The following is a 919,634-nucleotide window of genomic DNA, read 5'->3' as shown; positions in this document are numbered from 1 at the left end:
CATTTGCATCTCTAGTTGGGGGTACAGGGAAGACTGTTAGATGATAATAAAAGCCATGCAGAAGAATAAAGCACGAAAAGAGAGTCAAAAGCAGGGACTCCAACAGATATTTGTGCACCCATGTTCATAGCAACTTAATACACAGTAGTCAGACTGGAAGCAACCCAAGTATCTGTCAAGGGATGAATGAATACACAAGATGCATGCATATAAAATGGACTATTACACAGCCTTAATAAGCAAATTCTGACACATGTTGATGTTTGAAGACACATGCTAAGTAAAATAAGCTAGTCAGAAAAGGACAAATATTGTATGACTCAACTTACATGATCTATCTAGAGTAAACACATTCATAGACACAGGAAGAAGAATGGTGGTTGCTGAGGCTGAGGGAGGGCAGAATGGGGAGCTATTGTTTAATGGATATAGTTTCCATTTAGGAAGATGGAGAATGTTCTGGACATGGGTGGTGGTTATAGTTGCACAACAATGAGAACGTACTTAGTGCCTCAGAATTTTAACCTTAAAAATGCTTTAAAAGGTAAATTACGTATTATGTATATTTTACCAAATTTTTCTAAAGTGCACAAACATGGAATGAGTTTAAAGGTGCTATTTTACACGGGATCATTAGAGAAGGCCTCACTGAGAGGAAGAGGGGCCCTGCGGATGTCTAGGGATGTGGGTTCCGAGCTGCAGGGACAGCACACAGAGGCCTGAGGGAGAGCTGGAGGCCAGTGCTGCTGGAGCAGAGAGGGAGGCAGCAAGTGGTTGGAGATGAAGGCAGGGGTGTGGAGTGTGATAGTGGTAAATGTAGGTGGTGTAAGAACTCTGGTGATGCACACATGCACGCGCACACACACACACACCTTGAGTGGTTTTGCTTCTACTCAAACCCACACACTCCATCACACTCAGCTCACACTCCTCATCAGCTCCTCTGAGCTCTCATCACTAGCAAGAACTAGGATTTGGCGCCCTCTGGTGACATAACTTTGGAAATACCAAATCCAGACAAGCTAGAATCTCAGACAGTGATTGAGGGAATGGGGAATCTTGGCCACTCATTACAGGCCCCTTGTTTTCCAAATAAGGAAACAAATGTCCTAAACAAGAACAGGACTCACAGAAAGCCATACAGTGAGCAGTCAGCTAGAACCGCACTCCCGCTCCTTGGTCTACTCCCAGCTGCTGACCCATGGGGTGTGGGGAGTATCTCTCCCTACTGGTCAGGTTGGGGGCAGCCTGGAGACAGACAGCACTGCTGTGACCTCAGCCTTGGGCCACCTCCAGAGCCTTTGTGAGAGCTAGACAGAAAAGCACAGCAAACTGCTGGTTCGCCAACCCTCCTGCTAGGCTGGGAGAAGCCACGCCTGGAGGGCTGAGGGTGCCGTCGTGAGACAGAGAGAAGGGAGAAGGCGATAAGCACAGCCTTGTCACTACTCTGCACCCCTTTCCCAGAGCCCAGTCCACGCTCTGCTCCTATTGGCCATCTCATCTGCTGTCCAACCACACGACAGCTCTCTTCCCCTCCACTACATAGTTGCTTATGGGTAGGGACCTACTTTTTCTCAACTTCCTAGTCATGACAGGTTATAATTAGAAGAGTCACAGACAGGGATGTAAACTACAGCTCAGCTATTATATTACTTATATTCTTCCTGTGTGACCCTGGGCAAGTTAATTAACTACTCTGAGCCACTATGTATCATCTATAAAATAGGCACAGCTTGGCTCAGTTCTTAAGATTAGAGATCCTGTCCATGAGGCTCAGGAAGTGCAGTACAGACAGTCATTTACAAAGTACAGAACTGGTCCTGGAGAGAAACTGTCAGGGAGCTCTTCTTGGAGGAGGTATATTTCTGCAGGGTTTTTAAGGCACAATAGGAGTTTGCCAGACACCATGGTTGGTGAGAACATTCTGTGCAGAGGCATGGAGTGCTGGAGGCCTGGAAAAACGTGGTCAGAGGATCCCAAAGCACTTGAGGGACCTCCCTGGTGATTCAGTGGCTAAAACTCCACATTCCCAATGCAGGCTGCCCAGACCCAGATTCAAACCCGGGCCTCCTGCACTGGGAGTGTAGAAGGAAATGTTTCCCATAGCATCTCCCCCACATCATCTGGCTGAGTGTTCTTCAGATCTCTTTGTAATTCTGCTTTCTGAAGCTCACTGTCTGTAACCCTTCTGCTGCCAGTGGTGGGTTGGGGGCACCCAGTTCCCCAGTACAGAGTATCTAGTCCTGTTTCTAAAGCAAAATGCCCTTCAGGCTTTTTCTCTGTAGACACACTGCCCAGTCTTCCTGCACAACCCAGTCCAGTCCTTGAGGGTCTGCGAGTCAGGGCTGCTGCAAGCCTTTCGGGATGGAACTGTGTCTTGTACCAGGGGTCCTGTGGTAACCTCCTGCAGCCTGGCCCCAGGGACCCCCTCCTCACCATTGTCCCCTCTCACCAAAAGCAGATCTCATCACACAGAGACGTCCGCTTCAAGGAAAGTGGAGAGAAAACACATCTCACTGATGTGTGTGGAAGTCACGACTTGAAGAATGAGAAATAGCCCATCTTTTAGCACCTTCTATGTGGACCAACGGAGAAGGCAATGGCACCCCACTCCAGTCCTCTTGCCTGGAAAATCCCATAGGCAGAGGAGCCTGGAAGGCTGCAGTCCATGGGGTCACTGAGGGTCGGACACGACTGAGCGACTTCACTCTGACTTTTCACTTTCATGTATTGGAGAAGGAAATGGCAACCCACTCCAGTGTTCTTGCCTGGAGAATCCTAGGGACGGGGGAGCTTGCTGGGCTGCCGTCTATGGGGTCGCACAGAGTTGGATATGACTGAAGCGACTTAGCAGCAGCAGCAGCATGTGGACCAGGCAATGTTCCAACACTTTCCACAGATTAACACAATCCCCACAGGGCCTCCAAGAGGTAGATTCAGCTAGTGTGCCCATTATCTAGATGAGGAAACTGAGACACAGAAATCAAGGACTTACATTTATTTTTCCAGCTGCTCCCTAGCTGTGCTAGGACTTCCTGTTCTGTCACAGCTGATGAACTCAGCATTATATGTTTTCGTCTTTTGGTCCTTACAATTTTCTTTCCAGATTCCTATCTTTTGCAAACCTCAATGGTTATTTTGTCAAAGCTGTCCCACCTCTTAAACACGTAAACTTAAGACATGAGACCATAAAACTCATAGAGAACACAGGCAGAACATTCTCTGAAATCAGTTGTACCAGTATGCTCTTAGGTCAGTTTCCCAAGACAAAAGAAATAAAGCAAAAATAAACAAATGGGACCTAATCACTTACAAGCTCTTGTACATCAAAGGAAACCTTAAACAAAATGAAAAGACAACCTACGGAATGGGAGAAAATATTGGCAAATAATGCAACCAACAAGGGTTTAATTTCCAAAATATATAAACAGCTCATACAACTCAACAAAAACAAACAAACAAAAAAAGCACCTAACAACCATAACCAAAAATGGGCGGGAGACCTAAACTTCCAAGGAAGAAATATAAATAACTAATAGGCATATAAAATGATACTCCACATTACTAATTATTAGAGAAATACAAGTCAAAACTACAGTAAGGTACGACCTCACACCAAGCAGACTGGCTATCATTAAAAAGTCTATAAATAACAAAAAATGGAGAGGGTAGAGAGAAAAGGGAACCCTCCTACACTGTTGGTGGGAATATAAGTCGGTGCAGCCACTGTGGAGAAATGTATGTGTGCCTCAGAAAACTAAATAGAATTACCATTATGATCCAGCAATCCCACTCCTGGGCACATATCCAGACAAAACTATAATTCAAAAAGATACATGCACCCCTGTGTCCATTCCAGCACTACTCACAATAGCCAAGAAGTGGAAACAACCTAAACGTCCTTGGACAGATGAATGAATAAAGATGTGGCTCATATACACAATGGAATACTACTCAGCCATAAAGAAGATCAAATAAGGCCATTTGCAGCAACATGAATGCAACCAGAGATTATCATACTAAGTGGACTAAGTCAGAAAGAAATACCATATGATGTTACCTATACATGGAATCCAAAATACGACACAAGTGAACCTACCTATGAAACAGAAACAGAATCACGGACATAGAGAACAGCTGCTGGTTGCCAAGGGGAGTGGGGTTGGGGGAGGGATGGAGTGTGAGGTTGGGGCTAGCAGATGTAAGGTTTTGTATACAGAATGGATAAACAACAAGGCCCTACTGTATACACAGAGGACTATATTCAGCATCCTGTGATAAACCATAATGGAAACGACTAAAAAAAAGAATGTACATGTATGTACACCTGATTCACTTTGTTGTACAGCAGTAATTAACACAACATTGCAAATCAACTATGCTGCTAAGTCGCTTCAGTCATGCCTGACTCTGTGTGACCCCATAGACGGCAGCCCACCAGGCTCCCCCGTCCCTGGGATTCTCCAGGCAAGAACACTGCAGTGGGTTGTCATTTCCTTCTCCAATGCATGAAAGTGAAAAGTGAAAGTGAAGTCGCTCAGTCGTGTCTGACTTGTAGTGATCCCATCGACTGCAGCCTACCAGGCTCCTTCGTCCATGGGATTTTCCAGGCAAGAGTACTGGAGTGGGGTGCCATTGCCTTCTCCGAAACCAACTATACTTCAATCTTAAAAAAAAAAAAGCTTCCCCACCTGCGGGCTGGACTTGGGCCCCAGGTGCTGGGGGCAGGGCTTAGCTTCCCCCTCTCCCTCCCTTTCTGCACAGACCCTTTAAGGAAGGGCATGGGGGGGAGCTAGACAGAGATTTCCCAACTTCAGATGTTGTTGCTCTTTGCAAGGTCACCTGCCTCTCCCTGTCTGATCCAGTTCACTGTCTAGGGTCTGAATGGAGACAAATGATGAGCAGCCCCCTCCAGCCCTCAGCTCCATCCCCGCACTGGCCCCTCAAACCACGGTTTTCCAAAGTGTACCCATCTTCAACCCGAGCTTTGTCCTGAGCAAGTCTGCAGCCCCTAGTCCCAATAGCCAACAAGCTCAGTGACATCCATTCCCCTCACCCCTCAGAGGGCACAAGGCCAGGCACCCTTGAACTCTCACGTGGCCATCCCATGAACCCTGTCTCCACCAACAAGGCCTCCTGTCAGCCAGTCCCTCAGATAAAATGGTCACCAGTGTGGGGGGTGGGTTCAAGCACCCCAACTTCACAAGTGGTTCTTTTGGGGTCCCCTCCCTTGGCATGGGGCAGGAGAAATCATTCTTGCCTAGACCCCATGGGAAGAAGGGGGGTAAAGAGCTTCTTTCTTGCATTTGCTGTCCCCAACAAGGCGGCACGCCCACCCCCGGCAGTCCTCATGTCACCAGAATGACGAGGGATGGCAGCTGCTGAAGGCTCCTATCCTTTGGCTCCTCTCACAAGAGCTCTGGAGGCGTGCTGCCCCCTGCGGGTGGTGTGTGCCCCCATAGGTGAGGCTGCCTTGACCACAGACAGGACCTCACACTTTTCCCTCTCAGCTCTGATCTCCACTGTAATTGTGGAACCCAGAAAAAAATCCACCCACCATTGCATCACACACAGAACTGTTTGTATGAGAACCATCACAGAACCTCCAGCTCAGTCTGTCCTCTCTCATTTCCCCTCACACCACCATGACCTCAGTTCCTTAACCCCCAAAGCTTGTTTCCTCCTCTGCAAAATGGTGTCTGCCTTGTGCAGACTGTGTGAGGGTCAGGGGGCTCATTCTCTCCTGGCCCCACAGATCCGGGTCTTCTTAAGCTCCCTGGGATTTGCATATCCTCGGACTGTACAAGCAAGGGCCACACCTCAGGAGGGCCCCGACCCTGTAAACATACATACTGATGATGGCTCCACTTAGTGAGGAGACCCCAGCACACCAGCAGCCCCAGCCTGGCGTGGGAAGCACTATGCACTACTAAAGCATTTAATTTCCCACAAATGCAGATTCTAGTTCCTAGTAGAAACTTCTGGAATGTGAATGCATCAATTTTTAAAAGTCAAAAATCTCACTCTCAAATGCAATCAACACTACAACGAAGCACCACTCACACCAATCTGATTAAAAAATGTCTTAGTCACTCAGTCATGGCCGACTCTTGTGACCCCATGGACTGTACCCCACCAGACTCTTCTGCCCAAGAGATTTCCAGGTAAGAATACTGGAGTGGGTAGCCATTCCCTTCTCCAGGACAGCTTCCCAACTCAGGGATCAGATCTGGGTCTCCTGCATTGCAGGCAGATTCTTTACCGTCTGAGCCACCAGGCAGAATGGCCATCATTAAAAACTGTACAAGGAACAAGCTGGAGAGGGTGTGGAGAAAAGGGAATCTTCCTACGCTGTTGGTGGTCAGTGCGTAGTTGGTGCAGCCACTATGAAGAATGCTATGGAAGTTCCTCGGAAAACTCAAAATAGAATTGCTGCATGATCCAGCAAGCCCTGTGCTGGGCATATATCCAGACAAAACTCTAATCCAAAGAGATAACATGCATTCCTCTATGTTCACAGCAGCCCTATTCACAGGAGCCAAGGCATGAAAGTGACCTAAATGTCCACGGACACATGACTGGATAAGGAAGATGTGGTTCATATATACAACGGAATATTAGCCATAAAAAGGAATGAGATTGGGTCATCTGGAGAGACAGATGGACGTAGAGACTGCCAAACAGTGAAGTCAGAAAGAGAAAAACAAATACTGCATGTTAATGCATATACGTGGAATCAGAAAAAATTGGTATAGATGTTCTTATCTATGAAGAAATAGAGACACAGATGTAGATGGATACCAAGGGGGAAAGGGAGAGTGGGATGAATTTTGAGAATGGGATTGACATATATACACTATTAATGCTATGCATAAAATAGATAACTAATGCCCCTTGAGAAACCTATATGCAGGTCAGGAAGCAACGGTTAGAATTGGACATGGAACAACAGACTGGTTCCAAATAAGAAAAGGAGTACGTCAAGGCTGTATATTGTCACCCTGCTTATTTAACTTATATGCAGAGTACATCATGAGAAACGCGGGGCTAGAAGAAGCACAAGCTGGAATTAAGATTGGCGGGAGAAATATCAATAACCTCAGATATGCAGATGACACCACCCTTATGGCAGAAAGTGAAGAGGAACTAAAAAGCTCTTGATGAAAAAAGCTGGCTTAAAGCCCAACATTCAGAAAACTAAGATTATGGCATCTGGTCCCATCACTTCATGGCAAATAGATGGGGAAACAGTGTCAGACTTTATTTTGGGGGGCTCCAAAATCACTGCAGATGGTGACTGCAGCTATGAAATTAAAAGACGCTTACTCCTTAAAAGGAAAGTTATGACCAACTTAGATAGCATATTGAAAAGCAGATACATTACTTTGCCAACAAAGATCCATCTAGTCAAGGCTATGGTTTTTCCAGTGGTCATGTATGGATGTGAGAGTTGGACTATGAAGAAAGCTGAGCACTGAAGAATTAATACTTTTGAACTGTGATGTTGGAGACGACTCTTGAGAGTCCCTTGGACTGCAAGGAGATCCAATCAGTCCATTCTGAAGGAGATCAGCCCTGGGATTTCTTTGGAAGGAATGGTGCTAAAGCTGAAATTCCAGTACTTTGGCCACCTCATGCGAAGAGTTGACTCACTGGAAAAGACTCTGATGCTGGGAGGGATTGGGGGCAGGAGGAGAAGGGGACGACAGAGGATGAGATGGCTGGATGGCATCACCGACTCAATGGACTTGAGTCTAAGTGAACTCCGGGAGTTGGTGATGGACAGGGAGGCCTGGCGTGCTGCGATTCATGGGGTTGCAAAGAGTCGGACACGACTGAGTGACTGAACTGAATGAGAGCCTACTGTTTAGCACAGAGAACTCTACTCAATGCTCTACGTTGACTTAAATGAGAAAGGAGTCCAAAAAAGAAGGGGATATGTGTATATGTATAGCTGATTCAGTTTTCTGTGTAGCAGAAACTAACACATTGTAAAGCAAATACATTGCAATAAAAAAAATTTTTTTAATGAAATAATGCGATTTTTAGAAACATGGATGCAAAGTTAGATTATACTAAATGACATATTTAGTCAGAAAAAGAAACACAAATATCATCCTTGTATGTGGAATCTGAAATATGACACAATGAACCTGTGCAATGGAAGCAGAATCATGGGCTGAGAGGACACACTGGAGGTTGCCAAGGGGGAGGGGGTGGCGGAGGGATGAAGCGGGAAGCTGGGGTTAGCAGATGCAAACTATTATATGTTGAACAGATAAACAAGGTCTACCATACAGCACAGAGAACCATATTCAATATCCTGTGATAAACCAAAGTGTAAAGAATATATATACATATATCAACTTCTCTGGTGGCTCAGATAATAAGGAACCTGCCTGCAATGCAGGAGACCTGGGTTTGGTCCCTGGATCAGGAAGATCCCCTGGAGAAGGAAATGGCAACCTACTCTAGTGTGTGTATATATATATATATATGTATTATATTATATATATATATTATATATGTGTGTGTTATATAATATATATAACTGAATATTTAAAAGGAATTTATATGTGTGTGTATATATATATACACACTTATGAATCCCATGGTTAGGAAGATATCCTGGAGGAGGAAAATGGCAGCCCACTCCAGTATTCTTGCCTGGAAAATCCCATGGACAAAGGAGCCTGGTGGGCTACAGTTCATGAGGTTGCAAACAAATTGGACATGACTTAGCGACTAAACTACATCTGAATCTCATACAAATACAGAATGAGCATGCATCAAATATAGAACGAACATGTATCAAAGGTTTATTAACTCATTAACAATGAAACAAGTAAGATGGTAAAGCTGATTTAAAGAGTACTTTGAAGAACTAAATATTTATAGTTTTTTAAAAAAAGGAATTAGAATGAAACTGCTAGGTTAGATACAATTGGTTAATGTCCTTTAAGGCCCTGTAACTATCACCTTTGGAATTATCTTTTCTTAAGCAGAAATCATTTGCATCCCTAGTTGGGGTGAGAAGGAGGACTGTTAGATGATAATAAAAGCCAGGCAGAGGAATAAAGCACGAAAAAGAAGCAAAAGCAGGGGCTCCAACAGATATTTGTGCACCCATGTTCGTAGTAGCTGTATACACAGAAATCAGAGTGAAAACCACCCAAGTATCTATCAAGGGATGAATGAATAAGCAACGTGTCATATACATATAAAATGGAATGTTATATAGCCTTAATAAGGAAGCAAATTCTGACCCCTGCTACAATATGGATAAAGCTTGAAGACAATCATGCTAAGTAAAATAAGCTAGTCAAAAGGGGGAAAATATGTATGACTCCACTTAGATAAGCTACTTACAGTAGATAAATTCATACACAGGAAGAAGAATGGTGGTTGCTAAGAGCTGAGGGAGGGCAGAATGGGGAGTTATTGTTTAATGGATATGCAATTTCCATTTAGGAAGATAGGGAAAATTCTGGACATGGTGGGAAGTTATGGTTGCAAAACAATGGCAATGTACTTAATGCTACAGAACTTTACATGTAAAAATGTTTAAAGAGTTGCTTGTATATTTTTGAGATTAGTTGTTTGTCGGTTGCTTCATTTGCCATTATTTTCTCCCATTCTGAAGGCTGTCTTTTCACCTTGCTAATAGTTTCCTTTGATGTGCAGAAGCTTTTAAGGTTAATTAGGTCCCATTTGTTTATTTTTGCTTTTATTTCCAATATTCTGGGAGGTGGGTCATAGAGGATCCTGCTGTGATGTATGTCAGAGAGTGTTTTGCCTATGTTCTCCTCTAGGAGTTTTATAGTTTCTGGTCTTACATTTAGATCTTTAATCCATTTTGAGTTTATTTTTGTGTATGGTGTTAGAAAGTGGTCTAGTTTCATTCTTTTACAAGTGGTTGACCAGATTTCCAAGCACCACTTGTTAAAGAGATTGTCTTTAATCCATTGCATATTCTTGCCTCCTTTGTCAAAGATAAGGTGTCCATATGTGCATGGATTTATCTCTGGGCTTTCAATTTTGTTCCATTGATCTATATTTCTGTCTTTGTGCCAGTACCATACTGTCTTGATAACTGTGGCTTTGTAGTAGAGCCTGAAGTCAGGTAGGTTGATTCCTCCAGTTCCATTCTTCTTTCTCAAGATCGCTTTGGCTATTCGAGGTTTTTTGTATTTCCATACAAATTGTGAAATTATTTGTTCTAGCTCTGTGAAGAATACTGTTGGTAGCTTGATAGGGATTGTGTTGAATCTATAAATTGCTTTGGGTAGTATACTCATTTTCACTATATTGATTCTTCCAATCCATGAACATGGTATATTTCTCCATCTATTAGTGTTCTCTTTGATTTCTTTCACCAGTGTTTTATCGTTTTCTATATATAGGTCTTTAGTTTCTTTAGGTAGATATATTCCTAAGTATTTTATTCTTTCCATTGCAATGGTGAATGGAATTATTTCCTTAATTTCTCTTTCTGTTTTCTCATTATTAGTGTATAGGAATGCAAGGGATTTCTGTGTGTTGATTTTATATCCTGCAACTTTACTATAGTCATTGATTATTTCTAGTAATTTTCTGGTGGAATCTTTAGGGTTTTCTATGTAGAGGATCATGTCATCTGCAAATAGTGAGAGTTTTACTTCTTCTTTTCCAATTTGGATTCCTTTTATTTCTTTTTCTGCTCTGATTGCTGTGGCCAAAACTTCCAAAACTATGTTGAATAGTAATGGTGAAAGTGGGCACCCTTGTCTTGTTCCTGACTTTAGAGGAAATGCTTTCAATTTTTCACCATTGAGGATAATGTTTGCTGTGGGTTTGTCATATATAGCTTTTATTATGTTGAGGTATGTTCCTTCTATTCCTGCTTTCTGGAGAGTTTTTATCATAAATGGATGTTGAATTTTGTCAAAGGCTTTCTCTGCATCTATTGAGATAATCATATGGTTTTTATTTTTCAATTTGTTAATGTGGTGTATTACATTGATCAAAAAATGGGCCAAAGAACTAAATAGACATTTCTCCAAAGACGACATACAGATGGCTAACAAACACATGAAAAGATGCTCAACATCACTCATTATCAGAGAAATGCAAATCCAAACCACTATGGGGTACCATTTCACACCAGTCAGAATGGCTGCGATCCAAAAGTCTACAAATAATAAATGCTCGAGAGGGTGTGGAGAAAAGGGAACCCTCTTACACTGTTGGTGGGAATGCAAACTAGTACAGCCACTATGGAGAACAGTGTGGAGATTCCTTAAAAAACTGGAAATAGAACTGCCTTATGATCCAGCAGTCCCACTGCTGGGCATACACACTGAGGAAACCAGAAGGGAAAGAGACACGTGTACCCCAATGTTCATCGCAGCACTGTTTATAATAGCCAAGACATGGAAGCAACCTAGATGTCCATCAGCAGATGAATGGATGAGAAAGCTGAGGTACATATACACAATGGAGTATTACTCAGCCATTAAAAAGAATACATTTGAATCAGTTCTAATGAGGTGGATGAAACTGGAGCCTATTATACAGAGTGAAGTAAGCCAGAAGGAAAAACATAAATACAGTATACTAACGCATATATATGGAATTTAGAAAGATGGTAACAATAACCCGGTGTACGAGACAGCAAAAGAGACACTGATGTATAGAACAGTCTTATGGACTCTGTGGGAGAGGGAGAGGGTGGGAAGATTTGGGAGAATGGCAATGAAACATGTAAAATATCATGTAGGAAACGAGTTGCCAGCCCAGGTTCGATGCACGATGCTGGATGCTTGGGGCTGGTGCACTGGGATGGCCCAGAGGGATGGTATGGGGAGGGAGGAGGGAGGAGGGTTCGGGATGGGGAACACATGTATACCTATGGCGGATTCATTTTGATATTTGGCAAAACTAATACAATTATGTAAAGTTTAAAAATAAAATAAAATTAGGAAAAAAATGGTTAAAGAGGTAAATTTCATGTTATGTATATTTTACCAAATTTTTCTAAATAAAAATACACAAATATGGACTGAGTTTGGAGGTATTGTTTTATAGTCTTTAGAGAAGGCTTCACTGGGGGAAAGTAAGGGGGCACCCTGTGAATGTCTAGGGGATGCAGGTTCCGAGCTTCAGGGATAGCACCCCCAGAGGTCTGAGGGAGAGCTGGAGGCCAGTGGTGCGGGAGCAGAGAGGGAGGCAGCAAGTGGCTGGAGATGAAGGCAGCGGGGTGGAGTGTGATAGTGGTAAATGTAGGTGGTGTAAGAACTCTGGTGATGCACACATGCACGCGCACACACACACACACCTTGAGTGGTTTTGCTTCCACTCAAACCCACACACTCAGCTCACACGCCTCATCAGCTCCTCTGAGCGCTCATCACTAGCAAGAGCTGGGATTTGGCGCCCTCTGGTGACATAACTTTGGAAATACCAAATCCAGACAAGCTAGAATCTCAGACAGTGATTGAGGAAATGGGGAATCTTGGCCACCCATTACAGGACCCTTGTTTTCCAAATAAGGAAACAAATGTCCTAAACAAGAATAGGACTCACAGAAAGCCATACAGTGAGTAGTCAGCTAGAACCGCACTCCCGCTCCTTGGTCTACTCCCAGCTGCTGACCCATGGGGTGAGGGGAGTATCTCTCCCTACTGGCCAGACTGGGGGCAGCCTGGAGACAGACTCAGCACTGCTGTGACCTCAGCCTTGGGCCACCTCCAGAACCTTCGTGAGAGCTAGACAGAAAAGCACAGCAAACTGCTGGTTTGCCAACCCTCCTGCTAGGCTGGGAGAAGCCACGCCTGGAGGGCTGAGGGTGCCGTTGTGAGAAAGAGAGAAGGGAGAAGGGGAGAAGCACAGCCTTGTCACTACTCTGCACCCCTTTCCCAGAGCCCAGTCCACGCTCTGCTCCTATTTGCCATCTCATCCGATGTCCAACCACACGACAGCTCTCTTCCCCTCCACTACATAGTTGCTTATGGGTCAGTTCAGTTCTGTCCCTCAGTCGTGTCTGACTCTTTGCGACTCCATGAATCGCAGCACACCAGGCCTCCCTGTCCATCACCAACTCCCGGAGTTCACTCAGACTCACATCCATCGAGTCAGTGATGCCATCCAGCCATCTCATCCTCTGTCGTCCCCTTCTCCTCCTACCCCCAATCCCTCCCAGCATCAGAGTCTTTTGAGGTGGCCAAAGTATTGGAGTTTCAGCTTTAGCACCATTCCTTTCAAAGAACACCCCGGGCTGATCTCCTTTAGAATGGACTGGTTGGATCTCCTTGCAGTCCAAGGGACTCTCAGGAGTCTTCTCCAACACCACAGTTCAAAAGCATCAATTCTTCAGCACTCAGCTTTCTTCACAGTCCAACTCTCACATCCATACATGACCATTAGAAAAACCATAGCCTTGACTAAATAGACCTTTGTCGGCAAAGTAATGTCTCTGCTTTTCAATATGCTATCTAGGTTGGTCATAACTTTCCTTCCAAGGAGTAAGTGTCTTTTAATTTCATGGCTGCAGTCACCATCTGTAGTGATTTTGGAGCCCAAAAAGATAAAGTCTGACACTGTTTCCACTGTTTCCCCATCTATTTCCCATGAAGTGATGGGACGAGATGCCATGATCTTCGTTTTCTGAATGTTGAGCTTTAAGCCAACTTTTTCACTGTCCTCTTTCACTTTCATCAAGAGGCTTTTTAGTTCCTCTTCATTTTCTGCCATAAGATTGGTTTCATCTGCATATCTGAGGTAGGGACCTAATTTTTCTCAACTTTCTAGTCATGACAGGTTATAATTAGAAGAGTCACAGACAGGATGTAAATTATAGCTCAGATGTTATATTAATTATATTCTCCCTGTGTGACCCTGGGCAAGTTAATTAATTACTCTGAGCTACTATGTCTTCATTTATAAAATAGGCACAGCATGGCACCCTACTCCAGTACTCTTGCCTGGAAAATCCCATGGATGGAGGAGCCTGGTGGGCTGCAGTCCATGGGGTCGCTAGGAGTCGGACACGACTGAGCGACTTCACTTTCACGCATTGGAGAAGGAAATGGCACCCCACTCCAGTGTTCTTGCCTGGAGAAACCCAGGGACGTAGCTGCCGTCTATGGGGTCACACAGAGTCGGATACGACTGAGGTGACTTAGCAGGAGCAGCAGCAGCAGGCTCAGTTCTTAAGATTAGAGATTCTGCTTTTGGAGCTTTAGCAAGCGCAATATAGGCAGTCATCCTGTACAAAGTACAGATGGTCCTGGAGGGAAAGCATCAGGGACTTCTTCTCGGAGGAGGTAATATTTCTGGCAATAGGAGTTTGCCAGGTGCCATGGTTGGGAAGAACATTCCATGAAGAGGCATAGAGGCCTGGAAGAATGTGGTAAGAGGATCCAAAAGCACTTGGGGTTTTTCCCTGGCGGTCCAGTGGCTAAGACTCCATGCTCCCAATCAGGGGCCCAGGGTTTGATCCTCGGTCAGGAAATTAGATACCCACATGCGCCAGTTAAGAGTTCACATGCTATAATTAAAAGATTCCACATGCCACAATTCAGACCAAGTACAGCCAAAGAAATAAACATATTTTTTAAAAAACAGAAGCGCTTGGTACTATGTAAGTGAGGTGGTTGCCTTTACACTGAGTCAATTTAGCTAAGACTTAACGTAGTCTTGGTTTTTAAGACTTCCCTTCCCTGTGAGATTCCAGGAGAAGTTGACTGACCACAAGAGAAGTTAGAGTGAGATCTGGAGGGCATATATGAAACATTAGGCAAAATACCCTAGCAGGCAGAGAGCTGAATGCTGCCGCAGCGCACACACAGGGTCACTGGGCTGCTGGGTCCACTGTCAGCTCAGAGTAGGGACCCTTCAACAGCTCCTCCAGACCCTCCTCCAGGCCGAGTCCTGAGCTAGGTCTACACAGTAAGTCCCCTACATACGAACTTTCAAAAATGGAAACGCACCTTTGCTTCCAGCAACGCCGAACCAGAACCTGTGCCATCAGGGCTGGCACTGGTGAAACTGCAGCTTGCCCTCCAGCTCCTACCGCTGACAGTCCTTCGGCTCCACCATCTCCCACCTCCTCGCCCTCCTCCAGTCAGTAACTCTTGCCTGTTCACTCGCTGTTAGCCCCTGTACGCCAGCTGTTGTACTGCACTACTGTAATTTTCAAGGGACTATGCTGTAAGATTTTAAATGTCTATTTTTATGTTTGTTTTTTAATGTATTATTTCTGTGAAAAGTATTATAAACCTATTACAGTATAGTACTATATAGCTGATTCTGTTCGTTGGGTACCTAGGCTAACTTCATTGGACTTCTGAGCAAATTGGACTTATGAATGTGCTCTTGGAATGGAATTCATTTGTGCGTAGGGGACTTACTGAATTTACAGTACACATGTGCACATGTGTGTATGTGTGTGGCTATGCACACATTCATATGTTTCCACCAGAGAGCCGGTTGTTAAGCCCTTACCAGCACACCTGCTCCAGTCCAGCTGCTCCAGTTGGCTTGGGTCACTTCCAAGCTTACTTGTGGAGAGTCAGGCCTGCAAATCTTTATTTGCAAAACAAAACACTCACCACTCACCAGGGTTTGATAAATTCCAACCAGCCCCGCTAACCCGTCACAGGGAAAACTTGCATCCTTTGACTGCCTCGAAGGCGCAGGCAGAGGAGTTACATGTATGTGAGTTACACCATTTCATCACACAGCAGTAGCCCAAAGCAGCTATGAGCAAAGATTTGAACTCAAGGAAGTTGCCCAAATTACCAGAGTGATGACTTCATGTCAGTCCTGGCTACGCATAACCGTCCACTCTTCCTGCACGAGGGTGTGCTCAGGGGCATGGCCTCCATGTACACAGGTATGTGGACTGCCAAGCAGGATGCTCAAGCTTGGCGCCAGGGGGATTTGGTTGGCGGTGAGGACAGAGGGTTGAGGAAATAGATGCGCAGCCACCCTAGAGGAAGGGGTTAGGATCAGGAAGTGTGGGGAACAGTCAAGTCACAGTGCATCTGGAAAGGTTGGCTAGACTCAAATTTTGAGGCCCGTTCACTGCAGCCGGGAGCAAGGCCATTTGCAACTTCATGTGATTTCCCTCTTCACTATGGAAGAGCTCTAGGGGAGGGCACACAGAAATTCTACCTGTACTGATACTTGCCAGTTTCCATTCTCACCCTTGAGACTTCCTTGGTTCATTTCTTCAACTTCTGAGCATGGCTTGGTGCCACCACTGTGCTGGGAACTGAGGGAACAAGGGAACTGGACCCAAGGGGCCATTGGCGCTGGGGGCTCAGTCGGGACCTGGCCCCAGCTGTGTGGTGGGATGTAAGTGCGTGGCGAGTTCTAGTTCCTTCACTACCTGGGCCCTTAACAGCAGGGAAGCGTTTGGTAAGTTCCTTCATCTCCTCTTAGGCTTCTACAGCGGGTGAAGACAAAGCATGGAGTAAACACTTTCTATTCTATTGCTTTGCTCATGTTACTTCCATACAAAAATAGATTAGGTGCATACAGGATGAAGTCAGAAAGAGAAAAGCTAATATTGTATATTAACGTATATATGTGGAATCTAGAAAAATGGTATAGATGATCTTATTTGCAAAGCAGAAATAGAGACACAGATGCAGAGAACAATAGTATGGACATCAAGTGGGGAAGAGAGGACTGAATTGGGAGAAGGGATTGACATATATGTGCTATTGATACTATGTATAAAATAGATAAATAATGAGAAGTTACTGTATAGCACAGGAAACCCTACTCAGTGTTCTGTGGTGACCAAAATAGGAAGGAAATTCAAAGAGGGGACATATGTATACATACACACATACAGCTGATTCACTTTGCTGTACGCTAGAAATTAACACAACACTGTAAAAGCAACTACGGTGGTCGTTCAGTCGCTACGTCACGTCCAACTCTTTTGCAATCCCATGGACTGTAGCCCATCAGGCTCTTCTGTCCATGAGACTTCCCAGGCAAAAATACTGGAATGGATTGCCATTTCCTTCTGCAGGGGATCTTCCCAACCCAGGGATCAAACCCATGTCTCCTGAATTGGCAGGTGGATTCTATACCACTGAGCAAACAGGGAAGCCCAAGAACAACTATACTCCAGTAAAAATTAATTTAAAAAAAATAGGAATAGAGGAAATATCCGGCTCAAAGTGGGAGGCAGGGGTGAGGTCTCCAAGAACTCCACCCTGAGTTCCAGAACCCTCCATCCAGCACAGTGGCTCTCATTGGCCAAGGTTCCAGGGGTCCGGGCCAGTCCAGCTGGGGTGGGGGTGTTTTTCCTGGGCTGGAACTCTGCAGCTTTTGACACTAAAAGCAAGGGATACCACCTCGGATGCCACAGCACAGTGCAACCTGGGAATGTTTCAACATCGGCCTGGAGTCGCTTTCTCGGTGGAGGCTGGGTATTGATGCCAGGAACCCCCGAGAGGAACACCACTGATGCCGCCCTTGGACTAGCACTTCTTCAACCCAGAGCCAGTCCCAAAGTTGCTACCAAAGACCAGGGTCTGGGGGAGCCTGGTGGGCTGCTGTCTATGGGGTCGCAGAGTCGGACACAGCTGAAGCGACTTAGCAGCAGCAGCAGAGCTTGTCATACTGAGTGAAGTAAGTCAGACAGAGAAGGAGAAATATTGTGTGACATCTCTTATGTATGGAACCTAAAAAGAAATGATACAAATGAATTTACTTACAAAAGAGAGACTCACAGACTTAGAGAATGAGCTCATGGTTGCCAGGGAAAAGGATGGGTAGAAGGAATAGTAAAGGAGTTTGGGGTGGACAGGTACACACTGCTATACTTAGAAGAGATAACCAACAGAACTTATTGTATAGCACAGGGAACTCTGATCAATGTTATGTGGCAGACTGGATGGGAGGGGTGTTTGGGAGAGAATGGATACAGATATGGCTGAGTCCCTTTGCTGTTTACCTGAAACTCTCACAACATTGTTAATCAGCTATACTCTAATATAAAATAAAAAGCTTTAAAAAAAGAAAGAAAACATGATGCTTTAGGCATCTTATAGTCTTCCCCCTACATTGTATCAGCCAGCAAGTTTTCCCAGTTCCAGTTCTGCTTCCAGAGTATGTGGTCCTCCAAATCAGGTTCTTAAGGCCAGGCTTTTCAATGACATTAAGTCATTATTTAATTTTTATTTATTACCAGCTTTTCTGATTATAAAACTGATACATATTCATGTGAAATTTTTCAAAAATGTAGAAAAGGGGAAAAATGGCAATCACATGTAGTCTCAGTACCCAGAGAGAATCACTGGGGAATTTCCCTTTCCGACTGTGTACTGCGTGTTGCACTGTATTCCTAGGTCCTACTTATTCCATTTAACACATCACAAACTCTTTCCCAGGCTGGTAAGAATTCACTGAAAATATATTTAATGGCAATATACTATTTTATCACACATATAGTTTTTTTCATTTTAATGCAAAATATTTTAACTAGTCTTCTTGCTGAACAGAAGGCCTATTTTAATTTTTTCTTGGTATTTCAAATTGTGCTGCAATTATTATCTTTGCTCTGAAATTCTAAACCTATCCTGAAGAATTAGCAATAACATTTCAAAAGGAATTCGTATTTCCAATTCTTCCATGCTCATCTATACTCCCCACTGCCTGTGGGCTCTGTTTGGGGCTCCTATGTGCCTCCAGGATAAAGTCCAATGGCCGTAGGCCTTTACAAGCCTGGTTCTGCATCTGCCTCACATTCTGCAGCTCCTCACTGCTTCCTCATACTGGCTTTTCTCCACATACAGCTTTTCCCATTGCCACTTTATTCTCTACCTGTAACACCCTTCCTGCCTGAGGATACCCTCTTCAACCATCTGTGCCTCCTCCCAAAATGACCTGCTTGCTGCGGTGTGATGCCTTGAGTACCTTTTCCACCCTTATCTCAATGTTCTGTATGGTAACTCTAATCCAGCACTCTTCTCCGCTCCTGAATGCCTCGTGGGTGGGCACTGTGTCCATCTTGCTCACTTCTTTACCCGTCACACCTAACAGAGTGCCTGGCACATGGTACAGAACACAGGTGTTTGTTCAAAGAATGGCCACCAATTGGATAGAAATTTACTCAAGTGGCTGAAACTTGACTGTCTTAGGTCAGTGGCACCACTTCCTGGACAGAAATAGCTGTGGCAGGAGCCACATCTGAGTTCAACTACGTTAGATGTGACCTCTACTGTGTCCTCCTTAGAACAAGCCACCACCATCCTTACCTCGATTAACACAGCAACCTGCTAACTGGTCCCCTGTTTTCATTCCTCTCCACTTCCCCCTGCAATCAGTAGGCAGAATAAAGCTATTAACATGGCAAAATCTTGTTAACTCCCTATTCAAATCCTTCCAACTGAGTCTTACCACATGTGGACTAAAACCCAGGGCATTCGATCCCTCCTACACTGTTGGTAAACCACGGCGGAAAGCAGGATGGAAGCTTCTCAAAAAACTAAAAAACAGAACTACCATGTGACCCAACGAATCCCCTCCAGCATAAATATCTGAAAAAGAAAACACTAATTCAAAAAGACATGCACCCCAATGTTCATAGCAGTTTATTTACAATCGCTAAGATTTGAAGGCAATCTAAGTTTCCATTAACAGATGAATGAATAAGGAAAAATAAGGAAGATATGGAATATATACATATACACACATATGCATACAATGGACTACTACTCAGCCATAAAGAAGAAACAAAATTTTGCATTAGCAGCAATATGGATGGACTTGGAAGGTATTATACTAAGTGAAATAATTCAGACAGATAAAGAAAATATGTGATATCACTTACACATGGAATCTAAAAAATACAAGAAAACTAGTGAACATAATAGAAAAAGAAGCTCATTCATACACAGAGAACAAATTAGTAGCTGCCAGAGGGGAAAGAAGGGGGAGGGGCAAAATAGGGGTAGAGAATTAAGAGGTACAGATTATTATGTGCAAAGTAAACTACAAAGATATGCTGTACACGAGGGAATGTAGCCAATATATTATAATAACTAATAACAATCAATGAGTCACTGAAGAAATTAAAAAAAAGAAATCAGAGACGAAAGCACACCGACCCAAAACCTATGGGATGCTTAGAATGTAGTCCTAAGCGGAAGGTTAGAGCAAGACAGTATTACCTCAGGAAACAAGAAAAGTCTCAAATAGACAGCCTAACTTTACACCTAGGGCAACTCGAAAAAAAAGAACAACCAACCCAGTTAGAAGAAGAAAAGAGATCATAAAGATCAGAGAAGAAATACATGAAATACAGGTGAAGAAAACAATAGAAAAGATGAATGAAACTAAAAGCTGGTTCTTTGAAAAGAAACAAAGTTGATAAACCTTTAGCCAGACTCATCAAGAGAGAAGGGGAGAGGGCACAAATCAATAAAATTAGAAAAGAAAAAGAAGTTCTAACAGATACCACAGACATACAAAGGATCATTAGAGACTACTACAAGCAACTATATGGCAATAAAATGGACAGCCAAGAAGAAATAGACAACTTCTTATGAAAGTATAACCTTTCAAGACTGAACTAGGAAGAAATAGAAAATATGAACAGACTAATCACAAGCACTGAAATCAAAACTGTAGTTTAAAAACTTCCAATAGGGACTTCAGTGGTGGTACAGCAGATAAGAATCCACTTGCCAATGCAGGGGATGGGTTTGATCCCTGGTCCAAGAAGATTCCAGGTCCCAGGGAACAGCTAAGCCCTGCACCACAACTACTGAACCTGCATTCTAGAGCCTGAGAGCCAAAGGTACTGAAGCCCGCTAGCCTAGAGCCTGCGTCCTCCAACAAGAGAAGCCACTGAAGTACCACAATGAAGAAGAGCCCCCACTCACCACCAGTGTAGAAAGTCTGCCTGTAGCAATGAACCCAGCATAACCAATAAATGTTAATTTGAAAAAAAAAAAAAAAAAGTCTGTTTGGGAATAAGCCAGCCAATACAAGGGACACAAGTTTGATCCCTGGTCCAGGAAGATTCCACACGCCATGGAGCAACTAAGCCTGTGCATCACCACTACTGAGCTCGTGTGCTGCAACCACTGAAGCCCGGGTGCCTAGAGCCTGTGCTCTGCAGCAAGAGAAGCCACCACAATGAGAAGCCTGTGTGCCACAACTAGAGAAAACCCACATCCAGCAACCAAGACCTAGGGCAACCAAAAAGAGAGAAAACTTCCAACAAACAAAAGTCCGGAAACAGATGGCTTCACAGGCAAGTTCTAGCAAACATTTAGAGAAGAGTTAACACCTATCCTTCTGAAACTATTCCAAAGAATTGCAAAGGCAGGACACTCCCTGACTCATTCTATGAGGTTACACTGATACCAAAAATAACACACAAATAAAAAAATTATAGGCCAATATCACTGACGAACATAGATGCAAAAATCTTCAACAAAACACTGGCAAATTGAATCCAACAATACCTTAACTGATTATTGACCAGGGGATTATTGCAGAAATGTATGCCTCTGGCTGGAAATTTTTATTTTGGCCAGCCAAAAATTAATTGTTATTTCATGAACACTGTGCAGGTTATCACCTTCTATGGTTATACTTGACACACCTGTAAAGTCTTTCAATTTTCATGAAACATTGCCTTCAATTCACTGTTTTGCAGAAGCAAAGAAACATTCTCCAGCACCATGAGTTTCCCATATCAGAATCAATCACTAAGGCTTTTTGTCTTTTTGTTGGTCTAATATTCACATTGTCTGAATCAGAACTATATTCTGAACATCTATCATCTTCAGCTTTTATGTTTTAAATAAGTTTAATATAGTGAACAACTATCATCTTTTGAGACACTAGTATATATGTTGCTTGGACAATCAGAGAAAATATCTGCATAAAATTCACCAAAAAATTTTTCTTTACTCATTATTTCATGAAGCATCATTTTTGAAAATTTTACATTTATAATATACACAAAATTGGAACAAAAACCTAATGCAACAAAATGTGAATGATAATGACAATCACAAGTTGTATAACAAACCCTTGATCAATTTTAAACTCTTAAACAACTTTGCATGGTGATGTTAATTGTCTCACTCTCTAAAAACATATTGATATGTCTCCAGTCAATAATGTTCAGGTAACAAAAGATGTATTACATCTCCAGTCAATAATGTGTTAAAAGGAACATGCTGCTGCTGCTGCTGCTGCTAAGTCGCTTCAGTCGTGTCCAACTCTGTGGGACCCCATAGACGGCAGCCCACCAGGCTCCCCCGTCCCTGGGATTCTCCAGGCAAGAATTCTGGAGTGGGTTGCCATTTCCTCCTCCAATGCATGAAAGTGAAAAGTGAAAGTGAAGTTGCTCAGTCGTGTCCGTCTTGTAGCGACCCCATGGACTGCAGCCCACCAGGCTCCTCCGTCCACGGGATTTAAAGTGGGATTTATGCAAAGGATGCAAGGATTCTTCAATATCCACACATCAATCAGTGTGATTCACCACATTAGTAAACTGAAGAATAAAAACTATGATCATTTCAATGGATGCTATAAAAGCTTTTGACAAAATTCAGCACCCATTTATGATAAAAGCTCTCCAGAAAGCGGAAACAGAGGAAATGAACCTGAACATAATAATATAGGTCATGTATGACAAACCCACAACCAACATTCTCAACAGTGAAAAACGGAAAACATTCCCTCTGAGATGAGGAACGAGAGACAAAGGTGTCCACTGTTTGGGGGTTGTGAAGTACTTAATGTGGTCTCTTCCTTTATTTAACTGAACGCTAATGTCTGTAAGAGGTGCCGCAACAGTAAACAAGAACGTCACCTCTTGGCTCCAGCTGAGCATCTTCGTGTTTCTGGGGAGGGACAAGACTGAAAGTGGGGGAAAGATGTCATCATTCCAAGAGTCCACCTCCTACCCACCCCGTGGGGCCTGTGCAGTGCCCAGAGCCCATTGCCTAAACGGGCAGGTTCTGTGAAGCAACTCAGCTAAACACAAGCGGCTGCATCAGCTGGTAAAAGCAGAAAGTCCCCTGTCTCGTCGGCCTCCTGGGAGCACACTGCATGGGACACAGGAACCCTCTGGGCTTCTCAGTGAGGGAAGGGAAGTAGAAGCAAATTACCTTCCCAAGAAATCTCCAGGGAGGGGAGGTAGCCCTGCTGAAGTGGACTGCAGAAGGAAAAGTTCCCTGTCCCATCTCCCCCACATCCACTGGCTCAAGGTTCTTCTGAGCTCTTGGCAATTCTGCTTTTTGAAGTTTGCTGGGCATGACACGCCTTCTGCCAGTGGTGGGCTGGGGGCACCCAGTGCACTAACACAGAGTATCTAGCCCTGTTTCTAAAGTAAAAATGCCCGTGACATTTTACCTCTGTGGACACCACTTCCTGCAGAGCCCAGTCCCAGCCCTTGATGGTCTGTTAGGCGGGGCTGCTGCAAGCCTTTGGGGATGGAACTGTGCCCTGTACCAGAGGTCCTGGGGTACCTCCTACAACCTGGCCCCAGGGGCCCCCTCCCAACCTTTGTCCCCTCTCACAAAGGCAGATCTCATCACACAGAGATGCCCACTGTACAGGAAAGTGGAAAGAAAACACATCTCACTGATGTGTGAAGAAGTCACAACTTGGAGAATGAGAAATAGCCCATCTTTCAGCACCTTCTATGTGCCAGGCACCGTTTCAGCACTTTACAGATTAATTCCGTTAATCCCCACAGCGCCCTCAAGAGGTAGATTCCACTAGGTGCCCATCTTCTAGGTGAGGAAACAGGCACAGAGAATTTGAGGACTTAGGTTTATTTTTCCAGCTGCTCCAACTGTGTTAGGACTCCCCGTTCTGTCACAGCTGATGAACTCAGCATTATACTTTTTCACTCTTGGTTCTTACAGTTTTCTTTCCAGGTTCCTATCTTTCATAAACCTCAATGGCTATTCAGTCAAAACTTCCCCACCTCTTAAAGACTTAAACATAAGACATGACACCATAAAGTCCAGAGAACATAAGCAGAACATTCTCTGAACTCAATCGTACTAGTATGTTCTTAGGTCAGTTTCTCAAAGCAACAGAAATAAAAGCAAAAATAAACAAATGGGACCTAATACACTTACAAGCTTAAAATGAAACACAACCTACAGAATGGGAGAAAATATTTGCAAATAATGCAACAAATAAGGGCTTAATTTCCAAATATACAAACAGCTCATACAAGTCAACAAGAACAACAAGAATAAAAAAAACCCCTAAAACTATATTCAAAAATGGGCAGAAGACCTAAACCTCAAAAGAAAAAATATAGATGGCCAATAGGCATATAAAAAGATGCTCAACATCACTAATTATTAGAGAACTACAAATCAAAACTACAGTGAGGTATGACCTCACACCAGTCAGAATGGCCATCATTAAAAAGTCTACAAATAGCAAAGTCTGGAGAAGGTGTATAGAAAAGGGAACCCTCCTACACTGTTGGTGGGAATATGAGTTGATGCAGCCACTGTGGAGAACAGTATAGAAGTTACTCAGAAAACTAAAAACAGAATTACCACACGATCCAGATATCCTATTCCTGGGCATATATACAGACAAAACTATAATTCAAAAAGATCCATGCACCCCTACGTTCATAGCAGCAATAGTCACAAGAAATGGAAACAATCTAAATACCCATGAACGGATGAATGAATAAAGAAGATATGCTATATATACACTATGGAATACTACTCAGCCATAAAAAGATCAGATAATGCCATTTGCAGCAACATGGATACAACCAGAGATTATCATACTAAGTGAAGTGAGTTAGAAACAAATACCATATGATATCATTATACATGGAATCCAAAATATGCCACAAGTGAACCTACCTATGAAACAGAAACAGAATCACTGACATAGAGAACAGCTGCTGGTTGCCAAGGTGGATGGGGTTGGGGGAGGAATGGAGTGGGAGGTCTGGGTTAGCAGATATAGTTTCTATATACAGAATGGATAAACAACAAGCCCTACTGTATACACGGAGGACTATATTCAGCATCCTGTGATAAACCATAATGGAAACGACTGGAAAAAAGAATGTACACATATGTATACCTGATTCACTTTGCTATACAGTAGTAATTAACACCACATTGCAAACAGAATACGCTTCAATTAAAAAAAAAAAAAAGCTGCCCCACCTGCAGGCTAGACCAGGTGTAAGTAAGGGGGGCCAGGTGCTGGGGGCAGGGCTTAGCTTCCCCTTCTCCCTCCCTCTCTGCACAGACCCTTTAAAAAGGAATTAGAATGAAACTGCTAGGTTAGGTATAATTGGTTAATGTCCTTTAAAGCCCCATAATTATCACCTTTGGAATTCTCTTTTCTAAGCAGAAATCATTTGCATCTCTAGTTGGGGTGAGAAGGAGGACTGTTGGATGATAATAAAAGCCAGGCAGAAAAATAAAGCACAGAAAAAAATTTAAAAAAGCAGGGACTCCAGCAGATATTTGTGCACCCAGGTTCATAGCAGCTTTATACACCGTAGGCAGAGTGGAAGCAACTCAAGTATCTATCAAGGGATGAATGAATAAACAAAATGTGGTATACACATAAAACGGAATATTATACAGCTTATTAAGGAAGCAAATTCTGAAACGTGTACAACATGGACAAAGCTTAAAGACAAGCAAGTGACAAATATTATATGAATCCTCTTTAGTGAGCTACCTAGAATAGATAAATTCATACACACAGGAAGAATGGTAGTTGCTAAGGGATGAGGGAAGGCAGATTGGGGAGTAATTGGTTAATGGATATGGAATTTCAGTTTAGAAGATGGAGAATGTTCTAGACATGGGTGGTAGTTATAGTGCACATTAAAGGGAACATACTTAACGCTAGAAGTAGCACAAGCTGGAATCCAGATTGCCGGGAGAAATATCAACAACCTCAGATATGCAGATGACACCACCCTTATGGCAGAAAGTGAAGAGGAACTAAAGAGCCTCTTGATGAAAGTGAAAGAGGAGAGTGAAAAAGTTGGCTTAAAGCTCAACATTCAGAAAACGAAGATCATGGCATCTGGTCCCATCACTTCATGGCAAATAGATGGGGAAACAGTGCAAACAGCGTCAGACTTTATATTTTGGGGGCTCCAAAATCACTGCAGATGGTGACTGCAGCCATGAAATTAAAAGACGCTTACTCCTTGGAAGGAACATTATGACCAACCTAGATAGCATTTTCAAAAGTAGAGACATTACTTTGCCAACAAAGGTCTGTCTAGTCAAGGCTATGGCTTTTCCAGTGGTCATGTATGGATGTGAGAGTTGGACTGTGAAGAAAGCTGAGCGCCAAAGAATTGATGCTTTTGAACTGTGGTGTTGGAGGAGACTCTTGAGAGTCCCTTGGACTGCAAGGAGATCCAACCAGTCCATCCTAAAGGAGATCAGTCCTGAGTGTTGATGTTGAAGTTGAAACTCCAATACTTTGCCCACCTGATGCGAAGAGTTGATTCATTGGAAAAGACTCTGATACTGGGAGGGATTGGGGGCAGGAGGAGAAGGGGCCGACAGAGGATGAGATGGCTGGATGGCATCACCAACTCGATGGACGTGAATCTGAGTGAGTCCGGGAGTTGGTGATGGACAGGGAGGCCTGGCGTGCTGTGATTCATAAGGTCGCCAAGAGTCAGACACGACTGAGCAACTGAACTGAACTGAATGCTAGAAAACTTTACACTTAAAAAATAGTTATAGGTAAATTTCATATTATGTATATTTTACCAAATTTTTCTAAATAAAAATATATAAACATGGACTAAGTTTGGAGGTGTCATTTTATATGAGATAAAGTTAGTTAGATAATTTTAGTTAGATAAAATTCGTTAGAGAAGGCTTCACTGAGGGAAAGTAAGGGGGGCCCTGTGGATGTCTAGGGATGAGGGTTCCGAGCTGCAGGGACAGCACACAGAGGCCCGAGGGTGAGCCGGAGGCCAGTGCTGCTGGAGCAGAGAGAGGGAGGCAGCAAGTGGCTGGAGATGAAGGCAGGGGGCTGGAGTGTGATAGTGGTAAATGTAGGTGGTGGAAGAACTCTGGTGATGCACACGTGCACACACACACACACACCCCTTGAGTGGTTTTGTTTCCACTCAAACTCACACTTCCATCACACTCAGCTCACACTCTTTATCAGCTCCTCTGAGCTCTCACTAGCAAGAGCTAGGATTTGGCGCCCTCTGGTGACACCACTTTGGAAATGCCAAATCCAGACAGGTTAAAATCTCAGTGTTTGAGAAAATGAGGAACCACGGCACCCCACTCCAGTACTCTTGCCTGGAAAATCCCATGGATGGAGGAGCCTGGTAGGCTGCAGTCCATGGGGTCGCTAAGAGTCGGACACAACTGAGTGACTTCACACTCACGCATTGGAGAAGGAAATGGCAACCCACTCCAGTGTTGTTGCCTGGAGAATCCCAGGGACGGGGGAGCCTGGTAGGCTGCTGTCTATGGGGCCGCACAGAGTTGGACACAACTGAAGTGACTTAGCAGCAGCAGACACACTTCGCAGGCTCCTTGTTTTCTGCCGGGAGCCGGTATATTGCATATTGAGTGCATATTGCATATTGAGTGCAGCACTTTTCAGGATCTGGAATAGCTCAACTGGAATTCTATCACTGCCGGTAGCCAGCGTGAGGAACTCCACCCATGACAAAGGTCATGAGGAAGGAGGCTTGGCATACGCAAAGGCGGGATCAAGCTTCAGGAGTCTCCCTGGAAATTCTCGAGCAATCTACCCCCAAAACCAGAGTCTGCCTACTTTCTGCTTTGTGCTTTCACCTACACCTCTGACTTTACGGGGGGCTGTCCCCCACTACCTCTCTGAAAAAAGAGTTAGCTTACAGCTCCAGTTAATAATTCCTGGGTGTGACAGTGTTTAACCTACAAACTCCTTTGGAAATCCTCTAGCCTGCCTGAATAGGTTTTCCGGCCACATGTGATTGTTCAGAGCCTCCCAACTGTGAGAGGCAGGAGATGTTCTAAACTGTCTAAACACAGATTCTTTTGAGTAGTTAAAAGATTGATTAGAAATTGTATTGGTGAAGGGATTTTCACTTGTTGGGCCAATGTTTGCTGCTAAGTTTCCATATCCCTTACCTGCTGTGTCCCTGGCAGTGTATTGATTAATATAATTGGTGTAAATAGTAGCTTTAATGTTTGTAACCTGGGACCCTTGAGTTAATTCTTTTTCTTGTTATAGCCCACCACACCTTTGCGCTGTAGGAATGCAAATTTATCTAATGCTTTTGGAGGGTGGCTCCTGACCAATCACCTTTAGAGAAAAATAAGTTTTCTGAAGAAAAGGTCTTAAAATGTTAACAGGCCTCCGGGCCAGAAGATGATGCAAATCACCTAAGCTTTTGCATATGATAAGTTTGCAGGAAGAAAGCCTGGCTTGCTGCCTGACTCTACCCCTTCCCCCATTATCCTCTATGCATAACTTAAGGTATAAAAACTACTTTGGAAAATAAAGTACGGGCCTTGTTCACCGAAACTTGGTCTCACCATGTCGTTCTTTCTCTTACCTTCTGGCTGAATTATTCAGCCTCTTTTCTACACTGAATTTCCTCACTGAGCTATCCTTATCTCAGCCTCTTTTCTCCACTGAATTTTCCTACTGAGCTATCCTCATTCTATTACTCTTTATATCCTTAATTAACGTTTAATTAAGCAATTGTTTCCTGATCTTCGCCTACGCCGTCTCTCCTTCGAATACCCTGGTTCAGCCGGGGCTGGTCCCCAGCAGTTTTCCAAGTGAAATCACTCAGTCGTGTCTGACTCTTTGCAACCCCATTGACTGTAGCCTATCAGGCTCCTCCATCCGTGGGATTTTCTAGGTAAGAATACTGGAGTGGGTTGCCTTTTCCTTCTCCAACTAAGGAAACAAATGTCCTAAACAGGAATAGTACTCAGTGAAAGCCATACAGTGAGTAGTCAGCTAGAACCTCACTCCCTGGCTCCCAGGCTACCACTCCTTGGTCTAACCCCAGCTGCTGACCCATGGGGTAAGGGGAGTCTCGTCTCCCTACTGGCCAGGCTGGCAAAAGTAGTCCTAAGCAGGAAGGTTAGACATCAATTATTAGCTCAGGAAACAAGAAAAGTTTCATGTAGACAACCTAAGGCTACACCTCAAGCAACTAGAGAAAGAAGAACAAACAGAACCCAGTTAGTAGAAGGAAAAAAATCATAGAGATCAAACCAGAAATAAGTGAAATACAGATGAAGAAAACAGTACAACAGATCAGTGAAATAAAAGTTGATTCTTTGAAAAGATAAAATTGATCAAAGTTTAGCCAGACTCATTAAGAAAAAAGGGACACGGCACAAATCAATAAAATTAGAACTGAAAAAAGTTACAATGGACTCCACAGAAATACAAAGGCTCCTAAGAGATTACTTCAAGCAACTACATGTCAACAAAATGGACAACCTATAAAAAATGGACAATTTCTTAGAAAGGTACACTCTCCCAAGACTGAACCAGGAAGAAATAGAAAATATGAACAGACCAACCAGAAGTACTGATATTGAAATTGTGATTTAAAACCTTCCATCAGGGACTTCCCTGGTGGTCCAGTGGGTAAGAATCCATCTGCCAATGCAGGGGACACGGGTTTGATTCCTGGCCCGGGAAGATTCCACGTGCCAAGGGACAGCTAAGCCCATGTGCCACAACTACGGCACCTGAACTCTAGAGCCCAGGTGTCTAGGGCCTGAGCTCTACAACAAGAGAAAGCACTGAATGAAGAGAAGCCCCCGCTCACCGCAACTAGAAAAAGCCCCTGCACAGCAACGAAGACCCAGTGCAACCAAAAACAAGTAAATAAAATCAAATTTTAAAAACTTCCAACAAACAGAAGTCCAAGAGCAGATGGCTTCATAGGCAAATTCTATCAAACATCCAGAGTTAACACCTATCCTTCTGAAGCTATTCCAAAGAACTGCAGAGGAAGGAACACTCCCGAATTCATGCTATGAGGCTACCCTGATACCAAAACCAGTCACAGATAACACAAAAAAAGAAAATTACAGGCCAATATCACTGATGAACATAGATGCAAAAACCTTCAATAAAATATTAGCGAATCGAATCCAACAATACATTAACTCTTGATCGGGGGGATTTTTTGCAGAAATTAATGCCTGCGGCTGGCAACTTTTATTTTGACCAGCCAAAAATTAATTGTTATTTCACTAACATTGTGTGGGTTATTACATACAGCGGGTACACCCGACACACCTGTAAAGGTTTTTAATTTTCATGAAATATCTCAATTCAGGCATCTGCAGGAACAGAATAACATTCTCCAGTATCATCAGTTTCATTTTCACTTTCTGCATCGGAATCAATCACTAAGGTTTTTTGTCTTTTTGTTGGTCTAATATTCACATTGTTTGAATCAGGACTATATTCTGAAGAACTATCATGTTCTGAAACACTAGTATATATTTTTCTCAGACAATCAGAGGCAGTATTTGCATAAAATTCACTGAAAAATTCTTCACTCATAATTTCATGATGCATCATATTTTGAAAATTTTACATTTATTATATATACAAGATTGGAACAAAAACCTAATGGAGCAAAATGTGAATGATAATGACAATCACAAGCTGTATAATAAACCCTTGATCAATTTTAAACTCTTAACAATTTTGCATAGTCATGTTAATCACATCACTCTCTAAAAACATATTGATACTTCTCTAGTCAATAATGTTCAGGTAACAAAGGATGTATTAATACATCTCCAGTCAATAATGTGTCAAAAGGATCATATATTGTGATAACCTGGGATTTATCCCAGGAATGCAAAGATTCTTCAATATCTGCACATCAGTGTGATTCATCACATTAACAAACTGAAGAATAAAAACAAGTATGATCATGTCAATAGATGCAATAAAAGCTTTTGACAAAATTCCACACCCATTTATGATAAAAGTTCTCCAGAAAGTGGAAATAGAGTGAACTTAGCTCAACATAATGAAGGCCACAGACAACAAACCCACAGCCAACACCATTCTCAACAGTGAAAAGCTGAAAGTGTTCAGATGTCCACTTTGGCCACTTTTATTCAACATAGTTTTGGGAAGTCCTAGTTACAGCAATCAGAAAAGAAAAATAATAATAATAATAATAATAGAAGGAATCCAAACTGGAAAAGAAGTAAAACTGTCACTGTTTGCAAATGACATGATCCTATACCTAGGAAATCCTAAAGATGCTGCGAGAAATCTACACGACTGTAGCCCTTCAGGCTCCTCCATCCATGGAATTCTCCAGGCAAGAACACTGGAAGGGGTTTCCATTTCCTCCTCCGGAGGATCATCCTGACTCAGAGATCAAACCCATGTCTCTTGCTTCTCCTGCATTAGCAGGCAGATTCTTTACCACTAGACCTACCTGGGAAGCCCTTCTTTGTCACAAGAGCCAATATATGGAAGCAACCTAAATATTCATCAACAGAGAAATGGATGAAGAATATGTGGTACATATATACAATGGAGTATTACTCAGCCATTAAAAGAACAAAATCACGTCATCTGCGGCAACATGGACGGACCTAGAGAACATCACACTAAGTCAGGTGGAGAAAGACAAATATCACATGATATACCTCATGTGAAATTTTTTAAAAAATGATATAAGTGAATTATTTATAAAACAGAAACAGACTTACAGATATCGAAAACAAACTTATGGTTACCCAAAGGGGAAACACGGAGGGGAGGGATGAATCAGTAACTTGCAACGAACACACACACACGACTACTATGGATAAGGCAGATAACCAGCAAGGACCTATGGTACAGCACCGGGAGCGCTACTCAATATTCTGCAATGACCTATAAAAACTCTAAAAAAATGAATATATGTATATGTATAACTGAATCACTTTGCTATACATCTGAAACGAACACATTGCAAATCAACTAACTTATCAATTTATACATCCATTAAAAACAGATTATAAAAATATGTATAATTGAATCACTTTGCTACATACCTGAAACTAACACAACACTGCAAATCAATTTATCAATTTATATGTCAGTTAAAAAACAAAGACAAAAAACTAACTTCGTTTACTTTCAAGTTTCTGAAATCTGGAGAGATGAGACAGACATTCCCAAAACATAATTATTCTTACAGAGTTCACCTTAAAAGTTCTCCCCCTCCCCCATGCCCTCACTCTTAGAGATCACTCAGGGTTAAACTTCCTGAGAGTTCAGGTATATCATTTACATCACAAAGGCACAAGAGGATAAATACCTGCTCCTTCCAGAGAGCTAGCTTAACCAATTACAAAGCCTGGCATGCTGCAGTTTATAGGGTCGCAGAGTCGGACACGACTGAGCGACTGCAATAACAGCCCTTTGATACAATATCAGAGCCCATACAGACCACTGTTCCCCAGATCTCTTGGCAGTCCCCATTCATCAGGGACGGCCACCACAGGGCCCCACATACTAGTGGACGGCCACCCTGGGATTTCCCCAACTTGCAGGGTCACCCTCGGAACTTTCAGAACCCACGTGTTAGTGGACACGTGCTCTAATCCTGGCTACCCCAGGATTACACCTGCAACTTTTGTAACCAAGCAGGATCCTGTGGGGCCTTCCCAGGACAGGCCTTCCCCCATATCCTCTGCTTCAGCTCCTCTCTGAAGTACCTAGATGATATTTGGTACACATTTCCTGAGTCGTTTTGCTGATGTAAAAAACCTCTCCTTGAGGACAGGAGCACAGAGCCCCTCCTAGAGCCTAAGGACTGATAATGTTAACCCCTGTGACACCACCAATCAGAGAATTGTGCACAAGCTGACCACAGACCCTGCAACACCCCCTCCGTCACCCAGCTTTTAAAAGTGCTTTGCAGAAAACCTTCAGGAGGCTCAAGGCCTTTTAGGACATGAGTCACCTCTCTCCTTGAATGGGCCTTGCAACAAACCTCTCTCTGCTTCAAGCTCTGACTTTTCAAACTTGTGTTAACACTTTCGGGCCCCACATGCTAGTGGACGTCCCCGCCCCTGCCCCACAACGTTTCATTCCCTGTCCTGTACTCCCCGCCATCTCGGCACTCGTGGGGAGTCTTCTCCGTCATCTGCTGGCTGCTTCTCCAATTGTTGGGATGCGCCCAGCAAGCCTACGATCTGTACTGGCCCAGCCTCAAGACGGTAGAAAGAGCCCAGAGTCAGTGACAGACATCAATGGTCTAAAATTGGGGGAGCTTACTTTTCTGAAGCAATATCCTGGAGCAACACCCCAACGTGTGGGGGCCAATGGTGGTCAGGACATGGCGGCAGGCTTCACTCCCAAGTGGGAGAAGCCTTTCAATTTATAGGAGAATTGAAATCAGGTTGGCTCATTGGTTACCAGGGAAACCAGCAGGGGGGGTCCGCTCCTCACTGCCCCCTTGATAAGAACAATCACCAGCTGGGGCCTTGGCTGCTGCTGCTACTGCTGCTAAGTCACTTCAGTCGTGTCTGACTCTGTGCGACCCCATAGACAGCAGCCCACCAGGCTTCCCCCTCCCTGGGATTCTCCAGGCAAGAACACTGGAGTGGGTTGCCATTTCCTTCTCCAATGCATGAAAGGGAAAAGTGAAAGTGAAGTCGCTCAGTCGTGTCCGACTCTAGCGACCCCATGGACTGCAGCCTACCAGGCTTCTCCATCCATGGGATTTTCCAGGCAAAAGTACTGGAGTGGGGTGCCATTGCCTTCTCCGTGGGGCCTTGGGGGAATAGGTAAAAAAAGGTCAGTCATGTGGGTGTAGGTAAAGCAAGCACTGGTCATGCAGGGGTTGTACAGATAGCAAAAAGACAGCCATCTTGGGTGGCTGACCATGCGCTGAATTATGAAGGTTATCTTGAAAACTACCATAGTAAGGGAAGGGCTCGCAATAAATGTTAGTTATGATTACTACTTTGAAGTCATGTACTGGTGTTAATGTTTCAATTCCTATGAGTTCCAGTGGTATACTTCCTTTACCTTTCCATAGCTCTGCAGACAAAAAAGAATGTTACTTGCAATTCAGAAAACAAAGAATACTGCCTGCTATTCCAGTAAACAAGGGATATTACCTGCTATCAGCCGCTGCACTGCAGCTGTCCCTAATTTTGTGCACAGAGGCGAACTCAGGGTGGAGAAAAACAGGATATCAGGCCTAGATAGTTAAGATGCATGTCTAAAGAACAATGTCAAGGAGCCCAGATTCTTACATCCTCTTACACATTGAAAAACACCAAAACCATTACCTTGAGGTATCTGGTTTTTTTGGTAATCAGTCAGTAGTAATCTTTTGATATCATTCTAGCTTTTTTTTTTTCCCCAACAAATACTCCTATACATCCTGGCCCTCCCTTACCTCTTTGGAACAGTCCCTCAGAGCTCTCAGCAGCAGTCAAGAGAAATGTTAACTTTGCAATTATTATTATTTGTGGTGTTAGTTGCTCAGTCATGTCCAACTCTTTGCTATCCCATGGACTATAGCTTGCCAGGCTCCTCTGCCCATGGGATTTCCCAAGCAAGAACACTGGAGTGGGTTGCCACGCCCTCTCCAGGGGATCTTCCCAACGCAGGGATGGAACCCGGGTGTCCTGCACTGCAGGCAGATTCTTTACCATCTGAGTCACCAGGGAAGGTCTGTCCTTCTCCCCCTGCTCAGCATTCTCCCCTCAGTACCTGGCTCACTCCTTGCTACTCAGGAGCTCAATTAATACCTGCTGAAAGAGTGGGAAGATGAAGTCTCCTGCAGAAAGAAATGCAAGACATGCAATGCCGTCTGGCCCCAGACTTGGAGAATCATAGGGAGGAAATTGACTTAAACAAAGATGCCCTTGTCCAGGCCCCTAATCTCACCCTCTTCGCCCGGGGAGGTGGAGATGTGCTCCTTTGTTCTGCGTCCCCGGTTCCTTTCCTGCTGGGTGGAGGCCACAGCTGCCTTTTTCCTCTGCCAGTTCTTCCTAGTCCTAAAGGGCTCACCAGCGTGTAGGACCGTGGCAGTGTGGGCTTCTCTGTGAGGGGAGCCTCAGCTGTCAGGCACCCTTGGAGACTCATGAACCCTGAGGCTGTCTGCCTGCCCTTCTTCTCCCAGTCCATCAATTCCTCCCACTCCATCAATGTCCACACGGAACCACACAGAACTGGCAAACTCAGGCTAGAGGGAGAACCCTGACCAGCACCATGCAAAGCGTGGGCTGCAGATCAGCCAAGAACTCTTTGTTCCTGATCCCTGACAAGAGCAAGCTTGGAAAATGAAGGTGTTTTGAAATGTTAACTGGATAGAGTTCTATTATGACTGTTGAATCTAATAATTTAATAAGGGGGTCAAAGGAGCCATTAAGCCATGGAAAGACATGGAGGAAAGTTCCATGCATAATACTAAGTGAAAGATGCTAATCTGAAGCAGCTTTCTATTCTGTGCTCCAACTACATGACATTTTGGAAAAAGCAAAATCATGGAGGCAGTAAAGGTTGGTTGCCAGGGGTTGTAGGGAAGAGCGCTAAGGATATTTAGGGCAGACAGAGTGTTCTGTATGATATTATAATGGTAGTTGGGTTTTCCCTGGTGGCTCAGTGCTAAAGAATCTGGCTGCCAAAGCAAGAGATGTGGGTTTGATCCTTGGGTAGGGAAGAACCCCTGGAGTAGGAAATGACAACCCACTCCAGAATTCTTGCTGAGATAATCCCATGGACAGAGGAGCCTGACGGGCTACAGTCCATGGGGACACAGCTGAATGACTGAACACATTATAATGGTAGATACATGTCCTTCATTTGTTAAAACTCATAGACTATACAACACCAACAGTCAACCCCTGTATAAACTATGGACTTTGGGTGAGAATCACACCAATATCAGTTTGATTATGATGCATATACAACTCTGGTGAGGGATGTTGATTGTGGGTGAGTCTGTGCATGTGTTGGGGCAAGAAGTTTACGAGAATACTCGTTTTGCTGTGAACCCACAATTGCTTTTAAAAATAAAATCTAATACAAGGGAGTGGTTACATTTCATATACCTTTTTATAAATTACTATTATTTCAGTTTCCTGGTAAACCACTGTGTGTTCAGTCTGTCGGTTGTGTCCAACACTTTGGGACCCCATGAACTGTAGCCAGCCAGGCTCCTCTGTCCAAGGAATTTTCCAGACAAGAATACTGAAGTGGGTTGCCATTTCCTATTGCAGGGGATCCTCCTGACCCAGGGGTCGAACCTGAGTCTCTTGCACTGACAGGCAGATTCTTGGCCACTGAGCCACCTGGGAAGCCCATGGTAAATCACTGTGTAGACTGAATGTTTATGTCCCCTCAAAAACCATGTGTTGAAGCCCTAATTCCCAGTGTCATGGTAATTGGATGTGGGACCTTTGGCAGAGGACTGAGTTTAGATGAGGTCATGAGGGTGAAGCTCCCATGATGAGATTAGTGCCCTCACAAGAAGATGAAGAGACCAGAGCTCACTCTCCACCATGTGAGGACACAGCAGGAGGTGGCTGTCTGTAAGCCAGGAAGAGGGCTTTTCTCACCAGATGCTGAATCACCTGGCACTTTGATCTTGAACTTCCTGGCCTCTAGAACTGTGAGAAATAAATATTTCCATTGTTTAAGCCACCCAATCTGTGGTATGCTGTTATGGCAGCCTGAGCTGCCATGACAGTTTACACTCAGTTTGTTATAATTTACAAACCTTCTTGGTCTGAGGCAGGTTGGAAGGGAAAAAACTGGCTCTTCACCCCAGTTTGAGAAGCTCTGACCCACACCAGCAGCCCTGGTCCAGGAGCCAGAAGTCCTGGTCTCCTGCCACTGTTCTGCATTTAGCTCTCTGCCTCAGTTTCCCCATCTGCCAACTGAAGAAGCAGTGTGACTGGATCTAGTCAATGTGGCTGTTCAGCAAACGCTGTCCCTCCCACTGAGTATGCGCAACCTCAGGTAGTTAGGGGCCACAGACCACTTCCCCATCCCTAACTGCTAGTTGGAACTTTCAAGAGAAAGCAAGCCTTGGGGAAATTCTGCCAGCCAGACACAAATACTCACTAGCAAGCCTGCACGGAACAGCTCATAAGCTTGGGAAAATCTTGCTCTGTCCTCAGACACTCAGACACACAACTTGCATGAAAGGCTGAGGCAAAGACAACATTCTGAAGAAGCAGCCTGTGACCTGATCCATCTGTGACCTGATCCATGTGACAGTCTCATGAAGTGGAAACGAGTCTCTCATTCCACGCTGATGCAAAACTGACTGTCCTGTGCTGAGTCAGCCAAGATCCTGAACATCATTTATTTCACCAGTGAAAAGACCCCTCGTGCCAATTAATCAATTGCTGGTATAATTTTGATAACTACTTTTGAGATGTTTTGTTACCACGTCTGGACTGGATTCTTAAGGTACTCTAAGTGCAAAAGGGCTGCCTTCCCTGATACATTCAATTACGCACGCACATGAATATCACATTGTTAATGCCGCTATACTTCAAAGTATATTACAGGGAACTATACTACTTTATAATAACCTATAAGAGAAAAGGATCTGAAAAAGAATATATATACATGTATGTGTGCTAAGTCATTTCAGTCGTGTCTGACTCTTTGCAACCCCATGGACTGTAGCCTGCCAGGCTCCTCTGTCCATGGGATTCTCCAGGCAAGAATACTGGAGTGGGTTGCCATTTCCTTCTCCAGGGGTTCTTTCTGACCCAGGGATCGATACCGCATCTCTTACATCTCCTGCATTGGCAAGTGGGTTCTTCATCACTAGCGCCGCCTGAGAAGTTCGTGTGTGTGTGTGTGTGTGTGTGTGTGTGTGTGTATAACTGAATCACTTTGCCATATACCTGAAATCAATAGTTTAAATCAACTATGAAAAAGAAAGTGAAAGTATTAGTTGCTCAGTTGTGTCTGGCTCTTTTCATCAAGTATTAAAATTTTTTAAATTAAAAATAAATAATTTTTGAAAGTATATCACACCCAGCAACCTCACAGGGAGATGAATTGCATGGCCTCTAAGTTCCCTCCCAGGGCAAATATATATTGTAATATACATTTTTTTACTTTCATATTCCTTAAAGCCTGAGAAGCAAGGCCGAAGTCAGCTATCTGAGTTCACTAATACCTTCAGATCCTGGAAATACATGGGACAGACCCCAGGCTGCGGGTCAACTCTCCAAAGCTGAGGCAGGTCTTCACTTCCTCCTGAGGCTCATCAGATGATGCCCCTTTCCTTTTCTAGTTGTTTCTCCTTCCTTTTCTTCGGATGGCTGGGACCACCTTGTGACTGTTCCCTGAAGGCTATAGGCAGACACTGCCCACACCTGAAGCCCCCACCTACCTTCGTGGAGCCTTCGAGGTACATGGTGAGGTCCGCAGTGGCAGGTGGAAGTGAGTGGGAAGGACTTCAGAAGGGAGATGGAAAGGGATGCTCTCCCGTAAGCCTAGAAAGGTGAGAAAGGCCAGCCACGGCCGAGAGGGCCAAGGCGATCCTTCTCTCCCCAGCCATGGAGTGGGAGCAGCAAATTGGTGACTGAGAGTGACTGAGAGCATGTGGACCTCATCTGGAGCCACAGGTTGGGGAAAATAAACAGCAGTAAAGGAGAACAACCAGACGGGGCTACACAGGCAGTTTATGGTGATGGCGAGCTTGAGCGGGGGCTTGTACCACAGTGGAGACCCTCAAAGAGGGCAGGGGTTGCCCCAGAGAAGTGGACCAAGCCCCAGCTATGATGCTGACAGCGAGGGCTTCCAGGAAAGACTGCTCACTTGCATGGGGAATTCAGTGCCTGGGCACAGGCAGATGAGAAGGGAGAAACCGTCATTCTGGGAAGCCCCTATAAACGTCCTCTATAAACACAGCCCGCCCCAGGAGAGTAGGCCAGATCCCACCCTGGCTACAGCCCCCCATCTCTCCCTCTTCTCTTGCCCACTTTCCACCCCAGCTCCATGCCTCCAGTCTCTTCCCTCTTTTTAACTCAGTCCCATGACCTCATCCCAGTTTCCACTCTGGCCTGGTTTGTTGGCTTGGAACAGAGGGAGTCTGTACTTTCACAAACCAGGCTAGAAGTCTCAGCAACCACTCTCTCACAGAAACATGAAATGGCAGACTGCTCCTATTTGGGAGGTCGAAGAACGGAGTGCTTCTTAGAGATGATTGGCTTGGGTGGCATCTCTAGCACTTAACTTCTGAATTACTGAACCTCATTTTCCTCATCTGTAAAACGGGGACAATCACAGCTTCCATCTCTTAGGCTGCTGTGAGGGTGACACGAGACTGTAAAGCCCCCAGCACAGTACCCAGGGCCCAGGCGGTGCCCAGAAAGGTCAGCCAGCCTCAGTGCACAGCCTCTGTGTTTAGCTCCTCACTGCCACCTTATTCCACATCTTGCCCTAAACTAGTCTCCACGTGGCATGGTGATCATCTGAAATATAACTAAATCTGTACTCTTCTGCTGCAAACTCTTCCATCATATCTCACTGTTAGCAAAAAATCCAGCCTGAAGTTCTTCTTGCCTCTCCCCTCGCTATGGGCTGCAGTCACCATGGTCTCTAGCACTGGGGGTCCTTCCACTGGCTGTTCCCTGCACCTCAAACACTCTTCCATGACCCTCAAAGTCAAGTCCAGCTCAAATGTCATTCCTCAAAGAAGCCCTCTCTAATGCCCTCCTTCCTTCTTGGCACTAGTCCTCAACCTATAATCACCTTACTGATTTCTTGCTCACGGCCCCAGGGGAAGGCAGCTCCATGAAGCCCAGCACTGGCTGAATGGATGAAGGAAGCATTGTTATCCAAGGAGCTTGGGTGCTTTTGAGATTAAGCTGGTTTGGTGGCCTGCCCAGGCCTACCCACCTGACTGCTCCAAGTCCCAAACCCATCATAAAGATAAGGCCTGGCCACCTATACATAAACAAATATTACACAGTGAGCCTGGAGGTCCAAGGTAAACATTTTTATTCTCAGTTCTGCCTTAGCTATCTCTAGTTTTGCAAGCATGAATAAATGGAATCAACAAGAATTCTCTCCCAAATTTCTTTCATCAAAATTTGTCACCAAACAAGTTTCCTGTTTTCCCTAAGAGAATGGGATTTGAAAGTGATCTAACACGAGGCTTGACGATCACAGAATATCGGGGTCCATCACCCTGCTTCTGGGCCAGCTCCACTCTCACTTGGCAGCAAGTACATAGCAGCCAGCACATGTGCCCTTCCAGAGAAGGCAAGAGCTCAGTGCAGAAGAGAATCGTGAGGGGCACCGCAGGCACCAAATCCTGAGCCGCTGCTGCCCACAGCCGGGCGGACCAGGCAGAGGAGCTTTGGGCTTCATTCAGTCTCCCACTCGGTGTATCCAAAAGATAAACGGGCCAGAAGAACTCGTCATTCCTCCATCAAGGGCCTGCAGCCAGCAGAAAGGAGAACCCGGGAGCCCAGGAGCAGGAATAAATGTTCTCCGGAGTGCCCCCCTCTTTCTGAGGAGAAGCCGGAAGGGCACCCTAACTCCCAGTCAGGAAACAGACAGGGAACCCGTCCCCTGAAGAGGCTCCCTGCCTTCCAGGGCCCACCTGTCTTTCTGCTCCTCAGGAGCCCCGGCCCTGCAGCCTCACAGGACAGTCTCTCGGATGACGCCGATGAGGCTGTGCGGCCTCTCGGCCTCAGCTCGCCGGGGCCTCCTCTCAGCCAGGGGCCTCCCCGCGGGGACGAAGGTGCTCAGATCTCCGCAGCTCCGCAGGTGCAGCAGGCCGGGCTGTTTCCGCGAGGGCAGCACCAGGGCCCTGGCAGTGCTGGGCTGCATCGGGGCCATGATCTTTAGGAGAATAAACAGGGTGACAAGAGGTTAAACTTAACCTGATGTGGTCCTCAGACCTGCCTCCAATATCCACCAAGGTTATGTTCAGTTTGGGGTAGGGGCCTCAGTGGTAAAGAATCTGCCTGCCAAGCAGGAGATGCAGGTTTGATCTCTGGATTGGGAAGATCCCCTGGAGAAGAAAATGGCAACCAACCCACTCCAGTATTCTTGCCTGGAAGTCCCATAGACAGAGAAGCCTAGTGGGCTATAGTCCATGGTGTCCCAAAGAGTTGGACATGATTTTAGTTGCCTTGGGGAAGAGAAAAGGGTGTTTTCCCAAAGTGGAACCCACTTGAAATTCCAAAGAGTCTTTTAACATACTGCTTCTTTTCTGAAGTTCCTAAGAAATTCCCCCAATTTTCTATTATTTCCCCAGTAGGCCTGCCACACTTATTGACTTATCTACTGCATAAGTCTATATCTACTTTATATTTAACATTCTTCTTATCGCCTTTTGTTCCAATTTCCCTGTGATTCTCACTGGGTCTGCACATCACTGGAGAGGAGGGGAGCTTGTCAGAAACATAGAATCCCTGCTCCCCCCACAGCAGTTCTGACAGGGGAGTCTGGAACGGGTGTGGGCATCTGTATCATTAAAAGTGTATCACAAGGTGATGCTGCTAAACCTGCAAATTTTATAACCACTGGTCTGGTTAAGTTTATGTCAACTTAAACCAATGTGTTTCTAATTGATCTGATAACACTTCAATAAAAAACATGATAAATCTCCTAAAAACTAGAACCATTTATTAATAACTCTTAAGAGTGTTTCTACTGCTAGATCTATTTTGCAAGGTAGCACACACATCACTTCTAAATATAACATAAAAAGGCAAAAATGGGCAATCTCTGATCCAGTTGAGACTAATAAGGGGAGAACCGTCAAATTTTTAAAATTACACAGTCATGTCTATATGACATATTGCTGTAAGCACCTTGGAGAAAAATCAAGTGCTTTATTACCATCTAATATCACAAAACAATCATCAGGATGACTTGTCATTTAGTTTGCACCATTTAGAGATTCTAAGGTCATTAAAAGTTTAATTCCCCCAAAATATGGGACATTAAATTTTTCCAATACTCTATTATTATATTTGTCTCTATAGCTGTTTCCTGACTAAGAAGAAAATTCTAACATTCATAGATGTCTACTATTATTACATGGTTGTCTACTATTATTACATGCTAAGTTAGGACAAGTGGTTTGGATATTGGTGAAAATGTAAATGGATATATAAAACCACATTCCAGGGACTTTCTGGTGGTCCAGTGGTTAAGATTTCACGTTCCAATGTGGGGGCTGCAGGTTCATCTCTGGTCAGGGAGCTAAGATCTCACATACCTCCTTGCCAAAAAAAGCAGAATATAAACAACAGAAGCAACACTGTAACAAATTCAGTAAAGACTTTAAAAATGATCCACATCAAAAAAAAAAAAAAAATCTTTAAAAAATAACACGTTTCAGTAATACTAGAGAAGGAGAAAATGTGCAAAGCTGAGCAGAGTCAGAAATAAAAGCTCCCTTCCCCTGTCCCTGCATCCTTCTCTCCGAGGAGTGGTGTGGCCTTATGACACCTGACTACTGGGGTTCCGTTCTGGAAGCCCCGGCAGGTGGCACAAAGTCTATTACAATAACCTTGTACCTGAACTTTGACCCAGTCTATGCAGAAAGACCTAGCAAACATTCATAGTGATAGCACCTGCTGAGCTATTAGTAAAATCTATCAAAAAAGCTATCAGTGTCTGTTCTTTCTCCTCAAAGCCATCTTCCATCAAGCAAGACTTTGCAGAAGGTCCAGACCAACAGCCCCACAGACGCTCTAGCTCTCACCTCCCCAGAACTTGGCAGCTCCGAACACTTGCTTCTGTTTATCAGGCAACTGGGGCTGAACACAAGGAAGGGGGCAGGGAGTGGCATCTGGAGTAGACCAGGAACATGCACACAGAAATCTCTGTTTATCAGGCAACTGGGGCTGAACACAAGGAAGGGGGCAGGGAGTGGCATCTGGAGTAGACCAGGAACATGCACACAGAAATCTCTCTTCTACACAGGCAACCAGCTGGAGAACACTTGCTTCTGTTTATCAGGCAACTGGGGCTGAACACAAGGAAGGGGGCAGGGAGTGGCATCTGGAGTAGACCAGGAACATGCACACAGAAATCTCTCTTCTACACAGGCAACCAGCTGGAACTGACCTAGGACCACTGGTTGACCATTTTTCTAGAAAGCAAACAAGAGTCCATGGTTCATGTTCCTCTTCACACAGCTGCTCTCCAACTCCCCACGTTCCCTGACAGAGGGCACAGAATTTGACTTCAGTAAGAAGAGGCCAGTGGGTGGGAAAAGGAACAGAGAAGAAAGCAAGATGGGGATTTGTTCACTCTGCCTCAAAAACACACCCAGGGAAACAGTAGCTGGCAATGACCCTGAGAATCAGGCCAACTCAACTCAAGAAGTATCTGGGGGCTTCCCTGGTGGCTCAGTGGTAAAGACTCTGCCTGCCAATGCAGGAGAAACGGGCTCAATCTCAGATCCAGGAGGATCTCACATGCCCTGGAGCAACTAAGCCAGTGCACCACAACTCTTGAGCCTGTGCTCTAGAGCCCAGGAAACACAACCACAGAAGCCCACGTGCTGACTACTAGAGCCCATGAGACCTAGAATGCACACTCCCCAACAACAGAAGCCTCCGCAGTGAGATGCCCGAGCACGACAACTAGAGAACAGCCCCCTCTGATGCAACCAGAGAAAGCCCACACACAGCAAAGACCCAGCACAGCCAAAAAGAAATAAATAAAATTCTATAAAAAAGAAGTATCTGATGGGCATGTAATACCCCCAGGCACAGCCAAGTAACACCTATGAGCCACTATTCATTGAGGTCTCCAATGGCCACCCCAGACACAGAGGACAGAGCAAATGTCCAAAGGCAAACACTGCTTTTGAAAGAGACGAGTGAGGGAAGTTGTGACCATTCTGACTTCTCATCAGGGGCAAATCCCATTCACTCAAAAATGCGGGTGTATAGACCACCCACCCCAACCCTTCACCTTCCAGATGAGAAACTGGACACCCAAGTGGGATATTTACAGGTCCAGTTTTATCTTTTCACCTGCAACTTGTTTGGGGATTGCTATGTGTTTTGATCCCTGCAAAGGAAAAGGTGCTTATTCCTTTAAGTCTATCAGTTTAGGTAATCTCGCCAAACATTTCATGGGAACTGTGACCAGCCCCCAGCATCTTGTCAGTATTAAAATTCACGTATTTCCATTACTGTCAAAGGGCTGAAAAAACATGCCAGATCAAAGGAAACTTTCAACTTAGGAAATGGAATGTTGATCATACTCTGCACTCCACAGAGCCCTTGCTCTCATCCTAGGCTGCTCCCTTTCTTTTTTTCCAGGCATGCTTCCATTTTCCAGGAAAATCGTTTTCTCTTCTCTTGGGCCAAGAAGGTTGTGGAAAACTCACCACTCCCGAAAAGAAAGCAGGTCCGCTTCTTCCTCTCCCTCCCCAGACCTCCTAACCCCTTAATACAGCCCATTTTCCTTGAAATGGTGACCATGGATTTCCTGTGCCTTGGGCAGGAAACCAGAGAAGCTGCTTCAGCTACTATGGAAACAAGTTGTCTGACTTATACCTGATACCAATAATAAAACTACCTGTTCTAGAAAACTGGCACTCGTGATAGCTTCCTCCATGTGCTCCTCATCAGACTTCAGAACAGATTTGATGTTTTCTACAAGTTCATGGATGTCCGGGGTCATGGTGCAGGAGGACTGCTCCAGGAACCTCGCCACCAGCAGCTTAGTGTCCATGTAAGACTTGTAATCTATCAAAGACCTTGGTCTGCATCTTGAAGCTCGGGATCTCAACCTTCTCCTTAAGGTCACTGCAGCCAAGTCCAGTCTTCCCTCGGTCTGAGTCGCAGCCTCACAGCTGAGCACAGGGACGGCTGTGGACAGAGACAAATAACATGTTCCTGTTGGCCAAGTCCTGTGAACACATCTGTACCTGAAACAGCACAGATCATGAAACTCCATGTGGAAAGCATGTGACAGGTGCCAGCAGTCATGCATGTCTTGCTTTTCCTCTTGCAGAAGGAAGAGGAAAGAAAGAAAAAACCCAACGACTGTGACATGAGATTATTCCCTGAAGTGTAACTTCAACAGGACATGTCCCCCAAATATTTTATTATGCCACATAAAAAGATAACCATCAGGGTAAACATAGCTGATAGAGAAGAGCATCCAGAATGCATATCATAATGGAACAAAGGTTTCATGGGGTGATGACCAATATATGGGGATGGTTTGCACAGGCAGAAAAAACATGGTTGACCAAAGGAAGAACATTCCACAGGGTAGGATGAAGAAGCCACTGAAAGAGAGGGACCGAGGAGAGATGAGACTTGTGGGATGAATGGAACGCTCTGCTCACACTGACTGTACCTTTGTCCTAAACATCCTGGGGAGCACTGTCCTGACTTACAGTATCAACATCACAGCATGGCTGGCGGTGGTGCGATGGCTGACTGTTACAGAAAGACAAATCTAGTGCAGAAATCCAGATCAGCACATGTCATTCTGGAAGTCCACAGCAGGCCTGGGAAATCCACCACGGGCTCTAATGTCCACAACTGCCTGCTTCGGCAAGGGTACAAGGACTGGCAGGACATTACTGCACCGGCAGGTGGGGGCAACGAAGTCAGGCCTGGTCTCCACGTGTTCATAAGCCAGCCAGCAGCCTTCAGTGTGTGCGACACTGGAGATTTTCAGTCTATGAAGGTCTGATGTGCAGCAATTTAGATACTGAAGGAAGAGAGGAGGCAGGGGCTGGGAGAACAGGTAGAGGCAGGGGCGCATTCCTTTTCCTCTGGAGAAAGGTGTGAGGAGCTCTAAGCAGGGGATGGCACCTTCCTTGGCTGCCATGCGCACAACACAGAGGGCAGGAGTCTTCCGGGACCACTTGCTAGAGACACTCATGTGTGAGCAAGACAGTCAGGCACTGCGCTGTCACTCAAAGGCGACCCGGTCCCGTCCACCGCAGAGACTCCAACAGGTAAACACGTGTCGTCCTCACCCCTGCAGTGCTGCAGAGGGGGAGCAAGTTCTAGAAAGACATGCAGACTAAGCTGAGCAGACAGCCGAGCTCCTGTGGAAATTGCAGGTGGCCATCTCAAGTCCTCAGCTTGCCAGATGGGCAGAGGACCCCAAGGTGAAGACGGGTCTGGGGAGCTGCCGGGGTCTGCTGAGGGGCAGAGGGTGCTCAGTCCCAGGCAGGCCTCCTCCCCGCTCAGAAGCCACTGGAGAGACAAGAGGAGCATTCTCTCTGGCTCCCACATGGTCAGTTCAGAGCTGTGGCAAATAACACAGGTTGTCAGAGGGACGGAACCCAACTAGGGGTGACATGGGGCCCAGGGCAGAGCAGAGCCAGAGGGTTTCAAAGCGGTATTTGCACAGAGCTTGAAGAGAGCACAGGTCACCGAAAGAAGCCTCTGTTACTGGGATTACAGAAGATTTTCATTTTCTTCCTTTTTTTCCTTATTTTTTAAAATAATTTTCTACAATGAAGAAGTATTTAGAGATGTTCAGGTAGTCATATATTTAGAAAAGAAGATTCAAGATTAATTCAAGTTTTTAAAAATTTCTGATTATTAAAATTAAAAATTTTTCAAATACCATCTATACACAAACTGAAAACAGAAAGGGAGAGAGATGGAGTGTGACTTTCACTCTATCCAAAGTTCTTAGAGCAAGGTCAGATTTAAATAATTCAATCTACTCATACACAATAAAAATATAATTAGTGTCAAATTATAGAAGAAGGGGGGGAAAATAACACCCGTTTGACTTTTTCCTGGAGAGAGAATCTTAGTTCCCACGAGACTTTGAGCATCTAAGGAATCAGACCTACATTTCACTGCCTTCTTCATGTGGCACCAACACGGTATCACATGCAACCCAATGCTTGATACTGACTTGACAAGAAAAATTCCTACCAGCCGGGAAAGATGTGGTAGATATCTATCCCTAAGATGCATGCAGAATTTGCTATTTTGCCAAGACCTCTTAGCCCCCCTCCAAGCTTTGTCTTGAACTATAGAGCCTTGGGCGGCCAGAGCCACTCAGCACCTGTGGGCAAGTACGCACAGTGCGCTGCGGAGAGCCTGGGGGATGGCATCACCTCTCTCTGCAGAATGATGTAGCACAGGATCACTCTTGGATCTTGTCCTCAGGGGTCGGAGGGCTCTCCAGCTCCTCGCCGGACACAGCTGGTTTGTGTTGGGAGTTGGTATAGATGCACTTTCTTCTCCAGGTGTGGCAGGAATATCCCCACCTGATTTTTTTTTTTAAGAGAAGAAACAGATTATTTCACCAGCTAGAGCCTTCAAAATGTTGGGCAGGAAACACCTGTGAGCCCCAACCTGCTAGGATAAGGGTAGTCCAGTTAATGATATTTACTTAGGCGGTGGGCCCAGAACATTTTTATTTGGCAGCACTATGAGAAATGCTGCCTCCCCAAACTACCCTTCCACACCTAAAACAAACAAACAAAAAACTTTAGAACCAAGAGCAGAAAAACAAGCCATACCCAAATGACTAAAAAGGTGCTTAGAATCTTCTGCAGTGAAGCATGCTGGTGTGGCACTGGAAAGGTCCCTGCCATTTCCCCCTTCTGACTATTCAGGTTGAGCTAGATTAGGTGGAAGGGAACACCTGTACAGGTGAGGTGTACAGGTGAGATGGCTGCCCTGGGGCTGCAGGCCAAATGCAGGCAGGGGAAGAGTCTGCGGACCGGGCTGTGAAACTCCTGGGAAACCAGGTTAAAGAGCTAGTGGCCATTAAACGAATCAGTCAAAGCGCTCTGAAATTGGATGACTGCTGCTCAGGAAAATAAAATCCCATCATTTGTGAGCCCGAGTATTACTCTGGGAAATCTTTTTTTAAGAAATGGAAGGATTAAAAACATACTTAGGAAACAGAACCCTGCCTCATAATTCTACTTAAGATGGAAGGTGAACAGAGCAGAAACCTATTCCGAATGTTGCTGCTGAAAAATCACCTCTGTCTAAAATAGCTAAGAGTTAATCCATTATTTATCACCATCTGCAATTTTATCCTGTGAACAATTCTCTGGGCCATTTAAAACCTCTCCAAAGAGAGAAAGCGGTAACAATGTGCCCTTAAACTACAAAGATAAATGTAAATTGACTCTAGTATTTAATGGAGGATTGGGAACTGGCACTCAGCACATGTGAAGGCAGCATGACCTGGGTCCTGGGTTACAAATGAGTGAATCATTCCGCAATAGACGAAACTCTCTTTGTCCCTTTAAAAGAGCTCATCCTATCTTAACAGGAGAAAAAAAATCTTATATCAGAAATAAAAGAATGCCAAATTATGTTACCTAGAGAGTGTCATACTGAGTGAAGTAAGTCAGACAGAGAAGGAGAAATAGCATATGCCATCCCTTCTATGTGGAGTCAAAAAAGAAATGATACAAATGAACTTCCTCACAAAACAGAAATAGACTCATTGACTTAGAAAACAAACTTACTTTGTCAGCGGGGAAGGGATAGCTAGGGACTTTGGGAAGGTCATGTACATACTGCTGTATTTAAAATGGTATGGGGAGGGAGGTGGGTGGGGGGTTCAGGATGGGGAACACGTGTATACCTGTGGCAGATTCATGTTGATGTATGGCAAAACCAATACAATATTGTAAAGTAATTAACCTCCAATTAAAATAAATAAATTTATATTAAAAAAAATAATAAAATGGATAACCAACAAAAACCTACTGTATAGCACATGGAACTCTGCTCAGTGTTATGTGCCAGCCTGTGTGGGAGGGGGACTCGGGGGAGAAAGGATACACATATATGTACGGCTGAGTCCCTTCGCTGTTTGCCTGAAACTATCAAAACATCGTTAATTGGCTGTACCACAATACAAAATGTTTTGAGTGTTTAAAAAAAATAGATAAAAATTTAAAAAAAAGAATGCCAAATTAAACTCTGAAATCCATTTCTGAAAATAGCCTGGTTATTCATAAAAGATTCTAACGATATCTTTATTTCTGTTCATATATTACCTCCTACTTGTAAGCCCTAAGGAGTTGATAACGCTTTTACATTTGGAAGAAAGAATGTAGCTTGAACCATCTGCTCCAAGAATATCTGACCTCCAACAAAATATCATATGGATCATTATTAATATCATTCTTAATCTACTGAATCATGAGTCTGGGCAGCAATAATGTATTTATTACCTTGAATCCCTGGCATGCAGATCGGCTCCAATGGGCTGGTGGCAACTTCTGGTCCTTCGGGCATTTGGAATGAAGATCCCTGCATCACAGGGGAAAAGGGTTATTTGTTGATATCATCTGGAGTAAAGTGAACTTCTTACAAACATCTATAAGACATGGTCCCTCTCCCACCCTGTTCTCTGCAGCTGTTTTTCCTACTTGCCATCAATGTACCAAAGAGAAACTCCATGGACAGTACCTGCTGCTGGTCTGCCTGGCTCACCACAGCTTCATAGGGAGGTGGGGGGTCCAGAGGACAGAATACTTCCACTCCTTTGATTCGTGCTCCATAGATATGTGGCAGGGGAATAACATCAGGACCAACCATCCTAGGAAGAGCATCTTGGCATCAGAAAGCTTGTTTAGGCTAGTTGATGGTGGTGGCTCTAGATACTGGCCATTGACTCTGCAGCATTACCCAATGACAATGGGAAAAACCCCTCGCCCCTCCATGCTACAACCTCCTGGTCCAGGAGCAGGAGAATAATCAACTAAGCTGCTCTCTGATGGAGTGCCCCGAATTCTTAGGCAAGGGACAATATAGAAAATTTAATACCATCATTCCTTTTAAATCCATTAGTCAAAAAGCAAACAGCAATCCATAAGAAAGAGAAAGCAAATTCGTGGTTGCCCAGGGGATTGGGGAAAGGAGAGAAAGTGGGTGACAGCTTAATGGACACAGGGTCTCCTTGTAGGTGATGAAAATGCTTTAGAACTAGATGGAGCTGATGGTTACACCATATTGTGAATGTACTAAATGCCATTGAATCGTGTTCTTCCAAATGGTTAATTTCAGGTTATATGAATTTCATCTCAATTAAAAAAAAAAAACTAAGGATTCAGTTCAGTTCAGTCGCTCAGTCGTGTCCGACTCTTTGCGACCCCATGAATTGCAGCACGCCAGGCCTCCCTGTCCATCACCAACTCCCGGAGTTCACCCAGACTCACGTCCATCGAGTCAGTGATGCCATCCAGCCATCTCATCCTCTGTCGTCCCCTTCTCCTCCTGCCCCCAGTCCCTCCCAGCATCAAAGTCTTTTCCAATGAGTCAACTCTTCGCATGAGGTGGCCAAAGTACTGGAGTTTCAGCTTTAGCATCATTCCTTCCAAAGAAATCCCAGGGCTGATCTCCTTCACAATGGACTGGTTGGATCTCCTTGCAGTCCAAGGGACTCTCAAGAGTCTTCTCCAACACCACAGTTCAAAAGCATCAATTCTTCGACGCTCAGCTTTCTTCACAGTCCAACTCTCACATCCATACATGACCACAGGAAAAACCATAGCCTTGACTAGACGAACCTCTGTTGGCAAAGTAATGTCTCTGCTTTTGAATATGCTATCTAGGTTGGTCATACCTTTCCTTTCAAGGAGTAAGCATCTTTTAATTTCATGGCTGCAGTCACCATCTGCAGTGATTTTGGAGCCCAAAAAAATAAAGTCTGACACTGTTTCCACTGTTTCCCCATCTATTACCCATGAAGTGATGGGACCAGATGGCATGATCTTCGTTTTCTGAATGTTGAGCTTTAAGCCAACTTTTTCACTCTCCACTTTCACTTTCATCAAGAGGCTTTTTAGTTCCTCTTCACTTTCTGCCATAAGGGTGGTGTCATCTGCATATCTGAGGTTATTGATATTTCTTCCGGCAAGGATTCATTCAGGGGAACTCAATTATTTAGTTTTTTTCACATTAGTACATGACAAAAGTTTCTTGCCTGTGTTTTCCTAATGTCCGATTAATGGTAGAAACTCACTACTTGTTAAATAAATACTTGAAACAATGAACACACACACAAAAAAGCAAATAATGTCATAGCTCAGAGAAAAAGTAGCATGCCACTGAAGGAATCACGGTCTCTTCCTAAAGGTGGGCATTCAACAAACACTGATGGAGTGCTTGCTACATGCTAGGTGCTATGCCTTTTGTCCTTTGAGATAAAAAAATAAAAACCAAAAATGCACAAGATTTTCTGCCAGCATTCATAGAAAATTACACAAACACGCACACACATACAAATTGTCTAGATAACAAAGAACCTAAATTTGAAAATAACAGTTAAAAATACATGAAAGTTTATACATCGTGATAAAACGTCCAGTTATAAAACATGTAAATAAGTCCTGGGGATGTAATTCAAGGTGTGGTGATCAGGGTCAATAATACTGCATGGTATACTTGATAGTTGCTATAAGAGTAGGTCTTAAAAGTTTTCATTACAAGAAACAAAACCTTATAATTATATGCAGTGATGAATGTTAACTAGACCTACTGTGGTGATCATTTCACAATATATAAAGTATTGAATCACTACTTACAGGTCCACCTAAAACTAACATTATGTTATATGCCACTTACATCACAATTTAAAAAATACAAAAAAGAGAAGACCAAAAAAACCTGTACTCAGGCCATGAAGTGTTGGAGAATGAAAAAAAGAGACAATACCAAAAGCTTAACGTATGCTCTTGAAATGCAACAATGGACATAAACTAAAGGAGACTGATGAAAAGACAAATTCTAGAGCCAGTTGGCTGCAGGGGACTGTTTTGTTTTTATAAAGGTGCTCTCTGCATTTATGATTGTTTTATTTGTGCCTATTTACAAAAATGCAATTGGTGGAAGAAAAAAAAAATTGAAAAAGATCTGATATTCTGTCTTCCTAACAATAAAACTTCAGGAAATTTGGGATTTAGAAGGATGACACTTCTGTAGGCTGAATGAAAAAGTGAGAAAGTGCTACCCTTTTTTCCTGCATCTTTGGGTCAGAAGCAAGACCCTCAGCCCTGTTTTACCTGAGAAGGAAGGAGACGGTCATAGGCTGACACCCCAGGCAGGGATGCATGGGCTCACTGCCTAACACGGGGCGTATCCCAGGAGCAGAACCTGCAGGAATGGCCGCTCCCTGGCCTGGCTGGGAGGGGTCCTGGTAAAGTTGCCAAGAAAGGGATATTCTTCTTCCTTAGAGCAGGACTTGCCCATGGGTTTCACACCAACTCTCTGTTCCAGCCGAAGCCACTTAAGAACTGTAAGCACCAAGTGACTCCAGGAATCCAGACTCTTCCTGGGCCTGACTGGAGACTTTCCTGACCAATGAACAAGGCGGCATGCCTTACTCACTGAGACCTCTGCACTCCTGTACTCCAGAGGTCCAATCTTCAATCCTTAATTAGCATAACCCCATGAACATCTTTCTAGCATTTACAAACCCCGGTCAGTCCCCCCCTCAGCCAAGTGTCCACGTGTTTCTTCACTGTGGTATCCTTGCCTGGAAAGTTCATCTCCCAGGTTGGTCTGTTAGCTCTGATGCTGTTTATTTCCTATTTCAGTTCAGTGGCTGCCTGTGTGATCCTACAGAAGAGAGGGCTTGCTTAGGGCCAAGAAGTGGGAGGAACAGGCTCCACTTTAGACCTGACCTACTACAGAATCTCTTCAAGAAGGAAAACTGGGGAGGAAGAGGGGACCACAAAATGAATGGCTTCTATGGTGGTTATTGTATGACCAGAAAAGCCTCATGTAGATAGAAGATGCTGCTAGAGTTGATGCAGAAGGTAAGTTTCCTTCCTGTTAAGCAACTTTTGATTTGTACACTTCTGGGTAAATAAAGATCCACAGAAGGAAATGGGTCTGCTCTCTCCTGCACCTTTTGTTCCTGAGCCCTATGATGTTCAACCCAGCTATAGAGAAGAATCACCTAGGAGCATTCCTACACTGGGTATGGCCCAGGCCTTACCTCTAGAAAGTCTGCCCTAGTTGCCTATGACAGGGCTGGGTATCTGTAGGCTGTCAGTGTTCCCAGGAGTTCCAAGGCCCAGCCAGGATTGAGACTGCTGCTAAAGGAAATGGATTACGGTGGCTGAAATCTATAGTGGCTGAAATCAAAACCCCGTTATATGTGGGAAAGGTGATCAAACTTTTATTGAGAATGAGTGTCTTTAGACAACTGCTACCTGATAAGGCGGGGTAAGATTAGGGGCTGGGGCTTCCTAAGTGGCGCTAGTGGTAAAGACCCCACATGCCAATGCAGGAGACAAAAGAGACACAGGTTTGAGCCCTGAATCGGGAAGATCTCATGGAGAAGGGAAAGGCAACCCACTCCAGTATTCTTGCCTGGAGAATTCCCATGGACAGAGGAGACTGGAGGGCTACAGTCCACAGGGTTGCAAAGAGTTGGACACAACTGAAGCAACTAAATAACAACAACAAAGATTAGGGGCTAAATGTTTCTTAAGAGTAAGATACATGCCACGAACATTTTAAACCATGCAACTAACAATGGCAGAACATGGTCTCAGCTTTTGTTTTTAGAAAGATTTTTTTTTAGCCCATTATCTCATAACAAGCTCAGGAGCCATGTGACAAGGCAAGTGAATGAAGAAACTGAGCTCCGAAATGGTTAAGAGACCCACCCAGGGGTGAACTTTTTAAGAGACTCCAAAATCCAGGTTGATGCAAATTCATCCCAAAGTCTCCAAGAAACCTTTGCTGGTTCATGCCCATGAGATCTGAAGATGAACAGGAAACCCAAAAGGATCATGTAAAATATGTTCTGCTTTGATACTACAAATAGGACCTGAGAACTTATCTGAGGCTGATGAAGCAACTACTATGACCCAGACCAAAGAATGATCCTCCTCTATGTGCTGGGAAAGCTTAGCCCTTCCACAGGGCATGTTTTGGAAGGGTGTGGGAGTAGGGAGTGAGGCAGGGGGACTCAGCCCAACAACAGCTGAGCACAGAGTCCAGCCCAGGGCAGCCCAGCTCCACTGGAGCTTGGGTTTTGAAGCTCATTTGTAAAGGAAATGGGTGGGCTGAAATGCCCAAGCCAACGTGATTCCCATGCCCTCATTTTCAATTTTCTCTAGCAGGAAACATCCTCACAGTACAGCTAGATCCATACTCATGAAATAGGTTAGAGACTCCTTTTTGACTCCTGGCTCAAGCCAATTTCTGAGACTGAGGGACTCCCTGAAGAGATGAGGACACACAGCCCTCTTCTGTACTGACAAATTGATTCACAAAGTAGAAAACCATCTTTGGATAGAAGTCTTAACTGCAATCAGGCTTCTGTTATGACAGTAACCTAAGAAGTCCTTTCTCAAGGAGATACCAATGCATAAAATAGTTGTATTTACAGAAGTTAAATAAACCTCTTCTGAGAGGTCATAAAACCTTACAGGAAATGGGGAGCCTCTACTGCATGAAAACTCTTAGCATAACTGTTTGTAGAAACATTAATGCAAACACTCTTTCCTGTCTGCTTGTAAGAAACTGAAGTCGCTCAGTTGTGTCTGATTCTTTGGGACCCCATGGACTGTAGCCCACCAGGCTCCTCTGGCCATGGGATTTTTCCAAGCAAGAGTACTGGAGTGGGCTGCCATTTCCTTCTCCAGGTGATCTTCCCAGACCCAGGGATCGAACCTGGGTCTCCCACATTGCAGGCAGACGCTTTACTGTCTGAGCCACCAGGGAAGCCCTGCTTATAAGAAAGAAAATTTATCAATTGGGTTTATACAGCTAGTGCCTATGAAGTTGATTTATACTGAGAATCTAGCAAAGTCGGTCAAATTTAAAAATATCTCTGAGAGAATATGTATCTAAAAGTGAATATATTTAGCCATTTTAAAAAGAAAAATGGGCAAGGGGCATGGGATTAGGAGATACAAAGTACTATGTATAAAATTGATAAGCAATAGGATATATTGTGTAGTCCAGGGAAATAATAGCCATTGTTTTGTAATAACTGTAAATGGAGTATAAGCTATAAAAATACTGAATCCTGGGATGACCCTGAGAGATGGGACAGGGAGGGAGGTGGGAGGGAGGGTCAGCATGGGGAACACATCTACACCCATGGCTGATTCATGTGAATATATTGCAAAACCACCACAATATTGTAAAGTAATTAGCCTCCAATTAACATAAAAAGAAAAAATACTGAATCACTATGTTGAACATCTGAAAACGGGCTTCCCTGGTGGCTCGGTGGTAAAGAATCTGCCTGCCAATGCAGGAGACAAAAGACTTGGGTTTGATCCCTGGGTTGGGAAGATCCCCTGGAGGAGGAAATGGCAACCCTCTCTGGTATTCTTGCTTGGGAAATCCCATTGACGAAGGAGCCTGGCAGGCTAGTCTAGAGGGTCATAAATTTAGTGATTTATGAACATGATTTAGTGACTAAACAACAACACCACCTGAAACTAATATAATATTGTAAGCCAACTTCAATTATTAAAAAGTACATAAAAGGTTAAAAAAAAAAGTGGGCTGCACTCAGATATTAGGGGAATTTCTGAAAATGAGGGTGTTTGCCCATTGGAGTTATGAGCTAGGGCTCCAGGTACATACTTTAGATCTCAAGGGTGTTCTGCCGTACCCCCTCCCCAACCTGTTCCTCTCAGGAAGTTCTGGTTGGTAAAGCCCTTGATGAGAAGCCTGTCCATCTTCTTCCAACTCAGATTTGGCCAGGGGGTGGCTCAGGACTCAGACGGGCAAGTCCAGAGATGCATCCAGATCCTTAAAGACCCACACTGATAAGCATGCCATGGAGGTGCAGAGAAGAGAAAGGAAAGAGAGGAGAAGGGAAGGCTGGAGCGGGAGATCCCACGGGTCAGCACAACTTCTAAACCCACATGAGTCACTTTCCCTTTCTGCCACTGCAGGAAATTAAATCCGTCTGTCGCCTCCACTTAGGTCAACCGAGCGCTCACCCACAACCTCAGAGAGCCAAGGAATTCTCCACGAAGAGGGCATTTCTCTCCCCATCCCGTGAAATAACAGGCACGTCACTGTCCTTCAGTGTGCCCTCTGTAGACAGCCTGACACTGGGCTAAGGTTTTAGCAGATGTGTTCTATAGTACATAAAGAATAGGTATTTTGTTGCTATGTCCCTCTGGCCTCCGTAATTCTTGGCTCGTTTCCAAAAAGACTACAGAAGTCATCCTGGCCCCTTAAGTTTTGAAATCCCAGTCCACCAGGCCCTGTACAACAGGGAGGCTGAGCTGTCCCCTGGGACCATCTGGCAGCCAGCAGACACCCCCTCCAGCTTTGCAGTCATCTCTGCTTCCACTGAGGAGGGTGAGCAGGGGAGGGTCCGCAGCAGGGTTTATTTATTTATTTTTTTAGTATTTATTTCTTTTTTTTTCTTTTCTTTTTTTTTTTTTAATTTTATGCAGCAGGGTTTAGATTTGATTCTGAGGGAAAATCAGGAAGGTAAATAAATCATGGGAAAGAATGTGAACAGCATCTGAGTGGGAGCTGCCACTAGTGACCTCTGAAAATCACACGTGGCTGTCCTGAGCACTAGCAAATGGATTTCCCAAAACCCCAAGCCTGACACCAAATTCGTCTGACAACTCTCCACATGTACCTCGGGTTAAAAGTAGAAATTCCTGGCCCTCTCACTAGCAATGGAAAGACACTAGTCTTTCTTGTAGAATTCTACGCTTTTCTTTTACAAGTTTAAATATAGGTCTGCTTTATCCTTTACATTCAGACTAAGAGCATCACTTTATACAGGAGGCCAACCCTAACGAGCTGACTCTTCCTTGAATCTCGCCACAGCCCACCCATCATTCCAGGTTAGGTAGCCTCCCCTCCTGCACTCAGAACCTCCTTCTGAGGACTATTATGATCCTTCCAACACTCAGTTTTAATGACCTAGACTGTGAGCTCCTTGTTAGGGGGAGGAAGTCAGTGTAACTCATTTTGAATATCAAGAACCCAGTACAGTGACTAGTAAGCAGTAGAGGATGGATCAAATGTTTGTTGAATGAATAAACGAAGTCTTTTGATTTTTTAGAAAGGTACAATTCTACAAGTGGCTAACAATCAAATCAATGCACGTGGCATTTTGTTCTACAGATGATGATCTTAGAGATTTAAGAAACAGACAATAAAATTTTGAGCTAGAATTTGAAAAGGAGCATAAACATGGTGTCTTTTTTTTTTTCCCCTAGACCAAGGAGATGTGATTAATAATTAATCTTTTTTTAATGGCTGGGAAGAATTTCATGATTTCAAGACCTGCTGATGGTGTTACAATGAATATCGATCTGGCCCAAATGAGCGTGTTTCCAGGATAACAGCAGTTCTCAATCATGTCAAATTACAGTAGTTATCTCACCGGGTGTCAGTTTTCCTGGGAAGGTAATTGAAATTGAAAAACTATATCCTTAGGTCAAGGCTTGACTTTTCTTTGGTTTCATGTAATTTGTCAGACCAAAAAGGAGAGAAGGAAAACAAAAACCAGAAGATCCTGGAAAATAACACAATGTCTAGACTCTGGAGAGAAGTCAGAGCTCATGGCGTGAGTTCTGACCCTCGAGCCTCAAAACTGGGAGGATGGGTAGGGGTACTAAGGGAGGGTACCTGCGGTTCATCCGGGGTGTGCACGAGTAAAATGTGGCAAAATAGGAAGGGGGAGGCACTGGCGGCACGAAGTCATCAGGGTCTGGGACACGTCTGTGTTCCTCCACTTCTTCCGCAGGAATCTGGGATTCATCCTAATCAAACAACATCTGTTAGTCAACAGCCTCCGCTACAAAGGCTCAGGGAGAAAGGCTACAGATGACACAAAAAGATCTGAGGGTGGGCTCAGCGGCGTCACCGATAGGCTGCCACCTTGTATGGACTTACGACGCAGGATCTTCTGGCTGCAAAGATCTGGAGGTAGCGAAGGGCGGCTGCCACCAAGCAGACGGTGGTGGTCAGGGCATTCAAGGCACACAGGGTGAAAAGGACTTTCTGGAACCAGGAAACAATGATGCATCTGAGTATCTCAAAACTGATGGCCAGAATGCAACTTTAAAACTTTCAAAGATTAATAACAACATTATCCTAGGAGGCTGATACTAATGTGAAAATGCATGTTAAAGGACTTACACAGTGTTTGGCTCATGCTAGGTGCCCAAACAAACGCTGGCTGTTAATAAGACTGTCACATAACAGTGTGTACTTCTTAATTTTAAACCCCTATCTTAGAAGATTCTTGTCCCGGGTAGACATGATATTACCATATTTCTTTTTGCATCAGAATCCTGTCTGGAAACGTCTCTTCCCGGAAGGTACTGAATTTTCCTTCTAAAGTTGGTGTCTCCAGTGACAGAGTCCCAACCTCCATGCTCCCGCAGCCTCCCACCAGGACAACATGCTCCTTCATTGGTGGCCACAGATTCTATTTCAGGCACCAGTGGCAGAGCTGCCCCAGGGAACCAACTAGGATAACACAGGGAGCAGGCCAGCCCGAGTGTAAACAGGGCTTGTCTCCTCTAAACACATGCCTCAAAATAGCAGCAAAGCCAATTCTGTTGCTACAGTCCTGGCTTCTTAGTGGGGCTTTCCCCAAGCAAAGTCCTGGCTCAGAAAGTTTGGAGGTGACTCAGTTACCAAAAATCCAGAAGCCAAAGAAAGAAGGCCATTTTTACAGCCTCCATAAACTCCGAGAGCTGGCAGCTTCTCTCTCTTTGCTTAGAGATTCCTCTTCTTCATGAAAAATAAACCCAAAACTAAGATTTAAAGGAAGCCATCAGGGAGGGACCATCCAAAAACTAGTATCTCAGGGTTTACCAACTGATCTTGTCACTCAATGGACTAACAGACCTTAAGTCAGGACATTATTTTTATCCATTTCTCCAGTATTTTTTTCAGCTGGTTTCATTTGTTTTTCATATCTTTGGCTTAGTATAGTTGCAGCCTATTAAACAAGAGGTAGTGTCTTGAATTTCTCCTTCATTTTTTGGCCAATACATCTCCTTAGCCTAAGCGTCTTACAACAGCAACACTCAGTAGCCCACAAGATTCATTTAGGTCAACAAAGGAGCATCAGAACAGTGACAGATGGGCATGCACTTCAGAGGTTCTGCTAAAACTATGTCATGTATGTGTAGCCACATCGTGGGATGTATGTGTAAATTTATACACATACACATAGACATGTGTATGTATTTAGGCTCCTTTACCTTTTTTACTAACTTATAATTCTGAACACAAATAAGCCATCTATTCATAACTTAAGAGGCAACAATAAACAACCTGTGGTCCCTTTTGCTCTCAATTCTGTCTCTGGGTCACTGAAAAGGAGTCATTCATATCTGCTTTTAGCAGCATTATTTGAAGGAGGTAACAGAATAGGGATATTTCAGGGAGCTTTGCCTTCCTCGGGGTCTCCGTGGTGTGTTTACTGGCTAGGAGTGGAATCCATTCCAGATACCTTGAGGAGAAGGTGAACAGCACTACAAGGCTGAACCGGGAAGAGTTTCAAGGCATTTTCTTTGTCTGTGCATTTGGCTGGTTGAAATTCTTCACAACAGAAGCAAATCTTGCCTTCACCTAAGTCCACCTTAAGGGGAAAAGGCAGAAGAGTAATTTAAGTATTAAGTAAAAATACACGGGCCACACCATGGAGCAGCAATATCACAGAATGAGTTATGGCTGGGTTCAGGGTCAAGCAATATCTACAGCAGTCAGGATAGGTTAGGCATGTTGTGGTTAAGAACCAGCCCCCAAATTTCAGTGGCTTCATCAACCAAGGTTATTTCTTGACTGTGCTATATGTCCATTGCAGGTCAGCAGAGGGCTCTGCTCTTCATATTGCTGTGGGGTCCAAGGATGATGGAGCATCCACTATCTGAGGACTGAGGATCGCTATGCTAGAGACATGAAGAGCACCTGATGAATTGTACACTGGTATTTATTGAAGCAGGGTTACAAGGTAAAAGGCAAGATTCTCAGTGAAATTTGAATTCAGGTAAACAGATCATTCCTTAGAGTCAGTACGTCCCAAATATTGCACAAGTTAAGTTTACAGTAAAAAAAAAAAAAAAACTATTAGCTGTTTATTTGAAATTCAAATTTAGTTGGGTGCCTTTAGATTTGCTACTTCTGGTCAGCCTACCTTAAATCTTCTTCTTAGGAAATGACACTCATTGCATGAACTCAGTTTCATTTCCAAAACAAATCACATGGTCCCACTTATCCAAGAGGGCAAGGAAGTTCAGTCTACTGTGTGCCTGGGATGAGCTCAGGGTCTGTGTGGTGAACAGTAGCCCTAAACCACGTAGGCTTAAATAGATCTCTTAGTTCACATCTTTAATATGTTCACAGATTCTTGCACAAGTTGTGTGATATCTGAAGTGATAACATCACTGATGAGTAATCTCATATATTTTTAGTGAGATGCTTTGCAAACTTTTGGTCACTTTTCCAAGTTTCTATTGAGTCAGGTTGGGAACATACATATCAGCTGAACTGGGCTAATAAGACCCATAATTTGGGAACAGAGTTTCATTTTTACCTACTCTGCAGCTTGAGCTGTTAAAGTTGGCTATATCATTTTGGCTAAAAAGAAAGGCCACACCTCTTTCATACTTGTTAAAATACAGAGGCAGTTTTGACTTCACTAGCTGCAAAATTTTTCAGGCATCTTTAAGAATGACTGAATGTCTACAATGTTTTAACTCAGTTCAGTTGCTCAGTCATGTCCAGCTTTTTGCGACCCCATGGACTGCAGCACGCCAGGCTTTCCTGTCTATCACCAACTCCTGGAGCTTGTTCAAACTCATTTCCATTGAGTCGGTGATGCCATCCAACCATCTCATCCTCTGTCATCCCCTTCTCCTTCCGCCATCAATCTTTCCCAGCATCAGGGTCTTTTCCAATGAGTCCATTCTTGGCATCAGGTGGTCAAAGTACTGGAGCTTCAGCTTCAGCATCAGTCCTTCCAATGAATATTCAGGACTGATTTCCTTTAGGATGGACGGGTTGGATCTCCTTGTAGTTCAAAGGACTCTCAAGAGTCTTCTCCAACACCACAGTTCAAAAGCATCAATTCTTTGGCACTCAGCTTTCTTTATAGTAAAATCATCACATCCATACATGCCTACTGGAAAAATCATAGCTTTGACTAGACAGACCTTTGTTGGCAAAGTAATGTCTCTGCTTTTTAGTTACTTAACAGAAAAAAAAAGTCTTTTTTCTAATTAAGATTCTTACTGTCTAATCCTAGTGGCAAATTTCATGGTATTTTCCAAATTAGGAGGAAATTCGTGCTGTGTGCTAAGTCACATCAGCTGTGTTTGACTCTTTGCAACGCCATGGACTATAGCCTGCCAGGCTCCACTGCCCTTGGGATTCTTCAGGCAAGTATACTGGAGTGGGTTGCCATGCCCTCCTCCAGGATATATTCCCCACCCAGGGACAGAACCAGTTTCTCTTACATCTCCTGCACTGGCAGGCAGGCTCTTCACCACTAGTACCACTTGGGAAGCCCAAGGAGGAAACTTATTTCCTTCTAATGCAAGTTGACTAGGAAGCCAAGGGGAGAACTTTGTACGGCTGGATTACACGTTTTTTGGTTTGGGTTTGTTCTTCTTTTGAGCTGAAATGTGTGTACACACACAGAATTTACATACACAAATCATAAGCGCACCACTCAAGGAACTCTGGGTCATGCATATACCTCCGTAACCCAAACACTTAATAACATACAGAAGATCCTATCATCACAGAAAATCCTTCATGCCCCTTCCCCACTGATCCATGCCCACACCCTCCTAAAGGCAACCACTGCTTGGATATTTTTTATATCGAGATTAGTTTTGTCTCGGGAACTTCCCTGGTGGTCCAGTGGTTAAGACTGCACACTTTCACGACAGGGGGTGTGGGTTCAATCCCCAGTCGGGGAACCAAATCCCCACATGCCGCAAGGTGCAGCAGAGAGAGAGAGAGAGTAGCTTTGCCTCTTCTAGAACTCCATGGGTCCTAGAACACTTTTTATTCCTTGTCCTTAAATCATATTGAAAGGGACGCCTTACTGTATTAAACACTGATGCGGATTTTGATATAACTTTTGCCTCTGATTAAAAAAATTACAACTAGAGTCACCTCCATGGACTCCAAAATGTATCAGTTCACAGACACTTGGTTTCTGCCTTTTCCTGGTTTATCCACAGAGATCATTACCTCAGCAATGTCCCCACACGTAGATCCACAACTCCACACACAAAGGCACAAAGCTGTTTGTATTTGAATTCTTCTTTCATTGTCTCACATTTTTGAAGGTATATCCTGCTGTTAATATCTGTAAGAGAGTCTTCCTTCTAAAGGAAAATTACTGTGGCCATTCACACAGGATTTCCCTAGGCAGGTGGGAACTATTCTTTCCCCTCAGGGATGGCTGACTTTCCCTTGGCCCTCTTCCACAGTTAATAATATCCTTACACCAGGCTAAATTCAGAAGGTAATGGGCTTCCTCCTTGAAAGTCTCTGGCTGAGAACTTCCTGTTTTAATACTAACAGCATTATTCAGTATAACAAAGCAGCAGCTAATACAGATTATTCATTCTTCTCACATCTCCATTCTGTTCATGTGCACAAGACCCACCCTCCCCAAGCAGGAACCAAACTCGTGTTTTTCAATGGGTCACAATGCAATTTCCATTAATTATAGCTGTGTAAGCCTCAAGATCGCTGAGGAAGGCTTTCTTATACCTTCTTGCTATTCTTTGGAACTCTTCATTCAGATGCTTATATCTTCCTTTTCTCCTTTGCTTCTCTCCTTTTCACAGCTATTTGTAAGGCCTCCTCAGACAGCCATTTTGCTTTTTTATATTTCTTTTCCATGTGGATGGTCTTGATCCCTGTCTCCTGTACAATGTCACAAACCTCCATTCGCAGTTCATCAGGCACTCTATCAGATCTAGTCCCTCAAATCTATTTCTCACTTCCACTGTATAATCATAAGGGATTTGATTTAGGTCATACCTGAATGGTCTAGTGGTTTTCCCTACTTTCTTCAATTTAAGTCTGAATTTGGGAATAAGGAGTTCATGATCTGAGCTACAGTCAGCTTCTGGTCTTGTTTTTGTTGACTGTATAGAGCTTCTCTATCTTTGGCTGCAAAGAATATAATCAATCTGATTTCGGTGTTGACCATCTGGTGATGTCCATGTGTAGAGTCTTCTCTTGTGTTGTTGGAAGAGGGTGTTTGCTATGACCAGTGCATTTTCTTGGCAAAACTCTATTAGTCTTTGCCCTGCTTCATTCCACAGAATGGGAAAGACTAGAGATCTCTTCAAGAAAATTAGAGATACCAAGGGAACATTTCATGCAAAGATGGGCTCGATAAAGTACAGAAATGGTATGGACCTAACAGAAGCAGAAGATATTAAGAAGAGGTGGCAAGAATACACAGAAGAACTGTACAAAAAAGATCTTCACAACCAAGATAGTCATGATGGTGTGATCACTCCCCTAGAGCCAGACATCCTGGAATGTGAAGTCAAGTGGGCCTTAGAAAGCATCACTACGAACAAAGCTAGTGGAGGTGATGGAATTCCAGTTGAGCTATTTCAAATCCTGAAAGATGATGCTGTGAAAGTGCTGCACTCAATATGCCAGCAAATTTGGAAAACTCAGCAGTGGCCACAGGACTGGAAAAGGTCAGTTTTCGTACCAATCCCAAAGAAAGGCAATGCGAAAGAATGCTCAAACTACTGCACAATTGCACTCATCTCACACGCTAGTAAAGTAATGCTCAAAATTCTCCAAGGCAGGCTTCAGCAATATGTGAACTGTGAACTTCCAGATGTTCAAGCTGGTTTTAGAAAAGGCAGAGGAACTAGAGATCAAATTGCCAACATCTGCTGGACCATCGAAAAAGCAAGAGAGTTCCAGAAAAAACATCTATTTCTGCTTTATTGACTATGCCAAAACCTTTGACTGTGTGGATCACAATAAACTGAAAATTCTTCAAGAGATGGGAATACCAGACCACCTGACCTGCCTCTTGAGAAACCTGTATGCAGGTCAGGAAGCAACAGTTAGAACTAGACATGGAACAACAGACTGGTTCCAAATAGGAAAAGGAGTACGTCAAGGCTGTATATTGTCACCCTGCTTATTTAACTTCTATGCAGAGTACATCATGAGAAACGCTGGGCTGGAAGAAGCACAAGCTGGAATCAAGATTGCCAGGAGAAATATCAATAACCTCAGATATGCAGATGACACCACCCTTATGGCAGAAAATGAAGAAGAACTAAAAGCCTCTTGATGAAAGTGAAAGTGGAGAGTGAAAAAGTTGGCTTAATGCTCAACATTCAGAAAATGAAGATCATGGCATCCGGTCCCATCACTTCATGGGAAATAGATGGGGAAACAGTGGAAACAGTGTCAGACTTTATTTTTTGGGCTCCAAAATCACTGCAGATGGTGACTTCAGCCATGAAATTAAAAGACGCTTACTCCTTGGAATAAAAGTTATGACCAACCTAGATAGCATATTCAAAAGCAGATATATTACTTTGCCAACAGAGGTTCGTCTAGTCGAGGCTATGGTTTTTCCAGTGGTCATGTATGGATGTGAGAGTTGGACTGTGAAGAAAGCTGAGTGCCAAAGAATTGATGCTTTTGAACTGTGGTGTTGGAGAAGACTCTTGAGAGTCCCTTGGACTGCAAGGAGATCCAAGCAGTCCATTCTGAAGATCAGCCCTGGGATTTCTTCGGAAGGAATGATGCTGAAGCTGAAACTCCAGTACTTTGGCCACCTCACGCAAAGAGTTGACTCATTGGAAAAGACTCTGATGCTGGGAGGGATTGGGGGCAGGAGGAGAAGGGGACGACAGAGGATGAGATGGCAGGAGGGCATCACTGACTCGATGGACGTGGGTCTGAGTAAACTCCGGGAGTTGGTAATGGACAGGGAGGCCTGGCGTGCTGCAGTTCATGGGGTTGCAAAGAGTCGGACACGATTGAGTGACTGAACTGAACTGAACTGAAGCCTCAATATCTTACCTAGTTTTACCTCCCTCAGGTAACATTAGGTGTCATCTTACAAAGTACTCCCTTCCTACATGAGTCCATTCTTGACCCAAGGCTTTATAATACGAGGGAAACCAGTCCTGTGTGGGCTGTACACACACTTGCGTAATTCACACAACCGTGGACATCCAAATATATGGAAACCTCAACTATCTGAAACTTCCGGGGTGAGCCAGTTTGGATGGCAAAATTTTTCCAGATAAGTGAGAATTAATTCCTTTAAATAAGAGATGGTATCTGAAAGTTAATCATTATGCAAACAACAATGAATATCTATCACCTTGCCCAGTGAATACAGGAAAGCCCTTAGGCTCTGTACAAAATGGTTCTAAGCAACCATGCATTTTGTGTTTCTTGTTCTTCTTGTTTCTAATCCTTCTCCTGCCTTCTTAATCCCATCTCTGCCCAATATTTCTGAAAATCTATTTGAACTTCTCTTTCATCTCTTAAGAATCTCCCCATTCTTAAATGTAAACCATCCATCTTTCAGACTTTCTGTAAGTCTGTGAATACCTTTGACAGCAACAATCATATGTGATGCCTCTTCTTAATCGGATGACATCTAACTATCCTAAAATGGACTGGTGCAACGCTTTGTACCTTAACTGTGGACATAATGTGACTTTTAACTTTGCTGATTGTTCTGTTTTTGCTGTTTGTTGCCTGCATCTGTAACTGTGTGACTGGATTTGTTTCTAGCCACATGAAGGCTTTTAAGTTATAAATGGTTGCTCAAACTCCTGCCACTGCAGCAGCTTCCTCCAGCTACTATTTGGGGCCCCTGGATCAGAGACCCTCAATATGAGGGTTAGGAGAATATGTTGCCTCAACAATTTAGGGATGATGTACCTTTCCCTAGGCAACATAGTTCTCCTAAAAGAAAAGGGGGGAATGAGAGGGTAACAAGTAGGAAGGCTTGGGGTCTCCAAACGGAGGAAAGAGGCTGCAAGTGTCAGACATCTTTTCTCTCTCTCTTAAGCGCCAGGAGGAAACAAACTGCAAGTGTCTATTTCTGGCTTCCCTGACAGCTCAGTTGGTAAAGAATTCCCCTGCCATGCAGGAGACCCCGGTTTGATTCCTGGGTTGGGAAGATCCCCTGGAGAAGGGATAGGCTATGCACCCCAGTATTCTTGGGCTTCCCTTATGGCTCAGCTGGTAAAGAATCCACCCACAAAGCGGGAGACCTGGCTTCAATCCCCAGGTTGGGAAGATCCCCTGGAGAATGGATAGGCTACCCACTCCAGTATTCTGGCCTGGAGAATTCCATGGACTTAAGTCCACGGGGCTGCAAAGAGTCGGACACGACTGAGCAACTTTAAATGTAAAAATAGAAGATCTTCTTCCTCCCATCATCCATCAGTACTACAGTTCTCTACCCTAGCCACATATTAAAATTTTCTGTAAAGTTTTCCCCAAAATGATGTACCACCTCTATCAATCTGGAAACTGCAACTTAAAGTAACAATGAGATTTAGATCCAATCCCATCAGACTGGTAAAAATTAGAGTAGCATGTTGTAGGTGGAGGGTTACTGGTGGAAAAGTAAGTTAAAGCCGTTTAATAAAGGAACTGTCCACACATTTTAAATTAAATATACTTATTCCCCATATACTTCAGAAAAACATTTAGCAGTTCTTACAAAGTTAGACATGCATCCACCACACAGCCCAACAATTCTACACCTGTGTGTTTACTCAACAGAAATGAAAACAGGTCAACCAAGAAAAACTACACAAAAATTTTCACAACAGCTTTGTTCATAATACCCCCAAACTGGAAACAACCCAATTATCAGGAGAACTGATAAAACAAGTTATGGTATTTTTATAGCATGAAATATTGCCCTGGTTAAAAAAAATAAAGAGCACCTCCTAGAGTAATGGAAATAAAAGTAAAAATAAACAAATGGGACCTAATTACATTTAAAAGCTTTTCCATAACAAATGAAACTATAAGCAAGGTGACAGCCTTCAGAAAGGGAGAAAATAATAGCAAACGAAGCAACTGACAAAGAATTAACCTCAAAAATATACAAGTAGCTCCTGCAGCTCAATTCCAGGAAAATAAACGACCCAATCTAAAAATGGGCCAAAGAACTAAAGAGACATTTCTCCAAAGAAGACATACAGATGGCTAACAAACACATGAAAAGATGCTTAATATCACTCATTATCAGAGAAATGCAAATCAAAACCACAGTGAGGTACCATCTCATGCCAGTCAGAGTAGCTGCTATCAAAAAGTCTATAAACAATAAATGCTGGAGCGGGTGCGGAGAAAAAGGAACCCTCTTGCTCTGTTGGTGGGAATGCAAACTAGTACAGCCATTATGGAGAAAAGTGTGGAGATTCCTTAATAAAACTGGAAATAGAACTGCCATATGACCCAGCAATCCCACTGCTGGGCATACACACTGAGGAAACCAGAAGGGAAAGAGACACATGTACCCCAATGTTCATTGCGGCACTGTTTACAATAGCCAGGACATGGAAGCAACCTAGATGTCCATTGGCAGATGAGTGGATAAGAAAGCTGTGGTACATATACACAATGGAGTATTATTCAGCCATTAAAAAGAATACATTTGAATCAGTTCTAATGAGGTGGATGAAACTGGAGCCTATTATACAGAGTGAAGTAAATCAGAAAGAAAAACACCAATACAGTATACTAATGCATACATATGGAATTTAGAAAGATGGTAACAATGACCCTATGTTTGAGACAGCAAAAGAGACACAGATGTAAAGAACAGTCTTTTGGACTCCGGGAGAAGGCGAGGGTGGGATGATTTGAGAGAATAGGATTGAAACATGTATATTATCATATGTGAAACAGATCACCAGTCAGGTTCAATGCATGAGACAGGATGCTCAGGGCTGGTGCACTGGGATGACCCTGAGGGATGGGATGGGGAGGGAGGTGGGAGGGGGGCTCAGGATGGGGAACACATGTGCACCTGTGGCTGATTCATGTCAATGTATGGCTAAAACCACTACAGTATTATAAGGTAATTAGCCTCCAGTTAAAATAAATTAATTTTTGAAAAAAAGCAAACAACTGATATGACCCCCAAAACATGGATGAATCTCAAAAACATAATGCTGAGCTAGACAGGTCAGACACAAAAAGCTACATACCACATGACTCCCTTGTGTGAAGTTCAAGAACAGGCAAAACTAATCTATGGTGAACGAAACTGGAACAGTGGTTGCCTATGAGAAAGTTGAAATTGGCTGAAAGGAGGCAGCAAAGAACTCTCTAAAGTAATGACAATGCTCCCTTTCTTGTCTGAACAGGAGTGTATTTGTCATGATGAATATACACACTGGTCAAAACTTGATGAACTGTGCACTTGAGACCTGGTCATTTAACTGTTGGCAAATTTTATCTTAATTAAAAAAAAAAAAGAATAAAATCATCAAATGGCTGAATGAGCTATAAAAAGATGAGACAAACAGAAGAACAATCCCTGTCCTGGGAGACTAGCCCACTTAGGTCAACAGCTCCTGTGGGGATATGCAGAGTGGTATTCATAGCAGCATTGCTTTTATCAGCCAAAACCCAAACCACAACAGACAACAAGAAAACAGAGAACTGAGCTGCTCAAAGGGGGAAAAAAGATGTTAGAGCTGTACCTCATGTAATTTTAAGTCAGAAAAACAATATACAGATAAGTGGATACAACAGATTCCATGTTTGAAAAATCAGTCATGGCAAACCTAGACAGCATATTAAAAAGCAGAGACATTACTTTGCCAACAAAGGTCCAAATAGTCAAAGCTATGACTTTTCCAGTAGTCATGTATGGATGTGAGAGTTGGACCATAAAGAAGGATGAGCACTGAAGAATTGACACTTTTGAACTGTGGTGCTGGAGAAGACTCTTAAGAGTCCCTTGGACTGCAAGGAGATCCAACCAGTCTATCCTAAAGGAAATCAATCTTGAATATTCATTGGAAGGACCGATGCTGAAGGTGAAGCTCCAATACTTGAGCCACCTGAAGCAAAGAGCTGACTCACTGGAAAAAAACCCTGATGCTGAGAACGATTGAAGGCAGGAGAAGAAGGGGACGACAGAGGACGAGATTGGTGGATGGCATCACTGACTCAATGGACATGAGTTTGAGCAAGCTCCAGGAGATAGTGAAAGACAGGGAAGCCTGGCGTGCTAGAGTCCATGGGGTCACAAAGAGTTGGACATGACTGAACATCTGAACAACAACAAAGCCCCACCCAGACACATCTATGCAAGGTTACATAAGCGTGAAAACATGAAAGGAAACCCCCAGCTTATTACTGTGGATTTGGAATGACATGTGGGTGGTGAGGCAAAGAGGGAAGGAAAACATCTCTTCCTCAGAAAGACCCCACTTGTCAAACAGGCTCTCTAATGAAAACCAACTACAATACGGTCCTGTTGATGAATTTTTATTCATAAAGATACACACACAAAAAGCGTCAAATGATTAACTATGATATCCCAGAATACTGAGGTTTCAAATGATTTTTAAGTTCCATCCCACACTTTTATGGATTGTTCAATTTTTACAATCATATAATCAGAAACAATCTCAGAGTTGGTTTTGTGGTAGTGGGAAATTTTTTTAATTAAAAATAAATTTAAAAGCTTTAAAAAAAATACTGATGTCCAGGCCCCCACTTCAGGGCAACTGAGAATATCTGAGTATAGGGCCCAAGCTTAGATATTCTTTTTAAAAAGTTCCCCAGGTGATTCTAACAGCAGTCAAGGTAAAGAACCACAGAATTTCTCAGAAAAGTCAACCGTATGGACCTTTACACCTTGCAGTTTGGCTTCTGCTTGTCCCAGAGCCCCCAGTGATCTACCACTTGGGCTAACTTCTGACCACTGCACTTGGAATCCTCTCCTCTCCTGGCTTCAACTCACTCCTTTACTTATTATCGTTCAGGGCCCATCTCAAATGCCGATGTTCCAGGTATTTTCCCACCTTCCCAAGGGTCCAAGACCTTCTTCTTTTGCATCCCCAGAACACCATGTCTCACTCTGATGGCTTCATGCAGTCTCCCTGGCTTTGCATGTGGGCGTTTATTCATCCCCTCCACATACACTGATCGAGCACTTGGCGCAGTGACCCCACTCCCCGTGCTATGTGATAAACTTCTAGGTCAGAAATGATGCCTGACTTTTCTTTCTAGTCTCTGCAGTCTCTAGTATGGTGTTTTGCATAGAATAGATGCTACTCTTTTGTTGAATTACCTTTCAGTGTATTATGACTTTTCACTTCTCTGCTGTGTCTGTTCTCTTTGTCCCTTCCAATTTTCTGTGTGATTAGTGACAGGGAAATCGAGCCTTGTTTAAAATTTTTTTCTGGGAACTCTGTGTATATAAAGAAGTGTGCGAGGAGGTGCTGTTGAAAACTCCCCAGAAGATGGAGAGCCAGACACTGTCCTCGGGGAGATTCCAGAACAGGACAAGAGAAAAGACAAGTGTATGAACACCTTTAGCTCAGAAAAACAAAAGGAGAAATGTTTCAGAGATGGACAGACAGGAATTCTGGAAGATTATCTTCTCTGGGGATCAGGGACTACTTCCTTTAAAAGATAATCGTTGAATGAGGCATTAAAAGGCCGATCCTATTTGGATGAACAGAGAAGTAAAGGACAGGGAGTGGTCAGGGGAGAGAGGCATTGCCAGGAACAGCAAAGTAGGGCAGGAACCTAGGTGGCTTGTGGGCTTGGGCTTGATTACAGTGGGAGAGAGGGACAAGGGCAAGTCATAGAGGGCCTTAAACATCAGGAAGCACTGTGAGCCTGTGCTTCCAAAACTTAAGGTTATTAAGCAACAAAATGACAAAAACTTTTTTAAAACTGTGAAGGACTGTTAAGAGCAACAAGTTTTTACTGAGTCCCTGAGGAATCTTCCCATCTGGGGAGATCATGAGCTTCCTGCACGGATTCCATCATAGTGTTGTAAGAGACATGGTGGCCTTCTTCACTTGCATCCTGCTGGTTTTGACTGGGTGAGAATGCCATGGAACCAAATTCCAAATAGATGAGGCTTACTATAACTCATAGAGAGTCCACTTTTGGGGAGGGGGGGACATGTCGTGAGACATGCTGAATCTCAGTTTCCTGACCGGTGGCCCCCACATTGGGAGCATGGAGTCTTAACCACTGGATGGTCAGGGAATTCCCAGGAGTCCACTTCTTTTGCTTTTTGCCACAGGGAGATATTTGTGATGGAAAAGTCCTCTTAAAAAGTTCAGAGATGGCCAGAAATTTTACTTCTGGGCACATACTCCAGAGAATTGACCCATTTCCATGACAGCATTGTTTACAACAGCCAAAAGGTAGAAAGAATGCTAGTGTCCTCCAATGGGTGAAGGGTGAACACAACGTGACCTCTGCATACAGTGAAATATTTATCATTCAGCCTTAAAAAGAAAGGAAATATTGACACATACTACAACATGCGGATGTATTGAGGGTGTTATACTAAGTGAAATAAACACTAAAAGACAAATACTGGGTGATCCCACTTATATCAGACAACCAGAGCAGTCAAATCCGTAGCATCGTAAAGTAGAAGAGTGGTTGGCAGAGGCCAGAGGGAAGAGGGAATGGAGAGTAGCAGTTTAAAATATATAGTGTTGGATTTCCCTGGTGGTCAAGAACCTGCCCGCCATGCAAGGGACATGGGTTTGATCCCTAGTCCGGGAAGACTCTACATGCAGTGGGCAACTGCGCCCATGCACCGCAAGAGAAGCCACTGCAATGAGAAGCCCACGCGCTGCAAGCGGAGAGGAGCCCCCACCCTCTGCAACTGGAGAAAGCCAGTACGCAGCAATGAGACCCAGTGCAGCCATAAATAAATAAATAATTTTTTAAATAAAATAAAATGTATAATGTCAGCTTTGCAGGATGGAAAGAGTTCTGAGGATTAGCTGCACAATGAGGTGAATGTATTCAACACCAGTGAATGGTTAAGATGGTATATTTTATGCTATGTATATTTTACCACAATTAGAAAAAAAAAATGGGATAGTACAGGTTCACAACCTCTTATCTATGATTCTGAAATCCTCAAAGCTCTGGACACCAAAAATTTTGATTACAGTCTGCTGTCTCCCAACTCCACTGAGGTATTAAAGAATAAACAGTCTATGTGTCACATTTATCTTCTAAAAACTAGAAAAACTCTGAACGCTGAAAGGCCTCCAGAAGTTTCAGATAAAGGACTGCTAACCTGAATTCTGATAATATCCATCTTTCCTCTTTAGACAAGAGCAGATAGATCCTGACCGTGGACAACTGATCCATCTATTCACTGACTAATGATGCATTATATTCTGTGGTTTGGGGGTTCTACTGGCTGGTCCCTGCTTTAGAAAAACTAATCAACAATCTGAGTAAAATAATTAGCAGTTAGTTCTTTATTTTGTTTTCGCACTTTCTTTTACCAACTTCAGGTCTCACTTTAGGACACTGCGTGGTCCTGTGTCCAGCCACACACTGGCACCCAAGAATGCTGGGCAGGCCACGGTTGGCACAGGCACAAAGTGATGTTTCAGGACAGCTTACCAGATCACACCTGGGCACACTGGACACAAACTGAGCACCCTGGCAGCCGAGAATAAATCCGGCTAAATTCAGGAGGACACACACCACAGACAGCAGCACAAAGAGATTCACCTGAAACAGCAAGAAAAGAGGCAGTTAGAGAAGAGATGACGGCTAAATTCAGAGACAGATTTCTTTCTAAGTAAAAAGACTCATTCTTTTCCTAAAGGAAAAAAAAAGTCAGAATCATGTTTTTAATGGACAAACTTTCCCCCCCACTTTTTAGAATGCTTTAAATTGTGCTAAGGAATGCCACTGACCCTCAAGTCTTCTCAATTTCAAGTCCCTATTTTTCTTCCTCTTTGCAAATAATAGAATCCTGACTTTTAGCTGTACATGACATTAAGCCATGGCTATTTCCTCCTTGAGCCACTGTTATTTCTTCCAAATTTTATAGAATCATGGTAATTGGATAAATGGAGAATTCTAGAACATACATGGAATCCAGGAAAGTCAAGGAGTTCAGAGCCATTACCAGCCAGAAATCATAGTATATGTGTAAAAATAAAACAAAGGTGAGTCTTTTTTTCAGTTCCAAACACCATTGGTACTAAAGAAAAGGCATGCAATGATCTTCCAAGTACTCATCTCCAAAGTTAAATATTACAAATACTATGCTAAATGATTAAGAATTGACATAAATCAATCAAGAAGTCAGTATTTACTTAGCACAAATTAGAAACTACAAAGGATTTTTCAACCTGATTTTTCAAACATATTTGCAGAAGACTGAAAACCTGAAAGATTTTCAATCTTTTGCAAATACGAAAGATTGAAACTAATGATTATCAGTTTTAGAACCAAGCACCATTTCAGGAAGTCAATATGTCAGGACTGGCTGGTAAATGAGTTAACATGTGAAGTCTAGAGAAAGCTCTTTCCTTATTACTGGTATTTCAAGAAGCTTGAAAATATCTCCCAGACCCAACTAATGAGTCAATATTCAATATTACATGATGTCCCTTTTCTTAAGAGGAATTCTTCTTTCCTCTCCAAGAGGAGTTTAAGAACTGTAAACAACTGAGTCTAAGAATCCAGACCCTTCCTGAACCTGACTGAAGACTCTTTCTTGACCGATGAACAAGGAGACTTGTTTTTCACCAAGTCTGGCTTCTGCTTCTCTCCTTTTTTGTTAATTGGTTAAAGGATTATGCGCCCTGTCACCAAATCTTGGGGAAAATGCTGGAAGTGGCCTCTGTGTTGCCATTTCCCAGGCTAGCTTCCTCTCTGTCTGTAAACTTGACTTGCACTGTGTTCCCATGCAAGAGCCCCCTTTTTACTGTCATCCCTGATCATGCCTAAGCTTTTTGGGAAATGAGAATTCATAATTAGCAAAAGACAGGACATGGTCTTCTTACATGGGTTTCTTCCATGTCCTGGCAGTTGCTACTCAAAGAGACCTAATACATCTGGAATCTTCTCACTGAACAACACAATTATTGTTACTATGGGAAATCTTGAACTTGTCTTTGGAAATTTTCTTTTAATGAATATCAGATGACTTGAAAAGAAAAGATAGCTATAATCCTTATACCCACCAGCCCACCACTAATCTTCATAACTGAAAATTAGCAGCATCAGATTTAGAATGGGTGAGAGTCTATTACCCAACACTGGACCTCAAATCTCTTCATTAGAATCTTAAATCCAGCTCATCAAAAGACATCAGTAAGAAATCAATGGGCAAGCCACCGACTGGGAGAAAACATTTCATGCCTATATTGAATAAAGAAGCTATGTCTAGAATATACAAATAACTCCCCAACTCAATAATAAAAAGACAAATAACTCAATTTAAAAAATCAGGCAAAAGACTTGAACAGAAATGTCACAAAACAAGATATATGAATAGCCAAGAAGCAGATGAAAAAGTGCTCAACATCAACAGTCATCACTGAATGCAAATTAAAACCACAGAGGGATTACCTCACCCTAACTAGAATGGTTAAAATTAAAGACTGACAAGAGCAAGTGTTGGTGAGGATAAGGAGCATGTGGACTCTCAAACACTGCTTGGCCAAGTATAAAATAGTACCAACGCTTTAGAAAACTATATGGAAAGAGGAGGGGGAGTAACTTTCCAGTGAACCAAACAAACAGTAAATTAATGAGGTGACCAAGGTTAATATTACTGATAAGTGATATTGACACCCAACATTCTTGACATTTCTGATAAAGATGGCACTTTACTCTGTGATCTTCCTCACCCAAATTCATAAAAACTTCAGTCGATTCATGAGAAAACATCAGATAATCCCAATTGAAATACATTCTAAAAAATACCTGACCAGTATTCTGCAAAACAGTCAAGGTCCTCAAAACTTGAAAGTTTTAGAAATTGTTACAGTCAGGAGGATCCCAAGGAGATATGACACTTAAATGTAATGTGGTGTCCTGGGATGGAATCATAGACAGAAAAAGGACAGAGGGCAAAAACTAAGGAACTCTGAAGAGTATAGACTTTAGTTAACAATATATCAATGGATTTCCCTGGTGGCTGGGACGGTAAAGAATCTACCTGCAATGCAGGAGACCAGGGTTCGATCCCTGGGTTGGAAAGATTTCCTGGAGAGGGAAATGGCAACCCACTCTAATATTCTTGCCTGGAGAATTCCATGGACAAAGGAGCCTTGAGGGCTACAGTGCACAGGGTTGCAAAGAGTTGGACACTACTAAGCACCTAGCACTTGCACTTTTCACTTTCAGTATATCAATACTGGTTCATTAATGGTGCCAAATGTACCATACCAATGTCAGATATCAATAATAGAGGAAACTGGGTATGGGGTATAAGGACCACTCTGTGCTATCTATGCAATATTTCTATAAAACTGTGCTTACACAGTCGTGTCTGACTCTCTGAGGCCCCATGGACTATAGCCTACCAGGACCCTCTTTCCATGGAATTTTCCAGGCAAGAATACTGGAATGAGCTGCCATTTCCTACTCCAGGGGATCTTCCCAACCCAAGGATTGAACACTCGTCTCCTGCATCTCATCCATTGGCAGGTGGATTCTTTACCATTAGTGCCACCTGGGAAACACTTCTGTAAAACTAAAACTATTCTAAAATAAAAAACATACAGATGGCTAATAAATATGTGAAAATATGCTCAACATCACTCATCATTAGAGAAATGCAAATCAAAACCACAATGAGGTATCATCTCGCACTGGTCAGAATGGCCATCGTCAAAAAGTTTAAAAGTCTACAAACAGTAAATGCTGGAGAGGGTGTGAAGAAAAAGGAAACCTCTTACACTGCTGGTGGGAATGCAAACTGGTATAGCTGCTATGGAGAACAGTGTGGAGATTCCTTAAAAAACTGGGAATAGAAATGCAATATGACACAGCTTTAAAAAGTTGGCTTAAAAATTCAACATTCAAAAAATTAAGATCATGGCATCCGGTTCCATCACTTCATGGCAAATAGATGTGGAAAGAATGGAAACAGTGACAGACTTTATTTTCTTGGGCTCCAAAATCACTGCGAATGCTGACTGCAACCATGAAATTAAAAGACACTTAGTTCTTGGAAGAAAAGCTATGATCAATCTAGACAGCATATTAAAAAGCAGAAACATGACTTTTCCAACAAAGGTCCATATAGTGAAAGCTATGGTTTTTCCAATAGTCATGTATGGATGTGAGAGCTGGACTATAAAGAAGGCTGAGCAAAATTGATGCTTTTGAACTGTAGTGTTGGAGAAAACTCTTGAGAGTCTCTTGCACTGCAAGGAGATCAAACCAGTCCACCCTAAAGGAAATCAATCCTGAATATTCATTGAAAGGACCAATGCTGAAGCTGATGCTCCAATACTTTGGCTACCTGATTCAGGAAATCAATCCTGAATATTCATTGGAAGGACTGATGCTGAAGCTGAAGCTCCAATACTGTGGCTACCTGAAGTGAATACTTTACCAACTGATTAGAAAAGACCCTGATGCTAGGAAAGACTGAAGGCAGAAGGAGAAGGGGATGACAATGGACAAAATGGTTGGATGGCATCACTGACTCAATGGACATGAGTTTGAGCAAGCTCCAGGACATGGTGAAGGACAGGAAAGTCTGGCATGCTGCAGTCCATGGCATCACAAAGAGTCGGACATGACTGAGCAACTGAACAACAAAGAAGATGGTAACGACAATCCTACATGCAGGGCGACAAAGGAGACACAGATGTAAAGAACAGACTTTTGGACTCAGTGGGAGAAGGTGAGGGTGGGATGATTTGAGAGAATAGCACTGAAACATGTACATCACCATATGTAAAATGATAATCGGTGCAAATTCAATGCATGAAGCAGGACACCCAGAGTCAGTGCTCTGGGACAACCCAGAGGGAAGGGAGGTGGGAGGAGGGTTCAGGATGGGGGGACACATGTATACACACAGCTGATTCATGTTGATGTATGGCAAAAATCATCACAATATTGAAAAGTAATTATCCTCCAATTAAAATGAATAAATTTTTTATCTGCAAAAAATCCGAATATATACCTACAATTTCAATGCTAGGAATGGACCAAAGAAATAAATGCAATTGCCCACAAAAGGACTTACAAAAGGACGTTTACTTTAGCATTATTCAAACTGGGCCAAAAATGAAAAGATGAAAAGAGCTCTAATAATCAACAACAGAAGAATATATAAACAAATTGTGGTACTTTTAAATGATGGAATACCTCCAGCAGTAAAAAGTAACAAACTGGTGATACACAAAACAACATGCAGTTCAAAGACATTACACTGAGTAAAACAGGCCAGATACTGTATGATTCCACTTACATGAAGTTCAAGAACAGACAAACAATCATGGTGAGAGAAATCAGAAGAGCAGTTGCCCTCCCAGAGGAGGTGTGATGTGAGGGGACTGATTAAGAAGATATAAGGCAACTTTCTGGAGTGATAAAAATGTTTTCTCTCTTGTTTTGGATATTGGCTACATGGTGTATCCAACTGTCAAAGCTTAGCTAATTGAATACTTATGATCTGGGGTTTATATAAATTATACTTAATATATATTTTTTTAAATAAGGAAGAAAATTCTGAGTCCAGCTGTCAAGACAGCAGGGTGAGATCATATAATGTCAGAACAATAAAGATGAGAGAAAGCCCCAGGGATGCACTGCCTAATGGGTTGGCTTCTCTTCTACAGTGGAGGGGCTGCTAGTGAGAAGTCAAAGTCACAGCACCAGAATGGCCACCTGCAAACCTCAGAATAAAGACCTGCCCCAAGGCACACAGGCTGTGTACAAAATTGCCATGCACTCTTTCCCAACTTTATTCCTGATATGGATTTTTTATTACTGTTATTATAACTCTGGCCAAACATTGGCCAAATGGTCACCTAATCACTCTAGTGTAGATCACTGTAGCATATATCAGACATGGTGGCTATTAGGATATCAAGCAATGTCTTTCAGAGATTAAATCAGGCTCAACTTTATGAAATATTGGAGTTATACGGGACTCAGGATTTAAATGGACCTTCAGAATGGACTCATCTGGCTTTTACCTAGTTATAATGGTATAACTTCCAAGACTCAAACATCCACCCCATCTATCACCAGATGCAGTCTTCTCAAACAGAAGACAGTAAAAAATCAGCTACTAGTAAAGAACATCATAGTCAAAAGCCCATTCAGCTATACCTTGAAAGCAGAATTTCTTATACTGGTATTTTCTTCTATTGTCAACAATTTTTGCCTTTAAAAAATCATTGCATGTGATCTGGATTTCTCTTTGTGGAAGGCACCTGAATTTTTCATCAGGACACTTGGTTCAAATTCAGGCTTTCCCCTTGCTTGCCATGGTACCTTAGACAATCTCTATCTCTACAAGACTTGGTTTTCTCATCTGTTAGAAAGGTCTATTGTCCTACTGGGAGAAAATACATGCAAATGATACAACCGACAGGTGCTTAATTTTCAAAATAAACAAGTAGCTCATACAACTCAACGACAACAAAAAACCCTATTGAAAAGTGGGCAGAAGATCTAAACTGACATTTTTCCAAATAAGACATACAGATGGCCAACATGCACATGAAAAGATGCTTAACATCACTGATTATTAGAGAAATGCAAATCAAAACTACGATGAGGTATCATCTCACACCAGTCAGAATAACCATTATCAAAGTCTACAAACCACAAATCCTGGAGAGGCTGTGGAGAAAAGGGAATCCTCCTACAGTGTTGGTAGGAATGTAAATTGGTGCAGCCACTATGGAAAACAGCAGGGAGGTTTTTCAAAAAATAGAGTTACCATAAGATCCAGCAATCGCACTTGCGGCATATTCTGAACAGAATTCTAACTTGAAAAAATACATGCATCTCTGTGCTAATAGCAGCACTATTTACAATATGCAAGACATGGAAACAACTTAAATGTCCATCTACAGATGAACGGATAAAGACAATGTGGTAGATATATACAATTGAATACTGCTCAGTCACAAAAAAGAAAGAAATAACATCATCTGCAATAACATAGATGGACCTAGAGATTATCATGCTAAGTGAAGTGTGAGAGAGACAAATATCATGATAGTACTTATACATGGAATCTAAAATATGACAAAAATGAATTTACCTATGAAACAGAAACAGACTCACAGACATAAAGAACAGACTGTGGTTGCCAAGCAGAAGAGAGGGTAAAGGAGAGATGGACTGGGAATTTGGGATTAGCAGGTGCAAACCATTATATATAGAAAAAATAAACAATAAGATTCTACTGTATAACACAGGGAACTATATTCAATATCCCATGATAAACCATAATGGAAAAGAATATGAAAAATAATGTACTTATATGTATAATTAAACCACTTTGCTCTATACCAGAAATTAACACAACACTGTAAATCAACTATACATCAATATAATACGTTTTAAAAAAAAGATCTATCATCCCAGGTACTTCCCAAGATTAATGAGGAAATAACACAAAATGATGTACATGAAAATCTTTTCTATGCTGCAAAATACTAGGCAACCAATTTTACTACTGCTAACAATGGGCGTTTTGCCTTTGTGGGGAAGACTTTTTATTATAAAATGAATTTCACAAAATGTGTTTCACTGATTTCCAGTAGCAGCAACTTGTTCTTACACTTGTGATGCATAACTGCCCCCCTGCCCCGAATTTATGGCAGCTGGAAAGGATAGTCAGTTACTACAGTCCACCTGTAATAATCTGTAGGTATATTATTTCCAAAACTCTTGCATAAATTCTCTCTGTAGCCTGCTTTAGGAACTCACTCCACCATGCTGACCATTGACACATGTGTGTGAGGTGTCTCCTATTGGCCCCTCCAGATCCTCTCTCTGCTCCCCATACTTCTCCCCTCTCGGGGAGACTGATCTGCAGACTGTATCAATGGGGCTCCTCTGCCCTCTGGTGTCTGGTTTGGTTCAGTCAGTGGGTGCCCTGGAAGAAGACCCAAGGGAGAGAGGAGGATGAGGTTGGAGTAATTATTCTCCTGGTTCCTTCTCTGCAGCTTCAGGTTGGCTGTGTCCCTCATGAAAAGCCACAGATCTTCTCAAGGGCTCCTCAGTACATGATCCCAAATTCTAGACTCTGACTACCTTCCCCTGTCAGGACTACACCCTGCACAGATCTTTGTGAACTGGCCCTTAATGAACTTCTTGTCAGGTTATCATTGTAGCATTTTACCAAGACCTTCTCTATAAAATTTTTCCATACATTTAACCTAAATTTTCCCTGCTCTTTAAGCCTATCTCTTATTGTTCTCACTTCAAACTGAATATTACTTGCTCAACGAAGTGAACCTCATGGGTTACAGTCCCTGAATTCTACTGAAGCCAATTCCTCACTGTGATTTACCAACATGTGTGTGTGCATGCATGCTAAGTCACTTCAGTTGTGTCCGACTCTGTGTGACCCTATGGACTGTAGCCCATCAGGCTCCTCTCAGGCTCCTCTGTTCATGCAAATTCTCCAGGCAGGAATACTGGAGTGGGTTGCCATGCCTTCCTCCAGGGGTTCTTCTCAACTCAGGCACCAAACTCGCATCTCTTTCAACTCCTGCATTGGCAAGTGGGTTCTTTACCACTAACGCTACCTGGGCAGTTGGGATTTACCAACAAGAAACACAAAAGCCCAGCGTTCACAGAGAAAAGTCTTTCTAGAATTTATATTTTAGCCATTAAAGACTGAGGGACCCAAGAAGTAGAGAGTTTGCCTCATTGCATCCTTGGCTTTCAAGAGAAAAATGCAAAATCCAAGATCCAAAGAGGTGGTCCTTTCACAAGGACTGGCAATATGAGTTAAGCCTTTCACGGTTTCAGTTTCACTGTTACTAACTTGAATCATATGTATCTTCTGATACTTATATACCAGGTAGCTTGCCACAAAAGGTATGTTTGTCTTTTCTTTTCTATTTTTTGGCCACCCCACACAGTATGTGGGATCTTAAATTTCCCCTCCAGGGATGGAACCTATCCCCCTGTAATATAAGTGTGGAGTCTTAACCACTGGACCTCCCAGGGAAATCCTTGGAGGTATGTTCTTCAATTGAGTATCTGGAATTCACCATAACACTGATCTCTTGCAAATGTGTCCCCAGTCCATTCCAGGTCTCAATTAAGTGACCCAATAAAAGAATCAGTATGGGGAAGCCATCCAATAAGAAACATCACCTGTAATTTGCTTATTGCAACCTGCTGAAAGTTCTTCATAATTTCCATCACATTGTTGTTGTTCAGTCGCTCAGCCGAGTCCAACTCTTTGTGACCCATGGACTGCAGCACACCAAGCTTCCCTGTCCTTCACCATCTCCCAGAGTTTGTTCAAACTCATGTCCATTGAGTCAGTGATGCCATTCAACCATCTCATCCTCTGTTGTCCACTTCTCCTCCTGCCCTCAATCGCTCCCAGCATCAGGGTCTTTTCCAATGAGTCAGTTCTTTGCATCAGGTGGCCAAAGTATTGGAGCTTCAGCTTCAGCATCAGTCCTTCCAGTGAATATTCAGGGTAGAAATCTTTAGAATTGACTGGTTTGATTTCCTTGCTGTCCAAGGGACTCTCAAGAGTCTTCTCCAACACCACAATTCTAAAGCATCTATTCTTCATCACTCAGCTTTCTTTATGGTCCAACTCTCACATCTTTTATGACTACTGATTATACAGACCTTTGTTGGCAAAATAATGCTTCTTCTTTTCAATACACTGTCTAGGTTTGTTATAACTTTTCTCACATAACATCATTAAATAATTATGGCTATCACAGCTTGGTATTGTTGAGTCCTTTTTGATACAATATTTCTATCTCTAAATAGACTGACCTTTCCCTGTTGCATAAGGAGTTTTATTTTGCTTCTTAGTTCCCTACTGCTCTAAACTTAAGATTCACCTGAAAATAAACTATGTATCCTTAAATGAATAGTTTCACTAATTGTGTGAAGGTAGAGTAGCTTAAATGAATAGGTTTAAAATAGTGAATTGAACATAAGCATTTAGTTCTACTAAGTCCTGAAAACCCATTAAATTGACAATAAAGGAAATATTTTCAATGCAGAAATTCATAAGGACCAAGAGGAAAAAATTTGGAAGTTAGAAAGCCAGTGTGCAAGCATGAATTGACTCAGGGCTCCTAAGAAAACTGAATCCTACAACCACAATGACAAAAGCCCAAACAGAAGAATTTATTCCTCAGTCGCCACATGTTCAAAAATGGGTAGCAGCAGATACCTCTGGATGTAACAGTGAGGCTAAAGATTGAACTGACTGAGAGTCTAAGAAGCAATTAGAAAATGGTACCACCACTATGGGAAACTAGTAGCAGTTTTGAATGAAGTTAAGTATCTATCATCCTATGATTCAGCAATTCACCTTTAGGTGCATTAATGTATACATTAATGGGTTATTATGAACCCATCGCTATGATCTTTCTTGTGCATGTCTTTTTGTGGGCATGTGCCCACAAATACTGGAAAACAACCCAAATGTCCAAGAATAGGAGAGTAGAGGAACAATTTGTAGTACCCTCTTAAATGAAATAAAACCCACTGCTATGGTTTGAATGTCTGTGTTCCCCCAAGCTCATAAATCGAAATCCTAGCCCCATAGTGACGGTATTAGGAGGTGGGGGTCTTTGGGAGGCAATTAGGTCATGATGGGCAAGCATAAATTTACTCAGTGGTCCTGAGAAAACTGAATCTTACAACAGCGATGAGGAAAGCCAAAACAACAGAATTTATTTCTCATGAATGAGATTAGTGAATTTGTGTATGTATTTTTCGATTTAAATATCAAAGGCTCACCAAATTATTTCCATTAGAAACTTCTCAAAAAGGTTTAATTCAAAAAATACTACCACTGCCTCAGAATCCTTTTCTTTCACACTCTCTTTCATCTTTTAATTTCCCAAGAAAACATCACTGGTACCCATTTAGTCATGATGCCTTATTTTTCTCAGATGATGCTGTTGAAAATAAATGAAAATCAGAATACACTTCTCTCCAGTGGGGTACAAAAACATAGGTCATCTCAAATATGATGAATTTTTTGAATGAATGAACAAATCAATCAATGAATAAATGAAAGAAAATTGATTCTTACGATAAACACTATTTGGAGGTATCATGCATCCTTATCAATATTGTGGAACATACACAGACAGGCCCTGAAAGGCAGTCACCAGATTGACCATCACTGCTTGCATGAAAATGGCTACTGCTATTTCTCCTGGTGGGAACTCACCACTTCCTGGGGAGCAAAGATGGGAAGGGCTGGGACTCCTTTCCCATCATGTCATAGGAATGAGTCGGGGTAGTGAGTGAGTGGGTGGAAGAACTAAGTACCCAGTGCATAGAATTCAGGTTACATTTTCCCACTGAAACAAGAACATTATGTGATCTGGCTGGGAATGTGACTGACATTCTATGTTCTCAGAGACAAGAAGTCCCAGCTCCAAACTACTGATCAGGCAGTGGTTAACGGGACAGATGTCATAGGACCTAGGACAATGAACAAAAACACTTATTTGACTCTTAACATTCACAATTTTAATTCAGTTTGGAGAAGCATTTTAATACACAGATGTAGAATCAAGGGGCCCTTATAGGGCCAAGTTATCTAAATACAATACACTGACACCAGGGGGAAAAAAAGGAAGACACCAAACTAAAATCTTTCTGAACTAGCTTAGTAAAATGACTCTTCTGATAGACTGTTCAGCACCATGGCAACCAACAAAACATAATAAATCACAGTGACTCACAAAGCCCGGCCTCTGGCTGCTTTAACTCTGTTTCAGGAGCTAGCACACGCACTGACTTGGTTTGTAATGCGCCTTTAATCAACTCAGATCCCAAGAGAACCTGCTCCCGGGCTTCACTCCCTTGACATCTTTTAAACTTCTTCCAGAAGCCTGGCAGATATATTACCAACGTCCAGGCTGGTGCTCCCTGCCAACAAGCCAAACACAGGCCCGTTGCTGTGAACAGAAACAACTGTCTCTCTTTCCTCTCAGAGATGTTTAAGTGTCAGATTTGTTCATGTTATGGTTGTCCCAGACTCTCTTTTCATAAAATATCTAAAATATAATTACATTTATTTTGAATTACTTTTTTAACAGGAGTGAAAGCCTTCTTCCTCTCCCAACCAGTGAAAGACACAACTTTTCATTAGTTTGGAACAGTCTTGAGGTGAGCAAAAAATAATTACAACTGAGACATGCAAATTCCTGATAAAAATAAACAAATTTCAGGACTTCCCTGGTAGTCCAGTGGTTAAGACTCTGCACTGCCCATGCAGGGGGCTGGGGTTCAATCCCTGGTTGGGAAACTAAGATTTCTCATGTTGTGTGCCATGGCCAAAGGATAAATAAATAAATACACAGGCAATACAGTATTTTGGTCATCTGATGTGAACAGGTGACTCAGTGGAAAAGTCCCTGATTCTGGGAAAGATTAAGGGCAGAAGGAGAAGGGGCTGTCAGAAGATAAGATGGCTGGACAGCATTACCAATGCAACGAACATGAACTTGGGCAGACTCCAGGAAATGGTGAGGGGCAGGGAAGCCTGGCACGCTGCAGTCCATGGAGTCGCAAACTGAACAACAACACACAAATACAAATCTCAGGGTACTTTTAAGGCTCCCAGCTCATGAGAGGAAATTCTGCCTTTCCTGGGTCCTCCCCGCCGCCCCGTTCTCTTACAGATCCCCTGTGTCCCAGGGCTCCCTTTCAGCACAATGCCCCTCATTTCTCAGGAAAGTGACTCTTCTCACGACCTAAGCAACCAGCAGAGAAGGGGGAGAACTCATCATGTGTCTGGCTCCACAGTTCCCTGATACGACGGAGGAAGCTCTGTCACTCTGAATTCACATGTTTTCATCAGCAATGCAGCAGAGGACTAAGACAAAAACATCCTGATGAGAGTCTCAAGACAAAATAATCAGAGGATGAGGTGACACCCTGAGATTTGCTCTGTGAACAAGGTGAAAGGCTCAGGATCATGTTCTGCTCTATCCCACAGGAGTAAGGTGGCAGAAGTAAATCTGGATTTGAAGATAAGAAAGGCAGCAGCAAGTTTTAAACAACATTGCAGAGCTATGACTCTTGAGACATCACTTTCCTTCTCTGTTGGGCTTTTCCTTCATCTGTTGGGCTTTTCCTTCCTTCATCCCTGCTCCTAGCCCTTTCTCCAGGTTACATTTTCCCACTGAAACAAGAATACTGTGATCTTAGCTTCTTCTTTAAAAAAAAAAAATGTTTTTAAGATCCAATTTTATTTTATTTTGAAAACTTTTTGGCTGCATGGCAGGTGAGATCTTAGTTCCCCAACCAGGAAATCAAACCTGCACCCCCTGCATTGGAAGTTTGGAGTCTTAACCACTGGACCATCAGGGAAATCTCTACTCTTAGCTTTGTAAGGTTCAGCAAGTTAGAATCAGACTTTATGACTCCCCAGTAAGGAAGATCATGGCTCTAGAGAAGTTACCTAGAGATAACAGTCCTCAAAGATGGCTTCCATCAAGTCCTTCCCTCTGTACTTCACTGGCTGTTCCTCATGTCAAGAGGTGAAGGCTAATATATACAATGAAATATTATCCAACCTTAAAAAGGAAGTACTGACATATACTACAGCATGAATGAACCTTGAAAACACTATGCTAAGTGAAATAAACCAGATACAAAAGGACATGTATGATTGCACTTCCATGAGGTACCTAGAGTCGTCAGATTCATAGAGATAGAAAGCAGAACAGTAATTACCCAGGAAGAATTAGAGTTCTGATTGAATGGATACAGACTTTCCGTTGGGAATGATGAAAAAGTTCTGGAAATGGAGAGTACTGCTGATTGCACAGCATTGTACTGTACTTGTACAATGTACTTAATGCCATTGAACTATACACTTTTAAATGGCTAAAATTGTAAAATTTTAAATATGTACATTTTACCACAGTTTCTAAGAATCATAAAATTGTTTCAAAAAGGAAAAGACGTGGAGTGCAATTCCCAATACATCTCCCCTTGATCCTAAGGTACCCATGGGAACTTGTTTGACCAAGAGAATTCAGCAGAGGTGATATTCTGGGACATCCAGCCTAGATGGTAAGACGCCTGAGCCACCTGGGCCTCCTGGAACACTGCTCACAGACATGCCCTCTCAGGACATGCTGGGTGGCTGTTACATGAGGAGGTCACATGTCCATGCTCTAGCCAGCAGCCCTTGCTGGGCTCCCAGCCATGTCTTTTATAAACATGCACTGAAATATTTAAGGAGGAGATGCTGTGAAGGCTGGGATTTAAGTGAAAACAATACAGTGGTGAGGGAGAGGAGAAATGGTTAGGGAGCAGATGAGATGAGCTTGACCATGCGCAGCTGGGCAATGAGCATAGGGTGGAGGCGGTTGTATTTCCCTCAAGTTAGGAGTATATTTGAAATTTTCCATGGCAAAGAAAGAAGAAAGAGGAGGAATAGGAGAAAATGAAAGAGGAGAAGGAGAGGGGGAAGGAAGAGAAGAGGAGGAAAGGAGATGGAGAGGGAATGGAGACTGAAGAAGCCAACTGGACTTATCTCTTCACAAATTCAATTTATGGAAAAAGAAAAAAAAATTGGCAGGAAGAGTATTCTATAATACAGAGGACTAAAGAGACACAATAGTCCACTGAAATGACTGAAACCTGACTGAGTCCTGACTTTTGTAAAAAAGAACAGGCTTACACAGGAGTATTCACTTTTGGATGATTCATCAAGCTTTACACTCACACATATAAAAATGTGTACAAATCATAGTTCAGCTGAAAAGTTTTCTGATTAATAAAAATTGTATAACATTTTGGAAGAATTGAGAAAATTTGAATATGGGCTGGATATTAGATGGCATTAAGAAATTACAAATAATTTTCTTAGTTATGATAATGTTACTATGGAGAGGTAGAAGAATGTCTTATTTTTAGGAGATAACTCCTAAAGCACAAGGGGGTAAAATGCCACATGTCTGAAACTTCAAAATACTTATAAATAAAATATTTTATATAAACATAGCAAGTAAGGCAAAATGTTAAAAGCTATTGAATCCAAGTAGAAGGCATATGAGAACTCATTATGTTATTTGCTCAGCTTTTCTGTAAGTTTGAGAACTTTCATAATAAAACATTAAAAAATATATTGAAGAGGCTTTTGCAGGTGCAAAAGTAACAAGAAGCAGAAGCATGTGCCCATCACCTATTACTAAAAAACTTCTTTCTAAAAGAATTGAATCATCTACCCGGGGAAACAGGGCTCCTGATGGAACAGTCTCTCCAAGTCAAATCTTCTTTTGGGCATAAAAGGATTATCTGCTTCTCTCAAGCATACTTTAAACTAAAGTTTAAAGTTTATCCACTCAGCAGCACAGAGCTTCCAGGCAACCCTCTCACCCCTTAAGAGACAAGCCTGTTGTGAAAACAGACCCACAAAAGCAAAGGTAGTGATTAAGAGCATGGGCTCTAGAGAGATACCACCTAAAACTGTGTATCCAAACTCTGTCACAACTAGCTACGTGACCTTGGGCAAATTACATAACCTCTCTGTGTCTTGGTTTCCTCAGAATAAAGATACTAATAACATCTTATAGGATTAGTGGGTTAATATTAATACATACATCTCACTTGTGTGTTTATTATTATTATTACAAATTACTACAAACAGTAAAATACTACCAACCTAGTTCTTCAGTCATAATTAGAATAATCAAGGGTCAACAGACATTCAAAAACATAACAGCCCCCAAAAAGAAGGACCAAGATGTCAACTGGAACTACTGACGCACATGGAGAAAACATGCTCACTCACAGAACAGAAAAGAAAAAGACAAAGAAATAAAAAATGTAAGACTTTGAAAAGTTAAGAAACAAAGTAGCTCAACTCAAGAGGTCCAACATCTGATTACTGGGTGTTCTAGAAAGACAGAGCAGAGCAAATGGAGGGAAGGAAATAATCAAAGAAATAATAAAAGGAAACTGCTTCGTGTTGAAAAAGAAAAAGAAAGTGAAGTCACTCCTTCATGTCTGACTCTTTGTGACCCCATGGACTGTAAGCTACCACACTCCTTCGTCCAAGGAACATGTCTTCAAGTTTTAAAAAACTCAAGGGTAAAAACAGTCTGAAAGTATGAAGGAAAAAAGACCCACATCTAAATATACCTTGAGGTTATTTCAGAAGACTGCCAGAAAAATTATCAGTAACTTGGAAATGGGCAAAAGAAATTACTGGGTGTTCCACTTACCTATTCAGGTATTTGGCCATTTTACAACTCTGGAGAGGCAGAGCTTAAGTTGTAGATTCTTTTTCAGTAAGGATGGAAACAAAATCTGCCCAATGTAATAGAAAAACCTCAAAATTTACTGCTGGATATCTACCAGTTTTTCTATATATCCCAGCAGTCTCCTCCTAACATCACCTATGAACACTGAGCTTCTCAACTATGCTTTGAACAAATTTTCCCTTGTTACTGACACATGTTCATTTTGTACTGGCCTGAGAGTCATGGTTTTATCTTAAAAATTAAACTTTATCAATACCAAGGTAAAGAGAAGATCCTAAAAGCTTCCAGATAGAAAAAGAGGTTGCCCACTAAGGAACATGAAGAAGGAAATGGCAACCACCCCAGTATTCTTGTTTGGAGAATCCTGTGGATGGAGGAGGCTGGCAGGCTACAGTGCATGGGGTCACAAAGAGCTGGACACGACTGAGCGACTAACAGAACAACAACTAAGCAACAAGAATCAGATTTACATCAGTGACAATAGTCATCAAGCAGTGCCTTCAAATTTTGGAAGGAAAATCATTTGAACCCAAAATTCTACATGCAGCCAAACCATCATTCAAATGGAAGGCAAAACAAAGATACATCAAGCATTCAAACTCTTAGAGAGCTCCTTTCTCTCATATTCATGAAAATTTTGGTGGCTCAGTCGGTAAAGAATCTGCCTGCAGTACGGGACACCTGGGTTCGATCCCTGGCTTGGGAAGATCCCCTGGAGAAGGGCATGGCAACACACTCCAGTACTCTTTCCTGGAGAATCCCAGGGACAGAGGACCCTGGCGGGCTGCAGTCATGGGGTCACAAAGAGTCAGTCATGAATGAGCGACTAAGCACAGCACATTTTCTGGCAAAATGAAAAAGGAATTCAGGAAAAAAGAATGTGTGAGGCATGAGATCTAAGAAACAATGTCTCTAATCCAATGATATAAAGAAAATATTTAGATGACATTTGCACAGGATACCTAGAAAACAATTAAATCCAAACTAGAATAGGAAGTTAATAGTCTTAAGAATGTCCAAATGGGGAAATAAAACAACTAGCAGAAAGAGTATGATTAAGAAGCTAGATGAATAAAACTGAACTTAGAGTCAATAGATTTTCAATAAAGTTCCAAGACAATTCAATGAGGAAAGAATAGGCTCTTCAACAAGTGATGCTGGAACAACTGGATATCCACTTGCAAAAGAATGAACTTGGACTACTGATACAGGATATGCAAAAGTTAATTCAAAACAGATTATGGACCTAATCATAAGCTAAAACAATATAACTCCTAGAAGAAAATACAGGAATAAATCTTCATGACCATGGGCTAGACCAGGCTTCTTATTAATAGATATGACAGTATAGCAACAAAAGAACTTCATCAAAATCAAAAATTTTTGTGCTTTAAAAGATGCCATCAAAAAAGCCAAAAGACAATTCAGAGAATGAGAGAAAATACTTGCACATCAAATATCTGATAAGGGACTTGCAAAGGGAAACTGGATAATTTTCTTAGTTGTGATGATGTTATTATGATGAGGTATAGTGAGCCAAAGACATGCAAATGGCCAATAAACACATGAAAATGCTCAACATCAAGTCAAAAACACGATGAAGTACCACTTAACACCCACAAAGACGGCCAGAATAAACAAGACAGACAGTAATCAGTGTTGACAAAGATGTAGACAAATTGAGACCTGCGTGCACTGCTGATGGAAACACAAAATAAAAGTCATTTCAGAAAACCGGTCTTCAAAATGTTAAATGTATACCATATGCCTCAGCAATTCCACCTCAAGGTTTATAGCCAAAAGAAATGAAAACATGCCCACAAATAAACTTGAATACTAATGTTCACAGTGGCATTATCCATAATAGAAAGTGGAAATGCCTATCGACTGATGAATAGATAGATAAACTGTGGTATACCCATTAATGGAATATCATTCAACAATAGAAATGGGGAAAAGTACTGATACATACTATAACATGATGACCCTTAAAAACATTGTGCTTAAAAATTTGCTAAGTTAAAGAAACCAGTTACAAAGGATCACATATTATATGATTCTATTTGAAATACCAAAAATAGGCAATTTTATAGAGACAGATAGTGGTTGCCTAGGGCTGGGAATATTGAGGGGAAATGAGGAGTGACTTCTAATGGGTACAGGGTTCCTTTTGGGGGTGATCTGAAAATATTCTACAGTTGATGGTGGTGGTGGTTGTATATATCTGTGAACATGCTAACAACCATTGAACTGTACAGTTTAAATGGGTAAATGTTATAGTGTGCCAATTATATCTCCATAAGGTGTTTAAAAATATAAGAGGGCTTCCTTGGTGGCTCAGTGGTAAAGAATCCACCTGCTGATGCAGGAGACATGGGTTTAATCCCTGGTCCAGGAGGATCGCACATGCCTTCAGCAGCTAAACCCATGTGCCACAACTATTGAGCCTGTGCTCTAGAGCCTGGGAGCCGCAGCTACTGAAGCCCGCAAGCCCTACAGCCAGCGATCCATAACAAGAGAAGCCACGACAATGGGAAGCCCATGCACTGTAACTACAGAGTAGCCCCCGCTCTCTGCAACTGGAGAAAAGCCTGCACAGCCACGAAGACCCAACACAGCCAAAAATAAATAAATAAATAAAAATTAAAAAAAATACAAGAAGCAGCTAGATGATCTCTGAGATTAGGTAACTTTTTCTTTTTTTGTCAACAAGAAAAAAGAAAAGAATCACTTAAAAACTCTAGTAAAAACATAAATCTACATATCAGAGTCACAGTCCAAAACTGAAGCAAACTAAAATATGACATGATACCAAGCAAACAATAGAGAATAAAAGAGAATAACAGATTTGACTTGGCGACCCAAAACTGTTCTTAAACACAGTTTAAAATCCTTTAAACACAGGATTAAATTTCCTTCTCTCTAGACCCCATCATTTCTTCCTGGTGCTACAGTAAGTAATACAGCTGATCCCTCGAACAAGCAGGACTCATGGGCATCAACAGAAAACCACTTTGTTTTTCTCCCCAATGTTGGTCGCTCCCACTTTGTAGAGCTAGTTCTTCCTGACTGCTTAGATGAAATTTGAGGCTGGGCGCATGATTCTTCTGGACAATATCAGTGACAAAAAGTTCTCCTCCAGGCACTTCGAGTCACAAAAAGTCCCATTTTGGTAATTAAAATATCCAGACCTGTGTCCCAGTCAAAACCTGAAACCGCATTTAAGTTTCAGTTTCTTTCCGTCTCATCTTCTCCTTGTAGGGAGCAAACAAGCCTGCAGTGGGAACAGCAGTGGAAAGAGACAATCTTCTCGATATCCCTGCTTTTTGTGTCCACTTCTCCTCCTGAAGCCTGCCAGCTACAGCTCTGCCACCCTGGAGAGGAGGGAGCCAGAGCAGGCCAGGCCAAGCAGGTACACAGGTGAGGGGAAAGGAGAGTTCCCATGACTGTTCACAACTGGCCTTGGCAGGTGCTTAGAGAGACTGCTGAATGGGGCTTCCACTGGCTCCTCTGAGATACCCACTTTTCAACCTGCAGTTCTCTTAACATAGGCATCCCGCAGTGCAGGCACAGCCTCACTCTGCTGTGGTTCGCCCACTCCTCTAAGGGGCTCTCTGGGACAGGATATAAGCTCACCCCAGGCCTACTCTCTCTTACAGGGCCCCAACCCTCTGGTCAGTTGGAAGTATGCATCGTGGGTTTGGTCTGTGAAAGTACAATTATTTCCCAACTGCAGTCTTTAACTCTCAGCCTCAAGGCACTCCAGCCCGCCCTTCAAATTCAACCACTGTGAGAGCATCTCATGCTCTCCACTGCTTACCGTTAAGCACCTCTCCCCTCCCCCACACACAGGTGGAACTCAATGCCAGAGCAATTCAATAACTTTCTCCAAACATTTGTCTCTTTAACCCCTAATCTTTTTACAGTCAGGGAGATGGAGATTAGCTAAGGACTGCAAAACTGGTTTTCACCCAGAAACTTTGCAAGTCCCCTTAGATAGTCTAACACACTGGAATGTGGGAGCTATTAACATCAGTTGTATTTTGGCCTCAAGTGAATCTGGAAAGCAAGAATCTAATTATAACATCCTATTTCAACCATATTCATATAATGAAAACATTATAAACGCTATTATCGGTTTTCACTCTTTTAGAAACAGTTTACAAAGTTTGAATGGTATAATTTAGTTCTAAGAGCAAATGTTAATGCTAACTCACTGACTATATAAAGGAAATGAATGGTGTTATTATCAAAAGGAGGTAGAAGTGGGAAGAAGCAGAGCTAACTGCTAATTTCTTCATCTTATAAAAGAGAGAATCAGGGACTTCTCTGGTGGTCCAGTGGTTAAGAATCTGCCTTCCAATGCAGGAGATGCAAGTTCAGTCCCTGGTCAGGGAACTAAGATCCCACATGCTGCGTGGCAACTTGGTCTACTACTACTACTACTACTAAGTCACTTCAGTCGTGTCCGCTGTGCGACCCCATAGACGGCAGCCCACAAGGCTCCCCCATCCCTGGGATTCTCCAAGCAAGAACACTGGAGTGGGTTGCCATTTCCTTCTCCAATGCATGAAAGTGAAAAGTGAGAGTGAAGTCGCTCAGTCGTGTCTGACCCTCAGCAACCCCATGGACTGCAGCCTTCCAGGCTCCTCCGTCCATGGGATTTTCCAGGCAAGAGTACTGGAGTGGGGTGCCATTGCCTTCTCCAGCAACTTGGTCTATGAAAGTACAATTATTTCCCAACTGCAGTAAAGCACAAATAATTGTACTTTTCACAGATCAAGCCCACGAAGCATACTTCCACAGAGCCCACGTGCCTAGAGCCCATGCTCCCCAACGAGAAGAGGCCCCATGCACTGTGCCTAGAGAAAGCCCAAGAGTGGCAACAGAGACCTAAACAGCCAAGAAAGAGAGAGAGAATCAAGATACTACTCAAAGCTGATGAAGTAAGAAACAGAACTTTATGATATTATTTAAAATAATAAAGCCATCAATAGGAGAAATAAACATAATTTCAAAAAGAGAAGAGGAAGATAGGCAGGAGAGAATAAGCATCACCCACAACTCACTTTTAGTGAGATGTAGACAACCTCCAGGCACAGCACAACCAGACAGAAACTAAAATGGTCAATTTGGGGGAATGTAGTCACGTTCGGGTGCTGACTGCATTCACACACATGCACAGAAGTCTAATTATCACTTTCAATAAGAGTAAGAAAGCTAATGAGCTCCTCTTTTTTTTTTAAGGTTTATTTTCTCTTAAAAGGCACTTAGCAAATTATAAAAGTTATAATGTCACAGTGGTATGCTTGAAATATATATATGGTATCTGTATGTGTATATATATTATATATATACATGTTTGATACATACACATATATTGTGTTATGTATACATATCACATATAAATATATTTTATAGATATAGACATAAGAGAAATAGAGAATAGTTTCAGAGAGGTGATTTGTTTATTATGCCCTCAATTATACATCTAATTGGGCCTCCCTGGTGGCTCAGAGGTTGAAGCGTCTGCCTGGAATGCAGGAGACTTGGGTTCGATCCCTGAGTCGGGAAGATTCCCTGGAGAAGGAAATGGCAACCCACTCCAGTACTCTTGCCTGGAGAATCCCATGGAGAGAGGAGCCTGGTAGGCTACAGTCCACAGGGTTGCAAAGAGCTGGACACGACTGAGCAACTTCACTTTCACTTTCATACATCTAACTATGGGACCCCTATCAGACCCAGGTCTGACTCAAATCTACCCTCTTTCCCCTTTACCAACATGCACCAATACCTGTTAGTACACAATGTCCATTTATAAATTCTTCTTCTCTGTTCATTAAAGAGCTCTACAAGGCAACCTTTGGTATCCTTATTGAGACCCAATTCCACATGACCCCAGCCCTGTTCCCTATTTCTCTTATGTCTATATCTATAAAAACTATCAAGTAGTTCACAGAATCCACAGGGACAGGCTCAGAAATCCGGGAAGGAGCCAAGTGAACCTGGGTGCTGGGACTTCTACCAAGGTCATGCCACAGGAAAGCCAGGGCCCCGGCTGCCAGCCTTGGACGCCAGTGGCCTCTTCTGCTCGATGAAATCTAAGCTGTCCTGGCTATTCTGAATCAGCAGCTCCAGCTTCCAAGTCCTGGGCAGAGGCTTCATTGGAGAGAGGTCACGGGCTCCCACCCTGGCTGCCAGCATTCAGAAGGGCAGGCGTCTGGCCTCAGAGGCTTCCGGCTGAGGGCAGGGTCCTGCCTCTCATCAAGACACACAAGGGCAGATAAACCAATCCTCAAAATAGAGTTTAAATATGCAGATACCAGCAGCCAGAACCCAAACAAAATAGGGAAGCTAAAACATCCTCCACTTCATCCACATGTCCTCTGCAGATGTTAAGTGGAAAATCAGTCTCCCTCCTGCCCATTCCCACTACACTCAATGGACATGCCTACTCTCAACAGTTCCTTACACATCTTTTCAGGAACTTTTCATGTAACTGCAAACACACATATGATTTCCCAGACATTTTGAAAAATCACAAGTGGTACCATATACGTTATTCCATTATTCCATATACTATTTACATTATACCATGACTTTTCATGTAACATCTATTTTAAGATGCTCCATGATTCAAAGTGGTTTCCTCCCTTGCCCCAGAGAGTCACAGTTCACATAGTTGTCTGAGAGTCATATTCAGAAATTGATCACTGTGGTCTGTCGGGCCCAGAAAGTCTGGATGCAGGATAGTCAGAAGGCCCCTCAACAACTCAGACACATACTACAGTGTGTCTGAAATACACTTGGAAACACTTTAGCACAGACAGGGTAATACCATGTACATACTGACTGGTCCAGCTACATCCTCAGGATGACCAAGAATTCATATTCCAGGACACTCAGCTGGCACTTATAAAAAAGCCACACTCCAGAAGCTGCTGCTTTTATCTTTACCTCCCAACAGCATCCAAGCAGCTTTGCTAAATGAGCAGTGACAATGGAAATGAGTTGTCCAACTGATGAAATTCTTGGCTTGCTTAATGAGCGTAAAGAATGGTAAAAATGAGTTCCCATGAAATTTATGGTAAGAATTAAAACCAACATCCCTTTTAGTTCCCGTGTTAATTAATTCTGGGACTGGCCATGCTCTTCTGCCCCTATAGTAAGCAATACTGAGAACAAAAAACAGTAACTTAGCTACTTGCTCTAAGAAACACTTGTTCCTCAAAGGTAAGATTGTGAGCCAACTAAAACAATTATCAAAACAAACAGTTTACTCATCAAATCTTCTTTCCAGGCCCTCTCCTTCATCAGCCCAGCAATCCAAAGTTACTATTTCATAGGTTTTGCTCAAATACAATCAATTCCCTATCTGGTGAGACTCACCTTACAATCTCCCAGCCAGGACTCTAAAACCCTATAAATATCCTCTCTTAGACTCAATCTTTCTGAGAACTACTGGTAAGGTGTACTCCCTTACTTCAGCAGGTCCAATAAACTTAGCTTAGCTTGATCAATAGGATTTCAGGGAATAAACAGTGATATTCGACAAGTTGTTTAGTCACTAAGTTGTGACCGACTCTAGCGACCGCGTGGATTGTAGCCCACCAGGTCCCTCTGCCCATGGAATATTCCAGGCAAGAATACTGGAGTGATTTGCCATTTCCTTCTCCAGGGGATTTTCCTGACCCAGGGATTGAATTCACGTCTCCTGCATTGCAAGCAACTTCTTTACTACTGAGCCACCTGGGAATCCCATTAGAGACAAGGGGATACAACAAATATTACAGGTAAAAAAAAAACTGTTCGTGCTGTTCTGTAAGCTCGATAAAAATTGCAGTTTATCGTTTAAGCTTGTAGAACAGAGTGCATGAACATTTTTTTTTTTTTTTTTTGGTCTGTTGGCTAATAATTGCTTGTGTAGCAAAATTTGGTCAGAGGGCAGGGGTTCACTTTCACTGTAACAATCAACTTGGCAGGAAGGTTAATTCAAAGCCTTCACAGCTACCTGTTGCTACCAAACTAAACTTGCTAATAATGAGAGCATGAGCAAATGGCTTAGGTCATTTTGTAAAGCAAAGCCTTGATTCTTCCCAGAAAGGAGTTCCACAATTTTTTCTCATTTCTGATTTCCTCCAGGGTGAGGCAATCAGAGCAGAGAAATAACAGCTCTATTGCCAATAGATAAGTCTATTGCCAAACCCAGTCTAGGTAACTTCGTGATACCTAAATGCATATTTTGTTGCGACAGATCACTTAATGACACACTAAACTGAGAGATCAGATCTTGGAGACTGATTTCCTCAGTGAATGATGAAAAACATGCATAATGTGCTTGCCTCACCTTACATTTTGTAGTTTCCTTGTGCATTCGTGTCTTTTGTTCCTCACTGAGATCCTGAGGGATGGTTGATTTCCCACTGTACAGATGAGGAAACTGAGTGGATAAATTCCTTATCCGTTCACTGATTGAAAGTGACAAGACTAAGTCCCAAAACTTGACCTTCTGTCACCTTCTGTCTAATACTTTTGAGTCAAGGGCAAAATTCCTTAAGCTTTTGCCACTTGGGAACGGGGAAAAAAAGTAGACAGTCAGCACTAAGGAAATAACTTATGTAAATTATGTTACACACACACAGCACTGTTGGCCACAGAGAAATACCTACTAATTTGCCAATGGAGGAGGTGATGTACTAGCACTATGAAACAAGCAATGGACTAGGAATCAAAGCTCCTAGGTTCTTTCTAATAATAGTTCATCTGTTTGGGAAGTGGACAAGCCAGTTAACTCTTGAGCCACTGGTTCATTATCTACAAAACAAGAAAAACACCTGCCATAGAAATCACACAAGAATGGTAAATGAAAGAACCTGGTAAACTCTTATGCATTATATGCATACAAGAGAGTAGTATTAATAATTCTAAAGAGTGAGAAAAGCCCTCCATTTTTATGCCTTAAAACACCAAGTGTAGGGACTTCCCTGGTGGTCTAGTGGTTAAGAATCCATGTTCCAATGCAGGGGACATGAGTTTGATACCTGGTTGGAGAACTAAGATCCCACATGCCCTGGAGCAACTAAGCCGCTCAGCAACGAGAGAAGCCCAGGCACCACAACTATAGAAGAGCCCACATGCCGTGGCGAAGATCCGACACAGCCAAAGATAAATATAAAATACCAAGTGTGAAACAATCATATTTCACTTTATACGCAGGAGTTTACAATAACCTGGTGCAAATGAACATCTAAAGTTAAAACACCTTCCAGGTAACTAAAGAGGATTTTGGACACCTATAATATGAGAGCCAGAAGGACTCTTAAAGAGAGTGTTCTGAGTTCTCATTTTATAGAAGGGGAAATCAAGAGATTTCCCCAAGACCATCCAATAATTAGTGGTAACATGTCAGCATTAAAATGCAGGTTTCTTGAACTTTCAAACCAGGGAGTTCATTCCAAATTATTAACAACCGTGAAATGTACTTGAAAGAACCAAACTGCACAAGCCAGAGCTTCAGAGTTCCTTTTATAAATGTACAGATTCCTGAACTGTGCCAAGGTATTCTGCCCTCCTCCTGTTCTTTATATCATCAGGAATGAAAGGGCCACTACCTATCCTGCACCATAACCCACCTATATGTATATTTCTGACTATCTAGTGATGCCAATTTGTCAATCTCTTTTGACAAAAGGGTCTGGATGTTCCATTACTCTTCCTGTGAGGCACAATAAGATGGAAAGAAACTGGATCCCCAAATGGTTTCATGAAGCAGGACCATCTTACCAGCCTAGCCTAGTGGGACCATTAGCTGAGGGGGAATAAAATCTCTGTATACGTTATGCATGCCACATTTTGAGGCTCTTTGGGGAATGAGGTTTTACCCTAAATACTATAATCTTGAAGTTAGAAGAGAAACTGATGGATCATTTTCTAAAAAGAGCCAACTCGCTTACTTCTCCTATTTTTAGTCTAGAGTTCAAATCAACAGGACCTGCAGTTGAGAATAAACCACATACATAACCCCAGAACATCACTGGGGAAGAATCTTCTTCATTCTTGGTACTAGAGAATAAAGCTGTTTTTGATAGTCATTGAAGGTCATATTCATCCCCTCTGTTCCAAACTGACAAGAAAAATAAAAATAACTATAGCTCAAATTAGCACTTCATAAGCAACCAAAACTGTAGGCAGCATGCCTGACTGGGCTTTCACAGTGGCGACTCTTACCAAGTATACCACCAAAGAAAAACACCAGTCACTGAGGTTGCTGCCCCAGAGTGAGACCCTTCCACTCCCTCAAACAGAAACCAATGAGTCTTAATCTTTGAGTTTCAGGAGGAAGCTGCAAAGAAAAAAAGAAAAACAAAGGCTGACCTCTAGTAGAACTTCAGCCTCGTTATATGTTCATTGTAATGCATTAGCATGCTATGACACACCACCAGCACCATGACACTTGATGATGGCCATGACAACAACTGGAAAAGCCCATGCAAGGACTGAAAAGAAGAGCTGCATTAGTTCCAGGTCCCCTGGAACTTGTTACCCCATTCTTGGATAACACATGGGTATTCTATCCACTCTTTCCAATGCCCTCCCTTTTACCTCAACTCTCCAATACATTTGGTGTCTCTCACCCAAACTGGGTTGAGAAGTTGATTTGTGAACTAGGTTCCCTCTTCTCTATCCTCTGTCCATCAATTAAAGCTTGTACTATTCCAGTCTTAGCATGGTTTCATTACTGACTGTGCAAATCCAATAAGAAAATAACTTCCCTGGCTGAGACAGGGGCTCTCTACCTGGGATATCAGGTCCAGTCAACCCATTCTGCAACTATCTTACCAAGACAACTCCATTTTCCAACTGAGGTGCCTAGATAAGACAGTCTTTGAGGTCATTCCCAGCACTGAATCTATGATTTCTAAACAAATCTACAATATTTTATTAGAATGAAAAAATGAATGATAACTAGAAAAAAATAAAACCATCTTTTAAAAATGTTTAATCTTAATGGAAACTATACAAGTATTTTTGATAGAACACACACACACAAATGCACACACATACACATACCCCCAATTCTAATTCCAGTCATAGCCAAAACAGATACAAACATTCACAAAGTATCTCCCAACATTGTATTTTGTTCTGGCATCTGAGTATTTTATCAATAAAAGGAAGGACTTTTATTTTATCAATAAAAGAGGACTCAGTAAATGGAAGTTTCCAACTCTGAGTTTCCATGAAAACTAGAGTTTGAAGGAACTAGGTCAAACCAACCCTTCTTTGTTCAAACCAGTATAAACCTGATGTAATCACTGAAACAAACAAAAAGGAGCACAAATGCAAACAGCTCTGAAAAGGAAGTGCTCAAGTGTTCTAGACCAGTGTGCCCACAGCAACTCAAAACAGAGAACAGCCTGCCACTGGAAAGCCCCTGAAAAGCCAAAATACTCCCTAACCCCCCTAAAGCTAAAAGCAGGTAAACACAAAGTTCAGAGAACAAAAACAAGTGAGAAACATTTAGGACAAAAAGAGAAACTTTGAGAACCAGCCCAGAACCTAAACAGCTTATTGGTTGCAAGAGTAACCCCACTGTTCAAAAATAAATATGTCTTGAGCCCACTGGTCCTGGGGAGAGACCCCTGTCCTCACAGAACTGACTGACCATCTACTGGGGGTCACAGGAGAGGTCCACCCAGCAAAGCACTCAGGCTGCTCTCAGACCGAGGAGCCAGTACTCAGAGGTTGGGACCCAGTGAGGGGCATGGAAGAGGGGCCACTCAATCAGGGTGGTTCAGGAAGGTATCTCTCTCCCAAAATGACTGCTGAGCTGAGACCCAGAAGAGGAGGCAGCTAAACAAACAGCTCGGGGCAGATGGTCCTAGTCTCTGAAGGACAGCCTGGCTGTGCCAGGGTCAGAAGGCGCCTCTGTAGGTAGAGTGTGGGATGTGCAGGTGGGTAGGGCTGTAACTCGGACCAGCTCAGCTGGTGGAAACACATGGGCACTACTGGTTTCTCTAATGAACACAGCTTCCCACTCAAATCATCCAACCGCAGATTCCCTAAACTCACAAAGGGCAATGCTTGTGCGGTTAAAAAAAAAAAGTATCCACTGGGGGGAGGGGTTGGTGGGGGGTGGTGGCAGAGCCACCCCATGGTGTCACTAGAGTATCCTCTCTGTTCAGGAAAGAAAACTAGACACTGGAAAGTCAAGTGGCTAGCTAGGACTCAAACTAGGAGTGTCTGACTGGCACATCAGTTTTTTTCATTTTGCTTTTTTACATAAAATCATTTGGCACAGGTTATAATGATATACAATTAAGATTCACACAGACTGTTTTTTTTCCTTTATTATACTGAGTAAGGTTCAATGGGCTTCCCTCATGACTCAAGACGGTAAAGAATCTACCTGCAATGAAGGAGACCAAGGTTTGATTCCTGCATTGGGAAGATCCCCTGGAGAAGGGAATGGCAACCAACTCCAGTATTCTTGCCTGGAGGATTCCATGGACAGAGGAGCCTGGTGGGCTACAGTCCGTGTCTAACTCGCCAAGAGTTAGACATAACTGATTAACACATACATAAGGCTCAAATGACCTACTGATACACTCAGAAAGTTTTCCTTTGCACAATTCCTGTCAATTAACTTATCTTCTTTATAAATTGATGTTAATTAACATTTCAAAATAATCACTAAATGGCCTTCTAAATATTCTTAACAGTCAAAACACAGAAGCTCAAATGTCCAACAGACTCAACAACCAAAGGTAATACAGAAATATGACAAAAAGCTACTTAGCAATTCTAACTGATAGGCATATGAAATCCTTGCTCAGGAAAACATAATAGCTACTGATATGAACTTAATTTAATGTTAAACAGAAAAAGCAGGCACAACATGATACGCACAAACTGGTTACAACTTTGTCACAAAGTTCATATACTTATCAACAAAGATGAGAAATACATTTTTATTGGGGTTATTTTCAGTTAAAATTGCTTGAGCTCACAGAATAAATTCACAAGGCACCTTTCCACAAGAAAACAGTGTTAAAGAAAGAAATGTTTTAAAAGGTGGACTTTCTTAATATCTATCTAGAACAAGCAGTCACTCTCCTCACCATTTGAAATTTTAAAAGTACAAATAGCATTAGATTAGATAGTTTTCTGCTTTTAATTTATTTAAATACTTGAGGGTCACTGAGCATTTCAATAATGACCCAATGGAAAAGGACAGTGCAAAGATGACGCATATAGTGAAATACTAGCATAAACACTGAACACCGTCAAACATTTTTCTGCAGAGACTGTAACCTAGAGAGTTGTTGCAAAACAAACCCCAGCACATGCCACAAGATTCATCCAAAGCTTCCTTTTCTCCTATCCTGCTGTCTAATATATTAAAATACTGCATCAGTAATTTGTTCCTTCTGGAAATATTAGCAAAGAGATGTGAAATGTTATAAAATGTTGCCTGCATTGTCTTCTGGGTCTGAAAACTCTCCAGGTTAGTTTTTCAAGACCATCAACACAGTACCATTATTCTCATTGTATTTTAAAATGTGCTTCTCCTCCTTGTATGTAAGAATTTAACTAGTTTTATATTTGTACCCATCACCTTGCAAACAGTAGTCTGAAGGACGACAGTCTGGCTATATTAAGTATATTTACAGAATGAATTTAGAAAATCATTTAATCCTATTTTGAAATGGATGGGAGAAAAATAAGAGGAGATGCAATACAGAAAAAATAATTTAAAATTATACTTCATATCAAATTCCTAGATCCTCTACTTCATGCTTGTACGTTAGCCTCTCTGCGCATTTGTCTATTTTTTATAACATTTACTGATCAAAAGGACACAGCAAATAAAAACAAAGGATGAACCGTACACTTTAAAATGGTTCATTTTATACTATGTGAGTTTTACCTCAATACCTTAAAAGAGAACAAAGTCTACTGCCATGAAAATATATGTGATAAAATATAATAGATGTGATAAAGAGAGAATATAGGGAATCTAAGCAAGGAATTTCTGAGATTATCCAACCAAAACATTATAACAATAAAAAATAATGTATTCATGATTGAAGCTGAGATTTCCTTTAAAAGAATGAGAAAGAAAAAGAATGTGGAGAACCTCCTCAAGACTGGCTAAGAATTGATAATTGTTGAAGTTGAATGACCGGTACAGGGAGTCTATTATATCATTCCCTCCACTTCTGTGTATGTTCAAAATGTTCAGAGTAAGCCGTTTAGTTTTGCTTTGCTTTGTGTTTGTTATATCTTTACAATAGAGCTAATCCTAGAACTTGAAACACACGTATAGCAAAATTATCATCTCACTTTACTGTTATGAGAACATCTGGATAACAGTGTCCATTGTTAACTTATTTTTTTAAGGAACAAGAAAGCTTTAGCATTTCAACAGTTTGTTTCTATAGACTTCATAAATTGCACATTTTACAAAGGGTAAAAATTTATAAGATCAGTACATACCAGGAGTATCATAGGTCGCTTCCATGTTGTTAATCCTATGATTCCAGAGAGTATCACCTACAAGGACAAACAGTATCAGAAATCTAGAAAAGTTCCAATAACTAATCCCCGATCTCTAAAGTATATATATATATTTTTTTTTTTTTTTTGAAACACATATGGTCAATTTATTTCTAACAAAAGAACCAAAGCAACTCAAGATGGAAAGATCATTGTTTCCGTAAATGGAGCTAAAATTGATATTCATACAGGAAAAAAAAATGAACCTTGATCCCTACCCCACAACAAATATAAAAATTAACTCAGAGTTTATTGAGATCTAAATATAAATGCTAAAGCTTATGAAACTTTTAGAAGGAAACATGGAAGATTACCATCACGACCATGGGAATAAGCAAAGACATTTTAAAACTGAATTACATCAAAAATCAAAAACTTCTTAAAAAGCAACATAGGTTGGAGATAATGTTCTCAACACATATATCTGACAATGAGTTATACATAGTATCCATTAAAAATTCTCATGACTCAATATTAAAAGCAAAAGACTTGAACAGACACTTTACAAAGACATACAAATGGTCAATAATCACATGAAAAATTCAACATCATTAGTAATCAGAGAAATACAAATTAAACCGCCATGAGATAGCACTAATTAACCACTATAAATGGCTATAATTTTAAAATTCTGACAATGCCAAATATTGAGAGAATATGGTGAGAACGTGGAGCAATCAGAAATTTCATTCATAAATAGTGGAAGCATAAAATGATGAAGCCACTTTGGAAAGGTCTCTGGCAATTTCATATAAAAACTAAACCTATATCTCTCTTACAATCCAGCATTCCATTCCTCATTATTGTACCAAGAGAAATAAAAAACAAATGTCCACCAAAAAAAGACCTGCACAGAATATATATAACAGGTTATTCATGATAGCCAAAAACTAGAAACAATCGAAATATCCATCCAAGGGTAAACAAATTATAGAAAACCCGTAGGAAAGAATACAACTCAGCAATGAAAGAAATTACTAATACATCTAACAGCAACATGAATTTCAAAAACATGATCCTGAACAATAGATACCAGGCATAAAAAAGCGTACTTCCTGCTCTGATTCTATTTACAAAAAGTTCTTTTTTTTTTTTAAATTAATTTTATTTTATTTTTAAACTTTACATAATTGTATTAGTTTTGCCAAATATCAAACTGAATCCGCCACAGGTATACATGTGTTCCACATCCTGAACCCTCCTCCCTCCTCCCTCCCCATACCATCCCTCTGGGTTGTCCCAGTGCACCAGCCCCAAGCATCCAGTATTGTGCATCGAACCTGGACTGGCATCTCGTTTCATACATGATATTTTACATGTTTCAATGCCATTCTCCCAAATCCTCCCACCCTCTCCCTCTCCCACAGAGTCCATAAGACTGTTCTATACATCAGTGTCTCTTTTGCCATCTCGTACACAGGGTTATCGTTACCATCTTTCTAAATTCCATATATATGCGTTAGTATACTGTATTGGTGTTTTTCCTTCTGGCTTACTTCACTCTGTATAATAGGCTCCAGTTTCATCCACCTCATTAGAATTGATTCAAATGTATTCTTTTTAATGGCTGAGTAATACTCCATTGTGTATATGTACCACAGCTTTCTTATCCATTCATCTGCTGATGGACATCTAGGTTGCTTCCATGTCCTGGCTATTATAAACAGTGCTGCAATGAACATTGGGGTACACGTGTCTCTTTCCCTTCTGGTTTCCTCAGTGTGTATGCCCAGCAGTGGGATTGCTGGATCATAAGGCAGTTCTATTTCCAGTTTTTTAAGGAATCTCCACACTGTTCTCCATAGTGGCTGTACTAGTTTGCATTCCCACCAACAGTGTGAGAGGGTTTCCTTTTCTCCACACCCTCTCCAGCATTTATTATTTGTAGACTTTTGGATTGCAGCCATTCTGACTGGTGTAAAATGGTACCTCACAGTGGTTTTGATTTGCATTTCTCTGATAATGAGTGATGTTGAGCTTCTTTTCATGTGTTTGTTAGCCATCTGTATGTCTTCTTTGGAGAAATGCCTATTTAGATCTTTGGCCCATTTTTTGATTGGGTCATTTATTTTTCTGGAGTTGAGCTGTAGGAGTTGCTTGTATATTTTTGAGATTAGTTGTTTGTCGGTTGATTCATTTGCTATTATTTTCTCCCATTCTGAAGGCTGTCTTTTCACCTTGCTAATAGTTTCCTTTGATGTGCAGAAGCTTTTAATTTTAACTAGGTCCCATTTGTTTATTTTTGCTTTTATTTCCAATATTCTGGGAGGTGGGTCATAGAGGATCCTGCTGTGATGAAATGTCAGAGAGTGTTTTGCCTATGTTCTCCTCTAGGAGTTTTATAGTTTCTGGTCTTACGTTGAGATCTTTAATCCATTTTGAGTTTATTTTTGTGTATGGTGTTAGAAAGTGTCCTAGTTTCATTCTTTTACAAGTGGTTGACCAGATTTCCCAGCACCACTTGTTAAAGAGATTGTCTTTAACCCATTGTATATTCTTGCCTCCTTTGTCAAAGATAAGGTGTCCATATGTGCGTGGATTTATCTCTGGGCTTTCTATTTTGTTCCATTGATCTATATTTCTGTCTTTGTGCCAGTACCATACTGTCTTGATAACTGTGGCTTTGTAGTAGAGCCTGAAGTCAGGTAGGTTGATTCCTCCAGTTCCATTCTTCTTTCTCAAGATCGCTTTGGCTATTCGAGGTTTTTTGTATTTCCATACAAATTGTGAGATTATTTGTTCTAGCTCTGTTAAAGTATATATTTTTAAAAATACATGAAATTCAAAGGCCTTTACCTCAAACATTTAATATTCCTATTGATTACATGGGCCCTGGTAGACCATCTTGGACTATCTTTCATGTCCATGGTCCTAAAATGTTTTCACTGACTGTATGTTTTTTCTTAAGGTCAGTTAAGAACACACAAACAGAAGGAATCAGTATTTCCCATCCAGGCTTCTGGCCCCCAGTAGCACCTAATCTGTAGCCAAAGTCAGCCTCATAAGAAGAACATTTGGGGCTTCCCTGGTGGCTCAAGGGTAAAGAATCTGCCCATCAATGCAGGGGACAGGGGTTCAATTCCTGGTCCGGGAAGACGTGGAACAACTAAGCCCATGCACCACAACTACTGAGCCTGTGCTCTAGAGCCAGTGAGCCACAGCTACTGAAGCCCGCTCACCTGGAACCCATGCTCCATAAGAAAAGCCACTACAGTGAGAAGCCTGCATACCTCAACTAGAGAATGGGCCCTTTCACCACAACTAGAGAAAGTCCAAGTGCAGCAACAAGACCCCGTGCAGCCATAAGTAAAAAAATAAAAGTCGTTTTTGTTTAAAAAAGAAGAAGAATGCCCGGCCACAACCCTCCCTTCATTAGGTGGGTACCCATCCTACATGCGTGCGTGCTAAGTTACTTCAGTTGTTTCTGACTCTGCAACCATAGGGACCGCAGCCCTCCAGGCTCCTCTGTCCATGGGATTCTCTAGGCAAGAATACTGGAGCAGGTTGCCATTTCCTTCTCCGAGGATATTACCAACTCAGGGATAGAACTCACGTCTCTTAAGTCTCCTGCATTGGCAGGTGGGTTCTTTACCACTAGTGCCAACTGGGAAGCCCCATCCTTCATGGGGCAAGTCAATTCCTCAAAATGGTAAACAAGGCCTTTCAGGATCTTCTCCTGCCTACTTCTCAAGCCTGGTTTCCACATATCCCTGGTCCACCCACCACACACCCTCCTTCCAGGCATACTTGTCTTTCCTCAGACTGGCTAGGCTCTAGACATTCTAGGACTCCGTGCTTCTCTTTGCCACTGAAATCTCTCAGCTCCCCTCCACTCTCCTGCCTGAGAACGCCTATGCATTCTGCAAGGTCCCAACTCACAGTCACTTTCTCTGTTAATCCTTATTAATCTCAACACCTCACCCTCCTAGAAGCCCTCTACACATAATTTTTCTACCTCCAAAATATCGTATCATTTTTGTCTTGCCCACTGACTGTGAACTCCTGTCTTGTCTCTCTGAATCCCCAGCTCCTAGTACAGCACTTGTCACACGATTGGCAATTTGAAAATGTTCTTGAACACTTATTCCACAAAGGGGGCGGGAATACAGTGAGAAATATCTCATGTTGCAGAATGATATGTCAGTAAACAACCTAAACATCCTCAGTAAAGAAGAACCAGCATTTTGCCAAAGCGCAAGGTGGAAGCCACCATCAGCCCTTTAAATAAAACAGTTCATAAGCAAAGTATGAGCAAAGTAATTATTCAGCCCAGGGACATTCTGATGCCATCGGAACACATTTATCTTTGTGTATGCAGTAAAGTGAATCTCCTGAAGGCAGTTATGAGGACTTTCTTTCAAATGCACTTTTTACCAAAATCACTCCAATGCACTATTTCACAAGAACTTCTTTAACTCTAAGGATTACAGGGCCACTTGAAATCCAAAGCTCATAGGCCTGCTTGCAACACTCTCAATTCTCCATTTATTGACTGCAGGCAATCATTTCACAACAAACCAGCAGAGGACAAGTCTACCCACTTATATCGAGGACGAGAAATACATATGGGCAGACAGGGGACTGCTTCTTTGTATATATCTAGGTTTAAACATACTATCAGCAGCCTGTTTTGTGCACTATATACTTTCATCATCTTAAATTCAATAGGATATTTCCTTCCTTTAAATGATTTCTTCCAGGAAACATACTTGGTGGGGCTCGTCTAGACCAGGGGTCCCCAACCCCTGGGTGAGTACTGGTCTGTGGCCTGTTAGGAACCGGGACACACAGCAGGAGGTAAGCAGAGGACCAGTGAATGAAGCTTCATCTGTATTTACAGCCACTCCCCACTGCTTGCATTACCGCCAGAGCTCTGCCTCCTGTTAGATCAGGGGTGGCATAATAAACATAAAGAGCATCAGTCATTCTGAAATTATCCCCTCCCCATCTGTGGGAAAAACTGTCTTCCACAAAACCAGTTCCTGGTGCCCAAAATGTTGGGGACTGCTGGTCTAGAGGGCCTGGGCTGCTTCTACTTACAACCTGGAACTTGAAATCCATGAGGCCTTGCGGTTCAGGTTCCCTACGTGGATTTTAAGTATACACACACAGGCACAGGGGTGTGATTCTTACCAAAAAAATCATAAAAGACACTCCTCCTCCTCTTCTTTTTATCTCTCAACAAATACTTCACTGGAAATCACTTCATGCTTACCGGACTAGCTCTTATTCATTTCCATTTAATGGCTACATAATATTCCTTTGTATAGCCAGCACCTAATATATTCAATCATCTGCATATTCATGGGTATTCACTCTTTTTTCAATTTATTACCCTTACTAACAATGTTGCAATAAACATCAAGGACATATATCCTTACAAACAAGTGCTTTTCATTTCTGGGACATTTACAAAAAAGTCCCAGGAGTAGTATTGCTAAAGTTGAAAGGAGCATATGTGTATAAATAAATACATGAATAAATAAAATATTTCGATAGATTGTGACAGAAACAATTTCAAATGAAGGGTCTCTGGGACAAAAGAACTAAGCTTTCTTTATTTTTTTCTTTTAGGGAGAACTTAGCACATATGAGCAAGTGAAAGTGAAGTCTCTCAGTCGTGTCTGACTCTTTGTGACCCCATGGACTGTAGCCTACCAGGCTTCTCCATCCATGGGATTTTCCAGGCAAGAATACTGGAGTGGGTTGCCATTTCCTCCTCCAGGAGATCTTCCCAACCCAGGGATTGAACCCAGGTCTCCTGCATTGTAGGCAGATGCTTTATCATCTGAGCCACCAGGGAAGTCCATGTATGAGCAAACTAAATTTAAAACATAATTGTTAAAAAAGTACAAAATGTATTTGACAAATAAGAAATATCAATAATCTCAAAATATATATGACAAAAAAACGTTAAGACCTCAGTAGTAAGAAATAAAACCTTATTGAACAATATTAAATAAAGATCCAAATAAATCAAGACCTATACCACATTCATGAGTTGGAAGACAAAATACTTAAAGATATCATTTCCATTTGAATTGTTCTGCAGACTTAGCACACACCCACTTTAAATTTCAGGAGGATTTTTGCAAACAGCACTTTTTATGGATGCTTCAAGAAACTATATTCCAGTCGTAGGTGGGGAGTTGTTCAGCCCTGAACCCTGCAACAAAGTCTCACGCCAGCTTCTACTCAGTTTCTCCCTTTCTTTAAGCTTAAGTAAGCCCTAACACATGAGAGAAACTCTGTGACTGATGAGATGGAGAAGGGGAAGCAGAGGAAGTAGGACTGCATAGGTAGAAGCCCTGGAATGTTGAACAAAAGTGTTGCAGCTAGGGATGAATCCTTTAAGAGCTCAAGACTTAAGAAATGGAGGTTCACATTTTGGGGAAAGGTGTGGAATTCATGATTGGGGAGAGGGGATGGGACGTGAAAAGGAAGATACAGTGTATTCAATACCTCCACTCTCCTCAGGGGCAGCAGCAGCTGGACTTGCATCAGAAGGGACTCAAGAAGGGCCCTAACACTGGCCTTTCATTACTCCATAATGCTACTATTTGTTCAATTGTGTTTTACACTCACTTACAATCTCATGAGGACTTGGATCTCTGAATATTTACTCAAGTATCACTAAAGGCTGCTCATAGGGGCACTCAGTTAGTTATGGCCGGAGTCAATGAGTGAATGAGTGGATAAAGAATAAATGAATGAATGAAGGTCAAAAACAGGAAATCAACTTGCTCAAAGATGACTGTGTAAGCCTAAACACACTTTCACTCCTGTGCTTCTTAAAAGAGTAGAGCAACAGTAAAAAGCAACTCCATTAGCATTCTTTCTGCCCAGTGCAAGATACAACATGCTCTGAATAAATAGGGAAGAACCTATTTTCTAATATCAAGTTATCTCTATATTATTATAATGAGATTTATTACAAGTTTGGTTTCACTCACTTGAAACCCACTCCTTGTAGCTCATAGTGAAAAGCAGAGACCTTTCTTTTTTTCTAACATTGTAAAGAAGGATATTTAGATACTCCAGGCAAGAATCATTGTTACCCACCATATATTGTGAATGTACCTGAACTTTTCAGCTTAAAAATCAAATCACTAAAGTCTAAAGCATATATTAATAATTCTACTACCCTATTCTTCTGTTTTAATCCATTAACACATGCGTACTCAGTCACTTCAGTCACGTCTTTACAACCCCACGGACTGTAGCTCACCAGGCTATTCTGTCCATGGAATTACCTGGCAAGAATACTGGAGTGGGTTGCCATTTCCTGCTCCAGGAATCCAATAACATGCTGCAGTGCAAAAATGTTCTGAACTCTGAATTGTTCATTGAAAGTTGTTGTATCTAAATACAGAGTTAAAAAAGGTCATATTATAGACATCCCATATTTACCTTGTAAAAAAACACAATATTCACACCTCTTAATAACCTATCTTGCCCTATAGCTTTTATATTGGGAATTTTTTTTTAATGTATATGTGCATGTATCATTCTTTATCTGCCCAGGGCAACTCAGTAAAAGATCTGACAAAGTGGACAACTGGGTATTTCTTGTGTATGCTTGTTGGTTACCACAATATCCCACAGAACAAAACACAAAAACTAATCTGTTCACCTTACCTTAATTAAATATTATCCTTATGTTTAAAAAACACTGACAGAAGTTCTAGTATGTACCAGGCCTGGTGTTAGTGCTCAGCAACAAAGCATTTTCCTAAATGTTCTCTAATTATACTTTAACAAAATCAACTCTGAGGCAAGAATCATCTCACTCATTTTTATAGATGAGTAACTGAGGCTGAGAGGCTGAACATTTGCTCAAGAACTTATGACTCTGCTGTTGTGTAAAATAAAGGACCAAAGAAAATGAAATTCATCTCAAAGTTTATACTTTAAAAAACTGCTGCAATATTAAAGTAGTACTTGATGACCACGATAGAAAAAATGTATGTACTATTGTTTGGTTGAGATTTTAGAATTTTTGTGTTAGTTTCCCCTTTGAACCATTCACTTTTTACATTTTGTCATTGTAAAACTTTTTAAAGATTAACCTTAAGCTTCACCAATGTCTGTGTCTTTATAAGGAACTGGAATCTTGCCAAAGAATCACAGAATCAAGGGAGGAGTGACCATGAGCTCAGGTCAGTGACTTCAACACAGAGACATGAATGATGATAAATGCCATTAGGGTCCCCAGAGAAGAACAAAAAATAGTAACTAATTCTCTACCACTTGCCTGAAATATCTCCCAAGGATCCTACATGTCATTAGGGTCAGGAATTTTGGTTTTTGAGGGAGACAGAAAACAATGCAATTCTCTCTACTCTTTCATTAACCTAAAAGTGTGGTAGGCTGGTCTCTTTAATCCCAGCGGGATCTAAGTAATATTAACTAACTATGCCTCCAAACCGGGAGCCAAGACAGCACGGACTGAACACGGACATTCAAATCCTCCCTGTGCCACCCACCTGGATCAAACTTCAGTATGTTTTTAAAGTGTCTAATCTCTTAGCTTCATGAACTTCGGGAATAATAATAGATTGAGTCATTAGTCAAGGACATCATCAAGGAAACAGATGATCATAGAGTGCCCCCCCAAAAATAAGCACATTAAAAACACTCCCTTCAAGTTGCTGAAAGTTAAGAATGTGAAGTATGGGGAAAGAGTCTTTATAGAACTTGCTAATTCTTAAATATATATTACAACAGGTAAAATACGCCTTCACGGTTCAGACAAGTGAAGGAAGCCTCCAAATCTCAGGCTGAAGGTGAGACTAGTTACAGGAGTATACATTGGAAAATATCCTTAACTACAGTGTGTTTAACAAAATGGTCCTTTCAAAAAAAAAAAATTAAAAAAAAAAAACAAAATGGTCCTTTCAAATGAATCTGTTGCTGTTGTTGTTTAGTCCCTCAATCATGTCCAACTCTTTGCAATCCCATGGAACACAGACAGCAGGGTTCCTCTGTCCATGGGATTTTCCAGGCAATAATAGTGGAGTATGTTGCCTTTTCCTTCTCCAGGGGATCTTCCTGACCCAGGGATTGAACCCCGGTCTCCTGCATTGCAGGCAGATTCTTCACCATCTGAGCCAACAGGAAAGCCACCAGAGAAGCCTCAGATGAATATATTTGGCTCTTAATTTTGTATCAAATATATGAGCAAAACTTTTATTGAAGCCAAAAGATTTGCTGATTTAGTTGCTATAGCAGACTCAGGCATATAATGGTTATTCAAAACTTGAAATAGGATATCTTTCTACTGTGTTCTTACGTGGGTTTGAAGTAACCTTAGACTTAAGTTGGCACTTGGAGAAGGCAATGGCACCCCACTCCAGTACTCTTGCTTGGAAAATCCCATGGACGGAGGAGGCTGCAATCCATGGGGTCGCTAAGAGTCAGACACGACTGAGCGACTTCACTTTCACTTTTCACTTTCATGCACTGGAGAAGGAAATGGCAGCCCACTCCAGTGTTCTTGCCTGGAGAATCCCAGGGACGGGGGAGCCTGGTGGGCTGCCGTCTATGGGGTCACACAGAGTTGGACACGACTGAAGTGACTTAGCTTAGCATAGCACATAAGCTGGCACTGCCACTCAACTACCTACTTTCATAGGCCAGTCAAAATTCTGAGTGATAAATAAAACATTATAGCCATACAATGGATGCTCATTTGGTTATAAACAGAAATGAAGTACTGATACATGCCACAACATGGATGAACCTTGAAAATGTTATACCAAGTGAAAGAAGCCAGGCACAAATGACTTCATTTATATGAAAGGTCCAGAATAACAAATCCATAGAGACAGAAAGTGAGTAGTTGCTTGCTGATAAGGGAGTAAGGGAGAAAAGGGGTGTGCCTGCTAATGGGTACAGGGTTTCTTTTGGGAAGTGATGAAAATTTTCTGAAATTGATCATGGGGGTGGTTGCAAAACTGTAATTTAATAAAATTCATTGAATTGCACACTTTAAACGGGTGATTTAAGTAGATTTAAATGGAATGTGAATTATATCTCAACAAAAGTGTTCATTAAAAAAATTCTGCAAGCTTCAAGTCATAATTTTTTAAAGTTTTCATAAAAACTTTAGCTGTAATTAAATTAGTTACAATGTGCTATCAAGCCCTTCCCCTTTAACTATTAAGTCTCTTTCTTTTAGAAATACATTGTGACATAGTTAATGTTGAAATTACAATGATGGAGATTTGCCTTAAAATAATCCAGTGGGTGTTACAAAGGGAGAATGAGTCTGAGTATACAGTGATCGTGTAAGTGTTGATAACTACTAAAGTTGGGTAATGGGTCACTGGTGGAGGGTGGTCATTATACTATTCTTTCAACGTGTGTTGAAATTTAAAATTTTCACAATAAAATAGTAAAGTGGAGTGAGGTTCTTAAGACTTCCTGGTCACTTCTACGCTATCTCTCTAGTCCACTTAGATTTTCTTTTTAAAAATACAGATGTACTGAAATACAGATAAAATGATGTCTGAGGTTTGTTTCACAATAACACGGGAAGTGAATCTGACAAACAGACTGGAGAGCATGCTGAAACTCCTTTCTACCCTGCTTGGAAAGCCCATCCTTCTGGAGTTAACAGAACACAGAGGGAACTCCCTGGTGGTCCAGTGGTTAGGACTCCACACTTTCCCTACCAAGGACCTGGGTTCAATCTCTGGTTGGGCAACGAAGATCCCACAAGCCACCCAGTGCAGGGGGAAGAGGAGGACACACAGAGCCAGCAACAGAACCAGGAAGAGGTACAGATAAAAGAGTGTGCAACAAGTGGGTTAGGGGCATATGAAAATTCACTGTACAGTCTTTTAATAAATTTAAATTTTTCCATAAAGAAGAGTTAAAAAAAAACAACAAAAAACCACCTCTCACACACACAAATTCAAAAGGTATGCTACTGCTGAGACTCTTGTCCCGCAAAAGAGTTATGGGACTTAAGGCCATTCTCAAATCCTATTCCGTTGTTCTGGACATGCAGTATCTGTTGGTTCTGTTGTCACCGCAAATTCTGAAGACAACCTCAGAAACAGGCCACAGAAAATAACAGTTCCAAGTTTCATATAGAGCTGGGGGGCATAGAGTGGAAAAAGGACCCTATAGAAGAGACTTAGTTCCAAATCACTGATTCTTTCCCTGCTCTGGTTTGCTGGGTCCTGGGGACAAGAACATGCCCAGCCAGCAGGCCCAAACTAGTAGCCTTTGCCATCTGATGCGTGCGTGTGTGCTAAGTTGCTTCAGTTGTGTCCGACTCTTTGTAACCCTATGGACTGTAGCCCACCAGGTTCCTCTGTCCATGATATTCTCTGGGCAAGAATACTGAAGTGGTTAGTTCATCAAATCTAACCATGGCTCAAATGACATCTAAAATGCATTTACCTCTGATATAATTCACAATAGTACACTGATTTAGGGGTTTAATTTTAGGAGAGAAAAAATAGTTTTCAATAATCCTAAACTAGCTATCTTTGACAAGAGATTATGATTTTACAAAGAGCAAATCCCTAAAATATAGGCAAGAGTCACTTCTGGCCCAGGGTACTTAGAGAAATTAAATGCACCCATTATTTGGCTGAATTTAGTCTGACAAGTGGACTAAGAAGCAAGACAGATCCAACCCCTACCTACCCTGTTGAGAATATTCCTCCCCATGAAGTTTTAAAGAACTCCCAGAAGCCTGTGGGAGAGCCCAAGGGCAGGGCTAGGAGGGGGGATTTCTTTTATATGTTGCACATATAAAAGATTGTGAATTCCACCCACCATAGCACAGGCCGTACCACAAGATCATCCAGCATCAAAATAAGGAGAACAAACTGGCATCAGTTTAAGTATAAAAACCAGGCCAGGCTCTACATACCTAATGTTCTTACAGTTCTTATTCAAACAATTACTTTGGGTTCAATTCGTTCTCCCTATAATCTTAAAATTCTTTGGTTCCCATGTGGCTCCTTGATAAAGAATCCACCTGCTAATGCAGGAGAATGCAGGAGACCCTGATTGGATCCCTGGGTGGGGAAGATTCCCTGGAGGAGGAAATGGCAACCCACTCCAGTATTCTTGCTTAGGAAATCCCAAGGGCAGAGGAACCTGGTGGGCTATAGTCCATGGGGTTGCAAAGAGTCGGACAGGAGTGAGCAACAACCACCACCATATTCTTAAAATTGGTCTTGAAAGTGGGTTTGTGTGGACTTGCAAGGACCACCCAATGCTTTTAGGTATCCTACATTCATTACAGATCTCAGTAAGAACTATAGGCATTGCCAGGCTTTTAGATTTAATTTAGAGAAAGACTGTTTGCTTTACATATTCATCTTCCACAATCACTTCACGAAGACCTGTTTCCAAGTCTCTCAATCCCCAACAAACATCAAGACACTGATTGCCTTGGAAGCTGTGAAATCTTTTGGAAGCAAGGATGCTCCAGGGCAGCACATTTTTGCCCGACATCAGCCTTCTCTGTTGGAGGCGCCAGTCCCGTAGGGCCAGTGGCAGAGCCGGGTAGACATCTCCAAGCTCATCCACATGATGGCTTCATGTTCTCAAGAATTAAATTCTGCCTAGCAGTTTGTTTGGCTCCGGGAACCCAGTGCGGGCCTAGGGCCCTCCTTTAACGACCAAGTACACGGCAAGTTAACACACACTGTTACTACCTCTTGAGCTCGTCCCCCAAACACAGTGGAGTTACTTTACACCAGACACTTCATGTTTACGTTTGCCTCAGTGCAGAATAAAAGAAGTGACGTGCCCCAACCTGTCACTTCATCCATCCCACAATACCCCTACTGTGTGCCTGGCACTGCTGATAAACTGGTGAACAAAACAGGTCGAGAGCCTTGCCCTCCCGGTGCGGACGCTGTCAGCGAAGTAAACACTCAATGGCTGAAAGAAGTTTACTCATTTTCTTCCCGCTTTTTTTTTTTTTTTTTTTTTTTGCCACCGACCCCCATCCTTCCAATCTCCCCAAGGGCTGGAAATCAAGTTTATCCTATTAGTTTGACAGGAATAACAAAACCCGTTAGTCTACATGAAATAGACACCGTCCAGGTGCAACCCAATTCACCATGGAACTCCACTCTCTTTACGTCTTTTTTTGTTTTCAGCCTCAACGGCCCAAAACCTTCAACCAGTCTGAGAGGTTCTCCTCCCCAAGTGCAGCCCTGGGACGATCAATCACGAGGCAGTGGAGGGAACCGGCCCAAGATCCCTGCTCCCCGCGGTGAGCGGGGCGCGCGCGCGGCACTCACCGAGGAGCCGGCCCAGAACGGGCACGAGTTCTTCACCTGCGGGGAGCTGCTCAGCGACAGCGCCCCAAAGCTGAGTGCCACCATGCAGCAGCCCAGGATCAGCTGCAGCAGACCGAGCGACAACAGCAGGCGAGCGGGCAGCAGCGCGGAGCCCGGAGCTCCGGCCGCGGCGGCGGCCCGGCGAGAAGAGAGCGCAGGCGGCGCGGCCAGCACCCCGGTAGCCCCGCAGCGAGGCCGCGCCGGGGGCTGCAGCGCAGCCCGGGGCCAGCGCGGCCGTAGTGGGGGTAGCGGCGGCTCCTGGGCGGCGGCCGCCGCGGCGCCCGGGCCCCCGGCCTGCGGCCCGCCGGAGAGCCCGGCCACCGGGCAGCAGGAGCCCGGGAGCACCACAGGCAGGGACATGGACAAGCGGGGAAAGAGCGGCCGTTGGCAGCGGGCAGAGGGCGCGGAGAGGAGCCGCCAGCGCCGCGCTCTGAGCACGCGGGCGGGCTCAGACGCGGAGGGGGCGGGAAGAAAATGCGCACGGCCCAACCACTTGCTGCCGCAGCAGCCGCCGCCACCGCCGCCGCCGCCTCTGCTCCCGCCGGCCGCACCCACCTGCCAGCCGGCGGGTCGGCCTCCGGCCTCCCGAGCGCGCCCCACTCCCACACCCCGCCCCACTCCCACACCACGCACGCCCTGAGGTCCCGCCGCGCAGCGCCTGCACCCTTTGGGGCTCCGCCAAACCAGCGCTCTCTCCCGGGGCTCCAGAAGCGGTGCCCCAATTTTAAAACAGGTTCCCTCAGGCTAGGAGGGAACTGCGGTCTGTGCGCGGAGATATCGACAGCCAACAAGCTGGGGCGCGACAGGAGCGCCGCAGGAGCGCTGGGGACCCTCGCCCCTTTCCGGCCCAGCCGCGAGCGCGACTCTGGCGACCTTTCATACGAAGGCAGCCCGGCTTTAAACTTTTCCCCCGCCTAGAGGAAGGATGGCAGGAAGAGAGCTGTGGGTAACTTGGTGGGAAAAGTCTAAGCCTCAGGGTTTCGGGAAAGGACGACGCAGAGCAAAGTCACCGTTCGCGTGGGGCTTCCCGGCGCTGACTGCTCTGCAGCCCCTCCGCCTGGGAAGTTGGGAGGTGGGGAATGAGGGGTAGGGGTGCCTTCCTGGCACCGACGTAGGAGTGGGCAGGAGGCCAAGGTTTCCTTGGAAGTATCCGGCATCCAGAAAGACAACCAACGGCCTGGAGCGTTGGCAAGGGTTACTATATACACTCTGTGGCCGTCTCACCTTGACTCCTGAGCTGTATTAGCCATCATCTGGTAGAACATAGAATCCCAGACTTTCAAAGAAATGGCCTCATAAAATTCTAATCTGTTTTTGGTAATTTATAAAATATATTTAGAACTTAAAAAGAAATGATTTGCCTTTGTAAAATTTTATTTCCTAATGGTAGGAATTCTTATGTGTTGAAAGTGTTTTTATACATAAAATGATTATAATAGAATTTTTCCAGGTTAAGAACCAGAGCACTGTCACTCTGCAGAAAGTCAGTCTCATTATTAGGTGAGTAATAAGTAAGGGGAGGGTATTTTATATCCTCCTGCCCACCAAACCAAAGGAAACGTGTATCCGTTTTTATGCTCTGCTTACAAAGGCTGTATTTATTTTGTTCATTACTTACTGCAACTCACAATGGAATGCACTGCCAATGTGCATGTGTGTTTACATGTACACTTTTTGAATTATTAAAGCACCTGTGATTAATAGTCTCAAGGACTTCTTTTACAAACTCCTTTTGGAAATAAACTTCAAATCCTGGAAAGAAAAAAAGGAGTTGTCTTTTAAAATAAACGTTTGAAGTATGTGATTTCATGCACTTTAAAACATCGTACGGTAGGTATTCTTAAATTGCAAGTAATGTTAGATTGAAAGTTTCTCGTGTGCCAGATTATACATTTTAATTTATGCACAAGCTTAAAGGTATTCAGTTTTTAACATTCTACTACATTGTATAATGTAAAAACGTCTAATTGAGTCTTGAGAAACTCTGTCAGCTAATAAGTTTATTCCGCTGGTCAGTCTCTGACACCCAAAATGAAACGTACTGTCAAAAATGTATTCTTTGGGTCTGTGTAGGTTGGTGCCAGAAATCAGATACCCTCCTTTCCTTTAGATGTTTAATGGCTGAAAAGGGAGAGCTCCAGGAGAGCTGGCGGTCTGTTTCTTGGTGTGGATGCCAGTTCCATGGGTGAGACTCATTCTGAGCAAATTCATGGTGTTGTACTTTGTGCAGTACTCTGTTTTTTATATTTAAATATTTTCAAATCTTTCTACATACTTTACCCTTAAATTTTTGTCTGTTTCCCTATATAGAAACAGATGACAGCAAAGGTAACTAAAATCCATAGATAGTTTATCCAATAGCTTCACGTATTTTTTCAGGCCACTAAACCTTTTCCTAAGCTGCTAATTAAGAGTTTTTGTACAGAAATTTTCTTTTATGTTGTTGTTATTGGTCATATTTATAGCTGTGAGATTCTTTTCCATCAACCCAAATCCATGAAACTTTGCCCCAACTTTCAAGATTATGCCAAATAGCACTCTTGAGTATTTGAACTTTGGGTTTTATAACTCAAGATTGATTCTTTGCATCCCCCCAAACAATTGGTTACAGTAAGTCCTAAGTTATACCTGATCAGGCTGAGTTGTATGTTACTAAATTCTTATAGGATGATTCAGAGTCACTGACTTCATGTTGGCTTAAAAATAGTTAAGTGAGGATTTTGGAAAACAGGCAATTCCTCAAAAGTTAAAGAATTATCATTTGACCCAATAATTCCATTCCTCGGTATATACCCAAGAGAAGTGAAAACATGTGTCCATATAAAACCTTATACACAAATAGCATTATTCACAATAGCCCAAAAGGTAGAAGCAACCCAAGTGTGAGTGAATGGATAAATGAAATCCGGCATTGTGGATGAATAGATAAACAAAATGCAGGAGAGCCATACAATGGGATATTTTCAACAATATAAAGGGGTGAAGTACTGGTTCATGCTACAACATGAACGAACCTTGAAAACATGCTAAGTGAAAGAAGATAGTCCCACAAGATCATATATTATGTGATTCCATTCATATGAAATCTCGACAGCAGACAAATCCATAGAGACAGAAAGTAGATTAATGATTGCTTAGGAATTGGAATGGGGGGAGTAGTTAGATTGAATGGGGGTTTAAAGCTAAAAGTTCAGGTGACTTTTTGAAGTGAAAAAATCTTTTGAAGTCTGTTTTGGTGATGATTGCACAACCTTGTGAATATACTAAAAACCAATGAATCGAACACTAAATGGGGGAACTGTATCAATAAATATTACAGGTGAATCTATCATTATCTCTTAATAAAGCCCTTACTGAGACATATTAAAAATAATTAAAATAAAGACAAACATGTCGAAAATGTGACCAGGCATTTCGTTAACGTGGGCGAAAATGCAAGGAAACAGTGGTTGTAGTATATTGTTGGGTGGAACCCAGCTGCCAGCTTTCCTCAATATTAAAGCCAAATTCCAAGGAGAAATTTACATCAACTCCTCCCTTCCACATACCTCATTTTCCACTTCCCATACTCAAGGCCTTTTCTGCCCAGACATTCAAATTCTTTCACTCAGGTTACACTGGACACCTTTATACAAACTCCTCAGTGCTTCCCACCATTTCTCAGAAGCCCCAACCTGTCAGCTAATTAGAGTGCTAGGAGAAACATGTTCCCTGGCAACCTGCCTCCAGTACTTAACATTTTACGAGGAGAAAAGCTTCTCTGAAGAAGGCAGAGTGGAATCCAGAAGTCCTCCTTTAATTTGGTGTCTCTGGAGCAGCTTTGCTAAGTTTGGTTCATGGACTACGGAACCACTTGAAAGGTAGGTTGAAATGCACGTTCATGGACTTCCTTTACACTCACAGAACCTGACAATCTGGAGAGAACTGGCAAATTGCATTCTAACAAATTTTAAAAAAACATGAATTGATAACAATGATAGTAGTCAGACTCAAGAATCTTTACATGGGCATTTTTATATGGGAGGGGACTAGAAGTAGCTTAATAGTTGGAAGGGATTTGGCTTGAATACAAACTTAGATGTAAGTATGTTGGAGGAAGAGGTTTTGCTGGCCCCCAGCCAGGCATTGCTGCCCAGGTGATTTTTATGCATAGGAAGGACTGAAACCACTGGGTTCTACTGGAAAGGGAACCAAATTAGGAGCCAGACATCCCAGGTTCTAGTCCCTCCTCCACTCAATGATCTTGAGCAGTTCCAAACTTCTCTAGCCTCTATTGCTTCCAAGGCCTGCGATTTTGAAATTTAGCCATTCTAATCACCATGATTTCTCAGGTGATCAGCATGAGAGCAGAGAACAAGAAAAGCAGGTGAACTAAGGTGTGGGATAGTTAAACTTTCAGACCTAGAATAAAATGAAAAATGCTTCATTCTAAACTTTAAGACCTGAAGTACCATGGTCTCATGTTTTTCCCTGAGGTACAATTTTGAACAAGGATTGTGTCCAGGAAATTGAGTGGCAACTTGCATTATAAAATTCATTTTGCAAAGAAAGAGCTGTGGAATTTTTTTTCTAATTAAGAGAGAGAGAAAACAAAAAAAATGGAAGAAAAGAAAGCAACTTGAGCATAGCTGGGCAAACCAGGTACTCTTGTTTTTCTGAAATAATGGTGCAGGTTGGTTGTTAAGGATTTCTAATGCCAGTGGCCCCAAGACAGACTTATCTATTAAATGGAAGGGCTGCAGCCATACTTTTCTCTTTGAAATTAAATACTGAAGAACTTATTATAATGCAAATCTCACAAAATACAATTCAAGTCAATTGCTCTAAAAATTATTTATGGCTTATAATTTTCTAGGAGAAATAAGCTACACATATAAATGTAATAAACTGTGTTTTATAAGTGTCTGTTTATGAGAGAGTATGTGTATATTCGCGTGTGTGCATGTTGTGAAACCTTGTAATCTCAGAGCTTCCTGGTTCAAGTTTCTGTAGACATTAAATCTGTAATTCACCTTTGAGCACTTTTGAAGAAATCTCTTAAACAAATCTTTTACTTATGCCAAATGTGAAGCCTAGAAGATGTTTAGGGAAAACCTGGAGGATAACAAGAGAGGCTGTCCTTGCCTGGTGTGAGCAGAGTTCTCACCCTCCACTAAGGGGCTCTTGGTCTGAAGTGCTTGTCAGATCACCAAGGGAGCCTAAAAATATATACAACTTCTCCTTCATTTATTCCACTCATCCCATACCCCGCCCCCATCCCCTCTGACAACCACCTCTGAATAGGTGAGGAGATTAAGAGGTACACATTCCCAGTTAGAAAATAAATAAGTCACAGGGACATAGTATACAGCACAGGGAATAGAGTCAATAATATTGTGATAACTTTGTATGGTGACAGATGATAACCAGACTGACCATGGTGATCATTTTATAATGTATAAAAATACTGAATCTCTGTTGTACACTTGAAACTAATATAAGTTAATTATACTTCAATAAGAAAAAAATAATTTGACATATATGTGTGTATATATATAATTTCTAAGCCTCCAGTTGCGAAGATACTGATTTATAAGGTTTTGGTAAGGTCCATACCTACTATATTTAGTAAAAGTTCCCCAGAAGTTGGAGATGCCCTCAAAAGCTATGTCTCAGAGACCAATATACCTGTATGTGTGTGTGTATGGCATGTGTACGTGTACACATATTCTTCTTTTTAGCAACTATTTACAGAAGATAAAACCTTGGGCCCTCAAAGACAGTAAGAGGATGAGTGTCCCTGCCTGTCAAACTAGAAGAGAGAGCATGAGGGGGATTTGGCCCGGGCTTAGTGCAGCCCATGTGGACTGAACTGTAGATGTTCCTGTGTATATATTTGGGAAATGTACAGATTCTATGGATTTAAAATCTTAGCCACTGACCTACTGAAGACCACGTAGTCACCCAGGAAGAAAGAGGTGGGGTCTCCCCTGCAGGGAGAGGGCATGACTGCTGCCAGCCCTCCAGGAGAGGTGGTACCTGGGACAGGAACTGAGAGCAACGTGGAGCTCAAGATGCAGGAAGAAGAGCAACTCTGTTCTCTCTCTGAGCCTCCTCGTAACACTAGCTACCAGTCTTCATGTTCTGCTATGACCAGGTTTGCGTGCATTATTTCTAATACATCTCTGTGAGGTAGCTCCTTGGCTGAACTGGGCTGGAAAGGAAGAGAAAGAAGCAAAATAAAAATCATTCACCTTTGAGCCTCTTTTGCTCATAGTCACTATCTGTCTTTCAACAGTCCAGAGCACAAAAATAAATTGCTTTCCATGAAATGGTGTGGTACTAAATCACTCTCCCACCTCTTCTGATCTGATGGGCTGCTCTTGATAACAGATGTGAGTTCTGTGCATTCAACTGTGTGCTTGCACATCTTGTTCTGATTATATAAATAAGTATCTTGACATATAGGGCTTCCCTGGTGGTTCATCAATAAAGAATCCACCTGCCAATGCAGGAGATGCAAGTTAGATCTCCAGGTCAAGAAGATCCTCTGGAGAAGAAAATGGCAACCCACTCCAGTATTCTTGGCCTAGGAAATCCCATGGACAGAGGAGCCTGGCAGGCTACAGTCCAGGGAGGTTGCAAAAAGTCAGACATGACTTAGCGACTGAATAACAACAATAACATTTTGACATATATCAGTCTTTTATCCCAGGCTCATTTTTACTTTTGGGCTTTTAAATGTGCTGTTCCCCCTGCCAAAAATACTGTTCTATGCTTACCTCCGTGATGCCCAACTTACATACACACATTCTCCCAGGATACCCCTACTCATCCCTAGGTTACAGATTGGAGCTTCTTTGCTCCAAAAAGTTGTCCTTGACATCCCCACAAGGCCACCTCCCCCACAGAGGCCAGGTAGAGTGAACCTGCTTTGTGCTTCATTTTGCTCCCACTTCACACCATATTGTTGTTAGGGGAAGCACACTGATTGAAACTGCCCACGCTGGCCAGGCACCATAGTAACCATTTGCATGAGTTGTTTTATGACAGGAGATCCTGATAAAGAATAACTAATAAGCCACCACCAACAGGAGGAGTTCAGGAAAGGTCGAAAGGAGACACCGCGTGTCTGTCCACTTCCCAGAATCCCTCTCGCTAGCATCCATCTTGGCTGAGCGATGCGTGCGCCATCAGGAAAGACTCTGAATTAGAGTGATTGGCCAAAGACCACCCAGAAACTAATCCCATCACCATAAAACCGGAGACTGCGAGCCACGTGGCAGAGCAGTTCTCCTGGGTTCCCTTACCCTACTGCTCTCCACCCGGGTGCCCTTTCCCAATAAAATCTCTTGCTTTGTCAGCACATGTGTCTCCTCGGACAATTCATTTCCTAGTGTTAGATAAGAGTCCAGTTTCGGACCCTGGAAGGGGTCCCCCTTCCTGCAACATTGTGACTGCCTGATTTCTTGTCTAGATTCCTATCTAAACTCTGCATGTGGGAGGGTGGGGCTGGTGCATTAAAGGTGGAGGGGTGTGGGGGAAGGCACATAATAAAAGAAACTTCAGAGACACTGGAATGCTCTACATCTCGATATGAGTGATAGAGTCTCAGATATATACATGCATAAGAATTCATCAAGCTGTGCATTTAAGATTTATGTGTATCTCTGTATTATAACAACCACCACCACCACCACAACAAGGTCAGGATACATGAAAAAACTGCGTACTCACTCATTTTAAAACTAAACATTAAACCTTAATTAAAATTTTAAAAACAACAATCTGATCTCCCAAGAGGGCTTGCTCTAGATCACTCGCTTAACAGAAGAACCAGTCTCCTGATTCCCACCTCAGAGCTGTTTCTATTATGCTACAGGGAGGTACTGAGTCAGTATCATATACATGGGGGACATAAGTTCTGTTTTAACCTGGCAACATGGTGACTCTGGGTTTATATAGCAATCCTTAAACCTGGACACGTTATGTGGTATGAAGACTCTTAGGACACCCCTGATGACTCAGAGGCAGTGTGGTTTGATGAAGGAGCTCTAGATGGCAAATTATTGGCCTCTTTACTAAACCAGGGCCTTTGCGCTTTTTTGTTCTATCTGGAATGCTCTTCTCCCAGGTATGTCTTGTCCCGTATTTCATTCACTTTTTCGAGAAATCACTCCTGACTTTCTTATCAAATGTGGCACTTTCCCACCTCCTTCATTCTCTATCCTCATATTCTAGATTTCTTCATGGTACTTATCACTATCTGACATTACATTTTATATTGTTTCCATGGCAATACAACAAATATAAGCTTCATGAGGCCAGGGACTTTGTGTGGAATAAGCCTATATTCTCTCTTAGAGCAGTGCCTGATAAATATGAATCAATAAAGTTTTACTGAATACACAAATGATCTTTGTTTTTTCTCTCACTTGCTGTGTGATCTTAGACAATTACGTCACCTCAGTGGGCTTCAGTCTTTTCCATTAATGGGGAGTGGGATAGCGGGTGGGAAGGGAGGTGTTTAGACTGGATTGTGTGCATGGTTCTTTCCAGTTCTGACATATAATTTTATATGCCAGCATGTAAAATGCTGTCTTCTCCAAGTGCCTTGGTCTCCTTTAAAGAAGAATATTCTGATTATGAATCATCTCAATGTGAAAGTACAAAGAAAGGTGTGTTTGTATCTGTGTGTGTGTTTGTGTGTGTGTAAATGAAGCTGAAAGACAAGCCAGGGCCCCACAGCCCTGGTGTCAGGCTACTTGCCACCCACATATCAGGTGTCCCACTCATGGCAGCTATGTTACATGTCAGCCTCAGAGCTTAGCCCCAGCGAGCAGAAGCTGTACCCCTCTTGAACTCACAGGTTCTACAGCTTAGAATGTGACTAAGGATGAGCGTGGCTATGACAGACCTCTGAGGGGACTAATGTAACTAACAAGCAAACCGTCTTTGCTGGGATTGAGTGGGTGAGTGGAGACTTAAAGTGGGAGTGAGGTGGGGGTGGGGAGTAAAGGGCAGTGGTGCAAGGTTTTCGTGTTCTTGGAAGTGGTGGATGGATGCAGTCTGGGGAAACCTCTGGGAACCCTGGAGGCCACTGACCATGGGCCTTATAAACAGAGACCCCAAGGGCAGCATGAAGTAGAGGGAAGAATGCTGCACTTAACCAGAGTGAAACCTGAAACAGATCCAGGAGGCAGTGGGCTACGGTGCAGTCTTGCAGGATACCAAGAGTCAGAGAGAGTGGGAAGACAGACAATGAATACACATATGTCTCATGTTTGTGTAAATCTTTCAAATACACCAACAGCCATGCTGGGTACTAAATTTTCACTCTCTAAGAAGAACTTGAGGTTCGGAGATATAGACTGACTTCCCAGTCTATATCTTCCCTGAAGACTTCCCTGAAGACAAACTGCAAAATCAAAGCAAAAACCTAGGCCTTCCGACTTCTATTTCAGTTTCTTTCCCAGTATACCACAGCAATATTTTGGGCACAACGTTACTCATGATTCAGAAAACATGCGAGAGAACCCTCAAAGAACTGAATTAAAGAAGCCATCTTCAATTCTGCCTCACCTCATTTCCAAGGACTTTTCTTTGCTTAACCATGCATTCCCAGTGAGGGCTGCCATGTTCTTGTCTGACTCCGCCCTCAACTGGAGATTGGCTCCGAGGCAGACACTTGATCTGAAGGGGCCCTCCCCGCACCTTCCCTTAGGACCACAACTGGCTGGTCCATTTCAATAGAAAGACTTCATCATTGTGATTGCAAGACAGACAAACCCATATGAAGTGTCCATATTAAAAAGTAGGATGCTAAGTCACTACAGTCGTGTCCAACTCTGTGCGACCCCATAGACTGCAGCCCACCAGGCTCCCCCGTCCCTGGGATTCTCCAGGCAAGAACACTGGAGTGGGTTGCCATTTCCTTCTCCAATGCATGAAAGTGAAAAGTGAAAGTGAAGTCGCTCAGTCGTGTCCGACCCTCAGCAACCCCATGGACTGCAGCCTACCAGGCTCTTCCATCCATGGGATTTTCCAGGCAAGAGTGCTGGAGTGGGGTGCCATTGCCTTCTCTGAAAAAGTAGGATATTCCTCTAATATTTCCTAAAAAGATGTTTGGTCAAATTCAGCATCTATTTCTCTAGTGAAAAAAGCCAGTTACAAAAAAGTCCCACATACTATATGAGTCCATTTGCATAAAATGTCCAGACAAGGGAAATTTATACAGAAAGTAGACTAGTCATTGCTTAGGGTTGGGAGGGAATGGAGACAAAGCCAAATGGTATGAGGTTTCTCTTTGAAGTGATGAAATGTTCTAAAATTGACAGGGTGATGGTTGCACGTATCTGTGAACATACTAAAAACCACTGAATGGCACATCTTAAATGGGTGACTTACACAGTATGTGAACAGTTATTTCAATCCAGTTGTTTAAAAATCCAGTCCTGATTTTTAAATGGTATAACTTCTTAACATTATATCTATCTCCAAGCATCATTAAGAATATTCAAAACACTTTCATTAAATTTACAGAAAAGTTAAGAATGTCCACATCCTTTACTTTCTAGCGAAGCAATGACAAATATTTGGAAAAAAGAATAATTATGATTTCAAATATATGACCTATACCTGGACAAAGTATGATAACCCTATCTGGAACATGAAAGAAGAAAAGAATCTATCACATTCAAATACCTTTCAAGTTAAATTTTAAAAATTATTTAAATAGCATAGGTTCCCATCAGTGTTGAACTGGATGGAAAAAAAGACATTTTTGTACATAAAAATCAGGTAAGTGCAGATCCAATAAAGTGATCATCTGGGTGGGACTCCTATATTTTGTGAGCAGGCAGAGATTCAAGTATTTGGATAAACTGAATCTAGCTAGTGGTCTAAAGGAAAGTGAAAAGTGTTAGTTGCTCAGTCACATCCAACTCTTTTTGACACCACGGACTATAGTCCTCCTCCAGGCTCCTCTGTCCACACAGTTCTCCTGGCAAGAATACTGGAGTGGGTTGCCATTCCCTTCTCCAGGGGACCTTCCCAACTCAGGGATCAAACCTGGGCCCCCTGCACTGCAGGTGAATTCTTTATCATCTGAGCCACCAGAGAAGCAGTGGTCTATATGAGCCACATTTCTTTTTTTAAGTATTGAAGTCATAGCAAAAAAAAAAAAAAAAAATCCAATTGTTCAAGAGGGAGGGGACATATGTATACCTATGGCTGATTCATGTTGATGTATGGCAGAAACCAACACAATATTGTAAAGCAACTATCCTTCAGTTTGGTTCAGTTCAGTTCAGTCGCTCAGTTGTGTCCGACTCTCTGTGACCCCATGAATCACAGTACACCAGGCCTCCCTGTCCATCACCAACTCCTGGAGTTCACTCAAACTCATGTCCATCGAGTCAGTGATGCCATCCAGCCATCTCATCCTCTGTTATCACATTCTCCTCCTGCCTCCAATCCCTCCTAGCATCAGAGTCTTTTCCAATGAGTTAACTCTTCACATGAGGTGTCCAAAGTATTGGAGTTTCAGCTTCAGCATCAGTCCTTCCAATGAACACCCAGGACTAATCTCCTTTAGGATGGACTGGTTGGATCTCCTTGCAGTCCAAGGGACTCTCAAGAGTCTTCTCCAACACCACAGTTCAAAAGCATCAATTCTTCAGTGCTCAGCTTTCTTCACAGTCCAACTCTCACATCCATACATGACCACTGGAAAAACCATAGCCTCGACTAGATGGACCTTTGTTGGCAAAGTAATGTCTCTGCTTTTGAATATGCTATCTAGGTTGGTCATAACTTTTCTCCCAAGGGGTAAGCGTCCTTTAATTTCTGCAGGCTGCAGTCACCATCTGCAGTGATTTTGGAGCCCAGAAAAATAAAGTCTGACACTGTTTCCACTGTTTCCCCATCTATTTCCCATGAAGTGATGGGACCGGATGCCATGATCTTCATTTTCTAAATGTTGAGTTTTAAGCCAACTTTTTCACTCTCCTCTTTCACTTTCATCAAGAGGCTTTTTAGTTTCTCTTCACTTTCTGCCATAAGGGTGGTATCATCTGCATATCTGAGGTTATTGATATTTCTCCCAGCAATCTTGATTCCAGCTTGTGCTTCTTCCAGCCCAGTGTTTCTCATGATGTACTCTGCATAGAAGTTAAATAAGCAGGATGACAATATACAGCCTTGACATACTCCTTTTCCTATTTGGAACCAGTCTGTTGTTCCATGTCCAGTTCTAACTGTTGCTTCCTGACCAGCATATAGGTTTCTCAAGAGGCAGGTCAGGTGGTCTGGTATTCCCATCTCTTTCAGAATTTTCCATAGTTTATTGTGATCCAAAATCAAAGGCTTTGGCATAGTCAATAAAGTTTATTGTGATCCACAGTCAAAGGCTTTGGCATAGTCAATAAAGCAGAAATAGATGTTTTTCTGGAACTCTCTTGCCTTTTCCATGATCCAGCGCATGTTGGCGACTTGATCTCTGATTCCTCTACCTTTTCTAAAACCAGCTTGAATGTCTGGAAGTTCATGGTTCACATATTGCTGAAGCCTGGCTTGGAGAATTTTGAGCATTACTTTACTAGCATGTGAGATGAGTGCAATTGTGCGGTAGTTTGAGCATTCTTTGGCATTGCCTTTCTTTGGGATTGGAATGAAAACTGACCTCTTCCAGTCCTGTGGCCACTGCTGAGTTTTCCAAATTTGCTGGCATATTGAGTGCAGTACTTTCACAGCATCATCTTTCAGGATTTGAAATAGCTCAACTGGAATTCCATCAGTTAAAAATAAATAAATTTTAAAAACAAACAAAAAAGGCAACCTCAACATGACAGTGGTGTGAGTGAGAGGAAGCGTTCTGGACATCTGCAGTTCCAGGCCTCACACACGGCCTTCATTTCTAGTCGTCAGCAATCACAGTTAGCTGAGATGCCAGCACATCTCACCTAATTTAAGACACCATCATTTTACGTTTCATTGAGAAAGACTAACTGCTGCTAATTAAGGTGCCGCTGATTGTAAGACACATCCCTATTTCAGAGGTGTTAAAATGTGGGGAAAAAAGCATACATCTTGGAATAAGATGAAGTTTCCTTAGTGAATAACCATCTTTTAACCCTGGGTGATTAAGAATTAAATATTCTGAGCTCTCTGGAATTCTATGAGTATTCCTTAGTGAGTGCATACATGCTCAGTCCCTTCAGTTGTGTCTGACTCTGCGACTATGGACTGTAGCCCACCAGGCTCCTCTGTCATGGGATTCTCTAGGCAAGAATACTAGAGTGAATTGCTATGCCCTCCTCCAGGGGATCTTCCTGACCTAGGGACTGAACCCGTGTCTCTTTTGTCTCCTGCATTGGCAGGTGGGTTCTTTACCTCTAGCGCCACCTGGGAAGCCCATTCCTCAGTGAGTACCAGGTTTTTCATTCTGGGAACATTTAAAACTAAGCATTAAAAAAAATTTAAGGGAACCAAAACCATGGTATTAACACTTGATGTTTGGAAAGAGTCTATAAAGATTTAATATCCTATATGTTTGTAATACTGAAGATACTATAATTATTCTCTAGGAGATATTACTAACCTAGGAATCGAACTTGGGTCTCCTGCATTGCAGGCAGATCATTTACCATCTGAGCCACTGGGATACAGGCTAATACTGAAGAGAATTGGGTGTATTAGAGTAATAGCCTTGTAAAGTCAGCTTAAAATATTCATGTGAATAACTAAGTTACATTTACGATATTATGTTGAAATCCCAACAAGTTCATGTGCAGAACTGGAATCTCAGACTTCCCTTATTTATAAGGCTAATTTACTGCATTTATAAGAGTTATCTTCTGAAAGATTGGTTTGTTTGGTCAAGCAATTATGGTTTAAAAGAAACTCACATATATTAGATTGATAAATGATGTTTGAAATGTTGAAACTGTTTCATTAACTGAGTTTTCAAACAGACCAAATAATATTTGAATCACTTAAAAAGTGACTGTTAACAATTGCAAGATTATAGATAGAACTAAAAGTTCTGTAAGAACTAGAACTATAATACATTGAGAACAACTTGTTTTAATCAAAAGTAAACTTCTGAAGAGTCTTTTCTACAAATAAAACCCATCCTCAATGTTACCAGAAAGCTTGCATTGACAGTCCAGAGGGGCACATGACTCCAAGTAGCCAATCAGAGATCTTACCTAGAATTTTGCAAAGGGTGGGATGTGGGGGAAGAGTCTCTGTGTGAGCTTGGAGTCCAGGGTCTTGCAAGCTGCCTGTAGTCTTGTCTTGGGCTTCGTGGAGAACCCAGCCTGCATGGGAGTGGAACTGACGGACAGAGAGAAATGTAAGTAAGACCCAGAGAAAGAGTCAGAGTGAGAAGAAGGGGAAGGGTAGAGAGGAAAGGAGAGAGCAAGAGAGGGTGGGGGTGGGGGTGGAATAAACTGGGAGATTGGGATTGACATATATACATCACTGGGTATAAAACAGATAACTAATGAGAATATATTGTTTAGCACAGGGAGCTCCATTCAGTGATCTGTGGTGATCTAAATGGGAAGGAAACCTAAAGAAGAAAGTATACATGTATACATATAACATTCACTTTACAACAGAAACTAACACCACATTGTAAAACAACTATACACCAATAAAAAAATTTAAGAAGAAGAGAGAGAGAATAGTCCTGCTCATGTTCAAGTTCTAGCCATTCTTCAGGGCCAGCTCTACCCAAACTTCCTGCATTCAGGGACTTCAACTCTTCCTTCAGTTACCTGAGGGACCTGATATCTTTCCAACAAAATCTCCTTTTCTGCCTACTTTGATTCAGATTTCTGCCTCTGGCAACACAAACATATTCAGGATTCAACCTTCATATTCAATATTTCCAGGTGGTAAAGAATCTACCTGCTAATGCAGGAGATATAAGAGAAGAGGGTTTGATCCCTGGGTTGGGAAGATCCCCTGGAGTAGTAACCTGGAGTAGTAAATGGCAACCCACTCCAGTACTCTTGCCTGAAGAATCTCATGGACAGATGAATCTGGTGAGCTACAGTCCTTGGGGTCTCAAAAGAATCAGACATGACTGAAACAACTTAGCATTTTCCCAGGGACCTTGACAAATTCAGGTAAGAGCTATACAGCAGGAAAACCCAGCTCACAGCAGAAGAGTTGGATTATATATTGATATATACTTGATATATTACCAAGCTGTCAATAATGAAAAGCTTTGGGGAATTCTGCAATAATAAAACTTGTATTTAAGCTGCTTATCATGTATGGAATATTAAACTTCCATAGTACATGAAAATTACCTCATAAGTGTAAGTGTATGAGCTAAAACAATAAAATCCCTAAAAGGAAATATAGGAGTAAATCTTCCTGACCTTGAGTTAGGCAATGATTTCTTTTTTTTTTTAATTAAATTTATTTAATTTAATTAGAGGCTAATTACTTTACAATATTGTATTGGTTCTGCCATACATCAACATGAATCCGCCACGGGTGTACATGTGTTCCCAATCCTGAACCCCCCTCCTACCTCCCTCCCCGTACCATCCCTCTGGGTCATCCCAGTGCACCAGCCCCAAGCTTCCTGTATCATGCATCGAACCTGGACTGGCGATTCGTTTCTTATATGATATTATACATGTTTCAATGCCATTCTCCCAAATCATCCCCCACCTCCCTCTCCCACAGAGTCCAAAAGACTGCTCTATACATCAGTGTCTCTCTCGCTAGTGCCAAACACTAAGTGCCAAAATGTCTGGTTACGTTCTGCTCCAAATTCCACTCCAACCACTAACAAAGTGCACACATAGAATTAACTGTGTCAAAGTAGTTGTTTTCCTTACAGCCTCATCTTGAATTTTACATTTCTATGGCAAACAATCAATAGAAAGTGTCTATTTTCTGAAAACAAGTTGAAGAGCAATCACCTTGCTTTTCCGAAGAACCATACCATATTTGGTTTTCCCATTCCAAAAATAACAGAAAATTTTGGAGATGGTCACATGGCAAGAAACCAAGCATTGGAATGTAAAACCTTCCTGTCTCTTGTGGAAGGCTCTTGAGTCCTTAAGTAGTTACATTCCAACATCACAAGGAAGCTGAAGAGGGCAAATGCAGTGAGGAGAGTGTCAGAGGCAGCCCTGGCAGTCCTCTCCAGGGAGACACCAAGTTTGGTCATGCCCTGGAGAGGTTAGGGTGCCTTGCAAAAGGTGTTGCCACTGCTCTGGTCTGTGAGGCTGCTGCTGCTGCTGCTGCTAAGTTGCTTCAGTCGTGTCCGACTCTGTGCAACCCCATAGACAGCAGCTCACCAGGCTCCTCCGTCCCTGGGATTCTCCAGGCAAGAACACTGGAGTGGGTTGCCATTTCCTTCTCCAATGCATGAAAGTGAAAAGTGAAAGTGAAGTTGCTCAGTCGTGTCCGACTCTTAGGGACCCCAAGGACTGCAGCCCACCAGGCTCCTGTGTCCAAGGGATTTTCCAGGCAAGAGTACTGGAGTGGGGTGCCATTGCCTTTGGAGGGAAATAGCGACTTTTCCAAGTTCTAATCAGCTGCACACAGTCCCCTCAAACACCCGCCTATCTGTTTACTCCTCACCCTCCTCCTCACTCCATAGAACTGCATGACAGTCCAATTTTGCTGCTTCCCCTGCTGACAAACACCCACATGTTTTATTCCATTCTCTTTTCCACCTATCATTCTCCCCCTTAAACGCATAGGTCAAATGTCTCTCTATTTTCCTTAGTTTTTAATAGTATATATCTAAGCTAATTACTCCCTGGGCAATTATTGCCTCTTATCTAATTATCATTTTTATCCCTGTGTTCCTACACCTGCCACAGCTTAGACCCAATTATGTCATTATAATCTGTATTTATTTGTTGGTCTCTTCTCCCATTTGTGAATGAGAAATAAATAAAAGCAAGGATCCTTTAAACAAATGGTGATGGAGCAATTGGAAATCCCTGGGGGTGGAAAAAAGCAATAAAGAAAAAAAAAGCAGTGACCTAAAACTCACACCTTGATAAAAAATTAATCCAAAATGGATCACAGGTTTAAATGCAATAGTGGAGTTAGAAATCTTTCAGAAAAAAATAGAAAATCTCTGGGATCTAGATCTAGGTAAAGAATTACTAGTTCTGATATCAATCATACAATGTACAAAAGGAAAATTTGAAAATTGGACCTTATCAAAATTAAAAATATTTGTAAAAGAGTTGTTAAGAGGATGTGAAGATAAGCTACAAACTGAGAAGAAAATCTGCAATTGTATGTCTGACAGAGGACAAGTATCTATAATACAAAAGGAATTCTCAAAACTCAACAATTGAAAAGACAAGCAATCTAATTAGAAAATGGGAGGAAGACATGAGATGACATTTTCACAGAAGAGGATAGATATATACATGACTAATAAACACATAAGAAGGACAGACAAAATGACCACAATATAAATTATCAGGGGCTGTTCTGCAGCAGTGGAGAGGAAGGATTAGACAGAAAGTGGGAAGATACTTTAGGAAATTAGAGTCATGTATCAAAGGGGTGACATCAGCAAGATGGCAGACTCGGAGGTCCCAGACTTCATTCCTCAGAAAAAACATGATTTAGCAGATTGGACATATTATATATACACTGTATATATAAATATGTATGTATATATACATTCACAAGGGACTTTTTGATAGTATGCACTATTCACACACACACAATGGAATATTATTCAGCCTTAAAAAGAAGGAAATTCTGCTATTTCAGACAACACAAACCTGGAGGACAGGTTTAACCATGAATGAACCTGGAGGCTAAGTGAAATAAGCCAGATACAGAAAGACAAATACTGCATGATTTCATTTATATGTAGAATCTAAAATAGTCAAACTCAAGAGAGGTGGAGAGTAGAATGTTGGTTTCCAGGGCTGTACAACTCATCTGTTCAACTCCCTCGTGCCCACTGCCAACCCTCCCTCTTAAAGAATAAGGAGTGGGTCCCCATATTCAGGGCTTCCATGGTGGCTCAGATGGTAAAGAGTCTTCCTGCAATGCAGAAGACTTGGGTTCAGTCCCCAGATTGGGAAGATCCCCCTGGAGAAGGGAATGGCAACCCACTCCAATATTGTTGCCTGGAGAATTCCATGGACAAAGGAGCCTGGAAGGCTACAGTCTCTGGGGTCACAAAGAGTTGGACACAATTGAGTGACTAACACTTTGACTTTCCCTGTATCCAAGAACTTCAGGGAGGGGACTGAGCGTGGACAAACAGTGTGGTTTCCACACTCCTTGTGACGGACTCTATAAGCCCATTGCATTTGCCAGAAGCCAGTGGCGTGTTCTTTGATTAGACCCAGTATCTGTTGTAGGGGAAGCAAAAATCCCCTTTGAGAATTTCCCTTCAACTCTTGGAGGTCCCAAAGACGAGGCAATGCCTCCTGATGAGATGCCTCTGGTCTGGGCTATTTAGGATCTAGGTTTGGGGTTCTTTAGATATGTTCTTCCTGTGTTGTGCCTGGCAACAAAAGAGCCTATTGCTTTGAGTGCCTCCCAGTGATGGATGTGTCTAGTCATTTCCCACCCCCATCACTCAGATTCCCCAGGACACACAGGATCAGGCCCATAAAAATAGCAAGTGTGCAGGGCTGAACAAAATGCCCTAGCCTGGTCCTATGTTGAGCTTTTGTTAACAGCTGGTGATCTAGAAAACGCCAATTAAACCAAATTGAAAACAAACTATTATTTCTGTCCTAGATTTTGCATGTATTTTAGTTTAAATTGATGAAGGTGGTAAGAGGAAAGAAAATCTGTATTTTTTCACTTCCATAAACATGTCTGCTCTAGTCCCAAATCAGAATGCTTTTCTTTTATCACTTCTACTGCCAGGAAGATAACAACACAATTCAGAGCTTAGTAGAGGAAGTAGATTTGCCCTTGGCACAAACCTTTTTGTCAAATCAAGAGATACTGAGGCTGAGCTTTCTCAGGACTGTGGACTGTGTTAGTCACTCAGTCATGTCCGTCTCTTTGCGACCCCATGAACTGTAGTCCTCCAGGCTTCTCTGTCCATGGAATTCTCCAGGCAAGAATACTGGAGTGGATTGCCATTCCCTTCTCCAGAGGAACTTCCCCACCCAGGGATGGAACCCTGGTCTCCTGCCTCACTTTCTCAGGAAGCGCCTTTAAATATCTAGTCAACAGAGGATTAGGGCCCAGGACCACTACAGGGACAGGACTTTGGGTTCATGAGGGTTCGCCCCACAGGGTGTGGGTAGACCTGGGCCAGCACAGTGTGCGAGAAAGACAACCAGGTCACAGATGGTGAATGGAAGGCTTTCCACATCCAGAGGAAGGGTCCAGGCAGGAGCAGGTGCGAGTTCCATAAAGTCCCAGAGTCAGTCAGAAGGGTCTCTTTCTGTTGACCAGCTTTTGCTAAGAGTATTATTGTGGGGAATGTCACACTAGCTGCAGTCCACTTAGTAGTCACAAGTTAACCTTGATTTTCCACTGCTTCTGGCCATCTGAGAACCACACGCCTGGACTGCATCCTTTTGGCTACTTCTGGAGGTTCCTACTTCTGCGTCACTTCTTTCTCACACAGAATACACATACAGAAACACGTTCACATATATTTCCATTTTTCTCTATTTTTCTCTACCTAGTATCATTTTTTACAACTAGCTATATCTTTTTAAATGTCTTTTTATGTGGTAAATTACATATAATATTTTTAAGTGTACAGCTCAGTGGAACTAGGCACATTCACACTGTTGTTCAAGCATCGTCACCACACACCTCCATAGTTTTTGCCATCTTCTCAAACTGAACTCTACATGCATTAAATAATATCAGTAACCCCCCATTCTCCCTCCCCCTGACCCTGGCAACCGCAACCCTACTTTCTGTCTCTGTAAACTTGAATACTCTAGGTATTTCATATAAGTAGAATCATACAATTTGTCCTCTTGTATCTGGCTTATTTCACTGAGCATAATGTCTTCAAGGTTTATCCATGTTGTAGAATATGTCAGAATTTCTTTCCTTTGTAAGTCTGACTAATGCTGCATTATATGTATACCATTCATTTTGTTTATCCATTCATCCATCAAGGGACTTTTGGGTTGCTTCCTCCTTTTGACTACTGCGAGTACGGCTACTACGAACTTACATACACAAATATGTATTCAAGTCTCTGCTTTTAATTCTTTGGGACTGTATACCTAGAAGTGGGGTTGCTGGATCATAGATGTTATCTTTTAAAAATATTTTTATGATGGAAAATTTCTAGCATTCACCCAAGTGGAGAGGATATTATAAGCAGCCCATGTCCCCATCACCCAGCTTCAACCACTACTGGCTCATGGCTGATCTTGTTCCATCCATCCTTTACCACTGGAGTACTCTAAAACAAACCACACGCCTATCATTACATTTATAAATACTTCAGAGTCTACTTCTAGCAGAAGTGATCTTTTTTAGGGAGTTTTTTTTTTTTTTAAGAGAGTAAATGTACATTGTGAGTGCTTAACTACTAAATACCAATTTGGGTAAATACTCGTTGAGTATTTATCACGGTTTGGAGCTTTAAAGTGGCAGCCTTCTAAAGAAATGTTTTATTATAAAAAATTTGAAATACACTCTAAACTGGAAAAAATTGAACAAGGCACCCCCATGTGACCATCACTCAGCTTCAGTGACCTATCAATAGCAAAATGGTACTCCTTTTTAAAATGTAGGCATAAGATTGCTCAAGTGATAATCTGAAACTTCATTCCTCTGGAGAAAAGAACAGGAATTAGAGTGGAGCTGATAGCAAGAAGAATTCTTTTAATTCTAGAAAGGTTTATTACTCATTGCTTATTTTTAAATGATTGGAGCTTTGCTATAAATGCTCATAAATATCAGCTCAAATTCTCAGGTACAGTGTGATTCCTGGTTTATCTGAGCTCACTTGTCTTTCCTCCATGGCTTAAATCTAGGTGACTTTCAGATTTTTCCAGCCTAGATGGTTATTTACAGAAAGAACAAGTTGACATTTGAATAAAGGCAATGGCTAAGAAGTTATTTCTCCTTTTATCATAAGCACAGAAAATGTGCAGTCAAAAACGGAAGCTGCACACAGGTTTAACTTTTTTAAATTAGGGATTTGTATAATTTTAGAAACAGATGTATTTCCTGATTATTCTCATAAAGACCATATCACTAAACTTTTGTTGCCTAACAAATCATCCCCCAAATTTAGTGACTTAAAACAATAATCATGTAGACGGAAGGATTTTCTTCGTTAGATATCAAAACTTAGTATATGCCATTGATTCTAAGACACATTATCTTGAAATTAGGCCTCATAGATTTAACAATCTCTGACACTGTGGAAGATGGATTTAGAAAAGGCAGAGGGAACCAGAGATCAAATTGCCAGCATCCATTGGATCATCGAGAAAGCAAGAGAATTCCAGAGAAACATCTATTTCTGCTTTATTGACTACACCAAAGTCTTTACTGTGTGGATCATAACAAACTGCGGAAAACTCTTAAAGAGATGGGAATACCAGACCACCTGACCTGCCTCCTGAGAAATCTGTATGCAGGTCAAGAAGCAACAGTTAGAACTAGACATGGAACAACAGATTGGTTTCAAATCGGGAAAGGAGTACATCAAGGCTGTATATTGTCACCCTGCTTATTTAACTTATATGCTGAGTACAACGTATGAAATGCTGGGCTGGATGAAGCACAAGCTGGAATCAAGATTGCTGGGAGAAATATAAATAACCTCAGATATGCAGATGACACCACCCTTATGGCAGAAAATGAAGAAGAACTAAAGAGCCTCTTGATGAAAGTGGAAGAGAAGAGTGAAAAAATTGGCTTAAAGCTCAACATTCAGAAAACGAAGATCATGGCATCTGGTCCCATCACTTCATGGCAAATAGATGGGAAACAATGGAAACAGTCAGAGACTTTATTTTCTTGGGTTCCAAAATCACTGTAGATGGTGACTGCAGCCATGAAATTAAAAGATGCTTGCTTCTTGGAAGAAAAGCTATGACCAACCTAGATAGCATATTAAAAAATAGAGATATTACTTTGCCAACAAAGGTCTGTCTAGTCAAAGCTATGGTTTTTCCAGTAGTCATGTATGGATGTGAGAGTTGGACCATAAAGAAAGCTGAGTGCCAAAGAATTGATGCTTTTGACTATGGTGTTGGAGAAGACTCTTGAGAGTCCCTTGGACTGCAAGGAGATCAAACCAGTCAGTCCTAAAGGAAATCAGTCCTGAATATTCATTGGAAGGACTGATGCTGAAACTCCAATACTTTGGCCACTTGATGCAAAGAACTGACTCCTTGGAAAAGACCCTGATGGCAGGAGGAGAAGGGGATGACAGAGGATGAGATGGTTGGATGGCATCACCGACTCGATGGACATGAGTTTGAGTAAGCTCTGGGAGCTGATGATGGACAGGGAAGCCTGGCGTGCTGCAGTCCATGGGGTCACAAACAGTCGGACACGACTGAGTGACTGAACTGAACTGAAGAAAAGATTAGATGACACTGTGTTTTATTTTGTGACTAAAACTCATTGAAATGAATTGCCCATTATATACTAAAAAACTTTTCAAAATGGGTGTCAGAAACTTGGCCCCCCAAAATCATGTAATCAATAGTTGAGCATTCCTTTAAGAAGTGCTAGATCAGACTGCCCTGGTGGTACAGGGGATCAGAATCCATGTGCTAATGCAGGAGACAGTTTCGAATCCTGGTCCATGATGATTCCACATGCCTCAGAGCAACTAATCCTGGGCATCACAACTACTATGCCTGGGCTCTTGAGCCCTCGAGCTTCAACTACTGAGCCCATGTGCTGCAGCTACTGAAGCTCGCACACTTAGAGCCTGTGTTCCATAGCAAGAGAAGGCACCGCAGCGAGAAGCCTCTGCACAGCAACAAAGAGTAACCTCCTGCTCGCTGCAACTGTAGAAAGCTCTCATGCAGCAACAAAGACCCTTTGTAACCAATAATTAATTAATTAAAAAAAATAAGTGCCACATTTTCAGTGCTCTTAATGGCTGACAGACAAACTTAAATACCACTGACTCAAAAAGCTATTGGAGAAGGCAATGGCACCCCACTCCAGTAGTGTTGCCTGGAAAATCCCATGGATGGAGGAGCTTCGTAGGCTGCAGTCCATGGGGTTGCTACCAGTTGGACACAACTGAGTGACTTCACTTTCACTTTTCACGTTCACGCATTGGAGAAGGAAATGGCAACCCACTCCAGTGTTCTTGCCTGGAGAATCCCAGGGATGGGGGAGCCTGGTGGGCTGCCATCTGTGGGGTCACACAGAGTCAGACACGACTGAAGCGACTTAGCAGCAGCAGCAATAAGCTATAAGTTTGTTTCTCTGAGATATAAAAGAATTCCAGGGGCAGCCTGTACAGGATGGGTATATAGCATCACAAAGCTACCAGGGATATAGGTTATGTTTGATCTTACTGTTCTGCTATTTTCTGCACATGACTCTTGATTCATGACATAATATAGCTGCTTCAGATCCAGACATCATGTGCATATTCCAAGAATGAAGGAAAGAATGAAGAGGAAGCAAAGGGCAGGTGCCAGCTGATTTTCTAGAGGAGCATATGCTTGTTAAAGGAAGGGGAGAAAAAGTCTGTAAACCCTGGGTCTCCAGGAGAGAAGCACCCCCTGCCCCCAGCTATTCACTCTCATGTATTTTTAGGCCCTGGCTGGCATCAGCAGGTCACAATGTCAGGAAGCCAGAAGGGTACTTCATGCGGACTCTTTGCTAAGGGCTACTCCAGAAGTGCTAGTAAAAGGAAGGGGCCAAAAGCTTCAGTCTCAGTCTCCTCTCCTCCCTCTTCTTCAGGCCACTTCTCCCCAAACCTGCTTGTCTCTCATTCTTCCTTCTTTGTTTAGCATTTCCCTGTCAGATTTTAGAGCACTGTTTGGGCTACAGCGTCAGTAGAACACTATCTTACCCAAACCCAACATATGGTAGTTCATAATCACCCAGTAAACCCACTCAGAGTATGTGAATATAAGCAACAGATCTGCTCCCTCAGCAGGAATTGCATATTTCATGGAATCTCTGCAACTCTCAGACCCCTCCCTGAGGAAATGGGAGTGAATGAAGAATTGTGCCCCAAGTACCTACTAGGTTTGAGGATCCTCTTCAGAGAGCACCTCAGAGGTTTGTGATTCTTGTGTGACACTTGGCATGTCAATACATTGACAGCACAAGCCCTCCCATAGGACATTCAGAATGTAACCCTACTGGTCAAACTAGGGATGCAATCTTCACTCTCAGATCTCTGCCAACACCCAGCCCTCCCCAGGGCCTCTTTGTCCACACAAGTAGCTAGAGCTGTATGTGGAGGCACTTCGAACACAGCTTAGAATGAGGCTGACTTAGTCTCTGCCTCCATAGAGCTTTGTCCTGCAAGACTGACAGAAGATTCAACTGTTTAAACTTAAGGTCTCTGTTTCTGTTTTTTTTAATTTTCATTACTCCAGGAGGTAGATTAAAAAAGATCTTGCTGTGATTTATGTCAAAGAATGTCCAGCCTATATTTTTCCTTAAGGGTTCTATAGTACCCAGCCTTACATTGAGGTTTTAAATTCAGTTTGAGTTTACTTTTGTGTATAGTGTTAGGGACTGTCCTGGTTTCACTGGTTTATATGTAGCTGTCCTTCGACAGATAAATGAATAATGAAGATATGGTACATATGTACAATGGAATATTACTCAGCCATAAAAAAGAATGAAATAATGCCATTTGCAGCAACATGGATGAACCTAGAGATTGTCATACTGAGTGAAGTCAGTCAGAGAAAGACAAATATCATTTGTTATCGCTTATATGTGGAGTCTAAGAAAAGGGTACAAATGAACATATCTACAAAACAGAAATAGAATTACAGATATAGAAAGCAAACTAATGGCTACCAGGGGGTAAGGGGGGAGGGATAAATTGGGAGTGTGGGATTGACATATATATACTACTACATATAAAACAGATAACTAAAAAGAATCTGCTGTATAGCACAGGGAACTCTATGCAATACTCTGTAATGGCCTACATGGGAAAAGAACCTAAGAGTGGACGTATGTGTATGTATAACTGATTCACTTTGCTGTACACCAGAAACTAGCACAACGCTGGAAATCAACTCTACTCCAATAAAAATTACCAACTTCCCCCCCCCCACAAAACTTAAGGTCTCTGATGTGGGGCAGTGTGTTTCAACAGACGTGGTAATCACTATTTATCTAAGCTCCTTCCTCTGACCCTCCTTTTTCTTGCACTTCTTCTCAGGGATCTTGAAGGAAAAGTAGATCAAACATCTATCCTTGTTTGTTGCATGAAAGCCAGCCATTACTTCTTCCCAACATCATCACCTTTCCCCGTTTCAAAGTGCAATTCTCCAGTCTTGGAAGCACCTTGGTATAAACCCCCTTAGTGACCTGCATGTAAACGTGGCAGGCTGTTTTTCCCCAAAAGGTCACAGGGAAATTTCCAGCCCCACACTGTTTCAGAATCTTGCCTCTAAGAAGAGGCAGATTCTATTTAGTCTTCCCTTGAACCTGAATGAGACTTGTGACTACTTCAGAGAGTAGGATGTGGCAGAAATAATGATTCATGACTTATGAAGCTTGGTCAGAGAAGAAGATAAAACTTCCTCCTGGCTCCCTCTCTTGGAGGGCTTGCCCTCCGAACTTGGCCACCATGCTGTCAGGAAGTCCAAACCAACTCTCATAGAGGAGCCACATGGGACAGTTGAAGTGGAGACAAACTGAGACTCCAGACAACAGCCGGCATCAGCTGCCAGAGGCGTGTATGAATGAAATCTCAGGTGATTTCAGCCCCCAGCCTTCATGGCCCCAGATACTGTGGAGCAAAGACAGTCTGTCTCTGCTGCACTCTGTCCAAATCCCTAACCCATAGACTCCATGAACATGATCAATGGCTCTTTCCACCACTCACTTTTAGGGTAATTTATTAGACAGCCAGAGTAACTAGGACAGGAAACCAAGCATAAAACACAAAACCTGCTAAGGTCCTTATCTTAGCACCTGCAGACTCCTACTCGTCCTGTGTCACAGTAGCAATGCACAGAGACCAGAGGGGTAACCACAGGGATGGTTCTGCTCCCATGGCCAGTGCAGCCATGAGGGAAGCAAAGATGTGGAAAATGGGAAGAGAACTGCAGAAGCATAAGAATAATTGGGAATTGACTATACAGTGCATAGAATGTCACTTACCCAACCCTGACATTTCCTACAGAGAAGGCGATGGCACTCCACTCCAGTACTCTTGCCTGGAAAATCCCAGGGACGGAGGAGCCTGGTAGGCTGCAATCCATGGGATCGCTAGAGTCGGACACGACCGAGCGACTTCCCTTTCACTTTTCACTTTCATGCATTGGAGAAGGAAATGGCAACCCACTCCAGTGTTCTTGCCTGGAGAATCCCAGGGACAGAGGAGCCTGGTGAGCTGCTGTCTATGGGGTCGCACAGAGTTGGACACAACTGAAGTGACTTAGCAGCAGCAGCAGAAATTTTCTAACCCTGGTGTTGTGTCTGCTAGAACTCTTGTTTTTGGCATTGGCATTTTCTAGTTGCCCACTTCTTCTTCTTCTTCTTTTTTTTTTTTTTAAGAAAGAAGAAAAGGTATGTGGGCAGTGGGGTTTTGAATCATTTCATTCCCCCGGGCCTTATTACCTCCAGCTTTTTTACTTCCCTAGAAGGTCTCTCCTATTTGTATACAACTACTCCTTATTGCTTGGTTTGCTAAAGACCAAGAAATTGAGAATTTAATGAGCTGAATATCCAATAAGTGGGGGCACCATCAGCAACCCCCCAGTAATCCCCAAATCATCATAATCATTATCAACATTTTTTTGGTGGTGTTTTCTGTTGATTTTTTTGCCACTCTGTGTGGCTTACAGGATCTTAGATCTGTTAGGGATTGAATCTGGGCCCTTGAAGTGAAAGTGCAGTCCTAACCACTGGATCACTGGGGAAGTCCCTCATTATCAATATTATTGTCATCATAATCTTTAATATGACCAAGTGATGCTTAATCTTATGAAAAGTAAAACTCCAAACCGCTTGAGAATATTCTGCTGTTCTTATTCATTTGTAGCTATCTTACTCTAGGTCCCCTGAGTAGAACCCAAGACAAGGGCCAATGTGCAGCTAGTCTATGTGGAAGGTGACCCCAGGGAGTGAGAGTGAATGAGAGGGGAGACCAGACCTGGAAGGCAGAAAAACATCTGGGTACATTAAAAAGGTACGTTTTTGAAGCTGCTTCTTTAGGCTGTGGACTGAGATTCCACTGGACTTCCTGAGAGGCACATGGAATTTCTCCACTGCAGGGCTTCCTAGATGGTGCAGTGGTAAAGAATCCACCTGCCAATGCAGGAGATGCAAGAGATGTGGGTTTGATCCCTGGATCAAGAAGACCCCTGGAGGGACTTCCCTGATGGTCCAGTGGTTAAGACTCCATGCTGCCAGTGGGCATGGGTTCGATCCCTGGTCGGGTAACTAAGATCCCACATGCCATGTGGTGGAGCCTAAAGATAAATAAATAAGTAATAAATCCTTTAAAAAAAAAAAAAAAAGACCCCTGGAATACGAAATGCCAATCCACTCCAGTATTCTTGCCTGGGAAATCCCATGGACAGAGGAGCCTGGCAGGCTACAGTCCATGGGATCACAAAGAGTCAGACATGACTGAGTATCTGAACAGGGTAATATTGGCTAGCATTTGCTGGGCACCAACTGTGCTATGTATTTCCAAACACTGTTTAATTACTAGAACAACACCATGAGGGGGGTTTTAATTATCCCCATTTTATAGATGACAAAACTGAGGCTTAAAAGCTTAGTCTGAGGCCACAGAGCTTGGCAGAGGTGGAACCCCACCCTCCAACTTCAAAATCCTTTGCCACTTTAGAACAGCTTCTCCTGTGCAAAGAGGGCAGAGAGTTTTGTTGGGTCTCTCTAAGAAGCTCTTTGAAAATGCAAAATTATCTTTTTTGCCTCAAATCAAAAGGCTCTGAAGAAAAAGTCCCCAAAAGTACAGTAGGAATTGTCTGGCAAACTTATACTCAGCTGGAAGCCCAGCTGAGAAGGAACATCCTCTGAGACCCTTGATAAGCCTCTCCAGCCCATGTTATGTTTGTGAAGATGCAGCTGACAAGACGTCACAGAAACACGCGGACTGCAAAACCACAGACAAATGAAAAATCGAGGATCCAAGCACAAAGCTGAGTTCAGGTCTCAAGGACTCCCTGGCAGGAAGCAAGTGCTGTTCCTTGTGGTCCCTTCACTGTCATCCTCCTTCATCAGTCAGAGTCCTATTCTTAGTTTGAGGGATCTCAGCTGTCACCGATGAGAACTCTCAACTGGCTGAATGATTACAGCGGCTCGGAATAGCACATCTGAAGTAGTGAGCCAAGCCGGCAGGCACGCTGCTACATTAAGAGAAACTGGGTGGGGAGGAGGGAGATTCTGTGCATGCTGGAAGCCAGGTTACAGGGTCTTCCTTTTCACACAGGGAAAAGGCCAGAATCACCGGTTTTGCTGTAAAAACAGTGCTTTAGGGGAGAAGAAGTAAATTTAGAGTAGAGAGCTAGTACACAGAAGCTAAAAAAAAGCAGCCTTTATTCACTTAATGCCTTTTCTTCATTCTGTCAGATTTAAAAAATGGAAATAGCTTTGTTCTCTTGCAGTTATAAAATGAATGTATTCTCATCGTAAAAAAAAAAAATCAGACATATAGAGTTGCAAAGACTCAGACACGACTGAAGACACTTAGCATGCACACACACATATATGTTTATGTATATATATAAACATATATAACATATATGTTTATATATATATATATAAACATATATAACTGAGCCACTTTGCTGTACAGAATAAATTAACATAACATTATAAATTAACTATACTTTAATAAATTTTTTTTAAAAAAGAAAAGTAAAAATTGGCACTAATTCCATTATCCAAAGCTCAGAGATACAAACACTATTCACTTTATGGTGTGGAGTTTTGTTGCTGTTGTATACAAACAACTGGTATTTGCTACCCAGAACTTTCCCCTCTTTCTCCAGGAAAAGTCTGCCCAAATTATTTTGGCATCTGTCTTTCCCTCTAGTTCTCGGCCTGGTGGTTAGGGATTGCCTCACTGTCAGTTCCATTATCCCTTATGGCTTCAGCTTACCACTGGAGCCCATCACCCTGGCCAAGGAATTTGGTTCAGGAGTGCTCATGTGACCCAAACCAGAGCAACCCCAGTGAAGTTCATGTCTTTTTCTGGGACAGTGAAACAAAGATGCTCTCTACATTCTATGTGAGATGAGGAAACAGAGCCCCAGGGACTGTTGGCAGCTATCTGGGGATCATGAGAGAAGAAGCAACTCTACAGAATGCATGAGAGAGAAAGAGAAACCAAGCCCTCCAGAATGTCATTGAGCCCCTGGAATCCAGCCTTTTCAGTTACAGGAATCAACTGACTTCATTATAATATCAGCTTTGAGTTGAGTTTTCAGTTACTAGTAGCTGAGAAAAAATTCTAATCAATATCAGTTCTTTTGGACTTTGACCTTACCCCACCACTTACGGTTTTATGAAAAAAATAGGGATTGTAGTATCTTTTCAGGTCAAGAAATACAGGCATATGTAAATAGTGATTTCTAATGTCCATCTTGCCATGTAAAGCTCTACTTAAAAGTCATCTGAGTCAGGCTTCCCCTGACCCACCCCTGGTCACTCTTGATCACAACACCCTTTCCATTTTCATCCATAGTACTAACACAACCCAGCATAAAAAAAAAAAGTTTTTATCTATTTATTCCAGGTCACCAATCATTAAAATGTAAGCTCCATTAAAAAAGATACCTGTATACCTAGATTTTACAAAGATATTCTCTCAACCTATGTGCTCAATGGATGCTTATTGAATGAACGAATGTCTGAATAATGTTTCATGTATACACCATAGTTTATTTAAAGCAAGCCCCTATTGTTGAATATTTAGGGTATTTCCAAGTTTTTTCTCATAAAAACAATTATCTTCAAACAGTAATTATTTTCTCAGTATAAATTCTTGAAGTAGAACTGTTGATCCAAGGCAAACATGTTGAAGGGTCTTGATGAATATTGTTATGTCATCCTGCAAAAAATGTATACCAGTTCTGCTCCAACAACAAAACATGAGACTCTAAGACTCTACTTCATACTTCACAGATGAAAAATCTTTGTTGTCTTATTTTTTCATGTGCCAGGCTTTGTGCTAAGAAATAACCTGGATTAGAGCATGTAACCCTCACAATCAACCTCTTGAGATAGATGCAAATTTTACGCTTAGTTTACAGATGAGGAAACTGAGGCTATAACAAAGATGTTATACAACTAGCCCAGGATCACTAACGAGTAGTTTTCAGAGAGGGATTCAAACACAGGTAGTCTGCTCAGGGGCTGATATCCTCAATTACTATGCTTTATGAAGTCACTGCCTTCAGAGGAATTCTACTCCCTAAGCTTTGTCAGTAAAGAAAGGAAGATGACATACACTGGTCTTAAGTTTGGGCTAATATTTTTGTAGTGCTTACACTGGGCCAGTAACTTAGGTAGTCTCTTTACTAGGTAGTCTCTTTACTTAATTCTCACCACCACATTTTGTAGAAGGACATACCGCAATCCTTACTTCGTACACGAGGAGCCTGCAGCTCAGGCAATTTACCCCAGGTCCCAGAACCAGTGAGTCATTGTAGCCAGATCAGCTGAGATGCCAGCATTTCCTCTGAATTCAGGATGGATGGACATGAGTAACTCTACCCCAGCCTTTCAGGTTCTGTCTCACAGGACCCTCTTCCTCTCTGAGCTCAGTTATCTGTGCAGCAATCCCACAGAATGTTACCCTCCTTCCAACCAGTTAGTATAACTGCATGAAAACTAAAGAGTTGGCCCTGCTCCCCTCTGTCACATGCATATCTGTTGATGGATAAGGGTTGATTAATTTATGAAATGTTAATTCATTTTGTCCTGAAGAGGAATCCAGACCGAGGGATAATTCCAGCAGCTGGGCCTAAAACCATTAGCTAATCCTCTGCAATGTCCTAGACTACATTCTTATTTCTATAGAGAATATTTCAGAACGCATTTCCTCAGACCAAGGCCACAAATGTGACCTCTACAATCATCTGGCTAACAAAGGTGGAAGAAATCTCATTTGGTCCTTATTCAGCAGAGTTCTGGGAGCCAATTTTCTAAGCAACAAAAATATATTTGCCACCCTCTCCCAATCTCGATTTTTTATTCCAACACATTTCAACTGTAGTAGCCATGGAGAGCAGGACTTGAAGAGATATACTCATGAATGCTTTCTAGAGCCAAGTGAAATTTCTGGCCCATCTTATAGAGGAAGTTGAAAACCATGCCAGGGAGGAGCAGACTTCCTTCTGCATGTTCAGAATGCTGGCGTCCCTTGCAGTTACGTGGACACTGCACACCAGCATTCATGAGGGGATGGGAGGGAGGGTTGCAAACTCAATGTCCTCACCAGTCCTGAAGGTCATATTGGCCAGTGAGGGTGGGGGGTACCATATTGGGCTGAAAACATGCAGCTCCCGCCTGCGACTGTCCTATAATGATGTGCACCCAAAACTGCCAAATCTACCATTTTATAAAGAAAAGCCCCAAATCTTGACTTGTATATAAAATATACTGATTTTTAAATTAAACAAATTTTCCATCACCTTGTGCAGGCCAAACAAAACATGTTTGTGAACTAGATTAGTTCCATAGCTTCTGGCAATTTGCAGGCTCAGTTTAAAAGTGCTTTTTTCAAAATTGTAAGTAGAATATAATACAACATGATCAACAAACTATTTCCAGAGATCCTATAGGAGTGGCCTCTGGAAGGAAACACTGGAAGACTGGACTCAGAAGCAGAAAACTTTGTTTTGAATCCAAACTATATGTATTTTTTATTAGTGAAGGATTCTAAACAATTTATTCAACTCAGTTATGGATTACTTATAAAACTAGCATAGCCACACCCGCTATTCTTAATATATATAGGCTGTTGCAAAGAACAAATCAGACTGTCAACTGAGGAATTTCTCATGCAAATAAAAGAATTTGTAATGTAAACTTCTGAAAGGCAAAGAATAGGTCAGAGGACATAGTGTTTGTGTTTATCTGCACACCGATGCACTCAATAAATATTTTTAACTGACTTAGCTTACCAGAACCCCTGCTATAATTCAAATTTAGAGAATTAATCTCTTTCAGAGTCTACAAAATACTTTGTGCGACTCTTAAGCATAATAATTCACAAAGAGACTGATGAGTGCTAAAAATATTGATCAAAGTTCCCAGATATAGTGAAATCACGTGCTAATGTGTAGCTCTTTGTCTGGTAGAGATGCAAATAATTTTTGTCTGGTGGAAAAAACAAAGACAAAGGTTATCAATTACTATCCTGTAGGATATTAACTAGTTTTATGTAACTCTGAATTCTTAGCCTAATTGATATTCCTTAATAATTACTTATCCATAACTAGTTCCTCAGATGTTCTTTAAACCAATTCTAATATCTTACTGGTTGCCTCATTAAATAACAGTATTAAAAAAACTTCGACAAGGATTCATATTATATTTGCATGAGAATTAAAATTTTATCCTTTTGAAAACTATACTTTGATATTAGCCTGTCTTTTCTTAGCCAAACTAAGTTCTTTGATTTTCTCAATTTGTTTTACTAATGTTCTCCAGTTTATATCAGTGCTGTCAATGCTGAAGTTTAACTGGGCACAGTGTTAGAAAATCTTATATCACTGACATGTTTTTGGACAGATATATTTCAATTTATTTATTCATTCATTCATTCCATTTTCCAACAAACATTTCTGGAATATATGCAGGACACTGAAGACGATACAATGATGAGTAAAAGACACACACATACAACAAACATCCCTTTTAAGCAAGTTGAGGAGGGAGTGGGGAGTAGTTCTATACACTGATAACTAGGATATCAGAGGATACAGATGAAGGGCTGTGGAAACTTACTGAAGGAGACAGTGTTAAATTTGATTGAGGGCATCAGAGAAGGGCTGACAGAGAATGTGATACATTACCTGAATCTGGAAGGATGACTAGGATTCTGAAAAATGGTGAAAAAAAGAAATGTATTCCCAGCAGAAGAAACAGATAATTCAAGAAATGTACTGGGGATATATCCTTCTATGAAATTGGAATATACGTGGGCTTTGAAGGAGAAACTTACCTGAAAAAGGCTGCTGCTGCTGCTGCTAAGTCGCTTCAGTCGTGTCTGACTCCATGCGACCCCATAGACGGCAGCCCACCAGGCTCCCCCGTCCCTGGGATTCTCCAGACAAGAACACTGGAGTGGGTTGCCATTTCCTTCTCCAATGCATGGAAGTGAAAAGTGAAAGGGAAGTCGTTCAGTCGTGTCCAACTCTTCGAGACCCCATGGACTGAAGCCTACCGGGCTCCTCCGCCCATGGGATTTTCCAGGCAGGAGTACTGGAGTTGGGTGCCATTGCCTTCTCCGGAAAAAGGCTGTGGGGGTCTATTGTTATAAAGCAAACGACCCTAAACTCAGTGACTGCACACAACACTTGTATAATATTTTTCATATCTAAGCTGAGCTCATCTAGAATGTTTCTGCTCCACATTCCTCTCACCCTGCCCAGGAAACAATAGGTGGTCTGAGGTGTTCCCTGGAATAGAATGGCAGAGGTACAGGAAAGCAAGCCACATGATCAATCCAAAGCCAAGGGTTGGGGAGATAGATTCCGACTCTTTAGTGGAAGAAACTGTAAAGTCATATGGCAAAGAACATAGATACAGAGAGGGGTGAAGTGGAACCAGTGATGCAGTATCAAGGGAACTTGTAGGATACCTGAATGCCATAATAAAGATTAAACTTTGCTGCTAAGAAACTAGATCTTAATTGTTCTCATCACAAAAAAGAAACAATAATTATATAACATGAAAGGGGCTAACACCAAGGTGGTCATCCTACTGCAACATGTAAATGTATCAAATCAACAAGTTGCATGCCTTAAACTTAACAGTAGTACTACATGTCAGTTATATCTCAATAAAACATGAAAGAATTAAACGTTGTCCTAAGCAGTGTAAAGTCATCGCTCTTTTTTGAAGCAGCAAGGAGACATTCTTAGGTCTATGTTAGATGATTCTGCCTGCTAGCTAGGTGGAGAATTAGAGAGTTTATAACCAGCTGAACTAGGGTAGTGGCTGTGGGAAAAGGGACAGAGGGACAAAGTAAAAATAGTTCTTATGTAGAATAAAGTAGGTCATCTTTTGGAAGAAAAATAAGAAAATCAAAGACACCACTCAGATTTCTAAACTGATATGGGACTGAGAATATTACTAGCTACACTTACTGAACATTTATTTTGTGCCAGCTACTACTACTACTACTACTACTAAGTCACTTCAGTCGTGTCCAACTCTGTGAGACTCCAGAGACGGAAGCCCACCAGGCTCCCCCATCCCTGGGATTCTCCAGGCAAGAACACTGGAGTGGGTTGCCATTTCCTTCTCCAATGCATGAAAGTGAAAAGTGAAAGTGAAGTTGCTCAGTCGTGTCCGACCCTCAGCGACCCCATGGACTGCAGCCTTCCAGGCTCCTCCATCCATGGGATTTTCCAGGCAAGAGTACTGGAGTGGGGTGCCATTGCCTTCTCCGTGCCAGCTACTACTGCAAACATATTACACATATCATTTGATTAAAGTGTCACACAAAACCCACAACACAATGTTAAGGTTTCTACCCCTGTTTTATAAATGCAAAACCTGAGCCTTAAACATAGTTGAGCAACTTGCATTAAGGTTCTATGCTATACTTGACAAAATTGGGGTTTAAACATAAAATTATTTTGAATCCAGAATCTGAACTTGTAAGCTCTATGGGCTGCCTCAGCAGGACAGGGATAATGAATGAGGGAACCGGCTCTTGGGGGAACTAACATTTGATTTGGGGAAGGGACTGGATTAGCAGCTTTATATCCTGGCCCATCATACTATTTTTGAGTAGTAACATACGAGTGTATTTATTGGTATAAAACATCATTTTGATTATTTTTAAATGCCTTAAATTCTAATCACTTTGGCTCAAAGGGGCATTCATTTGGAAAGATTCAGAACCCATCTTCACACACACACACACACACACACACACCCATCCCCTCTCTCAAACCCTTCTGAAGTATCTTTGCTGTAATTCCCTCTTCTTAGGCTTCTAATGGGGTTTTTGCGTATTCACCAGATCATTTGGTCCATGTATACTTATGGTAGTCCCTAACAGGGTTGTTTTAGAATGGCTGAGGGGTGGAGAGAAAAGAGCATTCAGTGCAGGTTCTGGGAAGGAAGAGAAAGGAGGTTCAGAAGTTTCTAGTCCAGCTCCAGCCCTTTCCTCTTATTTTTTCCAAGTCCTCCTTCTTTCCACTCCTTTCTCTTTCCTCAGAGACAGATCTACTCTCATTAACTCAACACATCTCTCCAAGGATGATTTACATCAGTCAATGTATTTTTCCCCAATCATTCCTCCTAGAGAGAGATTCAGGCTCAGGTCAGAGGAACCTGGACTCTGGTCCTCTCTGAGGTAGAACAACATCTGAGGACAGAGCAGAAGCAATGGAAACCACGTCACACTTTTTATTGTACAAAACAAATACCAAACTATTACTGCTGCCATTGCAATCACTACTAGTCTGGGAATGTGAACTGTGTCAATTTTATACCTGTATACATACAGAGGTGACTTAAAAAAGCTAGGATAGCAATGTGAAGAGCTCCCTCTCCATACATACACATATATATTTTAATTGCCATTCAGCCTTTTATTTTAAACTTCATTTATTTCACTAAATGTTATTTTAAAATGTCAACTACCTTATTGTTATGGGGATTTCTCAACACTATTATTTGAATTCCTTTTATTCATTAATTTATTTTTTAATTGAAGGATAACTGCTTTACAGAATTTTGTTGTTTTCTGTCAAACCTCAACATGAATCAGACATAGATATACATATATCCCCTCTTTGCTTTTAATTTTTAAGGCTTTTGTACATACTCTTATTTAAAACATAATATATAGATAATATATGCATGTGAAATGTGTACCATATAGAATCTATAAAGAGGTGTAAATATAATTTTCCCTCTCTTGGTTCATTCAGCTTTACCACCGGATGAGAGGTACAGCTACACGGGTAGTCTACAAGGTGAAGGGTACTGTGATGGTTAATTTTGTGTCTACTTGACTGCGCTATGGTGGCCAGATTATTTGGTCAAATAATTTATTCTGATTTTTCTATGAGGGTGTTCGGGAGATGAGCTTAACATCCTAATCAGTGGATTTAGAATAAAAATAGATTATCCTTTATAACGTGGGTAGGCCTCAAGTCAGGCATGAACACAGAAAAAAGCTGATCTTCCGTGAGCAAGAAGGAATTCTGCCAGTAAGCCTCCAAGTCTTCCTTGGGTCTCTAGTCTGCTGACCTAGCCTGCTGATTTGGGATTTACTAGGCCTCCAGTACTCTTGCCTGGAAAATCCCATAGATGGAAGGGCCTGGTAGGCTGAAGTCCATGGGGTCGCTGAGGGTTGGACATGACTGAGCGACTTCACTTTGACTTTTCACTTTCATCATTGGAGAAGGAAATGCGACCCACTCCAGTGTTCTTGCCTGGAGAATCCCAGGGACGATGGAGCCTGGTGGGCTGCCGTCTATGGGGTCGCACAGAGTTGGACATGACTGAAGTGACTTAGTAGTAGTAGCAGCAGCAGCAGCAGCAGGCCTCCTTGGGCTTCCCTGGTGGCTCACACAGTAAAATATCCACCTGCAATGAGGGAGACCTTGGTTCGATCCCTGGGTTGGGAAGATCCTCTGAAGGAGGGCATGGCAACCCACTCCAGTATTCCTGCCTGGAGAATCCCACGGGCAGAGGAGCCTGGCAGGCTACAGCCCATGAGGTCACAAAGAGTCAGACAGGACGGAGCAACTAAGCACAGCACAGCACAAGCCTCCACAACAGTGGGAGCAAGTCCTTAAAATAAATCTCTTTGTATATACACATCCTGCAGGTTCTGTTTTTCGGGAGAAGACTAATACAGGGAGTAGGCTTTCCTGCTCCACTCTTCCTAGGGGATAGTTGCCGGGAGCCGGTGAGAGACATTCCGCTCGTGACAAAGGTCATGAGGAAGGAGGCTCGGCATACGCAAAGGCGGGATCGAGCCTCGGGAGTCTCCCCGGATATTCTCGAGCATCTTCCCCCAAAAACCAGAGTCTGCCTACTTTATTGCTTTGTGCTCTCACCTCTGACTTTACTGGGGGCTGTCCCCTACCACCATCTCGCTCTCTCTATCAAAGAGTTAACTTACAGCTCCAATTAATAAAGTTCCTGGGCAATTAGGAGTGTTTAAATCCAAACCCCTCAGATGGCTCTCTAACTCGCCTGACAAGTTTACCCAGACTCCTACAGCTATGCATACGATTGTTTACAGTCTCCCAGCCTCGAGAGGCACGGGAAGCTTAAGATATTCAAATAGCTTAGAACCTCTCAGAGAGTTAGAAACTGTCAGAATAAGACTAGTAAAGTATTTCATTGATGAGCCAATGCTTGTTGCCAAGTTTCCACATCCCCTGAATTGTATCCTTGAATGTGTATTAATTAATATAGTTGGTATGTAGAAAAAAGAAGTAGTGGCCCTGGTGTTAGTAACTTTAGACCCTTAAGGTAATAAATTCTTTCCTTTGTTGTAAACCCATTACACATCCGCCCTATAGGAATGCAATTTTATCTTCGGAAGATGGCGCTAAACCTTAAAATAATTACTCTTAGAGAAAATAAGTCTTTGTTGATAAGTCCTTGTCAAGAGTCATAAAATGTTAGTAGGCCTTCTGGCCAGAAGATGATGTAAATCACCTAAACCATTTGTATACGATAAATTTGCAGGAAAGAAACCCTGGTTTTTGATAAGAATCAAAAACTGCTGACTTTGCATCCCCTATTATCCTCTATGTGTAACTTAGGGTATAAAAGTCCCTGTTAAAAATAAAGCTACGGGCCTTGCTCACCAACGCTTGGTCTCCCCATGTCATTCTTCCCTTTAACTTCCAGCTGAGTCTCCATCTGGAGCGCGGAACCCACCATGCTTACTAATTATGCCTGGGCTTCTAAGACCCACTCGAGAAGGTGTCTAGGGTGAGGCACCTTCCGCTATTCGAGAGGGCGCCTGCGGCCTACGTAAGTGGTGCAAACTTCTTGTCTTGAAGTTTTATTGGTCTCCCACGTAAACCAAGCTACTCAGCCTCTTTTCTCCACCGAATTTTCCTACTGAGCTATCCTCATTCTATTACTCTTTATATCTTTGATAAATATGTAAATAGTCGCCGACTCCGTCTTCCCTTCGAATACCCTGGATCAGCCGGAGCTGGACCGACCTCGGCAGATAGTTCCCTAGTTCTTCTCATGTTCCCCCATGTTTCTAAGACACCAGACAGAAAAAAAAACCCTCACCTTGGAGGCCTCAGTAGATTCATAGTCCAATCATCACCATCATACGTGGCATCAGGGTTCTTCAGGACGTGCACCACTGCCTGCTCCAGCCTGCCAACTGCCAGCATCTGCATTGCTTTGCCTGAAGGGAGGGGGAGTTGAGGAGAGGGAGGGGGTCAGGACACCCTCTCCCCCATCAATGCAAGCATATTTGACCTGAGCAGCACTCAGTCAGTCTAAAGCCAGCTGGTTTTAGGACAAACAGCCTGGCTCTCCCATCACCTGGATGGGAAAACTCTGAGGCACATGTTTCATGCCATTCAGCTGAATTTCCTGGGTGTGTGTAGGGGTGGGGGGTGGTGCGGGATTAAGTTCTGGTCTCCGCTGCAGTTTACCTGCATTTCCCAAACAAACTACTTACACTCAAAACCTGGTCGTGGGTTCTGTGATCTGAGTAACAATCTCCCCCATCCTCCACTGCACAACTACTGCTGTTTCATTCATCACACAAAGTCAAGGTTGACAGAAGCAGTAAAGTGAGGGACAGGCAGGTTATGCTGTAATTTTGTAAGATGCTGCTGCTGAAGCAAGACTACCATGCAGATTTGGAGAGTTTCAGAGAGCGGAAGGTGCCCCAGAGACCTGTGAGGATACAAAACATCACTTAAGTCCCCCATGTTAGCCTCCACACTCATGGGAGATCTGCACTCTGCCGCATGATCTACCTTGTGTTTCAAACACCCACCCCCAACTCTGAGTAAAACAGATTTTGCAGAAAGACGGATAACTTATTTTCCTTGGGGATTCATACAGGTCATATTGCTATTTGAGAGGCAATGGCCCTGAGTGCTCTAGAATTTTATTTCTGGATTAGATCAGAAGGCAGGGCAGTTTCTACATTGCAGTTTTCAGTGCTTTCTCCAGAACTTTTACTGAATGGTCCTTGGAATGATGCTATTGCCCTACAGTGAACACAGTAAGGAATAAGTGAAGTCGAAGTGAAGTCACTCAGTCGTGTCCGACTCTTTGTGACACCATGGACTATAGCCTACCAGGCTCCTCTGTCCATGGAATTTTCCAGGCAAGAGTACTAGAGTGGGTTGCCGTTTTCTTCTCCAGGGGATCTTCCTGACCCAGGGATCAAACCCGGGTCTCCAGCATTGCATGTAGAAACTTTACCATCTGAGCCACCTGGGAAGCCCAATAATACTGGAGTGGGTTGCCATTTCCTTCTCCAGATCTTCCCAACCTTGGGATCAAACCTGGGTCTTCCACATTGCAGGCAGATTCTTTACCAACTGAGCCACGAGGGAAGACCACAGAAAGGAATGGACCTCCCAAATCCTAGCAAGAATGTGGTCATGATCGCATAATGCAAAATAAGATCCCACAGAATAAAAAGAAAAGGGGAGGGGGTAGATTTCTGGAAAAATTCCCCTCCCTTCCTCCATGTAAAGTGAACACTATCCTCACTCATGTTTGTCCTTCCTATTCTGATATTCTTTCCTCTTTCTTCATTTGCCTAGAACCCATTTTTTTAATTTAACCTCCATATATATTGTAGGCAGCCTTAAATCCTCCCCAGGACAAAGCTGACTATGAATTTAAAAGGGGTAGGGCAAAGGAGAAAAGGAAAGATATGCCCATTTGAATGAAGAATTCCAAAGAATAGCAAGGAGAGATAGTGATCAATGCAAAGAAATAAGAGGAAAACAACAGAATGGGAAAGAGCAGAGACCTTGTCAAGAAAATTAGAGATACCAAGGGAACATTTCATGCAAAGAGGGGCACAATAAAGGACAGAAATGGTATGGACCTAACAGAAGCAGAAGGTATTAAGAAGAGGTGGCAAGAATACACAGAAGAACTATACAAAAAAGATCTTCATGACCCAGATAACCAGGATGGTGGGTCACCCACCTAGAGCCAGACATCCTGGAATGTGAAGTCAAGTGGGCTTTAGGAAGCATCACTACAAACAAAGCTAGTGGAGGTGATGGAATTCCAGTCGGGCTATTTCAAATCCTAAAAGATGATGCTGTGAAAATGCTGCACTCAGTATGCCAGCAAATTTGGAAAACTCAGCAGCGGCCACAGGACTGGAAAAGGTCCGTTTTCATTCCAATCCCAAAGAAAGGCAATGCCAAAGAATGTTCAAACTACCACACAATTGCACTCATCTCACACTCTAGTAAAGTAATGCTCAAAATTCTCCAAGCCAGGCTGCGGCAATACGTGAACCGTGAACTTCCAGATGTTCAAGCTGGTTTTAGAAAAGGCAGAGGAACCAGAGATCCAATTGCCAACATCCACTGGATCGTTGAGAAAGCAACAGTATTCCAGGAAAACATCTAATTCTGCTTAATTGACTACACCAAAGCCTTTGACTGTGTAGATCACAATAAACTGTGGAAAATTCTGAGAGATGAGAATACCAGACCACCTTACCTGCCTCCTGAGAAATCTGTATGCAGGTCAAGAAGCAACAGTTAGAACTGGACATAGAATAACAGACTGATTCCAAATTGGGAAAGGAGTACGTCAAGGCTGTATATTGTCACCCTGCTTATTTAACTTCTATGCAGAGTACATCATGAGAATTTACATCCGGGCTGGATGAAGCACAAGCTGGAATCAAGATTGCTGGGAGAAATATCAATAACCTCAGATATGCAGATGACACCACCCTTATGGCAGAAAGTGAAGAACTAAAGAATCTCTTGATGAAAGTGAAAGAGGAGAGTGAAAAAGTTGGCTTCAAACTCAACATTCAGAAAACTAAGATCATGGCATCTGGTCCCATCACTTCATGGCAAATAGATGGGGAAACAATGGAAACAGTGAGAGACTTAATTTTCTTGGGCTCCAAAATCACTGCAGATGGTGACTGCAGCCATGAAATTAAAAGACACTTGCTCCTTGGAAAAAAAGCTATGACCAACCTAGACAGTATATTAAAATTACTTTGCCAACAAAGGTCTGTCTAGTCAAAGCTATGGTTTTTCCAGTAGTCATCTATGGATGTGAGAGTTGGACCATAAAGAAAGCTGAGCGCCGAAGAATTGATGCTTTTGAACTGTGGTGTTGGAGAAGACTCTTGAGAGTCCCTCAGACAGCAAGGAGATCAAACCAGTACGTCCTAAAGGAAATCAGTCCTGAATATTCATTGAAAGGACTGATGCTGAAGGTGAAACTCCAATACTTTGGCCACTTGATGCAAAGAACTGACTCCTTAGAAAAGACCCTGATGCTCGGAAAGACTGAAGGCAGGAGGAGAATGGAACAACAGAGGATGAGATGGTTGGATGGCATCATGGACTCGATGGACTTCAGTTTGAGCAAGGTCTGGGAGTTCGTGAAGTACAGGGAAACCTGGCATGCTGCAGAGCATGGGGTCGCAGAGAGTCAGACATGACTGAGCAACTGAACTGAACTGAGGGCAGACACTGATGATCCACTGGGCACTGCTGGAACATTCTAGGGAACAGAGATCCTTCCTTTCTGAGCGTACAACCTAACTCTTCACAGAAAAGTGCTGCAGCCAGGGACAGCGCAGCTCCTGCTCAAAAGCTTCCTTTCCTCTTCTCCCGAAGTTTGCAAAAGGACTCATTCCTGTATTTAAAGAGCAGAAGCAAACCAAACCATCATATATTTAACCATTTTTTTCTATCCACAAAAGGTGGCTTTTATTTATGAAATACGCAGGTTTGAGTCAGTGCCTTGAAACCTGCTCAATTCACGGTGTCACACTAAATGGTTTATAAATTACAGCACCCGAACTGACACAGACACAACCAAGGATACATTTATAATATAACTAAGTTATGAGTAAGCTGAATTTCCAGCTCAACTAAAACATGTGCTGACTGTGTCAATTCATACTACAAAAAGCCCATAAGGGAACCAAGACTCTTCTCCTTTCCTAAATTCAAGGTACTTCCAATTCCAATTTACACAAGCCTAAATTCCTAATTTTTTTTTTTATTTCAAACATATTTTAGCCTTTAAAGAGTGAATACAGGAGTATAAATTGATGCAACTTTTCTAGGAAGCAATTTGGCAGTAAACACCAAGAGCCTTAAAAATGTTCCTCTGCTTTCATTCAGTAATTCCATTTCAGAGAACCTATCTGCTGCAAAGGATTAAAATGCTGCTCATTGATATATTAATATAAAAATGGATTATATATAAAAACGTGCATTTCATATTAAAAGAAAAAAAAATGGAAATAATCCAAATGGCCAACAATAGAAGAACTATCTATTTAGGCAGCAATGGTCACAGCACACACTATGATTCTGCAATTATTATGTCCTCATTTTCATGATCAGTAACTGAAATAAAAGATGCACTTTAACACAGGAAGTAACAGAAATTCACCACTAAGCACCTTATTGATTGCAATGTCCTCCTTTTTATTAAATTATAAAACTGGCTGTCAATGTACACATTTTTGGAAATGCATTTTTCTGCTTTTGTGGAGCACATGATTTTAAACAGACAAAATATTTCTATATTAACTTCCCAGTCTTCGAGCTATTTTGCACGGGTAGCCAAACTACCAAGTATAGACATTATAATATACAGTCAGAATTTATGGAAAATATTACAAAGACAAATGCCTTAAAAAGATGATAGTGCAGAGAAAACCATAGCTCTGAAACAGGTATAAAAATTTAGTCAAAATATTTTAGTCCATTATGGCTTTGCATAAAGCTTCAAAGGAAGAAAATTGAAGACACTACTCATCAAAGGCACTTAAAGAAATGTAATAAAATACTTCTTTGAGTTTAGTTTTGAGTCCGACAGTATTTTTTATTTATCTTTTTCACATTCTGTCTCTCACTGAAACAGTCCTGGAAGGCAGCTATTAATAAGGAAAAATAGTTATCATTTCTTAATATACATGTTAAAAATACGCAAACAGAATTAATACAGATTTTGGTCCATGGAAGCAGGTAACAGTATCAGACTGTAGTATTTCTCTTAATTCTGAGCCCAAAGCCCTCAATTCCCCAGACGCAGTCCCCTGGGCTCCCCAGGAGGTGCTCCACCATCGCCACAGTGCGCTGAAACTGGAAAGAGCCATCCTCCCTGCCTGGTGGGAGTGCTGCTCCAAGGGAACGCCGCGGAGCACACAGGAGTCAAAACTCGGGCCTTATAATTCCGTGTCCCGGTATCGGGAAGGCTGGCCGTAATAACCGCGCCTTGAGTGTTCTGACAGCTGCTGCCGGTATTCCTCCTCCTCAGCATCACTGCCATAGCTTCCTCTGGGATCCTGATAAAGTCTGGCAGGGCCTTTCTGTGGCTCGGGGGGCCTGGAACTAGCAAAGAGAGAGGGTTACGTGCAGCCCAAAGCTCAGGCTTCCGTGCCCGTCTGTGCTGCATGCAGTGGGCAACTGCCCAGGACAGATGACTTACCTGAGTCACACCCTGCTGACAAACCAGGGCACTCCTGGCCCCGTTCCAGGTTTACAGAGTGGTGGAATTGAGGATAGGAATAACAGGTCAAAGCCAATACTCACTCAAGTAGTGAGTGGGGAAGACAGACACATACCCTCTGACCTAAGAATCCTCCAGCCCCATGAGGGTGCCTTCCTGAGATCACTGGTTAAAAGTTCACAAGCAGACTGAGTTCTTCACCAGTTTTGGTCAATTATTCCAAGTCCCCCTCTGTTGCCAGGGGCCTCCTGGTCAGCTGTGCCACTATCTGATTGGTAAAGAAGAAACTTGCCTCTAGTTTTCTATTGCTGTAAAATTAGACTCTAGTTTCCAGTCAGAATGGCTGCAAGAAAATGTGGTTTTGTTTCCTATTCTCGGATGCAAGAAATGATCCAGTGTAAAACCTCAACAAGAAGACTCTGTTGATAATCACTACTGCCTATGCAGCACTTTAAACAGAAGGCATCCTACCAACACCAGTCAATTGATGTTCCCTTTCCCTCAGACCACAGCTCACACACAGCCTGACTTTGCTAAGTGACACAAAAGGATTACTGAGCTTGTTGGCCAACAGCTAGAAAATATTAACAATGAAACAACTGGCATCTAAACCCCACGTATTTTGCTCACAAACTATCTTAACACAATTTAATGCATCTGTGGCTCCAATTGGATTTCCCCGGTGGCTCAGGAGTAAAGAATCCACCTGCAATGCAGAAGCTGCAGGAGATGTTGGTTTTATCCCTGGGTGGGAAAGATCCCCTGGAGGAGGGCATGGCAACCCACTCCAGTATTCTTGCATGGAGAATCCTATGAACAGAGGAGCCTGGTGGGCTACAGTCCATAGGGTTGCAAAGAGCTGGACACAACTGAAGCGACTCAGCATGCACACACATGGCTCCAATGGGTCTAATGGGACTGACTTGGATTGTCAGTGATTACACTGTGTTGCAGAAGGAAATGGCAACCCACTCCAGTATTCTTGCCTGGAGAACTCCATGGACAGAAAAGATTAGTTGGCTACAGTCCATGGGGTCGCAAAGGGTGGGACATGATTGAGCGACTAAACAATAACACTATGTTAGTTTTAGCATGCAATCAACACTACCATAAAACTTTGACTCTATGGTCTTTATAATTAAATTTGACTGAATAAGTAAACAGTTTACCAGGAGGAATTAAAAAACAAACTTTCTTATTACTTTGAAATGTAGGTGAAAAAAAAATTCTTAAGCATCAAAGTCCTACATAAACCCCTTTTTTAGACCTATACCCTCAGAGCAGCCCTTACCTTGTGTACTGGGGTGGGCCAGGGTCCGGCTTGTGTGTTTTGATTGGAACTGCATAGATATCAGGATGCTTCTGAGCAATTTCAATCTGCAGAGATTACGGGGGTAAAAAAAAAGAATAAGAGGGAAGGAATGAATGACTAGCCAGTCAGCTTGCTCATTTCCTGCTGCTTCCATTCTCCAATCCCATTTTAGCCAAGAAGAGGAAAAACAGAAGCAAACCTCTAGTTTCCAGAGTTGTATGTGATGCCTAGTGGTAAATGTCAAATAGGAAAAATGTTTAAAACTAATGAAAGTCTGCCACATGCTACAACATGGTTGAACTTTTAGGACACTATGCTAAGTGAAATAAATTAGCCACAAAAAGGACAAATATTGTATGATTCCACTTCTGTGAGGCTCCTGAGCTGTCAAATTCATAGAGACAGAAAATAGAACAGTGGTTAATGGGCTGGAGGAGGGGAAAATGAGGAATAATTAATATACACAGAGTTTTAGTTGGGGAGGATGACAAAATTCTAGAGACCATTGATAGAGATGGTTACACAAAAATGTGAACATACTAATGCCACCGAACACTTAAAAATGTTAAAGATGGTAAGTTCCATGTATATTTTACCACCGAAAGAAGCAAAAAAGAAAAAGAGCGTGGGTCATCTCTTGTCTTCTGAGACGGCCCACACTCTGTCCAAAGTGTTTGCTTCTCCCAGGGCCGGCCACTCTTGCCTTTTGAGACAGACTGCATTCTGTCTGTGGGATGTATCTCTCTAAATACATCCACTTTGTTACTAATTACTTTGTCTCTCACTGAATTCTTTCTGCAATGAGACATAAAGAACCTGAGTTCCAATAAGTCCTGACACCAGGAACTAAGGCCCCCTCCCAGTTGGAGGATGGAATTATGTGGACCCTCCTGACTTCAATCAACTACAGCCTGGACTCGGTCAACCTCTGTTCCAATTCCATGCTGAAGTCTTATCTGCTCAAGCCCCCTTATGAACATGCACATAGCCTTAGTCTTAAACCTCCCCAAATTCGCAGTTCACAGACTGCTTTGGGAAAAGATCCCTTGTGTTCTCCTTACTTGCTGCAGGTAATAAATCCTTCTTTTTCCCTACCCTCTAAAAAAGAAAAAGGCTCAGAAGCACTACAATTGTTGTGACAAATTTAAATGAAGAAAACTCCCATAACCACTGGGCCAAAATGCTCCAGAAACCTTTACTTAACAAATGTTACAGTGAAAAATAATGTTGAAGAGGCCACAGATTCTCTTGTCACGCTTTCCTATTCCAGAACCCAATATAAAGTTCTGAAGCACAAAGAGCAGAATCCTATTCACCTGCAATGTCAGGTTTTCTTGACTGGAAGAAAAATGGATGTGCTAATAGCTGGCAATCTGAAAATGACACACCCATAGGATGTGCCTTTGTATCACGCACGTCAACATACCCTTTCATGTTTGCAGCAGTGGCAAAAGGACTGTAAATCACTACACTGCAATGAAACTTCTTTAAAATTCTTATTGTTGACACACTAAAATGACCCAGTGATTGAAAACAATTACCCTTGCATTCTGTGCTTCTTGGAGCTCTTGCATTCTCTGTAACTTTGCCTTGTGATCCATCTTCTCAAATATTTTTACTTTGCCCAGGACAGATTTGGGAGCATTGTGCTGCTCCTCACTGCCCTCTCCCGTCTCCTCACTCTCTGGGGGAGGGACGGGAGTGGAGGGCTTCAGTACAGGCCGTCCAAAAGTGGGTTTCGCTGCAATAGGAGGAGGACAACCTTTGGTAGATGCCCCTGGAATTTCGTTACCAGCAGCGGCTGAGGGGTTTGACTTGTATTCATAAGATCTGGAGAAGTCAAAAGATTCTTCTCTGTTTTGGGTTTTGGCCTGCAGAGAGCAATGACATAGTTTTAACCTTGAGCTTTCCGTTTATTTTCAAATCTCTATTAGTGATTTAATACACTCCATTTCCTGATCAGTTTCCAAAGGTGGTCAACAAATTCCACTCCAACAAGAAATCAAATACGACAAGGTACATGGCCAAGATCTGGCATCCAAAGCCCTACCTCACTCCCTACAGAAAAGTATTAAGGGCTCGAGGAAACCAAGAGGGTGCTGCGACGCCTGCAAGTGCTAGAGGTGGATCAGACCTAACTCTGCCCTAGAGGAGATTTGAATCTTAGAGAGGACCTCAGAACAAGTCAGGCTTCAGGATGGAAGGGTGGCTCCTGAGTTCACACCATGCTGAGGGGACGTGCCTTGGCCCACAGGTCCACCCAGAAGTGAGGAGACTGGGGTGGGGAGTGGTAAGGGAGAATATCATGCTGATGGCCACTTTGTCTTCATACTTCCATCCTAGGCCGCTTGTAAACTTTCACTCATCTATATTATTAGGTCACCAATTACCTCTAAGAGCTCACAATGAGTTATTACTTTCTTCTCATCTAAAGCACTGAGTTAGGAAGAGAAACTTTACTGGGTTCTAAGAGAAAGCCACAGTTATAGCTGTGATTCAGAGAGGATGAAAAATCATATGACATGTGTCCTCACATTGAGTCTTTTCTGGACAATGGTTTACTTAAAAAATAAACTGTCCTCATAACGAGAGGCACTGTAAACAACAGTGGTGACTGTTTTCTGTAGCAAGTCACCAGGAAGGATTTTTTCAGGTGCATCTAAATCAGATTGTGGGAAGAAAAATTTAATTGGATAGAAGAAGAAAAACAGATTCTATGACAGGTGATTCCGGGCATGCAGTAGTCATCCAACTTTTATTCTTTCTACATAAACAAACAAACAAATAAAGAACAAAAGGAAACAAACACTAACAGTCCTAAAATTGTACCCTCTTCTAAAACTGCCTTTCCATTTTATGTTTTTGCCACTTCTTAATTTTTTGGATTCACCCAAAAGATAGGCTCCAGTGGAGAACCCAGTTGGTCAAAACCATAATCCAGTGCCATCTTACTGTGCATGCTCTGCCCTGGCTACGCTGGAGCTCCAGGTGAGCTCAATGTGTTTCTTCCTCCTTCCCATCCTGGGCTTCCCAGCCACGTACCTTGGGCGGCTCTGGCTTGAATGTCGGGGGCGGGCTATTGTCCCTAAGTTGATCTCTGCTAGCAGCCCTCCTCATCTGAGCTCGTGGCTCTGGGCTGGGTTTCCTTATGCTCTACAAGACATAAAGGTTCATTCACAACAAGAACATCCCAGCAGGAAGAAGAGAGCACTGGTCTTCTTTGCTGGAGTTCTTCGAACTTGTGGGAATTAAGATGTTAAGGTTCCTAATGTGCGTAAGTTGAGCTCCTGACCCAGTGCTTCTTTACTAAAAAGGCAGATACCTGGTATATTCTCCCATTAGCAAGTGCTTAAGGAACATTTTTTCCAAAACTAGCTGCATCTCTCCCTTTACAGTAAGAAAACAAGAGGTTTTTGTAAAGTTTTGTCACTAACAGCTGTTAATATTTTATTCTTTTTTTTCATTTTTGGCTGCACCATGTGGCATCCATCATGCTAGTTTCCCACATCCCTGAAGTGGAAGTGTGGAGTCTTAACTACCTAACCACCAGCTGTTAACATTTTAAAGCATTAGCTCAACTGTATCTGCAGACATTCATGAGTTAATTTACTTTTTATGACTTGTCCGACAGTATATACTAATTTTTTTTTTGTCATGGTGAATTGTTCCTCCTTTCAACTTACATATTTGGTCCTTCTATATTGTAAAAAACAAAATTCACTGAAACAACCTAAACTGCTGAAGAGAAGTCCACAGAAGTCCAAATATGTGGAGAATTTTGTCTGCAAAGGTCATTATCCCAGTGTTCTCTTAGGTGCAACCCATAACTGCTCTGGTCCTAACTTAGTGCTAGCAATGTGATTTCTAGAATCACAGAAGCAGTCTATTCACTGGCCAGTGGATGCATAGTACGCGAGATCAGACATATAATTAATCAATAAACTCAATTAAAAAACTGAAATACAAGAGAGAAGGAAACTGATGGGGAAACACTCAGGAGTTTTGGCAAGATTAGAAAGGTTAAAGGTAGGGTGGAGAAGAAAAAGCACAGATACCTAAGAGTACAGAGAGAGACCTAATCAAAGGTTACAAGTAAATACAACAATATTGTATTTAAAAACAATGCCCCACTGGTAATTTGGACAGCTGGCCTCACATCACGACATCGTGCCCAGGGGCATCTGTGGGGTGAGTGCTGATCACTCAGCCTCTCCCAGCACTGGGTTCCTGTCCCACTCCCCTCTGGACCATATCCACAATCACACAGGCATTAGCTTGGAATGAGAGGCTCCCTAGACGTCTCCACTCCAACCCTTAGGAATACCTGCCTCAGCATCCTGAACAAGCTGTTGGCCAGAGCAATTCGAGTAAAACACCAGAACCTCCTTTTCCTGCCCAGGCCTGCCTCGCCTCACCTCCTCATGCTGCACCGGCTCCGAGGAGCGGGTGATGGAAGACACCAGCGGCTCCTCAGCTGGCTCATCCAGCTCATTGTCAGTGTAGGCACCTCCTTCACCGTCGGTGTCTTCAAAGTCACTGATGAGGCGGCTGTCGCAACTCAGATAGTCCGCGCCCATGGCGGTTAAGTAGGACATGCGGTCTTCGGGATCATCATCCATCCCTTCCATCTAGAGGAATTTGTTTCGGAGGGTCAGTGGGATCTGACATGGCTCCTGGGAGTGAGGACTCAAGAAAATTCCCAAGGGCACAGCCAAGGGACTGAAACCTTGACTTGTTCGAGAAAAGGAAGTTCACCTTTATCTTCCTGAAATCACTTGGCTTTAAATGACTATGTAAATTTTTGTGTAGAGACTTAAATTAGAAACCCTCCAACCCTATCTCTCCTTGCCACCATCCATCAGGCTTCCTCACATTGTGCGTTTTTCTTCCAGAATCTGGCTCCCCTCCAGTTTTTTCTATTGAACTGGTCTCCCAGGGATAAGTGCATGCTGTCTGGAGCTGTATGCCTCTCCACTCACCCACGAGATTCTCAAATCCTTGAAGGCAGAAGCTCCATCGTGCTCAGCCTGTTCTCCCCACGGAGGCTAGCACAGAGCCGCAGTGGGCATAAGCAGTCAGTACATGCTAGATACTCTGACTGAACATGCAGTTCCCCAAGGGCAGGGCTAGGACTCAACCATTAACTGGTAATAGAGGCACTTAGGCAACAAAATCGTACCTTGAATGTCTCACAAACGACCTCAATTCAGCTGGACCACAGAATACCAGCACCAAGGGCTCCTAGTACCACAGGGAATTCTATAGTTTCTCTGCTTCCTTCCTGCAGTAGGGCTGCGTGAGAACTTCCTCCACAGATGAGAAGTGAGCCAAGGTTAGGAGCCTGTACCAGATTCTAGCGCTCTCTCAGCACCTACTCAAAACCCTAGAACTCATCTTCTGCCAACCTTCTTTCTAACACAACGATTCCAATTCCATTAGCTTTTCTTCCTTCTATTAATTTTTAACTATGTTCTCCACGCCCTCAACCTAACGCCTCATCTCCACTCTGGGTTCCCCAGGTCCTTGGTAATAAGCTGTGGAGTTCAGCACAAGGTCTTGTAAGCTCTGATTAGTGTGCTTGGAACACAACACTAGTTACTACATTAAAAGCAAAAGGGAAGTGAATGTAGGGCTGCATATATCCCATTCTGCTTTTCTTGTAAAAGTCCCTTCATTTTGTTACTTTTCCAGAGAATTTACAAATTTTTGAACAATTGAAGCATATGTTGAGATTACTCGAAATGTGCATGGTTTTACTACATTCACTACCCTCTTGAGAAAAAAATTCAGACCACAGACTCTCACCTCACAGCAGAGCATCTGTGTCACCTACCTTTCCTTCAGAGACCCAGACTGCTTCTCCTTGCTGATGCTGAATCGTGTCTTTCAAGCTGCCAAACCAGCTGTCGTTGGCTGAATTGAGGTTGATTGTAGCTACAGAAATGTAAACCAAAAGGTGTGCCTCAATTTCACGTTTATTAGAAAACTTATTGGACGTAACTTACCCTAACTTGTCATATTTGAGTTAAAACTTTAGCAAATGGAAGAGAAAGCTGGCACATAGTTGAACACTATTCTTTCAATTGAATATAATTAAAGCTATTACCATCTATCTGTTGAAGTCTGCATTATAGGTGGATGTCATAAAACTAAAAATGGATTTATGTTTATTTTTCAGAAAAGCTACCTTTAAAAAATATGTTTTTAAGAAATGAATTTGAGTCAGTTGTAGTAAGGTGGATCAACCTAGAGCCTGTTATACAGGGTGAAGTAAGTCAGAGAGAGAAGAACAAGTATCACATATTAACGCATGTATACGGAATCTAGAAAAATAGTACTGATGAACCTATTTGCAAGGAAGGAATGGTGATGCAGATGTAAAGAACAGACTTGTCAACACAGCAGGGGAAGGAGAGGGTAGGATGAATTGAGAAAGTAGCATAGACACATATACTATCATATGTAAAACAGATAGCTAGGGAGAAGCTGCTCTGTGACATAGGGAGCCCAGCATGGCACTCTGATGACCTAGAGAAGGTGGGATGGGAAAGGGGGAAGGAGGATCAAGAGGGACAGTGTGTGTGTGTGTGTGTGTATGATTTTATATATATAAAATCATAACTGATTCATGTTGTTGTATGGCAGAAACCAACTCAACACTGTAAAGCAATTTTCTTCCAATTAAAAAATAAATTAAAAAAACACATTTTTAAAGAGTGTGCTTTCAGGGGCAAAAATAACACATCTAAATAAAATATAAAAGTACATATTTAAAAAATCAATATATAGACATGAACAGTAAAAGAAAAATATATACCAATGTACTGTTTATCTCCAATAAAAAACTAAATGTATGTCATTTTGATAGGCTTAAACATTTCAGAATATAGATACAGACTAACCAAACTCTACAGGTGTGTGTATTCATGGGACATACATTTTCTATTCTGAACCAAATGCTTCCTACATAATAGCACTTACTAGGACTGACCAAGCACTTTCCTAAATACGTTACATGGATTAGTTCATTTTATGCTTAAACAAACCTTGCAAGGTGGGTGTTGCTATCATCCCCATGCTATAGATAAAAAACTGAGGCACAGCAGTGAAAGTAACTAGTCTAAGGCCTCACACCAAGCAAGTGGAAAAGCCTGGATGCAAACTCAGAAGTCTGCTTTTAGAGCTTATGGCTTCAGCCACTGCGTGACTCAGCCCATCTGAAACATGAATTGGGAGCACCAGGATAAAATATCAACCAGTAAAATACATGTGATCATTCTTCAGCAATACTTTGGACCTAAAATGATCAAACTCCAGGTAAATCAGTTCTTTTTAGAGCTACATCATCATGGCCTATTATTAAGCCCATTATGTGTTACCCCAAAGAAAACTGGATCTTGTTGCTGAAAGTTGTTAGGCAGCCTGCTCCACCTATCCTGAAGTCTGCATACTTCTCTATAAATAACTCCAAAGAACCAGAAAGCAAATTTTGTAAGCAATTTTGCTTCAAGATTTTCTTCCCAGTAACATACAGCATTCTGTCATTTAAAAAGTCCCAACATTGACCTTGGAAAATCCTGAACAAGCTGACAATTTCCTGGGCTATTAATTATTTATAGTATTAGAATAAACCGATACTTCGGACAACTAAAAGAAAATCAACCTTGTTTCCTTGAACTTTTGTACCCTTACCGTGTGTGTGTTAGTCGCTTGGTCGTGTCTGACTCTTTGTAACCCCATGGACTGCAGCCGGCCAGACTCCTCTGTCCATGGAATTCTCCGGGCAAGAATACTGGAGTGGGTTCATTCCCAACCCAGGGATCAAACTTACATCGCCAGCATCTTCTACATTGGCAGGCGGGTTCTTTACCACAAGTGCCATCTGGGAAGCCTTATCACAGTACCTTGTAAAGATTACTATCCTCTTGGTAACAGAAGTGACATTGGGCACCCCAGGGACAAAATGAGTGATCTCCACTAAATGTACACAGAATGTCCAGCTACCTTTTTGAGCTTTATGCAGAAGTCTAAGATGAGTAAAGTTTGTATTTATCAGGAGGAAAACCTAAAATTAAAAGGGCCATTTGTGAAATGCAGAAAGTATGTTCATGCCCCCTGATAAAATGAAACAAGCCAGAAGCCTCTTACTGAATTCATATTGAAGTCTAGTGCATGGAAAAAAAGAAAAAACAGTAATTTCTAACTGAGTTGGTGGCATTCAGATCATGCACTTTACTTCTCTTTAAGAGGTGGGAGCACAGCCATGGTGGTGCCCTCCTTTCTCTTAGAATCAAGTTCCTTTGGTTTACTGTTGACTTTTGCTCTTCAGGTTTCTCAGATTCTTTGACTACAAGCCATTAGGTTAACTCCTGTCATTTCCAACCTCTGGATTAGATTCATGCTTCCTTGGAGAGACTAAATACATCTCTCAAACTCCAGAAGGTGAGATACTGGAAGGAGCTTCCTTCAGCCTCTACCACGGCCGGGAGTCCTGGGCTTCTGAGGGCATCCATCGCCAGCCTAGGCACGGGTGCCCTCGGCGCTACTTCTCCTTCCACAACCGAGGAGGCTGTTCAACAGCATAAGGTGACAAAGGCAACATGTGAGGCTGGAGGGGTGAAGAGAAGTCAGAAGTGACTGTAACGGTAGGAGGTTTCTCTTCAGGGCGATAGAGAAGTTCCAAAATTGGTGGTAGTGATGGCTATACATCTCGCTTCAGTCGTGTCCGACTCTGTGCGACCCCACAGACAGCAGCCCACTAGGCTCCTCTGTCCCTGGGATTCTCCAGGCAAAAATACTGGAGTGGGGTGCCATTGCCTTCTCCAATGCATGAAAGTGAAAAGTGAAAGTGAAAGTGAAGTCGACTCCTAGCGACCTCATGGACTGCTGCCCACCAGGCTCCTCCGTCCATGGGATTTTCCAGGCAAGAGTACTGGAGTGGGGTGCCATTGCCTTCTCCAGAATATACTAAAAACTACTGAACTGCATGCTTAAATCAGGTGAATTATAGGGTATATAAATTAAATTTCAAAAGTGCTATCCAGGGCTACCATTTAGAGGGACTCTAAATGGACAGGCATCAACCAAGGTGCCCAGCCAGGGAGACTGGCAACTTCCACCTGCTTCCTGTGGTCCGTAGTGCCCCTACATATCCTTGGGAAATAAAAAATTGCCTATTGCAGTTCGGGTATTTTTAACTGGTACAAGATTCACTCCTCCTCACTAGGCTTTCTCAAACACTGCATTATGGAAATGAAAAATGTTTACAATATGTAACAATTAAAGACTTTGAAAAAGTATAAAATACTATCACTAATGAATAGCATTTATTCAGCATTTCCAAAGTCTTAGGACTGCATTGTACATTAATTTTAAATTAATATAATTAAAGTCATGATCTGTAAGTTACAAATTTCACATTAATGAAATCTGGGAAACTGAGAAAAGTGCTGGGCCATCCTGTGGTACTTTAAAAATCCCACAATTTGACACAAAGGATGGCTCTGCATGGATCTCTAAGTCCACAATTCCATTTCTGTGGTCTTTAAATCACAAACTAAGTGCTTCTATGTAATGTAAACTTCATGTTTTAAAAAATAATTTTTGCAACATGTGCATGCAAAATATATTATTCTACAGTAACTTTTTTAAAGTAATGGGGGAAGGTTGGGAAGCCTAACATTTTAATTTACATTGACAAATTAACTTGCTTTTGGGCAAATCTCAGAATAAAGTTTCCCTTGTCATCTTTGCATAATTGAGAAGTACCTTGAATGTGCAAGAAGAGTCATTTTGCTTTAATTTCTTTAATTTTTATTTTTTAGGTAAAAGGTATTTGACTATATTGTAAAAATAGTAATGGATATATGTTAAAAAACAAAAGACAAAATAATTTATACCTTTCAAAAATGAGCAAGACATAATATTAAGCATAACAGTACAAAAAAAGTAAATCAACAAAAACTAGCAATGCTAGTTTTTCTTGTAACCAGCTACTATTAATATCATACTAAGCCCTGATTTGTCCTACATCTGAAATACTAACAATTTATCATGACACTGTACAGATCTTCAGTTCTCCTACTCAATCACTTTTATACATAGTAACTTCAAGGAGAGTCATTTTAATACTGTCAAATTTAAATACTCATCTATGGAAAATGGGATTCTCTCATTACTGTGCAACAAGGAAAAAAGAAAGATATTCATTGAGTTAATCCACCTGCAACACAAGCCTTGATTTTGAATTACTGTTCATCACAGTTGCTCTATTTTCCCCACTTATTGATTCATTGTGTGTGTGAAGGCACTGCTTGATGACTATTGTCACTGATGTAAATCTGATTCTTGTTGCTTAGTTGTTGTTGTTCTAGTCACTCAGTCGTGTCCAACTCTTTGTGACCCCATGGACTGTAGCCTATCAGGCTTCTCTGTTGATAGGATTTCCCAGGCAAGAATACCGGAGCAGGTTGCCATTTCCTCCTCCAGGGGATCTTCCGGACCCAGGGATGAAACCTGCATCTCTTGCATTTCCTGCATTAGCAGGCAGATTCTTTACCACTAGCACCGCCTGGGAAGCCCCTATTAATTCATTTAAAGGCCATAAATGCTGTTAATTTAAAATCATTTAAAAAACCCAACAACCTTGGATTCTGGCCTTGGCATACACCATCAAGTCACAACCTGGCCAGGCTGAGACACAGGGCATATAAAGTGCTCAGTGGGGCCATCCACGGAGTTTCAAGAGTTAAACTAGTTAGGCTGGAAAGGGCCATCCTTTTGTAAGTTACTCAGCACCCTGCTCTACCCATCCTGAAGACTGAGTCAGCAAATGAAGCTGACTCAAAGGCAGACCAATGAAGTGGCCAGCATCTAGCCTCCCTCAGCCTGGCTCTTCCTCTACAACTCATTATTTCCCTGCCTGCTATCTCAGATCCTCACATGAATCCCAAATTCAACTCTCTGAGGGACGCTCCTAGCCATTCAATGGACTTACACAAAGGTAAGGAGGTGGGGGGAAATGAAGTGGGCATAGATTTAACATCAGTCACAATCACATGGACCTCAAATTCAATGAATTATCTGTTAAATGGAGGAATGGCAACATAAGACCCCATTCAGCATTAGGATAGAAGGCAATGGTACCCCACTTCAGTACTTTTGCCTGGAAAATCCCATGGACGGAGGAGCCTGGTGGGCTGCAGTCCATGGGGTTGCTAGAGTCAGACATGACTGAGTGACTTCACTTTCACTTTTCACTTTCATGCATTGGAGAGGGAAATGGCAAACCACTCCGGTTTTCTTGCCTGGAGAATCCCAGGGACGGGGAAGCCTGGTGGGCTGCCATCTATGGGGTCGCACAGAGTCAGACATGACTGAAGCGACTTAGCAGCAGCAGCAGCTGTGAAGTATATAGAATATTGGACACAGAGTCAGAGACACCACAGTGTTAGTCTTGGCTCAGCCATACACTAATGTGTGACCATGCAGAAATCACCTGGCCTTTCCTATGGCCTAATAAGACAGCACCCGTGAAAGGCTATACCACTGTTAGCTATTGCTGTAATAAAAACAGTAAAGATAATATTAATTACAGAAGTAGTGGTAAAACAAAGGAAAGATCACATATGAACATGCCAAAAGCACAAGCTTACTCTTGACTCTACATTCACAAGAATCCAGTTTATGAAGCACCACTTCCTTCTTTGCCTTTGGTTAGATGACCTCTCAGTTAGAGCACTTCACCATAGTGGTAAGTAGTGCATTTCACTCTTTAATAAGAAAAGCCAGTAACAATAAAACAAGGGTCTAATGTAGACATTCATTCACACTCTCCCCTTCCCTTCCCTTCCCAGGGTCAGATAAGTTAAAAGTGGCATAGGTTGATGATGACTGGTGCTGAACTCAGTTTAGTCTCTAAGTTGTGTCTGACTCTTGTGACGCCATGGACTGTAGCCCACCAGGCTCCCCTGTCCATGAGATTTTCCAGGCAAGAATACTAGAGTGGGTTGCCATTTCCTTCTCCAGGGGATCTTCCCCACCCAAGAATCAAACTCGGGTCTCCTGCATTGCAGGCAGATTCTTTCCCAACTGAGCTATAAGGGAAGCCCGAATTCACAGAGCTATCATTATCCTAAGGATATTAATTATATCCACACAATTGCTACATGTGGCTTCCATAAAACTGCATGACCAAAAACTTCATGCAACCCTTTTAAACCCTTAATTTTACCACATTCACAGAACTAGTTGTTTTTTTTAGGCAGTGCACACATTCAGTTACTAAAAAGGTCACATTCTTAAATCATTTTACTTTCATAAATAGCAGCAGCAGTAGGTCTTCATTTCAGGAATTTTAAAAAATATCCTCTTATGGAAAACTTTAGACATACAAAAGTGGAGAGAAGAGTATAGATCATGAATGCATCACCCAGCTTCAGCAACTATCAACTCTTGGCCAGTCTGGTCTATAGCCACACTAAGTCTCCTCACTGAAGATTATTTAAGCAAATCCCAGACACGATATTAGGTCATCCATAAATACTCTTATTTACCATACATGCCTAAAAATGAGAACTTCTAAAAAAAAACCTAACATAATCACAGTATCATTTTCACCTTAAAAACAGGAGTAATAAATTCTTAATATCATCTGATATGCAGAATATTCAAGGCTATTTCAGAGACATTTTAAAATAATGAAACCAAGTTCCTATCACCTTGTAAGTCAGCATACGCATGGATGGTAAGAAGAGAAGTACCATGCCAGATATGGGTACTCAGTGCTATGCCAGGCTTAATCACTAGCCTTGTAGTCCCACCCAAAAATCTGAACCTCATCCAAATGACCAGGTATTGTGTATTATGGATCTTTATGATCATGCTCAAACAGTCAAACTTACAAAGTTAAATATACAAACACCATGAGTCTAGTACACTCACTTTATAGGATTAGTTCCTTTTTGAGGAGTCATAAACAGAATTTCAGATAACTATTTTCCATTCAGATTATTTTCCTATTCCTTCCATCCTACAGTTCCTCATTCCTTACTTTTGAGCAAAGAGTACATTTTACATTTCACTTACCTGTGAAAAGATGTGCACAAGTTTTTTTAAGCTTGTTGGCTTGATCAAATAACTTCCGAGAACTTTTGTTGGACGAGGGATTCAACCTCTGTCTCATAGTTTTGACACCTTGCCTAGAGTCTGGGTTGAAAAAGATCACAATCGGGAACCACTGAGTATAGTTCAACAGGTCCACAGCCTTAGGAGTTACATCCAGGAGTGCATGCTTATCCTGTTAGAAATGGGGGAAAAGGTGACGTAAATGGGTAAAAGCCAAAAAGCATAAAAAAGTTTGTGTTAATAAGTAAAGGTCACATCAGATAAAATGTGCCCATGTAAATCACAAAGCTGAAAACGTTTCCCTTCACATTAGGTCCACTTTAATATTACCAATCTATGAGAACGTCTGAGAAAATCAATTAACAAGTTTTTGGTATAATGCTCAGAACTCCAAGAGAATCAATACATTGGTTCATAGAACATCAATTGATTGCCACACAATGAAACAGCTTACATTTATATTCAGCTTACTAACATTTAATAATTATTAAAATACAGACTCTATTCTTAAAAATACTGCAGCAAACCATGACCCTATTCTTTTCAACAGCGTGGCCTTCAGGTGATTTTCTTACCTGTTCAATAATTTGTCTCACGGTATTTAACCGCACCACCCCGGTGGATTTCTCAGATCCTGCGTCTCTTGGTTCTGTTTCTGCAAAGGAAAAAAAATAGAGCAGGGAGCAGGGAGGGGGGGGATGAATAAAATTTTAGAAATCAGCGACAACCAAGTACCACCCTCCTAGCATCAACTGGGACAAGAAACCTGACATTCATTGTCTCCTAATAAGAGGCAATGGGAAGGACCAAGACTACCTGTTTCACCAAAATCTAACCAAGGGAAACAGACCAGGCCAACAGGAGCATCCTATGAGACAAGTGGCTCGGACTATTCAAAATACCATGCCACAAAATAATTTAGAAAAAGGAGAAGATCAGAAAAGATAAAAACCAAAAGTACTGCATTCTGAACTTAAAGAAACAACAGTAATTACCTTGAAAGGCATAATTGGGATAACTGGCCAACTGATAAAACTGGGATAACTGATAAAATTTGAAAAAGGAACTATATACAAAATAACATTATTGTATCCATGTTAAATTTCCTGGTTGTGATAATGGTATTATGGTTGTATAGGAGGAGAATTAGGAGATTCACAGAGGTAGGAAGTGTTATAACGCCTACAACTTAAACTTTCAAACACGTCAGCGAAACTGTAAAAAGTGTGTGTGTGTGTGTGTGTGTCTATGGGGGACGAATATAGATGGCAAATGTTGCCTGGTGACAAGTGATTCCAGGGGAAGGGTATGTGGGTGTTTATTATTTGTTCTGCAGGTTAGAGATTTTCCGAAATAAAAGTTGAGGGAGGAAAAAGTATCACTGACAGACTTACTAGCAGTTTGGAACAGGTCAGGCAAGTCATTTGCCAACTTCTCCAGGGCTATATCTGCTATGGGGCCAAATAAGACAACAGGTCTCTTGAAACCAGCTGAAATGAGAAAAGAAAAAGCCATGAAATTAGATGTAAAATAAGCTAGAAGGATGTATTTTACAAAATGAGAAACATGGCCAATATTTTATAGTAACTACAAATGAAGTATAACCTTTAAAAACTATATACCTGTAATTTTATACATAATATTATACAACAACTATACTTCAATTAACAAAAAAGAAAAGCCATGAAGACACCTCCAGGTCTTTAGCTGTTAAGAAACAAAAGTATTTTACAGAGTATTGATAACAAAATAGTGGACTTTCCAGGTGATGCTCGTGGTAACGAGTCTACCTGCCAATGCAGGAGACACAGGAGACCCCAGTTTGATCCCTGGGTTGGGAATATCCCTGGAGAAGGAAATGGCAACCCATTCCAGTATTCTTGCCCAGAGCATACCATGGACAGAGGAGCCTGGCAGGATACAGTTCATGGGGCTGCAGAGTCAGACATGACTGAACAACTGAGCACACACATTGATAACACAACTAAATAAAAGAAACTGTGTGTTCTTCCATCTCCAATTCAGCCCAGCTCTTTTCTGAAGAATAAAAGCTCTCTCTTTTATTTTGGTTCATTCCCCTCACCATTACTAAAGATAAACTTTGCTCTATAGAATATATAAAAACTTCTGAATGGTAGTATTAAAATAGAAAATAACCAAGGTTGTAGAAATACAAGTTTGCACAGTTCAGTTTTTTCTAAGTCTTATTTCGTGCTGAAAATATGACTCCAACTGTCAGCTCACTTGGCCTAAGTGATATAGATAAATTGGAACATGACCATTAAAGTTTAAAAATGAAGAAAAACTGGCTCTGAGCCCAGTCAGATCATTTCCTGGCCCACATGGATCCCTTACCTTCTCGAAGCAAAACCCTCTCGTAGGCCGGGAACTTGGTGCTGACTGTCACGGCGGCAGTCAGGTCCTCCCGACTCTTCCGTAGGTTCTTCTTCACACCTGATCTCTGGCCGCGCATCCTCCAGAAGTCTGCCCTGTCCCCGGTGGTGTCTCTCTGGGCATTCTGAACGCTGGCCATTTGTTCCGCTCTGAGAGAAGAAGCCAGGAGAAGTAAAGTTCTGAAGTCAGGAAATGCACAAATGTGAGAGTCACTAACTAAATCCAGTCTCACTTATGGACTTGGATCAGAGAAGATGTAGCGTGACAATGAGCAATGCCAGGAGTAAGAAACACAGGTGCTTTCTCATCCAGATGGAGGCAGAGAAAAGCTGGGTGCACATGAAATCTACCAGAAGTAGCTCAGTAATAAACATGCTGACATGGCTTGTTCTGCTTAGGCTAGTGTACAGACATGCCCTGTCTTACTCTGCTTTACCATACTCTGCAGACACTACTTTTTTTTTTTTTTTTGGCAACTCTGCATCAAGCAAGTCTACTGGTGCTGCTGGTCTATTCCCAGTAGCAGCCACTCGCTTTGTGCCTCTGTGTCACAGTTTCTCTCAAAATTTCAAACTCTCCACCAGCAAAAAACACTATGAATCATGGAAGGCTCTGATGATGGTTAGCATTTTGGGGCACTAAAGTATTTTTAATTAGGGTATGTACCTTGTTTTTTAATAGACATAATGCTACTGTACAATTAATAGACTTAATAGTATAATATAAACATAACTCCTATATGCACCGGGAAACCAAAAAAATTGTGTGCCTTGCTTCACTACAATATTTGTTTCATTGTGGTGGTCTGGAACCAAACTCACCATCTCTCCCAGGTCTCTTCATACATGAGAAGCAGATGAGGGGAGAGGTCATGATGGCAAAGGACGAAGTCATATGGGGCTTCCTTTACGTGGGGGTGTTGTTTATGTGTAGGGGGGAGTCTTAGGGGGTCGTGTGGAATCATGTGGTCTCAGATACCTGCTTTTGTTGGGGATTAAGCCTTTCTCCAGTTCGTTCCCGATCCTCACGGCCAGCCAGTGGCCCAGTTTGCCATCGTAGAGTGTATCTACCACACGGAAGACCTCCCCTCTGGTGAAGGCCAGGCTCTGTGGAGTTTCCTTCTCACATTCAAAGTGGCTTCTTATAAAAAATGAATCCCCTCTGCCACAAGCCAGTATGTCTCTATACACTGAAAGACAAAAGCATCGTTTCATGCGGTGCTCAGCCTGGCTAGGGGTCTTTCCTGGAGCGGTTATCGGGTCCTCTGAGCTCTGATCACCCTCTTTACCTTCCATGCATTTAGTGAACTCAGCACACAGGCTCCATGGTAACCATAGCTCAAACAGGAAGAAGGACAAGTAACTAAGTTCATGACTTTTGCTGTGATTGTTAATTTTCTGTATCAACAGGCCATGCGACGCACAGATATTTGGTCAAACATTATTCTGACTGTGTCTGTTGCGGGTGTTTCTGGATAAGCTAACATTAACACATAGACTGAGTAAAGCAGACTGCCCTCCCTCATGTGAGTGGCTTCAGCTAGTCTGTTGAACATTTGAACAGAACAGCAAGGTAAATCCTTCTCTGAGTAAGAGATAATGAATTCTTTTTGCTTTCAAGGTGTGACATGAGCTTTTTTCCTGCTTGCAGACTCAGATACACTGGCTCTTCCTGGATCTTGAGCCAGTCCACCTTTGGACAACAACTACACAATCAGCTCTCTTGGTTCTCAAGCCTCTGGACTTGGACTGGAAGTAAACCATCAGCTTTCTTGGGGTCTCCACCTCACCAGCTCACCCTGCAGATTTTGGGACTTGCCAGGTACCATGAACATATGTGCCAAGTCCTCATAATAAGCAGTTCTTTCTCTGTGTGCCATTTTGTCTGGAGAACCCTGACTAACACAGGTGCCAATGAACCCTCTGAAGCAGACAAGAAGATTCTATTAACTTCCATTTTACAGATGACAAGACCTGGACAGGTAAATCAACGTGTCAGATTGATAAGGGTTAATATGCGGGCTGACCTGCAGGTGTGGCCTCTGCATCTGTCATACAGAAAACCTCAATCATAACTTCAGACAGTAATTAAGGAACGATCCCTGTCCAGAAAAGCAGTTTTATTCCAAAATCACACAACTAGTAAAGTTCTTTCAGTGGGTGCAGAGAAAGCATTTCTGTAGGAAGTTAAATGCTACCCAAATTCTTTGCACATATCTATGACCTAGAGTTAGGTCAATTTTTTAACACTCAGATTTGCCTATTCTGTTCCCAAGCTACCTCCCTCCCCTACTGTCCACTGAACTCAAAACCAAACTTGCTCACCATCAGCTCGGCTCTGAGCTAAAATGGTCACCGTTTCACCTTTGGGGATTTCTAACAGGTAGAGAACAGCATCCTCCCGAACGAGTCCTCTGAAATCCTGTGTGTTCACCTGATAGAGGAGGGGCAAACAGAAAAAAAGCAAGAGAAAATAAGAAGGTGTTTCTTAAAAGGTGCTCCCTGAGCTTTTGATCTGTTTTCATCAGGGCCTGCCTATGTAAAGACGCATACATCAGGGCCCCACAAGAAGCCCTTGGTGCCCTGCTGAGGCCCTCCAAGTACCCCGCCTGGACTGTGGGCACCGCCACACCCTCCTGTTCCCCACACTGCCCACCACCCCTCAGGAATGTGTCATTCCACCAAAGACTCGTCACTGGATCGGGTGAGGATTTCTAGGAGTGTGTCAGTCTCCCTCTCTTCTTTGAGTCTCCTGCGCAGGTGGCCAGCGAGGTAATGTACCATTATGAATCCAATAACTAGAATTCAATAGGAAGTGGTGAGGTCTATGGCGAGTGAGCATGCTGGCTCAGCTTAAGGCATTACTACTTTTTAAATTAGTTCAAACAGAAGCCTGCAAATAAGGATTCTGCCCAAATCCACCTTTTTCTTGTAGCTTCTATCATCTGAAATTGAAGAGCATTAGTTTTACATGGTAGACCATCAACCTAATGTAGGCTTTTATATTTAAGCTTCTGCCACACAATAGGTTAAAAGCCCATGTTTATCCACCGCTGATCAAGTAGGGTACACTGTAAATAGCTTTTGGAAGACAAGTTAGAAAGAGTAAAACTCAAAAATGGTACAAATAAAAAGACATTTTGACATCTTTGCTCTGTACCTTGAAAACCATTTTAAAACAGAAATACACATAAGTAAAATGCAAAAATGATTTTAAAGTACCTTATGTTTTAAAAGGTATTACAGAAGTGAAGATATAGAATTTCTCTGAAATATGTTCTTCAATCATTGAAGACTTGTAGAATCTTTTAATCAAAGAGTAATGCCTTACTACTGGAAAAAATACTTAATTGAGCCTAATTTAATTAAGGTTGGAATTTACAATGAAGTGAAAACATTTTTTCTTCATGGAAGTTTTCAATGTGGGGAGATGAACCGAGCTATCCCTTTTCAAAGTGTAGGTAGACACAGGGACTTGGAGTTGTCACTAACTAGGCTCTTTCTGGGAATGTTTCTCTCAACACATTCTGCATCATGCTTGTGTTATAACTATTCTGGAGACAGTCTGGCTGTGTCTAAACTGCATTACTGTTTTGTAAAATATAACTGTATAAATACAAGAACAGAATGTTGAAAAGAAAAAAAAAGTGAAACCAGGCATGAGACTAAAACTATATTTGGTACATTAAAAACGGTAATTTACTAAACCAATTGTGTTAACTTTTCCTTTGATACAATATTTAGCATTTAAGATAGCTCATCTCCATCTCTTTGTCTCTGAATTAAGGATATATGACCTTTGGTATTGAATCCTTTCTGGCGTGCTATCTGCGGATCTACATTGGTGTCTATATACGGCTATGAATATGTCTTTCTATGCACTGTACACGCTTGCATTTGTTTATTTAAATAAAGCAGGGCCAAAGGGCATTGGGGAAGACCTTGGAAGTCCCTCTGTCCACCTCTACAAACTGAGAATGACTTTCCATCAAGCCAAATACTATAATGGTTGAAAGCCTACATGGTAGCTAAAATCCACACAGTTAATAAACTTAGGAGGCTCTTTTTTCTGTCTTTCCTCTTCTCTAATAGTTTCTGAAAATGAAATGACAATCATAGCAGGTAACCCAAGCACTAAAGCATGTGTTATTTCAGTTATTTACATGGCACATAATTCGCCACCCAACACACTCATGTTTTCATTCCACATGTCAAGTTGTCACCTTTACAAAAGAAAGAGCTGCACTTAAAAACCTGCAACAGAAGAAAGTGCTTGGTCAATGTGTATCGGACCCTGGTATCCTCAATCTGACAATGAAAAGAAGTGTTGAGACAAACTAAAGGAAAAAAAGGCCAAGACAGCACTTTGGTGAGGTTGTATAGCCCTCTCTAATAAGTATTCTCTTTTATTATCTATTTAATAGTCTACACGGTCCAGCTGTGTCCGTTGTGAGCCTGAAGAGGACTCTGTGTCAGCTGCACTAAGACTGTGTCACAACCTCAGTATGCGAGCTCAAGCTTTTTCACCTCTTTGCAGAATGGAGGGCTCCTTTCGTAGTCAACAGAAAGCTTATTCATGCCTAACAATGAAGACATCTACTGTCTGACCTCCCCATGAGACTACTGCAAAAGAGGTGGGTCCCCACAGTTTCTTCCCTGTTGCCAGGGTGATAACAGGAAAAAAGATACTTTCTTAAATAGCAAACATTGCCTATCATAATTTTTACCCATGGAGGTGACTCTTTCTGTCTTTAACTTAGAGAGAGGTCTGTGAAGCCTTTAAATGAATTTACTTTTTTTTCCATGAAAATTCTGAAAGTCTGTCTCCACGCCACCCTACTCCCGCCCCCGGGGTAGGTAAATATTTTATCCTTGAACCTTCAGGAGCAAAAGCTTTCAAATTCCTCCCTGACTTCCTGTGGCCCCACATCATTTAGCACACATGCTTCTTCTTTGGCATCAGCCCAAGAGTAAACTGGTATGAGCTGGCACTTGAATGGAGTTCTTATCGGTAGCACTTGGTAAGCAGTGTTTCCTAGGCTCATGTGGTACCCTGAGGTTCACTCAGGTACATTTTGTCTTCCAGGATCCTGGCTAGAGCCAAAGAGGGTCTAGAATGTCACTGCAAAGCTTCAGAGAACCCCGTGGTCAAGGTCTGCCCTTCATCTGCTCTGGAAATGAAATCTGAACTGCCACCATGAGGTCACAGGCCAGGAAGGAAAAGGACCATTTCTTTCTGGGCTCTGCTGCCTGCTGTCTTGGGAATTCTGCTTTTTTCCCCCTCTCCTTTGAGGTTAGATGCTCTTCTTACCAGATCCCCTAGGAACTCATGATAAGAAAAGCAAGTTTACAGAAGCAGAAATTCCAGTGAAGACAATTCCCGAGCATTCTATATTTTTATAGTCACAAGGTACTCAGCATGCCTGAAGTTAACGCTCAAGTCAACAGAAAACACATGGTATGTTTCTCATAAATGTCAAAGCAGGACTTGCTTATCAGTTGTTTTTAAACCAACAAATTATACAAACACATACACAGTAGCTTTAAAAGTATCAATATTTGGTTAACCAGGTGTTCCCTTTCCTGAACAATTTTAGATGTAAGTGACACAGAGTGGCAGCAACCTGTTATCTTTCACTGGGAAAAAGAACGGACTCTGACTCTCCTCCACTGTGCTAAGAACTCTGCTGAATTCCTTGTGAGTATCATCTAACTTTCCCAGGATCCCTGCGAGGCAGGTATGCTTATCCACATTGAACAGATACAGAAACCTGAGTCTCAGAGCTGGAGCCAGGGCCACAAACTAATATGAAGCTGGGACAGGATTCAAATCAGACGATCTGATGGCAACATTCACCTTTGTTCAGTTACAGCACACGGCCTGAAGAGTGATAACCACGCAGGAGAATTGGCTAAAAACCATTAGCAAGATCTTCCACCTAGGCCTTTAGTTAAAGTCTCACTTGTTTTATGAATCAAACTAATAAAAATCTTCATGAGGGTTCTGAATGCTATAAATTCCCACAGACATAAGGATGAGTTTTGGGTTCCAGGACTGAGGAGACAGGGTCCACTGGAACGCAACAGGGACCTGATGCTCAGCAGCAACAAACCCGCAGCTGGTCTATTTTCACCAGAGAGACCACTTCTTCATCCTTTATGTAAGACCCTCCAGGACACCCTACTCTTTCCCAGTAACACCTACAAACAGGGCTGGGATCTCATACCTTCAGAATCTGGTCCCCTTCTTGAAGACCTTCTTGCTCCGCGGAGGTACCCTCTTGAATGCCGGCCACAAATATCCCAACGTCATTGCCACCAGCCAGCCGGAGGCCCACACTGTCTCCCTTCTTGAACCTCACCATTTTGGTATTGGGGCTGCAATGGGTTCAGTTTCAGTAAAGAAAGATGGGAGGTTTTCTTATTTTTTTTCGGTAAAGGAGAACCAACATTAGCAGTGAGAGATTTAATTTCTTCTATCTATAGAGTGAGTTACCCTTTATAAACTCTCTCTTGCCTTTCTTATATAATCTATAATTTTATCTTCCTTGGGGCTGTGAGATGAATATCAGGAGGCCACTTTACCAGTGAAGAACAGAAACAGAGAGAATGTCTAAGTAAACTCATTTAAGATAAAAAGCAAATAACGAGCAGGGTTGGGGTAAAAATTCAAGGCCATCTGATTCCTACTTCAGGATTTTTGCAAAGAAAATCCTGCTGATCCCACAGGGCTCCTGTCGAATGGAGACAGCCCAAGTCCAGGGGAGCAGGTTCCTAACCCACGGAACACCACGGAACCAGAGGTTCTCTGTCAAGTGCAGAGCCCTGCAGCACTCCCCCCGCCCTCCACACCAGGGCCACCCATCACTACAGCCCCTACAGAGGCACCAGAGCTAAGCAATTCTTCACTCATCCGGGCATTCTTGATCTGGCAAACTCAACTATTCAGAATAACATCTGGAACACTAGCCAGCTAAGCAGACAAGCAGGCGAAGTTAACACTCACTTACTTCCACATTTTACTCTTCCTACGAATGATTTCTCTTTCTTAAAAACACTAGCAATAGAGATGGGTTAAAGGCAGCTGATTATATACAAAATCATCACCATTTAATGGTGTTTAAGAACACCATTTTTCCAGATTTAAGTTGACAGAGCTGTGTGGAGGAAGAAAGGGGAACAGGAAGAGATGCCTACCCATATATTGCTAAATCTTCAGGACTTGGACGAAGAACAGCTCTCGGGGCTGGTTTTGGTGGAGGAACTGTGGATTAAAAAACATCACTAGTTACAATGCTGTTTTTTCCATGGATAAATATTTATGCATTTAAATTATGATGATAATTTCATTGTGGTGGGGGGTAGGGGATGGAGTTGAGATCAGAAATGCGACATAGGGGCTTCCCTGGTGGCTCAGTGGTATAGAATCCATCTGCCAATAAAGGAGACACAGGTTCCATCCCTGATCCGGGAAGATCCCACATGCCACAGATCAACTAAGCCCGTGTGCCACAAGTACTGAGCCTGTGCTCTAGAGCCTGGGAGCCACAACCACCAAGTCAATGTGCCTTAGAGTCTGTGCTCTGCAGTAAGAGAAGCTACTTCAGTGAGAAGCCATGCACTGCAACAAGAGACAAGCCTCGCAGCAACGAAGCCATGCACCACCACAAGAGAAAAGCCCCAGCACAGCCAAAAATAAATAAATAAAATTATTTCCGAAATAAAGAAAGGGACATGAAAGGACTTTAATCAAATTTGACAAAATGCGACTGTGGGACATAATTAAGTATGTATCTGGTCTCTCTCTGCGCCACCCCCAGGTCCTGATACAGAGATCTTAAAACCCCTACAATTTCTGGAGTGAAAGGGGTACCAGGAATATCTCTTGTTCTAATGTTTGGTCTTTAACCCTAATTTCTGACACAGAGCTCCTAAATCCTTTGGAATTTGCTGGGTGATAGAAGCATCCCTTGTTCTAAAGAGATGACTCCTAGTAGCCTTCTGGACAGCCTCAAGCTGGGGCTGGTCACCAGGAGGAGGAAGTCATGCTCATGACAAAGCCTCTAAAAACTAGGGGATTAAGAATACTTCAGGATGGATGAAATCATTGAGGTGCTGGCAGGGTGTCCTGCCCAGTGAGGGCATGAAACCTCTCCACCCTCTCCTCATACCTTGCCCTAGGCATCTCTTCCATTTGGCTGTATCCTTTATTTTAAAAAAAATGATCGGTAATAGTAAATAAAGAGCTTTCCAGAGTTCTATGAGCTATTTCAGCAAATTATCAAACTTGAGGAGGGGGTCGTGGGAACTCTCAGTTTAGAGCTGGTTGGTCAGAAGTAAAAGCCGCAACCCAAGGCTTCTGACTGGTGCCTGTGGTGGGGGATCCTGTGAGACAGATCCCTTAACCATCAGGCTCTGCAGGAATTCGGGTAGTCAGTGTCAGAACTGAACTGAATTGCAGGACAACCAGGTTGGTATCTGGAGAACTGATAGTTGGGCGGAAGACAAAACCCATGCAGTTGATGTCAGAAGTGTTGTGAACAGAAAACAGTTCAGGTTGGGGTCAGGGATGGGAGACAAAAGGACCATGACTAATGAAATATAACAGAAAGTGACCAACCTGTTGGCACATATAAAAGGGAAATTCTTTCTTTTTTTTTAATATTAAATGAGTTAGGAGTGCCTCTTCTATACATGAGAATGATTTTAAATATTTTTTCTCTCTCCTACCGGCCACCCTCTGGAATTACCAAGCACACACACCTGAACACGACTGTGTAAAATGAGCCTCACCTGGGGCTTCCTCTTGGTATTTGGGTTCCTTGCTGGGCTCCACGCTGCCCGCAGCCGCCATATCCCCAGTGGACTTAAAGGGAGTGGGTGTGGCGCCCATCCTGGACCATCTGCTCTGCATGTCCTCTCTTGAACTTAAGCACACAGCATGTTAATGTTTTATCACGTGATAGATTTGCCAACAGGTATGCGTATACACAGACAGGGACATGTGCAAAGGAAAACACACATCATCTTACTTTGGTCTCTCCTTTAGCTTTTCATTTGAGGAATGGTAATCATAATCAGAATACTGCTGCCGCCTCTCCTCTGGAGAAAACGATCGGTTGGACTCTATTTCTGAGATATCTGGTTTCAAAAATAAGAAAAGTCTTTTTAATGAAACATTTAAGACCTGTGCCAGAAAGTATTCAATTCTCTGAGCAAGGAAACATGGGAAGTGGAAGAGAGGGCAGGCAGTAAATGTGCTATTAAATAGTCTGATAGTCTTCCCTCGGGGGAAAAAAAATCTGATAGCTTGAAAGGAAAGACATTAATTAACAAAGAGGAATCCAAATTCAGAATTTTATGATCCTCATTCATTATTCTTTCCATCAAAGCTGCCACTGAAGAGTCAAAAGCCAATGATGGGGATTTTATAGATGAAAAGATACATAAACTCATTTTTACCACAGAACAATGCTTCTCAAACTTTAATGTGCATACATGTCACCTGGCATCTTGTTAAAACACAGTTGTTCTGGGTAGGGCCTGAGATTCTGCAATTCTATCAAGCTCCTGTATGACACAATGCTATTAGTGGATTGAGGCTGATACTTGGAAAAAAGAGGTAAACTGCAAGCCCCTAGCAAGTTGGGATTATTTCTCATGCTCTCCTTGTTCTCCTGTACTCCAAGCAGTAACCACTTGATTAAACATTTTATATAATAGAAATTAAATGAAGTTTTAAGGTTTTATGAAGTAATTCTTTCAAAAAGCAAGTCCATTTCTAAACTTGAGCACTTAATATTTTCTAAACTTTTCTGCACAAAGGCAATACTAGATGGTTACATAGGAAATGCCATGCCTAGTTATTTTCATTGGTAATTTTTACATGGTTAAAATGTTATCCTGTGTGTTGAATATCAACTATATCTCAATTTAGAAAGAAAAAGAAAAAAATCATAATAAAGACATGCCTAAGAGCCAAAAAAAAATAATAAAGAGTAGAATATCCAAGACCAATTTGAAGGACATGAAGTTGGACTTGTTTGTGGAAATAAACAAAGACTGACCAACTAAATAAATGATGTTATCCTATGTACTATTCATCTTCAAGTTAAAACTAAAAGAAATGAATATATCTTCATAGAAGAGGTGACACAAATTCCAAATCAATGAATACTGTAATATTCAGTAATTCTAACTGATTCATTATTATAGTGTCTACCAGTTTTAGCTATCCTCCATTATTGTCTTCTCTTTGTTGGAAATATTAATAGCCACTTCAAAAATATCACGTAAGAAAGCCCAAGAATGAGTAATTTACAAATGTATGTGGTTAGTTCTTTTTTTTGTTTGTTTTTTTTAATATTTATTTGGCTGCACAGGGTCTTAGACGCAGCACACAGGATCCTTAATTGCTGCATGCTGGATCTTAGCTCCCTGATCAGGGATTGAACCTGGACACCCTGCATTGGGAGGGCAGAGTCTTAACCACTAGACTGCCAGACAAGTCCTGTGGTTAGTTCTCTGAGCCACTCCGATATACATCTGTTTACTCACAAGTTTTGTATTCAGTGGCCTTAATCAGAGTCCACTGGGACTCTTATGCTATGCTATGCTATGCTAAGTCGCTTCAGTCGTGTCCGACTCTGTGCGACCCCATAGACGGCAGCCCACCAGGCTCCATCGTCCCTGGGATTCTCCAGGCAAGAATACTGGAGAGGGTTGCCATTTCCTTCTCCAGTGCATGAAAAGAGAAAAGTCAAAGTGAAGTCGCTCAGTCGTGTCCCACTCTTCGCGACCCCATGGACTGCAGCCTACCAGGCTCCTCCGTCCATGGGATTTTCCAGGCAAGAGTACTGGAGTGGGGTTCCATTGCCTTCTCCACTGGGACTCTTAAGTGCCATCAGAATTCCATACTGGAATCCTAATTTCAATAGACTCTTTAATAAGAAAACAACAACTTAAGTTGGAATTAAAGTTTAAAAGAGAGGTTTCTGTTAGGAATTTAACTTCCAGCTGAATGGCTATAATAAATAGAGATGAGAATGCAGAAGCAACAGCCTTTCTCACTCCCAGCTAAGTTCACACCCTCCCCTTTCTTTACCTTCTATTTCTGAGTCGCTGTCATTTAATGAGGGGATGTTGATAAGTGTCTGTTTGCTGTCCCTCAGCACCACGAGCTGGAGTTTCCCTCTTGACTTTTCTATCAGTTTTCGAGCATCCGTTAAAGACATGTTCTCAGTTACGGTTCCGTTTATCTGTGTATATGAAGAACAGTAATGTTCCATGTAATACAATTATTAAGAGTGGAATAGAAAAGTTCTCATTTTCCCCTGCTAAAAATGTAAAGGCTTTGCTCAGCTATTCAAAGAGACATGGGCTTTAAGAGGATAACAAAAATGAATTATCCTTTAAATTAAATATAACCCTGCATGTCTGAAATCCAAACAGGCGTGAGAGCTATAGTGTGCTCAAGTGACTCTGTGAAATTAATGAACTTCCAAGTTCAAGACAATGGCTTGGTTTACTACTGGAACATGTTTCTTGACTGGAGAGGTTCACAAAAACTATTAAATATTCAGCATTCATATACCACCAAGTCACCCTCTCATCTTTCCTTCATTCAGAAAACAGGAGCTTAAACTTGAAATAAACAGGGGAAGAAGGATGTCTTTGTTGAGATTTTTTTCTTTAAACTGACATTCCTCTATTACAAATCTCTAAGTCTGGTTTTCCTGATAAAAACGATCTCTCTGCTGTTCTTCCTGGCTTTGTCTTACTATTGAGACTCCCATCTCAACAAAGTTTCACTGTGTTGGAACTTAAGTGTGGAAATGCAGACTATGAAGCCGAGCATGAACCCGGTTGTTCTCTGCCCTTATCTGCCCACCTTGAGAATTATGTCTCCTTCATGCAGGTTGCCATCTTTAGTTGCTAGACCGGTTCTGGTCATTTCCTTTATGAAGATCTGACTCCCAAGCCGGAGACCATATTCTAGGAGACAAACACACAAACATATACATATTTCATTAACATGTCCAGAACACTGAGCCTGGCTTCCAGGACTAACTACTTAAAAATATGTATGAAAAGTTAATTTTGCATGTGGGAGAGTCTGTAAGACCACTGGCTTGAACTTGTCGAAACTGTCAATGTCATAAAAAACAAAAGAGGCAGAGAGATTGTTCTAGATTAAAGGAGATACCAAAAAACAAACACGCTGCATAGGTCCTCACACATACTTCACTAGGTCCTCAAATCAATGTGCGTGATACAGAGGGGGTGGTGTCGGGGGGAGGGTGGATTACATTATTTTGGAATAACTTTGAAATGAACTGGGCTATAATATATTAAAAGGCATATTCATACTAATTTCTTAACAGTGATGATGGCATTATGGTTATGTAAGAGAATGTTCTTGTCCTTGGGAGATACCCACTGAAATATTTAAGGGTAAACGTCATCTTGCCTGCAACTTATTTTCTTTCTTCTTTTTTTTTTTTTTATTTTCAAGTGGGTTCCAAAACACCAATTAGAGACAGAGAGGAGGCAGGGGAAGAAGAGGGGGAGAGAGAAAGGGGGAAAATAGAAATGGAACACATGTGGCAAAATGTTAAAAACTGGCAAAACTAGATGAAGGCTATGTGAGTATTTGCCACAAAATTAACACTTTTCAAAATAAAATGTTGGGGGAAGAAAAAAAAACACAATTCGGTACCAGCATGTTCTATGGACAATCCAGTTGCCTATAGCAAGGTACCACCAATGTTATACTCTCCATCTGTAACAATTAAAATTGTGTAGGGTTTGGCACTGAAAAAACTTCAGTGTGTGAAGAAAAGGGATAAATAAACCAGCAAAGCAACAAATACAGTATTCAGCTAAAACTGGCACAGCTCTGGGAATTCATGGGCTTAGTGTTGCTCTCAAAAGAAAAACCACTATATTTACTAAGTATATATATACTATAAAATATTTAAAATCTTGTTCTGATTTTACTAAACTTGTAAATAGACATATTTTGAGGATGAATTTCGGTTATTTTAGGAAGCTACCTAAACCTAGCAGGTTTTAAAAGAGGCACATTCAAATTTTCATTATTATTGTTATGGGCTAAAATCTTATCAATTCAAAATCTCTTTTTACTACTTAGACATAGATTTAAAGACCAGTTTTAAGTGACTTACAGTAAGTATGCATCAGATCTTACAATGATTAGTGTTGAGGTCCACCCCCACCTTATAAGAAGATGACTCTCAAGAAATAATAAGGGTAAGACGGATGACATTTTCTTTCAATGATGGCAATTCCTTACTGGTTAAACAGCCTCACAGTCCAGCACAGAAGACTGAGACAAACCTCAGCCATGAATTCTCATGTGTCAACAATTTCTCTATCTTCTTAAAAACTGTACTCTTACCGTAAAGTTAACAAATAAGTTGCTATTGATGTGTTTGTAGGCATCTTTCAAATGAAGAAAAAAATCAGCTGACCAGCTTCTAAGACTTTTACCAGCAAGTCTATCTAATGCCCATGAAACATGGAAATGCTGGCCATATGAGTGGATCATATTTATCTTAATCAAATGAAGATCTTACCAACAGCCAGATATTTTTAAAGATTAACTCTTATGGAAAACTAGCCAGTTATGCTTAATTATTACATAATCTTACCAAAAGGTGGCTTTAAAAATCTTTTTGAAAAAGTAGAACTTTGGGAGGAAAACAATAAACACTGAATTCTAACTTTAAAGAACAAAATGGCCCAGAAGGAGTAAAATGTCGTATCTGCAAAGGGGCATGAGCTCCCTTTGTTCCTCGACAGTATTACTAAGACCAGGCATGACTTGGGCAGTTTCTTAGGACACGCAACATCTTTTTTAACTGTGGATCACAACTCATGAGTGAATCTTGAAATCAATTTAGTGAGCTGTGACCAGTATTTTTTAATTTAATGTAATTAAATGTAATGTAATTTAATTAAATGTAATGTAATTTAATTTTAATTCAAAAACCAACACACAGTAAGGATTGTTCCACGAAACATTTGGTCAAGTTTTTCACATATTGGTGCACCCCCGATTATTTGCAGGATGTGGTTCTGTGGCAGGAGTAGGAGGGGGAAGAGAAGGTGAAAGAGGAAGAAGCAGGAGAGGAGAAAGAGGAAGAGGAAAATACTGAAGAGCACTAGAGCAGGGAACTCCGGAACCTGGGTGCAAGTCCTACAGAACATACAGTAGACCTCCGTGAAGTGTGCCTCACATCAAGCCATCTTTCGCAAAACTCCTCAACAGTCCACAATCTGGAAGCAGAATGGTTTTCACTCTGTAATTCTTGGGGGTTGACGTCATTATCTAGGATGATAAGATTCTCTAGAATCCTTAAACCAGCTAAGATGCACATTCCTCAGAGATCATACAATCTCAACCTTCACCATTACTTTCTGGGCCTGTGTTCCAGGTATCCTGTTATTCACATCCTTGCAATTATTTCAATATCTTTTCAGTATCAGGTCTTTCAACAGGTACCCAGTTCTATAACTCAACTCTTTATGCACCTCTAGAAGAGCTAAAGAAAACAAACCCTTTCATCTGATAGGCTCTTTAAAATGCAAATTCCCAACCTAAAAAGCAAGTGATCTTACACATTACACTCTTGGACACTCATCTTTTTTCCTCTTTGAAGAAGAATTAGAGAACGAAAAGAGATAAAACGTGTATTACAAGGAATTTATAACGTTGAATGCCAAGAATCAATGCAAGGAATATCACAACATGGGGCTCTAAATCCCTGCTCATTCACCTACTTTTTCCCTGTCATTTATTTTCAAGAGATGAAGTTTAGGTTCCAACACTACCACTTACTTATCAGCTTCAAGATGTGGGCAAGTCACCTCCCACCTCTGAGTTTCACCTAAACTGCAAGTAATACTGCTTTGTCTACCTATCACCCAGGGCTTTAGTGAATTTGGACACGATTAAGTGTGTGCAAATGCTCCAGGCTCATGACATGGATCACCAGTGCAGGACAGAGCCCACCTCATCTGTGGACACCATAAATCTCTCCTCACATACCATAAATCTATCCCCACCTGTAAAAGAGGAGGGAAGTTTCCTACCCATCACGCAGGCTTCTAGTGAGGATTAAATAAGAAAATATTTATTCCACAGAGGCCCTGGCATTGAGCAAAAACTCAATCAAGACTGGCTGGAGTAGCATCCTCTACTGTGGTTTCATTACTTTAAGCTCCTCTGGGTTCACCAGGGGAGCTTGTTAACACAAGGGGCCACCCCAGTGCCTCTGATTCAGTAGGGGCTGGGCTGGGGCCTAAGAATCTGCCTTTCTAACAAGAGTCCAGGTGATACTTATGCAGCTTTGAGAATCACTGGCCTATCCATTTAAAGCCAAATTTCTGCCACCTGGCTCTGCCATTGATGATATAACTGTGCAAGTCAACGGACTTTTCTGCGCCTCAAGTTTCCTTGTCTATAAAGTAAAAATATGAGTAACACCCACAGGAGGTGGTGGTGAGGATGAAATGAGCTAATCTGTGCAAAGCACTTAGGTCAGTGTGTGGAACAAAGCAGGTACCACGGAAGAGTTAGCTCCTGTTACAGTGCTTTTCTTCATCACGCATGCCTACCTTCATTTGCTTTGCTTTTCATCAGAAGGACCCCGATAGGCTTGTCCGAGTCCGGACGCCCCCGGGGCTCCGGGCTGGGGCTGCGGGAGTGGAGGTGCTCACGGCTGCGGCTCTGGGATGCCCCATACCGGGCATCAGGCTGGGCCCTGTGGCCGTACTCCCCCTCAGGGGTGTAGGCGCGATCGTAGACCGGGTCAATGCTTCGGCCGCGGCTGCTCTCCCGGGCTCGCCTGTAATCATCTTGGTCTAGGCCCCGCTCGAGGCTGCGGCCACGGCTGCGCTCCCGGGCTCGCCCGTAGTCGTCGTCGTGGTCCAGGCCCCGCTCCAGACTCCGGCCTCGATCCCGGCTGCGCACCCGGTCATGGGGACGGCCCCTCTCTGGGCTCTCCTCCCAGCTGCGGCTGCGCCCTCCGCGGCTGCTGGGCCGGCTCCTCTCGCTGTAGCCGCTGCGGGCGCTTCTGCCGTCAAACTCGTCCATCACCTCGAAAGCCCGGTCGTCTTCGTGGACAGGAGGACTGTCCTGCAGCGGGGCCAGCTGGACCTTCCGGGGCCTCTTGACCACCTGTCACCAAACAAACAGAGGAGACACAAGACAATCACAACCAGAGAAAATACAGTGGTTAAGAGCCCGGGTTTCCTTTCCAGGAAAACTGTGTGTTCCTACCCAGGCTAAGCCTCAGGTTCCTCATCTTTAAAACAAGAAGGATAAATACCTCAGAGTGTTAAGAAGAAAGTAAGACAACGAGTATAAAACGGAGCACAGTTTCTCCAAAAATCTGCTTCTACTCAAAAGTATGAAAAGCACCAAGAGGCTTTAAATCAATAAGTTACAAAAATGAAAATGTGGTAAGTGAGACATTCTGTATAGGAGTGCCTAGGTTCATCCATAAATCATGTCATTCAAAGTGGGGGGATGTCGTGTAGGAGGAGAGAGGAGGGAAAAGAGGGATCCTTCTAGACTAAAAAGGACTGATGAGATAAGGACCAAATGTGACTCATGAATTCTGACTGGCTCCTGGATGGAGAACAAAAACCGTCTATCAAAGTCACCTTAGGACATGGACTGCGTACTAAATGACACGGTGACGTTATTATTACTTTCCTTTTTTTTTTTTTTTTACTTTTCTTAAATAGGATAACAGTAGTATAGTTATGTAGATGAATGTCCTTATTTAGGAGATTTCAGAAGTAAGAAGGGTTAACTGTCATTTCTTGCCCCTTCCCCTCAAATAGTTCACTAAAAATAAGTATGTCTTTATATACACAAAGAAAAATTAAGTGAATATGGCAGAATATTAACACTATAGAAGATATGTGTTGGTTATACTCTTTGAACTTCCCTTTTTGTTTGAAAATTTTTATCATATAAAGCTGGAAAAAGAACATCAAATACCACATACCCCGTGTATCCCCTCAGCACTGTCCCTAACACACCATGTTCCAATTCTCACTCAGTGTGTCTACTTGCCCTGCTGGAGTGAACACTCCTTACAGCTCAGACTTGCTCCAGGGCCAAGCGGATTTTCAACCAATGTTTGCTGAATAACTGAGTGAGCCCATAAATGAGTGAATGGCACAGACTGCCAGTTATCTCCAAAGAAATGCGAGTTTATGAAGAAAGAACATGATCCTGTGAGAGCTGTTACAGATGAGTTTTATGAGCTCATAATTGAGTTTCTAAATTAATGTGGTTTTACCATTGCTCGAAATCTAGCTAATTCTCTTAGAGAATAATTATCTAACCTGGCTCTTCAGGCAGATTCATTCAGGTAAGAGAAGCACTGGTCTTAAGTTAGGAGAAGGATGAGACGGCGAGAAGGGATCTTTACATCAACCTTAGCTGGCATCACCCTCCCAACATACTGAGGATACAGAGGGAGCGGTCCCTGGATTGTGCAATTCTGTCCAGTGCTAAAGAGTAAGTAGTAATTTTCCTCTGGGCAAAAAACAAAGCTCTACGGAGTCAAGCTGAAAACAAACCCAGGACGTACAATGGCAGCGATCTTCCCACTTTTCCTCAGCTGCTGAACCGCAAATGAATGGAGCACGTCTTCCATAGGGGTGCCATTAACCATGACCACCCTGTCATTCTCTCTGCAAACAAAACAGAAAAATGGGATATGAAAAACTCCCAGCTCACCCCTCTGAATCGTTTATTTAGGAACAAATAAAAGCAAAAGATTGATCCAAAATTCTTATTAAAGGGCTCAGTGTCGAATGACTCCTGAGGTTTAATCTGTCAACTTGGTCTGAGCTCTTCAGAGGAAGGAACCCAGGAGACAGACGCTCAGAGTGCTTTGGACAGTGTCTCCTGGAAACTACCTGCAGAGAAGGACCCAAACCCATGGGGTCCCTCCAGGAGTCACTGGACAGCACTAAGGTCTGAGCACAGAAGGAACTTGTACATCAGGCCCTCCTTACCCATGGTGTATGGTGGAACACAGCATATGGTATGCTCCAGCAAATCTACAGATGCCCCCAAAGGAGGCTGACAGTCACTTGTGTTTTGGAGGGCATGAAGTCAAGAGGTTGTCTCAGCTTCTTCAAGAAATTTTGAGGTCATAGAACCCTAACTCTTTAACTTTATCTCATCCCAAAAATGATGTAAAAATTCTACCATACTCTCTGTATGACAGAAAACTAACTTACATATATATATTCCTTTCTTATTTAATTTTAAAAGTGCACACCACCCAACGCCCCCTGTCCAGGGCCAACCAGTGGACTGGCAGGGATTGGGAGCAGGAGAAAGGACACTCACTGAAGCAGCCCATCGGCGGGCCCACCCGGGAGCACATCAGAAATGACGATGGATGTCTCCCCATTTTCAAAGTGGGGGTTGTCTCTGCCTCCGGATACTGCAATTCCAAATCCTCTCTTGGAATCCTGGTCATTGAAGTTACGATAAAAATAAAAATAAAATCCTCTATAAGTGGCTTTCAGGATTTATTACCAGCAGTCAATAAAATAAAGGTCAAACCAATAACCAGAGACAGTTCAGAAACAGAGGGCTTAGAGAAACAAGTGAGAAACGGAACACAGCATCATCGTGATTAGCCGACAGGTTTATAAAGGGAAACACCTTATCTAAAAGGAACAGCCTTGTGAAAGCTGGACAAGATTAATAGCGCAGACTGGAGTTATCACTAGAAGCTGGCAGGGGATGGAAATTACATCTTCTGTCCAAATAAGTATGTGCTATTGGAATCACCAATCACACCTGTTCTCGTATCCAGGCCTGAACTGGAAAAGCTTGTCACAACTGAATCTGTGCAAAAATCATATTTTTAAAGAATACCTTTAACTTACAAGTTAGAGGAGCTAATGGTCTCATTTTAATGTACAGTGAAGAAGAAGTATATGGATTTTAAAGACAAAATCTGAAGATGAACTTATTTTTGACATCTTATGAGAGAGCAAAGTATTAAATTCTTTTCTACATGCATTTAGGATGGAAATAGAGATGAATGAGATTCAAGATTAATCTAGAAATATATAAGGGTGAACCCAAATAATACAGAATCTTAATGCAATTCAGTGTTCAAAAAAGCTAAGCTCCTGGATTTCATCCAGGTGACTATATGAACTATACGTGGACTATATTCACACCCAGGGATATATGTGGCTATAAGGCTAAATAAGGGTTTGATTATATAAAAATCTATTCAGAGAATAAAAGAAACCTTCACCCAAAAAAAAGTTCCCACTTTTTTGTGTGTGGGGCCCACTATGCCAATTGACAGCAAACAGAAACACAGAACAAGCTGGGCAGCTGTCCATTAACCCCATGGCTTTGATTTGGCAGGACTGTCGCCTGATACCAGTTTCCACACAGAAAAAGCTCTATCCTCTGGACCAGGCCTAAAATGTTTCTCACCTTTGCCAATTTGTGGTTCAAATTCAAGTGGTATATGGCGAAAAGGCAGAGAAAACAGTCAGAATAGAAGCCCCAGAAAATGACAGGAGGTGAAAAATAAGACCTAAAGGGGGAGGCCCCTCAACTCAAGAAATCATGATTACTGCTCCAGAAGTTTCAGCACCTGAGCATCCATCTGTGTTTTTCTATCTAAATTGATTCCATACACATTTATTCAGAAACCAGTTTCCACTGAAGTCAAGGTCTGAAGTTTATGGTTGTGATGGTCAAAGGAAAACTCCCCCTTTGAGGAACTCGGACTCCATTTACATGGTGACAAGAGACTGGAAGGACTCAGAGTGGGAAAAGACCCATACAGGGCCCAAGAAAATCATGAGGCTGACCAAGGCAGCTTGATGAGTAAGACTTTGGAATCACGAGTGTGTGTTTAGTTCATTTAGCCACACACAAATCACTTACAAGTTCCTAATGGCTGCACTTGTCTTAAGTGGTGCTAACACCTATCATGCCTACCTCGAACTCTGCTGTCAGAATAAAAAGGAATAGAGCTAGCATTTATTAAGCAGCAGTTATTAATGTGTATTAGACTCCAAGTTCTAGAAGTTCTTTGTATTACCTAATTTAACCAAGAGGGGTAATACCTGTGACATAACTTTAAAAATGCAGTAAAATACATTGATGTATTTTATAATCTAACTTTATGATATTACTTCTACTTTCAATCCCATTGTGTGTCGGGGGAAGGGTGAGGGGGCATCATTAAAAATCTGATTAACTTAGCCCCATTAATACAATCAGGAGTGGGACAAGGAATACAACCCATGTCTCCCGAGTGCTAAACCAACGTTTTGAAGTCTAGTTTGGACTTAAAACTTACTGAGGGAACGATGTTATAAATGCTATACTTAAAATTACAGATGTTGTAGAAGCTGCCTTAACATTAAACAGAACAGATTATTTCCATTCCTCCTTTTCTTTCCTCTTTTTCCTGTAAAATATTCTATCTGAAGACATGTGAATACATTAATGAATCTCTATGATTCTTCTATATTATACAGATCTTAGCCAAAAATAGAACATACAAATCCTTGTTAATGCAGTAATTGTGTCTGTGTACAAAAAAATAAGATCCATGATCTGTTATGGTATATATAAATGGAATAACAGTCATTATATGTCCACTTGTATTGGAGAAGGCAATGGCACCCCACTCCAGTACTCTTGCCTGGAAAATCCCATGGGCGGAGGAGCCTGGTAGGCTGCAGTCCATGGGGTCGCTAAGAGTCAGACATGACTGAGCGACTTCACTTTCACTTTCCACTTTCATGCATTGGAGAAGGAAATGGCAACCCACTCCAGTGTTCTTGCCTGGAAAATCCCAGGGACGGGGGAGCCTGATGGGCTGCTGTCTATGGGGTCGCACAGAGTCGGACACGACTGAAGCGACTTAGCAGCAGCAGTCCACTTGTATGTGGAATCCAAGAAAAGACATTAATGCAAATGAACCCATAAAACAGAAACGGAGACATAGAAAACAAACTTAAGGTTACCAAAGGGGAAGAGGAAGGGGGAATAAATTAGGAATCTGAGATGAACAGATACATACAACTATATATAAAATAAACAACAGAGTCCTGCTAGAAGGCACAGGAAACTATATTCAGTATCTTTTAATAACCTATAATGGAAAAGAATCTGAAAAAGTGTGTATGTGTTTCTGTATACATATACACATGAATCACTGTGCTATATACCGGAAACATAGTCAATCAACTATACTTCAATTAAAAAAAGATCCATGATCTGTAAATATAAGAACAGATTGTAGCAGATATGACATACGTTACACTCACCTTCTGTAGGGTCACAGTGTACTGTTCCCATATCAGTTCTTCCATGCCTGGAGCCTGTTTTAAAAGAATCAAAATCAATTTGATTAAAACCACAAGCATTTCAATGCTAGAAATAAAACTGTAATTCAAAATGTCTCCACAGAAAGTCCAGCTCACACATTCCACACATCAAAAAGAGTGGGAACATTATACTACTTATTTTCAAACACACTTTCCTTCAATGAAATGACAGTCTTAACAATACAAGGAAAATTAGTGAAATACATACTGAGAGATAGACCCTAAAAAGGAAGAAATATTAAGTGTTAAGCTTTTTTCTTATCACCACTCCAAAACATGGTCATAATAAAAGCCCTTATCTAGAGTTGGAAACAGATATATTTCAATTAAAAAAAAAAATTCCCCTTCCTCCTGTCAAAAGCAACTTCCTAGGCAAGTTTATGCATTTTTAAGTCTAAGGGAATCCTTGGCCTTTATCAAGAGAGTGCCAAACTTGATACTATTTGTATCAAGGTGTGTGGGACCCCTTGGCCTTTTCCCCATCAGTATTATGGGTATAAAAGATGATAATACCAGCATAAACAGACCCCCTAGGTGTCAATTTCTGACAATATTCTAAAATAGATGTATAGACAAACCTGAAAAATAGTGGATATCATTTCATAATCATAATAATCCATTAAATGCATGCTAGCTTTGAGGGGAAATCATTAAAGACAAGAAATGCCAAGAAAGCTCAAAACCAGAGAGATAAGGCAGCACTGCAGCAGGCATTTCAACAGGAGGCTGGAAAGAGAGAAAACTGCAGATGTAAACAGGGTAGAGATCAGATCAGAGTGGATGTATAAGGGGGAAAAGCACGCGAGGCAGATGGAGACAGCAGGCACAGCGGCCTGTCTCATTCTTGGCTCTGGGCAGAGTGGAAAGAACTAAAAATATCTCTCTGGAGAATTCCTGTATTGAGAGACCTGTACTCACTCAGGCTTGAGACTGAAATTCATATTATAGATGTGACGACACCCTCCCCTACTAAAACACTCATACCCAAAGTGGTTCTACATTGGCGGCACCACCCAGGTACATGGAGTGAATGAAATATTCCACGAACACACTAAAAATACCCAGGAACACACTAAAAAACAGGCTTCAGAGAATCCTGCAGACAAGTATCTGTGGAACACGAACGAGTTCACAGTTTAAACACAAACACAAAACAGGTCATCATTAGTGAGAGTTAAGAGAAATAAACTGCAGAATCAAAGGCTGTGCATTTTGGAAAAAATCAATCACAGACCAAAAGAAAAGTATATGTTTCATGTGTTTTTCATAAGAAATTAAAAAGGGGGAATTCAAAGTGTAATCAAAGAATAGTATCAAAAATGATCAGGCAAATCTAAAATTTTTAAAAAAATAAAAAAAATACGATAATAAAATTAAGTTTAAAAATGGATTGAACCACATAGCATAGAAAGTTGAAGATAATAATGAATTGGAAGAAAGATGTGAATAAATTACCCGGTGCAGCACAAATCATTAAAAAAGTGAAGCAGGTGAAAGAAATTGAAAGTGAGATAGTCTTACAATGTGTCTATTTAGATTTCCAGAAGTTAAGAAAATGAGACAGATGCAATACTCCAAAACAAGACGACCTGATGATTCCTCAGGTTCAAGACTGATACATCACAAACAGAGTAAATTAAAAAAACAAATTAAAAAAATCACTTTGAAAAACATGGTAATCTTACTACAGAAAAAGATATAAGACTTGAGAGCAGCTAGGCAGAAAAGAGAAGGCAATGGCACCCTACTCCAGTACTCTTGCCTGGAAAATCCCATGGACGGAGGAGCCTGGTGGGCTGCAGTCCATGGGGTGGCTAGGAGTCGGACACAACTGAGTGACTTCACTTTCACTTTTCACTTTCATGCGTTGGAGAAGGAAATGGCAACCCACTCCAGTGTTCTTGCCTGGAGAATCCCAGGGACAGAGGAGCCTAGTGGGCTGCCGTCTATGCCGTCTATGGGGTCGCACAGAGTCAAACACGACTGAAGTGACTTAGCAGCAGGCAGAAAAGAGTACAAAAGAGCGATTAGAATAACATTTGACTTTGAAACAGCAATAATGAAAGCCTGAACTTAGTAGAACTATATCTTTAAAATAGTATCTGTTGATTTGGGGGATGGACATTTTTTAAAAAACAAAATTAAGACAGACTATTACCACAGACAAGCAGTAAAAGAACTTCCAAAGGACAAATTTAAGAAAGGAAAATAATCCCAGAAAGAAGAATAAAAGACAAGAAGGGATGTACATCTGGATGTATATTGGCTATATGCAACTGTAACAAATGTGAAATTTCTGAGAGTTAACTAAGACAGAACTAAAATTCTGTGAGCTTCCCAAGTGGCTCAGTGGTAAAGAATCCACCTGCCGAAGTAGGAGATGCAGGAGATGTGGGTTCGATCCATGGGTCAGAAGATCCCCTGGAGGAGGGCATAGCAACCCACTCCAGTATTCTCACCTAGAAAATTCCATGGACAGAGAAGCATGGCTGGCTACAGTCCATGGGGTCTCAAAAGGTAGGAAACAACTGAGCACACGCACACACACACACACACCCAGGCAACACAGTATATAAATCTAGAAGACTGTAACATGATTTAATTATTCTAAATATTGCATTCAAGAGCAGAATTAAACTGTTGATTAATTTTGAACTTCATTGAGTAAAATCCACATATTAAATTTTCTGGTATAACCACCATAAGAATAATTAGAATATATAACTTCCAGAATAGCAAAGGGAAAAATGAAAAGTCAATCCAAAAGAAGGCAGAAGAGACAAAATGGGAAATTTAGTAAAAGGCGGGCAAATATTAGTACAAAACATAAACTATGATTGTAGAAATGAATGTAGAGTTATCACAACAAAGACAGATGGTCAAAATGGATTAAAAACAAGAAGATCTAGTTACATGTTTTTTTAACAGACAATATCTAAAACATAAGGACTTAAAGAAATTTAATTATATGAATAAAAAGCTTTACTGTTCTTATTTACAAATAATTTAAGAAAAACTCTCTAGCTATTTTACATTAAAATTTTTTTAAACTCAAATTTGCCAATTCCCGCACTGCTACTAATAAGACTGAGAGAAGAGAATCAAAACATGTGCAGATACTGTCATCCTGTTTCACCCAGTTAAACTCTTAGGCTTGGTGGCGGGGGGTGGGGGAGATGCCACTTGGCAGATAATTTCTTTCTTTTGGTAGAATGGGGTTAGAAAAAGGCAATTTTGTTTGTAAAGATGAGCAAGACTACTTTTGAGTGGCTGCCACTGATTACTCAAATCGAGAGGAGTTTATAATCCTTTAGTTCCCTCCTCCCTCTATGTACTCACTGTGGGGACATTTCCCTGGTTAATACCATCTGGTTCCAGGAGATCAGAATTCTCAGAAAGAGATTTAAAAATAGAACTTAGATTGTCTCTAGGGTTAGAAAGAACTCAAAAAATGGTGCCTGGAAAAGGTGAGAATTAGTTTCTGTGCTACCAGCACACCTGGGACTGAGTGCTTTTGGGGTGGGGTGCATTAGTGTCCAAAAAGGGGTGATGCTTAGGCTAAATGAAGGCATGGCAACACAATGAAATATGTAAGCGTTCGAAAGAGGTGACTGTCTCAAATATGTAAATCTCTCCCACTGTTTAAGTTTATTCACCATGATCACTGTTATTCAATTAAAAAAAAAGAAAATGGATTTTCAAGTGACTTTTTTCTATCTCACTCACTTTTGTCTCATATCTTCTAGAACAGTGTCTGGCACACAGAGTAGGCACTCAAAAATGTTTTCTTTTCCATAAACTAATGGATATATTATTCATTCATCACCCAATTAATATGATGAAGGCACCGATTTCTATTACATACAAGTTTTCCTTTAAAGTAAATTTCTACTCCATTCAGTGGCTCTCTGCTTTTTCCATATCACGCTTGAGGTGGTTAGCTGGAAACTCAGGTGCCTATGGTCTGGTGTTCCAGAGAGAAATAGTTTATGGCCATTTCTCTCTGGATTTTTGTTTTCTATAACAGCATTTTCCAATTTGTGCCAGTATAACACAACTTTCCTATTATTTTTTTTTAAGTGTTTTTTCTTAAAGGGAAATAATAAGCAGAAATCCAGCTGACCAGAACCGATCGTCCCTTTCCATTTTCACAGAACACTTCCTAACATCTCGACACCTGTTTTCAATGTGGCTTCAATACAACCAATCCACCATTACCTGGAAGTAATCTTACTAACACGTATGTTTTCCAAGTTTCTTCTCTGCACTTTACTTTAAAGCTGACAGAGTTCAAGAGTGAATTACTCTGAAAGTTGTGGTAAAATAAATACAGTTGCCAACTCCTCTTTGAATATAGCTATACTCTCATGCATTAAGAAAAAACATCATTCAGTATCCTACCCCAAAAATGTGTTTAAAAGTCATCAGGAAAGATGACAATGACCCCGAGGACTGGACAATGCTATGGGGTGGATGGAGAGTATAATTCCCAAAAGGACAGTGATCTTTAGGTTAAATAAATCAATTCACAGTGAAACACACAGGCACTGAAATAATCATTTAACTTCTGTCCATTTCTAAAGTTTTTTTCATCATGATGACCATATTTTCAATTAGAAAGAGAATTAGTTTTATGTTTTTAGGCCAGCCTGTTCTTGGGAAGCAGTGGGGATATAAATTGGAATAAATCTTCCAGAAGGCAAATGCCTAATTTATTTCAAAATGTAAAATCTACATGCCACTTAATCAATCAGTTCCAGTTCTAGTAATGTATTCTACAGAAATACTTGTACAAGTGCACAAAGATATACATATAAATTTATATACATATACAGCTGTTTATAGTTTTTAATAATCAATTAAGTGCTCAACAATAAGAGACTGGTTTTATATACATATATATATATACACACACACACACACTTAAATGTCAATTAAAGGAAAAAGAATCAAGGTACAAAACATCATTGTTTGTTCTTGTTTCTTATTTCCCTGACTTATTTATTTTTGTAAGCATACAGGGAAAGGACTGGAATTTCTCCAGAAGTTGTGAGGGTTTAGAGAATATTTTTATGAGCACATTGCTTTTAGAATATATGTCAAAAATAAAAACAGAAAACTCTCTATTAACAGTTTAAAATTTTTTATCAGTTAGCAAAATAAATATATTACTTCAAAACATTCTCCAAGTATGAACCTGGCTTTTGTAATTCGCTATTCTTTCTTAACAAGATTAAACTGCCTTTAAGTAATCCTGTGCTGCCTGCAGGAGTAATTTAAATTCGATTTGTCAGAGAAAGGATTAATCCCTTACCACTACTGTGCCAATCACAGGAATGAATCAAATTTTTAAATCAATCAGACCTTGCCAAACGCCAAAGACTTTATCAACTTGTTATGAAACCACTCAGATTATAAGCAACCTTTTCTTACCTAGAGTTAATGCGCTGTGACACATAACCATTATTAACTACTTAAATTTTAAGAGACTATATTAAATGATAAATTTCAAATTTTAATTTTAAAGGTGAAGAAATTAGAGTGAAAATAAATTTTAATAGCTCTCTTGAGCATTAAAAATAAACCATGTTGCATGGAGACCCGGGTTCGATTCCTGGGTTGGGAAGATCCCCTGGAGAAGGAAATGGCAATCCACTCTAGCACTCTTTTGCCTGGAAAATCCCATGGACGGAGGAGCCTGATAAGCTACAGTCCATGGGGTCGCAAAGAGTCGGACACAACTGAGCTACTTCACTTCACTTCACTTCATGTTGCATACAACCCATAAAGCTGTGACTTTTTACAAAGGTCTCACAGAAAACCCTTCATTCTTTCATTCGTTCACTTATTCACTCACTCAAAAATACTTATTGAGCATCCATTATGTGCCAAGCATGTGGGTTTGTGGTGCCTGGACTACAGGTGAATAAAACAGCCAAAGTCCACATAGAGCTTACCAACCACGGGTGTGCCCAAAACAGCAAATCACTGAGTGTCTTCTCTGCCTCATCTGGATAACTATCTTTCCAGAAACACACAGCACCCTACACAATCACAGAAAATCAGCTCCCGATACATCCCCAGGGACAGCCTGCAGGCATGCGTCGGCTTAGTTGACAGCTGAGACCATGCCTTTCAAACTGGGCCAACGGGCCCCACCTAACCTGTGCCCAGCTGTGCAGAGATCCGAGAACTGCCATCAATATTTAGACACTGCAAATGAACACGGGCAGGGCGCTGCTTAGCCTTCGGAGAGCTTCACATGCAAGGCCATAGTTAAAGTACACACATATCAGGCAGGGTAAAGGGAGTCATATTCACGATGCAATGATTTCTCTCCTGGTCAGAGGCCCAAGAGAAATGTGCCAGTATGTGCGCACGCACAGATCCACAGAGTATTCACAGCAGGAATGTTTCAAGAGCCCAAACTGAGACAACCTGAATGATCTATAAAGGGCAGAACAGACCAATAAATTGTGATATATTATTAAAATGCAATGCTGTACTGCAATGAAAACTAGAGCCACACATCCACAACACAGAAGCATCTCAAACATCCTACAAGGATTTATATAGAGAGCTATCATTTTACATAATTCAAAGAGCAAACACGATTTTGTGGAATGTGAATATATGGGACACCACTGCACTGTACACTTTTGTTTAGAGGTGTTTGCGTGTGTGTGTGACCCAGGATGAGGTAGATAAGTGAGGCAGGACCTGGGGTCCACCCTAGTGAGGGTCCATGGGTATCGTGACGGGCTCACGAGTGTATTTTATGATTACACTTTATGATTTAGATACATAATTCTCTTATATACCAAACACTCTGAGAGTTAAAAAACAGGGAGGAAGAAAGGGTGGGCTCATGAGTGAACACCAAAGCGTACCCAATGATTCCTAGCCCAAGGACTTCATACCAATATTCGTTAATGCAGTACAGATGGCAAAGCCAAAGAGCAAAAGTGCGATCATTCAGACTGCCAGAGGGCAAGGAGGGGATGGGAGCAGTAATTTGAGAGGTGCCTGAAGGCAGGCAAGGTGCAGAAGCAGGCTGGCTCCGGAGGAGCAGAAGGCTGCAGAAGAAGCCAAGTCTCCTTTTCAACCCAAGAGACAACATTCCAGCAGCAGGAGGATCTCCAGTGCTCTTCCCTACATCACTTTCACTTTTTCTGTATGTAAGGTGAATAACCACCCCTACGAAATTGTAATGACTCATTCCTAGACAACGCAGAAAGATAAAAGGGGGCCATTTTTTAAAAACTGTAAATAAAAAGCTTTGTGTTGGCAGAAACGTATATACATGAAGAATGAGAACGGGACAAATAGTTATTTGATTTGTCTCTAAAAATACTCTCTAGTTGTTAAAGTTTCTTTCCTTTGAAAAATCTTGGCCAAATAGGTAAATCCCATATTTTACATAAAGAATATCAAAATGTGATAAAAAACAACTAGGAGGCAGTCACTAAAAGTCTTCACTGCCTTGACTCTCCCGACAGGAAATTTCTAAGCTTCTTATCTACAAACTGTTGGTTTTCAGTGATGGAAAGTCAGAGCCAGAGATGAATCAATATCTGCCCATAAGGGACATGTTTGATAAAAATCCCGTCATAGAAGTAAACGCTTATACATGCTACAGTGCATTCCATGTTCAATCTATTGGGGGAAAAAAAGAACAAGGGAAAAAACTTTTTTCTATCATTTAGAAACCAAGATAAAAAGAATACTAAAAAATAATAGTAAGAAGAAAAATATAGATTTCTGCTAGATAGGGAAGCAGAAAGCTTTTTACCCAAAATAAGAAATTACAATTACCCAAATATAAACAAACATCTTTCCCCAGAAAGCAACACCGTGCTCGCAGATTCCCAACACAGGGAAAACAGCAGCCTTTGATTCATAAATCCCATTAAGAGGCTATCAGTTTCACATAAGTCTGCCTAATATAAGACAAGTATTTTTTAAACCCACCAATGACTACAATCTGCATCTCACAGTTCGTTCCTGAGGGCTGCCCAAAGCACAAATAAATCAGAGGAGAAAGGAATCACTGTGAGAAGGCTCCCCCTCCCAATTTCCCACAAAGAAAGGTTGGGGAAGAAAAGGGGGAAAGGAGAGCTTGCGGAGGGACTCACATGGCCTTTCAATCTCCCCAACTTTTTAACAGCCTGGACCCACATCCTCTGGAGGAACTGTGCGGTCTTCATGGCCTCTGGAGGGTGACTAGCCAGGGCACTGCCTACATCCCAGGCTGCTCGCCCATTGCCACCACTCCACGTGGTTACGTAAGGCGGATACAATAGTGGCCCACATTCCCAGCAAATCCTGTTGTCATCTCACACAGTGACACATCCATACAGCGGGACACCAAACACTCTGAAAAGCACTACTTATGAGGAAAAAGAGAGCATTCTGGATTTGCACCACTCTGCTGGCTTTCTTTCCCTCCCTCTCTCCCATGCCAGAGAACTAGAGAATTAAGAGTAAATATTCCTTTTAGACATGTAAAATGATTCAGTATCTGAGTAGAAATTTTTAAGTTAAGTAGGACATTCTAGAGCAATATTGTGGAAAGGAACACTTAGAGAAGTATTTATTTACATAGATGCTCCCCCTCACTGCCCACCCCGCCCCACACATACACGAAAAGCATAAGCTGGCTGAACAGCAACCGGTAATGTTTCAGGTGCCTAGGATTGCTGTTATCACCTAGAAAATTAAAAGGCTTGAAGATACGAAGCTGCTCATCCTTGGAGATAACTACGTCTACACTCCGGCAGTGGGTACAGTCAGGGCCATAGCGGGGGCAGAGTGCTCACTCAGCAGAGCCTCCTCCTCTCTCGCCCCTTTCTGTAAACTTCACAGATAAAAGAATAACAAAGAGCCCTGCTCTCCATTTCTCTGCCTTCACCACTTGCAGAGGGTGGGGGTGGAAAAGCACATTTTGGGTTTTTGAACATCTAAGAAAGCCTGTATGGGATGCTGGGGGTTTGGGAGCTAGGTTGGGATTTTGGAAGCATGGTCTTGCGGAGTGGTGGTCCTTGTCACCGTATATTGTATGTTACACCAATGGGCCAGACTGAGCTGGCTGCAAGGAGAAGCGTGCCCTCTACATTGTTTGAGGCTGTGTGCTCCATCGTGTCTGACACTTTGTGACCCCGTGGACTGTAACCCTAACCCTAACCCTATGTAGCCCACCAGCCGTCTCTGTCCATGGGATTTTCCAGGCAAGAATACTGGATAAGGAGCAACTTGACGCACAGGCAAGGACAATCTGGGGGCCATCTCTGTCCTGTCACCGAGCTGTGGGGCCTGGGATAACATAACTAAATGAGGAAAATATACCTACACCTCAGAGGGCCAGTGTCAGCCTGGAACGCAGCAACCTCTCCCTACAAAGCGCAAAGCGCACATGCTGAATGGGCTCTCTAAAGTGTTCAGGGCCTTCCCTTGGACTCCGTAAGAGTAGGTGCTTCAGAAGTGCTGGGCCAGCAAAACGGGATCAGAAATGAATGAAAGTTTGTTTCAAATCTTACACTGAGAGGGCACGGAAGACAAAGGAACCCTACTGAAGTGGGACCTTGGGAGCTGAGCAGATGCCCAGGACTCGACCCCGGGTGTGCAGGGTGTGCAGGCGCCCCACACCAGCAAGGCTCAGCCCAGGCCCCAGGCACAGAGGAGCATGGATGGAGGGCACAAAGCAGCTTGCTCCTTTCCTGTGACCATCCTCAGGAAAACACTCCTGCTGCCCTGATGAGGAAATAAATACTTCTTTCCCTTAAATGTATGAACATTACCTAGAAGTCACTGGCATTCTACAAGTTAACAATTCCAGATTTTTCTTCAATGATTTCCAGAACTTACAGTTTCTGCCATCACTCACTCTTTTTTTTAATTATGCAGGAAACATAAGAGATGTGGGTTCAATCCCTGGGTTGGGAAGATCCCCACTCCAGTATTCTTGCCTGGAGAATCCCATGGACAGAGGAACCTGGAGGGCTACAGTCCATAGGGTCACAAAGAGTCAGAGATGACTGCAGCAAAACAACATGGACACAACTTAGCAAAACAACAACAACAAAAACACTGCGTAACATAAAATGTACCATCTTAACCACTTCTAAGTATTCAATTCAGTAGTGTTAGGTCTGTTGATATTGTTACGCAGCCAATCTCCAATACTTTCTCATCTTGCAAAACTGAAACTCTAGACCCTTTCAACAACAACTCATTCCTCCTCCTCTCAGCCCCTCACAATCACTATTCTTTCTGTTTCCATGAACGTAACTATTTTGAATATCTCATGCAAGTGGAATCATATAGTATTTGGCTTTTTTGGTTCTGGGTTATTTCATTTAGCATAATGTCCTTAAGGTTAATCCTTGCTACATGTGCCAGATTGTCCTTCCTTTTTAAGGCTAATATTCCATTGTATGTGGTATGCCATATTTTATTTATTCATCCATCAATGGACACTTGGGTTACTATTACCTCTTGAATTGTGAATACTGCCGCTATGAACATGGGTATGTAAATATACTAATTTTTTAAAATCTATTTTTAATTGAAGGATAATTGCTTTACAATATTGTGTTGGTTTCTGCCATACCTCAGCATGAATCAGCCTTAGGCATACATATGTCCCCTCCCTCTTGTACCTCCCTCCCACCTCCCACCCCATTCTACCCCTCTAGGTTGTCACAGAGCACCAGTTTGAACTCCCTGAGTATTACAGCCATTTTCCATTGGCTATCTATTTTACATATAGTAGTGTATATACTTTCATATTAATTCTTTACTCACTCATTCAACAAACGTTTACCAAGCGCAACATGCCAGATCCTGATGTTCAAATGAGGATCAAACCATATATAGCACTGTCTTCAGGAAGTTTGACAGGAGCTAGCACCTGATCTCATTGGATGACTGGGGAATAGGAGCTATTTCCCATAAACAAGGCCACTGAGATGAGGTCTGACGAATGAATACAACTGGGGGTGGGGGTCAGTTGTGCAGGGTTTACAAAGTGGTTCAGTGGTAAAGAATCTGCCTGCCAATGCAGGAGTTGTGGGTTGGATCCACGGGTCGGGAAGATTTCCTCTAGAGAAGGAAATAGCAACCCACTCTGGTATTCTTGCCTGGGAAATCCCAGGGACAAATCCTGGCGGGCTACAGTCCATGGGGTCGCAAAGAGTCAAACACAACTGAACACATGTGCGCTGGATTGTGCAGGACCCAAAGAGCAGCAGAGGGCACAGACCCTGAAAAAGAAAGGCAGAGGGCCACTGGTGAAAAGGCCATCAGAACCACTGCAGCCTGTTCTGACGAGCAGATGTTCTATCAGTGGCATCTAAAGGACATTTGGCGGTGGACAGCTGCCTCCATGAGAAGACCAAGAGTTTAGGGATTTACCTCTCCCAAGATCCATAGTCACATATTTGAAAAACATCTACTGAGCAATTAGCACCCACCCTGTGGATAAAAGAAAAATCATCCTACATCATTACCCTCAGGCAGTGACAGTACAGGGGGGAACCAGGACATGTAAACAGTAATCCCAATGCAGTCCAACTACAACAGTAGATGGATAGACAAGGCTCATAAACTCAACAAATACTCAGGAAGCTAGGACATCTCAGACACTGCTGGGGGTACACGAATCAGTTCTCCCCACACAGGAAGGATTTTAACAGAGAAAACAGACAACAGACAAGTAAACATATAATCTCTAGTAGCAGTAACTGCCATGGGATGTGACACTGGAAAGAAGGAATCCTAAGAAAACCTGGACCTCTCTCCAAGTAGAGGGAGCAGTAGACGCAAAGGCCACGAGGTGAAAAACAAGCTTATAATCATGAAAAAAAAGGCCACATGGGGCTGGAGCAGGGTGATCTCCGAGGGAAGGGCAGGTGTATACAATGCGGAACTGATGGCGTGGGTGCATGTCATGAAACGGCGATGAGAGGTCCAGGGTGGACAGCTGTGTACCCCAGAGCTGTAAGATGACTGACCTGTGGGTGGGTGGATATCCGGGGAGGGGGCCACAGGCAGAGCAGGAGGGATAACCTGTAAGGTGTGTCCAAGACAATGTGGAGAGGCACTTGGTGTAGCTGGGAAGTAAGCACTGGATGCTACACTCCCAGCATGGAACAGAGGTGTTAAATAACTTAATCTACAGCTTGGGAGTCTTAAAACACACACCCACCCCAGAAATAGGAGACAAGATGAGTGTGAGAACTGGAACAGAAGGAAGCTATCAACACCAGCAGGTACCTTGCTCACAGCGCTCTGTGGAGTTTTTCAGATGCCCACAACCTATAGAAACTCTTTTTTCCCAGAAAAGTTTGAAAATGAGCTTCACTCTTGCTCTTTTTAAATTATAAACCAAGATTTTGGCTTCCAGGCACTTGCCTGTGTCTCTTCAAAGCTAAACCCTTCCAGTAGCAGTAACCAAGTCAGCAGTGAGTTAAACAAACCCTTATGTAATTCTTTTTTTTTTTTTTAAGTCTCTCATAGTTGATTCCATAAGCATTTCACGTTCTTGATGATAACAAGATCATCACCAGCTCTTTACCCTCCCTTCACAACTCACTAAGGTGCACGCTGACGGGGAACAGTGACAAATAGTGTACTCAGTGTGCTCACAGCACACAACTCACAACGGACACAGCTGAGTGTGACCAGGGTGAGCAAAAAAACCTACACACAGCAGTTTAAAGAGGGATTCTCGATAGCTCAACAGTTCCCAGGACTAGATTCCAGACCTACTGCTGATGGGTACCGGAGTTATGAGGGTTTTGCTGCTGTTGTTATTTTAACCCATCACGTTTTGTTTACCTAAGGTAAAGTTTCAGCGCATATTTAAGTAAATAATAAAGAACAGAGAGAGGACAACAATTTGCCTAGAGGTGCATTTCAAAAGCCGTTGTGCTGAAATGCAAAAAGCAATGAACCCAGGCTCCAAGACGACACTTCCAGCCAAGACTCTGCCCCTCCCAACCGACCCAGGACCTTGGGCACCCACTCAATTCCACTGCCAGTTGGTAAAAACAAGGATCTCCTCATCTGTTTGACAGGGCGAATTGAAGCAAACTCCCACAAAAACACAGTAAATACCAGGCCAGTAAACTTTCAAGGAGGAGGTGGGATGGTCATAAATGCCTCTGATAAACACGGCCACAAAACATAGTGGGAACAGCCCTCTACAGCCCTGCACATGCCAGGGTCCAAGCTCAGCTCCCACACACCTGACAAGCTCCACGAGCTGGAGCAGCTCCCTTGCTGCACATGCCAGGGTCCAAGCTCAGCTCCCACACACCTGACAAGCTCCATGAGCTGGAGCAGCTCCTTTGCTGAGGCTCAGTTGCTTCATCTACAAAATGGGCTCAAAATCCCTACCCTTTATAATTGTTGTGAGGACTGAACGGAGAAATGCTTATAAAGAGCTTCACCCAGTGCTCATCACACAATTAACACTCTCCATTAAGGTCCCCACCATAATTCTGCAGCAGCAATATAAGGTGACCACTCCCGTTTAAGAACCTGTTCTTTTCCCCAGAAGACCACAGTATGATTAACTAAGAACACATCATGGAACCCAAGGGAAATGAAAATGTATGTCCACACAAACACCTGTACACAGATGTTCACAGTGGCATTATTTATCGTAGCAAAAATGTGGAAACCACCCAAATGTCCATCAACTGTAAGTGTGTAAACAAAATGCAGTATATGAATACAACGGATTATTATTCAGGCTAATAAGGAAAGACATAAAAATACATGCTATAAGGATAAACCTTAAAAACATTATTAGCAAAAGAAGCCAGATGCATTATATTTTGCAGAATCACAAAATATTATGATTCCATTTATGTAAACTGTCCAGAAGAGGCAAATCCACAGAGATCACATGTAGATTAGTGGTTGCCTAGGAACAGGGGAATATCGGTAAAAGTGGGGAGTAACTTGCTAAATGGGTATGGAGTTTCCTTTACGAGGTGATAAAAATGCTCTCAAACTGATATGGTGTTGGTTACACAACTCCGTAAATATACCAAAACCCGCTGAATTGCACTTTTTTATTTTGATATGTGAACTGTATCTCAATAAAGCTTCTTCTTTTTTTTAAGACTTAAAAAAATGCACCATGGATTCTGCAATCAAAAAGTGAGGATCCTTTTTTTTATTTTTTGGCTGTACCACACGGTTTGTAGGATCTTGGTTCCCAACCAGGGATTAAATCTCGGGCCCTCACTCATGAGCGCACCGAGTCCTAACCACTGGACCCCCAGGGAATTCCCAGAAAGTGGGGATGCTAATCCTTGTTCTACCACTTCCATTACTTAACTTCTCCATGCTTCAGTTTCCCCCACCTGCAAAGCAAGGGGAGTTACAAGACCTACTCCGCTAGGGTTGTTGTGAGAATGTAATCAGATTACTTATATCCAGAATTCAGGGTGATGCCCCCCCAACAGCAAATGCTCTGTCATTTTCAACTATCATCATTATCATAATTATTGGACTCATTTTACAGAAAAGACTGAAGTCAGACAAAGTAACTTGTCTGAGGTCATACAAGTTCAAGGTAGCAGAAGACAGATTCTACCCTACGTCAGCATGGCTAGCACGCCTGTATCCTTTCCACTGTACAGCCTCTGTGACTTTCAGAACCTACCCATGAGTGACGAGTGATCTCAGGCATGCAAACAAACAACCCACCCCAAAAACATGGCTGGTGGTGCTTGGACACCGGACCGGCAATGGATCCCATCACTCTGACAACTCAGAACATCTTAACAAGCATGAGAGTCACTTTCAAGCAGTTGGCCTGGGTTCAGTCAACCTGGCTCAGTAACTCATCCACAGTGACTTGCTGAGAAGAGGGTGCACGAAGGGCACTGGGCTGGACTTTATTTTATTTCTGGTTCTTCCAATAACTAGTTATGTATAGGTTCCCTAATGACTGTGCCCTTGCAAACACATGCTTAAATGAGGGGCCTGATATATATCATCATTAACTGAATGTTACAATGTGCCAGACACTGTGCTGAATGCTTTATGGCTGTTGCCCAGTAATCATTCCAAAAACTCTACACAATTTCTCCCTTTATTAACATATGAAAACAGAAGTCCTGATGATCCACAAAACAAGGAATTGAAAAGCTGAACTTCATTAAAATAAAAAACTTCTGCTCTGTGAAAGGCAATGTCAAGAGAAGAAGAAGACAAACCACCGAGTGGGAGAAAATATTTGCAAAAATTACATCTGATAAAGGACTGTTCTCCAAAATATACAAAGAACTCCTAAAATTCAACAATAAGAAAACTACTGGACTAAAAAAAATGGGCCAAAGACCTCAACAGAGAGAAGATATATATGCAATAAGTTCTGTTCAGTTCAATCGCTCAGTCGTGTTCGACTCTTTGCAACCCCATGGACTGTAGCAAGCCAGGCCTCCCTGTCCATCACTAACTCCCCAAGCTTACTCAAATTCATGTCCACTCGGTCAGTGATGCCATCCAACCATCTCATCCTCTGTCGTCCCCTACTCCTCCTGCCTTCAGTCTTTCCCAGCATCAAGGTCTTTTCCAATGAGTCAGTTCTTCGCATCAGGTGGCCAAAGTATTGGAGTTTCAGCTTCAGCATCAGTCCTTCCAAAGAATACTCAGGACTGATTTCCTTTAGGATGGACTGGTTGGATCTCCTTGCTGTCCAGGGGACTGTCAAGAGTCTTCTCCAACACTACAGTTCAAAAACGTCAATCCTTCGGTGCTCAGCTTTCTTTATAGTCAAACTCTCACATCCATACATGACTACTGGAAAAACCATAGCTTTGACTAGACAGATCTTTGCTTTGACTAGACAGACCTTTGCTGGCAAAGTAATGTCTCTGCTTTTTAATATGCTATGTTGGTCATAACTTTTCTTCCAAGGAGCAAATGTCTTTTAATTTCATGGCTGCAATCACCATCTGCAGTGACTTTGGAGCCCAGCAAAATAAAGTCTGTCACTGTTTCCATTGTTTCCCCATCTGTTTGCCATGAAGTGATGGGACCAGATGCCATGATCTTAGTTTTCTGAATGTTGAGTCTGAAGCCAACTTTTTCACTCTCCTCTTTCACTTTCATCAAGAGGCTCTTTAGTTCTTCTTCACTTTCAGTCATAAGGGTGGTGTCATCTGCATATCTGAGGTTATTGATATATATGGTAAATAAACATATGAAAAGATGCTCTATAACTTAAGTCATCAGGGAAATGCAATATATATACACACACACACACACACACACACACACACGTACACATACATAGGAAATAGCAACCCATTCTGGTATCCTACTCCAGTATTCCTACTCCAGGGTATATTCCCAACCCAGGAACTGAACCTGCATCTCCTGCACTGGCAGGTGGATTCTTTACCAGTGTGCCACCTGGAAAGCCACATATACACATATATATGTATATGTATATATACATCTCCTGAGGTATTAATTAACTTGCACATAACCCCACAGCTAGCAGGTGAATGGTCGCTATCTGAATCCAGATCTGTATGAGTCCAATTTTAATAAGATATGAGGCAAAAAATAACAATACCATCAGCAGATAATTACACTTAATACCTCTATGGTCATAGTTCTGGATACTAAGCTATAAATTATAATTACAATTTAACAGGCCATTCTTATTTGTAATCACAAAGAAGCCATTAATAAGCCAAAAAAGGAAGAGCTAATTTGGCAACACAGTCACAGTCCTGTCTACTCTATGATTTTAAATCTGACTAAGCCTGTATAACCTTAAAACACAGCCTCACTTTAAAAAAATAAACACACATACAAACCACCACCCATGCTGGTACCAAGATAAAGAAAATTATAAACTGCTCTGTCAAAAGGTAGGCTAGGAAACCAATTAGAGTGCTCAGCTAAATCCTGCCGGCAGGATTGGCCCTGTACTAAATACCCAAGGTCAACTGTCACTCCCTGTCTCAAGGCACCATCAGAGGGCAGCTCACACAGGGTGCTTCCACCATGTATCAGTGTGCCTGGCTAATCCCCAGCAAGTTAGGAAACCTACAGAGACCTGCACCTCAAAGACAGGCCTTTCCTATGAGAATCAGGGAATGAGCACAGGAACTTAAAGAACCTCCCATTTCGATACTGTATTGCCAACACCTGGAAGCAGAATCTCAAACCCTACCTTGGACCTATTGATAAGAATATGCATTTTAACAAGAGCCCCCATGTGATCAGTATGCACATTAAAGACGCACACTCAAGTGTTCCCAAGAGAACTTTGTGTCATGCTAGCAGAGCTGTCATGAAAACCATTAGCTACTTGCATCTACTGAGCACCCAAAATGAAATTAAGGAACCAAATGTTTAACTTAAATTTGTAAATAGTCATGCTTACCAAATAATTAGCCATATCCCTAGTAACCAATTTTTTGCTACTATAACAAATACTATAGTTAACATTCTTGTTATGTAGCCCCTCCCCCATAATTTGTGGTATTTCTGAATTAAAGAACATGCTCATTTCTAAGTCTTTTCATGTGTAATAACTTAAATTCTAGCAATTTACAGCACTATTAAGATGAGTCAAATGCTATTTTGAGGACAAAACACTGCTTATTTACAGAAGCAGTGCTTGTTTTCATACTTTGAAGATTTTTCTGGTATTCTTTTGGTAAACTTTTCTGCAAAAACGAAGAAGAGATCGTGGAGAAAAAATATTCTGAACTCTTTCTGTAGGCACATCAGTAAAACTTTGCAAATGACCCTTCAAAAACACTAATTCAACCAGCTCTCAGTAAGAGACACAATAATTTTCTATTAAGCCATTATCTATGGATGAGATTTAAAACTTTACAATTTATGGCTTCAACTGCCTAAGTACTTCTTATACATTTTTATTTTTAAAATTGAAGTAAAGTTGACTTACGATGTTGTGTTAATTACTGCTGTACAGCAAAGTGGTTCAGTTATACATATGTATTTTTTAAAACATTCCTTTTCATTATGATTTATCATAGGATATTGAACATAGTTCTCTAAGTAGAACCTTGTTTATCTATTCTATATATATAAGCTTACATCTGCTAACCGCAACCTCTCATCAATCCCTCCATTAACCCCCTCCCCCTTGGCAACCACCAGTCTGTTCTTTATGTCTATGTTTCTGTTTCATAGATAGGTTCATTTGTGGCATATTTTAGATTCCACATATAAGTGACATCATACGGTACTCGTCTTTCTCTTTCTTCAGTTTAGTCAGTAGCTCAGTCGGGTCCGACTCTTTGCAACCCCATGGACTGCTGCACACCAGGCCTCCCTGTCCATCACTAACTCCCCAAGCTTACTCAAACTCATGTCCATGGATTAAGTCGGTGATGCCATCCAACCATCCCATCCTCTATCATCCCCTTCTCCTCCTGCCTTCAATCTTTCCCAGAATCAGGGTCTTTTCCAATGAGTCAGTTCTTCACATCAGGCGCCCAAACTATTGGCGTTTCAGCTTCAACATCAGTCCTTCCAATGAATATTCAAGACTGATTTCCTTTAGAATGGACTGGTTGGGTCTCCTTGCAGTCTAAGGGACTCTAAAGAGTCTTCTCCAACACCACAGTTGAAAAAAAATCAATTCTTCAGCGCTCAGCTTTCTTTATAGTCCAACTCTCACATCCATACATGACTACTGGAAAAACCATAGCTTTGACTAGATGGACCTTTGTTGGCAAAGTAATGTCTCTGCTTTTTAATATGCTATCTATGTTGGTCATAACTTTTCTTCCAAGGAGGAAATGTTTTTTTAATTTCATGGCCACAGTCACCATCTGCAGTGACTCTGGAGTCCAACAAAATAAAGTCTGTCACTGTTTCCATTGTTTCCCTATCTATTTGCCATGAAGTGATGGGACCGGATGCCATGATCTTACTTTTCTGAATGTTGAGTCTGAAGCCAACTTTTTCACTCTCCTCTTTCACTTTCATTAAGAGACTCTAGTTCTTCTTTGCTTTCTGCCATAAGAGTGGTGTCATCTGCATATCTGAGGTTATTGATATTTCTCCTGACAATCTTGATTCCAGCTTGTGCCCAACATTTCTCATGATGTATTCTGCATATAAGTTAAATAAGCAGGGTGACAATATATAGCCTTGACGTACTCCTTTCCTGATTTGGAACCAGTCTGTTGTTCCATGTCCAGTTCTAACTGTTGCTTTCTGACCTGCATACAGATTTCTCAAGAGGCAAGTATGGTGGCCTGGTATTCCCATCTCTTTCGTTTTCCACAGTCTGTTGTGATCCACACAGTCAGAGGCTTTGGTGTAGTCAATAAAGCAGAAGTAGATGTTTTCCTGCAACTTTCTTGCCTTTTTGATGATCCAATGGATGTTGGCAATTTGATCTCTGCTTCCTCTGCCATTTCTAAATCCAGCTTGAACATTTTGAGCATTACTTTGCTAGTGTGTGAGATGAATGCAATTGTGTGGTAGTTTGAACATTCTTTGGCATTGCCTTTCTTTGGGCCCTTCTCTTTCTGACTTTACTTAATCTTTAATTGCATCCATGTTGCTGCAAATGGCATTATTTTGTTCTTTTTATGGCTGAGTAGTATTCTATTGTGTGTATGTACCAAATCTTCTTCATCCATTCATGGATATTTAGGTTGTTTCCATGTCTTGACTGTTGTGAATAGCGCTGCTATGAACACAGGAGTACATGTATCTTTTTTTTTTTTTTTAACATGTATCTTTTTGAACTAGAGTTTTGTCTGGATATATGCCCAGGAGTAGAACTGCTAGATCATATGGTAGTTATATTTTTGTTTTTTTAAGGAACCTCCATACTCTTCTCCATGGTGGCTGTATCACTTCACATTCCCACCAACGGTATAAGAGGATTCCCTTTTCTCCATATCCTCTCTACCATTTGTTATCTGTAGACTTTTTAATGATGGCCATTCTGACTGGTGTGAGGTGGCACCTCATTGTAGTTTTGACTTCCATTTCTCTAATAATTAGCAATGTTGAGCATCTTTTCATGTGCCTCTTGGCCATCTGTATGTCTTCTTTGGAGAAATGTATATTTAGGTCTTCTGCCCATTTTTCGATTGGTTTGTTCTCTTGTTGAATTGTATACTTGTACATTTTAGATATAAACTTGACAATGGAATGTATACTTGCACGGTACATTCATCACGATGAGTGTGCACCATCTCAGAGAATCAATGGAGGAAAACAAAGATCCATCCGATTGTTGAAGAAAACACTCCATTAACGGGAGGGGACAGCAAAGACCAGAGACAGGAAGGGGAAAGGTGAGGTTTCCTGCATCCAGCTCCCAAACCAATGAAAGGTGGGAGCTCAAGCCAAACTATTAAAAATAATCAAAGTACACATCAGCAAGCCTTAATAATGATTTTGACTTAATAATAAAACAGAAGAGATGAAACTGAAGCAAGTTTTATCAAAACAGTTAGCCTTCTTTTTTCTCATGACAAAACTGAGAGAAAAAGTTCAGATGTTTAGAACAGCCTTATTGCTAAACTTAGAAGGAGACAACCTTCTTTGATCTAGTATCTTTCATGGCATTATTATATAAATTGAGTTAAATGGACAGTCCATAAGAATATGTACAATACCCCCCCTACATTCTATTTTCCTTTACTGGTGACATGGGAAATTTCAGACATAGGTCAGTATTATTTTTTAAATTCTGAATTAAACAATGTTGAGCTCCTCTCAAAAAACTTGTCTATGCCTAGTAACATAAATTATTGGCAGAAACTGTATGTAATCTTTAAGCATAAGAAGGCACCCAACATTTGCTACCCTATCATGGAATTTGTTTATCAGGAAATCGGCAAGGCTACCGCATAGTAACAGACGTAACCCACTAGGTGGCGCAATGATGCAGACATGAAAAAGGAGAGATGGAAAAAAATTACACTTTTACACGTTTAGTTGTCATACATATACTATTTAAAAAAAAAAAAAACACTGGAATCTATTGTATAACACATGGAACTCGGCTCAGTGTTATGTGCCAGCCCGGTTGGGAGTGGGGTTTGGGGGAGAATGGATGCATGTATATGTGTGGCTGAGTATCTCCTCACTGTTCACCTGAAACAATCATCACACTGTTAATCAGCTACACCCTAATACAAAATAAAAAGTTTAAAGTTTGGGGAAAAAACAAAACAGTAGACGGACTCCAGGGGGCATGGGTTCGATCCCAGGTCAGGGAACTAAGAACCTGCATGCCACTTGGGGCAGCCAAAAACAAAACCAAACCACTAGAGCATGTTACAGTCAGCTGACACCTTACGAGGTTTTTGACCCTGTTCTGGTTGTGGGGTAGTCAGAGCAAGTTAAACCATGTGGAAGGTAGAAGACAGCACTTTCTCACTGTTAATCACTGGACCGAATTGCTGAAATATAATTTCTAGGAATAAGAGTTATTGGAATTGAAGTTTCACACAGAAGGTGGAATCCATTTGTTGATTCACCCAATAAATGTTTATTAAACACCTTTTCCATGCCAGGCTTTGTACTGAGCACTAGAGATTAAACAGTGAGAAAAATAAACAAAATCCTGCCTTCATGGAGCTTACAGGCTGACGGGGGCTCAGCTGTAAATCAAGGAGTCTGTCAGCAACTATAGAACTAAAACTGTGACACACGCCATGAAGGGAAAGTACGGAAAGGTCTAGAACAGGAGGAGCTGGCCTCTCCAGGGAGATCAGGGAAGGCTTTCCTTTTTAGTGACCCCGTGGAAATAGGGACTTCAATCCACTGAGAGAGGACACAGCAAGAAACCATCACAGCTGGGACATAGAGGGGGAGGTCGATGGGGGAACCTGGCTCTCAGTAAGCATCCTAGTCTCGTGCATGAAAAAAGTAACTAAAAGTCTGAGGTGGGTCAAGGGCACGAGTGGATTTGTATTTTTATATATTTGAGACCAGACTCCTCTTTTTCCTGAGAAGCAGGAAAGAAGTCTAAGCTGAGGTTGACAGCCACAGAGGGTTACTGAATACAAGAGGTGGGAAGGTCGAAGAAAGAGAGGGCTGCCCTGAATTCCGGGGTTTCAGTCTGGGGCAGTAGTGGCCTTCTCAGAGCAGTAAGGCTGAGGGCTTACCCTAGGGTTTAAGCCCCAGTCAAGATCCCCCTTCTACTGTGAGGAAAGTTTAAATCAAACCACCATTTCTAAGCCAAATTCCAAAGTCACCTTTGCAAGTACATAACTTAGGAGTGGGCAAAAAACTGCTATCAGGGCCTGCAACAGGAATGTTTACTGGGCAGTCTGAGAAACGGATACAGATGTGGAAAGAGCCAAAGGACCATGGGAACAAAATGCACTATCAGGAGTGCTTCACTGGGGAGTTCCCTGGCGGTCCAGTGGTTAGGACTCAGTGCTTTCACTGCTGGGAGCCCAGGGTTCAATTCCTGGTGGGGGACTAAGATCTCAAAGCCACCACGCGATAAGGCCAAAATAAATAGATAAGGAAATTTAGGTAAGGACTTCTACGACATTTGCCAAGAAGACTCAGGCTTCTGCTTCCCTGGAGGCTGGGGGCCAGACAACACTCTGGAGCTCTCTCCAGCTGTTCCAGTTTGTCAACAGATGAGCCCCTGGTTTGTCACTAACCAGCTGTAAAACCTCTAAGCTCGCTGCACAGCTCAGGTAATAGAACCCACCTTACAGGGTTCTTAGAAGATCAACTGAGAATTTTACATGGAAGTTTATACAAACTGTAAAGTGTCACACAAACGAGGGGATACTTCCTCTATTAACTAAATCTCACTCTAAAAAAGGCGATATGGTATACATTTAATAAAAGATTTTTCTTTAAGACCTCATTTAGTCATTCAGCATTTAAGTATCTACAGTGACTCAGGCTTTGAAAACAAAGGCCTATCAACATAGAACAACAGTCCCCACCCTCAGAGGATGCCTTTTTTTTTTAGGATGTAGAAAGGGTTGGAACAGTCTGGAGAACAATGGCGGTGAATGCGTACTGAACTGGGGTGTCAGTCACTGATCTGGCAGCCCCAAGTTTTTCCAAACCCAAAGAACAACATTAATTCCTCTTCTGTGCAACATTTCTTCACAACTTTGACCATGGTGATGGTTTATTGTATCTTTGAAGTCCCTTCCATCCCCCAGAAAAGAATGAATTGTTTAGAAATGAAACAGCCAACCACTTAGAAATACAACAAACAGTATTGGTCCCAAAGCTGGAAATCCAGAGCATAAATAACAACATCCAAAACTCAGGCAGAAACGTTTTATCATTGAAGGACATTTCAGTGTTACAGCCTTTCCACATCTTACAATGCGCTTTGACGTGTACTTTCTCCACATTTTCTTCTACTTAAGTTACTTCTTAATGTGGAGGAAGTCTACAGGCATAACTTCTCAACTGGCTCACCATCTAGTCACTGTTTGGGGATACTTTTGTTTTCTTGTTTCTTTTTAATTAATAAGGTGTTAGTTCTTAGTGAATAGGGGCTTCCCAGGAGGTGCAGTGGTAAAGAATCCACTTGCCAATGCAGGAGACACAAGGGACGTGGGTTTGATCCCTGGGTCAGGAAGATCCCCTGGGGTAGGAAATGGCAACCCACTCCAGTCTTCTTGCCTAGAAAATTCCATGGAGAGAGGAGACTGGTGGGCTATCCTTCATGGGGCCACAAAGAGTCCAACACAGCTGAGCACACATACACACATGCAAGGTCTTAGTGGATACATAATTGCAAAGTTAGGTCAATTCAAAGTGAACTACCCTTGGTGTCGGTAGCAATGGAACTTCTGGTTATATTTTACCTAAACAAAAATCTGAACTTGTTAACAATTTCCAATCACATACCACATGGGAAGTTGGCCTGAGATCAAAATCTTGCTTCAGATAATCCAAGTGGATAATTAACTACAGGTGGGAGCATTATCAACACACTTATTGGGCAAGACACTGTGAGGAAACGTGCTGAACACACAGAAGTGAAAACTTTGGTTCTGCTCTCAAGCTGGGCTGCTGCCTGTGTACCCCCACAAAAAGACAATGAGCATGCGGCACCTTCAGACCACGACCAGTGCCACTGGAGAAGAGATTTTTTAAAGAGAACATGCGAACACTAGAAGTTTCCATCACCCACCAGAGAATCTGGTCAGAATTATATATCCAGCTTTTGTCATGGCTGAGCTTCGAACCAAGAACCAACATTTCAAACAATGTCAGCCTTATTAGACTGTCTATGGAAGCTCATGGAACTTCTCAATTCTGGGTCCTCAGGGAAGAATGCCATGTGGTGAGGCTGTGAGGATGACAAAAATGCCCCTAACAGGACTCCAGGGGGAAAGGAGAGAAACGAAGTTTGCATTTGGAGCCTGTCTAGCTCTTTCTACCCCTTGTGCTGTTGCTCTGGTTTTCAACGTCCTCTTACCCCAAAAGCCTCCAAAGGCGAACCCCCCAGCACTCCATCGCCAAATGTTCTGGCTACAAAATTCCTTCTCTATCTTTAACCCAATCTCTCAGTTTTATATATCAATGCTTTCAGTCTCAGCTAGATATCACAAAAAGATGACCTACCTGCCACTGAACTGTGCTTGCCTGGTGACCTACACCTCTTAGCGTTATTTAAAAGATGTACTTTGATCCTGATGAAACTAATAATGGAATTCTGATCCTTAACAGGCAAGTTCCCAAACACAGCATATCAAAGATGAACATTCTTTCAAATTCTATAACTCATATGCTTTGTAGCCACCAACAAGTTTTTCTTGACATTAACAACAACTGTTGTTTTCTGTGGGATGGGATTACACAGTTATTTCTAACTGGAGGCTGTGGACTTGAAGAAAGCGGACACTCTCATCTGAGAGTCTTAATATTTCTATAACAAAACTATGATTTTCACTAGTAGCCTAAAATCGACTTCCCCATAAAACTGTCTTGTTCACCTTATCGTCTTTGGGGCTTCCTACAGTAATGGACACATATGGGTCATTGAAGAATGATAACAACTCTTAAAAACATTGCTATTTCATTGTGACTCCCTGGAGGAAAACTTTCTGTATACTTTCAGTGATAATGTGAAAAAAATCCTACAAATCAACAGAGAGGCCATTAGCTTCTCCCTCTTATTTCTCTGCTCAGCTGATTCTGGAAAGCAGAGCTGGGAGCTGAAAGCACCTGTAAGTCTCAAATTAAATGGACCTTGACTCAAATTCCCTCCCTGTCACACAAGCTATGCGACACTGGACATGTTTGTTACTTAACATTTCTGAGCCTCATTATCCTCACCTATAAAATCGAGTTTTAACACCCACCCCCAGTTGGTTGGGAGGATTCTCTGAGGTCTGTACCAAGGTCTGCTGCTGCTGCTAAGTCGCTTCTGTCGTGTCCAACTCTGTGCGACCCCATAGACGGCAGCCCACCAGGCTCCCCCGTCCCTGGGATTCTCCAGGCAAGAACACTGGAGTGGGTTGCCATTTCCTTCTCCAATGCAGCAAAGTGAAAAGCGAAAGTGAAGCCGCTCAGTCATGTCCGACTCTTCTCGACCCCATGGACTGCAGCCTACCAGGCTCCTCTGTGGGAGGACGGATTTTCCTGGAGTGGGTTGCCATTGCCTTCTCCGGTACCAAGATCTAACACTGTACTAACACTGCACCAGCCGTGTGGCTTCTCTCACTTCACCAGAGAAAAGTCTGCCTGCATCTTACTTTGTGTCCTGGGGTCCCCTGACCATTAGGTATTTTACAGAGACATGAGGAATTCTACTGGACACTTGGGTGGAACTTTAGTAAGCCAGCCCCCAACATACCCATGTTTGCAGAAATCAAGGACAGAGCCTCAGAGCCATTCTATAAAGTCCATTAATGCCTATTTTACATTTGTTCATCCAATAATGAAATGGAATGTTGCAGCTTCAGTCTCCAAGCCACCTGCATGGTTTTGGGGGGGAGGGAGGCCAGTGGGAAACACAGTGAGCAAGGCAAGGGAATACATACCCAGACCAATCTCATTTCAGTTTTTTAGGACTGTCTCCATTCTCCTCCTTTCACTGTCCTTCATTTACTGAGCAACTATTCTATGCCTGGAGTAGTAATGCCAAGAACCAGACCTGCCCGCAAAAACTCACAATCACTGCACCCCCACCCAGTGTTAAAAGTGACCCTCTTTCCAACACTAGGCAGAACCCAGGCCTCTCAGAAAACACACTGCTCTTCCAAAAGGATAAACACAAGCAATGAAGTTTACATCTAATTGAGGACATTTATATTGAGGACACTGTTTTCCAAGCATTCATTTTGACAAAGCTCATCCCAATCAAAAAGCTTATGTTGCCTCTCACGGAGAAAATGAACTATCCATGTTGCAGACTACACAGATGGAGCCGACAATATCCAAGCTGGAAGAGACAGAAGAGACAGACAGACAGCAGACAGGCAGAATATCAGCTCAGTGTCGAGGGCACCTCACTGCATAAATCATTATCCCAAATGTAAAGCCGAAAGGACAAGTCTGGTGACTATCTGGAGTGATAGGTGAGTGACTGTCATTTTCTCAAGACAGTTCATCACTGGGACATAATCCAATCGGGCCAACATTTATATGTTACCAACTAATCACACTGGGGCTTCCCTGGTGGCTCAGAGGTTAAAGGGTCTGCCTGCAATGTGGGAGACCTGGGTTCGATCCCTGGGTTGGGAAGATCCCCTGGAGAAGGAAATGGCAACCCACTCCAATATTCTTGCCTGGAGAATCCCATGGACGGAGGAGCCTGGTGGGCTACAGTCCACGGGGTCGCAAAGAGTCGGACACAACTGAGCGACTTCACTTCACTTCACTTCAATCACACTTAAAGACCACTTAGAACAGCAATGCCATTGTTCCTTGGAGCTTATTAATACACCAAAGCCAAATGAGCTTCCTCCCTTCCCCAACCCCCAAGTGACATGTGTATTCTCCTCGGTTCTATTAATAAGCGAGAGAGATTCTTTAAGGCAGCACATACTGCCTGCAAATATTCTAGGATAATAGATAGTAAAAACATTGCTGACATGTGATTTCTAACGTAAATCATAAACATGATACATACAAAGTAAATCATAAACATGAAATTTAAGAAATTCAGAAAATTTGGCAATGCCTGAACTAAGTTTACTTTTAACTCAGCTCTATTTCCCCACATTTTACACAGGAACAGCCCCCAGGGAACTTTATCTTTAAAAAGCTGGTGACTAACCAGTTCTCAAATGTGAGGAGGTTTCAAGGACTGAGAGGGGTGATGATGCAACGCCAGCTGCCTTTCTTAATTGCCTGCCTTTTGTGGAATTATCATTTTATGCCAGAATTTGACTTCTTGTTTTAAGTTTAAAGGACACTGTCAAATAAAAATAAGGCTGCTTTGTAAAAATACACAAAGCAGCACTGAGCGACCCTTCCTCAGGCTGTAACACTACTAGCTGAGATATAGACACCTGGATCAGAAATACATATGTGTTTAAAACCAATCATTTTTGTAGTAGGAGTGAAATTAGGTCAGTGCCCTAAAGAAGCCCCCCTTCAGCTCTATTTTCCTCTCCAAACAAAGCAAGCTTTTGTGCATTGTATTAGCAACTGTAAACTGTTTGGACATCCACTGTTAGCCCTCGTCGACTAAGTCAGGCGAAAAAAGAGATAAAACAGGAGATTCTGTCAGTGTATTTCTAGCACATTCAAATTTAAGTGAGCTTTTGCACAGAGCCAGCTCGCTCTGCTAAACCAGTGGCTGAAATGAAGTTACTGCTCATGCTTATCTTGGCACTTAGAACATTTGCTTTCCTTACCATGTCAAATTTCTCTGCAAGTCTTCAGAAGCAGTACTATAGATCTAAGCCTAAAATAAAATATGGATCAATAAATCACTTGGCTAGTCTGTTTCTAGCTACTCACCTGAAAGCAACAGGAGTAACGTCCCTAATTAGTCAGGGTCACAGGCAAAATTCTTTAAATGAGAGAGAAGATTCACACACATTCTAAATGAAGAAAAACTCAGTTCTTTCCACATGGGGCATCATTATACAGGGAGGGTTTTGCAAAAACCAAGTCAAGATTTTTAAACGTCTCAAGAGCAACACTTTACAGCTCATATTTTGCAAATAAGAAGTGGGACAGACACTATTGCCAAATGTTTTGATAGACTAGCACGTGCTGTCAGCATGAGACATGAGGCACAAAACAGGATCAAGATTGAATCTTTTCACTTAGCTTGTCAAAAGACAGAAGTTAGACAGAGGGAGGAAAAGGGGACAGACTCTTCAGGGGATCTTCCCAACCCAGGGATCGAACCCAGGTCTCCTGCACTGCAGACGGATTCTTTATCATCTGAGCCACCAAGGAAGCCCATCAATCTATAAACCAGATTTACATATCACCTTTTACTTTATTAAAAACTAACAAGTCAGGGGGAGGGATAAGTTAGGAGTTTTGGATTAAAACATACTACTACACAGAAAATAGATATCCAATAAGGGCCTACTATATAGCACAGGGATATTACAGTATCTTGTAATAACCTATAATGGAAGAAAATATCTTAAAATGTCTATATATATTTATCTACATGTATAACAGAGTTGCTTTGCTGTATATCTGAAACTAACACAACATTGTAAATCAACTGTATTTCAATAAAATTCTTTAAACATTAAAAAAAAACTAATAAATCAAAACGACTTCAAAAAGAAAATTCTTGGACTTCCCTGGTGGTTCAGTGGTTGGTTAAGAATCCACCTGCCAATGTACAGGACACAGGTTTGACTCCTAGTCCAACAAGACTCCACACTAGAGAGAGCCCACGGGCAGCCTGCACACCACACCAGAGAGAGCCCACGGGCAGCAGCCAAGACCCAGCGCAGCCAAAAATACATACATACATTTTTTTTTTAAAAGGAAATATTAAGTTTCACAAAGTTATACATCAAAGAGCAGCTCTTAGAACCAAGTCACTTTGCAGCCTGTATTAATTTATAGGCCTGCAAATTAAAACTCCTCAAGCTTACTCATACTGAAAAGTATCAACCATCACAGAGCAGTTGAGAAACACAGGCCCTTCAGAGACAATACTTTGGGATGACTTAACAGTGGCATCCACACTCCAGCAGGTGATTATAAAGTCAAAGTACTAATTCTGAACACAGATTACAAAAAGCAGTCCTGTGACTACTGTGGCATCATGTTCTTCGGTAATAGTGATAATACAAGCAAATTATAACCACTGCAATGAAATTGCCATTGCAACCCTAGGAGGCATCTATGCCATTTCTTGTTTGCTGAAATTTCTTGTTCAGCTTCCCCTAGTCCCAGAGACTAGAAGGCCCAATATCTTTGCCCAAAGGGTACCAATGAGGTGCAAGTACTTACTTATGATCTAAAGGATGAAGGGAAACAGATGCCGTTAGTTTTCCTTTTTCTTTTCCTGTAGCAGCAGTCATAGGCAGAAACTTACTTCCCAGACCTGAGTTTTGCAGCCGCCTCCAAACTCCCTATCGTTTCAGCCTCCTCTTGGCTACAGAGGCTGATAAAATCAAAGAGGTCCCTGGCTCGGGGCAGAAGTAGCTTTCTAACTTTCTAGGAGGCAAATCAGAGACCTAGTGATGGGCCCTTGGTTTTCATCCCTCCAGCCATTTGTTCTGTAGGCATCTAATTCCCTCCATTAAGTCCCTTTCCCCTTGAAAGGTCTAGAACGTCTGTCTTCTTCACTGAGCCCTGACCCAGAGGTATATGATGCCCATTTCACAGCTGAGCAAAGTAAACTGCCTAAGGCCATGCAAGTTTCAGGACAAAAAGAACTCACACCGAGGTATGCCTGATTTCAGCAGTCACAAAAGCAAAGTTAAGCATGTCTCCAGCCCATGACCTAGCAATTCTACTCCTAGGAATTTACACAAGAGAAATGGGTGCATAAGCCAACAGAACAAAGTATTAGGTGACTTTCATAGCAGCTTTACCCATAATAGAAACAAAACAAAAACCTGACAACAACCCAAATATCCATCAACAAAAGAATGAATAAACAAACTGGGAAATTCATATAAGTGAAGCATATATTATTGAGCGAAAAAAAAAAACTACTGAATCACATAACCACACAAAGGTTATGCTGAGGAAAGAAACCAGATACCAAATGCTGATTTCATTTATACAGATCCTATCAAAGTGAAGCAAAGCTATACGATGGTAAGAGATGTCAGAAGAGAGGTTCCCTTGTTGGTGGGGTGGTAACAGTCAAGAAAGTGGCAAGAAAGAAGAACCTTCTAGAGTGATGGAAAGTTCTGTTTTTTGATCCAGGTGGCAATCACACAATGCATACATTCATGTAAAAGTTCAGCCAGCTGTGTAACTGGATAGTGATGGTGGCTGCACAAGCAGATGCCACTGAATTTACACTTAGAATGGTTAAAATGGTGGGTCTTACTGTGTTTTACTACAATTAAAAAAAAAAAAGTATCAAGCTCCCCACTTCTGTATATATTACTATACTTCTGCATATATTACTATATATGCTATACTTCAATTTTTAAAAATACATGAAAATAATAATATAGAAAAAAACTTCACTGTGAGTAAGTAAGCTTTTGAGACCACCGTTCCCACAGGAAAATTTTCCTCAATTTCAGGCAAATATTTTTCACCTCACTTCTTTGGTAAATTCAGTCTACCTTTCCTGTCTCTTCCCAACTCTTGAGTAAAGACATCTGCAAACTACACTTAAGAACTATAAGCTGATCAAGTATTGCTGCTTCTACTGCTGCTGCTAAGTTGCTCCAGTCGTGTCCAACTCTGTTCAACCCCATAGATGGCAGCCCATCAGGCTCCTCTGTCCCTGAGATTCTCCAGGCAAGAACACTGGAGTGGGTTGTCATTTCCTTCTGCAATGCACACATGCATGCTAAATCGCTTCAGTCATGTCCAACTCTGTGCGACCACCAGGCTCCTCTATCCACAAGATTCTCTAGTCAAGAATACTGGAGTGGGTTGCCATTTCCTTCTCGGCCTCTGATTAAAATCTGAAAAAACACTGATGTTCAAAGTGAACTCATTACCTCTTGATTTCAACATATTGCCAGTTGCCTGTTTTTAGACTCTTCACAGTAACAGAAGGAAAAGCACAAATGCTTCCAGTTGCATTTCTGGAAAATTTCAATGCATGTCTGAGATGCCACAAATCTCTCTCCCCTCTTAAAACTCACCCAGACACTAAACAGACCCGACCAAGGCAGGCGAAGTGCTCTCCCTGAAGTTAGGCAGAAAAAATCCCATGTGCCTGAGGCATCTATGAAATGTGGCTGCCGGAGAGCGACTTCATGTCAGTCAGTAACAGTGAAAGAGGTCTTGCAACAGTCACCAGGAGGCCGTCTCCAGTACACTGGTGAAGAACAAACCAGAAAGAGCTCTTAGTGACAGGCCTGCCTTACCTTCTGTGCCCATGCTACAGGCATCGTGGCTCCTGGGAGAGGATTCCATAGGGAAGGGAGGGGGTACTGGAGGCTCCCAGGATTCAGCTTTCCCTGGGAAGGGTGGAGGGGAAAAGGAAGAGGAAGGAAAAAGAACTCTCAAGAAGTTCTGTGAGATGGTTGCAGCTGCTGACTTGGGGCTGCAGAGTGAGGAAGAGAATTCAGTACCTACTGAGCTGGTACATTATTTAAGCTGCAACTGAATAATAGATCTTTCCATCACTTCATGAGCTAAACAAGACAGCCACTCTTAAAACACTGCTTTGCAGACAGACTGCACTGAATCTCATCTTCAAAGAGAAAACAAAGAGAAAGAAAACACACACAATTTGTCTAAGGAGTATGAAAGCACTTCAAGGTGACAAGAACCAACAGAAATTTAGAATGTTCTCTAGCTTTACACTGGACACTGAGAATCTTAAGCACAGTATGAGACTTCAGAGATGATCAAGTATAGTTATCCCCAGAAAGTAACTGACAATTATTAATAGAATTACATGCCTTAGCTAAAGTCACCAAGCTAATTCTTAGTACAGCTTATACACCATCGAAGAAAGGATCTGTATATTAATAAAAATTCTACATTATTTTTTTCTTATGGGCAAACTATCATCCAGTCACTCTATCAATGTCAGGAATCTAGGAATCCACTTTTCTAAGTTCTCAATGAGTCTTTCATTCTTACTATTTTATTCAATAAGGCTTCCCCAAATCAAGTCAGTAAAATGTGGTCAGTACTTCAGTGAATGTGCGTGGTGACCCGTCAGTGTCTGGGATGACGCAGACCAGGGAGGGGCTCATGGCTGACAGGAAATGACTGGCATAAGGCAGATGTGATAAGGGCTCAAATAAACACTGGTGTGTGTACACTAACCAATCACAGGCCAGGAGATAACTGACTCAGCCTGAGGGAAGAAGGACAAGGGAGCAACTAAAAATGAGCTCACCAGGAAGTTTCTTCTGAACTATCCTTTTCGAAAGCAGAAATGGCTAGTTTGGCTAATACTTATTTCTTCAAAGAACTTCATTCTGCTTTGCTAGATATATTTGGAGACAGCCATCCGAGGATGGAGAATGGGCTGGTAGCCCCTGATGGGTACATCATCCCTCCTCCCCATTGCTGAGCCCAGCACACGCAACCTCTCAGATGCCCGCTGCAAAAGGAGGCAGAGAAGAAACCCCACAACCTAGGATGTCTCTCAGTGAATGGAAACAAACAATCACACACGGAACATTATTTTATCAGAACAACAAAGGTTCACGAAGCTACAAGTCCTAGAAGAGAAGTTCACTAAATCCTATTGATGACTAGAATGCATTATTTCCCCAGTTCACCTTCAACTAAGTGACAAAACCTAGAGTATCTGCGGTATTCTCTCATCTCTAACAAAGCTTTTTCTAACATATACAATGGCAAAGATACAACTGGATTCTGGGACTCTCCTGGTGGTCCACTGGTTAGGACACTGCACTTTAACTGCAAGGGACCCAGGTTCGATCCCTGGTAGGGGAACTAAGACCCTGTATGCCCCGTGGCCAACAAAACAAAACCTACAACTGGATTCTAATCGTTACCTATTAATTACAGCCTAATAACTGTTAGTGAAAGTCGCTCAGTCGTGTCCAACGCTTTAATGACCAGCAAGACTATCCCAATAATTTTCTTCCACAGTGTATTACATATGTTCCTTCTAAATGCCTCTTGACTTCTAACTATATTGTCACTAACTATAAAAACATAACTATATATTTAGTCCTGTGTTTATATAGGGTGTCAGATGAAGCATTCTACAATTAAAGTTTCCAAAGACGACATCATTTTTCTCTTGTGAACATAATGCATGTATTTCATATGGCTGAGTAAAGTCTATGACACAAATAATAATTACTGCATTGATTAACTCTGAAATCCGTGTTTACATGTGCATATGGGTAAAATTCAGTAAACAACTGTACTCAAGGATGTGACATGAGATTTTTGCCATGATTAATAGTATAATTTGACATTCTGGGGTCAGAAGAGCTTCCTGTAATACCCAACAAATATTTTATTTTCAAAAGATCTATCAATAGTCTTTTACCACTACTATCAATACCCCCAAACTCTCCCCCACCCTCCCCACACACACACACAAGATGATGGGGGAACAGAAATATAAGTAGAAACTATAATCTATAATCTAATCAGGCAAAATATTTAGCCTGAAAGCTAAAATAAACACTCATTATCATCAAAATTTATACTGCTATGGTTTGCAACACACCATGATGTGTAAGTGACAGAGAAGCTGCATGGTTTTTAAGATTAAAGACCTGATTTAACTTTAACCATCTGGCAGAGGCACTAAACAAATATCTTTACTGACTTTAAATGACTAAAGAACAAGTTACTAATTGAAGGCCTAGGATTTCTCATGAAAACTGTGCACACCCACAGAATTAGGGATTCTGGTGACTGAAACAAAGTGTTTTCTGTCGTGGTTTTATTCACCGACCACGAAGAACCTCAATTGCTCTTTTCTCCAGGTCATAGCAGGGTGCTTTTTCCCTATCTCAAGACTTACAATTCCAATGACAATCCTTGTTAAAGTATAGTTTACAGACCATAGGCTTCCCTGGTGGCTCAGACGGTAAAGCGTCTTGCCTGCAGGGTTGGGAAGATCCCCTGAAGAAGGGAATGGCTACCCACTCCAGTACTCTTGCCTGGAAAATTCCATGGACTGAGAGGCTCCTCAGGCATGGTAGGCTACAGTCCATGGGGTAGCAAAGAGTCGGACACAACTGAGCGACTTCACTTTTATGAGCTTCATTTTTAATGAGTTAGATGCATTGCATGGGAGGCTGCTTGGGTCTCTCTACTCTTAAGCACTGATGAATGGTGACTAAGATGCATTTGGTAACAGAGGTATGTCCTCCAGGAGTGCCAAAGCTCTTCCCCTCTTTTCATGCTGCTGCTGCTGCTAAGTCGCTTCAGTCGTGTCCAACTCTATGCGACCCCAGAGACGGCAGCCCACCAGGCTCCCCTGTCCCTGGGATTCTCCAGGCAAGAACACTGGAGTACGCTATCCTATTGCAAATGTCACACCAACAGACCTTAAAACTGCAGAATGGCTCATGGGAAGCAGAGAAGGGAATGAAACTTACGGAATACGTTAAATAGCTTCACAAATACACTGTCTGGGTAGACAATGGCACAATACACACATTAAGACATAAAGCCCATCAAGTTCAACTTTCCTGTCTTTTCTGGGCCATGCTGTGGTGACTTTTCTGAAGGTGTGGTTGAGGTATACCTAGCTCTCCATACCTAAATGTCACACTCACAATTTAAGAGTATTTTCCAAATCTCAGATTTCAAGGGCTCTCTTCACAATTTTTTATCTTATTCTCACTCCACTCATCCTGATAATTTACTATTTTTCTTAAATCAAACTCACTGTTTTACTTAATACTTATTTTTGCCCCATTCTAAGCAAACTATCCATGAAATAAATGAATTAACAGACTGGCTTTTCGTTTTTTATTTACACAAGAGAAATGCACGGTAATTAAAGAATGGGCAATGTTCCTCCCTGTACAGTCTGTCTGTACAACACACTTGGGGAAAAAACAGATCAGATCAGATCAGCCGCTCAGTGGTGTCCAACTCTTTGCGACCCCATGAATCGCAGCATGCCAGGCCTCCCTGTCCAACACCAACTCCCGGAGTTCACTCAGACTCATGTCCATCCAGCCATCTCATCCTCTGTCGTCCCCTTCTCCTCTTGCCCCCAATCCCTCCCAGCATCAGAGTCTTTTCCAACGAGTTAACTCTTCGAGGTGGCCAAAGTACTGGAGTTTCAGCTTTAGCATCATTCCTTCCAAAGAAATCCCAGGGCTGATCTCCTTTAGAATGGACTGGTTAGGAGATAGCAAAAAAGACAAGAGAAAATGCATAACAAACTTAATCGATGGTTTTCCAATGACAGTCCTGCATCGCCCTTTTGAGCTCACAGGTTATTGAAGCTGATGTGGCTTTGGATAAAAGAGACTCTGCTGCTGCTGCTGCTGCTAAGTCGCTTCAGTCGTGTCCGACTCTGTGCGACCCCATAGACAGCAGCCCACCAGGCTCCGCTGTCCCCGGGATTCTCCAGGCAAGAACACTGGACTGGGTTGCAATTTCCTTCTCCAATGCAGGAAAGTGAAAAGTGAAAGTGAAGTCGCTCAGTCGTGTCCAACTCTTAGCAACCCCATGGACTGTAGCCCACCAGGCTCCTCCGTCCATGGGATTTTCCAGGCAAGAGTACTGGAGTGGGGTGCCATTGCCTTCTCCGGAAAGAGACTCTAGTCCCCTTAAAAAGCCAGTATGAAACAGTCACTATTAGGGGAAGGCCCACGCAGGCCTGCCTGGGTTCTAACAGTCAGAGGCCACGTTCTAGGAAGGGCATTTCCTAACGAAGCTGCGAAAAGTAGACGCTGGTACTTTCCACCTCAGAACTCTCTTCCTCATACGGTGACATGGGCAGCATAGATTTACTTGGCTCCTTTCCTAGGTAGCCTTCAAACCTGGAACTAGCTATTGCCAATAGCAGATAGTGGGACTGAGTGCCTGATAACCTTTTTCCATTGCTATTATATGACTTTTGCAAAATTTTTAATGGAGGTACCATATCAGACCCTCATAAATTTGCTAGCTAAAGGAGCTTCTACTCATAAGGGTAATCATAAAAGTTCCTGTGGGGATGAAGTAGGTTCTAAATTGCTTTAGGGAACATTTCTTTTCTTTCTGAACCTTAAAAAGAGCCCGTGTAGGACTTCCCTGGTGGTCCAGTGGTTAAGAATCCTCCTGTCACTGCAGGGGACAGGGGTTAGATCTCTAGTCTGGGAAGATTCCACATGCTGTGGAGCAACTAAACCTACGAGCCCCAACTACTGAGCCCACGTGCTGCAACTATTGAAGTCTGTGCGCTGACAGCCAGTGCTTCTCAACAAGAGAAGCCACAATGAGGAACCCCTGCACCACAATGAGAACACCGCCCCCGCTCACTAAAACCAGAGAAAGTCCATGCTCAGCAATGAAGATCCAGTGCAGCCAAAAAATAAAAAAAATTTTTTTTTTTTTAAAAGGGCCATGTAAAACAAGTTTTTAACCCACAAAACAGGTGTTGAATCTGACCTCTGAGTCTGTTTCTGATCCTGACCCTTGGATTTGGGATGAAGACATGAACTCAGTAGATAATCATTAGATAATCATCTTAGATAATCATTCTACCATGCCCACTTAATTTTCAATGAAAATTCTTCTCAACCCCAAGGCTGGCTGGTCCAAGGCCATTCTGGCCCAGCACTTGCCCTGTGATTACCGCCTCAAGTCTGATCAACAAGGCATTTTATAGGGTATCAGCTCTCAACCTAGATAAGCAAATCTACAGCCACAGCTCCTCAATGGGATTTGTTTTAGGGATTAGGCAAGGAATTCCCTGATGGCTCATATTTTTGGTAGAGGTATGTGGCAAGTTTCAGCGTGATTACTAACCCTTCCTAACTCTTCACCCCACCCGCCCTTCCCACACACATCAAGCTACTCTTGCACCAAATCTGCATGACTTTTTCACCTACAGAATATATGACAGCATACAAGACTCAAGCGGCCCCGCCTAGTTTCAAGGACTTATCTGTCTCCTAAGAAGAACTTCTTCAGAAAAGAAAAACTTGCTAAAGTCACTAGGGATTTTATCACCTCCCTCAAATTCCCAGGCACTTCTCCCATGGAAGAGAAATGTCTGGCTGTGACCTTTTGTCAATATACAAAGAAATAGACTAAAAGTTAAACAAATGGAGGCAGAAATCCTTGCAAATGGAACTCCCCAGCAAGTGGTGCTAAAAAATTTAGGATCTTAAGCATATGAGTGCCCCCCAAATAGTAATATTCCCTATGTAGGGGGTGTGGGGTAGAGTGTTTACTAGGAAACTGGCTCATTCCTTTGCAGGAAAAGTCAAGTCATTAATACATGAGGGATTTCTGTGGCTTTTTCTTAAAGTTCTCTTACTGGCATTCAAGGTCTTTCGAGTGTGAGCATCTCTTGTTCTTTCCCCCAGCAACTGCCCTGATACCTACCTGGCATCTCCTATTTGTGCTTCTAGGTCTCACTTCGGAGAAGGCAATGGCACCCCACGCCAGTACTCTTGCCTCCCATGGGCGGAGGAGCCTGGTAGGCTGCAGTCCATGGGGTCACTAAGAATCGGACACAACTGAAGCGACTTAGCAGCAGCAGCAGCAGCAGGTCCCACTTGTCTTAGTAACCCAGGATCCTGCACTTAAGAGTTTTCAGCACCTGTTTTGGTTCATATTATAGTCAGCCCTCCATATCCTGAGGATTCAACCCATCATGGATCAAAAATGTATGGGGGCAGGGGAGAAATCCCAGAAAGTTCCAGAAAGCAAAACTTGAATTTGCCACACCAAGAACTATTTACACATCATTTACATTGTGATTACAACTATTTACAAAATATTTACATTGAATATAGTATTGTAAGTAGCCTGTGCTTGCATGCTCAGTCACTTCAGTCTTGTGGGACTATCTGCAGCCCTGTGAACCCTATGGAACATAGCTGCTAGGCTCCTCTGTCCATGGGGTTCTCCAGGCAAAAATACTGGAGGGGGTTGCCATGCCCCTCCTCTAGGGGATCTTAACCTAGAGATGATTTAAAGTGTACAGGAGGATGCCTTGAGGTTACAGGAAAATACTATGTATGCCATTTTATATTAAGGACTTTGAGCATCTTTGGATTTTGGTATCCTATGGAGGTCCCAGAACCATTCTCCCCCTTCCCATGATACTGAGGAATGACTGTACAAGCTACTGTTTATTTAGCACCCACTAGCCAGGCACCCTGGCACATTTCATTCAGTCCTCACTCAACCCTGTGAGGTGTGTTATTAGCCCCATCTTCCTAACCCTTCCTAACCCTCCATTTGTTTAACTTTTAGTTTATTTCTTTGTATATTGACAAAAGGTCACAGTCAGACATTTCTCTTCCATGGGAGAAGTGCCTGGGAATTTGAGGGAGATGATAAAATCCCTAGTGACTTTAGCAAGTTTTTCTTTTCTGAAGAAGTTCTTCTTAGGAGACAGATAAGTCCTTGAAACTAGGCCTTGAAACTAGGCGGGGCCGCTTGAGTCTTGTATGCTGTCATATATTCTATAGGTGAAAAAGTCATGCAGATTTGGTGCAAGAGTAGCTTGATGTGTGTGGGAAGGGCGGGTGGGGTGAAGAGTTAGGAAGGGTTAGGAATCTGTTCAAATGGCAAACTTTCTTCCCCAAAAGAATCCCTGAAGGGAGTGTGCAAAGGACAATCCCACACTTTGTTCCATTTCTGTACTGCAGAGTGTATATCTGTATTTCATACTCCCTCCTTCAGCCAGGGTATCCCAGCAGAGAGAGTCTACACAATCTAAAAATACACCTAAAATTTTCAGCTTGCATAGCAGACTCTTGAAAGACAGAAATTGAGTCTTGCTTATCTCATGCACTCACCTCTTCACAATGGACCGGCACAAGCAGGTGCTCATTACGTTATTAGCTGCGTGGTCCTGAAAAAGTTGCAGCTGCGAATCGGGGCAGGGGAAATCTCTGACAGCAGCTCAGAAAAAGCGCAAGAAAAACCTCAAAAGCCACCACCGCCTTATTAAGGCACCCCCACTCCTCGCTTCTTTCATCTCCCCAAAGAGGGAAAACGACAGCATCCTGTTCATCTCTCTAATTGGAATACATCAGAGTCTTAAAGATTTGCATTCTTCCCCAACAAGACAGGGTGACAGAGCCATCCCCACACTGAAGTGAAGCCAGTCATGAAAATTTATCGAATAACCAAATTTCATTCTCTAAGGCAGGATATCACATGGCACTCTGCTACAAATGCAATCATGACCACTAACTCCTCACTTAAAAAGAAAACAGTCTGATTCCAAGGTCTGTGTGCAGAGTGTCTCACCCAGGAATAATCCAGACACAAGTGGACCTGTTCTCCCAGAGTGTCAGCACAGCTGGCCCAGACCACCTAAAGATCTGAGGACAAGGGCCTCTTGCCTTCTCTGCTGGGATTCCCCCAACTGAGGAAGGGAGGGCAGTTTCTATGACGGGATGAGGGCAGTTTCTATGAGGGCAGTTTCCACTGGGAACTGCAGGGAAACCACAACCATTACTCAGGCTAGACAGCTGCCAAGGCGGCAGCACTGCCTAAGAACTGAAGCTAAAACAGAGGTGGGAGGCTGTATTCCTTTCCATTACTAAGCCCTGGAGTATTCACTCCCAAGTTCATCCACATTTCAAGAATGTTAAAACCCTGTAGTCAAAACCCTGATTATTTATAATTTAAAATAAACTACTGTGTAAAGCAGAGACTTCACAAATGAAGACAGAAAAGGAACTGGTGACAGGTAAGATAATACCAGAGTACAAAGCATTCATCACTCTCTTCTCGTGGCGTCCTCCCAAACCCCATCTCCATTTCCTACAGCAAACAACTTTTACTTCTACCGCAAATGTAACTGATTAAAAGGGAAAATGGGGGTTCTGGTCCAAAGAGTTGTCAGTGTGTCTCACGCACACACGCCTGTAATTTTGCATCAACCAGAGAGTGAGGTTTGGAACAGAGAAGGAAAACACAGGCACAGGGCAGGCGACACAGCAGGCACAGCGAGACGCCCCCGAAGTAGTAGGGATCCAAGACAGAGTTCAAGACATTTTTTCCCTACTCGCGACTTAACCCGAAATCCAAGTGACTTTGGAGAACAGAGAGAAGGATCCAGGAGCCTGGGAGGCCACAAGCCACCACCCCCGTCCGGTGAAACCTACCCGCTGCCCTCAACCCCACCTCCGCATGGGAGAATCCCAGTCACCCATGGCGCATCCGGGAAGCCCACCACGCGCTCCCAGGCTCTCGCCTCGGGACCCTTCTCCCAACCAAGCGGAACGCAAGAGGGAACTTACAGGGAGCCAACCTGACATTTCCCGCCGAGATGGAAACCCGCGATCTCCTCGCACCGGCATCTTCGAGCGCGGGTCCCGCGTGGGCACGCCTGTCCTGGGCCCCACTTCTCCTCCTTGTCCAGGCTGCAGGTCAGTCCCCAGCCCCGCAGCCGGATTTTAGCCCGGTTTTAGTCCGCGGGGACCCACCCCTTTGTCCCTCCCTCCACGGCAGCGGCGGAGGCGGCAACGGCCCGCCCCCTACCCAACGCAGCGCCTCAGCGCCCGCCGCCTGGCCGCGGAAACTCTCAAATGGGCCGCTACCACCCCTGCACGGCCGGGGGGAGGGCTTGCCTTGCCGGCGCCGTGCCCCCGGAGTCCCCGCGGAGCCCCGTGCGCGACTCTCGGCCGAGGACCTAAGAGGGGAGAGGCAGCAGGGAAACCCCGAGGACAGAGCGTCCCGCCGCTCTCCACGGCCAACCCCTCTCCGGCGGACCCGATGGTTCGCTCCGCGGCGCGCACTGGGGGCAGCAGGTCCGGCTCCGGGCGCGCGCCGGGGAAAGCGCTGCAAGTTCGCGTGTAGCAGTGAGTTCGGGGTGGTCTCATTGTCCGCGGGGAAAGAATCAGCATGCAAGGCGGAAGACAGGTTCGGATCCCTGGGTCGGGAAGATTCCCCTGGAGAAGAGAATGGCAACCCACCCCAGTATTCTTGCCTGGAGAACCCCGAATGGACAAAGGAGCCTGGAGGGTCCATGGGGTCGCAAAGAGCTAGACGCTACTGAGCGACTGACACTTTCACTTTCTTTCTGCCCCCAAGGTCGCGTGCGCATCTTGTACGAACACTTTTTGGAGAGGTTTCGAGAGCCTTCTTCCCAATTCTCTTCCAAAAGAAAGGACCAGGGAAGCTCCAAAGTTTCTTTTTGTCCTGCCTAGAGACCAGACCGGCCAGCCAACACAGACACATAACCCAGGACTGTACCCCACCTTTCTCGGCTCAACAATTGATACCCTGAATTCGGAGAGTGTGAGATGTTCGTGATAATAAAACAAGACTTTTAAGGAAATATACTCCAAGTTCTCTCTTTGGCACATTCCCAACAACTCCAATAGGGATTAAAACTCCTCTTCCGTCAACAGCTTCTGAGGCTTTTTTTTTTTAAGTGAAAGTCGCTAAGTTGTGTCCGACTCTTTGCGACCCCATGGACTATAGCAGTCCTTGGAATTCTCCAGGCCAGAATACTGGAGTGGGTAGCCTTTCCCTTCTCCAGGGGATCTTTCCAACTCAGGGATCAAACCCAGGTCTCCCGCATTGCAGGGGATTCTTTACCAGCTGAACCACAAGGGAAGGGAAGCCCCAAAGTAGGTCACAAATGCTTATTAGGAAGAATTCATCAAATTCAACTCAGTACATTTATTCATTGTAGAGTCCTCTGTTGTGTGTTAGTCACTCAGTCGTGTCCAACTGTTTGCGACCCCATGGACTGTAGCCCAACAGGTTTCTCTGTCAACTGGATTTTTCAAGCAAGAATATTGGGGATCTTCCCCACCCAGGGATGGAACCTAGGTCTCCTACATTGCAGGTGGATTCTTTACTGTCTGAGCCATCAGAGAAGTCTCAGTTCAGTTCCGTCGCTCAGTCGTGTCCGACTCTTTGTGAGAAGAGAAGTCTACGTATATATAATTGTGCACAATAAATAAGTTTCCTTATTTTAAAGGCATGTAAGTTATTTGGATAATCAAAACAGGTACACTGAATGAAAATATACCTTTGGGTTTGAAATCTTAAGGAAACCGCATTGTGAGAGAGAAAAGTTCAGCCCATCCTTCTCTTAGGTAGGCCCACCAGAACTTAGATAGAGGAGAGTGTGGCAACCCACTCCAGTATTCTTGCCTGGAGAATCCCTATGGACAGAGGTGTATGGTGGGCTACAGTCCATGCGGTTGCAAAGAGTTGAACATGAGTAAGCGACTAAAGCACAGCACCTCAGAAGGTAGAAGGGTTGATGGACCCACTGAGGAGATGCAGATGGCAGGCTCTCTCCCTGAAAAGTTGCTTCATTTCCTGCCTAATGAAAACAAGTTTGGCAACTTATGTGGAAAAACAAGTCAAGCAGATGCCTCTGAAAGTGTTAGCTTCTGGCCTCCTTTGGAATGGCAAAGTGCCTGCCTCTGAATAAAAAGCACTGTGAGTAACATTTCCCAGTTTTAAGTCTCCAGAATTAGATGCTTTGGTTGTATTCCTGAGGTAAGGTGTTACTCTCCTGATGAAAGCACCATTAAAAAAAAAAAAGTTTCCCAAATTAGGCAGTGCTAATAATAACAGTGACACCATTTGTGAACTGGTCACACCTTAGTGATGTGAGCTTATACCACTAGCATTTAAAAAGAAAGGCACCCAGAATGTAGCAATTATATCTGCTGGATGATTTTCCTTTTTCTTTCTAGAGTTGCATTGTCCAACATGATAACCACTTGTCACATGTGAGTATTGGATACATTTAAATTTAAATTAAAACTAAAAGAAACTAAAAGTCCAGTTTGTTACTCATGTTAGTCATATCTCCAGTGCTCAGTCAGTACCCACACAGATGTCCATCGCTGCATAAAGTTCTATTGCATTGTGGCTATTCATTAGTTGCTAAGGCGTGTCTAGCTGTTTTCAACTCCATGGACTGTAGCCCGCCAGGCTCCTCTGTCCCTGGGATTTCCCAGGCAAGAATACTGGAGTGGGTGGCAATTTCCCTCTCCATGGGATCTTCCGGATCCAGGGATCAAACCCAAGTCTGCTGATTGGGCAGGTAGATTCTTTATCACTGAGCCACCAGGGAAGCCCTTCTAATACACTACAATACTCCAAATGATGACATACTTTTATAGTAGAAATACCAACATTCTGACACAATACATAGTTCTGACTCATGTTGAAGAAAGTCTTTCAATTGATACAGTACCATTGCTAGTGGCAGTATAAATCTATACAACTCTTTGGAAAAATACTAGTATATATTTCTCACAAGTGGGCTTGCACATGTGAACCCCATTCCTAGAATTTTGTTTCTCCAAAGAACTTCTATCCAACAAATAATTACTAAACACTTTTTTAAAGTCAGAACCCCCTGATACAAGACTTAGTTAGGCTCTGGCCCCAGAGTTCAGCCTACTAACTCAGACAATTAGTAAATTATAAGAAACCGTTTAAGATTCCTGGCAGCTCAGAGTAGTCTAGGGTCTTTCTGGAGGGGTTCCTCACCCAGATAGGGGTGTGGGGTTTAGCGAAGTCTTTCCAGAGATGAGACAGCAGCTTACACATTCTAAAGGACAGAGAGGAATGACTTTGTGAGACAAAAAGAGGAGAAAGCTTTCCAGGTGAAGACAACAAATAACAAGTGGAGAAAAAAGGAAGAGATCACAGGCTTGCTGCTGAGGTAGCAGGAGGTAAGGTTGTTCAGGTTGTTTGTGTTCTACTGTGACCCTGCAGAAGTGGGATTAGACTGGCATTTTTGAAGATCACTCTGTCAGCTTCTTGGAAAATGGATGAGTTGGGTAGGGGTTGCAGGGAGGGGCATCAGTAAGAATGACAAGGCCAACAACAACCAAAAAAAGGATTTTTGTGGGAATGCAGGTGAGAGATGATTTGACTATGAAGTTAGACAAAATAAGCCAGTTCAAGGGATGAAGGAAGTGGAATCAGCAGACTGGGTGACTGCCTGATCAGATATGAGGTAAGGAAGAGGGAAGTGAGTCTAAGGTGACTCTTAGGTTTCTGGCTTAACTAAGTAGATGACAGTGTCTTTTGCCAAAAGAGGAAACAAAGGAATGGGAATAGATCTTGGGAGGGGCTTGAGGAAGGATGGTGAATTTAGTTAAGGACTGATTGAGTTTTGAGGGTCATGGGTCCTCCAGGTGGAGATGGTCAAGTGTCTACTATGTGCCAGGCATTAACGAGATCTTAGGTAGAGAGGTTTGTGGTAGAGGAAGAGATTTGGAAATTGCCAGTGTATCAAGAAAGCTGATGTCATGGGAGGTAATGAGAGTATTCAGAGACATAACAAAAACCGAGGCAGGAAAAGAATAAGGGTATGCCAATACTTAGGGAAGATCCCAGGGAATGCCAATACTTAGGGAAGATCCCAGGGAATGCCAATACTTAGGAGGCAAGCTTAAGACCCCAGGGTAGAGATAAAAGAGGAAACTGCCAGAAGGGAAAGAAAGAAATCCACTGCAGTAAGGTGTCCAAAAAGTCAAGAGAAGAATGAATTTCAAGAAGGGAAGAACAGCCAACATGGAACTTTGAAGAGTTCAGTTAAGAACAGAAGATGTTCACCAAGAAGAGAACCACAGATCATCCTGGCCAGAGCTGTCTCAGTAACAAGATAGGCTTGGGAGGTTAGATGACAGCACGTGACTGGGAGGTGGGGCAGCGCTTCATCGTATGCCTGTTTATAATAACATAGGATGGAAACCATCGCTCTCCAAGGCTGGAGAACTGTTAAATTACAGCAGTTCAAAATTATATAAGGGAGTCTGTATAGCAACAAGGATAATAACAATATAATAACCCATGAGAAAGGGTACAAATAGCATCTATCCTCGGGAGTTCCCTTCAGTCCAGCAGTTAAGACTCTACACTTTCACTGTCACGGCCCAGGCTGGCTGGGGAACTAAGATCTCACAAGCACACAGTGCGGCAAAAACATCAACCAAACAAAAATACTATCTATCCTGATGACAATAACAAAAAATTACTATATATATAAAAGAATTGGAAAGTATATGAGAACATGATTTGATGAATGGTTAGGACTGTGTATACTTTCTTTTTAATTGTAGTTATTGTCTATGAAATGTTTTAACACTTGTCATTATGTATTACAGTGTATAAAGTCTTTAAAGCAGGGTCAGAGGACCTCAAATAACTGTAAAAACCAAACACTTTTAATCAGATTTCCTCAAGAACATTAAGATTTGGGGATAAACACACACACACACACACACACACACACTTATTTGCAACATGATTTTATACAGTATCATTAAATGGGAGCAAAGGACCCCGACATGAAAAGTTTCCAGGCTACCTAAGCAACTGAGTTGGGCTGCACACTGGTTGGTGGATTAGAATCATGAAGGCACTCCCAGGACTTCCCTGGTGGTCCAGTGGTTAGGACTTGGCTTTCCAAGGCAGGGAAAGTTTCCAGTGCAGTTTACCACATGCCTTGCAGGCAAAAAAAAAAAAAACAACACAAAACATAAACAACAAAAGCAACATTATAACAAATGCAATAAATACTTTTTAAATGGTCCACATTATAATGATACTTTCCTTCAATAAGTGTTTCTTGAATGGCTAGCAGGTACGCTGGGGTAGGTATATAGCAGATAAAGACAGTATACAACAAGGGGCTTGCTCAGAGCATGATGAAGAGAAAGACATGTACACAAATGATGACAGGGCACAAGAACTGCTCGAGTACATGCATGATTTAGGTGCTGACAGGTAAAACTCTGCCTGAAGGAAGGGTACTTTTCAGGAGAAAAGGCCTGGCATTCCTTTCCCTTCCCAAGCCAAACAACCACACCAGTAACTGTGCATATTCACTTAAAGGACGCCTCCTTCCATAAACAGTCACCTCACATCCCCTAAAAGAACATCCAGGAGAGAAGCATTCAAAGTTCTGCTCTGCCCCAAGCCTTCACATTTCGTTATTTAATGTTACTCTCGCTAACTTTCCAAGTTCGTTAACTCCACGTGCAGGCACCTAGGAATGGCCCTGTGAGCACACAGCGAGAAGGCGACTGTTTGGAAGCCAGGAAGGGGGCCCTCACTGAGGACTGAGTCTGCCAGCACCTTGATCTTGGACTTCGCAGCCTCCCGAACTGTGAGAAGTAAACGTCTGTTGTTTAAGCACCCTGTCCGTGGTGTCCTGCTGTGGCAGCCTGGGCTAAGGCAGCCTCCGTGTCCTCTATGCATGGACCCTGCTGCTTTCTCCAGGCTCAGCTCAGCCTGCACTCTCCCAAGCTCACTTCCTGGAGCTGCACCGGCCTTTCTCTGCAGTTGTTGCTCTTGAGACCCTGCCAAGCTCATTCCTGCCCCACAGCCTTTGTTGGAGCTTCTCTGCCTGGACCACAAAGGCAGCTCCTGCTTAGATTTCTCTTTCCATCTAAAGTAGAAAGCAAAAAAAAAAAATAAGTAGAAGCATCCCTTGAGGTTACTACCAGGAAATGATGCCCTCAGGAGAAAGCCAAGTTTAAATTAAAGCAAGAAGGTGGAGTTCAGCTGAATGTTTCATTTACAGTGAAACAAGGGTTTCAGAGAGCCCAGTGCAGGGTATGAAAGGGTGGGAATGGTAGACGGTCTATTTAGGGGATTGGAAGACCAGAGAGGAACAATAGCAGGAAGGGAGAGTAGCCCAAGAAAGGGCTCCCTCTTTTTAATCACCATCATCATTACCACTGATAATATGTTGGCATTGCTGCTATTATCACTGCAATGAAAAGATATTACAGTAAGTACAAAGAGGATGAAAATATCAGTAATCAGACTTACAGGGAAAGAAAGCTTTCAGTTCTAAATGGATGGTGGCTTCTACTTGCCTCTCCTCTCACTGCCAATGGTACAAACTCCAAACCCCAGCATACCCTACCCTGTTCCTACCCTCCATCCTGTGTAAGGACTGGGCAATGTTTCTGGCCATGATGGGTTCACCTGGCCACAAAGTTGATAGAAGAATTAGCTGTGCAACTCAGAATCAGCTGGATGGATTACAAGTCTGAGGAGGCCCTGGAACGGTGCTGGGGGGAGTTCTGGTTGGAAGGAGGTGGCTGTGGTCTGGGCTGACCTCAGAGTGCCATACTGTGGATGGGCAGGCTTCTAGGAAACTTATGGAGCTGACCTGGGTATATTCAGCCTGCTCAAAAGGAGTTGAGATACAGCATAATCCAAGTCCAATCCTGGAGATCATAGAAGCACTTTCTGGGATGTGGTTTCATCTGGACAGACCCTGCTACAGAGCACGTTCTGTCTGTGGAGAGCCCTCTCCTCCTGACAAGGTGCCCTGGATCCTAAAGGCACTGTGCTCTGTGTTTGACATCTTTAATTATTTTTACTACTATTTATATTGCTGAGCACTGAAGAATTGGTGCTTTTGAACTGTGGTGTTGGAGAAGACTCTTGAGAGTCCCTTGGACTGCAAGGAGATCCAACCAGTCCATTCTGAAGGAGATCGGCCCTGGGATTTCTTTGGAAGGAATGATGCTAAAGCTGAAACTCCAGTACTTTGGCCACCTCATGCGAAGAGTTGACTCATTGGAAAAGATTCTGGTGCTGGGAGGGATTGGGGGCAAGAGGAGAAGGGGACGACAGAGGATGAGATGGCTGGATGGCATCACTGACTCGATGGACGTGAGTCTCAGTGAACTCCGGGAGTTGGTGTTGGACAGGGAGGCCTGGTGTGCTGCGATTCATGGGGTCACAAAGAGTCGGACATGACTGAGCGACTGATCTGATCTGATCTGATCTGATATTGCAAAATATATAAAATCCACACTCTTCAGGGAGAGGTGCCACTTGTTAACACCCCATCAAAAAACTCAGAAACCTGGATTAAAAAGTAATTGATTAAATGCACATTATGTGCCACAAATCTTTCAAACACTATTTTAACTCATTTAATGTAAATCCTTCCATCGACCCTGTATATTTGGTATTATTGCCCTGTTTTAAGACGAGGAAACTGAGCTTCCCAGAGGAAAACAGCTTGTCCAAGGGCATCACCGAGTAGATGATGGGTAAGACTCCAAACCTATCAGACTCAAAATCCATTCTCATCACTGCTCTCCTGTCCCTCAGTTCATTGTCTACAGCAATAAGACAACTGCACAGAGTTGAGGTAGAGGTAGGTCTTTGGTTGTTATTATTGTTGTTCTCCTTTTGGTTCTTTTTAACAGATGTAAGAGGGCTTCTGCTGACACAACAACTGAACAAATAATGCTGGGGAATCATATTTGTGAAAATCTTCCTGTGCAATATTAAAAAGGTAAATACCACAAATGTCATTTGACTCCACCAATGAACTAATAGCTAGTACGGATATGAGAGGTGGACCATAAAGAAGGCTGAGTGCCAAAGACATGATGCTTTTGAACTGTGGTACTGTAGATGATTCTTGAGAGTCGCTTGGACTGCAAGGAGATCAAACCAGTCAATTCTAAAGGAAATCAACCCTGAATATTTATTGGAAGGATTGATGCTGAAACTGAAACTTCAATACTTCGGTCACCTGATGTGATGAGCCAACTCATTGGAAAAGACCCTGATGTTGGGAAAGATTGAGAGCAGGAGGAGAAGGGGGCAACAGAGGATGAGATGGTTGGAGGGCATCACTGACTCAAAGGACATGAGTTTGAACAAATTCTGGGAGACAGTGAAGGACAGGGAAGCCTGGCATGCTGCAGCCCACGGGGTTGCAGAGAATCAGACACGACTGAGTGACTAAACAACAACACTGAGCTAGGAATTAGAATCCTGAAATCAAATATGATTCTAGCGTCTAAGAATTCTCGAATTTCCTCTCCCCAAATAAGTTTCTTAAAAAAAAAATAAACCTTTAATAAGGCAAAATTTTTCCTTTTTAAGGGAAAAAAGTCCTCATCTCCCATGCAAGGGAGGGAATCTAAGGTGAGAGTGGCCCAGGGGACTGTCTGTGTGATATACAAGTCCTCCAGGGAGCCCCGAGGGGCCTCTGGCAACTTGAATTGGTTAATCCTGTAGCACTAAGAATTCAGTACCCCTGACCAACACAGATGATAATTGTTGAAGTGTCTCCTTGATTGTCAAAGAATCCTCAGATCTGAAAGGGGCCTCAGAAAAAAAGCTGTTAAGTTTTCCAGGGCAGCCATGCAAAATAGTACAGGCCTCTGAAAACAAAGGAAGCCGGTCCTGGGAAAGGCAAATCCAAGAGGCATTCTATAAAAACTTGAAAACACATAACATACATTTCTATGAAGACAGCTTCTTGATGATAAGAATCACCTGAGGCATCCCAGGTCCCTCCCTGAGACCCTGATTCAGTGGGGCTGAGAAGGGCCCCGGGGAATTTTACATTTCAGCACTGTACCCAGCAGGTGAATCTTATCATCAGGGAATTCTGCTAAAGGGACATTGTTACAATTCTCTGACAAAAGATAACAAGGTTTCCAAGGCAGGTAAAACATTCATTTTGAAGGTCAGAAAATAATTCTCCTGTGGGAAAGGATCAGGGGAAGGGATAGTTAACTGATTTGGGGATAGACATGTACACACTGCTATATTTAAAATGGATAACCAACAAGGACTTACTGTATAGCACATGGAACTCTGCTCAATGTTATGTAGCAGCCTGGATGGGAGGGGAGTTTGGAGGAGAATGGATACATGAATGGCTGAGTCCTTCTACTGTTCACCTGAAGCCGTCACAACATTGTTAATGAGCAGTCACAACATTGTTAATAAGCTATGCCATGCGAGTTCAGCCATGTTCGACTCTTTGCGACCCCGCAGACTGTAGCCTGCCAAGTTCCTCTGTCCATGGGATTTTCCAGGCAAGAATACTAGAATGGGTTGCCATTTCCTCTTCCAGGGGACCTTCCCGACCTAGGGATCCAATCCACATCTTCTGCGGCTACTTCATTGGCAGGCACATCCTTTATCACTGAGCCACCAGGGTTATTAATACCATTGTTGTTAATCCCCAAAACAAAATTAAAATTTTAGAAAAAAGAAAAGAATTCTCTTCTTGCAAAATGTCTTTGGCTTACAAAAGGGTCAGATGTTATAATCCTCTTGGTATGTTGATTTGCATACATATTTGTATATACACGTATGTTTGAGTTTCAGTTATTTTAAAATAAACGATGCCTGTTTATTTACACAAACCATACCACAGATCACACACACACACACAATAGTAAAATGCAATTAAAATGTCACAATCCAGAGCAAACTACTGTTAAATAACTGGATGAGCATCCTTCCAGGTACCTCCATGCATAGGTAAGCATGTAGATATCATGTATAACATTATACATCTGGGGCTATACTAGACATGCCCTTTTGCTACCTGTTTTTTCTACAGAGGAATAGGCAATTTTTTCATGGCAATATAGTTCTTTTCATCACTTTTCCGTGTGTGTGTTAGTCACTCAGTCATGTCCGACTCTTTGCAATTCCATGGACTGTAGCCCACCAGTCTCCTCTGTCCATGAAATTCTTCAGGCAAGAATACTGGAGTGGGAAGCTGCATAATATTCCCATTTGTATGAATATACCATAATTTGCTGAATAAATACTTCAGAGTTCTTTTAAAAAATGGTATAGAGCAGAGACCCCTAACCTCCAGGCTGTGAATGGGTATTGGGCCACAACCTATTAGGAACCAGGCCACACAGTAGGACGTGAGTGACTGGACAGCTAGCAAAGCTTCATTTGCTGCTCATCATCACTGGTATTACCACCTGACCCACCATCCCACCCCACCACCATGGTCCATGGAAAAATTTTCTTTCACAAAATTGGTCCCTGGCACCAAAATGTTTGGGGACCACTGGTATAGAGGACAAGGTAAAAATCAGATGGATGAAATTCCTAAGATTTATTTTCCATAGATAATGAGAAAGCAAGTAGTTTGTAAGTTGTTGTTCTTTAGCTGCTAAGTCATGTCTGACTCTTTTGCAACCCCATGGACTCTAGGCTGCAAGGTTCCTCTGTCCATGGGATTTCCCAGCCAAGAACACTGGAATGAGTTGCCATGTCCTTCTTTCTCCAGCGGATGTTCCCGACCCAGGGATCCAACCCAAGTCTCCTGCATTGAGGCCGATTCTTTACCACTGTGCCACCTGGGAAGTCTCATGGTTTGTAAGACTCAGGCACAATTCGTAAGATGTATATAGTATAGATAATATGTTAGTAAGATATGTTAAAAATAATATAGAATAAATGAAGTGCTTTTGTGTTAAGTATAGATGAAAATAAAGAAACAAATAAGAATGTCACTTATAAATGGAAGAGTTCCAATGAAGGACAAAGTAAATCTTAAATATTAATATTTAATAAACCCACAAGAAAAGCCCAATAAAATATTAATAAATGTACTAAATATCTAACTTACAATTTTATTTATATTAATAAATATTTCCTAATAAAATATTAATAATACATAATAAAGCCCAGTTCATGTTGCCTCTAGATTGACAGCTATGTCATCCCTAAATGGATCACCCATTGGTGACACCCATTATGTTCAATTCTGGCCACATGTATACTCTGCCCCCAAATGCAGGCAAATTACTATTGAGCTACAGATACTGGCCAAGTATACCTGACCTGCATCCCTTCTATGGGGCAAGCCTATGCTGGCTTCAGACACCTTCTATGTGCTAAGCCTCCTGTTCAACCTCACATCTGGTCTCTGTGACCACACCATCACTGGGGAAAGCTAACACCGCACAGAGACAGGACATGTGAAGACTGCAAGCACGGGATTCCAGAGTGTGGACCTTTCATCTTATTTATACCCTCACCTAATTATGTTAAAAGTGTTCGAATCCTTTCCCCTTGCATCTCAAAGCATGTTTCCAAGGGGAATAAATCGTGTGACTGGAACAACTGACTTTGTTCTCTGAGCCTTTCCATCTCATAATCTCTGGAAGAGTTTCCTTGGCGGTATACTTGGAGGCTAAGACTGCATCAGGTTATTTCCCACACTTCTAGAGTAATGGAGAGAAGCAAGCAGAGTGGGGGACCATCATGACTAAAATTACACACATAGAAGGTACATCAAATTCTTTGCTAGTCTGGGCCATGAGGGTAAGGGTAACACAAAGTGCAATCTTTTCGTTTAATTTCAGGAATATATCGGGTTTTCAGCTTTTCTTGCCTCCAAAGTTATTATGTAAGTTTTTAAATAAATCAATCACAATTTATTTTCAAGGGATTCTGATATTTATATTTTACACACTAAATCACATAAGCAGTTTTAGCTATTCTTCCCAATGACATTTTATTTTTCATCTATCTTCTCTCTCCCTGATCTATTTCTAGCTCTCCTGGAACTATCCTCCACTTGCTAAAGTATTTTGATTCTTGTTCTAAATCTTGCCGTAAGTATCCTACTGAGCTAAAGCCAACAGAAGAGACAAATTTAACTTTAACATAGTATGAAGCCTCTATCAAAGTGTGTTGCCAGTTATTTTAGTTACCAGACTTCAGATCTGAACTAAAAATAATCATATATGTAATGATCTTGATTTCTTGACTATCAATAATTATATCACAAATATCCATGTCAAATATGAATAATTATAATCAATCATGTATCTTTTTCAAAAATCAATAATTTTTTTCAAATATCAATACAATTAGGATTAGGTAGGGGAATTCCTATCTAGGGTGTTTTGTCTAATCTCACTGTACAATCAGATTACCTCTAAATAAATCAAAACTTTGGCTGAACTGAAACATGCTATCACCAACCACTCAACTAATGAAAATGTGAGGTATCAAAATCAGGACTCCAGTGATGACACCCTTCCCAACCAGAAACTAATTACATCATTTTTTTTTTTTTTTTAAATTTTGGGCTGTGCTGAGTCTTCGTTGCAGCACACAGGCTCTAGTGTACAGGGGCTCAGCTGCCCCCGCAGCATGTGGGACCTCAGTTCCTTGATCAGGGATTGAACTGGAGTCCCCTCCTTTGGAAGGCAGATTCTTAACCACTGGACCACTCAGGAAGTCCCTGCATTATTTTATTATAATAGGAATCATAAAATAAGCTGCCTCCAGTCTTCCCCCACGCAGTCACAGTACCGGGGGTCCAGTACAGGTAGCACAGACACAATGTAACTGTTGATTGAAATCTCAACTGCATCTTCCAGCCAGGGAAGAGTCCTTATGCATGAAAATTTCCTGAGGCAGTGCTGTGCTTAGCCCTGTGCCTGTGTATCTAGCCCAGAGGGTACCTGAAACCAGTTACTGGATCCTGAGTGGCTGGAATATGAGGAGGAAGTGCTGAAGAGAGAGGCAGGTGGAGGAGAGGAAAAAGGGTGGTAAGTACAGAGATTCCTTTTAAGAAATGTGGCTGTGAAAAGCAAGAGAGGGGCAGGGCTCTAGGTTCACAGGCCCCTGGTATGTGACCTAGTATGTGTCTGACTCTTTGTGACCCCACGGACTGTAGCCCACCAGGCCCCTCTGTCCATGGGGTCTTCCAGGGAAGAATACTAGAGTAGGTTGCCATTTCCTTCTCTAAGGGATCTTCCAACACAGGGATCTAACCTGCGTTTCCTGCATTGGCATGCAGATTCTTTACTACTGCGCCATTTGGGAATCCCTTTCACCAGCTCCTGGTGGTGGTGGTGGTGGTGGTTTACTGGCTAAGTCATGTCTGATTCTTGCGACCCCATGGACTGTAGCCCATCAGGCCCCTCTGTCCTTGGGATCTTCCAGGCAAGAATATTAGGACTGTAGCCCACCAGGCCCCTCTGTCCATGGGATCTTCCAGGCAAGAATACTAGGACTGTAGCCCACCAGGCTCTGTCCATAGGATCTTCCGGGCAAGAATACTAGGACTGTAGCCCACCAGGCCCCTCTGTCCATGGGATCTTCCAGGCAAGAATACTAGAGTAGGCTGCCATTTCCTTCTCTAAGGTATCTTCCAACACAGGGATCTAACCCACATTTCCTGCATTGGCAGGCAGATTCTTTACTATTGCACCATTTGGGAATCCCTTTCACCAGCTCCTGGTGGTGGTGGTGATGGTGGTTTACTGGCTAAGTCATGTCTGATTCTTGCGACCCCATGGACTGTAGCCCTGCCAGGCTTCTCTGTCTATGGAATTCTCCAGGCAAGAATACTGGAGTGGGTTGGCATTTCCTTCTCCATCACAAGCTCCTAGTCATGTTTTGATTCTTAGGTTTTGGGTTCTCTAAAACATTCAGGAGTATAATTAAATTTATGTTTCAGAACCTAGGTTGAATATTACTCATCTCTAATATATGCTATACTTAAAATATCCAGACATCTCAGATTTCCAGAGATAGGCAAATGGCTACCATTCCGTCTTGTTGACTTCATGAGTAAAGCACGCACTCTAATTTTTGTTTGGAAAACATATTGGACTATAATTATAGCATTCAAAAGTGGTAACAAACACTTCTTATTTTTATTTTTCTTCCACTTCAATGGTACACAAATTTCTCATGATGAAATTTTGCTTATATTGCTAAAGTGACAAAAATCTTTGTACATAAGTATTTGGGGCAATGCTCTTCCATTATATATACTTAAAGAAGAAAATATGGAATTATTGTGTGAGTACTGACAAAACTACTTGTCTAAAATCTCCACAGCTAGACAAGTTGCTTGAATCCCTGAATGCCAAAACAATTCCAAGTAAAGGTACTTAAAATACAAGTGCAGAATAACACATTGCTTAAAAATATTTAGGTTGGTTTGAGAAGGAAATTAAAACTAGGACGTCTATACTCTGATAACCTGTGTATTTATACGTGGTGGTTCAGTCACCAAGCTGTATCTGACTCTTTGCAACGCCATGGACTGTAGCCCACCAGGCTCCTCTGTCCACACAATTTCCCAGGCAAGAATAGTGGAGTGTGTTCCCATTTCCTTCTCCAGGCAATCTTCCTGACCCAGGGATCAAACCCACATCTTCTGCATTGTAGGCGGATTCTTGACCACTGAGCCACCAGGGAAGCCCATATGCATAGGGATTTAATGTTTTAATAGCAATGAATTTTCAATTTCATATACGCCAGTGGTCCCCAACCTTTATGGCACCAGGGACCAGTTTTGCAGAAGACCATTTTTCCACAGACTGAGGGTGGGGGTGGGATGGGGAATGGTTTCAGGATGATTCAAGAGCATTATATTCATTGTGCATTTTATTACTATCATTAATATATATCAGCTCCACCTCAGATCATCAGCATTAGATCCTGGAGGGTGGGGATCCCTGATATAATCTGGTAATTTCCCACCACTCTCCTTAAACAGGCAGGATAGGAAACTGACATATAAAAATATCTGACCCAGAAACTGAAGAATTAGAAATAAACAGGCTATCGGCTTGGTATCCTGATCTCCACACCACTGCTTTTCCCAGTGAACCATGAGCAGACATAGCAGAAAAAAAAAGGAAAAGCCAGTAAACAAAGTGAAGCGCTGGAAGGAGCTCATGATGAACCAGATCTGGTTTCAACAAACCTGGTTCTGCTACTTCCCAGGTTTAACGTATGCCACTGCCACTATTCGGCTGTTTCTGACCCATCAAAATGGCAAGTTACACAGCTGGACCTAACGGTCGTGAGATTTAGGTAAACCCTCTAAGTTTCCATCTCTGCATCTGTAAAATGGTACAGTGAGTTGTATGGTGTCTCCCCAAATTTCACACGTTGAAGTCCCAGCTCTCCTTACCTCAGAATATGATCTTGTTTGGAATCAGGATCCTTACAGAGGCAATCAAGTTAAAGTGAGGTCTTTAGCGGGGGCCCTAATGCAGTGTGACTGCTACCTTAAAATGGGTAAATTTAGACAGAGACACACACAGCGGGAAGATGACCACCTTCTAGCTAAGGAGAGAGACCTGGAACAGATCCTTCCCTCTTAACTCTCAGAAGGAACCAATCCTGCCAACACCTTGATTTCAGACTTCTAGCCTCCAAACTATCAGTTCAGTTCAGTCGCTCAGTCATGTAATACAAACTATGAGATGATACATTATTGTTTATACCACCCAGTCTGCGATAGGTCTTTATTTTTTTACTGCAGCCCTTGGAAACTAATACAAATTAAGATTATAGTTGGACCCATGTCTCATAGGTGGGTCTGAGAATTAAATGAAAAACAATGCAGCTAAATATTTAGTACAGTACCGAGTATACTGTAATAAGCTCCCAAATAAATATAAGGCTTTCATCTTTATTACTGTAAGGTGATACTTCATATCAGAATTACAATGGAACTCTCACCACAAACAACTTTTCTTCTCACAGTACAGCATCTCCAGGCCTCTGAGGTACAGCCTGTCCTCCCCACGTTTTTCTTCCCCTCTCTCCACACCTGGCCAACAACCTACCCTCCTCAGGAGCCTCCTCACACATAATCACTGCTCAGGCCTTCTGCTCTGCAGCCCTTTTCACACAGCAGTGTAATTACTGATCTCAAATTAGACTCCCAAGTCCCCCAGACAAGCCTTTACATTCCTCTTAGCTTTCCTCAGGCAGGGCCGTGTGAGCCTGTGAGGTGCTCATTACATGTTTGAGGAAAGAATCTCTTCACCACAGGCAGGGAAACTGGCCATACACTATCTACAAACAAGCCCAGACTCTAAGATACCTGTTAAAAGTACTGTCCAGGTTAGTGGTTCTCAAAGTGTGGTGGGGAAACCTGAAGTATCAGCCTGGATGGGAGCTTGCTAGCAATGCAAGTATCCTGGGCCTCACCCCAGGGACTGAAGCCGAAACTCTAGGGAGGGAACCCAGGAATCTGTGTTTTAACAAGCCCTCCAGGTGCCTGATGCAGCTAAAGTTTGTGAGCTACTGTTCTGTCTCCAATTCCAAGTGAAGAGGTTGGGCTGCTGGTTGTGAGCTCCCCAGAAATTCCTACAGAGGAGTCGTCCCAGGGGAGAGGGGACCACAGAGGGGTTCTCGGGGCACAGAAGCAAAAGTTTTTAATTTTCACTTTCAACTCACTTATCTATACCCATATTATGAGAAGAGCTGGTGACAACTCTAAACTGTTACTATCTAAATTACCTAGCAATGAGAATCCATGTCTAGGAAGTGAGGCTCTGTCCACACTCTGAGCATCCTTCCCGACAGCAAAGAGGCAAAGATGATTTTGCCGCATCAGAAAAGTGTACTCCAAAGCCCCTTAAAGTAGCAACAAACAAGTGCCAGGCAAATAGTGCTCTCCAAAGACTTTAAGATAGTAAAGCAGGGCAGCTGCAGGTAGAAGCTGATGATCAGAAACAGGTAAAGGGCCTTCTGGGCCCTCCTCCATCCATGCCAGACGTTGCTAATGGGTCACAAAATTCTTACTCAACAAACGTGGACAGTATCTGCATGCTAAGTTGCTTCAAGCACGTCCGACTCTTTGTGACCATATGGACATAGCCCAGCAGGCTCCTCTGTCCATGGGATTCTCCAGGCAAGAATACGGGAGTGGGTTGCTGTGCCCTCCTCCAGGGGATCTTCCCAACCCAGGGAATGAACCTGTGTCTCAAGTCTCCTGCATTAGCAGGCAGGTTCATTACCACCAGCACCAGCTGGGACAGTATCTAGAAATCTTTAACTCCAGGCAGCCACTATCAATTGATCAGACCTGGCCCTTGCGAAAAACCCATTCCTATCCTAGTTTAGGAGTTAAATCCTCAAGTTCTGTAGCGTTAGTATGGAAAACAGCTGCTATTATAGGAATCTCACTGTACTTGGGAATCAGAGGCTGTACAATCTTGGGGAAACCATTTAAAATCTTTGAATCTCAATTTCCTTATTTGCAAAAGGGAGCTGGCAATAGCTCCTCCAGAACGGTCTGAGGATAAACAAGATGGATGAAAGCCCCTTGTCCCTGGCAAATAAAAAGCTCTTAATAAATGTCTGCTGGATTTGAAACTACAGCCATGTGGGGAAAACCGCACCACCCAAGCTTGCCTGCAGCTAATTCACCCAGAAACCCAGGTTTCAGTGTTTATCTGTGAAGGAGCTGTGGAGTCAGATGCTGGCTTGGGAAAAGAAACTGATGTTGCAGCGTATGTGGTCACTAGTAAGGCAATCAGAACCACGGAGACATTTACCAGGAAGAGCTTGTTTGAGTCCTTGTCCAAAGACAAGGCCAGCGCCAGCTCCTCCTTTAACGTATCCATACTGGACCTCTAAATCATTTGACTAAAGCAACAGATCCTACCCAGAAATCTACTTTCAGAAAAACCACTTCCAGGGTTGTGGCAAGCATCTGTCTTCTTATGTTTGGAATGTTTAAAAGCTCCATAGAGAACATCTCAATAAACAAAACCCAGTCCTACCTAGCCTTGTTAGTTCAGTGGAAACTGAGGAATTCCCCACTCGAGTGTCCCCATTTGGACAACTAGATGCCAAGAAAGGCCTTGGTGGGTGACCGATGCTTGCTATATGTTAACTCATTCAGCTTCATGTTAACAAGCTCTTTTTACAGATAAAGGATCTGGAGCTCACAGACATTAAGACGATCATGCAGTCAGAAGGCAGGAACACTAGGATTTGAAGAGCTAGCTGCCAGTCACACTCCACTAAATTCCAACACTGATATGAAGCTGGAATCCACCCCAGTAAGGTCCTCAAGTTTAAACAGACAGGAATTTTGAAAGAAACACATGAAAAAAAAATTCTAACCCCATTCTAGCAGCCATGGACTAGCCTATAACCAGGGGTTAAAGTGTAACTAAGAACAAATACATCCTAGCATCTGTCAAAATAGAATTTAATACCTTGTAAATCCCATTTAATTCGTACTTAAAACTGAATCAGTCAATAGATAATACTCAGCCCTTTTTCTAAAAGCCTGTACGTAATTAATCTTTAGAAGCCAGTGTGACTGATGTCTTTTTTATTTTCAGCAAAGTACTTTCCATTGTTATATAATTTTGCTATGTTGAAGATAATGGAAAAAATGTGACCTACCAGAATGACTTATAAACCCTACACATCAAAATACCTTGGTATGCATTTATTCTGAATAATGAGGGTTAGACCTAGACCATAAATGCAGGTAAGATCTTTCTCAGCTTTGGGAAACAGGCCATTACAATTCAATTTTCTTGGATATTATACAATTTCATTACCAGCAACATCGAATAGGGTGGCCTTGACTTGTAGGGTGTGAAATTATTTAATCAAACTAGGCCAGTAACTAAGCTGATGAGAGACTAAAAGGAAAGTACCGGGTAAAGCAGGCTGTCTGTTGGCACGTGTCTGTGTTTCCTGGAGCCCTTGTGCCAAGAGGTGCAGCTGGGATGCCAATCCCACTCACAAGGAGATGACAGCAAGGTAGTACTTCGCACCCTGAAAAAGACACTACTATTAAAATTCAGCACGGTCATTCTCAGTTTGGCGAGATGTTTGAAACACACTGAAATTCACATTCTGTACAGTTTACCCACCTACATTATGGCTTTCAATATATTCACAGACTTGTGCAACCATGACCACAATCCATTTTAGGACATTTTCATTACTTCAAAATAGAAACCATTTAATCCTCCAATTCCCCCCTCCTCCTCCCAGCTGTAGACAACCACCAATCTAATTTTGTCTCTATAGAGTCACCCCTTCTAGAGATTTCATATAAATGAACTCATACATGATCTTTTGTGACTGGTTTCTTTCACTTGGTATAAAATTTTCCAGTTGCAGCCAGGGTGTAGCCTGTGTCAGAACCCACTCCATTGTATGGATATATCATAGTTTACTTATCCACTTTACAGCTGATGGACATTTGGGTTGGTTGTTTCCACTTTTTAGCTATTACGCTCAAATGTGTACATGGACCTAGCTTTCATTTCTCTCAGCTATATATCTAGGAGTGCAATTGCTGTCCTGTTCTTCAAAAAGAAAAAAAAAAAAAAAGTAAAGAATTCACTTTTGGTAGGGGGAGGGGGTACTTTCCTGGCAGTCCAGAGGTGACACAGTGGTAAAGAATCTGCCTGCCAATGCAAGAGACACAGGAGATGTGGGTTTGATCTCTGAGTCGGGAAGATCCCCTGGAGTAGGAAATGGCACCCCACTCCAGTACTCTTGCCTGGAAAATCCCATGGACGGAGAAGCCTGGCAGGCTATAGTCCCTGGGGTCACGAAGAGTTGGACACGACTGAGCACACACACGTCATGTCATGTCTCTGGGGGCCCAGTGCTTAAGACTCTGCGCTCCCAATGCAGGAGGAGTGGGTCAACCCCTAATCAGGGAACTAACACCCCACATGCTGTAAGGTACAACCAAAATAAACAAACAAACAAAAAATTCATTTTTTAGGTTAAAAAAAAAATACCCAGCAGGTGATAAAACATCTAGGGAAAACTTTTTTTAATTTTGGTAAAATACACTTAAATTCACCATTTTAAGGTATACAATAGAAAAAACATTTTCAACTAAAAGGGAATTACAATACTGGCTTGTCTCTATATTTATACATGTGGGTTTCCCCCAATCAGAAAAGATGGCAGATACTTTTTATTTTAACCCCTCATCCCAAGACAATCCAAGAAAATGCTTTCTGGACATTTTTATGCATCCTGCCTGTGCCTTTCAAACAGCACAAGAGGCAAGCTCCTTTCTGGGCGGGGCTGGAAACGCAGCAGCCTCATATGGGGACACATTCAGTGGGAGGAGGAATGTGCTTCTCTCCAGTTTTGCACATACTCTTCTGTCTGCTAGACAAAGTGATATTGTGGCATCTGTGCAAAACACTCCCTACACAATGGAACAGAAATCAGAGAGTGTCCATTTTATTTGTGCAGGCAGGAGACCCATTTCCCTTCTCCAAGGACCAGCAGGAAATGTGGGCACAGGCTAATGCAGGGACATCTGGATATCCTACAAAGCAAGCAGCAGGATTAGAGCCCGGCCCATGTGCCGTTTCTGTTATTACTTCCCACAATTAATAAATGCCCAGCAAATCAAGACGGACTTGCTTATGCTTTGGGCCTTAGCATGAAATTTTCCTATGTGTATCGATACCAAAGAGAGTTTTGCCTCTTTCATTGAAATGGCTTGCTTTTGAATTAAGTCAGTTTTCTGCATTGTGACAACATCCTGGTTTTAACTATCTTTTATGATACTGCCTGAAGTTTCTGACATATATAGGAACCTCAAATAACAATCAGCCATTTCTGAAATACAAACTATTGACTAGTGGTAGTCGCTCAGTCACATCTGACTCTTTGCCACCTCATGGACTGTAGCCCGCCAGGCTCCTCTGTCCATGGAATTCTCCAGGCAAGAATACTGGAGTGGGGTGCCATTTCCTTCTCCAACACTGACTAGGGCTACCTTTAAATTAAGGAAAAGCTTGGAAGAAAACTAAATACACTTGGTATTCAATAGTATTGACAGATATGTAAAATTTTTGTCAGGTAACATGAGTTAGTGCTGGAAAACCTCACAAAATTTTAAAAGGAAAATCCATAAGTGGCTCAGTAATCAGATGCCAACTCATGCCATACACCATGTGAGATCTTAGTTTCCCAACCAGGAATTGAATCAATGTCCCCTCCGTTGAGGGCATGGAGTCTTAACCACTGGACCACCAGGGCAGTCCCTGGACGTCAATTTTTTTAAGAGAAAAAAAATTTTTTCTCTACTTTGGCTATTTTTTAAATAATTTATTTTTATTGTTGGTTACACACGGTCTTGGTTGCTGCACACAGGCTTTCTCCACTTGTGGCCAGTGGGGCTACTCTTTGTTGTGGCGCACGGGCCTCTCACTGTGCTGGCTTCTCTTTTGCAGGGTCTGGGCACATGGGCTTCAGTAGTTGCAGCTTGCGGGCTCTAGAGCGTGAGCTCAGTAGTTGTGGCACACCAGGCTTTGTTGCTCTGCGATGTGTGAATCTTTCCAGACCAGGGATTGAACCTATGTCCCTTGTATTGGCAGGCAGATTCTTCTCCACTGTACCACCAGGGAAGTCCTAGAGCTATTTTAAAACCAAGTAAGCAATGGCAAAATATTTGCCAGTGTACCTATCGTCTTGGGGACTGGGGTCAATAAACACATGTGCAAGTTATCCAATCTGTGCTTCAATAAACTTGCAACATTCAGTCAACTGGTTGGCAGCTGGTTTTGACCTATCATATGATTACAGTTAGTAGAGTAGACGCCCCAGCACAGCTCTGTTTGCAGAAGCAAGACAAAGTACTAAAAGGAGGAAGGAGCTGGTAGTGAAAGAATTCCTTGAGGTCTTGAAAACTCAATCATGACCTGACTTCCAATTATGTTCTAAACCCAAAAGGAGCTGCTCATAATTACTATGCAGTATTACATGTATGTTGCAGCAATTGGAATAGTTCTGGAAAAGAATGAAAGGGACAGAACCCTTGGAAGAAATATTGGCCCCACTATTTAGTCAACCAGCTCAAGAGAAATCTCCAGTCAGAATGCTTGTCGGCAGATTTACCTCCGTAGAAGCACAACTTATCACCTACCTTCTAACCACTGACATGTCTAACAGCTGCAGAGAGGGTAAATTTTTAGGAAGGTCAGAGAACTGTGAGGTCAAGAGGGAACTAGTAGGATATCATGGAACGGGCGGCTCTAGATGCTTGTTCCTCCAAGTGTGGGTCATGGACCATCCACTGGGTGGGTATCACCAAAACTGACAGTATCACCTATGCTGCTAAGTCGCTTCAGTGGTGTCCGACTCTGTGCGACCCCATATACGGCAGCCCACCAGGCTCCTCCGTCCCTGGGATTCTCCAGGCAAGAACACTGGAGTGGGTTGCCATTTCCTTCTCCAGTGCATGAAAGTGAAAAGTGAAAGTGAAGTCACTCAGTCGTGTCCGACTCTTAGCGACCCCATGGACTGCAGCCTACAAGGCTCCTCTGCCATGGGATTTTCCAGGCAAGAGTACTGGAGTAGGGTGCCATTGCCTTCTCCAAGTATCACCTTTAAGCATATTCAAATGCAGACTCTCAGGCCCCACCACATCTACAGCATTAGAACCTGCATCTTAATAGAGTGGTTTATATGCACATTAAAGGGCGAGAAATAAGATATCAAGGTGCCATTGAAGGATTTAGAACTTATTTACAAAATTAAACAGTAGGAAATAAGATGCCTCCTAAGATGCCAAGAAAGGAGAGTTTACTACAAGGTTAGTGAAGGATATTAATATGTCCACAGAAAGGCTGTGTCAAGTGATAAAGTCAGCAAACAAAAAAATGAGGATCAGCAAAATACTCTTTTGTCCACGTATATTCAAAAGACTCAAAGTATTATAAGGAAGATCTTGACCTGCGATGCAGAGATATTTCATCAGGCTTAAACAAAAAAAATTTTTTAAGGGAATTAAAAAAAAAAAAAAAGAGGAACACTCAACTCTCCTTATTAAGGATCACTTTGGAATGAATGCTTTGACTTCTGTTTGGCTAGACTTGGGAAACTGAGGATAACCAGAGGTGGTTCTACCTAGGGCATTTACTCATTTTGATGGCTGGAAAAGGTTATCTCCAAAAAGAAATGAATAATGTGGCAGTCAATTTATACATCTGAGTCATGCATGTTTGTTTAGAGTGAATCCTTTAATGACTGGTCCTGAGCCAGAAACTAAGAACATCCAGTTGCTGTCTGAGGGCTAAGTCTTCGATCACGATGACTCAAATGAGGCTGTTTCACACTTGTAAAATTTGAAGACTAAATTATAACTAAGGAATGGCAAAGATATATAGCATGTGTATTGCAGTTTCCCAGTTCTCCAAATTATATGTCTAGAACAAGTATCACTCATTATTCACAATATTCCATACTTGGCCTGGGGATCCTCCCTAACTTGATCCTCTCAGATGTCTACCCATCAACAGGTTTTGGCATGATATATGAAGCTTGCCTGCCATCCTTGACAAAAGGTCCTCCCAGCTCTACATTTCTGTCATTTTGGGACAAAGAGTTATGCCCAATCTCTAGGGGCTGCTTGAAGAATCACAACTGGGTCATTACAACATGTTTTCCCCATAGCCGTCATTGAACACTGACCCACATCACCTCTCCTAGGGTCACTCTATACCTCTTGCACCCTCTACACATATATACACTTCCTTTTACTTTCAGGTAGGTAGGTAGATTTAGTCACTAAGTTGTGTCCGACTCTTGCGACCCCATGGACTATGGGGACCCCACCAGGCTTCTCTGTCCATGGGGATTCTCCAGGGAACTGGAGTGGGTTGCCATTTCCTTCTCTAGGGGAGATTCCCGACCCAGGGATTAAACCCAGCTCGTCTGCACTGGCAAGCAGACTCTACCATCTGAGCCACCAGGGCAGCAAAATCATCATCATCATCATCTTGCTGCCTCAGGATTCCATTCTAAAGCACCTCTGAAATTTCCCGAAGAAACATCTAGTTTGTTTCCAATAAAAACTACTTTGTAGTGTCAAAGAGGATCTACCTAAATCAAGTGTCTCAACAGCAATACTATGCAATACTATGGACATTTTGCACTGGATAATTCTTTATTGCATGGGGGGTGGGGATTGGGGAGGGAGGCAGGGAGTGCTGTCCTGTCCATTGCAGGAGGCTGGGCAGCATCCCAGGTCTCTACCTGCTAGATACCAGTACCACCTCCACCCTCCCAGGGTTGGAACAACCAAAACTCTAACCAGAAATTGCCAAATATCCTTTAGGGGACAATTCCTGCCACTGCACCTCCTCCCTTGCGAACTACTGACTTAAATCATTATATAGGAAGTTCTAAAAGTTCCACCTTTCAGAAGGTAGAACTATGGATCACAATTTTTCTTCTATATTTCTGAATGTATATTGTTTATATGATAAAAATAAGCTAGAGACTATTTTCTTTTTATTTATTTATTTATTTTTCTATTTTCTTTTAAAAAGAAATACCATTAGCTACACAGATACCTCAAGCTGATCCCTGAGTGAATGCCAAGTGTTTGGCTTGTTCAGTTTAAAAACTGAATTCAGTCCCTGCATGTGCATCATACAGGAACTTTCAGTTAAACTTCTCAACATGTAAAAGACACAAAAGATGGACTTCAGAGAAGAAAATCAGAACTGAAGCCTCTTAACCCTTCTTCAACTGGTAGATGGAGGTGGGGGGTGGGGGGTGGTGATGGGGGGGCTCTGAAGAAAGACATGTTGAAGAAAAGACTGCTGCTTCAAGAGAAGTAATTACCTGAAAAAGTCTGCATGTACACTTCTGTCAGAAAAATACTTGCATTGTCAGAAAAAAAATGAGGCACAATTTACTTCCTTTCAAGAACTGCTACATTAATAGACCATGTAAAAATTTTTTCAAAATCATAAAATTAAAATATCTGAATGCAAAAATGGGCTCAAAACACATGCATTCCTTCATCTTCTTGACTGCTAGATGAGGAATTTCCTTAGAAAATTATACATTAATTTCATTACTAACTACTTTAATTCAGTCTGGGTAGACCATATCTGCCAGGAAGAAACGATCTGCATTTATTGAGACAACACAAATTTGGAATCCGAGCTTCAGGCTGAACTTGAAATAGAGTTTAACTTTAGCCATAAAAAAAAAAAAAAGGTAGTGTGCTTAGAAAATGAATATGATAAACAAGATATTTATATAAATTGCTTTGGGGAGTAGTGTTATTTAAAATTCTGATGAGAATTAAACAAATGGGAGGTTAACTACAAAAAAAGAAAAGAAAGAAACAAGTTCCCAATGAAGAACTCGACATCTATTACCCTCATGAGAGGGATGACCCTTGAGTCCACCTGGGCCCCCAAACACACACACAAAGCACCTTCTGGTCTCCTCTGCTTACCCAGGTTGCTGCCAAAGGTTCACGTGTCTTCTGCTCTCAGGTAGAAGTTCTCTTTTGTTAAGTGGAGTGATGCCCACTGCTGCTTCCAGAATAGTCATATATTTCTTGTACCTCATCTTGTCCCTCTCAGTACAAGGTCAAGGACATTTGGGGCAGTGTTCCGCTGAAGCAGATGAAGTAATCTTTGCAACACTGGAAGCCGCTCTACTTTTAGATGCTCAGTGCATCCCCAGCCAGTGCTATTAAACTCTACTGTGGGGGGTAAGGCATGGGGGCGAGGCCAAGGCCAAACCACAGATAAATAAATAAATAAAAGCCTTGTTCAGATTTCCCTGCAATGTCAGTATTATATAAGGCTAGAGAATTTTGAATAAAGCACTAATGAAAATGATTTGCAGGATGATGGTGGTTTTAAATGTAGCGATCTAATGTACACTCCCCAATTAATCCGCACATAAATCTTTTGAGGCCACTAATCCTTCAAGTACTAATGGCACAGGAGGTGATTTATCTCAAGGTCTGGTAATAATTGATCCAAAAAGCCTGCATGCCTCTGGGTGAACTAAAATCAGAAGCAGATCTGCTCCTTCTACAAATATGCTGCTGCTGCTGCTAAGTCGCTTCAGTCGCGTCTGACTCTGCGCGACCCCAGAGACTGCAGCCCACCAGGCTCCCCGTCCCTGGGATTCTCCAGGCAAGAACACTGGAGTGGGTTGCCATTTCCTTCTCCAGTGCATGAAAGTGAAAAGTGAAAGTGAAGTCACTCAGTTGTGTCCGACTCCTAGCGACCCCATGGACTGCAGCCTACCAGGCTCCTCCATCCATGGGATTTTCCAGGCAAGAGTACTGCAGTGGGGTGCCATCGCCTTCTCTGTCTACAAATATACATCTCTCTAAAAGACTGCATTTGACACTGAAGAAGGGAGTTCCAGTTGTCATTTATGGTAATGCATTTCTGCTGCTGCTGCTGCTGCTAAATCACTTCAGTTGTGTCTGACTCTGTGCGACCCCATAGACGGCAGCCCACCAGGCTCCCCCATCCCTGGGATTCTCCAGGCAAGAACACTGGAGTGCGTTGCCATTTCCTTCTCCAATGCATGAAAGTGAAAAGTGAAAGTGAAGTCACTCAGTCATGTCCGACTCTCAGCGACCCCACCGAGTGCAGCCCACCAGGCTCCTCCGTCCATGGGATTTTCCAGGCAAGAGTACTGGAGTGGGGTGCCATTGCCTTCTCCGAATGCATTTCTACATGCTATAAACTTTTTGCTTGAGTCAGTTGCAAAGCAAAGATTAATTGAGAGACAATTTTTTTTTTAATTATCTTTTTTTATAAGTTTTTTTTTTTAATGTGGAACATCTTTAAGTCTTTATTGAATTTGTTACAATATTGCTTCTGGTTTATGTTTTGTTTTTCTAGCCAGAGGAATGTGGGATCTTAGCTTCCTGACTAGGGATTGAACCCATGCTCCTACATTGAAAGGCAACATGTTAACCACTGATGGCCAAGGAAGTCCCGAAATACCTTTACCTCTAAAACCCAGCATGGGTGACCTCTGCTAGCATGAAAATAAGGCTGTTAGAAGATATTCAGAATCTAACCCTCTCCCTTTTTTAAATGTCTCCTCTTAGCCTTAAGGACTTTTCTTACCCTTTTTCCATGGGGTAAAGGTGGATGCTCCATCATAGGGGTCCATCTAATGGGTCATGGTACACAGGACCCAGACTGGGTGGACTAGCCTTCCCTGGGATGAAAATAAGACTTTCAGAGAGAAACGTCCTCCTTCTACCGGTTTTGACAACCAGGGCTGATAGGAAGTTAGAGCTGCTGGCAATCATGCTCCCCACCAGGTAGAGGAGGGGGTCACCACTAGCTAATAAGAAAAACAGTATGAGGAGAAATGTGATGACATTGCTTGAGTTTCTGAATCCAACTATGCCTGACCATGCTAGGAGGTATCTGGTACATTTTTACTGAGATAATGAATTCATTTTTGTGAAACTTAGTTTTAATTGAGTTTTTGTTATTCTGAAAGAGTTCTGATTTACATGCCTCCTTGACCACTTCTTCAAGCTATTTTCTATTTAATGCAATGTAAGTTCTACTGCTACTTATCTAAACAAATGCATACACAGAAGGGAAGTAAAATCGAGGAGCATCGTCCTATAATACTTCTGACTAACCTAGACATTCACAATTAATAAGTGTCCCAAGTCCATGTCCCCTAAATTGTGAACTCTTCTTCCACAAAATCTTTCTTGATAGCAAATTTCATTTTTTTTAAAATCTAAGGGACCTAAAACAGTGGTCTCCAAAGTGGGTGCATATACCAACAATCTTTGGGGTGTGGAAAGAAAATATTAAACCATCTATTTCTTTTTTGTCTCTTGTCCATTAAAATTTTAGTTTGAGCATTTGTTATTAAATATTTGTAATGTTTGCTTTTGGAACTAATATATTTTAAATTACATAAAAGTATAATTCTGTGTGTGTGTGTGTGTGTGTGTGTGTGTATATTTTGGCCACACAGCATGTGGGATCTTAGTTACCAACCAGAAGTTGAACCTGTGTTCCCTGCAGTAGAAACCTGGAATCTTAACCACCAGAGAAGTCCCCAAAGTATATAAAGTTATATACTCATACATATTATAGAATATACTTAAAAATCTGATGGGGTGTATGAGCAAAAAAGTTTCATGGTCAGTAACTTAACCCTTCAACTGCTTTCTAAACCTCAATTTCCCTCTTGATGAGAGGCCTGAACTGATAAGCGCTAAATTATTTTCCAATAACAGTAACAGACTATGAGCCTCCACTTCCCGATTATAATATTATAGTCAGCCCTCCATATCCATAGATTACTATCCACAGATAAAACCGACCTTGGACTGAAAATATTGGGAGAGAGGGATTCCAGAAAGTTCCAAAAGGCAAAACTTGAGTTTGCCTAGCTCTGGCAACTATAGGATGTAGCATTTACATTGTATTCACAACTATTTACACAGAATCTACAAACACAAGCTGGAATCAAGATTGCCGGGAGAAATATCAATAACGTCAGATATGCAGATGACATCACCCTTATGGCAGAAAGTGAAGAGGAACTCAAAAGCCTCTTGATGAAAGTGAAAGTGGAGAGTGAAAAAGTTGGCTTAAAGCTCAACATTCAGAAAATGAAGATCCATGGCATCCAGTCCTATCACTTCATGGGAAATAGATGGGGAAACAGTGTCAGACTTTATCATTTTGGGCTCCAAAATCACTGCAGATGGTGACTGCAGCCATGAAATTAAAAGACGCTTACTCCTTGGAAGGAAAGTTATGACCAACCTAGATAGCACGTTCAAAAGCAGAGACATTACTTTGCCAACAAAGGTCCGTCTAGTCAAGGCTATGGTTATTCCTGTGGTCATGTATGGATGTGAGAGTTGGACTGTGAAGAAAGCTGAGCCCCGAAGAATTGATGCTTTTGAACTGTGGTGTTTGGAGAAGACTCTTGAGAGTCCCTTGGACTGCAAGAAGATCCAACCAGTCCATTCTGAAGGAGATCAGCCCTGGGATTTCTCTGGAAGGAATGATGCTAAAGCTGAAACTCCAGTACTTTGGCCACCTCATGCGAAGAGTTGACTCATTGGAAAAGCCTCTGATGCTGGGAGGGACTGGGGGCAGGAGGAGAAGGAGACGACAGAGGATGAGATGGCTGGATGGCATCACTGACTCGATGGACGTTGAGTCTGAGTGAACTCTGGGAGTTGGTGATGAACAGGGAGGCCTGGTGTGCTGCGATTCATGAGGTCGCAAAGAGTCGGACATGACTGAGCAACTGAACTGAACTGAACATTGTAGTTACAACTATTTATGCATCATTTACACTATTAGATATTATAAGTAATTTAGAGATGATTTAAAGTATACAGAAGAATGGGTTGCACATTGTTTGCAAATACTATGTCATTTTATATAAGGTATTTGAGCATCTCTGGGTGTCAATATCCTTGGGGGTCCTGGACCCAATCTCCCATGGATACTGTACTATAACTGACCACAAGTAAGAAGTGAAGACAAAGGACAAACCATTTGGTCTTGAAACATTTCATTTTCATAGTATTCATGAATATTACTCCCACTGGTTGTTCTACAAACAATTAGTACCAGTCAGTCACTGGAATTCTTTTACAGGCTGAACTTAGTTGGCTACAGCTGTCACTGCTCAAAAAAGCTCTAATACAGCCCTCATTTAATCATACAGGATGGTGTAATTATACTTACACAACAGTCTTTGTTCTAACAATTTGTATTCCTAATGACATGCAATAAAAATTACTACACAACCCTCTCAAACAATAAATGAAGTCTGAGTTACCAACAACAAAAAAGCAAGCTAAACTTGTTAGGTGTTGGGAGCTGTTTTACTACAATGAAACTGACACAATACTTTAAAAATGGCATGTTTTAAAGTTTTATTTTCTATAGGTTTTTCTGATGCATTTAACATAACTTACAAAGTGATTCTTATCTATGATGATCTCATACAAAATTAAAATTTTGTCTTTTATTAGGAATTCTCCCTTAGCAAGTAGCTAGAAAGAACTTGTTTTTCTTCCATGAATGAGTTGTTCAGTTTTCTATTCTTTTTTAAAAATTGTCATCTTTGTATGAACTCCCTCATAATACTACATGAGGACAATAACACATAAAAAATAAATAAATTTAGTCAAAATGTGTAATATGTATGTAATACATACAGATATGTGTGGATTGAAAACTCAAGTTTTGCCTTTTGGAACTTTCTGGAACCCCCGTCCCCCAATATTTTCAATTATATACAGATATGTAATTACATGGCTATTTTCTTTGTAATTCTAGAAAGTCTTTGGAATTTTCATTTAATTGGTTAACTCCAATTTCTAGAGTTCTAGAAATTCTTTATAACTACAACTATTTGATTGAAAATCACTTATTTTTTATAAATTGTTAAATATATATGATCCAAAAACCTTTTAAATCAGGATGCTCAAGTTCTCTTTCTGAATGATTAAAATTGGATATACAAATTCACAGATAAGGCTGACCTTCCCTTTGAACTGATGATGTCTACTTAATTCCTGCTGGAGGAAAAGAGTGGACATCCTTTTTCACGGGGTATTCTAACTGTTCCTGTGTTTTAGAAGTATAAAAATGGAAATGAACTAATGCCCCAAACAGGCTGTTATACAGGGTGTGGTTTGCTTTACAGGGAGCTGGAAAAAGCCTTAACTAAAAGTAGAAGCGTCAGGGAAACCATCTTTTTTTTTTTTTAACTCTACTACAAACAAAATAAACTATGACTTAAGGCATCATTTCATCCCTGCCAACCCCCAATAGCTTCATTAAAATACACTTTTACATATTTGCTACTCAGATGAGCCACTAGAACACTTAGAAAAACAGACTACACAGTGCAAAAGAATTACAGAGTTCAAAACTGTGCCTCTCCTAGATTTAACACCCACCTCCCTGTCAGCTCAAACTTGACTTCTCTCTTCACAGCCAGTCTCAAAATGCACTGTATTGGGTTTATACCATGACCAAATCTGTCCTTTCAACCCTGTCCCCTGACTCAACCCAGTATCTACCTGAGGAATCCACTGCCCAGCCCCCAGCAGCAGTTGCTTCTTGCTTTTCCTGTTTCTTGCATCCTCCTCCTGGCTCTCCCAGCATGAGACCTTGAAGTCATCCTCACCCAATTCTGGGGGGCCTAGTCATACCAACCCCGTGACACAGGAAAAGAGAACTGAGTTTAAATGAGAAGACCTAATTTGAATCCCACTTCTGCTGTTAACACCATGGGACCCTGAACAAGTTACTTGACCCTTCTGAACCTATTTCATTATCTTTAAAGCTGGAAGACCACACGCAGGGGTGGCTTTAAATAATAAATGAGATGATGTATTTGTATCTCCCTCCCTTCCATCCATCTCCTCTGTCTTTTCCCCGTTCCTAATATCTCTTCAATAAACCTCCATAAATCCTTATTTCTTTGCAGGCAAGCATAAGGAGTACTTACATACTTCTGTTCCTTCCCTGAAGCTACAAAAGAAAGCCCAAGGGTGAGTGGTTTTGTGGGGAAAACAGGGAGACTGATTAAAGGGTACAGGAACCCAGGGGCTAGAGTAAATAATGAAAACTATCCAAAAAAAAAAAGGAGAAAATAGTGTCCCCAGGCTTGCTGTAGGAAGCAGAGGAAAGGGGCCCAGCTTAGGTGTTACTCACCAACTGGGGAGGTTCTTCCTTACCATATTTCACAGATTTTTAGTTTCTGCTAGTAAAGTGTTGCTAGTAAAGTTTCAGTTTCTGCTAGTAAAGTGTTAGTCTCTCAGTCGTGTCCAACCCTTTGCTACCCCAAGGACTGTAGCCCACCAGGCTCCTCTGTCCACGGGATTTGCCAGGCAAGAATACTGGAGTGGTTTACCATTACCTTCTCCAGGGAACCTCAACCCAGGGATCAAACCCAAGTCTCCTGCATTGCAGGCAGATTCTTTACTGTCTGAGCCTGAATAATTAAAAGCCAACAGACCATCTCTCTCAAATAACTTGAATACAAAGTAATTCTACAAGTACCCTCTTTCCTAAAAGATAAAAAAAATTTTAAACTCCTTATATGAGGGAAATTCACTCCTTATTAATGTTGTAAAAATTATACCAAAAAAAAAAAGAGAGAGAGAGAGTTCCTTAGTGGCTTAGTGGTTATGATCAGCATTTTCATTGCCATGACCCTGGTTCAATCCCTAGTCAGGTAACTAAAATCCCACAAACCACATTGTGTGGCCAAAAAAAAAAAAAAAAAGAAAGAAAATGGAAAATAAATTGTGTTCATGTTACATTTCTACTCTGAACCTAGAGTTGCAGGATTCTAGAAGATCTCTTGCTTGGGAGCAGATGAGCAATGGCACTGCACAAAGTTTAGAACACTGACAGGAGCTGGTTTAAATCAAGAAGGGCTTGGCCATTCATCGGGTTAGGAAGATATTAGTCACCTTTGCTCTGCAACTTTTGGAAAGGGACAGAAGCTCCAGAACTTGGTAGGGACTACACAAGGTATGAAGTATGGAGATCCAGCAGTCTGTGGCCAGTGGCTGGACACTGTATGCGCTCAGTCGCTAAGTCCTGTCTGATTTGCAACCCCATGAACTGTAGCTCTCCAGGCTCCTCTGTACATGGAATTTTCCAGGCAAGAGTACTGGAGTAGGTTGCCACTTCCTACTCCAGGGGATCTTCCTGACCCAGGGGATCTCCTGCATCTCCTGCATTGGCAGGCGGATTTTTTACCACTGAGCCACCTGGGAAGCCCTGGCTGGAGAGCAGTTCACACAATCTCACATCTCACCTGCCGACAAGTGCCCTCAGCTTCCTTAGCATCAATTGGGGTGCCTCACTACCCAGGACTGAAATCCAGCTCCACCACTAACTAGCTGTAGTGATCATGGATAAGTCAGTCAATGTCTCTATGCCTCAGTTTCATTATTTGTAAAGTGGGGCTAATCATGGCACTGACCTCACAGGCCTGTTTTAAAAGCTAAATCAGAGGCACAAACTTTCAGTTGCAAAATAAATGAGTCATGGGTATGAAATGTACAGTATGGGAAATATAGTTAATAACTGTGTAATATCTTTTATGGTGACATTATAACTAGACATAACATGGTGATCATTTTGAAATATATAGAAATACCAAATCACCATGCTGTGTACCAGCAACGAGCACAGCACTGTAGGTAAGTTATTCTTCAAAAACAAACTTATAGAAAAGGAAACCAGATACGTGGTTACTAGAGGTGGGAGTCAGGGGAGACCGTCAAAAGGTCAAATTTCCAGTTACAAATAAGTACTAGGAAGGTACAGTACAACATGATAAATATAATTAACACTGCTATATGTTTTCTATGAAAGTTGTTGAGAGTATACTCTAAAGTTCTCATCACAATTTTTTTCTATTTCTTTAATTTTGTATCTATATTAAATGATGAATGTTCACGAAACTTATTGTGATACTCATTTAATGATGTATATAAGTCAATTCATTACGCTGTACACCTTAAACTTACACAGTGCTATATGTCAATTATATTTCAATAAAACTAGAAGGGAAAAACAGAGAAGGCAATGGCACCCCACTCCAGTACTCTTGCCTGGAAAATCCCATGGACGGAGGAGCCTGGTAGGCTGCAGTCCATGGGGTCGCTGGGAGTCGGACATGACTGAGCGACTTCACTTTCACGCATTGGAGAAGGAAATGGCAGCCCACTCCAGTGTTCTTGCCTGGAGAATCCCAGGGATGGGGGACCCTGGTGAGCTGCCGTCTATGGGGTCATACAGAGTCGGACACGGCTGAAGTGACTAGCAGCAGCAGCAGAAGGGAAAAAAAGAAATAATAGAGAAATTTTTTTTTTTAAATGCTAAATCAGTTTTTGCATGTAAAGCACTTAGCATGTGTAATGTCCAGCATATGTGTTATGTAAGTGTGTTCTTTTCCTTGCTAATCAGCTATGTCTTCATTTCTTCCAGAAGGCTCTCCTTAGTTGAACCCCTTAGACAGGGCTAGGTTACTCTTTCTTCTGCCGTCTCAAATATGTTCTGTTTAAAGTAGAACCAAAATGAATTCAAATTACATGTTTAGGCATGTGCAGAGGATAGGGGTGAGTCTCCTGGGCCATCAAGAAGATTAATCAAAGGTTAAGAAGGAGTCCTGGCCAGCAACTGGGGGGTTTGAGTTTCACGTTGATCCAGGCCTGGACCCAGTCCTCTCCAGTGGTGGACTGCCTGGCCATCAGACACAGGTTTGGTTCCGAGCAGAGCCCTGTTTAGTGATCACAGTATTGTGGTCAAACTGGTTTCAGAGCCTTAATGTGGGGCTCCTGGAGGAGTGTCATCCTGCCCCACAGGGGTACTTTGGGTAAACCCAGGAGAAACTTCAGAGTTCAAGGCAGAAGTTGATGATGTGATCCCCCATCCTGCTTTCCTGGGACATCAGTGGGAGACGGTGGAGTGTATGTGACAGCTGCTGTGTTAACACATCTCTCTGGGTTCCAGGCAGAATTTCTTATTCTGACTGTATTAGTTTGCGAGGGCTGACGTAACAAAGGACCACAGACTGGTGCCATAATAACAGAAATCTACATCTCACAGTCTGGAGGCTGGGAGTTCAAGTTCAAAATGTTGAGAGGATTGGTTCTTTCTGAAGGTTGCGAGGCAGAACTGTCTACTCGGCTTATAGATGGCCATCTTCTCCCTACGTCTGTATATCATCTTTGTGTTGTATGTGTCTGTGTCCAAATTTCCTCTTCCTATAAGGACACAAGTGATACTAGCTTAGGGCCCACCCAAATGACCTCAATTTTACTTGATTACTTCAATTAAGTCTTCATTTCCAAATAAGATCAATTTTGAGGTACTAGGAGTGAAGATTTCAACATATGAATGAGAGGGATACAATTCAATCCATAATGCTGCCTAAAGCGGGGTGGGGGGGGGGTGGGGGTGGTGGTGAGGAAAAGCTCTCATCAAGTGAGATGAAAAAGACAAAAGCCCAGAAGAAGTGGGGTTGCCTGGACATGTCCAGACTGTGCCTTGATCTAGCATATATGCTTTACAGCAAATCAACTGGGAAAAGAAAAATGCTCCATGTTCAAGATGAGCCAGCATCTGGTACTGTGAGAATGATCTGTTCTCTGGAAGCTGCACCCAACAAAATGCAAGAGGAAGAAGTTAAATCTCATGTAAAAGTATTATGCACAACTGGGAAAGACTTGGTATCTCCAAATGGCGTCTAGGGCTTGTGTTGCAAAGTCAGATCAAGTGTCTGGTGGGACTAGGAGAAGCTCACTCAAGATCAGCTTCTATCCACAGACATAAAAAATAAAATAGGGGAAAGACGGGCAAAGAGAGGGATAAATTAGGAGTTTGGGATTAACATATATACCCTACTATACAGGACGGGAGTCTGAGTGAACTCCGGGAGTTGGTGATGGACAGGGAGGCCTGGCGTGCTGCGATTCATGGGGTTGCAAAGAGTCGGACACGATTGAGCGATTGATCTGATCTGATCTGATACAGTATATAAAATAGATAAACAAAAGGACCTACTGTATGGCACAGGGAACTATACTCAATATCTTATAATAAACTATCATGGAAAAAAATCTTTAAAAGCATATATATTGGGACTTCCCTGGTGGTGCAGAGGTTAAGAAGCCACCTGCCAATGCAGGGGACATGGGTTTGATCCCTGGTTCAGAAAGATCCCACATGCTATGGAGCAACTAAGCCCATGCACCACAGCTACTGAAGCCCAAGCGCTTAGAGCTTGTGTTCCACAACAAGAGAAGGCACTGTAATGAGAAGCCTGTGCATCGCAACGAAGAGTAGCCCCCACTCGCCACAACTAGAGAAAGTCTGTGTGTAGCAACAAAGACCCAGACCAGCAAAAAACAAATTAATAATTTTAAAAATTATTTTTAAAAACATATAAAGCATATATATATATAAAATGCAACATTGTAAATCAACTATATTTCAATAAAACTTTTTTTAAAAGAGATAAGCTTCTCTTGGAGAAGAGAATGAGGTAACAAATTGGAATCGGGGCATGTCAACAATGTTGATGACCAGGCACAAAGATCCAGGAGGGAACTGACTAAAATTCCAAAACCAAGCATGCATCTCACCACCCCAGATGGAGAGAAAAATCAATTCTCACCAATGCTGCAGAAGAGAACAGAAAAGCAGAGCCGACAGGTCATCTTAGTGATGTCAGATTGAGAAAGTCTCTAGTGAAAGTGTAGTCCCAAACACTCACGAGAGGAAATGAGATGATGCAACTCCATCATGAGAAAGAAATGCAGCTTGTTGGGCTATTATCTGTCAAGACAGAGAAAGAGGAGGGAAGGTCCGAAGCAAATGACAAGCTGAGCTGTGACCATGAGGAGCAGGAGAACTTGAAGAAAAGCTGCAATGACTCCGTCTTCTTCTCAAAGCCAAATTCTATTCCTTCAGAAGGAGTTTATGGTCGTTGGTTTGATAGCGGGGGAGGCTGGATAAAACTTCTTCTCAAGACAGAACAGTGCAGACTTGAGACAAAAAACCATGAAAGCAATGAAGCTCGAACCACAGCAATTCAGGGAGAAGGCAGTATTACTGACCCCCTTTACAAAGAGAAAACTAAGGCTCAGAGTGGAGAAACCTACCCTAGATCTCATGGCTCCTAAGTGGCAGAGGCAACATTCAAGCCCAGGTCTGACTCTTTGCTACTCTGCTCTAGCTCTTCACTACTCTGCTCTAGTGCCTTCCTGGGTAACCTACCTGCATCTGAGGACTCAGACAGCACATCTCTTCCTGATCCCTGGCAGAAGTGCTCTTCTTCTGAGATAGGAGAATATCTCAGCCCTACTCTCCAACTCCCTCTTTGCTGCAGGGTTTCCCCTTCCCTCACCTCCTCTCTCTCAAATCTGCTATTTCCACTGGATCCAAAGGTGGAGTCTGTGGCAAGAAGACATCCTCTTGGACTTCCCTGGTAGCATAGTGGATAAGAGTCCACCTGCCAGTACAGGGAATATGAGCTTGATCCCTGGTCCAGGAAGATTGCACATGCCATGGAGCAACCAAGCCCATGTGCCACAACTGCTGAGCCTGAATGCTGCACCTACGGAAGCCCTAGAGCCCAGGCTGCGGAACAAGAGAAATGACTGCAGTAAGAAACCCACCAGCACAAGGAAGAGTACTCCCACTTGCTGCAACTAGAGAAAGGCCGTGCAAAACCAACCAACAGATAACCAAAAGTAAATTAATTAATTAAGTCAAATTAAAAGGGGTGTCTCTGGTGGCACAGGGGAGTGGACAGGAATCTGCCTGCCAATGCAGGGAACATGGGTTCGATCATCCAGGAATATGCCACATGCCTCGGAGCAAGTAAGCCGGTATGCCACAATTACTGAGCACGACTTCCATGGCCTGTGAGCTGCAAATAGTGAGCCCACGTGCCCTAGCAACAAGAAGCTGGAGCACTGCTACGAAGAGTTGCCCTCACTTGCCACAATTAGAGAAAGCCCGTGCACAGCAATGAAGACCCAACACAGCCAAAAGATATAAATAAATAAAAGAAGAAATCCTCTTCCTTCTCTTCCTTCCAAGAAGCACTCTCCCCCAACCCCAACCATCAGCAAGCTGGCTTCCCACCTAGGGATCTCTGTCCACCTTATCCTCCTCCTTATGGACTGGGTTTTTCCCTGAACACCCACATCCAAGCAAAAAAAAAGAATTACCTCCTGGGTTTACTAAGCTTCTGCATGTACAGGATCTTCCCTAATAGTCAAGATTCTGAAACACCACAAGGTTTTTAATTCACTTTGTTTTAAATTTTCCTGTAAAATATATCTAAATTATCTATATTTATTTTTAGTTAAAAAGCTTTTTTACATAAGTGGTTCTACTTTTCCTCAAATTGTATCTTGATAGTATTATAAATTTTAGGATATGCATTACCATCATTTAGTTACTGTCATTATATTAGAAACTCTAGTAAAAATAGTCAATTCTAATTTGATGACTCAGCCCCCTATTTCCCACACAATATATGTAATGTTGTGAGCACTTCAGCCACTATCAGATCAGATCAGATCAGATCAGTCGCTCAGTCGCTAAGTCATTTCAGTCGTGTCCGACTCTTTGCGACCCCATGAATCGCAGCCCGCCAGGCCTCCCTGTCCATCTATATACATTCTAAAATAGTGAAACACTTTACTTTTGCTAATGGTCCTGTGTAGTAGTTACAAAAGAAAGGTGAAACAATGTTTCTGTCGGCCTTAATACATTTCCAGTGACTTCAAAAGTCAATGGCACCCAGCTCCAGTACTCTTGCCTGGAAAATCCCATGGCTGGAGGAGCCTGGAAGGCTGCAGTCCATGGGGTCGCTGAGGGTCCGACACGACTGAGTGACTTCACTTTCACTTTTCACTTTCATGCACGGCAGAAGGAAATGGCGACCCATTCCAGTGTTCTCGCCTGGAGAATCCCAGGGACCATCTATGGGGTCGCCCAGAGTCGGACACGACTGAAATGACTTAGCAAAAGTCATAGCTGTTTCTCTAAGCATTCTGTGATGGCCTAGAAGGCAGATAAGATGTCATATTCATCCTTGTATCGCTAGCATCTCTCCTGAGGAATCAGCATATGACAGATACCCAATAACACCAGAGTTTACTTCCTAACTAAGAGGCAGCAGGGTATAATGGTTAAAATCCTGCTCTCTAGAACCGGACTGCCTCAGTTTGTGTCCCAGCTTCATATTTAGTTAGCTGTGTAGCCTGGGCAAGCCTCTATACCTCTCCAGGGCCTCATTTTCCTCCTCTGTAAATAGGGCATAATAATGGTGCCTACCTAATAAAGTTGTGTGAAAATTAAACTTAAAAAAATATATGCAAAACACTTAGAGTCTGAACCATCTGAAGTGCTAAGTGCTAGCCATGATTATTATTTACTCAGCAAATATTTATTGGCCCAGGTTATTATGGACTAAAAGTTTGTGTCCTCTTAAAATGCATCAATCAAAGCCCTAATTCCTAGCATGTTGGTGATCATGATGGGGAACTGGAATGTAAATGAGATTTATGTTAGGTCACAAAGGTGGGTTCTTCACGATGGGATAAGGAAGAAGAAGAGACAGAGACGGCTCCCTCTGCGTGCGCACACACTTAAGAAAGGCTGTGTGAGCGCACAGGGAGAAGGTCACCTTCTGCAAGCCAGGAAGGCGGTCCTCACCCAGAAATGGACCATGCCAGCACCCAGATCTCAGGCTTCCAGCCTCCAGAAATGTGAGTAATAAATGTCTGTGGCTTAACACCCCCAGGCTGTGGTATCTTGTTATGGAAGCCTAAGATCAGAGATCCATTCCCAGACAGGTTTTCAGGTTACTGGGTGCCACTTCCTCAATTAACCCTGTGTTCCCCAACCCCAGTTTTCCAAGTTCCCCTTGGACCACTTCAACCTTCCAAGTTTCCACTTAGATTTCCTGCCCTTTGGCAGCTGAGGTGTTGGTAACCTTTGATCCACCTCTCCCTCCCCATCTGGAGGATTCCTGGCTCTTTGGGAGTGGCTCCCTGCCTGACCAGTTCTTCCAGCCTCCAACAACCACCCAAGCTCCAGCAGATATCACACTGCCCAGGGCATCAACATTTGGACCGCCCCTTTCTCCTTGTTCCTGCTCCCCTTGCACCTGCAGCTGGGCCAGACTCTGCTTCCCTCACGTCACTTCTCTAATTATACCTGTTTACCATCTATCTCCCCCTCTAGACTGTCAGGGGCTGCTCTGAAGGCAGATACCTATTTTGCCAACACTGTATCCATTTCCTGTTGGGTTCTAGGTCCAGCCCAACACTCCATTCATTCATTCACTCCCTGGACAACCCCTGAGCTGCTCCCTATCCAACATTCTGAGTGATGCTGCACATATAAATAATACGAAACCATCCCTTCCCTCAAGAACCACCCAGTCTAGCAGAGCAACAAGTAACTGTAACCCAGCACACTGCAGTAGGGGTCCACGGAACAGGGATGAGGCAGGACAGAGTGGATAAGTCTGTTTAAGGGGCTTGGCTTGGGAAAGTCTTCACAGAGAAAGTACTTGAGTTAGGTCTTAAAAATATGAGCAGACATTCCTTAGGCTAATAGAAGGAGCTGAGCCATCCGAGGCAGAGGGAAAAGTATTCCTAGGAGACAGAAGAGCAAAACAGCAAAAAATGTTCTCAGGTCAGTAGGTAGGATGAGCTGGCAAGAAGGCAGCCTGAGGTGCACCTATGAGCCCAGGGCTAGAGATGTCTTCTGACCTTAGGCTCTGCACACAGTAGGTATGGTAGATGCCACCCACTCTGGCCCACACACCCTTCCGCTGGCCGATATGTGGCTAAACCATGTTTTGGTGACCACATTCACTGTGTCTGCCACTGAGATAAATGCTCCCCTTAAAATGCATTACCTGGGCGCCCCTGGTAGCTCAATGGTAAAGAAGCTGCCTGCCAATGCAGAAGACATGGGTTTGATCCCTGGTCCAGGAAAATCCCACATGCCATGGAGCAGCTAAGTCCATGCACCATAACTACCGAGCCTGTGCTCTGGAGCCCGAGAGTTGCAAACATTGAAACCCATGCACCCTAGAGCCCGTGCTCTACAAGAGAAGACACTGCAATGAGAAGCCTGAGTGCTGCAACTAGAGAGAAGCCCTGCTTTGCACTACTAGAGAAAAGCCCACACAGCAACGAAGACCCAGCACAGTCAAAAACAAAAATAAATAAAAATTTTTAAAATGCATTACCTTAGTTCATTCTCACAATGACTTTCGGAGGTAGATATAAATTCTGTTTTCAGATGAAGAAACTCAGGCACCAGATGACTAAGTAACTCTCTCGTGGCCACACTGGTAGTAAGTACTGGAGGTGTGATTACAACCCAAGTTGGTCTGATATCTTCTGACACCCACTAAGCCTGGGCACTGAGTCGCTAATGAAGTTTCCTGGTTGGCAACATTTCATACATGTGGTCTGTTGGAATTAATCATGGCCTATGCGCCTGCTCTAGGAGAGGACACTTGGAAGCCCGTGCCTGGTTTCCTCAGATTCTGATCCAAGTGGCTTCTTCCATTTACTGATTTTGCTTTGTTGTACTCTCACAGTAATAACCATAGAGGTGAGACTCTGAGTCCTCTTAGCAAATCATAGAAACTGGAGGTCACCTTAGGGATCCCGAAACAGCATCTCTCCCAGAAGCAAGACTGAGAAATGCTTCTAGTTCTGACCATTAACCAGCGGAATCACACACCCTCGGCCCACAGGGACCAAGTAGGAATGTAAAATTGTGCAACCAGCTGAGTGGGGTGGAGGACGCCAAGGTGAGTGTAACGTAGGTGGCAGCTGCCCAGCTCTGACCTCAGCAGCACACCACAGGCAGAGCTGGGCGGAGATCACACCCATGGATACCAAACCCTCTCCCCCTGCTGATGGCAGGTGCTCCCAGATGGGAACACAGAGTGCTTCGGTGGCAGGCTTTGGCCTCATTCCAAAGCCCAAGATAAATGCTTTATATCCTCAGATACAATGAGGATTCTTTCATGCAAAATATGAAATAAAATCAGATGTTAGTCTCAAGTCTGTGAAACCACGGGAAGGTGGGACACAGCTTAACTTCACAGGACCCAACAGCATTGGGCTAGCTCCCTTCTTGGATTTCTTTTCTGTAACGAACCTGACCTTCATGACATGGACTGTCAGCACCCACTCTCAGAATCCGCTTATGCCAAGTTATGCTAAGGAGACTAGACACCTGGTAGCACAGATTTTTAAGCCATTAAGCTGAGCTGGCAAAGGCATGAGAGGAGGAAAACTAAAACTTGATGGCTACTCCTTGCACAAAGGACTCTTGCTCTGGCTTACAAAGCTCCCCAGATTCTAGGTTGACTATGATTAATAGTAATAGTCAAGATGGGGAGGGGCCAGTCATGACTCCAGGACTTTGCCTGAAGGACTACAGGGATCCCTTATCTTACGAAGGCAAGTTCACACTTGGCTCTGTCCCCACGTAGCCCATCCCACGACCTGGTAACGCTGGCCTTTCTGGAAGCAGTGAAAAGCTGTGTCCTCACTCCCCTGTTTACATGGAGTTGGGGCCCTCAGTGGCCTTGGTCTCCTCAGAACCCTCTCCCCACTCCTTCCCCATATCAGAGGCTTCTCTTCCAGATACCCCTCCCCACTAATCCCTATGTCCCAGTTCCCAGCACCTGTCCATGCCCTTCCTGAGTCACATCTAGCTCCTCAGCTCTATCAAGTTCCTGTACGCACAGAATGCAGGAGCCCACCGCTAGCCTTGTCCCTTCCCTCACTCTTATTCCAGTCCATTTCCAAATGCCTCCAATCCACTGGGTCTCTAAGACCAGACCAGCAGCATCAACATCACCTGGGCACTTGTTGGAGATGCAGATTATCAGGGTCCCATTCAGACTGACTAACTCAGTAACCAAATTCGGGGTGGGGGGTGGTCAGCAATGTATATTTTATCAAGCTTCCAGGTGATTCAGATACAGCCCAGTGTGTGAGGACCACTGAACCACACACTTCCATTTGCTTATTCTAAGGAATAAGGAAATAGAAGTAATTTGCTAAATCTGGCTGATTTTTCTATTTCCCTTACTGCTCTCTACATTCACCAGTAATATAAGATCCAAACATACAACCCAAGTTCAATACAGTGGGCCTCTAAAACGCCTACAGGTATTTTAAAAGTTCATGATCCATTTGTAACTGTAGACCATGATGGTAATTCTCCACATGGCTATAGAGAAAACACATTGCCATGCAGCCTTGGAAAGAAAGAACGGAAATGCACAAACTCATGCCAAAACATCCACCAGCCTACTCGGAGTATATGAAAATAAAATCAGTAGTCTGCTAATGCAGGAAAAACGGGTTTGATCCCTGGTCTGGTGAGATTCCATAGCCTGTGAACCACAACCACTGAGTCCGTGTGTTACAAGTGCTGAAGCCCGGAGCCTGGAGCCTGCTCCACGAGAGAAGCCCATACACCGCAGTGAAGAATACCCCCTGCTCGCTGCAACTAAATGTGCAAAGCAATGAAAACCCAACACAGCCACAAAAAAAATGAATAAAAATTTTAAAAGATTTTTAAAAAGAGAGCCTAATAAAAGCTACAATCTATGAATATGAGCTGTATATTCTTATATATTAAGTAGAATGAACAGATGTTAATCAACAGACTACCAAACAATATTTTAGTTCAAGTGTTTAAAATGTCCACCATCAGCACAAGTACATTTATTTTTTGGTGCGTTATTAACATTTGAGTGGTGCATGATTTTTTAGAGGGCATTGTATCGGCATATAGAATACTAAATCCCTGTCTACTTACTCCCCTTCACCTCCAAGAATCTATGTATTAATTCTTCACTCAAATCCTTTGGAACATCATGTACTACAGGTACTAGGCCTCAAGGCAAATAAAAAGATGAGTCAAAACCAAAATAAATTTGAAAAGAGCGAAGTACTCAATTTACATTTTCAGTATTTTCCTAGACCACTGAAACTAGGGAATCTATACAAAACTGATTTTCCTCTTCCTCTATCTATTTTTCCTTAGAAAATGATTTAAAAAAAAAAAAGAATGGCTTAATAAATAAGCTCATGAAAAGATGTTTAGCATCATTGGCCATCAGAGGAGTGTAAATCAAAACTACTTCACACCAACTAGGATGGCCAAGAAAAAAAAAACTAGAGAAACTGAAACTCTCACACTTTGCTAATGGGATTGTAAATGGTGCAATCACTTTGGAAAACAGTCTGGCAGTTCCTGAAAATGTTAAATATAGAATTAACATATGTTTTTCACTTATAGGTATGTACCCCCTCAAAATGAAAACATGTCCACCTAAAAACATGAATGTTCAGAGCAGCATTATTTATAACAGGCAAAAAGTAGAAACAACACAAATGTCCGTCAACAGATGAATGGATAAACAAAATGTGGTATATACTTACAACAGAACATTATTTGGCAATAAAAAGAAAGCTCTGATACATGAGGCAATGTAGATAAATTTTGAAAACACTATGCTAAATGAAAGAAGTCAGAATACAAAACCACATATTGTATGATTCCATTTATATTGAATGTCCAGCATAGGCAAATCTATAGACAGAAAGTAGATTAGTGGTTATTTAGGTTGGGGATAGGCAGATTAGAAGGGGTCAGCTAAGGGGTAGAAGGAGTAGTACTATTTTTAGGGCAATAAAAATGTCCTGAAATTGATTATGGTGATGGTTGCACAACTTGGTGAATATATTCAATATCAATGAATTGTACACTTTATTGGTGAATTGTATGGTATATGAATTACATCTCAATAAACTTGTTTTTTAAAAAAATGACCTCGAGGAAGACTTCCCTGGTGATTCAATGGTTAAGATACTGTGCTTCCACTGCAGAGGGTATGGGTTCAATCCCTGGCTTGGGGAACTAAGATCCCACAAGCTTTACAGCATGGCCAAAAAAAAAAAAAAAAATGACCTTAAAGCTAGAAGAAAATTACAAACAAACACAGTTAACTAAAAAGTGTTAGGTACCCCAAATATGTGACTTCTCCTATCTCTTTTGCACTGTAACTTTCTCCCAAATGAAGGTAAGAAATTTTTATTATCCTTTTACAGTTTACAAGCACTTTTATAAGTAAGGTCCTTTTGAATCCTTACTACATAATCTTAGAGAGAGACAACTTCTCCCTAATTTTATACTTAGGGACATGGTGGCTCCGAGTTTCTGAGGCTTACTCTTGCTCAGTCAGTTGGTCAGGGTAAATATCAGTTCTTCTGCACCTGAATCCTGTGCCCTTCCTTCTACACTGTGTAGCATTTGGGGTACTGCATAGAGACCATCTGGTTGATATGCAGAGGTAGCACTGCTGACTGGTCTCAAAAAGGAGATTGCCCAAGACTTGATTTTCCTGGGAGCTGGACTAGTTATCCTAATGCCTAAAATCAAGCCAAGTATAATCTAACTGATTAGAGGTCTTGTAGTACCATAGAAAGAATCCTTTGCTGTTGATTTCTTTGCTCTTTTGGAATTTATTTCAGTTTGGGCTCATCTTTTTATTTGTTTCAAAGTCTAGACCGTGTAGTATTAAATCTTCCCAATATCTCTGATCACTTATGTATTCTGAACCACATTCTAGATCTATAACAGTGTCTTTGTTAGATCATGAATGAAACCATTTTTACTAGTTTGCTAATTCACATTTCTGTTCTCACTGAAAAGCATGTCCTCAAATGGCAACCTGGACAATTTTAAGCAGATACAAGAGGATGACATTCATTATTACAAAGCTTTTCTATAAATTATGAGTTTGGAATTAACAGATATACACTACTATATACAAAATAAACAAAAAGGACCTACTGTATAGCACAGTGAACTATATTCAATATCTTGCAATAACCTATAATGGAAAAAAAATCTGAAAAAGAATATATATGTGTGTGTAACTGAATCACTTTGCTATATACCTGAAACTAATACAAAATTGTAAATCAACTATACTTCAATTAAAACAACAACAAGGCTTTCCCAAATTATATACAAACATTTTTAGAACCAGAAACAATGTCCTTGATCCATTAGACTCACTTAACATTAAAGCAGAATTGAAACAGTTTGAGGTCTTTTAGAAAATCATTTCAAATCTTTCTGAAGTCTTCCTGTGATCTCCTCCTATATATACCCCAAGCAACAATACTTTTGCTTAAGGTTTATTTTAACTGCTTTCAAAAATGAGTTTGATTCACTATTAAAAAACTAAGCCCAATATAAACAGGACACCCAAAATAAAGCCAATTAAATGAAGTGCTCCAGTCACACCAAAAAGGAAGGCCTCATAGGTTCAGGCTGTCTCCCTTCAAAGAAAGCACATGCATTTTAAAAACCTGGAGTTTCGTTGCCAAGTCCATCAGGCCAGCAACCCAGGAATTTCCAAATGTTTATCCATATTCTGTAAACATGATTTTACTTTTACTCTGTATTCCTATTCAACCTTCTCTGTACCCTACGGAAAATGTCATGAACAGTAGCCAGAAGCTCAGGGGCTGGGAAGAGGGGGGAAGAGGGTATTCTTTAATAAGTACAGAGTTTCTGTTTGGGACAAGGAAAAAGTTCTGGAAAAAGAGAGCAGGGATGGTTGCACAACATGGTGACAGTGCTTAATGTCACTGAATTGTCCTCTTAAAAATGGTTAGGAATTCCCTGGTGGTGGGTGAGGACTCTGTGCTTTCATCGCCTGGGGCCTGGGTTCAATCCCTGGTCAGGGAACTAAGAACCAGGAAGCCACACAGTGTGGTGAAAAAAAAAGAAAAAAAAAGAAATTATTATAATGACAAATTTTATGTTGTATTTTATCACAATAATAATAAAAGTATCTAGAAACAAAAAACACATAGCTAGTATACTAACCACATGTCCAAATCTTGTGTAAGGTGCCTAGCTCCCTGGGGCGGAGGGGCTGGACCCATAAAGCTGTTAAATGTGTTTGTCCTGGTCTGGCAGAATGAAGGTTCAAATATAGGACTGGATGGAAATGTAGGGAAATATACTGTAAATTACTTCTTTAAACCGGACAAAAAAACTTCAGCCCAACATACCCTCTGCTAGTGTTTAAACTGGACAAAAAAACTTCAGCCCAACATACCCTCTGCTAGTGTTTCTCAAGCGATAATACTCAAAGGATTCCCTGAGGACCTTGATTGAGCAGGCCAGGGTAGCTCTGAAATCCCATATTTCAAGATGCCCCAGGTGATGCCGATGTTGCTGGACCCTGGCTCACTCACAGCAGCAAGGCCCCAGAGCGCTTGAAGTAACGCAGCCACCCTTTTAATCCAACCGCTCTAGAACCACGGTCCTCTCACCGAGAAACGCGGAGGGTTGTTCACAACCTTCTTAGAAACCAGGAGGGAAGGTCTCACTGCACACAGAGTACGAAGAAAACGCACCCACCCCCGGGACTAAAAAGCAGCCACAGGCGATAAGGAGAGCTGACAGAGCGGTAGTTTCGCAGAAAGCCCTCAAGCCGACTTCAGAACAGTCTTGAAAACACCCTTCTCAACCTCGAAGAATGCCTGGAATTCAGTGGCCTTTCTCCAACACAAAGATGTCCAACTCAATTTTGACCGAGATCCCTATAGAAGAACCTTGCAATGTAGCCCTTGAAGACTGACAACGCGCAGCACATTGACGAACTCGGCCCCTCCCTTACAAATGCATCAGAAAGTGGGGAAAACAATTCTCTAAAATCCTGCGGAGGTGGGAGCTCGGGGCTCCCGGGCTGCGCGGGCTAACGAGCATCTCCCGGGCTCTCAGGTGTGCGGCGGTGATTGCGCAGGCAGCCCGCACCTGCTCTCAACTAGCCCTCGCCTCCCTCGGCCTGCATAAAGCCTCCTCCGGACGCTGCGAGTGTTGACCGCTCCAACACAAACTGAGAGGCCCTTTTAATCTGGTTAAAGAGAAGCTCAACAGAAAGTGAAACATTTCCCGTCCCTTGAGGAGAGAACTCCAGGCCAGGTAGGAGAAAGAAAGTGGGTCGCAGGCACCTGTAGCCGCCCCTTCTAGACGACTGCGCAGGAGAACCCTGTGACTGTCATCCCTTGGAGGAATCGGGGAGGCAAAAGTCGGTTAAGCATCCCCAGAAAAGGGAGAAAAAAGTTACTGTCCAAGAAAGTATACTCCGAATCAACAGGGACGTGGGCTGACATCAGCTCGCGTTTTCTCCCGCTACCCACCCCACACCTCCTCCCTCACGATGAATCCAGAGAGCACCCCCCAGAACCCCGCAAAGCCCTCCCCAGCCGAAGTCGAGACCCGAGCAAGGTGTCCCGGCGCTGCCGGAGCGCGGCTGCGGCGCTGGGGGCGGCTCTCCTCCAGCCTCGCGGAGGGCCGTGCCGGGACGCCCGCGGGCGCTCGGTGGTCGGAAGGGAGAGGGAGGAGGGTACTCGCCTGGAAGCCGGTGGCGGCCGAAGCTGGCGCGGTCGGGGTCAGAGTGAAGGCGGATCTGGCCGGCGCTTGGGCGCCTTCGACACTACGCCGGCGGCTGGGCCGATGTCCCCTGCGCTCCCCGCGCTTCGCCGGCGGCGCCTGGCGGAGCCGGAGTACTGGAGGCGGCCCGGGGAATGGGCGGGTGCGAGTGGCCTCGGCCGCCGCTCCCGTGTATTATTGTGACTCAAGCTATTTCCTGTTTGGAGGTTTGGGAGAAAGGAAAAAAAAAAAAAAAAAAAATCCAGGGTGGGGGCAGGGGGGTTGGGCGACCGGAGAGAGCGGCGGCCCGGAGGGGACTCGGGTGGCCAGAGGCTGTCGCCTGTCTCCTTCGAGCCCCCAAGGGTGCCAAGCGTGCGAGCCGGGGCAGAGAAACGCAGTTTCTTGCAGCTTTACTTTGGGGTATCTGGAAGGACCGAGCCGGGGGCGAGGTTCACACACGCCACCCAGCGGTGGGGTAGGGGCTACGGCCGCAGGGACTGCCTGCCTGGTCACTCCAGCCCGCGCGCTCACTGGTCTGGCTTTTTTCTTCTCTGCAAAACTACCGCTGAGCTTTCTTCCCGCCCAAGGGCGAGTGGAATTCGCTGTGCTGCTTTCTTTATTCTTGACCTGATTCGGCTTTTTGATCCTCTCCCTGGGTGTGGGCAAGGAACTGGTCAGCGTTTCTACTTTTTCAAAAACCACCGGACGATGGTTGGGGGCCATTGTGGGTGTTCAATTGGCGACTTTTGCTGGAGGCGGCGGGTTGGGGGGTGTGGGTGGATCTTTGTTTTTGTTGGGAGGGGGATGGGAAAACAGGTTAATTATTTTGATGGAAAGTTAACTTTTATGATCAGCTTCCGTTCCCCTCCTCCACCAACCTCACTCTTAGCCGGGATCACTGGGTCTGAGGCCCCAATCCGGAAATACCGGTTCCTCCCGCTGGGACAATAGGTGAGGGCGTGAGCGTTAACCGAGATCTAGCTTGGTCTCCGCTGGAATCCCTGCTCAGATGGGAAGGCAGAATCCTCCTAGTGCCCAAGCCTGCAACTGGCGAGCAGGTGCGTCTTCATTTAGTCTTGTTAAAGGTCCTGGGATGGTTTTGGGGACTTGTTTAATGGGTGAAGAGTTTCAATTTGGAACTCTGAAAAATGCTGGTTGCACAACTTAATGGTTTAAACGGTCAATTTTTTATGTGTATTTTACCACACACGCAAAAAATATTCATGGGAAGATCATACCTTCATTCAGTTAAGACAGATTTGCTTACGATTGGCAAGCTCCCCTTCCCTCCTCCCTTACACAAACCTTTGCCAGAAGTAATGGAATAAGTAAAACTCAAGTTCATTTCGTTTAGACTGTGTGTGTGTGTGTGCGCGCGTGCTCAGTCCTGTCTGACTTTAAGACCTCGTTTTCTCTAGCTGGCCAGGCTCCTCTGTCCATGAGGATTCTCCAGACAAGAATAAAGGAGTGGGTTGCCATGCCCTCCTCCAGAGGATCTTCCCAATCCCGGGATGGAACCCAGGTCTCCCGCTTTGCTGGCGGATTCTTTACCCTTTAGACTTTGGGGAGTACCTATCAACAAGTTATTTCAAGTGACTAGATTGCATCTACAGGACAGGACAGTTTTTAAAAGATGAACAGTAGTTTGTCAGGAACACAGTGCTGGCAAGATGAGTAAAGGTGAATATGGTGTCTTGCTGTTAATCTAAGAAAGCAGGAACACATACATTTGTGTATTTTCTAAGTGGAAAGATAAATTATTAAATTTGGGAGAGATGGAGCAAGTTGGAAAGTACAAGGATAGAAGCTAAACTTCTCTGACTATATCTTGTTTTGTAGATTTGACTGGGATGCCGTAAATTTTTATGATTATGAAAAATTAAATGTTTAAAAAGCAAAATGCAACAAATGAATACAGTTATCAAGTTGGTGGCTTAACCATATAAAGGGAAATTATGTCAGGTAACTTTAAAACACAATTGTTTGGTTCTAGATGCCTTAGGAATATACCTTAAGGATGAAGAGAATGCTAAAAAACAAAACATAAACTGCTTTTTAGTAATCATAATGTTAGCAATAATTTATGTTAATGTTCTTACAAATCTTATTTTAATATAAAAGATAAATATAAAATCAAAGCTAAGCAATATTAAATTTGACCTGAAATTGTCATTTAGATTTATACTTTTCTTAAGTTTTTCTCAAGGTCTGTTGTTCAAAATGTTCACTGAACAGTGAGTGACCAATCTGGCAGGATTAAGCACTCTTAGATTCCACATTGTGGTCTCTAAATACCATTTTTCTTTGAAAGAAACTAGACCTATTTGGAGAAGTGAGTTATTTATATTAAAGGCAAGAAGTACCCAAAATAAGACTGGGAGTATCTTGTCAATTCAGAAAGCAAGGAAGCTATCAAAAACTAATAGATTCACATGAAATCAAATAAGAAGCCAACTTATAGAAGTACCCACTGGCCAAAGTGGGATAAATTTGAACATTAATAACAAAAATGACAGCAATGAATTGAGATATATCATATATATATGTGATATACATATCATATGATACAGGATACATATCATATGATATATATATATCATATATATATGTATATGAGTCATTCGAATACTTAAAAAAAAACCCAAAAGCCCTAATTGGTTACCTTGCAGATTCAGTGGAACTAATTCATTATTTTGAGAGCTGGTAAATTGTAAGACAGAATTACATATTTTATCTGCCTCTTTTGGACTGTATCTAACACTTCATATGTACCATTTTAGATCTTATATCCCTCACTGTCTCTTATTCTAGCCACTGCTGTAGCAACAAATTCTAGGTGGGCTCTTTTCAGCTTCATGCAGGAACAACCCAAATGACCTCATCTCCTACTTCCCACTCCAGTGCTTCCCTGTTAATACCAGTGTGAGAATCCATGGAAACTATCTTGTTGCCTATGCATACAGCACCCTGAGTGGTGGGTGAGTTAGCATTTCATGATCTAACTGTGGACCAGTCGGGGGTAGAAGCTGATAACTAAATATTCCCTCCTTTTCTCCCAGGATAAACTATTCTGAGGCTCAGTCCATATCACTTCTCAGAAATCAAATCACAATGAATCACTTAATCAGATGTTTGAAGCCACAAGACTACTGGATGAGACTCCCTTGAACCGGCTCTCTCAGGTTCCCCCACCACTAGCTTTCCCTAAAACCTTGCTTCCAGTGGGGCTCCCCAGGTGGTTCATATGGTAAAGAATCTGCCTGCAATGCAGGAGACCTAGGTTCTTGAGACCTGGGTTCGATCCCCGGATTGGAAAGTTTGCCTGGAGAATTCTCACCTGGAAAATTCCATGGGCTGAGGAGCTTAGTGGGTTACAGTTCCTGGGGTCACAAAAAGTCAAACACACTGAACGACTAATACACAAACAGCCCATGTCTCAAGAACTCTGCTTCCTGGGAAACCCAAGCTATGAGCTGTACAAACTGTATCTCAGTTCAGTTCAGTTGCTCAGTCGTGTCCGACTCTTTGCGACCCCATGAATCGCAGCACGCCAGGCCTCCCTGTCCATCACCAACTCCCAGAGTTCACTCAGACTCAACGTCCATTGAGTCAGTGATGCCATCCAGCCATCTCATCCTCTGTCTTCCCCTTCTCTTGCCCCAAATCCCTCCCACCATCAGAGTCTTTTCCAATGAGTCAACTACATGAGGTAGCCAAAGTACTGGAGTTTCAGCTTTAGCATAATTCCTTCCAGAGAAATCCCAGGGCTGATCTCCTTCAGAATGGACTGGTTGGATCTCCTTGCAGTCCAAGGGACTCTCAAGAGTCTTCTCCAACACCACAGTTCAAAAGCATCAATTCTTCGGTGCTCAGCTTTCTTCACAGTCCAACTCTTACATCCATACATGACCACTGGAAAAACCATAGCCTTGACTAGACGAAACTTTGTTGGCAAAGTAATGTCTCTGCTTTTGAATATGCTATCCAGGTTGGTCATCACTTTTCTTCCAAGGAGTAAGGGTCTTTTAATTTCATGGCTGCAGCCACCATCTGCAGTGATTTTGGAGCCCAAAAAAAGTCTGACACTGTTTCCACTGTTTCCCCATCTATTTCCCATGAAGTGATGGGACCAGATGCCATGATCTTCGTTTTCTGAATGTTGAGTTTTAAGCCAACTTTTTCACTCTCCACTTTCACCCTCATCAAGAGGCTTTTTAGTTCCTCTTCACTTTCTGCCATAAGGGTGGTGTCAGCTGCATATCTGAGGTTATTGATATTTCTCCCAGCAATCTTGATTCCAGCTTGTGCTTTTTCCAGCCCAGCATTTCTCATGATGTACTCTGCATGTAAGTTAAATAAGCAGGGTGACAATATCTCAGGATAACCAAATAATTGATGAGGAAATTATTCTAGCAAATGAAATGACAAAATTTCAATATCAGCATTTCCCAAAACTCTAATAAAAATGTATCAAGGCAATGGTCATCAACAGCTACTAATATCATAGAAAAGATCACTAGACATTGTATGCAATTGCTAGAAATACACAACACTGCAAATGACACATTTTTGCCAAAAAAGAACAAACCTGAATCTGATCAAGCTTCTAAACTGAACTACCGGTTTAGGGGAAATATTGAAATAGAGGAATGTGTTAACACTACGAGGAACATGTGAACAAAATCCCGTATGTGAGAAACTCTAAACGACAAATGACCCAGTTTCCTCAAAAAGTAGCAGGCACTAAAAATGATGGGGGAAGAAACATAGATTAAAAGACTTAAGTGGTATCAGTGAAATACAACATGTATTTCTTGTTTGGTTTCTGATTCAAAATGAGATATTTGGGGAAACTTGATAGCCCCTAAGGTAGAAAAATTTTAGGAAATGTTTTTAAATATTTTAATCACATGCTCTAATTTAATATATGGGGTTGGTGTTGCTACTACCTGTGGTTTGGGTGGCATATTTATTATATATATATATTTAATTTCAGAGAACATTTCAGGTAGGAAGAAAGGGACTCTGACTGGCACAGTTGGTTGTTGACGTTTTCTTGTTTTTCCCATCCGTTCTTTTCATTTTGGGCACGGGCTCTATGTGTGCCTTTGTGCTTTCCTGTAAACAGCAAACAGCATTTTCAATAACAGAATTATTTCCATTCGGAACACTAAAGGTTGCAAAATCTGCTCTTAGAAATAAAGAGACACTTCCATGGGCCATAGGGACAGTACTCTGAAAAATGGGACAAGAACTCTGGGTTCTGACTCAGCTCAGCAGAGGTTCTCTTCCTGCCACTGCCACTAAGTCAGTCCCATAGAAAGCATCTTGCCTTCCCGGGGAACAAAGCCCTATTCTGTGCATCTTGTGACAGGGAGCGTTTGTATTCTGAGGTTCTGAAATCAATACTGTGCTTCACCTGCAAGCTGGATAAACAGAATAGGGGAAGAGTCAAATCTCAGTCTAAAATGGGGCACTTGCCTTGGTGAAACAGGTGTACCTGTTTCAGGTGTACAGGCAATAGGTGTACCATTCAGCCCCCGAAAGAGCCTTATTTCTAGTTTTGACTTTGCTACTTGCTGCCTATGTGATTCTGAGTTTTGTAGTTTCATTGAGAAAAATTGTCATAGATCCCTGTATAAGTTTAAGGCATACAGCATGATAGTTTCATTTACACATATTGGGAAATGATTACTACAACAGGTTCAGCTAATAGGCATCATCTCATAACAAAAGGAAAAGGGGAGAAAATGTTCTCCTTGTGATGAGAACTCTTAGGATTTACCCTTTTAACAACTTTTCTGTATATCGTACGGCAGTGGTAGCTGTGGTTAGCATGTTGTACATTACATCCCTAGTATTTATCCTGTAATGTTTATTTTATAATATCTTATAATAATATAATTGGAAGTTTACCTTTTGATCTTCTTCCTCCAATTTCTCCCTCTTCCCTCCTCCCCCACAACACAAGTTTATATTTAACTTCTCTGACTCTCAACTTCTGTCTTTTACTCTTTGACCTGGCAACTCCATTTTTAGATATCTAGGTATCTACCCATCCCCCACATATACTTGCACACATATTGAAAGAAATACATTTAAGAATGCTTATTCCTGTGTACTAGACTGGCAAAAAATTAAAATTAAATGCCACTAAAGGAATGGCTCGATGAACAGTACATTTGGATGATGTGCTAAATGTAGTTTGATGCCTTTCAAGGTAGTTTCTTGTATGAACTATTCAGAGATTTGCATGTCCAAAATGAGTATTCAATTAATTAAAGTTATAAATTTAAAACCCTAGTTCTTCTTTAGGCTTTGACTTTACGCATTTTATTATTCTGTTTTGTAAGTCTGGTTTTTGTTTTCACTTAAACATTTTTATGTTATATTTGATACATACAAAATCATTTAAGTAACATCTGTATAAATTTGGGAGCATATAATAAAATGAATACATGAATCCACCACATCATTAATCAGTAGAACATTACAAATGCTTTTGATGATGCCACAGGCTTCCAAATCCTAACCCCATCCCCCAACCATTTCAAGGTAATCACTATCCTATATTATGCACTCGTTTAAAAAGTTGCTGTTTTTTTTTTTTTTTTACCAGACATGTGGATCTTCCTAAACAATATATTGTTTGGATTTGCTAGTTTTTGAGCTTTATAAGAATAGAGTCACACTCTATGTAGTCTTCTGCAACCAGCTCTTTTTCACTACAAATTATATTTCTACGATTTATTCAGGTTGCTGAGTATAGCTATATTTCATCCAGTTTTATTCCTGTGTAATATTCCATTTCTTTATTTAATTTTAAGTTTTCCTTTGTATAAAAAGATACCCATGGTGGGGAGTGGGAGGAATTGGGAGATTGAGATTGACATATCTATGCTATTGATACTATGTATGAGATCGATAAATAATGATAACCTATTGTATAGCACAGAGAATTTTACTTGATGCTCTGTTGTGATATAAATGAGAAGGAAATGCAAAAAAGGAGGAGATGTATGTATATCTGTTTCATTTTGCTGTACAGTAAAAACTAACACAACATTATAAAGCACCTATACGCCAATAAAAATTTTAAAAAAAGATGCCTACCCTCTAGGCAGATGATTACTTTCTTAGTGAACTTTAAGGGAAAGATTTCAAGACCATCACAAGATCAGAATTTGTAGACAGGAAGAGTGATTCTTCTTTTTACATATCAAGAAAATGCATATATCATCCCATGTCTTTGGGGGTTTTGCCTAGTATATCAGAAGACACATAGCTCCCAGAAAAATGTGTCTGGATGGAACTCACTGAACGTTGTTTATACTTATGCTGCTGCTGCTAAGTCGCTTCAGTCGTGTCCGACTGTGTGACCCCAGAGACAGCAGCCCACCAGGCTCCCCCGTCCCTGGGATTCTCCAGGCAAGAATACTGGAGTGGGTTGCCATTTCCTTCTCCAGTGCGTGAAAGTGAAGTCGCTCAGTCGTGTCCGACTCTTAGCGACCTCAGGGACTGCAGCCTACCAGGCTCTTCCGTCCATGGGATTTTCCAGGCAAGAGTACTGGAGTGGGTTGCCATTGCCATCTCCGAGATACTTACGCTAATCACTCCCTAATTCCAAGAAGGGGTAGCCTTCTAGCCCACATTCCTAGATTACTAATTCTTCCTTCTACTCATGGAAATCTACACCTCACATGTACTTTTGAGAAAATTTTATATTTCTTTGGCTCTTATAATTTGTAAATGTCTTTTCTTCATAATTCTTAAGACCTTGGGACTTCATGAATCCTGCTTCTTTTCATATACCTCTCAACTTAGAGCCACATAACTCCAGCAGATATTAAAACAACAGCCAGTGAAAGTGGTAAGAGTTGTTGAATCTAGTGGAATGTTATGTGTGTGTTTCCTGTGGTTTCCACTATTTTGTATGTTTGAAATGTTTCCTGTGTAAAAATTAAGGGAGGGGGATTGAATTGAATTCTGATGTCTTTCTTGACTGTCTGATTTGAGGGTCACAGCTTTTTTTAGCTATTTCTGCTGACTGCCTCTGAGGATGTTTTCCATCAGTTAAGTTAAAAGCAGTAAGCTAATCTGTATGAACCAACATAGAAAGTTCTTCAAGATATGTTGCTAAAAAAAGGCAAGTCGAAGAACAATACATATGGTATGAAACTGTTTATGCAATACATACATGCATATCTATCTGCAAATGAGTAGAAAAAGCGCTGGAAGAATACTCGCATCTTGGCCACAGTGGTTAACTGGAAAAGTGAGTGGGAGATGCTGTGATTTAGGGGGAGAGGAGAATGGTGGTGAAGCTAGATCTGTGCTTTTGGGGTACTGTTTTGAATTTAATTAAAAGCAAAAGTAAAGTGAATGCATGGGGTGGGCTAGAAGGTCTGCCAGGTGTCTCCCAGCTGACACTTGCAGTGGTCCTAGGGGCATGGAGCACAGCTGTCTTAAAGAGGACTTGGGAGGTCATGGTAATGGGGTGCCCTCTGAACATTGAATGGGACCAGTTGCAGCTCCTAGAACAGGCCACGATTGCATGGCTCAAGGGACTGCTAAGTGCTCTTTCGACACTCTTGACTGTCCTCATCCCAGCTACACCTGAAAGCAGGATTGCTCCAGAGCCAAGTACCTCCTCCATGGGGTCACAGTAGGCCAGCAGCCCCGCCTTCTTCCTGGGCAAAGGCAGATATGGGGCAGGTAAACACCCGCTGTGTAGCTACCAGTCACAGTATTGAGAAGAAAGGCAAGAGCCATGCTCAGCAACCACTGGGCTGAAGAGTACTTTGATCTCCTTTAACACCCTTCATAGTCCACTCTACTTTAAAATGATACCTTAAGTCATTTAATTTATAATTCTGTTTAGAGCCAGGGGTTACCTCTAGATACACTGTTCCTATGGCCAGAGCTGAGGAAGTTTTTCTAAGAAAATATTAGTTCAAGTACCTGACACAGTGCCTACTTTAGAACATTTAACAATGTTAATTATTTGGACCTTGACAAATAGCTCATAAAGGTACAGTACTATGTCTTGATTACTTGTTTGTTCCAGAGATCACTGTAGTTTTAGTTAAGCCTCTGGTCTATATTGATTTTAAATATGCATGAAGAACATACTTCCCTTGGGAATGAAATTTCCAGGGAGATAGAAATATATACAGATATGGATAAATTCACTGAACAACTTAGTAGGAGAACAAGGATGTATTATAGTGTCTCGTGTAAAAATCATCTTTCTCATTATGATGCTCGAAAAAGCTACACAATAAATAATAGTTTTGTGATAATTACAACTGATATTTACATGTATAGCTCAATCATAGAAGCTACAGGCTGAGATACAGTTGAATTGCACCTGTGCTTATTATGCATCAGATAATAAAAAAGACATGACCAAAATTATTTTAATGAGTATTTATTTGGCATAGAATGCCTGTGACACTAAACCAACGTGATATAAGCATGTTAATTGATTGAGGGATTCTTCTGCTTAAGTCAATAGCCACCACAAAACCCAGGGCAGGTGAGGGTGTGGTGACACCGTTGCCTTGCTACTGCCTTTGTAAACTGCTCTAACTCTTTTAAAAAGTATTTTCAGAAAATACATATAAAGACTTGTTTAAAAAAGTCATTGACCCTGTGATTTTACCCTGGGCACAGATTCTGCTATCTTAAGCCAGTAGTACAAATATAGAGAAAACTACAGGCATAACACTTTTCATCAACATATTTTTCATAAGAGCAAGAAAATGAAAAAAACATAAATAGCTAATAATTATGAGAAAGGTAAATTGAGGCATATGCACTAAAAGGAACACTATGTGGGCATATGTATATTAAATAGAAATAGTTTTTCAGCTAACAAATATTTATTGAGTCAGCTTTACTATTACCACACTAAGCACAAGTGATATAATGATGAACAAAAACATGGAGAAAGTTTTGTCCTCATGGAGCTTGTGGGTAACACAATATAATTTTCACTGTAAATGACAGACTATAAAATTCCCATGCTATGATTACCCCAATGCAAAAATGAAAAACCAAAAAGCAAACTTTGTGGGATTTTGATAGCACATATGATTTCCTCTCTCTGCATCATTTTAGAGAATATATATATTTTTTGTTTCAAATAATATGAGATATAAAGAAAGATCAAGAAATATTGTTAGCTGAAAAAAACAGAATAATAAATAATACAGACAGAATAGCTGCAGCTCTGTGTGCAGATGGACAGGGATTGAAAACAATTGTTCAAAAAGGAAAAGTATCAGGAAGAGCAATAGGATCTGAGCTAACTCATTTTTCTTTTTAACAAGTGCAGGTTAATGCTGCTGCTTCAAGTCTTGTAACAATGTGTGCTTTAAAAAGAGACTTGGAGGAGCATTTCCCCTGTCAGTCCAAGAGCTCTAGAGAAAGGCGCGTGGTACAGGAAAAAGAGCATTGGCCATTTGACTCCCACAGACCTGGGCGTACCTCCCAGGTCACTTTCCAATGGAGTGACCAAGGTAAGCTCACTTCATCTCCTTGAACCTATTTTCTCTTTTAAAAACAAGTCTAGCGACCTCCCTGGTGATCCGTGGCTAAGACTCCACGCACCCAATGCAGAGGGCTCGGATTCAATCCCTGGTCAGGGAAGTAGATCCCCCATGCTACAACAAGAGTTTGCATGCTGCAGCTAAAGATCCCATGTGCTGCAACTAAGACCCGGCACAGTCAAATACATTTTTTTAAGCTAAAATAAGGCTAATATTCGGCGGCTATGTAGTGGAATTCCAGTTGAGCTATTTCAAATCCTAAAAGATGATGCTGTGGAAGTGCTGCACTCTATATGCCAACACATTTGGAAAACTCAGCAGTGGCCACAGGACTGGAAAAGGTCAGTTTTCATTCCAATCCCAAAGAAAGACAATGCCAAAGAATGCTCAAACTACCACACAATTGCGCTCATCTCACATGCTAGTAGAGTAATGCTCAAAATTCTCCAAGCCAGGCTTCAACAATACGTGTTGAACCTGGATCTGTGAACTTCCAGATGTTCAAGCTGGTTTTAGAAAAGGCAGAGGAACCAGAGATCAAATTGCCAACATCCGCTGGATCATGGAAAAAGCAAGAGAGTTCCAGAAAAACATCTATTTCTGCTTTATTGACTATGTCAAAGCCTTTGACTGTGTGGATCACAATAAACTGTGGAAAATTCTGAAAGAGATGGGAATAACAGACCACCTGACCTGCCTCCTGAGAAATCTATATGGAGGTTAGGAAGCAACAGTTAGAACTGGACATGGAACAACATACTGGTTCCAAATCAGGAAAGGAGTACGTCAAGGCTGTATATTGTCACCCTGCTTATTTAACTTACATGCAGAGTACATCATGAGAAATACTGGGCTGGAAGAAGCACAAGCTGGAATCAAGATTGCTGGGAGAAATATCAATAACCTCAGATATGCAGATGACACCACCCTTATGGCAGAAAGTGAAGAGGAACTAAAAAGCCTCTTGATGAAAGTGAAAGAGGAGAGTGAAAAAGTTGGCTTAAAGCTCAACATTCAGAAAACGAAGATCATGGCATCCAGTCACATCACTTCATGGTAAATAGGAAAACCATAGAAACAGTGTCAGACTTTTTTTGGGGGGGCTCCAAAATCACTGTAGATGATGACAGCAGCCATGAAATTAAAAGACACTTACTCCTTGGAAGGAAAGTTATGACCAACCTAGATAGCATATTAAAAAGCAGAGACATTATTTTGCCAACAAAGGTCTGTCTAGTCAAGGCTATGGTTTTTCCAGTAGTCATGTATGGGTGAGAGAGTTGGAATATAGAGAGCTGAGCACCAAAGAATTGATGCTTTTGAACTGTGACGTTGGAGAAGACTCTTGAGAGTCCCTTGGACTGCAAGGAGATCCAACCAGTCCATCCTAAAGGAAATCAGTCCTGGATGTTCATTGGAAGGACTGATATTGAAGCTGAAGCTCCAATACTTTGGCCACTTGATGTGAAGAACTGACTTATTGGAAAAGACCCTGATGCTGGGAAAGATTGAAGGCAGGAGGAGAAGGGGACGACAGAGGATGAGATAGTTGGATGGCATCACTGACCCGATGGACATGAATTTGAGCAAACTTGGGGAGTTGGTGATAGACAGGGAGGCCTGGTGTGCTGCAGTCCATGGGGTCGCAAAGAGTTGGACATGGCTGAGCAACTGAACTGAACTGAAGGCTAATATTACCTGCTTCATATTGTTGTCAGTGTTAGAATTTATATATCTACATGAAAGTGAAAGTCACTCGGTCATGTCTGACTCTTTGCAACCCCATGGACCATACAGTCCATGGAATTTTCCAGGCCAGAATACTGGAGTGGGAAGCCATTCCCTTCTCCAGAAATCTTCTCAGCCCAGGGGTTGAACCTGGGTCTCCTGCATTGCAGGTGGATTCTTTACCAGATGAGCTACCAGGGAAGCCCATATATCTACATAGACAGAGGGAAAACCAGAATATTTTATCAGGATTACAATTGGCTATAGATGATAGAATCTCAACTACAATAGCCAAACAAGATAGACCTTTATTTTATTTCACATCACAAAATATCTGGAGGCAGATTGTTCAGTATTTTTTTTGCTTTGTATAGCATTCTAAGATTAAAGGAGGGGACAAGAGAAACCACCACCACCGATACAGGGGACAAGGTTTTCCATTCTTTCTGCTCTGCCATCTCCCTGTGGTTTTGATCCTCATGGGTCCCAGATGGCTCCCCCACTGTCAGGCATCTCATGTATAGTGTGAGCAAGAGCCCGCTCAAGCTGAGTCTGCCCATGAGCTTCCCTGTAACCATCTCTGCTTACATTAGCCAAACTTGGGTCCTAAGGCTATTCTTGGGCTGCCCAGGTGACTCACCGGTAAAGATCCCCCGGAGAAGGAAATGGCAGCCCACTCCAGTGTTCTTGCCTGGAAAATCCTGTGGACAAAAGTGCCTGGCAGGCTCCGGTCAAGGGGTCGCAAAGAGACAGACACGACTGAGTGACTAAATAGCAACAAGGCCATTCTTAGCTCCACACTCACATATACCCACATACACACACACTCACATATACCCACACACACACTCTAGCCTCTAAACTCTGCAGATACAGCTTATACCTGATACAGTGACACATAATACATGCTCAGTAAATAATGTGTTGAAAAATTGTCTCCTCATTAAGGTATGATTTGCTATATGAATAGTAAATTAAAAGTAAAATATTAATTTCTTGACCTGATACGAGTAAGACTCCTGTCAAGAAACTTCTGTATGTTCCTTGACTAGGAAATACCCACAGTAAGGAAAAAGTGAAAAGCTACTCACCTGGCTCCCAAGCCATCCCGTGACCCACATTGTCCAGGCTGCTTTGCTTCGGGCTACTTAATCTGAAACCCAGGAGACAGAAACCAGAGGTGGTCCAGTGTGTGGCCTGTTGGGAGAGCATGGTACATGAGCCCACCTAGGGATGGAGCAGCCACAGGTGCCACGTGAACCTTCCAGGAGAAGAAATATGTCCTGAGCACAGGTCTGGCAACTGTTAGGCAGCCATGTCTGTGAGAAAGTGTATTGAGAACTGAAGAGTGACTAAAATGAGTAGCTGACTTAATTATCCTTACCTGTGGTTCCTAAGGCAACAAGGCAACAACTCCCTTAGGATCTCAGGTAATAAGAGCCTTTCAAAACACACTTGGGATGTATCAATTGTCTGTGGCCTGCACCTGCCTAGCTGGATATGATCCATTGGTTTCTGCCTTCTGGTGAGCCGAAAAAAGCACCCTGCAAGTGTCTATCAGTTCTTGTGTATTTCAGGTCCTACTGATATATATTAATTAATCCCCAACAAAGGACCTCCTGTTACAGTCACATCCACTGTGTGTAGAAGGATGTGGTGTTGAGTAATTCTTTTTTGCCCAGACCCAGATTCTTGATTCATAGCACCCTAACTACTCATGAGATTGGTTCAAGCAATTGCTTGCTTTTTGGAATTGCACAGAGAAAGGTTACGGTATTAGTAAATCCACAATCCCTTAGCCACAATTCTGAAATTTCAGAGTTTTGTCTCTGAAACCACAAGCTTGGTACTCAAACTCATTTGGCAGCAAAATCTGACCTCACCTGATGAGATAAGTCTATTCATGATCCTTATTTATTCTACTTGGTACAAATAATCATACGTTTCACTGGGAATATATTGATGGGTTTAATTAATTTTGGACTCTGATGGAAGTACCATGTAATGCTATGTAATATATGCACCATATTTCTGAAAAAATTCTGAATTCCAAAACATATGGCCCAAGAGTTTCAGATAAAGCTTTGTGAACATGTAAAATTAAACCCCAGGGAGATGTGTAGTTAGTGATGGGTTATTCAACCCATCACATTGTACTTGAATCCTCTTTATAAATGGTAGAGTCTCTGCTTTCCCTGCCCAAACACACCATGTATCTAACCCTAACTATTGCAAGCTGTATCAGTTCTGCAGAAAATTTTGCAGACTCGTTATACACACCCCCCAAATTCTCAGACTGTGATTTTGCACTGGCTCTGCCTCTGTTTTCAAGGACTGCTCCTCCTTACAGGCAAAACAACTCCATTTCCTCCTATTACTTTTCATATCGTTAAAGAAACAAGCACCCACCTTGGGCAAACATATTTAAGTTTCTCTACAAGTTTCCAAGGGGCTTCTCAGGTGGCTCCGTGGTAAAGAATCAGCCTGCCAATGCAGGAGACACAGGTTCCTCCCTGTGTTGGGAAGATCCCCTGGAGAAGGAAATGGCAACCCACTCCAGTATTCTTGTCTTGGAACTCCCATGGACAGAGGAGCCTAGTAGACTACAGTTCATGGGGTCACAAAAGAATTGGACATGACTTAGCAACTAAAACAACCACAAGTTTCCAAGGAAAGCAAATTTGAAGAGCAACTCAAAGGAGGACAACATGTTTAGTTTCTTTTGTGTATCCCTAAATTTCCTTTATGTGGCTTTGACACAAGGCATGGTGTTGTGCCTCCTGTATGATATTAGCACAACAAGTTAATCTTTCAAATATCCAGCTAAGTCAGAATGCAAATCCAAATCATGATTTGGATCTTTCATTGAACATGAGGAATCAGATGCAGAATGCAGAACACATGGTGGATTCATGGATGACAAATTATTAGGTTAGCTGAACAGATTAAGGTCTAAACATATTTGTGGTGACCAAGTAGAGGAAATATAGGCATGTCCCTGTTTTCCTCTGTACCTAGAAAACTGGAAAGTATCCAATAATGTATGACTAATTGTTCCTGTCACAGAGAAACTTGTACCAACAAGCTAAAGGACATTCTGAAGGAAACTCATGACTCCTCGATCATATCTGATGGAAGAATGACTATGACTCAATAAGGAAACTCAGTAAACTTCACAGCCTCATAAATTTGCATTCACAACCACCACATGTTCTTTGATGCAGGACCCCAGGACAAATATGAAGATCCTGTCTTTGATGAAAGAGCTTGTGCTTAGCAGTGAATTGTTTGTCATGGTTCTGGTTTGGAATCGCTGCTAAATGAATTACTTCCAAGGGAAAAGTGACTCCCATTTCCCTCCTCCTTCACGCTCTAGAACCAGGGTTTCAGCTACACCAAACCTTATTATATCAACTGTCACCTGGGCTACTGATGTCGTCTTAACTGTTTCCATGGTGTGAAACACACTACCCTAAGCTTGTTCTCATTTTGTTCAGGCATCTACTCAGTTGCTAGTGTATCTGGAGAAGTCTTCAACCACTCTATCAATGCTATGAACTTTAGCTTAAAAATGATTAACATGGTAAATTTTATGTTATGGACATTTACCACAATGAGGGGGGGAATAAAAGGAGGAAAAAAAATAGTGCCACCCAGCACACTCCATCCTTTTCACCTGCTGCTTTTTCCTTCTTAGCACATCAGTACCCAACTCTGTAGATTGATTTGTCTATTATCTGTACTCCCCCAAATGAAAGGAAGATCCAAGAGAGCTGGTGCTTCATTTGTTTTCTTCACGCCTTTATTTGCCACGCCCAGAACAGTATCTGGCACACTGTAGGTACGTCTAGAGATTTTCTGAATTAATGAATAAAAGTGAACAAGGTAGGCCTGAAACCAGTATTCCCACCTCTAGTTTCTCTCCCTCTAATCCAATCCAGCCTAGCCACTGATCCTAGAGTTACCTGGGTGTTCTTTTTAAAACATAAATTTGATCTTAGGATTCTAGTACTCCCAAATTCTGTACATTTAGGAGAAAAACAAACATGATTTTAAAGAGAGAAGAAGAAATAGCAAGTGATAACCACAGACTGTTACCTAGATCAACTCTGAGAAATAAGATCCTAGTTTCTCTGCACGTCATAGTCTCACATAAGAGTTAACAAAGGTATTAAATCATAAGCAAACCAATGGCATGAATAACAACAACAACAAAAATTCCCCAAACCACGTCTTGCTTTTTAGTAACTATTGTAGAAGATCCAAATTTAATAGATGGTATGACATCTTCAGTTCAGAACAGTTCAGGGCTTCCCTTGTGGCTCAGCTGGTAAAGAACAGTTCAATTGCTCAGTTGTGTCCAACTCTTTGTGACCCCATGGACTGTAGCACACCAGGCTTCCCTGTCTATCCCCAACTCCCCAAGCTTACTCAAACTCATGTCCATTGAGTCAGTGATGCCATCCTACCATCTCATCCTCTGTCTTCCCCTTCTCCTCCTGCATTCAATCCTTCCCACCATCTGGGTCTTTTTCAATGAATCAGTTCTTTGCGTCAGGTGGCCAAAGTATTGGAGTTTCAACTTCAGCATCAGTCTTTCCAATGAATATTTAGGACTGAGTTCCTTTAGGATGGACTGGTTGGATCTCCTTGCAGTCCAAGGGACTCTCAAGAGTCTTCTCCAACACCACACTTCAAAAGCATCAATTCTTCAGCATTCATCTTTCTTTATAGTCCAGCTCTCACATCCATACATGACTACTGGAAAAACCATAGCTTTGACTAGACCAACCTTTGTTGGCAAAGTAATGTCTCTGCTTTTTAGTATGCTGTCTAGGTTGGTCATAGCTTTTCTTCCAAGGAGCAAGTGTCTTTTAATTTCATGGCTGCTGTCACCATCTGTAGTGATTTTGGAAACCAAGAAAATAAAGTCTGTCACTGTTTTCATTGTTTCCCCATCTGTTTGCCATGAAGTCATGGGACCAGATGCCATGATCTTAGTTTTCTGAATGTTTAGTTTTAAGCCAACTTTTTCACTCTGCTCTTTCACTTTAATCAAGAGGCTCTTTCATTCTTTTTCACTTTCTGCCATAAGTCATCTGCATATCTGAGGTTATTGATATTTCTCCCAGCAATCTTGATTCCTACTTGTGCTTCATCCAGCCTAGCATTTCTCATGATGTACTCTGCATAGAAGTTAAATAAGCAGGGTGACAATATACAGCCTTGATGTACTCCTTTCCTGATTTGGAACCAGTCTGTTGTTCCATGTCTAGTTCTAACTGTTGCTTCTTGACCTGCATACAGATTTCTCAGGAGGCAAGTCAGGTGGTCTGGTATTCCCAACTCTTGAAGAATTTTCCACAGTTTGTGGTGATCCACACAGTCAAAGGCTTTGGCATAGTCAATAAAGCAGAAGTCAATGTTTTTCTGAAATTCTCTTGCTTTTTCAATGATCCAATGGATGTTGGCAATTTGATCTCTGGTTTCGCTGCCTTTTCTAAATCCAGCTTGAACATCCGGAAGTTTATGGTTTATGTACTGTTAAAGCCTGGCTTGGATAATTTTGAGCATTACTTTACTAGCGTGTGAGATGAGTGCAATTGTGCGGTAGTTTGAGCATTCTTTGGCATTGCTTTTCTTTGGGACTGGAATGAAAACTGACCCTTTCCAGTCCTGTGGCCACTGCTGTGTTTTCCAAATTTGTTGGCACATTGAGTGTAGCACTTTCACAGCATCATCTTTTAGGATTTGAAATAGCTCAACTGGAATTCCATCACCTCCACTAGCTTTGTTTGTAGTGATGCTTCCTAAGGCCCACTTGACTTCACGTTCCAGGATGTCTGGCTCTAGGTGAGTGATCACACCATCGTGATTATCTGGGTCATGAAGATCTTCTTTGTACAGTTCTTCTGTGTATTCTTGTCACCTCTTCTTAATATCTTCTGCTTCTGTTAGGTCCATACCATTTCTGTCCTTTATTGTGCCCATGTTTGCATGAAATGTTCCCTTGGTATCTCTAATTTTCTTGAAGAGATCTCTAGTCTTTCCCATTCTATTGATTTCCTCTATTTCTTTGCACTGAGAAAGGCTTTCTTATCTCTCCTTGCTATTTGGAACTTTGCTTTCAAATGGATGTATCTTTCCTTTCCTCCTTTGCCTTTTGCTTCTCTTCTTTTCTCAGCCATTTGTAAGGCCTCCTCAGACAACTCTCTGCCTTTTTGCATTTCTTTTTCTTGGGGATGGTCTTGAGCAGTGCTTCCTGTACAGTGTCACGAACCTCCATCCATAGTTCTTCAGGCACTCTATCAGATGTTTTCCCTTGAATCTATTTGTCACTTCCATTGTATAATCATAAAGGATTTGATTTAGGTCATACCTGAATGGTCTAGTGATTCTCCCTGCTTTCTTCCATTTAAGTCTAAATTTGGCAATAAGAAGATCATGATCTGAGCTACAGTCAGCTGCCAGTCTTGTTTTTGGTGACTGTATAGAGCTTCTCCGTCTTTGCCTGCAAAGAATATAATTAATTTGATTTCGGTATTGATCATCTGGGGAAGTCCATGTGTAGAGTCTTCTCTTGTGTTGTTGGAGGAGAGTGTTTGCTATCAGTGTGTTTTCTTGGCAAAACTGTGTTAGACTTTGCCCTGCTTCGTTTTGTACTTCAAAGCCAAATGTGCCTGTTACTCCAGGTATCTCTTGACTTCCTACTTTTGCATTCCAGTCCTCTATAATGTAAAGGGCATCTTCTTATCTTCCGCTTAACTGCCTAAATGATTTTCCATAAAAACCCATCCCTAGAATAGAGGGATCTCCAGGGATATCTGTAGAGAATATGGGCTAGGCGTGGTGGAAGTAACTTGGCAGCGCCTAGAGATCAGGGTCCACGCCATGTCTCATTGTCGCTGCATGCTCAGCAGATACTTCTTTATCAAACTTCTGCTTTTCCATCTTCACATGCATTACCTTCCTCCTCTTTGAAGTCCCAAAACACCACCCATAACAACCTCGTTTGTTTCAGCTGAAGATGATATTTAAGGAGAGGGGTTTGGCCATTTTGGTGGTTACTCAGTTTTCCTGGGTTTCTCCCAGGTATACATGTTATTAAACTTTTGTTTGATTTTTCTCTTGTCCATCTGCCTCAAGTCAATTTAATTCTTAGACCAGCCAGAAAAACTTACAAGGGTAGAGGAAATAGTCTTCCTCCCCTAGACTGTGCTCCCTGCACTCCAGCAAGAGTAGGCTTTTCTGCTCACTTTATGCACATCCGCGTTCTTCCCTGCCTGCCTCTGCTCAAAGCTCTCCCCTATCCAGAAGGCCCCCACCTCCCCTTCCAGTTGACCCCTGAGCACCCCTTTCCCTTCTCCACCTGCCACAGTTGTGTTTATCCTTTAAGGCCTTCTCCATCATCCTTCCCTTAAATCAAAAGTAATTACCAGTTTCCCTGAGACATTTTATTTATTATTATTATTTTTTTCTTTACATGTCATTTATTCTTTATTTTCTTTGTTTTAATCCCAAGTACAAGTTCCCTGGGGTGCTTCAGTTCATTTCAGTTCAGTTGCTCAGTCATGTCCGACTGTGACCCCATGAGCTGCAGTATGCAAGGCCTCTATGTCCAACTCCCAGAGCCCACCCAAACTCATGTTTCAGCTTCAACATCAGACCTTCCAGTGAACACCCAGGACTGATCTCCTTTAGGATGGACTGGTTGGATCTCCTTGCAGTCCAAGGGACTCTCAAGAGTCCTCTCCAACACCACAGTTCAAAAACGTCAGTTCTTCTGTGCTCATGTCCAATTCTAACTGTTGCTTCCTGACCTGCATACAGGTTTCTCAAGAGGCAGGTCAGGTGGTCTGGTATTCCCATCTCTTTCAGAATTTTCCACAGTTTATTGTGATCCACACAGTCAAAGGCTTTGTCATAGTCAATAAAGCAGAAATAGATGTGCTTCATTCATTATCTAATCACAGAAACTCTGTCGTTGTTGTTCATTCACTCAGTTGTGTCCAACTCTGCAACCCCATGGACTGCAGCATGCTAGGCTTCCCTTTCCTTCACTGTCTCCCTGATTATGGGAAGTGGGGATCTTCCCCTACTTACTTCATTGTAAATTGTTATTTAAAAATATTTAATTCAAAAATACTATCCCCTAAGTGTTAATACAGTTGTTCAGTCGCTTGGTCTTGTTTAACTCTTTGTGAAGCGCTGTCCGTCACTGTCTCCTGGAGTTGGCTCAAACTCATGTCCATTAAGTAGATGCTACCATTCAACCATCTCATCCTCTGTCGTCCCCTTCTCCTCCTGCCCTCAATCTTCCCCAGCATTGGGGTCTTTTCAAATGAGTCAGCTCTTCACATCAGGTGGCCTAAGTATTGGAGTTTCAGTATCAGTCCTTCCAATAAATATTCAGGGTTGGTTTCTCTTAGTATTAACTGGTTTGATCTTGCTGTCCAAGGGACTCTCTCAAGAGTCTTCTCCAGCACCACAGTTCAAATGCATCAGTTCTGTAGCATTCAGCCTTCATTATGGTCCAGCTCTTACATCCATACATGACTACTGGAAAAATCATATCTTTGACTAGATGAACGTTTGTCAGCAAAGTGATATCGCTGCTTTTTAATATGCTGTCTGGGTTGGTCATAACTTTCCTTCCAAGGAGTAAGCGTCTTTTAATTTCATGGCTGCAATCACCATCTGCAGTGGTTTTGGAGCCCAAGAAAATAACATCTGTCACCATTTCCACTTTTTTCCTACTTGCCATGAAGTTAGGGGACCAGATTCCATGATCTTTGTTTTTTGAATGTTGAGCTTTAAGCCAGCTTTTTCACTTTCCTTTTTCACCTTCATCAAGAAGCTCTTTAGTTTCTCTTCAATTTCTGCCATTAAAGTGGTTATTGTTGTTCAGTTGCCCAGTCGTGTTTGACTCTTTGTGACCCCATGGACTGCAGCACACCAGGCCTTCCTGTCCTTTACCATCTCCCGGAGTTTGCCGAAGTTCATGTCCGTTGCATTTGGTGATGCCATCAAGCCATCTTATCCTCTGACACCCTATTCTCCTGCCTTCAATTTTCCCCAGCATCCGGGTCTTTTCCAGTGAGTCAGCTGTTCACATCTGGTGACCAAAATATTACATCTTCACCTTTATCATCAGTCTTTCCAATAAATATTCAGGTTGATTTCCTTTAAGACTGACTGGTTTGATCTCCTTGTTCTCCAAGGAGAGCACCACAGTTCAAAGGCATCAATTTTTCTGTGCTGAGCCTTCTTTGCGGTCGAGCTATCACAACCGTACATGACTACTAGGAAGACCGTAGCCTTGACTATATGGACCTTTGTTGGCAACTTGATATCTTTGCTTTTAACACACTGTCTATGTTTGTCATAGCTTTGCTGCCAAGAAGCAGTCTTCTAATTTCATGGCTGCAGTCACCATCTGCAGTGATTTTAGAGCCCAAGAAGAGGAACTCTGTCACTGCTTTTAACTTTTCCCTTTCTATTTACCATGAAATGATGGGGCTGGATGTCATGGTCTTTATTTTTTTAATATTTAGTTTTAAGCCAGCTTTTTCACTCTCCTTCTTCATCCTTATCAAGAGGTTCTTTAGTTCCTCTTCATCTTCTGCCTTTAGAGTGGTATCATCCACATATCTGAGGCTGTTGATGTTTCTCCTATCAATCATCAATCTTGGTTCCAGCTTGTAGTTCATCCACCCCAGCTTTTCTCATGATGTACTCTTTATAGAAGTTAAAGACTTTATAGAAGTCTTTTGGACTCTGTGGGAGAGGGAGAGGGTGGGATGATTTGGGAGAATGGCATTGAAATACGTATAATATCACATATGGAACGAGTTGCCAGTCCAGGTTTGATGCACAATACTGGATGCTTGGGGCTGGTGCACTGGGACGGCCCAGAGGGATGGTATGGGGAGGGAGGAGGGAGGAGGGTTCAGGATGGGGAACACATGCATACCTGTGGCAGATTCATTTCGATATTTGGCAAAACCAATACAATATTGTAAAGTTTAAAATAAATAAAATTTAAAAAAAAAGTCAAATAAGCAGTGTGACAATATACAGCCTTTCCCAATTTGAACCTGTCCATTGTTCCATGTCCAGTTCTAACTGTTGCTTCTTGTCCTGCATACAGGTTTCTCAGGAGACAGGTAAGGTGGTCTGGTATTCCCATCTCTTTTAAAATTTTGCACAGTTTGTTGTGATTCACACAGTCAAAGGCTTTAGCATAGTCAATGAAACAGAAGTAGATGTTTGTTCGGAATTCACTTGCTTTTTTCTATGATCCAGCAGATACTGGCAATTTGATCTCTGGTTCCTCTGCCTTTTCTAAATCCACCTTGTACATATGGAAGTTCTTGGTTCATGTACTGCTGAAGCCTAGCTCATTGTAAATTGTATTTAAAAATATTATCCCCTAGGCTAATAATCAGAGAAGGCAATAGCAACACACTCCAGTACTCTTGCCTGGAAATCCCATGGATGGAGGAGCCTGGTAGGCTGCAGCCCATGCGGTCACGAAGAGTCGGACACGACTGAGCGACTTCACTTTCACTTTTAATTTTCATGCATTAGAGAAGGAAATGGCAGTGTTCTTAACTGAAGTGACTTCCTAGTAGTCAACTGAAGCGACTTAGCAGCAGGCTAATAATAATAAAACAGTATAACTTTTTAATAAGGAAAGCATTCTCTTTTAAAAAAAATTTTAAGAAAAATTTTATCATAGTTGGTTTACAATGTTGTATTAGTTTCTGCTATACGTTGAAGTGAATTAGCTAAATGTGTACATACACTCCTCCTTTTTTGGACTTCCTTCCATTAGATCACCACAAAACATTGAGTTGAGTTCCCTGTGCTATACATCAGGTTCTCATTAATTATCTATTTTATACATTTAAGTGTATATATGTCAATCCCAGTCTCACATGGCGTGTTAAGTCTCTGCGTCAAGCACTGCTGTGGGTGTTGGATCGAAGTCCTTCACGCCTCTGCCTCTCTTCCTGACCAGACTGGAAAGGTGCAGAGGAGTGTGGCAGTGTACACAATGGGTGCTTAAAGCGTATCTGTGAGAACTGAGTTCTCCTCACGTGTGCCTCCAGGACATTGCCCTCTCCAGTCAGACACTTTATTGTCTGTCAGCTTCAGGTGTGGGTGCTGGTGGCTGTGTCATTCCCAAATATGGGCATGCCGGGCATGACTTCACTGGCAGAGAGAAGAGCCAGTCATGTCTGTGTCCAGCTGACTGAGCCCTGATACCTGTTGGAGTTTCTGAGGGAGTCTCCAGGGCAGATGTTTACTTGTGTGTCATCACAAGAACACCAGGGCTCCTGATAAGCTGATCCTGAAACTGTGGAAAGCTAAGGCTCAGCTTCTGAGTCAGCCTGGAGGGAGAGCTCCCTGCTGACCTGCGGGAAACCCCATTGTCTGTCAGGTCACCATGAATGTTTCTCTCACGGGACAGGTCCAACCCGGGGCCAGGGGAGATTAGAGGGAAATAAAGTGGAGACTCAATGTACAAGCTGCAAATCTCATGGGCAAAACTTGGCTGATTTCTGAAGTGTGAACTAAGAGAATAAAACATTTTTTTTTAAGTTTTAAGTTGAGAATTGTGATAGAGAGTAGATGGAGCAAACCAAGTGAAGTAAGACCAACAGAGCAACTGTTCGAGACAAATATACTTCTACTGCTCTAGCACCAGCCTGACTCTGTCTTTCCTGAATCTGATGGAAATGTCCTACTCATCTTTCTCTTGTCCAGGATTCCTGACATAGCTTCACCAACCCTGAGCAGGAAGAAATGCGGGCACGGCGGTGATGGCGATGGTTTAGTCGCTCAGTCGTCTCTGACTTTTGCAACTCCATGGACTGTACCCAACCAGGTTCCTCAGCCATAGGATTCTCTAGGCAAGAATACTGGAGTAGGTTGCCATTTCCTTCTCCAGGGGATCTTCCTGACCCAGGGACTGAACCCACATCTCCTGTGTCTTTTGCATTGGCTGGTGGATTCTTTATTGCTAAACCACATAGGAAGCCCAATAGATGTAGTTCAGTTCAGTTCAGTCGCTCAATCGTGTCCGACCCTTTGCGACCCCATGAATCGAAGTACGCCCGGCCTCCCTGTCCATTACCAACTCCCAGAGTTCACTCAAACTCACGTTCATCAAGTCGGTGATGCCATCCAGCCATCTCATCCTCTGTCGTCCACTTCTCCTCCTGCCCCCAATCCCTCCCAGCATCAGAGTCTTTTCCAGTGAGTCAACTCTTCGCATGAGGTGGCCAAAGTACTGGAGTTTCAGCTTTAGCATCAGTCCTTCCAATGAACACCCAGGACTGATCTCCTTTAGGATGGACTGATTGGATCTCCTTGCAGTCCAAGGGACTCGCAAGAGTCTTCTCCAGCACCACAGTTCAAAAGCATCAGTTCTTCAGCACTCAGCTTTCTTCACAGTCCAACTCTCACATCCATACATGACCACTGGAAAAACCATAGCCTTGACTAGATGAACCTTTGTTGGCAAAGAAATGTCTCTGCTTTTTAGTATGCTATCTAGGTTGGTCATAACTTTCCTTCCAAGGAGTAAGCGTCTTTTAATTTCATGGCTTCAGTCACCATCTGCAGTGATTTTGGAGCCCCCAAAAATAAAGTCTGCCACTGTTTCCACTGTTTCCCCATCTATTTGCCATAAAATGATGGGACTTGATGCCATGATCTTAGTTTTCTGAATGTTGAGCTTTAAGCCAACTTTTTTACTCTCCTCTTTCACTTTCATCAAGAGGCTCTTTAGTTCCTCTACACTTTCTGCCATAAGGGTGGTGTCATCTGCATATCTGAGGTTATTGATATTTCTCCCAGCAATCTTGATTCCAGCTTGTGCTTCTTCCAGCCCAGCGTTTCTCATGATGTACTCTGCATATAAGTTAAATAAGCAGGGTGACAGTATACAGCTTTGACGTACTCTTTTTCCTATTTGGAACCAGTCTATTTTTCCATGTCGAGTTCTAACTGTTGCTTCCTGACCTGTATACAGGTTTCTCAAGAGGCAAGTCAGGTGGTCTGGTATTCCCATCTCTTTCAGAATTTTCCACAGTTTATTGTGATCCACACAGTCAAAGGCTTTGACATAGTCAATAAAGCAGAAATAGATGTTTTTCTGGAACTCTCTTCTTTTTCCATGATCCAGCGGATGTTGGCAATTTGATCTCTGGTTCCTCTGCCTTTTCTTTTTTTTTTTTTTTCCCTCTGCCTTTTCTAAAACCAGCTTGAACATCTGGAAGTTCACGGTTCACGTATTGCTGAAGCCTGGCTTGGAGAATTTTGAGCATTACTTTACTAGCGTGTGCAATGAGTGCAATTGTGTGGTAGTTTGAGCATTCTTTGGCATTGCCTTTCTTTGGGACTGGAATGAAAACTGACCCTTTCCAGTCCTGTGGCCACTGCTGAGTTTTCCATATTTGCTGGCATATTGAGTGTAGCACTTTCACAGTGTCATCTTTCAGGATTTGAAATAGCTCAAGTGGAATTCCATCACCTCCACTAGCTTTGTTTGTAGTGATGCTTTCTAAGGCCCACCTGACTAGGCTTTCCCCAAAAGGGTTTTAAATCCAGATGTCTGGGAAGTTCTGGGCTGAACATGCATCTGTACTGCAGGACCTCTCAGATGCTTGCATTGTAACTTTTCAAGAGGAAGCATAGTGCTGGATATCCCAGATTTCCTTAGCCACTGAATTCTTTTATACCCATAGAACTCTTAAGACTCACTTGGGCAGGTGCTAAAATGGAGAATCTCTTAAGTTCCCTTTCAGAACTTAGATATCCTCCCCGTGGCTGGCCTCACTGTGACATCTCTGGCCATGTTCTAGCTTGTTTTGCATGAGTCCTACTTTGTCTCATTTTGTCTCATCAGCTCGTCTCCCAGTGATCATCCTCTCAGAGTGAACAGAGTCACATGGTTTTCTTCATTTCTCTGAAAATCTAGGTCTATCATTGTCAAAATATAAAAATGATATGACTATTTGAAAAAAAATGCATTACAGGAAAGTATAAGTAAAGAAAATTAAAATTCACCCCCAATTCTAATCACCCAAAAGTAATTCTAACAAAGGATTTTTCAGTTGAGCCAGAAGATTCTACAACTGGCAGAATTTTATTAAATGCTTCAATTACAAATGTATATGGCAAAATATTTAAAACAGATTGAAGTTTTTGAACTCCTGTATATCTGAAACATTGGAGATTTAATAATTAGAGTTGTTCAGATATGGGTGGAGGGGTTGTTACAGCTTGAAGTATGTCCTCCCCACAAAATATGTTGAGGCCCTAACCCCTAGTACCTCAGAATATAAACTTGTTTGGAAGGAAGGTCATTGCAGAAGTAGTTACAATTAAGATAGATCATGGTTGGGTAGTAGCTGCTGCTGCTAAGTCGCTTCAGTCATGTCTGACTCTGTGTGACCCCAGAGACGGCAGCCCAGCAGGCTCCCCCGTCCCTTGGATTCTCCAGGCAAGAACACTGGAGTGGGTTGCCATTTCCTTCTCCAATGCATGAAAGTGAAAAGTGAAAGTGAAGTCGCTCAGTCGTGTCCGACTCCTAGCGACCCCATGGACTGCAGCCTACCAGGCTCCTCCATCCATGGGATTTTCCAGGCAAGAGCACTGGAGTAGGGTGCCATTGCCTTCTCCATGGGGTAGTAGGGAGGGCACCTAATCCACTGTGACTAATGTACTTATTTAAAAAATGACCACGTGAAGACCCAGAGACATAGAGGGAAGAATGTCATGTGACAGCAGCGGTAGAGATTGGAGTCATGCGGCTGCAAGTCATGGAATGCGTTAGAAACTAAAAGGTATGGAACAGATTCTTCCCTTGAGCCTTCAAAAGAGTATGACCCTTTTGAAAAAGAAAATATACATATATATATTTTGTGGTGGTTGTTGAGTCAGTAAGTCATGTTTGACTCTTTGCAACCCCATGAACTGTAGCCCACCAAGCTCCTCCGTCCATGGGATTTCCCAGGCAAGAATACTGGAGTGGGTAGCCATTTCCTTCTCCAGGGGATCTTCCTGACCCAGGGATCAAACATGTGTCTCTTGCATTGCAGGCAGATTCTTTACCACTGAGTCACCAGGGAAGCATCAGATCAGATCAGATCAGTCGCTCAGTCGTGTCCTACTCTTGTGACACCATAGATTGTATAGTCCATGGAATTCTCTAGGCCAGAATACTGGAGTGGGTAGCCTTTACCTTCTCCAGGGCGTCTTCCCAACTCAGGGATCAAACCCAGGTCTCCTGCATTGCAGGCAGAATCTTTACCAACTGAGCTATCAGGGAAGCCCATATATATATATATATATATATATATATATATATAACTTTGCTATACAGTAGAAATTAACACAACATTGTAAATCAAATATTCTTCAATAAAACTTTTTAAGAAAAGAATATTGTCTTGCCCATACCTTGTTTTTGGATTTCTGGCTTCTAGAACCACAAGACAATAAACATCTGTGTTTGAGGCACCCATTTTGTGCTACTTTGTCCTGGCAATTCCAGGAAACAAATACAAGGGTGTTGGTAAATTGAGAGAGGTTTTGAACAACAACCTGGCCAAGTTAACACCCCTCTGATGGGCAAAGATCTCCATCCATACCTTCCGCCAAGCACTGGCATGCTGGAGGCTGTTCCTTACAAGGCCTGTGCCATGCACACATCTCCTTCCTATTCGGTGATGTCATATTGCTAGCTTGAAATGGGCCATTCTGGTAAGCAACCACCTTGTTTCTGGAGGAATTAAGGGTGTCCTGAGGTTCAGCACATTCCATGCTAAAACTGGGAAAGTTTCAGGCAAACTGGACCAAAGTAGTTAAACTATCAGTCACGGGAGGAGTATTTATACCATGTTGCTGCTGCTGCTGCTAAGTCACTTTAGTCGTGTCCAACTCTGTGCAACCCCATAGGCGGCAGCGCACCAGGCTTTGCTGATCCTGGGATTCTCCAGGCAAGAACACTGGAGTGGGTTGCCATTTCCTTCTCCAATGCATGAAAGTGAAAGGTGAAAGTGAAGTCACTCAGTCATGTCTGACTCTCAGTGATCCCATGGACTGCAGCCTACCAGGCTCCTCCGTCCATGGAATTTTCCAGGCAAGAGTACTGGAATGGGGTGCCATTGCCTTCTCTGATAGAACTTGGCAAATCTTACAAATCAGAGCATTGCCTTCTTAGAGAACTGCTCATGAAATATGCCCCAGCACATTACTATGCCAGGTTTGGTTCCCCAGCATTGCTGCCTTTTATTTGCATGGTGAATATAGCATTGGTTACCTGAAGCTCTCCCTATAGCTGTTCATCAAATTAATGGATTGTGCAGCAGTTACTGGCAGGGATGAGGATCTGAGAAGTTATCCTTTCAGTTGAAAATGCGAGCCTTTGCTAGATAAATTGTATAGTAACAACCCTAGCATTATGAATCACATTGACAAAGCACTTAAAAATTTGAAGTTAAGAGATGCCTTCTCCCCAAGCTTTATGTTCTCTTCAAAATCAATGGTTTGTTTTTGTGGCATTTACTTATTTATTTATTGAACTACCAAAATCAAAGTTGTTCCCTAATGGATACATATAATTATAGAGTTGAACATAAGACATGACAATTTTTTTTCCCTAAGAACCACATGACAGAATTAGAGATGCTTAACATCCTCCTATGGACTTACAGAGATCTTAAGCCTTACAGTAAATTGTACTTACAACAGTAATTATTGAGCATAGCACAGCACTTAGCCCACCATGTCTACATTGTAAATAAAATAGCTTCTCAGTCTTGTCCTAGCAGTTATACCACCTTCCTCTCCCACTAGAGAAACCATGAAGTAATACAGGAGGGTGAGTGAAATGTCCATTAGATGGAGCACCAACCCGGATGCCTTCCACTCCCAACCAGGCATCAAACCATGAAAATGCCACAACAGCTTCTGTTCCTAAACTCTTCTCCCTGGTTCACTCTCCACTGCCCCAGGTCCTCCTACCTACTACTTGTCTAGGGCCGGAAAATGTGTTTAAAATGCACTAGATCATGTTCTCTTGGAGAAAAAAAAAAAGCACTGCAGAATAGCATAAGTAGAATGTATGCAGCATGGGGAAACTGTTCTGAAGAGGTAAAGGAGAAACCAGGATATATATGATAAAAACGAACTTTTTTGCTGAGAAAAACGTGTAGTCAAGCAGAGAGTATTGTTACTAATCACAAGAATAGACATCTCAAGTTACTTACTTTAGTGCTTTTTTTCTATTTATTGGAGAAAAAAGTGATTATTTATTTTTGAAGTATAGTTGATTTATAGGACTTCCCTGGTGGCTCAGATGGTAAAGAATCTGCCTGCAATGCAGGAGACCCAGGTTCGATCCCTGGATAGGAAAGATCCTCTGGAGAAGGGAATGGCAACCCACTGTAGTATTCTTGCCTGGGGAATTACATGGACAGAGGAGCCTCATGGGCTACAGTCCTTGGGGTCACAAATAGTCAGACATGATTGAGTGACTAATACACATACATACATATGTATATTCATTCTTTTTAAATATAATTTTCCATTATGGTTTGCCACAAGATATTGAATATAATTCCCTGCGCTATACAGTAGGAGCTTGGTTTTATCTGTTCATATAAAGAATAGCATAAAGAATCGGCCTGCAATACGGGAGACCTGGGTTTGATCCCAGGGTTGGGAAGATGCCCTGGAAAAGGGAAAGGCTACCCACTCCAGTATTCTAGCCTGGAGAATTCCATGGACTGTATAGTCCATGGGCTTGCAAAGAGTCGGACATGACTGAGGGGCTTTCACTTTCACTTATATAAAAGCTTGGGCTTCCCTGATAGCTCAGTTGGTAAAGAATCTGCCTGCAATGCAGGAGACCCTGATTTGATTCTTAGGTCAGGAAGATCTGCTGGAAAAGGGATAGGCTACCCACTCCAGTGTTCTTGGGCTTCCCTTGTGGCTCATCTGGTAAAGAATCCACCTGCAATGCGAGAGACCTGGGTTCGATTCCTGGGTTGGAAGGATCCCCTGGAGAAGGGAACGGCACCCACTCCAATATTCTGGCCTGGAGAATTCCATGGACTGTATTGTCCATGAGGACACGAAGAGTTGGACATGACTGAGCGACTTTCACTTCACTTCACTTCGCCTTATATAATAGCTTCCATCTGCTTGCCCCAGCCTGCCACTCTCTTATCCTTCCCCCAGGCCCCTCCTCCTTGGCAACCACAAGTCTACTCTCTATATCCACATGTCTGTTTCTGTTTGTAGGTAGGTTCATTTGTGTCATATTTTAGCTACCCCGTATAAATGATATCATATGGTATTTTTCCGTTTTGACTTACTTCACTTAGTAGAATACTCTCTAGTTGCATCCAGGTTGCTGCAAATGACATTATTTCATTCTTTTTTTTGGTGCTTTTCTGTGTATGGAAACATGCAAGAATCTGGGTTCATTAAATAATTTCCTTAGATATCTATCTTAAATATCTAGGGGCTGGCATATCCAAAGCAGGGAATGCTTCCTTTTTTTCTCAATTATGAAATGCCCCAAGGTGCATTGCAGTGGATAATGGTTTGATCCTTATAGAACTTATTGGCAGGCAACATTTTTTTCTTTACCATAGAATGATCTCCAGGGTATATTGTACAGTAAAAAACAAAGCGTGCTTGTGCATACACACACAAAACCCTCAAATCAACTGTACTTGAGTTAAAAGAATGGATCAATCAAAAGGAGAAAAAAGCAAGGTGCTGGACAGTTGGTACAGTATGGTATCTTTCATAATTTAATTAAAAATTTTTTTTCTTTTTATAATTTTAAAAAGCAGTCTTAAATATGCTTGGATAAATACAGGGTGCTTCCTGTGCCTAAAGCACACACTCTTCACAATGCATTTTATTCATGTACTTTTCTATTTCTTCCAGGAGACCATGACTTCCTTGAGGGGAAGGAATTCCTTCATTGACTTTTGTATCCTAGCACGTGGCTTGGATCAAATAAGCAATCAATAAAAGTCAGTTGAAGAAAGGAATCATTAAATACAGGCAGAAACACTGCCTTTAACAGTTTCCTTTTCTCAGTTAAATTTACTAAGCCAGTATTGTAACATAAACACAGGTCCATTGAAGATGTAAGTCACTTCCTACCATTTTAAAGTTGTTTTTTTTTTTTTTTGGTGTGTGTGAATCAGGAAGAGTCGGAGGCATTAAAAAAAAACAGTTTTGAAATTAAACACGCACACACACACACACACACACACCACAAGCATCTAATTAAACCAAAACAAAACCAACTTACAAGTCTTGGCTCATCATCTCTGTACACTGATAGCTACATGCACTGATCCTATAATTTATGTCTACTAAACACTGTTATTTTCCTTCTCTATGCATTAAGCAACTAGGAAAGGGTTCCAGAAACATTTCAACACTACTGGCACTCATGATTATTAATATCATTAATACTGTTTATTTTTTTAATGGCTAGTCTTCTAGACTTGTGTATCCGATCTGAGAGAAGAATGTATTTCTAGGGTTGCAGCCAAATGCAGTCCTGAATGCTTTCTGCTGGCAGTCTTTGCTTTCCAAATATTGACTTGCTTCCTACAACCCCTAGGAAGCTCCTCTATCTTTTCAAGCTGCCCTTGGGATTCTTTTTCTTTCTTGGCTTCTTGTCACTGGCACCCCTAGAGCCAGGCAGCAAACATGTCCCCTTGCACATCCTGCCACCTCTCTGGGTCCAGGCACCAGTCTTGGAGATAGGAAGAGAGGAAGAGACGAGGGGTGAGGCAGAAGACATTAATAATCCCCACTTCCAACCTCCTCTCTCCCTCCCCAGCCCTGCCCCTTCCTATCACCAGAGTTGGCTACCGCTCCAGGAAATAACTGCCCTTTTCAGCTTCCTCTTGGAGCAGAAAGAAAGGAAAGGTTTGGATTCTTCTCCTTTTTGGAATCCCCCCATTCTTTTCATTTGTTCAGTCGCTAAGTCCTGTCCGATTCTTTGTGGCCCCATGGACTGTAGCATGCAACCCTGTTCTTCACTGTCTCCAGGAGTTAGCTTGAATTCATGTCCATTGAGTTGGTGATGATATCTAACCATCTCATCTTCTGCTGCCCTCTTCCCCCCTTCTAAGGTTTTCCAAATAACCCCTCTTAGCATCTCTAAAGCCCTTAATTTCTCCTCTTCTGTGCTCAGATTGCAGTTTACACAAGAATCCCCCTGTGGAGTTAGTCAAACATGCATATCTCTGCTCTGCCCCTGGAGTTTTTCCAGGAGTTTGCTTGGTGAACAGAACTGTCCCTGGGAATCAGATGATTTTACCTTGTAGTGTGGCTTGCACTTTTTACCTTGAGCATGTGGTGATCTGAGCAAAACTTGTGTAAATAGGGGTGGAAAATACTAAGGGAGGAAAGAACAGCCAGACCAAAACTGGAGTTCTTCTACCGAGTCACACAGCATCTCCCAGAGTTTACTCAAACTCATGTCCATTTAGTTGGTGATGCCATCCAACCATCTCATCCTCTGCTGCTCCCTTCTCCTCCTGGCCTTTCCCAGCATCAGGTCTTTTCCAATGAGTCAGCTCTTTGCATCAGGTGGCCAAAGTATTGGAGCTTCAGCTTCAGCATCAGTCCTTCCAATAAATATTCAGGACTGATTTCCTTTAGGATTGACTGGTTTGATCTCTTTGCAGTCCGAGGGACTCTCAAGAGTTTTCTCTAACACAGCATCAGTTCTTCAGCACTCAGCCTTCTTTACGGTCCAACTCTCACATCTGTACCTGACTACTGGAAAAACCGTAGCTTTGTCTATACAGACGTTTGTAGATAAAGTGATGCCACTGCTTTTTAAAAAGCTGTCTAGGTTTGTCATAGCTTTTCTTCCAAGGAGAAAATGTCTGTTAATTTTATGGCTGTAGTCACCATCTGCAGTGATTTTGGAGGCCAAGAAAATGAAATCTGTCACTGTTCCCACTTGCCCCCATCTATTTGCCATGAAGCGATGGGATCAGATGCCATGATCTTCATTTTTGAATGCTGAGTTTTAAGCCAGCTTTTTCACTATCCTCTTTCACCCTCATCAAGAGGCTCTTTGGTTTCTCTTCACTTTCTACCATTAAAGTGGTATCATCTGCATGTCTGAGGTTGTTGCTGTTTTTCCCAGCAATCTTGGTTCCAGCTTGTGCTTCATCCAGCCCAGCATTTTGCATGATGTACTCTGCATAAATAACCAGAATGACGATATATAGCCTTGACATACTCATTTCCCAATTTTGAACCAATCTGTTGTTCCATGTCTGCTTCTAACTGTTGCTTCTTGTCCGGCATACAGTTTTCTAAGGAGGCACATAAGGTGGTCTAGGATTCCTATCTTTAAGAATTTTAAGTAGGCAGTGACTGAAGTCCTGGAAATCTTCACTCTTTCCCCAAAATAGTTAGAATAATCCTCCCACTCATTAGCGTATGAAATTGTCCAGCCCGTAAAAGCTAACTGTAGCACACTTCAAGGTCACACTCACAACCTACAATAGCCCACACTCTGTGGAGTGTGTTTGTCTTTAAATAAATCTCCTTCTTACCTATCACTTTATCTCTCACTGAATTCTTTCTGTGATGAGACGTCAAGATCCAGAGGTTCATTAGATCCTAAAACTGGGTCTGTGATCTCAGTTGGAAGACCATGGGTTTTGGCTGAGTGCCTAGCAGGGTTTTGGGAGAGTTCAAGTCCTGGCCACATGGGTTCAAGACTCAGTCTGAGGTAAAAGGTTTCATAACTGTGGTGACCTAAGGATGAAAGAGCAGATAAAACCAAGGAGGGTCTTGGAATGCAGGAACAGAAAAACCAGACCCTTATCGTCCTTCCCTCTCCCATGTCGTAACTATTAATGGAACAGTATAACCTGTCTCCCCTCCTACCCCATAGGGAGAAGGTATTTGCCCTACTCTTCCCCCACCACCCAGTACATGTGCCTCATCCAATCAGCAAATGACCCGCAAGACCCTCATCCCACTCCTTGTACCCTGGGCATAAAAGTGGAATAAGGACCCCTGTTCAACGTCAGTTCTCCCTTGAGCTGGTTCGCTGTTCTAACAGCATCTCCCACTCTAATAAACTTTATTTCTCTCTCATTCTGTCTCATGTCTGGAAATGCTTTTCCAACCTGTGCCCGGACCATGACAACAACTACCCTGTATGCAACTGATATAGGTGAGGAAAGACTTGCCTTGTGTCATCCTAGGTTCAAGGGCTGGGTCTATGAAAAACTGACGACAGACAGATAAACAGAGAAAAGGTGTACAAGTTTATTAATTTTTAGCATCATGTGCACAGAGGCATCACAGGAAGAAATGAATACCCTCAAAGCAGTGCTATTTGAGAGTTTATAAAACAACTTTATTGGGCAGGGGGGAAGGATATAGGCTCTTTAGAGAAAGTGAGGTGAAAATCACTCAGTCATGTCCGACTCTTTGCAACCCCAGGGACTATGCAGTCAACGGAATTCTCCAGGCCAGAATACTGGAGTGGGTAGCTGTTCCCTTTACCAGGGAATCTTCCCAACCCAGGGATCGAACCCAGGTCCCCCACATTGCAGGCAGATTCTTTACCAGCTGAGCCGGTTTAGAGAAAGTGGTTTAGAGAAAGAAGCCAGTTTAGAGAAAAGTAAATGATTTTTAGAGAAGATGAATGGACACTTAGAAGAACAGATAGGAAATTTGAAGATGTAAGGGGGCAAAATTTGTCACCCCAAATGTGTCTCTTTGGCCGAAAACCTCAGGAAGAATTCCTAACTGCCTAAAATAATTTATAGAGAGCCTGTTCCAGGAATGAAACTATCACTATAAATTACTGTAGTTTTATAAGAACCAGGTGTGGTAGACAGGGAGGAACCTAGCAGTCCATGTTGAAATCTTGTCTTTGTCCCATTGTCTGTGTTTGACCCTTAAAATACTGGCTTTTCTATCATTTCCACGTGAATTGCTTTCCTGCCCTTCGAAGTCCCGAAACACTACCCCCAACATCCTTTGTGTCTTAAGCTGAAGATGGTATTTAAGGTGAAGGTTTTGGCCCACTTGCTTAGTTTTACTTTTGTTACCTTCTTTTAGTGTCAAATCCAAAAAATCATCACCAAGATTAATGTCAAGGAGTTTACTGCCTATGTTTTTCTTCTAGGAGTCTTATATTTTGAAGTCTTAGTTTCTGTTTAATCCATTTCGAGTTGTTTTTGTGTATGGTGTAAGACAGTGGTACACTTTTGTTCTTCTGCATGTCATTGTCCATTTTTTCCAATACCATTTATTGAAGAGACTCTCCTTTTCCTATTATATGTTCTTGAGTCTTTTCTTGTAAATTAGTTGACCTTGTAAGTGCTGGTTTATTTCTGGGCTCTCAATCCTTTTCCATTCATCTATGTGTCTATGTTTTATCCATACTATACTATTTTCATTGCTTTTTAATCTAGTTTGAAATTAGGAAGTGTTATGCCTCTTGCTTTGTTCTTTTTACTCAAGATTGCTTTGGCTACTCAGGGTCTTTTGTGGTTCCATACAAATTTAAGACTTGTTTGTTCTATTTGTGTGAAAATGCCATTGGAATTTTGATAGGGATTGCATTGAACCTGTAGGTCACTTTGAGTATTATGGACATTTTAATTGTATTAATTCATCCAAAGAATTGATGCTTTTGAACTGTGGTGTTGGAGAAGACTCTTGAGAGTCCCTTGGACTGCAAAGAGACCCAACCATTCCATCCTAAAGGAAATCAGTCCTGAATATTCATTGGAAGGATTGATGCTGAAGCTGAAACTCCAATACTTTGTCCACCTGATGTGAAGAACTGACTCATTGGAAAGACCTGGATGCTGGGAAAGATTGAAGGCAGGAGGAGAAGGGGACAACGGAGGATGAGATGGTTGGATGGCATCGCCGACTCAATGGACATGAGTTTGAGTACTCTGGGAGGCCTGGCGTGGTGCAGTCCATGGGGTTGCAAAGAGTCGGATATGACTGAGCTGAATTCATCCAATCCATGAACATAAAATAAGTTTTCATGTATGTGTATCTTCTTCAATTTGTTTCATCTGTGTCTTATAGTTATCAGTTTCAGATTTTTCACCTTAGTTCAGTTTATTCCTAAGCATTTCATTTATTTATTTATTTGGTGCAATTATAAATGGGCTTACTTTCCTAATTTCCCTTTCTGATATTTAATTGTCTTGATTTTTTTATATTGACTTTGTACCCTGCAGCTTTAATGAAATGGTATATTAGTTCTAACAGTTTTTTGGTGGAGTCTTTAGGGTTTTGTGTATATAATATCAAGCCATCTGCAAATAGTGACAGTTTTACTTCTTCTTTTCTGATTCAGGTGCCTTTTGTTTTTTCTTGCCTAATTGTTTTGACTAGGACTTCTAATATTATGTTGAATTAAAGTGGTGAGAGTGGGCATCCTTCCCTTGATCCTTATCTTAAGGAAAAGCTCTCATGCATATGTTAGCTGTGGGCTTGTCATATATGGCCTTTATTATGTTGAGGTACATTTACCCTACCCCCAGTTTGTTGAAAGTTAAAACATTTTATCTTAATATATCCAGAGGAAATGGATCATGTGAGCTCAGATTGTTTCTGGAGCAAACATCAGGATATACGTGAGGTCAGTTTTTCAACTTCCCGAGGGGCCATTAGTTGGGATCTTTAAAATGTCATGACTAGGTAAAACCAAAAATTTGAAGCCATTTCTTACTTTAACAGTAGCTATATGCTGAAAGACAGTCATGAAGTCATAGTTTTGAATAGCAAGGAGAATTTATATGAAATTTCATACCTGTGCCTCTCCTTCCTCTTCTGGTATGTAGCTATTTTCATTTTCAAAAGATAAATCCATGCCAAGAATTCAACTGGATAAGACCTAAAATTACTTTAATCTCGGTGTGTACCGGAAGGTATGCTTTCTTTGGCAACCTTGTAGAGCCAAACCGTACAAACTTTACATTCATGAACAAGGTTCTATCATAAGAAACAGAAATGAGGCTTTTTAGAACATGGGGTCAAGTGTAGCTTGAGAAACATATTGTAAACCTATTATTTAATACAAACTATCAGACATAGGATGGCTTATTGGTTTTAGAAGCTATGCAGAAGATGGAGTGAAATATAAGTCCTATAGGGGTCAAGAAAAACTGTTCCAGGCAATTCAGAATCCATCACCAACATAACCAAAATAAGTGTTTTAACTGAGGTTGAGAGGAGGACTTTGGAGAAAAATCTCAAATTTATTATCTTTTAATTTTTATTTCTGGAATTTTTATTATTTTAAAAAATGAGTTAATTAATTTGGCTGAACTGGGTCTTAGTTGCCACATGTGGAATATTCAGTCTTCATAGTGGCATGTGAAATCTTTGGTTGCAACATGCAGGATTTTTTGTTGCGGCATTTAAATGCTCAGTTGCAGCATAGGGGGCCTGTTTCCCTGACCGGGGATCACACCGCAGGCCCTCTGCAGTGGAAGCGCAGAGTCTTAGCCACTGGGCCACCAGGGAAGTCTGGGACAAGCTCACATTTACATATACGATTCTGTTGTGTCATATGTTTGTCATATGTTTGCTTTGCATGTGGTCCAGGTGTCACAGGTTCGAGTCCCCATTTTACAGACCAGAAAACTGAGGCTCGTGTCAACAAACTAATAAGTGGCGGACTTTGGATAAAATTTTTTAAACTTTGATTAAAAAAAATTTCTTTTACATACCCCCATGCATCTCTGTATCTTCAGAAAGAGGTAAATAAATCATTCTGGATAGTTTTATTTTCCGGTGGCAAAGGGTCTCTTCACTCAGGAAGAGAGACATAAGAAAAAGCTTTCTAAAATTATGTAATATATTCTCCCCCCCCGCCCCGAACTTATACTGAACATTTACAATGTGTTCCTGAGAATCCATCCTTAATTTTTTAAAACATTTTTATTATCTATTTATTTTTGGTTGTGCTGGGTCTTGGTTGCTGCACGTGGGCTTTCTCTAGTAGCAAAGGTCAGGGGCCGCTCTAGCTACAGTGCATGGGCTTCTCATTGTGGTAGCCTCTCTTGATGCAAAGAGCTGACTCACTAGAAAAGACCCTGATGCTGGGAAAGACTGAAGGCAGGAGGAAAAGAGAACGACAGAGGATGAGATGGTTGGATGGCATCACCTACTCAGTGGACATGAGTTTGAGCAAACTCAGGGAGATGGTGAAGGACAGGGATGCCTGGTGTGCTGCAGTCCATGGGGCCGCAGAGTCAGACACGACTGAGCAACTGAATGACGACTCTTGTGGAGCACTTGCCCTAGGGAGCTTGAGCTTTAGGAATTCTGCCTTGTGGGTTTAGTTGCCCTGAGGCATATGGAATCTTCCATAGCCACAGATCTTCCTACATTGGCAGGAAGATTCTTAACCACTGGGCCACCAGGGAAGTCCAGAATCCGTCTTTAGTATGGGTGATGCAATAGATGAGATGGTGCTCCCAGGGTCTGAGGTATGAGGGGCACTGGCCCCATGTCCTGGTGCTTTTCCAGTTTGCTGGTCAGAGTGATTTTTATTCCTGTCCCCATTCTGTTCTTGTGCTTGCCGTCTTTTCACTGCCTTAAATGGCAATCTGCAAGAGTCTTAGGATCTAAATAATTAAACCAGGTAGAATTGTACATAAAGTAAAAGTAAATAGGCCTGAAACGATGTGCAAGGAAAAGCATTAAGAGCACAGTCCTCAATTTCTATTTTCCTGTTACCTCAGCCCAATTAAATACATCTTTAAATTTTATATTGTTTCCCAGGTAGGAGAGGGCACAACTTAACTGAGTTCCAGGTAAGTGAAGGACAATGAAACTTTCATTAGAAGCAAGAAACAGATACAAGTGTATACACAGACACACACAGACACACGATTTTATTTATTTTTTCACTGGCACTGACTTACCCGACTTAAAAATTTTCACTGGACTAAAAAATAACTGATTTTTAAAAAATGACTGTATTTTAAATACTCATTTAGCATTTGTCTGTATTGTTCTATTGTTGAGTTCTTTTTTCCCCCCACAAAGAATGTTTTTCGTTTTCCCTGTGCAAAAAGTCTTTGCTACATATTTGCATAAACTAGTCACTAATAAGTCTTTCTTTAGTAAGGGAGTAGCAGAACAAGAGCCTAACTTTGAGTTTTAATGTTCCCATGCCCTGGTTTCTGCATGTGTAAAATGCAAGGCTGTAACATTCAGATGGTGTAGCAGGCTGTCTGAGTCCACTAAGGCTGGGCAATAATACCAGAGACTCGATGGCTTATGAACATTTATTTCATAGTTCTGGCTGCCAGGAAGTCCATGATCAAGAGCAGACTGGGTGGCAGCTGAAGGCCTGCTTCCTGGTTCACAGACAGCTGTCTTCTCCCTGTGTCTGCACATGTTGCAAGGGACAAGGCAGCTCCCTGGTCTCTTGTAAAAGAGCACTAATCTCATTCATGAGGCCTGTGATTGGGGGTCAGGATCAACACCTAAACATGCTGCCTTCAGCACAGGCTTAGCCACTAATGGCACAATAAAAGATCATTATCTGAACATGAATTCAACTGAAATTCAAGTGGACCTAAACCCAAAACCATATACTCACTCTGCAGCTTATAAAAAGTGTCCACTGTCATCTCCTCTGCTAGAGGGAATTAAAGCTAGCCTGGAAAGCTGCCTGATGGGACTACTGCGTGTCTGACTTGGAAATCAACTCTGTTCTACCCAGTTTCATCCTCTCTGTTAAGGCGGGGACACAGAGGTCCAGAGAGTTTGAGAAACTTGCCCAGAGACAGACAACCTCTTTTGGGGCTGAGCCAAGTCTCAGCAACTAAACAAGGTGTAGGACCAGGGTTCCTTTCATTAACACCAAGATATTTTTGTTTGTTTGTTTTTAAAGAAAAGAAAGGTGCTTTAATTAGAAGAGCTGGCATTTAATTAGTAGATCTGTGTCCAGAGATCAAGTCCCAAGATTCTGCTCAGCCAGGACAGTTTTAATGGGAAAAATGGAGGGGGAAGCAGCTCAGTGAATCACCGAGGCAGGAGGCTCTGCATCTCCACTCAGTGCAGACTGCCTGGCTTTCTTGTCAGAGTTATCTTGTCTGAGTGATCTGCCTGCAGGATTGCTTTGGGGGAACTTTTGGGTGTAGAGAGCTAGTCTGACTTCTTTTTATCTAAGAAAAGAATCAACAGGTTAGACAAAGCATGGTGTACATTCAGGAGAGCAAAGCTCAGGAGTTATTTTCATTTGCTTAATGATCACATTCTTACAATTAGGTTCTTTTAAGGTAGGAGGGGAATAGAAATGGGGAAATAGGACAAGGGTGTGGAATTAAAAATTATTGACAACCTAAAAGTTGAGAGTTAAGTTTTATTTTGCTACACCAACATCTTTTCATTTGTGTGGGCTTTCACAGTTTGCCAAGCACCTCCTTAGCTCCATTGACCTCGTTTATTATACTATATCCAGGAGATTAGGGAGATGTTCCCTGCCCCCTGGTCTTTGGGAGACTTTTTGCATACTCAGACCTATGTTTCAATAGCTTATTCTATACCGATCCTTAAAAAATATGTATACACACATGTAAATGTGTATGTACATCTATATGCGCATATGGAAGACACTTCGTGTGTTGCCCCATCACACCCTGGGTCACAAAGCACAAAGAGAAAATAGTCTTCATTTGACAGTTCCCGAGTTGCCACTGATGCTTCAGTACTAAAGGGCTTAGATGTGTTTACACTTTCAAGAGGAGGAGGAACATTTTAGGCTTCCCTTTAATAAGTCTCATTTTGAGATAGTATGATGAGGTTGGCCAAATATTCTTCATGCAGTTTTTGTGGTAAGTCCTTCAAAGAATGAATGGTCAAGCCCATTTATTTCTCCTCCTAGAATTTATCCTTCCTGTTTTTCTTAGTTGTGAGGTTATATATAAAGGTATGGGCATACAGACATTATGAAACATAAGGCTATCACGTGAGGCAGGAAATCAGACAAAACATTCAAAAAAACTCCATGGAAATTAAAAATCTAAACTCAGGGGGCAGGGTGGAAGGCGACACAGTCTTTTCACAGAGCTGTTACATACAATGCAACTGTCCTCAAATGCAGGAATGGAAAAAGCTAGCCATTCAGCTGCAGAACAAGGCTGGGGTCTTGGCTTTAGAGCTTTTCACGTCTTTAGCACTGGGCTGGGCAGCAAGTGTCTTTTCCAGAGTAGGCCAGAGCAGATAAGTCCAGCTTGGTCTTTAAGGCTTGAGTCAGCTCTGTGGCCAGCAACTCGTGGAGGGACACGCCATCGTGGGAATATACCCAGTTTCTCCCAGTCCAGTCGTAACGCTTGGGGCCGCTACAAGACGAAACACAGAGTAAGTTCACAGCAACTGCGCTTCCAAAGAAACTGTCACCAAGAAACTGACTGTAGTGAAGAACTAAAAAGTAATAAACAAGACATGTATTTGACTTCTTGTCTTAGGCTTGATTTAATATATCTGAGTCATTTTGAGGCTTGATTTAATATATCTGAGTCATTTTGCCGTACACCTGAAACGAACACAACATTGTGAAACCAACTCTAATTTTAAAAAAAGCAGAATTACATCATTATCCTCAAGAACAATTCATAGAACAATGCTCAAGACCTGAAAACATTTCAACCCTATTGACGAGTCTCCGTTTATCATATTCTGATCTTTTGCTTTTCCTATGATATGATATGCTATGATATCACATATGATAACCTGAAATGTCACAGACAGTTCGACAGTTCAGTCGCTCAGTTGTGTCCGACGACCCCATGAACCGCAGCATGCCAGGCCTCCCTGTCCAACACCAACTCCCGGAGTCCACCCAAACCCATGTCCATCAAGTCAATGATGCCATCCAACCATCTCATTCTCTGTCGTCCCCTTCTCCAACACCACAGTTCAAAAGCATCAATTCTTCGGCACTCAGCTTTCTTTATAGTCCAACTCTCACATCCATACATGGCTATGGAAAACCATAGCCTTGACTAGACGGACCTTTGTTGGCAAAGTAATGTCTCTGCTTTTTAATATGCTGTCTAGGTTGGTCATAACTTTCCTTCCAAGGAGGAAGCGTCTTTTAATTTCATGGCTGCAATCACCATCTGTAGTGATTTTGGAGCCCAGAAAAATAAAGTGAGCCACTGTTTCCACATCTATCTGCCATGAAATGATGGGACCGGATCTGAGTTCTCTGAATGTTGAGCTTTAAACCAACTTTTTCACTCTCCTCTTTCACTTTAATCAAGAGGCTCTTTAGTTCCTCTACACTTTCTGCCATAAGGGTGGTGTCATCTGCATATCTGAGGTTATTGATATTTCTCCCAGCAATCTTGATTCCAGCTTGTGCTTCCTGCAGCCCAGCATTTCTCATGATGTACTCTGCATATAAGTTAAATACGCAGGGTGACAATATACAGCCTTGACGTACTCCTTATCCTGTTTGGAACCAGTCTGTTGTTCCATGTCCAGTTCTAACTGTTGCTTCCTGACCTGCATACAGGTTTCTCAGGAGGCAGGTGAGGTGGTCTGGTATTCCCATCTCTTTCAGAATTTTCCTCAGTTTACTGTGATCCACACAGTCAAAGGCTTTGACATAGTCAATAAAGCAGAAATAGATGTTTTTCTGGAACTCTCTTGCTTTTTCGGTGATCCATTGGATGTTGGCAATCTGATCTCTGGTTCCTCTGCCTTTTCTAAAACCAGCTTGAACATCTGGAAGTTCACGGTTCACAAATTGCTGAAGCCTGGCTTGGAGAATTTTAAGCATTACTTTACTAGCATGTGAGATGAGTGCAATTGTGTGGTAGTTTGAGCATTCTTTGGCATTGCCTTTCTTTGGGACTGGACTGAAAACTGACCTTTTCCAGTCCTGTGGCCACTGCTGAGTTTTCCATATTTGCTGGCATATTGAGTGCAGCACTTTCACAGTGTCATCTTTCAGGATCTGAAATAGCTTAACTGGAATTCCATCACCTCCACTAGCTTTGTTTGTAGTGATGCTTCCTAAGGCCCACTTGACTTCACGTTCCAGGATGTCTGGCTCTAGGTGAGTGATCACACCATCGTGATTATCTGGGTCATGAAGATCTTCTTTGTACAGTTCTTCTGTGTATTCTTGTCACCTCTTCTTAATATCTTCTGCTTCTGTTAGGTCCATACCATTTCTGTCCTTTATTGAGTGCATCTTTGCATGAAATGTTCCCTTGGTATCTCTAATCTTTCCCATTCTATTGTTTTCCTCGATTTCTTTACATTTATCGCTGAGGAAGGCTTTCTTATCTCTCCTTGCTATTCTTTGGAACTCTGCATTCAAATGGGTATATCTTTCCTTTTCTCCTTTGCTTTTCACTTCCCGTCTTTTCACAGCTATTTGTAAGGCCTCCTCAGACAGCCATTTTGCTTTTTTGCATTTCTTTTTCTTGGGGATGGTCTTGATTCCTATCTGCTATACAATGTCACGAACCTCTATCCATAGTTCATCAGGCATTCTGTCTATCAGATCTAGTCTCTTAAATCTATTTCTCACTTCCACTGTATAGTCATTAGGGATTTGATTTAGGTCATACCTGAATGGTCTAGTGGTTTTCTCCACTTTCTTCAATTTCAATCTGAATTTGGCAATAAGGAGTTCATGATCTGAGCCACAGTCAGCTTCTGGTCTTGTTTTTGCTGACTGTATAGAGCTTCTCCGTCTTTGGCTGCAGAGGATATAATCAATCTGATTTCGGTGTCGACCATCTGGTGATATCCATGTGTATAGTCTGGTGATGTCCATGTGAAATATCAGGGCGGTGTCTTTTGGATGATGGCCATTCATGCACTACTGGCATGATCTGCCCCTTACCTATGTTATTATCATCATTTCAGTACATTTCATAACATTGGGCATCCACTATCTCTATCTAGTTTCAAAACATTTTCATCACCCAAAGGAAATTCCACATCCATTAAGCAGTTACTCCCTATTCACTCCTCTTCCCAGCTCCTGGTAACCGTCTCTACTGGTATTTTTAAGCAAAAACAATTTGCTTAATTCAATTTGAAATCCATGAAGGTGAGAGTCTGATGGGCTAGTTCATCCGTCTCAAGCTCATCTAGTGAACAAGAACAGCACATGCACTTCACGCTGGGAACACTGTGTCCGAGTGGCCCGTGTGACTAGGTTTCGCAGTGTCTGATTATTCCAGACCAACACAACCTGTGCCCATTAATTCCACTTCCTCCGGGTCTAGTGGAGGAGGGGACGTGCCCGCAACTGATGGCACTGCAGGGTGACGCCTTGATGGAGGAAGGAGCAGAGGACACTGCAAGCCCACAGGAAGCAAGGGGCTGCCAAGTCCAGCTGCGCTCACGGGAGCTTCTCCAAAGTGCAGGACTGGGACAGCTTTGCCAGGGAGGAGGAAAGTTCAGAAGGGAAGTATGTTTTGAAGGTTACGAAAACATCAAGGATTTCTGTATTATCAACCAAAGGCACTTTCTTAATGGGATAAAAGGGACAAACCAAAAGCACTGGGCTTTTACCATGTACAAACAGCCAAACACACAGAGGCATAATAACCTGGACCAAAGCCAGAGAGCGTTTCCTTGGCTCTGGACTCTGATTTGCTGCCAGGATACCAGGCAAGCATGAGAACGCCCAGGCCCCTCCACACTGCCCAGGGCTCTGTGCTCAGCCAGGGACACCCAGCTGTCCACCCAGACCTCTCCTTTATTCCATCCTTTAACGTCTTCAAGCAAGGTACTGAGGCAAAGCCAGTGTTTCTTCTGACCTGAAACGTTGTCAGTTAAAAAGCCCCAGGACTTCCCTGGCAGTTCAGGGGTTAAGACTCTGTGCTTCTAATGCAGGGGGCATGGGTTTGATCCCTGGTCGGGGAACTAAGATCCCCCATGCCATAAAATAAAATAAAAAGCCCTATAATATCAGAAAAGCAGCCCTAGGAAAGGTTATTTTGGGCCAATGTGAAAAATTGAGTGGAAAATAACTTTTTTTTTTGAGGAACACAGTATTTTCATGATAGTAAAAGGCTATGTGGCATATTTTCTTTCCAGATTCTCATCGTGAATTAAAAAAAAAAAAAAACAACTTAGGATTTCTCAAAATTTGTTATCATCCAGAAGTATATTTTTCTAAACATGCCTGAGGTAGGATCCTGTTGCTGGTAGGTGTGTCCAAATACGATAAGGACTTTTCAGTCTCAAGATACAACAAGAGGGAATTCTTTTAGTGGAGCCAGCACAGTTGGTTCTGGTGCTCTGCCTGCTATTTTCAAAGCCACTGATCCCCAAATCTGATGGCTGGATTTGTGGTCCACCCAGTTTCTCATCCTGATTCCTCTGGAGATGAAGGATAAGGCTGCAGCCCTCATGCATGGCCACAGGAAGGGTCGAGGTGGCTGTTTGAGACCAAAGAGAACAGGCTAATTGGCCCACACAGGGTAAAATCTCCCTCAACTTCAACTAAGTTAGATCTAAAAGCAAGACAGTCTGTGAATAAGCACCTGGCTAGAAATGAGTGATTCCTTGGAATTGGTTTTTCTTGAATGATAACATTCTTCCTAGATGAGGCTGGGATGAAGGAAGCCTAATGCTTGATTTAGTTTGAACAAAGAATCACACATTACAGCACCATAAACAGTACAATATTAACTACCTAAAAGTGATGTCAATGCTGAGGCAGGGAAGGAGTTAAACACTTTTCTTCAAAAAAATGGAAACACTGTGAGGCTTTCAAAGAATTCCAGGCTAGTTGTATCTGGGCCTTTCCCAATTCACAGTCTGAGTGTTCTCTTTGGAAGTGCTAATGAAGGAAGGACCAGGAAGGTTGTTCCGAGAGCTCTTTGTGGGCGTCTCTCCCTTCACTTTCTTACAACCACTTCAACAGCAGCTAGAGGGATGAGGGACCCTCTCTCCCTGCACATTCTCAGGCCTTGAAACGCAGCACAGAAGGTCTCCAAAACAATCTTTTATTCTGCTAGATTGAAAGCACATCAATGAAAAAGGTAGGAGGCATGGAATGCCCTGGAAGTACAGTTTAAAACACTCTCCAACCTCCACAGAGCACGCAGCCCAGTTCTGCAAGTGGAATTCAACTAACTTTTAATTGAGGTGCTCAAAACAGACCAGAGGTCAAACTTTAACGTGCTTTGAAGACAAACTGCAACTTGTTCACATGCTGTAATAGCAAAGGTGGCTTTTTCATGGAGAAAAAATGGCAAGGTGGGTTCCGAAAATTCTTCACTTCCAATCTTGTTAATATCCTGATACCTGCTTATAGCAGCCACATAATCATCAGAGTAAACCTTCCTACTGAGCCTGAGACATGCTGAAGAACCTCAGGAAAGGTTGCCTTACATAGGTGCTAATACACGAGGGTGACCCTTCTTAAACAGTCTACCAGGTCATGTTTCAAACAAGCTAAACCCTGAGAGACTTTGACTTCCGGACTTACCTGGATGGTGAAGATAACCAGATTTGCTTGTTTGGAGTCTGCTTGTTGATCACGTAGGTTCCTAGATCTCCACCCAGTTTAACTGTTAGAACACCACTCTGGTGCATCAGGTGGAAAAAAGCATGAGGAAGTAAAACAAGACAGGGTTATCACTGTGTCATAGTTGCCTCCTCTTTTGTTATATCTCAATTCTGCATTTATACCAGGGCACAACATACGCCAAAAAGGAACTGTCTTTAATTTAGTTTTTGGAATTAGATCACGCAGAAAGAGCACTGCTCTTGGAATCAGATGATGATTAATCACAACGACACATATGTCAGAGTGTTTTCCCTCATTCCCTTTGAGGTGGACAAGGCAAAGAATATCCTTATTCCCCTCCTGAGGTAAGAAGACAGGAGTGTTCAGTGGCTCTACTGCAGCCGACAAATGAAAGGATCAGCATCCTGACTGCTGCCTTGGTTTCTCAACGACGGGCCAGAACATATTAGAGACATTAAAAGACATAGGCACCAACTCTACTGCAGTCCCAGTCAGCACAAACATCGGGCAGACCAAGTTCATGACCGAAGAAAGGAAGAAAAGGCAAGAGAGAAGGAAGCCATCCAGCCACCAGCTTTGCTGGTCTCAGAGCAGCAGCCTGAGCTCCGCTGGCAGAAGGCAGACCCTCTGCACACCAGGGCTCTTATCCACTGCCCCCAACCCCCTCACGCCCCACCAAAGCAGCTCACAAGTTTCTCAGATGCCCCTCTCCAGCTTTATATTCCTCTCCGGAGCCTTGAATTCTTCAAAAGGCCGGTTGGTCTTATCTTTGCCCAATAAATGCTCATTTAAATTTGAAAACCCTCTTTCAACAAAGGAGCCTCTTACTCCTCAGGCCTGAGATCTCTCTAGACTGCACAGGATATTCAGGAAACAGCTCCACGGCTAAGCCTTGCTGCTCCCCAACCCCTGCAAGGCCCTCAGACAGGCAGCCTTTCAGAGTCCCTGTCCACCAACGGGTCCCCAGTGGTTCTTAGAATGTTTTGTGTTTGGTTTGCAAACACAAAGCGCTATTGAAAAGGTGGAGAGAGTGCCAATAATAATATAACTGATAGGCAGGGGATGGGGAGGACACTAGTGGGTTATATTTTTAATGATCTTTTTCCAATGAAAAAGAAATAAGCAAAATTATGGAGACGTTGGAAATATAAATGTTATAAACAAAATGAAGACATCCATAAAAATAGCATCTATTATTTTTCAGTACCTGCTCTGCACCAGGCACTGCTGGGCACTCTGTGTAAAACTGTTTCCTCTACGATCACGATCATAACCATCGGGAGGTGGAAATCATTATCCCAGTTTTACAGATGAGGACAACAAAGGGAAAGGGTAACAAAGGAAACTTAGAAACTGGGAAAGCTGATCTCAAATCCAGGTCTGCTCCAGCCCAGAAGATGCTGTTCTTCCCACAACACGAAGTGCTCTCTCAGTCCTGTTAATCAGCGATATCAGCTCAGGTATCTGCTGCCAGTTCTTTTGTTTGTTTTTAATTTAGCTGTACTAGGTCTTCGTTATGGCATGCAGGGTCTAGTTCCCTGACCAGGGATCAAACCAGGCTCCTGCACTGGGAATGCAGAGTGCTGACCGGTGGGCCACCAGGGTGGTGTTCAGCTGCCAGTTTTAAAATGCAGGGCTATGATCACGCAAGTTTGCTTTAAATTTTCTTTTTTTTCCTTTGAAACCTATCTGTGTTATTTTGTTAGGACTATCTTTCACTTATATTTCAGTTTCTTACAACTGTATAATTTGGTAGTTTTTAGCATGTCACAGTGTTTTCATAAAGTGTGCAAACATCCTCACTGTGTAATTCCAGGCTATTTTCATCACCTCAAAAAGAAGGTCTGTACCCATCACAGTCACTCATTTCCCCGTCCATATATATAGTTTATGGCTTATTTTCCCATATAATAGACTCAAGGAATCAAGACATAATTTCTTCTGATTTTACCTATTTGCGGCCCTTAAATGCCCTGTTGTGACCCTACACCCAGGCGGTACATGATACAGCAGGAAAGGCAGGGGCTGGGTCTAGGAGTGCATAGTCTCACCAGCTTCCTTAGGACAACAGCTGCTCCGCCCCCTTCAGAGACAGTTCGCGGAGCGGGGGCTGATGGGAGAACTGAGGCGATTCTGGGAAGGTTACCCTGGCACCCCTCAGCTGGGACTATGGCCTGTGTGTTTTCCTCACTGTATCTGAGCTGCCAGCTTGCCCCTCACCTGCTCCTTCCCTCCACTACTTAAAGTCCCCTGAGAGCAGATTTGTCTTTTCATCCTAGCATTTTCAATATCTGTGCAAAAAACTGATGGATTTTTAAAAACCCAATGAGAGAACCAAGTAGATGATAATCAGGCACTGTGATAACTCCTGGAACGTGAAGGGCAAGGTCACACAAGGCAACGCTCAACTACGCCCCCTCCTGTTCATTGTGTGCAATTAAGAGTTTTCTACTGAGGTTTTTGAGTTGCTAAGTCGTGTCTGACTCTTTGCAACCCCATGAACTACAGCACGCCAGGCTTCCTTGTCCTTCACTATCTCCCAGAGCTTGCTCAAACTCATGTCCATCCAGTTGGTGATGCCATCCAACGATCTCATCCTCTGTCACCTCTTTCTCCTCTTGCCCTCAATCTTTCCCATCATCAGGGTCTTTTTCCAAAGAGTTGGCTCTTTGCATCAGTTGGCCAAAGTATTGGAGCTTCAGCATCAGTTCTTTCAATAAATATTCAGGGTTGAGTTCCTTTAGGATTAACTGGTTCGATCTCCTTGCAGTCCAAGGGACTGTTAAGAGTCTTCTCCAACACCACAGTTGGAAAGCATCAATTCTTTGGCACTTAACCTTCTTAATGGTCCAACTCTCACATCCATATGTGACTACTGGAAAAACCATAGCTATGACTAGATGGACCTTTATTAGCAAAGTGATGTCTTTGCTTTTTAATACGCTGACCAGATTTGTTATAACTTCTTCCATTTCCAAAGGAAACTAGCTGCATTACTGGTTCCCCAGGAATTCTTAATGCTTTTGGAACCGTCTGCAAGTAACCCAGATAAAAGAGAGCTTTTTTTTGTACATTAATGTTATTCCTTAAGGAGCAATCTGAGTGTCTACTTAGGGAGAATGGGCAGATATCAATATGGGGCAATGGGGGAGAGAGGCAGTATTTAGCTCCTGACATCCAGACACTGACCAGTGGAAGCAGCCTCCAGTCATAGGAGGTGAGGCTTGATTCCGACTGGCAGCGTCAGTGGAAGCAAAAATAGTCATTTCCGTTGTTATAAGCTCATTTGTAGAAACAGACACATATGGGAATGGCATGTTGCATTAGGGGATTTCATCTATATGAATAGGCTTCCGTGGTGGCTCAGGGAAGCAGTAAAGAATCTGACTGCAATGTGGGAGACCCGGGTTTGATACCTGGGAGAAGGGAACGGCAACCCCCTCCAGTAGGCTTGCCTGGAGAATCCCATGGACAGAGGAGCCTGGCAGGCTACAGCCCATGGGGTCGCAAAGAGATGGACATGACTGAATGACTAACACACACCTATATGCGTGTGACTTCCCCCACTCCTAAAATGTACACTGACTTCCCCTTAAGGAATAAGAATAATGAATATACAGCGCTTTTACCTACATTGTTTCACTTAATCCTAAAATACACCTGGAGAAGAGGAGGTTACTGTTACTCACTTTACAGCTAAAGGACCTGTCCTCATGGTTAGATAATTCACTTAAGCATTCTAGGAAAAAAGTACAAATGCAGGATGCTAGGCCAGGCCCTCTGTCACCATATCCAATAAAGTGCTACCTCCGAGCAGGGGTGCATGACCTAGGACCCAGAGGTGGTCTTCAAGGCTCTGCAAACAGCACAGCCCTGGAAGCAGAAACTCCTAGGCATACACAGAAGTTTTTCTCAGGAGAGGATCCAGAGCAGTCAGATTCTCACAGGGTGTCCTGATCCCCAAATGGTTAAGAAGCCTCTGTCTATGGCAATAATATGCAGAAAACTCAGTGAATGAAGGGCATGGCAACCGGTAAATTCTATTTAAAGTGACTAAGAAGCTAGGGCTCCACCTGGAAAGAAAACAAAGGCAGCTTGGAGGTAACTCTAAATAGCATGGTGCTTGTCACAGTTTCCAGGGTCAAGTGCAGTGACTCCATGGTTACCTAGCCATGGGTGGGGCTTTGGCTCCTGCAGGCAGTTCCCTCTGATAACCATAACCAGTAAAGGATGAAGCCTGGACCCAGATACTGACAACCACATGACCTGCCCCACCCGGACAACACAAGAGCCACGAAGCTGCCCATGTCTCCCAGTCCACAGAAGGGAACAGAAGGGAACGGGTTTATCTAGAGTATTGCTTTCATTTGCCTATTTGGCCAATAGCAAGTTGATAAAACAGTTCTATGTGCTGAGTGCCATCACTGAAAGTATGTAAAAGTAGGTGAGTCTCATTTCATTTATACAGTGAATCGACATTTCTTAAGTCCCTGCTATGTACCTGGCAATGTTCTAGGCATTGGAAGACCAGGAGTGGACAGTGTCCCAGCTGCCAAGGAGCTCACTGTAGCCATGGGAGCTGGTGTGTAAAGAGACAGTTACAGCAGAGGGTGTCAGTATCAAACTCAAGAGTGCTGGGCAAGGAGGGCTGGTGGTGTCTGCCTGGAGCATCTACGAGGCCTGCAGAGGAGGTGACATCTGACTCAGGGCAGGGAAAGGCTGTGCTCCAACCAACTAATGGTGTTACAGGTGCTCTACCATCTATAATGTAATGTCAACTAACTTATCTTATATGTGAAATACATAAGTTAGCACCTGGAGGACTCTGATCAGAAATTCACACCTGAGGTAGCCCAACAACAGAGGGAGCTACTAAATCTCTAGTATAGAGTGCATCTACACTAGAGATTTTCCTAATTAGCACATGATTTACTAGATATACTTCTTCCCTAGTGAGGAGAATGATACTCAAGACGCAGTGTATGGATCGGGTGGAAAAACTCAGGTGCCTCTTCCCTTGCACGAATGGGCAAGTGCAGCAGCTGAGCACTCTTCAGAGAGACCCTGTGAAGATAGGGAAGGCCCTGACCCCGCACTGAGCACAAGCTTTTGTTGCCTGCCTCGTGAGGGAAGCAGAATCCAGCTGCTACAATACTGGCACCTTCGCTTCTAATGAAACTGTCAAATAAAGTATTTGAGTCAAGCAGGGACATGCTTCACTAATCCTATAGGAACAGGTGGGGCGACTGCTTCTGTGGTGTCTCCAAGTGTGGCAGAACTTAGCCTGAGACTTGGTTTCCCTATAGTTACCGCACCTAGGAAGGAGGCTGGGGGAGATGAGACCTGTAGCTTCCCCTAGCTCTAATCATCCCACAGATGGGCAGGTTGGAGGGACCAGTCTGTAAGGGTTCCCTGGTATCTCTCCCTTCTGAGGCTGCCTGCATAAGCACGTCCACAGCCCAGCCTGAGCACTGCTGCATTTTCTGGTGCTGACAGCTTCCAACGAATCCACCTGGAAGGCATTTAATCCTTTCCTGCCCTGCCCCATTACCACCAAGTCCCTTACTGTCCTTACAACCAGGCTTGACACCTGCTCCATTTGATGGAGTCCTTTTTCTAGCCAGTACCCCCAACAGTAATATCCAATACCATTTCTATCACTTTAGCCTGACAGCTGGTTGTCCTAAATAATCCCATGATTTAATCCCAAATGCACACTTCATGACATTTCCTGGTATTAATTAATTGCTGTCAAGAGGATTAACTTCTGCAGGGGATTTGCTCCCACTGGTCAAAAAGAGCTGCTCCCTACGGCCTAGGCAATAATTCTCCATAAATCCAAAGGCTGACCCTAACTCAAGTCTGCCACCTGGTGGCCAGCTGATTCACACCAGCACTACCTGGGCTTCTAGGATCTGTTTAAGTTTCATCCAGCCCTGGATGAAGCATCTGGGGAGTTACTCTAAAAACTTCAAAAACCTCAATGCCTGGCTTGGGCCACAACCTAGACCAATCAAATATTCCTAGAGGTGGGACCCAAAGGTGCTCTTTAGAATCTCAGGTGAGCTTTTCAAAAACAGGCTTCCTAGGACTGCAGCCTGAATTTCCAGGAAGCGAGGCACATGTCTAGTCTGAATGCATCTTAGGCAATCTCTCACCCGGCTTAAGAACTAGCAGTCTAGCTCAGTGTTCTCCGTGCCTGCATGAGGAGGGCTGTCTTGCTACACAAACACATATGCCTGGCTTCCTTCCTGATTTACCTTCATAGGTATTGAGTGAAGGTTCAAAGTCTGTATTTTCAGGAAAAATGAGGGCTCAGAGAGGCTGAGTGACTTGCCTGAGGTCACAAGACTGGTGCAGCTGAAACCAAAACTCCAGTCTTTTGGCCCCATCCATAACTGCATGCTACTGGAAAGGAATTCTCTATCTCAGTGAGCTAAAATTCTTAGGGAGGATACAGAAGAATGAAGAGAAGAAAAGAGGTACCCCAAAGGAGACATCATAGTCTTCAAACGTGTATGGTTTGTCTGCAAGATCTTCAAAAAACTCTGCTAAGGAGTCCAGTGTCTCCTCGGCCAGTCTTTCATAGGTGGTATCGTCCAAAGTGCTGCAGGGGGAAGAGAAACAACGCCAATCATGCGATCACCAAACTGCTGCATTTTATTAGCATCAATTGATATTTATTTTTTACTTAAATTTTTTAAATAGATGGAAAATATCTAACATATACAGAGTAAAAATTTAAAGAGCATGAAAGAATTTAGAGAAGTCAGTCTTTCTTCCCAAACAGGCTAAACTATGATGAGCAATCTTCTGTATCCTTTTAGTCACCCCCTACACTGTAGCCCACCAGGCTCCACTGTACATGGAATTCTCCAGGCAAGAGTACGGTAGTGGGTTGCCATTCTCTTCTCCAGGGGATCTCTCTGACCCAGGGATTGAACTCCTGCACTGCACACCAATTCTTTACCATCTGAGTCACCAGGGAAGCCCAACATATACAGAGTAAAAATTTAAAAAGCATGAAAAAAGTAAGCCTTTCTTCCCAGACAGGCAATCTGTGTATGAGCAAGCTCTTCTGTATCCTTCTAGAATTTTTATATATTTTTTAATATACAAATGAAGCACCTTGCAGTTTTCATTTCATATGTCTTAGACATTGTTCCATATTAGCACGTATGGGTTTTCACAGTATTTTATCTTATGTTATTCATTCAGCTTGTCCCTTTCAACTGGCCATTGAGGTTGTTTCCATTGCTTTTGTTATTAACATTTGTTGGGCAAATCACAAAGTGGGAGAAAATACTTGCATTCCATATATCTGAAAAAGGACTTATTTCCAGGACATGTAAAGAACTCTTACAAATCAATAAGAAAACCCAACAGGAAAATACGCAAAATATTTGAACAGGTTTCATTAAAAAAAAAAAAGATATCCAAATGGTCAATGAACATATGCAAAGGTGCTCAACCTTGCTAATCTTCAGGAAAATGAAAATTAAAAAACCACAATGAGATATCACCAGAACGGTTAAAACGAAAGAGAGAATATGAAGAGTCGGTCAGGAAGTGCAGTAACCAGAGCGTTCAGATACTGCTGATGGGCAAATAAATTAGACAAGCATTTTGGAAAACTATTGATACTTCTACAAGAGTTGAATACATTCAGGTGCTGTGACCATCAATTCCACTCTTGGGTATATACTCAACAGAAATGCATACCCAGGTTCATCAAGAGACACGCACCACGCTAGAATGTTCACAGCAGAACTATCCATTAGCCCAAATTAGAGGCTGCCCAAGTATCCAGACATAATACAGTAGATAAATAAACTGTGATACCTTCAAACCATGAAACACTACAGTGCAAGACAGAATTGTCTACAAAAATAACAATATGGATGAATCCCACAATAAATGGTGACTGAAAGAAGCCACACACAGACATACTTATTCTTAATACCATTTATATAAATTTAAAAGGCAGGCAAAACTAATCCATGTTATTTGAAATCAGAATGGTAGCTACTCTGGGACAAAGAGGGGTTAATAATTAGAAGTGAGCAGAAGGCCTGCTCTCAAGGGGTTGGTAACATTCTATTTCTTGAGCTAGTTCTTGAGTTACATGGTATGTTCAGTTTTTAAAAATTTATCAAGCTGAATACTTGAAGATATTCTATATAGATATTATTTTTTAATTAAAAAAATGCTATAAATCTATAGACACAGAAAGTGGTTGTCTGGGGCAAGGAGGAATGAGGAGTGATTACTAATGGCTATGGAGTCTCTTTTTGGAGTGATGAAATTGTTCTGGAATTAGATAGTGGTAAAAATTGCATAATTTTGTGAGGATACTAAAAACCACTGAACGGTACATTTTACTTTATATATATATTGGTTGGCTGGGTTTTTGTTTTGTTTCTGGCTGTACCAGGTCTTAGCTGCATCACAAGGGGGATCTTCATCGCCTCGTGCGGGCTTAGTTGTGGCGTGGTGGGATTCTAGTTCCTTGACCAGGGATCAAATCTGAGCTCTCTGCATTGGGCACAGAGAGTCTTAACTACTGGACTATAAGGGAAGTCCCAGTGGTACATTTTTAAATGGTGAATTTTATGGTATGTAAATTATGACAATGAAAACTGCCAGAAACCTCCCTGTATAGAATGTATCTATAGGTTACAAGAGGTGTCTTGGAAAACTCCATCACTGGAGAGTTTCTAGGAGGCCCAAAGTAAGACATTCCATGGACTGTAGCCCATCAAGCTCCTCTGTCCATGGGATTCTCCAGGCAAGAATACTGGAGTGGGTTGTCATTCCCTTCTCCAGGGGATCTTCCCAACCCAGGAATTGGACCCGGGTCTTCCACATTGCAGTCAGATCCTTTACTGTCTGAGCCACCAGGGAAGCCTGTGCATATAGGTGAAATCCCCTAACTCAACATGTCATTCCTGTGTGTGTCTGTTTCACCCACCTCAAGGGCACAATGTGCGGAAGGCTACGGGGCTGAGTGGTGGGCCTGGGGGGCGGGTGTTGGGCATTTCCCTCTCCCCCTCCTCAGTTAACGCTGATCAAGGGACATCTGAAGAGAAGCAGGACAGACTGATAGGTGCCCAGAGGAGCTTGGGGAACATAAAGACACACCTGACTCAGGCATAAAGCCCAAAGTCAAGAGCTTAGCAGGTGTTATCTGGCAGTGGCAGGTGGGTCATGGCAAAAGCGGGCTGCCCTACACATGGCAGGTCAAGGTACGCTTCCCAGAGGCCAGAAGTAGACCCTGAAGAAGGGAGCTAGGCATGGAGCGTCTGCCAAGGTCCCACCCAACCTCAGAGGGCTGTCTGGAGGGATGGGGGGACAGTAGCAGAGAGTCTGTGCAAGGAGGGGCTGGAAATGGTGCCCCCGAGGCGAAAACCTAACCCATGCAGACGTAGCACTTGTTCAGAGGCTGCGGGGAGGGCCCAACGACACAGACATGGGAGCCCGGAGCCTGGAGGTCCCTGTCAGCTGCTGCCTGTGATAACCTGGAAGGCCCATACTGTCCTGCAGAGCTGGAGCTCTGGCGACAGTTTAGGATGTTCCTGCGTGTGGGTGGCTCCCTGCTGCCGTTAGCTGATGAACACAGAAATGGTGAGCCAGGAGAAGACCAGCCGGTCTACGCTGGGGAGCTGGAAGCAGTGCCGAGATGGATGAGCCAAGGGGAGAAGCTAAAGCCTCTCATTAAGCCAAAATAGGGGACCTAATTCTGTTGCAAAAAGCAGGTTAAGAGTAGTCTTTAGTGTTATGACCTCAAGGAAAATGCTCTTAGGTTGAGACAGGTGGCTGTGGGAGTGAGGATGCCAAAAATAAGTCAGTTGGAGACTCCCATTCCAGGTGGGACTAGTGGAAAAGGACCCGCCTGCCAATGCAGGAGACGTAAGAGACGCAGGTTCAATCCCTGGGTCGGGAAGATCCCCTGGAGGAGGGCATGGCAACCCACTCCAGTATTCTTGCCTGGAGAATCCATGGACAGAGGAGCCTGGTGGGCTACAGTCCATAGGGTCGCAGAGTTGGACATGACTGAAGTGACTTAGCACATACAGGAGGCTCCAGGTGGCTGGTATGTGAGACTGACTAGGTCTTAAGAGATCAGATGCCTACTAGGTTTCTGAGAAAATCCTGTTATCAAAGAAAAATCAGTCTGGCCGAGTGGAGCCTTAGGACAGCCTGCAGAAACTGTTACTATCAGCAGGGAGAGGGCTGTGAAGACTGCTCACCCCCAGGAAGGACACGTTCCACTGCCTGTGTCCCCTGAGGCCATGGGGAGGGACAGCCAGTGAGGAGCCTTCTGGGGGCAGAACTGGGGTTTCTTAGAGGAATGTCCCCCACAACCAGGGTAGAGCTTGTCCCAGGGCAGCCCAGGGGGCTCCATTGCTGCCCTCTTCAAATAAAATGTCATCTTTTACTTGAACACGAGCTACTGATGTACTGGTTATCTTGCCCCTCTCCGTGTGTGTTTGTGTGTAGGTCGGAGAAGCCATTCCTAGACCTGGAGACAGGACTGCATGTCATCTGGCCATCTCGGCCTTCGAGGCAGATGAGGGACTGTGGGCCTGTGGTTGCGGCCCCAGGATGTGTGTAGAAGGTTACAGGGGCCGGGGCAGGGGTGGTGTCATGCAGATTCATAGAGGGCTGGGCTGCAGCAGCGCCCAGCAGCTTTCCCCCAGAACCCATCACCTCTTCCCTCCAGGACACCCACTAGACTACCTTACTGGCCTCCCCTCCTCTTAGCTGGGGCCCTGGGACCAAGTCCTTCCCACTAAAATGTGAGTGAGGGACAAACACCACTGCTGGGCCTGCCATGCTCTCGTCCATTTCTGTGGAGTGTACCGTGGATGGGATGACCCAGGCTTGACCGGCAGAGGGCAGATGGTGCAGATAGGAGACAGGAAGGTGGAGGGAGTCCGGCTCTCTGAACCATTTCACAGAGGTACGGCCACCCTGCTCCCACAGAGAAGGGGGCCTGCTTGGAGCCATTTCAATTTGGGGTCTACTTGTTACTGAAACTTGGCCGGCCCTAAAGACTAAGATATCAAAGAGAATAACAAAACTCTGGGAACAACCTCAATGTCCAGCAATAGGGAATGCGTTAAATGAATCATGGCACATCCATACAACTTAGAACTATTTCACTAAACATAGTACAGTGGATAGTTAGTGATGTGGGAAGATGCTTATGAGCGCTACTTCTTAGGGAGAAGACAGGTTTTCTGTGGGATGGGTTTTGAGGTTTTTGTTGTTAAAAAAAAGTGAAAGGAAAGAAAAAGACAAGTATATGTATGTGTGCATATGTTATACATGGAGGGGGTGGTGGAAGGAAGAAGTGATCTCTGACATGCAAGATGCTTTGTCTTACCCAGCATCACCCAAAGTTCCCGCTGTCCTCAAATTTATCCAGCAGACACTTTGCTTTTTGACATCCAGGGTCTGGTTGAGGCAGCGGAGGCTCAAGCTCTAAAAGCCAAAGTGAAGAACATTACCATTTTCCAATACATTACAGTCCATTAATGCGCAGTTTAAATATTATTATGGGTACACTCAGGAGTAACCAGGTTAAAGTTTTTCAGACTATTTCTTCCTCGGCAATTTTTTTGTCTTCTTTTGGTGCAATACACTGCACTAGCCCAGGCTCTCTCCCCAACGCAGGCTGTGCTCCCCAACGCAGTAGCCACTCACTACATGCACCTATTCAAATGTAAATTTACTGAAGTAAGATCAAAATTGCAAAGTCAATTCCCCGGTCTCATTAGCTACCTGTGGGGTGTCGTGTGGCACAGACTCAGGACATACCTACCATCACCGGAAGTGCTGCTGGCTGGGATGGGGTGGTGAACAAAGACGGGGTGAGGAGTGTCAGCAAAGTCTTAGAATGTGACTAAAAGGAGCAAGCACAAATGGCTGGATGGCCAGGATGTAGCTGCAGACTGCTGCCTGACAGATCTTAATAACACCATCTGCAGGGGACACTGTGACACACTGATTTCTTTCAATACCTAACTACTTCCTCTGAGCAGTGGGGTCTGAGCTATGACCAGCCGGAGAGCTGTCAGAGGGGATGGAGGCTCGAAAGGAGAGAGAAGTGGTCCAGCAGAATGGAGAGGCGGCAGGGGAGTGATGGAGAGGCGGGCTGCAGGGCTTCATCTGGGGGAGACGCCGAGGGGCCTGCAGAGCTTGGCGGCAAGGTTCACCTTCTCCAAAGGGCACCGTGGCTGCCACCAAGAGGAGGGGACAGAGGCTGTGGTTACTCTCTTGGGCCATCGGGGCCCTGGGCAAGCTGGGAAAGACTAAGGCTGAGACGTGAGGGGAGGAGGAGGAGGAAATGGGGGTGTAGGACACAGATGGCCATTTAAAAACATTGGCTTTGAAGAAGTGAGAGAGTGGCTGTGAAAAGCACAGTGTCCCACAGCATGTTCTGGAGTGTTCACCATCAACTGGGTGGTGATCCCAGACTTTAGAGAAGGGACTCATTTAGTCCTCATTGCCCGCCTAGGAGGAAAGTGTTGTACTGTGACAGTCGTCATTCATGATAGAGATGCCCTGTAAAGTTGGTGGATGAGCGAGTTGCTCCTGAGGGAAATACGGAGAGGTTCCTGTGAGCCTCTGGACTCGTTTTCACCAAATGATCAAGGCACAACCTGGTTTTACACGTGTTTCTGTTTAAAGACGCCTCTATCATATATGTTGTCGATTCACTGACCCTGGACTCACAGCCAACAGCACTAAAACTCACGTTTTGAACAAAGCTTACCCAGCCCGCCTGTTTCCTCCCTAAGGTCCCTCACAGCCTTCCTGCACAGAGCAACCAGACAGCACTATGCTTGGGGCCACTTTAAACAGTGAAATCAACCAGGAAAAAAAAAAAAAAGCACAAAACTGTGCCACAAAACTAAACCATGAAGAACATGCCCAGACAGACTGTGCAAAAGACCCTCGTTTCCAGTGTGGGAGCTGAAACAAGAGGGCAGGGCCTGCTGTGACCTCAGCCAGGGTCATGCGAGTGTGGGTGACTCAGGCTTTCTGCTGCTCTGCGCACATCCTAGCATGACCCTGAAAGGGCCTTGAGTATTGATTTTGGGGTTACAGATACACCACAGTGAGGAGGTGGGTGCACAAGTACAGGATCCAGGAATGAGGAGGGTCGACTGTACTTGTATTTTACAGACGAGGAATTTGAGGCACGGCAGGGTCACTTGCCTAAGTCACACAAACACACAGATACAAAGCAGGGGAGCTGGGATCTGAACCCATGCTGTCTGGCCCCAAGGTCCTGGCCCCAAAGGCAAGAATCGCATCCTGGGAACGATACAGGGCTCGAAACACAGAGGGGAGGGCTTTGAGAACTCGGGGCTCACGTCAGTCAGTTTTCCCTTCTCTCGTGGATCTCGGCCTCTCAAATCCTAGCTGTCTTAGTCCGTCTGCTACCTTCACACACAGTGTTTCTCTTTTGTCCTTTAATTGTATATCTTCGATGGTTCTGATTGGAGAGCTAGTCTCAAGCAAGGTACTCATTCACAGCCAGAATAGAAGACTTTATTCAGCTGTTTTTTTTCAAGTTTCTTTTTTTTTTAAATGAATGAATTAAAATTTGGCGATGTCAGGTCTTAGTTGCAGCATGTGGAGCCTTCGTGTTGTGTCACACAAGATCTTTCGTTGTAGCACGCGGGCTCTCTAGTTGTGGCAAGTAGGCTCAGTTGCTCCACAGCATGTGGGATCTTAGTTCCGTCACCAAGGATTGAACCCATGTCCCCTCCATTGCAAGGCGGATTCTTAACCAATGGACCGCCAGGGAAGTCCCTATTCAGCTGATTGTAATCACAAGGGAACAGTTGCCAAAGACCCCCTCCATCATCTCCTACCTGCTTCTCCCTAATCTAACATTCTCTGTGGTGGTGGTGGTGTAGTCACTAATTTGTGTCCAATAGTCCGCCAGGCTCCTCTGTCCATGGGATTTTCCAGGCAAGAAGACTGGACGAGGTAGCCATTTCCTTCTCCAAGGGTTCTTCCCGACCCAGGGATCAAACCCAGGTCTCCTGCATTGCAGATTCTTTACCGAATGAGCGATCAGGGAAGCCCGACATTCCCTGGATAACTGCTTAACCTTTCAGACCTCTACTTCCTCCTCTGAAGGCAGCAGTCATGGACTGCAATACCCCAAACTTGGGGCCTGATGGTGATCAATCAGTTTGTTTTGAAGCATGTCAGGACAGTGTGGAGAGAGAGGACCTCAGGGGGGAAATCTGGCCTTTGCTAAGGAAGAAGCTGCCCCACTCTGATTGTGGGCTGCAGATGGACTTCAGGGTGGGCAGGGCTCTGTTATAAGAGCGCCCCCTTAAGCCCCCCGAGGCCAACCCTCCTGCTGCCAAGGTTACCTGGAGCCCCTGGACTGTGTGTCTGTGGCAGGTCTGCCCACTCGAGTGTCCAGGGCTCAGTGACTTCGTGAGCTCGGTACAAGGCCGGCTAAGGGGAGACGCTGCAGGAAATACTAGGTAGTTCCACAGGCTCCAGCTCAGACCCTGGACATGACCCAACCTAGGCCACTCTGGTGAGGCTTGGCCTGATGGCCAGCAGGGAGGCTAGCCCAGGGTCCCCTTGTCACCCTGGGCTATGGCAAACCGAAAGCTTGAAGAGTGAGTCAGTTCTCATCCACTTCTGGGAGGACAAACGGGCACAACCACTCTTGGCATCAAATGAGTTGAGTATCTGCTGGCTCCTCACTCAGCAAGGCCAGCCTGAGGACTTCACCCAAGACAAGACTCTGTTCACACACACAGAAACGCCCACTGCAGCACCATGCCAGGCAAGAGCAGCACAGAAGGAACAGGGTGATGAACATGTGCATTCTGTAGAAGGGGCACCTGTGACCAGCGTGGTCCTGACTGCCTGGTTTTCCTGAGAAGAGAAGTCAGTGATTCCAACTTTGAGCGTAGGCAACCAATCCCAGGGATATCTCCAACACAGTCAAATAGCACACCTCAGTGGAAGGGTTAAGCCTAAAGTCAACTTCCAGAGCTCCATGAACAATTTGAATTGGATTTCACCTGCCCTTTCACTACCCACAGTCCATCCAGTGGACCAGCCACTCAGAGCTGATCTCTGCCTGCCTGCCTTCCCGCCTTTGCCCATTCAGTTCTCTCCTGAAGGCCGCTCACCACCTCCTGCTATCTGCAGACCCTGATTAAACATCACCTCTATCCTCCCGTGTAACCTCCTTAATCCCATAGTCCTTTGGGCTTCCAAGTCGTGGAGTAACTGGGTCAGGCATTTCTTTGTAACCCGGGGGAGAGAAGTGAAATTAAGTGCTTAAGACTTTATATATGTTAATTAAACCTATGCCAGCGGTAATCTCTTCCCAGAAAAACAAGCCAGGCCTCAGAGGGGTTCCGCCATCCCTCGAGGTACCTCTGCTGAGTCCAGGAGCCAGAATTTGGAACCCAGGCCCGATCCAAAAAGCCCTGCTGCTCTAGCTGCAGTGCTCCGCAACTCTGACATCTTCACCTCGCTAGATGAAAGCATTTCGTTCATAAAAGCCCATGCTTGAAAGCATCGCTCTGATAGTACACATTTATATCATTATATTGATATATACACTATTTGACTTAAGTAGTTCTATATTCATAGCATGCTAATATTATACATAGAATACTTATATGTATATTATAGTACCTAGCATATATTATTACTTAAATTTAAGTTCTCGAAAAGAGCAGTGACAAGCTTAGAACTATCACTGGCCCCTAAGAGTCAGTCCCCGCCCACCTTTCCTGCTTTTCCCGCAATTGCACCGCAGGATACAATCGCCCTTTTTCTCAAGAAAGCGGAAAACAGTGCAAAAGTAACCGGGAGAAACGGAGACTGGGCACTGCTCAGCCGCGCGCCGCCGCACTTTCCCCGCCCAAGCGCGGCCCCGCCGGAGCTGGGGCGAGTGCGCTTGTCCGGCGCGTCCTCGGCGTGCGCGGCCTCCCTCCCGGCGTGCGGCCTGCGCAGCTGCCGGCGCGGATACTTACGGACTGGCTACGCGCCGGGGCCTTGGCGGTTCCGATTCGCAGGCCCGGGAGGCCGGAGAGCGAGAGGTCCTTCGCCGGCCGCGGGGCCCCGGCACGGGTAGGGGCAAAGCCCGGGAGCGCGGAGCGGGGCAGGAAACTGGCAACCGAGCGGCGCCCGAGCGTCCACATGCTCTTTGTGATCTGCGGCGGCTCCGCCCTCCTGCTCGGGAAATGGCGAGCGCCACCTGGTGGTCACGGATTGCAGCCGCAGATTCCCCTTTTCTGTTGGCTTGGGAAATGACTAGAAGTTAGACTTTAGGAAGAACTTCCCTGCATTGCTCTATCTCTGCTTTTAACAGAAATAGAAAGCTTGTTTAATGCAAAGCACGAGGCTTAACCCTTGGGCAACGTAGTGAATGCATAACCCAGGTCCCTGACATCGGAGACTTCAGCTTAGTGACCCGTTGGTGGAGAATTCTATACAGAAAGGCTTTGGGAGCTGCAGTTCTGCTGTGAACTGAGTGGGATGCAGGTCTTGAGGTTGCTTGAAAGCCAGTATAGATTAAAGCAGCTAGGAGAGTACAGACAGGAGACTGCCTCCCTGGTTTAAAAATCTGACCTCTGCCCACTTCATAGACCAGTGAGTGCTAAGTCGCTTCATTCATGTCCGACTCTTTGCGATCTGCTGGAGTGTAGCCCTCCAGGTTTCTCTGTCCATGGGATTCTTCAGGCAAGAATACTGGAGTGGGCTGTCATTCCCTTCTCTAGGGGATCTTTGCCACCCAGGGATTGAAGCTGGGTCTCCTTCATTGCAAGCAAATTCTTTACCGTTGAGCCAGCCGGGAAGTTAATTAACCTCTCTGTGCCTTCTCTATGGGGGTAGAAATGTTTCTACTTCACAGGGTTGTTGTAAGGATAAAATGAGTTAATCTGGAAAGTTTTTTCTCGGACAGGCCCTGGATCCTGTTAAGCCTACAAGAAATATTGTTAATACATTTTAAAATAAAATTTTACTTTGGTAGTATATTTCAAAGGAATACAAATTGTGAAAGTTCTTTCAATTTTGTATATGCTTCAGAAAATGTCAAATATGCATGCTAGAGAATATCATTTTTATGGGTAAGATAGTGGCCACCTTGGTACTTTGTGAATAGTGGGGATAAGACACATATATAAATACTTAGGACAATGACAAATGTTACAGAGTGGCAGAGTTGCATGGGAGAGTATTTATAACTAGAAGTGGGGGCAATCAAGGAAGTCTTCGTGGAGGAAGTGGCATTTGCACAGGACCTGGAAAAATAGGGTAGAGGAGATGGGATCTGACTGGCTATCTGACAGGGCGTTTTTCTGGATGAGAGATGTTCTCCTGCATTCAGTTAATTCTAAGCAGCCATTTATAGAGTACCTGCTGCATATATGCCGGGGAATGCTGTTAGACATCCTATTATGAACAGGAAGGCCACCCACAACGCAGAATCATCCAGTCCAAAATGGCAGTGATGCTACATCAGAGAAGCACTCATGAAGCCACACTGGAAGAATCCATTTGAGGCAAAGGGAATTGTGTTGGTTGGTGACCTTTGCCCTGACCCCGCTGCACTGACAGTGAGGCCCTTCCTCACACACTCAGAATGCAGTTATACACTTAGAGAGCTGCAGCCTTATCAACCAGTGTGCTTAGCGTGTTCCGGCATAGAAGGGTGCCTGCTCCAACTCCCAACAAAGCTGGTATCCCTGCCCTATCTTTTGAGTCAAGGAAACAGACTCAGCATAGCAGAACAGAAAATACTAAGGTCTCCCAGAAATTTGTCCTTCTCCAGGTCCTGGGAGGTGGTAAAAGAGAATTGGGCACACCAGGTTAGAGATGATTTTCATGTTTAAGTCATAAACATGACTTAAGCTCCCACCCCAGCTAGTGCTTTCTGCTTTGCACAGAAAGCAGTGTGATTTCTCTTTACAAAGCAGTGATTTAATGTTTTGCACAAATACTATATACTTTATAAAATGTTAGGAGATTTGAAAAAATACACTCAAAAGAGAGCAAGAAATCACCCCTTGGAATAACCACAGTAAACCTGTAGTGAGCATTCTTCCAGACAACGCAGTAGGTGTATTTATTTGGTCTGTAGAACAAGGATGCAAGATGAAACTAACCTCATTCTTTTTTAAATACACAAGTCTTCCCAACTAGAACATGAGTTACCTGAGAGGAAGCAGCTTGCCTTTGTTCCCTGATATGTCCCCAGAGCCAGATAAGGGTCTGGCATAGAAAAGGTCCTCAATAAATATTTGTTGAATAAATTATTACTATGCAAATATTATCCATGGCACAATCTTTTTTTTTTTTTTAAGGTTTACATTGTCTTATTTGTGTGGCTGCATCAGCTCTCAGTTGCAGTACACTGGATCTTTGTTACGTCACGTGGGAGCTTTTCCTGGGGGCACACCAACTTTCTAGGTCGTGGTGGCCAGGCTCCAGACTGCACAGGCTCAGTACTTGTGGCACAAGGACTTAGTTGCCCTGTAGCATGTGGGAGCTTAGTTCCCTGATCAGGGATTGAGCCCACGTCCCCTACTTCCCACGGTAGATTCTCAACCACTTTATCACAGGGCAAGTCCCACAACCAGTTTTTATATTTGATACATTGTATTTCATGGAGAGTTAAGTGTGTTTTTTCATGGATTTTTAACTGCCTCCCCTTCACTTGTGTTGTCTGCTTTGACTGTATTCGTCCCTTCCTCAGCTTCCCCAGCATTGTGTGAAATCCCTGGAACATTCTGTCTCCCAGAAACCCCTCTCAGGGAGGTTCCTCCCTCCTGCTTCAACCTGGAATGATTCTCTTTAGGCTTAAGGGGCTGGGGCACACAATTCCATCCTGAAATTCCCCATCTGAATTCCATGCCTTCCTTTCTCTGGGGTTATTTCCTTGTTTGGATAGAGAACAAGCTCCAGAAACATCCTAAGAAAGTGTTGGGAGAGGGAAAGCATCCCTAGGTTTTCCTGGGGAAAGGGAGCTGACCTTTGGCTGTCCGTGAAACTCAGCCCAGGCCCCCTCTTCACCATTCTGTCTGCTCCCTTCCTGGTCCTTCCACTCGCCATGCCCTTCTGTCCCTCAGGCCTTTGCACTTGCTCTTCTTTCTGAATGCTCTTCCTCAGGCTCATCGCAGGGGTACCCTTCTCATCCTTCAGTCCTCAGTCTACATGTTCCCTTCTTAAAAAGCCCTTCTCAGACCACTCTACCCAACAGAGACCTTTCCCTCTACCCCGTCTCTCTCTGTCACCTCCCTCCATTGACTTCCTTTGTAGAATGTATTCTAACTGGCGAGTACATTGTCAGTCTGGGTCTTGCTGGCTGATTGGATGTCGCCCACCCTAGAATATCAGCTCCATGTCTCTCCTGTTCACTACTGTATCCCCCGTGCTGGATATGGGGCCAGGTAAATAGCAGACACTTAGTAACTGTTTGCCAAATGGATGGATGAACACTGCTGCTCTGTGACCTGTTGGATAAGCTTTCTGTAGAATGAGGATGACAGTGGTAGCCACCACATAATGTGTGGTAAGAGATGAAGTAAGGAATACATTTAAAGAAATGGTTATCTGCACATAGTAAGACTCAACAATTATTCTTTTCTTTCTTTGTTTCTGGGTTCTAGGCTTAACTCTGACCCTGCTTGGGCAAACTTGAGCTAATCACAGAACCTCTTGGGCTGTCAGAGTTTGTTGAGTGCCTACACACTGTTCTAGTGCTGGAAATATGGTGATAAGCAAAATATAAATCCCTGCTCTCCTGGGACTTACATTCCAAGATGTCTGATGGTCTAAACACTTTCTCTGATATCCTGTGTCACTTAGGAACTGGAATTACCTGGCTAGGTTTTGCCTGGAGGAGGGGATGAGGACTGGCTTTCCCTGATGGTTTGGCAGATCTCCTCCAACTGGGCGTGTTTGAAAGTGAATTTGCTAGCTACAGCACAGGATCTGAAGTTATCCCCTCTGAGAGCACAACAGAACTGGAGGAGTTGGCTGACTTCCAGCAGAGCCTTCTGCCCAGAGGGCCTTGAGAGGGGCTGCGGGGAGGGGAGAGGCACAGGTGGAAAAAACATCCAGGGGCCCCACCTGCCTGGGGACAGCGTTTCTTCTGATTTGCAGACCTATCTCTATCCTTCCAAAAATGAGTGCTGTCCCAGTTCACACAGGTGATAAAAACTGATATCTCCACATTCTCACTCATTCTTGCTGGGCCTTTGGTTTCAGCTCAGTGCCCTGATCCAGAGCCTAACACTTAACTTCTGGCTAGGAGGTGACTTCAGCTCTGGGGAAAAGCAAGCCCATTGTGTTTGCTTGGATCGATTGATAAGAGAAATTACTGAGGATGTTCTTCTTTGACATTTGCCCGGGCAAAGTTTCATGTAAGTAGGGTGTGTGGGTGGATGTGAAATAGCAGTTTGTCCCAGGAGACTGATTATGGGGCCAGAATCCTAATCCCAGGTCTGGAATGCAATCTAATACGTGACTTTGTATATTATGTAGATTGAGTTCATAAGATACTCAGCAAGTATATCAATCAGTAATTCTAAAGTGTTTTTGACAATAAACACAAAACATGGGAATTATTTAAGTAATATGGTAAATAGTGAAACTTCAGTGGACAGAACAAAAGAGGTTGGATCTATTTGCTGAGGAAGAGTCCCTGCAGGATCCCTCGGGGACAAGTGTGATAGTGTTTGGTTCTTGATCTGACAGATGTGGAAAGCCTCAGGCAGAGGACTCTCACTCTACAAAAAATTCCTAAGGGAGTCTGGTTGAGAGGATGAGAGGAGAGAAGCATAGAATAGATCTGAAATATCACTCTGAGACAGTTGTTCTTGTTGAATTTGTGTTAGGGCTTCCCAAGCAGCTCAATGGGTAAAGAATCTGCCTGCAATGCAGGAGGCACAGGAGATGGAGGTTCGATCCCTGGGTCAGGAGGATCCCCTGCAGAGGGGCAACCTACTTCAGTATTCTTGCCTGGAGAATCCCATGGACAGAGCTACATCCCTGGCAGGCTACAGTTACAGGGTCACAAGAGTCGGACACAACTGAGCGATTGAGCATGCATGCAACAACAGCCCTTAAAGGCTACTCCTAATATACTAGAAACATGTAAACTGTGGACTTAGATACGTTTTCAAAGAATAATTTAAAAAAAAAGCTAAAGTCATAATTCTCATACAAATATATGCTGAGTATCTGTTAAAGATTAATTAGAGAGGTGGGGTCCTAATGCAATATAACTGATGTCTTTATAAGAAGAGAAAGGAATACCAGGGGTACATACACACAGAGAAAAGACCATGTGAGGTGGCAAGAGGACTGTCGTCTACAAGGCATGGAGGAAACCACCCCACTGGCACCGTGATCTTGGACTTCTGGCCTCTAGAACTGTGAGAAAATAAATTTCTGTCATTTAAGTACCCAGTGTATGGTCTGTTATGGCAGTCCTAGAGAAATATAAGAGAGAACATGCAGGAAGGCAAAGCTGGTTTCAAAGAGGATGGAAGAGATGATCAGTGACCATGAGAGTACCAGGGCTCAGCAGCTGATCTGGGTGCCTCCCCTCACAACTGCAGGCAGGGCAGAGGAGTGGGCTGTCTTTTCTTTTTCTTTTTTTTTTTTTATAATTTTACTTATTTTTGGCTGTGCTGGGTCTTCGTTGCTATGGGGGGCTACTCTCTAGTTGCGGTGCACGGGCTTCTCACTGCGGCGGTTTCTCTTGTGGGGCACAGGCTCTCGGGCATGTAGGCTTCAGTAGTTGTATCTCTTGGGCTCTAAAGCACAGGCTCAGTAGTTTTGCTGCACAGGCTTAGTTGCTCTGCAGCACATGCGATCCTCCTGGATCAGGGATCAAACCCGTATCTCCCGCATCTGCAGATGGATTCTTTACCGCTGAGCCACCAGGGAGGCCCCAGGAGTGGGTAGTCTTGACAAGACTTAGCTGGAGAGGGGCGGGGAGCAGCTGGCTACCCACCCTTCTTTACCCTTGGCCATCACGATATTGCCCTCTGTTTGCCCTCTAACCCGATGCTGTTGTCAACCCCTCACTGCTTTCCGTGAGGACTTCGGCTCTGCTGTACTCCTCTCTCTCCTCTGCCTTTTCAGTCAAGAGTACATAGCTCAGTTGGTAAAGATTTTGTCTGCAATGCAGGAGACCCCGGTTCAATTCCTGGGTTGGGAAGATCCCCTGGAGAAGGGAAAGGCTACCCACTCCAGTATTCGTGGGTTTCCCTTGTGACTCAGCTGGTAAAGATTCTGCCTGCAATGTGGGAGACCTGGGTTCGATCCCTGGGTTGGGAAGATCCCCTGGAGAAGGGAAAGGCTACCCACTCCAGTAATCTGGCCTGGAGAGTTCCATGGACTGTATAGTCCATGGGGTTGCAAAGAGTCGGACACAATTGAGTGACTTTCACTTTCACTAGAGTAGGGGGTAGGAATTCCATATGGACCTGTAACTGGCATCTTTGTTGCTGTCCTTCCATTGGTTTTCAGAGGTGAGGTGGTTGATCAACTGAATTGAACGTATGTGTGTGTATTGGTGTTTTTTTTTTTTAATTTTTAAAAATTTTTATTGGAGTCTAGTTAATTTATAGTGTTGTGTTTCCGGCATATAGCAAAGTAAATCAGTTATACATATATCCACTCTTTTTTGGATTATTTTCCCATTTAGGCCATTAAGGAGTATTAAGTAGAGTTCCCTGTGTTATATAGTTGGTCTTATTAGTTATCTATTTTATATATAGTGGCATATACATGTCAATCCCAGTCTTCCAGTCCCACATGCATATGTATGTATTGTTAACATATTTTAATACTTTGGTAGGAGTTGAGGGGAAAGGGGCTTTTATGGTCCCAGGCCTGAAGGAAGAGACAGACGATTACCTAGGAAGCCATTCTAAGATTAGCCCAAGTCCCTCCGTGGGACGCTGTGTGCTCACTCAGTCATGTCTGACTCTTTGCAACCCCGTGGACTGTAGCCCACCAGGCTCCTCTGTCCATGGCATTCTCCAGGCAAGAGTACTGGAGTGGGTTGCCATTTCCTTCTACAGGACACCTTAGGACTCTGTTGTCCAGCACAGGGAGCTCGGAGCCCTGGGACTGGGGTTACAATGGGGTTTCTTTTTTCTTTTTCAAGCTGCTAAATGCTTGGTAATATTTTTTTGGTGGGGGAGGGGATAGTGCTTCAGAACTGGTTCATCCTGAAGTGTCCCATCTGTGGGGACAACTGCTCCCCATTACCTGAGTATAAAGCACCAGCAGGGGCAGCCTGGGCCTGAGGCTCTCTTTGGAGTGAAATGAAACAGCCTCTCTAGGAAAGGAGAATTGAGTCAGAGCGTTTGGGTGGTGCCTTTCCTCCAGGCCCTTCAGTTCCATCTTTCATTCCGCAATGCTTGGCTGCCTGGGTGAAAGCCATACAAACTATTAATAATGTAAACAGGCTGTTAATTATAGGAAGTATTGTGAATTATGAGTGAAGCACCCTGTGTGGACTGTGACTTATCCGTAAGGTTATATGCTGCACAGGTCTGTAGGGAGGCCCTGGAAGATGAAGTGTGCAGGTCAAGGGCACAGTGACCAGTCCTTGATCCACGGCACCATTTGCTGACCCCAGGCAAGAAGACCCTTAATCTTCCTGGATTTCATTTTCCTCACAAGTAAAATGGTAAGAATCATGTACTAGAATGTTTTTTAAGGAGTGAGAGTGGGGAGAAGGAAATAGCCACCCACTCCAGTGTTCTTGCCTGGGAAATCCTAAGGACAGAAGAGCCTGGTGGGCGGCAGTCCATGGCTCGCAAAGAGTTGGACATGACTTCGTTACTAAACGGCAGCAGCAGTTGCTTTACAGTGTTGTGTTAGTTTCTGCTGTATAGCAAAGTGAATTGGCTATATATATATATATATCCCCTCTTTTTTGGATTTTCTTCCAAGTTGGGTCACCACAGAGCACTGAGTAGAGTTCCCTGTATTACACAGTAGGTTCTCATTAGTTATCTATTTTATACATATCTATAGTGTATATGTGTCAATCCGAACCTCCCGATTCCTTCCACCTTGCCCTTCCCCTTTTGCTATCCATACATTTGTTCTCTACATCTGTCTCTACTTCTGCTTTGCAAATAAAATCATCTATACCATAAAAAATAAAAAAAGTGAAAATCCACATGAGCAGTGATTTTCTAGCAGGGGATTCAGGCTCATTTCTTGTAAAAACGGTGCAGCTGGGTGGCCCACTATACACCATTGAATGAAGCCCCACTACTCACCATTGAATGTATGCCAGCACTGTTCTAGGGGCTGATGATATAACAGCGAGCAAAACAAGCAGAAGTCTCTATCATCTTGTATTCTATTGTGTTGAGACTGATGATAAGCGAGATAAGGTAATGATGTGTTAGTTGGTGATAGGTGGTATGGAGAAAAATAAAGCAAGGAAGAAGGAGGGGAAATGTAGTGGCCAGGCCCAAAGGCCCCACAAGAATCCCCTCAGGCATTCATACTCTTGTGTGGTTCCCTCCACAGTGTACTGCATTGTCCAGGGATTAGTCTGTGTGACCAATAGGATGTGGTAAAGGTGATGGAATGTCATGTCTGAGATTAGGTTTTAGAAGATGGTAGCTTCCTTCTTGGGCTTGCTTTCTGGTCTCTCCCTCTAGGGGAAACTGGTTGCCATACTGTGGGGATAGTCAGGCAGCCTATGATGAGGTCCACATGTAAGGAGCTGAGGTACCCCGTCAGAAGCTGGTGAGGAAAGGGGCTTGCCAACAGACTGCAACCTCATGAGAGACTCTGAACCAGAGCTTGGAGGAAGCCTTGTCTTCAGTGTTCTGGAGTTGAGGATGTATTTTCTGCATGGCTACCATCACTAGGGCCTGTGCTAAGTGCTTTGTTAGCACTTATAATTATCACACCTAATTCTCCTAGCAGCCTTATGTGGTATGCTATTATTACATCCATTTTACAGATCAAGGCTCAGGGGCTAATTCATTAGTACACAAATCCTTCAGCTAAGACATGCCTGAGCTGGGACTCACACTTGGGCCTCTAAGCTGCCATGATATCCCTCCCCTCCTTTGCTCTTTTCAGACAAGGCTTGTGATGTAACACTGATGCACTTTCCCCTCCCTTGTCCTCCAAGTCATTCCTAAATATCGACATTTATTGAGCTCTGTGATCCCCAGGCCATACTTGTCCCTCTATTTCACCTCTGGAATATAAAAGGCAGCTCCAGTATTCACAAGGATGATAGTCTATCCCACTCCAGGTTCATGGTTCTGGAATCTTGTAAGAACATTTAACTGGAGATGTACCCTCTTGACAAAGTTTAAGTACATGATGGTGGTGGTTTAGTCGCTAAGTTGTGTCCAACTCTTGGGACTCCATGGACTGTAGTCTGCAAGGTTCCTCTGTCCCTGGGATTTTCTAGGCAAGAATACTGGAGTGGGTTGTCATTTCCTTCTCCAGAGGATTTTCCTAACCCAGGGATCAAACCCGGGTCTCCTCAAGTACAGGCATATTCTTTACCAACTGAGCTACCAGGGAAGTGCAGGATACAATATTGTTAATTACAATCACAGCAGGTCTCTAGAACTTATTTATCTTGCTTAGCTGGCACTATATACCTGTTGAATAGTGACTCCCCACTTCCACCTTACAGGTCAGGTTTGTCTCTAGCCTCCTTTGTCCCCTACAAAGGATACAAACTTCTTGTTTTGTGTTGTTTAATTTCTAAGTCGTGTCCAATTGTTTTGCGACCCTGTGGACTGCAGCCCACCAGGCTCTTCTGTCCGTGGATTTCCCAAGCAAGAATACTAGAGTGGGTTGCCATTTTCTTCTCCAGAGGGTCTTCCCAACCCAGGGATCAAACCAAATCTCTTGCATTGACAGGCAGATTCTTTTACTGCTGAACCACCAGGGAAGCCCACAAACTTCCAGCATTGCCTTAATTCTGGAACTCGATCTGTGGTGCCATTGGTTGCCTCTTATTTCTTACTGTTTTTATGTAGTTTTCTTTTGTATGAGATGTAACTAATTATTAAGATAACGAGAGGTGGGATCTCTCACGTCTCAGGTCTTTGATCCACAGGTTATGGGGCATATTGGTCTTCCTGTTGGGAAAACAGATTTCAATCTAGGACACATACCCAAATGCTGTTAAGAGCCAGGCAGTCACTGGAAACGAGCAGCAGGCCCCGTGGAGCGCACAGCCCACTTGGACTGCCTTTCTATTTCCTGTTTCGCTGGAGACACAAAGATAAGTGCTATTTCACGTCTTTCAACACTGATGTGAAAGTCCCACAATACAAGCAGGATGATAAGCAGCAACAGTCATGGGCTCTGTGCCTTGGTGATAGTGGGGTGGGCCAGGGAGGGCTGTGGAATGCTGAGAAAATGCTTGCAAGAGGTATGGCTGCAACTCAGAACTACTGAATATTGTCCCATGGAGTGCAGGTCTACTGTGCACAGATATTCCAACAGACGACAGCAGTCTGGGTGATTTGGGTATATGAAATTGACTATCTTTCTTGTGTTTTGAAGTATTGCTGATTTACAATATTGTGTTGTTAGTTTCAGGTGTACAGCAAAGTGATTCAATTATATATGTAGTTTTTCAGATTGTTTTCCATTATAGGTTATTACAAGATATTGAATATGGTTCCCTGTGCTATACAGTAAATCCTTGTTGTTTATGTATAGTAGTGTGTATCTGTTAATCCTATACTCCTAATGTATCCCCACTGCCCTTTCTCCTTTGGTAATCACAGGTTTGTTTTCCATGAAAATTGACTGATCTTTTATTATTGAAAAATAATTAAAAAATACTTTTCAGGCCGGTATAGTGCAAGTCAAACAAAACATCTGTGGGCTCATTTGGGGTCTTAAACCTTGGCTGTACATTAGGATCATGTGGGGAGCCTTTAAAAGTGCTGATACCAAATCACACTCTTGAGTCAATTAAGTCAGCCTCTTGGGAGGCAGGATGAGTCATCAGTATGTTTTAAAATGCCCCAGGTGATTTCAAAGTGCAGTTAAGACAGAGCTACCAGGCCTGATGACCATCGGTATGTGACCTCTGGTTTCTAAGGGCCTGTTTCAGCAGGAGCTGTGGGTTCTCTACTCTACCCGGGCTTTTTCTGATGTTAATTGGCAGGGGTGCCAGGTCACCAGGTGTCAGGTACCCTGGGTGAGGCCTCCAAAGGAAGACATCAAGTGCTCTCCCTGTCTGTTTCTCTTGAGGTCTCCAACTCTGTCATGAAATGTGGGTTTTCATGGTGATGGCAGTTCCTGAGAAACTCACATGTTGTTTCACCTTAAATGGTAGCAAAGGCTTGTTTCATAGCGCACACTATCTGATTTAGCATCTTGTCCTGGATACAAGGGCTTCCCTGGTGGCTCAGACAGTAAAGAATCCACCTGCAACTGAGATCCAGGTTCAATTCCTGGTTTGGGAAGGTCCCCTGGAGAAGGGAATGGCAACCCACTCCACTCAGTATTCTTGCCTGGAGAATTCCATGGACAGAGGAGCCTGTGGGCTACAGCCCATGGAGTCACAAAGAGTCAAATATGACTGAGTGTCTAACACACGCACACACACACACCTAGATAGAATTGCTTTCTTTTTGTTTGCTCTTTTTCTTTTGGCCACACTGTGTAGCATGTGGGATCTTAGTTCCCAGACCAGGGATCCAACTGCCTCCTGAACTGGAAGGCAGCATCTTAACTCCTGGACTACTGGAGAAGTCTCACGGGTGCAATTTCTTATTCAGTCACCTGGCCACACTGTCTCTATGTTATATGTTAATGACTAGACATCATGTACCTTCCGTCACCTTGCAACTATGTGACAATGCCCTTTGGGTAGGTATACACACAAAATCATCTTCAAGGTCTTAAGACTGACTACAGCAGGTCTCCCCAGGTACCATGGCCTGATGGTGGTGTTAACCACGGTGGGCAAATAGCAGTGTCTGATATTCCTTCCCCATTCTCGGGTGGTGGTAGTTCTCACAGTCACATCCTTGACTCTGTTGTCTCATCTCTCTTGGATCACACACTTTGGCTTGCACTCTCATACCTCTTAAATCTGTGCCAGCAATTCTTAGTCTTTGCTGAGTTCCAAGCCCTTATTTTCAACAGTCTATTAGACGGTTTCACCTGAATGTCTTATAGGAACCGTGGACTCAAGGTGATCGATCCTGAATTTATTATTATTTTCAATAAATGTGTTACTCTTTCTCTCTCCATTTGCTTTTTCCGAGATCAGACGAGATCGGGCGCGTTCAGGGTGGTATGGCCGTAGACCATTTGCTTTTTTCTAAAGGAATTTACTGAAAGGACACACAAGAGAAGACCTGATAAACCAGAACTAAGGAGAGGAGCCCAGGACACGTGTGGATTCAGAGCCTCAGATACACATGGACAGCCTTTCAAGAAGCTGCCTTTGGATGACTCATTCACAGCCACCTCCAGTACACATGTGTTTCTGCTCAGATTCAGATTCCTGAGCAAGATGAACTGATTGGTGTTTCTTTGGTCATGTGACACCCCTGACTTTAACCCCTGTGGTTGAAAACCCACCAGAATCAGACAAAACAGGCTGGGTGCTGTTACTAGAAGGGGAAGAACTTCCAAGGAGCAGAAAAAGGATTTTATAAAAATCGTCCTCATCTTATTGATTTAAACATTATGCAGGTAGCAAGTAAGCAAATGCATTTGTGAAAAACCAAATAATGAAGAGTATAGAATAATACCTTACTTCTTACCTTACTCTCACCCCCAGAGGTAAGTACTATCAATTTATGGTGTCTCTTTATAGATTTTTTTGGTACATTTAGTGATTGTAAATTTGTCTGTAAACTTACATGTAAACTTACACAATAATATAACTATTTTAAAATGAATATGATGTACTGCTGCTGCTAAGTCACTTCAGTCGTGTCCGACTCTGTGTGACCCGGTAGACGGAAGCCCACCAGGCTCCCCTGTCCCTGGGATTCTCCAGGCAAGAGTACTGGAGTGGGTTGCCATTTCCTGCTCCAATGTATGAAAGTGAAAAGTCAAAGTGAAGTCGCTCAGTCGTGCCTGACCCTCAGCAACCCCATGGACTGCAGCCTTCCAGGCTCCTCCATCCATGGGATTCTCCAGGCAAGAGTTCTGGAGTGGGGTGCCATTGCCTTCTCTGATATGATGTACTGCCTTCACTTAATTTACAGACCTTTACCATTTTAAAACTTACAGCTCTAATATCTATTTTAACAAGTAATTCATGGTTAACGTTAATTTAAACAGTTCAGAAGTTAATAAAATGAAAAGTAAAAATTTCCTTTCTTCGAATCCACATTTTCATAAATTCCTAGTGCTATTCCCCAGAAGTTACCACTGGCAAGTTTCTTTTATATCAGAAGAAATACTGTAAGGTAAACAAGTAAGCAGGGCCTCCTAGGACTGCTCCCTTGCTATAGACCAACGTTATAATGTCAATTATCAGCCCATTTCCATAAATAGAGCAAAATCAATAGTATCAATGGATGGATGATTGCCAACATTTTTGTTACAAAATGTAGTATTTGTTAAGTTACTGTCAGTAAACTTTCTCCCTCTTCTAACTTCCTGACTCCCCAAATACATCTTTTTTGTGTAACAGGGCCCATGCCAATTTTTAAATCAACATTTTATAGATATCCTTGCTGCTTATAAATCTGACATAGAAACCGGTGTTCAAAGATCTTCATTCTGCTGCTGCTGCTGCTAAGTCGCTTCAGTCGTGCCCGACTCTGTGCGACCCCATAGACGGCAGCCCACCAGGCTCCCTTGTCCCCGGGATTCTCCAGGCAAGAATACTGGAGTGGGTTGCTAGAAATAAACTAGAACTTGTTTGTCAAAATCCAATTAGATAAGTATCTCTCTTTGGACCAGAACATGCAGTATTACATGAACATATCTTAGGGAGAAAGACATTTGCAAGTTTTTTTCTGTTTGAATTCTGGGGTAATTTTTTGTTCTCATAAAATATTTTACAGATAGAGGGGACGTTAGGTTTGATTGCTACAACCTTCTTATACCGTCGACCATTTGGAAACAGCTACATCAGCTGTAAAGAGGAGCGTCAGCTGGTGTGATGGCTGGTAAGCAATTTTGGGAGCGAACGCTTGTGTTGATTGTCGTCAGCTGGGCACACGAGGCAGGGCAGTTCTTACCTCTTCACTGAGCTCCACGCAGGACATTCTGGACACACTGTGGCCTGCTTCTCGGATCTTTTTCAATCTAACGAAAGGAATTCTGAGAATGCAGAGGGATCCCCATTCCCCTAGGCATGCTAAGAACTCCTTTGCTTCCTGAGATCATGAGAAGCGGAAGGAAAGTGGAGAGAAGTAAAAAGTGTAATTATCCTTTTAAAAACTTTAATTAATCTGTGGCTGCGCTGGGTCTCCATTGCTGTGCACAGACTGTCTCTAGCTGTGGCGCGCAGGCGTCTCACTGCAGTGGCTTCTTTTGTTGAGGAGCACATGGGCTTCAGCAGTCTTTCATTGTGGTATGTAGGCTCTAGAGCACAGGCTCAGTAGTTGTGGCACACAGGCTGGGTTGCCTCTTGGAGTATAGGATCTTAGTTCCCTGACCAGGGATCAAACCCTCATTCCCTGCAGGTGGATTCTTAACCACTGCACCAACAGGGAAGTCCAAGAGTATAATTATTCTGTGCTGGCTCTGGGACAGCTAAATACCCTTGCTATGTTGTTCTTGAGGGAATTTGGGTTTCCCTTTTGTGGAAGTTGGACTCCTCTTGTTATCAACACTAGGTCTTTCGTCCTTCACCTCCCTTCCAATCAGACCCTCTCTGTATATGTGGTAAATCCCCATTCATTGGCCCACAATTAAAACATAAGCATTGCACACAGTATACACTTGCTTAACCATTTGCTGAATTAACTAAGAAGAATTCACAGTTAATGGTAGAAACCCTCTACTTGGAGTCAAGCAATTGGGAATTCCTCTTTATTTTGTTTGGTTCCAGCCTGCAGGGCTGGGTGAAAGGGTGTTGTGTTTACTTGTAGTAGCTCAAAGTGATGTAGCCAAGGTGTAAAATCAGAACCGCAGGTACACAGAACTGACCATCAAACTTAAGGGCAGGATGAAGAGAAATCGGGAGGGTAAATGCATATGTCTCTAGCTAGGCATTTGTGATGGGGGATACAGTCTGTTGTAAGGAATTGAGAGGGGCGGACAGTCAGGACTCTCTTTTGGTGGGTGTTCTGACATGGTGGCCTGAGGGAGTCCTGAAGGGCCCATCACTTACACACTGACTTCTCATAAATTTCTATGGTATGTTTTTTAATAATTCATAGAATATATAGAAAATAAGAATACTGAAGCCCTGAACAATACTATCAACCAGCCAGACCGAATTGACATTTGTAGAACATTCTACCCAACAACAGCAGAATAAACATTCTCAAGTGCACATGGAACATCCACCAAGATGGACCATATTCTGGGCCATGAAACGAGTCCCAGTAAATTTGAAAGAATTCATGTTATACAAAGTATATTCTCTGATCACAGTGGAATTAAATTAGAATTCAACTACAGGAAAATTCTGAAAGTCCTCAAACATTTGCAAACTAAATAATACATTTTAAAGTATGGATCAAAGAAGAAATCAAAAGGGAACAGAAAATATTTTGAAATGAATTAAAATGAAATCACTCCATATCAAAATTTATGGGATGCTATTAAAGCAATATCTAGAAAAAAATTTATAGTACTAAGAGTCTATATTAGAAAAAATTTCAAATCAAGGACCTTAGTTTCTACCTTAAGAAACCAAAAGAAGAGCACATTAAACCTAAAGCAAGCAGAAAAAACAAATTAATACGTGTTTTAAAATTTTTTATTTTTTATTGAGATGTAATTAACATGTAGCATTTTTGTTTTAGGTATCCAACATAGTTTGATATATATTAATATTGTGAAATAATTACCACTATATGTTGATTTGATACCTATCACTCACAGAGTTACCATTTTTTCCCTTTTGATAGAAGTTTTAAATCTTATTTCTTTGCAACTTTCAAATGTACTGTATAGTATTGTAAACTGCAGTCACCATGCTGCACATTACATCCTCAGATAGTGTGATAGTTTTTATCTTATAACAGGAAGTTTATACCTTTTGACACCCTCTACCCATTTCACCAATAGCCTGCCCTCACCCCTCTTTTCCCCATCCTCTAGCAACCACCAATGTTCCTTATCTATGATTTGTTAAAATACCACATAAGGTGAGCTCATACAGTTATTTGTGTTTCTGTGTCTGACTTATTTCACTTAGCATAATGCTCTCAGATTTCATCCATGTTGTTGCAAATGGCAGGGTTTCCTTTTTCATGGCTGAATAATGTTCTGTGTGTGTGTGTACCACATTTCCTGTACCCATTTATCCATCAGTGGATACGTAGGTTGTTTCCATATCTTACAATGATGATGCAATGAATACAACAGTACAGATATCTTGTCAAAATAGTGATTTTGTTTCCTTTGGATAAAAACCCAGAAATGAAATGGCTGCATCATATAGTAGTTTTATTTTTAATTTTTGAAAAATCTTCATTCTGTTTTCCCTAGTACCTATAGCAATTTATATTCACACCACCAGTGTAAAAGCATTCCTTTTTCTTTCTTTTTATCCATATTCTCTCATGATCAGAATAATTTTGTTATTCCTATCACAAGTTTATTTAAAATTTATGTACTTCAAAATTTTTTTTCTAATTCTATAAAGTATATTTTGTTAAGGTGTAAAATAATGATACTGATCAAAATACTTTTATGAAATCCTGAGTCTATTCTAGATCATTGTATCATTTTTTTAATTGGATAAATTTAACATGTAACATTATATAAATTTAATCATGTTACTTTGATGCATTTACATATTGTAATATGGTTTCATTGTAATAATACTTACCAGATTGTCAACTTATAGCGCAATATTATTATGTTTCAGTTCAGTTCAGTCCCTCAGTGGTGTCTGACTCTTTGCGACCCCATGAATCACAGCACGCCAGGCCTCCCTGTCCATCACCAACTCCTGGAGTTCACCAAGACTCACGTCCATCGAGTCAGTGATGCCATCCAGCCATCCCATCCTCTGTCATCCCCTTCTCCTCCTGCCCCCAATCCCTTCCAGCATCAGAGTCTTTTCCAATGAGTCAACTCTTCGCATGAGGTGGCCAAAATACTGGAGTTTCAGCTTTAGCATCATTCCTTCCAAAGAAATCCCAGGGCTGATCTCCTTCAGAGTGGACTGGTTGGATCTCCTTGCAGTCCAAGGGACTCTCAAGGGTCTTCTCCAACACCACAGTTCAAAAGCATCAATTCTTTGGTGCTCAGCCTTCTTCACAGTCCAACTCTCACATCCATACATGAGCACAGGAAAAACCATAGCCTTGACTAGATGAACCTTTGTTGGCAAAGTAATGTCTCTGCTTTTGAATATGCTGTCTAGGTTGGTCATAACTTTCCTTCCAATGAGTAAGCGTCTTTTAATTTCATGGCTGCAGTCACCATCTGTAGTGATTTTGGAGCCCCCCAAAATAAAGTCTGACACTGTTTCCACTGTTTCCCCATCTATTTCCCATGAAGTGATGGGACCAGATGCCATGATCTTCGTTTTCTGAATGTTGAGCTTTAAGCCAACTTTTCACTCTCCACTTTCACTTTCATCAAGAGGCTTTTGAGTTCCTCTTCACTTTCTGCCATAAGGGTGGTGTCATCTGCATATCTGAGGTTATTGATATTTCTCCCGGCAATCTTGATTCCAGCTTGTGTGTCTTCCAGTCCAGCGTTTCTCATGATGTACTCTGCATATAAGTTAAATAAGCAGGGTGACAATATACAGCCTTGACGTACTCCTTATCCAATTTGGAACCAGTCTGTTGTGTACTGTAATTTAAATCTCTATGACTACATTAGTACTCATTACAAGTTTGTACCCTTAAACATCCTAAATTCTATCCCACTACCCTCTGATCCCCTGGTAGCTACTGTTTTACTCTCTTTTTTTTTAAATATTTGTTTTTTTTTTTCACATTCCACATGTATGTGATATTATATAATATGTACTTGTCTTTCTCTGTCTGGCTTATCTCACTTAACAAAATGTCGTCAAGGTCCATCTATGTAGTCACAAAAAGCAGGATATCCTTCTCTTTTTCATGGCTAAATAATACTACATTGTATATACATCTCATCTTTTTTAATCCATTCATCCACTGATGGGTATTTGTATTGTTTCCATATGTTTCACAATGAGATATTGTAAATAAGGCTGCAATACGCCAGGATGTGGACACATCTCTTGAAATTGCTTTGGGTTTTCATTTCCCTTGGGTATATTCCCAGAAGTGGAATTGCTGGATTGTGTGGTTGCTGCTGCTGCTGCTGCTAAGTCGCTTCAGTCGTGTCCGACTCTGTGCGACTCCAGAGACGGCAGCCCACCAGGCTCCCCTATCCCTGGGATTCTCCAGGCAAGAACACTGGAGTGGGTTGCCATTTCCTTCTCCAATGCATGAAAGTGAAAAGTGAAAGTGAAGTCACTCGGTCGTGTCTGACTCGTAGCGACCCCATGGACTGCAGATCACCAGGCTCCTCCATCCATGGGATTTGCCAGGCAAGAGTACTGGAGTAGAGTGCCATTGCCTTCTCCGTTGTGTGGTTGATCAGTTTTTAATTTCTTGAGGAACTTCCATCTTGTTTTCCTTAGTGTTGGGACCAATTTACATTCCCATCAACAGTGTATAAGAGTTTCCTTTTCACCACATCTTCCCCAGCAATCGTGGTCACTTGTCTTCTTCATGTTAACCATTCTACCAAGCGTGAGGTGATATCTTATAGTTGTTTTGAATTACATTTCTTGATGCTAATTGTTGTTGAACACCTCATGGCGTTCATGGCCATTTTGGCCTGATGGTCATTTTGATGGCCTCTTTGGAAAAATGACGATTTAGTTCTTCTGCCCAATTTTTAAATAAAATAGTTTTATTATTTGTTATTAAGTTGTGTTCTTTATATATTTTGGATATTAACCCTTACCCAATATATGATTTGCAAAAATTTTCTCGTATTCAGAAGACTGCCTGTTCATTTTGTTAACAGTGTCTTTGGTATGCAAAGTTTTGCTTTTGATGTGGTCCCATTTGTTAATTTTTGCTTTTGATGTTTGTGCTTTTGGTGTCATGTTAAAAAAATCCTCATCAAGAACAGCATTGATGAGCTTCTTCCCTATATTTTCTTCCTGGAGTTATATGGGATTTGGTCTTATGTTTATATTTTTGATCCATTTTGAGTTACTTTTTGTGAGTTGTATTAGGGGTTCAATTTCATTGTTCTGCATATGTTTCTGCAGTTTTTCTAGCACCGTTTGTTCAAGACCCTATCCTTTCCCCACTGGGAATTCTTGGCTCCCTTGTTGAACATTATGTGACCATACAGGCCAGGATTAAATTCTGAGCTCTTTATTCTGTTCCATGGGTCTATCTGGCTACTTTAGTGTCAGTGCATCTTATACTGTTTTATTGTTATGAATTATTATTATGACTTTGTAGTGTGGTTTGTGGTTTTATCTTTTTGTTTTTTTCCTCAGCATTGCTCTGGTTTTTCAAGGTCTTTGTGGTTCCACACAATTTAGGATTGTCTCTTCTATGTCTGTGAAGAATGCCTTTGTTATTTTGATGGGGTTTGTGTTGAAGCTGTTGGAGAAGGCAATGGCACCCCACTCCAGCACTCTTGCCTGGAAAATCCCATGGATGGAGGAGCCTGGTGGGCTGCAGTCCATGGGGTCGCTAAGAGTCGGACACACTGAGCAACTTCACTTTGACTTTTCACTTTCATGCATTGGAGAAGGAAATGGCAACCCACTCAGTGTTCTTGCCTGGAGAATCCCAGGGACGGCAGAGCCTGGTGGGCTTCCATCTCTGGGATCGCACAGAGTCGGACACGACTGAAGCGACTTAGCAGCAGCAGCAGCAGCAGTGTTGAAGCTGTAGATGGCTTTGGTAGTATGGCTATTTTAACAATATTAATTCTGCTATCTGTGAACAGAAGTTCCATTTTTTATATATCTTCAACAGTATTTGTTATCGTTTGTCTTTTTGAGACTAGCCATTCCAAGATATGAGGTGATACTTCATTGTAGTTTTGATTTTCATTTTCCTGATCACTGATATTTGTGCACATTTTCAAGTTCCTGTTGGCCATTTGTATATTTGGTTCTTCCACCCATTTTTAAAATCAGATTTAAGAAAATTCAATTATAGTGTTCCTTATTTATTTGGGTTATTAATCCCTTAAGATATGTGGTTTGCAAATATCTTCTCACATTCTGTATGTTGCTTTTTCATACTATTAATGGTTTCCTTTGCTGTACACAAGCTTTTCATTTTTATTATTTTAATTGAGATTATGTAAATTTAAGGTATAAAAAATGTTGACTTGGTACAATGGTAATCATATTGCAATACATAAGTTTAACATTAGCTAACACCTTTATTATATCACATAATTATCTTTTCTGTGGTGAGTATACTTAAGATCTAGTCTCTTATCAAGTTTGATATCTATAATATAATATTATCTTAATATCATTGTCTATAATCACTGTATTGTACATTAGATCTCCAGGATTTATTTATATATGAGTTTGTACACCTAAACAACATCTCTCCTTTTCCCTGACACCACCCCATCCCCACCCCTCAGCCTCTGGTAAGCATCATTCTATGCTGTTTTTTCAACTTTGGCTTTAAAATATATATATAGGTTGGTGATGGACAGGGAGGCCTGGCGTGCTGCAATTCATGGGGTCGCAAAGAGTCAGACACGACTGAGCAACTGAACTGAACTGATAATTGTCTGTGCTGGGCTTATTTGCAGCATGCAGCATCTTCGATTTTTAACTGTGGCATGTGGGATCTTTAGTTGAAGCATGCAGGATCTAATTCAACGACCAGGGATTGAGCCCTGGCCCCCTGCATTTGGGGCCAGGGCTCAATCCCTGGTCGTTGAATTAGATTGGGAGTTCAGAGTCAGCGCCTGGACCACCAAGAAGTCCCTAGTTTAGCTTTTTTTAGATTCCACATGCTAGTGATATATCATACAGTATTTGTATTTCTCTGACTTATTCACTTAGCGTGATTATGTGATTTTTTTTTCTTTGATTCTATTATTGTGATGTATCTCATTGATTTTGTGCATGTTGAACCATCTTTGCATCCCGTGAATAAATCTGTCTTGATCATTGTGTATGATCCTTTCAATAAGCTACTGAATTCAGTTTGTTAGTATTTTGTTGAGACTATTTGCATCTATATTCACCATGGATACTGGCCTGTGGTTTTCTGGTAGTGTCCTTTCCTGGCTTTAGTATTAGAATGATGTTTACCTCGTTAACTGGGTTTGGGAGTATTTCCACCTCATTGATTTTGTGGGGAAAGTTTGGAAGTATTAGGATTAATTTTAAATGTTGGTAAAATATGCCAATGAAGTCATCTGGGCTTTTCTTCATCATGAAATTTTTGATTACTGATTCAATCTCCTTGCTAATAGTTGGTCTGTTTTATAGTTGTTAGTTGTTTTTTCCTTCCTGCGTTTTATTTATTTTTGCTTTAATCTCTCTTATTTATTGCCTTCTGTTAACTTTGGGCTTAATTTGTGTTTTTTCTAGTTCCTTAAGGTGTAGTTAGGTTGTTTGGGATCTTGTTTCTTCATGTGGATGTTTATTGGTATACTTTTTTTCTCCTTGAACTGTTCTGGCTACATATGTAAGTTTTGTTTTTCCATGTTTATTTACCTCAAGATACTTATATATTTTCCCTTTAATTACTCCTTTGATTCATTTGTTGTTCAGGAAAAGTTCTTTAATTTCCACGTATTCACAAATCATCCAGTTGTACTCTTGCTCCTGATATCTAGCTTTATATTTTTGTGATCAGAGAAGATACTTTGTATGGTTTCAGTCTTCCTGAATTTGTTAAGACTTCTTTTGTGGCCTAAAATAAGGTCTCTATCTTATAAAATATCCCAGATGAGCTTGACGTGAATGTGTATTTTGCTGTTATCAGAATGTTCTATGTAAGTGTGTTAAGCTCATCAGTCTGTAGTGCTGAAATTCATTATTTCATTATTGATTCTCTGGATGATGTATTCATTGTTGAAAGTAGGGTATTAAGGTCCCCAATTATTACTGTATTGCTGCTTATTTCTACTTTTAGCTCTGTTAGTTTTTGCTTTATCGATTTGGGTGCTCCCAATGGCAGCCCACTCCAGTACTCTTGCCTGGCAAATCCCATGGACAGAGGAGCCTGGTAGGCTGCAGTCCATGGGGTCGCTAGGAGTTGGACATGACTGAGCGACTTCACTTTCACTTTTCACTTTCATGCATTGGAGAAGGAAATGGCAACCCACTCCAGCGTTCTTGCCTGGAGAATCCCAGGGACAGGGGAGCCTGGTGGGAGGCCGTCTATGGGGTCGCACAGAGTTGGACACGACTGAAGCGATGCAGCAGCAGCAGCAGCAGCAGCAGCGTGTTGGATACACACAATTTACGATTGTTAAATCTTCTTGATGAATTGGCACCTTTATCATCATACAGTGACCATCTTTGTCTCTTTCCCATTTTTTAAAGCCTGTTTTGTCTAATAAAAGTATACCTAGCAACCTCTGTTTTCATTTGGGATGGTTACCATTTCTTTGCAATATCTTTTTTTATCCCTTCATTCTCAGTTTATTTATGTCTTTAAGGTTAAAGTGAGTCTGTTGTTGGCAATGTATCATTGGATCTTGTTTTTTGTTTTTGTGTTTATATACATTCAGACATTCTGTGTCTTTTGATCAGAGTTTAAACCATTTACATTTCAAGTAAATATTGATAAAGAACTATTAATACTATTGTCATTTTGTTAATTGTTCACTTGCTATTTTGTAAATCCATTTTTTCTTAGTTTCTTATTCTGCTTTTTTAAAAAATACATTTTGAGGTCTTTTGGTATCAGTCTGCTTTTACTTCTTTATCATGTTCTTTTGTGTAATTATTACGGTTTTTCCCTTGTTATCATGAAACTTGCATGGAATATCTTAAAATTCTCCTATTTTCCTAATATCCTATTTTAAACTGATAAAAACTTTACTTGAATAGAGTTCCTAAACTTTACAGTTTTATTTCTCCCCATCACATTTTCAGTCATTAATATGATATATTTTTTGTATTGTATGCTGCTGTTGCTGCTAAGTTGCTTCAGTCGTGTCCGACTCTCTGCAACCCCATAGACGGCAGCCCACCAGGCTCCCCTGTCCCTGGGATTCTCCAAGAGTGGGTTGCCAGCCCACCAGGCTCCCCTGTCCCTGGGATTCTCCAAGAGTGGGTTGCCATTTCCTTCTCCAATGCATGAAAGTGAAAAGTGAAAGTGAAGTCACTCAGTTGTGCACAACTCTTAGCGACCCCATGGACTGCAGCCTACCAGGCTCCTCCGTCCATGGGATTCTCCAGGCAAGAGTGCTGGAGTACAGTGCCATCGCCTTCTCCTTTGTATTGTATAGTATAGTAATTGCAAATTGTTGTAGCTGTGGTCATCTTTACATTTGTTTTTAACTTTTAAATTAGAGTAGTAAATGAATTATGTACCACCATTACCATATTATAGAATCTAACTTTGACTATATATTTGCTGTACCAGTGAGCCTTAGGCTGCTAGAAAATTTTTATGATGTTAATTTTTCAGTTTAACTTCCACTCAAAAAAGTCCCTTTAGCTTTTCTTGTAAGACAGGTATAATAAGGATAATGTCCCTCAGCTTTTATTTATTTGGGGAAGTCTTTATATCTCCTTCATTTCTGAAGGACAGTTTTACTGGGTATAGATTTTTGTTGACAGTTTTTTCCTTCAATATTTTGAATCTGTCATCCCACTATTTCCTAGTAAGAAAAGCTTTTGTGGAGAAATCTGCCAGTAGTCTTATTGGGATTCCCTTGTATGTAACTTCTCTTTTCAAAATTCTTTCATTGTCTTTGATTTTTAATAATTGAAGCATAGTTGCTTTAAACTTCAGGGTTGGTTTCAGGTGTATAGCATAGCAATTCAATATTTTAGCAGGTTATATTCCATTAAAAGTTATTACAGTTAATGGGAAAATTTTATTACAGATAACTTCCTGTGCTACACAGAAAATCCTTTTTTTCTTATTATTTTATAAATAGCATTTTGTATCTATTTATCTCCCATCTGTAGTTTGTCCCTCCCCACTCTTTGATAACCACAGTTTGTCTTCTCTGTCTGTGAGTCTGTTTTGTATGTACATTCATTTGTGTTATTTTTTAGATACTACATATAAGGAATATCATATAGTATTTGTCTTTTTCTATATAATTTATTTCACTAAGCATACTTTCTAGTTCCCTTCATGTTGCTACAAATGGCAGTACTTCATTCTTTTTTATGGCATATATATATATACACACACACACACACACTTATGGGCTTCCCTGGTAGCTCAGCTGGTGAAGAATCCTCCTGCAATGCAGCAGACCCTGGTTTGATTCATGGGTCAGGAAGATCCACTGGAGAAGGGATAGGCTACCCACTCCAGTATTCTTGGGCTTCCCTGGTGGCTCAGCTGGTAAAGAATCTGCCTGCAATGAGGGAGACCTGGGTTTGATCCCTGGGTTGAGAAGATACCCTGGAGAAGGGAAAGGCTACCCACTCCAGTATTCTGGCCTGGAAAATTCCATGGATTGTATAGTCCATGGGGTCTCAATGTGTCAGACATGACTGAGCAACTTTCACTTTCACATCTTTTTAACCCAATCATATATTGATAAGTCCTTGGGGTGCTTTCATAGCTCGGCTATTATAAATAATGCTTCTGTGAACATTGGGATGTATGCATTATTAGGGGAGGCATGTTTTTGATTTTCTGAAGATACACTCAGGATTGGAGTTGCTGGATCACATAGGAATTCAATTTTTGGTTTTCTGAGAAACCTCCATACTGTTTTCTTTTTAATTTTTTTTTTTTTAATGATTTTATCTTTTTGATTGCACTGGGTTTTTGCTGTTTGCAGGCTTTCTCCAGTTGTGGTGGGTGGGGGCTACTCTTCGTTGTGGGGCGTGGGCTTCTCATTGTTGGGCCTTCTCTTGTTGTGAAGTACAGGCTCTAGGCACCCAGGCTTCAGCTGCAGCATGTGGGCTCAGTAGTCGTGGTACATGGTTTAGATGCTCTGTAGCATGTGGAACCTTTCTGGGCCAGGGATTGAACCTGTGTCCTCTGCCTTGGCATACGGATCTCTATCCCCTATAACAACAGGAAAGTCCCATACTGTTTTCCATAGTGGCTGCACCAATTTACATTCCCAGTGGTAGTGTTCAAGAGTTCCCTTTTCTTCACATCTCTGCCAACATTTGTTATTTTAGACTTTTTGATACAGTCATTCTAATAGGTGTGAGATGACATCTTGTTGTTTTGAATTGCATTTCTCTAATAATTAGTGATGTTAAGCATCTTCTCATATGCTTATTAGCCAACTATATGTCTTCCTTAGAAAAATGTCTATTCATTTCTTCTGTTCATCTTTTGATTGGATTGATTTTTTTGGATACTGAGTTGTATGAGTTATCTATCTATCTTGAATTAAAGCCTTGTTACTTGCATTGTTTGAAAATGCATCCCCCCATTTCTTAGGTTGTCTTTTCATCTTGTCATTTGTCTCCTTTGCTTTGTAAAAGCCTTTAAGTTTAATTCAGTCCTATTTGTTTATTTTTGCTTTTGTTTATTTTGCTGTGGGGAAGAAATCCAAGAAAATATTGCTCCAATTTATGTTGAAGAGTGTTTCATATATGTTCTCTTCCAGGAGTTTTATGGTTTCATGTCTTATATTTTAGTCTTTTAAACCATTTTGAGTTTATTTTTGTATATGGTATGAAGGGATTTTCTAATTTCATTGTTTTACATGAGATTGTCCAGTTTTCCTAGCACTACTTGTTAAAGAGAGTATCTTTTTTTGATTGTATATTCTTGCCTCCATGGTCATAGATTAATTGACTGTAGGTGGAGTTGATTTATTTTTGGTTCTCTATTCTGTTCCATTGACCTATGAGTCTTTTCTGTGCCAGTGCCATGCTGTTTTGATTACTGTAACTTTGTAGTATAGTCTGAAGTTTGGGAGGGTTATACCTCTAGCTTTATTTTTTTTTCTTCCTGCAGGATTGCTTTGGCAGTTTGGGGTCTTTTATGGGTCCATATAAGTTTTAGGATTATTTGTTCTAGGTCAGTGAAAAATGACATGGGTAATTTGATAGGGATTGCATTAAGTCTGTAGGTTGCTTTGGGTAGTATGGCCATTTAAAAATATTACTTCTTCCCATCCAAGGATGTCAAATATATTTCTATTTTTTGAATCATTTGTACTTTTTTAAATTAATGTTTTGTAGTTCTCAGTGTATAAGTATTTCACCTCCTTGGTCAGGAGTTTATTCCTAAGTATTTTATTTTGGGGGTTGCAATTTTGAAAGTGTTGCTTTATTTGCTTTGTTGTTTATTTGTTTAACTTCACTGAACTAATCTTGCTAAGTCTATTTCTCCACAGTGTGTAGCCTCTTATGTTCCTGCTCAGATTTTCTCTTTTTTAAAAAAATGTATATATTTGCTTATTTTTGCATGTGCTTGGTCTTTGTTGCTACACGGGCTTTTCTCTAGTTGCAGTGGGGGCTGCTCTTCACTGCAGTATGTGGGCTTCTCATTGCAGTGGCTTCTTGTGTTGTGAAGCATGTGCTCTGGGGTGTGCAGGCTTCAGTAGTTGTGGTGCACGGGTTCAATAGTTGCAGTTCCTGGGCTCTATAGCACAGGCTCAATAGTTGTACATGGGCTTAGTTGCTCTGCAGCATGTGGAATCTTCTGGACTAGGGATCAAACGTGTGTGTCCTGCATTGGCAGGCAAATTCTTTACTGCTGAGCCACCAGCGAAGCTTTGAAAGGTATTGTTTTTTATATGCCCTTTCTAATATTTCATTGTTAGTGTAAAGAAATGCAACAAATTTCTATATATTAATCTTGTTTCTTGATACTTTGCTGAATTCATGTATCAGTTCTAGTATTTTTTGTGTGGAGTGTTTATGGTTTTCTGTGTATGGAATCACATCATCTGCATATAATGACATTTTTACATCTTCCCTTCCAGTATGGATACCTTTTATTTCCTTTCTTTATCTGATTGCTGTGGCTAGGACTTTCAAGACTATGTTGAATAGAAAAGGTGAAAGTCTTGTTCCAGATTTAGAGGGAAGGCTTTCAGCCTCTCACTGTTGAGTATTATATTGGCTGTGGGTTTGTCATACATGGCTTTTTATTATGTTGAGATACATTCCTTTTTTACCCACTTCAGTAAGACTTTTTGTCTTGTGGATATTGAATTTTGTCAAATGTTTTTTCTGCCTCTATTGAGATGATCATGCATTTTTGTCTTTTCTTTTGTTTATGTGGTGATTGATTGATTTTGCATATGTTGAACCATCCTTGTTAACTTCGGATGAATCCCATTTGGTTGTGGTGCATGATCTTTTTTATCTGTTGTTGGATTCAGTTTGCTAATATTTTGTTCAGAATTTTTGTACTTGCATTCATCAAAGATATTGGTCTATAATTTTCTTTTTTGGTTGTATCTTTGTCTGGTTTTGGTATCAGGGTGATAGTGGCTTCATAAAATATCTTTTGGAGTGCTTCCTCCTGTTCAGTTTTTGGGAAGAGTTTGAGAAGGATTGGTATAAGTTCTTTGTGTATTTGATAGAAATCTCCTGTGAAGCTCTCTGGGCCTGGACTTTTATTTGCAGGGAGTTTTAAAATTACAGATTCTATTTCACCTCTAATGATCCATCTATTCAAATTATCTGTTTCTTTTTGATTGAATTTTAGTGGGCTGTCTGTCTCTAGAAGCTTGTCTACTTCTATGTTGTCAAATTTGTTGACAAATAATTGTTCATAGCATTCCCTTATGGTGTTTCGTTTTTGCACAGAATTGGTTGTTGTGTCTCTTTTTTCATTTCTTATTTTGTTTATTTGGGTTCTCGCTCTTTCCTTCTTGGTGAGCCTGGCCAGAGGTTTGTCAGTATTGTTAACCCTTTTAAAGAACTAGCTCTTGGTTTTATTGATTTTTTTCTATATTAAAAAAAAATTCTCTATTTTATTTATTTACTTTCTGATCTTTATTATTTTCCTTCTTCTGCTGACTTTAGGTTTTATTTGTTCTTCCTTTTCTAATTTTTTAAAATTGTACGTTAGGTTGTTTATAAGAGATTTTTTTTTATTTTTTGAAGAAAATCTGTATTGTTATGAACTTTCTCTAATAAGTGCTTTTATTGACTTCCATGGATTTTGTATGGTTGTGTTTTCATTGCTATTTGTCTCAAGGCATTTTTATTTTATTTTTACCAAAGAGCATCCTTTTATTACATTTATGATAATTGTGTGGAGACAGAGATTTCAGGAAGTTTCCAGTTCAAAAACCTCAGGCTCTCATCCAGTATAACAAAGTGTGTGTGTTATTTGCTTAATCATGTCCAACTCTGCAACACCATGGACAGTAGCCTTCCAGGCTTCTGTCTATGGGATTTCCCAGGCAATACTATTGCAGTGGGTTACCATTCCCTTCTCCATCAAGGTATTTTTAAATTTCCTCTGATTTCATTGTTGAGTCATTGGTTTTTTAATAGCATGTTATTTAATCTCCATGTAGTAATTTTATTTTTCCTCATTTCTTTTTCTGTGTCTGATTTCTAGCTTCATGCCAATATGTCAGAAAAGATGCTTGAGATAATTTCTATACTCTTAAATACATTGAGTCTTATTTTATGTCCTAGTATGTAGTCAGTCCTAGAGACCATGTCATGTGTGCTTGAAAAGAATGTGTGTTCTGGGTGTTTTTTTTTTTTTTTTTTATGTAATGTCCTGAAAATACCAATTAAGTTTAACTGTTTTATTGTATCATTTAGGATCTCTTTTGCCTTGCATAGGAAAAAAGGCTGTAATGGTGAGTCCCACTGCTCCCCTTGCACACTGTTCACCCAATTGTGCCTGACCTCTAAGGAGGCCCAGGCTTCCTCTGCATACACTCTCAGGTGTGGTCACACCAGACTCCAGCTACTTCAGGCTCTTTCTGTGCATCCTGCTCCAGTCCTCTCCCTGGGTCTGATTTTCAAAGCCTGATCTCCTACACCCAGCCCCTGCCCTTCAGTTCAGTTCAGTTCAGTTCAGTTGCTCAGTCGGCTGAATTGAGCTGACTGTGTCCGGCTGACTGTGTCTGACTCTTTGCGACCCCATGAATCGCAGCATGCCAGGCCTCCCTGTTCGTCCCCAACTCCCGAAGTTCACTCAGACTCACGTCCATCGAGTCAATGATGCCATCCAGCCATCTCATCCTCTGTCGTCCCCTTCTCCTCCTGCCCCCAATCCCTCCCAGCATCAGAGTCTTTTCCAGTGAGTCAACTCGTGGCCTTAAGGGCTGCTTTTATGTGGGAGTATCGTATCCCTGTATAGGGGCTTCCTTTCTGGCTCAGCTGGTAAAGAACCTGCCTGCAATGCCAGAGACCTGGGTTCAATTGTGTGTCCAGTATTTGGTGTGAAGGCTGGATTTGATGTGGACACCAGCCACGTCTTTTCTCAAGGTGTGCTGACCATGGTCACTTTGGTAGGGGGTGTGGTTGGTGTTGGTAGAGTTAAAGCCTATGCAGGATGTGAGGCAGGCCTTCCTTCTCTGCATGGCTGTTGCTGCCCTGTCAGGGATGAGGTCTGCTCCCCAGATGCTAGAGTCTGGGGAGGGGTGTCAGGTTATCCAGATTATGCTCTCTTTGAGTGTGTGTTATTCCTTCTCCCTACACTGGGGCCTTTAGCCCAAAAGAGAGGAGTGCTGAAGTCAGCAGGGCTGGTGTACTTGAAGAGGTCTGATGTGCTGCCTGCATAGGCATTAGATGCAGCCCAAAGCCACACCCTTTCCCCTGTTGTGAGCATCGAAAATCTAGTGCAAGGCTATGGTATAGAGTGAGCAGGCCCAGAACATTTGCTGTACTGGGGCCAGGGTTTGGGGCTTCTGGTTATAGGAATTGAAGTGGTTGTACTGGTGTCAAAGCTCTGGGCTGCTTTTGGGGCACTATTTGAGCAAGTGCCAAGAGAAGCTGCTGCTGCCCACCTGGATCACACCCCAGGCTTCTCAGCTGCTCCTGTGTCCCTAGATTGAGTCTTCTTCCAGGACCTAGAAGCCCTAGATCCAGTGGCAAGCAGTAATGTGGGAGTGTGCACTTGGCTGGGAGTGGAGATTGTGGTGTGTTGGTCACGGGCTTGGACTGTGTTGCCGCCAGAGATCTGGTCTAACTCAGTGGTGCTATTTGACTATTCACCAACAGTGGCCACCACTGCCTCACCTGGAGTACTCCCCAGGCCCCTTGGCCATCTCTGTGTTGCTCAATCAAGTCTTTTTTAAGAACGTGGCTTCCCTAGATCCCATGCCAAGCTGTGGTGTAGAGTGAGAAGGGCCAGGATGTTTGTTCAACTTGGACTGGGGGGCATGAGGAGGTGGCGGCTGCTAGTGCAGAGCTCTCTCAGCCCTGACGGTTGCCAAGCCAGCACCCATGCGTCCTCATGAGTAGAGCATCAGCTTCTCTAGCCCTTCTGTTTGTCCTAGTGGTTCTCCAAGCGGGTGGCTTGTCTCTTTCATGTAGGATTCCAGGGCTAGGAATAGTTTGTGTGTTCACTCCCCAGGGTAAGAGTCCACCCATCTCATCTTTCTTTTCTTCTTAGGTGCCTCCCAGGTGTCCCGACCTAATGCTTTTTTCCCCATTCTATATAGTTATGCAGGAATCTTTCTTGTAGACTTGGTTCTACAGGAGTTCTGCCACTTTCCAATTAGTTTTCCAAGAGAATTGTTCTACATGTAGATGCATTTTTTATATATTTGTTGGGGCGGGGCCGGTGAGCTCCATGTTCCCTTACTCTGCCATCTTGATCCTGCTGCCAGAGAGGTTCTTTATCTTTGTCTTTTGACAACCTGATTACAATGTGTCTTGGTGCATCCCTCTTCTAGTTCAAGTTCAATCTATTTGGGATCCTTTGGACTTCATGGATTTGGATGTTCATTTCTTTCCCCAGGTTTGGGAAGTTACTGCAGTTTGTTACTGCTTTAAAAATACTTTCTTGTCCCATTCTTGTTCTTCTAAGATTCTCATAATATGACTATTATTTTTAAAGTGTTTTCCATTGGTTTTTTTTGTAAAGAATTTTTATTGGAGTATAGCTGCCTTACAATGTTATGTTAGTTTCTGCTGTATAGCAAAGTGAATCAGCCATATGTATACACATATCCCCTCCTTTTTGGATTTCCTTCCCATTTAGGTCACCATGAACATGTCAGCAAATTTGGAAAACTCAGCAGTGGCCACAGGACTGGAAAAGGTCAGTTTTCATTCCAATCCTAAAGAATGGCAATGCCAAAGAATGCTCAAACTACTGCACAATTGCACTCATCTCACATGCTAGTAAAGTAATGCTCAAAATTCTCCAAGCCAGGCTTCAACAGTAAATGAACCGTGAACTTTAGATATTTAAGCTGGATTTAGAAAAGGCCTGCTGCTGCTAAGTCACTTCAGTCGTGTCCACTCTATGCGACCCCATAGACGGCAGCCCACCAGGCTCCCCTGTCCTGGGATCCTCCAGGCAAGAACACTGTAGTGGGTTGCCATTTCCTTCTCCAAATGCATGAAAGTGAAAAGTGAAAGTGAAGTCGCTCAGTCACGTCCGACTGGTAGCGACCCCATGGACTGCAGCCTACCAGGCTCCTCCATCCATGGGATTTTCTAGGCAAGAGTACTGGAGTGGGATGCCATTGCCTTCTCCGAGAAAAGGCCTAGGAACCAGAGATCAAATTGCCAACATCCACTGGATCATCGTAAAAGCAAGAGAGTTCCAGAAAAACATCTACTTCTGCTTTACTGACTATGCCAAAGCCTTTGACTGTGTAGATCACAATAAACCGTGGAAAATTCTGAAAGAGATGGGAATACCAGACCACTTTACCTGCCTCCTGAGAAATCTGTTTGCAGGTCAAGAAGCAACAGTTAGAACTGGACGTGAATCAGACTGGTTCCAAATTGGGAAAGGAGTATGTCAAGGCTGTATATTGTCACCCTGCTTATTTAACTTATATGCAGAGTACATCATGAGAAATGCTGGGCTGGAAGAAGCACAAGCTGGAATCAAGATTGCCAGGAGAAATATCAATAACCTCAGATATGCAGATGACACTACCCTTATGGCAGAAAGCAAAGAACTAAAGAGCCTCTTGATGAAAGTGAAAGAGGAGAGTGAAAAAGTTGGCTTGAAACTCAGCATTCAGAAAACTAAGATCATGGCATCTGGTCTCATCAGTTCATGGCAAATAAATGGGGAAACAGTAGAAACAGTGGCTGACTTTATTTTTTGGGGCTCCAGAATCACTGCAGATGGTGACTGTAGCCATGAAATTAAAAGATGCTTGCTCCTTGGAAGAAAAACTATGGCTAATCTTGACAGCATATTAAAAAGCAGAGACATTACTTTGCCAATAAAGGTCTGTCTAGTCAAAGCTATGGTTTTTCCAGTAGTCATGTATGGATGAGAGAGTCGGATTATAAAGAAAGCTGAGTGCCAAAGAACTGATGCTTTTGAACTGTGGTGTTGGAGAAGACTCTTGCGAGTCCCTTGGACTGCAAGGAGATCCAATCAGTCCATCCTAAAGGAAATCAGTCCTGAATGTTCATTGGAAGGACTGATGTTGAAGCTGAAACTCCAAAACTTTGGCCACCTGATATGAAGAGCTGACTGATTTGAAAAGACCCTAATGCTGGGAAAGATAAGAAGGCAGGAGGAGAAGGGGACAACAGAGGATGAGATGGTTGGATGGCATCACCGACTTAATGGATATGAGTTTAAGTAAGCTTGGTGAGTTGGTGATGGACAGGGAGGCCTGGTGTGCTGCAGTCCATGGGGTCACAAAGAGTTGGACATGACTGAGCAACTGAACTGAACATTCAGTAGAGCTCCTGTGCTATAGTATGTTCTCCTTAGTTATCTATTTTATACATAGGCGTGTATATAAAAAAAGGAAGTTCCACAGTTGTGTCCAATTCTTTGTGATCCCATGGACTGTAGCCTGCCTGGCTTCTCTGTCCATAGAATTCTTCAGGCAAAAGTACTGGAGTGGGTTGCCATTTCCTTCTCCAGGGGATCTTTCCAACCCAGGAATTGAACCCAAGTCTCCTTCGTTGCAGGCAGATTCTTTACCAACTGAGCCACTAGGGAACCCCAGTGTATATGTGTCAGTCCCATTTATCCCAGTTTATCCCATCCCCCTTTTTCTCTTTACTCTTCATTCTTTTTTGTTTTGCCCCTCTGATTGGTAATTTCAAATATCCTTGTCTTCTAGGTTATTAATTCTCACCTACACGTAGTTGAGTGTACTTTTTTTTTTTTTAAGTTTTTTAAAAAAATATTTATTCCTGGCTGTGCTGGGTCTTTGTTGCTGCAAACAGGCTTTCTCCAGTTGTTGCAAGAAACTCTAGTTGCAGTACACGGGCTCCTCATTGCGCTGGCTTCTTTTGGTATAGTGAGCAGGCTTAGGGTGCAGTGGGCTGCAGCGGCTGCAGCCCATGGGCTCGATAGTTGTGGCTCTCGGGCTGTAGAGCACAGGTTTAGTTGCCCCACAGCATGTGGAATCTTCCCAGGGATCAGACCCATGTCCCCTGCCTGGAAGGTGGATTCTTAACCACTGGATCACCAGGGAAGTATGGTTGAGTCTGCTTTTGAAGCTTTCTATTTTTCAACTATTGGATTTCAATTTTTTATGGCTTCTATTTCTTTGTCAACCTTCTTTTGTTCATGCATGTTTTTCCCAATTTTCTTTAGTTGTCTGTGTGTTCCTGCAGTTCACTAAACTTCTTTTAAGGGTATTACTTTTAAGAGTATCCCTAGCACGGGTGGTTAAGATTCTTTGCTTGCCACTGCAGGAGGCACAGGTTCCATCCCTGGCTGGGGAACTAAGATCCCACATGCTGTGTGTGTGGCCAAATATTTTTTCTTAAATTAGTAAAATAAAAAATTTTTATGAAGAGTAGTACTCTGAATTCTTTATCTGACAGTTCACAGATGTCCATTTCTTCAGGGTCAGTTATTGGAGATTTATGAGTTTTTCTTGGTGACATGTTTCCCTAATTTTTCATGATCCTTGTTTCCTTATGTTGGTATCTGTGTATTTGAGTAAGTGGTCTCCTCTTCCAGACTTAACAGGTTCATTTTGGCCCAGCAGTCGGCTGAGTTTCAGTAGCTGGACGTGTCTGCTAGTAACATCCTTCAGTAGGTGGGGAATTACTCTCTGGGGCTCCTCTTGGTTGGGGCTTGTGCCTGAACTCCGAAGTGGTACGAGGTGGCTGAGAGCAGCTGGCTAGGACTGCTGGCTTGGCCCCCTACCCTAGCCAGGCTGTAAGGTGGACTCTGCAGTTTCCTGATTTCTCTGGTCATACTTACTATGTCGCTGGGACCGGGTACTATGCTCAGCCCGTAGATGGGACTGTGAATGAACTTCTGTGCCCTGGCAGGACAGGGCCCAGGGTGTGTGCAGCTCAATGGGACCTAAATTAGGTAAGGCTGTTGTTTTGCCAAGAGTTTTTACTTTTGAGTCAGGTTCAAAGGATTTGTTAACAAGATAAGGAGTAGATTCTCTAGCTTTCTTCTTGTTGATTTCTTGTTTCATACCATTGTGGTCAGAAAATATACTTGGTATGATTTCCATCCTCTTAAATTTGCTGAAACTTTTTTGTGTCTGTCACGTGATCTGTACTGGTGAATATTCTGGGTACACTTGAGAAAGTGTGTTCTGCTCTTGTTAGATGGGATGTTGTATATATGTCTATTAGGTTTATTTGGTCTAACATATGGCTCAAGTCCTCCTCGTTGGTTCTCTTTCTTGGTTCATTTTTGGGTTATTTTTTGGCTGCACTGGGGCTTTCTCTAGTTGCAGCACACGAGCTTCTCAACGTGCTGGCTTCTCTTGTGGAGTGTGGGCTCCAGGGCACAGTGGGCTTCAGTAGTTGTGGTGCATGCCTTAGGTACCCCCCGAAATATGGAATCTTCCTGCACCAGGAATTGAACCCTTATCTTCTGCATTGGCTGGTGGATTCTTAACCCCTGGACCACCCAGCAAGTCCTTGTTGGGTTTTTATATTTTTTGAGTGATCTATTCATTGCTAAAAGCGAGGGTATTGAAGTAGCCTACGATTGCTCTCTTTAGATTGTTAATATTTGCTTAATATATTTGTTTGCTCCCATTTCAGGTATATATATATATTTTAAAAATATATCATTTTGATGAATTGATCCCTTTATCATTGTATAGTGACCTTTTTGTCTTTTTAAACTTTTGAATAAAAGTCTGTTTTGTTTGATATAAATATAGTAATCCTTCTTTTTCTTGGTTTCCACTTGCATGGAATATCTTCATTCATTCCTATATACTTGGAACATATGCTGCTGCTACTGCTGCTGCTGCTGCTAAGTTGATTCAGTCGTGTCCGACTCTGTGCGATCCCATAGAAGGCAGCCCACCAGGCTCCCCCATCTCTGGGATCCTCCAGGCAAGAACACTGGAGTGGGTTGCCATTTCCTTCTCCTTAGAACATATACATGTCCTTAAAACTGAAGTGAGTAGCTCTTGTAGGTGGTACATAGTTGGGTCTTTCTTTTTTTTTTTTTTGATCCACCTAGCCATATGTGTCTTTTGAGGTGAATTCAGTTTCACTTCTATTTAGAATAATTATTAATATGTAAGGATTTAATAGTGGTACTTTATTGATTGCATTCTGGTTGCTTTGTATTTCTTTTTTTTCCTGCTGTTTCTGCCTACGTTTGTAAGTTGCTGATTTTTTATGATGGTATGCTTTGTTCCCCTCCCCACAAATCCTTTCTCCTGTTGTGAATCTACTCTAGATTTTTGTTGTGTGGTTATTATGAGGCTTACATAACAGATCTTCTAGATAAAACAGCCATTTTCTAATGACAGCAATTTGTCTTTGATCACCTACAAAAATGATACACCCTTTTACTCTCTCCCTTTATATTTTTGATGTCATAGTTGCCTCGTTTTACATCATATATTCACTAACCAGGTATAGTATATTTTTGATACTCTTTAACTTATAGTTAAGCTGTTAACATTTTAGTTTAAATGGTTCATCATCCTATTATAGAATTAGAATTTTCTAAATCTGTATATTCACCTTTCCCCATGTATTTTCTTCTTTTTTATTTTAATGTTACTGATTACTGTAGTCATTTCATTTCAGTCTGAAGAACTCCTATACCATTTCCTGCACAGCAGGTCTAGCAGTAACTCTATCAGCTTTTGTTTGTATGAGAAAATCTATTTCTTCTTCATATCTAAGGAATAACTTTGCCAAATAGAGGATTTTTGACTGGTATTTTTTCTTTCAACACTTTGAATATATTATTTCATTCTCTCCTGGCTTGTAAAATTTCTGCTGAGAGATTTGTTGATAACCCAAAGGGGACTTCTTTGTGCATTACTACTTTCCCTACCCCACCCCACCCCTGACTGCCATTAGGGTTCTTTATTGATAGTTTCATTAAGATGTGTCTTGGAGAAAGTCTTTGGCGTTGAGGTAACAGGGTGATTTATTAGCTTTATGAACTTGTGTGTTGCCAGGTTTCCGAGTTCTCAGCCACTGTTTTTTAAGGAAGCTATCTATACACTATTTCCTCTCTTCTTCTGGAACCCCAATTATTCTGATTTTTTTGACAGATTCCCATAGATTATGCAGGCTTTTTTCAATGTGTACTATTCTTTTTTCTGTTTTGTATTATTTCAAACTTATTTATCCTCTGAGTCACTTATTCTGTCTTCCATCTGCTTTACTGCAGATGCTCTCTACTGCATTTTGTATCTCATTCACTAAATTATGCAACTCCACAATTTCTGTTTGGTTCCTTTTTAAACATTTCTCTCTCTTTGGTAAAGAACTCATTGTGATCCATTTTTTTTTTTTTTCAGACTTTACTGAGTTGTCATTATGAGATTTCTTGTAGCTCATTGAATTGCTTCAAAACAGCTGTTTGGAATTCTTTATCAGCTAGATTATGATGTTTGTTCCTTTGAGCTTTGTTGTTGCAGAATGATTGATATCTTGGGGGATAAAACATTTCTTTTATTTTATGTTCCTTGCTGTTTTCAGGTTTGAAGTAGCAGACACCTCCTCAAGTCTGTATTGGTTGCCTTCAGATGGGGTACTGTTCATTGGTGGTGGTATGCCTGGTGTTTCCTCTGCTTTTGAATGGGTAGGCTTGCCCCGCTCTCCTTGCTCCCTCTTGTGGCAGAATTCTTATGTTTCCCCAGGCTGCCTGCAGAAAACCTCTCTTGTTTTCCAGGAGAAGGTACTGTAACTCTAGCTTGTTTTCTCACTAGCCCACAGACCCTTGTCTGCTTTTCTGAGAGCAGTCCAATTACTGGACCTACTCTCGTGGCCTCACATGGGAGGATGCACAAGCATCTGACAACAGAGTGGGTGGAGGCATAGGCTTAGCACTTAGGGTGTTGGGAACACCATGGACCCAGTGGGGAGATCTTCAGGTTGGGGTACTCCCAGAGCTTACAGGTGGACTTCATGCTGAAGTTCTGAAGCAGAAGGAGGAACTATGTCCCCTTGACATTCTTCTCAGTTTCTTAAACTTTGTCCTTACTCCCTCCAGTTATGGAGGTCCCACCTCAGAACTCTATTACTGGAGAGAAAAGGGTTTCTCCATCCATGACCCACACAACTGAGATAGCTGAGCATGCATTGACCACTTTGCACCTCCATCAGAGGAGAGGTCTCCATTATTGCCAGACAGTTATCCCTATATGGTGTTGCTGTTGAGGAGGAAGGTTTGGCAGAGGTGCTTCTCCTCTCCATTATGTTCACATTTGTAACCTTCACACTCCAGCTGTGGTTGTTCAGTTGCTAAGTCTTTTCTGACTCTTTGGGACCCCGTGGGCTACAACCCTGTGCCAGAGTCCTCTGTCCTCCGTTATCTCCCAGAGTTTGCTCAAATTCATGTCCATTGAGTCGCTGATGTTATCTAATCATCTCATCCTCTGCCACCCTCTTCTCCTTTTGCCTTTGATTTTTCCCAGAATCAGGGTATTTTCCAATGAGTTGGCTCTTCATATCAGGTAGCCAAAGTATTGGAGCTTCAGCTTCAGCATCAGTCCTTCCAGTGAACATTCAGGATTGATTTTGTTTAGGATTGACTGGTTTGACCTACTTATAGTCCAAGGGACTCTCAAGAGTGTTCTGCAGCACCACAATTGTAAAGCATCAATTCCTCAGTGCTCAGCTTTCTTTATGGCCCAACTCACATTTGTACATGATTTCCCTGGTGGCTCAGATGGTAAAGCGTCTGCCTACAATGCGGGAGACCTGGGATCGATCCCTGGGTTGAGAACATCCTCTGGAGAAGGAAATGGTAACTTACTCCAGTACTCTTGCCTGGAAAATCCCATGGATGGAGGCGTGTGGTATACTACAGTCCATGGGGTCACAAAGAGTTGGACATGACTGAGCGACTTCACTTTCACTAGAAAAACCAGACCTTTGTTGGCAAAATGATGTCTCTGCTTTTTAATATACTGTCTAGTTTTGTCATAGCTTTTCTTTCAAGGAGCAAGCATCTTTTAATTTCTTGGCTGCTGTCACCATCAACAGTGAGTTTGGAGCCCAAGATAATAAAATCAGTCACTGCTTCCACTTTTTCCCCTTCTGTTTGCCATGAAGTGATAGGACCAGATGCCATAATTTTAGTTTTCTTTTTTCATATTGAGTTTTAAGCCAGCTTTTTCAGTCTTCTCTTTCACCTTCATCAAGAGGCTCTTTAGTTCCTCTTTACTTTCTGCCATTAGCGTGATATGATCTGTATATGTGAGGTTGTTGGTATTTCTCCTTGCAATCTTTATTTCAGGTTGTGATTCATCCAGACTGGCATTTCACATGATGTACTCTGCATATAACTTAAGCAGGGTAACAATATACATCCTTGTTATACTCCTTTCCCAATTTTGAACCAGTCTGTTGTTCCATGTCTGGTTCTGTTGCTTCTTGACATGCATACAGGTTTCTCAGGAGACAGGTAAGGTGGTCTGGTATTCCCATCTATTTTAGGAATTTTCCACAGTTTGTTGTGAACCATATAGTAAAGGCTTTAACATGGTCAATGAAGCAGAAATAGATGTTTTTGTGGAATTCCCTTGCTTTTTATATGATCCAGCAGATGTTGGCAATTTGATCTCTGGTTCCTCTCCCTTTTCTAAATCCACCTTGTACATTTGGAAGTTCTTGGTTCACATACTGTTGAAGCCTAGCTTGAAGGATTTTAAGTATAACCTTGCTAGCATGTGAAATGAGTACAACTGTACAATAGTTTGAACATTCTTTGGAATTTCCCTTCTTTGGGATTGGAATGAAAATGGAGCTTTTCCAATCCTGTGGCCACTGCTGAGTTTTCCAAATTTTTTGGCCTATTGAGTGCAGCCCTTTTTTAGCAGCATCTGTTAGGATTTTAAATAGGTCAGCTGGAATTCCATCAGCTCCACTAGCATTGTTCATAGTAATGTTTGTAAGGCCCACATCACACTCCAGCATGTCTGGCTGTGGTTATTCAGGTCATTAAGAGTTTTTTTTTTTTTTATAGATCCTCTTGGAAGAAAAGTTATGACCAACCTAGATAGCATATTGAAAAGCAGAGACATTACTTTGCCAACAAAGGTCCATCTAGTCAAGGCTGTGGTTTTTCCAGTGGTCATGTATAGATGCGAGAGTTGGACTGTGAAGAAAGCTGAACACCGAAGAATTGATGCTTTTGAACTGTGGTGTTGGAGAAGACTCTGGCAAGTCCCTTGGACTGCAAGGAGATCCAACCAGTCCTTTCTGAAGGAAATCAGCCCTGGGTGTTCTTTGGAAGAACTGATGCTAAAGCTGAAACTCCAGTACTTTGGCCACCTCATGTGAAGAGTTGACTCATTGGAAAAGACTCTGATGCTGGGAGGGATTGGGGGCAGGAGGAAAAGGGAACAACAGAGGATGAGGTGGCTGGATGGCATCACTGACTCGATGGACGTGAGTTTGAGTGAACTCAGGGAGATGGTGATGGACAGGGAGGCCTGGCGTGCTGCAATTCATGGGGTCGCAAAGAGTCGAACACGACTGAGCGACTGAACTGAACTGAACAGTATATACTTGCAACCTCTTTTTAATCTCTTATTCTTCTCTTTGATTTGGTCCTTACCATTTCTGTTCTTTATCGTATGCATTCTTGCATGAAATGTTCCCTTTCAATTTTATTGAAGAGATCTCTAGTCGTTCCCATTCTCTTATTCTCCATTTCTTTGCATTGTTCACTTAAGGAGGCCTTCTTATTTCTCCTTGCTCTTCTCTGGAACTCTGAATTCACCTGGGTATATCTTTCCCTTTCTCCCTTACCTTTCACTTCTCTTCTTTCCCCTGCTATTTGTACAGTGTCCTCAGACAACCACCTTGCCTTCTTGCATTTCTTTGGGATGGTTTTGGTCACTGCCTCCTGTATAATGTTACAAACTTCTGTCCATAGTTCTTCAGGCACTCTGTCTACCAGATCTAATCCCTCGAATCTATTCATAATCTCCATTGTATAATCATGAAGGATTTGATTTAGGTCATACTTGAATGGCCTAGTGGTTTTCCCTACTTCAATTTAAACCTGAATTTTGCAATAAGGAGCTCATGATCTGAGCCACAATCAGCTCCAGGTCTTGTTTTTCCTGAAAGTATAGAGCTTCTCCATCTTTGGCTGCAAAGAACATAGTCTGATTTTGGTATTGACCATCTGGTGATGTCTGTGTGTAGAGTCATCTCTTGGGTTGTTGGAAAAGGGTGTTTGCTATGACCAGCACGTTCTCTTGACAAATCTCTGTTAGCCTTTTCCCTACTTCATTTTGTACTCCTATGCCAACCTGCCTGTTATTCCAGGTATTTCTTGACTTATTACTTTTGCAATCCAATCCCCTATGATGAGAAGGACATCTTTATTTTGGTGTTAGTTCTAGAAGGTCTTCTAGGTCTTCATAGAACCAGTCAACTTCAGTTGCTTCAGCATCAGTGGTTGGGGCATAGACTTGGTTTACTGTGATGTTGAATGGTTTTCCTTGGAAATGAACCAAGATCATTCTGTTGTTTTGAGGTTGCACCCAAGTACTGTATTTTGGATTCTTTTGTTGACTATGAGGGTTACTCCATTTCTGCTAAGGGATTTTTGCCCACAGGAATAGATATAATGGTTATCTGAATTAAATTCACCCAGTCCTGTCCATTTAAGTTCACTGATTCCTAATATTTTTATTTTCAATCTTGCCTTTTCCTGCTTGACCTCATCCAAGTCCTTGATTCATGGACCAAACATTTCAGGTTCCTATGCAGTGTTGTTCTTTACAGCATTGGACTTTACTTTCACCACCAGACACATCCACAACTGAGCGTCATTTTTGCTTTGGCCCGACCACTTCATTCTTTCTGGAGCTATTAGTAATTGCCCTCCATTCTTCCCCAGTCTCATATTAGACACCTACTGGCCTGTGGGGCTCGTCTTCCAGTGTCATATCTTTCTGCCTTTCATAGGGTTCATGGGGTTCTTGTAGCAAGAATACTGGAGTGGTTTGCCATTTCCTCCTCCAGGGGGCCACGTTTTGTCAGAACTCTTCACTATGACCTGTCTATCTTTGGTGGCCCTGCAGGGCATGGCCCATAGATTCATTGAGTTGTGCAAGCCCCTTCACCATGATAAGGCTGTGATCCATGTGACCCACTCCAATAGTGTGCTGGAATCTCTCCTCAGGCAGACTGGAATTCTATGAATTCTTTTGCCTGTGGAAATTTTCCCTGTGCTGTGCTTAGTCACTCAGTCATGTCTGACTCTTTGCAACCCCATGGACTGTAGCCTGCCAGGCTCCTCTGTCCATTGGATTCTCCAGGCAAGCATACTGGAGTGGGTTGCCATGCCTTCCTCCAGAGGCTCTTCCATCCCAGGAATTGAACCCAGGTCTCCCATATTGCAGGAAGATTCTTTACAGTCTGAGCCACCAGGGACAGCATATTATAGATATTTTTTCCCCCACTGCACTGAGAGGAAGTAAGGCAGGTTTACCCACTCCACAGCCTTTTCCATGATTGTTCTATCTATTTTTGAATACACCAGTGTGTGAGAGTCCTCCTGGATCCTTGGCATATGACAGATACTGTGTCCCACACTCTCCACCAAGGTACTTTTGTTCCTGGATGGATTTATAATTAGTTGTTTAAGAAAGGAAGAGCATCTTATGCTGTCACAATGCTGACATAACCCCAAGAAATTTTTAAATTTGATGTAGTCCCACATGTTTGTTTTTGTTGCCTTTGCTTTTAGTGTGAAATCCAAAAAAAAAAAATGTTGCCAAGACTGATGTCACGGAGCTTACCTGCTTTGTTTTTTTCTAGGTGTTTTCTGGCTTCAGGTCTTACATTCAAGTCTTTAATCCAAATGACTTGGTTTTTGTGTATTTGATGTTAAGAGAGTAGTCCAGTTTCATTCTTTGGCATGTGGCTGTCTGGTTTTCTCAAAACCATTTATTGAAGAGACTATTTCCCCCACACTGTGTGTTTTTGACTACTTTGTCATAAATGAATTGAACATGTATACATAGACTTATGCCTGGGCCCTCAATTTTGTCCCATTGGTCTATGTGTTAATTTTATGCAAATACTATACTGTTTCGATTACTATATCTTTGTAATAAAGTTTGAAATCAAGAAGTGTGATACCTCCAGCTATGTCCTTCTTTCTCAAGAGTGCTTTGGCTGTTTGTGGTCTTTTGTCATTCTATACTTTTAGAATTGTTTGTTCTAGTCCTGTTTTAAAAATGCCATTAGCACTTCAGCAGAGATTGCATTGATTCTGTAGATTGCTCTGCACGGTATAACAATGCATGGTCTACCTTTTTTTGTTTGTGTCTTCTTCAGTTTCTTTCATCAGTGTCTTATAGTTTTCAGTGTACATGTCTTTCATCTCCTGGGTTAAATTGATTCCTAGGTATTTTTTCTCTTTATTACAATTGTGAGTGGGGTTATTTTCTTTTTTTCTTTTCCCTTGATAGTTCCTTGTTAGTGTGTAGAAATGCAACTGTATTTGTATATTGATTTTCTAATGACCCAGATAACCACAATTGTGTGGTCACTCACCTAGAGTCAGACATCCTGGAGTGTGACATCAAGTGGACCTTAGGAAGCATTACTATGAACAAAGCTGGTGGAGGTGATGGAATTCTAGCTGAGCTATTTAAAATCCTAAAAGGTACTGGTGCAAAAGTGCTGCACTCAATATACCAGCAAATTTGGAAAACTCAGCAGTGGCCACAGGACTGGAAAAGGTTAGTTTTCATTCCAATCCCAAAGAAAGGTAATGCCAAAGAATGTTCAAACTACTGTACAACTGCACTCATTTCACATGCTAGCAAGGTTATGCTCAAAATCCTTCAAGCTAAGCTTCAGCAGTTCATGAACCAAGAACTTCCAGATGGTACAAGCTGGATTTAGAAAAGACAGAGGAACCAAAGATCAAATTGCCAACATCTGCTGGATCATAGAAAAAGCAAGGAATTCCACAAAAAAAATCTGTTTCATTGACTACTCTAAAGCCTGTGACTGTGGCTCACAACAAACTGTGGAAAATTCTTAAAATGAAGGGAATACCACACCACCTTACCTGTCTTCTGAGAAACCTGTATGTGGATCAAGAAGCAACAGTTAGAACTGGACATGGAACAACAAACTGATTCAAAATTGGGAAAGGAGTACAATAAGGTTGTATATTGTCACTCTGCTTATTTAACTTATATGCAGAGTATATCATGCAAGATGCTGGGCTGGATGACTCACAAGTTAGAATAAAGATTGCAAGGAGAAATATCAACAACTTCAGATATGCAGATGATACCACTTTAATGGTAGGAAGAGAAAAGGAACTAAGGAGTCTCTTGGTGAATGTGAAAGAGGAGAGTGAAAAGCTGGCTTAAAACTTCATTCAGAAAACTAAGATCATGGCAATCACTTCATGGCAAATGGATGGGGAAACAATGGAAACAGTGACAGATTTTATTTTCTTGGCCTCCAAAGTCGCTGCAGACAGTGACTGCAGCTATGAAATTAAAAGATGCTTGCTCCTTGGAAGAAAAGCTATGACATTAACTTAGACACCATATTGAAAAGCAGAGACATCACTTTGCTGACAAAGGTCTGTCTAGTCAAAGCTATGGTTTTTCCAGTAGTCATGTGCAGATGTGAGAGTTGGACCATAAAGAAGGCTGAGCGCTGAAGAATTGATGCTTTTGAACTGTGGTACTGGAAAAGACTCTTGAGAGTCCCATGGACTGCAAGGAGATCCAACCAGTCCATCCTAAAGGAAATCAACACTGAATATTTATTGGAAGGAACAATGCTGAAGCAGAAGCTCCAATACATTGGCCACCTGATGCGAAGAACTGACTCATTGGAAAAGACTCTGATGCTGGGAAAGACTGAAGGCAGGAGGAGGAGGGGATGACAGAGGATGAAGCGGTTGGATGGCATCACCGACTTGATGGACATGAGTTTGAGCAAGCTCCGGGAGTTGGTGATGGACAAGGAAGCCTGGTGTGCTGCAGTCCATAGGGTAGCAAAGAGTTGGACATGACTGAGCAACTGAATTGAACTGAACTGTAGGATCTTGCAGCTTTCCTGAATTCGTAAAAAAATTTTTTTGGTGGAGTCATTAGGGTTTTCTATATATAATATTCTATCAGCTTTACTTCTTCCTTTCCATTTTAGATGTCTTTTTTTCTTTTTCTTGCATAATTGCCCTGGTTAGGACTTTCAATATTATGTTGAATAAAAGTGGTGAGAATGGGCATTCTTGTCCAGTTCCTGGTCTTAGAGGAAAACTTTTCAGCTTATCACCATTTGAGTTAACTGTGGGCTTGTCATATATGACCTTTAATACATTGAGTTAAGTATTGGAGATGGTTGTTGAGAAGATGACTGTGGCTGACCTGTGGACTGGATCTAGGCAATTGGAGGCTCCTCTCTTCCCCCATCCTTGAAACGTACACTGTCAATTGTTTCTACACTAAGATCCATTTAAAGAATGGAGCCTTGAGACAATAATGTGTTGTTGAGAACATCTGGCCTGTATACGTGACTAAACTCCTTGAAGGCCTGAATATAAACTTTTTGAGTCCTGGCATGCAGGTGTGGAGATCAACTCATCTTGTGACTGTCCAAGACAAGCACAGTATGTAAGTTCCCTTGCTTATTAAAGCTTCAGCCAACAATCTTGTCTCTTTCCTTATTTCTCCTTTCCCTCTATGAATGGAAGATTGTTTTGAATTTTACCTGGAAAACTCCTATGGCTACAAACCAACAGTAACGTCCCTGTATATTCACTTTGTTGAGAGCTCTTATCATAAATGGATATTGAAGTTTTCATTTGAAAAAAGAAAAATATTTGCTTCTTCTGTACTTCTTGAGATCATATCATCTTTATGCTTTATTTTGTTAATGTAGTATATGATATCAGTTTGTGAATGTCAAACCATTTTTGCATCATCAGGATAAATCCCACTTGACCATGGTATTATGATACTTTCAATATACTGCTGAATTTGGTTTGCTAATATTTTGTTGAGGATTTTTGCTCTTTGTTCATCAGGGATATTGCCTGTAATTTGCTTGTAGAGTCCTTGACTGGTTTTGGTATCAGGCTAAAGTTGACATCATAAAATAAATGTGTTTTTCTTCCTCTTATATATATTGGGAAGAGTTTGTGAAGGATTGGTATAAATTTTTCTTTAAGTTTTTGGTCAAATTCATTAGTAAAGCCAGTGAACAAAAGCTTGGAATTTTGTTATGTTGGGGGGTTTTTTGGATACTGATAGAATCTCCTTACTAGTAATTGATCTGTTTAGATTTTCTGTTTCTTAATGATTCAGTATTGGTAGGTTGTAAGTTTCTAGGAATTTATCCATTTTTTCTAGGTTGTCTAATTTGTTGGCATACAATTATATATACTAGTGTGTTATGATCCTTTGCATTTCCATGGTATTAGTTGTAATACCTCTTTTATTTCCTATTTTATCTTTTTTTTTTTTTTTTTTGACTCTTCTTTTTCTTTTCTTGGAAAAATTGAACTAAAGGTTTGTCTGTTTCATTCGTTGTTTCAAAAAACTACCTTTGGTTTCATTGATCTTTTCTATCGTCTTTCTCGTCTCTTTTTCATTCATTTTTGTTCTGATCTTTGTTATTGCCTTCCTATTACTAACTTTGGGCTTAGTTTTTAATTTTCTAGTTCCTTAACATATAAAGTTAGGCTGTTTAAGATCTTTTTTGTTTCGTAATGTAGGCACTTATCACTGTGAATGTCTGGCTTGGAATTGCTTTTGCTGCATGCCATAAGCGTGGATATGTTTTATTTTCATTTTCATTTGTCTTAAGATATTTTTTGATTTCTCTTCATTTCTTCTTTGATCCATTGGTTGTTTAGGAGCATATTGTTTCATCTCCATGTTTTTGAGAATTTTCCAGTTTTCTTTTCATTGATTTCTAATTTCATACCACTGTGGTTGGAAAAGATGCATGACAGTTTTTCAGTCTTAAAATTATTGAATTGTTTTATGGCCTCAGTACAGTTCATTCGCTCAGTTGTGTCTGACTCTTTGCGACCCCATGGACTGCAGAATGCCAGGCCTCCCTGTCCATCACTAACTCCCAGAGTTTACTCAAACTCATGTCCATTGAGTTGGTGATGCCATCCAACTGTCTTATCCTCTGTCGTCCCCTTCTCCTCCTGCCTTCAACCTTTCCCAGCAGCAGGGTCTTTTCAAATGAGTCAGCTCTTTGCATCAGGTGGCCAAAGTATTGGAGTTTCAACTTAAACATCAGTCCTTCCAATGAACATTCAGGACTGATTTCCTTTAGGATGGACTGGTTGGATCTCCTTGCAGTCCAAGGGACTCTCAGGAGTCTTCTCCAACACCACAGTTCAAAAGCATTAATTCTTCGGTGCTCAGCTTTCTTTAAAGTTCAACTCTCACATCCATACATGACTAATGGAAAAAACATATTCTTGACTAGACGGACGTTTGTTGGCAAAGTAATGTCTCTGCTTTTTAATATGCTGTCAAGGTTGTTCATAGCTTTTCTTCCACGGAGTAAGTGTCCTTTTATTTCATGGCTGCAGTCACCATCTGCAGTGATTTTGGAGCCCCTCAAAATAAAGTCTGTCACTGTTTCCACTGTTTCTCCATCTATTTGCCATGAAGTGATGGGACTGAATGCCATGATCCTAGTTTTCTGAATATTGAGCTTTAAGCCAACTTTTTCACTCTCCTCTTTCACTTTCATCAAGAGGCTCTTTAGTTCTTCTTCACTTTCTGCCATAAGGGTGGTGTCATCTGCGTATCTGAGGTTATTGATATTTCTCCTGGCAATCTTGATTTCAGCTTGTGCTTCCTCCAGCCCAGCGTTTCTCATGATGTACTCTGCATATAAGTTAAATAAGCAGTATGACAATATACAGCCTTGACGTACTCCTTTTCCTATTTGGAACCAGTCTGTTGTTCCATGTCCAGTTCTAACTGTTGCTTCCTGACCTGCATCCAGATTTCTTAAGAGGCAGGTCAGGTGGTCTGGTATGCCCATCTCTTTCAGAATTTTCCACAGTTTATTGTGATCCACACAGTCAAAGGCTTTGGCAGAGTCAAGAAAGCAGAAATAACTCTTTTTCTGGAACTCTCTTGCTTTTTCGATGATCCAGCAGATGTTGGCCATTTGATCTCTGGTTCCTCTGCCTTTTCTAAAGCCAGCTTGAACATCTGGAAGTTCACAGTTCACGTATTGCTGAAGCCTGGCTTGGAGAATTTTAAGCATTACTTTACTAGCGTGTGAGATGAGTGCAATTGTGTGATAGTCTGAGCATTCTTTGGCATTGCCCTTCTTTGTGATTGGAATGGAAACTGACCTTTTCCGGTCCTGTGGCCACTGCTGAGTTTTCCAAATTTGCTGGCATATTGAGTGTAGCACTTTCACAGCATCATCTTTCAGGATTTGAAGTAACTCAACTGGAATTCCATGACCTCCACTGCTTTGTTCATAGTGATGCTTCCTAAGGCCCATTTGACTTCACATTCCAGGTTATCTGGCTCTAGGTGAGTGATCACACCATTGTGATTATCTGTGTTGTAAAGATCTTTTTTGTACAGTTCTTCTGTGTATTCTTGCCACTTCTTAATATCTTCTGCTTCTGTTAGGTCCATACCATTTCTGTCCTTTATTGAGCCCATCTTTGCATGAAATGTTCCCTTGGTATCTCTAATTTTCTTGAAGAGATCTCTGTTACTGCTAAGTTGCTTCAGTCGTGTCCGACTCTGTGCAACCCCATAGACGGCAGCCCACCAGGCTCCCCCGTCCCTGGGATTCTCCAGGCAAGAACACTGGAGTGGGTTGCCATTTCCTTCTCCAGTGCATGAAAGTGAAAAGTGAAAGTGAAGTCGCTCAGTCGTGTCCGACTCTTAGCGACCCCATGGACTGCAGCCCACCAGGCTTCTCCGTCCACGGGACTTTCCAGGCAAGAGTACTGGAGTGGGGTGCCATTGCCTTCTCCGGAAGAGATCTCTAGTTTTTCCCATTCTATTGTTTTCTGCAATTTCTTTGCATTGATCGCTGAGAAAGGCTTTCTTATCTCTCCTTGCTATTCTTTGGAACTCTGCATTCAAATGAGTGTATCTTTCCTTTTCTCCTTTGCTTTTCACTTCTCTTCTTTTCAAAGCTATTTGTAAGGCCTCCTCAGACAGCCATTTTGCTTTTTTGCATTTCTTTTTCTTGGGGATGGTATTGATCCCTGTCTCCTGTACAATGTCTCGAACCTCCATCCATAGTTCTTCAGGCAATCTATCAGATCTAGTCCCTTAAATCTATTTCTCACTTCCATTGTATCGGAGAAGGCAATGGCACCCCACTCCAGTACTCTTGCCTGGAAAATCCCGTGGATGGAGGATCCTGGAAGGCTGCAGTCCAGGGGGTCCCTGAGGGTCGGACATGATTAAACGACTTCCCTTTCACTTTTCACTTTGATGCATTGGAGAAAGAGATGGCAACCTACTCCAGTGTTCTTGCCTGGAGAATCCTAGGGATGGGGGAGCCTGGTGGGCTGCCATCTATGGGGTTGCACAGAGTCGGACACAACTGAAGTGACTTAGCAGTATAGTCATAAGGGATTTGATTTAGGTCATACCTGAATGGTCTAGTGGTTTTCCCTACTTTCTTCAATTTCAGTCTGAATTTGGCAATAAGGAGTTCATGATCTGAGCCACAATCAGCTCCCAGTCTTGTTTTACTGACTGTATAGAACTTCTCCATTTTTGGCTGCAAAGAATACAATCAGTCTGATTTCGGTGTCAACCATCTGGTGATGTCCATGTGTAGAGTCTTCTCTTGTGTTGTTGCAAGAGGGTGTTTGCTATGACCAGTGCATTCTCTTGGCAGAACTCTATTAGTCTTTGCCCTGCTTCATTCCATATTCCAAGGCCAAATTTGCCTGTTACTCCAGGTGTTTCTTGACTTCCTACTTTTGCATTCCAGCCCCCTATAATGAAAAGGACATCTTTTTGGGTGTTAATTCTAGAAGGTCTTGTAGGTCTTCATAGTACTGTTTAACTTCAGTCTCTTCAGCGTTTTGGGGCATAGACTTGGGTTACCATGATATTGAATGGTTTGCCTTGGAAACGAACAGAGATCATTCTGTTGTTTTTGAGGTTGCATCCAAGTACTGCATTTCGGACTCTTTTGTTGACCATGATGGCTACTCCATTTCATCTAAGGGATTCCTGCCCACAGTAGTAGATATAATGGTCATCTGAGTTAAATTCACCCATTCCAGTCCATTTTAGTTCACTGATTCCTAGAATGTCAATGTTCACTCTTGCCATCTTCTGTTTGACCACTTCCAATTTGCCTTGATTCATGGACCTAACATTCCAGGTTCCTATGCAATATTGCTCTTTACAGTATTTAACCTTGCTTCTATCACCAGTGCTATCAATACTATTAACTAAATTCCAGATTTTATTCATATTTTTACTATTAACTAAATTCCACATTTTAACCAGTTTTTTTTCTGTTAATAACCTTCCCTTGCTCCCTGTTCCAGGCCTAGATCCAGGATACCTAGAATTAATTTTCTGGTCTTTTTAAATAAGTCTTTGGGTATTTTCACCTTCTTGGAGAAGTTGTGTCTGGAGCCATCTCACCCGCTCCCATCTGGAATGATATATTTATAGATCTCCTCCATTGTTGCCATGTTGGGATTTCCCTTTACATTTATCCTGGGGATTCCTTTCACCTCGCTTTGAGTTTGACCTCTTTTTTTTTGGATCCAGTGATTTCTCTAGTTCATGCCTTTCTTTTTCTTTATTTACTATCTCATTTTGGTTGAACATATCTTTTGGAAGTCTTTAGATAAAGGGAAGATGGAAAAGATTTTTGCATAGATAACTTATTCTACTTTCACTTTTAATTGGTTTTCCAGGGAGTGATGATTAATTTTATGTATCAACTGGGCTAGTGGTAGAACACCTATTTATTTAACCAAAGATTAATATTTGAAACACTGAAAATATCTTGTGGCTATAATTAAGATCTTTATTATTTTTTAATCTGTCTCTCTTTTTTTTTTAGCCACCCCAAGAGGCATGTGGGATCTTAGTTCCCCAACCAGGGATCAAACCCACACCCACTGCATTGGAAGCATGGACTCTTAACCACTAGACTGACAGGGAAGTCCCATAGTTAAGATCTTTAATCAGCTGATTTTAAAGGAGATTACCCTTTCAAGGTAAAGGGTAGCTAGATAAGGATTTCAATATGTATTTTAGTTTTGAAGTGACTAAATCAAGTTAAGGCCTTATAGCAAAAACTGAAGTTTCCTGGAAAAGAAGAGATTTTGTCTCAGGATTGCTCCATCAACCCTTGCTGTGTTTCCAGCCTGGAAATCTGCCCTATGAATTTCAGAATTGCCTTTCCCCACAGTTGTGTGAGCCAGTTTCTGAAAATAGCCTGTCATCTATGTCTACGTCCCCCCCATCCTATCTCTCTAGAGAACACTGGCCAGTATACAGGCCATATAGAATTATAAGTGAAAGTTGCTCAGTCCTGTCTGACTCTTTGTGACCCCATGGACTATACAGTCCATAGAATTCTCCAGGCCAGAATACTGCAGTGGCTTGCCTTTCCCTTCTCCAGGGGATCTTCCCAACCCAGGTTGGGAAGACCTGGGATCGAACCCAGGTCTCCCACGTTGTAGGTGGATTCTTTACCAGCTGAACCACAGGGAAGCCCATATAGAATTATAGGTTGGCAATTAATTTCTCTCAGAATTTTAAAGGCATAGTTCCATTAGTTTCTAGCTATCAGAATGCTATTGAGAAATTTTATACAATTTTGAGACTTGAGCTTTTATATAAAATTAATTTTACTGTCTGAAATTATAGAATCTAGTCATCATCCTTGGTGGTCTGAAGTTGCATGGTCAGGTTCATTTTCATCCATTGTGCTGGGCACTCAGAGTCCCTTTCAGTCTGGAAACAAACTCGTATCCTTTAGCTCTAGAAATTTTTCTTGACTTATTTGTTTGAGGGTTTTCTGACATCCATTGTCTCTATTTTCTCTTTCCGGAAGTCCTGTTGTTTTGATATCGGATCTAATGGTCTTCAAGTTTTCTTATTCCATTTTACCTATTTTTAATCTTTTGGGGATATTTCTTCAACCTTATCTCCTAATAACTCTCTCTCTCTTAGTTTCTAATTTATACAATTATGCTTTTAATTTCCAAGAGCTCTTTTATGTTCCCAGAATATTCATTCTTTTTCCATATATTTATTTACTCACTTAAAAACTAAAATATATATTGAAATCTTTATCTATATGCCCCAAACAATGAGTATTATAAATTACCATTTTCTTTGTTATAAATCTAAAAACTGAAAGTTAAATTTGCATGGTTTCTAGAATATTTGGTCTATAAAATTTAGTAATGCATAGATATTTGTTTTGATGCTGTTATGCATCATAAGCTGTTTGTAATTTTTGGAGAATAATTCTTTATATGTCACTTGCAAACATTTTCTCCCAATCTGTGGGTTGTGTTTTCATTTTGTTTATTATTTCCTTTGGTATGCAAAAACTGTTGAGTTTAAGTAGGTCCCATTTATTTTTGTTTTTATTTCCATTATTCTGGGAGATGGATCAAAAAAGAAGTTGCCATGATTTATGTCAGAGTGTTCTGTCTATGCTTTCCTCTAGGAGATTTATAGTGTCTGGTCTCACGTTATGTCTTTATTCCATTCTAAGATTATTTTTGTTTATGAAGTTAAAGAATGATCTTTTTTTTTTTTTTTTTTTTAAACATGTGGCTGTCCAGTTTTCGTGATAGGCAGACTACCTAAACAGACATTTTTCCAAAGAAGACATACAGATGGCTAACCGGTACATGAAAAGATGTTCAACATCCCTAATTATTAGGGAAATGCAAATCAAAACTACAATGAGATATCACCTCACACCAGCCAGAGTGGCTATCATCAAAAAATCCACAAATAATAAATGCTGGAGAGAGTGTGGAGAGAAGGGAACCCTCGTACACTGTTGGTGGGAATGTAGATTGGTACAGCTGCTATGGAAAACGGTATGGAGGTTCCTTAAATAACTGAAAACAGAACTACCACATGACCCTGCAATCCCACTCCTGGATGTATATCTGGAGAGAAACATGATCCATAAGGATACATGCACCCCAGTAGTCATTGCAGCACTGTTTACAATATCCATGACGTGGAAGCAACCTAAATGTCCATGGACAGAGGAGTGGATAGAGAATATGTGGTGTATATATAAATAAACAATGGAATATTATTCAGCCATTAAAAGAATGAAATAATGCCATTTGCTGTAACATGGATGGCCTAGAGAGTGTCATACTGAGTGAAATAAGTCAGAGAAAGAGAAATTTTGGATGATAGTCCTTATATGTGGAATCTAAAAAGAAATGATACAAATGAACTTACAAAACAGAAGGAGACTCACAGACCTATAAAATGAACTTAGAGTTGCTGGGGGAAAGAGACGGGGAATTTGGGATCAACATTTATACACTGCTGTATTTAAAATGGATAACCAACAAAGACCTATTGTATAGCACATGGAACTCTGCTCAGTGTTGTGTGGCAGCTTGGATGGGAGGAGGGTTTTGGGGAGAATGGATACATGTATATGTATGGCTGAATTCCTTCACTATTCATCTGAAATTATCACAATATTGTTAATTGGCTATACCCCAATACAAAATAAAAAGTTTAAAAGAAAAAAAAATTTAGCAATGCAAATGCATGGCACAGAAGTTTGAATGTTACCATTTGTTTCACATATTAGAAACTTAAAAGAAAATTCTGTAAGTATTGATATCCTTAGTTAGTATTTAATAACAGTTTAAATAAATGTTTATATGATGCTCACATTATGGAAATGCCTTGTTTTATTTGAAATATAACGCATGTCCTTGAATGTGTTTCCAATGCATAGATGCTATTTTTACTGATTATTTTTGCATTTAATTTCATCTCTTTATGCAAACGTTTGGGTATGCTATCTCATTTTTCTTAACTGTTACACTAATCCTAGTTAACCCTAAAATATAACACAGGTCTATTTCCCTGGTTATACTAACATGCCAAGATGTTTCAGTTCAGTATGTAACCTTGTAATTTTAACATCTACTGTTTTCATACTTTCTTATTCTCATTTAACACATGCAGCTCTTAAGTTCTTATACAAAATCCAACTATCTTTTTTTTGTTTCCTACTTTTTCCCTGCATAAATCTCTTCCTTTGTCACTGCATTTTTCGTCTGTATAGAGCCTTCATATATGAGGTTGTATAACACATACAGGTTATATACATATGTAGGTGGTTATATAGCATAAGGGGTTAGAAGTGTGGGCTCTTTAAGTTGGCTAGCCTCCCTACATTTATTTATTTAACTTAAAAATTTTATTGAAATATAGTGATTTACAATGTTGTGTTAGTTTCAGGTACATAGCAAAGTGAGTCAGCCATACATATATACATATTCAAAAGGGCTTCCCTAGTAGCTCAGATGGCAAAGCATTCACCTGCAATGCAGGAGACCAGGTTCGCTCCTTGGGTCAGGAAGATCCCTTGGAGAGGGAAATGGCTACCCACTCCAGTATTCTTGTCTGGAGAATTCCGTGGCCAGAGGAGCCTGGCAGGTTACAGTCCATGGGGTTGCAAAGAGTTGGACACAACTGAGCGACTAACGCACATATTCACTTTAATTTTTTTTGAAGTTTTTATTTTGTATTGGAGCATAGCTGATTAACAATATTATGATAATTTCAGGTGAACAGTGAAGGGACTCAGCTATACATATACATGTATCCATTCTCCCCCCAACCCTCCTCCCATCCAGGCTGCCACATAACATTGAGCAGAGTTCCATGTGCTATACAGTAGGTCCTTGTTGGTTATCCATTTTAAATACAGAAGTGTGTACACGTTGACCCCAAACTCCCTAACCATCTCTTCCCCAGGGCAACCATGAGTTTGTATTCTAAGTCTGTGAGTCTCTTTCTGTTTTGTAAGTAAGTTCATTTGTATCATTTCTTTCTAGAGTCCACATATAAGGGATGTCAAACGATTTTTCTCCTTCTCTGTCTGACTTACTTCACTCAATAAGACACTCTCTCGGTCTAGGTTTTAGAGAAATTTGGAGGCTTTATACATTTTATTATTCATATATAATATAGGTTATTAGATTATGTTTGCTCAAGACTACCATGCCTATTTACTAAGTCTAACATGATACAAAGGGTATCCACTCTGTTTTTGGATTCTTTCCCATAGAGGCCATTACAGAGTATTGCGTAGAGTTCCCTGTGCTGTACAGTAAGTCCTTATTAGTTATCTGTTTTATATATAGTAGTATGTATATGTCAATTCCAATTGCCCAATTTATACTCCCTCCCTTACTCCCTGGTAACCATAAGTTTGTTTTCTACATCTGTGACTCTGTTTTGTAAATAAGTTCATATTTGTACCCTTTTTCTCAGATTCCACATATAAGCATTATCTTACAGTATTTGTCTTTCTCCATCTGCCTTCACTCAGTATGACAATCTCTAGGTCCACTCATGCAAATAGCATTATTTGGTTCTTTTTTATGGTTGGGTAATATTCCATTGTATATACATGTACCACATCTTCTTTATCCACTCCTCTGTTGATGGACGTTTTGGTTGCTTCCATGTCCTGGCTATTGTAAATAGTGCTGCAGTGAACACTGGGGTGCATGTAGTTTAGAGTTGCATTTCTTTAATAATTAGTGATGTTGATCATCTTTTCATATGCTTTTTGGCCATCTGTAAGAATGTTCATTTTCGTCACAGCATTCTGGTTGTGTTTCATGGGTGCCATATAATTTATTATCTTTGAAGATGTGTGGGAAATTAAAATTTTTTTATTGTGGTAAAAGTCTCATAATATGAAAACATACTATTTTAACTGTATTTAACTATACAGTTAAGTAGCACTATGTATGTTCACATTGTTATGCAACTCTCACCATCATCCATTTCCTGAATTTTTCACCTTCCTAAACTGAACCTCTGTTCCCATTAAACACTTAAGTTCCCATCGCCCTTCCCCACCACTCGGCCCCTGGCATCTACCAGTGTACCTTATGACTTTCTGAATTTGACTATTCTAGGCACCTCATATAAGTGGGATCAAACAGTATATTTCTGCACCTAATGTATATTGGAATGGATTTTTAAGGTTAACTTAATATAGCCTACAAACAGATTGTATATTCTATTTTTTTCTTCCCTGTGCTATACGGTAGGCCCTCACCAGCCATCTACTTCATACACAGTAGTGTAAAAACATCAATCCCAATTTTCCAACCCATCCTACCCACCCTTTGGTGTCCATATGTTTATTCTCTATGTCTCTGTCTATAATTCTGCTTTGCAAACAGGTTCCTCTGTACAATTTTTCTAGATTCCACATATATGCATTAATATATGATATTTGTTTTTCTGACTTACTTCACTCTGTATAACAGTCTCTAGGTCCATCCATGCCTCTGCAAATGTTACTGTTTTGTACCTTTTGCTTCCCTGGTGGCTCAGAATCTGCCTGCAATGCAAGAAACCCAGGTTTGATCCCTGGATTGGGAAGATCCCCTGGAGAAGGAAATGGCAACCCACTCCAGTATTCTTGCCTGGAAAAGTCCCTAGAGGAGCCTGGTGGGCTACAGTCCACGGGGTCGCAAAGAGTCAGACACAACTGAGCGACTAATACTGTACTATGGCTAAGTAATACTTAATTGTATATATGTGCCACATTTTCATCCATTCATCTGACAGTGGACATTTAGGGTGCTTCCATGTCTTGGCTATTGTCAACAGGGCTGCAGTGAACATTGGAGTGCATGTATCCTTTCAAATTATGGTTTTGTCTGATACATGTTTAGGAGTGGGATTGCTGGGTCATAGGGTAGCTCTATTTTTAGCTTTTTAAGGAACCTCCATACTGTTTTCCGTAGTGGCTGTGCCAATTTACATTACCACCCACAGTGTAGAGGGGTTCCCTTTTCTCCACACCCTCTGCAGCATTTATTGTTTATAGATTTTGTGATGATGGCCATTCCAACCAATATAAGGTGATACCTCATTGTAGTTTTGATTTGCATTTTCTAATAATTATCTATGTTTACCAACTTTTCTTGCATCTCTTGGCCATCTGTATGTCTTTTTAAATTTTTTTTATTTTACATTGGAATATAGCTGATTAACAGTGTTGTGATAGTTTCAGTTGGACAGCAAAGGGACTGAACCATACATATATATGTATCCATCTCTCCTAAGCACCCCTCTGATTTAGGCTGCCATATAACAGTGAGCAGAGTTCCCTGTGTTATAGAGTAGGACCTTGTTGGTTATCCATTTTAAATATAGTAGTGTGTACACATTGATCCCAAACTTCCTAGCTATCTTTCACCCCATTCTACCCACCTTGGCAACCATAATTTTATTCTCTATGAGTCTCTTTCTGTTTTGTAAGTCAGTTCATTTGTATCGTTTCTTTTTAGATTCCACATATGAGGAATGTCATATAAGATCTCTCCTTTTCTCTCTGACTTACTTCACCCACTATGGTCCTCTCTAGATCCATACATGTTGCTGCAGATGGCACTATTTCATTCTTTTTAACGGCTGAGCAATATTCCATTATATATATGTATCATATCTTCTTTATCCATTCCTCTGTTGATGGACATTTAGGTGCTTCCGTGTCTTGGCTATTATAAACAGTGCTGCAGTGAGTGAACGTCAGAGTGCAGGTATCCTTTATTCTCTGGGTATATGCCCAGGAGTGGGATTGCTGGGTCATATGATAGTTCTATTTGTAATTTTTTAAGGACCCTCCATACCGTTCTCCATAGTAGCTGTACCAATTTATATTCCCACCAACAATGTACGAGGGTTCCCATCTCTCCACATACTCTCTAGCATTTATTGTTTGTGGATTTTTAATAATAATCATTTTGACTGGTATGAAGTGATATCTCATTGTAGTTTTGATTTTTATGTCTCTAATAATTAGCTTTACTGAGCAGCTTTTCATGTGCCTCTTGGGCATTTGTATGTTTTCTTTGGAGAAATGTCTATTTAGGTCTTTTGCTTATTTTTTAATTGGGTTGTCTTTTTGATAATGAGTTGCATGAGCTGTCTGTATTTTGGAGGTTACTCCCTTGTTGCTTCATTTGTAAACATTTTCACCCATTCTGAAATTGTCTTTGTTTTGTTTATGGTTTCCTTTGCTCTTCAAAAGCTTTTAAATTTAACTAGGTCCCATTTGTTTTTTTGTTTTTATTTTCATTAGGAGGTGGGTGAAAAATGATCTTGCTGCAATTTATTTGAATGAGTGTTCTGCCTTTGTTTTCCTCTAAGAGTTTTATAGTATCAGGCCTTACATTTAGGTCTTTAATCCATTTTGATTTTATTTTTGTGTACAGTGTTAGAGTGTTCTAATTTTATTCTTTTATATGTGACTATCCAGTTTCCCAGCACCACTTATTAAGAGATTATCTTTTCTCCATTGTATATTCTTGTTTCCTTTGTCATAGATTAGGTGGCCTTAGAAGCATGAGTTTGTCTCTGGGCTTTCTATCTTGTTCCATTGATTTTTCTGTTTTTGTGCCAGTACCATATTGTCTTACTGTAGTTTTGTAATATAGTCTGAAATCAGGGAGCCTGACTCCTCCTGATTCATTTTTCTTTCTCAAGATTGCTTTAGCTATTCAGAGTCTTTTCTGTCTTCATACAAATTAAATTTTTTTTGTTCTAATTCTGTGAAAAATGCCATTGGTAATTTGATAGAGATTGAGGGTGCATTTATATGTAAAAATTCACTGAACTATGCAATTAGTAGCTGTATACTTTATTATATTTAAGTTATACTTCCAACATTGAAAAAAGGTACAAAGTGTTGAGATTTTCTGAGACAAGTGAGATGCCCACAGGCTGACCAAGGGTGATGATGGTGGGGGAGGGAGCTGGGGATCATAGACAGCTTTATGGCACTGAAGTAGTATTTGAGTTAAGCCTCAAAATAGTGCTTCCTAACAGTTCTTGGATCTGTCACTGTAAATTTGATGGAAATTATAGCCTTTATCTTCATGGAAAAAGCCCCCATATACACAAAGGCATACTCGACTTGTGCATATTATTTCATGGTCCTAATAATATACATCTATGACCCTTATACAATCAATGGGTTGTGCGCTCAAGGACCCATGCTTAGATAAATGGGTAGATTTACAAATAGGAGGGGATAAGAGTGGGATTCCAGTTAAGAAAAACCCTGTAGGAAGAATGGGCATCTGCTAGCACACGTGGATACTAGAGACAGCAAGGCAAGAGACAGCAAGAATCCTCCACAGTCCATTTCAGTAGAATTTCCCATTGACAACTCGACCCAGGACTGAGTCCCAGCACCAGCTCTGCAAGTGAAATTACTACTTATACCATGGCTCCAAGATGTAGTTACAAAAGCTAATACCATGCTTGCTTATGAGAATCAGTTTGCCACTCCAGTACTCTTGCCTGGAAAATCCCATGGGCAGAGGAGCCTGGTAGGCTGCATGCAGTCCATGGGGTGGAGAAGAGTCAGACACGACTGAGCAACTTCCCTTTCACTTTTCACTTTCATGCATTGGAGAAGGAAATGGCAACCCACTCCAGTGTTCTTGCCTGGAGAATCCCAGGGACGGGGGAGTCTGGTGGGCTGCTGTCTGTGGGGTCGCACAGAGTTGGACATGACTGAAGTGACTTAGCAGTAGCAGCATTAATACTTTACATTGAGTATTTACCAGGAATGTCTTTTTGCTTTCTAATGATTTTTTCCATAGTGTATGAGTACACAGCCTCTTAAGCTTCTGCTGCTTGGGACACTCAAGAGACGTTTTGGATGTTTTTTGTTTTTTTTTTTAATCATTGTTGTTCTTCTGTCAGTATTGTGTCTGACTTTTTGTGACCCTATGAACTGCAGCACACCAGGCTTTCTGTCCTTCACTATCTCCTGGATTTTGCTCAAACTCATGTCCATTGAGTTAGTGATGCCATCGAACCATCTCATCCTCTGTCGCCCCCTTCTCCTGCCCTCAATCTTTCCCAGCATCAGGTTCTTTTTCAGTGAGTTGGCTCTTTGCATCAGGTAGCCTAAGTATGGAGCTTCAGCTTCAGCATCAGTCCTTCCAGTGAATATTTAAAAAAAATAATTTTCTTTATATTTGGCTGTGCTGGGTCTTTGTTGCTGCAGGGCTACTCTCTCGTTATGGTGCACAGGCTTCTCACTGCCATGGCTTCTCTTGTTATGGAGCACGGGTTCTAGAGCACGGGCTCAATAGATGCAGTGCGTGGGCTTAGTTGCTCCATGGCATGTGGGATCTTCCCGGACCAGGGTTTGAACCCGTGTCTCTTGCAGGTGGATTCTTTACCACTGAGTCACCAGGGAAGCCCCTACAGATGTATTAACTGCTTAAAATATTCATTGTCCCCCTCTGCTGTGTCTATTCCTATATGAAAAGTATATTTCCCAATTCTTTGACATCAGACTTGTCAGTGTCTTTTGCTTTGACCAGTGGGATGTGAGCAGAAGTTCTATAAACCATATTTAAGCACTAGCTTTCTGAGCTCCATGGTTCCATGATCACTTTCTTCTGCCATAAAAGTGGCATGTCCTAGAGGATACTCTGGATCCCCAATCCAGAGATTTGGGGATTGTTACCACAATATAACACAGTGAAAGCTGACTAACACCAGGACATTTGGGAAAAAATCTTGAGCAAATGGAGCAGGATCTGTTATTGAGTCTTTTCTCAGGGCCTGGAGAATTTTCTCTCAATTTTCATCTATCATGAGAGTCAGTTTATTTAGCAGTCTAGAATATGTAAAAATGAGGAATGTCAAAGTTACTTCTTTTTTATTAACGAAAGGAAAAAATATAAAGACCATAAACCACAATTGAGAACAAAATATTTTATTTCTCTCAATAAAACTATAGTTTACAATAGTATTTACTAAATAAATTATATAATTTCTCTTTTACAAGCAATAAACTAAATCACAAATATTTCAAAGACAATGTATGTACACGACATAAGGCCTTTTATAAATAGCTTTGCTTATCTCATTTCACTAGTAAACAGTGAAAAAATCTTTATAGAAGCTAATTTTCTATAAAGTATATGCAGACCTATTACACTGATCTTTATATGAAACCAATTTAAACTTTTAATGACATGGGCTATGATTATAACTTTGCAAAAAAGAATAGAATTTAGACTTTATTTACCATTTTGCATGGATGGATCTTTAAAAAATATATGCGCAGATTACATATGTTGCTTATGGATAATCACTGGATGCATGCAAAATGAAATAATGCAAGTGTCAATAGGAAAATAGCACTTCCAAGTCCAAAAAGGTGATTGGCAATGGTATAGAAAGCAGCTTAAACAGAGTTCATGCAGTTCTTCACAGTTCAGCAAGCAACAGCAAATGCCAGAAGAGTGTGGTATTTTTCACATCTGCTGATCAGCCTTTCCGCCAAGGCTCCCCTGACATCTTGCAGACTCCAAGTCCAGTTGATTATGATTCTGTGCGTAGTGGGGTTCAGCCGTTTCCTTTGGGTAATTCTGGAGTGGAGAAACTTCTTTACCACGACTGTGTTCATGTCTCCTCCATCTGCCAAGGTGGTCACCATTTTCACTTACTGGGTGGGGAAAAGGGGAAGGAGATGTAAGGCTAAGTTTTGGCATTGATTTATAATGGTGCCTGATGAGTAGGAACACAAGTTCATTCATTCTCTCAATGACTGGTACCTGAGAAACATGCAGGTAGAAGTGGGAGGGCAATAGGCCTGGGATGGATTCTTTTTTTTTAAGATATTTTAATTAATTAATTTGTCTGCACTTGGTTTCAGTTGAGGCACGTGGGATCTTTCAGCTGCGGCATGTGCTATCTATCTAGTTCCCTGACTAGGGATCGAACCTGGTCCCCTGCACTGGGAGGGTGGTGTTTTAGCCCCTGGACCACCAGGGAAGTCCCTGCGATTGATTCTTTTGCAATGATAAGCATCTAACTTCTGCAATATCTAAATTCCACCAAGATTTATCAAGTTCTACCACATCACAGCTCAGGGCTAGGGACTTGGAAGGAAATAACGCTGACTAAGCCCTCCAAGGGCACAGTGCTTTGGGGTTGTGCTGTGGTATATCGGTCCTGAAGTATATCAGAGCAACCTGAACATGGTCTGGAACTCATGGACCCTGTGCTCATTTTCACACACTGTCCCTGTGGTTGGGGAATAAAAAATACGTCCAGCAAATATCAGACCTAAAACGGTAGCTGCTTAAGATCAGAGGCAGCTAATTCAGCCTCTGACAGTTGTACTAGGCTATATTTATGAGAAGTGGTACCATGTTCAGGAAGATGTAACTGTATATATCTATTGATCCTCTAATTATTACAGGACAGTATCCAAGTTACCATCTTTGTACTTCATTTGTTCTATCTGTAAAATGAGAGTAATAAATCCTGCTTTATAAGTGATAAACTTTTTTTTATAGGAAAATAGTGTCTGGGTACAAATATACATACAGGGTACACACAATTATATACATATCATTTAGTGCCTGGCATATGTTAGTGTCCCCAACATAATGGTTAAGAAGGTTGTAGCTGGGACCACAGACATTGTGTGGCCCAACACAGTCATCTGGAGACTGAAAAAACTTGAGTCCAAAGTTTGAAATGACTGAAAATTATTAGGAAAGAAACTGTGTCAAACAGGATTTTGTTTAAAAGTGAGTATTTCCTCTTGTAATTTGAGACTTTTGAGTTGTAACTTTTATTTACCACTTTGTTTAATAGTTGAGACTGCTCCCTCTTATTAATCAAAATTGGAAAGGTTCACCTGTTTAAGTGTACAACATGTTCACACTACTACTCAAGCTGTATCTGAAAGATTATTTGAGTATTAAGCGGTGTGTGCTCTAGCAGTGGGCAAAGAGGAAGTTGCTCCATTTCTCAGGACAGATGCCTGTAAGGTCGACTTCATTTAGGCTTGACCAGTGGCATAAAAACACCCACATAAAACTACAAGTTTCTTCTAATTAGATTTGAGTCCTGCTTTCTTTAAAACCAAAAGGAGGTGATAGTTCAGCTCTACTTATCCAGTAGATCCCAGCTGGGGTTCCGTGTCTGGTTTCCAGTGCCAAACTGAGGCGGACACTGACCAATCTGAGCCCTGCCTGAAAGAACCATCAGCTGAAGGTCTCCAAACCCAGGACCCCATGGAATTGGTTAAAACCTGGGCTTTGGGGTCTAGAAAATAAAGAGATTTAAAGACAGAACGTAACAGTTGTCTTTGAATATCTGAAGACTCACTTTGGGGAAGAAAGAGGTACTCGCTGAGCTGTCACTGCAAGTGTGACACCGTCACCAACAGTAGTGGCACAGGCGGCCGTGATCCTCGGGGCAGGCAGGAGCACCAGAACATGTGAAGTGAGCAGGCTGGGAAAAGGGTCACCCTCTCAATCTCCTTCCATCAAGTGTTGTGATACTCACAGTGCCCCCCGCCCTAGGAGCCCATCTGTCATCTGTTGAGACTCAAGTGAATGTGTCAGTCACTCAGTCACATCTGGCTCTTTGAGACCCTATGGACTGTAGCCCTCCAGGCTCCTCTGTCCATGGAATTCTCCAGGCAAGAATACTGGAGTGGGTAGCCATTCCCTTCTCCAGGGGAGCTTTCTGACCCAGAAATCGAACCTGGGGCTCCTGCATTACAGGCAGATTCTTTACCATCTGAGCCACCAGGGAAGCCAAGGGTGAGAAAAAATGACTCCAAGACCAGAACTGGGACAAATTTGTAGAAGCCAGTTTTGCTTCAATGTGGAAATGTTTTCTAACTAAAGAAATGAGTGGTCTCTGAGGGAGGAGGCCAGGTGAACTGGCCTCTGGGTGGAGCTGAGGCAGTGGACCCAGGGTGGCAGGGAGGCACTCGATGACTGGTGGCCAGTGACAAGGGCTCGGGCAGTCGTGGGGGGTGGTCCTGGGTCAGATGATCACAAAGTTCCATTACAACCACAAGATTCTATTAAATACTGCTTGTAAAATAACTTAGAATATTGAAAATAGTTACTGGTTTATATAATAAAAACTACATGAAAAGAAATGTAATATTGTGTTTAACCAATTTTATGAGAAATTTGTAATTCAGTAAAAAAATCAAACAGTATTATAATGAAATATAATTTCCTTAGTATTAAAAATAATGAATTATTTCCAGCTCTGGTCATTAAAACTCCTGTATGTTCACTAAATTTTTAATTTTTAAATGTATTTAAAATTTTTTCTAGCTTATGAAGGGGCTTCCCAGGTGGTGCTAGTGGTAAAGAATATACCTGCCAATGTAGTAGATACAAGAGATGCTGGTTCAATCCCCGGGTCAGGAAGATCCCCTGGAGGAGGAAATAGCAACCCAATCCAGTAGTCTTGCCTGGAGAATTCCATGGACAGAGGAGCCTGGTGGACTAAAGTCCATGGGTCGCAGTCGGACATGACTGAGCACACACGTACATGAATAGTTTAGATTTACAATGCTGTGTTAGCTTCAGGTATACAGCAGAGTGACCCAGTTATACATTTATCTGTTCTTTTTCAGATTCTTTTCCCAAATAGGTTTTTACAGATTGTTGAGTAGAGGAGCTCCCTGTAGTATATAGTAGGTCCTTGTGGATTTTCTATATAGTAGTATGTATATGTTAATCCAAAACCCCTAACTTATCCTTTCCCCTTTGGTAACCATTAGGTTGTTTTCAAACCCTGGCATCTGTTTGTATTTTGTAAGTAAGTTCATTAGTTTCATTTAATATTCCATATATATGTGGTATATTTGTCTCTTTCTGATTTATTTCACTTAGTATGATAATCTATAGAATTGCCTTTGTGGCTGCAAATGGCATTATTTCTTTTTTATGACTGAGCAATATTCCATTATAATCTATACTACAATATTCCATTGTATATTGTACTCCGTCTTCTTTATCCATTCATCTGTCAGTGAACACTTAGGCTGCCTCCTTGTCTTGGTTACTGTAATTACAGCTGCAGTGAACATTGGGGTGTATGTATGTTTTTGAATTACAGTTTTCTCTAGATATATGCCCAGGACTAGGATGACTGGGTCATATGATAGTTTTATTTTTAGTTTTTTTGAGGAAACTCCATACTGTTCTCCATAATGGTTGTCCCAATTTACATTCCCACCAACAGTGTAGGAGGGTTCCCTATTCTTCACACCCTCTCTAGAATTTAGTTTTGATGGTCAGAAAGGTGATACCTCATTGTAGTTTTGATTTGCATTTCTCTAACAATTAGTGATGTTGAGCATCTTTTCATGTGCTTTTTTGCCATCTGTATATCTTCTTTGGAGAAATGTCTATGTAGATCTTCTGCCCATTTGTTGATTGGGTTTTTATTGATTGATTGACATTGAGCTACATCAGCTGTTTGTATAATGTGGAGATTAATTCCTTGTATGTCTTTTTTCCCATTCTGTGCATTGTCTCTTCATATTGTTTATGGTTTCCTTTGCTATGCAAAAGCTTTTAAGCTTAATTAGGTCTCATCTGTTTATTTTTGTTTTTATTTTCATTACACTAGGAGGTGATTCCAAAAGGAGTGTAGCAATTTACATCAAAGAATGTTCTTCCTATATTTTCCTCTAAGACTAGAGATCTTTTCAAGAAAATTAAGAGATACCAGGGGAACATTTCATGGAAAGATGGGCACAATAAAAGACAGAAATGGTATGGACCTAACAGAAGCAGAAGATAATAAGAAGTGGTGACAAGAATACACAGAGGAACTATACAAAAAAGATCTTCACGACCCAGATAATCATGATGGTATGATCACTCTCCTAGACCCAGACATCCTGGCATGCAAAGTCAAGTGGGTCTTACAAAGCATCACTATGAATAAAGCTAGTGGAGGTGATGGAATTGCAGTTGAGCTATTTCAAATGCTAAAAGATGATGCTGTGAAAATGCTGCATTCAAATGCCAGCAAATTTGGAAAACTCAGCAGTGGCCACAACGCTGGGAAAGGTCAGTTTTCATTCCAATCCTAAAGAAAGGCAATGCCAAAGAATGCTCAAACTATCGCACAATTGCACTCATCTTACATGCTTGTAAAGTAATGCTCAAAATTCTCCAAGCCAGGCTTAAACAGTATGTGAACCATGAAATTCCAGATGTTCAAGCTGGATTTAGAAAAGGCAGAGGAACCAGAGATCAAATAGCCAACATCCATTGGATCATGAAAAACGGAGAGTTCCAGAAAAACATCTACTTCTGCTTTATTGACTATGCCAAAGCCTTTGACTGTATGTGATCACAACGAACTGTGGAAAATTCTTCAAAAGATGGGAACACCAGACCACCTGACCTGCCTCTTGAGACATCTGTATGCAGGTCAAGAAGCAACAGTTAGAACTGGACATGGAACAACAGACTGTTCCAAATTGGGAAAGGACTATGTCCAGGCTGTATCCTTTCACCCTGCTTATTTAACTTATATGCAGAGTATATCATGAGAAATGCTGGACTGGATAAAGCACAAGCTGGAATCAAGATTGCTGGAGAAATATCAAAACCTCATATATGCAGATGACACCACCCTTATGGGAGGAAGCAAAGAAGAACTAAAGAGCCTCTTGATGAAAGTGAAAGAGGAGAGTGAAAAAGTTGGCTTAAAACTCAACATTCAGAAAACTAAGATCATGGCATCTGGTCCGATCACTTCATGGAGAATAGATGGGGAAACAACGGAAAGAGTGACAGACTTTATTTTTTTGGGTTCCAAAATCACTGCAGATAGTGAGTGCTGCCATGAAATTAAAAGATGCTTGCTCCTTGGAAGAAAAGTTATGACCAACCTTGACAGCATATTAAAAAGCAGAGACATTACTTTGCCAACAAAGGTCCATCTAGTCAAGGCTATGGTTTTTCCAGTAGTCATGTATGGATGTGAGAGTTGGACTATGTAAAGAAAGCTGAGCACCAAAGAATTGATGCTTTTGAACTGTGGTGTTGGAGAAGACTCTTGAGAGTCCCCTGGACAGCAAGGAGATCCAACCAGTCTTATCCTAAAGGAAATCAACCCTGAATATTCATTGGAAGGACTGATGCTGAAGCTGAAACTCCAATACGTTGGCCACCTGATGCGAAGAACTGATTCATTGGAAAAGACCCTGATGCTGGAAAAGATTGAAGGTAGGAGGAGAAGGGGGTGACAAAGGATGAGATGGTTGGATAGCATCATCGACTAGATGGACATGAGTTTTAGTAAACTCTGGGAGTTGATGATGGACAGGGAAGCCTGGCATGCTTCAGTCCATGGGGTCACAAAGAGTTGGACACAACTGAGTGATTGAACTGTATTGAACCGAAGAGCTTTATAGTAGCTTGTTTTACTTTAGGTCTAAGCCATTTTGGGTTTACTTTTGTGTATGGGGACAGATAATGTTCTAGTTTCATTCTTTTACATGTTGTTGTTCGTGTTCACCAAGTCATGTCCAACTCTTCATAACTCCATGGACTGCAGCACTCCAGTCTTCCCTATCCCTCACCATCTCCTGGCGTTTGCTCAAGTTCATGTCCACTGAATCAGTGATGCCATCCAACCATCTCATCCTCTGTCTCCCTCTTCTCCTTATGCCTTCAATCTTTCCCAGCAGTAGGGTATTTTCCAGTGAGTCAGCTATTCACATCAGCTGGTCAAAGTATTGGAGCTTCAGCTTCAGTCTAAGTCATTCCAAAGAGTATTCAGGGTTGATTTCCTTTAGGACTGGCTGATTTGATCTTGCTTTCCAAGAGACTCTCAAGAGTCTTCTCCAGCATCACAGTTTAAAAGCATCAATTCTTCAGTGCTCTGCCTTCTTTATTGTCCACATCTCACATCCATACATGACTACTGGAAAGACCATAACCTTGACTAAATGGACCTTTGTTGGCAAAGTGATGTCTCTGCTTTTCAACACTCTGTCTAGGTTTGTCATCGCTCTCCTGCCAAGAAGCAATCATCTGCTAATTTCATGGCTGCAGTCACCATCACAGTGATTTTAGAGCCCAAGAAAAGGAAATCTGTCCCTGCTTCTACCTTCTTCCCTTCTATTTGTCATGAAGTGATGGAACTGGATGCTACGATCTTAATTTTTTTACCATTGAGTTTTAAGCCAGCCTTTTCACTTTCTTCTATCACTCTCATCAAGAGGCTCTTTAGTTCCTCTTCACTTTCTGCCAGGAGGGTGGTATCATCTGTATATCTGAGGTTGTTGATATTTTTCCCAGCAATCTTGATTCCAGTTTGTAACTCATCCATGCAGCATTTCATATGATGTGCTCTGTGTATAAGTTAAATAAACAGGGTGACAATAAACAGCTTTGTCATACTCCTTTCTCAATTCTGAACCAGTCAGTTGTTCCATACAGGGTTCTAACTGTTGCTTCTTGACCCACATAAAGGTTTCTCAGAAAACAGGTATTCCCATCTCTTTAAGAGTTTTCCACAGTTTGTTATGATCCACACTGTCAAAGGCTTTAGCATAGTCAGTGAAACAGAGGTTGATGTTTTTCTGGAATTCCCTTGCTTTCTCTATGATCCAGTGAATGTTGGCAATGTTATTGGTGGTTCCTCTGCCTTTTCTAAGCCCAGCTTGAACATCTGGAAGTTCTAGGTTCACATAATGATGAAGCCTAGCTTGGAGGACTTCGAGCATAACCTTACTAGCATGGGAAATGAGTGCAACTGTCTGGTACTAAACATTCTTTAGTATTGCTCTTCTTGGGAATTGGGATGAGGAATGACCTTTTCCAGTCCTGTGGCCACTGCTGGGCTTTCCAAATTTGCTGACATATTGAGTGTCTCACTTTAATAGCATCATCTTTTTAAGATTTTTAAATAGCTCAGCTGGAATTCCGTCACCTCCACTAGCTTTATTGGCAGCAGTGCTTCCTAAGGCCCACTTGACTTCGCACTCCAGAATGTCTAGCTCTGAGAGAGAGGCTACACCATTGCGGTTATCCAGGTCATTAAGATCTTTTTTGTACAGTTCTTCTATGTATTCTTTCCATCTCTTCTTGATCTCTCTGCCTCTATTAAGTCTTTACTATTTTTGTCCTTTATTGTGTCCATCTTTGGCAGAAAGGTTTCTTTGATATTGATATTCTTTGATATTCTTGAAGAGCTATGTAGTCTTACCCTTTCTGTTGTTTTCATTTCTTTGCATTGTTCATTGAAGGCCTTTTCTCTCTCTCGCTATTCTCTGGAACTCTGCATTTAGTTGGGTGTAACTTTCATTTTCTCCCTTGCTTTTTGCTTCTCTTCTTTCCTCTATCATGTGTAACACCTCCTCAAACAACCACTTTGCCTTCTTAATTTCTTTTTCTTTGGGATGATTTGGTTTGCTGCCTGCTGTACAATATTACGGACCTTTGTCCACAGTTCTTCAGGCACAGTTTACTAGCTCGAATCCCTTGAATCTATTTGTGACCTCCACTGTATATTCCTAGGGGAATTGATTTAAGTTGTACCTGATGGCTTAATAGCTTTCCTTGCTTTCTTTAGTTTAAGCCTGAATTTTGCTATGAGGAGCTGATGATCTGAGCCACAGTCAGCACCAGTATTGTTTTTGCTGACTGTATACAGCTTTCCCATCTTTGGCTACAAAGAATATAATCAATCTGATTTTGGTATTGGCCACTGGGTGATGTCCAGGTGTAAAGTTGGCTCTTATGTTGTTGAAAATGGGAATTTGCTATGACCAGTGCATTCTGTTGACAGAATTCTGTTAGCCTTTGCCCTGATGCATTTTATACTCCAAGGCCAAACTTGCCTGTTATTCCAGGTATCTCTTGACTTCCTACTTTTGCATTCCAATTCCCTGTGATAAGTAGGACATGTTTTTTGGTGTTAGTTCTAGGTCCTGTAGATCTTCGTAGAACTGATCAGCTTCTTCAGCATCAGTGGTTGGGGAATAGCCTTGGATTACTGTGATGTTGAATGGTTTTCGTTGGAAATGAACCAAGATCATTCTTTCATTTTTAAGGTTACACCCATGTGCTGCAATGTTCCCAGCACCATTTATTGAAGAGTCTGTCTCTACTCTATTGTATAGTTTTTCCTCCTTTGTCATAGATTAATTGACATGGGTACAAGGGTTTATTTCTGGCCTTTCTATCTTGTTCCATTGATCTATTAATATATTTCTGTCTTTGTGCCAGTACTATACTTCTTTGATTATTGTAGCCTTAATAGTATAGTCTGAAGTCAGGGAGCCTGATTCCTCCAGCTCCGTTTTTCTTTCTCAAGATTGCTTTGGCTATTCAGGATCTTTTGTATTTGCATAAAACTTTAAAAATTTGTTTCAGTTCTGTGAAAAATGTCATTGGTAATTTGATTGGGATTCCACTGAACCTGTAGGTTGCCTGGCGTATTATAGTCATTTTGACAATATTGATTCTTCCAATTCAAGAACATGGTATATCTTCCCATCTGTTTGTGTCATCTTATGAGATGGTCGGATGGCATCACCAACTCAATAGACATGAGTTTGAGCAAACTCAGGGAGATCATAAAGGACAGGGAAGTCTGGTGTGCTGCAGTCCATGGGGTCGCAAAGAGTCGGACACAACTAAGTGACTGAACAACAACAACAATTTCTTTCATCAGCATCTTAGTTTTCAGAGAACAGGTCTTTTGCCTCCTTAGATAGGTTTATTCCTAGGTATTTTTTTCTTTTTGATGCTATGGTAAACGGGATTATTTCCTTAATTTCTCTTTCTGACCTTTCATTGTAAGTGTATAGAAATGGAACAAATATTTAAAGTTAATTTTTATTGGAGTATAATTGCTATCCCTGGTGGCTCAGATAGTAAAGAATCTACCTACAATACAGGAGACCCCGGGTTCGATCTCTGGGTCAGAAAGATCCCCTGGAGAAGGAAATAGCAACCCACTCTGGTATTCTTGCCTGGAGAATTCCATGGACAGAGGAGCCTGATGGACTATAGTCCTTGGGGTTGCAAAGAATTGGACATGACTGAGTGACTAACACACAATTACTTTATGATGTTTTGTTAATTTCTTGCTGTACAGCAAAATGAATTATCCTATGTATACATATACTCCCTCTTTTTTAGATTTTGTTCCCATATAGGTCACCACAGACCATGAGTGGAGTTCCCTGTGCTATACGGTAGAGTCTCATTAGTTCTGTATTTTATAAATCAAAGTGTATATATGTCAGTTCCAATCTCTGAATTCATCCCACCCACCTTCCCCTCTTGGTAACCATAAATTTGTTCTCTTCATCTGTGACTCTACTTCTGCTTTGCAAATAAGTTCATCTCTACTATTTTTCTAGATTCCACATATAAGTGATATTATACAGTATTTGTGCTTCATTTTCTGACTTCCTTTACTCTGTATGACAGCTCCAGGTCCATCCACATCTCTGTAAATGTATTTCATTCTTTTTAATGGTAAGTACTATTCCATTGTGTATATGCATCACATTTTTATCCATTCCTGTCAATGGACTTTTAGGTTGCTTCCATGTCCTGGCTATTGTAAATAGTGCTGCAATGAACATCACAGTGAACATAAACCTTTCGGATTATGGTTTTCTCTGGATATATGCCCAGGAGTGGGATTGCTGGGTTATATGGTAGCTCTATTTTTAGTTTTGTAAGGAACCTCCATACTGTTCTCCAAAGTGACAGTACCAATTTACATTCCTATCAAAAGTGTAGGAGGGTTCCCTTTTCTCCATACCCTCTCCAGCATTTATTGTTGATGATGATGGCTATTATCAACAATTATATCACCTCACTGGTATGAGGTGATATGTCATTTTTTTTATTTGAAAATGCAACAGGTTTCTGTATATTAATTTTGTATCTGCAGCCTTATGAAATTACTGATGAACTCTCATAGTTATCTGGTACCATCTTTTGGATTTTCTGTGTATAGCATCATTTTATGTTAACTTCTTTTCCAATTTGGATTCCTTTTTTCTTCTCTGATTGCCATGGCTAGGACTTTCAAAACTGTTCAATAAAAGAGGTAAGAGTGGACGTTCTTCTCTTATTCCTGATCTTAGAGGAAACTGCTTTCAGCTTTTCACTGTTGAGTATGATGTTAGCTGTGGTTCTGTCATATATGACCTTTATTATATTGATGTAGGTTCCCTCTATGCCCACTTTCTGGAGAGTTTTTATCATAAATGAGCATACAATTTTGTCAAAAGCTTTTTTTTTCATCTATTGAGATGATCGTATGGTTTTTATTCTTCAATTTGTTAATGTGTATCACACTGATTAATTTGTGGATATTGAAGAATCTCTGCATCCCTGGGATAAATCCCACTTGATCATGGTGTATGATCCTTTTAATGTATTGTTGTATTCTTTTTGCTAGTATTTTGTTGAGAATTTCTGCATCTACATTCATCAGTGATATTGGTCTGTAATTTTCTTTTTTGTGGTGTCTCTATCTGGTTTTGGTATCAGGGTGATGGTGACCTCCTAGAATGAGTTTGGGAGTGTTTCTTCCTCTTCAGTTTTTTGGAATAGTTTCAGAAGGATAGGTGTTACATCATCTCTAAATGTCTGATAGAATTCACTTGTTAAGCCATCTGGTCCTGGACTTTTGTCTGTTGAAAGTTTTTACTTGTGACTGGTCTGTTCATATTTCCTATTTCTTCCCGGTTCAGTCTGGAAGATTGTACCTTTCTAATAAGAATTTTTCCATTTTGTCTAGGTTATCTATTTTATTGGCATATAGTCACTTGTAGTGGTCTTGTATGATCATCTGTATTTGTGGTATCAGATTTAATTTTTTTATTTCTAATTTTATTGATTTGAGCTTTTTTTTTTTTTGATGAGTCTAACTAAAGGTTTATCAATTTATCTTTCCAAAGAACCAGCTTTTAGTTTCATTGATGTTTTCTATTTTGTCTCTATTTCTTTTATTTCTGCTGTAATCTTTATAATATTTTCCTTCTAATTAATTTGGATTTTGTTTATTCTTTCTCTAGTTGCTTTATATGTAAGGTTAGGTTGTTTGAGGTGCTTTTCCTTGTTTCCTGAGGTAAGACTGTGTGGCCATAAACTTCCTCTTAGAACTGCTTTTGCTGCCCAAGAGCTCACACTAATGAGTATTCCCTGGGGCCTCCACCAGTGTCCTTGCCCCCAAAGTGAGTCACAGCTGACCCCCAGGCCCTGAGGAGACCCTCCAAGACCCACAAGTAGGTCCGGCCTAGGCGCTTATGGACTCACTGCTTTGCCCGGGGTCCCAGTTCATGTGAAACCTGTGTGCATCCTTCAAGAGCGGAGTCTCTGTTTCCCTCAGCCCTCTGGAGATCCCGCACTCAAGCCCCACCGGCCTTCAAAGACAAATGCCCTGGGAGCGCCTCCTCCTGCTGCCAGAACCTCAGGCAGGGGAGCCTGATGTGGGGCTTAGAGCTCTCACTCCTGTGGGAGAACCTCTATGATACATTTATTTTCCAGGCTGTGGATCACCCACTGGTATGTGATTTGATTTTGTTGCTAATGTGCCCCTCCTACTATCTCACAGTGGCTTCTTCTTTATCTCTTGGTGTAGAGTATCTTTTTTGGTAGATTCAAGTCTTTTTTGTCAATGGTTGTTGTCCTGCAGTTAGTTGTGATTTTGGTGTTTTCATGAGCAAAGGTGAGCAAGTCCTTCTACTCTGCCATCTTCTCGAATCATTCCACTGGAATTTTTTTTTTAAACTGGAGGGTCTTGTTGTAATTTCCATAAACTTCATTAAACACCCACTCTCACCCTCCAGGTACAAGGATGTCAAAATTGGTGAGAACTGCCAATTCTATACCCATGTTCTAATGTAATCCTGGAATGACATGTTTGGTTACCTGAAAGTATGCATTATAGGTCTTTAGGTCTTAAGCAGTATCTCCCTGATTATAAACTTGGCCACAATGAGAAGAAGGTGATTTGATTATCTCATATTTAGTATAAAGTGTTCAACAATTTTCCTTTCTCCAAGTTATAATCCACAAATCCTTTATTAACCATCAGTGAAGAGACAAAGTATCAGCTGTCTATCTACACTGGGAAGAAACTCATAGCTTGAGTTTATTCTTCAAAATATGGTACATGTAGGACCCCCTCCAGCTCTCCAACACAGAGATGGGCTCTTCAGGTATTACTTCCACAAACACTAGCAACTTCTTCTGAGGTACTGAAACTCAACCCTCTGCTCACCTGATGGCTTTGGAAGTAGAAACAGGAACTGGTGCTTTGGTGGGAGAACCCAGCCATATCTCAGGGAAGCATGGACAGACAGAATGACATTTGAGCTCTTGTCATCAACTGCTCTTGTATGTACATGTACATAATCATCTGTCCACACAGATGCCAGGGTTCCCTAAGCATGTGATGCTCTGCGAAACTGCGATATGTTTTAAATTCTGAGACCTGAAGGAAAAGGTGTGACAACGGTTGGTGTGAAAGGAGTATTTAGGTATTTCTGTGGCCTAAATCCTTAGCATTATTTATCCACATATGTTGGTTTGTGGGTGTGTGAGAGGTTCATATGTTTATTTCCACTTAAACTCAGGTACTTCTATGACTGAAACTGTACAATGCACACAAAGGAACACAGCAAAACAAAAGTAGTCTGTTTGCTAAAATCAAAGCCCTTTCTGAGGGTGGACCCCACTGTGGGGCAGCCAGGTTACCCCAGGGGTCCCCCTGAAGTAGATCACTTCATGATGGGCCAAGTTTTTGGAGGGTGACTTTTTAGAGTGCTGTGCCGAGGGTGTCAGGGGTGAGACGTTCCTCTTCTGAGGCCTCACTTCTAGGCTCATTTCCATCCCTCCCTTTTTTCCTGAAAGAAACACATACACACCCTCAGCCTACTGTTTAAAAGGCATATTTAGCCAATAGAATTTCATAAGATCTGGAACGTGCTGTGAGGGGATTTAAGGGCAGAGCTGAAACAAGGCAGAGTTTCAGGACTAAGATAAAAGATGATGATGTGGCTAAGATGACCACACTAAATAGTCCCTGAGGCCTCATTGTTCTGTGAGCGCCTGACCTTCATGGGTGACGTTCTTTTTTAACTATAGTTGCCTCACAGTTCAGCCCCAGGGTCCCACGGAAGCATGATCTTTTCCTCTCTGGGGTCCAAGGGCAGCCCCATTCTGATTTTAAGTTGAAATTCTTTGCCAAAATACCCCTGAGGAAGAAACTGATTCCTCTCCAGGCTATCATAGGTGGCAAGTCCCTTATTTCCTTTTCCTGTTCCAAGCCCCTCTTCCCCAGCCCTGTTTCCTTGGCCAATGTTCTCTCTGTTGCCATGAGAGCACCTACCAATGCATTCTGCCTCACGCTCGTCATTTTAGTCCAAACTGCATTGCCACAAACACGCAAGCAGCTCCACAGGGTCTCACCCCTGTCATCCCCTGGGGCCCGGTGTCCCCTCCTTCTCTGGGTTCACGAGATTGCCTTCTCAAAGACCCTTGAGTTTCTGAGGAGCCACCATGTACTCTGGAATTTTTCTTCAAACATCAGGCTCTGTGTTTTCATTTTATCATATTCATATCTGCCCCGTATTAGGATACTTCACAAGGCATGATCACTTGGAAATAGATTGGAGTAGGAGATTTCTCTTTGAACAACAGTAGTGGGTGTCCAAAAGCTCAGCATTTTTTTAAGGAGGTGAACAAGTACAGACACTAATGCTACGGGAATTGGGACACAGTCTATGTATGGAGTCCAGTCACACTGGTATGGGCTTTTTATAGGTAGGAAGCTTTCTCCCAGCTAAGTTTCTTACCTTAGTACTTAAAAAAAAAAAAAATTTAGACTCAGACTCAGGGGTGAAATTATTCTTTCCCAAGAACCAGGGACGAAAGGGCCTTCATTGAGAAGCCTTGAGGCAAAAAGTGGACCTGGAATGACCTTGGAGGGTACGTACAATTTGGAAGAAAACTAGCACATTGTGCCGATCATGTAGAATGTTTGTTGAATCCTGAATGCTGGCAGCACACGGAGTCCCAGGCCTTCTGCCAGCCTTCCAATGCCCTATCAAAGTGTTCCACACCAACCAGCAGATAGATTACTGATAAGATGAGAACAGACCCAAGAAAAACCTGGCACTGATTCTGGATGTCTCGAGGGATGGATTTAGGATTATGGCCTCTCATTTCAAAACTGTTAGTATAGCAGCAATATTTTAACACAGTTCCGGGCCTGATTGATTTGTTTTCCAAAGACCTAAGAGAAGCTGGAGGGCATCAGTGATTTATGTGGCTGACAGTTCTACATTGGACTTTACAGTGACTGTTGCTAATTGTAAATCGAAATGGTTACCTTATTATCTAATGTATCACATAGCCCTGGGGCTGCAACTGAGTTCACTCTGGAGAATGTGGGGAGGGTAATATGGTACTGCTGCTGCTGCTGCTAAGTGGCTTCAGTCGTGTCCGACTCTGTGCGACCCCATAGATGGCAGCCCACAGGGCTCCCCCATCCCTGGGATTCTCCAAGCAAGAACACTGGAGTGGGTTGCCATTTCCTTCTCCAATGCATGAAAGTAAAAAGTGAAAGTGAAGCCACTCAGTCGTGTTCGACTCTTAGCGACCCCATGGACTGCAGCCCACCAGGCTCCTCCATCCATGGGATTTTCCAGGTAAGAATACTGGAGTGGGGTGCCATTGCCTTCTCCTAGCTTCATTCAAAAGGTAGCACTGCCTTGGGATGAGGCCACTGGTTTTTCTCCCTGTGCAGAAGGAAAGGGTGAGCTGCCAGAGACCCCCTAGCCATAGCCAGAGGCTGCAGCCCTATCAGGCCTTTCCCTTCCATCACTTTTCTTGGTACCATTTTTTTCTTCACAAAAACACAGTAGCCGGCATGGATTGCATTGTGCCTCCCAGTTCCCCTTGGCCCATTCATGTGTTCAAGCTTTAACCCCCAGTACTACGGGAGTAAGGGAGTTAAAGTCAGGTCATTAGGACTGGCCCTGATCAGATATAACTGAGATGCTTATAAAAAGGAGAAATTTGAACACAGAGATAGGCACACAGAAGGAAGACACAGGGAGAAAATGGCCATCCACAAGCCAAGAAGGGAAGCCAGAAAGAGATCCTCCTCTTACAGCCCTCAGAAGGGATGAACCCTGCCAACACCTTGACCTTGAACTTCTAGCTTCCAGAACTGTGAAACAATACATGCAATTCTGTTGTTTATGCCACCCAGTTTATAGCACTTCATTATGGCAGCCCTAGGAAACAGATACAGTACTATTACTGGGGTTTACAGAGTTGTTGTTGTTTTTTTTTTTTAAATAAGGACCTATATTTGAATTTTATTATGGTGGTGCTAGTGGTAAAGAACCTGCCTGCCAATGCAGGAGACTCACAAGAGACACGAGTTCAATCCCTGGGTTGGGAAGATCCCCTGGAGGAGGAAATGGCAATCCACTCCAGTATTCTTGGAGAATTCCATGGACAGAGGAGCCTGGCGGGTTACAGTCCATAAGGTCGAAAAGAGTCGGACACGACTAAAGTGACTTAGCACGCACACATACTTAACCGTATATTCTATTGGGAGCTACCACAAAAGCTTTAGTCCCCTGCAGGTAGAATGGCTGTAAAGAACAGGCTGTCAAAGACTGAAAATGAAAAAAAGGCTTTTTCACCCTATGTTTGTTGATACTTCATTAAAGATGCTGACTAAGCAGTAAAAAGGATTTTTCTGTGTTTAACCCCCAAATTGCCATAGGGCTTACAAAGAGGCTCAAGTGTATCTGGCCTTGATGGATGAGAAGGGCATGCTAGGATCCTAGGGAAAATTAGCACCTTCATTTTTATGTCTGATTGTAATTGCAGCCTCCACTCCAACTTGAAAGGTGGTAGATGTCTGTCAGAGGGAATTGCCTTTGCTGTTTGAAGGATGTACCCCAGCCAAACGTGGGTTCACAGCACCAAGAGGCTACCATAAAGTAAGTACATGGAGTGGAGACAGTCCTCCGAGCCTCACACTCGCACTTAGATTTCAATTCCAGGACCTCAATCAATCCTTATCCAGGTTGGTCAGAGGCACCTTCTTACCACGAGGTGGCAGTAGTGCCTGCTGTAGGAACCCAGTCCCATATCCAGTTGATAAATGAAGGTGGTAAGGTTCACCTTAGAATCAAATGCATTTTTCCTAACTGGCCAACCATCTTAGGCGCTCTTAGGGGAGAGCTTTCCCTTCCGTTTAGCACAGAAGGATTATAGGGTGTTCAGAGCTGAAGTACCCTGTCGACAAGCTGACTGGGTCTCAGCCTTGGATGTGTGGGGAGCTTTTAAAAATACCAGTGCCCTGCTCCACCCTCAGGGATTTTCTCTCTAACACACAGTATGTCCCCAACATATGACTGTATCTGTTAATACATTCATTCACCTGATACTTTTTTGCGAGGAGACCACAATAATTTGGGAACATATATCCAACCTCATGTCCCTGGTGGCTCAGATGGTAAAGAATCTGCCTGCAGGGCAGGAGACCTGGGTTTGATTGCTGAGTTGGGAAGATCCCCTGGACAACGGAATGGCAACCCACTCCAGTATTCTTGCCTGGAGAATTCCATGGACAGAGAAGCCTGGTGGGCTACATTCCATGGGGTCATGGAGAGTCAGACACGGCTCTGATGAGCGACTGATACACACACACACACACACACGCTAAAGAGCGTCTGTGTGCCCTTTCACATGTCCTCAGTAAGGTGCTGTAGTTGGTTGACTAGTGTCCCCTGAAAATTCACATCTACCTGGGGCCTTGAAATGTGATCGTATTCAGAAATACGGTCTTAGCAGATATAACCTAGTTAAGATAAGGTCATCTGGTATTAGCTGCTACTGCTACTACTAAGTCGCTTCAGTTGTGTCCGACTCTGTGCGACCCCATAGACAGCAGCCCACCAGGCTCCCCCGTCCCTGGGATTCTCCAGGCAAGAACACTGGAGTGGGTTGCCATTTCCTTCTCCAGTGCATGAAAGTGAAAAATGAAAGGGAAGTCTCTCAGTGGTGTCCGACTCTTCGTGACCTCATGGACTGCAGCCTACCAGGCTCCTCCATCCATGGGATTTTCCAGGCAAGAGTGCTGGAGTGGGTTGCCATTGCCTTCTCCTCTGGTATTAGGGTGGGCCCTAAATCCAGTGACAGGTGTTATCACAAGAAGAGAGGACACACAGAGAGTCCCAGGGTGGCAGTGTGAAGACTGGGGAAGAGATTATAGAGTATTGCAAGTGGAACAATGCTCAGGACCACTTGACCAGAAGCCAGAAGAAGCCAGGAAGCATCCTTTCCTAGATCCTTCACAGGTAGCAGGGCCCTGCCAACATCTTGACCTTGGACTTCTTTGACTTGGAGACACATTTCTGTTGTTTAAGCCTCCCAGTCTGTGGCACTTTGTCGTGGCAGCCCTGGGAGCACAGGCAGAGAAAAAGGGAAGCTGGGCGCTCGTCTCATCCGCATGCCATCTGTCACGTCAGAGGGGCCTTATTTTTTACTAAGTGGACAGTACGTAGGCATCCTCCCTTCTACTCACTTTTCCCATTCTTCCTCAGGTCCCCAGAGTGCGAATGGTATGAGGGACAGCCAGCTCATGAGGTCCCACAGGTATGATTTAAACTTACTTTCCCTAAAGTTTTCATTTCCCTAAATTCTTTTGAATTTGCTTTTTTTGTTTCCAGAAGGCTCAGGGCCTGGTAGTCCCCAGGTTCATACCATTAGAATCTGTTCTTCCACAAACACACTCTTCCCAAGAGTTGAAAAGGCTTATTAGGAGACTAGCAAACACTGGTTTCCTATGATGAGGGAGAAGATGGAAATCGAAAGCAGAGAAGCGACAAGAAGATTCTGGAGGGAGTGGGGAAGGAGAGAGAGCCTGGTGTTGAGAGGTAAAGACAAAGAATAACAGGGGCCCCCAACGAGGGCCTGGATGAATAGGAATCTTAGGCGAGCTTGAGAGCAAAACCAGCCTTGAGAAAGGTGGAAATCAAGCTGGCCTGTGAGGCCACGATTCACTATAAAGCCAGGACAAAAAGAAAAGAACTACCATAGCTCTGCAAATCTGTCATCCAATTAACTGTGGGCCTAATTTAACTGAAAAGCCAGTATGCCTTTATAACTCCAATTCTCTAAGCTAATCCTTAAACAGCAGTTTAATGCTGTTTGTTAAAAAAAAAAAATCCCACAGAGACCTAATCCAGACTGATGGGTTGCCTCATTAATTTGAAGCTGGCGTCACTCTTGTTTGAGGATGAATCCTTTCTAGGTGCCGTGGGGTGCAGGCAGTCAGATCCATTTTGTCAGCTTTTCCACCTGTCTCAGAAATGTTATTTGGTCAGTGACTTAAAAGGATCAAACCCTCTTTGAAAAGCGCCCTATTTTTTGCCCTTTCTGAAATCTCTTCCTTTCTCAACCATGTGGTCAGACAGTGGAAGAAACTGGCATTCTGGTGAAACTTCTAAACCAAAGGCAGCTACTGCCTCTCTCTTCCTATTTCGATCACACTAAGACCTACCAGAAACATGAGCAGCATCTCTGGTTGGTGGGGATGTTAGCTCTCTGCGGAGAAGCAACAGAATTGCCACTGTTTCAAATAAACATCCTTTGCAGCCAGTGCTGGCTCAGGCAAGGAATGATTCCAGAGACCGACACTTCACATACAAGTCATTAACGTCAATGTCAGGAAAGTCAAGTCCAGAAATGCATTGCCAAAAAGTTCCACTGAGTTTTCTAGGACCCCCATGACCTAATTTAAAGTGTCTTTCTTTTTCTCTCAAGCTTTTTTTTCATAGATAATAGTATGATAAGCTGTTAATTCAATCATTTTCGCTTCTCTGCCACCCTTCATCCCATGATCAGAGAGTATTATTAACCACCCTGAAGACACATTAAATAACCAAGCTGTCTGACAGCTGCATATCAGAACACTAATAGCCAATACTGGCTTGGCTAAAAAAAAAAATGGCTTAACTGTTTCTTTGCCCACAGCTGTTTTTGCACTTCAGCCATCGTGCAGAAACACATCTGGATGATCGGATATATTATTGGGAGGCTGCTAATACGTAAAGTGTAAAGCAAAAAGGGCATGCCTTCAAGACTAAATAACAGAAGCAAGAAAACTGTTATTTTGTGGCAGCCCTCTTTCACTTCTCTATTATTTAATAAAGCAGTTCCATTATCTCTTACCTGCCCACCCATTCCCAGTTAGTCATAAAAAAGGACACTCCCACCCACATTTTTCAGCTGCACTGCCATCGTTGCTTGTTCCTCTTTGCACTAACACCAAATGACAGCTACCGTGATCAGTGCCTTAGAATATCGGATGATTCAAAAAGCGGAATCCGGCCCTATTATGAAGACGGCATGATTGGCCATTTAAAATCAAGAGCCTGCTCATCTCTGCTGTATTCTTTTAAATACTCCAATCTGTGTCATCAACTCAATATTCAGTGGAAAACATCTCTTTGGTTATTGGACAGAATCTTAAAAAACCCGATGATGTGAGTATTTGAAACTGAATCAGATAGCCTGGAACGACAGCGTGAGGGTGAACAGCCTTTTTCCAAGAAATAACTAGGAACATGGAACCTGAAGCAAATGCTTGAATAAGGACAATGGAACAACTAGCAGCCATTTAAGGTAACCTATCCTTTTAATTTTATGTCAAACTACTGGAAAAGGCAGAATAGCTAGCCTAATTTACATGCACATAATGGGAAGAATCTTATTTTTTAATTAGAGGATAATTGCTTTACAGTGTTGTGGTGGGCTCTGCGGTACAACAACGTGAATCAGCCGTAAGTATACATATATCCCCTCCCTCTTGAGCCTCCCTCCAACCCTGCCCCCATCCTACCCGGGTAGGTTGTCCCAGAGCACCGATCTCAACTCCCTGTGCGATACAGCTGCTTCCCGCTACCTTTCTACACATGGTGGTGTATACGTCAACGTCAGCGCTACTCTCAATTCACCCCACCCTCTTCCCCCCATCCCAAGTCTGTTCTCTCTGTCTGCATGTCTCTTCCTGCCCTGCAAATAGGTTCATTACTATCATTTTTCTAGATTCCGTATATATGTGTTAATATACATTTTTCTCTTTCTGACTTAACTTCACTCTGTATTACAGGCTCTACATTCATCTACCTCACCACAACTCACTCAAATTCATTCCTTTTAATGATTAATATTCAACTGTGTATATGTACCACATCTTCTTTATCCATTCATTTATTGATAGACATCTAGGTTGCTTCCGTGTCCTAACTATTGCAAATAGTGCTGCAATGAACACTGGCTTACATGTGTCTTTGAATTATGGTTTTCTCAGGGTATATGCTCAATATTGGTATTGCAGGGTCATATGGTAGTTTTATTCCTAATTTTTTAAGGAACCGCCATAGTATTCTCCATAGTGGCTGTATCAACTTACATTCCCACCAACAGTGCAAGAGGGTTCCCTTTTCTCCACACCCTCTCTAGCATTTATTGTTTGTATATTTTTTCGATCATGGCCATTCTGACCAATGTCAGGTGATACCTCATTGTAGTTTTGATTTGCATTTCTCTAATAATGAGTGATATTTATAAATGCATCTTTAAAAAGAAATTTCTTATGCTGTCTGGTGTGCATAAATCAAGTTTATATTTTAAAGAGATATAAACAATATTGTCCATTAGTATATAAATAGTAGCACTAGCAATTGGTAGCACAACCAACAATTCTTAAAGGAGGAGAAACATTATAAGAAAAATTTGTGTTTGGTTACAACACCTAGTATAATATCACCACAGAAACTTTCAACTGCCCTTTCAGTAAAGATGGCTATGATTAAGAGGATTCTAATCAGGTCAAGAGGAAGGAGAGACAACGATGCTGGCAAGATTGGTTTTCCTTTCTGATGCTTTTCTTTGCTATCCATTCTTTCATAGTGTGGAGGCAAATGAAAATATTGAAGGGAGGGCAGTGAGTTGCGTCCTCTCAGATTGGAAGAGCATGCAAAATAATCTCCAGAGTGAAAACACACCCTAGAAATATAAGTTAATGGTGCAGAATTTTCTGAATGTGTTGCCACAAAAGTTGAAATACTGTGAAGGTTGATGGTAGAATGTGTGATGAAACTGCAATACGAAAAAACAGCTTATAGCTATTCTGAGGGGGAAAAAAACACCTTATTTCTGGAACTCCTTGTAGTTTAGAATAGGCCATGGCCAGTCAGAGCTGGAAGGGGTCTTAAGAGGTGATTTAATGATCCATTTCATAGATGAGAAAACTAAGGAGCAAAAAGGGTGATTAATTGACCATCAGTGATTAATGAGAGGCAGAGACAAGCATAGAATCTCAGTGCCTATTTCTAATTAGTCCCTGTCTCATTTGGTTCTGCACAAGTAGAAGGGAATAAGTTAAAGTACTAGAACAATGGTGTGGGAGACCAGTTCTGGGGATCCATGAGGTCACCCTATTTTCCTATTAATACTAAGATGTTATTTGCCTTTCTCATTCCCTCTCATGGGTGCACAGTGGAGTACAGTCACATGCTGGATCATGCCAGATGAATGTGGAAGCAGACACCCAGCTTCTTACAAGAGGGATTGCAAAAACGTAAAATAATGCCATTCTTTTCACTAAGCTTATTTTCATTCTGAAAAATCGAAATTTTCATAAAAATATATTTAACATTTTAATAGTTGTTTCAAATCAATATTTTTGAAATTTCTCATTTTAATTTTAAAAATACAAAATGTTGATAGATATAATCCACATATACAAAAGCTATTTGGGATCCTCAACTTTTAGAATATGAAGGGATCCAGTCCACATATACAAAAGCTATTTGGGATCCTCAACTTTTAGAATATGAAGGGATCCAGAGATCAAAAGGTTTAAGAACTGAGGCAACAAAAACTTGAAAAAATAGAAAGGATGAAAGAGGAATTTTATAAAAACTAAAAATCCTCACTCCTTCCTTTTTGGATCCACTTCTTGCCTTCGTTAGGAGCATGATTCCAGTGAGATGGATACATCAATCAGGAACAACTACAGTGATGGGGGCTTCATGGGCAATATTACAGTGATGGGGGCTTAGGTAGGAGCTGGATTTGAATTTTGGCTCTGCCACTTGAAAGCTCTGAGAACTGATCAGTTAAGCCCCAGGTTCCTCGTCTGCATGAATGGAGGCAAGTAGAACACCTACCTTATGAAAGGGTTAGTGTAAGAAAAGCATTGGTATAGTGCCTGCCTATGGTATGTACCCAGTTTGGCCATTATAATTATTGTTCAAAATACTATGCTACAAAAACCTACTGAATGGGAGAAGGCATCTGCAAATGATATGTCTGATGATGGTTTAATATCCAAAATATATAAAGAAGTCATACAACTCAATTTATATTATATATATATATATATATATGAAACCTGTTTGTTTATATATATATTATGTTATACGTGTATATACATATAAAAAACCTGATATATAGATTATGTTGTTTATATATATATACAACCAGGTTAAAAAATAGGCAGAGGACCTGAATAAGCATTTTTCCAAAGACTTATAGATGGCCAACAGGCATATGAAAAGAGGCTCAACATCACTAATCGTCAGGAGAATGCAAATCAAAACCACACACCTGTCAGAATGGCTGTTATCAAGCAGCCTTGTAAGGTAGGTGTTAATTCCCTCTTTTGGTCAATAAGAACACAAAGAGTTGCCAGAGCTACACCAAGTCCTTACTCAAAACCCGCCAACCCTTTCCTTCAGTAGGAGTTAACATAAATCCTTTAAGTCACAGGATCCAGAGATAAGAAAGGAAGTTATAAGGAGAGAAGTAAAACCCAAAAACCCAGATGGAACCAGCAGGGACCAAATGGTGATAAATCTGACCTCAAACAGACCCTGATTCTCATTAAACACTGATTTTACTACATTAGTGAATTAAATGACATACCCACTGGTGGTCACAACTGGAAATTAAGGACCAAAAAAGGATAAAAAGAGTGGCACCCTACTCCCTCAAACATCCCAGTCCCTTCCCACATAGACTACTGCACATGCCTCCACTTAGCTTCATCTCATCCCTCCTCCTCTTGTCTTTACTCTTTAAAATCAAACCCTTCTCACCACATGGGTGAGAAGCTGACTTGTGAACTATATATATTCTCACCTCTCCATTCTTCGGCCATTGAACAAGGCTTGCACTGCACTGATCTCAGCTTTGGCTTCATTATTTGGCTACACGAACCCACACGTCCCCCACACAAGTGGATACAATTGAGTCAAAATAGATGTTAGTTTGTGAAGAATGACACCAAGGTGCCCCAGTTGGCTTCAACAACAGGGGATTTGCTCTCATTACATATGATGATTTAGGATTTTATCCTCAATATTCTTCTGTGTGCTGTTCTATAAGAACTATGGGATGACATAATTTGTGAAAAGACACACTGTTTGTAGAAGTGATGGGGTGCCATTGTTTAAAACTCAGATATGCCTTACCTTACAGAACTTGTTCTTGTATGAGCTATGGCTTGGATCCATTTGTTAACGAGGAGGAAAAGAAGGGGAAGAAACCAGATCTTACTTACTAAATAGACATCAAGCACGGAGGCATCATCTTGCATTTCCAGAGCATCTGGCTCAGAAGTCAAGTAGATGGTCCCCTCTTCCAAGGTAAAGGTGGAACTGGAAGGTAACCCTTTACTGGAAAAATAAGGAAGAATGATGAGCATGTGGCCTTCAGAACAAAATCCAAGGACCCCTCCCAAGTGGTGGCTGAAGTGGGTGAGCTTTGGGGGAAAGAAAAATGTGGGGTGTTTGAAGGAGATACGGTCACACCTAGAGGTATGTGCACTTATGTCTGAAGAATCTGGCTTTATTGGCAGTGCCTTTTCTCTGTCAACTTCAGTGCATGAGACACTTTGTATTTCTGAGAGGTGATCTGTTGGCCCCACGCCTTGTGAGGGTGGACTTCTGGCAATCTAGAGGCCCATCTCCAGCTCTGAATAGTTAGCTCTCACTGCTTAAATCCTTTTCTCAACAGTATTGATGTTTTTCTAGCTTATAGACGATAACCTGATCCCTCATTAGCATTGATTTCTTTCTTTCTTCAAACCTAAAAGTGCAGCAGAATCCCCTTGCGGGCTTGTGAAAGCCCAGACTCCTGGGCTCCACCCCCAGAGTTTGATTGGGTCTGACATGGAGCCCATGGTAACAAGCTCCCAGGTGATGCTCTTGCTGCTGATTCAAGGCCGACATTTGGAGTGATAATGAATTACATAAATACAGAGCTCTGTTATCATGTGCTTTGTGAGGACAGTTGAGATAGACCCTTCCTAACAAGGATAACAACAAAAGCCAAGGGAACCCAGGTAGACAGCACTGGAGTCCTTTATGGAAGGGAAGCCACCTTGTTTGGTCATGATATGACAACCAGTGTTAAGGAAATGGTCCAATAGTGTAAAGAACCTGCCTGCCTACGCAGGAGATGCAAGAGACACCGGTTCCAGTGCTGGGTCGGGAAGATCCCCTGGAGTAGGAAATGGAAACCCACTCCAGTATTCTCGCCTGGAGAATTCCATGAACAGAGGAGCCTGCTGGGCTAAGTCCACGGGGTCCTGAAGAGTTGGAAACGACTAAGCGCGCGCACACACTAACATTCAGTTCAGTTCAGTCATTCAGTCGCGTCTGACTCTTTGCGACCCCATGGCCTACAGCTAACATTGACAATGTTTAAATTGGGAATTTAGTAGCTCAGGAATGTACAGTCTTCCCCCCTACTGAAATAAAAGTTAGTTATATTTGTAACCTGTGGAGATTTTCCATGTGGTTTTCAGGAACAAAATATCTACACACAATGGTGGAAGAGTCTGATGTTAGTGTTAGAAGAGGGTGGGCTAGGGGGCTGGCTGGCAGCCACGTGGGACAGACCTGGCTGGGGCTTTGCCTGGGCACTAGGGCAGAGAGCAGGAGAGGAGAAGTCTGGCCTCCCCACTCACCTCCCCATCACCAGGACCCATCACCCCCGGGGGCTGAGCTCTCAGCTCGCTCCATTGAAAACTCCCACCTAAAGTCACCCCCTGGGCTTCTTGTCTGAGCTTCCCAGATAGATAGGTGACTTACTGAGGACATTATACCCCTCAGTCCTCCATCTTCTGCGCACGACACATAATTCTACTTCTGTACATACCTATTAATTGAAGATACATGAAATAGAAGTTCTGAGCTCTTCAGTATTAAAAAAATTTCTCAAAAGAATTATATGGATCTTATGAAATCAGATTCATTTGTAGAACACATAACACAAAATTGTGAGAATCCAGACTAGTAGTAAGAGGAAAGGGAAGCAGGGAATCTCCCATAGGTTTTCCATTTGGTGATATTTGAGAATTTGGAAACTCAGGGATGAAAGCCACTTCACTTTGGCTTGATATAATTTCTCTTTAAATTCTAGACACAGGGAAAAAAAAGTCCTCTTGCTTTTCAAAAACCCAAGATGGGTTATACGAGGTGGGAAACTGTGTGTTTTGATTGATTTTTAAAGATCAAGGTGAATGTGGCTTCTCTCCACTGAGCTGTGGACTTTATATTGTAAACCTTTACAGATTTTTGGGTTAAATAAACCATCAGGTTTCAAGGGATGCTGTTTGGAGAGGCACTGCATGATAATGAATGTTGCTCAGGTTATTTTCTGGATCAAGAGCAAGGATGCTGTAATGGGCTTTAATTGGCTTTTGCCTTTTGACTACTAAGATGCCACTCACTAATCCCATGGGTAGGGAGCAGTCCTGCCTGGTTAAGCCTTATGAGAAAGATGAATGCTTTATCTACTTAAACATCAAAGCAGGAAACAAAGGGGTTGCAAAATATGTATAGTTCACATTTAATATAATTCAAAAATCTCTACTGGCTTCTGGGTTATTTTGTAACCATAATTTACTTGATGAGGTTCAAATCTAAGCTTCTCTCATCTTGCTTGAGTTTTTGGTCATGATTTCAAATTATTTCCATCCTAAGATTAGGGGTATAACCAAGATATTCTAGAAGTGCTTTTTCTTTTTAAAATTTAATTTTTTAATAGCATACCACCTGTAGTATAAAATATAGCAAAAAGTAATCCTCCTCCCTTTTTTTTTTTTTGGTCCTTCTGTGATTCAGAGTTCACCTCCCTAGGAGTAAATCCTTTTTGTAAGTATTTTTAAACCTAATATTTGTTTTACTTTTGGAAACTATGAATGAGTCACTAGCATGGTTAAAACCAAATACAAATAGAAAAACAATTCATTTTCTTTGGGGTTTAACAAGTACATTTATCAGCTTATGGTCAGTTGCTCAGTTGTGTCTGACTCTTTGCAGCCCTATGGACTGTAGCTCACCAGATTCCTCTGTCTATGGGATTTCCCCAGCAAGAATACTGGATGGGTTGCCATTTCCTTCTGCAGCTATTTTAGCTAAAATATAATAGATTACAGAGAAAGTACTATATTTCCTTAATACCATATGGTCAAATTTAATAACATCCTTCAAGCATATTAAAAGAAAAGACCTTCTGTTAATTTACCCTGTTTTGCACATGTTAGAATAATATCCTATCTTAGTAAGAAGAATATTCTGAGCATCCTTAAATTTGGGGGACAAAAATGAGATATCCAGAGTATATAAAAAACTCTTGTAGTACAACAGTAAAAAGACAACGCAATCAAAAATGGTCATAGGATATGAATAGACATTTCTCCAAAGAAGATACACAAGTGGCCAATAAATGCATGTCAAGATGCTCAACGTGATTAGTCATTAGGAAAATGCAAATCAAAAGCACAATGAGATACCACCACTTCACAGCTACTAGGATGGCTATAATAAAAAAGAGAGATGATATGGAAAAACTGGAGCCCTCCTACTTTGCTGATAGGCATGTAAAATGATGAAGCTAGTTTGGAAAACATTTTGGTGAATCTTCAAAACCATACAGCTCAGCAATTCCACTCCTTGATATATATGTAAGGAAAATGGAAAAATATATGCCCACACAAAGAACTGCCCGTGAACGGACACAGCAGCATTACTCATAACAGCCAACAAGTGGAAATAACCCAGAAGGCCACCAGTTGATGCATGGATAAGTAGTTCATACAATGCAATATTATTTGGCAATAAATATAGTAAAGTATTATCTATGCAGCAATACAGGTGGATCCTGGTAAGTGAAAAAAAGCTGGTCATAAAGGAACTCATACAGAATGGTGGAGAGATGCTATGCTGCAGGCTGGGGAAGCTGGGGACCATCTGCAGAGTCCCAGGGCCAGCGCTGCTGGTGCAGGAGCAGAGGTAAGGGGGCCTCTATCCTGGAGGATGGTCTGCCTAGAAAATGCAGACTGCTGGCCCATGGACCCAGGCCGGCTGCGAGAAGTAGGTTTTGGGCCCAAAGAGATTTTTTTAAAAATTTGAATGATTGCTAAATTAAGTAACAGGAAATTCCTATAAAATCCAGTCGTCCACAGATTCTAATGAGAAATGAGATGGGCAGGCAACTCCAAGCCCACATTTGTGAGTAGCGATGAGGCTGAGGCACGTCCTCTCCATTGTTCCAGGGTCCCTACTGCTGCTTCTGCGTCACACACCGGGCCTGTTCTCACCATTGGCATCATCTCTGCCTGGTCCCTCTGTGTGCATGTCAGCCCAACATCCTCACTGCACTGTATGAAGAAGCTGAGGCTTGAGAGGCATAGTAACTTGCTCAAGGTCACACTAGAGTTGAATAGAGCTAGAATATGAACTTTGTTTTCCAATTAAACACCTTTTCTATGGTCACCCCTGATGAAATTTTATAAATTTGTTACTGCAGAAATTGAGGGAGCTGAGACCAATGTGCCTAGAAGCTTGAGGATCATCCCATAAGCCAGCAAAAACAAATGCAGATTTGATGCTTGATGTGAGCTGTGGAGATCTTTTGTTTGAGAAGAGTTATGGCCAGAGAGGTTTGAGGAAAAGTAAGTAGGCAAAATATGCTGTACAAAGCAACATATTTATCTTTCTCAAAAAAGTTAAAATAGAATTACCACTCGAGCCAGCTATCTCATATATATCCCAAAGAATGGAAAACAGGGTCTCAGATATTTGTTCCCTCAGTGTTATGGGCTGAACTGTGGGCTTCCCTCCAGCCTCCATTTATATCTTTAAGTCCTAACCCCAGTACTTTAGTATGTGTTGGTATTTGGAGATAGGCTCCTTAAAGAGGTATAATTAAGGTTAAGTGACATAAATGGGATGGCTCTAATTCAATATGATTTGTGTCCTTATGAGAAGAGGGGGAGGAGATTAGGACTTGGATACACAGAGGAAAGACCATGTGAAGAGGAAGAAGATGGCCATCTACAAGCCAAGGAGAGCCGCCTCAGAGAAAACCAACCTTGGTAACACCTTGATCTTGGACCTCTAGCCTCTAGAACTGTGAGAAAATAAATTTCTGTTGTTTAAGCCACTTAAGTCTGTGGTACTTTGTTATGGCAGCCCTAAAATTAATACATCAATTTCACAGCAGCCTTATTCACAGTAGCCAACAGATGGTATAATTTCACCGACTTCCTCTTGTAAGTAGTCAAATTCAAAGAAGAACGTAGAAGGGAGGTTGCCAGGGGCTGAAGGGAGGGGGAAATGGGGAGTTGTTTAGTGGGCAAAGAGTTTCATGTTTTCAAGATGAAAAAGTTCTGGAGACTGGTTGCACAACAATGTGAATGTACTTTGAATGTTGAACTGTTCACTTAAAAATGGTTAAGATGGTAAGTTTTGTGTTATGGGTATGTTACCACAATTTTTAAAAAGTAACATATTAAAAATGAATATCTGATAGTTAACAAGAATAGAGGTATATAAGCTTCTAATGTTTTAACACTTAAAAAAGACATGTAAACATTTAGCCCTGTGTAAACAATTGGGCATTTATAAAGTCGCATTAAATGCTCTTGGAATAATCTGACATTAAATAGCAAAAGCTATGTAACCAATTAATCTTTTAAAAAATATCTGTTATCTTCATTATTCAGTATGTACTGAGTGATATCCAAGTATAGAACTGGCATTTTGCTTCCCTAAAAATCTTAGATTAGGTCCTATCTGCTGCCCAAGAAAGGATGAGAATACACTTCAGGGAAACAGATACCTCAGCTGATAAGGCATTACAGGCATGGCTCAGCTGGGAAAATATCTGCCTGCAATGCAGGAGACCTGGGTTCGATCCCTGGGTTGGGGAGATCCCCTGGAGAAGGGAAAGGCTACCCACTCCAGTATTCTGGCCTGGAGAATTCTGGGTCGCAGAGTCAGACACGACTGAGCGACTTTCACTTTCACCATCTTTGCTTTGAATTCTGGCTTTTCCTCTTAGCTGTATATGCAATACTGGATGTGTTTCTTAACCCCTCCAGTTACTGGAAACTCCAGGTTCCTATATGTAAAATGAGAACAACAACACTGAACATGCAGGATTACTGGAGTAACAGCAAACGCCCAACACAAATACCCATTTTTGCACATTGTATTCTAGGCGCCAGGATGCAGTAGAGATTAAACAGAGATCTCTGACTCATGGAACTTACACAGCATTGAGGAAAACAGGTAATGAGAGGAAAATACTTAAAATATATAGTATGTTGGTCAAAAGCACTAAGGAGAAAAATAAGGAGAGAGAGAGGTGAGTGAGCAGCACAGACCATTCCCAAGCAGCACAGTTTCCCTGCTCTGCCACTGGAGTTTTCAGGGCCTTAGGCATGAGTCAGAAACCAGGGGACACATCCAGGTCCCCTATGTCCCATGAGGCACTATCAAGGTCTCTGAAGCCTCACTGAAGCCCCTTTCCCTGGGTAGGGACAGGCACAGGCACCCCGACTCCCTTAGAGCTCTCTCTAAAGATCACATTCAAACTGCCAACTCTTCCTGGCTTCTCTAACTTTGCTCAAAGACTGTAGGTAGTCAGCTAAATGGTTTCTGACCACTTCCTTTGCATGTCCTGCAGTCTCACACCTTGCTTTTGTTTTGGGTTTCTGCTGAAACTGATAATCAAAATACTTCATTTTAACATTCTGCTGCTGTTTTTAGCAAAGAGGTTAGTAAAGGTTATACATGAAAATGCTTCATACAAGGACATAAAGTATTATCTGGGCTTTAAGAATCTTTATACTCGAATGTGGATGTGTTTGTCCATTGCTACTTAAAAAATTAATGAAGTACAATCCATAAAAGAGTAGGGAGATAATGCAAGAATAAACCATCCAATGTAAATAAACGCATCCACAGCCTACAGCAAATTCCTCTTCCCTTGAAGATGCCCCAAGTAGAAAGGTAAAATATGTTCTAAAAGGGATTTTCACTTAAATGTTTATGTCACTGATCGATTTCATGTTTGTTTCTCTCCAGTTCTGACACTGGTAATAGTCTTGCTATTGCTCGGTTTCCTTACTTTACTGTTGACTTCTTGGGCACAAGCCTGTTTGGAATTGGTTTCTAATGTCCCAGGCTGAGTTTTCCAGATTCCATTTCAGGGGTCACTTTCTCTTGGGAGGAGTGCCTTCAAAACTGAACAATCTACTCAGAAGGCCTGCCATTTTTCAGCCTCGCAGCTTGGGAAGATCCATTTTCTAGAAGCAATTTTATGTGAACAGGTTTGAGTCTGGCTGGCTGCCTGGGTTCTGCACCATCAAGTTTTGCCACAGTTCCCTCAATTTAGATGGTCTGAGGGCTAATTGCACCTAATTTGCAGCAAGGTACTCAGGAAACTGTTAATCTATCTAGTTTTCTTCCTCCCTCGTAAAAGCAGAGGCGCTGCCAACATTCTTCGGCTGCTCTGGTCTCTGCACACGTCACAAACTTGTCACAGGTTAAGCAGGATAAGGAGGGGGAATTTTATGTCCTCCTAGCTCCCTCTGGGAGCTGACGTTAGTGGCTCTCTGATGCCGCTCAGGCCTCTCTGTCATTTACAAAAATGTTCCTTTCTTTTACCAGCAACATTAGTTTGGCTTCACTGGAGAACATTAGCCTGGCTGGACTGCTGAAAACAGGAATAGGTAATTTTATAGCCTGGAACACTCTGATTTCTGTTTGCAGACCTAATGAGTGTTTTATAGCTGATTCTCATGGGGGCACTTGCTCAGAGAACATATGGTACAAAGCACAGTTTTTGTCTTTCAAAAGTTATCCCCTCACTGCCTTTTTTGTCAAAGTAATAACATAATATATCATATGATAGAGATGACTAATGATAAAATAAACAACCTCCTGCTCCCGCCTGTACCCCAGTCATCTCCCCAAGGGCAGTGCCTTTCACTATTTCTCTTTTTAGCCCTTCTGGTGGTTTCCTTCATATCTTTTGATGAATCAGGGAATAAAATATATTATCAACTCAAGGCAGCATCTATTGATTCAATACAAAGGATGTTTGCCTCCTCCTACTTTGCACTTCCTCCCAACATTTGCTATTTATATTTTATTTATTGTGTAACTGTAAATCATATACTTAATAACCTTTTCTATTCCATCAACCTTATACCATATATCTTTAATTTCCCACATTATTTAATCTTTGTCCTTGTCTTCCCACTTTGTCATAGCTATTAATATTTATATTCCTTTATTCTTATCTTATAGCTATAACCAATTTTTCTGTGCTTTGTCCATGGATTGATTCTAAAAATAGAAAATCGCTCCATACAGTTTATTATTATGACTATTGAAAATCTTGTTAATGCCTAGGCAACACTGAGTTAGGTTTACATTTTCCTCTCTAGATTCAAAATCATGATTGCTGGGCCATGCGAAGAAACATGTTTCCAACATCAAGGTTAAATGGAGTCTTTTAAAATCTTTGCTTAAATTTATACCATGTTTAGGCTGCTTCATGTTTGGAGGTTTTTGCCCTTTAGAAATGGACTGAGTACCATGGGGGTAAAGCTAGGGAGCATCTGGACTAAGGGTGGAGGCCTGAATACAAGCCCTGCTTCTTTGATTATTAGTTACAATACTGGGCAAGCATGACCCTGAGCTCCCAGTTCCTCCTCTTCAAGTGAGAATGCAGTCCCCACCAAGCCCACCTCCCAGGGCCATCAATCAAGAGGACCAAGTCAGACCCTGCAAGTGAGAGAAAGGCCAACAGAGGGTAATGCTCTTCTGTCTAAACGACCCAGGGTGTCACTATGACTTCTACCTCTGGGACTCTGCTTGTTTCCTGGTGGACGGTAGGTGTTTCTGAGGAGTTTGGCTTTATCGTAACACTTGGGGAAGAAGTCTTTTTCTGCTAGTCTAAGTTTAGCTACCTACCGGAATACTGACTGATGATAAGAAATGTGGACAGGAAAGTTCTTCTCGCAGAGAAAACCCACAAGTACAGCCTAGTCTCATGTAAAGGCTACAAATACTTGTTCAGTCCTAGAGACACATGTGCTTATGAGCAGGTCCCTCCCTGCAGGACTCAGGCACTTCTGATGTGATGGTCAAGCCAAGGTCACGTGTGTGTCTTAGAAAAGCTCACTCTGGCTCGCGTGGCTCAGGGGTGGAGGCTGCTCCAGGGTATAGAGTTCTGAAGCCCTGGCACAGGGGTTCCCAGCTACAGCCAGGAGAGTGTCAGCCTGCAGCAAATCTCATGCCCTTGCCAGGATGAGCGTCTCCTTCACACGAGCTCCTGGGTTGATTGTATAGGCACATCTGCAAGACCCCTGGTGTGAACCCAGAGCACTGGGAAGCCCTTGGCCATGGCTACTGCATACAGACCACCACCCACCTTCCTAACCTACCCTGCCAGGCTTTCAGCAGGATCTGCTGCTTTCTGTCTTTTCTCCTTTTCAGCCATGAGCATGGCTGCTGCTCTTCCACGCTCTCCCACTTTGGCTATTTTTAGACAGGGAGGCTGCCTGTATCTAATGAAGGCAAGCAGAGTGGCAGGCTCTCTCTCTGGAATCGAATGACAGCTACCTATGGGTCTAGTGCTGGGGTTTAACTCTGCTCTCTCCCTGCATTAAGTGTCGCCCGAGGCACAAAGACCGCTGGAGACCCAGTGCAGAAAGCTGCTCTTTGAACTGGCAGGGGAAGAGAGCAGCAAACAGCGTGCTGCCAGGGCTATTAGTTCTGGGGACAGGAAGCCACAGCTGCTGAGAGAGCTAAAGCAACTGAGCTCCTGCCACCAGCAGCCTCAGAAGCAGGCAGAGGAAGGAAGCAGGGCCCTCCCTTTGGGGAAAGCGTGTGCATCTGTGGGTGGTGGCTGGAGGGAGAACGCTTTCAAGAAAGAACCCCCATCCAAGTTCAAGGAACTTTTCCACTATCTATCTCTAGGAGATTTTATTTTTCTTTTCAATATCCTCCCACATACATTTTAAAGCTAGCAGTCCTCCTCAGATATTATTTCATTTAATCATCAGAGATCACCCTGTTAGGCTGGGTCTTATCCTAGTTATTTTGTACATGTGAGTTTTAAGGCTAACGTGTCTAACCACAGTTAATAAATGGTGGTACTGGATTTGAACCAGGCCTGATTGGGGAGCTATGCCGTATCCTATACATGCTGTCTAAGCACTGAGGAGAATTAGTCCTTTGCTGCGCTCCTAAGCTATCCCCAGCAATAATGATTCAGTTATAAAAGAGATATATATTTCTGTTTCCAAATGACAAATCTATTATCATAAATCAGTCTCGATTATCTGACTTGAGAGGCAGGATAGATATGAAAGAAGAGCAAAAAGAATTTTTGATACCCTCCCCATGGGCTCAGTCACTTCAGTCATGTCCAACTCGTTGCAACCCCATGGACTGTAGCCCACCAGGCTCCTGTGTCCATGGGGTTCTCCAGGTAAGAATTCTGGAGTGGGTAGTCATGCCCTCCTACAGGGGATCTTCCGAACCCAGGGATCGCACCCACGTCTCCTGCACTGCAGGTGGATTTTTTTTTTTTTTTTTACCACTTAGCTACTGGGGAAGCCCCTGGATACCTTATACACAGAAATTAATTTGAGATGGACCACAGACAAAATGTGAAAGCTAATGCTTCCCTGGTGGCTCAGTGGTCAAGAATCTGCCTGCCAGTGTAGGAGACAGGTTTGATCCCTGATCCAGGAAGATTCCACATGCTGCATGGGACAACTAAGCCCATGGGCCACAACTACGGAGTCCACGTGCCGTAACTACTGAAGCCTGTGTGCCTACAGCCTGTGCTCCTCGACAAGGGAAGCCACATAATAAGAAGCCAATAAACCACAGCTGGAGAGTAGCCAGTGTTTGACACAACTAGAGAAAAACTCGCACAGCAATGAAGACTCAGCACAGCCAAAAATAAAAATAAATGTGAAGGCTAACACCAGTAAGCTTCTAGAATAAAACAAAGGGGAATGTTGCCTTGACCTTGGGTGGTCATGACTAGGAAGGGGCAGAAGGGAACTTCTGGTAGGACAGGAATATTCTTTATCTAGATCTGGGTGATGGTTACTGCAACATACACATTTGTCAAAATTTGTGGAACTGCATACTTAAGATCTGTGCATTTTGCTATATACAAATCATATTTCAACAGTAAACTGTCCACATCAAAAAGCTATCTGCTTTTCTATTCACAAAACTATAAATCATCCATTCAAATGTACACCAAGTGCTGACTTCACCCACTTACTGTGCTAAAAGTGAAAAGTTGGTAAACAGTTCACACATGGCTGAATCAACTGACTTAAGGAGCTTTCAAGAAAGTTGGTGAGATGATAAATATTAAAAAGAAAATGACTTATATGTATCATTATCAAAAATGCAAAAAAATCCCCAGTCAAAACAACAAAAAATGAAAAACCTTGACAAAGTAATTTCTAGTGGACTTCATAAAACTGAACAGTTTCTATTCTTGTAAGACGTCTTTTCCTGTTCATATTTGGTAGAGTCTAAAACTAGATTTGGTTCTCTCCCCAGAGCTCTTTTCTATGAAGTTGAGAGATAATATAGTTAAGTAGGTCCCAGAGGTAAGGCTTAGGGCTTCCTTGGTGGCTCAGATGGTAAAGAATCTGCCTGCAATGTGGAGATCCAGGTTCAATCCCTGGGTTGGGAAGATCCCCTGGAGAAGGAATTGGCAACCCACTCCAGTATTCTTACCTGGAGAATCCCATGGACAGAGGAGCCTGGAGGGCTACAGTCCATGGGATCCAAAGAGTCAGACATGACTGAGCCACTAACACATACAGAGGGAAGGCTTAGGGGGATATAAAAGACTCTAATATGAGTAGTCCACAAAAACCCATAGAGAAGTGGCTTGCACTGAACAGTGCTCTCTAGCTAGAGAAACACACCACAAAGGTAGCAGGAACTGAGACTTATGGCCTCCATGGAATGTGGAAGAATAAGCTAGAACAGGAGGCAGGGCAGATGAATTCCAGTACTAACTCAGCAATAAGTGTGGTGTGTGCTCTCTTTGGGTAAGCTGTTAAGCCGCCCGGAGTCCCAGTTTCCTCCTCTGTAAAACTCAGGGCTTTGAACTTGGTGAGGTCCTTCCAGCTTTCAAAAGCTTTGATCCTTAGCCTAGTTGGCCCTTGTTCAACTTCCCCAGAAAACCAAGCCTGAGGTCACAGCAGTCTATCAGGAATACAGTATGCAGAAATGGAGATGCCCATGCTGTATAAGCTAATGGAACCACTAAGGGTTTAAGATAAAGTGAACAAATAATTCTCAACCACAGCACCCTTAACCTCTACACTGCACCTCAGTGACATAACTTCCACAGATGGGGTCTGTAGTCAGATATTCTGCAATCTCTTTCCACTTGCTTCCTATCAGGATTGGAAAAAACAAATCCAGAAGAAGTAAGCCTTATTCAGAGATGATACTACAGGTTAAATTGTGTCCCTCTAAAATTTGTATGTTGACAACCTTGCCCCCAGTACCTCAGAATGTGACCTTATTTGGGAAAAGGGCAATTGCAGATGTAATTAGTTAAGATGAGGTCATAAGAGGAGATCCGAACAGACATGCACACAGGGAGAAGGACATGTGAAGATGAAGGCAGAGATCAGGTGATGCCTCTTTAAGCTAAGGAATGTCAAAGACTCACAGGAAGTCACCAGAAGCCAGGTGACAAGCATGAAACAGATTCATCCCCATGGTCCTCAGAAGCAAGCAGCACTGTGAACATCTCAGGCTCCTGGCCTCCACCACGGTGAGAAAACACACTTCTGTTGTTTAAGCCACATGGTGTATGGTGTTAGCAAACTAGTACAGGTGTTATAAATGCTTAAAGGACAACCCTGCCTGGCCAGGGGGCTGGCTCACTAGCTTTCTCTCCCTTTCCTTAGCCCATAGCACAGCAGAGCAAGGTTACTGGTGATAAGTTGCTTCAGTCATGTCTGACTCTTTGCAACCCCATGGACCACAGCCAGCCAGGCTCCTCTGTCCATGGAATTCTCCAGGCAAGAATACTGGAGTGGGTTGCCATGCCCTCCTCCAGGGGATCTTCCCGACCCAGGGATCGAACCCGAGTCTCTTACACCTCCTGCATTGGCAGGTGGGTTCTTTACCACTAGCGCCACCTGGGAAGAACCACCAGTAACTTCAACCTTCAGGAAATTTATGATTTGGGTACCTGAAAAGAGTATTTACCATTCCCATTCTTTTCTAAACACCACATTTCCTGTTTTTAAAAAGCAAGTAACCAAATATTTGTTAAGCCTTTTATTATCTAACCAGGAATCTTTAGATAGCATTTGTGACTTAGCTATCAGACTTCACTCAGGGCCTCCTTGTGTCAGTATGCTAAACATGTACAGGGTGGAAATGACCACCGTCAGCAAGTGGCATCATTTAGTCCAAACCCATATTACTACCAGTCTGCAGAAGCTACTGGAAAGAATATGAGAAAATATTACAAGGCAGCTTTACCATCACAGATGTACACTGTAATTAGCACTGTTCAGGGCTATTGGAAAACCATAAGCACCATTGATTTTTAGTGGGCCTCCTAGCTTCAGCGAGGTGCAGAATGACTGGAAGTTTTCTCATACATGGCCAGGCCAATGCCAAATTAATTATAAGCTCTGACTTGAATAATCAGAAAATGTCACAGAAACTACTGGCCTCTGCCGGACAGGTCAGTACCCTGTCTTGAGTTGTTAGATACATAAGCAGTTTAGGGAGAGAGAAGAGCCCTAGTTTGTGAAAGATGGGAGGTGGCTGGCTGAGATGGGGGAGGTAAAAGAGTACTGGCATCTCTGAGAACTGGGACTCATTCTACTTAAAATCATGGCTCAGGTTTAATTATTTCTGACAGCGGTCTTTTCATACACTGAACCCCTTCCTGTAAGTTAAGGAATAAACTAGGTGCTTTAGAATCAAAGGTCAGGACACCCCGGTAGTTACAACAGTGGCTCTCCAATGACCAGGCACTAGAAAGTACAGGACCAGGAAGCTGCTGTTTTACCAACCCGGTGTTCCTGAAGCAGTTGCTCCAAGAACCTATAGTTTAAGAAATACTGCCTTACAGACACAGGAAGAAATATACGGCACGATCTCACTTACCTGGGACGATTTCAGGTGCTCTCACCACACACACACACACACACACACACACACACACACCCACACACACCCACACACACACACACCCACACCCACACCCACCCACCCACCCACCTCTTCCAGTTATAAGATAAATAAGTCCTGGGGATGGGGTGGATGGCATGGTGACTGGAGATAATGAAGGACAGGGAAGCCTGTTGTGCTGCAGTTCACGGGGTTGCAAAGAGTGTAATACAACTTAGCAACTGAACAACAACAAAACTGTTATGCCTTAAAGTTGCAAAGAGAGTAGATCTTAAAAACAAATCAAATCAAACTAACCAAAGCAAAGAGAGGCAAAACATACTCCCTACCTTTAGTAAATAAAACCAACTTTTAACCTCAAAAACAAAACAAAACAAAAAGTAACTATGTGAAGTGACAAATATATTCATTAGCTTGATACAGTAATCATTTCACTATGTACAGCAAATTATTATGTTGTATGCCTTAAATATATGCCATTTTTATTAAAGATATATACTGTAAAAACAGTTCTAGGGGAGAACAATTTGTAATCACCCATGCAAAACAGGAAATATGTAAGTTCCAAATATATTTAGCATGATAAAACTTTGATGAATTGGATGTGTATCATTTCCTATTTAAGTCTTGGGAAACTACTATTTTAGAGAAATTGGTCATCGGCATTCAAATTAATGTATCAGATGGTCATAAAATACTAAAATCCCCCAGAAAAGAAAACAAAAAGGAAAAAACAAACCCAAACTGGCTTAACAGAATGGTAAGGCAGTGGGAAGTACAGTCCAGACGTGGTGTGGTGCGTGTCTGCGAATGACTGGACAAGAATGGCCCATTCTGGGCAGCCTAGCAAAGCATGAGGAGGATGTAGGTCACTGCTGAAGGGCCTTACCCACACCTTCAAGGACTGACACTGGCATTGCCCTGCAGCTGGTATTGAGAGTGCCTGGAAGGGTTGGCATCCAGCTGTGTAGGCTGGACCTAATTGATGTTCAGGGGCTCTGAATATGACTGACTTTACTGAATCAGATATGAGGCATTTACCACGTGTCACACACAAGAAATCCTACCTTCGAGAAAGCACACATAAGTCAACTAATAAACGATTGGGCACTTTGCAAAACATCATAGAAAGGTAACCCATTATTTCACACTGTTCATAGACCTGACTCTTTGTTATGTGTAAATGTGCTTTGCAATCTGCAAATGCAAACAATAATGTTTAAAAGCTGTCACTGAACTTACACCCTTTCCAATTTATTCTTCCTACTGGAGAAGTCTATATTATCCACTTTAGGGGTTTGATTTAAGCTCTAGTTATTTTGGATAATGCCCATCTTTCATATGGCATGTCTACATCCCATTAAACATGAAATTTCTCAATGGCTATTAATAAAAATGCTCTCAAACTACTTACCATTTCCTTAGATGATGTAGTTATACGACATGTGAGTTGATTTAGGAAGACGTACCTGAAAGCTTTGATTCTCCCCCTGTGGTTTCCCTTTCTAACCAGTGTCACTTAGCTGCAACTTGGGCATTTATTCCATCTGAAATTATTCTTTATCCATATAATAACTTTCCTTATTTATCACAGGTTTACATGAATAATTTATATGCAAGTGTCTACTATGCCCCTTGCCCTTGGAAGGTCCTCTGCTCCAGTAAAGCTGGAGGGGCCTAAATATACTTCCTCATGTCCCCCTGTCTCTAACAATAAAACCATTTCTGAGAATTGAGTCTCAGAAATTATAAAGTCTGTCACTTGTGTTGAATACATGTTAGCTGTTATTAATATGATCACTAAAGATAATTATAATATGTATTTTTATGGACTTCATAAGGAATGGTGTACTGGTAAATGTTTAACAACTAGAATTTTGGGGAAAAGTGTGTGTGTATATATGTTTATATTAAACTTTACTGACAAAAAATGTGTAACACAGACTGTAAAAATAATAATAAAATATGCAGTAGTCTTTACTGTAAGTTCCACCAATTGATGGTCACATAATGCTTTTGTTGATTTTGGTAGAACTTCTACATCCATAGTTACTTTGTGACTGCAACTGATGACCATGTATTTTTAACATGATGTTGGTTGGTATTTTCCTTTACATTAATAAGACAAAAATGAAATAAAGACATCTGTAAGAAGTTGACTCATTTGTCAATGATATGAGCTACTTCTCTGATGAATGGAAAAACAGTTTTCAAATAATGGAAGACTACTTCCTCAATTTTTTATGCTACTGACAATGCAACTGTTGTAGATATGACACACTTTGAAGGTTTAAAAGGAGATAATCAAAATCTAGTCCTAACTTACACTGCTTGAAAACTGCTATGGAATAAATCTACTTCAGTTTACCAATGTGATGTCACTGAATGAGGAGCTGGAATGAAATGCACTGTAGGTGACTACCTAGCATCCCACCACACAGATCCAACCTGCATAAACAACCTTAAGGTTAAATAACAATAGGCACATAGCAATTAGAAGGGGATCACTTTTGAGTATTACCTTTTGAAAAATACAACTTGATTTAGTTGTAAATTTGTCTAATTTAATTTCTAAATTAAATTTACTACTGTGGTCAAGAATCCCTTAGAAGAAATGGAGTAGCCATCATAGTCAACAAGAGAGTCTGAAATGCAGTACTTGGATGCAGTCTCAAAAACGACAGAATGATCTCTGTTCATTTCCAAGGCAAACCATTCAATATCATGGTAATCCAAGTCTATGCCCCCACCGGTAATGCTGAAGAAGCTGAAGTTGAACGGTTCTATGAAGACCTACAAGACCTTCTAGAATTAACACCCAAAAAAGATGTCCTTTTCATTATAGTGGACTGGAATGCAAAGTAGGAAATCAAGAAACACCTGGAGTAACAGGCAAATTTGGCCTTGGAATATGGAATGAAGCAGGGCAAAGGCTAAAGAGTTCTGCCAAGAGAACGCACTGGTCATAGCAAACACCCTCTTCCAACAACACAATAGAAGACTCTACACATGGACATCACCAGATGGACAACACTGAAATCAGACTGATTATATTCTTTGCAGCCAAAGATGGAGAAGCTCTATACAGTCAGCAAAAACAAGACCGGGAGCTGACTGTGGCTCAGATTATGAACTCCTTATTGCCAAATTCAGACTTAAATTGAAGAAAGTAGGGAAAACCACTAGACCATTCAGGTATGACCTAAATCAAATCCCTTATGATTATACAGTGGAAGTGAGAAATAGATTTAAGGGACGTGATCTGATAGAGTGCCTGAAGAACTATGGATGGAGGTTCGTGACATTGTACAGGAGATAGGGATCAAGACCATCCCCAAGAAAAAGAAATGCAAAAAAGCAAAATGGCTGTCTGAGGAGGTCTTACAAATAGCTATGAAAAGAAGAGAAGTGAAAAGCAAAGGAGAAAAGGAAAGATATACCCATTTGAATGCAGAGTTCCAAAAAATAGCAAGGAAAGATAAGAAACCCTTCCTCGGCAATCAGTGCAAAGAAATCGAGGAAAGCAGTAGAATGGGAAAGACTAGAGATCTCTTGAAGAAAATTAGAGATACAAAGGGAACATTTCATGCAAAGATGGGCTCAATAAAGGACAGAAATGGCATGGGCCTAACATACCATACTTTATATTATGGGGCTCCAAAATCACTTCAGGTGGTGACTGCAGCCATGAAATAAAAAGACGCTTACTCCTTGGAGGTAAAGTTATGACTACCCAGACAGCATATTCAAAAGCAGAGACATCCATACATTACCATGCATGGATGTGAGAGTTGGACTATAAAGAAAGATGTGAGAGTTGGACTATAAAGAAAGCCGAGCACTGAAGAATTGATGCTTTTGAACTGTGGTGTTGGAGAAGACTCTTGAGAGTCCCTTGGACTGCAAGGAGATCTAACCAGTCCATCCAAAAGGAAATAAGTTCTGGGTGTTCATTAGAAGGACTGATGTTGAAGCTGAAACGCTAATACTTTGGCCACCTGATGTGAAGAGCTGACTCATTTGAAAAGACCCTGATGCTCGGAAATATTGAGGGCAGGAGGAAAAGGGGACAACAGAGGATGAGATGGTTGGATGGCATCACCAACTCAATGGACATGAGGTTGAGTAAACTTCGGGAGTTGGTAATGGACAGGGAGGCCTGGTGTGCTGCAGTCCATGGGTTGCAGAGTCGGACACAACTGAGTGACTGAACAGAACTGAACTAATTTCTAAAAATGGCTGTGCTTAACAACTGGCTCCCAAAATTTGACAAGTGAATCTCAAAAGCTACAAAGAGTGGGCTCCAGGACACCACTGGACAAACACTTAAAGAAAAATCTTAGGAGATATTTTGGACACAGCTTATCAGAGTTCCTGCTTCCATTGGAATCATAGTGATTCCATGACTGCTGGCAAAATATTACCAGTGAACAATAGAGGCTGGTGGGATTTCCAAATAATTTCTATCCATGCATCCATATGCAATTTCTTAATCAACAGACATTGAAAACACAATTACATCAACTTTAGACTTCGAAGAGTTCAAGCCCACTTCTTTCAGTTCAAAAAGTACAGACTAAAAAAGTCTACTACCTTCTTGAATGAAAAATCATATATATTAAGGGAATAAAATCTATAATGCTTGGATAGACAAAAGTTCGTTTATCTTGGTACTAATGACCTACTTTGTTTTACCAGCACTTTCCCTCACATTGTGGAAAAGATGATCTCAGATGATCCCCTGATGCAATCTACTGCTTTCCTACCAATTGCCAGGAACAACCAAACACCAGCAGTAATTGTCAAAGCTCAGTCCTGTCCCATTACAAGTACATAATGAATAAGCATCTAAAAGACGTGCACAGTGCCTGCTGTTGACAACCTGTAATTAACCCTGGCTATAATTCTAGATGTCACAGAGTTTCAGTGAAAAACAATTTCAGGGAAAACAAATGCTCCTTAAACAAATTTAGACTTCACTGTCTAAATTTGTTTATGATTTTAGAAAGTCAGCCTCATCCCTTATAATCAATGGAAAAGATCAATGGAAAGGTCAGTGGATTCAGAGTTGAAGGGCCTAGATTCTGGTCTTGATTCTGCTACTGCCTATCTCGAGTGATGCTAAGTAATGTGACCTCTATTTATCTTAGTTTGCTAATTTTTAAACTAAAAGTGTTGGGCTAAATAATGGCCAATTTTTAAAAATGAGGAAATCAACCTCCATAATCAAAAGCATTTCCTACTGCTTAAAAAACCCATATGAATTAAAAATGCAACAAATATATCCTCCATGTAACTCTCTTGAACAACTATTAAGCCCTTCTTGCAGATTTTCAATGTCACACTCCTCGTCATTCTTGCAAAAACACACACTGTGATTCCTCTAGTTTCTAAATGTACATTTGACCTTCTTTCAAATGTGTATTCTCAGTTTTCCCTATTGAAATTTGTTTACTTGTGAGAACAAGGCTCTCTTTTTCCAGTAGATCAGCAAGCAATTCCCAGAAAGGGCTAGGGTGTGAGGTGTCGGACATACCCAGGTACAAAAGATATCATGTCAATGTATTAAGAAGACAAGGTGTGGTGGTCTCAGCCCCTGGGCTGGGGGGTGTTGTTCTATCGTCTCTCACTGCAGTTCTTAAAAATGGCTAAACCTTAATTTAAAAATTCTGAGTCTGTGGTCTTTTCTCAGAACTGTCCAATTAAAAATTTTTGTAGTTTTAAGCATGTTGTGCCTGAGACTAAACAAAGACTGTAACCATCACACCTGAGAACAGTAATACTTGCCCCTTATTGAGGCACTGAACTTGGTGCTTTACATATATTATCTCACTTACAATTTTACCAACCCATCAAAGTGGGTATTATCAAGTTTCATACATGAAGCAAATGAAGCCCCAAGAAGCTACGTATTGTGGCAGGTTTAGCAGGCAAGTAAGTGTATGACAAGAATACACAGTGTACGGCAAGAATACACAGAAGAACTGTACAAAAAAGGTCTTAGTGACTCAGATAACCACAATGGCGTGGTCACCCACCTAGAGCCAGACATCCTGGAGTGTGAAGTCAAGTGGGCCTCAGGAAGCATTGCTGCCAGTGAAGCCAGTGTAAGTGATGGAATTCCAGCTGAGCTATGTAAAATCTGAAAACATGATACTGTTAAAGTTTTACACTCAACATATCAGCAAATTTGGAAAACGCAGAACTGGCCACAGGGCTAGAAAAGGTCAATCTTCATCCCAATTCCCAAGAAGGGCAGTACTAAACAATGTTCAAACTGCCGAACAGTTGCACATGCTAGTAAGGTTATTCTCAAAATCCTTCAAGCTAGTCTTCAGCAGTACTTGAATTAAGAACTTTTCAGATGTATGAGCTGGATTTAGAAAAGGCAGAGGAACCAGAGATCAAATTGCCAACATTCACTGGATCATAAAGAAATCAAGGGAATTCCAGAAAGACAGCTACTTCTGTTTCATTGACTGTACTAAAGCCTTTGACTCTGTGGATCACAACGAAATGTGGAAAACTCTCGAGATGAGAATACCAGACCACCTTACCTATCTGCTGAGAAACCTGGAGTCAAGAAGTATGAGGGTCAAGAAGCAACACTTAGAACCTTATATGGAACAACTGACTGGTTCAGAACTGAGAAAGGAGTATGACAAGGCTGCATACTGTCACCCTGTTTAACTTATATGCAGAGTACATCATGAGAGATGCTGGGGTAGATGAGTTATAAGCTGGAATCAAGATTGCCGGGAGAAATATCAACAACCTCAGATATGCAGATGATACTATGGTAGAATGGTAGAAAGCAGAGAGGAACTAAAAGAGCCTCTTGATAGCGGAGAAAGAGGAGGGTGAAAAGGCTAGCTTAAAACTCAACATTCAAAAAACTAAGATCTTGGCATACAATCTCATCACTTTACGGCAAATAGAAGGGGAGAAGGTGGAAGCAGTGACAGATTTTCTCTGCTTAGGCTCTAAAATCACTGTGATGGTGACTCAGTCAGTTAAGTTGCTCAGTCGTGTCTGACTCTTTGTGACCCCATGAACTGCAGTATGCCAGGCCTCCCGGAGTTTACTCAAACTTATGTCCATTGAGTCGGTGATGCCATCCAACCATCTCATCCTCTGTTGTCCCCTTCTCCTCCCACCAATCTTTCCCAGTATCAGGGTCTTTTTAAATGAGTCAGCTCTTCGCATCAGGTGGCCAAAGTATTGGAGTTTCAGTTTCAACATCAGTCCTTCCAATGAACACCCAGGACTGATCTCCTTTAGGATGGACCAGTTGGATCTCCTTGCAGTCCAAGGGACTCTCAAGAGTCTTCTCCAACACCACAGTTCAAAAGCATCAATTCTTCGGTGCTCAGCTTTCTTTATAGTCCAACTCTCACATCTATACATAACTAGTGGAAAAACCATAGCTTTGACTAAACGGACCTTTGTTGGCAACTGCTTTTTAATATGCTGTCTAGGTTGGTCATAACTTTCCTTCTCAGGAGTAAGTGTCTTTTAATTTCATGGCTGCAGTCACCATCTGCAGTGATTCTGGAGCCCCAGAAAATAAAGTCAGCCACTGTTTCCCTATCTATTTGCCATGAAGTGATGGGACTGGATGTCGTGATCTTAGTTTTCTGAATGTTAAGCTTTAAGCCAACTTTTTCACTCTCCTCTTTCACTTTCATCAAGAGGCTCTTTAGTTCATCTTCACTTTCTGCCATAATGCTGGTGTTATCTGCATATCTGAGGTTATTGATATTTTTCCTGGCTATCTTGATTTCATCTTGTGCTTCCTCCAGCCCAGCGTTTCTCATGATGTACTCTGCATATAAGTTAAATAAGCAGGGTGACAGTACACAGCCTTGACGTACTCCTTTTCCTATTTGGAACCAGTCTGTTGTTCCATGTCCAGTTCTAACTGTTGCTTCCTGACCTGCATACAGATTTCTCAAGAGGCAGGTCAGGTGGTCTGGTATTCCCATCTCTTTCAGAATTTTCCACAGTTTATTGTGATCCACACAGTCAAAGGCTTTGGCATAGTCAATAAAGCAGAAATAGATGTTTTTCTGGAACTCTCTTGCTTTTTCCATGATCCATCAGATGTTGGCCATTTGATCTCTGGTTCCTCTGCCTTTTCTAAAGCCAGCTTGAACATCTGGAAGTTCACGGTTCACATATTGCTGAAGCCTGGCTTGGAGAATTTTGAGCATTTGCTAGAGTGTGAGATGAGTGCAATTGTGCGGTAGTTTGAGCATTCTATGGCATTGCCTTTCTTAGGGATTGGAATGAAAACTGCACTTTTCCAGGCCTGTGGGCACTGCTGAGTTTTCCAATTTGCTGACATATTGAGTCCAGCACTTTCACAGCATCATCTTTTAGGGTTTGAAATAGCTCAACTGGAATTCCATCACCTCCACTAGCTTTGTTCATAGTGATGCTTCCTAAGGCCCACTGACTTCACTTTCCAGGATATCTGGCTCTAGGTGAGTGATCACACCATTGTGATTATCTTGGTCCTGAAGATCTTTTTTGTATAGATGGAGGAGCGTGGTAAGCTACAGCCCATGGGGTGGCAAAGAGTCGAACACGACTGAGCAACTTCATTTTCACTTTCTGTGTATTGTTGCTTAATTGTATATATGTTACTGTGTATTGTATTCTTAATATCTTCTGCTTCTGTTAGGTCCATACCATTTCTGTCCTTCATCGAGCCCATCTGTGCAAGAAATGTTTCCTTGGTATCTCTAATTTTCTTCAAGAGATCTCTAGTCTTTCCCATTCTGTTGTCTTCCTCGATTTCTTTGCATTGATCGCTGAGGAAGGCTTTCTTATGTCTCCTTGCTATTCTTTGGAACTCTGCATTCAAATGGGTATATCTTTCCTTTTCTCCTTTGTTTTTCGCTTCTCTTCTTTTCATAGCTATTTGTAAGGCCTCCTCAGACAGCCATTTTGCTTTTTTGCATTTCTTTTTCTTGGGGATGGTCTTGATCCCTGTCTCCTGTACAATGTCATGAACCACCATCCATAGTTCTTCAGGCACTCTATCAGATCTAGTCACTTAAATCTATTTCTCACTTCCACTGTATAATCGTAAGGGATTTAATTTAGGTCATACCTGAATGGTCTAGTTTTCCCTACTTTCTTCAATTTAAGTCTGAATTTTGCAATAAGGGGTTCATAATCTGAGCCACAGTCAGCTCCCGGTCTTGTTTTTGCTGACTGTATAGAGCTTCTCCATCTTTGGCTGCAAAGAATATAATCAATCTGATTTTGGTGTTGTCCATCTGGTGATGTCCATGTGTAGAGTCGTCTCTTATGTTGTTGGAAGAGGGTGTTTGCTATGACTAGTGCATTCTCTTGGATTAGCCTTTGCCCTGCTTCATTCTGTACTCCAAGGCCAAATTTGTCTGTTACTCCAGGTGTTTCTGGACTTTTACTTTTGCATTCCAGTCCACTATAGTGAAAAGGACATCTTTTTTGGGTGTTAATTCTAGAAGGTCTTGTAGGTCTTTGTAGAATCGTTCAACTTCAGCTTCTTCAGCATTACTGGTAGGGGCATAGACTTTTACCATGATATTGAATGGTTTGCCTTGGAAACGAACAGAGATCATTCTATCATTTTTGAGATTGCATCCAAGTACTGCGTTTCAGACTCTCTTGTTGACTATGATGGCTACTCCATTTCTTCTAAGGGATTCCTGCCAAAGTAGTAGATATAATGGTCATCTGAGTTAAATTCACCCATTCCAATCCATCTTAGTTTGGTGATTCATAGAATGTTGATGTTCACTCTTGCCATCTCCTCTTTGACCACTTCCAATTTGCCTTGATTCATGGGCCTAACATTCCAGGTTCCTATGCAATATTGCTCTTTACAGAATTGGATCTTGCTTCTATCACCAGTCACATCCACGGCTGGGTTTTGTTTTTGCTTTGGCTCCATCCCTTCATTCTTTCTGATGTTATTTGTCTACCAATTTCCAGTAGCATATTGGGCACCTACCGACCTGGGGAGTTCATCTTTCAGTGTCCTATCTTTTTGCCTCTTCATAGTGTTCATGGGGTTCTCAAGGCAAGAATACTGAAGTGGTTTGCCATTCCCTTCTCCAGTGGACCACATTCTGTCAGACCTCTCCACTATGACCTGTCCATCTTGGGTGGCCCCACAGGGCATGGCTTAGTTTCATTGAGTTAGATTATGCTTTGGTCTGTGTGATCAGATTGGCTAGTTGTCTGTGATTGGCAATGGTGACTGCAGTCATGAAATTAGAAGGCAATTGCTTTGTGGAAGGAAAGCTATGACAAACATAGACAGTGTGTTAAAAACCAAAGACATCACTTTGCTGACAAAGGTCTATATAGTCAAATCTATGGTCTTTCCAGTAGTGATGTAAGGATGTGAGATCTGGACAATGAAGAAAGCAGAGTGCCAAAGAACTGATGTGTTTGAGAAGACTCTTGGGAGTCCCTTGGACTGCAAGGAGTTCAAACTATTCAATCCTAAAAGAAATAAACCTTGAATACTCACTGAATGACTGATGCTGAAGCTCCAAAGCTTTGGCCACCTGACATGAAGAGATAAAGACCCTGATGCTGGGAAAGATTGAAGGCAGAAGGAGAAGAGGGCAACAGAGGATGAGATGGTTGGATGGCATCACCGATTCAGTGGACATGAACTTGGGCAAACTCGGAGATGGTGAGGGACAGGGAGGCCTGGTTGCTGCAATCCATCGGGGTTGCAAAGAGTCGGACATGACTTAGTGACCAAATGAAAGTGTATGACCTCCCTCACAGTACCTGCCACTGCAAATTAAAACTCCAGCATGACCCAAGTAGGACTGATGCCTGTCTTGGTTTTGAATGGGGAAGACAGCAGTGGAACAGCTCTATGAGATTTTGTGCTTGGCAATTTCACTATTAATGGGATAGAATGCCCATTTTGAAGTGAATGTGACACTTTTCCGAGCAAAGCTTTTACTTCAACACTTGCAAAAAAAGGTCCATTAAGGACTATCCAACATATTGTGCAATCCTGTAAGGTCTTTTCAATGCTAAGCTAAAAGCCATACTTGCAAATGTACTGAAATATCTTTTGTTAGAAAAGCATGGGGAAATTATATACATGCTATGTATATATCACGACGCCATGGGAATACAACTAACTTTATTACTCAACTATCACAAGTTGATACTTGTGGTTACTAAATGTGATCCAGATGTAAACATCAACATGATTTTATGATGATGCCAAGCACTGGCAAGGTGGTGACACAATGAAGACTGCTGTACATTGCTGGGGTCAATGCATGTTGAAAACTACTCTGAAGAAAAGCATCCTCACTGACCCAGCAATACCAATCCTAGGTACACACCCCGCAGAAATGCATTCACAGGACACCAAAGTCATGTATAAGAATGCCTTTAGAAGCTTTATATAGTAGCCCTAAACCAAAAGCAACACAAATGTCCATTATCAATAGAACAAATGAAGAAATACTGATATACAGTGGATACTATTTAGCAAAGAGAATCAATAAATATAGCCACACAACATGGATGAGCCCCACAAACATAATATGGAGCTAGGTACAAGAGTATACAGTGATTCTGTTTATGGAATGTTCGAAATCAGGTGAAACTAATATACAGTGTTAGAAGTCTGGAGGGTGGAGGCATTTGGGAAGGAGAAGAGGGGGAGTGGTTGCAAAGGGCCTGGAGAGGGCATCTGAGAAAAACAGAAACAACAAACACAATTCTATTAATATCAGGTAGGGATTATTATTCTTACTTTATACAGATGAAAAAGGGACTTTTAGAGAGGTTATGAAAACACAGCCTACATTATACTTATTTAGTTATAAGTGGCTTTAGCCAGAATTCTAAGCCAGATCTGAGTCTCCTCATTCTTTTCTTCACAATATTAGTATTAAATATAGTGACTTCTTTTTCTTTTGCCCACTCAGCACCCCTTTCCACTGATGGTAAGAGCATCCCACTTAGCCGCCCCTCATTCCATGTGGTCCTATGGGGAATGCCCGTGACAGCACCTCACCCGGTGAGGGGGGCCTTTGACTCGCCTGTTCTCACTGGACACTGTAAGGGACCTGAGTCTTGGACTGTGTGATGAATAATTGATGAAGACTAGAGGAGCTCAGTAATAATACCAGAGGCAGCCAAATGTGAAGCTGTCTGTAGGTTTGATATCCCCTGAAAGCAAGCTCAATGGAAGCACAAGCATGACAGATTCCACACACTGCTGTATCCTCACCCTGGACACAGTGCCTGTGATGTCACAGACTCTCAGTAAATACTAAATGTATGAATGAATATTCAATGTATGAATGAATCCTCTGAACTGTTGCATTTCATGTTCTTCCCTTGGCTGGACAGTTTAGCCTTTTCTTTATATTATGTAAACTAATTGCTATTTTCCCAGTGCAATGCCAGATTTCCCTTTCTTTTGCAATGCCAGCTTCTCATGTTTGCAAAGAACCCTATCAGAGTATTATTTCCAGCATCGTTACATGTGCCATAATATTTGAGAATACAGCCCTATGCTAATCTGTCTTCTATAGCGATGTCTTTTCTGTTCTATTGTCACCCCCAAATAAGGACGCAGACAGAAAATTCTTCAATTGCAGCATCAAGGAACTATACAGTATCACAGGAGAGATAGTTTATTAAGTAGCATACAGATCCATGTGAAAAAGACCACCTACAATACGTGAGGAAGTAGTTTATTTCTACACTGCATTTGATTCATCCTAAACTTGGACCGGGAGAAATAGCAATAACCTCAGATATACAGATGACACAACCCTTGTGGCAGAAAGTGAAGAGGAACTAAAAAGCCTCTTGATGAAAGTGAAAGAAAAGAGTGAAAAAGTTTGCTTAAAGCTCAACATTCAGACAACTAAGGTCATGGCATCTGGTCCCATCACTTCATGGGAAATAGATGGGGAAACAGTGGAAACAGTGGCTGACTTTATTTTGGGGGGCTCCAAAATCACTGCAGATGGTGATTGCAGCCATGAAATTAAAAGACGCTTACTCCTTGGAAGGAAAGTTATGACCAACCTAGACAGCATATTAAAAAGCAGAGACATTACTTTGCCAACAAAAGTCCATCTAGTCAAGGCTATGGTTTTTCCTGTGGTCATGTATGCATGTGAGAGTTGGACTGTGAAGAAAGCTAAGTGCCGAAGAATTGATGCTTTTGAACTGTGGTGTTAGAGAAGACTCTTGAGAGTCCCTTGGACTGCAAGGAGATCCAACCAGTCCATCCTAAAGGAAATCAGTCCTGGATGTTCATTGAAAGGACTGATGTTGAAGCTGAAACTCCAATACTTTGGCCACTTGATGAAAAGAGTTGACTCATTAGAAAAGACCCTGATGCTGGGAAGGACTGGGGGCAGGAGGAGAACGGGACAACAGAGGATGAGATGGCTGGATGGCATCACCAACTCAATGGACATGAGTTTGGGTAGGCTTCGGGAGTTGGTGATGGACAGAGAGGCCTGGTGTGCTGCGATTCATGGGGTCGCAAAGTCGGACATGACTGAACGACTGAACTGAAACTTGGACCATCTTCCATTTATTTATCCAGGTACAGTTATGAAAAGGAAATCAATGCAAACAGCATATGAATTCATAGGAAATATTAACATCTTCTCAGGAAGAGATGGGTTGATTGGTTTTGAGCAATGATAATAAAATATAAAAACCAATAATGTGCATAGTAGCCTTTTCAAAGAAATCATATGCCTTTTTGCTTTGATTTTCATCTTCTTCACAGTGGAAAGGGCTGGAGTTGATGTAAAAAGAGTGCATTAGAGTAATGATGATGGCAATTGTTGCAAAGTCCACAATCTCTGAGTAAAGTCCCTAAGCCTGCAGTGAATGGGACATAGTCTGACTACACGTACCTTTCCATAGGAGAGACACAGCCTGGTTTTCTGTATTTGGGACATAAAGAAATTATGGTTGTCTGTATGTCCAATAAGGGCAGCTAAATATAAGCAAGAAACTTTTCCTTACCCTGGACACATACACATGGAAAACTTTTTGATTCAACCCCAAATTTTGGAAACTGGCAAATTTGAGCTATAAGGGCCAAAGTTATCCACAGCAGCCTTGTATGGGTCAAGGTTCCATGGCAGATTAAAATATAATCTATGTAATACATTAATCATGGTTAGGCCTGGCTGCAAAAAGTCCTATACTACTCAGCAGGTTACTTGTGTCCCTGTGTGTATAACACATATATTGAATACACCTAATTTCAACTAAAGCCTCAGAGGTAGTTTTAAAAGATGATCCTCGGAGCTTCCCTGGTGGCTCAGTGGTAAAGAATCCACCTGCCAATGCAGGAGACACAGGTTCAACCCCTCATCTGGGAAGATCCCATGTCTTGGAGCAGCTAAGCACATGTGCCACGTTTAGTCATCACATTTCCCTGGATTCCTAGAGACTGTGATGGTTTCTTAAACTTTTCTTAGTTTTGAAGACCTTGATAATTTTCAGGAGTATTTATTAGATATTTTGTAGAATGTTCCACTATTTTGGTTATTGAGCCTGTGCTCTAGAGCCTGGGAGCTGCAACTATTGAGCTCATGGGCTCCAACTACTGAAGCCCATGACCTAGAGCCTATGCTCTGCAACAGGAGAAGCCACGGCAATGAGAAGCACGTGCACCGCAACTAGAGAGTAGCCCCACTCTCCATAACTAGAGAAAAGCCCATGTAGCAATGAAGATCCAGCACAGACAAAAGTAAATACATCAAATTTAAAACCACCATTCAATATGCTAAGGCATGATTACTGTGTAGATTACTGTGTCACTGTGAGGGAATAAATGCCAATCATTTAAAAAAAAGAAAATGAAACTTCACACAATAGTTGGATTTTGTAGGTTTTCCCTAATGCTCTTTTTCTGTTCCCCGTCAGGCTATCACATTGCATTTAGTCATCATATTTCCCTGGATTCCTAGAGACTGTAATTGTTTCTTAAACTTTTCTTATTGTTGAAGACTTTGATAATTTTCAGGAGTATTTATTAGATATTTTGTAGAATGTCCCACTATTTTGGTTTGGCTGATGTTTTTCTCATTGTTAGACAGTATTTTGGGAGGAAGATCATAGAGGTAAAGTACCATTCTCATCACATCATATCAAGGGTATACAGTATTATTAACATGAGTGATCACTATGATGGTAACCTTGATAACCTGGTCAAGGTGGTGGCTATCAGGCTGCTCCACTGTAAAGTTACCCTGACTTCCCTTCCCGTCCTGTGTTCTTTGGAAGCAAGCCACTAGGTATAACCCACACTTAAGGGTCTATGGGGTCGCACAGAGTCGGACATGGCTGAAGTGACTTAGCCACAGCAGCAGGTATGGGGAGTTATGGTCCACCTCTTTGAGGGCAGAGTAGCCACATAAATTATTTGAAATTCTTCAGATGGGAGATTTGTTTCTTCTCCCGCATTTACATTTTTATTCAGTCATATAGTAATCTCTGGAGAAGGAAATGGCAACCCATTCCTGTATTCTTGTATAAAGAATTTCATGGGCAGAGGAGTCAGGCAGGCTACAGTCCATGGGGTCACGAAGAGTCAGCTGCGACTGAGCACAGCATATAGTAATATCAGTATGGACTTGTATGTTTATTTATTCTTTGACTTATAATTCAATACTGTGCTTGAACTGTTCCAGTTTTACCCACTGAGATTTCTTTCAGTTGGCTCCCATGCCCTCTGACATGTCCCCGTTGTTTTGCTCTTTGAACACCAATTACTTTTTCTTTTTTAATAGGGAAGGATAGGCATCTGTATTTTTGGATGGCTTATATATGGAACCACTGAGAGACTAGGCTCAATCTTTTAATCCTTAGTAAATACTGAGTTCTAGTATCACTTTCCAGTTAATTCAAAGGGTTAAGACTGACCTCAATACTTCATCGTTCATTTACGGGACAAACTTTGTACAGGGGTTCAGAAGGTTAGTCTCCTTAAATCATTCCCAGTGCATGACTGGTATTAATTCACGTTGAGAGGCTAGGTCTTTCAGAACTAGGCTGTCCATCAGAGGTGGTGAAGTAAACTGTACTGGAACTTCAGCCTTTCCTGAGAGATCCTCTGCTCCTTTGTACTTCATCTTGTACTTTCAAATTAAATCACATCTTCACAGTCACTGGTTAGGACCAGCCTACTGGTTATCACCAGTTAGAAGCAGTCCACTGCTATCACAGGTTGGAACCAGTTTCCCCGTTGGAGGTCCTGCAGTAATGTGGACAGAATGTGGAATAATTTACCCCTGGGGACCCAGGTGTCCTCTAATTACGCTAGTTGGGCATAGTCCTGAGCATGCAGTATGTCTACAAAAATGTCTGAAGGGCTATCTTACTAAAAAACTGGATATTTGAGAATATGTTAGATTCTAGGCACTAGATAGTCATACATATTTTCTCAACTTCTCCTCATAATTATCTTGTAGGAAGATATCATTATTCTCTTGTTACAGAGATTGGGGCCTGGGAGCTTAAGTCATAGAACTGGTGAATGGCAGAGTGGCATTCTAATTCAAAAGTCTCTATGCTACCTTCCCCTTCAGACTGGAAACTATGGCCATATAATCTTACAGTTTCCTCAAAGGAAGCCTGCTGTGCCAAGCGTGGGCAGTGTAAGCCTCAGGTCTATTTAAGGCCACATTCTTGCTGGTTTGGTTTCGCTCTGTTCATAAAAAAGGGCAAAGAGGGGTTAGATTTCCTCTCACAAGGCTCTGTATTGGTTGAAATCAAGCATTCTTCTCTTGGGAGTTACCTTAAGAGGAACCCAGAACTGCAAGGTTAGAAGGAAACCGAAAGGCATTCTCGCTAAAAATGCCATGCGACGTTTCTCTCCCCTCCCCAGCACCTCTCCCAGATGGTGGTTCAGCTTCACTGAAAGGCTCAGCGTTTTCTGAGGTAGGCTATTTCTTCTTTAACCACACTATTAAACTCCTCATTCTACAGAACAATCATTTCTTTGTAACTTCTAGGCTGGGTTTCCGACCCCACCTTGGGAAGAAGAGCTCTCAGTTGGCTTCCACATGCCAGCACCATCAGCTTCCTGGACTGTGTAGGGAGTTGGGTTAGCCCCAGGTCAGGCACTGCTTATTTTGTGGTGGATCCAAGGGAGCATCCTTCAAAGAAAGACAATCATAGACCCAAGATGCCAATTTATCCCAAGTTACTGTATTAATATATGCCCCTCTTCTGAGATAGCAAAGACTGGCTGTCACTCATGATGAATAAATATTAGCTCTGTACTTCCCTTAGGACCTTCACTTCTCTTAATGGGATCACAATCATCCCTTGGCAAACTCTTAAGAGACATTTAGTCCACTGTGTTCATGTAAAGTGCCTTTACGGGTGAGGTGCAACCACATGCATTTCTAAGTGTCTATCAGATTCACAGTTCAAAACAAACAAGGAAATCTTGGACGTGCCTGAATATAAAAGCAATCTCAAAGAACAATGATGGCTTAATGGCAAAAGAGAAGGAAGTTTCAAGAATGCCACTGGGAAAGAAAAATGTGACTTATTTCATTTCCTTCTAATATGAATAGCAGGTGCTCAGACACACTGAGCTGAAAAACAAGTGAGATGCGGAAAAATAAGTATTCTACCAACTGCCAGGAGCTGAGAAACAGAAAATATATTTTTATTCAAGTTCTTTTCCCCTTGGGGATCAAATCTCATGTTTTAATTTAATTTAGCTTGAAGAACTTGACGCACTGAAAGCTACTGTCAGAGCAGGAAGAAAGCACCTGAAAATTACCACCACCAGTTACTGAACACCCATGGTGGAAAGCGTGCAGCCTAAGGAACGGAAGTCTGAGCTGTAACAGCTGGGTGACTGAACTCCAGTATATGCCTGAAATGCAGAGTTTTAGGCAAAGACTATATAATGAAAGCTCCAACTGCTTTCATAGTAAAGCTCCCTGACAAGAGGAATGTCAGCCCTGTAATAACTGAACCAAAATAAATGATTATTGGGGTCTTTAAGGCAAGTATCACTTTGCTGACAGAGGTACAAAAGTCAAAGTTATGGTTTTTCCAGTAGTCATGTACAGATGTGAGAATCGGACCATAAAGAAGGCTGAGTGCCAAAGAATTTATGCTTTCAAACTGTGGTGATAGAGAAGACTTGAGAGTCCCTTGGATAGAAAGGAGATCAAACCAATCAATCCTAAATGAAATCAACCCAGAATATTCATTGGAAGGACTGATGCTGAAGCTCCAATATTTTGGCCACCTGAGGCAAACAGCTGATTCAGATAATAATACTGGAAAAGACCCTGAGCTGAGAAAGATTGAGGGCAGGAGGAGAAAGTGGAGACAGAAGATGAGATGGTTGGATGGCATCATCAACTCAATGGACATAAGTCTGTGCAAACTCTGGGAGATAGTAAAGGACAGGGAAGCCTGGCATGCTGCAGTTCAGGGGTTACAAAGAGTTGGACATGACTGAGTGACTAAACAAAAACAACAAAGCCAAGTATGTGGTGGGGGGCAACTAAGATCAGAACATTTGCCTGCAAGTCTGATTAAGAAGCAGGCAGAGCATCTCTCCCACTTCATATCATGGGGCAATTGCCCTTTCTCAATCTTGGTGCATGCGTGTGCACACACACACACACACACATACAGACAAATGGAGATTCATTCTCTACAGTGAAGAGAAGAGAAGGTCTCAGGACTGGGGTCCACCAAGTACCATGGAAGGCTAAGAGGCCTGGAAATGAGAAGATTAGGTGGGCATTAGCTTTCTGGATTCAGAACCAGCTTTCTTACCTCAGTCAAGTTCCAGAATGCTGGTAGCTAGCTTTTATTTTTCAGCCTGGAGAGACTGAGAGAGTCTTTCCTGGGGAATCTAATCAACTAGGAAGAAAAAGACACCCCAGCCAGACCACTGTACAGTAAAACCCACAGATGATAATCACCAGCCACATACATGGAGCTTTTAATTATCTTGCTAGCATCCCACTGGAGATGGCAATGGCACCCCACTCCAGTACTTTTGCCTGGAAAATCCCATGGACGGAGGAGCCTGGTGGGCTGCAGTTCATGGGGTCGAGAAGAGTCAGACACGACTGAGCAACTTCACTTTCGGTTTTCACTTTCATGCATTAGAGAAGGAAATGGAAACCCACTCCAGTGTTCTTGCCTGGAGAATCCCAGGGATGGGGGAGCCTGGTGGGCTGCCGTCTATGGGGTCGCACAGAGTCGGACGCGACTGAAGAGACTTAGCAGCAGCAGCAGCAGCAGCATCCCATTTGTCTGAAATGGTTTTATTGTGGTATTATACATATCCCATACAATTAATCCATCTAAAGTGTATAATCCAATGTTTTTAGTATATTTAGAGTTGTGTAACTATCACCACAACCAATTTTAGTGAGAAACCCCAAAAAGAAAATTCTACTTATGAGCAGGATACCCTCTAATTCCTCAGCACTAGGTGACTACTAATCAACTTTCTGTTTCCATAGATTTGTAGTGGTACCCTTTTAAGTATGAAGAGACAAGCAAAGACTACTGTAAGCCTGAGAAAAGTCACTATTTTAAACACAGAGTTGGAAAATACACAAAAAACTAATTAGACGGAAGCTGAGGTTATGCAGGGAGAAGAAAATGCCAAGATAGCCACATTAACTATCTTTCATATCCTCAGATAAGTAACTGTAACTATGAAACAAAAAATATGATACTTTAAAAATAATAAAGACAAGAAAGAGGTCCAGGAAAGCAAAAATATAATAGTAGAAATGACTCAATAATAAGGTTGGATGAAAATCTGAGGAACTCTCACACATAAAAGCAGAGCCCAGAAACAATGAAACCCAAGGGGAAACATGCTAAGACACATGTTAATCAATCTAACAAAAATTAAACACAAAGAGCAAACATTAAAAGCAGCAAGGGAAAAGCAATAAACAACATACACTGGGATCCCGATAAGGATAACAGCTGATCTTTCAACAGAAACTGCAGGCCAGAAAGGAATAGCAGGATATACTTAAAGTGATGAAAGGGAAAAACCTACAATCAAGATTACTCTACCCAGCAAGGATCTCATTCAGATTCAATGGAGAAATCAAAAGCTTTACAGACAAGCAAAAGCTGAGAGAATTCAGTACCACCAAACTAGCTTTTCAACAAATGTTAAAGGATCTTCTCTAGACAGAAAAGGTTTATAAAAACTGACCCAAAATAATATGGTAAATGGTAACAGGATCAGACTCATCAATAATTACCTTAAATGGGCTAAATGCTCCAACCAAATGACAAAGATGGGCAGAACGGATACAAAAACAAAATCCCAGTAAATGCTGTCTACAAGAAGATCACCTCAAACCTAGGAACACATACAGACTGAAAGTAAAGGGCTAGAAAAAGATATTTCATGCATATAGACACCAAAAGAAAGCAGGAGTAGCAATACTCAGATAAAATAGACTTTAAAATAAAGACCATTATAAGAGACAAAGGACACTACATAATGATCAAGGGATCAATCCAAGAAGATACAATAATTATAAATATATAGGCACCCAACATAGACGCACCTCAATACATAAGGCAAATGGTAATAACTGTTAAAGGGGAAATTGACAGTGACACAATTAATAATAGGGACTTTAATACCACACTCACACCAATGAACGTATCATCCAGACAGAAAATTAACAAGGAAACACAGCTTTAAATGATACATTGGACTAGTTAGACCTGCTGCTGCTGCTAAGTTGCTTTAGTTGTGTCCGACTCTGTGTGACCACAGAGACAGCAGCCCACCAGCCTCCCCCGTCCCTGGGATTCTCCAGGCAAGAACACTGGAGTGGGTTGCCATTTCCTTCTCCAATGCAGGAAAGTGAAAAGTGAAAGTGTCCGACTCTTCGAGATCCCATGGACTGCAGCCCACCAGGCTCCTCCGTCTAGACCTAATTGATATCTATAGGGCATTTCATCCCAAAACAATGGATTTCACCTTTTTTCTCAAGTGCACATGGAATATTCTCCAGGACAGATCACATCCTGAGCCACAAATTTAGCCTTGGTAACTTTAAAATAATTAAAATCATTTCAAGCATCTTTTCTGATCACAATGCTGTAAGATTAGATATCAACCACAGGAAAAAAAAAAAAAAACTATAAAAAACACAAACATTTGGAGGCTGAAAAACACACTTCTGAATAACCAACAGATCACTAGAGAAATCAAAATATACATAGACACAAATGACAATGAAAACATGACAACCCAAAACCTATGGGATTCAGTAAAAGCAGTGCTAAGAGGGAAGTTCATCACAATACAGGCTGACCTCAAGATACAAGAGAGACATCAAATAAACAACCTAACTTTACACCTAAAGCAACTAGAAAAAGAACAAAAAACTCCCAAAGTTAGTAGAAGGAAAGAAATCATAAAAATCAGAGCAGAAATACAAGAAATAGAAGTGAAAGAGACTATAGCAAAGATCAATAAAGCTAAAAGCTGGTTCTTTCAGAGCATAAACAAAATAGACAAACTGTTAGCCAGACTCATCAAGAAAAAAAATGGAGAAGACTCAAATTAATAAAATTAGAGATGAAAATGTAGAAATTACAATAGACAACATAGAAATACAAAGGATCATAAGAGACTATTATGAGCAACTATATGCCCCAAAAATGGACAACTTGGAACAAATGGACAAATTCTTAGAAAAGTATAACCTTCCAAAACTGAACCAGGAAGAAATAGAAAATTTGAACAGACCAATCAAAAGCATGGAAATCGAAACTAATCAAAAATCTCCCAACAAACAAAAGCCCAGGACCAGATGGCTTTAAAGGTGAATTCTACCACAAATTTAGAGAAGAGCTAACATCAATTCCACTCAAACTCTCACAGAAAATTGCAGAGGAAAGAAAACTTCCAAACTCATTCTATTGAGGCCACCATCACCCTGATACCAAAACCAGAAAAAAATGCCACAAAAAAAGAGACTGCAGGTCAATATCACTGATGAACATAGATAGATGCAAAAATCCTCAACAAAATTGTAGCAAACAGAATCCAACAACATATTAAAAAGATCATACATCATGATCAAGTGGGCTTTATTCCAGGGATGAAAGGATTCTTCAATAGTCACAAATCAATCAATGTGATACACCATATTAACAAATTGAAAGATTAAAAGCCATATGATTCTTTCAATAGATGCAGAGAAAGCCTTTGACAAAATTTAACACCCATTTATGACAAAAACTCTCCAGAAAGTAGGCACAGAAGGAACATACCTCAACATAATAAAAGCTATTTTAAATGCTATTTCAAATCCTAAAAGATGATCCTGTTAAAGTGCTACACTCAATATGCCAGCAAATTTGGAAAACTCAGTAGTAGCCACAGGACTGTGGCCTGTGGAAAGGTCAGTTTCCATTTCAATCCCAAAAAAGGCAATGCCAAAGAATACTCAAACTACCACACAATTGCACTCATCTCACATGCTAGCAAAGTAATGCTCAAAATTCTCCAAGCCAGGCTTCAACATTACATGAACCGTGAACTTTCAGATGTTCAGGATGGATTTCAGAAAAGGCAAAGGAACCAGAGATCAAATTGCCAACATCCGCTGGATCATCAAAAAAGCAAGAGAGTTCCAGAAAACATCTTCTGCTTTATTGACTACACCAAAGCCTTTAACTGTGTGGATCACCACAAACTGTGGAAAATTCTGAAAGAGATGGGAATACCAGACCACCTGACCCGCCTCCTGAGAAATCTGTATGCAGGTCAAGAACCAACAAGTTAGAAATGGACATGGAAACAGACTTGTTCCAAACCGGGAAAGGAGTTCCAAATCACCCTGCTTATTTAACTTATACGCAGAGTACATCATGAGAAATGCTGGGCTGGATGAAGCACACACTGGAATTAAGATTCTGGGAGAAATATCAATAACCTCAGATATGCAGATGACACCACCCTTATGGCAGAAAGTGAAGAGGAACTAAAAAGCCTCTTGATGGAAGTGAAAAAGGAGAGTGAAAAAGTTGGCTTAAAACTCAACATTCAGAAAATGAAGATCACAGCAGCCAGTCCTATCACTTCATGGCAAATAGATGGGGAAACAGTGGAAAGAGTGTCAGACTTTATTTTTGGGGGCTCCAAAATCACTGCAGATGGTGATTGCAGATATGAAATTAAAGGACAGTTGCTCCTTGGAAGAAAAGTTATGACCAATGTAGACAGCATAATAAAAAGCAGAAACATTCCTTTGCCGACAAAGGTCCATCTAGTCAAAGCTATGTTTTTTTTTTTTCCAGTAGTCATGTATGGATGTGAGAGTGGGCCTGTAAAGAAAGCTGAGCACTGAAGAACTGAGGCTTTGTTGGAGAAGACTCTTGAGAGTCCCTTGGACTGCAAGGAGATCCAACCAGTCCATCCTAAAGGAAATCAGTCCTGGGTGTTCATTGGAAGGATTGATGCTGAAGCTGAAACTCCAATACTTTGGCCACCTAATGTGAAGAACTGACTCACTGGAAAAGACCCTGATGTTGGGAAAGATTGAAGGTGGGAGGAGAAGGGGATGACAGAGGAGGAGATTGTTGGATGGCATCACCGACTTGATGGACATCATTTTGAGTAAACTCTGGGAGTAGGTGATGGACAGGGAAGCCTGGAGTGCTGCAGTCCATGGGGTCACAAAGAGTCAGACATGGCTGAGAGACTGAACTGAACTGAATAAAAGCCATATATGACAAACCCACAGCAAACATCCTCAATGGTGAAAAACTGAAAACATTTCCTCTGAAATCAGGGACAAGACAAGGATGGCCATTCTCACCACTGCTATTCAATATAATTTTGGAAGTCCTAGCCACAGCAGTCAGAGAAGAAAAAGAAGTAAAAGGAATCCAGAATGTAAAAGAAGAAGTATAATTCTTACTGTTTGCAGATGACATGATGCTCTACATAGAAAACCTTAAAGATGCCACTACAAAATTACTAGGCCTAATCAATTAATATAGTAAAGTTTTGGGATATAAAATTAATACAAAGAAATCCCTTGCATTCCTATATACTAACAATGAGAAAATAGAGACATTAAGGAAACAATTCCATTCACCATTGCAATGAAAATAATAAAATACTTAGGAATATATCTACCTAAAGAAACAAAAGACCTATATATAGAAAACTATAAAACACTGATGAAAGAAATCAAATATGACACAAATAGATGGAGAAATATACCATGTTCATGGATTGGAAGAATCAATATAGTGAAAATGACTATACTACTCAAAGCAATCTATAGATTCAATGCTATCCCTATCAAGCTACCAACGGTCTTTTTCAGAGAACTAGAACAAATAATGCCACTATGGAGAACAGTGTGGAGATTCCTTAAAAAACTGGAAATAGAACTGCCATATGACCCAGCAATCCCACTGCTGGGCATCCACACCGAGGAAACCAGAATTGAAAGAGACATGTGTACCCCAGTGTTCATCGCAGCACTGTTTATAATAGCCAGGACATGAAAGCAATCTAGATGTCCATTGGCAGATGAATAGATAAGAAAGCTGTGGTATATATACACAATGGAGTATTACTCAGCCATTAAAAAGAATGCATTTGAATCAGTTCTAATGAGGTAGATGAAACTAGAGCCTATTATACAGAGTGAAGTAAGCCAGAAAGAAAAACACCAATACAGTACACTAATGCATATATATGGAATTTAGAAAGATGGTAACGATGATCCTATATGCGAGACAGCAAAACAGATACAGATGTAAAGAACAGTTTTTTGGACTCTGGGAGAAGGCGAGGGTGGGAGGATTTGAGAGAATAGCATTAAAACATGTATATTATCATATGTGAAACAGATCGCCAGTCCAGGTTCGATGCATGAAACAGGGTGCTCAGGGCTGGTGCACTGGGATGACCCTGAGGGATGGGATGGGGAGGGAAGTAGGAGGGGGGTTCAGGATGGGGAACACATGTACAACTATGGCTGATTCATGTCAATGTATGGCAAAAACCACTACAATATTGGAAAGTAATCAGCCTCCAATTAAATAAGTTAATATTAAAAAAAAGAAATCTCCTGCATTCCTATACACTAACAAAGAAAGGGAAATTAAGGAAACAGTTCCATTCACCATTGTAATGAAAAGAATAAACTACTTAGGAATAAATTTACCTAAAGAAACAAAAGACCTGTATACAGAAAATTATAAAACACTGATGAAAAAAATCAAATATGACACAAGTAGATGGAGAAATACAACATGTTCTTGGATTGGAAGAATCAATATAGTAAAAATGAGTGAACTACCCAAAGCTACCTATAGATTCCATGCAATCATTATCAAATTACCAATGGTATTGTTCACAGAACTAGAACAAATAATTTCACAATTTGTATGGAAACACAGAAGACTCTGAACAGCTAAAGCAATTGAGAAAGAAGAATGGAACTGGAAGAATGAACCTTCCTGACTTCATATTACACTACAAATCTACAGTCATCAAGATAGTATGGTACTGGCATAAAGACAGAAATATAGATCAATGGAACAAAACAGAGAGTCCAGATTAAATCCATGCGCCTATAGACACCTTATCTTTGACAAAGGATGCAAAAATATACAATGGACAAAAGACAGTTTATTCAAAAAGTGGTGCTGGGAAAACTGGTCAACTATGTGTAAAAAATTGAAACTAGAACACTTTCTAACACCACACAAAAAATAAACTCAAAATGGATTAAAGACCTAAATATAAGACCAGAAACCAGGTATAAAACTCCAAGGAAAACATAGGCAGAACACACTACGGCATAAATCATAGCAGGATCTGCTATGACCCACCTCCCAGAGTAATGGAAATAAAAACAAAAATAAACAAATGGGACCTAATTAAAAGCTTTTGAACAATAAAGGAAACTGTAAGAAAGGTGAAAAGACAGCCCTCAGAATAGGAGAAAATAATAGCAAATGAGACTGACAAAGAATTAATCTCTAAAATATATAAGCAGCTCAATACCAGAAAAACAAACAACCCAATTAAAAAGAGAGCAAGAGACCTAAACAGACATTTCTCCAAAGACATACAGATGGATAATAAAAACAAGAAAAGATGCTCAACACTGCTCATTATTCGAGAAATGTAAATCAAACCACAATGAGGTATCATCTCATGCTGATCAGAATGGCACTCATCAAAAAGTCTACAAACAATAACTACTGGAGAGGGTGTGGAGAAAAGGAACCCTCTTACACTGTTGGTAAGAATGCAAACTTACACAGTCACTATGGAGAACATGTGATATTCCTTTAAAAACTAGGAATAGAACTGCCATATGACCTAGCAATCCCACTGCTTGGCATACACCCTGAAGAAGCCAGAACTGAAAGACACACATGTACCCCAATATTCACTGAAGCACTATTTACAATAGCTAGGGCATGGAATGTCCATCGACAGATGAATGGATAAGAAAGGTGTGGTACATATATACAATGGAATATTACTCAGCTATAAAAAGGAACACATTTGAGTCAGTCCTAATGAGGTGGATGAACCTGGAGCCTATTATACAGAGTGAAGTAAGTCAGAAAGAGAAAGACAAATACTGTATATTAATACATACATATGGAATTTAGAAACATGGTACCAATGATCATACATATAGGGCAGCAAAGGAGACACAGATATAAAGAACAGACTTTTGGATTCAGTGGGAGAAGGAGAGGGTGGGATAATTTGATAGAATGCCATTGAAACATGTACATTACCATATGTAAAACAGATGACCAGTGCAAGTTTGATGCATGAAGCAGGGCACCCAAAGCTGGTGCTCTGAGACAACCCAGAGGGATAGGGTGGGGAGGGAAGTGGGAGGGGGTTTCAGGATGGTGGTGGGACACAAGTATACCTGTGGCTGATTCATGCTGACGTATGTCAAAAGCCATCACAGTATTGTAAAGTATTTATTCTCCAATTAAAATTAACTAATTAATCAAAAAAAGAAACAAAGAGATGTGAGACAGAGAAAATAAGAGAAACACAGAAGGCCAGTCCAGCAGTTCTGATTTTCAAATGAAGAAATACAGAGAGAAAAGAGAAAACAGAGGCAAAGAAGTCATCAAAAAAAGTCCTAGAAATGAAACTCTCCTACACTGTTGTTAGAAATGTAAAATGGTACAGCTACTATGGCAAACAGTATGGAGGTTCCTTGAAAAACTAAAACTAGAGTTGCCACATGATCCAGTAATCCCACTCCTGGCATATATCTGGAAAAGACAAAACCCATAATTTAAAAACACACATGTACCCCAATGTTCACAGCAGCACTATTTACAACAGCCAACACATGGAAGCAACCAAAGTGTTCACTGACAGGTGAATGAATAAACAAGATTGGTGTATATGTGAACATACTGGAGTAGGCTGCCATTCCTTCTCCAGGGAAGTTTTCTGACCCAGGGATCAAACTCATATCTCCTGCACTGGCAAACAGACCCACTCCAGTATTCTTGCCTGGGAAATCCCATGGACAGAGGAGCCTGGTGGGCTATAGTCCCTGGGGTTGCAAAAGAATCAGATACGTCTTAGGGACTAAACAACAACAAAAAATCAACTATACTTCAATAAAAAAAGAAAATGTCCCAGGTCAAAAAACAAAGTAAAAAAGGAAAAAAGAAAATTTCCTATATCTGAAAGACATGAGTGTACAGACTGAAAAGATCTATTGAATAGACTATGCTGCTGCTGCTAAGTCGCTTCAGTCGTGTCTGACTCTGTGCGACCCCATGGACTGCAGCCTACCAGGCTTCTCCTTCCATGGGATTCTCCAGGCAAGAACACTGGAGTGGGTTGCCATTTCCTTTTCCAGAATAGCTGGTAGCTCAGCTGGTAAAGAATCCACTTGCAGTGGAGGAGACCCCAGTTCAATTCCTGGGTCAGGAAGATCCCCTGGAGAAGGGATAGGCTACCCACTCTCAGTATTCTTGAGCTTCCCTGGTGGCTCAGATGGTAAAGAATCTGCCTGCAATGCAGGAGACCTGGGTTCAATCCCTAGGTTGGGAATATCCCCTGGAGGAGGGCATGGCAACCCACTCCAGTATTCTTGTCTGGAGAATGGATAAAATAAGACCCACTCCAGTGTACTTTATAAGAAGAAAGTGAAGATCTTTAAACTTTCATATAGTGAAAACAAACAGGTAACATGTAAAGGATCAGGAAGCAGGACGGCTTTGAACTTCTCAACAAAACCTGGGAAGCCTGAAACAATGGAATAAAGCCTTTAAGAACCTAAAGGAAATTATTCCCAGAATAAAATCTTACATCCTGCCAAACTATTACTTGTGAGTGAACTTAGCATAAAGATATTTTCAGACATGCATGACCTCAAAAAAAAAAAGAAAGCTCTCTACAAGTCTTTTTTCTCAAAAAGATACCAGAGGATATGCACCACAAAAACAAGGGAACAATCCCTTGAAGAAGAAGATTTGAGAACTATGAAGCAGGGGAGCCACTATCAGAAACAAAGGTGAAGCAAGTTCTCAGTATGACGGCTGTGCACCAGGCTTAGAGGGCAGACTGAGTCAGATCAGAAGGTTCATGGGAGAGAGAATTCAGGTGATGATAGTGATGCAACGTCTGATGTATCTGAACAAATTAACACAAGGTGAACAGCTCTATATTCAATTAGAAGTATTACACAACTAAGTAAACAAACAAAAAAACAAACAGAACATCATTTATTTGGGGGGGGGGGTGGAAATACAAGGAAAGGTAATGAGATTTTACAATAAGGCACAGTTGTGAATAGGGCTTCCCAGGTGGTGCTAGTGGTAAGGAACCTGCCTTTACCACTGGAGACCTTTACCTGCCTCCAATGCAGGAGACATAAGAGGTGCACGTTTGATCCCTGGGTCGGGAAGATCCCGTGCAGGAGGGCATGCTAACCCACTTCAGTATTCTTGCCTGGAGAATCCCATGGACAGAAGAGGCTGGCTGGCTACAGTTCATGGGGTTGCAAAGGGTCAGACATGACTGAAGCAACTTAGAACACAATGCACGCACAGTTATGAATAGTCGTGATGACATAATAAGGTAAAAAATTATGATGCATTTCCACTAGGGGGACAGCGGTGTAGAGAAGAGTTAGTGAAGAGGTAGGGGTAATAAAAAAGAGCTATATTATCCTTTTCCAAAATGACAACATGAAGTAGCAACGCAAACATTTTATATAGAGAGAGGAGCTGCTGCTGCTGCTGCTGCTAACTCGCTTCAGTCATGTCCAACTCTGTGCGACCCCAGAGATGGCAGCTCACCAGGCTCCCCCATCCCTGGGATTCTCCAGGCAAGAACACTGGAGTGGGTTGCCATTTCCTTCTCCAATGCATGTAAGTGAAAAGTGAAAGTGAAGTCGCTCAGTCGTGTATGACTCCTAGCGACCAGGCTCCTCCATCCATGGGATTTTCCAGGCAAGAGTACTGGAGTGGGGTGCCATTGCCTTCTCTGATATAGAGAGGAGAGAAACAGCCAAAAGATCAGACAAAAATGGTGAAAGTGATTGCCTGTGGGAAGGAGGAAAGGAGGGTGAGGGGCAGGTGGGTGAGTGGTATAACTATTTGATTCTGAAATATATCTTTGATAAAAATAAAACTTAAATATGAAAACAAGTATGACAACAGTGCCACAGAATGTATGATATGTATGAATTATATGTATGATACAAAGTAGCATTCATGCTCTGATTACAATCATATAACAAATCTGAAAAGAGCTTGACTGGGATTTACAAAGGTATTAACAATTGTATTATGGTGGTAGGATTAAGAATAACTGCTTTCTTTTCTAAATTCCTGACACTATAAAGTGCTTACATAACTTGATAATCAGAAAGTGAGTTCATAAAGCTGAAAATGTATATTCCTTATCATGGACTGAAAATTGGTTCAGAATTACTTCTACTTTCCAAATCCAAGATCAAGTTACCAAGGAGAGATCCTGGGTGGCTGGTGTTTTCTCTTTCTTATTCTTTTTTCCTTCCAAGTCAGTATCGGGAATATTATGAACCAACTTTCTAAAAATTATCAATTAATCAGAAGTAATGTTTGTATTTAGCTTCTCCACTCAATGCCATGTGTCTCAGCTATAGCGTTTGCAACACAATGAAAACAATTGCTCTGTCAATTCTTAGGGAATGAGGCAAAAAGTATCTTCAAATATCCAGTTAATACTGCTTGAATAAAGAAAAGTTAATGTTTTAAAATTTGTGGTGTGAGACTTTTGCATTACAATGACATTTAATTTTAATGTTTAAGAAATGAAACAAAAGCAGCCCTGTGGTCTAACTATGAAGACACCTCATACAACATCTTGAAGATCCCATCGGATTTAACAAGTAATTAAAAACACTAATGCCTTTTCGTTGCAAATGTGACACACAATGAAATTTAGTAAGCTATCAAACAGGAGAAAAAAGTATAAAAATCATACCTAGTTCCACAACTTAAAGCTACAAAATCATAAATGCTGCTTGGATGTCTCTGAATGAAAATGAACACTGAGAATTTATTTGACTAGTATTTGTACAAACCCTTCTCTTATCTGCAGGATGCTCTGTTTACAACTCACTTCCACAGAGGAAGTTTTTAGTTTCAGGGGTAAATGATCCTGTGGGTAGTTTTTTGGTTGAAACAGTCTAACAGTTACTTAAGAAGCAGGAAATCTATCTCATTTAAAAAAAAAGAAAATCTTTAGCTTTTTCCTTATAGGCTGTGTTTGGCACTACCATTGGTGCCTTACACAACTGCCATAGCTCTCTGTCTTTGCGAACAGAACCCTCAAATTTTGAGTTTAGGTAGTGGATGGAGAACAGTAGTCACAAGGTAAGTAAAGTTCTTCCCAGAGTCCTCTGCAACAAGAAGTGGTCACATGATCTACTTCTGGCCATGAGTTATTAAGAAGATGCTGCTGGAGGCATGACTGGGAAAGCTCCCCCCAGTTCCCCCACCCACTGGATAAAAGAACAGACCATTGCAATATGAAACACCCTCACTTTTTTTTCTTTGCTCTTTTTGTTTCCTTCTGGAATGCATTCCCTGGAGTGAGGACACAAGGTCTAAGGCTGTGGCAGTCACTTTGTGACTCTGGGGCAACAATATGGCAAGAGCCTGTATCCTGAGACTGTCACTGGGCAGTGCAACCATCCTGGACTGTACACTTTCAGACTTTCTTCAAATAAATGACAAATATTCTTTTTTATATTTTAAAGCAGTATTGCTCAACCATTTTTTAGTGTCATGACATTCATAGGACATGATAATATTTGTACTGCTTGTGGGGAACATGGAGGAGATTGCTGGCACCTGAGGTGAATAGCCCTGGATTTCTTTCGCTTTGGCTGCCCTGAATCCCCTTCACCACCCTGAAGACCGAGGAGATAAATATCTCGGCTCATCTTTTTGTGGTTCACCAGTGGGCCTCACTACACAAGTTAGATCATTCTATATTCTGTTGCTTGGGCTGAAAGCACTTCCAACTAATACTGGGCTCACTTTTACTTCTTAATGCAAAGTGACAAAATTTCATAAGATAGCTTCTATATTCTCTAGCAACATATAATGCATAAGAAACAATGATTCAAGCCTAAATCACATCACAAGCTTCCACTGACTGGACTACGTGTTATTTAACTTGCGTTCTTTTTTGTCAGTTATGGGGCCACTTCGTAACTGACAAAGGTCATGTTTCATGAGATTTTCAAATAGGAAGGGCTTCCCTTGTGGCTCAGTTGGTAAAGAATCTGCCTGCAATGCTGGGTTTGACCGCTGGGTTAGGAAGATCCCCTAGAGAAGGGAAAGGCTACCTACTCCAGTATTCTGACTTGGAGAATTCCATGGACTGTATAGTCCATGGGGTTGTGAAGAGTCGGACACAACTGAGCAACTTTCACTTTTCACTTCAAATAGGAAAGCTTTCAAACAACGCAATTGAAAATATAGTCATGATTGAAGAACTGTCAATCTTAGAGGAATAAAATTCATTATTATCTAGAAGTCCATTTATGGGTCAAGTTATTATATTTTTTTAATACAGTTTTAGGTTTGGGTACACAGGGCCTTGATAATAACTGACTTTTCTATATTCCTGTCATGTATGTTTCTAACTCTCTTTAACCAATTCCACTAGCTTACCCTATAGGGCTGACAGAAGCATTAAATAAAACAATACCTGTACAGTATCTAGCAGAATACATGGTATAGAGTAGGCATCCAATACATGTTCTTAAGATTATTATCATAACAAGAAATGTTAAAATTGTGCCTTAATTAATTGTCATGGGCTTCCCAGGTGGCTCAGTGGTAAAGAACCCGAATGCCAAGCAGGAGATACTGGTTCAATCCTTGGGTTGGGAAGGATCCTTGGGTTGGCAGAGGAAATGGCAACCCACTCCAGTATTATTGCTTGGCAAATCCTATGGACTGAGGAGCCTAGCATGCTACAGTCCATGGGGTCACAAAGAGTCGGACATGACTTAGTGACTAAACAACAATGGTAGCCATACAACTCATCAGTTTTCAAAAATTATCTTCCATATTTAGCAGAAGACTTTATAAATATTATTAGATAAGTGCTATAAAATATGCAGCTCTCACCATCCCCAGAATTCATGTAATTACTTCAGTCTTGGGCCAGCTCCCAGGTGCCCTGCCTTCCCGTCTTGGCAAACAGGTATCATGCTTCAGTTATGGCTGAGAGATGTGTGCTCTTCAAAAAAAATATCCAGTTCCCCAGTTCTCTAGAGAACAGACTGAAGGGGCTTTATGTGGGAGCCCCTTGTTTATTAAGAATTGCTTTTATGTCACGAAGGCAAGGAAATGACTTTTAAATCTGTCTCAGCCATAGAATGACACATGGGACTGAATGACAATCAGGGGCAAACTGGGGAACTCTGCTCTCTCTCAGTGTCTGGGGTGATGAGCTGAAGGCATCTGTCTGTACTTGAAAAGGTAGATGTATTAATTATTGTTACAAATATGGCCAGAAGCAAGTGATCGGTACACATCTTCCTGGAATCAAGCTTTTTAATAAAATGGCATTTCCCTTTTGGAGATTCCTTCTTAGTTCAACTAAGACTATGCACCTCAAATATTGCATTTGGATAATGAAGAAATATTTTCTGAGCCAGAGAAACAGACACTACCATTAGGGACATGGAGTTTTTACTCTAGCACATTTCCTTTGCTGTAGGCATCACAGATAGTTCTTGACAAGTCATCTTTCCTAACTTCCTTTTCCTAACTCACTTTGCATAGATCTTTCACTGAACTTCTGAATACTGCTTCTATTTTATCTATTCATGCAAATATGATGGTATGATGGTTTCTTAAGAGTAAAGATTTTCCATCTTTCCACCCTCCTTAGAATCTTATATAATAATATCCTGTGACTAGAAGGTCCTTCCCAAATGTTGGGAGATACTGAATTAAAGTATGTAAGAATGTGTATTATCTATGTTAATAGATGTGGTAAGATACTAGCCTGAGACACTGAGATGGGGCAATGTCCATTTTTAGGATCTAGATCTGATAGACTACTGCGACAGGCCCAGTGCAAGTCTATTTGCTAAGGGTTGAGGGAGATCTAATAAAGCAGATGAACTGAATTGTGTCTTAAATATCAGAGGGTATGTCTAGTTAGTGGTAGGCTAACCCTAAGGACTCATGCTTTATTCCCAGGGCTAGAGACACAGAGAAAGTCAGAGAGTGGGGTTTGCTTCCCGATTTCCAACATGTTGATAAGCTATAATTCAAAGCAAAAATACAAAGTACTCATGGCAAAACAGACTCTGAAACTCATGCACACCCAAACAGACACACACTTGTTATGGATAATCCATTATTGATGGTTTTCTCTGTTTTGAAAAAGGATGCCCTGAACAAGGAGTCAGAGAGTACAGGTCCGAGTACCAGTTTTGCTATTAAGTTACGTTGCAACCTCAGAATTCTCACTTGGCAACTCTCTGGGCCTCTATTAACATATAGACAGAGAAGCAGAGCCAGACAGAACTCATCCTATCTAATTGTACTGTCACCTCAAGCCCCTTAAAATGACAACAAAGGGTTAAAAAAGACATAAGCTTAAAAAAGAGCAGAAGATGGGGAGAGGGTAACAGACACGATATTTTGGAGCCTAGAAGGCATGTAGACAGGTAGTAACTGATTGCAAGCCCAAGAGAGCTGAATCCTAAGTCACCAGTGGGAAAGCAGAGACACACACACAGCCAGCCAAATACTCAGGCCCATTTTGGCAGAAAACTGGAAGACTTTTCCCCCAACTGATGAGCACATAGAACAGGGGACATATAGACCCAGAGACACCAGAGGCAGTTGAAGGAAAACAGTGTAATGAGGTTGAATGTGTGCCTATTATAATAGACGCTGAGACACCCAGAGCTCTTCCCAGTCACAGGTCCTACAAAGCTTACAGCCAGGCTTTTCTCTATCAAGCAGGAAACTAGAAGAATCTTTCTGTAAGGAATCAAACCAGGTCAAAGTACAGACTGGTGGTGACAAACACTGGCTTCACATCAAAGAATCCAACTGATGCCTTTTAGTGAAGCTTGGGCAACTCAAATACTGAAGCTTCCAGCCAGACTTTTAATTTCCCATTCAAACATGTGGTTGAGCAACAAGCAAGGTTTTTCAGAAATTTGAGGAAAACTGTGAACATGAAAGATGAAGACCAAAATAAACAGAAAAAGACAACCCACGTAAAAATTGAGACCAAAAGACAAGAAGAGACAAGAATCAGAGCAAAACAAAAAAAGTTCTGATCTCTTCAGAAAGAAAAGAGAAGAAATTTCAACTGTGAAATAAGGAAAGAGTCCTAAAAAAGATTCTCACAAAATATGGCAACAGAAATGAAAAACTCAGTGGAAGGATTAGGAGATAAAGTAGAGGAACTCCCTCAGAGGGTAAAATAGGAAGACAAATAGAAGGAAATAAAGAGAGGAAAGGAAACTGGAGGACAAATCCAGAAGATTTCATATGCACAAAAGGAGCTGTAAGAAGAAAAAAAGTGGAGGAAGGAAATTAAAAAAAAAAAAAAATTACAAAAATTTCCCCAAACTCAAAAGCATGAATTTGCAGATCAAAAAGGCCCTCTGAGTGTTCAACATAATGGTGGAAAATAGACCTGCAGTAAGGCAACCCACTCCAATGTTCTTGCCTGGAGAATCCCAGGGATGGCGGGGCCTGGTGGGCTGCCGTCTATGGGGTCGCACAGAACGGACACGACTGAAGCGACTTAGCAGCAGCAGCAGCAAAGCCTATCACCATGAACCACTGAGATACAAGGGGGAAGCTGAAGAGATAATAAGCTTCTAGGAAAAAACACAGGCCATATACAGAAGATCAGGAATCCGAATAGCACTGCATTTCTCAACAGTAACCGGAAATTAGAAGATAACAGAGCAAAGACTTCACAATTGAAAACAAGAAAGATGTACAGTGCAGAGTTCTATATCAGCTAATCTATCAATCAAGTGTTAGGGTTAAGAATAAAGATTTGTTTGGACATACAAGGCCTTGAATATTTTACCTGTGATGAATCCTGAGGAAGACACTAGAGGATGTGCTCCACAAAAATGAGGGAGTAAACCAAAAAAGAGGCAGATACAGGACATGATAAACAGGGGAATCAACACAGACCAGAGGTGATTAGGATCCCAGGATGGTAGAGAAGGGAAACTCCACGGTAACATATGAACTTCAGGCCCCAGAGGGCAGTCCAACCCAGATGGGAACAGGTCAGAAGACTTTGGGGACACTTCTGTAAAACAATGAAACGAACAGAACTGGATGCATGTAAATAGTGTGGGAAGCAATTAAGACAACTGGTGAAGAGTTTAGGCTTCTGTTAAATACAAATACATAGAAAGCTAAGCAAATAAAAGGACAAGATGATTATTTATTCCAGAGAAAACAAAAAGTCATACAGAAAAGGAAACCAAAGCTCAATATTTACATAGTTATAATAAAACACTCGATATAGATCTAAGCACAGTCATGATGTAACTATACTGGCAGACTAGAAGGGCGGGTGGGAAGGGTGCATGTATGGGGCAAAAAGACAGCTAAATATTCATCTTCTATAGTGGGAAATTATTAGTTAATGTCCAAACCTAATGTCGAGAAACAGCAATACAAGCATGCTGTTTAGAAATACGGAATTAATTACCAAATGAATCAGGTAGAAGAGCTGAAAGTGGTTACATCTGGGGACAGTAAAGTGTAAGGGGAGGTGAACAAGGACCGGCTCTTTTTCCTAATTAACTTTATACAACCATTTGACCATTTAACTCAGTGTATAGAATTTTGATATAAAAGAATAAAAGAATTGGAGGATATGATGTCAAAGTGTGTGTGTTAGTCACTCAGTCGTGTCTGACTCTCTGTGATCCCATGGACTCTAGCCCACCAGGTTCCTCTGCCCATGGGATTCTCCAGGCAAGAATACTGGAGTGGGTTGCCGTTTTCTTTTCCTATGATGTCAAAATACTCTTCTATTTCCAAAGCTCCATGATTCTTTTAGGGAAAGTTTAGCTACTAGGATTGGAAACACATCAGGAAGGTGAGCAGGAAAACTCACTTATTAACACGTCTGACCTCTCCTGTCACAACCCAGTGACGACAAAGAAAACGGCCAGTAATGGCAGTTAGAATTATTAGGAAATGAACCCAGATGCACTTACATATAAATAAAAGATGAAACACTTCTGCCCAGACTATGAGTACATAGAAATATTCTTCCAATGTGATGAGAAACAACAAAAGACAGAGAAATTAACCCATATTTTATCAAGTAGCCATCATGATGAATTTTCATTTTAGCCAAATCCTTAGTTGAGAAAACAAGTCTGGTTGTTTTTAAGTTCTTTTGTGACCTTCCAAACGCTAATTCTTAATATGGCTGGCCAGAAAATTAACTAATAAACTCCTTTATATCATTATATTTCATCTTTATTACTTTATCCTTGAAAGCAGGTGATTAAATAATTACATTTTGGATTAGTATTATTCTGATTTGAGATTTTATTGATGCCTCCTAATTCCCTCATTAGACTTACCTAACTCTCCTGACACCCAGACTATCATGAGCTTCAAGCAAAAGGCTGTTGTGTAGGTGTGTTTAGTTGGCCTGTGGGCTGGAGGTGGAGCGGGGGAGTCTGTCAAGTTTCTCTGAAATTAATGAGTCCTCAGTAGCAGGTTTATACTTGTGGATTTCCACAGTGAAATTGTACCCTCAAAGATCACCAACTCGTCTAAATTACAAGGAGATAAAGCTGGCTACTTGGGAGATAATTCCATAGATAACAAGATTAAACAGAGGATGTTGAGAATCAACTTCCTTCTAGAGCCTTGGAAGAAATGATGTTTGTTACTTTGTGTATATTCAGTATGTCAGAATTGCAAAATCAAACTTGGGATTCTGGCAGAGCCTGGCACCTGGGGGTCCCTGGATGGAGGAGGAAGGGAGGGAGCTAGTAGAGAGAACCTAGAAGGAGTTCACACATCATAGTCTCAGGCCCTGGCAGTCATCATTACTTTGTATTGTGGTTATCAGAACTAGATGAGAAGGCAAATGGGAACACAGGAGATGCACTAAAAGAGGGTACCCCAAAGAGAGGCTGTTGACAGCTGAAGTGATAAGGACAAGCCCACGGCGCTGCCCTGTATGGGGTCACTTGGACAGGAGTCGTCTAGGGGAAGATACTAACTTCATAAGGCTGGCTAAACTGAAGGGTGGAATTAGAGTGTGATGCAGACAAGTCAAACAGGCAGAGGGCGATGGTCAGGGTCGAGAGGGTGACTTCTAGGGGCCCAGAAGGATCAAACTGATCTCTAAGTAGACCAGGAGAGTCAACAAGCTCATGGGATCTCAAACAGATGGCTTTGCTTGGCCACTGAGTCAAGGGTCTCTGTAGACTTAGTCAAGTCCAGAAGAGCAGAAATGTAGTTTGGCCAAAGGTCACAGAGGCTGAGCTGAGAAGCCAGTCTAGGGCAGGCTGGAGTCTTCCAGAGGTATCGTTAACCTAAAATTTCTTTAAGGCAAGGGAATCTTTGCTTAGGATATGTCCAGGTAGAGCTGAAGTACAAGAAAGGCATTGAGGTCCTGTCTTCCCACTATCATCTGAAACCCCTTCCACTTTGCATGGCAGGCATTACATATTATATCCTCTTAAGTCCTTGAATGAGCCCATCTGTGTATTAGCTTAACCACAAGGCAAAGAAATTGTTTCATATCTCAGAAAAAATACAGAAGGAGAGGAATATCTTTCAAAAAACTTTTTTCTTCAACTCCACCATGAGTTGAAGAATTCCTTGAGCAGTGTGGAAAACCTAGATGGAGGAATCAATCACATTCTGAGATGCATTTCTCTAGAGGTTCAGTGAAGAAGGGCAGGGGTTTGGGGAGGGTCTACAGAGGTACATCCACCACCAGCAAGACATTCTTCCAGAGACTGCATTAGTGGCCGAAGTCAAGCAAATAGACATGATGGTTTGGTCCCAGAACTACAATGTAGAAAATAGACTGAAGAGGTTATTTTTGACCAGTTAAGATATCCAAAGGCTGGCCAACATTTTTCCACATTTTTTCCCCCTCATATGGCTTACTCATCAATTGGATCCATTAAAAATTTTTAATAATGCACGAAAAGCACCTAGAAATATTACCATGTAACAATTCATCAAAAAATGTGAGTGTTCTTTGAATTAATGCTGAATCCTAAATTATTCTTCATAAATGTCAGATATCTGAAAAGTTCACTTCAATTTCCTGCCTAGGCTGAAACATATGAGGGATCATTTGAAAAGCTAATCACTTCAGAAGTAATTTTATAATTTGTCAAAAAAAAACCAGTGTCATCTAACAAAATCCAGGCATAGAGTATATGATGTAAATCTGGGTTTCTTTTGGCCTGGGTTTGTGGAGAGGAAGCTAAACTAACAGGCATACTGTGATGCTGAATCAGGCTCCAATTTTCTCTGCAGGGGCCCCAATCACAACTGGAAAAGGATATGAACATGGCTCTTAGATTTGCCTGAAACACAGCATGCCTAAAAAGGTCCTAATTTCTAAAATAAGACATTCTTCTCTTGGGAGGCTGGGTAACAAAGCAGGCTTTGCCTCAGGATTCTCAGGACTGCTATTCTCCCCAAACATGTATCATCATTTGCTTGGTGACCTGCTTTCCTGACACTAAACCCTTCTCTTAACTCTAAGGAGAATGGAAATGACATTACATCTCTCCACTGCCTCAAATGTGTTTGCTTTAAACTGAGTTATAGCCAGTTGATAAGATGGGGTGGACTGGGGTCTTGGCAATAAAGTGCATTGTCTAGGGCAGGGGTGATGGCTACCTTGTCTATCGCCTGCTCTATCAGCTGGATTCCCCAGGTTTACAAACCTCTTTGTGGAATTCTTGAGCTCAAGAACCTTTCTTATCTAACCCATGTACCTGGAATTAGCTAAGACATTTCTTTGAGTATTTAAAACCAGCATCTACTCTAGTATAGTATCAGGGAAAGCATTATTGGCTATCAGACTTATTGGTAAATACTGAAGTCTCTAATTACCCACATTATTAAAAAAATTATAGCTACCTTACATTCTATTATTACCTTGGCACAGTAATAAATTGGCTCTGATTCCCTTTAAAAGAGTCTAAATTGATTTTTGTTCTTGCACACACTCAATCTTTATAAAACTTTGATTTTTATAATTCTTTTGTGTGAAGGATTTTATATCTATCTCAGTTTTCCCTTTGTGTGCTGAGGCTATTATTAATATTCTGTCTCAACTCTCCTTTGCAAAGCTGGGGCCAAGAGTTGGCAAACCACGTACCTCAGGCTCCTTGGCCAGGTTCTGCCAGTTGAGGACACTGCCAGGAAATGAGGCAAGAGGAAGAGAGAAGGCTTGGGTCTCTTCCTACATTTTTCTTTCTTTCTTCTTTGGTGATGTCTTTGGAGCTGGCCGTGTCCCTGCCACTCTCCCAGCTCTGTAGGTGACATCCTTTTCTATTGTCCCTGTTCCTCAGGGGGCATCTGGTCCCCAGGTGTGGCCTCCTTCCTGAGTTTGAGGTTCTGGTGACATGGCAGGGCTCCTGCTAGGAGCAGTTTCCTGCAGTTATTTAGTTGGGTTTCTGCAACTCCCTGCTTTCACTCTTTCAGCCTCCCACACTCTGTAACCCTTTCCTAAATTCTCTCTGAAATTTCAAGTGTGTTTTCTGTTTCCTTGACAGGACTCTGACTAACAGAGTACTCCATGAGGGCTTTTTGCCAAAAATAACTATATCTTGCCCCTTAGAGTGGGACTTATGGGGAAACTGCAATGTGTCAGGGTCTGGAATCACTTATTTTAACGAGTATTTTGAGGCTGCTTACTATGTGCCAAGAGGCATAAGTGCTCTCCAAAGATTATTACATTTAATCTCTGTAACAATGCTCTGGTGGGTAGCATAATAATCCACATTTTATAAATGAGGAACTGAGGCACACAAAGTTAAGGTGACCTGCCCAATGTTCGAGAGGTGGAAGTGGCAGCTGGAGGACTAATGCCCTAACTGATGATTTATAATACTGAAAGTGAAAGAGAAAAACCTGACTGGGGCTGATGGTGGCAAGAAGGTCCATCTGCAGGCAGGAGTACTGAGATGAAGATGCATAAAAGCACAAGAGTCTGTCGAGGTCAGGTTCAAAATCTAGCATCAACAGAAGGGCTACAGAGACCTTCTGATGGGCTGGCAGAGCCCCCAGCTGGCATCTAGGTACAGCAAGGAGCTGCCATGGCCACAGCAGATACTGCAGGCATGCACTGTCCCTCTCTGGAGGTTATGGTTACAGAACTGGAATTACTAGCAAGTTTGTGCCCCCAACTTTTTCTCCCTTTGTTTTGTAAGTAATAAAGATTCCTTTGAACCTTACTATGTCAACAGAGGATTCAGGGTTTTCTAAATCAAGCAGAAACATACCTAACAAGTCTCTTCTCAGTGAACTTCTGCCATTTATGACCATGTGACGGCGGAGCCTGGTGGGCTGCCTTCTATGGGGTCACACAGAATCGGACACGACTGAAGCGACTTAGCAGCAGCAGCAGCAATGAGTATTATGTACAGGGTTATTATGCTTAGCAAAAAGTCAGAGAAAGGCAAAAACTGTATATTAACACATATATGTGAAATCTAAAAAATAAATGAATGAATATGACAAGTATAGCAACAGATTCACAGATACAGAGAACAAACTAGTGATTCCCAGTGTGGGGAGAGAGCATGGGAGGGGCAAGTTAGGGGCAGGAGAGTAAGCGATACAAACTACCATGTACAAAACAAATAAAAGCAACAAGGTTACAGGGAATCTGACCAATATTTTGTAATAACTTTCAGTGTAGTATAATCTACTAAAGTATTGAATCACTATGTAATACACATAAAATTAATATTATAAATCAACTATAATTCAATTTAAAAAGTCTCTCAATGATCATGTACCAATTTGAAGTGTATCTGGAGAATTGAAAATAAAAACGTAAGGAAACAGCTATTTTAAGTTTCTTGTGAATTTAAACTAATATGTCATATTTTTAGTGTTTGAAAACCAAAACTAACATTTTTGAAAGTGAAAACCCTTACTCAAAATCACATGGAAAAAGAAAAGGCAAAACAGATAGGGAAGAAGAGAATGTGTGTGGATATTACTGAATTTCCATTAAAAGCATCATCTAAAAGCCATCTTGTCTGAGACAACTGTCCTTGTCTAAGGACAACTGTTGACTAGCTGAGGCTGTGCCTTAATACACTCCCTGTCAGTGCTGTGTGTGGATAACATGGCTCTATTTTTTTGCCACTTGACCTCAGGAAAGTTAGCTAAATTGCTAAGCATCCCTCATCTGTAAACTGGAGATAAGATAGGGTTGCTGTGAGAATTACTAAAGGAAATCAGCCCTGATTATTCATTGGAAGGACTGATGCTGAAGCTCCAATACTTTGGCCACCTGATGTGAAGAGCCAATTCACTAGAAAAGACCCTGATGCTGGGAAAGATTGAAGGCAGGAGGAGAAGGGGACGACAGCGGATGAGACGGGTGGATGGCATTGCTGACTCAATGGACATGCATTTGGGTGGGCTCTGGGAGATGGTGAGGGAGGGGAAACCTGGGGTGCTGTAGTCCATGGGGTCGCAAAGAGTAGGACATGACTGAGCGAATGAACGACAATGAGAATGAAGTGACTTGAGTCAAGAACACAGATCCTTAATAAGGCCCCATAACTAGCTATTTTGTAGTTATTATTGGATTATTAATGATGGTTTGAAGTATAACTAGTACTATGATAGAAAAGTTCCCATAACTATCATGTTTTTAGTAAGCAAACTTAGCTCAGTGACTTCTAGAATAAACATCATAGGTAGATATTAACATAAGCCCACTACTTTGCCAACTGGAAATACTTTAGTTATTAAATAGTGAAAATAAAAAATGCTCAGAGGGCCAGAATTCACATTAAGGAAAAAAACCCCAACTGACCATCTGTGCATAACATACACATCAAGGATAAGACCAGAGGTCTTCGGAGACCATGATGAGAAAGGTGGCACAGTGGAAAGACCGCGAGGCTTGGACCCCAGAGACCTGTGTTCCGATTTAAATCCTGTTAGCAGGCTCTGTGACTTTGGATATGTCATATAATGCATGTCTCTGCATTTCTCTTCCTTTATCTTTTAGACAACATCTGTAAAATAATGGGTCTCTAACATTCTTTGGGATGGCTCTACTTATATGTCTTTAAATTTGAACGATGAGCAATTTGTGGGGAGGAGCTTGTAGATAGAGGCAACTGTTCTACCCTCTCTGAGGTTTACCATTCTCTACTGGCAGGAAGAAAGGGCCAGAACTGTGCTTGGAACCACTGAGTCAGCCTTTGAGGTCTCAAATGTTGGACTCCACATTTAGGGAGCCTTTGCCAGCTGTCTCTCCGTGGACGAATGACCAGTGGTTTTCCTCTGACCTATCCGTCCTTTTCTCAATATTTCAAATGTCTTCAGTCTGAGCCAACTATTAGAAATAGCCACTGGCAAAACATGAGACTAGACAGAGTGGTGATGTTGGTAAAGACATCTTTGGTGGGGAAAAGATAAACATACTGGAATGCAGTAGGGCTTTCTGTCCTTATGCATTATAAGAGCTTCATGTTTGCTACCAACTGTGCAGGAAATCACAAAAAGAATTAAGATTCATGCGTGCATCCAATTTCCACAACACTAAACTCTTTTTAACTTCGAGGTAAAACACATTTGCCTCTGTATTCCTTAATGCTCAATTTATATAGATAAAAACAGAATTCTTATTAGGAAAGAAGAATTCAAGAATCAAAACTTCAGAATTAAAATCCCACCATTTGACTGGGAAGCAAGAACTTATAACAGTTCCTTTGTAATCTTATGAATTCCATGCTCTAACATAGGACTGTTGAGTAGAACTTGAAAATATATACTCCCAGTAATCAAGTCAAATATATACTTTAAAAATGATAGTATTTTTTTGTTTCCTAGTCAAATTTTGGAATGCACTGGAAAAAAAGAATAAATTGCTACTGGAATTTTTGAAGTCACAAAGAATAATCTTTTAAAAAAAAAGGAGTAATTCTAAGAGACAGCAGCAGCCCACTACAGTATATAATTCAGGAGTGGAAACACCTAGGCTCTAACTGACACTCTTCAAACTTAAAAGATTCTGAAAGGATGGACACAATGACAACTGCTAGTTGGAATATTCACAGCATATCTAAGTACAGTTATGTATAGTATGATGTGGAAGTGGGAAAACAGACCACTCTGCCTTAACATAAAAGTGATTCATAAAGAAAAGGGAAAACCTAACATGAATTATAACACCAATTTTCTTTACAGGCTGTCTGGATTAGGTTTTAAACTTTAGCGGGCCTGAAGAGAATTAGAATATTGTCTATGTATCGCCTCAAGAGACATCATGTAGGACTTGGAGGACTCTAAAGGAAAAAAATGATAGGAACAAAATATGACAACTTCTTTTCAATTGGCTGGTAAGGCTTCCCTGCTGAGTAATTAGGGGTGGGCATGGTGGGTGGGGAAGTAGGCATATTGATTCCCTGGGGTTGAATCACCATTATTTCTCTTCAGGGTTCTTTAGCACCTCTGTGCCTTTTTTGCACCTTTTCCTTATGACTTCCCTACGGCAGTCTTAAGATCTGAGGCATGTCTTTGACTTCTCTTACACATCATGGGTGAAGAGCAGAAATGCCCACAGGAGCAGGCAGGCCAGAGCAGAGGTGACCACAGCAGAGGGTGCTGACCCAGAGCGTCCATGTGCTCCTCTCCAGTGTGAAGCAAGGGAGCCCAGTGATGCCACAACTAGTGGGTTTTCAAAAGAATATGGGCATTTTAGTGAAATATGATATGATTACTTAGTGATGATTTAGTGATATGATTTTAAAATGTTGGTTTATTTAAAAAATATTCTCAGTTCACAACATGCTTTTCTCTGGCTTGCATCCCTTAGGCAGGACCTCCACTTGATTGTGGCAAAGGTTGCAAGGCTACTGGTGGGCCAGCTCGGGGGTGTGTACCTGGAGTGGATTTTCTAATGTCCCACCCACAGCACAACGCACCCCCAAACCTTTAAGACTTTGCGGATTCTCTGTATCAAATCCCTTTCTGCTTAAGACTGAGTGGTTTCTTGTTCTTGCAACTGAACCCAGATGGATAGCTAAATATATCAAATTGTAACTTGGGAGATACAATGCCACAGAAGATTTATTTCAAATAATTCACTTAAAAAAAGAGAAAGGGGAAAATATCATAGACAACACTGATGCTTTTCCCATCTAAATGATAACCTGTATCAGCATAAATAAAGGTATCAAGAGTTGTATACCACAGCCCTGGAACAGGCAAGGTATCTCCCAAGCTGGCCAGAAAGGATTGGGAGTTAGAAGGAACTCCGATTCAGATCCTCAAGGAACCTTATAAATACCCAAGAGTTAAATACCTCTGGTCAAGAGACTGAACCACAACCACTGCCACCAAAAACAAACATACGAAACCCTTGTATTTTTGTGCTGAAAATTCTAGTATGTAATTTAACAGCACATCCAACTATCCAATGGTAAAGAAACCACCACAGCTTCACATGAGAATTGATTTTGACCTTTCAAAGAACTTCCTGTGACTTTCCATCTTTTGAGCTGCTATTTACATTTGAGAGCAAAAGAACAGTTTTTCACAGCTGTACCATATGAACAGGAAAAACTGTTGCTTGACTAATTTACATAACAAATTTGAACTTTCAAGGTACATGTTCATGGTATAAATTACTTTGAATTTTTCTAATCTGAGGAAGCTACCCAAATTACTTTTACAGTTCAGATGAGTTGAATAAGTTACAACAGAGCCTTATTTGTTGGTCCTAGAGTAGAGTGATCCAAATGGAAGTCCAGGCAAGATTTGTGAATCACCTTGTCCTTCCTTCCTCTTTTTCAGACTGTCTCACCTGCTACCACCTAACCTGTATCTAGCTGACAGAGAAGGGAGCAGCAACAAAAAGGAATTTCTACAGAAGCTTCAACTGCCAAATCTTAACCTGCTGAAGACCAAGCTAGGATTTACAAGGATGCACACATTAAAAATGAATCTATCATATTGAGTCCTCTTTCTGGAGGTGAACCAAGCTGCTAGGTTGGAGGGGGAAAATAACTTACTGTATAAAAAGCACTTGTACAAATTTGATCTTGATTCTTGAGAGCTAAATTTTAATAAGAACCAGTTCAACATTTAACAGATAATTACTGAGAAGGTATACACAGTATTCCCTACCCTGTAATTGAAGCTAGTTACAAAAATGCCTATATAAAAGTAGAAAAAATAGCTAATCTCACAATGTTGTGATCTTTTGGTAAAGATATTTTCTATTACTAGAACCAGTGTTTGAAAACATTTTATTTACCTAATTTTTTATTAGAAAAATATCTAACAAAAATTAACTTTCTATCCAAGAAAGTTCAGTAACCCACCCCAACATTCAGATTCACAGTAAATGTTTGAGAGTCACTGTATTGGTTTCCTATTGCTTCTGTGGCAAACTGTCATAAACTTCATGGCTTAAAATAAGACAGATTTATTATTTTATACCTCTAGCAGTCAAAGTCCTAACATTCAAAGGGTTGGAAGTACTGTGTTCCTCTGTGGATGCTCTAAGGCAGACTGTTTCCTTGTCTGTTCTGACATTTAGACTCTGCCTGCATTCCTTGGCTCATGCCCCTTTGTATACCTTCAAAGCCAACAATGTAGCATCTTCAAATCTTTCTCCCTCTCTTATCTCTGCTTCTGCCATCACAGCTCCTTGTCTGACTCTAATCTTTCCTGATTTCCTCTTATGTGGACCCTGTGATTGTGCTGGGTCTATCTGGATAATTCAGGATACTCTTCCCATTTCCGGATCTTTAGCTTAGTCATATTGGCAAAGCCCCTTTCACTATATAAGGGAAGAGCATCAGAGGTGCCGGGGATTAGGACATAGACAGGAGGGCTGTTATTCTGTTTATCGTGGCTACTAAGATCACTCATACAAAAAGAAAATATTCAAATATCTTTGCAACTATTTGTGAAAATATTAACCAAGAGTGCTTGCTTTACAAAAATTCATAAGATTATTAAAACAAAAATGATGAAAGATTCACATTTCCCCCCCCATAGAATCAAGTATATATACTTTCTACAGGACACAATGATTAACTGTGAATAAAAATCATAAGGATTTTCCCTCCTACCACGGTAAAAATGCAGATTTTCTGTTTTTCTTACAGGGCAGGCAATGGTCACAACCTGGTTGTCAGGGATGACTGGATGACTCATTCAGAGACGCTGGTCTAGCTGTGACATTAACATGGTAGTAGCTGGTTGGTAATTTGATTGTACTAAGTATTACCTGTTTGAATAAAGCGTAGTCCTGTCATGTGGATAATGTTCATTGACATACAAGGAAGAAGATGAAATTGTGGTCGCCAAGGAAGCGGCTTCAAACAGCGATGGAGTACTAGGCACCAGATCTGGCCTGTGTCGGGATCCCAGTGCTGGTGACAAAAAGCAAAACAAGCCCTCATGAATCTCACTAATAAATGTTGTTTCAGTGTCTATGATAATCTAAATGAGTCAAAAGCGTTCATTTTACATATCAGGCTGCAAATTAAATTGTGAATTAATTGTGCTCCTCTGAACTGCAGCAGAAATGTAAATAGCTTCTTGGAAACAGGTTAAACAGAAAGGAAATTGCACTAATTTACAAAATGGCTAATGGAAATGACATTATGAATGTTCTTTTTCAAACCTAATAAAGTGATTTACTGTTTCAAAAGATGACATAAAAAACTCCTAGGAGCTTGAAGAGATAATTCAACAGAGATTAAAAGGATGATTGGCAAATGTATAAACAGTGAACCTGATCCCCCTTGTGAGGCTGTGCTCACATCTGCGATTCTCAGTGCAGATCTAAGAACTCAGATTTGCTAAGAGCCAGGAAACAAATGCTTCAGAGACTAACAGCCAGCTAGACCTTAACCTTGTTTGAGCCCACATGCATCTGTGAATATTATTCACAGCTCTCCTTGATATTATATTTTAACAAGCAAGTCTGCTTTTTTTTTTTCTTAATGAGAACTCATTTTTATTTAAAATGTAGGTACCTATGGAAGTACTCATGCAAGAGTATCCCCCATCAGGAAAGTAGAACAGTCAAGGCTATGCTCACTCTGAGTCTACATGGATTTTTTTTTTTTTGGACAGTTGAATCTGGATCATTTTAAATCATCCTCTCCCAATGGACAAATTCACACCAATTACTGGTCAGTCTGTCAGAGATAGTGTTTTGCTTAAGGGACCAACAGCAAAGATCAGAGTTCCTTTAAAAAGAAACATAAATTCCCAGAGATAGAATATTGTGAACGAATCTTGTTTTTATCATTCCATAGTTGGACCTTTATTCCCCTCATGGAGATACTTTATTTTTTAATTTTATGGAACTACAGCCGACACATATTCAATAACACTGGATCAGGTTGAGGTATATAACATAGTGATTTGATATGTTTATTGGATTGGCCAAAAAGTTCGTTTGGGTTTTTTCTGTAAGATGGTATGAAAAACCCGAGTGAACTTTTTGGCTAACCCCATATATATTGTGAAATGATCATCACAATAAGTTGAGCTAACATCCCATCACCACACACACTTTTAGCATTTTTTTCTGGTGATGAGCATTTTTAAGATCTCCTCTCTTAGCAACTTTCAAATATGCAATACAGTTATTATTAACTTGAGTCACTATGCTGTACTGTGGATTCTTTTTAATCCTTTCCCCAAAGCAAGCTAAAACAGATGATAATAAATACAATGTAGCCTTAAGGTGTTTGTAGTATTCTTTTACAGGCTCAGAATTATGTACTGTCATGAAGTGTATGAATGGAAATTGACCCTAATTGGCATAACAACATGTGAGGTTTTGGACTTTGGATTTGGAGGGATATAGATGGAGATGTGGGGTGAGTAATGGAGGGAAAAGGGGGAAGGCATAGAAGGCCTGGACTCTGGACTAGGAGACTAGACACACATTAAAGTGTAGGAGACGGTGCAGTTTTGCCTCTGAGTCAGATCAAAATAAAGAATTGCCATGATGACTAATAGATGATGAGCATATAAAATTACACAAGTACTCAACATTCAAAAATCAACAAGTCTAGCAGTTGACAAATGGCTGGCAATCTTCAACATACTTGATTCCACCTTCTCATTAAATACACAGAAAAATATGAAAACTCTCAAGAATATAGAAAAGTGGATCTGAAACACAAGCTCACATCAGATTCCAATGAATTGCTATTAAATATAAGGTGGATGGAGCTGGACTGAGAACAACTACTACAGACTTGGGTCTTGGGCATACTCAGCTTGACTTCATAAACCAGAGGCTCCCTGAGTGATAGATTATAGAAAAACACTACCTGTCCAGTGACTTGGGCCTGGGTCAGAGAGCACCCAAACACCAGATAGCTGACTCTTAGGAGCAGCTCCATGAACCAGAGCACTGTTTCCTTATGTGCCCATACCCTTCAGTTTTAAAAAAAACTAACTAGTATGGTGGGAAGAATTCTAGAATGTTCCCCAGTGACCTGCACCCTTATATAATCTCCCTTTGAGTGTGGGTAGAAGCTGTGAGAATGATGAGATATTATTCTTGTTATTATTTTATCTTATGTGGCAAAAGGAATCTTGCAGATTTAATTAAGGCTACTAATCAGTTAACCCTGAGTTAGTCAGAGGGTTTACCCTTTATTCAGGTAGGCCTGGCCTAATCATGTGAACCCTTTAACTATATTAAAGGGTCAGACACCGTCATGGCAGAGATTCCAAGTGTGAGGGGCACTGACTTGCAGGAAAGTCTCTGTCTGAAGATGGAGGGGGCTGCATGGCAAGGAACAAGGATGGTCTCTAGGGGTGAACCCGGCCCACACCTGTCAGATAGCAAAGACATGAGTACTTCAGCCCTACGACTGCGAGGAAGTGAATTCTGCCAACAACAGGAAGTGCTTGGAGGAGGGGGTCTTCTCCAGAACCTCCAGATGAGAACTCAGCCTAGCCGACACCTTGATGACCCGTTTCTGAGGTGACCCTGATAAAGTTGTGTTCAGAGGACCAGGTAAACCTTGCTAGTCTTCTGACTTACAGAACTGGAGATGATAAGTGGAGGTAAGCTGCTAACCTTCTGGTCATTTGTCACATGGCAGAAGAAAACGAATACAACCCAGACATACTGAGAATGACAGAGAACACATGATTAAACACCGGAGGGGCGTTCGGTGATGAGTTGGCGCACTCTGAAAGGGAAGTCCCCAAATGCAGAGCATTATAAAAAGACTGAAGCTTGCAGCAAACTTTGTAGATGCAGAGAATTGTCCAGATAAATTCATTTAAAAATAATACATCAACAGTTTCAAAGAATACGCTCAACAGGTTCTTCTTCAACCTTCTGAGACCTTTTCTGGTGAAATGCCTTTAGATTCAAAGCAGTAGATCCAGTAGTGCATTTGAAAAAAAGCACGATTTGTGCACTGCTTCCTATGTTTCCAGACTTTCTAAATGCTATGTAGTGTATTTATTATACTTATCCCCTTAGATTAACAACTGGACTCATAGCTTACACTTGAGAAGCAATATATACATGTTTAAATGAGTATAGCTGACAGAAGCCATATTGAGCACACTATCTGAAAGTTTGTCACAGTTTAAAAATGAGTTAATTCTAGAGAATTAAGCAGTGTGGTAGGGAGATACCAACACAGGGAAGCTAGGGAAAGAGCATGGATGTCAGAAACTGGAGCCATTAACTCAGAGTGAGGAGCAAGGGCAATTCAGTAACTCTTGTCGAAATTGCTAAATCTGGGTAAAAGTTAAAGAAATCCAACTTGGCACATATGGATAAGTGCTGCAAAAGGGCCAAGGATGAACACGCTATTTTAAAGACTCTTGAGGAAAATAAAACCCCAAGGAGAGATCTAATATTCTACAGGAAGTAAAAGAAACTTTCAGGAAATGCTGGGATTCCCAAAAGAATAAACTGATAATAAAATCTAAAATGTTACTTCCTCTTATAGGATTAGAAGAGAAAATCCAAATGATTAACTCAATAGATAGAGAAAAACATTTGATAAAATGCAACACTCATTCTTGATAAAAATTTTAGAAACCAGGAATAAAAAGGAACTTCCTTGACTTGGCTATGGGTATCTGATACATCAAACTACTTTCTCAGAAGTGAAACATTAGAATTCCCTTTAAAATCAGGATGAGGCAAGGCTGCCCACAAGCACTACTTCTATTTATCATTGTACCAGAAGCCCTAGTCAGCAAGTAAGAAAGATGTGAGGTCTATGCAGTAGCAACAAATAGCCAGAAAAACCAAATCTTAAAGATACATTATCTGAAAAGACAGAAAACACATATCTGTCTTTATCTCTACAACGATTTGAGAAATAAATCTAACAAAAGGTAGGAACATGACATGCCAGGAGAAAATTATAAAACTTCTATTAAACTCATTAAAAAGGACCAAAATAAATTGGTCATTCACTGCTATGCTGTTGGTCAGTTCAGTTGCGCAGTCGTGTCTGACTCTTTGCAACCCCATGTACTGTGGCACGCCAGGCTTCCCTGTCCATCACCAACTCCCGGAGCTTGCTCAAACTCATGTCCATAGAGTCTGTGATGCCATCCAATCATCTGATCCTCTGTTGTCCCCTTTTCTTCCTGCCTCATATATGTATATAATGTCTATGTGTGTTTGAAAAAAAAAAATATATATAAAAGCACAGACCAAGGTCTACTAGTGAAAATATCAAAACCTTCAGATTTGGTACCTTCAGGTAGTGGGATTATAGATCTTTGTTTCTGAATATTTTAGTATGTTCTAATTATTATTATTTTTTTTACCATAAACCAATACGGGATTGTTTATGTGTTTCAAAAATTTTACGTTAACTGTGTCATACTATAAATATCTTTTAAAAAATCAGTTAAGAAGATCCTTTTGTAGTTTATGAGTGTGATGATTGGGTGTTCATGATGCTGCGTGACATGTGCCTCCCTGCAAACCTTGTTAAGACACCTGCACAGTACTTCTCTGATGTAAAAAAAAAAAAAATGTCAGTTAAGAGACTTTGTTTCTTAGAGAAACTATTTTCTAATTTTTCTACTGTGAGTTTACAATACTTGTATGAATAAAAAAAACAAGAAAAGAAAGAAAAAATTCTTGTGGTTTAAGTTCTGTGTCTTTACCTTCTTCATCAAGGCTGCTAAAACTCTGCCCTTCAGTCAGCAAATCATGCTTCTCATCCTTCCATTCCTGGCTAATTGAGGACACAATCTCCTGTGAGGTTGCCTTCAGGGCGGCGATGGAGTTGCACCGTTTCTTAGAAGGTGACGCCTTCAAAGCTAGAAAAAGAAAAAAATAGATAATTATTGTAAAACCACATTAATAATATTTTTAATTAAAATTTTACTCATGACTTATTAACATTTTAGTCATTATCTGAGTAGGATGCAAGGAGCTTTGTTTTACATACACATGGAAAGGGAGACAATATTATTTATCCAAAGTGACTTAAATCAAAATGTCTTAGAATAAATCCGGGTTGAGCTGTCTTTTCAGATTTTGAAATGTAGTCTTACTTGAGGTGAAATTCAAATGTTTATTGCTAAAGAATTATTTTTCCTCCTCTGAGCAATGTTTTTCTAGTGCTGAGGAGGCTGAGTGGGTTGATAAACGCAGATGGTAAAGTAAGGAGAATTCTCATGACCCCAGTTTTATTAACTTGGGACTGGGCATTTCTAAACATGCCAATGTTTAATCTTATACTTATGATACCCGATTTAGCCAAGTTACTTCTGGTTTGCTTTTTTTCTTTGAGTGACTTTCCACTCAAATTTCCGACCCTTTCAGTCTTTTCTAGGTCATGGTTACATTAGATGTATTATTCACTCCTGATCTTTGTCCAAACAGCATTCTATGACTTCTGAAGTGTGTTGGAAACCTGTACCAAGGCAAGTGTACTTCACCATCAATCATGCTCACTGAAGGCTGTGACTTTACTTTTGATATGTCAATGGGAGCTGCTTCAGCTGCAGCCAGACCATCTTCATTTATATTCTCTTTAATTATTCTTCTTGTCTGAACATTGTGAGAGCATTGAGGAAGCCTACCTACCTGAAGCCTGCTTATACTTCTCCCTGAACTTGGTCTTGGCAGTGTCTCTCTTCCTTTGGAGGTTTGCATGTAGGGGTAACCTGACAGCTGATGCATTAGACTGATTGTGTTTGGCCTTGGGAATCTCAGAGCTTAGATTATACAGCTCATCAGGGGCCTTCCCATCGGCGGCTTGCAAGAACTTAGCTGGAGAAGGGCTTTGGGACACACAAATGAGGAAAGCATCGACGGCAATCTCTCCACTTAAAGAGAAGGGGAGGTTTATGTGTCCCATGAGTAGTATTATAATAATAATAACATAATTATAATCAATAACATGTGTAGAGGGCTTGAGAGTTTGGAAGCCAACACTAACATTCCACATCTCAAATTATCCAGATGGTCATGTGAGGGAGGTAAGCCCTTTTATGGGTCTAGAAACTGAGAGTAGAAAAGTTGTGACCTGCTCAAGGTCCAGAGCTAGAAAGCATGAAACTCCAGGTGTCTTTCTTTGAAGTTGTTTAATTGGTGGTTCACTTCCTAGCTCTTTGGCATTCTATCTTCTGATTAAAGTGAGGGGTGGGAAAGATAAAACTAGAGTTTGTTTTTCTTTGAGGAGGAAGATTTTGAATGTTTAAAGACTGATTGAAATGGATTTTAATGGTAAATAAGTGGAACAAGTAAGTCACATTTTTTTAAACTCATTATCCCATCAAAACAGTGGTCACACTTGCTTGAAGTAATTATCCATATGCTGACTTTTGCTTTAACATTCTATCTGCTAACTTTTGTAAACCTTCATCTCTCATCTTTCAATATAGCAGAGTTGACTCTTGAACAACACTGGTTTGAATTCAATACTAAATACAACAGTTTCACATAATCTGGGGTTGGTTAAATCATCAGATGCTGAGGAAGCACACAGAAGGAGGCCGACTAAGTTACACAGGAATTTTTAATCGTGCAGGGGGTTGGTGCTCCTAACCAATCCTCCCATTGATATTCAAGGGTCAACTGTATTTTAAAATTTCTAAGTCAGAAGATCTCAGTGTGGTTCAGGGACTGCTAGGAACCCCTGAAATTCTCTTAGAAGGTCTGTGATGCTAAAACAATTTTCTTAATAATATCAATAAGTTATTTTTCTCACTCATATTCTCTCCCTAGTTTTCTACATGACCTGTGGTTATAATCATGGATTGAATTCAGAAGTAGACATGAGAATCTAGATGTCTTCTATTAAGCTGGAATTAGGGATTTGAAAAAATATAAAATAATGCCACTTTTCTCATACAATTATTTATTCTCATACAATAATTTACAATTATTTATTATTTATTAATACAATTACTTTTCAAAATTACTTTTTTGTTAATATTGACTTATGTTGACATGCAATTTTTTGCTTTTATCTTATAAGAATTAATGAATATTTAAAATTTCCCTCAATTTGAATTTCTAATAGGTTAAATATAGATATTTAAATAAATTTAGATAAACGTGAATAAAGGATCTTTGGGGTCCTAAGTCATTTTTAATAATGTAATGTGGCCCTGAGACCAAAAGATTTGAGACTTGCATTGTTCTAGGCCAATGCTCATTTCCTAAACTGAGGGAGAGCTAGGATCAGAAGAGTGCTGGCAGCGACATGGAAGGGTGAGTGAGGGGAAGATGCTCAGAGAACGGTCTGTACTTGTGACTTATAATGGACCAAAAGCCAAGAGCCCCAGTAAAGAAATAACTCTTGGCTCATTATCAGCATACATACAATGTGGAGCAGAGAAGACCCCAAACAAATTCCTGCAAGGGCCACACAGCACCTAAAGAAAGCCTTTACTTTTGTCGTAAATGGTGACTCTTCCTTAAAGGAATTATCTGAGACTCTCTCAGTGGATAAGGACTTGACTCTTGCAGAAATTGAATACCTCAGGGACTCGTTTTGATGGGAGAATCTCAAAGGATGGTTTTGGCTGGTTACTTTCTTTTGTGCCATAGAAACTCCTGAATTTGTCTTTAGCTCACCCATCTGCCACCCCTGAAACTCTTCTGTTCATTCCTACCCCTGGGCCTTTGTACATGCTGCTCCTCCTACATGAGATGTCTTTCTTGCCTCTAACTTGAAATGCTGGCTTGCATTTTAGGACTTAAATATTCTTGTCATTGTTAAGTTCTTTTGGGGAAGATCAATTTTATTTCTCTCTGTGTACCTACAGTAGCCTGTGCAAAAACTCGACTAACAGCTGCTTTATTACATTATAAATCTGTTTCATGTTCCAATCCCTGACCCGAAACAGGCTATGAAATTACCAATGGAATTAATTTTTTTCAAAAAAAGCTTTTATTAATGTTTAGCATAATGCTAGGTATATAATATGTGCTCACATGTTGGCTGAATAAATTAACTATTCCAAAATTTTAGGACAGTTGATTTTTAACTAATTAATGTATTATTCTACTCCTTCCAGAAAACTTAAGTTTTAGTACTTTAGACACATTATCTGGGTAGAGAATTTCAGTGAGGTTTCAACATTACAGTGACTAATATTTCCAGAAAGTATTATTGGATTTTGTAAACATTATTACATTGACAGCAGGACTCAATTCTGGGGTGGGATAAATGGATTTAAGAAGATTAAAAATTTTGATTAAAAAAAAGAAACCTGAAGACCAGGTACTGTTTTCTTGAGGTTAGGGGTAGCGAGGGGAAGTTTTCACCTACAAAGCAAGTATGCCTGTAGGAACTAAGAGCTTTAACTTAATCATAGTTGATAAAAGATGTTGAAGTTGCATTTTAAAGTGTCAACATTACTAATTAAATTGCTACCCTAAGTACTTTAAATTAAATTCCATTCATTCATTCAATTATTCATCAAATAATGATTGGTTACAATGTGCCAGGAAATGTGCTAGGGTCTGGGAATATATATGAGAACCAAACACAGTCCCCACTTTTCAGGTATGCAAAGTCAAGTGAGGAAATAGCTCACTATGGCAAAGTATAGTAAGTTCTATGAAAGAAGCATTGTCTGAGTTGAGAAGTGAAGGAAGACCAGGAAAGGATGGAGATTGTTACAGGCAAAGGGACAAGGGCTGTACAGATGTATAGGTAGCCTTGAATGTAGGGGTAACTGTAGGGTGCTCAGAGCTGCTGGAGCCTAGAGGATAGGGTAGAGCATGGAATGTGGGAGGGAAATCACAGGGGAGGGAGAGAGAGGCCGCCTCACACTGGGACTCAGAAGCAGAGTTAAGGATTTTGCATACTAGGTAATACATTGAAGTTCTTAACAAGAAAAAAACTTCTGAAACATGAGAGGGTTTTCTTTTTAAGCATGGAAATCAGCAAGAGGCGATTAAATTGATCCCTGAGGCTGGGGTGGGGTGACACTGGATTGGATGGGTTATATCCATACAGTGGAATATTATTCAGCAGTACAAAGTAAAGTAGTACAAGGTGGCTATGACTGGAGCTAAGAAAGCAATGTGAGGGCCACAACTTTATGCAAAAACAAACAAAACAAATCCAAATCACAAGAAACACAGTTAAAACAGGAAAGGCATCGTGGAAGAAGCAATGGACACTTGCTATTTCTAGGTACAACTAGATATTGGTGAGTGACTGCAAGTCAGTGGTTAAGCCTTTACAAAGCTTGATGCCAACATGTCTGGTCTGGATAACTGAGTAAATTGTGGTGGCCTTCAGTGACGTGTGGACTCGGGATGTGTGGCAGGTTCTTGAGCACCCTGAGGGCAATCCAGAAATTAGTCCTAATTTGTGGACAACTGATTTTCAACAAGGAAACCAAGATAATCCAATGGGGGAAAGAACAGGCCATTCAAAAAATGATGCTAGGACAACTGGATATCCATATGCAAAAGAATGAAGCAGGACCCTACCTCACACCATCTAGTATAAATTAAATCAACATCTGTAAATAATATATCTGTTAACAGAAACTCCTGTCAAGAATATATAAAGAACTCTCTATAACTTAACAATAAAAAGACAAATAACTAAAAATAGGCAAAGTATTTGAATAGAAATTTCTCCAAGGAAGATATAAATACTCAATAAGCACAAAAAAAGATGTTGAATATCATCAGTCATTAGAAAAATACAAATCTAAACCACATTGAGATACTACTTTATACTCACTAGGATGTCTAAAATTAAAAAGACAGTAACAAACATCGGTGAGGATGCGGAAAACTGGATCTCTCATACATTGCTAGTGAGACTGCAAAATTGTGTAGCTGCTTTAGAAGAGTTTGGCAGTCCCTCAAAATGTTAAATAGAATTACCATCTGACCTACCAATTCCACTCCTAGGTATATACCAAGAGAAATGAAAACTTATGTCCACAGAAATCTTGTGTATGAATTTTCATAGCAGCATAATAGCCAAAAATGTAAACAACACAATTATCCATCAACCAGTGAATCAATAAACAAAATGTATTTTTTCCATACAATGGAATATTATTCAGCAATAAAAAAGTAAAGTACTATAAGATGACTAAATTTTGAAAACATCATGTTAAGTGAAAAGACCAAACACAAAAGGCCACATATTGGTTACTTCCATCCATATGACATATCCATAATATGCAAATCCAGAGAGAGAAAATAAATGAGTAGTTGCCAGGGGCTAGGAAAAGGAAGGAATGAAAAGCAACTGCTAATGGGTATGTAAGTTTCTTTTAGAAGTAATGAAAATGTTCTAAAATTAGATAGTGGTAATATTTTCACAACTTTGTGAATATATTAAGAATCACCAAATCACATACTTTGGAAAGGTGAATTTCCCAGTATGTGAATTATATCTGAATAGAGATGTTATAAAATGTAGAGAAAAATGAGAAAAAAATAGATCTGGCCACCTGAGGAGTAAAAGACCTGTAATATTAAAAACATGATAAACTATACAAATTAGAAAGATTCACAACTCACACTATATGTCATGGAATTGAGGATGCCACTGACTGTACCATGAATTTATACACTGTTAAGAAAGCAAAAGCTCTGAAGATGGGGAATCTCATGGAGGAGACTCACTGAAGCTGGGGTCCCAAGGACTATCTCCTCCATAAATCTACCAGGGGCCACAAAGAAATGCATGTTTTTAACCACAGCAAAGGGTGAAGAGAGGAAGAAAATCTGAACCATAAGTTGGTGTTCAGACAGGATTTCAGGCTGAATAAATACTATGTTATGCTCTATCTTAGGCAGAAAAGACAATCAGAGAATTTAATTTGTAGTGGTCTCGATTTTAGACCAATTTTAAGATACCACTGAGATAGTCAAATGTGAAATAAAAGTTTTTCTTAGAATGAAATAAGGTTTAGAAAAAGGGACTGATATATTTAGTATGTAGAGTTCACACAAATCACTTGGATAAATAGTAAACACTAATATAAATGAACAAATATTTTGAAGCTCAATTCTCACAGGAACTAAAATGGCTAATAAACATGAATAATGGTTGAACTTTACCAGTACTTAAGACAGGCAAAATAAAACAATCAGATAACATTTTTTCCTTATCAGAGTAGCATAATTAAAAAAGAATAATTCTGGCTAAAGGCACTTGTGGAAGTCTAGAATGGCATAATCATTCTGTGCAATAATGTGCATTTTAAACACTCGGTACTTCTCTTGGAATCTATCCTAAAGAAATAATCATAAGCTTGGAAACAATATTTATCTAAAATGATGCTCATAAAAATACTAATTAGAAAAGGGAGAAATAATGTAAATGCCCAATAATGACAGAATTATTAAACAGATCACGGCATACCCATATAATTTTAATGTTGTATCATAATTGTAAACAGCTTCTTTGTTCAATATACAAGGATATGGGAAACTACTCATGTAAAAAACAGAGGACACAGACATAAAACTGTACACCACTGTGCCACTACCTTTGTATAAATACACAAAGTACAGAAATAAAGATGGGTAGGAAGAATGTCAAAATATTAGTGTGGAGGATCTGAACAGACATTTTCCCAAAGATGACATATAGCTGCCAACCAGAATGGCTATTATCAGAAAGACAACAAGTAACAAGTGTTGGTGAAGATATGGAATAAAGGGAAGCCTTGGGTACTGTTGGTGGGAAGGTAAAATGATCAGCCACTATGGAAAACAGTATGGGGATTCCTCAAAAAGTTAAAAACAGAACTACCATATCCAACAATTCCACTGCGGGATATTCATCCAAAGAAAACAAAGCACTAATTAGAAAGGATATATGCACCTTTATATTCATTGTAGCATTATTTACATCAGTCAAAATATGGAAGCAACCTATGTGCCCACCCATCAATACATGAGTGGATAAAGATCGATCTCTCTCTCTCTCACACACAGGAATATTGCTCATCCATAATAAAGAATGAAATCTTGCCATTGGTGACCTCATGGATAGATTGAGAGGGTATTCTGCTAAGTGAAATCAGTCAGACAAAGAAAGATAAATACAGATATTTCAGGTAGTGGTAGTGGTGGGGCAAATAGGTGAGAAAGATTAAGAGGTATAAACTTCTGGTTGCAAAATAAATGAGCCACAGTTATGAAATGTACCGTGTGGGGAACAGTCAATTATTATGTGATATCTTTGCATTGTGACATATTATAAGGAGACTTATTGTGATGATCAGTTTGAAATGTATAAAAATATCAAATCTCTATGCTGCATAACAGGAACTAACATAGTTTTGTAGATCAATTATACTTCAAAAACAAACAAACTTGTAGAAAAAGAGATCAGATCTGTGGCTATCAGAGACTGGGGGTGAGGTTGGGAGGAGGGGGAATTAGATGAAGGCAGTCAAAACTTCTAGGGAAAGAGAATAAAATACCTAGGAACAGACCCAACTAAGGAAACAAAAGAACTGTATACAGAAAACTATAAGACACTGATGAAAGAAATCTAAGATGACATAAATAGAGAGATATTCCATGCTCCTGGGTTGGAAGAAGCAATATTGTGAAAATGACTATACTACAAAACACAATCTACAGATTCAGTGTGATCCCTATCAAATTACCAATGGCATTTTTCACAGAACTAGCGGAAAATTTCACAATTTGTATGGAAACATAAAAGACCCTGAATATCCACAGCAAACTTGAGAAGGAAGAATGGAGCTGGAGGACTCAACCTTTCTGATTTCAGACTATACTACAAAGCTGCAGTCATCAAGACAGTATGGTACTGCCACAAAAACAGAAATATAGACTAATGGAACTACATGGAAAGCCTAGAGATAAACCCATGCACCTACGGGCACGTTATCTTTGACAAAGGAGGTAAGAATAGACAATGAGGCAAAGACAGTCTCTTCAATCAGTGCTGCTGGGAAAACTGGACAGCTGAGTGTAAAAGAATGAAATTAGAACACTTCCTAACCCCATATACAAAGAGAAACTCAAAATGGATTAAAGATCTAAATGTAAGACCAGAAACTTTAAAGCTCTTAGAGGAAAACATAGGTAGAACACTCTGACACAAATCACAGCAAGATCCTCTATGGCCCCACTTCCTAGAGTAATGGTACTAAAACAAAATAAACAAGAGGACCTAATTAAACTTAAAAGCATTTTCACTGCAAAGGAAACTATAAGCAAAGTGAAAAGACAATCCTCAGAATGGGAGAAAATACTAGCAAGTGAACCAACAAAGGCTTAATTTCCAAAAATACACAAGTAGCTCATGCAAGTCAATACCAGGAAAACAAACAACCCAACTGAAAAGTGGGCAACCTTCCAGTTCAAGATGGTGGAGCAGAAGGATGTACGCTCACCTCCTCCTGCCAGAACACCAAAATTGCAACTAGATGTTGAACAACTGTCGACAGGAGGATGCTGGAACCCACCAAAAAAAGACTCCACGTCCAAAGACAAAGAAGAAACCAAAGAGAGACTGTAGGAGGGGTGCAATCATGATAAAGTAACATCCTATACCTGCTAGGTGGGTAAACCACAAAATGGAGAACAATAATACCAAAGAGGCGTTCCCACTTCTGAAAGTTCAGAACCCCGTGTCAGGCTTCCCAGCCTAGGGATCTGACAAAGGGACTTGGAATCCCCAGGGAATCTGGCCTTGAAGGCCAAAAGAACTTGATTATAGGACTTCCACAGCACTGGGGGAAACAGAGACTACAGTCTTGGAGACACAGTCAAAATCTTCTGTGCACCAAGACTCAGAGGGAAGGAGCAGTGACCCCACAGATGACTGAACCAAAACTACCTGCCAGTGTTGGAGGGTCTCCTGTGGTGGCAAGGGCTGGCAGGGGCTCACCCACAGGGATGGGGGCATGGGCAGCATCAAGCCAGGAAGGTCCCCCTTGGCACAAACTGTCTTGGGGTTCTCCATTAACTACCACAGCAGAGGAACCAGAGTTCAAATTGCCAACATCCACTGGATCATGGAAAAAGCAAGAGAGTTCCAGAAAAACATCTATTTCTGCTTTACTGACTATGCCAAGTCCTTTGACTGTGTGGATCACAATAAACTGTGGAAAATTCTGAAAGAGATGGGCATACCAGACTACCTGACCTGCCTCTTGAGAAACCTATATGCAGGTCAGGAAGCAACAGTTAGAACTGGACATGGAACAATAGACTGGTTCCAAATAGGAAAAGAAGTACATCAAGGCTGTGTACTGTCACCCTGCTTATTTAACTTATATGCAGAGTACATCATGAGAAACACTGGGCTGGAAGAAGCACAAGCTGGAATCAAGATTGCTGGGAGAAATATCAATAACCTTAGATATGAGATAACACCACCCTTATGGCAGAAAGTGAAGAGGAACTAAAAAGCCTCTTGATGAAAGTGAAAGAGGAGAGTGAAAAAGTTGGCTTAAAGCTCAACATTCAGAAAACGAAGATCATGGCATCTGGTCCCATCACTTCATGGCAAATAGATGGGTAAACAGTGGAAATAGTGTCAGACTTTATTTTTTGGGGCTCCAAAATCACTGCAGATGGTGACTGCAGCCATGAAATTAAAAGACGCTTACTCCTTGGAAGGAAAGTTATGACCAACCTAGATAGCATATTCAAAAGTAGAGACATTACTTTGCCAACCAAGGTCCATCTAGTCAAGGCTATGGTTTTTCCAGTGGTCATGTATGGATATGAGAGTTGGACTGTGAAGAAAGCTGAGCGCCGAAGAATTGATGCATTTGAACTGTGGTGTTGGAGAAGACTCTTGAAAGTCAAATCATGCTGCACATCTTAAACAGTGTTATATGTTCACTACAGCTCAATAAAACTGGAGGAAAAAATATTTGCTGTGGATATCTCTAGGTAGTGGGATATTAAATAATTTTCACAGTTTTCTTGGCATTCTTTTCCATTTTCTAATATTTTTACATTGGCACGGGTCAGGTTAAAGACTTAAATATAAAACCTGAAACTAACAATAGCATAAGAAAACATAGGGGAAAGTTCCTTGACAATGGTCTTGGGAATAACTTTTTGGATATCACACAAAAAAGCATGAGCAACAAAAGCAAAATAAACAAGTGGGACTACCTTAAATTAAAAAGCATCTATAAAACAAAAGAAACAGTCAATAAAATGAAGAGGCAGCCTACAGAATGGGAGAAAATATTTGCAAACCATGTTCCAAATAAGGGGTTAATATTCACAATATATAAACAATTCATACAATCCAATAGCAAAAAATCAAATAATCTGATTTAAAAATGGGCAAAAAAAAAAAAAAAGTCCTGAATAGACATTTTTCAAAGAAGACATACCGATGGCCAACAGGTGCATGAAAAGATATGTAACATTACCAATCATTATGGAAATGCAAATCAAAACCATAATCACCTAATAATACCTGTCAGAATGGCTATTATCAAAAATACAACAAATAACAAGCATTGCCAGGATATGGAGAAAAGGGAACCCTGATACACTGTTGATGGTAACGTAAATTGATCAGCCACTATGAAAACAGTATGGAGACACCTCAAAAAGTTAAAAATAGAACTATCATATGATCTAGCATTCCCCACTTCTGGGTATGTATCTGAAGGAAATGAAATCACCATCTCAAAGAGAGATCTGCATTTCCACTGTATGTGAGGCATTATTTCCAATAGCCAAGACATGGAAACAACCCAAATGTCCACTGACAGATGAATGGATAAAAAAACTGACACATATATGAATATTATTCAGCTGTTAAAAATTAGGAAATTGTGTCACTTGTGACAATATAGATGGACCATGACAGCATTATGTTAAGTGAAATAAGCCAGAAAGAGAAAGACAAATACTGTATGATCTCATTTACATGTGCTAAAGAAGCTGAATTCATAGACACAGAGAGTAGAAGAATTGTTACTTGGGGCTGACAGGTGGGTGAAATGGGGATATATTGGTCAAAGAGCACCAACTTGCATTTCATAAGATGAATAAGTCTTAGAAATCTAAAATACAGCAAGGTGACTACAGTTAATAATTCTGTCTTATCCACTGGAAAGATGCTAGGAGGGTAGGTCTTAAATATTCTCATGATACACATACACAATCACAATTGGTAATTATATAGGATGGTGAAGGTACAAAGTAACGTAACTGTGATAATCATCTTGCAATATATATATGTATCATACCATCACATTTTATACCTTAAATTTACATAATGCTATATGTAACATTATGGGAAAATGCTATATGTAACATGTAAATGTTATATGTAACATCATCACGTCATTACACCTTAAACTTACATAATGTTATATGTAACATTATGTGAATGCTATATGTAACTTTAGGGGGAAAAAGCTTAAAAAAGAAAGTGCTTCACTTTCATTAACAAAGAACTCCAACAAATATTATTTTAAAAATCTGTCTTATATAAATAAAAAATATGAATTTTCCACTTTTTCAGCTTTTTGTGTATGGCTAAATTGTTATGGGGCTTCCCTGGTAGCTCAGCTGGTAAAGATTCCGCCTGCAATGAGGGGGACCTGGATTCAATCCTTGGGTTGGGAAGATCTCCCGGAGAAGGAGTGGAATGGCTACCCACTCCAGTATTCTGGTCTGGAGAATTCCATGCACTGTATAGTCCATGGAGTCGCAAACAGTCAGACACGACTGAGTGACTTTCACTTTAAATCGTTACTAAATTGGACCACAAAATACCTAAATGATAACATAAGGAACAATATTTTTTTTTCTTTTAATACAGTTAAAAACATTTCTACATAAATTATACACACCTGTTGTAGAAAATTTAATAAATATTGATGTAAAGAAAAAGAAAATAACACACAACTTCATGGGTCAGAATAGCCATTGTTAACTTTGGGTTTAGTCTGATCTTCCTTTTTTAATTCCTTATGGTTTAAAGTTAGGGTACTGATTTGTGATCTTTCTTCTTTTTGAATGTAGGCATTTATAGCTATATATTTCCCTCCCAGCACTGACTTTGCAGCATCCTGTAAGTTTTTGGAAAGTGCAAAAGCTGGCTTAAAACTCAACATTCAAAAAAACTAAGATCATGGCATCCAGTCCCATCACTTCATGGAAAATAGATGGGGAAATAATGGAAACAGCACAGAGTTGATTTTCTTGGGCTCCAAACTCCCTGCAGATGGTGATTGCAGCCATGAAATTAAAAGACACTCCTTAAGAAAAGCCATGACAAACCTAGACACCATATTAAACAGCAGAGACATTACTTTGCCAACAAAGGTTTGTCTGGTCAAAGTATGGTTTTTCCAGTAGTCATGTGTGGATGTGAGAATTGGACTATAAAGAAAGCTGAGGACTAAAGAATTGATGCTTTTGAACTGTGGTGTTGGAGAAGACTCTTGAGAGTCCCTTGGACTGCAAGGAGATCCAGCCAGTCCATCCTAAAGGAAATCAGTCCTGAATATTCATTGGAAGGACTGATGCTGATGCTGAAACTCCAAAACCTTGGCCACCTGATTCGAAGAACTGAATCATTGGAAAAGACCCTGATGCTGGGAAAGATTGAGGGCAGGAGGAGAAGGGGACGACAGAGGATGAGATGGTTGGATGGCATCACCGACTCAATGGACATGAGTAAGCTCCAGGAGTTGGTGATGGACAGGGAAGGCTGGCGTGCTGCAGTCTATGGGGTTGCACAGAGTCAGACATGATTGAGCAAATGAACTGATAATTTTTTGGAATGTGTATGTTCATTTCCATTTATCTTTAAGTTTTTTCTAATTTTTCTGTGCTTTTCTCTTTGATCCATTGGTAGTTGTTTGTTTAATTTTCACACATTTCTGAATATGTGAGCATGTGTTAATTCTCACATATTTGTGAATTTTCTAGTTTTTGCTCTTTATTTATTCTGTTGTGATCAGAAAAGATACTTTTCATGACTTCAATCTTTTAAAATCTATTGAAATATATTTTCAGGACTCACATATGGTCTATTTTGGAGAATATTCCATGAGACTAACTACATTTTTATATACCCCACTAGAATTTTGTTGTCCGTATAGGTATGCAGGCCAATAACTATATACATGTAAATGAAGCTATAAGGACTAAATGTGCTTTAATACATCATTTTTGTTTCATATTATCCCATTATTTAATTATATCATAATGTATTTAGCCAATATATTATATGGTTTAATATTTTTTCCAGCACAAAATTGGACTCTAATGATTATGGCATCAATAAGCACCTGGCAGATGCTTTTGAACTGTGATGTTGGAGAAGACTCTTGAGAGTCCCTTGGACTGCAAGGAGATCCAACCAGTCCATTCTGAAGGAGATCAGCTCTGGGATTTCTTTGGAAGGAATGATGCTAAAGCTGAAACTCCAGTACTTTGGCCACCTCATGCCAAGAGTTGACTCATTGGAAGACTCTGATGCTGGGAGGGATTGGGGGCAGGAGGAGAAGGGGACGACAGAGGATGAGATGGCTGGATGGCATCACTGACTCGATGGACGTGAGTCTGGGTGAACTCCGGGAGTTGGTGATGGACAGGGAGGCCTGGCGTGCTGCAATTCATGGGGTTGCAGAGTCGGACATGACTCAGCGACTGAACTGAACTAAACTGAAGATATTTAACTACAATTACTGATTACTGCTTTGGGGAGATAAATAGTTCAAATGCTTTCAATAAAAATCTTACAAAGTGAAGCCAGTCATTAAGTGCTGAGGGTAAAAAAAAAAAAGAAATTCATAAAAATCTTACCTTGAATTTTCTTGAAAACTCTGGAATTCATAAACTTTAGAAATCTGTCTGCATAAAAGCTGGGTCTATGAACCGAAACAGTGTCCTGAAAAGATAAATCAGGTACCACAGGTTTACCTCTCACACAGTTTGTTTCGAGTCAGTAGAAAGCTCTATGCAACCAGCTTTCTGTTAGCCAATGTCCTTAACCAGAAGGTATGGATGTTAGGAGCCAGACATGAGTGATGCCTGTGGGCGTGTGCACAGGAGCCGAGCTGGGGCAAAAAGCACAAGGATCAATCTGAGCAAAGATTCCAGATACTCATGGCGAAACAGATAATGAAGAGGGGCAGGGCTGAGATAGCAAAGACTCTGCTTTATAAACCCAAACAGCTAATCCTTGATCCACTGCCCACCACGAGGGGCTTTTAAATTCCACTTTTTAACATATAAGGCAACCAGTGCCTCAAGTGTCATCTGGAACAAAGACATAATCACTTTCAGTCAGAACAAAACTGGGACATAAACAAGCAAAACAACCCCAATGTAAGGTTGAGATAGAGAGCAAAAAAAAAAGTTTGCTGGTTTCACTTTCCAGTAATAAGGTATGTAAACACCACGACGATTCCTAGGAGATAAGGCTGACTGACGATCCCTGTTATGTTCGATTAGCTACTAATTAGATACAGCTGAATTGAATTAAATCATTAGCTCAATTCTCTCATGCTTGGTAGGAGTCATTAGGACTGAGGGGGCATTTTATTACAAGTCCAGGAAAGAAGACAGATGAAGGAGCTAATTCCATATATTTATTCAGCAGTCACTTATTTGCTATCTGAGATAGACATTCCTAAAAATAGTAAATTTGCTTATTTAGTGTTCCATTTTGATTTGAGGTTCATGGATTCCAACAGAGAAACTTCTAAAAATTTATATTTAAATAATATCGTCTGCAGTGGGTTTGGAAGAAGAAATACACATTGGACCAGAATCCAGAGACCCGGTTCTCGTGTTAGCTCTAATTTTAAAGAGCTCTGTGATCCTGGGTAAAGACAGTATCTCAGTGCCTCAGTCTTTTCATCTGTGAAACTGGGTGTTACATGAAGCATAAGAGAATTCTGTAATCAGTGTTTTATGAAGGACACAGCATGGAGGAATCCTCTGCCAAGTGATAATGTTCTCTAGACTATCAGTGATCCTGCAGATGTGATGGAAAACTTCCCACTGGTCTGACATGCACTCCCCCCAGTGTTCTGTCAGTTTCTGCTGGAAGTGGACATGGATTCACAAGTGCAGTCATTTAGAAATACGTAAGATGTAAGATCACTGAGTCAGCCCTTGCCTTCTAAGAGAGGTTAAACTGTGGCTCTTTTTGGTATGAGGAAGCGTTGTTTAAAGGAGAGGCACAATTGTAAAAAGAAAAAAAAAAGTCTTAACTATTGCTTATAATTACATAAATATATAGTCAGCACAGAGATTTTCTTAAAAAAAAAAAAAAAAAGGACACTGAAAAACAGAAGACATATTTTATTTCAACAAAGGTAGGGGCTCCTTAGAAGTATCTGACCAATAGAGACTAGACCATTTGGAGCAGAAGTCTCATTTGGTAACAGGGAATTGAAACTGTCAATAAACAGGAGGAGAATCAAAGTGTTTACTCTCTCTCCCTTCCATGTTCAAGGCATTATGTAGTTGGTACTTTTCTCAGCTAGAAGGAAAAAAACTAACCTTCCATCTTGGCCTTTCCTTAAAAAAGAATCTTTGATTTGAATAAGAAGCCTAAATTTGATTCTCAGAAACAAACTTGTGAACCTGTTGTTTAAAAGTGCATTTTGACAAAGGTCATTTCCTTAGCCTGTGGACACAATGCAGATCTGACATGCTGAGAGGTTATTACCAGTCTTCCTCAGAACTGAGACAGCGAAGTGTTCTTTTCCAGGAACAGAGAAGAATAGCATCCATAATTTATCTTTTTTTCCAAAGAAAAGCATCTGCTAACATCTTAAAAAAATATGTGAGCAAATCTTTGACCAATACAATCTTTGGAAGTGTCACTCTGAGTTATTAACTGAGTGAGGCTGAGGCCATAAATGTTCTGTCAAGCAGCAGGAAGTTCACATTTAACTTCTAGATAGGAAGTTGTGTGTGTGTGTGTAGACAGACTGCTCTTTGATAATTGTTTTCTTCAGTCATGCCATTTCTGGGTGCAAAAGACATTCTTGTATCAGTTAACCTTTGTTATATTTAAATCCAACACAATTTAAAAGTTTTCCCTTCCCATGTCCTTATTATGTGTTATGCATTGTGTTGAACACCAAAGGGCATTATTTAACTTAACCCTCAAGTCAGCCTATGAGGCAGGGAGTGTAGCAGTGCGCGCACTAAATTGTGTCAGACACTTTGTGACCCCATGGACTGTAGTCCACCAGTCTCCTGTGTCCGTGGAATTTTCCAGGCAAGAATACTGTACCTCCTCCAGAGGATCTTCCCAACCCCGGGACTGAACCTGCGTCTCCTGCTTGGAGGTGAATTTTTTACCACTCTGCCACCAGGGAAATATTCTGAGGTACAGGTACTATTACTAGCTTCCTGCTATAAATGGGAAACTACACTAAGAGATGAGAAGCAAGCAATGTGTCTGGGTCACATGGTTAGTAACATGGTTTAAATGCAGGATTCCAGCCTATAGCTGACCACCATCAAATTCAGGTTCAACCCCCTCTGAAGCTTAGTTTTGGGAGAACTTCAACTGTCCTACTGGTCTTTCCAGTGCCTATGAAAAGCCTTTAGCTTTTTCTCATCATCTCCTAACTGGGTCCTTTAGATTGCACATCAAAATAAGACATCATTTTGTTTTCCTGGCCTCTACCTGTTCACCCACGTGGATGGCCTCTATTTGAAGAGCCATTCACATTTATGTTGTCTTTATTCTTAGATTTGAACTGATCTGCTAAGCCTGAGATTCTGAGTTTATAAAGATATTTGTTTCCTCTCCTTTTCAAGTGACACAGCTTCCTAGACATACACTAAGGTCTCTGAGAAATCAGAAAAATAATCCAGTTTCACAAGGAGCATGATAAATCACTCACCCCATCATAAACAAGAGCTTTCCAGGAATGTTCCAACTTCTTCATTAATCTAAATATAAACATACAGAAAAATAAAAGTAAGAATGTAAAATCAACCCCATTTGGTGAATTCTCAGAACCTTTCATTGAATTATTTTGAAATAATAAAAGACTATTCCCCCCAATTTTTTACCTATATGATTGCAGAATGTCAATAATGCCCATAAATAAGAGTAGCTTTTCTCCCTTATGGCTTTTAGCTGGAATGCCTCCCATTCTGTGAACAGAGCAAAAGAAAAATCATTTTATGTGAACAGGAAGTTAAAAATCATTTCTAATAAATAGACTGTAAATGAAAATGGTTAGTCTCTAAAATCATGGACTCTCATCTTTATTTTTTTATTTTTTTTGGCTTCAGCTAAAGTCTTCCTGGGAATCAAGAAAGATGTACTTTCCAAGAAGGAGAATAATACCACAGTTGCCAGTTCTGAAGAGTTGGATGGGAAGAATTCAATTAAAAAATTATTCTGACTTTAAAACCATGAGCAAGAATTTTTAAAGTATTTCAAAATACTGCCCATCAAAAATGCAACACTTTTATATGTTTACTGTGAAATTTTTAAATAAAATATAGGTGAGCACAAAGGAAAAAAAATATATAAAAATATATAAAGAATCCATTCCAAGGATGCAAAGATAACTACTGTTAACATCTTTCCTCTGTATTTATTCATCTGCATAAGTTATTACTTATTAGATGGATTTATAGGAAGGATTAAAAACTTTAGTATGTATGAATTTCCTTCATAAAAGTAAAATATGTCTGTGGTTTAGTCACCGTTGAAGAAGCTTACAAGATAGGCAGTTATAGTCAAGGAAAATGATTTCTTTCTTTCAGTCTTTTTGCTCGGCTAGTACACACACGTGGTACAGTCAACCAATTCAACAATTTTCTTTGGTTGTAACTGTTTCTGTTAGTCAATAAGCACTTTGTACATGTAACCTAATGCTGCACATCTGGCTGAACCAAGTGATCACATCTGTCAGGATGTAGGACTAGGACAACAGAATCCTCTTACACAGATAAAAAGTTCTGAATTGCAGACATCACTTCTAGCAAGTATTTGCTTAAATGCATGCTTATTCAAATTCAAAGTATATCCCCCCTGTTTGTGAAGGATGTTTTGAATATGTAGTAAATAGGAATAAAAACATTTTTAGCCATTGTTAAATTATGGAGCCATTTGAAAAAAGAAACCATGTGGGTGAAAGCATAATGACTCAAAAAACTGCCATTCATCCAGTTATCTGTGGATGAGAGGAAATTAGGCTGGCCTGATCCATTTTAGTGCCAGGTAGGAATCTATTCCTAAAGAGACACCATGAATGGAATATGATTGCATTTAATTACCCAGTGACGTTGTCTGCCGTGATCAAGGGGTGTGTGGGCAGACGGCTGCACTTACGTGTCTGGGTTCTCTGTGATGATTCCGTCTCCCGATTTCCCTGGACCCTGGATGGATTCCATTGCTGTTGAGTAGAGAACCTTTTGCGTCCCAGGCCGCTTAGCATCAGGCACATTTTGGGAAATTTCCTCTTCTTTTTCTTTGAGGGTATGGTCCAAGATGTGGATCCCCAGCAAAAGGCTATAGTCCATGATCTTAAAGCTTTCCAGCACCTGAGTAAGAAAAAGAACCAGGAGGCCCATCAGGCCAATGGCTTATAATTCTCATCTGCCCAGGATCAGAGAGATACATAGACAAGCAGCTCCTGCTTCCCTCCCAAGGGGGTGGCTGACAGAGGAAAAATCAAAGTAAAAACATTGGAGGTTATTATTAGGTCAAATGCAGTAACCACTGTCACCATGGTTCCAATATGATATTTTTACACAAATCTAAAGTAAGTACATCTTTCTTTAGCACTCCATGAATGTTTTACTAAGCATTTATTGAACACTTCCCATGAGTCCAGGTGCTAAATGGTTCATTTTGATTCAGTCCTCACAACTCTTTAAGCCAGGTGCTATTATTGTCTCTGTTTCACAGATGAAAAAAATTGAGGCACACACAGGAAGTAATTTGCTCGGTATCATACAGCTCCTAAGTGGCACTGCTGGGATCTGAACCCAGGTGGTCAACTCCAGCACCTTAAGTACTAGAGGACAGAAACCAACAATCAATGGTCTCTAAAAACCTGTACCCTCCTGAGCATGAAGACTCAGCTGGAATGGGCTTTTACCTGAATTCCGTTCTCAAAACTTTCATCTTCCTAAAGTTCAGGGGCCCCCTTTTCAAAGCTTATCTTTCAAAGTTACCATCAGTTCCCTGTAGGAAGTCTTTTTTTAAAAGTATGGTCTCAACAAAGAACAGGACTTACTGTTTAATTATCCACTCAGCAAACAGTGGGAAAGAGAAGCAATTAAAAGTAAGCTGGATGTAGCCAGAAAAAGGAGATGGGGGAAAAAAAATGGAGACATGATCGAGACGTGGGGCGGGCAGCAACATGGCTCTTGAGTATGGGTAAGTCTGATACTCAGGACCCTTCAACTGAGGAAGAGTGTTCAGGGGGAGTTCAGGAAAATGGGATATTCTCTATTATATGATAAAGTTTTTTTCCTAATGGTTTGTTTATGATTCTCCTCTACAACAGATTTTTTTGACACCTGGCATTTCTCACACAAAGCTGCTCAGGAAATCAAAACAGCCCAGAAAGAACAGCCTGATGGCGAATAGCTACCCCTGAACCAACATGACAATGTATCTCTGTACTCTAGTTAGGAAATGCCTTCAGAGATCAGAGTCTATAGATAATTGTTTAACCAGGGATTGAATACGTATGCATTACACTGAATTCTGTTCAAGTGTATATCTCGAACTTGTACACACTTGAACTTCAAGTGTATATCTTGAATTTAAGTGTATATCTTACACTTCTCCTTCTCCCTCAGTCAACTGCTTTTGATCAGACACTTATGACATACTTAAGAATGGTCGGGGCTTCCCTGGTGGCTCAGTGGTAAAAAACCCGTCTGCCAATACAAGCGACACAGGTTTGAGCCCTGGGTTGGGAAGATCTCCTGGAGAAGGAAATGGTAACCCACTCCAGCATCTTGCGCCTGGGAAATCCCATGGACAGAGGAGCCTGGCAGGCTACATTCCATGGGGTCACAAAGAAGTGGACACGACTGAATACTAAAACAACAACAAAGAAGGGTCTTTGTTGTCTGAGGATTCAAATACTTGTGGCTGCCACTTACTGGATGCCATTTAATGGTAGGCTTTGTGAACTATTTTTTGTGGGCTTTCCTTGTGGCTCAGCTGGTAAAAAATCCACCTGCAGTGAGAGAGACCTGGGTTCAGTCCTTGGGTTGGGAAGATCCCCTGGAGAAGGGAAAGGCTATGCACTCCAATATTCTGGCCTGGAGAATTCCACGGACTGTATTGTCCATGGGGTCACAAAGAGTTGGACACGACTGAGTGACTTTCACTTTTCATTTTTGTGAACTATGACGTATATGGCCTTTGGAAAATATGGTTATTCCTAGGTCTTATGTATCTTTGTTGGCAGTGAGGAAACTTTAAGTGGGTTGGAAGTATTACTTAATCCTGAGTGCTCACCATTTACCTTTCAGTAAACTGAATTGAATACTTTCAGAAGGAGGCAGGCAAGAGATAAGAGTAGAATCTTATTATTTAAGCAGTATAGGCCCTGGAACTTTCTAAGCCAGGATATCACAAACTGGCCTGACAGCAAAGTGGAACCAGTTTCCCCAACCTGAGGAAGAGGGACTCCAAGACTGGAGGAAGAAGGAAGGGCGACAGGAGAAGCTCCTTACCACTGACCCAGTGCTGCAGCCTTAGACCCACGGGCTGGTTCCCTATGGAGGCACACCCATGCCTTGCCCCTCTGGAATACAACACAGAGCTGGGGAAGATGGGCCTGCATCAGGGTTGCCAAGGACCCAGCCTCTTAAAAGAAAACACTAACAGACACTGGATGCTTTCTTCAGACAGAAACAAGCATAGATAGATCTTAGCCTTTCCAATTCCCCACCATCCTGAAAGAAAGGCTTGGGAACAGTGCCCATCCAGAGACGATGCGACCCTGCACAATGACCACCGTCTGCAGATACCAGTTTTCCTGCTCTCATGTATCAGTGCTGGCATGTCCCTTCTTAGAACGAATGTTGGAGATGGACACGCAGAACACAGTGCACAAACTCTGTGACCCTAGGTAGATTACGTCACCTCCCCAGGCTTCAGTTTCCTCCTCAGTAAAAATGGTGGCAATAACATTAGCTACTGCACAGGGTGCTTGGGAAAACTAAATACGGTAATGCAGGTAATTTAGAGAAATTCCTAACACAAAGAAAGTGCTCAGTTCATTGTTAGTTATCATCATGGTTACAACTCATTGCTCACATGTGAGGTGTCAGCTGGAAGCAGACACCCTGGGGTTATACTTCTGAAAACAGATATTCATAAAAAGCCAACGAAAATATGACTGCACTTCCAGCCTGCTTGCTAGTATCCCTTTGGTGTGTCCCAATTCCTTTAGAAGTTCTGGGTTCATGGCACCGAGGAGCACCGCGTGGATGCTCAACAGGAAAAGGTTGGCTGACACAGCAATTCTGGCCAATGGGTTATAAAATAATGGCCTCGCAATCTGCCTGAGGGAACAGTCCTGTGTTCAGTGGGTGAAAATCACAGCCTTGTGCTCTGTACAGCCCCAAGTGTCCACTGGTAACCCCAAAGCAGTGACCTGGCTTCAAGAGCAAATTCTAGTCAGTCTCCAAGACAATGTACACATTTCACAGGCCTCCAGAGTGAAAACTGAAAGGCACTCCTGGACACCGTCATATTTGTTTCATTTTTCTCTGCAAAGTACCCAAGTATTAATTCTGCTTATAAATAAGCTTTCTTTATATAATAATCTTTCTTAAAGTTTCTTACAGTAATCGTCTAATGCACTATTCAAACAATGGCTTTATCTGTACCTGTAGTCTCCTTTCTTGCTCAAGGACAGGCCACAGAGAACATACGTATTTTTTAAGTGATGTGAAGTCAGGCTGGACAAAGCAAGAAGCAATTTCAATGCTTTATGTGGTCAAATATCAGGCTGGGTTTATTAAAAAAACATACAAGCCAAAACTTAGAGAGAATTAACTAAGAAAAAGCTATAAATAAGTTTGAGACAGAGATTAGATTTCTCTATACTTTTTAATTGGATTGCCAACATATCTGAAGGGTCTAGATTGTCCTCAAGAGGCCAGGTTTCTACTTTCCAAGTGAAAGTCTTAAAAAAAAAAAAAAAAAAAAGATAAGTTATCTTCCTATTGTGTAGAAATCTGAGCATGATAGTTGGATTTGGGCTTAGGCAAAGTCACCATCCATAACAAATGTTAAGAAAGAAAAAGATAAATATATAGACGTATATTTTAAATGAAATTCCCAAACTTGTGCAATGAAAAATTCTGGGAACAGATTTTAGTCATGTGCACAGCAGATGTGCATCAATTAGGAACAAAATAGTTGTTATTCATATCTTCCCGGATCGTTAATGAAAGGAATCAATAAATCTGCCAGAACCTTAACGTGTGAGTGTTAAGAGGGTGCAACATCCTGCAACACGACAGACACCAGTCTAGTATGCCACTCAGGTGCACGCTTTTTTCCCAGACTGTCGGCCTGACCTCACTGTTGCTGGTGGATCCTGTACCCGTGCATTTGCTTTGCAAAACAGCTGCAAGGCAAACACAGGTGCTTTCCCATCCAGCTGGGCCAGACCTTACTCTCTCACCTGTGAAAAAGAGAAAGCAGGAAGGATTCACAGACATATGCAAAACTGAAAGTAAGTTGAAATACCACAGTGTTTTTTTATCCTTAGAGCCAGATTATTTTTTCTCTTCTTTCTCAAGGACTATTTTAAGTCAGTAATAATACTGGAATGTGGTTTAAAAAAAAAAAAAAAAAAGCCAACGTCAAAGCAGCTGCTACATTATCCTGAAGACGTGCTCAAAACTACTTCTTCCAAGATAAAGCATATCCTCTAGGCTTTCATGGCTGGCACTGCATCAGGGGGGCTCTCATTCACATACAATCTCTGTAGACTTGGTGACCTAACATGGGAGATGCCACAGCTTAGAACAGCAGGCAACGCTATGCTCCTTTCACAGACAAAGGTCAGAAAGATGGGTGTTCTTTTTCCTTTTCCATCCTCTGTGCCATAGCCCTTAGCCCGCTGCACACTGCTTTCTGCTCCTCAACTAGATGGAGCCAGCATGACTGCATGGTGAGAAGACTCCATGCCTGAAAGCCAGGTGGCCTGGTTTGACTCATGGCTCCCCCATTGGGTTGTCTTTGAGCAGAGTATATAACCTCTCTGGGCCTGGTATCCTCATTCATAAAATAGAAATAATAGGGACACCTACCTCACAGAGTTAGTGTGAAGATTAGTTCATCCACGTGAAGTCTTAGGACAGTCATGACATAGAAAAAGCATCCAGTATGTGCTAGTTCTTCTTATTGCCCTTGCTCTCCACCACCTGTAGAATAAACCACCCCCACTGGAATCTCTACTCATCCTTAGCTATAAGGCCCACCTTCTCTTGGTTCTTTGCCTTCCTATTTGTTTTTCCCAGTACTTTCCTCTATGCTCTAGGAATATTCACCAGAGTTCTCTCTTCAACTCCTTTTTTTCTACTTTTCTATAGTGACATTCATTTAGTACCCTGGAAAAAAATAAGTTGAGTGTCTAGTCTGTGCCAGGCCCCACGGAAGTTGCCAGATCTTCAGGGGTAAATAAAACAGACAACTACACCATCCTCAAAATTACGCAAGCTTTGCATCACAGGTTGAAGCAAGGCCTGCCCCACAAAATGGTGACCTACTTTTAACTATGGGAAAGCAGCAACAGAGCAGGTAAGAAATGATAGCACTTGAATGACACAGCAGCAGGGGAGCTCAAGGGAGACATGGATAGATTTAAGAATATTTTAGGGGTTGATTCCAACTATCATTGGTCCACAGACAACTCCTAAGATGTTATCTTTAATCTGAACTAAGTTCCAGTCCCGTATATTTCCCATAGCCTTCTGCTGGACATTTCTGTACACTGTCCTGCTGCAACCCCAAACTTTTTTTTTTTTAATTTAATTTTTAATTGGAGGATAATCACTTCACAATATTGTGATGGTTTCTGCCACACATCAACATGAGTCAGCCATAGGTAGACATGTGTCCCCTCCTTCTTGAACCCTCCTCCGGCCTCCCTCCCCATCTCATCCCTCACCGGCTCCGTGCAACCTCCAACTCTTCTTTCTCACTTTTTCTCTGAAATCATCCTAATGTGGATTTTGGACTCCACGACTCCTTTTCCTTTCATTACGTTTCCCAATCCTGCAGCTTCTATAATCAAAATCATCCTCCTTGCTAATACTTTGATTTCAACTTCCCTTTCTTCTTCTGATTCATTCTTGACCCCTTCACTTGACCAGGTCACCTCACATCCCTCCTCAAAGCCTGCGGTCTCTCACCATTGCTCAGGTGACACTGAGATCCTTGCTACTGTGGCCCCAGCCAACATCTGCTATTTACCATCTGTCTAGAGACACCTCCCAGGCTAGTCAAACTGAAATCCCATAATTACCCCTAAATACGCTCAGGCCGTTTCTTCTTAAAGGTCCTCATTTCAAACCTTACTGGTTTTTCAAAGCCTATCTCAATTCTTGCCTCCATAAAGACTAGACTCATGATCTACACAAAATATCAGGAACACATCTCCCCTCTGAAAACTCAAGCACATTATTAGTACCTGTCTATGGAATAAAATACAACTATCCGTTTATCTATGCTTTTCCTATCATACATATAAGGCTGCTCCATTCACCAAAGACTTGTTTTACTTTGTGCTCCCTGCTTGCACTCTGATCAGAGCAGAAATATGCATTTTTACACTGCTTTCCATATGAAAAAGTAAGGGAAAAACAAAATATTCAGCAGCAAAGAATGTATAGCAATACATCTTACATTAATATCTCCAATATAAGAACTTGGATATTGCGCTTCACAATTACAATGCTTGTGAAAAATCTTCAGCACTGAAAGCATTTACTGTGATTCTGTGCTCTATGTTGTCAGAAAAAAATAAATAAAATAGCCTACAGTATTCTCAAACCTTCCCACACCAAAAGTATTTATATCCACTTTGTCAAGGACAAAAATCAAGCTGTTATTTAGAGACTCTTAATTTACTGTTTTGTAGGCACACAACTAAATGGCAGATAAAAGGCAAGCTTGTTTTCTATAAACTAGGCTGAGCTTGGAATCTAGTAAGAGTATCACATTTCTTTTAAGGAAGCATTTGCAAAAAGGGCATGTCACAGGCTGGGTCAACTTCAAAGACCCATTAAGCATCCAGGAGTGCTTGGTGCTGAGTTTAGGTTGGAGGCTCTGTTCTGAAACACACTTCAGGGCTTCCTTAGCTTTCCTGTCCTCTATTTCTCTGCTCTTCCAATCTGTAAGATATGTGAAGTTAAGTTGGCACAAGACTGAGAAAGGATGATAATCAGGTAAGTCCAAAAGACTGCTGAAAAATGGCTCCATTTTAAAAATGGTACCTGGGCTTCCCTGCAGTTCAGTGGTTAGGAATCTGCCTTGCAATGCAGGGACACCGGTTTGATCCCTCATCCAGGACGATCCCACATGCCACAGAGCAACTAAGTCAGCAAGCCACAACTACTGAGCCTGCACTGCAACAACCGAAGCCCGTGAGCTTAGAGCCTGTGCTCCACAACAAGAGAAACCACCGCACAGAGAAGCCTGCGCACGGCAACAACGAGTATGCTCCTCTCGCCGCAGCTAGAGAAAGTCTGTGTGCAGCAGAGAAGACCCACCACAGCCAAAAAATAAATAAATCTTTTAAAAAATGGTTCCAGCACCAGGAGATATTCACAGGGGCAATAGAACAGAATTCATCTGTAAACCATGCCTTATGCAAAGTGGAGAAGGATGATGATTCTAGGAGGAAAAAGATGCTTTTTAATCAGATTTAAGGCAAGCAGAGTTTCTAATAATTTTCCATGTTAGGGGGGCTCTTATAGAAATTAATCAAGTCATTAAAAATTGTATTGAGCACCTATTATGTGCCTGACAGCAACTGTAGCCATGAAATGAAGAGACACTTGCTCCTTGAAAGAAAAGCTATGACAAACCTAGACACCATATTAAAAAGCAGAGACATTACTTTGCTGACAAAGGTCCGTATAGTCAAAGCTATGGTTTTTCCCGGAGAAGGCAATGGCACCCCACTCCAGTACTCTTGCCTGGAAAATCCCATGGACGGAGGAGCCTGGGAGGCTGCAGTCCATGGGGTCGCAAAGAGTCGGACACGACTGAGTGACTTCACTTTCCCTTTTCACTTTTCTGCATTGGAGAAGGAAATGGCAACCCACTCCAGTGTTCTCGCCTGGAGAATCCCAGGGACGGGGGAGCCTGGTGGGCTGCTGTCTATGGGGTCGCACAGAGTTGGACACGACTGAAGCGACTTAGCAGCAGCAGCAGCAGCATGGTTTTTCCCAGTAGTCATGTATGGATGTGAGAGATGGACTATAAAGAAGGCTGAGCACTGAAGAATTGATGCTTTTGAACTGTGGTGTTGGAGAAGACTCTTGAGAGTCCCTTGGACTGCAAGGAGATCCAACCAGTCAAAGGAAATTAACCCTGAATATTCACTGGAAAGACTGATGCTGAAGTTGAAGCTCCAATACTTTGGCCACTTGATGCAAAGAGCCAACTCCCTGGAAAAGACCCTGATGCTTGGAAATTTTGAAGACAGGAGGAGAAGGGGACAACAGAGGATGAGATGGCTGGATGGCATCACTGACTCAATGGACATGAGTTTGAGCAAACTCAGGGAGATAGTGAAGGACAGGATGCCTGGTGTGCTGCAGTCCATGGGGTCGCAAAGAGTCAGCCATGACTCAGCAACTGAACAACAACAGCTATGTGCTTGGTACTCTCTTGTTTAAAAATCCTTTGAGCAGTCTAGCTAATGTGTGATAAAATAAGAACACCACCATTTTACAACACCTAATGAGTCTGAGTGGACTCCAGGAGTTGGTGATGGACAGGGAGGCCTGGTGTGATGCAATTCATGGGGCTGCAAAGAGTCAGACATGACTGAGCGACTGAACTGAACTGAATGAATTAAAGCATCTAGTTAGTGGTCAAACATCTAGATCCAACAACCAATCTATAGGAAATGAAAGGGGAAAGAGGTGTATACTGAAAGAAATTATGAGAAACATAACCAGGAGAATCTGGACAATGGAATATACAAACCAATTTCTTCAACAAGTATCAATGAAATAATAAATGACCAGGGTAAAGGGGAGTGGTTAACCAGTAGACCCTATTTAAACCTTGATCCAAACTATAAAAAAACGGTTTTTCCCCCCTGATACAACTAGAAATTTGAACACTGACTAGTAAGAATTATTAATTTTCTACAGATATGATGAAGAGGTTGTAGTTACTTTTTAAAAACGGAGTCTTTAGTAACTAGGGATTATTTGAGCAAAATGATTGGCAAAAACATTTATGTTAATTCAGTAAGACAAAACAGTATCCTGAAGATTTTATGCAAGTAGACATTCCTGGACGCACTGGCTTAGGGTAAAATGGATGCAAGGCTATGCCACTCCTCCCCAAGTAGACTCCTTGGAATACAGCCCCAGAATTACTTGCATGTGCAAGTTCAGTTAAAGCCGAAAGCTGTCTTTTAAATTTAATTTAATTTCCTCAATACAGCTCAGAGTGTTCTTTGCTAATATGATAAAGAGAAAAAAACAGGCTGTGACAAGCCAAGCAGTTTTGACTGGTAGAGCAGACTGAAATAAATATTCAGTCTCTAATTTAGTGATGGCAATAATGTGGTTTTTCACTGTGTCTAATGTGGTGACTTAGAATATCAAGCTGTGCTTGATAAACATGTAAAAAGGTCTTTTTTGCTCACTTAAAAAGCTTAAAGAAATAGAAGCATACCTTATAGCACTAGAAAATCAATTATTTTAAAAACTGTCAAGTACTTCCCATTCTATCTTCTAGTTGCCATCACTAGAAGTGACTTGCTTCACTGTGGCTTAAGTGATGGGACAGTTGAGAAACTGGGCTGATAAGCTGTCCAGTGAGACTCAGAGGCCACTCATGGCCCAAGTTTCCATGCCCACTTCAATGTACGAGGTGCGATTCCTGACACCTTCTCACCACCTACTACGGTCCACTCCTTGCGGTGAACTGTCTCTGAGTAAAGAGGAAAAAAGTCTTCCTCTCTCTCCTCTTCACTTTAATAAACAAAGAGAGCAAAGAAGAATGGGAGAATCTGTCCACAATAAATAAAACCTCAATTGTGTGGCCTTAAGGTTTGAGGCAAGGGCCATACCCTATTCACTTTTCTCTCTCCCACAGACTTAGCACAGAGCCATATGCAGAGCAAGAATTAGAAACTATTTGTTGAATGACATGTAGTTAATTTAGCAGGAAGGTAAGGAAGGATTTGTCAACTGAGATTCCAGTGATGGTTTGAAGCCAGAGAAATCAAGCCAAGCCATGCTCTGAGATCATTCAAGGTTCCACAGGACAGGCAGAATCTCAGGTGTGGGAAAGTCTCCATTTGTACTGAAAAGCTTACAATTTATGAAGAACAATAAGTACCTACCCATAGGGTAAGTTTTAAGAAGTGACAGGAAACCCAGATTGCGGGAGGCATCACTAGAAATGAATTCTTCGGGGTCTTGAGGCATTTTAATTAAGAAACAATTATATATGTACACGGTCAAAATTAAGGAAAGTACAAGATGGCAGCTCAGTGCTACGTCCCACAGAGCATGAGGGTGAGGGTTTGAGGTGAAAATAGAATATAAAGTGCAATATTCTGCAATATGCTCTGGTGCAATATTCTAGTCTCCTTGTCAAGATGTGATCCACACCCTACATGTTTGATGACGTTTACCTAACAAAATGGACTGATAAAAGGTTAGTCTATACCAGTCCTGAGAGGGAGTTCAATTTTGAGTAAGATTATTATTTAAATTCAGACACGAATGTTTAAATTTGGAGAGACAAATAATAATTGGCAAGTACAAGACTGTGGATTTTAGTGAGCAAGAGTAGTCATGAAAAGTCCAGTGGTCCCTGGTTTTCCAGTGGTTAAGACTCTATGCTCCCAATGCAAGGGGACTGGGTTCAACCCCTGGTCAGGGAACTAGATCCCATATGCCACAACTAAGAGTTTGCATGCCACAGCTAAAGATCCCACATGCGACAATAAGCACTGATGATCCCAGGTGTCACAGCTAAGACCTGGCACAGCCAAAGAAATAATAAAAATGAAAAAAGAAAAAAAAAATAGAGTAGTCATGGAAAAATTAAGTGAGTCTAATTTTCCTATGCATCTGAGTGCAGAGAAAGTAAATTTGTAATCCCAAACCACTGCTTTCTCTGCTCCTGGAGAATGAAGTGGTTGACATATTTTCTCTAATTGCTAATAATCTAGAAAAAGTTATATAGCTCTTTCATAAACAGAAATATCAGAGGCTTGTGAGTCTCCACCTACAGAGAACGTCCGTACCATCTGAAGCCAGATTATCGGGTGAAAATATAGCAAACAATGAGATGGCATCTAGAATGGTTTGTTTTGGGAACAGCTGGGGTTGACTGGACACAAGCGAAGTTTAAAAATGAGGTCTTCATGTGGAGAAATGAAGAGAGGACGTTAACAAGATCAGACTGCGGCCAGGCTCACTTTCAGGGTGGATGAGGACACTTTAAATAAAGATTAGGTTTTAACCTCCCTGCAGCCCTACTACCTAAGGACAACTGATACATCCAGTGGACTACGCATTCTTTTTAAAATACTTTTTCCCCAAGTGTTTGTGTACACAAATGCACAGATGCATCTTTTATAAAAAGTTGAAATTTAATAAATTCATTAAAAACAGATTGTCCTTGGCCATTTCACTCTTAAGAGGGGAGGAAGAAATTCTCCCGTGGAGATTTTCTACCTCACAATGTAGAGGGTAGAATTTTGAGGAACAAAAATGAGGAGAGAAGTGTTACACTTGCTGGGTTGAAATACTCAAAAAATGTCTTCGAAGGAGGAACACTGATGACATCAAAGGGACAGTCACTTGCAGGAGAGGGGAGGCATATAAAATGTGCTGGCAATGGGGACAGGAACGAAGAGCCGTGCACACGAGCCAAAGCCTCTCAGAGGCCAGTAAGTGCTGATCTTTGGGGAAAGAACTAGAACCAAAGTGTGGCCCGAGAAGTACCCTGCCTTTCCCAAGACAGTCAAGGAAGCCCTATTTTTCCAGAATATGAGTATTTGAGTAAATGTACACTGAATACTGAATGAATAAAATAAAGCCCTATAAAAATCAAACTGATTTCACTCTTTAAAAGCATTTCCCCAGGGCATATTTCTGAACCAGTTTTTAAACTTTGTAACATTTTCCCAGGCCCTGCAAACTCTCAAATACTTCCTAAGTCTCTGGAACTCAGTCTCTTACCAGATTCCAGAAATTTCTCCTAAACTATGGAAGGTCAACTCCATTTTGTTAGTTGCTGGGGTTTGCCACCCCTCTGTCTCCCTGGGCTGGAGTATTTACAACTCTAACTTACATGGTCATCTGTGTGACAGATTTACCCAGGCATCCACAACAGATCCACCCTGGCCAACTTCATAGCCTTTCCAGACACATCTTCAAAGCCAGGGATATTACCATCATGCCCCAACTCTTCCATGGCCACTTCCTCTTCCTGCTCTCTGTGCTCTGGTTTCCCAGGATTTCCCCAGTGGAGGAGGATATGGTTGTGGGGACATTTCCTTCCCTTTGCTCCCTGCCCTCAGATTCTCTGTGAGTCCTCCCACTTGGGGCCTCCACTGACCTCACCTCTAGACCTAGGGTCATCAACAAAATCAAAGACAGGTAGGTTCTTTTCTCACAAAAGCAGGAAACCCTCACATACTATATGTATTTCATAAAGCCCAAAGACTTTAGTTACCTTGAATGGGCATTACTGTTATTTATATTTATTTACATGTGACAATTTACTTATAATGCAAGTTAGGTAGATACAGCACCACCACTGCCACACCTCAGGATACAGGTGAGCTCTAATCCTTAGGTCATATTTCTTTTAGGAAGAAAAAGTAAAGGAGTTTTAAAGGGGTTGAGGAAGATATTTTCAGTGTCCCATTTCTATTCTTTACTGTAGACATTCTTATAATGTTCCACTTGGTTTGAAGTGAGGGTTAAAAAAAAACCTACTGGCTCAATAATCCTTCCAATTCTGGAGTTAATGAGGATTCTTAAAAGCTGCTACACAGGATTCAACGACACACTTTGTGTCCCTGATCTCCCTCTCTGCCAGACTGGAAAAACAATCAACTCCACTGTAAACCATCACATTTCTCAGAAAGAAGTTTTGCTTTTAAGTTAATAGGATTTCACATGCACACATGTTGGTAACAGTTGGCAAGTGTCAATGGGCTTGATTATGTTTTTCATTAAACTTTCAAAATTAAATGTTTGGATTACTAATGTTACTTTGTGGTTCTCAGTCACTTGGCACTATGTTCCTCTTTGCCTCCTTCCTTCAAGTAGGTTGTGAGACACTTCATTAATTCACTGCACCGTCCAAACCAAGTTCTCTGTTTTGATGGAGTCCTTTCTTACCTCCTACATCAAGTCCTCACCAGCTCTGTGTTAGAGCTAGAAAATCCGTTACCAGGCACTTCCAACCCATCCTGTCTGCATCCAAGTTATCAATTAAACACTTTCATTTCCACAGACTTTCCTCCATTACTCCTACTACAGAGAATGTACAGATGAAAGAACCTGGATTTTGGAACCAAAGAGTCCTGGCTCCAGCAATCTAAGCTCTGCAGGCTTGGGGAAGCTGAACCTCTCCAGAGTCCCCACTTCATCTGTCAAAACAGAATCATGGCACTCACTCTGAAGGGCTGTTGTGAGGATTAATAAGACAATCTATCTGTGATGTCAAGCACTGCCTGGCTCAGAGCAAGTCCATAATAAATGTTAATGGAAACAATCTAGAGATGAACTGGGCCTTGGAAGTGTGTCCTTACTGTCCACAAAATCATGCACTGGGTATTAAGCTACTTTGGTATCTACCTACAGGTTATTTCTAAGACAGAACTCTCCCTCTACCCAAAACTGGAATAGCTCGTTTTGAAATACTGAGAATTACTTGTCTGGCTCAAACTGAGGTATCTCTTGCTGAGTAGAAAGTCAGGTATGAACAGCAACATAGACGAGTATTTTGATTTTTGAAGCTACCCTGAAATTCTCTAGTATTGACCATCTTGCCCCGTGTGTTACTGCAATTGGAGCCCCTTTCTATCACACACCTGCATGAAAGCTGAAATGCAGCCAGTGCCACAGCTGGACAAAAAGTGTGTTCATCGCTCAGTCATATCCGACTCTTTGTGACCCTGTGGGCTATAGCTTACCAGGCTCCTCTGTCCAAGGGATTCTCCAGGCAAGAATACTGGAGTGGGTTGCCATTTCCTTCACCGGCAGATCTTCCTGACTCAGGGATCAAACCTGGTCTCTGGCCTTACAGGGAGAGACATGCATATTCTTTACCATTTGAGTCACCTGGAAAGGCCATCCATTCCAGTATTCTCACCTTAGAAATCCCAAGGACAGTGGAGCCTGGAGGACCACAGACCATGGAGTCGTGAAAGAGTCAGACACAACTTAGTGACTAAACAACAACAACAGACACTAGACACATGAGCAATATAAATGGACTTCAATTATTTTCCAATCCACAACACTGATATAATGATTAACTCTAGGTCTATTTCATATCAGACCATTGGTACACTATTATCAAAGCTTGCTCTTATTATATTTATCAATTAGGCAAGAGTTATCATTTCAAAAATGTTGTTTCCTCTTGTGCTGTGCTTAGTCACTCAATCGTGTCTGACTCTTTGTGACCCATGAACATCAAAAGACTAACACAAAAAAAACAAAAAAGAATCCACCTTCCAACATAGGGGATGTTCAATCCCTGGTCGGGGAACTAAAGTCCCACATGCCACGGAGCAACTAAGCCTGTGTGCCACAACAGAGATCCCAAATGCCGCAACTGAGCCCTGACGCAGCCAAATAAGTGATAATAATTTTTTTTAACTACAAAAAAAGTTCTCCTACTGAATAGGCTAGCAAAGAAATAAACTATAGAAAGTGGTAAAAAAAAAAAAAAAAAAAAAAAAAGGACTAACACTAAGACAACTGCTATTCTGCTAAGTGTTTTGAAGGGTAGGAAAGTGAAATCACACAATTCCTATTCTCCTAGAGAGCAGATTTTAGTAGGCAAACAAACCATGTACCCACGTAATCACAATATAATGTAGAAATACCAAAGGCTATAGAACAGAGTTAGATCAAGTGCTATGAGCATTAAAGTCACAGCATATTATTAGTGCTAAAGTCCTATACTTTGGGCCTCTCCTCAGAAATCCCTAGCAATTACATTAAGGCCCGGAGATGTATGATTAGCTTTTAGACTTAATGGTAAGTTCTGTTTCATTTTTACCCCTCTTTCCTATATCCCCAAACTACTTCTTTATTGGATTTATCTTTTGCTTTGCTGAAGTATATACTTAAGTAATTTTTTAACAACAGACTTAAATAAACACCTATAAGAATGGCTAAAATAAAATATAGTGATAACAGCAAATGTTGGTGGGGATGAAAAGAAACTAGATCACTCATACACTGCTGGTGGGAATGCAAAATTGTACAGCTGCTCTGAAAAAGTTTAGCAATTTCTTCCCAAGTAAACACATGCTTACCATACAACAAAGAAGCTGCACTTGGGCATTTACAGCAGAGAAATGAAAGCTTGTGCTTATGCAGAAACCTTCATGCAAATATTCATAGCAGCTTTATTTGTAACAGTCAAAAACTAAAGAAAGCTACATGTTATTCAGCAAGTGGTATATCCATACCATGAAACTCAGCAATAAAAAAAGGGCAAACCACCAATATACAAAATAACTTGAATGGATCACAAGGGTATCATGCTGAGTAAAAAAACGTTCCTCAGAGGTTACACCTGTATGAGTCTTGAAATGATGAAACTGAAGGGACGGAAAACACTGATGGCTGCAAGAGACTGGGGAGGGGCAGGATGAGGAAGCTGTGTGTGGCTACATATAAAACAGGGGCAGGAAGGATTTGTGTCAAGAATTGTCACTTGTTGCCTGTCAAGATACTTGACCATGTTGGTTTCAGAAATACATATATGCATCACACTGCATAAACTATATACATACATACCCATGCACACATACAAATGAGTGCACATAAAACTGGTGAAATCTGAAAAAGATCCCTGCATTGTACCCATGTCTATTTCCTAGTTGCAATATTGTACAAAAGTGCTATGAGATGTTACCATTGGGAAAGCTAGGTAAAGTGTATATACTTAAAGATCATATAAAGATCTCATATGAGATCTTTCTGTACTTTTTCTTCCAACCGCATGCAAATCTACAATTATTAAAAAAATTTTTTCTTTTAATAAAAGATTTATAGGTAGGAAGCTTTTAAAAGTCCTTGCATAAACAGAATCCAACAATATATTAAAAAGATCATACATCATGACCAAGTGGGCTTTATCCCAGGGATGCAAGGATTCTTCAATATTCGCAAATCAATCAATGTAAAACACATTAACAAATTAAAAAATAAAAGCTATATGATTATCTCAATAGATGCAGAGAAAGCCTTTGACAAAATTCAACACCTGTTTATGATAAAAACCCTCCAGAAAGCAGGAACAGAAGGAACATACCTCAACATAATAAAAGCTGTATATGACAAACCCTTAGAAAACATTATCCTCAATGGTGAAAAATTGAAAGCATTTCCCCTAAAGTCAGGAACAAGACAAGGGTGCCCACTCTCACCAATACTATTCAACATAGTTTTGGAAGTTTTGGCTACAGCAATCAGAGCAGAAAAAGAAATAAAAGGAATCCAAATTGGAAAAGAAGAAATAAAACTCTCACTGTTTGCAGATGACATGATCCTCTACATAGAAAACCCTAAAGACTCCACCAGAAAATTACTAGAGCTAATCAATTAATATAGTAAAGTTTCAGGATATAAAATTAACACACAGAAATCCCTTGCATTCCTATATAGTAACAATGAGAAAACAGAAAGAGAAATTAAGGAAACAGTTCCATTCACCACTGCAATGAAAAGAATAAAATACTTAGGAATATATCTACCTAAAGAAACAAAAGACCTGAATATATAAAACTATAAAACACTGGTGAAAGAAATCAAAGAGGACACAAATAGATGGAGAAATATATCATGTTCATGGATTGGAAGAATCAATATAGTGAAAATTAGTATACTACCCAAAGCAATCTACAGATTCAATGCAACCCCTATCAGGCTACCAAGAGTATTTTTTGGAGAACTAAAACAAATAATTTTACCATTTGTATGGAAATACAAAAGACCTCGAATAGCCAAAGCAATATTGAGAAAGAAGAATGGAACTGGAGGAACCAACCTGCCTGACTTCAGTCTCTACTACAAGGCCACAGTCATCAAGACAGTATAGTACTGGCACAAAGACAGTAATATAGATCAATGGAACAAAATAGAAAGCCCAGAGATAAATCCACGCACCTATGGATACCTTATCTTTGACAAAGGAGGCAAGAATATACAATGGAGAAAAGACAATCTCTTTAACAAATGGTGCTGGGAAAACTGGTCAACCACTTGTAAAAGAATGAAACTAGAACACTTTCTAACACCATACACAAAAATAAACTCAAAATGGATTCAAGATCTAAATGTAAGACCAGAAACTATTAAACTCCTAGAGGAAAACATAGGCAAAACACTCTCCGACATAAATCACAGCAGGATCCTCTATGACCCACCTTCCAGAATATTGGAAATAAAAGCAAAAATAAACAAATGGGACCTAATTAAAATGAAAAGCTTCTTCACAACAAAGGAAATTATAAGCAAGGTGAAAAGACAGCCTTCAGAATGGGAGAAAATAATAGCAAACGAAGCAACGGACAAAGAATTAATCTCAAAGATATATAAGCAACTCCTGCAGCTCAATTTCAGAAAAATAAAAGACCCAGTCAAAAAGTGGGCCAAAGAACTAAACAGACATTTCTCCAAAGAAGACATACAGATGGCTAACAAACACATGAAAAGACACTCAACATCACTCATTATCAGAGAAATGCAAATCAAAACCACAATGAGGTACCATTTCACGTCAGTCAGAATAGCTGCTATCCAAAAGTCTACAACCAATAAATACCAGAGAGGGTGTGGAGAAAAGGGAACCCTCTTACACTGTTGGTGGGAATGCAAACTAGTACAGCCATGATGGAGAACAGTGTGGAGATTCCTTAAAAACCTGGAAATAGAACTGCCATATGACCCAGCAATCCCACTGCTGGACACACAAACCGAGGAAACCAGAATTGAAAGAGACACGTGTACCCCAATGTTCATCGCAGCACTGTTTATAATTGCCAGGACATGGAAGCAACCTAGATGTCCATCGGCAGATGAATGGATAAGAAAGCTGTGGTACATATACACAATGGAGTATTACTCAGCCATTAAAAAGAATACATTTGAATCAGTTCTAATGAGGTGGATAAAACTGGAGTCTATTATACAGAGTGAAGTAAGCCAGAAAGAAAAACACCAATACAGTATACTAACGCATACATATGGAATTTAGAAAGATGGTAACGATAACCCTGTATGATGCTAAGTCACTTCAGTCGTGTCCGACTCTGTGCGACCCCATAGATGGCAGCCCACCAGGCTCCCCGTCCCTGGGATTCTCCAGGCAAGAACACTGGAGTGGGTTGCCATTTCCTTCTCCAATGTATGCGAGACAGCAAAAGAAACATAGATGTATTGAATAGTCTTTTGGACTCTGCCAGAGAGGGCAAGGGTGGGATGCTATGGGAGAATGGCATTGAAACATGTAAATTATCATATGTGAAACGAATTGCCAGTCCAGGTTCGATGCATGATACAGGGTGCTCGGGGCTGGTGCACTGGGATGACCCAGAGGGATGGGATGGACAGGGAGGTGGGAGGGGGGTTCAGGATGGGGAACACATGTACACCCATGGTGGATTCAAGTCAATGTATTGCAAAACCAATACAATATTGTAAAGTAAAATAAATTAATTAATTAAAAAATAAAATAAAATGGGGAAAAAAAGTCCTTGCATATATGACAATGTCTTTTTTGCAGTTTCACAGGGAAATCTGGCCTGGATAGTACAGAGTTCTATGTCCAAGATCATTTTCTCTTAGACCAGAGCACAGAAGGCATTGCTTCACTGTTTCTCAGAAACTTAATGATTTTTTTTTCTAGCTGAAACAATCTCTGAGTCCATAATTTGGTTTTATTTACTTATTTTTTCAACAACTTTATCTTTTTTTTATGTAGGTATTACAATGTTATCAATATAGCTAATAAGAGATAGCAAGACTCATAATTTAAAACAATGGAGCAAATAAATATATCATGAGATTATAGTGTTTTTAAGACCTAATTTGCCAAACAGTGCATTCATCTATATCTTTTCAGGGAAGTAATCTTTCATCTCTGGAACAGAGATATGGAGTCAATGATATCTCTTCCCATGTTTTAGCTGAGGTCTAAAAACAAAATTCAATTCCTTACTGATAAAGAAAATAGCCTAAATGTTAAGTGTTGTCATCAGTAAAAGATATACATCTTTTTTCTATTAGGTCAGAGGCATTTTTTCCTCCTTAAAGATAACTGGAAGGCAACCAATATATAAATATAAAAGAAAAGAATCTGTCTAAACTAAATGCAAAAAACATAATTGCTAAACAAAATTATAGCTATGTGGTGAGCACTAACATTATGCTAAATTAAGTATTATAGAAAATAACCTACATTGTAACCCATACAAACATGTCCAGAGCTGAGAAGAATCTAATCTACAAATTTAGAACTTGCCATACACAGAAAGAAATCCCAGTTTGCAAAATAAAAAGTCTCAGTATTAAGACTAGTTTCATGAATATTTCATTAATATTAATATTTATGGTGACAGATGTTTGTATAAAAAAAGAAAATTGGTTCCACACTAAATAAAAATTAATAAGTTTGCTGCTAAACAAAAAAATAATAAATGCAAAATAAGTCATTTAGGTTATTAATTATCAAGACTGTCTGATATGACTCCCACATGAAGGAATAAACTATTTGAATTGCAAACATGAATTCTCACTAATATACTTTGTATCAATGTCACATCCCCAGAGTTATCAATAAATACCATAGGATGTAGTAATGTATCAAACTAATTAAATGATTGAGACTTTTTAGATTTTTCACATGTAAGTTATGTCAGAGAAGAATTATAGTAAATTTAAAAAATGAATACCAAATAGTTCCTAATTGTTCTTTCCAAATTAATACATAAATTTCAAGTCATTTTAAATTTCATCATATGTATTGAATGTACACAATAAGCCAGGTACACAGTTGTAGAGAGGTATAAGCAATGAGCTTTAGGCTTTGAGACATTTAGTCTGGCTAAGGAGACAGGACATGTACCTAAAGGAAACAAGAATCAGCATCAAATAAATTCAAATGACTATAATACTGTTTCTATGGGAAAATAATTGAAAGATAAAAATACTTTTGTTGCACAAATGACTTTGAACATGGGGACAATCAGTTCAGCTTTTTAAAAAAAACCCAAGTGATTCAAAAGGGAACTCATCTGTTTTATTATATATAAATTCTTTATATATATATATAAATATATAAATTCTTATATATATATAAAAATATATATAATTCTCAGGGCTGTATCTGGCAGGCATGGCAGTGAAACTGGATGCCTCTTCCAAAAGAGACAGAACTTTAAAAACAGCTAGATATGTAAAAGTCACCAAAGATAGATTTTTTTTGGAGGTGTGCCTAAACCTGTCTTCCTCTATCATCAGATAATTTATTCCTTTGTTCAAATATGTATTTCAATGAACTGTTACTAAGTACTGACTAAGCACCAGGCAATGAGGTCAGGTTTCATCCTCAGGCTCAAGGAACTACACGTTTTAATTCCAAAAAAGAGGTTAATCCTGGAGGCTTGGGGGACCCACAGCATGGTGGTCTTCGGGGAAGGTAGTCCTGAGATGAGTAGGCAGGGTCCAGGTGAAGGAGAGAGGTGAGACATGCCTGAAAAGACCAAAACCTTTAGAGAAAGTGTCCAGCCGATCAGAATGGCTGGGGAGTAAGGATGCTCTGGAGAAAGGGGAGAGACAAGGCTGAAGAATGACACTGAAGGAGCATCTGGGGAAGCAGAAGGGATCAAATCAGGAAGGCTCTGAAAGTTTCAAGCTATGAAATATGTATGGCTTCAAGAGCTGGTGGTCTTCTGAACTTAGGATGACTTTGGGGGCAGCACTGGAAATATACTGAAAGACAACGCTAGTGAAAACACCAGGCAAGGAAGGGTCTCTGCAAGGGCAGAGGCTGTGCATCTGGAGGGAGCGGGTAGCCAAGAGTTATTTAGGAGGCAGATTGGACAGGATGTGGTGATTTACTGAGTGTGGAGAAAGAGGATAAGAAAGGAGGATGGGAAGGGCAGCTGCAGGGAACTGAAGTGGGCAACTGGCTTCATACTGATCACATTCCCCGGGCCAGAGAAGACAGGCAGAAGATCAGGCTATGGGAAGACAATGGAGCACCTGGAAAGAGCAGTGTTCACACAGGATGCGCCTCTCAGCTTGTCTGTCACACGGGGACCACAGGGGATGGTTTGAATAAATCCTACATTCTGCTTTTGATGACAAGTGACCTGTACTGTCCTGGTGGTACTTTCTACTGGCATGACTCTTACCCCAGGCCAAGTTCTCTTATGGGTGTAGATGGCTGTCATAGCAGGCAGAGGGTGAGGCTAAGGAAGAGGTAATGCTTCCAGAAAGGGAACCCCATTACATCCACGTTCATTTCCCCTAGACATAGCCTATAGGGAACAGCGGTGTGGGAGTCAAGGAGAACCAAGATCTGGATTCCTGCTTCTGGGAAGAGTCCTTTTTCTGAATTCTGTGGGGAAGTGGGTTCAGCAAGGTTGAAGGATAAAGTGCATTCTGTTTTCTAGAGGACTGCCAAGCAGCCAGAGTGCCACGTGGAGGAGTTGATAGGGATGGACCAGAAGTGGGGTGGGGGCAGGTTTATAGGCAAGGGCCTGAGGCTGGGCTGGGAAAGCTGAGGAAAAGGACTCAGGGGTGCTCAGGGAGTGCAGGGGAAGATGGCCCTTGTCGAGAGCACTCAGTCTGGGTTAAGGTAGTTCAGGCCATTTTGGATGCAGAGTCCGGAAGCAGCTCTGATGGGGAGTCAGGGAAGTAAGTAGTCTGTGGGGAATAGGGCACGATGCATGTGGGTCAAGCTGGGTCAGTGAGTCAGGCGGGTATCGTCCAGCCAGCAGTCATGCAGGCAGATGGAGCCCTGGGTTCTGAGATGTCAAGCTGAAATATGAAAGAGGTGGGGGCAGGAAGTAGGAGTGACGACAGGAAGAAGTTAGGAGGCTTATCTTTTCTATCTGGGAACGGCAGAGAAGCTGGGGTCCAAAGGTCTGGGATTCCTGGCTTTACTACTTCTAAGCCCTTAAGAGGACCTGGCATCCCCAGAAAGGGGCTTTTGACATTATTTGGCTCCTGACTGCTTTTCTCTCCTACCTCACATGTTCCTTTACTATTAACTGTTACAACAGCAAACAATTCTAGTTCTAGGAACATGCTATACCATTTCATGCTTAACTCATATTACTCTCTTTGCCTAGAAATATGCTTCTACTTCTTTGCCTACCTGGAGAACTCCTCTTCTTCAAAACCAAACAATGATGTTACCTACTCTGATCCCTATAAATGCCTTAGAACATCATCATAGCACTAATACACAGAATGGCAATGGATTAAAAATAGAGGTCATTTACCCCATGTTGGCACATAGTAGGCCCACAATACATGTGTCTGATAAGTGCATGGAGGGATGTATCTGAATAGGGATCTAGCTCACCTTTCTTTGGCTGGGCTGCTGACACGGTAGTGCAGTCCCCCACCTCATTTCTAGAGCCCTAGCAGTAATGCCTCACTCAGAGGAATGTTAATAGCAGAGACTCTCCATCCTTTGGGGCTGGAACCAGCCCCAGGGTGATCTCACATCCTCCCTGGATCTCCATAGCACCTTGTCTGGCACTAAAGTCAGTTTTCTACAAAGTGAGGGAAATGTCAGGGTCAGAGACACTGCAGATAATGCCAACCACACAACCTATTCTAGCCCTTCAGGGGATGACCTGAAGAAAGAGCGAGATGGGTCTGCCCAGCTCTAGGATGGGAGTCCTCTGCCTGGGGTGGGATAGGGTAGGGATGGGGGATGATGGGCTCCAAGGGACTCGAACTGGTGTGTGGATGTTTCCCCATTTTTCTGGGGAAACAGTTCACAGCTTTTGTCAGTTTTGCAAAGAGGTCCCTGACCTTTAAATATTAAGAGCTACCATTCTAGAAACGTGCCCTCCGCCAGCCAGCTCTGATCTGAGAATCAGCTGCTGACTCCAGATCACAGAGGCCTTGGTCTTCACCAAGGCAGATCACAGAAGGGACTCAGTTTCCTCCATAGCATGCCTCTCACATGCCCGAACACCACCCCAAGAAGAGCCTTTTTGAAGATAAATGTGCAATTTAAGGAAGTTTCATTATCTGTGTCTTTTACAGGTTCAAATGCAATGAAAGAGAGAAAGTTAGGCTTATGATGCCTCTACTTTGACCTTTATGTTCCTCAGCACAACAAATCCTCAAAAAATAAAAAGGCAAATCTCCAGGGACTCATTGCTGAAGAAGAGTTGTGTTTGACCTCGTTCTATCAGGGCTGGGCTCAGGAAATGCTAATAAACAGACAAATCCTGTGCAATGGCTTTTTACATTTGACCTTTCCTTTTTTTTTTCTGGCATAGGAGCCTTAGACGACAGCAGGAAAAAGGCTTTCCATATTAAAGAGGCAAGAAATATACGCACACACACGCACGCACACACACACACATGCACACACAGAGAGCAAATCTAAAACTGTACTAAACTCTGGGGAACTGAGAGTCACTTTTCACCCACATCCTGTCAGAGTTGAAAAGCATAGAAAAAGGTTTCTACTAAAATGTATGTATGTTTTATTCTTTTTTAAAGAAAAATATGAGTCACTCATATGCACCCAGATATCTGAACAGCTCAGCTGGATATTTTTTTTTGCTTGGTTCTCACTGTTCTTCCCATGATTTCTGAAAAGATAGTTTAAAAAAAAATCCTTACATTTGAGTCTGTAAATTTCAGTTGTTAAGAACACATGCTTTGTCCCTAAACAGGGTGGGTTCTGCCACTAACTGGCTAGGTGATGCTGGACAGGTTTCTTAATCTTTTTAAGAACTTAATTATTCACCAATTAAAATAGGAGTATTATCTTCCAAATTAAAAAAAAAAAAAGAGGAGTGAACAAGTATCCTCTCTGTGCAGTCATCACAGAGTAGCTTAGTGACTCTCATGTGGGCAGTGCTGGGATTAGATGAGAACAAGGACCTGTTGGGGGACTTCCTCTGAAACACCCCAGGCCCACCTAGAGTGAAGAGGACACATAAGACAGCCTGCCCAGGAACAGTGGAACGTGAGAGGGAAGGACCAGGCTGAGAGGGCCTTTCTGCTCTGAGCTGGGAGTGGACAACAAATGCTAGAAGGACAACATGAAGGTTGGAGGTGAAGCAAATTTGGGGGCATCTGTGGTCACTTAACAAAAGAGGCCTGAATGTCTGATTAGTAAGAAAGAAGATGCTTGGTTCCACAGAGCACACCAGCCCTTGGGCCAACATCTCCAGGATCTGCCATGAGAATAAAAAACTAATAATAATAATTTGTGTTTAATTTACAGAACTATTCTCTTGCAACCAAAATCTAATCCAAACCAATAAATTACCTTGTTTCTTCATATCTCATCCCAGGATGGTTAAGCCTTTACCATTTCTACAAGTGTCTCATTTCCTTTGAAAATGTATGTTCATACCAAAACCTGATGTTAATTCTAGCATTCTTTGTAGCCATTAAAATGTACTGATAACTTTGAAAAAAAAAAAAAGAGAGAGAAAAATGGGAGTATGAATGGTACTGATGTCACATGGCGGCTGAGATAATGAAATGAAATATGAACTTAGGATATTAAGTGAAGTTAAGTCAGACAGAGAAAGACAAACATATGGTATCACTTCTATGTGGAATATAAAAAAATAATATCGATACAAGTGAACTTACAAAACACAAATAGACTCAGAGACATTGAAAACAAAGTTATGGTTACCAAAGGAAAAGGAAGGAGAGGGATAAATTGGGAGTTTGGGATTAACATATACACAGTACTATATATAAAATAGATTACCAACATGAACCCACTATATAGCACAAGGTATATTGTATATATATCTTATATATATAAGATATATATATATATATACAAACAAGATAGTATCTTGTAATAACCTATAATGGAAAAGAATCTGAAAAAGGATACACACACACACATATGTATAACTGTATCACTTTGCTGAATACTTGAAACTATCACAACACTGTAATGGTAAATCAATTATACTTCAATATTTTTTAAAAATGGAAAATCTTAGGCTAGCTTGGCAATCTTGAAGCATTCAATGAATGGCAGCTAAAGAACAGGAACTGTGGGGTAAATCCTCTACCAACGAAAGAAACGACTCCAAGAATGCATCTTTCTGCGTTTTCATAAATGTTCTAACACAGAGAAAGACAAAATACAGCGACAGTGGGCTGTGCTTCTCGGGGAGGATCCCCTACTTTATACATTACACGAGGAGTCAAGACTGCCTTCTTCACCTTCAGCTGAGCTCAAGCCTGGCAGAGAAGGGATCTTCCCTCCCCAGCAACAATGTGGGTCATCTGACCAGGTCCACAGAAGGCCCAGGAAGCCAAGACACACTGCATATTTCCCAGTGATCAGGCCCCATGAATCCTGTCCTCTCTTCTAGAAAGCCCTGATCAGGCCTGGACCCAAACCCTTATCATCATTCCTTCGGCCCATTTCCAACATGCTCAACTCAGCTGAGAACTGAGTAGTTCTCAAAAGTTCATCTGGACCAAGAAATAACACCCCTGACAATCTTTTGATCAAATGATCATCACCCTTCAGAACCCAGCAGAGTTACATTCTCATTGCATTCTCATCTATTTCTCCAAAAGGGCTTTTACCTACTTTCTGTAAATTTACCATGTCAGAAATATTTATCCTCAACTTTGGTTTTAGTTTTTTTCTTACTCATTGCTGGCTGAGAACTCGCATCCTTTTGATAAAGGATTTGGCTACTTTGCATGGAAAGGCCTTTGCTCTGTCAAATCTCACTCCTGATCATTTCTTACACAGATCATATAAAGCAGTTTCAGTAAATGAATCCATCCCATGGTTTGGCATCTACAACAGATTTCTAGAGATCCATTTATCAATTGCATTAAGTGCATTTTCTTTAAGCCTCTCTCCCCTGTTGGAATCTTACTTCGTCCATGTGGCTTTTCTCAATAATCACTGTGTTAAACCCAAATTTCTTTTCCTTTCATTTTAACTATCTTTCCCACAGAGGATGAAAAGAAACAAAAATCTTTGTGTCATTTGATCAAGGAAGGCTGACTTCTCTTATTAGTAAAATTAATAGACTCCAGACAACTGCATCGTCATCCACCAGTTCCTTCAACGACAAGGAAGCATGGATCAGCACAAGGATTGGGAATGAAGGCATTCCATGTGTTGGCCTTTGGACCTTCCTTAAAAAAGTACATTACCACAGATAGCTTTGCAAAGGCATTCACAACAATGACATTTCCTTACCCGGCAGTCTCTCTGAAGTGTCTTCATGAGTGCATTGTATGTTTCTGTATCAAAATACAATCCTTCATGCATGTCCTGCAGGAAATCTAAGTCCTTAAACGTGGGGCTAGATTTCTCTCTCTCTTTTCGGGATGCTCTTCGCTTATAGGTTGAGCCTTTCAAGTCATACGTAAAGTGCATTCTCATGGAGCGTGGTAAAACGTTGTTCATCACCACAATCCTGATGTTAATGCCCCCTGATTGCATGCAATACAGTCCATAAAATTTTGGCAAAAGAGTTCTTGGATTCTGGTTTAAATTCTAAAAAGAGAAAAAGAAAAAAAAATGTTTAAAATGTACTTTTACAAAGCAACACTCCACTATGATGCATTTTCATGTAAAATGATAATTAGAAATGGAATGTGATTACTCTTGTTAACAGTCATTGTTAAAATTTTGCTGTTCCAAATCTAGTTTCTAAGTCAGCTTATGGGAACGGCAACTTTATCATTCTGAACTCAGGGTGTTAAAAGTGGCGAAGAGTTGGACACCACTGAGCAACTTCACTTTCCACTTTCATGCATTGGAAAAGGAAATGGCAACCCACTCCAGTGTTCTTGCCTGGAGAATCCCAGGGATGGCAGAGCCTGGTGAGCTGCCGTCTATGGGGTCGCACAGAGTCGGACAAGACTGAAGTGACATAGCAGCAGCAACAGCAGAACTGAAAATGGACAGAATTTCCTTCTTTAATTAGTTACAACTAAAACAGGCAGAGATGTGATTAGTGCCATGTGTGATTTTTCTCTAAGGTAGCTCAAGAGAAAATTAACTGCTGGGGTACAAGGGTGGACATTTAAAATTTTAATAGCTCCTGAGAAATTGTCTTCCAAAATGACCAGACCAGTTTACAACCACATTTCATAGGGTTACATATATACCACCACTCTTAGCAATGCTGAATATTATCCCACTTTACAATCTCTGGAAGCAAGGTCGGTGAAAAATGAAAATGTGTTTTCAAGTTACTTTAAATGTGAATAACACAGAGAACTAGAGAAATTTAACATTCTTATGTATGTTTGCTGCTGCTGCTAAGTCGCTTCAGTCCTGTCTGACTCTGTGCGACCCCAGAGACGGCAGCCCACCAGGCTCCCCCGTCCCTGGGATTCTCCAGGCAAGAACACTGGAGTGGGTTGCCATTTCCTTCTCCAATGCATGAAAGTGAAAAGTCAAAGTGAAGTCGCTCAGTCGTGTCCGACTCCTAGTGACCCCATGGACTGCAGCCCACCAGGCTCCTCCATCCATGGGATTTTCCAGGCAAGAGTACTGGAGTGGGGTGCCATTGCCTTCTCCACTTATGTATGTTTAGCCACCTCTTAAAGATAATTTTGTGTTACTCTCCTTTGCTCATTTTTCCTTAGGTTTTTTGTCATTGTTGGAGTTCTTGATATATTCTGGATATTTATTACTTTCCTCTTCTACTTGGGATAAATATTTTCTTCCAGTATGTTGTCTTTTTTGTTACAAAAATAGACAATCTAACTTTGTTTTTTGGCTGCCTCACAGAGCATGCAGAATTTCCCCAACCAGAGATGGGACCCACGCCCCGCTTCACTGGAAACACAAAGTCTTAACCATCAGATCACTGGGCTATAAAAATAAGGAATATGTGTCTGCTTTTGTTTCACTTTAAAAGTATGGGAAAACAAAAAAATAATTTTTTGGGTTGTTGTTGCTTAGTTGTTAAGTCACGTCCAGCTGCTTTGCGACTCCATGGATTATAGCCCACCAGGCTCCTCTGTCCATGGGATTTTCCAGGCAAGAATACTGGGGTGGGTTGACATTTCCTTCTCCAGAGGATCTTTCCATCCCCAGGATCAAACCCATGTCTCTTGCATAGGTGGGCAGATTCTTAACAAATGAGCCAACAGGGAAGCACCAAAAACAGTTCACTAAAAGGCATTTATATAATGAAAACTCTCTCTTCTATCCTTAATCCCTCCCCCATTTCCCAGCTTTTGTGGAAACTGTTTCCTGTTTCTATCATTCTGGAAATAGTCTATGTGCTTATGTTAATTTGATATCTGGCATTATTTTTGGTTTTATAGATGTTTTGCCTTTTCATGTAGTTATATTTATGAACTTGCTTCTCATGCTTTTTTTTGTTTCTTATTTAGCAAGGCTTTTTATACCCCAAGGTTATAAATTTCTTCCTTCTTCTTACAAGTTTTTAATAGTTTTGGTGATTACATTTGGTTTTTACTCTGTATGGGATTAATTTTTCTCTTTCAGTTTTACTGAGATATAATTGACATACAGCACTAAGTTTGCATAGAGCACTGATCTGACTTATGTACATCATGAAACGAGTATCACAGCAAGTTTAGAAGAGAGTTCTTAGGATTGACTCTCTTAACAACTTTCATGTGTAACAGCAGTCCAAATCTTTTTGGCACCAGGGACCAGTTTCATGGAAGACAATTTTTCCATGCATGGACCCAGGGGTTTTGGAGGAGATGGTTTTAGGTGACTCAAGTACATTACATTCATTGGGCTAGTGAAAACTGTATTTACAGCTGCTCCCCAGGGCCAGCATCACTGCCTCAGCTCCACCTCATATATTCAGGCATTAGATTCGCATTAGGAGTGCGCAACCTAGATCGTGTGCATGTGCAGTTCATGGTAGGGTTTGCACTCCTCCGAGAATCTAAGGCCACCACTGATCTGACAGGTGGCGGAGCACAGGCCGTAACGTGAGTGACACAGAGTGACTATAAGTACAGATGAAGCTTCACTTGCTCACCTCCTGCTGTGCAGCCTGGCTCCTAACAGTACCAGTCTGTAGCCCAGGGTTTGGGGACCCCTGATATATAACACACAGCAGTATTCATTATATTTATCATGTTTACATTAACAACCCTAGTAGTTATTTATCTTGTAACTAGAAGCTTGTATCTTCTGACTACCTTCCTCTAACTATCCCTTCCCCCCACCTCCCACCTCTGGTAACCACAAATCTGATCTCCTTTTCTATGTGCTCGTTTTTGAAGTAAAATTGACCTACATAACTATGCTAGTTCCTGTTATACAACATAGTGATTAGATATTTCTATACATTTCAAACTGATCATCACAGTAAGTCTAGTTAAAACCTATCACAATACAAAGATACTACATATAGTCCCCACACTGTCCATTTCATAGCTATGACTTATTTATTTTGCAACTGGAAGTTTGTACCTCTTAATCTCCCTCGCCTGTTTCTCTCCTCCCCTGACCCTTCTTCCCTCTGACAACCACCTCTTTGTTCTCTGTCTATGATGCTGTTTCTGTTTTATGTTTGATCATTTATTTTGTTTTTCAGATTCCACATATAAGTAAAACACTACTGTATTTGTCTTTCTCTGTATGGCTATTTCCCTCAGCATGATACCCCCTAGGTCTATCCATGTTGTCACAAATGGCCAGATTTCATTCTTTTTTCTGGTTGAGTAATGAACATTACATATGTATATCATATCTTCTTCTTCCATTCAGTTAATGATGGGCACTTGAGTTGCTTCCATATCTTGGCTTTTGTAAAATAATGGTGCAGTGAATATAGGGGTGCATGTGTCTTTTCAAAGCAGTGTTTTTGTTTCCTTTGAATAAGTCCCAGGAGTGGTATTTCTGGATCATACATAGTTCTGTTTTTAATTTTTTGAGGAATCTCCATACTGTTTTCCATAGTAAAGTAGTTTACATTCCCATCAATGGGCATGAGGGTTCCCTTTTCTCTAAATCCTTGCCAACAATTTCTATTTGTTGTCTTTTTGATAATACCTACTCTGACAGATGTGAGGTGATATCTCACTGTGGCTTTGATCTGCATCTCTCTGATGATTAGTTATATTAAGCATCTTTTCCTGTGCCATCTGTATATCTTCTTTGGGAAAATGTCTAGTCAGATAGTGTGCCCAATTTATTTTCATTTTTTTGTTGAAATATATTTGATTTATAATGTGTTAGCTTCTGGTGTACAGCAGAATGATTCAGTTTTATACACACACACACACACATATATAACTGTATACATATATAAGTAACTTTTTCAGATTCTTTTCCATTACAGGTTTTTAGAAGATACTGAATATAGTTCCCTGTGCTATACAGTAGACCCTGTTGTTAATCTATTTTATATAAAGTAGTATATCTATTAATCCCAAATTCCTAATTTTTCTCTCTACCCCTTTCCCTTTTGGTAAGTGTAAGTCTGTTTTCTATGTCTGTGAGACTCTTTCTGTTTTAAAATTAAGTTCATTTGCATTTTTTGGGTTCCACATAAAAGTGACACCACATATTTCTTTATCTGCTTTAATTTCCCTTAGTAAGAGAATCTCTAGGTCCATCCATGTTGCTGCAATTGGCATTATTTACTTTTTATGGCTGATTAATATTCCATTATTTATATATGTACCATATCTTCTTTATCCATTCACCTGTTGAGGGATGCTAAGGTTGCTTCCATGTCTTGGTTATTGTAAATAGTGCTAGGAACACTGGGGTGCATCTTTTCAAATTAGAGTTTCTCCATCTATATGCCTAAGAGTGGGATTGCAAAATCATATGGTAGATATATTTTTAGTTTTTCATGGAATTTCCATACTGTTCTCCACAGTGGCTACACCATTTCACATTCCCACCAATAGTGTAGGAGGGCTTCTTTTTCTGCACATCCTGTCCAGCATTTATTATTTATAGGCTTTTTAAACACGGCCATTCTGACTGGTGTGAGGTGATACCTCATTGAGGTTTGATTTGTATTTCTCTATTTTGATTTGCATCTTTACATGTGCCTGTTTTTGACATTTTTAAAAGATATTTTAAGTGAGTTGCTTATTATTTACTTTTCAAGTTGAGTTTTATGAGTTTTTTTTATAGGCTTTGGATATTAACCTCATCATATATATCATTTATGAATATCTTTTCCCATATAGTAGGTGATCTTTTCATTTCATTGATAGTTTCCTTTATTGTGCAAAGTATTTTAGTCTGGTGCAGTCCCATTTATTTATTTTTTTGCTTTTGTTTCCCTTGTCTGCAAGTAACTGTATGCAAAAGATCTGAAAAAGGGGATTTTTTCTTTTTTCAAATGGATAACCATTTATTAAACGGTCTGTCCTTTCTCAATTGAATTTAAGTCCCTCCTACGTCAGGCAATAAGTTGTCAAATACACACGAGTCTATTTCTACACTTTATTTGACTCCATTGCTCTTTTTGTCTCGATCTGTACAAAAGCCACCACTTTAATACTAGTACAGACTTACACATTTCTGGTGTATGTTATGGCAGGCCTAACATATTCTCCTTTGCCAAAATGTATTGTCCATTTCTATAGGCTTGCTTTCCTGTTTGTTTTTAAAACTACTCTTAATATAATATTTGTTTTCACTTTCAAATGAACCAGCTCTGTTAAGTTCAGGGGAAAAAATCCTATTAGAATTTTTGATTGGAATTAGACTGGATTTATAAATTTATGTGGGCAATTAAAATTATAATTCTGGGTTCAGGAATGATGCACATTTATTATTTCAGAACTCTGTTTATGTCCTTCAATAACATTTTGTAGTTTCCTTCATATTGGTCTTGTTCATTTGTTTTATAGACATAAGCACTTGAGTTCTTATTAAATAAAATTTTATAAATTCTTTTTGGAGTATTGTTCATACGCTATACTTACTATAAGCTGCTTTCCAATCAGAATTATAGTATGTCTTCATTTATTTATATCTTTAATAACAATCATTATAAATTATTGTCATCACAAATGGAATTCTTTTTTCCCCCTTATACTCTCCAACTTTATATGATCTACATAATAGAATATGATGGATTTATTTACCAAATATCCTGCAAATCTACTGGATTTTCATTACCTCTGGAAACTACTGGTTTATTTTCTTGAAGTTTTGCTCATTTTCAATTTCATCATCTGTACAGAACAGTGTTTATACTTTTCTTCTATGTTTTTTTATACTCAAAAAGTTACTGCTGGAAATTCTAGCAATACATTAGAAAAGATCATTGATGGAAAGCATCCTTATCTTTTTCTACTACTTTCAATGAAAGAGCTTTTGTTCTTCTCCATGAAGATATGTGAACTCTGGGAGATTGATAAATGTTGGTTTTTATGCCTATTGATTTATTTACCTATTATGTAAAAATTTCCAATTTTAAGAATTCTCTCGGATATTTAGATGGATAACCACATAATGCTCACATTTTTTCTTGTTAATAAGATGAATTATATTATTATATATATTACATGGTTGGTATAAAATTACTTGATTAGGCTAAATTTTAAAATTTTACTTAATTTAATAGCCACATATGGCTATTGGCTACCATATTGGACAGTGCAGTTCTACAATAAGAGACTAATCTACCTAAGCTTAGAAATAGAGAAGTTTAAGATTTACTCACTTAGAAGATTAACAAAGAGTACTATGTGAGTTTGACTGCAATTTTAAATTATTTAAAAATGTGTATATGACTAGGATACATTTGAAAGGATATATACCAAATACTAGCAATGTGTATCTCTGAGAAAATAAATACAGTTGGTTGCATTTTTTCCTTTTCTGTATTTTCTATTTTCCCTAATATAAAGTAGATAATTTGTGCTAAAAAAATTTTTCCAGTGCTACATTTTTTGTGCTAAAAAAAAAAAAATTTTGTTCAGGATCAAAATCTTTTAAAATCTGTGTATGCTGTCCACTAAGATTTTTGTTTAGATTTTCAATTCCTATATTTATATGTGAGACTAACTTAGGGCAGTTACTGTTATCTTGAGCAGATTTTGGAATTTAAAAATATTTTTACACTCTAATGAGCTGTGTGGTGTATCTCATCAATTTTGTTTTGAAACAAAGATGACAGTTATCACCTCTCATAGCAAATGAATAGCAGAACTGTGGCTTTTAAAATCCTGCTACCATTCCAATCACAGAAAAGTAATAACTGCCATGAAAGTACAAAGAAATCAGAGGTATGAAAACAACAAATCTACTGAGGAAAATGTTTGCCTGGAAACAAACATTGGAGAGGGCTTCCTATTTCAACATGGGTAAGACATGTAATGCTCTGATTTTCTTCATTGGATGCGTCGTACCCATTCATGTATTTTTACTGCTTATGTATTTGTTCTTGTAGTATTCCATATGCAGTGAATGTCTAGTAGAGCTGTCTAACCCTGGAGCCAGTGGATCCTTGTTTTTTGTGACCAGTGACGATGAATTTATCATCAAAACAGGAAAAATCTGGTCTAAATGTTTAGCAAATCCAAATTCTGGGCTAGGTTATAGTTCCTTTGTCTCTAAAACATTACATGGAAGGTGATCTTCATGTTGCATTTAACCTATGACATCCTCAATTCTGAAGTGTGATGGCTAAAAGTGGCTAATGCTGAATGCGTGGCCCTATAAGGTGCACGGGTTAAAGACGCACCCTCTGGACCCCCACTGTTTGTGTTCAAGCCCCGGATCTATAGCTCATTAGCTAAATAACCCTTGGCAAGTGATTCCATTTATCTTTGTCTCAATTACCTCATCAGTTTTACAACTTAGTCCTCAATGAATGTTAACTACTCATATTACTACTACATACAAAGTGCTCTGCAATACATTGCTTCCTTTATCCTGCATCCTGGATCCTGTCTTTATTACAACCACCATGGAAGACAGGTGTCTGCCAGCCTTCAAAGACTGAGGCTCAGAGCTTACCTTATTTACTCCTGGTCACACAAGTTAGTTGATGGCCGAGTGGGATATAAGCCCAGGACTACTACATAGTTCTACTTACTTCTCAAAATCTATTCAATCAATTTCATAGTATACTCTAAATGCAAAATAAACCTCACCAAGGAGAAAGAAACATGCCAGAGTTACTGAAAATAAAAAAAAGCATTAAAAAAAAAAAACTGGAGGAAAGTAATTAAATCTAAAGTAGAAGCTTTAATTACATGCACTTACCATGTAATAGCCTGGCAGTAGCTTCTGAAGGAACTCCGCTTCTTTATGCTGAACTGTTTTGATGATAAATTCATCGTCACTGGTCACAAAAAACAAGGATCCACTGGCTCCAGGGTTAGACAGCTCTATTAGAGGTTCACTGCATATGGAATACTACAAGAACAAATACATAAGCAGTAAAAATGCATTAATGTGTATGATGCAGCCAATGAAGAAAATCAGAGCATTACATGTCTTACCCATGTTAAAACAGGAAGCCCTCTCCAACAGCTTTAAGAGGAGACTCTAGGTATACTAACATGGCTCTTATGAGATTTCTAAAAATTTAGCTGATCCATTTACCTTAATAACAGAATCATGAATCACCATATTTGTTCAATAACTCCCAAGAGTGGTGTTGACCAAGGCACTTTGTTTCTAGCAAGTGCCCAGAAAATAAGAATGGAAGGTGTGGTCCCCACTGTGTATTCCTCACTTGACACCAACACATATTCTTGTCTCACTGTTTACTCTAAGAGAGGTCATTCACTCATGATTTCAACAAAGAGATGACTCTAACACCTGCATCTCCAGCCAAGATCTCCCTAGGGGATCCAGACCTGTATGTCTAACTGTGTAACAGACATTTCTACTTAGTTATACCACAAACACTTCATATGTAACAATTTCAAAAGTAAGTTCATCTCAGCCTGTGGTTAGCCCATGTGGTGTCTTGGTAGTGATTAGAAAGAAGGAACTTTTTTTTTTTTTTCCTGGTATATGCAGCTCCGAGCCATAAAAAGGTTGGTAAACAGATGAAGGGATAGATTCCAGGCTTCACTCCTTCACCTTAGCCAGGTATTTCTGGGTGGTGCACACCTTGTACAACTATACATGCTGACTAGATCATCTGTTCCTCCCCCATCCTCCGTCTTCTCTCTTTTTCCCTCTCTTATAGAAAGGAAGCATCATTCACTCTGTTCTCCAAACCAGAAACTGAGACATCATCCTTGATGTTTCACATTTGTTCATCTTCCATATCCAGACTACTGCTAACATCTGCCCCATTCATGACATCTCTTTTTCAAATTCCTGAAATTCAGTGGTTTCATCATTCCATACCTTGATTATATGGCAAGCTCCACCTGTTCTAAGCTATTCACTCTTGACTCCTCCTGAGAATCCTCCACCAGGAAACCAGAGATCCTTCCAAACTGCATAGCCTTCCAAGCCTTCAAACCTTCCTGTGGGTTCCACTGTTAATAGAGACAATTACATCCAAGTTTCTCAGCACAGCATTCAACTCCATGGATGACAAAGCTCTGCTCTTCAGCCTTCTCTCTCATCCCTTTCCTCCTTAAACTCTAACTCCAGAGAACTATTTCTCATTTTCTCAAGTGTGCCACACACTCTTGATTATTGACTGTATTTTCTTCTATCAGAAACCACCTACCTCCATGCTACCTTCATCTAGCTGAATACCACCGAATAAAACTTCCTTAAAAAAAAAAAAAAAACACCTTATTTTCTTGACAACAGACACTGGACTACCATTATATGACAACAAATTATTTTTGGTAGGATGTATATGCACTTAAACACTTGACATACGGATTTTATCATCCACTTGGCTTGCCGATTCTTCAAGAAAACCCTTAGGATGATTTGGTTAATATCACATATGATTCTAGTTCTATGCCAGAAATGCACTATCCATGTTCATTCAACATTTAAAAAGTACCTACTGAGTGCAGATAGATGCACTGCCCCAGGCGCTTAGGAAGCTTATACAGTAGTACGAGGAAACAGCCAACAAAAAAGTAAATAATTTACACATCAGAATGTGCTTAAGTGCTGTTGAGAGAAAGGACACAGGGAAAGGGGGATGGGAGTACCACCAATGATGAAGACAAGGTGGTCACTAAAAGCCTTATTGGGAAGGCGGCATTTGAGGAGAGGCCTGGGGAATATCTGGAGAAAGGGTACTGAAGGCAGAAGGAAGGGCAAAGGCTAAGATCTTGAGACCTGGAGAGTTCATGGCACAGCAGGGAGGCCACGGCTGAAGCAGAGGGGGCAGAGAGGACAGCTGAAGGGGAAGAAGCCAGAAGGGTCTGGTGGGACAGACAAATATATAGGCTATATACGGAAGTGGCCTTTTATTTAGGGGAGCTGAAAGCCACTGGAGGGTCTGTAGCAGAGGACCACTCACTCCCTCTGCTGTGCTGAGAGGCCCCAGTAGGAGGACAGAAGGAAGACTCAGTAAGGAGGCTGGTATAGTGATGCTGGCCTTCAGTGTCTGCTGGACAGCACTTGCTCCAGAAAACTCTGCCTGGTTCTGCGGGTCCACATCACCTGCTTCCTGGCACTGGATGCTCTCGTCACAGAAGATAGCACGTGACCGTGTTAGTCACTCAGTCATGTCTGACTCTTTGCAACCCCATGGATTGCAGTCTGCCAGACCTCTCTGCCAATGGAATTCTCCAGGTAATACTGGAGTGGATTGCTATTCCCTTGTCCAGGGGATTTCCCCAACCCAGGGATCGAACCCAGGTCTCCTGCATTGCAGGCAGATTCTTTACCGTTTGAGTACCACAAAGTACCTTAATGGCCTATTTACCTATTCCAAGTTCCCTCTAGACTATAAAACTCTATGAGGGCAGAAACCATGACTCTTAAATTCTGATATGGTTCAGGATCTGTGCCTTATACACAGAAGGGACTCGATAAATTTTTGTAAATAAATGACTGAAATTTACCAACAACTGAAGGGCTGTCAGTCTCCCCAAGTAGTGCCCCAAACCAGCAGAACAGGAAATTTTAGGTTTATGAGTTTAGTGTTTACTACTTAATAATCCCTATTATTGACTTATAGAAACACTGTGGGCAGAAAAAAAGGTAAGGAAGTTAATGTGTGAGATCAGACCAGCCCTGGTGAGAGGCAAGAGCAGGGATTTAAGGAACTGTATTTTGAGGATGGAGGCATTTGAAATCACCAGGGCTGAACATCCTTCAAAGTGTTTTATCTGGGTTTGTGAATATGTAAGTCCTTATCAAAGAAACATCTGAGAGGATACGAGGAAGAAGGGAAGGAGGGAGGAGAAGAAAGAGAGAAAATGGGAGAAAAATGACTAAAAGGCAGTGTCTAGATGTTACCTTTTAAATCATCCTGCTTTGGCAGCACTGTGGGTAAGGGAAACAGAATTCACCAGGAAAAAAAATAAGCAAGAGTTCACTGTCTTTCTTAACATCACTGGCAACTTCCATCCCCTACCTTCTCCTTTTTCCTCCAGCCTTGCTTCCTGGAGCTCTCTTGCTAAGCAGCACAGCAACCTAAGACCTCAAGAATTAGTTGAGGATATGCAAGGAAAATAAAAACAGTCATCAGCCTCCACACAGGATGCTGTAAAAGCCAAGAGGAAGCAGAGGGAACCTTTCCCGCTCTTGGGCAGAGTCCAAGTGGAAGGAAAGGCCTGGGTTTGGAATCAACCGACTGTTTGTAAAATCATGACTCTGCCAGTGGCTAGTCATGTGACCTTGAGTAATTTAGCACTTGGAGTCTTAGAAACCTCGTCTCTAAAATAAAGATGGTGATATATACTTGATAGCATCTCAGAGTGTTAAAAATAAATGTTTTTTAAATCCCTGGCAAAGAGTGACCACTTAGGCATGGCTGTTGCCATTTTTCACTACATGCTCAGCAGTGCCCTAGGATGTACTGAGAGTTTCAGCCTAACTCCCATGACAAGAAGGCTACTCAAAGGTACACACTAAGATGATCTTGGTGAAGCAAGAAAAGAGACGGGTGGGGGGTGATGAGATAAGTTAGGAGTTTGGGATTAAGACATACTACTCTACATAAAATAGATAAACAACAACAAGGACCCACTGTATAGCACAGGGAAGTCCACTCAATATCTTGTAATAATCTATAATGGAAAAAGATCTGAAAAAGAGTGTATATGCATATATATATATCTATATATCTGAATCACTTTGCAGTACACTTGAAACCAATACAACACTGCGAGTTAACTATACTTCAATTAAAGAAATTAACTTTTAAAAATTTTTCTTTTTTAAAGAAAAAGTAGGTGATTTGTGTAATGACAAATCTGAGACTCAGGAAAATAAGTGTATTTATTTATTTTTAAATAAATAAATAATTTATTTATAAATAATTTATTTAAATAAAATTTTCATTTATTTCCATTCTCATAAAAAATGAAGGCAGATCCCAGACTCTCTTAGGATTTTGATTCTTTGTTCCATGGGGTTTGGATTTCTGGCATAGAATCCTCTTGTGGGTAGGAGTAAATGTTGTGAAAGTACAAAAACAACAAAGAATGCAGAAATTAGGGGCTGCAAATAGAGAAATTAGGGGGTGATTCAGGAAGAGCTGTCTAGGGAAAACTGGATTCAGATGTGAACATCGGCTTCCAATTAAAGTCTCAGATTCTTCCAGAAGCAGTGACACAAACTGGAGACTCTTTCATTGGTTACTAATTGCCAAATACTCCTTTATTATGCAATTTGCAGATGAATATGAATGGAGAAATCAGTTGTTTTGCCCTCTTTCAATAACCATTTTGGGGTCACTTCTAGCACAGTGTCAGTCTACAATAAGTTGGCATTAGGATGCAGAACCCTTTCTACCATTATCACCTCTGATTTCTATGGCTTTTCACTTTGCAACTCTGTTACTGTTCTCTGCTAAGCTATCCTCTTCAAAATGTTGCCTTTTCAGAGCAAATAAAGAGGAGCTATGGGAACATGTTAATTAGCTGTGATCAACAAGCTCCTGTGTGCACCCTGATGTACCTTCCTGGCACCCTCACTGTGTAAGCTGTTGCAGTGTGTTCATTCCCTGCCTTCTATTTCCTGCAGGGCCTCCCTATGTACCCTGGAAAGAATGCAAAGCACAGTCCAGCTGGGCTCTGCCAAGGCAAATCAACTCTGTAAACTTGCACAGTGAGGTGGAGATCATTTTTCCTGCCACTTCTTCCCCTCAATGGTGTTTAATTATTTACCCTGCTCTCTTTCTTATGGGTGTCAATAAACCTAAATCACCCTGAACTTGGGAATACCCAGGCACCTGGAAAAGAAGGAAATTAACCAAAGGCTTGTTGCCTAAGCAGAAATGGGGTGAAGATGCTCTGGGGCCCCTTCCCCTGGGAGGTCTTTATTTAGGAACAAATAAGGAAGAAGGAGCATTTGAATTGCTTTGTAATACACGCGGCTGCACCCTCACCACGCTGTCTCACATCCAATTGTGCACGTTTCAACATGAATTTGTAATCAGCACGCACTTGGTGAATTTTAATAGTACTGAGAATGTAATCAGAGTAATTCAGGCTGAAATCCAGATGCAACAGCATAAGACTAAGCAGAAATACACATATATCACAGGGATCTGATATCAAATCTATCTATAGTGACCACCCCCTACATCTTCGCCTTTCCCCTCCCATTTAGGTCCGTATATCTTCACAAATTTGGGTTTAGATAGCCCTAGTTTGATGGATACCAGGATGTATTTGTGATGTATGCCTTATCCTTTTTTTTCCTTCACATGGTATTTCAGGGGACACCATCTTATTTCATTCTTCTGTTTTTTGGGCTTAACCATTCCAAAATGTGCTTTGTTAGGTGTATTTGACCTCTTTGTCTCATTTTTCAGAATGGATAACCACAGTTCGCAGTTTGATGGCTAGGGAGTGACCACCTTGAGACCATACCTTTTGGGTTTTTTTGCGGGGGCCGTGCCGTGCAGTTTGTGGAATCTCAGTTCCCCAACCAAGGATTGAACTGGGGCCCTCGGGAGTGAAAGTGTGGAATCCAGGGAATTCCTGCCATCTAACGACATCTAAGACTCAGTGGTTGGAAGCATGTGAGACTATGGTTCTGGCTTGGGCTGTGCCTCCACCCCTCAGCATGGGTAACCTTGGGCACCTCCCTTCACTGGTGTCAGATTCCTCATCTACAATGAACAGTTGGGCTAAAAAGTCTCTGAGGTTCTGCCTGACTCTCTGAAGCACAATGCCTCAGGCAAAAGACCCCTTCCTCATCTATCACACTCCAGATCACTGGGTAGTGTCCTCAGATACAGTGCTTTGGAGGTGAGCCTCCAGAAGCTCCAAGAACAATAAGGGGAGCTGCCTCGAGCCTGGGCTGAGGGAGGCCCTGGCTACGGGGACCAGGGAGCCATGTAGTTAGAGGCTCGTGGCCCTTGTTATGTCTTCTGCAGCTCCCAGAGATGGGTCCGGTTATGGAACTGTGTGTACAATTAACAAGGGAGGTGGAAAATGCAATCAAACAAAAGCACACTTAAGCTGCCTGGTCTTATCTCTGCACCCCCTCCACCAGCTTTTTACTACGAAAAATTTCAAATATGCATAAAAGTAGAGAACTGTGCAATTAACATTCATGTGTCTATCTTTCGGTTTCAACAGCTATCAACTCATAGCCTATCTTGTCTCTTTACATCCTCAGTCCTTCCCCTGCCTGCTTTCCTCAGATTCTTTAAAGCAAATCACAGACATTAAATCATTTCTCTGGTATTTTACTGAGTGTAGCTTAGTCGTGTCCAACTCTTTGCGACCCCGTGGACTATACAGTCCATGGAATTTTCTAGACCAGAATACTGGAGTGGGTAGCCCTTCCCTTCTCCAGGGGATTTTCCCAGCCCAGGGATTGAACCCAGGTCTCCCGCATTGCAGGCAGATTCATTACCAGCTGAGCCACCAGGGGAGTCCAAGAATATTGGAGTGGGTAGCCCATCCCTTCTCCAGCGGATCTTCCCAACCCAGGAATTGAGCTGGGGTCTCCTGCATTGCAGGTGAATTCTTTGCCAGGTAAGCCACTATTTGTCTCTAAAGGATGAGGATTCCTCTTATAAAAGAGAACCAAAATACCCTTCCATCCCTTTACAAAAAATATCTTCCACATAATCAAACATCTAGTCAGTCTTTACATTTCACTAATTTCCTAGAATTAAAAAAACATAACTAGTTATTTGAATTATTTGGCTCTGTCTTTCTAAGGGCTGAAACTGAAGCTGAAACTCCAATACTTTGAAACTCCAGTACTTTGGCCACCTGATGCGAAGAACTGACTCATTTGAAAAGACCCTGGTGCTGGGAAAGATCGAAGGCAGAAGGAGAAGGGGACGACAGAGGATGAGATGCTTGGATGGCATCTCCGATTCAATAGACATGAGTTTGAGTAAACTCTGGGAGTTGGTGATGGACAGGGAGGCCTGGCATGCTGCAGTCCATAGGGTCGCAAAGAGCTGGACACGAATAAGCAACTGAACTGAACTGATCTTTCTAATATTCTTGATCAAAACCTTCCCTTCCTGCTATACTGGGCCATTCAAAGTCCTATCTAATGCACTTGCATCTCTGGTCTCATGGTCCTAACACTGCTCCTCATCCTTACATGCCATTCCAACATCTTTCCTTTTTTCCCCACCTACTCAAATTTCACTGTAATTTTTAGGTCACGGTTAAACCACGCCATACCCATAAGAAGCCTTCCTAATCATTGATCCAAGAGAGAGCGACTTCTCCCTCCTTTGAAATCTTCGAGCATTTATTGTTTCTCTTCCTCTTCTTAATTACTGCCTGGTAGAATGGGTGGTTTTCCCACATCAATCATCATCCCAATTGGATTCTAAGTTCTTTGAGTGTCATGACTTGTAATTTTTTGAATCTCTCCATAATTATTAGCGAAGCGTTTTAGTTACAGTTGCTGTTCAAAGTACCAAATAATCAATTAACGACCTTCTGCCAGGTACATGAAGGAGGACTTCTGCTTTGAGAAGCCATCACATAGCCTCCTGCTCCTTTGTAAACATTCTGACCCCATTATGAAGGTAATTTTTCCAGCTTAAAAGCTCATTAGGAAACTGTATAAGCTATGTGACTTGTTGCTTAGAAAAAGGCCTTCCCAAGGAAAGAAATCCTGTGAGGTAGACTGACTAAAGAATGGGCTTTGTAGCCTGCAGGTTGATGGCTACAAAGTGGGTTGATGGCTATCAAAGTGGGTTGATGGCCCACTAAATGGAGACCTGTCAGGTAGACAGCCATCTCATCACACTGATTGAATCTGTGTTATGAAATGCAAGTCTGGGGCATCACCTTGGTTGGCAGAAGCTCAAGGTAAGTCAGAAAGAGAGAATCCATTAACTTGTAACATATGGCAGAAGATGAGCTATCATCAATCTTGTTTTCAATAACACAGTATCAAGACCTCATTGGGTTCTCCAAACATGTTTCCTGAATAACAGTGACCCTCAGTAACTACCAAATGGCCAGAAACTAAAGGATCTTCCCTAATGTAAATCCTGCCCCACATCCTGCTAATGCCTGTGTTCATGTACTTGTGTGGTTAAGAGGGCAGGGTTGACATTGCTGTAGAAGCACCTAATCTCTCCACCAGTGGGGTGTGGAGAGTAGAGGTGTGGGGTGTGGGGAGGCAGAGAGCGGCACAGCCATCTCACAGATGTGAAGTGGCAGCTTGTGTGGTTTTGATTTGCATCTCTCTGTTGATTAGTGATACTAAGCATCTTTTCATGTACCTGTTGGCCATCTGTATGCCTTTTTTGGGGAAATGTCTATTCACAGCCTCTGCTCATTTTTAAATCAGGTTGTTTATTTTTGATGTTGAGTTGTATGTGAAAGTCACTCAGTTGTGTCTGAATCTTTGTGACCCCATGGACTATACAGCCCAGGGAATTGTCCAGGCCAGAATACTGGAGTGGGTAGCCGTTCCCTTCTCCAGGGATCTTCCCAATCTAGAGAGAGAGGCCAGGTCTCCCACACGGCAGGTGGATTCTTTACCAACTGAGCCGCCAGGGAAGCCCGAGAAAACTGGAGTGGGTAGCCTATCCCTTCTCCAGCAGATCTTCCTGACCCAGGAACTGAACCAGGGTCTCCTTCATTGCAAGCGGATTCTTTACACACTGAGCTACCAGGGAAACCCAAATGTGAGTAGTATGAGTGCACATTTAAGGCAGCAGGACGCCCACAGTACACACAGTTCTCATGCTCTATGAAGACTTAATATTATTTCCTTGAGCAACCAGTATACTCTTTCATTCATCAGGCAGAAGTTTTCCTTAGGGCTCAACTAAGGGAGAGGGTCATTCATGGGTTTTATCAGCTCGGAACAGAATCAGCTTTGAATTTAATCATTTGTAGTATATTCAAAGTATAAAACAGAGTTTAAATATTCTCTGTTATTAAGTAACACATGTTGCTGTACTTCTTCTGCAAAGGATTATTCTCAGATCTGGCTCAAGTCTTACTAAGATCATTCAGAATGGAATGAACAATAAATATTTGATGGTATCCTTCCTAAAGTTTCTTGAAAACCAATTTTCAAGAGCCCCAGGGTGTTAACAGTGATCAAATTATAAGATAAACCATTTTTCTCTTGAAACAGAAAGAAACTTCCTGGCTTCTTGAACAGGAATAAGGTAAAACTCTGAGGTCACATCAGACTTTCTCACAAAAAGCCTGCTGTGTTTGTACTGGCTGCGTGCCAAAAGGCAGACAGGGAGAAAAGACAGACTTAAGGGTAATACATGCCCTCGTACCAAATAAAAAATACCTTCAGAAAGAGCCCACATGAAAAGCTGTTTAGGACAAAACTATCCAGCTTCTCTAAAATCATATTCAAATTGTAGGTCAAGGTGAACATGGCCATGGGCCATGGCAGGTTTGAGACAAATGGTACAAATAAGGCAATTAAAACAGGAAGACTTTCAAAAAGAACCCAATCAACAAAACTCACAGGAGTATTTATAGCTAATTATATCTCTTAGAAGAATTATCTAAAGTAGCAACTGAATTCCACTTATTTAAATATCAATTACCATAGTAGATTCTATAGCTATCAGGTAAAACTTAGAGTCAAACCACATTTCCTGAAGCTAAATTTATAATTGTTATAAAACTTGATCCTTTTGCTATGCTCCAGAGTTTTGCAAAGTAAAAGACCCAGGCTATTTGTTGCTGTTGCTATGAGACACTTGTTGCTATTGCTATGAGACAAATGTTGACGTCACACATTTCTGGAGAAGGAAGGAAAATGATAAGTTCTTACCAAGTAATCATCAGGCTTGATACCAAAAAGTTCTCTGAAATATCGGAATGCTAGTGGAGCATATGTCTTAAATCTGAAGTCTGGATAGTGATGTGCTGGGGTCAGATTGCTCCCTTCACTGCAGTTAAAATGTTAAAAAGAAAAAAAAAAAGAGAGAGAGAGAGATAAAGAACATCAGCACAGACAATTTTGACTTCAAATTCTAGCTCTATTAGTCCTGTACCAATTTCCCCTCTAGTAAAACATCCCTTGATACTGAGTCTCTCTAAGCTAGTGTCACAAAGGCCAATGGCCATCAGGGAAAAACAGCTGCTAATCCAGCAAGGGACACTCCAGGCTCGCATTCCCTGCCAGTCACAATGTGTCTTCAGCCTGAAAATTCTTCATCCCCCTGTGCCTCCTTTCTGGGAAAAGCACTCCATTCTCTCCAATGAAACCACTGCTGTAATGCTTTAGGTATAAGATCCAGTGTTTTGAGCAATTTCAAAAATGCATTTTTTTTGGCCATGAATTTTGAATATTGCATAAACATTTTAAAGTAGGAATAAGTAAAATAACTTAGCAAATGTCTCACCAACAGAAAGAACCAACACAGTGGAAATAGATGGGTGCTAAACTCTTTCTTATATCCACAGTTACAGGGAAAAGACCTTAAATATTTAGGGATTTTAAAACCTATTTTCCATTCCCATACATATCATGATTTTTTTCCTCTTCTGGGTTCACCATCTTTGAAAATTTTTGTACAAAATTTATGACAGGTATAAGGTATAAGGAGATCAGCAAATACTCATGCACCTAACCTGTTGCTTAAGAAATAAAATATTATTCATGTCGTTCAATTGCCTTTAGTACTTTTTATGGATCATATACTCCTCCTTCTCCTTAGAGACATCCACTACTCTGAATTTTTATGTTTATGATGTTTACCATCCATTTTATTCTTTGCCTACATACAGTAAGACATTTCACATGACATTACCTAATTTTTTATTGTAAAAAAAAATTTATTTAGAGGTTCAGAATCCTTTTTTACCACATTCTCAGTGGGACACTGAGGCCGGTCTTTCCTGGATATTACACAAACACGTTGTGCAAATAGAAAGGCTTTCAGCATACAGCAAGTACTTAGAGTTCGCTGCAATTTAAGGTAGCTGAGGTCTGTCAGATTTGTTTGTATCAGTACCTGACACATGGCAGACAATAAGTATTTTGTGAATGAAAAAAATGAGTTTAAGATAATGCTAATTCAGTAAACTTGATTCTTAGATGAAGCTTAGGTTCAAAAGTCAACATAAAAGGAAAACAAAAAATCACATAGTCCAAAATCATCCTTAAAAACTATTTAGGAAATGACCTGTTCAATATATCATGTGGCCAGTTTTCCCCCGCATGGTTACACATGACCGTTTCTTTTGGTGACTTCCAAAAGAAGTAGTAAGCTTGTGTTGTTAGGGGCCATCCTATAACAACCAATCTTCTCTGGGAAGGCCAGGGCTGCACTCAGGCAGCAGCAAGGCACATACAGGACGGGAGTGACACAGGAATGGAGGCTGCTTGGGAGAAGAACTCACATATGACCAGATCATCCGCTCACTGAAATGGCTATTGTTGCCCGAAGCAAGCACAGTTGAATATTCATAATGCTTGTATGATACCCAGGCATGGTGTCCAAACATTTCCTCATCCCATATTTTGGGATTTACGAGACATGCACTCAGTTATACGTCTTGTGGGACTGCCAAAAGGAATGACTTTAGAACTTACATAATTATAACTCGAAAACATGGGCTGTGTAGAAATAAGAGATTAAGAGCAAAAAGGCTCATAGAGACCTCTGACATCTTTTCTCACTGTTGCAAGCAAGTACTGATAATCTGAAGCAGGCTACTTTCAGTGGGCCAAGAGTGTTGCCAATTTTTATTTTCTCCCACTCTCTTATCTCCTTTCTATCTCATGCAGTCAAAATAATTCATTCTATTACAGATCACCTTCAACATTCAAGAGTAAAATAAAACACCCGTTCCACTTACATGGAATTATTCTTCAGATGATTTATTCCGATGCAGTTGGGGACCCGATATTTTATCAGAGAGGATACAGTATTTATTACTATCATTTTTGGTTACTCAGAGCTTCCTGAGTTGTTCACCTTTCCCTGAATCTACCACTAATTACAACAGCTTTCCTTGGATTCACATCTCCCTGACTACTGTGCTTAATTCAGAAAAGGTGTGAAAAGGATAGTGTTAGGTTTCCCTGGAGATGAGACAGGCAGACAACATGTGTGCATACACACACACACACACACACACACACACACACAGAGAACATCTCTAGTTAAAGAAAGGGAACCTTTATTTCTTTACATATCCACCCTGACCCCTGACAGCTGGTATAAAAAGCCATTACATCACTAAAAATGAAAAAAATAAATTGAATCTATTAATAGCTAGCTTTGGGCCACATTAAGATATAAAGAAAGGTATGGGTCAACTATGATACAGGCTTGCCTGTATGGGGTCATCAATAAATTATATTTGTATAATGGAGACAATGAACAGAGAACAAGGATAATACTTAACAGAAGCATTACAGGAAATGGCAATTTCTTCACAGCATAATTAGCAGATATTAATAATTAACTGCTGAGGTTATACAATCTTGAACTTCTCCACTTGCCTGAATGGAGAGGAACATTCCCTAACAGTGGATCATAATAAATGACCACTTTTCATTTGTTTTTCTCCTAGTAGATTATAGTTCATGAATTCTGCTTTCCTTTGACAAGTATTAAGATTTTGCATTCTCTCAAACACTGGACCCCCTATGTGGGAGCTGAGACGCTCCTAACTCCCTGTAGTTCAGGGAGACTTGCGTTCAAGTTCCATCTCTGCCACTGACAAGTTGTGCTCTCTGAGACCTGTTACCGAGCCTCTAGAAATGACATGGCAGAGTGGGTGAAAATGTGAGAGAAAGGCCATGCCCCGGCACATGTGGAGCCCTCAGTGAGTTTGGATGATTGAGGTTGCATGGAAACAAAAGATAACCCAGGGTTGAACACGTCACATGAAGAATAAGGTGGCTAAATGTGTGTTTTTTTTTTTTTTTAAAGCAGGAAAAAGAAAGTGACAAAATGAGAAAATACTGGGTTGGCTAAAAAGTTCACTCGGGTTTTTCTGTAGCATTGGGCTGAAAAACGCAAACAAACTTTTTGGCCATCCCAACGTGTGCAACTCATTTCACAAAAAGCTAACGTTCCAATATAAAGAGCTCTAAGATACAGCAAAGAAAAGACCAAAAAGTTATATATTAATATTTTTTAAAAATAGCCAAAGGTATAATCGGGCAGTTCACAGAAATGGAAGTACAAATGACCTAAATATATGAAAAGATGTTCAACCTCATTTGTCATAGAATAAATGCAAATTAACCGTCACCAAGAGATCATTTTCTCCCTTAGATGAGTAAAAATTTAAAACTTTGCCATAGCTCAAGGGAGACTAGCACCCTGAGACACTACTAGTGGGAAAGTAAATTGATACTTTTTATTTGGAGGACATTTTTTACAACTGTCAAAATTACAAATGTATATATAACTCTTGATTTAGCAAATGCATTACTATATGCTAAACTAGTGTTTGTATAAAATGACATATGTGTATCTGGTTATTCATTATGGCACTGTTTATAAGGATGAAGGATTAGAAGCAACTTAGATGTCTCTCAGAAGGGAAGTCAATTAAAGTTCAGTCACACACTGGAATATTATGCAATTATTACAAAAGAATGAAGAAGCTTATGTAACCTCAGTTATGCAGATAATACCACTCTAATGGCAGAAAGTGAAGAGGAACTAAAGAGCCTCTTGATGAGGGTGAAAGAGGAGAGTTAAAAACCTGGCTTAAAACTCAACATTCAAAAAACTAAGATCATGGCATCTGGTTCCATCACTTCATGGCAAATAGATGGGGAAAAAATGGAAGCAGTGACAGATTTTATTTTCCTGGGCTCCAAAATCACTGCAGACAGTGACTGCAGCCATGAAATTAAAAGACACTTGCTCCTTGAAAGGAAAGCTGTGACAAACCTAGATAGCTTAATTAAAAAGCATAGAAGTCACTTTGTGGACAAAGGTCCATAAAGTCAAGGCTGTGGTTTTTCCAATAGCCATGTATGGATGTGACAGTTGGACCATAAAGGTGGCTGAGCACCAAAGAATCGATGCTTTCAAACTGTGGTGTTGGAGAAAACTCTTGAGAGTCCCTCGGACAGCAAGGAGATCAAATCAGTCAATCCTACACTCAAGCAACCCTGAATAGTCATTGGAAGGACTGATGCCGAAGCTGAAGCTCCAGTACTGTGGCCATCTGATGTGAAGAGTAGATTCATTGGAAAAGACCCTGATGCTGCGAAAGATTGAGGACAGGAGGAGAAGGAGGGAACAGAGGATGAGATGGTAAGATAGCATTACAGACTCAATGGACAGGAATTTGAGCAAATTCTGAGAGTGAAGGACAGGGGAGCCTGGCATGCTGCAGTCCATGAGGTCACAAAGAGTTGGACATTGACTTAGAGACCAAAACACACTGACATGGTGAGATGTGAGACACATTAAGTGAAAGAAGGTTGATGCAAAATACTGTGTATGGCATGCCAACACTTGTATACAAAAACAAAAAAATATATCTTTGGCATGTATCTGCATAAAAAAAAACCCTTGAAGGATGTACAGATCCCTAGTAACAGGGGTCAGTAGAGCTAGAGCTAGACACTGGGTACAAAAGGACAGGAATGAAAGGGACACTATGTACAGTATTTCTTTTAAAAGCATCATGAGGATTAACCCTCCTATGTATTACCATTTACAACATTAAATTTTTTTTTTAAGTTGGGGGTAAAAGCCATAAGCCCAAAACAAAGCTCTGCACACTGGGTACCACACAGCAGAAAGGTTCAGTAACCCTTCTGCTTAGTAAGCTGCTCCAGTGAATAACAAATAGCAACCTGATATGAATGAAGCTCTACTGAAAGAAATGCAAATTACTGGACTGTTGGCCCCAGCTGGAGGTTGTCAGGAGGTACAGGGCACAAGAGCAACACCACACAGCAGGTGCAGCAAGGATCAGCCAGCAGACCTACGGGGGACCTACAGGGTACCTACGGGGTACCAGTGTGGGTGCTGGTCCACTGGTGTCCAGCACAGAGGCTCCTCTGCACATGCAGGAAATGCTGAGCCAAGGCAGCAGACACAACTCAATCAGCATTTATCCACTGGCCAGTGGGAAAGCGCCACCAAAGACCCCTGAGGGCTTTCCAGCCCTGAGCCTGGTGGCAGCCATCAGGAGCAGTCAGGCATCTAGATTCAGCAAAACTGAAGTCTGCCGAAGAGAAGACTTCTTCACAATTTAAGACTTAGGTCTCTTCAACCCGTTTAAAAAAGACCCCAGTTTCCTGTCTTAGCATAAAATTGAGGCTTTGGAAATTTCAGCTACGATGTTTTCAGCAGTGATTCGAGATGTTTGGATCCCGTGAGCTGGTAAAATTTCAACAATAAAAATCTGGAGGCCGAAATGTCATACATTTTTAGTTGTCTGATTTAGTATGAACAGAATGTTAGTTTCTAATTTTAAAAAACAGATATGAAACATGCAACAAAGGTTTACTGTATAGCACAGGGAACTACAGTCAATATTTATCATGACCTATAATGGAAAATAATTTCAAAAATAATATATGTGTATATGTATAACTGAATCATCTTGCTGTGCACCTGAAACATTGTAAGTCAACTATATTTCAATAAAATTAATATATATTAAGAAAAAATCTTTAAAAAATCTTGAGGCCCACGTAGGATCTCCAATTTTATTTTGCCAAGTAAGAACCTAAATAAGTAAGCCAACACACAGTTCTACTTTACCAAGTTACTAAAGAAAGGGTTTGTTAACCTCCCCAAAGGAGGAAGAAACTTCAAATAAAAAATAGTACTTTATCTTGTTCTTTTCTCCCTTATTTCATCAAGAAGCAGTTAGAGTTTATTATGGATCAGCTTTGGGATTTTGATATTTACTCTTTGGAGGTGGGTTCAATTTTCAATTTAACTGAAATTAATTTAAAGTTAATGCTTGTCCTCAGTCCAAACGTATGTTATTTCTCAATGGCAGTAAATGTTTGGGGTTACAATGCTGAAGCTTGAGGAAGCAGTAGCTAGCATCTGGAATTTCCCATTTAGCAGATAAGGAAGTCAGAGCCTAGGGAGGGAAAGTAATGACCTAAATTAGTCAGGAACAAACAAGAGGAGGAGATTAGATCTACACCAAGGCAGTGGAACAGTCAGCAGCAATTAGGTTGGCCTTAATTTCAACTTGATCTTCCTCGGTTAGTCTTCCTTTTTAGGATCCTGTTAAAGGTTTCAGGGTACAACCTCCCCAAATACCCCAATTATCTCCCCATCCCCATGCTCCCCATCCCTAATAATGCTGCAGGATCAGGTGGGCTGAATTTGATTAGCCATTTAGGGGTTCTCATTTGTACGTATCGTGAACACCCTGCTTTGCATGTGTGGTTTCAGAGCCTGATAACCAAGCGCTATTTTCAGTGGCACTGAGTGGAGAGATCTGATGCTCAGCAATGGGGTGAAATTGATTTAGTATCTCCAGGACTCTTAAGAGGCTCAGTTTTGGAGCTGAGGCCCAGAGCTTTGATGTTTTAGAGGCAACATTTTATATATGGTGAGCTTCCTTGATTTCAAACTGTTAGTGGCCTCCTGGCAAAACGAGTGGGTCAGCAACTCCTAGGTGACAGATTTATTATAAGGAATTGGCTCATGCGGTTATGGAGGCTGAGAAATCCAACGATCTGCCATATGCAAGCTGGGGGCCCAAGAAAGCTGGTAGTGTAATTCCAAACCAAAACCAAAGGTCTGAGAGTCAGGGAAGCCAATGGTATAAGTTCCAGTCTCAGTCTGAAGGCCCAAGAATCAGGAACACTGATGTCCCAGGGCAGTGATAATGTCTAGGGCCTGTGGGGCTCCTGGATACAAGCCCTTTCTGTATCCTCCATTTCTTTGATTATAGGAAACAGCCTTCATTCAGTCTCCCTGATCTTCCCTGAGTTCCAATGGGCAGATTCAAGTATTTAACTAAGGAATGGAGAGGATGTGAGGCCAGGGAGAAACAGTCAAGAGCAGCCTTGGAGCAAGGGCCTGTTTTCCCATCAGTGGATACACACAAAAATATCTTCGAGCTAATCTGCAGGTACTGAAGGCCCCTCCAGGTGGAAGGAGTTAATGATGAATGGTGGTATGCTGACCACAAGCATGAAGACCCCAGACCAGTTAGACCTGAAGGCAGACTCCCACTTACTTCCCCACCAACCTGTTAGAAGAATGTCCATGGACTGATCTCACCCTCTTTGAACAACTACTATAAAACTTCTCCCTATCCTCCCCAAGTGGGGACACATGGTTTGAGGGCATTAGCCCACTGTGTCCCCCTTTGCCTGGCAAAGCAATAAAGCTATCCTTCTCTACTTCATCCAAAACTCGTCTCCAAGTTTTGATTCACCACCAGTGTACCGAGAAGCTGAGCTTTCAGCATCAGCAGGAGATGTCCCATCTCAAGTAGGGAGTGAATCAGCCCTTTCGCCACCTTTTTGTTCTATTCAGGGTGATGCCCACCCAAACTGTGAGGTGATCTTTATTTACTCAGTCTACTGATTCAAATGCTAATTTCTTCTAGAAATATCCTCACAGACACACCCAGAAAAAACGTCTTCTCAGCTATGTGGGCATCTCTTAGCCAGTCAAGTTGACGCATCAACTTAACCATCCCACCTCCCATGAGGCAGGATAAGTGACGTTGTCCTAATATACAGATGGTGATACTGAGACAAAGAAAACTTAAGTGTAATACAATTGGACCAGTGACACCACAGTCCAGGAACAAACGAGCGGTGGCACCAGTCTTCAGAGTGAACCTGTGTATGGCAGGGCATGCAGAAGCAGCGTCAGGCATTACTAACTGCCTCTGCCCACTCGGGCAAGGTGGAGACTGCTTAGTTTTAACATACAACCATTTAACCTAGGTAATAGAAATTGGTTCTCTCTCTTGCCAAATCAGACAGTGGCAGTGTCTTTCCATTCTCCTGGAGGAAAAACAAAACCAACATAATGAAACAAAAGACACACTCCCTGCAGGTGCCAGCCTCCTTCTGCTGAACACATCTGTGATGGGTACCCCTGAGCTGCCTTCTGGAACACAAGGTTGCACCATCTTTTGAGGCGAACAAGCTAACAGCCAGTCTTTAAAAGTGAGTAGCTGAAGACAGCTTAAATTCCAAAACTAAAGAACATATTCCAGGGTGTCATTTACTGGGAATGTGTGATATCGTCGTTCATCACCTAAATGCTAAACTTCTAAAGTAGTTATTAGCACACTGAAAAATTATGTTTACAAGACAATTTCAAATAAGTGAAAATGTTATGTAATATTCAGTGCATGCAACAAATTTTTCACTTTTGAATTAAAGGAAGAGGTATATAATCCTTATTGATAGGAAATTATCTTTCCCCTATACATTATCTATCCCCGCTACATAAATACTGAGCAAATATTTGAAACGCTTTGACTTGAAGGGACCTTGTATTATTGGCTTTACCAGCAACAGTCACACCTCTCATTTAATCCTGAGAAGAATATTCTGGTAGCTTTCTGTTCTATCCACATCTATATAAAACCTTGTATGGAAAAAAAACAGGTATAGATCAAGGATTAGCAAACTTTGTAGAGTCTTTGTTACAACTACTCAACTCTACTGTTGTAGTGGAAAAGGAACCCTAAACAATATGTAAGTGAACAGATGTGGCTGCTACAATTAAACTTTATTAAAAAAAAAAAAAAAGCATGGGGCCGGCTTTTTCTCATGAGCTGTAGTGTGCTGACCCATGGTACAAATGGATTCCTGGATGAGTTTATGTCAGTGAAACTTGAAATGCAGGTGGTTGACTAGTCTGTCAAAACCCTAAATGTAGCACTGATATTTGGCAATGCTTATATGCATCTTTGACATATATGTTTGCTTGTCATTGAGAATAATATCATAGCTCAGTTGGTAAAGAATCTGCCTGCAATGCAGGAGACCCCAGTTCGATTCCTGGGTCAGGAAGATCCTCTGGAGAAGGGATAGGCTACCCACTCCAGTACTCTTGGGCTTCCCTGGTAGCTCAGCTGGTAAAGAATCTGCCTGCAATGTGGGAGACCTGGATTCAATCCCTGTGTTGGGAAGATCCCCTGGATAAGGGAAAGGCTACCCACTCCAGTATTCTGGCCTGGGAAGTACAGTCCACAGAGTCACAAAGAGTCGGACATGACTGAGTGACTTTCACTTCACCTGGTGATTCAAATAAATCCCCAAGAAGAAAATCCATCAAACCTAAGGGCAGTCTGCAATGATCTTCACATCAAGCTAAATTCCAGTGAGTAGATGAAAATACAGGTGATTTCTTTTTCTTTCTTTTTTTTTTTAACAAATTCTTTGATTAGATAATTATTCTTGAATATGGAAAGATATATTTATTGCCAGCTTTCAATCCATATTTTCCATCCCAGAGAAGGCGATGGTATCTCCTACAGAGGAACAGAGGGATGGATTCAAGCTGGCTGTCAAGGGGCCAGATAGGTAGATTTAGTTTCATAATTCTAGAAGTTTTGTTCTTTTTTTAATTCAAAAAGAAATACCGTTCCTGTGTTTCATCACCATAGTATAGGGAGAAACAAAACTGTGGACCCAGCCACTGCTGAGTTCAAATCCTGGCTTTTCCATTTACTGGTTTATCACTTTGGGTTAAGACACCTAATACCTCAGGGCCTTAGTTACTTCATATATAAATTAGATTTTTCTTAATGGTAAAGATGAAAAGTAATAACAATAATATTGTAGAACATACAAATATTATTAATAAGACTATGCTTAGTTCATAGTTGGTACTTAAACTTTGCCTCCTGTTGCCGCCTCTGGTTCATGTTTACATGGCAGAAACATGATCAAACATTCTCTATCTTCCTAATCCCATTTACACATGAAAAATCTACAACCTTGAGTTCTGGGTGGTACAGAATTTGGGGTCAAAAGATTAAGATATGGTCATGGTTCTCTTACTCATCTATTTTGTGATTTTGGAAGATAATGGAAACAGACAGTTAAAAAGAATTTTGTATCATCCTTAAAATCTTAAACAGGTCTAGAGCTCTTTTCCATCTACAAAATGAAATAATCTGTGGTGCAAATACATAATATCTAAAAATAACTTCAAGCCACTTTAAAATAAAGAAAGAAAAAATAACACAGTGCACTTCGTTGCTAAGGGAAACAGATTCTGCAGTCTCAGAGCAGTAGTAAATTAAAACATCTCAAGGCACCTTAAGCAATTAGTTCTATGACCCAGATAAATGCATTGGACTTTAGAGCCACCAGAGACTTCAGAATGTTTCAACTGCTTGCAACAAGGGCCTCTCACCCTAGGCAAGTAGAGAAATATAAGCAGGGAGGGAGGGAGCATTATTTGGCCCCTTTACTGAGTTGTAACTGACATACAATAAAATGTACAGTTTGTCAATTCTCACATATGTGTATACCTATGAAACCACCACCAGAATCAAGAAACTGAATTTATCCATCACTTTGTGGGAAGGGTTTTGATCGCTATAATAATGAGATATTACTGGCATGGCCTGGGGATGACAAATGTTCAGTCTTGCACAAAGAATTAGCTCATCCAAAAAAAGTCAAAAGCACATTTGTTGAGAAATACTGGGACCAATCCCTTGGCTAAACCAAAGAAGAAACTTAGCCCAGATGAGGAAACTGAGGCAAGACCCCATGTGAGTTTCTTGTTTTCATGTAAATGCATCTGGAGCATATATGTTCTTTTTAAATTATTATTATTGGAGTAATAATCTTTCCAATTATTATTGGAATATAGTTGCTCCAGAAAAAACATCTACTTCTGACTATGCTAAAGGCTTTGACTGTGTGGATCACAACAAACTGTGGAAAATTCTTAAAGAGATGGGAATACCAGACCACCTTGCCTGCCTCCTGAGAAGCCTGCATGCAGCTCAAGAAGCAACAGTTAGAACCAGACCTGGAACAATGGACTGGTTCAAAATTGGGAAAGGAGTACATCAAGGCTGTATATTGTCACCCTGTTTATTTAACTTATATGCAGAGTACATCATATGAAATGCCAGGCTGGATGAAGCACAAGTAGGAATCAAGATTGGTGGGAGAAATATCAATAACCTCAGATACACAGATGACACCACCCTTATGACAGAAACCGAACAGAACCTAAAGAGCCCCTTGATGAAGGTGAAATGGCAGAGTGAAAAAGCTGGCTTAATACTCAATGTTCAACAAATAAAGATCATGGCATCCAGTCCCATCACTTCATGGCAAACAGATGGGGAAACAATGGAAACAGTGAGAGACTTTATTTTCTTGGGCTCCAAAATCACTGCAGATGGTGACTGCAGCCATGAAGTTAAAAGACGCTTGCTCCTTGGAAGAAAAGCTATGACAAACCTAGGCAGAATATTAAAAAGCAGAGATGTTACTTGGCTGACAAAGGTCCATATAGTCAATGTGCAAGTTGGACCATAAAGAAGACTGAGTGCCGAAGAATTGATGCTTTTGAATTGTGGTGTTGGAGAAGACTCTTGAGAGTCTCATGGACTGCAAGGAGATTAAATCAGGCAATACTAAAGGAAATGAATCCTGAATATTCATTGGAGGGACTGATGCTGAAGCTGAAGCTCCAATATTTAGGCCACCTGATGTGAAGAGCCGACTCACTGGAAAAGACCCTGATGATGGGAAAGATTGGAGGCACGAGGAGAAGGGGACGACAGAGAACGAGATAGTTGGATGGCATCACTGACTCAATGGACATGAGTTTAAGCAAGCTCCGGGAGATGCTGAAGGACAGGGAAGCCTGGCATTGTGCAATCCATGGGGTTGTAAAGAGTCGGACATACTGACTGACTGACTGAACGACAGTAGTTGCTTTACACTGATGTGTCAGTGTTGGCTGTAGAATAAAGTGAATTACATATATATATATATATAATCCTTCTCTTTTGGATTTCTGTCCCATTTAGTTCACCACAGAAAACTGAATAGAGTTCCTTATACTGTGTGTTCTTTAAACAAGCAATACAGTATTCGCTTAAATTTTAGTCTGAATCAAATGTTTCATGTCACATTGACATTTAAAAGCTATACAAACTCTGAATGATATATTTGAATGTGACAGTGGACTCTTCTCAATAGGATCAGCCAGCTGGGTGCTCCCTTCCCCAGGGACATGCGTGTCATTCAGTGGCTGCTGCTGCTTTCTTGGAATACAGAGTTAAGGTTAAAGATGCAAAATCCAGGTAGATACAACTTTGGTTCCCTATTCCTGAAGAAAAAAATCTCATTTTGTCTTAATAATAAAAATGCAGTGTGCTTATGATAAACTGTCCATCAACAAAAGGAATCAAAACTCTCAGAAGGGCCTGAAAACAGTGTTAGTTGCTCAGCTGTATCTGACTCTTTGCGACCCCATGGACTGTAGCCTCTGTCCATGGAATTCTCCAGGCAAGACTACTGGAGTGGGTAGCCATTTCCTTCTCCAGGAGATCTTCCTGACTCAGGAATCAAACCTGGATTGTCCACATTGCAGGCAGATTCTTGACAGTCTGAGCCACCAGGGAAGCCCCTAAAAGTGTCTATGAAGACCTTATTTATGCACTCCTTTTTGTATAGTATCTCATACAGTGTCATGCATAATTCAGTTGTTAAATATAATTTTTATATTTAAGATATTAATTTAAAAATATTGGGGGTTTTATGTGCTTTAAGAACAAAATCTGTTATCTATTACAGCAACTATTACTCTAAAATGGGAAGCAAAGTGCCAGCTCAGTGATTCTCAAACTTTTATGTGCTTAGAATCACCTGGAGCAATTGTTAAACAGATTCCTGGGTCCTAGCCCCAGAGTTTCTAATTTTGTTGATCTGGGAAGGGGGAGCCCAAGAACCTGCGTGTCTAAAAAGTGCTAGATGATGCTGATGCTGCAGGCCTGAGGACCATATGCTTGCTCCTGGTGCCCAGCAACGGTTGGCTCTGTTGACTGGACAGCATGAGTAGAAGAGATCAGCCAGGATGGAACACCCTGCTCTTTGTACACCCATCTTTGCTGTAACTGCTCTAGTACCCTAACTCACTGCCAGCCATCCTTCCACAAAAGGCCTCAAAAACAAAAAAAAATAAGGTTGAAAGTTTTGAGAAGAGGCCCTAGAAGACCATGAGAATTAGAATATTCTGTAAACACATTTCATAGAATTTGAGCCTAACAGAACATACCAAAAGATTAAGATAAACTCATGACCTCCTGACTAATACATACATTTTTGAATGATAGACTGTTAAAAAACAAACACAAAGGACAATTTCCAGCTACAGAGAGAATAACAGTGTCATGAACAGACAGGATTATATCTTAGGTCTTGGGGTTGTCCATATTCTGCATGAAAACTAGTTCTCATAACTGCAAGGGAAACAGAGAAAGGCAAACTTCTAATCTTTCATAGACCAATTTTGTTCTTCAGCTAAGGGATTTAAAGCAAAATAAGGCACAGATGAACCTATCTGCAGGGCAAGAATAGAGATGCAGAGAATGGACATGTGGACACGGGGAGAAGAGAAGTGGGGCACAAACTGGGAAACCGGGATTGACGTGTATACACCACCATGTGTGAAACAGCTAGCTAGCGGGAACCCACTGCAGAGCACAGGAAGCTCAGCTCAGTGCTCGGTGATGACCTAGATGGGTGGCGGAGGATGCGAGGGAGGGGAAGTATGTATATAGATAGCTGATATACTTTACTGTACAGTAGAAAGTAACAAAACATTGGTAAAGCAATTACACTCCAATTTAAAAAACAATGCTGAGATGATAAATTTTAAAAGAATGAGGCTGTGTGGGTTTCTAGCTGACTTTCTTTTATTTATGTGCTCTGTTGTGACTACATGGACACACTCATCCAAAGGTTTTATTTCTAGGAAGTTGATGCCTGGACAAAGAAATAAATTTAAGAACCATTTCCCTGAAGATTTTTAAAGACAATGAAAACATGGAGAGGAAAAGTGTTACCCAACCATTCTCACTCAAGCCTAGCAATAATTGATAATAAAATTGGCTTATTTTAGAAAGAAATATTTACTTTAAAATAAATGACAAGTCAATCCTTGTAGCCACAAAGACAATATAATTGCTTCCAAACCCCTAAGTTGAGTATCTATTTTCTTTCTTTGAAAAGTCCTGTCAGTGGTAGTGACATTTCCAATTTAATAGTGAGTACTTCTCTTCTTATATTAACTGAGCATTAGACTTTTAAATTATTTGTTTTATTTTGGTATAGCATGCATAATATAAATTTGCCATCTTACCCATTTTTAAACATATACTTATGTGGCATTATGTCCATTAACACTGTTGTGTAACCATCACTATCATCCATCTCAGATTTATTTGATTTATCCCCCCCAGTATGGGGCTTCCTAGGTGGCACTAGTGGTTAAAAAAAAAAAAAAACAACTCAACTGCCAATACAGGAGACACTAAGAGATGTGAGTTTGATCCCAGGGTTGGGAAGATAGCAACATAGCAACCTACTACAGTATTCTTGCCTGGGAAATCCTATGCACAGAGGAGCCTGGTGGGCTACAGTCCATAAAGTCACAAAGAATCAGACATGACTGAAGTGACTTGGCACATTAGCATGCATATGATAAAGTTAGAGGTGACATGTATGGGTAACTTGGGTGTCTTTTCAAATATGCTGTCAAAATAGGGGAATTCCCTTAAGTTTTCCGGAGGAGAGTTAAAAGAGGAAACACATGAGGATATTCAGATAGCAGAACCAATTACGGGTTCCCCAACTCATTTCTTAAATTAGGGCTACAGCAAAAACTTGGCACCATCTGCTGCGTCTCAAGTGCCCTCTTTTTCTAAACCTATGCAGACATCACTCTGTGATTACTCTAGTCCTTTCCCACTGAATTTCAAAGTCTTTCTCCATACGGTCTTTCAGGCATTATTACAACTAATTAATTACAGCTGACCCACAGGATGAACTCTATCTACCATCTGCTATAAAAATGCAGGCTATGTTAAAAAATATGCAAGCCATTTAATGCAACCGAAAGTAATAATTGGATTGCTTTTGGGCACACCAAAGGTCCAACATGAACACCAGTACGTAATGTACACGTGCATTGGTAGAAAAGTCTTGCACCAGTAGAAAAGTCTTCAATATGGGGATGTCACAGGAAAGGTTCCTTAGCATGGAAATATCACAATAAACAATGTTCTTACCTGGGCAGGAATACACTTTCCACCACATAAAAATCTTGCATGAGAACATCTCGGTCTGGCTTGGAGGTGAGATTACCCACTGTGTATCCTATTCCCAGCTGAATAGCACCTTTGATGGCAGATGATGCAGTCTGCAGGGAAAACAAGGATTTCAGCGTTAGCCTCGGTAGTCGGGACCTTGTTCAATGTCACAAGTAGCAAAAACAGGAGAGTGAGGTTAGATTTCTTCTCTTGTTTCTAAGCAACAAGGAAGCTCGGTTTAGAAAGATGACAGGATGCTTCTTTTGATGGAGAATCCTTTCCAAACATCAAGGACCCTTCCTTCCATGAAATGATTTTGGTGGTTATCTTTCCTGTAAATGTTCCCAAGGTCAATTACCATCCAAAATTTCCATCTTTCTTTTATTAAGAACTGAGAAACTTTCAACATATAGCATTGTAATTTCTACCAAAGGATAATTGGCACAGTCACATTTTTAAAAAGTCAGAAGTTCTGTAACATACCTATGGATCAGGAAGAGTATTTTGGCTTCATAAGAAATGAGAGAGTAAAAAATAATTTCAGCCTTTGGAATATATAAAATTTAATTAAAAAATTGCTTACTAGTCTTGGCAAGGGTCCATAATCAAAATTTCCTTCACTGATCTATAATAAAACACAGAGTTTTGGAACCTCAATATTTCAAATTTACTGCTCTTCTAATATTATTACACAGTTAAACTGACAATGTTAACTTAGAGGAATGACATATATATTTGTGTGTGTGCACATGTGTGAATGTATATATAAACAGTTTTAACCAACATAATAGGAAAAATAGAATAACTTAATTTAGGAAAATCAGAATACATTCTTCTTAATGATGCAAGTGTGGCATTTTTTTTTTTTTTATGCCTTGCAATGTTTAATATAGTACACACTGGGACAGAAGAGCCTGGCAGGTTACAGTCTATTGGTTGCATAGAGTCCGACACAACAGAGCAATTATCACTCAGACAATAGGAACTAAATAAATACTTAAATCACTGGTTCTCAGCCAGGGGCATTTGACACTGGAGACATTTTTTAGTTGTCATAACCAGTGGCGGTAGAGCTACTGGCATCTAGTGGGTAGAGGTCAGGAATGCTGTTACAGCATCCCACAACGCACAGGACAGCTTCTCATAACAACAAATTATCAAGCCCCAAATATTAGTGCTGAGGCTGAGAAACCATGCCTTAAAATGAATGTAATAAAGATCACCTGCTTAATATAAAATATTCTTTTTGAGTTAACATTTTCACTTTGCAAGTCCAAGACCCATCTCTATCTTCCCAGATGCTGCTTTTTTAAAAAAAATTTCTTCATGCTTTTAACATCAAAAAAATTTCTCTTCTTGAAAAATGTATCCTCTTGATTTCTATGATAGAACACAGTCCTGTGTCCATGTCTACCTTTTCTGATGGTCTCTCATTTCTTCACTAAATTCTCATATTTTGTTTGCTATAATTGCTGTGTCCCTAAAAGTTGGATCCTTGATTCTCAAATTTCCTTAGTTATGCAGACGATCATCCATTCATTCCTAATGGTTTCAAATACTGGCTCCATGCATATGACTCTCAGAACCTACTTGCACACTGTTTTATCATCACAAACACAGTACACGTGGCACCAAACCATTATCTTACAACCAACCCCCCACCTCTAAGCCTGGTGTCCCTCTCCCTAGGCTCTATAATCCTGTCACTGAAGGGTGAATCCCAAGCAAACCACATCTTGCGCAGGGCTGGGTCCCCAGGAAATATTTGCTGACTGGGCCTGAAATGGTCACGGTCATTCACACGGCTCAGTCACTTCCACTATACAATCAGTAACCCTCACTATCCCATGGAGTCATCGTTCAATCGCACTGCTTATTTCACTGCAAATATTATACCAGCCTTAGTGTGAGGACAACTATAATATCTATCCCCTTCCGTGCAGTTAAGAGAACATCCTGGAGCTTTTCTTCTTTACGTATGCCTTTTTACTTACGATCCCAGAGCAGCAAGATGGCAAAAGACTGAGAGTCAAGCCCAAATAGTGCAACTAGTGCTTCAAAAACAAAAAGCTGCTATTTTAATCTTCCCACTGCGAGCTCAGCAATGCCACCAGTTGGCATCAGTGACCTTTTGTACTGATAGCTCTGACTTCTGAAGGCTGAAATGAATTTTTCTCATTTTAACCTCACATAAAAATTCAGAAGGTTTCTCTTCTCCTATCCATCACACAGGGCAATATGGCACAGGACGTGACATCAGCATTTCCAGAAGACACGTACAGTCTGAAACTTTCTATTCCAGGTCTATCAACAGAAGCACACACTCTCAAACTGTTTTTCCTTCCCTTTACCACACCCCTGACTCTGCTTCCAGAAATAACCTGTATTTCTGCTTAATTCAGTCATTTAGTGTGCTTCTTGGACTGGAACACATGTGAAACATGGAATGCCCAATTCCTTGTTAACCACCCGTCAGTCTTATCCCAGAGAAAGCAATGGCACCCCACTCCAGTACTCTTGCCTGGACAATCCCATGAACGGAGGAGCCTGGTAGGCTGCGGTCCATGGGGTCGCTAAGAGTCAGACACGACTGAGCATCTTCACTTTCACTTTTCACTTTCATGCACTGGAGAAGGAAATGGCAACCCACTCCAGTATTCTTGCCTGGAGAATCCCAGGGACAGGGGAGCCTGGTGGGCTGCCGTCTATGGGGTCACACAGAGTCAGACACGACTGAAGCGACTTAGCAGCAGCAGTCTTATCCCACCCCCAGTAACAGAAGGTGGTCAAAGTTGCAGCAGTCTATATCTGGTATTTGCAAATGTTAGAAAGTCTGAGAATCACTGGGTCATTTGTTAAAATGGACCAAAAGCACAACTATGGAGACGGTAAGAAGATCAGTGCTTGCCTGGGGGTTGTGGAGGGGAAGTAGAGCACAGAGGATTTTCGGGGCAGGGAAAGCACTCTGCACAATTCCTTTATGATGGTGTGTCATGCACGCTCCTTCGTGTTTCTTTGTGACTCCATGGACTATAGCCCACCAGGCTTCTCTGTCCATGGGCTTTTCCAGGCAAGAATACTGGAGTGGGTTGCCACTTCCTTCTCCAGGGGCTCTTCCTGACCCAGGAAGAGCTCTTGTCGAACCCACATCCCTTGAGTCTCCTGCATTGTCAGGCGGGTTCTTTACCACTGAGCCACCTGGGAAGTCCACTTTTATGATAGATACACATAATTATGAATTTGTCTAAACCCATAAAATGTACTCCATCAAAAGTGAGCCAGAATATAAACTGTGGACTTGGGTGATTATGATGTGTCCATGTAGGTTCATCAGTTGTAACAGTGAACCACTCTGGTGGGGGATGTTGACAATGGGCAGGCTGTGCGTGTGTGGGTACAGGGGGTGATGGGAAATTTCTGTATCTTCCTCTCAAGTTTTTTGTTAACCTAAAACTGCTCAAATCTTAAAAAAAAATGTCAGCAAGCACTGAAAAACAAGAACCAAAGTGACTTATGGATTGCATCTCCAGAATTTCTGACTCGGAAAGTCTGCAGTGAGGCTCAAAAATTTGCTCTTGCTCTAAGGAGCATCAAGAAACTTTTTTCTCCTATGGTATAAGATTGAATTTTGAGTTCCTGAAGGAATAAGATTTTGGAAAGGAGCTCACTGACATCTGTTTAAATAAAAAAACCAGACTTATAACAATACTATTACTTTCTTTTCATGCTCCTTAAAATTCAAGTGCTCTGAAGACAGAAATAAGAGAAGTCTTAATAAAAGTCAATGTTTTTTATCAACTATTTGTGCCTGGGACTTGACATATGGATAACAGCAATAATAATCACAATCAATCATAATTATGGCATATACTTAAAGAGTGTTTACTGAAAACACTCTATGAGGCAATCACTATTCTAAGTGCTTTTGGTTATATTAACTCTTCTATCCTCACAATAACCCTGTGAGGTAGGTACTATTATTATCTTTTTTAAATTTAAATTTATTTATTTTAATTTTTTTTGTATTTTTTTTTCTTTTTTTTTTTAATTTATTTTTTTTTATATTTATTTATTTTTTTTTTAATTAAAAAAATTTCAGGTATACACGTGCTCCCCATCCTGAACCCTCCTCCCTCCCCCCTCCCCATACCATCCCCCTGGGCCGTCCCAGCGCACCAGCCCCAAGCATCCAGCATCGTGCACTGAACCTGGACTGGCATCTCGTTTCATACATGACATTTCACATGTTTCAATGCCATTCTCCCAAATCTTCCCACCCTCTCCCTCTCCCACAGAGTCCATAAGACTGTTCTATACATCAGTGTCTCTTTTGCTGTCTCGTATACAGGGTTATCATTACCATCTTTCTAAATTCCATATATATGCGTTAGTATACTGTATTTATGTTTTTCCTTCTGGCTTACTTCACTCTGTATAATAGGCTCCAGTTTCATCCACCTCATTAGAACTGATTCAAATGTATTCTTTTTAATGGCTGAGTAATACTCCATTGTGTATATGTACCACAGCTTTCTTATCCATTCATCTGCTGATGGACATCTAGGTTGTTTCCATGTCCTGGCTATTATAAACAGTGCTGCGATGAACATTGGGGTACACGTGTCTCTTTCCCTTCTGGTTTCCTCAGTGTGTATGCCAAGCAGTGGGATTGCTGGATCATAAGGCAGTTCTATTTCCAGTTTTTTAAGGAATCTCCACACTGTTCTCCATAGTGGCTGTACTAGTTTGCATTCCCACCAACAGTGTAAGAGGGTTCCCTTTTCTCCACACCCTCTCCAGCATTTATTATTTGTAGACTTTTGGATCGCAGCCATTCTGACTGGCGTGAAATGGTACCTCATAGTGGTTTTGATTTGCATTTCTCTGATAATGAGTGATGTTGAGCATCTTTTCATGTGTTTGTTAGCCATCTGTATGTCTTCTTTGGAGAAATGTCTATTTAGATCTTTGGCCCATTTTTTGATTTGGGTCATTTATTTTTCTGGAGTTGAGCTGTAGGAGTTGCTTGTATATTTTTGAGATTAGTTGTTTGTCGGTTGCTTCATTTGCTATTATTTTCTCCCATTCTGAAGGCTGTCTTTTCACCTTGCTAATAGTTTCCTTTGATGTGCAGAAGCTTTTAAGTTTAATTAGGTCCCATTTGTTTATTTTTGCTTTTATTTCCAATTTTCTGGGAGGTGGGTCATAGAGGATCCTGCTGTGATGTATGTCAGAGAGTGTTTTGCCTATGTTCTCCTCTAGGAGTTTTATAGTTTCTGGTCTTACGTTGAGATCTTTAATCCATTTTGAGTTTATTTTTGTATATGGTGTTAGAAAGTGTTCTAGTTTCATTCTTTTACAAGTGGTTGACCAGATTTCCCAGCACCACTTGTTAAAGAGATTGTCTTTAATCCACTGTATATTCTTGCCTCCTTTGTCAAAGATAAGCTGTCCATATGTGCGTGGATTTATCTCTGGGCTTTCTATTTTGTTCCATTGATCTATATTTCTGTCTTTGTGCCAGTACCATACTGTCTTGATAACTGTGGCTTTGTAGTAGAGCCTGAAGTCAGGTAGGTTGATTCCTCCAGTTCCATTTTTCTTTCTCAAGATCGCTTTGGCTATTCGAGGTTTTTTGTATTTCCATACAAATTGTGAAATTATTTGTTCTAGCTCTGTGAAGAATACTGTTGGTAGCTTGATAGGGATTGCATTGAATCTATAAATTGCTTTGGGTAGTATACTCATTTTCACTATATTGATTCTTCCAATCCATGAACATGGTATATTTCTCCATCTATTAGTGTCCTCTTTGATTTCTTTCACCAGTGTTTTATAGTTTTCTATATATAGGTCTTTAGTTTCTTTAGGTAGATACATTCCTAAGTATTTTATTCTTTTCGTTGCAATGGTGAATGGAATTGTTTCCTTAATTTCTCTTTCTGTTTTCTCATTATTAGTGTATAGGAATGCAAGGGATTTCTGTATGTAAAATCCTAAACAAAATTCTAGCAATCAGAATCCAACAACACATTAAAAAGATCATACACCATGACCAAGTGGGCTTTATCCCAGGGATGCAAGGATTCTTCAATATCCACAAATCAATCAATGTAATACACCACATTAACAAATTGAAAAACAAAAACCATATGATTATCTCAATAGATGCAGAGAAAGCCTTTGACAAAATTCAACACCCATTTATGATAAAAACTCTCCAGAAAGCAGGAATAGAAGGAACATACCTCAACATAATAAAAGCTATATATGACAAACCCACAGCAAACATTATCCTCAATGGTGAAAAATTGAAAGCATTTCCTCTAAAGTCAGGAACAAGACAAGGGTGCCCACTTTCACCATTACTATTCAACATAGTTTTGGAAGTTTTGGCTACAGCAATCAGAGCAGAAAAAGAAATAAAAGGAATCCAAATTGGAAAAGAAGAAGTAAAACTCTCACTATTTGCAGATGACATGATCCTCTACATAGAAAACCCTAAAGACTCCACCAGAAAATTACTAGAACTAATCAATGATTATAGTAAAGTTGCAGGATATAAAATCAACACACAGAAATCCCTTGCATTCCTATTTATTTTAATTAGAGGCTAATTACTTTACAATATTGTATTGGTTTTGCCATACATCAACATGAATCCGCCACGGGTGTACACGTGTTCCCAATCCTGAACCCCCCTCATTTTACTGATTCAAGTAGGTATAGTTACTTATGCGAGGTCACGTGGCTAGCAAAGAGGTGGAGCTGGGACTTGTACCTGGCAAGTTTGGCTCCACAGTCCAGATCCAGGTTATAAACAAGTACTGTGCTGCCTCTAACATCAGAATCTCTGACCTCATTTAACCCTTTCAAGGACACCAAAGAGAGGGAGAATCACACCCATTTTACAGGGGGATTTAAAGCTGAGCAAGGTTATATGACTGCCTCTCTCACATTGTTAGCACATGGCAGAGTCTGCCTGCAAAGCCCATGCCACTTCCCTGTCTCTTTTTTTCAAAATGAGTCTAGAACCAAAGTTAGAAGCTCTCTTTTAAGCCTGGCTGACCTCAGCAAAGGAAGCAGCTCTGTGGGAGCCATGCCTTTTGATGAAATAGGGATAAAATATTTTATTTGCTACTAATCATACTCAATCATGGGTGAGCCTAAAAGAAACCTGTAAACCACCTGGTAAACTGGTATGAACATCTCTGTTAAAGTCACTACTAATAACATGGAGATACAAACAAAAGGAGATATTTTGCTGCCGGGGAGGATGGCTACCTCTGGCTACCTCAGGGTTTCTTCCTCCCCATCTCTGTGTAAAATTAAATGCTTTAGCATAGATGCATTGGGTATAATTAAAAATCATCCTGACTATTTCATGGATATGTCTGATTGCACTGTGGCATGTGGTTTTCTAAGTCACCAGCAATAATGGCCGCATCATCTGACATTTTCCTATTGGACATTAGGCACAGGGACCAAGATGGGAGAAAGAACAGTATTTTCTGACACAGTCACTCTTGAGCAAGATGTGTTTTAAAGTTACAAAAACACTTAGAAATGCTAATGGGAGGGTTTCTGATTAGCAGACCAGTAAATCATGATGACTAAGAACCTGCTCTGTGTACTGCAGGTTTCTCTTCTTCTAGAACCAGCAGTTCTTTGCTTGTAAATTCGATGAGTTAGCAGCTTCAAACACACACACACGTGGTCCATCAAATTTTCTGTGTGGCTTTGCATGTGCTCTAAACATGTTGATGGCACCCCACTCCAGTACTGTTGCCTGGAGAATCCCATGGATGGAGGAGCCTGGTGGGCTGCAGTCCATGGGGTCGCTAAGAGTAGGACACACTGAGCAACTTCACTTTCACGTTTCACTTTCATGCATTGGAGGAGGAAATGGCAGCCCACTCCAGTGTTCTTGCCTGGAGAATCCCAGGGACGGGGGAGCCTGGTGGGCTACCGTCTATGGGGTCGCACAGAGTTGGACATGACTGAAGCGACTTAGCAGCAGTAGCAGCAGCAAACACATTGATATGTAACTATTTCCCCTCTGTGCTCGGTGGTGTCTGACTCTTTGCAGCCTCATAGACTGTAGACCACCAGGCTCCTCTGTCCATGGGATTCTCCAGGCAAGAATAATAGAATGGGGTGCCATTTCCTCCTCCAGGGGATCTTCCCAACCCAGGGATCGAAACTCACATCCCTTGAAACCCCTGCATTGGCAGGTAGATTCTTTACTACTAGCGTCACCGAAACACATAGGTTCAGATTTCAGAATACAGACAAACAGAGTCTACTTTTAATTCAGGACTTTTCAAGGGCTAAGTAGAGGCAACATATTGTATGGATATTACAAACACCTCTAAAGCATGTGATATTTGGAGAAAGAACCAGCTAATACCACAAAAGCAAATCTCATATATTTACATTCATGGCTCTTTACTACCCAAATCTGTTCAGGGATGATGGTAATACTAAAAGGAAAATTAATATCAGCTTGCATTTAGATAATATGCTATGGTTTTCACAATACTACCTTCTAATGACTGCATTTGATTGTCACAATTGTTATGTAGGTAGGTAGGGCTTTAATGCCCATTTTATAAAGAAACTTTGAGAAATTAACTTGACCCAAATCCCTTGGCCAAGTATGTGATAACGGCATGAATGATACTCTGGTCTACAGGCACCAGTTCAATGTCCTACCAGTGTGCACTGCTTTACCGGCCTCCATTCTCTGTGCAGGAGATGGATCTGACTGAAGCTGAGAAGTACTTGAACAAAGAGATGATAATGATGATTACTATCAATGAGACTAAACGTCCATGCAAACCTGCTATTAGGGGAGCAATGATCCTGACAATGGTAAGATTTTAATGATTTTACATTGGTTACAGGAAACTGCTTTCTAGAGCATATTGTCTATGAAATTAGATCACTTAATATGCAATCTGATATCACTGGTTTTAAAAGCAAGTATTAAAACATCTCAAGTCAACATTTCTCCCCACCTCAGGTGATCTGATGGCCTAATTATAGGATTATAGACAATATACATGATGCCAGAGTGATTTTTTTCTCCCAAAGTTCAAACTTTTTATTTTGTATTGGATTGGGGTATAGCCATTTAACAATGTTGTGATAGTTTCAGGTAAACAGTGAAGGGACTCAGCCATGCATATAGATGTATCCATTCTCTCCTAAACCCCTCTCCCACCCAGGCTGCCACATAACACTGAGCAGAGTTCCCTGTACTACATAGTAGGTCCTTGCTGGTTATGCATTTTAAATATAGCAGAGTATACATGACTTTCACAAAGTCCCTAACTATCTCAGAGTGATTTTTTTTTTAAGTACAGATCTAATCTTGTCACCACCTTGCTTGAAAACTAACGGGTGTGTAGTATCCTCACCACAGGATTAACTCCAAATATCTTAGCTTGACATGGAAGCCTCCTTCCCAGCCTCACACTGAGTCCTGCATCCTAACATATAAAAGATTCTAGGGACTTTCCTGGTGGTCCAGTGGTTAAGAATCCGCCTTGCAATGCAGGGGACATGGGTTCAATCCCTGGTTAGGGAACTAAGATCCCACATACTGTGGGCAACTAAGCCCATGCGCCACAACTACCGAGCCTGTGTGCCACAACTAAGACTTGACACCGCCAAATTAACAAACAAACAAACATCTTTTTAAAAGATTCTAAACACACACTCTATCCTTTGAGCAAGATAACCTTACAGGTCCATGGACCCCGAACAACTGCATGTGAAATTTTCTGCTGTGTGCATTTTTCCCAAGGAGGAGGTCCAATGCTTTCTCTTTTTCTCACAAGATATATTTTCCCAAAACCACAAATGTGGAGATTAATTCTAAATCAGAGATGTACACTGACAAGCACCTTAAACCAGGACGTTAGAAAATGGTTCAGTAACACTTCTAAAGGGGGCGTCCCCCATGGCTCATGGCTTAGCAGTAAAAAAAAAATCCACCTGTAATGCAGGAGATGCAGAAGACTTGGGTTCTATTCCTGCGCATTGGGAAGATCTTCAGGAGGAGGGCATCCTTCCAGTATTCTTGCCTGGAGAATTCCATGGACAGAGGATTACAGTCCATGGTGGGTTACAGTCCATGGGGTTGCAAAGAATCAGACATGCCTGAAGTGACTGAGCACAACACCTCTAAAGAACGAGAGAAAACAACCCTTGTCTGGCTGGGGAGACCCTGCCACTCTCCTTCATTGCCACAGCTCAAGTCCAGTTCTGGGTTCTCTCTCCTGTTTCTGAACCTGAACTCAGGAAAGAAAGCAGAGATTTCTTATTTGTCCCAATGAGAGAATTAAGAAAAAAAGGACAGATTTCACAAAACTGACTGTAGGACTATGGAAATGGGATAGTTTGTTGACAGGCAAGCGGAATGTCTTCTGAAAGGAGGTGGGACCAACTCTTGCTATGGGTTCCTCAACCCATTTCTCCAGTCCCTCCTTGATTTGGTTTTCTACTGCTGCTGTATAAATGACCACAAACTTCATGTCTTTCAACAACACAATGTATTATCTCACAGTTTAGGAGATCAGAAGTCCTAAAATCAAGGTGTTGGGAGGGCTCTGTCCCTTCTTCCTTGCCTTGTGGTCCCCTCCATCTTCATAAGAGCAGCATCTTCAAATCTCTCTTAATCTCTCTCTGTTCCCCCTCTGCTTTTGTCTTAATCTCTTCCTCTGACTCTGACTCTCTGCTGCTGCTGCTAAGTCGCTTCAGTCGTGTCCGACTCTGTGCGACCCCAGAGACGGCAGCCCACCAGGCTCCCCAATCCTTGGGATTCTCCAGGCAAGAACACTGGAGTGGGTTGCCATTTCCTTCTCCAATGCGTGAAAGTGAAAAGTGAAAGTGAAGTCGCTCAGTGTGTCCGACTCCTAGCGACCCCATAGACTGCAGCCTACCAGGCTCCTCCGTCCATGGGTTTGTCCAGGCAAGAGTACTGGAGTGGGATGCCATTGCCTTTTCCACTCTGACTCTCTAGCCTCTCTCTTACAAGAACCTCTGTGATTGCACTGGGCCCATCTGGATAGTTCAAGATCACTTTCCCATCACAAGATCTTTAACTTAATCACACCTGCAAAGTCCCCTTTGCCATATAAAGTGCCATATAACAGGCTCTAGGGATTAGGGCATGGCTGTCTTTTGGGGACCCATGATTCTATATTCTACCCTCTATTTCAGGATAGACTTGAGAATTTTTTCCAGTGTTGCCTAAGTAAAGAGAAGAGCTCCCCTTAGAACTCCATTCAGTCACATGCTGTTCATTCATTTAGATCTTCATTCTCAAAGATCTGAGAATTTTCTGTGACCTAAGCACTATGCTAGATGTTGGGGAAAGCATAAATCAAAAAAAAAAAAAAAAAAAGGTCCTGTTCTTGCTCTCATCAGAGTTTCTAGGTTAGTGAGTAAAAGAGATATTAAAGATAAGCATTCATAATAGGCAGTGATACAAATAACAGGGTGATGTGATTAGGCCAAAAGTGAGGAGATCCACTTTAGAATGGGGGAGAGTTAGGAAAGGTCTAACAGGAAGCATACACAGTCTGAGACATGAAAGGTGAGAGCCAGTTGGCAGGTCATATCAACAGACGCTGGCTGTATGCCCATCACATGCCAGGCACTCATCTACAAACTGGGGATACAGAAATGACCTGGCCTGAGTGCTTGCCCTCAAAGAATTGAAAGTTATATTAGGAGGTCAGGGGAATCAATTTCCAGGCATACAGAAATAGCAGTTCAAGAAACTGAAAGCAAATCACTGTAGATAAATTAAGGTGAGCATCAAAGAGAGCATCAGAATTGGAGGCTGCAAAGATGAGCTAAATCTAGGGCTGAGCCTCATAGATCCTGCTAAGGATCTGATGTGTTTCCATAAGGAAAGAGTTATAGTCTAACCTGAAAAACTTCACTCTGGCTGCCATGTGGAGAACAGACTAGAGAGAATATATGAGGAAAAGTGATTAGGAGGCAAGTGTCATGGTTCATGGGTTTGATTGCTGGGTCGGGAAGATCCCCTGGAGAAGGGCATGATAACCCACACTCCAGTATTCTTGCCTGGAGAATCCCAGGGGCAGAGGAGCCTGGGAAGGGTCATGAAGAGTTGGACACGATTGAAACATCTTAGCACACATGCATGTGTCATGGTTCACATTGAGATGTGGATGTCTTAAGAGTAGGGTGATGAACAAGAAGATGGAAAGAAGAGTTGAATTTGTATATATTTTGAAGGGAAATAAACAGAACTTGCCATAAGCTAGAAATGAGGGAGAGAAGAGTACTGGAATGCCTTCTAGTGTTTTCCTTGAGCAGTGGAGAGGACTGAGGTTGCTTTACTGAGTTGGGAAGACTGAGGGAGGAACACATTTTGGGGGGCAGATTGAGTTCCACGTGAGATGCCGGTGAGACATCCAAATGATGTCAAGGTACAAATCTGGAGCTTAGAACAAAGGTTTGGGCTGAAATTTTATATTTGAGTGTTTTCAGCATATAAATGGTATTGAAACCCAAAGGGCTGAATGAATAACCTTGGGAAAGAGAAGAGCAACTTGCCACAGCAACTTGAAGCCCATGAACTACAACCACCTTGCTCACTGCAAGTAGAGAAAAGCCTGCCAAGCAACAAAGACTCAGCACAGGGAAAAATGAATAAAATTATGAAAAAAAAAGTCCAAGTACAGGTCAAGAATATTTGACAAAATTATTTGCTAAACTCTAGTCAATTTATGCCTTTATTTAAACCATATTTTTAAAAATGTTCTATAACTTTAAAAAATATTACATTAAGAAAGCAAGATATAAAATACATACAACACAATTTGAAAAGCTCGCAAATGTTTTATACACATCCACAGAGGAAAGCAAGACAGGAAGGAAATATATCAAATTGTATGATTATCTCTGGCTTGTGGGATGTTGGGTGACTTACTTTCAAGTCTTGTACTTCTCAGATTTTCTAAATTTTGTGTTACAGGTAAGAATGGAAATGTCCTTCCATGAAAGCATCTTTACTATGTTTATAAATACATTTTGAATGATGACAAAGGCATCTTTGGGATTTGCTATTTTAAAATGGCTTCTTCCCTGGTGGCTCAGTGGTAAAGAATTTACCTGCCAATGCAGAAAATGGGTTTGATTCCTGCACTGGGAAGATCTCCTGGATTAGCAAATGGCAACCCACTTAAGTATTCTTGCCTGGTAAATACCATAGACAGAGGAACCTTGTAGGGTCATAAAAAAGTCAAACATGACTTAGTGACAACATTTTTTAAAATCTTATTTTATTTGACAAAACTAATACAATTATGTAAAGTTTAAAAATAAAATAAAATTAGAAAAAAAAAAATTAACCATGTTAAAATGTACAGTTCACTAGCAAAAAAAAAAAATAAAATAAAATCTTATTTTCTTTAGGACAAAGCCTTCATGCTAGAAACCCATGTAACTATTATACTCTTATGAAAGTGAAAGGGAAAGTCATTCAGTCGTGTCCGACTCTCTGTGACCCCATGGACTGTACAGTCTATGGAACTCTCCAGATCAGAATACTGCAGTGGGTAGCCTTTCCCTTCTCCAGGACATCTTGCCAACACAGGGATTGAATCCAGGTCTCCCGCCTTGCAGGGAGACTCGTTACCAGCTGAGCCACCAGGGAAGCCCAAGAATATTGGAGTGGGTAGCCTATTCCTTCTCCAGTGGATCTTCCTGACCCAGGAATCAAACCAGGGTCTCCTGCATTGCAGGCAGGTTCTTTACCAGCTGAGCCACCAGGGAAGCCCATGACAATATTCAGCACAGGAAATAACCAGTACTTCATAATAACTTTGTGTGCTGTGTGTTTAGTCACTCAGATGTGTCTGACTCTTTGTGACTCCATGGACTGCAGCCCGCCAGGCTCCTCTGTCCATGGGGATTCTCCAGGCAAGAACACTGGAATGGGTTGCCATGCCCTCCTCCAGATGATCTTCCCAACCCAGGATCAAACCCAGGTCCCCTGCATTGCAGGTGGATTCTTTACTGTCTGAGCTACCAGGGAAGCCCATACTCTTATGAAGTGTAATCATAATCAATTTTTTTTGTCATCCACTGTCCCCCTAAATTTATTCTGGGGTCAGGTCTTCCCTTGCCCTAAGGATGAAATTTCAGGCAAGTCTATGACCCCTCTGGTGACTCCCAGAATAAAATAGTCTGTCCTCTGTTCATATATATTCACAGATCAGTAAAAAATGGTCTCATGCAGATACCTGGTATGTCTAGCCCACTCATTAATAAAAGCCTTAAGTATACTGTTAGTAACCATCTCCCCTTCCCCCACCTGCCCTGGCATAAGCTGGTCACCAGCAGTGGGAAAGGTAGTGGGGAGCTTTTTCTCTATTCTGACTGATTGCCAGAGGAAGCAGAAAAGGTCTTACTTGAGGAGAGGGGTACAGTTCTAAGATGCCCCAGGCATTCAAGGCTCACCGGGTATATATGTAGCTCTCTCTCTATTGTGGGTTGCTTTCATAGGATCGACAATCACCCTCCAAATGGCAGCTGCATTTCCCCTTTAGGGGAAGAACTCATCTCCTCTGGCTGCTAGGTCCATATTGTTCCTCCAGGGCCTTACCTGAACAGGCTCAGTGATGACCACACAGCAGCTTTATCTCTAGTTCAGTGCCCTCAACTGGTCACATATCACTTATCCTGAAACCATGGGAATCAACAAACAGTCCCCCACCCTCCCTAAGAACCCTCTCTTAGCTTCGCTACCATCAGAGCAGCTGACCAACAATTCTCTTGTTCTTTGAATTTCCCAGAAAACACTACAGTCCACGGCATCCTCCAGGCTGCAGGGGTTGTATCACATGCATAGCGGTCTCACCGAAGCCCCCTGCACTCAGGCCTAAGATGACAGGCCAACCCTCCCCTAATACCTGCCCCACTGTGCGAGTAACTCATGACATATCAACAATCATTCCAAAATTCCTTTTCCAGTCTCTGCATTTCGCGTGGGCCAGCTAAGCTCTTTCACAGACTGTGGGGATTACTGAACTGGTCTTAGACCACTTCCTTCCCCAAGTTCCTTATGGTGGACTGGCACCCGACCTTGCAATCTAATTAAAAAGTCTTGCACACTTTCAGCCTGTAGTATCCTCAACTAATTCACAGATCCTGCTGATAAAATGTCGGGGGGGGGGGGCGGTTTCCCTGGTGGCTCAGTGGTAAAGAATCTAAGAATCTGCCTGCCAATGCAGGAGACACGACTTGTTCCCTGACCTGAGAGGATCCCACATGCCACAGAGCAACTAGGTCTGTGCACCACAACTATTGATCCCGTGCTCTGGAGTGCAGGAGCTGCAACGTATGAGTCAAGGTGCCACAGCTACTGAAGCCCATGGGCTCTAGAGCCTGTGCTCCGTCTGCAACAAAAGAAGTCACTGAAATGAGAAGCCCGAGCACCACAACTAGAGAGTAGCCCCCTACGCTCCGCAACTAGAGAAAAGTCTGTGCAGCGACAAGACCCAGCACAGTCAGAAATAAGTGAGTAAGCAACTGATTTTTTTAAAAGTGAGGTTATGGTCAGTGGCATCAATTGGTTTCTCACTGTGTTCCTTTCCATTTGTCGTAAGACAGTCAGAGTCATCATTCTCGAGCTTTTTGTTTTGTTTTTATTACCACCCCCAGCATAAAAACCTTCATTTTTTTTCCCCACTATGTATAGAAGTGAACCTCGATTCACCTCGATTCCTTGTTAGGTCTTCAAAAATTTTCTACAATCTAATTCATACTAGTGCTAATTGCAAAATACATAAACTCCCAGATGCTAATGTCAGTAAAACAAACAAACAAGTAAACACACCCCTGAAATCTGGTGTCTTCATTCAACACAAGTTGATTCCTCAGTCAGGCATAGTCTACTGGGTATGTCCCTGACTGGGGCTCTGCTTCCCTCTGTTGAGTGGCATCCTGCATTCCTATGGCCCTGTCCTCCCCTAGGGTCTCCAAATCCTGCAGCTGGCTGACAGGAGAAGCAGGAATGGTGCAGGAACACCCACTCTCCACTTCTGACTACCTTTGCCAGAGGTCATCGTGCAGGATATTTACCCCAGGTCTGCTCCTCAGCCTTTCTTCATTCAACTCTGTGTCCTGGGACATTCCCTGTACAACTGCATTAAAGCACTTCCTACCCTTCTGGCTTCTAATTGGGTTTGGCCAATGGATGCTTCCACAGAATATTGGAGAGGCTGGAGAGTGATGTCAGGGTTTGACTCAGACTGGTGTGTCCTTCTGAAGGTTATGGCTCCTCTCCTTTCTTGTGGACCTCTCCATATGGCTCCTATTCTAACTCCTAGAAACTGTACCCTTCTCTCAGGCCTAAGAGAGCTTACAGGGTAGACATGGGCCTTATGATACTACACTATCCCTTGTAGTTTCCTTACTCACTCCTGCATCTGGGCAAACAGTGCCTTTCTTAAACTCCCTTCAAATGATCTAACTGGAGTCTGCCATCCATTTATTATCAGATCCTCTAGCTAAAGATGGGTTTCCCAGGTGGCTCAGTGGAAAAGAATCTGCCCTCCAAGCAGGAGACCTGAGTTCGATCCCTGGGTTGGGAAGAACCCCTGGGGGAGGAAACGGCAACCCACTCCAGTATTCTTGCCTGGGAAATCCCAAGAACAGAGCAGCCTGGCGGGCTACAGTCCAGGGGCCACAAAGAGTTGGACATGAGTGAGTGTGCACACATGCACACTTTGTCGTTGTGGAGTCACTAAAAGTAATGCTCAACTCTTTTCGACCCCATGGACTGTAGCCTGCCAGCCTTCTCTGTCCATGGGATCTCCTAGGCAAGAATACTGGAGTGGGTTGTCATTTCCTTCTCCAGGGGATCTTCCCAACTCAGGGATCAAACCCAAGTCTCCTGTTTGGCAGGCGGATTCTTTACCACTGAGCCACCAGGGAAGCCCCAAGATAATGAGCCACTCGTAGTTGATTAGCAAGGATGAACCACATGGCCTCACCAAGACACAAGAAGAGCTGGCTTTGCTGCTGCTTTCCAGGTCCTGCTTTGCTATGGAAGAGGGAACACAAATTCCGGTGGACAACTTGCTGTTTAGGCTGCACAACACAGTCTTGACAGTCTTTGCACAAATCTACATCTTCAATCGAATTTTCCTGCTAACTTGCTATGTGATTCCTGGTCTCAACCCACGCCGATTCCCGTCTTCAATGTTGTCCCCATCTTCCTTTGCTCCCCGTTGAGTCTTCCAGGTCCAGCTCTCCATTAGTCTCTGCACACAGTGTCTGCTGGCCCAGCAGCTAGACACGACTACTCTCCTCTCCCAGTACGAGTGGTTTCATACTTTGGGTGTACTGTTACTTTCATGGCTGGCAACTACTTTTCTGATATAATTTCTGCAGTCACTGACATTTTCAAAAACAAGAATGCTGGAGCACCATTATAATGATGTCCTCCGCTGTGCCTGCATGGACCTTCTACGTGGTGAAATTGCCTTATAACAAGGTCATTCTGACACATTAGGCACTCAACAACTTTGGAAGAAGCCCAAGACAGATGCACTTTCTGTGTAATTTTTCCTTATTGCTAAGCAGCCGTTATAACAAGATCCCAGTGTATTCACCTGTTTGAAGAAAGGTTCGATTCTCTAAATATGCTAGAAAAGGCAGAACAAAGAGCACTTAATTTCGTGTTCTCTTGTAAATGATCTTCCCCTCATTTATATGATTGGCAGTGAAGCACATACTCTCACTGGAATGGAAAAGCATATTAAGCAAACATTTCTCATTAACAGAAAAATACTATACTCAAGGTGTTCAGCAGTGGCAAATTATGCACACTTAATTGCCCTTAAAAGAGACATGCCATCAACTGTAGATGAAATTTTTGATTTAGGACAGAATGGCATTATGAATGCTGCTATATTAGTCTTTCAGAAATATTACAGTGTAGACTGAGATATTCATCATAAATGTGACACAATGCAAGTACCCTCAATGCTACACTGAACACTCGGGAAACAAGCTTCACTTGTTTGTATATTCAAACAAAAACAGTATTTACTTGATGCAAATACAAATTTAGGTTCAATAAATAAAAATAACAAAGGATTGGATTTTCATCCTCCTAGAATCAGAAACACCTCGGGTCTCGAGTATTATATTTCCTGGTAAGGGGGGGTGTCAATTTTAAAGAGAAGCTATTACATCAGCGCTAAGCACTGTTTGTGGGGAAACAACACAATGCTTATGGCAGATGTTGCTAGCTGTCCCCAGTATCCATTCACCCCTCTTGTTTAGAAGTTTTTCTCAGTAAGGGTTGATTTTCGTCCTCCAGAAGACATGGAACAGTGTCTGGAGACGATTTTAGCTGTCACAACTAGGGAGTGTTACTGACATCTATTGGATAGAGACCAGGGATACTGGTCCTACAACGCACTGGAGAGTTCCCACAACAAAGAGTTAGCCAGTCCCAAACGCCAACAGTGATAAGATTGAGAACCCCTGTTATATGGTAAAAGAAACTTGGATTAGGTAGTTGTTAGGTTCTCTCGCAGATAGGTGTAGTCACGTGTCTCATTTCTGACCACTGAGATGTGAGAGAAAATGATGTGACCAACTTCCCAGTCACATAGTTAACACAGAGGAGAACGTTCTCTGCAGCTGCAATGGCCAGAGCCTAAGCAGCCCTGATTGATCTTATTTGGAAGCTGTACATTGAGGACAACAGAAAAACAAGATTGAAACCTGGGCACCTGTGACTCTGAAGAGGTGGTAAATTACCTCTGAACTGTTACTTGAGAGAGAAACAAACTTCAACTTTGCTTAAGTCACAGTTACTCAGGTTCTTGCCTTTACACGTAGCTGAACCTATACTCCAAGCACTTATCAATGAACATACGACCAAATGGTCTTTAGCTGAAAAGTGATGCAGACTCAGAGATAACTCCAACTGAAAGAGAAATGTCTGTACAGATAGCATTGCTTAATTAAAAAAAAAATAAAATTGTAGCCCACACTCACTGAACAAAAGTCAGACAACTCTTAACTACAGAAAGCAAAACACAAAAGTACCCTTTCTCAATCTCCCTCTTCAGAGTTAACTACTGTCACTTCTTTGGTATCTATCCTTCAGCACATCTTTTCTTTATAATAACACACTGAAAACATTAATATAAGCATATGTATATACATTAAAAAATTTTTAAATGGAATCTTATTATTCATGCTCTATTGCATTTTGTGTTTTTTTACACAATATCCTTCCATGTCTATCTATACAGATTCTCACTTTTAATGATTACACAGGTTTTCATAGTTTGTATGTAAACACAACTGCTTCAACTACTCTACTGGTAGACATTGGGGTTCTTATTCTCTCTTTTTAATGGCAAAATATTTTGTAATGAACATCCTTGCTCAAATAACTTTGAACATTTCTTTCTTGCAGATTTCTGCAGCATTAATTCCTAGAAAAAGAACTGCTGAGTTAAAGGATATGCACATTTATTCTTTTGTTGGTACTGCCAAAATGCCCTCCAAAAGAAATTTCATTAAAAAAAAAAAAGACTTCATCAGTTTGTATACTCATCAACAGAAGAATGAATTTGGCATCAAACCTTCACCAACACTGTTATCATTAATACTGTTAATTTTTGTGAATCTTGCTGTTTTAGTTTCCATCTTCCTGATCATTAGTGAGGGAGACCCTCTTTGTGAGTTCCCTGTATTATGCACCTTTAATGTCATACTCTTCTTTCTGTTTTAGGTTACACATTACACACTAATAACATGCTCAATTATATTGTATCAGTTAAACTACATTTACAAAATAATCTCCCTGGAAACTCTAAAAAGAATAAGATTCCATCCCTGCTCTTCAGTATTTTTATTGTTGAACTTCAGACTCTCACAGGGCAACAACTACCGTTGTTCTTCGTCATCTACCAAATAGTTCTTCTTTGTTCCTTTTTACTATAACAAAATTTTGCACTTCTCTAGATAGCTTTTCCCGGAGAAGGCAATGGCACCCCACTCCAGTACTCTTGCCTGGAAAATCCCATGGATGGAGGAGCCTGGTGGGCTGCAGTCCATGGGGTCGCTACGAGTCAGACACGACTGAGCAACTTCACTTTCATGCACTGGAGAAGGAAATGGCAACCCACTGCAGTGTTGTTGCCTGGAGAATCCCAGGGAAGGGGGAGCCTGGTGGGCTGCCATCTATGGGGTCGCACAGAGTCGAACACGACTGAAGTGACTTAGCAGCAGCAGTAGATAGCTTTTCCAATTTGAAGTAGTACTTCAGAAGAATTTATGTCCATATTCACAATTTTCAAAATGCTTCTTTGCAGTAACAAATAAGAGATGTACTCCATAATCAGCTTATAGGGACAGGGGATTCTTTTGGAGGAATATATACCAGCACCTGGGGGCTGTTTGGGAGGTCGAGAAACACACCTGTTCAGAGAGAGATACAGAGAAACTGTAAAAGTGCATGTTTAACTGTCCCTTCAGAGTCTTACATCCTGTTGTGAGATGCAACCAGGTCTCTGGAACTGGAATTGTATGCACATGAGGGTAGTATCTTTCTTACCAAATCTCTGCTTCATTCCATTTAGGGAGGAATAAACGGGGCACATTGAGACCGTGTCATCACTCTATTAGCTAGCTGGCATTTTTCTGGGAGTTTACTGTCCTCTGGGCTTCCTCCTGAGTATGTCAGAGACATTTTCTCCTTTAGGTGCATGTTATCATCAGAACTACTCAACATAGAAGGTAATGATTTACCTAAGATCAAACTGGTTCAGAAAGACAAAGAAGTATTCAGAGCCACGCAGTGAGGAAGTGATAAAACTTTTAAACCCAGGTCTCTTAACCTGAGTTCATGTTCATAATCGTCACATCTGACATAATAACTGGACCTAGAAATAGAGATATCAGCTTTGCCAACTGGGTCTTTCAATTCAGCACAGGCTCAGCTAAATTCTATGGTTAGTCTAACGACTTGTTTCTTGGCTCTGTGGGCCTATTTCCAAACAATATCAAGCCAGCTTCTACTCTTTTTTATTTGTATTTTCCACTGACCAGCAAGGTCACGGTTCACTCTCTGTGCCCAGAGGTGTGGAGGCGGGCCAGGGCCAGGGCCAAGCCAAGCCTCACTCCTCCAGAGTTTGCAGGAGTTTCACAGAACTCTGCCAGTTCAGGTACCCAGAGACATGGGCACCTGAAGGAAAGGCTCCCTAGATAGGGCCAAAGTAGAAAAGTTTCACTGCAGTATTGGCATTTTGGAATCTTTAGAAACAGAACTAAAATCTAGGCTTGTCTACCAGCTTTCCATAGGGCAGCTAGAGGACAAACCACCAACCCCTTCCCCCCAAAAAGAAACCCTTGAGGAACCTCCACTCTCTCATCCATCCTTCCCAGCCTTCCATTAGACCCATCTACACTGAGAGGATATTAACGCCTGCCCCATTTACACCCCTACCCTTTTATGCTCTTGCTGCATATGAAGACACCCACGCTTACACACACACTGCTGTTGTTGCTGTTTCAGGGGATGGGAGGGGATAATTGCAACTTCTTAAGGGAGGCTAAGACCTGCAGGGAAACTTAATATACTTTTGGAACTACCAGTGGTATATAAGAGATTGTTGTTCCATCTTTTATTATCAACTTCAAGAGACCTCAAACCTTTCCTTTCACTCCACTGACTTCTTCAGCTTTTAAAAGAAGATTGTATTAAGGAGGAGAAATAATCCACTATCTCTCAAAGCTCAGTAGTGTAGGCAGGGCCATTGGTCACTATTCTGCAGTTAATTAATTCATGAAGTAAATTCTCTAACTTCATAAAACAGGAGGGCTTAATTGCTGTATCTTTACTTGAATAAACAGAACAAAACAGAAATGAAACTTCCTCCTAGGGTGGTGGCAGAAGTGGGAGTCACTGTTTTTTTCTTTTTTTCCATTTGTGCCTCAATTTGTATTAGTCATAATGTTTTTAATAACTAAGTTTGCTGATCTGTAAAAAATGATTAAATGAGAAAAATAATAGATGGTATAGAAGCAGGCCTAGAAGAAGTAAAAATAGCTTTGCTTCTTTCAAATCTCTTCCAGCTTATTTCTTCCCTCTTAGGTTAATTTTCAGGATAAACTCTTTCAGTGGCCCAGAGGGGACTTTTATGAATATATATATATATATATACACACACACACACACACAATAGCATATGATATCATAAGATATACATAACATATCCCAACACATGTTACCGGAATAAATAATATTTATGGAAAATAATACTAATATGCATATATATGTTTTTCACAGAAATAAATAATATTCATGAAATAGAAAGGCAAAGCTCAAGGATCGAAGATTTACAAGAAAAGAAGGGGAAGTTGAATGAGATGGAATCATACATAAAACAAAAATAATTTTACAAACTGAAAATACAGTAATCTCTATAGACAGATAATGAAAAGCATCATTTGCTAGAGACGTGTTGTTTGTCAATCTTCTATCTCTCGGCTCTAGGTAGCCCCTAACACTCCTTACAGAACAGAACCAGCAGCTGTCAGAGCTAAGGAATGATGGCTGCTGCTGCTGCTGCTGCTGCTAAGTCACTTAAGTCGTGTCCGAGTCTGTGTGACCTCATAGACGGCAGCCCACCAGGCTCCCCTGTCCCTGGGATTCTCCAGGCAAGAACACTGGAGGGGGTTGCCATTGCCTTCTCCAATGCATGAAAGTGAAAAGTGAAAGGGAAGTCGCTCAGTCGTGTACAACTCTTAGTGACCCCATGGACTACAGCCTACTAGGCTCCTCTATCCATGGGATTTTCCAGGCAAGAGTACTGGAGTGGGGATGGATGCTGACAAAGGATTAAAAAGAAAATGGCTGCTCTTTAAATTCCCATGATCAAGCTCTTTTCTGAAAGAAAGAGGAGTGAAGCTATTCCTCCTTTCACAATTAAGTTAAACGATTGTAACAGCAATTGTTAACAATGTTATTACTACTTGCTTGGTAGTGCTGCCCATATTTTTGGTAAACCACAGAAGAACAATGCCAGGAGAGTTTTTAACAAAGAGATCTGAAATGTTAATGCTAGTATTTATCTGATGGAGCTTTACAATTTGGAATTTAGGTGTTTCCTTAATACAAAAAGGTTGGTTCTAAGTATTTAAAGGCCCTAATAGAAAATTTTCTTTCGTAAAATAAATATGAACACATACTTCTATAATACTGCCTTAGATTCCGCTGTTATTGTTTTAAGTGTTTATTAAAGGCCAAGTTATTTGCATTATTGATTTCTTACCATAACCCTATTATTTCCCTTTTATAGGTAAATAAACTGAAGTTCAGAAACACTACATATCTGAAAGATAAATTCTAGGTCATTTTTCACAAAAGACTATACAATTAAAATGTACAGACAGAAATATCTGAGGTTATTTATGTATCTTTCAAGAACCTCAATAATCAGGTTAAAGTTAGAGGATAGTCTAAAACACTGTGCAGTTTCAAGTAGGGATTTAACATTCTTTGCCCATGTAACTAACCTCTATGTTTCAAGATCTAGGATTACATGGCATTCTCTTTTAGAATCATGGAACCATTTCCAAAACTCTCTTAGAACCGCATACATTTGAACAACAACGAAACCCTAGCCATTTTAGGAGCTCAGGACTTTCCCATGTGTTGGCAGCGCCCTCGATTCATGTCTGATGGCTTTTCCTCCCTTGCCTCTGGATCCCTCCCATCAAGGGCTTTCAAATAACTGTGGTTTTCCTCATCCCAGAAGCTAGGATTACTTCCTTCTGCCAGAAAAACTCCTTAGGTCTCTAGAATAGAAACATTATCAAAACCCAGCTGGACACCAGGGCTGCAACAGAGATGGAATGGGAGAGTCCCTGGCCAGGGGACTGCTGGTCACTGAGGCGAATGTGATGGACTGACAGCAGCCAGTACCTCCCCCTGCATCCCTGAGAAGCTCTACCATGGGGCCCTGCCTGCTTAAGATGCTTCAGCATTCACCACACTCCAGGTTGCTGGAGAAGCTTCTCCCAGATCCTTTCCATGGCACCATGCCACCATCTACTGTCCCAGGCCATCTCCTCCTTCCTCTCACCTAGAGCTGGACACTGGGAATGCAGAGCGAAGTCCAGACACGTGAAAAGTCCAGACTGGAGGTTCCTAGCTCTACCACCAATGCCTTTTCACCGAACGTAGAAAAATAGAAGGAAAAAAGTATTCACAGACAATGATTACTGCCCTCATTTCATAAAGCCCACCATATTAACAATTGAATATGAACAGACATTTGGGATCAGCAATAGGCAGAAAAACCTGAGTTTGGGGCCCCCTCTGCTGCCAGGGTGGCTGGAGACTGAGAAAGTTAGTGATGTAACTGAGCATCAGTTTCTGCCTCTGTAAAATGAAGGCATTTGACTAGATGATAGCCAAAATCTCTTACCCACATAATATTCTCTAAGTCTACTTCCTAATTACATTCATTTTGCAGTCTATGCAGTCACCAACCCGAAGTCATTTGTTTTGCAAGGTTAATGTATTACATTCCAACATTTTCTGCTTTTTCCACCCATTACAGTTGCTCCTTAAAAAACATAAGTAATTGCATCTTGCCTACTTTAGATTACAACCCTTCATGTAAGTAAGACTGATACTGAGAAAGGAGAACAGGGTAGTCATTTCTCACACCAGAAGGAGGAGGAAGCAACCTTGCTTCACCCACATGCAATTTCCAGAAGCCCCAGCTGGGTAAAGGCTAAGGGTGCTGCTTATGCATTTGGTCCTTTTCTTTTGAGCTCAGAGTGTTATTAAATTGATTGTGATGTTGCCTATGGTCATAAAAGTTGGTGTCAGAGTTAACAACAGATAAACACCTAGTTCAGGATTCTTCCTACAGGAGCTTCCCACCAGATTCAGAAAACTTTCTGGATCATCAGGTGATGTGACTGTTCTCAGCAGATTTCTTAGAAGCTCTTGATTTGATCCCAACAAACCAGCCTTCCAATGGTCCAGCTCAAGATGGATCACTGATGGCCCCAGCTGGTGGATGACCTGCTATTACAAAGAAAGTTAACTGACCCACAGGCCATTGCTCAATAGAGGGCTGGTTCCTCCCCTCTTTCTTGGTAACAGTTAGAGGAAACTGTGGTGGGTTTCTGCAGCTTAAACCTCTGACCCCATTCTCTCTCTCTCCCCAGCTATGCTAACCTGTCTGCCATCTAACCACAGCGCCTTGCTCAATGACTGGGCAGATGAGGTCAGATAGATAAAGACCATCTCAACACTAAGAGTCTATGATGCTATGGAAACATCAAGCCTAATGTGGGGGTTCTCCTTCTTTAGGCTCTGCAGTAGCTGACTCTCAGGATGCAAATAAGGAAGCCAGTTTTCTGTCTAGAAATTTGTGTTATGTTCTGTGGTATAGCAGATTCTGTGTTCCTTGAATCTGCTATAGAAAAGCAGATTCTCTGGCTGATTCCTGACCTTGTCCTGACCCACACCTCCAATGTTGGCTCTTCCAAGTCAACTTTGAAACAACCTGGTCCTGTGCACAATCCTTTCACCCTTTTTCCAGCACCAATATCTCACACTTGACTTTAGGCAGCTCTGTGGAGGGTTGCTTAGAAACAGCCTGGCTTGTGAAATAAACATAGCTGGTATAGTATGTGGCTTGGGGGGAAGTTTCTACAGTCCAGCTGGGTAAGAAAATAGCTTTTCCCAAGAGGAGCAGTGTTTCACTGTGAATTGAAGGGGATGAAAGCAGCCCCAGTCTCTTCAATCGGCCACCACTAACCAGGTCTGCTAGGCAAACGAACAGGGGGTCCTGATGCCAAGCACCACAGTCACACATACTGGTGAGTCTGCATCACCAAGCAGTGTTCATTTCATGGGAGGGGAACCACCTGCCACCAGTCCTACAAAATGAGCACGATTGGAAATACCTGTCTCTATCTCATGATTTAATTTGTTTGGAATTTAGCCACCTGGTAATGGGGGAAAACCTAACAATATGGAAATTACTAAAGATTCAAGAAGGAACAAGGAAATACAAATCATTCTTATTACACTCAGTGCCCGAGTAGCACATAGTATACAGGCAGGGTTCCAGCAGCCTTTCATCACTTCTTTCCCCGGACTCTTCTCCCTTTTCAACTACTGCTGCCATCGTAGACTTTGCCAAGACTCGACAATGAGGCCCTTACCAGCCATAGGGTCCCCTGAATGGGCTGTTTTTGTACAGAATGGATAAGAGTAGAGCATTCATTAGTCTTTATATTCTTAACTATCTTCTTTAATACTATGTCTGCTTATGCAAATTATATCATGATCCCCAAACAACTACAACACATCTAAACTGTCAACAACAGAATTCATGGTTGTGAAGAGCAGAGGGAAGCTAACTTTCAATTAAGAGTCGCTGAGAATAGAGGCCTGAAAGTGAGTACAGAGGGGCAGTTCTGGGACTGTGGGGCAAACTTACTCCTTTACCCAACCAGACTACAGAAACTTCCTTGAGGCATATATTAAACTGACATGTCTAAATTAATCAACTCTTTACATAGCCTTCTAAAGCCAAGTATTAGTTAAGTCACAGATTCCCTGAGGCCAGAGTTTCTCAACCTTGGCGTCACTGACATTTTAGACTGGATAATTCTTTGTTATATAAGTGGGGGTCTATCCTGTGTACAATGCTATACGGTGTTCAGCAGCATCCTTGGCCTCTTCCCACTAGATGCCAGTAGCACTTCTTCTTCCAAGTGAGACAACCAAAAATGTCTCCATATATTGCCAAATGGTGACTGAGCAGAGAGGGACAAACATCCCTGGTTGAAAACCACGATTCTCATAACATACACCAAGATAAATCACCCTCCAAACTGTAGATGAATGTGCCGCACGGATGCCTTCCTTTGTTGTATGCATATGCAGTGCCTATGTCAATAGAATACCTTAAATGTTAAGTTTATCAAGAGCAATGTCTTAAAGCTTCACAGTTGTTTTAACTTGCGTTTTGTTGCACCAAACCAAGTACAAAACCCAAGTTCTGAAGTTATTTACAAACAAAAAACCAATGATGGAGAAGCGGAACAAGGAAGTGCACTCAGTTCACCTTTGTCATGATTTCGGTCCTTAAAAATGTAGCTGGCAGAGTGTGGTGCCTCTCCCTGCCTTCCCGTCTACTTGCACCTGTACACACAAACGGGCTACTGCAGCCCAGAGCAGACGACTCTCCAGTTCTTCAAGATAAAACGCACAGGAAGTATTTTGGCCATCTGTTCAGGAGAAATGCCCACTTGGAAACTGACAGGAAGGGCCTCTCTGGGCTCAAAGGCACTAGCGATGAGTATGGTGCTCTGAGAAAGACTGAGAACTCAGAAACTTGCAACTTAAGCTGCAGCTCTGCTCCTGGACTCAGCACACTCTTGGCCAGAGAGAAGGATCTGGGCTTCTATTTCCTTGCATGTTAATGAACAGTTTTATCAGAGGCATTTCCAACTCTAACAGTTGACGTTTCTAAGAATATAATGCAGACAAATGTCACTTCCACCCACCTCACAATCCCTCTCCTTTCTAAATTAATCATTTCTGTTACTTCCACCTTGAGTGATAATGAGTATTCTCAATTAAACAGAAATAGCAAAAAAAAACGCATGAGATATCCAATTACTTTCAAGAGAAAGGACTAATCCTGTCATTAGAGGTGATGACCTTATTCCTTTTTTTTTTTTTTCTTTTTGCCCAAGATTAAATCTCTGTGGACAGTTAATATTCCATTTTCAAAGAAGTACTAAAAAATCCATTCAAGTTTATCCAAACTGTGTGCTAAAAGATGGAAAATACCAGTCCCATGGAGCATATGAAATCACCAAAAGTATTTACAGCCCTTGATTCCAACCTCGGGATCACTTGACTCTATACCCCATGGAGTGATTTTCCATATATCATTTCCTTCTTCCAGACATGCTTCATAAACATGACCTGCTTCTGTAAACACCAAAGAAATCACATGGCGAATGGTTCTGTGGGAGATCCGTAATAATACAGGAAATGAAGGACACCATCTGTACTATCTTCAGCAGTGAGCTCAGCATTTAGATTTTCAAAACTGTGTTCAAAGATTGAAAAGCAAACATGGCTCATGTTACCACTGTAACATGAAACAGTCAATCTTTGAAAACAGGAGCTATATTTGCTTTTCAGTCATATGGAATAATATTAGAAGCCCAGTTTCATGATCACACCTTGTAAAATGATCTCTTATTTATGTACATTTATTACAGAAAGATTTAGGTCCTGAAGTTAAGTTTATTATGCTTATTGATTGGAGGGAGTTAAATAGAAGCAACAGGGGAAAGAGAGGAAGAGAAAAAAACACAGGAGACAGTCTATACCTCAGGGACCCCTACCAAGATCTACTGAGAGTCCTAGACAGACTAACAGCATATGATAAAGGGATGGCAAAGTGCTCTAGTACACAAAGGAGGATGCTCTTAAGTTATATTAAAGGTTGACCCTTACATATGTCCATGTCCTAAACACCTAGAACCTTGAAACCTAACGGAATGTTATCTAAGAAGGCAAAATGTTACCCTACAAGGTTGCAGATGCAATTAAGGATGCTAATCAGTTGAATGTGGGGTGGGGAGATTGTCCTAAATTATCCAGATGAGCTCAATGTAATAATATGGATCCTGAAAAGTGAAAAAAGAGGAGGCAAAAAGAAGAGCGAGTGAGATGTGAAAAGGACACAACTGCCATTGCTGGCTTTGAAGATGGAGGAAGTGGCAACAACAACAAAAAAAAGTAAGGACCTCTGCTGCTAAGTCGCTTCAGTCATGTCCAACTCTGTGCGACCCCATAGACGGCACCCCACCAGGCTCCCCCGTCCCTGGGATTCTCCAGGCAAGAACACTGGAGTGGGTTGCCATTTCCTTCTCCAATGCATGAAAGTGGAAAGTGAAAAGTGAAAGTGAAGTCTCTCAGTTGTGTCCAACTCTGTGCGACCCCATAGACTGCAGCCCACCAGGCTCCTCCCTCCATGGATTTTCCAGGCAAGAGAAGTGGAGTGGGGTGCCATTGCCTTCTCTGTAAGGACCTCTAGAAGCTGAAAAAGTGAGGAAACAGTTTCTTCTCCAAAGCTTCCAGAAAGGAATGTAGACCTTCTGGACACCTTGATTTTTAGTTCAGGGAGATGGTACTGGATGGCCATCATACAAAACTTTAAGATAATAAATCTGTGCTGTTTTAAGCCACTAAGATTGTGGAAACTTACTGCAGCAGGGAAACTAATGCATATATTATTTTTAAAGCACTCTCAATACTTTTAGGTCCTGTCTTTTTGAGGCAACCCAACCTTTTCATTCCATCAGGCCCAAAAGGATGGATCTATTTATAAACAAAATGCTCTACTGGGACCTGTCTGGAGTGGTTTATCTATTTATTTAAAAGGCAAAAGTCACACTTGCTGTCGGCACACAGTAAGTTTAAACACACCAAAGTCAGACCAAGAGGACTAACTGTCCTTTTATCTCCTTCTTTAACCTCAGTATTTGCAAAAAACTTATTTCCAAGGCACTCTTCTTACCTAATTTGCTCTGGGCTAAAATTAAGGAGATGGGTTTGTATCTCTGTGGTACCAGCAAATGGTATAAAATGGGCTCTCAATAACCATTTGTTGAATGAATACAAGTGATGAGTCTGACACGGAAGAGTACACATTGTCCTTCTGGATGAGAAATGGTCTCTATAGGACCTCTGTGGACTAGCAATAACCAAGTATGGACCCAATAGGAATACAGTGCTCTGGTCTTTCTCCTTTTCTTTCCATGAGACCACTTCCGTATGTTACATTCTGGCTACGTCAGGATTCCCTAAGGCTTGCAGAGCAAGTGAGGTTGGGTCACAGTGCCATGCTTTAAGTTTATACATACTTCAGTTTATTTTCTTACAAGATTGTCTTTTAAGTGTCATGACAGACTTTTGATCATTTTCTGGTGTATTAATTTTCCCTGGACCATAGAAAAGGGGGGAAATCTCCACATTTTCCCATAGAGGATTAGTCTTTTTAAATCCAGAGTCATTTGAGTTTCTAATCCACGGAGTATTGAAGAAAGGGTGGGAAAATATGCAAGAAATAATCACCTTTGTACCAAAGGAAAACCAGCACAGACTTTCTTAAAAGAGTTGAGGAGTAAAACGTAACCTCTTGCCCACCTTTCACCTCTTTCTTTCTCTTTCGCTCTTCCATAGCATCCTGCATGCACTTAACGAAGCAACGGCTGCAGGGCATGATCAGAGAATCACAAACAACAAATAAAACAGCATTAAAACCCTAAGCAACTTAAAGGGTGTTTGGTTGTCACATCCCCAATTTAACAAATGAAGAAAGAGAAGCCCAAATATAATATAAAATTACAAACAAAAGTAAAACTGAGTTGAATAAACACTATTCAGGTGGAAAAATGAGTCCCCTCCTTGTTTTCCCGCCAAACACAATTTCTGAGGAGAACGATTTCAGAAACCTGTCTACCCCAAGATAGCTTGCAGAAAGAACTAAATCTTAGGATAATTTCCATACAGATTACTCTAATATGGGAGAAAGATCAGCATGCCTATAGGAAGAAAGTCTAACAATCATCGCAATCTATAAAGAAATAATACAATTACCCTGTTCATCTGGACTGATACCAAATCTAAATTAAACAATATTTTCTGAAAAACATGGTTTTATTATTTTCAAGTACTTAGAGTATATCAAAAAGAGAACTGTGTTTCCAATGACTGCCTTTTCATTGTCTGCTTGAATCAATTTTATAAAAAAGTCAATATCCAATTAAAGTTGACAAAAAATCTTTTAGTAAAGCTAGAGTCAGGAAGAAACTTTCTTAATATGGAAAACAATTATTGAACTAAGTGACAACATTATACTATTGGAAGCACTAGAGGGACACTTCCCAAATGCATTTGACCAACGGATTTGCATTTACGTATCTACTAATGATGTATGTGTGTTAAAGAATGCAGTTTGAGAAACAGTGCAAGAGCCATTTGCCCTTTAAAGTCACGCACAAAACAAGCCTGGTCCTTTCATCATAAAAATTCTTTGATACGATTTTGTAAGATCCAGGTAGTAAAGTAAGACAAGAAAACCAAGTACAAAATGCTGATTATAAGGAGAAAAATGATAACTCACAGATAATATGATTATTACCTGTAATATCCAAGAATCAATCACGGACCTAGTGGAGTAGTTTCAAAAGATCAAGTTGGCAGTTTATAAAATGTACTCACACAAATCTAGATTTTATACATTTCTAGCTAGAAAATGGGAAAAAAAAGAATCCTATTCACAGTAGGAAAAAAATCCAAAACAGTAACAAAACATCCCACGTAATTTACTTAGAAGTATATTTAACCAAAAATAGGTAGAGAATCTTTGAATAAAAATTTACTGAGAAAAGGAAAAGACAATAAATATATAGACATTTCATTCTTAGAAGGGTAGAACAGTTAAAGATGTTATTTCTTCCTAAATTCATTAATAAATTTAATTTCAACAAATATCACAATAGAAATCTTTTTAGAGGAAATGACCTTAGAAGTCAAAGTTCAATTAAAGGGATAAATATAAAAGCATCAACTAGGAAATTTTTGAAAATTAAAAATACCATGGGAATGACCCAATCAAAAAATGGGCCAAAGAACTAAACAGACATTTCTCCAAAGAAGACATACAGATGGCTAACAAACACATGAAAAGAAGCTCAATGTCACTCATTATCAGAGAAATGCAAATCAAAACCTCTGAGGGAGTCTGAAGTGGGATAACTTTTTGAAAAGTAATTCAGTAATAGTGCTAAAATGTCCAGACGGTTTAACCTGGTTCCATGGGGTAAGGGGCCAAGTCCCTCCTATTTGTTGCTATATTCCTGCTGCCTAACACCAGCAGGTATCCAGATTTACCTACTGAGTAAGAACACATCAGGAAATAAGTATTCTAAGGCCTTGGAAAGCTGAGAACAAAGATGCTCTCCTGCTGGGGTCTCTGGGGGCCTCTCTACTCCAGGTGCCTGCTAAGGATGTGTATAGGTCAATAAAGCAGAACAAGTGTGGATGGCTGTAATGTTTGCTATTTAAGAGTAGACTGCTATTTTAAATTCCTCCTACATTGGGCTAAATGCCTGAGGGTAAAAGGTTATGCCTGGCACCCCACATGTGGCCAGACTTTGCCTTGCGTGTACCTAAAAGGATTCTGAGGGCTAAGAGATGCCCCACTGCCACATATACTCCATCTGCTTCTGCTCTCTGCAGCTGTTTGTTTTTCCCTCAGCTAGAGCAACCAGGAGCTTTTTCATTCTGTGCAGTTTCTTCTCACCCATTCCTAAACTTGCCTGAAGCATTTCAGAGCCGCCATAATAAAAAAAACTTTTTTTAATTAGCAATATGCCAATGAAAGCATTCAATGTGCTTTTAAAAGACTGCTTAAAATTGAATGAATGAATAAGAAGTGTGAAGAGGAACATCAAGGTGGCTTGGGTAGGCTTATTCCGAATTCCAAAAGGAAACTGAATCTTAAGATATTTGCATATGTGAACACCCTGAAAAAATAGGATTTCATCTTACTAAGCAAAATTTCAGAAGACTTCATCCTTTGATTTTGTTTGCAAATACACCTTCACTGCTTCAAAATCTCTTTCCTATTTACAACTTTAAGACGCTCCTAATTTATAATATCTCAGCTATATCCAATTTCAGTGTTTGACAGAATATAGTGGGTGAGGGAATAGATCTGTCTTTAAGTTAAAAATAAGGAAATAATCTTGCGGGAGGAGGACTGTGCTGACTGCACTGCTTAGTTTTCCATGATTTTCTTGAAAATGCATGTAACGCAAAGCTGGAGTTTCCCTGCCCACCCCAACTTCCCCTCTCCTGCTATCTTCAATGACACACCTTCACCCCATGCTACTGCACTCTGTGTCCTTGAAGAGAAGGACTTCTCATTTCCCCAGGAGAATTCCACTGCCCCAAGACAAGCAGATAAAACATATAAAGGAAGAAATAGATGAGGGGAAAGGACTCCTAAGAAACCCAGTATAGTTTCTGCAAACTTTTTCAGACCCTAGGATAGAGTAAAGCTACAACAGAAATCTTCAAATTTTTATTTAATATGCTGGAAAGCAAAGACAGCATTTCCCCTTTCTGCACATAGGTTTTTTTTTTTTTTTTTTAAGGTTTCTTTAACAGACAAAAGTTAGATTTCTTTTTGCCTTTTCTACAGTGAGATTCTTTTGCAGAATCCCACTGCCTTTTGAAAATGACCTGTCAATAGTAGGAACTGCCATCAGGAGAGGTCAGAGTCCCAGGTTATTTAGAATTCTGAATTTAAGCAGGGCCCCAGTAGGGAGAAGGGGGGACTGGTATCTGTTTCTTCACTAAGAACTGAGTTCTTCTCAGCTTGCCAAGTCCCTGCTGTCACATGGCTTAAGTTCCATAGGAGGTGAGTGGAAATCCAGCAACAATAACAGAGATTTAATATTTGTACACCCAACTACTGTCTTCAAAGCACTTTCTCATACACCCTCAGATCTAATGCTCAAACCACACTGGTACTGCTGGGCTCAGACATTCACTGTCCTGCACAATGTCGAGTTCATAAATGGCAGAGCCAGCCTGCCTGCCCGGCCCCACCCACTGTCACCCATGCTGGTGAGGAAGGAAGGCTGGAAGAGTCAAGAGCTGGCACTCACATCACTGTCTGTTTTGGGGTCCTGAGTGCAGCTTTAAGGCCTGCACTCCTCCATGATTTTATGAGGAACGTAGCTGCTTTTAAAACTGCTAAGTTATTATTTCCTCTCTTTCTCTTTGAAACAGCAAACCTGAAAAACTGTCCATCCTGTTTCTTTTATGTAACAACAGAAAAAGGGTATTTACTATGCTGCTGCGCTAGAGAAAGACTGCCAACCAACTCCAGATCTTGATTCCCCTGACAATTCCTGGCATCTATCTAGGGCAGCTTTTAATTGGGCCAACATCTGGAAAGAATAGAACCTTTATGTGACGGCGTTGGAAAAAGAATACCTTTTTTTTTTTTTTTTTAGTTTTTTGTTGTTGTTGTTGAAGGATAATTGCTTTACAGAATTTTGTTGTTTTCTGTTAAACCTCAACATGAATCAGCCATAGGTATACGGTATATCCCCTCCCTTTTGAACTTCCCTCCCATCTTCCTCCCCACCCCACCCCTCTAGGTTGATACAGAGCCCCTGTTTGAGTTTCCTTAACCATACAGCAAATTCCCATTGGCTATCTATTTTGCATATGGTAATATAAGTTTCCATGTTACTCTTTCCATACATCTCACCCTTTCCTCCCCTCTCCCCATGTCCATAAGTGTGTTCTCTATGTCTGTTTCTCCACTGCTGCCCTGTAAGTAAATTCTTCAGTACCATTTTTCTACATTCTGTATAGATGTGTTAGAATATGATATTTATCTTTTTCTTTCTGACTTACTTCAGCATTGCTCATTCTTAGAGAAATGCAAATCAAAACTACAATAAGATAACACTTCACACCGGTCAGAACAGCCATCATCAAAAAATCGACAAACAATAAATGCTGGAGAGGGTGTGGCAAAAAGGGAACACTCTTGCACTGTTAGTGGGAATATAAATTGATACAGCCACTATGGAAGATGGTATGGGGATTCCTTAAAAAACTAATCCCACTCCTAGGCATATACCCTGAGGAAACCAAAATTGAAAAATAATATCTTCTAAAATTCATTGTTGTGACTTCCCTGGTGGTCCAGCGGCTAAGACTCCGCACTCCCAATGCAGGGGGCCGGGATTCAATCCCTGGTCAGGGAACTAGATCCCACATGCTGCGACTAAAACCCAGCACGGCCAAAAAAACAGATAAGCCCAAATTCCACTCCTGTGTTCCCCACTTGCCTCCCCGCAACATATCTCACCTCTAATTGCAGATCCTGAACTGTAGGTTCAAGAACATATCTCTCCGGAAAGTCTATAATAATCTTAGAATTAAGAAGAAAAAAGTGATACATCTCTTGAACACCATGTGCCAGGCACTGTGTGGGGCCCTACGGATGTCTGGATGATTGGGCAAGGCTCCTGTTCTCTAGCTGTTCCCGGTACAGTAGGCAGGACATAACTGCACGCGATTATTACAAAACAAAGTCATCCATGATATAACAGAGGTAAGTGCAGGAGACTGAGAGCAGCCTGGGAAGCAGTGACTAACAGTCACAGCCTGGGAGCATGGGGAAGGGCCAAGAGAGAGCTGTTTCCAGAATGAAGGCATTCACAGTGATCAGCATAGACCTGGGATAGATACCTCAGTGCGGCTGGAGTCGGGTGTGTTCAACGTAGCCGCAGGAGGTGGGTTTGGACACGCCAGTGAGGGGAAGACTGTAAAGGATTTGTGTGCCATGGAGCATGGGTAGGTAACAGAAGGCCAGTGGAAAATCCTAAGGGAAGGACTTGGCCAATTTTGTTTATTTTAAAAATCTGACACTCTAGAGGAGGCTATATGGAGGTAAAGCCAAAATGTGGGTGTTCCTTAGTCTGGGGGCCTCGCTTTTCCATCTATCTCACTGTGAATCTACAGTTTGACAAACTGAAGCAGAACCCTGACCTCTTCCCTGAATCCTAAATCCACACTTCCAACGACCTACTTGATTCTCTCCTTCAGTGACTCACTGACACCCTGAAACTGACATGTCCAGACTGGAGACCTTGATTTTCCCTCACAACCCTTCCCCCATATCATTCTTTTCCATCTTGATCAATAGTCACAAAAGCCACCCAAGTGCTCAAGTTAAATGCTGGCTCATCGATCATTCCGGTCATGCCCTCACCCCCACTTACAACCACAAACCAGTCCAGTCCATCCTAACTCTGAAATATACCTTGAATTTATTCCTCTCCCTCTTCCTAGACTTCCACCTTAGCTTAAGCGTCTGCCTAGTTCTCTAAGCCAGGGTTTCTCAGACTAGCACTGCTGACATCTGTGGGCAGACAGTTGTTTCGGGGGACTGTCCTGGGCATCGCAGGATGTGTAGCAGTATCTCTGGGTCTAGTCGCTGGACACGACTTGCATCCCCTCCCCCCAGATGTGACAGCAATGTCCTGTGACCCTGGGGGACAACACCAGCCCCAGTCGAAAGCCACTGCTCTCACTTCACTCTCTCTCTCTTCCAGGCTTGGGACCCTCCATTACACTGGCCTCGCCTTTAGGTGCTTGAATTCATGCACCCCTTCCTGCCCCCAGGGCTCAGCGGAAGCTGTTCTATCAAGAAAGTTCTCAGTTCCACTCTTCTGTTAGCTGGCTCCTTCTCAAGCTTGTGATCCCAGCCCTGGGTCACCTCCTCAGAACCCCCTGAATACCCTGTCTAAAAGGTAGCAGCCCTACCCATGGTGATTTTCTTCGTAACGCTTTTAAAGGTGGTAATCATTTTATTATGTCTACTTTTTCGGGTCCGTCTCTACCGCAAGTACAAAAGCTGGATCAGGGCCGCACTATGTCTATCTTGCCTCTGCCTTACCTCCAAGGCCTAGCTCAGTGCCAAGCTAAATAACTATTTGCCAACTAAATAAATGAGTGAATCCACAGATGTATCATACAATCAAAGATATGTTTTACAGCCCAGGCACTGACCACACCCTTAAAAACAACAAAGCCACAATATGAAAAATTAGCTCAGAAGAACTAGAATGTCACCAAGACAGTCTATATATGAGCTCTGTGCTCAATAACCAAATGCAGCCTGGTCCATAATGCAAAGTAGATGACAGCACACCCTGGATGGAGAGAGAGCTCTGGCATGAGAGTGAGAGTGGCTCATCTCCTCTCCACCGGGAAGGAAGTGCAGCTAGACCCTATGATTGAACCCAATTCCTTATAACTCTTTATTTTCCTTGTAATCACACCCAATTTATACCTCTGGTGTCTAGGCATGTGTGTCTGTGTGTGTATGTATATATATATGCATTGGGAGTTGAATAAAATAGATTCAGGATAGAATATCTTATTACAGTCTCCAGAGACCACATCCACCCTCTTTTTCTCCTCTCCTTAGTGATGTGCTGTGTGTCTTTGGGGTGAAGGCTTCCAAGCAGAGAGTGAGCCTCTTCATTGTTCTTTCATAACAGAAATCTCAGACCCAGTGAACTGAACTCACCAGAAACGATCATCCTTTCACAACAAAAGCATTAGACACAGTGAACTGCACTCGCCAGAAAAGGCAGGTGTGCTTTTTGGGGGAACTTGATTCCCACAGGGGAAAATAACTTCTAAAATAGTCACCCTTGGACCCAGTGCTTCCTTTATCAGATCTTTTAGCCATTGAGCAGATTTTTAGTGAGTCATTACTCCCCCTGTGACAGTCTATGGAACAGTTAGCTTTTTTTTTTTTCCTTTTTTTTTTTTAATTTTATTTTTAAACTTTACAATATTGTATTGGTTTTGCCAAATATCGAAATGAATCTGCCACAGGTATACATGTATTCCCCATTCTGAACCCTCCTCCCTCCTCCCTCCCCATACCATCCCTCTGGGTCATCCCAGTGCACCAGCCCCAAGCATCCAGTATCGTGCATCGAACCTGGACTGGCGACTCGTTTCATACATGATATTATACATGTTTTAATGCCATTCTCCCAAATCTTCCCACCCTCTCCCTCTCCCACAGAGTCCATAAGACTGTTCTATACATCAGTGTCTCTTTTGCTGTCTCGTATACAGGGTTATTGTTACCATCTTTCTAAATTCCATATATATGGTTAGTATACTGTATTGGTGTTTTTCTTTCTGGCTTACTTCACTCTGTATAATAGGCTCCAGTTTCATCCACCTCATTAGAACTGAGTCAAATGTATTCTTTTTAATGGCTGAGTAATACTCCATTGTGTTTAGCTTTTAAAACAGTCCAGAATATGCCACCCCTCCAAGTAGATCTCAACCCTCCCTGTCAATTTGGAGTGCTGTGGTCAAGAATGATTTTTGAAGTTACGACTTTCTCATTTTCTTTCCCATGTTCTGGCCAGTGCCCATGGGATTGATTTGTTTTTTCATTTCAAAATGACTATGTACTCTTGTCAACTCAGTGGACATGAGTTTGAGCAAACTTCAGGAGATGGTGAAGCGTGGCGTGTTGCAGTCCATGGGGTCGCAGAGTCAGACATGACTTAGTGACTGAACAATGACGTACTTTCTAGAGAAAAGTATTTTTGAGGCTACAGTTCGGATTCTATATTCAGGGGTGAGGAGAAAATTTGGCTTCTGGACCACCCAATTAGGGAAATCACGCTTTAAAATTGTTGAATTTTGTTCATTTTTCCCATTCTAAAGACGGCTGGCTTTGTCTGTGCCACTGGCCCCCACTGTTCTACTGGATAATGGAGCGTTTTTCCATTTTAATGTCTGTCGTAGGCACCACAGTGTTCAGAGGACAGTGTGCTGGTTCCATGATCGCTAGGATCTGACGGACCCTAGACAGAGACAGTTGGGGTTAGAATCCCAGTTTTATCCTGCCACTTACTGGTTCTGTGGCCCAGAGTAGGTTATTTAACCTCTCAGTACCTCGTTTTGTCCTCTGTCCTAATTCATAGGGTTGTTGTAAGAGTGAGTTAATAATTCTAAAGTGCTTAAAATGGTGCCTAGCATACGTTAAGCACTTAATAAATGTTAGCTCTTATTACCAGCATAGCTTTGAAAGTGCTTGCAGTTGATAATAATTACACTTTAACTTGATGAAATAATAGATTTAAGGCTAGAATAAACCCACTTGAGTTTGATAAATAAGATGCTTCCAGCAACCAATGATCCTAATGTCATCAAATATTAAAAGTCCTGAATAAGCACATGGCATATGTCCTATCAGCATCTGTTAAGTAGTTAAACACCTAGAACCTAACACACATTGTCTATCATTTTTGGAATTTAGAATGAAGAATTTCAGAATTTTAAAATTCTATGATCTTATGCAATATCTTAAGAGCTACCTTTAAAAATCCTTAAGCACACGAGGAGAGGGAAGTGGGGTGGTAGTGATAAAAATGGTTAAGCCCTGAGCACTGGGACACAGGCTGGCTGACCAGACCAGAACCCCATTGGCCAAGCTGTGCAGGGAGGCATGCAGATGGCCTGTAGATATTAACCCTTTTAACTTGAAAACAAAAGTGCCCTTGTGCCCTGGGAGCAGGAGCTCCAGCTCAGATGGCCCAACTGGCTGTAGAAACACTGGAAACTCCAGCCTCCCAGCCTGCCATGAACACCAAATGTAACAATGCAGTGTTTCTTGTTGCCCTGGAAGGAAGCTGTGCAGTAAGTTTGGGTGTAGCCTATTATCCCCTGGAGTCAGAGTTTGGGGGAATTTCCATGATTAACCAGGATGCAGAAGCATAACAAACCTGGGTAGCTTAACAAACAGGATCAGGGCCATATGAGTGCTAAAAGAGGTCACTTAGGAATGAACAGCTAAGGTAATCACCCTGGGGTAGGATAGGGGGGCTTCTCCTATTTAGAAGTTTCAGATTGTTTTTGCTTAATTACCTGCCACATCTTGCTTGAAAGTCATCAAGGAAGATTTCAAATCACTTGCTTGAGGACTTTTCGAGAAAGAAGTCAGAAGGGCAGGTGATCCTCTATGAAAGCTGACAGACTTGGAGGGAAGATCTGTACAAAGGGGTGGATGGCAATGGTAGACGATAATACATGCTTCTACATCGAATGAGATTAGAAGAACTCCCCCTCTCTGAATGGGGCAGCTCATTTCCTTGTTGCTTAATTTAAAAAGTGCCAAGGAAGCCCACCACTAGAAGCACATCTTTCTCTCTTATTTCTGAAACCCCTGCTGTTGGGAAGGAAAGACTGTCTTCTTTCAGCTCCATCTACTCTCTGATGCCCAGGCCAGACCAGGGCCAGCTCGAGAATGCTAAGTGACACTTCTTCAGCACTGGGGGGAGGTAGTTGCACTGCCTGCCATGCTCAGTTCTAACAGAACTAATCTGATTAGAAACCAGAGGCTGAGAGATCCTGCTTTTGCTAATTCAACAGAGACTTCACTCTTTGGCATTCCATTTTTCCCAGGACTTGTTCACATTGTTAAATCATTTGATTCTCACAGTGCTGTGAGCTGGTAAAGGCAGGTATTAAGTACATTTCATCAGTGAGAAAAATTAAGATTCAGATCAATTAGGGAAAGTGCCTAAGATGATACAGTGTGTGCATGCTCAGTCATATCCAACTCTTCGCGACCCCATGGGGTGTAGCCTGCCAAGCTCCTCTGTTCATGGGATTTCCCAGGCAAGAATATTGGAGCGGGTTGCCATTGCCAAGGGATCTTCCCAACGTAGAGATTGAACCCACGTCTCCTGTGTCTCTTGCACTGGCAGGCAGATTCTTTACCACTGAGTCACCTGGGCAGCCCAAGATGATACAACTAGTATCTAAAAGAGCTGGACTCATATCCGTGAGTCTGTGCTCAGTCACTGACATCTATCCTCCACTTAAAAGGGCAGTTGGGTTTGGTTGAAAAACCTTCTCACTACTAACATTTTAATAGTTCTTTGCTGTGAGCTCTGCTTTGGCCATAGTAGGAAGCAGCATCCTGGCTTCTACCTCCTCGATGTCAACAGTACCACCCTCCAACTGTGACAAACAAAATGCATCCAGACATTGCTGATTGTTCCCGGGTCACTGGTTGAGAACCACTGGTTTAGGGTGTTGTGGAGTAAGGTGGATTAGGAATAATGTAACCTAGCAGGACCCTATGGCGCCTTCCCAGGACAGGCTTCCCCCCCTCCGCCCCCACCTCCCCATGCTCTGCTTCAGCTCCTCTCTAAAGTACATAGAAAATGGTCCTTGATGCAAATTTCCTGAGTTGTTTCACAGATGTGAAAATGCCCCACCAAATGGAAGATGTTAACTACTTGATGTCCATGAGCAAACAGCCCCAGGTCTCCTTGAGCCTAAGGACTGATGAAGGTAACCCCCATGACACCACCCTGCTCCCTCAGCATCAGCCAATCAGAGAATTGTTTACAATCTGATCAGGTATCCTGTGACTCTCCAGCTCTCTCGCCTGGCTTTTTAAAATGCTTTGCCAAACAGGGGCTCTGTGACAATCTAGAAGGGTGGGATGGGGAGGAAGGTGGGAGGAAGGTTCGGGAGGGAGGGGACATGGATGTACCTGTGGCTGATTCTTGTTGATGTGTGACAGAAAACCCCAAAATTTTGTAAAGTAATTATCCTTCAATTAAAAAAATAAAGTCATTAAAAAAAACCCCAGAAATGCTTTGCCAAAACCCTTCAGGGAGCTCAAGAGTTTTTAGTGCCTGAGCCTCCTTGCCTGGCCCTGTAATAAACCTTTCTCTGCTCCAAACTCCACCTCACTGTGTGTGGGAACATGAACTTATATTAACGCTAACACTCGGAATGCCACAGGATCACTCTTCCTATAGACCAGTGGAGGTTTACTGATGACAAGGGCTGCTCAATACAGAGACAAGGTTGTCTCTGCTCAGCTATAGAGTGTAGCTCCATCAGGGCAGAAGGCAAAGGTCTTATTTCTGGAAGTGGAGGCTAAAGGGAAGAAGAGCAGTTAGTGCTGGGACACATGCCAGCTCTCCGTTCTTCCCATCTCAAAATGTTATTTTTTCAATTTTTGAATAAGCAAAACATTTATATGGTTCAAAGTTAAATATGCATCAAAAGTACATACAGAAAAGCTTCCTTCGACCCAAGATTCCCACCACCCAGTTCTCCCCAGAGGCAGGCGATGTTGACATCTGCCTGTGTATCTTCCCATGGATGTTTTATAAAAGAGCTTGTATTTAAATAAATATTTCCTCTTAGTTCTAAGTATTGCTGAGTCATGAGTTCACTCATGTTTCAAAAGTCATCAAGTGCATGAAACAGGGCACTCAAAGCTGGTGCACTGGCACAACCCTGATGGATGGGATGGGGAGGGAGGTGGGTGGGGATTCAGGGTGGGGGACACATGTACACCCACGGCTGATTCATGTCAATGTACAGCAAAAACCACTACAATATTGTAAAGTAATTAGCCTCCAATTAAAATAATTTAAAAAAATGTCATCAAGGACATCTTCACTGACAGTGTGGACCGAGGAAGGCCTGGCTCCTCCCACCTGTCCCTGCCTGCCTCCACTGAGAGGGACACCGGCTGAGACAATGGATTTACATGACAACCTAGGTCTTAAAAATCAAAATGAAAAAAAGGACCCTGGGGAGTTTGGCTCAAGGACCCTGTTTATAGCTAGAGTGGTCAGTTTCCTACCAGGTCATTGTGAGTGGTCTCACTAAGTGTGCCCATCTTGGTGGGCATTGGTTAACATGATGAAGAGATCACCTGAAGTCGAGGTACTGGTGTTAAAGATGGACCCTCCAGACCTACAGCAGCCTGTGGAAGTCATCAAAACCAGAATCTCCTGGGGGGAGGAGGCCCTATTGTAGGCAGGCCCAGGATGGAAGGAGGAATAGAGGAGGGCGGGTCAGGCCTGGAATGACAACTTTTGGCTGGAGAGGTGAGAGGAGGAGAAAAGCAAATGGCAGCACTAAAAATTCCCCATGCCTGTCCACAGCCAGCCAACCTGGAAACACTGATTGATTCTGATGGACGAGTCACAAAATTAGGACATCCTATGGCTGGAACTTTTCATGTCCCTGATAAAGAATTGCTAGGTGACCTGGGATAAGCCACTGAGCCACAATGACATATTTGTTTTGGAAGGGTGGGAGTAGATGTGGGCAATTTCCTCACATCCCAAAGAAAGAAAACTCAGGCCTCCAGCATTAGTATTTTATTCAAGTTTAAACCACTCATAAAGTGAACTGATGTCCTGCTTTCTGCTTCCTTCTTTCCTTCCTTATGACATTGCTAAAAAAAAAAAAAATCTCATCTTCAAACTTCTCTAGTTCCACCAATGGTAGAAAATTTCTATCAGTTACTATGATGGAAAACTTTCAGGCCAACCTTCATTGTAATTTGTACTGTCATTTCATCATGCCACTAACCACCAAACCAATGTCACAGTACCTCACTGCCTAGAATTGTGCTATCTAATATGGTAGCCGTTAGCCACATGAGTTTATTTAACTAAAATTTTAAAAATTCCTTCCTCGAACACATGGGTCACATTTCAAAAGTCCAACAGCCACATACAGCTTGTAACTATTGTATTAATACAGATCATAGAACATTTCTACCACCACCAAAACATTTCCATCACCACCAAAAGTTCTAATGGATGGTGCTGGCTCAGAATATGAAATCCAAAGGCCTCCAACCAGCACTCAAAGCTAGCAGTCACGTACAGCCAGGCCACACTTTCAAAATTTCCTCTGCTTTCTCCAAACAATGACACTTAGCTTTGTTTAGACCAGACTCCTGTCCCTCCAACAAATTACGTTCACCCCCGATAATTCTGTGCCTGTGCCTATTCGATTCCCCGTCACTGAGACAAACGAGTAGATCAATCAACACTCAGTCCCTGAACGAGTGGGATTTTCTGCCATGACAAAAAGCAATGAGGCATCTAAGAAACTGTTATCCCAGCAAAATGTTCTGCTAACAAACAAGTCCAAAAAAAGGACATTTCTCCAGACGACTGTAATGAGCTTTGTGCTTGTCAGGATTTGTTAGAGGATTAAGTAAAATGCCACTTGTATTGGCACTTAATATCAATTTGACTTATTTATTTTTTTCATGTGGGTCTCCTATTTCTTTTCTCTTAAATAAATTGTACGGATATAGGAAGAAAGGACCGGGCCTTATATGCATTTCTTTTACATCTTTCTCTCCTATCTCACCTCCTTACCCAAACAGTGCAGAGATTGCAAACTGGCCCCCATGTGAGGACAAGATACAATTGATACAGTTTGTTGCTTTTTTCAAAGTGGTTTTCTTTGTTTTGTTTTGCAGGGCTTTTTTTTTTTTGGTAGAAACAGAAAGTTTGCTTTATTTAGGAGACTAGCACCTGGGGAAACAGTGGATTCCTGTCCAGAAACCAGCTGCAAAATTCTGCCAGACCATGAAGGTTTTTTTTTTTTTTTTTAAATTTTATTTTAAATGAAGGTTTTTAAAGGGAAAATCATTCAGGGAAAGGGTCAGAGTCTTTGTTATCTTCCACCTTGTACAGACTTCCTGAGTGTAATTTTGAATAATTTTGAATCAGTTGCCAATCTTTCAACAATTAGGAGTTTTACATCAGAATCCACATTCTTTATTTTGTGAAAAATCAGTTATCTGGCAACCCTGGGTAAGGCCTCACACAAAGGTTTATTAGCTAGTGCTTAAGGCCATCTGTCCCCTTTATAAAAGGAATGTATTCTCTTGTTTACCATGTTCTCTCTGCTTGTTTTATTCCCTTATTATCTACCTGGCCCCTGAGGCCTGTTCATTTACAATTCTTGCAGAAGATACCCAATAAATGAACTGAGAACAGAAACACCACACTCCTTAATAAAGCCAGGCAGCTCTTAATATCTGTTTTCATGGGCAACATGTTTAAGCAGCTAAAATCAAAATTCTTGTCTCAGTCATTAGCTAAAGACATTAACCTTCCCAACTGATTTTAACTATTCTTCCTGGGCTTGCCAGGAACTGATAATGGATTAGAGAAATGGTCAACCGTAGGAACAAAAAGCAGTCAGCCTAAACAGTCACATGAAAATAATTGAGACTCAGAGAGCATACCCGTGTTCCATGAACTCTGAGTGTTCCCTAAAAACACGTGGACATCACAGCACTTATGATGCTGAGTGTTGCTGGCAGCTGCCCAATGAATCTTGATACAGAAAACCTAAACCCTCTCATTAACTCTAACCCTACATCGATTTCTCCTCTTTTGAACCTTTGTTACAGACTACTGTGTTTTAAAATTGTTTTCATGTCTTGGTGCTCCCACCCTTATAAACTCTTTTGATATTCTTCTCACACCTAGCACCCAAGATAAGGGTGTTCTTAACCTGGACTGGTGTCAGTCACAGGCAAAATCCAATGGGTCATTTAAAAGAGCATACCCCATGGTCAAGGTTTCAAGACTGGGAAAGAAATTTAATTTTAAGGTATTTATAAAAAGGGCAATAGTTATGAAATGTATAGTGGGTTTGATGACACCAATCTAGTCTGCTATTACTCCCAGCTTTCTGTCATCTGCACATTTGCAGAGTATAAATTCGATGTCTTCATGAAGGTCACGGGTAAAAATATGAAGCTACACAGGGACAGCTTATGCATCTTGTTGGTAAAGACTAAGTGAATAAGGAATAAAACTTCTACTCTTTGGGAACATTAGTCTAACAAGGTACAACCTACTAATTATAATACTTTATCCATACTTTTCCACCTTGTCTGAAAGGATGCAACAAGAATATGCCAGCTATATTTAAATCAAGATTCATTAAACTAGAGAATTCTCCTTATCTGCAACCAATTTAATGATTCTTTCATAACAGGAAGTGCAGTTAATTTAACATAAACTCCATCTTTATGAACCTCTGCAGCTTTGTAAAAGACACGTGTTTCTTCTCTAAATGTACATAACTATACTAATCCATGCTCAAATTACGCTGAGGAACAGTTTCACGTCTGGTCTCCAGAATGGTTTCCCTCATTTTTGAAACCAGGGATGGTATTTGCTCATCTCCTGACTTTCAGTAAGTCTTCCAGTCTCCTAATTTTTCAAAGTTCACTCAGTGGTTTCCCTATTCTAGCTTCAAGTTCTTTTATCTGGGAAATGGTTTAACTGGGCCTAAAGACAAACACATCTCCGGCAGCTAATGTAACTCCTGCTATCAACTCTTCTAAGTCCACCATTAACACCTCGAGTTTAAAGACCTTTTGCTTAATGGAGAAGAACTAAATTGAATAGTTTAGCGGAGCCATTACCTGTCAGCAAAGCAACACTTTTTCTCTATGTGATCCCTTCTTCTTGCTTTGTATATCAACAGCATATTAACTGAGGGCTATAGTTCTAGGCATTGTGTTGTGCTGTGGTGCTTTTCTTATAAAAAGGCTAAACACCTCTTCTCTTGTTAATCTTCCTTTTAAAATCAGAGATCATTAAAAAGTTATGTCATCACACATGAAAATACATCATTGTTTTTGTCCTCAAGTTTCCTACAATGTGATTTTTAGTTTTTATAACCTTCCCCATATGCTGAGCCAAATTTCTTGTTAGAGACATTCATCATAGAATCATACCTATAATATTATTGAAAACCTACTTTACTACTTCTTGGGCTAGACACATTTAGCAGACTCCAAGATCGCTTGGTCACATTCCTTCTATCACTTGTGCATCACTAGAGAGCTCCTGTAAAGCAGAACAGAGTCAAGAATCACAGTGCATCTTGATGCGGACTGAGAAAACTGCCTGAAAGTGATCAAGCAATGTCAAGCTCGCAGTTTGACCATCTCTGTGTTGGTCTCACGTTTGACTGAATTTACAGAGTCTTGGGTATATCAGGTAGGATTTCATTTTCTACCTGTGCTAAAAAATAAATAATAATGTATTGCTGTCTCTGTTCAGATTTACAAATTTTATAAGCTACAACATGACATATGAGAGCTTGTGAATATTTACCCTACTCTTTGGAGAAGGCAATGGCACCCCACTCCAGTACTCTTGCCTGGAAAATCCCATGGACAGAGGAGCCTGGTAGACTGCAGTCCATGGGGTCGCCAGGAGTCGGACACGACTGAGCAACTTCACTTTCACTTTTCACTTTCATGCATTGGAGAAGGAAATGGCAACCCACTCCAGTGTTCTTGCCTGGAGAATCCCAGGGACAGGGGAGCCTGGTGGGCTGCCGTCTCTGGGGTCGCACAGAGTCGGACACGACTGAAGCGACTTAGCAGTAGCAGTCCCCATACACATCACCACTTTGGGTGGCAGCCACTCTGTTGATACGTCTAGGTTTGGCTGAGTAGAAAAGTCAAAAGAAAAGATAAGCCAGGAAAAAGTACATATTATTCCACATGAAAATGGAACAGGAAATATATCATGTTAGTTCCATGACCTGAGTCTATGGGTAGATCACATAGCTCATGTACTTTATGACAGAACTTCCTGCTAGCTATCCATTACAGAGCAAAATGCAAAAGGAAATGTTAAGGTATAATAAACCTACGATACACAAACCATCTACTCCCAAGAGAGAAGGAGAGCAAGGTCTTTTAAAAGGTAAAATGTATAGCCAATTTAAAATCAGGAACAGTGGTGCTTGGGGACATATATTACCCAGTAATGCTTCTGAACATCAGCTTGGTTGCCAGGAACCAAGAGTTTATTGAAGTCAAAGAGTAGTCAGGCAAGGAATGTTGGGAAGTGTGGAAAGAGATTTTTGTGAAATGGGCTGAAGACATGTAATCTGAGAGGCTTAGTAAGGGGTGTGATGAAATTTCATGTTAAAAATCTTTTTTAAGGGTGGAAAATGTTTAAAATTTTGGTGGTAAGTAGCAAGTCAATTAAAAGATTCTTACGGTAGACACAGAACATTTCACACACATAGGACCTTCTTCTTAGGAAGGGTTTTCAAGTAACTCCCTTCTGTTGATATTCTATCACAGTAACTGTGGTGGGCAGAAAAATGTCCCCCACCGCCACCCTGAGATGTCCACATCCAAATTCTTGGGATCTGTGGATATACTACATTACATGACAACAAGGAGTAAGGGCAGTGAGGAAATTAAGGTTCCTAATCAGATGACTTTAAAATAAAGGGAGTATTCTGGATTATCCAGGGGAACTCAATATAATCACAGGCATCCTTTACAGCAGTGGTTCCAAACCTTTTTGGTACCAGGTACTGGCTTTGTGCAAGCAATTTTCTCGAAGAACTGGGTGGGTGAGGGGGTGATTTCAGGATAACTCTAGCAAAGCAGCTGCCTTGGTGGCTTAGTCGATAAAAGAATCCACTTGCAATGCAAGAGACTGCCTGCAATATAGGAGTCCTGGGTTTGATCCTTAGGTCAGGAAGTTCCCCTGGAGAGGGACATGGCAATCCATGCCAGTATTCTTGCCTGGAAAATCCCTTGGACAGAAGAGCCTGGCAGTCTACAGTTCATAGGGTCACAAAGAGTCGGATGGCATGACTGAGTGAGCAAACTACCATCAAGAGCATTACATTTATCGTGCACTTCATTTCTATTATTATTACATTAGTTCTACCTCAGATCATCAGGCGTTAGATCCCGCAAGTTAGGGACTTTTGATTTAAAGTATCAGAACTGGAACTTTCCTGGCAGTCCAGAGGTTAAGACTTATCTTCTAATGCAGGGGGTGCAGGTTCAATCCATACTCAGAGAGCTAGGATCCCATACGCCTTGGCAGCTCCCCCAAAAGCAAAACATAAAATAGAAGCAATATTGTAACAAATTCAATGAAGACTTTTAAAAAGTGTCAGAATGATAGGGCCTGATAAAGACTCAATTGGCCTTTCCTGGCTGCGAAGGAAATCATGACTCGGAGAACACCGGCAACCTCAAGCAGCTGGAAACGACAAGAAAATGAATTCTTCCCTGGAGCCTCCAGAAAGGAAGGCAGTCCTGTGGACACCTGGCTCTCGACCCAGTGAGACCTATGTCAGACTGGTGACCTACAGAACTGTAAGATAATACATTTATGTTGTTGAAGCCGCTAACTTTCTGGTCATTTGTTACAGAAACAGGAAGCTAAGGCAGTAACTTCCATACAAATGCTTTGGAGGAAGCAAAGGCTTATGGCAATATTAGCATTCTAAGCAATAAAACAGTTCCTCTTTTCGAGCTGAAAAAGAGAAAACAACACACTCATTCACCTTTTTATAGGTTTTCTCTTCGTTTTGCTTCCCAGGTGCTGTGTCTCCATTCTCAGCAGCAGACGACATCTGTAAGAAAGAAGTGGATCTATTTGAATTCAGAAGTTCTACACTGAAATACAATAGGCTAATAATATTGTTACCTAGAGAATCTGTTTCGGTTAATTACATTTTTGTTGTTACGGCTGTGGTCTCTAAAAAAGGAAGAAATCCCTTAAAATACTAAAAAAAAAAATTCTGTGTTCTCCAATCTTTCCAAAATAACGCTTTACTTATAAATCATTTTGGTAGCATACTTTACTCCATATGCTCTAAGAAAGGTGCCATGGAAGTCCAGAAGCCCAGATTATGTGTATAAGTTTCTTTCTACAAACTCTTAAACCCTTTTCTTCTGGCTATTATATGTCTCCTGTAAAAATATCTGGAAAGTACCAAAAAAATATGAATCACAACAAAACAATTACTCAGTTCTACTGCCCTTGGGCAACTCTACTACTCACGTTTTGGTATATTTGTTTCCCCCTTTTGTTCCATGTACTTTCATATGAAAAATATGATACCATCTTAATCGAGCATTTCTCACTGAACATTTATGTAATGAGCATTTTCCCATTTGAATATAAAAACCTCATTGTAAGAATAATTTTTACTAGTTGCAAGAGACACCACTGTGTGAACATGCTGTGCTGCTGCTAAGTCGCTTCAGTCGTGTCCAACTCTGTGCAACCCCATAGACGGCAGCCCACCAGGCTCCGCTGTCCCCGGGATTCTCCAGGCAAGAACACTGGAGCAGGTTGCCATTTCCTTAACATAAATGTGTGTTAATACTTTAGTTAACAATGCCAATATTGAAGAATAGTTGATGTGGTTCAGGGGTTTTGTTTCTACAAATAATGTAATAGTAATGATTTTGTGCTTCTATCTTTGTCCAACTTCAATGTTTTATTGAACTAGTTTCCTAGAATTACTAGGTCATTAAAAAAATTGAAAGCTCTTATCACATATTGCTAAATTTCTTTCCTAGAAGAATACACCCATTCACACTATCAGCAGTGAGTGGGAGCTGGTTTCATTACATGCTTAGCAACAACCACTTTCACTTTTCACCTTCATGTATTGGAGAAGGAAATGGCAACCCACTCCAGTGTTCTTGCCTGGAGAATCCCAGGGATGGGGGAGCCTGGTGGGCTGCCGTCTATGGGGTCGCACAGAGTCGGACACGACTGAAGTGACTTAGCATAGCATAGCATAGCTCATCATTTTAACTATCTTTGCTAATTTGACAGGTAAAAGAAAGTACCTCCTGATTTTAATTTGCCTCTTTGAAAATTGTTAGTGAAGGTTAATATTGTTTATATGTCTTTTTTTTTTAAGCTCTCTGTATTTCTCCTTTCAGCTTTTCTATTATTTTGTTCACTAATCTATTGGTGTTTAGTGTCTTAGGTACTGATTTTTTACCTATTATGGTCAGTAATATTAGTGGTTTCCTTATTGGTTTTTAATGTATTAAGGTTATTAAGCTGTTTACAGCATATTATTAGTATCTTCCATGCTCCTTTCTTTTAATTTGGTTTATAATTACAACATGGAGAAGTTTTATATTTTTATACTTAAAACTATTGACTATCTTTGTGATTTATTCCAATGCTTTTATATAAAAACTTTTTCATTGTGAGGTATCAGATATTTAAACATGTGTTCCTCTAATCTTTTAATAATAAGATTTTTGTATATTCTAATTCATCTGACTTCTTAAAGTCAGTTACTTATGTGGTAAATAAGGGTAAGGACATAATCAGGGAGCCATGATATTTAAGGGCCACATCTTAAATTGCAATGAAGAGCATTCTATACACCATGGAGGAGAAACTTCTGACTTTCTCACAAGCCTCTGAAGCACATTTTAAATCCTGGGCTTTTAATAAACAGTGTGGGTGAAGCCTAAGAACCTGCCAGCCATTTCGCTATACTGGAACAAAATGACTGCCATGAGCTGGATGTAACTAAAAACCATCCAAGAAAATGGAAGAATGGGCCATGGCAAGCCAATCTCACCAGACCTATGACTGCCTACCAATCCAAGCATTCTCTTAGATAAACTTTCAGTTCCATTTAATCTGTCCATATTAGAATATAAAGTTTTCAAGGACAGATGTTTCATGCACTACTGCTTCCCACTCTCTATGTGCTTAATTTATTAAATGAATAATTGACTTTTCTAGTCTCTTCATTGGAGAAGGCAATGGCACCCCACTCCAGTACTTTTGCCTGGAAAATCCCATGGATGGAGGAGCCTGGAAGGCTGCAGTCCATGGGGTCACTAAGAGTCGGACATGACTGAGCGACTTCACTTTCACTTTTCACTTTCATGCATTGGAGAAGGAAATGGCAACCCACTCCAGTGTTCTTGCCTGGAGAATCCCAGGGACAGGGGAGCCTGGTGGGCTGCCATCTATGGGGTCGCACAGAGTCAGACACAACTGAATCGACTTAGCGGCAGAATTAGAATATCTGATATGTTTTATAATATCAGGCTCAGGGTAAAAACCAAACCCAATCCTGTATCATCCCTCTTGAAAGCTCAAATTACATAATCACTTTAAGAATATACAGGGAGTAATCAAATATTTGATCCCAATTTTTATATTAGGGTATGTTAGTGTAATTTAGTACACACTACTACTAACAAGTAAGAGTAGGATTTTCTTTAATCTTCAACTGTTTAATAGAGCCCAGAGAATGAAGATCTCCGTAAAGAATGCCATTTCAGTAATTTCACTTTATCTAAGCCTTTGTAGCTATTAAAACTGAAAAACTTCAAGAGTATAGTTGAAGGGGCTTGAAAATACAACCTTAATGAGGGGTTGACAAATGACATAAATGAAGGACAGATAATTAGATGGTTTTTAGTATTTTGTAAACAATTCCCTTTAGGCAGCACAAAAGAGATAATAATGTTAAAGGGAAGCCATGAGATATCACCTGGGTTCAAAGGTTTTTTGTTTTCCCCCCTGTTCCTGCTGCTGCTACGTCACTTCACTCGTGTCCAATTCTGTGCGACCCCACAGATGGCAGCCCACCAGGCTCCTCCGTCCCTGGGATTCTCCAGGCAAGAACACTGGAGTGGGTTGCCATTTCCTTCTCCAGTGCATGAAAGTGAAAAGTGAAAAGTGAAAGTGAAGTCGCTCAGTCGAGTCCGACCCTCAGCGACCCCATGGACTGCAGCCTTCCAGGCTCCTCTGTCCATGGGATTTTCCAGGCAAGAGTACTGGAGTGGGGTGCCATTGCCTTCTCCGTTTCCCCCTGTAGGATGATGTTTAACAAAGCCCACGTGGACCTATTCACCAGGATATCCATGTAGGAGAGGCAAATGAGATGCTTGGGGATGCCCTGGTTAACTGTAAATGGCTATTAAAATGGTCACAGTGATAATTACTGGAGCTTCCCAGGTGTCTCAGTGGTAAAAGAATCCACCTGCCAAGACTCAGGAGAAGTGGGTTCGATCCCTAGGTTGGGAAGATCCCCTAGAGGAGGGCATGGCAACCCATTTCAGTATTCTTGCCTGGAGAATCCCATGGACAGAGGAGCCTGGTGGGCTATAGTCCTAGGGTTGCAAAGAGTCGGACACAACTGAAGCGACTTAGCATGCATGTGATAATTACTGTCTAGACTTGCGACGTTCTGCACTAGTTAAGGTACATCACATATAATAACTATGGAAGCCAAGGTAAGTATGGATTAAAAATAGTTTTTAAAAACTTTATAATCATATATATTTTTACATATGTGTACAAGGAAGGAGGAAAGACATTCACAGAAGTACTGGTAAGTATCTATAGATGATGAGATTGTGAATACTTTGTGTTTTCATGTTAATTTTTTGCTATATTCTCCAAGTATTCTGCAGTAAGCACTGCTATATTTAAAAGTAATGAAAACATTAACACTTGTCAGATATTTAACCACACACAGTAATTAACAGCAGAGACCACATCTCCTGGGTTCTGACCCTTTCAGCATAACAACATCCACAAAATTTCCTCTTCCTATTTGCTTATTTTCTGTTTTTAATCTGATAATGTCAACGTTAAAGGCCATGAACTAGATACATGATTTACAGTATTTGTAAACACAATGAATCCACTGGAAATAATTAAAATATAGACTGTACTTCCTTACCTTTGTAAATGAAATGGCCAGTCATCTGTAGTTGGTTGTGCTGAGTGGCCTATTCATTGTTGAGACTGTTTCCCTTCCCAGGTTTCTGTTAAAATAGAAATCACTGGTCATTATTTATTCATACCTCTCTTTCAGCTCCCAGAAAGGTTAAGAGATAGCCACAGGGTTATATATATACACACACACTGTAGTCAGGAAGGGGCTTCCCTGGTGACTCAGACGGTAAAGAAGCCTCCTGCAATGCGGGAGACCTGGGTTTGAACCCTGGGTTGGTAAGATCCCTGGAGAAGTGAAAGGCTACCCACTCCAGTATTCCTGCCTGGAGAATTCCATGGACAGAAGAGCCTGGCAGGCTACGTGGGACCCCAAAGAGTCGGGCATGACTGAGCAACTTTTCACTTACTCACTCAAAATTAAAACAAAGGAAGCAATGTGTGCATAAATAAAGGGAAGATAAAGGTGAGGAACAAGGTGGTGCCAGCAGTATGGGCTGTACAAAGAATGTGCACTACGTAATCCTGTATAGTCATTGAATACCCTGGTCAGTCTCCAGCGGACTCTGAGATTCCTAGTGGTCATAGCAGAGGAAGACATAATCAGTTTCATAAATGCCCAATGCTCATAAGATAAAAACAAGTCAGTTGCTCAAATGAACCACTGGGGATTGAGGCTGGAGTGAACATTTCTCCTCCTATGGAATAAAAAGAGACCCCACATGATGTGTGGATAATTTTTCACTATTATCCCTGTGATAAGTCATGTGATTTTCATGAGGGTTGTTTCAATAACACAACTTCAAAGGATAGTTCAACAAACCTTTTCTCTTGCTATGTTTTTATACAAAAGAGATACTTGCTCATGGTAACCAATTTTAAAAATACAGTTTCAAATAAAAATGGGCTTCCCTGGTGGCTCAGATGGTGAAGCATCCACCTGCCATGCAGGAGACCTGAGTTCAATCCCTGGGTCAAGAGGATCCCCTGGAGAAGGGAATGGCAACCCACTCCAGGACAGAGGAGCCTGGTGGGCTGCAGTCCATGGGGTCACAAAGAGTCAGACAGGACTGGGCACCTCACACACAGAAAGTAAAAGTGAATAAGATTCCACCAGTGTCTCTCCAATGAGTTAATCAATGGGAACAGTTTGTTGACTATCCTCCCAAAATCTTCCCTGTCCTATACATACACATACAGACACTTATTTCAGCCATTTACTTTTATTGGCATTTTAAATATATTTCTTCAAGTCTATATTACATATTTATCTCATTTACAAATAACTGCATTGTTTCCACAAAATGGATGTACCATCATTGAAGCAAACACTCCCTTATGGGAAAACATTCAGACTGTTTCCAGGATGGGCTACTGTAGCCAAAGAAGGAATAAACAAACTTACATAAATACCTTTAATGTTCTAGTGCTTTTATTTCTGTGGGAAAGAATTCTGGCAATCAATCCCAACTTGATAAGTGCATTAAGTATTTGAAGGGTCTTTGTTACATTCCTTTGTATAAAAAGGGTGAAGCAAATCAGTTCCATGATGCATGAGTATCTGCTTATTGACATACTAATCAGCACTGGATGTTTGCCATGTTTAAAATGTTTGCCAATTTGATGGGCAGAGAATGACACCTCATTTTATTTATTTATTTTTTTAATTTTATTTTATTTAACTTTACAATGTTGGGCCACAGGTATACATGTATTCCCCATCCTGAACCCTCCTCCCTCCTCCCTCCCCATACCATCCCTCTGGGTCGTCCCAGTGCACCAGCCCCAAGCATCCACTATCATGCATCGAACCTGGACTGGCGACTCATTTCATATATGATATTATACATATTTCAATGCCATTCTCCCAAATCATCCCACCCTCTCCCTCTCCCACAGAGTCCAAAAGACTGTTCTATACATCAGCGTCTCTTTTGCTGTCTCGTACACAGGGTTATCATTACCATCTTTCTAAATTCCATATATATGCGTTAGTATACTGTATTGGTGTTTTTCTTTCTGGCTTACTTCACTCTGTATAATAGGTTCCAGTTTCATCCACCTCATTAGAACTGATTCAAATGTATTCTTTCTAATGGCTGAGTAATACTCCATTGTGTATATGTACCACAGCTTTCTTATCCATTCATCTGCTGATGGACATCTAGGTTGCTTCCATGTCCTGGCTATTATAAACAGTGCTGCGATGAACATTGGGGTACACGTGTCTCTTTCCCTTCTGGTTTCCTCAGTGTGTATGCCCAGCAGTGGGATTGCTGGATCATAAGGCAGTTCTATTTCCAGTTTTTTAAGGAATCTCCACACTGTTCTCCATAGTGGCTGTACTAGTTTGCATTCCCACCAACAGTGTAAGAGGGTTCCCTTTTCTCCACACCCTGTCCAGCATTTATTGCTTGTAGACTTTTGGATCTCAGCCATTCTGACTGGGGTGAAATGGTACCTCATAGTGGTTTTGATTTGCATTTCTCTAATAATGCGTGAGGTTGAGCATCTTTTCATCTGTTTGTTAGCCATCTGTATGTCTTCTTTGGAGAAATGTCTATTTAGTTCTTTGGCCCATTTTTTTGATTGGGTCATTCATTTTTCTGGAATTGAGCTGTAGGAGTTGCTTGTATATTTTTGAGATTAGTTGTTTGTCTGTTGCTTCATTTGCTATTTTCTCCCATTCTGAAGGCTGCCTTTTCACCTTGCTTATAGTTTCCTTTGTTGTGCAGAAGCTTTTAAGTTTAATTAGGTCCCATTTGTTTATTTTTGCTTTTATTTTCAATATTCTGGGAGGTGGGTCATAGAGGATCCTGCTGTGATGTATGTTGGAGAGTGTTTTGCCTATGTTCTCCTCTAGGAGTTTTATAGTTTCTGGTCTTACGTTTAGATCTTGAATCCATTTTGAGTTTATTTTTGTGTATGGTGTTAGAAAGTGTTCTAGTTTCATTCTTTTACAAGTGGTTGACCAGTTTTCCCAGCACCACTTGTTAAAGAGATTGTCTTTAATCCATTATATATTCTTGCCTCCTTTGTCAAAGATAAGGTGTCCATAGGTGCATGCATTTATCTCTGGGATTTCTATTTTGTTCCATTGATCTATATTTCTGTCTTTGTGCCAGTACCATACTGTCTTGATAACTGTGGCTTTGTAGTAGAGCCTGAAGTTAGGCAGGTTGATTCCTCCAGTTCCATTCTTCTTTCTCAAGACAGCTTTGGCTATTCGAGGTTTTTTGTATTTCCATACAAATTGTGAAATTATTTGTTCTAGCTCTGTGAAGAATACCGTTGGTAGCTTGATAGGGATTGCATTGAATCTATAAATTGCTTTGGGTAGTATACTCATTTTCACTATATTGATTCTTCCAATCCATGAACATGGTATATTTCTCCATCTATTAGTGTCCTCTCTGATTTCTTTCACCAGTGTTTTATAGTTTTCTATATATAGGTCATTTCTTTAGGTAGATATATTCCTAAGTATTTTAGTCTTTTCGTTGCAATGGTGAATGGAATTGTTTCCTTGTCTTTCTATTTTCTCATTATTAGTGTATAGGAATGCAAGGGATTTCTGTGTGTTGATTTTATATCCTGCAACTTTACTATATTCATTGATTAGCTCTAGTACTTTTCTGGTGGAGTCTTTAGGGTTTTCTATGTAGAGGATCATGTCATCTGCAAACAGTGAGAGTTTTACTTCTTCTTTTCCAATTTGGATTCCTTTTATTTCTTTTTCTGCTCTGATTGCTGTGGCCAAAACTTCCAAAACTATGTTGAATAGTATTGGTGAGAGTGGGCACCCTTGTCTTGTTCCTGACTTTAGAGGAAATGCTTTCAATTTTTCGCCATTGAGGATAATGTTTGCTGTGGGTTTGTCATATATAGCTTTTATTATGTTGAGGTATGTTCCTTCTATTCCTGCTTTCTGGAGAGTTTTTATCATAAATGGATGTTGAATTTGTCAAAGGCTTTCTCTGCATCTATTGAGATAATCATACGGTTTTTATTTTTCAATTTGTTAATGTGGTGTATTACACTGATTGATTTGCGGATATTGAAGAATCCTTGCATCCCTGGGATGAAGCTCACTTGGTCATGGTGTATGATCTTTTTAATGTGTTGTTGGATTCTGATTGCTAGAATTTTGTTTAGGATTTTTGCATCTATGTTCATCAGTGATATTGGCCTGTAGTTTTCTTTTTTTGTGGCATCTTTGTCAGGTTTTGGTATTAGGGTGATGGTGGCCTCATAGAATGAGTTTGGAAGTTTACCTTCCTCTGCAATTTTCTGGAAGAATTTGAGTAGGATAGGTGTTAGCTCTTCTCTAAATTTTTGGTAGAATTCAGCTGTGAAGCCGTCTGGACCTGGGCTTTTGTTCGCTGGAAGATTTCTGATTACAGTTTCAATCTCCGTGCTTGTGATGGGTCTGTTAAGATTTTCTATTTCTTTCTTGTCCAGTTTTGGAAAGTTGCACTTTTCTAAGAATTTGTCCATTTCTTCCACATTGTCCATTTTATTGCCATGTAATTGCTGATAGTAGTCTCTTATGATCCTTTGTATTTCTGTGTTGTCGGTTGTGATCTCTCCATTTTCATTTCTAATTTTATTGATTTGATTTTTCTCCCTTTGTTTCTTGATGAGTCTGGCTAATGGTTTGTCAATTTTATTTATCCTTTCAAAGAACCAGCTTTTGGCTTTGTTGATTTGATGTTAGTGGTAAGGAATCTGCCTGCCAATGCAGGAGACATAAGAGACATGGGTTCAATCCCTGGCTTGGGAAGATCCCCTGGAGGAGGGGATGGCAACGTACTCCAGTATTCATGCCTGGAGAATCCCATGGACAGAGGAGTCTGGTGGGCTGCAGTCCATAGGGTTGCAAAGAGTCAGACATGACTAAGGTGATTTAGTACACACACCACTAACGAGGCCTATTCTCTTCACAGGTTTACTGATGATTTCCATTTTCAGTTCACGTCCTTTGCTTATCTTTATACCATGCTTTTATACTTTTCTTTTATAATCTGTAAGATCTCCTAGTATATTAAACATTAACTCTGTCTCATGAGCTGCAGGTGTTGTTCATCTTTTGGTTCTGTTTATGGTGTCTTGTCAGGTAGACATTTTAAATATTTACATAGTAAAATCTACTCATTTTTCCTATATGGACTATGGATTTACTGTCTTACTTGAGAGAGGTTTTCAAGTCTGGTGTTATACTACATGTATAACATGTATTCTCCTATATTTTCATTAAACATCTTTATAGTTCATTTTTAACATTTGATCCTCACTTCAAATGGAATCTAACTAACCTCATCTTCTTCCAGATGGGTAGCTAATTTGCCCAGCATCCTTTACTTTATAACCTATCTTCTCACTGGAAAGACATGCCTCCTTTAGCAAATATTAAGTTTTCCTATATACTTTAATATATTTCTGGACTCTCTGAGTCAAAGGCTTTTTGATATTTCTAAGCTAACATGTTGTCTTAAATGCAGTAATAAGACAGCATGCTTGTGATATCTGCTGCTACAAGTTCCCATACTATTTTTCTTCCAAGTTTATATTTTTATATGGACTTTAAAATCACATTGCTTGACCTGAAAACATGCCCACGCCGTTCACTCCCTATCAACTTGGCATTCTGACCAGAGTTATATTAAATTTATATACTAATTTTGGAAGCACTAATATTTTAGGAATTTTTAAGTTTTCTTATTCAAAAACATGGTCCAGTTCTGTCTTCAAATGTTATTTTATATCTTTTACTACATCCATATTTTTGTATTTGTCTTACATCTTACTAAATTCATCCCCAGATATTTTAGCTTGTCACACTTTTAAATAGGGTGACAATTTAAATTTTTCTATTTGTATTTCTCACCAGTTATTAATTCACAGAAAGAAAATGATTGGGTTTCATCTATTATCTTTCACCTAGTCATTTTACCAAATCCTCTTACAGAATTTTAAAAGATTTTAAGTAGAGTCTCATAAAAAAAAACAAAAACAAAAGATTTTAAGTCGAGTCTCAGTTTCATCATGTGCAATATTTATACATCTTATTTCTATTTCCTTTCTTATTGCATTCACTGTACTTCTTTAAGAAAACACTGAATAATAGTGGTTAACAGCAGCAGTGCTTGATATTTATAATATAAACCTGCAGTAGTCACTGTCCTCCATAATGTTTTTGTTTGCTTGGTAGCATGGTAGCTTCTTTCTGCTATATTGCCCTTTACTTCACTTTTTATTAGGAATGTCTACTGAATTACATCAAGTGCATGTTCAACATTAGTTGATATAGTCGTTATCTTTTATTCTGCTATGACATATAAAACATTGAGAAATTTCATGATGAAAAATTATATATTTCTAAAAAACTCTAATTTGGATTGGATTTGCTACTATTTTAAAAAGGATATTTTTATAATTGAAATTGAATGGTTTTTCTTCCATCTTTATCAGGTTTTGTTAATAAAAAATGAATACTTTCATAAAATTGAAAGGCTTTCTATGTGCACTCAGTTTTTTGGATTATTCATTTCTTGAAATTTATAACCTTTCTTTGAATCAAATTTCTATAATTTATATTCTGTTGGAAAAATAATCAATTTCCTTTAGATTGTACAATTTATTGTCATATAGTTAAACATAATATTGTTATTGAATTCTTTTAATGTCTTCCTCTTTATTCCTGATAGAGTGTATGTGTGTGCATGTATTTAAAAATATAGATGTATTATATATTGTATATATATGTCATGAATATGTATTTTTTAGTCAGACTTCTCTTTTCTATGGTTTGCGTTTTGTGGCCACTTCCATTAATTTTAACTTTTACTATTAATAATATCTTCTTCAGGCTTTTTAAGAATTTCTTAGATACACTGCTTAGTTTATTTTCACTCTTTAAAAAAATCATATTAAAGTCACTTAGGCTAAAAGTATTCTTGAATATAAGAATGTGGTCCACTGGAGAAGGGAATGGCAAATCACTTCAGTATTCTTGTCTTGAGAACCCCATGAATGATAGGATACTGAAAGAGGAACTCCCCAGGTCAGTAGGTGCCCAATATGCTACTGGAGATCAGTGGAGAAATAACTCCAGAAAGAATGAAGGGATGGAGCCAAAGCAGAAACAATACCCAGCTGTGGATGTGACTGGTGATAGAAGCAAGGTCCGATGCTGTAAAGAGCAATATTGCATAGGAACCTGGAATGTCAGGTCCATGAATCAAGGCAAATTGGAAGTGGTCAAACAAGAGATGGCAAGAGTGAATGTCGACATTCTAGGAATCAGCAAACTAAAATGGACTGGAATGGGTGAATTTAACTCAGATGACCAGTATATCTACTACTGTGGGCAGGAATCCCTCCAAAGAAATGGAGTAGCCATCATGGTCAACAAAAGAGTCCGAAATGCAGTACTTGGATGCAATCTCAAAAATGACAGAATGATCTCTGTTCGTTTCCAAGGCAAACCATTCAATATCACAGTAATCCAAGTCTATGCCCCAACCAGTAACGCTGAAGAAGATGAAGTTGAACGGTTCTATGAAGACCTACAAGACCTTTTAGAACTAAGACCCCAAAAAGATGTCCTTTTCATTATAGGGGACTGGAATGCAAAAGTAGGAAATCAAGAAACACCTGGAGTAACAGGCAAATTTGGCCTTGGAATACGGAATGAAGCAGGGCAAAGACTAATAGAGTTTTGCCAAGAAAATGCACAGGTCGTAGCAAACACCCTCTTCCAACAACACAAGAGAAGACTCTACACATGGACATCACTAGATGGTCAACACTGAAATCAGATTGATTATATTCTTTGCAGCCAAAGATGGAGAAGCTCTATACAGTCAGCAAAAACAAGACCAGGAGCTGACTATGGCTCAGACCATGAACTCCTTATTGCCAAATTCAGACTTAAATTGAAGAAAGTAGGGAAAACCACTAGACCATTCAGGTATGACCTAAATCAAATCCCTTATGATTATACAGTGGAAGTGAGAAGTAGATTTAAGGGACTCAATCAGATAGAGTGCCTGATGAACTATGGAATGAGGTTTGTGACACTGTACAGGAGACAGGGATCAAGACCATCCCCATGGAAAAAAAATGCAAAAAAGCAAAATGGCTGTCTGGGGAGGGCTTACAAATAGCTGTGAAAAGAAGAGAAGTGAAAAGCAAAGGAGAAAAGGAAAGATATAAGCATCTGAATGCAGAGTTCCAAAGAATAGCAAGAAGAGATAAGAAAGCCTTCCTCAGCGATCAATGCAAAAAAATAGAGGAAAACAACAGAATGGGAAAGACTAGAGATCTCTTCAAGAAAATAAGAGATACCAAGGGAACATGTCATGCCAAGATGGGCTCAATAAAGGACAGAAATGGTATGGACCTAACAGAAGCAGAAGATATTAAGAGGTGGCAAGAATACACAGAAGAACTGTACAAAAAAGATCTTCAAGACCCAGATAATCACAATGGTGTGATCACTGACCTAGAGCCAGACATCCTGGAATGTGAAGTCAAGTGGGCCTTAGAAAGCATCACTACAAACAAAGCTAGTGGAGGGGATGGAATTCCAGTTGAGCTATTTCAAATCCTGAAAGATGATGCTGTGAAAGTGCTGCACTCAATATGCCAGCAAATTTGGAAAACTCAGCAGTGGCCACAGGACTGGAAAAGGTCAGTTTTCATTCCGACCCCAAAGAAAGGCAATGCCAAAGAATGCTCAAACTACAGCACAATTGCACTCATCTCACATGCTAGTAAAGTAATGCTCAAAATTCTCCAAGCCAGGCTTCAGCAATACATGAACTGTGAACTTCCTGATGTTCAAGCTGGTTTTAGAAAAGGCAGAGGAACCAGAGATCAAATTGCCAACATCTGCTGGATCATGGAAAAAGCAAGAGAGTTCCAGAAAAACATCATTTCTGCTTTATTGACTACACGAAAGCCTTTGACTGTGTGGATCACAATAAACTGTGGAAAACTCTGAAAGAGATGGGAATACCAGACCACCTGACCTGCCTCTTGAGAAATATGTATGCAGGTCAGGAAGCAACAGTTAGAACTGGACGTGGAACAACAGACTGGTTCCAAATAGGAAAAGGAGTACATCAAGGCTGTATATTATCACCCTGCCTATTTAACTTATATGCAGAGTACATCATGAGAAACGTTGGACTGGAAGAAACACAAGATGGAATCAAGATTGCCAGGAGAAATATCAAGAACCTCAGATATGCAGATGACACCACCTTTATGGCAGAAAGTGAAGAGGACCTAAAAAGCCTCTTGATGAAAGTGAAAGTGGAGAGTGAAAAAGTTGGCTTAAAGCTCAATATTCAGAAAACAAAGATCATGGCATCCGGTCCCATCACTTCATGGGAAATAGATGGGGAAACAGTGGAAACAGTGTCAGACTTTATTTTTGGGGGCTCCAAAATCACTGCAGATGGTGACTTCAGCCATGAAATTAAAAGACGCTTACTCCTTGGAAGGAAAGTTATGACCAACCTAGATAGAATATTGAAAAGCAGAGACATTACTTTGCCAACAAAGGTCCATCTAGTCAAGGCTATGATTTTCCAGTGGTCATGTAGGGATGTGAGAGTTGGATTGTGAAGAAGGCTGAGCGCCGAAGAATTGATGCTTTTGAACTGTGATGGAGAAGACTCTTGAGAGTCCCTTGTACTGCAAGGAGATCCAACCAGTCCATTCTGAAGGAGACCAGCCCTGGGATTTCTTTGGAGGGAATGATGCTGAAGCTGAAACTCCAGTACTTTGGCCACCTCATGTGAAGAGTTGACTTATTGGAAAAGACTCTGATGCTGGGAGGGATTGGGGGCAGGAGGAGAAGGGGACGACAGAGGATGAGATGGCTGGATGGCATCACTGACTCGATGGATGTGAGTCTGGGTGAACTCCGGGAGTTGGTGATGGACAGGGAGGCCTGGCATGCTGCTATTCATGGGGTCGCTAAGAGTCGGACACGACTGAGCGACTGAACTGAAATGAACTGAACATAAATTTTGATGAAGTCTTCTGTTCAGTTTATTTCCAAATAAATTTGTCATTTTTATTTTGATTTAATTTGATTTTATTTTCAACTTGATATAGGAATCATCTGTAAGAGGGTTCCTTAGTGCTAAGCATTTATATTTTCATCATTAATACTATTATTTCATTCATTGCCACATTCTTGATTACTGCACTGGGATCAAAATATGGAATGAATAAAAGCTAGCCCTGGGCCCCCCAGAATATGCTTTTCCTATGGCCATTGAATAACTTTTTGAAAATGTTCCAAAGACACAAGAGAAAAGAGTGCATTTTCTGCATATAGGGTAGAAAAACACATAATCTTATAATATTGTCTACTTTATCAAATTATGAAAAAATATATTAAAATTCTCTGATATGGTTATATATTCTCATATATTTTTACTTCTTTTTTGTGCCTTAAGATTTCTAAAACTATGCTGGCCAGTGTACAAAGGATATGTGAATAATACTGTCCTTGTTGAACTGCACTCTTATCTGTAAAGTTATCTTTTTTTCTTATTTAATATTTTTGGTCTTGGGTTCCATCTTAGTTGACAGTAATAGCCTCATCTGCTTTCTTTTACATGGTGCGTATCTCCTCTTCCATTTCTTTAACTTCAGCTTTTTTATTTGTCATTTGGTTTCAACTGTGTTCCTGACATATAGCTTAAAACTAGATTTGGGGGAGGGGGGTGGTGTTAAACTAAGAGTTTTCACATGATGATGATTATATCTGCAAAGATTATTTTCAAATAAGGTCAGTGTTCACAGGTACTGGAGGTTAGGACTTCAACATCTGTTTTTTGATCCCTAAAAACATCTTGCACCCCAAACTCTGCCCCAGTACCTGCTTCCACAGAGTCCAGTCCATGACATCTCTTCCTCATCCCTAAGACAAGATACATGAAAAAACTTGACTCTCTCAATGAATACTCTATTTTGAACTATCTCCTCTTTGTTGAGACGGCTCTTCTTAATGAACAGTTTATAGTTCATGGGCACATTATTATCATTTACTTAGACTTTGACCATAAGTTTTACAACATTTGTTGCTCATCATTGTTTCTTTGGCTCTTCATCTCCTGCTATCTGCACACCCGTGTTCTGATTCAATTTTCATTCATTTGGAACACTTCTCAAATAATTACTCAGAAGTGGCATGTGGACAGTCCACTCTGTGTCACTCCATGTCCAGAAATGTCTTTCCTTTGTCTTCATTTGTAACTAGATCTCTTGGATTCTTAACTCCCAGCCCTTTTCCTTCATGTCTCTGTTGATATGATCCTGCCATCTTCCTGGCTTACAGATGAGTAGTTTTGATGCTAGTCTGATGCTCCTGTCCTAATAACTTATTGGTTTTCTCCACCTAGAAACCCATGAGAGTTTTCTCTTTCAACATATAGTTCAAAAATTCCATAAGGACAGAAGGACAGATATTTCTTTTTCTGTCAGTCCTGCCCAGTGAAGGGAAATTAACAAGAAGCTATTACACAGGGATCTGCGACTTAACTCATGAATAATATGTAGGCTATCTAGTTGATGAATGAATGGACTCATATCCTTCAGGCAGTGCTCTATGAAAATTGTTTGTCATAACCAACCTTTTGATAAGAATTGGACAGGTGAGCACTCAAAATTATAGTCCCTGGCAAGAGCTTGGAATGCAGAAATTCTAATGGCCAAGCAAGGGCATAATCATAAGACTCACGTCTCCTTAGGAGATATGTTACTATGTAATCTGACACAAGACTTCCAGTTAGAATTTATTTTCTTAAACTATTTCTGACATAAAACAGAGCCAACTTATGGTGTCACATGATCCAATTAAGTTACCAGTTCAGCTAACAATTATACACGCCATGCTGCTGCTGCTGCTGCTGCTAAGTCGCTTCAGTCATGTCCGACTCTGTGTGACCCCATAGACGGCAGCCCACCAGGCTTCCCCGTCCCTGGGATTCTCCAGGCAAGAACACTGGAGTGGGTTGCTATTTCCTTCTCCAATGCATGAAAGTGAAAAGTCAAAGTGAAGTCGCTCAGTCATGTCTGACTCTAGCGACCCCATGGACTGCAGCCTATTTTTTGTAACTAGTTGATGACTTATCTATCCTTTCTGGTATTTTGGTATCTGGATCCTGTTAGTGTAAGAAATAAATAATTTACACTATTTCAGAGTCTTCTACAATTCTATGCTTTCAGTCATTTTGAGTCACATCAGCAGAGAGACAGACATGGGGACAGGTATAACACAACACGACATGTGCTTTGCTAGGGTTCTTGGAGAAAGAAATGCCTGAGTCAGCCTGCAGGGACCAGGGAAAATTTCACTTATCAGGAACACTGAAACTGAGCAGTTTTGGGAGGACACAAGGCTGGGAAGTAGAGGGTGAGGAAGACCTCACCACTGGACCACCAGTTGCCATGGTGGCTTAAAGAAAGCCCCAGTAGCATGAAGCATATTTAACACATTTTCCTGGATGTTCTCAAGGATCTTGAATCTTGCATTTTAAGAATATACCCAGGAGCAGGCTTAGGATGTTACTTAAAGGGTTACAAACATCTGGATTGCTCACTTCACCTATGATCACAAGTCCCTGTTCAATCCTTTGCCTGCATAAAAATACATTTGTAAAAATGTATATGGATTCATGAAAACTTCGAAAGTCATTCTTAGGAAAATGTCAGCCTTGTAAATAGTTTGCTGGGGAGGTAATGAGTATTACCCAGGCACTTAAGAAGAGGTTTGACGCTCTTTTAATGTGGTTTCGGCAACAAACAATAACAGGACAGGAAAAATCAAAAGTTTAAAAATGTGACAGGTTATTTTCCAAGGCTTAAATAAAAGCAACAAAAACACATCAAACTGAAAACAATCCTTGATGTATTTTCCAAAGTACATCAAGGATTGATCAGAAAAAAAAATTCTATTATATTAAGAAATCAGATGCTCATATCTATGGGGTCACACAGAGTCAGACACGACTGAAGCAACTTAGCAGCAGCAGCAACAGCAGAATATTTGCATAAACTCTCAACAAAATGCAGAAGATCAGCATGTTAAGTATTTGCGCAATGGAGACCACCTATTCACACATATGTTCAGACATATGATATGTTACACATTTGTAAGCTCAGAAGCCATAAAAATAGAATCTTGGTGCTCTTATAGTCAGTATGAGGCTCCCCTATTCCTACTGATGAAAATAATTTAAATGAGGTTGCATTTCATGTATCTAATATTTATATAACCAAGCTGCTGCCAAAACTGATTCCAAATGATGGCACTTGCTCGCTATCAATCCAAATGGAGACCAACCAAAACAAATTGCAGAGCTCTTATAGTCTCTCATAAAACACATTCATCCACTCTCAGGGTGGCTCTTACCAAGTGAATACAGAGAATAGCTATAAATGGCATCGACAAAAGGCTCGGCATAAAACAAACCACTTGTAATTCATTTTCTCAACAAAGGTGCTCAAAGAATTCATATGTCTTTTCTAACCAAGCCTTCGCTGCAAACATTAGATGGAAGAAAGTAGCCCATGGAAACGACTGTGAAGGATGTGTTGGTTCCAGACCAGTATAACTCACAGCCTTTCAGTAAAACATTGCATAGTCCTCTCCTGCCCCGATTTTCATGTTAAATACACAAAGACCTACTGTGTGTTTGTGTGTAGCATAAGAGGGTGGGGGGAAGAGCAGAAGGTCAGGGATTTCCCTGGCGGTCCAATGGTTAAGATTCTGCCCTCCCAGTGCAGGGGGCCTGCTTTGATCCTTGGTCAGGAAACTAGATCCCACATGCACAACTAAGAGCTCACCTGCCACAGCCAAGGCTTGGCACAGCCAAACAAACAGACAAAAAGGCTGAGAGGAGAGCAAATTCATATATGGTCATGACACTTACACTTCCAAAAAGCCTCCATGAAGCCTTTATAATCATTGCTACTTTTGTCTCTTCCCAGAAATATCTGGAATAATCAGTAAGAATTTCACATAGTTGAACTTTCTACCTCTGCATAATGCTTAAATTTTTTCTTTCCTAGTTTTTACTAAACATCTAATATTGGGTAGATTTCACAATAGTATATTCTCACTGCACTGTAAATTTTATTTTTTTATTTACTAGATTATGTTTTCTGTCCACATTTTATTGCTAAGCTATTTTTCCTCTCCTCCCAGGAATATATGCCTCAGAAATTAATCAATTATTACAGTAATAATAATTGTGTGAACCAAATGTGAACAAAAGCATTGGCGATTGGTAGAAAAATGTTTGGACTCAGAAGCAGCCCCCCAAAAATAATCAAAATCGACTGGGTTCTGCTCCTGCTGCAAAGTGCATGGCATTTCTGGGTTTATTTCATCATTTTTTTAGAGAAAACCAGAGACACAAAGGATAGCTAGTAGTTTACCCCAAAGCACTTTCTTTTTACCAGTGTTTCGGTGCGGTGTGTCTAGGGGAAGTCTGAAAGGACAAAAAGTGGGGATAGATAGGACCCTAAAAGAAACACACTGCTCAAAGGGATGACGAATGCTCCGAATAGTAAAAAGAGACTGAGCAGGAGAAAAATTCTGTCCAACAAAAAATTTCCTAGAGTTCTAGGCTGCTGCTGCTGCTGCTGTTGCTGCTGCTAAGTCGCTTCAGTCAAGTCCGACTCTGTGCGACCCCATAGATGGCAGCCCACCATACACCTTAATAAATCAACAAGTAATGAAAGAAGTTTCAAACAAGGCACAAATATAAAAATCAAGACAGAGGGAAAACTGGTGAGATGACCACTTATGACATTTACCTAAACATTGATTCCAGAACTTCTATGGAAAGTACTTGGAGGGAAACAACAAGGAATAATATGGTCCCCGTTGTCACAGTGCTTAAAACAGAGGCCAAAACAAAAGCACAGGAATAATGGGCAAGTCTTTAACAGGATTAGGAGCTAATACCCCATACTTGGCTTTGCCTCTAACAAGTATTCAATTATCACAGTCAGAAGGCTTACATGGAATGTTCTAAAAAATGCAATTAAAAATTAAAGACCAAAACATAAAAACCTAACCCCCAAACCAAAGTCCATGAGATCATAAATCAGCTGTTAATCCCTAAATATTAAATTTCCCAAGTTCTAACATGTACTCAGTTATGTACAGTTTTGAGACATCCTGACAGGGAGCTGTTTTCAATAAACCAACTGTTTAACTGGAGAGTCAAGACCAAAGGAGTTGGTTCAGGGAAGAGCAGGTGACAGGGTCTAAAGTAAGCAGTCCTTGCAAATGCAGGAGCTGGCAGGTGACTAGGGCTGGCACATACGGGAAAACTACCAGTGAGAGAAGACGACCATCCTGACCTAATAGTGGGCAATCAAGCTGAAGCCAATGGTTAGTCCCAGGCTAGATGGCCTTGGGAGCCCACCACAGATATGACAAATCAGATATGAACACCTGTTGAAGGCTTTTGAGTGGGAGGCCAGTAAGATTAAAAATAATAATAATATTGCTTAAGAGGAGACAGGATGGAATGGGAAGGGAAGACAGGATTGAAAGAGTGAACGGAGCAGCTGCCACAATGGTCATGGTGGTGAGAACCTAGAAGATGAGGGTTGAGCTGGAGACTGAACAGATGGAGCCCTGTGTGGTGCTGACAACAAAAATATGGTCAGAACACAGGCGTTGCCAGGGTCTGTGGGAGTATGAGGGTCAGTCAGGGTGACGGAGTTTTTGAGCCTCACTAACTGTGGCCAGTTCATGGGAGCTCTAAGAGCAGCTGTCTGCCTGTCTGTGGTACCCTCCCCACCTCCATCCCAGCCTTGGAATGAACCAAGGGGGCATGCTGGGCCCAGGCCAAGCCACTGGATTATCCGAATCAAGAACATTCTGACAACGCAGGGACTGAACCGTAGAGTGGGGTTGGTCCAGGGCCGGCCAAAGTCATAGGAGAGTGAAACTCAGAACTTGGCAATTTAAGCAGACTGCAGAAAGACGGACAGACAAAGCCCTGTGTTTCCAGACAGAGATAGTACTACTGCCTGCGGACACCCAGTCCTTGAATCTAGTCACAGTCCCTAGCTAGAAGCTGTCTACTGGGAGAGTCCTGTATCTTTGTAACATGCCCACCGTTCCCCTGAGCTCTCTGCAGGGGCTTCTAATCCCTATGGCCAAACTCTCCTTGACTAAGACAGAAAATCTACTATCAGTACGACACCAAGGGCTTAGCTGAGGTCATCACCCCATCCTCCACCCGTCGAGTGGTGACAATGAGGCAGTCATGAGAATGAGGGTGGAGTCAGAATGCCAGGCTTTACCAGCTGTCTGGCTTCCTCAAGTGACTGTGCCTCCTCATCTGAGAAATTGGGGAAGCGGCAGTACCTCTCTCACAGAGCAGAGGTGAGGAGACAGTGTCCCAGGCATATGGCACACACTCCATATCTAATGTTGTCATCACCACCATCATCATCCTCATCCTCATCAGCACTCTCACCAGCAGGAATCCTGTGAGGCGGAGCAGGTCTTGTCACTGTTCTGCCTCCAAACTTTAAGTGGGCACAAGGCAGACGCCCAGCATTCAAGGTCCTGCGATGTCTGGGGCTCATGGCTCTGCTCCACCAGCTTACCCCCTCATTGGAGGCGGGAAGAGCCTTTACACACACACACCCAGCTCCCCGCACCTCACCTGCTCCCTCTCAAGTCTCAAGAGAGCACATGCTCTTCCACAGCCTCTCACCGAAGCCCAGTGTTGTTCTCCATGGCCCATGCATCAGTCAAGAGTCTCTCATCTCTGAGAACCTCCTTGAGTCCTTCTATCCTAGAAGAACACAGAGCTTCCTTGGCTGGGCTCACAGAATCTCTCCATCAACCACTTAACATTTTGGTGTTTATGTGAGCTCAGACTGCATTTGCTCTCAGTCTTGCTAACAGTACTTAGTATAGTTAATATATACAGAACACTTTTTTTGTGTGTGCCAGGCACACTTATAAGTATATTAACACATTTAATTCTCTCAGCAACTCCAAGTAACAGGCTTCTGTTATTACGCTCATTTTGCAACTGAGAAAACTAAGGCACAGAGAAGTTAAATAACTTGTCTAAATTCACACAGTTAGTTAAGGGGCACAACCAGGATTACCAGCAAGCATGAAGACTGTCCAGTTCCAAAGAAGGGCTCCTAACCACTCTGTGAATACTGCCTGCTCCAAGACTTCACTTATTGTGTCAAGGCCCCTGCCTGATGATCTCTGCTTCTTGCCTTCTGCTTCACAGACGGATGAATGGCCCCTTCGTTTACTGCCTTCCCTCCTGTGCAATCCTGCACACTGATTCCCATCTTCTCTCTGCTCTGGAGCTCTCTCCTCCTCTCTAGTGCACAGCTAGGGCATGTTTTGTGTCCCCTCCCCCGACACACACCTGTCTGGAGCCCTCTCTCCACCAGTTATCCTTTGATCTGGATCTTCTACCTCATTCTCTCATATGGTTCTTTATCTTGGAAATATGAGCATGTCAATTCCTTTGCCAAGACCCTTCCTCCTGACACCTCTTCTTAACCCTGACGCTCTCTTCTGGTTGCAATCCCATCTCACTCTCCTCACACTCAGGTTCAAATCCTCCAAAGACTAGTGTACACTCCCGGCCTTCACTTCCACTTCCCTGCCCATTCACTTCCGGATGCACCAGCAATCCAGCTTCCCCCACAACCACTCCAGGTTCACAAGTGGAATCCTGGTTGCTTCACCCATGAAGTTTCATTTATCACCTTTCTGGACTTCTTTGAAACACTGACCTTAGGTAGCCTGCATACAGGCTTCCCTGGTGGACTCTGAAACCTTTGCTGAACTGATGACCAGACCCTCCTTCACCAACAGTCCCTCTTCCCATGGCTACTCCACATGGCCAACACTGTCATCTGCTTACCCTAAATCCTTTTTCCCTTGGTCTTTACTAACAGAACCCTGATTTTGTGTGGGGAGGCAATATGCCCAATTAAACAACACTTCTATTCCCAGACATTTTAGAAATGAAATGTTGGCAGATGTTTATGTCCAGGGAGACTTGTTAGAGGCAAACTCAGTTGGTGTGGGCATTTCTGCCACTTGCCATGTGCTCTTTGCCCTTTCTTTCACGGACAGCAGGCTTGAGAGAAAACCTGAACCAGGATTCCATACATACCCGACTTTCCCTTCCTCACATGTCTGGCTTTCCCCCTACCTCTCTGAACACATCTTGGTCTTTTTGGCAGGCTCCCTCTTCTTTGGCTGCCTCTTAAAATTCATGTTCCTCACGGTCTGTATTCTCTTCTTCTTATTCCCTCTGCATAATGCCCTCCATTACCAAAGGGTTCACCTATTTTGGATGATTCCCCTACAGTAACTCTTGAACCTACATCTCTTTCTTGAGCTCTAAATCTACATTTTCAGGGCTTCCCCCATGGCTCAAGTGGTAAAGAATCTGCCTGCCAATGCAGGAGATGTGGGTTCGATCCCTGGGTTGAGAAGATCCCCCAGAGGAGAAAATGACAACCCACTCCAATATTCTTGCCTGGGAAATCTCATGGACAGAGTAGTCTGGCAGGCTACAATCCATAGGGTCGAAGAGAGTCAGACACGACTGAGCATGTACATGCACAAATCGGTATTTTCAATTGATTTCAGGGTTTTTATATAGCTCTTATGAAGTGTTAGTCGCTCAGTCATGTCCGACTCTTTGCGATCCCATGGAAGGTAGCCTGCCAGGCTCCTCTGTTCATGGAGTTCTCCAGGCAAGGAGTGACTTGCCTTTCCCTTCTCCAGGGGATCGTCTAACCCAGGGATCAAACCCGGGTCTCCCACATTGCATGAAGATTCTTTACCATCTAAGCCACTAGGGAAGCCCCATAGCATCTTAGGGGCATTATAAATTCTACAGTTTACCATCCTTCTCCCCATTCAGAGGATGCTACCAGCATCCATCTAGTTGTCGAAGCCAGAAATCAAGGGGCCATCCTGACTCCTCCTTACTGCTCTCCCATAGTCCATCAATCAAGTTCTCTTGAATCAATCTCCTTAATGTTCTTTGACTCTTTATTGGCAGTTTCCCAGTTACAATCTTAATCGAGACTTCATTTCTTGCATAGATTACTGCCTCAGCCTCCTAATTAGTCTGCCCCACTGGGGCACACTATTGCTAGACGAATCCTTCTATAATGCAAATCTGTCTGTGCCACTCTCCTTTTAAATCCTCTGGTGGCTTCCCACTGCTTCAGGGCAGACTTTAAGAGTCACACATATGACCTGGCCTCTTCAATTCATCTTTCCATGCTGCCCACATGGTTGCCACCATATGGGATGACTTGGAGTTCCCAGAAGCCACAGCACTCTCCTGCTCCTTCCTTTGTATACCCTCCGGAGCCTGACATGCCACTGTTCCTCCTCCCCCTCCCCCGACAGGCATTCCTTATCCTGCAAGATGCATCTGAAGTATCACTTCCTTCCTCGAATCTACCCTTACTCCTGCCAAGTCAGGGCTCTGTGCCTCCCTGAGTTCCCAGGGTGCCCTGGTCCTGCCTCTACTGTGACACTTCCTGATTATAATTATCAGTTTAAATTTCTTTTATTTCCACAATATTGTAAGCCTTTTCTGGGCTTCTATGTATTTCTCTGTAAATCACAGAAACTAGCACAGTGCTTGGCACCTGAACAGACTTAAAAGTTGAAAGTATAATGAATGTACATATGAAAATGTCTGTCACCATCAGATAAGTTACCTTGAGTGCAGAAATGAGGTCTTATCAGTTAAGTCAATGCTTCATAAATGTTTTATTTTTCCTTTTATCATTGTTAATAAATGAAAGTTTGGTTTTCAGAGTGAGAAAACAATATGAAAAACTAGGATGGTGATTTAGCATCCCAAATACTTCTATAAGGTCTACCTTTTTCTACCTTCCTCCTCTCCTCCCTTACCTCCTTCCCTGTTTTAGGTTTATTTCACACAAGTTTATTTCATTTTCTTTTCTCTTTAATTAGGAATAGTTGATTTATAATGTTGTGTTGGTTTCAGGAGTATAACAAAGGGATCCAGTGTGTGTGTATACTTTTTTGATTCTTTTGCATTGTAGGTTATTAAAGATATCCAATATAGTTCCCTGTGTTATATATATGCTACTGCTAAGTCACTTCAGTCGTGTCCGACTCTGTGTGACCCCATAGACGGCAGCCCACCAGGCTCCCCTGTCCCTGGGATTCTCCAGGCAAGAACACTGGAGTGGGTTGCCATTTCCTTCTCCAATGCATGAGAGTGAAAAGTGAAAGTGAAGTCTCTCAGTCATGTCCGACCCTCAGCGACCCCATGAACTGCAGCCTTCCAGGCTCCTCTGTCCATGGGATTTTCCAGGCAAGAGTACTGGAGTGGGGTGCCATTGCCTTCTCTGGTTATATATATAGACGGTCTTTATTATTTATCTAATTTATATATAGTAGTGTGTTTGTGCTAAGTTGCTTCAGTCATGTCTGACTCTTTGCAACCCTATGACAGTACCAACCAGGTGGCTCTGTCCAAGGGATTCTGCAGGCAAGAATACTGGAGTGAGTTGCCATGCCCTCCTTCAGGGGATCTTCCTGACCCAGTGATCGAACCCACATCTCTTATGTCTCCTGCGTTGGCAGGTGGGTTATTTACCACTAGTGCCACCTGGGAAGCTCCATATATAGTAGTGTGCATCTGTTAATCCTAAACTCCTGACTTATCCCTCCCTCCATCTCACTTTCTTCAAATGAATCTCTTTTTGAGCATTTAAAATATGGCTATAAATGCAACTCATATCTATTATAGAAATAATGGGTAAGCATAGAAAATCACAAAGAGAATACAAGTGGTCAGCAATCTCACTGCCCAGAGACACCCACTGTTGCTCCTTCAGAGTCTCTTCTAATCTGCTTTCTGTGATGCTCACACACTGTCTTGCTCTCCATCCCCTCACTGCTTCTAGAATGGCACAGGGGCTGAAGTGGGCTGTGATACCCACATAGCCTGGGGCAAGCCTACTTCATTCATTCCAGCAGAATTCGACACAGCATTAGTCACAGGACAAAATAAGAAGACTCTGTACAGCAGACACTCTAAGGAGGGAACTTCAACCTGAGATTGGGCTTCATCTTCACACTCTACTGGGGTAGATCTATGCTGCAAAATAATCTTACTTTTAAGTGAAAACTGTCTAGATTTTCACTTATCTGTTGGATGAAACTCAGTTCACTCTGGCAAAGACTTCTTTTCAAGTGGGGTATTAAGTTCACAGGAGTAACTTTTAATCTTATTATTAACCTATTTCAATTCCTTTGAAAGTCGGGGGGTGGGGGGAGGGAAATCTCCCACCTTCAGCTTTAGGATTTATTTCAAATCCCACACACCTGGTAGGCTGCCTCAACGCTCACCACTGTGCTATATCTCAGTATTGAACATAATCTTGTAACATCAAGGAAAAGGATAAACTATGATGCTTAAATTCAGCCCAACTGTATGCAATTCAGGAAGATTGAACATTTTTGTCATTATTAGTGATCCATGGAAAAACATGTGCCCTATCCCTAGTGTTAATACCGCTAAGTCTCCTTGGAATTTCAAGTTCTGTGCCGCCCAGGCTTGTCATTTCCCCTTGAATAGCCCTACCTGAGCAGTTTCCATCACGATCTCAGGACAACTGTGTCTTGGCTCAAGGAAAGCAGGCCTCCTCCCTCCCCTACACACAAGATGTCCCTAATCTTTATTGTAATTGGCAAGGAGTCCATTGTTTCTGTCTCTTTTTTAAAAATCTCCTTTTACTATAATATAAATTCCATGAAGCAAGAGAATTAATGTGTCTTTTAGAAAATTGAGATCAAACTGTTCATGAAAGGTGAGTCTCTAGCCTAGAGTAGGTGCTTGAGAAATATTTACCAAGTAAACAGTGTTACAACCATACTAGAAATTCACCCCAATTATCACTCTCCAGAATATTGTTAATTAGGCTTCCTAAATAAAAAAATTCTTGCTTATTAAACAAGATTAAAATTAATAAGGGAATCATTATGCTTTGAGGAAGCTTAATTCAAATCTGGGCTTCAACAGATTATTTTATTCAAGTATTCACATTAGTTATTTTGTGGTACTCTATGGAGAATTTTTTAAAAATATCATGGATGTAAATTCATTTATTTTAAAAAATCTTGGCAGTAACACAGCAGTACTACATGCCTTATTTTAATGTGGAAAATATTTAAATAAGATTATTATGGCTCTCTTACAACATATCTATTTAGTCTAACTCTCTGGTTCCTTCCCACTAGTAATCCACTTTATCTGAAGTCTCAGGATGTACAGCTGAAGGCTTTTCCAATGCTAAGACCAACGGATGTGCACAGTGCTCTTGATCACATTTTGGAGCATTACTAACAACATGAAAAATTCACAGATAATTTGACTTACATACTCTTTGTCTATTTTATCTTTCAATCTCCTTATGAATCTATAGCCATAATTTCTAAGCTATTAAATTCAAAGCAAGAGAAAAAGAATGTCACTGAGACACAAGTAGTTACAAGAACACCTTATTAAGCCAAGTTCATTTCATTTACTCTTTTAGGATCAATTTAAGAACTTCCTAAAATGGAATAAACAAATAAATAATTAGGTTCTTAAAAGCCAGAAATAGAGAAATAAGAAAACATTAAGTAAAAAAAAATTTTAACTTAAGAATTAATTATCTGCTGTAAATGAACATTGCAATTCTTGTTGGCTGGAAACTGCTAGAATATACTCTGCTGTTTGCATATGTTACATGACCCTCTTCATTTTCCCCTTGGAGGATACTCCTCACTTATCAATTTGCTAAAGAGTTGCTTCTTTTGGATGAGGGAAGGGATAGTTAGGGAGTTTGGGATGGACACGTACACACTGCTTTAAAATGGATAACCAAAAAGGACCTACTGTAGAGGACATGGAACTCTGCTCAGTGTGATATGGCAGCCTGGATGAGGTGGGGGGAGTTTAGGGGAGAATGGATACACGTGTACGGATGGCTGAGTCCCTTCACTCTTCACCTGAAACTATCACAACATTGTTTGTTAATAGGCTGTACTCCAATACAAAATAAAAAGGTGAAAAAAAAGAGTTGCTTCTTTTGTAAACCCCTTTGTATTCTTTCCTCTATAGTCTTATAGCAGCAACTATGAAAATATGTCTACTATATATCACAGCAAAGCACTACAAAGTCTTGTCCTTTTTAAATTTTTAATGTTCGTATCCCCACCAACAGCAGCTTAAAGACTTGTCCACCCCTTTGAATCCCCAACCCCATCACAGAGCCTGGTACATAGTAGGTATTCACTGAACATTTACTGCAAAAATGAGTAAGTCATCTCTATTATTCCTTCTGCTAAAATCTATAAATTTGGTGGTCATTTAACTGTAATACTGACAAACATGATATCACAAAGGATTTTCATGTCATTTCTAGAACAGAAAAATACCAATTTTAATGTCAAGATTTCTGATACATTTCAATGGGCAGCTGGAGGCAATATTTGATATCTTGACTAATGACTAATTTAGAAAACGTGAGATCTCAAATTGCCACAGCTGTGAAAGATGAAAACAGCGGAGACCCTCAAGTCTGTGAGGCAGATATCTGTCTAAGCCTGGCCTCCTTCTCCATCACCACCCACCCACACAATCTCTGCACCCTCTTCACCTCCACAAAGTCCAGCCTTTCTCCCACTGAAATGATAGAACAGTAATAACTGACCTCCTGCTGACCTCACTAACTCTGAATTACAGATAAGTCAGGTATAGGATAGCAATAAAAACCTCAGAGCCACGTATTCCTAAATGACATTATCAAAACATTCTAGCCTGGATTAAAGAAAGGCTATTTCATACTCATTTAAAAAAAAAAACAACTGAAATATAGATTATTTTCAGAGAACTATACTTTTTTTTTTCCTAGTCACACATGGGATCTCCAAACATGACTGTCAAATAAATCACTCAAAACTGACTTGGAAAAGAATGCTTTAGAATTGGACAAAATTGAATTGAAATTAACATACCAACTATTTCATGTTGACAAGTTCAAGAAAGTTCTGTGGTCTTTAAATTGTAAAAGTTGTTCAGGTGTACATCAGAACATTGTAAGTGAAAAAAAAAAATTAGAAACATCCTAGGAAGCCAAAATCAGTTGGTTACCTATTACATGGTATAGCCACAGAGGGCAAAATGATGCAAAAGTATACATAAAACATTCACTGCATGTTATATTGAAAAAAGCAGTCTGTGGAGCTACGCATACAGTAGATGCCATTTTTGTGTAAAAATTACATGTGCATATTAATCAAAGAAAAAGCCTGGAACAACATTCATGAGAAGGTTAACGGCAGCACCTCAGTGAAGTATACTTATTTTTGCTTACTAGAATTATTTTAATTTTGAAATGAATCTGTATTGCTTTTATCATCAGAAAATATTTGCTTATTTTAGCCTACCTGGTTCTTTCTTTTTAATCTTTTTTCACATTATTAAAATATGCACCTTATGACAGGTTGCTTAAAAGAAAATGTCATCTGAACTCTTCTCCTAATTATACAGAATTTGATAGATTGTGTTAAAATTAAAGCAGATTTCTGAATTCTGGTCTGTGAAAATGTGAATGAGAGGAAAAAACCCAGCAATTTTCATGAGTGTTAGGAAAACTGAAAGGAGAGCATATTGACTTCACACACCATCATCTCTAGCCTGTGCAAGGGAAGGGTTTTAGTCTGGAAGAGTCCTAAAGCCTGAAACACTAATGTGCAACAATGAAATACCTTATGACATGTATATCACAGGTTTCCAGACGCAAACACACCACATTTCCTAAGCTCCATCTGTCATCACTATTAAGAACTGAGTTCTTTCTATAGAGAAGAACTGGTTGTTAGGAAAGATATATAAACCTTTGTCTCTTTCTTTCAGGAAATCTGCCATAAAGATAGGGGGTTATTACATATAATATATATATTCTTCAGGTTTCCATTTATTCAAATAAGTTTTCTGCTAAATAAATCTAATGCTTTCTCTTCTCTAATTCTAACAACTTTTTTTTGAGGTAGGAACTACTCCCACTTAACAGGTACACAAAGATTAACTCATTTGCACAAAGCAGGGAGATGGGCTAGGTCGGGAAAGCAGTTCTACTAGTCTGCAGATGCAGTGATTTTAACGCCCTCCACTGCCCACCTCCCATTCCTACTCTCTCAAAACAACAAAAAACCCCAAACCAACCAACAAAGTAAGGGTTACAAGCAGTAAGTACAGCAATTAAGAGGAAACCAATACTACCCAGAGCCAGGAGAAACACAGAAGTTTCCATGGAGTAAACGGGACTTGATTGGAGTCTTGAAAGGCAGAAACGCAATATCAGGAGAGAGAGGGAATTCCAGGAGAAAGCATTCTTCCCTCCTGAGTACAAATATGGCTTGGATGTCCTTGAGTCCTCTTGTATGAAAGACTGGGACAGACTCCCCAACCCACAAGAATGAACCTGACAATATTTTACAATCAGAATGAAATCGTAGCAATTCAAAGTGGGGAAAGCATTCTTCCTTCCTTATCATAACTGGTACTCTCCTCTCTCACTGATCAGCAACAATTTCAAAAAGGAATAAGGAAAAAAAAAAAATCTGTCCCTAAATAAAACCTAAGAGGACAATGAACTACTTAAAAAAAAAAAAAAAAAACTCACAGTACTCACTGAAGAGGGAAACGTCTCTGGGTTAAGAAACTGGGCCAAACTTGCAGACAGAAATAATTGTGTCACGGGTGTGGAACTAAATTTCAATTTATAAGTGGAAAAAAAGCCATTAAGATAAATAAATGACAAGGGAATAAAATGAACCAGATGAATTCATGAAGGAAGTGAATCTGTAAACCTTTTGCTTGAACAGTCTACTCATGTTTGGAGTAAAAGCATTTACTTATAGATCTTTCTCCTCATAATAGTCCTAAATGGAAAAAAAAAATGACATAAAACAATTTTACTAGACTTTGCTTTTGTCTCAAATTATAATCATACATATGTAAAGAGATATTTGAAATGCTTAAAAGCATTTTACCCATAAGAAGGGGAAGGGAGTGACCTTTTCACTTTAGTTCTTCTTTATCCTCAAGGATCTAGAAGAACTCAATCTCTTTCTTCAGCCATCTGGCTGTCTCCAATTCTGCTCATCCTATTCTCTCTTAAACCTCCTCTAATCAGGCTTTTACTCCATCATTCCAATGAAATGACTCTCACCAAGGTGACCTGTAACTTACACATTACTAAATCCAGGGCTCAACACTTGGTCCTCCCTCACTTGTCAGATCAGCTGCAACTGATAACATTTGATCACTCCATCCTCTTTCATACGTTTTCTTCACATAGTTTCCAGGACACCACACTCACAGTTTTCTTACCTCCGTGGTTGTTTCTTCTCAGTCTATTTTTCCTGACCTCTCAATGTTACAGAGTATTCCTAGGTTAGTTCCTATTCTTCTATTCTTTACACACATTCGTGTGACCTGTAATGATCTCATGTATTCTCTAGACTCTAAATACAGGCACAAGGCTCCCAGTCATGTATTTCCAGCCCAGTCCTCTTTTCTGAACTCTAGACTCAGATATCTAACTGCTTACTTGACACCTCCACTTGAATGTCTATAAAGTTTGTTTACTCAATATATCCAGACTGAGCTCCTAATACCTCTTGTCCCCATACCTCCCTTGCTCACCCCCCGCCAAACATTAGCAGCAAACAAACCAAACCCCCAGAACAAAAAATCCTACCTCACACATAGATTTCCACATCTCAGTTGATGGCAACTCCATCCTTCCAGTTTCTCTCTCCTCCACCAGGCATCTCACACCCACCTTAAATCTGTCAGCTCTATCTTCTTTGAAGGTAGAGCAAAATCTATTGGTTCTATCTTCAAAATATAATCTAGAATTTAACTACTTCTCCTCATCTCCAATGTTACCACCCTCATTTAAGCCACCACCATCTTTTACTAGATGTTGAAAAGCCTCTTAATTGGTCCCCCTAATGGGAGTAGTTCCTACCCCCCATCTTTACTGGCTTCCTCCCCTGCCGCTCATGGTCTACTGTCAAGACAGCAATAGTGTTTCTTTTAAAACCTAAGATAGGTCATGCCATTTCTATGCTCAATCCCCTGCAAAAACTCTCCATCTCTCAAAGTCAGTGTCCTTTAATGGCACACAGACCTTATGCCACCTGTATCTGCAACAGTCCCCACCCTTGCCCACCTCTCTAAGCCCCTCCAACTATCTTTCCCTTCAATAACTCTGCTCCTGCCACCCTGACATCCTTGCTATTCCTCACTATATATATTATGTATAAGAATTTACTTATTTATTATGTTTAGTTGCTCTCCCTCCACCCTGTTAGAATATAAGCAAAATGTGTACTCTATACAGATGGGAGTCTTTGTTTTGTACACTGATGTATCCTAAGGGACTAGCTAGTGTGAGGCAGGTGCTCAAATCAAAATTACTTAATGAATGAATTTCTAGTCTCCTAGCAAACTATAAAGAACCCAACCATGTGACTGAGCTTGTTCCCCTAAGAATCTTATTACATTCCTTTCTCTTTAAAACAATCTGTGCCATTTTCCCACCCACTTATCCATCCATTAATCATCTACTCAATGTAAATTTGAGTAACTATAACGTTCTAGGCACAGGCATTAGAGGCAGAAGTAAAAGACAGGCTTTGCTTTTACGCAGGTTAGAGAGTCAAGAAACCACACATATACATGTCAGCCTGTTAAGTGCCTTTATAGAAGCAAGGCCTGAATATAACAAGATCGCAGAGGAAAGCTATCTAACTGACCAGGGCTGGAGAGGCAGAGGCATCAAGAAAGGCTTCTCAGAAGCTGTATCCCCCACGGTCTAAGTTAAGGAAAGAAGGTTGGTAGGGAGTGCAGAGGAAGAAGGAGGTACAGTTCTAAGTAAGGACACAGCTTGTCAGAGCGCAGCTAGTGCATGAGAGCAGGAAGCTGGGGGAACCCAGGCAGTGCAGTGTAGCTAGGGGGTTCAGAGGGTCTGTGGAGACATGCAAATTCTCATACTGCGTAATTGGACTTAATCCTGAAGTAAAGGGGTAGCCATTAAAGTTGATTTCAGGTCTGCATTTTAGAAATTCAGGTAGCAAGTAGTGTGGTAAAATGGGGTCTTGAGAAAGACTATTTTAATTGAGTTTTAAACCTAGTATAAAGTGGTAAAGAGTTCCAAGAACTTTAATTCTTGACTCAAAGTAATCTTCAATAATAACAAAAGATAATTATCAGTATCACTGGATTATTATTCACTATTTTTTAGAAGACATAAAAGATGAGACCTTAAAGGGAAAGATGCTTGAAAAAATTTTTAAACACACTGATTCAACCCCAAATCCCAAATGAAGTGGAACAAAGGAAAAACAAACATTCATGAAGAAAACCACCATCAATGTCACCCTCTAGCCCACAGGGAGTTCACAATGTCGTGAGGGCTCAGGTGCCAAAAGGTATATCCAATCCACTCATCTCCTCACTCCGATCCCCTTCTCAACAGCTCTCATTCTACTGTCCAAAAGACACCAACACTCAATAGCTACTCATCACTGAAGTTCCAGTAATCCTCCTGGCACTGCAACAGTAAAATCATTCTTTGTCCTGAAAGTAAGGGGAAGGGATTGTCTGAATCACAGGAATGGCTACATCAACCAATCATTTTACTTTGCAAGGGCACAAAAGATCTTTTTCAATTGTCTTCTTTCACAACCTGCTTTGCTAGCCAAGCCTTAGATGTCAGTTTGCTTTGGAAGACCGTTGTAGGCAATTGGAAAAGAACCAGAACTATCCCTGGCATTGATACAGAACTCAACTTTCACAGGTAAATAAAAGTGATATGTTCTCTGCTCTCTAGCTTCAGTCATGCTGTCTGAGAATTTAATGAGTGATTTTTACATCTACCCAAGTATTTATTCCAAAAGTTCAAATAGGAGAAATAGAAATCAGGCACAAAGAAACCCTATGTATGAGAACAAAATACCTGTTTCTGTTTTAGGGCAGCAACTGGAATTTGGAAATTGATGCAAAATCAAGGCACCAAACACTCTTGCCAACAGTACCTATATATGTGTGAATAATTTACAAAATCTAACCTACCTATGTGAAAACTAAGGAGAGGAAATCTAAAATGGAAATAAAGGTGAATATGGCTCCAAGCATACAGAACAAGACTCATAAAGTAGGTCAGGTGTGTATATGTGCGAATGTGAGTGTACATTGAGTTGTACATGCACAAGATTGGAGTATTTGATGTTATCTGCCTAACTTGTTATAAAACTATTTTCACTAACAAGCTACATATGTACAAATTTTATCTGCATCCACTTACTATTTCTGTGAGTTTGGGTAAATCACTTAACCTCCCTAAAGCTAATTTCCTTATTTTTATTTTTTAAGTGTAGTTGATTTACAATGCTGTGTGTTTCAGGTGTACAGTACAGTGATTCAATTCAATAGATTCATCTCTATCTACCTGTGCTTCTTCAGATTCTTTTCTCTTACAGGTAGAACCAAAAGTCACTTTTCAGGTGATTTGAAAATATTTATTGAACTTCCAAAAATGACAGCAACCTTTTAGAATAAACTGTGGCTTTCAATGGTTTGTTTCCAAGTATCTAATGCAGGGATGTGACACTGAAATTTGAAGTCTGACCACCAACTAAATGCACACTAAGTTTTCCCTTTTTGGGTCCTTTGGCTGAACAGTGAAGTGATTTTTTATGAAGTAAAGGTTAAAAAAAAAAAGTTTCTCAGGGATTGTTCAATTGTTCTGAATTTAAATCTCTAACCTCTGGGGATAGCTTCTTACAGAGAAAGAAGGCGAATTTGTTATGTAAGTAATAAAAGGTTTTTGGACCACTCTTTAAATCCTGCTGTTTAAATACTGAAAAGGAACCCACTCCAGTATTCTTGTCTGGAGAATTCCATGGACGGAGGAGCCTGGCAGGCTCCAGTCTGTGCCGCTGCAGAGAGTCAGACATGACTGAGCAACTATCACTTATTGAAATCCTGTTGCTTTTCCTCTAAAAATGATACATTTTTACCATATAGAGTTTATTTGAGGGAGGAGGGATCAAGTGGTTCTTGCTTGTTTCCCTAGGAGAATAATCTAAGGACACCCAAGGATACTGTATAACTCAAGTATAACAAAACATATATAACATATATACGTATTTTTTATTTATACACGATTTTTAAAACAATCTAAAATTTGTAGTTTGGGATTTCTTATTTCAAATAGCAAATCAGTTTTAAAATATGTAAACTATGATTTCCTTCTATTCTACTTTTTTTTAACCTCTTAGTAAAGAAAACAATCCTCCTGATTGCTTCCTCTAATATGATAATAATGTCTAAAGACACCATTTTAAGTAAACATATCATTTGATTCAAAACAGAAGTGGTAACACTAGCAAGCTGGAAAATAGGCTTCATCTCAAAAACAAAACCAAAAGTTTGTTCATAGGAAATGACAAAAAGACTTAAATTCAAAAGGAGAAGAAAATAAGAAAGTAACAGAAACTTGAGAAAATGTATTTGGATTTCTCATGTTAAATGGGAATAATCATTGCATTTACCTCATAGGGTTGTCATGAGGATTGAAGCACAGAAAATAGTGTCTAGGCCCATACTGAATACTCAATAAGCATTAGTGCCAATTATTATTACTACTGGCAACGATTCAAGTTATTAGACCATTTTCTATGAGGGAAAGGAAACAGTCTTAAAGGGATCACTGTCTTGTGAAAATCCTACCTGCCAAGCAAGGATAGCTCGACTTTATGAAGAAAGCACAGTGAAAAAACTCCTCAAGAGTCCTCAAATCCAGAAGAAGAGGTAATTACTGAGGGATCAGTGTTTCTGATTTGTGAAGGGAAGGTTATCATATAAATAAGAGATAAGACTTGTTCTGCATTTTCCAGAGAATTGGACATGAATTAAATGGGGGAGCTTACAGAGGGAAATGTCTGCTCACTCTAAGAAGAATCCGATGTTGAAAACACTCATCTTATAAAAGGACAGGCTGCCTAGAGGGTTGAAGGGTACGTTGTTACTAATGTGAAAGGAGGAGTTTCACCCGTCAAGGATGATAAAAGATTCCTCAGCAAGTCCACACTAGATGACAACAATAATATAATGACAACAACCATCCCCACAAGGATAGTAATGACAGTTGATACTTCTACAGAAATTGCCAGCATTGCTGTAAGAACTTGACATATAGTGACCCACTTAATCCTTACCTCAGCCACCTGGCTCCACAGCCTGTTTTTAACCACTACAGTATGTTGCCTGCCTACTACTTCAGAATCCTGAGCAGGTTACCTAATCTCTCTGTGACTCCATTTCCTCACTAATAAAATGAGAATAATAATGGCACTAATTTACTCAGAGGACAGTGATGAACATTAAATGAAATAATACATTTGTTTAGCAGCTAGAACATAGCCTGACACGCAGTTAAGTACTCTATAATAAACATTTGAATATAAAGGTCATATTAACTTTTAAGAAAACTTTTTTAGTTGGATGGCAAGGTAGAGAAGGCATAAAGAACTGTCTTGGCTACAGTGAGCAATCTGACTCAAAAAAAGTTTTTTTGTGTTTTTCTTTTTTTAATCATCTAAATGGAATTCAAGGCTTGCTGATTTAGGATTGATTCTCTGAATAAAATGAACATGAAAAAACATGGGCAAAACTGATAAACTGAGTTCTGCAGTAAGATCAGACTCTCCATTTGTCATGGTCAAATGGAATGTAAGATCTTGAAAAAACAGCCTAGTCCATGACCCACTGCTGACTTCTTGTAACATCTTCAAGATCTTGGCCAATCACTCAACTCCACTTTCAGCAAAACCCTTAATTGCTTCACACACTGGGCTTTACCAAGTACCTGCGTAACCAACTCCCAAACCTAGGTTAATCCAATCTTCTTCTTTTGCACCTGCCATCTAATGTGGCCTAACAAAACTCCTATTCACCCTTGTCACTCCTTTACAGATTCTCAGAGGCAGCATTAAACCTTTACTTCACTCAAACTTCGAAAGGTACTCCTGCCCTACCCTCAAATATCCTACACTCTTTAAAAATTGGAAAATAGAAGCAATCAGAAGTTCTTTCAATTTTCATATGCCTTCCCCCATACCCCTAAACTCCTGCAACATGAATCAACATTTACTGCTTTTGCTGTCTAGCCATTTCACTCTCTTTCCTATTGCAAAAGGGGGGGGGGGGGCAGTGCTTTCCAAGACCAACTCCTTCTTCTATTCTCTGATGCTACTCAGGAAATGTCAGTTACATCACCATCTTTGGTTTGTTGCTTTGGCAACTATTCCCTCCCCCCCCCACCACCCCCAGTATCCCACTTCTCTCTTGGACCTTCAGACTTTTTCTACTGACCTAAAAACATGCCAATAAGAAAACAATTCTCAGTCCTGTTTCCCTCATAAGCCTTGACCCTTTCCCAATTATATGCCAACTATCTGAGAGAGGTCTCTTGTTGTAGGTATGTAGCTGGCTAAACAGATAAATGAGATCCACTGGAAGGCAACCCCATACCGATTATTCTTGATTACAATCAATCTTTTAAGTATGCTTAAAGGTTCTGACATCCTGCAGTCCCAGATCTGGTGACTACTAATTATTTTTTCCACTTGCACTGCTGTTTTTAACAAACATAACAAAGGAAAATATACAACAGAGGTTTGTTACATATGATGAACTACACTTGAACTCAATGTTATGTGCTTTGGGGCTTCTAGCACCAAGTTTATAGATTAACAATACTAATACCTTAAAAATGTTTTTTGAAGGATAATTCTTATATCAGCTAGCCCCTTACATTTTACAGTAATGACTGGAGTTATGAACAATAATGTAAATTGTCTATAAAAACTTAGAGGCTTATTGGATTTAAAACTTACCACCGATATAGAAAAACAAACTTACAGAAATAAAAGTTTCTCTATACCTTCAGGGAAGAGGATCTGGTAAAAGGTGGTAAGACAGGAGAGAACAAGATGTACTGAATGAGAAGCAAGCCAGTAAGGGTGGAATGCAAACAAGGGAAGGGAAAGGCAAAGGCCAGATTGCACAGGGCCTCCTAAGCTAGAATGAATACCTTTTGGTATACCACAAGAACAGGAAGCAGATGAAAAGCTTTAAGCTGAGAAATGTAAGGATCTGATCTGCAACTTTAAAAGGATTACTCTGGTTGATCTATGGAAGATGAACAGGTGGCCAAGCAGAGAGTGTGAAGGGACAAGTAGGAATCAGGAGGCCTAAGCAGGACACGATGGTAGGCTGGATCTGGGTGGCAGCTGAGATTAAAGAAGACAGATTCTAGAAGACAAGATCAATAAGATTTGGTAAATTATTAGATATGAGGGAAAGAAAAGAGATGTCAGTGAGATGTTGGTTTTCTGAAATTTATATACCTATATACATGGAATGCAGAGTAATATCTTGTACAATATAAACTGAATTATTAACAGAAATTACCTATAGGAAAGGAAGATGAATTTTACATAGTAGATACAGACAAATTTTCACTTTTTACTATATAGATACCTGCATTGTTTAAATATTTTTATAAGTAGAAAGTATACATTATTTCATAGTTAAATTCAAATGCAATAAAAAGAAACAGCATTTTCCAGGGTGAAAAGGACAGGAATGGCATTCTAGGGAAAGAAACAATTTAATCAAAGATACAAATACATTAAAGTACAAGGCATATTTAAAGATTACAAACTGGTCTAGGGTTTACAAAGAAGAAAGGACATGTAACTGGGACAGGATGAGCAGAGGGTGATATACTGTTTTAGCGTATAGGCAGTTCATGAAGGACCTTCTATGTCAAGCTGAAGAAAGCATTCATGAAAATGTACAAAATGGTGAAGCATATAAAGTTTTTAAGCAGGAGGATGACAAAATCAAGTATTTTAGAAAGTTTACTTTACAGGCAGTACGAAGCCTGGATCAAAAGGGAGGTAAGAAAATAGGCTGGGAGATCACTTAGGCGGGGACTTAAGCTAAATTCAGGGGCAACAGAGATAGAGAAAGGGAGATATGAGACTCAGTTCGCAAGCAGACAGGACCTGGTGATTGAGCTGGATGTGGCAGCACAGGAAGAGGGAAAAGTCAAAGATGCTGCCCCTGGTTTTGAGTTTAGGAAATTAGACAAGATGACAATTTTAGATCATCCAAGAACAGGTTAAAAGAAAAGATACTAAATTTTGCTCTGGAGATGCTGAGGTTAAAGAACCTCTGGGAGTAGGTCAAAGCGCCCAACAGGAAGTTGGATATATAAATGTGAATTTGAGCAACAAGGTCAGAACTGGAGCACATTAACACTATTACCCAGAATATAGAACTTTAAGCCTGTGGACACAATCTTACCCTCGCTGTAATTCACTGAATTCTTGAGTTGACCGGTTCCATTTATTCTCATAGTTGTAAAAATTCCATATAATTGTAAAGTCTCTGTAGGCAATAACTTAAAGTGAGCCGGAACTTTTTCTCTTGGTTTCTTGGTCTCTCTTATTTTTTTCCCCTTTCCCTTTTGTTTGCCATTCTTTCTATCTACCTAGTTATCTAGTTAAGGAAGATACAGGAAATAAAGTATCATATAAAAAAAATCTGTCATTAAATATTTTCATACTCTGTCTTAATTGTAAAAAAAATTTCATAATTCTACCTTTACTAAAACCATAATGATTTACCTAGGTGACTCTCCCCTGATTTTCTCTGGCAACTCATTGCCCCTTAATTAACTGACATCCCCCAGGCAGTCAACTCCAGCTGTAGTTTTAACCACAGAGGTTCCTGAAACAATTCCACAGTCCTGTTGTTTCTTACTGGGAGAAATTTGAGTCACACTGTACCTTTTTCTAACTGATGATGCCCTAGTTTCTTGGGAGGTGGAGAGGAAGGACCTGTTGGCAAGGAAACAGCTGCTTCCTTCCTGAGCCAGGGAAAACCAAGAAGGTGACAGATGGACAAAGTGGAAAAGCAGCCAAAAGTTTCTTGAGCTCCTTGTTGGCAAGAATTTTCACTGAGGCACGACGGAATATCTTATTAAAGCATATCAATGACTGAGAGAGTTTCATCTGCCTAGGCGCTCTGCTCAAGTTCAACAGGGCTTCCCACACATTTTCTACAACTGATAAAGTCTGCAGTGGTACAAAGAACCTGGCCTCAGCCTACGTACAGTGGGCTAAGACTGCAAGGCACTGTCCCATTTAACTTCAGGAATATACCCATAGGAATGCACTATCTGGTTAAAAAAAAAAAAAAAGAAGAAATTCTGTATAGTAGTTATATTTGTAATGACATATTAAATTACTATTAAAATTTCATTAGAAAATGTTTAAATGTTTACTTTTGTATATTTAAAAGATCTGTTGCAAACTTTCATATTTTGCTCTTTTATCAGCTTCCCCCCCCTCCCATCCACTTCTATACCCAGATAATTAAATATTCAAGGACTCCTGGGTAAAACTGACAACCACTGGATGGATAAAACTAACACTTTAAAAATAGCTGTACATAGGTAAGTTATTGTTCTTCATCAAATAGAAGTTAGCAATCACTGACAATAACATTAAAAATTAGTGTGGGCATGAAGTATGGAATTTTAAAACATCAGTTTACTATGCTGATTAATTCAACATTTATATTTTCATCAGAACTTAATCCCATAAATAAATAGAGCTCTCAGTTTTTTAAAAAATCAAGGGATAACATATGTATTTAGACATATTAGCAGCGTAAAGATGTATGCTTCAACACACTTATTGGGAAAAAGTCTGAAAATATTACTACACTGAATTCAAGGGCATCCGCAGGAATCTGGCATAAAAGTTCTCTAGAATAACAACATTTCAGGAAATTCCAAAAAGGAAAAGGGTCAAATAGGAAATAGCCTCAAATTAATCGACAAAGTTCAGTGCTTGTTCCAACTTGATTTTTCTCTCCATTGCAAAAACAAAACCGAGTCTCAGGAAGGGTGGGTGAATCACTTAGATGAAAGTTCATCTACTGGAATAAATGGAGAGGCCGCTTGGGCAGGCGACACAGGAGAGTCGGTGGTAGTGCTGACTTTCGCTGGTGAGTTACAAGAAGATCCGGCGCTGCTGCTGTTTCCATCAAGGGTATCGGAAGATACACACACACCCGGATCTGACAGCTGCGCAACGTCAGAAGAAAGCATGGTGGTGATGCCTTGGAAAAATCTCTTTGGCTGATACTCAGTTTCCATTTCACATTTTCTTTTCAATGGTCCAAGAACACTTGGTCTAATGCAATTAATGGGACTCTGGCTTCTCCGGGTAGTAAATCGGGTCGTTGGGCTGGGAATAGGACTTGGAGGCAATCCATTGCTACTCACAAAACTTTGCAAGGATGGTGAAAAACACTGCTTTCCAATTCCCCGGGTAGGCGACGGTGCTGGCGACACCGGAATGAAATCGATGCGTTTCGGGGAGGCAGATTTCTCCACGTCGTTGTCGCTCAGGCTGAAACTTTCCTCCCAGGAGTGGCTTATCTGCATTGCGTTCTGCACCTCGCGCTCGTGGACAGTCTCTCGATTGATCAAGTCCATGCCCTCCTCCTGTTTGATCTGGTGCAAGCGGCTGCTGTGCATGCGGACTGGGGAGGCCGGCAGAAGCAGGCCGTGGCGGTTCGGGAACGTTGTGCTGTTTCGCCTGGCGCTCGGCGCCTCGGCCTGGAACACCGGAGAAGTGTCACTGAGGCCGTGGATCAGGGGGGCGCTGTTAGATCTCCTGAGGCCCCCGCCGCCGCCACTGCTGCTGCCCTCCGCCGGGCTCCCACCTGAGCCCGGAGGGAGCTCCAGGTCTAGCTCCATCTTCTCCTGGGCCATGTCGCGGGCACGGAGGCGGGGGCGGTGCTCAGTCAGAGACCTAGGATTCCCATTCCCCGCAGTCCAGGGCCGCGGCCGCCGCCACCGCCACCGAGAATCTGTCAGCGGGCTCGTCCCTCTGCGCATGCGTGCCCCTCCGCGCAAGCGCTCTGCAAAGTCTGTGCCTGGCGCTGGCTGAAAGCGTAAGAGCTGCGCCGCAGCTCTAGGGGGAGGGGCGAGGAGTGGTTGGGAAGGGAGTCAATATGTTTCTTCCGCAAATAGCTTTGAGTGCAAACTTGCTTTAACACATGTTAATAAGGTTATCATATTCAGGAGTATATGTTTATAAAGTTACAGCTCTGAAAAAGAAGCACTTTGCGACTTTGGGTTATATGGTGAGGAGAGGAGTTGGTCTTAATCCGAGAGGCCTTCTCTGAGGAAGGGCCAATCTCTGGAGATCCCGAAAAGCAGGCCAAAAGGATGCGGTGTATAACTCCCCGGGAAGCGAGGACTGCCAGCCCTGTGGCTGGCGGGAACCAGGAAGGGAGGGAGTGAGTATGGCCTGGAGTGTACAGTGAGCTAGCAGGACGTGATGTGGTGGACGTTTATCCTGAGAACAATAAAAACTCAGAAGGTTTTTCAGCATGGGTATAATAGCGACTGAAAAGGTCTCTGGCTGCATTCCGGAGAATACGTTACTGGGAGATTAGAACCCACAGAAAAAGACAGAGAGGAGGCAATCCTCTGGACGAGAATGATGGGTATTTCCAGTAAAGTGGTACTGTAGGAAAGGAGTTGGAAAGTGGTAAATCTGGGAACTATTCAGGTCAAGAAGGGAAAAAACCAACCTGTAATTGTATTACTATTGTTTTATTTACAGTCATATATCTAACACAAGCATATGTGCTCAATCATGTTCATTCAGTATGAGGGATTAAATGAAGGAAAAACCAACAGGACCTCGAACATTAAAAACACAATACTTGGGTCATGTAATTAATATAAACTTTCATATCTCATTAAAAATCAGTTTATACTTATTCTTTAGTGTATTCAGTCAGATTCTTTTTTTCTTCTGTGTGCCAACTATGTGCCAGGCACTGTGGTAGGAATCAGGCCCTATGAAAACATTTAATTTCTACCTGGGGCAGGGTCAGGGGGAGAGAGAAATACGTGAGCTATTTTTTAGATAGTGGTAAGCCTTAGGAAAAAAATAAAATAGGGCGGTGTGACAGACCACTACTGGGAGAAGGGAGGGTGCAATTAGACAGAGCTGGGATCAAAATGACAAGAAGCAAGTCCTGCTGACATCTGGGGAATGAATATTCCAACCACAGAGAATAGCAGATGCAAAGGACCAAGGCAAACCTAAGTGTGGTGAACTGGCAAGAAAACAAAAGGGCCGAGCAGCTGAAGCATAAGGGAGAGAGTGATATGAGGGGGTAAAAGAGTTTGGATCTTAGTCTAAGTATGATGAAAACTCACTGCGAGTTTTGAGCAGGAGAATGATATTATCTGGTTTATGTTTTATATCACTTTTGCAAAACAGGCTGAAAGAGACTAAGAGTGCAGATAGAAAGATGGATTAGGAACCATGGCAACAGGGTAGACAAGAGATTATTGGACTAGGGTTCTATCAATGGTGATGGGGGAGAAGTAGATGGATTCAGGATATATTTTGAAAGTAGAACCAATAGGACGTGTAGATGGATTAGATTTAGATGGTGAAAGAAATAAATAATCCAAAGGCAACTCAGATATGTTTTACTTAAACTGGGTAAATGGCAGCATCATTTACAGAGGCAGGGAAAGAGTTCTTTTAGAGTAGAAACTGAGTTCTGTTTTGGTTGATTTGATTTGGAGGTATCAGATATCCATGTGCCTAATTTGAACTGAAAGAGAGCTTAGTGATTTTTGTTTGGTCTCCTTTTTGCAGTTGAAGACAGTAAGATCCAGAGAGGCTGGCATAGTCAACATCACACAGCTTGTTTAGTAATGGGAACCAGTACTAGAATCCAGTATGAAAATACGAGACCATACCTTTTCCACTGTCTCTCAAACAGCTTTTAATTTGAAATCCCCCTATTTCATGTAGTCACCCAGCTAATGAAATAATGTTGATTATGCATACCTATAATTCTAGGAACTGATTTAAGCTTTCCAAGTGCCTGACACTATTTAAAGTGCATCACAGGCAGAACCTCATTTAATCCTCACAATAACTATAAAGGGAGTATCATTATTCCATTTTGCAGGGGAAACTGAGATGCAAGGATTAAGTAATGCGCCCAGGATGACAGGAAGCAGTGGGACCTCATCCTTCCGGCTCCAGAGCACAGGCACAGTGTTGCCTCCTCCATGTGCAGTAACACTTCAGACAGGGAGAAACCATTTCCAGATTGTCTACACCTTTGCAAGTGCAATGGTATTTGAGAGAGAATTTGAAGGACAGGTAGGATTTTAATAGATAATATTTTATATAGATTTGGCAGCATGGGTATAAAATAGTGAACTTGGCTAATACATGAAGTACATGGAGAAGAACAGGTAATGGGGAAAAGATGGAAATTAAAGTTGGAATCAGTACTGGAGCTCTGAATGCCAGGAAAAAGTGCTTGTATTTAACGTGTGGGACAATAGGGAACTGTTGAAGGTTTTTAACAGAGGAACAACACAACAACTTCACTTTAGGGCTTGCCAGGTGGATGGATCATAGATAGAAGTGGAAGAATGGAAGGTGGAAAGAACCAACACTTTCTACATGCCCAGGGCTGCCAGTTACTTTAAACATTTATCATTTAATTTTCCTTGTAATCCTATAAATCAGATACTGTTATGCTCATCTTGTAAAAGGGACAATTGAGGTTCAAAAATTGCAAAAGGCCCTATAGCTACATGGAAGAACAAAGATCTGAATGAATCTGAATCAAGATGTCACTTCAAAACCCATATTCTTTTTGATGCTTTCTCCATGAATTAAAGATGGAGAATTTGATAGCTAACTCTGAGATGAGTGAAGCTGCTCAGTAATGTCCGACTCTGCAATCCCATGGACTGTAGCCCCCCAGGCTCCTCCATCCATGGGATTTTCCAGGCAAGAATACTGTAGTGGGTTGCCATTTGATGAAAAGAGGATCTAAACTAAAGTTGGGAATGGCAGGAAAAGGAGATGGGTGTGGAGACTGGAAGGTAACAACCCAGATCCTGACTGTCTGGATGTACAGGGGATGAAGAGAGAGGAGTCACAAACAACTGAAGTTTGAGCATGTACAACTGAACAAATGGTACAACAGTACTGAATAAGAACAGGTGAGAGAGGAAGAGCTCCAGAAGAAAATCAGTATTAGATGAGTAGGAAAAACGTATTCACCATAATCCATAGCATATTGCTAATTTGTATATTACTAAATTAATTCTAGCATGACTCAAATGTGCCAACATTGTTCATGCATGTCTGGATAAACAATAATTATCTTCACTAATAAAGATCAGGGATGGTGATAACCACAAAATCAAACATTTATGCTATTTGGTTCTTACCTGAACACACCTATTAGACATCTTCACCCATTTCCCTGTTTCTACCCTTGTCCACCCAACCTTCAAGGTCATCCTTAAAATAAAACTTGAATAGTCACTTCCCTGTTCAAAATCCTTTGGTGGATTCCCACTCAGGGAAAAAGCTGAAGTCATTACAATGACCTATAGTGCTCTGTCTGGGTCCCTGCCATCCCTCTGCCTACCCACCTCCAACTGCTCTCCCTGCTCACTGCCTTCCCTCCAACTGCAGAGGCCTCCTTACTGTCCTTTGGCCCACCAGGCATGTTCCCCCTCCACTCAGCTTACTTTTCCTGCCAGTGGACATCTACACTGTTCCATCCCTTCAGCTCTCTGTACAAACATCATTGACTAAGAGGTTTTCCTTGACCTTTCCTCATAAAAAGCAACAGCAGAGTCCACCACCAAGCCTACACTCCCATCCCCCCACTCTGTTTTAATTTATCCTCCAGGGCACCACATGACAATATGTACACAATGTTTTTTTGCCTCTTTGTCCTCAAGAATCCAAACTCCACGGGGGCTCCCTGATATACACCTAGTATCCAGAATAAGGCCTGGCATATAGCACTCAATAAGCAAGTGTTGAATCATTGTACGTTGAATCATTGAATGTTGAATCGTTCATTCAAGTGATGAATGAATACACAGACTAATATAGCTCTGTCCAAAAGGGAAGAGAACTCTAGTTTTTGAAAATCCAGCCTAATAGGCCTTTCTAGACTGATTCTACGTGCTCTTTACTTTGATAATTCTTCTCATATCAAGACTATCATTAGTTACAGTGCCCTCCAGCCCATGCAGGTAGGTTACCTGAATGAATCCAAGGTGTGAACTAAGACATTTAAGTTCTAAGTTCCCATTCTTTTTTAACCATGTGCTGATATACACTTGACAGAATCAAAATGCTCAGGGCTGAGAATTCTAAGCAATGTTACTCCTTCCTCTCAAAGGAATAAAAAATAAATGAGAGAAAACAGCAATTCAGTTATTAAATAAAAGGCAAAAATGCAATTCAGCCTGTTGCAAAAATAACACCAGATGCAGGATCTAGCTCTTCCCTGAATTAATTCATTCTTCTGGTTTTAACTCTGGGTATGAAGTAAATACCACACTTAAGAGTAAATCATAAAAAGCGAACACCTACTTAGTAAACTACTGTGCTTAATATTTTTTTCAAACTAACACATAGCTGCCTTTTAATTCCTAGGAGCAATTTAAAATTAAATCTTCAAGCATATGACAAGGCAAATATGCACTTCTGAATCCATACTGAATGTGAAATACAAAAATATGTGTACATGTATAATCTGAGATGAACTGAAAATGTCTCCATATCCCACATTAACTAATATCACCAATCTAGAACAAAAATATAGCAGAGGAAAAGTGTACTTTCAAAGTTTACGAACTCAGGAGTGTTTATTGGTACAATAACTTAGGGGAAATGTTTGGTAGTACATCATACTACCTACTAAAAGAAAATATATATACATGTTCTACGATTAAGAAATTCCACTTTGGGGTATACAGCCAAGAGAAATCAGTGTTTATGTCTACTAAAAGCCATGCACAAGAATGTTCCTTGCATTATTACTTGCAATAGCCCCAAACTGGAAACAACCCAAATGTCCATGAACAGAATAGCACTATACAATGAATTCTTTACTCAATGACATGTACATGTATAATGTTGAATGAAAAAATCAAACACAAAAGAGTACACACTTTATAACTTCCTCTTTATGAGGTTCCAGAACAGCCAAAAGCAATCTACAAAGGTAGAAGTCAAACAGTGATTACCCTTGGGACTAATATCCTGCTCTGGGTGCTGTTGACGCAGGCATAAACATATGTAAAAAATTATTTAAAAAGTGATTAAAATGTACACACTTTATTGCATATAAAGTTAGTCCTCAAAATGTATCAATATAGAAAAAAACAGAATGGGAACTGGAATGTAAATGGAAGACAAAACAGAATAAGAATGAAGATCCTTTGTTTAAATGCTAACCACGAGAGTCTAAACTGGAATGCTAAGCTTCCAAATCTCTTTGACACACAACATTATCAGTGGCCTTGACAGGACAAAGAAAGGAGACAGAAACATATACACACCCCCCTCAAGCTACATTTCACTGGGGCCCTAAACACCAATAAGTCTCCAGCAGCCTCACACAAACACTGGACACTTGTCTAAGGCGAGTTACAGATCACCGACAGAACCATTGGTTCTCCTTGGCACTGTTTCCAAAGAGCCCTCAAAGTTATTTATTTCTGAGACAGCATGAAGTCAAGGAAATGAAGCTCATTTCATAGCCTTTGACTTTCTCAACTGCAATCTGTGTATTCTGCCCAGTTGGTTCTGCCATTTCCTCCGAAGCATAATTCATCAAATGAGACAAAAGTAACATCAAAGAAACTCAGCAGGGGCTGTTATTACATATGGAAGGAATGAAAAATGTGCTTGAGGATGCGATTCTGGCCACAAGGATCTTACTTTGTTATCATAATGAAAGAAAAATAGATGATCTCAGGAACTGTGATCAATCGTTTACTGGACAGTTTCTGAGAGCCAGTAAGTACAGAGACCCTTCATAGCATATACCTCGAGGGTGCTAAATCTAATCCTTAAAACTTAAAAGCAGCAGCAAGGATTAGAAAATCAAAGCACGAGTTTACTAAGGGGCTTTTGACCCCCTCACCTTTCGTCTTTGATAACAGCTAAAAGGCTATCATGCCACTTGCATGGAGCCACAGTCTTTAAATGGAGGAAGTAAAAAGGCAAAATGGGGGCTGCAAAGGTCTGACAGAAGAACCTATGGCCTAGGGCCTCAGCAAAGTTCAGACAAACAAATAAATGTAGATTGTAGTTTTTTAAATTTTTTTTCAAGAGAGAATATCAGGGAAGATATTAAAAATAGCCATCCAGTCCCCACTCTCTAAGTCCTTCAAACAGAATAGAACAAAGAGTTGGTATCATTCTTTGTTGTTCTTCACCACTTCTTTACATTTTGCTGCTGCTGCTGCTAAGTCGCTTCAGTCGTGTCCGACTCTGCACGATCTCATAGACGGCAGCCCACCAGGCTCCTCCATCCCTGGGATTCTCCAGGCAAGAACACTGGAGTGGGTTGCCATTTCCTTCTCCAATGCATGAGAGTGAAAAGTGAAAGTGAAGTCGCTCAGTTGTACCCAACTCTTAGCGACCCCATGGACTGCAGCCTACGAGGCTCCTCCATCCATGGGGTTTTCCAGGCAAGAGCACTGGAGTGGGGTGCATTGCCTTCTCCATCTTTACATTTTAGGCAGCACCCATTTTTTTTAGTGTCTTCTTTTAAGCCATAAACCAGGGTTTTGATCATTGTCCTTTACTATTTACATGTTACATGTTTCTCTCTGCCTGTTTGCTATCTTTCTCCTAAAGGATTAACCCAACTAGCAAGCAGGGAAAAAAGAACTGATGGCTTTATGGATAGTGTATAAAGTTAACTTTAAAACATGCAAAAGTTGCAAATATAGTTGGGTTTATATACTTGGGCCTTCCAGTTGGGTATCTGGGACACTTCTAAAAGTGTTCAACATATTAGTGCCAGTATGACTATAGCAAAAAAAAAAAAAAAAGTTCCAAACCTGGAGTCAGACAATAGTACTTCCAGCACAGTGACCTTAGACAAGTTTGTCAGCTTCTCTGGGCTTGCTTTACTCATTTATGAAGTAGAGACACAATGTCTGTTGTAAACATCAAATGATGTCCTTAATAGGCTTTGTAAGCAGTAAAGACTCCATACACACAGGCTTCTCTCAATGAAAATACTCCATGCTATGATCACAAAATGAGCCTGCCTACCCTTCCACTCCTTTCCTGATTTGGAACCAGTCCACTGTTCCATGTCCAGTTCTAACCATTGCTTCTTGAGCTGCATACAGATTTCTCAGGAGGCATGTAAGGTGGTCTGGTATTCTTATCTCTTTAAGAATTTTCCACAGTTTTCTGTGATCCACACAGTCAAAGGCTTTGGCGTAGTCAATAAAGCAGATGTTTTTCCAGAACTCTCTTGATTTTTCTATGATTCAACGGATGTTGGCAATTTTATCTTTGGTTCCTCTGCCTTTTCTGATGCTGAAACTGGTTCCAAATTGGGAAAGGAGCACGTCAAGGTTGTATATTGTCACCCTGCTTATTTAACTTATATGCAGAGTACATCATGCAAAATGCTGGGCTGGATGAAGCACAAGCTGGAATCAAGACTGCCAGGAGAAATGTCAATAACCTCAGATATGCAGATGACACAATCCTTATGGTAGAAAGTGAAGAGTAACTAAAGAGCCTATTGATGAAAATGAAAGAGGAGAATCAAAAAGCTGGTTTAAAATTCAACATCCAAAAAACGAAGATCGTGGCATCTGGTCCTGTCACTTAATGGGAAATAGATGGGGAAACAATGGAAACAGTGACAGACTTTATTTTCTTGGGCTCCAAAATCACTGTGGATGGTGACTGCAGCCATGAAATTTCAAGATGCTTGCTCCTTGAAGAAAAACTATGACCAACCTAGACAGCATATTAAAAAGCAGAGACATTACTTTGTGACAAAGGTCCATCTAGCAAAGCTATGGTTTTTCCAATGGTCATGTATGGGTGGGAGCTGCCAAGTCGCTTCAGTCGTGTCCAACTCTGTGTGACCCCATAGACGGCAGCCCACCAGGCTTCACCATCCCTGGGATTCTCCAGGCAAGAATACTGGAGTGGGTTGCCATTTCCTTCTCCAAAGGAGAAGTGGGTGGGAGAGTTGGCCCATAAAGAAAGCTGAGCACCAAAGAATTGATACTTTTGAACTGTGGTGCTGGAGAAAACTCTTGAGAGTTCCTTGGACTGCAAGGAGATCCAACCAGTCAGTCCTTAAGGAAATAAGTCCTGAACATTCATTGGAAGGACTGATGCTGAAGCTGAAACTCCAATACTTTGGCCACCTGATGTGAAGGACTGACTCCTTGGAAAAGACCCTGTTGCTGGGAAAGACTGATGGCAGGAGGAGAAGAGGATGACAGAGGATAAGATGGATGGATGAAATCACTGACTTGATGGACATGAGTTTGAGCAAGCTCTGGGAGTTGGTGATGGACGGGGAAGCCTGGCGTGCTGCAGTCCATGAGGTCGCAAAGAGTTGAACATGACTCTGTGACTGAACTGAACTAAACCCTTCCACTACTTTCATCAAAAAGCGTCCTTTGTTTTCTTGCTTTTTAATTTGATTCTGTGGAAGAAAATTCTCTCATCTTCTTCTCTAAGACTATAGTAATTTTTAGAGAGACACAGTTTCTGTGGTCTAACAGATATGAACTGAGAAGCTCATCTGCAATCAAGTGGACAACTTCGAAGGCTGCAAAATAAGAAAAAACACATTTCTAAGAATTTCACTCTTGAGTCTGTCCGAGGAGAGATGAACCCCATGGCGGGTGGAGAGGCCATCAGGAACTAAAAATGTAGCTGCATCAGTGAATCCTATTCCCTGCAGCAAACAATTTGCCCATCCCAACAGCAGTAGCAACCTTCCCTGATCGCGCTGAACTTTTCAGTCGGGACTAATCCCAGAGGCTTATTCTCATTTATTCATTGTAAAACCTGTTTTGAATTCCTGCTGTCATGCTACTGTCCTTCCTGGCATATAATAAAATGCACAGACACACATTTGGCTGAGCCTGATAAACACCATGAACCCAGTCCCTCTCAAAATTGTTAGAGGAAAGGGGAAGAGATCAGAAAAAGACTCAAGAAGTTTCAAGGGTTACCATTCCTCGAGATGCATCTTTCCCTCCAGGTAGCTGATACCTTGTAGGTATATTTTGAGGACCAGGTCAAATGATCTGCAGAAGCTTGAAGCTGCTGCCCCAAATCTATAGATTTATAAACTACATGCTTTAGGGGAAAACTTTTAGCTTTAGAGGATGACAGCTGCACAGGCAAGAGTTACCTAACCTCTAAGATGCTTGAAGACAGTGAGTGCTATTACTGAGAAAGGGGGAAGTTCCTGATTTGCCCTTTTGCTTTTATCTAGCTTCACACTAATATGACTAGTAAATGCAACAAAAAACAGAGTATTAAATAGTGGGAAGGGTGCTCTATTGTCTCCTATCTCATACTAACTAATTTATAAACTAAATGCAACCATAATTCAGCATCTGCATGCTTTTTTACCTGCAGCTCAATTTATTGGTAGGAAATTAATTTTTACCACCGATGGAGTTCAATCATCTGAAAGTCCCACTTATTAGGAAGTGGTACAGATGTTTCTTCTTCACTCTCCATTTGAAAACTGAAAGTTGAGAGAGGAGACTTCTTCAGCTTTTATGGTTATGACAGTTTTTACCAGACAATGTTGTTGTTATCATTATCATCCTCCACTTAGAGCTTACATTTACTGAGGGCATATGTGCCAAGTACCCTTCTAAGTACCGTGGAGATAGCAACTCATTTAATCTCTACACCATTTCTAGGATTATTATCCTCAGTTTATAGATGAGGGGAAAGAGAAACAGAGGTTAAAAAAAGGTGCTTGAGATGACATAACCAGTTAAGGGGTAGAGGAATTTAAGCCCAGGGGTCCGGCTTCAGAGGCTCAACTCATGTAACACAGGTGGATTCCTCAAACCTGCCATGATCATGGTGCTCCAGGCTATTTTCAAGGAATCATCCAGTGGTTAAGAATACACCTGCCAATGCAGGGGACACAAGTTCGATCCCTGGTCCAGAAAGATCCCACACGGGGCAACTAAGTCCATGTGCCACGACTACTGAACCCAAGTGCCACCACTGTTGAAACCATGTGCCCTAGAGCCAATGCTCCACAATAAGAGAAGCCACCACAATGAGAAGCCCACGCATTGCACCAAGAAAGTAGCCCCTGCAGACCAAACTAGAGAAACCCCTCAGGCAACAATGAAGACCCATCACAGCCAAAAATAAAATAATTAAAAAAAAAGAATGATAGAGGACTTGACATGTACAGGGCAGTCATTCTGCAAATCAGACACACGAGGGACCAATGTGATTGCATGGATTTACTGATAACTTGCAAGGTTACAAAAATCAAGCAATTAATAAATGTCATATTTGTCCCAAAGCAGTAATGAAAACTAACGCAAAGGATTAGTACCACAGAATGTCAGCTGCAAAAGGGGCTTTAGACATCCCCTACACTAACCTTTATCAGCAAGGACATCGGTTCAGAGAGAGCCAAAGATTTCTTCAAGGTCAAAAAGGCCTTCAGTATGCTTTATTAAAGTCACAGAAATCACTTCCTCAGTGCTCTCCGGGTTCCCTTTCAACTTTTTCTCTAAACAACAGTATTCACTTCCATGGTTTCAACTATGACCAATATGCTGATGTCTCAGATTTGTATCCCTAAATAGGGCTGACCTATCTCTAGACTGTAATATATAATATATAAGACAATTCCTGTCTGTAATATATAAGACAATTCCAAACTTTATGTTTCACAGATCCATCAAACTCGTTTGTGGACACTCACTTCTCCCTGCCCCAGATCTACTACTTCTCTTGAGAATGAATTCACAGCAATCTCTCCAGACAACCACAGCAACACTCCATAGATTCTAAATCTCTCCAGCCCTTCAGATCTCCCATCTAACCCGTCACTAAGTCTCTCCAACTTCACTTGCTTAACAGTTGGCAGCCTCTCCTTTCTTTCTGCCTCTATTACTAAAGCATTCTGTCTGCCCCTAACTACTTCAGTAGCTTCAGTAAGTTTTGGGCATGTTAGGATGGCTCCAGTCCTGCACAATTTGCACAAATACTGCCAGAGTGAACTTTCTGAAATAATCTCATCAGAGTACAGCCCCTTCCTTTCACTAAAATCCTTCCATTACTGCACCTGGTATGGTAGGAGAGCAGGTAAACAGACTACAGAGAGGAAGACAGAGCAAAAAGAAGGCAGGCAGTGGAAGGGGCAAGGGAAGTGGCAAACCCAAGTATGTGCCCAAATTGCTCTAAAGCTCTACTCTCTTTGCAAAGTGCTGCTTAAACAGTCTTTAAGAAATCTGCATTGTGAAGTCAGAGAAACTGGGTTTAAATCTTGACTGTGTAACTTACAGGTGTGTGGCCTTGAGAGTCAAGTTACTTTCCTTCCCTGAGACTCAGTTTCCTCATCTAAGTGAAAGCGAAGTCGTGTCTGACTCTTTGTGACCCCGTGGACTGTAGCCCATCAGGCTCCTCCATCCATGGGATTTTCCAGGCAAGAATACTGGAGTGGGTTGCCATTTCCTTCTCCAGGGAATCTTCCTGACCCAGGGATCAAACCTGGGTCTCCCGCATTGTAGGCAGATGCTTTACCATCTGAGCCACCAGAGAAATCCTTTCCCTCATCTAAAAATGAGGGTAAACAGTCCCACTTATTGAATGATTGTCCTAAACATTAATTGAGGTTAAATGAAGGAAGCTCTTCCACAGCCAGACATGAGATATCTCAAAACAAATCCTGGGACCATAAACAGTGCATCTTATTTAACTAGACTGTTGCCTCACTTCTCCTTCCTAGGCACCACCCAGCCAGCCAACTCTTTCTGCTATATTTACTGAGTGCCGACTCTATATGCAGTTCAGTTTGAAAACTAAATAAATACTGGTGAGAAAGCTTCTCTGTTAGAACCCCGAGATTTTGAATTCCTTCAAACCATCAAACACTCAAAATCTCGTATGATTAAGGATCTGTAAAAAGTGAAAGTCACTCAGTCATGTCTGACTCTTTGAACCCCATGGACTATAGAGTCCATGGAATTCTCCAGGCCAGAATACTGGAGTAGGTAGCCTTTCCCTTCTCCAGGAGATCTTCCCAAACCAAGGATTGAACCCAGGTTTCCCACATTGCAGGTGGATTCTTTACCAGTTGAGCCACGAGGGAAGCCTAAGAATACTGGAGTGGGTAGTCTACCCCTTCTCCAGCAGATCTTTCCAACCCAGGAATTGAACAGGGTCTCCTGCATTGCAGGCAGATTCTTTACCACTGTAGAGGGTATAATAAAGATGAAAACAACCTCAGGGAAGTTGAGAGTCCAGGGAGGAGGTAAGCAGCACATTATTAACTATAAACTAGGTTAGATCTCATGTCCTCAGCCTTAAGTGAGCATCATAATCATCTATGGAATTTTAAAAACAAACAGAACAGAGCCCCAGTTTAGAGATTCTCACTTAATAGGCCTGGGGCTTGATATTGGCATTTTTATTGAAAAAAAATTTTCCCAAGTGAATCTGATGTGCTCCAAAGGTTGGAAATGATTGGAATGAAAATCAACTCTACTGCTCATAAGTACTAATTAAAGTATTAACATTTGAGGAGGTTGCTATTAGCTGATTGAGGGGAAGAACAGAGGTCTACGAAGAACTCTTGAAAAAAGGTCCCCAAGGGTGTCTGTCCTAGTCTGTTTCATTTGGAGCATGAGATCCCGTCTTCTAATTACACTAGTTGAATAAAATCTTCAAGTGAGAGTTTTTGTTTTTCTGTTATCTGGACTTTTTCCTATTTATGTTTTGATCTCAAAGGACAGAATCTCAGCAAGATGGCCAAAGGCCAGGAAAAAGGAGCAGGAGCTGAGGCTCTTTTCCTGCAGCAAGTCTAACCAAAGGAGAAAAGAGCTGAAATGAAGCTGGAGGCTCTTCCAATCACACTGGAGACACTGGCTGACCCTGGTGGTTTAGTGGTTAAGAATCCACCTGCCAATACAGGAACATGGATTCGACCCCTGTTCTGGGGATATTTCACAGGCCACAGGCCAATGAAGTCCGTGTGCCACACTACTGAGGTTAGGCTCTACAGCCTGTGCTCTGCAACAAAAGAAAGTCCACATGCAGCATCGAAGGACCAGGGCAGCCAAAATGAATAAATAAATAAATAAATAATCTAAAAAGTAACAGTAGAACATTTTAACTGAGAATTTCCACATGTACAAGCTGGATTTAGAAAACGCAGAAGAACCAGAGATCATATTGCCATCATCCGTTGGATCACAGAAAAAGCAAGGGAATTTCAGAAAAACATCTACTTCTGCTTCATTGACTATGCTAGAGCCTTTGACTATGTGGATCACAACAAAGTGTGGAAAATTCTGAAAGAGATGGGAATACCGCATCACCTCACCTGCCTCTTGACAAATCTGTATGCAGGTCACGAACCAACAGTTAGAACAGGACATGGAACAACGTACTGGTTGCCAATAGGGAAAGGAGTGCATCAAGGCTGTATATTGTCACCCTGCTTATTTAACTTCTATACAGAGTACATCATGCAAAATGCCAGGCTGAATGAAGCTCAAACTGGAATCAAGAATCCCAGGAGAAATATCATTAACCTCAGATATGCAGATGATATCACCCTAATGGCAGAAAACAAAGAGGAACTAAAAAGCTTCTTGATGAAAGAGGGGAGTCAAAAATCTGGCTTAAAACTCAACATTCAAAAAACGAAGATCATGGCATCCAGTCCTTACACTTCATGGCAAATAGATGGGGAAGAAATGGAAACAGTGACTGATTTTATCTTCTTGGGCTCCAAAATCACTGTGGATAGTGACTGCAGCCATGAAATTAAAAGATGCTTGCTCCTTGGAAGAAAAGCAATGACAAATCTAGACAGCATATTAAAAAGCAGAGACATCACTTTGCTGCAAAGGTCTGTATAATCAAAGCTACGGTTTTTCCAGTAGTCATGTACAGATGGGAGAGTTGGACCATGAAGAAGGCTGACCACTGAAGAACTGATGCTTCCGAATTGCGGTGCTGGAGAAAACTCATCAGAGTCCCTTGAACAACAAGAAGATCAAACTAGTCAATCCCAAATGAAATCAACTCTGAATACTCATTGGAAGGACTGATACTGAAGTTAAAGTTCCAATACTTCGGACACCTGATGCAAAAAGCCAACTCATTGGAAAAGACCCTGACACTGGGGAAAATTGAGGGCAGGAGGAGAAGGGGACAACAAAGGATGCATTGGTTGGATGGCATCATCGACTCAATGGACAGGAGTTTGAGCAAACTCCAAAAGAAGGTGAAGGGCAGGGAAGCCTGGTGTGCTGCACTCCATGGGGTTGGAAAGAGGCGGACAGTACTAAGTGACTGAATGACAACAACAACGGCATTTTATTGCCTGTGAGTGAATACAAAGGTTCCTGAGTTTCCCTTCAGACATAAGAGTAGACTTTTCCTCACTGTAAAAATTTACAGACAGGCAAAAACAGAGTTCTAGCTACATCCCATGAGTGCTGCCTCTTACAGTCAGAAGGACATTTGGCGTATGTCAAATATGGCAGAAATGTTGAAGAATGTTAGGACTGTGGGTTTGTTTTTGTTTGGGGAGCATGGAGGATGATGTGCAGGAGATACTTGGGGGTCTTAGAAAGAGGACCCCAACAGAGACAGAGGACTGTGTATGAAGAATTCAGACTGGGAGGAGCTGCACACTAAGTGAACAGTCAGAAACTGGAGGCAGCAGTAGACTATGTTTCGGGAAATGTGGCTGATTCAAAGTGAGAGAACATTTTTCAATTTCTGATGGAGTGCCAAGTGCTTCCACATAAGGCTTAAAGGAAAACAAGAAATTAAATGTCACTGTGGTGGGTCATGGAATGGTTCTTGGGGATTTTCTTAAGCTCTTTTCCTTTCCTGAGAAGTGACTAGTGGTAACAGAAATACCAGTGATACAAAAGGAAAGATAATTGGGACAAAAAGTCCTGGAGTGAATGGAAGAAATGGAATTGGGGGCACAAGCAATAGGTTATAAAATTTATTTAAAGCCTATAAAATAAACCAGCTTTAAATAAGTCAAATCAAATTGTTGTTTGCTTCATCAACAACAGCTAGTTATAGTCTCAGAGGGCTGCTGGCACTTGATCTACTTCCTCACTGACAAAATCATCCACCTTTCTTCAGCAAAAATGAAAGGAAAATGCAGCTTCTACTATACTTTGCTCATCTGGGAGCCTGATATAGGCTGATATAGGCTAGGAAAAAAACCACAGCCTAAATGACAGCGAAAGCTGGTCCCATTTTTCCTACCTAATGTGCCTATAGAATGTGTAAAATCTAAATTAATTCAATTAATCTTAATGACATGACAAAGAACAAAAATTTCCCTGGGCTAAAATGAATTCTCCATGTGTTGTAGAATTCAAAAAGAACAATGCATCAAGGAAAATGTAGGCAATGGCTACTTTTCTGCAAAGATAGGCCCTCAATCTTGGAATTTTTTAAATATTTATTTATTTTTAATTGATTAATGGTTGGTTTACAATATTGGTTTGGTTTCTGACATAAATCAACATGAATTAACAATAGGTACATATGGCCCCTCTCTCCTGAATCTCCCTCCCACCTCCCACCCATTCCCACCCCTCTAGGTTATTAAAGAGGCCTAGTTTGAGTTCCTTAAGTCACACAGCAAATTCCCACTGGCTATCTATTTATATACATTAGTGTAAATGTATCCATGCTGCTTTCTCCATTTATCTTACCCTCTCTCTCTTCTTCCTCTGAGTTGTCCATAAATCCGTTCTCTATGTCTGCATCTCCATTGCTGCTCTGCAAACAAATTGGTCAGTACCATCTAACCAGATTTCACAAATTTGCATCAATATAAAATATCTGTTTTTCTCTTTCTGACTTACATCACTCTGTATAATAAACTCTAGGTTCATCCACCTCATTAGAACTGACTAAAATGTGTTCCTTTTTATGGTTGAGTAGTATTCCATCGTATGTATGTACCACAGCTCCTTTATCCATTCATCTGTCAATGGATATCTAGGTTGCTTCCATGTCTTGGCTATTGTAAACAGTGCTTCAATGAACATAGGGGTACATGTGTCTCTTTCAGTTCTGGTTTCTTCAGGGTATATGTCTAAAAGTGGTATTGCTGGGTTATATGGTGGTTTTATTCCTAGTTATTTAAGGAATTTCCATACTGTCTTTCATAACAGCTGTATCAATTTACATTCCCACCAGCAGTATAGGAGGGTTCCATTTTTTCCACATCCTCTCCAACACTTGTTGTGAGATATCACTTCACTCCAGTCAGAATTGCCATAATCAATCTTTGAATTTTTAAAATAACAATTTTCAATTGTAGAAATAAGATGAGGGAACCAGAGATGTATTACTGGTTTTGAAGAAGTTGTGTAAAGAAGCAAATATTTCCTAATTTATTCAAATGATTTCACCACTTTTCCCAATAGCATGACAAGTCAACTGTCTATACATGTACCCAGATCACTCTTTGGTTTACTATCAATCACTGAAATGCTTCCCAGGGCAGACAGAGGACTGATAATGCTACAAGAGAAAGAGCATTTGCACTCAGCAGACTGGAGAGCCCGGGGGGCATCTAAAGGAGACAGATAGCCACTGCACAATTCCAGCCAACTGCTGCCCTTTGCAGAAACGGTGTCATGCAATGCTGAAGCTTCTAATTTTTCAAGACATGCTGAACATTCAGATTTTTTAAAACATGGAGTCTCACAATTTGTAAATGTTACCAAAAAAAAACTAACACACTGGGTGACTCTGATCAAAACAGTAAAAAGGATGCTTTCGGCTATGGGGCACAAGCTTAAGACCTCTGAAAACCCATTCTTTCCCTCCTTATTTGATAGTCTCATCCATCTTTCCCCAGGACTGTCTGTCATTCAGGTTCTGCTGCCCGATGACATGTCCTTCCATAATATCCTTTGTCATTTTTCTTTATACTCAATGTGGTCTCCGGCCAGGGTAAGAGACAGCAGCAGCACCATGTTTCAAAGCTAAAGTGATGCCGGGCAGTGCTTGGCCTGAGGGCGGGGGCATGTCAGGAGCATGTGAATGCTGGTGGGTGATACGACTGAAACCTCCCCTAGCAGGTGATGAGTACATCCAGTTTTTCCTTTTCTTCCTACCTCTGTCCCTGCAAGTACCAGTTATAGCTAGCCATGTGTCTTATTGACTTCTCTTATTGTTTCTAATAATTTCCCAGCTGATTCTCTTCTTTCTAGGTGCTGATGTGCTCAGTCGTGGCCAACTCTTTGCGACCCCATGGACTATAGCCTGCCAAGGTTCCTCTGTCCATGGAATTTTCCAGGAAGAATACTGGAGTGGGTTGCCATTTCCTTCTCCATTCTTTCTAGGTACGTACTTCAAATATCTACAAATAACGATGTTTGCAACTTCCACTTCAATGTTTATATCTGTAACAACTTTCTCTTATCTCTTGGCTGGTACTTTCTGAGTCAGGTTTGTTATTTCAAAGAAAGTGAGCATTCTTATACATTTGACTTAATTGGGAATGTTTCTCATGTTTCACGTGATATGACACTGTTTTGTCATGAGACTACATGGTATTTAAAATAAAACAACAAAGGAGACAAATCCACTTATTTTAATTTTACTAAGTTTAAAACACTTCTTTACAATCCAGAATGTGTTGTCAGGTTTTTTTTTCTGTTACCAAAGACTGATTTTATTTGTTCTTATGAAGTTAGGTTTATCAACAAATAATTTACATTTCATAAAATTCATCCTTGTAAAGAATATAGTTCAGTGTGTTGTGATAAATGTGTGTAGGCACATAACCATTGCCACAATTGATATATCACTGGATGCTCAATTTTAGAAAAGCATTTTTGGTACCTGTTAAGATGACAAATATATTTTTCTCTTTTGATCTATCATGGAGACTAGTTTCTCTAATACTGAACCAAGCCCACATTCCTGTGATGCACTCCACTTGACCAGGCAGTACTGCTAACTTTTTTGATGGCATTTTATTGAAGGGTTTTGCATCAGTATTCATAAGCCAGATTGATTTTCCATGTGTGACTGTACACATGTACATGTCCACACACAATGTCTCTGTGAAGTTCTGATATAAAGATCATTTAGGAATAAAATAAACCTGGAAGTTTTCCTTTTGCTCTTTGCTTAGAAAAACCTGTAATAATAATGTGAACATTCATGCAGTTTACATGAATTGTCCCTAGTAAAACCCCGTTTAATAAGTTATATGGTGGACTTTCCTGGTGGTCCAGTGGTTAAGAATTCACCTGCCAAGGCAGGGGACACAGGTTCAATCACTTGTCCAGGAAGATCCCACACGCTGCAAAGCAACTAAGCCCACACACCACGACTACTGAAACCCACACCCTAGAGCCTATGCTCCATAACAAGAGGAGCGCTGCAATGAGAAGCCGGAGCACCGCAGCTGGAGAGTAGCCCCCTCTCTGCAACTAGATAAAGTCCACACACAGCAACAAAGTCCCAGTGTAGCCCAAAACATTTAAACATAAATAAATTATACAGTCACCCTACTTAATATCATCAATATCCTCGCATGTTGGAAGAATTTAGTGAGACCATCTAGAGCTTGCACTTTTAGAAAGCACCTTTTGATAGCTTTTTCATTTTTTCCATGGTGACTGATTTAAGCTCTCTCTTCTAGGAACCACTTTGATAATGTAAATTTTCCTAGAAATACCACCTTTGGAATTCTCTATGGAATTTCATATAGTACCTCAATATTTTTATGGTTATTTTCTCTTTTGGGTCTCTAATTTTGTTGATTTTTTTTAATTTTCTCTGGTAACAAAAGAAATATTTGTTTACTGCACAAAACTTTTAAAATAAAAACATATACAAAGAAAAAGTTTAAAATTACCTATAGCCCCAGTAATCAGAATTACTACTGATGCTGTCATGTGAAGCATTTCACACTGTTAGCTGTCTGCAAACCTACCTTCCTACCTCCCCACACACATTGTTCAATAACCTGCCTCTTCCATGTTACATGATGTGAACATATTTTCCACATCAATAAATACATATTCACACCTTCAACTTCAATGGCAACAAAGCATAATTATTATATATGACTTTCCTATTTAAATTCCTAACAAAAAGGGATAGGTAGGTAAGTTATTTTTTTTAATTATTTTTTAAAATGTGGCATTGAACGTTATCCAACATCTTTGCCTGGTCATCCAGCTATACTGGTAGGACAGATTATTTAAAGTAGAATTCTAGTCAAAGACATATGTGTTTAAAACAATTTTTTGATTATAAGGTTTATATTTCTTATAAAAAATAATCCACAAAGGAAAAATCAGCAAAGGACAAAGTAAAGATGGCCAGCAATTCATTCTCCAGTGAAACTTCTGTTCATATTATGTAGGGATATAACCACCAAGTCTTAGTGTGCACTTCTTTTTTAACTATAAATGGGACCATAGTATACATACTAGTTTGCAGCTTACTTTCCATATTATACCATGTTTTCCTGCACAGCATCATTCTAGACAGCTATAAGACGTTCAATGGATAAAATAATATTTTAATTATCTGCTGATGGAAATGTGAGATGTTTCCAATTTTTGCTATTATAAACAATGGTACTGGGTTGGTCAAAAGGTTCATTCTGGTTTTTCCACAGGATTTTACAGAGAATCCGCAATGAACTTTTTGGCCAATGCAATAAGTATTATTTTCTTTAGTTTGGTCTCCATTGTTCAATGACTTCCTTAGGCTAAGTTTTCAGAGGTGGAACTGCTAGAGCAAAGGATATGTGCTTCAAGGCTTCTCATGAACACAAGACCCCTGAGAAAGTCTGCATCAGTCAGCATTTCCACTCTGTGCTTTTTCTCCACCTCAATCTCGGTTATTTTTGTTCTTAAACTTAGACAACAAGCAGTGGCACTTGGGTTTGCTGTCTTTTGCATTTTAAAAATTATTAATAAATTGGACACTTCTTTAATGTACTTTTTGTCCCTTCACAATAAACTTCCAAATCCTTTTATATGATCTAGCATCTATCTATAAACAAAGTTGTCGTAATAAATCATATTTATTTCTTAAAATCTTCAGTCCTATTCTGGAGAATTATAAAGAAAGAAAGAAAAACATGCCCTGTATTTTTAGAAATAGCTCTGGTGCTCTTCTTGGAATTTTGCTCTAAGTTTATTCCAAGTAAGGGAGAGCAGCCATTTTCTCCTTGTTGTAGTAACATAAATGGGTACCAGAACATTGTAAAATGTTTTGCTGGAGCACAGAATTCAGTGTAGCACAGGTACATATTCAACTTTCCAATATAGTATAAGAATTTTAATAGATATTTCAGTATAATACAGCCTCATCTCTAACTGCTTCATGGAACAGACTGCTGAAAGAATACTAAAGGCAGGCCACATTTCATCACATTCTCAACATCTGTAATGTTCGAAGCATTAAAAATAAGAAGTGTCATTTTTCTCAGAGCTTTCATTTTTAAATAACCACCCATTATAAACAATTGTGACTGATTTCCTTTGGAGCATTAACTTAGTGAACATTCACGTTTTTAAAAAACAGTTAAGAACGAATGACCTGCAAGTGAATTCAAGATAATGAGCAGTGATTATAGCATTCCATCAAAGCATTTTTGTTTAAATGTTGAAAAACAAGATTCAGAATACATATTCCAAAGGCAGCAAATTTAGATAGGCCTTCTCCACTTTTTTTTTTAGTTTTATTTTAAAATGCACATGCCAAATGTGTGAAATGCTTTAGTGTTATTAATAACTATCATTAAAGAAATCAAGGTAGTTATTATTTGAAACAAAATCTTTTTTTGGAGAGGGAAACACTGACATTTATGATCAAGAGGTCATATAATAAAAGTAAGGGCAAGAAAAGGTTTACTTTATCAAGTGTAATTAAAATAAACTTTCTGTCTTTTTACCACTCTTATTTTCTGTTTTGACAAAGTACTGCCTAATCTGTCTGACCTTGGAATGCTTGATACAACGTGTAAAGTAACTCGAGCATTAAATGAAAATTCAGTAAAAAAAAAAAAAAAAAAATTATATTCCTAAAGCATTCAGTAGAAAATACTAAAATTCTAAGGTCCTTCAATAGTACTTTGATCAAAGAATTACTAGACAAATATAGCAACTTCAGGAGACAAATCTTATCCTCATAACTCATTCATTGAGCTATAGGCCCCCAAATACTAACAGATTCTAAAATCTAGTATAAGAGATGATTAAAGCAACAGGTTAGGAAAATAAGATGACACTAAAAAAAAAATGGAAAGACCATTCTATGGAATTAATAGTACTGTGAATTCACCCACAATGGGTGGACTTAACCAACTAAATATTCCCAGAAACAACCCACCACTAATCTCCTAGATGCAATGAAAAAAATGATTACTATGGAAAGTTTATTGCTGAAATTAATATAAAAAAGCAACCGACTTTAAAGAAAGTCAAGGTAAACCGAAAAATCTTGACATCTGAAAGCATGCTGAAACAAAGGTGATGATTAAAAAGAAAAAAATCAGGGGAGGAATATATCCAAAAAAAAAAGAGTTATCTGTACAAGGAGACAGAAGAGAAAATCACAGTGTCTCTGGTATTTCCAGAGAGATGGTGCCCTGAGCCAAATGCCTTGAGAATTCTCATTTGTCTGGCAGACATGGAATAAGTGAGCAAGGCTGATCCACTGGGTTGGCATCATCTGTTGAAACCGGCCCTTCAAAACATTCATCTGCATTTGCTCCAACTCTTCATCCTCACTTATGAGACCATTTATGTTAACACAGGAGCTCAAGAAAGTTTAACAGCTCATGGGAAGAAGACACACCACCTCATTGCCATAACTATCACAGCATGCTGAGAGGTTTCCATTTTGAGTCTAAATTGATAAAAGTGGCATTTTTCTTCATCAGTCTCTCTGATGATTTTGAGTAGTATGAATTCAATCATCATGGTCTAATCAGCCTTGCAAAATAATGACAGAGTTTATAAATCCACAAAGCTCAAATAATATTTTTTTTTAATTAACAATTTCCACAACAGTATGATGCTGAAACTCCTCAGCACAGGCTATGCAGACCTTGCCTCCTTTTTTCAATCTCATGTAATATGATTGTGATCAACATCAATGGCTGACTTTTGTTAAGCGATTTTTTTATATCTAAGGCCCTGTTCTAAGCATTTTACTTATGAGATTTCACTCATAAAACCCCACAAGGTAGCTGGTGTTTTTTTCTTTGTGTTATTAAATGGGGAATTAAAGCACAGAAAGGTTAAATGCTTTTCCTCATCACATTTCAACATGAATCTCACACTTCAGTCATACTGGAATATTTGCAGGTCTTGCAAAATGCCATATGTTTTTGCACACAATTGGCTTTGTCCAGAAAACCATTCCACTTTTTCTTATCTACATTTCCTGTTGATTCTTCAAGACTCGGGTTAAGCAGAGCCTCCTCTAAGAAACATTTCTAAATACCCTGACTTTCCTAAGATAAATTAGATGCTCCCTCTTCTGCACCCCTATTATCAATATGTATCCACTCACACATAACATGAAGATTTTAAGAATCTGTATGTAAATCTGTCCCCCACTGGGCTTACATGCTTTCTCATAGGCAATGTCAGGGTCACTGATAAGGCCTCATAGTCCTTCAATGCACATATCCAGGGGGTGCCATTCACAGACTACAGAGTGATGTAAATGGTGACTCTTGGGGTTGTACAGTATAGCAGCTCTAAAGACAGTATCCCCATTGCCTTCCAAAGAATTTGGCATATTTCTAAGTAACTGAATGGCCAAACCAGAGCTCACGATAATCGTGAAACGGTGCTTAACCACTGAAGTCTCCCGATCAGTTCATTACCCTCTAAACCAACACTTCATAAAGTAATGTCTAAACAACAGTCAACCTAAAGATTAGTGTCACAGACTCAAATAATGGTGGTGAGAGCCAGTTATAAAAGTCTATCCAAAAGAGCAGACGAAAATGTAAACCAATACAGTTCAATTTTTCTATTTATTGAGCACATTCACAAGGACAGTATGATTCTAAATTCAGAAAAACAACATTCCACAACTTCCAACCACCTGCTCAGCAGAGATAAAAAATTACACACTGAACTTTGGCAAACATTTGTGATATCTTTGATTAGAGGTGAAAAAAAGACAAAGCTTAGGCAATACATTCTTATTTTCTTTAAAAGGACACAGTTTTATTTTTCCATGGGTGGGAACATGGGCTTTGGTCAAAGAACTTTCCACACACAATTAGCTTCAAGAAACAGCTAGAGATGGAGGATGCTTTGCTGAAGAGCAATTCTTCAGTCATTCAAGGCCACTGCTACTGCTAAGTCACTTCAGTCGTGTCCAACTCTGTGCGACCCCATAGACGGCAGCTCACCAGGCTCCCCCGTCCCTGGGATTCTCCAGGCAAGAACACTGGAGTGGGTTGCCATTTCCTTCTCCAATGCATGAAAGTGAAAAGTGAAGTCGCTCAGTCGTGTCCGACTCTTAGCGACCCCATGGACCACAGCCCACCAGGCTCCTCTGTCCATGGGATTTTCCAGGCAAGAGTACTGGAGTGGGGTGCCATTGCCTTCTCTGATTCAAGGCCACTACTCAGCCTAATCCCTTCAGTTGACTTCCGCCTACTACTGGCTGACTGTGCCTAACTCAGTGTGGGAGGGGGGAACAGAGAGACAAAAACAACTCACTCTGAAATGATTCATAAAAACTATGAAACCTCAGAGACATACCAATGTGGTAGGCAGAAAAATGCTCTTCAGGAGATGCCCAAGTCCTGATCCTCTAAACCTGTAACTATGTGTGACTGTGGCATAGGGGGAATTAGAGTTGCAGGTGGAATTTAAGGTTGCTAATCAGCTGATCTTAAAAGGGAAGAGGGAGGCAGAAGAGTTGCTGACTGAGTGATACAAAGTGAGAGAGGCTGAACTGGAAATAGCTGGCTTTGATGGTAGAAAGAGAACATGAACCAAGGACTGCTGCTGGCCTCCAGAATCTGCAAAATGCCAGGATGACAAATTCTCCACCGGAGCCTTCAGAAAGCAGGGAGCCATGCAGATACCGTAACTTTTGCCCAGTGAGACCAATTTTGGGCTTCTGACCTCAAGGACTATAAGAGCTGTGTCATGTCTAAGCCTTAATCCCGTGGGAATTTGTAACATGAGCAATAGGAAAGGAATACAGGGAATTTCATCTAAGAGAAGAGATACATGATTTCTGTAATTTCTATAGCACAGGAACATCTATTCCACCCCACCCCGCCATCCCCAAGAGGAGAGCCAGAAGCTCCTGCAGACAACCAGGCCTGATGTGGCCCTTCCTTTCTCTGCCCTCATCTAAAACTTATCATGAAACAGAACACTTCACACCCACCTATTTTACACACATGGTCTGAAATACATTCAAGTTGGTGTGGTGCTTTGAGGCTTTGTACATATAAGTTTCATAACATTTTATGAGCACCAGAGGGACCTCAGAGAAGAACATCTGGTCCATTCCTTATAATTAATTTATAAGTGAAGACATCCAGGCCAGAAGGCTTGGAGTAGTACTATTCTCCAAGTTACACAGCTAGTTAATCACAAAGCCATACACATCCTCTCTCTCTCTCCCTCCCTGTCTGCCACTGCCCTCTGCTACTAGTAACTAAAATGAAATGCTGTGCATACAACTAAAATGGCACTTGAGCAGTAGGTAACTAAGGAGGTAAATTTTAAATTTTATTTCATCTTAATCAAAATTTTTTTAAAAAACTAATGTTTCTGTTACTGGGAATGCTGGAACAATCTGGGAATGTGAGTATACTTTTTCAACTATAAAGCTTCCGAGATCTAAAAATAGGTCAAGTATTTCTGATGAAAATCCAGTGTCTGAATGCACTGAAAGTGTAAAATACACACTGGATTTAGAAGATCCAGTCCGAAGAAAAAAATATAAAATCTATCCTTAATTTTTCATATGATTAGATACTGAAATGAAAGAAGTTTTGATATATTATTAATAAGTTTAAATGTAGCTATTACTATTAATATAAAATTTTACTATTATAAATTATAATTTAATATATAAAATTAGATATAATATAAAATATATAAATATATTTACTATTATAAATTATATTACTAGAAAATTTAAATTTATAAATATATAAAATTATGTGTTTTATATATAAAATATATAAATATATTTACTATTATAAATTATACCATTAATATAAAATTTTAAATTACACATGTGGCTCTCATATTTCTCTCAGTGCTGTTCTAAAGGAATGGATTGAGATACACATGCATTTTAATCTGACATTCTAGAAAATGCAAACAACAAAAAATACCAGGCATTTGTTTGATGCAAAAAAGAAATTATAGAGGGAACATGTGAAAGAAAAATACACATATATGGTAAGAATCCTCAAACTCTGTAACAAGGTCACAGTAGAAGAAACATTTTTTTAATTTTATTTTTAATCAATTGGAATACAAAAATGATTAGAACAAAAATCGCTCTTCTTAAAACATACCTTGTTTGTTAGTAGGCTCTTAATTTACAAATAACATCGTAAAACAAAACTATACACATTGGAGTATTACTCAGCCATTAAAAAGAATACATCTGAATCAGTTCTAATGAGGTGGATGAAACTGGAGCCTATTATACAGAGTGGAGTAAGCCAGAAAGAAAACCACCAATACAGTATACTAACGCATATATATGGAATTTAGAAAGATGGTAACAATAACCCTGTATGCGAGACAGCAAAAGAGACAGTGATGTATAGAACAGTCTTTTGGACTCTGTGGGAGAGGGAGAGGGTGGGATGATTTGGGAGAATGGCATTGAAACATGTATAATATCATATAAGAAACGAATCGCCAGTCCAGGTTCGATGCATGATACTGGATGCTTGGGGCTGGTGCACTAGGATGACCCAGAGGGATGGTACAGGGAGGCAGGTGGGAGGGGGGTTCAGGATGTGGCAGATTCATGTTGATGTATGGCAAAACCAATACAATATTGTAAAGTAATTAGCCTCCAATTAAAATAAATTTATATTAAAAAAATCTATAAACTAAGAATGAGCACAGACTGCATAGCAGTCACTATACATTTTTAGAAATCTATTTTTTCTACAAATGTGTCAAGCTGACAAAATACAAGCGATTCACAAATTCTTTGCATGAAATTTCTAATCCAAGCTCTCCCTTTTTTTGGCCTTGGTAATGGATCAGCTATAAGTTTTCAGAACTAATACTATTAACACACCACAGAGAGAGATATGCTGATCTATCAGACAAGGGTCTTGAAAAATGTTTGTGTAAAAATATCACATGGCCAAAGGGCCTACAAAAATCCATAGAATTTGGCCTTAGGATATGTGGCAAAGAATCCACCTGCCAAGCAGGAGATGCAAGAGACACAGGTTCAATCCCTGGATCAGGAAGATCCCCTGGAGTAGGAAATAGCAACCCACTCCAGTATTCTGGCCTGGAAAATTCCATGGATGGAGGAGCCTGGCAGGCTTCAGTCCATAGGGTCACAAAGAGTAGGACATGACTGAGCACAGCATAGTAAACCAATTCATCTGACTTCCTTTTTCATGCAATTCTATATGCACAACAGGAGTGAGTCTACACTGGAAATATCCCCATGTGACAGATGACTGATCAAAAAGTCACAGCAGTCTACACAGCAGTTCAGAGGAGGCCAGCTTTCAGAGGCCACCTGGTTCCTCAAGAAAGGGGTAATTCGTTCAGGTGACCCTAAGCTTCCCAGGGTCATGCAGAATAATCTCAGCTTTGTTTTCCAGCCTCTCTGAGGACACTTGGGTCAGTGATTGTTTGAGGACCCTGGTGGACTTTGCTGAGCTCATCCTGGGAGTCACTCCCAGGACTCTGGCCTGTAAGGCTGCACGGATCACCTCATTCTCCATTTCCACCACCCAACAGTCCAGCTTTCCTGTTTAAAAGTGCTACCTCTAAGCAAAACACACGTGATTATAATATTCAGATAAAAAGACAATATACAAATCTATATATGCAGTATGACAGCAATCACACAAACACAGGAAAAAGAAATGCAAATATCAACAGCAGTATCTCTACTGGAAGGATAATATTCTTTATACTTTTCAATATTTTCTACATTTAGGGGCAGGGTGGGGGACCTGTATGACTCATACAGGCTGATTTTCCTTGGATTTTTTTTTTTTTTTTTTGATACAGGGGACTTTAACAAAATAACACTCATATTCCTAAGGTACTTGAATATATTTTGAGTCAGCATTCTCCTTTGACATTAGCACCTAATACATTTTGCAAACTGCTTGTGACATCATTAAGCACAGGTATACGTGGGTGGCTCAGTGGTAAAGAATTCTCCTGCCAATGCAGAAGATGCAAGTTTGATTCCTGTGTCAGAAAGATCCCCTAAAGAAGGAAATGGCAACCCACTCCAGTATTCCTGTCTGCAAAATACAATGGACAGAGGAGCCTGGCGGGCTACAGTCCATAGGGTTGTAAAGAGTCAGACACGACTTCGTGACTAAACAACAAAAGTACTTATAAGTGTACTTTCAGTGTGCCACTCTGCTAATCCAAAAATCAGGATCAGTACTAAAAGTATTCCTTTAGGAAAGTACTCTCAAAAGTAAGACACAATAAGACTAAAACATTTCTTCTCTGAAGCATGAATGTACACTTCAATCATTCATTTACATTGTACATCTAAGGTCATGATAATACCACATGAAAAATTAGGACCCTACATTACAGGAATTTTTGACCCACTTTTCTAACTTCATATATTTCAAATTATTTCTTGTAGCTTTTTAAAACTTCAGCAGAGCAGGGGGGTATTTACTGTATTAATAAATTAACCTAATACAAAAAGTACTTATTTGATTGATATGTCACCTTTTAGTCCTAGTGTGTGTGTGCTAAGTTGCTTCAGTCGTGTCCGACTCTTTACAATCCTGTGGACTATAGCCCACCAGTCCTCTGTCCATGGGATTCTCCAGGCAAGAATACTGGAGTGGGTTGCCATGCCCTCTTCCAGGAGATCTTCCCAACCTAGCGATCAAACCCACATCTCTTACATCTCCTGCTCTGGCAGGCAGGTTCTTTACCACTAGGCTCCAGGCAAATATAGGTACCATTTTCATAGAGTTTTATGTCTATACATCAAGAAGATCATACACAAATAATAAATTATTAAAATTATCTTAATTGGAGAGGAAGACTGGCACTGCCAAAGTGCTCTGGAACAGATCACAAAACATGCATGATAGACACTCCTTATAAAGTCAGAAACCAGACAAGGATGCCTCTTATTAGCTCTGTCATTTTAATATTTCTTTTACCAAAACAAATCACCTGTTTTATCGCCGAAGTGGCGAAAAATAATACATAATGGGAACTGAAAAATGTAACTAACATTATTTGGAAATGAAATGGTAGTTCACTGATACAACCCAGTAGAAATGCTTGAAAACAATTCAAGAGTCAATATACAAAATCCACAGCTTCCCAAATTTCCAGAAATAACCAGCAGGAAAATAAAACAGGGTAAAAGTCACATTCATAAAGAAAGAAAAAGATAGTAAACAAATAGTAATATATTTAAAGGGAGGTGTACAGAGCCAATATAAAGAAAGCCACATAACTTTACTGTGGGGCACAAAAGATCTGAATTAATGAAACGAGATATTATCCTGCTGAATGTGAAAGCTTAATTGTAAAGATTAGAATTTCCCTCCAAATAAATTTAGAAATGTAATATTGTTACAATTAACACTTCATTAGAAATGGTCTTCAAAACTTGACAAAAATAATCTAGAGTTCATTTAGGAGAATAGTCAAGAATATTTACAAAAATTTGGAGAAATAGGGATGACTAACTAGATGGCGCTTGCATTATCAGATATCAAATGTTATCAAAATGTGTTATAAGCTATTGGAATTGAAATCTGTTTTGATCTTACAAGAATGTCCAAATATAGTCTAAAATTCAGCATACAATAAAATGACATTTCAAATTAATGCAAAAAGGATGGATTATTAAATCAGATTCATCAACCAGGTATTCACTTTTGGAAGATTAAGTTGGATCCCCATCTCTTACCTTGCACAAAAATAAATTCTGGATGCAATAAAATTTAAATATGAAAAAGGAAATCACAAAAGAAAATTAAGGTAATGTTTTTACAATAATGGGGTGGGAAAGAGCTATCTAAGCCTAATACCTAGACCAAAATCACAGAAAAATATTAGATTTGATAGCATAAAAATGTTAATCTTTAAGAAAAATAAAACCACCAAGCACAAAACTGAAAGGAAGGTGAATTAAAATATTTGCAGAACGTGGCAGAAAGTTGGACCACATAGAAGTTTGAGCATCGAGGAACTGATGCTTTCAAATTGTGGTGCTGGGGAAGGTTCTTAAGAGTCCCTTGGACTATAAGGGGATCAAACCAGTCAATTAAAGCTGAAGTTCCAAAACTTCAGCCCCCTGATGCATAGAAACTCATTGGAAAAGACCTTGAAGCTGGGAAAGATTGAAGGCAAAAGGAGAAGCGGGCAGCAGAGGATGAGATGGTTAGATAGCATCACTGACTCAATGGACATGAACTTGAGCAAACTCTGGTAGATAGTGAAGGTCAGAGGAGCCTGGTGTGCTGTAGTCCATGGGATCGGAAAGAGTCAGACATGACTTAGAGACTGAACAACGACAACAAAATGGCAGAAAGGGAGTTAATAAGCTTAACCAAGAGCATTCTTGAGAATAGATTAAAAGTCTTGCTTTTAAAAATAGGCAAGAGACTTAAAACAATTTACAAAAAACAATCAAACAAAAAATTCAAACACATACAAAAGCAAATATGTGCAAATTAAAACATGATATCATGTTTTCAACATTAATGTATCAAAGACTTTAAAAAAGTGATCACATCCAATGTTTTTAAGGAAGGAGGCTGTTGGCCACTCCCACTGCTGGTGTGAATCTATAGATCCACACCTCTCTATCGTCTTTCAAGAGAGGAATTTGGCAATGCATATTTAAAAACCCTAACATTCTGTAACACTCACTGATTCAGTAATTTCATTTCCAGGAATTTATCCCACGGAAATGACTGTGGATGTTTAAAGCATACTTACATAATGACTAAAATACATTTCTGACACTAGTAATTTGTATACATTATGCTATATTCATTAAAAGGTGCAATGATTAATAATATTATTAGAGACTATATAGAGACAGAAAATATATTTCAAGTCAGCTTAACTTTTGTTGTTGTTTGGTTCTTTTTTTCTGTCTTCATCCTAACTTTTTACAAAGCATATTCTAAAGCAGAATACCTGCTATGATTATGTTTTTAAGAACTGCAGTGATTGGAAGTAGAAAAGATTGAAGGTAACATACCAAAATTATTAAAATTGGTTATTCTAAATTGTGAGGTTACTAGAGGTTTTATCTTCTTTTACTGCCCATTTGCTTTTCCACATTGTCTCCTCCTGCCTGCTCTCCCGGGGCTTTTTCACTTTTTTTAAAAAATGTCTTGTTTCCTCCTTTATTTTCCCTAAAAGCCAAAAGCAAACCAAACCAAAAAAAAAACACTACCCTGTTTGTTTTGGACACAGTTTGCCAGCCTCATTTTTGTGTCCCACGGGCCTATGATCCTGCTTCTTACAAACAACCCTTTCCAACTTTCTAATCTCAGCCAACCACACTTCATCACACTCAAATTAACATACAATAGAATCTTTGTCTGCACTCAGATAGGACCCTTTTCTACCCTTTACACAGCAAAATCCATTCCTCCTATATTCTTTCTCAAGTACTATCATGAAAACAGTATGAAAAATGGTTAAGGATAGTATGAAGACCAGTTATAAACAGAACCTGCAGCAGTCCCTCATCTTTTGAATCAGCTCAAAGAAAACCCAACTAATCACAGGATTTGGATGTAAAATCAAACGAAGCTTCAAAAGCACACCGAGTCTGGTCCCTGACCCTTACGGCAGGAAAAGCACTATTCTCCCCATTGGATAGGTGAGGTAAGAGAAACCCAGGGAAGACGAACTGGCGAAAACACTCACTGGAGACTAGTAGCAAACAGAAAGAATGAAAGCTAGGTGTTATGTTCATGGAAACAATTCTTCTACAGTATCAGGTCACATGAATCTTTTACAAAAGGAGAGAGGAAGAGGGGAAGGAAGGAAGGAAAGAGGGAAGAGAAAAGGAAAAAAAAAAAAAGGAAACCAAACCATATTCCAATGTTTATGGCTGAATGAATTACCTACATACGATTTTTCTAAGTGTTAAGTTGAAGTACAATATCCTGGGAGAAAAGAGAGTCCTCATACACTGTTGATGGGATTGCAAATTGTTGCAACCATTATGGAAAACAGCATGGAGGTTCCTCAAAAAATTAAAAACAGTTACCACATGATCCAGCAATTCCACTTCTGAGAATATAACTGAAGGAAATGAAATCACTGTGTTCACCAGCAATCCCTGAGCATATATATGCAAAAAAACATAATTCAAAAAGATACATGCACCCACTGCAGCACTACTCATAATAGTCAAGACATGGAAGCAACCCAAATGTCCATCAACAGAGGAATGGATAGAGGAGACGTGGTATAAAAAAGAATGAAAGAGCACCAATTGCAGCAACGTGGATGGACCTAGAGATGATCACACTAAACGAAATTAGAGAAAAACAAATACCATATGATATCATTTATGTGTGGACTCTAAAAGAATGATATAAATGAACTTATTTACAAATCAGAAACAGACCTACAGACTTTGAAAACAAACTTACAGTTATCAAAGGGGAAAGGTAGAGGGGAGGGATAAATTAGAAGTTTGGAACTCCACAGAAGTATATACATACTACTATATAGAAAACAGACAACCAACAAGAACCTACTGTAGAGCACAGAGAACTCTACTCAATATTCTGTAATAACATATATGGGAAAAGAACCTGAGAAAGAATGGATATATGTACATATACATAGCTAAATCACTTTGCTGTACACTTGAAACTAACACAATATTGTAAGTCAGTGATACTCCAATATAAAATAAAAAGTTAAATTTTAAAAATCCCACAATGGTGAGGATATATCTGCACCCCTGTGTTCACAGCAGCATTATTCACAGTAGCCAAAACATGATAACAACCTAAGGAGTGAACTGATGGATGAATGGATAAAGAACTTGTGATACACATCACACATACATACAATGGAATATTAGTCAACCATAAAAATGGAAGCAATCATGCCATTTGTGTCAGCATGAATGAGCCTTGAAGGCTTTATGCCAAGTGAAAAGTCAGACAGAGACAGGAAAATACTATAGATCTTACATATATGTGGAATCTAAAAGAAAAAAAACAAAGGAAAAAAATGATATTTGTGTTTACCAGAGGTAGGGGACAGGAAAAGGAGGAATTGGGTGAAGGTGGTCAAAACACACACATCCAATTATAAGATAAATAAGTACTGGGTATAACATACAGCATGATTATAGTTAGCACTGCAATGTGTTATATTTGAAATGTGTTTTAAATGTGTTATATTTGAAAACTGTTAAGAGTAGCTCTTAAGAGCTCTAGTCACAAGGAAAAAAAATTTTCTTTTTATATCTATATGGGATAATGGACACCAATTTACCACAGTAACCATTTCACAATACACGTAAGTCAAAACATTATGCTGTGCATCTTCAATTTATACACTGCTGTATGTCAGTCAGATCTTAATAAAAGTGGTGGCGAATCTTCCTGGCCGCCCCCTAGCTCCGGGAGGGATCTAACCTCTCTGGGCCTAGGTTACTCATCTTAGAGCAAACTGAATCTGAAGATCTCTAATACTGTACAGTTTAACTCCAGTAACTTTAAATGGTGACATTACAAGCTATGAGCAACACAGAAAACAACATATATTCAATTCAATCTATAGATACTGGGCACCTACTATGGGCAAGATATTGAATACCATGACAGATACTGTGGGGATATTGCCTCTAAATCAGCAATATAGCAACATAAAATTTTACAGCTAGAAAGAACTGAATTTTATAAACTAGCAAACAGGCACAATATTTCATTATATATATATATATTTATGTATATATAAAATATAAATATATATATATATATGTGAAAGTCGCTCAGTCGTGTCTAACTCTTTGGGACCCCATGGACTGTAACCTGCCAGGCTCCTCTGTCCATGGAATTTTCCAGGCAAGAAAACTGGAGTGGTTAACCATTCCCTTCTCCAGGGGATCTTCCCAACCCAGGGATTGAACCGAGGTCTCCTGCATTGCAAGCGGACTCTTTACGATCTGGGGTACCAGGGAAGCCCATATTATATATAAAAATATTTATATATATATGTCAGACTATCATATTCTTTAATAACTTTTGAAGACTAGATAAGGAGATGGGGAATTTGGCAGTGAGCTTCATTTTTAAAAAACTTACTGAGGTGAAATCGAGATAACATAAAAGTAACCGTTTTAAAGTGACAGCTCAGTGGCACTTAGAACAGTCACAATGTCGTGCAGCTGCCACTTCTGCCAGTTCCGAAACCTGTGCAGTGCGGCAGCACATCCTAGACACACCCCATTCCTGACCCCGACCCTTCCCCGGTGAACCCTTTGATTTCTGGAGGGACTTCTGACATCATTCAGCAAAAGTGGACAACTTATTCAACTCCAAAATCATTTAACAAATGCCGATCTAAGTCTCTATCAGTAGTGTCAAGCCATGCAATTACTTAGAAAAGCCAATCAATAGAACCATCCTTCAGAACTAATTAATTATCTTTTCAACAGCTGGATGTTTATTATCTGAATTATTTACTGTGTCTATGCTCTCATTTCAGGCTCCCTTTACGAGAGTCTGCAGAGTCCTTGCAGTGTGTTTGGGGCCTAGGTTCACAAGAGGCCAGTTCACAGGCACTTTAGGTAGGACCCCCACTTTGCAGACAGAGTTTGAGAGAAATGTTTGAACACAGGTACACACTACAGTTACGCACTATGAATATATACACACTATGAATATATTTACATATTACCTTAGAAATATTTATTGTACTAGCTGTAAAATTACAACTATAGGCAAACCTCAGAGATAGTACAGGTTTGGTCCCAGAACACCACAACAAAATGAATACTGCAATAAAGCCACATGAATTTTTTGGCTTCCCAGTGCATATAAGAGTTACATTTACATTATACTGTAGTCCATTAAGTGTGCAGTAGCATTATGTGTAAAAAAAAATACAATGTGCATATCTTAATTTTCAAATATTTTATTGCTAAAAAATGCTAACCATCACCTGAACCTCCAGTCAGTTATAATCTTTTTGCTAGAGGTGTGAAATATTGCAAGAATTACCAAAATGTGACCTAAGACATAAAATGAGCAAATGCCACTAAAAAAATGACCTCTAGATTTGTTTGACGCAGGACTGCCACCAACTTTCAGTTCATTAAAAAAAAAATGCAGTATCTTCGAATTACAATAAAGTGAAGTGCAATGAAACAAGGTATGCCTGTGCCCGCATCTTCTGAGAGTTTCTCATGCTCCTGACACAGGTCTATGTACTTTCAGTATGTTATTTCATTTAGTCCCTGCCTTGATTAAGCAACTTGCCCCCAAACCATCCACTTTAGATGTGAAGGGCTAGAATTTAAAAGATGTAAGGGAAGGATGTAAGAGAAGGGGAAAAAAAAGTGCTCTGATTGGCTAGGCACAGTCCTTCCCTGAGCCTGCACTGCAAGAATTATCCCTGAACCATTTCTTTCAAAAATTCCCACGGCAATTGGGATAAACCAAAAGCCACATGGCTTAACTCTGAAAGACACTCCCAGGCAGTGCTGTGGAGAAGGAGCAGAGGCTCAGCTCCTCAGATATTCTAACTGTTCACCATCAGCAGAAATACATTCGCCAACAGTGATTTCAATCCACGTCAAAGACATTTTCATTTATCCCTGTGAAAATATTCAGAAATAGTTCTGCCCTACACAAGACCGCATCTTTTCCCTGGGGGCCATCTCCAGCACTCCCACCCCCCTCACTCTAGACTGTTTTCCCACAGTTCTCATCACCCTCCAATACACTACACAGTTGACTTATGGACTGTGCATATTATTTTTCTTCTGCACTAGAATGCAAGCTCACTGAGAATGGGGAAATCTTTGTTTTATTCACTGCTGTGTCCCTGTGCTAAGAAACACAATGGCCTAAACCACAGTTGGAACACATTCATTCCTATTCCTTACAAAAGTAGACGATGGTATTTATTCAAAACACCTTCTAACATTTCACCAAAACCCGCTAAATGCTGCTAAATATTTCGTACGTTTGCATGGAGACACTGACACATCCATAAGTGAATTCCACAGCTACGTCACTGAGAAGAAAGCTGTAATTATGGAATAATAGACATATCACTGACAGATGGAAGGGGGTTTTTCCTGTTGCTACAGCTTATTCACAGAATTATATGAAGAGTTCTGTGAGTTAGCATGACTGACAGATGATCAGAGCATGCAAATCAAGCCTTGACTCCTCAATACTTAGGAACAAGGTTGAGGAGTAGTGCAACGGAAGGCAGGAGCAATGAAAGATAGATGATTAATTTCAAGCACTGATCTTTATAACAGAAGTTACTAAATGTTTGGAAATGTTTTAAAATACTCATTATTTCTGCAAAGGAAACTACATAAAATTGTATAATAAATTAGGATTGCAGACCATGGATTAATAGGTGTTTTAATTATTAAACATTTTACTGGGTATCAATGGCTCAGAGGGTAAAGAATATACCTGCAAATGCAGGAGACATAAGAGACACGGGCTTGATCCCTGGGTCGGGAAGATCCCCTAGAGAAGGAAATGGTAACCCACTTCAGTATTTTTGCCTGGAAAACTCCATGGACAGAGGAGCCTGGCAGGCTACAGTCATGGGGTTGCAAAGTGTTGGACACAACTGAGCACAGCCACCTACCTACCTGCTAGGTACCAGGTGCTGTTTTGAGGCCTTCGCATATGTCACATCAGTTGAGTAACCTCGTAACCATCCTGTGATGTAGGTACTGTTACTATTGGGTTGGCCAAAAAGTTCATTTGAGTATTTCTTTTTTTTTTTTTATATTCGAGTATTTCATAACATCTTACAGAAAAACACAAATGGATATTTTGGCCAACCCAATATTTTATAGATGAAACTAAGGCTCAGTGGGGCTGCCTAACCTGCCTGGGACTACAAAGTTACATAGTGATGGAGCTGGGATCAAACCCAGGAGTCATACTCCAGGTGCGTGGTTCCCAACAGGGAGTGGTTCTGTTTCCCAGGTACTACTTGTCAATGTCTGGAGATGTTTTTTTGTTGTCACAACTGGAGGGAAGGTGCTGATGGCATCTAGTGGGTAGAAATGCTACAAAACTTCCTACAATGCAGAAGACAGCCCCACAACAGAGAATTATCTGGCCCAAAATGTCAACAGTGCCAAAGCTGAGAAACCTTACTGTACAGCTCCAACTCTTAGCCACTGTTAAAGTTTTAGAAAAACCACCACTGACACAAGGACTAAAGGAGGACAATTATGTAGAACATGCTGGTAATAGGGAGCTATAAGTTACCACATAAAAGAAGTATATTTGTTTGCTTAGAAGGTTGTAACAGATGACCACAAATTTGCTGGCTTAAAATTACAGAAATTTATTCCTTCACAGTTCTGAAAATCCAAGTCCAAAACTAGTATACCTGTGCTGAAATCAAGGTGTTGGCAGGGCCAGACTCCCTCGGGAGGCGCTCAGGGAGAATCCATCCCTTGCTGCTCCCAGCTTCTGGTTGCAGCCAGCACTGGCACTCCCTGGCTGGTGGCCACATCATTTCAGTCTCTGGCTCCATCCTCACATTACAGTCTTCTGTTTCTCTATGTGTAGTCTCCCCTGCCTCTCTCTCTTATTAATTAGGCCACTGTGATGACATTCAGGGCCTAGGAAATCCAGCATAATCCAGATGATGAAAATCCTCATCTGAAGATCTTTAATTTAAAGATTTCCCTGGTGGTCCAGTGGTTAAGAATCCATCTTGCAATGCAGGGGACATGGGGTTGATCCCTGGTCGGGGAACTAAGATCCCACATGCCGCAGGGCAACTGAGCCTGTGCACCACAGAGGGCCCAGAAGAAGACCCAGTGCAGCCCCCCAAAGCACATCCTTAATCACATCTGCAAAGACTCTTCTCTTTTAAATAAAGTAGCATTTATAGATTGTAGGGATGAGGGCATGAGCATCTTTGGAGGGCCATTTTCCAGCCTACCACAAGTAGATACTACACTCACATTTTATCCATGATGGACTTTTAAATCCTGTGCCCAAGGACAAAAGGCTATCAAGCAGTCAAGGTGGGATTTAAATTCAATTCTATTCATCTCTGGAATTCAATTTCTTATCTTTATGCCACTTAGGAAACCTGAACAAATAATCTTAAACTCGCAAGTCTCAAGCTCCAAGTAGCGAATAATGCAAAAAATACTAAAATTCCACATATGCTCCAGGCACAATCAGTGAAAATCATGAAAGCACAAACTTCCATGATGTGAGGATCTCAAAGGTATTTGCATTAACTCATTATTTTCTTTACATTATTTAGTGATCATTTCTTATCCCCTTTGGAGGTATCTTAAATAGTACAAAGAACTACCCATAATCCTTTCATAGAAGAGCCTACAGTCTTTTCCCCCAAATATTAAGTAACAAGCAATGATTAAAATTTTAACTGCACATGTTCCTTCAGGATTTGTAATTATGGACTAAAATGCCAAGCTTATGGTGAGAGGAAGTTATTGCCAATGGAGGGAAGGATATGTTGGGTCTACATGTGGGTGGATACTATAGTTTTTGTAACCCCAGAAATTTTGTCATATTAAAAATACTGGGTATATAGCCTTTAAAAGGAATGAAGCATGTATACATGCTAAAACATGGATGAAGCTTAAAAACAAGCTAAGTGAAAGAAGGCAGACCCAAAAGGACACATACTATATGATTCCATTTGTTTGAAACATCCAGAATAGTTAAATCCATAGAAACAGAGAGCAGATTACTGGTTGTCTAGGGTATAGGGCACAGAGGGCAGTGGCACCCCACTCCAGTGCTCTTGCCTGGAGGATCCCATGGACGGGGGAGCCTGGTAGGCTGCAGTCCATGGGGTCGCTGAGAGTCAGACACGGCTGAGCAACTTCACTTTCACTTTTCACTTTCATGCACTGGAGAAGGAAATGGCAACCCACTCCAGTGTTCTTGCCTGGAGAATCCTGGGACGGTGGAGCCTGGTGGGCTGCCATCTATGGGGTCGCACAGAGTCAGACACGACTGAAGCGACTTAGCAGCAGCAGCTGGGTACAGGGAGTGGAGAATGGGGAGTGACTGCTTAGTGATATGAGGTTTTATTATAAAGTGATGAAAATATTTTACAATTAAATAGAGTGGTGGCCTCTGTTTTTTTCTTTAATGTGGTTAATTTTCTGTTATGTGAATTTCACTTCAGTATGAACACAGAATAATCAGAGACCTCTGTGCTAAGCAAACTCTGGAGTAGACAACTCATTTCTTTATGATATAGTGTTAAACCATATTCTGGATCAATTCCTAGCCAAAAAAAACTATGATCTATTTTTTTTTTATGACCCTGGACAGAAGCTGTCTTCTACTACTCTACCTTTTAGACTTTGATAAGAAGTCTTCCAGAACTAGAGGTCATAAAAATTTTTAATTCACTTTTTTTCCCCTACTAGTGTAAAAATAATTATGCCAAAATTCATAGTAAAGTAATACCTAGAATAAAAACTTTACCTCCCACTCTCCTAAAATAAGTTGCCTACTTGGATTTTCCTAAAAGACAAATGAGACAATAAAATGAAAATGCTCTAACTCGGAAACATCTTTCACATGCAAGGCATTATTGTTAGTGTACATAATGATACTCATAAAAAAGACAGCATCAAGTAAAATACTGCCATGTTGCAGTGTGTGTTTTAAAAAAACATGACATGGCAGTAATAACTAACCAAAGAAACTGGTGGTCTATTACTGTTCAGTCAACAGACAGTAATTAAGCAGCAAATGTCAAGAGCTGCAGTTCTGATGTGATAATAACCAGCTAGGACAGACTAGAAGAATGTGCTCGTAGGAGATAAGCCTTCCTCCTCCTGAAGTGAGCACCTCAAGGTTGTTGCCTCAGGGAGTCTGGATTGCCCCAGGGGCCCTGTGCGGTGGAAAACTTGTCAAAGGAAGAATGTAAAGCTGACTGTGGCCGGGGTCAGGGCAGTCTATTGAGCAGCCAGGGAAAGGATGAAAGCTAAGGTGATCGCCAAGCCTAGTTCAAGCCCACTACCGTCCTTCAGAATCCAGTTGCTACTGTTCCCTGGGGAGGCAGGCCCAGGAGGCTCCAACAGTGTGGGCTGAGGTTGGGCAGGGGACAGGCCATCTTTAGGCATCCCACATTCATAGCACTGACTCTTAGATTCTCTTGCTCTGCACCCTGCAGGATAGACTCTGCCCAGGGAACTAGCATTTCCATTTCAAATGGCGGCTGGACTCCTGACACCTCTGTGTGATGGAGAAGTGGTGAGCCAGGCCATAGCACTGATGACAGGGACAAGCCCAGGAGAGAGCTGACAGGGCTGATCTCTGGCCATGCTGGCCAGTAACCCCTTCAGTGACCTCCCAGCAACACCTCCTCCTTCGTGGGGCTATCTGTTAAATGGGGAGGTAGCCCCACTCAGCCCTGCCTGCCTCAAAGTTCCTGTTAGAAAAGTGGGAGTGAAGGGGACAACAGTGAAAAGCAGACCAAAAGTAAAGCCATCAGCACTTCATAAACTCCACCGTGCATACCATGCCACCAAGTCCCTGGATGTTAAGAGTTCACACAAAAGAAAAGAGGCTTTGGGAAATGATTTAGTTGGCTTGATTATTTGTGCCTTCACTCATTTATTCAACAAATATTTAGTGAACACCAACTGAAGTTCCAATACTTCAGCCACCTGATGCAAGGAACTGACATATTGGAAAAGACCCTGATGCTAGGAAAGACTGAAGGCAGGAGGAGAAGGGGACAACAGAGGATGAGATGGCTGAATGGCATCACCAACTCAATGGACATGAGTTCGAGCAAGCTCCGAGAGTTGGTGATGGACAGAGAAGCGTGGCATACTGCAGTCATGGGGTTGCAAGAGTCAGACATGACTGAGCGACTAAACTGAACTGAACTAAATAAATGGAGTTGTGGGGGGCTTCCCTGGTGGCTCAAACAGTAAAGAATCTGCCTGAAATGTGGGAGACCTGGGTTTGATCTCTGGGTCAGGAAGATCCCCTGGAGAAGGAATGGCAACCCACTCCAGTATTCTTGCCTGGAGAATTCCATGGAGAGAGGATCCTGGTGGGCTACAGTCCAAAAGGTCACAGAGTCAGACACAACTTAGCACACACAGACATATATATAGAGAGAAGCCTGGTGGGAGAAGGCAACTTCTTTGAATACCCACTTTAGTATAATGACCTGCAGAATTCCACGGACTACATAGTCCATGGGGTGGCAGAGTGTCGGACATGACTGAGCAACTTTCACTTCACTCCCATCAAATTGGAAGCTCCATGAAGGACAACAGTCCTTACCTGTTTTATTTAAGTAAGTGAAAGTGTTAGTTGCTTGATCCACATAAATAAATGGGTTAGAAAATCCCTTTGTTTATGCCAAATAACTACAAAAAAAAAAAAAAAGAGTGCAGTAGGGGGAGAGGGAAAGGGAGAAAAAAGAGAGAGAGAGAAAGGTTGGCGGGGGGGTTGGTGAGGGGTAGGTGAGAAAGAGAAAGAACCCAGTTGAACTGACCTTCTCTGCACTGAGAATCGGTTATGAACACTTTGATTAACTAGAATGTAAAGACACAAGCTGAGAAGAACACTGAAACACTGAACTACGCATCTGAAGAATTTGTTGTACGCTATAATCTACTTGTCCATCTACTGTTATTTCTCTTCAATAACATTTTTGAGGAAAAAGAGAGAGAGGAAGAGACTACGGCAAAATGAGGAGTATGGTTAACAGTGCCTTCCAAAAGAGTGTTAACAGGATGTCAAGACGGACAGGGCAACCACTAAGATAGACTAGATACTAGACTCCAAAATGAAGTGCCAGCCCTGGATGCAATCCTTCAAAGGACAGTGGCCCCAAACCATTGTCACCAATCTTGAGCTCCTCACCCACAGCGAGGGCGCAAATGGGTCAGGCTGTTGGCGGCTAAACTAAGGAGGGAACAGTTAAAGCAAGCAGGCTGCAGTTCTTCTCTGGAAGAGGCAGGAGTCCGGGCCCTCCCCTTGCTAGTCTAGTGAGGGGCCTCACAGGACTAGCAGGAGAGCAGAAGACTCCCGCAACATGGGAGACACAGTGACCTTGTTGGTGATGTCTGCCTAAGCAAAAGGACAAGAAGTAGGCTGGCGGGATGCTGATGGACAAGCCAGAGGAAATAACAGTTGCACTGGGATGAGCCTGCAGTTCTCAAGTTTGCGGGATCCAAGATGTGTGAGTCTTTCCCAAAGACCAGATGTGGACCACACCCTGAGAACACGTCTGGCACCATCTTCTCAGCTTCTGCCCAACAAGGGCCATCTCCTGCACAGCAGAGGAACCCAGAAGATGGAGTCCACACGGACCAGGGAGACTATGAAAGGACAGGTGGTCACATCAAGGAAACTGGAGGGGAGAGGTTCACATAGAGGGGACATTTCTGAAGAATATCTTTATTCCTGAGGATATTTCTGAAGAACCCACAAGGCATCCTCCCAGACAAAGAATAGATTCTAAACACTTACAACACAAAAGACAGCTCTCCTGTGATGCACCCTGCTAGTCAAAATTTTCCTGCACCCCTTCCTGTCTTGCCCACTCTTCTCCCAAAGCCAGAAGCAAGAGCTACTGAGTAAGCAAGGGGAATGTATCTAACCCCAGCCCTTTCTCCCTCCAACAGGCCCTTGCTGGAAGTAGGAAAGTGGGTATAAGTAGAAATAAAGTTGGAAGTTGGGAGCTTTGACTGTGACATGTTACTAGACATTTTCAGTATTTGGCACATTACACTGAAACTTTTTATTATGTAAGAATAATCGGAATAGTCATGGGATATGTTTTCATCCAGAAACAGGGGAAATGGTTTCTGCTGAATACATTTTAATGGGAGAGTAGGAGACTAGATAAAGTTGGTTTTTGATAGTAGCCCATGAAATCTACTGTTGCAGGCACATTACACATGAAACCACTTTGTGGCAGCACAGCGCATGGCAAATATACTTTCCACAAAAGAAGTCCACTGCGTCCCAACTTGAACATGAAGATCCCTATGGGTTCTGGATTCCCCTTTGAACACCCTCGGAGAAGGCAGTGGCACCCCACTCCAGTACTCTTGCCTGGAAAATCCCATGGACGGAGGAGCCTGGTAGGCTGCAGTCCATGGGGTGGCTAAGAGTCGAACACGACTGAGCGACTTCATTTCCACTTTTCACTTTCGTGCATTGGAGAAGGAAATGGCAGCCCACTCTAGTGTTCTTGCCTGGAGAGTCCCAGGGATGGCGGACCCTGGTGGGCTGCCATCTATGGGGTCGCACAGAGTCGGACACGACTGAAGTGACTTGGCAATTGAACACCCTATGTCCTTGGCAGGCCCATAAAGAGTCTGCAGCAGCCACAGCAACCGAGGCTACGGATCTGCTGACCATCTCCTTACACCCTTCTCCTCTTCCAAACACACACATGGGTCAGGAAGGGATGTCTAATACCAGGAGCCACCACCATGCTCAGCGCTAATCCACATAAAATAGGCTGTGACTGAGTTCCCAACTTGGAGCCTCACAAGTCTTCTCCTGAGACACCACTCTAATAGGATTCCTTCCACTGAGACTGAGCTATGAAGCCAGAGCCTCAACTCACACCCAGCAGTAAACCAAGGATATCAGTCCCAAGATGGCAGCCTATCTAACTCCCTCCCATTCATTCTCTCTGTGTCTTGGGTCACCAGAAGGATATCACAGAATGCAGAGTAGTAAAACATGAAACAGCTCATCTTCAATAAACTGGCACTTTGGTCAAGCAAATGTGCAAAGTCAACAGTTTCAGCATCATTATCTGTGTGTGTTAGCAAATCGACAGACAAAGGCCAAATCTTTATGTTATAGGAAATACTGTTACCAAATACATGCTATACAAGGTATCTATATGCCCTACATTGATAAGAGTTCATTTAAAATCAAGATAATTTTAAAAGATGTTTCTGGGTCTGCGTCCACTAAGTTTCAAGCTCCATGAAGGAAAAGACTATGTCTCATTTGCTTTTGGGTCCCTTGGGGCCTAGCATAGACTCTGGTACATAGGGAGTTCAGTAAAGTCCTAAGGCTGAGAAGTGAATGAACAAACAAATGAATATCCTGGCTTCGATTTCAAGATAGATGTATGTTAACAGTGTAATTGAATAAATATGTTTTTAAAAAGGGATAGACCAGCTATCCATCATTTTTGACTACTCCATTCTCTCCACCAATTTTAGTGTGTGTATTTGAAGCTTATAATTGGATAGTTGAGCGTTACTCTGTATAAAAGACTTCCTGGGACTTCTCTGGTGGTCCAGTGGCTAAGACTCTGTGCTCCCAATGCAAGGGACCCAGTGTTCAATCGCTGCTCAGGGTACTAGATTCCACAGGCTACAACTAAGAGTTCACATGCTGCAACCAAAGATTCGCATGCTACAACTAAGACTTGGTGCAGTCAAATAAACAAGTATTTTTAAAAAATGTTCTAAGGCTACTCTTTCAACAGGCCCCTGAGACCAGATCAACTGGCCATTCACCCTCACTAGGCAACAGCAAAGATCCGTCATGGTATACGACTCCATCTAAGGAAATCCATGTTTTGAGTCTCTCAAAGGGAATAATACTGCTTTAAAATAGATACATTGGAAAGAACTGACTTTTATCTTTCTTGTGGAAGGATCTTGGGGGCGAAGCTGAAAGAGGAACGGTTCGCTAGCAGATGGTGGGGAGGCATCAGGCACCAAAAAAGAAAGGTCACAAGCTTTGGAGTTGGACAGGTCTGCAGCCAGTCACATGTTGGCTCTCCTGGGCCTCAGCTTCTCCATCTGTACAGTGGAAATCATAAGTCCCACCTCAAAGAACCACTGTGTGGAGAACAAAGGAACGCATATGGAGACTCTGATTATAGTATCTGGCATACAATGCAGGCTCAAACAAAAGTTCTACTACCATTATCTACACATAAACTGAACTACATACACCTACTTGAATATTCAGAGATGATTTTATTATGAGTGTCCACAACTCTTAAAGGATCTGAGATCCAAGACTCAGCTGTTTGAACTTGGAATGCATTCTCCATAGGAACAATGCTATAAATCACAGAATTTCAGAATTAGAAGCGGCCTCAAAGCTCATCTAGTGATGTAATAAAACTTTCCACCAAATGCAGTATCTCCTAACATAGTCTCCCTGGGGTTTAAGTTTCAGGTAAATCCATCAAAACTTACATGATGTATAACATAGCTGAAATACTACATGTAAGCACAAAAAAAATAGCAGAATATGATTTTCAAGTGTTGAGCAGTACTTTATCTTCACATGTTCTTCTAACCGTAGCTAAGATTATCTTCCTACTTGGAAATTCATCCATGTAGAAAGTAGGGAGACAATTTCTTACTTCTTACAACCCACTCTGCCCCTCCCCACACCCAACAACTACCATGATAAACTTACAGTTAACATGAGACAGGAACTTATCTGCAGCATGAACAAAATGCAGCAGACCCACAGAGGAGACAGAGACAACTGAGGGAGGAGAAGCGGGGTCAAAGGGAAGGAGATGTGGGCGTGGGGCAGGGCACAGGAAAGAAGACCTTGGTCACCAAGTTCACCTCCTTTACCACTTTGCCCAGCAACAGCCCTAGTTCACCTGGTTGTGCACAAATGAACACTATTTGTGGAGCTCATCTGAGACCCTGATGGGTCACCGTGCATATGCAGTGTTTCAGGGGTAATCTGTCAACCTCAGTCTGACCCCTGGCTATGCCCACTCTGACTTCTTCACTTGCAGTGGGCAGCAAAAAAGCACAGAGTGCTCTGGGGTATTCCACGCTGTTTGTCTTTGGATTGGCAGAGAATGGCTGTTTATACTTACAGGATGTTCACAAGCTAAGTGTATTTAGCTTGGCAAGTGTCAATAATGTTGCCTCCAATATGGAAAATTCAGCCGAAACTGCAGAAATGACCAAGGGAATCTGGTTTTGCATAAAAGCTCTAAGCACTATTCAGACAACATGGGACAACAATTATGATACAATGCTAAATGAAACAAAAGTTGTTTTATGAAAATGTATATACAGCGTGGTTTCAATTTTGAAGTACATGTACATGCTATATTTTATACATCCTTACATATCTATGAAGGAAAAAGACTCCAAAACATGAATAATTATTTTGTCTGTGTTATGGAAATATAGAGTGTGTTTATGTATGCACACATGTATATGTATGAGTTCATTTATTTACAATTTTCTATAAAGTCTAGTTAAATGAGTAACTATCAAAAGAGGTAAAATGGAATTTAGAAACTCTAATCAGAGATTTTAAAGCTAAAAGGATCCTTATAAATTACCCAATCCAACACTTCCTCCAACTCTTTTTAATTATATAGGAAGAACACCTCTGGTCCCACAGGTGACTTATGCGCCTAAAGTCCTCCAACTAGTAGAGAACTAGCCACACTGTGGCTTGAACTCAGATCCTATGACATTTATGGTCTGTGCCACTCCCATGAGATCATGGTGTGTCCTGGAGTCAGGGACTAATGAACTTCAGAAGGAAATACTCCATAATGAAGGAGCAAGTCTGTCTGTGCACACCTACACTTCTCACTAAATAAATATTTGCCAAGAGTCATATCCTAATTTTATGACCTGCAAACAATTCAATTGCTACAGGAACTCTGGTGACTTCATCGGGGCTACTGCACCAGAGTCCTGGTTTCAACATTTTTACTCCTGTGTTGCACAAAAGTTCACCTTCAGAGACTTTCAAGATGAAAACACATCAAAAGGCACCTCTGTGCTTAGGTTACCCATCTAGGTGTCCTAGGTGACGATGGAGAAGAAATGTCTTATATGTGGTCTTCCACTGTTGCTTAACACCACATACAACTGCCACTTAACTTCCATTCCACTATATCACACTGTATGAGAACTACTTAACATTTATCCACCTCCCAAACACGTAGAGAAAACAGATCGAAAAGCTTCTTTAGTAGCTCTCACTTTAAGTACTTCCTATTTATAAACATGAAGCCTTGTTAGGTGCAAAGTGCCATCTAAATCTGACAAAAAGCACAGTTTCAACCTGTTTCATTTCTACAGGGAGAAAAATCAGACATCTGATACAAACACGGGTAGAGAGCAGCCCTGGGCCTCATAGAAGAGGTTTCCTATTTTGTCCTGCTTATCTTGAGCTGATTGGACTGGGGAAGCTTTGGGGGCAAGGAGTGGGGAGGTGGCCTCCAAGGACATGGTAGCAGAGTTCTGGCCACAGCTGGCAAGTCAAAGAACTGTTTTTTCAGATAAGCAGAGAGACTCTAACCCTGGTCACAGGTACAGTGGCTAGCTCGTTTCCTGTCCAGTGTGCTAACCAGAAACATAATAGGGAACCCAAGATATACTTATGGTGGGCAAAGAGCATTCGGGAATCTGAACAATATACCTGTTGCCTGAGTTAAGTAGTAATTAATTTAGACTTAGAACCTGAAGTTAGCTGTGCACATCATATGAAAGAAAGCAAAGCCTAGAGCATGCACAGGCATAGCAGAGCAGGAAGCACCTACAATGGGCTACAAAAATGTGAAAATGCTTACACTATAAGACTTTACAGTAGAAGAATCCAAGGAGAAATTCAGGTAAGAGCTGGCTGAAAAGTACTGCAACCTGAGATATTTCAGGTTGCAAAATATTCCTCCCACCAAAATTATTTCAGTATTGAGGAGAGCCCTAGAAAGAGACTAAAATTCATATGTTTAACTATAGGTGCTAAATTCTTAAATACTTGTAAGTTTTAAAGACAGAATGTAATGGGCTAAAGTGATCTCTTTATTTTGTCAAAAAAAAAAAAACAAAAACCCACATCTAAAATGGAACAAGGATACTACCAAAGTACCGCTTAGTCAGACTCCCAATTCTGAGAATTTGAATGAAACTATCTCCAAAACAGAAACAGATTCGTGGATATAGACTTGTGGTTGCCGGTGGGGGGCGGTGGGGGGGGGGCGGGCTCAAGGAGGGGTGGAGGAGGAGTCTGGGGTTAGTAGATGCAAGATATTACATATAGAATGGGTAAACAACAAGGTCCTACTGCGTAACACAGGGAACTATACTCACTATTCTATGATAAACCATAATGGAAAAGAATATAAAAATGTATATATATACACATAAATGTATGGCTGAATCACTTTGCTGTATATCAAAAACTGAACATTGTAATTCAACTAAACTTCAATTAAAAAAATGTCAACCCTGAGAATCTAAGTCAAGAAGACAAATGGAGCAAAAGGTTAGGCTGTATGAAGATGCATAATACATTGTATTCTCTAAGAGCAGATTTAAAAACACTAGATCCTATTTTGGAGAAGGCAATGGCACCCCACTCCAGTACTCTTGCCTGGAAAATCCCATGGATGGAGGAGCCTGGAAGGCTGCAGTCCATGGGGTCACTGAGGGTCGGACACGACTGAGAGACTTCACTTTCCCTTTTCACTTTCATGCACTGGAGAAGGAAAGGGTAACCCACTCCAGTGTTCTTGCCTGGAGAATCCCAGGGACAGGTGAGCCTGTCTATGGGGCTCACACAGAGTCGGACACGACTGAAGTGACTTAGAAGTAGCAGCAGCAGATCCTATTTGATAACTAATGATGGGGAAAATCAGACAAGAGTAAATTAAGACACACAAAATAGTCTCAACCACTTTAAAAATGATAACATGAAGATACGAATGAGAAACAATATGAAGTTTAAAATTTGAAATTAAACATTCATTATGGCCACAACTAAATTAAAATACTACAGTGGTGTCAGGCAGAGAACAAGGAGGAAGGTCAAGGAACAGGACAAGATGGTTCAGGGTAGACTGGATGGGGGACAGAGGTGCTGTAGGCAAGTGCCCCTTGGGTAAAGCCATGGAAAACTTTTTGGAGTGGTGAAGCAGAGGCTCCAATCTCATCCAGAAATCCCAAGGGATGGGCTTGAGCCCTAAACAAACAAACAAACAAACAAAAAATTGGTCTTCCTAAGATTAAAGGGGGCCCAAGTACAGTGCTTCATTAATCTTGGATGTAAGGGTTAAGAAAAGGATGGGCTGATATCTTTGTGGATGTGTCTGGTGGTAAATGTAATGTCGTATGCTGTAACAAATAGTATTACATAGGACCCTGATGTTAGGTCCATGAATCAAGGTAAATTGGAAGTGGTCAAAAAGGAGATGGCAGGAGTGAACATTGACAACTTACGAATCAGTGAACTAAAATGGACAGGAAAGGGCGAATTTAATGCAAATGACCAATTACATCTACTTGCGGGCAAGAATCCCATAGAAGAAATGGAATAGCTCTCATAGTCAACAAGACTCAGAAATGCAGAACTCTGGTGCAATCTCAAAAATGACAGAATGACTTCAGTTCATTTCAAAGGCAAACCATCCAACATCACAGTAATCCAAGTCTATGCCCCAACCACTGATGCCAAAGAAGCTGAAGTTGATCAATTCTATGAAGACCTACAAGACCTTCTAGAACTAAAACCAAAAGAAAAAAAAAATCCTTTTCATCATAGGGGATTGGAATGCAAAAAGAAGTCAAGAGATCCCAGAATAACAGGCAAGTTTGGCGTTGGAGTACAAAATGAAGCAGAGCACAGGCTAACAGAGTTTTGTCAAGAGAACACACTGGTCATAGCAAACATCCTTTTCCAACAACCCAAGAGATGACTCTACAATACTGAAGTCAGACTTATTATGTTCTTTGCAGCCAAGGATGGGAAGTTCCATACAGCCAGTAAAAATTAAGACCTGGAGCTGACTGTGGCTCAGATCATGAGCTCCTTATTGCAAAATTCAGTCTTAAACTGAAGAAAGTGGGGAAAACCACTAGGCAATTCACTGTGATCTAAATAAATCCCTTAGGATTATACAGTGGAGGTAATGAATAAATTCAAGTGATTAAATGTGATAGAGTGCCTGAAGAACTATAGATGGAAGTTCATAACATTGTATAGGAGGCAGAGACTAAAACCATCCCAAAGAAAAAAGAAATGCCATGACGGCAAAGTGGTTGTCTGAGGAGGCTTTACAAATAGTTGAGGAAAGAAGAGAAGCAAAAGGCAATGGAGAAAGGGAAAGACATACCCAACTGAATGCAGAACTCCAGAGAACTGCAAGGAAAGACAAAAAGGCCTCCTTAAATGAACAATGCTAAGAAATAGAGGAAAACAACAGAATGGGTAAGACTAGCTATCTCTTCAAGAAAATTAGAGATACTAAGGGAACATCTCATGCAAGGATGGGCAGGATAAAGAACAGACAATGGTAAGGACCTAACAGAAGCAGAAGACATTAAGAGGAGGTGGCAAGTATATATAGAAGAACTCTACATAAAAGGTCTTAATGCCCCAGATAACCATGATAGTGTGATCACTCACTTAGAGCCAGACATCCTAGAGTGTGAAGTCAAGTGGGCCTTAGAAAGCATTACTATGAACAAAGCTAGTGGAGGTGATGGAATTCCAGTTGAGATATTTAATATCCCCAAAGGTGATGCTGTTACAGTGCTGCACTCAGTATGTCAGCAAATTTGGAAAAGTCAGCAGTGACCACAGAACTGGGAAAGGTTTTCATTCCAATTCCAAAGAAGGCCAATGTCAGAGAATGTTCAAACTACCATACAATTGCTATCATTTCCCATGCAACAGTTAGAACCAGACAAGAAACAACTGACTGGTTCAAAGTTGGAAAGGAGTATGGCAAGGCTACATACTGTCACACTGCTTATTTAACTTTTACACAGAGTACATCATGTGAAGTGCCAGGCTGGATGATTCACAAATTGGAATCAAGATTGCCAGGAGAAATAACAACCACCTCAGATATGGAGATGATACCACTCTAACAGCAGAAAGTGAAGAGGAACTAAAGACCCTCTTGCTGAGGATGAAAGAGGAGGGTGAAAAAGCTAGCTTGAAACTCAACATTCAAAAAACAAAGATTATGGCATGTGGTCTCATCACTTCTTGGCAAACAGAAGGGGGAAAAGTGGAAGCAGTGACAGATTTTATTTTTCTTGGGCTCCAAAATCACTGCAGATGATGACTACACCATGAAATTAAAGGAAAGCTATGACAAACCTAGACAGTTTATTAAAAAGCAGAGATATCACTTTGTGGACAAAGATCCATAGAGTCAAAGCCACGGTTTTTCTTGTAGGCATGTAAGGATGTGAGATTTGGACCATAAAGAAGGCTGAGTGCCAAAGAATTTATGCTTTGAACCGTGGTGCTAGAGAAGATTTCTTGAAGAGTCCCTTGGACAGCAAGGAGATCAAAATAGTCAATCCTAAAGGAAATCAACCCTGAATATTCATTGGAAGGGCTGTTGCTAAAGCTCCAATACTTTGGCCACCTGATGTGAAGAGCCAACTCAGTGGAAAGACCCTGATGCTGAAGGAAAAGAAGAAGGGGGCAACAAAGGATGAGATGGTTAGGCAGCATCATTGACTCAATGGACATGAATCTGAGCAAACTCCAGGAGAGAGTGGAGGACAGGGAAGCCTGGCGTGCTACAATACATGAGGTCCCAGAGTTGGACACAACTTAGTGACTCAACATCAACAGAACCTTGAAGGGAGGGGATCTGAAAGAACTTACAGATTAAAAGAAAATCAAGCCTCTTTCAGAGATGGCCTTAAAGGGTCTATTTAATCCAAAAAAAAAAAAAAAAAATCTGGAAGTTTCCATGTAGTCTAGAAATTTAGCCAAATTTACCAAGGAACATGAGGATGAACTTGTAATAGTATGACAGAATCTAAGAGTGGGAATAGGGCAAAGCAATTAGCTTCACTCCACCCTTTGCCATCCCCAACTTTCAGATAAGAAAGATGATGCCACCTGTTAACCCAAGATGACAGCTAGTACACAGCAATACCAGAGTTAGCATCCAGATCTTTTCCTCTTATTCCATCAATTTTTATATTATACCTTGCTCAAATATCAACCATGGACCCACCATTCTCCCATCATACATGAATTAAACCCAAAATAATCATTTTCACCAGACAAGTACTACTGCTTTCATTTTCAACTGGAGGAAGTCTAAGAAAGCAAAAAAAAAAAAAAAAAAAAGGAGGAGAATGAACTGCAATTTTGATTTTAAAAACCTCAGTTTTTAAAAATTCTCATCATTTCTATTAAATCTATCTAGTTGGTTTTGGGGTATTTTCATCATTGGGGAACATGTATTTCACAGTGTGAATCTTTATTCTATGAAGCTAATTAATCACACAAAATATGACTTTTTAGGATTTCTATGCAAGTCCTAAGGTGCTTTCTTAAGTTGAGGTCAAAGAAAAATGTAAAGTTCTGACACTAGAAACTTCTTTCCAGGCTGACGCTCAGTCATTAATTATGCTATGGCTTATGAAAAGAATCAGTTGTGAATGTAATTATTCATCATCCCCCAACTTTTCTCTACTAGGTACATAAGGAGACCTGTGGGAGATTTTTGTCAAAAGCTTGACGTCTTTGGCATTTTCTTCCTCTACCAATCTAAAACTCTCACTTTAAAAAAATGTGATGAATTGGTCACTACACATTAGTATCATTATACTGGTTCCCAGGGATCAATGCAGTGCCTTCTACGGGCTCATCATCATTTGTAAAATGGTAATACAGAAGTTTTGCAAGAGAGCATTTCTACATTAATAGTTTTAGGAATTGGGCTTTTTCAAAAGCTACACAGAACATCTACATGTCTCTGGTCTTCTGGAAGCTTGCCCACTCTCCAAGATTTACTCAATAATCACTGGCAATGACTCAGAGATGATATCTGCTAACTCTTTCAACACCCTGAGATACAATCTAGTGTACCCTAGAGATGTGAACGCATTCAAATTACCTAGATGATCTTTCACTGTCTTCTAAATCCCTCTTAATTAATTATTTTTCCTTTTGCAGATCATTCTCTTTAATGGAAAGTAGTTCTGCATATGCCATCTACTGAAACTGGCCTTACTCACTTCAGCAAGAGTCTGTCTCCATCTCCATGCTTCTAGCTCCACATACAACTAAAAAGAAAAACAAGCCAAAATACTTCTTCAGAATAAAAATGACATAACACACATATCACACACTTTCACACACACACACACATGCACCAAAAATGTTCAACTTAGCCAGTAAAGAAATTAAATGAGCACAACAATTAAATGTAGTTTAGTAACAAACCACAGAAACATACCTTTTAAGTAACCAAATTAATGCTGAGGGGTTGTAAGTAAATGAACATACTTATATTTACTGATAATGTAACTATGTATTTGGAGAGCAAATACAAAATGCTCATGACCTTTCCTCCAGGAACCCTACACCTGCACATTTAAGTTAAAGAACATATTACAAAAAGAAAAGAAGGTCCGAGTATACAAATACATCTTTAGGAATCTCATAGGAGCCCAAACTGGATTCAGTCTAAGTGTCCAACAGGACAATGGCTAGATGAACCACAAAATACCAACTGTGGTCATCCCAGCCTGACAACAAAGACATTCACCTCCTAATCCCAGAACCTCGGAATATACAACCTTACATGGTAAAAGGAACTTTCCAGATGTGAATAAATTGTGAATTTTTAGATGGGGAGATTATTCTGAAGTATACAGGTGAATCCAGTGTAATCACGTGTCCATATAAGAGGGAGGCAGGAGGGTTAAAATCAGCGAAGATGTGATGACAGTAGCAGAGGTGAGAGACAGAGAGATTGATGGGGGATGGAGGGTGGAGAGAGAGACGAAGATGCTATGGCTTTAAAGACAGAGCAAGGGGGAATTCTCTGGTGGTCTAGTGGTTAAGATTCCATTGCAGGGGGCATTAGGGGAGCTGAGATCCTGCACGCTGCATGGCACAGCCAAAGGGGAAAAACAAAAACAAACAAACAAACAAACAAAAAAAACAAAAGAAAGGGGCCCTTAGAGGCTGAAAAAGGCAAGAGATTCTCCGCTATAGCCTTTAGAAGGAACACAGCCCTGCAGCATCTCAATTTCAGGAATTCTGATCTCCAGAACTTTAATACTGTGTCCTTCCAAGTCACTAAATTTGAGGCAATTTTTTTACGGCAATAATAAAGAACTAACACACCAACTGTTAAGCAGCCACTAGATAAATGGGCTTCCCTGGTGGCTCAGATGGTAAAGAATCCACCTGCAATGTGAGAGACCTGGCTTTGACCCCTGGGTTGGGAAGATCTCCTGGAAGGAGGCATGGCAACTCACTTCAGTATTCTTGTCTGGAGAATCCCCATGGATAGAGGAGTCTGGCTGGCCGCAGTCCATAGGGTCACAAGGAATTGGGACATGACTGAGCAACTAAGCATAGATATTATGAATCTGAGGACTGTATAGCAACAAATGAAAAATATTAACATATGCAAATTGAAAAATTGTATGTACATAATTATTTAAAATTATTGTGTAATCTACTATGTAAAATATACCTACAAATAGATCAAGATTCATAGATTAAAACCTGCTAATAGATTAAAAGACCTCTAAGCTGGTCTCCTTGCTTCTGCTCTTGGGCCCCTAACACCCAGAGCAGTCTGAGTGGTCCTCTTTAAATATGAAATCCACTGCTCAAAATCCTCTGACGGTTCCAATCTTCTCAAAGAAAAAGCCCAAGTCCTGAGAAGGACCTACAAAACCCAGGTCTCCAGCAGTGCATGCTCTGGGGAGCGGCACTCACACATATTTTATATGACCGGCATCCTGGAAGTGTGCAAGACACCCCCTTCTCCAGCATGGGTTTGCCCACATTCACCCCATCTCCCTCACCTTCACGCTTCCTCTGTCTTGGTGACACCACTCCAGCCTCACCAGCCAGCTCGCTATTTCTAGCACATATGAAGCACACTCCTTTGTACTTTTTGCATTCACTGTTCCTAATGCCCTAAGCACTTAATGTCTAGGTACAGGTTTCCTGGAACAAAGGGCATGAACATCTTATATATTTGCTCTCCAAACACAGAGCTACATCATCAGTAAATACCTGAGCATGTCTCTTTCCCTACAACCTCAGTAGAATTGCTTTTTATTTCTTAAAAGGTGTGTCTCCTAGGTTTGTTATGACATTTTGCTGTGTTTACTTCTTCACTGGCTAAGCTGTACTTTTCCCCTGTGTGTGTGTGTGCCTGTGCATCTAGTATGTAGCATCTGTAGTGTGTCATTTGAATCTTGATGATTATCTTGCTTCCGTCCACTCTCACGCTAAACCTTAGGAAAAGGCTTTCCTTGGCCACCTTATACTGACTAACAATCTCATTACTTAGCCCCAGAATCCCTCAGTCCCCTATTCCTGCTTCACTTTTCTCAAGCATCTATTACCATCTGTCATATTAAACAATACCTAATTTTACCTAGCTTTCTGACTTAGAATGTAAATGCCACAAGAGCACAGACTTTCCCAGATTTGTTTTTTGATCCATCCACAGAATCTAAACAAGCTCATGTGTTCTGCATTCAATACATATTTGTTGAGGGAACGACTTAAGAGTAGAGATGACTTCAAAGAAATGAAAAGAATTCCTATTTTAATAGAACTGTTTTAAAGGGGAACCCACACTAAATAACTGCATTTAGTGCACTCATAGCATTGTTTTAACAAACTAGCTGCTAGGTCAGTTGTGATGATGTTATTTTTAGAAACAGTTCAATCACAAGTTTTCTGTGCATACCTCTTTAAAATCCAAATTAATCAGAAAGTATCCTCTGAAGCCACACTAGTGGCTTTAGCTGCTATCTCCCCATCTCTCTCATGAAGTTTCATGATATTTGTATGATGAGAATTTCATTTTTTTCAGAAACTCTCATCTCCTTTGGGTCACATGTCCCTCAAAAGCCATGAAATTCAAGTACTTCCATTGGATGTTTTAAAATCTGCTCTGCTAAAGCTCTGGCAACATGTCTATGACAAGAGTTTTTTTTTTTTTTTTTTTTCTTTATGGTTACAAATTCCCAGATATCTAAGACAGTAATACATCAAACGAGTCGGGACCATCTTGTAATGTTCAGAAAGTAAGGGGGTACATCAAGGGATACAGGAGTTGACTGCAAGAGGAAACAAAAAAGGAGTCAAAGAGCAATCTGAGTAAAAAATAAAAGTAGTACAGGATTGTAACTCCAAGTATAATTAATATGAGTCCATAGTGATATAAATAAATGACGGAATAAGTAAATAAATGGAGAACAGACAAATCTCTCATGCAGAAAAATTTCACATAATTTTTACAGAGATGCCGCCTTAAAAGCAGAGAAACGTAACTCCCCACTCTTGCAGCGTGGGCTGCAAACAGTAGGGTACGGGAAGAGAGAGGAAAGAAAAGAATGATGTCACTGTGAAGAAACAGGCACACTGCATCAGCCAGGTGATCCAAATCAACTGCAACAGTGACGTCATGTGAATAGTATGTCCCCTTGATGTGAGAATCTTGATGTGAGAATCTCACTAATCTCACTAATCTCCCCCAAAACACATCACCCACTTTAATCATGAGAAAAAACAGGCAAACCTCAATTTAAGGACATTCTATAAACCATCTGAGAGTGATTCTCAAAACAGTTAATTAAGGTCACCACAAACAAGAAAATTCTGAGAAACTATCACAACCAATAGGAGATCAGGGAGACATGACAACTAGATGTAACGGGGTGTCCCAGATGAGACGAACAACAACAACACAAAAAACAGGGTGAAGCAGTAAATTTGAATGAAGTATGGGCTTCAGTTAATAATAATATATCAGTGTTGGATCATGAATTGGGACCAATATACCACACTCATGTAAGACAATGAAAGGGGAAAAAATCTCTGCGTGAAGTATATGAGTCTTCTATACTATCTTCTTGGGAGTTCTCTAAGTCTAAGAATATTTAAAATTTAAAATGTACTAAAAATCATTTTAAGACATCCTGATCACTGCCTTCAAAGGCTCCTCCAACTTCTACCTCATAAAGTAACTCTTGCTTAGTGGTTAGTGTTAAGGCTAACAACTTTTTTTTGTTGTTGTTGTTCCCTTTTAACTTCACCTAATGCTCTGCAGAATGGTTCCTTCATCAGACTAGATTTATAGATAAGCCTGTGTATCAATCCTGTTTCTCCTCTTCTCTTCCATAGATGGGAGAGATAGTCCCATCCCTGTGAGTCTCAGGACCTCATGGGAGCAAGGAAGCCCTGGGAGCAAGCATCAACCCCATGCTAAAGAAGTATGGGGAAAAGAAGTACGACCAGTCTACTTGGCACTGCCCACTTGGCATGGTGTAGCTTAGGCCCTTGTTCTTGTTCTTCCCTCCCATTTCCCTATTAAGCCTTCCCAGAGGCTGTTTCCCTATTCTCATTTCTTGCAGCTTCGTTAATCCAATGTGCCTCCCACACAAGAGTGATTTTCCCCTTCTCTGAACCCTCCTAAATCCCACCTTAGTCACTCTGCATTCTTAGCACCACTGATTTCATGAGCATTATCTCAACTACACTTCAAGCCCCTCACTGGAGAGAACTTTCTCTACTTTTCTGTAGACACTTTGTGCATTGATCACTCAAATTGCCTCGCAAATATCAGCAAATACTTGAGCACTTGCCACTGAATGTTTAATCTGCCAACAATGAAGTACAATGACCTCCATTTCAGAGCTGAAAACACTGAGGAATAAAGGATCTGAGTGACTTTACTAGGCTCACATGGAAGTTGTAGCAGCTGAATTTGAACCCAAATTTAAGCTCTTAATCACCATAGTACATTCTACTGCCTCCTAATTCATACTTACTAGATAAGTGATCCTTCACAGAATCTAGGTATTAGGTGGCGATCTTAGAAGGAAAGTTTAAAAACCCTTGGTCTGTGGATTCCAAATTGACTGTGAACATTTTTTTTTTCAATTGTCCCTCCCCAAAAACCCTAAAAGTTAGAGTTTATGTATAGCATAGGCAATAGGACTCATGGGAGATAGTACTTTTTAAAAAGTCTTTAGGAGATAGCATTTTATATACTCCATTATTTGTGCAAATTTCTTTCTGTGGATTTTAGTAATTCCATTGTATATATTCTGACACTGAGCATCATTAAAATCCTTATTTGTGCTTTTACTGAAAAATAAATTATTTTCAGTGGTTGCCTCAGGCTAAATAACAAAGTGTGAATTGGTTGCAAAAGGGGTACCAGATAACTTTGAGGGTGACAGAAATGTTATAAAACCAGATGGTAATGATGGTTGCACAACTGTATAAATTTACTAGAAGTCTTCCAATTACACACTTAAAATGAGTGAAATTTTGGTATATAAAGTTTACCTCAATAAAGCTCTTTCAAAAATCACTTCTTTAGGAAGCACTGTGGTTAGCCATCATTCTTTGCACATGAACCAGTTAGGAGGACTGATGGACACAGAATGAACCAACAGAGGAAAATAAAATATGCAGGCCTGGAGAGTTTGGACTGCACTGCCAGGCTGGCTCATACGCTTTGAGGAAACTGGGCAGAGACAAAGCAGCCCACTAGAGGAGCAACCAGCACCCAGGGCCATCCCACACGGGCACAGACAACATAGCGAGGTCCTTTTCAGCCATCTGCTTCTCATTTCCTACTGGCAATTTTGTGCTTGGATGATCACGATCAGCTTCTTAGAAGAGTTCGAAAAATAAATTACCACCAACTCAATTACACAAGTACATGAGTATTTACAGTTATAAGCTCACAGCTAAATTAAACCACCGTACTTTCTATGAGATGAAGATGATGCTGAACTCCTCAGCAGGTGTGAAGCACCAAAATTGGTATTGGGCTCCCATTTCACCAGCCCCATCACCACTAGCACCACCACCAGACGACGCCCTTTGAAAGGATGCCAGTGCACTGTGCCAGCATTCAACTGTAAAACCCACTCCACACAATCAAGAATTATCAGGCTAAGCCTATGGGATAGGCAGATCTCTATGCTCTGCCCAGTTCCTGCCATCACTCTCATGCCAGCGGCTCCTTAGCTCTGAGCACTCCCAGAAAGCCTTGCCCAGGGAAAATACTGCCCTTCCTACATCTGTTGCATGTGTTAATTACTCCTCTTTAGGGTCGGAGGAGCTTCTGTTTACCAGACACATGTCTGGTTTAGCTTTCAGATTTGGGACCAATGCCTCCAATTGTGATGTCCTTTTGCAAACAGTACGCAACTAGAGTTCTGAGTCTCAAAAAAAAAAAAAAAAAAAAAAAACCCTGAATGAAGACTAAAACATACCACAGCTGATTCCTAAGTTGACGGAAGGGAAAATACCAGCAGAGAATTAAGTTAGACATGGTGAGGGAATGAATTTCCTTTGAATTCCAAATATGCCAAAAACAAAATGAATACAGAATTCCAGATACTTCTTGAACAGCCCTAAGTAAGTGAAGTCGCTCAGTCATGTTTGACTCTTTGCGACCCCATGGACTGTAGCCTACCAGGCTCCTCTGTCCATGGAATGTTCCAGGCAATAGTACTGGAGTGGATTGCCATTTCCTTCTCCAGCAGATCTTCCCGACCCAGGGATTGACCCCGGGTCTCCCGCATTGTAGACAGATGCTTTACCATCTGAGCCACCAGGGAAGTCCCTGAACAGCCCTAATATACAGCAAAAGTGACCCATGTAATTCAATCTGTCAGCAAGACTCTAGGATAAAGGGAACTGCTTTGAACAAGTTTTATTTATTAAAAAATAGACAAGAGACCTTTATGCCCTTAAGAAACTTTCAATTCTGCAGGGAAGATAAGACACGCCTGCAAATAGGTGAAAATACACACTGAAATGTGGTAAGTGCCATCAGAGAAGTATAAATAAATGCTTATCTCCTTGACCTCCCTGTCTACTCCAGTGTCACAAAGGTTTCAGGATCTTCTGGAAGAATTCTACCTTGGGACTAGGTAACAGAAGCCTCTGGAAGAGGAAGATGAACAGAAAGCTGAAAGTCTTCTCTTCCCAGCCTCCTTTCATCCATGTAATAAAAGGACTTCAATTTTCTTGTTATGAAGTACTTACTGAAATACAGTGAAAAAGAGGCAACTTTCAAAAGCAAAGAGCATAATTCTAGTATTATTACTCTTTTAAATAAAGTGTGACTCTCTCAGAGTGATCTCATAGCTGCATTAGCCCTGGGCACCAGCCTATTTTGGAACCTGGAGAGAACTATCACCACACTGCAACTTCAGAGGCTTAATTTGGAACCCTGAGGCTGGCTTTTACCCTAGCTCAAACCACACTTTTGCCACCCTTCTTTTAACTGCATTGCAGTGGAGTGAAAGTCGCTCAGTCGTGTCTGACTCTTTGTGACCCCATGGACTACAGAGTCCATGGAATTCTCCAGGCCAGAATACTGGAGTGGGTAGCTGTTCCCTTCTCCAGGTTTAACTGCATTGCTTTCACCTAATTAAGGATGCTTTCTGCGTGGCTTCCCCACCTATTGTAAATTCCCCATTTATTGTAAAGTTGAGAGGGCAAGGACCACTCATCTGTTTTTGTTATTGCCTCCTCACCCCACCCCCTCACTCTAACTGCTACCCCTTTGTCCTTAGCACCTTACAGAAGGCTTTGCACACCAAAAGTGAAAGGAAGTCACATGTACTTGGTTCCTACTACCCTCATCCCTTTATATTAATTATCTCAAGAATCCATTGAAGTGGGCACCATTAGCTAATTTTAGAGACTGTTCTTGTTAGGAAGACAGACTGAATTCTTTCAGACCTCGTCCACTATACACAACACAATGTCAGGTTCCCCTCACCTCACTTTCTTCTGCAAAACATACACATCATACTCCTACCCAGACATCAGGAGAATCAGAAATCATTTCAGACAGATACTCACACACCAAAATGCTACAAGTTTTAGACATCCAGAGTTCTAGAACGGCCTCTAAGATTCTAAAGCAGCACTCAAATGTGACCCATGACCCTTGAAACTGAACATATTGAAACTGAACACATATTAAAAAGGATCCAAAGGCTTGTGCTAAAGGTAGCTTTCCCTAAGAGTGATGACTATGGAAGTCATATCTATTTATCTGTTAATGATTGAAGGATGACTAAGGGACAACCAGCTTTCGACTATGCAAGTGCCCCATTCAGGCCCAATCTCAGGGATAATCATTTTTGCTGAAAAGAGAAGACATACTGGAGCAACATCCTAAGTTCAAAACAATCAGGAAATCCATTTTTTTTTCTGTTTTTATACTAGTTGATTTGTATTTAAAGTTAGTGTCTATATAAAGTGGGTGGGCCCACTTTAAGGACCCAATTTAATCCTTTAAATTTATTGCCCAGTTCGACTATAACCTAATGAGACAACCTCTAGAGTTTTATTTCTCGGTGTAGTCAAGGTCAAATTCCATTACAATGATTCCTGTGGGCTTACCGATATTCTCTGGTTTTCTGGAATTTAGTTGTACATCATAAACTGTGATCATAATCAGGGGTCAGTGGGTCAACAATTGAGAAATTTGCTTTTATTTATGGAATTTTTTACTTTTGACTTTTACTTTATATTGGAGTATAGTTGACTAACAATGTTGTGTTACCTTCAGGTGTGCAGCAAAGTGACTCAATTATACATGTACTTGTATCTATTCTTTTACAAAATCTTTTCCCATTTAGGTTATTACAGAATGTTGAGCAGAGCTCCCTGTGCTATGCAGTAGGTCCTTATTGGTTATCAATTTTAAATATAGCAGTGGAATTTAAAAAATATAATTAGATACAAGTTATGATAATAGATCTAAAACCTTCTCTGCAGAACATTTTTAACCCCAAAGTAAATCTCATATGCTGATATGAGTCACTTTTTGGGAATTGATGTTCAATTAGCCTTGAGGAGTATTTCCTCCTTGTCTCATCCTCACCTTCACTGGAGCACAGAGTAAACTCTGTGCTGGCTGTGCTCTGTGCTGGCTCAGTTCTTGGCTGGGTATCAGAGCACTGGTATCAGTGCTCCAAGTTTTGTTAACCCTACATGTTATTTTCTACATCTTATGATATCCTTTCTTATGTGAATTATATTCTCTTACATTCGTCACATCATATTCATATAGAGCCAACCAAATATACAATAGAAAATAAAAATCAAAGCAAATTGTACAAAGTCATCATTATCAGTGTGCTTGGTTACAAACTGTCTTTCATAATATATTTTTCCAGTCATCTTACATAGGCTTTTTCATAGTATTTGTGATAGACATCACTTTGTGCAAGTGATAGAACATCGTTATGAGCTATTATAGTTCATTTAATCATTTCCCCAAATGTTAGATAATGAAGTTATTTTTAGCTTTCCATTATTAAAAATAACACTGTTTGAAAAAGATGTTTTTTCCTTTGATTTTCTTCCCCTGGAAAGAGAAATTATTGAATCAAAGGGTATATTCACTATTACAGCTTTTGTTAAATATTGTTAACACCCTTAGGAAGTATACTACTTCAAATGCGACCAATCATGTGCAAATATTTCCAATTTTAAAATCGCAATTTAAAAATTTTTTAAATCACAGTTACCTCAGGTTGCTTTTCCTTCATTATCTACTATGAATTTTTGCACACATTGGTCTTTTTCATGTTGTAAAAATGATAGTACTTAACCTTTGGCCATTTATCCAAATAAAGACTAGTTGTAACATATACATGCCTTATACATTCTGAATACTAACTTTTATACGTGTGTATATGGGTGCATTTGTATATATATATATATATATATTTTACCTATTTCATTGCTTTTTAAAAAGCATTCATTTTATAATTTTTTTAAAACAATAGAACATATTAAGAAATTATCTTTCTTTCACATTTTGGATAAATAAATTAGATGAGATTTTTTATATCTTCCAGAAATAACCAAGACATAATTTGCTCTGTATAACAGAAATTAAGGATTTATACTTACTCTTTGGTGAATATTTATTTAAAAATACAGATACCTTGAGTAAGTAAATAAAAATAGTTCTTATAGGAAAAATACTATGTAGAAGACTTTAATGGAAAAGAACCTGAAAAAAATATATATAAACTATATAAATAATACATATATGAATGACTGAATCACTTTGCTGTACACCTGAAACATTGTATACAAGTATACTTCAGTAAAAAAGAAAAGTATTATAAAAGATGAATATGTTTAGGTATTTAGTATCTCCATTTGTCCAAATATTTTAAATTCAAGTTAAACTCTTCCTTCAGAGAAGGCAATGGCACCCCACTCCAGTACTCTTGCCTGGAAAATCCCATGGACAGAGGAGCCTGGAAGGCTGCAGTCCATGGGGTTGCTGAGGGTCAGGCACGACTGAGCGACTTCACTTTCACTTTTCACTGTCATGTATTGGAGAAGGAAATGGCAACCCGCTCCAGTGTTCTTGCCTGGAGAATCCCAGGGATGGCGGAGCCTGGTGGGCTGCCGTCTGTGGGGTCACACAGAGTCGGACACGACTGAAGCGACTTAGCAGCAGCAGCAGCAGCAAACTCTTCCTTTGAAATTCCTGATCTCTCTTTTTGCACCACCCCAAACAGTCCCCTAATGTATCCTTGCAACTGTTTATAGTTAAGAAAGACAATGTTTTAATGGTTGTTAAACATATGAACCTCATTAAACACAGGAAGCAATCAGTAACAGTGCCATGAATCAGCATCTCTAAGGAGACACAACTTCACTACTGTCCCAGCCAACAAATCACCTTTAAGGCAGGTACATATTAATATGGTGAACACAAACATTTTCCCTTGCTCACAGAGGACTTGACTTCCCTAGCAGTTCATTCATTCCTGCCTTCATTGACCAGCAAGATGCTCTCAGCTTCAACACTCTTCTTGAAATACTGCCTCTTCAAGAGATACTGGGTTGGCCAATAAGTTCATTCCAATTTTCCCATGTTACAGAAAACCTGAATAACCTTTTACAATGCAGGTAGTTTTTAACGATGTCCTTTCCCTTCCCTTCTCTCAAGCCTCTGAAGAACTTCTCATCATACTAAATATAAAATCACTATCAGGTTCATGAGGCTCTACTTGTCTGGGCACCAAGTACCCCCTCCACTCCCTCAGCTCTGGCCATTTGTACAGATCCTCAAACAAATCAAAGGAGCTTTGCACTTACTATTCTTTCTGCCTGGAATGCTTTTCCCAGTATCATTAACAGATAGTGGATATTTCCCTTCTCTATTTAATTTATATCTATGCTTGTTATGGACTGACTGTTTATATCCCTTCAAAATTCTCATGTTGAAATTCTAACCCCTAATATGATATCCGGAGAAGGCAATGGCAACCCACAACAGTACTCTTGCCTGGAAAATCCCATGGACAGAGGAGCCTGGTAGGCTGCAGTCCATGAGATCGCTAAGAGTCTGACATGACTGAGTGACGTCACTTTCACTTTTCACTTTCATGCACTGGAGAAGGAAATGGCAACCCACTCCAGTGTTCTTGCCTGGAGAATCCCAGGGGCAGAGGAGCCTGGTGGGCTGCCGTCTATGGGGTCACACAGAGTCGGACACGACTGAAGTGACTTAGCAGCAATATGGTATTATGAGGTAGGGCCTGTGCAAGGTAATTGGTTTAAGAAGATAGAATCCTCATAAATGTGCTTAGTGCCCTTGTCAGAAGATACGAGAGTGCCTGTTCCCCCCATCTCTCTGCTCTCCCCCGTGTGAGGATACCATGAGAAGAAGGAAGGCTATTTGCAAACCTGGAAGCAGCCCCTCACCAGACACATCTGTTGGGATCTTCAGAAATGTTTGCTGTTTATGCCATGCAGCCCGTGGTATATTTGCTAGAGCAACCTGAGCTAAGACAATGTTCAAGTACAGTCCCTCAGAGAGGTCTTCCTTGACCTTGCTTTCTGAAATAACATTTCTCCACTACCACTACCATCACTCTACTCCTTAGTCTGCTTTATTTTTTTCTCTGCAGCATCTTACGCTAAATTCTACATGTATTTTTTGTGGATGTAAGTTCTTCATCGTCATCATTGGCTTCCCCCACTAGAATAGAATAATCCTAGTAACCTAAAACCATATCACTAGACACTCATCTGTTGAATGATTAGTGAACTATAAAGTCAAGTTCAATATTTCTTTAGGAGACAGCTTCAAAGAATAAGTCATCTTAGAATCAATGAGCATGCATTGTGTGTACTCTGGGATGTTACACCCTTCTTCCTACCATGAGACATCACACACTATCATAGCTAAGAGAGATGGTTCTGGAGCTGGACCACCTGGCTTTGAAACCTGACTGTGTGGCCTTAAGTAACATACTTAAATCTTGGCTTCATGGTTGCCTCACTTATAAAATGACAACAACACTACCGACCTCACAGGTTGCTGTAAATATTAAACAAGTTAATGCATGTCTACTGTTTGAAAAATACCTGGAATATAGTAAGTGTCCAGAGATTTCCCTGGTGGCTCAACGGTAAAGAATCCACCTGCCAATGCAGGAGACACCAGTTTGATCCCTAGGTCGGGAAGATCCTGTGGAGAAGGGAATGGCAACCCTCTCCAGTATTTTCGCCTGGAAAATCCCCATGGACAGAGGAGCCCGGTAGGCTACAGTCCATGACTTAGCTACCAAACAACAACAAAGTGTTAGGTACAGATCAGCAATGACTGTCATTTTAGGATCCCTCCTCCCTTTACACAGCTTTCCGAACATAGATTATTTCTCCAGTGTTTATTTTATAATATCCGGCTCTTACCCTCTACCCGCTTTACTTATTTCATGTTGTTTTTTATCTTTATGATCCAACATACCAACGATTTATTTTTATCAACAAAATGCATATACAAGGTAATATATCAAGTGACATAGAGGATCTCACGAGAATAAACCATTTCTTGATTTCCCTATTCCTGCTATTACTTCCATTCTCTGAAGATAATCATTCTTAAAATTTTCTGTTTTGGTCTCCTGGTGGTTATCTCCGTAACTCTTGATAACAGGCTTAAATATCTTGTTCTTGATTCATATCAAGTACTTTCCTCATACTGCTCTGGTTTCCATTCAAAGTTTAAGATATATCATTTTTTCCCCCCTCTGTTCATTATCATTGAATTTCAAGTACTCAGGTCTTCATTTGTGTTTCCATCAACTTTCTTTTTTAAGTGAATCTGTCTTAATTCACAGACACGATTGTCCCTATAAAAAATTCTATGCATACTACAAAAAAAGAAGTTATGAGAATCAGTACATTGAGTTTAACAGCTCACCAAAGAACTTATATGGATGGCAAATAAACATATGAGAAAATGCTCAACACCATTAGCCACTAGGAAAATACAATTTAAAGCCACAGTGAGCTACCACTGTACACCTATTCAAATCTCTAAAATGAAAAAGACTAACCACACCAAGTGAAATTGAAGATGCGGAGCAACTGGGACTCTCATATGCCACCAGTGCGGAAACGAGATGGCACAACTCCATCTCCAGTTGGTGGAATTCCACCAACTTTTAACAACCATATCTTACTCCCCATATCTTACTCAGGAGATGAGAACAGTGGCACATTTAGCCCTTTCTTCTCTGTTTCCACATTATACCTTCTGTCAGCTACAGTTTTGCTCTGTTGAAGTAGCTGCTGTTTGTAATCTAGCCTACAAACATAACCAAGTCCACCATACTTAGTCCATAATCAACTATTAAGGACAGAAAACCAAGAAAAGCACCCATATAATAATGATAATACCACTATGCTCACAGCCAGGCTAAGGAAGGAATTAAGACTTCAGCCTCTTACCAGAGATCCCAAGTCATGATTACAGATCCAATGTTGTTTCCCTACACCAATGATGTTAAACTCTATGAGTTCCCATCACTTTTGATCCGGTATTACTTACCTATGTCAGTAACCCCAGTCACTCCCCTGCCATTTGATACAAGTACTGAACTATAAATATATTATTAATTGAAGCTTCATTAGCATTTGAGGAATGTCTAGTTAACCTCAAGCAGCTTTAAGGACTCCACAGGTATCAAAAATGCTTTCTGAGTGACTTCTAGGAGCTTCTCCTACTCCATCTAAATATGCACTAACAAACACTGACCATTTTATATGTGAGGGACAGCACTGGGGCGAATGACCACCACATACCATTCAATCTAAACTGGATAAGCAATGAATTTTAAAAATACACTGAGCATCATATCCTAGTTTTGACTCTACCATAAATTATTTGCTGCCCATCAGCATTCCTTATATTTTCAATTGAAATATGGTTTATTTACATATTGGTTTCAGATATGCAGCATAGTAAGTCAATATTTTTATAGATTATACTCCATTTAACATTATCACAAAATAACGGCTATATTCCCCTGAGGTGTACAATATATCCGTATTGCTTATCTATTTTACACAGAGTACTTTGTATTGCTTAATCCCATGCCCCTATTTTGCATCTCCCTCTCCCCACTTGTAATTACTAGTTTGTTTTCTATATCTGTAAATCTATTGTTATATATGTTTTATTTTTTAGATTCTACATATAAGTGATAACATACAGTACTTTTCTCTGATTTATTTCATTAAGCATAATACTGAGTTTATTCATTTTGTTGCAAATGGCAGAATTTCATTTTTATGGTTAAGTAATGTTTCACTATATATATATATATTCATACACACACACACATATATATACACATATACACAACATTTTTATCCATTCATCTGTTGGACAATTGGGTTGCTTCCATAACTTGGCTATTACAAATAATGCTGCTCAATAAACATTGTGATATATGTATCTTTTCAAATTAATGCTTCTGTTTTTCCCAGAAATATACCCAGGGGTGGAATTGCTGGATCATATGGTAGTGTAAAGTTTTTTGAGGAACCTCCATACTGTTTTCCATAGTGGCTTCCCCAATTTACATTCCCACCAACAATGTGCATGAGGGTGAGTGTATGAGGGTTCTCTTTTCTCCACATCCTCACCCACATCTGCTAGACTTTTTGATGATAGCTATTCTGACAGAATCTGTCAATAGCTATCTGTCTGTAAAGTGTATCTGTAAAATGTAAAGTGCTATCTCAGATGGCTTTGATTTGCATTTCACTGATAATTAGAGCTGATGAGCATCATTTCATGTGCCTGTTGGCCATCTGTATGTCTCCTTTGGAAAAATGTCTATTCAGGTCTTTTGCCCATTTTTAACCAGGCTGTTGTTTATTTGTGCATATTTTGGATATTAACCCCTTCTCTTCCCTATCATCTGTAAATATTTTCTCCCATCCAGTAGGCTGTTTCCATTTCGTTGATGGTGTCCCCTCCTGTGCAAAAGCTCTTAAATTTAATTAGGTCCCATTTGTTTATTTTCACCTTTCTTTTGCCTTATGAAACAGATCCAAAGGAATACGGCTACAATTTATGTTGAAAGAATGTTCTATTTTCTCTTCTAGAAGATTTACAGTTTCAGGTCTTACATTTAGGTCATGCACTGATTTTTGTACACAGTGTGAGGAAATGGTCTAATCTCGTTCTTTCACTTGTATCTGTCCAGCGTTCCCAATACCACTTACTGAAGTCTTTTCCCCATTGTATATGCTTACCTTCTTTGTTATAGATTAACTGGAGAGTATTCTTTTTCTTTAACAAGTAAACAGACGTTTCACTTTCTTCAACAAATCTCCATGTCCAAAATTCACCTCTTTTTAAAGATAAAACTATGCTGCTCTCCTCATTCATGTTAAGGGTACATTTAAGTTCTGGAACTCTGATCAGGCAGACTTTAGCAGAGTCCTGTGGTGTCTCAGATTGGGGAGCAGACTTCTTTTATGGAACCCCATTACAGTAGATTCTATTAATACAACCTTTACTTCAGATCTCTTTACCCATGGGCTATAGAGGTGGTTGTTTGGAGCCTGGCCTTATCCTGTAATTCTTATGAAATAAATTCTCTAATGTGCATGATGATTTTTTTCTATTGACTTCAAAGGCCATCATTCCATTTGACCTCACAGCATACCTTTGAACTAGGCCAAGAGCCCATGTATATATTCTTATTCCATAGATGAGAATAGTCTAGTGAAGGCTGCTCAGTCGTGTCCGACTCTTTGCGATCCCATGGACTATACAGTCCATGGAATTCTCCAGTCCAGAATACTGGAGTGGGTTGGTAACTCGCTTCAGTCATATCTGACTCTGTGCAACCCCGAGATGGCAGCCCACCGGGCTCCTCCATCCCTGGGATTCTCCAGGCAAGAACACTGGAGTGGGTTGCCATTTCCTTCTCCAATGCATGAAAGTGAAAAGTGAAAGTGAAGTCGCTCAGTTGTGTCCGACTCTTTGTGACCCCATGGTCTGCAGCCCATCAGGCTCCTCTGTCCATGGGATTTTCCAGGCAAGAGTACTGGAGTGGGGTGGCATTGCCTTCTCCACTGGAGTGGGTAGCCATTCCCTTCTCCAGGGGATCTTCTTAATCCAGGGAGCAAACCCAGGTCTCCCGCATTGCAGGCTGATTCTTTACCATCTCAGCCACAAGGGAAGCCCAATAGATGAGAATAAAAAGGCACAACGAGGTCAAGCCCCTGACCAGAGGTCACCAAAATGTCAGGAGATGGATCAGGATGAGCCAGAACCTCTGCTTTTAGGGCCAGATCTCTCACTGCACCCAGATTCAGCCTAGGCAAATGAATGGGATGTGTGCATGCTTGCTCAGTCATGTCCGACTCTTTGTGACCCCATGGACTGCAGCCCGAAAGGCTCCTCTGTCCACCGAATGTTCCAGGCAAGAATACTGGAGTGGGTTGCCATTTCCTTCTCCAAGGGATCTTTTCGACCCAGGGATCGAACTCGTGTCTCTTGCATGTCCTGCATTGGCAGGTGGGTTCTTTACCAGCTGATCCACCAGTGAAGACCTATGATGTGTGCGTGCTTGCTCAGTTGTGTCTGAGTCTTTGTGACCCCATGGACTGTAGCCCGCCAGGTGCCTCTGTCCATGGAATAAAAATAGAGGAAGTACAATGCAATGAAACCTGGAGATAAACTCTGCTTGCAATAAGCAATGGTAGGTGTAGGGGAGCAGCTAAATTCCCTTCCTCTGAAAGTTTCAATAGTGAGAATAACAGATGACAAGAATTTTACACTGGTTTCATGGACTTGTTTTGCTAATTTCTTTTTTAATAAGAAATAGAACCTTTTAGGGAGAAGGCAATGGCACCCCACTCCAGTACTCCTGCCTGGAAAATCCCATGGACGGAGGAGCCTTGTGGGCTGCAGTCCATGGGGTCGCAAAGAGTCAGACACGACTGAGCGACTTCACTTTCACTTTTCACTGTCATGCATTGGAGAAGGAAATGGCAACCCACTCCAGTGTTCTTGCCTGGAGAACCCCAGGGATGGGGGAGTCTGGTGGGCTGCTGTCTATGGGGTTCCACAGAGTCGGACACGACTGAAGTGACTTAGCAGCAGCAGAACCTTTTAGTCACAAATTTATTGTAAGCAGGCATTTTCGGTTTGGTTCAAGAGGCCTCAACTGCTCAAAATCCTTAAAGAACTTTGAGTTGTTCACCTTTTTACCTTATTCTGCTAAAGGAGAATAACAATAAACAAAAAGCAGTAGAAGCAGCCAGTGTGTAGGAAGACACTGGAGCTGTCAGGCTGTGTGGGAAAGATGAAGTAGGAAAAGACATGGACCTGGCTGTCAGGACTGGGCCTGCAAGGAGAGAGAAGCTGAGAACAAAAGAAAAGTCAACCTCAAGGGAAAGTTCCAAGACAGTGGTAAGAGCAAGAATGCCAAAGGGAGTGTGTGCCTGAGAAATCACTCTTGGGCACATGTGGGGATCAGAAGTGGGACATATGTGGTATCGTGCAAGTCTGATACCATTTCCTTCAACAGAGAAGAAAATAGAAGAAGATTCAGTTTTAAAAAAAATAGAATGAGGAAGGCATAAAGAAATGAAATTGAAAGTGAAGATCAGGGAATGATGTTGGTTCTCAGACATGCTCTCTTCTTAGTCTGCAAACTCTTCCAGGGAAGTTTCATCTAATTCCGTGGCTTTGATCACAAGCAAGAGATCGTAACATTGTCTCCATCATGGGCCTCTCTCCTCACCTCCACACTTGTGCACTGGAATGTCCTGCTGGTGTGAACTGCTGCTCAGACAACCATGACCATAACACGGCTAGTGTCTCCATCATGAGCCCCTCTCCTTACAGCCACACTCCACCTACACATCCCACAGGCATTGCAAACGAATGTGCAAAACTGGACTCATCATCATGGCCCTCCCACCTCTGCCACCACATGTATGCTGCCTCTTCTCCATACTCTCAGTGGACCACCATTCTCCAATCTCCTCAGCTACTCAAGCCAAAACTAGAGAATCATCATCATCTACCTCTCCCATTCCCTTAAAATCCACATGCAGGTGGCCACCAGGTCTTATCAGTTCTCCTCTTCAATCTCAAATCTGCTCATTCACTACTGAGTTCAGGTCCTCCTCATCTCTATTGTAGCTATATCATCTGCTGTAACTAGCCTTTGTGTCTTCAGTCCCTTACCCATCTCATTCACCTTCCAAACTGTAGTCCAGGCTCCTGATCTAGCACAAAGCATGACTCATCACTTGTCTATGAAAATCTCCTAGGTGTTGCCTCACTGCCAATAGAAGAAAGTTCAAACTCCTCAGCACATCTGATAAGATGTCCATGGTCTGGCTCCAACACACCCCTCCAGCCCGATTTCCTTCCACCCACACATACCCAACTCATTATCAGATTACATAGCTCCCAAACATACCAGGAAATGTTATGGCTTTATGTCTTCTGTGTTGTGGTTGGTACAGAGTAAAAGTTTAAGAAATGGTAGTTGCTATCACTACTACAAAGATGACAATGACAACAACAGTGATGATGATGAGGATGAATGGTCAACTATGGTCTTATGGACAAAACCAAAGCATTTAGATTTGGGGCATAACAAAGCATCTAAGGATTTGGGGGCATGGTACTGATAAAATTATAATCTCTGATAGCAGGTATTATAACTGACTAAAAAGGGAGAGGGGGGAGGTATTGGAACCATTTGGGAAGCTGCTATGATGTCCAGGTAGGAGGTGTTTAATATAGGAAATACACGTGAAAATGGAAGAAAATTTAAAAAAAAAAATTTCCTCGTGACTTGGTAGCTGCACAGAAATAACGATGAGCAAAATAAAAAGACTGCTAAAATTTCAGGAGCAGGTTAAAAAAAAAAAGGTATCTGATGAAAATCTAGAATTTAGGAATGCAGATCAATTCATGTTTTTAAAAGGTACAAGTATAGATTTTATAATATAAGTATTTTTCATAGAGGTAAGAGTTGGGCTCACAAGAGCAGATAAGTGACTGAGAGAGAGTGAAGCATGAATTATTAAATAGTTCTAAATGTTACAGGCCAAAAAGCAAGAGATGGACAAAAAGAGTACAATTTGGCCAAAAACAAGGCTGCTCATTGGGAAAGGAACTTGAAATCAGTTGGAAGACTAGCAGCTAGACTTGTTAACATTTTAGAAAGGAGGAGGACCTAAGAAGAGAAAGAAAAGACAACTGTGGCTTAAGAAAATCATTCATTGATTCAACAAACATCCACTGAGAGCTATCTGTGCTAAACACTTTTCTAGGTGCTGGGCATACAAGAGCCAACACACACGGTCCCTCCCCTTGTAGAAGTTCACTTTCCAGTGTGAGAGGCGGACAATGATGAAAACAACAAAAATGGAATATCAAGAAGTGCTTGCGACCATCTCTAAAGCTGCTAGGTGCGTGGGGAGGATACTTCAGGCTCAATTCTAAAAAGCTGCCAGAAGTCTTCTGACATATGTGGAGAGTGACTGTTCTGTATATATGGTTTGCATGAAATGAAATGATGCATCATGTTTACAATATAAGTTGCCATGTAGGAGAGGAAGTTTCTGAGAAACTGCAAAACTAAATAGTGAAGCCCACCTCCACACAAATCTTAAAGGTTCTATTTCCATTCAATCTTTTATAAACAAGCATAAGCAAAGGCATGTTTCTCTCTTAACCCTTAGCATGAGAGACTGATTTCTCATTTTCCAAAAATCTTCACCACTCTGCCTAAACTACCTGTCTTGGGGAAAACAATAAAGAGCATTTAAATAGAGCTTGCCAAAGCAATGACACTACTGTTTCCATATACGAATGCATTAAGACTAACAACAGTCTAGCTCTCACCACTTCTTAAAAATAAGTTAAAATTTTCATATTCACCTCCCTTGTTTTATTGTAGGTATTAAAGTTATTTTTTCCAATAGAAGATGGACATCAGAGAGACTGGAGAAGTTTCTATGCAATTTTTCCAATGGAAAATGAGTTACCTTTGGTAATCTATAACTTCCAAAGGCATAAAATATTAAAAATGAAAGTCTCACCATTACACCCATAAATTACCACTGTTTAAATGGGGGAAAAAAAGCCTATGAAAGTATGCTTTAGACCATAATGTAGTAAACACACACAAATATTTTATACAAATAAAAAGGAAACCATGAATATCTCAGCCTAAAAAGGTAGCACTTTATCTTAGCCCAAAAAACGATAAGAAAACCATACTCTTTATTGGCTGAAGAACTAAATGAATGAGAAAAACTAAAGCTTGCTTGCTTGAGATTTTCCCTAAAAAAGTCACTTTTTCTTTCTTAAAATAAGTTTCAAGTCAATGAGTAAGATGAGTCTATTTGGGAAACACAATTCAGATAACAAAGGTGTTACCTGGCTTCCAAGATCACAACACATTCTCAGTAACAAACAACGAGTGGAAGGGTTATCACTGTTGAAAGTCACAGAAACGGGGTCAAAAAATATTTTTAAAAAGGCAGGTAAGATTTTCAATATTAGCAAAGTGGGGCCACTGGGTTCAAGAGCAAAGAGCTTTATATCCCTGAATGAATCTGAAGTTATCATTTTATTATACAAATGAGATATACTCTATGCTGTAAAATCTTTTGAAGAATCAGGGAAGGTAGTGGCAACTTTGGGGAAATTTTCTATACAAAAATTGGCTATAATAAATTTGGATTCTTAAGTAAGCAAACCCTTAGCAATCAAGAAATTTGTTCTAGAAGTAAACAGCCTGCCCCAAAGTTCTGAGTAGTCAAGAGTAACCTGTTGTAAAACACATGAAAAGATGCTCAACATCACTCATTATTAGAGAAATGCAAACAAAAATATAATGAGGTATCACCTCACACCAGTCAGAACAGCCATCATCAAAAAGTCTACAAGCAGTAAATGCTAGAGAGGGAGTGGAGAAAAGGGAACATTCTTGCACTGTTTGTGGGAATGTAGATTGATATAGCCACTATGGAACACCGTATGGAGATTCCCTAAAAAACTAGGAATAAAACCACCATATGACCTAGCAATCCCACTCCTAGGCATATACCCTGAGGAAACCAAAATTGAAAAAGACACATGTATCCCATTGTTCATTGCAGCACTATACACAGTAGCTAGAATATGGGAGCAACCTAAATGTCCATCAACAGATGAATGGATAAAGAAGATGTGGTACATACACACAATGGAATATTACTCAGCCATTAAAAGGAACAACTTTGAGTTGATTCTAATAAAGTGGATGAACCTAGAACCTATTATACAGAGTGAAGTAAGTCAGAAAGAGAAAGAGAAATACCGTATTTTAATGCATATATACGGAATCTAGAAAAATGGTACTTAAGAGTTTACTTACAGGGCAGCAATGGAGAAACAGAGAGAGAGAATAGACTTATGGACATGGGGAGAGGGGAGGAGAGGGTGAGATATATGGAAAGAGAAACATGGAAACTTACATTACCATATGCAAAATAGATAGCCAACGGGAATTTGCTGTATGGCTCAGGAAACTCAAACAGGGGCTCTGTATCAATCTAGAGGGGTTGGATGGGGAGGAAGATGGGAGGTAAATTCAAAAGGGAGTGGATATATGTATACCTATGGCTGATTCATGTTGAGATTTGACAGAAAACAAAATTCTGTAAAGCAATTATCCTTCAATAAAAAATAAATGAATTATTTAAAAAAATAAGAGTTCCCTGTTTTAAGCTCCTTTCATTTTATGCTTGAATAGCCAATTAAAATTGGCAGACTTGATGTCTCAATGAATTTCAGGCAGAAAAAAAACATGCTGTCAAACTGTTCTTGACATATTTTTTAGGTTAGTTTCATTTTTCTTCTTACAGTACCTTAGGTTCTTGCTAAAATAAATTATTAGGAACTTTTGAATGAGCATTCTATGAAAAACTGTAGCCATGCCCCAGTTTAAAGGTCATATTGCATCACTGTAGGTGACTTACCCTGTATAGCAGACAAAGTGGTTTTATGAGTTGATTTTCCCCAACACCAAGTTCTATTAGATGCCTACTCTCCAATCTCACAATGTTTTTTGACAGAAATTAAAACTTTGCAGGGAGAGTCTTATAGGGTTGTTAACTCACAACCCTCCCTGAACCCACAAGGGTGGAAAGATCAGTGGATGGGGAATGACAGAGAGGCCCTCAATAAATATACACCTCTGGACTGAGCTTCTGCAAAGGCAGCACTGGAGGGGATAGTAGAATAGATTCATGTCTTCCAAATTGCAGGTCTCAGCCCAACAACAGGGAGTAAAACCAACATGGAAGATCAAGATCATATTTGGTAGAGGTTGGAGGTGGGATGGAACTTATCAGAAAATACTGAGATGGCTGGATGGCATCATAGACTCAATGGACATGAGTTGGAGCAAACTCCAGAAAACAGCAAAGGACAAGGAAGCCTGGCATGCTGCAGTCCATGGGGTTGCAAAGAAGGGACATGACTTAGCAACAGGACAACAAGAAGAGCACATCTCACACAGTCTAGGCTAAGTATTGTTCCATGAATCTTTGTTTTGAATATATTATTTATATGTCTATGTCTGTCCTGGCTTTCAACATAGAATGTGCTTCTTAGAGGGCACTGAGTTGGCCACAAAGGGTTGCGTATGTGAACCTACACCCCTCAAATTCATATTTTGAAATCCTAAACCACAGTGTGATGATATTAGAAGATGGAGCCTTTGGGAGGTGACCTGGCTATGAAAAGGGGTCCTTTATGAATGGGTTTAGTGTTCTTATGAAAGGGACCCCAGAGAGGGTTCTTGCTCTCTTTCCACCATTTGATGACAATGAGAAGTCGGCAGTCTGCAACCCAGAAGAGGGTTCTCACCAGAACCGGACCATGCTGGCATCCTGATCTCAGATGAACAGCCTCCAGAACTGTGAGAAATAAGTTTCTGTTGTTTGCAAGCCATCCAGTCTGTGTTACTTTGTTTCAGTAGACCAAGCTGATTAATATAATTTGGTATTTCTCTATTATTTACAGTTCAAGGGACTGAGTAACTGAAAAAGCCATGTGCAAAAATTAAAAGCAAGCTTAGCGTAAGCTAATTTCTGTTAACTGGTCTCTAAAGGATCCTACAATCCCGTTTCATATTCATCCTAAAAATACCTAGAAGATCAAAGATAATGTTTTTAGCCTTTAACTAACTCCTTACTCAACAACTGCTTTTCTCTTATCTAAACAGCAGTCTTTGGTTCCTGTTAGAATATCGCCTGTGTGCTCAGTTGCTCAGTCATGGCCAACTCTTTGCGATCCTATGGACTATAGCCCACCAGGCTCCTCTGTTCTTGGAATCTTCCAGGCAAGAAAACTAGAGTGGGTTGCCATTTTCTTCTCCAGGGGATCTTCCCACCCAGGGTCGAACCCCTGGATTTCTCTTACATTTCCTGGGATTCTTTACTGCTGAGCCACCAGGGAAGCCCAAGTGCACTATAAAATCTTGGTATTTGGTGAGGCTTGGGCAAGACCCTAGGATCACACTGGAGTCTTCATCCTGTGGCTGTAAGAGCAGCCAGCTATAGTTATGACCATGGCCTGACCACATTCCAGGAAACAAAACCATCAAAGTAGGATGTTGTTTGGAAGAGCAAGTCCTCAGACTTGTGCAAGAGTTCTAAAGCTACAGATCTGGAGAGCCCCAGGGGCCAAAATGTGTCTGCTTCCTGAAGGGCCTGCCTGGGTGTGAGAGGTAAGGATCCAGCCAGCACACCTAGGGTCCTTTCCAGCCACTTCAATTGCTCTGGCTGCAGTATGGATGATGGATTAGAGGAGGGCCAGAGTGGACTCAGGAGCCCAGGGAGGTGATGGTTAGAATCCAGCAGAGAAATGAGAAGTTGGACTAGGGCAGAATCAGCAGAAACTATGAGACCCAGATGGAAGAGGGAGGTATTCAGCAAGCAAGATTGACAGAAATAGGTGATAGGTTAGATGTGGTGGATGAGAAAGATGGGGTCAAGTATAGCTCCAAGTTTCTATTTCCTATGAGGCAGTGGCTAGCGATGTCCATCACAGAGCTAAGCAAAAGGACAAGGCAGGAAAAGATCAGGATTATGGTTTTGGACATGAAAAATTTCAGGTGCCTTTGAGATAGCCAAGTGCAATGTCAATTATGTAATCTAGTGCTCATAGAGAGGCCTAGGTTGGAGGTGTAAATTTTAGATCCACTTATGTCTTTCTTTTTAAATTCTTGCTCCAAAATTACATTTTGAGACACAAGTGTTTGAAACAGAAGAGAATGAGGGCTTTAAAATCAGAAAATCCAGAGATGGAACCGTCTCTTACCGACTGTGTCCATGAGCATGCACCTAGCCCAGTCAGGTTTCCAATTTCCCCTTTATCAGTGAGGAAGCTGCAGCCCACCATCAGGAGCATGGTGAAGATGAGGAGAAACAGCACTTGAGAAGTGCCTGGAACAGAGCAAGTCAGCACAGTGGAGCCAGAACCATGCTGTACTTTTTTGTATACCCCCTAGCACTTGATACTGTCCTGGCTAAGGATTCCATCAACATTTAGTATGTTGAACTGACTTGAAATACTCAGAATTGTCAGCAAAGCACTATTTCTTAGACAACCACTAGCTCTCAAAATCATTCTTCCACCGGGCACCCTACTGAAGCAACACCCAAACATAAGCTATGCCCATCATCCACATACCCTGGTGCATCTCCCAGCCCCAGGAGTACCCACCACTTGGCAGGGGCCAGTGACTATCCAGAGCTTGTTTGTACTATCTAAAGTCCTTGATACCCAATACAGTCATATGAAGTTGTTCTCTTGTGGTCTACAAGGATGTGAGAAAAGCCAAAACTGGCTCTATCTCTCCTCTGGTATTTCTAGAGCAGGCAGATGGCACCCTCTCCATACACCCTGAAATTCATCTGGGAATACCAAGCACTTCAGGAGGCTTAGATTTTGAGCAATGGGTTTACCATTTCCTGCCAATATTGGGATTTCCCAAGTGGCTCAGTGGGTTAAGAATCCACCTGCAGTGCAGGACACACAGCATAAGTGGGTTCAATCCCTAAGTTGTGAAGATCCCCTGGAGGAAGGCATGGCAACCCACTTCAGTATTCTTGCCTGGAGAATTCCCATGGACAAAGGATCTTCGTGGGCTAGTCCATGGAGTTGCAAAGAGACGTGACTGAAGCAACTAAGCATGAGCATGCACACACACACCAATATCGAGCGTGCATCAGAATCACTTGTCATTCAGATTGTTGATCCCCATCCCCAGAGTTTCTGACTCAGTTAGCCTGGGGTACAGTATAAGAATCTGCATTTCTAACAAGTCCTCAGTTCTAGGGACAACACCCAAGAACCTGGCTTCTTCCTGAGACTGGATAATGGCTATGTCTAACTAACATTTAAAAAGGAACCAGATGAAGTTGGGAAGCTTTACCTGGAGTGTCATAGGAAGTTGCCCTGTATATTATCACTATGGTATCTCACTTAAGAGTTACATATGTTTGGGATTTTTGTACTTTCAGACCTTATTTTAATAGTTTCCTAATGTTTTGTCTTATGCTTCATAATTTCTACTTATTTGTTCTGTTATTTTTGAAAAAGAAAAAGCAAGAACTCTTTATATAGAGATACCTCTTCATACTGATGCCAGAACCTAAACCATCACTGTTACCTTCTTCTGGAGGACCTAGTTGCCATTCTCATGGAGTTGTCACAGCCAGCCTTTAAGAACAATCTTCACAACGCAGACTGTTTGGCTTGAGAAACCTCAGTGGTGGTCCAATTCATCTTGACAAGATGAATGGGACCTATTCATTCACTGACTTACATGTTTGCTGGGCACCTATTTTATGTCAAGCATTTTCTTGATAAGCAATGTTAAGGAACCATGACATCCACCCTTAAGGAGTTTATAATCTTGAGTGTGAGTCTGAGTAGACATGATAAAAAAAAAAAGTAAAATACATAAATGTATAAGTATCTACTGTGATAGGTGAAGAAAACATATGAAGAAGGTCCCCTTTAGTTAGATGATCAGAGAGTCTCTAGAGGAGGTGACATTTAAATTGATTAACTTAGAGAAGCTTAAGGAGAAGGCAATGGCACCCCACTCCAGTACTCTTGCCTGGAAAATCACATGGACAGAGGAGCCTGGTAGGCTGCAGTCCATGGGGTCGCTAAGAGTCAGACTCAACTGAGCGGCTTCCCTTTCACTTTTCACTTTCCTGCATTGGAGAAGGAAACGGCAACCCACTCCAGTGTTCTTGCCTGGAGAATCCCGGAGATGGGGGAACCTGGTGGGCTGCCGTCTATGGGGTCGCACAGAGTCAGACATGACTGAAGCGACTTAGCAGTAGCAGCAGCAGCAGAAAAGCTTAAAGTCCATTCTTGTCTGTGTATCCTGAACCAAATTCACTCTTATGCCACTCTGGGAGCTTTAAAAATGTTTATCTGATAATTATAAACAGTAGAAAGAACAGATTTCCTATTTAGATTATTATTTCTGTTAAGGAAGAGAAAAAAAATCATTCCTAGGAACATTGGTTAAAAAAAGTTGGCGGTCTGGTGAATAAATACCATTTATGATATAAAAAGAAGGATTACTATAAACTACTGAAACTAGTGTTTATCAGTCTGCCTGACATTTCTAAGAGGGTCTGGAAAATAATAAAATCAGAATAATCATGAAATGTCTCAAGGTTTTGAAGAGTAGTCTTCATGTAAATTCATAAGCTGTTCAGTATATATTTATTAAATCCCCACCTTTTCCCATACATAATGCTAAGTTCCAAGAATACAAAAATAAACAAAATGTGATGCCTAACCTTTCCCACTGGCAAATATCAGCTAAACACCTATGATGCACTTACCACTTCCTCAAGCTGGTCATAGTTTTGCTTCTTTTTATTGTTGTTTTGTTTCCTTACTTTATCAGTAAATGCTGTGACCAAATGATCAAGAGATAATTATGCTGATAGTAGTATTTTTTAAAGTATGCTTTAAATGTTGAAAATCCTGGATAAATAACAAGGTCCTATTGTACAGCACAGGGAACTATGTACAATATCCTATGATAAACCATAATGGAAAGAATTTTTAAAAGAATGTATGTGTGTGTGTATATATATATATACACACACACACACACATATATGCGCAACTTTGCTGTACCTCAGAAATCAATAACATTGAAAATCAACTGCTGCTGCTAAGTCGCTTCAGTTGTGTCCAACTCTGTGTGACCCCAGAGACTGCAGCCCACCAGGCTCCCCCGTCCCTGGGATTCTCCAGGCAAGAGCACTGGAGTGGGTTGCCATTTCCTTCTCCAGTGCATGAAAGTGAAAAGTGAAGTCGCTCAGTCACATCCGACTCCTAGCAACCCCATGGACTGCAGCCTACCAGGCTCCTCTGTCCATGTGATTTTCCAGGCAAGAGTACTGGAGTGGGGTGCCATTGCCTTCTCCGGAAATCAACTATCCTTAAGTAAAAAAAAAAAAAAAGAAAGAAAGAAAGAAAAAATTCACTACTCAATAAGTAAAATCTACTGAATTTCTTGTGTAAATCTATGAAGCAAAGAAACACATTTTTATGGCTAGCTATAATTTCCTCCTAAACCCCTTGCTCAACATTATTGGATAGCAATGGCTTAAGTATCACCTTTATCTTACAAAACAGAGGAACTTTCTACAGTCTTGTGTCTTTAGTCCTGGGATTTTAGTTCCAATTCAAGGTAATTATATTGTATTTCCTGGGCCTGCAGTGCTTGCAAGCCCCATCCTTGCCTGAAGAAACTCTACTGAAAGACACAAGCCCATTTTTAGTTGAGCAGTACTACACACAAATGCTATGTAGTTCAATATAAAATTTTATACCTGACTTTCTAAAACCTTTAGAGAAACAGGTCTCAAGAACTTGCTCACGCATTAGTCAACTCCTCCAAACATACTGAACACCTACTGTTATTTCATCCCATAAACAACGCAGAAGACTTTCTAAAAGAAGAGTACACACTTCAGGGAGTTGTCTTTCAAACACAGGTTTAACTTAAAATTATAATACCTAAGAACTGTCAGTTGACTAGACATGTAAAGACATCTCAGTTATTATGTTTCAAATCTTCCCAAGAGTAACCTAATTTGGGTAGGGCTCCTGTGTTTTCCTATACTATCTCTTTACATACCTCTGATGGACTTCCCTGGTGGCCAAGATAGTAAAGAATCTCCTGCAATGTGGAAGACCTGGGTTAGACCCCTGGGTTGGGAAGATCCCCTGGGGAAAAGAATGGCTACCCACTCCAGTATTCTTGCCTGGAAAATTCCATGGACAGAGGAGCCTGTCAGGCTGTATAGTCCATGGGGTCACAAAGAGTTGGACATGACCAAGTGACTAACACACACACACACCCCTCTAATGAAGTTAGACACAAGTAGATACAATTGAGAATGGAATACATAAAATTAAGCCTGGTTTCCCTGGTCTAATCTTTTATCCTGAAAGGAACCTGACTGAATAAAACGCTTCATCAATAGCAGCCAATTTTGACTAAACAGTACTTCAAAAATGTCATCAAGAGATTAAGCTTAACATTAAAAACAAAAAAGAAAAATACTAAATAAAACAAAAGGCTAGGTTTCTTCCCTCCTCCATTTCCCTGGCATTTAGAAGAACTGCCTTAGATAAGTCCACAAATGAACAGCTGAGCTACATAATGTACAGTTCTAACTGGGCAGCTTCTAGAAAAATAAAAGGACTCCTTCCAACCCCAGTTAATGTGCTTGATACAAAAAGAACATGTTTCTGCAACAAATATATTTCAGGCTTGATTTTTACAGAGTAACTAATGAAGGCTCCAGCCATAGGAGAAAAGAATTATTTTTCCAGGATATTAATGTTCTGACTCACCATTTAACAGAAGTACAACTTAAATGAATATGCAAATTAAATGTATACATATTTATGACTTTATCCATGTATGACAAGGCCTGTGGCTTCTGGCTTTATTAACCAGGAAGAAAAGTCTGGAAAACTACCATACATTTGTATTTCTATTCAAATAGTTCCTTCTCCCCAAGCACTGGTTGAAGCAAAGTACTAACTCTGAGTCTAGTGATATATATAAGCCAAGAGAATCATAGTGAATGGATGAAAATGGACATTGTCTCCTTTATTATCTGTTTGGACAAGAAGATGTAAAAATATAAATATGAAACCAAAAATGTGACACCTTATGAATAATTACTAGTAAACAGAAATTTTCTGTTAATCTCTATGATTTCTAGAAGTCAAAAATGCACTCTCACCATAGAATCCCTAGTAAAACCTTGAGTAAGAATCTTAAGAATTTCACATTAGCCGTAGTCCTCCTGCTCAACATCTGTGAGTCTACAAGCAGTCAATTCACCTCTCCAAGCCTCAGCTATTTTACCCATAAAAGGCCCAAGATTCTGAATTCTTTATCAGAAAGAAATCTACCTCAATCCTCCACGGCTGAATCAGTAAGACCCATTCTAATTATTTGTCATCATTCTTCTAAAAGTTAAAACACTCTTTTGTGCATATAGGAAGGATGGGTGGAAAGAGAAGAGGATTCTTAGAGGGAACAGAAGCGAGGTTGATTTTGTTAATTAGGTTCCTCCTCTGAAACCACGAGTCAGTATTAGCATATACTGAAATTTACCCAAATATAAGAATGGTTGGTATCTTCATCTCAAGACATATTCTTTCAGGAAAGGGCAGAAGTCAATTTCTAGGAATGTATATTTCAGCCAGTTGCACATTACTAACAACTAAGGCAGGCAAGAGGCAAGCAAAAGAGAATGACATAGATGTCAGTTTATGGTCTACACCGAGAAATAAACACTCATCTTTATATGATGTAATTGGGAAGGAAAGACACAACATGCGTCTGCCAGCTCCAGGAGGCACACCTCCCATAGGTAAATTACCTTATGGGGCAGCAGATGTTGGGAATTTACATGATGAGATGCTTTCTAAGGATGACAAGATGCTTTGTTTTCCTCCTTCATTCAACTCTTCATTGACTACTTACCATATCAAATCCCAAAGCCAAAAAAATAAATGAAGGTATGAATTGACAGTCTGTAATATTCAGGTAAATCTTGACATTTTAGAGTAGTTCAGCCCCTGAGAATATTTCCAAATAAAACAATACTATTAAACAACATAGATGCTAAGCTAAAGTGCCCTTGGAATTTTCTTTCCCTTCATTAAGTGGTATGTGATGAAGGGGAAGTGTGTGTTAATCGCTCAGTCACGTCTGACTCTTTGTGATCCCATGGACTGCAGCCCACCAGGCTCCTTTGTCCACAGCATTCTCTAGGAAAGAACACTGGAGTGGGTAGCCATTCTCTTCTCAAGGGAATCTTCCCGACCCAAGGATCAAACCCAAGTCTCCTGCACTGCAGGCAGATTCTCTACTGTCTGAACCACCTCATTAAGTGATATGTGATGAAGGGGAAGTAAATTACAAGTGGAATAGGTAATTCGGATTACCTTAACACAGGGTGAAAAATTTTCTTTCCCCTAGAGAAATGATTTTAACGGATTACAAATATATTAATAAGCATTATAGAATGCTTAAACCAGAAAGAGAAAAATAACTCAATACAAACTTCTTGTTTTATATGTGAGAGACTTGAGGCTCAAAGGTGGTAGGATTTGGTCCAAGTTATACAGCTAAATCCCTGGAGGAGAAAATGGCAACCCACTCTTATATGTTTTTGCCTGGAAAATCCCATGAACAGAGGAGCTTTGTGGGCTACAGTCCATGGGGTCACAGAAGAGCCAGACACAACTTAGAGACTAAAGAAAAACACACAGTCAAGTATACTGCCAGAACTAGAACCCAGGTCATGAGCAAGCATGCTTAATAGTCCCCGATGTATTGTATCCCATGATGTCTCCTCATTGTTGTCAGAAGTGAAACAATGTCACAATCTACAAAGCCAAGGACTAGACATCAAGAGCTTTGAGTTCTAGTCTTGTAAACTCTACTAGATTAGACATGATACTATACAAAACTAATCTCTTGTCTAAACCTCAGTTTTCTCAACTGTTGAAATTTGAACAGTAATTCACAGTGAGACAGTGCAAACCGCAATAAATGCAGAAATGTCTGGCCATTGTAAAAACCTTATACAAGCACAGAAGTAGCACTGGGTGGATGATAATAGTGGTGGTAATGATTTCAGATAACCTGCTGCTGCTACTAAGTCGCTTCAGTGTTGTCTGACTCTGTGTGACCCCATAGATGGCAGACCACCAGGCTCTGCCGTCCCTGGGATTCTCCAGGCAAGAATACTGGAGTGGGTCGCCATTTCCTTCTCCAATGCATGAAAGTGAAAAGGGAAAGTGAAGTCACTCAGTCGGGTCCGACTCTGCGTGACCCCATAGACGGCAGCCTACCAGGCTCCTCCGTCCATGGGATTTTCCAGGCAAGAGTACTGGAGTGGGTTGCCATTGCCTTCTCCTTCAGACAACCTGGCTTCAACTCTAATTCCAGCCACTTGTTACCTTGATAAGTCATTAATCCTGTGAGCCTCATATTCCTCTTGTGAATATCTGGTTAATAATTTTTGCCCTCCTCCCTGAAATGGTCAGAATTAAAAGTTTTTCAGAGAATGTTGTTATTGTTTCAGTTGCTAACTCAAATCCGACTCTTGGAACCCCATGGACTATAGCCCATGGGATTCCTCTGTCCATGGGATTTTCCAGCAAAGAATACTGGAGTGGGTTGCCATTTCCTTATCTGGGGAATCTTCCAGACCCAGGGATCGAACCTGAGCCTCCTACATTGGCAGGCAGGTTCTTTACCATTGAGCCACCAGAACAGCCCTTTAGAGAATATGAAAAAGCATTTACAAAGCAAGGCATTGATGCAAATGTGAGGTATTACCAAATCCCTCTAGTCTTATTTGGACAAAGATATAACAAGATTTTATTCATTTTTTAAAGTGTTCCTCCCCAACTAAGACGTCATTATGCATCAGTCTCAGTCTTACCAGCTTTCTCATCAGTTTTCCTAAGTCCTCACAGAAGGCACCATTTCCCTCAGCTCAGAGATTATGCTTGCTGCTTACTCAACTTCCCACTGGCAAGGACTTATCTGAGAAAGGTTTATTTCTAGGGCCTCCTTTCGACTGGAAATGCCCTGACAAAAGCTTCCATGAACACTATTACACTTCATCACATTAAAAGTGGTAAGGAATCCAACCCTTTGGCTTTTCTCCACTCCCAGCACTTCAGCCTTTACATAGAAGAGACAGAAGCCTGGGTGGATGCTTTTCACCGGGAGGGCAACAAGGGTTACCCAAACCCATGCTCGGTAGTACTGATGGGGAGACTGCTGCTTCTTTGCGGGTGACTAGCACATTCTTAGGCCCAACCGGCCTCTCAAGGGTCACTCACCTTAGAGCTAGGGCCCCTGGCAGGCTGAGAATATCATAGAAAAATAGAAGAGTGGGGGAGTGGGGGTGCGCAGTATTTTTGGTCTGCAACACGCTAGTTGCCTTTAAAAAAAAAAAAAAATCAGAGTAACTAGCATTTCCTTGCTGAGAACCCAGATTTCAGTTGATCAGAAGAAAAAATTCATCAGCCTATCCAAACAACTCTGGAACAGGTTTCCATCCAACCACGCCAGGCACCACAGACAAGTGAGTTGGGGGTGGGTGGGGGGTAAGAACTGACAACAGGCTTATCTGCATAGATGAACGATAAGCTGCCATTTGTTGTCTTCTGTTTTGGTGACTCTTGGCACCGGTTTGGCAAATCAAACCTCGGAGTTCTCCCTCTCCGGTGCCCCCACACTCCCACCACCCCGCGTCCCAGCTGTTGAAGCGTCACGTTGACCCGGCTGGGGAAGAGAAGCAGGTAAAACGCAGAAGTCTGTATATTGCTGCATTTAGGTTGAAACCACGCCGCACCTGTTCAATCCGGCTCCAGCGCCAGAAATGACCAGAACACCGACTCGCAAGCCCCTCTTGAGATCCCAGGGGCGCCTAACAAGTTCGCCGCTGTTTAATATCCGGGGAGGGTGGTGGGAGAGCTCTCTTGTTGCAGCCAAACTCAGCTGGCTACCCAGAAAAAGGGAAGGGGGCTCCGGTTCAAGTGAACCCAGAGTGATCCCCAGTGTCACTGCGGCCCCGGGGATCCGGGTAGTAAGCGGAGTGGGTGCCCGCGGGGAGCGCGCAGCCGTGGCCCGGAGGAATGAAGGTCCCGCTTCGGTGGCCACGCGAACCCCCTCCACCCTACCTCCAGCACCAGACGGACAAAGTCTGAGCGTCGAGAGATCGCCAGGATTCATCCGAGACTTAGAGCCCCCAAGCTCGAGTCCAAAAGGAGGGTCGCGGGAGGAGGGGCAGGGGACGCGCAGGAAACTTACCTCACCGGGACAGCCTTCGGGCACCTCCGGTGTCGAGACCAGTTGCGCCACAGCGTGCAAGTTATCGGGACGTTGTCTCTTCCCCGGGTCGAAAGGAGAGCCTTGCAGGCAAGGGGCGGGGGGGAGGGGGGGTGGTCAGCGGGGCGGGGCCCGGGCCGGGCGCAGCGCGCGGAGCGGGCAGGTGCCGGGGCCCCAGCCGCGGGACCAAACTCGCCCCCGACGCGCCTCAGCGGGGGCGCGCGGCTGCGAGTGTGCAATGCGCGCGCGCCGCGGCCGGAGTGTGTCCCCGCTTTCCCCTTCCTTCCCCGCTGGTCCTGCGGCCAGACTGAGCCCCGAGCGGCCGCCGAAGCCCCCGCTGCTCTGAGCGGCTCCACCGCCGGGCGCACTCTGGCCGCGGCGCGTTCGGGGTCGGGGGCCGGGGACTGAGGAGCAGGGCGCCCCCGGGCTTGGGCGCAGGTTCCTGCGCAGAGCGCGCTGGAGTCGGAGCGAGGCGCGGGGAGAGCCGGCTGCGCGGCGGCGGCCGCGGCTCTGAAAGGCTGCAGGCCCCGCCCGCCGGCCGCCCAGGCTCTTCCCCTTTTCTCTCCACCCCCTCGCTCCATCCCCGCACGCCCTGCAGGGAAGCCAGACCGGTTTGCAGCTGCGGCGGCGGGATCCTGTACCGCAGTAGGACTGGGCGTCCGAGTCGACGTTGGTGACAAGGCGCTTGGTCCCGCGGCCGCGTGCCTAAGACAGAGAGAGGGGGTGGAGTGGGCCCCTAGATCTAGCGGCTTCCTGCAGGGCTGCAGGGCTAGCCAAGGGCTTCTCGGCAGTGCTCAAAGTCTTGCAGCCCTGGAAAACAGGGCTGTGCTTGGGACAGGGCTCCCTCTTCCTCAGGCCACTAAACTCTTCGACACCTGGTCTTCTGCCCGCTGGACTCTGCTTGCGCCGAACCCCCCACTTTAACCAGGAAGGGGCAAGGCAGACAGTACGTGTTCCCAGGAAGTAAGACCTACCCAACAGATAGAAATAGGTAGGAGAAATAGGGTCCTGGGAGAGAGAAGGCTGGAGGGACGTCAGGCACTGATGGTCGGTGATGAGGGTCCGGGCCAAATCTTTCTGACAGTGCTGAGTGGGCGTGGGGCCCTAGTAATCTCACCCGACGTCAGTCCAGCAACGGAGAAGACACCGGCCAAGTCTAAAGGACTCTCTTGGGTCTGGGGGAGGGGAGGGAGCTGCTATCATGGAAGCTATACCTGCTGCTACTGCTGCTAAGTCGCTTCAGTTGTGTCCGACTCTCTGCGACCCCATAGACTGCAGCCCACCAGGCTCCTCCGTCCCTGGGATTCTCCAGGCAAGAATACTGGAGTGAGTTGCCATTTCCTTCTCCAGGGGATCTTCCCCATTCGGAGATCGAACCTGCGTCTCCTGCATTGCAGGCGGATCCTTTCCCTTTACCCTTATTTTAAAAACAAACACATTCGTGGGAAACGTGGGATACATTCTGCCCCAAGAAAACCAACCTTTCATGTCCTTATCCTCGACCGCCTAATGGGTGAGCCAAAATGAATTGTTTGAAAGGATACTCTGTTAGTTCTCAGCAAATGAAAAAACCTCTTTTTTTTGAGTTGAAATCTTGTACTTCTCAGTTCAGAATGGAGGGCAATAATTCCTTGGTAACGCATATCTGTTAAACTTTTTCTAGCATACCTCTTCCAGATGTGTCAGGCCACCCCTGGGAGTTTTAGGGCATCACTTGTTTAGGACCCTGTGACTTGTGTCTGGTTTTGGCACCCTAGGCTCTTCAAAGCCTAAGAGTAGGAACACAAATCTAGTCCAGCATGATCACTTCACAGAAGTAAAAACTGAGACCCCCAAATATTAAGTGACCCACAGGCCAGAACACAGGTTCCTTGATTCTCAGAAATGCTGGACTAACAAACTTCAGCTTGGGTCTAAAGAGGCCTGGGTGGAGGAAAGAGACACAGATCAAAGAACCCTTCATCTGCCTGGTGTGAATCACCGTGTAGAGGGCAGCAGCATACCGCTGTAAGTAGCAGACTGCTGGGATCTGGGGATGGTAATCCCAGTTTCTCCTCTGCTTCTCAGATATTTGTTCTGAAATCCAAGGAGTGAAAAAACAAATCTGCTTCCCAGAGAGGTAATGATAAGTGAAAATACAAAGTTAGTTCTCGATATTTCCTGGGAATACAGAGGAGACAAAAACAGATAAAATCAAAATTAAAATAATGGCTCAGATATGGTCACCTATGCTACTTACAAATGGACACACACCTTTTCCATTAAAAGCCTGTTTGATTCCCTTCTGTAAAGCACAGAGGCCAACAGCCTTCAGTTTCCAGAGCAAACTCACAAAGCAGAATGCCCACTGGCTATTTAGAGAGCTAACACTATTAAACAGGATTCTAGGTGCTCTGATTTTTTTCCAGTAATCATGTATGGATGTGAGAGTTGGACAATAAAGAAAGCTGAGTGCCAAAGAATTTATGCTTTTGAACTGTGGTGTTGGAGAAGACTCTTGACAGTCCCTTGAACAGCAAGGAGATCTAACCAGTCCATCCTAAAGGAAATCGGTCCTGAATATTCATTGGAAGGGCTGAGGCTGAAGCTTTGCAAAGCTTCAATACTTTGGCCACCTGATGCGAAGAACTGACTCATTTTAAAAGACCCTGATGCTGGGAAAGATTGAAGGCAGGAGGAGAAGGTGATGACAGAGGATGAGATGGTTAGATGGCATCACCGACTCAATGGACATGAGTTTGAGTAAACTCTGGGAGTTGGTGATGGACAGGGAGTCCTGACTGCAGTCCATGGGGTCGCAAAGAATCAGGCAAGACTGAGCCACTGAACTGAACTGAACTATTAGCAATAATGGCTTAGCCATAAACTCTGGAAATATTTAAAAATCAGATAATGCTTATCTAATTGTTTTACTTGATTTTGAGTATAATTTTTTCAACTGATTTCAGATCTTAGTCCAAAATCTTAATAATGTTATTTAGTACTCCCCTGTGAGAAACAGGCATAGATTTCTTATAACAGATTTAATAGCATTAATGGCTCCAGTTAATGACCTCCCTTTAGCCATGTCCTTTTTTTGTAACTTTGTAGTTCCCTCCCACTCTGTGTTCACTCATGTGCTGTACTTTGATCAGTGAAACAGTAGCAGACTTGATGTAAATGAAGGTTTGAAAAATGTTTGTCAACAAGGAAATACCACTACCTATCTATTAAAATTTCCAAAATCCCAGAACACTGGCAAAACCAAATGCTGGCAAGAATGTGGAGCAAAAGGAACTTTCATTCGTCACTGGTGGGAATGCAAAATTCAATGGCCACTTTGAACAACAGTTTTTCACTTCCTTACAAAACTAAACATACTCTTACCATGTAATTTGGCAATCACACTCCTTAGTATATACCCTAAGGAGCTGAAAACTTATGGCCATACAAAAACCTACATGTGGATGTTTATAGCAGCTTTATTCAAAATCGCAAAAACTTGGAAGTAAACCAAGACTTGCTTGGTAGGTGGATGGATAAACTGTGGTAAACAGAATTTTATCCAGTGCTTTTTTAAAAAAAAAAAAAAAAAAGAGCTATCAAGCCACGAAAACACACAGAAGAAACTTAAATGCACATTACTAAGTGAGATAACTCTGTCTGAAAGGGCTACACATGGTATGATTCCAACTATATGATATTCTGGAGAAAACAAAACTATGGAGACAGAAAAAAGATCAGTGGCTGACAGAGTTGGGGAGGGAGGGATGAATAGGCAGAGCACAGAGGATTTTTAGGGCAGAGAAACTACTCTGCATGATTCTTCAACAATGAAGATGTCATTACACGTTTGTCCAAAGCCTTAAAATTCATTAAGAATGAATCCTAATGTAAACCATGGTCTTTGGTGATAACGATGTTGTCTGTGTAGGTTCACCAGGTGTAGCAAATGTGCCCCTCAGGTGGGGGATGTTGATGACGGAGGGGGCTATGCACATGTAGGGGCAGGCGGCATATGAGAAATCTCTGAACCTTCCCTTCAATCTTGCTATGAACCAAAACTGCTCTAAGAAAAGAAGTCTATTTTTTTTTAATTGTATGCTTTTCTGCTTCTGTTCTTGGAATTCTACCATCACCAGGAGAACAAGCCCACTGAAGGATGAAAGACCCTGTGGAACAGAGCTGAGTCATTGCAGTTGAGGTCATCCTTGACCAGCCAGCCCTCAGTTGGCTGCAGAGGTACAAACAAGTTCAAATGAGATCTGCCAAGCTTGGTCCAGATCAGCAGAACCAAATCAAAGATTTGGGAGAAATAAAACATGGTTGCTATTCTAAGTTATGAGTTCAATTAATTATCCATTGCTGCATGGCAAACCACTTCTAAACTCATAGCCTAAAACAATCACCATTTACTATTTCTCATAAGTCTGTGAGTCAACTGGGATCAGCTGGGCCTTGGCTAGAGTCACTCAGTTGGCTGCATTTAGGTGGCCTCTCAGAGAAGGCGATGGCACCCACTCCAGTACTCTTGCTTGGAAAATCCCATGGACAGAGGAGCCTGGTGGGCTCCAGTCCACAGGGTCGCTAAGAGTCAGACACGACTGAGCGACTTCACTTTCACTTTTCATGTTCATCCATTAGAGAAGGAAATGGCAACCCACTCCAGTGTTCTTGCCTGGAGAATCCCAGGGACGGGGGAGCCTGGTGGGCTGCCGTCTATGGGGTCGCACAGAGTCGGACACGACTGAAGCGACTTGGCAGGCGGCCTCTGGCAGCTGGGCCAAATTAGAAGGTCTGAGAAGTCTTCACTCATACATCAGATACCTCCATCTGCCTCTCATGACCTTTCTCTTTCTGCATGGCTAAGTTATGGAACTTTGGACTAGTTACAAGTCCTTTCTGACTCTCTCTATGAAATGAGGGGAGTTAAGTTTATCCATATTGCTAATGCATATTTAACCTTATCTTTGATGATATCTCAAGGGCAAATTGAAGTCCAATAAATACCTAGAAGGGTGTTAGAGGGAATTTGGGGCAATTGGTCAACCATGGGTATTTCTAGCATTTCATCTGTTACTTATTTTTCAAGGAAAAATTCGCAAGAAGCCACATGAAAGACACGCACTGCCTCCATGGACATCAAACAGTAAAGCAGGAGGTTGCATCCTTCACGACTCCTGAAGAGTCATCTTTCATCACATTGTCCTCTCTTTCTAGAAACTTCATTCTAAGCAGATAAGTTAAATGCTTAGCTGACTCCCCTGTATAACTTGAGATGCTCATTTCAGAGGGTGCATTTACCCAGGGGACCTTATACTCTCTAATTTCAGGTTTGCTCTTAAAATTAGCAGAGACTTGAAAGCCTCACCCCCAACTCCCTTCCATCTCTTCTTTCTCTCTGTGCCAACTTCCTTTCCTCTAGCTTTGTTTTCTTGTCCCACTGCAGCCTTTCTTCCCTAATCCTACAGCACTGAACTAGGAGCCCTAGGCCTACTTTCTCATCCCACCTCTGTTCCAGCAGCAGTGAAGTCTGTATTTTCTCTTCGCTCCAGATTCTTTGAATTCAGATTCATGTGTGTATCTGAGGGTGTATCATGAGATGCTCTGGGAAAGGTCACTTACAAGCCTGATAGACATGATCCTTATATGCCTTGTGCAACACATAAACAGTACAAGACTTGGAGGGGGTGAGTGTTAAGGACTCAGAACTCTTTAGAAGAGGTACACTTGTGTCTCAGTCCTTCTCAAGCAATTCCCAACATCTAGGTACTTTCTCCTAAGGTGTTTTCTTTATTTATTTATTTTTCTGTTGGAAAACATGCAACTCCAGCACCTACAAGCCCTATTTAATTCATTACTCTTTGCCTGGATGTTGGTATCATCCTCTCAAGATACCAGCTACTGTTTCCATCCTTTGGCCAGAAACAGTATGAAAACTGGAGGCCCACTGTTAGCAGGCATGCAGGTCTGACCCTAAAAATGTTTGCCTAAATATCTGATAACTCATCTAAAAACTATGAAAAAGAGTTAAGAAAGATTTCTGTAACAAATTCATACCAAAATACAAAATTACATGCATTGAGATTATAATTATGTGGGAAAATGTGCACATGAACAACTACTCAAAGAAAGCAATTAAAAAGAGAAGTGCCTGTGCTGCTGCGTGGGTAGGGGATTCTAAGGTTAACAAATGTTTTGATGTTACGTTGTTTTTACATTTAAAAAATACATATGCCTCTTCAACTTCTAATTTCTGCTAGCCGGAAATTCTTCTAATTTCTACAGTCTGTTTGCTGTGGAGTTCAGTTACTCTTTTTTCTCTTCGATAGTTTTTTTCTTGTTACAGACCTCACACACACACCTTTTCTAATGTTCACCTTGTCCAGAAGTTGCAAAAACAATGTAAACTTAATAGTTTCAATGTGAAGCCTGAACAAGAAACAAAACAATAGCAGAATGAAGGGAATGAGGAAGGAAAGAGAGAGACTTGGTAGGACGGCACAGAGAATCCAGCTGCCTTTAAGAAAGCATACTAACGGATGTAAAATTTATACACACAGCTTGTGTATCAAGTCCAAACTTCGGTTTTAAAGAACCTGAAAGACAAGGTCTTCATAATTCATAGGAGAGAAAGAAATCCCCTTTTGGTTGGAGATACTGATTGAAAAGCTTAAAGTAGAGGAAGAAGATAGAAATGAATTAGCGGTGTTCCTCAAAACTTCACAAAATCAATTGCAATGATTATACCCCAAGGAACAGTGTGTTAGAATAGTCTATCTAAAGTCACAAAAACCAGCTACGGAACCAGGAACAAAAGCTAGGGTTGCCATCTTATCCCTACATTAGGAAGTGGTCAACAGAATGGGCTCTGGACTTTTCATGACTAAGCACCAGTTTTTCATGTCAAAGTCTGCTTTGTTCTAAAATGTGAAATACTCGGTTTGTGGTCTACCTTCTTGAAACATTTAAGTTTCTCATCAACAATGAGCACACTTGAAATGAAATGGGACACAATAAAAGAGTGACAGGTTGACATTCCTGATGGTCCAGTGGTTGAGAATCTGCCTGCCAATGCAGGGGACATGGGTTCAATTCCTGGCCCAGGAAGATCCCACATACTTCAGAACAACTAAGCCCATGTACCACAACTACTGAGCCCACACTCTAGAGCCTTCAAACAGCAAGTACTGAGCCCACACTGCAACTCCTGAAGCCCTCGCACTCTAGAGCCCATCTGTAAAAAGAGAAGCCATCACAGCGAGAAGCCTGTATACAACTACAGAGTAGCCCCTGCTCACTGCAACTAGAGAAAGCCTGCACTCAGCAATGAAGACCCAGCCCAGCCAAAAATAAACAAATAAATAAAAGTGTATAAAAAAGAGTGACAGGTCTAGAAACAATACCAGGAAACAATGGAATCTACAAATAAGGTTGAAAAAGAAGGAAAGGTAATGAAGTCAACAAAGTCACTTGAGTTTCCAAAGTAGAGGCAACGACTGGCCACTCAAGATGCCCTTGGTGTAAGGGATGCCTTCCTGTAGCCATTTCAGGAAGGGCTCGGGTACTGACAGTCTGAGTGAGATGAGCTCGCACCCCGTGTGGAGGGGCAGCTGGTGGGGCCAAGATGCTGATGACATAATACATAGCTGATGAAGAGAAGCGAACATTAACTTCAGTCAACCAGTGAAGCCTCCACTAAGATTTCTCTGATTCCCCACAACACCTCACCTGTGAATACACCAGGAAGACAGTTTTGATTTTTGCTTTCATTCCCCCCACCCCCAAATTTTGGACTTTCCCAGACTTGAAACCATTTAGGCAGAACCTTACTACCAAGTGTCTCCTCTTGGTAATATTTGAATTTGAATGCGTGGCTAGCAAAAGGGAGCCCTTATTGTGATCCCTTTTTAAAGACTTTGTCTACAAGCTATCACAGCAACCTAGAATATTTTGCTGGGGTGGGAGATAGAAAAAGGAAATGTGTTAATCAGGGTATGCAAATGATGTAAGATACAAGCCCCAATCCTCAGGTAATGTGGACTACTATAACAAAAGTTCATTTCTCGTTCATGATTCTGTTCAATATGGTAGTGAAGATTGGCTTCCTGCGTTCAGGGACCTTGAGTGCTTCCATCTGGTGGCATCTTATCTTCAACAAGTGGCCTCCAAAATCCCTACTGAACTGGGAGAGAGGGCAAAAGATTTAAGATTCCAGCTATGGAAGTGGCAAATATCGTATCCACCCATATTACAATGGGCAGAACTTGGTCCATGGTCCCACCTACCAGCATGAAGCCTAGAAAGCTATGTCTAAGTGCTGTCCTTAGGAAGAAGAGGGGAGCATGGGTGTCAGTGAGCACTGTATTTTCTTCCCAATGTGCTGAATTAAAGATGAATCATTCACCTTAAGTTCATTTTTGCACAGCTGTGATTGGAGACGTGGGGAGAGTTGTTGGTAGTCAGATTTATTCTCTTATGCTTGTGTCCTGGTGTTTTCCCTACATTTTTAGACAAGAAGCAGCCTGTTATATGTGTGTAGTTTGGGATGGTATTGTGGTCCAAGAAGTGTTTGTGGACATACATGGGAACATAAAGAGTCAACAGCCTATACTGTTACAGAAAATTGAACACTTGAGGCAAGTGAATAAAAAGTACCTTTCCCAAGCTCTTACCAGGAGGAGAGGGCTATTGATTCCATCATCATGGGAGGAAATGGAATCTGTGCAATCAGATTCCATTTGAAGTGGCTGCAATTGGCAACACTGGAGGCTTTGGGAGGAAAAAAAAAAAGGATGAGAAGAAACATTAAGTTATAGCTCTATCTGCAGTCAGCCTGTCCTAATGGCATGAGTGATTTCAGGAGAAAGAGTTGTAATGAGGGAAAGAGAGGATGGGGAAAACAAGAAAAGCATGCTTTTTTTTAGTACAAATACTGTGTAAGGAAGAATACAGGAATTGGTGGTATCATGGGGATTTGCAAATACTTTAAACCAAAGGCAAAGCCACACCATGAAGATATAAGTTAGAAGAGGTTGGAGAGCAGCCCAGCTTCTTCCTACTGCACAAGACTCCTTTCTTTTTTTTCCTGTTTTAAGTGGGGAGAGAGCATCAGACGGAAGTAAAGGACCAGGCTATGTCCTCTCCAAGTTCTACTGGGTTTGTGTTTTCCACAGGTTAAGGGACAGTATATACGTATGCGACCTAATTTTTCCCCTTAATTTTAAAGGTTTGATCCCTGAGTTGGGAAGATCCCCTGGAGAAGGGAAAGGCTACCCACTCCAGTATTCTGGCCTGGAGAATTCCATGGACTAGTCCATGGGGTCACAAAGAGTTGGACATGACTGAGCAACTTTCACTTTCACTGTTTTTCAATTTTAAAGCAACAAATGTGAGAAAGGAGCCCTCTTTCATGACCATTCTGCACACCAAAAGATATAGTGGCATTTTCTTTAGAAACTCTCAAAAGAAATGGCTAAAGAACTTTGTTTAACATGCAGGGTTTTGTTTTTTTTTTTTTTTTACTACATTAGAATAAAAACAAAAGGCATAATTTAAATTTGCACATATACTACAACCTCAAAAAGTATAGAAGGTCTAGTAAAATATCTTGAAGGAAAATCTGCTAAAATATTAGCTATTATTGCTTTTAGATTAATATTGTGTCTCTTTAAAAAAAATTCCTTGTGTTACTTTTTTAAATCAGAAAAAGATAAATAAAAAGGAAACAGTAATACTTGATGATTAAAAGTTTGTTTTTAAATTTTAGAAAAAAATGGAAAAGAAAAAAGAAATAGCTCAATTTTCTTCATTCAGAGACTATCATCTTAAACATTTAGTATTTGCTTACTAGGCATTAAGATAGTTTATACTTTTTTTAATGGTGAAAATAACATGTGCATTGGGGAAAGGAAATGAATAGACATTTCTCCAAAGAAATAAAAACAGCCAGTAAGAATATGAAAAGATATTCAATATTATTAGCTATTAGGAAAATGTAAATCACAACCACAATGAAATGCCACTTCAGGCCCACTAAGATGGCTAAAATTAGAAAGATATCATAGCAACTATTGGTGAAGATGTGGAGAAGTGAACCTCCCATGTTGCTGGTGGGAATATAAAATGATGCAATTACTTTAGAAAATGCTCTGACAGTTCCTCAAAACATAGTTACCATATAACTCAGCAATTTCACTGCCAGGTATATGCCCAAGAGAAACGAAAACATCCATCCACAGGAAAATTCATAAAAACAATCCAACTCTCCATTAACTGATGAATTGATAAACAAATGTGGTATATCCAAACAATGGAATATTATTCAGCAATAAAAAAGAGTGAAGTACTGGTACTTGCTATTACATGGATGAACTTTGAAAACATTACACTAACTGAAAAAAAGCCAGATATAAGTCCATAAGTTGTTTGAGTTCATTTATATTAAATATTCAAAGTGAGCAAATCTATAGAGACTGAAAATAGATTAGGGGTTCTCTAGAGCTAGGGAGAGAAGGACTTCCTGGGGGAATGAGGCATGAGTGCTAATAGGTAATAGATCTGAAAGTGAAAGTGAAAGTTGTTCAGTCATGTCTGACTCTTTGTGACCTGCCAGGCTCCTCTGTCCATGGAACTCTCCAGGCCAGTGCAGTGGATTGGGTAGCCATTCCCCCCTCCAGGGAATCTTCCCAAACCAGGGATAGAACCTAGATCTCCCACATTGCAGGACGAGTCTTTTACCATCTGAGCTACCAGGCAACAGGTAAAATAGATTTAGGTGGCAGATTTAGGGGCAGATGATGAGAATGTTCTGAAGTGGAAGGCAGTGATGTGATGTGAATATGCTGGAAAACACTGAATTGCACACTTTAAGTGGGTGAATGGAATGGTATGTAAATTAATCTCAATAAAGCAGTTTTTAAAAAGGAAAAAGCAACATACATATGTCAAGAAATTTCAAACCATATAAGAGTTTAAAGTTAAAAGTAAGATTTTCCTTCCTACTCACCATCCAACCTCTAGTTCTAGAGAATACCATTTTTAAGTTTCTGGGTTTTTGTTCTTCATCTGACTCTCTTTTTAACATTAAATAATACAGTTCTGCTTTTCTTAATCTAACTCCCACATCCTCTCCTATTTTTGCCTCCCAATTTTTGTGTTTCTTATTTTTGTAATAGTTTCCATTTTTATAATATACTCATCTCTATTTCTTGTTTTATTGGTTTTAGACACCATCTATTAACCAGAAGGAAGTAGACTTTAGATGTTTCATAACTATATAAACTATATAGGAAAAAATCAATTAAATAAAATACTGGGTTCTATCAACAGAAGACTGCTCCCTATCCTGTTTAATTATGACATTCAGAACTTAAAATGTTTCTCAAAGATGTTTCACAAATTGTCTAAGTGATAATATAATTTATTTGAGAATTGACTATAGTGGATGAGAATGCTGTGTTGCCTGGAGGGCCAAGAATAGAGAGACCAAATTCTAGCCTCACCTTAAATTCATCATAGTATTTATCCAATGCTGCTACTGCTCAGTTGCTTCAGTCGAATCCAACTCTTTGTGACCCTATGGACTGTAGCCTGCCAGGCTCCTCTGTCCATGGAATTCTCCAGGCAAGAATATTGGAATTTGTTGCCATGCCCTCCTCCAAGGGATCTTCCTGACCCAGGGATTGAACCCAGGTCTCCTGCATTGCAGGCAGATTCTTTACCACTGAGCCACCAGGGAAGCCCATTTATCCAATTGGCATCATTTAATCAATTTTAAGAAGACCATTTCCGCTGATTGGAAACTGTCGAGCACCCAAGGGAAAGTTGGATAATAACCATTGTGGCTTCTTTTAAACTCAGACAGTCTGTAAGTCTGGGACTCTGGGTTTGTAAGGAAGATGCTAGGCTATATCCTGTTAACACTGGACATCAAGTCTGGATGCCATGGTGATAGCAAACATCACCTTGAACCAGGTGGCAAACAAAGAAAGGATGATAGAAAGGACTCTAGTTCAAGACTGAAGCATCCTGTGAGACAGAGGAGACGGTGAAGAGTAGGAAGGAAATTGGAACCCACTCCAGTATTCTTGCCTGAAGAATCCCATGGACAGAGAAGCCTCACAGGCTATAGTCCATAGGGTCACAAAAAGTCGCCAAGAGTCAGACACGACTGAAGTAATTTAGCACGAGCACAGGAGGAGACTGGGGGTCTTAAATATTCTAGGGGTATTCCCATGATATATAATTACCCCCCATAATGCATAACCTCAGCAGCAGTTAAAGGAAAATGCAGACTGAGAGCTCTACTACTGCTGCTGCTGCTATCACTTCAGTCGTGTTCGACTCTGTGCCACCCCATAGATGGCAGCCCAGCAGGCTCCCCCTTCCCTGGGATTCTCCAGGCAAGAATACCGGAGTGGGCTGCCATTTCCTTCTCCAATGCATGAAAGTGAAAAGTGAAAGTGAAGTCGCTCAGTCGTGTCCAACTCTTAGCTCTAAGGTACCTCCAGTTCCCTAAGGCACGTGGAGTAGACACTGGCTACCTATGTACTGTGCCAGCTGCTTCATCTGAACTATCTCATTCAATCCCAATCCAGAAAAGTAGTCGTATTATTTATGTTCCACAATGAAGCAGTTGAGGCAGAAAGGATAAGTCAAGTTGCTAACAGGGCTGAGATTTTCCATGACTCCAAATCCCTTAAATTATTGAAAGCAAAGGAATAATTCAAAACCTAATGTTGATGACACTTTGAGGGAATAAATACACCAAATGAACACTGGCAGAGTCTTTTTAGAGAGCAGCTAACAAGAAATATGCAATTATTATTACCTATGTCCCAGACATCCTACTTTTGGGAATATATTCTAAAACATTATATAGCTTAAACAATGATTGTACAAAACTATTCAGTGCACTGATATTAATAGTGGCAGGAAATAAATTCAACAGTTAACAATTGAAGACTGACTATGTTATAGACTATCTCCAAAAGGAAATATTATTTGGACTATGCGGTGCTGTGCTTAGTTTCTCAGTAGCGTCTGACTCTTTGCAATCCCATGGAATGTAGCTCGCCAGGCTCCTCTGTCACTTTGGTTCTCCAGGCAAAAATTCTGGAATGGGTTGTCATCCCCTCCTCCAGGGGATCTTCCCAACCCAGGGATTGAACCCAGGTCTCCCCCATTGCAGGCAGATTCTTTACTGCCTGAGCTTCCCAAATAGGGAAGCCCTATTTGGACTATATTGAAGTGCAAAAAAATATACATGAAATAATTTAAGACAAAAAATGGAACAATAGACAGTTTGTGAACAGTGAACGCTACTATATAAAATGTTTGTATGGCACTAATATATCATATCTATACCATTCACAAGTCAATTAATATTTTTTTGTTAATTGGATTGTTTTTCCCATAAAGTGATGTGCATAGTAGTATACTGATTTAAAATTCCCTGGACTTCCCTGGTGGTCCAGGGGCTAAGATCCCGTCCACGATCACAATACAGAGGGTCCAGGTTTGATCCCTGGTTGGGGAATTATTAGGGCTTCCCTGGTGGCTCAGAGGTTAAAGCGTCTGCCTCCAGTGTGGGAGACCTGGGTTTGATCGCTGGGTCGGGAAGATCCCCTGGAGAAGGAAATGGTAACCCACTCCACAGTATTCTTGCCTGGAGAATCCCATGGAAGGAGAAGCCTGGGAGGCTACAGTCCACAGGGTCGCAAAGAGTTGGACACAACTGAGCGACTTCACTTTCTTTCTTTCTCTTTCTTGGGGAATTATTAATAGATCCCACATGCCGCAACTAAGACCTGGAACAGCCAAAGAAATAAATAAACACATAATACAAAATTCCCCAAATTAATTTTGCACCCTATGATTAAATGTCCTTCCCTCTCTGGAGCTGGTGTCCATTTGAGGGTTTGAAGATGGGGGTGAGAGACCGGGGAAGCACCACAATTTTTCTGAAAACAGAGATGAATCACCCTCCAAACCTTTCTTGCATGTTCCCAAAGACTTTCCTAATGGAAAGAGACAGATTCTGCTGTGATATCTTTGATGCTCTCAGAGCTCAGGCAGAAATTAGTGAAGTCTTGGGCCTGCCCCTGAATTGATCAGTTCATAGACATACCTATAAATGTTGTTCAAGAAGAATTTTCAATGAAGTTCCATGTCTGCAGAAAGGACTGAGTTATCTCATCTTAATAAATCTCTAACCTGGTGGAGGTATTACCTGTAGTCTTGGCACTGGCATTGTACGCCTTACCCTATGCTTTCCCACAAGCCTTTCCTCTATTCTGGAATGCTCCAACAGTCACATCCCATGTGTCTTTCAAGATCCCTTGAACTCTTTCTCTTTCCAAAGAGTCTTCACAGGAAGCCATCACTACCCTTTGGGATTCCCTTAGCACTTAGAGTACACTCACTTTTCTGCACTCATTCCACAATAAGATGACAAACTCCATGTAGTGAGAGGCCCCAGTTTTTGTAAACTGCTCACCTGACATCAGTGCCTACAGAGCTTTGAAATACAGCACAAAGTGTTCAATCAATATTTGTGAAGATATCACCCCTTTATTCTAAAAGAGGTCTCTTTTGCCCAGGGTTCCTCTACTTCTAGAATTAGCATTTCAAGCATTAGTGTTTTGAGCAGACAGATAAATCTGGGCTCCCCTGGTGACTCAGATGGTAAAGTGTCTGCCTGCAATGAGGGAGACCCACGTTCAATCGCTGGGTTGGGAAAATCCCCTGGAGAAGGAGATGTCAACCCACTTCAGTACTCTTGCCTGGAAAATTTCATGGACAGAGGAGTCTGGTAGGCTATAGTCCATGGAGTCTCAAAGTCAGACCTGACTGAGCAACGTCACTTTCTTTTTCTTTTTATAGATCTGGGATCAAATGTTCCTGCTCGCATTTTTTCTTGAGACTTTGGGCAAATTTTGTAAATTTTCAAAGTCCATTTCCTCATTCATTAAACAGGTATATAAGACGTGCCTGATGGCTCAGCAGTAAAGAATCCGCCTGCAGTGCAGGAGATGTGGGAGTTGTGGGTTCAATCCCTGGGTTGAGAAGATCCCTGGGGAAGGAAATGGACACCCACTCCAGTATTCTTGCCTGAACAAGAGGAGCCTAGTGGGCTACAGTACATGGGGTTGCAGAGAGTCAGATATGACTTAGTGACTACACAACAACAAAGACATCTGATAGGAGTGCAGTAAGGACTAAAATTACTCATTCTTCAAGTCTCAGCTTAAATATAATATCAGGTGTTTGGGACCCCTTCCCTCACCCCTCACCTCACCTCCAAGTCCAGACAGGGTGGTGTTTCTTCCCCGTGCTTTCCCAATTATCTAAATCAGCACTGTCCCATAGAACTTAGCGCAATGATTCCATTCTGTAATCTGTGATATCCAATAGGTAGTCGCTAGCCACAAGTGGTTATTGAGCATTTTAAAAGCGGCTACAGAGACTGACAGATTGAATTTTAAATGTTATTTAATTGTCATTAATTTAAAATGAAATAGCCCCATGGGGCTAGTGACCATTGGATTGGACTTACACAGCTCTCAACAATCCCCATTATAGCACTTAACACACTGTGGTTCTTCTCTCACAAGACTGATACATAATGAAACTCGTTTTGACTGTGATGATCACTGCTGTAGTCATAGCACTGAGCCCGGGGTCTGGTACACAGGAAGTGCTCAGTAGGGCAGCTATCATCATCTTCAACATCATCTTGTCACTCTTTGCATCCCACAGCTTAGCCCAGACATGCTGTAGATGCTCACTAGCTGCTGCTAATTGACTTAATTGATTTCTAGGCTTGCAAGCCAACCAATCATCTGCTCCTGGAGAATGTTCAAGTAAAGTGAGATGCATGAATGTCTTGCTTATATATTTCCTTGTGTGCAGCACAGAGGTTAGAAGCATCTGCTTAGATGCAAATTCTGGCCACGTGACCTCTAGTACAGAAATTTTCTATGCCTTAGCCGATTATTCCTCTGTAAAATGGGGACATTTAATAGCCCTGCCTCATTGGGTTGTTGCAAGGTTTATATGTGTTGAGGTTTACAACTATTGTTTTATAGGAAATACAGAGAACAGAGGGCCACATTAAATGACATCATAAGAAATTCAGTCAGATAAATCTAGACTGTAGGAAACTCTAGTTAGAAAATGGAGGCAGCCATCCTGGAGTCATCAGGGAGTAAATCTGAGAACCAAGACAATACTCTTAGATTTGAGGTCTGGCTGCAAGGGATGTGCTGTTGTTGAGTTGCTCAGTCATGTCCAACTCTTTGCAACCCCTTGGACTGTAGCCCACCAGGCTCCTCTGTCAATTTGATTCTCCAGGCAAGAATACTGGGTTGGGTTGCCATGCCCTCCTTCAGGGGATCTTCCCAACCCAGGGATCGAACCCAGGTCTCTTGCATTACAGGTGGATTATTTACCGTCTGAGCTACCAGGGAAGCCCAAGAATACTTGAGTGGATAGCCTATCCCTTCTCCAGAGGATTCTTTACCATCTGAGCTATCAGAGAAGCCCAAGAATACTAAAGTGGGAAGCCTATCCCTTCTCCAGGGGATCTTCCTGACCCAGGAATCAAACCGGGGTCTCCTGCATTGCAGGCAGATTCTTTACCAGCTGAGCAACCAGGGAAGCCGGGCTCAAGGGAGGCTAGGGAAAATATCTGGCACTGTCACTCTTTATAGTAAAGGGCAGGCTCTCGGGGGAAGAAGAAGTATTAGAGAGTGACTTTGTATAGCAATCAAAAATATGGGCTCCACAGCCTTTGGTAAAACCCCATTTGCAACTGCCTTCAACTTTGCATTGTGGGCAGGGTTTTAGCAAAGAGGGCTCCCAAGTTTCAAATTCCAACTGTAGGATGTTGGTAAATCAGGCACAGGCACTGTGTCAGTGAGTGGTGTCAATTTTTCCATGAGTCGCAGCTGTGGCAAAAGTTCAGGCCTTTAATTATACTTAAGTGAGAGTGTGAAGACAGAGGTGGGATGAGGAGAGAATGAAACAGCTGGAAAAAACATTGCCTGGATCTGCTGTACTCAAGAGTTCCCTGGAGCCTCCAGTCACAGTCCAGGGTTAGCCTTCCATCTTCTTAGGATCTACCATTCTTTTTTTTTTTTTTTTTCATTTTTTGAATGTTCAGTTTTTTTGTTTGTTTGTTTTATTTTTTAATTATTATATTATTTATTTACTTTACAATATTGTATTGGTTTTGCCAACATCAATATGCATCCGCCACAGGTGTACACGTGTTCCCAATCCTGAATTCCCCTCCCACCTCCCTCCCTGTACCATCCCTCTGGGTCATCCCAGTGCACCAGCCCCAAGCATCCTGTATCCTGCATCGAACCTGGACTGGCGATTTGTTTCTTATATGATATTATACATATTTCAATGCCATTCTCCCAAATCACCCCACCCTCTCCCTCAAAACAATAACAGGATCTACCATTCTTAGGCTTCCCTGCTTGTTTTCCAATTTGGGTCTCCTGAAGTGTGGCTGATATATTTTAAAATTCTGTTTTAGAAGAATTTTCTAAATCCTTTTTATTTTCTAAAATGAAGGAAAATGAACAGGGCCTACATAAAACTACAAAAACAGTGTCACTTCAATAGAATCCTAACTTTCCCCCACTTCTTTTCATCTATTCTGCTGTTAGCCTGGTCCAATGGGCCATCGCCTTTCACTTGGATGACCTCAGGAAACTTCCAACTCGTCTTCCAGATTCTGGTTTACATTCTTAAAATTCATTTGCCAAACACCGTGCAGCATGATCTCTAAACCAGTGGAAATCAGATCTTGTCTCTCTGCTGCTTAAAATCTAAAGGCTCTGTAACGTCTTAGAATAAAAGTTAAACTCTTTACTGTGGCCCTCAAGATCCTACATGGCCTAATCACAAAACATACATCTTTAGTGTCATTGCAGACCACTCTGCCCCTTGCGCCCCAAAGTTTCAGCTATGCTTGTCTTTTGCCTTCTGTTTCATGAACATGCTAAAACTATTTTGTACTCAAGGAACTTAAACTTGCTGTGCCTTCTGCCAGGGAAGCCCTTAACCTGCATCTTCTCTGGTTGTCTTCTTCCCTTCACACAAACCTTGACTCCTGTGTCATTTCCTGCAAGAAGACTTCCCTGACCACTGAACAGAAAGATTTATGGTAATGATCTTCCATCTAAAACACATACACATGCGCACACCCCCCCCCCAACACGCCAGCTTTACTCAATGTATTAATATTATATGAGGTGAAGGGCTTAGAACAATACATTGTAAGTCTCCAGTATTTTTAGGTATTGTTTTTTCCACTATAGCACATATGATCTAAATTTATCTTCCATATTTATGTGTTTACTTTTCCATGATTGGTTTACCTTCCTCATTGTGAGCTTCATAAGGTAGGAAACTTGATGTTCTGTTTTGTTTATTCATATATCTCTAGAATAAAGCCTGGTACACAGTAGGTACTCAATAACCATTGCTAAAAAGATGAATTAACTATAGGAAAAAAATATATATGACAAAGAAAAGAATAGATGATAACCACTAATAACTCTACATAGGGGAATTTTTGTTTTCTTCTAGCTTTTCAGATATTCTAAATTTTCACAAAGAACATGTACTTTTCCAAATCATAAAAAAGTTAATTTTTTGCAAAAAGAGTTATGTTGCTTTGCTGTAGGAAATGTCAATTGATTGATTTCTACAGGCATACTGAAGGTTGCCACCTCTGAATCCAGGCTTAATACCTCTTAAGTCAGAAGTCATCTGACTTTCTTCAGGAAGCATGCTCAATGCTGTTTCTTAGTGTGTGAACACACATGCGGACCCTGGTAAGAGCCCCCTGGGAAGTCTGACAAGTCTCATTCCATCAGCAGCCACGTGCCATGTGACCGGCCACCTGCCTCTTTATCTCTAGCTCCTTAAGTCAGGAGTTCCGTTTGGCTACAGAGCTTGACACCGTGGAGGTCAGTCAAGGTCAGGGCTCCAGTAAGAATAACTCACACCTTGCTCCCTGCTCTCCTCTGCACACAGGCTGCAGCACAGTGAACACTGAATTTCCACACTTGGCTCCCAGGATGTGAGGCTCAGTTCCTGAAATACAGATTCCTGAAAAAAAAGTCTGATGTAGCTTCCAAAGAGGGGTTTGGAATTTAGGGGGAAAAAAAAGAAGCTTCTACTCTCTGATCCTTTCCAGGGTGGTTCTGATTCAAAGTTGACTGCCCAGTGTGAACGTGCTTTTTAGGTTTGTCCGAAGGAGGGCAATCACTACAATTTTTTTTAAGTTTATGTATTTATTTATCAGCCGTGTTGGGTCTTCGCTGCTGTGTGGGCTTTCTCTATCTGTGGAGAGCAGAAGCTGCTCTCAGGTTGTGATGCTTGGGCTTCTCATTGCAGTGTCTTCTCTTGTTGCAGAGCATGGTCTCCAGGGTGTTCAGGCCTCAGTAGTTTCGGCACATGAGCTCAGTATTTGCGACTACCAGGCTCTAGAGCACAGTCTCAAAAGTTGTGGCGCCTGGCCTTGTGCTCTGTGGCATGTGGGATCTTCCCAGATCAGAGGTCAAACCTGTGTCTCCTGCACTGGTAGGTGGATTCTTTACCACTGAGCCACCAGGGAAGCCCAATCATTATGAATTTTTAAAAATGTAATGATTGTGTAGAATTACAAACACACATACAAGTGTTAACAGTGATATATTTTTAAAATTGTAATAAAGGGTCAAGCTTAATAAAATTCCTACGTGCCTCCCTTGCTTTGGAGTCTCTTGCCATAAAAAAAAAATTTACAGATTCAGTATACCCACCCTCAATTCTACTCCTTTTCTTCCTCCCCAATGTCAAACAGTATCATAAAGTAGCTGTTTATCAGTGTTCCACATAGTTTTACACAGACATGTATCAATCAATGGCATTAAATTCCTATGATTATTTTAAGTTTTATATAAAAGTTACCATACCACACATATCATTTTGTAACTTGTTGTTGTTCAGTATTATATTTACAAGATCTATCTTTATTAATACATGTGATGGTCAGTTTTATTTGTCAACTTGACTATAGTGTCCAGTCATTCAATGAAATGCTAATCTAGGTATTATTGTGAATGTATTCTGTAGATGTGATTAAAGCCCTTGACCAGTTGACTTCAAGTAAGGGAGATCATCCTACATAATTTGGATGAACAAGATTCAATCAGTTGAAAGGTATCAAGAGCAGAGCTGAGGCTTCTCTGAAGAAGAAAAAAATTATCCTGTGGACAGCAGCTTCACCTCCTGCTTGACAGTTCCAGATTGCCCTTCCTGATGGCCTATCCTGTGGATTTTGGACTTAAACTAGCCAAGTCTGCAATCATGTAAGCCAATTACTTTCAATAAACCTCTTACCATCTATCTCCCACTGGTTTTTCCCTTTGGTTGAACCCTGACTGATGGTTTGTTTCTCTGGGTTGAACACTAATACACACCTCTGATTCATTTATTGGTGTTGCTTTCTTGTAAAAAACAGTCAATATTTTGGGCTTTGTGGGCTATGTAGTTTCTGTTGCAACTACCCAATGATGTCATTGTAGCAGGAAAGCATTCATAGACAGTACATCAAGGACTGCGGGTGGCTGGGTTTCAATAAAGGTTTATTTACACAAAGAGTGTTGGGCTGGATTTGGCTCATGGGCTGCATAGTCTGCTAACCCTTGCTATATTGTTTGACAATGTAGCAATAAACCACAGTTTGTCTGTTCACCTGTGATGGACATTTTTCTACATTTTCTGCTGTTCCTATGACATTCTTGTACACATTATTTTCTTTGTGTACATGTTCAAAATTTTCTCATTCTAGGAGTGGAATTACTGGGTCATGGGGGTATGTGAGTCTTCAACCCAGCTAGATAAATGCCAAATTGCCTGCTAAAGAAACCATTCAGATTTATACTCCTATCAATAGGCCATGAGAAGTTTCATTTTTCTGCATCTTCCACACCACTTGGAGTTGTAAAAACATATTTACAATCTGGTAGATGTAAAATTGTATTTCATTGTAGTTTTCATTTATATTTCTCTAATGAGTAATAGTGAGAAGCATCTTTTCATGTGATACTTTCTCTCCATATATTCTCTTTGGTAAAGTGTTGGTGCAAATCTTCTGCCCATGTAAAAAACTGGGTTTTGCAAATTTTCTTGTCAGTTGTATCTAAATAAACTCTTACCAGGTCTTTTTTTAAAAAGCTGGGTTTTGTTCTCTTATTATTGAGTTTTGTAAACTCTTATATATCATAGATACAAGTCCTTTGTTGGATATATATGATTTGCAAACATTTTCTCCCAGTCTGTGACTTGTCTTCTCACACTCTGAAGTGTCTTTTACAGAGCACAAGTTTTAAATTTTGATGAAGTCAAGTTCATCAGTTTGTTTTTTATGGATTGTGTTTCAGGTAACATATCTTTTGCTTAACCCAAGATTAAAACCAAGGTTAAGCAAAGAAATCTTTGTTTAACTCAAGGTTACAAGGATTTTTCAATTTTATCTTCTAGAAGTTTTATATTTTTAGGTTTTACCGTTAGGTCTATGGTGCATCTATAATGCATTTTAGGTAATTGTTATATACAATAAAGGATATGAGTTGAAGGTTGTTGTTGGTTTGGTTTTTTTGTGTTTTTCTTTTTTTTTTTTTTGCACTTATGGATGTCCAGTTGTTCTAGCACTATTTTGTTGAAAAGACTATTTAGTATCTTTGTCAAAAATCTATGACCCACATATATATATGTGGGTCAATTTCTAGGTTCTCTGTTCTGTTTCATTGATCTATAGGTCTTTCCTTTTGTCAATACCACACTGTCTTGATTACTGGAGATTTATAGTAATTCTCAAAATCAGATGGCATGACTCTTCAAATTGGCTCCTCTTTTGCAAAGTTGTATTGACTAATCTAATTCCTTTGCCTCTCATATCAGTTTTAGAATCAGTTTATTGATATCTACAAAAAATTCTGCTGAGATTTTGATTAGGATTATGTCAGATCTATAGATTAATTTGGGGAAAAACTGACATTTTAACAATGAACATGCCTATCCGTCTTTAAAAAAAATTTTTTTTTTCAGAAAGAGACTCACAGACTTAGAGAATGAATTTATGGTTGTGGGGATGGGAATGGGGGGAAAGGATAGTTACAGAGTTTGGGATGATCATGTACACACTGTTATATTTAAAATGAATAATAACAAGGACCTACTGTACATATAGCACATGGAACTCTGCTCAATGTTTGTGGCAGCCTGGATGGCAGGGGAGTTTGGGGGAGAATGGATACATGTATGTATATGGCTGAGTCCCTTTGCTGTTCACCTGAAACTATCACAACATTTTTAATTGCTTATACCACAATATAAACTAAAAAGCAAAAATTTTTTTTATTGAAGTATAATTTATTTATAATGTCATATTGATATCTGCTCTACAGCAAAGTGACTCAATTTTATACATATACAGATTCTTTTTTATAATATTCATTTATTTATGGCTGTGCTGGGTCTTCCTTGCTGCCTGGGCTTCTCTCTAGTTGCGGTGAGTGGGCCTGGGGATGCTCTCTAGTTGCAGTGCGTGAGTTCTCACTGAGGGGCCTTCTCTTGTTGCAGAGCACGGGCTCTAGGGTGTGTGAGCTTCAGCAGTTGCAGCCTGAGGGCTCAGTAGTTGCGATTCCCAGGCTCTAGAGCACAGGCTCAATGGTTGTGGCACATGGCTTTAGTTGCTCTGCGGCATGTGGGATTTTCCCGGACCAGGGATCAAACTCATGTCTCTTACCTTGGCAGGCAGATTCTTTGTCACTGAGCCACCAGGGAAATTGTACACATTCTTTTCTATATTCTTTTCCATTATGGTTTATCCCAAGGCTATGTGTCTTTTAATATATATAGTTCATTGTTTATTTTATCAGTGTTTTCCAGTTTTTAACATACGAATCCTACACATATTTTGTTAGATTTATACCAAAGTATTCTTTTTTGGAGGGCTTCCCAGGTGGCACTAGTGGTAAAGAACCTGCCTGCCAATGCATGAGACCCCATTTGGATCCGTGGGTCAGGAAGATCATCTGGAGGAAGGCATGGCAACCCACTCCAGTATTCTTGCCTGGAGAATCCCATGGACAGAGGAGCCTGGTGGGCTACAGTCCATGAGGTTGGACATGATTGAAGTGACTGAGCATGCACACACATTCTATTTTGGGGTGTAGTTTGCACCTGCTCAGTCGCTTCAGTCATGTCCGACCCTTTGTGACCCCATTGACTGTAGCCTGCCAGGCTCCTCGGTCCATGGAACTCTTCAGGCAGGAATATTGGAATGGTTAGCCATTTTCCTTCTCCAGGGGATCTTCCTGACCCAGGGATCAGACCCACGTCTCCTTTATTATAGGCAGGTTCTCTACTATCTGAGCCATGAGGGAAGCTTACTATATTCAATATCCTGGGATAAACCATAAAGTAAAAGAATATAAAAAAGAATGCATATATGTGTATAACTGAGTCACTTTGCTGGATATCAGAAATTTACACATTGCAAATCAACTATACTTCAATTTAAAAATATTTTAAAATATATGTGTTAAAGTTCAGCTCCGTGCTATGTGATGACCTAGAGGGTAGAATGGGGGTGGGGGTGGGAGGGAGGGAATATATGTATACACACAGCTGATTGACTTTCAATGTATAGCAGAAACTATGCAATATTGTAAAGCAGTTATACTCTGATTTTAAAAAGAAAGAAAAAGGGGAAATATACTAAATTTTTTAAAAAATAAAAAAGATTGCTTTTCAATTGCTAATATACAGAAATAAAATTGATTTTTATATATTGACCTCAAATCCTGCAACTCTGCTAAACCCATTACTTCTAGGAGTTTTTCCTTTGCCAGCTTATATATTGGTTTGTGGGATTTTAAAATTGATTTTCAAGAATCCTTTACATATTCTTTATATTTATTCATTGGATAAATATTTATTGAGTGCCTGCTATGTGTTAGATACTATATTAGCACACTAATCTTGAGTCAACTTTGTTCATTACTAAATTCTTCAAGATGCAGTTATGCATCTCAGTTATATAAATACTTAACACAGTACCATCCATTAATTTACTTATTCAAAAACTGGATTGAGTGCTTACTGTAGGCCAGGCAATAGTTTAGCTACTAGAGATATAACACAAAAACAAACAAGAAAAACAAACATACACACAAATGAAGAGCCCTGCTGTAATGGAGAAGAGAGACAACAAATAGACAAGTAAATAACTAAGCAAATTTCAGGTAGTGAAAATGCTCTGGAGAAAATAAGTCAAGGTTAATAGGATGGAGGGGACAGGCGAGAAGACAGAGAAAAAGGTAGAATTAATACAGTGGTTGTGGAAGACCTCTCTCAAAGGGCATCATTTAAGCCAAGACCTGAGTAAGAAGAACAAATTGAGGCAAGAACCCTCAAGGAAGAGACAACAGCATGTGCAAAGGCTCTGGGGTGAGAATGAGCTCAGCATGACTGAGGCACAGGAAGGGGTCCAGAGTGTCTGGAGTTTCATTAAGCAAGGGACAGTGGTACAAAAGAGACTAAAGGGGCCAAAGGGGCTGCAGGCAGGGAGAGGACGTGATAAGAGAGCCTTGATTCTCAGTCCTTGAAAAATAGCAGTGCCTGAGTCAAGTACATCAGACACAAAGGTAAGACAGAGCCCAGCCCTCGAGAGGCTATGATCTATGGTAGAGGCAAACACGTGAACGGATGCAATAGAGTGTGCAAAATACTGTAACGGAGGTAGATGTGCAGGAGGGTTGGAGGTGGGAGACAAGAAAGAGGCAAGAATGATCCTTTATTCATATTTTTTAAGATAGAATTTCTATAGCCTTCTATTTAAGCCCCAAAGTAGAAAAATTCCCTTAAAAATAATACACACTATAAAATATATGGTACTATCTTATTTTCACATTATGATTAGTAGGTCGAGATCCCTTCTGTGTGCTCCATTTCCCCACCTGCAGAACCTAAATTTACTTGTTTCTTTGTCCCACCAATCTTCATGTTCCATGAAAGCAGCAGCTGAGCTTTATTGTCCAATGAAGCACAGCTCTGGCGTAAGGGGAGAAGGTCAGATTCTAGTGGCCTGCCTTTTCTTAGGTTAGGGGTTTTTTTCCCTTTACTATCTCCCTATCCTCACCTGACTTTGGGGAATATGCCAAAGGATACGGAGGTCAAAATGATGGGCTGGCTTCTGTATAAATTCACTAGTATGTCTTCTAACCACTGAGATAGTTCCAGAATATTATAACTTACTCAACGGTTTTTATTGTAAAATATGTCAAACATCTAGAAAGTATAAAACTGTACAGTTTGAGAAATAGTAAAGATCCATGTATGTATATCCTGGTTAAGAAGCAGATCATTGCCCACTCTTGAGAGGCCACTTGTACATCGCTCCTTAACCACATTCCTCCCCCCACCTCCAAGTACACATTTACCTTAATTTGGGTTAATCAGTCCCTTGCTGTTCTTTACAGCACTTCTACTTGTGTACACAATAGTCTGCCTTTTCTGAAGGTGGTACATCACAAGACCCCTAGTGGATGTCTGAGATCATGAAAAAAAAAAAAAAAAAGGGAAAGTTCTGGTCACTCAGTCACGTCTGACTCTGCAACTCCATGGACTGTAGCCCATCAGGCTCTTTGGTCCATGGGATTCTCCAAGCAAGAATACTGGAGTGGGTAGCCATTCCCTTCTCCAGGGGATTTTCCCAACCCAGGGACTGAACCCAGGTCCCCTGTATTAGAAGCAGTTTCTTTACTGTCTGAGCCACCAGGGAAGCTCAATTGAGAGCATGGATAGTACCAGACACTGTATACATTATGTTTTTTCCTATACATACATACATACCCATGATACAGTTTAATTTATAAATTGCCATAAGAGATTAACAATAAATAATGATAAAATAGAACAACTGTAACAATCTACTGTAGTAAAAGTTATGTAAATGTGATCTTTCTCTCTCAAAATACCTATTGTACAATCTATTGCCTTTTCTATCTCAACTAAGCACTCTTCAAGCACTGTGCTCATAACTTTTGCAGTTTGAGTTGCAACAGCAAAACTAGCATGAATTTCATTTTTCTTCTTTACAATTTCACTGATAGAAGATTCATTCCATAAATCTTAGCAACCTCAGATACATTTTTTCCTTTCCTCATTAAATCAAGAACTTTCACTTTTTTTTCACTCAAAGGAAGTACTTTACTATTTCTCTTTGTTGCATTCAAATTGTGCACTGTGGCTCTCTGTGGCTCATGTGCTCAGTCAAGTCCGACTCTTTGTGACCCCATAGACTGTAGCCCACCAGGCTCCTCTATCCATGGGATTTCCCAGGCAAGAATACTCGAGTGGGTTGCCAAGATCCACTGGATCTTCTCAACCCAGGGATTGAACTTGTGTCTTTTGCGTCTCCTTCATTGGAGGCAGATTCTTCACCATAAGTGTGACTTGCACACAAGCCTTGTGGTATCACCAACAGTCATCTGAAACCAAAAGGCTACTGAATGATCAATTAGCAGGATACACAGGACAAAGGGATAATTCACTACATGGGCTGGACCCAGTGCGACGGTGCAAGACTTCCTCATCTACTCAGAATAGGGCATAGTTCAAAACTTATGGGCTGTTTATTTCTGGAATTTTTCATTTAATGTTTTGACCAAGGGTAACTGAAAATATGCAAAGCAAAACCATGGATAAGTGGTGACTACCGTATGCATCTAAACAAAATGTATTTTAGTTTTAAAACACTAAGTAGCAAGCGCATACCTAGCTATGTAAGGACAGGTGATCTTACCTCTGTTAGATGAAGACTCCCAGGAAAAGGTAAGCTGAAAAGTCTCAGAGCCGGAGTCAGCCTTTAGGTTCCCTGTGAGTGAGTGGGCAAGGTCACATCTGAGTCCTGGGGAAAGAAGGAAAGGAAAAGGCTTAACACAGGTCTTGCAGTAAGTCAGGAAGAGAAAAACAAATATTTCATATTAACACATATAGGTGGAATCAAGAAAAATGGTACAGTTCTGTTCAGTCGCTCAGTCATGTCCGACTCTTTGTGACCCCATGAATCGCAGCATGCCAGGCCTCCCTGTCCATCACCAATTCCCTGAGTTCACTCAGACTCACGTCCATTGAGTCAGTGATGCCATCCAGCCATCTCATCCTCTGTCGTCCCCTTTACCTCCTGCCCCCAATCCCTCCCAGCATCAGAGTCTTTTCCAATGAGTCAACTCTTTGCATGAGGTGGCCAAAGTACTGGAGTTTCAGCTTCAGCATCATTCCTTCCAAAGAAATCCCAGGGCTGATCTCCTTCAGAATGGACTGGTTGGATCTCCTTGCAGTCCAAGGGACTCTCAAGGGTCCTCTCTAACACCACAGTTCAAAAGCATCAATTCTTCGGCACTCAGCCTTCTTCACAGTCCAACTCTCACATCCATACATGACCACTGGAAAAACCATAGCCTTGACTAGATGAACCTTGGTTGGCAAAGTAATGTCTCTGCTTTTCAATATGCTATCTAGGTTGGTCATAACTTTCCTTCCAAGGAGTAAGCGTCTTTTAATTTCATGGCTGAAGTCACCATCTGCAGTGATTTTGGAGCCCCCCAAAATAAAGTCTGACACTGTTTCCACTGTTTCCCCATCTATTTCCCATGAGGTGATGGGACCAGATGCCATGATCTTCATTTCCTGAATGTTTAGTTTTAAGCCAACTTTTTAACTCTCCTCTTTCACCTTCATAAAGAGGCTTTTTAGGTCCTCTTCACTTTCTGCCATAAGGGTGGTGTCATCTGCATATCTGAGGTTATTGATATTTCTCCCGGCAATCTTGATTCCAGCTTGTGCTTCTTCCAGTCCAGCGTTTCTCATGATGTACTCTGCATAGAAGTTTAATAAGCAGGGTGACAATATACAGCCCTGATGTACTCCTTTACCTATTTGGAACCAGTCTGTTGTTCCATGTCCAGTTCTAACTGTTGCTTCCTGACTTGCATACAAATTTCTCAAGAAGCAGGTCAGGTGGCCTGGTATTCCCATCTCTTTCAGAATTTTCCACAGTTTATTGTGATCCACACAGTCAAAGGCTTTGGCATAGTCAATAAAGCAGAAATAGATGTTTTTCTGGAACTCTCTTGCTTTTTCCATGATCCAACGGATGTTGGCAATTTGGTCTCTGGTTCCTCTGCCTTTTCTAAAACCAGCTTGAACATCTGGAAGTTCATGGTTCACATATTGCTGAAGCCTGGCTTGGAGAATTTTGAGCATTACTTTACTAGTGTGTGAGATGAGTGCAATTGTGTGGTAGTTTGAGCATTCTTTGGCATTGCCTTTCTTTGGGATTGGAATGAAAACTGACCTTTTCCAGTCCTGTGGCCACTGCTGAGTTTTCCAAATTTGCTGGCATATTGAGTGCAGCACTTTCACAGCATCAACTTTCAGGATTTGAAATAGCTCAACTGGAATTCCATCACCTCCACTAGCTTTGTTCTTAATGATGCTTTCTAAGGCCCACTTGACTTCGCATTCCAGGATTTCTGGCTCTAGGTGAGTGATCACACCATCGTGATTATCTGGGTCGTGAAGATCTTTTTTGTACAGTTCTTCTGTGTATTCTTGCCACCTCTTCTTAATATCTTCTGCTTCTGTTAGGTCCATACCATTTCTGTCCTTTATCGAGCCCATCTTGGCATGAAATGTTCTCTTGGTATCTCTAATTTTCTTGAAGAGATCTCTAGTCTTTCCCATTCTGTTGTTGCCCTCTATTTCTTTGCATTGATCACTGAGGAAGGATTTCTTATCTCTTCTTGCTATTCTTTGGAACTCTGCATTCAGATACTTATATCTTTCCTTTTCTCCTTTGCTTTTCACTTCTCTTCTTTTCACAGCTATTTGTAAGGCCTCCCCAGACAGCCATTTTGCTTTTTTGCATTTCTTTTCCATGGGGATGGTCTTGATCCCTGTCTCCTGTACAATGTCACGAACCTCATTCCATAGTTCATCAGGCACTCTATCTATCAGATCTAGTCCCTTAAATCTATTTCTCACTTCCACTGTATAATCATAAGGGATTTGATTTAGGTCATACCTGAATGGTCTAGTGGTTTTCCCTACTTTCTTCAATTTCAGTCTGAATTTGGCAATAAGGAGTTCATGATCTGGGCCACAGACAGCTCCTGGTCTTGTTTTTGTTGACTGTATAGAGCTTCTCCATCTTTGGCTGCAAAGAATATAATCAATCTGATTTCGGTGTTGACCATCTGGTGATGTCCATGTATAGAGTCTTCTCTTGTGTTGTTGGAAGAGGATGTTTGCTATGACCAGTGCATTTTCTTGGCCAAACTCTGTTAGTCTTTTTCCTGCTTCATTCCATATTACAAGGCCAAATTTGCCTGTTACTCCAGGTGTTTCTTGACTTCCTACTTTTTCATTCCAATCCCCTATAATGAAAAGGACATCTTTTTGGGGTGTTACTTCTAAAAGGTCTTGTAGGTCTTCATAGAACTGTTCAACTTCAGCTTCTTCAGCATTACTGGTTGGGGCATAGACTTGGATTACTGTGATATTGAATGATTTGCCTTGGAAATGAACAGAGATCATTCTGTCGTTTTTGAGATTGCATCCAAGTACTGCATTTTGAACTCTTTTGTTGACCATGATGACTACTCCATTTCTTCTGAGGGATTCCTGCCTGCAGTAGTAGATATACTGGTCATCTGAGTTAAATTCACCCATTCCAGTCCATTTTAGTTCGCTGATTCCTAGAATGCCGACGTTCACTCTTGCCATCTCTTGTTTGACCACTTCCAATTTGCCTTAATTCATGGACCTGACATTCCAGGTTCCTATGCAATATTGCTCTTTACAGCATCGGACCTTGCTTCTATCACCGGTCACATCCACAACTGGGTATTGTTTTTGCTTTGGCTCCATCCCTTCATTCTTGTCCAAGGTAAGAGAAACCCAAGTAAGACAGTGGGTATTGCAAGAGGGCATCAGAGGGCAGACACACTGAAACATACTCACAGAAAACTAGTCAATCTAATCACACTAGGACCACAGCCTTGTCTAACTCAATGAAACTAAGCCATGCCCGTGGGGCCACACAAGACGGGCGGGTCATGGTGGAGAGATCTGACAGAATGTGGCCCACTGGAGAAGGGAATGGCAAACCACTTCAGTATTCTTGCCTTCAGAACCCCATGAACAGTATGAAAAGGCAAAATGATAGGATACTGAAAGAGGAACTCCCCAGGTCAGTAGGTGCCCAATATGCTACTGGAGATCAGTGGAGAAATAACTCCAGGAAAATGGTACAGATAAACCCATTTGCAAGGCAGAAATAAAAGCCCACAGGTAGAGAACAAATATAAGGACACCAAGGGGGAAATGGCATGGTAGTGGAGTGAACTGAGAGATTGGGATAGACTTATATACACTAATACACATAAAGTAGATAACTAATGAGAACCTGCTGTAGAGCACAGGGAACTCTAAATGCTCTGTGGTGGCCTAACTGGCAAGGAAATCCAAAAAAGAAGGGATATATGTATACATATAGCTGATTTTCTTCACTGTACAGCAGAAACACAACATTGTAAAGCAACTAACCCCTCCCCCAAATAAAGAGGTCTGTAACTCACCCCTTTCCCACTAGAGAATGTCTTTGTCAGACCATTGCTATAATTTTGTCAATGGTATTAAGGAGAAAGATTTGGGAGGGTCTACTTATAATGTGTTTTTAACAGGAATTATCTGTTCTGTTTAGACTGATCATTGCAAGTAAATGTTAGATTTGTGGATCAAGAAGCATGACTGGCTGGAGAAAGGGAAGGGAAGGGCATTTCCTGTGTAATTATTTCCTACCTGCATAAATACATAAAGTATAAATAAAGTATAATACAGCTTTCTTCGAGAGCAATTGCATACCCAGCTCAAAACTCATATGTATCTCTGACACCAAAATATGTCCGGACATAGGTGAAAGGGACACTTTTGGAAACTGGTAGTTTTAGAGCCCTCCAGGAAAAGAATGTTCTGTGTTGTATCTGTTGCTTGCTTGTATCCTTTTAATCATTTGTAGTTTGTTGCTGTAAAATCTAGGATTTTATCATCCCATTTGACAGACTGACATTTTGTGTGAACTTGTTATAGTCACCATAGTAGGGGCATTTGGCGATATTGTAGAATTACCCAGATACTAGATGTCTACCAGAAATGTGGTCAAGAGTTGTCCTCTAATTTGTGTCTCTGTGTTCACCATGGACTCCCTTAGCCCTCAAAAGCAAGGTAAACTAGCATGAGATACCACTTCACACCCATTTGGATGGCTACTATAAAATGCAAAAACAGAATATAGCAAAATAGCAAGTGTTGATAGGGATGTGGAAAAGTTGGAACCCTTTCTGCATTGTTGGTGGAAATGTGAATTGGTATGGTTACCATGGAAAACAATATACAGGATGCTCAAAAAACTAAAAATAGGACGGCTCTTTGATCCATCAACTCCAATTCTCAGTATGTAACCAATGGGTATGAAATCCCTATCTTAAAAAAATACTAATCTTAAGCTTATCTTTTCCTGAGAATCTTCATCTAATAGAGGTAAGATCACCCTGTCCTTATATAACTAGCTTGTGCTTGCTGCCCAGTGTTTTAAAACTAAGACATACCCTTGTTTAGATACATACAGTAGTCACAACTTACCCATGGTTTCATTTTCCATATTGTCAGTTATCCCTGGTCAACCACAGTATGAAAACATTAAATGAAAAATTCTAGAAATAAATAATCTGTATATTTTAAACTGCACCCCATTCTGAGTAGGTGAGGAAATCTCACAGCATCCTGCTGAGTCCAGCCCTGGTCATGAAAAACAGTTAGCTAAAATGGTAAATTTGATGTTATGTCTATTTTACCACAGTTTTTTTTTAAAAAAGAGAAAGGGCAAAGCAGACACATCTGTGGGGTTATGATAGATGTCTCTGCTGACCCAGGGAGCAGGGCATGGAGGGGAGTCAGGCCAAGTGCAGAAAAGACTGGTCCAGTTTCACCCAGATGTGTTGCATTTAGTTTAAGAGAGGACAGTGGCCACAAGCATCACGACAGGGACAGCTCTCTCTTCCTGCCACATTGTTCCATCTGAACCAGTAACCCTTTGCATCTGCTGCAGAGCTGTCACTCTGAACGCGCTCTTTGCCACTTCCCGGAGGAATACTTTCACTATTTCCTGTGTTGGATCTCCTGCTTTTTTGGTTGTTGTTGCTGTTCAGTCACTCAGTCATATCCGACTCTTTGTGATCCCATTGACTGTAGCATGCCAGGCTTCCCTGTCCTTCACCATCTCCCAGAGCTTGCTCCAACTCGTTTACTTTCGAGTTGGTGATGGTATCTCACCTTTTCTGGATCTTTTTCTAGGCGTATGCCCTCTTTTGGCGGGGCATGCCTGGGAGATTTCTTTCTTGAGTCCATACATTCCAGAAAAATGCCTTCTTCCTCCCTCATACACAAAGATAGCTTGGCTAAGTATGGAATTCTAGAGCAGCATCATTCGTCTTCAGAATTCTGAAGGAATGGCTCCATACCTTCTTGGTTCTGGTCTTGCTGTTAAGAAGGGACAACCCACAAGGACCTACTGTAGAGCGCATGAAACTCTGTTCAATGTTATGTGGCAGCTTGATGGGAGGGGAGGGAAGTTTGAGGGAGAATGTATATTTATGGCTGAAACCCTTCACCTGAAACCATCACATTATTAATCAGCTATAGCCCATTACAAAATAAAAAGTTAAAAAAAAAGTCTGCACCTACTTCGATTGCTCTTTTCTGGGTGACCTATTTTCTCTCTCTCTCTCTCTGTATGTTTTTAAGATCTTATATTTTCCTCCAGTGTTTTTGGAAACATTATCATGTGCGTTAGTGTGAGTCTAGTCTCATTCATTACACTGTGTATCCTTTGAATCTAGTGATTCCTCTTCTTCTGTTCTGGAAATTTTTAGTGACCTGTTTTATCACTGATTTATCTCTTTTTTTAAATATTCTTATTCACAAAGTCTTATCATGGACTTATCAAAGTCTTTCTGGACTGCCCCTCTATTTTCCTATCTTTTTACCTCTGTCATTTTGCTCTACTATCTGGGAGATTTTCTCAGCTTTATCTCCTAACTTCTCTTTTGCGTTATTTTTATTTCTGCTGTTAAAAGCTCTTTTTCCAAAAGCACTTTCTGTTTTCTAAATTGTCCTTTATTACTGCATCCTGCTCTGACTTCAAGGATGCGGTATTTCTCTCTCTCTCCAGATATTTATTACAGTTAATGGTGATGAAGTTGTTTTCTCCCTGAATAGCCTGTTTCTTCCTAGTTCTGTTTTTATTTATTACTCATGATTACTGAAGGCATTTGTAAGCTGTCTGGGAATCTTGGTTGTCTGCTCATGATGGGGGAGCTAAATGCTGATGGATTCTCTGAGGGCATGGTTAGTGCTTATTGACTTTGAGCATCCCTCTAGGGTTATCTAAGTAAGTTTTGGTGGGGGGATTTTGGTGCTAGTATTCTAGAGTCATTCCTCCTAAGCTGGCCAGATCTCCCCAGCCCCAGCCCCTGCTTCCTAGAAGAGGTTTCAAGTCCCCAGCCTAGAGGTAAGTGTCTCGACACCAATGTTCTGGAGGTCCCTGTAAAGTACTCAGTATACTTGGCAGTCACTTATTTCCTCATTATCGACATGGTTCCCAATCGTACTTTAAAGAGGAAAGGAATTTGTTTACCGGATGAGTTACAAATCTTTCTCCATGAAGAGACATTTCTGTATGTGCATACAGAAATCACCTTTATAGAGCTCAGGGAAGCTGAGACAGAGGAAGAAGGGTTAGGCTTACACTGTATCTAGCAGACACCTCTCCTGAATCATCTCTCTTTGGCTTCACTGGCAACCTTAAAAATCCAGCTCTAGAGGTTTCTTATATGACTAAGCTCTTCACTTTTTAGAAACTGTAAGTGGATGTCTTATGGTTTTAAAACTTCAGTCACACTTATTTATTGTGAGCAGGTGAAGTGCACCAAATCTATTTACTATTGATGTGTCTCAGATTAACAAAGCACGTGACTCACAGAACCTTATTTCCCCAACACTCATCAGGGATCTCTCCAATTTCCCAGAAGGAATATTCCCTCCACCTCCCCTCTAATTCTGGGCTCTGAAATATGGCTTTATGAGGAAGATCTGAAAAATAACCAAACCTAATATGACTCTATGCAGAGAGTCACTAACCATGAAAATATCTTAGGTAAGCAGAGGCTTCCAGCAACACCTTTGGCAAACAGGATGAGGAATGAGGCCACCATGGTTTTGCTTCCTTGATTTCATTCAAGACTCAGTTGTTAGACCTCAACTTATTGCCTTGCAAGTATCACCCAGTCTTGAAAGATGAGAAGGTGGAGAAAGAAAGAAAGAGGGTTCCAGGCTGGAAAGAACTATCAGAGAAATCGGAAGGTCTGAAGGATGAGGGTGGGTTTGTGAGCTGTGGTGGAGGGTGAGCAGTGGTTGGCAAGGGATAAGTGGGGCAACAGTCAACCTAGGAGATGACTAGAGGCAACAAGAGGAGGGAGGACGAAACCCAGATTGGGGTGACTTAGGAGATGAATGAGAGCCAAAGGCACCAAGCAAGGAGCTTGAGATGATGATAATAAAAACAGCAACTGAATAATCAACGGTGGTTAGTATGCCAGATGCTTCAATCCATTATCTCCAATCTTTATCCCAGATAAACATCAGCAAAACATCATCACTCCCATAATACAGATGCAAAAGCAGAGGGTCCCAGGAATCCAGCGTGGCACAGTCTGCATGCTTCTAGAGTCCAGCTGCTTTTATCATACCACACTGCCTCCCAATTCATGCCACATTACCCACTGATTCAGCCAGCCAGCACCCTACTGCCTACAAGCTGCTAAGCTGCATGCTGGAAACGGCAAAAAATATTTGTCATCAAGTGGCAGAGATCCCTACTTTCTTTTAAAATCCATTTACTTTCTCAAAATCTTGTTTATGGGACTGCTAGCACCACTCCAGTTCTTTGATGTCTTTCCTATGTGAGTTGACAGAGGCTCAGGAAAGCCTTCGAAGAAGGCGATGGCACCCCACTCCAGTGTTCTTGCCTGGAGAATCCCCGGGACGGGGGAGCCTGGTGGGCTGCCGGTCTATGGGGTCGCACAGAGTTAGACACGACTGAAGTGACTTAGCAGCAGCAGCAGCAGCAGGAAAGCCTTCCTGACTTAAACATCAGCTCACAAATGAGGTCAGGGAAGCTGTCCTGCAAACTGATGGAATCTGCCACCCAAACCAGTCAAGAATAGGAGTAACATCCCTCCAATGTAAGGTAAGAAGTGTTCCAGGGATCCAAAGGAGTGCTTAGTGCCCTTAGCTGCTATTTAGATTCATAACCAACTGTTGCCAATGGGCAACATGCCAAAAAAGCATCTTGCCCTTCATAATAGCAGCCATGTGATTACAGCCTATTATGCATTGAAGGATATGGACAGGAATAATTCAGCAAGTTACTGGGTCAAACTTCAAAAACATGAAGACTTTCAACTTCTTAGTCATGTCACTGACTCCATGGACACGAATTTGAGCAAACTCGGGGAGACAGTGAAGGAGATAGTGGCGTGCTGCAATCCGTGGGGTTGCAAACAGTCAGACACGACTTAGCGACTGAACAATAACAAGTCCCACCCCTTCCTTTCCCAATGCATTCAGGGAAACATCTAGGTCTTTATCATGATGTTTCCTGAACCTCTAGATATTTCCTGAAGCTCTCATCTTCCAATCCTGTTTACTAAGCTCCAGCTACACTGGACTCTTTCTTGAATTCTCAAGTAGGTTTGCAGGTGCTATTACTGCTTCTTAGAAAGCTTTCTCCCAACTCTTTCCTGGGTTGCTCCTTTTTTTTTCTTTTCTTTTCTTTTTAAGGGCTACCATGAGCATCTTTTTTTAAAATTGAAGTATCGTTGATTTGCAATACTGTGTTAGTTTCAGGTGTACAGCAAAATGATTTGGTTACATACATATATATATATATATATATATATACACACACACACACACATTTTCAATTATTTTCCACTATATGTTATTACAAAATATTGACTATAGTTTTCTGTACTATACAGTAAATCCTTGGTGTTTATTTTATATATGGTAGTGTGTATATGTTAATCCCATGCTCCTAATTTATCCCTCCCCGCTCCTTCCCTTTGGTAAGCATAAGTTTGTTTTCTATGTCTGTGAGTCTATTTCTTTTTGTAAAAAAGTTTATTTGTATCACTTTTTTAGGTCCCACATATAAGTGATATCATATATTTGTCTTTCTCTGTCTGACTTCATTTAGTATGGTAATCTCTAGGTTCATCCATGTTGGTGCAAATTGCATTATTTCCTTCTTTTTTATGGCTGGATAATATTCCATTCTGTATATGTACTACATCTTCTTTATCCATTCTTTGGTCAATGGGAACTTAGGTTGCTTCCATGTCTTGGCTATTGTAAATAGTGTTGAAATGAACATTGCGTGTATCTATTTGAATTAGAGTTTTTGCCTTTTTCTGGATATATGCCCAGGAATGGGATTGCTGGGTCATATGGTTGTTTTAGTCCTAGTTTTTAAAGGACTCTCCATACTGTTCTCCATAGTGGCTATACCAATTTACATTCCCACCAACAGTATAAGAGTGTTCCTTCTTCTCTACATCCTCTCCAGCCTTTATTGTTTGTAGATTTTTTGGATGACCATTCCGACCAGTGTGAAGTGGTAATTCATTGTAATTTTGACTTGCATTTCTCCAATAATGAGCAATGTGGAGCATCTTTTCATGAGCCTTTTGGCCATGAAATGGCCATATGTGTGTTTTCTGTGGAGATATATCTATTTAGATCTTCTGCCTATTTTTTGATTGGGTTGGTTTTTTTGGGTATTGAGTTGTATGAATTATTTGTATATTTTGGAAATTAAGTCCTTATCGGTCACATTGTTGCAAATATTTTCTCCCCAGATTTGCTCCTTCTTATCTCTAAGCTCAGTCTGAAAGCCACCTTGTAGGTGAGACTCCAGTTCAACCATCCTAACTAAAGTAGGTTCTTCCTGTAATCCTCCTGCTCAGCTCCTGCTTTCAACCACAGTATTTATTACAAATTAAAGCAACTTTTGTTTTTCTGTTACTTTTTGAGTTGATGCCCTTGCACTTGTGTGAGCTCTGTGAAGGGATGGGGGTATCTGCCTTGGATCCCATTGTGTGTCCTGCACTCTACATAGTGGCTGACAAAAATAGAAATTCAGTATACATGTGAGGAGCAAATGAAGTCAAATTACACACACGGTATCACACTGCACATTCTAACACAGAATTGACATTTCTTGAAGCCTTAAAATTCTAGGTAGATGCATTTCTATATAGAGGAATTTTAATTCTGCCTTCTAGACCAATAGACCTTCTAGGTTAATTTCTAATTATGAGAATCCTATGGGATAATATTTACTGATTTCCTCATGAATAAGTGTCACCTACTGATATGTCTATATTTTTCATGAATGACAAATAAGGTTTTTATTCAAATGAATCACAGTGGGTAATTTGTTCTGAAATTCTAAACTGCTAAACAGGCAGACCAAAGTATCACATGGCTCTTTTCCCATCACTTGTCAAAGTATTAATCCTTGTAGTTATTTTAACTTTTGGTTTAACAAACAGTGAATGTTCGTTTGAAACTGACTTACTGATAGCCTGCTTCCTGAAATGGAAAATTAAAGTATTTCAGCTTCGATATCATAGTTTTGCTTTCATTCTGGGATACAAACTATCCATGCAAATTAGCACAAATCTGCAGCTTCAAAGAATTGAGGCTGGACTCAACAAAAGAGAATTTACTAAGCTAATTTTATAAAAATTTGGGATTTGGAGTCACTGCCCTGGTACAGTGTATTATCAGGCACTCACTGTTTTGTGCCATTGCTAAGCAACAGGTGACCTTGTCATTTCTCTAGTTTGTTCTGCTGTGATTCTCTTCATATTCCTTTGTGTTGTCTTGCTTTGCTTCCTTTTCCAGGACCCATTTCTCCCCCTACAGGTTTGATGTTGGTGTCTTCTAGAGCTCTGCCCTCAACTTGCTTCTCCATCTCTACTTTCTCCATAAGCCCTCTGGCTGCACAGTTTCATTGCTTGAGTCCCCACCTGGCTGCTTATAGGACCCAGCCCAATTCTCCATCTTCAGCCTGGGAATCTCCCCTTAAGCCAAAGATCTATTTTCCCACCAGCCTAGTGAATAAATTCTCCTGAATTTTCTACAATCAACTTAGACTTGACATTTATAAGATCAAACTCACTAACAATCCTTAACCTTCAAAGAAATTCCTGCTCCTTTCCTATGAAAGATTCCATTACTCACCAGTTGCTTAACCCTGAAACCTGGGGATCACACTCCACCTATCCATCTTCTTTACCTCCACATCTCATCACACTCCAAATACTTTAAATTTTCCTTGTGAGGCATTTCTTAGACTTATCTCCACTAGTTTATGTTCTCTTCTTTGGTTCAGTCTCAGATAATAAAAAGAGCAAATATTTTTTAAACTTTAGATGAGTGCTGTTCTAAACATTTGTGGAAGTTTCTACTTAATCCTGCCCAACTATCTCATTATTATTACAACTCCACTGGATGAGAATGAGGTACAGAGAAGTTGCATAACTTGCTGAGGCTAGTAATGAACAGAACTGGGCTTTGAATGCAGGAATCCATGTTAACTATTGGATATGTGGCCTCCTTGGGGCTTCGTTGGAGAAGGAAATGGCAACCCACTCCAGTACTCTTGCCTGGAAAATCCCACGGACAGAGAAGCCTAGTAGGCTAGCCCATGGTATTGCAGAGAGTCAGAACCGACTAAGCGACATAACTTTGGGGCTTCCTATGTGGTGCAGTGGAAAAGAATCTGCCTGCAATGCAGGAGATACATGAGATGCGAGTTTGATCTCAGGTCAGGAAGATCTCCTGGAGTAGGGAATGGCAACCCACTCCAGTATTCTTGCCTGAAAAATCCCATGGATAGAGAAGCCTGAGGGGCTGGTTGCAAAGAGTCAGATACAACTGAGCAACTGGGCATGCAGCCTCCACAGTCTAACCTGGAATCCTACAATTATCTCCTAACTGTTCCTGCTGCTTCTTCTGTCTCCTTCTAAAGACCTTTCACATAGCCACCCAAAGGATCCCTCAGTAATGCAAATTGGATTACACTTGCTTCACCCATTCAGTGGTTCCTCATCTTCTCTAAGGCAAAGTCCAAACTGCTTGGCATGACCTGCTTTGCCCTTCATAATGCTACCTGGGTGAGCTCTCTGAGCCCCACCCCTGTAGCTGAGTCATAGATATAATCTAGGGGCTGACCTTTCCTTCTGTAACGTACTCGTACAGCCACACCCAATCCCTTTATCATCCTGGTAAACATCAATCCAGCCTTCAAGATTCAAATATTCCTTGTTTCCTTTTCTAAAAAATAAAGTGATCATTTCTTTGACTTCCCTTACTACCTATATTATTTTAATAGGAATTATCTCATTGCAATATCACTATCTGCTAGTAACCTTTGTCTGTAACCTGGACTGTGAGATTCTTGAGGAAGTGACAGTGTTACAGACTAGCTTACATGCCAGACATTATTTGGTGTCTATACAGTTTCTAACACATAGTAGGTGTTCATCAAACACTTAGCTATGGTTTAAGGGGTAAGAAACTTGGATCTGAGAATATGAGCTTAAACATTAGAGTAGAATCTACCCAAAGAATTTTATATACATAATTCTTAGAAATTTCTAATCACCCATCTAATACTTGATTCTCTTCTACCAAATTCACTCATTCAATACACATTTCTTGAGTGTCTATTAAGAGTCAGTACCATGCTAAGATGAAGGCAACACAGAGAAGAACAAGGCACAGAGTCTATTTATGAGAAGAACAAATCTGTTCAAGGGCTTAGTCTAAGTCAAAAAGGAACAGGCAGTATCCATACTGTATGTAAGGAGGCATGGTGGGCTGTAAGAGCACAAAGAAGAGGTTTCAAAGCCAGTGTGGTGGGATGACCAGAGTAGTAGCAAGACCTTCAAGTGAAGAAGGGCAGGACACCAAAATTCTAGAGGACAAAGAAAGCACTGACTTTTCTGAGTTCTGATGTAACTCATTTTTGCCAAATAGGGTAAGCAAGAGACAGAAGAAGGGCTTTGTATGTCATGCTAAGGACCTTTGGCTTTATCCCGCAAGTTACAGGGAGTTGAGAAAGGTATTAGACCAAGCAGTAAGAGAACTGATATGTGTATTTAGAAAAATTACCCTGGCAATTGGAAGCAGGGGAACAAAAAGCTGTCCAGAAATCTAGGTAAGAGAGAGTGAGATGCTGGTTGGACATCTCTGCAGTGGAGAATGGGCAGTAGGCAAATGTGAAATAAATTAGCGACATAGAATCAATACAAACTGTGACTGAACATGGAGGGTGAGAAAAATGAGAGAAAGGAGTCAAGTCTTGCTCCCACACTGGTGGGATGACAGAGCCGTGCATGCAGCTGTGGCGAATGAGAAGAGGTCCACATTGGTTGGGGAAGAAAGTGAGTTCTGGTTTGTGAATTATACAGAGCTAGTATTACATCTAATTGGAGAATTTAAACAAATTCAGGGAGGAAAGAGAGTTCTGAGTTGGAGATAAAGCATGAAAAACCATCAACATGTAAATGTTAAAGAAGGGGGAGATTAAAAGAGCAAACTAGTGGTGATTGTTGTTCAGTTGCTAAATTGTATAGGACTTTGTGACCCCATGGACTGTAGCCCAGCATGTTCCTCTGTCTACAGGATTTCCCAGGCAAGAATACTGGAATGGGTTGCCATTTCCTTTTCCAGGGGATCTTCCTGACCCAGTGATCGAACCTGCATCTCTTGCATTGGTAGGTTACTGAGGGGAAAGGAAGAGGGGAGGGGCAAGACCAGGGTTAAGAGATGAAGCGATACAAACTACTATGCATAAAATAAATAAGTGACAAGAATATATTGTATAGCACAGAGAAATATATCCATTATTGTATAACAAGTTTAAATGGAGTATAATCTATAAAAAGATTGAACCTCTATGTTGTACACTTGAAACAAACATTGTACACTTGAAACAAACCAACTATTCTTCAACAAAAATAAACAAATAAAGGAGACGGGAAGGACTAAGGATGAACTCCTGAAGAATAGTCACGCAAGGCATCAAAGGAAATGCTAGTGAAGTGACCAGGCAAATGCTCAGGTGTCCATATTGACAGAAGTCACAAAGTCACAATGCTGTTGGATACATAGATACTGGTATTTGGGGGGCAGGGAGAGATATGTTAAGGCAGGTTTGCTGTACACAGTCAGTCTGCTCACCACTAAACCTGTGGCTTCTCAATCGCCAGAAGCAATCTTTACCAAGGCTATAGCTCTAATGAATGGAGGACATGATATTTTTTTTAATCTCTGATATAAAGTCAGGGAGATTAAATGTAGTTGAAGGATAGTATGAACACAGCTATGGAAGCAATCATTATCCCTTACAGCAAACTGTTGTTGACTATTTCCCTAACTTGCTAATTACTTATATATCTGATTTCATCTAACCTCCAGGATATATATTTTCAGATTTTCACTTTTTGAGGAACACTGCTGTATCCTGTGAAACATTAATAGTACACAAGTCCTAGCATTTCAATTGTATTGAAGTTTTATTATGTTTTCTAAAAGAGCAAGGGAGAGTGTGCAAGCAAGAACACTGAAGCCTTTCTTAAAGACTTATTTTGCAGCCTTCTGCAGTAATTCTTTGGTTCTCATGGCTAGGAGTGTTTATCTATGCATTTATGTAATATGCAGTCCCATAGTATGCAAGCACCTGAAAAATCTAATTAGCCTGGCCTTGATTGACCGGCTGCAGGATAATGCTGTCATCCTCACTCTGTTCTTCATCTCCTACAGCATGCTTACTGATACGAAAATGAAGACACAGTAAGAGTTTCCATGAGCAGCTGCCAAAAGGGCTTCTTATGGTATCCTGTCTGCATAGAATAATTGTCCATAAATAAGGAGGTCTCTCCACCAGTCAGGGACTGAGAAGTAGACTGTACCCAAGGAGAAATCACAGCAGCAAGTTTGAAGACTATAACCCAGTTACACCATTAGCAGCAGAACATTTTTCAGTCTTTCCTGGGGATATCCCACTAGCAAACAACATTGCATAGGCAGGGGCTACAGTGAAAGCATAAGGAAGAGAAAATTTAAGACATGTTTTGTTTTCTTATTATTTAACAAAATGTTGCTACCACTTAAGGCACTGGCATGGAAACTCTACAAAACTCATCCTATAGGAATGTCCCCTTTGCAGAGTTGTGCGAACTTGACTGGGACATTGACTAACAGACCTGAGCAGGGACAGGTTTATCATGAAGCTGATGAAATTTAAGCTTTCCAGCCCCTCACTAGCTTGGGCCAGTTCCAAAGTCGTGAGTTCATTATTTTGTGGTTATCAGTTTGCATTCTTTAAAGAGGAGCCCAGAAGTTGCATAAGCTTCAGGCCTCATAAAATCCCGAAGCGTCCCTGGTCAAGAGCAGAAGTTGTTCCCTATGGTTGAGTCCCACTAGTTGTTCTACAGAATTCATTTCCCCCCATTCCTTTCAATGATTCAACCACCCACTCCCACTCCATGTTTTAGCTGGGTGTGACTTCCCACCTAGAAACAATATTTCCCAGTCTTATGAGAAGACAAGGAGGGCATGTGACTAGGATTTTGTCAGGGGAGTATGAGCACAAGCAATGTGAGGAATGCCAAGGATATCCCCTTTCCTTTTTCTCTTTCCCCCTTTTCGGCTGGCTAGAATACAGGCATTCATGGAGCAGCCATCTTGGATCCAGGTAGACCACATACTTCTGGATTGGTACTTGAGACCTCTAAGTTTATATTTGCGGAAGCCTCTGTCCTTTGAGGGTCTTTTATTACAGCAGCTTAGCCTGTATCCTTGACTGCCAATGGGCTGACTAGGTCAGGATTTATTTCAGAGGCAATTTGCAATGGAGAGAGTGGGCAAAAGATGGCTGAGTCAAAGTCCTCGAAGGATACTGAAGACTCAGACTCCAGAGGGACAGATACAAACATGAGTGGCCAGGTGTGGGATCAAGATTAGGAGAGAATTCAGAGTCAGGAAACTGGTGGACACAGGACGAGAGTGGGAGCACCATACTTCGGGGATGGTGCGTTGTCTCTTGGTGCCAATGACTTGACACTGGGGCTGAAGTGTATTGACTTAGGTCAGGAAAGGAGTCTATGAGCAAAGAGACCCCTGCCTGACCCCAACTCCCCTGCCCCAGCTCACGGAACCAAGGGTGAGTAAGTGAGGGTGAGCTCTCACAGGCTGTTTAATGGTCCTGCAGGCTCTTCCCACTGTCCTCCTCCTAATGGGACTGATTACTCTTGTCATACCCTTCCTCGTATGGAGTGTTATGAGAGACCTAGAAATTGTGAGTAAGCAGATGACAATGGAGGTGTAAGTCAAAAGACACTAAGGATGAAGACAGTCAGAAAACAGTAAGACAGAAAGTGAAAGTGTTACTCAGTCATGTCTGACTCTCTTCAACCCTATGGACTGTAACCCAACAGGCTCCTCTTCCCATGGGATTCTCCAGGCAAGAATACTGGAGTGGATTGCCATGCCGTCCGCCAGGGGATCTGCCCAACCCAAGTAACAAACCCAGGTCTCCCACATTGCAGGCAGATTCTTCACCGTCTGACTTAAGAATAAGGATAGGCAGTAGTGGATGGAGAAGCTGTATCTGAAGCAAGGCTCATTTGCTCTTAGGTTCCCAGACCTTTGCACGGAGCATCAGAGCTAGTTCTATATCCCACACTTAGTTACTTCTTTTTAAGACTGCCTTAGTTTAGAGCTCTGAAAAGATATCTCACCCTGTTTACTTCTGTGTATCCCTGCAATGCTCGGGCATGCTCAGTTGCTTCAGTTGTGTCTGACTCTTTGTGACCCCATGGAAGAAGCCCACCAGGCTTCTCTGTCCATGGGGATTCTCCAGGCAAGAATACTGGAGTGCGTTTCCATGCCCTCTTCCAGGGGATCTTCCCAATCCAGGGATCGAACCCAGGTGTCCCACATTGCAGGTGGATTCTTTACTGTCTGAGCCACTGGGGAAGCTCTAACTCTCCAGTAAACCCTGTTAACTGATGTAAACTGAACTAATTTAAAGATACAAAGCTGAGATAGCCAGAAAAACATGCATTTTATCTCCTGTAAATTTCGTATTTCTATCTCAATCTGGATTCACTATCTTCATGACAGAGCTACCAAATAAAGGAGAATAAAAGTGGAGCCAAAGGTTTGTTTGTTTGTTTTTTTTTTTTTGCTCACAAAGGTTGAAGTTGGAAAAGTCAGGAAAAGTGATAGAGTGTACATATCCTTCTTTGCATGTAATTTGTCCAGACAAACCTCATAGCGGAATGACACTGTGTCATTGTTCATGTTCACAGCAGATACAAATTTGGAATAGTTTATGTATATTTAGTCTCACTGCTGGAAGAGCTGTTAGAACATGATATGCTATTCTGATTCCCTCCCATGGATGCCAGCTCTGTTGGAGGGAGGGGGGAGGTTTACACTGTGTTCTGAAGACGTTCTCCTGAAAGAAGCTATTTTCCTGAAGAGCAAAGATGATTGCCCCGCCTCAGTCACACCTGGCAGTCATCTTCAGAGTTCACGGTCATTTTACCTTATCTGATTTGCTTACAACACCTCAGGAGACAAAAGTGAGTGAGCCAAAGAGGCCTTCTCTTAATTTCAGAGAACGAAATTATCCAGCATTCGGCCCTGTCTCTTACACTTCCTCAAGGTCTATTCTCATCACCATCTCAATCAGCCTCTTTTACATCCTCATTGGCACTTTGGGGCTACTGCTTTTGTGCCACAATCTCTGCATCTGAACCTCCATCCTTCTGTCAGCCAAGACTCAGCTGACACCCCAGGTCCTGTCTGAATTGGGGTAGAGGAAGAACCTTTCTTGAGCTACTAGTCCTGGCATGTACCACATGCTGCCCAGAAAGACATCTGCACAGGTAACGTTCCCAGCCAGGTGCTGAGTACCATTTATATAGGATGGATTTTGCAGGCTTTCCATGCCATTGTCAAAGGTTCAGTTCAGTTCAGTAGCTCAGTAGTGTCCTACTCTTTGTGACCCCGTGAATCGCAGCACACCAGGCCTCCCTGTCCATCACCAACTCCCGGAGTTCACTCAGACTCACGTCCATTGAGTTAGTGATGCCATCCAGGCATCTCATCCTCTGTCATTCCCTTCTCCTCCTGCCCCCAATCCCTCCCAGCATCAGAGTCTTTTCCAATGAGTCAACTCTTCGCATGAGGTGGCCAAAGTATTGGAGTTAGCTGCATTTTGCTAAAAATAAGAAAACAAAACATGTTTTAAATTTTCTCTTCCTAATGTTTTCACTATAGCCCCTGCCTATGTAATGTGCTCTATTTTTCAGTGGGAAGAGTATCAGCAAACCATGGCCTTGTGGACCAATCAAATCTGCCACCTATTTTATTGGAATAAAGCCATACCTATATTATGGCTGCTTTTGTGATTCAACAGCAGAGTTGCAGAGCTTTAATTATGTACTGGTAGTTTCAACAAAGTTGCTGACCCCCTGACCTAGAGGAAAGCCATCATGCCCAATCTAGCATCTGATGCAGGGGAAACATTTAGGAAATTCTTTTTTTTTTTTAAGGAAATTCTTATTGAAGGAAGGGAGGATAGAAAGAGGATAGGGAGATAGAACAAATGACCCCCCCCCCCCATTCACATTTCATGTGATGAGATATGAGGAAGAACGAGATTAAAATCAGAATATACTCAGGACTGGCAATTTCAAATAAGGAGACTGGGAGATTGAAGGGCATGGGATTAAAGGGGTTGTTTTAGGTAATTATTGCTGGATTACAAGCTACTCCAAACCTAATGGCTTAAAACAACTATTTTATTCTATTTCATAATTCTGCAGACAGTGGTTGGCTGGCTGACCCTTCTGTTCCATGTGGCATCAATGGAGATCACTGGTTGTATTTAGCTGGTAGTTAGGCTAAAGGTCCAATTCAGCTGTATTACTTGTCTGGTGCCTTGGTGGAGTGGTTATAAAGCTGAGATCAGCTGTGATTGTCCACCATGTCTACACACGGCCTTTTCAGCCTGGGAGCTTCAGTGAAATTAGACTTCTTACGTGGCAGCTCAGGGCTCCAAAAGCAAGTGTACCTGTGAATAAGGCAAAACCACAGCGTATTTTTTGACCTAGCCACAGAAGTCACATAATGACCCTTCACCATACTCTGTTGGTTGAAGCAGTCATGAACTTGCCTAGATTCAAGGAGAGGGCACACAGATATCTACCTTTCAATAGGAAGAGTATCAAAGAGTTTGTGGTCATGGCTTACAACCAGTTGGGGGACAGGAAATCATTGGGGGCAGGCAACCAACATTTACTGAAGATGACTTTACATCGTATTTCAAAACCTTATGAGAAAGATGTTATTGTTTCCATTTTACAGTTTAAAAAAATTCACATGTACAAAAATTAAATAGCTTATAACTGACTTACACAAAGTGCCTGAGCTAGTGAGTTAGAGAGTTGGGATTTCAACCCAGACCTATCTTATTTCAAATCTGGAGCCTATGCCATTACACCATGAGTCTATCATAGAGGAAGGAAAAGAGTCACCCATGGCAGACAGTACAATGGTGGGGGCTACAAGGGCCTAAAGGGAAAAGACCATGGTCTTACTGTGTTACTCTTGGGGAATAGAGGCGTTGGTGGCAGGAGGGGCCCAGTGTCCTTCTGAGAAGACAGTGTACCAAGGTGTGACACCTCCTGCAAGCCCAGTCCAAGAGATGCCAGATGTCCTATCTGTTCTCCAGTTGCTGGTCAGCTGTGCCAGGTAGCCTCTGCCCAAGGCCACACACCTTTGACAGTCAAAGAGGGTAATGTTGATGAAGCTGCTCAACCATCTCCTGTGTAGTAGGCTACTCTCATACATGTGCTTTCGGACTCAGCCTCTCACACAGGTAGGTACAGGCGACCTCCACTCTGATGTTCCCCGCCACAGATTCAGCATGTCAGAACACAGAACATCATTTTCCCAGTGCAAGCTTCTGCTCCTCCTGCTCTCCATCTCCAGGCTGGTGAGGAAGGCTTCCAGTTCCTGATCCTGCAGGTACCAAGCTTGGAGGCCATAACTCCATCCAACAAGTAAAAAGTTGAACAGACTGAAAAGCAAACAACTCTTCCTCCATATGTAGCAGAGGGAGGACACAAGGCAAACCACTGCCTCCGAGATTGGAGAGACAGGCAAACAGAGGGAGCTGGAACTCACAGAGCAGAAACTGCCACAGTAACCAGTGCCTCAACACTGGGGGAGGAAAACCTGAACTGTAATTGACAAACTGCTAGGGACTCAGTAGGGACAACTCTGAGAGTCAAAACCTTCAGGGAGGCCCAGCTGGGGCTCTCACAATACTGTGAAATCTACCTTCAGGAACTCAACTAGGTTCCCATAATAAATATTGGGGAAAAAATCTTCTTATGAAATATTTCACAATTTCACCAATATTGTGAAATATTCCAGAGTACTCTATTCTTAACAAAGCCTGCCCTCAGGAGAAACTAGTTAACTGGAACCTAACCTGCTGGGATATTATCAGAGCCTAACTAACCTACGGAAAGGAAAATGCCCAGTTCCTCACCATCCTTTCCCATCTAAGGTGGGAAGAAAAGACTGAGAAACATTTGTGAAGCTCACTGTCCAGGGGCATAGGCCAAAGACTGAGACCTAATCATAGGACTATAAAATGTTTCCCCTCTCCAACACCTCACCACCACATTACTACAGGCCTATTTTCAGCAGCTCATTTTACCTGGTACATCATGTCCAGCTATCAAGAAAAAATATATATAACTCATACTAAAACACAAAACACACAATGTGAAGAGATAGAGAAGGAATCAGACCCAGACATGGCAGGGATGTTGGGAGGACCAGCCCAGGAACTCTCACTGACTATTTCTTTGCTTCTCTGATGGCCAGGGAGAGTGTAGCATGGTATTTTAGCACATAGGCTTGGTACTGTACTGACTGGGTTTGAGTCTCTGTTGGCTTTTTCTTGGTTATTTGATTTCAGGTAAGTTATTCCATCTCAGTGAACTTCAGCTTACTCAACTGTGAGATGGCAACAATAATAGTACATCCTTAGAGCATTTTTAGGAGAATTGCTACTAAAGTGCTTAGAATAGCACCTGGCACATAGTAGGCACCCAGTAAATTTTAGCTCTCATATCCAATCAATCTCCAGGTTCAAGTAGATTTTCATGTATTCGGGGTCCTTTCTATTACCACCATCACTATCTTAGTCCAGATAAGGTTTTATCCTTATATAATTGTAATAGTTTCAAACAGAGGAAACCAGTGCTTTCCCTTCTACATTCTTCACTCAGCTAGTTAAAACTATTCTCCATTTATTGACCCCCTATGTACTAGGCACTGCATTAAGCATTTTAGAGACATTATTTATAACCTCTGCAACACCTCCCTAAGGTGAGTATTATTTCTTCCTTTACAGATGGAAACACTGGAACCAAAGAAGTATTATAACTTGCTTAAGGTCACACAGCTAGCAAATTGAAGAATCAGGATAAGAAACCTAATGATCTTCCTTTATTACACTACACCTTACTCTTTCATGACATCAAACTTTAAGATTCAGCATGTCATCTCCCTGCTTAGAAACTTAATAAGCAAAGCAGTGACTCAAAGGACAGTGACTAGAAACTTTCAAAGGTTTTCTACTACATACAGAATTTATTTTAACTTAATGTTTAAACACACTACAATATAGCCCCAAATTAATTTTCTCATCTAATTGTGATTACTTCTTAGTCCCAATCCCTTATTATCATCAGGCTAATCTATTCGCTATTCCACTACAGACCACAGCCAAGACCCATTATGAATCTTGTGAAGTTGGAATGCCAGCTTCATATCTACCCAGTCTATTTGTACCCATTCTTCAGCTCATATCTCAAACTTTACTTCCTCCACAGGGCCAACCTAATTGTCTAGAACTAAAAAGGGTGTGAGATTTCACCCTATTGACAAGATGACAATTTAACTAGCTATAATTTCATAGATTTTCAAGGATTTTCAAGGCAGAAGCCATGAAACTCCTGTGTCAGAGACAAAGGACAGTCTTTGTCTGTTTTTTAAACAACAGTAATAGTAATAGCCAGAGTATTAGCATTTTGTGCCAGTTTCCCAAGTCCTAATGCCCATAGGGTAACGTGAAGAGGACCAGGTGACCTGCATACACAGTAGGCTGCATTGCAGGAGAGGAACACAGAGCCTAGAGAACCCAAATCTTTTATAATGGGCACTAAGCATGGTCCCCTTTTACTATCTTTATCTTCCAATGCTGTAACCAAATCTGCACTTTGCTTCATAGAGATTTTGTCTTTATCTGGCAATGTTGTTCACAGTACAGACATGCTTAGAGATACAGTCCAGAACAAAGGCATTTAGTGTCTCTGCTTACAGTTCAGTTCAGTTGCTCAGTCGTGTGAAACTCTTTGTGACCCCATGGACTGCAGCATGCCAGGCTTCCCTGTCTGTCGCCAACTCCCAAAGTTTACTCAAACTCATGTCCATTGAGTCGGTGATGCCATCCAACCATCTCATCCTCTGTCATCCCCTTCTTCTCCTGCCTTCAATCTTTCCCAGCATCAGGGTTTTTTCCAATGAGTCAGTTCTTTGCATCAGGTGGCCAAAGTATTGGAGTTTCAGCTTCAGCATCAGCCTTTCCAATGAATATTCAGGACTGATCTCCTTTAGGATGGACTGGTTAGATCTCCTTGCAGTCCAAGGGACTCTCAAGAGTCTTCTCCAACACCACAGTTCAGAAGCATCAATTCTTTGATGCTCAAATTTCTTTATAGTCTAACTCTCATATCCATATATGACTACTGGAAAAACCATAGCTTTGACTAGACAGACCATTGTTAGCAAAGTAATATCTCTGTTTTTTAATATGCTGTCTAGATGTTTAGAAATATGAGAATTCTATGGAGAATGGTCTCCCAACACTGACAGCTCAGGCTACATTGATATTGCCTTTTTCTGAGTCTCTAGACAGTATTTCTCTAACTTGAGTGATATACAAAGCCCTTCTGAAAAAAACAAAGTTCCATAGACTTCCTGAGGTTAGCTTACACACTTCTATTGTAACATTGTTTAAGAACAACTATACCTAGGCATGAAGAAGGCAAAGGCAACCCACTCCAGGACTCTTGCCTGGAAAATCCCATGGGCGGAGGAGCCTGGTAGGCTGCAGTCCATGGGGTCGCGAAGAGTCGGATTCGACTGAGCGACTTCACTTTCACTTTTCACTTTCATGCATTGGAGAAGAAAATGGCAACCCACTCCAGTGTTCTTGCCTGGAGAATCCCAGGGACGGGGGAGCCTGGTGGGCTGCCGTCAATGGGGTCGCACAGAGTCAGACACGACTGAAGTGACTCAGCAGCAGCAGCAGCAGCAGACCTAGGCACACTTTAATTATGCTATAGCTCTTACACACTGCTGCTACACACTACACACTAGTGCTGCTACACACTAGGCAAATGAAAAAACGTATAAATTAAATGCAAACTAAAACAAAAAGACCAACTGATTTTATATTTATAATATGAAACTAATGTCTACAAATTACTATTTGGCTAAAACTAAATTGTGATGTAAGTTTTAATGTTAACATGGTAAACAATTTTCAGCTCTACTCCCTGACCTCTGGGGAGGAGTGACCAGCTGGGGTGAATCAATCACCAGTGGCCAATGATTTAATTAATCATGCCTATGTAATGAGAGCTCCATAAAAATATAAAAGGATGGGTTTCAAAGAGGTTCTGAGTTGGTGAATGCTTTTGCATGCCTGGAAGGTGGATGTACCCCAGTTCCACAAGGACAGAAGCTGTTGTGCTCCAGACCCTTATGGACTTTGCCTTGTGTCCCCCTTCAATTGGCTAGTCTTCTGTATCCTTTATAATACACTGGTAAACATAAAAAGTCCAGCTCTACATTTACCCTGCTCTGTTTCTTTTTGATTTCTATTAATATCAATGTGGAGATCAGTCCTGAGTGTTCATTGGAAGGACTGATGTTGAAGCTGAAACTCCAATACTTTGGCCACCTGATGCGAAGAGCTGACTCATTGGAAAAGACCCTGATGCTGGGAAAGATTGAAGGCAGGAGGAGAAAGGGACAACAGAGGATTAGATGGTTGGATGGCATCACTGACTCAATGGAGATAAGTTTGAGTAGACTCTGGGAGTTGGTGATGGACAGGGAGGCCTGGAATAATGTGGTCCATGGGATCGCGAAGAGTCAGAACAACTGAGCGACTAAATTGAACTGAACTGAATATCAATGTGAATATACCTATTTGTAAAATATTCTGCACAAAATTATATTAAGGACAATGATGTTTTGTTTTCTAATTCAGAATAATTATACCTTATATTGAAACAAAGTTAAAAGGCAACTTTAATGTTGCATTGCTTTATGAACTCTGAAAAGTTATCATATTCACTTAAAAGTTGTTAGTTCTACTTAATTACCAAAATCTGGACCAAATGTGTTCTTTAATCTAATTATTGGTGGTATCAGTATATGAAAATAACATCCGAAGTTTATTTCCTAGAAGATACGCAACCAGTAATGCTGAAGAAGCTGAAATTGAATGGCTCTATGAAGACCTACAAGACCTTCTATATCTAACACCCAAAAAAAGATGTCCTTTTCATCATAGGGGACTGAAATGCAAAAGTAGGAAGTCAAGAAACACCTGGAGTAAAGGGCACATTTGGCCTTGGAGTACAAAATGAAGCAGGGCAGAGGCTAAAAGAGTTCTGCCAAGAGAATGCACTGGTCATAGCAAACACCCTCTTCCAACAACACAAGAGAAGACTCTACATAGGGACATCACCAGATGGCCAACACCAAAATCAGATTGATTATATTCTTTGCAGCCAAAGATGGAGAAGCTCTATACAGTCAACAAAAACAAGACTGGGAGCTGACTGTGGCTCAGATCATGAATTCCTTATTGCAAATTCAGACTTAAACTGAAGAAAGTAGGAAAAACCACTAGACCATTCAGTTATGAATGACCTAAATCAAATTGCTTATGACTATACAATAGAAATGAGAAATAGATTCAAGAGATTAGATCTGATAGAGTACCTGAAGAATTATGGATGGAGGTTTGTGACATCATACAGGAGGCAGGGATCAAGACCATCCCCAAGAAAAAGAAATGCAAAAAGGCAAAATGGTTGTCTGAGGAGGAGGCCTTACAAATAGCTGAGAAAAGAAGAGAAGTGAAAGGCAAAGGAGAAAAGGAAAGATATACACATTTGAATGCAGAGTTCCAAAGGATAGCAAGGAGAGATAAGAAAGCCTTCCTCGGTGATCAACGCAAAGAAATAGAGGAAAACAATAGAATAGGAAAGACTAGAGATCTCTTCAGGAAAATCAGTGATACCAAGGGAACATTTCATGCAAAGATGGGCACAATAAAAGACAGAAATGATATGGACCTAACAGAAGCAGAAGATATTAAGAAGAGGTGGCAAGAATACATTAAGAATGATACAAAAAAGATCTTCATGACCTAGCCACGACAGTGGTTATATAGAGCCAGACATTAGGGAATGCAAAGTCAAGTGGGCTTTAGGAAGCATCACTATGAACAAAGCTAGTGGAGGTGATGGAATTCCAGTTGAGCTATTTCAAATCCTAAAAGACGATTCTGTGAAAGTATTGCACTCAATATGTCAGCAAATTTAGAAAACTCAACAGTGGCCACAGGACTGGAAAAGGTCAGCTTTCATTCCAATCCCAAAGAAGGGCAATAAAAAAGAATGTTCAAACTACCACATGATTGCACTCATCTCACACGCCAGCAAAGTAATGCTCAAAATACTCCAAGCCAGAGTTCAAGAGAACATGAATCATGGACTTCCAGATGTTCAAGCTGGATCTAGAAAAGGCAGAGGAACCAGAGATCAAACTGCCAACATCTGTTGAATAATTGAAAAAGCAAGAGAATTTCAGAAAAACATCTACTTCTGCTTCATTGACTATGCCAAAGCCATTGACTGTGTAGATGACAACAAACTATGGAAAATTCTTCAAGAGATGGAATACCAGACCACGTCACCTGCCTCCTGAGAAATCTGTATGCAGGTCAAGAAGCAACAGTTGGAACTGGACCTGGAACAACAGACTGGTTCCTAATCAGGAAAGGAGTATGTCAAGGCTGTATATTGTCAGCCTGCCTATTTAACTTATATGCAGAGTACATCATGCAAAATGCCAGGCTGAATGAACACAAGCTGGAATCAAGATTGCCAGGAGAAATATCAATAACTTCATATACACAGATGACACCACCCTTATGGCAGAAAATGAAGAACTAAAGAGCCTTTTGATAAAAGTGAAAGAAGAGAGTGAAAAAGCTAGCCTAAAACTCAACATTCAAAAAACCGAGATCATGGCATCTGGTCCTATCACTCCATGGCAAATAGATGGAGAAACAATGGAAACAGTGACAGACTTTGTTTTCTTGGGCTCCAAAAAAGAGCTTGGGCTCTGCAGTTACACTGCAGGTGGTAACTGTAGCCATGAAATTAAAAGATGCTTGCTCCTTGGAAAAAAGTTATGACCAACCTAGACAGCATATTAAAAAGCAGAGACATTACTTTGCCAACAAAGGTCCATCTAGTCAAAGCTGTGGTTTTTGCAGTAGTCATGTATGGATGGGAGAGTTGGATTATAAAGAAAGCTGAGTGCCAAAGAATTGATTCTATTGAACTGTGATGTTGGAGAAGACTCTTGAGAGTCCCTTGGACTGCAAGGATATCCAACCAGTCCATCCTAAAGGAAATCAGTCCTGAATATTCATTGGAAGGACTGATGCTGAAGCTGAAGCTCCAATACTTTGGCCACCTGATGTGAAGAGCTGACTCATTGGAAAAGACCCTGATGCTGGGAAAGATGGAAGGCAGGAGAAGGGGATGACAGAGGATGAGATGGTTGGATGGCATCACCGACTCAATAGACATGGATTTGTGCAAGCTCTGGGAGTTTGTGATAGACAGGGAAGCCTGGCATGCTGCAGACCATGGGGTCACAAAGAGTCAGACATGACTGAGTGACTGAACTGAACCAAAAACAAATATCTGGCTTTATTAAAGAGTTAACTATTAGAATGCTGACAGAGTCCTGTAAATATTGGAAATAGAATATTTTTTAACGACCTGATCTTAAGCCAAGTTTTGTTTACATCATCGTCTCTTTGACATCACGCTAGGATGTTTAAACTCCTGTGAAGGACATGTGACCGAGAAGTCACATGTCCTTTGGTGGCTGCTGGCTCCGGCATCTCACTTACATTTGACATCCCCTGCAGCAATCACAGTGGTACATTACTGCAAATCTCTGTCATTGTCATGATGGCAAATTCAAGTCTCAGTTTATTAAATAACAGAGAGACTAAAATATTTTTCTGGAAAAAAAGACTTTCCAATGGAAAATTATCTCTGTACAGGACTGTGACATGAGGACAATGGCAGACACAGCACTCTTACTGACAGTCTGACAGGACACTGTACCCTTCTAACCGTGGCCAGTACTCAAAGTCAACAGAAGTCAAATTCACTAATGGGAGGGGACTGTGGAGCAATCGCATATACTCAAATGCCATATCAAGCAGAATATACTTAAATTGTTTTTTTATCATCATGATGGAGAAAACTACATTAAAATGTTCTTACTGAGCATTAAGGACCCAAAGAATCTCTTCTGTCTCTAAAATCATTACCGTATGCTGTGAATAGTCATTCCTGAAAAGAGACAGTGCCAACATGGGGGGCATATTTGCTTCTACTTTTTTGTTGTTGTTTATTGAGATCAGTGAATTTTATACATTTTCTTTTACAATTGTGATAAAACACACTTAACACAAAGTTTACCATCTTGACAGTTTTTAAGTGTACGGTTCAATAGTGTTAAATATATTCACACTGTTATGTAACCAATCTCCAGAATTCTTTTCATCTTGCAGATCTGAGCCTCTGTACCCATTAAACAATAACTCCTCATTTCCCCCTCTCCCTAGCCCCTGGGCAACCACCTTTCTAACTTCTATCTCCATGAATAAGACTACTCTAGGGTCTTCAAATAAATGGAATAACATAATTTTTGTCTTTTTGTGACGTGCCCTTCTATTTGAATATAAAACACCCACACATTTAAAAAATCGCCGGCCTTGGAAATAGTGCTTGCGGTCTGTATGTCAAGACTCTTCTTGTTCTGATTTCTTGCACATAGTGCTGCTCTCCTGGCCACCCTGGTTCCCATCAGACTGAACTGTCAACAAGTTGAAATGTTGACTCTGTTCTTTTTGGTTTCCCAAACTGAAGTTGATTAGATTAGACCCGAAAGAAACAACCATTCTCATCCATGAAATGATGAGCAGTGGTTCTTAGTTTTTGGGGGGTTTGGAAAGCTTCTGAGGACTTGATGAAAGCTATGTACCTTTCCCAGAAAAATGCACAGGCACACAGCCTTTTGCACAGTTTCGGGGGGTTTATAAACTCTGATTTAATTTGGGTTCCTTCAGAAATAGACCCTGAGATAAGGACTTGGATGTCAGTACCCCACTCTAGTACTCTTGCCTGGAAAATCCCATGGACGGAGGAGCCTGGTGGGCTGCAATCCATGGGGTCGCTAAGAATCGGACATGACTTCACTTTCACTTTTCACTTTCATGCATTGGAGAAGGAAATGGCAACCCACTCCAGTGTTCTTGCTTGGAGAATCCCAGGGATGGGGGAGCCTGGTGGGCTGCCGTCTATGGGGTTGCACAGAGTCGGACACGACTGAAGAGACTTAGCAGCAGCAGCAGCTTCTTTGGGATGCGATGCCAAGGATATAATGGGGAAGGAAAACACAGAAGGGAAGAAACCCAATAAAGGACTTAGTCTAGGGGTACCACTAGTGATAATAGAGGCTCTGTTTTGCTGCAGTTCCTCTGAGACAAAGTGCAGAACATACCTTTGAACTATAGCATTAACTCTCCAGCTATTCCAGCCCTCTCTGTCTGGGGCAAGCATGCTCCTGCAGCCAAGAAAGCCCTTGGGTAAAGAAAACAGGTGTTTGAGAAAAAGGCTTCTGGGTGTATGGGAATTGTTCACTGAAGCTGAAGGTAAGTTCTGGGTGGGCTAAGCGGGGATGTGGGTGGGGCATTTACACTGCCATGGATCCTAGGACACTCATCCACACACATGGGTTAAGAGTCTTTGGAAGAGGTTTACTAGCATCTCTTCCAGTTGTAAGATCCTATTGTTCTGTTTAAGCAGTGGATAACTTGCTTATCCTCTTAGGCATCATTTTTAGAGCAGATATTCAAGCGAGCCCTCTCCCGGGCAGCCTGTAATAGACATCCATGATGAGGCTGACCCGCCTGCTCAGCTTACCACAGCCCCATCTGTGCATGTGGCCCAGCTATCACTATTTACTCCAGACATACTTTCTGACAGTCAGGAACAGTAAGGCCCAACTTGTGGGCTCATGTGCCTAATTCCATGGTTTATGAGAACAATGCACACAGTGGAGATCCGCAAAAAAGCTAAATGGAAATGGCCTGACTGCCACCTCAGATTGAATGCTCTGTTATTCATTTCCTCTGCCTTATAATTTAAACCCACAAAGGAGGTGGTCAGTTTTATTAACCAATAAAGCAGCAAACACAGGGACCTTAATAATGAAATGCAGTTTTTTAAAAATCCCAAGCATAAGCATCAGGACTTTTTGGTGATGGCTTTCCTAATGGTTACATTGGAGGAGGTGAGAAGAGAGCAGGAACACCTGGAAGGGAGCTGAGATCTTGGATTCTGTTGAGGGTTGAATCATGAACCTCCCCTGAAGATGCTGAAGTCCAAACCCTCAGCACCTGAATGTGACCTTATTTGGAAGGAGAGTTGTAAGCAGATAAAGTAGGGGTCCTCAGAGAAAGAAAACCAGGTATGGTTTTCTCGACATAAATGAAGCCATTTTTGGCCTAAGCCATTTTGTGATCTAAGCCTGGCTGCAATGCTTGCCCTTGAACAAGTCTCTGTAATTAATGATCTTAGGATAACAATCAACACAATGGACATGAATCTGAGCAAACTCTGGGAGACAGTGAAGGACAGGAAAGCCTGGCGTGCTGCAGTTCGTGGGGTAACAAAGAGTTGGACACGACTTAGCGACTCAACAAGAGGACAAAGGAATGCAGGAACAAAGGAAAAGCAGTCAAGAAACAATAGTTCAGCAATAAAACAGAGTCCTAATTCCTCCTCAAGGGACATATGTAACAATCTGATACATACCCTTAAGCTTTTCTTTAGGAACTGAGGCCCCCAACCAGGTGGAGGATGGTAACTACATGCTAAGATCCCTGGTCTGGTCAAAACGTAAGGAATGATGATGTTGACCTTTCCTCACCCTCATGACTTCAATCAACTAAAGCCTGGACTCTGTTAACCTTTGCCCCACTCTATGTTGAATTCTCTGCTCAAGCCCCTTCATGACTATGCATACACTACCCAGACCCCTTCTTGAATATGCATGTACCCTTAACTTAAAACTTCCCCAATTTTGCTGTTCAAGAAGACATTGCCTTGGGAAAGATTCCCAGTGTTCTCCTTACTTGCTGCAAGTAATAAATTCCTCTTTCTCCTTATCTTTAGCTTAGTTGTATCTTTTGGCTCAACACTCACCAAGAGGTGAAACCCAGTTTTCAGGTAACAGAGTCTTTGCAGATGAGTTAAGATGAGGTCATTAGCGTGGGCCCTAATCCAATATGACTTTGTTCAGTCTCTCAGTCGTGTCCAGCTCTTTGTGACCCCAGGGACTGCAGCATGCCAGGCCTACCTGTCCTTCACGATATCCCAGAATTTGCTCAAACTCACATCCATTGAGTCAGTGATGGCATCCAACCAACTCATCCTCTGTCGTCCCTTTCTCCTCCTGTCTTCAATCTTTCCCAGCATCACAGTCTTTCCTAATGAGGTGGCTCTTTGCATCAGGTGGCCGCAGTATTGGAGCTTCAGCATCAATCCTTCCAGTGAATATTCAGGGTTGATTTCCTTTAGGATTGACTGGTTTGATCTCCTTGCAGTCCAAAGAACTCTCAAGAGTCTTGTCCAACACCACAGTTCGAAAGCATCAATTCTTCAGTGCTCAGCATTCTTTATGGTCCAACTCTCATCCTTAAATGACTACTGGGAAAACCATAGCTTTGACTATATGGACCTTTGTCAGACAAGTAATGCCTCTGCCCTTTAATATGCTGTCTAGGTCGGCCATAGCTTTTCTTCCAAGGAGTATGCATCTTTGAATTTAACAGCTGTAGCCACCATCTACAGTGATTTTTGAAACCCAAGAAAATAGAGTCTGTCATTGTATCCATCATTTTCCCATCTATTTGCCATGAAGTGATGGGACTGGATACCATGACCAGATGCCAGTATGACTACTGTCCTTATAAAGAGGGGAAATGTAGACACAGAGACTCACAGAAGGAAGAAAACGTGAAGACACAGGGAGAACGCCAGCTACAAGCCAAAGAAAGCCTAGGAACAGATTCTTCCTCAAAGCCTTCAGAAGCAGTCAGCCATGCTGACACCTTGATCATGGATTTCCAGCCTCCAGAACTGGGAGACAGACAATACATTTCTCTGGTTTAACCCCCCAGTTTGTGGTACTTTGTTACAACAGCCCTAGGAAACTAATAGAGGCTCAAAGTAGGGAAACAAATTGAAGCCCAAGCTTGGGGAGAGACTTGGGACAGTGAGAGGGGATGAAGAACATAATAGAGTTAAAGTACAGAGAAGAACGTGACGAGTCTAAACCATCACACCGTGTGTCTCTGAGTCACCAAAGATCAGGGACAAGATTCAAGAAAGTTAACCTGGGTAGTAAATTGCTATGAATTGGCCTTTTCTCTTTTTCTGGAAATACCTTCCACCTTCCTCCACCACAGGAGCTGCCCTTGAAGAATTCTATGCTCTCTTTCCCCCTTGCCCTGATGTTGAAAGGCCTCCTCTCTACCCACAACACACTGACCTTATCCCATCAGAGTATTTGTCCCTCTGCCTTATAACTCTTTCCCCATTGGCCTTCCCACTAGACTGAGACCTCTTTAAGTATAAGGACTTTTCCATTATTATTTTCATTCTTTTTCATTATTGCATCCCTAGCCTGGTACATTTTAGGGAGGCTCAATAAGTGTTTGTTGAAGAAATGAATGAGTGGACAATAATGGATGGATGGAGGTGTGAAGGCATAAAAAGCATGGGCTTGACATTAAGATAAAAATTAGCTTGCATTTTGGGGCTGTGTATGTATTTTCTGGGCTCAAGGTGGTTGTAGGATGTGGCTTCTTAGGTGAGAACTCGGTCATCAGGACCAGCAGTTGGGGAGGGCTTGCAGCACTGTGACTAGAGCCACATGGCCTTCGTTCATTCATGCTCAGGCACGCTTGGAGTGCTACAGTGTTCCAGGTACTTAGGGATACAGAACGAGCCCAGCAAAAGTCCATTAGGGGCTTTACAGATGGGAGGAGGGAGATACCTGTACATAAAGAAGGGAAAGGGTGTGTTCCCAAAGATATTTACTGCATCATTGTTTCTAACATCAGGAAATTGGAGAAAATCTCAGTGCCCATCTACAGGGAGAAATAATTAAATATAATATAGTATATTAATATAATGGAATAACGTAACAAATAAAAGAGAACAAAGAAGATCTTCAGGTTCTATTTCAGTTAAGATTAGCTTAGGCTATGAGTGAGAGAAAATTTGAAATTAGAGTGGTTGTAACTGAAATAAAACCAGAGTTGTCGAAACAGAAATATACTTTTTGGCTTTTAAACAGAAGCCAAAAGTAAGCAGGTTGTGGTTTAACAATCATCAACTTAGGCTTCTCTCTTTGCTCTTCCTCCATCCATGGAATGTAATGACTCCCTTACTTACAGTCCAAGAACGGCTACTAGTGCCCAGAAACAAGGAATGGATAAAGAATGGAAAGCCTCTTCCTTTTATAGATACTTTGAGAAGTTGCACATGACTTTTCTAAATTCGCGTGTAGCCATCAGAGTTCCAATGATTATGAGTATTATAGTATAAAGGATGTATTATGGGAAAACAGCCCCTACATTTTTGGAGAAGCAGAAGAAAGTTGGAGGATAGAGAAGGCATCACCAACTTTTGAGGTCATTTGGGAAAGCCAAGCACACTGAGCTGCTAAAGGGGCTGAAAAGGGGGAATACATGGCAAGACCTATGAGAAGCTGCTGCCATGTCTAGGGGTCCGCAGTCAAACATCTGGGGTGGTCAGCAGGGCTAAGAGTTGGGAAGAAGAGTTGGACATTCAAGAGAAGAGAGTAAGTCCCATCTGGAAACTGTTGGACATCTCTGCATCCATCTGTTACCATATTGGACAACAGAATGGCCATGAGAGACCACGAGTCACTGTCTCACTTCTGCATCCTAAATTTCACGAGTTCCTCTTTTGACCAATTATATCTTGGAAGCACACACAAATGTGACTCTGGGAAATGCAACTCCAAGTTTAACCAAGGTGACACAGCGCAAACCACCACAATCCACCCTTTGTCACCCTGGCAGCCATATACATGCTTTGTAAACATTTAATTTTCAAATAAAGACAACAGCAAAATCATGCTTCCTTTTAACACAATACAGGCATTCTTCATACAGGAAAAATGCAAACCCTCTTCCCAAAAAAGGCTACTCGGAAACTCAGGTGTAATCTTTGTCCACTATTGAATGAAGTGTCGTCTTCTTCTAGCTGAGTTACACTCTGATGGCCTTTATCTTAAACATATTACTGACTGCTATTAACACACCCTATGTTAGATACTAGGGCTTCCTTGGTGGCTCAGATGGTAAAGAATCTCCCTGCAGTGCACGACACCCAACTGGGAAAATAAAAATATACTGGTTAATATATATTACAAATATGTTCATATCAAAGCATGGAAGAAATAATCATAAATGCTACAGCCTCCATTTCTACAACTGGTCACGTGGTTAAAACTGGCATTTATTACTTTTCTCTTACACTACTATATTTTATATCTTCTTTTCCCTCAGCAGACAGTGTAGCCAATCATAACGTTGCATGATGGGGTAAAGCAAACCTTCATTCCAGAAGGGTCTTAGCCACTAACAATCCTGTTTGCACTGGTTGTGGTAGTTTTCCATTAACTCTTGTCATAGGACACAAGATGGCTAAAGAGACAGCTTAAAAGGATCTCCTATGTTCCAGACATACTCTTCCCTGCCCCCCCTTCTCCTTGACGGTCAGGATCAATCATACCAGTCATATGTTTTTGTTTGTTCATTGGCTTGAGTTGCCTAAAATGATCAGCAGAGTGTGTCAGATATCAGCTAAAATCCCCTTTGTTGTATCTCCCAGTGGAACATTTTTTCGCTTACAATTTGAGATTCTCTAAACTAAGAGCCCAAAATTACGGGGACAAAAAGCAAATGTTTTACTAATGGGTCACTAGGGATAATAGAGAAAGAAGCCATTCTCATTCTACTCCTTGATTCCAGGACACACAAATCCTGGCTATGGGAGGAAATATCTCAGACACCTGAATTTTTTTTAGATTTGTTTCCCACCCTCTGGCATGGATGTGTCATGCCACGCTGTCTGGGATAATTGTTACCTCCTGTTCCCCAGCTCCGAAAAGCATGATATCATCCATACAGAGGACCAATGTCACATCCTATGAGATACAGAGGCAATGGTATCCAAGCAGGCTAGATGTTGACAGAGGACCGGAAAGTGGATAGAGCCCTGGGGTAGGACAGTGTAGGTTTACTGCTAAGCCTGCTGGCTGAAAGCAAACAGCTTCTGATGGTTTTTATTAACGTGTGTGGAAAAGAATTCACTAGAGCTGTTGTTATCCTTGAACCCAGGTAAGAGATGGGTTATGAAACCTGCCAAACTTGAAAGACTCCAAATATTTCTCAAGTTGTATGCCTTATAAGTATTTCCAAGGGCTGCCTGGAATGCCAGCTGATCTTGCTTTTTGTTCTCAGCATAGGTTCACAACTCGTTCTTTGCATCAAAATGAAAACTAGGGATACCAGAGTCTTCTGGCTTTTAAAAACAAATTGGACAACAGGTACTAAGTGACAGGAAGTGGTATTACTCTATGAACTTTGTTACATACTAGGGAGAAGGCATGTCAAGGTAACAAGAAAATTCAGACATTCACTCTGGGTGATTTGCTGAGAATATCTGTGTAAAAACAAAAACTTATGTATAGAATCATTTTCTCATTAACTTCTACTGAATTTGGTACTGGATGAAAAGATACAAAGATAAAGATAAGACTAAATCACCTGGGATAAGTTTCTTGGGCTGGTAGCTAAGAGGTGATTTTTTTAAAAATTAATTAGTTAATTTATTCCAATTTATTTACTTAAGGCTGCACTAGCTCTTTGTTGCTGTGCTTGGACTTTCTCCAGTTGTGGCACATCTGCTTCTCATCTCAGTAGTTTCTCTTGTTGCAGAGCACAGGCTCAAATGTTGTGGCATATAGGCTTAGTTGCCCCAAGGCCGGCGGGATCCTCCTAGACCAGGGACTGAACCAGTGTCCCCTGCATTGGCGGGAGAATTCTTAACTACTGGATCATCAGGAAGCCCTGGTTTCTATCTTAAATATAGCAATGTATACAAGTCAATCCCAAACTTCCAGTCTATCCTAAGAGGTGATTTTTGATGAAGGAATTTTACATTGGTGACATCAAATTCCTGCTGGAGAGAATACCACTCTCTAACATGAGGGAAGTAGAATAATACAACAACTGGCTCAGGAGCGTCAGAGGCCATGTAGCATGCGTCTCTCATTTGACAGATGAAAAAACTGAAATTCCCTGTGTTGAAGTGACTGGACCACGATCACATAACCAGAAATTTAGATTCAGTGAAGCTTTAATATCTGGTCCTTCCTCTTGTACACTATACACAACCATGAGCAAATTACTTAACATCTCAGTGCTACAGTTTCCTCATCTGCAACATGATACTATTTACAGTGTCTACCTCACAGGGTCGTTATTAAGACTGAATGAGACATTTACTATAAAGCACAGAGCAGGACGACAGCAAATAAGAAATGTGTGCTATTGTTATCAGTTGTCTTAGGACAAGCTTCTGACTCTTAAACCAATGTGATTTCTAATAGTCTATGCCCTTTTTGAAATGGTGTTTTAGAATCCAAGTGCCTATTAGAATAGGATGGTACGAGACATTACTTTGCCAACAAAGGTCCGTCTAGTCAAGGCTATGGTTTTTCCTGTGGTCATGTATGGATGTGAGAGTTGGACTGTGAAGAAGGCTGAGCGCCGAAGAATTGATGCTTTTGAGCTGTGGTGTTGGAGAAGACTCTTGAGAGTCCCTTGGACTGCAAGGAGATCCAACCAGTCCATTCTGAAGGAGATCAGCCCTGGGATTTCTTTGGAAGGAATGATGCTGAAGCTGAAACTCCAGTACTTTGGCCACCTCATGCAAAGAGTTGACTCATTGGAAAAGACTCTGATGCTGGGAGGGATTGGGGGCAGGAGGAGAAGGGGACAACAGAGGATGAGATGGCTGGATGGCATCACTGACTCGATGGATGTGAGTCTGAGTGAACTCTGGGAGTTGGTGATGGACAGGGAGGCCTGGCGTGCTGCGATTCATGGGGTCACAAAGAGTCGGACACACTGAGCGACTGAACTGAACTGAACTGAGCTCAAGATTTCAATCAGAGGAAATGAGGTCACAAGCTTGGGTGGCCATTTAAATGGATTAGAAACATTGATTTTATGTTGAAAGTCTTGTTTGAAAAAGGATTTGCCTATCTTTAAGTACCTTACAGAGTTGTTGGAGTGATTGACAATGAGATAATTTGTATGAAAGTGTTTTTAAGTCATAAAATACAGGTTTTCCCCTGCTATCCAAAAATAAAGCATTCCTATGAAACCTTTCATGAGTCAAATGATGTAAAGCGAAGAAGTAATTACCTAGGAGAATTGCTAGTAAGAAGACTACCTAGGACACCTTGCTAGTGGATGCACAAAATAAACCAGTATAAAGCACAGACGCTCACTGATGAAGCTCAATGCTATGGAGGCTTGATGCTAAGACGCTTCGTGTAGGGTAGTTCCCAGGGAAGGAGCTTGGCAGTGCCACTCTCACTGCTCGGGGTGTACATGGCAAACATGACAATGTTTTTGCTTCTTGCCCTTTTTGTAAAAGCAAAATTCTTCAGATTTCTTTTGGATAGCAAAGACATGTAGTAACATAGGTCTTTGGTAAAAGCAAAGTGGCATAAAGCAAACTTTCAAAAAGTGGAGGATACCTGTACTATGAAAATATTAATGCAAGGTGGCTGAGCATTTGACAAGAGGCAAAAGAGAAAGAGGAAAACTGAGATAGATTATGAAAGAGACTGGAGGTCTTCCTTCCTTCATTCATTTATTCACTTGACTCTTAGTTACTAGGCATGCTGAGTCACTTCAGTCGTGTCCGACTCTGTGTGACCCCAGAGACGGCAGCCCACCAGGCTCCCCCGTTCCTGGGATTCTCCAGGCACGAACACTGGAGTGGGTTGCCATTTCCTTCTCCAGTGCATGAAAGGGAAAAGTGAAAGTAAAGTCGCTCAGTCGTGTCCGACTCTTTGCGACCCCATGGACTGCAGCGCACCAGGCTCCTCTTTCCATGGATTTTCCAGGCAAGAGTACTGGAGTGGGGTGCCATCGTCTTCTCTGAAATAGAAGCATATACTGGAGATAGTGTGGGTTTGGTTCCAAACCATTGCAATAAAGTGAGTCACATGAATTTTTTGGTTTCCCAGTGCATGTAAAAGTTATGTTTACACTATACTGTTGTCTATTAAGTGTGCAATAGCATTGTCTAAAACAACAATATACATACCTTAACTAAAAAATACCCTGTTGCTGAAAAATGCTAACCAGTATTTAAGCCTTTAGTGAGTCACAATAGAAGAATCAAAAATCACTGATCATAGATCAGCACAATAAATACAATAACAATGGAAAAGTTTGAAACACTGCTATAATCACGAAAGTGGGACATAGGACATGAAGTGAGGAAATGCTGTTGGAAAAGGACCCTGATAGCCTTGCTTGGTACAGTGTTGCCACAAAACTTCAATGTATAAAAATGCAATATATACAAAGTACAATAAAGCAAAGTTAAATAAAAGGAGGTATGTCTATATATATATTGTGCCTGAAAATATCTATATATGTATACACATACATATATATATATATTACATACATATATATATGTAGTTGTATGTACACACACACACACACACACACACACACATACACACACACACACACCCCAAGGGCTGTGCCAGGTACTGGGAATAAAATTTTGAACAAAAACAGACATGGCCCTTTCTTGCTTTCATAAAGGGGAGATATATATTTATCTAATATTTATCTAATATTCAATTCAGTTCAGTCGCTCAGTGTGTCCGACTCTCTGTGACCCCATGAATCACAGCACGCCAGGCCTCCCTGTCCATCACCAACTCCCGGAGTTCACTCAAACTCACGTCCATCGAGTCGGTGATGCCATCCAGCCATCTCATCCTCTGTCGTCCCCTTCTCCTCCTGCCCCCAATCCCTCCCAACATCAGAGTCTTTTCCAATGAGTCAACTCTTCGCATGAGGTGGCCAAAGTATTGGAGTTTCAGCCTCAGCATCAGTCCTTCCAATGAACACTCAGGACTGATCTCCTTTAGGATGGACTGGTTAGATCTCCTTGCAGTCCAAGGGACTCTCAAGAGTCTTCTCCAACACCACAGTTCAAAAGCATCAATTATTCGGTGCTTATTTATCAAATAATTACATAAGTGAATGTGTAATCACTGAAATTAAGAAAAGATTTGAGGCAAAAGAATACAGTTCAAGGATAGCTCCTCTGTGACGGAACCTGGTCTAGATTGGTGGAGGGAGGGAGTGTGAAGAGAAAAACGGATGTTCAGGGAGGGCTTTCCTAAGAAAGTTGTGCTGAGATTGAAGGATGCTCAGAGGTAGATTAGGTCAGGCTGGAGGATGAAGGGTCAGAAAGTCCTACAGAGAGAAGAACATACAAAGGCCCCAGGAAGGAAGGCCCATATGATGTATTTGAACAACTGAATTCAAGCCAGTATGAATTGAAGAATATAAGGGTGAGAGGTGGGGCAGAAAGAAGCTGTTGAGGTAGTCAGACACAAGACCACAGGGCCTCATAAATCCTCTACGTATCAGTTTAGAAGTTTAGTTCAACTCTTAAAGACAGAAATTCAATGATGTAAGTTTAATCCAAACAAATTCATTCCAAACAAATATAGATTTTGTTCCCCCACAGGGAAGAAGCCCAGAAGCAGACAGTCAAGTCTTGTATGGTGGTTTCACAAAATCATCAGGGCCCAAGTGTCTTTAATTTTTCTGCCTTACTATCTCTAGTACTAACTTGTACCTTCAAAGTCTCAAGATGACTTCTGGATTTCCAGTCATCAAAGCCACATCCCAGATATGAAGAACTAAAAGGACAAGGTTAAAGAGGCTTCCCAAGCTACTCCACTTAACTACTTTTTCTTGTATCTTATAGGTTATCTCTCTCTGTAAGGGAGGCTAGGAAATGTCTTGTGTGAGTGTGTGTGTGTGAGAGAGAGACATTGCCATTTTACTACTTTTTGTGAGAAAGAAGGAAAACTGGTTATTATGGAAACTCAGGCTTTGTTACACCAGATGAAGGATTTTAGTTATTTTCCCTGTGATCACTGGCAAGTTTCATGGGAAGATGTCACATGTTTGATTGACCATAGTGTGTGAAAGGAATGGATCTGGGAAAGCAGAGGGAAGAAGTATAATAAAACAGAGAGAAGACAATGGCAGCACAGATTAGGGTGGTGTCTATGGAAATATTAGAATTGGGATTGATGGAAAAGACATTTTGCAGGAGAAAGAGACAGACCTTGGTGATAACTTTCATATGGTGATGAGGGAAAGGAAAGAAAGCAGCGTGGAAGCTACACACTGGCTGGATACCGGTGCCATTCATTGAGATGGAGAACAAAAAGGGGGAGCAGATTTGCTGAGAAAGATCATGAACTTGGTCTTGGACATGTTGGGGAAAAAAATGTATTCCAAATGGAGATTTAATACATAGTTGGACATCTGGGTCTGGAACCCACTGACATGTAGATGATAACTGAAATCATAATGGATCATTATTTCCTGGAGATAGTGCATAAAGTGAGAAGAGTCTAGGACTGAGACTTGAGGAAATTTAACATTTAATGAAAGGAGGGGGGTGAGAATGAGCCAGAAATGGAAGCAAAGAGGAAGTAGCTAGAGAGACGGAAGGAAAACCAAGATGTCATGTCTCAAAGCCTAGGAAGTCAAGGAGGGACCACATCCAGGAATGCTGATGAAGGGTCAGTGGGATGACAACTGAAAAAGTCTTTTGGATTTAACAAGATAGAGAGCATTAAGGGTATTCATGAGGACTCGGAGGAATGTTTGGGCTAGAAACCAGATTATAATGGGCTAAGGAGTGAATCAGTTATGAAAAGATGACTGCAATAAATACATCATTTGTTAAAAGTCTGGCTCTGAAGGAAAAGAGAGAAAAAGAATAGTAGCAAGAGTGGGGATATGGGCCAGGGTGCTTATCTTCTAATCCTTATGGACTTAGATATTGACAACAAGACCTAGTTGAGAGGGAAGAAGGTTGCCTCTTGCCTCTAAGGTTTCTGGGAGGGTAGGAGCATAGTGGATGAAAAGCACAGGTCCTGGGCTGACTCTAAAGAGGTTGAAGGGAAGGTATAATTAAAACTGGAGGATAGATATGGATTTGGGACCAGAAAGCAGGAAATTGCAGCTCAAGGTGAACAATATTTTGTCCTTATCCTCTCCAAGGTAGGTCATTTTGAGAAAACCAAAGTCGCACAGGTATTATTATCTTTAGGGAAAGTGATTTTCACATTAAAGTTGTCATAAAATGTTAAGTGTCTCCACTTTATCTTCTTTCTCTCAAGCATCTAGTTCAATGAGACCTCAATAAAATACTATAGTTGGAGTTTGGGTTTGCAGCTGCTGCTGCTGCTAAGTCACTTCAGTCGTATTCAACTCTGTGCAACCCCATAGACGGCAGCCCACCAAGCTCCCCCATCCCTGGGATTCTCCAGGCAAGAACTGGAGTGGGTTGCCATTTCCTTCTCCAATGTATGAAAGTGAAAAGTGAAAGTGAAGTCTCTCAGTCGTGTCTGACTCTTCACAACCCCATGGACTGCAGCCTACCAGGCTCCTCCGTCCATGGGATTTTCCAGGCAAGAGTACTAGAGTGGGTTGCCATTGCCTTCTCCAAACATCCTTGTAAGGAGGATGCTACTGTAGTCTCAGTTTAAGAGATTAGAGAGCTGAAGGCAGAGGGGTTAAGTAATTGACCTGAGATCATGCACTATCCAGTGGTAACTACAGGATTCAAAGCGTTATCTGCCTGCTGCAGTGGTTCTTTCTGCCATGCTAGGCTACATGCCTCACCAGAAAAGATACTGATTGACAAATAAACTCAGACATAACCAGTCTGAGCAGGGAGGTAGAGTTCTTCCCACTTAAGATTAACACCTGTGTTTGTGGCTTGAAGGCAATTGCAGCATCATCCCTTAGTTAAAGGCTTTCTCTTCTTGACATTGCACAGAGGGAATGGAAATGATTATGAAATGGAAATTGGAGAAAATCAGGCCAAAAAAAGCCACCTAAAAAGGGAACAAATTTATTTAAGGCTAAACTACACAGAAGGACAAGTGTGGATATGACCATAACAATGCTCAGGCAAATTTGTAGCAGGTGGAACTTCCAAGATACTGCTTTGGGATTTCCAGGCTTTTACTGAGCAGTCTGAGAGCAAATATTTCTGGGGACTTAAAGGCAACATGTTTCTACATCATCACAGAGAACTTCAGTTTCTTCTGTCATGTGGTCTTTTCCAGAGCAATTTGCTTATTTCAATGCCATTCACAACCAAGATGTATCCAGAACTACTTTATATTGAATCTGAGCAGCCTCCTTGAGACAAAATGGTTGCCTAGAAGTTTTCCTTAAGGGTGGGGCTTCAGTTGTGGGCTTCCCTGATGGCTCAGATGGTAAAGAATCTGCCTGCAATGTGGGAGACCTGGGTTCAATCCCTGGGTCGGGAAGATCCCTTGAAGGAGGGCACGTCTACCCACTCCAGTATTCTTGCCTGGAGAATTCCATGGACAGAGGAGCCTGACAGGTTACAGTCCATGCAGTTGCAAAGAGTCAGACATGACTGAGCAACTAACAACAGCTGGTGAAATTTGACCTGGGGCTGCAGGTTACCAGGATCTGCACATGGATTTACTTCCTCATCTTTAAGCTCTGGTGACTCCGCCAGCAAAATGGAGGGTCAATAATTGACATCTGTCTGTTTGGGGCAAGACTCCGGACTCCTGGGGAAAACCGGGAGTATTGTTTGTCTAGAGAGAAAGGAAGCTTCTAGGGTAGGGATTTTCCACTGTTGCTTCTGAAAATCTAAGAAATGCTTTTGAGCCTCTTTCTTCCCTCCTTCCACTTCACCCAAAAAGAAAATCTTTCGCCAAACCTATAAACTGTGAAAATGTTTAATGAGATAATACAAATAGACATTTTTGTTGACGTTTCTTCTTTCCCTTCACCTTCTTTGTTGGAAGGAATTCCCGGCCTTGGGAGGTTGAATCAGGAAATTTTAGCAGCGTTGTGATTTAGTCATTGTGTTTTTGTTGGGGCTTCTAGTGGAATGGCTTTGGAATTAAGAGGAGCCTGGAAATTTAAGGCAATTCATAGCAAATGATGGCTTAGCAGGTACAGAATCTACCTGCAATATAGAAGATGCAGGTGACACAGGTTCAATCCCTGGGTTGGGAAGATCCGTTGGAGGAGGAAATGGCAATCCACTCCAGTATTCATGCCTGGGAAATCCCCTGGTCAGAGGATCCTGGCAGGCTAGAGTCCAAAGCGTTGCAAAGAATTAGACATGACTGAGTGACTAAACACACATAGCAAAAGACAGTGATTACTGTACACAAAGATTTGTTATCCCCAAAACTCTCAACTGAGGAGCTATGAAATACAAAATTCTCTGGATGTCATTTGTTCCATAATCCCACAAGGCAGGTTATCTCTACCCTAATTTATGTTTTTCAGTTTAGATTACTGGATGAAAACCTGGATCCTGGGACTATGATGCTTCCAGCTTCTTACCTTATAATTTTTTAGTGACTTTTGGTTCACTGATTTCACTACCTTTCTCAGCTCCTTAAAATCTCTATCTATGATACTGAACTTTAGCTGAAAACAAGTGTTATATATCAGGGGATGAGTCTGGTAGAAGGTCAGAACACATAGTACTTAGAATTATAAATACAGTAATAATATTAATAACTGCCTGTATGTCCCAGCTACTGGGCAAAGGGATTACCTTATTTAAATATTTACAATAGTTTTGTAAGGTTGGTTCTATTATCATCTTTTTTTCTTCTTCTTCTTTCCTGTTGAGGAAACAGTTTAGAGTGGTGAGGAAATCTGTCCTAATAAGAACAACTGCAGTCCAGAGCCTGGGTCTTGACAGTTAGCCCCCAGGAAATGTCACTCCTTGGGTGTGGAGAGCCATGTGGAGGAAGAAGCCAGCAAGCTCACAGGGAAGAAAGATGGCAAGACTACTTGCACTGAACAAAGAGACCGTTGATCTTAAAGCTGGACAGAATTTTGGATCCTACCTTTCACCTTCTGGCTTCTAAACCTGATTATGGTCCACCATAAAAGGAGAAGTGACCAATTTAAGGCCTCTAGAATACAGAAGACTCTATAGCTCCCTTTATTCTCTTCATCAGTGAGATTACCATCACCCCCTGACCCCTAGCACTCAGGCCTCAGGGATTGCCCCTCCCTGATACTCCCAGAATTAAAGCCCAATAAAGAAATTTCTTAATGTTTTCTAGCATGTTTATGTAATTACTTCATTTGTTCTCCACTGGAACTTGTGACATCACCCAGGGAATACATTAAATTTCACTTTATTATTCCTATTCTGTAAACTAGGAAACTGAGTCCCCAAAAGAGGTGAGGTAACTTGTCCAGGGCACTGAGCTAGTTTGGGGGAACGCTGGGACAGTAACTCAGGACCTTCAGCCCCAAGACATGATTTGTTCTCCTTTCAGCACAAGGAAATGCTCGCCTGATGCCTACTAGACGTAGGCTATTGAGCAAAGCACTCTCAGTAGAAAGCAGACATCCTCCTCCCCTTGGAAGGAGGACTCTTTTCTTTGGGAGATGGCTCTTACTCTCAACCCATTAGTAACATTCAAATTATTGTTGCTCCATGGCTAAGGTCGTGTCTGACTCTTTTGCGACCCCACGGACTGTAGCCCACCAGGCTCCTCTGTCCATGGGATTCTTCAGCAAGAATACTGGACTGGGCTGCCATCTCCTTCTCCAGGGGATCTTCCCAACCCAGGGACTGAACCCTTGTCTCCACCGTCTCCTTCACTGGCAGGCGGATTCTTTACTACTGGGCCACCTGGGAAACCCCAACACACAGATAGTTCATTGCTTTTTCAGAACTGTTCGCAGGCACAGTTGGTTTTATACTTTCTTCCGTCTCCCGTTACACCCAGCAGGTGCTCAATATGTGTTGCTGTCGGTTCCGCCTGTTATTAGTGACGAAGAGTGGCAGCCTGATGGAAAGAACAGAGACTTTGGAGTCAGGCCAATCTGCAACCAAGTGCTGCCTCTGCCCCTTCTGGTTGTGTGGCTCCAGGCAGGTGCTCGACCTCTCAGTGCCTCGGGCACCTTGACTGAAGAGGAAGCTCACAAGTGACGATGAGGATGAGTCTAAGATCACTGGGGCAGGTGTGCTCTGGGGTGCGAGGCACGGAGGAAGCCGGCAGGAAGTGCAGTCTCTGTAGCGGATGTTGATCTCAGGACGTCTACCTTACCACCTTCCTAAGAGAGTTTCAGCTCGTTATTGCTGAACTTGCAACATTTCCTCTGTGCATTTCAACACGCGCTTCCGTTGAATCTGTAATCGCAGGCAGTTCTCTTTTATCTCCATTCAGGCGAGGCGGATGATCACATTCAAAACCAAAGCTCAACCAAGTGCAACTTAGCAGTGTGACTTTCCCAGCTGCAGGGATGCATATTAATAGGATCAACCTGAGATCCTCTCGGCAGATGTCCACCCCTCGCCCCACGACCAAGTTCACCAAAAACACAATTAAATTAGGAACAGGAGCCTTTGAACCAGAACAACGCCCCCCCACCCTCAGCTATTCCTGGCACCCTTCTGCTGAGTGCAGTGGATGGGGGAGATGCATTTTCAGTGCTTCTGGCAGGACCATCAACCAAATCACTAGCACGTCCAAGATCTCCTACCCACTCCCCTGAGGAGAGCACAGAAATGTCCACCAAAGTCATTTCCCCAAAAGCTGATCTCCCCCTCCTCGGTGCCAGCATCAGACCCAATTGCTCCCAGGACTAGGCTGCTGTTCCAAGAGACGCCTCTGAGGCTGGATGATTCCAGTTCAGCAATATCAAATCTGCCTGCTTGTTCTCCTCAGAGCAGTCTCAGAGAAAGGAAATGTTGCCTGTGTGGAAATGGGAGCTCGCTGAAAAAGAAGAGATCCCACAGTTCCAGTGCATCCCAGTGCTCCACTCCCCACATGGTGGAATACAGAGCAACACAACTCCAGGTTCACCACCTGGAACTCTGTCACCTCATGGGTCTCCAGTGTACACTCCCCTGTTATTCAGGTCAGAGTAGGCCAGGTCAGGTCAGTCAAGAAATGGCCTTGACTTCCACCTGGGTCTTCCGAAGCCTAGAAGCCAGCTCCTTTCTATTCTGCAGCTCTTTTCTCTTCTTCCCTGCCCCCCTGCATAGAAACTGGCGTGGGCACAAGTGTCTATTCCTACTGTGAGCTGTGTATTTAGCATTAAACGCCTTCAAAATAATTTCACAGCAGCTTGGGCTGTAACTGGAATATGTCCAGGTAAGCCTCTTGAGTATAAGATGCTTGTTGTTCTACTCTGGCATTTGAACAATTGCTTTTCTCATTTCTGAACCTACCTATAGCTAACTTTGAATTCTTAAGAGATGCCACACTCTGCACTGAGGCTGACTTGCATTATTTTATTTAAACCCAACAAAGACCCCCATGAAGTAGATACTACTATAATTTTCATTTTATTGTTAAATTAAGTAACTCAAACCCATGTTCTAACCTCTCTGCTACAGTGTCTCCCAGTTACCACATACCATGAGCTTTGTTCTCCTTAGGGATGAAAATACCTTGCAGATGGAGACCTATGTCTTCAAATTCTGCATTAAAGTCTCAGTTTGTTCTCATTATCTCATTAGCATTTCACAAATGGCATTATCAGTCCAGTTCTCAATAAGAGTGTATAAAAAGCACATCTCTAGAGACTCCTAGGCTTTCAACTTAGTATCAAACCCTATGGCATAGACAAAGGAATTACATAAATCTATTTAAGGGAGATTAGTCTTTATGAAACAGAGAAATAATTTAAATGTTAAACTGAAGATAAATCTTTTAGCATCTAGGGAAAGGGGAGACCAGATCATGGAAGGTAGTGGGATATTAGCTGGCCTTGAAGGAGGAGGCCAGTGTAAAGAGGTAGAGAAGGAGAGAGATGGGAAAGGGTGTGAGAAAAGTCTTGGTGGGGAGACAACAGGTAGTTGGCCGGTAACTGTATAATATGTTCATTGTAATTGCTCTTCACCATCAAGGCTGGGAATTCTAGAGGCTTCCTGTCTCTGCTCTTGATAAAAACAAATACTTCTTAGTTCATCAAACAGATTTTCTCTAAGGCCTGGAATGGGAGTCAAAGGACCTACATGCAGGGAGTGTCCCAAAGGCAGAAGGACGAGTCCGTCTCTTTCCAGTTCTCTTGGTGGTCTCCCTGTCTAACCTCTTCTACTTCCTATTATGTTCTCTGAACTTAGTTTTTGAAAACAGAACATGTGGAAGGTTTACAAGTAGCATAAAACAACCCAAGTTGGTATCCTAGTTCTGCCACCCTCCTACCCTGCCCCCAGCTGTGTGTGGTCTCAGAGGATGACAGTAAATCTGCTTCGACATGATTCCTGTGATGAGTGATATGCCAGGCATTCTGCATGGGCTAATTCAGTGAATCTTCACAAGAAAGATAGTCCACTAACTATTGGCACCCCCACTTTATAGATGGCAAAACAGGTGTAGCGAGGTGAATAACTTGCCCCAAATCACGCTGCCAGTCATTAGCAAAGTTGGGACTACATCCCACACCCACGGGACCACCAAGCCTATGTCCTCAGCCCACTCATTATACTTCCCAAGTCACCGAGCTTCTTGGAGCCTCAGTCCCTCATTTGCCAAGTATTCATAACAGCACCTACAGCAGGGCAGACCAAGAAGTAATGTGGTATGGACATGAAGCAGCCACCCTGTGTGCAGAGGTCGCCTCATTAATTTTCTTCATTCAAAAGCAGTGAATGTTGCCATTAGCTTTGTCTTATGCATTTACACTTCTTCAAGGATTTTGCAAATACTCAGGAAGTACAGAGAAAGTCCTCAGGAAGTACTCGCATATCTTTCTCAATCTCTGACACTGCACACAAAAAACTAACACTCAACTACTTTATTTTTAGTTCTTCTCTTTCCCTTTCTCCTTTTCTCTTTTGTGTATCTTTATGGATATCTTTGAGGGTAAAACCAGAAAAGTATAGTCCAGTCTTTTGCATTCCTCAATATTCATGGGGAATTTGTTCCAGCAATCATCCCCACCCTCAGATACCAAAATCCAAGATGCTCAATGCCCTGAGATAAAGTGACGCAGTATGGTCGGCCCTCTGTGTCCTGGCTTCTGCATCTGCTGACACGAAGGCTGACTGTGCTTCACTCAGAGGTGAATCTCTAGGTAACGGAAGGTGACACAGGCTCCATGGTCCTTGGGTGGGGGTGGGGAACCCTGTTGCCTTAGGTTGGCATTAAGTACTGTTCTACTGAATGCTCCCATACAGGGCAGGTGTTTGAGCAGGTGGGGTGGCCCTGGGGCAGATGCTGAACAGGTCACACAGAGCTTAATGGGTATAATTACACTTTCATAAAAAATGAATGCTGGACTTTCTCCCCTGCCGTGTCTTAGCTACAGGGGCTAAAATAAACATTTTAATTAGTTTCAGCTTCCAAAAGAGTCTTAGCAGGCCAGACTTCCGAATCTGCCTCCTGCAGGGAAAACACTTTCAAATCCCACCAGTTGGCAACAACTCGCTCCAAAATAAAAACTGCAAACCAAAAATCATGTCTCTAACTAAAGTTTAACTGTGCCTCTTAGATAGACAGCTTTGTTATGCATTTGGCAACTTGGAGTGACACAGTCTTAGGCAGAAGCAGAACCTTCAGGTCTCCTGTCATTTAGCATGAACTGGAAGATGTCAGCGGTAACACACAATAGAAGTCCTGTCTCCATCACCCCTTCATTTGCTTTTTTAGAAAATATAGGGGTGTCCCAGAGAGTTTAAGGTACCTAAATATATAGCTAGTTCACAATGGACTCAAGGTAGTGCCCCTCTCTTTCCTTCTTTTTCAAGTGTCCACATGTTACAGTACACATCCCTGCTACGATCACCTTATGAGGGAGATACCAGCATTCCTTTCACACGTGAGGTATCAGGGCTGAGACCCAACCAAGTGACTCGTCCAGCATTATAGCTGGCAAGTGCCAGTCCTGGAATCAGATGGTCTGACTAGCTCACTCCTCATCTCTGATCAGCTCACTCCTGATCTTAGACCCCCAGTACCATTTTAGAACAACTGAAGACAAAATGTAGCTCAGACATGAAGGAAACAGTCTTTAAGAAACTCTGCAGTCCTTTCACGTAACGCTCTGAACTTGTTTCCATGCAGGCCACCCTATCTCTTTAGTTTTGACCCTGAAGGCAGGAAGGGGAATTGAGCACACCACATTTTGACCCACATACATTTACAGCTCTGTACTCATTCACTCACTCATTCATTCATTCATTCATGAGATGTCTATTGAGCACCCCTCTGTTTCAGATCCTGAGCACATCCCAAGCCAGACTCTGTGACATCATTTATATGTTAGCCACAAGGATGCTGTTTACCTCTTAAACCTTGGGTTGGTTTTGAAACTTTCCTGTGGATATTTCACTGGCATACAAGGTAATTAATGGCAATACTACAGGTTCAAATTTCCTAAGAGATAAGACTTCAAGAATAATTTACTTCAGACTGTGAGCTTTTCCATGGCAGAAACTGCCTTATTTTCCTTTGAGTATCTCAAGCAGCATGTCCAATAGAACTTCCGGGGGATAAAAATGCCTTACATCTGCACTGATACTGTAGCCACTTGCCACATGTGGTTACTGAGCACTTAAAATGCAACGAAGGAACTGATTTGAATTTTAATTAATTTAAATTTAAATGGTCACATCTTTCTAATGGCTGCTGTGTTGGGCAGCACAGCTGCAGAGCCAGGGATTCTCAGCCCTCACTGTGCACACCACAAAGTTTATAAAATCTTCAGACTCCCAAGTTCTACCCTTAGAAAATACAGTTTATTTAGCTGGAGTGGGGGCCCAGTATACATCAGTTTGATTCTTTTCTTGTTTGGTTTTCTCTATACAAACTATAACCTTTAGCAGAAGTCATTTTCTCTGACTGTAGCCATAGTTACTCTTAAAACATTTAAAAATTTTATTTTTTAAATTTATTTTCTTACATCAATGGTTTATTGGACCAAATTTATTTTTGACAAATAAAATTATATATATTTAAGGTGTACAGTGTGACATTTTGATACATGTATACATTGTGAAATTATTTATTTCAGTGTGATTCTAATGTGCAGCTAGGAATGAGAGCTAGTACTTAGAGTAACCCAGAGCTTGGCATCTGATGGATACTCAGGAAATTTCTGCTGAAATATTGGAATATATGAGTGACCACTGATTGGACTGAACATTCACAAAGAATCAAGCTGTATAAAGATATTCTGTTGGTCAGGTTTTTACAGAAAAACCTGAACAAACATTTTGGCCAACCCAATATAATAATAGTAATAGTGACACAGTAATTAACAATGTTGATATGTAACGTGTGACTATACACTTTCTATTATAATATGCTAGCTAAACATTTAGACGTTCATTCATTCACTCAACAAACACTTAACTAAGTATCTACTATTTGTTAGGCATTGCCCTGAGTGCTGGGGATATGGTAGCAAATAGAAACAGACATGATTCCTGTGCTCATTACCTAGTGGGGAGACAAACAATAACAAAGTGAATGCTTGCAGATGGGGATAGGTTCTGTGGGGAAAATGAAAAGTGATGAGATAGTACCTGGTGGAAAAAAGGGGATCTGCATTAGAGAGGTGGTCAGGAAGGGCCTCTTTGCAGAGATGATGTTCCAGACAGCTGAGAATCCGCCAGCTAAGGCAAAGAGACAGGAAATGGCATCCCAAGCAGAGGGTACCAAAGCCACAAAGGGGGAAGATCTTGCTAGTTTGAGAAACAAAAAGAAAATGATCTTACAGTAGATTGACAGACAGGGAGAAGAATACCAGAGGAGATAGAGAAGCAGCCCAGAAGCAGGTCCTGCAGAACCTGATAGGAATGTGTATTGCATTCTAAGACCAGTTCTTAAAAGGTTAGGTTACAAACAGGAAAGACCACTCTGACTGCTGGTGGCAAAGGGACTTGGTGGGGGGGTTGGGGTGGAAGGGGCTCTATCTGGGAGTCCAACTCAGAATGATGATTGATGGACTGGAAATGTAAAGGGTGAAGTAAAGAATTGAGGAACTCCTACCTCCCCCTCACACCCTGCCCTAATCCTGACCCCAGGCATCTTGGCAGATTATTTAGGCCAGTTATGCTCTTAAGAAATAACCCTTTACATTGTAATGCCTCTTTCACTTTCTCAAAGAGCTTTCCTGTTTCCACTCCTGTTGCCATAAATGATCCCTTGCAGTTTTATCTAGACTAGTTTTAGAAAAGAATAAATTCAAGGATTTCTGGGATAAAGAATTTGTATTGTCTTTCATTGCTTCAGGTAGCATTCAATGCACAAACACTCCTCTTTCTAAAAATCCCAATAAAGTATAACTAAACTTTCAAAATTGGGAAATGCTATTTTAATTGTAAGTGGTATCCACAACAAAATTCTTTAAAGCATTAGACTTTTCTCAGTATTCATTTATTTATTGAACAAATCTGTTTTAAGCACCAGCAATGTGCCAGACACTGTGTGCTGAGTGTACAATGCTGAAGTTCAGTCTCTGGAGGAGGCAATATAAAATATACAAATATGGTCCTGGATTGTGATAGGCAGAATGAGAGAGTAACAATGGGCAGAAGAAAGTGACTTGACTTAGAGTGGTCAGTGAAAGCTACCCTGAGGAAAGAACATTTATACTGATCCTGAATAAGAAGGGGCAGTTAGGTCAAGAGTGAGGGAAGAGGAGCTAAGAGAGGGAACATATTCCTAGAAGAGGGAACAACATTTGCAAAGACCCCAAGGCCGCAACTTCAAGGAATAAACAATATGGCTGAAGTCCAGAGAGCCAGAGGGAGAGTACTCAAAGATGAGGTGGGCATAGGCCACCTTCAAATCCTTTATTTATGGATAGATAATCACAGAGAACACAGAAAGCAGAGAAAGTGACTCTGTTGGAAGATACTGTCCATGTAAGAACTGTCAGACACGAAATTGTAATTTTCTCACTGAAACTGTAGAATTAACAAAGAACCAATTCAATTTCCATACAGTTATTCTATTGCACAATTGGGTAAAATGTGTCATATTTGTTTCTGTGTAAGTTAAGAACTCGCTGGTTGACTTACTGGCCCATTTTCTCCATCTTAGGGAATGACATGTGGGGAGGAAATTTCAAACAGGTGGCTAACAAACTGAATTTGGTCCACAGACATGGTTTCTTCGGTCTGGACAGTCTTACACAAAAATTTAAGTAAGGTTCGGTGGCTGAAACAGCAACGCTGCATCTCCCAGCTACCTCAGCGCGGAGGCAGGACCACGTGACCGCGTTCTGCCAATGAAAAGTGGGCAGAGGGGCTCCTCACTAGGCCTGGCCAATAAAAATCCTTCTCCCAGTGCTTCAGGGTCCCTCTTTCTCCATCTGCAACTGGATGCAGAGAAGAAAAATATAGAGGACACAGAGCCAAATGTGACAAAAGGAACCCAGGTTCTTGGAGGACCAGACAGAGTCTCCACAGTGACCGACACTGGTTGTGATGGAGTGAAAATTAAAACTTCATTACGTTTACCACTGAGATATTAAGCTTTTTGGTTTTCTTTTCCTTACAACTGTGTTTTTGTTCAGGTTCTTCTAGAATCATGTTCTGAGATATGCATTGGTGTGTAAGCAGTTTATTTGAAGGTGATCCCATAAAACGAGTAAGCGAGGGAGGGAGTAAGACAGGGAAGGTGTGGAAACCAATGGGTGTCCAACCTCTGCCAGTCTCTGCTGTGGGCAGCCAAAGCTTGCCTTACAGGGGAGCTCTGGGAGACAATTTGGAGGGTACTGCACAACCATCCCAACTGAGAGATGGGAGACTGGGGTATTTAGGGGCTTCCTCTCTGTTTGGCATGGGCAGAGAGCTACTTCTAAGAACTCTTAATTCTTCAGGATTCTCAGCATGAAGGTCAAGGGTATACACAACATGTTTGGGGGGATAGATACCCTGGCACAGGCAAATGCTGAGTGGAAAGGAATGGGGCATCAACAGTGTCTGCTGAAGACACAGCCTGCCCTGACTGATTTGAGTACCAACATATAAAGTTAGATGACTTCACATAAAAATCTGAATTTCTGACTTTTTGAAAAAATAAGTCAGTCTAAATTGTATCTGTATTTCTGTACAACAGTGGCTGGAGCTGACTAGTGACTGATGCGCTGGAGGTGGGTAGGGTCCCTAATTCCCCATAGTCCTTACCCTTCCCTAAACTGTTTCTTTTGTTTATGTTAATTTCACGGTCCTTGTGGTAGCCATTTGAATCTGTAACCTTGGTGTCCCCTTAGGCCAAAGCTTTTGTTTTCCCCTTTCCTCTCTCCTTTTTTCAATGCAGCTGCATTTTCTCTCCTCCCTAACCCACTTCAGAAACTACTCAAGATATATCTTGGTGAGACCTTCCCCCATCAGCCTCACCTATTTCATTCACCACACTTCTGTAGTCATCAGGAGTTGCATTGTCCAATATATATAAAAGCCAGATGTGGCTACATATGGCTATTTACGTTTAAAGTTCATTTCATTACAATTAATTAAGATTAATTAAAAATTAAAATGCACCCCTTTCATTGACTACTTCAGGTGTTCAATAGCCATATGACGTCAGGGGCTATGATTCTGGGTGGAACAAACATAACACATTTCCATGATTATAGAAAGTTCTTGGACAGAACAGATCTATAGAATATACTATATTCTTAGTTCTGGTTTTTCTTATAGGGAAAACATTTTTCTTATGTTTTTTGTATTTGCACTTTAAAGTGAAAGCCACCTCAGAAGTAAGAGAGCATGTTCTACACACTGTATATTCTTTCTCACTGTCTAGTACCTAACCAGTCTCCTGCAGTGATATTGAGAATGTTTCTCAAGTTCTTGAATGGTATTCTGTACCAGGGTCCCCAGTGGTCTCATTCAGGGAAACACTGTGTTCTCCTGGCCCCTTCAGGCTTGTGGAAGACTGAGGAAGTAGCTTAGGGTGGAAAAAGACAGAAAAGGTCAGGTATGATTTCAACATCATACCCTCTTAGAATTGAAAGGATACTCATTAAGACCACTTATTGCTTCCTACTTGAAAAAAAGCACCAGAGGTATTTAATCCATACTTTGGTTAAAAAACATGCAATGCCTTTGTTTAAAATTCTATAGTGATTGGGGCAATATAACATGAGGGTACTGTAGAGCACTCTGACTTGGGAGCCTGACACACGCGGTGGACACTCCAGCTTGATCCCTGTCACCTGTGAGCCCGTGCACCATTTACTTTACTTACCTTCCTTGAGCTTCATTTACTCAAAGGAGACTCATAATAATACCTATCTCAGGGGGTTTTTGTGAGGATTAAATGAGACAAATGTCCAAGGATATGTTATAAATGCTAACTATTGTTATTATCAGCAAAATAAATGAAATTCAAAAGAAAAGCAATCAAGTTAAGAACTGACTTCCAGTGGGGCACCTTGTTGGAAAGGATCCATGTAGATAATGCATCTAGAAAATTCCCTCCCATAAAAACATTTTCAGAGTTGCAAGGGATCCATTTTTTGACATTAATTTTTCTTGAAAGATATTAATGTACTCCCACCAGCATAAAAATGAAGATTATTAGGCAAGCATTGCACTCTCCCCTTGTCCTACTCTGCCAAGCAAACAATATCTCAAATTAAAGCTCCCATTCAGTGAGAAATAAATGATGATGGAAATAAAATGTCCAGAAAGAAAGGGACTGAAGAACCTCCATCACTCAGTTTTGGATCAGAAAATAAAATTATAGGGAATATCTACCTCTTTTTCTGTCTTCTCCATCCAAATGTCTTATACATTTGAAAAGAATTGAACATTTTGAATGCTTTCCTTTTCCAAAGAGGTAAACAATGACTGGAAATGTTAATGTTCTCAAGTACCTCTGAGGCATGGCTCTGTCCTCTTGGTCATTGAGCTGTGAAAAGTCATCATGCTGTGAAAAGTCATCAACATTAAATAGTCTCACCAAGATACAGGTTAAAGGCACTTCCTGCTGAATGAAAGGGATCAGGTGAGGCTTATCCAAGAATGGCACTTTGGCCAATGGCCATGATGTCATGATGAAAACTGCTTTCGGCAGAGGCTCCAAAGTGGCATTTGGTAGTCTTTCCTTCTTTACTCCGCCCAGTTTATTGCTAGGGAAAGATGCTCAAAATCTGTTGCTAAGTGAAATAAGGTAGATTACAAAAGAGGATGTGTGGTATGATCATATCCTGGTAAAAGAACCTTGGTTTTCAGCCACAGAAATTCACTCTGGCTCTCAAGAGCTGGTATTTATTGAAAGGATATGGAAGTTCACAGAAGTATCAGTTAGCTATTGCTGCATAACAAACCACCCTAAACTTAGTGGCTTAAAAAAAATCAATTTATTTAGCCCAGGAATGTAGGCTAGTCTTCCCCATCTATCTGAGGCTGTGTGTCCATTAGGTAGTTATGCTTCTGTGGGTTGGCTGAGGCCCATGGGCTTTCCTCCAAATGGTTTCTCATCCTCCAGCAGACGGGCCAAGATGAGGCCAGTCTTGTTCTTATGGTGGAGTCAATGTTCCAGAAAAAAGCCTATGCTCTGAGCTGGCACATTCTTACTTCTGCTGTATTCTTTTGGCCAAAGCAAATGACAAGGCATTCCAGATCCAAGGAGTGAGAAACTAGACTCCGCCTCTTTATAGGGCTCTACCCTCTGTCAGAGGGTGTGGATATGGAGCCCATGAGTTGGGACCATCAATGCAATCAGTTTATCATCACAGAACTGAAGGAAAAGCTGAAGACTTAGTTCTCAGAAGGCCCGGGACCGAGGGATGCTTGGGAATTGCCTGTGATGGCAACTAGTGAGTGATCTTCTCAAGATTTTCCTCTCAGGATGAAGGAATTCCAGCATTTTCAAGTCCTGGGGATCACCTGAAATCCCACCGTGGCCACCTACTTTGGACACAGAGGACACAACATCTAGATTGGCATTTGTACTGGAAATGATGCTCCATGATTGAGTGGCTATCTTCAGAGCGAAGTATGGGTGTGGCTTTCCGAGGAAGGGAACTGAGGCTGGTATCCATGCCAACCTGCTCTCTCAGCACCAAACCAGTGACAGGAGTAATACAATATCCACACGTTGGATTTACCAAAGAGATTTTTCTTTTTGTTTGCATATATTTCTTAAGTTTCTCTAAGGAACATGTACTAGGTAATCAGTTCAGCTCAGTCGCTTAGTCATGTCCGACTCTTTGTGACCCCATGGACTGCAGCACTTTTACATTATAAAAAAGGTTGCAGAAACACAAATTTGCAGCAGGACAGGCACAGTAGGAAGGTACTTAGACTTCCGGTATTTTTGCCTCGGCTCTTTTCCTCCTCTCCTTCCTTCTACCTCCACTTCACCTACATTCGTGAACACACAGACACACACCCCTTCCATCTCATTCCAAAAGGAAACTGTTTTGTGAAATGAGAGAAGAAGAGATTGTCTCCAAAGTCATTTCCACTCAAGAATAATAGATGAATGCATACTTCTAATTTACAAGCTAAATTATTTTATATGTTATTTGACACTTTCTCTTTGTTCCAATATACTACATTTTAGCTTTAAAACATGTTCTAAAAGCATGTGAGAGAGAAAGGTTTTCTTCAGTGTCCCCCTCTTTGATCCCCATTACTAGATGCAGATATGACAGTCACCTGGAAGATCACAGAGGTTGAACAGGAGCTATTCTATCCCTGGGGAAGGTTCCAGACTCAGCCTTTACAGAAAGCAGTCTCTGCAGAAAGTATCCCTCCTCACCCAGGTGGCACAGAGGTAAAAAATTCGCCTGCAATGCAGGAGATGCCAGAGAGGTGGGTTTGATCCTTGGGTTGGGAAGATCCTCTGGAGAAGAACATGGCGACCAGCTCCAGGATTCTTGCTTGGAGAATCCCAAGGACAGAAGAGCCTGGTGGGCTACAGTCCATGTGGTCGCAAAGAGTCAGACAGGACTGAGTGCCTGAGCACAGCACAGCACCCTCTACAGTTTAGTCGCTAAGTTGTGTCCGACTCCTGTAACCCATGGACTGTAGCCTGACAGGCTTCTCTGTCGATGAGATTCTCCAGGCAAGAACCCTGGAGTGGGTTGCCATTTCCTTCTTCAAGGAATCTTCCCGACCCAGTGATTGAACCTGAGTCTTCTGCATTGCAGGCAGATTCTTTATCAACTGAGCTACGAGGGAAGTCCCACACACTAATGAGAGAGGAGAGAGAGGGAGGGAGAGGATGAACTCTTAGTACATGCATATAGAAGTCACTGACAAGTGGCTTTGACCTTGTTGGTTGGAATTAGGGTAGTCAAAAAACAAAATAAACAAATAAAACCCCCAGGACAGGGGTGTCCAGCCTCTGGGATCTAATGCCTGATGATCTGAAGTGGAGCTGATATAATAATAATAGAAATAAAGTGTACAATAAATGTAATAACGTACTTGAATTATCCTGAAACCATCCCCCAACCAGTCCATGGAAACACTGACTTCCAGGAAACTGGGCCCTAGTGCCAGAAAGATTGGGGACCACTGCCCCACGACATTCAGTTAAAGTTCAGCTTCAGATAAACAAGAAATAACTTGTTAGTATAAGTATGTCCCATATATTGAAGATATTGTCAGTTTGAATGAGGCAGATTTTAAATATGTATTCAGTTTTAGCAAAAATTCAATTACCATTTGCCAAACACGGCAATTCCAGTTAGAAGACATTTCCAATGTTTTTTGTTCTTCCAAAACCATGCCACCCTCAGGCACAGAGAAAATATGCAACCCAAACCAGACTTTGGCTACAAACCTAAAACTTCTGTTTTGAAGCATCTGAAAGAAATCATGAAGGAAAACATTTTATGGGAGGATATTCCTCATTTCCTGCGGTCATGACAGTCTGGAATAGGAATTAGAGTCTGGTTCTAAATTCAGGGAAAAAGTAATTATTTTCTTGTTTTTTATTTTTCGTTCACTAAAGTTATACATATATATAGTACACCCCCCTACACACACACATGTCTTTTTTTAAACAGCAAAATTTACAGTTAACCATAAGCAGTACATGGGAAAGGCCAAGTGAGATGTCTCCTCAGAAACTAAAAAAGGGAAACAAGACTAACACTTCAACTCTGAGGGCTGAATTAATAAAATCCACGCATCATCTACTCAAAACCTTCCAGAACTGCCATATGACTGCAAGAGAACTTGCGACATTAGCAAATACATGAACAGAAGTTTTGATAAGAAAGAGGGTAATTAACTATGGGGCACAGGTGAGGCAGATTTGAAGAGGAAGGTCTTGGCAAATACCTGCCTGGGAGATGCCAGCTGGAGCAAGGGAAAGCTAACGAGAGAAAGGGAAGAACTCAGAAGGAAAGACCTAGTTCAAGGATCATCTGTATTTTGTTAATATGTTCAGCATAGTGAGAACTCTAGTTCCTTGAACATCCAATCTGCCTTGGGTACAAACAATGATGGTACAGTAAGGTAGAAAATTATAGAGAAATGTACTCCAATTGTGGATTGTAGAATCCTCAAAACTCACTGAGGATTCATGTAAAGAAGGAATGGCAGATGTTTCCCCCTCAGTCACTGTACCTTTGAACAGGATTCAGTGTAGCCACCACTTAATCTGTTTCTATCTGGCACTAATGAGGTTGGTCTATTTTAGTCTTTATTGACAAGGAGGAAATGGCAGGCAGCCAGGTGTCCAGAGTACCAATCTATGAAAGGACAATTTCCTCTGTGTTTGCAACACATGGGATGCTTCAGGGATACAATTCTGCTCTTCCGTGATGTTTCCTAAACAGAGGCCAGTGTAATTCTCAAATTTGCCAAGCAGATACACTCACACAGCTCTTGTTTAGGTTCTTTCCTCTGACTATTCCAGTCTTGGAAACATGGAACCAAGGTCAAGTTACCTCACTTACTTTTTGTTTACCAAATGCCTATGTATATATGTTACATGCCAGACATTGTTTTAAAATAATAACTCATTTATGCCTCCTTTTAACTGAACGAGGGACCACTATAATCCCCATTTTACAGATGGGGTAACTGAGGCACAGTGTGGTTAAGAAGCCTGACCAAGTAAGTGACCAACTCAATACCCTGGACTAATTGCTGCATGCTCTCATCTTTGACGTATGCTGATATAATTTGCACCTCTTGGCTGCACCAATGCTAATTCTCCTGATTCCTTTGGGAATAAATTTTCCTGGGTGGGAGAGGTGGGGATGGAGTTTCAAGGAAATGCATATTGCTAAGGAAGACGGGAAAGATAAAATGTACCATGGCAACTCTGTTAACTTTAACATGGTTGAAATCAGTTGTCTCAAGAAACCTAGTGTTTGGCTTCCCAACATGAAGTTCAGGGGCTCCCATTTCAAAATTGGTTATGAAACTCCAGAGAGGAAAAACCATGTTAGCAGCTGTCTTACCCCCCGAATTTCAGCATCTATGGATCTGAAATGTTCAGAAATGTTTTCGATTTGGCTGAAGCCAGAATTAAGTTCCTTCTCTAACGCTAAGAAAATTTCTCTCTGTGAAGGAGTTATTATTATTGGTATGTGATAACTGGGGTGACCATATAACTAATCAGACAAACTGCAATACTTTTAGGAGTAAAGAGGGCAGTGATAATAATTAAGCAAGGACAAGTTGGCATTAAAACCAAGACTCAACTTGGCATATAGACGATATCATCACAAGAATGATAAATGAAACTAAAACTAGCCTCTCTTCTCTGTGCATGTGTGTATCTGTTAATCCCATACTCCTAAATTATCCTTCCCCCTAGAACTAGCATCTTCAAGGTATGACAAAGGTCTTATTCTGTATAAGCCCAACTGGGATATTACGTGACATCTTTGTTATTCTTGTCCTGGGTTGGCATTTTGCAGGCAGATTCTTTACTGTCTGAGCCACCAGGGAAGCCCATTGATAAGTCACCCAAGTCTTGTAAGTGCTGTGAGAGCTCATGGTAGGATTCTGATAAGACCTGCATGGGAGCCCTGCAGACATGGTTGTCCATCCCTGATGCAACTGCTTAATGGAACACCTGAGACCCCACAAAGTTAGGCCAAGTTAGTGGACAAAAATATAGACTAGGTAATTTTCAACAGATGACCAACTGCCACCTGAACATCCAAATGGATTTTTTCCTGAGCTCACTTGATATGCTCTAGCTCAGTGGAGGGTGACAGGATGTCAAGGAGACTTGAACCCTTGCCAGCTGAATGACAGCTGAAGGGAATGGGAACATATAGCTTGGAGTAGGGAAACATGGGGAACCCCAGGGGTGGAATCAGATGACTGACTCACTGCCATGTTCAAGAAGGAATAGGCTTATTCTGAGTTGCCCAGAGTGTGGTACAAACTCCAGGCAATCAGATTTTGGCTCAATTTAAGTGACTTGTCTTTTTGTTGTTGTTTTAATTTTGAGGGAAATGTTTTAACGATAACAATAGCATGTGCTCTTTGGAAAAAATTTAAACAGGAATGAAACCTACAAGGTGAAAAGTGAAAAAAAGCCTTCCTCTTCCCGCCTGTTCCCACTTCCCCCACCCAAACCCATTCTTCAGGAATATCCTAGATCTTTATCCTCTGGCATCCCTATCTGTGCACATGCAAACACACCATCCACACATGTACACATGTATACTATGTTGGCATATGATTTTGTTCTATTTTTGTTTTATTCTTAAAAGTATAGCCATAAAATTGGCATATTTCAGGAGGTTATTAAGAAGGGCCCTCCTATGTAAATTTCAAAGATTTCTGAATGATGTGACCTAGGGATGCCTTGCTAAAGGATTGATAACCGTCAAACATGACTTTCTTGACTGCATGGATTTGAAGCGTTCCACAATTTTAGTTAGCCTGTTCTGACTTTTTTTTTTTTTTTCATTAAAAGCTTTTAGTAGGTGCCTTGAAAAATAAGTCCATATTTTGCCCTGGCACATTTCACTAGCGGTAAAGAACCCGCCTGCCAATTCAGGAGATATGAGATGCAGGTTCCGATCCCTGGGTCAGGAAGATCCCCTGGAGAAAAGCATGGCAACCCACTCCAGTATTTGTGCCTGGAGAATCCCATGGATAGAGGCGCCTGGTGGGCTACAGTCATAGGGTCTCACAAAGTCAAACACAACTGAAGCGACTAAGCACACATGTTCATAAGAGGAAAAAATGTTCAAATGATTTAAGAGGTTTGAAAATGGAGGGGGCCTCTAAGAGTTTTGGACACTGGCTACGTTTAAGCAGAGGGTGAATGACCACCTCATTGAGATGCTGTGAAGGAGACTAAAGCCACAGATGGGAAGGAAGGGATGTGGAGATTTGGACTGTGTGCCTTCCCAGATCCATTTCAACGTGCTGAGTCCCTGACTTCCTGCACATGCTCCCCTGGGGGATAAGAAAGATTCAGGAGGAGCTCTGTGAACAGGAGCATCCAAATGGCCCCGACCTCCCCACCCCCACCAGGAACCGCCTGCTCATACACAGCCTGGCCGGTTCCGGAGGCCGCCCACTGACACGTGGCTGGTGGACAGGAACACCTGCAGGCAGCAATGCTTGTTCCAGCTGCTCTTGTACCCTGGGCGCTTTCATCTTAGGTACCTTGATTTAAAGGAAAGCAAATTCCTCTCTAAACACTGCAGGTTCTAAATTGATAGCAAATACTGTACATTCTTAAGAGCCTGGCAGGACAGGAAATTACTCCTTCACCTGTTTCTTATTTTGATATTTCATCAAGATGGAATTTAGTGGCTATGAAATACATTATTATTATAGTTGATCTTAAAAAAGAGACACTGGTTAGAATTTTCAGTATTCAGAATCCCCTTTATTTGTTCATGGGTTGGACAAATGTAAATATTTCTTTTCTTTTTACCTTAAAAAAATAACCCCGAGACATACCGCAAAAAAGTACATTGAACATCTATATATGTACATTCACCAATTATTAACATTTTACCACCTTTTCTCTATCTCTGTCTATATAAATATACATATTAATATCATTGTCAGGAACTGCTATAGGTTGAATGTTTGTGCCCCCCTCGATCCATGTGTTGCAATTCTAACCCCCATTGTGATGGTGATTGAGGTGGGACCTTTGGGAGGTGATCAGGTCATGAAGGGAGAGCACCCAAGATTAGGAGTAGCGCCCTTATGCTGCTGCTACTGCTACTAAGTCACTTCAGTCGTGTCCAACTCTGTGTGACCCCATAGACCCCACCAGGCTCTGCCATCCCTGGGATTCTCCAGGCAAGAACACCCAAGTGGGTTGCCATTTCCTTCTCCAATGCGTGAAAGTGAAAAGTGAAAGTGAAGTCGCTAGTCGTGTCCGACTCTTAGCGACCTCATGGACTACAGCCTACCAGGCTTCTCCATCCATGGGATTTTCCAGGCAAGAGTACTGGAGTGGGGTGCCATTGCCTTCTCTGAGTGCCCTTATAAGAAGACCTAAAGAGACATTTCTCCAAAGAAGACATACAGATGGCCAAGAGGCACATAAGAAGATGCTCAGCATCATTAAGTATTATGCAAATCAAAACTACAATGAGATACCACTTCATACCAATCAGAATGGCCATCGTCATAGGTCTACAAACAATAAATGCTAGAGAGGATGTGGAGAAAAGGGAACCTCTTGTACTGTCGGTGGGAATATAAATCAATACAGCCACTATGGAGAAGAGTAAGGAGGTTTCTTTAAAAACAAAAAATAGAGTCACCATATGATCTAGCCATCCCATTCCTGGGTGTATATAAGGAAAGGGTGAAAGCTCTAATTTGAAAACACACATGCACCCCAATGTTCATAGCAGCACTATTTACAATAGCCAAGACATGGAAGCAGCTTAAGTGTCCCTCAACAGATGAATGGATAAAGGAGATATATTTCTATCCTATATGTACACATACACATATATAGTGGAATACTGCTTAAGTCATAAAAAAGAATGAAATAATGACATCTGCAGCAACGTGGGTGGACCTGATCTAGATCAGGATCTAGATCACCATACTAAGTGAAGGAAGTCAGACAAAGATAAATAGCATATGATATCACTTACGTATAGAATCTAAAAAAAAGGGACAAACGAACTTATTTACAAAACAGAAGCAGACTCACAGATTTAGATAATGAACTTAATGGTTACTAGAGGGGAGGGTTGAGGGGAGGGAGAGATTAGGAATTTGGGATTGATACACACTACACTATACTTAAAATATATAACCAACAAGGACCTACTTTATAGCCCAGGGAACTCTGCTCAATATTCTGTAATAACCTAAATGGGAAAAGAACTTGAAAAAGAATAGATACATATATGGTATAACTGATTCATTTTGCTGTACAACTGAAACTAACACAACACTGTTAATCAACTATATTCCAATATAAATATAAAATAAAAATTCAAAAAAGAGTATTCACCAAATTTTTTTTTAAAAGATACCACCCCCCCCTTCCCGCCAACAAAGCTCCCTTGACCCTTTCCCCCTTTGAGGATACAGAGAAGTAGACAACCCAGACAACCCAGAAGAGGGCCCTCCCTTGGACATGCACAATGATCTTGGACTTCTAGTCGCTAGAACTGTGAGAAATACTTTTCTGTCGTTTATAAGTCATCCAGTCTGTTGTATTATGGTACAGCAACCCATATGGACTAAGGCGGGCAGTATTTGAGGTGAGTTACAGACATTGTGTTTCTTCTCACCTAAACATATGTGCAAGTGTTTGCTAGAACAAGGGCACAGTATAATGATGCAATTGAGGATACTTTCCAATATAATACTATTACTGAACACAATCATATTCAAATTTGCCCATATTTCTAATATTGTTCATCCTGGGTGTTCATTGGAAGGACTGATGTTAAAGCTGAAACTCCAATACTTTAGCCACCTGATGCGAAGAGCTGACTCGCTGGAAAAGACTCTGATGCTGGGAGGGATTGGGGGCAGGAGAGAAGGGGACAACAGAGGATGAGATGGCTGGATGGCATCACTGACTCGATGGACATGAGTCTGAGTGAACTCCGGGAGTTGGTGATGGACCGGAAGGCCTGGCGTGCTGCGATTCATGGGGTCGCAAAGAGTCGGACACGACTGAGCGACTGAACTGAATTGAACTTGACTGAACTGAATTGAACTGAACTGAACATGCTCTTCCAATCTGGGATTGAATATGTACACTTAGCTGTCATGTTTCTTTAGTCTCTTTTAACTCAATGGTTCCTTAGCCTTTGTCCTTTATAATACTGATATTCTTGACAAGTACAGGCCAGTGGTTTTCCAGCATGTCTTTTGAATTGGGTTTATTTGGTGTTTCCTTTGTACAAGATTCAAACCATACACCTGCTGTGTCCATCTCAGTACATCACCTTAGGAGGCACTTGCTGTCTGTTTGCCCCATTATTGGTGACAGTGACTTTTAATCATGTGGTACCCAGATGATTTCTCCACTTTACAGAATCCTTTCCCTTTTCATAATCAATAAATAATTGACGAGTATACACTGGTATTGTCACCCAGCACTTTTCACGCAAGATAATTTTTTCTCTTTGTTGTACTAAATAATCTATGGAGAGTTACTTTTAGGCTATGTAAATAGCTCATTTACAAGCAAACTGGTTTTAGCATCCATTGATAATCCTTGCCTGAATCAATGACAATCGTGCGTAGATGCTTCTGGAAAAAGGAATACTGTATTAATAATACTGAGGTTTCTTCCTTGCACCCTTTCCCCATATTCCTCCTCCGACACCAGAAGGAATGCCCCAGGCAAACCATTTTGGCCATTATGGCTAAAGGTCCCTGACAGCACCTTCTCCCCACCATCCCAAAGTCTGAGCTCTGCCTGGAGGATGAGGCAGCCATGGTAAAGCAACAAGAGCCTGAGGTTGAGAGGCAGATGAGCCGTGGCCTAGCATCTCTCCTGGAGAGTCCACAGCTTCCTCTAAATGAACACAACCTAAACTGAACCGTGAGGAGGTCATGCCCTCAAACCTGTGCTTCCCTCAGAGTTCCAATCTCAGTGAACATCACCACTATCTACCCAGTTGCCCAAGCCCAAAATCTGGGAAGCACACTCTAGTTCCAATTCCTTGTGACTCTCCACATCTAATTAACAACCGTCCTATGTGATGATACTTTCCAAACATCTCCAAGAATCCATCCTCTTCTCTCCAGCCCTATGGTACCACCTGGTTCAGGCTACCACCATCTCTCACCTTCTCTTTTGCAACAGCCTCCTGACTGTCTCCTTAACTCCAAGATTACGTGAACCCAAATCCATCCATTTCACTTCATTCAGAGTCACCTTTCTGTGGTATAAATCTGATCGTGTCCCTCCCCACCCTCACCCCAGTACACCCTTTGGTAGCTCCTCATTCCTGTGACGATCATTTAGCTAAAGTGAGAAGTCTCAACTCCCTACCATGGGATAAAATGACCGCAGCCTAGAGTTGGCCCATTTCACCAGTGATATTTCTCATCATGGAACCACTTCTTAACTTACTTACTGACCTCACTTCTGGCCAGACAGACCAAGACAGGCACAAAGTGACATAACTGTATGAAACATGTTCTTGGAAAAAAACACAGGCAGCTCCTCAACGTGCACATGTATAGAAAAAGAAGTACGTCAAGGCTGTATATTGTCACCCTGCTTTAAATATGCAGAGTACATCATGAGAAACACTGGACATTTTTATAGGCAGAGTACATCGTGAGAAACGCTGGACTGAAAGAAACACAAGCTGGAATCAAGATTGCCAGGAGAAATATCAGTAACCGCAGATATGCAGATGACACCACCCTTATGGCAGAAAGTGAAGAGGAACTAAAAAGCCTCTTGATGAAAGTGAAAGAGGAGAGTGAAAAAGTTGACTTAAAGCTCAACATTCAGAAGGCAAAGACCATGGTATCCGGTCTCATCACTTCATGGGAAATAGATGGGGAAACAGTGGAAACAGTGTCAGACTTTATTTTGGGGGGCTCCAAAATCACTGCAGATGGTGACTGCAGCCATGAAATTAAAAGACGCTTACTCCTTGGAAGGAAATTTATGACTAACCTAGATAGCATTTTCAAAAGCAGAGACATTACTTTGCCAACAAAGGTCCGTCTAGTCAAGCCTATGGTTTTTCCTGTGGTCATGTATAGATATGAGCGTTGGACTGTGAAGAAGGCTGAGCGCTGAAGAATTGATGCTTTTGAACTGTGGTGTTGGAGAAGACTCTTGAGAGTCCCTTAGACTGCAAGGAGATCCCAACCAATCCATTCTGAAGGGGATCAGCCCTGGGATTTCTTTGGAAGGAATGATGCTAAAGCTGAAACTCCAGTACTTTGGCCACCTCATGCGAAGAGTTGACTCACTGGAAAAGACTCTGATGCTGGGAGGGATTGGGAGCAGGAGGAGAAGGGGACAACAGAGGATGAGATGGCTGGATGGCATCACTGACTCGATGGACATGAGTCTGGGTGAACTCTGGGAGTTGGTGATGGACAGGGAGGCCTGGCGTGCTGTGATTCATGGGGTCGCAAAGAGTCGGACACGGCTGAGCGACTGAAATGAACTGAACTGAACTGAACTAAAAGCAACTTTCCCTCAAGATATCATGGAAGCAGCTCTGGCCTGGCCATTTCCAGGACTGTGACTTTAGAAAGTCGTCCCCCAGGGGTGGATCCTTCTCCTTACTTGAAGAGAGAAATTAAGTACTCAGCAGGAGAAAGTGCCTTCAGTTTGCTCAACAGGGCGGGTGAGGCCATTGAAAGACTGGCCACCAGAGGGCGCACCATGACCCTGCAACAGGCTTGAGGAGGGCTGGGTTCCACATTTATCTTGAAAGAAAAGATATTAGAAACATATTACATATATTTATTTATGCTTTCTGACTAACATATGCATCCCAAATCCCAGGGAAGCCACATTCTTTTATTTTTGTGCCGTATCCATGGTTTCAGGACAAACATGCTAAGAAAAACTTTTCCCATCACTGAACAGAAAAGGAAATATGAAAGCTTGGGCTGTTTCCTTCTTCCAAAAGTCAGACCACCTTCTAAATAGTCTCTCCTTAGGCACTGAAGACATGTATAAAACTAATTCACTGAAGAAATGTCTAAAACTCTTAATAGCACATTACTCATAAATATTGGAAATTTCTCAACAATAATGAGGATCAGGCAAAATGACAATATTAATAAAATATGATTAACAGCTACTTCTTATTGAGTATTTACTGTTTCAGATATCATGCTAAGAGTTTGATATTCATTCTAAGTAAATATAAATGTATGCAATCCACAGAATAAGCTTTAAATATAAGTATTATTCCTATTTTGCAAACAAGAAAACAGCCCCAGAGCACTTCAGTAACGTCTAAGATCACAGAATCGGAATTTAAATGGAAGTCTGTTAGATATCAAAGTCAATGAGCTCTTCATCTTGGTGACCTCTCCTCTTTCTCTTAAAATCCCACGGTCTTAGAGAGAACAAGATGGCGGAGGAGTAGGGGGAGGTGGAGTACATCTCTCTATGGATACATCAGGAACACACCTTCAGATTCAGAAGTGCATGCAGAACACCAGCTGAGAGCAGCCAGGAGGACCCGACCAGAGGAAAAGAATATATAGATCCATGCAAAACTCGGTAAGACGAAGGAATTATGGGGAAAACAGAGTGTTAGCAGGACTGGACTTGTCCTTGGTGGGTGGGGGGCCTGAAGCAGGGGTCCGATCTCCACCTCAGGGCAATTGTCTAAGTCAGAGGAGAAACATTTAAGGCTGAAGGTGAAACAGTTGATCTGTGGCAGTCTAAATGGAATGAGAAACAGATAGTCCTTGCCCCAGCCACGCATACCCTGGAGAGGGATGCAAGTTCCCTGGAAGGTGCAGTGGCTGGGAGCTGGAGTTTAGGGATTGTGGAGCAATCCCAGGGCGAGGGCTGCTGATGACTGCAGAGAGACTGATCGAGGGGAGTTAAGGGAGGAGATTGTGGCGGGAAATGCCTGTGGAGGAAAGCTGGGCAGCTATGGAAGCAAAGCAGTACTGCTGAGTCACGTGTAGGGGGTGGAGCCATCACTATAGCCTCTCTTTCCCCACAAGCCAGCATCTGCAGCTGAACAACAGAGAGGCTGACCCATCAAACACCTGACACATTGAACTACAAAGAAGGACCCCACCCAGGGTGCCCCTTTAAGTACCTGATGTGCCAGTATACAGGGTAGGACCCCATCCAGGAGAGCCTCTCTATGTGCCGGAAGTGCCAGGGAACAACAGAGACGGACCCCAGGCAAGGGAGCCATCCAAGTGCCTGAATGGGCGGAGCTATGGGGAAAGACTGGCCAAAGAGGCATTCTGATTGCCAGCTACAAGAGGCTTGAAAAAAGACTCTGATAAGGCCATAACTCCTGCAGCGGAGGCAGTTCCTGTCGCAGCACACTTGGCACTGCCAGGGTCCCCGCAAGCCAAGAAGCTTCGCAACCTTCACGCTCAACTCACTGTGGCAGAGTTGACACAGGCAAAAAAAGTCTTGCGTCTATGCGTGCAGGGTAACTTCGGTTGTGTCTGACTCTTTGTGACCCTATAGACTGTGGCCGCAAGGATTCTCTGTCAGGGAGGGGGTTCTCTATGCTAGAATACTGAAGCATATTGGCCAATACTGGTTGCCATATCCTTCTAGAGCTCTATATTTCCCGCTGCCCTAGCCACCAACTCCCCTGAGTACCAGGTGCTGCCAGAACCCCTGCGACCTAAGCAGCTGCACCACCTCCACAACTGGCCCTCACAGGGGCAAACCCAAGTCCTCCAGGGCAGCCTCAGCAGGAAACCCCAGTGGATGACCCACATGCCAGAGGTGGAAATAAAACCATGATTAAAACCCAGAGGCAGTGTGGCTAAGAAAGAAGACCCAAAACTTTCCCACCAGCTGTACAAGCCATAGATTAAATCTACACAACCAACTAGGCAGACTCTGTGTCTATGGAATATATAAAAGGTAATTGAGAGCTCCCACAAAAGAAAACACACTAATTCTGATAGCTGTGGACATTGGAGGCAAGAACACAGAGGAGTAGGACCAGTTAGAATCTGAGCTGCCCCACAGCAGGTCCAGAGATCAGCACAGTGTTGGAGGGCATCCTAGGGAGGTGAGGTGACTGTGACTCCCAGCGAGGGAAAGAACTCTGACAGCAGTGAAACAAGAAAAACATTTATTATTCTTACGTTTTGACTTGTTCTGTAGATTTTTTAGATTTTTTTCTTTTTCTTTTTCCTTTTTTATCCCCCTCTGTTGTAGTTATCGATTTTACTGGCACTATGAAATCTAATTAAGCTTTTGAGCTTTTATTTTTTTCTCAGTCGCATTTTTTATTGTTATAAACCTCTGCCTTTACATTGGGCTTTTTGTAACCTCTGCCTTTACATTGGGCTTTTGCAGTTCTGTGGGTTCTCCCTTTTTTTCTCTTTTTTTAATTTTAATTTTTAAACCTATTATTTTTTTCTACATTTATTCCTTTGTTTGCTTTTCCTACTGTTCTTTTCCCCTTGAGGTTAATCTTTAATGTATGTAAATCTTCTTTATCTACCTCTATTTAACTCTGCATAAGGCAAACCACTTCAGTATTCTTGCCTTGAGAACCCCATGAATAGGATGAAAAGGCAAAATGATAGGATTCTGAAAGAGAAACTCCCCAGGTCAGTAGGGGCCCAATATGCTACTGGAGATCAGTGGAGAAATAACTCCAGAAAGAATGAAGGGATGGAGCCAAAGCAAAAACAATACCCAGCTGTGGATGTGACTGGTGATAGAAGTAAGGTCCGATGCTGTAAAGAGCAATACTGCATAGGAACCTGGAATGTCAGGTCCATGAATCAAGGCAAATTGGAAGTGCTCCAACAAGAGATGGCAAGTGTGAATGTCGACAGTCTAGGAATCAGCGAACTGAAATGGACTGGAATGGGTGAATTTAACTCAGATGACCATTATATCTACTACTGCGGGAAGGAATCCATCAGAAGAAATGGAGTGGACATCATGGTCAACTAAAGAGTCCAAAATGCAGTACTTGGATGCAATCTCAAAAAGGACAGAATGATCTCTGTTCATTTCCAAGGCAAACCATTCAATATCACAGTAATCTAAGTCTATGCCCCAACCAGTAATGCTGAAGAAGCTGAAGTTGAACGGTTCTATGAAGACCTACAAGACCTTTTAGAACTAACACGCAAGACCTTTTTGAACTAACACCCAGTCATTATAGGGGACTGGAATGCAAAAGTAGGAAGTCAAGAAACACCTGGAATAACAGGCAAATTTGGCCTGGGAATACGGAATGAAGCAGGGCAAAGGCTAATAGAGTTTTGCCAAGAAAATGCATAGGTCATAGCAAACACCCTCTTCCAACAACACAAGAGAAGACTATACATATGGACATCACCAGATGGTCAACACCAAAATCAGACTGATTATATTCTTTGCAGCCAAAGATGAAGAAGCTCTATACAGGCAGCAAAAACAAGACCAGGAGCTGTCTGTGGCCCAGATCATGAACTCCTTATTGCCAAATTCAGACTGAAATTGAAGAAAGTAGGGAAAACCACTAGACCATTCAGGTATGACCTAAATCAAATCCCTTATGATTATACAGTGGAAGTAAGAAATAGATTTAAGGGCCTAGATCTGATAGACAGAGTGCCTGATGAACTATGGAATGAGGTTCGTGACATTGTACAGGAGACAGGGAGCAAGACCATCCCCATGGAAAAGAAATGCAAAAAAGCAAAATGGTTGTCTGAGGAGGCCATACAAAAGCTGTAAAAAGAAGAGAAGTGGAAAGCAAAGGAGAAAAGGAAAGATATAAGTATCTGAATGCAGAATTCCAAAGAATAGCAAGAAGAGATAGGAAAGCCTTCCTCAGTGATCAATGCAAAGAAATAGAGGAAAACAACAGAATGGGAAAGACTAGAGATTTCTTCAAGAAAATTAGAGATACCAAGGGAACATTTCATGCAAAGATGGGCTCGATAAAGGACAGAAATGGTATGGACCTAACAGAAGCAGAAGATATTAAGAAGAGGTGGCAAGAATACACAGAAGAACTGTACAAAAAAGAGCTTCACGACCCAGATAATCACGATGGTGTGATCACTGACCTAGAGCCAGACATCCTGGAATGTGAAGTCAAGTGGGCTTAGAAAGCATCACTACAAACAAAGCTAGTGGAGGTGATGGAATTCCAGTGGAGCTATTTCATATTCTGAAAGATGATGCTGTGAAAGTGGTGCACTCAATATGCCAGCAAATTTGGAAAACTCAACAGTGGCCACAGGACTGGAAAAGGTCAGTTTTCATTCCAATCCCAAAGAAAGGCAATGCCAAAGAAGGCTCAAGCTACCGCACAATTGCACTCATCTCACACGCTAATAAAGTAATGCTCAAAATTCTCCAAGCCAGGCTTCAGCAATACGTGAACTGTGAACTTCCAGATGTTCAAGCTGGTTTTAGGAAAGGCAGAGGAACCAGAGATCAAATTGCCAACATCCGTTGGATCATGGAAAGAGCAAGAGAGTTCCAGAAAAACATCTATTTCTGCTTTATTGACTATGCCAAAGCCTTTGACTGTGTGGATCACAATAAACTGTGGAAAATTCTTCAAGCGATGGGAAGGCCAGACTACCTGACCTGCCTCTTGAGAAACCTACATGCAGGTCAGAAAGCAACAGTTAGAACTAGACATGGAACAACAGACTGGTTCTAAATAGGAAAAGGAGTACATCAAGGCTGTATATTGTTACCATGCTTATTTAACTTATATGCAGAGTACATCATGAGAAACGCTGGACTGGAAGAAACACAAGCTGGAATCAAGATTGCCGGGAGAAATATCAATAACCTCAGATATGCAGATGACACCACCCTTATGGCAGAAAGTGAAGAGGAACTAAAAAGCCTCTTGATGAAAGTGAAAGAGGAGAGTGAAAAAGTTGGCTTAAAGCTTAACATTCAGAAAACGAAGATCATGGCATCTGGTCCCATCACTTCATGGGAAAAAGATGGGGAAACAGTGGAAACAGTGTCAGACTTTATTTTTGGGGGCTCCAAAATCACTGCAGACTGCAGCCATGAAAGTAAAGGATGCTTACTCCTTGGAAGGAAAGTTATGACCAACCTAGAGAGCATATTCAAAAGCAGAGATATTACTTTGCCAACAAAGGTCCGTCTAGTCAAGGCTATGGTTTTTCCAGTGGTCATGTATGGATGTGAGAGTTGGACTGTGAAGGCTGAGCGCCAAAGAATTGATGCTTTTGAACTGTGGTGTTGGAGAAGACTCTTGAGAGTCCTTTGGACTGCAAGGAGATCCAACCAGTCCATTCTGAAGGAGATCAGCCCTGGGATTTCTTTGGAAGGAATGATGCTAAAGCTGAAACTCCAGTACTTTGGCCACTTCGTGTGAAGAGTTGACTCACTGAAAAGACTCTGATGCTGGGAGAGATTGGGGGCAGGAGGAGAAGGGGACGACAGAGGATGAGATGGCTGGATGGCATCACCGACTCAATGGACGTGAGTCTGAGTGAACTCCAGGAGTTGGTGATGGACAGGGAGGCCTGGCGTGCTGCGATTCATGGGGTCGCAAAGAGTCGGACACGACTGAACAACTGAACTGAACTGAACTTATCATATTTTTTCAACATTTTTTCCTTTGTTTGCCTTGCCTACTCTTCTTTTCCCCTTGCAGTTAATCTTTAATGTATATAAATCTTCTTAATCTACCTCTATTTAACTTTGCATATCTGTTCTTTCTTTCCTTTCCTCTCAATGTATTTGTTAGTTTTGTTTTCATTGTTTTATTCCCCATCTGTCACCTTGCTTTAGTTTTGTTTTCCAGGTTGTGCTTTAGTTAGTTTTATTCTTAACTGGTAAATATAATTTTTTATTTTCTTTGTTCACTAGGTTAATCTACTGTACTTTACTTTTGTTGGACTGTTTGACGTTGCTCATGGGTGTATATGTGTATATTTCATTATTTTAATTATTATTTGTCATTTGTCTGGGGTTTATCTTTGGTTTCTCATTTTTGGATATTTGTTTTAATCTCACTTAATGCCATGACAAACTACTTATGGGATCTTTGTTCCTGACCAGAGATCAAGCTCTGAGCCTTTGGAGTGGGAGCACTGACTCCAAGGCCCTAGACTACCAGAGAACTAACCCTAGGGGGCATCAAACAGAATTCACACAAAGGAAACCACTTGAACACAAGACCCAGCATCACCCAGTTATCGGCAGATAGGATTATCACCTCACTCAGCCTTGCCCATCAGTTCAGTTCAGTCACTCAGTCATGTCTGACTCTTTGCGACCCCATGAATTGCAGCACGCCAGGCCTCCCTGTCCATCACCAACTCCTGGAGTTCACTCAGACTCACATCCATCGAGTCAGTGATGCCATCCAGCCATCTCATCCTCTGTTGTCCCCTTCTCCTCCTGCCCCCAATCCCTCCCAGCATCAGAGTCTTTTCCAATGAGTCAACTCTTCGCATGAGGTGGCCAAAGTACTGGAGTTTCAACTTCAGCACCATTCCTTCCAAAGAAATCCCAGGGCTGATCTCCTTCAGAATGGACTGGTTGGATCTCCTTGCAGTCCAAAGGACTCTCAAGAGTCTTCTCCAACACCACAGCTCAAAAGCATCAATTCTTCGGCGCTCAGCCTTCTTCACAGTCCAACTCTCACATCCATACATGACCACTGGAAAAACCATAGCCTTGACTAGATAGACCTTTGTTGGCAAAGTAATGTCTCTGCTTTTGAAAATGCTATCTAGGTTGGTCATAACTTTCCTTCCAAGGAGTAAGCGTCTTTTAATTTCATGGCTGCAGTCACCATCTGCAGTGAACAAACAAACAAAAACTCAGCTCAAATCTCACCCTATACAAAGCTTACACAAACTACTGTACCAAACTTAGGAGGGCAGAAACCAAAAGAAAGAAAGAATTCAACCTTGAATCCTGGGAAACTGGTAAGTCACTTCAGTCGTGTCCGACTCTGTGTGACCCTAGAGACGGCAGCCCACCAGGCTCTCCTGTGCCTGGGATTTTCCAGGCAAGAAAACTGTCTGGGTTGTCATTTCCTTCTCCAATGCATGAAAGTGAAAAGTGAAAGTGAAGTCGCTAGTCACGTCCGACTCTTAGCGACCCCATGGACTGCATCCTACCAGGCTCCTCCGTCCATGGGATTTTTCTAGGCAAGAGTAGCAGAGTGGGGTGCCATTGCCTTCTCCGAATCCTGGGGAAATAGACTTCAAACACAATAAGTTAAAAAAAAATAGAAAAGGCAGAGAAATACTACACAAATGAAGTAACAAACTAGAAACACAGAAGGCCAAATAAATGGAGAGGAAATAGGCAAACTACCTGAAAAATAATTCAGAATAATGATAGTAAAGATGATCAAAAACCTTGAAAACAAAACGGAGAAAATGCAAGAATCAATTAACAAAAGACCTAGCAGAATTAAAGAATAAACATACAGAGACAAACAACACAATTACTAAAATTAAAAATACTCTAAAAGGAATCAATAGCAGAATATCTGAAGCAGAATGAATCAGTGAGCTGGAAGATAAAATGGTGGAAATAACTTCTGAAGAACAGAATAAAGTAAAAAGAATGAAAAGAACTGAAGATAGTCTCAGAGACCTCTGGGACAATATCAAACACACCAACATTAGAATTATAGAGGTCCCAGAAGAAGAAGAGAAAAAAAAGTGTATGAGAAAATTTTAAAGAGATTACAGTTGAAAATTTCCCCAACATGGAAAAGGAAATAGTCAATCAAGTCCAAGAGGCCCAAAGAATCCCATACAGGATAAACCCAAGGTGAAACATGCCAAGACACATAATAATCAAACTAACAAAGACTAAACACAAAGAAAGAATATTAAAAGCAGCAAGGGAGAAGCAATGAATAACATACAAAGGAAACCCCATACACTTATCAGCCGATCTTTCAGCAGAAATTCTGCAGGCCAGAAGGGGATGGCAGGATATATTTAAAGTACTGAAAGGGAAAAATCTACAATCAAGATTACTGTACCCGGCAAGGATGTCATTCAAAATTGATGCAGAAATGAAAAGCTTTTCTTTTTTTTCTTTTCTTTTTTTTTAAATTTTATTTTATTTAACTTTACAATATTGTATTGGTTTTGCCATATTTAACTTAGAGTAAAAGTTAAGAGAATTCAGTACCACCAAACCAGCTTTATGACAAATGTTAAAGGGATTTACATAGTCAAGAAATACAAGAGAAGAAAAAAGATCTACAAAATCAAGCCAAACAATTTTAAAAAATGGCAATAGGAACATATATATCAATAATTACTTTAAATGTAAATGGATTAAATGCTCCAACTAAAAGACACAGACTGGCTGAATGGATACAGAAACAAGACCCATATATATACTGTCTACAAGAAACCCACTTCAGACCTAAAGACACATATAGACTGAAAGTGAGAGGATGGAAAAATATATCCCATGCAAATGGGGAAGCAAAAGAAAGCTGGAGTAGTAATCTTCATATCAGACAAAATAGACCTTAAAATAAAGAATATTACAAGAGATAAGGAAGGATGCTACATAATGATCAAGGAATCTATCCAAGAGGAAGACATAACAATTGTCAATATCTATGCACCCAACATAGGAGCACCTCAATACATAAGACAAACACTAACAGACATAAAAGGAGAAATTAACAGGAACACAATAATAGTAGGAGACCTTACCACCCACTCCCACCAATGGACAGATCATCAAAATAGAAAATTAATGAGCAAACACAGTCTTAAATGATAAATTTGATGAGATGGACCTCATGATATCTTCAGGACACTCCATCCAAATGCAAAAGAATAAACCTTTTCTCAAGTGCACATAGAACATTCTCCAAGATAGACCACATCTTGGGTCACAAATCAAACCTCAGTAAATTCAAGAAAATTGAAATTGTATCAAGCATGTTCTCCAACCACAACACTATGAGACTAGATATCAATTACAAGAAAAAAACTAAGAAACACAAACACATGGAAATTAAATAACACGTTTCTAAATAACCAACATGTTACTGAATAAATCAAAAGGGAAATCAAAAATATTTCTAGAAACAAATGACAATGAAAACACAACTCAAAGCCTATGGGATGCAGCAAAAGCAGTTCTAAAAGGGAAGTTTATAGCAATATAATCCTATGTCAAGAAACAATAAAAATGTCAAATAGACAACCTAACTTTACACCTAAAACAACTGGAAAAAGAAGAACAAAAAAACACCAAAATTAGTAGAAGGAAAAAAATAATAATTATCCCAGCAGAGATAAATGAAAAAGAAATGAAAGAAACAATAGTAAATATCAATAAAACTAAAAGCTGGTTCTTTGAGAAGATAAATGAAATTGACAAGCCTTTAGCCAGACTCATCAAGAAAAAAAGAGAAGAATTAAATCAACAAAATTAGAAATGAAAACGTTTGCAACAGACAATGCAGAAATACAAAGGATTATCATGAACAACAATATGGCAATAAAATGGAAAACCTTGAAGAAATGGACCCATTCTTACAAAAGTTCTATCTTCCAAGACTGAACCAGGAAGAAATAGAAATTATGAACAACCCAATTACAAGCCTGAAATTGGAGCTGTGATTAAAAATCTACCCCCCCCCCCAAAAAAAAAAAGCTCAGGAGCAGATGGCTTCACAGGAGAATTCTATCAAACATTTAGAAAAGAGCTAATGCCTATCCTTCTAAAACTCTTTCAAAAATTGCAGAGGAAGGAACACTTCCAAACTCATTCTACGAGGCCACCATCACCCTGATACCAAAACCAGACAAGGACAACACAAAAAAAGAAAACCACAGGCCAATATCATTGATAAACATAGATCCAAAAATCCTCAACAAAATTTTAGCACACAGAATTCAACAACACATCAAAAAGCTCATACACCATGATCAAATTGGTTTGATTCCAGGAATGCAAGGATTCTTCAATATACACAAATCAATCAATGTGATACACCATATTAACAAGTTGAAAGATAAAAACCATATGATAATCTCAATAGATGCAGAAAAAGCCTTTGACAAAATTCAGTAGCCATTTATGATTAAAGCTCTTCAAAAAATGGGCATAGAAGGAACCTACCTCAACATAGTAAAGGCCATATGTGATAAGCCTATAGCAAACATTCTTTCAGTAAAAAACTGAAAGCATTCCACCTAAGATCAGGAACAAGACAAGGGTGTCCACTTTCACCACTGTTATTCAACATAGTTCTGGAAGTCCTAGCTACAGCAATCAGAGAAGAAAAAGAAATAAAAGGAATCCAGATTGGAAAAGAAGAGTAAAGCTCTCATTGTTTGCAGATGACATGATACTGTACATAGAAAACTCTAAAGATAATATCAGAAAATTACTAGAGCTAATCAGTGAATTTAGCAAAGTTGCAAGATACAAAAATCAATACATAGAAATCACTTGGATTTCTATATACTAACAATAAAAAATGAAAAATAGAAATTAAGGAATCAATCCCATTCACCATTGCAACAAAAAGAATTAAATATCCAGGAATAAACTTACCTAAAGAGACAAAAGAACTGTATACAGAAAATTATAAGACACTAATGAAAGAAATCAAAGATGACATAAACAGATGGAGAGATATTCCATGTTCCTGGGTAGGAAGAATCAATATTGTGAAAATGACTATACTACCAAACGCAATCTACATATTCAGTGCAATCCCTATCCAATGGCATTTTTCACAGAACTAGAATAAAAAAATTTCACATTTCATATGGAAACACAAAAGACCCCAAATATCCAAAGCAGTCTTGAGAAAGAAGAATGGAGCTGGAGGAATCAACCTTCCTGACTTCAGATTACACTACAAGGCTACAGTCATCAAGACAGTATGGTACTGGCACAAAAACAGAAATAGAGACCAATGGAACAAGATAGAAAGCCCAGAAATAAACCCATGCACCTATAGGTACTTATTTTTGACAAAGGAGGCAAGAATATACAATGGGGCAAGGACAGCCTCTTCAATAAATGGTGCTAGGAAAATTGGACAGCTACATGTAAAAGAATGAATTTAGAACACTTCCTAACACCAAACACAAAGATAAACTCAAAATGGATCAAAGACCAGAAACTATAAAACTCTTAGAGGAAAATATAGGCAGAACACTCGATGACATAAATCAAAGCAAGATCCTCTATGACCCACCTTCTAGAGTAATGGAAATAAAAACAAAAGTAAACAAGTGGGACCTGATTAAAGTTAAAAGCTTTTTCATAGCAAAGGAAACTATAAACAAGGTGAAAAGACAATACTCAGAATGGAAGAAAATAATAGCAAATGAAATAACTGACAAAGGATTAATTTCCAAAATATACAAGCAGCTCATACAACTCAACACAGAAAAACAAACAACCCAATCAAAAAGTGGGAAAAAGACCTAAACAGACTTTTCTCCAAACAAGATATACAGATGGCTAACAAACACATGAAAAGTTGCTCAACATCACTCATTATTAGAGAAATGAAAATCAAAACTACAATGAGATATCACCTCACACCAGTCAGAATGGCCATCATCAAAAAGTCTACAAAAAATAAATGCTGGAGAGGGTGTGGAGAAAAGGGAATGCTTTTGTATTGTTGGTGGGAATGTAAATTGATACAGCCACTATGGAAGACCGTATGAAGATTCCTTAAAAAGCTAGGAATAAAACCACCATATGACCCAGAAATCCCACTCCTAGGCAGATACCCTGAGCAGACCAAAATTGAAAAAGACACATGTATCCCATTGTTCATTGCAGCACTATTTACAAGAGCTAGAACATTGAAGCAACCTAGATGTCCATCGACAAATGAATGGATAAAGAAGTTGTGGTGCATATACACAATGGAATATTACTCAGTCATAAAAAGGAACACATTTGAGTCAGTTCTGATGAGGTGGATGAACCTAGAACCTATTATACAGAGTGAAGTGAGTCAGAAAGAGAAAGATAAATATCATATCCTAATGCATATATAGGGAACTAGAAAAACAGTACTGAAGAATTTATTTATAGGGCAGCAATAGAGAAACAGACATAGAGAATAGACTTATGGACATGGGGAGAGGGGAGGAGAGGGTGAGATGTGTGGAAAGAGTAACATGGAAACTTACATTACCATATGCAAAATAGATAGCGAGAATTTGCTGTATGGCTCAGCAAAGTCAAACAGGGGCTCTTTATCAATCTAGAGGGATGGGATGGGATGGGAGATGGGAGGGAGGTTCAAAAGGGGAGGGAATATGTGTATACCTATGGTTGATTCATGTTGAGGCTTGACAGAAAACAACAAAATTCTGTAAAACAATTATTCTTCAATAAAAAATAAATTAAAAAAAAAAAAATCCCACGGTCTCCATTTTGGGACCTTCCCTCTTTCCTTTCTTCGTCTCATGAGTACACTTACAAGACCAGGTATGACTGCAGCAGACATCTACTGTACTCTAGATCCAAACTGCCCCACTGTTCCCTGGACCTTCCCTTCTACTCCTAATTAAAAGTAGACAGCCCTGTGTCTCACTCCCGCAGGGCCACTGTTTCATGCCTAAGTACGTTTTGTGCCTGGTAGTCAGGCAGTCAGCAAATATTATTGAACTTCTTGTGCCAGACCAGTATGGTTCCCACACATGGGGCTCAGTAAATGCCTGTTGGATGGGTGGATGGATGGATGGATGAATACTAACACACAGTTAGTGACAAAAGAGGAAGTTTCAGGTCGAGGACAGAAGATGAGTTCTGGAATCAACAAGAGTGCAATTCTGGCTCTATCATTTGAGTGGTTCTTAAGTACTAAGTATTAGCCAAATATTTCTGTGTATGTTCATTTCAGGCACTTTGTAGTTCTATCCCACACTGCTTAGGTGTTTCCAAATTCCCAGAAGGCATTAGTCTTTGAGATTTGGGAGTAAGAGACCAGGACTTCCAGGCATTTTCAGGAATTCTGAAATCATGAATTATTCCATATTTTTCATGACATTCAATTTACATGCATCTAAATAATAAAAGGTAGCCATAATAATGAACATCAAATCATTTTTCAAAGATAGGATTATACTGCCAGAGGTTTTTTGTAAAATAATAATAATAAAAGCATGGTTTATTATTGTTATAGATCAATCTCTTGTGACAAGATGATGTATTTCAATAACATGCACCAATAATCTCTTCTTTATATAGACATTTGATAATAAAAATACTAAAAGAAGGAGATAGTAGCACAAGATAAGTATCCAAGAAAATTATTATAAAAATGGAATATCAGATCAGATCAGATCAGTCGCTCAGTCGTGTCCAACTCTTTACGACCCCATGAATCGCAGCATGCCAGGCCTCCCTGTCCATCACCAACTCCCGGAGTTCACCCAGACTCACATCCATCGAGTCAGTGATGCCATCCAGCCATCTCATCCTCTGTCGTCCCCTTCTCCTCCTGCCCCCAATACCTCCCATCATCAGAGTCTTTTCCAATGAGTCAACTCTTCGCATGAGGTGGCCAAAGTACTGGAGTTTCAGCTTTAGCACCATTCCTTTCAAAGAAATCCCAGGGCTGATCGCCTTCAAAATGGACTGGTTGGATCTCTTTGCAGTCCAAGGGACTCTCAAGAGTCTTCTCCAGCACCACAGTTCAAGAGCATCAATTCCTCGGCGCTCAGCCTTCTTCACAGTCCAACTCTCACATCCATACATGACCACTGGAAAAACCATAGCCTTGACTAGACGGACCTTTGTTGGCAAAGTAATGTCTTTGCTTTTGAATATGCTATCTAGGTTGGTCATAACTTTCCTTCCAAGGAGTAAGCGTCTTTTAATTTCATGGCTGCAGTCACCATCTGCAGTGATTTTGGAGCCCAGAAAAATAAAGTCTGACACTGTTTCCACTGTTTCCCCATCTATTTCCCATGAAGTGGTGGGACCGGATGCCATGATCTTCGTTTTCGGAATGTTGAGCTTTAAGCCAACTTTTTCACTCTCCTCTTTCACCTTCATCAAGAGGCTTTTTAGTTCCTCTTCACTTTCTGCCATAAGGGTGGTGTCATCTGCATATCTGAGGTTATTGATATTTCTCCCGGCAATCTTGATTCCAGCTTGTATTTCTTCCAGTCCAGCGTTTCTCATGATGTACTCTGAATATAAGTTAAATAAACAGGGTGACAATATATAGCCTTGACGAACTCCTTTTCCTATTTGGAACCAGTCTGTTGTTCCATGTCCAGTTCTAACTGTTGCTTCCTGACCTGCATACAAATTTCTCAAGAGGCAGATCAGGTGGTCTGGTATTCCCATCTCTTTCAGAATTTTCCAGAAAAGCATCTATTTCTGCTTTATTGACTATGCCAAAGCCTTTGACTGTGTGGATCACAGTAAACTGTGGAAAAATGGAATATAAGCCAGTGCATATTTCTATAAGGTATTATTATTAAAATGAAAATTTAGAACACACAGAACATTGTCTAACCAATTTTCCTTTATGCTTTGACAGTTGCCCAGTTGTTAGGAGAGCACCCAAAAGCAATTCAAGTCAAATGCTAGAGTACATATTGCTTTGTATAAGTTCATTTCCTTTTCTACTGATGAAAATTTAAAATTATTTGTCTCTTCTGCTTGCCCTGGTTTTGCTTTTGCTGTTGAAATTGATATTGCTTTTGCTAATTCAGATTTCTATTCATTTTCTGATTTCCTATCAGAGTGTTCCACAACAATTGTTGCATCATCTGCTCTTTGCATTTCTTTTGGCTAAAGTATTTACAAAGAATTGTAGCCTAGAGGGAATATTCAACCACTGGAAAACACCAGTGAATGTTACTGTTGTTTAGTTGCTAAGTTGTGTCTGACTCTTTTGAGACCCCATGGACTGGGGCCAGCCAGGCTCCTCTGTCCATGGGATTTCCCAGGCAAGAATACTGGAGGGGGATGCCATTTTCTTCTTAAGGGGATCTTCCCCACCCAGGGATTTAACCTGTGTCTCCTGCACTAGGAGGCAGGTTCTTTACTGCTGAGCCACAGGGGTTATGTCCAAACAACATCACACTCAGATCTGCTGCTGCTACTGCTGCTAAGTCACTTCAGTTGTGTCCGACTCTGTGCGACCCCATAGATGGAATCCCACCAGGCTCCCCCGACCCTGGGATTCTCCAGGCAAGAACACTGGAGTGGATTGCCATTTCCTTCCCCAATGCATGAAAGTGAAAAGTGAAAGTGAAGTTGCTCAGTCATGTCTGACTCCTTGAGACCCCATGGCTGCAGCCCACCAGGCTCCTCCGTCCATGGGATTTTCCAGGTAAGAGTACTGGAGTGGGCTGCCATTGCCTTCTCCAATATAGCAAAGTTAATAGCACTAAAGAGGAACATATGCTGAATGTTTACAAACGTACTTCTTAGAACACCACTCAAAGGATTCTTATGAAGTATACGAAGCACACAATTTATTGATATTTATTTGAAAGAATGGCTCACCCAGCAGCAAGGGCCATGAACACACACTTAAAACATAGCAACAACTGCCAGCAAGGCTGCCTAATCAGATGACCTTGGCTTCTGGGGTGTTCCTCTTCCCATTCTTGGAAAAATCAACCCTAACCTTCAATTCTGCACAAGAGCATTTCTTGGTCTTGCTTTCAACTTGACATGAGTGAATCCCTTGAACCAGTTGATTCTTCATGGTTTAACACTTTTAGAAGAATCATATTTCACATTTTCCCCATTTCTTGATTGAGTTTTACTGGGACTTGGGATTTGGAAAAACATATAGATTTCTAGAAAAATACCCAGAAGGCATTTCACCATGAAAATAGTACCACTGCCTTTAAAAGTGAGGGGTAGCATGTGGCAGGCTTTCATCAGTGGAACATGTTACTTCCAGGCAGAAACAGGATCATGATGAGATTTGCCATGTTCCTTCTGCTGCACTAATCATGGAAACACATGTTGAATTAGAACCTCCAGAACCAGGGTCTCTGAGTGACTAAGATAAGCAGAGCCCACTGACACTCATGTGATATCCATGGGAAACTTTGATGAGATTTGTGCTTGTCACTACAGCATAAGCAAAACCTACAGTGACATCTCTCATATGTTGGGTAAATTACTTACCTCCTCTGAATCTTAGCTCCCTTATTTAAAAAGAGAAGTTTCTATTTCAGGGTTTTATTTTGGGTTTTGCTGCTGCTGCTGCTAAGTCGCTTCAGTCGTGTCTGACTCTGTGTGACCCCACAGACGGCAGCCCACCAGGCTCCCCCGTCCCTGGGATTCTCCAGGCAAGAACACTGGAGTGGGTTGCCATTTCCTTCGTGTCCGACTCTTCGGGACTCCATGGACTGCAGCCTACCAGGCTCCTCCGCCCATGGGATTTTCCAGGCAAGAGTACTGGAGTGGGTTGCCATTGCCTTCTCCATTATTTTTGGTTTTGGTAAGGACTAAATAAGATAAGCACATGGAAACCACCTAATACAAAGTCCCATATATGGTAGATTCTCAACATATGGTTTCCGTGTAAAGGCATAAAAAGAATATCCTAGGAATTGCTCACATAAAAAAAAAAATTGAAGTCCAAGTGGCATCAGACTTCCAAAGAGCAATGCCTTCAAAATTAGGAAAAGTCTTTACCCAGACAAACTATCAAATATGGATAAGGGTAGAATACAGGTCATGTGCATGACATATTTTGCAGCCCATGGGCCCTTCCACAGAAGTTACTCCATCCAAAGGAGTGAGTTATTCACCCAAGAAGAATACACAGGGTTAGGAAACAGAGCAATCCAACCTGAGATCAAGGGAATCTGTTGAAAGGGCCTTGAGGCAGGAGGGCAGGGCTGTGGGGGAGCCCTGCCCAGGAACAATATTAAACTGGTAGGAGACTTAATGTGTTTGGAAAACAGTGCCAGAGGGCAGCAAGTTTGAGAAGAATTAATGACAGTACCTGGATAACCGAGGACATAAAAAATATAAGGCAAGGGAATTCCCTAGTGGTCCAGTGGTTAAGACTCCGTGCTTCTCACTGCATGGGGCTGAGGGTTTGTTTGATCCCTGGCTGGGCAATTAAGATCCAGCATGCCTTGTGGTATGGTCAAAAAATGTTTCTAATTCAAAAATAAAATAAAAATATAAGGCAATTGTTAACTCTAAGATCGAGAAAATGTTGAAAAAAGGAAATCATAATTATTATTTGACTTGGCAGGCAAGAATATTGACATGGTTTCAATAATTTTTTCTGTTGATGACTGATGTAATCAGAAAGTTTAAAGTAACTGCCAGACATGGTGGAACAGGGGAGGAAAAATCAGGGAAGTGTTAAATCTGCATCTTGCAAATTGGGAAATCAGTAGATGATGCCTGAATTTGGTAAACCAAGAAATCAGTATTAGCAGATTATTTAAAAACATGGAGGCACGTGCTGGATGAAGCGCATGAGAGATTTGGAAGTGGTTACTTCTGAGGAGCTATATTCAAGGATGGAGACCACTGCAGGCAACAGCTGCTAACAAGGCTGCCTGACCAGATTGTCTTGGTCTCTGGGGTGTGTCCCTGTCCCGGTTCCTGGAAATATCAACCTTGACCTTTGACATCAGCACTTTAACAGCAACCTTAACATCAGCACTTCTGGGTTTTGCTTTCAACTGGACATGAGTAAATCCTTTGAACCAATAACATCTCTATATTGATTTTATGGTTTATGTTTCCAGTTACAATTGGGTAGTGCTGTTTGACTCTATTTCAGAGCAGTATGTGTCCATATTTTAAAGATTACATTACTATTTAAAAACTAATGAATATTAATATCAACATGAAGCCCTGAGTTCCAGTCCTGGATCAACCACACCAGCAAGTTTTGTGACTTGGATTAAGCCCCCTGGGGGTCCCCTCTCAGTTTCCCCATTTGTAGGTGGGAGGTTTGAACTTGTTACCTACAATCCCTAAAATCTCAAATGTGCTGTCATCAAAACATGAATTTGTAGAATACCTTGTAAAACCTGTTAAAAAAAAAAAAGTCACTCCTTATTTTCACAAGCACAATTCTTTTTCATAGATAAAATACTAAAACACAACAAAACATTTTAGGTTAAAAAAGAAGAAAGAAGTACAAAGACTCTGACATACTGGCCCTGTTTTGTCATGGATCATGTTTAATAGCCTAGCAAGCTTTGTAAAAGATCCATTTTCAGTCTATGCAATATGGATAAATAAATATGACCTTGAGAGTTCTCATTTTCACATGCCACATTTTTCCCCTCAGGACAGTTTCAATAGTTATTGAACCAGAATTTAGTGTCCAGATAAGCCACTAAGAATAATCTTCCCCTTGGAGAGATCCCTAGTACTTCTTGCAGGCATAAGATGTCTTGGGTGGAACTAATGAAGCAGATGGTTCAGAAATTTTCACTGGAGAGAATTTCTTCTCCACCTCCCCTCAGGCTCCCATGAACTGGTTCCCTTGCTGTGCTAAACTCCTGAACAAGGAGCAGCAGAAAGCTCAACATTTCCAGAGGAAAGATAAATCGAAGTCAGCTACTCCCAGACAGAGGATTCACCCCAGTGTCTGCCTCCCACTTCTTTTCCTTTACTCCCTCTCTGCTGCTTTCCTTCCAGCCGCCCACATCATCCTTCACAGAGATGTAAGGTTCTGGTGACCTGAACTTACTTTCTCCCTTTGTCCCTCGGGCACAACTTGTTCTTTTCCAGAGTCAGAGCTCACTTCCCCAGCACCAGGTGGTCTGACTGTGAGCAGGTGAAGGGAGCTGGGTATAATTTAAAAAAAAAATTTTTTTTTGGGGGGGGGGGCAACAGTAAGCCCCTGTTATCAGCCTCCATTAAAACTTGGATTCAAAGAAGTGAATTGACAGCTCCAAACTCCTGGCTGTGGGGTCCTCGATTAATTTCCATGCTCCAAGTCCAAGGTGAGGGAGAGAGGGATCTCTTGGGCAAGCATCAGAGGTCCGTTCATACTCAGCTGCTTCTCCCCCAGCTTCTCCACTTGGTTATATGGACATGAGGTCTGTCACACCCTGCATATGCCAGCTCACTGAGTGCCTTAGACAGCCATATCCCCATTTTACAGGTGATGAAACTGAGGCACAGGAAGGGGAAGCAGTTTGCCTAAATTTTCACAGCCAAGGGTTGATGGAGTCAGATAGGAACTGCTGTGCTTAGTCGCTCAGTCGTGTCCAACTCTGTGACCCCATCAACTATAGCCTGCCAGACTCCTCTGTCCATGGGGATTCTCCAGGCAAGAATACTGGAGAAGGTTGCCATTTCCTCCTCCAGGGGATCTTCCCAACCCAGGGATTGAACCCAGGTCTTCCACATTGCAGGTGGATTCTTTACCATCTGAGCCACCAGGGAAGTCCATGAATACTGGAGTGGGTAGCTTATCCCTCCTCCAGGGGATCTTCCTGACCCAGTAATCGAACTGGAGTCTCCTGCATGGCAGGCAGATTCTTTACGAACTGAGCTACCGGGGAAATTGTGTTACTCCAAAGTAAGTGTCTTTCCCTCTTGGGCTGCCTCTCCATGTCCCTGATGGAACCGCCTTACCCTGATCTCCCAAGACCAGGCTGAAGAGAGAGACTGAGTCGGATGCAGGGACCACATTTGGCTGGGTTTGACATGTGCTCAGAGGTTTGGTGACTAAATATAGGCAGCCATGAAATGTCTTGGCTATTGACTGTCTTCCCTCAGTTTTGGTCAGCTCGGGCCATTCTTGGTTTCCTTCATCCCTTTGAATCCCACGTACAGACTGAGAAATGGTCATGGGTGACTCTTAGGACACACTAGAATTCCACTCTGACTTGGCCACAACATCAGTGAGTTTATGGGTCAAGCTCTTGGACATGCAGTCTGAGGGCACAGAGTGGCCTTACTGCCCTTCTTTTTCATGCTTTTCATTTCCATTCCTCCACCCCTGTCTTCTGGCTTGTGGTGGGTGGGGAGGGGCAAGGGTCTCTGTGTAACCCTTTTCGCTAGTCTGGTCTACAGCACCCAAGGACTGGCTTAGAATCTGCTGTCCATCCCTCTGTTTGGGAAAACAATTACCAGACCCAGTCTCACAGGCATCGGGGGAGCCCCTCAGGCAGCGGGGGAGCCCCTCAAGCAGAGGTGCTGAAATCCCTGTGGGGCCTCCGGGTCCCAGCGAGTCATGTAGACTCAAAGGCCCTTCCAACCACCACCGAACGCCCTAGCTTAGATCTTACATAATTACTCTTAAAATAGATTTTGTAAAAAGCTCTTTCTGTGCTTAGCTGTGTCTCACTCTTTGTCACTGTTCAGACTGTAGCCCATCAGGCTCCCTAGTCCATGAGATTCTCCAGGCAAGAATACTGGAGTGGGTTCCCATGCCCTCCTCCAGGCCCTTCCCCACCCAGGGATCAAACCCAAGTCTCCCATGTCTCCTGCATTGCATGGAGAGCAATGCTGAGCCAGCAGGGAAGCCTGGCTAAACATGTTTTATTTTAAAATGACATTTCTTGGGTTAAATTTTTGGGTCAAATATTACATATGCTTTACAGAAAATTTAGAAAAGAAAACAAAAGCACAAATAAGAAAAATAAGTATGTATTGCAATTCCATCAGCTGGAGATGATATTTGAAAATGTGTAACACTTCATCCATTGTTTGGGGGGTGCCTATCTATGTTCACTTTTCTTTCTAAAAATGGAATCATATCCCATTTACCATGTTACCTAACAGCCACTTCTCTGCTTTCTCCTCGGCAAGTCAACCCTGATTTTGTTCAAATATAGGACAGCCATGTGCCCGAGGGAAGACTGGGACCTTCTCTGGCCTGAGGAAATGCAACTTAACTGGTCTAGGTCATTCTGAAAAATTCTACTCATCTTGCCAGTGAATGGCTTGGGAATAAACATGTGACAATATTTTGGCCAAACAGACAGGAAGGAAGTCTTTAGGGAACTTCTGGGAAAAATTTCTCTGCTCTTTAAAAAAAAGAGAAAAATCCAATGCTGCTTCAGTGGTACCCTTGCATTCATTTCTTATGTGCTTAGTTTAAATTCTGGTTTAAATGTTCTGAAAAATTTTGAGACTTTTAATACATGTTCCAAATTGCCTAGCAGTCCTTATCAACGTATTTTGTACTAACAATTAAAAACTCTCCATGTAAGGTCTGGTTTCTCTTTCTTTACAGTGAGCTATCAAAAGAATCATTATCAATAAGTATTATTCCTGCAAATGCAAACTTATTTTCCAACATGAGTTCTGTTTATGCAGAATATGTCTTCTAATAAACATTAGTACTTTATATTTTTCAACCAAGTTACACTAAATTCAAATTATTAGAACCATAGGATCTAACCTCATATGATTCTAGTAATTTGAATTTAATGTAACATGGTTGAAAAATATAGACTAGATCCAAGTAAGGCCATATGTTTGGGTGGATGGTGCTCGATGCTGGCTATACACTTAGAATCACCTGGGGACTTTTAAATAAAAACACAACTTTTATAGAGATATAACTGACATTCAATATATTATAAATTGAGTTAGCAATTTTATAAGTTTTAACACACATACACATCCATGAAACCACCAAAATCAAGATAATAAATATATTTATCAACTCCAAATTGCAAGGCTTACTATCCTTGGTATTCCCTGCTGTCCACTGACTCGGAAATGACTGTTTCCTATACTTTGCCTGTTTATTTAGTTGTCTCAGGTAGGAAGGAAAATCCACTCCCTCTTACTCCATCTTAGACTGAAGCAGATACTCCCCACCTGGGGAGTTTTGTAAAACAGTATCTTGGTTTTATCCTAGAACAAATGAACTATAATTTGGGGAGGGGGATAAATTATACTTCTTTGTATTTTTCATTAAGGTACAATTTACATGCAATAAAATTCATACTTTTTTGCATACAGTTTTGTGGATTTTGGCCAGTGTATACACTCACGAAACTATCACCACAGTCATGATGTAGGTCAGTTCTCCCTCCTCTTCCAAACTCTCCTACTCCTCCTTGTGGTCAAGCCTCCCATCGCCAACCGCTAGCTCCTGGCAACCATCGATCCTGCCCCTTCCCATAGTATGAGTACGTGGACCAGAGTGGATGTTTGAACAAGGGGGACTGGCAGACGAAAGCTCTACAATCAGCAAAACACACTGGCTCCTCTGAAGGAACCCAGGTGTAAGCACTCTTGGCCAAAGCTGCAGCTTGCCCCTTAGCCTGATGAGCAGCTATGGTCTCCAGCTGGGTTTCTTGGCACCAGAACGGCCATCATAATCAAAGTCCACTTAAGGCCTTATGAATATTAACAACACCATGAACATTAAGTACCTCATGGTCCCTCCATTCTTTCTTCTCTCTGTTCAGCACTTACATGCTCTGTATTCCTATCATGCCTCCTGGGCCACCAACCTATGTATCCACACTTCCTATTTGCTTTTCTTGTCTTCTAAAGCAGCACTGATTTTTCTTAAATAATACACAAATGCATACTATGAAGTATATGTGTCTTTTTGAATTATGGATAAAGAAGATGTGGTACATGTACACAATGGAATATTACTCAGCCATAAAAGGAACAAAATTGGGTCATTTGTAGTAATGTGGATGGACTTAGAATCTGTCATACGGAGTGAAGTAAGTCAGAAAAACAAAATCATATATTAATGCTTATAGATGGAATCTAGAAAATGGTACGGATGAACCTGTTTGTAGGGCAGGAATAGAGATGCGGATATACAGAACAGACTTGTGGACACAGCAGGGGGGAGGAGAGGGTGGGATGAACTGAAAGAGTAGCCCTGACATACACACACTATCAGGTGCAAACCAGGTAACTCGTGGGAAGATCCTGTATAGCACAAGGAGCTCAGCTCAGTGCTCTGTGATGGCCCAGAGGAGCGGGATGGGGCGTGGTGGGAGGGGAGAGAGAGGGAAGAGAGAGGGGATACAGTATACACAGAGCTGACTCACTTTGTGGTAGAGCCAAAAACTAACACAACATCACAAAGCAATTATACTTCAATAAAAATGCACATTATGTTGTGGCATACATAAATGCCATCTTTCATGTGTGCCCATAGAAACAAAGATGAAGAACTGCCCCTCCTTGTGAGGAGAGGCCTCAGAGGATGTGAGACACAGGACTGGATCCTGAAGACAAGAGTGGAGCAGCACTGTAACCGTGGGAAATAACAATGATAATTACAAGCATCTTGCTCGGGTCTCCCAAGAGTCTCTTGAAGGTGGTTATTCTTATTCCATTTTCCCTTGAGGAACAAGCACAGAGAAAGGAAACAATTGATCAAGGCATTCAGAAGAGTTTAGTACTTCTGGCTTCATATTACATATGAATCCACTTCTTTACATATTACAATGGGGATTAAATCATCTCCACCTTCTCCAAGTTCTTTACAAAGATAAATGGTTCTAAGGAGAGCAAAGAGTGTCTGGAGACAGGGTTGATGAGGTGAAAGGGAAGAATTCCCACGCTTTCTCCAGTCATGTGGTCAGATTCACAGAACACCAATGACTACATCCAAAGAAATTCTCTCCGCATTTGGCAACTGTTCCCTCATCCTGCAAAGCCAATGAAGCTTATAAAGAATAAGCTGCTAGAGGTGAGTGATCAGTTGAGAAGGGCAAAGCCAGTTGTCAGCCACTCCTGGGTTTAGGCGGTCCAGGGCTTAGATCTGAAATGCGGAAGCAGCTACCAGCTGTTGGGTCCCCACCTAAACTGAGAATAAAGATTTCAATGTAATAAGCTGTTTCAGACTTTCAGAATTCTCAGCCATAGACAAGTTTGGCCCTTTACAGAGGCTTCCATCCACTTTGCAAGTCAATTTTCCTTCAGTCTCTTCCCCTCTCTAGGCTGTAACTCAGGACAGTGGCTCTTAGAGTGCAGTCTCTAGACCAGAGTATCAGCATTACTTAGGAATCTCTTTTACAATTGAGGTAAAAAAATGACATAACATCAAATTGACCATTTTAAAGACTACCACTCATCCTCATGTAGTACTTTCTTAGTACTATGCAACTATCCCCCTCTACCTAGTCCCAAAACACTTTCATCATTCCAAAAGGAAAGCCTGTGCCCAGTAAGCAGTCACTCCTTCCTTGCACCCCACCCCCAACCCCCACCCCCAGCCCCTGGCAACCACTAATCACTTGCTGCCTCTGTGGACCTGCCAATTCTGGACATTTCACAGAAATGGAGTCATGCAATATGTGATGTTTTGTGGCTGGCTTCTTTCACTTAGCATGATGTTCTTGAGGTTCATCCAGGTTGTAGCATGTGTTAACATTTCATTCATTTCTATAGTTCTAGGAACTTTTTAGAAATGTAAATTTCCTGCCTCACACAGACCTAATGCCTGAGAAGCTCTGAGCCCTCTTTTGGTTCCTTGAATGCATCCTAGCATCTAAGAACTCCCAATTTAGGAGATGTCAGCCCAGGCTCTTTAACTCAGAAGGCAGTTGTTGGGTTCCTAAATCCAGGATTTTGTTATTCTGCCCAAAATTCTGTGACAACATCAATGTTTCAAAACCAAAAATGTTTCTGCCTTTTTCTTGAGTTGTAGGAGAGGGCTGTCAGGATCTGCCAATTTCATTCCTTATCTTAAAAAACAAACTGAACATCTAGAGCACATTCCTTCAAAATAATCCCAGACTATCTACAATCTCTTGATGTTAACTTCACCCTTTTGCATTCTATTCCCATCCTATTTATAGAATGGCTAGTTTCTTCTCGAACATCTCCAAAGGTGCCTTCTGTTACCCAAGCTGTACGTGCTGCGAACAGGGCTGGCCCCACTGGCACCTTCCTTCACTCCCCCTTTGGGGACAGTACACAGTCATTCCTGTGAACACGCCTCATCTCGATCCAGGAGCCCACTTAACGGCTTTCAGTTGCACTGAACCAAAAGGCATTTCTTTAGTTTGACACCCAAATTCTGAATTTCTTTGGTATGTTCCCCTCATGGTTGCTTGTGTAGCCCATCTGGCCCTCTGCTAATAATTTGTAGGTTTAGGAAGAAGAGCTGTCCTGGATGGCATGGGAACCTGTAGTGGGAAACGCAAAGAACTGGGCCCAAATAACTGGGTTTCAGGGCTGACTTGACTCATATTCTTGTTTGCTCAACAAACACAGAATTTGCTGAAGACTGTGTAGGCTAGCTACTAGGTGAGAACACAGCAGTGGGCAAGATTGACAATGCCCCCCCTACTCCCAGTTTTGGGAGCATAAAAGTCTAGTGCACCATCCAAACAAGCAAAGAGGCCACTTCAGCACCATGTGAGGAGGCGCTGTGGGGAGTGTCGGTGGCACTATGGAGGATACTCCAGTGGCGGCGGTGGAAGAGGCTGTGGTGCTTGTGTTAGGGGAAGCACACCGACTGAAACCACGCCCCCCCACCCCCCGCCCCCACCCCAGCCAGGCACCAGAGTAACAATAGCATGAGTTGTTTTATGACAGGAGGTCCTGGTAAGGAACATGGAACTAATAAGCCACCACCAACTGGAAGAGTTCAGGATAGGTCAAAAGGAGACACCACCTGTCTGACCACCTCCCAGAATCCCTTTCGCTGGCGTCCATCTTGGTTGAGTGATGTGTGTGCCACCAGGAAGGACTGTGAGTCAGAATGATGGGCAGAGACAACCTAGAAACTAAGCCCATCACCATAAAACCTGAGACTGTTGAACCACGTGGCAGAGCAGTTCTCCCGGTTTCCCTTACCCTACTGCTCTCTGCCTGGGTGCCCCTTCCCAGTAAAATCTCTTGCTTTCTCAGCACATGTGTCTCCTCAGACAGTTCATTTCCAAGTGTTAGACAAGAGCCCACTTTTGGGCCCTGGAAGGGGTCCCTTCCTGCAACAGTTGTGGTGTGTGTGTTCAGGAGAGGTCAAAGAAGACTCCGAGGAGAAAGACAAGGATACGTTTAGACATGAAGGATGACTTAGCAGAACAGGATGTCAGGTGGGGCGGGGGTAGTTCAGTTGGAAAGAGCATCCCAGAGAGCGGAGATGGCATATGCACAGGCTGGGAGAGAGGAGTGTGTGTCTTGCTAGGAACTAGAAGGATTGTGAAGTCGCTGGACTCGCGTGTCAGGGCTGGCTCTGCTGCGATATAGAGTTAGCAAGAGAAGAGTCTACAGAGCCCATTGAGAGCCAGGGAAGCCATGGCCTCCTTGTCAGTAAACTCAGCGGGAACCCACAGCAAGGTTAAAGCTGAGTTGTGATTTGACCTGCTGTGTGTTTCCATGATCACTTGGACTATGTAAGGGGAGTGAATTGGAGGGAATGAGAAAGGAGACTGCGATCCAGTCAAGAGGCTCTTGCACCTGGGGCCTCTCATATCACTGCTTCTGGGCGTGTAAATTCAATACGCTGGAGAACAGTTTGAGAAGGTCTAGTGGACAGAGGAGCCTGGTGGGCTGCTGTCCATGGGGTTGCACAGGGTCAGACACGATTGAAGCGACTTAGCATGCATGCATGCATTAAAGAAGGAAATGGCAACCCACTCTGGTGTTCTTGCCTGGAGAATCCCAGGGACAGAGGAGCCTGGTGGGCTGCTGTCTGTGGGGTCACACAGAGTCAGATACGACTGAAGCGACTTAGCAGCAGCAGCAGTAAAGTCAAAGATATGTGTGCTCTGTAATCCAGAAAGCTTCATGACAAGAAGTTATGAGGAAGATGCTCATAACTATATTCTTTGAAATAAAAAATGGAAGCAATTTAGGTGCCCATGAGTAGGAGAATGGATAAAATGTGATACATAAAACATGCTATATTTATATGATGGATTTTTATGCAGGAGTAAAGATGAATGAACTGGGGATGAATTTATCAAGCTGAAAAATCTCAAAAGCATAATGCTGAACAAAGAGCCATGGTATGCAGAAATGCAGGTACAACCTGACATCCTGTACTTACAAGTTTGTAAGGTGTATCATTACTTTACACATCCTTAAGAGAAAAAAATGCTGAGAACTAAACTCCGACAAAATGCATTCTTGTCACTTATTAGATACTTTATACTTGATTAGAAAATCTTTTACACCATATATTACTCCCATGCATGCATAAAAAGGGGGAATAGAAGTGAAATAAACCAGTTATGGGTTCCCCCAACTTTTGCACATATAAATCCTAACTCTTCTAAATTCTCTTGACTTAAAGTCACAGATGTCTGTGTTTCCCAAATAATAAATCCTCCACCCAACTACAGGATGGGTAACAAGGCATTCTTAAGTAATCCATAAGAAAACTCACAGCCATTGGCACTGGGTTCTTAAGCTATTTTTGCAGTTAGGTATAACTGAGTTTCTTTGAAGTCCTCCTTCTATAACACTGCTGGACGTTTCTGATTTATCATCACCCCCGCGATCTCCTCACAATCACTTGATTCCTGAAGGAGAAGAGTGCCCCCACCAATGTCTCCACAATTTTCAGCAAGTTTGGTCCTGCTGCTTTTGGATGTGTAGGCAGTAGGGAATGATTGCCACCCAGCTATTGGAAGGTATCATCAGTTACAAGAGCATCATGATTTCAGAGAGATTCAAATGGGAAAAAAGTTGTGTGTTTTACATTTTGGAGGATAAGTTCAGAACAAGAGAATCTTAGCAAACCCACTTGCCCTCACAGTCATGCTACATCCTCCCATCCAGCTTCGTAAACCAACATTTTGATATCACTAAAGAGATCCAACCAGTCCATCCTAAAGAAGACCAGCCCTGGGTGTTCATTGGAAGGACTGATGCTGAGGCTGAAACTCCAATACTTTGGCCACCTCATGTGAAGAGTTAATTCATTGGAAAAGACTCTGATGCTGGGAGGGATTGGGGGCAGGAGGAGAAGGGGTTGACAGAGGATGAGATGGCTGGATGGCATCACCGACTCCATGGACATGAGTTTGAGTGAACTCCAGGAGTTGGTGATGGACAGGGAGGCCTGGCGTGCTGCGATTCATGGGGTTGCAAAGAGTCGGACACGACTGAGCGACTGAACTGAACTGAACTGATGGGTGGAATCTAAAAAAATGATACAACTGAATTTACAAAACAGAAACTGACTCACAGACACAGAAAAGAAACTTATGGTTACCAAAGGGGAAAGGGAGGGGAAAGGGATAAATTAGGAATTTGGGATTAGCAGATACAAACTACTATATATAAAACAGATAACCAACAAGATCCTTGTATATAGCACAGGGGACTATATTCAACATCTTGGAGTAAACTATAATGGAAAAGATAAAAAATACGTGCTTTAGAAATGAGGAAATATGGTAGCTGTCATTTATGAATAAAAATATATTTATAAACCATAAAAATTATGCATAGAAATAATAAACACCATTTAAAGACTGCTGCTAGTGGAAATCTGCTGTATGATGCAGGGAGCTCAAACCTGGCGCTCTGTGACAACCTAGAGGTGTGGGAATGGGGTGGGAGGTGGGAGAGACGTTCAAGAGGGAGGTTACATATATATATACCTATGGCTGATTCATGTTGATAATATGGAGAAGCCAACACAGTATTGTAAAGCAATTATCCTCCAATTAAAAATAAATAATTTAAAAATAAAAATAATAAATACAGCTGCCATCACAGAGAGAGCGGTGATGTGGAAACAGAAGGCATGTTATGGGGACAGATGCACACTGGGACTTCCAGTCAATTGTTCACATTCCCATCTTTAAGCTTGGCAGTGTCACATGGGTGGGTATTTATATTACTTGCCACAATTTCTGTAAGTCAACTATTTCACAACTTATAGAAAAAGGCTTCCCTGGTGGTTCAGCTGGTAAAGAATCTGCCTGCAATGCGGGAGACCTGGGTTCGATCCCTGGGTTGGGAAGATCACCTGGAAAAGGGAACAGCTACCCACTCCAGTATTCTGCCTGGAGAATTCCATGGACTCTATAGTCCATGGGGTGGCAAAGAGTTGGACACAACTGAGTGACTTTCACTTTTACTTTCAAAAAAAAGGAGATTGCCACACAAGCCCAATTCTGTTAATAGTCGCTGTGTGAATCAGGGAACGTGTGCAACTTCAGCTTTCTATTCTATTACTACATTGAGGTGGCTATGTGGGCACAGGAGGGCCTAGAGGAGCTACTCCACGTTCAAGGTCGGGAGGGGCGGCAGTGAGAAGATACCCCTCATCCAAGGTAAGGAGCAGCGGCTGTGCTTTGCTGGAGCAGCTGTGAAGAGATACCCCACGTCCAAGGTAAGAGAAATCCAAGTAAGACGGTAGGTGTTGCAAGAGGGCATCAGACAGCAGACACACTGAAACCATAATCACAGAAAACTAGTCAATCTAATCACACTAGGACCACAGCCTTGTCTAACCCAATGAAACTAAGCCATGCCCATGGGGCCACACAAGACAGGTGGGTCATGGTGGAGAGGTCTGACAGAATGTGGTCCACTGGAGAAGGGAATGGCAAACCACTTCAGTATTCTTGCCTTGAGAACCCCATGAACAGTATGAAAAGGCAAAATGATAGGATACTGAAAGAGGAACTCACCAGGTCAGTAGGGGCCCAATATGCTACTGGAGATCAGTGGAGAAATAACTCCAGAAAGAATGAAGGGATGGAGCCAAGCAAAAACAATACCCAGTTGTGGATGTGACTGGTGATAGAAGCAAGGTCTGATGCTGTAAAGAACAATATTGCATAGGAACCTGGAATGTCAGGTCCATGAATGAGGGCAAATTGGAAGTGGTCAAACAGGAGATGGCAAGAGTGAACATCGACATTTCAGGAGTCAGTGAACTAAAATGGACTGGAATGGGTGAATTTAACTCAGATGACCATTATATCTACTACTGTGGGCAGGAATCCCCTAGAAGAAATGGAGTAGCCATCATGGTCAACAAAAGAGTCCAAAATGCAGTACTTGGATGCAATCTCAAAAAGGACAGAATGTTCTCTGTTCATTTCCAAGGCAAACCATTCAATATCACAGTAATCCAAGTCTATGCCCCAACCAGTAACGCTGAAGAAGCTGAAGTTGAATGGTTCTATGAAGACTTACAAGATCTTTTAGAACTAACACCCAAAAAAGATGTCCTTTTCATTATAGAGGACTAGAATGCAAAAGTAGGAAGTTAAGAAACACCTGGAGTAACAGGCAAATTTGGCCTTGGAATATGGAATGAAGCAGGGAAAAGGCTAATATACTTTTGCCAAGAAAATGCACTGGTCATAGCAAGCACCCTCTTCCAACAACACAAGAGAAGACTCTACACATGGACATCACCAGATGGTCAACACCGAAATCAGATTGATTATATTCTTTGCAGCCAAAGATGGAGAAGCTCTATACAGTCAGCAAAAACAAGACCAGGAGCTGACTGTGGCTCAGATCATGAACTCCTTATTGCTAAATTCAGACTTAAATTGAAGAAAGTAGGGAAAACCACTAGACCATTCAGGTATGACCTAAATCAAATCCCTTATGATTATACAGTGGAAGTGAGAAATAGATTTAAGGGACTAGATCGGATAGATAGAGTGCCTGATGAACTATGGATGGAGGTACGTGACATTGTACAGGAGACAGGGATCAAGACCATCCCCATGGAAAAGAAATGCAAAAAAGCAAAATGGCCGTCTGGGGAGGCCTTACAAATAGCTGTGAAAAGAGAAGCGAAAAGCAAAGGAGAAAAGGAAAGATATGAGCATCTGAATGCAGAGTTCCAAAGAATAGCAAAAAGAGATAAGAAAGCCTTCCTCAGCGACCAATGCAAAGAAATAGAGGAAAACAACAGAATGGGAAAGACTAGAGATCTCTTCAAGAAAATCAGAGATACCAAAGGAACATTTCATGCAAAGATGGGCTCGATAAAGGACAGAAATGGTATGGACCTAACAGAAGCAGAAGATATTAAGAAGAGGTGGCAAGAATACACAGAAGAACTGTACAAAAAAGATCTTCACGATCAAGATAATCACGACGGTGTGATCACTCACCAAGAGCCAGAAATCCTGGAATGTGAAGTCAAGTGGGCCTTAGAAAGCATCACTACAAACAAAGCTAGTGGAGGTGATGGAATTCCAGTGGAGCTATTTCAAATCCTGAAAGATGATGCTGTGCAAGTGCTACACTCAATATGCCAGCAAATTTGGAAAACTCAGCAGTGGCCACAGGACTGGAAAAGGTCAGTTTTCATTCCAATCCCAAAGAAAGGCAATGCCAAAGAATGCTCAAACTACTGCACAATTGCACTCATCTCACACGCTAGTAAAGTCATGCTCAAAATTCTCCAAGCCAGGCTTCAGCAATATGTGAACCGTGAACTTCCTGATGTTCAAGCTGGTTTTAGAAAAGGCAGAGGAACCAGAGATCAAATTGCCAACATCCACTGGATCATGGAAAAAGCAAGAGCGTTCCAGAAAAACATCATTTCTGCTTTATTGACTATGCCAAAGCCTTTGACTGTGTGGATCACAATAAACTGTGGAAAATTCTGAAAGAGATGGGCATACCAGACCACCTGACCTACCTCTTGAGAAACCTGTATGCAGGTCAGGAAGCAACAGTTAGAACTGGACATGGAACAACAGACTGGTTCCAAATAGAAGGAGTACATCAAGGCTGTATATTGTCACCCTGCTTATTTAACTTACGTGTAGAGTACATTATGAGAAATGCTGGGCTGGAAGAAGCACAAGCTGAATCAAGATTGCTGGGAGAAATATCAATAACCTCAGATATGCAGATGACACCACCCTCATGGCAGAAAGTGAAGAGGAACTAAAAAGCCTCTTGATGAAAGTGAAAGAGGAGAGTGAAAAATTTGGCTTAAAGCTCAACATTCAGAAAACGAAGATCATGGCATCCGGTCCCATCACTTCATTCATTCAGGGAAACAGTGGAAACAGTGTCAGACTTTCTTTTTTTGGACTCCAAAATCACTGCAGATGGTGACTGCAGCCATGAAATTAAAAGACGCTTACTCCTTGGAAGGAAAGTTATGACCAACCTAGATAGCATTTTCAAGAACAGAGACATTACTTTGCCAACAAAGGTCCGTCTAGTCAAGGCTATGGTTTTTCCTGTGGTCATGTATGGATGTGAGAGTTGGACTGTGAAGAAGGCTGAGCGCCGAAGAATTGATGCTTTTGAACTGTGGTGTTGGAGAAGACTCTTGAGAGTCCCTTGGACTGCAAGGAGATCCAACCAGTCCATTCTGAAGGAGATTAGCCCTGGGATTTCTTTGGAAGGACTGATGCTAAAGCTGAAACTCCAGTACTTTGCCACCTCATGTGAAGAGTTGACTCACTGGAAAAGACTCTGATGCTGGGAGGGATTGGGGGCAGGAGGAGAAGGGGATGACAGAGGATGAGATGGCTGGATGGCATCACCGACTCGATGGCCGTGAGTCTGAGTGAACTCCAGGAGTTGGTGATGGACAGGAAGGCCTGGCATGCTGCGATTCATGGGGTCGCAAAGAGTCAAACACAACTGAGCAACTGAACTGAACTGAACTGAACTGAATACATTGCAAAGAGGGCCACACCTCTTCTCCTTGCCTCAGAGGAATTCTAGGTTGTTGTGAAGGTCAAAACTGCAAGTGTTTTGTGCAATCCATTGTTAGACCATAAAGCGCAGCAGAGAAAGGTTCCTGAGACTGTCACCTCACAAGTTTACCAAACATCTTAGCAGGGATGTGTGGGAGGTGCTCGCAGCAATGGCCCCCAGTGTACTGGGCGCCCCCCATCTGCACCCCTTTGGCAATATGACTCTGCCACTCCTCCCATCAAATGGGAGCCTGTTTCTCCACTCCTAAGCTCTGGGCTGGCCTTGGGACCTGCTGTGATCAACAGAATATGGTGACAGTGACCCGGCAAGCACCAGAGCCTAGACCTCAACATGCAGGTGTCTTTCACTGGAACACTTCAGATTCCAGAGACACCCCCACCTCTCACCAGGCTGGGCAGCCCAGTCTAGCCTATTGGAGAATGGAAAGTTGAGAGGAACCAAGAAGCCCAGCCAACAGCCAGTACCAACTGCCAAACATGAGTCAGACCATCTTGAACTTTCCAGTCCCACTGACCCTCTGGTCAAATGCTGCCAACTAACAGAATTAACCCCCCTGATGATCCACAGAACCATGAGAAATAGTCATCAGGGTCTTTAGGTCACCATGTTTCAGGGCGGTTTGTTTTGCAGAGTTGGGTACACTGACCTGTGACTGAAAGTTTGGTTTAGTCTATTCTGCTGATGACAATATCTTTGCCATTTTGTAAGTTGAGTTTAGGAATTATTAAGCACCTACTCTGTGTTGGTTATGGAGTGTGTGCTGTGAAGACTACCAAAAAAGGACTATAGATAAATGCCTCAGCCGTAGCACAAACAAGAACTGTAACCTCGTTAGGAAAAGAAGACGTAAATGATAGAAAGTAAAGTAAGAATGTGCTAAACTGAGAAAGATGTGCTTTGCAGAGGAAAGTGAACATTTTCTTATTACATAGCAGAAACTCTGGCTTAGTTCATAGAATCCTCACAACAACTCTATAAGGCAGGTACTGTGATTATTCCCATTTTACAGGTAAGGAAACTGAGGAAGCTGCAGGGAAGTAAGCTGTCCAGAGTCACATAGCCAGCAAGTGGTTGGCCCTGGCCTGGGAACTAGTAGCCTGACAGCAAAGCCCACATGTGCCCTAGACTAGACAGATGACAGTAAGGCTAGTGCTGTGAGGATGTGGGGACAGATGCTTTGGGAGGGGCTGGGTTCCTAAGCAAGAGAGACCTCAGGTGACCTTGGAGGTTGGGTGGGAGTTGGAGTGGAATTTAGAAAGTTCCAGGCAGAGATCATGGTGTATGCACATGGGGGGTTGGAGCCCCATGAGAAGCTGAGCCCAGCTGGGTCAGGACCTGCCTCTCTCCAACCCAGGAGTCTGTGACTATCCTTCCAGGCCACCTACATCCCAGTGAGACCCCCACTGCCTGGCTGAGGGGAAGCCCGGGAGAGATGGGCTGGGAAGAGCTTGGAAAGTGGAAGTATCATTCCCACTTGGAAAGTGGCAGTGTCTCAAGGCAGGATGGAGGGGCAGGACAGAACCAGGAAACAGGGAATGGGGGCCTCCAGGGCTGCCAGGATTCTCAGCTGGGGTGAGGAGGAGGCAGTGAGTTGGGGAGTTGTCATCCTGCTGCCCCGCGGAGCCCACGTCCATCAGCCAGGACAAGCGGCTGGGGCAGGCCACGGGTGCCAGGCCAGAAGATGCCCCATTTCCCTGGGACCTGTGGGGTGGACTTGCTTCTTATGTCCCCGTGTGCACCCAGACCATCTTATCCTGTTGTTTTATACGAGCGACAGCCAGCAAAATTATTTCTGCCAAAACCTATGCTATGACTCTAGAGGGAGAGTTGTGTTCAGAGATGCTTTTGAAATTCTCCTAAACAACCTGTGAGTTATGATGGAACATTTTAATAAGAGTCCAATTCTTATTTTTGTATGTATTCTTGATTAAGCTATGTCATTTCGCCTTATAAAGGTGCTTTTACTGGTGGGGTGGTGATGGGGATTGCTGGTTGCTTACTGATGTAGTTACTGTTCCTGAGAAGGACCCATGAAAAGCAGAGACCACAGGAGCATCATCTGGCTTCACCACTCACTCACCCTGACTCCCACCCCTGCAACACTGAATTGCTCACAGCCTATGGGAGTTCAGGAAAGGCTTCCAGTGAAGAGGCATTTGAAATGGGCCTTGGAGGATGGAGATTTCGATGGGTGAGGCCAGAGGATAGAGTTTACCTGCTTATGGGTAAACTGAGCAATGGCCTGGCACCCTGCAGGGGGTGAAAAAAAAATCTATGTAAGAACAGAGCTGGGGAAAGGGAGTAAGATGGGACATGTCAGACAGCTGGGTTGGCGTTAGGGACTTTAAACAGACAGTTGGGAGACATGGACTTGCCTTCTGAAAGCAAGATGACAAACACAACATCTCGTGAAAGCAGCAATTGTTCCTGCTTGTTCTTAATTCAACCTTGTGGATCTGGATAAGTACAGACAGATAAAAATTGTGTGATTCTGAGACCATCCTGTGTAAAAAGAGCAGATGACTCTACCTGAACAAACCGTTGCAGAGCAAATGATATAAAGTGTATATTTTGGTGAACTTTAAATTGTACATGTAATACATGGTTGGGGTAGAAAAATTTGAAAACATGCATAAGCAAAAGAAAGAAAAAAGAAATAACACTTATAATACTACCATCCAGAGATATTATGCCTTTCAGACTTCTCTCAATGTATGGATATAAATTTATGTTACATAAGTGGGCTCATACTGCTTTAGAACCCACTTTAGAAAACTTAATATCTTGTGACTATCTTTCCATATAAATAAATACATTCCCCAGCATCATTTTAAACGGCCATTTTTAAGTCCATATTGAAGAACATCTTGAACCGTCTTCAATCTCCCACTTCTATTCGTGTTAAAATCTTAACTGTATCCATTCGAGCGATGTGTTCTTAGCCACATGTACAGAAGAGGGCACTTGAAAAATCAAACCCAGAGTAATCATCCCCATTATGTCAATTACTTTAGAGCTCTTTCCATTGCTTACCTGATGGAGCATTCTGCCGTCTGGCAGAGAGTCTTCAGGTGGTGCTATTAGGCGGCACAGTTCCTTCAGAACACAGATGACTCATCTGATGACTATGTGGGCTACTTCTGTGTGGACTTGACCCCACTTCTAGTGTCTTGTATTTCTGTATTCACTCCAACTCCCTCAAAAAAGAAACGACAAGAATGTGATGTTTTGCAGTTGTTCGTGATTGATGATGCATTCTTGAAACAGGGAAAAAATTAATGGATTCAGTAGATCCTGCAAAATGTTTATGAGTAGACTGAGCAGAAGAAAATGCCTTTTCTACTAGGTAAGCTGTACCTGGGGCCTCCTGAGAAGTTAACTGCTGCTGCTATCAGACTCACCCTGATGAGATAGAAATGCTGAGCTGAAGTGTGCCCCCTTGGTTTGCATAGTCCGGTTTTCTCTGGCACCATCCACGTACGATAAAATTTGTCTCTCAGATACGAGCATCTTTAAAATGATGACATCAAAAACAAATACTACAAATTTGAACCTCAGGGAAGAATGAAGCATATGGACCTCATTGCTTCCCTCTAGTGGTTATGTCCTGTTTCAGCTGGTCTCTTGGCACTTGGGTGGGTCCTGTCCTGGGAAACCCAGCGCCCTCTTGTGGAGGGCAGGAGAAGGTGTCCACATTTCTCATAAGGGCAGAGACCTGGACTGCGCCCGGGGATTGGCAAAGACAAGCTTGACCTGCTGCTGCTGCTGCGAAGTCACTTCAGTCGTGTCCGACTCTGTGTGACCCCATAGATGGCAGCCCACCAGGCTCCCGCGTCCTGGGATTCTCCAGGCAAGAACACTGGAGTGGGTTACCATTTCCTTCTCCAATGCATGAAAGTGAAAAGTGAAAGTGAAGTTGGTCAGTAACCCTAACCCTAACTTGACCTGAGGGACTGGTGAACACGAGTCACCTCCGCCAGAGCTTGTGGACGTGTTCCACACACCGAGATATCTTAGAAGCAGAATCAAATAAATTCTCATGATTTAATTGTCTTTTTTAAAAAATACTTGTTGATGTTCTATTTATTCTGTGACTTTGAACGTCCTCTTGGAATTAGCCAAATTAAGTAGTAGAATATAGCCCTGTTTATCAGACATGGTCCATGAATAAAGAGAACGCTCCCAAGAGCTGATAGTGCAACCCATGGACCAGGATAACTTGTCAGGTTTTGCAGATGGAAGATAATGATTAAAGATGTGGGCTGTGATGCCTACTTCCCGTGCTGGTTCTGCTAACCAGGCAGGCACCTGCAGGCAGGCACCTGACTTAAGTTTTCAAAACCTCACTTTCCTATAAAATGAGAGTGCTGATAGTTCCCACCTTGCAGAGTTATGACAATTCAGTGGTGAAGAATTGGCCTGCGAATGCAGGAGCCTCAGGAGACTCAGGTTCGATCCCTGGGTCTGGAAGATCTCCTGCAGAAGGAAATGGCAACCCACTCCAGTATTTTTGCCTGGGAAATCCCCTAAACAGAGGAGACTGCTGGGTTACAGTCCACAGGGTCACAATGAGTCAGAAACAACTGAGGACGCATGCAAATAAATATATTAACACATTGTACTTAGCAAATGCTATTACTATTTAACCTGAAGATTAACAGTTTTTAAAAGGTGTATTACTTTGTTGCCTTCTATGACAAAGTACAATGACCAACATTAATCATTTCCTAGGAAGCTCCTATTTCTCCTTGTGAAAAATGACTCTATGCCCGTAAATAAGGCAATGAAGAGCTAAGAAGTGGCAGAGGTCTGAGTACGGTTATCCAGCGTTTTCCTACTACAAGCCTAGTGGCCTTCATGTGAACTGCCTGTCCTACATTCTGAGCTCTTCTATTTCCATTTTCACCTGTTCTGTCCCTGTCTTATCACCCATTTCTAACACCACTGTTGACTTCACGTCTCTCCAATCTGCTGTGGACTCAGAAAGGAGGTAACAGAGCTCATTAGAATTTTGCTTTATGCCATAGGTTAAATAGGCTCCAGCGGGAATATCTGAATTCTTTCCCTGTTTGCAAAACACTTAATCTTCTGTCTGAATACATGTATGCCTTTTAGCATCCATGGAATCCGTACCTAAAGAGTAGAAAAGAACTAAAAAAATAAAAATAAAAAAATGAAAGTGTTAAAAGACTTTTTTGTTTAGGATGGGCGGCTGATCATGTGAGCGGGGAGCTTTGGAGGCAATCCTATTTTGTCTTTTGTCTCCTGATTGGAGGGAGGGTAGGCTGGATTCTACTCCCTGGCCAGGAAGCACTGGCCCCTAGTGGTCGGGTTGGGTACTGCTGGGAGGGCAGGCTACTGTTTGACAGAAAACGGTCTTGCAGGTAGTGGTAATGGAAGTGCAGTTCAGTCGCTCAGTTGTGTCTGACTCTTTGCGACCCCATGGGCTGCAGCACGCCAGGCCTCCCTGTCCATCACCAACTCCCGGAGTCCACCCAAACCCATGTCCATTGAGTCGGTGATGCCAACCAACCATCTCCTCCTCTGTCGTCCCCTTCTACTCCTGCCCCCAATCCCTCCCAGCATCAGGGTCTTTTCAAATGAGTCAGCTCTTTGCATCAGGTGGCCAAAGTATTGGAGTTTTAGCTTCAACATTAGTCCTTCCAATGAACACTCAGGACTGATCTCCTTTAGGATGGATTGGTTGGATCTCCTTGCAGTCCAAGGGACTCTAAAGAGTCTTCTCCAACACCACAGTTCAAAAGCATCAATTCTTTGGCCCTCAGCCTTCTTCACAGTCCAACTCTCACATCCATACATGACCACTGGAAAAACCATAGCCTTGACTAGATGGACCTTTGTTGACAAAGTAATGTCTCTGCTTTTTAACATGCTGTCTGCTGCTGTTGCTGCTGCCAAGTTGCTTCAATCGTGTCTGACTCTGTGCGACCCCATAGAAGGCAGCCCACCAGGCTCCTCCGTCCCTGGGATTCTCCAGGCAAGAACACTGGAGTGAGTTGCCATTTCCTTCTCCAATGCATTAAAGTGAAAAGTGAAAGTGAAAGTGAAATTGCTCAGTCGTGTCCAACCCTCAGCGACCCCATGGACTACAGCCTTCCAGGCTCCTCCATCCATGGGATTTTCCAAGCAGAAGTACTGGAGTAGAGTGCCATTGCCTTCTCCGAATATGCTGTCTAGGTTGGTCATAACTTTCCTTCCAAGGAGTAAGCGTCTTTTAATTTCATGGCTGCAGTCACCATCTGCAGTGATTTTGGAGCCCCCTAAAATAAAGTCAGCCACTGTTTCCACTGTTTTCCCATCTATTTCCCATGAAGTGATGGGACCAGATGCCATGGTCTTAGTTTTCTGAATGTTGAGCTTTAAGCCAACTTTTTCACTCTCCTCTTTCACTTTCATCAAGAGGCTCTTTAGTTATTCTTCACTTTCTGCCATAAGGGTGGTGTCATCTGCACATCGGAGGTTATTGATATTTCTCCCGGCAATCCTGATTCCAGCTTGTACTTCCTCCAGCCCAGCGGTAATGGAAGAGCAAGCAGATATTAGCCAGGGGAGCATAACTGGAGGAGAATCTGAACCAGAGTCAAGATGGGAGCAAAGACCACAGTGAGGAGAGAGGTAAGGTGGGTCTATGATTGAGAGTACAAATAACAAGGTATGAAGTGGGGGTGTGCTGCCTGTAGCTTTGTAGTGTAGTGAGGTCTGGGAGCATGATTCCTCCAGCTCTGTTCTTCCTTCTCAAGATTGTTTTGGCTATTCAGGATCTTTTGTGTCTCCATACAAAATTTTAAAATTATTTGTTCTAATTCTGTGAAAAATGCCATTCGTATTTTGATAGGGATTACACTGAATCTGTAGATTGCCTTCGGTAGTGTGGTCATTTTAACAATGTACATTCTTCCAATCCAAGAACACAGTGTATCTTTCTGTCTGTTTGTGTCATTTTCAATTTCATCAGCATTAGTCATATAGCTTCCTGAGAACAGACCTTTTACCTGTAGGTAAGTTACGTTTTTAATGACACTGACTGGCACGGCATGTATTTCATTACAGATCCAAGATGCCTAATGACATTAAAATTTTTTTTTATTTTGTATTGGGATATAGCCAATTAACAATGTTGTGATAGTTTCGAGTGCACAGCAGAGCAACTCAGCCATGTATATATACATGTATCCATTCGCTCCCAAACTCTGCTCCCACTCAGGCTGCCACATAACATTGAGCACGGTTCCCTGTGCTAGACAGTAGGTCCTTGTTGGTCAAATGACATTTTAAAACTGATATATTTTATTTTTAATTTTCCTATTGTGGTCTCTCACACTAGAACATAATCACATTGCCTGGCATATAGAAGGTACTTCTCTTAGATGGCTTTTTCTTAGAAACAGACCCTGAATCAAGAAATGTAAGTGTGTGTGATTTATTAAGGACATGCTTCTGGGAGAAACCGCTAAGGAAGCAGGGAGGCTGGAGAGAGAAGAGGATGCTGTCAAGAAATGGTGCAATGGCAGAAGAAAGTCCTGGTCTCTGAGTCCCAGGGGAGCTCTGGAAAGTCAGTTGCACCTCAGAGTTTGTCCCTCTGGGAGGCAAGGAAGGCAGTATTCCAAATATTCCCTCCCACAGTGAGGTCAGTCACCAAGCGGCAGAGGCCAGGGAGTGCACAGTGGGTAATAAACTCCCACTCTCCAAGCAGACAAGATGACTTCAGCAGCCACAGTCAGAGCTTGGAGGAAAGGTGACACCGTGAGCAGCTAGCCCTGCGGCACAGAAAAGCTGGGGCCTGGGAAGCGTGTCAGGGGTGTCCCCTCGAGTTCTCACTGAGGGTGTAACAAATGAGTGGATCAACGAACAAGTACAAGGCCCCCACCCCTCCATAAGGGCACACATGGTGCCAGTTTTTGCTTTATGTTATGTGTACTTACATCCCCTTTACCCAGTGCTCTATGGATTAGATTTTGGTAAAGAAAGATTGTTCAGCCAGAGAGCTAACTTCTCCTTATCCAGGACACTGGGGTTTGGGCATAGGCCCCTCCGATGACAGAGACAGCAGAACTGGGTTGGTTTCCAGAGTCAAACCTTCCAAAGAACTGGAATCACCCATGCGTGAGTGTGACCTCAAGAAAGATGTGACCACTGTGGTCCTGGTCCTGGCCTTAGAATGGACAGGAAGGGGTTTAATGTGACCCTGCACCTATCATTGAGTGACCCAAGAGCAAATGAAACCCTGCAAGTCCATCCCCAGGGCAACATGAGAAGGTGATTCAGAGTCCAATGTGAGAACAGAAAAAGAAGAGATCGAAGTCAGTCTCCCCATGGGCAGTGGCAATAAACAGCCCAGAAGATAAGTTTTTGTGCCCATAAATATCTTACATGATGATGAAGAGAATACACAGATGTGTGAAAACCTCATAAACAAGAAAGTGGCTCTGTCCCAGCTGCTCACAGTCAGAGAACTGCATCACCATCCACTATCCCAGAGGAAGGAGCAAAGATTAAAACCAGAATGACCTCCATTCGTGAGGCTTATTTTAGTCAAAATGGGTCTAGGTTTTTGGTAGAAATTTTGTCTTCCTATAGGGAGGTAGCTCGGAGAAGGCAATGGCACCCCACTCCAGTACTCTTGCCTGGAAAATCCCATGGATGGAGGAGCCTGGTAGGCTGCAGTCCATGGGGTCGCTAAGAGTCAGACACGACTGAGCAACTTCCCTTTCACTTTTCACTTTCATGCATTGGAGAATGAAATGGCAACCCACTCCAGTGTTCTTGCCTGGAGAATCCCAGGGACGGGGGAGCCTGGTGGGCTGCCGTCTATGGGGTCGCACAGAGTCGGACACGACCGAAGCGACTTAGCAGCAGTAGCAGCAGCAGCAAGGAGGTAGCTATGTTCAAATAAAGATACTCTCCTTTCTTACATTCCCATTGACGGACCCCTAACATGGGTTGTCCTGTAGAAAAAACGTGCAGTGAATCTGAGGGTTTCATGCATAGCTCACCTGTGCCGTCCAGCCTAGAAGACTGGGGAGAAACTGCCACAAAAATCATACCCAAATAAGATCCTGGTATACAGACTTTGTTACATAAGTCTTGTGTGTTTCAGAGTCTTAGAAATGAACAAGGAAACAAACAAACAAACAAAAAAATAGTACATTCTGACATTTAGCTATGTTCCCAGCAGTTGAGGGAACAGCATACTGAGTCTGGAAAGGCGAGGGGCGACAGTGCCTGAAGCAGAAAGGGAACCCAGGCCACTTCCTTTCCACCGTATTTGAATCTGAATGCAGGTCTGTCCGCTTATGTGCCCTTTTCACTGTGGACATAACCAGACGGGTACACAGTGAATTAAAGGATTAAGACACTAACTGAACTGACCCTTGTAACAACTTTTCAAGGAGGCAGAAATGGAAGTCCTGACCACAAACTGGGGCTGGCTTTAGCAGTTTAAAGATGTACAGCTAATTCACACCATAATTACTTCTTTTTAAAAAACATTAAAGTTGATTTACAGTATTATATTAGTTTCAAGTATACAACAAAGTGATTGTTATATATCAGATCAGATCAGATCAGTCGCTCAGTCATGTCTGACTCTTTGCGACCCCATGAATCACAGCACGCCAGGCCTCCCTGTCCATCACCAACTCCCGGAGTCCACTCAGACTCACGTCCATCGAGTCAGTGATGCCATCCAGCCATCTCATCCTCTGTCGTCCCCTTCTCCTCTTGCCCCCAATCCTTCCCAGGATCAGAGTCTTTTCCAATGAGTCAACTCTTCGCATGAGGTGGCCAAAGTACTGGAGTTTCAGCTTTAGCATCATTCCTTCCAAAGAAATCCCAGGGCTGATCTCCTTTAGAATGGACTCGTTGGATCTCCTTGCAGTCCAAGGGACTCTCAAGAGTCTTCTCCAACACCACAGTTCAAAAGCAAGTATATATAACTGAATCACTTTGTAATATACATATAACTGAATGTAGAGATATATGTTAATATTATTACAAGATATTGAATATAGTACCCTGTGCTATATAGTAAATCCTTGTTGCTTATCTATTTTATGTATAGCAGTTTGTATCTGTTAACCCCGCACTCCTAATTTATCACTCCCCTCGCCCTGTCCCCTCTGGTAACCATGGGTTTGTTCTCTATGTCTGTGAGTCTGTTTCTGTTTTGTATATAGATTCATTTTGTGTCATAGTTTAGATTTCACATATAAGTGATATCGATTGATATCTGTCTTTCTCTGACTTCTTTCACTTGGTATGATCTCTGGGTCCATCCATGTTGCTGCAAATGGCATTCTTTCCTTCTTTTTTATGGCTGAGGAATTACGATTACTTCTGAGCTTTCACTACTAGTAGTAATGTGCGATCACCAAGTGAATTGTGAGATTTGTATAGCCCAACCTGTAAGTAAACAAACATGGAACTGGGAATGAACCAAACCCATTTACCATTCATTGACATCTACAGTGTGCCTTGCCCTGCAGCTGGGAAGAGTAGCGTGGGAGCAGGGGCAGCAGGCTGAAAACTGTGATAGAATCTCTGATGCCAAGAAAATGAGTCAATACCTGCTATAGAAAAAGATGGGTTAGTACCACTATCTGTGTTGACAGTTTGAGATAACGGGTGTTAGTAATTTTCTAGAAAGAGATTTCCTATATATTGAGAAATACTGAAGGGGGCAGGAAAGTCCCAATGTGTGAGTGCATCCTATGCCTCCTGATTGTGTACATGTGAGCACAGGCCCTGCTCCGGACCTTGAGGAATATTTCCCATTGCCAATCAATGCTGCTGGTAGAAGCCTGCAACGATAGTCTTTCTGGAGCCCTGCCCAGACTCAACTCACTGTTCCAAACAAGGCGCCTAAAAAGAAGCTTTCCTGGAGTGGGCTCCATGTGCTGCACCTCTGCTGCATGATCCTCTAGCACCAGGGTCCAATTAACATCCATAAAACTGACCCAGCCTACGAGACCCTTTCCCCCGGAAGTACCTGTCATATAACTGGGGCTGGAGCGCTATTCTAGCCATGAAAACAGTGTGGCTAATGGGTAGGAACTCAGGGAAGGGAGGAGTCTTAATTTCAGGTGGATTACCTGTGAGCTTCTGATGACCTCCTTACTGTCCCTCCATTGCCCCCAGCATGATCACTACCGCTCTACCAGTGTTCTTCCTCTCACGAGGGGACAACAGCTGGCTTTCTGTACATTGGTCTCAGCAAACCAGCAGCTGTATAACTAAACACCAAGCAAGTGTTCAATAATAGAAATTACAGAAGCCTGCTGAGTGTCACGCCTCTTGAAAAGGTACTCAGATTCAGGGTTGTTTGTTTGATAATTTTTATTTTAACATTGTTCTGGCCAAACAAAATATATCTACAGTCCATATGCTAGCTTCACAGGCCACCAGTGGGTTACTTCTAATGTGGACCATCCTTTCTTTCATGAGCAGCTTTTAAATTTTTATTTACTTATTTTAGTGAGGTGTAGTTGATTTATAATATGATGTAGGTTTCAGGTAAACAACATAGTGATTCACAATTTTTAGAGGTTATAATCCATTTAAAGTTATTATAAAATAAATATTGGCTATATTCCCTGTGTTGTATAATATATCCTTGTAGCTTATTTATTTAGACATAGTCATTTGTACCACTTAACCCCCTACCCCTATATTGCAACTCCCTCCCTTCCCACTGGTAACCACTAGCTCATTCTCTGTATCCGTGAGTCTGTTTCTTTTTTGTTACATTCAGTAGTTTGTGGTATTTTTTAGATTCCACATATCATACAGCATTTGTCATTCTCTGTCTGGCTCATGTCACTAGGCATAATACCCTTCTCGTCCTCTCTCAACCTCAGTTCTGCACTTGAATCACATGAAGAATTTTAAAAAACATACTCATAAGGGACTTCCCTTGTGATCCAGTGACTAAGACTCTGGCCCCACCCAGCTTTGATCCCTGGTCAGGGAACTAGATCCCCCATGTCACAACTAAGAGTTTGTATGCCACAACTAAGACTCAGCACAGCCAAATAAAAATACATAGTTAAAGAATAAAAACATAGTCATAAATGAGTTCTTGATTCTATACCAGACCAATTCATCCAGAATCTTTGGGGGTGGGGACTGGGCATTACTATTTTTCAAAAGCTTCCTTAAGGAGTCTACTGAGCAGCTAAGTTGGAGGACCATCATCTTCAGGCTGCTTTGCTACTGCTCTTCCAAACAGAGAAGCAGAGACAGCCCTGAGAAACAAGCCAATAGGAATGCCCTCAGATACCCTTTGGGTAAGGCTAAGTTTGGAGAAGACACTTTCAAGGATGTTCTGGTGGTCCTTGTAGTTCCTACAGATTCCTGCAGACCTGGCTTATCTCCTTAGATAAGGAAATTAAGACCTGACAATTGCACTCATCTCACACGCTAGTAAAGTAATGCTCAAAATTCTCCAAGCCAGGCTTCAGCAATATGTGAACTGTGAACTTCCTGATGTTCAAGCTGGTTTCAGAAAAGGCAGAGGAACCAGAGATCAAATGGCCAACATCTGCTGGATCATAGAAAAAGCAAGAGAGTTCCAGAAAAACATCTATTTCTGCTTTATTGACTATGCCAAAGCCTTTGACTGTGTGGATCACAATAAACTGTGGAAAATTCTTCAAGAGATGGGAATACCACACCACCTGATCTGCCTCTTGAGAAATTTGTATGCAGGTCAGGAAGCAACAGTTAGAACTGGACATGGAACAACAGACTGGTTCCAAATAGGAAAAGGAGTTCGTCAAGGCTGTATATTGTCACCCTGTTTATTTAACTTATATGCAGAGTACATCATGAGAAATGCTGGGCTGGAAGAAACACAAGCTGGAATCAAGATTGCCGGGAGAAATATTAATAACCTCTGATATGCAGATGACACCACCCTTATGGCAGAAAGTGAAGACGAACTAAAAAGCCTCTTGATGAAAGTGAAAGAGGAGAGTGAAAAAGTTGGCTTAAAGCTCAACATTCAGAAAACAAAGATCATGGCATCCGGTCCCACCACTTCATGGGAAATAGGTGGGGAAACAGTGGAAACAGTGTCAGACTTTATTTTTCTGGGCTCCAAAATCACTGCAGATGGTGACTGCGGCCATGAAATTAAAAGACGACTCCTTGGAAGGAAAGTTATGACCAACCTAGATAGCATATTCAAAAGCAGAGACATTACTTTGCCAACAAAGGTCCGTCTAGTCAAGGCTATGGTTTTTCCAGTGGTCATGTGTGGATGTGAGAGTTGGACTGTGAAGAAGCCTGAGCACCGAAGAATTGATGCTTTTGAACTGTGGTGTTGGAGAAGACTCTTGAGAGTCCCTTGGACTGCAAGGAGATCCAACCAGTCCATCCTGAAGGAGATCAGCCCTGGGATTTCTTTGCAAGGACTGATGGTAAAGCTGAAACTCCAGTACTTTGGCCACCTCATGTGAAGAGTTGACTCATTGGAAAAGACTCTGATGCTGGGAGGGATTGGGGGCAGGAGGAGAAGGGGACGACAGAGGATGAGATGGCTGGATGGCATCACTGACTCGATGGACGTGAGTCTGAGTGAACTCCGGGAGTTGGTGATGGACAGGGAGGCCTGGTGTGCTGCGATTCATGGGGTCGCAAAGAGTCGGACACGACTGAGTGACTGATCTGATCTGATCTCAGTGCTACTATATCTTCATCACTTCATGGGAAATAGATGGGGAAACAGTGGAAACAGTGTCAGACTTTATTTTTTTGAGCTCCAAAATCACTGCAGATGGTGACTGCAGCCATGAAATTAAAAACGCTTACTCCTTGGAAGGAAAGTTATGACCAACCTAGATAGCATATTCAAAAGCAGAGACATTATTTTGCCAACAAAGGTTCGTCTAGTCAAGGCTATGGCTTTTGCTGTGGTCATGTATGGATGTGAGAGTTGGACTGTGAAGAAAGCTGAGCACTGAAGAACTGATGCTTTTGAACTGTGGTGTTGGAGAAGACTCTTGAGAGTCCCTTGGACTGCAAGGAGATCCAACCGATCCATCCTAAAGGAAATCAGTCCTGGGTGTTCATTGGAAGGACTGATGGTAAAGCTGAAACTCCAATACTTTGGCCACCTGATGTGAAGAGCTGATTCATTTGAAAAGACCCTGATGCTGGGAAAAGATTGAGGGCAGGAGGAGAAGGGGACGACAGAGGATGAGATGGCTGGATGGCATCACCGACTCAATGGAGAAGAGTTTGAGTAAGCTCGGGGAGTTGGTGATGGACAGGGAAGCCTGGTGTGCTGCAGTCCAGGGCGTCATCAACAGTTGAAATGACTGAGCGACCGAACTGAACTGGTTCTCTGTCTTGAGAACTTCATCTGGACATCTTCCCCTATAACCTTTCCCTCTAACAACCCATCCTCCAGCATTTCTATCTACTACCAAAACACAAACGCTGAGAACTAGGCCTTGCCCTCCATCAAGGCAGGAATCCAGTCCCCTTATGACTCCAGGGAACGTGATTCAAAAGGAAGGTGGTTGAGTGGAGCAAAAAGAATAAAGACAGAAAGAACAACAAATAAGGAAAGAATGAAAAGATGGAAAACGCAGCTAAGTAGGAACTAAGGGCCTCACCCAACCACAGCTTCAACTCAGACCATTAAAGTCTCACATGTTGATGTGCACACATGGTCACAATGAATTGTGGGTTAGTGTCAAACGTTTACTGTCACTCTATCAAAATAGAGCCTGCCATTAAATTAGCTTAAGGTTGAAAATGAATTATTTCTTAACATGCTGTGTCCAGGGTCCTTTTTTTTTTTTTTTGGTGGACTGCACAAGAAGTAGCTGAGAATTAATCTGTAAAAGAAAAAGTCCTCTTCATATCTTGAATTTGAAGGTAAGGCTGAATGAAATGATAACCTAACTTCTGTGTTTTAGATGTGAAGAAACTGAGGTCCAGGATGGTGAAATGACTCCTCTAATATCACACAACTATCTTGTGGCAAAGCTAGACGTGGTATCAAGATCCACAGTCAAAACATGCATCTCTACCAGTATAGTCTGTGCACAGCAGCAGAACCCTTCCCAACAGAGATTCTGCAAGGCCCACAGTCGATTGGTCAGAGCTGTACATCCTAGATGTGTTTTCGTCTCTGTTCTAGGATATGCATTCAGAAGCAGTTGGTTGGTTGCTCAGTTGCTTCAGTTGTGTCCAACTGTCTGTAACCCTATGGATGGTAGCCCACCAGGCTCCTCTGTCCATGGGATTTTCCTGGCAAGAATACTGAAGTGGGTTGCCAAGCCCTCCTCCAGGGGATCTTCCTGACCCAGAGATCAAACCCACATCTCCTGTATCTCCTGCATTGCAGGCAGATTCTTTACTGACTGAACCACCTGGAAAGCCCATTGGGAGGTAGGGGTGACCTTAAAAGATACATTTATAAACCACAAGGATTCCTTCTGTTCTTCCCATTGTTGGATATGCAGAGTCTGTGGATGCATTTCTGCCATATCCATCTTAGACTGTGTGGGTCAATGATACAGAGCATCCCTACTGGGGGAGAGTCTGGACACTAAATATCTGAAAGAAAATAGCAAGTCTTAATCACCCAAAATCCCAAAAGTAGCTAAATGACCACATAACTGACTGAACCAAGACAAACAGAAAAACATAACTGAATATGCCATCCACCAATTGCTGTTATTAAAGAACAAAAATCATGTCCCGCCCAAGTCATCATTAAAAATCAAGATAAAAAAGTTGAAGACATTTTAATTTTTTCTTCATAAATCTGGATACTCATTCTTAATTCCTAAGCTCTTTATTACCCAACTAGGGGCTTATCCTTTCACTGCAAGCTTCCCTTCTGCATTTCTCTCTCTTCAGCATGGACATCACATTGACCCCAAAGTATAGCAGCAGTTCCCCTTCTTTCTCCCATAGATTCTCAGGCTCATGTGAAATAGAAAAGCCAGGGGCTCTACATACTCTCTCAGTCCCCTGTAGAATAACCCTCCTCCTCTTCCTAGTCTCTGCTGGGCAGACTCAAGCAACCCACTGCTGTGACTGCTCCCTCATCTCTCTCTGTTCCCTGACTTTTGGGTCATTGCCTCATTTGCTCAGAATCATTTTTTTATCCTCAAATAATTTTCTCTATCACATATTTCAGTGATTATTTACTTATTCATCTTTCCTAATCAAATTCATACTTCTGGAGGACAGAAACTACATTTCTGTCATTTTATACTTTTCAGCAACCAGTAGGTTATGTAGTTAATGAGTTATTATGTACATGAATGAATGAAAGAAATAAAGACCAAAATGAAGGAAGTAGTTTTACTACCTTTGTTTATGCTGATGGTTCTTTCTCTAGGGGAAATAGACATTTTGTCCAACTCTATAAATGAAAGTTGCTCAGTTGTGTCCAACTATTTGCAACCCTATGGACTATACAGTCCATGGAATTTTCCAGGCCAGAATACTGGAGTAGCTAGCCTTTCCCTTCTCCAGAGGGTCTTCTCAACCCAGGGATTGAACCCAGGTATCCTGCATTGCAGGCAGATTCTTTACCAGCTGAGCCACAAGGGAAGCCCAAGAATACTGCACTGGGTAGCCTATCCCTTCTCCAGTGGATCTTCCTGGGTCTCCTGCATTGCAGGTGGATTCTTTACCAACTAAGCCAACTGTGTATATAAAAGCATAATTAGAAAAGAAATGTTTCAAAACACAGTTTTACAAGGGTGTCTTCCAGTTGATTATGCCAAAAACGAGAGCCCAATGAACCTAAAGTTAATGTTGATTTTAAAAATGTGTTGATCTGGTGTTTCTTGGTGATTTAATATAGCCTTTAGACTGCAGGGTGAGGAGGTATGTAGAATTTGCATATAATCAGCCCTAAAGAGAACAGTTGTAAAAGAGAGTCAAAAATGCCCCCAAATAGCTCCTTCATTAGTTTGTTATAGAGCCCTATACCTACTGAAATTAAAAACTACTATTCTTCAGAACTGGAGAAGGCAATGGCACCCCACTCCAGTACTCTTGCCTGGAAAATCCTGTGGACGGAGGAGCCTGGCAGGCTGCAGTCCATGGGGTCGCTAAGAGTCGGCTACGACTGAGTGACTTCACTTTCCCTTTTCACTTTCATGCATTGGAGAAGGAAATGGCAACCCACTCCAGTGTTCTTGCCTGGAGAATCCCAGGGACGGAGGAGCCCGGTGGGCTGCTGTCTATGGGGTCGCACAGAGTCGGACACGACTGAAGCGACTTAACAGCAGCAGCAGCATTCTTCAGAAGAGTAGTTCTGAAGTTTTATTATTCTTATTATTCTTGAGACAATTCAATAATCAGATATTGAATGCCTATAAATCATTAGATCTGGACATGTTACCAAGGATATTTCTTGCCTACAGGCATAGAGCACTAAATGGTCAACTCAGTAGCGTGGCATTGTTTACTTTATTAACCAACTAGGAACCTTTCTCTCCTAGCAAAGATCAGGGATTTAAGCAAAGTGGGCAGTTAAGCTTTACTGGCCAGTATTCTTCCATTAGAAGTATTTCCTTTGACACTTGCTTTTTGGTGACACCTTGTGTGGGATGGAATTTGCATAATTTTTTTGGCTCATCTTAGGGAAAAATAGATTTTCACTTTCTTTAAATGAATGCTCTATTTTCCTTAAGGACCAAATCAGCCTTGTCATTTGAATAAATGTCCCAAACCATGCAGCCCAGAGCTAATCCATGGCTTTTAGGGCCCTCGGGCAGGTGATGGCATTTGCACATCATTCACGAGGATCTCTCCTATGACACCAAACAGACATTTACAACTTGTTAAATAACTACTTGAATTTTAAAAAGTTTAATTCAGAGGGTACATTTTGTCATTCTCCCTGGAAGACTGCTTATGGCTACATAGTTTTTGCAATGCCCACTGTGAAATCTTTGACTTCTAAATCTACAGAAGACCCACATGGAAAAATTCCTTCCTTTCCAATTTTACTATCAGAAAGTTAATCCTTAAGTGAGTTATGTATTTCTTGTGGGTCAAGTTTCTCAGTCTAAACTGGTTGTAATATCACAATAATCAGACAAAGAAGAGAAATAAAAGGAAATCAAATTGGAAAGGAAGAAGTAAAATTGTCACCATTTACATTTGATATGCTACAATTCAGAAAAATCCTAAAGGAACCACCAAAAAACTACCAGAGCTCAATAAATCTGGTAAAGTTGCAGGATACAAATTAGCATCCTGAAATCTGTTGCATTTCTATACATTAACAATGAACTATCAGAAATAGAAATTAATAAAACAATCTCACTTACCATCACAACAAAAAGAATAAGATATCTAGAAATAAATTTAACTAAGAAAGTAAAAGAGCTATACTTGGAAAACTATAAGACACTGATGAGAGAAATTGATGTTGACATAGCAGATGGAAAGATACACTGTTTCTAGGGATTAGAAGAATTAATATTGTTAAAATGACCAAATTTCTCTAGGGAATCTACAGAGTCAATGCAATCCCTATCAAAATACTAGTTGCATTTTTCACAGAATTAGACCAAAAGTCATTCTAAATTTTGTATGTTAACACAAAAGACCCTAAACCGCCAAAGCAATCTTGAGAAAGAACAGAGCCGGAGGTATCATGCTTGCTGATATCACACTATACTACATAACTACAGTAATAAAAAACAGTATGACAATGGCACAAAAACAGATACAGACATCATGGAATAGAATGGAGATCCCATTAATAAACTTGTCATTAATCTATGACAAAGGAGGCAACAATCTAAAGTGAGGAAAAGACCATTTCTTCATTAAGTGGTGCCAGGAAAACTGAAGAGCTACATGTAAAAGAATGAGATTAGAACGTTTTCTCATACCACATAAAAAATAAACTCAAAATGGCCTAAGGACTTAAGTGTAAGACTGGAAACCATAAAATTCTTAGAAGATAACATAGGCAAAATACTCTTTGACATAAATGATAGCCTTATTTTTTTATCTGTCCCTAAGGCAAAGGAAACAAAGACGAAAATAGACTAGTGGGATCTAATTAAAGTTAAAAGATTTTGCACAGCAAAGTAAACCATTGATAAAATGAAAAGACAACTTACTGAATCGGAGAAAATATTAGCAAATGATATGATCAACAGGGGATTCATATTCAAAATATATAAACAGCTCATACAACTTAATATCAAAAATCAAACAAACAACTTGATTAAGAGTGGGAAAAAGACCTGAATAGAAAATATACAGATGGCCAACAGGCAAATGAAAAATGCTCAACATCGCTAATCCTCAGAGAAATGCAAATTAATGCCACAAGGCGATATCACCTCCTGCTGTGCTGTGCTTAGTTGCTCAGTCATGTCTGACTCCTTGTGACCCCATGGACTGTAGCCCACCAGGCTCCTCTGTCCATGCGATTCTCCAGGCCAAAATACTGGAGTGGGTTGCCATGCCTTCTTCCAGAGGACCTTCTCAACAAAGGGATTGAACCCATGTCTCCCCCATTGCAGGCAGATTCTTTAACATCTGAGCCACCAGGGAAGCCCAAGAATACTGGAGTGGGTAGCCTATCCCTTCTCCAGGGGATCTTCCCGACCCAGAAACTGAACTGAGGTCCCCTGCATTTCAGGTGGATTCTATACCATCTAAGCTACCAAGGAGGCCCTATCACCTCATACCTCACACCCATCATCAAAAGACCACAAATAACAGCCATTGACGAAGATGTGGAGAAAAGGGAACCCTAGTACATTGATGGAAGGAATATAAATTGGTGTAGCCACTCTGGAAAACAGTATAGAGGTTCCTTAAAATAGTTCTAAAACTAGAACTACCATATGACCCAGCAATTCCACTCCTGGGTATCTAGCTAAAGAAAACAAAATCACTAATTCAAAAAGATGCACATGCTCCAGTGTTCACAGAAGCTCTATTTACAATTGCCAAGATATGGAACAACCTTAGTGTCCATCAACAGGTGGGTAAAGAAATGTGCTACTTATACACACACACACACCCCACCCCACTGGAGTACTACTCAGCCATGAAAAAGAATAAAAATTTTGCTCTTTACAACAATTTAGATGGACCTGGAGGGTATTATGCTTAGTGAAATGTCAGACAGAGAAAGACAAAGACTGTATCTCATTATTTATATGTATAATCTAAAAAATAAAATGAATGAATATAACAAAACAGAAACAGATTCACGGTGAGCAAACTAGTGATTACCAGTGGGGTGAGGGAAGGGAGGAGGAGCAAGACAGGAGTAGGGGATTGAGAGGTACCAACTACTATGTACAAAATAAACAAACTACAAGGATATATGGGCTTCCCTGGTGGCCCAGATGGTTAGCGAGTCTGCCTGCAATGCAAGGGACCCAGGTTCTATCCCTGGGTTGGGAAGATCCTCTAGAGATGGGCATGGCAATCCACTCCAGTACTCTTGCCTGGAGAATCCCATGGACAGAGGAGCCTGGTGGGCTACGGTCCATAGAGTTGCAAAGAGTCAGACACAACTGAGCGACTCACACTTTCACTTCACTTTCACTGTACAGCCCAGGGAATATAGGCAATATTTTGCAATCAAAACAGTATGGTACTGGCACAAAAACAGAAATATAGTTGAATGGGACAGGATAGAAAGCCCAGTTATAATCCCACAAATCTACAGTTAATTAAACTATGACAAAGGAAGCAGGAATATCCAATGGAGAATGGTCTTTCAATAAGTGGTGCTGGGGAAACTGGACAGCCACATGTAAAAGAAGGAAAACATTCTCTAACACCATACAGAAAAGTTAACTCAAAATAGATTAAATACTTAAATGTAAGATCACATCTATAAAACTCCTAGAGGAAAACATAGACAGGACACTCTTTGACATAAATTGCAGCCATATCTTTTTGGATCCACCTCCTAGAGTAATGAATAAAAACAAAAATAAACAAATGGGACCTAATTAAACTTAAAACTTTTTGCATAGCAAAAGAACTATAAACAAAATTAAAAGACAGCCTATAGAATGGGAGAAAATATTTGCAAAGGATGCAACCAACAAGGGATTAATCTCCAAAATCTATTAATAGAAATAGTCAGTGCAGCTCAAACAAACAAACAAACCACCAAGCAATTCAATTTTAAAAAAAAATGGCAGAAGATCTAAATAGACATTTCTCCAAAGAAGACACACAGATGGACAAAAAGCACATAGAAAAATGTTCAACATCACTAATTATCAGAGAAATACAAATCAAAACTACAATGAGGTATCACTTCAAACCAGTCAGAAAGGCCATCATCAAAAAGTCTACAAATAATAAATGCTGAAGAGGCTTTTCAGAAAAGGGAACCCTTTTGCACTGTTGGCTTGGGTTGTACATTGTTATAACTACTGTGGAAAACAGTATAGAGATTCACCAAAAAACTAGAAATAGCATTACCATATGACCCAGCAATTATACTTTTGGGAATATAGACAAAGGAAATAAAAATATGATATTAATGAGATATATTCATACCCACATTCATAGCAGCATGATATCTACAATAGCTAAGACATGGGAACAACTTAAGTATCCATCAGTGGATGAATAAAGAACTTGTGAAATATATATACACACTATTCTACTGTGTGTATATATATGTACATATACACACACATACATATACACACAGACACGCAAGAATAGTACTCAGACATAAAAAGAAGAAAATCCTGCCATTTGTGATAACATGGATGGGTATTATGCTAAGTGAAACAGGTCACACAAAGACAAACAATTGATCTCATATGTGGAGTCTAAAAAAAGAAGAAGAAAAAAAACCCAAACTCATAGAAAAGGAGAATAAATTTGTAGTTATCAGAGGCAGAAGATAGTGGATGAGAGAACTGGATGAAGGTGGTCAAAAGTTTCACACCTCCAGTTATAAGTACTGGGGATGCCATGTACAACATGATGACTATAGTTAACACTGCTATATGATATATTTGAAAGCTGTTAAGAGGATAGATCCTAAGAATTCTCAACAAAGGTAAATAAACATTTTTTTTCCTTTTTCTTTTTTCCTTTAGTTTCCTTTGTGTATGTGTGTCTATATGAAATGATGGATGTTAACTAAACTTTTTTGTCTTTTTTGCCACATCACATGGCATGTGGGATCACAGTTTGCTTACGAGGGATCGAACCTGTGCCCCCCTGTCTTGGAAGCACAGAGTCTTAAAAAAAGGGAAGTCCCCTTAACTAAACTTCCTTTAGTAATTTTTTCACAATATAGACAAGCCATTATGCTATTTACCTTAAACTTATACAGTCTATATGTCAATTATATCTCAATAAAACTGGAGGAGAAAAGATGTCATAGGAGTTGATTGGTCAAGGATATTTTCTAGTTCACCTATTCCAACCAACTCATTTTACAGATGAGGACAATGAGTTTTAGTGTGAGTTCAAAGTTACAAACTAATTAGCAGCCAAATTTAGGTTTCTGGACCCCAAATTCAGAGTTCTTATGATTACATTGCCATAAAACCTGTATTGTTAATCTTTCATGGGTCACATCAGAAACATGATCTGACTTCACATGCCGGATCTTGAGCTTGAAATTAGGACAGGACAGGACAGAGTTGCCAGCTGTCCAAGTGAATCCTAAGGAGAGAGAACTGAATGGGGCGGGGGTGGTACGAGCAGGAGGTTGGAAGACTTTTAAATATAAATGATGGCTGGGATTGTTGGGAGGAGGAGACGAGACGTAGCACCAAAGTCACAAGGAGAGTATTGATATTGGTCAGTTTCCAAAAGAGCGATTTGCCTGTAGGAAAGGATTAAAAAAAAAAAAAATCCTCAAATATATTAGGGTTGTGTCCTTTATTCATCTGTTAACCATCTTTGTTGTCTGAGATGTCGTAAGATGGGGATCTCTGAAGTTTTAGAATAAAAACAAAATATACTATCAAAATCCCACAGCTTATAAAGCCCTTCCCCTCTTCACACAAAAATTGTAAATACAGGAAGGATTTCATTTTATAGCACTCTAAGAAACTGTCCCTGATTATTATTACTATTATTCGTCTTCCCACTCCTCCTTCCTTCCCCATCCTCCTCTTTATTGACTTCTCTCTGAAATAAATGTATCACTATCTAGGCTCTGAAATTTAAGCTATTTATTGTAATTTGACTTACAATGTGCACGTGCCCAGCTGTGTCTGACTCTTTTGACCCCATGGACTGTAGCCCACTGGTCAATGGGATTCCCCAGGCGAGAATACTGGAGTGGGTTGCCACTTCCTATGCCAGAGGATCTTCCCGACCCAGGGATCGAACCTGGGTCTCCTGCATTGTCAGGTGGAGTCTACCAACTGAGCCACCTGGGAAGACTTAATTGTCATATTCTCGTAACTCTGAAGGAACTTCTCTGAAAGGACTAGGCCCACAGAGATCAGAGGTGTACCCGGACTTTAACAGCCCAAAGAAATGCTTTCCAGTGTTATTTCTTTGGAAGTTAATTCCTTGCTCTTTATACACAACCATGATCCGCCTGTTTTATGATGACTGGTAACTGAAACAGGCTATAGAAATAAATAATTATGTAACCATGTCAAGCCGTTACATGGTTGTAAAGACAGTCTCCATTTTCAAATACACACATGCACACACACTTTCAAGCTGGGAGTCTTCACTTTGCAGGTTGTAAAACCCTGAATCATTTATTCAAAGGGATAAATGTGATTTTGTGATTGTAAAGACTAATGAAATTGTACACAGTCGATGAATTCATCGATTATCTCAAAGTCTGACAATCTTATTAAACGGCTTTCTAGATTTAATTTGAACTCTCATCCTCTGAAAATAATAAGCCACTTTGGGGAACATGGTAATGTATAGAGTCATTAGGCTTCTCAGTAAAGATTGTATTTTTCTGTAAGATTTTTCTGTATGAGTGTGAGAATAAAGTTAGAACAATTTTAGAGGGATTAAGTACACAGAAAGGAATCCATTCCAAGCAATAATTTGGAAAGTTGTATTTGAACCTGAATTAGAGCTGTAAGCCCTTAGAACTTACCTGAGCCTATGGAGTTCCATTACGTGAATTCAGCGGGCTGGAGAAAATTTTAACAATGGTTATTTTATTTTATTTTATTTTTTAGTCTATACAGAAATATTTATTTTTCAAAGTCTATATCTAGTTTCTCAGTCTAAGTTACATCATGCTAAGCAGTTTGTGGTTGAAGTATGTTTAAGACTAAAATCAAAATCTTAGTTTATAAACAGATAACTAAAATGGTGATAAGGTAAAATTACTCATTTTATATCAATTGCACAGTTAATCCAACCAAAGCAAAGATCAAATGTTCCTATTTCTCCATTAAATGAAATAGTCTACTTAATTTTTTTGTTGTTGTTTTTCTATTAAACCTTTAATTTGTGTTTTGTTTTTTTTTCTTTAATGTCACAGTCAACCCTAGAAGTGAAGGACATGGAATACTGGTGTGCTGCAGTCCATGGGATCACAGAGAGTTGGATACAACTTAGCAACTGAACAATAACCCTAGAAAAACTAAGCTACACTTCCAAACTACTCTAGTTTTATGAGAAAAATAGCAAGTGCTCAGAACAATTTCCCCTCAAGTGTTCTGCCATAGGACTGGTTCTTAAATCCAGGTAATCTCCAAATCTCCTGGAGGGGGTGCCAGTCCCAGAATTTCTGATTTAGTAGTTCTGGGTGGGGCCCAGGAATTTACATTTCTACCAACTACCCAAGTGATACTTATTCCCAGGACCACACCTTAAGAACTAAAGATTAGTGTATATATATATATATATATATGTGTGTGTGTGTGTGTGTGTGTGTGTATATATACACACACACACATAGACTTTCATTATATGACACGTATGTGATATTATACATATACATATATGTATGGGCTTCCCTTGTAGCTCAGTTGGTAAAGAATCTGCCAGCAGTGCAGGAGACCTGGGTTCGATCCCTGGGTTGGGAAGATCCCCTGGAGAAGCAAATGGCAACCCACTCCAGTATCCTTGCCTGGAAGATCTCATGGACATAGGCGCCTGGTGAGCTGCAGTCCATGGGGTCGCAAAGAGTTGGGCACGACTGAGCGACTAACGCTTACTTACACTTACTTACTTACATATATGTATAGAGAGAGAGGGGGAGAGAGAGAGAGTGAATGATAAAGTAAATGTAGCAAGTGTTAATTGGTGAATCTGGGTAAAAAGTATTCGTGAATTCTTTACCCTTAATGCAACTTCTCTCTAAGTTTGAAATTATTTCAAAATTAAAATTAAAATATTATTCCATGGGGCTTCCCTGGTGCCTCAGTGGTAAAGAATCCATCTGCCTGCCAAGGCAGGAGACACAGGTTCGATTCCTGATCTGGGAAGATCCCACAAGCTATGGAGCAACAAAGCCCACGTGCCACAACCATTGAACCTATGTTCTAGAGCCTGGGAGCCACAGCTGCTAAGCCCACGTGCCACAGCTACTGACGCCTGCATGCCCTAGAGGCTGTGCTCTGCAACAAGAGAAGCCATCTGGATAAGAAGCCTGAGCACCGCAACTAGAGAGCAAGCCCCACTCACTGCAACTAGACCTTCCAATTCCAATACTTTACTAACTTCCATCTGTTTCTTCAGAGGAATTAACACATTTGACACTTAACTATGTAAAGTTTTACTCATCATAATCTTTCCCACCCTCCTTTATCTTCTGACAGTTCTGCATGGAAGCCATTATTCATCTAGCTTTGTTCATGGGCAAATTATAAATCTTTATTGCCCAAGGGTTTTGAGAGAGACAAGGTCGGGGCCAAGATTTAAAAGAAGCAAACCTTCTCTGGTACCCAGATTGAATAAGAGACTAGTTTTAACAATTGTTTCAACTCTAGTGCTATAATTTATGCTGATATTCTTTGATTTGTAGTTTTTGTTTGTTTAATCCTAATCATCCAAAAACTGGGTTTCTAAACCCAATAGATATGTAGGGTGAACCAGTCACAAAAAAAATGGGGATAGTTTTATTTATTAGGCTGCAGAGAAGTTGTTGGAAAGCCTGAAGGAAAAGCAGATGGTTCTTTTTTAAAAAAATTATTTCCTGGTGAATTTGGGATACTTTCCTATAAGAAATTACAGATCATTATTTTCCAAGTTACAGCTTTAGTCAGACAGATGGCACAAGACAAAGAACAAGAATTCTAGAGAGTTTCCATGGTGATTGCAGAAGAGTCGTGGCCTGTTTGCAATGATGTGTAATGCAGCATCTAGGATGAAGGTAAAAACCCATGGGATTCATTCCGCAACACCCATGGATTTGAAGCTATTCAAAGGGTATTTGTTGAGCCTCCATTGTCTCAAAAACAGTCTCCTATTTATAGGGGGGAAGGGAGAGGAATGTCAAAGACAACACATTATTGGCCTTTCCCTCTAGAAGTATACAATATTGAGTGACATACTTATGGATAAGAGCATTAATGAAATCTGTGAATTTGTCATTAATATAGCATTTTCATTTTAATGAAATCCGTGAATTTGTCATTAATATAGCATTAAATATAGCATTTTAACAAGTGCTGTCTACATAAGAAGTGGCAAGAATACAATCCTGGTAACCTGGGTTAACAGCAGCTTCTTTATTTGTACACTATGTCTGAGGCATTGAAGCCCTATGACTAAGAGTCTGAGTTCTGAGCCAGACTGCCCATTTCATTTCCAAGCATTGCCATTTCTTAGTTGATCGACCCTCCATAAGTTATTTAAGTTTTCTGATTCTCAGTTTCCTCATCTATAAAAATAGGGATAATAATGGTGTGTAAAACTCAAAGAATTGTTAAAAGGATGCTATGAGTTAAGGCACGGAAAGGGTTTGGAACAGGTAGGTGTTCCATACATGTTAGCTATTAGCAAGAGGTATAAGCCCTCAATGCAACTTTATTCGCTAGTTTTCAAAAGACCAAGCTCATCTGATCTGAAGCAGAGAAAGAACAGAGTGGTTAAGATGACACTATTATCTGGCTCGGTAACCTTTGGAAGCAGCTTCATGTCTCTAACCCTCATTTTTTTCCTCTGGAAAATAGAGAATGCATCCGGTCCCATCACTTCATGGGAAATAGATGGGGAAACAGTGGAAACAGTGTCAGACTTTATTTTGGGGGGCTCCAAAATCACTGCAGATAGTGACTGCAGCCATGAAATTAAAAGGAAGGAAAGTTATGACCAACCTAGATAGCATATTCAAAAGCAGAGACATTACTTTGCCAACAAAGGTCCATCTAGTCAAGGCTATGGTTTTTCCGGTGGTCATGTATGGATGTGAGAGTTGGACTGTGAAGAAGGCTGAGCACCGAAGAATTGATGCTTTTGAACTGGTGTTGGAGAAGACTCTTGAGAGTCCCTTGGACTGCAAGGAGATCCAACCAGTCCATTTTGAAGGAGACCAGCCCTAGGATTTCTTTGGAAGGAATGATGCCAAAGCTGAAACTCCAGTACTTTGGCCACCTCATGCGAAGAGTTGACTCATTGGAAAAGACTCTGATGCTGGGAGGGATTAGGGGCAGGAGGAGAAGGGGATGACAGAGGATGAGATGGCTGGATGGCATCACTGACTTGATGGACGTGAGTCTGAGTGAACTCCGGGAGTTGGTGATGGACAGGGAGGCCTGGTGTGCTGCGATTCATGGGGTCACAAAGAGTCGGACACGACTGAGCGACTGGACTGAACTGAACTGAGACTGTAGTCACCTGCTGTGGTCACTGTGCAGAAATGAAATGGACCCCTCACTCAAAATTTGGTTTGGATGTGGAGACCAAGGATGCCACACAGACACACGAAGAGGGTCTGGGAAGATTTATGACTCACATAAGGAGGTTTTCTGGGGGACTCTAAGGTGGTTTCCCAAGCAACTCCAAGAACAGTTTAGGGGCACAAGGGAGGTACATTGGCTTTGATGTTTTATGATGAGGGGCGGGGCTGGAGTAAGGGTTCCCACTTACAGCGGGTTTACATTGTTTTAATTTCCCAGCAGCACCAAAGTAGGGAGCGCTTGTGTTTTATTTGTTTGTTTGTTTGTTTAATAAGCTTGCCAAGATGTAGGGTAAAAGGGCAAAGTGGGGCCTGACAGCTGTCAGCAGCAAAGCATCAAAAAAGGGGTCAAGGACTTCCCTAGAGGTGCAATGATTAAGAATCCATCTTGCAATGTAGAGGACGTGGGTTCAATCCCTGGCTAGGGAACTAAGATCTCACATGCCAGGGGAACTAAGCCCATAAGCCTCAATGGAGGATCCCATCAGCTGCAACAGAGACCTGATGCAGCCAAAATGAATAAATAAATAATTTCTTAAAATGGGGTCAGATTCTTTATTAGACCACCTCAGAGGATTGTTATGAAGATTACATGAAATTATGCACAAACAGACTTAAACTCAGTGGCTAGCAAATAGTAAATACTCAATAAATGATACCTTTTGAAATAAAAATATTTTCTTCTTAAAAAGAAAAATCCCTCAATTTTTAAAACTTGCCAGAAAACGCAAGAAGCAATACCTGCTTTCTTGTTCTATTTGTTTATACTTATATGCATTAAAAAAAAACTTCAACATCATCTCTATATAAGAAAAAATAATTACTCGCAGTCTCCAACAGCAGAAAGACTGTGTTCTAAGAATTCTGTTCTAAATTGTCACTTGAAACACTTTTCCCATAGAAACAATGTTATAAATAGAGTTAAGTCCCCGGGGGATGCTCAAATTTTTCCTAAACTCTAACTAAAATAGTCCTTGATAGAGCAGCGGACTCTTAGTCCTAGAACAGCCCATGGGCCTCTCAGAACCCCAAGCTCTCCCAGGTCAAAGTGACCCCAGGTGACCTAAGACTTTTGGAATCTAGATTTGGAGGAATTTGCTGAATGGGAACTGAACAGCATGGTTTGACTGATGGGGGCCCGTGTGCAATTATCAAAGCACTTTCTGACAATCTCTAAATCAAACCCTGATGGGAGTGGCTGTGGGGGCCTCAAGGCTGTCTCACATCCCTGCGTGTGTGTGGAGGAGGGTAGTGCTTACCTTGAAGGGTAGGGATGCTCCAACTCTCTGCCATCCTAGACAGGAGTTTGTCCAGGGACAGGTTGCTCCAGGGGTGGACCATAGCCCGGGGGGAGGGGAAAACAGGGTTCTATTTTCTGGAGGCAGATTCTGAGGTGTGGGAGGCCTGGAGTGAGTGGTTGAGCAGAATTGTCTCTGGTCATGTGGAAAAGGCCAGGCCCAAGCCCTAAGCCAGTCTTAGAGGGTGTGTGCCTTTGCAGTCTCTCTCCTCTATACTAATGGTCCTTCTGGGCTGCGGGGAACTGCAGGGGCGATATTGGATAGCAGCAGCAATGTGAAGGAAGACAATCTGGATAGAAGATGAAAGACTTCAGAAGAAAGGGCAGTCTAGGCTCTCTGAAGGGGCAAAAGACAGCCTGGCAGATTAAAAGAGAATAGGATCAGCTCCCTTCATAAACACACTATGTGTCAGAGACCACACCAAGCATTTTATCTGTATGAGCACACTCCTCATCACCCTCTGATGCACTATTACCATCCCATTTTATAGATGGAGAAAATGAGACATGAGGAAATTAAATAACTTGTTTAATTATCAGACAGCTTAGTGAGTGGCAGTGCCAGAAATTGAACCCAATAAGTGGCTTGGCTACTGAGGCTGGGCCCTTAAGTGCTATGCTTTCTTCCCTTTCACACACAAGCATTCACCTGGTGAATCCCAAAAAGACAAGGAGAGGTATATGAGGCAAAAGGCCAGATCTCCTGCTAGGAAACAAATGGGGGCTGGGACAACTGTGAGTCAAAGTGCCTTCATGTTCTGGAATGATTAGGACAAGCAGGCTACATGCCTCACTCACATTCTGAAGTTAGTTCTCCTTGAAATACAGATGTGTCAGATGTGATGGATGCCAGACCTACATTAACAAGCAAGATTTGGCCCCTGCCCTCAAGATGTTCTCACAGTCTTGTGAGCAAAACAAAGAAGCAACTGAATGAGCTGTAAGCTGTATCTGCCCAGCCAGAAACGGGACTTAGCCTTGACTCTGTAGGGATACATTATGCTCCGCCTGCGCTTCCCAGGTAGTGGAGTGATGAAGAATCCACCTGCTAATGCAGGAGATGCAGATTCCATCCCTGGGATGGGAAGAGGCCCTGAAGAAGGAAATGGCAACCCACTCCAATATTCTTGCCTAGGAAATACCACGGACAAGAGCCTGGCAGGTGGCAGTCCATGGGGTCACGAAGAGTCAGACACAACTGAGCCCAAGAACCCCCTATTTCTCCCTGCAACTCTCTTCCCCTCTGCCTGGTGGCCACTGAACATCCACAGGGCTCATTTGAAGCCCATCCCTGTGTCTCCTGACCTAGTGAAAGTCCACAGTAATATCCTGGTTTCCCCTCTCATAACAGCTCTCAGCATCTGAGCTTTACCTGTCCAGGATCTGTCTTCCCATTGAGGGCAATCGCCTTGTCTGTCTTGTTGCTGGTGTGTCCTTAGCACCCAGGACAGTGTAGATGCTTCACAATCAGTCATTGGTTAAACTAGCATCGTTTATTTATTTAGTATAAGCAAATTCCATGCGTGGAAGGTATGAGAACAATGAGAACCCCTTGATAAAGTTGAAAATTTCTGAAAAGCCTATTTGATGCCTAGGAGTACTCTTGTTCTGCAGGCACTTTGAGCTGACATTTCTAGATTTGTATTATGGAAATTTTTTACACAAGAGTATGGATGTTTGTTTAACTTGTAAGGATTATTTTTCAAGTAATCACCATCTGGCTGGAATTCATAACCAAACTCTTATCAATTGCACAGTGTAATTTTTTTATAAAGTCATTATGGAGAGAATTTATAGAAGAGTTCATTATTAATGTTCTTCTGACAACATGCCATGAGGTAAAAACATTTGATGCTCATTCTTTTAAAACATTTCCTTTTCATTCTTTTTTCAACATTTCCTTTACTTATAATTCATATAAACACACCACCAAAGCCTCTTATGATTCTATTAAATGCAATCATATTATTTAGTCTTTTGTAACCAGAAATAGATGGGGAAACAGTGTCAGACTTTATTTTTTTGGGCTCCAAAATCACTGCAGATGCTGACTTCAGCCATGAAATTAAAATATGCTTGCTCCTTGGAAGGAAAGTTATGACCAACCTAGATAGCATATTCAAAAGCAGAGACATTACTTTGCCAACAAAGGTCCATCTAGTCAAGGCTATGGTTTTTCCAGTGGTCATGTATGGATGTGAGAGTTGGACTGTGAAGAAAGCTAAGTGCCAAAGAATTGATGCTTTTGAACTGTGGTGTTGGAGAAGAGTCTTGAGAGTCCCTTGGACTGCAAGGAGATCCAACCAGTCCATCCTAAAGGAGATTAATCCTGGGTGTTCTTTGGAAGAACTGATGCTAAAGCTGAAACTCCAATACTTTGGCCACCTCATGTGAAGAGTTGACTCATTGGAAAAGACTCTGATGCTGGGAGGGATTGGGGGCAGGAGGAGAAGGGGATGACAGAGGATGAGATGGCTGGATGGCATCACTGACTCGATGGACATGAGTTTGAGTGAACTGTGGGAGTTGGTGATGGACAGGGAGGCCTGGCGTGCTGCAATTCATGGGGTTGCAAAGAGTTGGACATGACTGAGCAACTGAACTGAACTGAACCAGTAATAATGTGCCTGCCTCCATGTTGGTAACTGAGTTGAAATGCTACTTTCCAGGCCATAAGATCTGGCCTTACTCCTAAAGTTTGTGCTCCCAGGATGATGTTCTAAAAAAGGCTGAGTCTTGGAAAAGTGAGACATGGGATAAACATAGAAACTACTTCTTCATCAGCCATTTGCAAGGTCTAAGTGAGCTACTGGGGGACAATGCCTGGCACATGGTGAGCATCATTAGTTGCTGTTATCAGTCATTAAGTAGCTATTATTAACATTCTCTTCAGAGCCAATTGCTATCTGCTCCATGACTACAGAGGTTTTTGTCTATTCACTGCAAAATCGTAAGTGCCACTTAGACTAGTTTCTGGCACAGAATAGGGATTTAATATTTATTGAATATTAGTTAATGTAACTCTAAGCCAACCTTACCTACTCATGTACCAGGCAGTTGATAGATACCAGGACTATCCTCATCTCATTTCTTTCCCTTGATCCCATTTAAGTTCAGTTCTGCCCAACTCCTGGCCCCTGACTGTCTCCAGTTTTCATCCCCATTCCTCCCTTCTGGACTTTCACACTTACCCTGATTTCCTTGGATTGACCAAGGCACTCTATAACGAGTGCTTCCCTTTTGCTCTTCTCTGCCTGGTTGTCTGAAGGAGAAAATTCTGCCCCACTTTTCGTCTTGATAACAAACTCTACTGCCAGCCTCACTAATTGTTTTTTCAACTATTTATCATCTATGTAGCATACCTCTGGAGAAGGGAATGGCAATCCACTCCAGTATTCTTGTCTGGAGAACCCCATGGACAGAGAAGCCTGTGGGCTACAGTCCATGGGGTCACGAAGAATCGGACACGACTGAGCAAATAACACATCAATACACATGTAGCACACAGTGTTCCAGGCCCTGGAGAAAACAGTGGTGAAGGAGAAAGGCAGGTTTGCTTGTCTTTGTGATAACAGGCTAAAACCATCACGATCTCTGTTCTTTTTATTATATTGCGGCCCAGAGGTGCAGAGAGACAGGGTGAGAGCTTCATGCAATGGACAGGCTGTAGATTCATGAAGGGTGAGAACCATGGCTAAACTGATGAGATGCCCAGCTCTGGCCTCTTTGAAACACCCTCACCAAAGAAGGTGCGGGTCGAGGTCACCTGCCATTTCAATGAACAAAGGGTGTTGCCACCATCGAGCCATCAGCCACTGCAGCCGCCACTGATGGCGTACACTGAGGGGAATTCAGGATGGAGAAGAAGAAGACACGGGCCTGGATGGTTAAGATGCATACCCAAGTAAAGACGTCAATGACCCCAGACTCTTGTATCTTCCCATACACAGACAAGCTCTAAAATCACTAACTTGAGGTGTCTGCTTTTGTGATTAGCAGTAATCTTTTGATGTTTGACTGTATGGTTTTGTTTTTCTCCCAGCAAAACTATATATCCTGGCTCCTCCCTAACTTCTTTGGAGCAGTTCCTTGGAGTTATTTGAGAGGCTGTCTCCTAGGCTATACTTCTCAGAAAGTCCCTGAATAAAACTTAATTTGAATCATTCAAGTTGTACATTTTTCTTCAGTTGACAGTATATTCCTTTAGAATCCTTGTATCTTAAATATCATGGAATATGCTCCTTTACTTTCAATCCTGAGGACTTAATTGTTGCTGACTACCCAAAAAGCTCACACTTGAGAACCCAGGTAAACTTTACCTCAGTTTCCCATGAAACACCTCACACCAGCCTTTAACTTCCAAAATTACAAGGCGGGTTGTTGAAAGATAATTCCTGCTGAAACTCCATGACAGCACTAAAATATGCCCCATGAGCTCTTTTAAAGTTTTGCCTCTACACACAGATTCCACTTTGTGTTTCCAAACACTTGGTTGTTTGAGAAGATGCCAAAGTTTTACCTCATCATCATTATGTGAGTGAAATACGTGCTGTAAAAGTCCCTGGACTTTCCTTAATAAGCTTAGTACTTAGTAAATGATTATTGAAGCAGTCTCCACAACTTGACTTCCGTTCTCAATTTCTTGTGGTGGTGGGGGTGGGGGTGGGGGTGGGGGGGTGAGGGTGAGAGGGGGTGAGGGTGGGGGGGTGGGTGGGGGGGTGGCTGCAGGGAAAGCATGTTGAAAATAAAATACTTCAAAAGCTGTAAGTTCGTTACAGTCATAAACATAATTTGAATATTTAAAAAGGTAAACTGCATGCTGATAACAATAAATTATAGTAAAATTTCCCCCACACTCCGCAATTTTACAGACGAGTATGCAACTAGGTAAGGCTTTTACCAATAAATCAGTGTGTAAAATTTAGATGTCCCTGGTTGTCATTGCTTTATCAGCCTGTCATTCCATAAGAGACACACAAGAACCAAATGGAAATCTTCTCTAAATGTCACACAGATGCATAGTAATAATGCTGGCTATCACTTCTGTGACTGCTTACTGTGTCCCAGGAGCTTCTTTATGTCCTTGACATGGGTTAACACATTCAATCCTCACAGCCACCTAGGGAGGTAGGTGTTATCCGGGAGAAACTGAGGCACAGGGATGGTCAGAACCATTATGCAAGGCCATATGCTGCGCTGTGCTTTGTCATTCTGTCACTGTCTGCGACCCCGTGGACTGTAGCCCACCAGGCTCCTCTGTCCGTGGAATTTTCCAGGCAAGAGTACTGGAGTGGGTAGCCATTCCCTTCTTCAGGGGATCTTTCTGAGACACGGATCAAAGTTAGATCCTCTGCATTGCAGGCAGATTCTTTACTGTCTGAGCCACCAGCGAAGCCCATGCAAAGTCATACCTGCATGATATTTGCTATAGCCAATACACATTGGCTACTAGGCACTGAACTTTTTTAACTTGAAGTTTTTTTAAACTTCAGTTCGTTTCCAAAGGAAACTTCATGTCGCTAACCATAGATGGAAAAATCAGTATCACTTGCCATAAATAGGAGGTAACTATGAAAACAGATAGAATGAGTGCAGAACAATGTTATTAACTTTCAGCTTGATTCTCTTGCCTGCCAAGATCAGAGATTTGCTTTCTCTTTGTTAAGAAGGAGTGGGAGAGGAGAGAAGCAGGTGTTACCAAGGTGTTTAAAATACATGAAAACCAAAACATAAGACAAAAAAAAAAGTAAAATTCAATGTATGCATTAATGCCACTATAAAACTTGACTTTCTCCTTAACATAACTGCAACAGATAAAAGACTCTCAAACTTCATTCTCTTATTATGTGCTCTGGATTCCAAACCTGATATTGTCCCTTCTTTGCCCTGTGTTATCTGACTTCCCTGAACCCCAGGTTTCTATCTGAAAATGAGAACCGCCTCAGAGGTGCAGACATCCCATATATACCAAGCCAGGCACACAGTAGGTACTCAAAAACCCACTGTGTTCAGTGGTCACTTCTTGAAAAGCCATGCCACCTTATTTCTCTTCTTGAAATGAAGCACAGGTTGGGGTGTCTGCTGTCCCTGTGTCAGCAGAGCAGGGGTGGGCTAAGGGGTGGGTGGGTGTGACATTTCACATTCGGCAGAGGCAGGGTAAAGAAGCTGGGAGGGCTACTGATCTGAGGAATCTGCTTATCTGCTAGGGGTCCCAAATAGATGATAAGGAGAGACAGGACAGTTCAATCATAAACGTCTTAGAACTGTTGGAAAGCAAGGGAGATCACAGAATCCACTCCTCCTCAGGTCATGGGTCAGGACACAGAGCCTTTGGGCTGCAGGACCCTTCCCTGTAACCTCTAGGCAGTGAGAGGCAGCCAGACTCTCAGGCCCCTCTGAGCACTGTGCTCTTCCCACTGGATGTCCCATTGGCCCCCTTCTCCTGAGCTGATCAGGGGCTCCACGCCCTGAAGACCCATATTTCCAGAATCTAGACCCAGGATCTTAATTTCCAAAATGATCATTGGTTCCAATGCTATCTAGTAATTGGCTGCAACATTTGTAGCCTTTCTGAGAAAACGTTGCAGTCTTTCTCAAGAAAGCCAAGCCTTTTTTTACTTTCTTGCCAAATCCTGATTACACTAATTTTCAAAAGATAAAACAAACTAAATCCACAGCAAAG

General features: G+C 41.5%; 5 protein-coding genes, 3 long non-coding RNA genes and 1 other non-coding gene across 20 annotated transcripts; 3 read left to right on the top strand and 6 right to left on the bottom strand.

Annotated features, from left to right (window-relative positions):
* Nucleotides 1–39,976: 39,976 nt before the first annotated feature.
* FAM189A2 (family with sequence similarity 189 member A2) lies at nt 39,977–116,725 on the bottom strand. The gene is made up of 11 exons (XM_027549430.1): nt 116,248–116,725; nt 102,911–102,967; nt 72,582–72,692; nt 59,410–59,538; nt 57,837–57,944; nt 57,570–57,703; nt 49,401–49,530; nt 49,163–49,241; nt 47,075–47,227; nt 44,551–44,843; nt 39,977–40,842 (listed from the first exon to the last, which is right to left on the bottom strand). Exons 1-11 carry the CDS (start codon nt 116,644–116,646, stop codon nt 40,639–40,641), a joined length of 1,797 nt encoding a protein of 598 aa, XP_027405231.1. The 5' UTR covers nt 116,647–116,725; the 3' UTR covers nt 39,977–40,638.
* Nucleotides 116,726–159,263: 42,538 nt separating this feature from the next.
* On the bottom strand, nt 159,264–287,565 carry TJP2 (tight junction protein 2). Of its 7 annotated transcripts, XM_027549424.1 has the most exons (24): nt 287,148–287,565; nt 258,000–258,120; nt 198,514–198,567; nt 195,545–195,669; nt 194,775–194,877; nt 192,784–193,345; nt 189,032–189,135; nt 188,246–188,399; nt 186,174–186,282; nt 185,935–186,068; nt 184,339–184,405; nt 183,369–183,519; nt 179,467–179,575; nt 178,121–178,331; nt 177,104–177,291; nt 176,143–176,238; nt 175,324–175,403; nt 174,710–174,920; nt 167,457–167,557; nt 166,039–166,251; nt 164,666–164,776; nt 163,165–163,494; nt 161,603–161,688; nt 159,264–160,193 (listed from the first exon to the last, which is right to left on the bottom strand). In XM_027549424.1, exons 3-24 carry the CDS (start codon nt 198,556–198,558, stop codon nt 160,028–160,030), a joined length of 3,456 nt encoding a protein of 1,151 aa, XP_027405225.1. In that variant the 5' UTR covers nt 198,559–198,567; nt 258,000–258,120; nt 287,148–287,565; the 3' UTR covers nt 159,264–160,027. The 7 variants fall into 7 exon arrangements, with proteins under 7 accessions (XP_027405225.1, XP_027405223.1, XP_027405227.1 ...); XM_027549422.1 differs by lacking the exons at nt 258,000–258,120; nt 287,148–287,565 and adding an exon at nt 206,709–206,805; XM_027549423.1 differs by lacking the exons at nt 258,000–258,120; nt 287,148–287,565 and adding an exon at nt 239,058–239,295 and having other exon boundaries at nt 159,343–160,193.
* Nucleotides 239,106–240,097, top strand: LOC113897100. The gene is made up of 2 exons (XR_003512259.1): nt 239,106–239,186; nt 239,851–240,097. It is a non-coding gene; the product is annotated as an uncharacterized LOC113897100 (long non-coding RNA).
* Nucleotides 287,566–327,867: 40,302 nt separating the features above from the next.
* FXN (frataxin) lies at nt 327,868–350,277 on the bottom strand. Its single transcript, XM_027549421.1, has 5 exons — nt 350,072–350,277; nt 345,424–345,521; nt 340,521–340,641; nt 333,993–334,090; nt 327,868–328,866 (listed from the first exon to the last, which is right to left on the bottom strand). The coding sequence occupies exons 1-5, from the start codon at nt 350,237–350,239 to the stop codon at nt 328,698–328,700; spliced, it is 654 nt and encodes a 217-aa protein (XP_027405222.1). The 5' UTR covers nt 350,240–350,277; the 3' UTR covers nt 327,868–328,697.
* On the top strand, nt 350,081–440,514 carry LOC113897097. 5 transcript variants are annotated; one of them, XR_003512255.1, is made up of 10 exons: nt 350,081–350,168; nt 362,410–362,870; nt 364,109–364,213; nt 427,868–427,980; nt 429,589–429,640; nt 431,512–431,671; nt 435,536–435,702; nt 438,187–438,216; nt 439,874–440,018; nt 440,335–440,514. It is a non-coding gene; the product is annotated as an uncharacterized LOC113897097 (long non-coding RNA). The 5 variants fall into 5 exon arrangements; XR_003512256.1 differs by adding an exon at nt 439,211–439,356 and having other exon boundaries at nt 439,874–440,514; XR_003512257.1 differs by adding an exon at nt 431,790–431,829 and having other exon boundaries at nt 439,874–440,514.
* On the bottom strand, nt 410,889–757,083 carry PIP5K1B (phosphatidylinositol-4-phosphate 5-kinase type 1 beta). 2 transcript variants are annotated; one of them, XM_027549417.1, is made up of 15 exons: nt 756,954–757,083; nt 633,375–633,459; nt 629,196–629,264; nt 580,268–580,398; nt 564,843–564,960; nt 554,757–554,909; nt 546,768–547,067; nt 520,191–520,402; nt 518,918–519,001; nt 518,746–518,794; nt 515,678–515,762; nt 501,562–501,717; nt 496,664–496,808; nt 435,618–435,732; nt 410,889–411,639 (listed from the first exon to the last, which is right to left on the bottom strand). In XM_027549417.1, the coding sequence occupies exons 3-15, from the start codon at nt 629,262–629,264 to the stop codon at nt 411,637–411,639; spliced, it is 1,620 nt and encodes a 539-aa protein (XP_027405218.1). In that variant the 5' UTR covers nt 633,375–633,459; nt 756,954–757,083; the 3' UTR covers nt 410,889–411,636. The 2 variants fall into 2 exon arrangements, with proteins under 2 accessions (XP_027405218.1, XP_027405220.1); XM_027549419.1 differs by lacking the exon at nt 756,954–757,083 and adding an exon at nt 723,186–723,207.
* LOC113897971 lies at nt 501,308–501,412 on the top strand. The gene has a single exon (XR_003512483.1). It is a non-coding gene; the product is annotated as a small nucleolar RNA U13 (small nucleolar RNA).
* FAM122A (family with sequence similarity 122A) lies at nt 663,663–670,522 on the bottom strand. The gene has a single exon (XM_027549420.1). The coding sequence runs from the start codon at nt 670,511–670,513 to the stop codon at nt 669,524–669,526; it is 990 nt and encodes a 329-aa protein (XP_027405221.1). The 5' UTR covers nt 670,514–670,522; the 3' UTR covers nt 663,663–669,523.
* An 8,493-nt stretch (nt 757,084–765,576) lies between the features above and the next one.
* LOC113897093 lies at nt 765,577–887,144 on the bottom strand. The gene is made up of 3 exons (XR_003512253.1): nt 886,839–887,144; nt 783,832–783,936; nt 765,577–765,722 (listed from the first exon to the last, which is right to left on the bottom strand). It is a non-coding gene; the product is annotated as an uncharacterized LOC113897093 (long non-coding RNA).
* Nucleotides 887,145–919,634: the final 32,490 nt, after the last annotated feature.

Source organism: Bos indicus x Bos taurus, chromosome 8, assembly GCF_003369695.1.
Source record: "Bos indicus x Bos taurus breed Angus x Brahman F1 hybrid chromosome 8, Bos_hybrid_MaternalHap_v2.0, whole genome shotgun sequence".
NCBI lineage: Eukaryota > Metazoa > Chordata > Mammalia > Artiodactyla > Bovidae > Bos > Bos indicus x Bos taurus.
Note: the sequence above shows the minus strand (reverse complement) of the source record. Positions and strands in the feature narration are given on the sequence as shown.

Coding starts and splice junctions, on each gene's coding strand:
- FAM189A2 (XM_027549430.1), bottom strand. CDS start 116,646: ATGTCCCTGCCTGTGGTGCTCCCGGGCTCCTGCTGCCCGGTGGCCGGG. Junction 59,539..72,581: donor GTGTGCCCAGGTGTGATCTG/GTAAGCTGTCCT, acceptor TTTCCCCTTAAG/GTGGACTTAGGTGAAGGCAA. Junction 40,843..44,550: donor GTGCCAGTTTTCTAGAACAG/GTAGTTTTATTA, acceptor ATTCTCCTAAAG/ATCATGGCCCCGATGCAGCC.
- TJP2 (XM_027549422.1), bottom strand. CDS start 206,780: ATGAAGACCGCACAGTTCCTCCAGAGGATGTGGGTCCAGGCTGTTAAA. Junction 195,670..198,513: donor ACACTGTGACCCTACAGAAG/GTGAGTGTAACG, acceptor TTCAATGACCAG/GATTCCAAGAGAGGATTTGG. Junction 186,283..188,245: donor CAGCGACTCAGAAATAGAAG/GTAAAGAAAGGG, acceptor TTTTGAAACCAG/ATATCTCAGAAATAGAGTCC.
- FXN (XM_027549421.1), bottom strand. CDS start 350,239: ATGTGGACGCTCGGGCGCCGCTCGGTTGCCAGTTTCCTGCCCCGCTCC. Junction 345,522..350,071: donor CCCCGGCGCGTAGCCAGTCC/GTAAGTATCCGC, acceptor TTTGGCTTTTAG/AGCTTGAGCCTCCGCTGCCT. Junction 328,867..333,992: donor TGGTTATCTTCACCATCCAG/GTAAGTCCGGAA, acceptor TTCGTCTTGTAG/CGGCCCCAAGCGTTACGACT.
- PIP5K1B (XM_027549417.1), bottom strand. CDS start 629,264: ATGTCGTCTGCTGCTGAGAATGGAGACACAGCACCTGGGAAGCAAAAC. Junction 564,961..580,267: donor GAAAGTGTATTCCTGCCCAG/GTAAGAACATTG, acceptor TTTTAACTGCAG/TGAAGGGAGCAATCTGACCC. Junction 547,068..554,756: donor TACTGCCAGGCTATTACATG/GTAAGTGCATGT, acceptor TTCTCTTTTTAG/AATTTAAACCAGAATCCAAG.
- FAM122A (XM_027549420.1), bottom strand. CDS start 670,513: ATGCGCAGAGGGACGAGCCCGCTGACAGATTCTCGGTGGCGGTGGCGG.